The sequence below is a fragment of the Canis lupus genome, chromosome 8, assembly GCF_003254725.2.
Source record: "Canis lupus dingo isolate Sandy chromosome 8, ASM325472v2, whole genome shotgun sequence".
Lineage (NCBI taxonomy): Eukaryota > Metazoa > Chordata > Mammalia > Carnivora > Canidae > Canis > Canis lupus.
The window spans coordinates 15,147,077-16,105,604 of NC_064250.1; the positions used below are offsets into that span (position 1 = coordinate 15,147,077).

Consider the following 958,528-nt stretch of genomic DNA (forward strand, 5'->3'; position numbering starts at 1 on the left):
ATATGTCAAGATCAGAGGTTCTTAATCCTTTTTATAGGTCTTATATCCCTATAAGGATTTTTTTTGAGATTTTATTTATTTATTTATTCATGAAAGACAAAGAGAGAGAGGTAGAGACAGAGGTAGTGGGAGAAGCAGGCTCCATGCGGGGAGCCCGATGCGGGACTCAATCCCAGGACTCCAGGATCACGCCCTGGGCCAAAGGCAGGCGCTTAACCGCTGAGCCACCCAGGCGTCCCCTCTATAAGGATTTAATTAAAGTTATTGTTCTTTGCCCCAGAAAAATGTGCATATATTTACTTTTTAAACAAATGCCACATGGTTTTGTTACAAAGGTATTCCACTTCAGGTACCAATTTCTCTTTTAGTTAACTACTGCTGTATAATGAAGTGTCCAAAACTAAGTGGATTAAAACATAGCAATTAATTATTTCTCATGATTTTGTAGGTTGATTGGGAGATTCCTCTGCTGGTTTCTCATGGTCTAAATTAGTAAGAAAGTTGTCTGGGCTAAAGGTCACGAATCATCTCACTCTTATGTTAGACAGTTGGTTCAAACTGTTGGCTAGTGCACCTCAATTTTCCTCTGTGGGGCCTCTCATACTTTAAATTAGGGGGCACAAATGATGACCCACAGGCTAAAACCAATCCTTTGCCTATTTCTATCAATACCTGATTTATTTGAATATGGCCACATTAATTTATTTACATGTTATCAATGGCTGCTTTCACACTATAATTGTAGAAATGAATAGTTACAACAGAGGGGTGCCTGGCTGGCTTAGTCAGTGGAACCTGCGACCCTTGATCTTGGGGTTGTGAGTTTGAGCCCCACACTGGGTGTAGAGATTACTTGAGAATAAAATCTTTAAAAAACAACACCCCCCTCAATCAGAAACTAAAAAGCCCACAAAAAGCCAAAAAGATTTACTATGAGGATCTTCACAGAAAAAAGTTCTTGGACGCCTGTTTTAATTCACTGATCTTTAGAGCATAGGCTGGCACATGAGAAGAGCTTTATTCATATCCAAACCAGATGCAGACAATGAAATATTGGATATGATGCTTTAGTAGTATCAAACTTTTAGAGGTCTTGGGAGGGAATTAAGTTCTTATGCATGTTGGAGAAATAGAAGTAATTACGGCCAGAGGACGGATGGGAGTAAATACAGCCAGAGGTTCTTGGAAAGATCTCCCATCAAGAATTGTAGTCTATTTCCCACCCATTCAATCTGGGTGTGTCTTGTACGACCAATAGAATGTGATGAAAGTGGACACGTCACAAAAAGAATCCAGTCTAACCTAATGGAGGATGAGAGGCTTCATGGACAGAAACTGAGATTCCACAGCTCATAGCCAGGAACAACTGCCAGACATGTGAGTGAGGTCAGGGCATAGCTTTCAGCCCAGCTGATTATCCAACTGAATGCAGTTGTGCAAGCATGCCATGTAGAACTGCCTAGCTCACCCACAGAAGCAGGGCAAATAATAAATCATTGCATCTCTAAGCCACTATATTTTGAGGTATTCTGCTAAATATAAAATATTTGCTAAATATAAAACATAAACAAAAAAAATCCAGAAGCATTTAGATAGAAGTAAGTTGTCTTTGAAGAAATAAAAATCATGTTATTCCCAGATATAAAATATTGAGGTATCAGATGACAATAGAGTGATATCTACAGAATTTAGAGGATAATAGTTATCAGTAAAATGTAGCATGTAAACATTTTTAAGAATATATGCTAGAATTAATGACATACAGCAAGTCTGAGAAAAGTAGGATCCAGATAGCTCTTGGAGTCTCAGATGTAAACATTTAAGGACCTCTTCTTTGGGGCCTTATTATTTGATGAAAATATATTCTCATTGTCTGAGAGGAACATACCTGCCCTTCTCAACTTAGGGACATATAAGGTAAAAAAACAACCATGTATTATTTAAGGATAATGAACAGCTTCAAAGTAGTATTGTGCATGCTGTCAAGGTTGAAAGTTAAAGAAAAAAGAGTTTCATTGTGAATATATTTTCCTACATGCCTATAGAGCACATAATATACTAAAAATTAATGATATTTTTGAAAGATGGTAATAAAATCGTACAGTTATAATGGTTTTATCATTTTTCTTTTGTGAACATTTAAGGACCTTTTTAAAAAAGACTATTTATTTATTCATGAGAGACAGAGAGAGAGAGAGAGAGAGAGAGAGGCCGAGACACAGAGGGAGAAGCAGGCACCTCGCAGGGAGCCCGGTGTGGGACTCCATCCTGGGACTCTGGGATCACGCCCTGAGCTGAAGGCAGACACCCAACAACTGAGCCACCTGGGCATCCCAACATTTAAGAACCTTTGTTTTTTAGTTTTTTTTTAAATGTTTCTAACACTTCAGACAGATGATAACTTAAGTGATAAAGTAATGGTTAGTATGAAAATTCATAAAGTTTAAAACTTGTTTCAGTCAACATTAAAGGTTTATTTGTTTTTTTTTAAGATTTTATTTATTTATTCATGAGAGACACACACACACAGAGAGAGGCACAGATGCAGGCAGAAGGAGAAGCAGGCTCCATGCAGGGAGCCCGACATGGGACTCGATCCCAGGTCTCCAGGATCATGACCTGAGCCCAAGGCAGATGGTCAACCGCTGAGCCACCCAGGCATCCCTTAAAGGTTTATTTGTAAACTCACGGAGATTTTCTTAAAGGAACATTGCGTTAGAGACATGAAAACATTTAGTGAGCCTGATGGTTTTGTGATAAACAATCAGTTTGACTAGCTTCCTACTTTGATGGACTTTTAAGGTAATTCTAGACCATTTATTTTTAGACAGTCTCAAATACAGCACTATATTTCATTTTGAACAATTTTATATCATATTACTATATAGCTCAGTGAGAACATTTCTTGTTTAACTAGAAATCTAGGCTCTAGATTACTATTCTTAGCCTGCAAAACATAAAAACCAGCAAACATCATATAAAACCAAAAAGGTATTGTATCAATCAGAATAGATTATGCAGTAGTAACAACAACAAAAACCTCAGTAGCTAAACCATGTCCATTGTGATTCAGCAGAGTGTTCCACTCACTTGTGGCCACTGGGAACTCCAGGCTGTCAGAGGAGGCGTCCTCTCTAGCAGAGCCCATCTCTACTCTGGAGGACAATTAAGCACCAGGTCTCAAAGTGCCACATTTCATTTCTGCTCACAATTCACAGACGAGAACTAGACACTTGGCCTCACTGAACTGTGAAGGGGCCAGGATGGACGTTCCTAACATGTTCCCAGAAGTGTGGAAATATTTGGTGAATGGCGTTAATGACTACAACAGACATTGTTTTCTGTAGGCTTTGGGACAGAACTTCAATTCAACATAGCTGTTGTCATTTCTTTCAGGATCAGCTGTACCCCATTAGGGGCAAGGAAATTAGTCTACAGTAGTAGCCACTAGACTGGTCGAACCCCAAGGGAGTTGCCTGGATGATTGTATTGAAAGGCCACTTAGACATATACATGGCAGACAAAACACACGGCCACAACCCTTATCATCAATTTTAGCTCCTACTTTTCTCCTGAAATTAAAAACTGGGATAAAATATCAGTCTATAGGGGATAAGCTTTTAAGACTCTGGTTTGGATGTTAATTCACCAGACTGCTTAACCAGAGACCTAGCTTCTCTAGGGTAAGCAAACTCTGAAAGCTTACACAATGATTGCCTAAGACAAAGCAATTAGGGAGTTTCCTGATGACTCACTGTTATATTTCATTGCCTTCACCCTTCTACTTCTTTAGGTTTTTTTATCCTTTGCTTCTGCCCTCATGGCCTACCCATCTTGCCTCCCCAGGCTCCAGACAATTTCTCCCTCTCCCAGATATACTACCCCAAACTCGCATCTACAAAGCTGGCCGGAAGTGGGTTACAGTGGATAGGGGTGGTTTGGGGAGATAGCACTGTGATCACTCACCAGCAGCAGCCCAGGCAGTCAGGGCCAGTGAAAGACTTGAGGTCCACTATTTGTCCATATAGCACTTTTGTGCAAATTAGAAAAAGATGTTCCCTCCTTCCTCTGGAAATAGACATGGTTCCATTTTCTAAGTATAGAAAATTCTTGTGACTCTACAATGGGAAAGAAAGGTTAATAACAAGTGTAAGAGTCAATTGTACTCAAATAACGTGAAATCCAGTTAAGCATGGGGGGGCTGGAGTTCATTCTCAGTGGGTGGATTAATCACTTTGAGCCTCAGTTTCCTTATGTGTAAAATGGGAATTATAAGCTGTTGTGATGATAAAATATGTGTAAAACCTCTGATTCTCAACTCCCGTAGGCCCTATAGTGGAAATTCAATAAATTAATTTTCCTTTCCTTTCTTTCGCAGCAGAAATGCCCCAATACTGCAGCAGCTGGGGCCCATTGTCTTCAGGAGTGCTAGGAGGAGGAGAAACCACTGAAATGACTTCCAAATCTAGTCCTTCAAGGCACTCTACACCTACTAACATGGTTATCTTTCAGGGTCATTCTTGTGGAAACCATGACAGTCTTGTCATCCCCCGAAATTCCCTCCTGCTACTCTTTTGCAGTCAACCCCGTTCACCCCAAGCCCCTGGCAACCACAGATCTGTTTAATGGCCCTATAATTTTACCTCTCCAAGAACTTCATGTAAATGGGATCACACAATATATAGTCTTCTGAGTGTGGCCTCTTTTACTTTATTTTTCATAATATGTTTGAGATTTATCGATTTTGTTACATGTATCAGTAGTTCATTCCTTTTTGTTGCTGAGGAGTATTCCATTGTGTGAATGTACCACAGTTTGTTTATTCATTCATTCACCAGTTGAAGAACATATGGGTTGTTTCCAGGTTTTTTTGCCTGTACGTCTGTGCAGTTAGGAATAAAGCTCCCGGAAGCATGTAAATACTGATTTGTGTGTGTGTGATCAGTCATTACTGTTCATTTCTCTTAAGCATATCTCTAGGCATGGGATTGCATGCTGGGTCATATTATAGGTTTATGTCTATCAGAAACTGCCAAGCTGTTTTCCAAATCAGCTATACCACCTTGGATTCCCACCAGCAACATGTGAGAATTCCATTTGCTTCTCCAAACTTACCAGCAACTCTTCAAACTCAATTTCTAATCTCTGCAATGGGAAGAAAAAAGAAAAGAATGTAGTAACAATAAAAGTGAAGAGTAGTGGTAATATGCTTTGAAAGTTATAATAGTACCATATAACTACATATAGATGTATGGTGATATCTTTAAGGTAAGCAATTGGGTGAAACAGGTTTAAGGGATACTTAAATTCACAGAAAATATAATTCAGCCAAACAAAGCCTGCAACTTTTCTGAGGGGTTTGGTTTCCTATAAAAACAACTATATATATATATATATATATACATATGTATATATATATATATATGAATGAATCAAGATAGAAATGTTATATATAGAATATATATCATGTCTTATATACATATATGTGAATGAATCAAGATAGAAATTATCTATCTATATATGTATATATATATATGAGTGAATCAAGATAGAAATTATCTATAATTTCATCACTCAGACTCAATTATTGATAGCATTTGGGAGTAATCTTTTAAGTCTTTTATTCTTATTAATATTTTTACTTATTAGTAAATAATTTACAAAGAATTTTATATCTTTATTTTTCCACTTTACATTAAATCATAAGCACTTCACAATGTTATTCCATGATCTTAAAATGATGAATGTAATATTCTATAAAGTAGATGAACCTCTATTTATTTAACCATTCCTTTCTGGATATTATTTTACCATTCCCCTCAATTTTCTACTATTATAAATAATATTGTAATCATCATATCCATGCCTATAAACTTTTTTTTGTTGGTTTTGGTTTTTTAATAATTATTTCCTTAGGCTAGTTCCTTAAAAATGGGATTAATAGGTTAAAAGGATTTGAATATTTTAATGGCTCTTGGTGCATATTTATAGATTGCTTTCTAAAACACTGTATCAGTTTGCTCCCAACAAAGCATGTTTTATCATTCCTTGGCAATTTCTTGATATTATCATTTTAAAACTCCTATAAGTAATTAAAATGGTACTTTAAACTTAATTTAATTTAATTTTGAAAGAGAGAGAGAACACATATTGGTAGGTGGGAACAGAGGGAGAGAGAGAATCTTAAGTGGGAGCTCAATCACATGATCCTGAGATCATGAACTGGGTTGAAGTCAGATACTGAACCACTGAGCCACCCAGGTACCCCAGTACTTTTAAATTTTAATTTGTGTTTCATTGATTATTAGTGAGGTTGGATATTGTGGTAGGCAGCCTTTAAGATGGTCTCTAACGATCTGTGCCTTGTATAATCCCCTCCTTGTAAGTGTTGACTGGGCTAACCCAACTGAAAAAGTGGAGACCTTTAAACTTCCAGCCACACTAGCACACTACATTCTACCACACAGGGAAGGAAGTAATTCTGCTATATCACCCACACCTAATGTCCAGGTTATGGACGTTGAAATTCTTTCTGTGAAAGCACTGGCAAAAGTCCCCTTATGAACCCCTGTCCTAATCTCCATCATATCCATTGGGCAAGTCTGGCCTTGGAGTACCCCATTCTCTCCATCCTGCACTGTCTGTTTCCTCCAACTGACAGAGAACAGCTTAAAGTGGTCACAAATCAAGTCTTTTTCTGGACTCTCTTGGGTTGTCTCTACCTATATGAAACTTTTTTTTTTAAGACTTTGTTCATTTATTTGAGAGAGAGAGAGAACAAGTAGTCAGAGCCGCAGGCAGAGAGAGAGGGAGTGGGAGAAGAAGGCTCCCCACTGAGCATGGAGCCCCATGTGGGGCTCGATCCCAGGATCCTGGGATCATGACTTGAACCAAAGGTAGATGCTTAACTGACTGAGCCACCCAGGCATCCGTAAAAGTGCTTTTTAATAAAAAAATATTCAGTAAGCATGCAGTGTTATTGTTGTCATTACACATACTTATTTTGATTTGTCCCAGTTCTCATTACTGATTCGAATAGATCTCATCTTTGCATTTCAGCCCTTCTGAAGGCCTGGGAAAATCCTACTAGATTTTAATCAATATTATATACTTCTTAGGGAACTTAAATCATTTGGATAACAAATTGAAACCAGGCTATGAACGTTATTTATTCTGAACTTAAAGTTTTGAATTTCCTGTTTGTAAGGGTTTATTGCAGTTGTTTCCTGTATAATCCAGTCCAATGGCACAGATTCTAATGACCTCATCACATGCCAGATTCAGCAGAATTAAGTGTTACTGAGTTTATTTTTGCAGATACAATCCCTGCTAGTTTGAGGGAATGAGTCTTTCCTCAACTCATATCCCTAAATTCAGAAGCTCATCTCATTCACTGATCTTTTTATTTTTTGGTAACATTATTTAAATTTAACAAATTGCTGCATGTGATTTATTTTGAATTTAATTACAGAGCCAAAATGCCACATATAATTATGGATGTAAGTAGCAGTCAATTCTTTACCCTGATGGCTTGAGAAAGGCTATAAAGTGTAGCATAGTCTTTCTACATAATCTCCTATGAGCCTTCTCTCCCTGCCATTGAATCAGCGCTGACAAATAAAGTATCAGAATAGCAACTAATAAGAGGTCATGCTTTTGTGCGGAGCCTACCCCCTCGCTCCTCATTCATGTTGATGCTAATGGGATGCCATTTAACACAGCTCAGGAAAATTCATAAAATCAGCCTGCTTGGGAAGAACCTTTGATCAAAGATGGACAAATCACAGCACTCCAGGGGTTGGTTTAAAATAAGTAGTAATATGACATATTTCCCTTTGTTATGAGTGAAAGCTCTAAAGTACATTTTTATTCTCTACGGGAAGAGACAGTAATATGAACCAAAACAGGCAAATGTGAAGAAAACAACTACTTCATTGGTGATAAATCTAGTTTTAATTCTATGCCATAAAACTAATGGGTTCTATAATGGAACTTCAAGGCCCCCCTCCCCCATTCTCTGGGATTTAGGCTGTACAAGTGATTTTCTGGGGTTCTTCACTGAATGAGAGGTCTGATTACATATATGGAGATGAGTTTACTAGCTGTGAGGCCTTGGGCAGGTTATTTAGCTTCTCTGAGTCTCAATTTTCCTATATGTATTTTAGAGATAATAATAGCCCATGGGATTGATTGTTGTGTGGATTAGCTGAATGTGTGTAAAGCACTCAGCCTGGTGCAGAGCAATGGCCAATAGGGGCAGTTGTTAGTATTAACTCACATTTTGCTCTCCTCTACTGCTTTTTCCCACTTCAGGTCCTGCAGCCAAATAATAGATGTTTAGGGACCGTTTATGTAGCCAAAGTTTTGATATTGGCAGCAACTTTGTCCCCATGCTGTGAACTCTGGGGGACTCTGGTGCCGTCTAGTTGGAGCTACTCTAACAAACATACCATAGACTGCAGGGGGCTTAAACAACAAACATTTCTCACAGTTCTGGAGACTGGGGAGTCCAAGATCAAGGTGCCAGTAGATCTAGTGCCTCGTGAGACTGGCTTGCTTGTTCACAGATGGCCATTTTCTCCATGTATATGGCAGAGAACAGGGAGAGAGGAAGCAAGTTCTTTGGGGACTGTTCTTATAAGGGCACAAATCCCACTCCTGGGAACTCCATCCTCATGACCTAATTACCTCCCAAAGGCCCCACCTCCAAATACCATCATGTAAGGGATTGGGCTTCAACATATGAATCCTGGGGAGGTCACAAACATTCACTCCATAGCAGCAGCCCTATTTGGAGCCAATTCCCTTCTCCACCCCTGCCTGGATGTTTTTCACAAAACAAGCAATTTATACACACAGGTATATTTAAATTTTATTAGGCAAATTTGCCAACTTTTGGAAACTAGGGAAGATGTCATAAAACAAATCATAATTTTATACTTTAGTAATTGTTTCTATTTAGATTTTTCATATATTTAATACATTTTTAAAAAGTAAACTTGGGGTTTTCTTGATTCTAAAGTGACAGGATGAGTTTTAGAAGGCTATTCTAGGGGTACCTGGGTGACTCATTGGTTGAGGATCTGCCTTTGGCTCAGGTCGTGGTCCTGGAGTCCTGGGATCAAGTCCTGCATCTGGCTTCCTGAAGGGAGCCTACTTCTCCCTCTGCTTATGTCTCTGCCTCTCTCTCTCTCTCTCTCTCTCTGTGTGTGCCTTTCATGAATAAATAAATAAAATACGTTTAAAAAGAGATAGCTATTTTAGAAGGAATAAAAATAGAAAGTGACAAAAAGGAAGAGAAAAGGAGAGGTGAAGAAGAGAGGGAGCTTGGAATTAGATGTTCATGTCCAACAGAAGCTCATATCCATTTATTTATTTGTTTGTATATTTACAAATATTTTATTTCTTTATTTTAGAGAGAGAGTGTGTGTGTGTGTGTGAGAGAGAGAGAGATGTGATGGCGTGGTGGGGGCAGGAGGAAGAGGCAGAGGGAGAAGCAGGTTCCCTGCTGAGTAGGGAACCACATGCTGAGTTGATCCCAGGACTCTGGGATCAGGATCTGAGCCAAAGGCAGATGCTTAACCCACTGAGCCACCCAGGTGCCCCCACTGATTTTTATTTTTTAAACACCTTAGTGAGAGATCATTTCCACACCATAAAAATGTCTATTGTGAATGTACAATTCAATGGTTTTAGTTTCAGAGTTGTGTAGCCATCACACCCATCTGATTTTAAAACATTTCCATTAGTTTGGAAAGAAATCTCATGCCCATTAGCAGTCACTCCCCATTCCTCCCTCCAGCCCTAATGAATCACTAATCTACTTTCTACAGATTTGCCTCTTCTGGACATTTTCTAAAATCAAATCATACAACATGTGGTCTTTTGTGTCTTGCTTCTTTCACTTAGCATCATGTTTTTGAGATTTGTAGATGTTGGATCACATATTAATACTTCATTCCTTCCACTGGCTTTTTGAGGAATATTTTATAATTTTGTTTTAATGTTCAGGGGAAAATGTCTGATTCTAAGTCTATACTGAGGAATGTAAGACAGGAGATACAGTTACTTATTAGTTACTATAAAAGAATAACTTATAAAATCTGCACTGTACTTCAATCAAGTCCTAGGGACTTGAATAAAAAGAAGAAATAGTTTCAGAGAGGAGAACTGTCCATTAGAGAGTAATTAGGGTTGCTTGGGACTGATAGTAGCTGAGAAAAATGCCCTGGATAGAGGAATTAGAAAAGGTAGAAGAGAGAGAAGCTCTTTCCTTGAACAAATTTTTAAAAAATATTTTACTATGATTTTCAACTCCTTCCAGTCTTTCTTGCTTTAACAACCTTGGTTAATAACCTTTACTCCATTATTCTGACTCAACAGTCCCCAAGGCCCAAAAGGCCAACCAATGAGTCTAAGTGAGAGGTTTAAAACTATGACCCAGGGCGCCTGGGTGGCTCAGTTGTTGTCAGTTAAATGATGGAGCCCCGAGTCAGCTTCCCTCGGGAGTCTGGGTCTCCCTTCCCCTGGCCCTTCCCGCTACCACCACCACTTGTGCTCTTGCTCTCTTTCAAATAAATAAAACCTTAAAAAAAAAAAACCCCAAAACCAACAACTATGGCCTATAAGCCAACCTCTGCTGCTTATTTTTGTAAATAAACTTCTGTGGGAAGAGTGTTATACCCATTATCTATTTGTTGTCTATGTCTGCTTTTACATTACAACAGTAGAGTTGAATAGTATACAGGGAGACTATTTGGCTTGCAAAGCTGAAAATATTTACTACTGGCCTTTTATGGGAAAAATTATTTGCTCTGTTTAAAAAGAAAGGCTAGCATACATCCAGTTTCAGATAAAAAAAAAACACTGTGAAATATGCACTATATCACAGTTTTGTCCACTTACTATTGCCATTCATTCGTAGATAAGTGTACTCTTCTCATTGCTCCATTGTCTAGGCAAGCAGAAAGTGTAAAACATTGCACAAGATGATGATTCAACCCCAAATATCACTTTTAAGCTGAAGAGTCCTCCCATGGTATAAACTCATTTCAACTTAAAACTGTGAGAACAAATCAGGTATAAAACTCCTTGTTGTACATCTCTGTTTCCTTTATGTTTCTTTAAAATTATAAACCAAAGGTTTGGGATTTCAAACTTCAATGCACTCTGAGGAATATTATCTCATTTGAGTTTCAACAGCAGTCCAAAATGAACTTCAGAATCCTTTGAGGTACACAGGGATAAATCATTCCTATCTTACAGATGAGATAACTAAACATCAGAGTTAAGGGTATATTTCAAGGTCAATGTTAGTAAGTGACAGGTTTGATCTTAATCCAGATATTGATACCTGGTTCAGTGGTATTTCTAACTGCCTGTTAACATCTATTTTGTTTTACTGTTAATCATCATATACTGTTACTAGTTCCTGAGAATCTTCCATTTGCCAGGTGATTTATATACAATGTCATTTGATTCTCACACGATTCTTTGAGATGGTTGGTATTATACTCATTTTACTAAGGAAGAAACTAGAATCAGAAAGGCTAAGTAACTTGTGCAAGATCACACAACCTAAGCGCAATCTATTTCTCCTCCACCACAGCCGGGCTTCAGTACAGAGCTAGATTAAAACACAATGATTCAAAGGGAAAAGGAATCTGTTTAAAGTCTATGATAATGTATACAAATTTTCAACTGTTTAAGAATCAAGCTTTCTCATTACAATTTTTTACTTACATGAACGCTAAGTATAGATGATCAAACATTAAGTAAATAAAAGCAATGAAGGAAGAAAATGAAATGATTTTTTTAATTCAGGATTCGAGATTTGGCATAGATTAATCTATCACTCATCTAGATAGTTAGCTAGCTGGCTTCTACCGATGTGGCAGCTAACATGCACATAGACAGGGAAAGTAATGGACCAACTCATTAAACTTGATTATTTATAAACAATTATCATTTATTTGTTTTATATCTTCACTTGTCACATATCCTTGTCAGTTAGGATGGCAATTTTATGTATATACTTTACTAGTTTTCTCTACAGGGAGTCATACTCCATATATTACATAGTGTTGCCTATAATTAAAATTGTTAGAAACTCTTTGATAATGATTCTTCACATTTGAAGCCTCATATATACACTTATAGCTCAATAGTTTCATATTTTTTTCCTGTTATTGTTATGGTTTGTCCTAGTTTGTAAAAGAGAAGATCTTTTGAAGGATGACCAACTGTCCAGTTGCCCAGGACTGCTGTTTCCCTGGCATGCAAGACTTGGCGTGCTAAAATTAGAACAGGACAAAAACTTAAAAAAAAAATAGAGTGCTACATAATGGAGTACTAAAATTTTAAAAATCTAGGTCTCTAATATCATTTTTTGTCTCCAATTATCTATGTCATTTAGAATAAGACAATTTAACATTTCATCTAAAAAGTGAGAATAGGGACACCTGGGTGGCTCAGCAGTTAAACGCCTGCCTTTGGCGTGCTTTGGGTGTGATCCTGGGGTCCCAGGATCGGGTCCCACATCGGGCTCCCTGCATGGAGTCTGCTTCTCCCTCTGCCTGTGTCTCTGTGTTTTAAAATCTTAAAAACAAAATAAAATAAAAAGTGAGAATATTAGTGTCTATCTCACATTTAAAAAAAATGGGTATAGTTTACACATAATGTTATATTAGTTTTAGGTGCTTATATCTTTTTTTTAAAAACAAGATTTAGGGGAATGTAGGTGGCTCAGTTGGTTAAATGTCTGCCTTCAGCTCAGGTCATGATCTCAGGGTCCTGGGATTCAGCCCCACATCACACTCCCTGCTCAGTGGGAAGTCTGCTTCTTTCTCTCCCTCTGCTGCTCCCACTACTTGTGCTCTCTCTCTCTTTTGCTCATTCTCTCAAATAAATAAAATCTTTAAAAAATAAGGTATAAAATATTTCTTTTATTTTTAAAGGGAAATAGAGATTTCAACTGAAAACTTTATATAAAGGGTTTCCTTAACTCTGGCCTCTCTTAATTGGTACATTCTTTTATTAAAAAGTAAAACATTGAAATTGGAGATTTCTGGTGATTTATTGAGAATTAATAAAATAACCCTAAGAAGATTAAAAAAATTTTGTGGGGGACCCCTGGGTGGCGCAGCGGTTTAGCGCCTGCCTTTGGCCCAGGGCGCGATCCTGGAGACCCGGAATCGAATCCCACGTTGGGCTCCGGTGCATGGAGCCTGCTTCTCCCTCTGCCTGTGTCTCTGCCTCTCCCTCTCTCTCTCTCTGTGTGACTATCATAAAAAATAAAAATAAAAAAAAATTTGCGGGGTATGTGATGAAGCTCTAACTGTATTGTCTTCTATATGAGAAATGTTTTTTGCCAGGATGATTTATTAAAGTACTCTTTTCTTAGTGAATTGAAATAATACATTTATCATATAAACTTGGATCCAAGGCTTAACTTTCAATTTTTTTAAGGTTTTATTTATTTATTCATGACAGACACAGAGAGTGAGAAAGAGAGAGAGGCAGAGACATAGGCAGAGGGAGAAGCAGGCTCCACGCAGGGAGCCCGACGTGGGACTCGATCCTGGGTCTCCAGGATCACGCCCTGGGCCGAAGGCAGCGCTAAACCGCTGAGCCATCGGGCTGCACACCCCTCCCCCTTTTTTTACAAGGCTTAACTTTCTAAAGGGTTCTCTAACCATATTAGTTGTGTGTCATTATCATATTGTTTTGATCATAGTAGCTTTATAGTAGATTTTATAGCTGGGACACATTTTACCTTCTTCAAAAATCTTCCATAGCAATTCTGATGCATTTATTATTCCACATGTATATATATGTATGTATGTACACATGGCTTTACATTTATTCATATCTTGCTTATATCCTTTAATACAACATTATAGTTTTTCTCTATAGGTTGTTTCTCATTCACGTCATACCTTAGTATATTTTAACTCACTGTCCAGTTCACTGCCATTATCTGAATGAACTCTTCTGTGGCATAAGCTAAATCTAGGCTGTCCAATATAATAGCCACCAGCCACATGTGGCTATTTAAATTTAATTTAGTTAAGATTAAATAAAATTTGAAATTCAGTTCTAGTTTTAGTTATCACTATATTTTCTTTAAAAAGTTATATCTAGGGGACACCTGGGTGGCTCAGCAGTTGAGTGTCTGTCTTCAACTCAGGGAATGATCCTGGAGTTCCAGGGCAGTGAGCCTGCTTCTCCCTCTGCCTATGTTTCTGCTTCTCTCTCTGTATCTCTCATGAGTAAATAAATAAAATCTTAAAAAAATTTTATATAGGGGGATCCCTGGGTGGCTCAGTGGTTTAGCGCCTGCCTTCGGCTCAGGGTGTGATCCTGGAGTCCTGGGATCCAGTCCCACATCGGGCTCCCTGTGTGGAGCCTGCTTCTCCCTCTGCCTGTGTCTCTGCCTCTCTCTCTCTGTCTCTCATGAATGAATAAATAAAATCTTAAAAAAAATTTTATATAATAGCCACTTTCCCAATTTAATTATTCTTATTAATTCTTATTATTTATAATAGAATATCATGGTTTTCTAGGTATATAATCAAATTATCTGCCGGTATTCAGGAAGGTATTTGGATAGCTTCGAGGTGTGGAGTGAGAACTGCTTACATAAGTTAGAAAACATCAAAAGCTCTAAGTGATGGGCCTGGCTACATAGAATTTTAAAATTTCTACATAATAATAGCAGTTTGCATACATTGGGCATTGTTTTCAAGAAGTTTACACATAGATGGGGGCCTGAGTGGCTCAGGTGGTTAAGCATCTGACTCTTGGTTTCTGCTCAGGTAATGATCTCAGGGCGGGAGATGATCCCCACTTTGGGTTCTGTGCTCAATGCAGAATCTGCTTGAGGTTTTCTGTTTCTTCTTCTGCCCCTCCCCCCCACACTCATAAATAAATAAACAACAAATAAATAAATAAATAAATAAATAAATAAAATCTTTACAAGAAGTTTATACATAGAAAATGCTCAGGATATGCTGGCTAAAAGTTAGTTCTGTTACTGTTAGCAGCTAGCAGTCTTTGTCATAAGGACTTTGGGAGTTTTCAGTGAAGAAAGCAGGAGTCTTAGGTTGAAGCCAAGCAAAGATGGAATGTAGAAGAGCCAAGAACAGCCAGGGCCAGGAAAGGGAGCCCTCAATCCCCTGGACTGTGAACATCTAGAGACCACGGGTTGGGTGATTATGACTCTTACTGGCCAAAGAGGAAAACAAATAGTATAGGAAGCAGCGCAATCAGAAATGACCAAATTTATCAGCTAATTCCATTTTAAGGAGCACAATTTAAGAGGGATAAAAGGCCCAAATCCCCAACCCCCCCCCTTTTTAACCTGATATAAAGACACCAGGTTACTTTAACTTTATGGGGGCAACTGTGTGTGGTTGTGTGTCAGCAAGGGGGTAGAAAGAGCACTGCCATTTATTTTCCAGTCAAGTGATAAAACAGCCATTATTTTGAATTTAGTGCAGACTTTGGCCAAGCTATGTCATCTCTTAGTTGATGTCATACAACTTGAGACAAACATCTATCCTGACATGCTTCTTAGCCTACCTGGGGACCTAGGACTTTCCATTACTCATGCCAAACAACCAAAATGCAATGTTTTAACCCAGTTTCCACTGTCCTGCCAAGTGTCCTGCTAATACGTTAGTAACAGAAACTTGATATGACCCCAGTGAACATCAATCAATTTAATAATTACTCCCTGAATTCCTCATTATTCTATAATGTAACAACTAGAGAATTTGGTACCCAGCATCAAAATATGTGAACAATTCTGCATCTTAGGCAAACAAACAAATAAATAAATTTTTAAAAAATATCAACCACCTTACTAGGGTTGTTGGTGTCCTGCAGATGACAGTCCCGTCCACCAGGGGTCTCTAGCTCACTGATATTACTTGAATCTACCTCTTCCCTGGGACATATACTAAATCTGTGCTGATACAACACAATGGCCAACAGCCACATGTGGCTATCTAAATTTAAATTAGTTAAGATGATCTAAAATTCGAAATTCAGTTCCTCAGTTACACTAACCACATTTTAGGGGCTCAGTTGCCACACGTGGCTAGTGGGTCCTACAGTAGGCAGTTCAGGTATCTAACATAGAAAATTCTAGTGGATAGTGCTTTACTAAATCCGGTACGTTAAAATCACTGATGTAGAAATAGTAGTTCAGGACAATGCTGTGAAAGTGCAAAGAGGCAGCACCTCTCCTGCCAGTTCCAGCTAGGTTGTGATTAGTGTGTTTGAATCCTCCTTTTGTCTAGGTGGTGTCCTGGGTGGGTGATGAAAACTTTGTGATCAGATTCAACTAACTCTCCCCTCAAAGCCAGAATGTTCTATCATTTTAATAACTCATAGATATCATTTCACTTTTTCCATCATTGAGAAAATCAGGGCCAGAAAATTGTAAGAAAGAGATGTGGTTTAAAGAAAAAAAAATCAGAAGATCTTATGTTTATCCTTAGTTCTGCCCCTAACAAGCTGGGAGACCTAAACAGAGTTGATGAACTTCTCTGGGCCTGCACTTGTTCCTGGATAAAAATAAGCGGGGCAACCAGATAGATGTTCCCTAAGACCTAAGACACGGGAAGTGCAGCAGGACTATCATATGTACTCCTGAGAAGCAAAACGAATCTCTGACCCATATAAGAGGTTCCAATACGCCTAGAATGGTGAGAAGCTTCTGCCTCACTTCACAGGTAAGCTCTAAAGTTACAGAATGGTGTGGTTTCCAAACATCTTTGGTAAATAGAATTAATAATTGCTCAGACTATATTAGAACATAATTGCTGTTTTTAGTATAAATATCATTTTTCCTTTTGAGAGGAGATTATGACCTTAAGAGATAATACTAATTCCATTCTTTATTGCGAATGTGTCACAATTATTACATCACTTAAGTGAGAATATTTCAAAATAACATTGTGGCTTTATTCCAAGGATCTCGATTATGGCCTTAATCTGACTTTGTGGTTATTCAGAACAAAAACAAAATGTCCTTAGGTGGCTCCCTGAATCATTCCTCTAAGGTACCATTCCTTGAGATGGATATCACTCTTTTAACAGAAACATAGACATGGGCTATATTCTCTGTTCTACACACTCATATTTTGAGTAAGTGGTTTTTAAAAATCTTTTTTTATTTTAAAGAAAAAGATGAGCTTCTTTTAAGGGTTAATGTTCCCACTTTTCTCAAACTCTGAATAAAAATACTCTTTTGTATCTGGGGTTTCTCTTGCAGGTAGTAATTCATCCTTCAGTGAGTGGGCCAAATCCATGCCCATTTGCATGTAGTTCATTGTTTATCATGTGTATAATCCATTATGGGCTGAATATGGGGAAAATAAATGACAAAACGAGTTTGAAGGAGAGAAAATTATGGGCAGGAGGAAGCAAAGGATTAAAATGGAAATGGTGGTCAGGAGCCTCAGTTCTTTCCCCCAGGTGCTTTGTTGACAGGAAAAAACCCCTCAACTTTTCTATCAAACTCCACCTGAATTCTTTCAACTACAATGATGCAAAGAAAATACACGCTAATTATGAGCAGGAACATTATCTATTAATATGTTAATGAAGCAGGTTTGCTAATGGTGAAAGACTTGAATTTTAATAAAATTTTAAGAGCTTCTTGATTACGTGTTTGTTAGTCGATATGATCATTTAAAATTATCTCTAGGTGGCTTTACATGGAATAAAACCTACATTAGAACTGTATTCTAAACAGGCCTTAATGAAGCAGGTGAGGATACCATCTGTGACATAAACACTGTCAGCCAGAAATTCACTTCAAAAGAAATGTAAACTAGTTAACAGGAAACATGTTATCATATCTGCCAGTAACAGCTTTCAATGTAGGTAATTTATTTATGCATTTACTTGCTAATTTTTTCAAATTCATATTTGCTTATGAAAATAATGTTCGATTGAATTAATGGATACTGCCTTTCATTATTGGGGGGATTTTTTTCATGTAAAAAAAAACACAAAAGAACCCTCTAGTGTCCTGTTTTGACAACATCCCGTACATAGATGAAAACTGTTTTATCTGCCTAAACCCACACATCATTTGAGAAGAGATGGAAAGAGTCACCAAAAACCCCAAAGTCAAACCGGAATTAGAGGCTTCATTGAGAAGTTCCCGTGAATAGGAGAAATTGTGTTACCTGTTCTCCAAGACAATTTTGGCATCAAAGTAACTGGTAATCCCCATCTGTCTCTCTAGAGGGTAGGTGAAGGCGGCTCTTAGTTTCATCCTTCATTTTGCATATTAGAAGCACAGGGTCTTGATTAGTGTTTGAACCTGGATTACAAGCCAGGGCTTCTGAAGAAGGGGCAGATGCCGAGGAGGCTGAGTGGAGCTGCAGGTGTAGGGCAGGGTGAAGTTGGCCTGGAGTCTCTGAGGGGTGTGTGCAGCAGGCTTTGTTGTATTACTGGCGGGATTGGGGTCCAGGCACAGTGGGGCCTGTGTCTTCTCCACTACATATGAGGCAGTCATGAAGGTGTTAGCGAGGGAAAAAGAAAGTGAATCCTAGAACCCCTAGGAAGGGCTGCAAAGAGCCCAGGCTCAAGTGTTTGAAGTGCCCATATGTTTATGGGCTGAGAATGAAGGAAAGTGCAGGAGGTGGGTGGGTGGGGTGAGGAAGAGCAGCGATGGCTAAACCTCACCATGTCACTCTGAGCTTTGAAGAGAGGCTGTGAGGAGAGGTTGTGACAGGAAGTCACTTTAGAAGAAGCAACCCCATCTGAGAAACTAGGGGTGCTTCTGAGCAGAATTCCTTCAGTAAAACTGAGGATGATTCATCAGGTCTCTTGATTTCCCAGAAATTGAAATACTGTTGAGGTGACGGTATCAATAAAACATACTTCTGTGGCAGTCATTAGAAATTGCTAACACTCTCTTTCATTCCTTAGTGTTTCTAATGACATTTTTTTTAAGGTCTTTTTTTAAGGTTGTTAAGAAACAATTCCAGAAGGTAATTGCCATTTAAAAGGCTTCTAATTGGGCCCTGGGTGAGTTTCTTTGAGGGCATGCTGCCCTCTAGGGGTTGAAGCAAACGGTGGAGGGGAGGATTTCAGAGGGGCGAAGGCCCCTGTGTGAGAGAATGAAGGCTTTTCTAGGCGAGTTAGATTTTTCATAAAAATGATGCAGTGTTTTTGCATTTCAGCTCTAGAAAAAAATTTATTTCATAGAGAGTATCACCTATCCTAAAGGCTTTAAATAAAGTAACATCAGATTTAATATATTCCTGTGTATTTTTTTCCCTTTCTTTTTCTTTTTTTAAGATTTAGTATGATATTTTTAAGTTTTAGTATTTGGAAGGGTGTTGGGGGCAAAGAGAAAATGTATAGGCATTTTTGAAACCATAATATTTCCCCATTGCTAATTATTCAGTGCAAAAGTCTCTATTGACGGCAACTTTCTGTAGGCCCTTCCAAAGGCAGCCACAGGTAACTCTCAATGTTACTGAGCTGTTAGGAACTGCAGGCAGAGAACAGCAGAACCTCCCTTTGTTTTGTTTTGTTGTTTTTTTTAAGGATTTTATTTATTTATTCATGGGAAACACACCCAGATTGAGAGAGAGAGGCAGAGACACAGGCAGAGGGAGAAGCAGGTCCATGCAGGAGGCCTCATGTGGGACTTGATCCTGGGTCTCCAGGATCAGGCCCTGGGCTGGAGGTGGCACTAAACCACTGAGCCACCCGGGCTGCCCCAGAACCTCCCTTTGAACCCAACTTTTCTCATTCCAAAATCAATGTGCTTTCCTTTTTTGTCACCTAGAAATACAAATGGCTATCACTTTACTATATGTGTGTGTGTATGTATGTATGTATTTATTTTAGAGAGAGAGAATCCCAAACAGGCTTCATGGCCAGCACCCTGAGATCATGACCCGAGCTGAAATCAAGAGTCAGACACTTAAAAAAAAAGTCAGACACTTAATCAACTTCCCCACCCAGGTGCTCCCGTCACTTTGCCTTTAAACAAGTTAACTCCTTTCTTTTTACACAGTAATCATGTCTTTAATTTTTTTTAAATAAATGAAAGGCTGACAGATACATGAATATACCACAACCATACATTTTATTGGTGACACATTTACCTCAAACCTCAATTTTGCCTAGAAAGAAAACCAATTATGAAAAATGAGTATTGTGGTATAGGCCAAGGGCTGGAGAGAGAAATTCAGGTCCTAAAGATTCAGAAAGTGGCTAGAGAAACTTATAATAACAGTAGAAAATAAAATTGCAAGCACAGGTTAGACTATAAAAAAAATGGCATATAATAGTTAAATAACAAAATTCTGACATCCTACACCTGGCGTGCTTCATACAACATAAAAACACAAATCAGAATTGTGGACCTTTTTAGGTGGGATAAATGCCCCTCCTTGGACACTTTTCTTTTCCCCCTGCCTCCCCACCCCCATCCCACTCTAAACAGCATTGGGTACGATAAAGGTCAGGGCAGGCTGTAAAACCCTTCTCACTGCTGCAGATGCTGTGTTGGTGGAGAGAGAGTTTGTAGAGTGGAAAGCCACAGCACAGAGAAGGGGAATTCTCAGGGTGGTGAACAGCTGCAGCAGGCATTTTACATACAGCGTGCCCTATATACACACACGCACAAATAATAGCATCACAGAATCTTAGGTTTGAAAAGGACATTACCAACTGGTTTTCTAAGCCAGCTATCTAAAATGCACAAATCCTTGTCTGAGCTTCCCTAGTCTAATGCTCTAAATTTGAGCAATTCCTTGCCTAAATTACATTCACTTAAATCTGCCTTTATCTTGAAGTCCATTAGTCCTAGCTCTGGCTGGCGCTGGTAGATTTAATAGCAAACATTTACAGCAAGATATATCTTTCCTAAAGCCTGGCTCACAATACATAATAACAAGGAAAAGCCCTGGGTCCTCCCCACCCCTCTGTTCCCACCAACTATTACTAACACACCATGCAGAGTGCACACATACCGGCGTGGTTGCTTTTCGGATGATGGTGTTGATGTTATCAGTGATTGTCACTCTTTTTTCACAGCTTCTGAAAACATCTCTTAAAGTAGAAAAAACAATGCTGACAAATCTCTAAACAAGAGCAATCCAACCGTGTAGGGTCACCTTCTTTTGCAGAAGGAACCACTGGAGGAAGAAGAAAATTTTTTCAGTTATTTAATGCTTGAAGTTGCCTTGGAAAGTGGTCTGACATACTCTCTTCTCTTTTGAATCACAGCTGCTTTTAAACAAAGTACAGAAAAATCGATCTACTAGTGTGTGTGGGTAAACAGAGAGGGAGAGTGAGTTGGGTCTCTCAATTGTTCACTTCCTTTTTGCCTAACCTCATACATCCTGCCACAATTTCAGGCCAGTTCGAGTCCAGACATCAGTCAAAACGGACCACAGCTACTCCCACCCTTCTCCCCATCTCTTCTTCCTTTGTAGGTGTTCAAACAGATTTCTTTTCCTGTAGGAAGTTTCCCTTCACATTTGGAAACTTCATTCTCAAGTCTTATAAATTTAACTACCTTTTTCTGGGGAACACGGCTTCAGAAAAATGGAGATGTAATATTCATCGCCTCTATCTAATGATGAAATTAAAGAGGGATATCCTGAAGTTTATAAAGCGTTAGTTTTTATTGTTTCTTAACACTAGATTTCTTATGGCTCATCTTCTGTCAAGTGTAGTCATCCCTGTCTTTATTTCAAACCAGCATAAGATCAGAGCACTCACTGTTACTGATGAGCATATTAACTTGCTGGGGCATAAAGAACTAAATGACCCAGGGTAAACTTAATGAGAAGAAATTTCCCAAGAAAATGCTATATTTCCTCTCGCCTCTTCCCCTGAAGATTGGTTTGGTTCCAAATCAGGGCCAGGAATGAAGGTTTATGAACTCCCTAACCCAGACCCAACACCGGGCATCCCAGTGGAAAAAGTGTTAGAAGCCTGATGTACTTCTCAAACCAATGTCTCTGCTCAGGCCTCTTTGGGAATACCAAACTCAGTGCTCTGGTCTCACTGCTTCACACACGCATATACATTTTACATACATTTCCTGAAAGACTCCTGTGTCAACTGCTGTATTAGGTGCTGATAAGACGGAGGTGAATGATTTATATAGTCCCTGTCCTCATGGCAGGTGAGAGAAGTAAATAGGCAATTACAGAAATGTGATTGGACTGCACCGTGGTGGGGAAGCAGGCAGTGCTATGCAAACACTGAACAGATCCCCTGAAGCTGAGCTGGACTAGGGGGCAGTCAGGAAAAAGTTCTCTGAGAAGGATATGTTTGAATCAAGGTCTGAAAGATCCTTTGAAGAGGGAACAAGTGTGAAGAACTAGAAAGAGTTTTATGGGGCATTAAGGAGGGCACATGATGTGATGAGCACTGGGTGTTATACCATATGTTGACAAATTGAATTTAAATTTAAAAAAAAAAAAAGAAAAGAAAGTTTGATGTCTGTAGAGAGCTGGAGGAAGTTCAGTATAACTGACCATACTCTGTGTGTGGAGGGAAGGGGAGATTTGGTGAGTGTGTAGGGCATTGATAGGAAAGAGTGGTTCGTGGCAAGAAATGAGTCTAAGTAGTCATATTCTGTGTAAAGGAAGTTGGGGCATGATTCTAGGAGTAGTTGGTAGCCATTGCAGGGTGTTAAAGGAGATGAGCAATGTGATCAGACCCGTACCATATAGACATTGGTGAGTACAGCATGGAGAAGAAAAGTAAACATAGAAGCAAGAAGGAGACTGTAGTAACCCAGCTAAGAGAAGACAATGGTCCACATAATGTAGTGACTGGTGCTCGGCCTCTGAACCCAGGATTGGACCAGAGCCTCCAGGAATCATTACATCTTCCCTCTTTCATTCAGTGATGAAGATAAAGCTCCGTAGGGTAGGTCAGTTTGTTCTTGTTGTGTATTAACGCTTCTCATTATATATGTATTATGATGCTTTGACATCTTGGGGCCTTGTGGGTAGGGGAAGGACTGCCCTTCCCAGGTTTTGCTAATTCCTAGAGAAAGCAATTTGCCCCTAAGGCTCTTACTGAATTGAAGAGATAAAGTTTGAGGATATCAAGATAGCTAGAATTTATAAGGCAACATACCAAAAAGGAGGTGCTTCACAGAGAAAAGCTCTGAAGATATCCAGAGGAGTTTTCCTGAGTCTTTGGCCAAGTATTGATCTGCACATAAATGAGAGAAATTCCCCAAGGCTGTGAAAGGAGTAGCCAGAACAATTGCTGGAGATCACACAGTGCTGGATGGTATGTATGTTCCCACCAAACAAAATGAAGAGATCTCATAATACATTGGTTGGAGTCCTCAGAAGGGTCATAATGATGTAACTAAATTAGTCCAAAATGCAGCCTCTTTTGGACCCACTCTAAGAAAGCTTAAAAATCAAGCCTCAAAGGGATTAAAATTATCCACCCTAATTGGGTGCCAGAAAAAAATTTAACAATCTTTAATGGAATACAACACAATACAGTAACAAGTAAAGCAAAATTTGCAATTCTTTATCCAATTAAAAATTACCAGGCCTTTAAAAAGAATCAATGAAATATGATGCACAATCAGATTAAAAGGCAATCAATAGAAAACAGAACCAGAAATGACAGGAAATCATGGAATACATAAACAAGGATGGTAAAATAAGTATAAGAAATCTTATAAACATGATCAAAGTTGTTAAGAGAAACATAAACTGATGAGGAGAGAAATGGAAGATATATATTTTTAAAAGATCCAAATAAAATTTCTAGAAATAAAAAATATAATACTGAGAAGATAAGTGAACTTAAAGACACTGCAAGGACCCCTGGGTGGCCCAGAGGTTTAACACCTGCCTTTGGCCCAGGGCGTGATCCTGGAGTCCCGAGATCAAGTCCCACATAGAGTTCCCTGCATGGAGCCTGCTTCTCCCTCTGCCTGTGTCTCTGCCTCTGTGTGTGTGTGTGTGTGTGTGTCTCTCGTGAATAAATAAATAAAATCTTTAAAAAAAAATAAGATACTGCAAATTAAACTGAACAACATGAGGGGATCTTGGGTGGGTCAGTCAGTTATGCAGCTGCCTTTGGCTCAGGTCATGATCCTAGAGACCTGGGATCCAGCTCTGTACTCAGTGGGGAGCCTGCTTCTCCCTTTCCCTCTGCCCCTCTTCCTGCTCATGCGCTCTCTCTCTTTCACTCTCTCAAACAAATAAATAAAATCTTTAAACAAAAAACTAAACAACATGAGATACAGAGAGAGGAAAAAAAAACACACAACCTTAATGAATTGTGGGACTAATCAAAGTGTGTAATGTATCTCTAATTGGAGTCCAAGAGGAGAGGAGATTTGGGGAAGAGAAAGGAACACAAAATATAATTGAAGAAATCATGACCTGAAAAAAATTCAAATTTCTTGAAAGTTATAAATTCATATATCCAAAGAGATTGAAAAACCCCAAATAGAATAAACATAAATTAAACTACTTTAAGGCACATCATAATCAAATTGTTGAAATCCAGTGATAAAGGGAAAAATCTTAAAGCAGCCAGGGGAAACATAATACATTACAAAAAAGAGGAATAAAGGTAAAGAATGACAGTAGACTTCACACCAGAAGCCACACAGACCAGAAGATAAATAACACAATATCTTTAAAGCGCTGAAACAAAAATGTGTCAATCCAGAATCCTATGTGCCAAATGAAAATATTTTTCAAAAGTAAAAGCAGAATAAAAATATTATAAGACTAGGGTCTCCTGGGTTGCTCAGTCAGTTAAGCGTGCAACTCTTTATTCTGCTCAGGTCATGGTCTTAGGGTCGTGAGATCGAGGCCCTCCACACACACCCCCCCCCCCCGGGGGAGGCAGGCTCTGCACTCAGCAGGGATTCTGCTTGAGATTCTCTCTCTTTCTCTCCCTTTGCCTCTCCCCATCACATGAGTACACATACGCACACTCTCTTTCAAATAAATTAATTAATTTAAAAAAATGTAAGACTGCTCTTGCTCTCTGACTCTCCATTGTGGTGAATGCAGTTGACTATGCTCCTTAGCTTGTTTTCTTACAGACTTTCAGGATCAAATAATTCCTGGCCAAGAAACAAAAACAGAATCATCCCATTCCCTGATGGATTTGGATGAAAACTGGTAATAAAATCAGATATAACTCCAAGAGGAAACACTGGGGAAGAATGAACCTGGGTCTCTGAGGAATAGCACATGAGATGGCACACATTTTTATGCTATACTAAGGTCACTAGTATCTTACCGTATCAAACTGAAAATATCACTACCATCTGAACAGTTGGATGTGTTTTATTGGGAAAATAATTTTTCTCTTTGTTTCTATACTTCCCTACTAGTAGATTGGTTCAGGAATAACTACATAGGATCTTCTGTTTGAAAAAAGAATTTAAGACCAACAAAAGCTGAGGAAGTTTATTGCCAGTAGCCCTATGCAAAAAGAAATAATAAAGATTTTTGGATCTACACAATGAAGAATGGTGCCAGAAATGTTAAATATATACACAAATATAGAAGTTTTTCATATTTAAAAAACGCTTTAAGACATAGTTCACTATTTAGAGCAAAACTAACAACAATGTATTACAGGATTTATGGCATACATAGAAGCAAAATAGATAAGAACAACAGCACCAAGGAAGAAGAATTTGGAAATATACTGTTGTATATTATTATATTATTATATGGGATAATATTTTATATGGGATTATTATGGGATTATTATCCCATATAATTATATGGGATAATAATCCCATAATAATTATTATATGGGATAATATTTTTCAAAAGTATGGTATAATCTTTTTCAAAAGTAAAATGTGAAAAATTAAAGATGTATACTGCAATCCCTAGAACAACCATTAATATAAAAAACCAAAACAAGTATAACTCATAAACTAATAGTAGAGATAAAATGGAGTCATTAAAAAAAAAAAAAAGCCTTCATTTAATCCAAAGAAAGCAGGATAAAAGGTGTATGGAAACATTTTGGGGGTGATAGAAATATTCTATATAGGGGATCCCTGGGTGGCTCAGCAGTTTAGCGCCTGCCTTTGGCCCAGGGTGTAATCCTGGAGTCCCGGATCAAGTCCCGCGTCCAGCTCCCGGCATGGAGCCTGTTTCTCCCTCCTCCTGTGTCTCTTCCTCTCTCTCTCTCTCTCTCTCTCTCTATGTCTATCATAAATAAATAAATAAATCTTTAAAAAAATAAATGGGCATAAAATTTAAAAAAAGAAATATTCTATATCTTGGTGGTTGTTATATGACTATTTACATTTTTCAAAACTCAACAAATTGGTGAATTTTATTGTGAGTAAATTTGAAAATGAAGATTGTAACAAGAGAGAATGGGAGGAGAGAAATAGAAATATTTCTATTTCGAGAAATAGAAATATTTCTAGAAATAGAAATAGAAAACTCTGAGTATCGACAAGTATTTAAAGAGTTTTGCTCAAAGGGGATGATTTTTGGCAAGGGAAGAAGGTCAAGAGAAAATATCTTTATTTTTAAAAATGGGACAGCAATATGTTTATATGCTGGTAGAAATGATACAGCTGAGAGGAAAAAAAATGGATAATGTAGAAGTAAGATAGCAAAATTGCTGGAGTGATATCCTTGAAGCTGAGACCATTCATCTATGGTAACAGTTGGGAAGACAGAATATAAGAAAGCACCTGCTGGTTAAGGCAGTGTTGTGGTAGGAATCAGGGATCCCCAGGTAGCGCAGCAGTTTAGCGCCTCCCTTCTGCCCAGGGCGTGATCCTGGAGTCCTGGAATCGAGTCCCACATCAGGCTCCCTGCATGGAGCCTGCTTCTCCCTCTGCCTGTGTCTCTGTCTCTTTCTCTCTGTCTTTCTCTCTCATGAACAAATAAATAAAAATTTTAGAAAAAAGAAACCTATAGATTTTTCTCTCTTCAGGTTATTTTAGTTTTCAAGGTGAAATAGGAACCTGAGTGTAAGAATGGGGGTGAGGGGAGAGATGGGAAGTTGATGAGAAACAACATGGTACGAAACAGGCAAGGAGGATAATGGGAGAATGAATGGTCTAGAGAGCTAGCATGAGGGCCTAGAAACATTAAGGACTCATTTCATGTTAGTGGCCATAAACTGAGACTAGTCAATGTGCTTGTGTTTTTCTCTGGCCATACTGTAATGATCACAGGTGCAGAGTAGATGGAGAGTTGGATTCAACAGGTGTTATAGTTTTGCCTTGAAGTTAGAGAGGTCGGGTGCTAAGGATATGTTCAAATGAATGATGGTTGAGGAATTTAAGTTGAGTAAGGAGGAAGTGAGGGCATCAAAGGACTGGGCATAGTGAAGAGTGAGAGAACCAATGAATTAGAATCAGAAGCCTTAAAGATGTACATACCACTTCAGCCAATTATCCATATGTAGGAATTTTTCCTTAAGAAATATTGGTGCAGGGACACCTGGGTGGCTCAGTGGTTGAGCATCTGCCTTTGGCTCGGGGCATGATCCTGGGGACCTGGGATTGGTCCCGTATCGGGCTCCTCGAAGGGAACCTGCTTCTCCCTCTGCCTGTGTCTCTGCCTCTCTCTCTGTCTCTTGTGAGGGAATGAATAAAATCTTAAAAAAAAAAAAAAAGAAAAAGAAATATTGAGGCAGATGCACAGCACATATGAGAACATTCATTTCAGTATTTATGTAACCATAAAACTTATATTACATAATACAATTATATAAATATTTATCAATTGAGAGTTGGTTAAATAAATCATGCTCCTAAATTAAAAACAGGTTTTGTGTGGTTGTGTGATCATCTGTCAGGTAATACACAAGGCTATGTTGTGAATTTAGCTGGAAACTGGATTGATGAATTTATTCTCTGGCATTCCAAATTACCGCTGTTTATCTTTCCATTGCTCTAATACTCACATTATTAGATAACTAGACTCCCTAGAATAATAAGTAATAAAGTAAATGAGAATGTAATTAGACCTTGCAGTGTTTTTTATCACCTACAGGTTAGTCATGGAAGAGTAGTCTCCGCAGAAATAGCCCTCAAGGGACACCTGGGTGGCTCACTGGTTAAGCGTCTGCCTTCCGCCCAGCGCATGATCCTGGAGTCCCAGGATCGAGTCCCACATCGGGCCCCCCACATCGGGCTCCCCTCATGGAGCCTGCTTCTCCCTCTGCCTGTGTCTCTGCCTCTCTCTTTCTCTCTGTGTCTCTCATGAGTAGATGAAATCTTTAAAAAAAATTTGGCAATTAACCAAAAATATTAAAAAAAAAAAAGAAAGAAATAGCTCTCAAATTGAGCAGGTGCACAGTATCCTTTCTCATTCCTGATGATCACTGCTCATGGAGCATTCTGGTGCCCTCCTACCTGCCTATAAAGTTGGGTGTTGACACTCTCCCAAATGCTACAAGACCTGTGGTATAGGTGCTGTTCAAAGGAATATAGCAAAAATGTATAGTATGTGTAGTGTGTATTTTATAGTATGAAATGTGACATTTCTTCTGGAAATGTAAAGGAATAATAAATAATATCTGTAAGCATGCATAATATTTGGTCATAAATTAGACACTTAAGAACACAAATGTGTAATAAATTGTATCACTCTTCAAAATCCTCGGGCCGCCTGGGTGACTCAGCAGTTGAGCATAAGTCTTTGGCTCAGGGCATGATCACGGGGTCCCGAGATCGAGTCCCGCATTGGGATCCCCGTGAGGAGCCTGCTTCTCCCTCTGCCTGTGTCTCTGCCTCTCTCTCTGCCTCTCATGAATAAATAAATAAGATCTTAAAAAAAAAATGCCCATCGCCCTCCCCTCCCAATTTTAAGCTTGAACATGTGACTGCTTTAGAGACTGAAATGTGAGAAGTGATACGTGCCCATTTTAATCAGAAGTTTTAACTGCCATTGTATGATTCTGTCGTGTTCTCTTTCTCCTCTGAAATGCATTATAGGGGGAATATTCCTTCTGCCTAGGTCTCAGAATGAAAAGGAGACAGTGCCCGGCTGCAGGGACATGTAACATACATGGAAGGAACAATACTTTGGAATTAAGCCACTAAGGTGTTGGGGTTATGTGTTTTGTGAAAGTTAGTCCAAACTGACTGCTATGATAAACTAAATAAATTGAACATTACACTGGATGTACGTAAAAGCCTTCAGTACATTCCGTAGAATGGAGTAAGGACTGCATTTATCCATTGCTAACTATCACACACTATTCATGCATTTATTTATTTATTTTAAGATTTTAATTTATTTATTCATGAGAGACACAGAGAGGCAGAGACACAGGCAGAAGGAGAAGCAGGCTCCCTATGGGGAGCCCAATGTGGGACACGAACCCAGGACTCCAGGATCATGCCCTGAGCCGAAGGCAGAGCTGAGCCACTGAGTCACCCAGGTGTCCCATGTTCATGCATTTAGTACTCATATTAACCATATGTGATGTGTGGTATTATCTGTAGATGAAGGTTGAAGGAACTAGGACTAATAGTAATTTCACACAATTAGTCCTGCTTCACAGTCTGGTTTTTATCTTGCTAAGGGGCAGAAATGGTTATGGTTCCCAACAGATGACTCTTGGTGGAGGAACAATCTGAGGCTACAGGGAAGATGAAACTGAAGGATAAAGGGGAATTTTTCTCTTCAAACATATACGATCTCTGTCATTTCTCTTTGTGGTTATAATTTGCAATGATATAAGTGAGATTTTTCCTCCCTGCACTATTAATCATTTGTTTGAGTCTCCTGCTCATTCCACCATTGTATTAACAAGAGATAGAGTGTCATATGAAAATAACTGTATTTAAAAGCACAGCTTATTTATGCATTTCTGTATTTTCCATATTATCTTACAAAGAAAATATGTTAATTTTAGAGTGAGAAAGCCAATATTCATCCTACACTGGTCTGGCAAGTGAGATTATAAATTAGAGTTTTTCTTTCTCATTAAGAGAAAAGAACTGAACATTCCCCAAATCAGCTTCATCCCCACTTATATATGTGTCACATACATGAATAGAATATTTATCTACTTAAAATTTAAAGGTGAATAGGACAGTTGTGGAATTAGATGAACAAATTGTTCATTTGTTGGGCATACCTGAAGTATTTAAGTACACGTTCACGGTCCTTTCAATCAATGACAAGTTAGGTGAAGAAAAGAGAACATTCTTGTAATGTTTCCTGGACAACAATATTCTGGGAGTTCTATTTTATTCATTTGGTCCCCTGGGGTACCCCCCACACTCAAATTGATAACATGATGACCTTAAGGTAAAGTTTCATCTACAAATATAGAAAATAAGAAAATCCTCTGCTCTCTCCACATTTTGACTTTATATGTAACCTTCCCTGTAATGAATTAGGAGCACCAGCACCGTTGAACACTTGGATCAGACAAATGACTGAATCCATCAATGTAATTAGGCAGTAAAAGCAGCTTCCCAGAAAAGCAGTTACTTCTTTACTCACCAGACCAGGTTTCTTTTGTCTTTTCCTGGTATGTCGTGCTTCTTGCTCTGTATTTCAAAACAACCTCTCTTGCCATTGCACTAATGCTTCTCTGACAGTTGCAGACCCTGATATATGATGATTCAGGTTGCCTCTAGTTGAGAATTTACCTCTCAGGTTTAATGTAAATGTAAGCTAATAACTTCTTTAAGAGGAAGAGCTGCTTGATCAACACACTATCCTTCAATAAAGCTCGAAGAGGGAGGTATAACAGACATCTCAGGTGAGAGATTCAAGGGCCCTTTTAATGGATTGTTTGGCACTTTAGTCTCTAGTTTAATTTGCAAACAGCCTCTGTTCCCCTTCGAGTGATTTCTGCCAAGTATGCTATCTAGCCTCTAGGAAAAAAGGGGGTGGGGGACAGTTGGTATTGGAAGGAGAGCAAAGGGACAGTCCAATTCAGAGCTTTTAGCTAGGAAATCCATTTGAAAACCTGTTGACTCATAAAGGACCACCCAGTCAGAATGCAGACGGAAATTAAGCATGACCAAGGTCCCTTCAAATGTTCTTCCCATAACACTCTACTCACAGAAGCTGTAGTGAAACTATAGCAGCTTTTGAAATTACATGACCTCAATAAGACCTAGAGATTTTTATTGGCCCACAGGGCAGGGTATTGAAGAGAAAATATTCTTTTACCTCTAAAATATGATGATGTTACTTTTCTGGATAAGCAATAAAAACTTTCCACTGAACATGGTTGGAAAAAATAAGAACCCCTGTGTTTTTGAAATTTCGGGGTACATGTGTGACTGTTTAATAGTCTAATCGATTCTTCCTAGTAAATCACCACTCTATGGGTTGGCATTGAAAGGAATACTGTTTGTTTCTTTGGTGAGCTTATAGACTGAGTAGCATGAATGGTGGCTCAAAAGGAGAAAAGGGAATGTCATATTCTTTAGTTATTAGTCTGGAGGGCAGGGGTTGGAGGTGAGTTAAAAGATGTAGAATTGGAATTCTAAAAATAATTAAGGAACTATTTAGTAAATCCCTTCCCACAATAATGTGTGACTTGGAAAAATGATAGGTGACCTGGAGCAATAAAATTTCTCATGTAGATCTTGAATAGTAAATGATACAATCACATCTATAAAAATGACCACGCCCTGGGGTGGTAAGGAGAGTACTTTCCCAGCATTCCAAAAGCTCCTCTGACTCTCTACTGTTCATGTTTACAAATTACCTGCCTAGGCTGGTTAACTGAAACACAGAGAACAGATAAACATGCTTAGCAAACCATTTAACCATGCTAAGCCCATAATTATCCTGCCTAAACATTTTATTCCTAAGTCTAAAATGGTTTAAAGTAGTAAAGTGTGGGTGTATGTATGTATGTATGTGTGTGTGTAAGAGGGAAGTTAATTGTGTGTGTAAGAGGCAAGAGAATAAGAAACATCTAAACACCATTGTTAGAAGGGAAGGTATAGGTTAACCTGGGCTCAAATAACTTCCTTCTAACCCATCAGTAGCACATTATCTAAGATTCTAAAGTGCTAAATTGGTCAGATAAGAGACTTGGTAAGATGTAAGATCCTCTGAACAATGAGGAAAGAAAATTGAAGTGAAAATTGCAATCTCCACCCACAAGAGACTTAAGTGAGATGAAGTGAAAAGTGTTTACAATGGAAGAAAAGAGGGAAAATGTGAAGAGGATGATATTTAATAATAAAGATAACACTGGGGACCCAGGGAGGAGGAAGATGACTGGGGAAAGGGGCCAGCAAAGCCAAAGTCATAAAGCTCCACAGGGGTCTGGGCCTGGGGGTTGGGAAAGCTCAGAGGAGCTTATCAGAGTCAGCAGTGACTCTGCCAAATGCTGAGTGGACAATTGGTGTCAAGGCAGCAGCAGCAGCAGATGTTTTTCTGGTAGAAGAATGGTGGAATGATCGTCACAGGAAAATATTGTGCCCTGCAATAAGAGCTGTGTTTCACTGACAGCTGGACAAGAATGCACACAGACATAGGGGCAACACAGAGGCTGTGTGCAAAAGCTGGAGGGTTGGCAGACGGGGAGGGAGGGAGGGAAAAACAGAGAGACACATAAAGATGCTAAAGAACAGGTCTCTTAGAGAAGCATCTGTAAGGCAACCAGGACTAGCTACTGGGAGAAATAAAACATAAAGAATGGAAAATCGTTCCCGCCATGCAGTGAAACATGTGGGATCTGGAGCTAGAATGCCAGTATTCAGACCCTGTCACCTACTAGCTGGGCAACCCTGGACAGGTTACTTGTGACCTCTTTGACCTTTAGTTCCCTCATCTGTAAAGTGGATATAGTATAGTACCATCTCATGCGGTTGTTGTGAAAACGGAATGAGTTTATTGAGTAAAAGAACTTAGACTATTTCCTGGTACCCAGGAAGCATCAATAAATGTTAGCAACTACTGTGATGCCTGTGATCAGCTTCTGTGAGTGGCCCTGAGGTACCCAGAAGTACCTAGTTTATGATGGTTGGGTAGTATCTACATTGTCACATCAAGATTCCGATTGTCCTCCTTAAGGGCAGTTTGCAGGGTGGTTACATGTAGTAAGGATGATGGTAACATTCTTTGAGGTTTACAACTGCTTTAGGCAAGTCACTTACTCCCACCCATTGAGTCTCAGTTTCTATCTGTAAAATGGGGGTATTATATATATATATATAATATATATATGTGATATATGTATGTATATGTATGCATATACATATATGTACACATGTATATACATATACATAAAGGTTTCTGTGAGAGTGCCTAGAACAATGCCTGGAACAGTTTCAACACACAGTGTTAATCCCCTTTGTGATGTTGGTGATGGGCAACAGGTTTAAAATACTCTCATCTAGGAAGGGAGATCCTGACTGTTCTCCCAGCTGCCTGTAGAGAGGCCTTGGGTTTAGCTTCTCTTGTCAGAGCCTGGAAGAACTGATCTTTTAGGTCACACAGAGAACTGACGTTTACCTTTCACAACTTATCTCAGGTGTGAACAGAAGAAAAATGACAGCCTGAGTCTTTAAAATGGGTCAGTGGTGATGGGAAGACATTTTTAATTCTTCCTTGAAGTCTTTCCTCTCTAAAGGAAGGGAGCAAGAGGAAGCAGGTAACAGTTTGTACAGGATGGCCTCTGATGCTAATGTCACAGGAAATTTCTGCCTCCTCCTGCCCCAGATAGCAGCTGGCTTGCTGGTGGGCATCCTGCTATGGCTTTGACCACTTCACTGGGAAGCAGGTCTTTCTTACTGGGGATAGACATCTGGATGATTTTGGCCAAGGACATGATCTCCCAAAGAGCCCCCCCCCCCCCAAGAAGAGGTTGTCTTCATGATCCCTCAGTATGCATATTCATATTCAATTCAATAGGCTCTCTCCACTTTGCACACCCCAAGAAATACTTCCTCTGGAACTCCAAGAGAAGAAAAGGCACGAAACTGAACAGGTGGTGATTTTGTACTTGCTACCAAATATTCAGGTTTTTGTCACCACCAATAGTAGAAACAAACCTGCAAACCTTTACCTCCATTCTTGGAGCCAACACTCCTTCTGGAGGAAGAACATGGAAGAGCCAAGCACCCAGGCAGCTGACTACAGGGGTAAGTCCCAACTGGGGCCTTCTTCAGAAATCCATTCCTGCTTTTCTTTCCCATCTGCTCTGCCAGGGCTAACTGGGAAGCCCCCAGGGTGGTTTCTAATATATGTCTTACAATGTCCAGGCTCCCTCCCCAGCAATCATTTATTAGAAAGAGGTTTTATGATACAAATTTGATAATCTCCCATGCACACTGGCACTGTTCTAATTGAAGTTGTAAGCCCATAAAATTCAAGCCCTTTGTCTTCCTGAAGGCCACAAGGTTTAAAAAGGTTTAAAAAGATACTATTGTCCTCTCTAACACCCACGACATTGTCACCAGGGACTGATTAAACAGACTCCTGAATTGAAACAGTGCGGATTTTGTCTAGGTCCTTTTCAGGCCTGACAATGGCCTTTTCAGTTCCCAAGACAAAAGGAGGTTTAAGAATCGAGATTCTTCTGAGATAACCGCATCCATATGGAAGGCAAGGTGGCCAGCAGCTGAGACCCAAACACCCCACTCCCTTCCCCCTCTGTCCTCTCCCTCTCTCCCCATTCCACTAAATTCCAGGTGATGACACTGCCTCAGCCACCCTACCTCCTGTGGGTGGGGGAAGAAAACTAGGGTCTCAAACTGGCCCAATGCCTACTCTTCACAGGCCTCACTGAGCCCTTGTTCCCTTCCCTGGATCTGATCTCCGACCCTACTCTCCTCAAGCACATCTCCTTGCAGTGGGCACCAGGGAGGCAGGTTGTCACTTCTCCCAGAGGGTAAACACTCTCATAGCAAGCTCTGCAGCTCCCGATTCCCAGGTGAAGCGCAGTTACAAACTCCAAGGGTGGAACAACGACATCTCCGAGATGAGAGTGCATGGGGACCGCGGGTGAAATGAGACCCACTAGCAGATCCCACACCTATGTAGGCCCAGCAGGGCTCTCCAAAGCAGTCTTCTCTCAACTGGCAGCCCTGAGGAGGGTCATTTTCCCACCACCCTTTGATTTCTTCATTGTGCTACCCCGTTCCCCATTCCACTTCAAGTAGAGCTAAGAAGAGGCAGGAAATCACAGATGCCAAGCGAGGCAGTCTCTGGCTTAGTTGGGATTTACAAATTCTCCGGGTGCTCGGGCGCGGGTGCTCCTCCGTCCCCAAAAGGACAGCTTGCAACCAGGCCTGGGCTGCTCCAACGTAGTATGCTCTGCCCCCAGCCCAGCTGGCACGTCTCCAGAATAATCCTTATGGGAAAGCTTATTATGCCCTATCGTGGCCAACTGGGTTGACTTCTGGTGTCTAAGACACCAGCAGCTTCGGGAGCCCAGAGGGGCCTCCAAGTCACTTCGGCGGGCCCAGAGCACCTCCCTTTGACAGGGATCCCAGGGTTTCCGGTTTCTCCCCCCTCGCCGCCCCCCCCCCCGCCCCCTCCCCCGCCCCGCAACCGCAACCTCAACCTCCTTCCCTCCACCCTTTCCCCCCAGTATCTTCCTAAAGCTGCGTCCGGACGGGGATCTGTCCTTTCCACGCAACCCGGGGTGGGGAGAGTGGACAGGCGCCCTGAACTCCGGTCCGGGGAGCACAGCTGCCATCTATGTCCCCGGCGGGCGCTCGGGGGACTCAACCCTACACATTTTATTCTCGCAGCACCACAAAGAGGAAAAATACTCTATTTCTTTAAAAAATAAGTTGCTTCCCATACAAATAGCTATTTAAAAATATACAAATAAGGTTTAAGCAATAAAATCTAGCTCTGGGGCTGGCGGTGGAGGGAAGTGGGGGGGATATCCTGGCTAAAGTTCCCTGCTCCGCGGCTGGCGAGGGCGGGGCGGGAGACCCCTGCGCCCAAGGAGGTGGGGCCCGCAGAGAGGAGGGGCCGGGGGAGCCCTGCGGATCTCGGCCCCCAGCCCGGCTTCGGCCGCACGGGCTCCCCGAAGTCCGGGGCAGCCCCAGGTGCCCGCGGCCCGCATCGGGCTCACCAGTTCCAGGACACCAGGGCCGGGGGCGCCAAGTGCTGGTAGGCGGGGAAGAGGCCGAGCGCCGAGCAGGGCGCGAAGGCGGCGTAGCCCGGCACGGGGCAGGCGGCAGCCGTGGACGCGCCGCTCTTGTCCCGGACGGAGGCCGCGCTCACGTCGCCGCTGCCGCAGGGCTGACCGTCGCGCACCAGCACGGGGACCACCACGCGGCGCAGCAGGCCCGGGGCAGCGCGCAGCTCGGCGGGGGCTGCGAGGTCAGGCGGCTCCATCGCCCCCGGCGCGCCCGGGGCGCGCGCGCGCTTCAGCTTGTAGCGATGGTTCTGGAACCAGATTTTGACCTGTGTGGGCGTGAGGCGAAGCAGGCGCGCCAGCTGCTCGCGCTCGGGCGCGGACAGGTAGCGCTGCTGCCGAAAGCGTCGCTCCAACTCCAGCGTTTGCGCCTTGGAGAACAGCACCCGACGCTTCTTCCTCTTTTCCGCGTCTGAGCCGGGAGACGCCGGCCGAGCGGACGGCCGCTGCGACGAGTCGGGCGGGCTGGTCTCCGGGCTGCTCTCGTCCGAGGCTAGAGGGGGCAAAGGAGACACGGCCCGGTGAGAAGCCGGCGCCTCCGCCCTCGGGCTGCTGCCCGCGCGCCCGCGCGCCCGGAGCCGCCGGCCGGAGCGCGCCGCCACCTGCCCGCGGCTTTTGGGGTGAAACCACGTCCTTCCCGGGGCCCACACCCGGAACCCGCCTCTCCAAATGCCGCAGCCTGAGATGAGACCCCCCTCCCCCCCCCACCTCCTCCAAAACTCTCCGGGGCCCTCTTAAAACAAGTCCACACCGGTCGCTGCGCTAGCGGACAAGTTGCCGCAAGCTCGGTCACCGGCCCGGGCCACCTCCACGGCCACTGCAAGAGGCGGCCGAGGTTTGCAAAGCCTTGGGGAGCTGGGCTCGCCAATGCTGCCCATCTCGGACTGAGGCCTGAGAATGTAGCCGTGTTTTCAAGCATTTAAGGGCCGTTTCTTAACTATTTAAAAATCGTGAGCTCTAGAAACAGCAACCCGGATCCCGGGCGTCAGGGCCAGGCGCAAGGACCTGCTCTCGGCGGTGCTGACTAGGGCACGAACGGCTTCGGGGTCTGAGGAGGACAGAGCCTCTGTCCTCTGGTCCAAAGGCCGGTTGGGACTTGCCGGCGCCGGGCGGGCGCGGGTCGGGCGCGCGGTTCCGCTCCCTCTCCCGACCCCCGCCGCGGTCTTCCGCTTACTCACAGGGGTAGTGGCCGCGCTCGGACTCCAACCAGGCGGCGCAGGGGCCGGGCCCGGGAGCGCCCAGCTCCGGCTCACGCCTCCGCAGGTGCTGTGCGTCCTGCTCGGGTAAATCCAGGAGGCTGCGCACGGTGAAACTGAGGCGCCCAGAGGTGGCCATGGCCACGGAGGGGAAGGGGGGCGGGGCAGGCAGGGGACGGCGGGGCGGCCGGGGCGCCGCCGCTACGAGTGGGCGCGGGAGGCGCACGCCATGCGCCGGCTGCCGGGATATTAGCGCGCTTACAGCGCAATCTCTGTTTATATAAACAGCTCTTCCCACCCGGGATGCTTTGAAAGCCGAGGTCCGGGTCTCCGGGGTGTTAAGTACCTGAATGAGTGCCGGACCAAAGACAGCGAGCCCGGAAGGTGCCACCTCCGCCCCCCGCGCCCCGCCCCCCCCCCCCCCCGGCGCCCCGTTACCTCCCAGAGGAGGCAGGAAGCGGCTCTCCGGCATTAGCGATTCCGTCTGATTAGCCCAAAGTGGGGACAGATAATGGGGATTGTTACCAATGAATAACATCTTGGGTGGCGAGCGGTGGTCACCCCCCGCCTGTCCCAGCCCCGGCTTCCTCCTCCTCCTGGGCTGACGCGGGGCCTGGCCCCGAAGGGGCGCCGGCTAGGGTGGGGGCGGCATGGGTGGGTTTATGAGCACCCAGGAATTTATTCCCTGTTTGCTTTATTCCTCGAGCTTGTTTGCTAGAGCGTTCGTCGCCCGCAATTACCCGGAAAGTGATTTACAAGGCGGCGTTAAGCCCCGGCGCGCTCGCTCTGCTCCGGGTTGGGGCCCCTCCGGGGGCTCAGGCGCGGAGCTTCGGGCGGCGCGAGGGGCCTGTTGCCGCGGGCCGGGGCCGCGGGCTTGGAGGCCGCTGGAGACCACACCCCCAACGTTCCCCGCGCGGGGGCGGCTGGCGGAGGGCTGGCTGCAGGGCAGGAGCCCAGCCCTGCGCCCGGTTCCCCAGGCCCGCAAAACCGAGGCGGAGTGGGCCAAGCGCTTCAGGCCCTTGGTGCCACCGCCGGGCCCCGTGGCCGCCGCTCCTCGGAGCCCCATCCCAGGCCCGCGCGTGGGCCCAGGGCGACGGCGCGTCTCACGGGGAGGCCGCGGAGGCTTTGGATGGCCTTGGCGTCGCCACACCCTCCGGCGCCACTTGGGAGCTTCAGCCGTGTGGCCTCAGGGTCGGGCTGAGTCCCGGGGCTACGGCCTCGCGCTAGCCGGTACCCGATCACCGGGAGAATCCGGGCTGGGCTCGCCGGGCAGAAGGGTCAGCGTGCCGCCCGGGGGGCGGGGGGGCGGGGAGGGTGAGATCCAGCTCCCACAGCCCCACCCCAGCAATCGCTCAGGTGCAGGGCGTTCTGTTGGCCCAGGGCTCCCCGCGCTCGCCTGAAGCGCTTCAGCGGGGCTCGCGGGGGCCGCTCCGGAGGCCTCGCCTCTGCAGCCGCCCTTCGGGTATTTGGCCGCTAAATTCTGGAGAGAGGCGCGGCGCTTGGGTGGCCGCCCCCGAAGCCCTAGCTGCACCTGAGCTTAACCCGGACCTGGCTCCTGTGCAGTGGCCCGGGCTCGCTGGCCCGGTGCACCCTCCCCATCAGCCTCCCTGTCAAGCGTGCCCAAGGCTCCCCGGGCTGCGCCGCGCGCTGGGTGGTCGGGCGGAGGCAACCCCAATACAGGCCAACTGCTAGGCCGCGGACAAAGGGGAAATGGAGCTCGACGCCCCGGACCTGTTGGAAGCATTTGTTCCAGTCAAGATTTTGCATTTGTTCAGTCCGAAATAATGCGTGATTGACGCCTGCTCACAAAGCTCTTTAGCACGCCGGGATAAATCGGAGCTTGTCCCGTGTTGTCATGGTTTTCAATGGGGTTCAATGGGATTGGGAGCACGATCGACTCTGCTGGCCGTCTCTCCGCCGCCCCGGCAATAGATTTATTAGTTATGTCTTTTTAAATAAGATTAAATTGAAATGACTTGTCTGTCCTCTTCGAGAAGGGCGGCAGAGGGAGCCAGGAGTAGACGGGGGCGGGAGGGGGGATGGGGGTGGGGGAGCAGAAGCCTGAAACTCGGGGCCCACTGCGCCCAACACCTAAGCCCCAGCGTCCCAGAGACTGAGCAGGTCACAGACTGACCCAGGGCTTCCAGGACTTCTATCCGGTTAGAGCCGGATGCCTGGCAAACCTCTGCTACCCCATTTTCAGAGACAGGTGGAAGGAGAGCACTGATTGAAACCATCTTACGGAAGCATTAGGATAGACTCCCGTTTGGGGTCTGAACTTCATGGCTGTGTCAGGGAGAAGGAGCTCTGGCCTGGGAGTCAGTTGGCACCCCAGCCCAGCTCCTAACTAGCTCTAATGGCCTCATCACTCTGAACCACTCTCCCCCCCCACCTCCCCCTCCACCCCCTACCCTTATCTGAAATAGAGGAGAATAGATATGGTAACTTCTTAGGACCTTATAAGTTTTACGATTACATCTGCTGGAATTTTTTTTTTAAACTATCTTTATTGAATTAGCCAGCAACTTTGGTCTCCCCCCTCACTCCATCATGGGTCTCCCCCCCGCCCCTTTCTGGTACTCATCCCCAGGACTCTGACTCCACATTCTCCAGAATGTTCTAGGAGAGGATGTGCCATCTTCCAAGTTTCCGTCCACAGGAGTTGGAGTGAGGTAGATCTTAGTTTTGGAAAGAGGACCAGAGAACCAAGTCAGGAGATGCAAAAGAAGAGTCTTTCCTGGAGTGACTGACCTCTCTTAGCCTTTTAATCTATTTAACATCCTAAGCCCACACTGACGTGTAGAAATAAGTAAATGGCACTCTTCAATTCTTAAGAGCTCTTCAGCATCAAATATTTGCTTTTACTCTTAGTATTTGGCTCCCGAAGAAGAGATAACCCCCCCCCCACCCCCCACATTCAGCATTGGTGCGCTGAGAAGGACCTAGCTCTGGGATTAGCTCCAAATATTACTTCTAGCCTTACCTTCCCTAATCTGGCAACAGCGTTCCTGGGTCTCAGTCTGTGTTCTAAATATCCCAGGAAAACTCCGCACCTGCTGGTTCTAGAAAGCATTGCGGTTTCACTGTGTCATTGTGGTTTCCTCCCTCCTCTGTTAGATTCCTTGGCTGGCTGGTCCAATCTTCTTCTCAACTGGGCTCTGGGATTTTATCTAAATTATCTCTAAGAGCCAGAGCCTGGGGACTCCAGGAGGTTGTTCCCTTCTGAAGTAATAGAGGAAAGGAGGTAAACAGCCAGAATTATTAGTGAAAGGCACTTTCGCTATTGCCTCTTCATATCAGATAAACTCAACGACATGGGAGGGGAAATTTATTTTGATACTGGGTCAATTGGAAAAACTAGGCAAGATAGTAAGTTTTACACATATTGGAAATCTTTATATAAATTGCCTCCAATTCATAAGAGATTCTTAGTATCACAAGCAAATCATCTAACTGAATATCCTTTCTAGATTTTAAAATATTATTTGATGTTCTGGACATTTGAACTTATTTTGCAACTCAACATGGCTTGGGAGGATTATTATTTAATTAGATAAGTATCTGTTTCCCTGTAATTGGATGTAGTGCATCTCAATCCTAATAAGAGTTTTTAATCGTTAGACATCTGTGCTATAGTGAATATATTTAAGCAGTTTGCATTAATCTGCCTTTCAAAAGTATTATCCAAGATGATCATCATGGCTGCGTGCTTAAGAATTTAAGACTAGAAAATTCTGAAATAAAACTAAAGTATCTTGATTTTTAAAAAATGATTGCATCTATATCTTGCATTCCGTTTTTAAATCCTTCCATTTTGGTTAAGTGTTTCACAAAATCCTGTGAATCTATACAGTATTGAAGAGAGGCAACATTGCAAATTCCCCTTGATAGATGGAGGGCCCTCAACTGCCAGGACATTTTTCTTTGCCTCATAGCAACTGCTCTCCCCCCCCTCCTTTTTTTTTTTTTTTTATCACTATTCTGGTTAAAATAGCAAAAGGAAAAATAAAAATGGGCTTTTGATACCTCCAAGAAGAAGTGAATGATCTTGATCAGGCTTAGGATAGAAAGAAGCAATAGCATTTAAAATCAGACCTCTTTGCCTTTCCTTCTGAAAACTAGTTGCCATGAATAAATAAACATTTCCCTTTTAATGGCTAATAATCAATTGCTTGGCGGTGGTCCAGGCCTCACTGAATTCATTCTTAGTTGTATTGATGATATATACACACGTGGGACAAGGAACGGCAATTACTTTCAGACTGGGGATTTAGTACATCTTTGAAATGGGCTTTGGATTTTATTGGTTAACATAAACGACAAGATTTGAAAGATCCCATCTTAAATTTCTTAAAATATTGACTTTCCATGGACTTTTTTGTTGTCATTGTTGATCTCTAGGAAAAAAGTTTTTCTCTCCTGCTATGTGTATCTAGTTGTTTAGGTATATAGTGAAAAAAAATATAGGGAGTAATATGGTTCAGTGAATTAAAAAGTAAAGGTATTTTAATGAAATATCTATGGTTTCCCTTTCTTAAAGAGCCAGCAAATGACTTTAAAAATTTTAAAACTAGTTAATTGAATATTTCTGGTCTTTCCCATACCTTACAATGGTATAATATAATGATAGTATGGAATGTAAGTTGTTGGGATAGAAATAATATCACATTTTGGAGTGGGTGACAGATCTTACTATTCAAAGCTGAACTTCATTTTTGTCTAATTTTTTTTAAGATACTACTTTATACTCCTTTACTTGACTGATAGTTTATATAAAATAGTATCCCCCCCCCCAAAGATCCAGTATCCCAGTTGATGTTTACATAATAAAGGTCCAGGCTCTACATCACATTTATTTTTTTTTTTAAATTTTTATTTATTTATGATGGTCACACACAGAGAGAGAGAGAGGCAGAGACACAGGCAGAGGGAGAAGCAGGCTCCATGCACTGGGAGCCCGATATGGGATTCGATCCCGGGTCTCCAGGATCGCGCCCTGGGCCAAAGGCAGGCGCCAAACCGCTGCGCCACCCAGGGATCCCCTTACATCACATTTAATATCACAAATAGACACTGACTGAGTAGGGTGACTCCAGGACATATTTTCTCATACTTGCCCCAGTACCTCACATAGACCTGCCTGCGGTACATACTTATAACCACTAGCATTTCATTTCAAACTAATTATTTTTTCTTCAATTACCCAAATATTATAACAAGGCCTCTATATTATATACCTTTATTTTGAGGTTAACTTTTGGATTTTAAAAGGGTTGTATTATTAAAATCGGATATTTTTTCTGTCTTATTTGGCAGCAGTTTAAGCACTAAACCAATTATTAGGATAGAAAAGTGTTTGTTAATATCTGTTGAAGACAGGGACCACAGTCTGTCAGAGATCTAAAGGATCAAATAGTCCATCTTCTTACAGTGATGATGACAGCACTAGTAATAAAATATCACTTTACATTTTATACATTTGAGAATGTTACAATGTACACTCGCATTTGTTATTGCATCCTGAGTCAGGGTAGATTACCTAGGAGAAGCAAAGCTTAAGGAGAGGCTTGAAGGCAGATAGACTGTGATATCCCTAGAATTGAAGAAATTGGGGGAGGGAGGGAATGAAGAGGATGTAAAGAGGAGAAAGAAAGACCATTGTAATAGAAGGTATTAGAAAGGAATGATTAAGAGGTGAAGGAGAAAGCGAGTCTGGGCTGGCTTAGCAATGGGTTCAATTTGATCTCATCGACTCAGAGAGAAAAAAATGCATGAACCAGAAATTCCCAGTCAACTGTGCCTTCTATATGCTTTCCCAAAGTATTTATATTTCTAAAAATTAATTACAATAGCCTCCAGTTATGAGATAAATAAGTCCTGGGGATGTAATGCACAGCATGGTGACTATCATTAACAACACTGTTTGATATACTTAACAGCTGCTAAGAGAGTAGATCTTAAAAAGTTCTCACCACAAGAAGGAAAATCTGTACCTATGTGTGGTAATGGATATTAACTAAACTTATTCTGGTAAACATTTTGCAATATATACAATTATCAAATCATTATGTTGTATACCTAAAACTAATACAATGTTATATGTCAATCATACCTCAGTAAGAAAATAAAAAAATTTTTTAAAAACTCAATAAGGAAACTTCACCCTCTAAAGCATTCAAGTTTTTCTAGATTCTATTGAGTTTACTTTTAAATGTTTCTTTGGAAAAAAAAAAAATCTTCTTCCCAAAAGGAGGCAAAAGTGTGTAACCATACCAAGAGTATGAAATGATAACCTGCAGGAATTAACCTGCAGGAATCTCCTCACCAAAAAAAAAAAAAAAAAGTAAAAGAGCTATGTTTATTGCAGTCTCTGGAAATCCCTTAGCTAGCAAAGGTGGCTGTCTTTGTATTCTTGATTAAATGGGTATTTGCACTGAAGTCACATACCACACAAAGGAAACAAAACAAAATAAAAATGTCCTTCGTGTTCTGTTTTTCAATCATTTGTGTGAAGGAGGTTCTTGGCCTTTATCACTGTCAGTGAAAAGTTCTTCATTGGAAGGAGACATTCCACTCACCCTGCTTCTTGTAGACAGGGAGCTTACCATGGAAACTACCTCCACAGCCATCAGACGGATGTATAAATGACAAAACTCAACACTGGGCATTTTAGGTTTAGCTCTATCTCAACAGCAGTGTATGGAGAATTTCTTGAGAAATTTCTTGTAGTATTTGCTTTGCTCTGAATCTTAGAACCCATGAATTGGACTTTTTCAAGTTGGGAAACAAGTAAGAAAAGACTTTATCTGAATGAATTCTGATACTAATGTAGGTATGCTATGTATTTAACACCACTGTGTATGATAAAGCTGTGCTTTTTTTAGGTGACTTTATTTATTTATTTATTTATTTATTTATTATTTTAAGATTTTATTTATTTATTCATGACAGAGAGAGAGAGAGAGAGGCAGAGGCACAGGCAGAGGGAGAAGCAGGCTCCATGCAGCGAGCCCGACATGGGACTCCATCCTGGGTCTCCAGGATCACACCCCAGGCTGAAGGCGGCGCTAAACCGCTAGGCCACGGGGGCTCCCCTTAGGTGACTTTTTAAATGATAGCTGGAGTATCCCCAAGATGAGAGACTCATCTTTCATATATGAATAATATATGAATATGTTTGTATTTTTTAATTGGTTATGACCTTCAATTAAGTGACAGAAAAAATGTCTCCTATTGAATAAGTTTCTTCTGTTTAACAAGATCTATTCTAAACTGTTGTTGGCTTATCCTTAAAAAATTTTGCTTTGTAATATGAACCTGAAGGAATTTGAGTGCTTTATAAAACTTGTTTTTTTTTTTTTTGTTTTTTATTCCACCTACTTGTCAAGTTCTCATTTAATTTACAACCAATCCCAGGTCAATCCCCTACAATTTCCACCAAATCTATTTTCAGACTTCTTCTGTCCATGGTCCACATGAACCTATTGTAAAGACTGTCTGACACAGCATGTGTCCATGGCTCATTTTCATTCTCAGCTCTTCAAATCAAGGCAGTATATGAAAATGAGATTGAGATATTTCTGGATGGTTAGGGTATCAGGATGTGCACTTTTTTTTTTTTTTTTTTTGGAGACATAGTTGAAACATTTCTTTGGCACTGAAGTATGTGCACATTTGGATGGTTGGTAGCATGAGAAGAGAAATGGCTGGCTATACATTGGATTTAGTTGCTTTTTAGTTTTTGACTACTTAACAAGAAAAAGGAAGAAAAAACACTTTTTCTTTAAGCAAAAGGAATTGGCTGTAAAACCAGTTTCAAGGAGGGGTTATCAAAGAAATAATGTGTGCCTAAAGTTAGACATTCTATGTCTTACATGTTATTAGAATGACTATTAAATGATGAATTTTGTGAAAGCTCAGATATTAGAATGTGGGGAGCTAGACAATATAATTAGCGGGTCATCTCTAGTAAATTTTTTTCTATAATAAAAATAAAAACCACCTAGTTTTCATGATTTGTCATCTTAATCACTTCTTTTATAGAACAATCAGGGGGAAAAAAGAACAATTAGGAAAAGTATATGAGTATCTCTTTTCATGATGCACTCTCTTATCCATTGTTGAGATTTTCTGTTATTCAAATCCTGGTGGGATAACTGATTCTCCCATCAGCCCATTGGTCAGAAGAGCATCCCAAGGGGCAGGTGAAATAGGGGAGAAAACCTGTTAGTGTCTCTAAGTGAATCCAAAGTGTCCACACTGAATGGAGATAAAAGTGATTCTGTGAAGGGAGGGAGGAAGGTAAGAGAAAGTTGGAGAGTGAGTGCCTGTTTCAGCTTGGTGATCACCCATCTCTATCCAGCTATGGTTTACCCTGGAAGTTGGTAAAAGGAAGGCCAGTGGCAGGGAGTTGATGTGATCACCTCTGGAGCAGCACACTGGGAAGTGTAGAGAAGAATGGGTGGTTTTGTTCAGATACCAATTAAGACTTGAAGGCCTACAGCATTTTCAAAGTCCTTGTCAGGAACTAAGGCTAATTTCTAGGAATCCTCTTGTGATATGCTTTTTAGCAGCATCTCAGTGACTAGCAGAGTGTGATTTCATCTGCTCTAAGTTGTATTTGTTTCCAAACAGCTTAACAATGCTAATTGGACAGCACAGAAACCCATTGCAAGTTGCATTTTTTAAAAAAGATAACTCACCCTAGCAATGAACATAGATTGAAAACCAGTTAAAAGCCAGCGAGAACAAATGTGTCTTAAATGGAGGATGAAACAAAGGGAAGGTGGGGGCACATCCCCTAATGTCAATAGGCAGAAAGCTGCACGTGCATAATAGCCATGGGAGCGACCACCCAAGGTGGTCTGAGTCAATTCTGGAGACAGACAGACCTGGAGCCAGAGAAGGGGCGGGACAGGGCAGCCACCCAGCGTCCTGCTCTGGAGGGAGCCTAGGTGGTGGGGCATTGTCTATTCCTGTTCTGTGCCATGCTTGTATCCACTGCCAGTTTTCTTCCTCCAAATGTACCCCACATGGCAGGAGGTCTGCACTCTGGCTTCTGTGGCCAGTAGTCACACTCCTGGGTTGATTTAGAAGGCTGTCAAAGATAACAACTGAATACTAACTAGAGCCAACTGAATTACACAAATATAAAACCCCCTTCACCTCCCCACTCCACCGCAAGTCTACCCACCCACCCACTTGAGTAGCACTCAAGTCCCTCAAGGGGCAACATTTTTGAGAAAATTGTAATCCCCCAATATATGAGTAAAGTCATGAACACCAAGCACTCAGATCACACCGAGGCTGATCTACTCAAGCATAAGGCAGAGTCCAGAAGGAACATCTGGTTTTTCTTTCCAACAGGCACCAGATTCAGGGATCAGACAGACAACCAGATCTGGGTTTGAAGTCTGGCTCTCTGAAAAACCTGGGCAACCTAGATCTACTTTTGTGATTTCTTGGAGTCACAGTTTTCTCATCTATAAAATAGAAATAATCATTGATCTGGGTGTTGTGAGGATTAATGAGATATCTCACGGAAAGTGTGTGGTGCGGTGCTTGCCCACAGTGAGCAGGTGTTTATCACGGCAATTGCAGCTATGATGATAACGTATGACAGGGAGGTGGCAAGGCTGAGCTAAAGCTTACAAAGGCAGCTGGGGTCTGTGATATCATAAGTGTAGGATCAGCGGTCACAGAGCTCAGTTGAACTTGATCCAGTCCAAAGAAGAAGAAACCAAGGCACAGATAGAGTTTGAGTGACTTGCCAGCATTTCACAGTTTGGCTTCAAGATCAGATTTTCCTAATGTAGGAATCTTTCTACTTTACCACGCCCTGCACTACCAGTCCCTGAAGTAGCATTTTTTTCTCCTAACAGAGTTAGGAAGAAATTGCCTGTAGAAGAGATCTCCTTAAACTCAGCAGCATTACCCAGACCCTCCAGTCTCAGAGCTCTGGCCTCAGCCTACTTGCAGCTATGGCTAAATCTCCCCTTGCAATGCAAAGGCTCTTTTTGCACTTAATGGCAGGATAGAGGCTCAGCCTCCCCAGCTCTAATGTTTCCACTTCTTGGGGACTTTACAGCTGCCTCAAGGTGGTCCCCCCTCCCCCTGCCCAGTCTCTCTGCTTCAGGATCCATTCGTCCTGGTGTGTGAATCCCTGAAGTAGCATTTGAATCCTCTTGATTCAGCCAGAGCATCTTGGAAAAGTTGTCTCTCTCTCTTTCTCTCTCTCATACATATAAAAAACCAGGTAAGAATGGGGTCAGATGAATTAGAAATAAATGCATTTGCCTAGAGAGAAGCAGAACAAGGCAAAAATTGACTGCTTTAAGAAAGCAAAGGGAAATGCATAAAGCTTTTTTTTTTTTTTTTTAAAGGCCAGGGTCAGGGGAGGACTCTTTGCCTACTGGGAAAAATGGAGATGAGGGAATGGTCACAGCAAGTCTCTTGGATTTCCTGGGAAAGGTATGTGTGTCGGGGAGGCAAGGGAGGGGCCCTCGTGAATGTGGGAAGAGGGTTGTGTGTTGGATTGCACAGGCCCTGCCATCCTCCTCCAGGCCTGCCTCACAGCAACCCCACAGTCCTCACTCTACAAGAAGTGAGCTAGCTCCCTGAGTCCTCAAAACCCAATCCGCTTTGCCTAAGACCCTGCATCCTACCCCTTCTTTTGTTTTCTAAGTTCCCTTAGCTCTTGTAGTCAGGACCATCTGCTTTTTCTTTTAATTGCTTCTGAACATTTCAGACAGGCTAATTCTAGGTGCTAGAATTAGGCACTAGTGCTCTACATTTTCTTCTGTATTTTCAAAAGAAATACTTGTTGCTATTTTTTGATTGACATAACACATGGGTAAACAGTTGAACTTTTAAGGTATAAAAACATTCATTTGAAGGAACATGTTTCTATGCCGCTGGTATACCCAATCAGATAAGAATATGAATCAGGATTAATTCCCCAGCCAACCAAAGTGATATAAAATCATTTCCTGCTTAAAGTACTGTGGAATGCCACAGGCAAGGGATATGCTGAGAGGTCACCCCTTATTTGGTAGTCTTACCAAATCATTCTCATTTTAGAGCAAGTTAAGAGGGATTTTGCTGTTTTTGTGAAAAGTTCTCTTCCCTTGGTCTGTACAAGGCACAATAGATGCTAACAGCTGATTCAGAACAGTTACAGTCTAGTGTATAAATATGTAAACATGGGTAAGTATGTATTTAGACAATTTAAAAGTGTGTCTCATTTACCCAATTATAAACAGCTGTCTGAGAGCAATTACGATTTATCATGTAAATGCTTATTTGCATAATTCAAAATATGAATATTATTTGCTTGATAAAGACTGTAAATAAAAGGCAACCTGAACTTTCTCAGGCTTAGAGTTTCATGCTAAGTTTTTATCTAATAGGGAAAAATGGCACTTTGTTCAACATGGTACTTAATTTTGTGAATTTTAGCAGGTCCAGATAATTGCTAATTTAGTAAGAAAAAGAGCAAAAGTTTTAAAGTAAATGTGGCTGGCTTAGAACTAATAAAAGAGGTCACACTACTCTGCTACTTTTACTCCTGAAAATTTGCTATGTAGAGATGATGAATTGCCTCCCCGCCGTTTTCACTGTTCGTGAGTTTTTAGTGGTAAATACTTTCAGGGTATTTAACATGTTATTTTTTACGTGCTACAATTTGATATACACATAATTTTTCAATAATATATCATTATTTTTTAAGGTATAGGATTATTAAATGGGTATGCTTGCACGTGTACTAAGGAACATTTCTCTTGTTAAAAAATCTAACTTCTGCTTGTATGAGAACAAGTGATAAAATGTGGGCAAACTTCCACTCAGTATACCCTCATGTATTCATTTTCTAGGGCTGCCATAAATAATCACCATAATCTCAGTGCCTAAAAACAGCAGAAATGTATTCTTTCAAAGATCTGGAGACTAGAAGGTGCCAGCAGGGCCACACTCCCTCCGAGGGCTCCGGGGAAGGATCTTTCCTTGTCTCTTCCCAGTAACTGGTGGTGGTCACTGACTTGCAGTATAGCTTTCCAGCCTGCCTCTGCGGCCTTCTTGCCTGTGTGTCTGTGTTTCTGTGTGTCTTCTTTTCTTCCTAGAAGGACACCAGCTATTGGATTTAGGCCCCAAATGACCTCCTCTTAATTAATGACATCTGCAAAGACCTTATTTCCAAATAATGTCACATTCACAGGTACCCAAGGTTGAAACCTATCTTCTGGGAGGACACAATTCAACCTACTATACTGAGAACAACTATGCAAAGTAATGTCTCTGAGCTCTAAAGCAGCCTGAAATATCTGACTTATGCTTACTCCAAGAGTAATTTGTATTTTGCATGGTTTTGGCATCATAGACAAAATATGATGTTATTTGAAAAATTAAGAATTCACATGTGATATATAATATATCATATAGTATATTCAAGAAATATTTATTCAGTTGAGTCTCCCTGGGTGGATTAAATCTCTCTCTTCAGCTCTCCATTGAGTTGAGGGGTCAATGTGTCCTTTATGCAGTTCTTTCCACACTTCCAGAAAAGAAGATATAATATGCCAAGCACAGTGCTAAACACTTTATAAATGGTAGCTCAGTCAGACCTCATAACCCTGGGAGTTATTCTTTTGACACTCCTATTTTATTACATGGCAGAACCAGGATACAGATCCAAACTTTCCTGTCTCTAAAGCTTGTGTCTTTGCCATGTATCTTTGGAGGGTTTCACAGTGCGCTTAGCTACATGCTGTAACTTCCTTGACTGTGTCTCATACTTGCAGACCTTCCAGGAATGCTTCCTGTGCTGCATCAGCTCTGCTGGTTTTGTCATGTTGCTATACTTTTACTAAGTGGCTTCTGGTTCCTAGGAAGATGCTTTGCCCAAATGACTTGGGTAGGAACTTGGAAACCTGAAATGATTGGGGTGGGGGAGTAAAAATCATCTCTTAAAAGATCCTATCAATGTGTCCCCTGACAAAATCAAAGCCAGAGAAATCAGGGTGCCACAGTGATTCAGATGTGAGGAAACAAGCCCTGGAATCCTTTTTTTTTTTTCTTTGTATTTTTTTTTTTTTAATTGGAGTTTGATTTGCCAACCTATAGCACAACACCCAGTGACAAGTCCCTGGAATCCTAGCCCAGGCACAGGAGTTGGTAATAGACTTCCGTGAGCAAGACCAAAAATATGAATGACATCATCAGAACGGAGGTGAAGGGGCAGGTAAGGGGCCTGTCCCACAATGGGGCATATTTAATGGTATTTATCAAGCAGGAAAGAACTACTGAAAACCCATGCATAAATTTGCAACTATCATGGCCCCCAAATACTGTATCTTCGCTCAGCTTGTTTGGGTGGGGTTTTGCCTCTCTATCTTTTATCATTTCATTTCTCTACTTCTCACTAGGATTCCCAAAGTAATGGAATGGTTGTCATTTTCACCTCATGTCACTACTTATTTCCCATGTATGTGTCCTGTCAGCCCACTTGGGCAGCGAGTTGTTAAGGAAATGGTCTTCTCTTGCTATCCTGGTGGTACCAACAGTGTCCACAGGGCTCTAAGACCTCATCCAATCTCCGGTAATTGATGTTCAGAGGGGACTACATCTGATAAGTGTAAATAAATGGGAAATACACTCATTGATGAGCTGAGTGAGTTTCAATTTTTCCAAGTTAAAAATTTTGCCTTTAAAGGAAAAGGCATGGGATCCCTGGGTGGCGCAGTGGTTTAGTGCCTGCCTTTGGCCCAGGGCGTGATCCTGGAGACCCCGGATCGATTCCCACGTTGGGCTCCCTGTATGGAGCCTCTCTCCCTGCCTCTGCCTCTCTCTCTCTCTCTCTCTCTCTCTCTGTGTCCCTCATGAATAAATAAATAAAATCTTAAAAAAAATATATATATATATATAATAAAATAAAGGAAAAGGCATGCTTTGTACACCTCCAACATCCTATCACTCAATAAAAGATCCCATAGCCTTTATAAGTTATGTGGGGCTCAAATGCCACAAAATACCAAATGACTGGGTCGGGGCCAGTTCCACAGTTAGGATAAATATGTAGAATCAGTATTTAGTGCTATTTGGTTGAGATTCCTGTCTTTGTCAGTATCTCCTTTTTAGTTCTACTAAGAATCAAATCTGGGACACCTGGTAGCTCAGCGGTTGAGTGTCTCCCTTTGGCTCAGGGCGTGATCCTGGCGTCCAGGGATCGAATCCCACATCGGGCTCCTTGCATGGAGCCTGCTTCTACTCCCTCTGCCTGTGTCTCTGCCTCTTTTTCTGTGTCTCTCATGAATAAATAAACAAAATCTTAAAAAAATAAAATAAAATCCAATGTTGAAGTCAGACTTCAATGATTCCAGAAGCATGCATTCTAACACCCAGGTTGAAAACAAATTCAACTCAATGCTTTGTTTTCTAATTGAACTTTCCCTTTCCAATCAGAAAAGAAGATGAATTAGCATTTTATGGTACCAGTCAGTGTCATTAGTGAGGGACCAGTCAGGTCATAAAAGTGCACCAGGCAGTGGCATTTCCACACTGGTAGAAGCAATGCATTTCCCTTGTTATGCATCCAAGTTAAACAAGAATCAAGAAATTCAGCTTGAATCACCATCTTGGCTTGGTATTGTCTAGAGATTATAGGCTTTACCAGAAAATTAGATAGGGTAGGTCCTACCTCTCTCGTCACTTGCCAGTTCTGAAGTTACAGCAAGGGCCAACTTATAGGAACCTGCCACCTTGTGTCACGTTTAGCTGTGCTTCAGCTTCATTTGCCCTAATATTTCTCGATTACTTATTTCCTTCCTGGTCCTCACAGCAAGTCTATGGGAGGGGTTCATTTTGCTATCTTATCTACAGATTAGCTTTAGGGTTAGATTTTAAATCAGTTTTGATTGCTAAGTAGAACATTCCAATTTTAGGAGAATCAATCATTTCCCCATTGAAGGCTGTTAACTTATTATGACTAGTTTATTCATCTATTCACTCAACCAACCAGCATCTATGAGATGCTTACCATGTGACAATTGCTGTGCTAAGTTCTGTACCACAACATTTCTATAATGTTTTACAATTTCCAGAATGTAAAATCAGTAGTGGCTTTGTTTTGTTTGCAGTTCCAGAAGTTGAGTATTATTGTTTCCACTTTACAGATGTAAAACCTGATGCTGGGATTCCAGAGCCTTTAAAGGGGCAGGGGTGTTATTCAGGGTTAAACTATGGAGGGTACAGGAGACTACCAGCTGCATTTTTGTGGCTCTGTGCTGGAGGTTTCATGATAAAAAACGACCCAGTCCCTCCCCTCACTAGGGTAAATGTTTAGTATACGTGTGACCATAGAGTTTTATACATGTGACCATAGAGTTGGCATATAACATATTATCCAAACAGGACACTTTTGAGAAGGAAAAGAGGCTCTGTGATGTTTATGCCAGGATAACTGGTGCAAACTAAGAGGCATAGTTATTTCCTTTCTCCCAGCCTGTCTGTCCAAGGAGAATGCAATGCATCTCTAGAGACATGTTTGCCTTCATAGAAGCTGAGCATAGCTGAGGAGTATGAAGTTGAGGACAGGAGGCAGAGAGGTAGGAGTGAGGGGGCAGGGAGCAGCAACTGGGCTGGCTTCATGTGCCAACCAGGTAGGCAGAAATGAACCCAACCTGGGAGGCGGGCTGCCGTGGTCCAGCTGCCCCCCTGCGGCAGTGTTGTAAGCTGCTAGAGAAAATAGGGAAAGGGAGCAAAGTATTCACTGAACAAAATCAGTCCATTTTGTTTCACATTCCCTTCCAGTAAAATCAACCCCATGAGGAATGAAAATTTCAAAGATCTTTTTCTTTTGGCTGGGAGTCCTTTTATATGCTTCCTCCCAGTACCCCTGGGTGGCTCAAGCGTTGAGCATCAGCCTTCCACTCAGGGCGTGGTCCCAGGGTCCTGGGATCGAGTTCTGCATCAGGCTCCCTGCAAGGAGCCTGCTTCTCCCTCTGCCTATGTCTCTGCCTCTCTCTGTGTGTCTCTAATGAATAAATGAATAAAATCTTTAAAGACAAAACAAAAACCCGTATTATATATACCTCCCCCTCTCGGGAATTTATTCTCAAACTAAATAGTTTGATATCAATACAAGAATTACTCACACTAGGTGGGAGTTAACCATTACAAATCCTAGAATGTGGGGAAGATACCTTCCTTCGGTCATTGGCACGAAGCTAAAAGGAAGGGGTTGTGTTCTGTAAGACAGACTGCCCAAGATTGAAACTGTTTGCTCTTAGGTGGGAATCACGTCTCAGAGCTGGAAGGAATCTGAGATTATCAGTTCAGCCTCCTGCCTTGAGACAGTTAACTCCAAAACTGCAAGCACTTCAAAGGGCATGATGGATATTAGGGCAAGGCATCTCCTTCTCAGAAGGTTACAGAGGGCCTTCATGCACTGAACCTTCTCCTGCCAAGCCCACATCTCCCACCACTTTCTCATGGGAATTCAGTGCTCCAGCAGTGATGATGATGACAATGATGGCAATGGTGCTATCTGACACCTTTGGAGCTCTTACCATGTACCAAGCTGTTGACTAAGTCAGCACTTAGCCTGAGTTATCTCCATTATTCCTCACAGCTCTCTGAAGTAGTATTTTAGTGGATGAGGAATCTAAAGTACAGAGAAATTCAATAACTTCCAAGGTCACAAGTCTCCAAAGGGGCTAGAGCCCAAGGCAGACCTCTACAGTGTGCAGTTTGCTCCATACGCTCCCTTTGCGCAGACTGTTGTCAACTCAGGTCTTCTCTCTGGCATATTCCTCACCCTTGAATATGCAGCTTGAGTGCTGTTTCTCCTTAAAAGCTGCCCATACCTCAAGGGGCTGAGCTCTGTGTGCCTGGTCTGGGCATCCACACACCCTATGGGGACATCCTTTACTGCAGCAGCAATCACTCTGTGCTTCCTGCTGGCTTTTGTGACTATCTCTCAGTCCATAGCAAAGACAACTTGAGGGCAGAAACTCTTGTGCCTCTGCTTTCTAGAGCATGATCCACTGTCTGTTGCTTTCAAATACATTTAACACAGTAAAATACACATAGAAAGCAAATAAAAAAGAGTTGCCAACTTCCCTTTGTAGTGCCACGGTGGGGACAGGACTAACTCAAATGGAGCACTAACAAATCTAAGGAAACATTTCACAGAGGGGGTGTGAATCTGGTTTGCAATTTTGATTTGGAACTAGTGTTTGGCAGCAACTTTTAAACCATGAGCCAGTCAAAACCGGAATTGATGATAAAAATGAGATACTATTTTTGGAAAAATATTTTTAAAAGGGTTACTATGAAGCCTATTGGTAGGGTGTCAGTTGGCATTGCCGACCTAGCAACTGGGTAAAATGTATAAAAACCTTAAAAATATAAATAGCTTTTGACTCATTTACTGTCAGGGTTTTTTTTTCCAAGGAAAGATCAGAAATATATAGAAATATGTATGCATAAGTATTACTGAAGCATTGTCTCAAGAAATGGAAAGTTGCAAGTGACCTAAGTGCCCAGAGTTAGGGGCGCTGTTAGGAGGACTGTGTTTGTATCAGATGATGGATTATACACAGCTATTATATCGTGTGTACAAAGAATTTCTAATGACACAGTAAAGGCTCATGATATGTTAAGCAAGCAAACACTCTAGAATATATAACTCTATAAACGGCATGATTTCAACAATGTAAAAAGTGTATGAAAATTAGAAGGAAATATGCTAAACCATTAACAATGATTATGTCTGATTGATGAATTGGGTAATTATTATTTTTTTCTTTATAGGTTCCCTTACTTCCTGAGTTTTACACCTTGAGCATGTATTACTTTAATATTTAGGAAAAAAGGGATCCCTGGGTGGCGCAGCGGTTTGGAGCCTGCCTTTGGCCCAGGGCGTGATCCTGAAGACCCGGGATCAAATCCCACATCGGGCTCCCAGTGCATGGAGCCTGCTTCTCCCTCTGCCTATGTCTCTGCCTCTCTCTCTCTCTCTCTCTCTCTCTCTCTCTGTGTGTGACTATCATAAATAAATAAAAATTTAAAAAAATATATTTAGGAAAAAAGATTAGGTTTTAAAAATACTCATGGGATGTAACGGATGTAACACATTATTACCAACAATGAGTAAGATTGAGAGATAATATATAAATTCTTAATTAAACGAAAAATATATCATTATCTCTAACATAAAACATGAACGGAATTGGACGAGTATAGAATAAGAGTTATAATAAGCAGAAGCTGGATAGTTTCGTAAGGGAAAAGAGCAATTTGGGTGTTAGAAGATCTGGTTAATGGTATTTGTGTCAGTAATTGTATAACCCAAGAGAGCCACTTAGTCTCTTTTTAAGTTTCTTCATTTATAAAAATGAATTAATTGAATCAGATGAGTTCCACATTTCCTCTAACAAAGCTCTAACAAAGCCTCTAGTCTTTACCTATTGATTCATCCACTATTTATCTCACATGCACAAAACACATTTCTGGGTGATTTGATTGCTCTAGATGAGGTGCCGAGTGCAAATTCACAGAAACCTCTCCAAGTCAGCACAGGGTGATGACTAATTCCTGAGGTTAGAGTCAATGCAGCTGCAAGGATCAAGGAGTTGAAAGGATAAAGATAAGATAGAGAATGGTGGAGAAGACGCAGAGGTGATGGGAGAGGCCGGCTGGGTTGGGGAGGAAGATGCCAGTTTGACAGAATCCGTGATGGCTGCATGGAAGGCAGGCTGTGGTCGGGGTTGATTGATCAATGGTTGAGAGGCTGCCTGACAACTCACCAAAGGAAGAACAGTGGCTGGTGAAGGGGATGACCTTTCACCCTTGGGCTCCCAGCACAAACTCCCTGGAGACCCAGTGTCTTATCGCCCTGTGGAGTTAGAAGTGAATGCCTGAGAACAAAGTTCTCCCCAAGAGATGGCTGAAGGTTAGGTTTTTGCTTGTGGTTAGAAAGAAGTGAAAGAAATGATTTTTAACCAGAGAGCAAGCAAGCAAGCAAGCAAGCATTCAATCCAAAATGTAAAAGAGTGGCAAAGAGGAAGGAGGAGTGCTCTGGAATTCTAAAGCCCTGTGTCCTAGTCCTGCAGTCTTGCTGGGTGGCCAGTAGGCCATTCAACCTCTCCTGACTCACTTTCTCTCAGTGAGATGGAGACAGCAGTTCCTGTTCCCAGCATCATGGAAGGTACTAAGAAATCACAGATGCCACAAATGATGGACAGTGCTGTATAAATCCAGACTCCTAATTTTTTTTCTCCTTCTGGCAAGGAGCAGAGGGGAAGGGAGAGAAAGGGAGACACACACACACAAAGAAACAGAGAGATCAGCTTCTTCCCAGCTATGGGACCATCCTTCCAATCACACTCCCAAAGATAGCAGATGTTAAATAATGAAAATTGTACAGCCTAAATAGAACCCCCAATTACCTGAATTTTTCTGAGTCAAAGAGCATTATAATTCTAGGAGAAAACACTTAATACTTGGAAAATCCATATTACTTTTGTGGAGTAATCATCTGCATTTATTTCTCAATATTGTCTTATTTTATTTTTAAAATATTTTATTTATTTATTTATTTATTTATTTATTTATTTATTTATTTATGAGAGAGAGAGAGAGAGAGAGAGCACAAGCAGGGGGAGGGGCAGAGGAAGAGGGAAAAGCAGGCTCCCTACCAAGCAGGGAGCCCGACCTGGGGCTTGATCCCAAGACCCTGAGATCACAACCTGAGCTGAAGGCAGACGCCCAACCAAGTGAGCCACTCATGTGCCCCTCAATGCTAATTTAAATCTGCAACTGCCATTAGTCACTGTTGCATTTTATTTTGCCTGTAAAGCCTTCTAGTTTAGTGCTTTAAATGTTGGCAGTGCAGTAATACTTGGTTAACATGACATCAAGGATAGAGGCTACATCTTCGTCTTCCCTTGTATTTTTAGAGGAGCAAAATAGCTACTCAAGTTCATATTTTGCTTAAAACTCAGCACGTCCTTGCCATGGTGGTTACTCCCAGCATCTGCATTTAGCTATGCCCCTTCAAGTGCAGTATGTCTGTTTGTAACTCCCGCGTGACCTAGGAGTGGGCCAGGTGAGCATGTTGGGGTATCATTTTAGGGATAATAATGGCAGCTCATTTCTATTTATGGATTTAATTGGTCCTAATCCAGCAGGCTCTGAAATCACAACGATTCTACACCAAGTACCTCCCATGAAGGATGATGGCTTGAAGACCCCTGTCAATCACCCAGCAGAGTAGATGAGTACCCAAGTATTTCTGATTTTAAGGAGCGCTTTAATCCAATCAATTTCAAAGAGTCCTACTTCCTCTGAGCCATGCATGGATTAATTCTATAAGAGTGCCTTTTCCATTAAAGAAACTGATTGCAAACTTCCCTTCTAATTGTGAAAATGCTCATCTGCTCAAAGTAAACAGTTCTGGAAAGATACCTTCATTTTGCTTCAGTTATTTGGCTGAGAAGAGTGGAGTTTCAACAGAAGCTAAAGAAGTTAGAATGCAACACCCATTCTTGCTCACAGAGCAATTTGTGCCTAAAGTAAATGCAGAAACTATAAATTGGCCTTGACCCACTTCTCAAGGATCTTAATTCCTTGGTTATAATATATATTATATACATATGAGTATCCCTAAGTAAGGGAGCCATGAGAATGGGGAATGTAAGGAAGCATTGAGTTAATTATTTAATAGGAACAATAATCAAAATTGAAAGCAACCTGAATATCCAGCAGTCAGAGAATTATTAAATCAATTATTAAATTGACTTTAGTATATTTATATGCTGAAAAACTATGAAATAATTAAAAATCATGTTTTGTAAAGAATGTATAGTGAAACGGGAAAATATTTACATATGTGAAGTGAAAATATAGGATGTAAAACTCTGTTACAATTCCTTGAGAATCTACAGTCCTGGAGGAAAGACTGTGTTCTACAGCAGTCTAAAAGAATACAATGGATTTAAAAATACCAGTATGGAAAGACTCCTAAAAACTGACATTGCATCATCAAAGCACGTTTCAAAAACAGTGTGCAGCACAATCCTACTTGGCAGGGACTTCGGGTTGGAAAGATTATAGGGTACTTTAATCTCATCTGTATCATTTGGGTTTCTGTAACAAGAACATATTTGCAGGGGCTCCTGGGTGGCTCAGTCAGTTAACTGAGATCAGATCAAGATCTGACTCTTGATCTAGGCTCAGGTCTTGATCTCAGGGTCATGAGTTCAAGTCCCATGCTGAAGAGAATATATTTGTATACCATATAATTTAAAATCATGTTTTTAAAATTTTAAGTAGGGAGAGAAGAAATATAATAATAATAATAATAATAATAATAATAATAATAGGCTATCTCTTAGTAGTCTGATTGTAGTTATTTGATGAAACTGAAGCCCCTGTGGACTACATCACTTGACAAGATTTGATCATGGTTCTCTACAACTCCAAAGTTCAAGTTCTTTCCATTCCATATCCCTTTTCCAGTGTGTCCCTAGGGGACCTCAAGTCAGGTCACTGTTAGGGGAAAAGGAGGAACAAGCAGGCACTGGAAGATGGGTGGCTGTCTTTATTCATGAAACTTAAGGCTTTGAGTTCAGCAGTGGGATCAGACACCAGACCAGTAAATCACAGGCCTCGAGGGAGATGGAAAAGGCACCACCAGATGATCAAAAAAAGATCTGCAGGGCAGTCCTGGCGGCTCAGCGGTTTAGCGCCACCTTCAGCCCAGGGTGTGATCCTGGAGACCCAGGCTTCCTGCAATGGAGCTTGCTTCTCCCTCTGCCTGTGTCTCTGCCTCTCTTTCTCTCTGTGTCTCTCATGAATAAATAAATAAAATCTTTAAAAAAAAAAAAAAGATCTGCAGCTCCTTTGCAGCTGTGTTTCACAACATAGTCTTTGTAGCAGCTCAACAGAGAGATTCCAGGACCCACCCTTAGGGACTGCGACCCAGTAGGTCTCAAGTGTGGTCAGGAATCCTGCATTTTCACAAACATCTCACGTGGTTTTTAGACCATTTCCTGAGAAACCCTGCTCTAGTGATACTATGGATTCCAAAAATGAATACATGAAGTGTCACCCTCTCTCTCCTGAATTTACCAGGCTATCCCCTGAATCCTTTTTCCTTTCAGAATGGTCCTTTATGACCATTAAAACTGATTCTGCTGAATTAATTTTATTAAATTAAAAATAATTTAAATTATTAAATTTAATTTAATTAAAACTTTGCACAGAGTAAAGTGAGGGAGTAGGGAGAAATGTACAGTGTGAATGGGCTGGAGAGAGTGAGGGAGAGGAGGCAGGGGTGGCTCAGAGAAGAAGAGGGGCAGCAGCTGCATAAATGCTAGGAAGTTTAAAAATGAGTAAGAATGCTCTTCTCTCTCCATATGACCCTGCCAAACATATGACATAACAGAGTATGACCTGTTAAATAATAGTTATTGTCAGAGGCTTGTAGTGAAAATAATTATAGCATCTAAGAAGTGAGCACCCAGGTTCTGATCATTAGCTTAGCTAAGAGAAAGTGCTATTAGTCTACCGGGGTCAAGAAGAACTGCAAAGACAGGTTTCCTCCAGAATTTGTTCTGGTTGCAGCCGCTCCCAGAAAGTAAACCAAAAGTCCTATGTTGCCACCTAGAGTCCAAAGCCTGGAAGTATTGCCTGAGGAAATTTTAAATCCATCCGACTCTGGAAAAATCTCTCTGTCCAAGTTTAATTACAGCGCTTAAAAACCACCAGCTTCAGACTTAAGAATGCCAATCACTCCCCGCCCTCCCCCCCCACACATAGGACATGAGTTAAGTGTGTGAACTCAATCCTTCATATTGCCCAAATAATTTCAGGATAGGAAAAATTTCTAGAACCTCGATTAAATGTGGGAAAGAGTAATGTTCATGTGTGAGTGTGAGGGGATGGAGTGGGTCTTCACTGCCGCTATCTAACCAGATGATCTTAGAAAAGCCACTAATCCCTCGGGGCTGTTCCTTTTATGTAAATAAGAGGACTGAACTAACTTGACAACACTACAAGACTTCTAAGCCCTGAAATTCTGTATTTCTATAATAACTAAATTCTATTTTAACCCAGACATCAAACACAAAAAACAAATACATTGGCATCATATACAAAAAAAGTTGATTCCTTGAGTTTCTTTTCTTTTCTTTTCTTTCTTTCTTTTTTTTTTTGATTCCTTGAGTTTCTTAATGTGACCTTCTTCATGGAAACCACGTCTTTGCTGCCCTCTAGAGCTCTACCTGAAATCTGCATGAATTTAATACAGATCCTCCAAATGAGAAACTGGCTTAACTTGAGTCTTAGCGCCTGGAGAGGCCTGCAGTCTCGGGAACATTTTTTTCTGCAACATGTTACTCCTTCTTTCCATTCTTGCTCATACACATCTTCTGATACAATTAAATTCAATTCAACCATTTATTCTAGAATTCTCTCCCAACTCTTCCTGTTTATGGATTTGGCTGTTGGATGTTAAGCCTACATCATTTATTTGGAAGCAGGGGCCAATTTTTCTAAAGGATTCTCTGCTCCATAAATATGTCTCCTTTGAGTAAATTGTACAGTGGCACCAGGGAGGATTATCTGTTCTAATTTATGGAACCAACACTTATAAAAATAATCCTAGGCTCTTTTCTTGTATCACGTCCAAGAAATGTGTGCACCAAAACCTCCACTGCGCTGACAACATAAGAACTGCTATGAAACTGCCAAAGAAACATGGGACCACTGGGTAGAAGTCCACCAGCTGAGTCAGCAGAGGAGCCACATTTTCCACCTTGATTTGGAATTATAATTCAGTTCTGAATTTTCTCAGAATGGTAGCCAGTCTTTGATCCATCCAGTCTGTTAATTGGTGGTTCGTACATGAAGGAAAGCTTAGAGAAAAGTGGAAACAATTTCCTTTCACTTACTCCATCTTTCTCAACATTGGCAACATCTCCATTTAAGACAAGGGCATTCCAGTTCAGTTGGGATTTCTTTACTCTGAGCAGGACTGTTGCTGTTGATAGAACAGCAGTGATATATATCAAAATTTATGCCAGGAATTAAAGTGTTGGTAAACCCAAATTGAAACCCAAATACTCCAAAACACCAGTTCTAGGATACCTAGAGGATCTGCAGTGGCCTTCAGGATTACTGCTAAAGGGAGACTCAAGATCCCTGCTTACTTGATCGATAGCCTTGTTCAAAGTCTAATCCACTCCAGGCTCCACGCTCCTACAGGGTGTGAAATCAGACACAGTGGGGACTACACAAAGCTTTTGAGGCACCAGTTTATCAAGAAGTGGACAAAGCATTGGAGAGAGATTTGCAGAGTTTCAAATGTTCTTCACTGTTTATAGTTATAAAAGGATCTTACAGTGGTTAAAAGATTATTAATGTTTATTATAACTCTAAGGGGACTGCCCATAAATTTGGCTTCTCTGCTTACCCATTGAGCAGCTACTGGGAAACCTAGCAACACAGCAGTTTCCATTGTTTAGCCCAGGCAAAACTCTCTTAAATCCCCAGGGAACAGACAATAGGAAAGCACCTAGTCTGTTGGCAAGAACCTGCTGTCTGTTGCTGGCCATGTGTTCTGCCTTTAAGCTCCTCAAATCCATTTCCTGCCCCAGGGTCCTTCTGCCTTCTCCCTGATGTGGTCTGGGGAGCATCCTTCATTCTACCCGCCTAACCATGATGACAAGGGAGGACTGACTGGAGAGTCATCAAACTACACAGGCTCAAGGACAAGTTTCTGCCACTGGAGAGTAAAGGGGTGAATTAGAATCCTTTGTTTACTGTATCTCTTTTGTATGTGACCTAAAAAATTATCCCAAGTGTTGGTAAATGCAAGTTTGTAGCAAAACTGAGAAAGAAGATAAAGATAACATATGCTGGGCATTACTGCTGCTCACTGCTATTCTAAGTCCTCTTCTTCCATGTGCTGAGGAAGTTGACCCCTTCTACTCCTTACAACCAAGTGACTTGCCCAATGAAATGTGAAATAAAGTTTATCACTTTTGTATGGAAACATTTAGGAGTGTGTGAGGTTCTCCATGGTCCTCATCCCTTGCATGGATGTATGTGTCAATGTCACAGTGCTGCCACACCAAAGTAACCTGGAATATTGAGTCCATATACAAAGGACAGCTGCCTAGAAAATTAATTGACCTTGTAAAGGACTTTGCATAAGTAAGAGCCAGACCTTTGTTATGTAAGCTACTGATTTTTTTAGAGTTGTCACTGCAGCATATCCAGGCTCTCCTGACTGATACATGCTTACCTACTACTGTAAGTTGAATCTTTTCCATCTAAATATTGTTTCCTTTGCTGAGAGAGACAGAAGCAATCAGAATCTTATGTTTCCCTCTGATCTCATTATAATACATGAAATTATTAATTTGTTTTGGTCTAGGAGTACTGTGAAAAAAATTACTGAAAACTGGAGCATGATAAACTGAGAAAATGTGGGAACTTCTAGCCTAGGAACACATCCAACCATACTCAAAATTTTGCCTCGTTACATCCTCTAGTAGACATGGTCCAGTCTCTTCAACAAATGGTGCTGGGAGAATGGAATATCCACATGAAAAAGAATGATGTTGGACCCTTATTTCATAACACATACAAAAATTAACTCAAAATGGATCAAAGACCTAAATATGAGTTAAAACTATAAAACTCTTAGAAGAAAATATGACCTTGGATTTAGCAATGGGTTGTTAGATATGACACCAAAAGCACAAGCAAAAAAGAAAATTTAAAATAGACTGTATGAAAGTTTTGTGCATCAAACGACACTATCAAGAAAGTGAAAAGACAACCTACAGAATGGGAGAAAATATTTACAGACCGTATATCTGATAAAGGCCTACTATCTGGAATAAATGAATTCCTGTAGTTCAACAACAAAAAGGCAAACAATCAAATTAAAAATGGGCAGAGGAGGAGCACCTGGCTAGTTCAGTTGGTAGAGCATGTGACTCTTGGTCTTAGGGTCTTAGGGTTGTGAGTTCAAGCCTCATGTTGGGTGTATAACTTAGTTAAAAATAAAAGTGGGCAGAGGACTGGAATAGACATTCCCCACCCCTCAATAGCCAAAAACTACATGAAAAGATGTATTAGATGTTATTAGAAAAATTTGCATCAAAACCCAATGAAATACTACCTCATACCCACAGTTTTGGCCATAATAAAAATAGAAAATAACAAGAATTGGTGAAGATACGGAGAAACTGGAAAGCTTGTCCATTGCTGGCAGGATGTAAATGGTGCACTGTGAAAAAACAGTTTAGTGATTCCTCAGGAAGTTAAACATAGAATTACTAAATGATCCAGCAATTTTACTCCTAGATATATTTCCCAAATAAATTAAAACAGGTATTCAAACAAATACTGTACACAAATGTTCACAGTATTACTATTCACATTAGCAAAAAAGTGGAAACCCAAATGTCCATCAACCAATGAGTAGACAAACAAATGTGGAATATCCATACAATGGAATATTTTTCATACAATAAAAGGAATGGAATACTGATATGTGACACAGTGTAGATGAACCTCAGAAACATTATGCTATGTGAAAAAGGTTAGACACAAAAGGTCACATATTATACGATTCCATTTAAAAGAAATATCCAGAACATATAGTATCTCTAAAGACAGAGTGGGCAGCCCCAGTGGCCCAGCAGTTTGGCGCCGCCTTCAGCCCAGGGCGTGATCCTGGAGACCCGGGATCGAGTCCTACGTCAGGCTCCCTGCACGGAGCCTGCTTCTCCCTCTGTCTGTGTCTCTGCCTCTCTCTCTGTGTGTGTTTGTCATGAATAAATAAATAAAATCTTAAAAAAAAAATAAAGACAGAGAGCATACTGTGGTTGCCAAGAGCTGAGAAAGAGGGAATAGGGAATGACTGCTTAATGGATACAGAGTTTACTTTTGGGGTAACGAAAATTCTTTGTAACTAGCTAGAAGTCATGGTTGCATATCATGACTAAATCCATGGAACTGTACACATTAAAATGGCTTATGGTTAGTTTTATGTTATGGAATCTGTGTTATTGTATCTCAAATATACATATATGTATATATGTATATTATAGCATATAGCATATCATTGAGATAGAGAGACCCTTCAAAATTCTACGTCACATTTTGTGTCCATGTGCAGAGGGAGAAAGTAAACTGTGGTTGCCACAGAGGTCTCGGCAACCCCACCCGGAGTTCTGAAGCTGGAATGGTCTTCAGGTAAACCATCGGGTCCAGCCCTGCTTATACAGGAAGTTAGGTTCAGGCTGCCTCCAGGGAAAGGACATAATCTTCTTCCAAGAGCACTTCCTGGGGGAAGACTCAACTGTGAGCCGGGCAATGAATGTCTTGGTCCTAAAAGAAGGATCTGAGCAGCATACAACAGCATCCACTTGGATTGGTATAGTTGCTATGCAACATTAGTACCCACTGGGTGTAGTAGATTCTAACTGCTAATTATTTCTCTTGGATAGAATGTCTTGATTCTTTGAGACCAGTCAACACTGAACATCTCGACTTAGGTGATATCTCCTCTGACTGAAGTTGCCTGACAACTATCCTTTCAGCTCCTAGTTTCCTAGTCTGCTTCTCTGTTAGGGTCTCCTCACTCCTCCAGGTAGCCCTCTTTGACTGAGCTGCTCTCAAGATGACCCAGACCAGCTCCTTCCAGAGATTTTTCTAGCATATATTAGAAATGGTCTCAAAAAATATTTGTAGACCCTGTTATCTAAGTGTTACCAGAAAGAAAGATCAATTTCTCTAAACCAAATTCATGATCCTTGGCAGATGTGCTCTGCATTTCATGTGGCTTATATCCAACAATTGCCTACCACTGGTCAAATCATCTCACTATCTGAGAATTTGATTTGCAACTAATTCATCTTGAAGTGTTTGACCAGAACCTACAGTGCTTAAAATTAGAAATGCTATGTGTATTTTATTGAGATTTTTTTCAGTGCCCATGGTGGGTGATTGCTAACATCTGCTTTGAAAATTTTCCAGGCTAAAATCATTATGGCCTTATGCTATAGCTTAGAACTCTGGATCTCAATTGCCTATTCCTCAGTGTGTCAGAGCAGGCCTCAGAACTGTTTCTTAGGAGTATTTCTGACCCTGTTCATAGTTTGTCTCTATTCTCACTGCCATGCAGAGGTGGGTTTTGATTAGACCCCTTAATTTTCAAAGGATCTTAAATCCACTCTTAGCCAGTGATTGTCTTTTCCTTTAATTAACCATTCAAAATATTCATCTTTCAGATTCTTGCCAGACATTACAATTTTGAATTCCCTGCTCTGAAACACTTATCAAAAGTTTCAAGATGTATTTATAGGAGCTGGCTTAAAAAGAAAGGTAGACACTCCTCTAAATATTTTTAAAACTTACCTTAGGATTATACTAGACCATGTGATCTCATGCTTTTTGTAGAAGTGTGGATCTGTACTTTGGCCTACACTGAAGGATTTTATAAGAGATTCGCTTTTGAATTTATTGGGGGAGGGGCCTATGGTTGAGAAGCGATCCACTCCATGACTGTGCTTCTTCTCTATGACATCTCTTGGGTGTCAGAAAAGTAGGTACTTCTCCCCATGATTTACTTTATTGGTAGCTAGTGGAAAGTGTGAATCTTGAAACTTAGCCTATCTTCCTTTTTACAATGAATTAGCCAAAAATTCAAAACCAAATTTGTGACTTGAGCAACTATTAAGACTAGAATATGCATCTTCCTCATCACCTAGCACATGGGTAACTAGTGGAGAGTGTGAATCTTAAAGCTCAATGTTATCTTCCTCTTTATATTGAATTATCAAAACAGGTCAATGCCAAATTTGTAACTCACCATAGCAACTATTAAGATCTTCAGATATGCTTTTCTTAGTATTAATATTACTATTTTTCTACTAATTTCCTTGTCACTATCTCCTTAAATTGTATATTTTTAATGCTTTTATTTGTACATGTTTTCTAAATTATCTTAAATTTTTCATAGAACAGGGCTTGGTTATAAATAAAATGAAATATCCATCTTAACTCCAGTTTCATCCCTTTCTTGCCTAACCATACATTTCATTTGACTTCTTAGAACATTCTTTATCAAGCCTGATTAAATCATTAATAGTGATAATGACAACAACAATAATTGATGGTTGACAGATTCTATGTGTTAGATTCTCGACATATTAACGTAAGTCTCATTTAATCTTTAAACCCCTTCTCAAGACAAGTATTATTTCCCTGTTTACAAAAAAGAAAAACAAGGCTCAGAAGGCTTAAAGTAGGGGTGATTGGGTGGCTCAGTAGTTGAGCGTCTGCCTTTGGCTCGGGGCATCATCCCAGGGTCATGGGATCAAGTCCCCTTTGGGCCCCCTGCAGGGAGCCTGCTTCTCCTTTTGCCTGTGTCTCTTCCTCTCTCTCTCTCTCTCTCTCTCTCTCTCTGTGTCTCTCATGAATAAATGAATAAAATCTTTAAAAAAAAAAAAGGCTTAAAATATTGCTCAAAGTTGACATTAGTAAGCAACAGACCCAAAACTAGAATTCTCCAAAGTCCTTTTTATTTTCTGTAAGATTATGGTCTTTCATTCTTTTCTTTTTTCTTCTCTTTTTTCCTATTTCTTTCACTCTTTAAAAGAGTTATCATTCTATGGGTTTGAACTGACACAATGACATGTTCCAGTAAAACCCCAAGCCATTTTTCTAATAGAGATGGAACATGGGGGTGGATGGGATTTCTCAGTCATTTAACAGGTCATTGTCCTGCCTAGCTAAGTGAATGAGCAGAACCTTATCATTCCTTCTCTTTGAGAGAGGTGTAAGTTACAGCTTAGGCCAGAGGTGGAGATGGAAGTAGAAGAAGAAAGCAGACAAGATTTAAAAAATAAGTATTTGGGACGCCTGGGTGGCTTAGCGGTTTAGCGCCTGACTTTGGCCCAGGGTGTGATCCTGGAGTCCCGGGATTGAGTCCCAAGTCGGGCTCCCTGCATGGAGCCTGCTTCTCTCTCTGCCTGTATCTCTGCCTCTCTCTCCCTCTCTCTCTGTGTCTCTCATGAATAAATTTAAAAAAAAAATCTTAAAAAAATATAAAAATTAAATTAAAAAAATAAAAAGAAGTATTTTACTGGATTCCCAACAGCGGGCTGAAGAAAGTGAAAGGAACTGGGGTTATGCTTTCATTAACTTGTAAGACAAGCCAGTTGGGCTACATTTTAGTTGATTAACAAGCAGAAACCTGTACTTAACTATTTTTTAAAAGTTAGGTTTATTGAGAAGTAATTTATATATAATAAAATTTACCTTTTTAAAGTGTAGAGTTGGATGAGTTTTGATTAATGTATACATTTCCATAGCCACTATCATGCAAGATACAGTATATTATAACCCCCCAAAATTTTCCTCCTGCTCTTTTGCAGTGAATCTCTTCCTCTTGACCCACTAATCCCTGGCAAATACAAAGTATTGCCTTTTCTAGAGTACCATATAAATGGAATCATACAGTATGTAATCTTTTGTCTCTGTCTTGTTTGACTTAGCACAATGTTTTTAGAATTCATCTATGGTGTTGCAAATATCAATAATTCATTCTTTTTTTATTGCTGAATAGAATACCATTGTGGATGGAATTCACATTTGTAGATATACCAAAACTTGTTTACCTACTCAGCAGTTGATGAACATTTGATTTGTGGCTTTTATGAATAAAGCTGTTGTAAACATGTGCCTGCAGATATTTATAGGAAAATACCCAGGAAAGGTACAATGGATTGTATGGTGAGTGAATGTGAATTGTACAAAAAGCTACTGAACTCTTTTTCAAGAGGCTAAACCCTTCTATGTTCACATCAGCAATGGATGGGATTTCTAATTGTACCACATTCTTGTATACATTTGCTATTGTCAATCTTACTGTAATTTTAATTTGCATTTCCCTAAATACTAATGATGTTGAGTGCCTTTTCATATACTTATCTGCCATTCATGTCTTCTTTTGGTGAAATGTATGTTAAAATCTTTTCCAGTTTTTTGGATGGTTTGCCTTTCTATTATTGACTTATTAAGTGCCCTTATATTTAGGATACAAGTCCTTTGTCAGACATGTGTTTTGAAAACATTTTCTCCAGTTTGTGGTTTTCCTTTTCTTTTACTTAATTGTGCCTTTAAAAGGGGATTTGTTCATTTTTATTAAGTTCTTTAAAGTTTTTGTTCATAAAATTGGGGCTATGACCCACTTCAAATTAGTTTTTGTGTATGAGGCAAGGTAAGGGTTGAGGTTCTTTTTTTTTTTTTTTTCCTGCATGCAGATGTCTAATTATTCCAATTGTTCTTTTAAGAAGCACCACTTACTACAAAATCAATACTTTCTTTCCTTCAATTACCTTAGTACCTTTGTCAAAAATCAATTGACCACATATATGTGCATCTATTCCTGAGCTCTCTTTTGATGTACATGTCTATTATTACTCTAATACCATACTCTATTACTGTAACTTTACATTAAGTGTTGAAATCAGGTATTATTGGATCCCATACCTTTACTCCTTTTCAAAATTGTTTTGGATATCTAGATGTTTGGCATTCCATATAAATTTTAGGATCTGCTTTTCAATTCCTAGAAAAGAACAGCCTCTAGGATTTTTATTGGGATTCGTTGAAACTATTGATCAAATTGGGGAAGAACTGATATCTTAAAAATATTGAGGCTTCCAATTCATAAATATAGTGTATAACTCTATTTAGGCCTTCTCTATTTGTTTTTTTTCCAGGAATATATAGCTCACAGGTCGTATATATAGCTTTCAAACTTATCTTTGAGAACTTAATTTTGATGCTATCATAAATGGTATTTTTAATGTCAATTTCCAATTGTTCACGGAGAGTACATAGAAATATAATTCATTTTTTATATTGAGTTTGTATCCTTTGACTTTGTTGAATGCACATGGCAGTTCAATAATTGTTACAGTTACTTGGGATTTTCTATGTAGATGATCATGTTTTCTACAATAAAGATAGTTTGACTTCTTCCTTTCTGAAATATATGACTCTTAGGGGCACCTGGCTGGTTCACTCAGTAGGGCGTGCTCCTCTTGCTCTAGAAGTCATGAGTTCAAGCCCTATGTTGGGTGTAGAGATTACTTTAGAAAAAAAAAAAAAGAAAAATTGGGGCACCTAGATGAGTCAGTCTGTAGAGCAGACAACTTAATCTTGAAGTAGTGAGTTTGAGCCCCATGTTGGCCGTAGAGCATACCTAAGGAAAAAAACAAAATATACGACTCTTATTTAATTTGTCTTACTGCAGTGGCTAGGACTGCCAGTATAACTTAGACTAGAAATGGCAAGAGCAGACAACCCTGCCCTATTCCCAACCTTAGGGATAAAGCATTCATTATTTCACCATTAAGTATGATGTTAATGGTAGGCTTCTGTGGATGCCCTTTGTTAGGTTTGGATATTTCCTTCTATTGCTAGTTTATTTAAAGTTTCTATTATGAATGCATTTTGGACTTTACAAAATACTTTTTTTTCCTTGCATCTTTTCAGATGATGGTATGGTTTTTCTTTTTTTAATTAATTAATTAATTAATTAATTATTATTATTTTGGAGAAGGAGGCAGGAGTGGGGGAGAGGGAGAGAAAGAATCCTAAGCAGGCTCCATGCCCAGTATGGAGCCTGACAGGAAGCTCAAATCTCACTACCTTGAGATCATGACCTGAGCTGAAGTCAAGAGTTGGATGCTTAACTGACTGAACCACCCAAGCGTCTCATGATTTTCCCTTTTAAGCTTGTTGATATGGTAAATTACATTCGCTGATTTTCAAATGAGAAACCAGTGCAGCCCTGGTGGCTCAGCGGTTTAGTGCTGTCTTCAGCCCAGGGCCTGATCCTGGAGACCTGGGATCAAGTCCCACATTGGGCTCCCTGCATGGAGCCTGGTTCTCTCTCTGCCTCTCTCTCTCTCTGTCTGTCTCTCATGAATAAATAAATAAAATCTTAAAAAGAACAAATGAGAAACCAATTTTGCATACCTATGATGCATCTTATTTTATTGCTGGCTCTGATGTATTATCATTTTTTTATGTATTACTGGATTCAATTTAATAATATTTTCTTGAGGATTTGACATATATTTATGAGGATTTTGTTCAGTAGTGTTCTTGTAATGTCTGTTTCTGGTTGAGGTATCAGGTAATTCTGGCCTCACAAAATGAGTTGTAGAGTATTTTTTCCTCTCCTATTTTCTGGAAGAGTTTGCAGAACCTGTATTTTTAAATTCACCTATTTCTATTCATTTTGCCCCTGAATCTCCCACCTCACCTCAGGTCCTCTGTACATGATTCTTCAAAGTACTTTTTTAAAGATTGTATTTGAGAGAGGAGAGAGAGAAAGAGAGAGAGACAGCAGCAAGCACAGAGAGAGGGGAAGAAGGAGGGAGAGGGGGAGGAGCAGAGGGAGAAGCAGACCCCCCCCACCGCCAGCAGGGAGCCTGACGTCTGGCTCCATCTCAGGACCCTGGGATCATGACCTGAGCTGAAGGCAGATGCATAACCCACTGAGCCACCCAGGGACCCCTTTGAAGTGCTTTAAAGTTCTCTTTGTTGAACCAAAAAGACGAGGATTTCCTACTTATATGAGAGGTTTAAATACCTTGAAAACGTCATGAGTGTGATCCTGTGCTTCTCTCTGAGAATTATTGTATAACATGAGAGAAAAAAAGGAAGTGTTTTAAACCTTGGAGGAAACTAATGTGAGGCACCATATGTCACAGCCTCACAAGGACAATGGCTACTTATTTTCAGAGTTGAAGGACATTATATCAAAATCCACTCCTTAAGCAAGATAAGGGCACATAATGCCAAAGCAAATCCTTTCTCTCTGCTTTCCAAGTATGGTTCTGTCGACTCACATTACCCTCCAGAGCCTTCTCCCTTGAAATCAAACACTTTTCAGTGAGTCCAAACCCTTCAGGCCTGGAACAAACCTACATTTGAACATGGGTTAAACACACAGGTGAGTTCTTAGAGAATCCACATGTTTTGCTATTGCCTCATAACCTGCCAGAGACTAGACAAGTGACAGGAAGCCATTGAAGAGGATGGAAGATGAAAGGGCCTTGTGTAAGTCTGAGACTTTACCTTCCTTCACCTTTTAGCTTTTCTCTCTGCTGTGAAGAGGAAACTTCTGGAAGAAGGCCACATAGAAGTGACATTTGCTTTTTGGAGATTTACTGGGGAGCACATGGGAGCCCAGCTGAGAGTCCTATAGGAGGAAAAAATTACTACACAAATGTACATTTTCACCCTTGCTTAATGAAGACAGAAGAGCAGAAAGAAGTAAGGACATGTGACTCTAGCTTCTCACTGGGGTATGTCTAAATCCTTTTCACAGACCTTAGGACTTAGACAATGGAAGGAGCATTTGTATGCAAGTCAGGATTTGGTGTCCAGTCCCAGAGTGGCTCTCATCTGAGTTTAAGGAAGGTGTGTCCTGCCAGAGCAAGGGAATCTGGGCCTACTCAACATTACTGGTGAAAAGTGGGGTCCATCCCTTCCCTCCGGCATGTCTCTACACATAGCAAGCTAGATCTTGATTCTGGATGATTTCCAACCTGCTCCTGAGGAAAGACAACTTTGTTCTTGAAGATATGGTTAAGGGAAGATAGCTTTCTTGGCCAAGGTTCTTGCAGAAAACAGAGGCACTCAAATCAAGACATCACTCTAGGGCTAATCAGACACCTGATTGGTGTAATCAGTAATCCATTATTGTCCCAAGTCTGAAGGGAAGACAGGAGGACATGACTTCTAGAATCCAAATGGAGCAAACTGTATGAAGAGGGTCTCCTGACAAGGTCTGCCACCCCACGGGATGATGGCCAGGGAATGATTACCTTGCACACTCCTCAGCCTCCTTTTGGTATTCCGCATTGGTTGAACAATAAGGACCCGAGGGCCAGGAAGCAGGTTGATGTGGTCCACACGGGTGAGCTTCCTGGTGTCCAAGGCAGGGTGGAAGAGGGTAGGGAATGAATCTGGAGGAACAAAGGGAAGGCATCCAGTGAGTAGGTGTACACATCAGAGCCTTTCCCACATTCCCAGATCCTGTTAACAGAGCAATTATATCGCTCTATGCCCTTCTTGACATCTATTCCCTAGGAGGAAAAGCTCCAAGGTTCACCATCCCTGGAGTAGAACCAAGGAGCCAATCACTGGGATCTGGCTATTGCCACAGCAGCTGAGCCATCAGGTAGGACAGACTGGAAGAGTTTGTGAAACCTGCCAAAAGGCTTGTGGACAGAAGCCATGCTTTTGCCCCCAAAGAAATGAAACATGTCCCTGAAAGGGGCTAGTTGGCCATGAGTAAAGTTCAACCCTGTTCATTTCTGTTAACATCCTCTGTTGGCCAGGAGCACTGAAGGAAGTCAGTAGTCAGGAAAATCCCAAGACGCTTTTGCTAAAAATAAAGTAAATAGCTATTTCTTATAAGATGCCCAGCCACTAATTAGCTGCAGTACTTCCGTGTGAGGAGAGGCTCTTTGGCTACAGAATATGAATTTTAAAACTAAGCTCCTTCCGAAGTGGCAATTAAGGGCTTTACCCAATCATAATAAACCTTAGTCTTCCTTTCCTAAGCAAGCTCCGCATCTTGCTGCCAGAGCAAACCCATCAGCTCATTCCTGGTTTCCTTCTTAAAACAGAGCAGAGCCATGACACTCCACAGAGCAAATACTCTTGGACAGCTCTTTCCAGGCTCCTGGAGCAGCTCTCAGGGCCCTTTACGGTGTTGGCATGGCCACAGTAGACCCTAAGTGTCCTTCAGTCTCCTGCCTTGGCCCAGGCCACCAGAACACTGTCCACTAAGGCCAGCTAGCCTGGTGGTTAAGGACTCAGGCTTTGCTACCACAGGCATGATGTTGGCAGAAACACAGCAAAAATCTATATTTTTCCTTCATGGCATTTATGTAAGTTTGCAAGTGTACATGTAACAGTGGCAAACACACTGTGTGTGTTCTTTGCTTCTTTCCCTCCTTCCACTCTGCCCCCTAAAGGCAATCCTGGTGTTGTCCACTTGGCACACTCTTCTCTTCCTTCTTGGGATCAGTGTGGGGAGCTAGTTGTGAACTTAGACCAAGAGTCACAAAGTGGGCCTCCTGCAGTGGCAGGGGCAGGGGCAGGGCAGGGCACAGTGGCGAAAGGAGAGTACAGAAGCAGCAGAGTGGGGGCCCGTGATGCAAAATGAGGTGAAGCCTTGAACTCAGCTTTACCCAGCCAACCATTGCTGGAATATACTCCCACTGTGGCCTGATCTAACCATTCTTCAAGTCAAACCCCAGACTTGAATTTCTGTACAAAGTGTCTTGATTGTCGTGGGGCAAACAAACAGCCTAGGCTGGTGTGGCCTGTGCCTGGTGGCATGTGACACCTAGGTGACATGAGGTGCATTGAAAAGGAACAGGACACAGGGGGAAGGGACAGCAGAGTTTAAAATTAGGCTTCAAAGTATACTAAATTGGGAGCTGAGAGCTGCAAATAGTGAGGGGGATTTGGAGAGTGGCTGAAACTGAGGGAGGTGATTTTAAAGATGTTCTGCTATGTGTTAATGGATTCCCCACATGGATGTTACCTTGAGAAACTGAACAAAGATTTTATAAGATTTTCCTTCATGACATTTACCCAAAGAAGACATCCAGATGGCCAACAGACACACAAAAAGATGTTCAACATCACTCATCAGCAGGGAAATGCAAATCAAAACTCCGATGAGATATCACCTCATACCTGTCAGAGTGGCTAATCTCGAAAGCACAAGAAACAACAAGTGTTGGTGAGGATGTGGAGTAAAAGGAACCCTGCTGCACTGTTGGAGGGGATGCAAGCTGGTGCAGCCACTGTGGTAAATAGTACAGAAGTTCCTCAAAAAATTAAAAATGGAATTACCACAGCACCCAGTAATTCCACTATTGGCTACTTACCAAAAGAGTGTAAAAACACTAATTCAAAAAGACACACACCCTTATGTTTATTGCAGCACTATTTACAATAGCCAAACTATGGAAGCAGCCCAAGTGTCCAGTGACAGACGAATGGATAAAGAGGTGGTATATATATATATATATATATATATATATATATATATATATATGCAATGGAATCTTGTTTAGCCATCAAAAAGAATGAAATCTTGCCATTCACAAAAACATGAAAGGAGTTAGAAAGTATAATGCTAAGAAAAATAAGTCAGAGAAAGACATACCATATGATTTCACTCATATGTAAAGTTTAAGAAATAAACAAATGAAGGATGCCTGGGTGGCTCAGCAGTTGAGCGTCTGCCTTCAGCTCAGGGAGTGATCCCGGATGCCCAGGATCGAGTCCCACATCAGGCTCCCTGCATGGAGCCTGCTTCTCCCTCTGCCTATGTCTCTGCCTCTCTCTTTCTGTGTCTCTCATGAATAAAGAAATGAAATCTTAAAAAAAAAAAAAGGAAAAAAAGAAAGGAGAGATAGACAAACTGAGAAACAGACTATTAACTATAGAGAACAAACTGCTGGTTACCAAAGGAGAGGTGGGTGGGGGGTGGGGGTAGCTGAAATAGGGGATGGGGTTTAAAGAATACACTTATCATAATGAAAATAAATAAGTAAATAAAATTCAGAAAGATTGTAATTCTTTCAATTATTCTTTGGGTGGCAGACTGTGTTCCTGTTTTGAGGTGACTGTGTCATGCAGAGCCAGGTGGCTGTCAGCTTTCCCTATGGATGGCTCCCACTCGCCTATTATGGGCTGTCTACCATCACATGGGGAGCCACCTGATAGCAGGATGAAGGCCTCTTTTGCCTCTCACTACTTGCTAAATTAACGTCTCTATCGTAGTCTTGGTTCTTTTTTTCAAGAGGTGCAAACTTAGTTTAAATTCACTTTCACTTTCCTTGGGCCAATCAACATAATCAATCACAATATAATAAGCAGAGTGGGAGAAAGCATAGAAACCCACTGATTAGCAAAGTTAGAGTGGACTGCCACTGGCACTACGCCCTGGCTCCAGCTAGGCTGGCGTTCTAGTGACAGGAAATAGCCTGAAGAAAGCGTATTTTGCCCCACTCCTTGAACCAGGCCTCTCTCAGCTCTCCCAGCAATTACTCATAGAGGACAAGTTATACTCTCCTCCCTTCACCCTTAGGAAGCATATTACTTATCGATGCTGTGTAAAAAAAAACTATGCCAAAACTTAGTGATCTGAAACGATGAACAGTGTTTATCTTTATTTCTGATTGTCAGGAATCTGGGCACAGCTTAGCTGGGCGCCTCCAACTTCAAGTCTCTCATGAGGCTGCAGTCATCGCAAAGCTCAGTTGTGGGGGAGGATCCACTTCCAAACTGATTTTCCTGGCTGTTGGCAGGCCTAGGTCCTTGCTGGCTGTTGGCCAGAAACATCACTTCCTTGCCAAATGTGTCTCTCCAAAGGGCAGCTCACAACATGGCAGTTGGCTTCCTTCACAGCAAACTGGTGAGAGAGTGAGTCTTTTTATAATCCAATTGCAGTAGTGACATCCCATCACTTCTGCCCTCATTTAGTTATTAGAAGTAAGTCACTAGGTCCATCCCACGCTCGAGGAGAAGGAAGGGCTTGAATGCCAGAAGGTGGGAATCCTTGGAAGTTTTAATCCAGCCTTGAAACTCAGGACAGTGATGTAAAGATCATATTTTTCTGATGATAACTCTGGCTTATCTCTTTGAATAAGCTGAGGCATACCCATAATTGTTCCCTATCAACCATCTTCCTACAAAAGTTGAACACTAATGTAAGTTACACACATGCACCATCAGAAAACATGTGGCAATCCTTGGGGAAAAGTTGATTTATACTGTAGTTTGTCGAGGAGAGTGAGTCTATAACATAAATCCAGCATATTTTCTCAACATTCTGTAATCCTTGGGTTCAAGTTTTGGTTCTGCTTTTTACTGGCTGTGTGACTCTGGTCAAGAAACATCCCTAAAGCTCCATTTCCTCACCCTTTAACTGGGGATAACAGAATTCATGCCACTGGATTTTGGGTGGGATTAAATAAAAAAAGATTACATATATAAAGACCTAGCATTGTGCCTAGCACATACAAGTACTAAAAAAATTTTGGTGCCTGTCATTATCATTATCATTATCATTCCATTACTTTTCTTTGATGCATTTTCTTTCAAACCTTCTGCACCTAAAGACAGGTTTGCTTCCCCTTAGGATACATAAAAACTGGTCAGTGCTAAAAACTCATGGACAGTTTTTTTTATGGTAATGGTTAGAAATTATAATCATGGTCTTTGGGATCTTATATTGGTAGTTGGCTTCCATCAAATTGAGGCATCTCAGAATTAGAACAGGTTATGGCAAAAGTTGGCAGGGAACAAAATGTTATAGATTGGGAGAAGTGAAGTTGATCTTTCTCCACATTTCACCTCTTTAATCTTTGGCCACGTTTAGAATGGGTGTGTTCTAAGGGAATCTGTGCAGGGAAGGAGAACATGGTCTCAGTTCCTTTCTCTTGGGTTGGAAGCCCCGAGTGTTTCAGAGGAAAGATGGCCCACAGACACTGTGCTCACTAATGTTGTATTCTGGAGTGGAACAGAGGTGAGTGTCTTTTACTGCTTGCCTCAGGCAGTGTTAGTTGCATTCCAAAAGTTTAGAAATATATGAGTGGACATATGATCTATGAAATAATTGTTGACTTTTCCATGTGTTTTGAGAAGGAGCTAAGGAGGACAAAGGCACTTTTTTCCTCCCCTTTCTCTCTCAACTTTTTTTTTTTCCCTGAGAAGCCACAGAATTTTGACCCATTTCATATCCGCCTCTTGCCTCTGGTTTTGAAATCTGCAGCCTGATGGCTTGTTTGCTTGTTAGCATGAAAGGCTTGCTCTGGGTCTGTGCTTGCTTGTTAGTAAAGAACCAACAAGCATTGCAGTCCAAAGGTAATCACAGAATGAAATCACTTCCAGATGCCAAACCCCACTCCTGATGGTGAAAGCAGACTTTACAATTGCAGTGGACCAGGTATTCAATGGCTCTCACCCAATCCTATTAGGGTTTGAACATGCACACGTGTTCTCAAGCTCCTTTTCTCCACCCCCCCCCTTTTTTGCCTTTTCTATCATCCCTTGCTTTCCTCAACTTGGATCAATTTTAATGTAAAGAGCAAAATCAAAGCTGGATATAACCCAGTCTCAATTCTCCCATAAGCATCTGAGCTGCTGTTGCCCTGGGATCTATTAGATGATGATAGCTCCCTGATAGAGTTGGAGCCACTAGAGAGAGAACTCTTTCTTTCAGCACAATCCTCACAGGCTGCTAGAAAGTGTGTCCCAGGCAAAGTGCAAACACAAAGAATACTGGTCCTCAGGAAGTTGGTAACATTGTGACCAGAGGGATTGTCCCATCTGCAGAAAAAGGATCACACCCATACTAAACTCAGAATTGGCCCAGAAATGAGACAGGCTATGAGAGCTGCAACTCACACTGGTGGAATATATGGTGCTCAGTGGTGACATGGGACACTTGTCCTTTGGATCCCTACACACTGAGGTGTGTCAGCTCCTCACAGAATGTGGGGAAGAGTAGAAGGAAAGAAGATAGAGAAGGAGAGATAGAAAAAGTATGGCTAGAGGAGAAAAGGACTTAATTATAAAAGAGCACTTCTAGAGATCTCTGATTATAGTACTAAGTCTAAGAAAGAATAGGATCAAAAGAGGAGTGCATCGTAGACCTACTGATTCTTTCCCCTCACAAAGGGAGAACCATGAAATCCAATTTCATGTTCCCTCTCAGCCCAGCCCCTGGAAGGACTTAGTATCAGAATCTTTCCTTCATTCACTTATTAGCCTCTTTCACCAATACTCCAGTGGTAGATAGACACAGCCATTCATGAAGGTAAGAGTCTACGAGTTGATCATGTACATGTAGATAAAATGCAAATAAAACATTTGTATACAGCCAGTAGGAAGGCTTTTAAAAAAAAAGTCTCTTTCTTTGCTTATATATAGTTAGTATACTTATTAAGTTATTACTTCCCTTGTGAATAATTCATTAAATTTTAAATGCAACACAAATGTATTTCTTCCCAGGCAGAATAGCATCTAACTCTCACTCAACCGTTTATTCCCAGATGTTTATATCCACAGGGTCCAAGAACTCCATAAAACTAGAATAATAGCACATTGAAAATATCTGGCCACAACCCATAAACGAGCGTGCATAATAAAACTGCTCCCACTCCTCAAACCTCCTCCCAGTGCAAACCTTCCAAATGTTTCAAAGTAATTTTCCAAAGGTGTAGTGGGGGTAGATTCCCCAAATCTTATATTCTCATATCACTTAGACCTGAGTTCAAGATGAGATTGAAGAAGTATCCAGCATCTTTAAAAAGAATCTCCTAGGGACACCTGGGTGGCTCAGTGGTTGAGTGGCTGCCTTCAGCTCAGGGCATGATCCCGGGGTCCTTGGATGGAGTCCCCCATCAGGGTCTCCACAGGGAGCCTGTTTCTCCCTCTGCCTATGCCTCTGCCTCTTTCTTCATGCCTCTCATGAATAAATAGATAAAATCTTAAAAAAAAAAAAAAAAGAAAGAAAAAAGAGGCATCCAAAATACTGACCAGTGTGATGCCTAGTCAGTCAGTATCATCCACTAAGAGGATAGGATTAGAGATATGAAGGAGAAAACACTGCTTCTTTATTAAGAGAGGGAATAGGGCAACAATAGGAAATTGGTCAGTGTGATGTAAATGGGAGGAAGACATAACATACCCCATGTCCATAACAGGCCGTGGCTATTCAGAGAAATATGATAGAAATGCACTCAGGGAGCTGGGAAAGATGAAGGACTTGTGTCTGGCAGTGGAACAAGGCAGGGAACAGACAGGGAAGGAGTGTAACTGGTTGTGTTGTAGAAACCAAACTGTACTTGAAGTCAGAAAGTCTAGGGTCAAGTTAGGCTTTTCCTCTTGGTAATCTTGTGGTTTGGCCTTAGTTTCCTCACCTACAATGCTGACATAATCACTCTTACCTTGGATGGTTGCTGAAGAGAGCAGGAGAGCTAAGAGGCTTTGCAAGCTGTAAAGTATCACGCATGTCTTCCTTATCAGAGAGGGTGAAGTTACATAAAGAGGGTACCTGGCTGGCTGGCTCAGTCAGAAGAGCATGTGACTTTTGGTCCTGGGGTTGTAAGTTCGAGGCCCATGTTGGGTGTAGAGATTACTAAAAATAAACTTTAAAAACAGTTGCATAAAGAGTTAGCTAATGAAATGAAAACACTCTGTAACCCAGCTTCACTTTTATTTACTTATGCTTGAGGGGTGCTTTCCTTTATTTGGTAAATGGGGATTGCAGTATTTGTCTTATGTGGTTGTTTCATGATCAAATGAGAGACAGAAGATGGATCAAGCAGGCCCCGTGTTGAACAGGGAGCCAGACATGAGCTCTATCCCAGGACCCTAGGATCATAACCTAAGCTAAAGGCAGATGCCCAACCAACTGAGCCACCAAAGGGCCCTATCACAAAGGTTTAGTAGAAAAAAATAACTAGATGAGAAATTAGGAGATGGAGATTCAGTTTCAGACTTTCTTAGGCACCTCACTCAAAATCTTTGTACCCCTGTTTTTCCATCAATGTGAATGGGCTAACATGTCTTATGTGCTTCAAAGGATTTATCTTAAGATAAGTGGATAGGTGCCCTTGATCTAAATCTGATAGAATAAAACGATACTACAAGGTGGGATACTGGACAATTGATCTGATTTCTTCAACAAGTCAATGGCATGAGGAAGTGAGAGTATTAGGAGATACTTGAGAGATATGACAACCAAATGACCACCTGTAGCAGACATTTTAAAGATAATCATGAAAAAATAAAAATAAAAAAAATTAAAAAAAATAAAAAAAATAAAAATAAAAAAAATAAAGATAATCATGGAAATTTGAATATTTCCTGAGTTTTGGATGATACTTAGGATAATTTTCTTTCTGTACGATAATAGCAGTGTGGGTTTATAAGAAATGTCCCATGCTTTTTGGCATATGTAGAAATGAAATGACTTAATGTCTAGGACTGCTATAAAATAAAATACTGGAGGAGGTGGGGGGTGGGCTAAATAGGTGATGGGGATGAAGGAGGGCACTTGTTGTGATGAGTGCCGGGTGTTACATGGAAGTGTTGAATCCCCCCTATATTGTACACCTGAAACTAATATTACACTGTACATTAACTAACTGGAATTTAAATAAAAACTTAAGAAAAAATACTAAATAAACAAAAGGACAATTATATAGCAAGCATGTGCATATAAAGACACATCTTACAGCCATATCTTAATGCCAGTATTATGCTTTTTCTCCCCTCTCTTCTGACACACAAAAATAGGTTACAAAACTCTTCAAAGTGGAAACATTATTCCTAATTACTTGAGTTCATTTTGGGATGGGGAAAGAACATAGGAAAGGAAGTTTCCAAACTTATTTCTCTGTGATAGATGTCATTAAATTCATGGATGCCAGACCCACACTGCATTAGTAAAGACACTTGGATACTTCTGGCCCCATGCCTGGCTTCAGTATGGTTGCAAAATTGAGGGTGGGAGGATAAGTGGGTAGAGGGAGGTAAAGGTAGTTAAATCTTTCCACAAATGATTGCCACCTTCATACTCAGGAGATCTAAATCAGTAAGGTAGATCTTTCAGTTTGGCAATTTACACTGGGCATGTGTCTCTGCTTACCTAGGGCAGACTGGCTAGCAATGAGTAACTTGCAATGTCTTAAACTGTCACGACTCAAAGTATAGTTCTCAGACCAACAGTACTGACATCACCTGGGAGCTTGTTAGAGCTGCAGTAGGTCTGATCCACCCCAGACTGCTGAATCAGAATCTACATTTTAATGAGATCCCTAGTTGACTTATATGGTCATTAAAGTTTGAGAATCTAAGACTTAGTTAGTCATCAAAAAGAATAACTACAAAGGACCATACCATTATTATTTGTGTGAAAGTGTGGAGAAACGAAGCAACTAGCAACAGGATAATTTCAGAATAACATTTGGTCTTGAAATAGTCACAGAGTGAAAAAGTTTGCCTTACATGCACAATTACCCCAAATCACCCACCTATATCTGTAGACCTATCAGCCTGGTGGATATCAAACCATATGAGTGTTAAGTATTTCCACTCTAGGTTTCTTTCTTTCTTTTAATGTCAAAAAACACTGACTCCTCTGAAAATCTGAAAGTACAACAACTCTAATAGTCTCTCAAAGTCTTACCTCTCTGTAAATTTAGAATTAGCCCAGAAGTGTTCTTAAAATATCCCAATCTCGGTATATTCAACCTTTCCTAGTGACTTTTATACTCTCCAGTGGTCAAATTGTGTTTCTTACATATTTTTTTTTTTCTTTACCACTGCAGCCTGAGAGCCAGAGAAGGAGAAGGGGCCACTGTTGTCATGCACTCAGCAATGATCCCCACCTCAACACTGGCTCTACCATCACCATCTTCTCTTTCAGCTACCACCTCTGGGCATTTTACAGAATACTCCCCTCAGCAGTACAGCTCCTCTCTGAACTTTTGTTAAAAAGTTTGGCTGTGGGGATCCCCCAGACTTGATGTACTAAAGGGATGGCCCTCTCTGCACCAAACCAGATTATCAGATTTCACTTACTCTGCTAAGATCCATTGTGCAACCTCTACATGTTATTCTTTAAAAAAAAAAAAAAAGATTTTATCTATTTATTCATGAGAGACACAAAGGGAGAGGCAGAGACACAGGCCGAGGGAGAGGCAGGCTCCATGCAGGGAGCCCAATGCAGGACTCACTTCAGGACCCCGGGATCACGCCCTGAGCCAAAGGCAGATGCTCAACCTCTGAGCCACCCAGGTGTCCCCTCTACATGTTATTCTTTATCTGGTGACTTTTCCTAAATTAACCATAGTGCTACCAGCTCTCCACTTTGCTTACGGCTGCTTAAAGGACTTTTCCAGTTCTGCTTCTCCATATTAAGATGGGGGAAGAACACTGCAAGTAGAATTAATGCCAAAAGTTCAAAACGGATACCAATGCAAACCTGATCATTTGTATCATAAGAAAAAGCACTCCCCCTTTTAAAATGCCTCAAGTCTTTTGTTTTCTGTGGTCCTGGGAATCTGGAGGTTCGAGTGGTGAGTATAATAGGAACATCCTAGGCGCCATAACAGCCCCATAAATATCTCCTCTGTGAGCTGCATATCTCCCTCTGGACTCAAAGAGCTTTCTTTGAAGTCTCAGGGCAGAAGTTGTGCACGTGGAAGAGGTATGCAACTTATTATTATCATTATTCGCCATTGCTTTAGAAGCTTTTAAGTAATACTAGATTTATCACATTTTTCTTACAGCAAATTTTAGTTTCATCTAGTGTTTCTTCTGAAGCCTGAACCAATAAACCGGTTTGTCTTTGTAGTTGATCTGCCACCGTAGTTCCCATATTTTTCTGCCAAGAAGCCCTTTTGGAATCTGAATAAATGGGTAACATGACATTTATAGTCTCAGAGACTAGAATACCTGGAAGGGGGCCCAGAACTTACCCAGTCTCTTGGGGACCCTCGAGTAGAAGGCAGGCTGGACCCTGTTGTTGGACAGATCTAACTCAGAGCCCACCTCCTTCAGCTACTGTCCCCTCCTGGGGTCTACTCTCATCTGGAACAGCCCCCTTAGACTGCATTGCCTAGCACTGTACATAGCAGTGCTCAGTAAATATTTCCTATTCTTGATTTGATCTTGCTGACGTGCTCACATAAAGTTCGTGTGCATGTAAACAGTTTTGCTTTGTACTTCATTGTAAGGGAGGAGGATGGTGCCAGAGCACCTGAAAATGTCCATTCCTCTGTAGATTTAGACTCTTGCTCCCTATCTCTATGCAACAAAGCATCATTTCCTTCTTTAAAACACACAAGCATACACACGCCTTGTTCTCTTTATCATTACTGAAGTAAAATATGCTCATTGTAAAAAAAATATATATATATAGTAAGTGGAAATAAGCACTTTCCTACCACCACCCAGCATAACTAGTGTTGTTTTATCACACTATCATTCCAATATTTCTCCATGTGTGTGCATGTGTACAGTATGTACATGTTCAGCTGTTCAGCTAGCAATGTATCTTGCATTTCTGTATGCAATGTCCCACTCTGTGTCCAAAGGCCTCATTGAAATGATTTAAAAATAAAAGGTTAGTTCTAAGATTCAAAACATTACAGAAGTGGAAAACAAGACTAAAAGTCTTCAGTGAGTCAGAAAATGTGAAGGATTCAAATCAACAGAAAAGAAAAGGTATCCAGTAATGGAGAAATTACAGTAGAGGTGACAAAGGTCCAAATTCCAGAGTTAAAGGCTGACTTTTGTGGAGGAGTCTTCCAGATGATTCTAGCCACCAATTTACGAATTAGTCTGCGATGTTAAAGAAATGCATCTGGGAGAGCTGGGATGAGTGGGGCCCACTCTCTCTCAAAATAGAATGGAGAGGCAGCTCTTGTCTTCCCAAGGACATAGGAAATATATCTAGGAGGATGGCTGGTGAGTGAGTTGGTGGCAAAGAAAAGCAACATCAAGTTTGAGATACATCTGGACTCCCACAGCAGCTGAAGGAAGAGAGGTAGAGCCACCCAGAATTGAATAACCCTGAAGACCTTGACTCCAGAGAAAAGCCCTCTTGACTTTGGCAATTGTCGAAGAACTTAATGGTACAGCAGACTCACATTGGCATCATGGAACTCCAGAAGGCAATGGAGCAGTGTCTTCAAAGTTCTAGAGGGAAACAAATAGTTTCAAAATATGAACCTAGTTTTCCATACTCAGCCAAAGTTCAAGTGCAACTGCTCAAAGAAGGCACTCACAAACACATAAGATTTCAGTTGAGTTTAGTAACCACACATTCAAAAAGAAAAATTACTTCAGAAGTAACCCCCCAAAAATCTAAAAAGTAAGCCAAGCAAGAAGAAAAGAAGGGGGATATAAGAAGGTGCATCTCCCTGATATGACCCAGGAAGATTTATAGAAGTGAAAAAGAAAATCAAAGACAATCCTTTAGATAGGAGTGTGTGGAAGATTATTGTTTGAGTGACAAAATATTCAAGATTGAGGGTTACATTTTCTTCTCTAGAAATATTTGTATTTGTGTAATTATAATTTATAAGTGTTCCACATTGTTTTTTAATTATTACAATCAACTTATAGACAAAGGAAAGAAGATAAAGTTATGGTTTAAGAAGCTTGTAATCATTATAAATACTAATGCAATAAAAAAAATAAAAGGAGTTGGGTCGCCTGGGTGGCTCAGCGGTTGAGTGTCTGCCTTTGGCTCAGGGCAGAATCCTGGAGTCCCGGGACCCAGTCCCACATCAGACTTCCTGCATGGAGCCTACTTCTCCCTCTGCCTGTCTCTGCCTCTCTCTCTGTGTGTCTCTCATGAATAAATAAATAAAAATATTTTTTTTTTTAAAAAAAAGGAAGAAGTTAAGCAGGAGGAGAAATGAAAATCCCCTCAAGTTCCAAATTCCTCACATTTTGTATCCAGAGAATAAGGTATAAGACTTGAATTTGATAAAAATAAAAAATAGAAGAATAATTATATATTTAAAAATTACAATAATAACCATTAGAAGCAGAAACAGGAAGTATTAGCATGGTAGGGAGGACATTGGGATTAGGGAAGTGAGAATTTATTTTTTATTTTACATATCCCTATACGGTCTGATTTTTTAAAGATTTTGTATTTACTTATTTAAGAGAGAGGGAGAGAGGGGAGGGAGAGAGAAAGAGAGAGCAAGAGGGAGCAGCAGAGGAAAAGGGAGAAGCAGACTCCCCATTGAGCAGGGAGTCCAACACTGAGCTCAATCCCAGGACGCTGAGATCATGACCTGAGCCAAAGGTAGATGCCTACCTGACTAAGCTACCTAGGTGCCCCTAGAGTATGATTTTTTTTAACCACATGCATGCATTACCTTTATAGTTACATATTTTGGACATTTTTCTAGATATAACCCAAATGTTACAAGCCTGTGGATATAATTGAGATCACATTTATATTTATGCCCAATGATTCTATAATGATTCTGTGTTTTTGATTGCCCATTTGGGAACTTAGTTCCCACTCAGCATCTCCCTATTATTTCTGGGAACTCCCAAAAGGAGTCCTCTCACAGAACCATAGTAAAATCTTTCAGCTCCAGCCACCACGATTCCTTTACTGTGTGTATGTCTCTCTCTCTCTCGTTTCTTGGCATATAATGGATTCCTATATGTCATTTTTAATGACAATCATTTCTTAATCTTCACAAAATCTTCACATACTTCTTGTGTGCCACTCCAAACCTTCAAATCAAATGTCAAACTTCCAATTCAGAGGAGAGGGAAGAGGCAGAGGAACATTAAGCAACATGATGAGAAAACAACCACAGACAACCATAATGGACCACAGCCTGAAGGACCCCTGGCTTAGCCTCTTCAATTGGTCTATAGTAGCTGTGCTACTTTCAAAATGAGATATAAAGGACACAACCAGATGCCAGAGTGGTCCTGGGTTACAATGGCCTTTTGGGGTCACTGGGAAATTTGTATTTGATATAGTTAATTTATGGGATGAAAACTGAAAACTTCCTGATACAGAAAGGTAAAGATTATTGACTAAAAGAGTAAGTACAGTGGGATCTCATTTAATACACACTCACACACACACACACACACACACACGCACACACGCAGAGAAAGAGAGAGACTGGGGAAAATATACACTAAAAATTGGCAGTGGTTGTCTCTTGCTGGTAGGAATATGTTTTAATTTTTAAAAATGTATGTTTGTTTTTATTTTCTGATTTGCTACATATGTATTGCTTTTGTATTAAAAAAAGATAATAAAATTCCCCAAGATTTTACCTTATTAACATTAATTCCTTTGCCTGGATTTTGGATTCCTTACTCTTCTATCAACATCCAAGCCATGTACAACATAATGGGTCCTCCTTTCCATCAATATTTTCCCTCCTCTCCATCAATATTTTACTCTTGGAAATAGAGAGGCTGTATAGATAAGTAACCTGGGTAAGTAAGGCTGGGAAGTCACATTGTTGGGAATCTTCTGAAATTCACCCTGGTCTAGGTAGACTCAGACTTCATGTGTACACCTTGTGTTTTTAATTTCTTGGCCTCACCATGGGAGATGCATGAATATGAGGGTTAAGACACGGCACATTCATTCCTCGGATCATAACAATGCACCCAAATTAAGAAGGACTTTAACATCTCTTGTGCTGTTGCTCCCAAATAGCTGATGGAAACCGTAAGGCTTCCTCTGTCAGAGAAAATAACTAGTTCTGAATGGCACGTGAGACTTAGCAAGAGGCCCCTCTCGCCTTACAATGTGAGCTGCACATGTGCACCCACACTTGACTCTGACCCCTAAGCATTTCCAACACCAGGGATGTTAAAGGTATGCTTTTTTTTTTTTTTTTGAAATAGCTCTTTTCCAAGTATTCACAAAAAAACTCACAAAGAACAAAAGTGTATTTATAACTCTTAGAAACCAATGAGAGTTCCACATGGGGAGGAAAAAGATGGGGGGAAATCGCAAAATTAATCAATAATCTTTCACGCTATCCATACAAATGTTGGGTCTTCTGGGAATTTGTGTATGTAAAGTCACATAGCTGGGGCAGCTCCGGTGGCGCAGTGGTTTGGCACCGCCTGCAGCCTGGGGTGTGATCCTGGAGACCCGGGATCAGGTCCCACATCGGGCTCCCTGCATGGAGCCTGCTTCTCCCTCTCCCTCTGCCTGTGTCTCTGCCTCTCTCTCTGTGTCAATAAATAAATAAAATCTTAAAAAAAAAAGTCACATAGCTGGAAGCAGTAACACATTAATAAGGCCTGGGAGATGTTTGCTGGATTGTGGGGAGGCTGGAAGAGATAGAGCGAGTAAGAATGAATAAAGTATTCTAAGAGAATTCAGATTTAAGTGAAGATAGGTATTTCATATGAGAAAGAGTGGTAGTGAGAGAAAAGCACTGAAAGGTTTTCCCAATCCTTACATTTGGAGAAGAACTGCAACACCATAGCTCTCCTCTGCAAATATCGTGTACAGTTCGAAAGCATTAAGACCTACTTGAAATAGAGTTTACCCTGAGATTCCTTGAGAAGACAAGTGAAGCTCTAAAGCTTCACTTGTCTTACCATGATTCGGGTGTGTCTTGATCCAGGTTATTGCAACTGGATCCAGGAAAGATTCCGACAGAACAGTTTGTCAGCAGTATAGACAATAATACTGATCTCCAGTATCTCCATCTTTTCCTCCATTCTCAACATGAGCAGTCAAGTTTAGAAACCTTACAAGATAAAAAAAGTCTCTCAATGGAAAGCTTCCCTTTCCCCTATCTTTCTCCCCAGATGATCTCAGGGCCTTGAAGTTTAAGGATAATTTATTTAAGGCCCAGATTTTATAGATGGTACAGAGAGGGAAAAATGACTTCCCAAAGTAATGGGTGACACAAACCAGACCTGAATCTAGCTCTCTTAAATCCTAAATCTCCTAAATCCGGAGCTATTTACAATGAGCTCCATGCACTTCATGATCACTTACAGATAGTCTCTTACATTGGGCTTAATTTAGTTGACTTCTCAGTAATGCAGCACAAAACAAAACAAAACCCAAGAACCACTCCTCCGCCCCACACCCACCTTTCCCTTCAGAATAACCACAGGACTCTACTACAGTTATCTGTAACCAACAAATACTTTTTTTTTTTCTTTTTCCAACAAATACTTAAGCCTGAGAACATCTTTAGATTAATGTACGACGGGCAGCCCGGGTGGCTCAGCAGTTTAGCGCTGCCTTCGGTGATCCTGGAGACCCAGGATCGAGTCCCACGTCGGGCTCCCTGCATGGAGCCTGCTTCTCCCTCTGCCTGTGTCTCTGCCTCTCTCTCTCTGTGTCTCTCATGAATAAATAAAAAAATAAAAAAAAAGATTAATGTACGAAAGGCCTTTGAGGGGAGCCTGGCTGGCTCAGTCAGTGGAGCATGTAACTCTTGATCTCAGGGTTGTAAGTTCAAGTCCCAGGTTGGGCATAGAGATTACTTTAAAAGAGAAAGGCCTTTGATTTTAGCCTGTCAGAATTAATCATGTCTTCTTATACCCTCTCGTTTAGCATACTTTTTGTCTCTTCAGGATAATCAGTGCATTCTTTATAATCCTAAAAGTTACACTCATCATTACACTATTGTAATTAGTTGTTTGTGTGGCTGTCTTCCCATGTGTTGTAAGATCTTGGATCATAGACATCTGTTAAAATCCTCTTTGCCCTCTTATACTCCACACATAGGAGAATGAATGAATGAATGAATGAATGAGATCAATGAATAAACTGGCAAGACCATTTTTATGGTCATTATTATCTTTTGGTTAGCTCTTTCTTCCCTTTGTAAAAAGGTAACCTATTGTGGTCATCAATGAATTATGTTATACACAACTCCAGTACAGAAGCTTAAATTTTGCCACTAAATATCCCTAAAACAGGTAAGCTTCAGTAGAGATTTTACCACTACCAGCATTAAAAAAATAAAAAAAAAAAAAAGATGGTGTCGTTAACTGTCACCTGAGAGTCTTTTCTATCTTGTAGACTATAAAATGTTTTTTAAACTACCTGGATTTAACTTTTACTCTGCCTAGAATCTAGTAAAGTATAAGAGTTCAAAATACTGAGGCAATACATCAGAGTTCTTTTATAGCCAAGAAATAAACAAACCATGATTCAAATCAGGCAGTCTGTCTACTTTTTAAATCACTCTTTAAAAATATTTTTTGGATGCCTGGGTGGCTCAGTTGGTTAAGCCTTTGGCTTGGGTCAAGGACTTGGGGTCCTGGGATCAATACCAAATCAGGCTCTGTACTCAGCAGGGAGTCTGCTTCTCCCTCTTTATCTCCCTCTGCCCTTCCTCCTGCTTATGCTCTGTCTCTCTCAAATAGATAAATATAATCTTTAAAATAATTAAAAATAAAATAAAATAAAATAGAAATATTTTTCACTTCATCCCTCCTGAGGTTCTTCAGGTTCCATGCATACAGTGTCGGGCCTAGAGGTCTACACAGTGGTGTGTCAATGTTTAACAACTAGGTCCTGGGGGGAATGAAAGAGCCCTGTTTGGAGCAATTTCTGATTTCTGTGATATAAATACATCACCATAGCAAATTTAAAGCTACCAACTTGATGTCACTGAATATGGAGTTGGAAAGAGATACATGGTAACACACTATTTTACTAATATAAGTTATTATATGGTATTTCTACCATACATACACAGACAACATAAATAACCTCAAGAACATAGATAATAGTAAAATATAATAGGAGTAGTAAATATAATTAGGTGAGCAATGGTTGAAATTAAAAATGTGAATCATGGGGATCCCTGGGTGGCTCAGCTGTTTAGCACCTACCTTCAGCCCAGGGCATGATCCTGGAGTCCCAGGATCGAGTCCTACATTAAGCTCCCTGCATGGAGCCTGTTTCTCCCTCTGCCTATGTCTCTGCCTTTCTTTCTCTGTATCTCTCATGAAAAAATAAATACAATATTTTTTAAAAATGTGAATCATGCATCTTTACTCATGCTGGTGATCATAAGCAATAGGCAAATTAATTGACTTCATTTGTCATCCAATTTTACACTTTTGCCCTTGAGCTTCAGCAGTGTCCTTTGGAGCCACATGGAATATTTCATTTATTCATTCCTTTTTTTTAAATTGAAGTTTGATTTGCCAACATATAGTATAACACCCAGTGCTCATCCCATCAAGTGACCTCCTCAGTGCCTGTCACCCAGTTACCTAGTCCCCCAGAGTTAAGAGTCTCTCATTTATTCATTCCTACAACAAAACTTTATTGACTGCCTTCTATGTGCAAAGCACTGGGATTGTTACCAAGTTAACAAGACAGATGGGGGCCCTATATTCATGGAGCATCCACCAGGAAAAGACAGTCATGGAGTCATGGCTTGCTCCATCAACCTCTGTATTACAAACTGAGAAAACCTCGACTGTCCTCCTTTGATAGAGTAAGTTCGACACTTTTTTAAAAAAGATTTATTTATTTTAGAGAGAGAGAGAGAGATTGAGAGAGACAACTTTTATATATGAGAGCCTTTCTGGTATTTGAAAACAGGTCTGCTGTCTTCCCTAAGTCTTCTGGTTTCTATCAACAAACTCAGTTCATACCATGTGTGGAGACCAGAACTGAGACATGTTCAGACCCCAGGGGAGCAGAATAATCACTCTTATGCTGGAAATTCTACTTCCATGGAACAAGCTAAGAACATTAACATCCCAGGATTCTGTTAAGCTTGCAATCAGACTTAGGCCTTGAGCTTAACTATGCTGCCATCCCTGACAGTCCGTTCATATATTCATGCAATTATTTTGTATCTGCATGTAGAATTGAATACTTACCATATATTGACTAGCATGAGTTATGGTCAATTACTCCTGTCTATTTAAGGTATATCTGTATATCGATTGTGTCCTCCTTCAAATTTCTTATCCTTTCTAAGTGTTATGTTTTCCACAAATAGGAGGGCTTGCCAGGCAGCCCCAGTGGCACAGTGGTTTAGCGCAGCCTGCAGCCCAGGGCGTGGTCCTGGAGACTGTGGATCGAGTCCCAAGTCAGGCTCTCTGCATGGAGCCTGCTTCTCTGCCTTTGTCTCTGCCTCTCTCTTTGTCTGTGTCTCTATGAATAAATAAAGAAAATCTTAAAAAAAAAAAAAAAAAAGAAAAGGAGGGCTTGCCAATAGGCTGGCATCAGCTTGAAGACCTCCCGCTGGAGCTCTTTTGCATTTCTACAGTATTTTGTGTCAATTCCATTACAACATTGTTTTATCACCTTATTATCACTATTGTTATTTTAACACATCTCTTTCCTCACTCAACAGTGAGCTCCCCAAGGACCGTGGCTTATCTGTCTTTGTATCTCCAGTCAGCTGAGTCCACTTCCTGACACATAGGATATGCTTAAAAGAAAAACTGATTAGTCTGAAGAATGAAGGAGTAAATGAACCATTCAACTAATTGTATCACCCGGGCCACATTCCTCTATCTTAGCTCCAGGGCTGCCATAAAGAACTCTGTTAAATGCTTATGTGAACAAATCTATAGCTGTACCGATTTTGCTACCTTCCACGTTTCTTCCATTTTGGTTAAAAGTCATTATTTCTCTATGCCTCAGATTCCCCATATGTAGACTGTCAGTTTATCAAGGTTCATAAATGAAATGGGTACAAAAGTGCTTTATAAAACTGCAAAATGTGCAAATGTAAGATGTAAGCATTCCCTCATTCTAGCAGCCTTATCAAAAAAAAAAAAGAAGAAAAAAAGGAAATTATGTTTATTGACCTTGCAAGAAAGAGCTTGTGGCTTCCATTTAGGGGCAGGAAGCAAGTTCTGAAAAGAGTGGAGGGGAAAGTTTCAGGGGATGAAGACTGAAACCAAATCCACCACCCTCTGGCTTTCTGTGGAGGAAAGCTTATACCTCCTATACAGGGCCTTCTCTCTTGGCTGGTCAGGGGTTTTCCAAATTCCATGTTATAGGGTCTAGAGAGGGTCTCCTTCAGATCTTTGTCTGGGTGGGCCTCGGAACATCTTTAGTAGGCTATCAAAGTTTACACCATGTGAATAGGGGAATTTTTCTTTGCCTTAGGAAAGAAAGGAGAAAAGCCAGGAGATAAGCAGAGAGGGTCCACCTCTCTGGACCCGTGGACCTACTCTGCTGAATGAATACAGCATGAGCAGGGTTTATTCTGTTACAGCGGGGTATCATTGTGAAGAACCAGCTGCCTGCCACTTAATGGGTATCTCTTCTTCTGTCTGGGCATTCCCCTACCTTTGATATTATTGTATTATTGAAGCTATAAAGAAAGACCAGACCACATTGGGTGAATCATCCCAACAAGAGGTAGGTCCTCAGCCACCTGGATTCATGAATTTTGAAGCTAGAATTCAGCTTGGCTGGAGAATCCCCTTGTCTTATTGGCCTCCCTCTCTTTGACTTACAAACAGTATAGTTGTATCTGAGAACACTTAAAAATGGAAAAGGAAATTTGTCTTCGCCAGGATGAAAGAGTCAGCCTTATATCAAATCCCAAGATGAGAGCAGTATTTTGTTAGCCAAAAGGCCCAGCTTGTTATTAAGGACATGTCTTTATCACTGTATGCTCAGCAGTAGCACAATTCTTGACACATAACAGGTGCTCAATAAATACGTGTTGAATATATGAGTGTGCCATTGTAGACTAATGAGGATGGGTTACCGTGCCTTTACTGGAGTTTTAAAAGGGCAGCAACACCTCCCCAGGTCAATGTTAAGAAGCCAGGAAAATTACAGCAGAAACATGACCCAGAGCAGTTCATCCAGAGATAATTTGGACTAGGGATATCTAGCTCCTGCATTCGACCTGAAGATTGTCCCTTCACATCCATCCTTGGCTGATTTTAATAAGGTGGGCTTACAGTAGCTATTAATATATAAAGAGAAATAAATGATCTACTACTTTGTTGTAGACTCAGGTGAACAGTGCTCACTAACAGAGAAACATTCTTTGGGTCCATGCCTAAGAATGAAGCCAGAGAAAGGAACTCAGGTATGGTGTGCCCACCAAAGGGGCACAGGGATGGGGGGCTTGACTGTAATTAACATCAGAAACCTAACTCTGAAAAGGATTGTTTCTTTCTGTATCTTTTTGCTCCCACCCTCTGACTTAATTTCTTTTAAAAAATGTTACCTTCAAAAATCTCTAACCTTGCCGGCAGAAACAGGAGAAGCTTTCTTTCTTTCCGTGGTGGTGCAGAGAGCGGCGGGGTGCATCCCCCCGGGGACAGAGCCGGATCCCTTCTGGAAGACTGGATCCCACTGCAACCTGAAGCCTACCCGGGGGCCCCAAATAGCCTCCACTCGAGTCATCTCCTCCTAGTTCTTTCTGGAGTCTTGGGCACCTGGCTGTAGCGGACGTGGGGAGGGCCCAGATCCCTTCGCAGGTGATGGGAGGCCGTCGCGTCCCGGAGAGGCTGCAGCCTCCTGCGCTATCCGCAAGAGCCGGTACGTGCGTGGGTGTGCTAGGACCTTCCTTTCATCGCTTCCGGAGGACACAGACCCTCGGTTTAGCAACTGTCAGCACAGGCACTGTGGGAGGTGTTTCAGGGCATTATTAGGGGGAATCGCGCGGACCCGGGCTTTCGCGCTCCCCGGAAGAAGCCGCAGCTCGGGCCACCCGCGAGGTTTCCTCGGGAGGTGGCGCCACCGGCCGTCGCTGCGCCCCGCTGCCCGGCTTCCCCCGCGGAGCTCTGGCCGCGCCAGCGCCAGCGCCAGGGGGAGCGAGTCGGGGGCCCCAGCAGCGCTGCTTCCTGGGCGCTCGGAGCCACGGCGCGGGGAGGTCCGGGTGCCGGGTGCCGGGTGCCGGGTGCCGGCCTCCCAACGCCACCCTGCGGCTCTCGGGGCGCACAGGCCGTGCGCCGGGGTCCCGGCACCTGCACGCCGTCGACCTGGGCGCGCTCCCGCCCTGAGACCCCAGCTGCCATTTGTTGGGCCGAGGCTGCCCTCGGTGCCTCATTGGGGCGGCCAGGCAGGCCTCGGCTGGGGTCTGGGAGATGAGGGCTGAGCTGGGAGCCGGTTTCCCCACTACACCTTTGCCGTGGGGGGCTCCAAGCCCGCTCGCGGTGGCCACCAAATATCATAGACACCCTCAGGTCTGAGCCCTTTTAGCCCTTTAGGGATTCAGAGCAGGCATTTCCTAAGTCCCAGAAGTTCTGCGGGTTTCCCGCTTGCGGACGACTCAGCGGGTGGGGCCTACGGCGGCGGCGGCGGCGGCGCTCGCAAAGCCCAGCGGGGCGGAGGACGCGCTGCCCGGGAAAAAAACCTACGCGGGCGGCAGCGCTCTCTCCGCGACCAAACTGAGACCCGCAGGGGTCCGGGCCCTCTTGGCTCCCCAGATCCGGTTCAGCGCTCGGGCTTCGGCTCCGCGGCCCCGGAGGCCTCCGCCCGCGGGAGGGAGATGCGCCGCGGACACCCTCGCGCTGAGCTGGAGGTGCTCGGTCCGGGACGCCCCGCCAGGGCAGGAGCGGATTCCGCGCTCTGGGAGTGGGACCGAAGATCCGAGAGGGGGCGATATTTACCAATCCCTTCCCCTGGAGCAACCGTAGAAGCCGGGAAGGGCGAGGGGCGGCGGATTTGCACAAGTTGGTAGGAGAAGGTCGAGAACGGGGGGCCTTCCCATCCGGGGGCCTGCCCGACGACGGAGTAGGCTCTTGAACTCGCGTCCGGGGATGGGACGAGTGGGCGCGGCCAATTTCCCGAGTTTCGTCTCGCCTCTCCATCTCCATCCACCACTCTGGCAGCACTCTTGCCACTGTGGCCGCCGGGTCACAGCCTTCCCCTGGAGGAGAGTAGCTGTCTGAAGGGCGCAGACAGCGAAGGCTTCGTTTTTGTACAATTTTTCGTTACAGCTCTGTTCATCCAAATTGTGGGACATTATTCTCGGGCTTCATTTCCACGTATTTGACAGCAGACTGTCAAGAAGTACTTGGGTGTGCAGACTCGAATCTGAACCTGACAGCTGATGCTATGAATTAGACACTAGAGAGTTCGTGGTTCGGCCCTGGGGAGCGTTTCTGGAAATGTGTTTGGGGGCAATCCCGCAGGCAAGAGGCCCGGTCCGATCCTCCTTTCTTCCTTTGCAGCGATTCAGGGTAGAACGAAATGTGAGGTCTCCTAAATCGCTAAGATCCTCTGGTCAACTAGAAAAGGCTTAAGTAACTTGTTTTTATCTTTAAGATCATTATCCATCCCTCAGCGCCCAATTATGCAATAGCCGCCCACTGGCGGCATACAGATATACATAGCCTCGCACTCAAATACACGTTTCTGGAGTTCACTATTGTCAGACACTCCTCCCCATATTGTTTATTCTATTAAGAGTCCATTTAAATTCTATTTTAAAAGTCATTACATATTCTTGCAAATTTAGTTGTATGTATCGTTTAAATACGAATAAATAATTTCCATGTAGTCTCAGAATTGCCAACTTAATGGAAGGGAAGACTTGAGGACTTTTCAACCTTCAATAAAAAAGAAGAGGACTTTACGACTGGGGTGAAAAGGGGCTGGTGAGCTAAGCCAATGGGGCAGCAGACCTTTACTATGTGCAAAAGCATTCAGACACATGGCGACCCATTCGCAATAAAACTTTATTGATGATCGTTTGAAAGTTATGGCAACTCCAAGGTTATAAAACTTGTCATAAAATACGAAGCAGTCATTAGTTTACCTGACCTCATTTCAATATAAACTTCCACAAAACATTTTATTTTGTTCCTTCCTATAAGTGGGGAAAAGAAATCGAGGAGGTTAGACACAGTGCCCCATTATTGAGAACCCAAGATCTGCAATTTGACACTCTGACCTTCATCTTTACAAATAAAACAGTGAAATCCACATTTCTGTTCTTTTCTGTAAATATTCTTGTAGAAACGAGAATAACAATAGCTATTTTTTTGGTCCAGTTGTCCATTTTCACATAACCTGGGTTCAAGTTTGGATGGAGAGTTGTTTCTCTTTGGAAGATCTTGCAGGATCTTTAACAGCTGTTGAAGAGCATTGGCTCCCTGAGCTATGCATAAGAAGTCTAAGAAGCAAATAGCCACACATTATTTGGCATGTGACCTGAGAAGTGAATTGTTTAAAATATTCAATTGGTATTTAGACGATTGAGAAGTCAGAGGAATACTCCATCTCTTCCACACGTCCAATCAAGAAGCACAGCTGTCCTAATCGAGATCACTTAGAATTGAATGACAGAAAAGAAGACAAACTGATGTTCCAAGAAAGCACCAGGAGATAACTAGTCTGAGCTTTGTCAAAATCGTCATTGTTTCTAGTACAACTATATATATGGACTTAAACCCCCAATGACAGAAAGAACGGGCAAAAAAAACGCTGATGACTTTGAGTAGATTCTCATCTCCCAACACTCCTCGTTGGATGGACCAAGGCTCACGTTCCCCTAATACTGTACAACTAAGGTCAGTCTACCTGCTTTTAGGGCAAAGAGATTTGTGAGCAAGTGCAGATGGCAAAGCTTGAGCTTGTGTGAGTTGCATGCTAATTTCTCCCAAACATGAAAAGGTCTGGATATTCTTTTTTACTGATTTTTTAAAATATAAGCTTCAAGATAGATCCAGGCATATATGAATTTATGGTGGTTTGGGAATCTAATATGAAAAGTGCTGCTTTATGACCTCACTGGAACTCATCCTGGTAATGTTATGCTTAGTTTCCTGATGTGCCTTAAACTATTTCAGGGATTTCATGGAATTTTAAATAGAAAAGAACATTTAAAAAAGCAAAATCTTATGTAAAACGCTGCTTTCTTTCCAGGGAGTGTTTAGGGGTGTGTGTGTGTGTGTGTTTGAGAGGGAAAGCTACTATGTCAGAGAAAGGGGTTAGAGATGGAGCTAAAGGAAGAGATAAGTATATGACACAGTACTCATTAAAGGACAAACTCTCCTGGTGTTCATAGCTTTCCTAGTTGGTGGGTACAAATTGCAGTAATTTGACTGGTCATTTCATACTCTCATGCTTTTAGGTACAGTGATGCCATGCATCAAAACATTGTGTGTTTCCTCAATTTAGCACTGACTTCCAGGAAGGATAGAGGAGAAGGCACTTGTGATCCATGAAAGGGCTCACTCGTCAAACACAGTGTATTTACTAGACTTCAGAAACAAAGAAAGGTTCTAAATTCATTCTTTTGGACTTAGGACATTTTGGAGAGGCTCATACAGTTATAAGAGAGGATTTATTCAGAGATGAGTTAGCAAATTGCTCTTATAATTGATTTCATTGAACTTATCTATTGACATCCATACATGCACAAATTTATTAGTGATATGTGTTGTGGCAACGACAGCAGCAGGTGAATTTATACTACTTGTATATTCTTCTGATATTAATTCCAACATTCATTTTGCTTTTCCAGATGCCTTAAGGGTATGGTATAAAGGAAAAGAAAGGAATCTTTTATTTTCATCAGCACAAAAATATTTCACTCTTCTTCCATCTTCCTTCTCAAAACAACTATTCTTCACCCCAAAAAGGTCATTTAGTCTCTACACAGATGTTCACTAATTCATATCCACCCAAATGATCCCCATTTAGGTCTATTTAGGTGTGTTTACCAGGAAGGCTGGGTTACCAAAGAAGCATCCCTTTGAATTCATCTTTCAGAGCTCTCCCTTACACCAAATCTTAGGAAAGGCATCAAAATTACCTAAGTAGATTTTTAAAATAGTTTTCATATCAAAATGTTGTGAAAGGGCAACACATTATGCACACATTTCTTTTTCTTATATTCTCCTCTGTTTAAAGATGTGCAGGTTATTAGAAGACATTCCCCAATAACTTCATCCACACTTGCTTTCCTGGATGATCTGATTCCTTAAGGCTTAACTACATGATGAGAAGTACATCTTCGGGGTGGGCAGGCTTACAAATGTCTTTGAAGTTTTTTGGAAAGCTGAGTGATAGAGTTGTGAAATCCCAAATTATGCCTTGAATTCTGTACAGATGACATGTACAGACCGCATAACTTTGCCCTCATCATTTCTATTGGCACAAGAAACTTTCCCATATGAAGAAAAAAATGAAGCTTTTATGTAGCATCATCCAAGTGTATGTTATTCATTCCTTCTGTATAATTCAATATATATTGTACCCCAAGGGTATATTTTCTCCAATGAGACTAATTTGCTCTAATAGGAATAATAATGCCTCCACTGTACCTAATACTTTTATCCCCAAAAAACTCTCATGTGACTTAGCAGTTCCATGATGAAACACACAGATCATGTGCATGTGTGGCCAGAAGCTGTGGTTCATCTTACACACAACTTTACAAATTTAACCCTCTAGTTTCTGCTTTTATCTATTTGGTTCTCTTTTGTATTGCACACCTTTGAGAAGCAGAAAGTCTTAAGGTGATTTTGTTCCACAGCTAAAAGGTAAATAAGTCTGGTTCTAAAGGAAAACTCATGCACAATTTTTGTCTACCCTTCCATTCAGTGAAGAGGACAACTTGGAGGTGACTTTGGAAGTAATAATTCATATGTAACTTAGCAATGTTTAAAATTCCAATGCAGAACTTAAATAACAACACATTTTTTTTTTTACTATATATTCTCCTCTTGTGAAACATATAGATAGATCCATCCACTTAGCTCTCAAACAAAAAATTAAGGAAATGAGGAGGAAAATGCACCTAACTCATTCAATTGTCATTTGAGGACTTCTTTTTATGTCAGAGTTGAAGAATGTATAGAGCTGGCTTTGAATGATAAGACTCTCTGGATATAGCATCTGGAAGATTTGGGAGGTATGTAAATATTTACAGCACATTTCTGTCTTGTTTTGAATTGGCTTTTTGTTACCTACAAGGAAATTTGCTTTCTTTAATATTTAAACACATTTACCAATACAAGCAGTGCAGTAACTTTCACCTAGCAAGAAATCACTGAAATCTATTGGTGTGAGAATTCAAATGCAAATGGAAAATCTACCCAGTCAAGTGGTGCTACAGTGCTCTCCATTTAAACCTGGCAGCAGCACCAGCAGCCGCCCCGCCTGGCTGCAGGAATGACCGTGGCGGGGAGGCTTATAAATGTTCCATATATTATATAGCCTAGGCAGAGCGGGTGATTTAACTCAACTAAAAGAATTTTAGCTTTTCTGTTTCCTGACTTTCAGGGGTTTAAATTTTTAGCCTTAAACTGGCATTATTGAAGGTTTTTTACATTGAGTAATGGGATCATTATTTCTCTCCTCACTGAAAGGGGTTCCTCCAAGAACAGAACCATGTGGCTACGCAGAATTCAATCCCAAAGGGAATTGCATAGGAATCGCTCAGGCAATAAAAACTACTTAGGGAATTTGTATTGTCAGCTTGCCAGAACATCAGATTCACACCTCTGGTTCTGCAGGAAGGTGCTAGGGGACTTTTTAAAGGTCCCCTGTGGCCGTGACCTTGGCTTTCTATCCTTATAAGAAATGGCTCACCGGTCAGCCACTGTCATGGGCTAGCCTTTTGATCCTGCAGGAAACAGAACCAGCCTTGTTCTCCCAATCCTCTGTCTACCCTGGGAGCCTTTCAAGAATGGCAGCCACAAGGGTTGTAGCCTCCACATTGTACATAAAACCCTGGCCCAACATTTCTGGTACTAATCTCTGGTTGTTGGAAACCCTCTCTCTGCCCCCTGCAGCCATTAAACCTACAGGCTATATAGGACACAGTCACAGAACAGCAAAAATACCTTCATATGTAAAAACTGTGATAACACAGAATTGTAGAAATTGGGATAAAATACAAAGCATTGGTATTGTCTAAAAAGCCCTTCGTTATTTTCCTGTTTTCCCCTCAAGAAATTTATTTTTCCTTTGTTTCTAGTATGCCCATCCTAATTATTTTTTATTAAATGCTCTCCCAAAAAAAGATTTGTATTAGGTGCACTAGCAAAGAAGATCTACATTATTAAGATATGTACTTAAACATCTTTGTAGACAGTTTAAAATACGAGGAGCTTTGGGATGTGTAAATTCCTTTATAGCATAAACAAGCCTTTTAAAAATTATTTTTTCACACTTGAACGAAGGACATACATGTACCAAACAAAACCAGTAGCACTTAATTTGGGTTTTCCAGAAAAAGAATTTGGAGTCATTTGTATTAATTCTGAAACATTTCATTTGAATTTTTAAAAAAGTGAATCATGAATAGGCCATACATTTTTTCCCTCTTTCTCTCCTCAGATTTTTTTTTTGATTCGTTTACTCTTCAAAGATGTACCTGTTTTATCTCTCTTGACTTAGAAAAATGACTCTTGTGAGAGGTTACATTTATTTCCTTTTTACATTTCCCTTCCTTGGAGTCCATGTTCCCACTGAAAACTACACTGTTGAATCTCTTGGCAATTTTTCCAGGACTGCTGTCCAGTCGTGTCCATGGAGAAGGGGTTACAGTCTGTATTCCCACAGACTGGGACACACAGCTTGACTCAAATGTGACTGATACTGAGGAGGAAATGGGTTGCCAGCTCTTTCACTGGTCGTGGTGAGGGTAGAGTTTTTAGATTTGACAGGACACTGTGCTGGCGGAAGGAAGAGGAGAGAGTGCACCCTGAATGCAGCAAGTAGGCCTCTTGCAGGGACAACCGTTAGCAGAGGGGCCTACCTGAGACTGTCCAGTCCTAGGGAGGGCTGAGCCCAGCCAAGAAGAAGAGGTTCCCCTCGTGTTACCCCGCATACCCCTACTGCAGATTGCCAGGATATGGACCCTTGCTGCAAGAATACAGATTCCTCCTGGCCTGCAGAGCTCTGGTGACCCCGGCCAAGAGGGGAGAGGCCAGATTCTGGTGTGGATCACAGTTTCTCTCTGAAACCTGAAAACACCAACTTGGGATTTCACAGTCCAGGTTCTCTGTCCCTTCTGGGAGGCACCTCCCCTACCCTATCCTTCTCTACTCAAGGACAACCGTGTGTGAATGAATTCCCTGTGGGCCACAGCTGGAGAGCATTTTTTTCCAAGACAGTAAAAATGACCTCTGCTCCTCGTAACTTTGTGATTTTCTCTTACCCTGGCTAGCACTTCTCCCAGGGTGCACTGAAATCCCTTTAACATTATAGTTTTTTTTAAAACAAGATGGTTTATTTTTCCTCTATATCCAGGATAACGAAAAGAATTGAGCTGGACTACAAGATGCACCCAAGAGCAAGAAAAACGTTAACTATAGTCGGGACTCCAGGGAGAGAGCATGGCTAGCTACCACGTACACTTCAGAGCCACTTGGGCCCAGCTAGCGGTATTAATTACGGGTTCTAATTTTATTGCAGCTCGGCTCCTCCAGGTTTGTCCCCACCACAACGGTCTTAAAAAGAAACACCCGCAGGCACACACCACAAGGAATCCTCAAGAAAGACAAAGGTAGATTTCTCTGCCTGGGGGGTTGATACTCCGAGAGCGCTTCGGGAATCAAATGGGCATGTCCCGGCACCTGGGAACAGATCCCAGCGAAGAGCAGCTCAATCCCGATTCTTCTTCTCCGTCCTCGTCCTCGCAGTGCCCCTCTTCCTGCAGATCGGCCGCGGCGCTCCCCGGGGGGACGCTTCGGGTCCCCACAGTAGCTGTGGCCCGCGCCGCGACGCCCCGGAGTAGCCTGGGTCAGAAGACAGCGCCCGCAGCCAGAGCGCGATCACCAGGGCCGTCCGGCATCCTCGCCGGCGTAGCGTGGAGCGTCTGGGAGTCTAAGCCTATAGTGAGGAAGCATAGGGTGCAGGCCCTCTTTCCGCAGGCTCTCGACACCTCCCCTCCCAGGGATGGAGGGGGGAACGCGGAGAGTCCAATGTCCGTGCTGACACCTGCGGTAAGGGGGCTTCTCTCGGCGCTTTAGCAAGAGCTGTTCCTGCAGAATAGGGAAACGGGGAGCACAGAGACACGGGGAGCCCGGTGGGATTTGCATTCTCATCTACTTAATTAACCGCATGATCTCCTTTAATCTGTTTTGTGGGCTCTTATTTAAGATAAGCCTCTGTTTTATCTCTTGTGGCACTGGGAAGATAACATCTCCTTTATATGGTTTTTGTGGTGATTGGACGTTGTGAGCCCTCAGCAAATGGTAGGATGAGCTGGAGAACCGTGGTCTCATCACTCCCTTTCTCTTTGCAGTGTCTGGTTTTCCCGCCCCAAAGCAGGGACCGGTCACCGACCCTTGGCCCTGAGTAGCCCCTTGGGGATTCCAAGAGGCCATCAGCTTTGCAGTGCTTGGAAGATGAACTTTGAGTGGATCATGAGTCGGCCTTGGAGAGTGGTAGAGAAAGGTATGGGGATTTGGAGCCCAGCTGAGAGTTGAGGATGGAGGAGGAATTGGAAGAAGAAACGAAAAATTTCGGGCTATCAAAGTTCCGTGGATTTTCAAAGGCCTTTCCCAGCCTTTGCAAAAATTACTGCGGGAGCGCGATCAAATCTGACACCTGTAGGTGGCGCTATGACGAGGTGACTCGGCTGGGAGAAGGTAGTCAGGGGCTCCAGGACCGCCGCAAATTCTCCGTGGCTCCGACCCTGACTCTTCTCAGCCCCTGCTTCCTATTTTCGGAGGGATGGTGATGACAGTGCGGCAAGACTATCTGCATTTCACGGTCAGCGCAGGGCTACTTGGTAGTGGAATTCGGCCAGCGAAAGGGACAGGTTGGAAATGCCGCGCCTCAACCGCACGGAGCTGGGCAGCTCCACCACTCTCTGTGCGTTGCCCGGGTGCGAGGACTCCGCGAGAGGGAGCCGCAAAGTGAGCCAGCCTGTTCTCTGCATCACTGAAAATGGGAGGAACGCTGGCGCTTAGCTCCAAGACTGGCCCCCAGGTTGATTCGGCTCCTTGAAGCCTGGAGGCAACCCCAACCTCACACACACACACACACACACACACACACACACACACACACACACAAGCTGCATTTAACAGAGCCCGGACTGAGGATCCTGAAGAGTTTTGCATGTGCTTGAGAGTCGAAACCAAGGCTTAGAGGTGCGGCCTGGTTCGCATTTATCTTTTCCAGACAGCCTTTGGGCCAATCGGGTCTTCGGAAGGGAGGCAGCCCGACTGCCCTCACAGGGACCCTGAGGGCAGAGTCTTTAAGAACACTGAAAACCTGCTTTTTCAACCACACGCAGCTGCAACGTTTTTGAGCTGCTTCAGCTCAAGGCTGTATGTAGAGTGATCGCGGATGCTGTCCTCTCATCATGGAGCGGTGTGGCTTCCAAAGATGCTTAGACCCAGACAGGGCGAAGTGCCTCCTCCCTCTGACTGGAGGCTCAGGCTGGCCTCCCAGAAGGGATCTTCCCTGCCCCTGCCCCGGCCCCGGCCCCGGCCCCCAACCGGGATCCATCCTTGATCGCACTTGCCGGACCGCAGCCACAGGTTTTGCCCTTTGCATAAAAATGTGTTCTCTTTCATTTGAGGATTTAATAAACAAATGTAACTATATCACATGGGGCTCTGCGCCGTCCTTCTGAAAGCAATTCCGCTGTTGAAAACTGAAAAATGGGTGTAATTTGCGTTCAGAAAGTGATGTTAGGGTCATGGCAATTTCCCGGGCCATTATTTATTTTTACTTTAAAGTCTTTAGGGAAGATTTGCTTATATACTCGGAAACCTTCCAATGCGAGGGTACCAGGAATCCAGTTCGCCTTCAACGCGAGGGGGAGGGGGTGGAGAACAATTACTGAGTGACGCTAATATGGGGAAACTGAAAAGAAATGTCGATTGTTTTTATTGTAACAGAAGGAGTGAACAAACAGAAAAACCAACCCTGGGTGATCGGAAACAGGCAGGCGGGGAATTAAAAGCGGGTTTCAGGCTGCAACAGGCCCCTCCCCTGCCCTTGGAAGGAGAAAGCGGGTGCCGAGCGCTCTCAGCCCCGGGGCGCATCACACGGCCCCGCAGCGGGATTTCTGCGCTCTGGGGACCCTGCACGCTGCTGTCCTCTGGGGAAAGGTCTTGAATCGTAAGCATCGTCGGCAGGAAGGCAGAGAGGCGGCAGGGAGTCCTTGGAGATTCTCCGAGAATTATCTGGGCTCCTTCTGGGGGCTGCCCCCCCGCAGGCCCCCCGCCTTCACTTTGGGCTGGTGTATCCTGCGGCGTCCGCGGCCGGGCTAAGTCCAGGCCTGCAGGTCAGTGTGTGGGCACCTCCACACCCCAACCCAGGAGGCCTGGCTGGGGCTGGGGCCCTGGCAGTCTCGTCCCTCCCTCACCCCAAAGCTTTTCCCTCTAGCCGCCGCCCCCACTCCACCCGCGGCTCTACGGCGCAGATCCCGCCTGGCCCGCAGCTCAGGGTGGACCTCCCTGGCCTCGGGCACAGGGCGCGCTTCCGGCTGCCACGTGCCGCAGCAGGCGCTGGGAGGTCGAGTAGGCGGAGGAGCGGCCGCTGACCCCGAGTGGCCGGGACGGAGCAGTGGGCAGGTCGGGGCTGGAACCCGTGGCCCGGGCGGTAGCGCAGTCTGCAGAGGACTGAAGTCCGGCCTCCTTTACTCTACGCCGCGCTCAATCTTTCACTTACCCTGAAAGAGGCGCTCCCTGGGGAGGACCGGATTCGAGATCTTGTTTCTACCTCATTCCCTCCACTCGAGGCTGGAAGAAGTCACTGGGCTCCGAAAACCCGTCCCGGAGCTCAGAGCCTGCCTCGTCTCCATCCCTGGAGCTCCCAGGGCTGGGCGAGAAGCGGGCACCGTCGCCTGCGCCTGCCCGGGGTCCTGTCCCCAGGAGGAGGGGAGGAGGAGGGCAAGTTGGAAGAAACTGCCCCTTAATCTTCTCCGCCAACTCTGCCCTTCATAAATGCAACTGCGAACGGCAGGACCTCTCGCGCGCGGGGACGTAGTCGTAGCTGACCTGCAGACCCCGGGGTAGCAGCCCGGGGCGTCGGTGGGGTTGGAGAGCTAGGAAGGAGTTCTCCTCCCTCAACAGCCTGTAGCTCCGGGGTCGCACCTCGGCAGTCCCCGGGCGGGCGCCGTCCGCCCGGTTGCGCGAGGGCGGCCTCAGAAAGAGCTGGATCCTGTTCCTCCGCGCGGTCTCTCCTTGGATCCCGCTAGCGCCGAGAGGGGGGCCCACAGGTTACTGTCCGCGGCACGGCGACCGCTGACAGGTTTATGAAGACTTTACAACATCTGGCCTGGGCCTGCAGTGGAGGGCAGGAGCCTAGCCTAAGAGCGCGCTGCGGGCTAAGTTACCCCAGCCGCGCACCCGGGGCGAGCCGCCCCTGGAGTCCCGGGCCCTGGCTTCCCTCGGGCTGGTGTATACTCTGTCCCTGCCAGCGTGGAGCGCCCGGATTCTCTCCACCCCGTGTAGCCCGCTCCTTCCCACCCTCCCCCGTTAGCTTCCAGTCTCCTACTGAGTAAATATTTACCCTGAGAGCGGGTAGCCCCTTGGAGGAGGCCTCGACAGCACCCTGGGAAGGCTTTTGACTTCTCCCCCTCGGCCTGTGTTAGCTGCAGGCCTTACTGGTTGTGTTTTGGTTTTGGTCTTTTAGTTGACATTTTTCCGATCTCAGTGTAACTGAGTCTGGGTCCACAGCGGGCAGTAATCGGGCAGCGCTGACCCCAGCTGCCCCTTGGCTCTTTCTCCAAGTTCTGCGTCCCTAGGCCCACTGTCGAGGCTTACTGGCCCTTTACATCTCTCCCTCCCAGTTCTAGCCCTCTAGTCCTCTTTCCCTTCTTCTGGTCACTTATGTCTCTCTTGGGCTCTTCTATTTGCCATATCACTCAGTGTGATCCCAGGGGGGGTTCAGCATCAGCCCCTTGCTCTAGGATCCCTTGCCTGTCTGTGCCCTGAAGTATCAACTCCTTTTGCCACAGAATCTCGGGCCTCAGTTTACCACGAGTTCTTAGTGTCCCCAAGCACCGGTGATGATTCTTCGCCGGCTCTTCGGATTGCGCTGAGCTGAGAGCACCGAACACCCACACCCGCCGGCGTGATGAGGGCCTGCGGGGCTTCAAGAATCCGGGAGAAGGGGTGCGCAGCAAAGATAATGCGTGGACAGGGCCAAGTCCAACAGGTGGAAATGTCGAGATAGTAGCAGACCTGTTTGAGAGCACGGGCATGTCAGGCAGCTGACAGAGCTTAGAGGCAAACGAGAGGGATTTGTGTTTTAGGTCCACCTAGCCGGAGCTCTAAACAATGCGAGTCTCTGGATCACACCGGGTTCTACACTCCGCTGTAGAACCACTAAAACCCTCATACGGCGCAAAGACCCACATCCGGCACTGGGTCCTGCCAGCCAGAAGGTGGAACAGCCCTTTACCGACACTGCAGCCCAGCAAAGTCAGGGAGGCACTCGCTGGGCTCGAATTGAGTAGAGTCCGCGCAAGAGGTAGCGGTGCGTGTCTGGGGGGGGGGGGGCAGGGGAGGGGACAGGGAGCTTCTTGACCAAGAGAAGCCCAGTATGTTCAATCTTTCACACAAACCTCAGTCGTAGGCTCCTCTTTGACATCCCAGTCAAATAATTTGCACCCAATCCCCAGGAAGAAATTGCTGCATTAAGAATCTTGGATTCTCAGGGGACCTCTGCGTGGCAAAATACCAGGCGGTGCCAAACAATAGGTATTTGGGGTCAGACCAGGGTGAAATCACTATCAAGACAAACTGCGAGATTTTGAACAATTGAAACAAACAAAAAGACAAATTCAAGTATTTCTAATTGTAAGACTTTTTGCAAGAACCCGATTATAAACAGTTAAGGGTGTTTGAATGTATCTGTATCTTTTAAATCCTTCTTACCTGTAAATTTGAAGTCAGACTGTGGCCCCAACCACAGAAGCCTGAAAATCTGGAGGTGGCTCTTCATTTCAAAAAGCAGAGATGACCATTCATTCTTCTGGTTTCTTGTCACTTACTGGCCCAGAATCTGGGCCCAGTCAGCTTCCCTGTAGGTAGACCAGAGCCATACACATCCCTTGGGATTGTGGGAGGATCAACAGGAATCCTTGTGCACAAGAAGTAATGTTATGACTGTCTAGTATCCTTGAACCTAAGCAGTCCAAACACCCAGGTTCTAAAGATGTCTCCCATCTTGTTTTTAATTTTGATTAGCATTCTCCACAACCCATATTCAAAATGTGATTAATTTTGGCCGCCAAAAAGAGTAATGTACACTTTAGATTAGACTTGGAGTGATCGAAAGTGAAAAATCAGAAGTAGGCTGATTCTCAGGGCCTCTGGTAGCTAAACAGAAGATGGGGGAATTGCATGTAGGTGCAGGCTCGATGTTCAACTTTCTTGGGACCAATCTCTTTCATTAAATAAGACCCTTTTGCTGCGGTTCACTGGTTGGGGGGGAAACCGGCAAACCGTGGCATCAAGTACCAGCAGTCCAGCACCGAAGCTGAGCGCAGTGGCGCGCAGGCCTCCAAGGAGAGTGCCTCGAGCCAGGCAATCTTCGATGTTGGCTGGGAGCTGCTTAACTTCTCCGCGAACCGTGTGCGGCCACAGCCTGGAGCCTGCGTGGCTAGGGTTTGCCTCCGCGCTCTCGAATGAACCCACCAGAAACTGCGTTGGGGGCGGGGTAGTCCCAGGGGCAGCAGAGGGGTCTCCACCTGGCGGTCACAGTGGCCTCCACCTCTGGCTCGGTCTCCCCTTAACCTCCTGGTCTCTCGGATCGGCCTACCGACTCACCTGCGCTCTAGCTACCTAGCATAGGCTGGAGTGAGGTATCATCCTCCTGTAATAGCGTCCATCTCCGGACAGCCCCAGGAGGCCCGCAGGACCGGCTATTCTAAGAATACCCCCCCCCCGACACACACACACCTGACGGTGGCCCCCACCTCTCACCTAGAGTTCTACCTTCAGTTCGGAGGCGTCTGTTCCCCCCTCCCGCCAAGTTTCCTCAACTCCTTCCTCCTTAGTCTCTCTATTCAGACTAAACGCTTTCATTTGCTTATTCAGCATTTTTATCAGCCTGATTTTGTTGTCTGTTTGCGCTGCCGCCGGAAAGGTGTCAAACATCCATTTTCATTGTATTTAGTCACCCAGGTGCAGAGCAAGCTTGAAAGAGACAGCGGAAGAACTTTCCCGGACTGCACTGTCGCTCAGCAGCCCGCACCAATCACCACGCAGCTTGACCTCGGGCCCTCCTCTTTGAGGGCGTGTCCCTGGTGAGTGATAGACGGAGCCGCCCGGCCCAGCTCGGGCCAGCCCACGTTGCTGCTTAGATTGAAATGCAGAACTCTAGCCTCTTTCATCGGGGCACAGACTTCCTTTTACTCCTTCCTTCTGCTCTCTCGCCGCCTCCTCCCGGGAAGAAGCGGAGGCACCGGCGGTCCGGGGCAGCGGCAAGCCGGGCCACTGGGGCTGTGCGAAAAGTTTCTTTTTGGGAGTTCGGAACTGGGGCCCCTTTGGTGTACTGCTCGGAGCAATGGGTGAGTGGCGGCGGGGAACGCTGTCAGAGCCGGGGAGGGAGGGAGGGAAGGAGAAGGCGAGGGAGGGAGGGAGGGAGCGCGAGGGCGCGCACCGCTGAGCGCTCACACTCTTCTTATTGACTTTGCTCGTGTTCCTACAAGTTGTTAGGAACGCGCTAAGGGTCAGGGCGCACGGCAGTTCAGTGTGTGAACGCTGGCTACTGGGTTGCTGTTGATGCCATTTTCTGATCTTAAAACAAGGGAGCGGTGGCATCAGCAAGCCCTGTAGCCTCGGTGGCGGACCAAGTTTTGTTTCACATAAACTCACACAACTCAGAACAGGAAAAAACCAAACCAAACCAAAACAAAACAACCAAACCAACCGTAGTTTCTCCTAGACCTTGCCTAATTGCGCCGGTCCCCAGGCCGGGCGCTGGGGCTCAAGCGGTAGCGGCCCAAAGACTTTTAGCGCCGAGCAGCCGAGAAGGAGCCGGTTGCAGGCGTCAAGACTGATTTCCCCGCCTGCTTCGGAGGCTTTTGAGCACTTGGAGCGGCCTTGCTTCTCACCACTTTATTTGCTTGTAGTGGCCGCAGGCACCACCGGAACGGGGTGGGGGGAGGGAGGGAGGGTGTCCGATTCGACCTTAGTGGTTTGGGGCTGTTGGGCAAGGCTCGGGGACAGTAGGGTTTGGGAAAAGCCCAGGTTCCCCGCCGGGGGTGGGTGCATCTACCCAGCCCCCTGACGTGGGCGGAGGCCGAGTGGTAACCGGCTGTCCCAAACTGCCGGGGCGCGTCCCCGCGCGCCGCGTGTTCGTTTTGCAGAGCCAGCCTTTGGGGAGGTGAACCAGCTGGGAGGAGTATTCGTGAACGGGAGGCCGCTGCCCAACGCTATCCGGCTTCGTATCGTGGAACTGGCCCAACTGGGCATCAGACCGTGTGACATCAGCCGCCAGCTACGGGTCTCACACGGCTGCGTCAGCAAGATTCTGGCGCGCTACAACGAGACGGGCTCGATCTTGCCAGGAGCCATTGGGGGCAGCAAGCCCCGAGTTACCACCCCCACCGTGGTGAAGCACATCCGGACCTACAAGCAAAGGGATCCTGGCATCTTTGCCTGGGAAATCCGGGACCGCCTGCTGGCGGACGGCGTGTGTGACAAGTACAACGTGCCCTCGGTGAGCTCCATCAGCCGCATCCTGCGCAACAAGATCGGCAACTTGGCTCAACAGGGCCATTACGACTCGTACAAGCAGCACCAGCCGGCGCCACAGCCGGCGCTGCCCTATAACCACATCTACTCGTACCCCAGCCCCATCACGGCGGCCGCAGCTAAGGTGCCCACGCCTCCCGGGGTGCCTGCCATCCCCGGCTCGGTGGCCATGCCCCGTACCTGGCCCTCCTCCCATTCCGTCACCGACATCCTGGGCATTCGCTCTATCACCGACCAAGGTAAGGGCTCGGGGGCCGGACGTGTGGGTGTGCAGAGCCTTCCTCTGCACCCTCGCTGGTGTCTCCGTATCTGCGGCCTCGGGGCCCGCGCCTATCCCACCACCTGAGGCTTTTTCCTTTCGAAACGAAGGAGTCCTCCCAGGGGGTGTCCTGATCTCATTAACTTGAAATTCATGCCCTCTGTTTCCTTGCCACACACAGTCTCCTGCCTCATCTCAAACTACCAGACCCATAACATCCCCCCATCCCCAACACATGGTTCGCATTTTCCACCCTCCCCCGCCTCTCGCGCCGCGGCAGCCTTAGACCCGCTCGCTCGCTTGGAGAGCGCGGCCCGGGTCGGACTTGGGGCGCAGCCCGGGAGGCCTGAGCCGGCGTGGGGCTGCTGGCTGCAGACACCGCTGCGGGCGGCTTGTTTGGGGATCAGATGCGGCCGCGAGGAGTCGGGCACCCTGTGGAAATTGCAGTATTCTTGGATTCTGGCAATCAGGCCAAATTTGCTCAGGCAGGAAGTTCAAATGTCACCTAATTGGTTTCATTCTTATGCTTCACTTCATTTTCCTCGGAAACGGAGGTCCCCAAGTTACTACTAGTAACTTGCATGTTGCTGCATTGCTCATTCTGGGACTCATTTTCTGCTTTATTTCTCTCTCTCTCTCTCTCTCTCTCTCTCTCTCTCTCTCTGCCTCTCTCTTTTTCGTATCGCTCCCACCCCCGGCCTTTACCTTAGCCGACTTCAGTCTGTGTGTATCTTAGGAAGTGGCACCCCCCCCCCCCGCAGGGATGGAAACAAAATGCATGGTGATTTCATCTTGTCCTCTCTTCTTTCCCGTTTTCCCCAAGCCTGCGGCTTCCCTTTAGGGTCCCCCGTCCTTGGGAATGCATGCAGACATCTAGTACCTGCACATTTTCAGCGGTGCCACCCCACTCTTCCTTTCCTTTCTCACCCTTGACCTTGCGGTGTCTTGAGTGTCTTTTCTGCGTGGTAAGAACGATTCCCCGAGCTCTCCCGCACGGTTGGGCTTCCGCAGACCAGAGCTTGTTTTCTTTTACTTCATAATTAACCAAAACAACACAACAACAGCAGCAAGGAAACTGGCATTGACTTCTTTCTCGGTAGGGGGAGAAAAGTAAAAATACCCTAGACACAGAATCTAAATAATATAGAAATAAGAGCCTACCGTTTTAATTTCTTAGCCGAAAGTTTAAAAAGTGCAGGGGGGAAATTAAGTAGGAGAAGGTGGTGGTGGTGGTGGGGGGGGGGAAGAGTTCCTTTAATTATTTCCTGCCTTTCTCTGTTGCCACCACATTGGTACAATTATCTTTTTAAGTAATTAAATCAGAGCCCTGATTTCTCATCTTCTTGGATGCTGACCGAGCTTACAAGACTCTTCTTCTAGGAGCTCAGTTTTGTCTTATTCAGAGTTGGTTGGAGCTTTAGTTGGAGAGAGTTTGCCCTTGATTTATAGGATAAACTGACCTCACTGACATTTAAAGGAAGCCCCTGTTCATGGGAAAGTGTGAGATCAGCAGAAATGGGGGCTCACAGGGGGATCTCAATTTCTTAAGATAACTACAGGCTTGTGCCCACCGATTGCCTTTTGTCTGGGAAGGCAAAGAGAGATTGGCAGTTCTTTGCCAAAATACGGTTTCCTGGTGCAAATTGGAACACAATCTGATTCTTTGGAGAGGGGGAGGAAGGGGCGGGGGGAGAGTTGAAAAGACAACCGTGCTTCCCTAGGGGTCCTATAGTCAGACCAACTATCCGCTGGAAAAGTAGTGGATTATATGGAGAGGAGTAACTCTTCATTCTAGATGTTGATTCTGGATGCCAGCTTTAAACGACCTGTTCTCTGACAAATCTATGAATATAAAATGATTATTTCTAGAAGTGATCATTTCTACAAAATGATTGCCCTTTCAAAAGCACTGTGTCAGATGGAAGTATTTAAACTCAAGTTGTGGTGGCTTTGTCAAACTTCAGTCCTCCACCCATAGGTCCCAAAGACAAAAACACATTGCTCATAGTCTTCAAATATCTTTTCTTTAAAACTGCACTTAGTCATTTAAGGATGGCAGTGATTCAAGAGGCACACTTCTAGGTATTGTGGTCATCAGTTTACAACATATAATTTTCTTTATATCTCTATTAAAAAAACATAAAGGATAACTGACAGCTTTACTCCTTTTTCAAAACCCTTAATTCTACCTTCATTTTCTTAACTTTTATTTCATTAAAAAAAAAAAAACAACTCCCTCTACAACCTTGCCACTGACACTGGTTGGCATTTACTGCGGTAACTGTAGTCTTTATTTTTTAAGTTATGTGCACATAATCTCACATATTTAACGTGTAGACATAGAGCATTAAGGGCAGTCACATATGAATTACGCACACACAAGACAAACTACGCATGTCTATTTTGCGTGTGTATTGTGGGCATCATGCAGTTATTTGTTTGCAAAGGACTTTGCAGGTCTTTGGTCTCTGTTGACCTAAGTGCGAGATCCCCACTGCGCGGCGAGCACTTTTCTGGATGTCTCGGAGCAGCAGCAGCAGCACAGGCCCAAGACGGTTAGGCCAGGGACGCTCCTCTCTCCCCTTTCACTCCGCCCGCACCAGTCCCTGTTTCCTGCCTCCCGAGTCGACCCCGGACGAGGACTGGGACGAGCGGCGCGTCCAGCTTCGCGTGTTCGTTCCTCGATTTAGGAAAACTCTCAGGTTCCTTCCATTCGCTTCCCCGGGGGAACAAGGAGAGGAGGAGGGAATCAAAGGCTTTTGAAAAAAAGGGGGAAACCCCTTCCCGCAGGCGTGGGGGAGAGCGCTGGGAGAGGCCTACGCCGAGGGGCGTGAACTGCGCCGGGGCCCGGGCTGCGAGCCGCCGAGGCCGCGCCGGGAGGTCGGGGGCAGGGGTCGGCGCCCCGGAGCTCGCCGGTCGCGCCTTCGCGCCGCGTCTCCGGAGGGGGCGCGCGGGTCGGCCCTCCCGCTTGACGCCTTCTCCTCCTCCCCAGGCGTGAGCGACAGCTCCCCCTACCACAGCCCCAAGGTGGAGGAGTGGAGCAGCCTGGGCCGGAACAACTTCCCGGCGGCCGCCCCGCACGCGGTGAACGGGCTGGAGAAGGGCGCCCTGGAGCAGGAAGCCAAGTACGCTCAGGTGAGGAGGCAGGGCCCCGCCGGCTGCGCCGCGTGGCGGCCGGGTTTGCGCGACGGAGGACCCCGTTCCTTTCTGAGCCTCGACCAGGGGAAGCCGCGGCCGACCCCCCGCCAATGCCGGGAGCCCATTCCGGGTCGGGCGAGGCGGGACCGGGGCCCGGAGCTTCCGGGGCGCAGTTGAGGCCTCGACCCCCCCCCCCCCGCGCCCGCCCCCGCGCCCGCCCCCGCGGTGGAGGCGCCGCCGGGCCCGCCTGGCCTCCGCGGCGCGGGGAGGCGGCGCCCGAAGCCCACCCGGCCGGCCGCTCGCACGGGCTGGCGAGCCGGGCCTGGGTCCTCGGAGCGGCCTCCGTGCCCGCGAAGCGCACGCCCGAGGTCGCGGCCTGCGGGTCGGGGGCGGCGGGGCCCTCGCGCCCGGCGGGCTCTCGTGCCGCGGCTCCCCGAAGACAAACAAACGTGGCTTGCCCTGCGACGGCGAAGAGAGGGCCACCAGATAAACCTAATAAAGTTACCATTCCCCGATTAAAGGTCACGTCGTAATCTCCCAAGGGAGGTTTGTGAGAAAACCTCAAATTATACGGACTGGCTGTGGACCGTTTAATTTTTCTTTCCCTCCGTCCCTCCCCCGACTCTGCAGAAGAAAAATTAAAACACTCGTGTTTTTATTCCCCCTGAGGAAAACTAAGCAACCACCACCACAAAAGCCCTAGAGTTTTGAGTCTAAATTCATCATCATGATGGAGTCAGGGGTTCAAACCTCTGAAACACACACACACACACACACACACACACACACACACACACGGACCTGACCTGAAGGCAGCCTAAGGTTTCTAAGAGCGGATCTGCGTAGATTTGCAAATTTCTTAATCCCAAACTCCAATTCCAAAGCCTCAAAATACCGTTTGCATTTTATTATTTTGAAGCCGTAAAACTCCTATGTTTTCTTATCTGTCAAAATTAGCGTTTTACATGAAATGTAACTTGTTACTTTTATTCACTTGGGAAAAAAAATCCTCATCCTTATTTTCTCTAACAAACCCCATTTCCACTTCCTTTTCTCTCCCTGATTTTGCTAAAACAGAATTAGATACCTATAAGTAGCTCTCCCGTGACAAATTTCTCCCAAGAAATAGCAGCAAAGAAAAAGAGGTCCCTTTCCTGAGTTTGTTTCTACTGTAAACAATGCCAGGGAGAAATTATTATTATTTTTAAAGATTTTATTTATTTATTCATGAGAGACACAGAGAGAGGGGCAGAGATTTAGACAGAGGGAGAGGCAGGCTCCCCGCCGGGGAGCCTGATGGGGACTCATCCCAGGACCCCAGGATCACGACCTGAGCTAAAGGGGAGACGCTCAACCAACCTAGGTATCCCCCGAGGGGAAATTATATGAAAGTTTGCAATTTTCTTTTATAAGAAGCCCCCCATTCATAAAGAAGAGGCAGTATGTACAATGATTACAGGAGCTCCGATCTTCTGGCACCAGTCACTAAAGCAAGTTATTTAACCTTTTAGCACCTCCATTTCTTCATCTGTAAACCCGGGACACAATAGTCCTAACCTCAGGAGATGTTGTGAAGATTCAATGAGATAATGCAGCCCTATGGCTCATAGTAAGCACGCATTAAATAGTACCTGTGGTTATAAATGGCGGTTGGAAATCGACTTTTAAAAACAAGCATTTTTTTTGTGTGTGAGAATATACTTTGTTCAGAGAGCTCATAGTCAATAAGCGCCAAGGCATTTTGTTACAAACAATAGAGGAGTGTTTTTAAAGCACTGAGCAGAGTAGCAAGCATTTAATAGGTGCTCAGGAGTTTTTATTAGGTCATCATTTGTTGGAATAACATCAGGAAGTATAGAGTCGAAAAATAGTTTTAAATTCTTACATATAGTTGATACACCCGGTTTATTTATGAAGCAGTGTCATAATTCAAAAATCTTTGATTATTTCATTTTTTCTCTCTTCAATTATAGATCTAGTGTTTATACTCATTTAGAAATGGTTAATTCATACACCTCAAAACCACACTGACCAATTTAAAATAAAAATAGAACGCTGATTCAAATAATCTACTCTGTATACTTTGACCATTTATATTGATTACATTTAAACACTGATATTATATCACTAAATTATGAGATTTGTAAAGGCAAGTAAATGAGAGACATAAGTGGCTAAATAAGTATTGTTCTAAATACAAGAGGACAAGTTATATATTTTTTTCCAGAAGAAAAATATCTTAAATTTGGAAACTTATTTTTTTTAAAAAAGATTTTATTTATTTATTTGAGAGACAGAGAGAGAAAGACAAAACAAGCAGGGGGAGGGGCAGAGGGAGAAGCAGACTCCCTGCTGAGCAGGGAGCCTAATTTGGGGCTCCATCTCAGGACCCTGAGATAATGACCTGAGCTAAAGGCAGACTGCCTGTGCTACTCAGGCACCCCAAATTTGGAAACTTCTTAATTGCAGTATGCTAATCTTCTCCATTGCCAGGTAATAATATAATTCAGATGATGTAAAATTTCAAAACTTGAAAAGTTTCTAAGTACAATTAAATCAGTGGTTACTCTATTATAATTATCAAAATAGTCCTTAATGATGAAGGTGTTCTAAGTAGGCACAGAAATTTAGGCTGTGTCATTTTGTGAGCAGTTTTGGAATTTAGACCTTGACTTCCTTGAGGGTAAAATTCTATACTAATATTTGCTCATAAACAAGAAAGCAGTGATAAGGTGTCTCATATATATATATATATATATATAAGTGTCTCATATATATGCATATATATATGCATTTCTCTTACAAATATTCAAAGGGCAGGTTTATTTTTAAAAATCATTTTTCAAAATGTTATCAGCATAAGTACACTTTTACAATCAAATGTAAACTTAAGTAACATTTCTCCTTATTTGTATTATGAACAAAATTTAAAGTTTTCAGCAAAAGAGATTCTCAAAAATTATGCACATAATACTTTCAGGGCATTTATAATTTTTGGTAAATAGTGCAACATTATATGAGCCTAGTTTCAATTTAGTATATAGAGGAGGAAATTGAGAATTCAAAATCATAGGAATTAGAGCATAATCTTTTCCCAGAAGACACCTGTAAAATTACCAAAGGGACTGAATTGACAACTGATTGTAGGTACTAGTGATTACCGTAATCTAGAGATTCTATTTTCAGCTTAAACGCAAAAAAAGGATGACTGATCACTAGTAATTAGAACCTTATGCACATTTCAGCTATAGACATACCTATCTTTTGTTTTTTAAATACTAATTTAGAATATTCAAACTTGTCTTACTGATTAATATTACATTGAAGTCAACATTTCACATTGCCATGCAGAAGTCCTTATTGTCTACCGTTGAGGATAGAAGAAGAGGAATACTTATTTGTTTTGGCTTTTTTCACCTGCATTTAATATTGGGCTAGAAATCCGTAAACTCAAAAAAAAAAAAAAATCCTTAAACTCATCTAATTCTGAATGGCAAACATTCTCTGTTTCCTAATGCTGGTTCTCTTCTGTTGAAAGCATAAAACCTCTACTGAATGCAATTGCATGGCAAAGAGAAGGCGGCATGTGGTGGTGGTGGAGGATTGAAATATATCTACCCTTTTACATGGTACTTAGTGAATTAATGCTTCATTTTATTTAAACAGTTTATAAATAGTTGTATTTTTAAAAATTTTTTTATTGGAGTTCAATTTGCCAACATATAGCATAACATAAATAGTTGTATAGTTCTTGAAACATTTTCTACAATTGGGCATATTTTCTCAGAAAAAATATATTGCATATCTGGTACTCTAACTGAAGTAATCTGAATGTTAGATTTATAAGCTTGTAGTATCTTCATATTTGGGTAGTATATGTTAGCTATTTTAATATAACATAAGCTACAAATCGAGATGTCAGAGATGGGGAATAGTCTATGCAAACTTGAACTTGAAAAAGTTTAACATTAAACAAGTGAAAATGATTGGATTTGGAGACAAATTAATCTGAAATTTTTATGAAGCATTTATTTGTATATTGTATTTGAAATAAAGATAGTATTTCAGAATCCTGAATATAATTTTCTAGTGCATTATTTTAAACTCTGGTTGTCCTTGCAGACATACCGTTCTCATGAAAATATAAATGAAGTTGCACTGGGTTTTTCATCATATGAAATAAAAGTTAATTTTGTCTCAGATAATTTATAATTTTGTAGAGAATCCAACTGTAGGCAAATGCCAATGGAGACACTTTGAAATTCATGATGTTATCTATTATGAAAAACATTCCTTGACCTGGGTTGCTTTTATTTATTAGTGTCTTAAAATAAGATTAATGATTATGTAGTAGTAAAATGTGTCATATAAAATACAAAAAAAGCAATTTCAAATTTTTTCAAGGCTACTTTAATTTTAATATTTTAGAAACATAAAATTTAGGAAAAAATTCAAATAGCTTTCCATTATCTAAAGACATTTAGATCTGCAGTGTGATAACTCAGCATAATTAAGATCTTTTTGGATGAATGTTGAAACCGTATTGACACAACCATCATTTCACCTTATCAGATTTGTTTTATTGGTCATTGCATAGTGAATTAAGAAGGGCAGAACAACAGTCAAACAAAAAGATTACACCAAAAAAAGAAAATCTTGTTTATTTTCAGATCTGAAACATTTTCTTGCTAATGATATGGAAGCTGAAATTCTAGGTGAAGCACATCTCTATTTGTGGCTAAGTCTACTCTACTATAAAGCCAAAGTAAACTCATTTTATCATAAGGGGAGGACCCGACCAGGTAGAGCTGATGAGTGGATGAAAGACTGTGGGTAGAGGACTTGGCACTGCTATTTGCATTTTCTTCAAGAGAGAAAATGTTGAGTAGACAATTCCCGGAATGTGAAGACTACTAGTCTATAACTTGCAATTGCCAGACAGTTGTCATACCAGTTTTTTTTTTTTCCGTGGTGAAGAGTGTTTGGATATTAATGCATTTCCATTTTCGGGGGGGTGGGCGGGTATAGATGTGGATAAATGGAACAACCATAAATCAAATAGTGAAATGGCTACGTTGGAACTTATATTTACTTTTTCCAACAGTTTTATTCATTTTGCTTACTTAAAGTGTAACGCCAGTTCTGTGATAAAGAGTGCCCAGTTTTTCTGTTGTTGTTGTTTTTCTTTTTAAAGCAAGAGTATCACATCTTCTGCCTTCAAAAGGCTGCACTAACTTAGGTATACAAATGATTATGAAAACCTGTGATGTGTCCTGTTTTATGAGGATATTGAAATGATTAAGGCAAACTCCTGTCCTCAAACTGTTTATAGTCTAGCTCTCTGCCAATTCAGCTCCTCAACATAGTAATTTAAAAACATATTTTTAAAAACTGGCAAATCTATATTTCTAACATTTTAGAAGTAAAGTGAAAACTCATGCTTTTCATTTAAACTGTAACTAGACGTTGTATTTCATGTGTTTTTTTTTTCTAGACAGTTTCCTTTAATGCCAGTAAGATAAAAATTTGTCTTTTTCTAAAAACATTCAACAAAGCAAGTAACTTACTTTTTCCAGGGTATGCAATTTGTCTACTTTATTTTGTATTAGTAAATCTCATTCTCAAAATTAGTTAGAAGAGAATTTGCTTCAGGGAGCCTCCTTGTACAGTTCTCATGAGGAGAGGATTCTTCTCATGGCTTTTATGGAAGATACACATAAAAAAAGGGGTTGATGGATTGAAGTCTTATTTATGGAATCTTTAGGTAAAGTCATTTTCAAAAATGAGATTTCCATTACATGCCCATTGCTGGGGTTTCATTTGGAAAATTTGTTTACTCTTCTCTGGGGATTCCATATGTTGGTTGATTTATAAATCATATTTACAATCCAATTAAATAGAGTAATTTAGCATGTTTGCTCCCACTATATTTATGGTGTACATTTGGTAGTCTCCACTCAGCTTAACTAGCTTTTCAGATTAATTACATGCCCTTCACTGAAAACATTAAACAGATTTGGGAAGTTTAAGTCATGTACTCTTTTACTGGAAAGAATAAACAAACATCAATGCTACCTGTAGTTGTTTTCCTTTGTGGTGGAAAGTTTTACTCATTCAGTGATTGATTCATAAATAACAATTACTTTATCCAGTAGAGATTTATATCTTTTACCAATGTCATGTTTCAAAATTAATAGTGAGAAAATTGACAGGTTTATTGAGTTACTAGAATGAATGAATGGTGTAGGTGGCAGGTACATTTTAAAGCATGTTTGTTATCTCATCTTGCTTATGCTGCTTTTTCTAAATTTCTAAATCTGAACTTTAAAAGTAAAAAGGAAAATTAAGACAAAACTTTTTCACCCCGGGTCTGGATCCTAATTTAACCTGAGGGAAAACTAAGACTTATTTTTATACTGTTTAAAGATTTGTGGGGTTTTTTTCCCCTTTTTTTTTCTTCTAAGCACACACATTTGCCTCCTCTTGCCTTTTTCTAACAAGATAAGGATATCAAACCTCTTGAGCATCCCTTCTTACTCATCCTTTCTGCAATACAGAGGGGACTGCATCACTAAAATGACTCTAAGTATGTTGTAGATTTTAGAGAACTTTGAAATATTTAATACTAGTAGTAATAATAACATAAAAGCAAATTTGGTGCCTTAAGTATGAGAAATTGGGCAAATATGGAAAAAATTAGTATTTATTTTATGCTCCAAAACAAATGCAGTCACATAATAAGTTAGGCACCTGAAGGTAACACAGGCCTAAATCCAGCATTCTTCCTCCCTCTAAATCCCAGGAGCATTATATAGAATGCGAGTCCAATCCAGCCTGGTTTCTCAGGGGGGACGTTTCAGGGCAAAAAGAAGTGGGTCCAGGTAAGGGGATTGTAGGCATTGCAACAGAACAGCTGAAGAGCTCCAAATAAAGGGGGGTACATCAAGAAGCAATGGTTCCCAGGGCAAGGGGGTATGGGGAGGAATGGGAAGATGTTGAAGCAAGTGTTTTAGAGGAAACTGTAATTGTGGATGATAGTAAAAATACAAAGAAAAGAAAATGGGTAGGAAAAAATTAGCTGTCATGAAAATTAGAATTCATCAACGCAGTTTTTGGCTAATAGAGCATTGTTTCTTCATGTATAATATTAAAAGTTTAACCTTATGTACCTCTAAAGTGTTGAGCAAAGGTTTTAACTATTTAAAAATAATTTTAATCTTAACATTCTTATTTGATTTTTAGTGACATTAGTGTCAGCAGCATAAAATATTAATTAATCTTGAATGGAGGAGGCCTATACAGATACAAATACCTTTCTATAACTGGACTAGAATGTGTTTTTTTTGAAACTAATTTCTTTTTTTTTTTTTAGATTTTATTTATTTATTCATGTGAGACAGAGAGAGAGAGAGAGAGGCAGAGACACAGACAGGGGGAGAAGCAGGCTCCATGCAGGGAGCCTGATGTGGGACTCAATCCCGGGTCTCCAGGATCAGGCCCTGGGCTGAAGGCGGCGCTAAACTGCTGAGCCACCCGGGCTGCCCTGAAACGGATTTCTTATGGGTTTTTTGGAAAATTCTACACAAACATGATTGGAACTATAATTTCTATACAATGCTAGATTTCTTTTGCAATTTGATAGCTCTCCATCTTACTCATCTTCTGAGAGCCTTAGAGTATGCCTCCTTGGAGCCATTCTCTGATGAGTCATCCTCAGAAATGGGGAAAATATATATATATTTTTTTAGAAGTTAAGAAACAGAATGAGGATCTAAGAATGAGAATAGCATTCTAGAAGGAGAAAGAATCTTTTACAAGGTGTTATCTCAAAAGATACTCTAGTTTGATACTAAATTGTGTATCTTTTAATTGTCCTGGAAAGGCAGGAAAAGATTTGCTACAGAGGATCCCATGTCACACTGGAGTGATAGCTTCTTTTAACACATGACCACTTACTTGCCAATTGGCCCAGGGTAAATGGCTAAATTCCTTAATCTATATTCTTGTGTATAAAAAGAGGATACAATTTCATTTATGTTTTAAAGTGATGTGAAATGATTTCTTTGCTAAAAAATAGAGCACCATCCTATGGGACCCTTGAAATACATTTTAATTTCAATTGAACGTTATATTGTAATCATTATATATTATCTTGTCATTATTATAAACCCAGTAGTTTATAATGAGTTACAATTCACCAATCTTCATTATTCCATAAAATATGTTGTCTATTTCTTGGTGCCTGGACATAGGACATACTCAAGAAGCCTTAGTGTCCTTTCCCCTTCCTCATTTTTCAAAGAGCAGACACTTTGATAACCAGAACAGGAGGTATGTCTTCTACCAAGGACACTAGGTTAACCCCTCTACTTTTATTCTTATTTTGTCAGAAACCCATGAGCAGTATTAAATCATATCCCTGTGTTTATTCTACTCTGTGTATTGCTCTAAATTGACAAAATCATTTTTGAGAACCCACCATTGCATCTCATAGATGTGGAAGTGAAAATAATAAACAAATGAATTAAATTAGAAAATAATTTCCATGTTGCAATCCAAATGGAAAAAAGCATCTAATTAACATATGTCTGCTTTTCTTACCTCTAAGGATTGAATCAGTTTTACTACTAGCAATTCTATTATTTACATTACACTCACTAGGAATTATGTTGATATGTTAATTTATTCACATGACTACCAGGGAAAGGATTTACTATTTATTTCTAAATAATGCAGAAATTGAGGGGAAAAAAAAAAAGTTGTTTGAAGAAAGATGCCAAGTGTTCATGCCAGAATCGGGATTAGAAATCAGGCTGTTTTTGTTGTTGTTAATAGTAACAATACCAACAATAATTTATTGGATGCCAAGAGAACACTGGTTTCTAGGCAGAATCACTTGCCAGGGCTGCTGCATTTTGTTTGCAAACTAAGATTTTACATTTAAATTCATTTCAAGAGATTTATCCATGTGGCTTTAAAAATTCCTATCACAGGACCCCAAAACCTTGCAAACCAGTTTTCCAATTTTGAAACCACACATGTGCAGTTCTTTTATATTCTAAAAGACAGTTTCCTTTTTGATAAAATAGCTCTAGAAAAAAGATCCCCAGTCTTTATTTAAAAACTCTTACAAGACAACTGCCTGATTTTGCATGTCCTTTGTCCAACACGCATTTTCAACATGACATTTTAAAATCTAGCCCATGTTTTATTTAACAAAAGTTGTGCTCATTTTTAGTATCTAAAGTGACAGCTTACACTCTGTACCCTTCTTTGCTGGAAACGAAAGCTACACCAACCAGGCCCTTCACAAATGCTTCAACAAAAGAGCCAAACAAAACCAAAGTACAGGGAAGGTTGACAAAGGCATTCGGATAGCTGAACAAGCTTCTGAGAGTATTTAATCACCATTAATTCTTTCCTCACCCTGTATTTCCTTCCTATAATTCCCAATAGCAAAGCAAATACCGTGTATTTTCATGTTGTAGCCTCCTCAAAACCTTTGTGGAAGGAGTAATGTCTTTTGGCATTATGTTTAAGTAGCAAGGTATGGATGCATTTGGAATGTAAAGATCGGATCTAAAACAATCAGAAAGTAGAGTCAGAATATTGCTACTACCACTCAGAACTTACATTCTGCCACTTTCTGAGAACCCGTGAAATGTCAACTACTACAATGTGGTAATTTTCACCTCTTCTCTTTTCCTACTCTTAGGCACCAAATGGCCTACCAGCTGTAAGCAGTTTTGTGTCAGCATCCAGCATGGCTCCTTATCCTACCCCGGCCCAAGTGTCGCCTTACATGACCTACAGTGCCGCTCCTTCCGGTTATGTGGCTGGACATGGGTGGCAACATGCCAGCAGCACCCCACTTCCCCCCCACAACTGTGACATTCCCGCCTCGCTGGCGTTCAAGGGAATGCAGGCAGCCAGAGAAGGTAGTCACTCTGTCACGGCTTCTGCGCTCTGATGGGAAATTCTGTCCGCAGCAGCTTCACCCCGGCTCCCCTCCGCAACCCTCCCCCTCTTCCCGGATCCCACCCCTCCTGCCCTCCCGCCCCCAAAGCTGGCTTTACAGACTCACATCCTTTGTGCTGGTGACACTTAAATATTTCTTGCCATAACTTCTCTCTTACAGAAAACCTGACATGACTTTAGGATTTGAAAACAAAAGCAATCTTAAGGATTGAATGAGACATTTGTGTTGCCCACACACTGTTTAACGTAGCAAAGAAACCTGCACCCCTCAAAGGGCTTAAGGAACTTTTAAAACTAGTCTTTGGTAAAACCACATGTGTATATTTATTCTAAATCAACCTGAACTTTTGAAACGTGCAATTGTTGAGATTTTGCAAAATCAATAAAGGAAACTACATATAGAAAAAAAAAGTTATGCTATACCCTCTAATCAAATAAGGTGACCAAATAAGCTTTAATTCATCATTAGGAAACTAATCAATAATTGACTTATTTGAGTGATGCTTTGTTTATTTTTAAGAGATGACCTATTTTGTTGCAAAATATAATGTATAACACAAGCAATATCTGAATTTAGCTCCTCCTGGTGTTTTTGACTTGGTTCCATACAATAATGTTTATATTTCCTATTAGTTTGTAAATATGGACTCTGGATGGTGCATTTGTGTTTTCATCCGGTGGGATATTCCCTCTCCCTCCCACCTCTATCTATTTTTTTCTTTCTTTTTGCAAAGGTGACTTTCTGGCAACGTCTTTGTCTCTGTTTGGTGGTGGGCTGCTCGGGCTCCTGGACCTGGACTTGCCCCAAATTTTGTGTGTGCAGTGAAGGCTTCAACATCTTATGAAGGACACTTTCTTTCTACAGCAGAGGACTCAAAAGCAGATTAAACAAGCCAGTCTCCCATTTTGTATCCTAATCAAACAACACACATGCCAAGCATATAAAGACATGAGGGTGGAAAATATCTGAACAAGAAGGCTTTAAAGGAAGTCACTTAGAAACTTAAGTTTAATGTGAAACGCTTTGCAAAGACACTTAAAATGAACTTTATGTTAAGAAAAACCACTGTGAAACTAAATTGTACTGTTATTGTTGGCTTACCTGTGTGTTCAGCAATCTCAGCCCAAAATTATGTTGTAATTTAAAGAAAATGGAAAATTCTGCTCTAATGAATGTAAAAACGGCTTGCTGTGAAGTTTACATTGTTGTACAGAAGCATATTTCACATGTAGGTAAACTGGTGGTGGTATTAGAAATACAAATGCTATTTAATTTTTTAAAAAAATTCCCTTTATTCATTTCTGGAGGTACAGGACATAGTTTAGCTGATAAGTCTTTCTAGACCAATTGGGTTTTCACTTTTATGTTTAATGGTAGAGCTGTGGGGTATACGTGTGAGTGAGCGTGTGCTATGTGTTTTTAAAACAACTGCTTTTCTTGGGCAAAACTCTACAGTTTTTCTCTTCTGTTTAGAAAGTTCTTCCTGCTTGGCAATATGTAGGCTTGAAACTACACTTTAAAAACATTGGTACAATTCATCTATTGGAAAATTAATATATTGTGGGTTTCATTGTTTTTTAAAAATATTTTTTGGTGTTGATTCTGTGCAATAATTAACAGGGCACATCACTAGATGTGGATGTTAAAGATGCATTCGTTAGGTGATCTCGATTTCTTCTTGTCTGTGCTGTGTGTGCACAGTCTACATGGCAGTCCAGTTCCGTCACATTGGTTTCATGGCTTCATTTAAAACTCAGATGGCTAGATGAGCTAGGTTTTCAGATCACTAGCATATAAACAGTAAGCAGATTTCTGACACATGAGTTATACTCGAGGAGTTGCTTTTTTCAAGCAACATATCTTATAGAGAGAGCTTTGAATGGCATTTATTTCTAAAGCAACCAAAATTCAGTGCTACAAACAGAGGATTATAACTTCAGGAGAAGAATAAGCAGAAAGAACAGATGAACTCTCAGGGCCATAGTCTTCCTTTGATCTTCTAAAACTCCTATTGACATCTGGAGTTCCCAGTCTGGTGAGAAAATAGACTATAAACCGAACAGACCAAAGATACCAGTCCAATATTTTGGTGGAGACTTTAAAACCATACCATACAGGCACTCTCCTGCCATCCAGAAAAACTGACATAAGGTATAGAATTGTCCCTTATCAGATATTTTTTTGGATGGCTACTAGGAGTCTTTAAAAAAATATATATCAATCATTTGTAGGGAAACACAATGAAATATTATTTTCTTTAAATTAAGAAATCTCGTTATGCTATTTATAAGTTTTTTCTTGTTCTTGTATTTTTAAAAAAATACTAATATTAATGATATCAAGATTTTTTTTTCTTCTCTTTTTCCCCCAGGTCTTTTCTTAGCAACAGTGAATTCACACGGAGTAACTTAAGAAAGACAACAGAAAGCTAAAACACAATTTGCTATTCAAGGCAAAATATGATTTAAAGCTACTTTTACAAATAAGAGAAGGAAAATGGGATGGGGTATGGGACTGGGATTGTTTGATTTTTAAATGTTATTATTATTGGCTAATGTTGACATATTTCCTTTGTTTCTTAGGGGGTAAAAGTGTTGTTTTTAAACTGGCAAATGCACTCTTCAGAGATCCTTTTCCATCCCATTCACAGGGAGAGGTTAAAGGTTCAATTTCATGGCCTCTATCCAGGCAGTGCTCTCCCTCACAGGATGCAAGAGCATTACCTGCAAGGAGAGAATGCAGTTGTACAACAGACATATTCTTATTTCTCTTGTTTTTTTTTCCCCTCCTTTTAATGACCTTCTTATGGAATATTGGGCTGAAATATAAGTTAAAAAACACGTTGGAAAGGATGTACAACCGAAGGCTGTGTATGTATATACAGTATGTCAAAAAGCCTTTATTTTTATACTTCAAATGCTCTAAATTAATAAAAAGTAATAATTATCAAGTTATCTTTTATTTTTTATTTTCAAAATGCTTTAGTGACATAGCCTCATGGTAGAAATATCCCTTAGCAGTAGTTAAGAACACGTATCATCTAGAGTGTGCAGACATTTTGTTGACTTTAGCTACCGAAGTAGCATCATTTCAGGATGCAAATATAAAATCAAGTTTGGTTATATCAGTGCCAGGGAGATATTTTTAGAGTGCATGTTAGTACAGGAATCTTTGGAAATGCTAAGAATGTACTTCTATTTTGAAACATTTTTTCCTTTCATAATGCATATTTTAACAATGCAGACAGTTGACTTCACACCTGAAGCTATCACTTGAAACTAATAACTTGGAAATGTAGTTTTGCTCTAAACATTCTTTCTAAGAATGGCATAGGTAAGAATTCTGAACAAAGATAGCTGGATGCAAATACAGACCGCACAAATGGGCCCAAGGAGTGGTTCCAATTTGTGTTTTAACATGAAAATATTTCAGCAACAAAAATTGTTTTCAAAGGGAATTATGTAAAGGAAAATAGTTCAATATAATTCATGTGTTCTATTTGCCGTAAAAGACTCCACGTATCAGGATTTAAAATATGACCTTCTTTAAACAACAGTACAAAATATAAAGTAGATTTGGGAAAATATAGCTGTGATGTGTATTATTATTCTAAAGAACACCAACAAATTTAAATTTTGACATAAAATGCAGCATTTAAAAAATGCCATTTTAGTGTACTTTGAAAACATTTTCCTTGTGCCTTTTAAATATTATTTACGGGAGAATTTAATTACTTATAAAAACTACTCAAATTTTGGCTTTTTTTATTACTTTAAGCATTTCTTGATCTCGTGGGAAAAATAATTATTAATACAGTGCATTTTCATATTGAAGCAGTATAGGAGGAAAACATCACAAAATTTATATAATTTTTGTGAAATCTGATTTCTATACTATTTTCTATGTTCAGTTTACATACCTGATTACTTCATACTATTTTTCGTCTCACAGATTTATAGATAGGGCCAAGAGTACAGTCTCAATTTGTCTAGAGAGAATTTCTGAAGTATCAAAATAGGTTTTGTTCTTGAATAAGCTCTTTCCCCTTAATAATTGTATATAATTGTGTAATTATAATGTATAAGCACATCAGCTGAGCTGATAGTCCCTCCTCATGGTGCTGTATACCAGATATCCATGATCTCAACACTTCTAAGGCAATCACCAGTTCTTCTGAAGCCATGAATAGGTGTATTCATAAACCAGCAGCATCACCGCACCACCTAGAAAAGAAAAGAGCTGGTTTTTATCTAAAATCCTGCAAAACAGTGTTCCTTTCCCCCACTGGGTTTCTGAAGCTGTGAAGTCCCATAGGCCTATCAGGAAAGGGCTGTTTAGACTCATCAGGCCTTGGACTCTAATACATCGATATAAAACTACTGTGGAAAATTCTCAGAGCAAAATCAAGACCATCTTGAGCCTCTGAATACATTTTTTCCCCATGAGTTTCTGTAACTTTCATCATTTCTCATCAGATTCTTTTTCAGGCACTTTTAATTTTTAAAAGTAAATAAATATAGACACATTTAGTCATGTAAGGGCATGTGGCGTTCCTGCAAACAGAAACCTTCATATTTTTCATATGTGGGCAGAGGATTTATCTTTTTCGGTCCATAATTAGCACTTCCCTAGTTGCATTCAAGAAGGAAAGCTCTGAGAAGGTGCTTGATAGATGAGTCTGGTTTTCTCCTATTGCCTTCAAACTGCATTGCAATGTGAAAAATAGCTTCTGAGTATTTAAAAAGATGTGTATTACAAATTATAGCTAGCTTTCAACCTCCTTTTGCTTTTATTCCTTTTATCTGCCTCAGATATGAATGGATTGCACTTGAACATTTGGTAGTGGGGTTTGGGTGTCACGGACCACTATTTGTCTTAAAAGGTCAGCAGGACTATGATACAGGGAAACAAGCACCAAGGCTGCAGAATACCTAAAAATCGGAAGAGGCATCAACATGTGGATGATTTTGTGTTCCATGTGATCCAGTAAGTGGCACATGTCCCATGCTCTTTAATATAACCTATATTATCCTCTCATGTCTGCACGAAAAATATTATAAAATCAAATGGGGACAAGTATCTTGAGCATAACTTTAAGAAGACTTGGCCTCATGAACAGAAGATTGACTTCTGATGAAAATAAATAGAACTTGATTTTGATCTTAGTTCTTTTGTACACACTGCTGTGTGTGTGTGTGTGTGTGTGTGTGTGTGTGTTTTAATCTGCAGGCCACACATGTTTGTGTAACCTTATACCAAAGATAATTATCTGCCTGTAATTTTCATTTTTAACCCATGAAGATACTCTATTAGATCCCTCTCAGCTTCTGTAGCCCTCTTGGCACTCTGGCAAACAAAAAAAGACCCACGTACAGAGGTTGTTAATACCTATGTAATTGCTGTGTTTACTCTTATTAACTGTTCTCCATGTAAGACAAGAACTTGCAGAATTGGGTTAGTTTGCAGCCTAGTGATATTTGGAGTTTAAACCACAGACTTCAAGAGTCTCCTTTCACAGGACATGACTGGTTGTTAGCCACACAGAGCTGCTGAGGCTGTTCTAAAAAGAAGATGGGATGCTTCCCACAATGAAAGATGAAAATCCCAGATTTACCCTTTCTTTCATTTTTTTTTTTACTCTTTCTCTTTGAAAAAAAAAGTCTTAAGTCAAAGGTACCTTTCTCTTTCTCTTTCTTTCCTTTAAAGTTGCTGGGATTTGCATGTTTGGAGGACTTACATATGAGTGTGGGCCAGGTCCCTGAAGGAGATTTCCAGTCATTCACATTTTTGTTTAGCCTGGACAGTCCATTCACAACAAGCCTTTTCATTGTATTTAATACCACAGCAACTCAGGACACCTCATGCAAAAACATTTAAAAAGCCAACCAAACATTTGCAAGCCTCTAACAAAACTTGGGGTCAGATTATTTAAGAGTTTTGGATTAAGGTTCCAGTCAATTACTGTTTTAGATAAACTCTCCATGATCACCACTCTTTTTAGGCCCATCCCCTCCTGAGAAAGCTGGGTTAGGGTCATTCCTATGATTTTCTCTAATACTAGGTCTACCAGCAGGGTTTTACTGTGTGGTGAAGGGAAAACATATACCGGCAGAGAGAGTTGCAACAAAATCACCAATATTCTTTGTCATTGGCTTCGTTTTATACCCATTGTTTTTTATGCCAACGAGTAAGAGGAGGCAAGTCCGAATCTCAAACGTGAAGCAAAATCCATGCTTAAATGTCTAGAAAGGTTAGGATAGATGGACTGGGAATTGTGGAAGTGTTTTCTGAATACATGAAAGCATGAGCTGTCCCCTACCTCAGGTTAGTAGAAATGCTGGCTCATTGGGCTGAGATCCAAAGGTCAATGTGCCCAGGTGTGAGTGTGTAGGGCAGGAGGACAGTGGTGTTAATAGGGAGGAATGGGAAGGGGAAGCTTCTAGGAGAGGATACCAGGACGCCTAAGTAGATGAGTATGGCCTGGTAAAAAGATACGAGAGGGCTGGTGCATATTCTGTACTTATACACAGGGTGCTTATACCCAAGACTGTTTGCCCAGGCGGTTGGGTCTGCAGCAGTTATGTTCTTATCTATTTACATAGAGGCAGCTGACTCTCCCTGTGGGAATGGCAGCTGGTTTTTTATGGGTTGGCATCCGGAGGTAAGGCCCTGAGCCAGGAGCCTCCACCATCATGCTGACAGAGGCCAGGAAGGTGAGTGCCAGGCCGCAGTGCCACCACTCCCTGGATGGTACATTCACAGCAACCCTCCCAGGGGACTGTGAGGACAAGTGGCTTCTGATGTTTGTGGAGGCAAGTTACCCTTCTTTTTTGTTTTTGAAATGAAGTTGAGGCGGGAACAAGAATGAACTGGGGGTCACCAGGCAAGTTTTCTCAGGCTGGTCCTTACCCCACAGCCAGAAGCCACTGTATGTACATCTTCTTGTTCACTCAAACTCCAACTGGCTGTTGGATCCTCTCCTATTGACTTAAGCTGGGCTTTGGCTCCCATCAGCCTCCAACAAGGTCTTTAAATAGTACCTTATAAACAAAGGTGGCAAACATTTCTAATGGATGCCTTCAGTATCTTGAATACTCCTAGATAACTTCATATTCTCAAGGTTTCCATCTTTCACAGTGTGATAAGCTTACCATGTTGCTGATAGACACAAATCAGAAAAAAAGACACTAGAACAATAAGGAAGGATATAAGTAATAAGAACGTCATTACCTGGTCCAAGCCTCATAATCTTGGGAAGCAGGCCTTTGTACAAAGCTAAAAACCTATAATAGGAAGGGAAAGAGCAACATTCTTAATTCTGAAGATAGAATGGAGTTGTATCTCAGCTTGATTGAGATGCCGACTCAGCATCTACAAGAAAATTGATTTGAAAAAAAAAAAGAAAATTGATTTTAAATCACGTGTATCCTAAACAGGACAATACCTGGCTACATATTTTCTGCACTAAACTGGACAAAGAAAAAAAAATAAACTGGACAAAGAGAAAGAGTTAATGAATTCTTTATTGCCCAAGCTATGCTGAGTTGATTGTGTCCAACCAGAAATATGATTTTCCTCAGTGAGATGGCTTTTGCACTGAACACAGATCTTACTTTTATGACAGCTGTGTATATGGACAAAATGACTTTTGTAATTGAATTTAAAAGACCACAAACTCGGTCTTCATAAAAGAAAACATGATAGAGTTTAGATCAAAATAATAAAATATTACTTGTTTACTTGAGAATAAGATCTGAGTGAGGAAGGATGAAGAGACAGATGTAAGACTTAAATTAAAAAAGCCTAGCAGAAAAAAACATGCACTTGAGATTTTTCACAGAAAACTACCTTTACAGAACTCTTATGTTTAATTCTCCCAGGAGAATATGAGGAGGTGACATTTTGACTAGATTTACAGTTCAAAGACAACCATTCGCCTGCCCCCGCATTAACAGGGTGTATTACAACAATATTATGGAAACTGACAAGCACAAGGGTCATCTTAGCATTCTAAGACAAACATGCAGTGGCAGACTATATGATGGTGACCCAAGGTTCTGGATGGTGTAAGAACATGTTGCCAGTATTTCATCATTGTGTTATCTCAAGTTTGCCATTATTCTCTAGAGCTTTACACACACACACACACACACACACACACACACACACACACAATGTAGGAGGGCTTAATGGCTCTCACCAAAATTGAAGTATGGTATACTTTTAACAGTATTTGAATCCTGCACATTTATTAAAATAAGAATGTTGTTACCCTTCTTCCTGGTAGACTGTTGCCATTGTTTTAAAACAGGTTCTGTACTTGATCTGTCCAGGAACTGGTTGAGGCCCTTGAATCCTACTCTTGGCAACATCAAAAGGGATGTTAATGACTGAGGCTATTGTGCCTGAGAGAAGACCAATCCCAAATTTTCTCAAAAACTCCAAGGTTGGATCCTAAAAGAAAAGAAGAATAAAATAACAGAAAGGGAAGCGGAAGCCCCTAAATTGGCTAAACACTATAAAGCAATATGTATTTAAGCAGAGCATTGCACTCTCCGGCACCCTCCTGTTATTCCAGCGGAACACATTAGGATTTCCTAGGCTGGAACTTGTTTTCTTGACAATCCCATTGGCTATGTTTTTACACATGGTCTAAATTGCTGAAGTACACATTTCCTCACACAGGATTTATAAACACAGTTCATAAAGAAAGACTGGTATGGCATATGGGGATGATTTGTATAATTGGGCTTCACAATGTACTTAGTATTACTGTATCAAAACAGGAGAAATCCAAGCACACTATTAGCTAATTGGCCAGAATATTTTACAAATGACAGCAACTTCCACCATGAAGCCTACTAAAATGCTCATTTGTGTGTGGACCCCCAAATGTTAAATTAAATCAAGGCTACTCTTGGTCTGCTGCTATTCCCCTCCAGGTTTTTTGCATTTATTTTCACGTGTAGCTGATCCACTGTACTGAGAAGTGCTAGCTTCCTGTTATTAACAAACCAACTTGGGGAGTTTGCAAAACAGCCTGTGACATTCTGTGCATTATAAACAGTAGTAAGTTACTGGACTAATTGGCTGAAGAATTTACAACCTATTGTTCCTGAATCTTATTCTTCCTTCATGGCAAAGGAAGAAAAGAGAGAGAGGTACAGAGAAAGGGGTGGGGGTGGGTAGGGAGGTGGGGGAGGTAAGAGGAGGTGTCGGGGGAAGAGAGAGAAATATTTCTTCTTTCCATTTGAATGTAGGTCTTTCACTTTGGTCTGATTTGATTTTCCACCCCTCCCTGCTCTGCTTTCTGACATCAAAGTATTTAATTAGGTCTTATGTGGGAGTCACTTTCCTTCAGCCTATTTTGTGCCTAGTGAGCTCACATTATGCTTTGTTATAATGAATTTGCTGGGAAGTTCTCATTATATTTTCAGCCTCAGTTCTAGCCCTGGAGAGAGGTCATCCCACAAACCAGAAGTTGCTGATGGGGACCACCCACCCCTCCCCCATCCTTCCCCTGCCCTTTTTTTTTGGTCAATATTTCAGGAGGATCTTCACACAGGAACAATAGAGGGTGGTGCCATGATACTGCTTTACCCAGCAGGAGAACAAAAGTGGACAGAAATAATTAATATAAAAATTAAAAATTTAAAAAATCATTGTCTGACCACTGCATGCTTCTAACTTCTATGGAAGGAGAAAACTTCTGGAAGCTCTGAAATTTTCGACTGAACCAAGAGCCAGCTACCATCACAGAAACCCCTATGTGGCTAAATATAAAAAGTGAAGGGTTCGGTAATAATTCTTGGATCTGGGCCATACAGGTGCCGGGTAGGTTTAAAGGGATTTAAAAACCAACAGGGTGTTTCAACAGGAAAAACAATGCAGTGATTGCAGTATGAGTGAGGTGTGTTTAAATAATTCCCCCTCCCCCTATTTTTTTCCTCTTTTACAAGGAGAGAAAAATGCCTTTATGTTACCCTTCTCCATTATGGCCCAGAAGCAGAACCGGAGTGCAGGAGGATGGCGGGTTCAGGACTGGCTCTGGTTTGTCTGACCTTGCACAGAGCCCAGTGTCTAGAAGGGACATGTTTGACACCCACCTTACCTTTGGACTGCATTGTTTTTTTCTGAGAAATAAAAACAGTAATAGCAGTCAAAGTGCTGTGAGTGGTATATAAGCCTGGCAGAAAATGGACAGTATTATCACTTAGCCTGTTTTCTAAAGTCTCACAGCATCTGGTAATAAGACTCTTTTATGGTGCCCCTGTAACACAGCAAAGGGGACAAGGGTGACTATGATGGCTGGTATGCACCTTGTCCTTCTGTGGCATTCAGGGGACCTCCTCAAGCATGCAGCCTCTGCCATCTCCTGCTGTGTCCCCTGAGGATTGGAGTGGGACGAAGACATTTGATGACTGTCACTGTGTTGGAGACTAAAGCCTATGGCCTCCAGCCCATCACAGTCTTCATTAGCACAAGAGTGTGTTGAACCCAGAGTTTCTAGACACTTCACAGACTAAGAGTAACGGCCCACAGTCGTTTCCCCAGAGCAGATGTGCATCAGCATCACCTGAGAGCTTTACAAGACATGGATGCCTGGGCCCCATCTTAGGTTTCCAGATCAAAATCACACGGGACAGGGCCTGAAAGTTATTTTAAAAGATCTCTAGGACTTCTGAAGCTGCCAGGTTGAGGAGTCACGTCCAGGAATCAGGGATCTTGATATTCCATGCAGACGAAGCAGATCGTCAGCTGCTACCCTTCTGGGCACTCTAGGAGGGAGAAGAGGCTTCTTGGGCCAACCTGGAGGTATTCCTCACCACCTGGTCTCGGGGCCCCTAGTAGTTTCTTCCTTGGAGCCCACGGTCTGCTTTGTGCAGCAACCCCACCTGGGTTTGGGTCGGCCAAGGGGAGCCCTTTCAGCTTGCCTCTGTTTTTTTTTTTTTTTTTTTGCTACACGTCATCAACCATTCTCAACATGCAGCCTCTCACGTGCTTCTTCCCTGCGTGTCCTCCTGGCTACTCCCACTGCTCTAGTTTTAGTTCAGGTTCCCATCACCTTACCGGGTCTTGTTTCCTTTTTGTTCTCTATCATCTATTCACAGTGGCACCAGCTCTCTTTTTGTAAAAACAGATCCGTCTGTGGTATTAAAGACCCTCAGTCCTTCTCCACTGCATGGTGAGTAAAGCCAAAACTCCTAACTTGGTCTCTGGTTTCTTTCCCACAATATGCTTCCAGCTTCTTCCTTCAGCCTCACATTCTATACCTCCACCCTCTCCCATACTATAGTCACACTGGTTAAATCATAATCATGCACATTTCAACCAAGCACTTTTCTTTTTTCTTCAAACAACTTCCATAGTCTACGATCTAAGGGAAGTCCCTCTCCCTTATAGTCACCTAATGCAGTCCCACTTCTCCTTTAGGGGCCAGCTGAAATTCCACCTTGCCCAGGAGACTTTAGTGGATCCCTATCAAAATTGATGTCTCCCTCCTCCTATACTCTTGAATCTCTGTATGAATCATAATCGTTGCCCTTGCTAAGGTTCACTTTGTGTTTGGTGTATTTTTGCATGTATCTATTTTCCCGACTGGATTGGAGTTGGCATAGCATAGGAACATGTATTACCCCTCCTTGTACCATCCTTTTTTTTAAAAAAATATTTATTTATTTGAGAGAGAGTGAGCAAGCACAAGCACGGAGAGTAGCAGGTAGAGGCAGAGGGAGAAGCCGACTCCACGCTGAGCAGATAGCCTGATGCGGGGCTCGATCCCAGGACCCTGGGATCATGACCTGAACTGAAGGCAGATGCTTAACCCACTGAACCACCCCGGTGCTGCTCTTTGTGTCATCTATTACACAGTGTACGCAGTAGGTGCTAAAAACACAGTTTTTGGAAACAGTGAGAATCAGGCTTAACCCTTAATCACTATTTCTCAAGATTCAGTGTCTTCTAGCTTAGAAACAAACCCCTATTACAACTTTACATTTCTATCTTTCTGCCAGGGGCATTAACCTGGGGACATGACAAGGCATTGGACATTTGCAAAGTGGAGTATTTCCAGGCAAATAAATTGAGACTCTCAGGTCACAGAGCCAAGCCTGGACTTGCTAGATCCCGCTGCTCAGTGACTCACAGAGAGAACCATGATATGGCAGCCTGTGACCAGATTTTAGCCAAAGAATGTGAGGGGAGTAGAGTAAGGACTTGAAATAACTACTCTTAGGGTTCTTCTTTCTTATACTTCCTGATCTTTTCTTAGTAGGGAGAGGCATCCAATTGCCTCAAGAATGAGTTTATTGTAGCAAGACTATGAAGAGAGAAAAAAGGTAATAGTGTTTTTGGTTTCCAAATTATGCTTTTTCATGTATTACCTTAGTTAATCTTCAGAAACTTTGATGCAAGGACATTACTATTATTCCTGTTTTTTTTTTTTTTAATATTTATTTACTCGTGAAAGACACAGAGAGAGGCAGAGATATAGGCAGAAGGAGCCTGCTTCGGGACTCCATCCAGGGCCCCAGGATCATGCCAACGACAGATGCTCAACCACTGAGCCACCCAGGCGTCCCTCTATTATTCCTGTTTTAAAAATGAGTTAACTATAAGAAGGAAATTTTTGTAACATCCACGTGCATCCAAGACTTTGCTTTAGGACATAGTTTTTCTACTGACACTCCTTAGGGCCAGTGGGTGGGCTGGTGGGAGAGGTGTCCCAGCACCTCTTGAAATTATAAGCAATGCTTCTGTGTATGTGTATATGGGATTTTCTGTAGAGAGTGTCTATAGATTGAATCAGGCTCATAAAAGCTTAAAAACAACTTCATGAAACTATTTTCCCTACCAATAAATTTATAAAGAAGAGGAGAGTTCATGATTGTAAACCTTGGGGCTGAAAAAAGAAAGCCCTCACTTTCACAGGGGTTATCAGGAAAGTCAACTTAGTGAAAAGATTTCTGCACACATTCTTGCCCTGGAGTCAGGTTACTCATACCTCAACCATTTCTATGAACTCAGTGGTCCTCAAAGTGTAGTGCTTGAACCACCATCATCAGAACCATGTGGGAACTTATTAGAAATAAAAACTAGGGTTCTGTCCCAGGCCTACTGATGGAGATGGAGCCCAGTCTGTTTAAACAGTCCTCCAAATTACTCTGATAGATACTCAAGTCTGAGAACCCCTGGTTAACCAGAAGTTTATTGTTCATCTCTTTGTATCCTTGGATTGGATAAGTGATGTGAGAAGCTCTGGATGTGCTGGGAAGGATTTTACCGCTTGCTTTTGTGGAAACAGGGATTTGTTTCTTTAAGGCCACAGAATTAAAGGCAATGCTGTTAACTCTGTTCAACCTCTCCTACCCCCAGCTCAGGCCAAAGCAAAAATGCATACCTGTGACATTTTGGATATGAGTGAAACCTCTCACATAGTCTCTGAATGGGTCATTCTGTATTGGCTATCAGTGAATTTCTCAAGTGTTTCTGTCAATAATGATAACAACAAATTACAATAGCAAAAATAAATAGAAATAGAAAATAATACATATAATATTTTTATTAGTTTTCATAACTTTCATTATGAGAAATAATGGTACTATTAATAATAGTTACTTATTGCTAGACTCCATGTTATATGCAAAAAATATATACAAAACATATATATTATCTAAGAACCCTATGGATTAGGTATGTAACACCATTTTATAGATAAGGACACACGACTGAGAGTTAAGTAAGTTGTCCAGGATCACACTGTTTGTAAGACGTAGAGTCTGGATTTGAAGTCAGGTTCTTCTGATTGGCAACCATATGATTTTAAACATTATGTCATACTGTTTCTATCCATCATTCATTTTTTGTTTATTCATTCAACAAACATTTGCTGGATGTCTGTATATGCCTATTCCTACACTGGGTGCTAGAGTTGAGTGTGAAGGTAAATGATCCAGAGGGGTGTTGGGGGGTGGCTGTATTATTAAGTATCACAGTACAATGTGATAAGTAATGAAGTAGGGGTGTGAACAAAGTGCAGGGGAAATATGGAGTAGGGAGAAGGAAGTTAATCCTGGGCTTTCACGATCAAAGTCTTGTGAGAAAGTACCTAGCTTCTCTGTCTCTTAAATACTTAGTCACTTCTTGATCTGTGTGTGCAACACCCCAACTTCTTTGGGGAGGCTCAGGAAACTAGCATCTTTTTGCCAGTCTTGGAGTTCTGATGGATCCGGTGCAATCTAGCTATCAGGGGGAGAACTAAGATGGAGATTTTATAGCCTTCCCATTGCTCAGCACAAAGTGCGCAGACAAAACTGGCAGCTGCCTGCTTCTCCCTGAGCAAACAACATACTGTTAAATAACTAATTGAGGGGCACCTGGGTGGCTCAGTTGGTTAAATGCTTGCCTTCAGCTCAGATCATGATCTCAGGGTCCTGGGATTGAGTCCTGTGTCAGAGTCCTTGCTCAATGAGGAGTCTGCTTCTTTCTTTGTTTCCGCCCCTCCCCCTGCTTGTGCTCTTTCCCTCTCAAATAAACAAAATCTTAAAAAAAAATTAAATAAAAAAACCAATTGGTCAAAAAGGAAATGAGAAAATACCTTTAGAAAATATATAGATTAAAAGACAATATAGATGAAATGAAAAGACAAAGCCTAGGGAATGCAGTAAAAAGTATTCAGAAGTAATTTCATAGTGATAAATACCTACAGTAAAAAAAAAAAAAATCTCAAAGAAACAATATAATTTTGCAGCTCAAGAAGCTAGAAAAAAAGAAGAAAAACTCAGTCCAAAATTAGCAGAATGAAGGCAATAAAGATTAAAGCAGTGATAAATAGAGACTAGAAAAAAAATCAATGACATTGAGTTCATTTTTTTAAAAAGATAAAAATGATAAATCTTTAGCGAGACTAATTAAGATAAAAAGAGAGGACTCAAATAAATCAGAAATGAAAGAAGAGACATTATAACTGACACCACAGAACCAAAAAGGATAAGAGACTACAAAGAACAATTATATGTCAATAAATTGGACAACCTAGAAAAAGTGGATAAATTCCTAGAAACATACAACCTACCAAGACTAAATCATGATGAAATAGAAAGTCTGAATAGACCTATAACTAGTAGAGATTTAATCAGCAATCAAGAATCTCATAACAAAGGAAAACCCACAACAGATGGTTTTACATTGGTGTTATGAAATACATAAAGGAGAATTAATACCAATGTTTCTCAAACTCTTCCAAAAAAATTGAAGAGGAAAGAACACATTCAATTCATTTTATGAGGCTAGCAAAACCCTGATACAAAAGTTAAAAACACCACAAGAAAAAAAAAAACAATAAAAAACCAAATAGAAATAACTATAGGCCAAGATTTCTGATACATACAGATGTAAAACTCCTCAATAAAACTAGCAAATTGAATTCAACAGCACATTAAAAGGATCACACACCATGATGAAGTAGGATTTATCTCTGGGATGCAAATATTTTTTAACATACAAAAATCAGTTACTGTGATACACCATATTAATAGAATAAAAGATTAAAAAATCACAAGGTCTTCTCAATAGATGCAGGAAATGCACTTGACAAAATTCAACATGCTTTCGTGGTCAATACCCTCAATAGACTAGAAACAGAGGGAAAGTCCCTCAACATAATACAAGTCCATATATGAAAAGCCTACAGCTAATATCATACTGATGAAAAATTGAAAGCTTTTCCTCTAAGATTAGTAACAAGGCAAGAATGGTTGCTCTCATCACTTCTCTTCACCATAGTACTGAAGTCCTAGTCAGAGCAATTAGGCGAGAAAATAAATAAAAAGACATACATATCAGAGGAAGTAAAATTGTCCCTGTTACAGACAACATGGACTTATATATAGAAAAACCTAAAGATTGCATAAAAATATTTAGAACTAATAAACAAATACAGTAAAGTTGCAGGATACAAAATCAGCATACAGAAATCACTCATATTTCTATACACTAACAACCAACTATCTATAAAAAAAATTAGGAAAATAATCCCATTTAAAATAGCATTAAAATGAATAAAATACTTTGGACTCAACGAAGGAGGTGAAAGTCTGTATATTGAAAACTATAAAACATTGGTGAAAAAAATTAAAGAAGACACAAACAAATGCAGACACCCATGGTCATGGATTGGAATACTTAGTATTATTAAAATGTCCATAATACTCAAGGTGATCTACAAATTCAATGCAATCCCTAGAAAAATCCAATGGCATTTTTCATAGCAATAGAAAAAAAATCTACAATTTACATGAAGTCACAAAAGACCGCAAATAGCCAAATCAATCCTGAGAAAGAAGAATAAATCTGGAGGCATCATTCTTCCTGATTTCAAAGTATATCACAGAGCTATAGTAATCAAAACAGTATGGGGCAGGCATAAAGAGACGGACATAGATTAGTGGGTCATAGCACAGAGAGAGGCAGAGACATAGGCAGAAGGAGAAGCATGCTCCCTGCGGGGAGCCTGATGTGTGACTTGATCCTGGGACTCCAAGATCACGCCCTGAGCCAAAGGTAGGTGCTCAACCACTGAGTCACTCAGGCATCCCATGAGCCCAGAAATAAATCCAAGCATATATGACAGACTGATCTTCAACAAGGGTGCCAAGAATACACAATCGGGAAGGAATAGTCTTTGACAAATGCTGCTGGAAAAACAGAAAATCCATGTGCAGAGGTATGAAATTGAACCCATGTATTATACCATACACAAAAATAAACTCAAAATGGATTAGACTTAAATATGAGACCTGAAACCATAAAACTCCTAGTAGGAAACATGTGAGAAAAGCTTCATGACATTGGTGTTAGCAATGATTTGACACCAAATGCACAGGCAACAAATACAAAAATAGACCAATAGGATTATATCAAACTAAAAAGCTTCTGAACAGCAAAGAAAACAAAAGAGTAAAAAGATAACCTATGGAATAGGAGAAAATATTTTCAAACCATGTATCCAATAGGAGGTTGACATATAAAATATATAAGGAACTCCTACAACTCAATGCCAAGAAAACTAATAACCTGATTAAAAAATAGGCAGGGGAACCTGGGTGGCTCAATCAGTTAAGCATCTGACTCTTGATTTTGGCCAAGGTCATGATCTTGGGGTTGTGAGATAGAGCCTCACCTAGCGTGGAGCCTGCTTAAGACTCACTATCTCTCCTTCTCTTTTCTACTCCCCCCTCCCACATTCTCTTTTTCAAAAATAAAATAAAATAATAAAATAAAATAAAATAAAATAAAATAAAATAAAATAAAATAAAAAATTTTAAAAAAGAATGGGCAAAGGACTTGAATAGACATTCTTCCAAAGAAGACATACAAATGGCCAACAGATATACGAAGAAATGCTTAATGTCACTAATTATCTGGGAAATGTAGATCAAAACCAAAATGGGATATCATATTTGTCAGGATGGCTATTATCAAAAAATAAAATACAAGTGTTGGCAAGGATGGGGATAAATCAGAATCCTCATACACTGTTAGTGGAGGTTCAAAATGGTGTAGCCTTTATGGAAAACAGTATAGAGTTCTTCCAAAATTAAAAATAGAACTATAATATGATCTAGCAATCACACTTCTGAATATTTATTCAAAGGAACTGAAATCAGGATATCAAAGAGATATTAGCACTATTATGTTCATGGCAGCACTATTCACAATAACCAAGATATGAAAAGAACCTAACTGTCCACTGACAGAAGAACAGATAGATAAAGCAAATGTGGCATATGCATACAACAAAATACTATTTGTCTTTAAAAAGAAGGAAACTCTGCAATATGTGACAACATGGATGAAAATTGTGGATACTATGTTAAGTAAAATGAGTCAGTCACAGAAAGATAAATACTACATAATTCTACTTATATGAGTTACCTAAAATAATCAAATTCACAGAATTGAAGAGTGGAATGGTGGTTGCCCAGGGCTTGGAGAATGGGGAAATGGGGAGTTCCTAATCAAGTTTCAGCTAGGCAAGGTGAATAAGCTTTAGAGATCTGCTTTACAGCATTGTACCTACAGTCAACAATAATGTATTGTGCACTTAAAAATTTGCTGAGGGTAGATCTCATGTTAAGTGTTTTTACCACAATAAAATAAAAATTTTTTAAAAATGAGGGAAAAATATGTCATTTAGTCTAAGTAAAATATTCAGGATGGATCACACCTTAGTTGTGTAAATGGATACTAATGTTGATGAAAAATCTATCTTGTTATTAAACAACTTCAACTTACTTCCATAATTTGTTCCAACTGTCATCAATCAGGAAACTTCCTGTGTTCCTAACCGACATTCCTCACGCATAAGCCTAAACTATTTTACTCCAATTTTTTGCTCAATTGCAAGGGCAATCAACTGTCACCATTCTTGATGTAATTCATCATGATTTAAAAACCGTTATTGAAATAACCTTTTCTTCCTCATGCTTCAAAACACAGTTCCTTTAAAGTATTTATTTATAAGTAGTAAGTATTATTTCCCCATCTACAGATGAGTTTTACTCTTTTCCTCTAAGTATTTTCCAATTTTTCTTATAAAATATGGTACTTTAAACTGGAGCTAAGTAGCCTGAAATGTTAATGTATATTACATGCATTGACCTTATTTTGTGATAGCAATGCAAAATCCAATATTCATAGTTTTAAAAAATTATTTAATTCCCCTGCAAACATTTTAAGGCTGATGTTAACATCTCATTTCACAAATGAGAAAATGGAGACAGAGAAAAGGTATAACTTGCCAAAGAGACATGGCCAGCTAGTAAGTACCAGAATTTGGAATTAATACCAGGTCTCTTACTAGAACTTGCTAGCTGTTTCCATCACACTGTGATCTTGTGTGAGTACAGAGCTGCAGAGATGTGTTTGTTTACCAGTCCCTCTTTAAGAAGATCAATGAGCTTCCCTGACAGGACATATTATTTATATTATTTATAGGTTCTCCACAGCTTAACATGAAACACTAATAAGTGATCCCAAAACATTGGTGGCCATGATGTTCCATAGCCTTTAAAAATTCAACAAAAGGTACCAAGTCATCATAAATGAGATCATATGACTCAAAATAGTTAACCATAAATATACTATATATTTGTAACTAATTTAACCATCTAATTCAAATATTATATCCACAGCTAAAGACAGTATCAGGAATTTTAGGCAATGGAACTTAAGAAGTTAATAGGCAGAGAGGCAAAATGTCTTGATCAAAAGAAGCATATGCCTCTCCTTTTACCTTCCCTGGCATGGGCTTTGATGCCTTGCTTAGTGACTGGCCAGCTGGCTGCTAGCTTGATAAATAGAGAACCTTTGCCCATCTCACAGGCCTTTGTGATTAGGGTCTGGCATCCTTAAGAAGACATTCCACATAGAGACATGCCAGAAGGAGGGGGTAAGGAAGATGGGGGAAGGAAGATTTGTTAGTGAGGACTAGGGGTGGTGAGGGAGACTGGCCAGGAAGCATGCTGCTCCCCACAAAGCAAGCAAGGTTGAACAGAGTGTAGCAATGAGTTTCTCACTTATGGGAGCTCAGCATGAATATTCACATTAAAGTCTAGTCACAGAATCTTCCTATCTTGTCAGCCCAAATTAAATTTCCTTTGCTCCCTGCAATTCATGTACCCTTTAATTTCTTCTGGTATTACACTGCATCTGAGATCCCTCTGACTAGTTTTGACCCAATTTGAAGTCAGTATACCCTGCCTTAGAGAGTCTTCAATAAACAGGGAGAGGAATGTTCTCCATTCAGGATTGACCTGAGTTGATGCTAGATTGGATTTATTGTTGCTTGTCAAAACTTGCTAAAATAAGTTTGCCATTTGAAGAAACTAAAATTATTGTTCAGAAGTGACTAGAAGAGATTGCTATAAATTGCTTTGGGTAAGACAAAGACAATATGGCGGTCCTACAAAGAGTCACATGATTTTCAGGGTATCACAAATTACTTCTTGACAGAACTCTTTTATTCTTTTTCCTCTTCCCCCGCCAAGTGGGCTAATAAACTGTTTGATGGTGAGAATGTCATGAGTATAACAGAATGACTCAAAAATGATTGAACGTTTTAATAAATCTATTACTCAGTTATTAGATTATATACAAACATGTGTTCAAAACCAATTTTAATGGGCTCTCTTATAGTTATTTCCATAATCTTACAAAGGGTCAGTCTGTGCTAACAGTACACACATTTTTGTTTTTTTTTTTTTTAAAGATTTTATTTATCTCTTTGACAGAGAGAGAAAGAAAGAGAGTACAAGCAGGGGGAGAGGCAGAGGCAGAGGGAGAAGCACATTCCCTACTGAGCAGGGAGCCCCACACAGGGCTCAATGCCAGGACCCTGGGATCATGACCCAAGTCACAGGCAGTCACTTAACCAACTGAGCCATTCAGGTTCCCCAACAGCACACATTCTATACTTTAATTCATTTTTTTCCTTTTGTAGCACATCATCATCAATAGTTGTGATGCAGTCTTTTATTTCCTCAAGGCTGCCAAACAGGAGGTGATACAAACATAAAGTTTGTGATGTATTCTCACATGAAGAAACTGCAAACAACCCTTTTGGAAGTTTAATTTCCTTTTAAGTCATCCTGCACACTTTGATTTTAGAAAGTTACTTGAAAAAGTCTTCCATGTTATCCTGATTAATAAGACACTGAATTAGACACTGAAAGGAGGATGGATGAAAATACAGCTGGAGATCCTCATCTGTGAAAGATGTGTCCATAAGATAGCCTGAAGAAGGGCTGGATGAACTTGGGTGATGTGGAAGTCCCGCTCTTGGATCTGCTGATGACACAGGCAAGGAGGGGAAGTAGAATGACGGATGAAGCCTGCCCTCAACATTAAAATTTATCATTCTAAGCTCCAGCACTGGACTGAACCCACAGGATTACATTTAGGCAAAGTGAATACAAACCACGCAAGTTCAAGATGAGGGAGACATGAATTGACTGCAGTTCATGTAATCTGGGGATTTTAATTGACCACAGAGTTTTATACGTACCAACACCTTGATGTAGAAGCAACACCCATTCTCTTTCCCCTCCACCCCAACAAATCCCCCCCAAGAATTCACCTCTGTACAATCTTTGGCTGCATTAGAAAGGTGTGTACTCAGATCACAGGAAGGGTTGAGACTACTGTACTCTGAATTGATTGACAACTGTAGTGTTATGTCCAGTTTTGACACTGACAAATCTGATGTGTCTATAGTGGGAGAGACAGACCGTATGGAGGGCCAGAAACCATGTCATTTGAAGAGGAGTTGAGGAACTGGGGATATATTCTGAAGAAGGAAAGTCTCAAAGGCTCACCTATCCATACATTTGAAGAAGTATAGTACAACCGTTATAGGTATGGACTCTGGTGCCAGATGGCCTGGGTTCAGTCATCTTCAGGATCTAGTGGAGATGGGTATCGAATGCTGACGTTCTTTGGGAAGAGTCCTTCAAAGTCCCTCAAATGAGAGGACTGTGCCATGTCAGATTCATTTTGTATGTCTAACAGGCCTGACACATCCTTGGTGTTTAATAAATGTTTTAGCGCTCCTTTATGATACACAGAGAACTAAGGTCTCAGAAGCAAATTACAAAGACAGTACCTACCCACACTGGTCAAGCACCTGGTAGCAGCTGGAAGGCAAATAACAGGCAGCTTCTCACTGCCTTCCCCACAGCTGGCCATGGTTGTCATGAAAATGATGTGGTGAGTTGAAATCATAGTTGCCTCCTGGCAACTGAACAAGGAGGCAGCTTGAGTGAGGGTAAGCTGCCTTTTATTTTTTTTAAGGAGAAATTTGCATTTTCAATATTGTTAGCTTCAGTGGGCCTGAGTCAATTAGGAGCAGAGTCAGCTCAGTCTATATCTTTCATTTCCTCTAATGTTGGCTCTCTCTTGTTGTTTTGTTCACAAACTTTGACAAAAGCATTTTTTGCCCTGATGTCATGGTATCATGCTGTTTTGTCCTCCAATGAAAATACTTGCTATTGAAGCTTAATTAAAAAATACAGTTGTTTCCAATTCACAGCTATCAGAAGAATCTATTACAGTGTTTGTTTTCTCTTTATGTGAGATAATTTGGGGAAATGCTAGCTCTTCACTCCACAGAAGGTCACTAACTAAAATGAGATGGTTTAATTGATAAGCATTCTTTAAGGAATGTAGAGTATTCCCAAGATCCTATCCTTGCAGGGCTCTGGGCTTTGGAATGAAATCAAAGTCTTGTTAAAAGCTCAGCATCTAAATGTAGCCATTCAGAAAATAGCCATGAAAATTCCTTTTTTCCCCCTGAGCTAGCTGTTCTTTAAAGCTTTGTGAAATGTAAAATAATTTTAAACGTCTTACCCACTTAGTTCAAATTATAAAACACATACAACGTCAAAATGGGGTAGGGTTTAAACATAACAGTTATCACTTGGTTATTTCATATATATATATAATATACACACATACACACACCCCCTCTCCTCAAATATCTCTCTCTAAATAGTTACATGGGCAGATAATACCTTCTAAGAGTCAATTGTATCACTGAGTATTATCATACAGAATGCAGGAAAATATTAATTCATTTCCTTGGGAACTCAGTCAGATTTTTCTGTCTTAGTGTGCTCTGTTTATTCCTCGCCTCAATAAAGGCACTGACCCCAAGGAAAACTAACAAACCAGGTTTCCAAAACAAAATTCTAAAGGTTGGGAAGTTAGGACAAGGACACACTGAGATGCTTTGATATGGAGGTAGGCATTTGATCGAAAGCCTTTGAACCAAGTTTATTTCATGAGATTCTACTTCTGGACTGCTTCTATAAATGAAACTTTCCCATGCCCATCTAGCTCTGCTTATGTAATGTTTGTTTGACATCCCCCCTCAGTTACATCATTTAAGAGGAGTTAAGTGCCTTATTACATGCCTAAGACGTTCTGGCCCAGTTACCCTAGGCAGCGTCCACATCTCCTCTCCCCTCTAGCTCACTACACATCAGCTATCCTCATTCTTTGTCATCTCCTTGGTTCTATCCTCATTCTTTGTCTTCCCGTAAGTTCCCCAAGCCTCTTTTTTGCTTTAGGGAAGTCACACATCCTCTTCTCTCTAACTAAATATCTGTCTGGTCCTGGCTCATCCTCTTCATGTTGGCCTGTCTACTCCTCATCCTTCGGCCTCAGCCTCAACATCGTTTTTGAAGGAAGGCCTTTCCTATATCCTTGCCCTGCCCTGCCATCAGCCCAGAGTAGGATCCCTGTTTATGGATTCGTACAGCGTGGTAGTTGTCTTCTCATGGCATTCATCGTGATCACCACATTCTGGTGCCCCCTGTAATGACTTGTTTATTGTGTGTCTCCTCTCATTGACTGTGTACCCCATTAAGGCAGGGGCAGTGTTGACACTTAGTGAGATAGTGACCTGGATGTCATAGATGTACCACGAATGCTTTCAGAATGAATGAACAGAAGGAAGCCACTGAGAGATGCCTGGGTAGCTCAGTGGTTGGGCATCTGCCTTTGGCTCAGGACATGATCCCGGGGTCCTGGGATCGAATCCCGCATCAGGCTCCCCACAGGGAGTGTGATTCTCCCTCTGCCTATGTTTCTGCATCTCTCTCTCAATGTGTCTCTTGTGAAAAAATTAATAAAATCTTAAAAAAAAGAAGGAAGCCACTGAGAAGCTGAAGCTGCCTGTACCACCTTTCCATCCACTTGGGTGGTGCCTGCCTGGAAACTTTTGGCTTAGAGTTTATTTAAGAAAGTGTCTGAATCCTTGCCCCCTTCCCCCTGCCTTCACCCCATGCCTTCCTTCTCCCCAACACACATACCCCAGGGAGTCTGTGAAAACTGCCAACGAAAGATACTGCTTTTGACCACAGAATCTTATCACACATCCTGGGATTTTATAGATAATATATACTTGTAGTTTTACCCCAGTGGTTACCAGAAAGGAGAGTTGTTCTTAATGAAACTTTAATGCTTTTGCCCTTCCCATTACCGGATGATTGGTAAGACTAATGATCGAGTAAGAGAGAATCAGAAAAATAAATGGCCATAAATTAAATCCTACTATGATCTAATTCTACTGAGATTCTTCTTTCCCAAATACAAACAGCTCTGTCTAAGTTCTGTACTTGAACCCAAAGGTGCATTTTTCATTCAGCTTTAGTGCACACCTTAGGGAAGGATACAGTTTTAAATCATGAAACGAACACATTTCCACATTTCTTCTGAGAACCTGAAGTGCGTCTGGCACCATCCTCAGACTTTCTACAGAATTTACAAAACAAAGAAAATATGAAAAATCAAAAGAAAAGAAAAAACATTTGCATTTCTAAAAGGCAAACTTTTATAAATATTACCTTAGGAGAAAATAAAATATATTTGACTTAATGCTGTCTGTAGTAAAATGACCATAGGGACAGGTCTAAATGGTTTATTAAGTAAGAAAAATTGAACATATGAAAAATTGTTCTCTCCTAGAATATTTCTAACCCACACATGTAATTTATATCATGGCAAAATTCAACACAAAAGGTCTATTGTTTTTGGCAAAATAACTTGCAAACATGCTTAATTAGGATACAAACTGAAAGCACAGTTTAATACTGTTGACAGCCATGAGCTTTAGGCAATGATTCCTATTATTATTATTTTACTTATGGAAACATTTGAAAAGCAGTCAGTATGGAACTAGGGGGCAAAGTCATTAAAGAGATGTAACATTTTAATCTTATGATTCTCATTTCTGTGTCAACAACCACAAATAATATGCTTCGAACATCCCCACCTTGTAATGGGAATGAAAGAAATTGTTTTTGCAACAAAAACTTACTCCCATGGATATCTGAAAAAGATGTCAGCATTTAAGTTAATCAATACCTGCTTCCAGTGGGCTTTACTTTGAGAAGTGATGCCTCTTTCTGGGGAGAAGGGATAATTCTTTATACTGACATTCCATTCCATTTACTGCAAGATGTAAATGAATGCTTCCATTAAATGGATTCCATGGTCAGTTAATATCCAAAGCAGTCTTTGCTCTATTGTAGCCACTTATTCACCATAGGAATAGCCAGATTCTAAAAATAAATCTGAAAGAATATAACCCAGGGCACCATTTTCAAACTGCTAATATCTAGTTCCTCCAGGGCCATGACTTATAATTCTTTGTTTCTGTAGATTATAGACTAGGGATCTGTAGAGGACCAGCTTACAGGGCTGAAGGAGACAGAAAAGGAATTTGGTTATATTATCTGGATATCCTAGCTATTTCACATATTTAAATTTCATTAATCCTTTAAGTGGTAATTTACGTGTGACAAAATACAAGGTAAAATGTAGAGTTAAAGCATTGCGTGGTATAGTGGAAAGAGTTCTGGCCTCTGGTTCTCTTCCTCCCCCTTGCCGTATAACCTCAGATAAATTATTTCAGTAACTTTCAGCGCTGGGCCGTAACTTCCCATTTGGTTTTCTTATCTGAAAATGACAGTTATTGTTACGAGGATCAGGTAAAATCAGGGAGTCTACAAAAATGGTTTCAACAGTATGAAATGGCACAGAAGGTCAGGATGTTTCTGTGATTACTTGCAAAATGTATCTAATAGAGATCACCAATCTGAAGAGTTAAAAACTTCAGGGGTGGATGTCTGACCTAAGTTCTCTAGGCTTAATGGTAAAGTTCTTATTTTACCTCTACAGACGGCCTCAGAGTTGTATAAAATGTGAAAAAGTTAACTAGGTATTCTATTTTATGAGACTCTATTAAACTTTTCACTGATTTATTTCCTATTATAAAATTTATACATACTTATTGCAGAACTTTCCAACAGCTCAGAATGGTATAAAAGAAAAGGACTTTCCCTTCACTGCTGCTTGCTTTGTTTCTCTCTCACCCTCTTTCTCTCTTACACACACACACACACACACACACACACACACACACACACGAGACCTCATTTCCATTCCCCAGAGATAATCATTGTGAAGTTTCTTTTAAAATAAAATACTTTGAACATGGAAAACATTGCAAGACCATTTATGGGTTTAAAAATACATTAAAGAAAAATCTAAAATTATTTCATGCCAGTCAGGATTGGGGAATTCTCAAATTCCCTCGGAACAACGGAATGACCAATTGGTGGGTAAGGGAACTGAAATAATAATCCTGTAAACAAATTGTCCAAAGTGTATGGCTGGATAGCCCACAGCAAAGATGGAATAAAGCCTTCAAGGAACACCTCCTCCTCCTCATGGTTAACAACTTGATGACGTTCTTCAACATGTTTTAATGATTATCATACCTTCCCCTTCACAAAGGATTGATTTATTATGGTTTAAATTTAAAGAATACTGGTTTCCCAGTCTTGAATCAGGCTTAGATTACAGAACACATAAAATCAATGACTTTGTTGTAGGCAAGAAAAAACAGTGTTCATTTAAGTGCAAAAGGAACAGTCCTGGGGAAAAAATTCTTCGTGCTGTTCTATGTGCCTGCTGTTCCTACCACCCGCCTCACCACCTCTCGCCTTCCCCTATCGCTGTCATCAGCACTACCACACCTAACACTTCCATGGCACCTTAAAATTCACAAACAACTTCACATATTATTAATGCTAATCCTCAGTGTTGTTGGGTAGCTTCTCAATATACAAGAAAAAAAAGCTGAAGTTCAGAGCATTGAAGTGACTGGCTCAAGATCTTTCACCCAATAAACAGACATTCTCCCAGGTTAATGATGACTTTTTTTTTTTAAAGATTTTATTTATTTATTTGAGAGACAGAGCTTGAGCGCATGAGCAGGGAGGAGGGAGGAATAAAGAAGTGGAGAGAGAGGAGGAGGGAAGAGGAGGAGGGAGGAGCAGCAGAGGGAGAAGCAGATTCCTTGATAGGCAGGGAGCCCGATGCAGGGCTCTATCCCAGGATCCTGGGATCATGACCTGAGCCAAAGGCAGATGATTAACCAACTGAGCCACCCAGGCACCCCGGTTTGTGATGACTTCTAAGTGTGTATCTCCAGCTCAGATCTCTCCCCTAAAGCTCCAGGACCAATATCCAATCTTCAACCCAACATTTGCATTTTAGTTCTAAGTGCAGTTAAATTCAGTTTCCAGGCTAAGCCCTGATATTCTCCCATAAACTTGTTTCTCTTTCAGCAGTTTTCTTTCTCAGTAAATGTCACCATCATCCTTCCAGTTGTTCAAGCCAAAAACGTAGGCATCACCTCTACCCACCACCTCTTAGATCAACACCACACCCAATACATTTGCTTTCTGAAGATTTCTCAAATCTGTCCACTTTTCCTTGTGTCCACCATGAACGACATAGTCCGAGGCCCTAGCATCTCACTTTGAAATCATTTCCATGTTACACCCTGCCCTTCCCTCACCACCTCCAGTCCATGCATTCTCTGCTTGGCAGCCAGACTGATCAGGTAATTCCTCTGCTTAAAATCTTTTGTTGGCTTCCTTCAGATAAAGGTAAGGATCCTCAGTGTGGCTTAGAAGAGCCAATATGATCTGATCCCTGCACACTGGCAAGATAAATGAGTGTTTTCCATAGTTTCAGGATACCATGATGATTTAAAAAAATAAATGAATATTTAAGCTTCTGTGTTTACATAATGCCTAACATTTAATAACTTAAGTGCATTAATTAATTATAGAATGAAGTCTACACATGGATTTCTTAAAGCATTATTAACATATGACTATATATAGATCTTTGTGAATTCTTTCGTAAATAGAACTAAATTCATTTTACAATACTATCAGAATTAGAAATACGTGCCCAAATATGTGTAGCAAAATATATGGTCATTTATGTAGTTTATTTCATTGTGTGTGATTTCTATCTGTTTCGAGTCTAAATAGCTGGAGAGATGGAGGCATGGACACTTCTCCCATATTGTACAGAGTACTCATCTCAGAGTCTTAAAAGACAGGGTCATGCATTTGTGACTTGGGCAGTTACCCAGAGCCCGCACTTAGAAGAACTTAGTTTATTGTCATACTATTTGGTCTTGAAATTCTTAAAAATTTTTGAACAAGTCTCCTATATTTTCATTTTGTCCCAGGTACCACAAATTGTTTAGCCCATTCCTGCTAAAAAGAATCTCATGCATTAAGGGTTGAATTCTTTCATGTCACTCAACCCAAAGTGTCTGTTGCATTCTATTTCTGTAATTTTGGGACAGAAGGAGGGCTCTGAGGACCACTGGAGTCAGAATTGTTAATCAGTGGGGGAAGGGTATCTCTATACTGTGATCAATCACAGATTTCAGGCCAACAAACATAAGCTTCTACTCAATAACTGAGGTTTCCAAATACAGTAAAACATGGTTAACAACTTTAGCTATTGAATGAGGCAAAACCAAGAGATGGTTAATGTGGAACATCCCTCATATTCAGCTGCTACTTAAGGTAAACCTTGGCTGGGAATACGGGGGGTCGCTGGGCAAACGTAGGTATAATCAACTTTGTTGAAGAGTCTGGTGATAGCCATATTAGACATTTTGTTATGGTTTATAAAAGTCCATCAGTAGTTTTGTTCTAAGGAAAATAAAAAACTGAACCTCTGTGGGAAATTGTCTGCATGTGGAAAATGTGTCCCCAATGTGTGCTTCCGGGACTGCAATTTTCAATGCAAGCAAGCAATATGATGGTGGAGAAATATTGTGCTGTTATAGATGAAAAGATGCTGGGTTTAAAGGACATCATGTGCTACTTTTATCTTGTAGAAGTTGAAGGCTGCTAGCATTTGTAAATTACCATTAAAAGTATACTTATAATTATTATTACTTTGCATGAAAAGTGTATGATCCTCATAGAGTTGGTTTTACAGCTTACCCTAATTAACTTCTGTGAATTTAAAAATTGCTATCTAGGTAAAATTTAAATTTTAGGCTGACAATTTCCCCCAGAGATCAAAATTTATTTAGAATATGAAAATTTCAACTTTCTTGAGAAAGTTATGCTTCTGAGATAAAAAGTAAGCAATAATACAGTTTCTAGAAGCCCCTGTTGGTGATACAAGGGAAGCATTCAGATATAATGGTGCACATTTCAAGAAGATGAATTTTGGTGTGAGAATTGGGTTCAAGTCTCTACTTTGCTATTAACTACTTAACAACCTCCTTGATTTTTCTGAGCCTCAGTTGCCAATTCCTAAATAGGCCTAACAATATCCCATGAATAACAGGGACATGAGGATCAAATTAGATGTTAAGTGTGCAGTACAGTGACTAGCACATGATGAACACTTTACAGATGGAGCTATAATCACTGATGAGATTTTTTTCCTCCAGGATTTTAATCTATTAAATAGTTACCTTATTGACAGGAATAATGTTTTTGACATTGTAGTAGAAGCCAAAATAAACCATGTTGAAAACCCCGTGACGTCCCAAAGTTGCTGTAAATCCTTTGTTGAGGCCCTGGAGTCCCAAGCCTTCTGTCTTAATGATGTGTCTTGCATAACTCATCGTGGATGGTTGCTGCAGGAGAGAGGAACAAAGCCAGAGAGATCATCTTTGAGACCGTGAAATAGAGTAAATTACCGTCTTAGCTTCCCTTCAAGCCAGAATTATTAGGGACTTTTTCTCCCCCAACATGAATAATCATGCCTAGATCCATGCTTTTAAAATTAGGAAGCCCCAAAAGTAAACAAAATTGCATGCATACAGGCCTTCAAGAGAAGATTGTTGGCAAAAAAACCCACATCTTTGGTGGAATTAGTGAAACTAATGTCATGTAATACCTATCATCACTACCTACATGTAAATAGCTGTATCCAATTCTGGATTATCCAAAGTAATGGAGGGGATTAGCCATATAGGTAAACTGGTAATCTGTAACTGCATAGTCCAAAAGGAATTTATATTTGGTTCCCGAATCCAGCATATTTACTTTTCTAAGTATGTTTTTCTAAAGTGAATGTTAGAATTATTGTCTGCCTCAATCATTGAAACTGGCACTAGGTTAGAAATTGGGCATGGATAAATAGCTGTTGTTTGCAGATTTCCTTAAGAGGGTGTGCAAGCAGTGTGTGTATCACTTATGATAAATGATAAATCAGTGGCACCAGGAGTAGTGGGTTACTTCTAATTTACTTCCTCCCAACCCTCCCATTGATTACTCAACCTTGAAATACCCTGATTGCTGGACTCCTATTGCTACTTTTGGAACACGCTACATAGCTCACTGTAGTTTGCCTTGAAGTTTATAATTCGTTATAGTACACTAACAACAATTCACGTGGGTTTTTTTTTAATTCACGTGGGTTTTAATGAAAAGATGAATGATTGCTTTCTTTTGGAGGTACAGTACAAAGGATACCTCTCCTCATTAAATTTTTACTGAATAGTAAATAGGGGAAAATGCTCAGTATTTAATTTTTTTTTTTTTTTTCATGAGGCAAGCACTGATGTGACATTTGTTTGATTTTTCACTGGAGCAGGTTGCTGGAGTGGTCATGTAGTCTGATGTGTTTTCTAACTAAAAGTGTTTTCTTATCACCTGCAATTAAGGTTGTATCAGCAGAACAGAGTAGAAGGAATCCAATCAAGGTTTTTCATCCAACTTGTATTTATAGCTATGTAATTAACATGATACATTTAAATGAGCTTGTTTATATAGTAAATCCTATAGTTTTTGCTAATAAATGTTTTAAAAACTCAACTACAATCCTACACTCAACTTCATCTTTACACTTAAGATTAATTATAATAAATTGTATTAAGCTTAAGGAAACTTTTTTTGTTACATATAAAAACATATGAGAATGTATCTTAAAATAATGAAAAAACATTTCATATAGGAAAAACAAAAATTCTCAGGAGGTTAAAGTTCACTCTTTGCTCTGCAAAATGGGATTTTTTGTTTGTGTTCTGGCACATTGACTATCAACACAAATTATTTATTTTGGTTTTCAAAATAGACTTGAGGACAAGTTGAGCAGAAGTTCATTTCTGCTGGAAAGACTCTGGAAGTACAGAGCATACGGCATAGGCTCTGCTCTCCTGCTCTAAGGAAGGCAGCCAGAGGGTAGATTTTGAACTCAAGTGCCTAGTTGAGTTTGAACTCTAGCTGTGAGTCATTAAGTAAATCAGAGAGTAGCACAATAGTTTGAAATAGCGAGTTGGAGCCAGAGAGCCCCAGGTTTGAGTCTCAGTGATCCCACTTGCTAGCTTGGGCAAGGATTTTTTTTTTTTTGGTATATATTTTTTTTTATTGGAGTTCGATTTGCCAACATATAGTAAAACACCCAGTGTTCATCCCTTGGGCGAGGATTGTATCCACTCTGATTTATCCTCACTTTACTCATCTGTTAAATAAGAATAATAAGAGAATTTTCCTCATAGGATTGCTGTGATGATAACAAAGTCAATGGGTTTTTGTCCTATGTAAGGATTCACTACATATTAGCTACTAATAATAATGACAATTGTGTTGATAATAATAAAATAGTTCAAATAATAAAATGACAGGTCATTTCCTTGTTAGCTGAAAGCAATGGCATTTAAAAAGGTGGAGGCTGATTTGAGGGAGACAAAGGGCATGAATAACTAGCCTCTTTCTTTTCATTCCTTCTGGCTGTCCTTTCCTTTTCCCAGGGCCCTGGACCCTTGTGACAAAGTCCACCAGAAATGCATCATGCAAGACAAAAAGGTCAACTTCCTCTGAGGCGTAATGAAACCCAGCCTCTGGGATAGAGAGCTCCTCCAGGGATCTTCCTCACCCCAGGGGCTTTCCTCTCGAGAGCAGGAGATCCTGTAAAATGGCCTCTTCCCTATCCCTCAGAGTTAACATCTTTGGTAAGAATTCTCCACTCCTTAAGTCTGTGGCTATAGAAGCAAGGCCATATGAGAGCAAAGGTTGGGAATGAAAAAGTCACCAATTGTGCCTCTACCTCCACCTCACACACTCACAGCCTGGAGAGCACATTCATGTGGGTTACCGGGTACCTGGAACACAGTAAATGCCCAACAACATTAGCCATTACAATAGATGCCTGCCACTTTACACATATCAAGTCATTTAATCCTCTTAACAAGTGTGAGAAACAGGTATTATCCTTATTCCCATTTGACAGATGGGGAAACTAAGGTTGTGTTACTTGCTGAAAATCACAGAGGTGGTGCCAAGAGCTCAAACTAAGGCCTCTCACATGCCAAGTCCATACTTTTACACTGCATGATTTTGCCATCCTAACACACCTGATCATTTTTCTCAGTCTTGTAATGTGGGCGGCAGGTATAGTTTCCTTATTTTGCAGGTCAGAAAACCAAGAATTGTTAAGTAGCAGTCCTAATGTAAAAATGGTGGTAAATAGCTTAACCAGAATTCTGCATCTAAGCCAGTGTTGTTCTCATTCTGTGGACTCATTTCTTTTCTACATATATGGTAAGATTTTCAGAGTTTGATAATCCAACTAATACAGGTAACAGATACATCATGAGCCAAATATATTTTTCTTGGGGTCTCACAATAGAGAAAAAAACCTTGAGTTCTTTTCTAATTCCCATAAAAAGTAGAAGTGTGCTTTTTGCTTCATTCAACAACATTGTGTCACACACATGTAAGCAAATATTTAATTAGAAAGGCAAAACATGACTTCCACTGGGATGCTTAAATAGGAAAATGTAGAATCATTTTGACTAGAGATCTGTAAACACAAAGAATTTTACTAAACTTATTTGATTACTGGGCTTCCATTTCAAAACAAAAATGGTGACTGATTAGCATCATCAGCCAAATGATTCCAATACTATCCAGCCCAGCAGGTCACCCACCAGTTCAGTTTTCTTCCAACATTTATATTCAATGCAATTTTCATATTTAGTTACCAGTTGTAGGCCAAATTGCATTATAACTTTCCTGGATGTACTTCTCATTGACTGCACCAGAATGCAAGCAGGGGAGAATAAGTGGATTGGAATGTAGCTAATATTGTGATATCACACTGCTCTCCACACTGGTTATTAAAATCCTCAGTACACTGGTACCTGCCAGAGTATTTCCATTTGACGTAACTCAAAGTCTTAAAGTTTCATTTCAGCTATTTCCAACTGCTAATTCTGAGAACCCTCTGTTCTTTCATGCATTCATTTATTCAACAAATGTTGAATGTGTTTCTACTAGGTGCCATGTGCTGTGCTAAATGTCTAGTGTGGTACTTAGTGTATAGTCTAGAAATCTAAATACTTTTGCTTTGATTTTTATTTGGAGAGATAATGCTGATAATTTTTATATCCACACAGTGGTTATGAAATATGGAATCAAATTTCTGTTTTAGAAGTCCTTAAGAGGCTTAATTAAAGAGGAGACTCTTTGCACCACTCCAGGGCACTGATTCCTTACTCACTGAGAGTCCAGTATTACCAACAAATCACTGAGATGACTTATGGCAGCCTGAGCTATTTTTTCTGGAGTTCATCCATCTGACTACTGACCATAGCTGGCTCTGATTAGCTTGTGAGATCACGGACTAAGGTGTGGGAAGCAGGCATTGTTCTTTGGGTAAATAGCTATCAGAGTATGGCCAGTAAGTGTAGACATGGGGTGTGTCAATGAATTTCCTCCATTCCTAAAGCCAGAGAAGAGCTCTAGGCACACCATGTCAAAAGACAGCACGCTCCACATGCATTCCTTTACTTGCTTCCCAGGGAAAGGTGAATCTTATTGTATTTTAGAGCCAAAGGAATAGAGTGTTGCATTGAATTTCATCACATGGCTGTAAAGCAAACCGGATGAGACCTTTGCACAATGGAGTGAGTGTCCATATCTGGGCCTTCAGAAAAATACTGCTTTGTTAAAAAAGAGGAGATCCAATTGCTGCATTTTGGTAATACCCTGGTTACTCAGGAGATAGAAGATCACTTATGTTTTTCATTACTCAAATAAGGTCTTGAAGTATTTTCACAAATTTGAAAAAAAAAAAGAGAAAAAAATTCCTTCCTTTTGTTTGAGAATAAAATAGAAGTGAAAGAAGTGGAATTAGGCTCAAAATCCCACACTTCTACTTTTCTTTAGCTGAGATACTTCACTAATTCATCATTATAGTTTATTTTAATAGGGCAAGCTTATGGATGAAAAGACAACCCAAATATAATTATACTCTATCTAGAGTTTACATTTGAAGAATGGGTCTATTTTTTAAACAATCTGTGAGCAGATAGTAATTTGCCATAAACAAATTTTCCCAAATGCTGCACCACAAAGCTTCAAAAACACAATGTTGCCACCCAGTAACCATCCCTGGAGGAGCACAGGGCCTTCCAGGTGGTAAGATGCTGATGCTGTGCCTTGCCCCTGCCACTGCTGCCCCAGCAGGAGGGAAGGGAACTATGCTGTGGGAACTGCTCAGAAAAAACTAGCATCAAGGAAGGAGACCTTTTCCTGGTTCCAGAAACACTTCTGACTTCCCCTTAAGTTTCCTGATCACCCATGTTTCTTTATCCCAATAAAAGCAGTGTGGTTGCCTAGAAAAAGAACACTGTGTTAACATTTGGTTCCTAAGAGCTACTGATTTCATTAGGCTTTACTTTCCCTCTCTAAAACCAAGAGGAAGTCACCTATCTTACAGGAGTAGTAGGAGAATTTGAAATACCAAGTATGTGTGGGCATTGGAAAAGGTAGAAGGATGCACAAGCAGTTACCAAAGCATTGGAATGAGAGGGAAGTATTGATAGAAATCATCAACTATTTTTTCTTTATACAGGTTTATATTATGTGATTTGTGTGGGGGGGGAACCCAATGTAATACTTTTACATTTTGCAAAATTATGTAAATTTAAAAAATCATATAAAGGAAAAAAACATGTAAGGCATCTTACACAGTCTCTGGCATATAGTAGATGTTCTGTAAATGGTAGCTATTATCATTACTTCAAAGTCTCAATTCTGAAAGCAAAAATCTAGAGTTCCTGGCAGAGCAGAATGGAAGGCTGAAGTCTATTTTCTGCAAATGATAATAGAGAGACAACTTGGCTGCTGCCTTAGGTATTGTTGAAAGATAACTATAGGAATGGATTCATATACATAATTCACTTTCCTGCCCACAAGAATCATAGACTGGAAAGAAATAATTTATGTACTGAACAGTTTCCAGGCAGTGTTTCACATAGTAATGCAGGAAAAATTTGAACTTAACTCAGTACATCATCATGAATGTTGACATGCCCTTGAAGCTGGCTTCTCACACTATCTGTAAATAGAGCCACACGCTCACTCTCTACTCAACTTCCCTCTTTCTTGAAAGAGATAATCACAAAATGCAGTCCTTCTACTTACTTTATGTTGACTCTACATAATATAATTAAGTTTAAACATTTGTTAATTGCTTATGGAGAAAATAATCACTAAGCTTTGTGATCTCACATATGATCTCATTGATCTCTATTAGATTATTGAGCTCCCAGAAGCAAGTGGATAGAACTATATCTAGCGGTGTTATCCGAAACCAGAATCAAACCCTGAACTAGTTAAAAAATAATCCCCATCTTTAAAGATTCTACCACCAATGACACATTTGCTGTCTATTCATTGGACCTTAAAATTACAATCCGATCTTAAAGGTAGAAGACTAATTATTCCTTTCTTGGGTTGAACATCTTTAAAGACTAAATAGAGGGGAGACAGGCTTTTGCAATTCACTTAAGCCTTAGTTTTGTATTTGGGGGTGAGAATGATTATGTTCATATGCAATGTAGATAAAAATGAGTAGAAGGAAACCTGTGCCCCATCCACACATCAGAAGCAAATCCTATAGACCTCAAGGGAAGGAAAATACAACCCGTTAGCCAAATCATAACTTTGAAGTAGATTTCAAAGTGGAGAGAAAAACTGGGAAACAATTCATACAAGATTTTGCTCCTGGGGAGAAATTCACATTTTCCAGGCTTGCAGAGAGCATGCCAGCCAAACACCACTTGGCTTAGCACAATTGGTAGGGGACTTCTAGGTCTTATAAATATATAGATTAAAGAATGATGCACCCAGTTAGAGGGGAGAAAGGTCCCATAAGGACAACAAGCTATAAAGTCACACTTTTGGCAAGACTGGATATGCAAACCATCTCCAATAGAAAAATCCTCAGGCAAGCCTAGTCCTAAGCCAAAGAAGCTACAAACCAGAACAACACTTTGCTTGGGTTTAGTTTGAAGGACGGGGAGAAATTTGGGTCTATCCCGATTTTATTTGAACATGTTTTTACACCCACTGAACCAAACCAGAGCATGACAAAGCTGTGATTACTTTGCTCCCCACAGAAGGTCAAGCATATTTAAATTAGAGACCGGTTTTCTTTATTCACTGTGAATTTTAAGATGCTGGCCAAGATTCTGGTATTGGAACTGGAGGAAGTGTGGCAGGGATTATAGTCTTTGACTGATATGGTGGTAATTTAAAAAGTGGAGGCCAGACAAGCACACCTATTGAAATACCTTTATCCAGAAGCTGGAAGGATATGAGGGAAGTATCAGGAACCAAATGAACCACAGTTTCTTTGTATTTTTAGAATGGTTTATGGCTAAACTGAGTGGGAAGACATATTTTATGGGTAACATACTTCTGACTGGCTAGAGAATCAAGCCTAGACCACAGAAGGGAGAACCCAGGCATTTGGAGACAGCAAGTCACCTGCCATTCCTGGAAATCCTCATGGGAATTGCACTTGGGGCTCCAAGAATATAACAGACACAGCCTCTTTTCTCACTGAGTACTTCCCTTGGACCCCAGCCAGAGGGGCCCCCATTCAGGAACCCATTCTTCAGAGGACACCACCCTGGCCTTTACCAGCAATGCCCTCCCCACAGGACCCAGGGGGATATCTCCCTATGCTTCACCTTTACCACCCAATCATTGCCTACAAGATGTTAAGTGTAATATATATATATATATATATATATATATATATATATATATATATATTAAAGATTTTATTTATTTATTCGTGAGAGACACACAGAGAAAGAGAGGCAGAGACACAGGCAGAGGGAGAAGCAGGCTCCATGCAGGGAGCCTGACGTGGGACTTGATCTGGGATCTCCAGGATCACACCCTGGGCTGCAGGCGACACTAAACCGCTGAGCCACCTGGGCTGCCCCAAGTGTAACATATTTTTTAAAGATTTATTTATTTTAGTGAAAGAGGGAGAGAGAGAGAGAGGAGGGACAGAGGGGGGCAGAGGGAAAGAGAGAATCCTGAAGCAGACTCCCTGCTGAGCACAGAACCCTACTTGGGGCTCAATTCCAGGACCCGAGATCATGACCTGAGCCAAAATCAAGAATCAGACACTTAACTGACTGAGCCTCCTAGGCACCCCACGTTAAGTGTAATATTAAGATTATTAAGATTAATATTGACCATGGTTGCCCCAGGCTGTCTTCCACTGCAGAGCTTCTCTCAGCTGCAGCAACTCCTTGAGAAATGTTCATCGTTAAAGGATCATGCTGACTCACCACCTCTGGCTGGTGAAATAGGAAAATCCACAATTACTGTGTAGGAATCTGTAGTGGTTCATACCTAAGACTCGAGAGTAGAATGGCTGAAGGGTAGACAGGCTGCCCGAGAAACTTTCACTACTGGTGGAATAGTAAGAGTTACTTATCTATAAAATAAGCCTCTGAGGAAACTGCTGCTTTTCTTCAAGGTACTGTCAGGCCATGAGGCCATTCTGCCTACAGCCCAATCACTTAGTGTTCCGCCACAATTGGTAGCCATAATTAACAGAGAAGGCTGAAAATGAGCTTAAGTCACAGCCTCCACGTGAAGTGATTAAGAAGGGTTGATCAAGAATACACGTTTGGGGTATGTGGGTGGCTCACCCAGTTGGGTGTCCAACTCTTGATTTTTGTTTCAGTTCATAATCTCAGAGTCTTGAGATCAAGCCCTGTGTTGCCCAGCATGGGGCCTGCTTACGATTCTCTCTCTCTCTCTCTCCCGCTCTGTCCCTCCACTTAAAAAAAAATACACGTTGATTTTGTACAACTATTCCAGAGGAAGAATATCTTTTTTTTTTTTTTTTAAGATTTTATTTATTAGAGACACAGGCAGAGGGAGAAGCAGCCTCCACGCAGGGAGCCTGACGTGGGACACCATCCTAGGTCTCCAGAATCACTCCCTGGACTGAAGGCGGTGCTAAACCACTGAGCCACTGGGGCTGCCCAGAGGAAGAATATCTTGATTGTGGGAGAATTCTTTCCAAACTGGCTTCAGATGTTTTTAGTGTCCGTCTCTAATGCTGCTATATGCTGGTTATTTACAGCAAATGGATATCCAGCTACTACTGTTTATGACAGGAGACCTGCATCTGAGTTTAAGGACCTTGTCAATAGGTCAAGGCCAGCCCTTGATCAACAATTCAGTCTGAATGGATCATATCGGCAGCTGAGAATGGCCTAATGTGGACTGAGGGAGGAAACTAACCACGCTCAGTAAGCTGTCTACATGCCCACAGCTGGGGTCAGCTGTGCTGCCCAATATTAATTGGAGTACTCTCTCAAGATAAATATCTTTATGTAAACTTAAACATTTACAAGATCAACTTGCATCTTGAAATAGGTATCATTGGTTGACTGCCTACCATGTACCACGTTCTATGTTAAGATATTTGCATATATTATCATATTTAAATTCTCAAAAAACATGGAATAACAATGACTGACACATTAAACCATCACTACATCACAGGCTGTGTTGCCAGCTTTGCATACACTTTTCAACCCTCATTACACCATTTAATGTGGCTATTACTAGAATTCTTTCCTAATGAAACAGGAAACTGGACTATAGTCAGAGTGGGAAACATGAGCTTGTCATCTAGTCAATGACAGAGAATGGCCTCCAGAGCTGGTGCTCCTAGCCACTTCACAGAAATGCCTTGCTGTAAGACAGTTGGACTGATCACCATCATTTTATCATTGAGGGAACTACATGTGACTTGTTCGAGGTCATGATGTTAGGAAATGGCAAAGAGCATCATGGGTGTATCTCTTTCCAACCCTACTCTGCCAGTATACCAGTTGCCTTCCTGTTCTAGACAGCTCTGTTTACATATGTTCTTTGATGGTCTGCATGGAAGGTTTAAACTTTTTTAGAAATTATAGAACAGGAAAAAAACAGGGGTTTCTGCTACTCTAAATGAAGTAATAGAAACTGAATTATGCAACATTGAGCCTTAAGATGAGCCGGCAAGCCGTTCCTACCCAAATCAGTTGACAACCTTCTCCCTAAAGGGAGGCTCTCCTGGCAGAGCCATAGAACATTTCTTCTGGATTACATACTTTTCTTTGTACTGTTCTGTATTTTTTAAATTTTCTACAATGAAAGTGTTACTTTTTAATGTAAATGTTCACAGGTAATGCTGAATACATTCTCATGTCAAACATTCAACTACACAGGCCTTTTCCTTAAACTCTTCTGCTCCCCTACACTAGTCTCCTTTCCAGAGATGATCATAATTTAGAGGTTTGTATGAATTCCTTTGCATGACAGGCCTGCACAGTCCTGTGAGGAAATCACTACCTATATGTGGCTATTGAACACTTGAAATGTCCTGGTTCAAGCTGAAGTGTGCTTGTAAGCATAAAATACACATGAGATTTAAAGGCCAAATATGAAAAGAGTATAAAATATCTAATATAATTTTTATACTGATTACATGCTTTAATGACAATATTTTGAATGTATTGGGCTAAAGATTTAAAAATAAGTAAACAAAATACAGTATTAGATTAATTACATGTTTCTTTTTGCCTCTTTAAATATAGGTACCAGAAAATGTGGTTTATTATTTATATTGCCATTGGCCAGCACTGTCCTGGAGTCTAAATCACTTCTAGTATGTTTACACACTTATATATATAAAATATTATTTTTTGTGCTTTCTAACATAAATATGCATTACTTTTGTACCTGAACTAAAACTTTTTTTCCTAAAAAATAGAATCTTTAAATGCATTGATCATTAAATTAATTCCTTTCTTCCTTTCTCTTCCCTTTCCCACCCCACCCACCACCTCCAACACACATACTTCTTGATAGCCAACAAAGCCACAAAGTGAAGAAAGCAATAATTTTTCTTGGCCATACAAATGCTGAAGCAAGCACACCTAACAATTGGATTAATCCAACCCAGGCACAGATTAACAAAAAGAATCAATGGAGGAAGGCTTTGAAGTTAGTGGGTCCTAGACAAAAGACATAGGAAATAGTTACAGTTTCCAAACATGACTACTAGTTATTTTTAAAGAACTAGATCCAAATTTGCTATTCTTATCATGTCATCTTCCTCTTTCTTTCCCTTTTTTTCCTTGCAGAAAGCATAGTTCCATTACTTTCTGTACCGCTAACTACTTTTCCAGTTGGATCAATATTGCCTATTGATTCAACATTGCCTATTGAGTTCAGCTACTGAATTTTGATAGTTGCCGGGAATAAATGCTGACATGTGTGTCCATGTTTGACTAGTTAAAGGTTATAATGTACTGAAAATTTTTGTTTTGTCTAAGTAAATGCCTAAAAATGAATCCAGTTCAGTGGATTCTGCAGAGGAAATGACCCCAAACAAGCTCCTGTTCTCCCCCACTGAAAAATGCCTGCCTGTATATACATAAACAATTTACACACTGCACTCATGTAAGTGAGCTGGGAACATGTACATATGCAGCATTCTTGTGTTAGGCTGGAAGGGTGTTTACTGTGTTCTAGCAAGGCCTTAGCACATGCAACACATTAGCAGCTCTTACTTGGCCTCATTGTAGAACCTCCTTGAGGGCAGAGAAGAGAAAAAGAACATTAGGCATGAGCAGGGGTATTGCGATAACTCATTATTCTCATTCCCCTGAGTGCTCTTTGGTTCTCTGTCCCATATGCGTTCCTCTGGTTAGGTGCTGTCTTGATAAAGGACCGCAGTTGAATACCTGGTTTCCTTTGCCCCCTCCTTGCTGCCCTGACAAGCTTCCCAATGGTGAAAATGAAGCCACAGAGGAGAAGGAGCTCAAAAATTTTCTTCTAGTTGGTAAATCTTCCAGTCTAATAAATCAAAATTTCCTTGAACAGATTTCATGGAGGCTGCTCCATTTCAACAGGACATTTGAAAAGTGTTCCTTCTATTTTTATTCCTCACTACCTTTTCTCTTCATTCAAGGAAGTAGAAAACAAAACAAAGACTAGAGAAATGCAAGGTCTTCAATCTCTACTAAAGTGCCAAATATCACTGCAATTAGGGCAACCTTTTGAAACTTAAAAAAAAAAAAATTCTCCCTTAATTAGGATTGACTTCATCTGAGCAGATACCATCTGCTGAAGCAGCCCAACCCTGTCCTCCTTGGGTCTTGGCAGCCACAGGTGAGTTGGGCCCCCTCCTCCTTTCCCACACCCCTGCTCAAGAAGCTGCCAGGGAGCTCTCAAGCAGTATCAGCAGGCAGGAAGTGGGGTGGGAGAGAGGGGGGTCTCCACCCATTAGCAGCTGCTTAAGTAGTAGGCAGGGGAACTGCTCTACAGAGAACTTCAGGTCAGCAGATCCTCCAAAGCAATTTATACCACATGCTACCCAGTTGTGGAATTATTAAAATACTGGGGAAGGAAGAACCTGGAATGCCAATCTCCGTATTTTCCCCCTACCTTGTGCTTGGCACCCAAAAGAATAAAACAAGAACAGTTGGACTTGGTGGTTTAAAGGGAATTATTAGGGCAACTGGGAGGAAGTGAAGGCAGCACACACCAAGGGAAGCTGTCTCCACAGAACATCATGTACCAGTGATTAAATGTCAGGACCCATCATTGTCCAAGTGGTGACGTTTACGTAGGTTTAGTAACTTGCTTCATTCAGATTAAACCAAAAGACAAGCTTGACAGATTATCAGAATCTTTGGGAGAGGGCAGTGGGTGGAGTAGAGAAAGGAGTAAAGCAATTTTAAAAAATGATTTCATAATTTTTTTTAAAAGCACAATATTATCACCTCTGTGGCTTTGCTTCAGTTTATCCTAGCAAAAGTGAAATAGAAGTTTTGCCAAAAGTAGGGAAAATGTTTCCAAATAAGTCATTATAGATTACATTACAAATCAAAAATTAAAAAACCTGTAAACATGTGTTTGTCCATCAAACTTTAGTACAATTTTGTTAACACCTTCCTGGTGGAAGAAATTTGACTTTTTCTTATGCTACTTCCTTAATGATGATTTGCTACGTTTTTTTTTTTTCTTTTCTTTTTTTTTTTACTACGGTTTTAACAAGTGAATACGAGCTGGGTTCATCATTATCTATATAGTATTTACATATATTAAAAATAATTGTTTTACATTCCCTCACCAATAGGAAAACATTAAACGATTACCTCTGTAAATTTGTTCCGATTTGCTTGCAAGCCAACTTTTACTACCTCAAAAGGGTTAACCACGATCGCTTCTGTTAGTCCGGATCCTAATCCAGCAATGGCAAATGTCTAGAAAAGTTAAATCAATCAATACTTTAAAACAAGTTATGGGTACTGTGTTAAACATCCTACTCATTACACTCTGCAGCTGAATGTTATGTTGAGAATGGAGAAACGCACATAAATGTACCATGTACCATTACTAAACAGCTTTAGTTCTTGATTAGATGCTGACAATTCATGAAAAAGAAATTACAGAAGCCACAAACCACATCCTAACAATTCAAAATAAAATGTCAAAGCCCCATCAACAACGACTTTTTCCTTTAATGAAGAGAAAGATTGTTCTAGTGATTTAAGGTGGATGCTAAAACATCTGCACATGTAACAATTAAAAGAGTTTGACTTATAAAAGTAGAGCTTAATTTTTAAAACACCTACTTAAATCATTATGGAGCATCTAAAAAAATTCAAGGAGTAGAACCCACAATAAAATGTTTATAAAGAGCTAAATTTCAGGTAACCAAACAGTGCAGCTGAAAACATTTAAATGTATAGCCCTGTTGTAAGAATCACTATTCTAGACAATTGAGAAGCAAAGCAATATTTTGTATTCATTCTTTCCCTTTAAAAAAAAACTCTGATAACTGCCCTATTCTTCTGGACATAGAAGCTGAGGGATAAAAGCAGAGATCAGAAATGGTGAGGTTGTTCTGAAGGGCTCAGCGAAAATCTAGAACATCTCTCAAAAGATGATACCAGGTCTTTCCTTGCTTTCAGTTAAGAATTTCTTTAATAAGAAAAAGCAGTTTCTAGATTTTTCCTCAAAGGAGAAGTTTTAAGAGTTTTCCAGAAAATCTGTATCAAAAATAACCACAATTAACACACACACACATATACACATACACACACACCCCAGAAAAACAAAATGAAACAAAGCCTCAAATCTCCAAAACAGATGCTGAAAAAAAGTAATTTTTTAAATTTTTAAAAAAGATTTTATTTATTTATTTGAGAGAGAGAGAGCGAGTACAAGATAGGGTAAGGGGCAGAGGGAGAAGAAGACTCCCCGCCCAGCAGGAAGCCCGATGTGGGGCCTGATTCCAGGACTCGTTTTAACTGACTGAGCCACCCGGTGCCCCCCGACCCCCAAAGTAATCCTTTAGTGCTGAAGCTCTAATTCCAGGAGAAGAGGTAATACTATATACAATCAAAAGAAGAAAAAAGCCAACGAAGAGCAAAGAACAGGTAACTCTTACTAGGGGTCTCTAATTTCTTCAAAGTAGAAGTCAAAAAGAGAAAGGACTATTCCATAACCTTGAGAGAAAAGGTAAAGTAGAACAAGGGAGGATCTAGCGCCAGCAGATCTGAGTTTAGGTCCTGGTTCTGCCATTTATTGGCTGCGTGACCCGGGCTGCCACGCGCAGTAGTTAGTGCATAGAAAAAGGTGTGTGTAGGCTGAGATCCAGCCTGTACTCCACTTGCTGAGCTGGAGCTCTGGAGAGGCATCAGGGGAAAGAGTGCCTTTTCATAATTCACACAAAGGTACTACATGTAGTAGCTGCAGCTCTGTGTCTAAATCACTGAACCTTTTATATGCCACAGTTTTCTCACCTGTAAAATTAAGACAATGATATCTAATCTCCCTTATATGAGGATCAAAACAACGTGTGAAGCCTTTTGTAAAACGTTATACAAAAACTATTGTTCCTGTTGCACACAAAAATCCAAAGGAAAATGGGATAGTATACAGATTCAAGGAGAGGGAATAATTAATTATGCTTTCCTTTCATGCCCCTTCATTATGATTTCAAATACATCTGCATAGGGTAACAGACCATGTATTTTATTCATTTATCTCAGACTTCTTCCATCACGGAAGCCAAAACATGTGTGTGAGCACGTGCATGTGCATGTGCCCACGTGAACGTGTGCGCGGGCGCTCACACACACACACACACACACACACACACAAATACTAGTCTCAAAATCTTCTGACTGGGAAAACTAAAATCCAGATGTTCAGGTTTTTATTACTAACTATATGCAATCTTCCAAGCAATTCACTTTTTTGGTTTTCTTTTTTTTTTTTTTTTTTTTTTTTTTTTTTTTATTTTTTTTACTTTTTTGGTTTTCTATAAAACTCAGCTACATTTGCTGTCAGAACTAGTGTTCAGCAGTCCCTTGTCAAAAGAATTGATCAGCTATCAGCAGATCATGTTACTTAGATTATTCCAGAGACCAGTGGTAACAGTTGGGTTCCCAGCCTCCCAGGCTTTTCATGTGAGAGCACCAGGGGACATTTAAGGGCTGTTTAAGTGTCTAGCTGTATCAAAAAGAAACTGGAATAAATGAGTTCAAGGAAAGAGAAAAGCTGTCTACAGTTTGCATGCATTCAGTTATGGTAGCTGGAGTGGCCAAATGCTTTTCTGTTTTAATTCTCGAGAGTCGAAAGGACTGTAGTCTTGTCTCTCACATGGTACCAATGCTTGACACAGGAACAGCCAGCTGGCCCTCTGGAGACCATATTTTATTGTCTTATGCTAGGAAGTTTTTAATCCTCTCTCTATCCTTTCTTTTCAAAGTTAAGAGTGACATTAGGAGAAGACAGAGAGGCATCAAAAAAAATTCTTAGCTAATATTAGGGCTCATGATGCCACTTCTATCATACAAGGCTATTTCGCAGCCACTTTGCTTAGGCAGGGGACTGGACAAGAAGTTTCTTTACAGGAAACTTCTAGAAAAGGGGCATGTATGGTTTTAAAAATAACAGATACTTCTTCTTGGACAGTCTTTTGGACAGAGTAAATATTCTGAAGTGGACCTTTAGCAGTTAAGTAATTGAAGAGCTGAAGCTCAGAACACTGCCTCTCTGGTTGAGTTGTGAGGCACATTTCAGCCTGTAAACTGGACGACTTTTCCAGGGCATGGGAGGTACACTGTCAATTGGAGGGCTAATGCATAGTTTGTTTTATTTTTCAGATCTGGAGGGAGAAATTAGTGCATTTTCTCTCTCTTGGGCTCCTGTTGCACACATACTTGTAGAGCCCATTTGGTCACTATAATTGGTCTTGTGAAAAGCGGCAAAGTGACCAAGAAGGGGAGGAGAACATTTCTCAGCAGCACCGAGAAATGTTCAAACCACCAAGTGATTTTCATGTAATAGCTGAGATGTGTCATTGTAGCACCACTATTCTTTTCAACTACAAAAGGCCCTTCAGTCCATCTGACAGCAGGATGACTTGAAGTCCTATATTTACTACAGCTTGAGCAAAAGCTGGAAAAGGGACCTGTTAGGAAATATTTTAGGCATACTGACTTTCACATAAATAGATACGTGCAGTATGTAGTATGTAAACATACGCACATTTTGGCTTCAACAGAATCTTTGACAAATGTACTCTTTATTTTATATTCTTGACCATATCTCATATGGGTCTTTCTACACATATCACTGTTATCATAAATTCATCACTGGGAGCTATAAAATAGCCAAATTGTGAGTTATTAGGAAGATGGCTTTCAACAAGTAGCTGAACATTGAATAACTCGAATTCATATTTTAGTAGTTGGGCTTGGGGAATCAAAAGGGTTTTTGTTTCCAGATTTTGCATTATGAAATAACTCACACACTTAAGTATAATAAATACTCTCACTTACCAATGCTGGTGACAGTGACACATATCCTAGCAATTTCTTGTACTGCTCAAAGGTGAAAAACTGTGAAACAAAACCAAACCTGGAGATTTATAACAATTTCCTGCAACAAACCCTTTAACTGACACACATTTCTCTAGTAAACTATTACGTTATCCAGCATTTAAAAAAAAAGATAAACCATCAAACATAGTTTTTAATTTGGTCTCGGGTAGTTGCTATTGTATCTTATTAACCATTCACATTTTCAAATGCAACGATAATAACCTACAGAAGAGCTGATGGAATCCTTTATAGCAGTAAATGAACCGTACAGCTTCCATTTACCATGACCATTTTCAGTTTCCCCAGACATCAATAGACTTCTTTTTTATGGCAGTGATTCAAAATTATAGGCAGGGAGACCTGAAATCTCTGGTCTCCTATGTTTTCTCTGTGAACTGCTTTCCCAGCGAGCGCCCAGTTTTCTAACATCTACTTCTCATCTTTAACTTACACTTAGATTGCTGCGTATCTCTATTGGTTCACGGGATTTCTGGACACTCAACAATGATGAAGACACCATGGTAAAACAGAGAAAGACCCAACGAGGTCATCTAGTCCATCCTGACTTAAGGCAAGACCATCTTCAACCTTTTTCCTTTCTTTTTTTTTTAATTTTTTAAATTTATTTATGATAGTCACACTGAGAGAGAGAGAGAGAGAGAGAGAGGCAGAGACATAGGCAGAGGGAGAAGCAGGCTCCATGCACCGGGAGCCCGACGTGGGATTCGATCCTGGGTCTCCAGGATCGCGCCCTGGGCCAAAGGCAGGCGCCAAACTGCTGCGCCACCCAGGGATTCCCCCCTTTTTCCTTTCAAGAAGAGAGCTGTTAATTCCTTTAAAATCTGATGATGAAGATTTTATATGTTCCTTCATTAGGTCACATTTAATATAATTTTCTCCGCAAATAAATTTCTATGGAGGCAAATCTAATCAGACTTCATATAAAGTGCCCCCAATACATTTTTCTCCACTCTTTCTGTACTCCATTTTTTTTTTTTTTTTTTTGGAAACAACTCTGCTTGATCATGATGTGTTGCTTCTGGGTGCTCTGTTAGTAGCAGCTGCCAATATCACGGATGAGGCACAATCTTAGGTCCTTCTTGGGTCTGGTTTTTAAGATCCCAGCAAAGGCCTTTGTATTTTATGGTCTTGAATGTCTTCTACTCTATTACTTTATAACCCAGTAAGATGGGGGAAGAAATAAAAGCAGATTTGGAGATCAAATAATACTCTGTTGTTAGAAAGAGGTGGTTCCTTGTAGACATGGCTCTATGAGTCCTTGGGCAGCTCCAAAGTCACCAGATAGATTTTGATTCTTTAAAAACCCAGGAATGACTTTTGTGCCATGCTTCTTTAGCTCAACTACATATGTAGACTTTTCTAGATCAAGGATTCATTTATTTACTCATTCAAGAAATATTTATTGGATTCCTCTTGTAGCAGTAAATAAAGAGAAACCCCTGACTCCTTGGTCTAACATTCTAGGGGATGGTGACAACCCTGAAACTATCCTGGTGTTAAATAGCACCCATGGCCACACTGTTTTGGTGAAACCCTTAACCATGGAAGGAAAAGTGCTATTGTCTTAGGCTTTAAGGACTTAGGCTTTAAAATGCTTACTTTCCTGGGGGTTTGATGGGAGCAGTCCTGGGACTGAATCCTGGCTACACTACTTAGCTGTTAAAGCATAGGTAAGTTACCTGATCTTATTAGTCCTCAGGAACACAAAACTTACCTTCCAGGGTACTCCTTAAGTAATATAATTTGAGTAAGATTTTATTTTCTTTCTTTTTTCAAAATATTTTATTTATTTATTCATGAGAGATACACACACAGAGAGAGGCAGAGACACAGGCAGAGGGAGAAGCAGGCTCCATGCAGGGAGCCTGATGTGGGACTTGATCCAGGGCCTCCAGGATCATGCCCTGGGCTGAAGGCAGCGCTAAACCACTGAGCCACCCAGGCTGCCCTGAGTAAGATTTTCTGACATGGCTGACACAGATAGGACTTTCAGAAAATCTTAATTTTCATTCTTTCTTCACTTTGGCTAATAAGGGAACCACAGATCCTTAGTTACTTGTATTGCTCGTAATAGCTCGTAATAGTGGTCCAGAAAACACTCTAAGATCTTTGCATGTGCTTTGCATTGAATCCATGCAACACTGCGAGGCAACAGTTTATTGTACAATCATGATTCTTATTTTGTACATACCCATCCTGCAGCTTGTGAGTGGACAGACTGACTGCAAAGCCTGTGCATACTCTTATCCATGACATATGCTTACTCACTGCTGAACCATGACTATTAAGAATTTGGGATTCTCTGCCCTAGAATTTTCCTGGTGCTGAGGTCTTCTTGTCTTCCCTGACCTTGGAAGCCCAGAGTCCCTCAAGACAGAAGATTTCAAACATTTTTGAGCACAATCTATGTAAAAAGTATTCATACAGCATGCACGCACACATGCATGCATACATGAATGTAGAGTACTCTTGTATATATAACTGAAACAAAACATTTCTGTAAAGCAATGTTTACCTCCTCACTATGTGTAATGTACTATATTTCTATTCTGGTCATGACCCATTACATCTAGTGACCCACTAAATTGGTTTTATGACTCATAGCTCATGACCTATATTTGGAAACACTGAACACTGGGTTCAGGGAAGTTCTGGGATTGGATGGACCTTACAAAGGGCCTTACTACCTTTTTCTTTTCTAGTGTGAAGATGTGGCTTTGATTTTTGTTTTTCTTTATTTCTGACCTTCTGTAGTCACAAGGGATTAAGGACCAAACTGAGATCTCAAGGGAGAAGTCTGGGGATAGGCACTTGGCCTGTCATTGTAGCAATTTTCACAGGGAATTCCAAGTCTATGTGTTGGGGCAATTCTAGGCTTTTCCTATCCCACCTCTAAAATTGTTAGAAAAACCAAACTACTATTAGCTAACTGGTACTCATCAGCAGTGTTGCTGGAAGCTTTTGGTGAATGGCTAGGATGAAATGACTCAGGTTCCTGGGAATAAAGAAGCCTCAAAAGTCACAGTGATGAATTGTTAATGTACTGAATTCAGAAGTAATGAACAATATATTATACACTGAAATGAGGAAATAGTACTTCAAATAAATAAGGCAATATCCCAAGGAAGGAAAAGCTAAAATCTTTTAAAATGGAGTTTCAGTAATAGCAAAATAACTGTCATCATTAGAGTTCAAACCCAATATTTACTAAAAAAAATTCATTCATTCATTCAACAGATATTTACTGAATGTCTCCCATGTTCAAAGCCTAGAAGACATCATACCAAAACTATATTCTTAAGAACTAGTAGATTAGCTGCTATTTAAATTCCTCTCTACACAACACTACTCCTTTATGGCTTTCATGATAATTCTCAGTAGCTTCTCATCCACAACATCGATCAATACGTAGATGTGATAGAAGTACCCTATCACATAAGATATGAGGTTAAACTCTAAGGATGAAATTAGGAGGGTCAACATGTAATAAAGTTGCCTCCCGAAAGTTGTACCGATGTGTGACTAAAAGAGTTTTGAAAACATTCATATTCAATCAAGGTTTTGGGAGTCCTGAACATAAAATCTGGAATCCAAATGGATTGTGTCATACATAGCCTATATACAATAATCTAGAAATTGGTAGTCTCACTTAGGGAGAGGGGCTGCCCCAGAAGGACCAGCCATGTGGTCTCTGAAGAAGAGTGTCAGGTTGTGGTTGGGCGGGGGAGGTGAATACAGCTCTCCAGCACTTTCTCCTTTCCTTTCATTCATGCTCACTAAGCAATCTGATGCCTAACCTTACCTCCCAGGTATTCTGGTCCAGGATGCAGTTAAATTACATGGAAACAATTTGGTCCATTTGGATCTTACTTTTAACTACCTAAGCAGTGCTCAGACTAGGGCTAATTATTCCCCACTACCAAGGCAAACTGCTTCTGAGTACTTCTCTTAAAGCTTGTGCATTTTAAGGCCCTCCAGTTTGGCTAGTGGGAACAGGTACTATTCCTGGCCCTGCGTGCTTGCCAAGCACTGTTCTCCCTATTGCTCTGGATGGCTCCTCCCCAGGCCTTGCTGGTTTCCTCATGTGCATGCACTCCTCAGTTCTCAGCTAAATATTTAAGGGGTTCCTCTGAAGAGCTTAGGAACTGTGTATGCAGCTTTCTCTTCTCTGGTACCTCTGTCCTGTGAACTCTAGCTGCCTTGCCCCCTCCAGCCTGTCAGCTTCATGTCAACCCAGGCAGTACACTGGGCTCTGCTTAAAATTCCCCTATGTGCCCTGGGTCTGGAAAAACTTCTCAAGGCAGTAAGTTGGGGCAAACCATAGAGCTCATCTCATTTGTTTCCCGTCTCTGTCTTTCCTTGTCTGATGTCCACTGTCTTGAAAATTGTGGTTTCATATATTTTGTTCATTTTTGTTGTTGCTGTTTCAGGCAGGAGAGTAAATCTGGTCTCTGTTACTCTGTCTTGGCTGGAAATGAAAGCCTTGGTCTTCCAGAAACTGAATAGTAGATGCAGGAATTTTGGGGGAATAGGATAGGAATGTCTCCTGTTATAAATCAATACACTTTCTTTTGGTTTCTCTCTGTATGTTTCACTTGTGCATCTAACATTGATTGGGCATCTAGTATGTGTAGACACCATGACAGGTGTAGGGAGAGTGGTGAACAAATAGCCTCCACAATTCATTCTCTCTCATGAGTTTGGTTAGCATTAGGCAGTCCTTGAGAATCCATCCATGGAAAAATGGGATTTCTGGACCTGTGAACCTCAAGACCAGACCTTGGAACCTGGAACATGGTGCCTCCCATGTCTGAAGGACCAGTTGGTCTCTTTCTGGGGTATTTATTTCCTTTTTCTCACTGCAATATTCATTCTGTCTTAATTTGTGAAAGGGGAAGTTTCATTTATTTGGCATTGATGAGTCTTATTTTAATGATGAATCTCATTTCAAAGAATAAAGCGCAGAAAAACTTGACATTGTTTCTAATGCTGATTGTAATTGAAGTGTCAGTACCAGGGAATACACACACATATGTATATTCACAGAACATACATATATATATGTGTATATATGAATATACATATGAGTGTGGGTATATTTATATATATGTACACATATATGGTCTCTGAATATTTTTTCTGAAGTAAACTTTGATGACATACAATGATGCAGTTCATAATGTATGAAATTGTTACAATCAGATGATTGCTTTCCTCATAAATTCTAAGATAAATATCTAGAAAATGAATGTTTTCATATATTGTATTGAAAAACTAGTGCTATCCATCTGGCAAAGATAGACTTAACTCCAAGTTATACTTAAAAAGCCAATGCACTTACCATATGTCTCAATAATTTTAAGGTAAAATCGACTTGAAACAAGATGTCTGGGACACATACACCATATCCAGTTGCCCAAAAGTTCATCTGTTAACCATTGTTCTGGCAGGGAGCATTGCTTTTTTTTTTTTTTAAGTAGAGACTAACTCAGTTTTGTAAAGCTCAACTTTTTTTCTTACATAAAAGACTGTTCAACACTGATAAACTTTAATCCTCTTCAAATTTAAATTAAATTATCTCCAATGTATAGTATTAAGGAAAAATATTCCAGGAAAAAAATTTAGTTATAATCTACTCTATTTATACATGTAAAAACACTGAACAAATGAATATATTATTCCATGGAGACAAAGTGACTTTCCTTTTGAAAAGGAACTCTGCTCTGTTTGTTTACTTGGGCAATCTTTTATCAAGTGAAGCCATTTCATAATTCAATTCAGCCCTTTTGTGTACTTTGGTGAACTTTTTCCAGATTCTCTACTGCAATTCAGATCCTTATAATGAAATTTGTATTGAAGTAATAATATAAAAATCACAAAAACTATGGCAACAAAGAGGGGCTGAATTTATAAAGAAAGTATGTTTTAAAGCTTTGTTTTCTGAATTCTAGACCTGCGTTAAATCCTATTAAATTACTATCTTGACATAATGTAAAAGTTCGGTGTCTGTACATATATGTTGGCTATTTTATCAAAAATTTTAACTTAGACATCCTCTTAACTTACTAAATAAGAGTATAGAAATTGTCCTATCTTACCTTTTAGGAATATTGGGAGTACAAATTGGGTAATGTATCTGAAAAAAAGCTTTATGGTCATTAGTTGGAAAGGAAGATTTCGGTCTAAATGTTTGTTATCCTTCTTATGGAAAGACAAAGCCATATTTGGTGAAGTCGGTGTGGGAGTGGGGGCCCTGCCTGCCAGAGTCACTGTGATCAAGACTTCTGTCTGAAGAACATAGAAAAGAATGATCAGACTTAGTTCTTTCTTCCCCGGAGGTCTTGCCAGATCTCCGTTTTCCTATCCAGATACTGAACCAGCAAGTAGTACATAAACTTTCATAGTTATGTGGTTAAAGAATGGAAATCAGCATGGTGGAAGTAATAATTTTGTAAAAACCAGAATAGAGAATTTTAACAGAGGAGACCGGGTGGAGGGGGGTGAGGTAGGAAATGAAGTTAGCATGCCAAATAAATGTGTTATATGAGAATCATATACAAAAAAATACAGTGTATTCGTTTGCTCTGTTCATAAAATGGAACTAATTTAGGAAAAAAAGGTTTTTCTACCACTTTTCCCTCCTCTCCTCTCCCTCTCTCTTTAATAATTATTACTCCCAAGGAAAATTTATGAATTGCTTTTAGAAAATATCCAAGCTGTTTTGTGGCTGCTGTGGTTCAAATACATGAATTTCATTCACCACTGTACTTTTTGTATAATTCCTCATCAGAAGGGAGTGCCTTTACCTGAAAAAAAAAAATCCATAAACCAATATTTGAGAGTGACTCCAGCCTAATTATAATAGAAGTTATGCTATAGCTTCCATATTAAAATCTTTACTGTCTTATGTTTAATTCACGTTAATGTTCCATAGTTTGTTGTGGGGCATGTTAGGGCTGAAGTTGTCACTGCAGTCTATTTTCGCTTGGTGGAAAGGTATCTAATTGCTTACCTTCACTGCTCTCTTTGGTGTTTCAGCCAAGATTGGCGGCAGAACCCCCTTGTAAAAACCAAACAATCTATTGGAGAAAGAAAAGATTTTGTGTAAATGAATCAGGAAACAGGTAATTCTGCCTTTGTTTATGGAAAAAGCAACTATTCTTTAAAAAAAATTATTTATTTATTATGAGAAGCAGAGACACAGGCAGAGGGAGAAGCAGGCTCCCTGCAGGGAGCCCGATGTGGGACTCGATCACAGGACCCCAGGATCACGCTCTGAGCCAAAGGCAAACACTTAACGCGGAGCCATTGAGACGTCCCCTAAAGCAACTAATCTGAAAGTGTTCGCAATTATTCCATGTACCACACCAACCATGAAGTCTTCTTTTCTCTTAATTCTAAAATGCAGAGATTATGAATTCTACACTTATTAGCACTATGAAATTCTGAAGAATAAATGACACTGTGACTGGAATCCCCTAGGTCCATTGCTAACGACCATAATGAGTTGTACCTTAAGGATGAACTTGACCTTCCTCACTCTAAGGGATCTTCAATTTATTTTCTCAGTTGTATGGTAGGTAGCTTCAAGCTGTCCACAGTTTTGCATTTCCTCCCTTGTAACCAAATGAGGTTAGGGTTATACCTGAGCCCACTAGACTGGAATTTTCTGTGCTAACAAGGGGCATAAATCTTTAATCTTAGCTTTACTAACACTAAGAAACTAACAAGCTCCAATGGCTACGGAAACTGGGCTCCTGGCCCTGTCCTGAGTTAGTCACAATTTTTTTTTTAACTTCCTTGATGGAGATAGAAAGCCAGGGACATATGTTGCTGACAGAAATGTCAAAACTTCCTTGCTGATATGTAGTCTCACAGAGCCTGGGATGACTGTCGTTGCCAATGTTGAGGGACTTGTCACATATTCAAACGTTTTTAGAAACAAAAACTAAGACAAAAAACAAAACCGAGAATGAGTGCCATATGCATATGATAAGGTTCATAAAATGTCATCACTTACTTCATATTAGATTTTAAGATTCAAAATTTTAAATTTGCTTGCCCTGGGAACAAATATATATATATGCCATATACTCATTTTAAACCTGAAATGTATAAATGGAATATTCTTCAGAATATTTTCTGAGATAATCAGTTTTCCTGATGAACCCATATGTGACTACAGAAAAAGGCAGGGCTCAATGTGTCTGTATTTTAGGATGTCCATTTAACAAGGGGCTGGAGCTTCTCTGATTGACCTCTTAAGCTTCACTCCAACTTCCTTAAATTGGGTTCTGCTTCTAGCTGTGCTTCTGGAACAAGAAAGTTAAGAGTTTATACGTACTAATCCACTGTGCCACCCAATCCAACATGGTGATCTCTTGCTCTTCCTTGATTCACTGGCTTACACAGCACACTTAGGGAAGCAAAAGACTTGTCTTATAGCTTCTAAATTGTTAGCTCCTTGAGAACTGAGTATGCATTAGTGTGCTTGCCCCAGAGTCTTCTCTGTATGTTTATGTAACTAGGACACAAATGTTTGTTAAGCATATGGATTTCACGAAGGAGAAGAAAGGAATCAAATGATCCCCTGGAAAAAAAATGATCCCCTGAATTAGGCTTACTCTATCCACTATTCTTGACTTAATTTTTGCTAGCATTGTGAATAAAAAGTAAAGCAAGACATATGATTTGAAGAACTATGGACTTCATGTTTCCCTCCCTCCTTCCCATTCCAATTTCAACTACTAATGCTTGAAATTCACTTACAAATTAAAATACCACTACTCTTTATCATTTACATATCATTATAAATTAATCATTACATAATTTTCAGCATAAGAGGGACTAAGTATAGGGTTAGGTCTTCCCAGAAGATAAATGTGATTTTCCTGAATAGAAGTTCTATATCTATAATGAAAGATATTATTAGTTCTGTTCTTTCTGTGCTGATTTTTCCATATCTGGAAGATTATGTCTGGTTTTGGGGGAAAAAATTAAGAACATCTAAGTAAGTAAGGCTTCTACAACAGAGTGTCCCTGCTAAAAATAGATGTACTTAAAATCCAATAAAACAGAGAACAGTTATAGGAAGTTGCTCAACCTGGAGAAGAATAATCACAGGGGGAAACATGATGAACATGACGGATCTCTTGAAAGGCGAGCATGTAGGAAAGAGATTTGATTTTTCTGTTTGTTACCAGGTGGTAGAACTAAGACCAACAAGTGAAGCAACAAGAAAAGACACATTATTGGCCCAGTAATAGCTTAATACAGGGAAGTACTCCTAATGGTCAGAACTGTCTACAGATAGAATGGGCTCTCCCAAAAAGTGATGAATTCTCCTTCATGGTATGTGGTCAAGCAGTGTGGGTGGCCACTTGACATGGATGCCAGAGATGGGATATGTATAGCAATGGATGAACTTATTCGTTCTCAAAATCGTTCTACACCAATCCTCGGATTTTGTTGTTCTAAGAAAAATAACAGGAAGATATGGGGAAGTGCTTTCCTGAAGAGACAAAAATCTGCCTTACTTCAAACTTTTGCCTGAAGTAGAGCACTGCTTCTCTGGGGGAGGACAGAAATCTTCTAAGTAACACAGAAGGTCTTCATTTTAAAAATGATGGGAGAAAATATTAGAAAGAGGTGTAAGGCAGGAGGGAAGGGAGGCAGCTGGGAGAACCATAAGGATTTAATCTGAAAAGAGCTGGGAGGTCCTGAGCCCTCTGCTTCAAGTTGGCGATGCTTCCTTGATGCGCCCTCCTTCCCTTCTCTCTGCTTGGTTCCTTTCATGTGTAATCATCTCCCACCCTCCCCCAACTCCCTGCCACTGCCTCCAGCCATCCCACCATCCTGAACTTTCTAACAGTGAATGAATAGCTTTAATGGGAAATTCTCGGGGACGTAGGCAGCTTTAGCTGGAAAATGGAAAGCTAGATCTACTCCCTTGCATTGTTTTCACGGTATATCCTTGCAACAGTGGACATCTACAGAATAATCAGGCTAGCACCTCTTCTTTTGGGAACTGCCCCACCCAATTTTTTAAAACACTGGAACCAACACATTAGTACAATACGATACTGCTTGAAGGCAGTTGGTTGATTGGGCACCTTACCAAATGGATCCAAATGGTATTCTGTCTCTTTGCCCCAGTTAATCTGATTGAAGCTAGATCTAGCAGAGTTTTTCTTCAGGACTTGGGAATTAGAACTGTAAAGGTCAAGTCTCCCTCTGTGTGGTTGAAGCTCTAAGATAAAAGCTAGCATATCAATGGCAGTCATGTTTTCTGTCATTTAGAGAAAGTCAATCTGCAGTGATTAAAAAAGAAGGAAGTTACCATTCAGGGAAACATAGAAGCAAGATGGAGAAGTTCTGGTGCTGTGAGTATGACCCTGCTGCCAACAATTTTTTACTCCTAGTTACATCTTAACCCTTCTTGAATATTGGCATTTCCCTTTGCTTTTCATTCTTTGAGATACCGAGTATCATTTAGAATAAATATCCCCCCTTTTTTTTAACCTAAATAATTTTGAATTGGGTTTATTACTTAACAACCCAAAATCCTGGATCCAGAAAGTAAGCCTCATGGCCTCTATAGCCAAAGTGGCTGCCACAGTACCTCCATGTCATGCTGTCTCCCATGAAGAGCCTTATTGCCAGTGAAGATTGGCACTTGGGCCAATCAGAAGAGTCACACCCAAAATTGATGAAAGAGAATGTAGTGGGCTAGGGTCCAAGCTGATGATCTACTTTTCTGACTTGACTAGATAATTACTGGAAGCTTTCCTAATGTAAAGTATGATATACGGATTCTTAAAAGCAAAAGGGAATTGTAACATTCTATGAAGGAGATACCTTTTTTTTTTCCTGCTAAAGAACTAATGTTTATACCCAAATGCACTGTTTACTCTGCCAAATTTTTCTGCCTTCATGTAGTTTTGGTTTGAAATGCGGAGCATGTGGCTTATGAGGACTACAACAAGGGAAGTTAAGAGATTTGTGACACCCATTATCAACATGCTTTATCCTGCTTACTTCTCAAGGGGCAGACTGACACATCCAGTCTACACTGTAGATGAATGGAAACTAATTCTAATGTGTATGTAGCATTAATAGCAGTTCTTTTCCCTGAAAAGACAGTAATGCCACCATTCTGGCTTTAAGTTCTGACCAATATCAAGCCAACTGGAGAACTCTTTGGAAGAGGCACAAGAACCAATGCAAGACCTCCCATAACGAGGTAATTTGAACTAAATGGTAGCCCTCACACAGACACACATTATTGTGTGTGCAGGTGAGGTCTACTGCCACATGCCTGCTAAATAGGGGACAGGGACTGTAATCAAGTTCCATTGTCCTCCCAGTCCATGTCCTCGACCACTGGGCTACACTCTATTGCAATTATTCTTGAAATAAACTTATTTCTATAAAGACTTTTGAAAAGTTATTTTATGTTGCAAATATGTCTTATCATTTCTTACTTTCGGAAAAGTCAGAAATGGGGATCAAAAATCAGTTTTCTAGTCCCATTTCCATTCAGTTCTGTTTTCAAGTAACGTGAAAAATTACCTGCGTAACCGACTGATTGGGGCTGAGATGAACAAGATCATTTTTTGGTGAAAGCTTTGGGTTGTTGATTAAGTATTTTCTAGTTGGATTAGAACGAGAAAAGTAAAAGCAGGCCTAAGGATAAATGTTTCTCCTCCCAGGATAACTTTTGTACTTAGGAGGAATACCAGGATAATTCTGTCTGTAGGAGAAAGACAGTACTTCAGTAATATAATAAAACACTGAAATATTAATACTATATATTAAGGTGAAAACTGTTATTATCCAAAAGGTCAGTGGAGTGTACTGCTTGTTGTTCACCCAGCAGATATTTCTCTTTGCTTTTTGGAGTGCAGGTGTTCACAATCCCTTGTGCTCAGAGAAGAAACCCCTTCTCTAGTTCAGAGGTGGAGCAGAATCCTTTGAGCCAATCATGGTGGTCCCATTCCCTTGCTAGTGAATCCTGTCACATGCATGGACATATGATCCAAACCTAGCCCATTAGGCCAGTGGTGGAAGAGGGGGAATGTATGTTAGAAGTTCTGGATTTCTAGCCTAAAGGAAAGAGGCACATGGAAAGAAAAGTCCTTCTTCTTTGCTAGTTGTGCTATCTGCACGAAGTGCCTGTGTACCGCGGTCAAATGAGACATCATTGCCCACAAACCCAAGAAGACCAGTACACAGATGGAAAGGACCTGGATCTCAATGACAAAATTGGGCTGTTGAATTAATTAACCCTAGAAATCTATCTCCAGATCTCTGGTTAGGTGAAATTAAAAATACGTCTTTACTATCTGATACATCTTCTGTTAATCTATGGCCAAAAGAATTTGAGAAGAACATGTACAATGTAGTTTGGATCTTCACTGGCAAATAGCCTTTAACACCTCCATTTCTGAAAAAGCCTTAAATTAGAATTCTTAAATCGTAATTATAGTAAAGGTAGTTGTTGAATGTTAGGCAAAGCATTTAGGAGTCTGTGAGAACCATTTTGAGAAATGATTTTAGATTATTTCTTTCAGAAGCCCATCACACATTAAAACCCTATCCTATTAGGACGATTACCTATGAGAGAACCCATACCACACATGGAATAGCTCATAAGCAAATATCAAGATGGGATTCCAGGTCGCCAAAGCCATTAATGGTGGTTCATATACTAATGAGAGTTGTTGTTCAGAAACATAAGTAGATACAGAGTACTACAATATTGGATCACATTTGTTTTTCATTGTATAATCAAAACAGGCCTTGTATTACTTATGTACATCTATAAAATGAAGATCAAAACTGCATCGCACGTGTTCTTTTCTCAAAGACACAGCTCATACGTAGCTTATTTTAAACACAGATTCGTGCCAAACCCCACAAAAAAATTTTACCCCTCATTTCCCCCCACCCCTGTTTTTAAAGTGTGAAGCTATTTAACATATCAGGTGGCTCCAAGGTAATAGACCAATCAATGAAAAGATGCTGATGGTATGAAGCGAGGAGATGTGGAATTTCCTTTGAGTTCCAGTTTGTGTCCCGTCTTGGTGGTTCATTCATGGCAAGCCGAACCCTTGAAGAAGCCTTCCTGCTGTCTCTCATTAGTAGGGTCTAATTTTAGGTTACCTTGTTTAAAGTCCAAACTTTAGACACCCAAAGAGACTAGACAGATCCTTAATTAAACATCTTGTACCTGACAACATCTTTAGTCCATTTGGATGACTGGAAAAAAGTTACTGGCTTTCAGTCAGCTACTGAAATCCAAAGACTTTGTGGTAAATAGTGGGTAGACAGGACGGGGCTTCACATTCTCAAATTTGACTCAGGTAAAGAAACCAAAACGGAGTGGAAAAAAAAAATCACATGTCCTGTCTGACCCTCCTTTTTTCCTTCTGAGTCACCCCCTTGTTGGTTTTGCTGTTTTTTGTTTTTTGTTTTGTTTTTTTTTTCTAATTTAGTATGTAGAAGATGTTTGTTTGCAAGTCATTTGTACCATGCAATTGGACTGCTCATACAGGCAGGCTGGGAAATTTCCGCAGTTGCTGGGCTAGTAAGCGGGATTCTGGTGTGAGGAACAACATGGAATCTTTTCTTCTTTGCGGTCCCCAAGGAGAAAGGGCAATATGTACCTGCTTCAAAACCGATCTTTCGAGGGAGTTAAACCTTGTGGTCCATCAGAAAGGTTGTCAGAAGACTCAGCTGATAGGTTACTGAGAAGATGAGTGCAAGAAAACCGTGAATAAGATGTCTTGCTCCCTAAGAGAGGAAAAGATCGATGCACAGATCTGCTGCCAATGGAAACTGAGGCTTTTCCTGGTTGTCAGAGATGAAGTGCTTTGGGGCCCAAATTGCTGAGACTCATAGCCAAGGTCCAGCAACCATAACTGAATGCCAGGACTGAGGTACACATCATCCAAGCCTGAAAAGGCCAATTAAAGAAATGATTTCCAAGTTTTAAAGCCATTTTCAAAGCCACCTGCGGCACACTCACATGCAGCATGAGAGGGATGCTTTCACCTGGATCCCAGTTCTTTGCCAAAAACCTGGCATTCAGTAAGTGTCCAGAGCAGCAATAATACTCACCGGTGAAGCATGAAATAGGAACGACAGGGAAAGTGACACCAGATCCCCAGTTGGGGAAATTGGAAAGCATTAACACGTCTGTGTACCTAACAGAGCACAATTACTACATTTTATTTTGTTTCAACAGTCAGAACCTAAATGAACATCACCATTCAGTTCTGTTCTGGGCACTGATCCAAGCTCATCTTTGGTACAGTTGATTCTGAAGCCTTACAGTCAATCATATCTTCACAATTTGTTCTTCTTTCAGGCTTCAGGCATCCTCCTGATTTCCATTTCTTGTTTGGAAGCCTTGAGTCATCTGTGCTGGCAACATGACCAACCCAAATCAGTCATTTTCTCCAAATTACATTGAAATAGGGATCCTGCTAGTTTGTTTTCGTCCTCCTTCTTTCTTTCACATAATTTTCCCTTTAAGGATCTCCTAATACAAAGCTGATTGAAGGCATACAATATCCTCTTTCTTCTGCTGTTGTCAAATCCAAGTTTCTTACCCACATACTGTAGCTCTGTAATTAAAACAATGAGGGCGGCACTCAGCCCTGGGTTATGAGTGCAAGGCTTCTTCTACTGCTTGATGGGTCGTGTACATCCCAGGGCAGGATTCTGGCCCCGACGCTATACCTTTAGGGCATTATTCTGACATCATTTATTCTCCACAAGTCTCAGTGGTTCACAGAATCCAAATGAAAGAGTGGAGTTTCATGGCTCTGTTATTTGAATTATGTGGAATCTGCAATCTGAAGTTCACAAAATTGCATGCATCTTGGGGCCATTTTCATTTAAGCAAAGGAGAGAGGAAAAACTATGTATCCTTCAAAGGAGAGGAAAAACAGCTTAAAAGACTAAGTGACACAGATTCGTCTTTTAAAACCAGCAATTGAACTTCAAGGCAATGCAACACAACAAAAGTTTTAGCTAACACTGTAACATAAAACAAACAAAAGTTTTCCCTGCTTCAACTCATATCAGATCTTCGAGCACAAACAATATAGTTATTATTTTTCATTACAGAGAATTAATTGAATTAAGTTTCTGCATATGGTCCTTGGATATATTTGTTACCCCAAACCATGCCACTTTCATTATATGCTGTATGGAGGGATTCTTTAAAGTTTTCCTGAACACTCGTTTTTAACTGAACTTTGAGTATGATTTTTACCACGACAATTAAACTTTGTTGATATGTCTAAAATAAACTACAACTTTGATTTTTCTAAGATACAGAAAAATTAGTTTAGCTGTCAGTATCATTTAGGAGGTAGGTTTATGGCTTGATTCCCTGGAAAGTTGGCTGGGTGCTGGACGCTCTAAACATGTTGCACAGCTCAGCCCAAAGAAGGCATTAGCGTGATATAAGAACCAGAACCCTGATGGAAAACCCTAAGGAAAGAAAGAGCAAAAAAGATATTTGAGAAGTGACTGAAGTAAATCATGTGGGTAGAGTGTGGTGTTAATTGCTCCTTAATCTATAAGTGAAGAGACTTACTTTTTTTTTTTTTTTTGTGAAGAGACTTAATTAGAACTGACTATAGGGCACCTGGGTGGCTCAGTGGTTGAGCATCTGCCTTCAGCTCAGGTTGTGATCCTGGGTCCTGGGATCGAATCCTATATCAGGCTCCCGGCAGGGAGCCTGCTTCTCCCTCTGCTTGTCTCTGCCTCTCTCTGTGTCTCTCATGAATAAATAAATAAAATCTTAAAAAAAAAAGAACTGACTGTAGAAAAAGTGTATTAATATTCAGTGACAGCACATTGCCTTGCCTATTAAGATAAACACATTTACATTAGGAACTAAAAACCATTTAAGGGCAGTCTTTCACTCCTGTGGACGGCAACTATGAGGAAAAAGACTTAACAAACAAACGAACGAACAGACAAAACCCCAAAACCAACCAAGGCAACACTATTTCTTGGAGGGGAACTGAAAGCCAGAAAAGAAGTACTGAGGGTGGAGTCAAAAGATCTCTTCACCCACCAGCTCTCTGCTAAACATGGCCCGCTGAGGGAATTCCTTGCTTCATCCATTCTACTTAGTCCATTCTCTCACTAACTCCCTCCTTTTTTTTTTTTTTTTTACCTTCTGTGTTTCTAATTTCTGTCCTTCCCATTCATGAAGTAACTATCATTCATTTATTCACTCACTCATTCATTCATTCATTCATTCATTCAGTATTCTCTGTTCCAGGCACTAGGCTAAACACATTTCTCTAGGGTCAAATGTTGATGCAGTAGTCCTAGTAGTCCCCAAATCCATAAGACCCTAATTTTCTCCAAGAAGTCTGCTCTGAGATGGTAGACAAAAATCTTGAGATTACAATTGCCTACAATACTTGGCCAAGATGTTGTCTTTCATATTACATTATGTGCTTAGCACATGGTAACATTCAGATAATATCTATTGAACATAATTATATTCAAATGAGAAATTAACTATATACTTATTCATACACACCTACACATATAGGCAAGCATGTATAGAGATCTATGTACACAGATAGGACCCAGACATGATCCATATTCACAGTTTAAATGATTTGTATATTTTTAATTGATTAGAGTATGCATTATTCACATAATTACCATATTTAACCCAGGTTATAGATTGCTTGACAATAGCCACTCCTGTTCTTTATCACCACCCTCTGGCATTTAGCATTAATTCGATGCTATCTGTCAGTAAGGCAATATGATATAGTGGGTAGAAATGTGAGCTCTGGAGCCACACTCCTTGGGTTTGAATTCTGGCTCAACCATATGTTAGCTGTTTACCCAGCATGAAAAACCATTGGCACAAAAGGTGAGCAAATTAATTCCAAAGCACTACTGCCAGAATAGAGATTTTTTTTTTAATGTCAGCTTTCTCTACAAGTGCTTATGAAAATGAGTTGGTACATGGTTGTAATAAGTAGACTGATTTAATAGCTTGATATAGCAGGGCTTGACATAACTAAGGTAGAAAACCTCAGAATTTAGAGATGTCCTTCACAAATAGAATCTTACCTAAGTGTATGATCCAGTACCTTAGGAATTCACACCCTGTTGTGGAATTCTGCTACAATCAACTTATACATGGTTGAGGCCAAAGATGTTGTGAACTAAGTGCACTGAACAGGCCACTCCCAAAGTGTAAGTCACATTTAGAAGTTCATTAACTCATTATGGCTGCCAGTTATTACAGTAAGCTTCAAAATTAATTTCTTGAGGTGCCCCCTAGTGGCATTGTAGTTAAATGCAACTCAACAATTGTCTGCACCCTAAAGAACAAAGCCTTGGACCAGAGTTTTTTGCAGGTTACAAACTCCAGTCTGATCTAACAGACCTTCATTTCACTACATTAGGCCCCCAAGGAGTAGCATTATGACAGCTTGGGATTCTAACAGAATTGAGACTACTGAGAGAAACTTTAGAAACAAAAATAGCAGTCCTTGTGCTAAATGCTTTACAATTATTATCTCATTCAATTTTTACATGAAATAGATTTCCACTCTTTTCATTTCATAGGAAGAACCAGGGAGACCTAGAGACGTTAGCAATTTTTTCACTAGTCAAACAGCTGGTAAGTGGAGGAACTGGGATAGGAACATAAGTCTACTTGACTCCCAAATCTCTGCTCTTGAGCACTGTGCTTGATTCTTTGTTCTCGGGTTGAGTCGGTGTCTGACCCACTGGGAAATGTCAATCCGCCTCTGCTCCTGTGCTCCTTCTATGACTGTGTCTCTAGTGCTCAGGCGTCAGTCTCTGCTTAGTTGGCTAAAATGCTGGGTTTTGGGGCACCTGGGTGGCTCAGTGGTTGAGCTTCTGCCTTCGGCTCAGGTGGTGATTCTGGGGTCCTGGGATCGAATCCCACATCGGGCTCCCCGCTGGGAGCCTGCTTCTCCCTCTGCCTATGTCTCTGCCTCTCTCTGTGTGTCTCTCATGAGTAAATAAATAACATCTTTAAAAAAATTCTGTACCAAATTACATTCTCAGAGAGGCTGGACCTTACTTCTCTTCTATTTAAAATCGCAACACCTCGACTTGAGTCCTACCCTTTCTGCCTGCTTTCTTTTCCTTTATGGGAATTATCCCCCTCAAATGTGCTTTATTGTTTACCTGCTTGCTTTATTTATTCTTTGTTGCTCTCGCTAGGATGTAAGCTTCATGAAGAAAGTGCAGGGGCTTTTGTTTATCTTACTTGTTGACATATCCCGAGGGCTAAATATAGGACCTGACATATAATAGGTGCTCAGCAAATATTTGTGGAACAAAAGAACAAATGCATTGTATTCCCACTGACTCAGTCTGGCAGTGTTGTGAATAGAAACTTGTATCTGGTATTTTAAACTATTCCAAGATCAATCTTTTTCACTTTCCTACCAAATGTCAATTCTTTTTGGTTTCTTTGGAATCACGTAGGCTTCACCAAAATGGCTATCAATGAGGAAAGTTGTGGGTACTTCCTCCAGCTAACATGAGTAGACTTCATGAAATGGCAACAGAAGAAACATAGGCTTCATCTCTTCCCCATGCTGTCAGAGCCTGACTCTAGTGTTCACACTCTCCAGGCCATGTGCTCAGGGAAGTAGAACTCTCTCCAACCCTGGCATGATTGATTTAATCACCTGGTCTTCTTCTCCTCACCTGTAATAGTATGAGATGTGAGCATGTAACTGAATTCTAGCCAACAAAGTTTGAGGGGCATTTTGAGGGAGTTTTTCACCCTTTCCTGAAAAAAAAAAAAAAAAGGATCCCCGTGCCTTACCACCAGAGATTTGGATTTGGTAGATCTGAGTGCATGTTCAATAATATGTATTTTTAATACTACCCCTAATTCTGACGCAGAAGGTCCAAGAACTACAAACTGAAAAATTAAAAAAAAACAAAAACAAAAACTTGCCTATCAGGTTAATGACCTAGGGCTGCTCTTACCTGGATGTCTATCTGTTAGGAATCAGGCCAGAGTACTCAGTACCATTTGATCAGGTAATTCCTCTAGAAACTTTATGAAATTGTCCTCGCTTTCTTCCATTTTCTATTCTAGAGTGTACTTGCTTTTTTCAGTGAAAAAATGCTAATTGCAAGTGTGCTCCATGCCTCTGACATGGCTATCTCTGGCCTTTGAGACCAGGAAGCTATAGATAGTTTTACCATCAGTCCCTGCTGAATAGAATCCCAGGTTGCATTCCCCCAACACCTGCTGGCTGCCTTGCTCCTCTGAGGGCTACTTTTTGGTTTCCTCTTTGGGCTTATTTAGAATAACACTGAGACACACCAAAACCAGATTATTAGCTTGCCCACATCTTTTCAAAAGAAATTAATATTTCATTCCACCACTGTCTATCAAGTCTAGCAGAAATTGTGGTTGGCAGAAAGCATGTTTTCACTGTTTAAACACTTGAACAAAATTTAAATGAGGGTACTTTTCTCTCATTCTGCCAATAGTTGTGCCCTCTGCAGAACAGGTACAACAGGAAGCAGCCCCTGCTGTAAAGCAAGCAGGACCACACCTACGGCTGTTTGAGCTGAGGAACGTATGAAAACACCTTCCTTATGCTTTATGGAATGAACCAACAACAAAGAACTCAGGCATCTCTGAAGTTCTGCAGGTGATTGATTTTTAGAGAAGCGACACTGCATGGAGAGTGTGGCTACAGATTTAGTTTCTTTTTTTCTTTTTTTTTTTAATAAATTTTTATTTATTTATGATAGTCACACAGAGAGAGGGAGAGAGGCAGAGACACAGGCAGAGGGAGAAGCAGGCTCCATGCACCGGGAGCCCGACGTGGGATTCGATCCCGGGTCCTCAGGATCGGGCCCTGGGCCAAAGGCAGGCGCCAAACCGCTGCGCCACCCAGGGATCCCCCTACAGATTTAGTTTCTAAATTGAGGACTTGTTTTGAAGACAAAAGACCTCTGAATGACCCACTCATTACCACTCATCATTTATTCTTCCCACCAAAGCCACCATCTGGGGCTCTGTCCTAAGGAGTTTCAAGTCCCTCCCATATAGTCTCTATTTTTAATTACCAATGGCTTAATATTTTCAGGATCATTCATTTACTTATCAGCAAGTATTTGTTGAGCACCTACTACCTGAGCCAGGTACTAATTACCAATAGTACATATAATTTGGTCATTGAAATAGCAAATGTGCTATGATTTTGTCAATTATCAAGTCTATAAGCTAGAATGATCCAGGTACAATATTTTATTAATCTGCATATTTGTCCCTGAGGCAGGAAAGGCACAAATATACAAATATATTTTTCTCTCATTTTCCAAGAAATGCTAAGTAATGGAAAGGTTACAATACTTATTATCTCAGGCATAAAAAATAAGTACCTGAAAATTAATTTGGATTTCATATTTGGACTTTGAATTTTTCGCTCCAGTAAATTCATTCATTCATTCAACAAATAATTGAGTATCTGCTATGTGCTAGTTATGGCCCTCTGGGTTAGAGATAAATGGTGAACAAGTTGGACATATTTCCCATAATCACAGAGCCTACATCCTGTTTGGGGAACAAGACAATTAACATAATAAACAAGTAAATAAAATGATGTCATATCAATATCACCAATGATTCGGGAAATGCAAATAAAAAATGATAAGCTACCACTTTACCCCTATTAGGGCAGATTTATTTATTTATTTATTTATTTATTTATTTATTTATTTATTATTTATTTATTTGAGAGAGAGGGAGCGTGAGCAGGGGGAGGAGCAGAGGGAGAGGGAGAAACAGATTCTGTGCTGAGCATGGAGCCTGATGTGGGGTTGGATCTCATGATGCTGACATCATGACCTGAGCCAAAACCAAGAGTTGAAAGCTTAACTGACCTCACCACCCAGACACCCTGACATGGATAAATCTTGAAGACATTATGGTGCTACATCAATTAAGCCAGAAACAAAAGGACAAATATTCCATGGTTCTACTTATGTGAGATACTGCGTCAAATTCAGAGACAGAAAGTAGAGGGGTCGTTGTCAGGGACCGTAGGATGAGGGAATGGGGAGTTAGTATTTAATGGTTGTGGAGTTTCAATTTTGCAACATGAAGAGTTCTGGAGATGGATGGTGGTGATGGTTACACAACAATGTGAATAGACTTAATGCCACTGAGCCACTGAACTATACACTTAAACATTGTTAAAGTAATGAATTTTATGTTACATCCATTTTGCCACAATAAAAAAAATTATGCCAAAGTGTGAGAAGTTATAAGGATAAGGAAAATTAAGCAGGAGGGTAACTGGTTGCTCTGAGGAATAGGAGAAGGCTAGTAATATGATAGGATCTTTAGGGGAAACCTCATTGGAAAGATACTTGCTCAGCTGAAGACTTGTATTTAGAAGACGAAATCTATGGGAAGAGAGAAAAAATTTAGAAATGGAAAGCTTTAGGAAAAAATTACAACAAGGAAGAATCCAAGGCAGCAGTTTGTAACTAAACTTTTGCTTCTTTCTTCACATAAGGAGGATGGAGAAAACATGATTTCCAAGGTAGTCTCTTAAGATGTTCTAAAATCTAATTATAAAATTAGGTCATGCTCTTCAGACATGTTCTTCTTCCTATAGGAACTCAATGCATAGTAGTTGCTCACTGTATTGAAGACTTAATATCAAGTAATTTGGTAAGACCAACCAGAAGAAAAGTCAATATTAAATATAGAATTATAGCATCACTACTATCTTTGGACATCACTACTATCTTTGGACCCCTTTAGGGTCCTTAGTCCTTTCTTCTGAAGCTTGATTTCTCTTTGTAATGTCCCTGTTATGACATCACCTGGCTCCTGATCAGACACTAGATGCCAGGACCCCACATCCTTTTTTGAGTACCCCTCTGACCTGAGTAATTTTGCTCCTGAGGCGACAGACCCTCTTGCCTCAAGCCTAGTTCTGTTTTCAGGTGACTTTCTTTTTCTTTCTTTCTTTCTTTCTTTCTTTCTTTCTTTCTTTCTTTCTTTCTTTCTTTCTTTCTTCTTTCTTTCTTTTTTTCAGGTGACTTTCAATTGATTCTGATCACTAGATTTGATGGCTAATTTTATGTCAGTCTGACTGCCACAAATTTGGTCAAATATTATGCGGGATGTTTCTGTGAGGATGTTTTTGGATGATATTAACATTTAAATCAGAATACCATGTAAAGCAGATTATCCTCCATAACGTTGGTGGGTATTATCCAATCTGTTGCAGGCCTGAATTGAATAAAAGGCTGGCCCTCCCCAAATAGAAGAGAATTCTTCTGTCTGATGGCCTTTAAATGGGAGCATCAGCTCTTCCTTCTTCCAGACTTTGGACTTGAAGTGGGACAGTAGCTCTGCAGATTTGGGATTTACCAGCCTCCATTATCTCATGAGCCAATTCTTTGTAATCTTTGTATGTTATAGGTATGTGTATATTCTATTGTATCTGTTTCTCTGGAGACCCCAGACTAATACACCAGGAAATATAGAATAAGTCCCATTCCAGTCCTCTTAAGGAATTGCAAAATATTTGAAGATGGTCACTGAGCACCCTGATGCCTCTCTTCTCTAAGTTAACTCCTTAGCTTTTTGTATGACAGGGCCTCAGACCTCTCATTATTTGACCAAAATGGACCAAAATCCACACTCAGTACAGGCTCATCTGGACACAGTAGGGCCAGACCATTGCCTCAATGTTCTAAATGTTATACTTCCATTCATATGGCTAAAGACCAATTTAGCTCTGTTTCATTCACGCCATTCTGTTATGTATATGTATAACACACGCACACACACACACACACACACACACAAATATGTAACCTGCTTCTGTAAACCTACCCCTCTTCTTTAAGACTATGATAGAATGAAAGGGGATGGGTAGGAGCAAATATGTTCCAAGTACATTAAAGGGGAGGGAAATAAGATTTAATAAGAGTTGCTTAACATATGTAATCTTATTTCATCTTTATTTATAGATGTGGAAACAAAAACTCTTGGAGCCTATGTAACTTATCCATATCAACATAGTTAAGAAGTAATTGAGATGGGACTGAAGCCCAGTTGTCTCTGATCTTGAAGCCTGGGGTCTGTCTACTACACCAAACCACACAGCATATACACGGTGAGCATTTAAAATATTTCCAGAGTAATATAAAGTCAGAGAAAGACGGTGTCCAAGAGGAAAACAAGGGAGGAAACTATTAATATAAGGGAGAATCAAATTTACCTCCTTGTTCTTTTTATACCTTCCCACAGAATTCAAGAAGTCTCACAGAAAAAAATTTCACCAGCAATAACAGAATATGTGGCAAAGAAGGAATAAATACATGTTTTTCAGGTGTGCTAAGAACGGAGGAAATGAGATGAAAAAAACCTAACAACAATACACACTCAATAATCATGACTGTTAACTTGAATTTAGTCTCAACCCTTGACAACCGTGGTCCAAACCATACTCCCACTTATATTAAATAATAATGAAAGGGGAGAAATCTGCTATCTGACCATATTTTAGAAAAACTGGACACCAAATAGTTTTCATCCAGCCATAGGTAAAGTTCCCTATTCATTGAAGAAACAGTGTGATACCTAAGAAAGATCTGCAGTTACCATCCACCATGAAGAACTAACCCTGTATTCAGAAAGTGGGCATTTTGCACATAGAACAATCCCATGAATCTCATGTGTGCACACACACAAGCACACTCACAAATGTGGTTTTTTTCCCCTCCATTTCTGTCAGTACCCTGTGGTGGTAGTCCTTGATCCCTATGAGACCCCCCACTCTCATGGGGCTTGGCAACTTATCTGTCCTATAGAGCCATCAGTTGATGTTTCTGGTGATGAGCTCAGAGCTGTCTCTCTCCTCCTCGAGGCTGAGTGGATTCTGTGTAGAGGCCTGGCATTTCTACTAAGACTGCAAATGAGAGCCTGGGATTCAGAGCTGAAAGTGGATTTCCTGCACAGCTGAGCCAAGTGCTTCCAACCATCCAGCCAGATGTTTGTCTATATGGTCCTGGCAGTCATAGCTTGGGATGGAGCCAGGATTTGGCCGATTTCTATACTGAAAAGCTTGATGGAATGCTGGGGTGGTGCCATCCCATAATAAAAAAGGTGGTCTCTCAGATTGGCACACCACTCCCATTTGCCTTGGGAGTCTCTCCAAAAGGAAGAGGTGCTTGAGTAAAAGTAGGTGTGTCCATCTAGTCCTTGCCAGGGCTTGAGTGGAGGAGGGGAGGGTACAGGCTGAGGGAAGGTGGATGGAGAAGAAAGATTCTGAGTGATTGGAAGCTTGTGCCAGATGGAGCTGGAAGACGGTGCTCTGTTGCTTCCCTCTGCACATGTGTGGCCACCAGGGGATTGCCTGGCTATGCACACTGCTTCACATCTGTCAGCTAAATCAAAGTTGCATAATTGAAGATGCAAAGCGAGAAACATTACGTGGTGCACAAGGCTCCCCAGAGGATTTTGGATCTGTAATCCAGTGAGGAGATTTTAATGAGACATGAGCCTAGCACTCTCATCTGTGAGAGACAATCTTCCTCCAGCTGTGTTTAAGGATGTGGAAAACTTTTTTTTTTCCAGAATATGAGGAGTCTTTCTCAACTGGTCACTGCCTTCCCATTTCTCGTGGTACCCTTTGGCCTTCCTCCCAAAGAAATGTTTCTTTGTGAAGTTTGGACTATTTTCAGCATGAAGAAGGCACAAAAGACCCTGAGATTGAGGCTTTGGAACATATGAATCAAGAAAGGTGTGCTATATAAAACCATTAACCTGGTATCATTTCTCACAAATAAATTTAAACATTTTAAAATATTTAATCATAAAAGTAACACATATTCAAAGTGAAAATTCAAACAATATATAAAGATGGAAAGTGTGAAGTAAAAGTGTAAATAGGATTCTTTGCTTGTGTTCCTAGAACAGTGCTTCTCAAATGTTCTGTGGTAAAGGAATAATTTTTCCTTATTTTCAATCCTCACAAACCAATACTTTTGTAAAGTACCATAAAAATTAATTATCAGAACAATTACAGAAAAAGGACCCAAAAGCATGCAGAATACCAATCCATTTAAAAAAAAATAAGTTCAACAGATCACTGACTTGGATGTAGTGGTAATATCAAATTGCTATAACCTTTCTATACACACTCAATTTTTGTACTTACTGTGGCCCACACTTTGATCATTCATTTTCTTCTGGAGATTTTCAAAACTTTCTATACATATCAAACATACAGATAATTTTTTAAAAAAAGGTTTTATTTATTTATTCATAAGAGACACAGAGAGAGAGAGAGAGAGGCAGAGACACTGGCAGAGGAAGAAGCAGGCTCCATGTGGGAAGCCCAATGTGGGACTCGATCCCGGATCTCCGGGATCACGCCCTGGGCTGAAGGTGGCACTAAACTGCTGAGCCACCCAGGTTGCCCTATACAGATAATTTTTTAAACATAAGAGTAATAGTACTCAATAGTATATGTATTGGTCTATAACTTGCCTTTTGACTTGATATATTTTGACATCTTTCATATTAGCCCTTAAAGATGTATATCATTTTTTTTTGTGACTTCATGGCTTTCCACAGTATGAATGTACTACATTTAAAAAAAAAACTGGTCTCAACATTTATGGGTATACAGATGATTTCTAGATCTTGCTTATAGTCGAAATTTAATGGCATGACCTCCATAAATGGACTGTTAACTCTATATGCTTTTTTAAGAAATTAAAATTTTAATTAATTAATTAATTTTTTAGAGAGAGCAAGCGTGCACATGTGTGCTTACACACAGGGGGAAGATGAGTTGGGAGGAGGGAGAGAGAGAATCTTCAGCAGGTTCCATGCCCAGTGCAAAGTCCAAGGTGGGGCTTGATCTCACAACCCTGAGATCATGACCTGAGATGAAATCAAGAGTTGGAAGTTTAACCGACTGAGCCACCCAAGTGCCCCAATTCTATATGCCTTTTGATGTCAAAGTCACCACTAGCACTTGTTAGAAGTTCTGCTTTATGAAAGCAAAAGCAAAATATTTTGCAGTCCAAAGGTTCTTTACCTTCAAACTAGCTTGTTGATCATTCTGAGAGTGGTTGGTGGTGAAATGACTGGGCTAAGCTTTTGTCACCATGCACAGCATAAGACACACTCTCCTCCAGAGGAGAGGGCTGGATTTCACTGCAAGGTGATTGGGATGAATATTTTAACGACAGGCTTTGCCTTTTTTACTTAGTAGCAGAAAGGTGAATGTGTAACAATGGATGCAGGCTGCCTTGGGGGTCCCACACACCACAGCCATTCTGTGGTGAGCTCTTATCTTGCTGACTCAGACTTTCCCAAAGGGCTTGCAGGAAGGAAGGTCAGCCTGGTGGCCAACCTCAACTCTCTGCCCTGTTCCTCTCTTATAGTACTTTTGCTAAAGAAGTAAATTTGGGGCTCTACATGATTACCTGCGTGATTTTTCACATTTCTGTTAGGGCCTCAAGTAGCCCTTTGTGGAAGCAGTTAGCTTTGTATGTGTAAACTACACTCCCAGTCAGGCAGGTCTAGTCAGGATGAACCTGAGCAATCAGCCCCAGCAGACTTGCTGCAGGCACAGGGCATGACCCAGGAGAGGGGCGGAGTGTTTCTGATGTTTATATTTCAGATGTCTCCAAAGCAGCCAATTATGTCAGGTCCCTGGGCATGTGTGGAGATACTAGAAAGGATTTTGCATGGAAGGCAAAATGCTTAAGCAGAAAGACAAGTTTTCCTTTCCACTGGGTTAGCCAGGCCAAGCGAAAAAGGAGATTTTAGATTTGTACTATGAGGTTCATGGACTTGGGTCTGGTTAGCCCAGATGGAGGAAAACCAGCAGTCACTCCCCTCTGCATTTTTAGTTGAGAAGAGAAATAATCTCAGACACCCCAAAGGCTTCTAAGGACCTGAAGTTCTCCTGCACGAGGATTAGGCATATACCGACAGGCAGTGAAGGCACCAATTCTTTGGTCTTGCTAGAACTTCAAGTGGTCCTGAGTAGAAGCATCTAGGCTAACAGCCAAGTTGGAGTTAAATGGAGAACCAATGAGCTTCATCGAAGGCTGATTCAGCTTCACTTCTGGAGTGTGCATTATCTGTGTGAAGGAGTCTCAAGAGACAACCTGGAGATGAGTGGGCATTCTGGATATTAATCTCGTGCTCGGCCTGGGCTCTGAGATGGCACCCTGAGTGGCAGGCCTGGTCTGCGTGGGGAGAGAACTCCAGGCTCAGTATGTCACCAGTGACCGGCCAGCTCCTGATGTGCAGCTCCTGCAGGATTTTTAAAAATACCCGCAAAGAGCCCTTTGAGAAGACACCTGCTCCAGCAGGCCTGCCTTACACATCCCTTCAGAAATGTTTTCTTTTTCTTCTGAATATGCTTTTCTGAGTGGGCACCCTTCCTACTGTTGGCCTCCTCTGTGCAAAAGCAAAGCTGCCACCTAACTCTGGGGGAAGTATTTTTATATGTGTATCTAGTTTTCTTCTCGGAAAACTAGGAGACCCTTTCCCTGTAAACATCTTCTCCATTTCAAAGTTCTTAGAGGGACACTTTGTTGTGCTGATATGGAAATGCTTATCCTGTCTTCGAACTCCCTGACTTTACAAACTCTCTGCAGACAGCCTTGAAACGTTTAGTGTCGCTGAGACGAGGCCTTTGTGACAAGTGAGCCCTCACAGTCCTCATGCTCTGTCCCTGCTGCGTGGCCGGAAATGAATCTCCTTTATGTCCTACAGAGGAGACAATCACACCCCCAGAAGGAAAGACCAGGATCACAGAATAATGCAGTTAATACACGCGGAAAAAGATTGTGCGCTTCCCCCTCACTGCACAGGGCTCTCATCTCCGGATGACGACTAAAGCAGCTACAAAAGTAAACTGCTAAGTCCCTGGGCAGTGTTTTTCTTCACATCATCTGAGTGAACGATTCAGTGTGCTTCTTCGAGCGCATGTGTTCTCTCTGGGTGAGTGGGGAGAGCACCCGGGTGTTCTCTGGCAGCTAGCTCATCAATGACTTGTGGACACTGTACCTCCAGGAGCAGCAAGGGCTGCCTCCTCTGTGACGGAGCTTTCGCACTGTTTTGTTCTGCATCATCACAGGCCATGGAAAAGCCAACCTAAATCACATTTCACCAGGTGAGACTCAACATTTAGTGACGTTATTGCCATGCTGATTGCATTGTCTTAGGTAGGCAAGGAAAAGCTTGGTCCCTACCAACCGAGTCTTCTCAAACGTAGTGGGAGTGAAAAATGAAACACAAAACAAAGTGCCATTCTCTGCCTGTCTCAGGGAAAGAACTGTCAGCGGCACACCCAGAGTCTGTCTAATCACCCAAGAATTGTCCGTGCTAAAGGGACTGGCTGAGTCAGAGCTATCTGAGAGCAAAAAAGCTCTCTCCCACTTAATTTTTGCAAATGTGTTCACCTCCCTCACTCCTTTGCATCTCTGCTGATGACGCCGGATGCCAGCCAGTGATCATGTTGATCACAAGAGAAGAGTAAAGGAGGAAGGGAAGATGAGAGATGAGGAAAGAAAGGAAAAGGAAAAGAAAAAGGCTGTCAAGTGGTTTCTGCCTCATTATTATTTTTCTTTCTTGCCCAAGTTGTTTGGCAGATTCTTAGAGACTGCAGAGCCTGTTCCTTGAAAACCAACTGGTTGTCTAGACCCGGCTAATTACGGCCACAGAGATGTTCTTCTTCCCTTTCATCTCAGGCCCTGTGGGGCTCAGCTCTGGCCTTCACCATTATCTCCTGAAAGGTTAGACGTGCCACATCACCATTCAGTTTGTGCATCCAAACAGAAGCCTTGAAGCATTTTTGCCTTGCTTAGGTTGGCATGGCCAGCCTGTGGGGGTGTGACTTTGCTACTCTCTCACTCGTTGTTTTTTTTTTTTTTTTTTTCCTATTGAGTGCACATCACATTAGTGTCCTGCTCTGTGCCAGATATGTCCTTCACCTTAGCCTTCTTTTCAGACAACTTCCTTGAAGGGGCAGTAACTATGCTCCTCTCTTGCAAAAGATCCAAACCAGGAAAATAGTTGCTACTCTCTTTATAGAGTTGACTCATTTTAAAGTTGAGGCAATCAAGGTACAGAGCCTGCTAAAAAGCATTTTTAAATGATTTGTAACAATTACTGAGAGTCAGTTAACCTGCATAGATTTTCACGGAGGATCATAGACCATGTTTTGTATATAAAGTAACAAACCCGACAGTCTTAACTGATTTGTCAGAGGCCACACAGCAAGTTGGAGAAGAACTCAGTTTGTGAATCACTACTCTGGTCTCCTGACATTAACATATATTTTCATAGAAACAAACATTAACATGGGATTGGTTTGGATAATAAAAAATGATACATAAAAATGCAGACGATTATGACATTTAGAAAAGTTTGATCAAACGATCAAATCAATTGCAAAGATATGTAAATTGATGTGTAATAAATTGACTTCAAAAATATAGCTAACTCTGGTTATTAGGTCTAATTATTCAGCTTGTATGGGTGGTATTTGAGGTCAGTTTTATTTTTGTTCTTTTTTGCTTCCTGCTGCCAGATTTCTGTTTATATTATTGCTTAAGAGTGGGCTACAGACAAGAGAAGAGAAAATGTAAGCTCGAATCTGCTCATTTTTATCAAGTCCAGTCTTTCAAATACAGGGAGTCCTGAGGGATTATAGGTAGATTTCAACTAGCTTATCTGCATATGTAAAAAGGTACCATGCAGCAGTAAATGTAGTGAAGCCAATTTCACCAATTCTAGCTAGGCTTCTTACAAAATTGAGGTGCTTTCTCCTCTAGTGGTCATACGGAATAGATCTGTCTTGTATTCACAAGACTTTAATCTCAACAGCAAAATGATCACATCAATACCAATTCATATTGGGTGCTCATTACTTAGCAGGCATTGAGTTTTATTTAATACACATTATTTCATTTAATTCTTATGATAATCCCAAGGTAGATTTTCTTAATTCCATCTTTTTTCACACAAGGAAACTGAGCTCAATACAGAGCCAGCAGAGGGGAAAAGCAGCTCTGGGTCATAGGACTGCTTTTCACTGAGACGCTCATCTGGCCTAGCTCTCAATGAAAACTGTGTCTGGTTCTTGGGAAAGGCCCCGGTGAGATTTATTCGAAGTCACAGGGATAGCAAGAATTTGAATCCAAGTATGTAACTAGATTCATAAGGGATATTTATAAAGTTGAGACTTCCGTGAATATTGCAAAGTCATCTGAATTTGAAAATATGAACTGTAATCAATTCTGTATCATGTGATGTGGTTATCAAGTATTTAAATCTACATTTTAATCTTAGTTCAAATCCAGGTTCTGCTACTTCGTAGTTCTCTAATGTTGAGCATGGATCTTTCTAAGTGTCAGTTTCTTCATCTGTATAAAGGGATGTGATGCTGCTCTCTCTTTGAGCTGGTGTGGAAATTGAGATAATGTCTGTAAAGAGCTTACATATGGGTCTGGTGCATAGGAAGCCCTCAGTAAATGTTAGTATTATTGCATCTCTGTAGCACAAAGTAGAAGTGAAGAATATGTCATTGAATTAATCCAACATACTTATTCAGACAATTTAGCAAAAATAGGCCCATTACCTAAATTATATAGACCCTGGTAGTTATGTGAATGCACAAGCTTATGACTTCTGTAAGAAGGTAAACATCATGTCATAATTATCATCCTTTAGTTTAAAGAGCCTGCATTAAATCATGCAAAGCGATTAGGTCTCAGAATTTCAAAAAGTTACACTGTAATTTTATAAAACAAGTGAAACATGTTAATTAAGTTATATTCAATACAGACTTCCCAACATCCAGTAAAAAAAATTGATACATTGATTCTGGGATGGGATTGAATAGTACCACAGAGGCCCGGATTTAGGTTTTTCTCTGGAAAGATGTAGAACAGAGAGACCACTCATTTGTTTATTTGCTCATTTGTTCAATCATTCTCTTTTGTTCATGTGACAAATATTTATGGAGTGTTGCTAAGCGGTACTTGGGTGGTGCTGGAGATACTGGGCTGAATCACATGCGCTCTTCCCTGTCCTTGTGGAGTTTACAGTCCACTGGGGAGAGAGAGGATATCACACTAGTAGAAAATGAATACAATGAATACAAAGGTGATGAATGCTTTCAACGAGAATTATGTGTCTCTTAGTCACTCTGCCACTAGAGATGAGACCAGGAAGAACCTTGAGCTGCTTGGGCTGGAGAAGAAATGCTTGCTGGATTGCCTCAGGTATTTGGGTGGGGTCGTTGGGCTTGAAACAGATCTTCACTGTTGGGGTGGGGTCCCTGCTTGATTTGAAGTAGTGCTCACATAAGAAACACACATTAGGGCACAATGAGAAGACCAGAAAAAGCAGTCCTATCAAAGCCATTTTCATAGACCCTGTGTAGCCTCCTGGGACAAAATGCATCCCAAGGGAAGAGCCATCTGGGCACCTTCACTTGTTTTAATAACAATGCCTCAGCCCTGGGTCAGAGTGCTGTCTGTCATTGAGATTGCTCCTTTGGCCCATAGAAACTGAGTCTAAGTTCTGGGGACTCCTGTTGAAAGCAGAATCAATGGAGAAAAAAATAATAAGTCCAAGAAGAGTGGTTTTCATATAGCATTTCCATGAGACGTTAAAGCACACGCTGCTTTTGACTGGAGAACAAGATAATGTAACAAAAGGGATTCTAAACTTACACTGTAACACATATACACCTACACACTCTGGCACAAGACCCAGCATGGCTGTGTTGTACCTGGAGCTCCAGAAGTTCAGGCATTGACCCAAATGAAGCAGTTAGCAGCAGGGGTGGCTGTGAACATAAACAGCTTTCACAGTAATGGGAGATAGTGCTCCTGAGGTGGTGTTTTGATGGCAGGCCCTCTAGCAGGGTCTCTGATAAGACCTCCCACATGGCTTCACATGTTGCAGGAGCCCTTCTGCAACAGGGTACCCAAACCTGGAGGAAGAACATGTTGGGCCACAAATTAACTAGCCCTCTTGCTCTTGAGCCCACATGAGACCCTTTGTATAGACTTCTGGAATTGGTTGAACAGGAAAGTCTGTGGCCTTTTAAATCTGAATGAGCTCTGTGACTATTTTGACCAACAGAATATGGTATAAGTGACACTGGGCCAGTTTTGGGACTCAGGGCTTAGGCAACTGAAAACTTCCTCTTCCTGTATTTAGAAATGGTTGTTCTTGGTGCCCTGGGCTGCCATATAAGAAGTCTGATGACCTGGAGGCCACCATTTAATGAGAAGCCTAGGCCTAATGAAGAGTCCCTGGAGGATGAGAGCTAAATGCCAAGGAGCCCTGAGGCACCAAATGTGTGTCAAGAGACCACATTGGAAATGGTCATCTAGCTCTGGCTGCCTTAGCTGACCATACAGAGAAGAAAGGAAGCAACAAGCCAAACTCTTCCCAAATCCCTGGCCCACAAGACGGCGAATGAAATAGCATGGTTGTTTCAAGCCCCAGTGTTTTGGGGGTAGTTTGTTACACAACAGGAGATGTCTAGGGCCAGAGGTCTTAAGGAAAAGCACAAGTACCAGTGATCTAACAGATGGAGTGGAAGCTAACACTATATCACTGGTTACTGTTTTGCTCTCAGTCTGCTGTGGCCTGGGAAAGCCATGATTATACTAGAAAAGTGAAAAAGTAAAAAAAAAAAAAAAAAAAAAAAAGGAGAGAGAGAGAGAGAGGGAGACAGACAGACAGACAGACAGAAAGGTCATATACTGCACTGTTCTGCTTTTTCTGCTGTGGTTTTGTTTTTCTGGTTCCTTCTGTGTATCCTTTTCCTCTACTACTCCCCAAACATGTGTTCAAAAGCATCTATCCTTGGACTCTCCCTTCTCTCATTTGGACATTATTTACCATCTTCAACTTCAACTACTCCTCTGTACAGATGGCAATACATGATACTCCAGCTCCAAAGTCTACCTTGGGCTACAGGTTCTCACTCTCAAATGCCTGCTCAATACCTCTTGGAACCTCTCTTCGCTTAGGAACCCAGTTTCTCCACCCAACTGCTCAACTCCTGTTAATGGTTGTCAGCTTAGTGTCTTGAATTACTAACTCATTCCCTTCTAGAAAATCTTTTCTATGTGTTCCTCCCATTTCTCTGGTTCTAGTTTTGATTTTCACAATAGCCTATACTTGGTTTTCCCACCTTCCATCTTTTCCAACTATGATCCAAACCAGTGTTTTTCCTACTGTGGATTGCAACCAATTAAAATTATGAAAATCCATTATAATTAGTACTATTTTTAAAAAGCAAGAATAGAAAGTATGGGCATGTATGTATAGTAAAGGTATTATCTTATACAAATTTTGTTTCAATTAGAAATGTATGTTCTACATATGTATGTACCAAGCTACAATGAAAAATGTATTTCTTACTGTTGGCTGTGATCAAAGGAAGTTGGCAAAATAGTGGTCTGAATTGTACATTCCTGTCAGACTAGTGTCCCAAAGTTTAGTGTCATATTGTTCTGCTTAAATGTCTTTGATGGCTAACTGTTGCAACCAAAGGAAGTACCCATTCTCATTCCAGGTTCCATGACTTTCTTGACTTGTCCTAATTTCCATTCTAGTTTATCTCCCACTATTTTCGTCCACAAGTTCCAAACCAGAGTGGGTTGCTGTCTGTTCTCTGAACATTTCCTATGTTTTCTGTCCTCTAGGACTTTGCTTACACTGTTCCCTTTGCCTGCCCTCTTCTCCCAACACCACATATTGACTCCATTTCAGTGCTTAAGAGGCCCTGTGGTACGGTGGGAAGGGTCAGGCCTTAGAGTCCCACCAGCCATAAATTGATTCTAGGCTCTGTCATTTGTTTCCTCCACAAGTTATTTGTGTATCTCGACAGAATTTCTGTATCTCTAAGAAAGGACCTATTGGCATGAGGATGATCTGAGACAATGCACATAATGCATTCAGCACAATGTGTGCCACCCAGTAAGTATCTATTAGTGGGAGCCAATGTCTCCAACATGCCCATACTGTGTGATGACATTTATGTTCATAATGACGTAGCTACCACTTATACTGTTGTAAACAGTTATGACGTAGTATCAGGCATGTTGGAGATGCTCAAATGTTAGATTTTTTTTGTCTTACTCTAAGCATCCTAATTTTGTCATGTTTTATATCCAGTGATTCCTATGGTTGTTAACTTTTTAGTGGACTTCATACTCCTAAGTTAGGGATTTTAAAATGAATCTGTCTGACCTCTCTCATGGTGCATACTAATATGACTTTTATATAGGAAATAGTTTTAAAAAATGGAATGGAGTTGGAGGCAGAAATGCTGCCACACTGTATCGCAACCAGAGAAAAGTTCCACATCTGTGGGCCTTCAGTATATCAACTGAGAGAAAATCCTGCCTCTTTCTTTTGATTTTGCTCTGCATTCACAGAATGGCTGTATGTCTATCATTTATGGTCTGTGTCCATTAAGTACCTCCTCTTAGAGTGGAAAATAGATTGTGGTATGAAGATTCACCTTTGAGAGAGGCTATAAAGATCAAGTCTATAAATTCTGTGTGGTACCGTGGCAAAATCAGCATAAAAACAAAAAGGCGAGAATTTGAAACGAGTTATTTTAGGAGAGAAAGGAGGTGTCAAATCTTGAAAAGCTGGAATGAGTCAAATACACCAAAGATCAAATGTATAAATCCCAGGACTACACTTACTCACTTCTTGTAGTGAATGCTCTTTTCCTCCTAATCCATTATGCTAATACATATGCCACATTTTATGAGGCCAAGGTGAAAACTAATCAGGCTCTATTGTAACTAAGCCTGTTTAGCTGACACATGACACCCAAAAGGATTTCTAGCCCAGCAAATCAAGCCCCCTGGTATCTGCTGGGAGGTGATGAAATGAGGTAATCACAGAGGATTGTCTCGCCAGGGCACTTTGTGAGGAGGTGGCAAAACAGGCTTCAGATCAGAGGTTTTAACCTCTTTTTACTGGACATCTGGCACTGCAAATACTGCTGAGACAAGGGTGTTGTAATCCTGACACACATCTGGGCCAACTCCAGTGGCACTGTGGCACTGAGTTTTGTAGCATGGCAAAGCATGTAGTTGCCTGCAGATCCCTACTCTAAGAATCTTTAGGATTCTAATTGACATTTCTGTGGCCCTGGAATCGCCTACTGGCAATAGCCTTTGTTAATGGCTTTGTGCACATGTGATGGGCTTTGGAGAACCAGCAAGGCAGAGAGATGTACCTAATATCAGTGTTAGTGTCAAAATGAGCATGGAAAGAAGCAACTGTGTCACTTTCTATGAGTACTGACAGCCTTAAAGTACAAACAGAAAACCCAGAGCAGTAAACTGACAATGACTTGGGCTTAAACACCAGTCAATTTATTTTTGATGCTACATCTGTAATCCATTCAGCTAGGACAGAAGTGCACAAATTGCTTGAAGCTACCCCAAAGTTGCTTTCAGACAGATCTGGGTCCCAATCTCTACAGATTCTGTGACAGTGGGAAAGTTATGCAATGGCTCTAAATCTTAGCTTCCATGTTTGTAAAATGAGAAGTTGTATTTTAGGGTTGTTTAGAAGATGAATAATGCATGCACAAGGCGAGCACAAATGCCTGGCTAAGTACGCAGACACGACAGTTATCATGAAAGGTGATAAAAGTCCATATGCTAGACTGTCTCTATTGCATACTTCCTTTACAAATATGATGTCACATCACCTGGTATTGCTGCAGCTGAAGGAATGGGGAACACAGGTGATAGGGTGTTACTAAAAGGTCTGCAATTACACAGACTTATTTGGAAATGCAATAGTGGGGCTCTTCTCCAAATAACACAATTCAAGTTTCTTTGTCTTGGTTTTCTGTCTTGGTTCTTTTTAGCATTTTCTGTCATATTTCCAACAATTACAAATTCTTCTTCCCTCCGGGAATTGTCAAAGTGGGCACATTCTCTCCCTCTCCTTTCAATATTCTAGCAAATGGAAGAGCTTGTTTTAAAGGAGTCTTTCTTTTCTTTCTTTCTTTCTTTCTTTCTTTCTTTCTTTCTTTCTTTCTTTCTTTCTTTCTTCTTTCTTTCTTCCTTCCTTCCTTCCTTCCTTCCTTCCTTCCTTCCTTCCTTCCTTTTTCTTTCTTTCTTTCTTTCTTTCTTTCTTTCTTTCTTTCTTTCTTTCTTTCTTTCTTCTTTCTTTCTTTCTCTTTCTTTCTTTCTTTCTTTCTTTCTTTTTCTTTCTTTCTTCTTTCTTTTTCTTTCATTTTATTCATTTATTTGACAGAGAGAGAGAGAGAGAGCACACAACCAGGGGCATCAGCAGGCAGAGAAGCAGGCTCCCTGCTGAGCAGGAAGCCCTGCATGGAGCTTGATCCCAGGACTCTGGGATCACGACTTGAGCTGAAGGCAGATGCTCAACCAGCTGAGCCACCCAGGTACCCCAGAGCCTTCTTTCTTTTTCCTTTTTTCAAATCATTTTATTGAGGTACGACTAACATGCAAACAGCTGTATATATTTGCTGTATGTGCCTTGATAAGTTTGAAATAAGTACATACCTGTGAAACCATCACCACAATCTGACCCTTAAATATATCCATCACTCCAAAAGTTCCCTCTTGCTCTCTTTATTTATTTATATTTTGGCTGCTATTATTAGCATTATTATTATTTTGAAGGAGTTTTCAATAGCCCTTCTAGTATTATTGCTTTTAAAATGGTATCGGTTTTGAAGGTCATTCACAATTTAGGAATTTTTCATATATCAACATTGGAAAAGGATTTTAAGATAAAATACTAGTGATCACAAAACAGCTAGATTTCTAAAAATCCCAGGGAGAGGCCACTCTCATCATATTATTTCCATATTATCCAAATGCTTAACAAGGATGGCAATTTATTTTGGATGGCTTATGTTTACATATTTCTTCTCCCGAGGGTATATTAGGGTTTTAACTTTCTTAGTTGCTTAAAATTCTTTTTAAAATATGTAGACCCATGTTTTTGCTACAAAGATAGAATCCATGACAAGGAAACTGAAGATATCTCTCAGAATACGAAACCTCAAGTGGCACTGAAATACTTAAATCGTTGTGTCATTTCTATTTTTACATTTCTGTAACTAAGATTTCTTACTTTTATACTTCTGGGGTGACCACTTAATTCTACCTTATTTAGATGTCACATCGTCACAGGGCCTGGCATGGAGTCCTGTTTGAAGAAGGACAATCTGCATTTCCTGTCACGTCAGAGACTTTGGCATCTTCGAAGGCAGCAGCCACACACCTTCCGAGAGCTGTCTCGAATCCATCCCCATCTAAGTCAGGAGGTTCCAGTCTAGACAGAGCTTGTCTCAAGACTGAGACCTGAAAGACTGCCCTCTTGGTTTATATCCATTTCAAAAAGCATTACACTATGTATACACAGCATTTGCTGTTGATTATTTATGATTTCTGGTGATTTCTAGAAAATGTTAGGCAGCATGCTCTTGGTGAGGCATATAATCCCCTATTATAACTGTTTCTATGAGGAAATCAGATTTGACTTACGTCTTTCTTACTTATGTAACCTTTACTGGGAATGTAGGTAGATTTGGAGGCTGCCTGTATTTCATTTTGCCATATGTAATTATGTTATATGTATAATCAGTCTTAAAAATGTTTTGGCTATATTCTGTTACTCTTGTAACCCTCTTGACTTTCTGCATATCTGTTTTATTTAGATATTGTTTAACTTATATTCTGATGTCCACCTTACACTCTCATGTAAGTCCAGTCTACGTCTCTTCTTTATCAAGGAAGCCTAAATTTAAAGGCCCTTCCTGGGGATCAGGTCTAAGGTACTGCATTCTGACTCCACAACACAGTAACTGATATGTTGACATTCCACTGTGATAAACAATAGGTGAAGATGTAGGTTTTCAAGAATAATCTCTTGTGAGCTCAAGTTTTGTTATCCAACAGCCCATCTGGTTTTCAGACTAACTGCTATATTTAAATTCCTAATATGCTTTAAAAAATTATTGCCTAATATTTCCCTTAATTTGTAAATCTCAGCATTCTTTAAGTACTGTGTGAGTCTTAGAAGAACAGAAATACTGTGACTGAAAAAAAAAAGATATAAAATAAATCACTGATTCAATCTTATTTTTGCAATTGTCATTTTTGGATGATAGCCAAGAATGGATTTTTTTGATGCGGCTTATGAATGCAAAGTACAACTCCCTCCATTGTTATCAGAACAAAGATCACTTACTTTGAATGGCTCAATATATGTAAACACAGCTGGTCCAATAGCTTGAGTGGCAATGAAACACACTGCCACAGAAGAGCTGGTTTCAGGTGTGACCCAAGGCCTCAGATGCACTTGTGCAAAAAGCCCAGAGGCCATATTATGTCTCTTCCTGATAAGAGCAGTAACTTGTACTCTCTAGAGAAGTTTCTCCCTTGCTAAAGTTAGAACCTTACAACTAGATATATAGCCTTTTAGAGTTCTCAGATATGCAAAATTTCAAAAAATTTGGGGAGACTTACATAAAGTTGCCAACTTTGAGTCTTACAAAGAAACATCAAATGAAAAATTCCTATCAGCTACTATATCCATCATTTTTTAAAAAGATTTTATTTATTGAGAGAGAGAGAGAGAGAGAGAAGCAGGCTCCCCATGGAGCAGGGGAGCCTTATGCAGGGTTCAATCCCAGGACCCTGGATCACAACCTGAGCTGAAGGCAGTTGCTTATCCAACTGAGCCACTCAGGTGCTCCTATCTCCATCACGTTATTCAAAAGGGCATTTTAACATAAAAAAATAAAAAGGACTATCCCTTTAGATTGAATACATGTAAGCTTTATAAAAACTGCTGTCTTCTTATTTTACAGTGTATCAGAGAACATTTTGTTACACACAGCATGGTGTTAGGGCCCACAGGCTTCACCCCAGTCTGATAAGTGCTCATTATTTATGCACAGAGATATGAGCGCCGGAACAGTATCAGATGGAGCACTATTTTCCTCAGAGCCAAAGGATGGAAGAGCTTGCCAAACCCTAAGATTTCACATTCCCAGGATGTGTCACTTCAAGGTCACAGGTTGGCCACAAGGGACTGCTTCTAGAATTTATGGGCTCCTTGAGGAGCAAGCCAAGCCACGGGGAGCCTTCGTAAGAAGTGAAAAGAGCCTGGGCAGCTCAGTTAAGCTTCTGCCTGTGGCTCTGGTCACAATCCGGAGGGTTTGGGACTGAGCTCTGCCTTGGGCTCCCTGTTCAGTGGGGAGCCTGCTTCTCCTTCTCCCTCTGCCATTGCCTCCACTTGTGCTCTCTGGCTCTCTCTATATATATCTGTCAAATAAATAAATAAAATCTTAAAAAAAAAAGAAGTGAAAAGAGCAAATTCTTGCAGCCTGGTACTTAGCAGCCATATTTCATCCAACAGCATTAGAATCAAAGCAAGAGAAATCTGTTAGTATTTTAAAATTTCATCTAGACCCTCTAAACTACATGCTTGGAAATCCTTGATATTTATTTATAAGGGATAAAACCTGAGATATGAAAGATCTCCAAATATGTGAATACGGAGATACTTGCACAGGCTTCTTGCTTTTTAAATCATTAGGTTGTTGTTTTTTATTTTTTTTTCCTGACATGTGTATTTTCAAAATATATTATTTTCCCAAAACAAGCAAATGTTTTTGAAAGAATTATTAATTTTATTTTTCATATGAAGGCTATTTTTCTTTTTGACAGAAACCAAGTTTTCTATCACTCTAAGAATTACTTCCTAGGTCAGGAGTAGGAAACAAAACCATTTGATTGGAGAGGGATGCTGAGTGGCTGACTATGTTAACCCACTAGCTCCTCAATCACTCCCCAACGCTAGCTTCAAAGTACATGTGATTCAAATTTGAACCTCAGCAAAACTGCCAATTAACACATCACAAACCTTCATGGTCGATTGCAAATATTCAAAACCTAGAGTGTTAAATCTGTGAATACCAAGGGTCTCCTGCATAGTTCTCTGGCAGTTCAGTGTTATATAATTTAGGGTGAGAAACCCATGCTGCTGTTGGGAATGGTAACAATCACTGAATACATCTTCTTTTGTTGCAATTCAAAGCACAATAAAATAAAAGCAAAATATATTTTTAAAAATGAACATAACAATCGCCTATATCAATTTCTCTTGTTTTCACTATGCCTTGGCATGGAGTCAATGGATATTGTGAATTAAGAAACTAGGAGATGGCTAAACATCGTTCAGGAGAAAAAGTTGGTTAAAGGACTCTTTTTTGTTGAACTACTATGCTAAAAAAAAAAATACCTCACATTTACCAGCATTCTTAAGGATTTTATGTTCTTTCAAAATAAACTTAAAATACTTTGCCTGGTTGGATGGATGATGACAGATTTTGAGAGGAAAAAAAATCCCCTACCAGCCACTGGGTGGCTAAACAACAATGTGGAATGTTTGTGCCTTCTCAGCTGTGAGTGATGAGTTAGTCTCCCAGACATTGCTGTGATACAAGGCTCGCCAGTTCAGGTGCCCATGTCACCAAGAGCCAAATCAATTAATATTTATTTGGAAAGACACCCTAACTAGCATATATGTGATAAATCAGAAATAGAATATGTGATGGAAAAACACTTTGCACTTGGCTTATCCTCAGATTTCACCGCTGTCAGAGGAAATCTGTTCAAAAGTTTAAGAGCCAAAGCAACATACATCTATTAAGTATTTATTAAAAATCTAGAATTCTGTTTTCAATACATTTTTAAAGAAGTAAAATAAATGGTCCCTGTCCTAAAGGAGCTCAAAATCTCCTAGCAAAAAGCAGCAGCACAGTAATAGCAAATATAGTAGTAACATTTACTGGATGCTTACCAGGTGCCTGCCACTCTGCAGTTTCATTTAATCTTTACAGTAATCTTATGCATAGAATTCTAAGGTTGTCAGTAGGTTATTATAGATGAGAACACTGAAGCTTACAGAAGTTAAAGAACTCACCCAACTAAGTCTCTCTGACTTCAAAGCACAGGTGTGTTTTTTTAAAGATTTTATTTATTTATTCTTGAGAGACACACACACACACAGAGGCAGAGACACAGGCAGAGGAGAAGGAGGATCCATGCAGGGAGGCTGATGTGGGACTCGATCCCAGGACTCCAGGATCACACCCGGGGCCAAAGGCAGGTGCTAAACTGCTGAGCCACCCAGGGATCCCCAAAGTACAGGTTTTTAACTATTACATCACGTATACATACATATGTACATATGTATATAAATACATACATACACATATGACAGTGGGGGAAAACAGTTAAACAAGGTGAAATTTCAATGGTATTTATTGATGCTTTACGTAACAAATAAACACGAATTATATTAAATGTCTATTTGAGGAATATTTGTGGGTGTTTTAATATGCCTACCTCTACCTAGAAGGTGAGGGGAATGCCCAGCTATGAGCTCAGATTCCTTTTTTCCTCTAGACGGAACTTCTAGGAGTGCTTTCTTTGTACTCTTTCAAGAGCGCATGTCACCTGTTGTCATTTACTCTAATGATTTATGTAGGCATTGTAATTCTCTACAAGGCTGTAAGCTCTTGAACAAAAAGGATTTGGTTGCTTTCTCAATATTTAGCAATTATTTTATATATAGTAGGAACTTGACAGTTGCAAATTCTAATAGTCTAATGAGTTACTCAGCAGAGACAGGGAGTAGTCACCTCATATGTGTTCTTGATTTCTTTATTGTATTGTCAGTTTCTACAACTGATTTGGCTTGCATGTCAGCAGATATTATTCCACGTGATATTGGAGAAAATATTTAAAAGGCAGACAAAATTGGGATCCCTGGATGGCTCAGTGGTTTAGTGCCTGCCTTTGGCCCAGGATGTGGTCCTGGAGACCCAGGATCGAGTCCCACATCGGCCTCCCTGCATGGAGCCTGCTTCTCCCTCTGCCTGTGTCTCTGCTTCTCTCCCTCTCTCTCTCTGTGTCTCTCATGAATAAATAAATAAAATCTTAAAAAAATAAAATAAATAAAAGGCAGACAAAAAATAAGCTGTTTTTCTCAGTATTTTTCCTGAGACTACTTCAGTAATTCCAGGAAGAGGAAGAGAACTGATAGTTTGCTAGATAGATTTTTTTAAATAATAAATTTATTTTTTATTGGTGTTCAATTTGCCAACATACAGAATAACACCTAGTGCTCATCCCATCAAGTGCCCACCTCAGTGCCCGCCACTCAGTCACCCCCACCCCCTGCCTTCCTCCTCCCCTTCCACCACCCCTAGTTCGTTTCCCAGAGTTAGGAGTCTTCCATGTTCTGTCTCCCTTTCTGATATTTCCCACTTATTTTTTCTCCTTTCCCCTTTATTCCCTTTCACTATCATTTATATTCCCCAAATGAATGAGACCATATAATGTTTGTCCTTCTCCGATTGACTTATTTCACTCAGCATAATACCCTCCAGTTCTATCCACGTCAAAGCAAATGGTGGGTATTTGTCGTTTCTAATGGCTGAGTAATATTCCATTGTATACATAGACCACATCTTCTTTATCCATTCATCTTTCTATGGACACCGAGGCTCCTTCCACAGTTTGGCTATTGTGGACATTCCTGCTATAAACATTGGGGTGGAGGTGTCTCGGCGTTTCATTGCATCTGCATCTTTGGGGTAAATCCCTAACAGTGCAATTGCTGGGTCGTAGGGCAGGTCTATTTTTAACTCTTTGAGGAACCTCCGCACAGTTTTCCAGTGGCTGCACCAGTTCACATTCTCACCAACAGTGCAAGAGGGTTCCCCTTTCTCCACATCCTCTCCAACATTTGTGGTTTCCTGCCTCGTTAATGTTCCCCATTCTCACTGGTGTGAGGTGGTATCTCATTGTGGTTTTGATTTGTATTTCCCTGATGGCCAGTGATGCGAAGCATTTTCTCATGTGCATGTTGGCCATGTCTATGTCTTCCTCTGTGAGATTTCTGTTCATGTCTTTTGCCCATTTCATGATTGGATTGTTTGTTTCTTTGGTGTTGAGTTTAATAAGTTCTTTATAGATCTTGGAAACTAGCCCTTTATCTGATACGTCATTTGCAAATATCTTCTCCCATTCTGTAGGTTCTTTGAGTTTTGTTGACTGTATCCTTTGCTGTGCAAAAGCTTCTTATCTTGATGAAGTCCCAATAGTTCATTTTTGCTTTTGTTTCTTTTGCCTTCGTGGATGTATCTTGCAAGAAGTTACTGTGGCCGAGTTCAAAAAGGGTGTTGCCTGTGTTCTTCTCTAGGATTTTGATGGAATCTTGTCTCACATTTAGATCTTTCATCCATTTTGAGTTTATCTTTGTGTATGGTGCAAGAGAGTGGTCTAGTTTCATTCTTCTGCATGTGGATGTCCAATTTTCCCAGCACCATTTATTGAAGAGACTTTCTTCCAGTGGATAGTCTTTCCTCCTTTGTCGAATATTAGTTGACTATAAAGTTGAGGGTCCACTTCTGGGTTCTCTATTCTGTTCCATTGATCTGTGTGTCTGTTTTTGTGCCAGTACCACACTGTCTTGATGACCACAGCTTTGTAGTACAACCTGAAATCTGACATTGTGATGTCCCCAGCTATGGCTTTCTTTTTTAAAATTCCCCTGGCTATTCGGGGTCTTTTCTGATTCCACACAAATCTTAAAATAATTTGTTCTAACTCTCTGAAGAAAGACCATGGTATTTTGATAGGGATTGCATTAAACGTGTAAATTGCCCTGGGAAACAGTGACATTTTCACAATATTAATTCTGCCAATCCATGAGCATGGAATATTTTTCCATCTCTTTGTGTCTTCCTCAATTTCTTTCAGAAGTGTTCTATAGTTTTTAGATCCTTTACCTCTTTGGTTAGGTTTATTCCTAGGTATCTTATGCTTTTGGGTGCAATTGTAAATGGGTTTGACTCCTTAATTTCTCTTTCTTCAGTCTCATTGTTAGTGTATAGAAATGCCACTGACTTTTGGGCATTGATTTTGTATCCTGCCACACTGCCAAATTGCTGTATGAGTTCTAGCAATCTTGGGGTGGAGTCTTTTGGGTTTTCTATATAGAATATCATGTCATCAGTGAAGAGGGAGAGTTTGACTTCTTCTTTGCCAATTTGAATGCCTTTTATGTCTTTTTGTTGTCTGATTGCTGAGGCTAGGACTTCCAGTACCATGTTGAATAGCAGTGGTGAGAGTGGACATCCCTGTCTTGTTCCTGATCTTAGGGGAAAGGCTCCTAGTGCTTCCCCATTGAGAATGATATTTGCTGTGGGCTTTTCGTAGATGGCTTTCAAGATGTTGAGGAATGTTCCCTCTATCCCTACACTCTGAAGAGTTTTGATCAGGAATGGATGCTGTATTTTGTCAAATGCTTTCTCTGCATCTATTGAGAGGATCATATGGTTCTTGTTTTTTCTCTTGCTGATATGATGAATCACATTGATTGTTTTACGAGTGTTGAACCAGCCTTGCATCCCGGGAATAAATCCTACTTGGTTATGGTGAATAATCTTAATGTACTGTTGGATCCTATTGGCTAGTATCTTATTGAGAATTTTTGCATCTATGTTCGCTAGATAGATTTTGATAACAATATATTCTGTACTTCAAGTTTTAAAATGAATACAAGGCTCTATCTCCATCTTATTAACAAAAGTTCAGTCATTTTAGAGACTAGTTTTAAATCAAAAACAAAAAGTTACAGGAAGAACTCTGATTATTTGTTGGCCTGTGAGGACACCAATTTTAGAAACTTTTCTCTCCTTAGTAATGTAAATTGTGTCAATTATCCTGTCATTTTATTTAAACTCATTGTTGCAAATTAAAGGAAAAGGCTGATGTTTCTATTTTAAAAATAACCAGTATTGAAAATCTTTGAATGAAAACATAAAATAATTTAAAAGCAATCCCAATGGTACTGACCTTCAAAATTATTTTAATCACTTTTGCAGCATCATAATATTAATAAATATAACAACATTAATCACATACTTCATACTTGTCCATGAGATTTTACCTCCCTCATTCTAGCTGCATATGGAGCATACTGTCTTTGCTCTTTGACAGAGAACTGTTTGAGTAGACATTTTGTTCCCATTGGATGTGTAAGAAGAAGTATGTCAGCTTTAGTGAAGAGTAAATGATTGCTACTCAGGAAACTAACAGCAGAAAAGGGGAAGAGTAGAAATTCAGTCCTACATTTAAGTTTAGTTCTCAGCATACTTAGATTTATCCCTAGTAGCTACATATAAGAACCATTTAAAGTAACCAGGGATATGAAGTTTGTGTAGCTCTCTAGAACAGATCTTTATCCTGCTAATTTATATAATTTTACAAGAGCTTCACAAGTCAAAACCAGTCAACTCACACTGTGGAAAATGTGATACTGGTTCAGCATTGAGCTGTTGGGAGGCTCAAAGGGCTCTCTAATGCAGAAGTCACCAGCATAGACATTGAAAGCAAAGTTTGGAAGACTGAATGTTTATGAGACCCACAGAAAGAGAAAAAACCTTTCATATTCCATATCTAAGTAACCCATAAATAAGTTTTTCTTGACTGTCATCCAGCAGAGGGGTTCTCACTCTGCTTTCTCCCACTGTTCAGAGCTATGAGTGACCTTTGTGCCACTTGCCCACATTTAGTGAGGATTTAAATTCTTTTGCTTTGCACTCATCAATACCAGCCATCATATTCGACAATCTCCCTAGCCCCACCCAAACGCCCTAGCCCAATATTTCCTCGACTTCTTATTTTCAAAATTCTCTACCACTCCCTCAATGTAGCATCCTGTTCCTAAGGTAGGGCATTTTGTAACCTGGAATTGAGACACTGAGACACTAAATGCCACAAATCCATCTATCTGTCCTCACCTTACCCCTTTTAGTGCCCTGGTTCAATAATATCTGCCTTTCAACCTCATCTGGACCTGCTTCTTTCATCTCTCCCCCTTGTCTCAGCCTATTGGGATTTCTCTTGGATTCTCCTCTCTTCTTATTCTTAATATATTCTTTTATTTTTTTTGCAATCACACTCAATCCATCAATTCTTAAAAATTTCCAACTGCTTCCTTTCCATCAACTGTTACTATCCTTGGTTTTAGTATCACTCTATGACATGACCTAAAGATCGTTGCCACGCCATATGTACAGTGGCCAATGCCAAATGGGAGCTCAATATGACTCTTGAGAATCCTGCTGTAAGTTCCTGGCCCTTTCTCTCTTCTATTATCACAGGTGCTATTTCTAACCTTCACATCACTTTTCTCAAGTTCTCTCCACTCTCAGCAGATAATCTGGCCTTCAATTTCACAGAGTAAATAGTGGTTATCCCAGAGGGTATCTGTCAACATCCAGCTCCCCACCTTCCAATCTATTTACCTTCACACATCTTGTCTCAGAGAATTAGAGATACCTCCTCCTGTTAGAATGTATTTCTCTACTGACACCTTTGGCTCATGCCTCTTTAAAGGTTTTGATCTGTCAATTATCCTTTTTCTCATATAAAACCTAGCTTAAATCCCTCTCATCTTTAAAAAAAATCCCCCAAATCTGACCTCTGTAAGTGGCCTTAATAGGGGTCCGCAAGAGGTATGTCCAAGTCCTAAGCCCTGGTACCTATGAATGTGAACTTATTTGGAAATAGGGTCTTTGCAGGTATAATTAACTTGATGATCTTGAGATGGGATCATCCTGGGTTAGAGTGGGTCCTAAACCCAATGACAGGTGTTCTTATGAAAGACAGAAAAGGAGGAGACACACAGAGGAGAAGGTCATGTGAAGATGGAGGCAGAGACCAGGGTTACACTGAACAAGCCAAGTAATGTTAAGGATTGCCAGCAGCTACCAGGAGCTAGGAGAGAGGCATGGAGTAGATTCTCCCTCAGCCTCCTGAAGAAACCACTTCTGCAGACATTTTGATTTTGGGCTTCTGGCTCTCAGATTATGAAACAATGTATTTCTGTTGTTTTAAGCCATGCAGTGTGTTGTAATTTATTACAGGAGGGCTGAGAAATAAATATATCCTCTGTCCCATAAGCCCTTTTACTTATCAACGATTTCAGTCTTTTTATTCCCTGAGAGAAGAGTCTGCCCTCATTATGCTCTCTCTCTCTCTTTTTAAAAATTTTAATTTATTTATTCATGAGAGACACAGAGAGAGGCAGAGACACAGGCAGGGGGAGAAGTAGACTTCCCACGGGGAGCCTGATGTGGGTCTCGATCCCAGGACCCCGGGATCATGACCTGAGCCAAAGGCAGACAGACACTCAACCACTGAGCCACTCAGGTGCCCCTATGCTCTGTCTCTTACCTTGACTATGTCACTCAAAAGTGTGATCTCCACAGTCATTACCTTCCAACACTCATCCTTATGATCTCATTTAACCTTAGTTAACCTTAACTTAGGTTAAATGAGATAGGGTCCCTAAAGAACCTATCTCTAAATATAATCACATTGAGGGTTAACAAAAGGCTTCAACATATGAATTTAGGGTTGGAGGGACATAAGCATTCAGTCCATAACAGTATGGAAAATTTTAACTCCATTCCTGACATGAAGTAAGGACTCAAAGTATGGCGGGTTCCTCACTGCCATTCACTCATTCATTCAACAGTGTTTCAGTGAGAGTCTGGAATAAAAATGTAAATCTGAGAGAGTGTTCGCCTTGAAGTCATTCCCAGTCTAGTCATGGCCCAGATTCATTGATTGATGATGAGTGCAGTGATCCATCTGTCCACAGGGTGGAAAGGTGAGTGAAGAAGTCTTATGGGACAGATGACACCTCAGCTGAGTCTTGACCAAATGGTAGAAACAGCCAGGAGAGAAGAGTGTTCTAGGCAGAGGGAACACCACTTGCAAAGGCATCTGTGAGAGAGCATGGCACATTCTGGGACAGGTGAGTGATCTGCTGTATCCAGAGTGCAGGGCGTGTGTGTGGGAAATCAAATCTCCCCGGAGAGGGAGACAGGGACGGATGATGAAACAGCCCACACTTTAATCCTGAGAATCCCAGGGAGGCACTGAGGAATGGAAGGCAGAAGAGTGACACATTCAGATTTATATTCAAACACTACTTCTTGGATTAAAAAATGGCTCCATCAACTTACTGTTTTTGGGACTCACGAAAATCTCTTTGTGTCTTATTTTCCCATCTGGTAAGTAGAGAAAATAGATAATAATACTACTTCAGAGGGTTGCTGTGGTGTAATTAAACTGTTTGTTATATGTAAAGCACTCAGTGTCTGACACATTTGATATGTTCCATGAATGTTCGCTATTATCATTATTTTAATTAGAGAGCTCTGACAGCCTAGGAGGCATTCAAAATGTAAAGAGACTCCCAGGGCAGCTCCCTCAGGACACAAATGCAATCATCCAGGTTCAAGACTGGAACAGACACCATGGTGCAGACACCATGTTCCAGATGCAGTGGCCTCTTTTCTATTCTCCACTCCACCACCAAACTCACTCCTACTTTTTCCCTTTGCGCTTACAGTTCCTACAACCCAGAATATTCTTTCTCCCAACTCTTTGCAGGGCTGGTTTCTCATCCAGTATTCTGTTCAAATGTAGTCTTTTCAGAGAGGTCTCCCCTGACTTTCATAGCTAAGGTATTCACCCTCTTTTCTGGTTATTCTTTCATCCATCGGTCTATTTTTGTTTTTTTTTCTGATAGAAGTCTTCACTGTCTGACATGGTCTTTTGCATTTACGTATTCTTTTTCTTTCACAAGAATGTAAGTCTGGTGTACCCAGAACAGGCTTGTTCATGGAGAGAAGGAATGAGTGAATGACCACTTGAACTAAGGAGGAGAAAAGCGAAGGAACTGATGTATGTCAGGTAGTCACTGCACCGCTGTACCTCACATGACCCCTATCCTGGGTTATTGCAAATACCTCCAAACCTGTAGCTCTGCCTTTAGCTCCACCCAATCAGGTACTTAATTCATACTTCCTTCAGTTGTTCCATGTGGGGTCAGTTTGGGCTCTCATTAAAACTCCAACAGCACCGAGGGCAGTGTCCACACCCTAACGCTTCTTCCATCCCTTTTAACAGTGGTAGTGGCTCTAACCTTAAGTTTTCCCCTTCTGACAAGGACTCTTGAAAATCTAATGAAGTCTGTGGACTTTCCCTAGAAAAATACATATAGACACAAAACACATCTGCTGGCCTCTCAAGGTCTATGAACATGGATCATGAAGCATAATACGTGCACTGACTTCCTGCAACTGAAAGGCTACTTCGTCTATGAAGGTTAGTTGAGGGCAGAAGTCATTTGGCAAGGCTCAGTTTAGGTGGGGCTTGATCTAGATTTTCAGGTATGGTAGGATTGAATAAATACATGAGGGGAAAAGGGTATTCAAGTCAGGAGAAAAAGCATGAATAAAGGCACGAGGTGGAGGACAACAAGGTGACCCACTTGGAGATCATGCTTGAGAGAATCGAGAAGTATGCAGGAACATAAGACAGTATCAAACCTGACTTGGCACAGAAGGCAATGAGGAAGCTATACACCTTTCTGAGCAGAAGAAAGATGTGATGACTGTGGTGTTCAGACAAATGGACCCAGAGAAGAGAAGAGAGAGGGGGACAGGAAGCAGAAAGCTTGGCTAAAGTGGCTATGATGGTGGCAGTTAAGAATGGAGAGGCAGAAAAGAAGCAGAGAAATGTTCCAAAGGAAGAACCAGCATTTGGTGAAGATGTTGGAAAGAGCTTGGGAGATGGGATGACCAGTGGAGCGGGAGGCAAAACCATTGGTGGTATCTTCCTCATAGGAATGGTTTGCTGGGTATCAGACAAAACCAGCACAGCTGTTCGTTCCCTTTACCAATTTAGAGTCTAGACCAGATACCAATGTATCTATTCAACATGCTTCCCGGGAAACCTGCTGTGAATTCTACTAAATTCTAATAAGTGAAAGAAACGCATGAGTAATGTTTCCAGAGTGTATATCAAAATTGCCCACATTGAAAATATTTCAGAGAAATTCTCTTTTAGCAGCCTGTGCCCTGCCTGGAACCTGCTTTTAATGCAATGCATCTAATCATTAGTCATGTTTCCACTCTGCTGCCTAAAGCCCTTCTCAACAACAGGAGCACTGATAACACCTACCAGCATTGCTAAGGTTTTGCATAGCTCTAATTCACTTTCTAATGAAGGCATACCCAGGGGTTCCCATTGATCTCAGCCTCATGGAAAGGAGCACACTTTCATCTAAGGATGTGGAGTCACTGGTTACAAGCCTTTCCTGATGGCTCATCCTGGTTCCTCCACGCCAAAATTGTCCTTCAGCATCAAGCCATTCACAAGTTGTGCCTGGTAACAGTTACAGGTAGAAACTAAGTGATTAGGTAACTTTACTGACTCTCGGATGATGCAAAGTATTTCAGTGTCTGAAACATTCTGCACTGTGCTCAATCATTTTAGGTGAAATTAGGCATGAACTTGAACTTGGGGTAGGCGGTGGGTGGGGAGATCAAATCACCCACTCAGATCACCTCTCTAATTGGGAGCAATTAGAAAAATGAGTTCTAATTGTTCAGAGGAAGGCCAGTTGCAATAATGACACCTCAAACTAGGGTTGGAGCTGGAACCGGGACAGCCTTGGCATTAGAATGGAACTTGCACCAGTCAGTGAGACACACTGCCCAATTTGATAGTTATTTCTGGGACAGACACATTTTTAAAAATTAAAAAAAAAATCAAAATATGAAAGAAAATTTAAAGACTTAGATATTCTTTTCACTCTTTGTTGTTATTGTTAAAAGTCTCCTTGCATTATCAAAAATGATTATTCAGGAAAAATTTATTCAGGTTGTCAGGTATTTTGTCGATGAAAGTTACTAGTCTGTAGCAGAGAAGCCCAGGCACCATAGATGAGTTCTTAATGGCAGATCTGAGGAATGTTTAAATCGAGCCGTGTTTAGGGGGCATTTTCCAGGACAGTATTCAGTAGATACATTTGATCTCCTTGATTATTAGCACAAGAGATAATAAAACAAGAGTTTTATTATTTTTTCTTTCTTTCTTCTTTTGTTGCCTAAGAGATGGTGTTTCTTTTTCTTTCTTTCTTTCTCTTTCTTTCTTTCTTTCTTTCTTTCTTTTTCTTCTCTTATTCTCCTTTCTTTCTTTCTTTCTTTCTTCTTTTCTGTTCTTTTCTTCTTTCTTTCTTTCTTGTCGCCTTTCTTCTCTTGCTTTCTTTCTTGACTTTCTTTCTTTCTTTCTTTTCTTCTTCTTTCTTTCCTTCCTCCTTCCTTCCTTCCTTCCTTCCTTCCTTCCTTCCTTCCTTTCTTCTTCTTTCTTTCTTTCTTTCTTTCTTTCTTTCTTTCTTTCTTTCTTCTTTCTCTTTCTTCTTTTTAAAAAACACACCCTTGTGTTGAGGGCTGACTTTCAATAGATCACAGCAAAGGAGGGGGTCTGCTACCTATGAAACCCCAAGAGATAGTGTTTTAAATCAGGCCTGTTATGCAAGAAGTTTAATAGTTCCTCATAGAAACTTACACACTCATGCAGTCTGGATGACCCTGTGCTATCAGAATGTTGGATCTGGTTGATTTATATTCTCTGCGGTGGAGAGATCTTGAAAGTTAGCTCATGGATGTTGATGGTTCTATGTGAGAATGACTTGAAATTGCCCTAAGCAGCACCCTGTCATTTCTGGAGCTAACCTTGCCTCTCCCGATAGCTTTAAGGCCAACCATAATATCTCTTGGGGTTTGAGATCACTAGATTGACATCTTAGGTGTCCCCAGGTGGAGCCCAGCCCTTCCTTTTAGAAACAGATCTGCAAGCTAAGGTCAACCAGACAATTTCTAGAGACAAGAGTGGGAATAGAAAAAGTAAGGAGCCAAACCGCACAAGCTCAGCTTTATGTCTCTTCCTTCCACAAGAGTGGACGAGAGATGGGAAAAGAAACACTGACTGATCACTTGCCATGTGCCACTTACTATCTTACCCAGGTTGGTTATCATGATTTCATTTTGAGATAAGGAAACAGGGTTCCAGGGTTCTGTATGTTTACTCTACACTACACATTTGGCAGTTTGTTTCTTAAAAATGTTTTATGGAGGGAACAAAGAGGTACAACATTGGAACTGATAACTAAAATGAATTCTTGGCTGCTTTGTGAATATCATCTATTTTTACCGTTCCCAATTCCCACATGAAATGATGAAAGTAGAAATAAATTATTCTACTAATTCCTTTACCTGACTGGCTCTACCTAAGGGTGGTTGCCAGGGAAAGATGGACCAACACAGTGTCTCAATGGGTACTATACCCTTATGGAGTACAAAATTGGCTCAAGAATATGTGGTCAATTTTCCTACAGGAACAGAGCAGGGAAATTCATTTAAGACCTGACCATTCCTCTCTGACATAAAGGAGGTTGCTTGTGAGTGAAGCAGAGTGAACCACATGCCCTCGGGCTCCTTTGATCTTTATTGGAATTCTGATTCCACTTGGACCTTGGGTTTGACAATAAAACCATATTAAACAAAATCAAATATCAAACAAACACTATATATATATATATATATATATATATATATATATATATATTTGGTGGTTTCATCTACATATGTTTAATAGTCTGACACAACCCTTTGGCAATCTAGAAAGTAACCCTGCTATGCTTGACTTTCTGCACGTGAAAAGTAGAGGTGTGTGTATATTTTCCCTCATCTACCCCAGAGGATTATTGAGACATAGCCTTAAAGCTATTTGAGCTTCTTACCAAATGATGCTACTGGAATACAAATTATTATTAACATCACCACTGTTAAATGGTTTAAAACTACAATACGAAAAACAGAGCATATAGATCTGTGTGTCAGTATCCTGCATAATTTAAGTTCAATTTGAAGTTGGTTGTCTTTGCATGCTCAGGTTCTCTATTAAAGCATTCTTTTGATGAAAGCATTTTCAAGAGGCCAGATGTAGTCACCCTGCAAGAAGAATAATGAAGGTGCAAGAACAGACATGCACAGGTAACACCTGTGGAAAATGGATGTTTGAGCTCTCATTTCTTTAATGCATGTTTATATTACAAAGTACCACTGTGGTGAAGTTGGGGGAATCTTACAAGTCTCTATTAAGTGCTTAATGTACAGGTTATGCGACTTGAGACTAGCTGGAAACAGATACTGAAATTTTGCTTTGGTAAGTGAAGCATTTTGATAGAAACAAAATGTGGTATCAATGAATATGATTTCTTGGGGACAAATGTGATATTTCTAGTCATTTAAGACCCTGCTCCTGGGTTTGATTCTTGGGAGACACCCTGGAGTATAGGAAAGAGTATGAGCTCTGCAATCAGACACGCCTGGATTTATTTATTAGCTGTGGGACCTCAGGCACCTTGGTTTCCACCTATAAAATGGGGACAATAAAATCTACCTCAAAGGTTGTTGTGAAGATCACATAATGTAATGTGTATAAAGAACCCAGAAACAGAGTAGGCACTCGTTAAAAATTATTCCTGTTCCCTGCTGTTTGGCACGTTTCAAGCAACTATATTATTCTTCAAATACAGTCGATAGATGGGCATTTAAAAAATACCTGGTTTTGAATACTTGAATGCGAGGCAAGCCAGAAGTTATTTTCTTTTCTATAGATAACTCACTAAAAAAGATATTTTGTAATATACCTGCAATTAGGACAGGTCTATTCAGAACCGGCTCTGTAGAAGAGCTCCATTTGAAAACTAATCAGGAGAACTGTCACAAAATGAATCCAGAATATCCCTAAATGGTGTCTAAATTCCCAGGGACATACATCATTCTGGAGGCAGAGTTCATATGCTTCATTTAATCCCTCCAACAGTGTCTTTGTGAAGTTCTTTCTCGGAGTCCTGAGATCATTCTACTTCTTTTCTCTTGGACCACAGAGGTCCTGTACAATATCTGTTCCCTTTATCCTATTGGATGGACCAGCACTTTAAAACTCCTTTTAAGAGCCATCTAGAAAAGAAGGGAAAAAATGGCATGAAGAATGGGAGTGGGGTCAGATGGGGAAACTCTGAAAGAGTTTGGCATGCCACCCTGACCTCAGACTCCAGAGTCATACAGGACACATTCTGGGCCATGCCATGGGCCCCTGTAGAACTGATGAAGGCGAGGCCCCACCTCCCTGGCAATAATGAGTCACTGTCCTTCCTAAATTTTCTTGCTTGAGGGTTGCAGATTCAACACTGGGAGCCTTGATAATGAAAGTTATAGTGTCATGGCAGTGTGTTCTTTAACATTTGTTTGGTGGCCCCAGATGAGTTGGAATCATGTAGAACATGAAGTACCTGCTCTCAGGGACTTGAAATTTTGTGAGAGTTGGCAAGAGCAGCAGAAAGAAGAGGGGAAGAGAGAGATGCCATTAAGACAAAGTCAGGAAAATGGCCTTTCAAATATATTCTCCTTAGAATATCCCGAGAAGTTATAAAAACTATAGGAGAAAAAAAAAAAACTATAGGAGAGCAGTTATATTTTCTCATCCTGGCTAGGGTCCCCACTTATTATATTATCTCAGGATTTTGAGGTAATATGAATTAATTTCACCATTAGTTTTTCCTTCCTTACAATGGGGCCAATGGAATTTTTATAAATTTACAAAAACCTCACTTAGCGTGCAAGTTCTAGAGTTCAATTTCTCGATGTTTTCAGAAAGGATGAACTCTTGTGAAAATTAAAAAACTAGTGTGGAAATGGACATTAATTTAGAAAATATGAAAAGCGTGAAAGCACAGCCTACTTTGCACTAAACTGAATTAATATTATTCCAAATAACTGTACAAATAATTGAACAAAACAGATGCCAATGTGTGTACAAAATAATATTAAGTACGATATCATCTTCTAGAAACTTTTTCTTACTGAAACACATGAAAAAGTTTTAAGAAATTATTACTTCTTCTTCTGATGCAGAAACATGTCTAGTTAACCTAGGAACAATTAAGATGAAGAATTGCTTTGGTCTCATGCTATTTTTAACACCTAAATTCCCTGCTTGGATTTTCTTGGGCTGGGACAAATGGTTTCTTTGAATAGTTCCTCGCAAGCATGTCTGTTCTAATCAGAATGCTTGTGCAATGCGTAAACTTAGCTGTACCAAACCAAGGCGACTCGTGGTGTAGACACTCGAGTAATTTGTTTGATGTGGACCCTAAGCAACTGCAAACACTAACTTAAAGCACATTGCTCTCCGTACTTCGAAAGGAAAAGACCAGCATTTCTCAGGCACTCTGCATTTATTTTTCAAGAAATGGAAGAAATGAAGTGGCTACTTTTATAAGCTCAGACATATTTACAGCATTGCTTTATTTTCTTAAAGCATAGCAGCATCCATTCATCACTTGGGAGTAACAAAGCAGTAACCTGATATATGACAAATATTACGAGCTTAATGGCTGATGTCCATTACCGATGGGTCCCGCTCACTCTTCGGAGGGGATTGGCACGGGAGGATTACTGAGCAAACAGAGCACCTGAAAAAACTTGCACTCCACGGTCTGTCATCAGGGCTCTGATCGAGGGCATTACCTGAGAACTGCGGCTCTTATCTGAAGCTGCAAACTGCTGCCACTGCCAACAATTCTCAACAAAGAACGGCGGTTATGGAAGGCTGAGCTGGGGAGTGGAGGCAGGCGGCCGGGGGTGCCCCCTTCCCGTAGCCCACCCCCTTTCTGGATCACCTGAGCCCCAGCACCACACGGCCCTTTAATCTGGATGACCGCTGCAACGGAGGACAGGCATGCCACGTCTGTCTGTGTCAAAAAACAAAAAGGCTCCAAACATCTTCTTTATAGTCATAGAAAGTACTTAGCCTTTAAAATGCTCTGTAGCTTCCAACCAACCAAGGAATGTGTCCGTGCATATGGTTAAAATCGTGATGGAAATCTTTGGATTCTATTAATATTGAAAGTGCGTGCTTTGTTGTCATCTCTCTTTCTCCTTCCCTAAGAGGACCTCATATCCCTGAGAACTAAACTTGTTTCACTGGTTTGACCCTCATGAAAAGTAAGTCATTGCTTTCTCTTTAGTTGTTTTACTTACCTACAAAAGATCAGTTTTCCAACCGTAGGGTTTATGGCTTAAATGGACTTGTCAAATTATAAATTCCAGGTGAAAACGGGATTTTTGTAGTTTTGGTTTTACTAATTTTACTGTGTCTGCAACCAAATAAATTATCTACAGCTTTCCCAGAAAAAAAGATATTTACCTAATGTTTCCTTGTTTTTATTGTTGTTTCCTTGTCGGATTTTATTTCAAAGATGTTTTAGCATTTGGCTTATTTGTTAATGTCTGCTTAATTTCATTTACAAGCTGATGAGTATAATACATACAAAATATTAACTCTATTACAGAAATAAAAAAAACTCTACAGGAAGTTGAAGTACTTGGAATTAATCCTGATATCATATCACTATGATAATCTCTTATAAATAGTTAAATTCAGTGAAACGAATAGTAGGAGTCATTTGATGTTGAGGTTCTGCTACTGATACTGTTGTGCTTAAAGTATTTCATAGTTGTTATTTTTTTGGGGGGGGAGTATGGGTGGAGCAAGTATCTTCAGGGAAAAAAGGACAAAGGTTAGAATGAAGAAGAAACATGGTGTCTTTTTAAGAAAACTGTTGAGAATTTGATGCTCATATGCTTTCTACTTTTTGATGCTTTTTGGTACTCGTGATGGTCATTATGCTTTCATTTTGCTAGCACCTTTTCTCCTGAAAAAATTTATTTCTATCAGTCTTCACCAAAGAAACTATCAAATAGTTGATTAAAAAAAAAAAAAAGTAAAGGGGTGTGCAAAGTACTATTTAGGAGCTTTAAAGACAAGATCCCCAACTTTGTAGGGTGATATTTAATATCTTCTGGCCCTAGCATCTAGGAGTGTTTTTTTTTAAAGTTAAATTTTCCTTCTGAAGCATGGCGGCGGCATCTTTAGGGTATAAGTATATTGATAGGGACAATTCTAAGGTAATAGCATAATAATAATTATTAGCTATCCCAAAGGAAATGTCCAAACCATAATAAATCATCATCATCAGAGTTTCAAATCTATACAAAAATTTCAGTTATTTCTAAACCTAATTTTTGAGGGTTTTGGTGCATTATTCTGGTTTTCTTGGTGCATTATTCTGTTTTAATCTGTAAATTATCTATTTCTCTCTTTCTGCCTTTGATGTCCTGCCACATCTGCTCTTGTCAGGTAAAATGTTTAATTTATTCTGCTTTAGCTCGCAAAAAAGAAAAAAAGAACAACAAAAAACTATGGGTTCGGCACTGAATTCCCAAAATTCTTTGGCACATGAGCCCGTATTGGATATTAAAAATGGTTTCTGTTCTGCTCATATTTAAACAGATAGTTCACCCAGTTATGGATCATTGAGAATTTTTGTTCTCCAAAAAGCCTGCAACACTTTGGAGGGTACAAAAATAAGTCCTGTTAGAAAAGCCACAAAATAATGGGATTTGGGAAACCAGGTTTAAGATGAAAGGTTAGTGAGCACACACAATTGTACAGTGATGATTGTCCTACGTTTTGAAAAACAAACTTTTCAAAGCAGGAATTTGGGAATGTTGGACTATTATAAAACTACGTATATCATCGCATCACGGTACTGGAAAAAAGGGATGTGTATAGTCAAATTCTGTATTACATCTTCCAAAGATGGTATTTCAGTAATAAAACAAACACGTTATATCAATTTTCATTTAATAATAGAGTTCAAATTTAAATGTAGCAAGAAATACCATCAAAAGATCTGTCCTTCATTTTTTTCTTTTTAAATTTCATAACAAATAGAAAAATTTAGCAAACATAAGCAAATGACTACAGGCTTTAAAACTACTGTTTATGCTTCTATTAGAATGGCTAATCTAATTGAATTGTATTATATTTCTAAATGGATCCTCCCAGAATTATTTAAATCTAAAAATTTTTAGAGAGAAAATTATGCTATCTGTAAGTTGCTAATTAGTAAGTAAGCATCAAACTAACGTATTCCTAGAGGTAAATTTTATAAATGCATGCATTATTTTGGATGGAACTTAAAACTATACCACTAAATTGCCTTTCACAGGGAAACATTCTGGACTTTACAATAAGATTCTTGTTCATTACATATTTACTTCCTCCATCTAAACAAAAACACTTTAACTGCCTTTTAAAGTCTAGAAATTTCTTTTACAAATCTTATTGAAAGCCTCTAGGTTTTAGTAACTAATATCTACTGAGAAAAATCTGGCTTAATTATGGTTCTTCGCTCCACCAGCAGCCATTTTAAACAGAAAACTGGTTTAGTTGTGTTGACAATCACATTTTAAACTGATTCTTTCCAGATGAAAAGATACTTTTTCAAACAATGTAATAAAAATGTAAACTCAGCTGTTTCACAGACATAAAAGTGATTTATATCACATGTACTGTGCTTGTGGAGCTTTTCTCCTTACACAATGGAAGTTTTATTTTAAGGAAAAGTTAATAATTAACAGCTAGGAAAATCCCACAATGCAAAGAAATCAGCTATAGGGGATTAACTACCCTCCTTTGCTCTCCCACAAAAATCAGCCAATAAACCTGGTGAGAAAATGATGTGATATTTGAAAATTAAAGAGTCAACATCAGGATGGTCCTTACCTTTGGTGGGGACCGGGTGCAGAAGGGAATGGAGGGAGGGACCAAGAGGCTTCTGGGAGCTGAAAATTTTCTGTTTTTTGATCTGAGTGCTAGAGACTTGGGTATCTAGCTTGTGAAAATTCACTGAAACTGTATGCTTATGTGTACTCTCTGTATGATACTATACTTCAATGAAAACGTTTAAAAAGAGATTATATATCTTTTTAAGTGATAGTTTGAAAAAAAAATTAGTGTAACTAGATAAGTAGTTATAAATATTCTGAGGTAGAGTGGGACCATCAACTATTCCCCCACAGAACTCTATTACCAGAGGACCAAAAATTATGCTGGTGGCTCATGGGATGAGTCCCATAAGCCATATTTTATGTTTTAGGAGAGAGAAATATGTGTGAGAGAGAAAGAGCGTATCTGAAGGCTCATAGCTGCAATCTCTACAAAAACATGATCTTTTTGAAGAGACTTTCACAGAGGCCTATAAAATTCATGTGTCTAGCAGAATTTCTCAATGGCTGTGAATCTGATTTCTGTACATCCAGTTCCCAATTATTCCTGCTAATGGGAGGCAGGCCACATGGGTAATTGAAAACCCACATTCAAGAGCTGGAACATACCCCTCCTCCAACAAAATGGGGGTCAAGTATTAAATAAATAGAAAAATTGGTCTGTGTTTGAATTGCTAATAAACTGTGAAATATCCAAAGTGCAGGCAACTGCAGGGCAAGGAGAGGACACCATCCAGCTAGTGATCCTCTGGAAAAAAATCTATAATTGGACAGATTAAGTGGTACCTTCATGTAGCAAAAGCTTAATTTGTACCTTTGTTCTGTGAATTTTGGTATTTAAAACTCTGAAGTTTAATCCATCAGCACACAAATGTTCACTATTTCCATTTTCTCAACATAATAGTTCTTAAAAAGAGTTAAAAGCAGTATGTCAGATTCATTTTTGGTATCATGAATTCTGAAATAGTTCTCAGTTGTCCGATACCACCAGGACTGCTACTAGGGAAAAATATATTTTTACCACTATCACAGTTCTCACCACATCTTACACTAGTTGTCACTAATTCCCTCCTGCTAAAACTCCTCTCTCATGTTCTTATTTCCTAATCCTTGCTTTTCTGTGGCGCCCTTACCCTCTGAAATGGGGTCTTCTACTGGCTTTATTTACATTTTTCCCCAGGTTTAAAGAAAGTAAAAATATCATCTTTAAGCATACACATATGCACATATGTTCAGCTCAAATAAAACTGAAAGGTCTGGATACAAACAGGCAACAGACAGGCAAAGATACTGCGATTACTTCTCTGTACTGTGTGGGGAACGTAAAAGAACTTCTTAATCTGAAATCTCTGAAACAGCTGTATTCTGAGGGAAAACAGAGGCAGAGTGTGGCAGAGATAGGCAAACTGTTTTTGTCCTGGCAAGGTCACTGATAGGGAAAATCTGAACACACACTATCAGTGCAAGAGTCTGGGGTTCACACTTCCAAGCAGCCAGGAAGATAACAGGCTATTCTGTACCTTGCAATCATCCTGCAGAAGAAGCCTCTTCCCATCCCTCTTTACCCACTGTCCCCTTCCCCAACCCCAGGAGACACACAAAATCCCTCAGCAGGAAGACCATGATGGTCTCACACAAGCCATGGTATCTGCAGTTAGAAGTTAAGGCAAAGCATAGGCAGAAGTATATGATGAACCCAAAGTTAATGGACCAAATGTTTTCAGAATTACTTGTGTACATCCCCAGGGTCAAATTCAGTCCTCAGAAGTCCACGTGCAGTTTCCATAGAAATAACTATAAATACCGAACAGGGAAAAAAATCACTGCAGTCAGTCTTGTTCTCTGTATTGACACATGGTCTTTATTCTCTTCTGGCTTTATCTTTTGAATGGCAAGTTTTGGCTTGGTTTTATTATGCAGTGGAACTTCATCAACTCACACACACCTTCAAGAGAACTAGAGTAAAATACTTGTGGGGATCAGTAAAGAACTAGATAAAACATGGCGAGAAGAAGCAAATCAAAGAAGGTCATGAAACATATTCATTTTATTGGGCTATGAAAAAAATACAGACTTGGAAAGTGAATATGATGTCACCTCAAAGGAAAATAAATAGTTGACAGAGATGGAAGCGTCAGTCAACAAGCGTCAAGGCAAATAAGTAAAAATGTCTGTGGCCAAGGCTCATGTAGATAAAATACCACATAGGTCAGGGGCAGGTGCACGGAGTATTAACAAGGGAGTAGAAATGAGTAGGAAGTTTGTTTCTTAGCTAGTGCTGTTCACTTTTTCCTTTTTCTCCAAGAGTCTTATTTCCACAAAAGAAGAAAAAAAAATCTTACTTGTAATCAAGTTTTAATAACATGAATTGCAATGAATCTTTTAACAGACACCACCATCTTTTAACAGAGTCACAACACCAAATGTCATATGCTTGTTTCAGGCTGATTAGGAAATATGGTTATGTAATGAATTAAACATTTAACTGTAGAGCTCCTTATTGACGAGGTATATAAACATCCCAGTAAAATAAGACTCTCGTCTAAGTAATAAAAAATAAAGGTTTGTTTATGTCAATGGTTCAGTACATAACATGGACTAAAAACATCAACAGTATAAGAATCTCATAAATTTCAAATAATCCAAATTTTACTCACAAGAGAGTTTATGCATTTACCACATTTGTCTTTTGCATACACCATGCTTATATTATTGGAGGCCACTAGACCTTTCCGGTGAAAACTTTATTTATTACGGCCTTGTGAATCAAGAGGAAATGAAGGAATTCCCAGGCCACCCCATATGACTATAGCTTTTTATAATCGCTTTAAAGATACAATAAAAAATAATCTATTTAAATTGCTTTTTGTTACAGGGGCTTTGAGGGAAACTGCCTTTTTATAAACAAAATTAGAACATGATTTTAAAATGCTGCTGAGTGGTATATAGCTTAGAAAATGATTTTAACTTTGTTCTTAAGTCCCAAGGATCATAAATAAGTGATCAGTTTGGTCAATTTAAGTTACAAGTCAACCAATTCCATTCTGAGCAACATTTTGCTTGGGGCAGAGTTTTGTTGTGTTACATGACTCCTTAGGTCAGGTTCTGAGTCCAGCTTCTTGGCGTGAGAGTACAGCATACCTGGACACAATTCTGCTCGCCTGACAGACCCCAACAAAGGTCTAGGTGTCTTAAAGAAAGTGTAAAATGACATGTGAATCACGTAGACTTAGCGTGTCATTAGAAGTTTTTGGTTTGGGTTTTAAAAGAAGGATGGATTTACAAGAGGTTACTTGTTACCTCTAGATTCCTAGTCAGAGAAGCCCAAGACTGAGAAAGAGTTTATTTCTAAACTGGGGCTGGTGTAGATCTGAGACTGACATTGTGGATGCATGAAGTGTCTGCAGTGAGAGTCACATGCCTAAATGAAGCCCTTCTTGGGGCAACAGTAGCAGCCAACTGTTTGTCACCCTGAGATTCCCGTCCTCAACCCAGAGGAGCAACCAGGAGGCAAATGCACAGAGTAAGTCGGACAACCATGGTGGTACCAAAAACTGTGCCTGAAAAGTGGTAGGCAGTTCACGCAGACTGGCCTGGAGGGTGCGGGGAAGAAGAGAAGGACTCCGCACATGCAACGCAGCATGTACATAATACCCACAGAACAAGTGTAGCCGAAATGTCAAGGAGTCATGGGAAATGTCACAAAGGATGTCTGATCAAGGGAGGAGATGCTTTTTCTCCTTTAAGTAAAGTGTCAGCACCATGTAAATCAGAAGGGCACACAAGTCACTAAGTTAGCTCTTAGGAAGAGGTAGTAAGTTGATGTCCTAAGAACAAAATGAAAATTCCATAGACACCATTAACGCCAATTTACTACCAATCTCTGCATGATAGCACATTATAACAAAATCTAGGCAATCACCACCACCATGGACATGATGAGAAAGGAATTAAGAAGAAATAAAATCTGTTGAGGAATACATTATGTGTTCTACTTAGTAATGAAGTAGACACTTTGCAGACACTTCAAAGAAATAGTATGTTATTTTCTTCAAATAAAAAAAGGACCAAAACCATCTTTTTAACAGTTAAAAATTTTAATCTAGTTTAGCTGAGTTCAACAAGCATTTGTTGAATTCTGTCTGAGATTCAAACACTATGTCGGGTCCCAGGGACATCAAGATAGCTGCGAAAGGATCCTGACCCTTGAATAGCTCACTACTGCCTGGTGGCGACATGTTAATTCGCTTTAGATACATAGTTGGTATCAGATTGTCAGCTGCTGCAAGATCCTGACATCCCTGGAATTTCTTTGGTCTATTCACATGTATGCTATGCCGCAGCACACTTGCATAAAAACCTACCCTTATCCGTAGGGACATTTCGTTCTAGGGATGAAATTGAAAACTGAGTTATGTGAATGTTCACATTTCAGCGTTGTCGGGAGGTACACATATTTTTCAAAGGGAAAGAGCCAGTGCACTTTATATAACTGCCTCGGGGCACTGGAGTCAGCCGGTCAACCTGGTTTCCATTTCTAGCTCTGCAGCTTCTCCTTAGCAAGCGACCTTTTAACAAGTTGCCTAATTTTTTTTCTCCCATTTACTTAACTCAACCTAAAATAGGATCGGGACAGGGTGGGGGTAGGGAAGAGTGGTAAAGAGAGGAAAAGCAATAGTGACCTGAACGTTGCTAGGATGAGTTTAGCTTTATGTTTTGGAGGAAAGATGTAGGAAAAGAGATATTAGTAGTAATTATAACTAGTATCAAGTTTAAAAAAGTAAAGTGAAATATCCTTAGTCTAACAATAATTTGGTGAACTATTTTTAACCTTAACAGATCATTTTCAAATGGGTAATATTTCTACTGACAGAAAGAACAGCTTATTTTCTGAAACCTTTCAAATGTCTCATTTAAAATAAAGACAAAAATCTATTTAGCTATAGGTGAAACTGAAAAACAATGTAACAGTCTGAAACCAGTTTTATTTATCTATTTTTTAAAAAAATATTTTATTAATTTATTTGAGAATGAGCAAGCAAGAGAGCACCAGTGGGGAGAGAAGGGTAGAGAGAGAAGCAGACTTGCCACCCAGCAGGGAACCGGACCTGGACCTTGATCCCAGGATCTCAGGATCATGACCTGAGCCGATGGCAGATGCTTAACTGACTGAGCCACCCAGGTGCCCCTACAACTAGTTTTAAAGCAGTTTAGAGAAGTCTGTTCCCCTTCCCCACCGACATGATTAAAAATAACAAAAACAAAAACCAAGACCAAAAAAATTTAAGAGCTCTTACGAGACTTAAGTTATAGGCAACAGCAGAAAAGAGTTTATGTGATAAGCAAAGAGGTTTAGATTTTGCTTTACTGTTATCTGCAAAGTTTGCATGGCCCATGTAAATGCTCTAGCAATGAATCTCTGAACGGTAGCATCTTCCTCTTCAAGGTTTTACTTACTTCAAAACCCCTGTCGTAAAACAGAATTTGGGGAAGCGAAGTAGAAGGGAGTGAGCAGTGGCACAAATTAAGGGAAGAGCGTTAAAGAAATCAACACAAAAAGTTTTTATGTAGTTGATCCTAGACCTTATTTGAAAAGTCTGAATAGGATGAAAAGGTTTTCTCTATTCACTAGTTTCACTTAATCCTCAGTCCAAACATTTGCTCCAATAAACATTAGATTATTTTTATGTTAGCTATAAAGCTGTCAGTCCTCAATAAACAGATACACTCCTGGTGGTTTTACCTTTGCTGTCAAAGAATTGTCAATATGCATACTGGCTCTTAAATTAAAACAAACACACAGGAAAAGAAGTGTAAAATAGAATCACACAGCAGAGTTTAATAGGAGGCTGCTGAAATCTTAAATAAATGATAGTCCAAAGAGATGACGGTGATTAGAAGTTTAGTATTCTGTGATATAAAGTAGTCAATGCGTTGTTAGTGCCTTGCTGTCTCCTTAATGGATGTAACCTCTACTCAGGTAAGCCAGACCCTCACTTCAGTATGTCTCAATTAAATTTTATGTCCGACGTGTCCATTTGTTGTAGAAAAAGAAACAAGTTCAATGAAAGGGACACTTTGAAGATTTTTATTTCCTATGGGGACAATTTGCTTCTGTCTGGAAAGTCCCTTCGTTTTTGTGGTTTGTTTTCCTGTGATTGAGAATGGTTTTACAGGAGATGTGAAGAGACATGGAGGTATTGAAAACGCAAATTTGTTTTCCGGTCAGATCTCTACCATTTTTGCAGTTGCTTGTCAAAGGATTTTTTTCATAAACACTTAATAGAATCATGTGACTGAGACAATTTTTGCTCATACAGTTATTTCATTGCAGAATGAAGCTTTTAGAAGGCCAAAGCTGTGTCTTTCTTTCTTTTTTTTTAGCTGTGTCTTTCTAATGCATTCTTCTGTGTTACTTAACAGAAGGCTGTGTATAAATGGGCAGCCACTAAATACTATTTGCTTGGTGGGTTACAAGTGTTCTTTTAAGTCTGGTAAAGAAACAGCATAAATATAGAAAAGATACAGAAATCTATTCTTAGCTGGAATAATGTTGTTTGCCCTTCATCTCTTATATCAGAAAGCTATATAAACTTTAGGGAATTGGGTCTAAAACCAGGGAGACATTTAAGAAATATTTAATAAAATGACTGTCCTCTATCACAAAAGGAGCTGTTCTTTTAGTTTTGTTCATTTTAATTTTGTCTGAAATGAGTAGCTTCTTTTTCTAGAAAGAAAAGAGACAAACAAACAAGGGAAGAAACAATGAAAGGGTCCTTTATATCGAAGGGTCCAAAACAAGAGATTAAAATAGGATGTGGGAGCACTTTGAAATGTAACCTGGATGAACAAAGAGTTTGAGGAAAAGAGAGCTGAAAGCAAATATATTGGGAATCTTAAGGCCCTGAAGAATACTCCCTTTGTTCTGTGTAATAAATGTATGATCTTCCCTGCCAAGGCTGAAAGAAATGGATTTCCCAAGGAATGTCTCATCACTGGAGAAGAGATTGGCCATCAAAATTTATCATGCTCTGAGGAGGTGTAGCAAAAAGATTAAACATTTAAAATAAATGATGGGGTAAAGGAAGAAATGAAGTCAAGGATGTAGAAAAGGTAAAATGTCAGCATCCTACGAATGAGATCCACAAACATGAAAGGAGGAAGTGGAGAGTGCAACTTAAACCTATGTTTTGTATCTGTGGCCCTGGGCAATTTGGAGTTCAAGGAGAAAGATGGGACATTCTGTTCATCATGGTGTTATTTCTTTTATGTCAAACATACATAACAAACCCTGTGCCAAAATACATCAAGTAGTATGCCATTGTCCAGAAGGAACATCTGAAAAGATGTAAAGGTCATATTATGAGAAGAGTTTAGTGCCCTGGCACATGTCACCAAGCAATTTTGCTTCTCAATTTTTCATTTATTTTCTAAAATTGCAACTAGCCAGTCAGCCAAAACAGAATAATTCATGTTTCTTAAAAAGAGTATTTCTTTTCAAGTAATGTAGAGGTAAAGATCTAGACACAGATCACATGGGTTCAAATTCCTACAACCTAGGAAACATTAGACAAGTTACATAAACTTTTTGGCCTTGATTGATGCATCAGTAAAATGGGAAGGATGAGGGCTCCCCGCCCCCCCACAGGTTGTTGTGAGAATACATTGAATTAGTGTATATAAAGCACCTAGCAAAGTGCCTGGCCTCTGGTAAATTATGATTATTTTAGTTGCTTAAAATGAATTAAAAAAAAATGTATGGTTTCTCTTAGCAAAAATATGCTATTATTATTTCTGTAGTTATTCAATCAATTAATTATAATATGAAGTACCTACTATGTACTAGGATAGTACAGCAATGTAGTAGGAAAAAATATGTTCCATCATATTTAAATATTTATAAAACAATTAAGAAGATACATGCTGACAATATAACATGTGGATTGAAAATCCACCTCCTGAATTCTTATTTTTACTAGAGTATTTTTCAAGATTCCATTTGAGTCTTTGAAAATAAAAGATCTGTATCTCTGGTGAAATTCTTCATCTTTTCTTTTACTTTTCAGGCATATTTATTATATCTTTTTAAAAGTTCTTGTCTGTCAAACATGGAATTACATAGGAAATCCAGAATTTTCACTTCTGCATATATACTCAAAACAGTTGAAAGCAGGGATTTGAAGAAATATTTGTACACTCATGTTCGTAGTAGCATTGTTCACAATAGCCAAAGGATAAAAACAACCCAACTGTCTACTGACAGATGATAGATAAACACAGTGGAATATTAGTCAGTCTTAACAAAGGAAGAAAATTCAGACATGCTACAACATGGATAACCTTGAAGACATTAAACTAAGTGAAATAAACCAATGACAAAAAGGCAAGTATGATTCCCTTTATATGAAGTACCTAAAGTAGGTACTTCAAATTCATAGACACAGAAAGTAGAATGATGGCTTCCAGAAGCAGGGGGACAGGGAAGAAAGAGGGAGTTACTGTTTAATGAAAAGAGAGTTCACTTTTGGAAGATGAAAACATTCTGGAGATAGATGGTGGTTATGGTTTCACAACAAAGTGAAAGTACTTAATGCCACTGAACTGTATACTTAAACATGCTTAAAATGGTAAATTTTATGTTATATATATGTTACCACAATGATAATTAAATAAATTAAAAAGTCATCATCTGATAATCCCAAAATTTGAGTCACTTATTGTCTCTGTTTTTCTTGATATTTGGTTCTTTTGTCTTTTCTTCCCTAAGGCTCTGTGATTTGCTAATTGAATATAGGGCATTATGCATAAAAAAATGTCAAAGATCCTCTGGATGATGGTATTTTCCCCCACAAGAATAAATATTCTCCCACAGAACAGATGGAATATAGCAGTTCACCTTCATCTTGCTGAGGATTGGATTTAGGCTTTGTTAGAAACAAAGTGTTTATATTTTGTCCTTATTCCTAGGGCAGAGCCCTTACTCTTGGACGTGGAGATTCTGAGTCTCAACTGAAAACGTGTTGTGTTTTTACCAGAATTCTTCTACCTGGCTGAGTTTAAACTCCAACTCTTGTCTCTCAAGTATCACAGGACTACTGAACTTTCTGTTCCTCTTGATAGTCTCTCAGCTTTTGTTTTTTTTTTTTGTTTTTTTTTTTTGTTGTTGTTGTTGTTGTTGCTTGTTTTGTTTTGTTTTGTCTTGGCTGGGTTTGTCTTTTTTTTTTTTTTTTTTCCTGTTCACATATAGCTTAGGAGTTGGCAAGCTACATATAAACCCAAAGGGGATATTGCATATAAACTCAGAGCTCACTTCTCCCTGGTTTCCCTCTTCTTTGGGATTTTTGCTTCTCATGTTCCAGCCATATGATAGCTCTGAACACCAAGCTCCAACTCCTCTCCTCAACTAGGACTTAGTCTGAACTCCCTCCCCCATCCTCTCCACAAGACTTCACAAAGCATGGAAAAAGCCTGGATAAATGTAGAGCTCACTGAGGTGGCTTCCTTCCCTCAGGTCTTGTAGCTCTTTGCAAATTCTGCCTGCTTTGATGACTCTCTAATGCCTTCAAAAGTAGTTCTGTGTATTTTGTCCAATGTTTATAGTTGTTTTCAGCAGGACAGTTGTTCTGATACAAACTACTCTGATTGCTGGAACCAAAAGTTTGTTAATATAGTCTTTTAAGATTCTAACTCTTCATTTGCCTCTGATTATGTTCTAAACATTCTCTTGCTTTTGCTTTAATTCACCTTTTTATTGACCAGAATATTTGGTTTTTATTTATACTGTTCTGGGTCCCTGTGCTTATTAAACCCCAGACAGGCAGGTGGCAAAAGTACAGTAGTGAAGACAGAACACATTCTAAGCATCGGGGGTACTACATTGTTTGTCTTCTCTTGGGTCTTCATCCGCCCCTCCAGTTTCCCTAACTAAACCTGTCAGTACCACTAGGCAACACTTGTCAATGGTGAGTCCCCTGAATCTAAAAACTAAATGTAAAAATCCAACTCCCTACCTTTAGACAACTTCACGACCCTTAAAAATATTCTACTATCTTCTGAGACCATTACAAAGATGTTACTCTTTAGAAGATAGAGGCAGATTATCATCTTTATAATCTTTGTCTTAATGATACCACCAGCATCATAAATTTTTCTTGGTATTTATTTAAATTTCACTATATTTATTTTCTATTACTGTGGCCAGAATAGCTTAGTATGTAAAACTAGTAATCATTCAATTAAATTCAGCGAACATAAAAAAAATTCAGCAAACATAACTTGGATGATGATTATATAAAAAGAATTGTGTAAAACACTTTAGAAGCCCTAACAAGATTTCATCAGAGCTCTACATATTTAAATAACTGTGAATAGTTACAAATAAATTGGCTACAATATAAAGTAATAATAATGGAACCAGTTAATTATTATTGTATACATACTTATACCATCTAGCAACATAGTAAATTAGATACTACTATTCCATGCAATAAATAAAGAAACTGAAGAACAATGACATTAAGCAATTTGCTTAAGGCTCCCAAATTTCTATATATGATTCTAATCCAGGTCCCTTTGACTCTGTAGAGAAATGTTGTTATGGAGGAAGAAGATGCCATAAGAGAACTAATAGGGAAAATTATTTCCGTTTTGGGTAAAGAGAGAAGGCATTAAAGAGAAGATAACATGAAAACTGGTTATTTATGGATGACCAGAATTATCAGAGCTGGACAAAGGAAAAAAAATGCCATTCTGAGCTGAAGAATATACATGAGAAAAACTATAGGAAAATGGTTTCAGGAGTTATAATTGGTCCGAAGGGCTTGACCATAACATACATGGGATGAGACTAGGTAAGGTAAAGCTTGAAAGATTCAAAGCAGATATGGAGAGCTCCAGAAAAATATGTCAAGGATTTCAGATCTGTTTTTGTGTATTTTTTATTATTATACAATTTCTGTGGGTCAAGCACCTGGGCATGGGTTAGTATGTGGCCCTGACTAACGGTCTCTCCTGGGATTGTGGTCAAACTATCAGCTGGACCTGAAATCTTATCTGGCTTACTCAGGTGGTTGCTGGTAGGATTCAGTTCCAGGATATTAGACAGAGGCTTTCAATTTCTCATTGGTTATTGGCCAGAGCTACTCAAGTTTCTTGTCACATGGGGAGCCCCCATGGGGAGCTTACTTAAAGGCAATAAAATTCCAAGAAACCAAAAGAGCAAGAAAAATAAGAAGGATCTACCAAGATGGAAGCCAGTTTTTTTATATATACTAATCTCAAAGGTGACATTTCATCATTTCTGCCATATTCTTTTCTTTGGAAGAGAGTCAATAAGCCTAGCCTATGCTTAAAAGAAGGGGGGATTATACAAGGACATAAATACAAGGGGACAGGGATCATTAGGGCCATCTTAGTGGCACCCTACCACATGGATCAACAGGAAATTATCAAAGATTTATGAATGTGTGAGTGACATAATTTGGCTATCACCAGTCATTCCCACACAAAAGACTAGAAAGTCACTCAGAACTTCTCCTCACTCAACACCGATATCCGTTATCAAATCACTCCAAGGAGTTTAGTTGTCAGTATTTCCTTTTTCTAGTGGCACATAAAATAATAGAACAGTTTACAATCCCCAGTGTCTCAGATCCCATTGAAAAAGATAGGAGTTCTGTGGTACCTTCTGAGAGAGCAGTTTGTAAATACACGGTGTAGACAGAAGTCAGACCATGGGGATTAAGGAGTGAACAAGTGGTCATGAAACATTTTTGTAATCTAACACATACTTTTTTACACACAAAGCCAGATCTCTAGTAATTGACATGTCCTGTTGCTTAATGGATTACATTGCAATAGTCTTTTAACTTTAGTTCCTTTATAAATAGTGCCAATTTCTAGGAATTTTATTATTTGAGTTTTGAAATGCATGTTGACCTGTTCACTGAAAAGTGTAAGGATCCAAAATGGTAACGATACCAGAGCATGTCCTTTATCTCCTTTTGGTTCTTGATTCTTCTAATTTAGGAAAAGCTTTATGTAAAGAAATAAAAAAAACTCTTTCCTCTAACACAAACTTACACACTCTCTTCGACAGTTTCCAAAACTTATCTCACACTTTATCTCCTTTTTTGTTACCACTGAGATTGTGTCTACATTAGAATTCCTGGTACCCAGGGCTTTGTCTTCCTACAAGTTCTCTGTGGCCAGACAAAGAGACTTGTGAATAGTGTTTATCAGCAGGAGAACAAGGCCACTGAGGATGGCTGGCATCTACTTTAGATTTTGGTGCCTGCATATTTTAACATCTATTGTAGTCATATGATCATTTTCACCCCATCTGACAATTCATCCAAGAAATTTTGGTTCAATACCTTACCTCATGTTTCCTGCGGTTTTCCTGGTTATTAATCAATATTCAAATTGAGTTAGGCAAAGGCACTGACAGGTCAAATAAGTAAGTTCATTCAGTGAGTCTTAATCTTAAACTGTACCCTAAATTTCCTTTTGAACAGGACCTTTTCTAAAGGATTATGGACTTCTGTCTTGGTCTCATGGGAGGATGGTCCCATGCTTCAGAATACATTTAGTCCAATTTCATTTGTCCAAGATGTCATTTAAAGAAAAAGTGCACCTTTGTCTTCTTTGAGTGCTGATCTTAGAAACCAATCGATTATTGTGGGAATCCCACTAACCTTCCTTCTGCTGAAGTTTGCTGGTTTGCAGAATGTAATCAACCATACTTGATGTCACCTTCCTCTCCCTCCCACCTCCCCCAGATGCTACTCGGCCAAGTGAGATGGGATATATGACAATGCTTTGTACCCTTCCTGGCAACAGTGTTAAAATCTGAAGTGTTGCTTCTATTATTACTAATACTGTTATTAATTTATTGACAGAACAGGGTGCATGATACAGGATGCAGAAGACCTCAGGAGAACGCTCACCCCAACACCAGCTGTGGGATGCTGCACAAGTCCCATAACATTCTTATCAGTTTTCCGACCAGAAAACTTGAGATTGTACTCTCCACCTGCCTACTTCCAGGGCTCTTGTGAGCAACAAGTGAGGTAAGACATGTGGATATATTTCACAAAGAGTAAAGGGTCATAATGGTAACAATGGTTTTGAATATAATCACTAACATAATAATGCTGTCCGGACCTTTTCCTTTCTTCCAGTTTCAAACCGCCTGAAATACCTGGAGGAAAGGTAAAGCTCAAATCATGAGACTAGACAAGAAATTCATGAACTAGTGACAAGAGCATTGTAATTGGGCGATGAAACATTTCTAAGCAGGAACTGAGTAGAAACTTACCAACTTATTAACTTATACATGGTTAATAAGGTAATGTACATATTAACTTATAACTTATTAACTTCTCCAGTGGTATCTGGCTCATGGGACTTACAGAGAAAATGTAGCAATCTAAACAATAAGCAGTTTAATTTAGTTTAAATACATGTATGTACGTGTATATATGGATCTTGTCAATGCTTTTAACTTCTCAACAGTGCTCTAGAATATTAAAAATCCACATGACCTTTTCTTTCCAAGGAAAATAAAATGAGATGCATATGGCCAGGAATAGAAAATGTCCAAATAGAAGACAGAAAGAGGTAATTCCATAAAAATCAGAGATGCTAGCTGAAATCAATGATGATGATAAAATATCCTGGGGCACCTGGGTAGCTCAGTTGCTTAGGTACCTGGCTCTTGGTTTTGGCTCAGGTGGTGATCTCAGAGTTGTGAGATTGAGCCCTGGGCCCAGCTCCATGCTCAGCACAGAGTCTATTTGGGACTCTCTCTCCCTCATGCAACCACCTCCTGACCCCCCCCCCCCCCAAAAAAAAACCCCATAAATTCCTTTAACCTTGTCTATGTTAAATCATGCCTAGGTTATTTGCTTCCTTTTCTTTTCTTTTTCTTCTTTTAAGAGAGAGAAAAAGAGCGCATGCATGAGGGGTGGTGGTGGGAAGAACCAGAGAGAGAAACTTAAGTAAGCTTGACGCCCACATGGGGCTTGATCTCACAACCCTGAGCCAAAATCGAGTGGGACATTTAACCCACTGAGCCACTCAGGTGCCCCTGACTTATTTTCTATAATAAAAGAATCAGACAAAGGTAGAAGGTTTTTAGGAGATTTTCTTTTCTTTCTCATTTTCATCTGAAAATGTTCAGTTTAGCAACCACTAGAAAAAGGATTATGGTTTTGTTAAAGACATTTTTTTCCCCAAGTTGACTGCGTCTAACTCATCAGAAAACCAGAGTAAGTTAAAATAAAGTCTTGAAAATATTTCCAATCGGACATTTCCCATTGGCCATAGAATCCCCTCACCTCCCATTAACACTCTATAAAACACAGGGAATATCTGTGCAGGCTCTGGATTGAGACATTCACATTCCTGAAAGACAACTACTTCCACCCAAACAACTGGTCCTCCTTTCCTTCTTGTCAGCACTGCGTGCTGGGAGAGGCTGTGTTTGGTCTCTTTATCAGGCCCTGCTGACGAGCTGACATCACTGCAAACGTTTTCACTTATTCTTTGGCAACACTTAAATCCTTGCCAAAGGCCAGTCAGTAAGTCAGAAAGTATTGTTAGTGAGTGGCTGGGGGGAGCCGGAGTGTGAGTGTCAGCTAGCCATCGATGGTGATGACAGCAGGGAAATCTAGGAGCTGAAACCATTTTAAAGGTCACTCTGTGGGCAGAACAAAAGACCTCTGACAGGGCTCTGGGACATGGGAGCACAGGGATGCTGCTATCTGAGCACTCTGGAAATTCATTATCCTCCCCCTGATTGTAAAGACCACTTTACAACCCAGTACAGCTTAAACCAGTAACCATTTGCCTTCGCAAGGGTATAAAATAATCTGGTAGAACAGAAAAGCCAAATGATGTGCCAGTGGTTCAACTTTCTGCTTTAAAAAAAAAACCAAAAAACATTCTTCTTTAGCATTTTCTCCTTACCCTACATTCTCTCATTTTCAACTTTGAATTGCTAAATAAGTTTAAAGTTTTTAGCAACACACTTTCTGCAAAAAGCTATTGCATACATTTTATGTCTGAAATTCTGAGTATAATATACTGAAGCATTGATAAGCCCTTTTTTAAAAAAGATTTTATTTATTTATTCATGAGAGACACAGAGCAAGAGTGAGAGCGCGCGAGAGAGACAGAGACACAGGCAGAGGGAGAAGCAGGCTCCAGGCAGGGAGCCTGATGTGGGACTCGACCCCGGTCTCCAGGATCATGCCCTGGACTGAAGGTGGCGCTAAACCACTGAGCCACCCGGGCTGCCCTGATAAGCCATTTTTAAAGGAACACAGATCATTCAGGAATAATAATAGCAGGCCCATGCCTGAATTGAGATCATCTCTTTGCAAAATAGGAAGAGATGTGATGTGGGAAAAAAAAATGGCTCAGGTTACTGGGTGCCGTAATCTGGACCTGGGCCCACCACTTGTAAGACCTGCCGAACAGATTTGCTATAGTTTATTCTCTAAAGTCTCACTTATTGTGTTATTTCCTTTCTTATTCTTTTTCTTTCCCCTACCTAAATGGAAGATATTTGTTGTGCCATCATTAAGAAGCCCAGGCAGGCCAGGACAGAACTCTGTAGTGTGGGAGCAAGAGCAGCTGGGATTGTCTGCTTTCCTCCTTATCACCACAGGAAAACAAGGGAGGAGGGATCTAAAGCATAGCATGGTGACTATAGTGAATCATACTGCATTGTATACTTGAAAGTTGCTAAGAAAGTAGATCATAAGTGTTCTAACTACACACACACAAATGGTAATTATATGAGTGATGGATGTGTTAATTAACTCTAATGTGGTAATCATTTTGCAATGATCAAATCATCACACAGTACACTTTAAACTTCACAGTGTTCTATCTCAATGTTGAGATATCTCAATAAAGCTGAAAATAAGCCAAAATGGAGGGAGCCCTCAAGGGAGGTCCAGTGGATACCAGGAAGGGCCTCTTTAATAAAACAAAAAAGGATGAGAGAGGCGACACTCAACGCACTATTAAGCTCACACAGAAGGCACAGTGCACATTGGCACCCACCAAAGAATGAATTTGCTTGGGTATGCCAGGCTTGCAATTCTAATCAATACTCAATGATCTACACACAGGTGATTGGCACTGCAAATTATCTGCTTAGGGGCCTGGGATATAGTCTGTAATTATTCACCTGAGCGAAAACTCTGCACTGGTTAAGTAGCAGTGAGTACCCAGTGACCCACCACGCAGTTGTATGTGAACTCCACTTGGTCTACATATCAGATAAGAGATCCCAGACTCAGGATCCAGGGAACAGTGATGCTAAGAACCATTCGCTCAACTCCAGCTTGGTAATACTGGGTAGATGAGTTGGTTTCTGTTGGGTGAGAAGTGGGGTAGAAAGAAGAGAGAAAAAGCAACAGCAACTATGGGCCCTTGTGAAGTTGGACTCTGGCTTAGGTGGTGAGGATGCCGACTGCTCAAATAACTGCCATTCCTGGGAAGAGTTAGCACCTCCACTGTCTCTTCAAGTCCAATACTTGCCCTCACTTCCATGTGAAAGTGAGGGGGTTTCCAGAGGCTGCTCAGGGGGTTTTCTCTAGGGGTAAGTCTTTCTATTTAGAGGCAGAGATGCTTTAAAATCACCTGGTCACATTATATTAGGTAAACCACGTTTTAACAAGTGGACCCACTAAGTCACCAAATTGAGCTAAAGATCTTGGAGTTAGTCCACCTGTAAAAAGGAAATGTCCAAATCTCACCAGGTTGTTGTTGATTTTGAGTTGTAGACGTCCCACTTCCTTTGTTTGTGTCACAAGCCACTCATTCCTCTTCTTAATGAAAACAAGAGGGAGTGATTATACCTCCTGGGGCTGTGCCATTTATGCCGTCTGAAAGGCACTTAAATGAGTGGCACATTATCTCACACATCTGGAGTTTACCAAATTAGCCAATTACACTGGAGCTCATAAAACGAGGCCTTAAATGTCATTTAACTAGAAAATATTATAATCACCAAGTGGTCTGATTGTAAGATGATACTTGGGGCAGCATCAGTGGTTACAGAAAACAAATCGTGAAACAAAACACAGTTCAAATGCCCCCCAAATGCAACCACATATTTTCTACAGTAATACTTTCTGAAGAATACCATATTTCTGAAGGCACCAGCAATCAACATGTTTCTCATTTGAGACTAAGTCTAATCCGACCTAGTTGTTTCCTAGTTATTTGCCTTGGGCAAACCAATGCCCATGCATTTTTCTCATAAGAAAACTGAGGAACATGCCGGCTGAGAGCAGACTGATGGGAAACCATGAACTTATCAGAGATCTGGAGCCATCTGTAAGGGATGCGACAATAACTCAATTAAGATTCTTGAGTTACCAGAAGTTTGTGGTGCTGTCCTGGTACTGACAAGATTTGGTTAACTGAACATATATGGTCTCTCAGGGCTTTCATACTTCACTTGAAGGAAGAGATAAAAGCTGCTTTAAATTGTTATGTGATTTGAGGGTAGAAGAGTTTTTTTTTTAAAGATTTTATTTATTTATTCATGAGAGACACACAGAGAGAGAGAGAGAGAGAGGAAGAGAGAGAGAGAGAGAGAGGCAGAGACACAGGCAGAGGGAGAAGCAGGCTCCACGCAGGGAGCCCGACGTGGGACTGGATCCCGGGACCCCAGGATCACAACTTGGGCCAAAGGCGGTGCTAAACCTCTGAGCCACCCAGGCTGCCCGAGTTTTAGATTAGCTATTTAAAAATTAGAGGTTTGTAGCCACAACTTTCACATTGTCTTCTTTTCATTTAATATATAACAAAATTTGGTGTTTAGTTAAAGGTGAGATGATATAATGGGAAAACCATGATATATCACTAATACTTGTGTGACTCTGGGCAAGCTATTAAACTTCTTTGATCTTCCGTTTCCCTCATACAAAATATAGACATAACGCTAGACTGTGTTGAGAATAGTGTTGTGTTGAGCATAAATGCATGAAAAAGTCCCTGGCATCGTGCCTGTTATGATGAAAAAAATAAATATTAGTCTCAGATCTTTCTTTACTGATGTCTTCAGAATGTCTTAAGTTCTGTTTTATTCTCTTTGCTCTTTATTTCAGCAAGAATGGTCACTAGGTGCTTTCAGAAGAGGCAGACTGAGGGGACAGGCAGTCCTGGTTTTACATTAGCATAATTTACAATCCCCTTGCCCAGCTGTGCATATCTCAATCACTCTCTTTAGAGCAACACCAGGTACAAAAGAGACTAAAAGAACTTTCAGGAGACACTCTGAAACAGAAGGATGTAAGACATGATGCAGGAACACACAGTAAATGGAGACACCAGCTGCTGCTTGCCAGGAGAATTTACAAAATGAAGCTAACTAGCTTTAAAGGCACCTAATAACCTAGCCTAAGCATGTTTTCTGCGTTCACTGTGTCAGTAGATGGACCTATGAGTTTATTTTTGCCAAACCAGGATAAGAAGAGAAATCATGGTGATGACGGAGGACTTTCACCAGTGACAAATTTTTAGCCTGGATCCTCTCTTCTCCATTAGACAAAACACCGATGGCCTCTTTGGTAAAAGCTAACTAAGCGTGAAAATTCCATATGATAGAAATCCTTGTCTAGAATTTGGAAGGCCTTTTTTTTTTTTTTTTGGATAAAGCTGGGTTGAAAAACCATGTCTTTCATTAAAGTATGATGTATCAAGTGATGCCTGGGTGGCTCAGCGGTTGCGCGTCTGCCTACGGCTCAGGGTGTGATCCCCGGGTCTGGGGATTGAGTCCCACATCGAGCTTCCAGCAGGGAGCCTGCTTCTCCCTCTGCCCCTGTCTCTGCCTCTTTCTCTGTCTCTCATGAATAAATAAATAATCTATTGATGATTTTACTTATTTTTAAAAAGATTTTATCATTTATGAGAATAATGTATATAATGTATCGATGCTTTTACTTATTTTTTAAAAGATTTTATTATTTATGAGAGACACAGACAGAGGCAGAGACATAGAGACAGAAGCAAGCTTTCCGCAGGGAGTCCAATGTGCGACTGGATCCCTGACTCCTGAGCCGAAGGCAGATGCTCAACCACTGAGCCACCCACATGCCCCACTTTTACTTATTCTTTTTTTTCTTAATTTAAAGAATTTTTTTTCACTTTTACTTATTCTTAAAAGAACCTTAGGAGTAGCAAAGGGACTTTGACCCATGTATTTGAGCCATTATCTTTTGTAGACATGAATTCTGAACACAGAAGTGGGGAACTGCATTTTTAAGAATGGTGATGAGCACTCTTCTCTTTCTTACAGCAGGGAGAGCTGTACAGACATTAAGAGTGATATCAGACTTTAATGTTCTTTTTTAAAAAAATTATTTATTCATGAGAGACACACAGAGAAAGGCAGGGACATAGGCAGAGGGAAAAGTAGGCTTCTTGCGGGGAAGCCTGATATGGGGCTCAATCCCAGGACCCCGGGATCATGACCTGAGCCAAAAGCAGATGCTCAACCACTGAGCCACCCAGGTGCCCCAGACTTTAATGTTCTTGAACAACAGGTAAGAAATAGCTTTCAAAACCTTTAACTTGGGGGATATAGGAAAAACCAAGAGAGATGAATATTTTTAACTATATTAATAGTCAAAGTGACTTGTGCTATATCTCTGCAGCCATAGACCAAACTGGCTTGTATGCACCTGAGTGAGAAAAATATCTTTGAAAGCAGAGTGTACTCTAAAAGCTAAATAAGAAAATCCAAAGGAACTGCTGCTTTCACTAGGAAAAAAAATTCAACACAACATGTGCTAAAAGGTTTTCTTTTCTTTTTCCTTTTTTTAAAACTTGACACTATGAAATATTCTTACCCTGTATCAAAAACAACAGGCAGCTTTTTCTTTTGCATTTTTACAAATATTTCCATCTCTGAGACTAGAGCTCTCCAGCTCTCAGCTAATAACATGTCCAGATCTAAAAGCATTACAGAAGGAATGTCAATTTGTTCTAGAAGCAATTATACATACAGTTTAGGAAAAGGCCAATTTTACTATGCAAGGACCACACATGCTGTATGTTTGTTGTATTATTTGATATCAAAGCAGAAACATCAAATTCTTCCTAACACACATGAAATAAAGAGGCCAGCTAAGGAACTCCCACATCCAATTCAGAGATATCTGTTACAGCTTATAGAACTTGACAGTGCTGCTACTACTGTTTTATTGGAAAGGGACACTGCTATTGACTATATATTACACTATGATTTTTTAACTTTATATATATATATTTTAACTTTATATATATTTAACTTAATATATATATATATATTTTGTAAAATGAGCATGATTTTGATCCCAGTTGTCATAACTGCAGGTATATTATTAATGTATGGCACTTAGATACCATATCTCCAGAGTAATAGCAAGAATTTGCTGATTCCTTGTCACTAGATCACCTAAAAATATTTAATCAGGAATCAAGATTTTATCATAAATTCAGAGGGTGGCCAATAGCAAGAATCATTATATCTGTTTCATTTCGCATCATTATGATTTTGATGTGATTACTTTTATTAATTTAGTGTGCACTTACTATCTCTACTCAGTGTCAAACACAGTTATAGGAGATACAGAACTAAATGAGAAACGGCTTTCAGGGGAATATATTCTTGGGGTAGGGGAGAGGAGACATACAGAAAACAGTCACAGTAAATTAGAGAGGCGCATGCTATCTTTTGTATGGCATATAAAAATGACTGCTAAAGAAAGTGTGTGGTAGAGAAAAGATGGTCAGAGATGGAGAAATGTGAGGGCATCCTTGAGTGAAGAGGGATGGTTTCTTGTGTGGATGAGGGGGTTGGTCCTGCTGGAATAAGATAAAGACAAAAATGCAAAGCTCTGAGAATGTGAGCAGATCTGCTGTTCGTAGAGCAGATCTGTGTATGGGGAATGAGTCTGGAAGGCCATAGTAGGATAGGTTCTATAACATAAGAAGCTTAGGCTTTCATCAGAAAGGATGAATACCTACCATTTGCCTCGACATGGATGGAACTGGAGGATATAATGTTGAGTGAAATAAGTCAATCAGAGAAAGACAATCCTCATATGGTTTCACTCATATGTGGAATATAAGAAATAGTGAAAGGGACTATAAAGGAAAGGAGGGAAACTGAATGGGGAAAAATTAGAGAGGAAGACAAACCATGAGAGACTCCTAATTCTAGGAAACATACAAAGGGTTGCAGAAGGGGAGGTGAATGGGGGGGGGGTAACTGGGTAACGGGCACTAAGGAGGGCACTTGATGGGATGAGCACTAGGTGTTATAGTATATGATGACAAATTGATTTAAATAATAAATAAATAAATAAACTTTAGGCTTTATATTGCAGGGCATATTTTTATATATTACCCAAATACTCCAAAAATAAACAAATTAAAACAGTATGATACTGGCATAGAGATAGTTAAACTAATGAAACAGAATAGGAAATGGAGAAATAGAGTAGAAAATTTAGATGACATATAAATGGAAGTTTAATATACAAAAAAGCTAGCATTTCCAATGAGGGAGTAAAAGATGGATTTTTCAACAAGTGGTGTTTGGACAACTGACTAACCATTTGAAAATAAAATTTAATTTCTATATACCACATGACAAATTTAAAAAATTCTCAGATGGATTAATGATTTAAATGTAAAACATATCAGAAGAAAATGTTTATAATCTTGGGGTTAGAAGATATCCCTCTTTCTAATGTGACAACAAGGTCAGATATCACAGAGGAAAAGATAGATATAACCACAAAACCACAATCTTCAAAAATTACAAGGTTCTGAAAAGTTTAAGGCACTATAGCTCTAAGACAAATGACAGGTTGGGGAAGATATCTGTAATCTATGTAATAGTTAAAGAATTAGTACCTATAATATATACTGAGCTCCTCTAAATCAATAAAAAAAATCTAACATAGAAAAAATGAGCAAAGAACACAAATACGAAATTCATGAAAGAAATGACAACTAATAGTTATAAAAGTATGCTCAATCTCAGATAATCAAAAGAAAGCTTGTAGATAATTTTATCTTTTTACCTATTAGATTATTGACAAGAGATAAATGTGGGTGATAGATATACCAAATGATGATTGATAATGTTCAGTGTTTGAGAGGATGTAGAGAAATGATACTGAAGGTATACAATTGGTACATGCTTTTTGGATGATAATTGGGTAACATTTATATATAAAATGTACATATCATCAGATCCTATAATTCCAGAGCTAGTAACTTATTTATAGAAAAAAATGTATATGAACACAAATATGAAAAAACAGTATGAGGATATTTATTGCACTGTTGTTTCTAATAGTGAAAATCTGCAAACAACCTAGTGGTCTGCCAAAAAGATTAATTTAATAAATTGCAGCACAGTTGTAGATACAAAAATTACTATGGTGTTGTTAAAAATATATATACCATCATGGAAAGACATCCATGACATATGTTTAACTGAAATAACAGTTGGTAGAATAATCCCCATAGTATAACCTGCCAGAGAGGTACTGAACTAAAAAGGTTAGGAGCATGGGTTTTGAGGTCAAGCAGATCTGGATTTGAGTCCCAGTTCTATTATTTATCAGATATGTGAAAATGGCTAATTGCTCTGAGTCTTAGTTTCTTCATTTGTCCAACTGGAATGGATTCTATTAGAACTTACCTCAAAAAAAAAAAAAAAAAAAAGAACTTACCTCACAGAGTTTTTTTTTTTTTTTTTTTTAATTTTTATTTATTCATGATAGGCACACAGTGAGAGAGAGAGGCAGAGACACAGGCAGAGGGAGAAGCAGGCTCCATGCACCGGGAGCCTGACGTGGGATTTGATCCCGGATCTCCAGGATCGCGCCCTGGGCCAAAGGCAGGCGCCAAACCGCTGCGCCACCCAGGGATCCCCCTCACAGAGTTTTAAAGAGGATTTATAGTATATAGTAGAGGCTAAATAGATACTAGTTATTATTACTATTATCATTTTTTGCATACTTATTATTTTCAACCAATTCTCTTATGAAAACGACTTCAAAAAGCCAATCTAATATCCTGTGGAAAATTACGTTGGATAGAGTCTCTAATTGAATCTATATGTCAAAGACAATTTTAGGTTATGTAAAAAAATATTCTACTTATCTAGTAATCTGCTGAATAAGGATAGCAAATTTGACACATTAATTTTTGACATAGTTCTGTTTTGGTTGAATATTCATAAGTCACAAGGCAAATAAGGAACACATTTGGACACTATATTCAAGAATCAAAATAAAGAACATTTAGATAGCTGCTGTAGGAGAACTTTAAAAAATCCTAATGGCACTAAATAGAAATTGTCTTCTAGTTAGCAAACTGATTATTAATATCATTTTTGTGGTAGTTCTTATGTATACATATTTAGTTCTCAATTGTATTATCAGGAAAAACACAAAAAAGGTGGGAAGGCACCCTTTTAAATACTTCCCCCAATAACATCAGGAAAATGAGCCACTCAAAATGAAAAAAACATGTTATACAGTAATATGTTAAATGCCTCTGTCAACATAAACTTCATACAGAAAGAAACACACATACCCTTCTCTTCGGAAAATTGTTCGAAAGCTGTCTCCCAAGCTTTTATAACTATTTGGATCAGTTGCACATCTCTGAATCTGGAATCTAGAAAAAAAAATCAAACAAACAAAAATCCTAGTTAAGGATTTTGCCAAATGGCTTTCCTCATTTTTCAAAGTCTTAGGAAACTTAGCCTTTTCAGGTTAATCTAAAATATTCTGGTTTTTACTATAGATTTTATTGATTTATTTGCCTTATGTAATCTTTACCTTCCTTTTGTAGCCTTTAAAACTATATTTCTCTGTGCCTTAATAGAAACTAGGGAAAGGGTTTTTTCATCTGTTTCTTAGGCAGGCAGATGCACCCTGAGGCATTTATGCCTTTTTCTTTTATGAAAAGCATACACAGATGTCATAGATTGTTTTAATGTATAATTCAGAAATCTGAAGGTGCATATGAAACAAATAAGTAGCTCTATTTCTTATCTTAATTAGTGCCCCCTTGATGGTAATTTAATACAAAGGTTAAAAATACAGAGCAGCTAATACGGCCTAACTTTGATCCTGATTGTGAATTTGGAATTCATTCTGGCAGACAGGAGCCCGTGCTTAAAGCAAGAATTGCAGTTGTATTGTGATACAGTTTACAATTACTACTTCTACTTCGTGATGGAGCAGAGTTGGTCAACATGATCCAGCTACCTGAATTTTCACAGAAGTGCCGTGTTCTGTATATAGTTGGTGCTAAACAAAAATGTCTTGCATTTTGGAAAGCTGAATTCTTTTTTTTTCCCTTCTTTTTGGTCAAGATTATGCATCTCAGGACTCTCACCTTCAAAATTTGGAAATTTCCTGATGTGAGGATTTTAACTTATTTATTTTGTACCTTATTCTGGGGTTTGTTTCTACAGAGGTTTATGGCAAGTGCTCTTGTTTCCCTACACCCCAGCTTTTCTCCATTTTTGGGTTTCTTTAGTCTGCTCACTCCCTGTATGTAACTTCCTTGTTGCAATTCTGAGCTGAGGCCCTTCTGCCTTTCCTTCCACAATTTTACCAAAAAATTTTAATAAGATTTTTCAGAAACACCACTCCTACCATCTACTTTAAGATGTTTTTTCTCAGATTGCTCAATTTATAATACGAATACTTCTACCTCTAAGAATGATGGATTTTATGGTTCTAAGGCCCCAGGGAATTATGCTGAAAACTTACCCATATATCACAGAAAAGAGTGAATGTTTTGATTGAAGTAGTTGGGCATATGAAAGGAATGAGTATATTTAATGACTGGAAAGTGAGGCTGATCATATTTGATTGTGTAAAGGAGAGAGTTGATGATTATAATTGTGCAGGAGGGAAGCCATTCTGAGATGAGGAAGTTGAGTATTCCAGCACAATTCTTCCTCAGAACCCACACAAATACCTACAAAAATATTTACTGCCTGACTGGGTGGATTGGAGTGGGAGCATAGAGGGCAGAACAACCATGAAGGCAGTATGCCAATCCAGGTGGAGAAAATGCCAGAATATCAATGGAGGCAACAGAAATGTAAAGAAAAGTGTAAGCTTGTTGGGTAATCCTTATTCTCTTTAAATATGTATGTGTTTGTGTACGTGTGTGCTTGCACGTGCTCATGTTTTATGATCCATTCAGCATGACCCCCTCTTGATCCTCTTCAATCCAGCAAGCAATATTCTACTATTGCCAAAATTTAAGACATCATAAATATTCATCTTCATAATGGTTTTGTCAAATTTACACCTCTATTAGCATGATCATCTTTAGAAGATTAGTTTTTTTATAAGAACTATATTTCTAAAATTCAAATTGTATTGAACTCATCAGAAGATCATGGACCAATACAGCTAACTCATTTAAACTGTTCCAGATATAGAAGTACATTTTGTGTATGCATAATCACTGACCCAGAAGGCTCAGTAGGCAGTTTTGTCTAGAATCAAGAACATGATTTGATGGTCAGGTAGATGGACCATGTTTGGTATTTCTGGGCTACTGCATATAGATGAGTTAACTTGGTACAAATGAATTTTGTATTGGAAACAAATGAATTAACACTAAACCCAAAATAGTATAATGAGAAAACTGTATGTACATCTATACAACGAATAACTTTGCATAAAATTTGTTTATACTACAAATAACATAGGGAGTGATTTCCAAAATATGACATTGATTGTGAAAAAAGAATCTCTATCTCTGCCTTTGCACATTTGCAGCCTATAGTCATGCTAAGTATGAAACATTTTCTTATGTCCTAGTTGGGAAGTCCATGATTATTCTCTAACTGTTCTTTGAAGAAAATAATTTAAAATAATTTTATGTATTATAAAAGTATTACATGCTCATAGGTTTTTCTTATAATATCTGTAATAATTTTCATTAAGTTCACTTCCATCAAATTCCTTTCTAGGTGCTTTTTTCCCAAATTACCAACTATTTTAAAAATAACTGTCATATGAAATAAGATCTACAGGTTAAAAAAAAAAACTCAGGGCACTATCTTCACCGTCAAGAGTCACAACAAATAAATGAATAAATAAATAAGTAAGTAAGTAAGTAAATAAATAAATAAATAAATAAAATAATTTACAATATAAAGAAAATATCCACAATGTCAAATAGCATCAGCACCAAATTGCCCAGGTGTTCATCAGACGGGGTAATTACTGTTTTCTGCAGAGGGTCAGGAAGGACTTCAGGAAGGAGAAGGGACTTGAGCTGCTCCTAGAGGATTCAGAGGAAAAAGAGTAAGCAGGAGAAAGCATTCCAGGTGGGGAAATGAGAGAAACAAAGGCCAGTGAGAAAAAGTTGTCCTTTCAAGGGAAGTGAAGAAAGAGATCCCCCGCAATGGCAACCTCCCACATTCCCTTCAGGACAGGTGTTACAGGACTCTGCTGCAGCATTCAGTTTCTCAGGGTGGGGAGACCTGAGTGGGTTAGGGGAGGAAATTTATGAAATTAAGTCAAAGCCCAGGGTAGACCATTTGACCTCTTCCTGCTCCTCAGCTGAGTACTTCAGTTAATTCTGCATGGCCATCTCACAGTTATGTGATCTTAGTCTTGGAAGGGACTACAAATGAGTCAGCAGAGGAAGCAAAGCAAGTGCATCCCAATGCCTAGAAAAATGGCTTTACTCCCTCTTTCACTGCTGGAGTTAGAGATGTTGACTTGGTGTATGATCTTGGTGAGCTTGGGTAATGCTGAGGCAGATCTTCCATCAGCTCACACCAAGATGAATACAGAATATGGTGATTTCCTAATTAACTAGTCACCTAACCTTACTATTGGAAGTCTTGGCACTTTACTTGCTGGTTGCAATTTCTTTCTTTTTGTAGAATCTGACAGATACTATTTCTAATTTGCCATTCATTCAGTTAGTAAGACTTCTCGAACACTTAGTATGTATTAGGTATTCCACTACCTGGGGCATTACAAAGAAACAAGACATAATCCTGCCCTTTAGAAGCTTCTAGTTAGTGCAAATAGATGATTAGTATATGCAAGTAATAATAGTGTTTCAGAGTATCCAGTGTCAGCCAAGGAGTTTTATTGGCACTGAGCAAACACATACTATTATTACTCTTCTTGGAGATGATCTCCTATCTATGGGTGGACTGTAGCTGACAGATAATAGTACTATATGGAGGCACTGGAGGGAAGAGGGAAAATGGGAAGGCTATCTTCGGGCTAAATATCTGGTGATTAAATTTTACCCGCCCACTTTAGGACAGGCAACAAGAACAGTGAGTGGAATCGTAAGGAGTGCTCCATTTAGAAATGGACTGATGGGTGACGCTGTGTTAATTACAAACAGGAGCAATGACATCAAAATCACATTAGATGAGGAGGGTCCACAAGCTGTTGTAAAGTCGTGCCAAAGGACGGGCAGGCATGGTAAATACTAATTCCTCAGTAAAGCCGCCCACCATTCTTTACGATGCTAAAGCAGTTGGAGGTCCCGTGAAGCCGGCTAAGGCAAGGGCAGCTGTCTCTTCTATTGCACATCTCAAACACGGCGTGTCTACACTTTGCAGAGAAAGTACATGCAGTATTTAGTTCTACCGCACATGACTTCTTTGGATCACAGACTTAGTTATCAGTTCTTCTAAGGAATCTGTTTCAAGTTGATATAATTATAGTGCATTTTGGTCAATCATGTAAAACAGCAATTTCCTTCTTCCTCTCTACTACATTTCAGCAACTTAAAAGGTTTCTCTCTTGGATTGAAGCTTTACGTCAGCCTTATCCCAATCTGCATTCTGTGCTAACAAATTCTCCCTACGCCCGGGGAGACAATTTTCCAGTTACGTCATACAGCTCTTTGTAAAATTACAAAGGCAAAGCCACACTACTCTTGATTGTATTCAGAAGAAAAGGTTGGACCTTTCCATTGTCTTAATAAAAGCAGCTTAGACACATCTGGAATCTCCATCTGAGAAACTTCCCTTATTAGAATGAAAACCTGCTGCCAAACTGGCGAATTGGACAGTGGAGTAGCTCTTGAGAAGTATTTGGGGCCTGATGTGCAGTCAGGATGAACCACAAAGTCAGGAGGCATGCAGCTTAAACCCCATGTATGCCTCACTGCCCAGGAGCCAGCAATCTCATCTGCTGTGGTGCCAGGGAGCACAGTTCTGCACACTCCTACAAGCGGAGGGAACAGCCCTGTGCCCCACCATGCCCTACACACGAAGTGAGTTACTGTGGTAACCACCAGGGCAAAGAAGGGCTGCTCAATGTTCACAAACAAATGCACAAGCATATTTTTAAAAGCTGAAGAATGTTCTCACTCACTAAACTATTTATTTTTCTCTGCACGGGTCGAGAACCATAACTGTAGCCTTTCCCACTGACTTCATTGTATGCCCAGCCGGTGACACCAAATTTCAGACTACTCTTGTTGATTTGCAGCCCAGTTAGGAATGCCAGGTTAGGTATTTGGCTTGTTTGAGCACTTTTTAAGAGATGGCCATAAAAAAGATAAGTCTGTAAGGAATAAAATGACTTTGCTGCCTTAAAAGCTATAGGATGGGGTGGTTTGAAAATTTCAAAATCTCAAATTTATGCAGTGCCTTTATTTGCAAAGTAATTTTATATATGTCACTTTAAAAAAATACTCATGGCTGATGGCATCTATACTGGGGAGGGGAGGCTTCAGGACGCACACACACATATGTACATGTATATATAATTTATAGTATATCTATATGAAGGTGGCAGTTGGGTTGCAAAGAGTCCGATTGGGGTAGGTGATGACACTTGTCCTGAAGCTATATTTGCATAGCACACACTCTGCTTTTTAGTTTGAGCATATGATTGCTTGTGGTGCTTTAGGGTAGGGAACTGAAAGAGATACAGGAGGCAGTGAAAGCCATCCAAGCCATCCCTTTGGTACTGCCATTAACCCCAAGCAGAGCAATGAGCTGGGTGAGGTTTAGCTCTAGTATCATTTCCAGGTCATTTTCCAGTTCAATAGTATTCTTATGCTCTCTCTTACCTTCCTATCTGCAGCAACACTCTCAGAAAAGCACTCACACCATTTATCCTTAATGTAGCTTTTCAATTGAGATGCTGTCTCTCAGATCTTGTCCCCTGTAAAAGGAATTTCTGCTGTCAAAGGGGAGGCAGAAAGGCTTGTTTTGTTTCGGGTGGAGGCGCAGGGTACCTATGCCACCAAAAATAGTCTTAAGCGGTGTGTTTTTCCTGAGTGGGATTGTATGCTACCAGCATGCTGAAGGCTACATAAAAATTACACCTTTGTGTCAGAGGTGAGGAACTTTGGGGAACTGAGACACAGACCAGGAGCCACCAGTTAGAATTTAAGTGCAGCCACCAATAAGCAGTGAAATCTAGTAAGGTTAGTAGCTTACTCCTTCTTGGCCTTTCTCCTCAACAGAAAAATGGGAGGGCAGACATTAGAGGACACTTTGATTTTGAAGGGACAGTGACACATAGATTTATATTTGAGTTTGTTAGCCATAAGAAGAAGCAGCATTTCATTTTGTTTTGCAAAGCCCCAAATTCCATATTTTATAGAGGTGGGAGACAGCTAATAAAAATTGTATGCTGACAATAAATAGTGATGAATCTAATGAAACTCCCTGCCAAGATCTTCACTGATGTACTACGAACAAAGATTATTAGTAATTACCAGAATGTTACACATGCTCTTTAATAAACACTTAAGAAACCCACTAATGAATCAGAGATTAACAGACTAAAGGTTTGCAATTACAGAACACATTAAAAGGATAACTGTAGGAAGATTAAGTAAAGATTTTAATTCACCGTAATTAGCCTATCTTACCAAAATAAGATGTTTCTCCTCTGGAGTATGTTTGCTTTCTTACTGGTTGGTTGAGCATGGCCAAAGTCACACTGAACAAGCAAAGGCATGTCTGAGGCTTTGAAATTTAGGTGGACACACCTACCTTACAAACTTTGGGAAAAAGCCCTAGGAAGCAGCAGATCTTTAGAAGAATTCCCACCCTGTATATTTATTTCCTGTACTCTGAAAAATCACTTTCCACTGAGGCTGCCCCAAAGGAAGAAATGCCCACTTTCCATGAAAGGCTAATGACTAAACTGAAGGGGAATGGGGTCTCTGCATTGATCACCCCTGCAGAGAGACTACATAAGATGGTGGGGAGATGATTCCATCAGTTTCCTTTAGCAAGTGCTGGGGAGAAAGGTTTTCTTTGAACATTTCTCAAAAGAATGTGAGTTATGGGTATTCTGTTTTACTTTAGGTTAAATATAACAATAATCCACATAACACTGTCTTGGCAATGATGAGCAGTGGAGAGTCCTTTAGTCACGTTGGAAGGGTGTGATTTATAGATTTCTGCCTCCCTGTTTCTTGAGATCCCCCTCTGCACAAGAGTCAAAGTTAAGAATTCTGAGGACGAAGAGATGGATGAGTAAACCACAGATCTTGTCCTTTAGAACAGAACAAACAGGTGGAGGGCAGAGAGATATTAGTAATTAATTATAAAACAAGGTGGAATACAGAGGCACCTGGGTGGTGCAGTCAGTTAAGTGTCTGCCTTCAGCTCAGGTCATGCTCCCAGGGTCCTGGGATCAAGTCCTATGTCAGGCTCCCTGCTCAGCAGGGAGTCTGCTTCTCCCTCTGCCTCACCTCACCTCTCCTCCCCTGCTTGTGCTCTCCCTCTCTCACAAACAAATAAATAAAATATATATATTTTAAAAGACAACACAAGTGTTCAAGATTCTGGGAACTAGGTTCATCTGCAATTTAAGCATTGCTTTTGCATGCTGGGTTCACGACTCAGGCCTGGCATCAATTAGCACCCTAAAATAATGCTAACAAATCCACAAGGGTCATGAGTTTGGCTCTGTCTGAGCAGTGACCACCGACCGAAGTTCAAAAGCTGTACCCTTACATATTTGGCTGCTTACCAAATTATTCTAAAAATTCAGGGAAAAGAAACATATTTTTCCTGAATGTTGCTCAGTCATTGCTCTGAGAGAGTCTCTTTATAAAAGAAACAAAGGCCTATGCCTGGTAAAAATTAAGATGTCCTTTGCCTGTTTAAAGTCTCAATGTCTTTACTAGATGTAGGTGGGCTGGGCTATGCTTTGGCTTAATGTTTATGGTATTGTAAAGAAGACCAATAAATTTCTCTATGTTATTTTAAAACAGTTTATAATTTGAAGAAATATGTAACCTGGAGTGCTCAGTCAGCTTAGATAATTACTACAGATAAGGTAACACATCTTGGCAAGGCCACAAAAGCAAGGGAAATCTTCTGTGCCATGTAATTTTGAACACGCTTTTGAACAGAGCCTCAAAAATACTATCTCTCAAAAATATCAGATCAACCCAGATAGCCTGATTATACTTTAAGTAATTTCCTGTGATCCTAGACACATCTAATTGCAGTCTCCTTTCACAAGCCAGGGAGATTTAAAGTCTGATATTCTGTGACTGTACATTTTACAATTCACACTTTATACACTTAAGTATCCTATAAATGGTTCATCATTTTGTCAAATGCAAGTTTTGTTACAATAAACATTTACCTATGCATCCCTGATTAGTGTGATCAAATAGATCTAGTTTTATACATCTTACACAATTATAAGACATATGGTATTCCTAGTATATGGAATCTGTGCAAAATTTGACTTTGTAAAATGAATCACGATAAGACAGTTGATTCTACCATCTGGCACACGTTCTTCGAGTTGTTTATATTACTTATAGGATAATAACTCAGAACACTGATAATATAGTTCTAAAATTTATTTTAATGACAATATGCTAGTTAACAAGTCAGAGACAAATGATCATTAGAAATTACAACCTAAATATAATAATGTTAAACCGCAAGCAATAAAACAGGCTAATTGACATAGCTGTATAATTAAAGTGCTCCAAGCATAAACTGGTCTCAATTAAACAAAAGCCTGACTAGCATGACTTTCTGTAATTTGCTTTGTAAAATACATGTCACATTATAAAACTATGCTGATAATATCATGATATAGGGCTGCCACTTTTTGAATATACATATGTGTGTATTTATGCATATATTTAAACTCTGTATTTAATGTCAACAAATAACCTGATGCACCTACCTACATTTTCCCAAGTGCACTGATATAGGATGGCCATTACAGTGGTTAATAAGCATGAAATCAAATTATACCTGGGAAGTGAGGGAAGGATGGATCACAGGTTGGAAAATAACCCATTAGCAAGGTAATTAGAGTAGAGAGGGTGACATCAGCTTTAGCAATCAAATACTGAAATTATTACAGTCATGACAAGTATCATCGTTTTCCCATATTCCCAAAATAATTATAGTCTTAAAAAATTTGACCCTCCCTCACCAAAAAAAGTTAGCTATGTTCTTTTGCTCTCTGATCCTCCCCGCCTACCTCCTTGGGTCAACAGGTTTTTCTCATGTTCATCAATGGCATCTGCTGCCTGGTGTCAGAGAACCACACGACGTCATTCTCACCTGTTGAACTTCAGCTCATTGCTCAGGATGAGACTGAAGTTCTTGGTTTCTAGCCTCCATCAAAGATTTCCAGAACAGGGAAATAGAAAGCAGTCAAATCTACCAAAACCCTCTCACTGGCCCTGGGAACTGAGCCACTTCACATAAACTAATTATGTACTAGAGACCATAAGCCAGGGTCCCAGTGAGGGAGAATTTCAGAGAATACAGAGTCTCTAGAGACCTAATATACCATTCCATTTTATTTTAACTGATCAAATGTGCCTATTTTATGGTTTATTTAGCACTGATAAGAAAGGATGTTTTTCAATAATGTCAAAGAAAGAAAGATTAAGAGAGTGGGTGGTTTCTTTGCATTCATAAGCATAAATGCTTATGCTAGAAATAAATCTGGGGGAATGGAGGTAATAAACTTGGCTAGTAAGGAAGAAAACATGCTTATGCTTATCAGAGTTGAGGAAAATTTCAAGGGAAGTTTTTATTTTTATACCAAGATTGACCTCATATGTTACCAAGATTTGGATCAGTTATTATTGATTCCAAATGAGGACAGAGTTTTCAAAAGCATTTTATAGGTGGACAGGACCCAAAAATGACCAAAAAAGTGGTGATCATAACGCTTACTTGTAAATCACTTTCAACTTTGAGAGCATTTTTACAGAGGTGATCTCATCTCAGGGGTCTCCTCAATTTCACAGTTCCTTATATTTGTAGGATAAAAATCCTTGACAAAGGTAAAAAGAAAAAGTATCAGCTCGGAGCTAGAAAGGCATCAGACTAGAGGGGATAGGTTTCCCTGAAGTCTCTCACCTGTATTATATATTTCTGCCTCTAAGTCAGAGAATGTCCAATAAAATTCTTTCTCTAAAACCAAGCTTTTTTCATCTGTTAAAGAGGGAATAATGTTACTTGCACGCTACCCAATTGACTTTGAAGTTTATCTCTGGAACTCTAAAAAAAAAAAAAAAATCAGCTTGAATTCACTGTTCTGGGGAAAGCCAGGTTTCAGAGATGAATTGATTGTGTTAATTTTATTTGATCCCTCATTGTCTAGAGTATAGACTGTGGGTGGAGAGGGATCTCTCATGGGGGAGGTGGGAGGGATATCTTTGTGGAAGAATTTGGATGCAATCCTATTTGAAGAACAAGACATCGTGTGACTCCTTTCTGCCCTCTCATTGTAGACAACTGGGAATGATACATTGTAGACCAAAACAAAAAAAAAACCCAAACAAAACAAAACAAAAAACCAAAACCCAAACAACCTTTCTATATTTATTTAGCATCTATTCTATGGGGTTTATTCCCAAGCCTACTGTCTGCGTGGGGAACACTGTCAAGACCAATATCAACTGATTGTAACTTCTCTTTCTCTCTCCCTAACCCTCATCCTCTCTCTAACTCTACCTTTTTCTCAACTATATGGCTGTAATAATGAAGATTCCATTATGACATGAACCTATGCTCAAGAGAGCCCCTGTGGAAGGGTATGGTTTCATTATCATCAAGTAATATGCTAAAAATACTGAAAAATCATGTAGAACACTGGCAACAGAAGAGATGCGTGGATTATTCCCACTCAGGAGCAGGCCTAAACTTGGCCACAGAACTTGTACAGGAAACTATGCTTCACCAATTCACCAAATATTTACTAAAAGACAACTAATATTTTTGGCCAAATTATAGGTGGGTAGTTTGGCAGGTAACAAAGCACTTCCAGACAGTTCCAGTCATTTAATTTCATAAAATGACAATCTTATTCCAACCAGCAACTTTTACATAAATGTAACTTTCCATTTTAAAACAATGATCCTAAAACAAAAACAAAAGCAAAAAAAACCCCAAAAAAACAAAACAAACCCCCCCCCCCCAAAAAAACAACTAGCTCTCTACAAATTAAGATCCAGATTAATTGGATATCTTGGTTAATGTAGGTTCCCTAAAATCTTAAAGTCTAAACATAAAAGATTTATTTAAAATGAGATCCAAGGGGCACCTGGGTGGCTCAGTGGTTGAGTGTCTGCCTTTGGCTCAGGTCATGATCCCGGGGTCCTGGGACTGAGTCCAGTATCAGGCCCCCTGCAGGGAGCCTGCTTCTCCTGTTGCCTATGTCTCTGACTCTCTCTGTATGTCTCTCATGAATAAATAAATAAGTAGGTAAGTAAATAAATAAATAAAATCTTTAAAATGAGACCCAAGTGAGACACCCACAGCAAACTCATAAGAATTAAATCTTCTCCTTCAAACTTCTACTAGGGTGAGTTCTGGTTGTGTCTGATAAACTCTGCTCGTTTGCACTCAATTAATTATCATGAGTTCCAAGTGTGACAGATTTTTTTTAATGGTTAAAAATATAAGTTTTATGTATATTTTACCATAATTAAAAAAAAAAAAGCCTTGTTCAACTTAAGGATATTTCATAGCTCTTTCACCATCTCCCAAAGCTGTTCCCTAAAAACCAGTGTGGTTGGGAGTTTGACTGAAACATTAGCTCAAAAAAAAAAAAAAAAAAAAGAAAAGAAAAGAAACATTAGCTCAAGGGCAGCCTGGGTGGCTCAGTGGTTTAGCATCGCCTTCAGCCCAGGGCGTGATCCTGGAGACCCGGGATTGAGTCCCACGTCAGGCTCCTGCATGGAGCCTACTTCTCCCTCTGCCTGTGTCTCTGCCTCTCTCTCCCTTTCTCTGTGTCTTTCATGAATAAATACATAAAATCTTAAAAAAAAAAAAGATTAGCTCAAGAAGACAGTAGTGCTGAAGGAAGGTTTTTGGGTGGTGGGTGTGGGGGTATGGTAGCAGGGAGCCAGGAAAGGCAAAGTGGTGGGGGAAAAGAATTTAGTGCAGAATACTCCTGGAGGACCCTGAGCTTGTCTCATCCCTCGAACATAGCTGGATGTTATCAAATTATTCTAAACACCCAAGAAGTCGATCAGAGCTCTGAGAGAACAAAAACTGCACTACACGTAGTAAAGCGACCGCTATTTGGAAGGTAGGAGGTGCAGAAAGTTCACCTGGGGGAGACATAGCTGAAGACTAAATTTAAACATGGAGTTTTAGCTCCTCCTTCTGCAAGCAATACCTTATCATGAAGTATAGAAGAGCAAAAAAGTGTTCTGGAACAGTGAAATTTACAAAGAAATTTACAACTGACATTTGAGGAGCGCCTACCCTGTATGGGGCACTTACATGTTAAGACTGCTTAACTCAGACATTGATCCTGATATAGAAATATACATGCTACGGGCACCTGGGTGGCTCAGTCTGTTGAGCATCTGACTCTTGATTTCGGCTCAGGTCGTGATCTCAGGGTTGTGAGATTGGGTCCCGCACTGGGCTCTAACTCAGCGAGGAGTCTACTTAGGATTCTTTCTCTCTCCCTCTTTCTCTGTATGCGTGCGCACACACACACACTCTCTCTCTCAAATAAATAAATAAATAAATCTTTTTTTTTTTTAAAGAAGTTTGCATTCTAATAGGAGAAAAACCTGTGGCATTAAAACATGAATAACAAGCAAGTCTTCCCAGATTTGTATTATTCTTGCTTGCCGCCTTGAAGAGTACACAGGAAATCTAACATAGCATATTCCTAGTCCTTGGGGGGCAGTGAAGGCCTTCTGAAGGAGAATTCTCCCTCTGTGCTGTTACAGATCTGGGATCTGCTCAGGCCTCCCAAGGCTTGCAGGCCAGTCCCTACACTAATGGCCTCACAGTGCTTTTCTGGTTTTCTCTGTATGGTTTTGTTCTATCCCTTATGGCTAAGCAATGAGCTATCTTTTCTTGCACATCATCGTGTCTGCCCCTAGGCCACTCTCCCCTACTTCCATCTCCTCCTCCCCCTTTTCCCTCCTGCATTCCTCCCGTGACCTTTAACTCACCACTTAAAACCAGCAGTGAATGAAGGATGAGATAACTCAGCTTGGTCATGGCTCTTAGTGAGGGCTGCAGGGTCCATATTATGAGTCAGGTCCATGAGCATCAGTGCCTGGCTTTTGTAACATCTCTTTTGGCTGTTCAGAGACCATTTTCTGCATGTGTTTTGTTTCTCAGTTCTGTGCCAGAGTTGAGGTTCTGAGATAAGTGGCCTCTGGCTGAGTTTGAACTTTCCCTGAGAATGGGCTGTCCTGAGAGGAGAGAAGGGCAGATAGTTTCCATTTCCTGCTAGTGTCCTCTTCCCTAGGCTCTGTAGAGTACCTTAGGCAGGTACAGTCTCTCCTGCTCATGGGAAGACAGTCTTGCTGCCATGTGCTCCTGTTCCTTTGGGGTCCTTCTTCTCCATGGGCTTCATAAAGAGTTCTGTTACTCCTAGAAACTGAAAAAGAACTAATTTATAACTTACCATAAGGATAATGAGGATGACATATAGCACAGCTGATGCCAGCCATTTGATTTCTTCTTCATTCTGTTCCCCTATTTGTTTTGTGGGTTCTGTTCCTGTTTGTTCTAATAAAATGCCTTTCCTTTTTCTTGGTATGTTTTCCACTTTTGCATTATGAACTATATGGTTTCTGTAATTTAGATTCTCATAAATGCATGTTTAGTTTGAAAATTTGTGGAAAATATTCTTTTGAAAAACCTATATTTTTCAGAATTCTGACCAAATCACTGTGGTTTTCTGTTGGCACTGATGATATTGCACTACTCCTTTTGGGAGAGAGAAGAGAAAGAGAGAGAGAGAGAGAGAGAGATTGAGAAAGGAAGACAGAAAGAAAGAGAAAGAACCACTGCAAAGGATTCTACTTCCCAGTACAAATACTTTTGGAACTGCTAAGCCCACTCTCACTCATGTGTGTTAGGTCAAATTCTGGCAGAAATCACAAGACAGCTGCAATTCCATACTTTGAAATGTCCATTAAAAAAACTCTAGATACAATTTATAGAATAGTTGGCAGGTATTCCCTGTTTTTTTTTTCATTCCCTTGAATGTAGACAACTTTTGGAATAAAGGAAGGGGAGAAATGAGTATTTTCAATGGTGAAGTCAGTACATTCACAACTTTAAATGCAATGCCAAGAGAACTTTCTGCAATGAAAATTGGTTTGTGTGTATATTTTTAGTAATATTATGTGTTGGATTCAGTTTCATCAAGAGAATTAAAAAGCTATGGGATCCCTGGGTGGCGCAGCGGTTTGGCGCCTGCCTTTGGCCCAGGGCGCGATCCTGGAGACCCGGGATCGAATCCCACATCGGGCTCCCGGTGCATGGAGCCTGCTTCTCCCTCTGCCTGTGTCTCTGCCTCTCTCTCTCTCTCTCTCTCTCTCTCTCTCTGTGACTATCATAAATAAATAAAAATTTTAAAAAACGCTATATAATTTCTGAAATTCTGTAAGACTGAAGAAAAAAATTTACAACAGGTAAACAAATATACAGTGGAAACATCACACTTTTAGATACAAATAAGGAAAGTTTTCTTAAAAATCTCAAGTTTAAACATTCTAGAAGTTTAAAGGCACAGATGACTTTTTTTATTATATTGCAGTACCAATCCTAAATGAACATGGCTGTACCAAGGGCTTTGGTTGCTAGTACTGACATGTCTCAAAGTCACTCACATCAGGGAGGAAGTGGTTATTACAGAGGCGGTGTGTGAGAAAAGTGTAATGAGGTCTCCTGGGAACTGGGACTGGGACAGGGGAATCCATCAGGGATGGTGGTGGAAGCGATAAGCAGTCCACTAAAACCTCCTGCTCCCTTTTTCATTGTGTGATAGTTTCATTGTGTCAGATAGTTAAGTACATCCCCAGTGCCCTGTAAGGCCAGCTGTAGGTCATGTGACTAGTTCTTTTTAACGGAATCTAGGTGATGTAATGTGTCACTCTCAGACTGAGATTTTTATAAATGGGGTTTCTTCATTTTTTCTCCTGCTTCACCCAAGGTACTTTGCCAGATACATCTTACATCAACACCAGTTATACCTGACATCAAATCTGTATCACCTGCAAGAAGGAAGCAGAGGATTCTGAAGCTTTGGTGGGTACATAGCTACAAGATGGAAGGAGGCTGGATCCCTGTCTCACACGTACTTTATTGGGATAAACACTGAAATTTAGGGGTTTATTTGTTATTGCAACTAGATTTGCTTAACTGATCCAAGGACCAACACTGTACTGTGTCTCTGCCTCTCTCTGTAGACCTGTTCCTCTGGTTATTCATGCTTTCTGCTCCTTCCACAGCATGCACTGACTCTGAGAAAGCTACCCAGCCCTGGTGTAATACGATGCAGGCCTAGTGCTCACCAGTAACTCCTTTCTGCCACTATGTATGCCAAATATCTTTTGTTTGCTCCTTCAGACACACTCTTTACCCTTTTCCATCCTGTTGTCCTGAGAGGTGATCCAAATTGATTACATCAAAAGAATCCAATGTTTCTGTCTTCCAGTTGGATTTGGTCAATGAGAAGCTCTGGCAGGTGACAGGAGGAAGGGAGGAAGATGAATTCGGGATATTTATTTGTCTGGTTCCTTCCTGTAGGGTTTCCTCAGGCTTGTCTCTGTCAACAGAAGTTCACGGCTTCTCTCAGGGAGCCCTCTCTTCATGACTTTCAAGTTTCATGTCTTTCAAGTTTTGGTAACCTTTCCTTTTATGCATGCCTTTTGAGCTTAGAGGTAGTGATGGCTTTACCTCCTGCTGCTGGTAGCCTCAGCATCCTGAGTTCTTCCTTGTGATTTCTTTATATCCTGCCCATACTTTTGTTGTGAATCCTTTTATAAATCTCTTCAGATTATCCTAATTCGCGAGGACTACTTGTTTCCCCTTTCACTTAAAAATCATATCTCAGTTAAAATTCTCTAAGTAATCAGATGTCTACCACCGACTCTCTTAGCCATGTTCACAGATGGAGTTTTTGTGCAAACATAGTCTCAAGCATATCCCTTCAGCTGAACCTGTGAATGATGGCAACTTGCAGAGAAAGAGGAAGTTTGTAGGTATCTCAAAACATGTCTATCCAATAATACACCTTCATATCTTCTGGTTAAAGTTCCCCTTCTTTTATCACTCCTATCGAGCTAGATAATTGCCATCACCAGTATTTTTTTTCCTCTAGTGGATTGCCTTATCACTGAGAGAACACATTATTACTTTTTATAGGAGTATGTATTATGAACAGTGTATGTTTCTACTATAACATTTAGAATCTAAGTCTTTAGATTTCAAAATGGAAATGCTTATAAAAACAAAACAGGAGAAAAAAGTAGAAATAACCACAGACTAGTGTTTTTGTCATGTTATTTATTTTTTAAAAGTTTTTATTTATTTATTCATGAGAGACACACAGAGAGAGGCAGCGACATAGGCAGAGGGAGAGGCAGGCTCCCCACAGAGAGTCTGATGTGGGATTCGATCCTGGGGCTCTGAGATCACACTCTGAGCCAAAGGCAGATGCTCAACTGCTGAGCCACCCACAAGTCTCTGCCATGTTATTTTTTAAGGGGAGAAACATCTTTGTACTAACCTGGAACCATCCTGAATTTCAAATTAATTTCTCTCTTATAAGCTTGGTATTACTTATTGTATAGTCTCATGACTTCAATCGTCTGTACAGGTTTAAAATGAAATAAGTTTCATCACAAGATAACCTTATTATGCCAGTTTTGAACTGATTAAAGATGAAAATATCTCTTTGGTGTTCCTTAATCTTTTATAAGATGCATTAACTTAGAATGAAGCCACAGTGCCTGTAAGACTGACAAAAATGTTTTCTGAGAAATCCAAAATGGAATCTACTGGATTAAATTCCAAACCAAATTAGGAACATTGAAAAGCCTCTTAAATACACAATGTTCTTTTCCTTCAAGCTATTTGAGAGTTGCAGCTGAAGAAATTCGTGTGATCTTTTCCAAGTATAAAATTTGAGAAAGATCAATACATAGATATGCTGAAGTCATTTCCATGCCTGTGTCTTTGCTAGTTTGATAAAACTAGCAATTAAATAGAATCTTCCAAACATAAGGGATTGTCCGTATCATCTAAAAAAAAAAAAAAATCAAATCTCTCACTGGAAAACAGAAATCATCAGTTCCTCAGGACATTACTGTAGAGAAGATGGAACTGTTTATGGAGAGATAGTGACTTGAAAATCACCAGAGTGTAATGAAAATTAAAAAGTGGTTTTTTGGGGCGGCCCGGGTGGCTCAGCGGTTTAGCGCTGTCTTCAGACCAGGGCCTGATCCTGGAGCCCCGGGATCGAGTCCCATGACAGGCTCCCTGCATGGAGCCTGCTTCTCCCTCTGCCTGCATCTCTGTGTCTCTCTCTGTGTGTCTCTCATGAATAAATAAATAAAATCTTTAAAAAAAAAAGTGTTTTTTTCTTCCACATCAACCTAATGACTATGAAATAATACACATATCTTCCTTATAATGAGTCATAATAATGATTTGAGATTTTCTAATTTAAATGGCATGTCCTTTTGTTTTTCCTCAGACAGGTCAAGAGACAAAAACTGGAAAGTTTGGGTCATATGGATCATGGCAGCACTGCTATGTCTGGAATTTTCTTATAAATATCCTATTGCTTTGAGCCACACAGGCCTGGCTAAAACAGCAGGGACAACCTCATTTGCACTTTTATAGTTGTAGGGGGATTTTCAAGAGTTAAAACAATTTTCTATAATATTCCATATTAAGGATTCTAAAGTGTGATCATTACATCTTTTCACGCTTTTCTGTGAGCTGTCAGTTTGGAAGTAATTTTTAAAAAAACAAACAATTTTATTTTATTTATTTATTTTTAAAGATTTATTTCTTTATTCATGAGAGACGGTGGGGTGGGGGGAGACAGAGATAGAGTCAGAGACACAGGCAGAGGGAGAAGCAGGCTCCATGCAGGGAGCCAGACATGGGACTCGATCCTGTGTCTCCAGGATCAGGACCTGGGCTGAAGGCGGCACTAAACCGCTGAGCCACGGGGCTGCCCAACAAACAATTTTAAACAACAACAACAGGAAGGCATTCTTGGGTACTCAAAAGAATCTACTTTGCAAAAATTTTTTACTGCCTGTTTGCAGTTTTATGTCTTTTTAAGATTATTTTTTAAACACTATAAATGTTGCTACCTTTGTGTCCCTGTGAAAATCATCACTTCAAAGGAATGTCTTGTGGCACTATATAATAACTAAATAAATACCAGAAAACAAAGTGGATGGGGCCATTTGTGTGTGTGTGTGTGTGTGTGTGTGTGCTATTAAACAACAGAGAACATTTTATCAGAATCTACTTTTACTTAACTAACATAAATGTTCATTGCTTACCAGAGTTTGAATGATTTCACTTTTCTTAAAATTAGGAAAATACTAATATTTCACTAAAATGTGAAACTTCCAAATAAGTCCATTAAAGTTAATTTTTGGGATGCCTGGGTATCTCAGCGGTTGAGCGTCTGCCTTCGGCTCAGGGCGTGATCCAGGATCCAGGATCGAGTCCCACATCAGGCTCCCTGACTGGAGCCTGCTTCTTCTCCCTGTGTCTGCCTCTCTCTGTGTCTCTCATGAATAAATAAGTAAAAACCTTTAATAAATAAATAAAATTAATAAAAAAGTTAATTTTTCAAGCTACCTATAAATTCTACAGTAAACTATACCAGGCAGGCATAAGGATACTGAAAAAGATGACATACAGGGAAGTTTAAAAAATCAGAGTCAATGAGAAGGGAATTCAAAGTAAATATACAGTACTATTAAAATAAATTTTATACACACACAGAGAGAAAATAAATAAACGCTTAAAGGAGATAGGATATACAAATGGAGTTGATGGATTGGAGAAAAGATGGGGTTAAACAGAGAAAACTTATTTGAAGCAGCTAACTTGTGATGCCCTGAAGGACGATTCTGGGGGCAGTGAGCAGAGTGTTTTCATGGCTGGATGGGAAGCTAAACCAGCACAGAAAAGGCCTTGTTAGAGGGTTTTAAAAGGAGACATGTGTACATCAGTAAGGGCTGATAAGACCTTTTCCTAAAGAGTAAATATACAGTTTTTGAAAGCTTAGGAAGGATGTTCTAGAAGTATAGGGGAAAAATGTACATGAAAGGTTGAAAGGAAGTAAGTACCTGAACAATAGGCAGAAGTGAGAATAAATTACCCAATAGGTGATTTGTATCTATTTAGCGAAGGGCATCGGTGTCCTCTGAAATTGGCTCTGTGAAGGGAGAATTGTGCCAGACCAATTTAATTTCCTCCCACAGAAGAGTGACAGGCAATATCAACTGACAGGAAGCGCAGTAAAAAAAGGATGTTAAAACAGGCCAGGCATGAGAGAACTGAAATCTGGAACACAAATCTGATAAGGGGTTTGGCAAGGTAAGGAAACACGTAGGTAGAGACAGACCTGGGTTCAAATTCTGACTATGCCAGTCATCCACTGCATGAACTTGGACAGGAAATTTAAATCTTTCTGTTTCTTTACTGGGAAAAGTGATACCAACCCTTACCATTTGCAGTGAGGATTGAGTAAGATAATGTGTATAAAACACTTGGTACCTGTATTTCCCAGTAAATATTGGCCTCCTTCCACTCCTTCTCAGCCCAACCTCTCCTCCCTTCTCTCTCTCTCTAATACACCTTGGAAAGGCTAAGAATTAAGTCCTGTGAAAACAGGAAAAGGGACACAGCCCCACTTCCTTTTACTCTTAAACTCTTATTACAGGTTTCCTGGCTCTACAAGGAACCATTTACACCCACTGGCATTCTCATAGTGTTTCCTTGTCAAATGTCAAGAAGCTGAAGGAAACAGCCTCTTTGGCGAGTGATATATATATATTTCTAATTCTCTCTCTCTCTCTCTCTCTCTCTAAAATGCAGTACAAACATGAGTATGACCACCAACCAATGGTAACCCTATTAATGCTTAAAAAACAGTCATCCCACCATGTCAGGTTTACCACTACAAACTTAAACTAGGATATCAGTTACTTTGTTCTTAGAGATTTGTCCAATTTGCTCAAGTAAACAAAAATCAATTTCCTAGCATGCTCTATAACATCTCGATAACAATTTAACACCTATGCATAAAGAAAGAGTCGGGGATTATACAATCACTTAGAATGTATTATTTCTAGACTGGGTAGACATAAGTCTTTGAGGATTAATTTCATGCTGAGGGTTAAATTTCACTTTCATGATAGGCTAACCATTGCCTGGGGCTGCACAGATAATGAACCTGCCAAGGGATTAGCAAGGAAACACTTGTGTTATTATAAAGCGGGTACACTTCCCTTTCTAACCAAGTTCATCCTACATGACATTAACAAATTACTCCCTCTCTCTGCCCAACATTTCAATATAATGTGAGCCAACAAGTGACCCTGAACCAATAGGACACGAGATAAGATCTTCTCAGTGCATGAATGGCTATTAAACTTGTCTGTGAGAGCTAGACCTCCTGCAGGGAAACACAAGGCATTTTATCTCCATAGGCCCCTGCCTCCCCTGCAGAAACCTTTCTTTGGTCATAAAGCCTCTAAATGGACACAAGGCCAAGAGGTAAGAATGCCTTAGCAAAAATATTTAGCCTACAGAAAAGGCACTCTCCAGAGAACACAAATGACACAATTCATTTTTTACAAACTCATAAGGATCTAATATCTTCAAAATAAGAATTTAATGACAGCATTTGCTAAAGTATGTGTTCAGAAAGATTTCTGATTTATTAGATAAAAATATTCTTTACTCAACATACTCTGTTTTAAGTAACAGCTATGTTTACAGACATCAAATCTGTTGGCCTTTTCTCAAGATTTCATTCTCAGAAGATCATCTTCTCCTGCTGGCAGCTAGAGAGGAACCCTACTGAATGACACCATTGTCTCCCTCCAATTGTGGTCTTTAGGTACTTGTCCTGTTCCTACTATTTGACCGTGAGCTCCCTGAGGGCAGGGAATTAGTCTTACTTTTGCATCCAGAGTCTGATCAAATATCGCCACAGAGTGGACACTCAGCTCCTTTGGCAAAATAGAATCTAACCAGCCTCTATCTGGACCATATCCTGATCCATTTGGGATGAAGAAAATCTAACAGGTAAACAGAATATGTGGCTCCTGTTATATATGAAGTTATAGTTTCGGAGTGTTTAGTATAAATTAGAAGTGCTTTTGTGAAAAAGCTGATCTGTTATTGAATGGACCACCTGCTGCCCAAATGAGACTGGCTACTTCTGTAAGTTGCCATTAAGCAGTAGAACGAGAGATGCAGAATGTTTAGGATATTCATTCGTATCAGCTACAACACAATGTGGTGCAGACCACAAATAGTATGGGAAAGCACAGCATAATTTTACAATACATCAATGCATCTCTATTCAAAATATTGTCCTGTGTACAGTAGATCATGTTTCTATAAATTCACATTCTTATTTGGCAGCTTGAAGGCTTTAGAATTGGGCCCCTAATGATCTCATTGCATTTTTTATTTATTTATTTATTTATTTATTTATTTATTTATTTATTTATTTTTATTTATGAGAGACACAGAGAGAGAGAGAGAGAGGGAGAGGCAAAGACACAGGCAAAGGGAGAAGCAGGCTCCATGCAGGGAGCCTGACGTGGGACTCGATCCTGAGACTCCAGGGCCACGTCCTGGGCCGAAGGCAGGCGCTAAACCGCTGAGCCATCCAGGGATCCCCTCTCATTGCATTTCATGTATATTCTCAGACTAATGAAATACATAACTCTTAAACACAGATGTGTTGAATGCTGACGTGCAAGCATTAGATAATGAAGATGGAGGGATCTGAGCTTTGAGTTCTGAGCTCTGTTAGCCTGAGGCATGATACAAGCCCCCGTTTGCGAGGTGGTTTCAGTAGATTGGTGCATGTGGGTATCATAGCACCTGGGCAAAGCCAGAGCCAGTGGCAGAGAAAAGGATGCAGACGGTAACAGTTTCCTTCAACAGGTTTGGTAGTTAAGAAAAGGAGAGAGGAGGCTATAAACAAGAAGAATGACTAGGAAGGCTGTTTTTTGTTTTGTTTTGTTTTTTTAAAGGATGTGGGAGATGAGCATATTTGTAGTTAGAAAAGCCAGGTTAGGGCAGCCCGGGTGGCTTAGCGGTTTAGCGCCGCTTTCAGCCCAGGGCGTGATCCTGGGGACCCGGGATCAAGTCCCACGTCGGGCTCCCTGCATGGAGCCTGCTTCTCCCTCTGCCTTGTGTCTCTGCCTCGCTCTCTCTCTCTCTCTCTCTCTGCATCTGTCATGAATAAATAAATAAAATCTTAAAAAAAAAAGAAAAGAAAAGCCAGATTAGAGGGACAAACAGAGGAAGCGAAAGAAAGAGGGGATAGAGTGAGTCCTCGAGGAGTAGAATCAGAAGGACCTGATGGTAGAAGAGAGGCCAGATACTTCCTCATTAGCAACAAGAATCAAGAAAGACAAGATAAGTAATGCAGGATTGATTTAAGCTAGAGTAGAAGAGTTCTGAAGAGAATCACGTCAGGTGTCCCCGGCAGAAAGAGGCAGGTTGGTCTGCAGAGGGTTGTGGGAAGGGATGTGGCTGGAGGCTTGTGCAGGGGAAGCTCAAGTGGGGACCCAGGAAGGAATCCACTAGAGGAGCTGATGAATTGCTGTGGGACCAGAGAACATGGGGCTGGGCTCACCCAGGGTGGAGATGGCTGACTGCAGGCATCCAGACTGAGAGCCAGGCAAAATGAGAAGAACTAGGAGAAGGGCTAAAGTGGAGGACATGGCACAAGAGGAGTCAAAGGGCAATCATTTTGAAAGGGACTAGGAGCAGGTGCAGCCCAGGGAGGGAGACGGTGGAGGAGCAAGGGAAGGGGGAATTTCAGATTTGACATCAGCAAGGGGAGTTTTACTGTCACCACCCCGCAGGGAGACAAAGGCCAGGGCTGGCACAGACACTGGGGGGAATGAGAGGTTAAATGTTTGGCCATGCTGAGGTCGAAAGGCTGAGTGTGCCATCAGGGAATGGGCCCTGGAGTGCTGGGTGGTTAGTGGGTTCATGTCTGGGCCATTGGTAAATGGTCACGCGATGGAAGAGAAAGCTGTGGAGTGGGGGACGAGTACGATGGCAAAGTCAAGTGGGGAATCTGCCGGCCCCTGGGTGGACAGGAAAGAGGAAAAGCAGCAGCCTTCTCTGGAAGGTTGCAAGGAGTATCAGAGAAAGCCAGGCAAAGAGGCAGAAGGAGAGGATGAGATGATGTGAGAGGCAGAGGCAGACAGGGCCGGTGAGCAGGAGTTAGTGGTGGAACAAGTTTAGGGAGACCTCGGGCTGGCCTTGCCTGGCATCAGAGAACAGAGGCAACAGTGGGCATCCCCTGGTTTTGCAGTTCCTTGGTTTTCTCTGCTCCAGTGGCCTCTGTCCCAACGACACTCCCCTGACTCACCAATATAGCTAAAGTCTGACTGGGTCACACTGGCAGACATTCTGCCCCCGTGAGCTCCAGATCTGACTTGTGGCTGTCTTATCCTTCCAACTCTTCTGGTGAATGAGCTGAGCTCGTCAGTACTGCAACGTAGTGTCTGTTGCTGTCTCCACCACCCAATCTCAGGGCAGAAAGATGGGCTCCAGGTCTGCAGCGAGCACTGGAACCAAATCATCATCCCAGAATCAATGAAGAGATTATAGATCGAGGGGTGCCACAGCTTTGCTTTCCCCATAGAAGGATGATGTAGGCAAGTGGTTTTATGATTATAGTCCTCACATGAAACTAATAGTTTAGGAACGGAAAGAATTAAGTCAGAGTCAAGAGGTAGACTGCAAAGAGATGGAGTTGGACAGAGGTGGGCAAAGTGCTCACAGCTGCCAGGGCTCGTACTCTGCTTTTTGCCTCTGGGTGAGGATTTGGGCTTGCTGAGGTGGAGTTCAGATGGAAAATAAAGGAGCCTTGATGTCTGCAAAGATTTCTTACCTTCTTCTGGAAGAGTGAAATAAATGCAAATTACAGCAAGCTATGAAAGAGCTATAGTATGGCGTAACAGTACCTTCTCAAACACCAGTATTGGCAGCTTCCCAGCCCTGTTGGGGTCTTTGGGGTCTTCAGGATCCCAAAGCCACACTGGGACATGCTGCACCTGCACCTTCTCTGGGTGGCCACCTCGCTTCTACTCAAGCTATTTGCTATTTAGCTTTTGCTAAATAAATCAGGACTGTAGTACAAACTTACAGAGCATGACTGCATGGCCTCTTCCTGCCAAACTTGAGCCCACCTGAGGTAATGTAGGTGGGGTGTAAAGAACAGGATGTGATATCATAAGCCTGACACCCAGAAAGATGGCCTAGTCTGCAGAAAAATCAATTTTAGAGACAGGAAAAAGTAAATTTCAGGGATGCTGGGAGATGGGAAAACATCACTGTTAGGAATAATTTATACTACTTTGATATTCTAGGCTACAGTATCAGGGCAATATTATTTGGCACATTAGCCAGCATTCCTGTCATGGTAGCATGGAACAGTGATGCTTCTCTCTAGAGTTGTGTGGGAAGTCTTTATTTGTTAGTAGTAAGTAGCTGCCAGAAGAAACACACCTATCTCTTTTAATAAGCATTTTAGTTGGTTAAGTATATTATACCAGTACATCTACTAGTCTCTTAATGGAAATTTCAAGTTATTACAGGTTAGTGCCGTGTTCAACATCTCACTTGCTATGGAGTGTGTATTCTATAATCTGCCAAGAAGCATTTAGCTGAATGAAGTTCTTTAATCTACATAATTACTATGTAAAATATATTTACTGTATTTTTATTTGATGTTCCCTTTAAGGGAGTCACTGGAGTTTATCCAAGATCACTTACTTATAATAATTTTCCATTTCCCATATGAAGGTTATTAAATCTTAATTAAAGTGCATTTGCAGTCAACCATAAGAGGCTCTCATTCGAATTATATTGACAAATTTTATTACAAATCACCACGGCCTTAACACATTAACTCGTCTCTCAAACCAAATTTCAGAACCAGATAGCACTTGCATTTGTATGTAGTAGGGGGAATATGATAAACATTCACTGCGTATTTACCGTGAGATGGGAATTTTTCCCAGGGAACACAGAACTGGGAATGCAAAGAGCCAGTGTTATTTAAATAATGACTATTTTGGTGGGTAAATCACCTTTTTTTTACTAATGATGACCCTTTGGTGGGTCAATCAGCCTAAGTGGAACAGGCCAAAGGGAACCAGATTAACTTTCCTATGGTTCAGTTTCATAAAAGGCCACAGTGTACCACTAAATGACACCCTTTTGCTCTGAAAAGTTAATTTGACATGTCTGAAGCCAATTCCTTGTCTGGCCCTGAATCTAGTCAAACATCGGCGAATATAACTGGGGCAAGGAGCTCCTGGGACAAGAAGCAAAAGAAACGTATTTTGGAGATTCAGAGGCTCTAGTTCACTTCTGAGAGATGGTTCAAAGCTGGTGAGGGATACGCTGTAACTTCAGAGGTCAGAGACAACTCAAGCCCTGACAGCCTGCAGCAGTACCACAGAGCTGACCTTCCAGAGGGATCCTGGGGTTCACAGACATATAACTCCACAAGCACGGCTTCTAACAGGCTTCATGGTCACAAGTCAGAGTAGAACTGAATTCACCCTCAAGAATGAAAGCCAGAGTTTTTACAGAAAAGTTCTCATCCAAGAACTCACTGGGGAAAAAAAACCTATGAGAGTCAATGCTGTGTCATTAGAGACAAAAAACATCTCTGATGGATAACAAAGGGACGAGTTTATTTCAACCACAAATATATTTGTTTGCCTTTATCTTTTGAATTTCTGAAGCAAAATAACCGTTATGCTATCCCTTCTTGGAGTTATCTTTTATCTAACAAATATTTCAGTGTTCTCAACATCATTAAACAAAAATAAGTTCTCCAAATGGGTAACCTGAGCAAATTCCTTACTAGTTTCACTAATGAGAACAGAAGAACCAGTTTGTTTTGGACAGACTTGATTCATATAAACTTTCTTGAAAAGTATTGTCCTTCAAATGGCTTGATAACATCAATTTCCTTAGATTAGGCTCTGAACAACCAAATGTTGCTATCCAGACGTTTTCCCACTTAATATTATAAAATAGAATTATGTGATACACAAAGTTCTCAAAGTCTTTCTAAATTTCAATAAGCTGTGTCTTCAAAAAATTGTAGATGAGCAATTTTTCAGTAGATCTGATATCTGATGAGCCACTAAGAAGGGAGGAAGAACTAAGAAAACAAAAGAGCAGCAGCTTTGACATCAGTATTTTGAGGCTTGAATGCTAGTTCTACTACCATGTAGCTGTGTAACTGAAGATAGCACTTAGCTGTTCTGGATCTAAAAATAAGAGTATTGGAGGATGCAATAAAATTATGTATGGTATTAAATTAAATGTTATCTTATCTTTTATATCTTTTATTGTTATAATAGCACTAATTAAGTGCTAATTATTCTCCCTTTAGGAACTTTGAGTATTCTCCCTTTAGGAACTTTTCTTTTCTTTTCTTTTTTTTTTTTTTTTTTTTTTTACTAAGAATTAACATAGTAAGCCTTGAATTTCTTGATGTATAATCAAAGTATCAACATATCCTTAGTTTGTCCACTATAGGTAGTACATAAGAACTTCAAAAATATCAGCTATCTCTCTCATGAAGACATTATGCTTCTTAAACACACACACACACACACACACACACACACACACACCCAAAACCCAAACCCAGACTATCACTGCTTATGCTCTAACTGGAAAATACAGAAGGCTGAACACAAAGCATATTTCAGGCCTTAATTAACTTGGTAGAAATAACTTTGGGGCTTTCAATTCTATAAGAGTTACTTAATGACTTTTGCTATATCTCTTCTGTCCACTTTTTACAGTTCTTCCTCAAAGTCTTCGAGAATTCACAACTATCCCCTTTGGCCAAAGGCTCCATTAGTCTCTTGGTCTAGAAATCTTAGAATCATCTTGTATTTTTTCCTTTCTTTCCATTCCCTGATCATCATTCCCCTTAAATTTTCCTTTCAAACATCTTTCAGCATTGTCTTTTCCTCTCCATTTCCACCAATTTCTTGACACAGGTTTATGTTAACTCACACCTGTACTCATTTATTAATAACTCCAACCTCTTTACTTACTTCTATTTGTAACTAGCAGTCTTCCTAAAATACCATAGTTCACCTAGTTAATACCCTGCTCAAGAATCTATGATGGCTCCCTGTTGCCTAGTCCATGAGGACCAAACACATGTCTCTTAGGTTCAACATCCTCCATAATCCATCCTCATTCATTTTAGTTTCCACTTTTCTTCAAACCATCTCCTCTGTCTAGGTGACCCCTGACTAACTTGCTCATTTCTTCCTCTGGGCTCCACCTGTGCTCTTTCCCTTGAAAAATTCTCTTACTGTATCTCTCATCTAAATCTTATGCAAAGCCAGACACCGTGCCTGAAGACTTACACCCTCTTTTTTCTCTGAGTTCCATTTGAATTAGCACCAAATTTCTTCTAATTTTTCCACATATTTTGCCTCAAAAAAATTGTAAGCTCATAGGTGATTAGGTGGCAGGGGAGACATGTTCTAATACTTTATGCATTCCCCCTCAGCCCAGAGTCTCTACTCAAATATATGACCCAGAGACATACTAACAAATGCTGTAGCACCAGATTTTTTGTTGTGAGCTGATGTTCTTTCTCCTGTTCTTCACAATAAATTCCCTGATTTATTTGGGTAACAATGTGCCCAGGGGAAAGACCACATTTGTCAACCTTCTGTGCTACTTGGTGAGGTGCTGGCAGAGATTATTAGGTGAGGCTTCCAAGAAACTACTTTCTTGGAAAGTAAAGGTGACTGAACTCAGCTGGGAAGCATGTTCTTTTTGCTTGGAAGCTGGATGGAGAGGTGGAGGTCTGGTGGCCATCTTGCGCGTGAAGTAACTTCCCAAAAGGATAGGAGGCACAGACAAGGAATAAAGGAGTCAAAAGGCAGAAGGAGATTGGGTCACAGATGATACCATAGGACTATACTCCTGACTTATTTGGAAAAGAGGATGCACTATTGCAGCTAAATATAATTCCTAACTTATATTGGTGCCAATAAAGGAGAAAGAAGCTTGCGTGTAAGAAGGCATAACATGAGGAGAAAATCACAATCCTTGGTATAAATAGGAAAAAAATAAAGTAGGAAAGGTTTGAGAACTTCATAGAAAATATGGCTTGTCAAGGGGTGCACCCACATGGCACTCCCATCCTGGTGCTACAGGAATAGAAACCTGGGCGAGGGGAGGGAGGAAGATGTGGGTATAGGAGCCCAATCCACCCAAGTCCATTATTCTCTGGGGGCTGGCCCTGGATATTATGAGGAAAGAAATTGTTAAGGGACCTGTTTGGCACCATCTGGGTTGGAGTCTGGCTATTATTATAAAGAAATCCTCGGTTAAAAAATTCATAGGTCAAGTAACAACATTCACAACAGCTGTCAATTCAGCGTGGGAATCCTAACCAGCTAGGACGCCGCATGATGGAAACTCCATGGCTGCACTCCAGAAGGTGAGGCTATCAACTTGGCTGTTACCATGAGTAGTAGTGGCAGCAGAGAACACTCACCAATAATCACTGTGCTATTCACTTGGCCTACACAATTTTTATTTAATTATTATAATAGTGCAACAAGGTAAATATGATAAATTTCATTTTTAGAACTCATCTACAGTCATCAGTTTTTATTATTTTGCCACGTATTTTTCCTCCCTGCTCTCTTAGGTAAGTACCTCGGAATATCTCCTAAGAACAGGGAGAGTCTTCAACATAACAAAATGCCATCATTACACTCACAAAATTTAGCATCAGTAAAATCGTGTTATCTGATGTTCAGTCCACATTCATATTTCTCTAGCTGTCCCAATAACATCCTTTGTAGTTTGTTTGTTGCATACCACACTACATATTATATTCAATTGTCATGTCTCTTCAGTATCCCTTAATCTAAGAGAGTTCCCTGACCTTGGAATTGGTCTCTCAAGACTTTTTTGAACTACGCAGGCCCAGTGGGTTTGTAGAATGTCCCACAATTTGAATTTGACTGATTGACATTCCTTACAGTTTTTTAGGTTAAACATAGACATTTTTGATAAAAAATACTACATATGTGATATTGTATCCTTTTCATGTGCCGTATCAGGAGCTTGTCTCATTGTAGGTGAACAAAACTACAGATTTTGATGCTTTACATTTACTAAAGAAGTCTAGTTATTTCAGCATGCCAAATCCAACATTAAACAGGTTAGTAACAATTTACCACACATTCACTTTCTTTTCCTACTGTAAGAACATACCCTTCCTAATTTTATAACTCTGCTTCAATTAGACAAATAAAAGTATTTTCTTACTTCTGACAAGTTTTCTGTCAAGGACAATTGTTCCTGCTCCAGATAATATGCAGACACAGCATCTCTCACTATTCCCTTCCATGTGCCCTTGCTACAAGCTGGGTACAGGTGAGTACGAGCAATGCCAGCAGCATACAAGGGGAGAACCAGCAAACAAATCACATTAAACTGTGTTGCCCAGAGAAGGTGTTTAGAAGAGACAAAGCTAGATCTGAAATAGGATCCCTGAGTACTCAATCATTTCCATTTTATTTTACCTAATGAGGCAGGAGCTAAAAATGTTGACCTGATCAGAGTCAGATGGAAGCCTTACAGGAGCAGGACCCCCACTGCCCTCCTGTCCCGACACCCTTTGTTACCTCCAAGTGAGCTGAGACCAGTCTGTGAACCATGTAAATAGAAGGCTTCCAGGTTAATGAAAAGCTTCAGCACCATTCAAAAATCTGGACAGAGGGTCATGCCGCCTCCTAATCCAAAGAAACTTCATGCAGCTCAGTAATAAAGTTTAATGAATGCTGGTCATTTTGAATCATGAGCCTGTGAGACTGGCCAACGGCTAATAGTTTCCTTACAGAATCTCCTCTTTAGCTGGGACACAGCAAGTACTCAAAAGCTGCATGGGAAGCCAGAGTCACACATGAAATGTAATATTCCATATGCCCAAATCCAAGGGGAAGTTTTTGAAAAGGGCAGTAAACATTTCTCACAAGCTGATGTTTTTATTAGGTGATGGCATGCTTTGTGCTGCATTTCATTCATTATCTGCAAAAGAGACTTTCTTTCAACGCCATGTCAGATTTGACCTATTTGATCATGTAATGTTGTATAAAGCCAGGCTGCAAAGTGGCTTCTCCACCTTCCTAGGGGCATAGGCATGTAAGGCAGGCTAATAATTTAACTAGAACTGACCCTGGAAAAATTCACATCTCCCAGAGAATCAAGCATGGATTTGTTTTTATTAATTTCAAAATCTGACTATCCTAATTGCTTAGAATAGCAGCACAGAAATGGATGGTTTTCTGAAAAGAAACTATGTATCATCATCAAAGTGCATGAAAAAGCCATATAGAAAAATGCAAACATCAAATGCTACTTTCATGAGGATGGATCCACACCTTATGTCCTTGAGATTCATTTTAAAATATAGTAGAGATTATATTCCAGTTACCTACTATATGGATTTAGATATGCCATAAGTCAAACCATAGTCTAAAAATGTTCTTGCTTGCACACAGCAGAAGTCTAAAATGTGCCAAGCCATATATGAGGCACTGGGATTTTCAGGAATGTGGAGAACTTTTCCACATTTAAAGAGCCTCACACTGAACTAATTCTGAATAAAACTTCTGTAGAAGAATATAATCTAATTGGTAGCCGAATTATCATATTTGCCTCAAACTCCTCTTTTCAGTAAATAAGACTTGCTATAGGCTTTCGCCTATTCTTGTAAAACAATTAGCTGGGATCTTAGACATTCTCTTGACAGGCAAGTCTGGGAATTCAATGTAAATGTGGATTTGAAGATTTATGGGGCGGAATATTGTGATCACACACCGGCGCTTCTCCAGTTTTCCAGAGATCATAATTCCTGCCTCTGTTTATTATTCAGTTTATGGTTGGAGCATAACAGATGATTCATTTTTAATGTGATAAATGTTTGGGGGTTTGTTTGAGGGAAATAAAAGTTTATAGTTCAGCACTGGACATGGATAGTAAACTGGAGTGTAAGGCAATATATTTCTAAAACATGGTGATTAGGATATTTATTTGCTCCTTTATACCCAGGGCTCCAGTGAAGAGTGACTGGTTGTGTTTACTTTTAAACCCCTGAACCACATTACTATGCTTTGCAATGTTCTAGAAGGAATTTAAGTTTTCTCAAAAAAATACAAACTACTACTTTCTAGTTGTGAAAGGAATTTAAAATTCCTTATATGTAGACAGCACCAACTATATACAAAGCATAGAGAGAGCAAACTGTGATGAAAACAAAGTACCCTGACACAGAAGAACTTACAGTTTACGAAAATAAAAATTATGCTTACAAACACAAAATAGTCTCTGTTATTCATATTATTTCCACAGCAAGCCAAACTTTTGTTTAATTCATGTATCCATCTGTCCATCCATTCACTCAAAAAAAGTTTATTGAGCACATACTAAATGTCAGATGCAGTTTCTAATGCTAGTGATACAGGAGTAACGCTAGTGATACAATATGTCCATAGCCCTAGTGAGTTTACATTCTAGGAAGGGAGATTAACAATAAATAATTAGACTAATACTTCTACAGGCCCTAATCTCTTCCCATGATTCCCAAATACAAATGCTCAAAACATTCCGAACTCATGATTTTCCTGTAAGTTTGTGGCACACTCATTTGGTGGCAAAAGAAGTGAGGCAATCTGTAGTTTTCATTATGGTTAGTGTGAATGTGTACAGGTTTAGTTGCAGAATTATTACAATGATTACAGAATGCTGTCCCAGACCTTACTGGGGTGTTTGTAATGTACATAGTGTACCATATTACTTTTATAAAATACAAAAATTTCTGAATTATGAAATGTCTGTCTTCAAGAGTTTCTAAAAAATGTTTTACTGAGATATAACTGATATACAAACAACTGCACATAGTTAAAGTGTACAGTTTGATGAGTTTGGACATATGCGAACATCCATGATACTATCAGCGCAACCAAGGTAATAGACAAATCCAACACCTTCTAGAGTTTCCTTGGGTCCCTTTGTTTTTGTTTGCATGGTAAGAACACTAAACATGAGATTTGCCCACTTAACAATGTGAAATGCACAATACCATACTGTTAGTTATAGGCACCATGTTGTACAGCAGCTCTCCAGCACTAATTTATCTAGTATAACGGAATCTCTATGCCTGTTGAACAAAAACTCCCATTTCTTTTAGCTCTTAGCATGGCAACTACTATTGTATTCTCTGTTTCTATGAGTTTGATTATTTTAGCTATTTTAGAGACCTTATATAAGCGAAATCATGCAGTATTTGTCCTGTGACTGGCTTATTTCATTTAGCATTATATCATCCAGCTTCATCCATGTTGTTGCAAATGGTAGAGCTGCCTTCTTTTTAAATGTTGAACATTATATTCCACTGTATGCATATACCACATTTTCTTTATTCATTCATCTGTTGGTGGTCACTTGGGTGGTTTCCATATCTCGGCTATTGTGAATAATGTTGCAATGAACCTGGGAATGGTGATACCACTTTGGGATCCTGCCTTCAATTCTTTAGAGTATATAAAAGGGATTGGAAGATCACATGGGCATTCTATTTTTATGTTTTTGAGGAGCCCCCATCCTGTTTTCTATAGTGTCTGCATCATGTTACCAGTCCTGCAACAGTGTACAAGAGTTTTGGTTAAGGAATTCAGATTTGTATACCATAACATCAGGAAGTGAATGAATGAACAGATGAATGAATGAATGAATGAGCAGATGAATGAATGAATAAATAGATGTTTAGAATTTTTTTTTTTTTTTGGTAAATCTGGTAATTCCATTAAAATATCCAGCCATCAGTAGATGTGTATGTTTTGCAATATCTGCAACCTAAATCCAGGATATTTGAGAGTTCTTGGCTCTAACATTCACTGATTCATTTACTGGTATCCAATTTGTCTATGCCTCCATAGACTAAATGAATAAGGCTTAGTCTCTATGTTTGTAAACTACAGTCTAATAGGAGACATAGATATGAAAACACAAGAATGTCACATGCTGTGATAAATGCCACTATCACCTGACTCTGCCCGGGAGAACTGGGGATTGGGGGTGACATTTCAGAAGCGTTGAAAGATGAGATGTTTGCCAGGCGAAGAAGGTAAGAGAGGACCCTCCAGGAGGTGGATTTCTCTGTTCAAAGGCTCACAGAATTTGAGAGGAGCACGGGATGTTTGAAGAAAAGGTGAGAAGGTCACTGTGGTGGTAGCAGAGGGTGCATGGGGATAAACAGCTGTGAGGCAGAAAAGACGGGAGCCAAAAGAAGGCCTGTCTGTGGCTTTGCAAAGGACATTAGATGATTTTTATAGAGCATTTTCAGGCATGGAGTTGAGGGGAACATCCCAATTTTTCCTTTGTTTCATTTATTGTTTCAGGATGATAACACTGGGAACAGTATATGAAGGTTAGGTTTGAACAGGGACCAAGAGTGAAAGGCAGGCCCTTGGGAACTAGTGATAATGGCTTAGCTGGGGCAAGAGCAGTGGGGGCAAAAGAACAGAGTAAAAGAGACACTTCCAAGGCAGAGACAAAAGAAAGGGTATAATGACCACTGTATATGTACAGGGAAGGGAAGAGTCAGGGTGTCAAACTTGATTGACCGGGTAGAGAAAACCAGGTGGACAAGAACTATGAATTAAGATAATCACAAGACATTGCTAAATATTATCCAACAATCCCTAGATGTTACCCTTTTTAAGTTGTCATCTTACCTTAGAAGGTCAATAACATCCTGCTTTACACAACTGTGGACCCTATTCATAAGGCACAGTAAAATTAGAAATTTTTTCTTGGATTTAGGGACTTTCCAGTGGGAGAAGCAAAAGAATTAGGCATTAAGTATATTCTCCATACTGTCAAGGCCCAGATTCGTTTCCAGTGTCATAAATCATCATAATTAACAACCTTTCAACCAAATGGATCCCAAAGCACTTTCCAAATTATGCAACTCTGGAGGTGAATTGCCTTGGCTGTCCAACAGCTGTCAGCAGCACTCTGCAACAGGGACAGAACTAGAGGGAGGATGCAGGATCTCCAGGGAACTCCATACAGTATTTAGGTTTTGTGGAATGCAGTTCCCCAAAGTGGAACTTGGCCCAGAACAGGGTCTCATCTACTCTTGGTAGAAATGCAGTAAAGACATTCTTATTTCCAAATAGTCAACAGATTGCTCTTTCTTACAAAAGATTCCTGTGAATGAAATCAATATCAATTATTTGCTTTAGAAATCAGTTATATATTTCAAATCACATTTCATATCTTGGTAATGGCTTCCTTACCAGTTGGTCAGCGCATGGTTGATTTGAGTGAAACCTCATTTCTTCTTCACATGTTAAGAGATCAATAAACAATTGTGAAATTGAATTCAGTCAGGCTGTCTGGAATCTCATGTGCTGAAATCCACTTTTTTTTTTTTTTTTATGTTTGGGTTTTGAGGAGCATTTGGTAATCTGATTGAACGCTGACTTTTCATCTCTCTCTTTCTCTGTTAGTTCAGGCTCAGTTGATCATAATAAACTCCCTAGAATATTCTCTTAATTTTGTGCTTTTCCAACTAAGAAAGGCATGGGATTTACAAAGTTGTAAAATTAAAATGGTGAATATTCTTAGAGCTTTCGTTTATTCTAAGATTTGGGATAAATACCAAAGTTGATATGGCATGAAGTGTAATGTAAGATTAAAATAAATTTTCAAGATAATATAGGGGAATTGAGTTTGCTTTGGACTACCCAGGTACATCCCCAGATAGTTCTCTTATTCCTTCCCTGTCCTCATCTGCTCATGTGTATATGTTTCCTTTTTATTTGATATGGAGAGGACTGTGGGAAATAAATTTATGAGACACTGCCATAATGAATGGTTTTATTTTTAAGGCATGGCTTTTTTGGAGAGCAGGGAGCTGAATTACACAATTCTGAAATGATACCTTGACTCAAGAAATCTGATATTAAGGAAAGAGTGATGAAAAGGGCGTATATATTTACATTTCATAAAAAGCAAAAACTATCACTATTAGTCTGAGAATAATTCAAAACAATCTAAGTCCAGTTGACATAAATTATTTTACCAATACCATCCTAAAAGAAGAACTGATTCTTTTTACATCAGTCCAATGAGATAAAGTTTCTGGATTGCCTATCATGTACAAAAACTCAGCTAATAACATTAAGTGATGTAAAGTGAAATAAGCTAGAAACAGCATTTCCAAAGCTTTGGGTTATGCTACTATTTGGGAGGATCTATCTATATATCCGGTAGATCTTGAAAATCAGCTATCCAGAGCTTATTTCCAGCTAAAGCTCATGCCAGACATGTAATTAGGATCTATTATCATGTTGAGTTAATATTTCAGAATCAAGGGCTTAGACTTTTTAAAAAGTCTCATTTTGCTTATTTTCAGTTACTTGCTAATTCATTGTTTAATTTGTTCACATCTTTATTGTTTTCCAGCTATGTGCTTTGGGGATCACGTGAATGACAGATGGCTCATAGAGCCACAGAAGTTTCAGTCTCGTGTGGATCCAGGTAAATAAACAGGTGATTAGCAATATTTTGTGCACAAAGTGCTATGATCAGGGAAAGTTAGAGGAGGGCACACAGTAGCAGGTGGGTATCTGATCCTAGCCTAGGATGGGAAGAAAACCTGCTGGGGGATGTGATGGGTAAACAAAGACCTAAAAGATGAGGAGTTAGCCAGGGGAAGGGGGAAAGGAATCATGTGGAGAGAGACCGTTCAAGACAGAGCAACCAGCGTGGACAAAGGCAGAATGAAACAAGAGAATGGTGTTTGGGGGCATAGAATTCAGGTGGGAGAATGATAGGAGTGGAGGAACTGAGGTGAGGACTGTGGGCTTTATTCTGAGAGCTCCAAAGATGGGAAAGGAGCCTAAACTTTATCCAAACAGATGTCATTATGACCTCCTGGCTCAGAGAGAAAACAAGATATTCATGCATGTTTCCAATTACACAGACCCATATTTGCAAGGAAGTAATGATTGCTACCAAGGACTAACTCTTGCCAGAAATTTCATGACATTTTACATATATAAGCATCTAATACAACTATTCCATTAGTTGGGTATCACGACGTCTATTTCACAGGGCAGAAAAGTGGGGATCAGTTAAGTAATTGGTCAAGTCACACTGTTACTAAGTCATAGGGTCAGGATTCAAACCCAGGCCTGTCTTGCTCTAAAACTAAAGTTCTTTCCATACCTTAGCTTACCAGCTACAGAAAGCAGTAGAAGATTTTGAAAGGTCCTGCCTGCAGTCTCTATTAAGAAAAAAGCTTATTATCACAGCTACTTTCAGAACTCAGATTTGACTACCTTTTTTCCTTTAATCCCTCAAAAATGATGTTCACCAAGGTACGTTGTAATCACCCTGGAAAATTATTAGTTCATTGCTTTGTTATATTACTTTCTCTATATTATCTCCATTCTCCAAGTATCTGACAGAGCCATAGCACAGGATACAAAAAGCCCACTAAAGTCTCTGAAAGGATTTTACCACCAGTCAACCAAAAAGGAGAGTAGGAATTCTGCATCTATGTAGGAAGCACTATTTTGGTCTTGATTATGCTCCATGGGACTCCTTCATTCATTACTAGAAATTCAGACCTAATGCAAAATACAGGGACCACGGCAGGTGACACAGAATCCTGTTTTATACTTATTCTTTCCCTCTACTAGAAACATTAGCGGTAGAAGTGGTGATTAAAGATTATGACATTGTACAGTCCTCTTTAAATAGAAGATACAATATGCACGTGCTCCATGCAGGGATTGCTTGGAATTTCTATTTAAAGGAAAATATTCTTATTATGAACAAGCTAATGGATGCTGGAGTCATTAATTGTTTATTAAACTTAGTCTTTTCTATGCACAAAATAAAGTATGTAGGATAGCCTGGGAGCCATATGTGTCACATGATTTGTTAGGGCCCAATCACACCTAATTTCAGTGGCTGAACAAAAGAGGCAAGCAATTAAGGGAGAGTTTGGTCAGCTTCTGTTCAACCAAAGACGGAAACCTCCACAGCTGGAGACAATTCTGAGCAAACTGATCAGAATTCCTTTACCTTAACTAGATCCCGACTAACAAGTTGATACCCATGAGTTTCTATAATCAAGTAGCAAAAAATTTTAGAACCCAGAAAAGCATTGAAATATTCACTAGCTCTAACCCATGTCATTTTAAGGAGCAAAGACACCTATTAGCTTGGGATAAGGCAGGCTGGTTTTTTATGAAAAGTAGAACTTTCTGGGTAACAAAATGCTGTATACCTAGGTGTTAGGAGAATTAATCACTTGAATGGGGCTGATCACAAAATAAACTGACAAACTAAAAAAAAAATGGGGACTAGAAAAACTATGGAAATTATCACTCTCAACGTCATAATATCGTGTATTCAATGTCGTGTCTCCTATAAAAAAAAAAAGAGAGACTTACATTTTAATGTGTGTTCTCCAAATGAGCAGCTAAGAGTCTTCTCTGAGTTGTTAATCCCCAGAACCCTACGAAGGGTTGCTTTATATATAAGGTTTGCTTGCTTGCTTGCCAACCTAGTGACCACGTCCAAAAAAAAGGTCTTTTCCTGGGATAGATCAGCTGCTTTAAGGAGGCTTCCCTAATTCCCAAATAATGAACACGGCACTCTGGAAGGATACCAAGCATATTAAACATTTGGAAGAGTAAGTGAAAACAGTTACATATTTTTTAAATAATAAAATATATCTACCTCCCCCGAAACTTATGATTATTTTTGCAGTTGCAGATTTAAACTCAAAGCCAAAAACGTACTGGAAATACAGTCATTGCTATTCAAATGAGCATGCTATGTACCCTTTCGTGTACTGCATGAGAAGGATCTACCCAGCAAAATTACCTATGCGCAGAACAACAAAAATCAGGATAAAATCCAATTTGTTTCCACCAGCCAGCAAAAGTGAACCTGGTTAGTTTGTTTTAGCATTGAAACACTCTTTCTGAATTGCTATTTTAGGGAAAAAAAAACCCCACCACCACAACAAAAAAAAAACCCTAACAATTAGACACACCTGCTTCAAGCGCCCTGCGCTCTGTTCACACTTCATGGTGTATCTTAAAGTGACAGCATATTAAAATGTCAATGTAATTCCTGTGCATTATGTAGCTATAACAGCTGAAAGTACAATTAGAGTTCCTAGCATTGTGGAACTGAACTTGACTCATTTTGAGTGCTAAAAATTCATATATTACATGAACAATGTAGTTTTCAGAAGATTCTAAAAACTCAGAAAAGTGGAAGGGTACCTTCACATAATCTTACAAATTCCTATGGCTTTTTGGGTTGTGTGTTTAGAGTACGGTCGTAGTATTTTTAAGAGTCTACCATCATGAGTTAGCATAATACATAAAATTTTGGATAACAAAATTGTCACTCTAATATTTCCAAGACAAACACACAGCTAACCGTATTTGGCTTTAAATATATATATTAAAAAACCATACAGGAAACACTGCTAAAATTTTACATGGAAACCAAATATACTGAATTTGAATATAATGAATATCATAAACATGAAGTGGGATCAAATTGCTTCCATGCCCTGAAAAAGGAAAATTGTAAATCTGTTAGAACATATATCCCTGGTAATAAATTGTGGCATTCTTATTGTGAAAACCAGGAGTGCAGTAAAGTACTTATACTATAAGATTGTCTTGGTAGCCAAAATAAAACAGAATATTACAAAAGAATTTGGCACTAAAACCAAAACAACAATTGTTTGAGGGGAAATAGTATAATTAAATTAGGTATTTGATAAGATATGAATCACATAGTCCAGATAAATGTTTTGGCAGAGCTCTGCTTCCATTAAAATCTCCTAAGGACAATTCTACGATTGCAAAATCTGAGAAGCTGTCTGAGTCAATGTTGGACTCACGTAAAGCATTTCACAGCAGATTGAACACTTCTTAGCAAAGAAGTGCTATCTTGCCCCTAGAAGTCCCGTGTCTGCTCAGTGGACATGCAAACATACCCTCAACTCCACTAAATAATTGGTTATACAGGGAAACACACCTTGATGACTACAGTTGCTCCAGATTGTTACTCCGGGTTCTGCTGGACCAGTGACAAATGCCACAGCTTTTTAATGGTCTGATCCCTGGGACTTTCATCAGCCAACACCCTATTTTTCAGAGGCCTTAGGTGTCCTTTGAGACCCTCCAACAAACACTGCTGCATTATACATCTAGTATTTTTGTTCCACTCGGATTAGAGAGCACAGTCTATATATTGTCTTTTTTTCCCCCCTCTTTTTTTTTTTTTTTTTACAAAAGTAGGTTGAGTGAAAATCTTTTAAGTTATAGAAATCTGAAGTATATGTTTAACTGTTCACTTCAACTCAGGTCTGACAACTGGTAGATTGATGTGGCCTGTGTATATGTAAAGCAATATTTCAAGTTGGGATCTATCACTCCTTTACTTACTTATTCCTTCAGTGAGCACTTAGATAATATCGTTTTGGTACCAGGCACTGTGCTATATGCTAAGAGTACAAATATAAACGTGACATGATCTCATATTTTGAGTGGAGACTCAAAAAATCCAATAATATTATGATTTTATTTTAAATTTTTAAAGACTTTATTTATTTATTCAGAGAGAGAGAGAGAGAGAGAGGCAGAGACACAGGCAGAGGGAGAAGCAGGCTCCATGCAGGGAGCCTGACGTGGGACTCGATCCCTGGTCTCCAGGATCACACCCTGGGCTGCAGGCGGCGCTAAACTGCTGCGCCACCAGGGCTGCCCCAATAATATTATGATTTTAAAGATGCATATTACATGCATGATAGCCGCACAAGCACAGGGCATGTGCTGCACGCATGCACACATGTGCACGCACACACAGAAAAAATGATTTTCTTACATGGAGCTGGGAACCATTCACTTTCACATACACCCACTCACCTTCTATCAGATTCCAGAAGTGTTACTATACTATATCATTGACTAGTTAAGACGGCAAACAACATAAGGCATAAGCTCAAGTATTAGTGTAACAGGCATCTGCCTAATAAACATCCTTAGAAGAAAAGATTAGATTTATCACAGATTCAGTTAATTGCCTTCCAAGTTTGCAAATTCTCTCTCTCTCTGTCTCTCTCTGTCTCTCCCTGTCTCTCTCTCTCTCTCTCTCTCTCTCTACACACACACACACACACACACACACATAGAGTTTCATCCAGTGTCTTTTCACTCAGAGATGTAGAAAAGTATTCATCAAAGTAGCTATATTTGAATTGAGTCTTGAAACATGAGAGAATATCCCCAAGGGGAAGCTGGAAGAGAGTAATCATCACAAGTATAAATAGTGTCTTCAATGCTTAACACAAAAAAGTAAAGATGGAAGAAACAAAGATTAACACAATATAGCTTCCTCATCTGTAGCTACCTCACTACTGGTAAGTCAAGTACCAATCCAGAAAGCTCCAATGTATAGAGTCAGACTGCTTGGGTTTGAACCCTGCCCTAAGTTCCAAGTTCTTTATCTGTAAAATGGGGATAATAGTGCTTCTTTCATGGGCTGTTGGAAAGATTGAAATAGACACCATGGTAAAGAATTATACATAGCACATAGTAAATGCTCAATAAGATAGCTGCTAAAAAAATAAATAAATAAGATAGCTGCTAATTTTTTGTTTTTTGTTTTTTTGTTTTTTGTTTTTTTGCTACTATTATCACTATTATGTGTAGTTATAGGTCCTGTTTGGGAAATAATAATCTCATGCAGATAGAATGTATTTGCATCAGAGTCAGCAGATCTAGCAGGTTCTGAAAGAAAGGCCTCTTACATCATGCAAAGGAGTCTAGAGTTAATATTAACAACAAAGGGTAACCATAGGTGGTCATGGAGTTCAGTCAAGCACTTGATAAGAAACTTGGAGTACAGGAGAATAATTGGTGTCTTTTGTACTTTTCCTGGGCATGATGCAGAGGAGGCATTCTGCTATCCCTGGAAGCTACCAAGGGGGAGTAATGGTAGCAGTCTGCCCGAGGTACAGACAATAAGGGGGTACATTGTCTGCACAGAACTTTTTAAAAATAATGAACTTTGACAAACTTTTTTATTATCACCATGCCCTGGCAACTATGGACAATGTCAGTGATAAAATATGTTCTTCCCTGCTGAGCAAGCCACCACTTTGGTATGCTACAGTCTGGCAGTTTGTTTTGTGAAATCTGAGGAAGATTACCAAGTATGCAGAAGCCGGGTGCCCATTAGTACTTCCTGACACTCAGGCATGCATTAATTCGGGAGCAGGAAACAAGCCCCAGGAGCAAACACCCAGACAGAAAATTCTAGTAGGGCCATGTAGTAGGGAAATGTTTGGAGCATTTCCTAAGGAGACTAGTCTAAGGAGGAGGCACCATCAAAGAGGTCCTGGGAAAAAGAGTCCAAATGACACTTTTCATCCTGATGAAGAGGATGATATAGACACAGAGAAGGCTTAAAACATCACAGCTTCCTAACCTGTGGTTACCTCACCACTGGTAGGTCAAATGCCAATCCAGAAAGGTCCAGCCCAGTGGTTTTCAGGAACCACTTCAGGAATCAGCATCACCTTGTCAGAGATGCAAATTATTGCCTCCCACCCAGACTGGCTGAATCAGTTACTCTGGGGTTCTGGCCATTTGTGCTTTAACCAATCTTCTAGGCAATTCTGACACTTACTGAAATTTGGGAATCACAGATCTCCACATCTGTGCAGCAGCTCCCTGAACACAGCTCGGTGTCTTCCAATGCCTCATTGGTATATATGATATTTGTCACATACCAATATTTATGCTTGTTAGACATGAGATCTGTGCGATTCGTTCTTTTGTTTAGTGGTTCTCAATGGGAGTGGAGGGTGATTTTGTCCCCCAAAGAATATTGGGGAAGTCTGAAGACATTTTTGGTTGTCACATTGGGAGGAGGATGCTACCAGCATCTAGTGAGGAGAGGCTACTAAGTACTAAACATTTTGCGATGCCAGGGACAGACTCCCTACGACAAAGAATTAACCAATCCGAAGTGTCAACAGAGCCGAGGCTGGGAATCTCTGGTTAACCTTACAAAGAAAGAGGTTTCTTGAGGATCCCTATTAAGTTGGGGGAAGGAAAAGGCAAGGTGGGGAAGTCGGCATCCAATCTGCTGTCTTTTGAACACAAATCCTCACTCGTGTGATGAGGAATGTTTACTGATTGGTGACTGACTCTGTTTATTGTTGGTCTGTAAAGGAAGTAGGAGCTTTATGACCCTAACCAGGAACTGCTGGCTTTGTTTGCTCTCCCTCTCTTGAGCTGTCCTTCTGTATATTGTTTCTACCCTGACTTCATTCTTTGATTCTAAAGCGGTCAGGCGAGTCCTGATCTGGATCTTGAGTGAAGGCTTGAGTCCTGGCTGTTCAGACATGGCTTGTAAGAGGCGGGATTTTGGAGATTGCTAATTCTGGTAGTGGGCAGTGTGGGGGTGGTGGGAACAATTTTACTGAAATGCTGAAGCCAGGGTGCCCCTCCCTTGTGCCTTCCTTAAATTGGGAGAGGACAATAACAAGGGGGCCTCTGCCACCACTTTGGAGAGAGATCTGCAGCAAGGGAGGGCTTGTGTGAGGCATGGGGTGGCTGACATGTGGAAGCCCAGGGATCCCCCCACCCTGGCACCCTGCTAACATAGCAGAGGTGGGGACATGGGGCTGTTCACTGAGTGAATTCAGCTAGAATCTGGAGGCAGGAATTGGGCTTAATTGTGGGGTAGAGGGATGGGAAGGAGACACATCTGTGGAGACTGGTAGCATGTCCCAAACAGAAAATATGGACTCAGATGGAAAGAACAAATGAGAGTCACAAATTTTGGCTTTTTTTTTTTTTTTTTTTTCCCGTGTAATTTGGAAGAGACTTGTCCACTGTCCTATCTAAGGAAGCTTGTTGCTGGTGCAAAAGGACATTTAATTCTCATAAACACTCTTGCCATCTTTCTACATAATGGTTTTACAGCTCTCACATTTCCACAGGATTTTTTTGAATGGACCACTGTTTGATAACTCTTATGGAATGGAATGGAAATGGAATACTGTTCTATTTTAATTATCAAGGAAATTATTTGTATTTAAAGTCTAAAGCATACTTTTTCTTCTGCCTGAGGTCTGGATCTGCCCTGGATTGGGTCTCTAGATTTCTTAGCATCAGCTGTAGTGGAGATGAGCAACAGGAAGACTCTCCTGGACAGCCAACTCTGGACCCACACTGGAAACTCACTTCCTAAATGACACGGAGCTAGAGGCCCTCAGATTGGAAACACCTTTCAGGCAGCACCACGGGAGTCTCTATTTAAACAGGTGACCTTGCGGAGAGAGGCTCCAGATCCCATTACCGACTGCCCGGCTGAGAGGCAGATTTGTTTTTATGAGCTCTCAAGGCACACATTGGGGGCCTGGCGTAAATATGGAGAGAACTCGCTGAGACCTTGCTCCTTTTACACCTATTATAAAGAAAAAATTATGCACAGGCTTTTCAAGCATAACTGCTTAAAAATAGCAAATGGCCAGTGAGCAAAGTGGTCATCGTTCCAATAAAGTTTTAAATATATTTTATCTTGGGTGGGGGGATAAAAAAAAAAGAGTATCTGATATTTCAGCCCTCCTGCTTCTTTCAGGGAATGGAGGAAAGAGGAAAACAGCTGCTTGTATATGAAGGCGTTTAAGGGTCAAATATTGCTCTGCCCAGTGGTGCTGACATCACTTAACTCTCCCCAGGAGAGGGGCACTGGCGTCATTGGCTGGGCTGGCCCGCGCAGGCCTGAAGATGGGCCGGCCCCAGCTCCCATTCTGTTTCTCCTCGAGCACCTACAAGGTCAATGACTGCAAATGAACGTAGCAATTAAGACTCTAAAATTTTGTTTTTATTGGCTTTTTCAAGAAAAAAAATTTTTTTTTCACAATTTATGAAAACACTGTGGAGCCAGTAAGTTAAGATGTAAATGTGAGTTTCAAACTTTGCATAGTCATTAGGTTAATCATTAGTCATTTGTGGTTGACAAGGAGGGTTATAATTTGACACCTGGCAAAAATCAAGCACATTTCAGAGAATTTGGAACTGGGAAATGAGATGGAAAAAACACCCTTTTTTCCCTAGGAGGTCCCATGAAGTAACGTTTGCAAACCACTTTTCTCTCCATAGAAGCAAACTGCCCGTGATTCAGGGCTGTGATGTTTCTCCATCTCTGCCTGCTGGACACCCACCCCCCCTTGAGCCTTGTAAGAACTGGCCAAAGAATCCAGCTCAGGAGGTTCCCAGAAGTGAACCTCCGGGAGTTAAGAGAAAAGAGATAAATAACTTCTCAATTTGATGCTCAAGCAACAAAAAGACCACCGGAAAGTTTCAGTGTCGATTCAGAAGATGTTTTCTGAAACATCATTGAGTCATGGGAGAGAGGAATTTTAGAATGACAGAATACTGAGTTCCTAGCTTCTCCATAAAATTCCAGACTTTTCTTCTGTCCGCTCTCTGTGGCCACTTTCTTTTGTGTGATCAAAATATCGACCCCTGAGTTTGTATTTTCTGACCTCCGACCTCTCACAGGTGTTCTGGCTCATTTCCTGAGAGTTATGTTTGATTTGGGAATGCTTCCCTCTTTTCTTCCATTCCCTTGTTACAGTTTGAAACCTGGAACACCCGCATATAAGACCCCGACTATCTCCCCGTGCTACCCAAAAAACACTCTTAAACGTTCTCTCAGAACTTGGCAAGCATCTGGACAGGGACAGTTTTCTCACACTCTGGGAAGTCAAAGTGCACAGCAATAGTTCTCTACACCAATTCTTTAACCTGAGGATAAATTTCAGGATCATTTCTTGTTCTTTTTTCTTTTTCCTATGTAAAACAAATAGTTTCCCTATTGTAGTACTAAAAGGAAATCAAATAAATAACCTACTTAAGTTTTTAGTATATAACAAGAAAATAGAAATGCTAATCTTGGATTCTTCAGGCCCAAACAAACATCAGCCAAAATCCAAAAATTATCCCCAGATTGTTGCTTCAGAAGCAGTGCTTAACATTTTCTTAATAAATTCCTCCTTCTCACTCATTCTTTCCCTCCTCCCCCCACTCCAAGATTCCAGAAGAGACTAGAAAATAACACTTTTGGAAATCATGCCTTGTTTTTGTTTTGAAATGAAGCTAGAGCCCCACTTGACACTACTATTCTATTAATCCTGGTTGTCTTTAAAAACGAAAAAGCTTAAGATACCTAATAAATCTTAATAAAAAGAGATTTCTACACTTTATAATTCATTAAGAGGTCAATTACTGAAGTGACAAAAGAACTACCTTAAGGAATGCAACAGGCTCTGCTTACTCCACTTGGCATTATTCATTAAAACACACACACACACGCATGAACACATTCACACAAAACATCAAGCATCCAGACTAGCTTCATTAAGTTGTATAAGTAAAAATAAGATTATATGCACTAAAAACATTTCCTTAAGGAGTGTCCGGGTTGGCTTCATGGAGCCCACCTGTCACCAGCATCATACCCCCCACCAATCCACACACCACCTGGGAGAGTGAGTTCTTCTCTTGCCTAGCTTAGTGGATGAGGGGGTCATCCGTGCACTGAACTAGAAGAAAGATGCTTAAACCTTGGCAGAGGAGAATACATGGGATTGAGGGAGACTCAACTATCCTGAATCCAGGTGCCAATTTCTCCATGGCAGGATTAGTAATACTAAGAGCAGCTGGTACAGAGGTCCTGGAAAATTCACTGGCACCAAGCAAACACACGAGTATCATTTCTAATTCTCTGTGGTACAAAACTATAAACCACAAGTTAAGCACTGAAGAAAGAACAGCTTAGACTATATGAAATGCTCAGATTATGCAGCCAAAGAAATATGTGAATTCCATCAAGTATGTGAATTGCCTTTGTGTGAAGCCTGGCTCATGATTAGAGAAAAAGTCAATCTTAGTATTTTTGTTTATTTTTTCAAATACATAATTTAAAAAATATATATGTAGTGTCAATTTTTCAACTATCATCATTCAGTAAGTATTTATTGAGCACACTTTGTGCTAACACTGTTCTAGACAGGGCATACCTACATCAGTGAACAGAGAAATAAAGTACTTGGCTTATAGAAGCATACATTCCACTGGGGGGTGGACAAGGAGTTAATGAGTACACAAAGACATCAACTTGATGAAATCATAAGGCTAGAGCAAAGGTAAATAGGGTAATGAGAAAGAGAGAAACATGGGAGGCTATGTTAGATGAGGCGGTCAAAGAAGATTCTCAGAGATGACAATGGAGCCTAGGTATGAAGGTTGAGAAGGAGCTAGTTTTATTCCAGGAAGAAGGAATACCAGGTGCACAGTTCCTGAGACAGGAGAAAGCTTGGCATGTTCAGGGAATAGAGAAATCCCACTGCTGGATATATTCTAAGATCACATTTTTAAAAAATGAAAACATGGCTTTGGAAACAGAACATCATATTGGTTAAGGGTATACCCTTAACTTCCAGGTAAAGAATCAAGTCCCAGAGCAGTTCCACTGACTCACATCTGGGGCCAACAGCGTTGAACTGGAACATTGGTCTCCTGTCTTCATCTTCCTGCATGATCTGTTGTCTCTCTGAGTTGATATGTGTTAATGACATTCTCCCTTGACACTATCTGCCAAGCCAGGAAAGCCTGTGCACAAAGGGATCGTCTCTGCTAGCTTGTCCTTTCAGAATGAAAATGGGTCAGAATTCTAACCACCTCCCACTTTAGAACATCTAAAAAAACAACAAAAAAAATCCATCCTTTTTTCCTTACATGTACTTGTTACTTTTTAGAATTTAAAAGGACACAAATAGATGACTTACACTCTAAAGCCTATTTTTTCTTTGAGTATTCAGCAGTATTGAATTAGATCAGAAAATGAGACTTTTACCATGATGCACTGTGTTTTTTTCACAAAAAAGAGAAATAAATATCCCAGATAGATTTTGATTACTCAAAGTTGAGGATATTCAGTTTACATTTCAATTATTTTTGCTATAAAAGGAAAGTATGTAACTTTTTAGGTAACTACAAAAGTTTTACCGGAGAAAATATTCAATAGCCCCCAAATGGGAAAATTTTATTCTGTAGGAACTTGGCTCAGAGTATGCAGAATTGCATCCAGAGAATATGCAGCTCTATTTATCATCTTGCAAACTTCTTCATTATGTCAAAACTAAATCTCAGCTGTGCCCTGACTGCAAAGCAAAAGCAATACAGGCTATTTTAGCCATCTCAACAAGAATATTTTGAGAATTAATCAATTTTCCAGAAATGTTAAGCAATTTTATCAATTTTTGGTCAAGGTTCACAGTTAAGATACTACATTATCAGCCTTGAATTTATGTTTGTCTAAAGAAATTTATGATTTTTATTCTTGCTTCACAAAAAGGAAAAACAATCTTCTATAGTATCCATAACCATATTTTTCAGCTGTACTACAATCCCAACAATTCAGATTTCATTAGGCTTGATTCCCACTATATGCTCAACTCAAAAGCAGCTTTCCCATGGGCATGGCTTGAGGTTCTAAGGTTCAGCTCACAGTTAGAGCTTTCTCTTCTCAAACAGCTTCTTTCTCAACACTTTCAAGTTTTCTCACGCTACAGGAAGAGCTTCTTCCATGGTACATGACATTTAAAGAATATTCCAGTCCTTCTGAGATAAGCACCTGCTCTTTTTTATAAATGCAGAAGAGAAGAAAGTTGATAAGACTGTTGATAAGACAATTTAATTTTCAGTGGTGGCAGATTGCTTAGAGCTTAACTAAAAATCATTTAAAATATCTCCAAATAAAAGCAAACATTTTGAACTTTTGCTTTACTTATTGAATTTAGAGCTGGGGCTTATCTCAAAAAGGCTTTGAATAGCCACTGAAAATAGACATGGAATTAGTTCCAAATTCTCTACCCCCCCCCAAAACTTGTACTTAAAATAGAAGATTATCTGAGAAAACTTTATGATTGTATAAAAAACACTTAGAAAAATATCCCATTTGTTTTTAATTCAAAGTAATCCCAAATCAGTTTATTTTGTTCTTATTTTACAGTCTTATTAAATTCTAACAACCTAAAATTGGAATTTAAAATGGCTAAGGCAAAATATATCATTATAGGGGAAAGTGTGCTGGGCATTGGCTAAATAAGCAGATTAATGAAACTGTTGAAAATTTATAAACAATTGGATAAAACTCTGGATGTGGCCAGGGATTGGAGGAGAAACAGAGGAAATAGTTTTCATGCTGATGCTCATTTTAGAAGTAATTCACTTTCCCATGACAAAGATAAGAAGCCATTTAAGAGTTATTTACCTTTCAGTTTAGAAAAAGAAAAAGAAAGATGTCTGGAGAAGCCCATTGACAGGCATGAAGAATGCATAAGCACTTTGCCTTCTCATCCTCTCGGCTGGGATCATCACAGGAGAAGCTTTTGCAGTTAAGCAGAAGGAAGAAGGAAGGAAGAAAGCTTTTGCAGTTCTATCAAAACAGAACACGTGTTATATTATTACCTAAGGGAGAATCTTCTAAGCTCATTTAATTAGTTGGGGAATAATAGCTACTGTAATTTAAACAAAAACCAAATCTTTATTTTAAAAATTTAGACAAAAACACAAATGAGAGATTAAACACTTTACAAAGGTTCTACAATGTGAGTCATAAAAATAGCATGCTCCTCTAGGGAGTAATTTAAAATAAAAATTCCATTTATTAAAAAAAAAGAAAAGAAAAAGAAAAAAGGAAAGAAAAAAATTAGAAACAAGAGTTCAAGATTATAAAGTGAGTTACAGTTGATTTAACATAATTGAACTTTGTTATTTTATGTGGAGGAAACTGAGTGGATTTTTTTTAGAAGAAAGGATTTCCTCTTTATTAATAAATCTGAAAAGTAATTTTAGCATACAGTAGCAAGATTATTCTCTATAAGATCTTCAGGACCAATTTTCCTCCCAATGTCTCAGAGCAACAGGTCTCTAGGTATCCTCTCATTCTATCTCCTTATCTTTGGGCCACTGGAGAAATGGTTAAAAATACTTATTAGCAGCAAAGACTGACATGTACCTAGTACTCTCTATGAGTAAGAAAACTATTATAACCAACCCATCCTAGGGCCTGGCTTTATGTTCAATGGGAAGGACCACTAAATGTGAGGGAGGGAAAGGCTTTCTACTGTGAATCCTTATGGGTATTCTAATACAACACTTGTTATCCCAGAGAGGCAGAACATTGTCGAAGTAAAAATCCCAGCAGTAGGGGCACGTGGGTGGCTTACTCCGTGAAGCATCTGACTCTTGATTTTGGCTTAGGTCATGATCTCAAGGTCCTGAGATGGAGGACTGCACCATAACTCCCCCCCATGTCTGCCTCCCCTGCGTGCTCTCTCAAACAAACAAACAAACAAACAAACAAAATTCCCAACAATAATATTAACAAAATATCTTCATGAGGTCATGGCCTATTATCCCTAAACTCTCTGCTTTTCTCCAGAAAGTCAACACCAATCTAGAATTTAGACATGCAGCATTCTTAACAGTACACAAAATAGGATTATTTTCTCTAGTTTTAAGATTATGCTTAGGTTATATCATCTTTTTAATTTAATCATTATACAAAGGTGGGACCTTTTAGTTTGTCATGTACTCAATGATGAATTTGATTTGTAATAAAGCACTTAGGTGGGAGCAAATGGCATTTTGTTTCATTTTATTTTTATTTTTATTTATTTTTTTTAAAAGGAGGTGTTTCTGTTTCTTTTTTTTTTTTTAAAGATGTATTTATTTATTTATTTATTCATGAGAGACACACAGAGAGGGGGAGAGAGAGAGAGAGGCAGAGACACAGGCAGAGGGAGAAGCAGGCTCCATGCAGGGAGCCCGATATGGCACTCGATCCCGGGTCTCCAGGATCCCGCCCTGGACTGAAGGCTGCGCTAAACCGCTGAGCCACCTGGGTTGCCCATCATTTTATTTTTAAAGATTTATTTAGGGGCACCTGGGTGGCTCAGTGGTTGAGTGTCTGCCTTTGGCTCCCTTCAGGGAGCCTGCTTCTCCCTCTGCCTACTTCTCTGCCTCTCTCAGTGCATCTCTCGTGAATAAATAAATAAAATCTTTTAAAAAACAAATAAAAAGATTTATTTATTCATTTGAGAGAGAGGGCACAAGCGGGAGGGGCAGAGGGATAAGAAGAGAGAATTTTTCCTTTTTTCTTTTTTTTAAAAGATTTTATTTATTTATTTATGAGAGACACACAGAGAGAGGCAGAGACATAGGCAGAGGGTGAAGCAGGCTCCTCACAGGGAGCCTGATGTGGGACTCAATCCCCGAACTCGGATCATGCACTGGGCCAAAGGCAGCCGCTCAACCGCTGAGCCACCCAGGCGTCCTGAAGAGAAAATTTCAAGCAGACTCCATGCTGAGCTTGATCCCACACCCCGAGATCCGGACCTGAGTTGAAACTGAGAGTTGAGTGCTTAACCAACTACACCAACCAGGTGCCCTGCAAATGGCATTTTAAAGCACATATTTATTCATTTATGTATTTATAGCAGTTCTACGACGTAATATGCAGAGCATAGTTAATTTTCACCTCTATCCCTTTCAAATATATAGTCCATCTTGTGCACTGTTTTTGATTTGATTATGTTAATAAATAAATCTTTAATGATGGCTACATGGAAAAGAATGACAATGCAGAATTGCAGTGTGCTCATTACTTAGTACTTTATTGCTTTCGGTAACTACAAAAAGACATTTCAGTTAAATAAAACAAATCCTAGTATGATCATGCAACCTCAAAAGCAAAGTTGGAGTTACATACACTCACATGTATTCGGGGATATTGTGACCATTTCATACCATTGTATGTTGCCATTGATATATTGCTACAATGACAAAGTCCCAATCAAAATATAGTTTATAAAAATGTGGTTCTACTCCCTTGCTTACTTCACTTCAGACACATTCTCTCCATGGTTAGAAATAAGCCATGACAGTGGTCTAGCCCTGAATTTCTACGGATGATGGGAAATCAGGCATAACCATAGTCTAACCCTGAATGTGATCTTAATGTTTTATACCACGGACAAATCGTTAACATATGGAAATAACTGTCTCGGCTGCTCTGCTAATTTTTTTTTAATCCTATAGACTCTACTGCTTCCACTCTATACTCCATCCTAATTTTTCCCACTGCTCTCTTCCTACTTTGAAAGGATTCTTTTCTTCTTTTTTTAAAAGGGAAAAATATTCTTTGTTCCTTGTTTCCACCCTGCTGTTCTGTTGGCCCGAAAGGCTGCTCAATGTCCCTTCTCCAACCTCTATATTAGGCATTCATTTTCAAGTTCACAACTGTTCCCTCTCTACCCTTGCAAAGGGAGGCTGTGGATGCTCCTCAGCTCTTAGCTCCTTGTTCTCTGTTGGGCTCCCCACAAAGCAGCCTCTCTTCACAGCCATCCTCAGATTTCTCTTTTTAATAAAATTTGTGGTGGGCTCATGCCTCTAAATCATTTTTATCTATCACAGCCATTTACCTTCCCTCTGCAACAACCAATGCTCAATTCTCTCCCATCTTCTGGCATTGATTTTTGCTTCTGGAACCTCACTCAGTAGGACAATATGTGTTTATTTTCTGGCCGTAGATAATACTCTCACAAACCACAGAATGAGCTCTGCAAGGGAACCTCTTCCTTCCACTTCCATTCATTACTAACAAAGTGGTTTATATAAATGTAACCAAGGAGAAACACAGGTAAATGAGATGTATAACACACACACACACACACACACACACACACACACACACACAGAGAGAGAGAGAAAGAGAGACAATAAGAGAGAGAAGGAATTCTTTACACAAAGACTTTACAGAACAGCCTATAAGGGTATTTAGCAATGCTTCCCAAATGCTGACCCAGTGACCAGTCTGGACTCGCTGCTTAAGACTCACCCAGGAGGGTATTAAGCATAAATGTTGATAGGCTCCACTCCTAGAGTTTTGGATTCAACAGGTCTGGGGTATGGGAGCCACCAACACAGAGTGTAAATCAATCTCAACCCCTTGAGTAAAAGCCCCATAAGCACATATAACAACATGTGGATGCCAAGTTTTCAACCCATGTGGGTCTTTAGAATTCACAGTGATTAATATGTTTTGAGAGAAGTATGATAAGACTGTTCAGTGCAAGTTAAGTCCTGATGGGAGGAAGGATGAAAGCCAAGGTATGTACCAGCCTGTCCACTCACCAGCAGCCTGTAACTGTGTGTCTGTAAGGAGATGTGAAAATGCCTCTCCCCTCCTTGCCTTCCCCGGCACCCACCAGAAAATGTGCCTTGCAGTAATTTGACAGGGCGTGGTTTTAAAAGATCAGTCCTTACAGGATCAGTAATTTATTTAGTTTGCACCTGATTTATGCCTCATTCGAAAATGAAATAAAAGAGAAGTGATTAAAAATGACTGAGGGTGAAACAGAATGAACATCTCAGTACTTCTCTCTTCCTGAAGCACAATGAGCCATTTCCCTTTATGGGAATAAAAGTGTGAAAGGGATGTAAGCTAAAACCCCCTTGGACTGTGACAGGGATAAATCTTTGGGTATTCTGATTGCCACTTTCTCCACATAGGAACAAACTTTCAAATGCATATGTAGTAAAATTCCCTCCTGCCTAGGACTCTGCTTATTTGCAATGATCAACCCATTCTAAGCAAGAGTATTCTTCTCACTAAGGAACCACAGGGCCACCTCTCTTTGCCCTTAAAGAATTCCTTTCCCATTGCATCCCAGGCCTGTGCTGCCTCATGCATTAACCACTAGACTCCTGTGGCTATGGAGCATTTGAGATGTGACTGACTAGTCAGTATTGAGATGTGCTCTCAGCATAAAATATGCACCAGATTTCAAGGTCGAGTATTTTAAAAAAGGATGTAAAGCATCTCATGAATAATTTTTATACTGATTAGCATGTTGCTCTGACAATGTTTTGGACATTGGAGGTTGAACTGGATATATTGTTAATATTCATTTTACCTGTTTCTTTTTACTTCTTAAAATGTGGCTATTAGAAAACTTAAAATTATCTATGTGTCATGCATTTTATTTTGATTAGCCAAAACTGTCCTAGATAAAGTCCAGCAGTTTGCTTCCCATCTCAAAGCTTGTCACACACACTTTCTGGGCACCTTCGGTCCCCTGTGCTGCTTCAAACGCCCTGCTCTCATTTGGGCATTCCTAGTGGAAACCCTCTCATCTCACTCTTCCCCAACCCAGTCTCTGGAACTCTACCTCAAGCTTGACATGTTTTTGCCCACCACCCTATCAAATGATTTCTCCTCTTTCATTTCAAGAGACTCTTACTTCCCATCTTTTGTGAAATCTTACGTTTTTTAAGGAAGACAACTCAGCTGCATATTATTCACTTTCTAGACATTGGCCATAGAACTCATAGGGCTATTATTTCTGATTGCTACCAAGTACTCTTTTATTCATTTATTTATCAGCATTTGCTGGGTACCTCCTGGAGGCCAGGCACTGTGCTAGTTGTGGCACACAGCCCTAAATAATGTCAGCACATAGCCCTAAAATGATATGTGGGATGATGTCAACAGGAGCACAGAGATGAAACTGATGCTCTCCTGCCCTCAGACCCAGAAGGACTATCTACTTGCAAACACCCTTCTGAGAAAAGATTTAAATGTAGTGCTCATATAACAACAAGTCTTCCGGCTTGGAAACTTGAAACCGCCTGATTCCATATTAAACATTTCCCCTCTCCCACACTTTTTAGTCTCCCTTGTGTTTCCCTGACTACCTTACAAGCCCCATTTGTCTCTGTCATCCCCTTCCCTTTGCTGACACAGTATAAAACATCACATAGGCATCTGTACATACAAACATCATTTATGTGTAGAGACCCTCATTTATTTCTCACAGTAACATAGATACCATTATTGTTCCCTTTTAAAGCTTGGGAAATGTAGGCACAGGGAAGTCTAATACCTTACCTGATGTTACACAGATGTTAAGAGAAGAAGCAGGATTTGAACCCAGGCTGCCCAAACTCTACAGCCAGAATTCTTAATTGTCAGGTCATCAGAGAATCTCAGAGAGTACACACAAATGCCAAGACCCATGTAAGCTTGAAGCCACTGGGGCCATCTGATGCCAAATAAAAGAAGCACCCCCCCCCCCCAGGTGAAGCCTATGCAGGAAAAGAAAAGCTAAAGGGAGAGATGAGGAGAGAGAGAGAGAGACAACGAGAGAGAGAGAGAGAGAGAGAGAGAGAGAAAGAGAGAAAATATGAGAGAGGAGATATTACTGATTATTTTATTTGACTCCCTGGAGTACAAAGCTAAAAACTACCTGTGGTCTTCCTAGTTCCTAGTTATACAAGTGCACAGAGTCTTTTGTCATTTGTAGTTATGCATTCTTAACCAGAGGATACAAAGTTCTTTGTATACAAACTATAAAAGAACTATGAGGGATCCCTGGGTGGTGCAGCGGTTTGGCGCCTGCCTTTGGCCCAGGGCACGATCCTGGAGACCCGGGATCGAATCCCACATCGGGCTCCCGGTGCATGGAGCCTGCTTCTCCCTCTGCCTGTGTCTCTGCCTCTCTCTCTCTCTCTGTGACTATCATAAATAAATTAAAAAAAAAAAAGAACTATGAAAGAGTATATGTGTATGTTTCTAGGAAGAATCTCAATGCAGAACTTGGTTCTACATAACTGCCATGTATACAGCATCTTAGCCAAATCTCCTCTGCTAAAATAAGGTGGGGACGTTTAGAACAAGGCAGTTGCTTACATTAGGTGTATTCCTGGAGCTATGCTGATATGAAGCAGAATATACTATTTCTTATATAAAGGGAAGTGCCATAGTGCCTAAATCTTTTCATAAAAAGTTTATAGATTATAACTTCTAATCATCTTTTAAAATGTAAATTGAGTGCTTATTAAACATGCCAAATTGAAAATGCATGCTTGAATCCTAAGTGTCCATCAGTGAATGAATGGGTAAATAAAATGTGGTATGTATATGCGCGTGTAATTACATTGTATATGTACAATATATATGTACACACAAACACTCCCTTGTGTTTCCCTGACTACCTTGCAAGCTCCCTTTGTCTCTGTCATCCCTTTCCCTTTGCTGACACAGTATAATAAAATACCATCTAGGCATCTGTACATATGAACACCATATAAGTGTATACTCTCATTTATTTCTCACAGTAATGTAGATACCATTATTGTTCCCATTTAAAGCTTTAATGTTCCCATTTAAAGTTCCCATATACAATATGCACTATATACAATGGATATTATTCAGTCATAAAAAGAAGGAAATCCAGTCATTTGAGACAACATGGATGGACCTTGAGGGCATTATGTTTAGTGAAATCAGACAGAAAAACAACCACTATATGATCTCACTTACATGAAATTGGGGGGGGGGGGAACGAAATTTATAGATAAAAAGAACAGGTTGGTGGTTGCCAGAACCTATGGGTGGGGAGTGGGTAAAATGTGTGAAGGGGGTCAAAAGGTACAAGCTTCCAGTTATAAAATAAACAAGTCCTGGGGATGTGATGTATAGCATGGTGACTATAGTTAATAATACTGTATTACATACTTGAAAATTGCTAAGAGAGTAGATCTTAAATTTCTTATCACAAGAAAAAAATTTGTAACTATGTATGGTGTTAGATGTTTACTAGACTTATTCTGATGATCATTTTCCAATCTATACAAATATTGAATTATTATTTTGTATGCCTAAACCTAATGTTACGTTATTGATATTACATATCAATAAAAAAAAGAAAGAAAGAAAATGAAGGCTTATGTCAGCTCTTTCTCCAGACCTCACAGTCCTGGTTCTGTTTTTCTTTAGACCCATTTCTTGCTCCTTCCTTGTTCTGCTCTGCTTTACTATACAGAAAGATTGCCCTCTGCTAGGTTGGGCTTCTTGACTTCCAAAGTTCAGCAAATAGAAGCAAAGGTGGAAGACTGAAGATTGGGAAGAAAGGAGAAAGTAGAGGATTTCTCTCCTTCCCTGTCTGCCTGAGGCAGTGAAAGTGGCAATTGGGGGGGGGAGGGGCTCCAGCTATACTATACAGATCTACTGTGGTTCTAGCTTCCACCAGGTAACCTTGGCCCTTGGGCTTGTGTAATACAGTCACCTCCCTTTGCCCTCAGCCTGAGGTAACAGAATTGATCATTTATAAGGTGAAAAAAAGAGAAGAAGAAAGAAAGAAAGAAAGAAAGAAAGAAAGAAAGAAAGAAAGAAAGAAAGAAAAGAAAGGAAAAAAGAAAAGAAAAGAGGGAGAAAGGAAGGAAGGAAGGAAGGAAGGAAGGAAGGAAGGAAGGAAGGAAGGAAGGAAGGAAGGAAAGAAGGGAAATTCCTGTAATGGATGAGTTTGGAAATGCATTTTTACACTGTCATCTTTCTTCAGCAAAGAAAAGAATTAGGCACAAATAAAATCCAAAAAGAAAAGACTAAACTCCAAGAAGTAAACACTTATTTTGCTATACTTCAGCACATGAGATATTCTTGAAAACGAACCATTTCCATATTCAGATGAATTCACTGTACTACCCTCCAAGTAATAATATCCAAAGAGAGGACAAAACACCCCACAAAGTAACTTTGAAGGAAGTGAGGTTTGGTCTGGTGTATGCCACCCCCCATTTTGACAATGCCACCAACAACTTAGAATCCAGTGCCCTTGATGTCATTAAGGAAACTGACCTGCTAAAATGACTGTTACATGGTTTCATATACTATCTCTTACAGTTCATAGTTTATCTTATTTAGAAATATAGTCATCTCCTGTCCAATATAACTGAGAAGAGCTTTCAGCATCTAGTCTGTCCTGTCCACGCCCTATCACCTGTTTGTTAGTACCCAGTGAGAAATGCTACTAATCTTTGCACGTTCTACTTCTGTTGCAAAGTCAGTTCCATGTTAGTTCAGACTTTCAGTTTACTCTATGATTATGAGTCTTTATTCAATATACTTTTTATTGTTATGCAGGCCAAATACCATTCTATATCCATTTCCTTCTTATTCAGGGTATCTGGAAGAATTATATTTTCCCTCCCCACTGAAGTTAGACAAGAGCATGTGACTAATTCCAGTCACTTAATACTATTTTCATGGAAAATAGCTATGTAACAAAGGAGATATAAAGCCCCAGTAATGTGGCACATCAATTTCAAGAAATATTTTATTCAAACCCAGTACCATGAAATAATACAGTTTTTGAAACTTATTGTGATGAAATTCCTATTAACTGAGACTGTGAGCTCTTTGAGGACAGTTCATTTGGAACCCACACACACTAGATGCTTAATAAGTGAATGAATGAATGATTAAGTGAATGAATGAGTAACTGTAATTTCAATATCATGTCTTATTTAAATCATTCTTATTTCTCCTCTATGCTCATTCAAACATTTTGCTAATTTAGGAAATTATCCTTAAAAAAGACAATTTATTCCTTAGTAAGACTAGCAATAATATTCTGGCTTTTCAGTTATCATGGAATCTAAGAAGGAAAGGCCAGTGTGCTTTGTTTTCTGTTTTTGAACCCTATAAAAACATGGTCCAGGGAGTTCATGCAATGGTATATTTGAATGAAATTTGTGGTTTTCTTTCTCTGTTTGGGTTTGGTGATTTGAAGCTGTTATGGACTGAACATTTGCATACTCCAAATTTATATATCAGAGCCCTAACCTCCATGCAATGGTATTTGGAGTTGGGGCCTTTGTGGAGGTAATTAGGTTTGGATGATGTCATGAGGTTAAATGCAGTGGAGTCTCAGTGATAGGATAAGTGCTGTTATAAGTAGAGGGAGAGACAGCAGAGCTGATACAATAAGAGCTTGATATAACAGGAAGGTGGCTGTTTACAAGTCAGGAAGTGGGCCTTCACTAAGAACCAGACTCACTTGCACTTTGATCCTTGACTTCTCAGCCTCCAGAACTATAATAAATGTCTGTTGCTTAAGCCACCAAGTCTATAGTATTTTGTTACAACTGCCCAAGCTGACTAAGACAGGGGCCAAATTCTCATCTCCTCTATCTCTTTTAAAAATGTAATACTATTTGCATGTTACAGCCACTGTCCCTTGCTTTCAGCAGCCAGCTTAAGATTCTGCCGCGTCTTTAGGTAAATTAAGCAACATGTCCATTCAATGATCAGTCTGACATTTCAAGCATTTTTTAACTTTGATTTGTTCGACCACCATTGTTGAAAGGCACTATTTGCTATGGAGCACCAACCTAGGTATGGTTATCTTCGGTTTTATACAATGCAAGTAAATGAAAACTTTCACTCAATTCTAACAGCTTCTAATTAAAAAAAAAAAAAATAGTTCAGTAATTCAGTTAGATTTAACTTTTAAAAAAGTTCTCTAGATCATATTAAAACCCACATGATTTTCTGTTACTTGGTAAATAGATTTAGTACATTGTCCTGATTTGTGTCGCCCCTTAAGAGCAAATCCACTTTCCTAGAAATATTGCATTTTGCATTGGCAAACGGTTGTAGGAACAAATTCTTTAAGCACCATTTGAGAAGTTAACTTGAAATTTTGGAGTCTCACACCAAAATGCTGACTATTAAATAGCAATCTGTTACAGGCAATGCCAAATGAAGCCTGCTGTCATAATTCACTAAGGTTTAGTTTTTGCATCATTATGACAAATTTACTTCACTTACCAGCTTAACCATAAATCATACCTTATGGTTGTCATGTGAAGGCAGTAAAATATCATATACCTTTAGACAACCTCTATTCAAAAATGCTTTTCCCTGTTCACATTTTATCTGTCAAATAGTATTTTCTTTAAGAAGTAAATATAAATGCCATTATCGGGAGAAGTTACCTTGCCTAGGACAAGTTCTAGCATTTAGTGTTCTGACAGATCTTAATTTGGACATCAGCCAAAGTCAATAAAACTTGTTCATGCAGAACCTTACCTGGTTTTCACCACATCGAGGGGGTGCATCAGGCAAATTTCTACAAGACCTGAAAAAATGATAAAGAGAAGTCCAATAAACACTTATGTAAACACTGGTTCTTGTTTCCTTGACCCCATTGATTTCTCAAGCATGAAGATTCAAATGAAAACTTGGGGCTTTGGAAATGACAGCTAGTAGCTAGAGACTAGTAGCAAAAGACAAGAGTGTAAGTAAGCGTGGAGGTGGGGCTGTAGGAGGAAGAAAATGAAAAAGGAATCAGATGTCCGAAATTCTAGTCATCTAAGGCAGGTATGATTGTGTACCATTCAAGTACAATAGATAAGTATATGTCAAAGGAAGAGAGGAAAGGAAAGAAGGGAGAGAAACTCTTTTGGCACCTCTGCCACTGCCCTCACAAATCATAGCTTCAATCTCAGTAAATATCAAATAAAGATAATGATGCCTGTTATCTCATTAGGTAGCTATGAAGATCCAACGCACATTTAATACATTAATAGCCCAATAGAGAATGTGTATTAAGTGTTCATGGCATGCTGGACAATATTCTAAAAGTACTTAGATTATCTTGTTTAATCCTCACAAGAGCTTGTTGTGATAGGAAGTATTATTATCCTCATTTTACAGATGAGATAATTGAGGCACACAAGATTAAATAACTTGTCTAACATCTCACAGCTAAGGAGTATGTTGTGGCCCCATAAAGCCCCTGATCTTAACCACTGAACATCAATAAAGAATGTCTATACTTTCTTGCAAATCAATTGTAAAGCCCACCTCCTGTTGTCTAACTGAGCAGAGAAGACCGCTCAATTACTAACTACTATCATATAACAATAGTAGCAGTAAAAGTAGTTTTATGTATTAGCGGTAGTAACAATAAGTACAGTAGTAGTAGTTAGAGTATTGTAGTAGTAATAACCATAACGGTTACCTTACCTGTAGCCCCTATATAGTGATGGTAATTTACCATACATTATCACTGGTATGCACAACAATAGGCAAGATAAGTATGTACTATTGTCATCTTTACTCAAAGATAAGCAAACAGAGGTTGATAGCGTCAATTGATTTGCCCAAAAGCCATAGTATTTTTCGGCAGTTTCCTAAGGGCACATTTACCACTCTCCATTTGCAAACTAACTCAATTTGAGCTTCACTGTGATTTAGTTCACCTTTCCCATTCCATATCTATACATCCAAATGTTTACTCCCCATTCTGGGAAGGTCCAGGAAGCACAAAAGTCCTACACCTACCTGAAATCCTGCTTTCCTTCCACAGAAGTTTAGAAAATTCTTCCTGCTTAAGCTTGCTATATGGTTTACAAAGCCTTATGTATTGACCCAAAACATTCTTACTTTGACTAAAACTAAGAGGATCTAATATTAAACAGCTTTCCCAGCAGGAATGCTCCTTAGTGGTTGGCAACCAAATCACTGGCCCAATCGGTCTCATTGCCTAGAGACGGGAGGAGCAAGGCATAGGACAGCAGAGGCAACAGGATCACCAGGCACAATGGCAAAGCCTCTGGGCACTGCTTTAACTTCGGGAATGAGCTCTTTACCCAAGATGGTGTGGGCGAGTTTCTTTCTTGAAACTAGTCAAGTCTAGGGATGCCTGGGTGGCTCAGTGGTTGAGCATCTGCCTTGGGCTCAGGGCATGATCCTGGGTCCTGGGATCTAGTCCGGCATCAGGCTCCCCGCAGGGAGCCTGCTTGTCCCTCTGCTTGTCTCTCTCTCTCTCTCATGAATGAATAAATACAATCTTAAAAAAAAAAAAGATAAGAAAGAAAAAAGAAACTAGTCAGGTCTCAATACACTTCCTCTAGCTTTAAAATTCACATTCACCTTGAAGTAAGAATCAGATGACCAGAGTTTTTATCCTGATGCCTCAGGGAATGATAATTTACCCCTGGGCACTCAGTTCCTTATCTCTAAAGGGAAGAAGTTATGTGGTCTAGAGGACCTTTAGGGTCTCATATTCTATTTATTTCTTTATTCTTGAATATGATTTTTATTTTATTTATTTATTTATTTATTTATTTATTTATTTATTTATAAAGAAGGGGGGAGGGGCAGAGGGCAGAGGGAGAGGAAGAGAGAGAGACTCTCAAGCATGACTTGATCTCACAACCCTGAGATCATGACCTGAACTGAAATCAAGAGTCAGATGCTTAACTGACTGACTCACCCAGGTGCCCCTATATGTTTTACATATAGTTCTAATTTAAACTTCATTATATTAGCTAAAAGAGGATAAAGCACTAATCCCATAAATAAGATTAACCCTGGAAACTCAGACTTGTAAAATAACATTTTTACCTAGCATTGCAAGAAGTATCTATTAAGTGTACTTATTTTTTTTTTAAGATGAATTTATTTATCTCAGAAAGAGAGCATGGATGAGGGGAGGCAAAAGGAGAGGGAGAGGAACAGACTCCCACTGAGCATGGAGCCCCACGTGTGGCTTGATCCCAGGACCCTGAGATCATGACCTGAGCTGAAATCAAGTGCTGGCTGCTTAACTGATTGAACCACTCAGGGATCCCTACTAAGTGCACTTAATGCACATGTCATGAACATAAAGGAATAAGGCACTCAGAGCAATTTACTGAAGCAAGTACACAGTTTCTCCCCCTGACATGGAATTAGGAAATAAGAAAATATTAAACACTAAGTAGCCCCAGTTGGCATATTCCTGAAAAAATTTACCACAAGAACTAACAATTCCAACAATTTATTAAAACTAATAGCAGAATACGAAGAATCTGTTCACATTTATATATACCTATTTGCAAAATTGTTCTACTTTCCTATTTGCTAGTGGGCATTTCTGGTAGTAAGTAGATAACTATATTAGATGATTATAGTTTTCTGGTTACTTAAAATTATTTTCTAACCTCTAGTATGGCCCAAACATTCATTTCATCCAACAGACTTACATTGGTTGTCTTTTTTATGTGTCTAGTATTGAGGAGAGTCTAGTGAGGAGAAGAGACACAAAGAACAAACAATAATGCATGGGAGGAGATGTAATGTTCAGAGTTTATCGGAACAGCAGAGAGAGGACCCTGATCAAGCCTGGAGTTGGGTGAGGTATGGAAAAGGGACTCAGGGACAAAAGAGGACAGAATGAGCATCATTCATGGAGGCATGGAGGAGACACTGCACACAAAGAGAAGGAAAGAAGAAAGAACAAGGTAAACATTGCAGTAGCTGAGGGTTGAAGGCAGGACACACCAAGAGATGAGGTTGTATGTATATATAGAGGTCAGGGTCAGACTCATGCTCAGGTACTTGTAGTTTATCCCATAGGCCATGAGAAGCCAGTGAAAGATATTAAAAAAAAAAAAATAGCTCTTTGGTCTTAGTTGTGATCTTACCTCTTTCATTCATGATTTTATTTATTTTGGTCCTTTCTCTTTTCTTTTTGATAAGTCTGGCTAGAGGTTTTTTATTCTATTAATTCTTTCAAAGAATCACCTTCTAGTTTCATTGATGTGTTCTACTGTTTTTTTTTTTTTTAAATTTCTATATTATTGATTTCTGCCCTAATCTTTATTATTTTTCTTCTCCTGTTGAATTTAGGCTTCATTTGCTATTCTTTTCCAGCTCCTTTAGGTATAATGTTAGGTTGTGCATTTGAGACTTTTCTTGTTTCTTGAGAAAGGCCTGTATTGCAATATATTTCCCTCTTAGGATCACTTTTGCTGTATCCCAAAAATTCTGAAGTGTAGTGTTTTCATTTTCATTTGCTTCTGTGTATTTTTAAAATTCTTCTTTAATTTCCTGGTTGACTCATCATTCTTTAGTAGGATGTTCTTTAACCTCCATGTATTTGTGGTCTTTCCAAATTTTTTCTTGTGGTTGACTTCAGGTTTCATTATGGTCTGAAAATATGCATGGAATAATCTCAGTCTTTTTGTACTGGTTGAGATCTGATATGTGACCCAGTATGTGATCTATTGTGGAGAATGTTCCATGTGTGCTCAAGAAGAATGTGTATTGTTACTTTAGGATGAAATGTTATGAATATATGTGAAGTCCATCTGGTCCAGTGTGTCAATTCAAAGCTCTTCTTTCCTTGTTGATCTTCTGCTTAGATGATCTATCCATTGCTGCAAGTGGGATGTTAAGGTTCCCTACTGGGAACTCTGCTGCACTCAGCATCCCATTCTTCTTGTGACCCCTGGGATCCTGAGACCACACTGCCCCACCTGGGATTCCACCACACTTCACCCCCTGAGCATCTTTAAGCCAAAGATGTCCCCAACTGTAGCAGACTTCTAAACGTTTTAATTATACAATCTGATATATCACCCCATATTTAAGTCTCTGCACCTACCTTCCAAAAAGCAGCCACTTTTCTATTTGTAGAAATGCTGCATTTCTTTTTTCAGATTGCTGACTGATTCTACAGGTGTTCAGAAGCATTTACTAACTAGCTGTATTTGAGGGAACAGAGAAATGTAGGGTCTTCCACTCCTCTGACATCTTAACTCCTGATTGTTATTTATGGAGATAACCATAGAAGTAGAATAAGATGAATCATGTTGTCATAGGCTTAGATGTGACCCCCAGAAACTGAGTTGCTAATGTCTTCCATTTACCTGTAAGGCTCTTCTTAATGTGTCTTATCTGTGCCCACCTTTGAAATCCATCAGCCTTTCAGGCACCATTGATGGTGTTTCACACTATGTCCCCAGCACCTAGCACAATACCCTGCATGCATACAGCCCTCAAGAATCATTTGCTAAACAATAAGGTGTTGATTGATTGGTTGCCTTCTCACATTTACATAGCAGCTGAACATCTGGGTATTGTGATTAACAATATTGCAATTCTGTATTCAAGTACTTATTGTATTTTATTTCATATAATTTTTTTACCAATATTTTTTGTCCTTACTTGCTTATTTGCATAATACTCAAACCAATGAAATAAATGCAGAATAAGTAGTTGCCAGTTCAGTTTATCTTGAGAATTAGCTGACACGATGGCACTAGCAGTAACCCTAAGAAGCTTTAATTCATTTATTCAACAAATTTTCACGGAGTTTACTGAGTTGCATGACAGCCATTATGCAAAGTGATGGGATGCAAAGGCAGGTGGAGTCTCTGTCCTCATGGAGCTTTTAGGCAAGAAAACAGACAGTTGTAGTGCCACATGTATTAACACAAGTTGAGGGTACTGTGGGAGCACAACAAAGGGCACTCATATCAGTTAGGTTCAGGTTCAGGTACAATAGCAGAAAACCCAAATAGCAGTAGTTTGTTTGTTTGTTTATTTACAAAATTTTGACGTTGTTACCCTTTGCATTTAATTTTTTAAAAGATTTTTATTTATTTATTCATGAGAGACGGAGAGAGGGAGATGCAGAGACAAAGGCAGAGGGAGAAGCAGGCTCCATGCAGGGAGACTGATGTGGGACTTGATCCCGGGTCTCCAGGATCACACTCCTAGGCCAAAGGCAGGCGCTCAACTGCTGAGCCACCTAGGCATCCCCCAAATAGCACTAGTTTAAAAGAAAGAGACATTGTCTCCAACATGAATGCCTGGAGGTAGATAGATCAGATCTCCACAATGTAAGAGACTACTTCTGCCTTGTTGGTGAGTTTTGTGTGCCCTTCATGCCCAAAGTCACCTCACTGTCCAGGACAGCTGTTAACAACTTATCAATTTACATTTTCAGTCCAGACTTCTCTTTCAAAATCAGACATAAATATCCATTTGCCTATTTGGCACCTGTGTTTGGATACCTAAAAGGCATGGCAAAATTCACATGCCTGAAACTGGACTCTGTTCCCTCTTCCCCTCCATTCCTAATCAAACAAAACAAACCAAAACAAAGCAAAAACCAACCTGTTCAACCTTAGACTCACCCTGGACTCCTCTTTCTCTCAAAAACCCTATTCCTACCTATCTGGAAATCCTTTTGGCTCTCTTTCAAATATATCCAGGCTTCTACCTTCTCTCACTTCTTCTACTGCATCCACTCTGGTCCAAGTCATGATCATCATCTCTCAACTGATTAACTGCAGCACCTCATTAACAGGTCTCCCTCCATCCACCTTTGACCTTTTGCATCTGTTTTCACACAGCAGCCTGAGTGATCCTTTTAAAGTGGAAATCATTTCATGCCATTCCTCTGCTTAGCAATGGCTCCCTGTTTCACCCAGAGAAAAGCCATATGCAATCCTTGTCTGCACTCCTTTTCTCAATAATTCTCTTACTACTCTTTCCTCATTTCACTCTAGCCACACTGGCTTCTTCACTATTTCCCAAACTTGCCAGGACTACTTTAGTTTTTGGCCTTTGTACTACCTATTCCCTTTGCCTGGAATGCTCTTCCCCTAATCTCTCCTTGGCCAACTAGCTTTGCATGGTCAGTTAGTAACTCTGACCACTCTAACATAGAGGCCTGTCCTTCCTTACCCCAGCACCGATGAAACGCTTCATGCAGCTTGGTTTTTGTCTTTTTCCATAGGATGTATCAACTTCTAATATAGTACATTATGTACTTACTTATTACATTTACTGTTTTCTGTTTGTCTCTCTCAGTAGAATATAAGCTTTACCAGGGCAGAGATCTTTGCCTTTATTGTCCACTGATAGGAACTAAGTACCCAGAACATGCCTAATACTTAGAAGTTGCTCAATAAATGGGTGTTATTCTATATGTTGGCAAATTGAACACCAATAAAAAATAAATTTATATAAAAAAAAGAAGTTGCTCAATAAATATCTGTTGAAAAAAGAAACCAAACCACATAAAAGAATAAACCTGATTCCTTTTTAGTGATATATAGAAAATAAAGTTTTAAGAACTTAGTGTATAGAATGAGAACTCACTCAGACATTCAAGGAATCCATGATACTGTTTAAAATAGGAAGGCTACTGATAAGTTCTTTTCTTTTTTCTTTTTTTAAAGATTTTATTTATTCATTCATGAGAGACACAGAGAGAGACAGAGAGACATAGACAGAAGCAGGCTCCCTGCAAGGAGCCCAATGCAGGACTTGATCCCCGAACCCCGGGATCATGTCCTGAGACAAAGGCAGATGCTCAACTGCTGAGCCACCCCAGTGTGTCCCTACTGATAGGTTCTGAGTCCACATCTATCCTTCTAAGTAGAACTGAATTATTCCAAAGGTAATTTTAGTAACAGTTTGTAAAGCCGAATCTCAACATCTCTGTGAACTGCAATGGAATAGCAGTGCAGACAAAAATTGAGGCTTCAAGTATCCCCAAGATGTCAGTTACAAGTAAAATTTATATTTTCCTTTTATCAATACCAAACTCTTCACATTGAACTATATAGCCCCTTCCTTGGCATTTTTAAATTAAATCTAAGACTTCTCTTTTGTTCTTCCAATTCACCCTAATCTAATCATTACCCTAAATGATTTCGTGTTACATATTTAACTCTTTAACATAGAAAGGAATCTTTTTATTTTTAAAAGAGAACCACAGAGGAATAAATGGTTTCAAATTGTGCAAATTTGAAATTCAAAAATAGAACTGCTACAGACAGAACTGATATTTTTTCATCTACTCTACTAGTCAAGCAAATCATTACAACATCCTATTTGATAGCCTGCCCAGAAAATGTGGTAGCCCTACTGAATTATAAGCAATGTGAGACTCATAAAGGGAAATCAAATATATTATACTTTCCCTAATAACAGTTAAGGCGTACTACCTTTGTGGCACAGTAAATTAATATTCTGCACACTGAATTGGCCAAATAGGCAATGTGATTTGGCAAGTTTGAAAGATGTTGTTAAAAGTTATGCTTTTGGGCAAGCCACAGCCCTCCTTGAAAAATGTGAAGTGAATATTTTCATAGAAGTTTACTGTTAGCATGTATTTCTCTAAAGAAGCTAACATTAAGCAGTGGCTGTTAGCATGTATCGAAAGGAAGTACAATAATTTCTTTGGTGCATATCCCTTGTTCGTATAGAGCTTATTATCTAATTGACCTAAGAACTTAGAAAAATATATTTTAGAGGCATAACATATGCATACATTACAGTCTAGAAATCATAGTAGATACAGCATGTACAAAGGAGGAAAAAAAGTTGAGGCAGAGCTGAAGAATAACTGAGTTTTTATCATACACACATGCAGAGAAAGACTCAAAATTATGAAACTAGTGAGAATTTCACTTGTAAAAAAGTTTTTATATTAACTTTTTAAACTCAATTTCAGGGCAGCCCGGGTGGCTCAGCGGTTTAGCGCCACCTTCAGCCCAGGGTGTGATCCTGGAGACCTGGGATTGAGTCCCACATCAGGCTCCCTGCATGGAGCCTGTTTCTCCCTCTACCTGTGTCTCTGCCACTCTCTCTCTCCCTGTGTCTCTCATGAATAAATAAATCTTAAAAAAAAAATAAACTCAATTTCAGTTCAATGTAACATCTTTATAAATTGGTGTTTTAACTTAAAGGAAATTATTCTTTCCTTTTCCCTTTTTGTTATATTGAAATCTATATTAGACTCCAAGCAAGCTCCAAGTGCACTCGGGTAAGTGGACCAGTTTTCAGATATTTTGGTCTTTTATGGAAAGCTAAGTATTATATATGGTCCTTAACACAATTGGTAATGCAAAGAGAAACACCAGGGAAAAATAAGCTGTGGATTAAGTTGGCAAAGGGGAAGATACTTTCAGAAGTGTATTAAATGCCTTTAAGGAGAAGGAAATGTGAATAAAAGAGGGAAATAGAGTTTTCGCTTGTTTTACAGATTATACGTGAGTGAATATATATATGTGTATGTATATACATATATTTATTTTCAGAGGAAGTTTGCGTTGCATTGCATTTTGTTTCTCTAAAGTTAAAAAAAATTCAAGCTGACTAGCATTTCAGCATTAGAAATGTATGAAAATGTAGAAGGGCTGTTGAAAGAGAGGTTAGGACTCTGTGGCATGGGGGAAGGACAGCCTGCCTAGTTACACTCCACAGAACACCTGCCCAATTCTGGTGATTCTGTTTTCTTCCTGCTTCTCAATCAACTAGAAGGACAAAAATATTCTGCTCTGCCTCAGGATTTCTTCTTTCTTACCCAACCTCTACAGTATTGGTTTTCCTTCTTCTTTCATTGAATTACCTGGAAAGGAGCTCTCTACTTGTCACCAGTGTCAGGAACAGAATTCAATCCTTCCCTGTTTACCCCCACCCCCACTCCCACTCCAGTCACATACTGAAGCTGGCTCTTACAGGCCAGAGAGCATGCTTCCCTTCCCAACTTTACATTCAGTGGCATCATATCAGTAGTTTAAAATTGGCCATGCTGGGAGTATTTACACTAAGAGAAATGGCAAAGCCTACAAATTAGTTTTCATTTTTTGTTTTCCAGAGAGTCATTATTAAACATTTGCCATAACAACACTGCCCAAATTGAACCACATATTCTTTTTTGTTTGTTTGTTTGTTTGTTTTGAACCACAGATTCTGATATCTAAACTATTAGGTTCAAATAGTTTTTGATGTACCATATATGGAAAGGCTTTAATTCCCAGTAGTTCTGTTTGTCACAGATTTCCAAAGGTGACATAAATGTAATCTTTGGCTTATATTCTCTGTTCACCACAATTTAATAAGAATAATTATGTTCCTGCATTTGAATTTTAAAGAAATTCTTAAGTATTGCTATCCAAGAAAAATCAACCAACCCACCAAACTACCAACCACACCTATGATTTTATGCTTTCATGCAGATGTCTCATGCTTCACACAGAGATGTAGTAATGAGAGCAAGTCTTCCATTTCTCAAGAAAACAGCTTCCTTCCTCTGCCCTCTTCCAAGAGTATGAGCACCTTAAAAAGAGAAGAGGAAATGTGGCTACAAAGCCAGTTTCACCCTTGGTCATTGGATACAAGTCTAGAAATAGGAAGAAAAGCTCAGACAAATACACAGCATCTTGCTAAGAGAGGAATTCGGATTTTTAGTTCACAAGTAGCTAGTTCTTTCTTATCTATAAGTCACAAACACCAATTACCATCAAAGAAAGAGCAGGATGAAGTTACAATGTTTTTCTCCTTGTTCTAATTAGTGTTAGTTCTTGCAATCATATTATTCATCTTGACAGAGTAAAAGACTTATGACTTAAAATATTTGCTACCATTGGTTTAATTAACATACAGCCAAGTTTCCTGCATTTAATAACTCACACTGCCTTAAAAACTTGCCTTTAGGTGTTAGTTCTTAACTGTATATTTGCTGAATGATCTAGTAGTACCATAGCTACACAAATTCTTATTTTTAAACTCTTACTTCATACCAGCCTCTGTGCCATGCTCCCATGAACTCCAGATTACTGAGTCAGCTTCCTGAATTTACATTTTAGGTGAATTCCATATACCACATTCTTTATCAAGGTTTGGCTTGTGAGGAAAAAAAAAAGAAGAAGAAGAAAGTTGACTCAGTTTCAGAATTCCTTGGGACGCCTGGGTGGCTCAGTCACTTGTGTCTGTCTTTGGCTCAGGTCATGATCTTGGGGTCCTGGGATTGAGCCTTGCATCAGTCTCCCTGCTCAGCTGGGAGTCTGCTTTTCCCTCTCCCTTTGCCCCTACCCCTTGCTTTTGCACACACACACTCTCTCTCAAATAAAATAAATAAAATCTTTAAGAAAATACCTCCTCTTTCAGCTATGTGGCATTTATACAGTTTTATCACACAGAATTTCTACTAAATACAAATTCAACTAATCTTTGTTTCCACATGAAAAACTTGCAAAAAGTTAAACTGATTATACTTCATATAAAATTAAGTACCAATAAAAAACAATATTTGGATACTAATGTGTAAGACATTACATAAACACAAAGGCAAATAGATTTCATATAACAAATATATAGTTGTAACAGCACTGGATATATTACTAGTCATAGAAACATTATCTAAATAATAATTAATGTTTGATTTTGGTTACCATTCTTAAACCACTAACTCACTAGAAATAATATTTACCTACTTGGCATCCATCCCAATGAGCACTATGAGATATCTCTTTGCTACTGTACATTAAATATATGGAACAGGTACACATCTAGGAGGGTTTTTATTCACAAAATATTTTTTTGAGTTCCTATTATACATAGTTTTTCCAGCATAGTTCTAGTTGCTAGTTCTCTTCTGCTTGCTTCCATTTTTTCAGAATAAAAAGCAAGGTCGTCAACTGAGAGTGAGAATAAGGAAGGGACATTGAAAGACTAGATAAAAGATGTTTAGTAGTCATCTAGGGGAATGAAGGAAAGGATGGACCAAGCAAACGTATTATCATTACTGGGTAGCATTGAGGTCCACTTGAGGCCAACAGTTGTGAATATAAAGTGTCTTTTTTGTAGCCACATTCAGCTGTGTGGGTGCAGGAAGAGAAAGATTTAACCAAGATGAAGTTTTGCCAAATGAATATGAAGTGAGAAAGGGCAAGGGAAAGAATGTGTGCCAAGAAGTGATTGTAATGGTTAGCCATGGGATTTAAGCTAGGAAGGAGGGAAGTGACAACATCATGGGGATGAGGATATGGTAGTAAGAGCAGTGCCCTGTTGGTCTTGTTGGAGTCAGGATACTAGAAGAGAAAGTTGGAAAGATAAACAATAGAGTTAATATTAAGATATCTACTAAATCCCATTCTTAAGCCCAACTAAAGTTTGTTTTTTTCCTTGTATTCCCAGTGTCTAGCATAAAATATGATACATCATCTATATATTGAATAAAAATGGTGAATGAACAAAACTTTGATCCCATAATTGAGTAATATCAAGTATGTGAAGAACAGCTACACATGGATAGCACATTCTCCATTCCTTCAACTATATTCAGTAGATATTCTCTTTGTTTTGATTTGATATTCAAGGTTCCTTTGAGATTATGATTTGACAAATATTAAATGAAGATCTGACAATCACCAGAACATGTGCATCTTAGAAAGCTAATACATTTAATGGCCAATGTACAACACATAAAAATGCAAAAAAAAAAAAATCGAAACACTAAATAAAATAATTATCCAAAAAATGCACTCTTCCGGGATGCTTGGGTGGCTCAGTGTTGAGTGTCATGCCTCAGGGCGTGATCCCAGAGTCCCAGGATAGAGTCCTGCATCGGGTTCACTGCATGGAGTCTGCTTTTCCCTCTGCCTATGTCTCTGCCTCTCTCTCTGAGTCTCTCATGAATAAATAAAATCTTTAAAAAAAAAATACACTCTTCCAAAGATGAATTATTTAAGAATAAAAACACAACCACTTTGGAAGATTTTGAATCTATAATATTAAGCTCTCAAACACAGACACATTCATATTAGTATTCTGAGGAAAGCTTAGACAGTAATTAACGGATCACATATTTTAAAAGACTTTGTCATCTTTTCTAGCGAAAGCACTCATACCTAAGATTTGTCCTCATTAGAAGGATCCCTTGGTAGATGGATATTAAAGCCATGAAAATTTACCCTGGAATTCTACGGGTGTCTACAAAGTCTGAAAACGTAGATGAATACGCATGATGTTGCCAATGGCATTGTCAATCCATAAAAAGGTAAATTAATATTACCTATTTTTCAGACTTTATACTCTGTTGATGACTTCATAGGAGAAGTGTGATTTCTATATTCACTCAAGGACTAGACTTAACTAATGGATAGTTTTTTTAAGTATAGTTGACACAAAATGTTACATTAGTTTCGGGTGTACAACATGTGATTCAACAAGTTTATACATTATGTTACCTTCATCACAAGTGTAGCTACCATCCGTCTCAGTACATCACTCTTACAATATCATTGGATATATTCTTTATGTTGTGCCTTTTATATCTCTGATTTATTCATTCCATAACTGGAAACCTGTATCTCCCACTCCCTTTCACCTATTTTGTCCAGTGCCCACCCTCTTCCCCTCTAACAGTATCAGTTTGTTCTGATTTTATAGGTCTGACTCATCCAAATCCCAAATCAAGTAGTGCCATCACACAGTTGTTAACTATATTATGAATTCACAAATGGTAACTTTTCTTTCTTTTTTTAAAGAGATTTTATTTATTTATTCATGAGAGACACAGAGAGAGAGAGGTAGAGACATAGGCATAGAGAGAAGAAGCAGGATCCATGTAGGGAGCCCAATGTGGGGCTCGATCCCAAAACTCCAGGATCACGCCCTGGGACGAAGACAGACACTTAACCACTAAGCCATCCAGGCATTCCAATGGTAACTTTTCTGAATTAAATTCCACCTATCACCAAGGAGGAAAGAGAATTCCCCTCTCTCTCAAAAAGAAGAAGAATGACATCAGGAAGTGTGCTGAGACTGGGGCTATGAAGTTTCACTGGGTTCACTAAGCTATCCCTAAGGCTTTTCTTGCTTTAGAATGGATTTTGAAGCACCAGTAGCTGAAAACTGAATTTAAGAAAAGAATGTTAAAACTTGATGTGGAAGGTATGGTTCAAGTTGGACCATAACACAATCATTAAAATGAGCAAAAAGTCTAAAATGCCACTGTCTAGAAAGTGAAACAATATTGTTTCTTTCATTGCAGAGTTTAATTTATTCATTTTTTGTTTCACAAACCTTGAAAGACACTCCTAAAAGGAGCTGTTGGTGTTTTAAGATGGTGTTTCCCAGAATGAACACATATTCCATGTTTTCTATTTTACCTTACCACTGAAAAGCTAGAGGAATTTGTGGAAGAGAAACAATGCTTTCTTATTCGTGTAGGAAGTCAAATCCAACAAAAATAATTTGTCAGGGCTCCTTTGGTTGTTTGAGACAAAATTCAATACAAATCAGTTTAAACACAAAAGGGGCATTTTTTGGCTCATAATTGAAAAGATGGAAATGGCAGGGATGCTTGGCTTCAAGACTTTATCTCCCTTTCTCTCATCTGCTTGTCTCTGCTTGTCTTGATTCACTCTTGTTACAGAGATTTCCTAACACAGAGAGGTGTACTACCTGAGAGAGCCCCCCCTTTCCTAACCAGTAATATTTAAGATGCAAGAGGCAAGCAGAACTCTTCTCTGCTGGCAACAACAGAAAAATCCCTGGTAGGGCTTTGATTGGCCTCATTTTGATCACTTGTGAATCCCTGGGCCCATCACTGTGGGCAGGAGGTCATAGACATTTGACTGATCGGGCTTTAGTCACATGTGTACCCTTGGATGAAGGGCTATAGAAAAGAGAATTTTAGAGTTTTAAATATTTCTGTAACACATTTTTCTTTGTAATTTGAAAAATAAGACTGGGTTTGAAATAATTAAACAATACTCTTGCTGCTTCCTTCTCTTAATAACTAAGTTTTAATCCTAATTAACTGGCTCCTTTTCTATACTGCTAACCATCCAATGACAATGGTACTGGGACTAATTAATTGCACTTCATCTCAAAAAATACTTTCCTACTAGGAGCTCTAGTTTATAGTTTGGTTATTCTATATTCCTGTGAGATTAGCAAACTTGGAAAGGAAATGAAATGGCTCAAGTTTTAAATATACATATACTGCATGAGATGTTATGTTAACTTGTGGATAAGGCCCTGGCTCACCTAAACTTGTCATTTATAAAATATTTATTGTATCAGGAAAGGTGTGCAGAAATAGGGAAGACATAATCCCTGCTTGAAAGATTTACATAATAACTCTGGAAGCCATTGCAATAGGGCATCATGATTATTAAACCTGTAAACTGTTTCCTGGAGGGGCAAACAGAGGTAACTGGCTGCATGTTACAATCCACAGTTCAGTTTGGCATAGCATCTTGCACAAAAGTGTATCCCAAACCACTTTACAGAAGTGAAATTTCCATTCTCAAGCCAATATATGCTATATATTACAGAACAGCTGTGTGCAAACATTGCCTCATGGGGGGAAAAAAGGCTCAAGGCATTAGGTCATGAGATAAAAATCCAAAGGACTTAGGAGGCATGGACCAGTAGGGCAGAAAGGAGGGAGAAGAGGAAACAATGAGAGGAAAGGAAACATGTTAATTTGCAAGATTTAGAAATGAATCTGTGATAAGCCTAAGACACATCACACACTTTTTCCCAGGAAAAAAAAGAGAGTAAGACAATCTTTTACATGATCCAAAGGAGTAAGAGCAGAAGTTAAAAAAAATTATGAAGTGAAAGCTGACAAAACTTTCACAGTAGTGGTATAATTACATAGGATCAGTAATTTCAACTAATATGGGATAAAGGCAATATAATTATATATTTTGAGGTTACCTGAATTATGGTAAACTATTACCTGATAATGTTAGATGACAGCTAATTTCATAAACATAAACACTATACATGAATTGTGCATTTTAAAGCAAATAGAATTTTATAAAATATACTTAATACTGAGACAAACCAATTAGACTACAGTCTTTCAGAATCTTATCTGGCTTTAAGAAACCATAAAATGTCAATTTTTATTTTATTTTTGAGTCCTAGAAGTAGCTGCTAGTAGGGAGTTGTATTTAACAAGTGATGATAGAGAGTTTTCTGTACTTAAACTGGATTCCTAAGTAAAATTCCATTTCTAAACTAAAAAAAGATTTTATGTAGAAATGACTCTAAAGAGTTTTTTTTCTATTTATATTTACTATCATTCAAATAACATTGAAATATTTTTTAAAATTCAAAATCTCCATTTTGGATGCTCACTTGAAGCTGAAGTTTCAAGTATCATCCAAATAACTAATTAGCCTTCCATACACTGTGTGTATAAATAACATTATTCTCATTCCATGAACTCCATGATTATCCATTTAACAACAGGTTTACATAACTCATTACAAGTTATACACTTCTGTTAAGGGGATATATTCTTGAGTACTGGAGTTTTCCACATAAAAGTATGATTAACTCTGTATCTTGTGGAACCTGCTCATGTTTGGCATCTGCTCATTTTAATTTGTCAGGTAATACATTTTACGTGACGCATATAACACTATGCATGAAAAGTGAAGAAATCAAATCCGTAATGTATTATTTCCCAAAATATCTGGAAATATTGTATACTCAGTTGGGTTGTAGATAAATCTGGCATGTCTGGCCTGTAAAGGACATGGAAGATTACACAGATTATCACTGATTTTGGCAGGGTAATAAGTTTGGTAATGGCTGATACATATAAAGATTTCCATTAAACTGGGTATGATTAGGTTTTCCTTTACCTTCTTAGATACATGGTATTTTTTTTTAAGCCATGCTACCTGGTAAAAAAAAAAACCATTGTGTCTTAGAAGGAAAATCAATTGAATTTTTGGGAATTTTTGTACTATTATAGATCTTTTTTAAAAAATATCTTAAGAACAATGATAGACTAAAGGATCCTCCTCTGGATGTCCATCTCTCCCATATGCTCACCTCAGAACCAAAAGCAGAATAACAGAGTGGTTAACAGTGTTGGATGCAAAGTCAGAATGATAATCTGCGTTTAGCAATTTCCTTATCTGTGTGATGGAGGTAAAAACTGTACTGATTTCAGCACTTAACATGGTGCCTGACGTATTATAAGCTTGGGATAAACAGTGGCTACTCTTCTTGCTGCTATTACTATTTGTAACACAGAGGTTTCTCAGATAACCCTGAGAAGTTTTCCAGAGGCTGTTGGGATGAGGGTTCCAGCTGCCCTCCTGAGATCATCCTCCCCAGTTCCAGCCTCATCTCAGAGTCCAGCCAGCCATCCTAGTGGTTGTGGTACAGGTGGGATAGCAGATGACTCTTCAGCCTGAGAAGACTATACTCTGATGGCTGCTGTCTCAACCATTCCTTTCTCTAAGGAGGGGAAGCATCATGTAGTAGAAACACACACACACACACACACACACACACACACACATGCACTCACACTTCTCTGGAAATCTCAGTTTGAGTTCTGTGTCAAGTTACACAGATTTACTTATTCCAGGGGTTCTTAACTTGTGGTTGGACTTTGGAAAGAGGAAGGTGTCTACGAATTCCTAGAAATTATAACCTAAATCTTTTTCTTTTTTAGTGTTCATTTTTATGGCAAGAGAAATACATGACTTTCAACAATTTCTTCAAAGATTCCATGTTCATAAAATCATCAGGAACCACACTCTCCAAGATACAATTTCTTTCCCTATAAAGCAAGAATCAAAATAATGGTCCTACTGGCCCTAAAGGATTGTTCTGAGGACCCATTTAAATAGAGTGTGAAAGATTGTTAAGTCCTCTCTGTTGAAGCATTTGCTATTCCTAACCTTGCTGCCATTATTTTTTTTTATCAGTTTGTGTGAACAGTTCTGATTACACAGTGTCATCCACAAGGAACTCAAAATCTTGTATCTACTTTTAGAAAACCATGTCATAGCTTGCCCAAGCAGTAAGCATTGAAAAGAAGATTTTGAGGCACTATCTCCAGAAAATAGTCTACAGATGTGTTTTGTTCAGTTCACATAGTGTTTTTTCAAAAATGAATTGGTTGTCAACATTTAGAAATCAGGAGATTTCACATAAAAAAATAGATTTTAGGTTACTTTAAAAACTGAAATATCTGGCATCCCTAAACCACTTTTCTGGAAGACAACAGCAAGCTGCAGCTGAGCACAGGTGCATGTGCCCCTTGCACCCCATAAGTGAATCTGGCCCTTCTGCTTCCCTCTTTTGGTCACATGAGTATCCTTAACCTGTAGATGTGAATTCTAAATCTTAACTGAGTATAATCAGTCTGCTTTAAAGATATATCAAATTAAGGTGTCACTTCCCCTTCTTTTTCTTCTTAGACGCTTCTTTCAAACTTCAAATATAGAATATTTAGAATACACTTTTAGGCAATGAAAGAGAAAGTATCTATATTTTCCACAGACATTGCTCTTTCTATTTAAGCAAATTTTTACCCTTTGAAAGAACATCCTCCAACAGGAATATTGAAGGACAAGACCCATGGGATGATAACAAGATCCAAGAAAGAGGCAAGTGATGTGATTAGGGAAGACCCATAAGTTTAGCCAATAGAAAGTCATGACCCTAATTTGAGCTTGCACAAATCAAAAAGAATGAAGAAATAAATGGACTGCCAACATATCATTTGGGAGAACTTGAAATGAATCAGCAACTCAAAGAGCCTCTTAATTTTGACCTGAGCAAAAATGTCAGTTTTAAGGATAAGAAAATTGTGAAATATAGGAAGATGTTTGTTTCCCTTAAATTTAATAGGTTACAAGATATTTCATAAGGCTGACTTTTCTCTGGAACTTACAAGGAGGAAGAGCCATTATGAAAATTAAAAATGCATGGTAACTTGACAGATAAATGGATAAAGAAGATGTGGAATATATACACAATGGACTATTACTCAGCCATCAAAAGGAATAAAATCTTGCCATTTACAATGACATGTAAAGAACTACAGGGTATTATGCTAAGTGAAATAAGTCAGTCTGAGAAAGACAAGTATCATATGCTTTTACTCATATGTGGAATTTAAGACAAAACAGGTGAACATAAAGGAAGGGAGGGAAAAATAAAATAAGATGAAAACAGAGGTGGAGGCAAACCATAAGAAACTCTTAACTGTAGGAAACAAACTGAGAGTTGCTAGAGGGGAGGTGGGTGGGAGGATGGGGTAACTGGATGATGGGGGTGAAGGAGGACACATGATGTAATGAGCAATGGGTGTTACATGCAGTTGATGAATCACTAAATTCTACCCCTGAAATTAGTAGTGCAGTATGTTACTTAAATAGAATTTAAATAAAAAAAATTTTAAAAATGCATGGTGAAAAACGAAGGATTGCGAAATCCTTGATGTTCTCCTTTTTGAATAAAATATTCTTTTTTGTTATTACGGGCCCCCAAATAATGAATAGGCTGCTATGGATTACAATAAAAAAGAAAAAAAAATGTTACCAGGAAACCCAGCTAGATACAATTATAATGGACTGCCTTTCAAAACAGTTCTTAAACTCTGGTCCAATATTATTTGCTCTAAGGAATGGTCTATTTTTTTTTTAAAACAATGTTGATACTGACAGTAGAATTTTGATTTAAAGAACTCTATATCAATTACATAGACTTGTGAAAGATTTCAAGATTTATACAGTCATTACCAAACTAAACTCTATGCTGCATCATGTACTATCGTAAATGTTTCAGCAAAAGTGATGTGGTGTAACGGGGCTATCCATTTGAGTACTATGGCCTCTAGGAAGTTTTTCTAAACCTAATTGCAGGGGCCATTTGGGTTAGAGCAAGGTTGCACTGTAAATCTGCCATTCTTAGAGGGCCAACTTTCTCGATACATATTGAACCAATAATCTTGCTATGAAACTGTGTAAGCTAGATTCTGTGCCACAATAGTAAAATGCTCCTCAATAAACTTGTTTTCACAAAAAGTTTGCCCACTCATGCGTCCCAAAGCTGTTGTAATCTTCATTGTCGAGGCTGATCTAACAGCAGGGACATTATTCTATTTCTTGACACGTTTAAAGTTCTCTAATGAATAAAGCTAAGAGCTTATGGCTGCTTCAACTGTCACTTGATTACCCCAAAGGGATTTTCCTTTCTTTTTCTTTTTTTTCTTTTTTGTCTTTAAAATCGGCCTCCTAGTTTGTTTTTAACTACCTTGTGCACAGAGGTCTGAAGGGGAAAGCAGATCAAAGATCAGCTCACAACATAAAAAGCAGCTGTAGTTAATTAAAGGCAAATGAAGGACATCTGACCAAATTCTTTACGAGCCACCTTGTCACACATTCAACAGTCTATAATCTCTGTGACCTTGTCCCTTGGTCCTGAACTGTCGCTAAACCTGAGAAATGGATATGTCTTGAATTATATATGAATTTTTTAAAAATGGGAGGAAGAGTGTGACTTAGGCAAGAGTAAGTGAGGTGGTTCAGGGTGTGACTTAGGCAAGAGTAAGTGAGGTAGAAGAAGAAGACACAAAAGTGGAGATACCTGGGACAGGTAGAAGTCACCTGGGAATTCCACTATCAAGCACGGAGTCTTTTCCCACAGTGAAAATAAAGTGGTTTGTTATAAAGAGGTGGAGGTAGATCATAATCAGATTATGAAAGGTAGCATTTGAGAGGTGAAATGCAATATCTATTCTATGATTTGAGAGAAAATGATCATGTAATGTCCTCTATTTGACTTCTTTAAAATTTGTAATTGTTCTATTTTTAAAATGTTATTAAAATCTAAATAATTCAAGTAAAACAGTTAATAAGTTTTTCTAATTTTGGAGGCAATATGTGTCTATTCTAAATACTTGAAAAGTCCTAGAGACATCTAAGAGAAAAAAAAAACTCCCCCAAAACCCAGCCTCTGAGAGAATCTGTTAAGATTTATATTTAAATCAAAAGAAAAAAAATTTGAGTACACATTTCAGTGTGTACAAACATTAAAAAGGTATTGCCATGGTTTAAAACATTTTTGAACTGTATGGGATTTCCTTGAACCTGTGGTATATAATATTTAAAAACCAAAAGTTGTAATTTTGAAGACAGATTCAGTTTCTGGAAAGAACTGAGCACCAAGTGGAACCAAGAATGGTGAATACAGAGGCTGACAGCAAAAGAAATACTGCCACATAGAATGAAATTAATTATTTTATATAAGACAAATTATTTCTGAAGAGAATTCCAAGAATGGGTATCCAAAAAATATTTCAATTAAGGCAGTGCCCTGAAATAAGCTACTAGTTAAAAAGGCAATATTCAATTGAGTGAATAAATTGTGATTTATTCTTCATTTTAAAAAGTACTAGTAACTTTATATTCAACTTCAGAGGAGAGACATATAAGAAAACTTTGCAGTCTAATATGGATTTGATTTGTTATTGAAGGATAGACAAGATATGACTGGGAGAGTGAATTTCAGGGAAGCAGAATGATATGTAAAAAATGACAGTGGGGATCCCCAGGTGGCTCAGCAGTTTAGCACCTGCCTTTGGCCCAGGGTGTGAGATCCCGCAGTGCTGGGACTGAGTCCCACATCAGGCTCCCTGCATGGAGCCTGCTTCTCCCTCTGCCTGTGTCTCTGCCTCTCTCTCTCTTTCTCTCTGTGTCTCTCATGAATAAATAAATAAAATCTTTAAAATAAATAAATAAATAATTAAAAATAAAAAGTGATGATGAGGCATAGAAAACTTCTGGGGCAGTGAAAATATTCCTTGTGATACTATAATGATGGATACATGTCATTATACATTTGTTATAACTCATAGAATGTACATCACTGAGAGTGAACCCTAATATACACTATGGACTTTGGGTGATAATGATGCATCAATGTTAGTTCATCAGTTGAATAAATGCACTGCTCTGGTAGGTGATGTTGATAATAGGAGGTATTGTGTGTGTGTGTGTGTGTGTGTGTGTGTGTGTGTGTGTGTAGGAGTGGAAGGTATAAGGGAACTTTTTGTACCTTTTCCCCATTTATACTCTAAAAAATAGAGTCAATCAAATGATGATAGGGAAGCACAATGCATTGATGGGAGGAAAGAAGGATTAGAAAGCATTCCAGAAAAAGAATAAAAAAGGGTATGAATGAGAGAAGGTAAAGTTGTAGGAAATGAAAGGATTTCAGCACAGTACTATCCAATAAAACTTTCTGCAATTACGGAAATATTTTATAATCTGTGCTATCCAATATGGTAGCTACTAGCCTCATGTGGCTACTGAGCACATGAAATGTGGCTACTATGACCAAATAAATGATTATTTTGTTTTTATTTACTTTTAATTAAATTAAATCTAAATAGCCATATGTGGATAGCAGAGACAATTCTGGATAGTACAGAATAGAGCTTGGAGTAGGGACACTGTGAGACAGGGATGGAGAATTATATAGGACATAGCTAGATACTGGAGGATCTTCATCTGTGTTAAGGAGCATTAAATTTATCCCACGGAACATGAGAAGCCAATGAAAATATTTAAGAGGGAGAGTGACTAATGTAATAAATTTATTTGCTTTTTGGCATTAGACTTCAATGAAAAGGATTAGGATCAGGATGATGGTTTGCATAGAGGCAGGGGTGCCAGGAAAAAGGCTCTTGGCTAATGCAGGCAACATATGCTATGACCCAAAAGGATAGAAATAGAGGGCTTGAGGGACATTTGGGAAGTGAAGAAAAGATTTAAATGGATGTTAGAAATAAGGGAGGGGGAGAGATATATAAGACCTCAGGATGATGGATGGTGGTATTATGCACTGAAGAACAGGTCAGAGGAGATAGCAAGTCCAGTTAGGGACGTGGTGAATGTGAGGGACATGGTAAATGAGATGACACACATTTACGAGCTATGCACATGTGGATGGCCCTTGAAGCCATGGGCTGGGATGACACCATCCAGGGTGAATCTTAAAATGAGAAGAGGGACTAGGACACAACCCCAAATACCGATATCCTGACATGATTCTTCTGCTTGTAGATCAGTTTTATATTCATGCCTGCATATTGTAGCAAGCCATATTAATGTGTACTTGTCTTTTAAATAAAAATCCCAAGCTCACAGTCTCAGCACCCCAGGCACCCCATAGTAATCGCTCCCCACCTCACCCCCATTTTTAGGGCACAGTGACATATGAAAAATATTATTTTATATTTCTATTTTTTTCATTGAGGACACAATTTCAGATACAACAGAGTGAACTCTAATGTGAAAAAGAAAAATTACTGGTGACAGAGACTATATTAGATAAGCATGTTTTAAAGGAAGTTAATAAGAACCAAGTCATCAAAAAACCCTCACAAGTGTTTCTCTCTCCTATAAAATGATTATTAAACAAATGTCCAGTGTCCTTACTACATCTGGCAAGCTATCAAATAAACTACTAACAATCACATCACAAAATGAGGGAATATACTGATTTTTAAAAGGGAAGCATAATACAAACTCTTCTAGTTGAATACAAACGATGATGATACCATTCCAGGAAACTGCAGTTTGCTTTCTTAACAGTTTTTATTATGCAAATCAGAGCCTTACTGGAGGGTGCCATTGATCCTATACGAAACTTGTAATCATCCATGGTAAAGGTATAGATACTACTCTGAATTATTTAGGTGTATCAGACTGTCCAAATGCTCTTATTTGAGAAGTGTAGCTAATAGATGAACTGAGAAATTACTTATTGCACTTTAAATAATCATAAAAACTAGCAGGCAATGCAAGTGTAAGTGTAGGGACCACAGGGTCATTCTTATTTCCAAATCCAATAGATACTTCCTCATAAATAGATTATAATAGACCCTGTATTGGGTCATTCTTTCATTTAACAGCCTCTTATTAAGCATTTACCAAGTATCAAAATAGAGTTTTCAGTTTCCTGCTGAGCAGTTTGGACCTTACAGGTATGAAAAAGAAGGTCTCAAAGTGTTGGGAGATGAGATGGTGGGGTGGTGACAGGATCTCATACATGTTTTCAGAGAGAGAATAGAGAGAATACTGGCAGCAGAATTACAATGCAGAGAGACCGAATTCATGAGCTCAGTTAGAAGACTTTTCCAGTAATGCAGAGGAGAACAGATTAGTGAATGAAACTGAGAAGTGGTGCTAGGGATGGAGAGAAAGGGATTAAAGATATTTAAAAGTTGATTGGGAATTGAGAAATCAATCAGAGATTATTACCTAGGGTGATTGAGTAGATGTTTTTGATCCCAGGAGGTATCTCTAAAAATATTATTATTTCTTAGCCTCTCTTTGTGGTACTCTCCTAGAAATATCTTGGAAGTGTTAAAAACTCATTAAGTGGCTTATTTTGGAATTACAGTCATTTCTTTACTGAACAGCCCTGTCAAGTAGTTAATGATCTGTAAAACTCTGAACTGGGAAGAGCTCTTTAAATTAATTCCTTAAATTAAAGATCCTTTTATTGTATTTTGTAAATTCTGATTTGCTTTTCTAAACAAATTCTACCTATCTTTCAGTGTATGTTTTCTAGTCCCTGAACTGTGAGGAAAATTTTATTAGTTTTCAATATAATCAAAGGGAAACCAAATTCAACCTGTTAGCTTTCTGAAAATCAACATTCTGTACTACACTATAGATTTTAAAAACTCTAGTGAAACTAAATTGGCAGTCGTCATGAAGCCCTACTTTATTCCTAAGATGATACTTCTTCTATTACTGCTATTAATGCTTTTGCTAATAATAATTCCACTACTACTCTTACTATAACTATTACTATCATCACCACTACTATTAAAACTGCCTCATTTTATTAAGTACTTTTATGTATCAGAAACTGTTGTACACATTTCATGTATATTAATTCATTGACTCCTTGCTGACAATAGTATTTACAACAGCCACATTTCCCCTGCTTTATTAATGAGAAGACTGAGGCACAGGGAGGAGAAATAACTTGTCCAAGCTCCTGCAACTATTAAGCAGCAGAGCTGGTATCCAACCCTGTTGCAGACCGTTACTTTGGTGGTCACCAATAAGCCATACCTCCCAGTAGTCCTGTCCTAGTGGAACGTCCTTTCACATTGATTCCACGCTTGGCCACATGACTTATTTTGGACAATGAGACATTAGCATGTGTTATATAAGCAGAGGCTCCATAAGCCACTTCCACACTGGTGTTTGCTCAGCTGGCCCGCTTATTTTTAGGATCCAGCTTCCATGTGCTAAAAAGCCTAAGCCACATGCAGAGGCCACTTGAAGGACAACTGAGGCCCTCCAGTCCTGGCCAAGAGCCTGCACCAACAGTTAGCCATGTAAGGGAGTCATCTCTGCCACTGCAGCACCAGTCACCATCTGACTGTATCTGCATGAAAGACTCCAATCAGGGCCAGCAGAAGAACTGCCCATGTGAGTTCAAGCAACCCACAGAATTGTGAGAGATGATAAAAAAGTTTGTTGTTTTAAGCTACTAAATTTTGAGGTGATTTGTTATACAGCAGTGGAGAAAACACAAGACAAAACCCAGTCAGTTTATAATCTTAACCGCTTTGCTATCCTGAGCTAAAGTTACCTTCCTAAACAATCATTAGATGATAGATAGATGATAGATGATAGATAGATAGATAGATATGTCTATATCTATATATATCATATTGAGTATTTCTTTGCTGTGTGCTTATTACAGCTACTTAGAATTTTATATCTGTGTAGTATGCTCAGTACTTATTATTATAAATTTCTACCTTAAATCCAAAATACATTACTGAATGTATATATTGTCTCATTAAAAAGGCATTCAAAATACCTATTTCTAGGTTCTAGGTTCAATTTGATTCAAAATAGTTTATAATTTAAGATTAATCTATAGATTATTTTGAAATTAATATACAAACACAGATTAATGTTTAATGGATAAAATTATTTTTTGTGGGTAAAGGTTTGCCTGCATGTTAAGTTGCAAAGATTTTAAGCCCTGCTTGGCTAAAGTTAATGCTTAAATACTAGCTCAATTCTCTCTTCAGGCAAGAGTCCCCCTTGGACTATCCTAGTCAAGTTGGGTTCACATGTTAGTTCTCATGTAATGTATCACAGTGAAATCTAATGTTCTATTCACCAACCTACCTTCTAATTTTCTTCCACTCACACTGGACTGTGCGGACTTTCAGAACAAGAACTATTTAAAAAAAAAAAATCTGCATTGTCACATATAGTATCTTTGGTGAAAGAATAAACTCCTGGGTAAAAGGAGGCCTCCCTGCAACATTTCTCCTCCCTCTCCCCAGCAGCCACCCACTGGTTGCTTCCACCAGCCACTGGCTAAGAAAATCTGTTCATTCTATTGAGAGATAATAGTAATAATGTAACTTTAAAGTAATAATGAAACTTTAAGTAATAATAAAACTTTAAGTTTTTGTTATCTTAAGTCACTTTCCTTTACATTTCAAAAAAATTTTGATTTATACAATATGGGGTTAAGGGTCAGAAAATTATGTAAAAAAAGAGAAATTCTTAACACAAAAGCTGCTATATAAGCCTCTGTATTGCTTAGATAGTTAACACTCAAAACATATCTTAGGAAGAGGAAACACCTAAAGGTAGAAGTAGAAGTAGTGATGTTTGAACTGATGAAAGATAAGTATGAGTTGTTGGAGTAGATGTTCATAATCCTTTCCACTTTAATGGTAGAAATAGAGGTTAAGACATCAGAGTGCTTAATGGCAAATGTTGTATTAATTATCTTAAATACTATATTAAGTATTGAAACATGAATGGAAAACACCGCATGGGTATGTCTTTGATGGACATGGAAATTCAGAATCAGACAGGTCAGGTTATTCTGAATTATCACAATATAGTAAGGTTTGAGGGGTATTCTAAGAAGGGCCAACAGACCCCAATAAATATTCAGGCTTTTACCATCTATGATCAGTCAGAATATTGCTAAGTCATGGAACAAGTAGCCACAGTAATATGGGACAGTTGTAGTTTTATAAGGATTTCCTTTAACAAGCAACTTTTCCAAAGCAGATCTTCTACCTAAAAGTTAAATGCTAAATACATTGACATTGGCAGAGGGTGAACAAGAACAAATGAATGTACAGTTTCTGAAAATCAGAAAGACTTTAAGGAAAACTTCCAGCTCAGAATAAATACGTGTTTAATTTGCTTCCAGATTCCCTTATACTTGACTGGTTTTAATCACCATGACGAAAATTAATAAATGATTTGTCAGTGTTTAGAAGACAGTTTAGTCTCCATCTGGTATATTCGAGGCTTGTGAAAACATTTTCCAGTACTACCCAGTGACAGAAAACATTGGTAAGGTAAGCTCTTACAGCTGAAATGCGGCAGTTGATTGCCAATGGAAGCTACAGAAAAGGATGATTAATATAAACAGGCTTTTGCTTGTGCTTCACAGCAACATTACATAAAGCAGTGCTATTTCAGGAGACTTTTATATTTTAATTTCCAAGAGTCCATAGGGTAATGGATTTTTTTCTTCATCTTGTTTGATCTTTGATATTTAAGACCAACTTCTGTGTTTTGTTTATTTTTTCTTTGCATTGGAAAAAGAACATAAAGTGAGTGACAACACATAATCAGGGCTAATTGGTATTTTTTGGAGGAAAAAAAAAAGAAAACACCTTTTATGATGAGCCAAATGCAAACATTTTACAAATAGGGTATCTTGCACCAAATAATCATGTCAGGAAAAAAAATGGTTATGTTGCATGCATGGAAGTATTTGTTAGTTTCAAATTTAATCACAGCAAGTGGTTTTAATTTATATTTCCCTAAAATTTGGCTATTACACAAAGCAAGGACTTTAAAAGACTAAATGATTGTCTTCTCCCTGAAGGAAAGAAACTGAAAGTTGATTTCAAACTGAAAGGAATAATAGAGACAAAACATTTTAAATAAAAATAAATAAAGGAGGGAGGTAAACCATCCAATAGCCCACTTGTTTAATGTAAGATGATTTAGTTTCTTTAAAAAAAACTTACTATTTTTTTCACTCTAAAAATGATCAGAATGATGCAAGGTAACTATTCCTCCTTTATATACTATCAAATATGTAAGGGTCTCCTTGCTGCACTGTTGGTAAGGTCTGTGTTGCCGAAACAGGTGATGACAGCAGTACTATTTTGTGTTATTTTAGCCGTCACTAGCCTTCCTAGTATTTTTCACCACTCCCACTTGCTGGCAGTATATCATGGCACAGTTTCAACAGAATTCTACTATGAGCTGTGAGCTAACTGGGAAATGTCAACATGTAAAGCCATGTCTAGAATTAACCTGTCTTTAACAAGGGCAAACTCCCACACTCTCTTCTCTCTCAAAACTTAATTACAGCAGAAGTGCAGCTAAAAGGGGTGGAGATGGTTGGATGATGAGATGCTAGAGACAATTCTATAACCAAAAGATAAGATAATCACACAAAATCCACCATGAACATTTTGCTATGGAACTAGAAAATAATACTGCTCATCTTGTCAGAGAACAAACTCTTCTAATTAAGAACCACATGGCCATCTGAGTAAGACTCTCTATCCCTCCGAAGTGAAAGGATCATGCCCTTCAGCTTATTGTAATGCATGCCATGTCCCTTCTTCTGTGGAACATCTGACTTTAATTGAACAGCTATTGAGATTCCTGCTGTGACATCCTAGAAGTATCATCACACTTTTAGGCATCAGCCTTGGCTGTGATCTGCCCCTTATCCCCTTTAATGACAAGAGGTCAACATTCTATCTCAAACCAAGTTACACACTATATGATGGCTACTCTTAGCACTGCCCCATGCCTGTTGACCTTGAAAAATGACTGGTAACCACCAGACAAATCAGCAAAACCCCTGAAGGTCATGGCCCCTGTGTAACCTAATCAGCATCTCTAAATAATTTGTTAGAGTCAAGTTGAGAGTAACACACTCAAAAGACATTACTGCCTGCATACCTAAAATCTTTCTCGGATAAGAAGTGGATCCATAACGAGATCTGTGGAAAGACTACGAAAATAAAAAAGAAATGTAAAAATTCTGGTAAGATCTGAGAAAACAAAGAAATAAAAAGTGTTTTCAGATTTAAAACAATTGATTAAAGCATTTCCTGTATTCTCAGCAATATGAGAAAATTTCACCAAGAAAACAGAGATTTAAAACTCTGGACTATTATTAATACAAGTGGCCTCTGATAATGCTAATGGTATCCTGGAGATCATAAAATGACATAAAAAAGAGCTCAGATATTGTCTCCTGAGATCACTTCTCATTCAAGCTGTTTATCCTTTGTCCTCTCATAAATTAATGTATTTTAAACCCCACCATCAGGTTGAATATATATAAGTATTCTTCATTCTTTCTTGTGTGTATATAGTTCCAAGCTACTCATACTGTTCTAGCACAAAACAAACAAAATGCAATGTGTTTCCAACATAGTTTTGATTGAGGTTTCATTTAAATTCACTATTTAACAACTGTAGATAATGTAAATATGTTGATGGGGTCCACAAAACATGTAAAGAGATGCTATCTAATTGTAGGTCATAATGGCATAGGTTGTGAATTTTGTTTAAATGACATAGATTTAAAGTTCACTTAATTTTGAAAGTATAGGTACAGACTCTGACAAATTAAGGTGATTACCTTATTAGTGAATTGTTGACTTCCAGATCTATTATATCTAGGTTTGATCTCTATGGCTCAGAGCCAGCTTTTAAATGACCTCCTGGACAGTTCCCCCTAAATGTCTCTTGGGCATCTAAATCTCAATTTGACCAGAGCGGAATCTCTCATTTCTCTTCCCAGCCCTACCACCAACCTGCTCCCCCTTTTGCTCCCACCATACATCCTACTTGCAATAATGCAAATCAGAAGCCTCACTTTCAGGAGTTCCTGGGTGGTGCAGAGGTTTGGCGCCTGCCTTTGGCCCAGGGCACGATCCTGGAGACCCGGGATCGAATCCCACATCGGGCTCCCGGTGCATGGAGCCTGCTTCTCCCTCTGCCTATGTCTCTGCCTCTCTCTCTCTCTCTCTCTCTCTCTCTCTGTGACTATCATAAATAAATAAAAATAAATAAATAAATAAAAAAGAAGCCTCACTTTCAGCTCAGAAGTCCTCATTTCCAAGCAGTCTCTAAATCTTGAGAGTTCTCACTCCTTGACTTCTCTTAAATCTCTTTCCATCTCTATTTTTATTGTCTTTATCAAATGTCAGGCCTTCCTTCTTTCCTTTTTTTAAAAAAATATTTTATTTATTTATTCATGAGAGACACAGAGAGACAGGCAGAAACACAGGCAGAGGGAGAAGCAGGTTCCACACAGGGAGCCCGATGTGGGACTCGATCCTGGGTCTCCAGGACCACAACTTGGGCTGTAGGCAGCGCTAAACTGCTGTGCCAGCAGGGCTGCCCTCGTCCCTCTTTCCTGACTAGACTTTAACAATATCTTCTACTATGGCCCTTTCTGCTTCAAGTTTCTCTTCACTCTTCATGCATATCTGATATTGATGGTCCACTGGCTCAGTGGTTACCTACTACCCATAAGACAAAGATTCATCTAAACCCTACCTTTTTGTTCAGGACTTCACCTCCACTCTTCAATTCTCTTTCCTTTGTGTACCTCCTGCTTTCCAACCCTAGAAAAGTAACTGCATATCTTGTTTGACGTTAGCCTTCTGGACACCAGGGGTTGGGATGCCCTGGGTTCAATATCTGCCTTCTGAATGCCACCTGGGCACATCTAAACAGAGAGAAGCCTCCTTTCCACAGTTTCTTGTTTATATCTTGTTTCCTACAATAATTTTGTGCATACATATTCCTTTTCCCACCACAATGTAAGCTTCTCAAAAAACAATCCATGCACTGTTCATATTTCTCTCCTTAGCATCTATCATAGTGTATGGTGCATCAGAGGCAATTTAATAATGTTTAATAGTAAATAAACAAATGAAGCAATAAAACACTGAAAGACGCTTCAGTTCTTGGATTCAAAGCTATATAAATAAGACAGAAAATACAGAGAAAACTAATGACATTGTGTACAGTTCCTAGTCAAACATTAGTTAAATATTATTTATAAAGAAGAAAATTGGGGCACCTGAGTAGCTCAGTTGGTTAAGCATCTGACTCTTTTAGTGTGTGTGTGTGTGTGTGTGTGTGTGTTTAAGATTTTATTTATTCATGAGAGACACACAGAGAGAGACAGAGACACAGGCAGAGGGAGAAGCAGGCTCCTAATGAGGAGACCAGTGCAGGACTGGATCCCGAGACTCTGGGACCATGCCCTAAACTGAAGGTAGACACTCAACCACTGAGGCACCCAGGTGTCCCAAGGGCCTAACTTTTGATTTCAGCTCGGGTCATGATTTTAGGGTCGTGAGATTGACCCCTGCATCAGGCTTCATCCTTCAGCCCTTCATCTCTCCTTCCAGAGTCTGCTGGAGATTCTATCTCCCTTTCTTTCTATCCCCCCACTTCCGCTCTCTTTCTCTCTAAAATGAATAAATAAATCTTTTGGTTTTTTTTAAAGAATGAAACTAAGTCTCTAGCAAACATAATGCTAATTATATATAATAAATATATATATATATATATATATATATATATATATATATATATAATTATATAAAAAGCCAGGAGGCACTTTGTATTGTATCATTAGTAGAAAAAAATTAAAAATACAAATAAAGGTGAAGTTTCAGGAATGTGGATTTCATTTTCAGTAACACTGTAACTAAAAGCAAGTTAAATGTTCTCCTCTGAAAAACTGAAACTGGCATCATAATACTATTACTTTCTGCCATTTCATGATTATAAGCATTTTCAGGGTCTGAGGTATGCGGTTTGGCATCACTTATGTGTATGGACATCTACATCGTTCAAGACACTAGACTTTGGGGAAGGGACAAAGACTCCCTATGTGATTGATGCAGAAGTACACTCTCTAAAAAGAAATATAAAATGCAAGGCCCCTAAGTTCCTTAGCTCAGGCCAGCTTTCTTATTGCATAAGACTTACTATAAAGATTGAACTAAAAAAGTTGCAAAAAATCTTAACATCAGTATAGCAGATGTTAAACATACTTTAAGCACCAGATGTCCACAAACAGCCTTGCTACACTTAGACCCATGGGTCACCCACCCCAGAATCACATGTCTTTACAGAGATCAAGGGACGATTGTGGGATGCCATGGTTTTCCTCCAAAATGCCAAACTCAGCATGATAAGCAACTATTTCTCAAACATCCCCAGTTTCCTAAATAACTTACTGAAAAGCTATCATTCTCAAGTTGATTTAAATCTTTCCTGAAAAACAAAATTTACTACAGACTCCTGATCTGGACCTAGGGAATTGGCTGGACTTGAATCAGAACTGTTTTCAGAATTGCAGGATGAGAAAGCCCAACACAGAGGACTTTAAAGGGATTTCACCAAGGGCAGGGAAATACTGTCCACAATAATTGTGTAAATCTAGAGCCATTTTTAGAAATCACCTTCGATTCAATATAAATAAACTTCATATTTTCTCATCATAAATGATCAGAAACCAACACAAGTGTAGAAGCAGAAAAAAAAATGCAGAAGCTATAACTTTGTCACACATCTTTATTACCTTTAAAAATAACTAATGAAAAACATTCACAAAAAAAAAAAAAAAAAAGAAAGAAAGAAAAAGAAACCACCAAATGGTGGGAAAGAAAAAGAAGCTGTAAAGGGAAAAGCCAAAAGATCCTTTTAAGTGTAAGACACATAAATTTTTCTTTATCTTTCTCTTTTTTAAACTACCCTTCTCTGTGAAAAAAGGGTTTATGTGATCAGTCACAACTTCTAGATAGTAACTAAAACAGAGGGAAAAAAGTTAGTAAAATGAGGTAGAGTTCAACCATATAGATCAAAACAATGTTCATGTTCTTCATATCATTCTTAGAAATATCTATCTCACTCAAAAAAGAAAAGAAGATGAATTTATCTGTCTTATAATCTCAGATGCTGAGCGCCTCCCTAAATCTTAAACTAAAATCCTTTAGCAAATCCACTTTGGCATTAGATATAATGCTTTATTTTATAAACTGCTTCAGAGTGAGATTAAATAGTGTTTCCATATTGAAAATTAGTGAATTACTTAATAGGTTGTATCTTCATTAGATTTCTTTACCCATGTTTAAGCATAATATATTTATGGAGTCATTTTCTTGGGTAAAAACTCTTTAGTCCATCTTTAGAAGCATTGAATAATTCTAAGTACATTTTAAGTTTCATATAAATACTTGCTAAGAGGTATATCAAACTGACACCGAAATAATATATTCCTCCAGGGTAGGATTTCACAATGTCATTTCCTAAATCCAAAGTATTGTCTCTATCTCCTGAAATTTTAAAATTCCACTGTGATATTCCTTGCATAGAATGGGGGAAATATATAAATATATATACCTAAAGACTTGAAATATGTAAGGACTGAATTTTTGGTAATTATGCAGGAGGCCAAAAAAACAGATAGTAGGAATTTTAATTGAATCAGAGATATACACTCGATTTGCAATCAAAATGTTTCCTTACTAAAGCCCACAGACCAAATTATTATATCATATAATTAAAGACAAAAAGACAAATAATAGTGATGAATGAAAGTAAAGATCTTGCCAATGAATTTCATTCTCTGTAAGTAAAATTAGTACTACCATTAAAGTTGTTATTCTGTACAGATGTCCTGAAGATATTTTGTTTTGTCAGTTCTTCAAACTTTTCTTTTCTGATTGCTAATTTCAACTCTGGAAATCAGTCAAATAAACACAAATACACAAAATGTGGCTGAAGAAGCAAGTTTAGTTTTGCTGTATTGGACAAGTAAACCAGTAAACATTTCATCCAGAGACTATTATATTTTAAAAACATTATATTTCTATATTTATATTTCTATATTTATGGTAGGGAAAATGTTCTTTAAACAATATATACTACTATAGACAGACATCCATGAAAAAATGATTGATTCTGATAAAATAATTATTTTTATCCATTAAAGTTTAATATAGATAGGAAATTGAGAATTATAAAGCAAGCTCCATTTGAAAATCCATGTTTGGGCAGCCCCAGTGGCGCAGCGGTTTAGCGCCGCCTGCAGCCCGGGGCGTGATCCTGGAGACTCGGTATCGAGTCCCACATCGGGCTCCCTGGGTGGAGCCTGCTTCTTCCTCTGCCTGTGTCTCTGCCTCTCTCTCTCGCTCTGTGTCTCTCATGAATAAATAAAAAATAAAATCTTTAAAAAAAAGAAAGAAAATTCATGTTCACAAATAGGTGGCAGGAATGTGATTTAACTTTTTAAAACATGGGAGGGGGATGATACAGGATGGTGGCTCATTAGATCCTGAACTCACCTCCTCCCATGGACACACTAAATGAAACAATTTCCACTAAAGATGACTTGAAAACTAGGTGAACAATTCTTTCACAGCAAATTGTAAAAGGGCCACATTGAGATGGGTAGGAGAGGCAGAAATGTAGTCTTGACAAAATTTCACCCCTCATACCGTCATACAGCAACCCAAAATTGGAAGAGATGTCACATATCCAGAGCTTCTCCCTGAGGAATGAGGGGTTCATGTCCCACATTAGGTACTCCAACACTTGGGACCGGCAACAGAAAGAGTAGCTCCAAAACACCTGACTTTAAAAACCAATGGGGCTCATGTACAGGAGACTCAAAGGACTTTGGGGGACTCTCTTCAAGGGCTTACATGAAGACTCACTCACCCAAACGACCAGCACAAAAGCAGCAATTTGAAAAGTGCCTATATTATATTTGGAAAATATTCATTTGCTAATATTACAGGGTCTGCTGGAGAGGTAGGGGCCTGGTGGGACTCTCTCTAGGGAACAGAGGTACTGGAAGATCTGGAAGATGCCATTTTTGTCCTCTCCTTCTACCTTGATAGCACAAGTGGGCATGCTCTAGCCCTGTGCTTTCCTGCCATTGTGTGACAGTGGGCAGGTGTGCCCTGGCCTGGCACTCTCCCATGGCCCATGAAAGCCAGCAGAAGATACACAAAATAAAAGGGTGTAATATGTAACATCAAAAAACAAAAACAAAAACAAAAACAAAAACCATAGTGTGTGGGTGGTTAAAATGTAGAGTTTTAGAATGTGTTCAACTTAAGTTTCTATCCACTTAAAATAGACTGTTAACTTACATAAGCTATTATATGTGATCTTCATAGTAACCACAAAACTAAAACCTCTAGTAGGTGTACAAAAGACAAGAAAGAAATCTATGCATAACACAAGGAAAAAGAGCAAAAGAACAAGAAAGCAATAGAGAGGAACTATAAAACAACCAGAAAACAATTAATAAAATGGCAATAAATATGTATCTATCAATAATTACTTTAAGTATAAATGAACTAAACTCTCTAATCAAAAGACAGAGTGGCTGAATGGATTAAAAAAAATCAAGACCCATCTATATACTGCTTATAAGAGACTTACTTTAGATGTAAATATGCACAAAGGCTCAAATTATAGAGACTGAAAAAGATATTACATGTAAACAGAAACCAAAACAGAGCTTGGTTATCTATATTTATATCAGACAAAATAGACTGTAAAACAAAGACTGTAAATAAAAGACAAAGAAGTCCATTATATGATAAAGGGGTCAATCCAACAAGAGAATATAATATTTGTATATATTTATGAACCCAACATACAAACACCTAAATATATATGGCAAATATTAGCAGACCTAAGGGGAGAAATTGGTAGCAATACAATAATAGGAACTTTAATATTTCACTTCTATCAATAGATAAATCATCTAGACAGAAAACCAATAAGGAAATATTGGCCTTAACAACTATTAGACCAGCTGGATTTAATAGATATGTACAGAGCATTCCAGACAAAAGTAGCAGATACACATTCTTAAGTGCACAGTCTCCAGGATAGATTATATATTAGCCTACAAAACAAGTTTTAATAAATTTAAGAATACTGAAATAATATCAAGAATCTAAAAAAAAAAAAAAAAGAATCTTTTCTGACCACAATAGTATGAAATTAATGATCAGTTACAAGATGAAAACTAAAAAAAAAAAAAAAAAAAATCACATACATGGAGATTAAACACCATGCTACTGAAAAACCAATGGGTCAATGAATAAGTCAAAAGAAAAAAACGTACTTTGAGACAAATGAAAGTGGGAATACAACGACAATCTAAGAGAGAAGTTCAGAGTGATATAGGCCTACCTCAAAAACAAGAAAAATATTAAGTAAATAATCTAACTTTACACTAGACAAAAAGAGCAAATCCCAAAGTCAGTAGAGGAAATGAATAAGGAAAATCAGAGGAGAAATAAATGAAATACAGACTTAGAAGACAATACAAAAGATCAGTGAAATTGAAAGCTGGTTCTTGGAAAAGATAAGAAAAATTGACAAATGTTTATCTAGACTCACCAAGACAGAAAGAGAGAAGGCTCCAAAAATAAAGTCAGAAATTAAAAACAAATTACTTATACCACAGAAATACCAATTTATACCACAGAAACACAAAAAGCATTATAAGAGATTACTATAAACAATTACATGCCAACAAATTGGACAACCTAGGTATGAATAAATTCCTAGAAACATATTGTCTTCCAAGACTAAATCACTAAAAAACAGAAAATATGAATAAACTGATCACTAATAAGGAGACTGAATCAGAATAAAAAATTTTCAACAAATAAAAGCCCAGGTCCAAACAGCTTCACTGGTGAATTCTGCCAAACATTTAAGGAAGATTTTAATATCCTTCTCACACGCTTCCAAAAAACTGAAAAGGAGGTCATGCTTCCAAACACATTTTAAATGGCTAGCATTACCCTGATACCAAAACTAGACAAAGACACTACACACACACACACACACACACAAAATCACAGACTATGTCCTTGATGAACATAGAAGCAAAACTCTTCAAGAAACTATTAGCAAACTGAACTCAACAACACATTGAAAAGACCATACACCATAATCAAGTGGGACTTATTCCCGGAATATAGGATGATTCAACATCTGCCAGTCAATCAATATGATACACCACATTAACAAAAATGGATACAAATCATATGATCATCTCAATAGATGAAGAAGCATTTGACAAAATTCTTCATCCACTTATGATAAAAACCCTCAAAAAAGTAGATATAGAGGAACACAAATATCAACATAATAAAGGCCATATATGACAAGCTCACAGCTAACATCATAAGCCACAGTGAAAACCTGAAATCTTTTCTTCTAAGATCAGGAATAAGACAAGGATTTTCACTCTTGCCATTTTCATTCAATATAGTATTGGAAATTCTAGCCAGAGCAATCAAGCAAGAAAAAGAAATAAAAGGCATCCTAATTAGAAAGGAAGAAGTAAAACTGTAATTATTTACAGATGACACAATCGTATATATAGAAAACCTTTAAGACTCCACAAAAAATCTTTTAGAACTAATAAATTAAATAAAGTTGCAGGGTACATAACTTTTATACATTTTTATACACTAATAGTGAACAATCAAGGAAATTAGGAAAAGAATCCCATTTACAATTACATTAAAAAGAATAAAATTCTTGGGAATAAATTTAACCAAGAAGTGGAAAGCCTGTACACAGAAAATATAAGACAATAATGAAAGAAACTGAAGATACAAATAAATGGAAAGATCCCATGCTCATGGATTGGAAGAACTAACATCGTTAAAATATCCATATTACTCAACATAATCCAAAGATTCAGTGCAACCCCTATCAAAACCCCAAAGGCATCTTTCACAGAAATAGATTAAGCAATCCTAACTTTGTATAGAACCATAAAAGACCCAGAACTGCCAAAGAAGTCTTTAGAAAAAAGAATAAAGCTGGAAGCATCAGACAACCTGATTTCAAAATATGTTACATAGTTATACTAATTACAACAGTATGTTACTGGCATAAAGACAGACTTATTTATCAATGAAGCAGAAAAGAGAGTGCAGAAGTAAACCCATACATATATGGTCAATTAATTTATAATAAAGGATATTAGAATATACAATAAGGCAAGAACAGTCTCTTCAATAGTGTTGGGAAGACTGAACAATCATACACAAGAGAATGAAAAACAAGGCTACTGTCATATACCATAAGCAAAAATTACCTCAAAATGGGTTAAAAACTTGAATGGAAGACCTGAAACCATAAAAAAAAAAAAAAACTACTTGAAGAAAACACAGATGATACGTTCCTTTACATTGGTCTTGGAAATGCTTTTTTTGGATCTGACTCCAAAAGCAAAGACAACAAAACCAAAAATAAGTAATTGGGACTACATTATACTAAAAAGTTTCTGCAGAGCAAAAGAGACCAACAACAAAATGAAAAGTCAACCAATGAATGGGAAAAAATATTTGTAAATAATGTATCTGATAAGGGGTTAATATCCAAAATATATGAAGAACTCATACAATTCAATTTCAAAAAAATTAATTCTGATTAAAAAATAAAGGGAAGAGAATCTGAATAGACATTTTTCCAAAGAAGACATATATATGGCCAACACACACATGAAATGATGCTCTTACTTATTAGGGAAATGTAAATCAAACCCATAATGAGAAATCATGGTGGTTATTACTACAAAGAAACGAAATAACAAGTGTTGAGGCACTAGGCTGCTCAGTCCAAACAGTATGCAACTCTTGATCTTGGGGTTGTAGGTTTGAGCTCCACATTGGGTGTGGAGATTACTTACAAATAAAATCTTAAAAGAAAAAAAGAAATAAAGAGTGTTGGCAGGGATGTGGAGAAAAGGGGGCCCTCATGCACTGTTGGTGGGAATTAAATCAGTGAATCCAGTACGGAAAAAAGTATGAAAGTTCCTCAAAAAATTAAAAATAGAACTATAAATTATCCAGCAATTCTACTGCTGGGTATTTATCAAAGAAAATAAAAACACACACACAAATAAATAAAATAAAATAATAAAAAAAGAAAAACACTAATTCAAAAACATATATGCATTCTTATGTTCAGTGTAGCATTATTTATAATAGCCAAGATAAGAAAACATCCTAAGTGTTCATCAGTGGATGAATATATAAAGATTTTGTGGTATGTGATATATATATTTATAATATATACTATATATTTACTATACTGTGTATACTATATGTGTGATATATGTATTGGGATTCTACTTAATAAAAAATAGGGATGAAATCTTTCCATCTATGAAAACAAGAATGAACCTTGAAGGTATTACACTGAGTTAAATAAGTCAGAGAAAGAAAAATACCTCAATTACATGTACATTATAAAAAACACAACAAATAAAACAAAATTCATAGATACAGAGAACAGAATGGCGATTGCCAAGGAGAAAGAGGATTGTGGGGTGGGCAAAATGGGTGATGGGGGTCAAGAGGTACAAAGTATCAATTATAAAATAAAGAAGTCACGGGAATGTAATGTATAGCATGGTGACTATAGTCAGGAATACTGTGCGGCATATTTGAAAGTTGCCAAAAGAGTAAATCTTATAGTTCTCATCACAACAAAAAAAATTTTTGTAACTTTGTTGGGTGATGGGTGGTAACTAGCCTTATTGTGGTAATCATTTTACAGTGAATAAAATACTGAATCACTGTGTTGTACAACAGAAACTAATATAATGTTATCTGTCAATTATACCTTAATAAAAAATTTAAGTATAAATTTAAGTCATTTTAACTATTTTTACATTTACATCATTTTGAAATTATTGGCAAGTTAAATATTATTTATTATCAGGATAGCTACCGTAATAGAATCTCTAAACAAGCTCATATAAATATTATTTGAGAGACTCCATATGCTGAGAAGGTACCAGGTATCTATTTACTTGGTAGAGAGCACACAAGTGGTGGTGGTGGTGGGGGGGGGCGCAGAGGAAGAGGGACAAGCAGACTCTGCCCTGAGTGAGGAGCCCAATTTGGGTTTCTATCTGATGACCCTGAGCTCATGATCTGAGTTGAAATCAAGAGTTGGACACTTAACACCCAGGTGTTCCGAAGTATCAAGTGTCTTAAAAAACAAAACAGTCTGAAACCCTGCGCCTTTTGATGGGGTCATTAAGTCCGTTCACATTCAGAGTTACTATTGAGAGATATGAGTTTAGTGTCATCCATGATATCTATTCAGTCCTTGTTTTTGTGGACTGTTCCACTGAACTTCTTCTTAAAGGGGAATTTTAAGAGTCCCCCTTAAAATTTCTTGCAGAGCTGGTTTGGAGGTCACATATTGAACTCGGCCATAGTAACTTCTTGCAAGATACATCCACGAAGGCAAAAGAAACAAAAGCAAAAATGAACTATTGGGACTTCATCAAGATAAGAAGCTTTTGCACAGCAAAGGATACAGTCAACAAAACTAAAAGACAACCTACAGAATGGGAGAAGATATTTGCAAATGACATATCAGATAAAGGGCTAGTTTCCAAGATCTATAAAGAACTTATTAAACTCAACACCAAAGAAACAAACAATCCAATCATGAAATGGGCAAAAGACATGAACAGAAATCTCACAGAGGAAGACCTAGACATGGCCAACATGCTCATGAGAAAATGCTCTGCATCACTTGCCATCAGGGAAATACAAATCAAAACCACAATGAGATACCACCTCACACCAGTGAGAATGGGGAAAATTAACAAGGCAGGAAACAACAAATGTTGGAGAGGATGTGGAGAAAAGGGAACCCTCATACACTGTTGGTGGGAATGTGAACTGGTGCAGCCACTCTGGAAAACTGTGTGGAGGTTCCTCAAACAGTTAAAAATAGACCTGCCCTACGACCCAGCAATTGCACTGCTGGGGATTTACCCCAAAGATACAGATGCAGTGAAACGCCGGGACACCTGCACCCCAATGTTTATAGCAGCAATGGCCACGATAGCCAAACTGTGGAAGGAGCCTCGGTGTCCAACGAAAGATGAATGGATAAAGAAGATGTGGTTTATGTATACAATGGAATATTACTCAGCTATTAGAAATGACAAATACCCACCATTTGCTTCAACGTGGATGGAACTGGAGGGTATTATGCTGAGTGAAGTAAGCCAGTCGGAGAAGGACAAACATTATATGTTCTCATTCCTTTGGGGAATATAAATAATAGTGAAAGGGAATATAAGGGAAGGGGGAAGAAATGTGTGGGAAATATCAGAAAGGGAGACAGAACGTAAAGACTGCTAACTCTGGGAAACGAACTAGGGGTGTTGGAAGGGGAGGAGGGCGGGGGGTGGGAGTGAATGGGTGACGGGCACTGGGGGTTATTCTGTATGTTAGTAAATTGAACACCAATAAAAAAAAAACAAAAACAAAAACAAAACAAAACAAAAAAACAAAACTGAACCATTCCCAAGCAGAGGCTTCCCGTCACACTTCCTTTAAGTGTCTCTGGGACAAATGCCACAAGAAGAGGAAAGCAAATATGTTTTCTATAGTTATGCTACACCGAATAACAATTTTAACTATTTTTTACCTCCATTCTTTCCATTTGGGTTTCATAGATAATTAGAGTAGATAAAAGCTACAAAAACAGAAAAGGAGGAGCACTAGCAATTCTACAGATCTAAGGAAAATGTTATGACAATCCAAATGAAATTCTAATATTAACCAATGTTAATTCACTTATCATTTCTTTTTGTTCAATAAATATCACATACCATCCATGTACTAGGAAAAGAAATTTTAATTATTAATTTGTGACTTACAGTCAGTCATATGGGAAAATGGATATGTTTGTTTTTAACTGCTCCATAAAACAACTTTCAGATTTTTAGGTTTAATTAACGAATTCTTAAAAATTGGGTCCTCCCTTAAGGTTGTTTAGCAACCTTTTCTAACATACAAGCTAGGAATTGTGGCCCAATGAAATTTGCCCCACTCTGATAGTAAATTGACCTTGTTTCTATATGAAGTTCAGCCAGTCATATTCTAGACCACACTCAAAGAAGGAAAGAGTAGAGCTAAAATTTTTTTCCATTTAAGTGTATAAGATTTCATTTGTTCATTCTGAGAACATATACATAAGCATGTTCTATATGCAAGGCACATACTGGGTCCTGCAGATGTAAAAACACAGAGTCCTTTACCCTCAAAGAAGTTACACTATATTAGAAAAAACTTACAACATGCTTAGAAATTGACAAACTAATTCTTGTCCTGAAAATGTAAAATTTACATGGAAATACAGAGGCCAAGAAAGACTTACTATTACATGTCAAGATGTATCATACAGCTATAGTAATTAAGACAATGTGATATTGGCATAAAAATAAAGTAACAGTCTCAATGGAACAGAATTGAAAAATCCACAAATAAGTTAATGCATACAGAATCACCTGACTTCTAACTAATATTTCACTGAAGAACAGTAAGGAAGGGAAAGTCTTTTCAATAAATGGTTCTGGGACAACTGTATATCCACACACATACAAAATCAATCTTGACTCACACCACACTATATACAAAAATTAAAACCAGATGGATTGTACATCTAAATATAAAAAGTAAAGCAATAAAACTTTAAAGAAAAACCATAGAAGATAATCTTCAGAAATCTGAGGTAGACAAAGACTGATTAAAAGGGTCACAGAAAAGCTACATAAAGGGAAAAAAAGATAAATTAGGTTGCATTAAGTTTTTTAAAAAAATTTTATGAAAAGAACAATTAAGAAAGTGAAAGGGAAAGCCACAGAGTGGGAGAACATATTTGAAATATGAATATTGACAAACGATTCCTATCCTGAACATGTAAATGACTTGTAAAATCAATAAGGAAAAGTAAGGGGGAAGAAAAGGGCAGAAGACTTAGCTGTCATTTCACACAAACAAATATAAGAAAAAGCTCTCCAATTCATTGAAGTTAAATCCACAATGCAATTTCACAATATATCTATCCAAATGGCTAAAATAAAAACATACATACATTACCTAGTGTCACTGAGGATGTGGAATAACTGTTCCATTCAAGGAATACACCCAACAGAAAGAGGTTTACACAGTCACCAAAAGACAAGAATGTTCAGAATTGTAATATCCTTAAACCAGACCATTCGAACTAGAATGAATAAATGTATTTACACTGTAATACTGTATTGCAATGAAAATGAATGAACTATAGCCACATAATACAAAATGGATTTATTTAATATTGAATTAAAGAAGACAGCCTCAGAAGAGTACCTATATTGTATGATTCCATTTCTTTTTTTTCTTTTCTTTTCTTTTTTTTTTGTATGATTCCATTTCAATTAATTTCAAAAGAAGGCAAAACTAATCTAGGGTAGTAAATATTGAGATAGTGGTTACCCTTCCTGGGGAGGAAGTGATAACTTGAAGGGAACAAAAGGGGAGTTCTGGATGCTGATTATATTCTGGACAATGGATTAGATAGATGTGTTCATGTGAAAATTGTGTTAGGCCAAACATTTATGATTTGTTCATTTTCCTCCGTGTATGCTATACTTGGTTTAAGAATCAATTTAAAAATTATAGTTTTGAAATTTCCAATTCTGGCCATGATTTGATCTCCCATTATAAACAACCTAGCTTGCCCAGAAACAACTAGAAAACTGGATAAAATATGGAGCAGCTATTCTCAGAAAACAACCAGTAGTGCAGTACTGTTTTCCAAAATGAAGGAAAACAAATGAAGTTATCTTTAAGATCATTCCTACATTTCCTCCTGGGAGCTATTTCTAGATCCAATGCAAAGAGGAACAATCCAACCAAGGTACACTGGTCTCACTGAATTAAGGATACAAAGATTAGAGTTTCAGAAGAACAAGGCAGCTCTAATTCAGAAGATAGAATACCAGAGAGAAATCAGATATGTGGAAAAGGAACTCCAGAAATCTTCACGGAGGTATTTTTTGATAAACTGTAAGATATAATTACTTATAATATAATTCTAAAAGATCAGGCAAAGAACTATAGGGGACCTGGAGCTAACACAGTCTCAGAGCTGGAGATTTTTATTTTATTTTATTTTTTTATTGAATTATAGCTGACATACAATGTTACATTATTTTCAAAAGTACAACATAGGTGATTTGACAACCCTATACATTATGTTATGCTTACTGTAAGTGTAGCTACCTTCTGTCACCATACAATGTTATTACAATATCATTGCCTATATTCTCTATGGTGTACCTTTCAACCCCATGACTTATTCACTTCATAACTGGAAGCTGGTACTTCTCACTCCCCTTCACTCTTTTTGCTCATTCCACTTCTCCCACCTCCTGGTAATTCTCTGTATTTGTGGGTCTGTTTCTGTTTTTTTGGTTTGTGTATTTGTTCATTTGTTTTTTAAATTCCACATATAAGTGAAGTGAAATCATATGGTATTTGTCTTTGTTTTCATTATTTCACTTAGCATAATACCCTCTGAGTCCACCCACGTTATCAAATATGGCAAGATTTCATTCATTTTTATGTCTGAGTGTACCACATCTTCTTTATCTATTCATTTATCAATGAACACTTGAGTTACTTCTATATCTTAGCTATTGTAAATAATGCTACAATAAAATATGAGTGCATATATCTTTTCAAATTGGTGTTTCTGTTTTCTTTGGGTAAACACCCAAGAGTGGAATTAATGTATCATATGGCATTTCTCTTTTTAATTTTTTGAGGAACCCCCATGCTGTTTTCCACAGTGTCTGCACCAATTTACATTCCTACCAACACTACACAATAGTTCCTTTTATTCCACATTCTTGCCAACACTTTTTTCTTGTCTATTTGAGTCTAGCCATTCTGACAGATGTGAGGTGATGTTTCATTGTGGTTTTGATTTGCATTTCCCTGATATTAGTGACATGGGATATCTTTCCATGTGCTATTTTAAATAGCTAAAGTAGAGAGATGTCATTGAAAACATGGAGCATTCAGTACAGACTCCAGAATGGTCACACCTTTTATTTATTTATTTATTTTAAATATTTTATCTATTTATTCATGAGAGACACAGAAAGAGAGAGGCAGAGACATAGGCAGAGAGAGAAGCAGGCTCCATGCAGGAAGCCTGATGTGGGACCTGATCCAGGTACTCTAGGATCATGCCCTGAGCCCAAGGCAGACGCTCTTAACTGCTGAGCGACCCAGGTGTTCCAAGGTCACACAATTTAGCAAGACTAAACTAGCTCTAGAATAGTTACTCTAGATCCATCTTTAAAAACTTTAAAACAAGGTTTGAAAAAATGAAGATTTTCTACAAGATACATAACAGCCTGAAAAACACTAAAAATACTGTTTTAGGGGTGCCTGGGCAGCTCTGTGGTTAAGCATCTGACTTCTTATGATTTTGACTCAGGTCATGATCTCATGGGTTAGGAAATTAAGCTTTGCATTGGGCTCTACACTCAGAAGGGAGTCTGCTTGAGATTTTCTCTCACTCCTTCTCTCTCTGCCACTCATGTTCTCTCTTTCTCTAAAATAAATTAATTAATCTTTTAAAAAATTACTTTTTTATAGGAGAACAGTGAAATCCAACCATGCAACAATATAACATTTACAACATCCAGTGTCTAATCAAAAACAACAAAGATGCTGGAAAACATGACCCATATCCAGGAGAAAAATTGGTCCACAGAAACAGAACCAGAAAGAGAAATGATGAAATTAGTAAAGATTTTAAGGCAGCTATAATAAATATGACCAAGGATTTAAAGGAAAACTATAAATCATGTATTTAATAAGCACAAAAAATCCCAAGTAGAATAAAGAAAATGAAATCCACTGCTAGACAAATTATATACAAATTGCTATAAAGGAATGACAAAGAGAAAATCTTACATGCAGCCCTCCCCAAAAGACATATATATAAAAGAAAGATGAAAATGACAACAGAATTCTTATCAGATATTTATAAACCAAAAGCAATAGGCAAATATGTTTAAAGTACTGATGAAAAACATGACAACCTAGATTTCCACTTCCAGAGAAAAATATTTTTTTTTACAAAAGCAAAATAAAGATTTTTTTTCCACAGAAAATTTGAGGACATTCATTGCCTGCATCTCCATGTAGAAGAAATATTAAAGGAAGTCCTACAGGCAGAAGGAAAATGATAGCAGATGTAATTTATATTGACACTAGGAAATGAAGAACATCAGAAATGATAAATGTGTGAGTAAATGCAGAAGAATTTTTCTTATTTCAAAATTTTACTTAAACAACAAGAGACAGCTTCAAACAAAAAAACAGTAAAATATAGGGTTTATAACATGCAGGAGTGAGGATCATAGATGACCTACATTGTGTTAAGGGACATTCCTTCTGAATGTTCATTTAGCATTTTTATCCAGAAAAGATACTGAATTTTGTGAAATGCATTTACTGCATTTTATTTTCTGCATTTTACTGCATTTTATTTCTATTGAGATAATTGTATGATTTTTATTCTTCATCTTGTTAATGTGGTGTATCACATTTACTGATTTGCATATATTGAACCATTCATCCATCCCAGGGATAAATCCTTCCTGATCATGGTGTATGATATTTTTAATATTAAATTTAAATTTAAGTTTAAATGTTAAATTTGGTGTGCTAGTATTTTGGCAAAAAATTCTGCATCTATGTTCATTCATCAGGAATATTGGCTGATGGTTTTTGTTGTTGTATCATCTTTGTCTGGCTTTGGGTTGATGAAATGAACTAAAGAAGAAACAAATATATGGAAAGATATCCCATGTTCATGAATTGGAACACTCAATATTATTAAAATTTCCATACTACTCAAAGTTATCTACAGATTCAATGCTATTATTATTCAATGTATAAATAAACCCATACATCTAATCTTGAACAAGAGTGCCAAGAACACACAATGGCGAAAGGAGAATTTCTATAACAAATGGTGTTTGGAAAACTAATAACCAAATGCAAAAGAATGAAAGGGGACATTTATCTTATGCCATATTCAAAAATCAACTCAAAATGGATTAGAGGTAAATATAAGACTTGAAACCATAGAAGTCCTAGAAGAAAACAGTGGAAAAGCTTCATGATATTGCTCTTGGCAATGATTTCATGGATATGACACCAAAAGTACAAATGGCAAAAATGAAACTAGGCAACTGGGATGACATCAAATTAAAAAGCTTCTGCATAAAAGAAACCATCAACACATTTAAAAGGCAACTTAAGAATGGGAGAAAATGTTTGTAAACCACACATCTGATAGGGACTTAACTTTCAAAAAATATATAAGAAACTTTTACAATTCATTAGCAAAACAAACAAAAATCAAACAAAATAAAACAAAACAAAAGCCACAAATTGAAAAGACTGAGAGAAAACATAAAAATGGCTAATAGGTATATAAAACGGTGCTCAACATCACTAATTTTCAGGGCAATGCAATTCAAATCCACAATGAGCTAACAGTTCCCATTTGTTAGGATGGCTATTATTAAACCAAAACAAAACAAAACAAAAGATAACAAGTTTTTGGTGAAGTTGCAGAGAAACTGGATCTCTTGTACGCTATTGATAGGAATGTAAAATGGTGTAACAGCCATGGAAGGTAGTATGGAGGTTCCTCAAAACATTTATAATAGAAAGAACTGCCATATGATCCACTAATCCTACTTCTGATTATGTACCCAAAAGAATTGAAATTGAAGAAATATCTGCACTCCCGTATTCATTGCCACCATTATTAACACTAGCTAAGATATGAAAACAACCCAAACATTCATCAACAGACAAATGAATAAAGGAAATATAGTATATACATACAATGGAATATTACTCAGACTTAAAAAAGAAGGAAATCCTACCATTTGTAAGAACATGTGTGGACTTGGAAGACATTATGCTAAGTGAAATAAATCACAGAAGAACAAATACTTCATGATTCACTTATATGAGGTATCTAAAATGGTCAGATTTACCGAAGCAGAGAATGGACTGGGGGTTGCCAGGGAATGAGGGCAGGAGGAAATGGAGAGTTGTTCAGTGGATACAAAGTTCCATAAATAAGTTACTAGATAAATAAGTTCTCCTAGAGATCCAACATTTTAATGTTGTGTTTTTAACACACACACACACACAAGCAAAAAATCACAGGGAAACTTTTGGAAGTGTTTACCTTGACTGTAGTGATGGTATCATGGGTGTATGCATATGTTCAAGCCCATCAAATTGTATACATTGAATATGTACAGTTTTTTTTTGTATATAAATTAAAATTGAATAAAGTTATAAGAAATAAAACAAAGATGTATAGATAATGAAGTAATAAAAACAATAAAATAAAATAGTAAAAAATACTCAGGTCCAAAGAATGCAAGAGATAGAGATAAGGAACAAGTAAAAGTGGGATAGAGAGAAAAAATTAGCAGAATAATAATTCTTAACCTAACTATATGAATAATTACATTAAATGTAAGGTTTAAACTATTACATGGCAAAAAAAATAAACTATTACATGGCAGAGATTGTTCAATTAAATAAAACAGCAACCCTCAATTATATGCTATCTAGTAGAAACCTACTCTAAATATAAAAACACTAATAGGCTAAAAGGACAAAAAAGATACATTGTGCAAACACTAACTATTAAAAAAAAAAACAGGGATCCCTGGGTGGCGCAGTGGTTTGGCGCCTGCCTTTGGCCCAGGGCGCGATCCTGGAGACCCGGGATCGAATCCCACGTCAGGCTCCCGGTGCATGGAGCCTGCTTCTCCCTCTGCCTGTGTCTCTGCCTCTCTCTCTCTCTCTCTCTCTGTGACTATCATAAATAAATAAAAATTAAAAAAAAAATAAATAAATAAAAATAAAAAAAAATAAAAAAAAAACAGAAACACCTATATTAATATTAACCAATGTAGACTTCTGAATAGGAAATATTATCAGAACTAGAGATATTTTATAATGATAAAAGGATCAATTCATCCAAAAAAATGCTCCACAATAATTCAAAATGTGCATTAACTTAATAACAGAAATTGAAAATACATGAAGCAATAGCAGACAGAACTGAAAAGAGAAATAGACAAACTCATAAATATACTTAAAGATAGAAGATCAGCAAGTATATAGAAGAGTAAAACATCATCAGCCAACTTGACCGTACTGACATTTATAAAACCCTCCACTCAAGAACTGCAGAATACATATTCTTTTAAGTATATATGAAACATTAACCAAAACAGATCATATGCTGGACCATAGGATTAATTTTAATAAATTCAATAAAATTGAAATCAGGGAAGGTATGTTCTCTAAGTATAACTGAATGAAATTAAAAATCAATAAGAAATATTGGAAAATCCTTATCTGAAGATTAAAGAACACAATTCAAAATAACTCATGTCACAAAGAAGAGATCATAACAGAAATTAGAAAATATTTTTAGCTGAATGATTATGAAAATGTAGCATATCAAAATTTGACCTTGGGGTAGGCAACAATTTCTTAGCTAACACACAAAAAGTATTAACGATACACGAAAAAAAATAGTGATTAATTTGAACAAAGACATTTGGGGGAGAGCAGAGGAAGAAAACCTTTGGAAAGTAGTAGTAGAGGTGGGTGGAACACCAGAAGGGAACTACTCACTATCTAAGGATACAGATAGAGTGCATTTACCTTAAGATGCCAAATAAAACTAAGATGTCAGGTAAGAGAGCAAGTAGAGAGGGCAGGCAACAAAAGTAATGAAACTTACTAAAATGAGTGTGTGAAAGAGCACCAGGGTGAGGACCAGCTTAGTGGATTTGGAAGAGATCATTACTTAGAACACTGGCTCCTACGGTAGTTTGGGTATTTACATTGGCACTTGCAGAAATATTTGGAATACATTATTAATCTTTGTATGCTGCCCACCCCTGCCCCAAGCCAAAACAATGAATGGTAAAAACTAACTTCTCTGCTTTCAACTAAATCTTGAGGGCATTTATGCAGTAATTCTCTATCACTGAAAAGTTATAATAACCAAGTCCTTGTAGAATGTGTGCATTTCTTCAATTTGGCACATTAGAGGTATTTCCTAGGTTGTATTGATGCTGCTGCTGATAAAAATAAGTCAAATTATTAAATTCATGAAAAGACGTTTTAGACATTTGGGTTTTTTTTGTTTTTTTGTTTTTATAAATTTATTTTTTATTGGTGTTCAATTTGCCAACTTATAGAATAACACCCAGTCATTTTAGACATTTGAACAAAACTGAACATTTTCAAAAAAATCTTCAGTTATTTCAATCCAGAGATAGCCAGAACCTGTTACTATCACTTATTCTTTCTTCCAAGAGTCACATCTATGTTTGGAGTTTTAAAGACTAAAAGATGAATAGACAGAGGAGTTTCTCTCCTATTTTGTTTTCCAGGCAGACAAGGATATTGACAGGTCTGCAACAGAGTGAGGCATTTCCCATGAGTGTCTATAGCAACAGCATGCATGTGAAATTTTTGACTGCATCCCTTATTTTACTTAATATAGATTCTTTTTTTTTCCAGAGAGAGAGAGAGGTGGGGGTAGGAAAGGAAGAGGAAGAGGGAGGAGAGAGAGAATCTTAAGCCTGACTTGGGTCTCCATTTCACGAGCCTGAGATCCTGACGTGTGCAGAAATCAAGAGTCGGATGCTTAACCGACTGGGCTACCCAGTAGCCCTTTTATATAGATTCTCATGCTATATTAAATACTCTATCTACATGACCAGGAAATAGGCAACTCTTACTAATATGGAGAGTCAGACCAGTAGATGTCGATGCAGTATGTAGTTTCTGTGAGAAAACCTCATCTTTTAAAGCAAGTTCATTCTATCCTGTGCCCTCGCCTAATCCAAGCATAGAAATAGCAACTGATGCTGACTGGAATCCAGTTTGTACATGTTCCCAAAAATATGAATAATGAAGTACCTGCTCTGTGGTGTCTGTAATCACAGTACCAACAGCTAATGCAGTGGAGAATGAGCAACTGCTTGGAAAAAAAAAAAATCTTCCTATTCCCTTTACTGTATGTAAAACAGCCTTCATTAGCTATTCATACTATCTAGCATATAACTTGAGGCAAAGGAAGCAAGGGCCCCCAAATGGTGATTTCTTAATGATACCTTGGGGGCCCAGAAGCATTAGTGCTGACTTCCTAAGGCATCTAATCTTTCCCAGGGAGAGGTTTTCCCTCCTGATATAGTCTGGCTCATTATGACAACACCAATTGATACCCTGATCTTTAAAACAACTAAAAAATTCATAAGTCCTGACAATAGTCACAACAGAAGAACTTATAATAGTCACATGTGAAAAATAAACAGGTACTCCAAAGAGGATTAATTTACTTAAGGAATAATGCCAGAAACATTAAACGTGATAGTTTTGTTTTTAAATAAAATGTGGTTAATTTGATTACTATTTATTTTGGGTTTTGCCAGATTCCAATCAATTTTTATAGCAGGATTAAGCTTCGAAGTAGAGTGTGTGTGTTTGTGTGTGTTTAAATAATGGAGCACTTTTCCAACCTTTACCATAGTTAACTAATGGGAGGTTAGTGTTGTATATTATGGATCTGTGTTGATTCTCAAACGTATTTATCCAAAATGCGTGCACATTTAGGTCTGGGTTAGAATGACTAGGTATGTGTATTGCAGACTCTCATTAATTCATAACAGCTTAAATTGTGATTTTTATTTGGCATCCTACTGTGGAACCCAGTAGAGAATGCCGAAATGCTCAGCTAAACATTTTCAAATCCGTGACTCTCCATCTGGTTATTCAATCAGAAGAAAATCCCTGCAAAGAAAATCCTCTTCCTAAAAGTACCCTATTTTCCTGGCTAGGAATCATTCTGGAGAAATGTGAACAGTTTGCCTAGTTGTTCAGAAAGTTTATTTGCAGGAAAAACTAACACTATAAATATCAACAGCACTTAAAGGGAAGTGAAGAAAGAATTCCCTCATTCTGCATAATGGTAGGCTTGTTAGAAATGACTACACATAGAAAATGGAACTGTTGCATTTATTATTTTGGAGCATTCTTTGAAAACTTCAAGTCACATAGAACAATCTCACATAACTCTACTGACATAAGGAACAGCTACATTAATATTGTCATGTTTTAAAAGAAGTTCAAAGTAATTGTAATTTAGTACCTAACACCATGTAAGGCCTCCACAAAAAATAAATTAAAAAAACATCTGTTCTAAACAAGAAAACATATACTGAGGTTCCTGAAAAAGAATAAACTACTTGCATGATGCCTGCAACAGAGCAGTCTGTAATAAATATTTGTCAAGTGAGTACAAGAATAGCCTACTCATAGTTCATGGGACTTTTATTCCCAACAAAAAGGTAAAGAATTAGATTCCCACCTTAGGTGGTTTTTAGCAGGGCCTTTTATGGATATCCTTTATTTGGGTTAATAATATTTTTAATGTGTTCTTTATTGCTTTAGTTCATTGGCTATCCCTGACTTGGAGAAGAATGGGAAAAGTAAACATTGCAATTATTTTTTTTTTTTCTTAAAAAGTAAGTCTGTTTCCAATTAGAGAATATTGGATAAAAGAAGATTTCATGAGTATGATTATGAACAAGTGATAGGAATTGTATGGGTTAGAAGTAACGGACTTGGCTATAACATTAAATAGAATAAACACCATGTAAATATGGGATGTTGGAAAACATCCTGTGCTTTTAAATAAAAAGTGGTTCCATAATTCTTTTATCATTAAGATATGGAAAAAAATTTTGAGAAATTCACCTTGATTCACTTAAAAGGAACTGCGACAAGAGATTGTGATAAAACTCCACTTCCTCCTGTGTTTATGCAACCATCCCTCCTTGGAGAGCTGTAGTCTATTCTTTCATGCTCTTGAATCTGGGCTGGTCTGTAACTGCTTTGATTAATAGAATATGATATCTTTTGACTTCTAAGATTAGGTTATAAGAAGACTTGTAGTTTCTACCTCGTCTCTTGGAATACTCACTCGGGGGAAGCCAACCACCATGTAAGAAGTCCAACTACTCTGAGAATTCCATGCTGTGAGGAAACCCAAGACAGTCATGTGAAGAGGCCTCTTGAGAGGGAAACGTCAACCAGTCAGGATAGCCTGGCACCAAACTCATGAGTTAAGAATTCTTCTGATGGCTCTAGCCTCTACTGCATTCAGCTGCCCTCCAAGTGAGACTATCCACCCCCAGAAAAAGGAGACATATTGATAAATTGTTGTTTTAAGCCACTAATTCTGGCCACCTAAGAAACACCACACAAAACCAACATTAGGGAACTTTCAGAATAGTATTTAACATTCTTCTGTTACTGAATGTTTTGAAACCTGGTGAGATTCTAGAATAAAATAAGGTGGGAGCCTAACTAATGTTCATTATTCTACAAGTTGCTAAAATTAGAAAACTGAGAGTCACATTAAACTCTCCCCTTTCATTCAGTCCCCTCACCCAACCATTCCTCAAGTTCTCTACAGTCCACCTGCTTAAATTGCTTGATTTTATCTACTCCTCCTCATCCACATAGACTCTGCCTTGTATCAGATTTGAACTTTTTAAGTTACACAACTAGTATTTCTCCCTTCAAACCATCTAAACCCCCTTCAAACCCTCATTCTATCATCTATAACCCAACCCCATATCTGTCCTGCACAACACGACCATAATAACATTTTCACACCAAATTGAAGCCTCTCATCTTTCTTCCTAAAATCCTTCAATGGCCCTCAATAACCGTTACAATGAATTTGTGATTAAGCATCCTCCTACCTCTCAAGTCTCACCCCCCCTACCATACTCTTTCTCATATGTCTATCTATATGTATTAAACTTCTTGTAGCTCTCTGAGGTAGTTAGGCACCTCAGTACTGGTTTTCCCAAATGCTCAATGTTCTGCTTATGACACCCATACTTCTGCTTTTTCATCTATTTAACTCCTATTCATTTTTCAAAATGAAGCTAAAAAAATCACCTCTTACAGGAAAATTTCCCTGAACTGGTCCATCTAATTTTGACACCTCTTCTCTGGGTTCCAATGGACTCATTTGCTTTTCTACTTGTTAGTTCTGTACATCCTCAGTCAATTTCCTGCTCCTCTGATTTTAAGTAAGGGAAGCTAGGAGTGCCTAGGTGCCTCAATCAGCTGAAGTCTCTTGACTTCAGCTCAGATCATGATCTCAGGGTCATGAGATGGAGCTCCACATCAGTCGTGCTCCCTCTCTCTCTAAAAAAAATAAGTAAATAAAGTAAGGGAGGTTAATATTAGACCCTCAATAAATATTCCTTGAAAGGGTAAATGGATTATTGAAAGACATGATATTCTCATTTATGCAATGAAAATATCATATCACTTCCAGTTGTGTGTAAGAAGTTGTATCTCTGAGGAGGACATACAATTAAAATTAAAGACAAATGAAACCACTTATCAGAGGTGGTCATCTTAGCTAGGATGAGATAGCTTGCCAGATGGAGTTGAGAGTAGGGATGTCCTTGAAGAAGTGTCCTTGAAAAGTCTTTGCAAAGGTAGAGAGGTGAGAGAGAAACAGAGAATTCAGGAAGCATAAATAGATCAGAATGGCAAATACTTCATATCCTGAAGAGCAAAATGTGAGGTTGGTATGATGGACAGAAGCCAGAATATGGGAGGCTCTGAGAAGGATGTACTTTATTGTATGTAAGCAATGGGGAGCCATTAAAAGATTTAAGCAGAAGAGAATTATTGAGGTTACATATTGGAAAGCAGAAGTAAAGAAAATTGATTAAAGGAGGGACAGAGAGCAGAGAGGAGCCCTCTGGAATCAAAATTCAGTAATTTAGATAAATACAAAAGATAAGGTATTAGAATTGACAGGATATGTTAACTGCCTGGATATAAGGGATGGGTAACTAAAATGCCTCTCAGAATTTTGCTCTGAGTCTTTTTGTGGATGGCAATGCCAAATTAAAATAAAGTTAAATTAATTTTCAATGGGGATCCCTGGGTGGCTCAGCGGTTTAGTGCCTGGCTTCAACCGGGGCCTGATCCTGGAGTCCTGGGATGGAGTCCCACATTGGGCTCCCTGCATGGAGCCTGCTTCTTCCTCTGCCTGTGTCTCTCACTCTCTCCCCCTCTCTCTCATGAATAAATAAATAAAATCTTAAAAAAAATAATTTTCAAGGATTTCTGAGAAGTTAATCATGTATTTTGAGCTAATTAGAAACATTTTAGAATACAAGGCTATGATGTTTTCAAAGAGAGGATTCTGACACTGGTGTCCATTTGCCATTAAATAATCATGAAACTTGATTTTTGGGGGGTTAAGCTATTAATTCTCCATGTGATCCCAAAGAGTCATCTAAACTTTTTATGCTTCAGTCTTGCAAATTCTTCCATACAAATAAAAAATATGTGCCTCCTAGACAATTCAAATGAAGCAATTTAAAAGTCAATTTGTCTGTGTGGCAATTTCTGTTTCCTAAAGGTAAAATGAAATATGATCTTAATTTCCTCCTCTATTAAATTTTTTTTTTTAAAGCAGAAGGTTTAAATAATTTAAAATGGCCCTTTCAGTTCTAAAGATCAATAACTCCATAAGTCAGAACACTTGGTTGGAGCTACATTCAACCCAGATCAGTGGTTGATCCTCAATAAGAACCAAGGGATTTATGGTGGAGGTAGGTTGTCCTATTTAAGCACTTCCTGCTGAGTGAAGTAGTACTTCCTTTTATTTGTCTTAATAGTCCTCTGTTCTTTATTGTGCTACTTTTTAATGAGGTGTTTTCATTTGTTTAACAAATATTTATTGAGTGCCTACTATGTGCCAGGCACCATATTAGGTGCTGGAGAAAAAAATAAAATAAAATGAGACATGCTTTCTTTTGTTGCATTTTTAAAAACTATAAACCATATTCAAGCCAAAATACATCATCTTATAAAGTAATATTTATCATGTACATGATCCTGCTCTAGGAACCATGCCAGGCTACCCCATTAAACTTGATGGGCCTGAGAATAGTAAAACTATACTCTGTATAATGTATTTATAGTATATAGCAAGGCAACAAGGTCCCCTGAGAAGGGGAGGCAGGAAAACTGAAAAATCATCATGAGTGCACTTGGAACTCATAGAACATTTGTAAGCTCCCTGACTACTTTGTGACTCCATTTCTTTACCTATAAAATGGAGATAATAAGGCCTACTTCTAATATTCCTCATAGGATATTATAAGGATTAAATAAGTAAAAGCACATTAAATACTTTGAGCTTAAAAAAAAAGCTCTAAATAAATATTAGCTATTGTTGTTTGGTAGCATTACATAAAATCATGTTAAAGTCAAAAGCCTACTGTAACTATTCTAATGGAAATTTAAATCCCAAGATGAAAGCAGCAGGAGTTGAACAACTAAAATCAGGATACACCCCTAATTAGATCTAATTAGTAACTAAAATTAAAACTGGAATTAGCTGCATGACTGAACAATGATTTCTCACACAGGACAGAACTTACAAAATATCTAGTTTATGTCTATAAAGTTAGGAAGGTGAGCAAGAGCCCCACCTGGGTTGACCACTCTTGGATTCTAAAAATGAGTCTTTATCTGGTTTACAGCTTTGAAAGAGAAACTCCTAATTGGTGGGAATCATGTCTTCATTGAAGGTTATACTACCAAATCTTACTAGTGCCAAAGCAAGGACATTTCCAGACCAGGATATTTGACGCATGTCAGCCTCAACAGCAAAACTATTTGCTAATCTTGAGAGGTCGACTGCAATGAAATCTCTTTATCTCTCTTTTTTAAAAATTAATTAATTAATTAATTAATTTATTTATTTATTTATTTTCAGAGAGGGGGAGAGAGGTGGAGGAAGGGAGAGGGAGAGGGAGAGAGAGAGAATCTTAAGCTGACTCCATGCCCAGTACAGAGCTCAATGTAGGGCTCGATCTCATGATCCAGAGATCACAATTTGAGCTGAAATCAAGAGTTGAAGACTTAACCAACTAAGCCACCCAGGCACCCTGGAATCCTGTCTCTTCCCAAAAACTTTACATAGGTTTTTTTTTTTTTTTCAAATGTTCTGTTATAAAATATCCAGATATTTTTATTATATTTATTTTTATATATTTTGTTTTTATTATCAAAGAAGAGAGTTTCTCACAAAATGTTCTTGCTAAGATACAAAGTTAAAGCAGATGCTATCACCAAACAGAGAAACTAAAATATTAAAACCTCCACCTGCCACTACATTAGAACTATGTCTAAGCTCAGCAAGAAGAATCAGGAAACAGCAGTTCAGTCCCAGATCCCTCGGGTCCCAGGATGGAAAGCTTCCTGATTAAAGAACTAACAGGCAGCAGTATTGCAGTATTGCCTTCTCTTTCAGCAAACTGTAGATAAGAGGATAAAGGAGAGCAGAGTGGGGTTTCCTTTTTCTTTTCACCTTACTCACAACAATTCTTTTGGTTACCAAAAGAGGGAATGAATGGTAAGGATGGATGCGGAGATTTTTGGATCCAGTAATCAAGCAAGCACCAGAAGGTTCTCTGATGCTAAGCATGGCTGAAAGTTGAAAGCAAGCCTTCAGGAACCACTTTTAACTACAAGCCAGCGTTCAGGGAGAGTGAATAAAGGAAAAAGATTAGTTAGAAAAATACCAAACTTTAACTAGATTTTTAAGTTCCAATGTAGTGTTTTTAAAATCCATATTTGGTTAAAACCAAATTGTTTTAAAAAGAGGCTGGATAACAAGTGGAAATTACATTATTATTAATCTTTTAAGACTTGAGTAGAGAACTGCTGTCTGACTGTGAGGCAAAGCAAATGCTTTTTACTATTGATTATAATCCAGGAGACCTCACACACTTTTGTTGAAAGGTGAATAAATCTCTTTAGGCGGGTGAATCTCTCTATAATTAAAGTATCTAAACAAAAGCAAGTCCACAAACTCTGATAAGTTACACAACTTTCTGAACAATACCTTCCAGTGTCTTAAAATTCTTAGACTCAAATGCTCCCTTATACCAAATCCGTATCTATTTTATCTTGGGAGATAAAAGATTTTTTAAAGTACGTCTTCCCTTGGGAATCAACTCTTCATTTATATTAAAGCTATAAATCACCAACCACCAACCACTGACTGAAATTAATGATCCTAGTTCTTATGCCATTTCCACTTAACTTCCAATTCTTACAGGGTAAAAAGAAGGTGATAGAACTCTCTGCTCCTAGTTTATAAAATATACTTGTTAAAATCCTCACTCTTGCTCACTGATTAGATTTCACACACACACATAGCCTTCAGCTGCGATTTTGAAACTTCTTATGTTTAGTGTCTTTTATTTCCAGCACTTTGTTCAAGATACATTTATTAAGATTTGTTAGGCACCTACCAAGTTTTCTATGAACTATTTCCATTTTGGTAGACTTGCTTTTGAATTTTTATGACTTTCATTCTGCCAGATACTTCAAATAGCCTCCCCAACACTACTCCCCCAACCCCCCCTCCCCTCACCCCCCTCAAAAGCAAGAGTGAGAAAGCAAGAGAGTGGGCAAGAAAAACCTAGCAACTAAAACCTTGTGGTTGCTCATCTTTCTCCTGAGGGCTCTCACCAGGATTCTCCATAGTTCTATCAGCATATTTTAAATGGGGAAGATAATTTAAGATACTCCAGAATGCTCTCAATCCAGTCTTAATTCCTTATTTTACCACTGCTACCTCCAAAGGGCTATTCAGGATCCTAAACCCTTGAGCTGGTGTAGATTCTCTAACTGCCCATACAATATCCAGAACACTGTTCTGGCTAAGCCTTGTAATGTTTCACAGGAATCTCCTAATAGAATAATTCTGAATCATAACTAAATTTCTCTATCCCTCACATATTTCCATTTCAATTTATCCTGGCATGGAGCAAGGTGTGGCCAGACGGGGAACTGCTTCAGAACTTGATTTGAGAGGTCTCTCTCTTCCCCAACCCTGACTCTCTAATACGGTATTTTGAAGGGGTTCTCTTGCCTGCACTATGAGAAAGGTGATGTGATGGTGCACACTGTAATTCTCTTTCTAGGTTAACCTTGAGAACTAAATTTTTTTAGGAGCAAACAGATTCATATGGAAGCCACTGAATATCTACATTTACCATGATGTTTTAGTGGATAGATGCATTATTTCATTGTCTTTGCTTAACATTTGATTGATTAGATAGTTTAACTAAGTTTTCCTCATTGCCATCTCCTTGAATATACCTGGCTGTAGCATATTTGAAACAGAATAAAATACTGTTTGCTAATCTAGCAAAGACACCTGGTATGGGGGGAGAGTGGTATCCTCAAGCACTCTAATAATAAACGTTTTTTTATACCTGATTCTGAGATTCTGCCAAAAAAAAAACAGTATGTATGGTTACAGATTTTTCATCCTAAATTTAAACTTCAGAGAGTCTGTAAAATAATATCATCTTAAATTTTCTTTTAAAAGACACATGTATTTGGATACTGAAGGGCTACCTTATAGAATCCTAGAAGTTTAAAATTCTGCATGGTTAGATGTCAAGGAAGAAACAATTGGTTTCTAAATAATGGGTAGTCACTCCAGGGTAAGTTATTTCACATTTCCTTCAGCTACTGGTTCTTGGTTTTTATCTATCAGTACTATCAGTTTTGCAAACCACAGGCCTACAATCACAGAAGTTGAGAAAACCCCATCAGGGAAAATCAATCCTAGTCAGGCTAAAGAAACTCACATCTGCATTTCTTCCAAGCTGAATCACAAACAGTCCACACCCATCATGATCCCTCTTCAAATAATTTCTTCATTTACCTGTGTGGCACTTCCTGAAAGTAAGGAATGGGCTTGACTGGATGAGCTATTATCTCACTAGGATTTGTGAAGGACCCAAACAGACTGGAATGCTTTTCATGAGCACCCTCCCACCCCCATCCCTTCTCCATTTCCCATACCCTGGCCACCTTTTGTACTGTTTGCCTTTTCTCAGTTTCTGTGTTGCTCAGGGCAGATAGATAAGCCTTTTAAATGATTACTACCACTCTGCATTAGCCTTCAAAGCCACTGACAATGTTTCCATGTTTGGTAACTGATTTGTGATAGAAGTGTTGACGACGTAAAGTGATAACTAAACCACAGACCAGGACTTATCAGAATAAATGGAAATCACCCAAAGTTTCTTTGGGAACCTTTTCCTAAGGATTTCACCCACAGATCTGTTCAAAGCATTGGTGAACTGTAAGGCTAGATCTATTTTCATCGCTCTTTAACCAACAGGAAAATCAAGAACAATTATATAGGCATGCATACTAGGGTTTTATTTATTAATATTTTTGGTTTCAATATGATAGTTTTGCAACAGATTTTGTCTTTTCTTTCTCCTTTTAGATTATCGAGAAGAAAATCATATAATTTCTCAATTTGACATTCTAGAAGAATTACAAACTTTGACTTTCACTTAGAATCCTATTATAAACTTGCATGAGGAGGAGGGGTGTGGGGGGGTGGGGGAGTGGAGGGAGCCCAGAGAGTAAAGTTTTCTCTCTACCCTGCCGCATGTATATTCATGCTACTTGAGGTTCATTTTTAATAGTGTGACTGGAGGTACAAGGACACATCCAGAACTCTTCCTATGGTACAACAAAGACAGATATTATATTTCAGATCAAGAGACAAAAGAGAAAATAAAGCAGGAGAGTTTGCCAAATATTCATTTCCGTTCAAAGCACTGCTAGTTTTCTTTTGCTGGTTGATTGACTGCCTGTCGCTGAACAAACCATAGTTGCATTGTAGAAACTGTTGTCTAACTAAACTGAAATCGTACTGGAGGCACATTGTCCCTCATTGTCTTGGGCTCCTAGAGAGATTATGGCCAATGAAGAGCCCCCAAAAGTGTTGTACTCACTTGGGTTACTTTACTTCGGAGTGGACACGTGTTCCCTGACTGACCTTTTTTTTTTCTTTCCAAAGGATACCAGACTAAGTTAAGAATGCCGACACAAATAAAGCAAAAGGAAAAACAAAAATACGTTTGCTTAGCCACATTAAAAAACCAATGACTGAAACAGACTTGTTGGGGCAGCAGGGTGTAGAGTGACACTGGTTTCCTTTGGATGTGGGATGACCACTGGCAACTGCGGTGTGTTAATTTTAAAGGACAGCACTCAATCATCTGATTCTTTCTACATCTTCTAAGTACCTGGCACTGCTCAGGGTGAAGGAAATGCAGTGGTGGAGAGTAGGACATAAAGGAAACCATGTCAACATAATTTTGCATCATGAAGGAAACAAACAAAAATGACAAGATAGAGTAACAGGACAGAGAAGACAGGCCATTATATATAGATAGGTACTCAGTCAAGCAGAAAAAGAACTAGCCATGCAAGGAGCCAGCAGAGCAATCCAGGCAGAGAGCCCCACAAATGCAAAGGCCATGAGATAAGAAAGAATAGAAAATGCTCAAAAACTAAATTCATGGTGCAGAGAAAAAGATTTTGTTGTTGTTGTTGTTTTGATGATTGAGTTTCTAACAACTGAGAAATAAATAAAAGCATATAACAAAAAAAGTACAGGATAACTAAATATGTTTGATTTTAAAAACCATCTATTATTTCAGACATTTTCTGGAAAGAATACTTTATTATTATTATTATTGTTTTACTTTATTATTGTTATTATTATTTTGGTGAGAACTAAATATGATGTTTGGCTTGTTTTTCCTTTGAGTGTTCAGGAAAATGGTGTGATGAGGCCTACAGTGTTGTTCTTGATTTAGATTATTTTCTCAAACAAATCCACCGAAAGCAGGTTTAGCTACATACCCACTACTGCACTCTTTCTGACCTTATCTTTCTTAGAGAAGCCTTCTTCTAATAACACCTAGACTGATTTGAACTGACCCAGGGATGCCAACAAATCAAGTCCCTGTGGCCCAGGGTGAATTGTGCCCAGGCCGTTGATCAAGTCTTCTGATCTAGTACTCTAGGCGGGTTTACTTGATGCTGGGTGCTCTTCACAAGGGAAAGACCACTTTGTGGGTTAGGAGGAAGCGCTGTTGGAGACTATCAAGCTCTAGAAAGCGTTAAAGGAGCATCAGGATGAGGATTCTTGGCACTTCTGTGTCACTCTCTTCTCAGCATCCCACTAAGCCTTTGTCTGTATGTGGGATCAAATGGGCTTTCTTCAGTTTGATTTTTTTCTAACACATAATAACAAATAATTGCCAAACAATCAACTGGATCACTGTATAGGCAATTCAACTTGATCACCAAGATCACATCTGGTTTTTTTACTCATTTTAACAACCAAACAGGATCAACCATGAAAAAAATTTGGCTTCTCAGCAATCAGTTAATCTCATAAACTTCTAAACAAAAACCTGATGAAAAATAGTCAAGTTAAGATACATCTATGAGGTATGGCTTCCATGATGAATAAAAGACAAATTTACAAAAAACACATCAGAAATCTATTTTTCTCACTGCATCATTGAAAGAGAACAACCTGTAATATATTCATATTTAACTTATGCTTTAGGTAGTAGAGTTTTTCACTACTTTTACCTTGTGTTTCTAAAAAGTTTCATGTAAGCAAAAATTTTGCAAATCATATTTAAATACATTAACAGAATTTAGTATTTAAATTATGAATCTGTTTGTAATCAATGATGTACTCTCAAACACATCCCTGGTGTAGACCTGGAATTTCATACAATGGATTTTGCATAATAGTGAGGTTTTGCTGCAAAATTCTGCGTTTCCCAGATAATTTGTAACAATTTTTACTAAACCTAAATTTGTGGTCAAACTCATTTATGGAAAAACACAAGAAAACAAGGTTTCCTTATTTAAAAAAAGCTAGGGGAACATCTTGTTTTTTGTGTTTTTTTTAAATCCAGTAAGTTGGAACCAGAGGGGGGAAATGTAAATTGGAGTTCTTTATCATGCATATTTCCTTTCGTGAGGGGTTTGACTGCAATATGATTGAAAAGAATATATTCAGGAGCACTGCTTGTTAGGACAGCATTTTTGTCAAATGGCTCTGTCAAGTAAACGTGACTTATGTGCCTCTTTCTCATACCCATAATTTTCTTGTTGTCCACCTAAATCTTTTCAACGTAACCTCTAGGTTACCAGGAACTCTGTCAAGTCTCCCAAACCCCGTCCCTCTGGTTTCTCACACCTTTTTCATAACAATCTGCCTCTTACTGTCCTGTATGAAGAAAAGGCCTTTATTAAAAAGTGCATTTTATGCTTTAAAAGATCAATGAGTTCTTTAAGGGGAAAACATTCAATGTTTATATACGTATATAAATAAGCTGTATATATACAGTTATATTTATGTTTTATTAATCTTACAAAAGAGGAAAAACTGAATTCAGAAGACATGGGAACAAAGAAAAAAAAAAGACATGGGAAACTTTGAACAGGCACCGGTAGCAACATTAAAGGAGTAAAATTTTAAATGAATGAGTAAAAACCACAGACAATTTTGTCACTAATGTGAACCGTAAAAATAAGGAAGTCTGATTATTTTGCATTTCTTTTTACAAGCAGGGTCCTTTTTCACTTGAGACTTTCCTAAAAGAGATCCGTGCCACCATTAGCTCTTCACTGTGTATTAAAGTTGACTTTAAAAATCACCTTAGCTATGTACACACCTACTTTCCCACATAGTTTTAGAGAAAGTTTAATGAGAAATTTTAAAATGTGTCCTTTAAAATCTTTATAGCAAAAGTTTCATAATAACGCCTAAATTCAGTCAACTTCAAACACTGTCAGCAGTAACTTTGAATGAATACATTAAAACACTGTTTTCCCAAACAGCTAAGCTAGTGTGGAGTTGAAAAAGAACAAAAATATATTTGAAACTACGGACATTTTTTTCATTGGTTTCTTCCAAATTTGAAGGAGTGAAACTACATCGATTTCAGCTCTTTAGTAAGATTTTTTTCTAGATTGAAAAAAGAAATTTATTAATCTGAGTGTAAGTTGAGATTTTAAAAAATGGTTGAGTTATAACAAACTCTTAAAAATAGGAGTTTATGGTGGAAACAACTAACATTTTAACTATAAAAGCATGAGTGGTATCCTTTTACGGATGCTTAAATCAAACGCAGAAAAAAGTGATATGTTGCCAGGACATTGAGTGCACTTTCCTTTAATTGCCATATATAGTTAATAGCCTGATTTTTTTTTTTTTTTAAGAAAATAAGTTTCAAAGTTGCAAGCAACTCAATTACATAATATCTTCCCATGCAACATATCAAAAACAATGAATTTAATCATTCTGTGGTCTGGGTTGAATTCAACACTGAAATCTTTTTATTGAACTTCACAGCAACAAAGAATTTCAAACTTACAGATGACCATCTTTGAAGTTGGATAGAAGCCTGACCATACTATGATTGTCTGATACTGAAAATGGACAAAGTACAGAATACAGTATTCCAACCAGGATTTGGGCTGATCTGAGAAACTCGAGAAAAGTACTGGGAAGGAATTACAGATATAGAACGACTGGATAGGTCATTTGATCTTGCTTCTGAGACTGAATTTAAAAACCTCTGTTTCAGATTAAACAGCACTTCATTGCTTTCCTTTTTCTTTCTTTCTTAACACAAAAATACTTCTACAGATGAAAAGAGTGGAAATCGTAGAATTATGCTGTATGTATTATATCTACATAGGTCCCAAAAGTTACTGATATTGGAATAATCCATGCTTTGTTCAAAATATTGACACTAAGTAGCACCAAATCAAATTCTGGGAACACACAGGGATCTTTTCAATCATGTGGGTGATCAGTAAGAAGAGCGATCCTATCCAATAATATGCCCTAAAGCAGAGAAAAGAATTTGTTTCACATTTTTAGAAATCAAGCTATCCCTTTAGCCTAAGTATACAGTTTAGACAGTCAACATTTCATGGCTTTCATCATTTTCAAACATTATGCTGCACAAAACTGTACAGAGAATGTTCTGACTACATACTTGACACTTAAAAAATCTAAGAACGATATACCAGTACTGACTGTAGCTTTAACTTATGTTATTAAGATAACTACATCACATAAATTTGAAATTTGTAGAATTTTGTTATAAATCCTAAATCATTCAGTTCCCAGCATTTCAATAAGTACTTTCACCACATTTATATGGAATTTGATGGTATTCTCTGGGTAGAAGATCTGTGGCATATATTTAGTTACGGCATAGAATATTTTACTTATGTTTTCTTGCATAGCTTAGGATTTACATAACAAAATATGTTTTTGTTCACAAAATAATTTTACATGCTATTTTTCATTAGTATTCAAAATATAAACTGCTAATTATTTAAAAAATAAGTTTTATTTTAAGAAACAAATTTAAAAAGAAAGACTTTAGGAGTAGATAAACAATGAAGTATTAAATGTATAATTTGGGGGAATTGTTATATAGAATGCTACAGTATTCAGGTAAAAGACAGTGCAAATTTGGTAGCATTATCCTCATTTTGAAATGTATAAGAGTATTTTCAAATAAATTTTAAACATAATTAGATGAAGCAAAATAAATGATACATTAAATTACACTTACAATGCTGAATGAGAAATAACTATATCAGTTGAAAATTAATTCTTGAATAACAAAACTGGTAAACATCTAAAATTTTGTTCTTCTTATTTTTTTTTTAGAAATATACCACCTCAAAAAAAAAAAAGAAAGAAACATACCATCTCACTTTAAATATATTTATATTATTTTGACTGGTACTCATTTTTTCACAATAAATACTGAGCTTATAAGCAAAAATTTGGGCTATTAAAGACCTGGCTTTCAGAATGGCTTAAATTCATTGTACCTTGAATAGTTTTTGAGATGGAAATTGTTAGTACTAGAAAGGCAGTATAATGAGAATATTTTTGGTCAGATTTAGTCAAAATTACCAAACCAAACCAACCAAACAAAAATACACCATACATGCAAACTCCCTGTTATTGAGGCTGGAGAACTAGCTGAAATAATCATCTCCAGAAAAAAGCAAAAGCAGGGAGCAGAGCTGTGCTGGCACCTAGTGGAGAAGGCGGTAGAAGAGTCTTTTACCTTGGTCTCACAGACATGTTGGGAAAAAACCACATTTTAATTATTTTAATCTATGCTTTCTATCACACACATCTGAAAATAAGATAAACTAAAAGAATCTGGGATAATTCATTCTAAGTATGCAACCAAATCTATGATTTTAATTTCCTGTAAGGACAAAAAGAAAATTTGGAGAGGTGGGGGTGGTAGAGAAGAACAAGACCAGCTGTGGTAAAAAATATAACATAGTAAAAACAAGGATTGTGCAATTTTCTTTTCCCTTGATATGTCCTGCCAAACCTGGTCACACTAGTCTATTCTCCATCAAGCAAAGAATCTTTGCGAAATCAAGTGACAGGCTATTTGTTGAGTTTTGTCTGTATTTGGGATATAAATCACCAAACACTATTCACATGTACCTCTTAACATTAAATTTGGAATTTTCAAATGTCAATATTATGTGCAGAGGTATAGTGGTTTTTTCTGCATAGCATTTTTCAGTAAAAGGGTAAATTTAAATTTGAGCCCTGCCTCCCTTATCTTTTGGGACTGGGGAAAGGTGTGGTTCTGGTGGAGAGCTTCTACCTTAGAAGGAATGAGTGCCCCATTCGAAGTGATCAAGTAAAGGCAGAACTGTTAGTACTTGCCAGAGAGAGTCATTCATCAGTCAGGGTCCCCAAGTGACCTCCGTGCTCCTTTCCAATTGTGAAACTTTATGATTTCCTAAATAATTTTCTAAATTGGGAAATGGACTTCAGTTCACTGTCCCTATAAGTGTAACAAAGACTACATCTATACCCTTATTTCTTGGTATTCCTGGAATGATTAGCAATTTTTTTTTATGAGGGAGACACAGAAGAGTCAAATTATACTAAGGTCAAACCAAGATTTATGTTGTGATAAGTTAGGAGTCAAGCTTTCCATAACTGAATACTGAAATGGGTTGCTAAAATATAAGTATACTCCATTATTTACTCTAGGTCTGCTTTCCTTGATCAAGTAGCTGCATTGTTTCATTTTTATTATTTTTTAAAGATTTTATTTATTCATGAGAGACACACAGAGAGAGGCAGAGACACAGGCAGAGGGAGAAGCAGGCTCCTCAGGGGACTTGATCCCAGGATTTCAGGATCACAACCAGAGCCAAAGGCAAACACTCAACCACTGAGCCACCCAGGTGCCCCAAGCAGCTGCATTGTTTTAGATAGTGGGTTTAATTTTTTTTAACTACTACATGATGGGAGAGGTTCATGTATACATTCTTGTCTATTAATAACCTTTTTCTCATCTTTAATTACGGAGCATAATCTCTTTCCATCTTATTGTATTAATTTGATATCTAATCATGTGCCTACTGCTTATCCTATATACTTTACCATTGCTCAATTTTAAAAACTTGTATTTTAGGTAATGTAATTTGGTTTGTCTCATATCATATTGTATACATCTAGGAATTTATGTCAGAGTATACGAATATATTCTTCCAAAGTATCACCCTGTTGGAGGGCTATTTCTGTCCTTCCAGGTCCCTGTTTTGGGGCAATATAAGAAAAGCTTAGAAGTTGCTTGTGAGTTTGGTTTTCCTGAAGTGGTAGGGAACTGCTGGATAATCCAGTGATACAGTTCCCTTTGGTTCCATGCAGCTCACACAGTACTCAATCTGAGACTTAGAAACTAGACTAGGACTTGTGTCCTCGGCCTCCTGATTCTGCTTTCTAGTTAACAAGTATCCTTTATTTAAAAAGCTAGCTAGAAAACCTCTTGGTAATAAATCTGATTAACTGATAGAGGAAAATATACAGTAACAGACTTTTATATTAAATATGAAATTATCACTACTAAATTTATAAGAGAAGGAATAAAAGGGGAAACAAGAAACTGATAAGTCTTAGTTCACTGGCAAGAATAGGTTTTCTTCAAAGGACACCCTTTGAAGGTGTCCCTCTGAACAAATTCCCTCTGAAACCCCAAATTCACATAAATACAACCTCTGCCTAATCCCACTCTAATCACATCACAGAGCCACAGTGTCCACTTCTACTTTTTCGGGTAATCTTGCTGAAAAGTGACCAGAGATTTAGGATTCTGTTCCTGGTGGGCCAAATGTCAGAATCATGTCCTGGACCCTGTCCACATGTAGAACTCTGGTCCAGTGTGCTGTGAGACCAGGACTGGGATGAACCAGAGAAAGAGCCTGCCATTAGTGGAAGGAGAAAACATGTGGATAGTAGTAGAAAAAAAAATCCATAGCCAAACTATGCTTAGATAGTTATGAAAGTTCAGAGGCAGGAAAATGCCTTCAGCTTGGGATGTGGATTTGGGGATGAAGATGTAAGGAAGACTTCCTGAACAAGGTAACTGTATTAAGAGATGGTTGGATTTGAGAAACCATCATAGGAGAAGAGCAAACCGTGTATGAGGACACACTGTAGATGTTGACAGGATCTCCTCTCCAGCTCGATTTATATAGCCTGAGGAGAAGGACATCTGTCAGAGGGTGGGGCTTCAAGTAGCCCCATCTGTCACAGGCAGGAACAAGACTACAACTGCCCCATATAATATACAGGAAAAAGCACTGCACATTTGTAAATTATTTCTAAGCTCACAGAATTTACCTGTGGCCTCACTAGCAATGATAAATTGCACATTTTTCTCTTTGTCCCAGCCCATTCCATCTCCTATCATTTTTCCAAGTACCATGAGCATTACTTTAGAAGCCAAACCAACAAAACACAGAACTAAGACTGAATGCCCTAAAACTAGATCCACTGCTTAAATTTTTGTTATGTGAATCAATTCTAATTTTCTTTTTTTTAATAATTATTTTTTTTTAATTTTTATTTATTTATGATAGTCACACAGAGAGAGAGAGAGGCAGAGACACAAGCAGAGGGAGAAGCAGGCTCCATGCACCGGGAGCCCGACGTGGGATTCGATCCCGGGTCTCCAGGATTGGGCCCTGGGCCAAAGGCAGGCGCCAAACCACTGCGCCACCCAGGGATCCCCAATTCTAATTTTCAAACTAAAATATATCATCCCTTTCATCATTTTTTCCCTTTTCATATTATCCCTGGTATAGTTGCTGAGAACATTGCAAATCATGTTTATTTCTCCAGAGTCATTTTTCTGCCTTTACCAGTCAACCTCCTTAGGACAACCCAAACCAAAAACTAAAACTAAACCAAACACAAAATGTCTTATTTCCTCTGACTCAGAATACTATTGTTAGTTCTTCAGGACTACCTGTGGGTGTAAACTCATTCCCCCTTTAAAATGCTCCCTTAATTATTTCAAAACTACCAGGTAATGGGGGAAAGTTATCTTCATTTCATGAAGAAAGTGAGACATTGTAATTAGGAGTATTGCTACAAAAGGAGGTAGAAATGTGAATTGATACCATGAACCCAAGTGACGGATCTCATTTTTAGCCTGTTTAAAACAACTTTTAATGGTATGATCCCACAAATCCACTTCTGGGCATCTACCCAAAAGAAGGGAAAGCAGGGACTAGAAGAGAGGAAGCAATCTGAGTGTTCATTGATGGATGAATAGACAAGAAAAACGTGGTATATATATCCATAATGGAATATTATTCAGCCTTAAAAAGGAAGGAGATTCTGTTATATACTGCAACACCGATGAATCTTGAGGATATTATGCTAAATGAAAAAAGCTAGTCACAAAAGGACAAATACTGTACGATTCTGTTTAGATGGGGTACCCAGGGTGATCAAATTCATAGACACAGCAAGTAGAATGGTGGTTCCCAAAGGCTGGGAGAAGAGGAAATGGACAGTGATTGTTTAATGGGGACACAGTTTCAGTTTTATTTGATGAAAAGAGTTCTAGAGATGGATGGTAATGGTTGCAGAATAATGTGAATATACTTAATGCCACTGAACTTTACACTTAAATATGGGTAAGATGGTAAATTTTATGTTATGTGTATTTTGTCACAATAATAAACATATCTAATATTATTCAATAAGAAAAAAATTGGAAAAAAACAAATTTCACCACTCAAAATCTAAAATGGGACTTTGAACATAAGACTATATGCAAGGTAGCAACATACTCTTTAGATCTATGATGTACCTATGATGTAAATAATATTCATGCTTGTGTTAGAACAAGATAGAGACATCAGATAAATATGTGAATGCCTCCAGGATGTTGTGAGTATAAAAATAATATTAGTTTCAGAACAAGAAACAAGCAGTGATGTTATCAATTATAAATAATAATATATGAAACAAGTTTACAAATGCAAATTTACTTATTTTCACACTGTAGTAATATAGTAAAATATTTATTATTAAAACACACAGTTAAAAGTTTTCAACAGTGCCTAGGATCTCCCAAATTATAGGTACATTCAAGAATCAAGTCCTCTTGCTTCTAAGTAATACCTGTATTTACTAGCCACTAGCCATTATTAATGTAGGAGGAAGAAGTATGTGTGGTTCCTTTAAATGTAATTCATTAAGTTTAATTAAATGCACTGTAAATAAATTCATATTTTGTCAGTTATTAAATCCAATCAATATATAACCACATAGCTAAATAACAGCAATAATAATTCCAGCAAAGGCCTAGCATTTGTTTTTAAATCTTTCAAAGACATTAACATATGCCCCCTTAAACTTCTGTTTTATACATGCATCTATCTGCCTGACATAATCAGCATTAAGAAAAAGACCTGTTAAATACTGAATAGGTGAAATTTTTCTTCCATAAATCATTATTTCACATGTGTTGTCACAATTCTCAAATGTCTAATTACTTAAAATCCAAGTAACAGTTGGTTTTGCTCAACAACTGTCCAGTCAAGCAGCCCAATGAAAGATGGCCACCCCTGTAATCTTAATAATACCTCTAGGCTGTCAGCGTGTTATGGCCTGAGCATGAAATCTAACTTGACAGATAATGGAAATGAGCTATTAACACAAACCAACCTGTGCTCAGGCCATGTTTTAATATTTTATATGTGTTTATTTGGCAGAATATTGCAACTTTTTTTCAGTCCATCCTGTTAACAACTCCATTCTAGAAACTATTTCTCTTTTGCAATATATATATTTTTTTCTTTCTTTTTTTTTTTTAAATGCTGACAACTTACTTATTCCATACTTTCCAACCCTCTTCACTCCACCCCACTTCACAAACATTTCTAAAAGTTACGTAGTACTTTAGTGTTAGGCTGTTTCAACTCTCACCTTTTGAAACAGCCCAGAAGTGATAATGAAATGCATAAAGGAATGGGAAAGAGAATCCAATTACATTTACCTGCATAGCTCAGCTGCACACCAAGTAACAATAAACAGGCATTCTTAAGTCACAGCATTTCACTGGAAATGGGGCAGAACTTGTGTATTTTAACAACTTTTTACAACTAGTAACCACTACAGCATTTATTTTACTTTCTCAAAGAAAACCAGAGAAGGTTCATAATTTAAACTAAAGGGTCTTTCAGCCTTGAAGACAAAAAGCACTTCTGCTTAGCACCTGAGTAATAATGTGGGATGTGTACAGGTGAATTAAGAAGACTGGATTCAAAGATAGTTTGTCTTTGGCCAGTCTGAAACATATGACTTCTTTCTAGCCTTGCAATCATTTATTATCCAGCAAAGAAAGGCTAGGTTTTTGCTTTACAAACACAGTGGTGGGTCCTCAGCTTATGATGATTTACCGTGTCTGCTCTGAAATGCATGACACAGACTGTTCCAAAATGGTCTTTCTCATATACAGACACCCACATCTGATGATATTTTAGGTCTGATTTACTTTTGTGCCTCTAAAACTAGAGAGTTTTTGTCACCTGCACTTTTCAAATGTGACACTGAAAACACATTTGGGGGGGGGGGATACTTTATTTTAAATGATATATATCTGAACATATATAGTGAAAGCATCTCAGGTTTTATTGGTCTAGTAACCTGATATTCATTTTTCCTCTTAGAAGGGACTGTTTTTAAAACTTAGGAGTATTGCACCCAACACACATTTTAGACATTACTCTGTTTTAAATAATATGTAGTGGAAATAAATAGTGAAAGCTTCTCAGGGAATGTTGGATTAGTAACTAGATATTTAGTTTTCCTTTAAGAAGGGACCATCATTATTAAAAACTATGAATATTTTACAGCACAGAAAAATATATAGTATTAATAAGAAGGGGCTTTAACTCTGTTGGAAGTTTGGGCACATCAGTCTAGAAATTCCAGTTCTGAGGTGTACAATTATAACTTCAAATCTATATCATGCACACATTTAGTTATATACACAGCCATAAATACTGCCTTATGTATGACAAATCTAGGAGCGCAGAATATATACATAAAACCAAAGACTCCAATTTTTAAAATTAGCTATCCTATTTAGCTGGGATGCTACACATCAGAAAACAATAGCTTTATAAAGCTATCAGGTATATAGATTTATATACTTTCTTCAGATATATATGGTAGTATGAATTCAGACGTTACTTTAGAATACAAACGGATTGAGTTAAGCTTGTCATTGTCAGGGAGAGCCAAATCCATCACAGCTAGTTTGGCATAGCTGATAAATCTGCACTCAAAGAAAACTATTCCATAGCCATAAGAGAAGAAGTAGGAAAAAACTAATAATCATTTAATGAAAATCTGCTTGAAGATAATAGAAGTAACTGGACATCCAATAGAGTATATTTTAATAAACAACACTGAAAGGCAGAGTAAAGTTACTCCAAGGTATCAAATAGTGATGAAAAGTTTGCCTTTCTAATGCTATAGGTCTAAAGCTGTGCAGCCAAATATGATAGGCCTGAAGTGCAATTGAGCACTTGAAATATGACTAGTCTGAACTGAGATCTGCTATAGGTATAAAATAAACACCAATATTGAAAACTTGGTATTAAAAACAGAGCATAAATATCTCATAATATTTTAATTGATTATATGTTGATAAGTTAATAGTTTGGATTAATTACATTAAATAAAAAACATTATAATCAATTTAATTTTTTCCTTTCTATTTTTTTAATGTGGCTCCTTGAAAACTGGACTTTACACGTGTAGTTTGCATTATATATGTTTGACAACACTTGATGTAAAGGATGAAGTCTCAAAATGTGAAAACAGGCTGAGAACTGACAAATCATCTTGTCCAAACTCCCACATTTTACAAATAAGGAAGTTGAGGCTCAGTAGATAAAGCAATGGGTTCTAGTTAAGTCCAGAATTAGCTGTAGATTCTGTCAGAGGCCAGTGTCTATCAATCCAACTTTCTTCCCATAAGACTATCATGAAAGAAAGGTAAGGACTTGTCTCAATCACCACAATCAAAAGTACTCTACTTTCAGTTTCAAAACCCTTTTCTCGTCTTCTGAGATATAATGTAAAAAACTTTTATCTTGACCAAAGTCATCTATGTAATAATTGTCTTCACTCTCTTGATTCTTATGATGGACACTGACTGACCTTAAGCCATGCCTTTTATGTACTGTTAAAATTATATGTATATATTTCAAGGGAGATTTTTAAATTCATGTCATGCAATAAGGTAAGTCAATTAGAAAGTGAACAAGTATGTAAACCAAACCAATTTAAAACAAGTTTTAGGGGTGACTGAGTCACTTAGTCTGTTAAGTGTCTGACTCTTGATCTTAGGGTCATGAGTTCAAGCCCCACGTTGGCTTAAAAATAATGAAATAAAACAAAATTAAATTAAATTAAATTAAAAGAAGTTTTAAACTTGTCTTTAAAGCACAATAAAGGTTAAGTCACCTTTCACATGAATTTCAGTATTCTTTCTCAGGAATTTGTTACCTCTTCCCCTTTCTCCTCTACCATCCCTTATTTCCATAATCTAAGGGATCAACTTTTTTCTTTAACAAAACTTTTACTTTTTATTGTTATTGCCATGACACCAAGTTTAAATCTATATATTAAAGCTTATTTGTAGATTCTTATGTTTTTGGAGTCTGAGTTGGGTTGAGATGTTAAATGGAAAATAGGATAGAGATCTACACCCCCAGCCTTAAGGATACTACTACCCTTCAGCATGAATTGAAGCATTTTCCAAAGTGGGCAAATAGATGCCAATAGATTTCTTATAAAACAAACAAACAAGAAAAAATGAGGGAAGGTTCTGTATCCACTGTGGGAAAAAATTTTAATTTAAATACAGTAAAATGGGTTTCTTTTCTGTAGTACCTCTTAGAAACTTTAATATGCTAATGGATAATCTCACTCTCCATGAACTAGATGTACTATGTAGAGTTCTCCAAACCTACTTCAACCATGTAGTTTCTGTTCTCACAGAACATTTTGAGAGACTAGCATCCCATAGAGCACATCGGGGAAACCCTGAACCAAGGAATTGGCTACAAGATACCTTTATAAAGTCATATATCACCCTCTACTTTTGTGTGAATAACACTGAATAGCACTGTTTATATTCATTTATCCAATAAAATTTATTAGCTTGCTATAGACTGAACTGTGTCTCCAAAATTCAAATGTTGAAGCTGTATCCCCACCCCGTGTGACTCTAATGGAGATAGGGCCTCTAAGGAGGTAGTTAAGGTAGTTAAGGAGATCATGGGGTGGGGTTCTAATCTAACAGGACCGACATCCTTCTAAGAAAAAGAGACACCAGAGATTTCTCTCTCTCTCCAAAGGCCATGTGATGTTATAGTGAGAAGGTAGCTGTCTATAAGCAGGCAAGAGAGGTGTCACCTAAAATCAACTGTGTACTTGATTTTGGACTTCTGGCCTCTAGAAGTGCAGAAAATAAATTCTGGGGCTATCTGGGTGTCTCAATTGGTTAAGTGTCTGACTCTTGATCTTGGCTCAGGTCATGATCTCAGGGTAATGAGATTGAGCCCCATATCAGGCTCTGTGCTGGGAACGGAGTCTACTTAAGATTCTCCTTCTCTTTCTCTCTCAGTCTCAGAGACAGTGTTTTGGTGGCAAAGCTGCACACCATGACTATTCCCTTCTCCTTTCAAATTGCACAAATAGAACAATAATTTGTTTTATCTCTTGCCATTACAAAAAAAAAAACTAATTATTACCAAGCTAAATAGTCTTTTAAGCAATCAATAATTGTGTTCAGAAATAGAGTTTCAGCAATATAATAACTTAAAATAGAGTGAGAACACACAAAAATAACTTTGGGGATTTGGGACCTGCTGACCAGTTACATTATTTCTACTGCTTTTTCCATGATACTGTCTCTGAATCATTGCAACTGTCTGCATCTCAAATGTCAAACTGTCTACTAAGGTATAGATCCTATGAATTGCTTTAGCAATGTCACTGGAGCAAATAAAAAACATAGGACTTTCTTTATCCATAAACCTGTCCATTAAACAGTCATTTATTTTGTCTGAATATTTGTGCAAGAAATAAATTTTTTTGGCAAAGAATTGTTTTGCAAAAGCATCAACAAACAATTAAAATGTAGTAATATTAAAACAAGTCAATTGCTATTACAATGATACAGTCTATGGGGTAACAGGGTGGCTCAATTAGTTGACCATCCAACTCTTGGTTTTGTCTCAGGTCATGATCTCAGGGTTGCCAGGTTGGGCTTAGTGCTCAGCAAGGAGTCTGCCCCAGTCTCTCTCTCCCTCTTCCTCTGTGTGCCCTCCCCTGCAACGTGTGCTCACTCTCTCTTTCTAAAAATAAATAAGTAATCTTTTTTAAAAAAGGATGATATACTCTAGATTTAGTTATACCTTCTGGAAAAAAATCATTTACTTTCTCTGAGCCTCAATTTCCTCTAACTCACAATGAAGGAAAAAGTTTATTTGACCTCTAAAACATCCCAAAAGGCCATGACTGAATGAAAAATAATTTTTTAAAACTTAAATTAACTGTAAAGTTACCTTTAGAATTTCATTCCCTCTTATAATATTTTGTAATTCTAATTTTAGACAAATCATTTCACTAAGAAAACAGGCTAGTTCTACTTAAAATTTAGTCATTGTAAAACTATCCAGTTGAGCTGTGGGTTTTATTTAAAGCAAGAAAAAGCAAAACAATACCAACTGTGTGCTACTAGTTTCTGTCCAGAAATAGAGAGAAGGCCAGTCTCTTGGAAGGAATGAGTCTGGGATTTATACAAATAAACTATGTGTGTGCTTGTATAAAAAGAGTTAAATGTTTTTAAAATATTACTGTACATGCTCACATTATTTTAAAATACTCTGCCTTGTGATTGTGTAAGAATGGACATTTTGGTACCAATGCAGAGTAAGATGATCAGAAGTCAGGATATACTTACTGCTCTTAATCCCAGTCTGTACTGGACATGCCCTAGGACCCAGTGGCAGTGGGGCTGTAGGGTCTAGCCTCTCTGTTTGGGCATTTACTTCCTGCATACACCCGAGCCCTGGATGTGAGACCTGTAACAACTACTTACATCTCCAGAGTTCCACCATGGGTACAGATCACAATGAAGAAAACTCTTGGCCCTTCAGATGAATAGTAAGTATTAGGAAACCTTTCTAGGTCAACTGTTGTTTATCAGTAAGGCAGATGAATTTAGAGTTTTTACGATTATGATGGAAGCACAAATGAATCCACTTACTGCAGAAATATATCTCACTGAGGTAGGAATTAATCCATGATGAAAATTTTCTGTTTCTCATATTGAACCAGGGTCAATTCTGTGGTAAAGCACGGTTCAGCACCATCTGCTGACAAAGGAATGTTTGCTGACAAGTCTGTTCAATGGTGACTTTGTGATGGTACTTTCCATTCTTTAAATCTAATTAGATTATCAGATTGTATTATTTTTTGGAAAAAAGGCTGCCTGGATTTAGTAGTTTCTAACTATTGCCAGGACATGGAAAACATGGAAATCAAAGCAAAGGCCCACCTCAAATATTATCCACATGGTTTCTAAACCACCAGATTTCACAGATGAGTAAATGTGTTCAATCTTGAAGATTAACAAGAGCACCGGGGTGGCTCAGTCAAGGGCACTCTTGGTATTGGCTCAGGATTGTGAGATTGAGTTCTGCGTTGTGCTTCATGTTCAGCATGGAGTCTGCTGGAGATTCTTTGCCTCCCTCTCTCTCCCCTTCTATGCTCCCCCCGACTCATGCACATGTAAACTCCCTCTTTCAAATAAATAAATACATATATAATACAATATTTTTTAAAATCTTGAAGATTAATGTAGAATTTCAAAAATTTTATTGTCAAACAAGAAAATTTTTTAAATTACCATTATCTACTCTCAAAATTATTTCATGAAAGAAAGGGAATTTTTAATAGCACAGAATTAGAAAGGACAGAATCTTAAGAATGACATTTAGGCTGATAAGAATTAATTTTATAAAGCTGTATTCTTTATTTTTCTTATTTGACACAACCAGTGAAGACTCCATTTTGGATAGGCATGGGTTTTTGGGAACAACAATGGGGAATCATTGATTGATTTATACTTTATAAAGCCTCTACATAATCCTACCAGGGTATTTTCTCTCTCCATTCCCTTTGATATTTTGTTTATGTTAATTCTATTACAGAAAAAAATCACATCATATCATATTCATTTGTGTGTGTCCCAGTAGACAAGAATAAGAATTATTTTTCTCGTCTTCTGACTCATAATAAGTTCTGGACACCTTTTTATGAATGAGTGAAAGGATAAATGGGAGAATAAATCAGTGAAGGAGTAAACAGATAAATGAATGAAACCCAGGCACACCAAACACACTCAATTCCATGGGTTAGGCTGTTTTTACCTGTTGTGAAATAGATGTCTGAGGGAGCCTGATACTTCCTACAAATGCGACATAGCTGAGAGATCAAACTTTCAACATGCCATTGTGGATATCTAACAAAATTTTACATGCAAAAATAGAATCAATTTGGAGTTTCTAATATGGGCTTTTGAATTATCTAGATCTCATTACCTAATACTGCATTCTAGAACTCCACAAAATGCTTCACTGATTACATACAGTGTAGGCAGGAGAACATGCAATGGCTTCATTTTTGCCCATGCCTTAGGTAGTCTTATTGCAGATACAATGAATGCAGAGTAAAATTGGATCAAGAATAGAGAACCACAATGAAACAAACGATTGTCTTCTTCCTTTCAGTTCTTGTCAGTACAACTACTGAAGCAGGAAATAGAATATCAATTGGGGGAGTCTATTATTTGATGTTCTTTAGGTTCCTATATTTATATGTCGCTATGCCTATCATTTCTATGGTTAAGTTTCTTAAAAATTGAAATTATTTCTTAATTTAACTTTTATATTATCACATGCAAATGTTCACTACGTAAATGGTGGAATTTTCATCCTGAATAAGTAGAAATGACATCAGGATTAGAAACTGTAGACTAAAGGAAGTTTAGACCTTACGGAGCCTTACCATTTTCTAGGTATTTGGAGTTCAAACTGACAATTCTTGAAAACTCTATGCTACAATAATTAAGGGTGAAACAAAACAAAGTAAAAAACAATGATTACTTATCATCATAACAAGAAATCCCAAAAGGCGAATTCCAAAAATACAACACAAATGAATCCTGTTTTTATCCAGTCCGTAAGTGTATGGCCTTGGGCAAAAAGACTATACGTTCTGTAGTTTAGACTCAATCTCCAAGTTGTCATGTTTCAGGTATGAAGACCAGGATATTAAAAAAAAGAAAGAAGAAAAAAAGAAACTTCTCTCAAATGATTATTTACAGAAAGTTTAGATCTAGTTACTCATCTATCACCAAGCTGTGGCTACTCAGTGTTCTCTGGATCCTTCAGCGGTGTTGTGGAATTTGATTTCTATCAATTTGCTATTCTTTCTCTGCCTCTACCTATTTAGTTTTGAAGTGTCAATTTACTGTATTATGGTCCATGTCTAAACACTGCTCTTGGTTGTCAGGGGTTGAATGTCAGAAAATATTTGGTTAATGATAGCAAGACATACTACAAGCTATTACTAATCAGCAATGTGCTTCAACTTTAAGATGCTTTTAAATCATCTTTTGAATTTCATATAAATACAGCAGGATACTTTTGGGCTACTTTGTATAAATAGCAGCTGGACTAAATAACAAAAGATTGTATTAATATTTCTAGTTTATAACCCATAAGATTTACATTGTTCATAACACAAATATGGTGTAAACAACTGATAAAATTGAGTCACAGACCTTAAAGCATAAGTAAAGTCAGAAATATAGAATACAAAGGGAAAGTCAAAATAGAATACAACAGGATATAAAAGTTTATAAGTTGTTAGCTCCAAACTGAAAAATGTGAATCCTTACCTAATGAAAACTAATATTCAATATATGGCAAAACTAACAGAGAGAAAACTTTTAGATACTTGTTTTGTGTTATAAATGTTAGTGTTCTTCGCACAAAGTTTTTTGGCATAAAATTTTTTTCAGCATAAGACTATATAATTCGAATATTATGTTCAGTATTGGCTAAGAATAGAGGGTGTAAATCTATCACTTTGGAAATTATCATGATAGAGGAATTTATTAGGAAATATTTATTTACCATTTAAGCATTTTAACTACTCTTATGGTTAAGAATGATGAAAAGGTATTAGATATTTAATACATGTTTAAGTGACTCCTATGTACCAAACACTGTAAAGAGAGAAAATAAATTGTGCATTGCTCGATTTTCCAATTGCCTACTGGACATCTTCACTTGGGTAACTTGTTAAATAATATTCCAACTTTATTTAGCATCCACACTCTGTTAGAAATTAGGGATTTAAAGATATACACAAAATGATTCTTGTAGAACCAGATTATCATACTGGTGTCCAGAACCTAATTTGTCATTCTATCCCTGGTAAACCTGCTCCCATTTTTAATTGACTGTCCCAGTGACTCAGCAGAAACCAGAAGGTTGATCTTGATGCATCATCTTCAATAAAAAATGTCTCTGATCCTCTGACTTGACCTGTGTCTCATGTTTCTACTCACTGGCTTCCTCTTTCTCCATGTCCTTTTATAGAAATTCTCGCTTTCTCTCCCATCAAGGCTTCCCAACTGCACCTTTGGTCTTTTTATCCTTCATCCCTCCTAAAGAGCTCTTCCTTAGCACAGTTCTGTTTAAGTCTGTTTCTGCTACAGACTTCAAAATCTTCCTTACTAACTAGGGAAGAAGGCCTCAAATCTTTAGCTTAGCCTCTCGAGGTCCTTGTTGCTCTGGCCTCAACTTGTGTTTCCTTTATTTTCTGATTCTTTCACCTCTTCCTTTCTTCCCTTCCTGTGTGCCTTCCTTCATTTCCCTTATGTCTGCAATGGCTTTCCTCTACTTTGTCCTATTCTCTGGAGGTACAAAATCCTAGGTATCCTGTTTTTCCAGAGCCCTCCAGCAACAACTAATGATCCTTTCTGCACCTGCCCCTCCTGATACTCTCAGTAACTTTCCAAGGATATGGATCACGTTCTATCTTATACTTGTGGCATTTCTGCACCTGATTTATCTACTCTACTACTTTTTAAGCCATTTGAAAGTTCCTTGTCTGATGCATCTTTGTATTTTCCTCAAAACTTGGCACAGTAGACATTCAAAAAATACTTAATGAATAAGTGAAAGAATGAATAAATGGGAAAACAAAAAATGACTAAAGGATGGACACGGTAAAATTAAATTGTAAGGTATAACCATCAGGAAATAAGTCTGTACAGCATTGCTCAAGAGGTTACAATAACTAGGTATAATGGCTAAGTACTTGGAAAATTTTCCCGAAGGGATTACTTTTGTATTGTGATAATTTCCTATTTAGTGATGAAAGGAAATTATCACTTGGACTGATACTAAAAGTTTTTCCTATTTCTCACTGTAACTCTGTTTTATATATACTGGAAAGAGCACTATGGGGACAAGTCTATGCTGTCATTCAGATGGCCTGGCTGACTTGTTAGTCTCTTACATTTCTGGATTTTGTGATTTTATCTACAGGCACTCTCTGTAGCAACTCACCATTAATCATGGGAATTTTAAGTGCAGACACATTAGAGATGACAAACCAAGATTAAAGATGCATGATAAATGTGGTTTTTAAAAAAAACCTCTTCTGCTTAATTTTTCATATTTATCCATCAAAAATTGCACCTCTGGTAATGAATACTTAGGCTTAAGATTCTCTCTCTCTCTTTTTTTTTTTTAAAGAGAGTAATCCATCTTGTGGAGTGATATCTGTGAAACAACTTAAGAACTGTTGCCTGTGAGGGAGTGGGACATAAAAAACAGTTTCCACACCAAAAAAAAAAAAAAAAAAGTAGAGACTGTTCAAATCCCATCTCATTTCTACCCTTTGGTGCTGGTCAATAAACTTGGTACCAGTTATAAACAAAACATTCCATTCAACATTATGTCAACCTTCAATGAAAAGGTTATCCATCACTGTACATTAATGTTCTGAGCACCTGTAAAATCTGATGTGCGTTCTTTTAGGCCCTTTTCTTCAACTTTGTGTCTGTCAGAGATACCCCCCACCATATATATATTATTTATGTTGGGAGTAGCTTTCTAAATGTCACCCAAATGAATTAGTATCACGCTGAGCCTCAGAGTTAAGAGAGTCGCCATGTGCATTTATGTGTTTTCTCTCCCTGAATACTGACACATTTATATCCTTTCCCCGTCTGCTCTGACTTTGGCAGGGATGCATAGTACAAGCAGTTTATTTTACTATGACATGGTGACAAAATAGAACTTTATTTATGTGAAGCTGGTTAAAAATGCCCTGGCCAAAAAATATGACACCAGTTAAAGAAATCTAATAAAACCTCTTGTAGAAATGGTGTAAAGTATAGAGTTTTATTTGGAACTTAATGAGGTTAGTAATGCATACTGTACCTTACTGTGTCTACCAAATAACATCAGGATAATGTTGCCAAATGTTGTTTTTCTTTTTTTCCAAAGCAGCCCAATCTCTGTTTAGTCAGCCATTTTTAACCCCCTAGCATTCCCTCATTCATTTATTCACTCTTTTAACAGACTATCTCATATCTACTTCATGCAGCTAGAAATAAATTTTGTTAGTTTTTAGGTATATGGAACCTCAAAACATTTTTGTCAATATTTATGAGTCCCCTAAAGGTCTCAGTGGAAGCAACTCATTAATCACAGGAATATCCATCAAAGCTGAAAGGAAAATAAAAAACCTGAAATTTGGTTTCATGAAGCTTCTGTGTTGAATGCCTTATAATCTAACAATTATTTTCTAGAATGACAAAACAGATATCTTCAGTTTCTAGAATGACAAAACAGATATCTTCAGTTATATATTATGTCATGTGGCTTGGCCATAGTGACATAAGAAGCGTGTATAAATAACACCAAAAATAAAAGGTCACGATTCTTAAGCACCCTCAAGTTTATGTCTCCGATGGGTACCAACAGAAATGAAGTAAGAGTTTTTCATCCAAATTTGCATTGTTTTTCAAAGGCACTACAGTGAAAGGCTGAATGCATATTTAAATGATGCTGTCTGCTGCTCAAAGCATTTCTGACCCTTGCCTTTGAAATGGCCCTCAGAGAGCCTCTGTAGATCACAAAAGAAAGTCTATCTCATTGCTTTTGAGACACAGGACACTTTTCCATGGTCACCATTCCTCTCCTCTTCTTTCTTATCTTACTTCTGGCTTCCCTCTCACCCCTGGGCCCCCTATGCCAGCAAAGATCCAGAAAGTCAAGGAAGGGGCATTATAAGACTGAAGAGGCTCTAGGGAGCAAGAGGTTCCTTCCTTGCACCAAGATGCCTATGGATAGTGTTCAAAGCTGGTGCCAGGGGGAAACCAGTTGAACTTGGGCTGGAACCCTGAGTTCCTGTCTGGGTTCACTCACTAACATGTATGTGACCATGGATAAAGGAATTCACCTCTCTGAATTTTAATCTCCTCACCTATAACTTAAGTTGGTTGGGTGTGGGATTGGGTACTGCAGGTGATCTCAATCCATCCTTCCTGCTCCACACCTCTAAGACCTGACAGTTCCCTCTCCGGGCAAGTACCAACAGTCAGAAAGAATCTTCCATCAACCACAACTAAAATGACATAAAACCCCCAAATTTGAGAAGCCAATCACATCGCCTGAAAAAATTTAACTTTGGAATTTCAAATGCAACTGCCAGTATAAATATCACATTAAAACAGCAATACATAATATATATTATATATAATATCACTATATTACATGAATATAGTGATATTCATTTATATCAAAGCTTGCTGATGTTTCATTTATATATATTTATATATTATATATTTATTTATATACTTATATATATATTTACTTATATATTCTGGGTAACTCTAAGCAAAAGTGTAACCTTTCCACTGGAAGTGATAAAATAGTGTTGATTAACCTGAACATATATAACATAAGACATGACTGGGTTATATGGTAGCAGAGAACAAAGGAAGAATGTCTTCAGAAATTAAGGCTCATTTTCTACTCAGCCATTAGGCTTTTATTATATACATAAACAGCTATTGAGGATCATTCAAGTAGGCCATTTTCAGGTGTGTTTGCCCAGATAGCCAAATTATTAAAATACCTCCATCATCCCACGTTGCCTAACTTCCTGTGTGCTATATGGCACAAACAAATAACCATGCCCACCCAGATCTCTAGGACAGACAATATTCACTCAGTAACATGGACAACTACAGTTCCAGTAACATTCAATTTTATATTTTGTCTTGTAGTCAGTGTACAAATTTTCTTCACATGATGAAAAGAAATGGGAGTATGAACAAAGTTTAAAATTGAAAAACCATTTAATAAAGTATCCTTTTGGGAATATCAAAGATTAAACTATTTTGAAGTCTTCCTTCAGGTATGTTTTGTTATATCCTTTACATAAAGAATACCAAGCACTAGTCCAGAGGCAAGCTTCCTGACATCACAGAGATCTTAAGAGTTATTAACTGTGTCTTATGGTATTGAGGCTTGACCCAGATATAGGAGACTGGCAATCTACCCCCACATAACACTGTCAGATTCAGACATGCACATGTACAGACACATACACACACATGCAACAGAGCCAAAGGGAAGAGGACACTGAGTGAGGCTACCTGGTTTTCAAGAGCCTCCGAGGCTACCATACAGATGAATCAGAACAGAGTGGACATAGCCAAACCATGCAAAAGAAGCCCCTAGAAACAAGATCATGTTCCAAAACTTTTTTTTCAACCTGCTTCTTTTTATATTGGCATATTTCTTCTGTCCTGTTTGTTTAAACTGTCTTGCTAAACTGTGCATATTGACCCCACAAATTCTTGGCTTTTAGTTGCCCAGTAAATAAATGATTCTACCAAACACAAACATGGAGTGAGGAAAACCCTTACCTGTGCTTCTTGTGGTTGCCCTATCAATTGAAAATGTCTTATGAGGGAGTCCAGAGTGTGTGCCAGAAATTCAAGGTTTTGTTTTGCTTTCAGTGGGTATTGCTGCCACAACAAAGGTCCCCCACTTTTCCATGGTACACTGACTGAGGGCAGCTGACCCAATGCTTCCTCTTCCAACTACACACCACTCTTCTCCCTTCCTTCCCTCTACCAGAAACCTCTGATGGAGGGAAGGCCAGTACAGTTGATTGGCTTGACTGCCAGATTCCAAGCCCTTTGTATCAGATACTACTCACTCAAGTCAGGACATTCTCCTCTCCACTGTTTCTAAAAACAAATCTCAAGAACTGTCTTTAAACATTCTAGTCCCCTGTAATCCCCCACTGACTGCAAGTGAAGGAGGTGATGCTTCATCTGCTTTAATAACCTGAGAAATAAAGTCTCCAAACCTGGGCATGGGCAGTCTTTGCCTGTGTTTCTGAAGGCCTCGGGGTCTGGTGCAGTAAACTCTCCAAAAGGCAAAGAGATGGAGAATAAAAGGCATATGCCACCAACTGATCTGAAACACCTATAGAAAAAAAAAAAGGAAGGAAGGACAACCCAATTTTTTGTTCATTTTCATCTTTAGATCTTGGTTTGAATTTTCTGAATCTAGATTCTACAATTTAGACCACAATTCCTCAGTGAAGTGCCAGCGGAAAAACCAATACATGATGGATGTTCCAGCACCTAATTAGTAATAATATAATCAGTGACCAAGAAGCAGTCTGAATATCCATCCTCTCCTGGAATAGTAAGACAAGAGAAAAAGCAGCGCACAGGAGAAAAGACCATTGAACTCAGAGCCAGAAGAAATGGGCTGGAATCCTTCTACCACTTACTGCTCATAAAATGTCAAGGAGATCATTTAACTTCTTTGGCCGTTAGGTCCTTATCTGTCCGGTTAGGACAAGAATACTCTCCCTGCTTCCCTGCAGGACCATCTAAGCATCATACGAGATGAAGTATGTGTGAAACCCATAAAAATTTAAAACAGAGAGGCTGATTCGTGTGGCTTTTTTGTTTTTAAAGGGTGATTGACTGATTGATTTGAGAGAGAGAGAGAGAGAGAGAAAATGTGCTCCTAAGTAATGGCAAGGGCACAGGAGGAGGGAAGGTAGTCTCAAGTAGACTGCACTGAGCACAGAGCCCCATGTGCGGCTCGATCTCATGACTGAGGAGATCATGACCTGAGCCAAGACGAAGAGCCAGATGCTTAATCAACTGAACCACCCAGGTTCCCCCCCCCCACTTTTTTTTTTTAAATTTAGAAGAAAAAATTGGAAACTAATAATTTATTTCAAAATATGGGTAGGTGTTTTTATGACCATAATCTATTTTCACTGGCCAATTTATGTCATTCCCATTTTTAAACTTTTGAATCCTGTTCCTATCTAATTATACCTTGTTCATTTTGGTAATTTGACCTCTTAATCACATACAGACATGTGCTTGTGACTGACAAAGTTCTCTGGAATATCTCATAGAACACTGGAGAAGAAACCAGGATTGAGACAATTTGCTTTCATCAAACATTTTATGTTTGGGCTTAGTGATGAGGAGTGGAGAGAGAAGTGGAGAGAAAGTAGTTAATGCTAGATAAATTCCTATGTCTTTCAAATCATCATAATAATTATTTTTATTTCTCAAGAGTGCCTTTTTGGGTGGGGATATAAATTTTCTATCTTTTAACACAGACTCTGTGCTGATGCCATTCTCTTACCATCTGTTTTCTTTTGTACTCAATCCTTGTTGCCCCAACCTGCACCTCAGACCTTTCCATCCCTCCCTTCCCTGATCCATTCTCCTTGAAGATGGCCTTACCATTATTCTCTGGTTTCTCTTTGGCCAGTACCTTTATAGCAAATCTGTCTTGAGTGAGAAATGTAAAGCCATGGGCTGTAGTTATACGTATGCACAGCCCTGCTCAGCAGCACCAAACACAGTTATGGCCAAAATAAGCAAGAAAGTCCGTGGGAACACCTATCTAAACAGCAGTGGTGATTCCACTCTCCAAGCCACCCGAGCAGAGAGGCACTCTCATTCTATGTAACTCCTGCTCTTTGCCAGTAATCAGAAAAAAGGAAGGTTCACACAGTATAGAACACAACACCTAACTGCTCATATGGAATTCTGACAGCAATAACACTGTCATCACTGTACTAGTTTTTAAACTAATCACAATATGTTAAGGGGAGGAGGTTTAAAATGATGGCTCTTAAACTTTCATGTACAGAATTACCTGAGTGAGCTCATAAAAAGCTACCCCCGGGGAATCTGATTCTGAAGGTCTGGGGTAAAACCTGGGAATCTATAGATTTAGCAAGCCTTCTCCAGGTGTTTCTGCTAAGGAAAGTCTAAGGGCCACACTTTGGAAAACACTGCTTTGTGGCTTTGCTGTGAAAGTGGGCACTACTATACAAGGTCTGGAAGATCTTCCAGGATCGGCTGGTTCTAAGAGAGTCACTTTGGCTTCAGGCCTGGTGCTTGTCCCACAAGCTCATATGCCATATCCCTTCCTGCCAACTGTGATCCGCTGCTGGTGAGGAGTACATGACAGCTTACCAGTTGACACCTAAAGCGACAGCTTGTGTAGGGAGAGAGCCATGGAAATATAGGCCCTTTCAGAGTGATGAAAGTGCCCAACAAGTGCCTTTTGCGCACGAATGCTGTGCCAAAAGTGGACAGGTACAATACCTCCCTAGAGTTGAAGAGATAAATATTCCCTGAACTCTGAATAGACCAGATGCCAAAACAGTTGTGAGAGCTATTTCTAGGACAGACGTGTTCCCTCCTTTCTGTATGTCTCACAACATACTTTCCATTGAAACAATGATGGAAGGAGAATTGAGCTTCAGGCCAGTGTACAAGTGATGCCATCACTCAGAAGTATTTCAACTCCGGGGGAGCCTTGGTGGCTCAGTCAGTTAAGCGTCTGACTCTTGATTTTGGCTCAGGTCATGATCTCAGGGTCATAAGATGGAGCCCCGCATCAGTTTCCGTGCTCAGCAGGGAGTCTGCTTGAGATTCTCTCTCTCACTCTCCTTCTGCCCTCCCCGCACTCACACATGCTCTCTCCATGTCAAATAAATAAATAAAAGTTTTATTTGTTTATTTTGGCCAATTTATGTCATTCCCACTTTTTATATTTGAAGATTTTATTCACAGATATTTATATTTAAAGATCTTATTTATTTATTCTCTCTCTCCAAAATAAATAGAGATAGAGAGCACAAGCAGGGGGAGCAGTAGAGGGAGAGGGAGAAGCGGGCTCCCCACTGATCAGGCAGCCTGATGCAGGGCTTGATCCTAGGACCCTGGGATCATGGCCTGAGCCAAAGGCAGATGCTTTATTGACTGAGCCACCCAGGCACCCCTCAAAAAGAAATATTTCAACTTCCATCTCCACAGTCCCTGTCTGAGAGCTCCTCATCTTTTGTTTGAACTGCAGTAGCTTTCAAGGTGGCTTACTGCCTCATCTCTCTTATTCCACTCATCCTTTCTCTAGCCTGTTAGCAAAATTACTTTTCTCACATATAAATTGTTTATTAGTGTCAATATATTTGTTTCTGTCTACTAGACTCCATGCTATTCCCTAGCATAATGTTTTTAAAACACAATAAAATAGCATCAAATTTAATTCACTAGCTGAAATATCTGGAAAATAATTTTAAAAAGTAGTAATAGTGTTTTATCTGGAAAAGAATCTAGAAATTATTCCCCAGTTTGATGAAGATAACACTCTGATATGTACCATTCAGCCTCTCTTGCTTCTAAGGATAACAGTGTATTTTAGGAGTTAAACATACCAAATACAATCAAATTTGTCTGTAATAATTTATCGTTTTACTACTTTCCTTGATTCTAGAATTTGGGGTGGAGGTAGTAGATATGTTGTTTTGACTGAGCCAGAAATTTTCTTTTTGGTAGTGGGGCAGAACTATTAATACGAATAGCAGTAATTTTAGTTTTTGGCAGAAAAATTATTGTGAGATCTGAGTTGGCAGCCTTCAAGTTTTTATTTTATTATTCCATACTTTTTTTGAGTTATTTAAGAGGTTAAAAGAAAGTCAAAATGTTCCAGAAATATTTTCCACTTTCTTTTGGTTACAAAATAGGCCCCCCTTTCCATCAAAGGTTAGTACATATCCCCTCATAGTATATTAAAGTGGTTAAAGAAACTAGAAGTGAAAAAGCCATTAAGCTTATTCTATTTTAAAAATTTCCCCCCTTTTCCTGTTTCATTCCCCAAAGTCATGAAAATGCTGCTTAAATCGTGTGAACAGAGGGTATAAAATGGCCCTCCCCAGATTATGGTGATTCTAAACAGTATGCTAGTGAAGAAGGTATTTGTGGCTGACAGAGTAATGGGAAAATTTACATCTTAAAGTAATAGATTATTCATGCAGGGACCATAGTAGCTCCATCTTCCTTCAGTACAGAGATATAGAAGACCACGCATGGGGTTGTGATAAAAATAGACAGCTGAATCATTGTGTAAGATCACACAGGCCATTCTACCTGTATTCTGCATCCTGTTGGTAGAAGGCATGCTTTGACTCTTAGTTAATGGAAAATGAGGCTGCTACAGCCTTTAACCCTGCCTGCAAAATGAGCTGCCAAAGATGCAGAGAAGTGTATCTACCCTCATTGCAAGCCAAGCCAGGCTTGTTCCAACTTCACAAGCCCACTCAAAGAGTGCCAGGAGCCCCTGGTGATCCCTTGTTACAGGCTGCAACCCAAAGAGGCCACAGATGGAACATTATTGTATTCTGTCTGTGAAGAAAGTGGCTAACCAACTAAAGTGGAGGGACACTCAAAAGGCTTGGTGAATAATGGCTTCTCCTGTCTAGTAGGTTTCAGAATTCTTGCATTCAAAGTTCCACGATATTCTTCTCCATCTCTCCCTTGAAGCCTCTTTTTGAAATTTTACTTTCGCTATATTTGCAAAGGCTACTTAGTGCTTTCATTTCTCAGGGCTTCTTACACACATATATGATTTCCTAGTCTAAATCCATGAAAAACCAAAATGGGTAAATATATTTTTAAACGAATATAGTTTTATTGCTTTCTCATAAATACTAATTATCATGGACTCAAACCAAATAGCAATAAAATGTTTCTAAGTATATGCATCGTAATTTGTGAATCAATAGCTTGTTTATAATCAGCATATTGGGTATATGCCAATGCAGATGAAATGCTTGGCAACCTTTCCATGTAGCAAGTTCTCTATATTTGTATTACTTCATTTGCTCAGCAACCCTTTCTGTATGGAGTCTACAAAGTGGATCCCTCATGCATGTTCACAAATTCTTAATTTAATGGGGTCCACATAACCATTCTCTGGGCGAGAGCCATCACAGAATGCCTCCTTCAAGTGTTAATCTTGAGGGTGGAACAGTCAAGCCCTGGAATCAGGAGTGGCTTTGTAGCCACATTAGAAACTTGGTTTGCAGGCTTTGAACAAGTTACTTACATCCATGGGAAGCAGTTTCCTCAGTTATAAAACAGGAAGAATAATCCTGGGAATAACACACTAATGTGAGTTAAGCTCTTAAAGATCCTCTCGTGAGAGGTGCAGTAAAAGGACAAAGTAATATTATTGGTACCTTGTCAACACTCAAACAATACACTTAGGTATTAAGAAAAAGGGAATATAAATAAAAGTAGAATCAGTGCCTGCAGTATAATCACATAATCCCACTCAGGGTGCTCACCCACAAGTATAATTTAATTACACATTTCAAAATGAATATTAAACATGAGCATATCTATTAAAGCTTTATTATATCAGAATTATAAATTTGCTTGTGATAGGAAGGGTAAGGATTTTTTGTCTCATCAGTTTAGTTCTTTTTTTTTTTTTTTTTTTTTTAAGGTTTTATTTACTTATTCATGACAGACACACAGAGAGGGAGAGACACAGGTAGAGGGAGAAGCAGGCTCCATGCAGGGAGCCTGAAGTGGGACTCAATCCCGGGTCTCCAGGATCACACCCCGGGCTGAAGATGGCGCTAAACCTCTGGGCCACCAGGGCTGCCCCAGTTTAGTTCTTATTTGTCTTATTAGTTTAGTTTGTTTTTTCTATCCATGTGGATGTTTCCGTAACTTGAGAAAAGGCTTTTCTAAGTTACTTAGAGGAATGAATAATCCTGGTTGGGCTCTGACTTTGTCTTCCAATTATCTATTCCACATTCAATTTTAAATGTTTGTGGTTACTTTCAAAGGATATGGATCAATGCTAGCAGGTACACTGATTTCATTGTTTTTGCAAATATTTGTTAGCTTTGCTTCCCTTCTGGAACTCCCAGAATTGATCACACTGAAGGTAAACTGTAAATGCTACCTTTTGATCCTGTCCTATGGAACAGAATTATGCTTTAACCAAAGGACATCATCTTTCATATCACAATCACCACAACTTTCCACATAAACATCATAAATTCACAATTCTACAGTTAGTGTTCATCTTTTCCGCTCCACTAACTTTAAAATTTAAGCTATGTTCTCTTTTTTTATTTGAGAGCGAGAGTGAGCGAAAGAAAGAGAATGAGCAGGAGGAGAGGAGAGGGAAAAACAGACTCCCCACTGAGCAGGGAGCTCAATGCAGAGCTCCATCCCAGGACCCTGAGATCATGACCTAAGCTGAAGGAAGGCACTTAGCCAACTGAGCCACCCAGGTGTCCTAAGCTACATTCTTTTTAAAAATAAATTTCCTCTCAACTAGATCAGTGTATCTTTATTATGATTTTTGATAGTTAAAAATTCAGATTTCTATTATTTTTAAGGATTGTCAATAGGCATTTAAATTTCTCAATTTTTAACAAAAGACAAAGAACATGAAGTAGTGATATTTACAGAATATTTTATAACCTCTAACATTCCAGTATTTAAATAATCTCATTTTGGTTTGGGTATAAAAATACTCACAAACTATATATAGACATACTTTCCAAATAAGAACTATAGCATTCCTATTTATCCCTATCAGAAATAAAAGTAGAATATTCTGGATCAAGTCTAATATTTCCTGGAGTGCACTAGACCAGAAATAGTTTCCTTCTGGGTTTATTCCCCAACTGTCACTCTGACAGAATCTTATCAAATAATGACAAATACTTTTCATATTCTTATGAAAATATTATATTTTAATACGTGAAAATATATTTTCAGATGATATTTAAAAATAAAAAGAAATCACAATCTATAAGAAAGCCCTAACCATCTGAAAACATTTGTAAATATACTTTTGCCTTGGGATAAGAAATACATAGAACATAAGAAAGTGGATGGCTCAGAGATGTCACAGTCATGAGGAACAGTCAAATCTCTGTTCTCAAGGTGGCTTCTCTCCTCCCTCTGCCCTTCTGCTTCATCTACTACTGCAAAGAAACATGTCAAGGAAGTGGCCAAAAAAAGGGGGGGAAGAGGTTGCCCATCAACACAGTGATCTATGACTTCGCAGACATTCTGACAACTTCTCACTATTTCTACCCAGAGAATGGACCTCTAAGCCCTGTGAAGGCAAATTAGAGGAAATTTCTGAGTTGATTAAAGAAATTATGTAAGAGGTTTTTTTCTGCTTAACTGGGATGAGCCCTTTTATGTCCTGGAGTGGATTCAGCAGAGCCTGGCCTAATGTCTCAATTGATCAATAGATCAGTATCAAGATCTTTTCAATTCCTTGCTTTCCTTATAGGAAACGTTACTGTTTCTCTTCTTTTCTACACACTCTATGCACACTCCTTAGCGTTTTGCTCCTCCAACATTTACACTAACTATTGTCATCTGCCCTGACCTGAGCATGAATTCTTGAAATCCATACAAATCACAAAATTTGTAGGCTGTAGATATATGTATATCACCACTCACTTGAGGGTCAGTTACATTTTTGTCCTTCATGATCTAACTAACCTTTCTCTGAAACGAAGAGAACTAGACTTTTGTCTCCTTTGTGATTCTCCCACATTTCTGCAAGTGAACATTTTCTTTGTTTTTATCTGATGTTCCCTCAGATGATAAGTGTCAGGAGGGCAGGGATCTTGTCTATGTCATCTCTACTCAACACCAAACAACTGTCTTAAACACCCACTGGCACCTTGTAAACACTGTTTGATAAGACTAATAGGAATTTTATTTGAAATATATATACTCATTTGGTCTGAAAATGCTGAGATTTTAAATATCCATTAAATATAGTGAAAGGGACTATAAGGGAAAGGAGGGAACCTGAGTGGGGAAAAATTAGGGAGTTAGACAAACCATGAGAGACTCCAACTCTGGGAAACAAACAAAGGGTTCCAGAAGGGGAGGAAGGTAGGGGATGAGGTAATTGGGTGACAGGCACTAAGGAGAGCACTCGATGGAATGAGCACTGGGTTTTATACTATATGTGGGCAAATTACATTTAAATGAAATATTAAAATAAATAAATACAATGAAAAAACTGATAGTTACTGATAGCAACTGAAAAAAAATATCTATTATTATAAACAACCTCTCCCTACACACAAAGGGAGAGTTGCCGTGCTTATTACTAAGCAGGCAACTATCCTTCCTCTAAAAAGGTATCTCATACTATGAGTGTCTATTTATGCCTTTGAAAAGGATATAGTAACAAGTTTCTGCTTTCCTAATGACATAGAAATTAAATATCTACTGTATCCAGCAGCAACAATATGCATTGGGTGATGGACATTGGAAATATAATGATGAGGACGGACAGCCATTGCTTCTGCCCAGCTTGCAGTTGGAATGGGTAGGACAGGCATTTGCACCATAGGGTATATGTTATGTGTTTATATTATGTGAGTGTGTGTGTGGCATAGTCCTTAATTATGTCAAGCATGAGAAAGACATCTATCAAATGGTCACTCAAACAAGTGCTATCAAGGAAGGGACATTGTCCTATGAGCACTCTGAGTTGGCAGCTTTGACCCAAGCTAGAAGGCTAAGGAACTTCTCCAAAAATGTGTAAGCAGCTAAGAAGACAAATTAAGGAGGGAAGAGCATTCACAGCTGAGGGAAGAGTGTATAGAAAAGCTCTGTAGCAGGAGGGAGCTTGGCAAGCACCAGGGCCTGAGAGAAGGCCAGGGAGGAATAATTTCTTAACATGAGGTAAAGTGAAAATGTTTCTGAAGGCAAAAAAGGTCAAGCAAACTTTGAAGCCACTTCTTCTGCTCTTCGTCCATATGCAACCTGATTCTTTTCCCTCACAGCCCTTCTCTAGCCCTGAAGCACAGCTAAGCCCCCAGTCTGAGGTGGGAGGTCCTGCTGATTGACAAGCAATCACTGGTGAGACACAGTCAGTCATTCCTGACGAACCCAGGTTATTATTAAATGTAGTGGAGCAGTGAATTCAATGGTTAGAAACGGAACAGAGAGCGTCTGAGAAACACGGTGAGGCGGCCTTGAGGAAAACCACCTCCATGGAACAGGAAGTCTTTTCTCTTTTCAGAGCACCATCCATCATGCTGGGGGAAACGGCGGGAAGGTAACCTACTACTTCTTAATAGGCTTCTGCACAGAGAGTGGCTTTGAAGCCGCAGCTGCCCACAGTAAATTTCACTGACCCTTAGAGCCTTTCCCCAAGTTTTCCAACTGTTTTGTCTCCTGAGCTGCAGCCCCGTGTTGGCTCCAAGTCACAGCACCTGACAAAACTAAGGAGCCTCCGCTGTAGGAGAATGGAAAGTGTTCAGCGATGTTGTCTTTTCTGTGCTACCCCAACAGTGAGACATGATGCCATCCCATCTGGCCATAAAGTGTATTCTTTCCCAGGGAGAAGAAACCCAGCAAGGGATTTTATTTTAGGGTCTGGCATTTTACTGTACATCTATCAAAGGAAATACAGTGAAATACAACCCAATCCCAAGATAATGCAGCCAAGGGGTCAAGTCTTCTCAATAAAGCAGAATTAAGAAGTTTAATGAGAACAAAGCTCTTTAGAGTTCATTTGGACTTGTTTTTTTTTTTTTTTTTTAATTATGAAGTTGCAGAGACATAAAAATCAAAGGATGGTTTCAGAAAAAACTGGTGTGGAAAATAAGAGTAAATCTGAAATTTCAGCTCTTTCCTCTACTGAATAATTTTCATAACAGTTCCAATTAAAGTTTAAAGTTTGGGCAATATGATTCTTGTGTGCAAAACAGGCAAATTAATTAGAAATAAATGCAGCCTTTGATGCCCAAACTTGATGTTCTAGGCCCTTGCTAATCGAGCTTCTGTGCTGAACTGCTTTTTCAGGATGGGAATAGTTGTGTTCAGCTCTTACTATCTTATAATATAATCTAGTTCCCACTGTGGGCTGTAGAAGGCCCCTGTGAGGCTGTACCCCACTGTTCATCTGCTTGACACTTGGGGGCCTAAAATCACACTCTTGTTTTAATTATCATCAATTGAACTAAGTAGTAGGGACCAGGGAAGCCCTAGACACATACTTTTATACTTTGATTCTTCCATCCCAAGCAGGCTACAGAGGCAGATGCAAGCAGGAGGGTTTGGGTGGTACAAGTTTTTTTTTTTTTTTAAGATTTTATTTATTTATTCATGATAGACAGAGAGACAGAGAGAGGCAGAGACAGAGGCAGAGGGAGAAGCAGGCTCCATGCAGGGAGCTCGACGCGGGTCTCGATCCCGGGACTCCAGAACTGCACCCTGAGCCAAAGGCAGGCGCCAAACCGCTGAGCCACCCAGGGATTCCCGGGGGGTACAAGTTTTAAGTCATGTTCTCACTGGTGAAATGCTTCTCAGGTGTTTCCTCAGGACAGAGGAAAAACAGTAGCTGGCGGAGGGTGGGGGCTGCAGTGGGCAGGCAAGGTTCTGGATTCCATTGTCTCTGATTACCTTGAGCAAAGATCCACCTAAATTCCTATAAAGTCATACAATTGAGCATTTACTTAATGAAGCCATTTCCTTTGGTTTATCACTGTTCTTAGTCATGAAAATCTCAGAAGGATTAAAAAAATGTATCAATGATTTTTTTTTTACTTTGAAGAAAAATTCTTAAAATATAGCTATCAGTAGGATTGTAACCATCATCATAATAATGATTATCAGTGACTGTCAGTAGCGCAAAGATAATATATCAAACACTTCACATTTTCTCTCCTTGAGGTAAGAAGCCCTATGTTGTTCAAGATGGCATGAACAGAGCAAGTGCTCAAGAAACATTTGCTGATGGAATCATGAATAAAAGGATGAGCATAAGAGCATAATTCACTAACAAGCATAAGAGTTACTGAGTCAAGATCATGACATGGCATGTAAATACCTTTAGGTCAACTTCAAAGTAAAGGACATACCCAATTAATTTTATATTCAATTACTAGTATAATAAATCCAACTAATTATACATTAATATGAACCAGTAATATCAGGGAATTAAGCCAACAATTACTAGTAATGACTAAAGCATTACTCCACCATTACTAATTAGCACTCTATCTCCACAGGCTGAGTCAAAAGTAAAATAACAAATCAGTTTAGCATAAAGAAAGAACCAGATGTACATAGATCCTAAGCACTAACATGAAGTTCTAGAGATTCAAGACAGATGCCACTCCATGCCATGTAGATTGAGCCATGTGAAATTGCTGTTTTGTTAAAAACATCATCAGATTCATATGGCTCAACCTAATATTTCCATGTAGGTATCCCTGTATTGAACTAAAAGTAAAGGTAATGCATTAGAATGGGTTAGGCTGGGCAGCCTAGATGGCTTAGCGGTTTAGCGCCACCTTCCGCCCAGGGCCTGATCCTGGAGTCCTGGAATCCAGTCCCACATCAGGCTCCCTGCATGGAGCCTGCTTCTCCCTCTGCCTGTGTCTCTGCCTCTCTCTCTCTCTCTCTGTGTCTCTCTGAATAAATAAATAAATAATCTTAAAAAAAAGAATAGGTTAGACGTATTGCTAATATATCACTCTTTGAAGAGATTTAGAAGAAATTATGTTAAGATTTCCAGCTTCTTTACATTTATAGTCTGTATTTATATATTCATTTGTACTTTTGACATTCACACATTGAATATATTCACTGAGTCCCTGCCCATAGTTACTCAAAGACATCTTAAAGAAGAGATAAATATATAAGTAAATAAAGTTCTTCAAGATTTTTAAGCTTCAGGTAAATATGTAAGCTCACTAGCAAGGCAAACTAAAATGAAACTTCCCAGTTCTTTCAGCATTCTCCATTAATCCAGAAGTGACAATACAAACACTTTTGAGGGATTCTTTCCCACTTTCTTCCTCAAAGTACAAGTCCCAGTTAAGAAAAGGAGGTCCTGAGTCTCGATGTATTGCAAAGTAAAGAAACATAGGCTATGAACATTTTGTTTAAAAAAGGAAAAAATCGGGGTATCTCAGTGGCTCAGTCAGTTAAGCATCTGCCTTTGGCTCAGGTCATGATCCCAGGGTCCTGGGATTGAGCCCTGCGTCAGGCTTCCTGCTCAGTGGGAAGTCTGCTTCTCTCTCTCCCTCTATGCCTCCCCTGACTCATGCCCTCTCTCTCTCTCAAATAAAAACATAAAATCTTTAAAAAAAAATTGAACAGGAAACAAATAAATATTTGTTTGTTGATATTGGAGATTAATATGGGATATTGGAGATTAATTTTTAATTATATGTTTATGTAATATGTGTGCACATATTTATCAAGTACCAAACATGTGTAAGGCATTATTTTGGGCACCATGGAGAACACAAGAATAATTAAAACAGTGGTCCTCATGGAAGGATCCCCACAGATCCTTTACTGATCTTAAATTCAACCCCCCCCCCCCACAATAAGCTATAAGGGTAGGTAATGGCTGACAAACTAGAAAAAAGGAACAAGTAAAGTGAAGACTGGCCAGCAGGCATGGGAGGCAACACAGCAGAATCAAGGATGGCTTTATGGAGAATTGGAATTTGAATAGATCTTGAAGAATAACCTGATTCTTGGCAGACAGAAATTGGGGAGGAAGTTTTAAAGAGCCCGAAAAAAGGAACATGAGAAAAATGAAACAGAAAGAACTTAAGGACAGAGCAAGTTCAGAGAAATCCAAAAATGCCTAGAGTATATGAGTCTGGAAGGCATGGAGGAGAGGATGGGAGAATAAATGGGGCTAACATGAAGAATATCTTAACCATCCAAAAAGGAGTCAGATTTATTCTGTAGACTGTAGAAAGGCATTGAAAGATTTGGGACAAAAATAAACAATCACCAGAGCCACATTTTAAGAAGAAAAATATGGCAATCATGTGTAAAATGGGTTGGATGTGGCAGGAGGCAGGGAAGCTGAGGGTTGTACATGCAGTGGGGGTGATGGTAATAGTAGGGAGATGGGTTATAAGTCAGGAAATATGGAGGACAGGAGGAGTGGTAAGTGCAGTGACATGAACATGGAACCAAGCAAATCAATATAAGAAATATTCTGAGGCCAACATAATGGGATGTGGTGACCATTGAATGTGTGACAAGGGAGGAGCCATAAGGTAAAGAAAACATCCAATTTGTAGGGTAGGATGACTGAGTGGTTCCATTACCAAACACAGGGACATGATGAGTTGATAGTGTTGGAGGGGATGTATGGACATACAGCAGGGAATGAGGAAGACAGATTTGGGTTCAGGAGAGATGACAGGGCCAATTTTGGAGTTCATCTCCTAAAGTTGAAAAGTGATGAATTTACGGATTGAGAAAATATCACATAATCAATAAGAAGAAAGGTTCTCATTAGGAGAATTAAAGTATGATAAATTATATAGTTAAACAGATCTGATTGGATTGTAAAGTAAGTTTTAAAGATCAAAGAATAAAAAAACTGGAGGAATAAACTGAGAGCTCACAGGGAAAGAGGGAAAGGAAATAGGGCAAGAGAACCCATTTAAAAAACGAAGATAGACACTTGCCATCAGGGAAATCCAAATCAAAACCACAATGAGATACCACCTCACACCAGTGAGAATGGGGAAAATTAACAAGGCAGGAAACCACAAATGTTGGCGAGGATGTGGAGAAAGGGGAACCCTCCTGCACTGTTGGTGGGAATGTGAACTGGTGCAGCCACTCTGGAAAACTGTGTGGAGGTTCCTCAAAGAGTTAAAAATAGATCTGCCCTACGACCCAGCAATTGCACTGCTGGGGATTTACCCCAAAGATACAGATGCAATGAAACGCTGGGACACCTGCACCCCGATGTTTATAGCAACAATGTCCACAATATCCAAACTGTGGAAGGAGCCTCGGTGTCCATCGAAAGATGAATGGATAAAGAAGATGTGGTTTATGTATACAATGGACTATTACTCAGCCATTAGAAATGACAAATTCCCACAATTTGCTTCGAGGTGGATGGAACTGGAGGGTATTATGCTGAGTGAAATAAGTCAATCGGAGAAGGACAAACATTTTATGGTCTCATTCATTTGGGGAATATAAAAATAGTGAAAGGGAATAAAGGGGAAAGGAGAAAAAATGAGTGGGAAATATCAGAGAGGTAGACAGAACATGAGAGACTCCTAACTCTGGGAAACGAACTAAGGGTGGTGGAAGGGGAGGTGGGTGGGGGGATGGGATGCCTGGGTGACGGGCACTGAGGGGGGCACTTGATGGGATGAGCACTGGGTGTTATTCTATATCTTGGCGAATTGAACACCAATAAAAAATAAATGTATAAAATAAAAAATAAAAAATAAAAAATGAAGATCGAGAGCCTAACTAGGGCAGAAGAAGGAAGGATGGCAAATCAAATTTTCAAGTCCAAATTTGCAAAGATGAAGTAAAATATGGTGCTAAATTAAGAAAAAAAAAGTTAGCTAAGAATGGGTAAGGCTCTGTTTGGGACTGCTTTATACCTAAGGCTACATATGAGGGTTAAAAAAAGAGTAACATTTCAATGAGAGGATTTGACAAACTCCAAAAGAGTTGAGTGGAAGTGAAATAAAAGGAAACTGGGATGGGCTCACCAGAAATATTTGTCTGAAAGATAGAAGGAGATTTGTTTTTCCAGTGTTACGTAAACTAATCACCGGTATTTAAAGTTTACTGAGTCTTGGTAATCCCAACTTCTAGAATGACTTAGATGTTAACAGACGTGCTCCTGCATTGTTTCCACACAAAGTTGGTGACTGCCTTTTCTTGTTAGAAAAATGAGTCACACTTTCTCTTAAATATCCCCTCTACTCCTCCCTTTTTATTTGGTAATATAATTCTGAAAGAGTGGCATGTACCAAGACCTTCATTTTGACAACTCATCTCCATTTGAGAACACGTCTTAAAAAACAGAAGGCACATGGAAAGAAGGCAAAGTTTAAATAGTTTTTTCCATCCCTCTGTCTTTCCCTTGTCCGTTTGAAAGAAAAGGACTCTGGGGTTTTTACTCTGTTACCTAATCAATGACAGAGCCTTCTGAGTACATTCCAAGACAGTATACAATCCTGTGGTCTACTTGGAAATTTGTAGAGATAATATTTCAAGGAAGATACACTGTTGGTTTTGACTGGATATTCATATAAACTTTTTAAAGAGATGGATGATAGAGCTAATACTTATCTGTAAGTTTTGAATTTATATTGTTTTTTTCCCATGTAGAAAAAAATTTTCCCCTACAAATGGTTTTGTTTTTATTTTTCACTGATGACTGTAAAGGAAGGCAGAATTGTTTTATCATGAGTTTTGCTTCAGCTGCTTTGGGACAAATTAAAAGTTCTAAACTCTGGTGCCAGAAAAAAACAACAACAACAACAACAACAACGACGACAGGAGGCACATGTATTACTTCTTTTTTTCTAATCACTTTAGGCAGCTGCTGAATATCCTGAAAGCTTATATTTCCTGAGCATCCAAATACCTTGCTATGAAAAATTACATACCCTAAAAAATTGGGCCATTTTGAAGTCTAATTTTGTGAAAATATTAACAGACATCAGTAGTTGCATAAAATTTAAATTCAATGGAGGTACCATAGCCTGGCCATGTGATACACAGAAACAATGCAGAGCAGCAGTGCAGGCACACCTGCCTTTTGGTATCATAATAGGCTCTGCAGATCAGATGGCATGGAACTCTGACAAGAAAGTGAGCAGATTGGAAATATATGGAAAGGCCTGGGACTCTCTACAGCAGACATATTTCAGTCACTCTGTGAGAGTTTATAACAATTTGGCCTTTGTTTATTTTGCCAATAACCAAAGGCAAAGATAAGAATAAATCTTTAAATGTGATCATTACTATACCATGTTAAAGTTATAAGTGTGAACCTGGGGATTTTTGAGCCAATAAACTATAATATTTATAAAAAGTTCAAAAATGAACAAAGTTCAAGAATTATATCTGAGTATAGTTCTCTAAGGATATAAAAAACTAATACAGAGTCTGAATACATAAAACAAGAAACCAAGTAGTATAATAAAAGGTAATCAAACTTGGACCTACAGTGAGAAAGAAAAACTAGTAATAGTACCCAACATTTCAGCAAGGAAATGATTAAGCTGACTCCTTGACTGATGACGAAGATGACGATTGCCATTTTAAAAGCACTTTTGAGGCACATATTATCTCATTTAATCCTCAACAGTCCTATAAGGAAAATAATCATCCCATTTTACAGATGAGGAAATTGAAGCTTCCTGGAACTCCTGACAGGATATACAAAACTAGGCAGAAGTCAAGACACACATAAAGAACTTGACTAATGACATCAAAGAAAAATCACCTACCAAAGAAAGATGCTAGAGAATAAGGAAGCACAGCAGATGACTAAAGGCTATATTACAATGAAATATACATTAGAAATCCAATATAAATCAAGGAAAAAAGTAAGAAATAATTTTTTTCTTTTAACACACTAACATTCCACCTGGAAAACAAAGTCAAAGAAATGTATTTTGTATATTTCCACTGTTTAAAAAGATAACAGTTGTTCAATGATTACAAAATTAACACATACATTACGTTCTACAAATTCAACCGTTAAAAATGTAATTTTAAGATGGTTTTATTTGGCTAAGAAAGCACCTAGAAAAAGTGGTGGTCCAAATATTTTCTAGATAACCTTGTTTAGTGTGTGGCACATACATATCCAGTGCCCAAATCCTGAGGTGACAGCTTTACTGTCTCCTTTTTGGCAACAATAATAGAAACCCCAACAGGTGACAAATGAGAGGAAATCTGGGGACCATGGTTGATAGCAGGGAAGTGATCAAGCAATAGTCACAGGAGGAAGAATCAAAGTTCAAGACACCCTGCAGAAGTAGAGTCACAGGAAAAAACAAACTAAAAATGTGAGTTGCAGAGAAAACATCTGTAAGCAGTGCTACTGTTGGGGGAGGCAGACCCTCAGGCAGCCCCTTGCCAGGCAGCATCAATGTAAACCAACACCTCAGCCATGGGAATTTCTGCTCCAGATCAAAAGGACAGCAGCAATGCCATCTGCTGTTTGCTTAGAAAAATGGTAAGAGCAGATGTTTCCATGTGCTGACCTGCCATCCCTTGACTAAGAGGCCACTTGAAAAATAATCATGAAATAGCACAGGAGAACATCTGCACAGTGTACAGCAGACCACCAATCACGCAGCATAGGAAGAAAGGAAGGCGCAGTGAGCCCATGAAACAATTGTAGGCAGGTCCCAAACAAGTGTTGGGGGTCCCCTTATGTGTACATGGCTTATGAGAACATATAAGACATTCTGACCACTCCTTGTGCCAAACTGATCTCAACCTTTATATGTTCTGAGCAATTTTGACCTGAGTAATTTTGGTGAGCAAGCCCTAACTGATGTCAAATATCTTCCCAAGGCTCATAGCTACACAGTCGCTTCTCAGACTTCTCTCTGTTGTTACACAGAATCTCATTTGATTTTGTATAGTCCATATTTTAGGCATCACTGAAATTAAATAATTAGCAGTTCCTTAAGAACAAGCCATCGCCTGTTGATGAAAAAAAAAACAAAACAAAACTCAAATGCAAAGGGCCTGTACAACATGGGGTCAGGACACGGTGAGTGAATTTTCATCCACCAATCTGGCTAAACCAAGCTCCAGGAGGCCCTCACCCCCAGGGTGAGGCTGATTCAAGCCTAGGCTCTTGGAAATTGCTGAGTCACTCTCCAGGCACCAGGGGGTCAAGCAGATGCTTGGCCTCAGGAGGAACCAAGTTTCATTCAGGATTTGCACCTCATGTAGGCTCCCCTGACTGTGTTGCCACACCTGCCACCCTATGGGAGTTGATCCTCTAGCTTTGAGAGCCCTGCGTGAAAAGTACTAGTCATCTCTTCTTGCCTCCCGGCTGGATGGAAGTCCTTGGGCCTCATCTCCCACTAGCTAATCATCATCACAGCCACTCAAGTTATTTTCTCAGCCAGAACACATGTACTTGGGAATAAATGTTATTCAGATCATAAGTTTTCCCTTTATGTAATTGCAGGACAAAATGTTTACATGACCTGCCTTTCCTCTTAAACACATTACACTTTTCTACTTAGGAGTTTGATTTCAAGGCATTATTTTTTTTCTAACTTCATTTAATTATTTATTCCATCCTCCATCTTTACTTTTCTGATTGAGAGATCCATTGACTAATATGTCCTCAACATTTTGGTTTTGTAATTTGGAAGGAGGAGATGTGGCTCATTTTTAAATAAACACTTCCTTCTCCTGATATGAATGGGGCATTCTTTTTTAATTGATCAGAGAGGGAGGACTCAATCTGATTCTTTTTTGCAAATCCAGTGGCACAAAGTAAATGCTCAAGTGTTTTAACAAATTAAAAAAAAAAAAAGTTTTCAGGAAAGGTCTCACCGAAAATTTTTGCCATATCACCACCAGAAATAATATAGATTCTCCCTAAAAATGATACACACACACACACACAAAAAAAAATGATACACAAACACTGGTGGGGACCTCTAGGTCTGTAATAGCTGCCATCGCTTCCTCCCAAACTCTTGGTGAAACAATTGTTGCTACCTCTCCTCTTTTACAGCAGGACAACCTTTGAAGAAAAATGTTACAACATCATTTTCTGTATGTTCTAACACAAGAGATGCCTTCTAATAAAATTCGTTTTCTTAGATCCTACCAACTAGTGTCATAGCAGATGACACTATTGTCTATACCACACACATCGTTCCCAAAGAGAGAAGATATCACTTAAAATATAAAGATATTACTTAATTTAAAAAAATTGAAACACATGCTGTACCCTTCAAAGTTGTAGTCTTGTTAAGACAAATGGATATCATTAGCATTCTCTTTGCACTTGGCACTTAAGGAATTATTTTGGATATGCCCTCAGAGGTTTTCATTTTCTTCTCCTTTTTCTGTTCTACTTTCCTCAGTGGTCATAAAGTTTTTCTTTTGAGAGTTAATTTGAATTTTGTAAATATTCAAATGTCATTTGGAGGAAACCATGAGCAATAATGTGATCCAGCTAGATACCATTTGGTTAAAATCAAGATGTGATTATAAAGTTACTATAGGAGTGATTGTTTTCTTCTGTGACTCAAACTGGCTCTAAAAGAATAACAAAGATTTTTTGGGCAGCAGTAGAACTGCTGCAACAATTCTAAGATGGCAATTTTAAGTGGATACTACTTATCTGTATATAAATAATAAATGTATATAGATGTATATAAATAAATTGTTTCATAATGGTACTCATACTTCAAAGTAAAATATAAAATCTAATATGTAGAATTATGAACATAATATCTACATGCTTTTAGTATGTTCTAGAATATCACAATTATTTGGCTTGGAAGATCAAGTTTTGCATGTTATCCACCATTTCTCTTTTAGACTTAGTTATTCTCAACTGAGTTGGAAGTGAATGTCCTTTTCCCAGAGAGTTAGGTGATATCAGTCCCTGGGCCATTGATTGCCTGTAAATCAGGCACATTGTGAGGATCAGAGTAATGTTGGATAACTTACTACGGTCATTACTACCTAGCAGCTATTCTTAACCTTTATAAGATACTGTGCCATAAGACAACAATATAGCATAACCGTTTAGATGTCATGATGCTGGTACTAGCAAAACCCAAGTATTTGTCAAGTATCTTGTTCTTTGAGGAACTCAAACAAAGTAGACTATGGGGTCTTTTCCCTCAGAGCTTATATCAGTATACTGGAAAACAAGTCAACCAAAAATTTCAGTAAAAATTAATGTAGAGGACTGTGAAGTAATCTAAAAACTAGCTGAGGTAGTATTTTTTCAAACTTGCTCATACTGTCTAAAGGTAAACAATCTTTTGATTGGTTAAATAAATAACAGATCATGGAGGCCATCAAAATCCACTTTAAAAATTTTTGGTGTAAATTAAATATGGTGCTAACATCTTCATTTTTTATTTTTTATATAAAAAGAAAAGAATTCTGTGCTTGGCAAAGGATCTGCAGACTATAATCCAGCAAATTCTAAGGCCAAATTTAAATGAAACATAAATTCCTAATCTGTTTCCTGGAAGCTAATTCTTTCTCAATTAAACAATGAGATTTTCCTTAAAAACAAAACAAAAACACTCAAATGCATGGACAGTGTATCCTCTGAGTGTAATTCCAGTCCTCGTCCAATGCTCAGGGATTTAACCTAATAATTAGTTATGTACACAGCAGCCCTAAGGTCAGTGACATTTTTTTTCTGGCTTGTAGGATGAGACCATCATAGAAGAGGTTGTTCTTTGTCTTCTATTTATTTACTAAAGCATAAGTTGGGTATATATAATGACAACTATTTAAAAAAACACTGAGCTGAATATTTATTCTACTCAATACTCAACAGGCTGATTTAGAAACTGAATTTACCTCTTGCATTTTTAATGAAGTGAATGACTGTTTTGGTGTCATGCAAACAACATTCTGTAAGTTTTCTACTGGCCATCCCTATGATTATGCGACCTTTACAATATGAATGTAGTGACCCGGGGCAGCCCGGGTGGCTCAGCAGTTTAGCGCCGCCTTCAGCCCAGGGTGTGATCCTGGAGACCCAGGATCGAGTCGCATCGGGCTCCCTGCGAGGAGTCTGCTTCTCCCTTCTGCCTACGTCCCTGCCTCTGCCTTTCTCTGTGTCTCTCATGAATAAATAAATAAAATCCTTAAAAAAATAAAAAAATAAAAAAGAATGTAGTGACCCTATATAGTCATTTATTCCGGAAAATGCTCATAAAACATGGAGAATATCTGTTACTATCAACACTATGTGATTTTAGTGCTTAGAAGTAAACACTAAAAGCTCAGTCTCAAACTGAACTTTGTAACTGATTTTAGAATCTTTTAAACTCCTTTCAAAAAAAATGTATGAAGAAGTTGTTTTAAAATATACTGATTTTAGAATCTTTTAAACTCCTTTCAAAAAAATGTATGAAGAAGTTGTTTTAAAATATACTGTCACAGAAATCGTGACTCATTTAATAATTAAAATTATTCATTGTGTATTATTCATAGTATAGTGTGGACACGCCTTAATGAATTGACTCAAGTGTACAAAAATAGTAAAACATTACTCAAATATCACAACACAGTAATCTTATTTTCATCCAGTTGGTCTTGCTTACAGGAAACAAAGAACAAAATTTTTAAAATACATGGAAATGTATGAATAGTAGGATATTTAACCTTTAGTGATCTTAGTACATTTTTGGTAGTTTTTTACATTGGCTAATGCAGATATACTTTACTAAGTAATATTCTCTTTAGGGATCCCTGGGTGGTGCAGCGGTTTGGCACCTGCCTTTGGCCCAGGGCGCGATCCTGGAGACCCGGGATCGAATCCCACATCGGGCTCCCGGTGCATGGAGCCTGCTTCTCCCTCTGCCTGTGTCTCTGCCCCTCTCTCTCTCTCTCTCTGTGACTATCATAAATAAATAAAAATTTAAAAAAAATGAAACTTTCTCTCTCTCTCTGTGACTATCATAAATAAAAAAAGTAATATTCTCTTTATCTAAGGGAATATACTTGTTTGTGTTGCTTTACTTTTCCAAGTCAACATTAAAGACACTGATTGCCTCTGAATTTTTTTTCAAAATAGGCAAAGGAATGGCTAATAACCATCATAAAGTATGCCTGAATAATAATCCAAAACAAACATTTGGCCTTTTATCTCATATTAAATATTTGAGGACTTTAATACCCATAAAGTTTTTTAAAAGAACGTTATTTTTCTCTTCACTTGACATTCAAGAGTCTTATATATAGACTCTGAAACATGGTATAAAGGTCTTCTAGACATTATACACTTATTGAGTGCATTTTTGGTGAATAGTCTATATGGCTGGGTACATTTTCATAGCTTTGCATCTTTCTATTATTTTTAATCTAAAATTAGATGTGAGAGGGAAAATCATAGCCGGGCTATTACAGTCTGAATTACTTATTTCACATATTTTGGGGATGCCTACTTATGCCATATATATATATATATATATATATATATATATATATATATATATAAATTGGCATAGGAGATAGTATATGGCAGTAAACAAAACAAAACACCCTATCCTCATAGCTTAATATTATCTCTGCCTTTCTTACCCCATATATTTATGAGAAATACATTCCATGTAACCCAAGGATAGTGGCAAACTCAATTGGATTCTGTGTAATCTATTGTCTTTCCTCTTATTTCCTTTTCCTTTCATTTGCTCCATCATAGCTATTTAAGGGACAGTGTTGTAAACAAAGAATTGCAATGACACTGTATTATATAAAATTGCTTATTTTTTAAAAAATATTTTATTTATTTATTCATGAGAGACACACAGAGAGAGAGAGAGGCAGAGACACAGGCAGAGACACAGGCAGAGGGAGAAGCAGGCTCCATGTAGGGAGCCCAAGGCGGGACTCTATCCCCGGTCTCCAGGATCCTGCCCTGGGCTGAAGGCGGCGCTAAACCGCCGAGCCCCCGGGGGCTCCCCATACAAAATTGCTTATGATACTGTTTTAAAGATAGAGACTAAGGGAAAGAGTATGAAATGATGTGCAGCCAAGAAGAAAATTTCAGAATTTCCTTTCCTCTCTGAGATCTCATCAGGCTTCCCAGACATTTTAACATTGACACCGGTAAGTGATGAACATATAGTTCAAACACAGATGAAGATCCTTATATACTTAAAAGAACCACACTTGTCTACACCCAACTGGGGTTTGTTCAATGGAAATAATCCTGTTCACCTACAGGTCAAACTTAAGAGAGGTGAGACGAAGAGTAAAAAGCCTGGTATAATTTGATGTTCCCTTAAAAAATGAAAAGAGGAAAATTTTCTCACTTATTTTTGTTTATCAGCTCATGTCATTATAACTTTAGATAGAGCTGATCAAGTTTAAAATTGACATACTGTTGAAGAGAATAATGGAAAAACTGGATTCACTCAAGAAAATCAACCTCAAATCCTCCAAGGTTGAAAATGAAAAGGGACTCTTCCCTGGGGAAGGAACATCTGAGTCAGGCCCTGACTCTGGTCCTCCTGAATGATCCTGACTCTTGAGTGACATGCTAAATAGCACCACCAACACTACACTGGCTGAGAGTTACTGCAGTCCCCTTAGTACTCAGAGAAAACAACTCAGAAATATCCTTAACAGTCTACATTGCTGCAAAGGTAGACCGGATAGGCAAGGAAAGAAAACAGAAGCAACTGGAGAATCTGGTTTTTAAGTCATGGTTTGTGAATCCTGGTGTTCAGAACCCATTTCTACTATTATTTTATACAATGTGTATTTAAATATTTACCAATTTTTTTGCCCACCATTCTTTCTTTCATCTCAAACCTTTCTGATAAGGTCTTCTCGTGCTTGAAGTATAAAGTGTTTTTCTTGAAGTTTTTTTGGTAAATGGAAAGACATACTTATATTAGTTTGCTAAAGGTGCCAAACAAAATATCCAAGAATGGGTGGCTTAAACAACAGAATTTTATTTTGTCTCAGTTCTAGAGGCTCGCAGTTCAAAATCAAAGAACTGGCAGGGTTGATTTCTCCTAAGGTCTTTCCTTGGTTTGCAAATGACCGTTTTCTGATTATTTCATCCCATATGATTATACTTCTGTGCACACATACAACATGGTGTCTCTCTTTGTATGTTTTAATCTCTTCTCCTATAAAGATACCAAGCAATTTGGAGGAGGGCTCACCCTAATGGCTTTGTTTTAACTTAATTACTTCTTCAAAGGTCTTATCTCCAAATACAGTTACATTCTAAAATACTGGGGGTTAGGGCTTCAATATAAAATTTTGGGAGTGCACAAGTCAGTCACAACACTACTAGAGATAAACTCTGTTTTCAACTGAAAATATCTTTATTTTGTGCTCATTAATAAAATACGGTTTGGTGGTTACAAAAATCTAGATTGACAACATTGTAAAAAATGTTCTCCATTTTTTCCTGGCCTTCCCTGCGGCTATTGAGAAATCTACTGTTATTCAGCTATCATTTCTTTTTAGATGATTCATCTTTTCTTTCTGGCTGTTTTTAGGTTTTTTGTCTTTTTAAAAATTTTATTTATTTGTTTACTAATAATTACAGTGTAGTTAACATACACTGTTATATTGGTTTCAAGGCATATAATGATTCCAAAATTCTATAAATTACTCAGTGCTCATCAAAATAAGTGCATCCTTAATCCCCTCTACCTTCTTCACCCATTCTCCCCCTACTCACCTCCCCTGTAGTAACCATCTGTTCTCCTTAGTTAAGAGTTTGGTTTGCTTCTTCATTTTTTCTTTGTTTTGTTTCTTTTTTTAAAAAATTTATTTATTCATGAGAGACACAGAGGGAGAGGCAGAGACACAGGCAGAGGGAGAAGCAGGCTCCCTGCAGGGAGCCCAATGTGTGACTCAATCTCAGGACCCCAGGATCACGACCTGAGCCAAAGGCAGACGCTCAACCACTGAGCCACTCAGGTGCTCCTTTTGTTTTGTTTCTTAAATTCCACATGTAAGTGAAATCATATGGTATTTCTTTTTCTCTGATTGAGTTATTTCACTTAGAATTATACTCTGTAGACCCATCCATGTTGTTGCAAATGGCAAGATTTCATTTGTTTTTATGGCTGAATAATATTCAGTGTGTGTGTGTATGGGGGTGTGTCTGTGTGTGTATATATCACATCTTCTTTATCCATTCATCTATCAGTGGACACTTGGGCTGCTTCCATAATTTGGCTGTTGTAAATAATACTACAATAAATATAGGGGGGCATATATTCTTACAATTTAGTGTTTTCATGTTCTTTGGGTAAATACCCACCCTGTAGTGCAATTACTAGATCATATGGTTATGCACTGTTAGTAGGAATGCAAACTGGGGCAGCCACTGGTGCAGTGGAAAACACTATGGAGTTCCTCAAAAAAAAAAATTAAAAATAGATTTACCTTATGATCTTCTCTTTGTCTTTGGTGTTCTGCAGTTTTACTATGATATGTCTGTGTATAGACTTTTAAAATTTTTCTGCTTGGGATATGATAGTGCTACCTTTACTTGTGGAATTTCTTTTAAAGATTTCATTTATTATTTGAAAGAGAGAGCATGAAAGAAAGCAGAGGGCACAAGCAGGGAGGGAGGGAAGAGGACTACATGGAGAGGGAGAAGCAGACTCTTCATTGAGCAGGGAGCCTGATGAGGGGCTGATCCCAGGACCCCGAGATCATTACCTGAGCCAAAGGCAGACACTTAACTGACTGAACCACCTAGGTGCCCTACTTGTGGAATTTTACATTTCATCTGTTTCAAACATCAGTTATTTTTTTAAATATTGATGCTTCTCCATTCTCTTCAGTATACCATCTGGACAGTCTATCAGATGTATAGTGGACCTTTGCATTGCATTTTTGATGTCTCCTAACTTCTCAATTCTACTTTCACTCCTTTTTGTCTCTTTGAGCCACTTTTGATAATTTCTTTAGCTCCTTCTTCCAATTCACCATATTCTTTTCAATTTTTTTATCTTCTATTTGGCTTGTACATTGGATTCTTAACATCAACATTTTTCGTTCACTTTTACAAGTTAAATTTAGTTCTTTTTCTAACCTGAATAATAGCTTTTAGAAGTCTCTTCTCCCTTGTGTGCTTAAATTCCATTTTTCATTTCTTTAAAAATTGTCTAACAGTATTTTACTTTTTTTAATCTTATACTTCAAATACCTAAAATTTTTATAGATTTAAATCTTTTTTTTTATTTGTTTCTACTGACTCCCATTCCTTATTTGGTGAATTTCTAAAATTGTGCAATAATTTTTAAAATGCTCTATTTTGAAATAAATGCAAACTTAGAGAAGAATTGCAAGAATAGCACAAAGAATTTCTTTAAATCCTTCACTCTGAATTCCGAGAGTTTCTTTAAGTGTTCAAATTATGTACTTCATAGCAAAGAATACAATCAAGAATAACACAATGCACTTAGTTCCTATGCTTCTTCAGTGTCCTTTTATCTCAAAGAGTTCTTAAGTCTTTTCTGGACCTTCAGGATATTATCATTTTCTAAGATTATATAGGTCAATGATTTTGTAGAATGTGTCTCACTTTGAGTTTTTATGATGCTTCTTCATGATAAGATTCAGCTTCTTAAACAAGTATGCTGTTACCTCAGGGCAATATATCAGGAGGCACATGATGTCAAATATTAGCCTATATTGATGTTTCTTGACTGAATTAATTTTATTATAATGGCTACTATATTTTCTAATTATATTACCTCTACATTTAATGACATTCCACATAAAAAAGTTTCTCTTATCCCTGTAACCTATTTGTTTATACAGTGAGGACTCTGGAGTCCTATTTTATTCAATGTGATATAAGCCATTAGAATTATTTTAGTGCTCAAATTGTCCCAAATTTGGTCAGTAAGAGCCTCTTCAAACAGTTTTGTATGTCCTTTTCATATATTCCCATCATTCTTTGAGTATGTCGTTACTTTCTGGTATAAGACTTCCAAGCTGGGCAGCCTGTGTAGCTCAGCGGTTTAGTGCCACCTTCAGCCCAGGGCATGATCCTGAAGACCCGGGGTTGAGTCCCATGTCGGGCTCCCTGCATGGAGTCTGCTTCTCCCTCTGTCTGTGTCTCTACCTCTCTGTCTCTCTGCTTCTCATGAATAAATAAATAAAATATTAAAAAAAAGACGTCCAAGCTTATCTTAGACTATCCTTGCCCCAACCCTGATATCAACCATTTCTCCAAGGAACCTTTTAGTGGAAAATGGTACTTTAGTTCCTTTTAGTGGAAAATGGTACTTAGAAACGATGGTCTCAGTATTACATGTGCTCTTAATTACAGAGATCTTTCAGGCACTCTCAAGTGGACAGAGCAACAAAATATATTCATGTACATATATACACAAGTCTACATACACACATTTTTACTTTTATATTTATTTCTATACCTATCTATCTCTATATTGGAAGTCATGAGTTCATACCAATATCTGCAATTCCGATCCAATGCCACAGGGTATGCTCTGTATTCTCCTTTTCATATTAGTAACGTCCATCTCCAAAAGTGAGAAATTTTATTTCCATTTCCTCAGTCCATTCACTTATTTGCTCAATCTCCCTAAATGTAGCCAATGCCCTGACCCTGCTGGGCCTCCACTCACTTGGCTGCTTGGATGATTTTTATGAACTCATTTAATTGGACTTTATCTGTGGGAATCCCAAACAACTATAGTGAGGTTGCTTCCCTATAAAGAGGATTTGAGTTTCTTTCTCCCATGAGACTAAGGCATAATCATTGTGAGATCATGTAAACTGCCCTACAGAGGGTCCTGGATAATCCAGAAATTTTAGGATAGCAATCTGATATTATAGGAAGCCTCAGTCTAAGTCTCCTGATCCAATCATTTATTGCTCCCCTTTCTGACTTCAGTTCTCAGTTGTTTGGGGGAGAGATTATTTCAAGGGTGGGGTTTTCTCTGATTGTTTTTGTTAGTTTTTATTTTGTATTGTTTTGTTTGTTTGTTAGGTGTTCTCTGTTTCTTTATTGCTTTGTTTTTGCACTTAAAGATTCTCTTAAAGACTTAGCTTCTTGCAGTCCTGGGAATGCTTTGAGAGTTAGGCTTCTAATTTATCTATATTTAGTTGTACTAAGTAATGGAGCCTTTCAGAGTATCTAATCAGCCATACTTTATATGTCTATATGCTTATCTATATTGATCCTGTGCCCTATATACTAAAATTATTAATACCCTTGAAACACCATGGGAATTTCTGCTATCGTCTAGTTTCTGTTTCAAAGCAGGAAAAAAAAAAAGTAAGACAAGAGAAATTATTGGGTAACACTTCTATTTTGTTCTTATCTGAAAATATGGACTCTTTTTAGCAGGGTTATGATGAGTCTTTTTTAATCTTAAAGATAAAAATGTCATTAACATTCCTTTGATCCTGTCCCCTAATTTGACACATGAAGAAAACATGGCCCCGAGAAGATGGATTTCTACCAAAGTAAATGGCATTTGGTGGGTTTGCTTAGATTATTTAGAACTGAGGTCTCTGGTCCACTATTGCTAATTTATTTCTGTACAATTTTCTTTTTCTTTTTTTTTTTTTAATTATTTATTTTTGATAGTCACACAGAGAGAGAGAGAGAGAGAGAGAAAGGCAGAGACACAGGCAGAGGGAGAAGCAGGCTCCCTGCACCGGGAGCCCGACGTGGGATTCGATCCCGGGTCTCCAGGATCGTGCCCTAGGCCAAAGGCAGGCACCAAACCGCTGTGCCACCCAGGGATCCCCAATTTTCTTTTTCTAACCAAACTCTATGATTCTTTTTTTCACAAGTATATTTTAATGTTTCCCACTTCTTAAAATAATTCATGACTTACAGAAAAAATTTTAAGTGCATTGAAGTATAAAGAAAATGAACTGTATTTGTAATCTTATTACTTGGAAATAACTACTGTTAACATTTTAGAGTTTTTAATGCTTACATCCTTTATTTTTATAGTTGAGATCATACCATATAGTTTTGTATCTTTTTTTCATATAATAGCATTAATATTTCCACACCTCATTAAAATCTCTTCAGAAGCATTATTTTTGATGCTATACAATATTTCATCATATGGATGTACTTAAGTATAGTGAACTATTCACCTTCAGTAAATATTTAGATTTTTTTCCCTTTTTTCCTATTATACATACTATTCTAAAGCAATTCTATTATTTTTATTCAAATGTTAGTCCACACCAATAATTATTCCCTAGAACAGCCTCCTGGAATTAGATGTACTAGGCCAAAAGATGTGAATGTTATTAAGATTTGGCAGGGATACATACTGCCAAATTACATATTACCAATTTATGGTACTTACTGCTGGGTTTAAGAGAGCTGCTCATATCTTGTCTTTACCATGATTCTTCCATATGGGTTTGACCATTCTCAAGTATTTCTTTTCATTATTTTCCTAAATATTTTCCTAAAGTTCCAAGTTAAAGGGCTCTTAAACTATGGAGTGGAGCCTGGGGATGCCTAAGCTAGCCCTCCAACTAGATAGGCCTGTGTAAGGATGACCATAGGAGCATCTGAAAAGCCCTGCTGTGAAGGGCTACTTTTTTCTACTCCCTCTGGTAACATGACCTTGTGGGGAGATCTTGGGTAAGAAAGATAAGCCTCACTGAGACTTACTTTCCTTATCTGTAAGATGAAATATTGATGCCTATCTGGTTGCAAGGAGTAAATGCAAAATTGTCTGATACTTCTTTATCCCCTAATTAGTCCTTCCTATCAAGGAATCTCTACACTTAAGATGATTTCATGGACTAGATAAAATAGGATATACTTCTTCTATAAGTTACAGTATTCACAGGTTAGTTAGTCAGCATGTATACCCTTCTACCATTTATCTGACAGGTGAGTTGATATATTAGATGCTTATATGTTTGTAATGAGGTGGCATGAAAGAATGGGGCTTTAAAGGGGCTAGCATCCAGGATGTAAAAACCAAAATGGGAATATTTTATATGATAGATTTTATCCTGTTTTGACTAATTAGATCAGGCTCCTCTATCTAGGAACATGAGGAGTGCCTAGCAAGGAGTTAAGTGTTTATTGCAATCTCACCTCTGGGTATACATATACATTTAAAAAACTTTTAAAAGCTTCACTCAGAAGCTGAGTGGAATTGGATATACTGAATTGAAACCTCTGTGGGATGAGGCCAAGGTATCTGCAATTTTTAAAGCTCCCTAGCTGATTCTGATTCACTGCCAAGGTTGAGGTTTAATGGATAAAGTGGTTCATAGATTCTGGAATGTAAGAGCTGGAAATGGTCATCTAAACCTTTAATTAAACAATCTTGATTTATATATTAGGAACCAAGGCCTACAGAGGTTTAATTACTTGTTAAATATCCCATAGTTTGGTAATAACAGGACGAAAACCTAGAATTCTAGCACATTGCCAGAATGTCTTCAAGAAGCCTATTAGAAGACAAACATCTCATAGAATGCAAAAATCATTTTTTTGAAAGAAATTACTGCCATGTGGCAAGGGGTCTTTATTGCTCTTGTTTCTAAATGATCATATTTCATATTGTATGTATATGCAGGATGAAAAAATTGGATTTCATTTCTCACCTACATGAAGGGCCAAATAATGCATGCTTTGTCATTTGCTCTCCCCCAGGAAGTGAGCAACTATTGTGGCAATATAGAATCTTTGTTCTCACCAGCACATCAAGTCCTCTTAACTTTTTCAGTTTTCAAAACTGTTTAGATGTATAATGGTCAAAACGTAGTCAAAAAGATTTTCCAAGGGCTGCCACCTCTAAAATCCTTTTTGATTCCTAAAATGTAATTATTATCACTGCGATGTACTCTGTGAACATCCCTCTCTGAACACATATTGTTTTTGACTATTACAGCCTGCTAATGAACTTTTAAAATCATATTATTTATGAAATTTTAACTATGACTTTGCTTTAACTTTAAAAGATTTCTTGGGGGAAAAGACAACCTTAACCATACAAAAATGCCTGGCTCATTTTTATTCATTAGGGGCTATGTTGGGAAGCACTGGGTCCTAAAATATCGCTTAAAGGCCCGGAGTTCACAGCTGACACGTTCTTAACATTTATAGTGATTCTAGAGACCCTCAGTATCTATTGCTACAGTTCCTTCTCTCAGTGTTTTTGTTGGATTGGATTTACAGCCAACTGGTTGTAATTGACCCTCTATTGGGACAAGTTAGGATATGAGCATATGACTTTTCTGTAAAAAAGAGAGAGAGAGAGAGAGAAAGAGAGTGACCAAGAAAAAAAAAAATCACCATTGATATTTATCTTGAACTTCCTTCATTTCCAGCTTCTCTGGCAGCAAGTCAAAATGCTGTCATAAAGCAGAATTCCCAGTAAAAAGGGTTCCTAGGGAAAGGCCACATTTCTGAATGCAAAAGCATATAGGAAGGAGTATAATAGAAAAGACAAGAATTTCTCTGTCCTTTAGACACACACGACACCTAAATCTTGCCACAAAAGTGGGGTCTGCCACCTGAGATTCCAAGTTAGCATTTCCCTATAGGAAAATTGGTCATAAACAGTCTAAGGACAAATGGGGACAGGAGGTGTGGAAACCTCTATCAGCTAATCATGAAAAGCAAAGGCCTGTCAATCTACATAAGCCCTCTCAGCCCCCAAAAGCACTACCTCCAGCTTGCTCTATGGAACTGATCTGTGGGTCCTCTTCTACTTCCTCATTTAGTAGACCATCTCCCCAAAGACAGAAACTAATTAAGGTTTTACCCACTGAATGAGAGTCTAAAATTCTTTCTCATTTAACCTATCGTGATTGGTTTTGAGAAGCCTGAAAAAAGAAATAGAAATAATTCTGTATGGGGTGCATGAAATGCTTACAAATTTATCTCCCAAAGAAACTTTCACTACCAAGTCTACTATACAGACTATTGATCCGTCACAATCTAATTTTAAGAATCTAAAACTAAAGCTTCCAAGCTCTTTAACTTTATGGTCATAGGCTTGGAGTTCCTACCCTGCTGTGCTGGAAAACAAATCAGTGTAAATCCTTCTATTCAACGGCTTCCCATTTTCCCCTCAAATGGCTTCTAAAAAACTAACAACAACTAAAGCCTGTATTATGTTCAAATCCTAATAATGTAAATAGTCAAATGCAGTATTTCTAGTCATTAACACTGAAAGAACATCACACACCCGACTATGTCACCTGGGTATGAGCAAGGAAGGCTGCTTTCTCTACAGAGCCACTGACCACAGTAAGAGATGGCCCATCTGCCCAACTGCTGGCCAGAAGTGGGGGGACTGCTAATGGGGACCTCTTGATGCAGGGTTTCAGTTCATCTCAGTTTTGGCTCCACAGACTTTACACTAGCTTTACATTCTGGCAGACTGAAGCAGACCAGAGGTGGCCCTGACACCTCTTCAAAACTTTTGAACTTTGGGTGCTGGTTAGAAAAGGAAATGGAGAAGCAAACCCTTGCACCCCTGACTTTAAAAAGCACTTCTTAGGCATTGTGCTCTATTATGAGAACTCGTGCCCTCTAATAAAATAGGAGCCAAGAATGTTTGAGTGCTTAATTGTGCTAAGCATCATGTCATTAATTCCTCATGACAACCCTGAGAGGGAGGTAATATTGCCATTCCTATTTTTTTTTTTTTTTTTACCATTCCTATTTTACAGATGAAGACACTGAGTTTGAAAAAGTTAAGTAACTTGCCAGAGGTCACAGAACAAGTAACAAAGCCCAACTGATTCTAATGCCATGCTCTTAACCCCTACACAATACAAGGAAGTCAAGGGCCTCTCCAATGCTGCCACCTCTTAATGTGGGCTGTTAACGCTGCTTCCCCTGTACAGCAGAGACACTGAGAGAGAAGAATGCCCACCCAGAAAGACAGAAGGAATCAATTGCTTTTTGGGCTGTTTCAGTAGCATCAGTGCAGTAGCATACCTTAAATGGGACTTGTGTTTGTCTTGACAAGATCCTTACAAGATTTGGGTGACATATCATATTTCTAGAGGTGATATAATAATTTGGTGTTCTATCAGTGGCTTCTCCATTTCTCATCTAGCAAGAGCTCAAGCTATTGTCTTTTTCATATAAAGCAATATTAAGGAGATCCCTGGGTGGCTCAGTGGTTTAGCACCTGCCTTCAGCCAGGGCGTGATCCTGGAGTCCCAGGATCGAGTCCCACATCAGGCTCCCTGCATGGAGCCTGCTTCTCCCTCTGCCTGTGTCTCTGCCTCTCTCTCTGTGTGTGTCTCTCATGAATAAATAAATTAAAAATCTTAAACAAAATAAAGCAATATTAAAACATCAATTTACTAAGTGTCTATATGTGTGAGGCCTTGGGCTAGGCAATTTGCAACCTGCTGGGGCCCTGAAATGGCATCTATATTACATCATTCCCATGAATTTAACCACCCATGGGTGGAACAATGTGACTTCCCAATGGATAAAACCCCTATGCTGACAGATCAAAGGGTCACATCACTACCTCAACTCCCAGGACATTAAGAATAGTACTGTTCTTCAGACATTTATCCTTTGAAAGGAGCATTTTTACATCTGGTTCCAGCTCTGAGTCAGGAACTGGATACATACACTCAAGGTATGCTAAGGAGAGACTATTAACCATGCAAACTAGCCCCAAATGGCTTTTCTGATTATTTGCTAGCATGCAGGTGGCTTCACGAAGAGGCCTGCAATTCTAGAATGTTAGTTTTTGTAGTATGAGAAAATCATAACTTTTTTTTTCCAGGAACTTGTTTTGCCATAGATTTAAGGCAGTAATTTGTTACAGGCAAGACATTTATAGGGGCTGCGTTATCGAGCCTAGAATCATCAAGAAATTCTATCAGAAGACACAATGTTTAAGTATAGGTCTAATTACTGCAATCATTTCTTTTTTGTTTCCTTTGCAGAGATCCACTTAATCCCATCTCTTAGTGTGGGCACAAGCTGACAGTTGCATGACAAGGAATGTTTCCCTTTGTAAAAAACCCACTTCCTTTCTGTGTAGTTTTAGCCTAATTGAAATGTTTCCTATTAAGCTCAATCAAGGCAGCAATTATCTAATTACTCACTTATGCTTCTCCAGCCAAAAATTTGCCTAAGCTGGTATATTGGAATGAGAGAGAACATATTTATTATTGCTTTTACATGTTCCTGTTTGGCTTTAGACAATAATCATAAACATTTACTTCTAGCTCACCAGCATATATCTAATTAATACTGCTATTTTCTATAAAATTGTATCACTGCAAGCTATAGCCCTGCCAAATGCAGTCCTGTCTACGAAATGTGCTTTAAAAGATTTGTGGTTATGCTACATGAATGGTGTCATTGGAGACAGGGAATAAGGAAAGAGGCTAGTGAAAACAAATCACAAACATATATTCAATCATTTCAAAGCCACGAGTTTTATGGCTTTACAAAATAAAAAATGAATAACAGATTTAATCGAGAAAATAATTTTTATAGCATCACTTTAAAGAAACATGTATCCTGTATGTCTGGATTTTTTCTTGATACAAATCCCTTAGGTCTCAAGATGATCACAACCAGTCAACAACACAGGTGGTCCACACTTTTTAGGTATAAATTAGAGGCGTATATCATTAAAACCAGAATTAATTTTAGAGTTAGTGACCCTATGAGGTCACTCCTGATTAACTCAATTTTGATTGAGGTTGTACCAAAGCACAACGGACAAATTGGGTATGAGAGATTGATATTTTCATTTCCAGACAATAAATTTTATCGTTATTATTATCTTAAATGTTAACTAATGTGGGACTAATTCAGTCCTTTGCATGGAAAAAAGGCCCCCTGAAAACTGGTGCACTTCTGGGTGAATTTATAAGGAGGAAAAGGAACACCTCATCAATCTCCCAAATGCGGCACTTGACAATCTTTCACCTAAGTTTATCATAAACCTAGAAAATGACTACACTCAATGAGAACAGCAACAACATCAAAATCAGTCTATGAGGACAATATTCCATTTACTGGAAGGAATTATGCATTGTTTTGGTAAAGAGAAGAGCTTTTCTTTTCTTTCTTTCTTTTTTTCTTCTTTCTTTCTTTCTTTCTTTCTTTCTATTTTTTCTTTTTTTTTTTTTGCTTACACATGATGAATGAACCATGCACAATATTAGTAACCTCAAAGATAACAAGTTATCTACAAAAACCAAACAACCCCCCAAAAAGGAACACTTCAGTTTCTAATAACTGATTTATTTCAGGTATAAATACCTGAGTGATGACTGATTAGTTAATTAAGCCTGAGTGGCTAGGCATTGGGAGTGGGGAAGATGTCATTCTCAAAACCATGTTGTTATCTGCTTCCCAGATTGGAAAGGAGTCTTTAAAGAAAAATGCATTATATCTTAAAGGTGGTCCCAAAGATTCTGCATTCTGTGCTGTTTGATCCCTTCAGGAGAGGAGGGCAAGAATAAAATGTAGAGAAACAAAAGGAGAGAAACCGATTTCTTTGCCAGAATGGGGAGAATAATCAGACATTTGCCTTTCATTGGTCTTTTTTTTAGGAACTTGAAAGTCTGTGAAGTGTATTGAATAAAATGGCTGGAAAATGGATTTTGTTTCTTCATGTGGCCAGTCACTGGAGAGGACAAATAAGTCTCGATATCCTGTCTGCAGTTTGACTCATCCCTGCTCTTTTCTCTCTCTGTAAGCAGCTTATATACTCCAAAGAGGGACTAAATTCATTTTACAATAGGCAGAGTGGGAGCCTGGGCTATCATCTGAGAACAAACATAAAGACCACTCTATCAACCATTTGTTTAGAACTGCCCTCAGCAGAACCAAGATCAGTGAAATGTGGGTACATTGAACCTACCAATACTGCTTCCATACACAGGCCCACAAACCTTCTACTGCCCAGTAATAAACAAAAGGAAACAAGACGTTAAACCAATGTGGTCCTTGTTTTCAACATTATTTAGCTTTTGAAATTTTCAAGTTGAGTTCCCACTGCCTTTATTTCCCCTCCTACTTTGCACTAGTTCTCATATTTCCATCCTTCCTCCACTGCAATAATTCAATAGAACTAATTATGTCTTTAAAAATAGTTAAATAAGCAAATGACTGCAGTTCTCTTTCTGTTTTCCCTGATGCTGGGTCAAATGGCTCCTCAAGTTGTTCTGAAATGAGACCCTTGCATGTCTGGCCAGAATCTTCTGGCCAGATTAGTTTTATATTGTCCCATTATTCCTCCCAGTGTGTTGAAGTGGTGCTATTTTATCCAGTTTTAAGTAATATTGGCTGGCAGATTTTAGGATAATACAAATTTAATACTAGAAAAGGTAAATATCCCAGTTTCTTAATTATAATTGTGTATTATTATATATATATTATTTATTCGAAGTTTTCCATTTGTGAGTTTTTTTTTCTATTTTGTGCATTTTTAAAAGATTTTATTTATTTATTTGAGAGAGAGAACAAGCGGGGGAGGGGCAAAGTGAGAGGGAAAAGCAGACACCTTGCTGAACAGGGAGCCTGACATGAAGCTCAATCCCAGGACCCTGAGATCACGACCTGAGGTGAAGTCGGATGCTTAAATGGCTGAGCCACCCAGGCACCCCCTATTTTGGGTATTTTTAATACCTGATTGGTTTGTTAGTTATTTTGGTTCTAAGGCCTATAATATTAATGCTTCTCAGGTTTTTCTAATCATAAAGGCTCTGGCAGAAAGAACGGGAACAATATAATTTATCCTCTATTATTTTAAAAATGAAAATAAATTATTGGTGCTTTGACTACAGGTCATGGCTGCCTGCGATAAATGAAACTATCTGCTTTTCATCAATCTATTCAGATCTTACAAGTCAGAGTTATTCAATACAAAGACCACCTACTATGGAAAACTCTAATGTTAAAAACTCTTCATTTGTCATTCCCCAAGTTAAGAATATATTACACAATTTAAGGCTTGTAAAACATCATAACCCTGATTACACACTGGAATTACCTGGAAACTTTGTAAGGCCATTTATGGCCCCAGGAATTATGACTTAATTTGCATGTCATGTGCCTGGGTATCAGGACTTTACAACACCCCTTGGGTGATTCTGATATAAGTTCGAGGTTGAGAACTGCTGCTTTAGAACGAAAATTTACAAACACATACACCAGTTAATTGATCTGTAATTTTTTTTAAGTTTTTTCTTTTAATCACCATCATTATTATCATCATTATTATTATCTTCATTATTATTATGAATACTGTCACATCTTTCGACTCCAGAAAATAAACTGATCCACAGTTTATTGCGTGACGCCCACATGGTTGGTCTGACATGCATTTCCTTCACCCCCTCCCCCCGCATGCTCATCCATGCGTCCTTCCATCCACAGCAGGAATCGGAGGCTTGTTGCCCAAACGCACTCTGACTGAAGCTGATCGGCTTTCATTAATTAATTTCTAATACACACGCATACGCGCGTGCACACGCACGCACAGACACACACACGTGCGCGGCACACACCCATGTGTCAGAAATAGCTAGAACGATGCTGGGAAATAGCAGGTAGCTGTTAAAGCGAGTGGCCTCCGAGTCAGTCGTCTTGGCCTGGAGATGTAAACGCGGAGGCGTGTTCATGCTTCCTACCCCCAAGCCACCTCTCCTCTCTCCTTCCCGGGCTCACGTCCGTCCAAGGCCACGTGGGAGGTTACGTCAAGATGTGGCCAATAAAGTCCAAAAAGCGCTTTGAATACTGTTCTGGGTTCACGGTGGAGATCCCTGCACCAGCGCCACGCTCAACGGGTTTTGCCGCGTGGGCTGCTTTCTTTTTTGCATCATAATGAGTCAAAATGTCAGTAATGGCCATAGAGTACACCTCTTTCCTGGGCGGGTTTTCACGGCATTTAAATTCCATAAACGTCAATGTTCGGATCAGACTCGCCAGGAGCCAAGCGCGGGGAGCCGTTCAGCGCGCCCCGGGACTGCCTGGAGGGGTCCCGACGGGGTGGGTGCCATCCTGTCACCCCCCTTCCCCGCCACCCTCTTCACGCTCCACCTCCTCCTGCTGGGCTCTGTCCACAGCGTGGATTCCCTCCACTAGGCTGTAGCCCGGGAGCTTTAGCTGCGCGGGAAACTCGACATCTTTCTTCAGTTTTTCCAGGAACACCTTTCTGTTGTTGTCAACAATATAAGTCTTTTGACCCTCATTAATGAAATCATTATCCTTCAGGGTCGGTAGTTCTTTGGCCTTTTCCTTGTCGCTGGCTTCTCGAGCCGCCTGGAGCCCTGTAAGTCGGATTTCCCGTACACAGATAAGCGGGGGCTGAACACATTGCTTGTAACAATCACGTATGTTTCCACTCCATCAACATTAAGCCGGTACCTGCCCAAGAACTGGGGATGAGCGCGATCCCGTGACATTCTACTACGTGCCGGTGGTATTTCTTCAGGATGTTGTGCATTTCGGCCACATCTTCACTCGTGGTGGTCTTGATGATGTATCCTTCGTGGTAGGCGGTGTGGAGTCGAGCCCCGCTGCGTGCCTGGGAGTCGTGGGAACCGGTGCGCTCCGGGCAAGGGATTCCCGAAATCCTGATCAGCGAGGCCTAACCTTTCCCGCAGGTTACGGAAAACCATCGGGCAGTATTCCTCAAACTTGAAGGGGCTTGGCATGTTTTCTTTGTTAAAAAGGTGATTGTCCACCTTTATCTTTGAATAGGCTCTGAAGTCATCTGGCATCAACCTAACAGGGATTTGAACGTGGCTCAGTCCCTTGATGCAGCGGTTTACCCCCCACATCAGGACGCTGAGGATGGGGTCTCTTGGACCGAAAGGGGATCGCTGGCCCGAAAGAGCTTCACTTTCTGCGCTACGAAGTGCTTCTTCTAGGTCTTGGTCTTGCTCGCCAAGACGGAGGACCCCAGGTTGCCGGGGGTCGCCATGGCCGCTGCCTCTGTCCCCTCCACCGCCGCGCTCCCGAGGCCGGGGACCCGCCCTCTCTACACGCCGGCCCGGGGAGGCAGCCGCATCCCCCCCGCGGCGGCCCGGCCCGCCGTGCCCGCTGCGCCCCGCTGCGCCCCGCTGCGCCCACCGCGCCCGCTGCACCCGCTGCACCCGCTCGGCCCCGCGGAGGAGGGAGGCTGCGCCCCGCCCGGACTCCGCGCCCGCTGCGGCTCCGCGCTCAGCCCCTGTAATTTTTCTTTTGAGTTTCACCATTAGTTTGAGGTAAAACAGAACACTGCATTCATTCATTCATTCATTCATTCATTCATTCTACATCAATATCATTTATGTTCACTATTATAGGCCACAGAATGACATTTTCACCACCTAACAGACCACAAAAATCAAGACACCCTTTGTAAAAAAGAGAGAGATTTGTGAAGAAAAACTAGTTTAAAGTGAAAAATAGTGTGGTAGGCAAAATAATAGCTTTCCAAGAGACCCCATCCTAAACCCTGAAATCTGAATAGATTTCTTTACATGAAAAAAGTAATTTTTGCAGATATAATTAGATGAATGACCTTGAGGTGGGGATAGTATCCTGGATCATCCAGGTAGGCCCATCTAATCACATGAATTCTTAAAATCAGAGAATGCTTCCCAGCTGTGGTCAGAGAAGTCCTGACTACAGAATAAAGGCCCAGAGAGATGCAACGTTGCTTTGAAGATACAGGAATGAGGCCATGAACCAAGGAATGCAGGAGGCCTCCAGAAGGTAAAAAAAGAAAAGGAAACATTATTTCCTAGAGCTACCAGTAAAAAAGACCACCTTGCTGACACCTTGAGTTTGGCTCAATGAGACCCACGTTGTATTTCTGACCTACAGAACTATAGGAAAAAACAGTTGTGTTGTTTTAAACCACCAAGTTTGTAGCAATTTGTTAGGGCAGCAATAGGAAAATAGCACAGATACTGATGTTAATTTTGAATCTCCCAGAGGCCTCGGGAAGAGGTTGCGGGGTACAGGGAATGCTATGTGGAGTCCTGAGATTGTGTCTTGAAGATCTCCAACTACAGGTACTATAAGGGACCTAGGGCCCTAGCTGCTGCTCTGAACTTCCCTTGGTTTGTGCAGAGACCATGCTTCCCACAGCTGCTCCTAGCCAGCAGCAAGGCCGAGGCAGCCAGGTTCCTGGGAGACCCAGAGATCCTCTGATTTTACCAATTTGGTAAGGACCCCACCCTGTGATGACTTAACTGAGCATTTCTTCAGCAGTATTGTAGTCAGTCTAGGACAATTCCACCTGCCCTGCCCTTCCTCTCACCTGCACTCAGGGTCAGATTTGCACAGGGGTTGGACACAGCTATTCTACCTCTCTGGGCCCCTCCCCCAGTTTCTAGCACAGGCATTTCTTTCAGGACCAGCTACACTATTTGAGTACAAAGTAAAAACGTCGGGCCCTCTGTTCAAAAATCATGAAGAATTTTAAGCCTGGGATAGCAGAGCATTATGCCAACTAAGCATTCTAACGGCAGGGTCCTGTGTGACTGCATTGTTGTGAGCAGCAGATATAAGTTGCTGATTAGTCATTAGCTATGATACATGCTCTTTGTTCTCCTTTATACTTTGAATGTTTTCTCTCAAGTTTCCCATAGGTTGGTGCCTATGTGAAGAAATGGCGTTATAGAGAACTTACAAGCAATGAAAGCAAGACAATTAGTTGAAGGAATAAAGGAGAATAGGGGGATGAAGAGGGGTGTGGTCTCAGCCAGGCAGTCAGAATTTTCTTAAGACCCACAGGTAAATGACAGGGCTATGGGCTTGGTCTCCTGAAAGTGTCTTCAAACAGAAATGTGATGACAAGTATAGAGTATATGAAATGAAGTCAAAATAAAGATGTTCAAAATGAGGAGAAAGGAGAAAGAAAAGAAGAAATAAGGAAGCCTTGGAGTTGTCCCTACTTCTATCAATTAGTGATTGACTTCACTAGGAGACAAGGAAGGAATAAAAGGGAAGAAACAGCCCAAATCCCAGTAGGAAAGCAGGCAGTGCCCTGAACCACAGGACAATTTGTTCTCAGAACTAGAACCAAAGCAAAGTCAGTGAAGGATTACGTTGTGGGAACCCTGATGATAAACATACTCAAGATGAAGGAACAAGAGCTCCTTTCCCCCAATTTTGTGGGTACCAAAATTGAAAACAGGATGATGTAACTCATAGAAATTGAACAATTTAGGATTCAGCTCAATATTAACTGAACTTCTGCTACGTGCCAGGCACTGAGAACATGGTCTTACTCTTGCAGAGCTATGTACCAGCGAAGAGGCAGACTTTCTTAATGAGTCACCAAAAAAGTAAGAGGGAAGAGAGAAGACCAAACTGAGGGTGACTTCCTATAGGAGGATAAAGGATTTCCACTGAACAAGTGGATAACAAGTACAAACTAAACCATTGGTGAGAGGAAAGTTAACTTTGCAATAAATTACTATGCATGTTAATAATATTACTTTACGCATGAGATGGAAATTAGGGGTGCCTGGGTGTCTGCCTTTGGCTCAGGTCATGATCCCGGGATCCTGGGATCAAGTCCCGCATCAGGCTTCCTGCGAGGAGCCTGCTTCTCCCTCTGCCTATGTCTCAGCCTCTCTCTGTGTGTGTCTTTCATGAATAAGGAAAAAATAAAATAAAATAAAATAAAATAATAAAATAAAATAAATGGAAATTAAATGCTTGATTAAAGAGACAAAATAAGATTTATAACTATATTATTTAAACTTGTATAAAGTGCTTTTATTCATGTTTTACACATTTAGAAACACTGAGAGGAGCCTCAAGAAACCTTAAGGTAGTCTGTTATTATCCCCATTTTACAAATGAGAAAACTAAGGAACAGAGAGGTTAACTGCTTTGCTTAAGTTCACACAAAGCCGTCATCTACACTGGACCCCATTTATCTGGATTTCTTGCCAATGATGCTGTTGGTCCACCCAGAATTTTCCTTAACTGTGAACTCTGAAACGGTAGTTCTGTGGAATGTTGGCAAATTTCTATATTATGGTAAAGTAAGTCTTGGACATGCTGAGTGAACAGTTTTAAACAAGTTTCTTACTGTGACACTTCTCAGAGCCTTAACAATAGTCATGTACAATATGAGTTTCCGAGTGGGGGATATAGAATGTGGCTTTTCTTCTTTGAGCACAGAACACTCTTTTCATGGTCTGTCTCTTGGACCTAGAGTGATATGGAATGCACTGGAAAAGATTGCACCAATGTGTAACAAGGTGAGCAAGAAGCTAGACAGGTTTTGAGTATGGGCAGTGAAATACAAATATGAGTTTGAAAAATTACAATAAGATGATTCTTTAATAAATTATCCACTAGAAACAACTTAAGCAGAGAGGAGCTGGTGCCCCTAAACTAGACCACCAGACTTCCATAAATACCTAGGCAACACTAAGTCTAAATAAGTATGCACAGGTGTATTTCATCCTAGAGAATCCAGATATAAACACTGTCTAGAGATAGCATTGTGTGAACTGTATGACAAAGAGTCTATTTCATTTGAGCAGGCCTGAGGAAAAGATGCAAATTGGAAAGTATTATCTGAGACAACTGAAAAGGCTGTGGTCCAATGCCTTTAGTAGCAGATTATTTGAATGCCCATAGGTGAATTGAGACAGTAACAGGAAGTTTACTTATATGTTTGTTATAGTTATATATTATCCATTGTACTCCTCCATTTAAACTTCTTTTTTAAAAAAGATTTTATTTTTTTATTCATGAGAGAGAGGCAGAGACACAGGCAGAGGAAGAAGCAGGCTCCATGCAGGGAGCCTGATGTGGGATTCGATCCCAGGACTCCAGGATCACGCCCTGGGCCGAAGGCAGGCGCTAAACCACAGAGCCACCCAGGGATACCCCATTTAAACTTCTAAGGGGCAGAGACTGTCATTTTCCCCCACTCATTTACCCCAAGAGTCTAGAACGGTGCTGCCACACAGTAGGAGATCAATAAACAGTAAATGAACAAAAGAACCTTATACTCAACTCAGAATCTTTGATAACTCTCTATCTATGCTCACTGCTTAGAGCAAACCCTCCTCAGCTTTTCCATCTTTTTAAAAAACATTTATCAAATAATCTCTACACACAACAGAGGGCTCAGATTCATGACCCCGAGATCGAGAGTTGCATACCCTTCTGACTGAGCTAGCCAGGCAAGCCCATCTTTTCCATCTTAATGACAACTCCGGTTGACATAGTTCCTTGGGCTAAAAATCTTGTTTACTTTTCACTCCTCTTTCTCTCTCACCCTCATCCAATTGAATAGTAAAATGAATCAAGTTTACATTTATGTGTATCTCAATTTTTATCTCTTCTTCCCATTTCCAATGACACCATTCTAGTCTAAGCCACTAGCAACTCTTGTCTGGCCTATTTCAATAGCCTCCTAATTGTTCTCCCTGTTATGTCTCAGACCCTGCTACCATTTCTTCTTCGCATAGCAACCAGAATTATTTTTTACAATGACCAATCAATCAGGTTCCATTACATGTGTGACCAAAACCTTCCAATGGCTTCCCATCAAACTCCGATGTCCTCACAAGGCCATGAGCTAGACCCCACTATTGCTCCAGCCTCTCAACTTCCCTCTGTCCTTCTCTCTCACTGCTCCTTGTTCTCCATAGTTATATTCAGCACACTCCACACTGCAACACTGCAAGTCTTTCTCAGAGGCTATCTCACCTGAGAGACTTTCTTTAACCCCACTAATGTATAAGAGCCGCCTCCCCACCATGATGCCTTCTACCTTTTTTACTTTATTTTTTTCATAGCACTTCCCATTTTATAGATAGCTATTGGTTTTCTCTCTCTAAATTCTGCTAGAATACAAGCTCCATAATACTAGGGACTTTGAAAAAAAATACTAGGGACTTTGTTTTGCTAAATTCTGTGGCTTTAGCATTTAGCAATTTCAGAATAGTACCTGTCATGTTGTAGCTATTGAATTAAAAAAAATGCTAAATGAATGAATTACTAACATTTGTCAAATGCTTATTAAATGCCAAGACCTTTAAATGTATTATTTTATATAATCTTTAAGAGGCAGTTGGTATAATTAACTTACTTTATAGGTGAAATTGATACCCAGAGAAGTTAAGTAATTTGCTCAAGGGCATACACATAGCAAGTAAAGGAGTCAGGAATTAAACCCAAACAGGCCAACTCTGGTCTGTACTTCTGTGTTCTACACTGTGTTTGCGTTGCTATGGCAGATGTGTACAAGTCATTCTAGTAGTCTTGTTTTCATGATAGTTCCCAGAAAGGTATTTTTTTTCTTCCTTCCTTTCTCTTTTTGTTCATTCATTCATTCATTCATTCATTCATGTATTCACATGTTAAGCATGTGATTGGCTCTAAGGATACAAATTTAAATAAGAACCATTCTCTACTCACAAAGAGCTTACCTGACTAGAGGGGAAGGCAGACTTATAAATAAATAAATCCAAGATATGTATTTTTTTTCTCAGAAAATATAAATCATTTTACTCAAAATATTTCCCAGTTTGCCAGGAATTTTAGTCAAAATCATTACCTAAATGTTGTGATCTGTTTATCTCCATTGCCCCAAAACATGTAAATACCATATTTTGCATTTTTTTCTCCTTGCAAGTTGTTTCTGGTTCTTTGGAAAGTAGATGCAGGATAAATAGTTAAGTGACATAAAATAGAAGTATTTCATTGTTCCTTAAATACTTTTGATATTTATCATCAACGCATAGCACTAGGCACTGTAAGGGATTACAAATAACATGGCATCAGCTCTTCCGTGAGTTCCCTACCAAGCAGAGGGACATGGAAGAAATAAGCTCAGTACAAGACCCCATAAAAAAGCAAAGTACAAGGTCTGATGTGTTTTCTTCAGAGAACTAGATTCTCTGGATGGAGTGTTGGGGATTTAAATGTAGACATTCCAGTTCTGGGGCCTTTATTCTTTTTTTTTATAATAAATTTATTTTTTATTGGTGTTCAATTTGCCAACATACAGAATAACACCCAGTGCTTATCCCGTCAAGTGCCCCCTTCAGTGTGGGGCCTTTATTCTTAACCATGTCTCTCTACTATGCTATGAGGTTGGTGTGAATTTAGCATTGGTAAATATTATAAGGCAGAAAGTTCATCTCAGATATTTTAATGTAAACTATCTAAAGGCTTTATCTTCTGTGGAATTATTAAGAGCTCTACTAACCCTATGAGCTTTGTCTGCAGAGAAGACTGGTCTTTAGGATTATGCCCCTGTCAGACTTTTTAAAGATACTGTATGACTTACACGTAAAGGAGGTACATGCATTCTTCCCTACTTCCTATTATATAACTTTGACCAAGTTACTTCCCTGTACCTCTCCTGTAAATTGGGGTTAGTAGGAGTATCTATAGATACAGTGATTGGTGCTGAGGGTACAAAGATGATTAAAAAGCAGTTAATTAAAATACAATACTAACAAGCAGTTAGTTAAAATACAATAACACTCACATAAAACAACTGAAAACTGTACATAACGGTGTTAGCAAATATAGTGTTATAGCTGTATACAATAGTGTGTCCTTATTAGAGATAAGGGCTAGTCCATGATCCTGATGTAGTCTTTCCATTAAGTCTACAGTTCAGAAACCATGATAGAGCAACAGACCTTTTGGATTACCTGCATTAAAAAATATATTTTATTTATGAGAGAGAGAGAGAATGAGAGCACACAAGCATAGGAGCGTGAAAGCACAAGGAAGGAGAAGGGGCAAAAGGAGGGGGAGAAACCGACTCTCCAGTGAGCAGGGAGCCCAAGGCGGAGCTCTATCCCAGGACCCTGGGATCATGACCGGAGCCAAAGGCAAACACTTAATTGACTAAGCCACTCAGGTGCCCCGATTACTTGCATTTTTAAAAGGGAACAGATATGATGGAAAATTGGCAGTATCTACTAAAGCTGAACAATTTTATTCTTAGACAGTAGTTACAATGAACAAATCACAACTGCACAAAACAACATGGATGAATTTCACAGAAACAACGTTGAGAGAAGAAGTCAGATACAAAAGTGCACATATCCTATGACTGCATCTAAATAAAGTTTGAAAACAGAAAACCTAACCTGTGATGTCAGAAGTTGGGATAATGGTTTCTTAGGGGGTATAAGAAAATCAGAAGTTAACATGGGGGACCTTTGGGATTCTTGTAATGTCTATTTCTTGCTCTGAGCACAAGACTGGTAAGCATATGCAGTTGGTAAACATTCATCAAACTATAAAATTAAGATATGTATTTGGTGTATATTTTTAATAAAACACTCCCCTCCAATGTTATGGTTCTCTTCATGGTTCTAACACCCAGGACACGTGTTTCTTAGTTTTGTGTGTCCCCTCACCCAAGGCCAACCACTCTGAGAACCCACCCAATTTAAGCATTAAAATCTTTCCTTCTGTAAGCATAATGCCAGTACAGAGTATTGCTGCAAACCACTCCTTGAATCAATGTTTTCTTTGACTCTGATTAGCTCATTGGTGCCACATGTTCCATGGGGCATTAAGACAACATTTTTAAAATGGCAAAATAATGAAAGAGGCATTTGCTGCTAAAACAAGTAAATAGTTTGTCTTTATTTTCCAGAAACAACCTGCAGCCATCCACCAAATTCTATTTTGAAATCTCATCAATGCTTGAGAAAAAAAAACAACTATCAACTGACAACTATTATTTATAAAAGGCCCTATAAAGGGTATTAAAGATGTCAAGAGTGTTTTATCTACTGACCTAAAACCTGTCTCAGACAGAAATAAAAATGGTTGCAGAGTCAACACATGTATTTCATGTTAGTGCTGCATTTGAGGGCACCTGGGCCAATGTTATGTGTTAAGTCAGTGAAAATGTGTAATTCACGGGGTAACTGAAAAAGCCACTAGACAGGAAGATGGATGGATTGAACATTTTCTGTGCCACCAAATGGCTAATGATCAGGTAAACACCTCTGAGGAAAACAAAATCCAGAATTGTTTCAGCCGTTCTCTGACCGCCTCTTTCCTCGGGCATGAGCAGCTATTAGCCTGCTGCTGAGGACTCCTCCAGAAGACGGACCAGCTGCAGAGTCCCTAGGAGGTCACATCCTCCCTCCCACCCTTCAGAGCCCACTAAATAGCTCATTAGCTGGAGGCACCTGCTGTGGAGAAATTGGTGTGGGCAGGGCCAGGACTCAAACCTAGTTTGCCGGTTCCAAGGCCCAATCTCATGAAGTATTACACCATATCGCTTCCTAATTTTAAAACACCTTATATGCCCTCCTTGTAAAAGCGGGATAAGAACAGGGGCGAAGCCAAGGAATTCATTATGATCCATACCCAACTCTTCAGATCCCTGCTCCGGGTCTCAATCAGCCATTCAATGGGAGGCAGGCAGATGTCCAGGTGACACATTTTCTGAAATCAAATCTCCTAAGGATACTACTTTCCAGAATGTTTCCTTCCAAATTATTCCATCTCATTAGCTGTCTGTGTATCTGTGCCTCCTGTGTACATACTACACACACACACACACCATGACAAAAAATAATTCTCAAGGCAGCAAAGGTCAGAGAAGCCAGTCTTCAGGTTCAATCTCATTCTGACAGGAAGCTCAGCCAGCTCTTCAAAATTAACCTTTTGCTTTTGGTTCTTGGTTCCCATCTGTAGCCAATGTGATATCTTGTTTGGTTTCTCTTATTTATTCTCTAAGTACTGTGTCAATAACCATCCATTATGCTTTATTAAATAGCCATGATTGGATAGTATAATGATACACAAAAGTTTAAAAAAACAAGGTTTGTTACAAACTATGAAACATAATACCGCATCTGTTAAGAATTGAGTTCACTTACCTAGTTATCATACATTTTAGTTTTTAAATACTGCACTTATGGATTAGATTTGTTTTATGTATATTTTGTAGTTTACTTTCCCTTATGAATCAATATATTGTATACCTTTCATGCATATATGTATATACATATGATGTGATTCAAAGTTAAGATTTTTAAAGCTGTGCATACAAAATCAGTGCATGTGGAATTAAAGCACATTACACACAAAATGAAAAGAACTATAGCATAAAACACAGATCGACTGTAGCTTACCTATATAAAACAAAATATGTTCATTGTATTCCTAGAATTTTTTTTCTTAAAAATTAAAGCCAATTATTTATTTGTTGAGTAACTAACAATGCGGTTTTCAAAAACATTTGCTAGGCAATGGTAAATTTATTGTATTCTTGGCTTCAGCCTACTAACTGTTCTAAAGATATGTAATAAAAAGAATAAACATCATCACATGAAATACAATGTAAATTGTTCAAACAAACATGCTTATGTTTAAATATCTGAATAAGAAACAGTGCCACATTTGGGAAGTGTGGGTTTTTCCCATTATTGATATGTCTCATTAATGATAAAGGGTAGTCATCGGCCTCCTTTTCTAAACTTTTTATTGCATTTTTAAATGTTCAATAAAAATTGCATTTTGGCATCTTATCTTGAAATATAATTTTCAAGATTTTTCTGTTTACCTCCAACTATATACCCCAATCTTAAAATACTTTATCTGTGTATAACAGAATACATATTCAAGTATTTATTAAGCAACTTGCTTAAAAAGGTCCCCATGAAAAGATTTACTAAAAATATGAAAAACCGGGGCTGGTAAGAAGGGAACCTCTAGGGCACCTAGGTGGCTCAGTGATTGAGCATCTGCCTTCGGCTCAGGTCGCCATCCCGGGGGCCTGAGATAGAGTCCTGCATCAGACTGCCTGCATAGAGACTGCTTCTCCTTCTGCCTGTGTCTCTGCCTCTGCCTATCTCTGTGTCTCTTTTATTATTAATAATAAATAAATAAATACAATCTTTTTTAAAAAAGAAAGGAACCTCTAACACAGCTATTCAACAATTCATTATACTGACTGTGAAAAACAAAAGGACCTGCAAAATTCCATATTATTCAAGTTTATCAATCTTAATTTCCTAAAACACTGTTCCAGAATCTCAGACAAACCTCAGACAAAATTACTTCCTTAATTTTGTTACTTCCTATTTCCCCCCACATTTTAACATTTCTAAAATTAGGATTATTTTACAAAGAATATATACATATTTCATTGTAGTTCCCCTTTAAAAAATGGGATATACTAAATTGGTGTCAGGTTTTGCAAGTGATGGAGATTTAGAATTACAGAAATATAATAAATATAGCATTACTCATGAAAGGGAACTCTAAGTACTTTTTAATTTGCCATTTCTTGCAGTAATACTTAAGGTTACTATTCATCCTATCCAAATTGGAGTCCTTACAATTTCCTGAAACAAAGAAATGGCAAAATCCTGAAACCAATCAATTTTTAACCTTTTTTTTTTTTTTTTTTTTTTTAAATAATGGCAACTAAGGCCAAGTAGTTTTATCACTTACCATTGTGAAGACACCAGAGAGTGATTTGGAGATTAAGAAGATAGATGAATAGAGACAAAAAGTTACTGAGAAATAATGAAGTTAGTTGCCAAATTGACTATGAATTATCTGTTGTAGAGGGACTCTCTTATGAGATGACACATTATTATTCAAAGAATTGGCCATTACATTACCTTGGCCAGACTACATGCAGCACTGCCAGAAACTACTCACGCAAAAGCTTTGGCTGAAAGTTACCTCTGATGTCCTGGAACTTATTTTGGCATTAAAAAGCCCAAACTTTCAGGCCACTCAGCATAACTTGCCCAAGAAATCTATTTTTCAGTTAAAAAAGAAAGTTATTCTATCTTGATTTTACTGGCACATTTTAAGGGAAGAAATTATTGATATTTAATTCATGTACATAATCATTCATCTTTTCAACAAATGTGAGAGGCACATTTAAAAATACTCCAAATTCAATTTACATCAACTTAAAAATAAATAAAATAAAACCTTTATCATCTAAGAGATTCTGCATTTACTTCGTTTTGTTTTAATTTGCCACAAACCATCCTCAAGTAAACCATCAGGCTAAAAGGACTATACAGATTTTCAGATAGCCTAAAACTGATTGTTGGAAGATACTATGAAACTTATTTGCCAAGCTTCTCATTCCAAAAATCACTATATGTATTCTTTGCTGCAAAACAAGAGTTTCTTCTGGTGAATTATTGAACCAAATTCTTGGTATTTGCCCAGTTTTACTTCCTTATTTAGATTTGTTTAAAAAGTTAACAGGTTAAATAGAGAGCCTTGATGCTGCTCTGACCCTACAAAACCTAACAAAGGCGTTGAGGGGGGAGGTGTTCAGCCATTGGAAAAGAGGATGTGGCACCCAAAGCTCACATGATCTTCCGCAGCAACTGAAACCATAGCAATATAAAAGCACTTCCTCTGCCATTGACTTATTTTTTTAAAGATTTATTTATTTATTTATTTATTTATTTATTTATTTATTTATTTATGAGAGACACAGAGAGAGACAGAGACAGAGAGACAGACAGAGAGACAGAGACACAGGTAGAGGGAGAAGCAGGCTCCATGCAGGGAGCCTGATGTGGGACTTGATCCCGGGACTCCAGGATTATGCCTGGGGCTGAAGGCAGGCTGTAAACTGCTGAGCCACCCAGGTGTCCCGTTGACTTATTATTATTGAAGTAAAATTAGTATTTTACATTATATTAGTTTCAAGCATACCACACAATTCAACTTTTTTATACACTACAAAGTGATCATCACTTTTTTAAAAAAGATTTTATTTATTCATGAGAGACAGAGAGAGAGAGAGGGAGAGACAGAGACAGAGGCAGAGACACAGGCAGAGGGAGAAGCAGGCTCCATGCAGGGAGCCCAACATGGGACTCGATTTGGGGTCTCCAGGATCACACCCCGGGGCTGCAGGCGGCGCTAAACCGCTGCGCCACCCGGGCTGCCCAGTGATCATCACTTTAAGTCTAATTACCATCCATCACCATACAACGGACTCACATTAACCATTTTGCAATCCTCAACCCCCCTTTCCTCTGATAACCACCAATGTGTTCTCATATCTATGAGTTTTGTTTGTTCCATTGGTGTGTTTTTTTTTTTTTTGATTCCACATATAAGTGAAATCATTCACTATCATCTTTCTCTGACTTATCTAATTTATTCACTAACAAGGTCCACCCATATTGTTGGAAATGGCAAGATTTTCTTTTTTATGGCTAAGTAGTAGTCTATGTTATATATATTTAATATAGTTATATATTTTATTATCCATTTTATGTATATATAAAATTATTTATTCACCCATGAACACTTAGATTATTTCCATATGTTGACTTTTGTAAATAATGCTGCAATAAACGTGGAAGTGCATATATCTTTTCAAATTAGTGTCTAATTATCTTTGGACAGATACTCAGATGTGTAAGTACTAGATTATATGTAGTTCTATTTTTAATTTTTTGAGGAACCTCCATATTATTTTCCATAGTGGCAGAACCAATTTACATTCCCACTGACAGTGTATGTGTATTCCCTTTCCTCACATCCTCTACAACACCTGTTATTTCTTATGTTTTTGATTCTAGCCATTCTGGCAGGCATAAGGTGATATCTAAATGTGGTTTTGATTTGCATTTCCCTAATGATTAGTGATATTGAGCACTTTTTCATGTGTGTTTGCCATCTGTATGTCTTCCTTGGAAAAAATGCCTATTCGGGTCTTCTGTCCATTTTAAAATTGGTTTATTTGGGGTTTTTGGTGTTGACATATAAGTTCTTTATATATATTTTTAGACTAACCTCTTGTCAGATACATCATTTGTGAAAATCTTCTTCCATTTAGAGGTTTCCTTTTCATTTTTTAAAAAATATTTTAAGTAATTTCTATATCTAGTGTGGGGCTCGAACTTGTATCCCCAGGATCAAAAGCCAAATGCTCCTCTGAATGAGCCAGCCAGGTGTTCTGGTTGTGTTTCATTTTGTTGATGGTTTCCTTTGTTCCGCAGAAGCTTTTCAGTTTCTAGTTTTTTAGTTTTATGTAGTCCCACTATTTATTTTCGTTTTTGTTGCCTTTGCTTTTGGAGTTGGATCTAGAAATTCAATCCCAAGACCAATGTCAAGGAGCTTAATGCCTATGTCTTCTAGGAGTTTTATGTTTTCAGATCTTATCTTCAAGACTTTAAGCCATTTTGAGTACATCTTTGTGTATGGTGTAAAATAGTATCTAGTTTCATTGTTTTACATGTCACTGTACAGTTTTCCCAACATCATTTATTGAAGAGACTGTCCTTTCCCCATTGTATATTCTTGGCTCCTCTGTTGTAATTTAATGATTCTATATGTGTGAGTTTATCTCTGAACTCTCTATTCTGTTCAAATTTTAGGATTGTTTGTTGTAGCTCTGTGAAAAATGCCACTGGGATTTTGATAGGGATTGCACCGAATCTGTAGATCGCTTTGAGTAGTATGGACATTTTAACAATATTAATTTTTCCAATCCATAAGCATGGAATATTTTCCCATTTATTTGTGTCTTCTTCAATTTCTTTCATCAATGTCTTATAGTTTTTAGCGTATAGATCTTTCACCTTCCTGGTTAAATTTATTCCCAAGTATTTTATTCTTTCTGATGCAATTGTAAAGGGATTTTTTTCTTAATTTCTCTTTCTAATAGGATATAAAAATGCAACAGATTTCTATATATTGATTTAGTATCCTGCTACTTTACTAGGTTTATTTATTCTAACAGGATTTTTGTGTGTAGAGTCTTTAGGGTCTTCTGTATATAGGATCATGTCATCTGTGAATAGTGACAGTTTTATTTCCTTTTCTTTCTTTTTTTTAAAGATTTTATTTATTAATGAGAGAGAGAGAGGCAGAGACACAGGCGGAGGGAGAACCAGGCTCCATGCAGGGAGCCCAACATGGGACTCGATTCCATGGCTCCAAGATCATGCCCTGGGTGAAGGTGACACTAAACAGCTGAACCACTTGGGCTGCCCAGTTTTACTTCCTTTTCATTTGGGATGGCTCTCATTCCCTTTTTTCCCCGAATTTCTCTGGCAAGGACTTCCAATACTATATTGAATAAAAATGGTGAGAATGGGCATCCTTTTCTTGTTCCTCATACCTACTAGGAGTATAATGTTAGCTGTGGATTTCTCATATATATTCTTTATTATGTTATTTACCCCCTTGTAGAAAGGTTTTATCATAAATGGGTGTTGAATTTTGTCAAAAGCTTTTTCTGCATCTATTGAGATGATCATTTGATTTTTATTCTTCACTTTGTTAATGTGGCATGCTATAATGCTTAATTTGCTGATGTTGATGATACTTGCATCCCTGGAATAAATCCCATTTGATCATGCTGTATAATCCTTTTAATGTATTATTGAATTCAGTTTGCTAATATTTTGTTGAGGATTTTTGAATCTATGTTCATTATTGATATTAGTCCATAATTTTCTGTTTTTTTTTTTTTTTTTTGGTGTCTTCTGGATTTGGTACTTGGGTAATGTTGGCCTCATAAATGCATTTGAAAGTGTCCCCTTCTCCTTAGTTTTTAGAAAGAGTTTGAGAAGGACAAGTGTTAAATCTTTGAATTCACCAGTGAAGCCATCTAGTCCTAGGCTTGTTGGGAGATTTTTTTATTCTGATTCAATCTCCTTCCTAGCAATTAGTCTATTTAAATTTTCTGTTTTTTTTTTATGATTCAGTCTTGGAAGATTACACGTTTCTAGAAATTCATCCATGTCTCTTAGGTTGTTCAATTTGTTGGCATATAATTGTTCATAGTAGTCTCATAATCCTTTGTATTTCTGTGGTATCAGTTGTAATTTCTCCTCTTTCATTTGTGACTTTATTTGAGCCCTCTCTCTCTTTCTTGGTTAATCTAGTTAGAAGTTTCTCTATTTTTTAAAAAAATATATTTTCAAAGAACCACTTCTTAGTTTCATTGATCATTTCTATTGTTTTTTTGTCTCTATTTTGTTTATTTCCACTTTGACCTTTATTATTTTTCTCCTTCTGCTAACTTTGGGCTTTGTTCTTCTTTTTCTAGTTTTGTTAGGTTAAACTTAGATTGTTTATTGGATATTTTTCTTTTTTCTCAAGGTCTTGAGGTAGGACTGTATTGCTATGTCTTCCCTCTTAAAACTGCTTTTGCTGTATCCTATATAAATCCTATATAAATTGAGATGTGTATTCTGCTGCTTTTGAATGGAATATTTTGTATTTATCTATTAAGTCCATCTGGCCTAATGTGCTATTTAAAGCCAAGACTTCTTATTGATTTTGTCTCAATGATTTATCTATTGGTATAAGTAGGGTATTAAAGTCCACTACTATTATTACATTGCTGTTAATTTCTCCTTTTAGGTCTGTTAACATTTGTTTTATATATTTAGGTGCTCCTATGTGAGGTCTGTTAACATTTGCTTTATATATTTAGGTGCTCCTATGTGAGGTACATAAGTATTTACAAATGTTATATTCTCTTGTTGGATTGGGCCCTTTATCATTATATAATGCCCTTCTTTGTCTTTTATGAGTCTTTGTTACCAAGTCTATTTTGTGTCACAGATACTCTAGTTTCCTTTTTATTTCTATTAACATGAAATTTCTTTCCCTTCATTTTCAGTCTTTGTGTGTTCTTAGATCTGAAGTGAGTCTCTTGTAGATAGCATATAGATGAGTCTTCTTTTTTTTTTTTTAAATCCATTCAGCCACTCTGTCTTTTGGTTGGAAAATTTAGTCCATTTAAATTTAAAGTAATTATCAGTAGTTGTGTACTTACTGGTATTTTGTTATTGTTTTTTTGGCTTTTTTTGTAGTTCCCCTCTGTGCCTTTCTTCTCTTGCTCTCTTCCCTTGTTGTTTGATGATTTTCTTTAGTGTTATGTTTAGATTCTTATTATCTTATGTATATCTATTATAGGTTTTTACCTTGTGATTACCATTAAGGTACACATATAATAGTCTATTTATGTAGTAGTTTAAGTTGATAGTAACAAATTTTTTAAAATTTATTTATTCATGAGAGACACACAGAAAGAGAGGCAGAGACATAGGCAGAGGAAGAAGCAGGCTTCCCATGGGGAGCCCAATGTGTGACTTGATCCCAGGACCCTGGGATCATGACCCAAGTCAAAGACAGACTCTCAACCACCAAGCCACCCAAGTGCCCCAATAGCAACTTAAATTTGAACACATTCTAATAACTACGTTTTTATCCCCTTCTCCCCACCCATTTTTTATGTTTTTGGTGTCATATTTTACCTCTTTTCATTTTCTATATCCCTTAAGTTATATTGTTATAGTTAATTTTACTAATTTTGTCTTTTAATCTTCATACTCGTTTTTTAAGTGGCTAATCTACACCTTTTACTATATGTTTGCCTTTTCCTTATATGAGATTTTTATTTTCATATTTTTTTTTATTGCTAGTTAGTGCCTTTCTTTTCAGCTTACAAAAATCCCCTTTAACATTTACTGTAAGACTGGTTTAGTGGTGATGAACTCTTAGCTTTTGCTTATTTGGAAAAGTCTCTACCTCTCCTTCAGTTATAAATGACAGCTTTGCTAGAGTATTCCTGGGTTGGAAGTTTTTGTTGTTGTTTCTTCCCCCTTTTAGCACTTTTATTGTCCTGCCACTGCTTTCTAACCTGCAAAGATCCCACTGAAAAATCAGCTCAAAGTCTTATGGGAGTTGTTTTTCTCTTGCTGCCTTTAAATTTTTTCTCTTTAACTTTTGACATTTTAATTATAATGCTTCTGGTGTAGATCTCTTTGGTTCATCTTATTTGGAACTGTCTGAGCCTGGACCTGGAGTCTGTTTCCATCCCGACTTTTGGGAGATTCTCAGCCATTATTTCTTCAAATAGTTTTTCTGCCTCTTTCTTCTTTCTTTCTTCTCCTTCTCAGGCCCTAAGATGCTTGATGTCCTGTTAGCCACATACACTTTTGTTTTTGCTGTTCTCTCTTGGTGAGTTCCACCCCGTCTCCCAGGATGCTGATCTATTTTTCTGCTTCATCCAGTCTGTTGTTGAACCCCTCAAGTGTATTTTTCAGTTCAGTTATTGTATTCTTCAGTTCAGTGACCTCTATTTGGTACTATCGTATATTTTTTCTCTTTGTTGAAGTTCTTGCTATGTTCATCCATTCTTCTCCTGAGTTCAGCAAGCATCTTTATGACTGTTACTTTTGAACTTTTTATCAGGTAAATTACTTGTATCTCTTTCATTAAGTTTTTTTTTCTTGTGGTTTTGGGACATATTCTTGTTTACTCATTTTGCCTTTCTGTGTTTGTTTCTATGTATTAGGTGAAACAGCTACTTCTCCCAGTCTTGAAGGAGTGGTCTGGTGTAGAAGATAAAACTTATTGTTCAAATTTGCCACAGTTCTTAGTTGTTACTTGAACTTCTGTGATTGCCTAAGCAGCTTGATTTATTCTTGGTAGGTTCTAGTTGTTGAGGTTGTGCCAAGCCCTGTCAGTGTTCCTAAGGGAGGGATCTCAGTCAGCACCCAGTTTCAGGTTGATTTGAAACCAGACCTTTAAACAGCATTTTTAAAGTATGCAAATATATATAGTCCTGTGAAACCACAGTCATAATCCCTGCTAGCCTCTAGACCAGGCAATTTGGAGATGTCCCCGGTGACATTTACAAAAATCAGGGCTCCAGAAAAATGTACAAGCTTCTTTTGGGGAAGTACCGGTGAGCTGAAGTGAGGCCAAAGCAGAACACAAAGCTGGTATCCCCCAGCCTACATTTCCTGAGAGCTCCTCCACAGGGTCTAGATGTGTGGTAAGCCTGAAGTCTGCCTCTCAGACTGAAACTCTGGGACAAGGAAATAGGCCTTTTAAACAGGAAGACTAGGGTTGTGTTTCTTTCTACTCTCTGTGTAGTAGCCCTGGGTTTGGTAGCCTACCAAGAACTGTCTTTCCAGTTATTTCCATCTCAGAAGGCCTCCAACACAAGCCTGCCTAGCCACCAGAGCCAGATGTTAAAAGAATGTCCCTTGTGTAGACTGCATATACTGCCAGCTTCAATAGGGCATCAGGGTAGCTGGGGACAGGGCAAACCCAGTGGCTTCAGTGGAGCTGTAGAGAGTGGAGGGATTGTGATGAGGCAAGCCTACTGGCACTAGCAAAGTGAAGTAAATATGCCAAATGGCATCCACCAACTCCTCTTTCCCCAGAGACAGTTCTACCAGACCCTGGCATCTCTGGCAGATGCTTGGAAATTAGTTAATGAGTCTCCTTTACATATGGTCTAGGCTCTTTTTAAACTGCTGCCTTGGGATCCCTGGGTGGCGCAGCGGTTTAGCGCCTGCCTTTGGCCCAGGGCGCGATCCTGGAGACCCGGGATCGAATCCCACGTCGGGCTCCCAGTGCATGGAGCCTGCTTCTCCCTCTGCCTGTGTCTCTGCCTCTCTCTCTCTCTCTGTGTGACTATCATAAATAAAAATTAAAAAAAAATTAAAAAAAAAATAAACTGCTGCCTTTGCACTGTATCCCAGAGTAAGTAAGTCTGCATACAAGCCCTTTATGAGCAGACTTTGTTCTTCATAGCCTTTTGGGTCTCTTGGAGATAAGCCCCATTAGTCTTCAGAGTCAGGTGTTTTGGGGGCTTATTTCTCCAGGGTAGGTCCCAAGAGTCGGGGCATCTGATATGGGGTACAAACTCCTCATTCCCTAGGGAGAGTCTCCATATTTGTTAGATCCCTCCAGATTGTGAGTAACAATGCTGGAGGTAGGGTTTTTGATGAGACCGCTTCTCTGCCTATACTACCCATGTCAACGTAGCCCTTTTATCCTTTGTTGTGGAAGAGCTCTTTCAGCTAGTTTTTAGATCTTTTTCAAAGAGAACTGATCTATATATACATATAGCTGTAGATTTGTTGTGTGTACAGGAGGAAGTCAGTTCAGGATATTCCTATACTTGAACCACTGTCTTCCTGCCATTGATTTTTAACCTCATCTTATGATAACTTACTACAACCACCCAATCCACCTGCTAGAGCAAAATCCCATAATTTTAACCACCTGGTGTAATACAGAGGCTTCACAAAGAGGTACAGCTTATCATCAATTAGAAGATGATGCTAAAGAAGAAGAGAGGCTTTGATTAAATGCTAATTTTTCCCTTTCTTTTTTTTTTTTCTTTAAATTTATTTATGATAGTCACAGAGAGAGAGAGAAAGGCAGAGACACAGGCAGAGGGAGAAGCAGGCTCCATGCATGGGGAGCCCGACGTGGGATTCGATCCCGGGACTCCAGGATCGCGCCCTGGGCCAAAGGCAGGCGCCAAACCTCTGTGCCACCCAGGGATCCCAATTTTTCCCTTTCTTTAAAGTTTTTCCCCCAAAATTTTATTTCTCAATTACTTTATGTTGAAGTTAGGTAAATAACTGTTTACAACATAAGATAATTTTATATGAAGAGGTTGCAAATATATTCCACTGCTTCTAATGCAACATCTGTATTGTGTGGCCAAAGAAATCTAGTTAACAACAAATGAAATGGAAGACAACCTAAATCCGAGACAGTAATTCTTTGCAGAAGGAAGTGAATGGAGATAAAACATGCAGCAGGAATCCAGGGTCCAGGAAGGCATGAGCACAGCATGGCAAACATACTCCTTTTCTTAGTTCTTTTCTTTTTTACCACACCTGCTCTTGTTTCTCTCTTTCCTCTTCCTTAATCTCAAATTATCAGCTGCTCAGAGTCAATATATTCATTTACCTCAATGGCAGGCTTAATGCTTGTCTTTGGAACTAAGGAATGCTAAGGAATAAAAAACTTAGTTTGGCTTCGTAAGAAAAATTTCAATGCAGAAAGATCTGGAAAAGAGAAAAAAAGGAAAGAAGGACGCTTCCGTTCTAGTTGTTACCTTACCATAATTGGTGACATTGCTGAATTAGTGTCTAAATGTAATGAAAATCCTCTGACTCATCTGTTACCCTCTAAGCAACTTTTTTCACTCCAGTGAAAGCAACAGCCTTGCTACAGAATGTTCAATTAATGTTACCGATAGATTGATGTCCTGACATTACCCTCTCAGTGGTCCAACTAGTTCAGGCGTTACTGTTTAAAAGACAGGATAGGACAGGCAAAATCAACCATAAATCCATGCTATAGATTGTGAGGAGAGACAGGGCTCAGGAAATATATCATAGCTTTGTAGGTTTTAGCAACTTAAGAAATTTTGACATAGTGTGGAAACTGTCTCTAGAGCTCAAACAATTGTCTAGTCTAGGTGGAATAAGAATTAAAAACTTGGTTTGAATAGAATGGTGGGGAGAAAACTCAACTTAGAATAATAACATCTGATTCCAATTTTACTCTGCCATTTATTACCTGTGACTGAAAATATTGCCTCTCTTACCCTGAATTTCCATATTTGAAAATTGGGAAAAATCATATACATACATGATGGTATTGTTGTAGGATTTAACAATATGAAACATGTAAAAGGGGGCAGCCCGGGTGGCTCTCTGCCTCTCTCTGCTTCTCTCTCTCTCTCTCTTTCTCTGTCTCTCATTAATAAATAAAATCTTTTAAAAAAAATAAAAAGAAAAGAAAAGAAACATGTAAAAGCTAACAGCATAGTATCTGAAATGCAGTAGACACTCAATAAACATTTTCAATAAAATTTTTCCTCCACTGTAGCTATGTGCTATCAACTTAGAACTTAAAATCCTTTTTAATGGGGGCGGGAGAAGAAACCTTTCATTCTGATATAGTCATTGCCTGACAACTGCATTGTTTGAAATATAATGTCTCTCTTAACTCCTACTCTCTCCTCATATGTGATATGAGGTTCATTCAAATAATTTAGTGAGGACCTACTTTCTTCTTCAACAGGTTTACAGTCTAGCAGTAGGAGAGAAATGAAATTTATTACAATCGTGGGTGTATATGTAAGTGCCATAGCAAAGCAGGCTGGTGGTACAGCGGCAATAGCAGGGGAGAAGAGGAGTGTAAGGGTCTGAGGGAGCCAGGGAGGCTTTGGAGGACTTGGACTCGGGCTTAGGAGTCAGAGAAAGAATCTGCCAGGCACATGTGAGAGAGAAGGGGGGAGGGGGAGTTAGAACCCAAAGAAATATCCAAACTGTAAAATATTTTAAAATATTTAAAGAGCTTTTTAAAAATATGTCTAAATTCTAAATTCATACATTTATATGCCCATATTAAGTTATTCATAATTATACACATTTTTTCTAGTCACTCTTAGATAATTTAAAAAGTCATAGAGATATTTGTCTTCTTAGCTTATAAGAACTTCTATAGGAATAAGCAATGATGGGAATAAACTGATAAAATTACATCAAATAGAGGCACCTGGCTGGCTCAGTCAGTAGAGTACGCAATTCTTGATCTCAGGGTTTTGAGTTTGAGCCCCACGTGGAGTATAGAGCTTACTTCAAAAATAAAATCTAAAAAAAAACCAAACCAAAAACTACATCAAACATTGTACTTTTACATACTTGTGTTAACTGGGAGACAACACAGGAAGTACTTGATATTTTATTTGGTGTATGGAAATGCCTGTAGTCAGGGTCCTTGGTTTTCTTTCAAATCATGGTTCCATCTAGGGTCACATCATGATCATCATTATCTTCACAATTATCACAGAAGCCAATACTTGTATGCTATTTATATGTTAAATATTGTTACAAGTGCTTGATAGGTAGAAACCCATTTGTTATCAAAAATAAGAATAAAAATCCCATGGCCTTTTCAATTTTGCTAAATTTTCTTACCTGATGAGCAATTTTACATTGGCTAGAGCATTCCCAGCACAGATTTACAAACCATTTCTTACTTCTCTGTGAGGCATATGATAGGCTCAGTTCATATACCTAAATCATGGTAAAATAAATAAAATCACTTTTTATAAGCGCTTGCATTCTCACTTCATATCATACTTATAATTCAGCTCTTAGCTTTTTCTCCAGACTACTTTTCACAAATAAACCAATTTTTTACTCTTCATAAGAGTTATAATATAGTGATGACTTGATTGGAACAATCAAGTTGCCCTGAGAAACTGCAGCAGAGTAGTCAGTTGGGCTTAGGTCCCAACTTAAGTGATTTGCTCCCATGCCACACAAACACTTCAAATTCATGCTTCAGTAAAGTGACAAATGAGTACCTGTCAGGACTTTGGGACTATGTACAAAGAGTGAAATCAAGGATATTAAATCCAAAAAGTCTATTACTGTATATGATCACTGAGGTTAGAAGACAGCATAATGTGTAGTCTATATAATGAGAATACAGTTGTAGTATTTAGGAATAAAGTTTAAAAGCCACTGCTATCAAATTTTTATGTTATCTTGATGCTGCATACGAGTACTTTTTACATATAATTCACCTATTTCCTTATACTTGCAATTAACCTACTTTAAGAAAAATTTAACACCGCAAACTCTTGCCTCTACCACCCTTAAAATGAGATGATTAGGAAATTAGAAGATAAATTATATGTCTGAATACTAACATGCCCACAAATAATATAAACTACATGCAGAAAGTAGTAAATAACTCTTAATTGTCACAGAAAAGTTAACCTCAGTTTCAAGGCATCAACCAGAAAGTTTAAATCTTTTTTGAATTTTGATAAATTTTAGTCAAATTCTCTTATTTCATGATTCCATCACTTAATACATGTAACACTTTTATTTTATTTTTTTAATAAATTTATTTTTTATTGGTGCATGTAACACTTTTAAAACAGTGTCTGGATGTGTGTGGCAGCCAACTTTCCCAATTTTAATAATAGTTACTTAGCTTAAAGGACTCAATTTTCATAATAGACCAACCACTTAGGACATTCAGTGTAAAACAACTGCTCTTGAAGTTAGAACAGTCACCACAAAGAATCCATAGTGCTGGGCTGTGTTTAGCTTGTCATTCCTACTGTCAGAATGACAAAACTGATTTGATCATAAATAGTCTCAAGAAGACCAGTGTGCTTTGGGGACATGCCAACTGGGTCCAACCACTGTGAACTTGCCACTCTGAGAGCACTGTATCAGACTTCTTGAGGAGGGTAGCAGTGGAATGTGGAGCTCAGAGTCTAGTTAAACAAAAGTTAAATTGCTTTTTAATTAAAATATATATATTCCAGGAACCCTAATAATTTGAGTAGTATTTGAAAATAACAGCTTCAGCAAATATGATTTTTAAAGATTTCTTGTCATTCAGAGCTGCTTTCTGTGGGTGTGAAATAAAACACCAGGCTTTATCCCGCTGAAATCTGAGAGGCAAAGAGCTCATTTTAACTATTCATATGTCTGTGTTGGCTTTACAGATAAAGATCAACTCAATGGCATTTTAGAAAATTAGTTGTGTCTAATCCCCAGTGTCCTAGTTGACATTTCCTTTATTAATAGAACAGGATACACATGGCTGTGGGCAACCTCTTACTGGGTTTGCTATGACTGTTGTAACTGCCTGCAAAGTACAGCTTCTCTATGAAGTTTACTGAGCTGCTCCAAGGGAAAGAATATTTCATCAGGCCCCTTGTTAACTTTCTCTATTTTAACCACCAATGTGCCTGGAACATTTGCAGATTTTTCAAATACATATATAGTTTTAATATATAAGTAACAAAACCAGACATTAAGCATTGATTTCTAAAATACCTTCCAAAAATACCTTTAATATTTTGCTAATGTATAATATTTACAAGCAAAAACATAACAGGTAATTTTTATAAATTATTTAACCCTCACCCCACCAACCACTCTCCAAAATCTCATAAGTCATCCAATAGCAAACAAACAGAGAAACAGTTATTAGGTCTCCATTTCTTTCCTTTATTTTTTCCTATTATCTATCTTCTTTCCTTCCTTTTCTTCCTCCATCTTTTACTTTCTAATTTTCTTTATCTTAAATATCTGAATGTTATTTGTTTTTCCATTTCTAGAATCATTTCATATGATTTTCACATAAAACCAAAAAAAAAATGGAACGGCTAATAAACACATGAGAACATGCTCAATCATGGATCAGGAAAAGGTAAAATAAAATAGCACCAAGATAACACTTTCCCCTTTCAAATTCAAAAACATAAGTTCATAGAATCCAATGTTAGGGAAATTGACACTCTAATATATGGTTAATGGTGTAGTTATTTTCAAGGGTGGCAATTTCTATCTGAATTCAAGATGTGCATAACTTTTGACACAATTCCACTTTTTTTTTAATTTTTATTTATTTATGATAGTCACAGAGAGAGAGAGAGGCGCGGAGACACAGGCAGAGGGAGAAGCAGGCTCCATGCACTGGGAGCCCGACGTGGGATTCGATCCCGGGTCTACCAGGATCCCGCCCTGGGCCAAAGGCAGGCGCCAAACCGCTGTGCCACCCAGGGATCCCACAATTCCACTTTTTAAAATGTATCCCACAGAAATACCTGTAAAACTATGTAATGATATACATAATAATGATCATATAGAAATTATTGATTAAATGATGGTATAGCTATACTATCATGCAATTTTAAAAGATAATGAAGTCGGAACACCTGGGTGGCTCAGCAGTTTAGCGCCACCTTCAGCCCAGGGCGTGATCCTGGAGACCCAGGATCCAGTCCCACATCAGGCTCCCTCCATGGAGCCTGCTTCTTCTTCTGCCTGTGTCTCTGCCTCTCTCTCTCTCATAAATAAATAAATCTTTAAATAAAATAAATTAAAAGATAATGAAGTAAACCTATATTACTGATAGGGAAGAATTCTCACAATCTGTTTTAATGAATAAGAATAAACAGCAGAATAATACAGCATGCTCTTTCTCTAATTTACAAATACATACATGCATAAGTACTTTCAGATCTAGTTTAGCTGTCTACTTAAAATATTTAAGCACAAATATCTCCAGTTTATTTCTTTTAGATTGATTTTATTTATTTGAGAGAGAGAAAAAAGAGAGAGAGAGCAGAGGGGAAGGGGAAAGGCAGAGGGAGAGGAAGAGAAAGAACCTCAAGCAGACTTCCCACTGGATGCTGGGGCTCGATCCCATGACCTGAGATCATGACCTGAATGGAAATCAAAAGTTGGACACTTAACCGATGGAGCCTCCCAGGTGCCCCAATATCTCAAATTTAATGTCTCCAAAATTGAACTACTGATCTCCCCAACATTGTCCCCTATCTCAATAAATGACAGCTCTGATTCCACACAAATCTTAAGATCCTTTGTTCCAACTCTCTGAAGAAAGTCCAAGCATTTTGATAGGGACCTTGAATAGCCAGGGGAATATTAAAAAAGAAAACCAGAGCCGGGAGCATCACAATGCCAGATTTCAGGTTGTACTACAAAGCTGTGATCATCAAGACAATGTGGTACTGGCACAAAAACAGACACATAGATCAATGGAACAGAATAGAGAATCCAGAAGTGGACCCTCAACTTTATGGTCAACTAATATTCAACAAAGCAGGAAAGACTATCCACTGGAAAAAGGACAGTCTCTTCAATAAATGGTGCTGGGAAAATTGGACAGCCACGTGTAGAAGAATGAAACTAGACCATTCTCTTACACCATACACAAAGATAAACTCAAAATGTGTGAAAGATCTAACTGTGAGACAAGATTCTATCAAAATCCTAGAGGAGAACACAGGCAATACTCTCTCTGAACTTGGCCACAGCAACTTCTTGCAATATACATCTATGAAGGCAAGAGAAACAAAAGCAAAAATGAACTATTGGGACTTCATCAAGATAAAACACTTCTGCACGGCAAAAGAAAGCATCAACAAAACTAAAAGGCAACCTAGAGAATGGGAGAAGATATTTGCAAATGACCTATCAGATAAAGGGCTAGTATCCAAGATCTATAAAGAACTTATTAAACTCAACAGCAAAGAAACAAACAATCCAATCGTGAAATGGGCAAAAGACATGGACAGAAATTTCACAGAGGAAGACATTAGACATGGCCAACAAACACATGAGAAAATGCTCCACATCACTTGCCATCAGGGAAATACAAATCAAAACCACAATGAGATACCACCTCACACCAGTGAGAATGGGGAAAATTATTAACAAGACAGGAAATGGAGAGAATGTGGAGAAAAGGAACCCTCTTGCACTGTTGGTGGGAATGTGAATTGGTGCAGCCACTCTGGAAAACTGTGTGGAGGTTCCTCAAAGAGTTAAAAATAGACCTGCCCTATGACCCTGCAATTGCACTGCTGGGGATTTACCCCAAAGATACAGATGCAGTGAAACGCCAGAACACTTCCACCCCAATGTTTATAGCAGCAATGTCCACAATAGCCAAAGTGTGGAAGGAGCCTCGGTGTCCATCGAAAGATGAATGGATAAAGAAGATGTGGTTTATGTATACAATGGAATATTACTCAACCGTTAGAAACGACAAATACCCACCATTTGCTTTGATGTGGATGGAACTGGAGGGTATTATGCTGAGTGAAATAAATCAATCGGAGAAGGACAAACATTATATGGTCTCATTCATTTGGGGAATATAAAAATTAATGAAAGGGAATAAAGGGAAAGGAGAGAAAATGAGTGAAAATATCAGTGAGGGTAACAAAATGTGAGAGACACCTAACTCTGGAAACAAACAAGGGATAGTGTAAAGGGAGGTGGGCAGGGGGTTGGGGTGACTGGGTGATGGGCACTGAGGGGGGCCCTTAATGGGATGAGCACTGGGTGTTATGTTATATGTTGGCAAATTGAACTCCAATAAAAATAATAATAAAAAATAAATAAATGACAGCTCTATCACTTGCTCATTCAAGAAACCTGGACACCTTCCTCTTTTGTATTCCCCACCTCCAATCCAATCCTAAACACATTTCAAATCTGTGTACTTCTCACTGTCATCACTGCCATTACCCCATCTCGGTCTCTATTTTCACCTGATTTGACAGTAGCCTCCTACGTATTTGTTGTCTTCTATTCTCAAAATTTCCTAATCCATTTTTATAATTTTTTAATTTCTTATTTATTTTAATTTATTTATTCATGAGAGACACACAGAGAGAGAAGCAGAGACATAGAGGGAAAAGTAGGTTCCATGCAGGGAGCCTAATGTGGGACTCAATCCTAGGACCCTGGAATTACACCCTAAGCCAAAGGCAGATACTCAACCACTGAGTCAGCCAGGCGTCACTATATTCTTTTTTAAAACACAATTTAGATCATGTCACTCCATGCCTAAAACCCTCATGGTAGCACTTTGCACTTAGAAAAATCTATTCTCTTTTTCTCAGCCTACACAACTTGCATTATCTCAACATTGACTACTTCTCCAGCCAATGGCATTATTATTGTAACAGCAATAGTAATATTATTCTCAAATATTTCCTCACTTAGGTTTCAGAAGAAATTTATTTTTAGGGTACCTGAGTGGCTCAGTGGTTGAGCGTCTGGCCTTTGGCTCAGGTCTTGATCCCGGGGTCCTGGGATCAAGTCCCATATCAGGCTTCCTACAGGGAGCCTGCTTCTCCCTCTGCCTATGTCTCTGCCTCTCTCTGTGTGTCTCTCATGAATAAATAAATAAAATCTTTTTTAAAAAAGAAATTCATTTTTAAATAAATTTTTGAATTGATTTAAGAAACACAACTATTAGTACCTACTCTGAAGATAGTCAGAATCATCCATTTGAAAGGTCTCTCTTGCCAGACCTGTGCAATAGCCTCCTTACTGGTTTCCTTCAGATTCCTGCTCCCCTCCAATCTATTCTCCACACAGCATCATGAGAGGTAATATACTCAAGATATCCCTTTGCTTAAAAGCCTTCAGTGGTACAGACTGACATGATCTGGCCCCACTTAGCTCTCCAACCTTATCTCATGACACTGTCCCTTGATTAATATACTTAAGCTAAGTGGCCCCTTCTTGGTCATCCGAATACACCAATATCTTCTTCATCAATCTCTTCTCCATCTTGGAGATTTGTATGTGCCTCTCTGCCTGAAACATTTTTCCTTCCACATTTTATATAGCTGTCTCTTTCTTGTATTTTCAGTCTCAGCTTAAATGTCCCTTTTTCAGAGAGTCCTTCCTTGACCAGTAAGTAGCCTACTCTTACCTTTCTTTCTCATTATGCCTTACTCATTTCCTTTACATCACTTGACACAAGTTGAAATTGGTTGTTTGTCATTTGTCTTCCTAATACTCTAGAAGTTCTATACAACACAGAAGCATTGATAGTGGGAGTCATGCCTGCAAAGTTAGGAAGACATCTTAGAATATAGCATTAAGTCCTGAACTTAAGGGAATGATCAAGGAAAGGAAATGAGGAAGGTCATTCCAGGTTAAGGGGACAATTGGTAAAGCTGGACAAAAGCTTATAAAAGGATGTCATATTCCAGAAGACTATATATAAGAGGAAGTAAACAAGTAAGGGGTCATTGAGCCTGGATGGGGGCATGTGGCTGAAAAGATAGATACAACCAGATGGTGAAGGACTAAGGATATTTTTCTTGTCGTAAACAACTGGAGAGCCACAGAAAACTTAAGAAATACTCCATTTATAATTCAGATGCAGTAAGAGGAGAAAATACTGGAGACTATCCTCTATTTTTTAAAAGAATTTATTTATTTATTTATTTATTTATTTATTTATTTATTTATTCATTCATTCATTCATGAGAAATACAGAGAGAGAGGCAGAGACATAGGCAGAGGGAGAAGTAGGCTCCCTGCAGGGAGCCTGATGAGGACTTGATCCCAGGAGCCCAGCGTCACACCCTGAGCCAAAGGCAGATGCTCAACCACTGAGCCATCAAGGTAGTCTAGAGACTATCTTCTAATAAACAAATTTATACCCCAACTCTCCTCATTAATAAAATAAAGATATAAAATACTATCTAAAACATGAGATGAAATAACTCTAGTTTTTAATTAAAGATGAATATATAGGAAAAATACATGTAAATATGTATACGTTCTATTTTAAGAAGTTAACTTTTAAGAAATAATGTAATTATTATAATGTAATAATTCCTTTGGGAATTTTCCAAAGGAACTAGCACCAAAACTGTGACTGACTTTTATCTAGCAATGTAGCTAGTTTATAGAGCAAGAGCAGAGTTCCATGCCCTAAATAATAATAGAAAAAAAATTTGAGGCTTATAATCCATGTGTCATTTTGGTAAATTTTACATAGTAAGGTCCTTGGACTTAGAGAAAAACAAAAACATTTCAAGATATTTATATAAAAAGAAAAGCTCTTAAACTGAAAGATTTTTAAGACTTGGAAAATACATGAAACTTAGTATTTTCCATTTAAAAATTCATCCAATAATTAAGGGAAAAATTAGTAAATATGAAAAAAGTCACTTTAAAAAAAATCTGAGTTTAGATATGACCTGATTTGACCCCAAATTCCACTGGACATTCTGTTACCGAGTAATTAGAACTCTACAGTGTACTTGTTCAATTTGTTTGTACTATGTAAAATTGATTTTTTTTCTTTAATACTAAAATTTGGTCCATCTGTTGGGAAAACAGAAAATGTTCTAAATATATACAAAGAGTGGAAATGCTTCATTCCTCTGGCTGTATCCTGTGGTATATGCATTTTCATCAGTATGTTTGTCTTGCAGACAAAATGAATATCAGATGGTGGTTTTGAAAAAGGGCAGACCTAACATGAGGTGATTAGTTTCAAAAACAGATTTTTATTCTTGATAAATTATTACCAAATACAATCATCTGTTGATTGAGGATATAAAACAGATTGGTCATACTATAACCCACAGGTTAAATGAAAAACGGAAATAATAAGTTTATTTAACATGGTCTTGCATTAGGTTCCCAGCAGTACAAATCTAAGGCAAATAATTAGATTTCCAATTTAAAGATATACATTTGTTAAGCCAGACATTTCCTGAGGTCATCTATTTCTCTGTTGGCTAGTCTCATTGCTCTGGCAATGTATTCAGGACATTTTCACTTAGAACTTTATATTACTACCTATACCTTGTACATTACTCTGATCAAGCCAGTATCGTAGTTTGATTTAGGGATAATGCAGAGGGCAAAGGACTGATTGTGATGATTCCTGGCTGCAAGTTAGATTCAAATATATTGTCACATAGGCTTAAGGAACTAATGCCTTAAAAAAATAAATCCCTGGGGGGGGGGATTAAGGATTCACTTAGAAACAACTGGTAAACCAAATCTATCTCATACTAAGTAAATAAATGGGACAACAAATATTGTACACTCAATTTCTTAAATATCCATCCTTCTTTTTTCCATGTAATCTTATGGTAAAAAAAAAAAGTTAAAAGACAACTTCTCTAATCAATAGTATATCCTATTTTTACTGAGTATACATCTCCCCCTTCCTCCTCCTCTATTTCTTTAGTAATTTACAGCTTTGCTATGTAATGTCTCTCCAGGGAGCAAAGAATCCCATTACAGATGATTCCTCTGTGCAGACTTCAACTCTGTAAATCAACAGGCTGAGCTCTCTAACAGATTTTAAATCCCTGCTTGAGTTAGGCTGGGACAACCTGTAAATTGGTGGGGCCGGAAGTGGGAGGAAGAAGGAAAGTTTGATACCAAAGTAAGTTCCAGGAAAAGAGTTTATAACACAATTTGTGTTTTTGTTAACTTTCTCCAGTAACTATTGTGCCTTGATACAGAAGAAGGGAGGTCCAGAAGTAGTAAGGATTGAAAAAATACTTCCAAAGGAGATTTTCTCCCCAGAAGAACATTCTCAAGTGATTCTAACAAGCCTAGCAGAGTGTATCAGAAGAATAAAGTAATATGCTGGGCTAATGCCTTCTTGGAGATAAGATTTCTAAATGGAATAGAGTACCTTAAAAAGACAGAGTAAATTTGTATCACTTATAAATTTTGTATGTATAAGTTGTATGACTTATAAAGACAGAGCAAAGTTGTATGACTTATAAATCTTTAAAATAAACCTCTGAGAATTAGATGCCTCATAGGGAATTTATTTACTTACAGAGCTCCGTATACTTTTATTACTAAAAAAAGAAAAGAAAGAAAGAAAGAAAGAAAGAAAGAAAGAAAGAAAGAAAGAAAGAAAGAAAAAGAAAAGAAGAAAAGAAAAGAAAAGAAAAGAAAAGAAAAGAAAAGAAAAGAAAAGAAAAGAAAAAGGAAGACAAGACCTCTAGAAATCCATGGATGATGTGGAAAAATTTAGAGAGATTGCCATTATTTTTTGTATAATACAGGTCTCACTTAAAGTAATCATTAATAATATAATAATACTACTAATAATAACAATAATGATAATATGTAAAGTATATTAATTATATAAAAACTTACATTTTAATAAGAATATTACATATTTTCTGCCAACACTGATCATATTAGGAAACTGACTCTTGCTCATTTCCATTATTAAAAATCCAATATGATGTGGTTTTAAATGTTACTTATAAAAGAATAACATTATGTTAAAGTTGAACCAAATACTTATTGAAATAAAACAGTAAGAAGAATAGGAATATGGAGGGCAGTTCAATATTCCTAACTGATGATTTCTGAGAGTCCATTTCATTTAAGACCCCATCACTTGAGTTTAGCAGACTACTCTTTCATTGTTATTATCAATATATAAGGTAGGTCTTTGTCTCCATCTCTCTCTCTGCCCCTCATTAACCTCCACCCAATTGTATCCCAGCTGTCCTAAATCAATACTTCATCTTTTCCACTTTTCTCCTCAAATTGTTTTTACTTTTCAACTTTTCCACTTGGTTGTTTCTCTGACCCTAACTCTGCTCTATACCTTATTCCACTTACATTCAATTGTTACTTATTTTTGTCCATTTTTCCTTCTGTGTTTCTCTTATTTTTACTTTTTTTTCTACAACCATCATTCTAGCAACCAGGATTTATCTCCTCTACCCTAGATTACTATTTCATTCTGTCTAAGCTTTTTTTAAAAAATATTTTATTTATTTATTAATGAGAGACAGTGAGAGACAGAGAGAGAGAGAGAGAGAGAGAGAGAGAGAGAGAGAGAGGCAAAGACACAGGCAGAGGGAGATGCAGGCTCCATGCAGGGAGCCTGATGTGGGACTCGATCCCGAGACTCCAGGATCATGCCCTGGGCCAAAGGCAGGTGCTAAACCGCTGAGCCACCCAGGGATCCCCATCATTCTGTCTAAGCTTTTTGCTTTGAGCTTCCCCCCAGATCTTTGGCCTATGCACAGAGTTCCAATTAATCTTCCTAAAACATTACTCTAATCATGAATTAACAAAATCTGGAATCTAAGATACTTGCTTTAACTTAGTTCTAAGACCTCTTTTACTTAGAGGTGTTAGAATGACCTCTGACTATGACCATATATTCTGAAAACAAATGTCATCTGTAAAGGAATGAGAAAATGAATGAATTGGGACAAGTCACTTCTAGACAAACTACTCCCAGCAATTGTTTTTGTTAGTCAATACTTTTCTCTAAGTATAAAAATACTAGCATATAATTATTAACTGGAAAAGGTTTTAGAAGATAACCCAATGGAATATTTAATATAGGTATGATTATCACTTTAATGTGATGTCCTATAAGGCCCTTTTTCTTTTCCAGTATCACTTCTCCATGATTCCACCCTAACTTTCAAACATTGCTTCTGATTACTGTGACCATCAACAGGCTGAACACACCTCCAGGACAGTTTTGCTCCTCTAGTAAAAACCTGAGTGACATTCTCTAACAATCTTTGCTGCAGCTGGTTTTCTGGAAGGGATCTCACTGTCAATCTTTATTCCAAAAGTTTTCCAAAAGTGAACCTTTTCCTTAGCATGGAATATTATGTAGGGATTTCTTAGTGCTGCCAGGAAGCTTCAGACTGAACTTTTGAATGGAAGAAAAAGCCTTAGGGCACAACTGGGCACCCATGTCTAAGAATGCTGTGTTTGTTTTAAATTGGTGCTCCATCTCTAACATTCAGGAGGGATCTGAAAAAAATCAATGTTTAAAAAGATCCAATTTCCCTGCACCTTTGGTTAAGAGTTCATAGTGACTTCCTCTGTTAGAAGAAGCACTAACTTACCTTAGCAATAGCAAAGAAATTTAAAACCAATAGACTCTATTTTCTCCATCTATTGATTCATCAGTAACTTAACTCTCATCTAAAACTATCTTTGCCTTTGTATGCAAGAGCTTTAATTCTCTACTTATTTGGCATTTACAAACTCAAATGTAGATAATGAATGCTGAAACTCCAGAATGCTCTTCCAAATGCTCTTTACTTCTGCTTACACTTACTTCAAACAGTACTTCCTTGACTTCCGATTAACAATTCTCTTATGTGTACTCTTGCAGAACACTGTCTTCCTGCCGCCCTACCCACCTCCATCACTGATAAAGCACTTATATTACAGTAGTGGTAGGAGTTTGCTTTCTCCCTGCCTATACAGACTATGAGTTCCAGAGAGATAGGGACCATGTTTTATTCACCTTTGAGTTTCAAAACACAGCACAGTAATTAACAGATACTAGGTGTTCCTTAAATATTTTCTGAATTGAAGTAGACTGACAAATTGCAATTCAGGCTATGTTAATTACTAGCTAAATCCAGGCCTCTACAAGCAGAGAACAGCAGTGAAATGAAGTAATTATCCAAATCACCAAGGACAAAAAAATGTGCTAATTTGGGGAAAGTGAGTAAGCAAGATTTTGCCTAACTGGACTAATCCATCATTTCATTCTGATGCTTAGCTTTGCTAATGGAAATCTGACCTCAGTAGAGCAGTCCTATTCTCTCCTGTGTTTTGTGTTATAACTTAAGTGATCTGTTTTATATTGATGCTGAACATAGCCCACACCTCTTGTGCACAGGACAAAAATTGCATCCAAATCCTGTCACCTATCATGAACGTGCCATTGGTTCCAAGCAGGGTCAGCCAAGGGCAATGCGTGGATGGTCTTATGAAACTCATGACTGACCCCACATTTTAAAGACCACACCTCACTAATATAGTGAGTTATTGGTATATTCTTTATATACCAAAGTCAGCAAGTTACACAACAGATTCAACTTTTAGCAACATGGTTTTTCCACATGAAGTCTGTGTAATTCTCTAGACAAAACATAAGGTGGCTCTCCATATGAAACTATAAAACACCTAGAAGACATAAGCAGTGATTTCTTTGACATTGGCTTTAGCAACATTTTTCTAGATATGTCTCCTCAGGCAAGGGAAACAAAAGCAAAATTAAACTATTGGGACTACACCAAAATGAAAAGCTTTTCACAGCAAAGGAAACCATTCAACAAAATGAAGAGATAACCTATTAAATGGAAGATTTTCACAAATGATATATCCGATAAGGGGTTAGTATCAAAATATATAAAGAATTTACAAAACTCGGGATCCCTGGGTGGCGCAGCGGTTTGGCGCCTGCCTTTGGCCCAGGGCGTGATCCTGGAGACCCGGGATCGAATCCCACGTCGGGCTCCCGGTGCATGGAGCCTGCTTCTCGCTCTGCCTCTCTCTCTCTCTCTCTCTCTCTCTCTGTGACTATCATGAATAAATAAATAAAATCTTTAAAAAAAAAAAAAAAAAAAAAAAAAAAAAGAATTTACAAAACTCAACACCAAAACCCCAAATAATCCAATTAAAATATAAACAGAGGACCTGAAGAGACATTTCTCCAAAGACATACAGGTTGCAAACACACATGAACAAATGCTCAACATCACCAATTATCAGAAGAATGCAAATCAAAACCGCAATGAGATATCACCTTACAACTGTCAGAATGGTTAGAATCAAAAAGGCAAGAAATAACAGGTATTGAAGAGGGTGTGGAGAAAGGAAACCCTGGGGCAGCACCAGTGGCTCAACGGTTTAGCGCTGCCTTCAGCCCAGGGCCTGATCCTGGAGACCTGGGATCGAGTCCCATGTCAGTCTCCTTGCATGGAGCCTGCTTCTCCCTCTGCCTGTGTCTCTGCCTCTCTCTCTCTGTGTCTCTCATGAATAAATAAATAAGATCTTAAAAAAAAAAGAAAGGAAACCCTAGTATGCTGTCAGTAGGTATGTAAACTGGTGCTGCCACTATGGGAAACAATATGGAGGTTCCTCAACAAATTAGAAATAGAACTACATATGATCCAGCAATTTGACTTCTGAGTATTTACCCAAAGAAACTAAAAACACTAATTCGAAAAGATAAATTCACTCCTCTTAATTGCAGCATTATTTACAATAGCCAGGACACAAAAGCAACCCAGGGATCTACTGGTAGATGAATGGATAAAGGAGATGTGGTATATGCATATGCATACACATAGGGAGCATACATACACACAATAGAGAATGTTGCTCAACCATAAAAAAGGATGAGACCTTGCCATTTGTGACAACAGGGATGGACCTAGAGGGTATTATGCTAAGTGAAATAAAACAGATAGAAAATGGCATGATTTCACTTATATGTAGAATCTATCAAACAAAACAAATGAATAAACAGAAAGCAGAATCAGACCTATAAATACAGAGATCAAACTGATGTTTGCCAGAGAGGTTGAGGAGATAGGCAGAACTGGTGAAAGGGAGGAGGAGATACAAGCTTCTAGTTATGGGATGAAGAAGTCACAGGTGTGGCACCTGAGTGGCTCAGTTGCTTAAGTGCTTGCCTTTAGCTCAGGTCATGATCCCAGAGTCCTGGGATCAAGCCCCACATTGGGCTCTCTGCTTAGCAGAGAGCCTGCTTCTCCTCCTCCCCTTGCCAGCTGCTTTCTCTGCTTGTACTCTCTCTCTCTCTCTCTCTGTCCAATAAATAAATAACATCTTTAAAAAAAAAGTCACAGGCAAGAAAGGCACAGTATAGGGAATATATTCAATGGTATGATTCGACATCCAGCACAAAGCCTGACTTGGGACTTGATCTCACAACCCTGAGATCATGACCTAAGCCAAAATCAAGAGTGGGACATTTAACTGACTGAGCCACCTAGGCACCCCAAGAATGTTGCTCTTTAAACCAAGGGTTCTGTTATTTATAATGCATATATCTGTTGGCATCTTTCCTTTTCTAGCTCATTTGTACTTGACCTAAGCAAGAAAACCAAAGTTACTTAAACAGCTAAGCAATAGATTAGAAATTTAAATACTTGACTTAATCTTTTGTCATTCTGTGACTAATTTCCTTATGCAGTTACAGAAATGGGGATAAAAGTTTTTATTGTTTCACGAGGAAACATAAATTTCAGAAAGTACTTTGCATTTGTAAATTTAAATCTTTCAACTAACAAGCAGTTAATTAGTTTGTAACTGAGAAAGCTGCATTGACTACATAACTATATTTGAAATCAACACTGTCAAATTTATAGGATTTTTTTTTTTTATACCATAAACGCTTAAAAGTGGAATGAGGTTTTTTTAAATCAATGGTAGACAAAGGTGTGGTCTTTGTCAGCTTCCACTATGGCGTACCGTGGTCAGGGCCAAAAATTGCAGAAGGTGATGGTTCAGTCCATCAATATCATCTTCAGATACTTGCAAAATAGATCTCGGATTCAGGTATGGCTTTATGAGCCAGTAAATATGCGGATAGAGGGCTGTATCATTGGTTTTGATGAGTACATGAACCTTGTATTAGATGATGCCGTAGAGATTCATTCTAAAACAAAATCAAGAAAACAACTGGGTTGGATCATGCTAAAAGGAGATATTACTCTGCTCCAAAGTGTCTCCAACTAGAATGATCAATGAAGTGAGAAATTCTTGAGAAGGCCATGTAGTTTGTTTTTTTAGATGTCTTTTTTTGGGAATATAGTTCTAAAACCCTTGTTTGTATCGTTTTGATTACCTGTATGTTATTACCAGAGGATAATAAATGCTGTGGGATTGTTCTTATTTAAAAAAATGGCAGACAAAATATTTAATGAAAACTACAATGAAATATAATATTTTAGACAGTAGAGAGAAGTAGAAAGAAACTGGATATCAGAAAAATCCTAGTTTGGGGGAACCTGGGTGGCTCAGTCGGTTAAGTGTCTGCCTTCAGCTCAGGTCATCATCCCAGAGTCTTTGAATCAAGCCCCTGCTCAGCGAGGAGTCTGCTTCTCCCTCTCACTCTGCCTCTTCCCTTGTTCATGCTCACTCTCTCTCTCTACCCCAAATAAATAAAATAATTAAAAAAAAAACCTCCTAGCTTGAATCTCAGCTTCACCAGTCATGAACTCTGTGGCATTGGGCAAGTCACTGAACCTTTCTGAACCTCACTTTGCTTATTTCTTAAATAGAGTAATAGTTCCACCCTTATCTAAGTCTTGAGGTTGTTTTGAGAAGAACAAGAGATAACATAAATTACAGTAATTTTGAAACTATGGAAAAGTATACAATATAAAGACATTACTATTATTATTTTAGTATGTGGCTGTTGATGGTGATGATGGCAGTAATGGCCTGATGTTTGCCATCAGATGCATTGCTAACGTTCTGCTGTTAGTTAACACAATTACGACAACAACAAATTATTTTTTGTTCAGATTCAGCCATCTGCAAGGCTGGAATATTTGTTTCAACACCAAGAGGAAAACAACTTATATTAGTTTAAATAGAGAATAATAAATACATATACAGCTCTGCCAGAAAAAAAGACTATAGTTCATATTCTTTCAAATTAAGGAGTCTTTGTTTCATGTGGCTTCCTCCTTACTCCTGTAGGACAGACTTGTTTGCAAATGTCAATCATATTTTATTAAATTGACTGTGAAAGGGTGAACTTCAGACCAGGATTTTCAGCCCTAGGCTTCCTTGATATGCTTGTTGCAGATGCAATTTTAGCAACTCCTGCTCAAGTTCTTAAGAAAAAAAGAGAGAGAGAAAGAGAGAGAGGGAAAGAAAGAAAGAAAGAAGAAGAAAAAGAAAGAAAGAAAGAAAGAAAGAAAGAAAGAAAGAAAGAAAGAAGAAAGAAAGAAAGAAAGAAAGAAAGAAAGAAAGAAAGAAAGAAAGAAGAAAGAAAGAAAGAAAGAAAGAGAAAAGAAAAGAAAAGAAAAAGGAGAAAAAGACAAAGAAAAAAAAAGAGGTGAGATAGAGACTAATACATAAACTGAAACTGGTGTGGACAAAACCATGTGGTAAATACCAAAATATGCAGCAAAGGAAAAAGTCCCTAGAGCATGCACTCAGTCATTTACACTTCACCATGTGGGTCAGGTGGGCTAATCCAGACATAATCTACTATGTTTAAGGTAACAAGAAAGCACCTAAAGAATACCAGCCATCTTCCTAAAGACTAGACTTCCTAAGTAAAGAAGCAATCTTCAACTAACTTTCCCTCTTTGCAGATCGCTAACATCCAAAGTGTAATCTATGGCTCTTTGTAAAGATTCTGTTGCACCACAGGAAATAATCTTTGTTTCTCTATATATCATTAGTTCTCAATTATTTTCAGTAAGACTCTTCCCTAAAACTATTATGAGTTGGCTAGAAAAAGTGAGCATCATTGTAGTTCCCTGGGTTTTGTCAAAATGATTATCCTTTTAAAAAAGGTGTTTATAAGAGCCTTTGTCAAACTGGTAATCTCCTAAGTGTCTTTAGTAGCTGGAAAAACCTCCAAATTATTTTGTTATTAAAAAAAAATAGGCACCAAAACAAGCTCCTTGCTCCCAATAACTTTAATTTCCACATATTTTTGCACTTGGGGAAATAATTAAATTAGATAATATCTATACAGGATATGCCCCAACCCAAACTACCATCCAAAGTAAAACTATTATTGTGGGATATTATGGTGTCATATGAAAAAGAAGTGTTTCATATCCAAATAAGTTTGAGAAACAATGAAATAAGCTACACTTAAAAGATATCTTTTCTGCTGGATTTCTCAGCTACAAAATGCTATCGCATATTAGAAAGTATCAACAAAATTTATTTGACCACGAAACTCTTTTTCAGGGAACTCTATAAGAATTTGGAAGATATGTGGTTAAGAAATGTATATATGTAACATGACAGAAATATATCAAAGAGTTCATCATGACCACGTAACAGTTGTCTTTGTGTGGTTGAATCAATTTATGTCAATTGGTGTAGCCACAGAGAACCCACTGTCTTGCCAGGTTCTGTTTAAGGAGTAGATACAGATTGCTTTAAGGGAAGAAAAAGAACAGATTTAATTAGCATTAACAATTCCAAGGACTTTCCCCCCAAGTAACAGCAATCTTAAGAAATAGAGCTATCTTTTCCATGAACTCAGAATGTCCCAGTATTGTTTCACCATATTTTCATTGGAGACAGTGAGAACAATACATTTATGGAATTACAAAAACCATCATACAAACCACAAAAATGCTGGTGCATCCTCATGTCTAGAAATTCTAGGAAAACCGGTTTCACAATTTAAAAGAGGGCATAAGAGATAAATTTTAGGGGTAATGACTTAATACCTAATACATTTGTATCTAGTTACCAGTAATGCATATCTGAATTCAAATTTCCTATTTCCACATCTTTTATATTCCTTTCTGTAGTTGCCAAGATGGTTGAGCTATGTCACAGTTGGTAACTGTTAGATGACTGTTTCTGCTACTACAGGATCTCAAGTCAGGTATTCAATCCAGAAAACTTTTCTTTTAATCAAAATAATGACGACTGGTTTTGTTCTGTTTTGTTTTTTTAAAGAGCAGTGGGAAGGACCTAGATTTTATCTCTTTTTTTTTCCGAAGCTTCTCTTTCTCCTGAGCTCAAGTGGAGCCTCCCACAATACTACGGTAGCTCCGGAGCGTGTTCAGCGGCTGTGGCAGCTCAACCATGCAATTTTATAGCAAGCAGCAAACAAGGCAGAGAATTTAGGGTTAAAAACTCAAGTGAAGTTTTGTCTTCTACAGTAATGAAAGCTGACTAAAAGAGTAAATCAAATGGATCTCCTAACAAAATGAAAACAGCTGTTTGGCCTGGCTTGGTCTCTGATTTAGGTTAAGTAATTATTGCTCTAGTGTGGTTCAAGGTTGTTCTGTATTAGTGAAATAGGATATCACATGAAAATCATCCAACTTTTTAATTTACTGTAGCATCAGAAATTCCACTGTATAAAAAATTCCAGAAACGTAATCTTCTAAAAACTTTACCTATAAACCTTTTTCAAATACCAATTGATTAAATCTTACAAGGCATAATTACACAATACATAATTATATTATAGTAATAACCTTTAGTATCTATGCTGAGAAAAATATTTTAACATTTTACCTTTAAAACACTAAGTTTTTCAACTTTTACTGGAGTGATATATAATATCCCACATCCTAAATAACTGTAAAGACCATTTTTTTTTGTATCTAGAGATTTTCTTATGAAGAGTAACCAGTAAATAGCTACTTCTTGAGCCCCCAAACAAGTCTATTTCAATAGTGCAAATCTTTTTTATTTTTTAATTCAACGTTGGCAAACTACGGTGGTTGAGACAAAAAAAATAATGAAGAATCATAGTAAAGCGCTATTCTTGAGGAAGAGGTTTCTATGTTTAACATGTTCAGAGTAAATAAATTACTCAAGAAACTTCAAATTTCATTTCTTGTTTGTGGACTTTTCATTTTTCTATTACCATCATTCATGCTATTCTGCTCTTATTCGAACATTTTATTTGTTTCAGCTTGCCTATGATAACAAAGAACAAATCAACTATAGGTGGTTGGTATTTGTCATTGTTGTTTTTTTAAAATAATGCTCCTGTAATTATTTTTAAGTGGTTAAAAAATTAAAACTTTATCTGACACAAGATGTTAAGTTCTTGAAGAGAACAAAAACTAAACTAAACTAAAGTCTTGGCCACTGTTAACTTTTTTTTAAGGAATTTATTTATTTATTTGAGAGAGAGTGAGAGAGAACACAAGTGGAGGGAACAGGGAGAAGCAGGCTGCCCACTGGGCATGGAGCCCAATGCAGGCTAAGGCAAAGGCAGATGCTTAACCAACTGAGCCACCCAGGTGTCCCGCCATTGTTAATTTTTAAGTCTGTCTCCATTATATCACTGTAAGTATACTTAAATACATGAATAAACAATAACATTAAAATATTTTCTAACACTATTTAAAATATAGAATAATTTCAATAAATTGACATTTTAGAGCATTTTAATACACTTAGGTATTCAATTTAGTTCCCAAAAAAAGGGAGACAGGGAAAGAGAAATAAAGAGAGAAAAGATTGCATCAGAAAATTAATATTTTAAAGAAAATTACTTAGGTGGTGTAAAGCCCAGGGAAAAATCTCAGATGTTCTTGTTGTAATTATTATTGCTGGCTGTAAGACATGACATATTTACCTTTCCAGTGGGATAGTTTTGTAGTTTTCCTAAGTCTAAATAGTATTTCTTGCTAGTCCTTGCCAATTATTCTAACTAGTGCTTGCCAGCACATCAGAATAAGAGAAATAACAGAGTTACATGTGTTATTTCCCCAAAATGTTTCTGCATTCTGATCTTTCTTAGGGGTCAATATTCCTTAAATAGAATATATCATGTCGGGGGTTTCCATTCAGAAATTGTGTTGTGGAACTAGATCAACAGTGTACAATTTACCTAAGGATTAGAGAGGAACTCAGTGAAAAGCAATATTTAAAAGGAAGGTTTGATTTTTCCCTTTCAGACAGTTAATGTAAATTCTACTAACTGAGATCTTCAAAAATGATAGGGCACTAGAAGCCAGTCTACATTCTTAGCTGTCTGCAATCTGAGGAGGGTAATACAGAGGAATGGTCCCACTACTTTGCAGTCAGTGTTTTCCTTTCAAGAAACACAAAGCCTACTGTTGTTATTGCAAATCTTATTGAGTAGGTAAATGTCATTAAGTCACATTTATAAAGAAAATGGAGCATAGTAAGATCCCTTAAACAGTGCATCTTTAATTGCTGAGTCAAAGTATAAGGTCAAACTATTCAGTTTTCTGTAGACACATTTCCATCACTAGTGTCCGAACAGAACTTCCAGATGTATATGCTGTATATGTGTATGCTGAAAGGAGAAGCTCCCTCTCCAAAAATCAGTTTTGCCCTCAAATACTTCTTCTGAATCCCCAATCTGTCTCTAGCTCTGTTACTCCTGATATTTCTTCACATCATCCCTTGAGTAATTCTTTAGTTGTCACATCTTTATGAGCTCCATCTTAGGAACAAATTTTTCTAGAATCCACCCTGAAAAAGTCTTGCTCTGTATTTTTTTTTCTATTGATTTTTTCTGGATTGATCTCCTACGATATTACTATTTTCCTCTCTCTTCTTGACAAAATTCCAAAAAAAAAAATCTAGTATCATCTAAGAAATGAGTGTCAATGATGAATTTGTTGGTCTTAGAGGGTTATGTTTCTGACCTAGCGCTCTGTGTCAGAAAAGGCATAGCAAGAAGGATGGAAATGGACACTAACAGTGACTGATATGACAGAGTGAAGACCTCATATCCTCAGTGTATATTTTTTGATAAGTGTTCCTATAACCACAGAAACTCTTTAGTTGTCAAGTTGAACACAGGTCAAGGTCCTGGATTTTTTGAGTTTGGTCAACAGTCTCTAAATCCCAGCAGCAAAATATGACACCAAAGGTGGCCAACAGTAGTCAGAATCAACTATCAACATCCAGCATGAGTGACTAGAGACTGGAACTTTGATTCAACTTTGTTTTGAAGAACTTGTTCAGCCAGGGAGCTCTCTGTTAGGAAGCATAGTCCACCCCAAATGGTATTTCTCTACTTCCTTTATTCTCTCAACTACTTACATTTACCCTGAGGATGAGAAGGACACTGTTGAAGGGAAATAGATTTTTGAAATATTGGCATTTTTAATTAATTTTTTTTATTTTTTAAAAAGATTTTATTTATTTTATTTATTTATTCATGAGAGACACACAGAGAGAAGCGGAGATAGGCAGAGGGAGAAACAGGCTCTCTGCAGGGAGCCCAATATGAGGCTCGATCCCAGGACCTGGAGATCACGACCCAAGCCAAAGGCAGATGCTCAATCACTGAGCCACCTAGGTGCCCCAAGATTGGCATTTTTTAATTCCTCCTTCACCTTCTTCCCCGTTTTCCTCAAGACTCTAACACAGAGCCAAGTTCCAACTGCCCTCAAGGTAGCAAGTCTTTTTGCAAATGCTTATTAAAGGAATGACACTTTGTATAGAGAGAAGGTGAGATCAGATAGATGGAATATACAGAGCACCCTGAAGAACATTTGCACTTAGATGAGCAGTGTTTTGTACAATCACAAAGTTTTACACCCTCACAGCCAACCATTTCAAAGCAAATTTACTACACAGTTTTCTCTTTCCTCTTAATTTCCTAAGGAAGAAATTTCTTTCTTTTTTTTTTTTTTTTAAGTTCTTGGTTCAAAGTAACCAAGTAAGTCTTTAGTTCAAATTATTTCACTATATATAATTTTTCATTTTAAGTTTTAAGGATTTACAAAACAAAATGAGTATAGAATATAAAATAGTGTATATCATATCTATTTCTGTAAAACTTTAATAGAAGACCTTACAAAATTTTGGCAATTTTTCTATACTAACTTACATGCTACTTTATATTGTAGGTACTTCTTCACTTGATGTTGGCTAAAATATGATATGTCAACTTTCATAACCTATGAATAATGGCAACCATATCAAAAGCTAAGGCCTTTATTAGAGTTAGTTCAGCCATGAATGAACCATGAAATCTTTTGTAGTAAAATATTTACTCCTACTTTCAAATCATTGGATCTTTGAATTGGAAAGGACCTTAGCAACTATCCTTTCCAAAGCCATCATGTCATATATGAGGGTATTAAGGCCCTAAAAGGTGAAGCAACTCATCCCAGGTCACTAGGTCTGTTGAGAAGCCCAGCTCCTTCCTCTTCTCCAGGTAATAGTGGTAAAATTACCATATTTTTTGAAAGTTTTTATCTCACATTGTATCCAGAAGAGGTAAAGATGTTCTCTTTAGGGAATTCTCAGTTCCTAAAATTAAACATTTTATTCCTTTACTCTTTAGCATTTCCTAAATGGTACCTAATTCAGTCATAAGGGTTTAATCATTCCCATTCGACATTCCTAATCCTTAATCAGACATTCCCCATAATCTTTCCTATATAGCTATTTATATTTTACGTTGAAGAAATTAAGGTATTATAGAAAATATTACATTTAAATCACAAAAATTATTTTTATGTGGCAAGGTCTTTAAATAAGGTATTCTGACTTTCTGAAACAAGTGTGAAGTGTATATTTTTAAATGAATCCATGCATTGTTTTAAAATACTCCCCCCCAAATTGTGGAGAAGTAGATGAAACAAGGTTGGCAAGATTATAACTGTAATTATCATTTCATTATAATTGTAACTGTTATAAAATTGTAAATGAAATGGATATATGTGATTTATTATACTATTCTATTCAATAAATACTTGAATTTTTTCATAATGTTTGCTTTAAAAAATCAATCTATATACTGCCTTTTGGGAGAACTTAAATAGTTACCAAAGCCCAACATATACCAGTGAACTGTTCTCATCAATAATGAAAAGGTAAAGGAGATTGCAACCAATGCCTTCATCTATTAATTATGTAAAAAAAAATACACAAGAAGAAATTAACCATCTTAACCATTTTTAAGTGACCAGTTCAATAGTGTTAAGTATATTCACATGGGAACACTTGGGTGGTTCAGTGGTTGAGCATCTGCCTTTGGCTCAGGTCATGATCCTGGGGGTGTTGGGATGGAGTCTGGCATCAGGTCCCCCTCAGGAGGCCTGCTTCTCCCTCTGCCTATGTGTCTGCATCTCTCTCTGTGTCTCTCATGAATAAATAAATAAATATTAAAAAGAAAAAGTATATTCATATTGTTGTGCAATGGATCTCCAGAAATTTTGCATCTTGTAAAACTGGTGCTCTATGCCTATTACACAATTCCCCTTTTAATCCTTTATTCAACCCCTGGAAACCACTACTTTGTTTTTGTGAATTTGACTACTTTAGATATCTTGTATAAGTGGAATCACACATACAGTGTTTGTTTTTTTGTGATTGGCTTATTTACTTAGCAAAATGTCCTCAAGGTTCATCTGTGCTGTAGCATGTGACAGGGTTTTCTTGCTCCTTAAGGCTGAATAAGATACCATTGTATGTATATGCTATGTTTTTTGTCCATTCTGTATTGATGGACATTTGGGTTGCTTGTACCTTAAAGTGTTCCTCTTAACATATTTTCTGAAGAAACTGAAACAAAAGATGCTGTGAGGAAAGCTCAACTAAGCAACAAGGAGAATGAATGGGTGTGCAGCTCTTGACATCCATGACTTCAGGACCTATAAGAAACTGCGCATACCTAAAGGAAATTAGTGGTAGATTGAAAAGAAGCTAAATTTATTATTTATCTACTTTTGTTTTCTAACCTTTTATTGTAGTACCCTTTCTTGATGAAACTATTTAAAGGATATAACTGAATATAAATATATTTTTACCCTCTCAGTCTAGAAATACAGCTGTAAGAGAGCTGTAAGAGAGCCTGATCGAGAAGAAGGTATCATGGATGGAAAGATAAAGATTGGGACAGTACCAAATTTTTCAGCTTATAAAAATTTTTTATTAATAAAAATTACATTTAAATCCCAAATTTGTCAAAAAAAAAAAAAAAAACTTGGAATTTGAGAATCCATTTGATTTCTAAAAGGCTGAGCACTGTGCTCCATATAGGAAAAGCTTCCTGAAGAGAAAATGAGTGGGAAAATCAGAGAGGGTGACAGAACATGAGAGACTCCTAACTCTGGGAAATGAACAAGGCATAGTGGAAGGGGAGGTGAGCGGGGGTATGGGGTGACTGGGTGACGGGCACTGAGGGGGGCAATTGACGGGATGAGCACTGGGTGTTATATTATATGTTGGCAAATCGAACTCCAATAAAAAAAATACAAAAAAAGAAAAGCTTCCTGAATGGCACTGTGATATCATGGGGGCGGATAATTATCTTATTTATTTGAGAGCATGAACCTAGAGGATATATCTCTTCAGACGATTTCTCTACATCTGAGTCCACATGAATTAAAGTCTACCCCAAATCTCTTGAGTTTCTTGGGCACCGTGAAGCCACTACCATCTTATCTGGAGCCACTTTTACACTTTGTATTTTGCTTCTAGTTAGCTTTCTCAGCTCCCACTCCAAGAAGTTGCCAATCCCTTGGGCTCCTTAAATTTCTGGCTTAGATTATGTAGAGTGATTAATGGTGGTGGGCCTGGTACATGTTGAGGTCAGCGTGCTGAGCATCCTGTATGTCAGCGACAAATACAGCAGTGTGCATCCACCAACTCACTTTTCCCCTTTGCAGCCATAATTTATTCATCCCCGAGTACACTCAGCCATCTGCTATTTATTTTGTTTTCTTTAAGCATTATTTCCCTCGATTGGCTAAGCTAGGGCACAGGTGAAAAGTGGTAAGAAGCGAAGGGAATTTGCTGTTGTTGGACACAGGAGGGGTGAGTTGAGCTCCCCGGGAGGAAGAGCATTCAGCTCAATAGAAAGGGCCTAACTGTATTGTTGAATACTTAAATCCCTGTCTAATAGGAGCATTTGGGCCAGGCCCAATCATAACTAGCTAAGGCTAGACCCCTGGGGTGAGGAGTGTAAAGCTGGGGAATTTTAAGCATCCTTAATGGTAGCTCTGTAATAAACTGATGCTCTGAATCTTTGCTAGAGTCTGTACAAGACTGGGCTATAAATTTTATATTTGGCTAAGTGACTCATAAAGAAACACCCACCTGATTTCAGACATGCATTTTTGGCAGTCAGGGAGCTTGCTAAATTAGCTACGGTTCTATTTTTAGCTGCTTTCTTTCTCTGCCTAAGATACAATGATTCTATCTGTACAGTTTTACAGCTCTACTCTCCACTACTGCTTATTAGACTGTTTCTTGGACTGAGAGATTGCTTCTTTTTTAAATGCCCAAAACGTTGGAATAAATTTTTTTATTTCATCTATTAACTTCTGGCCATGTCAGCTGTTTTTCATGAGAGTTAACTATAATAAATAAGTTATCAAAATGCATTCCAGCTTATTTGTACTACATAACAATCACTGTTATTACAGAGTGATAAAAATTTAAAAACACTTTTCCTTCAGGAAGAGTTGAAGTGTCTCTTGTCTGGGGAGGTCCGGTGTTGACTTGAGGAGCTTTGGTCAAGCTGGTATTTGACCTTTGGCAGGAGGCTGCCCTGGGTCTTATATTCTCAACAAACTGGGCCCAAGACAATAGTGTGCTTTATAGCCCAGAGCCCGATCAGTGTGTTTCTCCAAGGAAGACCTCAAGCTGAAAAGCCAACATGCCTGACAAGCACCGTCAAGGTACCAAGGGCATAAGCACTAGACATTGGAAAACAAATGGAAAAGCACACACAGCTACATCTGGAATCCTAATGGGCCGCCAATGGTTCCCAGCTAAAGGAAGAATTACCCATGTTATTTTATCATCCCTTGCGCTAACTTCGCTGTTTATGTACAGCAATAAATGATTTTTTAAAAACATATTTGGGTCATTATGTCATATACCACCAGCAAGTAAGGTTGTTTTATTGTGCTTGGAGTCAAAATACACTGCTGTACCCAGATGTACGGGAAGTTTAAAATCTCTTGTCCTTCTGTATTCATTCCTCTTGGACAAATGAGTTAAGTTTTTAAAAGGGAAATTGAGAATTTTTATGGCTTCTACTCCCACCTCACCAGTAAAATTTGCACCAGTATTTTTCTACCCAGCAAAGGTACTTGGCCAATGATAACACTAAATAGTAATGTAGAAAGCCGAACAGCTTCCAACCAACAGGAAATGCCAGAGATTTTTTTTTTTAACACTTTTAGCAAGTTGGATTCTTCTGCCAAGACTGTGCTATAATCAAAAAGTAACTGGGCTGATCAGGAATATGGAGCGATATCCAGAGGTTCAAGCCTACTCTTCCCATGCGATATGTGGATTTCCACCTTCCTTTCTGATTGCTACAGGAAGTTTTAAAATACACCTGCCCTGCTAACTCCTTTATCATACATATCCACCAGTTACCAACGAGATGAAATATGTTCTTATTGTTTTTTCTGTTCTTAAAAAATATTGTCTTAGTTTAAAAGAATTCCAAAATGCCTATCTCTTTATAATATATTCTTTTACATGATCTTTAATCAATGAATCTGGTTGGTTTCTTTTTCTACCCATTCCCCATACTTACCAAAATTTTAAAGCTCAAGTCATCCAAATCTGCTGCAATCTCATTATTAATAAAGGGAATCTTTTTTCACATGAATAAAGAAAGGACTTTACACATCAAGGGAGGGGAAAGGAGAGGAAAGGCTAAGAAAAGCAGATGTTCAGATATGACTGACCCACCTACCCAGAGAAACAGTCCTTGTGTGAGTGTTTAGTTTCTGAAGCAGAGGATGCTGGCTTTCCTGTTTACTTAGCTAGCCCTGTCATTGGTTTACAGGTGGCCTGGAAAGAAGATTTAGGAAATGTTTTCTCTCTCCATAAATGAACATCAAATTATTTTACAATGTGCCCTGGTACATGCATCATAACATATTGGAAGCCAAAGGCAATCTCAAAGCAGAAGGGAGGGCAGTGGGTCAAGGAGAGGATGGAATGGGGCAATGAGCTGTGTATTAAGTGGGAGTCTATGAGGAATTTTGTCTCAGACTTCTTGGTGAGGCAAAATTAGTTTAAAATTTTCAAATAGTTTACTAACAGATAAGTCATTTTGCTGGCATACAACTTAAGTCTGGCATACATATTCTTCCTTCTCCCCTTTCTGACAGGATTTTTTTTTAAGATTTTATTTATGTGAGATAGGGAGCAAAAGAGAGCATGGGAGAGGGGGATAGAGCAAGTGGGAGAAATAGGCTCTCAGCTGAAGAGGGAGCCCACTGCAGAACTAGAGATGGGACTCAATCCCAGGACCCTGAAATCACGTCCTGAGCCAAAGGCTTAACCGACTGAGCCACCCAGGCGCCCCCTTTGACAGGATTTCTGTGTTCTGGTTATTCTTGCAAGGACCTTTAATCATGATCTTCTGCTACTAATGATGCTAACCTGATTCTGAGTTTTATCTGAATTCTCTACACAAGGAAAGCCTAAAATCACCAGCATTGCTTCCTTATGAAAGAAGCCATTACTTGATGATCTATCAACTAAGTCTAGAGTTCCATCTCTTTTTCTCTCCTTTATGCATGCTTATAGTCACCATTTTCTTTTGTCCTATCACTTAACAATTTTTTTCACCAAATTTTAATGGTGATCTCTTTCCCTTTTTTCTTGCTTGTGTTCTAACTCTATCCTCCTGACACATTTCTAGCTTACACTTCAGTAGTATCTGATTCTTTTTTTTTTTTAAAGATTTTATTTATTTATTCATGATAGTCACAGAGAGAGAGAGAGAGAGGCAGAGACACAGGCAGAGGGAGAAGCAGGCTCCATGCACCGGGAGCCCGATGTGGGATTCGATCCCGGGTCTCCAGGATCGCGCCCTGGGCCAAAGGCAGGTGCCAAACCGCTGCGCCACCCAGGGATCCCTGATTCTTTTTTTTTAAAATTTTATTTATTTATTCATGAGAGAAAGAGAGAGAGAAAGAGAGAGAGGGGCAGAGACACAGGGAGAGGGAGAAGCAGGCTCCATGCAGAAGCCTGACGGGACTCATCTCAGGACTCCAGGATCATACTCTGGGTGGAAGGCAGGCGCTAAACTGCTGAGCCACCCAGGGATCCAGTAGTATCTGATTCTTGTCATATTTCACATTTCAAGAGAATTTTAGAGTCTCTTGCTCTAAAATTGTGAACTACATTCGCCCAGCCCAGAAGTCTTCATAGATCATCTATGTCAAACCATGTCCCTCCTCCTTCAGAATGCTGCCAGGAATCATCTCCCAAACTAACCCCATATGGCTCTGCTCAACCAAATCACTTCAACAATTCTGTTTGCATACTGACAGGAGAAATCACTTAGAAAGATGTTTCTATATTCTGCAGATGTTTATATTTTCCTTATGATTCTTCTGCTTCTGTTCTTTTCTTATTCATTTGCATATATCTTCTTGTCTTTATTTAAATTTAAAGCTCCTTGTAAGTATGGAGTGATCTTATAATGAAATACTTTTTGTGTGTTTCTAGAGTTCTCAGTTCAGTGCTCACTATATTGCATGGAGAAAAAAGAAATATGGTTATCTGACTGAAGTCTGAAGTGGCTTTTTTGACTGTCATGCTCTTTGGTTTGTGATAGATAAGCATATCATAATAACCATTCCCTCTTTTGTAATCTAAGCATATTAGTCCCATCCATTGGACTCAAGATTTCTGAGGGACACAGAGTATATCCACTTTCTGTCAGTAAAAATATGAATAATAATATAACTGACAGAATTGTAATACTTGAAAAATGTGTCTTCACAGCATTCAGCATTTGTGAGAGTTCTCTCCTTTCTCAAACCCAGATATTATGTGTCTTCTTAATTTCTAACTTCTCCAAATAAAAACATCAAGATGTGGGCAGCCTGGGTGGCTCAGCAGTTTAGCACCGCCTTCAACCCAGGGCCTGATCCTGGAGATCTGGGATCGAGTCCGCGTTAGGTTCCCTGCATGGAGTCTGCTCCCTCTACCTTTGTCTCTCTCTCTCTCTCTCTCTCTCTCTCTCTCTGTATCTCATGAAAAAATAAATAAAATCTTAAAAAAATAAAAACAGCAAGATGTGATGTTATTTACCCTTTTAACTGAAATTATCACAAATATATTCACTCTTTTGAGAATTTTATTAGTTTTATTTCCTTTTATGGAATAAAAGTATTTCCTGAGAGAAGAGTTTAGAGAATATTCAGAAAGTGAGAAGAATGTAGAAGGAGGAGTAATACAGAATAGTCTCCTTGGCCCTATAATTGTGGTGCATTCAATTCTGGTCTTAAAGACTGTAGAGTGTACTTGCTTCAGTTGTTTGGGGTATGTTTCTTAGTAGAGTAGTAGAATACCTATCTTTCCATTTTCCTTAATACAAATATTCCTTTGCCCTAAGATTCACAAATGCCAGGGGTTCCGTGCCCCTAAACTGGGCTGGGTCTCTTAGCATTACTGCCATTTATATGCCTCCCTCATCTCCACCACCGCCACATGGACTAGGGGTATGCCATTCCATAAGCTTCTCTTTGCTTCTTCTAGAATATAATCCACAATCCCATGTTCTAAAGTCTTAATTACCTCCAATACCCCAAACAGTGAATCTGACACTGTCTTAGAAGCAGGGAACAGCTGCTTAGTAGTCATCAGGGAGGTACAATGATGAAAAGTAGAAAATGTGAACCATCAACCTAACTAAGCATGCTGTGAGATGCCACCAGCAAAACACCATGGTTATTAGTAGATATGATCCTGCCTCTTTGCCTGAGTCCCTGACAGCTTGTTCCAATAAAGTTTAAATCATTCACTGACATATTAATTCCTCCTTCTTCTTGGCATTACTTTTACCTAAGGTATAACTAACATGCAATAAACTATATATTTAAAAATATACAACCTGATAATTTTTGACAATTTTGTATAGCTGTGAAGCCATTAGCACAATTCAAGGTGCTAATGAACATAGTCATCAACCCCAAAAGTGTCTTTGTCTCCCTTAACTATCCCTCCCTCCCATTCCTGACTCTCTAGGCAATTACTAATCTGTTTTCCATCACAATAGAGTAATTTGTATTTTTAAGAAGTTTACATAAGTGGAATCATACAGTCTGTGCTCTTTTTTTTGTCTGGCTTCTTTTACTCAGCATAATTATTTGGGGATTCATTTGTGTTGTTGAAGGTGTGATGGGAATATTTGCTTTTATTGCTGAGTATAGATATGGCTATCTGAGAGGGACGTATTGAGCCTCTTTATTGTGGCAGGTACTATTCTAGACACTGGAATATACAAGTACTAAAGACTAGGTCCCAGCCCTCAGCGATCTAACTTGGCATCTTATACACAGCTTTCAACCCTTAAGAGAACATTTCCTACACGAAAGTTGGAGCATTGGTGACTCAGAAGGCATTCCCTTCTGACTGTAAATAAAGAGTAAGAGGAATAGATTTTATGTAGAAGGCAACAATTATACTTAGAAATTCTCCCCAAACTTAAACACTGCTAAACACATAGACTGTTTGAAGAGCAATACTAGGAGTGAGTTTGTATTGGGAGTATATCCTGTCTCAATGTAGAATCTCAGAATGTTGGACACTCTAGATTGGGGTTCCAAGCTCAATCGGAAGGCAAGCACATAGCCTGACAGAGTTGCCTGCTGAGGACCGTGGCATTAGGAAAGGGCAGACATCTAAAGGGGAAAATGCAACTCTACTCTTGGTAATTGGTATCTTGATGCTCATTGTTGTCAGAGTCTCCTATTTTTTGAGGAAAGCTGGATTTTTATGTGAAATCCTTTTTTGCAACTAATAAAACAACTAAACAAAAAATGGCATCTTATATAGAGACAAATAAGTAACTTGAAAAGTACAATAAAGTTTGATGAGCTTTTGGAACCTCAGCAAAGACCATGTAAATCAGACAAGGAAGGAAGTTCAGCAAAACCTCTTAGAGGAACTAAGACTTAAAGTAGGTTTTGGTGAATGTGCAGTAGTTTATTACAGGATGAGTCCAAGAACTACAAGTCATTTTTATATGCCTGGCATGGGGGGATAGGTGAAGCTAGTGAGAAGGACCTTATATGCTGGGTAAGAAGCTTAAATTATATCTTGAGACTTATTAAAGGTGCTTAAATAGCAATTGAGTAACTAGGTAAATAGACACTGGATCCAGAAGTGAAAGTAGGGCTGGGGAGATAAATTTATTCTAACATTTTGAGTTCAAGGTTGTGTAGGACATTTGAAGGGAAAAGTCCAGAACTCAGACGGATATTAACATAGGTTTAGATTATGCAGAATGTCAGAATGTCAGAGATGGAAATACACTTTTTCTTATATTTATAGGCCTAAGGGAGGAAAAGAATAGAAAAAAGAGCAGAAGGCTTGAAATGCAGCCTTTGGAAACCACTGCCTTTGTGGGAAAAAATGAGTTCATGTATCTCATTTATTTTTTCTCCCTAATTTGTAAATTCCTGAAGGAAGGGGCTGTGCCTTTATACTTTTCAGGAACTCAGTGCCTCTGACAGAGAAGGGGTTCAAAATTAATTCATTTGCATATTTTCAAATTGGAAATATGATAAATCTGAGTCTATAACTAGCTGTTTCGGATAAACTAATCCATGTGTTGTACTAAAATGCTAAAAAAAATCAGTTCATGAGTGTTAGGACGTGAATTATTATCATCTCATAAATCTGATCTATTTCTGCTGAGTAGGAGCAACAACAATTGCTAGTCGTAGATTTTTCTAATATTTAACTCTAAATACATAAAAATGAAAGGTGTTTCTAGTTTCAAATCCAGTAATATAACTTTAGTAGAATGCAGGACAGTCAAGTGAGGCAGTGGTCTTAAATATACAACTAGATAACAAGATAACACGATGAACATCTTTTTTTTTTTTCACATCATGCAGAATTTAGCAGGTGACAACTTGGATACATTTTGCTTAAGTGATTAAGAATCCCAATTCTCTCAACAGCACTCCCACCAAAACTAGGAAAGCCTTCCTAATCTGAATTAAATCTAAAGATTGTAAATATTATTCTATCTTTAAATAGATTAACTAGAGGTAAATGAGTGTAAAGAGGTCAGGAAAACTTCAGTGAATCAATCCTCATTTTTCTCACCACATCAAGTAAAGGAACTATGATTTACGCAATTTCTGCTAGGGAAAGTGCTTCCCATGTAACTTTTCTCCTCCATGATCTCTCCCCCTTAATACATTAAGGGGTAACCTTTACTTGCCATAGAAAAACAGACATGTGAATTCGATACTCTCAGTTTGTTGATATGTTTTTAAAGCTGGCGAGCAAATAGAGTGCAGAATGTGAAATTTTTTTGCTTCGACTGCCACATGGCTAGCTGGAAGCTGAGTTCAGGACATAGCAAACCGTCTGTTCTGATTTCCAAGAACAGCAAAAATATTAAGTTATGTTGAGGGAAAAAAAATTCTTATTCTTGATATCATCAAACTTGTTTCTAAAATACCCAATTTCTTCTAGGTAAAAAACTTTCAAATGAAATAAAAACAACAAACTTAATTTTCCCATTTCCCAAAGATATCTAACAATTTCCAAAGGAATTTCTTAGACTCGTTTTTTTGAAGTTTGTTTTTTAAAATAGAAAACAACAATGTAGTTTGAATTCCAGGTACATTTCCTAGCTCCTTAGAGAAATATTATTTAGATGTGACTTGATTTAAGAAAACTGAATATCCAAAATTTTTCTGAAAAAGATAAATTAAGCAGCTATTAATTGCAGTTTAAAAGCATTATTTACATTACAAGATTCATTAACATACTAATCTCTTCAGTGAACTTTAAAAAAATAATTAATAAAAGTTTTATTCCTATAACCTTGAAAAGTTTCCTTTGGGTAAACGGATTTATTACAAACTAAGGCATGTGTGATTTTTCCTTTTATAACAATGGGTCCATGATACCAGGCTATTAGTCTCTTCTGCTTCCCTTTACAGATTCAATTTTCTCCTAACATGCCACCTGTGTGCCACAAAGTCAGATATTTTTCCAGCACTCCAGATTCACAGATTACACTTCTTATAAGATATCTCTGCTTGTTTAACCCATGGAATTCCAAATCCAATACATTCAGGACTGACAGCATCATTCCGTCTTCCAAATCCTGCTCTTCTTCCAATTCCTTCTTCCAGGAAACTGATGAACTAGCCATGCACAGCCCAAGTTGTCACACTGCAGACATTCTCTCTTTTTAAAAGATTTTATTTATTTATTCATGAAAGACACACAGAAAGAGGCAGAAACACAGGCAGAGGGAGAAGCAGGCTCCCTGTGGGGACCCTGATGCAGGACTTGATCCCAGGACTCCGGGATCACAACCTGAGCTGAAGGCAGACGCTCAACCACTGAACCACTCCGGCATCTTCACTGCAGATATTCTCAAATCCTCCCCACTTTTAACCATAAATACAACTTAAGTCCTGTTTCTACCATCTTAATACTATTTAAATGCATCCACCTCTCTTCTCTCTACTTATCACCTTGGTTTAGACCAATTCCATTTCCCCCTCCTCTTATACAACTATCCAGTTGTACCTTTCTCTAATTCATTCTCCATATCATCACCAATGATGCTATAAAACTGAAAATCCAAGTAAATCTTCCCTGCCTAAATTCTTAAAGAATTTTCCAGGATAAGGCCTAATTCTAGAAGGGCATAAAAAACACTTTAAGATAAACTTCTTTCCACTCTCCCCACCTTCCAATCTGAGCTCCAATCATTCGGAGTTACCTGCAATCCCCTATGTGTCCCCTCCTTGTCACTTCATTTGTTTTACCTAGCATGAATTTTCCACGCTCTTAAGGTCTTTCCCAATTGCCTTTGGTATTTGCCTTTGATATCTAATTTCAGGCTATTACCTTTCTAGGAAGAAAGTTTCCCTGGCTAATCTTCACCCCTTCCATAGAGAAGATAGTGCCCTCCTGTGTGTTCTGGAAGTTCTCTGTTCTTACCCAGACTATAGCACTTATCACTCTTTATTGTAATTGTTTATTAATTTGACTGTCTTTTCTCTCAGAATATAAGCTTCTTGAGGCCAGGAGCCATACCTTGCCTTCCATTATATCACCAGTGCTAAAAACAAAGTCTAGTGTGTAGTAGACACTCAGTAGATAGAGGCACAAACAAAAATTATAAAGAAACATGAGCCAAGGATTAAAGGCAATTTCATTTTAGTGTTAATCATATTTTAAACTCTTAATATGATTTCTCTTTTTTATAATCTCATAATCTTAGTTTTCCAATATTTAACAAAATGAAAACAAAAATACAAAAATGTTTACTTTTCTTATTTAAATGCAAATTTAAACATGTTTCTTTTTGAAAACCAATAGTAGTCTATTATTTTAAATTAAAGATACAATTACCTATTCATAGAAATTTCAGTGTAAGCATACTTTGCTATATCACATAAAGGTGATCATTGAAGATTATACGTAAGAGACTTTAGAGATAATATAAATTTTAAATGTACCAATGGAACTTGTGCCTCATTATTTATAGGAACACTGGTTTTGTATAAAGTGACTACTCATTCTCTTTAGTTTTAGAAACTTGAGTTTCTAAATACAATATTGGGCTTTCTTAAGGTAGAGTACAATCATGAAGCACTAAAAACCTGGAGAGACTTCAGGCTTGTAAAGAAAGGAAAGGTAAAACATTAAACTACTTAATGAATACTGAATGATTATGAATATGAATATAAGTGAATATGAATATTCCCCTAAACCTAAATTAAGGAGCAATCTCCAACTTTTTTTGTTTTTTGTTTTTTGTTTTTTTTTAAATTTGTGGCAAAATTTCAGTTCTAAAGATTAAGGTGCTTACTTCCTATTTGTTTCCTACCAGACAAAATGAGAAAACTGGTCTAGACCAACATTTCCTAAACATTACTCCAACTGAAAAAGCTTTTCTTTCTTTAAAATAAATATCATGGAGATGACCAATATCTAAAATATTTAAAAATTCTGGGGGAAATAAAAAAGGGAAACACTTTTGTTTCCTACTCCTTTTGCCCTACAACATGTTGATTCTAAAGTGCTAAGAATTCAGTGGAGCACAGCTTTAAAACCACTTGTGTGTGAGAGCTCCAAAGCCCTCTTTCAAATCTGAAGTTACATTGGTTCTAAAATTCACAAACATTTCTGTGAATGCAGCTATCTAGAGAAGAGAGGCTAAATAATCAAATCTCTGTACTGAGGCTTTCTAGGGAACATGAAAGTATATAGTGTAACATAGGTGCATTTTAAATTGTTATAGTTATGAAAGAGAAATCTCTAGGAATTATCATAGAATTAATGGATTCTATAATGTTTCTGTAATTATTTGCTTAGCCTATTATTTTCCATCATTTAAGGGAGCCTGTGAGAACATGTAGTTGCATGAAAAGACAAACTGCTGGGGAAAACTTCACTAATATTTCAGAATTGGAAAGTGAAAAAGAGTAGGTTTCATCAAGAACCACAAAATAATGACAGGAACTCAGTTTGAAGAAACCCCAAAACATTCAGAGACTCAAAGTAATGAGTTTAATTCCCCAAAGTCTCAAGCAGTTTCCACCCCAGGGTAACAAAAACAAGAACTCGTGTTTGTTTGTTTTGGAATCTCCATTTGGACCTGGAAGGTCAGGCTCTGAACAGAAAAGCCATTGTTTGACATCATTCATCCTGATCATGGTCCAGCACCTGACTGGGAATTAGCAAACCTGGGTTCTCGATCAGATTCTGTGATTGACTCACTCCAGAGTTTTAAAGAGTCACACTTCCTCCACTCTAGACTCTGTGAAGTGATCTTTCCCCTCTGGATGATGGAGGGATTATAGGTATTATGTTATCTACTAGTACTGGGGAGTGTGCTAAAGAAGGTTATGCTGACACTTTATTACCAACATTGTTCATTTCAATACCTAAAAACAACAGTCATCACTTCTCTGAGGGATTATTTTGTGCCCAGAACACATATGTGTTTTACATAAATTAACTTGCTTAATCCCCACAACCCTATTTGTTAGGTATATTATAATCCTCATTTTGTAGAAGAGGCAGCAACGTTATAAAGAAGCTTAGTAACTTGCCTAAAGTCACACAGCTAGTAAGTAATGGAGCTACATGCTCTTCATCATGCTGTACTAGCTCTCCAGACAAGCTGTCAGGTTTTCCCAGATCTGGTGCTATGAACAGGAAGGCTACAACATATTATATGTTAACTAGGTTTGCTCTCCCACAATATAGAGACTATGGCATATAATGGCCTTATCTATCTTTTTCTTCAAAAGAGGGATGTTATTGTTTTGCTGGGTGCAGGTAGCTGGAGAAGGAGGAGGGTGAAACAGCTTCAAAATGGCATTTTTAATTCAAATAGACTGTCTCGTAATATGCATGCACTTAGAATAGAAAAAGATTTGAAAATCTTGTTAAATATTACTCCATACAGTCATCTTAATAATAATGGCAGATCCTGAAATTTCTGTTAAAGATACTCTGCAATTACTATCAAAGTGCAAACAAGGGATGCTTGGGTGGCTCAGCAGCCTTTGGCCCAGGGTGATCCTGGGAGGCTGGATCGAGCCCCACATCGGGGTCCCTGCATGGAGCCTGCTTCTCCCTCTGCTATGTCTCTGCCCCTCTCTCTCTCTCTCTCTGTGTCTCTCATGAATAAATAAATAAAAAAAAATCTTTTTTAAAAAGTGCAAACAAGATGACAGCTTATAAAATAAAACCTGTTGCAGGGCATTCTCTGATCAGGTTTCCACGAAGTAGGTGTTGTTTTGATTTCTTCAAGTCTGTATACATTCATAATTATGTTCTGCCTTTACTCCCTTTACCACCACCCCACTAATTAGAAGTTCTATCATCAGATTGTACAGAATAGGGAGTTATTAGATCCCAGCAGAAACAAGAAAACCATTGAAAGTGTATTGGGCTGTTGAAGGCAGCTGCAAATGTTGAACTATTTCTGCCCCCCGCAATGTCCCTGGTTCCTTCTCCCCAAAGATCCCCTGGATCTGTCTTAAATAGGAGCCAAATAGGACAATTATATCCCGAACATTTGGCCTTTTTATAGTTTAAGATATTATAGATAAAAAAAAAGATATTATAGATCAAAAGCCTCTAAGCAACTACTGAGTTGCACTAATCACAAAGTAATCTCTCATACAGGATCTATGAAGTAATTTAAATAGAGTCTTCATTCCAAGACTTCAATAACTTCTAAAAGTCACAATGAGCCAATTTGGAAAGGCATTGAGGCTAAGGAAATGCACATGGGTGGGGCTGTAATAATCCCAAATCAATCTGGAAATCAATTCACGTGAGATTAAGAAAAGCATACTGCAGTCTAGAGGAAATGAAGCCTGGGTGTCAAGTCCAGACCCTTGAACATGCAAATAAGACACTTTGTCTAGGCAACTGAGACATTTTTTGAAATGTACATTTTGTGCACTAGCACAAAGATAACTGATAGTAATCAACTGCTGTGAAATCAGAACAAAGTCAGAAGTATGGGAGCAATAAGAAAAACATGACCTAAAGTGGCAATGTAGCAAAGAGCAGACTATGGTCCATTGCTGGAACTTCGCTAACAGGCAAAAGCAAGAGGCCTTGGGTCTCACCAAACCCAGATGGTAATGCAAAAATAAATGAATGACTGCTGAGTAATTATTTATCAAACAGCTCAATCATTCCAGAAAAACAGAAAATATGTAACATAACAAGAACTATTAAATCAGTCCCAGCAGAGTTTTGAAATAGGGAAGTAAAGAAGTTCCCATTGATTAAAAACAAAAAACAATCTTGTGCTTTTGATTTGCTTTGCTCTTAGAAAACAAAAGTGTTTTATCAATAGCCATATGTGGTGACAGTAAGCAAATCTTTCTTGAATTTCATGCAAAGTAGATATGGTTCCCAATGTATCATCACCCACTCTATGCCAGGTTTCAAGTTATCTTTATTAAGCTTATTAGGGAAAAGAAGACAACTATTAACTGCACAGAATTGTAGGTGTTGAATTTCATACCATTCCTAAAGTATAATATATATATATAATTATATATACCATAATATACATACATATGTATATATAATAATTATATATAATAATAAATATGTATAAATATATATAATAATGCATACTATATACTTATATATAAGTATATATTATATATATAATAATGTATACTATATACCATATATATATATATGGTATATACCGTGTGTGTGTGTGTGTGTGTATACAGTCCAGATTTGGCCATATTTTTAGGAAGAAAAAAAAGCAAATTTTAAAATTAATATGTAACTCATTATGATTACCCAAAGGATCAGGACTCTTCTTATATTTTAGACAGAAAATTACTCTTTATAAGCTTCTTTCTGGGTCCATCCACAAAGTTCTTCCACTGTTTACAAGGTTTGTGCAACTATTTAGGTTCTTTTAAAAGTGACCACTACTTCCATTATTCCCTCAACATAATATCTGAAAGGAAGCCAAGGAAAACCTTCAGGAAAAATACTGTCTCCTGAGAACTCATGAGAACAGTAACACATTTAGGTTTTGTAAGATTAACGCAGACTATACAAATACATATTTCTCCCAGTGGCCATGTCATTTTTCATATGTTAGCCACCACTTTCTAATAACACATAGGTAGGAAACTACTGTCATCACACACCAGGTCATGTGTCTCAATCAACTACTACCTAAAAAAAGTCATGGGATCTGGAGAGGAGACAAGGCAATACTAAATTTCTGCATCTTCCTGCTTTTTGCAATGAAAAGTGTACCTCTGCACTCCAATGAGAAGATAGCAGCACCTCAAAAGATCTACATTATTCAACAGACTGAAAAATACAAAGCTTGTCTGTAACCCTACAGGTGTCATTGGCTTATCTGCCTATGATATCTGACAGCTGACAGGTACCTAATTATAAATCCCTGCAGAAAGATCCAAAACTTCACTCTGGTATTAGCTAAATGACCTAAGCTAAAAAAAAAAAAAAAAAAAGGAAAAGGAAAAGAACCACTTGTCCGACCTATCCCAAAATCTCCTGAACCAGAAATTTCAGAGGTAGGTTTAAGGTAATCTTTATTTATTTTTAATTTCCACACAAGGTTATAAAGCAGCCATAGTTAAGAACTATTAACATAACCTGCCAGGTGTTCCAGTGTTTCAATACAAAGTAACTGAATAAATCCAGTCAGTAAATCTTCCCAAAAAAGAAAACAAAAATCACAAATGAGAAAAGATAGAGACCCATCACAGATCACAAAGGATCCAAGAATTATTAAAATAATGATTAAAAGGTACATACTTTAGACCAATGTTGTGCAACAGATATATAATAAATCACAACTGCAAGTCATATGTGTCATTTGTAATTTTCTAGTAACCATAAGAAAAAAAATGTGGTTTTGATCATATAACCTGATATACAGATAGAGTAATAAAACATTGAAGATTGATACTATGAACTTTAGTCCTGTGATTCCAAACATGGCAAAGCATCAAAATCACCTCAAGAATGTTTTAAACCTAAAGAGTTTAGGAAGATCCACCCACTCTTTTCCCCCTGACTCACAGGGATTGTGACATAGATTTTGGAACTAGTGTTTTAGAATTTCCCTTTTAAATGTCAAATATCTTGGTTCTTTAAAAAATGTTTTTATTTTTCCATGCTTGTTTTTATGCTGTTTTAAATTAAGTATTCATCAGAAACAATTTGTTATTCAAATTTCTAAAACCAATCAGTAAAATCATTAATAAACATAGACACTTAATAAAAGACTTCTGGGAATTCTGGACCAAGATGGCAACAAAGGAGACTCCTGTACTTGCCTCCTCTTATGGCATTAAAATTATATAGTTAAATATTTATATAGTCAAACAGCTTTGTAGTTATTTTTAGAATTAAGATCAAATAAGAATTGAAAGAGAAGGTTACAATGTATGTAATGTCTGTATACTCTGACAATATAGCTACAGTACAACTATTTTTTTAAATGAAGGAAATAGGGAAAGCATGTGCAAAAATAATTTGCTTAATTGTTTTCACAATCCTTTTGGTGGTCTTAAAATACTATTTCTCACTAAAAGATACTGAGGCTTCTTGAATAAATGGCCAACTCTGGGTTTAGGGAAGAAATGTGCAAAAGAAGGCCTGAAACATTTTGTAATACTAGATAACAAAGAAGCTATCAAATGCTATCAAATCAATTAGGATCAGGTCAAAAGGATTCAGAAACCAACTTGAGGAGGCTCATAATAGCCAAAAATAAGACAATAACACAATATAATGGCTACAATGGATTGATGCACGTAAAATTTATTTAAATCCATGAATTGATAATGACCCTTCTTTTCAAAAAGGTCACCTTAGAATAATAAGTGTAACAGATTAAAGATAACCACAAATTCTTTATTTTTTCCATTGAGACATGAAATCGAATTCCCTTCCTTAGATATAGGCTGGCGTTAGGGACTTGCCTGAGCAATAGAATGAAGTGGAAGTAACACTCTGGGCCTTCAAAGTCTAGATCACAATAAGCTTTACAACTCCCATCTGGTCCTCTTAGGGCACTCTCTTTGGGATCTGAGCTATCCTTATAAGACAGTTCTAGTTGACAGTTCCAAAGGAGCCTAGACTCCCAGCCATCCTCACCAAGTCAGAAGACATGTGACTAATACCATTTTAGATCTTTAAAACCATCTCATTTCTCAAACCAACTGAGTGATTTCAGTTGATGTTACATGAGTAAAAGAATCACCCAGTCAAGCCCTGACCAAAGTCTGGACCTACAAAATCATGTGATATAATAAAATGTTTTTTGTTTTATGCCATTAAATTTTGGATTAGCTTGTTATGCATCAAGAGATAACTGGAACAAGAGTGCATGGGTGGCTCAGTTAGTCAGCCATCCAACTCTTAATTTCAGCTCAGGTCATGATCTCAGGGTCCTGTGATGGAGCCCCACGTTAGGCTCCATGCTTAGAAGGGAGTCTACTTGAGGATTTTCTCTCTCCTCTCCCTCTACCCCTTCTCCCCACTCTTTCCTTCTTTCAAATAAATAAAAGAGTGATAAGTGGAACAGATTTTTATACCCGGAAATAGAGCTCTACAGTAACAAGCATAAAACAAGTGACCTTGGTTTTAGGATGGTGAGCAGAAGCTGGAAGAATCTCAAGGAGACTAGTAGTGACTACTAGTAGTAGAGAATAGTAGTTGGGAGACTGTTGGTGAGGATTTGAAGGACAGTAAAGAAAACATTTATATAGAGTTTGGGGAAAGGGGCATTCTTATATAGTGGCAAAGAGCTTGGCAAGATTGTGCACTTCAGAAATTTGGAAAATAGAAGAGAGAGAAATTTTAAAAAGAATTGTACAGGTTTTTTTTAGTAGAATTGGTGGGGGGGCAGATCTAGGACTTCCTAAGTTTAAATAAACCAGTTTCCCATCTTTACTCTCTCCCAACAAAATATTATCCAGTTAGAAATAGCTTCAGGGCAAAGATCAAAGCTCTAGAAGTAAAGCATGATCTCAGAGTTAAGATGTCAAATGTAGCTCCAAAGCCCTTTGGTGAGGCCTCAAAAACATTTGAGGGTATGCCTAATATAATCTCTAAGAATCACACTGGTAGCCCTCTTAGACCTTCATGCTAGATAATCAAGCCTCCAAGAATCTTAAGGGTGTGCCTCATAGATTTTTTCAACTGAAAAATGAGCTTGTAGGAATTTTGAGGTCATTATCCCACAGTACTCAGACATTCAGATCAAGGCTGAGAAGGGCGATAAAATATAGATGTAGGTTTTATCTAATTAAGTGGATTATAATCTGATACATAGGATGCCAACATCATTTTTTAAAAGATTTTATCTATTTGAGAGAGAAAGAGAAAGAGAGTGCACATGCAAGCTTGCACTCAGGGAGGGACAGTGAAGGGGAGAAGGACAAGCAGATTCCAAGCTGAGTGGGGAATCCAATGTAGGGCTTGACGATGCAGGGCTAGATCTCACCACCCTAAGATCATGACATGAGCCAAAAACCAAGAGTTGGACACTTAACTAACTGTACTACCTCGGTGCCCCTGGAAGCCCACATAAGAAATTTTATCAGCTTTGCCTGAAAGGCACAAAGACAACCCAAAAAGAAAAGAGAAATCTGATTTCCCAACTTCTACTGGCAGGAATCAGACTAGAAAGGCTATTCCTTTGCAGACATAGAGAGAAAAAAGAATGACTCAGAATGTGAAGAAGGAAAAAAAAAGCCCAAAGGGTAATACCAAGAACTATAGAAAATAACTTCTAGGGAGAAGGACTAGGCCCTAATCAAGGAATTGGTGATGACTTCCTACTAGAAATCCAAATTGCTAGAGAACCTTCATAGCTATGTGCTTCCTGATTTACCCCTTTGGGAATAGAAATGTATATTGTAGATATCTTATGCCTTTGTCACCATTGTATGTTAAGTGTATGGGGGGAGGATACACCTGTCCATAACGTACAGACATTCAGATCAAAAGGAAATATGCTAGAGAATACTAGACCTGAGAAATCACACTCAAGGACCTCCATTAGCATCTGGACCTGATTCAGATAACATTAGTCCAGGCTGTTGTAACAAATTACCAAAGGCTGGGTGGCTTAAATTAAAAAAAAAAAATTATTTCTCACACCTTTGGATTCTAGGAAGTCCAAGATTAAGATGCTGGCAGATTTGGTTCAGCTGAGAACCCATTTCATGGTTTGCAAATGGTCATCTTCTCTTTGTGTAATCACATGTCAAAGAGCAGAAAGAGAGGACATAAGCTCTCTATTCTCTTTTCTTATAAGGGCACTAATCTCATTCATGAGGGCCCCACCCTCATTATGTAATTACCTCCCAAAGGCTCCTAGTACCTCCTAATACCATCACATTGGGGTTAGGATTTCAACATAAGAACTCTGGGGGGACATAAACATTCAGTCAACAGTAGTTAATGAGTGTTGGACTTCAGGAAGATGCCATAATGAGATCAGAGTTCAGGAACTGGGAGTTCAGGATGATAACTATATTTTGCACTCAGTAGAAATATAGGAATGTAAATACTCTATGACACAGGGCAGGCTGAAGTAGATTACACATAGCCACAAATTCTTCATTGGTTCTCCCACTTAAATCATGTTTCCATACCCTTGAATCTGAGTGTCTTCAATGACTTGCTTGACCAAAGAACGCAGTAGAAGTGATATCTTAGGATTTCTTATAACTTTGAAGACTTGAAGCTTCCACCTGGCCCTTTTGAAATATTCTTTCTAGTAGATCTGATCTGGCATACATGGAAGTCCAACTACTCTGAATCCTTTCTGCTGGACAGGCGAAGGGCAGGATTTCTAGGTAACAGTCCCAGGTGAGCCTAGTCTTTCAGTCATCCCCATCAAGGCACCAAAAATGTAAATGACATCCAGAGTTGTAGACTACAGGCAAGGATTCCTGTCTTGCTCTGATCTTTAAAAGACTAGGTAATGCCCTAAGAGAAGACACCCAGAACGTTCACAAGTATTATAAATTCTATAGAATAATATACCCAATCTGTACATCCATAAAATGACACACACATTCCTTCATAATTCACATATTCTCTAAAGTCTATGAAATGACTTACACCCTTTTCCATCAGGTCCACACATGATGGATCTACTGTAGTTTTCCTCCTTACATTCTGACCACCCTGCTGTGCACGGACCTCCAAGTACATACTTGGAGTCTGTAGCCAGGTCAACACTAAAATACAATTTATTTTTACATATAAGGGGAAAAGCCATCAGGCTTTTCTTTCCCCCATATAAACTTCCGAAAATCTTTATCTAGACATGGTATTGACTTTAATCCTGGATCCATAAAGACTAGAAACACTTTAAAATCTTCTCACTCCCCCTCTATGGAAGTTTAAATAAATTTCCACACACAGAATTGGATTTTTTAACCACATCTCAAGAGAAAGCCAAAAATCATTTCAGATGTCACAAATGTCTTATTTTTTATTTAAGATTTATTGCAAATGCTCCTCTAAATTTTTACCATTAAATCTAAAGTAATGAAGTATCACTTTCTCATCTTTGGACTTAGAACTTTCCAATAAGTGTACATGGCTACAATAACCTTCCTTTATTCATGGGCTCCCTAACTATTTTTAGCTTTTGCAGCCTTGACATTTCTCACCTCTGTTCATTTTTTGGAAAACAATTTTGTTTTGCTTTCATCTATGATACAATGACAGTTGGAACCTAAAGCAGTATTCCAGGTGGCTCTTGAGTTCCTTGTCTTTTATAAAGTATATTTTTCCTCTGGCCAATCAATTTTATTATAAATTTAGCTTAGGAAAATTTTAGCAAGTTCAGCTACAAAAAGAACAAATACAGTTACAAGTGGAGGATTTTCATAGTGAACTGTGCAATTTCCTTTGATTTTTCTAGCCCCTTTCATATCCTCAACCAAAAAGTTACTAGATCTGAAAAATCTTGTGATATTCTCCCAGTTAAATCAACATAATTTAGCAACAATAAGACAAAATATAAAAATCCTTTAAAAATAAAAGGTTTATAGCATTGACTCATTCTAGTGAATATTTCTGTACAATTGGAACTAAATCCAATTTTATTCTTTTTTCCTCTACTGATGAATTACATTGTTGTCACTTTTCATTTTATTATAGTAACTAGAGCTTTCATACAAGGAAAATCTTTCCCTTGGTAAAATATTTTATTGCTGGATTTTTAGCTCTGTCTTGTGAGTGGATGCTTCCTTCAGGATTTTGAGCATGTTTTCTATTTTAACAGCACATGCATATTATGATCTAGAACACTAACATCTTAACAAATTAACATTGAGAATCCAGATACCCACACAGACTGCACATATAAACCCTCAGCCAAACCTCATAGGGCCTGGAATGGTCTGCATTTTCATGTTTGGCACATGAATAGCTTTCTACCCATGCAGCAATATCATATCCGTGCAATTTGAATTTGGAATGTGTTCATGACATCCTATAGCCAGAATGTTCCCAGACTCAAATCACAGTAGAACTACAGTCTATTTATCTAAAACTTTAAAAAATTTATTAAATAATTTGAAAAGTGAAGCATATCAATGGCAAATTACTCTCCATACATACTAAAATAGCCAAACAATTCAATCAACTCTTGAAGTCAACTCAGCAATATTTATTAAATGCCAGAAATTTAATGATGAAAAACATAATCTATACTACCTTACAAAGCCCTTATATCTCAACTACCATTAGGGTGAGTCTTAATTATTGGTATACTATAAGTTCATGAAGATACAACTCATTTGACCAACCTGTGCATGTTATTGTTACAGTAGCCCTTCAGTGGCAATCTTTGTTTTATATCACTTCCATGAAATAATATGAAATAATAAAGGCTGCTCATTATGTCTCTTGGGTCTAGGCCTGTCAGATACAGTAATCAATCATTTCATAAAAGTTACTTTTCCTCCGTGAGTTTTAATGTTCTCAGCTGTAAGATGAAGGGATTGAACCAGATGATATCTAAGGCTTCCTTTGGTTTTTGGGTACATGTATTCTACTGTCCCTGGTAGGAAGGAGTATTATCAGGTCTAGACAGATGCTGCTTTGATATACACGGTAACAATATCTGAAATTCTGATAGGATTTTAAGACATAGGTTTAAAGGCCACAGCAAGATGATTTGAGGGCCTGTCACATTTGTAGTCAAGTTCTACTGAAGCTAATAGTTGTTCTGGGAGACCAATACTTTTTCACTCAGGAGGAATGTACAAACTGACACCAGTTGTTGTTCTCTGTTCCTCAGAGCCTTGCTTGGTCTTGTACCCTTGGATCAGATAAATGTGAATGGTATCTGAACTAGTGGTGACCCCTTACATCTCCTTCAAATTATTCTCTTAAGAATTTTCTCAAAAAAAGATTAAACATTTCCATGAAGCTTCTCATGACCTCTCCCAATAAGAGCCCCTTCCTTCCCGATCACTATTCTAACTTGAATGTACCTGTGGTTATGCTCATACTATTGTTAAATATATCCTCATATATTAAACCATGACTACAAATTGAAGTGCTTTTAAGGGGATCAGGCCTCTAACAAGACTGAAGGATATCTTGTTAGAAAAACATTTGCAAATACTGAGATAAAAGAAATATTTCATTTCTCTCTTAACTCTACTGTATTTTTTTAAAAAAATAACAACCATGAGAAAAATAGGGCATGGTGTAAATTACAAAGAACTAAAAAGAGAGACTGATAAACTGTCGTTCTAGGCATTGGTTGCCAAATCTCGATTTTTCATAGGACATCAGAAATCCAGACTTTAATGTGAAATCTTCCAATTTTTAAAATATTAGCAACTGATTCAGTTAAACACACACACACAATGTAAATAAACTCTAGATGTGGCCAACAAAACATAGCTGTGGGTCAAATTTGGCCCATGGCCCACCGGTTTGCAACCTTGGAATACAGGCTCCAAGTCCTCAACATTCAGAAAACAGGAAACAATTACATGGGCAAACATGATTACTTGTGGTCAGAAATAAAAACAGAGAGTAGATTTCAGCAAGTTAGACAAGGTGAGTGGAAGCAAAGGATCCTGAGGTAAAAAAAGCAGGAGAGAGCCCAGAAATCAGGAAGTTCAGTGGGTTAAGACAATGGTACCAGAAATAAACCACAGAGAGCAGCCTAATCCAGGGGATGTTTTGCCCAGTAGAACCATTACTTCTCAATGTAAACTGAAGCTGGTAGTGGGTGGTAGCCATCTTTGGAATCACAGTACACTTGAGGAAGTGAATGCAGGTGTTGGAAGAGAAAGCCCTCTCTCTGCAGGTGTGCTCTGATTCCTGCTGGAGCAAAGACAGTCCAGCTGGGATTCCAGGGAGATTCTAATGGTAAGGGCCCTGAACTTTCCATTCTAAATAGGAAGCACACCTCAGAGACAAGGAGGTTAAGCCCTCCTATATTTCAGAGCCTCTCCTGTCTGACAGGGCTCCTCAACTATTCCACAAGTAAAGCTATGATACCAATGAACAGCACTAGTCCCAAACAACAACATTCAGGCTGATTCCTCAAATGTCAGTTTGCACAATCTGCCCTCTTTCTTGTAGACCACCCAGTCTTCTTATAATGATTCTATGTTGTCTCATTTATTTTCTTCATGGCAGCAGAGATCCCAATTTCCTTAGTTAAATTTCATTCCCTCCCTTATGTAACTGCTGATTTATTTGTAATTCCCTGGCTCTCTATTAGTCAGCTCAGGTTGATGTTTTTTCTCACTAATCAGCTGAGAAATATAGTAGAATTGATAAACTCTTGTTTTTCTACTCAGAGAAAAGTTAGGAACAAAAAAAAATACAGAAATAAAAAATGAAGTATAAAGAGATTAGAATGGAAAGAAAACAAGGCAGATGCTACACATAGGTAGCCCATAGTTCATAGTATCCTTTTCACTGAGTGTTGTGAAAGAAATGGACAAGAAAACAGTCTTAATGAATTTACCCTATCATTTGGTGCAGCCCATGTTATTGCATTATTGTAATGAAAAACACATCAGAATATGTCTAGACACATGACATACTCCTGGTAGAGCGTTCTCTGCACTTCAAAAAACTGTGGTTCAATTTCCTTCTGGGAAAGACTCCAATGGCAACATTTCAGGTTCTTGAAAGGCTCTTCAGAATGACCGCCTAAGGGAAGGCCACCTCCAAAAGAAGACTTAAAGCACTAGGGTACTGTAAGGGCTGGCAGAGCTTTCCTGGGAAAATGGTCCAAAAAAGCATGCCCCTCCACCCCGCAGAAACCCCATGTACAATAATCCACTGATAGGTTTTTGCTATGTACAGAGTAGCTGTGACAGTCTAAATAAAACACTGAAAAGAACCTGTAAACAGAACAGAAGTAATGAAATACTTTGTTTTGGTGATTCTTTAATTTTAACTACATATGAATTAAACAAATCCAATTGGTATAACTTACACCAATGTGTTGATTTAAATCAAATTCTATAGGCATTGGAAGTCAGAAAAGGAAACCAACACCACATCCCCATGGTATATTACCTAGTATATGGTAAATGATGCTATGCCTGTGTTCTCGCAGAAGAGTCATGAGAAGAATGAGTCCTAAACTTCAGTCATCATGCTTAGATTGTAATTCTGCTGTGTGCCACTCCCAGACTTAAATCTCTAAATGCCTGAAGTTGGGCAAACTACATGATCTCCTCTCATATCTCTATAAAACAAAGTTTATAAAATAAAATAAAAAGGACCCTCATTCAATCCAACTCCTAGAATTCTCTGAGATTTTATCACATATGGTACAGGATGATTTAAGAATAGGGGATGTTCTCTGTCTACATTCATCAGGTCAACAAGTATTTCTTAAGTATATAACCAGTCCCACAACTGGATCAATGGCCCACCAGGATGGACACAGTAGTCTTTAGGGAGCCAAGAACCAATGCGGGGACAGAGGAGTAAGCCTTAAAAAGTAATTAAGGAATATGACAAAATTGAATACAATTAAAAGTAGAATGTTGAGGGTTCAGATAATCCATAAGAGTTTGGTCAATGGGCTGGAGTAATACAGAGAGTATCTTAGCAGAGGGAGAATTTTAATTGAGCCTTGAACTCTGAGTAGACACAGAAAAAGGCATGCTGGAATAATTACAACTGGAAACATTACCACAAAGGCACAAATTGGGGAACATGTTTTAGAAGAAGGCCCAGGAGCAGAAATTACTGTGGATCTGGAGACATTTCACCTTGATTGGCACTTATTGGAAAGGGGCAGTTAGGTGAGTCAGGCTAGAAGGAGCCAAATTCTGAAGTCTTAAAATAGACCTGGTAGAAGTAAAACTTCTATCCAAAAAATTTAGTCCTCCTTGTAATAGCTAACCCAATAGAAATTTGCTTGCCCTAAAACGCAGCCCATGTATTGCTCAAAGCACACAACAGTCTCACACAACAATCAAATCTTAAGACCAGAATGCAGGGTGCCTATGTGGCTCAGTTGGTTATGTGTCCAACTCTTGATTCTGGCTCAGTTCATGATCTCAGGGTTGGGAGGTCAAGCCCCAAGTCGGGCTCTGCCCTGGGTGGGAAGCCTGCATAAGATTCTCTCTCCTCCTCTCCCTCTGCCTTCCCCTACCCTTTTGTTTGTGCTCTACACCTCCTCTAAAAAAAAAAAAAAAAAAAAAAAGACAAGAAGGCAAGCCAAAGACCTTTCCTGACACATCACCTTGTACCATGGAGTGTCACTATCTACCTTTTCTAATGCTGGAGCTGGTTCAATTGTGTCTTCTATCTGGATCTTCCTCTCTAGCCTCTATCTCTGAATAACTGTGAATTATAAATCCCCCAAAATTCCAACTTTGCTTTCGTTTGCCTAGACAAACCAGATGGTGTTCCTTTAGGACCCACAGTAATTCTATTACCATTGCTACCATCATGACCAACACTGCATTCTATAAATTAACCTGCTTGTGTCCCCTGGATTCTCTCCCTTAGCCTATCTCAATTTCATGTTGACAAAAAAGTTCTGTCAACAATTAATAGTTATTAGACAACTTATATATGACAGACACTGTACTGAGCACTGAAAACACAAAAACAAATAAGACATATCAGTTCATTGGCCAAATATTTATTATGAGCCTATTACATAGCAGCCACAATACTGGGTCCTGAGGATACAAAAAATGAGTAAGACATGGTATGTACTCTCTAAGAACTTATGGTCTCTTTGGAAGAGACCGACAGAAAGGCCAAAGAAACCAACCACGTAACAAAGCAATATATTTGATAGGGTACACTGGAATAAAAAAAAAATAACCTATTGTACCTTAGGGGAGGGATTTGCTCAGGAAAGTCTTTATGGAAGAGGTGGCACTTGAACTGAGATATGAAATTTTAAGGGGGTGTTTGGGAGACAGAGCAGGTAAAGGAAAACACTCAATGTAGAGATTATAGCATGGGGGAATATGGAATTCTAAGTTATTCAAACTAGTCTTATCAAAAAAATTTTAAAAAACTAGTCTTATCAAGGAAAACAACAATACTGGATGATGTATAAAAACATCTTGGGTTGTTCAGTTGGCTGGGCATGTGCCTTCAGCTCAGGTCATGATCCCAGGGTCCTGGGATCGAGCACCACATCATGCTCCCTGCTCAAAAGGGAGCCCACTTCTCCTTCTCTCTCTGCCTGCTGCTCCCCCTGCTTGTGTTCTCCCTCTCTCTCTCTCTCTGTCAAGTAAATAAATAAAATCTTAAAAAAAAACTACATCTTCTTAAAACCATTAAAAAGCTAAGAAGAAAGTATAGAAAACCAGGCTAAAACCTAAGTGAAGTAGGAGCTCAGAGGAGTGAGCAGAACTCTGTAGTTGCTTTTGCTCCAAGACATTTGTCAGTTAAGTAAGTCTGAGTTTTCATCTGTAGACCTCTTAGAGTGAGAGAAAACAAAATCAAACCTCAGATCCCATAAGGTAAAAGAAAAATTGAAGAGATTCCTACGTTAAACTCTTTCTCCAAAGGGCTATACCCTTAGAGAAAGGGTGATCTAGAAGTAAACTCACCCTATCCTATACTGTCCCTAGGGGACTAAGAAAATGTGTCCTTTGATGAGAAGATCAGCAGAATAAATAGTTCCTGGGAAATGTAACCATATGATGGCCTTTGAGTGAATCTGAAGACCAGAGCTGCATCACTGAAAAAAGGCACCATGAAGCAAGGTCAAGCAGAAACAGTGAAATGCAGAAAAAGAGCTTCAAAGACTTGAGATATAAAATCATTAGATATATATTATAAAACAGTTATTCTTAGTGTATTTAAAGAAATAAAGAAAAAATGGGATAAAATTTAAAAGGAAAAGGAAAATATCAAAATGTACCCTTAGCAAATTTGAAAAGGATCAGATCTTTGGAATTGAAAAATAAATTAATTTTAAATGAATAGTTTTTGCAACAATAGTAGTAAAGGTTAGATCAGGCAAATATCATCACTGAATGCTAAATCAGGGGACATTTTTACAAAACACAGGATATTTGGGTTTATTGTTTTTTGTCTATTTGTTTTTGCATGCACAGCTAACTTATTTACCTGACTTTGTTATCTTTTATATACATAGAAGACTTTTTTTATTGAGGTAAGAACACTTAACATGAGATTTATCCTTTTCAAAAATTTTTAAGTTTACAATACAATATTTTTAACTATAGGCACAATGTACAGCAGATCTCTAGAAGTTATTTGTCTTGAATAACTGAAACTTTATACCAACTGAATGGAAATTCTCCATTTCCTTCTCACAGGAGCAGGATATTTCTATGACTTAAAATATTACCTGACATACTGCTTATTAGTTGCAAGAGAAGAGAAAAAAGCAAGTAAACAGAAGAGAAATTGGATAAACTGACTGATCAAAATTAATATTGCCACCTCCAGATGTGATACCCTGAGAAAGACACAGTATGATTTAGTATTCTTGCCAAGAATGCGTAAGTTGGGTCTAATCATAGGAAACATCAGACCCCAAGTTAGCAATATTCTATTTTTAAAAGTTGAGTACGAAGGCTATGGTCTTCCAGGATGTACATATAATAGAAAAGAAAGAGAAGAAAGAAGAAAGAAAGAAAGAAAGAAAGAAAGAAAGAAAGAAAGAAAGAAAGAAGAAAGAAAGAAAGAAAGAAAGAAAGAAAGAAAGAAAGAAAGAAAGAAAGAAAGAAAACTAAGGAAATGTTCCAGATTAAAAGAGGTTTATGAGACATGACAACTAAATGTAATTATCTGACTCTACTATACAGAATGGGGGGGGGGGGAAATGCTATAAAAGACATTACTGACTCAACAAAAAAAATTGAATTTGGCAGGAGATTAGATAAAAGCACTGTACCAATACTTTCTGATTGTTAACTTTAAATTTAGCCCATAAACATTTATTGAAATTGATAACTTTACTGTAATTACATGAAAATATCCTTATTCTTCAGAAATAAACATTGAAGTACTCAGGGGTAAAGGGCCATGATGTATGTCATTTACCCACAAATGCTTCAGAAGAAAATTATTTATAGATATGCATCTATATGTATATATACAAATTACTACATACAAGTTGTGTAATATATGTAAGTTATACATAGACAGGAAGAGAGAACACAAATGATAAAGGAGGTGGAGTACAATCTTGATAATAGGTATATCTGGGCAGAGTGTACAAGTATTCTCTGAACTTTTTTTATTTTTGCAACCTATCCATAAATTCCAAATGGTTTATTTCCAAATAGGCTAAAAAGTAACCTCAATGAACAGATTCAACATCAATGCAGACACAGGTGAGGGGAAAATTAGTACACTAGAAAATAGGGCAAGAGAAATTATTCAGAATATAGCTTAGTGGATAAAGATGGAAATACAGAAATTAGGATGCATAGGCTAAAGAATGGGGGCTAACATATGTTTAACTGGAGTTCCAGGAGGAGAGGAGAAAAATAATAAGGCAGGGACAGGGACAACATTTGAGATAATGACTAACATTTTTTTAGAACTTAAAAAAAACCTTACCAAATTAAATTCATGAATTACAATGAATCTTTTTTTTTTTTTGAATTACAATGAATCTTGAGCAGGCTAATAAAATGAAATGCATATAAAGAAACAGCATTGTGAAACTGCATTACACCAAAAACAAATAAAGATATCCAGAGAGAGACACCTGGGTGGCTCAGTGGTTGAGTGCCTGTCTTTGGCTCATAGTGTGATCCCAGAGTCCTGGGATCGAGTCCCACATTGGGCTCCCTGCATGGGGCCTGCTTCTCTCTCTGTCTGTGTCTCTGCCTCTCTCTCTCTCTCTCTCTCCTGAATAAATAAATAAAATCTTTAAAAAAAGATACTTCCTTAAAAAGGACAGATTACTTCCATAGCAGCAGTTTGACAGCTGACAATAACAAAAGCCAAAAGGCAGTGTAATTACAATTTCAATGTGCTGAGAGAAAATCACCAACCTAGAATTCAATACCCAGCAAAAGTATCTTTGTTATAAAGATGTTATCAGGCAAAGAAACAGATTTTTCCTCTAGTAGACCCTAGCTAAAGGAATTTCAAAGGACATACTTGAGGGGAGGAATCCCAGAGAGGGAGGTCTGAGATACAAGAAAGAATAACGAGCAAAAAGAGTGCTAAATACATGAAAGGAAAGCTTGAACAAAGGCACAGAGGCAGGAAACAGTCTGGTGTCTCCAGAGAATTGCTAGAAGCTTGGGTGTGGATTGGTGGAGTAGAGAGTTAATCTCTCAACTTTATCAAATATGAATCCTATCAATAATAATTAAATTAAGCATGTTCTCTGAATATAGGTAAAGCATAGTGAATATAATAGCATAATATAAAATATATGCAAAAATTAAAATTTAAAAAGGATGGAATTAAAAATATACAAATAGAACTTCTGACAATTTTTTCCCACATTCTGAAAGATTGCATTAGGGGATCTCTGGGTGGCTCAGCAGTTTAGAGCCTGCCTTCAGACCAGTGTGTGATCCTGGAGTCCCAGGATTGAGTCCCACATCAGGCTCCCTGCATGGAGCCTGCTTCTCCCTCTGCCTGTGTCTCTGCCTCTCTCTCTCCCTGTGTGTGTCTCTCATGAATAAACAAATAAAATCTTTTAAAAAATTAAAAAAAAATAAAAGATCGTATTATAAAACTAGTGGTTAACAAACTGGCCTGCAGGCTAGATCTGGGTGACCACCTGTTTCTGTAAATCTGGCTGACCATACAGTCATTCTCATTTGTTTAAATATTATCTATAACTGCTTTTATGCTACAGGAACAGTTATGTAGCTGTGGCAGAAATATATCATGCATAAATTTAAAATATTTGCTATTCAGTGCCTCACAGATGTTTCCAACCCCTGAGCTTGAACATGGGCAGGCACAGGAGAATAAAGGGCTCATCAGTCACCAATAATGGACATGATTATACTGGCAACAGGGAGTGCTCAAAGGATTTTCTGCAGAAGAAAGGTCACTTTAGTAGCCATGTGGTAAATGGAGTAGAGAAGCCTGAGGAAAGGGAGACATTAGATTTTTTTTGTCATAATAATGTGTAATAAAGTGTTTCTTGAACCATAAAGGCAATACAACAAATTAAGGTATGATTTTATTTGCAGTAGATTTTCATTAAATAAATGTTTTATAGTTATAGAGCTGACCTTAAACAACACAAAGGTTAGAAGTGCCAACCACTCTCCACCCTGCACAGTTGAAAATCCATGTATAACTTTTGATTTCCCAAAAACTTAACTAAAATCCTACTGTTGACTGAAAATCTCACCAATAACATACAGTCAATTAATACATATTTTGTATATGTATTATGTACTATATTCTTGCAGTAAAGTAAGCTAGGGAATAAAAAATGTTATTAAGAAAATCATAAGGGAGAGACAAATACATCTACAGTAATGTGCTATACTTATTGAAAACAATTCATGTACAAGTGGACCTGTGCAATTCAAACCCATGTTGTTCAAAAGCCAACTGTATGCTCTTCTCTCTCAGTTTTTGTTGCATTCTTTCATATTAGTACATCTTGTATAATTGCATCACATAGCTATACTGAAATAATTTAGTATCAAATTTTAGGTGTGATTTAATTGTGTTAATTGATTTAAACCCACTTAGTCACTCTCTGGACAAGAATGCTTCCAGATGTTAATATTGAGTGTAATTTATTTGCCTGTTTAGTTACACAAGGTAGTCCTCAGTTGAAAAATGTATTGCATAGGCAATGACTTTTTATCAACACCTAATATGTACACCCCATGTAAAAGATATAAGAAGGCCATAAACAAATAGTATGGCAGAAAAAGATCTGTAAGCACAATCTTATATTTTCTTATAATTCTTGAGATTTCTAAAACATTAGGAGCTAAATAAAGCAATACAAATCTTTAAAAAACAAGAAACAAAGACAACTTAAGGTATTTCTCATTACTATTTATACTTCAATATATAATCATATTAGTTGATCCTTTTTCAGAATTGGGGAGATGGTTTTCAAAAGCACCCTTCTGTATCCACCATCTCATTAGATAAAATGCTGAGAGCATTACTTGGTTGTGATATACTATAAAGAATTTGTGGCAATAATAGATTATGCCCTCGTAATTTGTAAATGCCTCTGTCCCTCATGTGTGTACAAATATGTGCTTATGAACACATGTGGAGATGTCCTTTTAAAACATGCCAGCAAATTTGTGAAAGAAAAAATATATCATCATCATCAATGAAGATAGAAGGTGAGAAACAGTACCACATGCATCCTAATAGAACTGCAGACTGTTTTAATTTAAATAAGTTTCAGCCTTCTTCGTTGAAAACAGAAGTAAATCATGTAAGGAACTAATTCATACTGGGAGAGACAACAAAGAATGCCAATAAAACTTATTTGTAAAAAAATTACTACAAAAATATTTCTACCACATTTCCAGTTTTGTTTTAAATGAAAGAATAGAGGCCCTTTTCCAGGAACATTTTTAAAGGATATAGCTTAAAGGAAACTTTTATTTCTTTTTTTATATATATGGCTGGGTCTCATTTATTATGCATTAATTGCAGACAAAACCTTGGTTCTCTGCACAAAAAAGGCTTGACACAAGCAACATGGTGGTCCATGAAACAGAAAGTACATGACCCCTAATTCTGTGTCCAACATATGCACCTTATTGTATGCTCCTCTGATAACAAAGATCGGATGCTTCTAGTGTACAAGGTACACTCTTTCAGAAGCTGTCTGCCACCAATGCCCCAAGAATTCACATGCGGTTATTTTATTTACATGGCTTTGGCACTTGGATAATTCAGTGAGTCCAGTTTTTTCCCACATTTTGGCACTTGTCTTACCTGCCTAGCCAGACTCTGATATATATCTTACCCATGACCTATTCACCATAATAATCCTTCTCTGATGGGCACAGCAAGGAACATATGGTGGAAGAATATGTCTGATCTTCTTTAAGAGTTGTGGACATACCCCAAATTATTTTCGTTTCCCAAACCTGTTGCTTACGAGCTTATCTAAACTTTTAATGAATCTATTTATATTTTCAATCTGCCCCACATCCTGGATATGCATTCCACAAGTTTCTATTCATTGTAGACCTCTTTAAAGCTTCTGAGAGTGCTCTGAGTTCTAGTATGCCAGGATTCAATAAACAAGAAAACATAGCTTTCACAGTTTTATAGATCTTAATCCTATCTTTTCAACCTTCTTCCTTTATAGAGCCCTTCTTTAGATGCTACACTCAGAAAAATATTTAATTAATGAATCCACCACTTTAAGCCAATTAACCAATAGAAGCCCATTCTTTTGCCCATGTTAGCTAACTTTCTCTGGACCCTCTGTATGCTTTAATCATGTCTTCATTGCTGACCAGAACTGCACACCATGTTCCTGGTGTGGTGCATAATGAGGTACAAAGAGTGTTTATTCTAAAACAATTTATAAGCAAGCCTGGAAGTGATTAAGATATTTGTGAAATCACCACATACACTAGAATTAAGAAGAGCTTTGGGTGAAACAGCACTTGTCAGTGAAGACAGGGCATGGAGATCAGAAGAACACTGTCCTTATCGGATTCCTCTTAATCCTGGGCTGCCTTCCTCACTGAACAAGCTGCCCACACCAGTCTTTCCAGGGAGAGGCCTCTTCAAAAAAGGCTCTGAAATATCAAGAGTTTCTATGGAGGCAGAATTTTTAAATAATTTTATAAGACAAGCTAAAGTACAGTGACCAAAAAAATGGTAAAGAAGAAAGAGACTATGATATTTGTCTGTTTGTGCTCATATTCAGCCACATTCCAAAGTGATTACCGATTTACAAAACATTCAATAGATCTTCCAGGGCATAAATCCCCAGAAAGCTAATTCAAAGGTTTTTTGGCAAGTATAGAACAAAAGTAAAGATATTTATGGTATTGATAAAAATAAAAAATATGTTAAATTAATCCTACTGTGAATAGATCAGTGTCATTACCAGACAACATGTGTCCATCAGATACTATTTTTCAAAGATCTGGACAATGCTAAACAGTTATGTTATCAATTTCCAATTCCTCTTTTTACATAAACTCCATGTAGGCAGTTATTTTTCAATTACTTTATAGGAAAGAAGATAAATGCCTAGCTCATGTGCAGCCATTATTCTATTCCCCTATCCATTAAAGACTTTATAAATGGAAAAAACTCTTAAGGCAGAAGGCAGCTTCAGAATGTTTTTCAATTCAGTATTTTTGGTACTCATTACAAAATTATCATTACATTAGTAACAACTAACTTTCAGCTTTCTTGGGTTATAATCTAGAGATACATTCTGTTTGTTCAAAATAGAGAAATATCCAAATTATATTTATAAATATCTTTTCAAGGTTCAGTTTTTTAACTACTCTAAGAGGCCATAAACCATTAAATGCACCACTGCTTTTATGTGCCACTAAAGAAGAAAATGCTACTAGTTATTTATAAAACTACAGCAATTATAAAATACATCCTGATTTCAGAGATGTTAAAGTGTGGGTGAGAATGTATCTCAAAATCTATGCAATACGGTGTTTTCATTCTCATATTTTTCTCAGCTTAATCCCAAATTTAGAGTACTCTTCACCCAGGCTCCAGGGTCTGATTCCCACATATTCTCTGGCTGTCCAAAGGCAGCTTCAAATTAGTAGAGTTTTGGAAAATTGCATCACTGTCAGTAGCCTCCCATGCTCAGTCAGAAATAGGGAGCAAGTGGGGCTTTATCTGAGGTAAGGCTTCTGGTTGACTATAAACCAAAGAGAGACATAAGAAGAATCGATTCTGGAAATATTACTTAAAACAAAAACTCAGTACAGGGCACCTGAGTGGCTTAGTTGGTTAAGCCTCTGACTCTTGATTTTGGTTCAGGTCATGATCTCAGGGTTGTAAGATGGAGCCTGCATAAGATTCTCTCTCCCTCTCCCTCTCCCTCTGCCACTCCCACCCCCTCCCCGTCTCCCTCTCTAAAATAAAAAATAAATAAAATAAATAAAAGGAAGAAAGCAGGCAAGAAAGAGGAACAAAAAGAAAGAAAGAAGAAAAGAAAGAAAGAAAGAAAGAAAGAAAGAAAGAAAGAAAGAAAGAAAAGAAAGAAAGAAAAAGAAAAGAAAGAAAGAAAGAAAGAAAGAGAAAGAAAGAAAGAAAGAAAGAAAGAAAGAAAGAAAGAAAGAAAGAAAAAGAAAGAAAGAAAGAAAGGAAGGAAGGAAGGAAGGAAGGAAGGAAGGAAGGAAGGAAGGAAGAAAGAAGAAAAAAGATAAAAGAAAAAAGAAAAGAAGAAGGTTGTTTCTTGTTTTTTTCTTTTTTAGAGGGTGAGGGGCAGAGAGAGAATCTTAAGTAGGGTGCACGCCCACTGCGCAGAGCCCAACGCTGGGCTCAAGCTCATGTCTTTGAGATCATGACCTGTGTCAAACTCAAGAGTCGGATGCTTAACCACCTGAGCCAATCAGGCACCACATCCTTCCCCAAAAAAGGTTGTTTCTTATAAGTCAGTACTCTTTTATAGAATCAAAAGCATTGTTTTCTATATTTCATAACCTAAAACTTATTTTTAAAGATTTTATTTATTTATTCATGAGAGACACAGAGAGAGAGAGGCAAAGACATAGGCAGAGGGAGAAGCAGGATCCCCACAAGGAGCCTGATGCAGGACTTGATCCTGGACCCAGAATCATGCCCTGAGCTGAAGGCAGATGCTCAATCACTGAGCCACCCAGGCATCCCTTATAACCTATAACTTACAACCTTTATTGAATGAAATTGGACAGCTCCCCACTGATGGAATCAGAAATCATATCCTCAATTATGCTAGATATTCTTCATTTGCCACTCTAGATCCATTCTTCTCCACTTTTTTCCTAGCTTTCTTCCCAGGAAACTGATTTCTAAGGACTGAATCAACTGTACTCCCTTTTGCCTCTGGCTTCCAGTTGGGTTCAACCACTAGGAGATACCTACAAGAATTCAAAGGCAAGAGGGGATAGAGGGTTGAGTATTCATTTGCCCAGCTCTCTCCTCTCCAGGCATGGCCTCCAATTGTTTTCCACTAGTTAAGGCCACAGCTCCTATAAGGCAGCCTTCTCTTCCTGCTTCAACTACTGCCAGGATGATAATGGTTTCCTATTGCTGCCTGGTCCTGGATGAGCACTCTTATTGGTTCCTTAAATCTGTCCAAATTTGTTAATAGTTCTTCCATTAATTTCTCTTCAGTTTTTCTGTTTTGATGTGCCATGTCCAGCTGGGACCAGACTGACACATCAGATTTAAAATATTATGTAATGCTTAGCATGGATCTTCCCTTCAGTCTAAAGCTCAGAATATTTCTTCCTCAGATACTTGCTAGCAACTTCAATTGTAAAGAATTAAAAGAACTCTAACCACTCCACTAATGGTTCAAATCCTGCCTGAAACATCAGATAGTTATGAAGACCATATATGTCAGTCACTCTTGCATTATCTCTGTTTTAGGCCAGGAAGTTATATACTGCAACCGTGTCTCTCTGTACACACCCTACAGAGTTGCTTCCCTGTAAAGGATTGCAATTCTCACATTTCCCTGCTACTACTAGAGTAGTAGGAAGCTACTCTTCCTCTGGGCTCTCATAACACCATGAACTTGTCTGTTTGATTTTTCCATATTATAGCTGTTTTTTCTACTTATCCATCTGCCCCACTATATTATAAACTCTATGATAACAGCATATAAGTCTTACACACATCAGTATTTATAACTCCTAAAACTGTGCCACTAGGCATTTAATACTTGTTTTAAAAAGGTGAATGCACTGAACATTATGTCCCTGAAGTTAATGGGCAATGAAGCAATTACATATGCATTATAAATAAACTGCTAACAAAAAATGTGCCACTCCTTCCTCCATTCACTGATTCACTCATTTATCATTCTATAAAATATGTTTAGGGCCTGTTAATGGGCAGCATGACACTAGGTCCCCAAAACAAAGTTATGTGACCATTGTCCCTTCCTGAAAGAAACATTGTTTTATTTTTTTAATTTATTTTCTTTTTAAAAAGATTTTCTTTATTTATTCATGAGAGGCACAGAGAGAGAGAAAGAGAGAGGCAGAGACACAGGCAGAGGGAGAAGCAGGCTCCATGAAGGGAGCCCAACGTGGGACTTGATCCAGGGTCTCTAGGATCACACCCTGGGCTGAAGGTGGCGCTAAATGGCTGGGCCACCAGGGCTGCCCAAGAAGCATTGTTAATTTTAAGGACACTAAGCAGGACACATTTTGACCATAGATGAAGGTTTCCTATGCAAATTCTTCTTAAAGGAACTGTTTTTTTTTTTCCCCCATTTTTGTTTTGTTTTGTTTTGTTTGCATCCCAGTAAGACTGGAAAGACCACTTTGAAACTTTGTGTAGTGTTTTATATCAAATGATATAACTTTCTACAACTAGCATGTCTTGATTTTAAAATTTCTCCTTTTCTCTGAGTAATTCCCCTTTCTCTTGTTTACACTTTATAAATTGTTCTTAGTTGTATTTTTACTTTGCACTAGTTTTTATTGTAAACTGTTTCAAATGCTTCTTGAAAGAAGTTGAAACATAAATAACAACGACAAAAACTGCTTTACTTTTCCTCACTTAAATTTTACCTACCTTTAGAGATTTTTTTTTATGATTCAGCTAATTTTTCACTCAAGTTAATTTTAAAAGGCCACAGTTCTATTAGTACAGTATTAACAACAGAAAATCCCATTAATGATTAAGAAGTAATTGATACATACTAAACTGTTCATAACATATCAAGTGGTGGGGAGGACAGAAGGCCACCACTGGAGACTTTAGCTTTCTTTATTAAATATTTTTCAAAAATTTATAAGCATTTTACTTATAGATGCAGAAAAAAGACATATTTAAAAGAAACAAAATAAAGAGAAGACAGCCTAGATTATCTTTGTTTTCCCATGTTCACATGGTGGTCAAATGAACATGCAGATTTAAGATATATAGGGTGGTAATTTGATTATTGAGTCATATGTGACCCAGCTGAGTGAATGTAATAACAGACAGATGATGGTTTATGTCGTTGATAGGAACTGATTTCCCTCGTTCCATATTTTAGCAGCCAATCATTTCCAGAATTGGCTTAGACTCTGAACATATCCTCAGCAGGGATGCAGTTTTAAGCCTGGGACATTCTCTAACAGCTGGAAGACATTCAGTGACTCCAAATGATGAGGGCCAGCGGGAACATGTGAGGATGGGCACCTGTCCTAGAACTTCCCTGAGCTAGCAAACACCTTGCTCTGGCAATGAACTCTCCTCTGGGCTCTTTTAGATATTAAGTTTTAGAAGCATATCTGAAGAATGACAATACATTTGAAATAGCCCTCATACCTAGTGACCACATTGTAAGACTTTTAAAAGTTTAATATGAGTATGTATTAGAGGATGTGGGGGAAGGGAAGAATGCAGCATAGATAGCTGCATTATTTTCAAATTCATAGGCTACTCTTTTCAGAATAATCCCAAAGATTAATAGGCCAAATTCTCTCTTATTGCAGAGTAACATAAAATCTTCATAAAATATAGAATTAAATGTAAAGTGTGTGAATAATGAAATTTTGGGGGTCCATGTTTGAATTCTCATAGCATAAAATATTTGAGCTGTTTAACATTAACCCCAGAGATCTAATCAAATAGATATCTAAGTGACTCAGACATTGTAAATAATTTCAGCATTGTAGCATTGTATTTGCCAGCAGATACAGTCAGCTCTTTCACCAACTGAGATATCATTTAGTCTATAACTTAAACAAGCATTGATAAAGTTTTTCACAAAAGATGCTATCAGCAAAACAAACAGAGGACTTTGTATTACTTCAAAGCTTATTTATAATGTGTTTAGAAAAAATTCAATGGAAACAGGAAAATAATGTCTTGATTTTCTAAACTTTGCAACATCTGCTTTTACTTACTTTTCAGCATTGTAAAGGTCTCTGGATTTCAAGTGAATTACTTTGCTTTCCCTTTGTCTATTCCTTTAGTTAACTATCTTCACACTAACTTATACACCCAGGCACAATCTGTGAACCTATGAAAATCTCTATGGCGTGAACAACAAAGGAATTTTAGAACATGTGACACAGTACATGGAAATATGTCTCAAAAGAAAGGCCAGGTGTATAAGGAGCAGATGCCTTTATAAAAATACTCAAAATCCTGTATCATTTTCTCTTGTACTATCCTACACTGCTTATTTATACATTATTCACAATCTTTGCTGGATAGTATTAAAAATATCTCCTAAAGAAAAAAAAGGACTTTTACATATTTGTGTGTATGTGAGCACATTTGTGTGTTCTGCCCAAAACCAAATGAGAGTATTAATATTATGTTGAGTAAATCTCCAGGTTTTGACCCCCGCCCAAAAAATCCCCAAAACAACAACAATAACAAAAACCCCCACTAATAATAAAATCTGCTGGGAACAATATCCTCAATGTTATTCTTCTCTCTTGGGCTTTTGCTTCCCTTCTTCCCATATCTCAAAAGGACTTAAATCCCAAGAAATTTTTTAAATGTTCTCTAAATTTTTAAAAGAAAGGTATTCCTCAAAAAAGAAAAAAGGTATTTCTCTACACTCAGTGAGAATTGCTCCTAAAACATACTAAAGTCCAAAAACTTCGGAGGGCATGGAAGTCTCTCATTCCTTGACCTTTCTCTGTCTAAGCATCCATTTATTTCATTTAAAATAAGTTACCTTAAAGAAACATCACCATTTCTTCTGCTACATTTCCTGATTTCTTAAAATTTGAGATTTCAGAAAATTTTGCATCAACAGGGAACATTTGGTAAAAAAAAAAAAAAGAAAACTAATATATTGGTCATCATACAAACACAATTTTATTCAGGACTTTCTTGGAAACATTGTTGAGATGCTTTAAACATTTGTTGGTGGCTTCTTGTGAAGCTGATTTAAAGGCTGGTGGTTATTTGTGGTTAATATACAAAGAGGTAAAAAGAAAAACAGGGAGAAAATGGTCTTTACAAAGCACACTCCTGAGGTTTCACCATTGGGTTAACTGACATTCTTTCCTTCACTTCCCCAGTTGGGCTGACCTCAACATTCTTGGTGTCCAAGACTTCTAAAAGAATGTAAACCACATTATCTTCCCCAGAGGGGAAAACAGAAACAAAGCTGGATGATATGTCAGGATAAGGAATAGGTCCACCATGTGTTTAAAAAGGAGGAAGAGCTTCACTGTAATCACACGAAAAATCAAGGTTTTGTGGACATGGATTTGTCCACATAAAAAAGAAGAGTGGCTTTGCCATTTAGTCAAAGGTCCTTTACAAGCAGTTAAAAAACAAGTTGGGAGCCATTATTCTTGGTTTCTGCCCCACACCTGTGAGATCAAGATGGGAGAGAGAATACAAAGAGATTCAAATCTCTAAAGGATTTTCAAAATGTTACGATATTGGAAGTCAGTGGTAAAAAGAGGGAAAAGAAGCAAAGTCCTTTGGCCATCACTGAATGTTGGCAACACTGCCATTTATGGTTGCTTTGATTATGCGCTAAATTCAAAAAGTTTTAGCCATGGATAATTTGATGCTTTGGTTTTTCTTTATTCTCCTTTTTTTTTCATTGCATGTTTTCAAACGGTTTGTGTTCAAGAATCAATTTAACCACAACAAAAGAGACTCTGATTCAGAATGTGTATGACTTCACTTGACGTGGAGGAAATGGCAAATCAGTTCTGAAAAAGAAAGGAAACTCAGACTCACATGCCTTCCTCTTTTCCTCAAAAACATTTTTTAGATATTTTCACCTCATATTATCTTTAAATCCTCACTTTGAAAAAGGTCCTTTAAGTGTCAGTTATTCTCTGAAGGCTCAGTCATAAGTCCTCTGTTTTTCTCATTCTATGCACTTCAAGTAACTGTATTAACTTGCAGAATCTCAATTAGCATCCATGCACTAGTCATCCTCCTATCTTTGTCTCTAGTCCAGTTCTGCTGCTGTTTGGACTTGCTTATCCAACTGCCTAATGAACAGTAGTCTACTTGATATCTCATAAGCCCTCCAATGCATCATGTTCAGAAGTGAGCTCATGTCCTTCTTTGCTCTCTCGCTATCTAGGCATTTCCCCTATGTTGCTTGTCTTCAGTGTCTACCCAAAGTAGCCCAAATCATTAATCCAAGGAGCTCTTTCACTTTTATGTCTCATCTAATTAATGACCAAGTCCTGAGAATCTGCCTTAATATCACTTTAATAACCATCTATCTCCATCTCCACTGTCCTCCAAATCATCATCTCTGACAAACTGTTGATACAGCACCCTAACCAGTCTCTTTGCCACTGATTTTACTCCTAGTCAACATATTTACCATCCACACAGCCCTCAGGGTGATCTTTTTTTTTTTTTTTAATTTTTTTTTCATTTATTTATGATAGTCACACAGAGAGAGAGATAGAGAGGCAGAGACATAGGCAGAGGGAGAAGCAGGCTCCATGCACCGGGAGCCTGATGTGGGATTCGATCCCGGGTCTCCAGGATCGCGCCCTGGGCCAAAGGCAGGCGCTAAACCGCTGCGCCACCCAGGGATCCCAGGGTGATCTTTCTTGATACTCATAAAGTACAAACCTGATCACAACATTCTAGCTTAAAGCCCATTAGTAACTTTCATCACTCTTATTAATCAAGTCTAAACAACTTAACTTAAAAGACTCTTACTATCTAGCCTATGCCTACTTCTCCACTGCTGAGGCTTCACTTCCACCTCCAATCACACCTAAGCAGCTTTTAGTCCCTTAGTAAAACCCATCACGCTTCCAGTTGGAATATGCTGTTCTCACTGCCTATCCCCAATCCAAATGTCACTTTCTTAGGGTTATCTTTCTTTGCTTTAAACTAGATCAAGGTCCCAGCTAAGCCTATATAACACCTTAACATCACATACTGTTGCAATTGTGTGCAATGGCTCCTCCACTATACTGTCAGTTCCATGAGGGTGGGCACCATGTTGGTCTTAATAACTACTACTAAACACCTAGTACTTGGGAAGTATTTAATAAATAACCATAGGGGAGCCTGGGTGACTCAGGTGGTTAAGTGTCTGACTCTTGATTTCGGTTCAGGCTGTGATCTCCAGGTCCTAATTTCAGGGTCATGGGATTGAGCCCTGTGTGGAGCCCCACACAGCTCTGTATTCAGTGGGAATCTGCTTCTCTCCCTTTCCCTCCCCCTCTGCCCTGCCCATCCCCCACCTTTCTCTCTAAAATAAATAAAATACATCTTTAAAATAAATACTCCTTGAACAAATGAATGTATTTTTGTATTTTTTTCTTCCAACAGCACAATAGGCCACATGATCTGCTGGATAGTTATCAATGATTGGCTCATTTACCACAGAGGAAATATAAGCCATCCCACATAGAATTTAAGATTCTGGGTGCTCCATAATCATGACATCTCATAGAATTTATAGGCATCACTCGTCCCAAATTCTGCATAGTTAACAGGATGGTAGCAGGGTCAACTAAGCTTGGCCAGGGCCGAAGACAAACTTGCCTTTGGCTATCTAAAATTCATGGGTAGAATAAATGAATTAAGCTGTTAAATGGCTATTTACTACCTCTATCTACTCTTTTGGATCCCTCAATCTAATTGTAAGGATAGCTACCATCAGTTACCTATTTAGATCCTGATCATGTTGCCAGTGAAGTGGTTTTGTGAACTTTTTCAGCTTCGAGAACGTGAGAAAACTCATGGTTTTATACAACCATTATAATGGCACCTAAGTTAGTTGGAACAGTTTAAAAAAAAGGCTTATTTTAACTCTAACTCTTGCTTACCTTTTCCTAGGGTTAGATATAACATTAGATGTAACCTCTTGACATAGTTGTAACTGAATAGAAGATGCAATGATAATGCTACAGTGTAAAAATATGACTCAGTTGTGCCAAAGCTAAATCACAAGACATGAACCAAACAAAAAGTATGCCACGTGCAGTGGGCTTACCTCATGACCAGCATTCTGCTCCTTGCTGCTGCCCCTCAGATTATGACCATCTCCAAATGGTCCCAAAAGTATTATATCAAACAAGAATTTTCCATGTCTTAGTTATGCTTAAGGCTTACTAATACAGAGCTACATTATTAAACCAAAAGTCATTATTAATTTAGTAGTTTTATTGCTCTATAGTGCTTAGGGTGATAAAATATAGTAATAATTAGGAATTAAAACATTTTCAGTGTTCTCTTTAATTCTGCCCCTCAACTACTGATGCTTCAAATCCCAGCACTAGAAATTATAAGGTAAGATACTGCAAAGAGAGAAAGCTATGGAATAAATTAGATCAACACTGGATAAACTCAGTAAGAATAATTATATTCAATTACCACACTGGAATCTCTTCAGTACCTAAGTTGCCATTACAAATGAACTAGGAAACTGATAATATAGTAACTCTGCCACACTGCTGGAAAGCCGTATAATGCCTTTCTATTTAATGCCCCTTCCAAAGGTAGTAGTCAAAAAGAGAGTGGCTTTTGTAGGGACACCTAGAGAAGAAACTTGGCTCCATCTATGAATTCCTTGTCTCCTTAAAGCTTTAATCCTCAGTAATGAAAAGAGAGTGATAACTATCTCATATGATGGCTCTGAGCAATGAATTAAGGCCTGTAAATTTCCTAGCACATGGTGAGGTACCTAACCCATAATAGATATTTTTATTTTTTATTTTTTTAAAGATTTAATTTATTTATTCATGAGAGATACAGAGAGAGAGAGAGAGAAAGAGAGAGAGAGAGAGGCAGAGACACAGGCAGAGGGAGAAGCAGGCTCCCTGCAGAGAGCCCAACATGGGACTCGATCCCAAGTCTCCAGGATCACGCCCTGGGCTGAAGGTGGCGCTAAACCGCTGAGCCACCGGGCTGCCCTAGATATTTTTAAAAGTTAGTTCTCTTCCTTATTCCTTTCCCTACCCACCATCAAGTACTTATCTTATGCTGTGGGAATCACACAACCGATGGGCAAAACGGAAACCACTCAGATCTCATATTAGCAGGTCCCATTCTGTTGGCCTCTCTTTAGAGTATTTTGTCTGTTATTTTTCTTATAGAAATTAGAGTTGTTTTTTGTAGTATTTCTTCCATGATAATGAATAAAGGGCATTTTGTAACTTTGTGTTTAACACAGTCATAATTCAGCACAGCAATCTAATAAAATTCATTTTTAAGTTTATAATTCTACAACTACTCTACTTCTATTTGATGACAGCATATTAAGCCTCAAGTTCATTGTATACCTAAACACCAAGAAACTCACAATGTAACTGTCTCATCAATTTCAAGTTTAAATGTATATTAGCTGGCTTAACACATCAAATTGTTTGCAGCTGAGAGGCAAAGATTTTCTTATGCTCTTGTCTATATTGAACATCAGCAAGTAAGGTATGCTTTGAGCATAAAAGAGGTTTATTGAAATGGGAATCAATTATTTCAGCCCACATAGTACTATTTAGTGAATTCACAAATTTGTTTATTCAGTCAGCAAGTATTAAAAGCCTTCTATGTGCCGAGCACTGAACAAGTTCTGAGGCATGTAGTTGCAGCTCTGTGCTTCTAGAGTTGATTTACAATGCAAAATCTAAAACGTGTTCATAGTTTTATCTAATGAGTATAATCCACCATGATTCTTCTTCTTCCTAACTATAATAATAATAATAATAATAACAACACACGCTAAGTGCTTATAATAGTGCCTCAAACAATGCCAAGTACTTTATCCCATTTACTCTTCACAACATTTATATAAGGAAGGGATTATTATAATCACATTTTACTAGATGAAGAAAAATGCTATGGGAAGAGTACTTAACTTGTCAAGGCCACCTAGCTAATAACCAAGAAAGCTGAAATTCAAACCAAGTCCTGACTAAACCAAGTCTACTCCCTAAAGTCTAAACCAGTACTACTTAAAGTCTGGTCCTCCATGGACTGGCAGTATCAGCAACACCTGGAAACTTGTTAGAAATACAGAACCAACTCAATCATAATTTTGCAGAGTGTGGCCAGCCATGTGTTTTAAACAAGGCTTCCACATGATTCTTATGCATGCTAAAGTTTGATAAGAATTACTCTAAACCACTCACTATACAAACTGTTCAGTCCTCCTGCTTCATAATACACTAATGGCATCAGGTCAGATTACTGTTCACTTGCATTAAAGAATTTCTAGCTCTCATAATAGTTGCCCTTTGGCTGGATTCTACGGGTAGTTAAAATATAACTCTGCACCGTATCCTTTAAGTAGGGTGACTATTCATCCTAATCCTCCTGGGACAGTCCCATTGAGCCTATCATGTAATCAACAGTAGCCTTTTTCACTCTCAGAAGTGCTATAATTTAGACCAAAAATCATATGGTGGCCCTAGCTATAGGGCCTGTCAGTCTCCAACATCATGGCCTACCACTCACCCTCAACTTCTATGTCCAAGTTACAATAATGGCTTTCTTTCAACTTATTAAAAATCTCAAACTCACAGAAGAGTATACCACTTCTGTTCCCTCTTCCTGGGAGGCTCTTCCTCTAGATCACAGAATGACTTGATCCTCCTCACTGGCATTTCAAAGGTGGACTAGTACGAGGAATCTGCACTGTATACAGGCAATTTTGAGTATTTTAAAATAACAGTAAAAGAAACTAAAACTATGTCTTGCTACTTATTTATTTATTACTCTGCACCAGCAAGCTTAAACAATGTTAGTGATACAATACTGCTCCTCCTTGAAAAAGATTTTGTTACTTGTCTCTTAATAAACAATGTATTCTACATAGAAGTTAATATGGAGAACTCCCAAGTATATAGGTGGCCTCGAACAGACACAACATAGATACTTAAATTCATCTCAAGAGAAAATTCCCAGCAAAATAGATAATAGTTATAAAATAGAACTCATTTTGAGTAGTACCTATCTCCAATATCTGTATTACCACATGTTCCTGAGTTTAAACAATAGATTTAAAATAAGTCTTGGTAGCACAGTAATTCTGAAGATGAAGAAACTGAACTTGCTTCAAAACTATCATCTTATTTGGCTTCTTGAAGGTGATTTGTATTTAAGATTTAAAACATAAGGGGTACCTGATTGGCTTGGTGGGAAGAGCATGTGACTCTTGGTCTTGGAGTAGTGAATTTGAGCCTCATGCTAGGAACAGATTAAATAAATAAACAAATAAATAAATAAATAAATAAATAAATAAATAAATAGGGGCACCTGGGTGGCTTAGTGGTTGAGCATCTGCCTTTGGCTCAGGTCATGATCCCGGGGTCCAGGGATCGAGTTCCGCATCAGGCTCATCTCAGGCAGCCTGCTTCTCCCTCTGCCTGTGTCTCTGCCTCCCTTTCTGTGTCTCTCATAAATAAATAAAATAATATCTTTAAAAATAAATAAATAAATAACTTTAAAAAAATGATTTGAAACATAGGGACATTGAAGGGAGCCAGAATAGCCAAAACAGTCTCAAAAACAAAAACAAAACAAAACAAAAACCCACATTGGAGGATACACATTTCTTTTTTTAAATTTTTTACTTAAATTCAATTTAGTTAACATATAGTGTATTATTAGTTTCGGGGGGTATTTAGTGATTCATTAGTGGCATATAACACCCACACTCATTACTGCATGTGCCCTTCTTAAAGCCCATCACCCAGTTACGGCATCCCCCCACCAACCACCCCTCCAGTAACCCTGTTTGTTTCCTACAGTTAAGAGTCTCTTGAGCAGCCTGGGTGGCTCAGTGGTTTAGTGCTGCCTTCAGCCCAGGGCCTGATCCTGGAGTCCCGGGATCGAGTCCCACGTTGGGCTCCCTGCGTGGAGACTGCTTCTCCCTCTGCCTGTGTCTCTGCCATTCTCTCTCTCTCTTTCTCTCTCTCTCTCTCTCATGAATAAATAAATTAAGAAAAAGAGTCTCTTATAGTTGCCTCCCTCTCTGTTTCTATCTTATTTCACCTTCCCTTCTCCCATGTTCATCTGTTTTTTTTCCTTAAATTCCACATGTGAGTGAAATAATTTGGCATTTGTCTTTCTGACTTATGTTGCTTAGCATAATACCCTCTAGTTCCATCCATGTCATTGCAAATGGCAAGAGTCCATTCTTTTTGATGGCTGGGTAATATTCCATTGTATATATATACCACCTCTTCTTTATCCATTCATCTTTCAATGGACATTTGAGCCCTTTTCATAGTTTAGCTATTGTGGACATTGCTTCTATAAATAATGGGTGCAGGGTACCCCTTCAAATCACTATTTTTATAACCGTTGGATAAATACCTAATAGTACAATTGTTGGGTCATAGGATAGTCCAATTTTTAACTTTTTGAGGAACCTCCATACTGTTTTCCAGAGTTGCTGCACAAGTTTGCATTCCCACCAACAGTGTAAAAGAGTTCCCCTTTCTCCACATCCTTGCCAACATCTATTGTTTCCGGAGTTGTTAATTTTAGCCATTCTGACCAGTGTAAGGTGGTGTTTCATTGTGGCTTTGATTTGCATTTCCCTGATGCTGAGTGATGTTGAGCATTTTTTTCATGTGTCTGTCAGCTATTTGTATGTCTTCTTTGGAGAAATGTCTGTTCATCTCTTCTGCCCATTTCTCGAGGATTCACATTTCTTAATTTCAAAATGTACTGCAAAGCTACAGAAATCAACAGTTTGGTACTCGCATAAGTGACATATGTCAGTGAAATATACTTGAGAATCCAGAAATAAACATTCAGATTAACAATCAATTAATTTTTACCCAAAGTGCCAAAACAACTCAATGGGGGGAAAATCTTTTCAACACATGGTACTACATGCAAAAGCATGATGTTGGACCATCATCTGAAATCAAGTCAAATGGACCAAAGACCTAAATGCAATAGCTAAAACTATAAAAGTTTTAAAAAAAAAAAAACATGGGTCTAAATCTTTGTGAGATTGGATTAGGCTATGGTTTCCTAGATATGACACCAATAGCATAAATAATAACAACAAAAATAGATATCAGGCTTCTTCAAAATTAAAAACATTTTTGTGCTTCAAAGGACACCATCAAGAAAATGAAAGACAACACATAGAATGTGAGAAAATTTGCAAATCATGTCTGATAATGGATTTGTGTCTGGAATATATAAAGAATTCTTATCACTCAATAATAGAAAGACAAAAGGGCAATTGAAAATTGGCAAAGAAGATATATAAATGTCCAATAAGAAAACTAAAAGATGCTCAACATCATTAGCCATCAGGGAAATACAAATCAAAATCACAATAAACCACTACTTTATAACGAGTAGAATGGATAGACTCAAACTGTGATAATAACAAGTGTTGACAAGGACATGGAGAAGTTACAACCCTCTTACTTTGCTGGTTGGAATGTAAATGCTGCAGCCACGCTGGAAAACAGTCTGGAAGTTCCTCAAAAGATTTTAACATAGAGTTTCCAGATGACCAGACAATTCCACTCCTAGGTATATACTTGCCAAAATATAAACATATGTTCACAAAAAAATTTGTACAGGTATGTTCATGACAGCATTATTCATAATAGCAAAACTATGGCAACAACCCAAATGTCCATCAAGTGATGAATGGATAAATAGAATATGATATATCTATATAACGAAATATTATTCAGCAATAAAAATAATTAATTACATATGTTGTAACATGGATGAACATTAAGAACATGATACTAAGTGAAAGAAGTTGGTCACAAATGAGAACATATTCATGATTCCATATATATGAAATTTCCAAAAGAAGCAAATCCTTATTAGACCTAGAGGGTGGTTTCCTAGGGCCAGGGGAGAGGTAATGGTATAGGGAAATAAGAGTGAGTGATAAAGAAAATGGCGTTTCTATTTTGGGGTGATGAAACATTCTTTTTTTTTTTTTTAAGTGCATTCCATGCCCAGAATGGAGGCCAACATAGGGCTTGAACTCATGACCCTAAGTTCAAGATCTGAGCTGAAATCAAGAATCAGATGCCTAACTGACTGAGCCACCCAGGCACCCCAGGGGTGATAAAATGTTCTAAAATGCATTATGATGATAATCACACAATTCTATGTGTGTACTAAAACCTACTGGACTATACAATTTAAATAGGTGAATTATTTAGATACGTGTATCTCAATAAAGCTGCCCTCCCCCCAAAAAAGATTTAAAGTAGTGAAACATGGTGCAAACTGCACACTATGTAGGTATGTTATTTTTTGTTTTTTTTTTTAATAAGAAATGATGCCATTAAAAATACTAATCCATTACTTCTCCCTTTTTTTGGTACAGTAATGCTTATTTTATTTTTAGATTAATTTTGCATGATAACATGAAGTTGAGTAACTTTTTCTCATTGTATTTTTTCTGGCCATTATTTTCATCCTTTTCATTGCAGGATTATTATTAAAAAATAATTTTGTCTAATGAGAAGGGAAGTGTTAAAAATTATTTATCCTAGATGGCAAATATACTAGAAATGTCATTGTTGCTCAATATTATTATCTAGATTTTTGCTCAAATGTCAGCATTTTCGAGAAGCCTTTCCTAACCACTCTATTTAAAGTAGACATCACTCCATGTCCCTGAATGACATTCCTTTCTATCAGTTTTACTTTCTTCATAACTCTTATAATCATCTGATATCATATGATTTGTTTTACTCCTGTCTCTACCACTAGAATGTTAGTTCATTAAAGAAAGGGCTGTCTATCTTACTCATCGCTGTGTCCTCAATGCATTGTACATATTCAATAAATTTTTGATGAATAAAAAATCCCACAAAAATATATCTACTGCTTAAATTTCTTTACATAGAAAGTTAAAAGGATGATTTTATCTTTGTGTGCTCTTCTCATCAAAGTATTTCCTATATGCACATCATATTCTACTAGATACTTCAAAGATATCTGGACATTCAAAATCCCTTTGTCTAGGAGTTTGAAACACCCACAAAAATACATATGGCATTTTATGCCTTTGCATTGTCTTCAATGAAGTTTATAAACTATAATTCATTCAACTTTGCAATGTCTCTTTTTTTTTTTAAGATTTTATTTATTCATTCAAGAGAGACACACAGAGAGGCAGAGACATAGGCAAAGGGATAAGGAGGCTCCCTGTGAGGAGCCCAATGTGGGACTCGATCCCAGGACACCGGGATCACGCCCTGAGCTAAAGGCAGACCCTCAATCACTGAGCCACCCAGGTGCCCCACAATGTCTCTTTTTTAATGTTACAAAAAACCCATAATTTTTAAAAGTTAGTCATCTTAGATTATCCCAGAATTTGCTATTCAAGTCTAGTGATAAAAATCAGCCTCTTTCATTGAACCTAGATATTGCTGTATTTTGTTAAATAGATGTTAAAACATTTACTTCTGAGAACTGGGTGTTATTCTGTAAGTTGGCAAAGTGAATACCGATAAAAAATAAATTTATTATAAAAAAATTAAAAAAAATAAAACATTTACTTCTGAAAACTTGACAAATTTTTATAGAAACTACTTCTTTTCTATTTCTGCTTTATCCCTCTTTCAAAGTAATCATTATATTTTTAAAATAAAATGGAACTCTGTTATAATATGGCTCAATATTACAACTGTTTACATAGGCCATAGATCAAATACTGTCCTTCCCAAAATGTGACAATCACACATAGTATATATATGACCACACTGTTAGCCTACAATCCTTTTGTTAGTCATGTGCTGGGATATGGAAGTTAAGAAAAAATATATTTCTAAGTGTATAAGTATGTTAATATAATATTCCTTCTAGAAAAAGCTTCTAAACATAATGAAATAATCTTTGGACTACTTTTCTAAAAAGATATTTTGAATAATAAATTTTGTGGATTTAGGTGTTTGTATATAGATCCTCAACTACTTAACCAAACTAAATCCTACATTGCAGAATGGTTAATTGCCTTGAATCTAGAGTCAGAATGCCTATGCTTAAATTCCCAACTGACCACTTACTAGCTGCATGACATTGGCCAAATTACTTATTTTTTCTATACTTCAGTTTTATAACCTTTAAAGTGAAGATAATAATAGTACTCATGACAAGAGGTTGTGATAAATATATAAGTTAATCCATGCAGAGTATTTAGAACAGTGCTTGCTACATAGGACAGTATCAAAAGAGCTGGTCATTGTTTTTAGCTCAAAAGGAAAAAGACATTTAAAATTAAAGTCTTAGTTAACATTAATACATCATTAAAAATACAAGACACCATCTCACACACTTTAATACAAAATTAGTAGGATGACTTTATTTTAGGTTCAGGCTTTCCATGTGTAATTATATTTTACTTGTGCAGTGAAAGTAAGTAATGGCTTTCTAAAATGAAAATTTATGCAGAAGCCTAAAAGATGCAAGAATGTTTTCTTATACTATTGCAGCCTAGTAGGAAAAAAGGATCCATGGCCCTCCTGCTAGGTTTAGACTAGATGCTTTTCTTAAACAGTCACATATTTCTTCATTAAACTGTTTTTTAATGGCCCTTTTGATGACTGCCAGTTTCCTCCACAATAAAAGAAGTTTTGACCTGCGAATTCATTTTTTTAATCTAGTAATAACTTTGAATACATTAACTGAGCATTGTGGACCAAATAAGGAGCCAATTAGTTGTATTTTCCATCATCTGAATGAAATACAAATGAATCAACTTCATCACTAAACTTAAAAGGCTGTCTTCATTGGCAAAGAAGCCTAAATATTGTTTTGCTAACTCAAATTCCTTTTTGAGAATAAGGAAAGTTGAATTATCTGTGACCTGAAAACAAGTGAGTTTCATTTTCCCTTTCCGCCACTCTGTTAAGGCAAGTCAAGTGATCTAGTACCGTTCTACAGTAGCAGTCCCCATAAAATTACTGTAAGAACTCGTTACTTAGAGCACTGCCTATAAATTATGACCCTGCACAGTATTCATTTTCATAAATAGACGCTATTTATCTTTCCTTCATCAGTACTTCCCTTTCCCACACATTTAGATATTGGGATGATGTGATGAATGCATCTACTCATCAAAATACCATCTTTGGTAAATATACCTCACAGATAATTAACTTATCAACTAGTCACAACGAGTCAGAAAAGAGATAACCATGAGTCTGTAATCTTAGTGCAAGCACACTCCAACCATATCTGTTTTTATAAAATAACATCCTTTCCCTTCAAACACTTAGCTTTTGAGATATCAACTAAGAATATTTCAAAAATACACACATCAAACATAACACCAACATTTTGTGCCCCTTTAGGTAGTGTGTGAGGTACATTGAGCCGAACAGGAAATACAGTTTGTCTCACCAAAGGATATTGGAAAAGATTCTAATTTTCAGCATTTTTATGTGCACTTTCTTTGAGGTTACAAAAGAGAAAGTGAAATATAAGTTTTAACTTTAAATGTGTCACCACAGCTTTGGAGATTTTAATATTATAAAATTAACAACTCAATTGGGATTTATTGATAATTCACAATTGAATGTTTAAATGCACATATAAATGCGTTTTTTTCTTTTGAATATGTATCTACAGATTCAAATGGCCTTTCATTTTCCTAATTATTTGCTTACATCGTTGCTAAAGTATAATACATGCAAGGTCCAATTTTAAATACCCTGCTTTATTTTTTTTCTTTTTAATACCCTGCTTTAAAAGTATTTCTACAGCTATTGTTTTCATAGAATTCATTTTTTTTTAAAAAGTTGAGGAATAATACAGCTAATGATATGAAAGGTAAAGATAATGAAACCATTTAATGTTTAAAGACAATTAATTAACTGGGCAGCTAACTAAAGAGAGTACAAAACCCTTATTTTTAATACTCACAGATTTTATTTTGAATATTTGTTCTGTTGCATATTTTTCTGTCAGGCAAAGTCTCCAAGTTGGGAATGGACCCTGTCAAGTCTCTGAAAATGGATTGTTCAAAAATCTTAATTATAAGAAAGTAAACAAAGAGCCGGTTGAAGTTGTGCAGAGTTCTAATGAGTTAATGTAACAAAACTTGAGCAAAGTCAACCCTCTTCAAAGCCAGCAGGCTCGGCTCTGACAGTCATCCATCAAACTGAAAGTCTCCTTAATAAATGCCAATTATAGCGCATATATGCACAAATGTGGCAAGCATAAGCCATAGGATCATTTCCTTCCGAGAAAACTAGTGACCAAGAAAACACCCAGGCAGTATAAGCAACCAGCCCACCCGACAGTAAGGTTTGCTCCTGATTGGAATACTAACCAGCATTATTTTTCTCTCTTTGGAAAAGTTCAGAACCACACAGAATTTTGTTTGGGGTTATACAAATTCCTTCACAATTTGTATAGAAGTCTAACATAACTTTTTAAAAGCCATGACATGCCCATAATGTATACAGAGTCTCCGACTTCCGCCGTAAGCGAAGCTTTTTCCTAACTTAATCATACTCAAATTTCACCCCTTTTAAAGATCCTGATTCAAAAATGTTCACTCATTCTCCACAGTCCACAAATTTATACCATCTCTTCCTGTGGTATTTTATGTGCATAAATTAAAAAAGAATGGCCTGCAATGAGGATTAAAAGGTTGAAAAAAATCATAGACTTTCTAAATTTAGTTCATTTTTCTTATTTTAACTGTCAAAATATGTGTGTTAACAAAACATATATATTTTCCTATACTCATAAAATAATCCATTTATGTTAACTTTATTACCTAGAGGAAATGCTGGCTCAACTTAGATAGGAAGTTGCATCATAGGCTTAGTATCATATCACTATGTAACTCAGCATCTATGAGAAATAAATATATGAGAATGCTTGAGAAATAACTAAAATATGTCTTCACTGGTACATTAGCTCTTACTGTGGAATTCACACCATTATATGATTCCCCACTTTCACAAATGTTTCTCTGATGCCTTTTTCATTATCTATCTGGCTAGGAGCTTGAGCCCATCCTCAAACAGGTTTCTTAGAGGAATTTAATGACATCAGGGAGTGGGGAGGGAACTTTCTTAAAGTGTATGGGCACGGACCTTTTGTCCAGAAACACAGACCCAGATTTTATATCACAGCATTATTTCTTTGATAGAGATAGATAGGATTTCAGAAAGAAGGGCTATATCCTCCTATGATGACAGAGATAATTAATGGAGTAAATGAAAACGTTCATGTTTGATATTTTTATGCAAATAGATTAGAAGAGTCTGCATTAGCCCCAAGTTGATGTCTTATCTAATTGTCCTTTAAAGTGACATCTTCCATCACACATGCAGACCCGTGCTAAATTCATTTATTTCTATCTTGCCTGAAATTATGATGAATGGTCTGAGCTCCATTCAATTATTTAAAATGTGCAAAGAAACAGAAACAATGAAACTGGCAAAGCCCTCTACATTCTTAGGAACAATTTAGGCTAATTAGCATCAACTTCTCCCCCATTCATCATACCCCTTTAGAAATATAAACAAACTGTCAGCTCTAACCTAACAAACAGATCACTGAGCTACTTAACACAAATTATTCTTACATGAAAAGCTCCTTCTCAGGCAATATTCTCCTCTAGGGCATCTGGGAAGCTGAGCTATCAAAATTGAAGACATATGTTCCAGTCAAACTCAACTCCCGGATTGCGATGATCGCTGTTGTGACAGTTTTCAGTCAGCAGACTTCGCTGCTGGCAACAAAGCCCCAAGTTCCAGGGAAACAAAAGTCAAATGGAATGATGCAAGCAGAACCCTCAATGCAGAAGAACACCTTCTCACACCACCCATCACAATTCAGTTAGCAAGTCTCAATTCTCATGATGTCCTCTTGCAGCTCAAGGTTGAGCTACATTTGGTCTGGGGGCAATCAGAGGAAGGGAAGGTAACAAATATGGTCTTTGACAAGACAGGATTTCATCATGTGTTATTTTTCATTACGTCTTCTGAGGCTGAAGCTATATTCAGTTGAAGCCTATAAGTCGTTGCCTATCATTTCAGAGAAAGTAGAAAAGGTGTAGTTGGAAGGGTCCAGGTCCAGGAGAGAAATGTAGCTTGCAATAGAGGATGTTTCCTCAAATGGTTTTAAAAACTCTGAACTCATTCCTTTTAACTAATAGAAATATAAAATCTGTTTACCCTTTACATACTAGAACTCTGTGGTTAAGTCCTGGCCTGGATTTGGACCAAGCTAATCTTTTCTTCATTTGCTTACACGCCATCACATATATAAAACTGATTCTCATTATTTGTAATAGTTATGTTCTATAAAGTCACTGTGCACATGGAATGAGCGAATACTGAACTTACTGCTCCTAGAGGAAATACAAGATTAAGTTCCTACAAGCCCCTGGTCACAACCTTTTCATCAGCCAATCAATATGTAACCTATTTTATATGTGTTTCCATTTAAAGACATCATATTTAAAATATATTATTGATAACATTGATTTTGAACCCATAACCAACCTTACAACTGAAGCTGAAGGAAACTTGTCTAACACATGTATAGTCTCATAAGACACATGACAGCCTTCTTGCATTTAGACACACTGGACAGCACTTCAGCACTATGCTTGGAACCATTTTAACAGTGAAATCACCAACAAAAAAGCACGAAAATGTTTAAAATGTGGCACTAAATAGACCGTGAAAAGTTCACTTGTTCTTGGTATGAGAGCTGAAATGGGAAGGGCAGAGTGTCATCCTGTTTAACCTTCATGGACTTCAGTGCTTCAGATGACTCGAGTTTTTCACCACTTTGCAGATGTCTGTGAATTCCATGAAACTACCATGAGTATTGATTTTGAGGTTACAAATAAATTTTATCAAATAGGCAAATTCACAAATACGAAATCAGCAAATAATGAGGATCAACCGGGCATTTATGCATATCTTCTCAGGACACCTGGGTGGCTCAGTGGTTGAGCGCCTGCCTTTGGCCCGGGGTGTGACCCTGGAATCTCGATTGAGTCCTACATCAGGCTCCCTACATGGGGCCTGCTTCTCCCTCTGCCTGTGTGTCTGCCTCTCTCTCTCTCATGAATAAATAAATGAAATCTTTTTAAAAAATACATATTTTTCTCCCCTAGATATTCCACTGAAGATCTTTGAGTTTTTTTTCTCTCTGTAAGCAAAGGTCACAGACTGAAAGAAAAGCAAAGCCTTCATGAGTTAACTGATGAAGTGAGTGGCCACAAACTTCCTAGTGACATGGGAAAAGCCACAAAGCCTTTCAAATATGTCTCCATTTTTAGCATCCCAGGAACATGAACACAGATGGCACCTTTAACTACCACAGTAATAGCATCAACACGTATCCATCCCTTCCTACACAGCACTGTGTACCATGTCTCTGCCTTATTACAGAACTTGAATTACTATTATTTGCTGTATTGAATAGTTGTTATTGCTAGTAGCCATCTCCCCAGTCTTCCTACCTATGTCTCAGATTTCTCACCATGATGTTTATGTAATCTCTTGGCCTCTAAGCCAATTACTGCATGCTGTAACCTTAGCCACATGACTCCTTTAGGGATCAGGATCACTACATGACTCAACTTGGGCTAATGACACACAAGGAGATATTTGCTTGGCACATGTAGCAAAAATGGTTCATCCCTCTGACAGCCATGGTAAGAACCAGCCTCAGGATAAAGCAGGTACCGCAGAAAGTAGAACAGAGAAATGTAAAGAATATGAGTTCTTGGTGATGGTATTGAGCTACTGGGAAAAGTCTCACATCTATTCCTACTCTATTTTGAAGAGTTTTCAATTCAATAATGCATAAATACCTTTTGTTGTTAAAGGCAATTTGAATAAGATTCTGTCTCTCCTGTACCCAAGAAAATTCTGATATATTTATGTGCTAGTTTTTACCCCCTGTTCCTAAGACACACACACACACACACACACACACACACACACACATTACCTGGAGTTTTCTTTTGCTAATCTTTTTATATACTCTTTACCTCCTGGCATTCATGAGTAATGATAGTAGCCATTGATAAATATATTGATCTTTATTTTTTTTTAAACTGATCTTTATTTTTAAAGATTTTATTTATTTATTCATGAGAGACATACAGAGAGAGAGGCAGAGACATAGGCAGAGGGAGAAGCAGGCTCCCAGCAGGGAGCCTGATATGGGACTCGATTCCCAGGATCCCAGGATCATGCCCTGAGCTGAAGGCAGACACTCAACCACTGAGCCACCTAGGTGTCCCAAATATATTGAACTTAATTAGTAGAATGGAGAATACCTTCCATGGATATAATCATAAACAATATACCATATTAACCATGGAATAGTTAACCAAATGACTGATATCATACTGCTGCTCATCCATGAGAATAAAGTTCTTGTTATGATTACCTTAAATACACATTTACATTACACACATCTATACTATAGAAGACCAATACCTTAATATAACTGATCAAGAATCATTTTTTACTTTAACAACTAAAATTACAAAGAAAACATGATCTTGTCCACTCCCCAAAGTAGGATAATTCTTTTTCTTAAGGATTCCTAAACTCCAGGATCTCTGAATTGGGATAAAATGAATACAGCTGAATGTTACCCAAGCATTCATAAATGTAAAATAATACTCTACTTTTTTAAAGTTTCTGCCCAGCCTTTTCTTTCTCTATGGGTGGTTTTAACAGCCATGGTTATTTGTGGATGCAAAATGGTGTGTATAATAAATTGCAACTGCAATTGACTAACCTCAGAACGAGTGACAAGTGACTAATTACTCCCACAGGTGGCCAACTGCTTTGGCAATTAGCCCACTGTGGGCAAAATTCATTGCGTGTAAGAAAGAGGCTTCCTTTTCAAAATATCCACTCCTCCTTTTTGGAGGATGAATGGAGGAGAGAGGACTTACAGGAAAAAAAGTGGGGAGGGGATGAGGGTATAATGGGTAGATGGAAAAATTAATGATTTCTTCAATAAACAAACCATTTAATCTGAATTTTTCTTCCAAGGTAGTAGAATTCCACCCAACCACGTCCTACCAAAAAAACCACAATAATAACCTTAAAGAGGGTTCAGGCCATCTAGCTAAACATTTCAAATAATTCTAAGGCCATCTGCCATTAACAAACATTTTCTATTTAGTTTACTACATATTTGAGTGATATTCTAGCAATTTTGGAGATTATTATAGCCTATTCTTCATAGTACATAGCAAATAGCATATCAGAGTTGTGACTAAATGTATATTTTTCAGTTACTTATATATAATTACACTATTTCATTAGCTTCCTACTAAAATGTTTCTAGGTCCTAGGTAACATTCCTACAACACAGCAATGTGGTCATGTGTAGAATTTAGATTTTAAAGATTTCTTTCCATAATAGACTTTAATCAAGAATTGGGCATTAAAATGTCCATACTACCCAAAACAAACTAGATAGTGCAATTCCTATTAAAATTCCAATGGTATCTTTTACAGAGTTAGACAAAAGTCAATTCTAAAATTCATATGTGGCCAAACCTGAGTAGCCAAAGCAATATCGAGGAAGAAGCACAAAGCTGGGGGCTGATTTAAGATATACTAAAAGCTACAGTATTTTAAAACAGTGTAGTATTGGCATAAAAACAGATATGTACACTAACGGAAAAGAAAAGAGAGCCTAGAAATAAATCTATGCAACTACAGTCACCTGATCTTTGACAAAGGTGCCAAGGATACACAAATGAGAGTATCTCTTCAATAAATGGTGTGCATAGAACTGGATAGCCACAGAAGAATAGCTGGATAACTACAATTACTAATAACTAATAACTGGATAGCCATGTTACAGAAGAATAATATCAGGCACTTAACCACATACAAGAATCCAAAATGGATTGAAGACTTAAATATAAGACCTGAAGCTATAAAACCACTAGAAGAAAATACAGGAGAAAGCCTTCTAGACATTGGCCTGGATAGTGATCTTTTTGAAGATGAATCCCAAAGCACAGAAACAAAAGGAAAAATAGAAAAATGAGACTGCATCAAACTAAAAAGTTCTGCACAGCAAAGAAAATAATCAACAGAGTGAAGAGATTACCTACAGAATGGGAGAAAAAAATTGCAAGCCATTTTATAAGGAGTTAATACCCAAAATATATAAGGAAGGGAGCCTGCTTCTTCCTGTGCTATGTCTCTGTCTCTCTCTGTGTGTCTCTCATGAAAAAATAAACAAAATTCTAAAAAAAAAATTATTGGATCAATCTCATAAAAACACTGGATCAGTGACAAATTTATTGAAGTTTTATCAAAATTGATGACTGTATTATGTTTATGTATATCCTTATTTGTAGGAAATATATACTGAAATATTTATAGAGGTTGCAATAGAATGAATGATTATGTCCTCCCAAAATTCTTATTTTAAATCCTAATGCCCATTTTGAGGGTATCAGAAGGTGAGGTCTTTGAGAGGTGATCAGGTCATGAAGATGGAGTGCTCATGAATAAGATTAGAACTCTTATGAAAGAGATCCCAGAGATGGGTGTCTGCATGACTCTGTCAGTTAAGCAGTTGGACTCTTGATTTCATCTCAGGTCATTATCTCAGGGTCATAAGATCAAGCTCCACATTCAGTGGGGAGTCTGCTTAGATTCTCTTCCTCTCTTCTTCCCTCGCTCACATGCACGCTCTCTCTTTTTCTCTAAAATAAATGAATAAATCATAAATATGGAAATAAATAATAGAGAGCTCTCTCAAACTTTCCCATGTGAGGAGAGTGCAGGGAGACAGACAGCCATCCATGAACCTTGAAGCAGGCCCTCACCACACACTGAATCTACTAGTGTCTTGCTCTAGAACTTCCCAGCTTCTAGAATTGTGAGAAATAAATTTCTGTTGTTTAAAAGCCACCCTGGGGGATCCCTGGGTGGCTCAGCGGTTTGGTGCCTGCCTTTGGTCCGGGCGCAATCCTGGAGTCCCAGGATCGAGTCCCTCGTCGGGCTCCCGGCATGGAGCCTGCTTGTCCCTCTGCCTGTGTCTCTGCCTCTCTCTCTCTCTCTCTCACTATGTCTATCATAAATTTAAAAAAAAAATCTTTAAAAGCCACCCTGTCCATGGCATCCTGTTAGAACAGCCGGACGGATTAAGACAGAAAATAAAGGGCTGCAATGTCTACAGTTTATTCTCAATTGGTTCAGACAAAAATAGTATCGATAGGTGAGTGGATGGATGGATGAATTGATGGATTAATAAATAGGTAGACAGGCAACTACAGAGAACAAATAGTAAAGCAAATGGGGCAAAATGTCAGCAGTGAATTTAGGTAAAAAAAAGTTCTTTCTAAAATTCTTGCAGTTTTTTTTGTAAGTTTGGTTTTTTTTCTAAATAAGAACTGCAATTTCTAGAAATAAATACTAAAAAAATGTTCATGGTATCTACTTCTCGGACATAGAAATAAAGGGATTCTGTGGGGGCAAAGTGGGGGTAAGATTGTTGAGAGGGAGAAGGACTCTTAGCCTACATTTAATATCCTTTTACACTGTCATGATTTCACATAAACATATGCTACCTTTGTAATAAGAATGCCTAGTTAATTTTAAAGCAGCAGCTTGCAGTCTTAGGAAGTGTGTGGTGTTTGGAGTCAGACAGACCTTGACTGAAATCCCACTAGTGCCCACTTTACTCAGGGTGTGGCCTTGACCAAGTCAAGTAATTTCCTGGAGTGTGAAATTTCTTAGACAACCTAGTTTCTAGTCCCAGCTCTGTCATGAACCTAGTGGGGAATGTTAGATCATTTTTATATACCTGGACCACAAGTCTCTTGTCTATAAAAATGAGCCAACACAACCATGATTTCTTTTCAAGTCCATTTTCAACAAAAGAAGTTTGGTTTACCAGAATATTATCTCCTAAATAGAAAGAGTTCTAAATTTTTTTCATTCATGTGAGGAAAAGATGATCTACCATTCTTTGGGCCGATGACTATAACCTAAACTCCTAAGAGGACTTAAAATGTTTTTTAAACCTTTGGCATTGAGGCCACACTGGTTTGTAATAACTGGGACTTCACCAAAGCTGGGGTGGAGGGTACAATATTCTTTCCCTGTTCTTTCTCCTTATCTTCCCCAGGGAGCATTTCTCAGCCTTTCTCTGTGAGTCTACCTAAAACTCTCCTGGGAAAAACATCAGAGAGTTCCTAACCCAGTAGGGCCCTGTTCTCACATCTCTTTCCCCTTAACGTTTAAACCCGTGCGTTGCTGAAAGGAAATTTAATCCATATGCTTCTGAGTAATTTACACTTAACACATCAAAATATTCCGTTGTAACAGTCATTTGTTGTCCCAAGAATCCTCCTGAGTCTTGTTAAGGCCTTTTATTCTTAGCAGTTTCATTTTAGTAGTTATAAATGGAATTTGAACTCTAGAAGGATAGTTCTTTCTCCTTATTATTCCTCACTTGTTTCGTAAATCTTGCCAGGCTTTCTTTTTCTCCACCTTAGGTAAGAAAGTCTTTGTTCTAAGATGCTTCTTACATTCTTTTAGTTACATAATCAGGATGTTAAGAATTACTATTTGCAGGCATCAACAATAGGCTCTATTCTAGGAACTTATATGTATTTTATTTAACCTTCCCATTGGAATAAACATAGTTTTTTCCCTCCCTTTCCAGATTCAGAACCCAAAGCCATGAGAAATTAAGTAATTGGCCTAAAATCACATAGCTGGTTATGTGAACGTAGAACGTAGAACGTAGAATGTAGGTGAGACTTACTCCAAACACGGCACTGCATTCTAAGTTAGATTAAAAATAAACAATGGGTGATAGTGCAACTTCCACAGCTAAAGGATTTGTTATACCCCAAAGAGTATAAGAGACATTATATCCCTGCTTCTTTGGCAATCTTTACTCATCTCAGTTCAAATGTCATGTTCTCTTTGAAGGCTTCACTCTTCTTTGCTGTCTTACACATCCTTGCCATATCACACTGTAATATGATCATTTTTATGTCCATTTTCCTTTGAGACTACATATTTCTTGAGCTCAGGGTTATGTCTGAGTAATTTTTGTCTTCCCAGAGTCCAATCCAGAGTAGAGGCTTAACAGATATCTGTCGAATTGGATACTTCTTAAGATTGAGGTGGAAATGCCACTCATTGATTCATTATTTATTCTAGGTATTGGAGACAGGGCAAGTTAAAACAAGCAGATTACTTCTTCACCCTATACCTCTCAGACTGGAACCTTACTTCTCCACTCTCTATTGACTGCACATGTATATTCCCTTTGGAGACCAGATCAGTAGAGTATACCTGTACACTGGAGACAGTATAAAACAGTTGTCAAGTGAATGACTCTGTAGTCAGCCCATCTAACTTTGAGCAATATACTTAACCTCAGTTCCTATGTGAATGGAATGAGGAAAATAAAGTACCTATCTGTGTGGGTGGTTGCAAAACACAATTTGTATTGTAGACATTATATGTAAGCTTAGAACAGTGTCTAAAATACAGAAGTCAATAAATATCAGCTATTGTTATCTTTCTCTGTATCACCCAACCCATTTATTCTGCTTTCATGGCTACTCAATCTAATTAGCCATTATAAACTAAAAATTAAATAAAACAATCTAATATGATGATTTCATAAATACACTTTCTTCATGAAAGGCTTTTATTGCTTATTAAAAAGTAATGTGTTGATTTTACATAAAAATGCACAGACCATACAGGTGTGAGAATTTTATGCAAAGCACAATTATTAATTGACCAGACATACTTATACCTGTAATTTCTCCCAACACAGATATACCTCCTTCTTTCGCCTCTAAAACTTCCATGACTTAAACTGTATATTTTTGTTTTTCTTTTTCTTTTTTTTAATTTCTTCTTAGTATGCTTCTCTGACCCTGTGTGAACACACAAATGTGGATAGGCCAAAGTCATAAATTCATTCTCTTTGAAAATCATATTGTTCCCTGCTTAATGGCTGCAGAATATACCCTGATTCTTGGCCAATGTTACTAATAAAAATAATGTATCACAAGAGATGCCAGTGGGTAAGGATACCAGTCTATGCTTTAAAACCCTTGGGTATCTATTAAAATGTAATAGCTAGGTAAATAGAATCTATTCACATATAAAGATATTACTTTTAATTGATAAAAATCTGAAAACAGTAAATGTTCAATAATAGAAAAATGGTCTAATAAACATTATAGTTGTACAATGGATTGTAAATAATGGTTTGCAAAGATTTTTAAGTAATATTACAATATAGCGATAATTTTAAAAGGCAGAATAGAGAAATGTATTTAATTATGTCAAATTTGCATTTGAATATGTTTATATAAACACCTACATATGAAAGAAAAAGCAAAAGAAGACAATGCACTAAAATGTTAACAATGTTTATATCTGAGTAATGAAATGACCTATGGGTGATTTTTATTTTCTTCTTTATTATCAATAGTACGGGTTTTGACTTTTATTGACTGTGTTAAATGCCTTATGTGAATTCCCTGACATTTCAGTTTCCTCATCTGTAAAATAAGGACAATGAGAATATGTGTTTCAGAAGTATTATAATGTATCAGTTGAGATAATAGAAAAATAATTGAAAAATGTTAAAGTATGTTTAAATATTAAGTTATTTGAAAACAATATAACTTTATTATATGTATGAATTATAGCAATTAGGACTAGAAAATTTATGTTGCTTAAAAAGTATAAAAATTTTAATACATATGTGGCTCTTTCTTCTTGGATTTTCTTTAGGATTTCCTGTTCCTTTACCTCTTCTAGCTGTGTATTGCCGCGAAAGGGAAGGCTGGGGAATATTAGAAAGGGTAGTAGCTTAAGGCAGAAAATAAAAGAGGGATCAAATAAAAAGTTCAGAACTGCATGCCACCATTTTAGCCAAATAATAGAGAGTGATGCCAAGCTCTGAAGCACAGGAAAGAGTTAGATTTGGAATCACTCATGTACCAAATAAAACATAATGAACATCTCCCAGTTCTCTGAACATCAAATCAGCAATGACTTTAGTCAGAGGTGGTCTGACTGAAAAAGTACAAGCCTAAAGGACTAAAAGGAAACGAGATGTCTGATCCTGTGTAGAAGCACATTATGTCCTTGTGGAGTTGGAGATATGGGTCTTTTTACTCAGAGTCAAATTACGACAATGCAAACTGCAAGGGAACTGCTTTTCTGCATGTTTTCCATCTTAGACTGTGTTTTTAAATTTTATTTTAATTTTAAGAAAGAATGAGGAGAGTCAGTGTGGGAATAAATCAAGCTATCCATTCCAAAAGAAAAAAAAAAAAACCACAGATATACTAAATTACTAAAATGAAGAAACCACGTGATCTCAAGCATAATACAGATTACTTATCATAAGAAAAGACATAAAGATCTATTAGTAGAATAGAATAGAATTGATAGAATTCTATCAGTAGAAGCCAAAAAATGGTAGCCTATTATGAAGACTCATTTCATCACAAATCCAAAAAGCTCCAAGATGGAATTAACTTGCTAATACTGTCTTACCATGTAGATGTTAATAGTGCTATACACTAAAACAATAATAAGATCATGTCATTCAATAGCACTAGCACATCATTAGTAATTTCAGGTATAGATATTCAAAGTATACCAAAAAGTAGACAATGTTCGGAGAATTAATTCAGAAAATGTACTCTGGAAATGAAAAGAATGTTCTTAGCTAAATAGCTTCTAACTTTTCCCTCAGTTTTCAGGGTCAATATTCATATTTTATTTATTTATTTATTATTTATTTATTTATTTATTTTTTCAATATTCATATTTTATTTATCAAGTACATATGGTTTCTACTAAGTGCTAGACACTATTCCAAGACTTTTTCATTCAATCCATATAACAACCCTATAATGTAGGTAATTAGTATTATCATTCCTATTTAACTAAGAAAGAAACTGAAGCAGAGAGGTTAAAGTGCTTGAGATGTACCCAAGAGCTCACAGCTAATAAGTGAGGTTTCCAGGATTCTAACCTACCATTCCCTCTCTTATGATTGTTATATGTGTTCATATATATTTAGCAAGAACACAAGGGGAAGTCTGAGAACCATAGAGGAATGGAAATATGTGAAAATCAGTTGTGGTTCCTAGTAAAAGTGACGAGTCTCAGTTTCCTAGACAGTTCAAATTCATATCTAGTTTCCCAGCATAATTACTAATAGTATCCCTGTCACTCTCAATAGTGTCCAAGTTTGGGCAATAAATTATAGGGGTGACCTGTTAGAAACACCCTATTCTACTACCATGTTGAGGCTCTTAAATTGTTATCCATAAATTTCTCTATCTACAAAATGAGTGTTAATGTTTGCCCTCTTTCTGCCTTCCAAGATGATATTATTGTGGCATTATGCAGAAGAATACACATGTAAGATATTTTGACATATTACAAATGTCAGATAGCTGTACAGGGAACTTCCATAATGCTGGGTTCCCATCATGTGCAGTGCCTGAAGGTGGATACTTTACATTTGTTAATGGATTCATTGCCCATGAGTACATTATGCCTTTTTTACTCCTACAGAACAAACATTTGTGATAGAAACATTGGTGTCAGGATAGAGTACAAACAAACAAATCATTGAGCCACTCTTAACCATCATTACTGAACCAGAAACTATGTCAAGAAATTTGAAAAGGAAGCTTTTCTAATTTCATTATATAATATCCACTTTAAGGTTGACTCATTATTTCCACATAAGAAAATGAGCAGAATAAAAAGAATAAACTGTTTCATTATTAAAAAGACAGTTCATAAGGCTAGTGCTACTAAGTAACTTATCAGAAAGAAAAGCTATGAATTCATTTTACAAAAGAAAGATTATAAGGAGACATTGCTGCTATAATAATGAGTTGAAATTCAAGAAAATGACCTATTTATTGAGATTTAAAAGGTGTAAGCTCTATCATGGGATGTATCTGTGTGGCGGGGGGAGGGAGAGAATCTCTTTGTATTCTGGCTTTTTGGTATGATAATTCATAAAAACAGGAGAAGGAAAAACATCTAAAATGTGTAAAAATATTATATCCTTATCTTTTTGTATCTTTCTTCAGTTCTCAATTTTTGTTCCCTTTCCATCTATTCACTCTCTCACACTAATTTTTTTTTTAAGATTTTATTTATTTATTTTGAGAGTGAGAGAGACTGCATGAGTGAGGAGAAGGGTAGAGGGAGAGAAAGAGAGGGAGAGATAAAGAATCTCAATCAGACTCCATGCTGAGCATGGAGCTGGATGCAGACTGAATCTCACAACCCTGAGACCATGACCTGAACAGAAATCAAGAGTGGGTTGCTTAACTGATGGAGCCATCCAGCCACCCCTCACACAGTTCTGACATATTGTTCTGATATATTGGCCATTATATCATAGTTTAACATTTCCTTTACTCCTCTTTAATTTATCATCTCATTAAATGCCCTCATCCCTCTGATTGAAAATAAGGGAATAAATTTAATTATGCTCATCCTATTTTTTTTTTTTTCTTAAATCTTTTTCCCACTGTGCAAAGCAGAGTTTGGGACATTGTTTCCTCACCTATAAATCAAGAAATTTCAATCTGTAGACCCTGATGAAATTCACAACTTTGTAGATCACAACAGATCATGTGATGGAGGAGCTGAATAAATGCTTCAGAATGAGACAAAGAGATCATGATGGTGGGAATGATTCTATCTTGCCTTGGGGAAAAAATATCACCATAACAATGAACTCTGCTTCAAGTAAGCAATAAATCTCTCCTTAAACATGCAAAGAAAGGGCCAAGGAAGCAAAATAGGAGGGAAGACAAGGAAGGAGAAAAGAGAGGAGGAAATGAGGGAGGAATAAAACCCCTTGGTATATAAAAATGTAAGTGTCAGATATGTGGCATTCCCTTAATGTCTTGATCTGTTAGTCGTTCGAATGTGCAATACAAAACAAGATATACAGCCCCGGTGTGGCGCAGCAGTTTAGCGCTGCCTGCAGCCTGGGGCGTGATCCTGGGGACCCTGGATTGGCTCTCTGTATGATGCCTGCTTCTCCTTCTGCCTGTGTCTCTGCCAATCTCTCTCTCTCTCTCTATGAATAAATAAATAAAATCTAAAAAAAAAAATCTTAAAAAAAAACAAAAAAACAAAATCAAGATATATAAATGCAATTCTGGCTTTTTGAAAAATCTTTTTATCTATCATAAAGAGCAGTTGTGAAAGTAAATGATGTCATATAGTCAGGAGACCTCTGGGTTACCTTAGCTCTACCTCTAATTAATGGCCCAAGAGCAAGCAAGTCACTTGGTTTTCAGAGGTGTGGGCTTTGTTGTGGTTTCTGAGGCATCTCTTAGAATGGGGGAAAAAAGGTAGGGATTATACCTTCAATCTTTTGTAACTTTTTCACATCATGAAAATGCCATATGGTTGACTGATTCTTTTTGAGTCTTTAGGAAAGAAAATAAAAACAGAAACGTAATAAATAATGTTTTGCCAGTTATATTTCTCACGTAGATGTGAAAATTATTTGTACGGCATGTCTAAAATCAAAACAGCTTAAATGTATGTAATGAAAAAAATGTATGTAATGAAGGTTAACTATTATAATATTATGAAAGTATTTTATGAGTATTCTTTATAACATCATAGTATTCCAAGAACCAGAGCTTCTAACTTTAAGTTGACCTGTGCTTTCCATGAAGAACATTTTCATACTTGTGAAAAAAAAATTGTATAACTGCTGTAAAACAATAGCTTGTGAACACTACTTTAGACTTTCTAACTATGCTCTAGGGAACCCAAAAGCTCATTTCCTCTGAACTTCTATTACTTATGTTTTATGTTAAGAGATTATATTGGTTTGCAAAGGCATTAGTTAGCCAGAAAACTAGTCCCCAGAGAATTTTCTTCATTATTAAATGTAAAATAAGATACTAAAGAGCAGGATGAAGGCAACTTTCACATTTACCAAAATTACCTAACAGGCTTGCAGAGAACAGGTGAGTGAGATGTGATTCCGGAGTATTAAGCACATCCGCTTGAAATATGGCACACACAGGTTCTCTGAAGCATGCCAGAAGCACCCTTTTTTATTTTTCAGAACCAAAGGCACAGCATGTACAGAAACAAGTCATGATAAAGATACAAGGAATGCACCACGTGCTTGGGGTGAAAAGCACAGTGGAGAGGATGAGGGTGTCACTCCTAACCCATTTCTCTTCAATCCAGTTCCTGTGCTGAGCCAGGGCCAACTCCACCCACACAGCTCTGGCCACCATTATTCAGTTATGTAAGGGACCCTACATATGGTGTTCAATTACTGTTAGCCAAATTCATGGCAATGAAAATATTTCACTCCCAAACAATTGCTTATCAATAATTGATGATACTGATATATAATATTATCAATATAGTAATCAATAATATAACTTTCACAATGCAGCAACAACTTGTTTGAACCAACACCTGTACATGTTACTTGGTTTTTAAGAGACTACAAACTGCTATAGGAACTTGGTTTCCTATTTTTCTTAAAGATTGTATTATTTGAGAGAGAGTGTGTGCACACAAGCAAGGGGGATGGGACAGAGGGGGAGGAACAAGCAGACTCTGTGCTGAGCACAGAATGCAGGGCTCAATCCCAGGACCCTGGGATCATGACTTGAGCCAAATGCAGACATTTAACCAACTGAGCCACCCAGGTACCTCCTTTGTTTCCTATTTTATGTCAAACCTCACTCACTATATAACCCCCCAAAAGAAAACTATTCATTTTTTGGATAATAATGACAAATTACTGATATAAGAATGCTTTGGTGCAGTAGGAAGATATCCAGCCCTTAAGTAAGAAGATACAAATTCTAGACTTGGCTCTGCCTTGATAATTTTGAAAAATTCATTCTTCCTAAGCCTTAACATTTTCATCTACAAATTAAGGAAGCTGTGTTCAACAGAAGGGTTCTAAACTTTTGTTAGGATATGAACCCTTTTTTAAAAAAAGATTTTATTTATTTATTTGAGAGAGAGCGTGCACACAGTAGGCAGAGGGAGAGTGAGAAGCAAGCTCCCAGCTGAGTGAGGAGCCCAATGTGATGCTCCATCTCAGGACCCTCAGATTATAACCTGAGTTTAAGGCAGATACTTAACTACCTGAGCCATCCAGGTGCTCCAGAACCCGTTTTTTTCCAACAAATTTCACTAATGAGCCCTACTTGTTATGATAAGAGTGACCTGCCCTGGTGGAAAAGACAATAGAAAACCCAAGCTTCACTAATCACCTTCCTGTCTACCTCCCTCACCAATTCAGACTGCAAACCACTAAGTTTAAAATCTCTGAGGTCCTTTCTGTGACTTCATGTGGATGATAAAGAGAATAAATAAAGCAGATGTTAATTTTTAAGACTTATAGTGAGTTGTCTGAGACTCTAGAAAAGAACTTAAGAGAAAGATAGGGAAAAAAATTGATGGCCATCTCTCAGTGATTCTAGATTCTGGCTACCAGGGGCATATTTTTAGAGAATATTTTCTTTTACTATCACTCATTTCTGGTTTGAAAAGGCAAAGCAGGGCAGCCTGGGTGGCTCAGCGGTTTAGCACCACCTTCAGCCCAGGGTGTGATCCTGGAGACCTGGGATCAAGTCCCCTGTCGGGCTCCCTGCATGGAGCCTGCTTCTCCCTCTGCCTGTGTCTCTGCCTCTTTCTGTCTCCCTCTGTGTCTCTCATGAATAAATAAATAAAATATTTTTAAAAAATAAAATGCCAAAGCAGTCAAATAATGGAGTCAATTAGAAAGACTTTTATTGTAATGAATGTCATATTTCTTTTATTTTTTATTTTTTATTTTTTTTTTGAATGTCATATTTCTTATCTTTACCAGTTCACTCACCTCAAAGAGAGCCAAATTATGTTTAAGGAATAGGTTACCTCTTGAACATTTTCTGTTGTACATAATAATTCTATGTTAAACATCCCTTAAAGATACTAATTACAATCTATTCAAAGATGAAATCCAAAGCAAAACAAAATTAAGTCTGTTATTATGAGGCAATTTAAGACAATAGTAAGTTAAATTTGTACAGAGCAAGTTCCTACTATTTTGCATTCAGGGAAGATTATTTTATTTTATTTTATTTTATTTTATTTATTTTATTTTATTTTATTATTTTTTTTTCAGGGAAAATTTTTTTTTTAATAGAAAACCAGAATTCTGGATGAGCTGGAAGTTTGAAACAAATTTGAGGACAAATACTGAGATGGAAAAATGAATTTGTTTATTCATTCATTTAATAATTTGAGCACAAACAATGAGCTCAGTAATCTAGATGTTGGAGGCATAGCTGTGAACAAAAGAGACAAAAATCCCTATCTTCTCAAAACTTATATTCTCATTCCATCACCTATATTTTTTCTTTCTCTGTCCCTTTCTTTCCTTCTTCCTCCCTCCTTTCCTCCTCCTTCCTTCCCTCTCTCCTTCTTCCTTCCCTTTTTTCCTTTCTTTCTTTTCCTATCTTCTTCCCTCCTTCCTTCCTTCTCCTCTCTCCCGCCACCCTGCTTTCCTTCTTCTGTAGAATCCTTCCCTATATTTCACTTTATTCCAGAAAGGATTAATGGTGATGAGGGCAATATACTCCATAGGATAAAAAAGTTAACCTATAGTTTGCAGACCTAAAGAAAGACTACAGGCTTCTATTTGGACACAGGTCACTGGTGAACACTAACTATTTAGGTTGAATAATAGCATTGCCATTATTATAGTGTAAAATAAGGGAGAGGCTGCAATAAACAAAGAAAAGTTAGACTAAAGAAGGAGAAAGAAGAAAAAAGGGGAGAGGAAATAAGGAAAATCAGAAATTTGACTTAGAGAAGATGACAATTGTCAGAGACTGCTTTGGCAGAGAGCACTGATTATCCTCCCAGTGTTCATTTTCCTCTTCCTTCTTTTAGTAATATAACATCCTACTATTACCACTTACTTTTAGCTGGACACATAATTGACCAACTATACTTCCCAGAATCCTATGCAACTAAGTGTGGCCATATGACTAGTTTTTAGCTAAAGGAAAAAGAAAGGAAGTGACATAAGCAATTTCAAGTCATTTTTTTTTTTAAGGAAGTTGTTTCCCCTCCCTACTTATGACCACTCCACCACCAATTCAGGCGGGGATGAGGACATCATCTAACAAAGCTTTGCAGAGTGATGCTGAGGGTCTCCATGGACACTCAGGTAGGTCAGATTTCAACAGGCCAAAAGAACTTTCATCATCAGGCTGAAATCATTCCCCATACTCACATCAGCTATGGCTGTCTACTAGTTTCCTATTTTTTTTTTTTTACTAGTTTCCTATTATATGGAGCTTAAAAATACACCTTCGTTTCTTATCACACAAACATCTCCACCTTGCCATTTCATTTATAGGGATGGATTTGGGGGTTCTAGAACTGACTAAATATTTCTAGTCTCTTTACTCTTTGATTCCATCCCTCATGACAATAAAATAAATAGTAATAGAGTGGATTACAAAGATAGTGTACACAAATGCAGCAAAGACATGGTACATAGTATATATGTAGGTACAAACCAATTATATTTTATTTTATCACTGAGATTGCCTTATATCCTCAGCCTTTTCTCTAGTTATTTGAAGAATACCATACACTGTAAGTTATTAAAACTTATACTTTGAAATAATAATGCTAAACCCTCTTCCATTCTGTGTATTTTATACTTGTTTGTATACTTGGTACTAAGATATCTGAAAGCTAATTTTAAGTCCAACATGAAAAAGTATTTATATATATTTTAATAATCCAAGTAATTAAGCATTAAAAGTGGTAGGAAAAAATTGGTTAAACATGATGATGTAATAAAAATGTTTAGCATGTCTTCATTTTCTTCAGACTTTTAATTGTTTGCTTTTCCTCCTACATACCATAATAAAACATAGAGTTACAATCAATATGTGATGACAAATGGTCTCAGGGTTGGGTTTGCATTCTTCTAATTATATTGGCATTTGTAAGCTGGAAAAGATAGATGTAATCAACCACCCTCAGACAAAAGTAGGATGACTATTCTGGCAAAATGTTCAAACCACATTAAGCCCTAATTTGAAATGATGTTTGAGAGAAAGCAATGCAACTAGGACCAATTTATTTGTACAACAACTAAAAACTGAACTCACTAGGCATATTTAAGAGATGGAAACAATTAAATGTGTTTGTTTTCTAAATAGACCAAGTATATCAGAAACTTCGAAAGTGAAAAAAAAAAACACAATCTCACTAGACACTATTATTTCTTGCTGTGCAATACTTAAATAATTTTCTTTAATGGTCCTCTGAGGTTGTTATAATGAAACATGCTATTTTTAAGAATGAATAAACAATCTGTTTAATTTCACATTATCAATATATCAGAGTTTCATTCTAATTAGCAGCACATGGAAGAACGTAGCTGTGAGGAAGTGTAGAACAACTGAATGTCATTTTATTGGGGGCATATTGTTCGTATCATTTTTGTTTTCAGAAAAGATGGATCTTGATGCCCCCTTTTTGTATTCAAATCAAGTTTCTATGGTATTCTGGTAAAACTATGTCATGTGAGATCTTTCGGGTATATATCTAGACACACTAGACACTTCAGCTGAAGATAACAATTGTTCTGGCTCCAAAGAGACTGAAATAATGATGTTTCTATCCAGAATAATATCCTGCTCCAAATGTGGGATGGCCAGACACCAGCATATCATCAAGTCTTTGGCTAATATATGTACCCTGACCACTCAATCAAGGAGAGTTTCTTTAAGACCAAGTGTCCTAGACTCTCTGGCGTCTTCTCCCTTGGGCTATATCCTGTCAAGCCTGGCTAAAAGAGGTGGCTCTTAGCACACTATAATGAAGCACAGGTCTGGGAGGGCAGAACTGCCAAGGCCCTACTGAAGTTTGCCAAAACCTGATGCTACAGAGTACTGAAAACAGGACAGAGCTCTTTTTGCTTCTCCTCCTTTGCATCACTAGTTTGTAGAACTTCAATGAACATTTTAATGAATACGCATCAAGAGGGATTTTTTTTCCATAAGGATCAAGGATCATACATCACTAAGCAAAAGTTTATAAAGCATGCTTCTTGCATGGAAGACACAGGAAGGCTGGTAGGAAAGGGAGAAAACACTTACTAATTTTTTAATCTTGTTACTTCATAGCTCCTAAATACTCAAAGGCTCTCCTTGAGGCTGATTTACTTTATGTAGAAACACTAGCAATTCAAGTGCACAGCGTTTTCCTAACATAAGTTGTGTCTCCTAAAAACCCATCTAGGGTTAGGAGAGTGAATGACTTTGATATTGTACCTATTCAAACTGCTGAGTAAAGAGTTAAGGAGATTCCACCAATCAAAGCATTCAGCCTTAAAGATATTTAGCAGGTTAGAATACTGATGAGACAATTAAAGCATGACTGAAACATTGAGTCTAATGAATTGCTTCATTCTATACTAGTGTCATATTTCATGTCTAGCGAGCCTAAAGCACATTCTGAGCTAAAAGCCAATGAATGTTTCAGATACTGAATTGCCTAGTACTGCATGTATAGACCTATGTCCTACCCAGTGTAGCTAGCCTTTAAGTAGCCTACTCTTAATTGGAGTTTTGAGAGGAGTAAGAACTGACTCACTACGTCTATATATCCACCATGCATGCATCTTACAACATATGAGATGCAGTGGTACTAAAGGCATATGTTATATTCTCTAACTTCAGCATTACATTTTAAGTCCTTAGACATGCTATTGGAAGCCCTTACTAGTCAAACCTTTCCAAACTAACCAGAACATATCCTTTTAATAAAAAATAATAGCTATGTTCTCATTTTCAAAGTTTGCGATTAAAACCTACAGTGAAAGAATCCAGCTGAGAAGAAATTTCCTTTTGGTCCAAAAAAAAAAAAATAATAATGTCATTAAATTTATCGGAACAATATGAAATGAAGATGTTGTTGTTGGGTCCTTCACTTATAATGGAAACCAAATAGGCTTGCTGGCTTAGTTAAATCCATAAATTATTCTTTACATAACATTTCAACAATAATTTTAAGCATATAAAAATTAGGGTACAAAAGAAAATCCCACTGTAAATGATAATCAAACTAAACAATTACACATCTTTTTGCATGTGATTTAACTGACCAGATTTCAAAGAAAACCACATAATCTCACGTGTTAAAATATTGCTTTTATATATTTTAAGCATGGCAGGATGGCTTTTCAAAATATAACTTGTAGTATTGGGTGCCATTCCAACTGCTGTTTCAGATCCTTTGACAGGGCAGTTTAGTTTGCTAATCTTGGCTTATACTTTTAAAAACAACTCACTACAACTTTACGTGGTAGCATTCTATCTTTCTCATGGTTTATAACCTTAAAAATGTACTGTTAAATTGCTTTTGATATTGACAAAGGGTACTGTTACTCATTTTGTTTTTCAACATAGCTCTCTAAAAGGTATATGAATCATCCTTTTGAAACTTGGAATGCAGGCAAAACATTGGATGTGAATGGAAACTAAGTAAACAATTCCTCACATCACCTAAACTTCTTTTCAGCATCAGCCCCAGAAAAAGTCATTTTCTTAGCAGTAGCCTACTACCTGAAAAAAGTGGTAAAAAATTTATTCACAGAGAGCAATTTATTTTTTTAAAGATTTTATTTATTTATTCATGAGAGGCAGAGGCAAAGACACAGGCAGAGGGAGAAGCAGGCTCCTCACAGGGACCGCAATACAGGACTTGATCCCAGGACTCTGGGATCACACCCTGAGCCAAAGGCAGATGCTCAACCATCTGAGCCACCCAGGGATCCTGAGAGCAACTTATTTATCATAAGATGTGGCTTAGTAAGGTGTTTCGTGTTCTGGAAACAAAAAGTTAATTCTTCCTTCCAAAGCCTTAGGAAAACAGGCATATTGTAAACACACTTTTGCATTTTAGAGTTGGTCCTCATTTTACTTTAGAAGGTTGTTTCTATGGGTTCCATAAATTGGCATTCTTAAATTTACAGAAATGAGTGTAAGTAATTTAATAGTATTTTTGTATCACAGATCTAATATGACATATATTAGAGCACACTTTCATTCTCCATATGGGATTACAAAGGGAGGGAGGGTAGAAAATAAAATCCCAAGAGATGAAACTACACTTAGCTAAAGTGATGCTTCTTTATGAAAAATCTTAAGCTACTTCTAATAGTGTCAAGTCCAAGCTGAGGCTCAACACTGCCATCTCCTTCTTAAATATTGAAATACATGGAGCAATCTCAGGATAAAAATATAGAATAACAGAGCAAAAAAGAGCTACTGGACACATAAAATACATGAAACACATAACTTTTATGTTTGTCATTTTGGAAGGACGGTCCATCCACTAAGATAGTATATACATTTTATTAAATTAACAAATATATTAACCAACAAAATGACTACTAATTTTTGGTAGATTCTCTCTTCCCCAAAGGGCAAAATATATAGCTAACTTATTCATACTATTATTGATACTAGTGCAACTTATGTTTCTTATTTTGAAGATATTTAATCATTGAGACAAATCACTAAGGTAGTTGATAAAGCCAGCCTTAAATTTAGGCAGAGAATTCATTGAACTAGAATTTCAGGGCTCTCATTCTCAGACTTTGACTCTAATAGTTTCCCTACGTAGTAATTGATACCTGAAAATCTACCATTAGAATGTTTTCTTTAACTTAAAGAAAGCTCTGAGCTCTATTACAATTCAAAGAACTCACTGAGGTAAATTTATAATGCGTTACCAACTACAAGGTTCCTATTGTGCGTTGTTCTCCAGTAGGGTGACACTAAATTCCTGGAGAAGGCCAGTTGATGCCTCTTGTCCTAGAATAATTATTAAAAATTCAATTTTATCAGTCAGATAAATTATATGATTCTCCTAGTCTTAGGTCTTTCTTGAGGAAAGAATTTAGCAAAACAGAGGAGACTACTGTGGCCAGTAGTGAGCCCCTACCAAAGTAAATGAATGGGAAGTAAGAAGCAGAATGGGAAGGTTGAGGGAATTATTTATGTATTACATTTATAGGATTTTGGGGGAAAAAAATCCCACATAGTATGAAATGCAACACAATCTTACTTTACTATAGTAAAAAATATATTTAGCTAAAATAAATATTAAAGCACCAGATTTGTTTTATCACTGATTTCTTGAGCAATTTGTATTTTCCAGAAGAACAAAAATGTTAATTTGGTATTTCTCATTCCCAAACCGAATAGATCACTACTACTGCAGTCATTTCTCAGATCCAAAGCAAAGACAAATATATTCAAAATCAGCCTGAGAAAATCAGAGGTTTGGGAGAGGCACTATGTCATCATAAACATTCTCATCCTATCTAGTAAAACGCCTTTCTCCCTCTAATATCTTGAGATCTATGAGAGAAGCCTAGAAGAAACAAGGGAAGCTACCACCATGTTAGCTGTTGGACAGGTTACTCACTGGTCAGAATAGCTGTGTTGCCATGGCTGATATACAAAAAGCTCACATCCTAAAAGTCAGGGATCAAATTCAAGAACATCCATGGACTCAAGGGGAAAAAAGAGGATGTGTTCACTCTTACTGAAGCAGTCATAATGGACCAACTTTCAAATAACATGAATGGTAGAAGGAGATTCAGTGTTCACTCTAGAAATAAGAAATATTTTTGTGAATCTATCAAATGATGAACACACTTCACATAAGCTATGTGAATGATATTAAAACTTAACTACAGGAAAAAATAAAACTTAACCACAGAAATATAATTATATGATGTTTTTACACCTTCTAAATTAAGTAATTTAAAACTTTGAGAAAGTTTCTCTTCAAGTAAGCGGACTATGAAATGAATCAGACTCAGAGAAGTTTCCCCGTCCTCCAATCACCAGGAGTTTTTATATAAAAGTTACTGGAGCAAATGATCTCTTCGCCTACCACCTCCAAGTTTAATCAATCTGTGTATTAAATATTTGGGCTTTAGGCTTTTGAATGAGAAGCATATATTTTTCTCCTTTCCCCTTTATTCCCTTTCACTAGAAAAATGAGTGGGAAATATCAGAAAGGGAGACAGAACATGAGAGACTCCTAACTCTGGGAAACGAACTAGGGGTGGTGGAAGGGGAGGTGGGCGGGGGGTGGCGGTGACTGGGTGACGGGCACTGAGGGGGGGCACTTGATGGGATGAGCATTGGGTGTTATTCTATATGTTGGCAAATTGAACACCAATAAAAAATAAATTTATATAAAAAAGAAGCATATATTTTACATTGCACTTAATGTCATCTGAAAGAACATCTTCAAGTTTTATTATAACATTCATTATAAGAAATAAAAAACGACAAATGTGTTTAAATAACCAAAGCAGCCTTACTTGATGTTCCTCAATACTGCCTTGAGTTCTTTGGGAAAGCAATGCTGATTTGAAGTACTCTCTTTTAGTGCAGCTGCAGTGCAGTGGATGTACATGAGGCTGCCGATGTTGCAAAAGAAGCACCATATCTGTTGACTTTCCCTTGGACCCTTGAATAAAGATACTGCACTCTACCATGTGTCTACCATTCCTTAAGTTTCATTACCAGGCATGGTGGCTCAATTGTACGGGAGAAAAACATGTCAAGGAAAAGCATTCAGAGCTGGGCTGTTTCACCTAGGGGCTGCTTTCTGTTGTCAGTAAGTGGCAGCACTCCCATTGGCCGACCCAGCAATAGTAGAACACCACGCAGTAGTTTTTCCATATATAAGTCAGTAGAAAAAATATACACTGCACCTTTAAAGAGTGAACATATTCTAACTAGTGTAAGCACTGACAGCCGCATCCTTCTATTAGTTGCTCCTTTAAAGAGAAAAACTGAAAGCACTGTTGTAGGTGTTATAGAACAGCTATAGAACTAAGGTCACTTGCTAAATGAGGATAGGACAGTCTAAAGCTAATATAAGTTCCAAATACACACTTGTCTTTGCAGAGTATCATGGCCACAGCCTTTTAACCTTCGTGACTTCAGGAAATGCCCAAAAGGCATACGGAGGGTGACCAGGCACCCTTTAAAAGTGACCTTTAAACTTTTTCCAAACCTCAGAACACTTGTGCAGGGCAAACACTTTGACAACCCCACTTGCTCCTAGATATAGCTTATTAAAATTACCGAAAAAAAGTAGCCCTGGTTTTCAGGATATCCTATTGGAGTGATCCGATCTCCAGTTATTTGGTCCTTTCTTCTGATTGATTACATGAAGGGGCATGATTTTCACTCCGAGGTAAGTTGTATGAATGTGAGCATAATTAATTTAATGTTCCTAATCTCACTGACCTATTGAGTGGGAATAAAATAGCGTATCAGTGCAAGTGAGAGGAGGGAAATGTAAATATATAGAGAGAAGTACATAACAATTTAGCAATGTATGGATTCCAGCATGTACCCTGTTTTAACTAAACAGTATTGACTTCACTAAATACCATGAATGGGGAATTCATGTTGAATAAACTGACTCCCTTCCTTGGACTCTATCTCATGTCATGCTTCAATCTTTCTCTCTTTCAAGAACCAGCTCAAAAGTCATGTCCTTCATCAGGTGTCCCCCAATGCCCAGAGGCAGAAGTACATTCTTCTGATCTGTACTGACAGTAGACTCTCTCTATTCCTCTTATCATGCTCTAGCTTACCTTTTTCCTTCTTTTCCCTCTAGTTTTATTACAATATAGTTGACAGCACTGTATTAGTTCAAGATGTACAACATAATAAATTTTATATATGCATACACTATGAAATGATTACCATAAGTTTAGTTAATTAACATCCATCATTTTTAAAGATTTTTTATTTTTTTTATTTATTTTTTTTTATATTTATTTTTATTTTTTTATTCATGAGAGACACAGAGAGGGAGGTAGAGACACAGGCAGAGGGAGAAGCAAGCTCCACACGGAGCCCAATGTGGGACTCAATCCTGGGACCCCAGGATCATGCCCTGAGCCGAAGGCAGACGCTTAACCACTGACCCACCCAGGCATCCCTAATATCCATCGTTTCACATGGTTACATTTTTTTCTTTTGATGATTATGATTTTTCTTGTTATGAGAACCTTTTTCTTTTTTTTTTTTTTAGATATTTTTAAATTTATTCATGAGAGAGAGAGAGAGAAGCAGAGGGAGAAGCAGGGTCCATGCAGGGAGCCTGACATGGGACTCAATCCCGGGTCTCCAGGATCAGGCCCTGGGCTGAAGGCAGCGCTAAACCACTGAGCCACCCGGGCTGCCCAACACTTTTCTTTCCTGAGGAACTTAACCATCTTTTTTTTTTTTTTTTAAGATTTTATTTATTTATTCACGAGAGAAACAGAGAGGCAGAGACATAGGCAGAGGGAAAAGCAGGTTCCCGGTGGGGAGCCTGATGTGGGACTTGATCCCAGAACCCCAGGATCACAACCTGAGCTGAAGGCAGATGCTTAACTACTGAGCCACCCAGGTGCCCTGGAACTTAACCATCTTGATTATCCCCAGAACAGCTAGTTTTATGCCTTGCCTAATGGTCTCCAAACTCCTTCCTGACATTTCTGAGAATGTCTTTTGTGACAAGGGATAATTCTTTTTTTCTTGTTGAATTCCTCTAATTGTTCATGAATTTTATGTTATGCCACTTTGTAACTCTTACTCACAGATCTAAATTGTGCATTCTAGAGTTACACGTAAATCTAACCTAACTTCCATAGTACAATCCTTCATTCTATTTTCCAGACTAAATACCCTCCATAAGAAATGGATTCTAGACCCTTTATCATCTTTGTCATCCATTTAAATATATCTTGCATTTCATTAATATCCTTCATATCTTCCCATCAGAAACAGGAACAAAGGATATATAACAGACAAATAATATGAGTACAATAACAAATATATGAATTGAATGAGTACTACAGAAGCATAACGGAAGGAACAATTAAGATGTCATCAATTAATAATCAGTGAAATACTCAATAAGACTAAATCAAGGTCAGGAAATCCTAAAACTCCCCTTGAAATGCCTATGTCTGGGTCAGTTTTCCAAGGTACATGGCAAATAGTAAACAAAACTAGTAAGAGTTAGCATTAATTGAATATACAGTATGTACCAGGCATTGTGCATGTACCTTTAATATATCAGGTTATTTAATCCTCACAATAATACTTTAAGGTAGACATTATCATTACATAAATTTACAGGTGAAGAAACTGAAGCTTCAAAAAATTATTTGCTGAAGGTAACAGCAAGTAAATGGCAGAGTCAGGACTCTACCTAGGTATATTTGGTTCCAAAGCCCAAGCTTTTAAATCTCACATTATATGGCTTACTCTTAAAAATAAATAGATAGGAAGACAGGTAGAAAGAAAAGCAGACAGATGGAAAATTAAAAAGTAGATATGGTCACATAAATTTGGAAATTTCAAGTTATATAAAGAAATGGAATAGCTTGGTTTCTCAAAACCTTTAAAATGCTAATTTATATTGTTAATCCTCAACAGAGAGATGTAGTATGACAAATTTTGTAGTGGGTTTCCCACACTTATTTAACCAGAAACACTTTTTTTTTCTAAGATGCATCTTGCAGGAGTAACGTTATACAATATGCATTTTGGAAAATGCTGTGTTAGATAAACAACAACTCTTTAAAATTTTTTCCAGAACATTTTTTAATTAGTTACGAATCTATTCTCTACTGCTTGTGCAAGTGAACTTTCATGACTAAATTCTTACCTTGGGCAACCAACTACCTAAATATAGTCTGGGGAGTAGAGAGGAATGTGGCTTGACAGTAGCTCATTCTTTCCTTTATTAATTCAAAAGAAAGTAATGAACAGCTACCATGAACTAGGCTCTGTGCTAAGTACAAGGCATACAAAAATGGCAGTAACTCAATTCCTCCTGTCAAGGTGCTGACTGTTTTGTGGGGGATGTAGATGGAGACACACTGTCCATCTCCAGGGCTATGATCACAATGCACATTGTGTGCACAGAATAGCATCATGTAGAGGCTCTAAATGGACACATTCAAAGAAATAATACTATATGGTATGATGAGTACAACATCTGAATCCTAAACAAAGTATGGATTCCATATATAAGGAAATGTAATTCTATTTGAAGTCTATCAGGGCCTGCACTTTTCTTCTTTTTGGCCTGAACACCAATAGCAGTCCAAATGTTTCACTGACTCTCTTCTCCCCCAGTGACAGAGAACTTACTTTCCAAAATACCATAAGTGAAAGTATCACTAATCTCAAAATTGCTCAAGAAGTGTTCTTTTTACAAAACAATGTGAATCCTTATGTATATAGGTCCATAAACCTGATAATATTTGCCACTGTGTCTTCAGTATTTAAAATCCATTATCAAATAGATACTTTCTTCTCTAGAGGACAATTGGGGGATAAAACAGGTGCCCTATGAATCCTTAGGGCCTATATTCAGACATAATGAGAAATTACTCATATAACATTATAAGTCAAAAGAATGTTAAAAACATAAATCGGTTGTGTTCTAAAAAACTGAAAAACTTCACTCAGAAAAAGAAAAGACTTCAAGATTGTTGCAAAGTACCCTAAGTGACATCTTGGACTAACCTAATCTGGGGGACATTGGAGAAGGAAGTGAAAAGGAGTGACACTTAAATGAAGCCAGGCTGAATGAGCATGCTTGGGAGTAACTGTTCTTCCAACTCCTCAATTTCAATCATCAATAATGAAAACAAGCATGTATAATTGACAAGATAAGAATGTTCAGGTCTATAGAAAGTTAAAAAAAATGTGATTTCTTTGTTATGGAGCAATTTTTTTAAATTTTTTTTTTTTAATTTTTATTTATTTATGATAGTCACAGAGAGAGAGAGAGAGAGAGGCGCAGAGACACAGGCAGAGGGAGAAGCAGGCTCCATGCACCGGGAGCCCGACGTGGGATTCGATCCCGGGTCTCCAGGATCGCGCCCTGGGCCAAAGGCAGGCGCCAAACCGCTGCGCCACCCAGGGATCCCAGGAGCAATTTTTAAAACTAAGAACAACAACAACAACAAAAACATTACAAGCCAATGTGCCACTTAATGTTATGTGCCCTACCACACACTACCTCTAACTAGTCTTCCAATATTTCCTATTTAATAAAATGATATTTATAAAATGATGCTCTCATTTTATTTTTTCTTCAGGGGCACTGACTTAAGACATTGAATAATAACAGAATTTTTAATCTCATTCACCTTTGCCTAATAGTTAGGGTATTACAAGGCATATAGTACACTAACAAGTTTTCCCAATATATTATTGTGATTGATAGCAAAGATAAAAAATCTGTTCCTGAGCATATGGCTGTGCTATAACGATTCCTTTCTTAAACTAGAGGGTTTTATTTCTAAGGCTAAATATATCAGTAAGACCACTTTTGGTTATAGATGTCCCCTAAATGCAAATGTAGCATAAATGGTAAATGGTATCTGAATGGATGACTACCCAACAGAAAGAGCTCTGCACTAGGTAAAAGTCAGGCCACCAAAGCTCTAGTGCTGGTTATGCTACTAAAAGGTGGTGTGATCCTTGGACCAGTCACATTTTCTTAAAGGATCAGTTTCTACATGTGTAAAATTGGGGAATTGGACAATTTACTTGTCCAAGGAAGGACTCTACCAATAAGAGGGCTGCCAATGCTTAAATATTAGAGTCACATACAGAACACAGTGATACTTAGGTCAATGTAACAGTTTTAAAAAGATTCTCCAAGAGTCCAGAATCTATTATCTACAAGCTCTTGGTCTGCCACTAGCTAGCTATATGATTTTCTGAAAATCATTTGATCTCCTTGGGCCACTGTAAAACAAGCCAGATGAACTAGATGATCTCTGTGTTCCATTCTACCTCTAAATCTATGATTTGGAATTGAAATATAAGTCTAGAGAGGACAAAGAAAAAGTAAAAAGGTTGCAATAAATATGAAATTCTCTGGCTTCCTCATTTTTACAATGGGTTAGATTTTCTTTGTGTTACTTGGCGGAGGGATAAGTGAGGGTAACTCCTGCATTCCAGTTGATGGTAGGATAGCACTTATTTAAAACAAAACAATTATGATTAGGTTAAGAGGCAGAAAATCCGTTACTCAAAATGCTATCACTTTACATATAGTAATTAACTCCAGAAGGCAGAACCACCTACCACTTTTTGGCAACTAGAAGTTAATAAATATTTACTTTATGAGTTATGCTTATTGTTGTTCTATTTGGATGGAGATGGACTAGGAGCAGGCCATCCTCGATGGAAGATTCTGGTATTTAGAAATCCCTTTCCTTTGTGTTTCAAAAGACTCCAAGTCTATGGACCCGTTAAACATATTATGTGTTTATGGTCTAACACTGTGAGGAGGAGTCAAATGGGATATACAGTATTTCATTTACTTTGAAAGCTGTCCAAGTATTGTGGCAAGATCTCATTGTATTGAGTAAGTGTCAAAAGGTACTGAAAATACTTACCAATTTAAAAGAGATATTCTTTGCTCATAAAAATTAGGAGCAATTATGTTTTTCAACCTATGACATATGATATCCAGACTTTCAAAAATCAGGATAATATTTAAGGATGCAGTCCCAAAGTCTTTCATCATATCTCTTTTTATCCTACACAGAACTTAGACTAAAAATATTGTCTACATTTATTTTAAAAAATTTTGGGGCAACCCGGGTGGCTCAGCGGTTTAGTGCCTGCCTTCGGCCCAGGGCATGATCCTGGAGTACCAGGATCGAGTCCCACGTTGGGCTCCCTGCATGGAGCCTTCTTCTCCCTCTGCCTGTGTCTCTGCCTCTCTCTCTCTCTCTGTCTCTCTCTCAGTCTCTCATGAATAAATAAATAAAGTCTTTTAAAATAAATAAACAAACAAATACATTTTTACTCAAGTATAATTACACACAATATCCTAGTAGTTTCAAGTATACATATAGTGATTCAATATTTTTATACATTACAAAATGATCCCCATGATAGGTCTAGTTACCATCTGTCACATATCAATTTATTATAATATATTGACTATATTCCCTTTGCTGTACATTCTCATGACTTATTTTTTTTTGCTTCAAAGAAATAATTCTGCTTTATTCAACTGTGTAATACCATCTTTTCATAGCATGTGCTTTTTTTTAATTGAAAATTTTTAAGTTTTTATTTTAATTCCAGGTAGTTAACATATCGTGTAATATTGGTTTCAGGTGTACAACATAGTGATTTAACACTTTCAAACATCACCTGGTGCTCATCACAACAAGTGTATTCCTTAATCCCCATAACCTATTTAACCCATCCTCCCACCCACCTCCCCTCTGGTAACCATCAGTTTTCTAAAATAAGAGTCTGTTTCTTGGTTTGCTTCTCTCTCTTTTTTTCCCTTGTGCTCATTTGTTTTGTTTCTTAAATTCCACATTGAATGAAATCATATCGTGTTTGTCTTTCTCTGACTTATCTGGCTAAACATAATACACTCTAGCTCAATCCATGTTGTTGTAAATGACAATACTTCATTCTTTTTATGGCTGTGTAATATTCCATTGTATATATATGCCATATCTTCTTTATCCATTCATCAGTCGATGGACACTTTGGCTGTTTTCATAGTTTGGCTATTATGGATAATGCAGCTATAAACAATATCAGGGTGCATGTATCCTTTTGAATTAGTATTTTTGTATTCTTTGGGTAAATACCTAGTAGTGCAATTGCTGGGTTGTAGGGTAGTTCTATTTTTAACTTTCTGAGGAACCTCCATACTGTTTTCCAGAATGGATGCAACAATTTGCATTCCCATTAACAGTGCAAGAGGGTTCCCTTTCTCCATATCCTTGCCAACACTTGTTGTTTCTTGTGCTGTTGATTTTAGCCATTTTCACTGGTGTGAGGTGATATCCCATTGTAGTTTGATTTGTATTTCCCTGATGATCAGTAATGTTGAGCATCTTTTCATGTCTCTATTACTTATTTTATAACTGGAAATTGTACTTCTTTTTTTTAAATATTTTATTTATCTATTCACAAGAGACACACACACACAGAGAGAGAGAGAGAGAGAGAGAGAGGCAGAGACACAGGCAGAGGGAGAGGCAGGCTCCATGCAGGGAGCCCGATGTGGGACTCCATCCTGGGACTCCAGGATCACACCCTGGGCCAAAGGCAGGTATCAAACCGCTGAGCCACCCAGGGATCACCTTCTTTTTTTTTTTTAAGATTTATTTATTTATTCAGGAGAGACACAGAGAGAGAGGCAGAGACATAGGCAGAGGGAGAAGCAGGATCCTCGCAGGGAGCCCAATGGGGCACTTGATCCTGGATCCTGGGATCAAGCCCTGAGCCTAAGGCAGACGCTCAACCACTGAGCCACTCAGGAGTCCCCGGAAATTGTACTTCTTAATCCCCTTCAACTATTTCACCTGTCCCCCTCCCCACTCTGGTAACCAAGAGTCTTGTTTCCTGTATCTATGAATCTGTTTCTGCTTTGTTTTTTAGATTCCACATATAAGCGAAATCATATGGTATTTGTCTTTCTCTGTCTGATTTATTTCATTTAGCATAATACATCCATGTTGTTGCAAATGGCAATACTTCATTCTTTTTTATGGCTGAATAATATTGTATGTTATGTGTATTATCATATCTTCTTTATTCGTTCACCCCTTGATGGACACTTTAGTTATCTGTATGTCTTCTTCAGAAAAATGTCTATTCAAGTTCTCTGCCCATACATTTTTATTTTAATTATAAGTCAAGATATTGCTCTACCATGGCCTAGCTGATGGATTTCCTCCTTGCACATGCTGTGTGTATACTATAATCAGGAGGTGAATAGCTTTGCCATTAATAAGAACTAGAATAATTATTAGTTGTGCTGTCACAGAAGTGGTAGTTCAGTAATACTGGATCAATTAAGACACCATTCCACAACCATCAGTCAAGGCTTGACAGCACTGGTGCTTTACTGGAGCCCCTGAAATGAAATGTTACCAATATCAATGCCCTTACCATTACATATCTAAAATAAGGAAGGAAACTCATTTGTGAAATTTGTGTAATTATACATACAGTATTTATCCTTCACTTTCTGTTGATGATGCCAGATTACCATTTTGACTGCATGTTTCACATTCCAAGTAATGGAGACATTAAGAAGAACTTGTAGAAAGAATGCACATGTATACAATTTTATATTTTGGCAAAATTATACAACACATGCAATGCAACATAAAAATATGAGGCCATTTGTCACCACGATTTCTACAAATTTACCATGTATAGTTCAAGCAAAATTGTATATAAACATGTCTGATCCAATTTAACAAGCATTTACGAAGTGACTGCTAGATACAGAACACAAAGAGACATTCAGGGTGTGATCACCTTCCCATCCTCAAGGAACTTACAAGGATATTTTAGTCTCCACTACAAAGAAAATCTTAGAAAGTCAGTATGTTGTTCCTTTTTTCCTTAATAGAATTCCCAAAAAAAGGTTTCGCTGAAAATGAATTATATTTTTGTTATAGTTTTGTGTTTGGGAGGAAGACCACCGAATTGATCTGATTTGAAAGAAAATGGCCAGAGTCTACTGGAAACTACTGAAACATATGTTTCTATAACACGAATATTAAAAGGATACTGCTTGCCCATCCTGGTTATGAGAACACTAGATTCCACTAAGGTAAAACCAAAAAGAAAACCAAAAAAGTGATAGAGGTAGCACTTGTTATAGTGATACAGCCCTAGGTTAGGAAGGACTAATAATAATAACTACCATTTATTGAGTGCCAACCAAGTCCCTTGCATGTTACAAACATTATCCTAATTGATTCCATTCATATGTGGAATATAAGAAATAGAACAAATGAACAAAGAAAAAAGAAGACAAATAAAAAACTAGACTCTTAAAAACTGAGAACAAATTGATGGTTGCCAGAGGGGAGGTGGGGGGGGGATGGGTGAAATAGGTTTAAGGAACTGAGAGTTGAGAGTACCTGCATCATGATGAGCACCGAGTAATACCCAGAATTGTTAAATCATTATATTGTATGCCTGAAACTAATATAACACTATATGTTAATTATACAATAAATGGTCCCAGAAAAAAAATTTATCCTATTAACCCTGCAAAGTAAGCATTTTTACCTGTTTTTCAAACGAAGGAACTTAGGCCCAAGTGGCTTTGGAAATTTGCCTGAGGTCAAACAGATATGAGTGGCAGAACCAGAATTCTAATCCAGGAAAGTGTCACTCCAACCAGTAGAAATTTCTACTCATCAGCTTCCTCTATCCATCTATAGATGGATACCTACATGGATACCTATCATTTGGCCAAAAAAAATTTCTCTGACTTGAATTTAATGCTGTACAATGTAGTTCAAGCACACTCTCAGTTTTTACTTTCTCTGTAGTTGTATCCTTGTCATTGACTTCTACTACTTTTCCGCCCCCTCAGGGGTGAAAGCTTGAAAGAGTGTGCAGCAATTACCAACTGGTAGCACAGAATCAGAATGGTCTCATTGTACTTTTTTACCTGTATAAATCCTACAATCAGAAAATTTCCTTGATCAAATGCAAAGTAACTGTACAAGAGCACAGAGACCAGTTCTCTAGCTGACTGCTACATTCAGTTGTCTTGTCTCAATACACACTGTCATATGGAACTCAAAACCAGAAGTCTGGTCAAGAAGCCGGAAGTGGACTAAATCCAACATAATTTCTTATTCTACTTTTGAATGGTGGCAAAATTATCTTGGTAAAGATGGGATAGACTGACACTTGATAAAGGCCATGTTAAGATGGCAAAGGAGAAGAGGCTATTAAAAATTTTAAGGAGTAGGAGAAACCAAATATTTTGTTACCAGCCAAAGAGCAATGAGAATGGGATTCCATGAGAAGGGACTTTAGAATTCGAGAAGCAAACTTACCAAGAGAGAAGTTATGTTACAGTTTATATTTAACAGTCAGAAACTAGTTTTCTTGTCTGTTATGTGCTAAATACGCCCATTCCTAAAAATATAAATGCCCATTCTTCATCTCCTTACTTTTAGGTCAACAGAAATTCTTTAAGAAATGCCCATAATACAATGGTTTAAAAATATTAAGTTGTTTAAGCCAAGGAATGCCTAGTATTACCACCAAAAGAGGGAAGAGAGAGGTATAGAACTGATTCTCCCTCAGTGCCTCTAAAAGGAACCAACCCAGTTGACACATTGATTTTGGATTTCTAGCCTCCAGAACTGAGACAATAAATATCTGTTGCTTTAAGCCCACCCTAATTATGTTGCTTAGCAGAATTTTATCTCTTAAAATGAAGCATGAATTAGATTAAATTAGGTAATCTTGATGTGTTAATACAAAAGAATCTCCCCCAAAGTAAATATACAAGTCAATATGGTCAATTGTTCTACATTTTAAACATTATTTCTTGGTTTGCACAAATGAATAATAATTGAAGTGGCGCCATCCAATACAATAATTACTAGCCACATGTGGCTATCTAAATTTAATTATGATTAAATAAAATAAAACATTAACTTCCTCAATCCCACTGGCCACATTTCAAGTGATCAACAGCCATATGTGGCTAGTAGCTACTACACTGGACAGCACAGATAAAGGATATTTCCAACAATGCAGAAAGATGAACCAGAAAGTGCTGATGTAGAAGGATGAGATATAGAATAGCCACTGCCACAACCACTGCTTCTATGTAAGGAAATTCCTGTCTTCTCATCCAATTCTGATTTCATTATACTCATATAATGAGAACTATACTCTATTTCATTATACTCATATATATGAGAGCTACAGTCCCATAAATATCACTTTCTTGGATTTACAACCCAGAAAAACTAAGAAGTGGTGCTTTATTATGCACAGTGGCAGATCAGCATCTAGTTTGGAGATGCTATGGTCCTGACTTTTCTATAGGCAAGAGTTATCTTGTGCAGTTCAATTTGTTTGGATTAGAACACAGTTGGGGGTTGGGAAGTGGAAAACATGATGCTCCTCCTTCAGCAATGACCCAAAAGTATCTAGTGCTCCTTTCAGGAATGTTGCTAACTGACCATGAAGCACATTTTATACCAACAACAATCCTGCACCTTTCAAAAACCGTAATAAGCCCTCAAGATAATGAAAGCACTGATCTTGGATGGAGAAAAGCTGTGCATTTCCCTAGGCCCCATATTCTACCATGGATACAGAAACACTGTCTCAAGTACATTTTAAATAAGAGTGCTCAGAAAAATCCACTCACAGGCAGACAATCAATATTCCAAAGTGTGCCTAGAGTTCTCAAAATAGTTGTAGAGTCTTTTCTAATTATATTATAGGAGTCCAAAGTTCTCATAAATATAATTAAGTAATCTGTATTTCTTGCCTTAATTAAAGTCTCCAAATACATTTGAGAATTATTTTAACAATTTCTCTCATGACCAAGGTCTTTGGCATTGCCAAAAACTTTTAAAAGACTTTTTTTTTAAAACAGGAATCAGTATTCATAGCATCCAGTAAGAATGACAAAGAGTAAAAATAAAGCTGAGTCCTATTAAGGCAGCCTAGATCCATTCTGTAACAGATTGTCCCCACTAAGAGAAAACAATGGCCAGTTTGAGTCCAGAGAGATATGACATAGAACCTTGAGATAGCAGCAAGACATGTTTGCTCTGCATTAACATGCAAATTGGATCTATCCTCTTATTATTTTTAACTTTCCTACCATAACAAGCATATGCAACATGTTATGATGTTTAGAGTATAAACCTAAAGGAAAATAATAAAGTGCATTACCACAACTACAAATATGATGGGAACTCTGATCTAAGCAAAAAAGTAGAGGAAATTATTTTTAAAAATTCACAGCAGTTCATGTGCATGGTGTGGTTCTGTTGAGAAACACAGCCCCGAAAGAGACTTATAGCCAAAGATGATTTGGTGGTTTCTCATTAAGCCCCTGGAAATGAGTGAAATGAAAATTAAGTCGTTTATGGAACACATACTCTTGAGACATTCCCTTGCTTGATTAGATGAGGCAACAATACAATGTGGATATGAATTCTAAACAGATGGGGAAAATAACCATAGTAAAGGGCTGCTGGCTTTGGCCAGATTGTAAAAGGTTTCTCCTAATGGGCAAGCAAAATACACCTCATTGAAAAAGAAGTTTGAGGGGATCTGGCCAACTAAAAGAAAAAAGCTCAAGTTAAATACCCTACCGCTGGTAGGGAAGGGGACTTCTAGGTTACTGGTAATATTCTATTTCTTGACTGGGATCGTGGCTACAAAGCTTGTACATTTTGAATTATTCATCAAATTCCATACTTAAAATTTGTGTACAGTTATGTGCATATGTTACACTTAATTTTTTTAATGTAAAGTAACCCTCGTCCACCACCCCCAACATAAAGTCACACAAACTAACCTCAGAATCTTTGTGGGTATCTATGAAAGAAGCAACAAAAAGGAATTTGTTTAATGTAACAGTAGGGCATGTCATTGAGTCAGACACATGTTGTGGTGACACTTCATCTTATGAAGTCCTTTTGTGAACATTCTGGAGTGGCATTATTCCAAGCCCATTGGTGCATACTAAACAAGATATTTCATGTCTGACTGTTTGGTACTAACCAATGCAGTTGTCACTCAGCAGACATGTTGTAGAGTATCCTGTAGATGCATAGCACTACTTGCACTGGCCAGTGCAGCCAGAGGAGTATTCTGTGCATGGTGACATAAAAATGACTTTTTTCCCCCATAAGCAACATATCAGTGAGTGTAGAATAATGCAATTCATACTAAGATTGCAAGAGCTAAAGGGAGAATGACTAACCATTTATATGATTTTAATCAAAGACTCTCCAAACATAGGTTAGAGCAATGGTTTTAACTTTGGCTACTCAGTAAAATCACCTGGCAACTTTTAAAAGCATTGATACTTGGGTTCCATTTCCAGAGATTCTTTTTTTTTAAAATTTATTTATTCATGATAGTCACACAGAGAGAGAGAGGGGCAGAGACACAGGCAGAGGGAGAAGCAGGCTCCATGCACCGGGAGCCCGATGTGGGATTCGATCCCGGGTCTCCAGGATCGCGCCCTGGGCCAAAGGCAGGCGCCAAACCGCTGCGCCACCCAGGGATCCCTCATTTCCAGAGATTCTGATGTAATTAGTCTGAGGCATGACATGGCTATGTAATTTTTTTTTTTTAAATTCTCCAGATGATTCTGGAGAGATGGATGAGAACCACTGCTCAGGCTGGGATTTACGTTGACAGCCTACTGCAAAGCTATTTCAGGTAAGAAAATCATCAGGAAAATGAGTATAAAGGTCCTATGATTAAGAAGAGCTAGCATGTATGACCAGAGGCAAAGGGTTATATTGAGAAATTAAATTAGATTGGTGGTTCCCAAAGTCTCAGGAGGTTTCCACCCCAGGGTAACAAAAACAAGAACTCATTTGTTTGTTATGGAGTCTCCATTTAAGCTCAGGAAGGCCAGCATTACTCATTCAGATTGTAGTTACCTGTGTTTATGACTGACTGACTTCTGTGATTTGGGGGAAGACAGGGAGGCAGCGTAAGTTCTTTACTCCAGAATAGCCCTTATATTCTCTTCTCCAACTTGAATGATGAAGATAACTAAGGATATTATGTTGCTAGTGAAGTACTCTGAAACATGCTAAGAGTACTTAGGACAATACTGTACTACCAGTGTTTTTAGTTTTGACACATAAAAATAATTGAGTCAGACACAGTATTCGTATTAACTCATGTAACCCTCCCAGCATCCCTAGAGATTGATTCTTCTATTAACCACAAACATACGAAACTAAACCATGGTTAAAAGAATTTGACAGGGTCACTTATTAAGTGGAGGAGGTGGGATTCAAAGCCAGGCAGTGTGTTGTCTTCTATCCCACTATACTCACAGATAAGTTGGAAGAGGACAGCAGGGATAGGAGGTATAACTTAAAGGTGGAAGTTTTAAACACCAAGCCAAGAAATTTTAACTTGTGAATGACAGATGCATATGGGGTGAAGTGTGACAAAAATATTTTTCAGGCATCTGTTTTTGGATGGATTGGAAGAGCATCTGACACTACTGACTTCCTTGAAATTCTCTTTACATTGCCTTTCAGAACACCCTTTTCTGGTTCTCTTTCCTTCTCTCTGGTGATGCAGTTTTCAGGCTCTGATGCACCTGCTGCCTCCTCCTCCATCTCTTCCTCTTTTTCCTCCTCCACTTACCCTGGTGTTCTTCAGGGTTCTGAATTACTCCTCTTCCACCCTTCTGGCTTCTCTAAGAGCTATGATTCTTAACAGGGCTGTGGAGGGTGTGGAGAGGGAAATGTTGAAGTATCTCAAGTAGAGATGTACTTTTTAAAATCCCCTCAGATGACCATGATACACATACCGCATTCCAACACACTCACACAACATAAGACTCACTGACAAATACGCTGGTGACTCTTAAACCTTCGTGGACAGCCCACCTATTTTCCGACCCCCTACTGAATAATTCAAACCTCACATACATAAAACGTAGCTCACTATTCCCTGGTGCCTCTTTGACATTCCCCTCCCTCCCCTACACTTAATGGCATCAGATACCATCTTCACCCAGTCTGACTGTGAGAATCTTTTCTCACTCAACTTCCCAAATCTAATATCATACCAAATCCATTTGATTCTTCCTCAGAGCCAGTCCTCCTCTTTCCCACTGCCACTGCCCTAAATTTTCATCCTCTCCCCTCTGAATAAGAGCAGCCACCTTCCAAATAGGTACCTTATGTGAATTCAACCTCTGCAACACTACTAATTTCTTTCCCTCGGTAGAAGCTGCACATGTCCCCCCCCCCCCCCACCTTTGTAAACACCTTCCAAAGCTACCTGTTGCCTACAGGATAAATGTAGAAACATCATGGAGCTTAAAAGAAACATAACACATGCCCTAACCCACCTCTATAACTTCCTCTCTCCATTTCTTGCCTTCTTCTCCTCCCCTAAACCATAAACTTCAATGGCACTAAATTCATCCTTCCACGAGCTGACCATAAGCTTTCATGCTTCTAAGTCACTGCAAGTGCTACCTCCTCTACCTAGAATGTCCTTGCTAACTCAGAAAATTCCTACTCAACCTTCAATGCCCACCACTATTATTTACTTCCTCACTAATACTGTTTGTGGCTCCTTCTTTTGTGTCTCACAGTACTGGTGGGCTCTTCCAGGCCTAGAATCTACTCTAGTCCATGCTGTCTTCTCATGTCCACACTTAGGCATCTGGCACCTGCTAGACACTCAATGCAATCAACCTTTATTAAAGGAAGGACTGAAAAATTTGACCCAGAAGCTAAATAAGTATTGGAGTCATCTAGCTGAGAAACTTTAAGAAACCAAAACAATAGTGGTCAAAATAGAGAGAAGGAGGTAGGCCAGAGAGATTAATGACAGTTTTGATAAGAGGTACATAAAACAGAATGAGAATCAGAATAACACAATGTTTTTGTGCATGAGAGATTTAAAGGTTGATGTTTCATGGGTAGTACTAGAAAAATTTGGAAAATTATATAATTTTTCTTTTCTCTGTGATGGTCCATTTATACCAAACCCAACTTTATGTGGAAAATAATCAAAAATTTGTTCAAGTTTTAAAAGTTTAAAATTTTAATTCTAGATTAAGAGAAAAAAATAAAATAATTGGGTAAAATAATTTTCCTGACATCTTCAATGGCAAAATTATTAACTAAAAATCAGGTGTGCTAACATTCAGTACTTTTCACACTGTAGTACACTGACATTTTTAGATTAGATTTAATGTTCTGAACTTGAAAACTTAATACTCCAAGAAAAAATATCTATAGATGGGATTCTTTTGTAAGAGGGATTCATAATCAAGTTTAATATTCTCTGTCTCTTCCATGATCCTTGCCTCCTATCCCTTGGCAAATTTACTCATTATTTTATTGGATCTCCTCTGCCCTACTTCCAAATCTTCTCTAAGTTTGAATGCTCTGGCACCCTCTTCATAGATCCAGAAAGTACACTTAACTTTTCTTACACATAACTTAATATTTAGTTTAACAGGTGTAATAGTGGAGTTTTGTGATTTTGAGTGAAGCCTCTGGAATTCAAACCCAGAATCTGCCACTTACAACACGAACAAAAGTTACTTAACTTCTCTTTTCTTCAGTTTCCTTATTTGTAAAATAAAGTTGTTGACAGGTCCCAGAAAACCTGATTCTGCTCTAATCTTAGAAAATACCTACCACATAGTAAATGCTTAATAAATGCTAGGCACTATGATAATAATAATAATTATTATTATTTATACAGTTGTCTTAGGTCAGTGACTAGTCTATCTTGAATATCTGTATTAACATTACCTGTCTTAGCTTAAAAATCCTTTGGCTGTTGAGAGGAGAGAAGGATGTACATCTAATCAAAGGTTTTGAATGATACCTAACACAGAACCAAATTCTATTATAACTTAGAAACAAACCTTTAGTAACCTAGGGAGACGCTCCAATTTCCTGACTATACTCTAGTAATCATCTTACTCTATATTCTCCACTGTCTTTAAGATGACCCACCTTCAACTATTAATTGTAATGGCCTTATATTATGTTTATCTCACCTTGAAATCTCATCAAAAACAAACAGTAGAAAAGAAAGAATTTGAATAGCCTTTCGTGCCTATGTATACTATCCAAGAAGAAACAGAAAGTGCCTACTTATTTATCCAGACTTCAATGAATCCAGGAAACAAAATTTGTCTCTCTTACTATTAACTAAAGATATGGATATTCCTATGAACCAGAGACACTGTTACAATTATTTAAAACTATTTCAATGATCCAGCAATCACACTCCTAGGTATTTACGCAAATGAGTTGAAAACCTTATATCCACACAAAAATCTATACACAAACGTTTATAGCAGCCTTATTCATAATTGTCAAAACGTGAAAGCAAACAAGTCCTTCAATATATAAATCAATAGACAAATTGTGATATATCCCATACAATGGAATGTTACTCAGCCATGAAAAGACATAGGGAGACTTAAATGCATTTTGCTTAATGAAAGAAGACAGTCTGAAAAGGCTACATACTGTATGACTCTAGCTATGTAACATTCTGAAAAGGAAAAACTAAAGAGATAATAAAAAGGCCATGATTGTCAGAGGTTGTGGGGGCAGGGATGAATAGGTGGAACAGAAGGGATTTTCAAGTACTGAAACTATTTTGTAATATTCTGTAATGGCAGATACATGGCACTACACAATTGGCAAAATCAATATGGTATTGATTTTTTAAAAGCTAGTATTTTAAAATGCTACATTTACATTTAAGAAATACTGTTTATACATTTGTCAATTACATTTCTTTCCAAAATTTAATTTTGCCCATATGCAAAAATTCCAATTTTAGTTCATTGTTGGAAGCATTAAACATCAGCTGATTTTAAAACTTTCTTATTGTTTATGTCAAGTATGTGAGTATATTAGGTTGAAATACAAGAAAATAAGAAAACCTCCTTTAGTGGCTCCCAAATGGATCCTGATTTGTGCCAGCTGTCTGATTTTTATACATTGCTACATTACAGGATCTTGAGTAAATCCAAAAAGAATTGGTTGATCATCACTACTATGTAGTCTGCTTTATCTAGGAATTAATCTGGCAATTATCTCTGTTACTATCTAAGGTAAATTATATCATTAAAGTAGCCAAATGGCATCAACCCTTCTTTAAAAGTTATGGTCTACTACGCCATTTAGTATGTTTGTATATCAATGAATTAGTTTTACAGGGCTTCCTTAACCAATGACACTCAACAGAAAATGTATAAAACAATTCAAGCATGCTAAAGATGTATCACCCATTAGGGACACACTCATCAATGTCAATAAAATAGTATTCCATTTATAAAAAAAAAAAAAACTTTCATTTATGTTGCTTGGATTCCTAGATATTTTTGGCTTCATTTTGCCCCAAAACTTGTTTCTAAAAATATTTTGCACATGATGGGATGAGCACTGGGTGTTATACACAACTGATAAATTAGTGAACACTATACCTGAAACTAATGATATACTATATTTTGGCTAATTGAATCTAAATTTAAAAAATATTTTGCAGATATTCCACTTACTTCTTTCTTAAGTGATCATCAGCCACTTTGAGAGTTAACAGTTACTCTATTAAAGTGACAACAGAACCAGATGTAATATCCCATCCCCCCAAATGCATTTATTCCCCAGGTGATTTTTAAAAAGCTACCAAAGAAACATAATCCCACCTTCAGAGCACTGAGACAAGAGGAAAAACGATAGAAGAGATAAAGAAAAAGAAACAACAATAGTTCTCCTAGAAGTTTTAACTCATGAACTACCACCTCAAGTAAATTATGCACTTTGGCATTGCATTCAAAGGAATCATTCAAAATTCAAAACACAAGGCCTTTATGTCTCATTTTTATGTAAACCAATTTCCAACATAAATAATTTTTAATAACTACTTAAAATTTGAGAGAAAATATGTAGGTATTCTTTACAGATCATGTTTTTTAAATTATCACTTCCATAGCAGGGCACCTGGCTGGCTCAGTTGGTAAAGCATGTGACTTTTGATCTTGGGGTCATGAGTTCAAGCCTGTTGGGTATAAAGCTTACTTAAAAGAAGAAAAAAAAAAGAAAACAATGACTAGTGAATTTACATGTCTTCCTAATGCCAGAAAAACTGAATAAACTGAAAAATTCAGTTGATCTATAATTACATAGCAATGTAATATCCAGTAAAGCATTTTAGCTGTTGATGAAAATGACAATATACTAATAGCTGTATAGCTCTGACTTAAACACATTTTTCACATACAGTGATTTACTGTCTTTGGACAATATCTCTCATCTTTTATATATTTCATTCTACTCAGTTACCTATGTTTCTAATTGCTCCATCTGCTAATTTCTCTTCACTGAAATGTCAAATATCGTTTATGAGCTCCTTTAAAACCTTGCCAATAATACTAACTACATACTATATTGGTTTTCATAAGGAAAAATTAGTTTTTGAAGAAGGAAAAACTATTTAAAATGTTTATATTATATCCTACAAAATAATCTTCAACTGAATTTTTTTGGTAAACTATGTTGCAGTCTTCTACCAACGTTCTTTGGTTCAGTATAAATGATATGGTAAATTTGCATTCAAATTCATGGAACTTTTCAAATCTGTTTCCCATTTAGCTGGCCAGCCAAAAACAATATTTTCATTTGTAAACAGCTGTTTCATAATCAGCTCTTTTGTACTATGTGAAACTCCATAAAAAAATAGAAAATTTTATTTAAAATACAAGAATTGCATTAATCCACTGCAAATCATTGATTAGTTTTTGTATACTACCACACAGTTTAACTTATAAGGAAAGATTTTAAGGAAAATTTAATCTTGTGTCCAAATATAACATTACTTTAAACATGAGGTCATCTAAACATCTGTCTCCAATATATCACTGGGGATTTAAATCAAAAGTCTGCTAAACATGTACAATCATTTTGAAAATAAATAACAGGACAAATTTTGTCTTGATTATGATTATCATGCATTTTAAAAGGAAACATTTATTCTAATAAGAGAAGTCTGAACTAATTTAAACTTTATTGACATTAGCTTAAAATAGTTTCATACAAGACTAAGAGATATATTTCATTTATTTGCTGCTTAACAATACTTATATTTTAACTTGTCAACATTAAATGCTTTTCCTTTAGCTTTTCATAGTATTCTTTATCTTTGCAAAATATTCAAGAAAAAATTTCAAGACATAAAATATTTCCACTCAGTAACTGAAAAAACTAATAATAGTCATTCTGAACTTTCCTTCCTTTAGGGCAACTATGAATCCTCAACAAGAATTAAAATGGTTCTATCCATTTAGCTGACTCCTGCTTTATGCTTTAAATAATATGAATATGGCTAATTATAAAAGACAGTTAGGGCAATAACTTTACTCCAAGACTTTACAATCAGCAAAAATTAGATGTATTTTGAGGAGAGTTTAATTAAGCTTAAACTCTGTATCTTACTGTAGAATTTAATTTGTGTCTAGTAAGTGTGGGTATTTTAAATTCAGCAACAGGATTACTACTACCAGTTAACTACTTGAGATGAATTAGCATTAAAAATAAACAAAAATGCTTAATCTTCAAAAGTTTCTGCCAGTACTAAAATGAACTTTAGCTGTTGAAAAGCTGGAGAAAAACAAATTAAAGCATATATAAGAATAATATATTCTTAGAAAAATACTATAGCATTCTCTCCTGTGGCAGAAATCACCAGAAAATTCAGCTGAAAGGGATACTAATGTCCAGGGTGATCATGCATCTAGTAGGCTGCTACAAAATATAACTGTAGAAAATGATCATTATAGGTTTCTGAACTACCTCTTTTCTTCTTCCTGCCTATGTCTTGGAAGACTTAACAGCTTTGGCCATGGCAATTTCAGGTCATGGATTCTACCTTGGTCGACACAGGCTAAGAACTTCAAAGTCCACTCATGACACTGTGTACACAATTCTTTAAAGGCAACAAGTGTGTCTTACTCGCCTTGGGTACCCATTGCCTAGAACTCCATTTGTCACATATCTGCAGCTTGATAATGCTTGATAAATGCATGAATGAGTTAATGAGAGGACTGACTAGAAAATAAGAATCTTTGCTCTAGTTGAGTTGAAACTGCCTACTAATAAACTGCCTTAGTTTTCCCTCCTATAAAATGAGGCTAATTCTTGAACTGTGTCCTCACAGAGGTATTGTGAGAATTGAAAAAAAAAAAATACATACAAAATTATCTGGAAAACTAGCAGTAGTAAACAAGTGTGATTGTTTTAATGATCATCAACAGTATACATAGGTTAAAACTGTATACATAGAGAAAAAGACACTGTGAGAGTACTTTCATTTTTTTAACATCGTAAGATCTTGAAAATTAATAATTAATGTCTTTTGGATTACTAGGAAGAAAGTCATGTTTTCTTATATAGTTAATACAATTGAGTTTTTCCTGGATCTTCACCTTCCCATTCCAAAAAGTTTAACACTATAATGAATGGCTAAGGATGCTGATTCAGCATAAGCAATATAAAAGCATGTATTCTCATGTTGCCATTGTTTTTCCCTCAAATTCAAACAAACATGGATATGAACTAAGTGGGATGTGTTTGAATTATATTGATCTTTGTGTTAAAATAGTACAGATTTGTCTTTATGACTGTCAATTATCTCCCTTTTTTAAAAAAAAAAGCCACTAAAATATAAAAGTAATTTTGCTATAGCATAGTTTCAACTTATATAACTCTCACATTGAAACTGTGGGTTCCCACATATTTTACAATTTTCCATGTCTCTTAGTATTTGCTCTACTATGATGTTGATAAAAAGCGGCCCCTTGAAAAATCACTAAATTGGCTTTGCCCTCTTCAGTTATTTAAAATATTTGTAACAAAACTTGCAAGGTACAATGTGTCACTTTTATACATTTTTGTCTGAGTGCTTTAATATAATACAGTCCCACCTTCAGGGACAGTATTTCTCAACCTCAGCTGCACATTGGAATCAGCTGAAGCACTTTAAAAATGCCAAATCCTGGGCCCAACTCCGAAGATGCTGATTTAGTTGATCTGGACTATGGCCCTGGCATCAGGATCTTTTAAAACTACCCAGGTTATTCTAATGTGCAGTCAAGGCTGAGAACCAGTGCTTTGGAAGTTTACAGTCTTGTACAAGAGATTGCTAATAACAGCAACAAACCATCAATTTATGGAGTGCTTACTTGTGCCAAGAAGCAGGCTAAGCACTCTCTGTGCATTATCTCAATTAATTTGCAACAACCTTATGAAGAAAGATTCTGTTACTAATTCCTACTTTATGAATAAGGACCTGAAGATTAGAAAGATTAAGAAACTCTCCCAAGGTCCCACCGCTGTTAATTGGCCGAGAGAGAATGTAAAGACAGTTCTGTCCAACTCCAGAGGAGGAACTCTTCATCACTGACGACCATCATGGTAGAAACTATGCCATAAACCAGATGTTTAAAAAAGGCAAGTCAGAGTGCTAGTGAACAGAAGAAGTGTCAGAAGAATTAGCTTCGGGATACAAAAACACTAAAATTAGCAAGATATTGGAAATGCCAATTTTTCTCCCAAGCCTGACTGTCAGAATAAATTGTTAACTTTCTCAAAATAGTAGTATTGGAGGAAAAGAACACTCCCAAGGCAGTGTTCTGGTCTAGCTGCATACCTCTCAGTCGTCATGGACACAGGAAGGAACAATGAAATCATTATTTGACTATTATTTTTTAGTTGCTAGTCAGCATATGATTCTGTCTGTAAACTGCATCTCTGCATTCCCTACGGATCAGGGGAGCTGTCCCTCCTGGTAGTGACAGAATAACCACAAACAAAACAATCCTTCTCAGGGGAAAGCCATCTTTATCTGTCAGTATTAGTCAGTTGAGAAACAGAGCTGCAAGCAGCTGAAAAAACAGTTTGACTGTTTTAAGTTTACAGGTGGCCTTATAATGGAAATTTTTACACACTGAAATTCCTTTTTCAAGTTAAAAAAGTTTGGACAAAAAGGGACAAAATTTGGCAGTATTTTAATGCAATGCTTCTAACCAGCTTGCAAAAGCAAAATATCAAATTTTAGTGAAGCTTGGTGAACCAAGCACCCGCCTTCTGGCAAATAGACTCAGTTAAATATTACCACTCCTTCTGTGCTGAAAATTCCTCATGGCTAAAATCAGACCAGCCACACTTATCACAGGGCCTGGTATATACAAGACAGTTAAGAAACTCAAGGATGTTGAGAAGAATTAATTTAAAAATAATTTTAATAGAAAATTGTACACACAGAAACATAATGTCAACATGTAAATAATAGGATAGCTGCTTAAAGCCCAGCTAAAAAGTATTTGTGTGCTCTGTGTGTATGTATGTGTGTGTGTGTATTGAAGGCAGGATGAGAAAAGAGGAGAAAGCATTTGACTAATAATTCCCCAAGTATTAGCAGCAAGAATCAGATACTTGGGGTTCCATGAAAGATACCTGTTGGGCTTTCTCCAACATTTGGGGTAACGAAGCAGACAAAGCCAGTTCATTTTGTAGGTGGCTCAAAACCTTCCCGATTGGCCTACCCCCAACTTACACTTTTTTTCTGTGCCCAAAAGGCACAGTTTGAAGCCTATCCCACGTAATAAAGTTCAATTAACTACATTTATCAATTTAGCTACTAGAATAAAATTTTCCTAGGACAAAATCAGAGTTTTAAAAAAGTCAGATTAGGAAACTATTTATGAAAGTTGGAAAGGTATGGGGTTCTTTGGTGGGAAGCCCTGGATAGGCCCCTTAGTGAGAACACTGAACCTTGGAGTTAAGAGACTAGAAAAAATACAGAAACTAAGGAGAGAAGGAGAGATGGCTAATTAACAACTTGAGTAACAATTTTGCCTTCAATTCCTGGGAAAAGAACTAACAGACCCCTGTTAATATATAAATCAGCAGTTGTCAATCAGATGGTCAGTCTCTTTCTCCCTGGCATGGGATATGGAAATAACCACATTAAAGGAAATGCCTTTACTACTTATATTGATTAATAATACTCAATGCACTTGCTCCAAATAATAATTTGTGATTTTAAGATTCCCAAAGTTATTATGAATGATAAATATTATACAACACCTACAAAAATATAAATGCCCTTCTTTCTTAAAAAAAAAAAAAAGTATGTTTCGGGGGAAGAGAATGACCCAAGTTATTTGATAGGGTGACCACTGGGATATGAACTGAGAATCATTCCTATAGGCCCACTATGGAATACTGAAAATGAAACCTAATGACTCCATTTTGGGAATAAAAATTTAAAATTTCTGACAAAAAATAAGATTATGTTATTGATATCTAGGTTTTACTTTATTTTATTTTATTTTTTTTAATTTTTATTTATTTATGATAGGCACACAGTGAGAGAGAGAGAGGCAGAGACACAGGCAGAGGGAGAAGCAGGCTCCATGCACTGGGAGCCCGACGTGGGATTCGATCCCGGGTCTCCAGGATCGCGCCCTGGGCCAAAGGCAGGCACCAAACCGCTGCGCCACCCAGGGATCCCTATTTTATTTTATTTTTTACTGTTTTCTTTTTTTTTTGTATATTTTTTTTACTGGAGTTTGACTTGCCAACATACAGCATAACACCCAGTGCTCATCCCGTTATGATATCTAGTTTTGAGAACAAAACTCTACCACCCCAAAATAAGGTTAAGTTTCTAGAAAGTAAATAGAAAAATACAGTTTACATTATAAATTATAGAACATAATTATAGTTTGCATATATTCATATAAAATGTCATTCACCTATGGATATTTTTGAAATGCTTGGAATATGCCTAAATACTTTTATATTTTCACTCTCCATTAATAACTAACATTTACTGAGTGCTTACTAAATCCTAGGCCTTTAATGATATCAACTTACCAATATGATATCAAAGGATATCAATAATAAACCTTTACGTGTATCAACTCATCTGACCCTTTAACAACCTTATGAAGTAGATTGCAATGTATCCTATGGATAAAGCACAGAAATGTTAAACTGCCTTCGCAACATCTAATGAATATCAAAGCTGGGATTTAATGCTAGTCAGTAAGCATCAGAATCCCTATGGTACATTACTTCCCTATATTACCTCTTCACAAGGTAAAGTTCACTAGGAAAACATGGATGCCTCTTGATGGAGTACCCTATTTTCTTCTTTATCATCTCAGTTGTAACCATTTCATTGCTTAACTCCCACAGTATACTCAAAAGTTTGCCATATACATAACTAGTTTTGGAAAATGATGTAATTCCAAAATAAAGATCTGAAAACAAAAAGTAGGTAGATCAATACATATACATATATATATATCTATACACACATATATGTATGTATTCATATTCATATATACATATAATTTTGTGAAGTACACATATTTTTGTATATATGATATATGACTGGAAAAAAATACAACCAGCACACTAGACTTTGAGCTTGGGAAAATTAACCTATCCCCAAGTGTAAGCAAGTCAACAATAAAATAGTCTATACTTCTTATAACCGTTCCTGGGAAGCCAGGTACTGGGAAAAAAACAGGTCACAGTCAAGATCCAGGTTTGCAGAATCAATGGAACTTAGACTACATAGGATTAAAGTCCTGACAAGATTGACTCCTTCTTAGGGCAATCGGGGCAGGAAACGTAGGACCCTTTGGAATCCCTTTTTCTTCCTTTGCCACTACTAGGAATAAAATGGAATCGTTCATTTTAGACACTGCATGGTTCCTCCAGTAATGTCTGAATTTGATGGCAGGTAAGCACTACCAATGACATGTGTTGGGCATGGAGGAAATTGCACCCACTCCTTCAAATCATTTAGGAAGCAACATACATTCTAGTATCTTGCTGAAAAGTTTAGAATTTTTTAAATTAATTAACATTCAAAATTGGGAGCCAAAATAAATTTACCATTCATTCAGTCACCTATTCATTTCAACAAATGTTTATTGAGTATCTAGCCTGTGCCATTTTCTATTTTAGGCACTAGGGAGATTGCTGGGTACCAAACAGACTAAGATTCTTATCCTCAGGGAGGTTATCATCAAGTGACAGAAATAAGAAAATGTTTTAATATCTGTCACTATTATATATCAGCTTTAGTTAACAACTAATATGCATTCTTACATTTAAATAAACATGTCACTGTTACAGGTCAATAAAACAAAAAAAAACTAGGATTTCTTTAAAACTTTAATATATGGTTATTTTACAGCTATGCAATGTTAATAAGACATACATTAAAAGCGTGACTTCTTTCATGTATGTTCAAATGTAAGAATACACAAATTTATATAAAGCACATGAATCATAACAAAAAATAGAGATATTTTCCAATGTAGAAACAGTTTTGTTATTTCCAATGTAGAAATAGTTTTAATAACAACCTATTTATACCAATAACCACTGCGACTCCCAACTACTCCAACCTTGATGCTTCCTTTATTGTAGTTGTTTGCTTCACACTTCCCCTGTGGTCCTTTTCTGCTGTCTGACTATTCAGCATCCATCCATCCATCTATTTATGACACAAATATGTGCCAGAAACAACTGGAGTGAGAACCTCTAGAAATCATTACCCTTTTCCCTTAGGATGAGAGCCTTTCAGAAGTTAAAACTGACATAAAACTCTTCTATGTTTTGAGACTCTTAATATATTGAAAAGCAAAGAAATGCCAACTAACAGTTATTAAAATGTAGCTTATTTTAAATGCCTACATATCACATATCATATTAATGCTTCTAACACACACAACTGCAATGAGAAAAACAATGACTCTGTGTCTAGCTTTATTTGAAAGAAATGTCAAAAGTTTAGGTTATAAGGTCCTTTGTGAATGTAAGGCCCCATTCAAATGGCCCTTCTGGTCCTGCTGGCACTCCTTCCCTCCTGGTTCATTGCCAAGGAGAAGCTAGCAGGCTATCTCTGCATATGAGAATCTCAATCTCACTCCACTCTACCTAGAGCTCTTGAAATCTCCAGGGAAGCTAATCTCAAAAGGGTTCAGAACCCTCTATTTGAGCTTAAGGATCCTAAATGCCCCAGCGTTCAGAGCTCCTATTAGTGGTATTTCACACTTATTAGGGTTTAAAAAATATATAGTTTTGTGGCTCACCCACAAATTACATAACACTGTTCTAAGGGGGAAATGCACCCTGATTGCAAACAAATAGCCTAAACCTACAGATTTTTGGAACACGACCTACATACATATTTAAGCATTACATGAAACTATATTTTTTCTCACAGATGGTAACTGCATTTTGTTTTTCTTATGTCTTGTATGTTTTTTTCTTATGTCTAATATGTTTTTCCTATACATGGTAAATGTGAGTCATTTTTTCAAAATTTTAACTTACCCACAAAAAATTTGCCATCTATTTCTAACTTACGCGAATAATGAAAAGTAATAGACCTCCTTTTTAAATTTACAATACAAAATATTTGTGTATAGTTGCTCACAAGCAGAAACTGAATCATATATTGATTATATGTCAAATATTCCATTATAGGAAGCAAATCACATTGTTTAGCATTCTCATATACCTTAGATCAAAAAATAAAAGTTTTATTTTCAGTGCAGCTCTGAGAAATTATCACTTCTACATGGAACATTCCCTCCACTATAAGCAAAATAAGATGCAATGAATGAGTTCAAAGCACTTGGCTTCTAAAATAGAAGATATTTTCTTTGTCTCTGCCACATTTATGGCTGATCAAGCAGGGGAACATAAGCAAAATATGTCTCAAGAGAATTGTATCATTGTGGCAAATGCAATTTGAATAAAAATAGATTTACTGCATAGATACCATATTTTAAGCACTGTGTAAGTCTTGGTTTCTACCTAAAAGGGACTCACTCTTTGAAAGACTTAAAAAACATGAATTAAATCCAGTATAATCTTTTAAATTAATCACATACACAAAAACTAAAGTAATTGTGAAAAAGCATCCATGTAGAGTAAAACAATACCACACAGTATATAAACATATCAATAAAACATTATAAATATAAACAATACTGGATAATGCCTATTTAAAAGCCCCTATTGAATGGACAAATGATCATTTTTAAAGTATAGAATATATAAATTCAGCAAGGGTCACATAGACACCATCATCACTGCTTTCTTACCATATAACTTAGGTGCCAGTATCTCTGCTATTCTTTCTTTTCTTTCCCTTCTTTGCTTCTTTGTTGACCTTCTAATCTCCAATGTATGTGTGCTGAAAAGAAGTCATGCGCCAATGCAGATCTTTACAAAAACATGAAGGAAACAGAAGAAGTCTTATTCTTCCTTGATGCCTTATCAGGCAAACATGAGACTATATCGCTTTGTAAAAAAAAGTTATTGATATGATTTTGAACTTTTATATGATCATATTTCTACTTTCAACTTAAAAGAATATGAAATAAATGTTTTCTTAGCTCCACCAAAAAAAGCCCCTGCTAATCGAAATAAATCATTAAAGAGTCTTTAGTACTTCTTATATTAAGTACCTTCAAAATTCATTTTCTTCATAATTTTCCTAAAATTTCATAGTTGCATACATTTCTCATTTAGAGGGAAAGAAATAATGTGTTTAATTTACTAATCATTTTTCTAAAAAATGTTTTAAAAAATATGGGCAAGTTACACTGCCATCTTGTGGTTAGAAGTTCATTTACAGTAGCAAGGACTTCATTAATTCCACACACGTATGTATTACCTTAAAAAAAAAAATCCTGTTTGGAACTTAAGAAAATATATTCCCTACACACCTCCCTCACTTTATTATGTAAAAGCCTATTATATTGAAACAAGAAATAGCATTTTGAGTGGCTACCCTAGATAGATAAATAAAAAGAACTATGCATTTGGCACTCTAGATTTTGCTCATAGAAGCTTATAATTTACTATTAGTGTATATACATTCAAACCCTGATAATTTAAAGAAACAAAATTATGGAATGTAGGAGTTTCATTTCCACAAGGTAATCTCCAAGATCTACAAGCAATGAATATGACATTCATGCTAAAACTTATCAACAATTTTTGCTTGATTCAAAACTAAATTCAAAAGCAAGACCACCACAGAGAAAATAAATATTATAGCAATAAAAATAGTTGCTCCTACCTCTCTTACTCATACACATAATTTTTTTTTCCATACACAGTTAGGAATAATTAAATGAAAAAATTAATTCCAAAGTCCAGGCATCTACATTTTTCAAATGTATAATTCTCTATGATCTATGCCAGGCACCTGTTTCAAATGTTTTACAGTGGTAGGATCTAATTAGAAGGTAACACACTTCTACATCTAACTGTCTGCAGAAAGCTTTTCCTTTTTTCTCTATTTTTAAGCAAATCAACAAAATTATGGGAAGACAGTGCCATCTATAGGTGCACAAGGACAGAATGTGATTCTTCTATTCAAATGTGACTGTCCACTATGATACAGTAGCCAACTAAATGCATTGTCTTAGAAAAAAGCTCTAAAATAACTTTGTTCATTATTGAATCTCTGGAGAGATACCTGTAATTTATTCCAAAGTATTTTAACTTATTTGTACAATCATTCTCCAAATAAGAATAATAATAACAGCAGCCACATCAATAAGAACAAAAATAATACTTCCCATAATTGTATTAATCTGATTTTGATACATTTAATGATCCATAAACATTGATAATTTTTCAAGAAATATTAGCCTCATTGGCATTTATTCTCTCTCTTTTTCTCTCTCACAATGTAAAACTTTTTAAGCTTAATTCTATTTTAGGTGTTATTCATTTGTATTGAAACATATATATCATTATTATTTCTCCAAAGTTATATTCCCCCTGTAATAGTCCATTCTAGATTTTACAGACATTCCAATAAATTTGCCCTGTGTCTCACCTAAAGCTGCCAGATTTATGCAAATGAAAAAGTTCAAAACAAACCTATGTCATGCAACTTAAATTCTCTCCTTTTTCACAGCCCAGCTCACCCAGTCTGCTGTGGGGTTGCTCTCATTCTAATGAGTCATTCTGGTATCTGACCTGATTGTATAAGGTTCGTTTAACAATTACCCAAGGATTGGGGCTCAACTCATTCCTAAACAATCGCCTGTGGAGAATGACAGAAAAGAGGTAGCTCTGCCAATGCTGACAGAGTCCTCTGATGGGTCATTCGGATTATTTTATACTTGTACTATGGCTGTCATTTAAAGGTCTGGCAAAAACAAGAAATGGTTGGTTGCACCAAAGGCAGATCTTGATCGTTCATCAATGAGCGAGTTTCTAGAGCGGCCATAATATTTTAACCCAGCCTGAAGGAAAAGAGGTCTGGGGCTGCCTGATTTCTCATTTTGCACACTATGAGGATGAGTGGGATAATGGGTAGGAGTACAAGCTCTGAAGGCAAAGAGAACAGAGTTTGAGCTCCTGCTCTGTCACTGGCCTTGAGCAAGTTAGTTAATTTCTCTGAGCTTCACTTTCTTCATCCTCAAGAAATTACAAATTAATATCAATAATTTAAGCAAAGTAAGGTGCTTCATACATAATTATCATTCAATTAATGTGAGCACTTAAGATTTATCTTACTGTTTCCTGTTTGTCTTGTCATAATTATTGACTAATTAGGGAGGATCCATTTAACTCAAATAAACACCCAGAGAAGGTCACTTGCAACTTGCTATGTTAACAAAAAGAATGAGTGAGAAAGACAACTCAAAATAAGGATTAGTACAATGATACAACAGAAAAAATAGTATTTGATGGCCTGATAGGAGTTTCAAAATTTACCTCTGAAATGTTAAAAATGTTTAAAAATCACTAAGAATCCACATAACTCTTGACCCCATGTTATTTCTACTGTATGAGTTAGAAATCTGTATCTGTAGGACACAGAGAAGTTGGAAATATAGATGGGGAATTACCTGCAAATGAATAATATTAAAGCCACAGAACAGATGGGCTTGCTCAGGGAGGTAAGATTATATGGAGCAGAGAACTTAGAACCCTGAAGAATGCCAATTTTTGAGGAAAGGGAAGAAGAGGAACCAGCAAAGGAAACAGTAAAGAAGTGACTGGACATGAAGAGAAGAGTAACAATCATCAGTAAAGACAACTTTAAGGAGAAAAATTGGTCAGAGATGTGAAATTTTACAAAGATAGGTAAAATTAAAAATGAAAACCAGTCATTAACAGTTTGAGCAGAAAGGTAAAGACAGATATGCCAATTATAGTAGGTTGGAAACCAAGTAATGAACTTTTCACAAAGGCTTCCAAAGAAAGGAAGAGAGACACAGGACCATAGCTTGAGATATGGAACACAAACTTGAGAATCACAACATGATTCTCTGTGGGTTAAACTATGTCTTCCAAAAAAGATATGTTCAGGCCCTAAACCCTGGTATGTGACCTTATTCAGAAATAGGGTCTTTCCAGGTATAATCAAGTGAAAGTGAGGTCATACCAGACGGTAATGGGCCCTAACTCAATCCTAACTCAATGATATCCATATAACAAAGAGGGAAATTTGGACAAATAGGAAGAGAAAGCCACGCAATGACAGTCAAAGAACATAATGATTGTTACCAACTACCAGAAACTAAGAGAGAAGCATGGACCAAATTCTCCTTTGCTGCCTCCAGAAGGAACCAGCCCTCCTGGTTTTACTTTGATTTCAGACTTCTAACCTCCAGAACTGTGAGACAATACATTCCTGTTATTTTACACCATCCAGTTCATGGTACATTGTTCAGTCAGCCCTAGCAAACTAATAAAAGGGATCAAAAGATACAGATTTAATAGAATACTTAGAATGTGTATAAACCATGATCACAATAAAGTATGGAAATAATTGACACAAACATAATAACTTAAAACCAAAAGGAAAAGAAATTGGCCAGAAAAATCAATTAAAATCTAGAACAATTAAGAATCTCATAGAATTTCCTTAATCTGATTTATTATTCTTTTAACGTGCCACCTACTTAAATCATAAAGATGTTTCAAAATGATTTGTGCACCTCTTTTCATTTTGGGGCCCTGGAACTAAAGACGACACATAAATTTAGAAAGTTATCATGGACCTCTCACTCAGAAGGTGGCAGACAATTTAGACCAGAAGATAATTTTTTCACTTCATTTACTAATTGGTGATAATAAAAGAAAATATTGTTAAAGGAAAGTACTGTTACAAATATTGGTTGAACCTCAGCATACTTTTCTCTCTTTAGAGTAGGATTCTAAGAATATATATTCTGTGGCTTAAGCTTCTGATATTTATTCATTAATACAGTCAACATACATTTCTGAGCATATACTATGCTCTCCCTAAAATTCCAGGTTCTCAGTGATCTGAGATGTTGAAGTCTGGGAGGGGAAGGCAGCGCAGAGGCAAAGGAGAGGAGGAAGCACTGGTTTAACATAATGTACCTAAAATGTTGTGTTAAAGTTGATTCATGTTTTTATATCAACTGAATCATGTACCCACATGTTATATTTAACGCTTTTAAAATGTTTTCCAGTGAAAGACAGTAAAATAAGAAATCCTTTGAAATGTGGTTACACGTTCATATTTTGTTCTTAAATTTGTATTTTTGAGAACTAGATTTTCTTTAAAAGAGACAAGATAGGGACACCTGGATGGCTCAGCAGTTGGGCATCTGCCTTTGGCTCAGGTCGTGATCCTGGGGTCTTGGGATCGAGTCCCGCATCGGTCTCCCTGTGAGGGGCCTGCATCTCCCTCTGCCTATGTCTCTGCCTTTCTCTCTGTCTCTCATGAATAAATAAAATCTTAAAAGAAAAACAGGGAAGACAAAATCATAAGAGACTCTTAACTATAGGTAACAAACTGAGGGTTGCTGGAGGCAGGGGGATAGGGTAACCGGGTGATGAGCATCAAGGAGGTCACTTGAAGTAATGAGCATTGGGTGTTGTATGCAGCTGACAATTACTAAATCCTACCTCTGCAACTAATAATACAGTATATGTCAATTATATTGAATTTAAATAAAATTTTTTTAAAAAGAGAAACAAGACTACATTTTAATTAAACACATCCTTTAAAGGTATTTCATAATTAATTTGAGCAATAGAATTACTTCCTTCTATATGGTTAAAATAAGGAGAATTTTTCCTTCCTAATTACCCAGATAATGGGTTCCAGCCTCCCTTTGATGTATCATAGAGGATCACCTGTTTCACTACAACCTGCTATTTATTATCAAACAATTGCAGTTTCCCAAATCCTGAAGTTCCAAAGGTGCCATTTATACAAATCACATGTGTGTCCTCTTTGCACCCATTCTGAAAAAGACTTTTCCTTGATCAAAATCTTAACTTTGATTACTCCCTGGAGCATCAACTCTTTTATTACTTAGCCCAAATTAAAGTCTAGAGGACTACCAGTATACATACTGCCTGCTATGGCACTTCTTTTAACTGTATTTTAACTACTATGGGTTAAAGCAAAAAAAAAAAAAAAAAAAGGTAGAAATCTTGTAAAAATAAAGATACATAAGATATATAAGATCAGGAGTTTAAAGAATAAGATTTGAAATTATCCAATACCATTTTAGTTACCTTTTTAGGTAGAAAGCTTTGACTCTCTTCCATCAGTATAACGCACATTTTACCGGTACTCTCAATAGTCAATTTCCCAAAGACTTACCCATGAATCCCAGGTTTCTTTCCTCTAAAAAATGTTTTTCATTTCACTTTCTCATTTGACCCCTTGAAGGTGATAAAGGAAACAAACTGCATGAAGTACTGGAGCTGTGTCTAGTGCAAAATCAGAAAACTTGTTTCCAGAATGCTCCAACTAAATAATTTGACTAAAATATCTCCAGGAAGACACACAAAATAAAAACTGTGATTGGAGATGTGATGGGGGTGTGTGCCTACCAGAGACAAGAAATGAGGGTGAACCTAGAGAGAGGATCCTGGAAATTTTGGGAAATAAATCAGTGTCCTGCATGCACAGTGATCACATAAGAGATATATAATGAGGGGAAATGCTCTAGGAAGTTCTCTGAGTGGTACTTGCAGACTTCTGGGAACATGATTAGAAGATTCTGGGAGACAGGAGGAGGAAGGTCCTAAAGACGCCACTGTGCAAGGGAATTTAGTGTGGACAGGGCCTCAGAGGCACCCTGATAGGCTCTGGTGAGAGCACGGTCTGTCAGGGATCCAAGAGGACCTGCCAGAGACCCTGGAAAATTCTGACGTTAGAGGCAAAAGCCCAGTGAGAACTTGGGGAGAATACCATCTGAGTGGGCCTACAAGGCTTCTACATAAGATGGGAAATAAGAACCCCATGAGCTTTGGAAACACTTGGAAGAAGCCAAACCGGTTATTAAGGAGAATGGGACGATCTTGAGGCAAAGCTAAGTTCTTGGCTTCGAGGAAGAGATGTGCATCTTAGGGAAACTTCCCGGTGCTCTAAAGGATAATGATGTAAAATACTGAGACCTAGGGACCTTGGGAGCTCTAGCGAGTTTGGGGGAATTCTGTCAATATTGCTGTCAGGCTACACCAATCCCTTTGGTCATTGTGAGAAACAGAAAATGATATCCTTTCTCCCTCAGGTGGCTATATCTCTACTCTAGGATACATGAATTATGAATCAGCATGGGCTAAATTTCAGTTCCCACTTGTTCCAGTGGCCAGAGCCATTTTTCAGTATACTACCTGCCCAACTGCACATTTAGGCCCTGAATGGATTGATAATTTTCTTTTGGTTAAAAGCTAATCTTGCATCCATACACATGAAATTATTTAGAAAAAGAAACATATTATTTAGCAGAAACTCTAGAAGAATTTTATTTGTAGATAAAAGAGCTCTTTTAAGAGATGTAAACTAATAAGAGATATAGAAATAATAAGGGATAGTAGACTTGATTTGATCTCTCCAGATTCTAAAAATGTCTGACAATGGAAATAATATCCTCCTAGTCCCTCTGCTATTCTGATCTCCTACAGCAATGGCTGCATGCTTGTGCAACCATAGGCAAATTAATTAGGCCCTCTGTGCATCAGTTTCTTCACCCTGGAGTTGTGATGAGGATTAAACATGCTGATACATGTAAAGCTTAGACCTGAGTCTAGCATTTAGTATTTACTCAATGAATGTTCGTTATTTTTATTATTTGAGCCATTAGCATGTTAAGGAGAACGTTAAGCTGGATGAGGCTGTAGAGGCCATCTGCGAAACATTCATGCAGAAAATAGACAGGATTTCAATAGGTAGAGAAAATATGAGGAAAAAAATCCAGGCATTGTGAACTAAAGTGGAAAGGTAAGGTAACAACCAAGTATGGTGAACAGATCTATTCGGTAGAAACTGAGTGGCATGTGTAGGAGAGAAAAGGAAAATAAGACTGACGGCTAAATTGGGAGTACATAATGAGGTGTACAGAATTCATTCTTCTCTCTTCTGCCAGTTTTAACCTGTGACCCTCTGCCAATCTGGTTTCCCCTCTATAAAATCTCTTTTCTCCATGGTCTTCTAATACAATGCTTCTGAGGCACTTCCGTGGCTCAGTCAGTTAAGTGTCTGCCTTTGGTTCAAGTCATGATACCAGAGTCCTAGGATTGAGCCTCCCCCCATCAGGCTCCCTGCTCTGTGGGGAGCCTGCTTCTCTCCCTCTGCCTGCTGCTCTCCCTGCTTGTGCTCTCTCTCTGTCAAATAAATAAATAAATAACAATAATAATAATACAGTGCTTCTAAAATGGGAAAGTGCAGACCAATGACTTAGAGTCCCTCCTATATGGCAGATTCTGATAGGGCGGGTCTGGAGTGGTGCCTGAGATCCTACACTTCTAACAAACTACAAGCTACCAGGAGCCTGCTGCTGTTAATCCACAGGCCATACTTTGAGCACCAAGGATGTAATACAATGGTCTCTTATTCTCATCCTTAATCCTCCTGCTAGTGTTTGGCCTTGCTGATCTTCCTGAAGCTCTCATCATTGGCTTCTATTGTGAATCTTATGGGATTGCTTGAAGCTGAAAATACAAACTAGAAACCTATTCTGTAAAACTTCAATTCATATTGACTTGTCTTGAGCACAGCTTTCATCATGTAAAACAAGGTTGCCATTGGTAAAAATAGCTTTATATATTAGCTATAGCTACAAGCTCAAAGCCAGTCTTTAGATGTATAATGTCCAAGCAACTGTCAGCACATCAATCTCTTTGGTCTTTTATTTATTTATTTTTAATATTTTATTTATTTGAGACACACAGAGAGAGAGAACAAGCAGGGGGAGCTTCAGAGGAAGAGGGAGAAGCATGCTCCCCACTGAGCAAAGAGCCTGATCCCAGGACCTCAGGATCACCACCTGAGCGAAGGCAGACGTTTAACCAACTGAGCCACCCAGGTGTCCTCCTTTGGTCTTTTAAATACAAATATCACAAAACATCTTTTAATGAAAGACAGACATACATCTTTATGAAAGACGTCTATTGCCCATCTCATGATGTATCTGGCTTCTCCAGAAAATAAATCTCCCCTGAAATTCCCACCCATACACATGGGCAGTGGCTACAAACGGCAGTGGTGCAGAGGTATGCCCCTGTCCAAAACCGGATTATCTTGAGTCTTTCCCAGGATTTTACACAGCACTTGGAAAAAAAAAAAAAAAAAAAGCAAGTCAGTCTCTCATTGTCTCTACAGAACAGAAATCAAGAGCAGGTAAATTCAAGAGCCATTAGGAACCACACTCTGTCACATGGATGGAAGAGCAGAAAACAGCAGTCAATTGTATGAAAAAAAAACTGAGAAAGGCACCAGGAGGGCACCATATGCTGGCATGCTGACAACCTCGCACATCTCCATATAACCCTATAGGCAAGGCTAGGCCACAGTCTGACCCAAGTCTTGGCAGGATGCCCTGTGATTTCCTCTGCCCTAAGGGAAGATAAGCAGACTGGTGGGGAAGAGCTGAGAAGCGGTTTCTCCCATTATCTTATCAGAAGGCCATTTCTCATCTATCTCCCTAGTTTCAGTTGAACACAAGACTTTCCACCTCGCTTCCACTTAGAGAAAGCTACAGCAGAGTGACCCACTGCTTACACCATGTATCATTTGGCCTCTTCAGTTTTGTGTTGTTTATGGAATAGGGGACAGGGAACTGACACCATAATGACTTGCTTTTCCTGTCTTTTTAAGTAATTAGCTGTCTGAATCCATTTGGTCATGTTTACTCCTTACCAGGCAAATCCATGGAAGTATGGCAAGCCGTCCTAACAACCATATTAGAATTACTTGTGACCCTATTATTAACCACCACCCTGTTGCCTTGGAAATGCTTAACCCATTTGACAAAGTGAAGAAAGGTAAGAGATGGCAAGAGTACACTTTCTGAGTTCCCTTCAGTGCTCTGGCTCCTCCAGTCTCTTCCAGGAACATATCAAGACCTTGAATTCTATGATACCGTGGTATTTCTCCAGTAAACTTCTCCAGATTTTTTCTTCCCCTTAAGAAAGCCCAGGATGTATTTTTAACCTTTACCCTCAAAAGGTCATATAATACACACATAGATGTGTTGCATTGCATTTAAAAGTATTATCAGTAATCAGAACTCCAACACAAGAGAATCAAATGTGTTTTCTCTATTAAAATTCTACCTCTCATATATTAATTTCTTTCTGGCCCTTGACCTAATATAAGTAATATGATTTGTATGCATTTACTGAAGTCCAATAAATACAAAATTTTATGAAAATGTTATTGTCCAAGTAGAACACATGATTCCTTTTCTAATTATTCTCATCATGTATCAATAATTCCATAGTACTAAATATATAAATCAACTATGCTACGTTTAATTCACCTTAGAAATATACTAATTTTCATTCATATTAATTACAACTGTAAGAGCATGATGGAATCATACATTATATTTGTGCCAAATACTTATTATCCAACAAAATAGTGTAAGCAGGATTACAATTTGATCTACTCTTAACATCCCTTGAATTTAGCTGTGCTTACCATAGAGTAGGCTCATCTAAGCCAATTACAGATGCTTCTGGATCATTAGTCATAGGCTAGGATGTTTACCAATTAGCTTTATTCTCCTATTGGGACAGCTAAGTTTTCTTTTATCAGGGTCATGGACTCTGAATCAGCTAAGTCAGGGACAGCTGGCAGAGTCTTGGACATTATGGAATTTGACCAAAATGGTGAGTAAATTGGTGAAAATTCATCATCATTACTGGAAAACAACTAAAAAGATAGACAGTGGGGCCACTAACATAATTATGGCTGGGCAAAGCACAGTCACATATAAGACATGAATGCCTCCATTGCCATATTAATGAAATATCTTTAGTAAAATGTACGGACTGTAATTGATACATCTGGCTTTATGTGGTACTCCTGAGAATCAAGTAGTTCATGACATAGTGATAACCAGGCACAATTTATAATAGACATTTATAAAAAGTCCAAGTTTGTTTGAAAATAAATTTTACTTGTCAATGTTAAACACTAGACATCTAGTCACTCTCTTAAAATGATTTACTAGAGTTACCACAGTATAACTTATTAAGAGAATACCTACATTTATAAAAAAAAAAAAAAGTTTTATGGTGATAAGTGAATAACAGTAATTATACATTTATAATGAAAATGCATCACAGTCATGAAAAATTAAGTTCTCCATCAACTCATAATTTATATTTTATTTTATTTTTTTTTTCTTCATAATTTATATTTTAAAATATCTCTAACACACATTCACACAACATAATCTCCTGGGTTAGTAACTTTCCCTAGCCACCCTTGGTAACTGTTGCCACAAATTTTTATATTTATAACTATTTATAACAAATTTTTTCTGAAGGTTTTTTTTTTTTTCCGACAGCACAACTCTCCATATATTAAGGTGAGCGCCTCACACCAAAGGCGTTTCTGTGTGCTCACGTATGCCTTTAATTTTTTTTTTTTTTTTTTTTTTTTATTTGTGATAGTCACAGAGAGAGAGAGAGAGGCAGAGACACAGGCAGAGGGAGAAGCAGGCTCCATGCACCGGGAGCCCGACGTGGGATTCGATCCCGCGTCTCCAGGATCGCGCCCTGGGCCAAAGGCAGGCGCCAAACCGCTGCGCCACCCAGGGACCCCAGCCTTTAATTTTAATATGCCTATTGGAGACACGAAGGGCCCGAAGCAAGCACAGTCTGCAAGGGGAAGACCCGCGGCGTCCCGAGGTCTGCACTTTGAGGAGGGAGGCAGGAGGTACGGAACAAGTACCCAGAAGAAAAAGGCCACGACTGAGAGCAAAGCGAAGTCTGACGGACGCGGGCCCGTTCCTAGTGCGGTAGCCAGCGACGCACCCAGGCCTCCTCCCGGGGGCAGGCCTTGGGGCAGCCTCGCTCGCGCTCCAGGCTCGAGGCCCGGGGGGCGGGGCACCGGCGGGCGCGGGGGCGGGGGCGACCCGACCCCGGCCCCCGGCGCCCGCCCGCCCGCTCCCGGCCTCCCGCTCCGCGTACGACCGCAGCGTGCAGTTCCGCGGAGAAACTGCAGTGGGGAGGCCCCTCTGAGGAAAGTTCCGGGACCCGCGGCGGGGCGGCCTTACCAGCGGAACCACCGGCCAGGATCTGGCGAGAAGCCTCTCTCGCGAAGCCAGCATTGGGCTGGGCGGACATCTTCGAAAGCCCGGGGCGGCGGAGCGGAGCGGGCGAGCTCGCCGGCCTGCAAGAGCTGCTGCTGGTCCTGGCGCCGGCGGCTCCTGGGGAGGCGGCAGCCCGGCGGCCGCCCGGAGGTGGCGGCTCAGGGCGCAGGCTCACAGTGCGTGATCTCCGGCGGGTGCGAACCTGCCCGCGGCTCCCCTTCAGGGCTTTCTGTCGCCGCCGCTAGGCCCCCTGGGCGCCAAGAAGGGCCTCGGCGGAGAAAGGCCTCGCGGACGGGGTCGGTCTGGCCGCCCGCGGTGGTAGGGTTTGGTCTCCCAGCTTGGCGCCCAAGCGCTTCCCTATCGGGAGCCTCCTGCAGTTCGTCAGGCCCACGCGCCGCCGCTGATAACGCTCTGAAGAGGCGCCCCTGGCCTCGCGGCGGCGCCGGGGCGACCCTTGCCCTCCTTGGCAGGCCAGCGCTCCGGGAGGCCCTAAAGAACGGACAGGTGGATCCTGAAATTGTGGGTTCTAGAAGCCAGGCCAAGTTACAATTATCTTTCAATTAAGTTAATGTAGTATTTTGCGAAGAAATGGTTTGGGCCTGAGAGAATGTATCATACCTCATCGACTTGAGTTTTATTTACTGAGAAAAACGAAAGAAGAGGCCTTGTTACAAAAAAGTCTCTTCAGTACCCGAGGTCAGTAGTGCTTCTCCACGTATGATCTTAAGATCCAGCAACGTCAACGTAATGTGAGAGTTCCTAAGAAGGCAGATTCGTGGCCCCACGCCTATCCACTGAATCAGAATCTCTGGATACAGGGCTCAGAAACCCGCATTTTAGTAAGGTCTCCAGTGATTGTTAAGAGCGTTAAAGTTTGTGAACCACAGACCTAAGTAATCAAGCAATATAGGGAACTATCAGTATATTTTTTCTATGAAACATTTAATTATTCATACTAGCCCTTTCGGATATTTGGAACAACATAAATATTTATACTATTTTTAAACCATAAGTTACAAATGCTACGTAGAAGAGACACAATATTATGAAATTTTAGAAGAATACCTGCCACACCCCTAACAGGTAGGAGACGATACCAGTAAAAGCTAGAATGAGAGGATTTGGAACCGCTATTGTCATACTATTTCTTAAACATTGTATTTAATACTAAATCTATTCAGTTTGAACCATAGAGAATTGCCAATTTTGAAAGCCAGAAACAGTTGAATATCAGGAATGTAATATGGTTAAGACTTTATGTGCTTTCCAATTGAATGTGCAAAATACCGTAATTTCATATTTTGTTTTTATTTCTGAGGCTGAGCTGGGAAAACCTGGTAATAATGATATCTGACTGGTAAAATTGTCGAAAGTAAGGAATTAGATACACTTGGTGCTTATGGATCAGATATGCAAGATAAATTTTCTCTCATATTTGATTAAATATTTGATTAAAATGACTAAGCTTAAAATGTTTACCAAGGAATAGTTTTCAGAAATTTTTGCTGGTTAGCTAAAGTAAAAGCTTTTGAGGAATGTTTCAGTCTACTAATTAAATATGAAGTCTTGAGTGCAACATAGAATCACATATTCAACAAATATTGAGAACCTATTCTATACCAAGCACTAAAATCACAATTGCAGAGCTCATAGAAAACCTTTCCCTCATTTTCCGATGAGGAAACTGAGTTTCCCAGGATCACACCATGAGCTAATAATATTGCTGGGATTTGATTCCAGGATTCTCTCTTCTAAATGCATTGGGATTGTAGATTTAAATACTAGCCACAGGCCAAACTACATTCTCTCACAGCAAAACCTAAAATAATTAAATAATTAAATAGCCTCCAAATTAATTTCACTTATTCATATATATAAATGGAGAATTTTTTAAAGTTAAAAATAAAAGGTTGCAACTTTTAAACCCGAAGGCACGCACTGAACCAAATTCTGCATTCATTCATTGAAAGTTGACTAAGCATCAGCACTTTCCTATGTGCTGGCAATGTAACACTTAAAATCCCTGATGGAGCATATAAGCTCATGGAGGAAATCCCACCATATTGCAATTTGTGTTAATTTAGTATTAAGTAAAATTTTGTCTTCCCTAGATTATTTCAGGAAATACAATAACACTTTTAGGTCAAGATTTAAAGATAGCCTTCCTCCCTCTCCCATTGGATCAGTATAAAGATACTTTTAATCAATTCCACAAGTACCTTAATCTCTGAATATCTTATCCCAAGGAGGTGGGTGCAGGTTTGTGGTCTCACAAAGACCTCAGTCTCTCAGCACCTAGGTAGATTCAGTGAGAAGACCCTTCCAGACAGAGTTCCAAATACCCTGTTAGAAAATTGCTACCTATTTTTAATCTTTTTAGGCTAGAACTGATGTTATTGAGTAAGAAAAAAAAACAAAAACAAGGCCTGTTACCACATGTAATCTAGTCCTACACCTGTAGAATAGTTGAAGAGATAGGGTCTAGATATAACTATATTCTAGAGCTTGGGAGTCTGCTAATGTCCATCCATGGTCAACAAATACCCACTGCTGAGAGCTCTGATTATTAGCTATATCTCTTAATCTGCAGCCGAATTTGCCTGTGGCCAGTATTGGAATGCTGGGAGGTTTAGCACTGAGAAAAAAAAGAAGGTAAAATTTATTTGGCCTACTATTTCAGATACCCTAGATTTAATCTATCACATTCTCTTTCTATTATTATTTTATATGATGCTGTAATGTCCTGATGCTAGAGCAAAACTGCTACAGTATCAAGCTTATATTTTGATTTTATTTTTTAAAGATAGATAGATAGCTTGATTGATTTATGAAAAAGAGAGCCCATAGATGGGGGGCAGCGAGGAGGGTGGTGAGGGTGGAGAGGGAGAAGGAGTCTTAAGCAGACTCCTCTCTGAGCACACAGACTGATGCAGGGCTGGATCTCATGAGCCTCAGATGATGACCTGAGCTGAAACCAAAGTCGGATGTTTAACCAACTGTACCACCCAGGCACCCCAAGCTTATATTTTTAAGTTATAGATTATTTAGCCGATCTTGGTTGGGAATTACATAATTAAAGTATTGACTCATCTATCAGTTTGCAGAATGGCTAGAAACTAAACTGCCTGGAGCCTTAAAATCCTCACTGGACTTAAATATCTGAAAATTTGTTCAGTGTCTTTTTGAAATAAAGCTTTTGTATTGGGCCATTGGATAAGCTAATGTTCAAGACTACAATAATAGTGGCTTGAACAAGATAAAATTTATTTTCCCTCTTATATGAGCTCAGTTTATTTTAAAATGACAATATTTACTCATTTTGAAAAAAAATTCTCAAATTTAAAATATACTTCATTAGCGTCTAACTAGAAGTTGCAGAGTAACTCTGTGGTACACATACTATGACTGCACCCACATTTTAAAATACCTGTTTGCTGAAAAATACATAGCCACTCTAGGCCCATAGACTTCTATTTCGGGGTCAAAACACAGACACACAAATGCAGAACTTGGTATACATGGAGTCTATCCATGGAATAGGGTAGAAAGTTGGAAAGAGTGGCTTATGGACACAAAATCTTGATGGACAGGGACACTTGGGTGGCTCTGCGGTTGGGCATCTGCCTTCAGCTCGGGGTGTGATTCCAGGGTCCTGGGATCAAGTCGGGCTCCCTGTAAGGAGCCTGCTTCTCCCTCTGCCTAGGTCTCTGCCCCTCTGTCTGTGTCTCTCATGAATAAATAAATGAAATCTTTTTTTAAAAAATTCTTGGACAAAAGAGATTATAACTCTTGAGCTATTCAAGAGATCTATTATCCCATAGTATTCGTTTACAGAAGTATTAGAAGTATTGAAGAAATGCTATTTGCAAGTGAAAGACTCATGCTTTAAAGTTTGTGGGTCTGATTATCACTGCTTTAAACTCTCAATGTCTTCTAACTTACAAATACTAAGGCATCATGTTAGTTTTTAGGACAGATTTTAGGTTCTGGTGCATTAGATTTTCCCATCATCTAACAGAGCATGTCTAAATTCCAAAGGATTTTCCTGGATAGTGTGAACAAAATATTAGGAAGCTTTTTTCAACATTTAGAGGTCATTTATATAACAGAATTCTGTTATTTGGGACATAGTTGGGAATCTAGAAGTTAAAGATTCTAAGCAGTCAAGATACAATTTGCTCCTAGGAGCTTCCCAGGCTTTCACTTAGGACTAGTTTCAGACCCAATTCTAAAAAGGTAGCTTGGTTCACAGCAAATTAGAAGAAATTAAAAGAGAACTGGGGAGGGAGAAATCAAGGAGATTCCAGAAAAGTAAAGAGCAACCTGCAACTATCCAGCCATATTCAGTCTACCTAGCAAATTGGAATAATGACAACCTTCATCTATTGCTTATGTTATACCAGGCAATGGGCTAAGTGTTTTGTAACCCATTATTTCAATCACAATATCCCTGTGACAAAGATATTTTTGTCCTCATCTTATACTGGCACAGAAGTTAAGTAACTTGCCTAAAGTCACATTGAGTATTTGACTGAAGTATTATTTGAACCTAATATATAATTAAATATAAAATATATTTATAAAATATGTAATTAGGAGGCCTCTTTCTGAATCGCTAGCTATGTAGTTATGTTCTACATATGAACATATGTTCTACAATCGCTAGCTTTTCTACCCATACATAAAAATCATAATGTAAAATTATTCAGAGTAAATAGCTTGTTGTATCCTTGGCTTGGTAAACAATGAATTGGTAAGCTGGATCAGGAATTTTATATATTTGAAGTGAGAAAAGCACTAACTTTGGTGTCACAAATTGCATATGTATAAATGCTGAGAATTTTCGGTTTATTAAGTCAAGGTATCTCAACAATGGCACCTTAACATTTTGGGTCAGATAATTAACTCTTTGTTGTGAGACGCTGTGCTGTGCAATGAAGGATATTTAGCAGCATCCCAAGCCTCTACCCATTAGCTGCCAGTGGCAACTCCATCCCCAGTTGTGACAACCAGAAATGTCTCCAGACATTGTTAAATGTTCCCTGGAGAGCAACAGTGTCCTTAGTGGAGAATCACTGGTTTAAGTAAAAGAACTCATATAAGTGAAGCCTATTTTAACTTTTTAGAATAGATTATGACGAACTTAAAAGAGGCTTTAATCAATTCCTTATTTGACAGTTTAGGGGACTGAAGTGGGCAAGACAGAGGGAGAGGGAGAGGGAGAATCTTAAGCAGATTCTATGTGGGGCTCAATCCCACAACCCTGAGATCATGACCTGAGGTGAAATCAAGAATTGGACCCTTAATGGACTGAGCCATCCAGGCACCCTAACAGTGGCTGTACTGTACTACATATCCAAAAAAATGTATAAGCCTTCCTATTTCTCCACATTCCTCCCAAACTTGTTTTCCTTTTTTTTTTTAATAAAAAATATAGCCATCTTAGTCTATGTGAGGAAGGTGATATCACATATTGTGGCTTTAATTTGCATTTCCTCAATGACCAATGAAGTTGGCCATCTTTTTCACATGCTTGTAGCGATTTGTATTGCTTGTAGCTATTTGTATATATTCTTTGGAGAAATACCTTTTTAAGTCTATTGCTCATTTTTTACTGGATTGTCTTTGTTACTGTGTTGTACAAGTTCTTTATATATTCTGGATATTAAACTCTTATCAGATATATTATTTGCCCATGTTTCTCCTGTTCTGTGAGTTGTCTTTATAATGTCCTTTGATGCACAAAAGTTTTTAATTTTGGTGAAATCCAGTTTATCTATCTTTTTTGTTGCTTATGCTTTTGGTGTCAAACTAAGAACCACTGCCAAATTCAAGGTAAAAAAGATTTAATCCTATATTTTATAGTTTTAGCTCTTTATTTAGGTTGTTGGTCAATTCTGAGTTAATTTTTGTATGGCCATACCACTGAGATATTGTGGGTTCATTTCCAGACCAACACAATAAAGTCAAATGAATTTTTTGTTACCCAGTACATATAAAAGTTAGGTTTACGTTATACTGTAGTCTATTAAATGTGCAATAGCATTATGTCTAAAAAAACAATGTACATACCTTCATTAAAAAATACTTTATTGCTAAAAATGCCAAGCATCATGTATGCTTTCAGCAAGTAATATTTTGTTGGTGGAGGGTCTTGCCTCAGTGTTAATGGCTACTGACTGATCAGGGTGGTGGTTGCTGCAGGTGGCTATGGCGATCTTTTAAAGTTTAAGACAATGTTATTTGCCACATCCATTTACTCTTCCTTTCATAACTGATTTCTCTGTAGCATGCAAAGTTCTTTGATAGCATTGTACATACAGCCAATTTTCTTTCAGGATTGGAGTCAAGCCTCTCAAAACCTACCACTACTTTATTAACTAAGTTTGTGTCACATTCTTTTTTTAATTTTTATTTATTTATTTTTAAATTTTTATTTATTTATGATAGGCACACAGTGAGAGAGAGAGAGAGAGAGAGAGAGAGAGGCAGAGACACAGGCAGAGGGAGAAGCAGGCTCCATGCACCGGGAGCCCGACGTGGGATTCGATCCCAGGTCTCCAGGATCACGCCCTGGGCCAAAGGCAGGCGCCAAACCGCTGCGCCACCCAGGGATCCCACATTCTTTTTTTTAAAAAAATATTTTATTTATTTATTATGAGACAGAGAAAGAGAGAGGCAGAGACACAGGCAGAGGGAGAAGCAGGCTCCATGCAGGGAGGCTGATGTGGGACTCGATCCCGGGACCCTGGGATCACCGATCTGAGCTGAAGGCAGAAGCTCAACTGCTGAGCCACCCAGGCGTCCCTTGTGTCACATTCTAAATCCTTTGTTTTCATCCCAACAATTCTCACAGTATATTGACTAGGAGTAGATGGGATCTACTCCTAGTAACTCAAGGAGTCACTTTTTTTGTATCCATAAGTAACTTATCTGTTATAGTTTGATCATGCGATTATAGCAAGTCAGTCACATCTTCAGGCTCTACTTCTAATTCTAGTTTTCTTGATATTTCTACCACATCTCTAGTTACTTCATTCACTGAGGCCTTAAATCCTTCAACATCATCAGTTAAGGTTGTAATCAACTTCTTCCAAGCTCCTTTTAATGTTGATATTTTAACCTCTTCCCATGAATCACAAATAGTCTTAATGACACCTAAAATGGTGAATACTTTCCAAGAGGTTTTCAAATTACGTTGCCCAGATCCATCAAAGAATCACTACTTATGGCTGCTAGAGCCTTACGAAATGTATTTCTTAAATAATAAGACTTGAAAGTTAAAAATACTCCTTCATCTGTGGGCTGAGGAATGAATGTTGTGCTAGGCATGAAAACAACATTAATCACATTGTACATCTCTATCAGAGCTCTTAAGCAACCAGGTGCATTGTCAATGAACAGTAATATTTTGAAAGACATTCTTTTTTTCTGAGCAGTAGGTCTCAACAGAGGGCTTAAAATATATTCAGTATATCATGTTATAACCAGATGTACTTTCATCCAGACTGTTGTTACATTTAAAAGCACAGGCAGAGTAGAGTTAGCATAATTCTTAAGAGCCCTACAAACTTTAGAATGGTAAGTGAGCATTGGCTTCAACTTAAAGTCAGTAGCTTCATTAGACCTTAAGAAATTCAGCCTGTTTTTGGAAGCTTTTGAAGCCAGGCATTGACTTATAGCTGTGAAAGTCCTAGAAGGCATCTTCTTCCAATAGAAGGCTGTTTCAACTGCAAAGAAAATCTGTTGTTTAGTGTAGCCACCTTCATTAATTAGTTGATCTTCTGGATATCTTGCTGCTTCACTTTATACTTTTGTTATGGAGATGGATTATTATACTTCAAGATTTTGTACTGAAGCTTCCTCACCTCTCTCAGCCTTCACAGAACTGAAGAGAGTTTAGGGCCTTGTTCTGGATTAGGGTTTGGTTTAAGGGAATGTTGTGTCTGTTGTAATCTACCCAGACCACTAAAATTTCCTCTATTTCAGCAATAAGACTGCTTTTCTTTCTTGTTCATGTGTTCACTGGAGTAGAACTTTTAATTTCTTTCAAGAACTTTTTCTTTGTATTCACAACTTGGCTGTCTGGCTCTAGAACCCCAGCTTTCAGCTTATGTTGTCTGTTCAACATGCCTTCCTCACTGAGCTCAATCATCTCTAGTTTTTGATTTAAGGTGAGAGACATGTGACTCCTCCTTTCACGTGAACACTTAGAGGACATTGTAGAGTTAGTAATTGGTATAATTTCAATATTGTGTTTCAGGAAACAGGGATGCCTAGGGAGAGGGATAGAGACGGAAGAATGGCTGGTTGGTGGACTAATCAGAATGCATACCTTTATTACGTTTGTTGTCATATATGGGCATGGTTCATCATGCCCCCAAAATAATTACATCAAAGATCACTGATCGCAGATCTAAATAACAAATAATGAAAAAGTTTGAAATATTCCAAGAATTACCAAAATGTGACAGAGACACAAAATGAGCAAATGCTGCTGGGAAAATAACACTGATATATTTACTTGACATAGAATTGCCACAAATCTTCAATTTGTAAAAAACACACTATCTGTGAAATGCAATAAAGCAAGTGCAGCAAAATGAAGTATGCCTGCAGATGGAGTAAAGTAGGCATCTAAATTCATTCTTTTGCATATGGTTATCCAGATAGCCCAGCACCATCTGTTAAAGAGACTATTTTTTTTCCCCGCATTGAATGGTCTTGGAATCCTTGTCAAAAATCAACTGGCCATAGATATTTTGGTTTCTTTCTGGGCTCTCTATTGTTTCCATTGGTCTTTATGTCTATCCTTATGTTTGAAAGCATTCATGATCAGACATTCTTTTGCTCCCTGTAAAGAAAGAGGAGGGTTCATTTTCTTTTTCCTTCCATCTTTAGCCAAATTTCTGCAAAAGCTCAACTTAGAAGAGGGATGAAGGCATAGACAATATTTTTGATAATTAGCTTGAGAACAGGAAAGAAGGCTCTAATTGGTCTCTTTCATTTCCTATGGACTGGCAACTATTAGCAGGATAAAGAATAAGGAAATATATATATATCTATACACACACACATATATGTGTGTGTGTGTGTGTGTGTGTGTAACTGTGGTGTGGAAGAGGTTTGGAGAAAAACTAGGTATATAGTTCTGAAACATTCAGGAAAAGAGCATAAGGAATTACTTCAAGTAAGTTAGAGTAAGTACCTGGGAGAAAAGACCTAATGTTTGAACTCATTAGATACCAAAAGTGGAAGAAAAAACAAGTTACTGAAGGGAAAGAAAACATAGTTTTCTCTTGACCTGGGGGACTTTCAGCACCCAGATGAGTTTGAAAAAACTAAGGCTAATGTATCTTTACCTAGAGAAAAATAATACAATCACTTTCTCTAAATTTAACCAATAAATCCATTATTTGGTTTGAATTTTCTCAATTTGTGGTCATTCTCCATTTCTTCTTAATCCTTAGTCCTTTCTTTTGCACATCATTTGAGTTGGCTCTAAACCTCTTCACAGGTCATTTTTGATCGGAGTGCCCTTCTCATCTATTCTAATAAGCTATACCACTCCTCTCTTTGTCTCATATATTCAGGGTATTTTGTGTCTGTAAATATCTGACTCAGACCTTGACTGAAGTAAAGAAAAAATGTATTTCAAAGCTGAATCTGTAACAAACCTCTTTAAAGCACTGTCCATTCATTACAATATAATAGCCAAGAGTTTGTGAATATTATAACCGATTTTGTTCAGTTTTAAAAGATTTTATTTATTTTAGAGAATGGGAGAAAGGGCAGAGGGAGTGGGAGAGAGAATCCCAAGCAGACCCCTAACACCCCCCCCCCCCCCCCCCCCCGCCGGCTGAGCGTGGAGCTCAACGCAATCTCAGGACCCAAGATCATTCCAGCAGGAATCGGAGTCCTACGCTCAATTGACTGAGTCAGCCCGGCACTCCTGTTCCAAATTATTTATTTTAAAGATTTTATTCATTCATTCATGAGAGATACAGAGAGAGGCAGAAACATAGGCAGAGGGAGAAGCAGGCTCCCTGTGGGGAGCCCAATGCAGGACCCCATCCCAGCATCCTGGGATCAAGAACTGAGCCAAAGGCAGACGCTCAACCACTGAGCCACCCAGGTGTCACTAACCAATTTATATCCATATTTGTTTCTTTTTTCACTCCCCTTTTTTGCACTTACTAAAGTGTAAATTCCTTTCATTAACTTGAGCCATTAACTTAGGAACCTGACCCACACTTCCTTCATATTATGCCTATTCTCTGGGGACGTGTTTAAAAAAACAAAACACATAACAAACAAAACCCATTTTTATTGTTTAACACCCAGATAGATGAGTGCCAGGCACATAGTATGTACTCAATAATTATTTGGTGTCTGAAGGAGTGACATTTATAAAAGCAATACTGATATGTGGAATAAAAAAAAAAAACCCACATTTGAATTACTAGCAGCTATTTAATTATGCCAGCCAGTCCTTTCTTGTTTCAACACAGAGGAACACGAATTGAGGGCTTAAATCTTTAATTCTGGAAGATTCAACATTGTGTCTTAAAGAATTCATTAGCTGAACTTAAGCACCCAGATCTCGCTCTACAGTTCTTCAATCAGAAAAGTTAACCACCTCCAAGTTTTAGTTTGTAAACATTCTCTGGCCAGCTTTTTGCTCACCCAGCTGGAATCCACTTCAGCCCTTTTCGTTCAACCATCACTACACGACATGCACCCCCCCCCCCCGCCCCCGGTTTCTTCTTACCCCCAAACCACACGCAAACCAACCAGGAAACCACAATTCCTCCAGCGTCTTGGAGAGTGCAGCCCCAACTATGAGGCCATAAGACGCGTTTTTAACCACACGGCTTCCCTCCTCTAGCCTGATAAGGTTGTCCGGACAGGATTTTGCTCTCGCAGGACGCGCCTGCCGTCTCGTAGCCGACAACAGCAGCGCCCCGCCGGTCCAGCCACCGAAAACTACAGACGCCGCCTTCCTCTTCCTCCCCACTGCCCCGAGGACTCGGCCAGCGCGCCGGGTCCTCCAGAAGCCCCGCCCCGCGGCCCTAGCGCCGCGGTGCGCGCATGCCCGGTGCGCGCCGTCTGCCCGAGCGCGGCGCCCGTGCGCCTCGGTTCCCGGTGGCCGCGGCGCGCGGCGTGCGGCTGGCTCCCTCCCGCGACGCGCCCCGCCCGGTCGTTTGCGGGCGCGCGCTCCTCCTCGGACGGGTGGGCGCCGGGGTCGGGAGGCTCCGAGCGAAAGTCGATTGGCTGACGTAGCGGCCGCGCGTCGGGCCTCAGAAACTCTGGGCAAGCGCCGAGAGTCGGCTCTCCCGGCAGCGCCGGGCGCATCTCAGGTAAACAGGCAGGCTGGGAGGCTCGGGCGACCGGAGAAGAGGACGGGTGGGCTTAGGTCCAGCCCTGGAATTTTCGGCCGCAGCCTCCCTGGAGCAGAAGGGGCTGCGCGGAATCTGCACCCGGTGAATGTTGACCCCGTCGGGCTCACGCGAAGGTCAGCGTCGTGGGAGCCGCAGGTCCTCTTTCTGGGCGTAATTCCGGCATCCTTCCGTTTCTTGGGACAAAAGTTCAGTAGCTGAGCCTTTATGGAAGGGTGTAGGGTTTTGTTTGCTTTCCCCTTACGTGGCGGTTAGTTGGCGAGTTCAGGTCCTGGCTCAATCTAGGATTGCCTGTGTGTCCTTGAGAGTCCGTCATTGTTTCAGTTCGCACTCACCCTGTAAGTTTCGGCAAAGAATGCGATGCTGCTTTAGGCACAGAGAGCCCTGCTGTACAAGGATAGTATTTGAATTTCTGGGTTCACAATGTCCCTGAGCCCAAATTTCTCTGGAAGGTGACGCCACCGAATAGTATTTGTGAAGTTTTTTTAAGCTCCAGGGATGGAAGGAACTAGATAAACACAAGGTAGCAGCTGCCTTATTAAGCAGGATGGAAGAAAGAAAGAAAGAAAGAAATTCACAGGGCAGGCTTTTTGGAAAACATCCTTTGAACGTTTTATGCAGATTAAATCACTGTGGCAGTAAACAAAAGTAAACCGACACAAAGAGCCAAACAAAACCACATTTCAAGCCCCCCCCCCCCCCCCCCCCAGTCTCCAGGTAACTTTGACATACTACCATAAATTACTGGCTTTTCAAAGTTTCTCCTTGGGATTTAGCGTGGTGCTAAACGCAAATGACAGTTACATGCCCATTTGGCTATCCTGTGCAATAGTATACCAAGAAAATTAATCAAAACAAAGCTGACGTCTCTATAAGATAACAAGATACTCCATTGGTGAGAAGTAATGATGGCAAGTCAGAAAAATATAAGGGAGGAGGTGTACACAATTTTCTTTTAAAGGCATAGATTTTGTAAAAATCTTTTTAGTATGTTAATTTTTAAGGTATAATAGAGAAAACCATATAAATCATAAGTGTATAGCTCATTTTAATTTTCACAAAGTCCATACATATTCACGTATCCAGTACCTAGATCAAGAAGGACCATTACTTACTCTTAGAAACCCCACTTTGCGTGACCCATTTCCAAAGGTGACTGTTATGTCTGTTTCTAAGGTCATCTATGAATTTACCTATTCTTGTCTTTATGTAAATGGAATCATACAGTAAATAGTCACTTGAGTCTCACTTTTGCTCAATATTGTATTTGTGTGATTTGTACAAGTTCTGTAGCAGTAGTTCTTTTTTTAAGATTTTTTAAAATTTTTAAAAGATTTTATTTATTTATTCATAGAGATGCAGAGAGAGAGTGAGAGAGAGAGGCAGAGACACAGGCAGAGGGAAAAGCAGGCTCCATGAAGAAAGCCTGTCGTGGGACTGGATCCAAGGTCTCCAGGATCACGCCCTGGGCTGCAGGCGGCGCTAAATCGCTGCGCCACCCGGGCTGCCCCTTTTTTAAAGATTTTTAAAAATTTATTTATTCGTGAGAGACACAGAGAGAGAGACACAGGCAGAGGGAGAAGCAGGCTCCACGCAGGGAGCCAGTCGCGGGACCTGATCTCAGGACTCCAGGATCACTGCCTGGGCCAAAGGCAGGCGCTAAACTGCTGAGCCACCCAGGGATTCATTCCCCCTGTAGCAGTAGTTCTTATGCTGCATAATATTCCATCTAGTTCCTGGCTGTTATGAATAGGGTTTCTATGAATTTATAAGTACCGTTGACCCTTATAAGTAATTTATAACAACATGCATTTGGACTGTAGGGGTCCACTTATGTGTGGTTTTTTCAGTAAGTACAGTACACTACTGTAAATGTATATTTTTTCTTCCTTGTGATTTTCTGAATATTTTTTCTTCAGCTTATTTTATTGTAAGAATGTAGTTATATAATACATATACAAAATTTGTATAAATAGTCTGTGTTATTGATAGGCTTCCAGTCAACAGTAGGCTATTAGATAAAGTTTTAGGGAGTCAGAAGTTAAACTTGAATTTTTGGCTGTGTGGGGTTGGTGCTTCTAACTCCTGTTTATTTAAGGGTCAGTTGTGTTTTGGTGAATATATGTGTACATTTCTGTTGGCTATACATATACCTATTGGTGAAATAGTTATAGGGTATGCAGGTATGTATTTTTGGTATACACTACCAGAAAAAATTTTCAGATTAATTGTGTCAACACTCCTGTTAGTGTCGCTTGAGAATTCTGACTCTTCCAAATTCTTGCAACATTTAGTGTTGTCTTTTTCAATTTAACTATTCAGGTGGATTTATAGTGATATCACATTGGCGTTTTCCCCCTCATTTTCCCTAATAATATTTAACACCTCTTCATATGTTTATTGATCATTTAGATATCCTCTATTTCAGGGGTTGTTAAATTTTTCTACAAGGGGCCAGATAGTAAATATAGGCAGTCCTTGCTTTGTAGAGTTTCATTTAATGCAGTAGTGTCTAAAGCTAGGACTGCTTGTATTTTAGGCTTTGCAGATCATATACAGCCTCTGTTGTATTTTCTTCTTTCTTCCTTTCCTTGTTTCTTGTTTCTTTTCTTTATTTTTTTCTTTCCCTTTCGCCTGCCTGTTTGTTTGCTTGCCTTCCCTCCTTTTCTTCCTCTGTCCTTTCCCCCCTTTATTTATTCTTATTTCATAGATTACTAACTCCTACTTTGTTGAGAAATGACTGTTCCAAAATGACCGTTCAGGAACACCGGGATGGCTCAGTCAGTTAAGTGTCCAGATCTTGATGTTGGCTCAGGTCATGATCTCAGGGTGGTGAGATCAAAACCCCAGGTCAGGCTGCCACTCAGCAGAGTCCGTTCAAGATTCTCTCACTCCCTCTGCCCCTCCCCTGCAGATGCGCTTGCTTGCCTTGCTCTTTATCTCAAATAAATAAATCTTTTTAAAAAATGATAGTTCAGTCTTTAGCCCAATGGTGGTAGTGAAATTATTTTCTTGTTGTTGTTGTTGTTGTTTTATGGTGAAAAATTTATATTTAGATTTATAGCCGACTGGACTCAGTTTAGATGATCCCAATTTTGTTGGCAACATCCAAAGCATCATAGTCAGGAGACAGTCAAACATATACTTTCTTCTCTCCATCAGGCTTGATCAAGGTGTTGACCTTGGCCACATCAATGTCCTAGAGCTTCTTCACAGCCTGTTTGATCTGGTGCTTATTGGCCCTGACATCCACAATGAACACAAGTGTGTTGTCTTCTATTTTCTTCATGGCTGACTCAGTAGTCAGGGGGGACTTGATGATGGCATAGTGATCAAGCTTGTTTCTCCTGGGGGTGCTCTTTCAAGGATATTTGGACTGCCTTCGGAGACCTACGGTCTTGGGTCGTCAGAATGTAGGTGACGTGCGGATCTTCCTTTTTTTTTTTTTTTTTGGTGACTGCACGCCTTTCAGTACCGCTTTCTTAGCTTTCAAAGCCTTTGCTTTGGGAGGGGCAGGGGCTTCCTTCTTCACCTTCGGCGCCATCTTCATGAAAGGCGGTAGTGAAATTATTAATTGAGAGGGGCTACATTGAAAAAAAAATCTAAATACCTAATAGGGTTAAATATTAAGTGTGTGCTCTAGTGTTTTGAGGTTAAATAATAGTATTAATGCAGCACGTGCTATAGCGTTTTGGAGTTAAATTTGGAATCTCTAAGCATACTTACTTTGTCCTTACCAGTTTTACCTCAAGGCTAGTTAGAGAGCTGTTTCAGGCTTCTTTATACTGTTCTGATTACTCCTTTTACCTATCCCTTTAAAACTGAAGAACAAAAGAGAGGTAAGAGGCGAGAAAAATGAGATACACCCCTTTTCTGATATTGTGTAAAAGGCTAGGAAGGGATGAATTCTGGACACTTTGAGTAAAATAAAAGTATAAAAAGCATAAAATCCTTTTGTAATATTTTGAGATACTGTCATTTGAGGTGTTCCAATGTGGGATGGCTTGATTAAAATTTATATCTATCTGAGTACATCAAACTATGGAAAGTAATATAGCCAATGATTTGGGTCATGAAAGCTGTGGCCTCCCTGCCTATGGTGGAGGTCCTTTCTGTTTTAGGTGCTCCATTGGGCTGTCCAGTTCATCTTCTCTTACTTGGGGCATCCTGCCTTTCACTGAGTACCAAAAATATCAAAAAAACCTTTTGAAAGTGTCAAAAACTTTCTTTGACTACTATTTCAGCCTAGGTAACATTTTTAGCTAACAATTTCTTTTTTCACAGATGGTTTATAGAAGTGAATTTAGGAATGTATTTAGATATATGCTAATACTAATGAGAGATTTAGGGGTAATCTCCATCAATTTGATCTCTTCTTTGATTATAGGTAATTGAGTTTGGGTCATTCTTACTTGATTGTTATGCAAACACAGATTTACAATAAGCCACTTAGGCCTAGCTTCTACCACCAGCCACTGTTGTCCTTAAGTATCTCTCACATAGAAATTCTGGATCTGGGGCAGCCCTGGTGGCTCAGAAATTTAGCGCCACCTTATTCCAGTTCCCTTTCTGTTATGCTATTTGTGAGAGCCAGCCTTCTAAGATAACCCTGGTATCCATCCTCTTGTGTAATCCTTTTCCATTGAGGGTAGACTACCTAGAGGCTCACTTCTAATAGGATATGATGAAAGTTAAGAGATTATGTTACAGTAGATGTAACTTCCTTTTTGCTGGCCCTTTCTTGCTTGCTCACTTGGATGAAACCACCTGCTATATCATGAACTCACCTATAGGTGAAGGACCCACCTGTCACGGAATTGAGGGTAGCCTTTGACCAGTAGCCCACAGAGAAAGTTCCTTAACCCCCTGCGAACTAAATCCTGCCAACAACCACTGAGTAAATTTAGAAGATCTTGCTCAGTTAAACCTTGAAAGGGCTGTAGCCCTGCCTGAAGTCTTGATTACCATCTTGTGGGAGACCCTGAACTGGAGGATCTAGCTCAGGAAATGAGATAACAAATGTGTGTTATTTTAACCTGCTATGTTCTGGGGTAATTTGTTTAGCAGCAACAAATAATAAACTACTTTTAGTAATTTTTAATTTTTAATAAATTTTTATTAAAAAGAAAAAATTTTTTAAGACTTTATTTATTCATAAAAGACAGAGAGAGGCAGAGACACAGAGGCAGAGGGAGAAGCAGGCTGATGTGGAACTTGATACCAGGACCCTGGGATCATGACCTGAGCCAAAGGCAGAAATACTCAACCACTGAGTCACGCAGACCTCCTAGAAAGAAAATTTTTAATAAAAGAAATAGTTTATCCTGAAGTTTTTGTGAACATAGCTTCAATTTGTTTCTGTTATTTTAAACATTTTTGGGAATATGTAATTTTTTTTACTTCTTAAAAAGTAAAATATTAATCATTTAACTATTCTGTATTTGTTTTAACTTAATTGCTGTGTATTTGTTTGATCTCAGAACTGGCAACAATAAAGATCATTACTTTGAAAGTTAAGAATTACTACTTTTGTTGAGGGTTTTATTAGACTGGATAATTGATGAGATGAATTTACCATAGAACCCCTTTTTTGGCAGTTGACACAAGCACCTTTGATTCAGTTATTATCTGTATTGAAGATGTTTTTAATTTAGATCGTTTACTGATTTAGGATGTATATTCTCAGGTCATCTACTTTTGTTTGTAGTTTTGCATTTTGGTTATTTGATTGTATATAAATACTATTTTGAGAATTGCCTTTAGTGTTCCTGGATTTATAAGTTTCGGAATCTTGAGAATTTTGGTGCTGTGGAATTTTCAGTGTTGAAAAACTGAAAAAAAAAAAAAAGTAAATAAATGATATAGATGAGTGAAATTTTAAAAAACTTTATTGGGAAATGTAATAAGTGTAAAGAAAAGGATATAAAATACATGTGGACAGTTCAATGAATAATTAAAAAGTTAACGCCCATGTAACTACCATCAAAATATTTTGAATAGTCATCAAAATATATAAGTCCTTGCTTTGTATATGGTTTTGTTCTTTTCTAAATGCTGTGTGAATATGATGATTGTGCATTTATGTGAAAGAGAGAGACAGATGTGAATTCTGTGGTCTGATGCATGCTTTATATATCTATTAGGTGACGTTTGTTAATGCTCTTGTTAAAAATCTCTTTACTTACTGATTTGTGTGTGTGTGTGCATGCATACACGCATGCATGTGCATGTGATTGATGAATTGATGAATACTGAGAATTTACTGTGTGTTAAATCTCTGTGTAATCATAAATTTATTTCTCCCTAGTAGTTCTATCAATTTTTGATTTACTTATTTTAAGGTCATTTTGTTAGAAACGTAAACTTTATAATTAGTCTATATTCTTATGAATTGAACCTTTTTTTCCCCATTAAGAAATGTTCCTTTTTATCTCTAGTAATGGCTTTTTAAAAAGATTTTAGTTATTTATTTGAGACAGAGAGCTTGTGCACAAGTGGGGGGAGGGACAGAGGGAGAAGAAGCAGACTCCCTGCTTAGCAGGGAGCCAGACACAAGACCCTATCCTGGGACTTCTGGATTATAGACTCAGCTGAAGGCAGATGCTTAACCAACTAAGCCACCTAGGCACTTCAGTAGTGCCTTTGGTTTTAAAGTCTAGTCTGATTTTTTAAAAAACTTTATTTTGAAATAGTTTTAGACTTACTGAAAAGTTGCAGAAATAGAGAGTTCCTGTAAACTTTTCACCATACTACTAATGTTAACATAATGCATTATCATAGTACAGTAATCAAAACCAAGAAATTAATACTGTTTAATATTATCCACAAATTATATACTTTATCCAAATAACACTATTTTTTTCCCTTAATTTTGTTGTTCTAGAACCCAATCCATGTCCTATGTTGCATTTAGTTGTCAGGTTTCGTGAATCATCTCCCATCCATGACTCTTTTGAATTATGATATAGCTATATCAGCCTTCTTTTGGTTGATGTGTGCTGAGAATTGGATTTTTAAAATTCAGTGGGACATCTTTGTCTTAAAATTGGAGCATTTGGTAATTATATCATTAAATATGTATTTTGTATTCCATTTTCTGTTTTTAGTTATGGAAATTATATATGCTTTATCATTCTTTTGGAGAAACTATTGCATCATGGAATGCATCTTTTCAGACCTTTATGCATTTCCTTACGTGTGTATATATACCCAAACACATGGTTTGGCTTGTTTGCTTTTTTATTTTAATATAACAATGGTAATGCTATATTATTTTATAACACCCTTTTCATTTAGTTATATTTTATACATCTTTCTATGTCAGGGTATATTATATACATATATAGTGTTTATAGTATCTATGTACCATAGTTGGTTTAATCAGATCCTAACTGGTAGACATTTGTGCTGTTTCTAATCTAACGTTATAAACAGCACTGTCATAGATATTCTTGTATGTAAAATTTTGCACCCTTTGCTAGAACATAGAATTATGGAATCAGAGTTTGCACATTTAAAGCTTTAGTTGACATTGTGGGACATTCTTGCTATTTTTTAATGGTATAGCTTTTATAAAAACAATATTATTATAAACTCTTTCATCAAGCAACATAGGCAAAAAAAAAAGGTGACAATGAAACATTACCCCCAATTCTATCACCCCAACCAAAACAATCTTCATTGAAAATCGGGTGTTTCTGTTCCTAAGAATGCTCAATATTTAAAAACAAAAAAGCCTACCTGTAGGCACATGTTTGTGAAATTCCACAGCACCAAGAATGAAAAAAAAAGAAATCTTGAAGGTTTCCAGAGAAAACAAAAATAGGAAAAAAAAAAAAAAAAGAATTGAACATATTAACAACAGTCTTGACCAGAATTGTGGCTATTTATAATTTTTTTTTTAATTTATTTATGATAGGCACACAGTGAGAGAGAGAGCGGCAGAGACACAGGCAGAGGGAGAAGCAGGCTCCATGCACCGGGAGTCCGATGTGGGATTCGATCCCGGGTCTCCAGGATCGCGCCCCGGGCCAAAGGCAGGCGCCAAACCGCTGCGCCACCCAGGGATCCCGAATTGTGGCTATTTAACAATCAAGTGTGGGAATAAAAAAAAAGATATTTGCACGGGCACCTGAGTGGTGCAGTTAGTTAAGCATCCAACTCTTGGTTTTGGCTCTCATGGTGATCTCAGGGTCATGAGATCGAGTCCCACACGGGGCTCAGCATTCAGCATGGAGTCGGCTTGGGATTCTCTTTCTTTCCCTCTGCCCTTCCTTTTTTTTTTAAATTTTTTTTTTAAGGTATTTATTTATTTATTTGTGATAGTCACAGAGAGAGAGAGAGGCAGAGACACAGGCAGAGGGAGAAGCAGGCTCCATGCACCGGGAGCCCGACGTGGGATTCGATCCCGGGTCTCCAGGATTGCGCCCTGGGCCAAAGGCAGGTGCCAAACCGCTGCGCCATCCAGGGATCCCCCCTCTGCCCTTCCTGCTCGTGTGCTCTCTCTTAAGTAAATAGATCTTTTTAAAAAACCTATTTTTAAACCTGGAAATCTCACAAGTTATGCTCTGGTAAAGAAGTTAAAGCCCTAGAATGTAGGAAACAGTCTAAGCAGGGAGCACAGTGAAATGATGTTCTAGGAGGACCAGCTATATAGCTGGCTTAGATAACATATGGTGCAGATTTAAGGAGAAACTCCCTCAAGAAAGAGGTTTTCAGGAAAGAAAGGGGATTTCAGAGATCCATAATTTATGAGCCTGGAGTTTTCTCTGTTGAGAGGTTTTTTTTTAAACTATGGATTCAATTTTTTAAATAGAATTAGGACTTTTATTGAGTATTCTTAATTGCATTAGCTTTGGTAGATGGTGTCTTTCAAGGCGTTTGTCAAAATTACAGGTATGAAATTGCTTGTCATATTTATTCCCTTCTTATCTTTTTCATGCCTTTGGGATTATTTTCCTGTCCTTCTCTTCTTCCTGATACTGATAATTTGTGTCTTCTTTATTTTTGTTTTAACTAGTCTGACAAGAGGCTTGCCAATTTCTTTGATTTTTTTCCCCCCACAGAACCAGCTTTTGGTTTCATTGATTTTTCTTCTTCTTCTTCTTTTTTAGATTTATTTATTTATTTGAGAGAGAGTGTGAGCCCGGGGAGGGGGGGGCGGGGAGGAAGAGAGAATCTCAAGCTGACTCTACACTCAACATGGAGCCCAATGCAGAGCTCGATCTCTTGACCCTGAAATCGTGACCCTGAGCTAAAACCAAGCGTTGGGTGTTTAAGTGACTATGCCACCCAGGTGCCCCAGTTTCATTGATTTTTTGATTTTTTGTGTTGACTTTACGTTTTCATTATCATCGATTTTTGCTCTTTACAGTTTCCTTCATTCTGCTTACTTTGGGTTTAATTTTTTCTTAACTTTGTATTTTTTTAAAGGCGGAAGCTTAAGAATTAATAAGAGGTCTTCCTCCTTTGTAAAAATATTTTTTCTCTTCCTCCCTGTTTCATATATGTGTTTAGGACTATAAATTTCCTCTAAGCACTAATCTAGCTACATCCTACAAATTTTAACATGTGTTTCTATTGTATAGTTTAGAATATTATAAAATTTCCCTTAACTCTTCCTTTTTTGAACCATGGATTGTTTAGAAGTATTTGGGAATTTTTGAGATACATTTCTGTTACTGATTTCAGATTTCTGTTGTGGTAAAATAACATGATTTGTGTGGTTTCAATTCCTATGTGTTGAGGGTTTTTTTGTTTTTTGTTTGTTTCATGGGCCAGGATAGGATCTTTTTTGATAAATATGCTGTGTACTTGAAAAGATTGTGTTTCCTGCCATGTTGGGTGGAGTTTTCTCTAAATGTCAATTAGGTCCTTTGTTGATAATACCGAGTCTTCTATGTTGCGGATTTTCTGATTCTTATTCTTCTGATTATTGAGAGAGGTGTAGTGAAGTTTTCAACTATAATTATGGATTTGTGTGTTGCTTCTTTCATCAGTTTTTACCTTGGGTGTGTTAACACTCTTGTGAAGTGCTTATGTATTTCAATTGTTTAGATCTTGTTAGTAAATAAGCCCTTATATGTACTTAGTAATATTTCTTCTTTTACTTTGTTTGAAATTAATGTAGTCACACCTACTTTTTTAAAAAGATTTATTTATTTATTTATTTTGGGGGAGGAGGGAGAGAGTGAGCGAGTGAGTGAGTGCTTGAGCAGGGGGAGGGTAGGGGCAGAGGGAAACTGAGAAGCATATTCCCTGCTGAGTAAGGAAGCCCCCTGTGGGGCTGGATCCCAGCTTAATGAGCTGAGCCACCCAGGTGCCCCCCCTACTTTCTTTTGATTAGTATTTGCATGTGTTTTTTTTCCACTGTGTTCTATTATCCTAAAAAAAAAATACACAGGATGAGTAATTCGTAAGATATTTTCATTTTATGTTGACAGGGTTCAGAACAAGCTACCCCAAAATACAGCACTTTGGCATATTGAATATTTTAAGCTGAAGGATTTTGAGAAACAGCAGGTGCATCCTCCTCTTCCTCTGAAGCAGGTCATAAGACCCTCATGTGAGAGGTGTCCTTATCTTCAAAGATGAGTGAATACCAAGAGGAATCCAAATGAACAGGCCTTGCTGAGTTTCCGTCATTTTACTGTCCTTGGTGTATACCTTTTTGTCCTATCACATTTTTCCATGACATTCTGCTCTTCGTCATACCTAGTATAAAAATGCTCAGGCCTAACTCTTTTTTCAGATATTCATTTCCTTGTGACGTTTCCTGTGTCACATAAAACTTATGTTAAATGAATTTGTCTGCTTTCTCCTTTTAGTCTCTGACAGTTTACTATTCAGGCCCAGCCAGGAACTCTTAAGAGGTTGGAGGAAAAGTTTTTCCTTACTGAGTCTATTTCATTATTTGTGTATTTTTATTTTATTTTATTTTATTTTATTTTATTTTATTTTAATTTTATTTTATTTATTTATTTTTATTTATGATAGTCAGAAAGAGAGAAAGAGAGAGAGAGAGAGGCAGAGACACAGGCAGAGGGAGAAGCAGGCTCCATGCACCGGGAGCCCGACGTGGGATTCGATCCTGGGTCTCCAGGATCGCGCCCTGAGCCAAAGGCAGGCGCCAAACCGCTGCGCCACCCAGGGATCCCTGTATTTTTATTTTAAATGATGTTTCGATATTAGGAAGTAATGTCTTATCAAGTATGACCTAACCTCATGTAATTTTATGTTAAGATGCAAGGATCTAAGTGGTCATCACATAATTAGAAAAATTTTTATACTATTACTCTACTTCTTGGATGGTATTTGAATGGTAATTTTTTACAGATGCTATTTGCATTCGAGTGTTAAAATGGTGTTTTGCATTAAGTCTCAACCATACACATAACCTGAAAAATTTTAAATATTTAAATTTGCTCATTTTAATGAAGTATTTTCTGAAGTATGACTTTTTAAAGCACATGTCTTAATACTAATTAGTACTGTAATACTTTTATTATCTTTTAAATTTAATATAAACAAAGCCATTTCCTTAATTTATGTCAAACAGCTTATTACCAGCATGAGAGCTACAGATACTGTGTGATATAGCATATGATTTCCCAAAGTAGAACATTTTATTCAGTGGCATGAGCTGGCACAGTGGGCAAGATTATTGTAATTCATTTGGGTAAGTAAGCAGTAATTTAGGAAGTTCACATAAAAAAACTCACTGTAGATTCTTTACTGGTAAGAAACTCAGTTTAGGATTTCAGTGGTTTATCTCTACTGTCTTTATTTCATGAGGTGATTAATTTCCATCTTAGCTTAAAGTAAATTCTATGTACATATCTTTAAAATGCCTCTATTTTTGTTAGCCATTTTAGAATTAAAATCTCAATTAAAATATTTAATCACATGATTACTAACCAGTTGATTCTGAAAGCTCATGTTTGCTCTGTGTGCAAATATACCTTAAGAATTAGATAAATATTTTCTTCACTAAAGTTTTTTGGAATAATTTTTCCTCTAAATTGTGTTCTTGCTTTTAGGAATTACTTTATGAGAAGCAAAAGATTGTATGATTTGCCTATTAGTGGATCAAAATTTAGACTGATATTTAACATTGCCACATTTAATAGTGAGATTTCAAAAAGCTGCCACAAAGATGCTCCTTCTAGTACTTTTCCTAACAGAAAATAACAATATTTCCATCCAGTGAGATATTAAAGTCAGTGGTTATTGAAGTGTTTTGAACAAAAGTGCTTATGATATAGTATTGTAAAAAATTAAATATGTGGGGACGAGGGGGGTAGGGGTGGGTGGTTCAGGGGTTGAGCGGCTGCCTTTGGCCCAGGGCGTGATCCTGGAGTCCTGGGATCAAGTCCCACATCAGGCTCCCTGAGAGGAGCCTGCTTCTCCCTCTGCCTGCATCTCTGCCTCTCTCTCTGTGTCTCTTATGAATAAATAAAATCTTTAAAAAAATTAAATATGTGTAGATATTGATTATATGTATAAATATGTAAAAAATGACAAAGAGCACACTAAGATTTTAAGAGTATATTTTGGTGGTGAATGTAAGGGGTGATCCTTTTTTCTTTCTTTCTACTTTTGTTTTAGTGAATTCTGGACTATTTTCCAAAGGATGTGGTCATTTGGGTAGTATCTAGAATTTGTGTCTCATGATTTTTTTTTTCTATCATCAGTGAATTTTATCAATTAAGAATTAACTGTCTTTTGACATTAACAGTGAATCAGCTCTGACTTACCCTAATGATTATAGGTTAGTAGTAATCTATCGGTATAAGAATACAAAGATTTTTAAGCCCTTTGAAATCTTCCAAGTGATTGGTCAAAAGATAATGTACTGTTATTACTGCTTAACTTACATACTTAACTAATGTACTTACTTAAATGTAAGTAACTAGTTATAAAAATGTTTCCTGTTGTTTTTGAGAAGTTTTAAAGAATGACCAGTAACTTTTTTTTAAAGATCTTTTGGCTCTACCAGCTCCCCTTCCCCAGCTGGACTTTATGTTTATTTTTGGACTTTATTTTTACTTTGTCCATATTGTATCTTTCCTATAAATTCACACTCTGTTTCCAGTTTCTCCTCAGTGTGTAAGAAACTTTGTCCATGTGTTTTGACAGTTCATAAGGCTCTAACTATTCAGCTCCTTCCCTTCAGACCTTTTGCACTTACATGCTTGTGGAGAGCATCCCTGCTGCTAACAGGGAATCTCCTGACTGTTAGACATCTCTTTGCTCCCTGTTGTTTCCCTCTTCTACGTGCGCAGATGCTGGATGTCATGCAGGTCTCAGAATTGTTGGTGTTGTATATTGGTGTTTACCTACTTTTGTGGTAAATATTTTGTTTATGGTTTCATTTTGCTATCCTGGTTGCTCTGTTTTTATGAAGATAGTTGGGAAGATTGAAAAACTGACTCCACCCCAATCTTCCCAGAATCTTCCTGGCTTTTTTACAAAGTTAAATTAACTCAGAGTAAAATGTTGTCTTTCTTGAAGGTATGTTCTGCTAAAATGTTCTTTATCTTCTGGTTGTTGAAGGTAGTTGCCTCCATTTTTTAAGTCATTTATCAAATAAAAGCCTACCAACAATTTTTGTTTTGGAAATTTTATTAGCTTGGGATTCAGTTTCCTAGAACAGAAAAGTGAAGTGATTTGTCAGAGGCTACAGAATTGAAAAATGCTGGCACCTGTATCCAGATATTCATTTTATGATTCCACATAGTCAGCCCTGAATTAGTTCTAGGAAGTGACTGAATGAAAGGGAGTTCTAATTGAAAATGTTTAAACTTCACCTCATATATGGCTGTGCTGGATTAGGACTCTCTCCTGATATGAGAAATAATCCCTCCAGGAAGACTGGAGATACACTTAGGGCAGGTTCCTGGTCACCGAGAATTCATTTTCCAGTTGATTCATGACTGTGGCCCCTCTTTTATTTTAAATGTGTTTTATAAGAGAACCTGAAAATGTCTCTGAACATGCTAGGTAGTGTGAGAGCTAGAAACTCATAAGGTATGTGTATTAGTTTCCTGTTGCTGCAACAGGTATAACAAATCACCACAAATTTAGTGGCTTAAAACAACATAAATTTATTATGTTACTGTTTAGGAGTCAGAAATCTGAATTTATTCCCACAGGGCCAAAATGATGTCAGTAGGACTGTGTTCCTGTGTAGAGTCTCTAAGGGAGACTTTGTTATCTTTTCTAGCTTCTAGAGGCAGCTGGCTGTTTAATTGAAATGGTGCATTTCTACAAGGAGCTGATCAATTAACATTTTACAGTCTGTTCATTTATTCAGTTCTTTAAATTGATTCAATATCAATTGAATTGCGCTACCTTTCAGCAGCGCAGGGGTTTGGGGTGTCCCCCCTCTCTCAATTGAAAATCCATGTATAACTTCTGACTCTCCAAAAACTTACCTACTAATAGCCTAGTGTTGACTGAAAGCCTACTGATAATATAAACAACACATATATTTTATGTTTTGTATATTATATACTGTATTTTTACAACAAAGTAAGATAGAGAAAAGAAAATGTTATTAAGAAAATCATAATGGGGGCACCTGGCTGAATTAGTTGATAGAGTATGTGACTCTTGCTCTTGGGGTTGTAAATTCGAGACCCATGCTGGGTATAGAGATTACTTAAAAATAAAATCTTTTAAAAAAGAAAAGAGAAAATCATAAGGAAGAGAAAATACATTATAGTACTATAAATATAAATTATATTTTAAAAATCTGCATATGTTTAAACTTGTTTAAGAGTCAGCTGTAGTTTATTCAGCCAGTACACAGTTCGTGTGTACCATCTTTTGCCATATCTGGGGTTTAGACATGGTGATGGAACTGAACTGAGTGATACATGTGGTCTAAAAAATGAAATGTGTGTGAGTATGTATGTGTGAAAGTATGTTGTATGTATTTTCAGACAAGGGGATAGGGTGAGCTTGGAGTTAAAATTTTAGGCTCCACAGAATCACTGTTGACATTTGTTGTTACTGCACTAGGGAACTCCTCTGGTCAGGATTGGAGGCTGGAGGAACTCTCTAAGTTGTATATTAGGTTAAGAGAGGCTATGCTGCACTAAGTCCCATATCATGGCTTAATACAACACGTTTATTTCTCACTCATACAGCATTTGGCTTAGAGGTAAGCATCCCTTTTATCTTGTGATGCCAGCATCTCCAATGGAGTTTTCACGATTGTTACAGGAGGGGAAGAGAGGTTTAGAGGATCTTATAGAATAAGGGTGAGTCCAGAAATTGACATACCACTTCTGCTTACACTGCTTTGGCTTCAACTCCATCTCATGACCCAGATGTAAAGAAGATTAGGAAATGCAGTTTTCTGGCACATTTGGGAATAGGAGCTGCTATGATTATATTCCAGCAAGTCTAGGTTTTGGAGAAGAGGTAGAAGAGTAAATGATGGTTACATTTTGTTATGAACTGAATGTTTGTGTCTCTCTCCAACCCCTGCACAGTTCATATGTTGAAACCCTATCCCCCAATATGATGGTATGTGAGGTGGGACTTTAGGAGATAATTAGAATGCAATAAATGTCATGAGGGCTCTGCTCTCATTGAATGGGGTTAGTGTCTTTATAAGTCATCAGAGAGTTTTGCTTCTCTTCTCTGCTCTCTGCCATGCAAGAATACAATTAGAAGTTAGTAGTCTGCAACCCAGAAGAGGACTCTCACCAGAACTCAACTTTGCCCATAGCCCAATGTCAGACTTCCAGCCTCCAGAACTGTGAGAAATAAATTTGTTTGTGAGCCATCTAGTCTATGGTATCTTTGTTAAAGCAGCCCAAATAGACTGAGATCTTACCTCTTTTCATTACCTAGTAGTATTTTTGCCCTGCCTTGACATTAGCCCATGGAACTTACATCTTGGGTTATCACTGCTGATTTCTGTATTGGTGGCAGAGATAAATAAGACTTGTCCTAATGTAACATGGGGGAAGTAAGAGCCATGCAAATTTTTCTCTCACCTAATCTTTTAACATCACTAGTGTCTCTGCTTTTCACCCAAGGCTCTAGTTCTACTCTTCCCTAATCCTCTTTCAAGATGGCTGAAACGTGGATGACATGAAGCTTTTGATGGGTTCCTCAGGTCCATATTCCCTCTCACTCATGTTGGTGCCTGATTTTATTGGGCTTTTATTAAGTTAAATTTGTATGTTTTGTATCACGACTCAAAAATAAAGTTTGATTTGAAATTTAGATTTATCAATGATTAGAATGTTTTATATTTTTAAAATGTGTGTATTTTAAAAGTTATTTAAAGGGGAACTAGTCTGTTACAACATAAAGGAATTTCATCAAATTTTTAAAAATACAAAAAATTTTTCATGGTTATTCATCACTGGGGAAAGATCAACAGAGTGTTTTACAGACCCTGCTTGTGTTTTGTCTATATCCTCTAGCTTCTTGTTACCATGACCAAAGGAAGTTTGAAGGGACTTTAACATTGATATTTCCTTGCAGAATGTCACTTAATATTTATGGAGTAACTTTTTTGTCTTTTATCCTCTTTAGATGGACAGTATGAATACTAAGTTTTTCTTTCGCAAAATCAACTGCTATTACTTTTGATCATATGGAAAAATCTGTTAGAAGATGGTGAGGAAATTTCAAATATTCAAAAATATAACTGTTCAAATAGAAAATGTTGGTTAGAATATTGATTAGATAAAATGTCATAATTCCACAGTATAAGTGAAAAGTTGGCCTTTTTAGAAATCCGTTTTGCTTAGTTTACTGTGAAATTCCTTAGGACTGAAAACGGTCTGGAGATGTTTGTCTATTTCTCCACTAGATGGAGCTGTACACTAGGTGGTGTTCTTTAGCAAACAAGGGCATGTATCTGATAAGATATAATACTAAGGTTAAACTTCAGTAACCCATATAATAATGTATCTAACATGATAGGTCTGTTTGTTGCATATCTAGAAATAAAATTTTATCCCTTACATTTAAAAATATTATTTTTCAGTCATCCCGAGATTGAGAGAGAGAGAGAGAGAGAGGCAGAGACACAGGCAGAGGGAGAAGCAGGCTCCATGTAGGGAGCCTGATGCAGGGGGGAGAGAGACAGAGAAAGAGAGACAGAGAGACAGATTGGTAGAGACACAGGCAGAGGGAGAAGCAGGGTCCATGCAGGGAGCCTGTTGCGGGACTCCAGGATCACGCCCCGGGCAGAAGGCAGGGTCTCAACCGCTGAGCCACCCAAGGATTCCCTACATCTGTTTTTTTTGATAGAGTTGCTGAGTTTACTTGGTCTATCCTTATATTTTGTTGGTACCATAATGGCCAAAAATATTTAAAATTTTCAATACAAAATTAAAATGACCTTAAATGGCTTCCACTTAATGATTTTGTAGCATAACTAAAGTTCTGCATTTCTTTAGATATAAACATGCTGACTGATGCCTGTGGTGTACTTAATGGTTAGGTTAGTACATTGATCTCTTGTGGATGCTTCTACTCCTACTAGTTCAGTCGATTTATATACTTACCAAGAGTCACTTGTGTTTGTCCCCAAATCTGTTTATCTGTGATCATAATTACATAATTTAAATGAAATCAACATAGGCTAATTAAAATATTTGTAAAAAGTGTTCCTCCTGTGAAAACTTAAGGTGAATGATTTACAGAACTCAATAAAAGGTGAATTGCTATAAAAAATTACTATCAATGACATAGTAGTTTTTGAATTTGAATGAAAAAGCTGTGAAAAAAACCTAGCCTTGGCACATATTTGTGGGGCTGAAAATGCTTGGAATTCTGTAAGTTCTTTACAAAAGGTGCTGTAATATCACACTATGATTACAAATGTAGGAGTTTCACATTTTGAAATTTATAATTGAGAAATAACTCTCTAAGCAATTTTTACTTAAAAATGCCAAATGTCTTGAAAGTTATTTTTACTTAAGTGCTTAATTTAAAATTTCTCTTAATATTAGACTATCTTGCTATAGCTTTCTGTGATTGTTTTATCTGATTATTACTTAGAGGCCATCCAAATGGAAAGTGTTAATTAGAATATAGAATATATTTAGATAGAAGAAAATAAAACCAGTACTTTGTGAAAAACTCCAGATAAACAGTTCAGCAAATAACGTAGATTTTTTTAAAAATTTTTAAAATTTTTTAAAAAAAATTTTATTTATTAGAGAGTAAGAAGGAGACAGAGGGAGGAGCTAGAGGACAAGCAGGGGGAGAGGCAGAGGCAGAGGGAGAGGGAGAAGCAGGCTCCCCGCTGAGCGGGGAGCTAGATGCATAGCTCAGTCCCAGCACCCCAGGATTACCAGCTGAGCCAAAGGCAAACTGAACCAACTGAACCGCTCAGGCACCCCTCAGTCTTAACCTTTGAGTTACTGTAATATCTTTCTGTTATTCCAGATTTTACGATTTCTTCAATTGTTTTTTAGACAAAAGTTTGAAATTTGGTTCCTAGTTTGTCTGGTCTCTTCATGTTGACCTAGCAAGGGATTGTCTTCTTCATGTCTACAAAACTGATGTACTACTAACCAGTTCAGTAGTGATGTCCTCTCAAATAAGTTTCTCCTTCTCAGCTATAATCCTGTGAGAGAAATTTTATTACTAAAAAAATGAGGTTAAAGAATTTTTTTCCCTACTTTTATAAAAAGAACAAGAAGGAATCAGGTCTAGGACTTAATGCTACATTCTAGGACCTAGAACAATAAATACTTGATAAATAAATGAGTAGTTTACTGCTTATTAGTTTGGAGTATATAACCTGGTTGATTAACTTCTCTTAGAGCCTTATCTATAACACAGGATTTTATTAATTCAACACACATTTTTTTTTCAACACATATTTCTTGAGTATTGGAAGTCAGGCACAATGAGAACTATAAGCCTCCTTTGATTCACATGTCTTAATTGGAAGGGACAGATAGGTAAATAATTAAAATCTCTGACAAGTACTCCGATAGGTAGACTGGACAGAGACAAGTGAATAGTCCCTTTAAACCTGTAAATATTTGTCAAACCTTTATTTAGTGGGGATAGGAAGAAACTGATTTTATTATCTTAAAATTATTAGGCAGAAACTTATTTTCTCTCACAGGTTGAGGAAAACATTTCTGAACAAATTTTGCAAAAAAAATTCAGTTTTATATACCTTCCATTTTCTCTTGTAAACAGTTTCATGGAAAGCACAAATATAAGTTTCAAATTTAGATAATAAGTTGCCAGAGGAGTGCAGTGGATTGTTTTCTGAATTTTAATTCATCGCAACTACATGTATAGTGGATATTGTTGAGGAATGCTTTTAAACTTCCAGTTAAGAGTGACATATAGAAGCCTCAGTAAACTGACACCATGCTTTGAATTTATTCAAGTAATATTTTAGTGGCCCTCATAGATTGCTATCTATACTCACCAACTCTGCTCCTGAATTCCAGAGGGCTTGCCTACATTCAACATGAACAGAACTGACACTTTTATAATTTTGAGTTTTCCAGTCTGTGACCACAGTAAATATACCCTTTTATTTAGATTTTCTTTTATATCTCTTAGTAAAGTTTAATATTTTTCCCCACGGGGTTTTGCATTGCTGTACTGCTTATGCAAGGACCTCAAATTTAGGTTCAAAGAAGAGTGAATAGCCAAGATTCCTGATTTGTTCCAGCATCAAAGGAATGAATTTTCATGTTTTACCATTCTTAGAGGATTTTTTTTAATTTATTTTTTATTGGTGTTCAATTTACTAACATACAGAATAATCCCCAGTGCCCGTCACCCATTCACTCCCACCCCCGTCCTCCTCCCCTTCTACCACCCCTAGTTTGTTTCCCAGAGTTAGCAGTCTTTACGTTCTGTCTCCCTTTCTGATATTTCCCACACATTTCTTCTCCCTTCCCTTATATTCCCTTTCACTATTATTTATATTCCCCAAATGAATGAGAACATGCAATGTTTGTCCTTCTCCGACTGACTTACTTCACTCAGCATAATACCCTCCAGTTCCATCCACGTTGAAGCAAATGGTGGGTATTTGTCATTTCTAATAGCTGAGTAATATTCCATTGTATACATAAACCACATCTTCTTTATCCATTCATCTTTCATTGGACACCGAGGCTCCTTCCACAGTTTGGCTATCGTGGCCATTGCTGCTATAAACATCAGGGTGCAGGTGTCCCGGCGTTTCATTGCATTTGTATCTTTGGGGTAAATCCCCAACAGTGCAATTGCTGGGTCGTAGGGCAGGTCTATTTTTAACTGTTTGAGGAACCTCCACACAGTTTTCCAGAGTGGCTGCACCAGTTCACATTCCCACCAACATCCTCTCCAACATTTGTTGTTTCCTGCCTTGTTAATTTGCCTCATTCTCACTGGTGTGAGGTGGTATCTCATTGTGGTTTTGATTTGTATTTCCCTGATGGCAAGTGATGCAGAGCATTTTCTCATATGCATGTTGGCCATGTCTATGTCTTCCTCTGTGAGATTTCTGTTCATGTCTTTTGCCCATTTCATGATTGGATTGTTTGTTTCTTTGGTGTTGAGTTTAATAAGTTCTTTATAGATCTTGGAAACTAGCCCTTTATCTGATATGTCATTTGCAAATATCTTCTCCCATTCTGTAGGTTGTCTTTGAGTTTTGTTGACTGTATCCTTTGCTGTGCAAAAGCTTCTTATCTTGATGAAGGCCCAATAGTTCATTTTTGCTTTTGTTTCTTTAGCCTTCGTGGATGTATGTTGCAAGAAGTTACTATGGCCGAGTTCAAAAAGGGTGTTGCCTGTGTTCTTCTCTAGGATTTTGATGGAATCTTGTTTCACATTTAGATCTTTCATCCATCTTGAGTTTATCTTTGTGTATGGTGCAAGAGAGTGGTCTAGTTTCATTCTTCTGCATGTGGATGTTCAATTTTCCCAGCACCATCTATTGAAGAGACTGTCTTTCTTCCAATGGATAGTCTTTCCTCCTTTATCGAATATTAGTTGACCATAAAGTTCAGGGTCCACTTCTGGATTTTCTATTCTGTTCCACTGATCTGTGTGTCTGTTTTTGTGCCAGTACCACACTGTCTTGATGACCACAGCTTTGTAGTACAACCTGAAATCTGGCATTGTGATGCCCCCAGATATGGTTTTCTTTTTTAAAATTCCCCTGGCTATTCGGGGTCTTTTCTGATTCCACACAAATCTTAAAATAATTTGTTCTAACTCTCTGAAGAAAGTCCATGGTATTTTGATAGGGATTGCATTAAACGTGTATATTGCCCTGGGTAACATTGACATTTTCACAATATTAATTCTGCCAATCCATGAGCATGGAATATTTTTCCATCTCTTTGTGTCTTCCTCATTTCTTTCAGAAGTGTTCTATAGTTTTGAGGGTATAGATGCTTTACATCTTTGGTTAGGTTTATTCCTAGGTATCTTATGCTTTTGAGTGCAATTGTAAATGGGATTGACTCCTTAATTTCTCTTTCTTCAGTCTCATTGTTAGTGTATAGAAATGCCACTGATTTCTGGGCATTGATTTTTTATCCTGCCACACTGCCAAATTGCTGTATGAGTTCCAGCAATCTTGGGGTGGAGGCTTTTGGGTTTTCTATGTAGAGTATCATGTCATCGGCGAAGAAGAAGAGTTTGACTTCTTCTTTGCCAATTTGAATGCCTTTAATGTCTTTTTGTTGTCTGATTGCTGAGGCTAGGACTTCCAGTACTATGTTGAATAGCAGTGGTGAGAGTGGACATCCCTGTCTTGTTCCTGATCTTAGGAGAAAGGCTCCCAGTGCGTCCCCATTGAGAATGATATTTGCTGTGGGCTTTTCATAGATGGCTTTTAAGATGTCGAGGAATGTTCCCTCTATCCCTACACTCTGAAGAGTTTTGATCAGAAATGGATGCTGTATTTTGTCAAATGCTTTCTCTGCATCTAATGAGAGGATCATATGGTTCTTGGTTTTTCTCTTGATGATATGATGAATCACATTGATTGTTTTACGGGTGTTGAACCAGCCTTGTGTCCCAGGGATAAATCCTACTTGGTCATGGTGAATAATTTTCTTAATGTACTGTTGGATCCTATTGGCCAGTATCTTGTTGAGAATTTTTGCATCCATGTTCATCAGGGATATTGGTCTGTAATTCTCCTTTTTGGTGGGGTCTTTGTCTGGTTTTGGAATTAAGGTGATGCTGGCCTCATAGAACGAATTTGGAAGTACTCCATCTCTTTCTATCTTTCCAAACAGCTTTAGGAGAATAGGTATGGTTTCTTCTTTAAACGTTTGATAAAATTCCCCTGGGAAGCCATCTGGCCCTGGACTCTTGTGTCTTGGGAGGTTTTTGATGACTGCTTCAATTTCCTCCCTGGTTATTGGCCTGTTCAGGTTTTCTATTTCTTCCTGTTACAGTTTTGGTAGTTTGTGACTCTCCAGGAATGCGTCCATTTCTTCTAGATTGCCTAATTTATTGGCGTATAGCTGTTCATAATATGTTTTTAAAATCGTTTGTATTTCCTTGGTGTTGGTAGTGATCTCTCCTTTCTCATTCATGATTTCATTAATTTGAGTCTTCTCTCTCTTCTTTTTAATAAGGCTGGCTAATGGTTTATCTATCTTATTAATTCTTTCAAAGAACCAACTCCTGGTTCTGTTGATCTGTTCCACAGTTCTTCTGTTCTCGATTTCATTGAGTTCTGCTCGAATCTTTATTAACTCCCTTCTTCTCCAGGGTGTAGGATCTATTTGCTGTTTTTTCTCTAGCTCCTTTATGTGTAAGGTTAGCTTTTGTATTTGAGTTCTTTCCAGTTTTTGAATGGATGCTTGTATTGCGATGTATTTCCCCCTTAGGACTGCTTTTGCTGCATCCCAAAGATTTTGAACGGTTATATCTTCATTCTCATTAGTTTCCATGAATCTTTTTAATTCTTCCTTAATTTCCTGGTTGACCCTTTCATCTTTTAGCAGGATGGTCCTTAACCTCCACGTGTTTGAGGTCCTTCCAAACTTCTTGTTGTGATTTAGTTCTAATTTCAAGGCATTATGGTCTGAGAATATGCAGGGGACGATCCCAATTTTTTGGTATCGGTTCAGACCCGATTTGTGACCCAATATGTGGTCTATTCTGGAGAAAGTTCCATGTGCACTTGAGAAGAATGTGTATTCAGTTGAGTTTGGATGTAAAGTTCTGTAGATATCTGTGAAATCCATCTGGTCCAGTGTATCATTTAAAGCTCTCGTTTCTTTGGAGATGTTGTGCTTAGAAGACCTATCGAGTATAGAAAGAGCTAGATTGAAGTCACCAAGTATAAGTGTATTATTATCTAAGTATTTCTTCACTTTGGTTAATAATTGATTTATATATTTGGCAGCTCCCACATTCGGGGCATATATATTGAGGATTGTTAAGTCCTCTTGTTGAATAGATCCTTTAAGTATGATATAGTGTCCCTCTTCATCTCTCACTACAGTCTTCGGGGTAAATTTTAGTTTATCTGATATAAGGATGGCTACCCCTGCTTTCTTTTGAGGACCATTCGAATGGTAAATGGTTCTCCAGCCTTTTATTTTCAGGCTGTAGGTGTCCTTCTGTCTAAAATGAGTCTCTTGTAGACAGCAAATAGATGGGTCCTGCTTTTTTATCCAGTCTGAAACCCTGCGCCTTTTGATGGGGTCATTAAGCCCGTTCACATTCAGAGTTACTATTGAAAGATATGAGTTTAGTGTCATCATGATACCTATTCAGTCCTTGTTTTTGTGGATTGTTCCACTGAACTTCTTCTTAAAGGGGAATTTTAAGAGTCCCCCTTAAAATTTCTTGCAGAGCTGGTTTGGAGGTCACATATTCTTTTAGTTGCTGCCTGTCTTGGAAGCTCTTTATCTCTCCTTCCATTTTGAATGAGAGCCTTGCTGGATAAAGGATTCTTGGTTGCATGTTCTTCTCATTTAGGACCCTGAATATATCCTGCCAGCCCTTTCTGGCCTGCCAGGTCTCTGTGGAGAGGTCTGCTGTTACCCTAATACTCCTCCCCATAAAAGTCAGGGATTTCTTGTCTCTTGCTGCTTTAAGGATCTTCTCTTTATCTTTGGAATTTGCAAGCTTCACTATTAAATATCGAGGTGTTGAACGGTTTTTATTGATTTTAGGGGGGGATCTCTCTATTTCCTGGATCTGAATGCCTGATTAGATTCCCTTCCCAGATTAGGAAAGTTTTCAGCTAGAATTTGTTCAAATACATATTCTGGCCCTCTGGCCCTTTCGGCGCCCTCGGGAACACCAATTAAACGTAGGTTTTTCTTCCTCAGGCTGTCGTTTATTTCCCTTAATCTGTCTTCATGGTCTTTTAATTGTCTCTTTTTTCCTCAGTTTCCCTCTTTGCTATCAACTTGTCTTCTATGTCACTCACTCGTTCTTCCACCTCGTTAACCCTCGTCGTTAGGACTTCTAGTTTGGATTGCATCTCATTCAATTGATTTTTAATTTCTGCCTGATTAGCTCTAAATTCTGCAGTCTCTTAGAGGATTTTTTTTGTTCGTTGCTTTTTTAAAGATACCTGTTATCAGATTTATTATATTGTTAGAATGCAAAGAGGTTTTTTTTGTTTTTTTTACAAAATGCATGTTGAATTTTATCAAGATGCTTCATCTCTATAGATTTTTTGGCCTATCTTTTGATTTTCTTTTTTAATGTTTAATGGATATATTAATTTCTTTTCAAATACTGAATAATGAGAGCACACAATTTAGTTACAGTACATTACTACTTTTATGCTGATTTCTGCTTGCTAATATTTTATGATTTTTACATCTATGTTCATTAATGAAATTTGCTTCTTATATTATTATATAGGTTTGGTAGCAAGATTTTTGCTATCCTAAAGATTTTGCTATCTTATACTCTAGAGATTTTAAGGTAACATTGGATTAATTCCAAGTAAGATTGGAGTGATGATAATTTCTGGAATATGGTACTTCCTAGGAATATTTTTTACTCCTGATTAATTCTTTGAAAATTGTAGGCTTATTCAAGTTATCCATGTGTACTAAATCAGTTTTGCTGTTATATTTTTTTCTGGGAATGTTTCTGTTACATCTCCATTTTCAAATACATTGTCATAAAGATGTTAATATTCTCTTATTATTTTTTTTTCTCTTATTATTTTTGATATTGTTTGTGTATTTTCTCTTTTCTTCTTGATCAGTTTTCCCAGAGTTTGTCACTTTTTCAGTCTTTTCAAAGAACAAACTTTTGGCTTTGATAATTCTCTCAGTGGTGTGTTTACTTTCCTATTTAATTAATGTCTCTTAATTTTTTTCCCTTCTAATCTCTTTGGGTGTATTTTACTTTGGATCTGATTTCTTATGATGGATGCTTAGCTCATTAATTTTTAATTTCCTTTACTAATATATGTATTTAAGGATATAAATTTGCTTCCATGTGGGACTTTAGCTGCATCTCACAAGTTTTGCTTTGTGGAATTTGTTACTGTAGAATTCAAAATAATTTCCATTTGTCTTCAAGATTTTTTTCATTGTCTTGTGGGGTACCTGGGTGGTTTGATTGGTTAAATGTCAAACTCTTGATTTCAGTTCAGGTCATGATCTCAGGGTCATGAGATCAAGCCCTGCATCAGGCTCTGAGCTAGGCATGGAGCCTGCTTAAGATTTTCGTTCCCTCTCCCTCTGCCTCTCCCTCCCTCTCTAAAAATTAAAAACAAAACAAAAAAAAACAAAACAAAACAAAAACAAAATAATGTATTTTTTATTGATATTAATTTCTAAGCATATAGGAACCTTAATTTCTGAATATATGGGAATTTTAATTTCTGAGTGACATTTTTCTTTTTATCAATTTTCGACTTTACATTGTGATTATAGAAGATGCTCCATCAAGTTTTAATTATTTGAAATTTGATTTTACTTTGTATCCCAGAATATGGTCTATATTGTAATATTGTATGTGCTTAAAAAGAGTGTGTATTCTGGATGTTGGGTAGAACATTATGTTCAGATTTGTTAGATCAAGATTGTTAATGGTATTGTATAAATCATCTATATTCTTACTAAGTCTTTTGTTTTATTCCATCATTTTGAATAATCCATTTTCTCAAGGTTTTGTTGGTTTCAGCTATACATGTGTAGTAGAGCCTATGTTACTAGGCTTGTAAACATTCAAAATTTTTGTATTTTCCTTGTGAATTGAAACTTTTATCATTATAAAGTAATTCTTCCTCTGCCTTAAAATCTGTTTTGCCTCACATTGATATAATTTAATGCTTTTGCTTAATATTTGTATGGTATATCTGTTTACATCCTTTTTTGTTCAACTTTTCAGATTATTTTATTTATTTATTTTAAAAGATTTTATTTTAGGGTGAAAGAGAGAGTGCATGTGTGCACACACATATGCATGAGTAGGGGGAATGGCAGAGGGAGAGAGTGAGAGACAGTCTGAAACAGACTCCCTTGCTGAAGATGGACCCTGATACTGAGCTTGACCCCACAAACCTGAGATCAAGACCTGAACTGAAACCAAGAGCTGAACTCTTAACTGACTGAGCCACCCACGCATCCCTGATTTTTTTTTCACTTTAGATGAGTCTGTTGTAAACATGTAGATGAATTTTTAAAAATCTAATCAATTTCTTTTTAATTTTGCATTTTGAATTCCATAGATTGACTTCTTTTTCACTTGGTATATGTCCCTATGAATATTTTATGTAGTGATATAGTATAGATAACATTTTATTGTTAACAGTTTGTTAAGTGTACAATTTTGTGGCATTACCTACGTTCACATTGTTGTACACCAGTATCCCTTTCCATCTCTATAATTTTTTATGTATTCCAAATAGAAACTTTGTACCCATTAAACAACTCCCTACTCTTCCTTTCTTCAGCACTGGGTAACAACTGTTCTACTTTCTTTCTTTATGAATTTGACTATTCTGACTTTCTTTTTTTTTTAATATTTTATTTATTCATGAGAGACACACAAAGAGAGGCAGAGGCAGAGACATAGACAGAAGGAGAAGCCGGCTCCCTCTGGGGAGCCTGATGCAGGACTCAGTCCCAGGATCCCAGGGTCACAACCTGAGCCAAAAGGAGATGTTCAACCACTAAGCCACTCAAATGCCCCCTATTCTTACTTTTTTTAAAAATGAATTTGGCCTTTCTTTCTTTTCTTTCTTTTCTTTCTTTCTTCATGAGAGACACAGAGAGAGGCAGAGACACAGGCAGAGGGAGAAGCAGACTCCATGCAGGGAGCCCAGTGTGGGACTCGATCCCGAGTCTCCAGGATCCGGCCCTGGGCTGAAGGCGGCGCTAAACCGCTGAGCCACCCAGGCTGCCCCGAATTTGACTTTCTTTATGCATTTGACCTCATCTAAGTGGAATCATACAATATTTTTCCTTTGTGTCTGGCTTAATTTCACTTAGCATAATATTTTTAAGGTTCATCCATGTGGTAGCATCTATCAAAATTTCCTTTTTCAGACTAAATATTCCATTGTTTCTGCTTGCCACATTTTGTCTATCCATGGATAGTAAGATTGTTCCCATCTTTTCGCTATTGCAATAATGCTGCTCTGAACTTTGGTGTACAGTTTTATGAATTTTAACACATGTAAAGATTCATGTAACTACTCCTATAACCAGAATATAGAGAAGTTTTCTGTCACCTTGAAAAACACCTTGGTGCTATTTATTTTAGTTGTGTGTTCCCTTCACTTACTCTCCTTGGCAAGCTCCGATCTCTTGCTCATCACTATGGTCATGTCATTCCAAGAGGTTATATAAATGGAATCATATATGTGCAGTGTTTTGAAGCTGGCAGCTTTCGCTCAGCTTAATCTTTGAGATTCATCCAAGTTTTGGATCAAGTTTCTTCTTTTTTTATTGCTAAGTAATGTGCCATTTATAATATGTGTGTATGTATATATGTATAGCAGTTTGTTTACCATTCATGGGTTGAAGGCTAATATAGTTGTTTTGAGTTTTGGGCTGCAGATTATTGGGCGGACATGAGTTTTCACATTTAGGGAAATTACCCAGCAATGAGATTATTGTGTCAGATGCTGAGTATATGTTTAACTTGGTAAGAAACAGTCAAACCATTTCCCAGAGTGACTGTATTGTTTTTGCACGTCCACTAGCAATGTGTGAGAATTCTAGTTAGTTGTTCCTCATCCTCATCAGCGCTTGATATTGTCAGGACTGTTTAATTTCAGTCTTCCAAATGGGTATAGTAGTTCTCTCATCATGGTCATAGTTACTATTTCACTAATTACTCATTATGTTGAACTACTTGCGTATACCTGGTTTGCCATCTCTATATTCTCTTTAGATGAGTGCCTATTCAAGTCCATGTTCAAGTCCATTTTTATTGTTGTTTTGATAGTTCTTGTTATATTTTGGATACAAGTCCTTTGCCAGGTAGCAATTTCTCTGTATTTTTTCCCAGTGTGTAACTTGTCTTTTAATAAACTTGGCAGTTCATTGACGGAGCAAAAGTTGTAAATTTTGATAAGATCCACTTTATCATTGTTTTCCTTTATGGATCATGCTTTTGGTGTCGTTTCTAAATGCTTGGAGTTTTTTGAGCTTACTGGGCCTGTGGATTTGTAGTTTTTATATGCTTTGGGTACTGTTTATTTTCATGTCCAAAAATTCTGTTTGTTTCTTTCTCTCTCTTCTCTTCTCTTCTCTTCTCTTCTCTTCTCTTCTCTTCTCTTCTCTTCTCTTCTCTTCTCTTCTCCTCTCCTCTCCTCTCCTCTCCTCTCCTCTCCTCTCCTCTCCTCTCCTCTTCTCTTCTCTTCTCTTTTCTTTTCTTTTTTTTTCTTCTTTCTTTTCTTTCTTTCGATTTTTATTTCAAGAAAGTTCCACAACCAACACAGGACTTGAACTCATGATGACCCTAGGATCAAGAGTCACATGTTCTACTGACTGACCCAGCCAAGCACCCCTGTTTTATTCTTTTAAATGTTCTTGTTTTTTCTTGAGAGACAGTTAAGTTGTATAAACAAATTATAAGCCTTGGCTTTCCAACCTTGCATTAACTGCTTTCTGCTTAGTTTTTAATCTTTCATATGCTGCTTTTTTGAGTCTCATTCTCTGGTATGCCTGTATAGTTTGATGATCAGCCAAGGATTTGGGTAGCACTTATAATCAGATTTAGAAGCTTATAGATTTTGTATCTTCTTTGTTTCTAGGGATCTTTGCATTAATTTCCACTCCTCTACCATGTGTTGAACTCTGTCCTCTCATACCTTAGGCCTCAGTTCTTTGCTGCCCTTACTTCTGTTGTTTGGGGAACACATTCAATTAATAAAGCAGCAGATTCATAAATCTCAGCCATTTCAGCTCTGTCTTTCAAGGGTAGACTGCTTCTGGTATGTTGTTTTTTGCTTGTTTGTCCCCTGAGCATGCCCAGTTTTGTGGTCCACCAAAGATTTGGTAGTGTTTATACTCAGATTTTGGATTTTACTGACTCTTTGATTCTCTTACTTCAGAGTCTTACCCTAGTATTTCCACCTAATCTTCTGGTTCTGACTCTGTTCTCTGCCATCTCGAGCCAGCTGTGATCAGTGTTCTGTTGATGGAGTTGTGGGGTTTGGGGAATTTTCTTCTTGAAGTTCCAGTTTTTCAAGAAAAATTAGATGCCTGTTGCAGGGCTCAATCCCAGGACCCTGAGATCATGATCTGAGCCGAAATCAAGAGTCAGATGCTCAACTGTCTGAGTCACCCAGATGCCTCTCTTGTCTTTTTTCTCTGCTGGGATGCTTTCCATTAACTTAATTTTGCCTAGATTTCATAATTATTACCTGGAAGAAGGTTCATTTAACCACTTCACTCTGTTGGCATAACTGGAAGTTACCTCACATTAAATTATACATTCATTTGTTATGTTTTATTTATAGAATCTTCATTTATTCCCATTCATATATGTTAATTCACAGTTCACTTTGTATTGCTCCCTGTTCTCTGCATATATTTCAAACCTGTTCTTATTTTTTAAAGTATAATATGGATGGTTTTGTGATTTGTGACTGATAACAACCTCAAAGACCAAAGTACTTGTGGTTTGTGCAGTCCTTTTTTTTAAATGGTGTTTTTTTCATTTTAGTTCGTTACTTATTTGTGTATTCGGGTATTTTTGACTGTGTGCTACTTAGTATATTTTAAAAGATTTCTGTGGTGTGTGTGGGACTCGAATTCCTGGAATGAAGATACCTTTCTGAAGAGAAGATTTGCTTTTACTTATTCCAGGTGCCAAAGAACCTACTATTCTGGCTCTATTTGAAACTAAGTCCAGTATTTGACATTTTTTGGACCATCTAGCTGATGTGAATTTGAGTTGCAGACCTTTGAAAGGCCTGGCTTGTGGTGAAAATTTCTTAAGGATCCTTTTTCCTGCTCTGATCAATACCACGGAGGATTTCCCTGTAGTCTTCTAAGTGGGAGTGATGGGGTAAGTTTATTTCTTTGATATCTTTGCATTTTTTGGTACCTTTGTAACACTTGGGTTCACAGCTCAATGGAAGCAATGTTCCTAGTATCTTCTGCCTTGGGTTACATTCTGGGATTTATCTTTTATAGGTCCTCAAAAGGACAGGAAAATCAGTAGCTCAGTTACTTATGTTTGGCTAACATCCATAGACTAAAGCAGATTCTGTGCTTAGCTTGTTTCATACGTTAGATTCCCTATGAAACTTTGAGACTTTTTGAGGTTGATGTGTAGGAGGAATGCTGGAGGAATTCTCTCACAAACAACATGAGGATGGAGAGAAGCAGGAGTAAGCAGGAGAAGTTGAACTGTAGTCAGTAGCAGAAAGATTTCAGTCAATCTTTTTGTCCTTTAGAAATGTCTCATCTTGAGGAAGGGAGTTGGATTTTATACACCCAAATGGACCCCCACACTGCATGCAGGCCACTCTGAGGGAGGAGGCATGATTCTGGGTGAGGTGGCTCTTTTTGTCTGAGGGCTGGTCCCAGTAAGGGACGTAGCTGAGAGCCTTTGGCAGCCGTACTCTTAACCACATTGAGGGAATATAGCCGTGATACTGAAAAAGACTTGGGTTATGTACCATAGCATTTACTGTAGTTTCCCCTCTGAATTCTTGCTTTAGCTATTTATGAGCCTAAAAATTTCTTTTCGGATCATAGGTTCTTCTTTTTATTTACGTTTTATCAGGTATTTTGTTGTTGTATTCAAGGTTAGTCCAAAGACCTCGTTTGTTATATTATTGGGATCAACTCAAATTAACTTTTTATGTGAGAACTCTCTTTTTCCAGCTTTGCTTTACTGTGTTGTAAATTACATTTGCAGCAGCTTTACTGATATATGGTTGACTCATAAATATTGTATATATTTAGGTTGTACATGTGAATGTTATTTAAGGTGTGCAATGTGATGTTTTTATATACACATACATTGTAAAATATGATAGAACTCTTAATAGATTTCACTTTACCACTGACTATTAATACTTTGGCTTAAATTTTTGTTCTTTGTTTCTCTTTATGGTCTGTCAGTTTCTTATGAAATGATTCTGAAAATATTATGGTAATTTAGAAAGAAACCCAGTAATACATTTTTTTGTAAAAGGGCAAGTTATTGGGGCGCTGGGTGGTTAAGCGTCTGCCTTCAGCTCAGGTCACGATCCCAGGGTCCTGGGAATCTGCTTCTCCCTCTTCCTCTTCCTCTGCCCCTGACCCCCAGCTTGTGCTCTCTCTCATGTGCTCTTGTGTGTGCAGACACACTCTCTCTCTCTCAAATAAATAAATAAATCTTTAAAAAAAAAAAGAGCAAGTTATTAAGGAATTATCAATGAAATCCATTTACTACACAGAGAATTAGCAGTATTTTATTTTATTTTTCTTAATATGAAAATGGTATAAGCTGGATCATTGTCATAATGAATTAGAAGGAATTTAGCATGTTTAAAATAATGAAAAACTCACTATCAGAACACTATCAGAAGTTCTTGTGCATGGTAACAGATAGCCTGTCAGATCTAGCAACTATCAGTTATGAATTCTCTAATATTTTCATTAAATATTGCTAAGCAACCAGGAACCCCGTAGCCTATCTCTCTAACATGTAATTACAATACTAGTTATAGTGTGTAACTTTTTAAACTTCTATTTTCTTTGGCAATATTGCTCTTAATTCCATCTCCTGCAGGCTGGGCCTCTGAGATTTCATGTGGGGTAGGAAATGGAGATGAAGGTATCAGCATTTTTGTTTTCCATGGAACCTCAAGCAGCTAAGAAGCCTTTATTTTTTGCAATTAATAACTAACATTTCTTATTATACATTTACAGTCGTGTATCTCTGTTAATACCATCTTGCTTATGTTATGAAATGCATCAAGTATCCAGAAAAAAAAAAAAGCAACAGAATAATCTTATTGAGCTTACCCAGATTTGGTAGATATTAAATGTTTTCCATTTTATCCTACCCTCAATCTCCTTTGTCTCTTTTGTGTTAACTACTGTTAAAAGTAGCTGGATATTTTACCAGCCTCATTTCCATGTATCCATTTATATAAACACACATCCAGATGTCAAAATACATGCAGTTTTCATTTTTTTAAATGTATATGCAGTTATGCTATACATATTTTCCTGATACTTCTTTCATTTTTTTTAGTAAATTATAGGATATCTTTTTATGTCATTCTGTATTGATTTACCTCATTTAGTGAATGGTTTATAAAATATGTTTTATATTAGTACGTTACTTAGTATGTAATAGGCACTCAGAAAATATTGGTCATGGTTCTGCTGTTAATTATACCACATGGATATGGATATATCAAACTTCATTTAGCCATTTACTTTATAGAGTGACCTTTAGATAATGTCTAGCATTTCAGTCTAATTTTTATCTTTTCTTTTAGAATATTTCCTTTAGCTGCCCTAATATTTTTTATCCTGGAGATCAAGTAAGTTTGATTTTCATTTAATTCTTCTTATGAATCTATAATCCCAATGTTACATCATGCCATCCTGGCAGAAAGATTAAAGTCTATGGCCAGTTTAAAACTACAGATCCCATTATTAAAATATTCACTAGTCCTTTCTGAGTATAGGTATGTCTTCTTCAGTGTAATGGAGGTGTATACTGTTTTACTAGCTTAGTGAGGCATTGGGTTCACTCTTGCGTAGTTACCTTTCCTGACTGCCAGTCTTGACCAGTCTTCTAGAAGAGAGCACCCTCTAGTGTTCCTATTTGGTGACAAGTATTTCATCCTGATGAACTGCTTCTTGGAACACCATTGGGTTTGGTTCAGTAATCTGAATCCATTCCTAGTAGGGCCTCTTCAGTTGCTTCTTGACTGTTGGGGCTAGTGTTGACAGAGTTACCACAAATCCTGTTGGCATTGAGTATTTGTGGCCTGAGTGTAATTTAAATATAATGTACACGCCCAAGTGTTTTGTGCCCCAAGAATAGTCAATTAGGTATATTTCAGATTAAGTTCAGTCTGTGTAAGCCACAGATTTACTACAGCAGCCCTTTTTTGAATTCTGGGGGTGAATCTATTCATGATGTGTAGCCACCATATTGTATCATTCAGTCTTTTAGAGACTGTTCTTAGCCCATGAATGCTGTTCCATTTCCATTCATGCCTTTTATAATCAAAAGACCAAAGCAGAAGACTTTTTACACAGTGAATAAGCTGCAGCAGTAATTTTGCCCTCCTACCCCAGTAACTTTGTCAGGAAGGAGTGACCTTGATGGGTGGCAATACAGTATACTGACTGCTACCTGCTACAGTCATCCCCCCTGAATCAAAGGTAGAACCATTGTTAAGCACTACAAAGGAACCATCATAATAAACATAACCAATACAAATGTGACTCAAATGACAATTCTAATTTACCACCTTTTAGATGAGTCATTAAGAAAATTTTCCTTGATATCTTCTCTCTACATCTATCTCTCAGGCTGTTGTCGTAAGTCAGCATTTGCTCAGTTTTCGTATGCTACGGTTTATGGGTCAGTAGCTTTCTTCCAGCTATATTCATTCTTATTTTCTTGCTCTAAGAAGTTCTTGTGGGAAAAGAATTAATAGCATCATTTCTTGTGTCATAGCCCATTTCTCCACTCTCTTACTATTGGCTATTGTTTATTTCTGTTTCCAATTATTACTATTTTAACCTGTACTTTTCCTTCCCCCAGTGGAATGCTCTGATTTGGCCACGCTTGCCTGTTCATATGGCAAACAGTTAAAACAGCCTTGCTGAGACCTTTGCTTTTGTTTTTAACCAGGAGAATTTTATATAATTTGATGAATCAAGAATTACAGGACTGTCTCTTTTTGGTGATTAAGTAGTACTTTTAGTTAATATTAATTTAGCTTTGTGGATGAAATCATGAGCCACTCCAAAGTTTCCTTTGGAAATAGGTACGAATTTTGTGTTATGGATAACTTGTCTTGTGCAGCAGTACCTCCCTGCTGGGACTGCTGTCCTTTTGTTGGCATATCTGAGAAAAATTTGTGAAGTGGGAAGAATAAAATTGTGAAGTGCATCACGTCCACCCCCTCACTACCATCTGGTTCCTAGAAACTTATCCAGTGGATTTCCCTCTTACTTCCTCTCATATTTAATTTTAGAATATAGTGCCCCGATCAAGTTAGCGAGTCCTTGATGCCCTTATCACCCATCATTTAAGTAACAGATATTTTATTTTATTTTATTTTATTTTATTTTATTTTATTTTATTTTATTTTATTTTATTTTATTTTATTTTATTTATTTTAAAGATTTTACTTATTTATTTATAAGAGATATAGAGAGAGGCAGAGACATAGGCAGAGGGAGAAGCAGACTCACTGCAGGGAGCCTGATGTGGGACTAGATCTCTGGAACTCCAGAATCACGTCCTGAGCCAAAGGCCTGAGCCACCCAGGTGTCCCAGGTAACAGGTATTTTAACTGCCCATTCCAGTTTTTAATGAGATCATTACTTTGAGGGTGATGATATTTTATTTCCTTGTCCATTTCTGTAAATAGGTAGAAATCAGAGGAAACCTATCCAGGTGGTTCAAACTGATAAGTGATTCTCTGTTCCTTTAATTGAATTCTTGGCGATTGCTTCCATTAAAGTATAAGCAAAGCCTAGAATACAATAGGTGTCAACTCTAGTCACTACTCATTTGTTAGGTCCCTACAGAACTGGTAGAGGTCTAATATGGTCAACTTGCTGATTTTTTTTTTTTTTTAAATAGACTCTACACCCCGTGTGGGGCTTGTACTCATGACCGTGTGATCAAGAGGTGTGTACTCTCCCAACTGAGCCAGCTAGACACCCCTACTTGCTGAAGTTGTTTTTATTTTTGTTTTTAAAGATTTTATTTATTCATGAGAGACACACACACACAGAGGCAGAGACGTAGGCAGAGGGAGAAGCAGGCTCCCCATGGGGAGCCCAATGTAGGACTTGATCCTGGGACCCCGGATCACACCCTGAGCCTAAGGCAGACATTCAACCACTGAGCCACCTAGGCATCTCTATTTGCTGAATTCTTAAAGCAGAAGTTCCCTTAACTTTTTTTTTTTTTTGAGGTTTCTGATGTCTTAGAAATATTTTCATGGTGCTTCTAAGCTGTTCTTTCTGTTCCTCCACAGTGATTTTTGCATGGTATTTGCTTTTGACCCAGCAATACAAAGATACAAAATCATTGCAAAGAATGTAGTGAGATCTAATGTTCTAACAATGAACCTCCTTGAACTAGTAGTTCACAGGATATTCAACAGATGTTGCCATTTCCTTTGAAAATTTAAAATATGCATGGAACTCCTCAGTTTTTGTTATAGTGTTTGGATACCTTGGCCCCTAATCTGGGAACAGTAGGTCTAAGACCATTTTCAGGCCATTAATGTTGACTCTGTGTGTGTATATTTTATATTTAGAGGACTATTCCTTAATCACAGATAACATCCATTCATTCTATGGGGGTGTGTTTATGTATGTGGTAAAATATATATAACATATAATTTAGCATTTTGGTCATTTTTAAGTGGACAGTTCAGTGGTATTTAGTACATTTACAGTGCTATGTAACTGATACTACTCCCCATTTCCAGAATATATCATTATCCCAAATAGAAACTCTGTATCCATTAAATAACAGCTCCCCATTGTCTTCTTCCCCAACCCCTGGTAAGCTCTATTCTTTCTGTCTCTGAATTTGCCTGTTGCAGGTACCTCATATAGGTGGAATTATACAGTATTTGTCCTTTTGTGTCTGATGTATCTTACTTAGCATAATGTCCTCAGGTTCCTTCATGTTGTAGCATGTGTCAGAATTTCCTTCTTTTTAAGGTTGAATAATACTCCATTCCATGTATATGTAACACATTTTGTTTGCCATTCAGATGACACTTGGTTTGTTTCCACTTTTTGGCTATGTGAATAGTGTTATGAACATTCACTTACAGGTATCAATGTTTGGGTCCCTGTTGTCAGTTTGTTTCTTTTTTTCTTCTTTCTTTCTCTTTAAGATTTTATTTATTTATTCATGAGAGACACAGAAAGAGGCAGAGACATAGACAGAAGGAGAAGCAGGCTTCCTGTGGAGAGCCCGATGTGGGACTCCATCCCAGGACCCTGGCATCATGCCCTGAGCCGAAGGCAGATGCTCAACCACTGAGCCACCCAAGTACCCCTGTAGGTAGCTTTCTAAATTCCCTTATATACTTAGTTGCTTTGCCTGTCTTAATTTTTGAGTCTTACCTCAACTTCTCTTCCAGGCTTTAGACCATCTCTTGTATGTCTCCCATTCTCAGTGTCAGTGGGTCCGTAGTTACCTTGTAGCTCTTATAAATACTGTTTGCTCCATTACCTAGCTGAGTTCCAGGTGAGGTGATACACAGGCAGCTGCCTTGCATCAGTCTTTTAGGTATCCCCCAGGGAGATTACTACAGATTATGTACAATAATTTGCGTATCTTCTCTGCTGTCCTCTAGTAGAAGAAGGAAGCTGGGAACCAAGCTGCTACTGCTTTAAGAAGACCTCCATTGGGCAGTGAGAATGAATGGGGGAATAGTAAGGAGAAAATGCCTCAAAACTCTCCTACCATTTTGAAGATGGCTTTTTCTTGATTGGGTGTTTGGTTGGTTGCTGATAACTTTTGACTGTTTTCCAAAGTTCAACAAAATTGGTTCAGACAGTTCCTGCTGGATCTTTTTGATGTTTCTTTTGGGTAATAAGAGCTTGGAGCTTTCTCATCTGCCGTATTGCTGTCATTCCTCCTACTGATTTTTAATACAGTTTTATGCAGTGCAAGGCAAATAATATCATTTGTACTATCTTTGTATTACTTGTGTGATCCAGTGATCCCTCATTCTATGAATTGACTAGTACTAGAGGTCTGGGGCATTTGCCTCAGCATCCCAACCCCCCTCTAAGCTAGCACTGTACTCTTTTGGTAAAGTTTCATAGAGGTACCTGGAGACTCTGTAAGGGAGTGTTTTTATTGCCCAATAATCCAGGGTCTTTTGCCATACTGTACTAGAATGACCCAAGATTCTGTGAATATCCAGATCTTAACTCAGAGACCCATTTTATAGATTTTTCTTTTCTACCTTCTACTATGGTTTTACTATCTGCAGGCCTCATATGGCTGATTTTGAAAAACATTGCAACTCTGAAGTAGGCAGTGGTATGCTAGTAACAGTAAGGGATTGACTGGCAAAAAAAACAAAACTAAAAAACCTTTGTTGCTTCTGTTGTTTTTGTTTTTGTTTTGTTTTGTTTTGTTTTTTTTTTTGCTGTTTAAATACTCCCACTAGGGCACCTGGGTGGCTCAGTCAGTTAAATGTCTGAGACTCAGGTCATGATCCCAGAGTCCTATAGGCTCCCTGCTCAGCAGGGGTCTGCTTCTCCCTCTGCCCCTACCCCCACTCTTGCACACTCTCTCTCTCTCAAATAAGTAAAAAAAAATCTTTTTAATAAATAAATACTCCCACTATACCACATTTCAGCCTAAAAACATGGCATCTCTGATCTTGAAGTTGGATAGAGAAAAATGGCTTTCACAGGGAACTTGCATTGTTGAAACAAGTGGTATATTTTGCTTTGGCTGAGAATCATAGGGTTCACATTGTGTACAGCAATCCAAACTGGGAGATCCTGGGAGAACATTTATGTCAGTGCTTAAAAAATGTCCTGTATGTGAAGACAGTGAACTCCTCCTGAACTTACCCCCAGAGTAGTACACTCTTCCATATGACATTTCTGTTATCAGTAAGCTCTCTTGAGCAGCCTTCTCTTATTTGAATGATTCTTTACAGCATCTAGGACATGATGAGTATGTCTTACCTTGGGATTATTTGATGACCTTTGATGATAAGTGTACTTTTTACCAATACCCAATAACAAAATGGCAGTAGTCTTTTAAAAAGTCTACATTTAACATTTGCATCAGGAAGCTTTCAATCTCTAGTGATCTCCTGAGAGTTTTTAAGGTGAATAATCAGTTTCTGTCCAAGGCTCCTATCTTTCTTCATGTGTCAGCATTAAAGATACTCCTAAAATAGTTTGAGCACTGAGATCATAATGTTCTAGACTCTAGGACCTAAAGGCACTGCCTGGGAGACAATCCTTTGTAAATCTTCTATTGATTATTTTGGCTGAGGGCCTTACTCATATTCAGATTTCTTTTTCCTGACTTTATTAATAGGCTTAGAAGTATCTTTAAATGGAAGATATGGTTTTGCCAAAACCCAGATAATCCCACTAGTCTGGGGTGTCTATCTAGGGAGAGGTAATAAGGAAGACTAAAATATTTTTCAAAGATTAAGGATGTCCTTTGTGTTTCTAGCACGTTATTTCCAAAAATTTCACAGATTCGGCCTGGCTTTGAGTTTTAGTTAGGTTTTATTAGTCAAATTTTATGTCACATGAGTAGAATGCAAAAGAATTCCTGTTGTTTCACATCTCCTCCAATTTGCCTTTTTAGAGCTTTTAGTTTATGGCCACACTGATGTATGTGGGATGTCTGATATCTAATTTGGCTTTAATTTATACTCCTCTGATGACCAGTAATTCTGGGAACCCTTACATGCCTATAAACCTTTTTTTTTTTTAACTCTTTTGTCAAATGGATGTTCTGTTTATTTTTCCATTAACAACAACAACAAAAGCATTGTCTTTACTGTATAGATTTGTAGGAGGTTTTAAAAATATTTTTTTGAATATGAGTCTGTTACCATTAAATACGTTGCAAATTTTTTCTAGTGTTTTGTTTGCCTTTCATTCTCATAATGACATCTTTTGATGAAGGGAAAAATCTTAATTTTATTGGTCCAATTTGTCAATTATTTATAATTGGTGTTTTATGTATACTTTTTAAGAAATCTTTGCTCATCCCAAGATCATTTAGATATTCTTCTTTGTTTTCTTTTAGAAAATTGATTGCTTTACATTCTACTTTGAGGGGTGCCTGGGTGGCTCTGTTGGTTAAGCTGACTCTTGACTTGGCTCAGGTCATGATTTCAGGATCTTGAGATGGAGCCCTGCCTCAGGCTCTGCCCTCAGCAGGGAGTCGGCTTGACATTCTCTCTCTCCTTCTGTCCCTGTGTCCACACACACTCTCTCACTCTTTGATGTGCTCTCTCTCTTTCTCTCTCTCTAAAATAAATCTTAAAAAAAAATCTACTTTTAGATCTGTGATCAGCTCAGATTAATTTTTTGGCATATTATGAAGTCGGGATTGAGGGTAATTTTTTCTGCTTGGATATCCACCTGATCCTGCATCATTTTTTGAAAAGATTAGCTTTTCTTCACTACTGTGGACTATTTGCTGTAAGTCAGGTGTGTGCGTAAGTGTAGGTGTATGGTAAGAGTCTATTTCTGTACTCTTTATTATCCTTATACCAGTATCACACTGTCTTAATTACTTGGCCTTATAGAAATAAAAGCATATGTACTGGGAAGAAAGAAATAATGTCTTTATTAGCAAATAACATAACCATATATGTAGCAAATCCTAAAGCCTCTATAATAAAATGAGTAGACCTTATAAGAGAATTTAGTGGAGGTTGTAAGATTCAAAGTCCAATACAAAAATCAATTGTATTTCTATATATAGAAAATGACATTGAAAAAGTGAAATAAAATAATTACATTTACATTTACAGTAGCATCATAAAGCATTAAATCCTGGGGGTTAACTTTGTGAAATATGTGGAAGACCTTTACATGGAAAACTGTAAAACATTGCTGATAGAAATTAAAGAAGACAAGAGGTGTGCCATGTTCATGGATTAGATGGTTAAACTTTTCATTCCTTCTTACTTCACTTATCTCCATCAAAAACTCCAGCATGCTCTTTAAAAAGAAATTTACAGTGGTGCCTCAGTGGTTCAGTCATTTAAGCATCTGCCTTCAGCTTAGGTCATGATCGTAGGGACCTGGGATGGAGACTTCCTCAGGCTTCTTGCTCAGTGGAGAGTCTGCTTCTCCCTCTGCCCCTCCCCTATTCGTGCTTGCTCATGCGCTCACTCTCTTTCTCTCACTCTCAAAATAAATAAATATTTTTAAAAATGAAAAAGAAATTTACAAGCCAACCCCAATATGTATATGAAAATGCTCAGGACCTAGCCAAGTAATACTTTAAAAGAATAACAAAGTTGTAAGACTTACACCACCTAATCTCAAGACTTACACTGGAAATCTCATGTAAAGAAGGCAGTTTGTTATTAGTGAAAAGATAGACATGAAATACAAAAAGAGCCTAAATATAGACATATATAGTCAACTGATTTTCATGTAAGTGCCAACGTATATGTCTTTTCTCTCAAAGAACAAGAGACCGTCTTTTTATTTTTATTTATTTTTTATTTTTTTTTTGAGACAGTCTTTTTAAATGGTGCTAGAGTAACAGGAAAAAAGTGAACTCTGATCTTTGTCTTATGACTATATACGAAATATGAAATCAATTATTGATCTAAATATAAAGCCTAAAACCATAAAACTTGTAGGAGAAAACATAAAAGAAAAGAGTCGTGACCATAGAGTTGGTAAATATTTCTTAGAACATAAGAATGTTAAACTCAAAAGAAAAAAGCAGGTGATAAATTGGACTTTATTAGGATAAAAATATTTCCCCAAATGACACCATCAACTAAAATGAACAGATAAGCTATAGACTGAAAGAAAATATTTACAATACATATATCTGGCAAAGAACTTGTTTTCAGAATATATTAATAATTCTTACCACCTAGTAATAGGACAAGCAACTCAATAAAAAAATGGCTAAAAACATTAAACAAACATGTCACACAAAAAGATGTATGAAGGACCAATACACTTTGAAATGATGCATGTCATCATTAAACAATATGCAAATTAAAATCAAGAAAATGACTAAATTAAGATTGTAATAAGGGGTATAATGTACAGCATGATTATAGTTAGTAATACTGTATTGTATATTTGAAAGTAACAAAGAGTAGATCTTAGAATTTTTTTTAAGAATTTATTTATTCATGAGAGACACAGAGAGAGAGAGAGAGAGAGAGAGAGGCAGAGACACAGGCAGAGGGAGAAGCAGGCTCCATGCAGGGAGCCTGATGTGGGACTCGATCCAGGTCTCCAGGATCACACCTTGGGCAGGTGCTTAACTGCTGAGCCACCCAGGGATCCCTAGATCTTAAAATTTTTATCACAACAAAAAAAGTTTAACTCTGTTTGTTGATAGATGTTAACTAGACATTGTGATCATTTGTAATGATATATACAAATATTGAATCATGTTGTACACCTGTAACTAATTTTATATGTCAATTATATCTTAAACCCTGATTAAGCAAAATAGATTCTTTTTTTTTGTCTTTTCCATTTTGTACTGTATCAGCTACAATGAATAGTAAAATATACATATGTGTATATATATAAGTTTGCATGTTTACATTTATAAAAAAACTGTCCATACCAAGTGTTAGACCATGGAACATCTGGAACTCTCATACATGGCTGGTAGATGTATAAAATAGTATAACCACTTTAGGAAACAGTTTGGCTATATCTTAAAGTTAGTATGATCCATCAGTTCCACTCTGGAACTGAGAGAATTGAAAACCTATGTCTACAAAAAGGCTTATAAAAAAACAAACAAACAAACAAACAAACAAAAACAAAAAGGCTTGTACCAGCATATTTGTTACTGTTTTATTCATAGCAGTCAACAATTAGAAACAACCCAAATATTGTTAATAGTTGAATGGATAAACAAATTGCAGTATGTTCACACAATACAATAGAGTATTACTGAGCAATAGGAAGGAACTACTCTTTTATACAACATCAATGAATTTCAAAAGTTTATGCGAAATGAAAGAAAGCATTCAGATACAGAAGAATATTGTCAGGAGCTCAGATGAGCTGGAGAAAGCTGATTGACTAGGTGTCAGAGTTGCAGTTTAAAACAATAAGCTGGGACACCTGAGTGGCTCAGTGGTTGACTGTCTGCCTTTGACTCAAGTCATGATCCCAGGGTCCTGGGATCGAGTCCCACATCAGGCTCACTGCAGGGAGCCTGCTTTTCTCTCTCCCTATGTCTCTGACTCTTATCTGTGTCTCTCATGAATAAATAAATAAAAATCATAAATAAATTAACTGAAATGAAATTAACTGTCAAGCCTTTCATCACTTTGTATGATAGTATAAGCAAGAGACTAAATGGAGAAAGCACTAACCTCCCCACTGTTCCATTTTTTACCATGAAATGGTGCACCCATTTTAGGGTCAGGTGGATGAGCACAGACATAGGTATCATCTCACTGCCTAGGGAACCCCAAATGAAAAACTCCTGTAATTTTATGGGCCCAAGTTGGCCAATAGGAGGTTCAGAGGGTAGAGGTGGAGCACAGGGAGGAGGGAGAGAGTAAAGGACTTAGGAGTGGAAAAGTACTGTTCACTGAGCCAAAGTGGAGAAAAGTACCTTATCTTCCCAGCCCTTTATGGAGGTCTCCTGAGGATGGGTCCAGATAAAGACATCTCTGAGTGGCCAGAAATGCAGGTGTGCTTCAGAGCATGGCCAACCTGGGGGGCTTGAGTTCTTAACTGCAACTCCCTTTAGAGACTGCAAACATTGGTTGTGCAGTCTAGTGTGGGGAGAGCAGCTTCTCCCTGTGAGGCCTGCCAGATGAAGGCTTTGTAATTGCCTGTAGTTAGGTTTACAAAATCACAGATTGGTTTTTGGCCAGGAGCTGAACTCCTCAAGTATATGTTGTATGAGCCCATTTATACAAAACTCTGGAAGTAGCATCTAATTTATATAGTAAAGAAACACAGATTAGTGATTGCCTAGGATTGAAGAGTAGGGTAGACTTATTGCAAAGGGGCATGAGGCAACTTTTTATTTTTTTAATTTTTAAAAAATTTTTTAAAAGATTTTATTTATTCATGAGAGAGAGAGGGAGAGAGAGAGAGAGAGAGGCAGAGACACAGGCAGAGGGAGAAGCAGGCTCCATGCAGGGAGCCCCACTCGGGATTGGATCCTGGGACTCGAGGATCGCGCTCTGGGTCAAAGGCAGGCTGCTGAGCCACCCAGGGATCCCTAGGCAACTTTTTAATGGTGTTTTTTTTGTTGTACCATTGTAGATGGTCGTCAAAACTCACCAAATGTACACTTAAAATGGATGCAGTTTTACGTGATGCAAATTATATCTCAAAGTTGATTTTAAAGGTAAAGAAAATTAAAAATGGTTTGGTTCAATCCTAAGTGTACTGTTGAAAATATTTATATGTTTACTACAACTCGCAATTTTTAACTATAGGTTATGAAAAGGACTGTAGTATAGATATGTGAAGCTATATGGGTTGAGTCAGGGTAATTTGTTTGCATGATTTTATCCAGGCAGCTAAAAAAGAAAGTAGTAATGGAAAGAATCTTGACTATTCTTTGAAATTTGTTTTCTTATTAAACTGATACTCTTTTTATACTTAGTTTACAGTGCATCACCGTTATAAAACTTTATCATAAAAAAACTTTTATCATACAATGTCATGAAGCAATAAAACTCTTGTGTCTTAAAACATGCCAGTGTTTTTTATATTGTAGTAAAATGTACATAAGATTTTAACAGGGATCCCTGGGTGGCGCAGCGGTTTAGCGCCTGCCTTTGGCCCGGGGCGTGATCCTGGAGACCCGGGATCGAATCCCACGTTGGGCTCCTGGTGCATGGAGCCTGCTTCTCCCTCTGCCTATGTCTCTGCTTCTCTCTCTCTCTGTGTGACTATCATAAATAAATAAAAATTAAAAAAAAAAGATTTTAACAATTTTTAAGTGTATAGTTAAATGTCATTAAGTGCATTCACATTGTTATACAACTGTCATCCCTATGCATCTCCAGAATATTGTATTTGCCTTTTACTTAGGAGTCAAATTTCTATAAGATTTGTTATAAAATCTTTTGTCCAGTTCTTTTGAAATATACTTCCATATTTCTGTATAACATGTTAATATTGCTACTTCTTGATTCCCTTACCCCAGTCTTATCACAATTCCAAGACTTCCTGAAGCTGTCAAAGGTAGGGAAGATGTTTATCAGTCATGTTCTAGGACAGAAACACACGCACGCATGCACACACACACACACACACACACCCTAGGTATTCCAAACAGAAAGGGCCTTTATTATAGGGAATTGTAGCTTATAAAATTATTCCAAGTACTAGAACAGAAGTCAGAGACTATCTCTAGACCATGATTTACGGTCATGATATAATTGTTGCAGTCTAGAGGTCAATGAGCTGCTGCTGCGACCACCACAGCTGTCTGTCATACCAGGAGGTTCATACTAGACATTAGACCTCAGAATCTCTGCCACTGGAAATATTCATGTCTGGCTGACTTTACATGCTGAAAGCAGACCGATGACCTCTATCTTACTTTCTCCTTCCATGTCTGGCTGGAGTACATCTACTTGGTAAAATCTTTTTTTACGTTCAGACCATGAGCTGCAAAGAGACTATATAGAATGTAATTTTTAGCTGTTTACCTCTTCCGAATGGAAACGAAGGGTGAAAGTTGGGAGAGCCAATCCAAGTAACTACTATAAGGGGATAGGTCTCTCTGATACTTCTGCCCCTGGTACACACACCTTCACTCTCTGTTTTCTCAAGCTTCTAATATAGTTATATTATAATTATTTAGAAAGATATACAGTGTTTACATTATTATGGTCATGTAGATGCTAATCATAACTAATACATTTATTATATTTTTATTATTTTCCCTTCTTTCTCCCTTGCACAGCTTTTTGCTATTGTATTTATTTTGTGGCTTAGTTTTTTGTATATTTTTTATTGATTTAATCCCAAACTCTCTTATCACTTATTTGAATCTCTTTTGAGGATCTTAGTTAGTTAACTTTTTCACCTAATTTGGCAGGTGCCTTGTGAATGGCTATGACATTGAGCAGGTGGTTGGAGATTATCAGGTTGCTATTTAAGAAAGGGGAATGTCAGCTTATTTGAACTTTAACCTTTAAGCCAATTTGGTCTCAACATTTTCATAGACTACTTGGCTTCAAGTCCCACTCTGTTATAGTTTGATTTTGACATGAGAATGTTTACCCTTTCTTCCTTTTGAGCTTATTTGTGGTTTAAAATATATATTTAAAAATATTTTTGTCGGGGGGGGCACCTCAGTGGCTGAGTCAGTAAAGAATGACTCTTGATTTCTGCTCAGGTCATAATATCAGGGTTGTGAGATCAAGCCCCAAGTTGGGCTCCACACTGGGCATGGAGCCTGCTTCAGCCTCTCTCTCTCTCCCTACCTCCCTACCCACCCCCCCCCCCACTCTCCATCTCTCTCTCAAAAAAATAAAATAAAATAAAATTGTTTTCATATTTTAAAGTTTGAAATGGTAGATATCAGGAGACATTCCAGCAAATGCTCAGTTATTTCAATCAGAATGAATTTGGGTTTGTATTTCCTCAAAATAAAAAGGTAAAAAAAAAAAAAACTGAGGGTAGGACCTGATTTGTGACTATCATTTCACCTTAAAGATTACAGATATACTTCTTTCTTTCACTGATATAAAGAGATATTATTTAGTAAAATAATTTTATTTTGTGATGAAGTATAAAATTTACCTAAATTTGTTGGTTCAGGTATATAGACTTAACACTCTTAAATGGTGACAAGTGTTGAAATTTTGAGACATAGTGTTAATAGTCTTTTTTTTTTTTTTTTTGGTGTTATAGTCTTTATCACTGTTTCTGCTTCTGAGTTCTCTCTGTAGGTCATCTTTGTTAGAATTATTATGCCTTTAAAAGAAATATGACTCTTTTACAAATGGGAAACATCCTCAGGAATAGAAGTAAATATTTTGTAAAGTAAAATTGGAGAGTATTTCAAATTTACGTAGTTATGACTCTAGCAAATGATAAACCTGGTTACTTATTTTGCAAGTCAGTAGCAGTAGCTAACTAGGATGTTGCTTCAGGGTATAGCAGATGGCCTCTAAGTAGTTTGGTGAGGAAAATGTTTGCTAAAGGTGACAGAGTGTACCTACACTGTTTCCCATATGCACTAGGTCATTGGTAACATAAGGTCTTAGCTTCAGGAAGTTGTTAAATTTAATGTCAGGGAGTAATTCCAAAGCATTTTAATAAATAAAGTACATATCCCTTAGCCGATAATATTTTCTTTATGGTTGCTGCATGCTAAGATGAAATTTGTAGGCTTTTTCTAGACAGCATGCAATATAGAATCCGTGTTGGGAGTGTGTATGTGTGTGTATATATACATATATATATTTATGAAAGATGTGCAGTACCTTTTACATGATACATTGGATGTGTATATATCAGGCATGAGATTGACGGGGTTTTGATGACATTCTTGTATAAAATGGAACACTCATTGTTGATCCTGTGAAAAATTATTTAATGGCTTTTGCTAACAAGCAAAAAATGCTGTATATTCTCTGATTTTACAATATGTGTTTTAAACTATTTAACATGGAAATCATAAATATACAAGAATCAAGAAACAATAATTCATATGTACGCACTACACAACTTCAACAGTTGTCTTTCATGGTTCATGTTAGTTATTTTTGTTTCATCTTATTCTGCCTGCCTTATGAATCCTATTCCCCTTTTCCTCCCCCAATCTCCACTCAACCCTACTCCCACCCCAGGATGATACACTTAAGTTTGTTACATACTTCCACTAGGAGTCTTATAATGTTTGATTGCTGTTTTGTAATACTTTGAATATTTATGGCAGTTTTGATTTCTCTTCATTTTCTTTTCAGTTTATAAAAGATTTTCTTACACAATTAGTAGTGCAAAATGCCAAATTGTTTAGATAGCTATTTTGTAGTAATCAGTACTACAAAATATAAGACAGTAAAAGTCTTATATTTTAAAATGAAAGATCATCAGTGTCTTGAAAAATGTCTTTTAAGAAAATTAAAATCACACTGCTTGATTTATTTAATACTTAGAACACTGTACAGTTGTGTTACTATTAATTTTATAAGCAGTATTTTAAATTCAATTGATTTGCCATTAGAGATTTTTTTAAAATGTGTTTTCTAAAACAGATTTTTAGTAAACATGTACTGATCCTAAGAAACTCTTTATAATGTGATGAAGAAAAGAGATAGTGCAATACTTACATATAATTTATAGTTGAAATTATAATTTCAAATGCAAGAAGAATAAAAATGTTTCTTGAAGGAAATTGCTATACACAGTTGGCTTATAGTTTTCTTTTCATACTGTATATTTATTATTTTATTATTAACTATGGAATATCTATTTTAGGACCATATTCTTGTTACATACTTTTCATTAGTGAAAACATTCAGTAAGAATAACTCTTAAGAAATTACATGAGGGATCCCTGGGTGGCGCAGCGGTTTGGCGCCTGCCTTTGGCCCAGGGCGCGATCCTGGAGACCCGGGATTGAATCCCCACATCAGGCTCCCGGTACATGGAGCCTGCTTCTCCCTCTGCCTGTGTCTCTGCCTCTCTCTCTCTCTCTCTCTCTGTGTGTGTGACTATCATAAAAAAAAAAAAAAAAAAAAAAAAAAAAAGAAATTACATGAGCTTTTGTAGTTCTTCAGATAAAGGTGACTGATAGCCATGACTAGAAATTAGAGCTGTACACCTAATGTTCATTGTACTGTTTAAAGATTTTGTCCTAGTGATTGTACTTTGCAGCCTAGAAGTTGTCTTCAACATCATAATTTAAAAAAAACAAAATGTATAGTTTACATGCAGCACTGTCCATTGAGAATGATTGGGTAATGTAATTTTAGCAGGTGGCATAAACATTAATTATACAGTGTATGAATTGCTATTCACTGTTCAAAACACAAGGTATAACTGTTGTTACTGGAATATATTTGTTCTCATATATATGTCTGTTTGTAAATGTCTCAGTACAAATTCTTAAATAGCTTTTTGATAAAATCTGTTAGTAATCATATGATGCCTGATGAAATAATTAAGACTTTATGTGGTTATTTTTACTTTATTTTAGAAAGACATTTTTTGATAGTTGTTATTTCATTTGATTTCAAGTGGCTGCTCATACCAGTTGTCATTGTAGATTGATTTAACTTGCTCTTACACTTTTTTACCTTTGATATGCCAAGAACTTCAATTGGTTGTGTGGAAATGCAAGCCTTTGTGTGAAGGAGTAGGTAATTGCATCAGAACTTGGCACCCACATGAATCTTATGAAAACAGGCTGTTTGTTCCCTAGAGAAACTATTCTATAAGCTGACTTTGTTTTTATATTCTGTTCTGTGCTAGATTAAAGTGATTTAGTTTAGTTTGGCCTAGGGCAAAACGTTTCAGGATATTTTAGAAAATCCTATATCTGATTAGCACTCTGAAAATAATACTAGTTTTAAAGTTTTGCCTTTTAAAAATTTATCAATAGGCTATGCAGTGCCATTTTTGTTATCAAAGCGCCATTTGTAACTGGCACTGAAAACAGTCTCAGTGTTCCAAGTGGTATATTGTTTTGCCCTCCAAGTTTTAAAAAATGTGAGTCATTTATTTTAAACCAAATAGTTATTTCTTCCTAATTTGATATCCTTCTATGACTGTCAATAATGAGGATTAATTTATCTTTTTGATAGTAATTTCTCGATTACTAAAGCATATAGCACAGGGGAACTATGTGAGACAAACCTACAATTGTCATAATATAGAAAAAGTTATTTTTAATATAAACTTTCTGAACCTTAAAATCCTGAACACTAAGACTATTATAAATAGTCCCTGACTGAAAAAGAAATGTGGTTGTTTTAAGAAATATTTGCATACCTCTTAGGAAGCTCATTTTAAGCTTTTCCAAAAAATTCCTATTATCTAGTAGTTTTAATTTTAACTTTTTACTCTACTTAAACCAAGCAAGCAAGTAAACAACCATAATAAAGTATAATTATAAAAGATTAATTAGGTAATAATTTTTTCAAGTTTCAAAGGAGTCACAAAGATTATGTCCTTTTTATTCATTTTAGATCTCTCAGGTATAATAGTTACAAATAGTTTCAAAGTTTCCTATTCAATTCAAAGGTTATTAATTAATATTTAACTATTAAGTTAAAAATAATACATGTACATGTTTAAAAAATCAAATTATACAGATAGATATAAAATGAACTAAAAATACTTCCTTCTCTCATTCCTCAGTCTCCTCACCTCAACTCTTATGTCCTTTCTTCACTGGTTATAATTGCCTGTGTATTCTTTGTTACACCTATTCAAGCATGTATGCATATGTAAGTATAATTTTACATTTTTCTCTATTTTTGCTGTATTTATGTTTTGTGCCTGCATTGTTTTGGCTAAAGATGTATTTTGGGTAGGAAATTTATTTGTCTTATTCATCATTTTATATCTATCTCCTAGGATAGTATCTGACACACAATATACAAGTGCTTAATAAATGCTTATTGAAAGAATCTTCCACACGTAGTACATGCGTGCATTTGTATGATACAAACCATATAGGTTTGTTTTATGATTATACCACATTTTATTTTACCAGTTTTCTGTTGAGGATCATTTATATTAGGTCTGTTTTTCTGCTAGTCACTGATCCATCCATCCATCCATCTACCTGTCTGTCCATCAAATATATACTGAGTACTCACACTGTATGCCAAATAGCTTCTAAGAATGCAGATGAAGGAGAAAATCCAGGGCTCTGCTTGCATTAGCTTAAATATATGTAGTTGGTTGAAATATATCAAACACAATGAAATAAAACCTAAACAACTTATTATCTATATTACTGCCTTCATGAAACTATGATTGGGAAAAGAGTTTTTACTTTAGGTAGAATGACCAGGCAAAAGCAGGAAAGAAAGACGACAGCCAGCCAGACTAAATAATGAGAACAATAGTGTAGAGAGTTGGAGAAGAGAATTCTAGGCAGAGAAACTAGTAAGTATAAAAGCTCTGAGGCAAGAATAAGCTTGGTAAATTCAAGAAACAAAGAAATTCAGTATAACGAGAGCTTACTAACAAATAAATACTGCCTCAATGAGTGTCTTTGTACATAAAAATTTATTTTACATATTTTTCTAAATATTTTTAATAGTAAAACTGAGGGATCAAATAGTGTATGGATTTTAAATTTTAATAGCTATGGAGTGGAACCTCTTATTCCTTATCCTTTCTCCCTAAGCCTCTCCTTGCTCTCCCTGGCTCTGAAGAACTTGGGTTGTCTAGAGCTGAGTAAGGAATGGGCTGTGACAGGCACAGTGAGGGCAAGGAATTCCATTTGGAAGAGAATGTGCTGGGAACTGTGAATGTTTGGGAGACTTTTGTCTAATAAGATGAAAATCCAGTAGTGGAACATATGCATATATTGTGTAGGATGAGTTATGTGATAAAATATCTGGCTCTCAGAAATACAGTGCTCTCCTTTTGCCTTTTAATTAAATCATTTCAATGCAGAAATTATCTCAACTTTTTCAACTAGGAAATAGAAAATTTGGAGGTTCTTAGTTATGGTTGGATATGAAGCCATATTACAAATGATTCCTAGTTTGACATCATTGGATTCAATTTATAAAATTTGTGATTAAAGATGTATTATGAAAAAAAATGCCATTAACCAAAACAAAGTCAGTCAAAAAACCTTTGCTTATAATAAGGCTTTTGTGGAAGAAGGTAGGAAAGGCATTTCCTATTTAAAATAAGTTTTTACAAATCCTGGGTATTGTTACAAGGATGAACCCTGTTTTTAAATAAAATGCTTTACTATCAAAAAGGCATTGTTTTAATTTTAAAGGAGAAATGTGAGAATCACATAATTTTTAGGTAGATTAGAAATTTTAGACTAGTCAAAGAACAAATTTTGTTTCATGAGGTGTTTTACTGCTGAGTAAATAAAGAGTCAAGTCACATTTGAGATCATAGAGCTGTTTAAATTTTTTCCATCTTAATTTTTTTGATAGGGTGAAGATAGGAAATTTTGGTGGATACATTCAGATTCTCACGTAGCTAGAGAGAGAAGAGGGTATCCAGTTTCCTTAATTATTATTTATTTTTCCTTTTTTTCTACATAATAAGACCACTTCCTTTGAAGATTAAAAACAACTTGAAGGAATGAGGTTAGGAATCTGTGATGGAGAAGGTCTTAATTTAACAGATGCTGATGTGGTATGTTCTATCAAAGTTTTTTTTTTTTGTCTTTTTTAACCTAGGTAATTTATTCTAGCACAACTTATAAACAAACTTTAGTTGGAAATTGATTTTATTTTGTTACCTGGTATACATTAGTAATAATAAAGCAATTATATTTTGACTGTGGTATAATAGATAGTATTTTGATTAAGGAGACTATCAGATGTCTGCTGTAAAATCATCCAGCTAGTTTTAACATGAATATATAATTTTTAATTGAAACAAGTTCTTGATACCAAATCTTTAAGTTAAGGAAAGGAGTTAGTATTTTATTAGTCTTATCTTTATCCTAAAATGAATATAAGTATAAAACATATTGCATGTTTACAGAAGTCTTCTATTCCTTTTACAATATATAGATATATAAGTTGTAATTATTTGAATCATTAGAACATCTAATTTTTGCTTGACAATATGCAAATGTGCCATTAAATCTGTTTTTTAAGATTTTTCCAGTTTAATGTCTGAATCCAAATTCATAAAGAGTTGGAAAAATGAGATGTCTGAGCTATAGGATTCACAGGGATTTCATATGAAGCCTATTTAATCAGGATAACACTGTTATTAATATTCATAATGTCAGCTGGAACACAAATGACAGACTATGGGGCCTAAAAATTTTACTTGGTGAATTTATTAAAAGTAGCTTAAAAAATTAATGGAATTTAAGTAAAGTTGGTGAATATGAAAATCTTGTGTTAGCAGAAAAAAAATCTCTATTAGAACTTTCTTTAAGACCATTTTGCATTGATGTCTTTTGACAGATTTCATTGGTACTTAAAGAAGAAAGATGCATGAATGGTCATTTAAGAGGATTTAAACACATTGGCACATTAATTTTTACATGAATAATAAGTACTTTCCAAAAGCAATTAACTTACAGTGTACAAGATATGAATTGAAAAATAAGACTGTGACATCAAGGGCAAAGCAAATGTGCTGTACATTTTAAACTTAGTGGCAGGACTTTTTAATATTTTGGTTTATTTTATTTTTATAGTTTAGGTAAGATATGACTTAAAACATGGTTATTTTAACACATTCAAAGGCGTATCAGAAGAACAATAATGTTTTCCCCCCTCCACAAAAATATTGGTAATGTTAAACATTATCCTCTTCAGGTATTATTTGCATTTATTGGAGAATTAAGCATTTGTTGTACTGTTGGTAATATTTGAGACTATATTCAATTTTATAGACAAAGGGATGATTCTGATTGGATTTAGTGATTCAAATACATATGTGTTAATACATTTATTGATTGTAGCATAACTTAAATGTATAATAAATAAGCTCCTTAAAGTTTAGCGTGAGAAGTTAGTTAAGAACCATCTGAGTGGTATACAAGTCACTTTGTTCTGAATTTTAGCCTGAAGAAGTAAAAAAATTGGGAATGGTGTTAAGTAAAACCAGAATGCATTTTATTTTACGTACCACCTGTTACTCTTTGTTTTCAAATGTGCTTATAATGATATTACACCAGCACACTAGTTTTTTATTATTAAAGTTCACTAAAAAATTAATTTTAGACCATTATGCATAGCTATAATAACAGTATTTTATATTTTTCAGAGATTATTATTCTTGAAAATTTTAGACTTATTCAAAGCTTGTTTAGTTATTATCTATAATGGTCCACTTAGGGTTTACCAATGAGAGGATATAGGCATTGGCCTAGTAGTCTAGACCGGTACTAGAAGTCTCATTTGCAGTCTGTCAGTGTTCCATATGAAATCATTTTGTTTCATTAGACATAATAGAAATTGCCTGGTATGTTTTGGGACTCCTATTCAGAGTTTGGCTAGAAAAAGTATTAATAACCAGGGTGTGTAGAAATGATCACAGTATAAACTACATGTTAATTTTTTTGTATAAGGAATGAAATCAAATTGATATATTGGTTGTTATTATTTTTCTTGTAGCTTTTTAAAACTTAGGTTTTGGAGAGGTGGTTTTTGTTTTGTATTTGGCTCTGAGATATTCACTTACATGCCCAGGAGAGGGCAGCATTTTACTATATCAGCCTCATAAAAGCATTAGCCCTGCTTAGACTGTCAATGTTTCTTGTAATTACTCCCAGTATATTTGTTGCTTGCTTATGAATTAACTTGCATTTATGGAACTAAATCATTTCAATCATTTAATTACACCTGAGGAGCTGAACTATAATTGCTTGCTTCCAACTAGGATCTGATATGGCTTGAGCAGTATTAATTTGGTGTTTACTTTTCTGAGTGCTAAAAGCATTAAAATGATTGTGCAATGGGATTACATTTTACTAATTGCTGGCATTCATTAGCTGGGTAAATGATGAGGAAGAGTGACTGTATATTGCAGAGGGATAAAATTATGGTTTTAAATAGTATATTACTAAGCACATTAAGGCCTGTAAGACATGTTTTAAAATACTCCAGAGGTTATTAAAGACTGTATTTTCTACATGTCTTGCTATATGAATCTCTTATTAAAAGACTGCAATTATTATTAACCTTTTTGGGCAATATGTAGGGAAATGGCTTCATTGACTGGGACATATTTCTTTGATATTAATAACTTCCTATATTTTCAGCTAATCCAAAAGTAAATGAGGAACTTAGAAAAAGATTGCCAACTCCAGATCAACATATTTAGAGAAAATTGGAAAAGGAGAAGCTTACTACAGCCTTATTTGAGGACTTTTTAAAAGAACACAGAGTTCTAGCTGTGAGGTAAATCAAATTTTATTCTCCTTAAAAAGCATGCCAAAAAAACCCCCACAACAAACCTTGTGTAGCTTTTGTCATGTTTATTATGAAAACAAATGCAAGACAAATATCAATAATTCCATAAGTTAATAAGCCTTTCTGCTTTTTAAAAAATTCAAATAGTATTTTATTGACTTCTACAAGTATAAAATATTTTATATGAAAATACACATTGTAAATTCAAATCAATAAATTTGAAATTTTTGATATAAAGTTTATGACATAGGATATAAGTTTTATTTTTCTTAAATTGTTAGAGTTCAAAAAGATTTAAATAAATTAAATGATTCTTTAACCAAAGGAGCAAGAATATCTGGAAACTTAACCTGAGCTGTATTTACTAAAATATAAGTGTGAAAGAAAGAACCTTTTTCTGAGAAAAAAGATTCAATTTGATCTGTTGAAATATACAGTTAATAGTCCCATTATAAATGTTTTAGAAAACCATTTATCCTGTAAATTCTCTGTTAAACAAAGGTAAGGTTTAGGTGTGTTCTGATATATTGTTTTAAGTTTATTTATCTAGAGTTGGCTTTATTTTAGCTTCAAATCTTGGAGTAAAAACCAGAGACATTGCCAGAGCAAACAAGAACAGAAGTACAAATGGAGGACTGGTCAAAAGGTAAGGACTTTTAAGGTATTAATACCAAACCCCAGGTGTGGTGCTAGTTCAAGGCATTGAATGCAGTGTGTTTGTTCTAAGCAGTATATTAGATGGAGGCAGACAAGCACACATGCACACATACAAAGAAGGAAGCACACACAAAGAGACCCACATACTGCAAAAGAGACACAAAGAAAGACACAGAGGAAGAGATACTGAGAGAGAAAGAGAAACATACACAGGGAAAGAGAAAGAAACATATAAACAAAGTGATTGAGAGGGGAGATTGAGAGAATGACTGAGAGAGAGGTGCATAGGGAGAGCCACATTGCAGAGAAAGAAGCACAAACAAAGAGACACAGACATAGAAGGGAGATACTAGAGTCTAAGAGGGAGGCACAGACACACATGTGGAAGCACACACACAGAGAAAGACACACACATGTGGATACACACAGGAAGATACCAGAGGAAGAGAAACCCGGTGAGAAAGAGACAGAGACATACAAGGAGCGAGACAGGGGAAAACATATACACACACACCCAGGAAAAGAGACAAACAGTGAAGGAAGATAGAAGATATACAGAGAGAGACAGACAGACAGACAGATGACACAGAGAAACAGACCACGATACATTCGGATACAGAGATAGAGGTGGAGACAGGTGCACAGCAAAACATGCACTCAGGAAGAGACACCCACAGAGAGATGAAGCCAGAGGGGGCCTGAAGTGGAGCCACAGACAGATATGCAGAGGGAGACGGCAAGAGACCCTACCAGAGAGAGACAGAACAAAATGCATAGGCAAAGGGAGAGAACAGCCAGAGATGGAAACGTAGTCTAAAAGATAACAAGACCGAGAGATGGCCTGAAAAAAAGAAAGAGGATGGGTAGATGGATGGATAGATAACACACTCATACACACACACACACACACACACACACACACACACAGGTAAATAGGGCAGGTAAATAGGGCAGGCAGGCAGGGCACTGTTGAGCAAGATATCAGGGAGCCATAAAGAGAGGGGTTTAAAAAATGTTAAGTGTTTTTGTTTTTTTTTTAAGATTTATTTATTTATTCATTCAGAGAGAGCGAAGAGAGAGGCAGAGACACAGGCAGAGGGAGAAGCAGGCTCCATGCAGGGAGCCCGATGTGGGACTTGATCTCGGGTCTCCAGGATCACACCCCGGGCTGCAGGCGGCGCTAAACCACTGCGTCACGGGGGCTGCCAAAATGTTAAGTTTTTTTAATTGAGGTCTCTTACGATAAAATTTTGCAAATCTGGAATCCCTAGGAAACTAACCATTCTGAATATAGTGTTGCATATAGTTGAAGGCTTAAATCTCTATGTACATTGTTTTTATTTCCTCTAAATTTTATGTTTAAAAAATTAGACTGTTACCAAAACATTGCACACATTTCCTTTTTTGATTCTCCCTTCCCCACTAGGGTTCTTCTTCCCTATATATCAACCACACAGTTACCTTTTTCAGAAGGTTAAAGGCCATTTTGGGGTACTATTCTGTTATCATTTTCTTAAATAATAGTTCTACATTCTTTTGAATTATAGAAAGGTGCTGTGCTTTCTGCATTTGTTTTTTATTTCTGTCGTATTATAAATTTGTTGCCATTAGCAAGCTTTCTCTTCTAATTTGTGATTCTAGGCTGCTTGTTAGGAGTTTAGAATCCAAGTAACTGAATTGTGTACAAAGTAATAGCAGGTTATATCTGAATAAGGTAGAGGCATTTAATTCAAAGTTTATATTGTTAGTGAATGGGCTTTGTGACAATTGCAGTCTGCTTTCTTTATTCAAGTTTGTACTGGTGTGAAGCTGGGAACTAATTTGTTGTAGCTGTTTTTATTCATTTATGCAAATAAACAAGAAACATTCTTCTTTCCAAGAGCTCAAGGCAGTTTTTATTCCATTTATGTGCAATAATAAGAAAAGAGGAAGTAAATAATGATGCCCCTGTTATTTATGTTCCCTATTCAGAGGTCACATTGCTGTGGAAATCATGTTGTTCAAATTATAGACAAAGGATCTCTATGGAACCAAAGGAATTATTTTTAATATATCTAAAGCAACAGGCTGTGGAGGAAATACTTCTCATAAGTAGAATAACCAGGAAAGAAGTTAAGGAAGGGAGCTGCTGAAGCTCTTGGACACTTACAGAAAAGAAGGCTTTAGGGTTGAAGACATAGATGCATAAATAGTTTGCAGAAAGCACAGACCACAATAGACGTGACTGAAACATCATTAAGAAAATTTGCATTTTTCAGGCTTTTTTTTTTTTTTTACATCAGACGTAGGAATAGGACATTCCTTCATATAAAGGGCTTGTTAATGAAACATTATTAAGGAATAAAATTAAATAGGTAGATGTAATATCTTTTGAGTTTTATGATAATTGATACGTTTAAAATCTCACATGGTCATTGCCTTGACATCAGGGTTCACAGGATTTATTGTAAAGCACAGATTACTTCAAAGCTCTGTCTTATACTAGTGTTCATAGCCTGCTTGGATAATCAATTATTTTACTTCATATTTACTTTTTTTTTTTTTAAGAAATAGAGCACTAAAAACTTATATTACATAGACATGCCTTTGTGGCATGTCTTACAAATCTTATTATAAGGGTTGTAAAATGGCTCTTCTTTATCTAACTTTAGTGTAGAAACATTGCTGAGATATTTGAAGTCTGAGTTGATGAGGTATATAATGTCAACAGAACAATTTACTTTTTTTGTTTTTTGTCATTATTGACAGTTTAGAAAATGTAAAGCTGTGGTTGGTAGGTAGGATGGATGAAGGCATCTACAAAACTTGTCCAGATTTCTTGAAGAGTTGTTTTTACTCTAAATGGCTGAAATTTAAAGTTGTGTTGTTGGGAGGTGAATCAACATGTGTGCCAAGTAAGCATTGGTAATATCTTCTAGTTTCTTAAGAAGTAAATGATGTTTTCCCTTTTGTGAAAACTTTGTTTGTCAGGGTTCTTTTTTTGTTGTTGTTTCTGCTTTTTCAGAAAAAAAATGAAATGTTATAATCAAAGGATGCATGTAAAGTTAGCCCCCCAGAGTGAGTTGTTATGTGATTGGTTGCCCAGCTCTTTTAAACATTTACTTATTATTTACTTAACTATGTAAGAAAAAAGCACGAGGGTTGGAAGTCTGTTGTAATTTTTTGGAATAGTATAATAATTTTCTGGATATTTCTTATTAAATTTTGGTGGTTTTTATTAAATTGGCAGAAATGTGGTTCAGTTGTTTATAGTGCTCAACAGTCGACTGAAAATAGCTTATATATTTATAAACAAACATATCTGCCATAAGTGTATGTATCTACAATAATATAGGGAAAAATGGTGTCCAGATGCCATTTAAATTTAGAATATTGTGAAACTTATTTAAATTTAGAACCTTTAGGGGTCAGTGTTCCCTAAGATAGGTTAAAAAAGGTTACTGTGCCTACCCAAATTAAATATTAAGTCTACTGTATTTATAATATTTCTTACCTCAAAATTGAAGGCAAAAATGGTAAGAATCATACAGCTTGAGGAAGCTTTAGACAAAAACCTATGAATTTTGTGAGTTTCTTCAATATGATTTTTAGGTTTACTATTTTAGGGAATTATATTTAATATGTATTTTATACTAGAGAAGTTATTTTCACTTACATATATTATCTCAATTTCTATATGAATCCTGTGTTCTTAAACTATTTACTTTTAAACTTAGAAAACAAACATGATTTTGAATCACTGTATTCATTTGAAACTCGAGATGAAAAACCACTGCTAGAACTGCTTCGAGTCCTTTCGTACGGTCATTTACTGGAGGCTAGCAAATATTTTAAAAATCTTAAATTGCTGAATTTAAGTAAAAAGCAACTGTCCTCTTTACTTTAGAATTAAACTAACAATTATCTTTTGTAAGCATGATTCTTACCGTTTTTCTATGGAGCAAAATAAATAACTAAAACCCAGCAAAAGGTAACTTGTCAGTGATTTGTTAGTTTCTTGTTGAGTCAGAATACTGTTTATTTTTGTTTGGCATTTGGAACCTGTGTGCCACCATCAGCCTCTTTTATTATTGGTTCATCTATCTTTCTGTCTTTTCACAAAGTATGTATTATTTTTACCTTTTGTCCATCGGTCGTTCTGTAATTGGATTATATCTCAAACTATTGCATGATTTGCGAGCATTTTATAAGGCGAGACATCTTTAAAAATACTACAGAGAAACATCTAGCATGCTTTTCAATGTCTGATCATTGTAACTAAAATATACTTGTAGAATTTCATATCATTTTCATAAACTTTCTTTTTAAGGCAGAGAAAAAGGAAATGGTGAGTTGCATAGAATGGCCATCTATTTCTACCAGCAAGATAGCTGGTAGGAAAAAAGATTCCTAGGCATTATGATTAGACACTGCTTGACATTCAGTGTTTTGAAATCTAGATACTTAATCATTCCCTGTTAAATTACAGGACTTGAATTGTATTTAATAATTGGCTTTCTATTAAGTAATGGTATATTTTCCTTAAAAATTATTGCAATATGTTTTTGTTTCATAGCAGAAAGTAAATTTTATTAGAGAACCAATGCACTTAAGAATTTCATAAAATGTTAAAATAGAAAAAAACAGGTTTTGGAGCTAGATAGACATGGATTTTAGGTTTTTTAATCTTCTACTTACTACCTACCTGGACTTGGACACAAATTTTGTAATTGTACTGAGTTTTCTTGTGTTTAGAATAGGGAGATAACTCCTTTTGGACTGTTTTGGAGATTAGGGATTGTGTATTTAAAAGCTCTACTGCAACATCTGAAAAAGGAAATGAGTTTATATAATCTGTAGTTCCCATACCAGAGTAATTATTTTCACTAGTGTGGTGGTGGTGATGGTCTTTTACACGTGCTTTAAAAAAAAAAAAAAGATTGTTAACATATTTTACAGGACCTAAATAATTGGTGGTGGTGGTTGTTATTGTTATTCTACCCAGCTGTGAAAGGTAGGTCTGTAAAAAAGTTTCAAAACTTTTAAGAAACCGATACAACAGTACTCGAAATGGTTACTATTAGTTTTATAAAAATATTCTTTTCAAATATAATGTTCATGATACCATTAGGAACTACATTTTTCAAAGTAGTGTAGCTTGTATTTAGTATGTTTATATTTGTTAGAAGAGAATATAAAATCAATAATATTCATTTAGGGTAGAATCTAATTTTCGCTGCATTGAAATCTCAATTGCAATAAAAATCTTCAGACTAGTGGCACCACACCTATCTTTCTTTTCCTTTTGGCAAGTGTGAATTTAAAAATGCATTTTTAAAATTTTCCATATGCCATAGAAGGGTTAAAAAAGAACATGTCCTAGGTCTGATTAAATTTACTATTTATCTCTATATGACCTAACTTAATAGGGTGCTGGTAGCTTCTCACACATGACTATCTAGGATATTTGAAGAGTGGTTTTAGGACTACTGGCAGCTGGTCAACAAGGATTGATTCATTTACAGAGGAAATGTTAAGGCTACTCTTAAAAGAATGGGGTTATTCTCTTTCATAAAAAAGTAAGTTTATCTTATTTTAAATAACTTAAATGGGATTCTTCACACCTTTTTTTCTAAGTGTGATATTAATGATTCCATTAACTACTGTTGGCCTAAGTTTAAAAAATGGAGTAAAAAAATGTTTACAAGGACAAGTTAAATTAAGTTTTCTGTCTGATTATAAAGTTTATGAGCTATGCTTTGAGATTCATTGTTTCTGATTTGAATAACTCACACTCGTGAATTTATGCCATAAATTCTATTTTTTCTTTATTTTTTGGCAGTTTTTAAACAGTTTTTATTTTGAAGAGAAATTTTAGGTTCACAACAAAATTGTGAAGGAAAGTGTAGAGTTCCCACTATATCCCCTGTTCCTTAGCCACCTTCTTAACACACACACAACTTTTCCCACCATCAACATCCTCCACTATAGGGGAACATTTGCTACAATTAATGAACCTACCCATAAATTCTGAATAAGGGGTGAAGTTTGTGGGATAATAGGAGTCTTACCTTCTGTTTTTGCTTTTAATTATTTTAAATCAGTTTAGGCTATACTCTTCATGTGGAGTTCTTACTATACCTTTGGTCCTTTATTTTATAAAAATGATAATTATTAATAATAAGCACAACAAATCAGAAATTTCTTTTTTTTAATAGGTTTAATTCTCCCCCATTATTTCTGTACTAATGGTATGATCCTCTCTTTGTACAGCTTGTAACTTTTTCTTTGATTTAAGGAAATCAAACTCTACTTTTATATATAAGCTCTAGCAAATTTATTTGTGGCCAGGAAACCATTATTATTTTTTTTTAAATAGAAAAAAAAATCTTTATTTTTCAAAAGTTTTTTGCTCACCATCCTTAAGATTCTGAGGTCTTTGATAAAAATCATCATTGATTTCTGGTTATATCCCGTTCATGCTAGAGCACTTCCTGGACCACATATGTACAACACAAATTTTAATATAACATTGAATTTTGAATTTTTATTAGAAATTAGGATATCAGCTAATTATATTTAAGGTAGCCATTATGGTCTCCATAGTGGCTATATTTTTTTACCTTTAGTATGATTACTATAAAGTCCTGAGTGTGTACTGGCATTTTGTTGATTTTGGAGATCTGAATCAATATACATGGGTGTATAGACTGAAATTATAGCCATTTACACAGTCGGTCCAGGTTAATTGGCTCTTTGTAGAGTAGCATTGATGTGACTACATTTACTCACTAGTTTTGGGTTGTATGTGTGTGTGTGTAAGTAATTCAGAACAGCCTAACATGTAGGACATTGTTAACTTTTAGGGAGTAGTTTCAGATGCAGTTTTTCTTTGTGTTTTTTGTTTTTTCTTGGAGAATGTGAAAAGGCAAACAACAAATAAAGCTACAAAATTTTGAAATTCATAGTCTAAATGACTGAATTAAAAATATTCTGATCTGGAGCTTTGGGGTAGATTCAATAATTTTATGCCAAAGAGTGAAATTGTACTGATAAGGTGTAAATTAAAAGTATTTATTTTTAAAAATCCTATTTGACTTTTAATTTTTGAGTAAGTCTAGTCTTCACATATGGAAACTTTCTGGGACTTTAAAGTCAGGATGCTGCTAGTGGGTGAAGATGTTCATATTGATAAAATTATACTTGTGGAATAGATACTGAATATATTAGTTTTTGCTAATTAAATATTTTTAAAATTAAAATTAAATTCTCTTTTTCAGTGGTTTCACTGGCTGTACCTAAGGTAATTTGACATGTACCAAAATATAGTAATGTTTCTTGATTTATCAAAATTAAGTACATGCACATTATTAGAGCTTGGAGTTGAGGCCTCTGACTGGCCAATGAGCTTGCAAGTGTAGGTAGTGTGCTACTAGAGGGGCAAGTCTTTCAGTAACACCACAGGGGTCTCTGATCCAATGAGTAGAGTTTGATTGTAATTCTTGCTACAAGTATAAAAAATAAAAATAAAGAAAGAAAAGAAAAAATTAAAGCATTAACAACCTTTATTTTGTTCTTTAATTAATGTCTTTTTTATTTCTCCCCCCCCATTCAAAATTTTCAGATTAATATTAATCAGATTAGAATAGGTGGGGTTTAATTTAGCATTAGTTTTCTCGAACCAACATGTATTAGGGGAAATACGATAGGAAAGATAGAACGAATACATCATCTTTAAAATTTGGGCTTGTGTATAAACATTTGGGATGTGGAGTATAGAGTATTCTGGATTCTTTCCACAGATTAAGTGTAAAGAATTTATAACTGGAAAGAATTCCTATTTTAAGTAGATTAGATATTTTTGAATTTTTGTTAAAAGTCAAGTGTTGCATATTTGTAGTCACTGAAACTTTATACACAACCGTTTTTAAGAGTTTAGAGTTAAAAAAAATAATGATTTCAGTTTGGCAAATCTGATTGTTTCCTTTTAGAAATCTTCAGTGCCCATATTTAGTCAATCAGTATAGAGTTTAAGGCCAGGACAAGGCTGCATTAGTCCAGGTAAGAAGACCAAAGACAAAACAAAAATTTTCATTAAAAAGCCAATACGTGATCTCTTGAGAATGCAGTAGAGACTTCCTCTGCATTTTTAACAGGCTATTTGCTAAGATGTTCTATATTGGTCTTTTATTACCTTTTTTTTCCTTAAGTCTCTTCCCTTTCCCCAAGTCATTTGAAATGAAAACATTAAATTTTTTTTTTACTTTTCTCAGGCTTGTTTTCGCTTCAGATATTTAGTGCTTTTTTTTTTTTTTTAATTTATTTTTTATTGGTGTTCAATTTACTAACATACAGAATAACACCCAGTGCCCGTCACCCATTCACTCCAGATATTTAGTGCTTTTTAAGAAAGTTATAAATGTTAACTCTAATATGGGGCTGATGATACTATAACTGACCAACAATACACTTGTATAGTAGTCATGGTTGATTGATGAAATGGGAGTCCCCTACCTTTTCCTTCTATGCTTTTGTGGTTTTTTGGTTTTGTGTTTTGTTTTTTTTCCTGGAGAAACAAATGGTAGATTTGAATAAAACACACATCATTTGCATAGAAAGTTATGTAATGATGCCATATAGAGTATAATGATTTCCTAATACCTTGTATTTAAAGTAACCTGAATTACAATGAGAGATAAACAGAATATTTACCCATCCCTTATGAGCTGCTGCTGATATGTAAATTTATTCTTCTACTTTGCACAAATATACTTTTGAGCTACTGCTTAAACACTTTGAGGTCCTTAGTCAAACAGTTTTAATGATGCCTCCAATATTATGAAAGTGTGACATTTGATGAATGTCTCATATAGTTTTGATATCTGGGCACATGTCAACAAAAAAAATTGAACATTGGTTTGTCATGCAACACCTAGATAATTTATAATTTTACTGTTTATATCCATCTTGACATTTTTTATCTGCCAAAGGCAGGTTTCATTTGGAATCTTAATCTGAGATTTATTTGGTGGATCTGGAAATCATAGCTAGGGTTCCCACAGGAAATGGTCCATCTACCAACAGATTAAATGGCAGTCCTGCAGTTGTTAGGGGAGCTCTGCATTTAACACACATGCATACTCATTCAGTCAGCACTGTGGAGAAAAATTAAAGTAGTAACCCAGGTTTAGGAACAATGTAGCTAAAAAGTCCCATATTTGCTGAATGACAAAGGGTTATATAGCAGCATTTCATTTTATTATTCGTGCTTGAATTTCTTGTTTGCTCTGTTGAGTCTGCTGACGAATACTAATAAATGCCTGCAACAATCCAGACGAGAGATGCCTGGCAACAAAGCTATGCGGTGGACCTCCCTGATCTTCTCCAGTTCACAACCTGACCTTTTGAAAAATTGGCTGGGCTAAGCTGCAGAATTTGGGTGTAATGGTTATTGTTAACTCCAGCTTTAGGATTTATTAATTTGTGTGATCAAGACTTACCTATACTTCAAAGTTTCAAAAGACCAAACACAGTCATCCATCCATTAGAACTAACATTGTGTTTCAGTGATTTCCACTTAGTGTCTGACTGGTGATTCTTCTATTTTGTTTTTCAGATCTAAAAATGCCCTTAAATAAAATGAAAAGCACAGATGAAATTCTGTCTTTTTTCTCTTTTTTCTCCAATAACAAATGTTACTGGGAAAGTTAGCATCCATAAGTGATTTATGAAATTGTTGAATTCATGGGCAGTCAGTATGTGTTTGCACTTAACAAACAAAAAATAGATAATTATGAAACTTGTTTTACTTGCAATTGTAGAAATTTAAGACTTACCAAGTTCATTATTCATATTTTAATTACTTTATATAAATTATTCTTATCACACAAATTGAGAAAGGCTGAAAAGGTTAGAAATGTATAGTAGGTAGCCAAATAATTCATATCACTGAGGCAGAAAAGAAATAAAGACCACTCATGTTAGTTAATAAAATTTGAGGACAGTTTTCACAATTATGTCAACCTAGATAATATTTGTAATGGTTTAAATAGGATGATACAAGTTTCACAGAGCTTTAATTTATGTGTTATGTTCATAAGTTAATTAGGTAGCCTAAGCTTTAGGAGATTATACTATTATACTGTGTTCATGGTCTTCATACAGTAAAGGATATTAAAATCTAGAATCTGAAACATTATGATGGAATTCAGTTCTTACACAGAAATCTGTTCTCTTCCCTAATAGAATGAATGTTGATGTGCTCCTGACTATTCAAACTTGATGAAACAAACACTTTTTAAAATTTGGTTTAGTACCACCACTTTCAGTAGCTTTTTCATAATAAAACAAATGACAAAATTCCAGTAAAATAAGTTTCATGGCTAACCAGTGGATAATTTGAAATATGATAACCCTAAATTTTCAGTTGTCTTAATCAAAGATGAAATAACCTCACCACTCCTTTTTGATATGTTTATCTAAATATGCAAACATGTATAAGAATGTAAAAGATGTAGTTTATTTTGAATGTTGAACCTTCACGTGCAAATGAATAAATTATGTGGTTTTTATGATTTTCCAACTTCATAAACCTCTATAAAATCCTACTTCAATATCTGATAGCTATATACTGCCTCTGCCCCATCCCCATATATTTTAAACTTCTTCATTATATATATTACATTTTATATTAGAACTACATAAGACTTTGTATCTGTGCTTTGCAACATGGTAGCCACTGGCTATGTTTGGCTGTGAGCACTTGAAATTCAGGCGATGGTGTATGTAGACCAATGAAAATAAAAGTTATAGTTCTTTCTGTTTTCTTCTTATTTCTGTTCAAGCCAAAATATATTAAAACCTGAGAGAGTATACCATATCCAAGTGACAAGTTTCCATTTTTTAAGCCAGAGATCCAAAACTTACCTAATTTCTTGTGATTCCTAAATTAGAATCTCTGAAGGATAAGTGCCTGTGATCTACTAGCTATAGCCCTGATTATATCTAATTTTGTGCCATTGTAGTAAATGCTCAAATTATGTTACAGAAATAGACTATTTAAATTTCTTATTTTCTTGCTATGGGATTAAATCTCAGAAATAATACTATTAAATTTTCTTTCTGTGTGATGAATTTTCTTTCAGGATTTTTCCTAGTGTCAGGATTTCTAAATTTCGAAGTCCTATTACTTCTGTAACTTAATAGTTTTATAATCTGTAATGTGCTTTAATTAAACCATTATATGTTAACTACAAGTTTTACCTAAGTGTTATCTCTTTATGTTTGTCATTATATGAGCATTATATGATTTGTATAAATACAAATCATTGTATTTATTTTTATGTCCATGTCTTTGGATATTTTAATAAGAATATTTTAATTTTATTATTTATTCTTTTTATATCTTAATTTAAAAATCTTTTGCTTAAAAAAAAAAACTTTTGCTTTTAGCCAAGCAGGTTTTTGCAGATAATAATAGCTAACATTTATTGAGAGTGTACTCTGTGCTGAAACTTTTCCAAGAGATTATATAATTTAAATAATTTAATCCTCATAACAACCTTTTGAGATAGGTGCTATTATTATGTACTTCTATTGATAGGGAAATTAATGAGGTTAAGTAATTTGCTAAAGGTCATATAGCCATGTGGTGGAGCCCGAATTCAAACCCTGCTGTTTATCTTTAGCTCATGCACTGTGGCTTTGCTTGGAAGATCTAAATACGCCAATGTTCTACTTGGAAGATCTAAATTTTTCTCTTGTTCACTCAGATGAGACCACTGAGATATGGCGCAAGTTTCGATGTCTTTTTCTTTTATGTTTGGCAAAGGATGGGGAAGCCCATATATGTATCTATGTGGGAAACTAACCCTCCCCCATATAAGGAAACAGCATTATTTAGTAAAGGAAATAAATAGTATTTGTACACACATATAGATAACCTACATTTAACTTCCAGAATGAACTGGTAGAAGTTATTTGGGGCTACTAACTGATACTGCTGTTCTGATTATGTTGAAACTAATACTCACTTAGAGAAATCCTTAACTTTTGAAAAAAGACAATATCTTTTGTTTACAATATGGGACTACTGTAGTAATTAGACCATCACATCAAATTTACAGTCTTATTTAGTAGCAAAAAGTGTGTCCTATCATTTTGATGTTCTTATATAATGTAATAATAGACAATATACAAAAGAAAGAAGCTATAAACACAAGATTTTTGTTCGTTTTACATTTACAAAATCAAATGCCATTGGTTTAAGTAATCATCCCTCCCCTCCAAAAAAAAAGTTTAACGAAGTGGTGACCAATTGTGTGAGCAAGCATTAGGGAGCATATTAACAAACTGCCTCCTTTATGGTTCGTTTTAGCTCTAAATGCCCCTAAGTAGCACCTGCATCTGAAGGTGCAAGAGATCCATTTATTTGAATGTACTTGCCTATTTCTATTGCCCTTTCTTTTTTCTACCCTGAGCTCTCAGGTAGCTGGCATGTTGCTATTCTGAGTAACCCTGGTAGGGTCCCTAGAGACAATTCTAGCTCAACCACTCTGAAGAAACAGCTCTGTAAACAGTATTGACCCCCCCAGGGGACCATCAAATCCGTTTACACAGATACCAGTTGTCACAAACTATTTACAAAGCCAGACAGAACAGAATTTCCCAGCCTTTAAGAATCTCTGTTTGATTCTAGCCACCTCCTCACTTCTGTATAGTAGTTGAGAAATAACAGTTATTTTTGGCCACAAGTCATGATTTGTTGGGTAGCGTCAGTTTAACCAAATGTATTATACATTAACTAACGTATCATTGTCTGGAGAATTGGACTCAAAGGGGATTCTAGAGCTTTCTTTCCTAGAAAAGGAAATGGTATAATATTGTTAATTTTCTAGACTAAGGAATTGAGAATTTAATAGCAATGCTGGCATCGAGATAGCTGACAATACTGGTACCTCCAGAAGTAAAGAAAATTTGTTAGATCATGACAGTGGTCCATTGGAAATAGCATGAAAGTCAGTAGAGTGACACAAGGTCTTCAAACATATATTGCAGGTAGCCTCAGCACATGTTTTAAGTATTGAGATTCCCCATATCTTTATGAAATCCACTCATCTTGTCCAGATGAACAAACTGTCTCTAGCAATAGCAGTTTGAGGAATACCTAGTAGTAATCCTCTATAATATGATTTTCAAATGATCATAGTTTATATGGTAGTGATAGCATAAGATACTAATAGCGAAAACTGGGAAATAAATTTGGTTTGAAGTAGTCAGGTTCTTATGTCCAGGAATACAGTGTGCTCACAGAAGAGCAAATAAAGTATATAAAGGAATTGATAGTAGGCATAAAAACTCCCTGTCGTTTAACCCTTAGGAAAGAAAGACTTCAGAGTCTTATGAAGAATGAAGAAGAGATTGATAATTTATTCTCTAAGTCCATATGGAGAAATATATTTAAATAGTATTAATTCTGTTAGTCATAATGATAGAACAGTTAACAATGACATTGATTAAACACTGAAGCAGATTACTAAAGAAGATAGAGTTTCCATTTTAAACCATTTGAAAGAAAGGAATTAACAGGATAGTTTTATTTTAAGCTTTCTTCTGCCTGAAGATAAGAGTTTGAATCAAGAGTGAATGTTTTTTCTTTAAAACCTTTATCTTCTCTTTCTAATTGACTAGTGTGCCTGTAACTTCCCTTTTTGTTGCATTGTATTGCCTTATATATTTATATTTCTGTATGCAATACTTTTTTGGGTGATGGGGCAACCCAAAAAAGCTCAACCAAAGCTTTTAGTAGCTTCACCCCATTATCACTTCATAATGGTCTTTCTTCTGGGTTAGAGAGTTTAGAGAAAATAACTGAAGACTGAGTTAGAGTCACTAAATGCTCTCTTCTCTTGGTTAGAGACAGTATTAATTGAGAAATTAAAGTTAAGTCAGGCTTTGAAAAAGGTAAAGAAAACTTGGCAAAATGCAGTATGATGGAGCAGTATCTTCAAATTGACTTGAAAAGTCAAAGTGCATTATGCCTGTAAGTTACTCTCAAATATTATGGAAAAAGTTGTATGTGCAGATAGCCAGGTAAATAGGTAGATTTGGAGAGAATGAATAATAAATGTGGTAAAATGTTAAGATTTGGAGAACCTGAGTGCCTTCACCCAGTATATAGGAATTCTTCGTACTGTTTTTGCAACTTTTTTATAAGACAAATTATTTCAAAGTAAAAAGATAAAAAGAAATGACATACCTACAGTCAATTCCTGTCAGCTGTTTCATCTGTCTTTGAGCATGTTCATGCAGTCAGCGAAGTCTTGGCTCTCATTTCTTCTTTCTTTTCTTGCCATTTTTCTAAATGATTTCCGTGTCTTAATAGGTGACACTTTCAGTACCTAGATTCCTTAATTTCTTCTTCTCCAAGTACCTTCACCATCAGTCTATTTCATTAATCCATTCCCAGAACCACATCTTGGACTTTGTGTTACATATTACTCATTTTAGAAATTCTGACTTCCTCACTATAGCATCTTGTCATCTCAAGAAAGATATATAAGAAATGTCTGTTTTTCCTAAAGCTATTTCTTCTTTGTACCCATGCTTGTTGTTTCTGTTGTTTTTTCTTAGAGTATATCACCTTTTTCTTTACATCATCTAACTCAAACCATTTGGTAATTGATTGCTTCGTACATTCCTACTTGTCTTTTGTTGGAACAAATGCCTTTGTGAAATCTTCCCAGAGTCTCTATTTGAGCATTAGTATGTCTAGCATGTGTTTTTTTTTTTTTTTGCATGTTTTATATTTGGTCTCTATAGCTCTAGTATAGTCCTTATTACAATGTATGCAGATCATTAGAACAGTTTGCCTTACTCACTGTACTATAGAGTCCTTGAAGGTGAGTCTGTTTCCCACTTGTCTTTCTTTTTCTCAGTAACTTTCATATAACATATCACATTGAAGGTTTTCCATGATTATTAAATTAAGGAATAAGTAGATTAATTAGAAAGGTCAAACTTTTTATACAGAGATTGAATTCTGACACAGGATAATGCAACATGGCAGAATAGAAGAGCATTGAGAGAGGATTTAAGCAACATTTGCTACAATAGTTGGTCAAAAAAATTGGCAGACAAAAAGAAAATTTTGTATATCAGCCTTGTTTACCCTAAAGTAAAAGTAAATCTCAGTAGAAAAATATGGATAGTCTGGTTTACAGAACAGGCTCCAAATGTGTGATAAACAGTTACAGTTAGTCTGAAAGTTTTTAGTACAGAGAAAGATTAGAAGCATCTAGAATTAATCAGAGGTTCTTCAAAAATATTAAACATTTGGAATTCAAATCCAGAAGTACATTAGGACTTACTGAGTTTATTTCAATAATACTATAAGAGATTATAATTACTAAAATCCAGAAAGGATTTGCAGAGTCTTTTAATTGGGAAGGTCACACATCTGCTCTGAGTCTGGAGAAGATAGTATAGTCTGGGTGAAAAGGCACTGAATTACCAAGAGTTCAGCAGATCAGAAAACTTGACATTCTATAAGCTGAAGTAAGGAAGAGAGCTATAAATATAGTAAGCAGATAGCAAGTAGAGATACCATGGAGGGGGTAAAGTAAACGCTAGGAGTAGGTTAGAAATAAAAACTAAAAGAAGAAAGCTGCTGAACTAGACCTAGAAATACAGAGATAAAAGTATGGGACAAGTTGTAGATAGTGGTAAGATAATGGTAATGTGGATAATGGAAAATAGATCAAAGACTCAAGACTTAAGATTCTGAAGCAGTTGGTATAGTGTCATCCTGGAGAACAGGGAACTTTTTAGCTGGAAGTACTCCATGGCTCATCTTTTTTACCTTTTGGGGAACCTTTGTACCCATAAATTGGAGAATAGTATAGGCCCTAATAGTAACATTTTGGTACATCCCTGGGGACAAGTTGTGTTATTTTGATATTGCTTACAGTAACTATTTATAATTCTTTTTCATTTCAGTTTCAGTTGATCCTTGAACAGTCGGGGGTTAGAGGCATCAACCCCCATGAGTCAAAAATTCACATACAACTTTTGACTCCCACAAAATGTAACCGCTTAATAGCCTACTATTGACTAGAAGCCTTAGCAATAATAGTCAATTAACATGTATTTTGTGTATGTATTATACTGCATTCTTAAAGTAAGCTAGAGATGAGAAAATGTTACTAAGAAAATCATAAGGAAGAGAAAACATATTTACCGTGTTCTGTATTTATTGAAAAAAATTCACAGATAAGTGCAACTGTGCAGCTCAGATCCATGTGTTGAAAGATCAGTTGTACTTTTAAAGTTACATATGTTAAAAAGAATGGTTTATTGACATATAGTGGTATTCTTTAATGTCCATTTACAAAACTCCCTAATTTAGATTTGGGGGTTCCATTCTACTGACACCAGCCTCTTCTAGAGAAGTAGCATGATGAACATAGGAAGCAAACCATGTAAGCATTTTGCAATGTCAAAAACTTACAAATAGTCTTTAGATACCTAGAGTTGTTAGAGTTTAAATCAAAATAACATAATGTTGAAATCGCATAGATAGCTTACAGTATGTAATTATGATAGCACATTTCCCTTTTTCTTTCCTCAAACAAATTGAACTCGAGAGGAATTTACTAAAAACAGATGGTTTCTGATTTAGATTCAGCCACCAACAAGATAATGTCCAGGACTTGGAGTTTATAACTAGCCACACCTAATTTCAGCATATCTATAAGCAAAGAATTTCTCCTTAAGGAATGAATACTTTGTGAATGATAGCTTATTTATGAGTGCCCCTATTTTATTTTTATTCTGAAACTACTCTCCTTTGCTTTTCTGCTTAAAAGCATTTTAAGTTTGGCAGGTTGGAGAAGCCATCATCAACAAACAGGTGAGACTCACCTGCTTTTTAAAGTTCAAAGATTATTGATGCTAAAAACAATAAAGTATTTGTTACAATCAGTATTTGTGCCTATTGGTCTTTTACTGATAAAAGAGTTTGTTTTATGAACTTGTGTGCCATTTTCTTCCAAAAATTTCACCATATCATCAGATATACTATTCCTTTGAAATAGCTATTATTTATGAGTTACAGCTTAAAGTAACTCTTATGAAATAACCAGGCTTTACAAAAAAAATTCTTTCTTTTTTTTTAAGATTTTATTTATTTATTCATGAGAGACACAGAGAGAGAGAAAGAGAGGCAGAGACACAGGCAGAGGAAGAAGCAGGCCCCATGCAGGGAGCCCAATGTGGGACTTGATCCCAGGACTCCAGGATCACGCCCTGGGCTGAAGGCAGGTGCTAACTGCTGAGCCACTCAGGGATTCCCCCCAAAGAGATTTTCTAATGTATAATGTATATCTGATAAAATGGAAGTTAAAAATAATTCTTATACTGTGTTAATTTTAATATTATGATAATATGATAAAAATAAAAGCTAATATTTACTGATGTACTGAACACTAGACCAAGTACTTTACATATATTAACCCAGTTAATCCTCAGAGTAACTCAGGTAAAAGTACTATTAAATTCTCATTTTACAAACAAGAAACTTAGGCTTGGATAGGTAAGTAATATGACCAAAGTTATGTGCTTGGCAAAGCTGGAATTCTAATGTAGGCAGTCTGATACCAGAGTTGCATGCAGAGTATCACTTCCCTATAATCATTAACTTACTGCATCCTATTTTTTTGAAATCTAGAAAATAATGCCCCTATGTCAGTGTTTCTCAGCTTTGATTGTATGTTGGAGTTACTTGGACTCCAGCAGATTTTGATTTAATTAGTGTAAGATACGTTCTGGGCTAAGGATTTCCAGAAACTCCTCAGATTATTTCCACCTGCAGTCAAGGTTGTAAACCATTGCCCTAAATACCCACCAGAAGTGGACAAACTATACATGCTTACAATAGGAGGAAGACTAGTAAATGCATCTTTAAAACTATGAGAGCACCTATTTCCACAAAAATACTCATTTGAATGATTTCATATGTAGCTATGGTATTTCACATAACATTTGTTTTTGTTTTGTTTTAAATACAGAGATAGGCCACTATTATCTGGAACAAGAGACTACAGGAAGTAATATAAGTACAGAGCCAGATGAACAACCAACTGTGAATTCTAAGGAAGACATCCATCAGAAATCCAATGAATTAGTTAATGAAGCCACCCATGAGGACACAGAACTGCCAGGGCAGAAATCAAGGAATTTTCTTTATCCAGGTGATGAGACAGCTGACTGTACTGCTAAAAAATCCAAGTGAGTGCCCACAGCCTTAAATTTAGAAAATAAAATTGAGAGGACTCTTTCTTCTCTTCCTCCCTCCTCCATTCGTCCCTCCCTCCTTCCTTTTTGGCTTGGGCTAAGTTGAACATATCATTAATTTATTAGAATTCGGGCAATCTACTGGAGTTTTCCCGTTTTCTTTACATTGATGTAATGCATGTAGATTGCTAAGTGAAAAAGCATAAGATGAGTTTAAATGAAGGCCTTGAGATTTTATGCCTTCTTGTTGAATAGTATTTTCTGTGTCTTTTGATTTTGAATCTGGAAATAACTATTGTTATAAATGATAAAGTATTTATCAGAGCCAAAAAACTGGCAATTCTGGGACAAAAATAAGCCCCCAAAGATGTGTTTTGGTTTGGGATAGCATGATTTTTTGTTCAAATGAAATGCTCCTGGAAAGGCCTCTTACTCTCCCATTTGTCTTCCTTATTATGTTCTATTCTGCAGCTTTTAACAGTCACCTTACCTAGTGATTCCAGGAAAAGATTTGATTTTGTGACACCTGTGACTTTTACCTCGCTGGGGTTAAGTACTTTAATGATTCATCATATATTTTGAAAATATTGCAGAATTACAAAAACTTCAATGACTAAATAATTGTATATTCAGTCTAAACAAAATGTTATTTAATATATTTTAATGGTTTTGCATAAGAACAGCTAAATAAGTAAAATAATTACTTAAAAATTATTCAGTAGATGTATTTTAGTGTGTTCCTGCTTCTTAGCAAACAGTTTATCCTTACTAAAGTACAAATTTGAAATATACTTTTGGGGATAGGAGTAGGGATGAATGAAGAAGTTTTGAACATTTTATAACCACATGGGATAAAATAAATAGTAGAGATGGGCTTAACATAAGAGTATGAAATATCTAGTACAATTGTAACAGAAGAAATACAAAGTAGGCAGAGCTGCTCTGGCTGTCCCAGGCCTCACTGCTTAACAACTTCTTAGAAACTAAGATTTACCTATGTTGACAACTTTAATATAATGCCTTCACAAAACAGTCCCATCTCTTTTCCCTCCCCTTCTTTGTACTACTTGCTCACAAGTCAATACTGTTCTCAAACAGCATACAAAATGTCAAAAATTCATTTACCATTAAATGTCACAGGAATAGGTTTTCATTTTTAATTTGTTTTGAATTTAATAATGAAAAAGTGATATTCTGTTGCCCAAATTGAAAAAAGTATATTCTTATTTTCCAAAAAATGAGATACGTTTCTCCTGACAAAAAGTATAAATTGAATTATTCTCAACCCTTAAAACCTGAATTCTTTAAGTGTACTGAACCATGAATCTCTGTAGAAGTTACTAAATGCTTACATAGATTTAGCTCTCTTAGTCAATGGATTAGCACTCCTGTGAAATTGATGTGTTTATTGTTTTTGATCCAAAGTATTTTCTTAACAGTGCATAACAAGAAAAATTTAAAATTGACTTTACATATTTATTATTAAAATTAAATTTGTCTCCCTCATTTGCAGTGTAAAATTTATAGATGCTAAATCATAGAAATCATATGTATATATTAATAGCTTTCTTTATTACAGCATTATGGAACATAGAGATAATGATTTGCATCGTGAGTGTATGATCCCTTGTCGAGTTACTTCAGATTTAGATAAGAAGAAAATAGCATTTCTTCTAAAAGAATTGGACTTTCTTAGAGCAAGCAATAAAAAGGTACCACATAGAAAATCTAATAATTACATAGTGACCGTTTAACTCTTGACCTTCTAGGTTTTGCTTTTATAATTCAGTTTCATGATGTATTTTTATCCTTTAATGGTATAGCTTTATGTTGTTGACATACCATGTCATCAGAGTATGACTGAGTGTAGAAATAGGCAATAAAAAACAATTTCTTTCATTTCTTCCCTGGCTGGCCTGTGATATCACTTCCCTTTTTCATAAATCCATGATACCTGGAGTAGGTACCTAAAAAAAAGATTCATTCACATTTTACTGTAGTGGAAGTTTACTTCAGTGAGAAATAAAATACACTGATTTCATGTTACTTAACTATTTTTCTTTTTTTTTTTAATTGGTGTCTGTGCCCTGTATTTCACCTCAATAATATATGTAATTAAACTTTAAAGTCATAAGGCTTGGCAGTATTGTCACATCCCTTGTAGTGTTATATACTGCTGCATTTTGTCCAATCCAATATGTCATGTCATGTTGTATCTTTCCTCTTTCTAGTTACATTTCTTGAGCATTCAATAATGTCATTAAATAATGTTCATATTCTATGCCCTCTGTTTTTTTTAACCTCTGCATACCTCTACATACCTTTCTGATTTTAATAGTCTAGTTTTTTAACCCAGTCATACTGAAGCATGATGTTAGGAATGTTGATCATGCCTGATGGAAAACAACACAAATGACAAAAGCCAGGGGAGAAATTAAAAAAACAGTTGAGGGGTTCTGTATGAAAGTAGGAGATATTTTCTGTATTTTCATTTAGCAATTATTTATTACATGCCAGTTACAAATCAGGTGCCAGTGCCAATTTAAATGGAATATGATGGGATAGCAATCTCAAAGGAGATTTGTTTCGTATATTAAGATTATTATCTTAATTAATTTTGTTTCAAAATATTAGAATTACTAAGAGAAGCTATAAAGCAGTGCTGTTTTTTTATTAGGATAATGCCTTCCAAGTCTTTTTCACTTTAAGACAAAAGAACAGATCAGATTGCTTTTTGCAGTAATTATTTTTGATAATTATGTCATGCTTTCTTTGATTTCATTTGCTTGTACACACACATACAAATTAAATGTATATCAGAATGTTTTTATAATCTCTATATCATTATAGGTAGTCATTACTTTATAAAATATCTTAACATTGTAAATATTGTGGGATTTTTACCCCCCTGGAGTTATGTATTTAGGCAGTTAAATATAATATAGAAGAGTTTAGAAAACATAATTTCTACTTTGGGATTAATTATATTTCTGCAAGAAATTTGTCAGATAAGAATCCATGTTTTTTTCAATGTGCTTTAGCTTCAAGAAAAATTGACTAAAGAAGATAAAGAACAGAGAAAACTAAAGCTTAAGCTGGAACTCCAGGAGAAAGCAACAGAAGCTCAAATTGCTGAAAAGACAGCAGGTATAGTAGATGAGTATTAACATATGGTCTTAAGAATCATGCATAAGGTTATTCTATGAAGTGGCTTGGTGAATACTAGCATACTAGCTTATTTGCCAAAGGAGGGGAGGCTCTGTCCTTTTTTTTTTTTTTTTTTTTTTTGGCCGCATAGAAAATAGGTGGCTTTAACATCCTGGTACTGGTATTAGTGAGAGCTTTACCTGTATTCATACTGATTTGGGCATTAAATGCATTGTTAACACCATGTCAATCCAATCACAAAAAGGTTGTTTGTTTTGTTGGAAGGGCCTGAACAAACAAGGGGAAATAATGATTACCAGTGCCTCTACCTTTCAACCAGCAGTTCAAATACCACTTATTGTTTTAGCTCCTTGAGAGGAAATACTTCTCTTTTGTGTGAAGATAGTCATATATATTCATTGCCAATGGAAACCTACATTTGATTCAAAAATACGTTTTGTGCAATTAATAAATTTTCATCTGATGATGTGGATGATGATGGAGATAATGTTTTCGCTGAGAAGATTAAAATGAAAGGTTGCCAGAGTTTAAAATTATAAATGACTACCTTAAATATGTTTTGGAGTCTATCTTTACTCACAGGTCTTTGCAAGGAGAAATTTTTTAAATGTATCTGTGATATGCTACAGATAAGATCAGATTATTCTCAATAGCCTGTAACACTCTTCCTCACACTGTTTTGTGTTAAGGATAGAAATCTCATAGTATAATAGAAATTAACATGCAGAGGCATTTTAAAGATTACCTATTTTGAAGTTTTTTATCAGTTGGAATGATTTTAAGAAAAAATTGCATTTTGTGATTAGTTTGAAGTTATAATCATACTTTATGAGCTACATTAAGCTGTTTGCATATATGAAAGAATTCCGATATTTTAGATGAGGGACATTCACTGGTATAACCTGTCTTTAAAATAATACTATGCAGAATAGAACTAAACATCACTATAAAAATATAACGAAAATTACCATAAATAAATACTCCAGCTAAAATAACAAATGTTATTATTGTTAATGTTAAACTACCATGAATGTTGTGCTTCTTATTTAGTGAAGAAATATGAGACTAATATATTTTAAGAAAAATTAACAGCAACATACTGTTACTGTTAATTAATTGTACTGTAAAATGAAGAATTCAGATATAAATTTAGAACAATTTGGAAGTGTCTTGGCTTTTTATAATCCAAATTGTATATACTAATTGCTAGGAAGGTATTATAAAAAGTACATTTGTTTGAAGGTGTTTGCATCATAATAAGATTTTGCATACAGGAGTAGTTTGATAAGATTTAGGCCATTTCACAAATAAAAAGCATGAATTAATTTGTCTGCATAGATCATTTATGTCTTGGAGAGAAAACTCATTAAGCAGTATTATCTACTCTTAAAACTTTTGTATGATATAGCTAATCATCTACGTCAAATATTTACTTATTTGTATATACTTAAGACTTCCATTTGACCAAATAGTATGAATCACGCATGCATAAATTGAAAAGAATTTGATTGCTTTTTGATTCTTGTTAATTAAATATTTCTCATTAATGATACAATATTTTAGTAAATGTTTGAAAAATGCTTAGTATTTCTGTAGCCTCCTAAATTGATGAAAATAGCAGTGCTGTAGTTTCTCTGGAACAAAGCAATATAGTTAAAAGAGATACATCCAACCACTTAGTTACAAAAATGACACAAAATGAAAATCCTCAAGTTTTTTTAAAGTATAAGTTTTCAGTGTATATCTTTTTAATGTTTCAATTCTACCTTTTAAAAAAGGGTCGAAGATATTTTTCTTGTGACATTTTTTTCTTTGTCATTACAAAGAATCATCATTGTAATATGTCAAAAACTTTTTTTTTTTTTTTTGTCAAAAACTTTTTTAAAACTAAATTGCTTGTGAAATCCATTGGTTTGAAACCAAAAGAAATTCATTAAGCGATTCTTGATAGACTCATAATTTTTTCATATTTTCTCATACATGCAATCTTAAATAGCTTATTTTCTACCTCACTGGTAGTAAGTGCAGTCAAAAAGCAAAACACAGGAACAAAATCAACTATGTAAATATCTTAATAGAAAGAGGAACATTATTGGAATATGATTACATGTGAAAAATGGTTTCTTTGGTATCGTATGGAAGGACAAGTAATCCATATAACAAGAACAAAAAAATCCACATAAATGTTGATGTGTATTTCTATCATTGCAGTTTTTATATTCAAAATAAGAAGTATATTTGATTAAGTATATTATAAATATGCACACACATTAATATATTATAATGTACCTAAGCAGAATATAAATGTTTATAAAGATCAAATATTCCACATTAGAAGAAATACATGCAAAAACATCTCTAAACATTGGAAATTGCAAATATAAAAAAATGTATGTTTATAAGTTTTTCAAATAGAGTGTGAATTAAAATATGAAGTACTCAAGGAAAATAGGAGCCATTTCCTTACAGTATGTAATACAAAGACTTGAATATAAGAATATTCATATCAGCCAGAGGTTAAAATCAATCAAATACCAAGAGAATGATTAAACAAATTAAGGTACATTTATGCTGTCAGATATCATGTGATAGCTAAAAACTATTCCTGAATAGTATTTGGTGATTTGAGAAGATCTTCATGACTCAACATTGAGTGAAAAGTAGGAGAAAACTGTATTTATAATTAGTTTTGTTAAATACATTTATACATTCACATTATATGAAACAAAAGGCAAATTTTGGTAATATTAATGGATGTATTAATATTTCAATTAACAGTTGTCTACCTTTTCAAGTTTTTGCAATGAGTATAGATTAGTTTTAGTATTAGTACTGCTGTGATTAGAGATTAGTATTACAAATCACTAAAGATGTGATTTTAAGTTACTTGCTCTCTAATCTTAAAGTGATTCCTGTGGTAGGTTTGATACACAAAGACCACATAAATCAAAGTTTTATGAAATTTATGATGGCTGTGATCAAATCTTGTCATTTTTCCTATGCCATTTTTATTGTCTTTCAGATTTTCACCTTATTTTGTTTTTGTGTTTATATGTAATATGTAATTTACATATATATTAGTTCATCTTGTCTTCCCAACTGATTGAATATAAGACTCTGGTGTAGGCAAAACCGCATAAAACAAAGGGTGCCCAGTTCTCTGTGAGTCACATTGAAATAATGGGAAGACCAAAAGCCTTGGAATCAGACTGACCCAGGTCCAAATCACAGCTTTAATATTTGATACCAACTGTTTGCTTTTGGCAAGTTTCTTATTAGCTTTTCTGATTTACTTTTTCTCTTCTGTAAAATGGGAATATTAACTAATTTACCAGATTATTTTAAGGATTATAGATAATGTATAAAATCACCTAATATATAACTGGTATTCAGTAAATTGTAACTATTAGTAATATTGATTATTTCTGTCTTTATAAAGTTCTTAAATCTTTAATAATATCAGAAGTCATGAAAAGATTTTTGTTCTGTTTGACTTTTAATTAAAAATACATTCTACTTAAATGTGAATCCAAAATGAAAGAAATGGGATACCAAGGATTGGGGCTTTAATCTAATGTATATCTATAATAAAGCTTCATGTAGACTGTTAAAATAGTGTCAAGCCTGTTTCCTTTACTTCCCTGTTGGTTTTTACCTACTGTGAGTACTGTCATTCTAATATGATCTCATGAGAGTTTAAAACTCAATTATCTCCTCTATTGTGATAAAATCTCAAATGATTGACCCTTTTGCCCTCCCCTTCTTTTTTGACATCCCTATCACCATCAATATTATTTTATTACACTTTATAGAAACTCAACTAACTTCCTTAAAAAACAAACAAGAAGTATTTATTGAAGGGTTATTTCGTACAGGGCTGTATATATACAGAAATATTTATTGAAGGGCTATTACTAACAACATTGCGTTAGGCACTGAATATACACCAGCAAATAAAATTTGGGATGTCAGACATTTCTTTTTGACTATATTTTTCACTCATAAAGCACTATTGAAGTAGGTAGTGGTTAAATGTTTAGACTTTGGATTCAGATCTTTGTTCTAATCTTTTTACCACTTACCATGTGTAAGTGATAGCCTCACAAAGCTTTGGTTAAAATTTATTTTATAGGTTGCTGTGACATTTAAGTGAGATGATGTTTATGAAGTGTTTAACCCATAGAAGGCACTCAATAGATAAGATGATGATGTAATCATCTTGTTTTCTCAAGACTCCTTGATTTAATAAGGGATATATTCAAAGTGTGCCTAATATAAGTAACCCATAACTATTTATATATGGTTTTGTTTCTCAAAGGATTGATACATATTTCTTTTTTTAAAAATTATCAAATATTTTTATTTCACTTATCCCCACAGTTTTCAATTTCCCTTGAGTATAAGACTTAACCTTATTTAAAAATTTTGAAAATATGAAAATTATTTATTTAATCTTAACAAAAAAAGAAAATAAAGGAAAATATATAGTAAGTAGGTCTTACTTAGCAAAAGCTGAAATAACCAGGTCATTCTCTTTATGTTCTTTTTTAATTTTTCTTAATTTCTTTTAAAGATTTTATTTATTTATTTATTCATGAGAAACACAGAGAGAGGAGAGACATAGGCAGACTAAGAAACAGGCTTCCTTTGGGGAGCCTGATGTGGGACTCTATCCCAGGACTCCAGCGTCACGACCTGAGCCAAAGGTAGATGCTCAACAACTGAGCCACTGAGGTGCCCTCCTTGTGTGTTAACATTGGGAAAAATTTATCTTACTGCAGCTATTTAGGAATTTTTCCTGTATTTTAACTCACTAAATTGTACATGTGCATAAGATTATTTGGAAATTATTGACATACATGACCTTTAAGTACTAGGGGATAGTTTAAAGAAGCACAACAGAAACATTGACTCTATTCTTTACGATTTCTTTTCATCTAAATAAAATTATTAAACCACAAACACCTCATAATTTTTTTTACTTGAATTTGACAGTGATAGGCATTATTATATGGCCCGTTGTAACCATTAATTTATTCTTAGGTCAGTAATGTAGTTATAAGTTTAAAAATAACTTGTTCAATTAAACCTTTCAGTTTTCCTAAATAGGCTCAGTGGGTATTATGTAGAGTGTAATATCTCTTCATTTTTATGACTGTATGACATTTACAGTATACAGGTGATGTTTAATTTTCACACATAAGAATATTTAGTTTTTTATGTTATTTTGTGATACTTAATATATTTTTCTTTAAAAGCTTTATTTTTTCTATTTCTTAAATGCTCACTTTTGAGTCTCTGCTTTATATGTTATTTTCTTTCTTGCATGTCATCCATTAAAGATTAGCTGTGGAAGGTTGGAGCATGGAGAGATTATGAATGACAGAACAACTCCTGTAGAATAATAATCAGTTTTTGGTATTTAATGCTGTTTGACTTTTGCAGACACATTTCTTATTAACCTTTGGTACAAAGAGAAATCCAGGTTCCTATATCTCATGGAGAAGATGAATTTGAGATCCTCTTCCAATTAAACTGAAATAAGGCCAATATTGGGTTTTAGCCAAAAGAACTCCTTAGTACCTAAGTCTTGTGTGTATAAATCTCTCTCTCTCTGTCTATCCATCTATCTATCTTAGTTACATTTTATATATAATTCAGTGGCCACATAATTTTCTTATTTTGCTGTACGGATTTTGCAAGCATTTAATCTGCTTTTTACAGCTTATCTCTTTAAACATAGATTCTTTTCTCTTCCCCCAAATTTAGCTGATGTTATAAAAATTTTTTAAAAATTGTCAAGCTCTTCTTAATACAGAGAATGTTCATTTGTTTTTGGTAAGAAGGAGAGTTTAATTGTGATTGCCCAGTGCGTCAACATAGAATCTGTGACACTTACAACTTAAGTTTTTCTAGGTTAACATGTAAATGTTAAAAGTATAGATGTGTAACTACCATTTAGCAAATACAAATGCTACACCAATTAACATTGAAAAATAAGAGGTGTTGTGTCATTGAAAACATTTACATTGTTCTCTTTTCAAAACAAGTATTTATTACTCTATGCCATATCTCAGATGATATTGACCTTCTAATGATTAAGAACAAAAGTGAGGGCAGCCTGGGTAGCTCAGCTGTTTAGCGCTGCCTTCGACCCTGGGCCTGATCCTGGAGACCCAGGATCGAATCCCATGTCGGGCTCCCTGCATGGAGCCTGCTTCTCCCTCTACCTGTGTCTCTGCCTCTCTCTCTCTCTGTCTCTTATGAATAAATAAATAAATAAAATCTGAAAAAAATAAGAAAAGAACAAGAGTGAGTTTTATATATCACAGGAAGATAATATAATATTTACTTTTGAAAAATAATACATGTGGGCAGCCCCAGTGGTGCAGCGGTTTAGCGCTGCCTGCTGCCCAGGGCGTGATCATGGAGACTCGGAGACTCGGGATCGAGTCCCACGTCAGGCTCTCTGTATGGTGCCTGCTTCTCCCTCTGCCTGTGTGTGTCTGCGCCTCTTGCTTCTCTCTGTGTCTCTGTGAATAAATAAATTTAAAAAATCTTAAAAAAAATACATGTTAGAATACTGTTTTTCTGTGTATATAATGGGCATTATTTCAGATGTGGTAGCCTTTAATCAAACACTGCAATGCATTAACAGTATTATAATGGAGTGTATATATATATATATATATATATATATATATATATCGATACATTTATATTCATATCATCTTTTAATTAGGAAGGAAAAAAGATTTTAAGAATATGACCAGTTGTTTCAGATTAAAACAAAAAGATTCAACATTGTGAAATATAACAGTTAGAAATATTGATGGGTAGAATGTTGATTATATTATTATCTTTAGCTGTAGAATCCTGTGGGTGTGAACCAATATTAATTATGGTGAGTGCCAAGTGAAATAATGCTTGAGGGTAGAGTATGGTCAATTTTGTAAATTCTCTCCCTAGAAAGTTTGTATTTTTCTGGAAAAAAACAAACTAAACATTGATTAAATAAATAAAGCATTATACATAACAAAAACCAACAATTGAAAGATTTAATTAGGTATGGTATACCATGAAATTTAGTGTGATGTCAAGCAGCTGACAGCATATCATCTAATTAGAATAACAAAAAATTTCAGAAAATGATTCTTAAGACTTTTTCCATATGTTTAATTAATTCTGAAGAGGAAGTGATCTTGGAAAAACTTTAGCTAGCAGTTATATTTTATTGAATTTTCATATTGGTATTTAATTAAAATTTAAAGTAGATATCCTGTGCAAAAAGTAAGTTAGGTACATCTTAAAATTGTATTTCAAAAGTGCATAAAATAATTGATACTGGTTTTAATACTTCTGGGATAAGCTTATCTCTTTCACATTAACAATTTTAGCTCTAGTATCTCCAATATATTACATGTTTGAATGTAAATAGCATGTACTTAGAAAGTATTCTTACATACTCTTGAGTTTTTCTGTACTAAGTACATGTATATAATAATTCAGGATTTTACCAAAAAAGTTATTATTTTATAGTTTTGCTATAAAACTTACTATTTGTATACTTTTCTAATTAATCCTTAACAATTGCTATACTGTTGTTAAGTATAAAGGAAATAGCTTTACAGAGGAAAACTTGAAAGCATTTATTAAGAGCTTAAGAAGCTGATTATTTAATGCAGTAATGACACTGCTAAGACTTTTCTTCAGTAATCAGCTATATATATATATATATATATACATAGAAATTTGTGTACAAAGATGTTCATTACAGTATTATTTATATAGTGAGTAATTGAAACAGTGTAAAATCTAATACTAGGAGAGCATCTTAGGTCTATCAAATACAGCATGTCCAAATGATAAAATCCCATGAACTGTTTCATATTTTTAAAGAATACTGAAGAATATAGGAATATATTCTGTTTCTTACACAGAAAGTTACAAGATTATGTAAAATATTTGTCTCCCATATTTTTATTGGCCTGTATTACTTTTAATCAGAAAAGTTTATTTACAAGATAATCATATAAAATGTTGAACATTCAAATAGAGTTTTAGAAAAGCTTAATATAGTAGTATGGTCTGTAAAAGAAACAATAGAAGCGTCAAACTACTTAGAGTAGGTTGGCTAATTTTCTATTGGTGTAGAGCATTTACCATCTATGTTTAAATTTCCAATAACTGACATATGCAAAGAGAGAAATTATAATTTCTAAGGAAATTAAAAGATGTCATGTAGTATTTATGATTCTGGAATATATATGTGGTAGTTTCATAAAACACTATCATTTGCAAGGAATCCATTTAACAAGTAAAGCTGTAGATATCCAGACAATCTGAAATTCTTTCAAATATAATAAAGACCTATCTTTTATAAAACCATTATCTATATTTGTTGCTTAAAATTTTGGAACATGAATTGTAATCACTGATTATTTTATATGTTTCAAATCCTGACGATATCTCTTTCTCTTTTGTTCAGCCTTTTCTATTTATGTAACTTACCTTGAGGATGTTAACAAATGGATTCTTTTTCTTGGTAAATGTCCTCCAAATTATGTTATTTAGAGAATCATGATCCAGTGTTTAAACTAGAATGTTTTCCAATATACTTCTTCACTTGTATTGTATTTTAAAAGTAGTATGAGAAGTGTAGACTATGGGTTTGTCAATAGACTTGGGTTCTACTAAGAAAATATGTACTCTGTCTTGACTCAATAAACTCATACTTAGTATGGTTCAGCTTCTTCATATTTACTCTTGCCCATATTAGAAAACAATTAGCTTACTAAACAAATTTGAGTATTTGGTGTTGAGAGGGGGTGATCCTCTCTGAATCTTCCTCGAATTTGCCTAAGAATTATAGGATATTTGATAACCATGTTTAAAAATGGAGATATCCAAATATTATTGTAAACACCCAATGATTTGTTTTACCTACAATATAAGTATTTTACTTGGTTGGCTTACATAGTAGCTAATAATATTTGTTAATGTAATTTAACTGCTGTGAACCTTTACTGAACAAATATTGAAATTTATTCAAGTCAAAGAAAGAGAATCTCTAATGACTTTTGTTAAAGCTTCTATTTAATAGTTAAGGAGAAAAGTTTGTATGACATACGAGATGCAATTAACAGTAGATTTTACATTTAATAAAAAGAAAGAAGCATGCGTATTTGCTTTATTCATTCCATCATAATTTGCATTAGAGCTGTGGGTGTTTAATGAGCAAATTCCAACTAAAATGCTATATTGATTTTCTAGTGAACTTTGTAATAGTCATCTACCTTGGAAAAGCTCAGTGTTTACAATTAAGTTTTCTTTACTAAAAATGTTTGAGAGTTGCATATTGATCCTTTAAAAGAACTGAATTCTGAAAAGAATCAGGTTTTTCATAATCAAATTCATATATAACCTAATAGATGTTTAAAAATTAATTTTGGAAATACTTCTCAACATTTATAAAATGTGTAATCAGGTTTTGTGTGTGTGTGTGTGTTTTATGGCACTTTAAAACTTAACCTTAGAATACTCAGAAGGCAGTCTCCTTTAAAATACACATTATTTACATCTTTAGAGTTGATAGCATTATGGAAGGAAAAGAAAGTTTTCCCTTGATTATAACACAGGACCAAATAAGCCCTTGGTGTAAAGCATTTAAGCATAGAGATAACTATACTTACTATTAAAGCCTTTGACATTGCTATCTTAACCTCTTTCATTAAAGTATTATTATATATAAAGTAGAACACAACTTACATCAAATGTCACTTTATAAACATCTCATCACACTTTACAGAAGTGATAGGAGGCCTATTGGCATTTAAAGTTTAGTAATTAGTGTTTTTAACCTTTTGATATGTCAGAATATTTCAGGGCATGACACATGTTTACCTGTACTTAAATCACTGTGTAGCATCATTTTGTCTATCCTATCTGACCTACAAATTAGAAGGGGGTTGAGGTTTTTTTAGAAATGTTTTAAAATAGCTGACACTTTACATTAGTTTCAGGTGTACAACATAGTGGTTCAACAATTGTACATGTTATGCTGTGTTCAGCACAAGTATGGCTACCATCTGTCACCATACAACGCTATTAAATAAAATTGACTACAGTCTTTATGCCGTACCTTTCATCCTTATGACTTACCCATTTCATAATTGGAAACCTGTATCTCCTACTCCCCTTCAACAATTTTGCCCATTTCCCCATGATCTTCCCCTTTGGCAGCCACCAATTTATTCTCTGTATTAATGGGACCATTTCTGTTTTTTGTTTTTTCTAATTTTGTTTTGTTTTTAGATTCCACATACAAGTGAAATCATATGGTATTTGTTTTTCTCTGACTTATTTCACTCAGCATAATACCCTCTAGGTTCATCCACAAATGGCAAGATTTCATTCTTTTTATGGCCATATATATATGACATCTTCTTTACCCATTCATCTATCAGTGGACACTTGGGTTACTTCCACATCTTGGCTTTTGTAGATAATGCTGCAATAAACATAGGAGTGAAATTAAAAGTGTTTCATAATATAAAATTTTAAAAATATCTTAGAATATTGTCACATTGTACAAATTAGTATGTCATTATAGTGTACAGTATACAATATAGAATGGGTTCTAAATAATTTTTCTTTTTTTTTAAAGATTTTATTTATTTATTCATAAACACAGAGAGAGAGGCAGAGACACAGGCAGAGGGAGAGGGAGAAGCAGGCTCCATGCAGGGAGCCCGATGTGGGACTCGATCCCCCGTCTCCAGGATCACACCCCAGGCCGCTGCGCCACCAGGGCTGCCCCTAAATAATTTTTCATTCAGTTCCTATGTGTAATTTTTAAATGCCAACAAAATATATACATGTATGTATATATGTACATACATGTATATAAATAGCCCAAATTAATCAAAATCCTCTTTTTAATATGTCTAAAAATGAAGCCATATTTTGTGAGTCTGTGGATCAAGGTTTGTAATGGTGGTAGTGGCATGGAACCAGTATTGTTGAGACCTACTTATTTGGCAAAGGCTTTCATATATTAGTTTTTTTTTCTAACAGGCTTTCATATATTATCTCAGTTCTTTTCTAACAGGTGGTATTATATACATTTTATGCACCTGAACTGAGACTAAAATAAATTAAAAATCTACAAAAACAGGTTGCCAAACTAGTATGTTGACACATTGAATCTGAATCAAAGCATATATTCTTCCTAATACACTATGTTGCTTTGCCTAAGCTGTTACGAGTATCCTTCCTGGAAAGAAATTGCATACATTTATCAGGGGGAATTAAACTCCATTATGGGCAGAAGTTTCTTTCAAAATGGCATGATGAATTGACTCATGGTAGCAGAACAGTATAGCGACAGAAAGCCACATAGAACTAATAACACTACTTTTAAAAATATATGAAAATTCTACTGGAAAGTACTGTTTCTTCCAAAAGCTACATTCATAACAATAATTTATTAACCTCATCTAACTGTTGACTGGAAAGCACTTGATTTTATGCAAGTGGATATCCTGTTGTTCTAGCACAATTTGTGTATAGCTTATCCACTCATCTGTCGATAGAATTTTTTGTTTCCTAGTTTGAGGCTCCTATAAATAAAGACACTATGAATATCTATGTGTAAGTCTTTGTATGGACATATGCTTTAATTTGTCTTGGATCAAGATCTGTGAGTAGAATAGCTGAGTCTTATGGTAAGCGTGTGTTTAACTTTTTAAGAAACTGACGAACTGACTGCACTATCCTGCATTCCCAGAGGCAGTAAATGAGGGTTCCAGTTGCTTTCCCCTCTTCCCAGTCTTTAATCATGCTTTCATTTTAGCCTTAGTGATAGGTATGTGGTAGTTATCTTGTAATTTTAATTTGCATTTCTCTATTGACTAAAGATGTTGCGCACCTTTTCTTGTGCTTATGTCTGCTCTGATAAAGTGTCCAGTTTTTAGCCCATTTTTAATTGTTTTTTTGTTTGTTTTATTATTGAGCTTTGAGAGTTTTAAAAATTATGTCTGGATGCAAGTCTTTTTATCAGATATATGCTTTGCAATTACTCTCCTTCCATCTATGGCTTATCTTTTAATTTTTTTACCCACATCTTTTGAAGAGTAGAGATTATTAATTGAATTAGATTGACGTCCAATTTATCAGTTTTTAAAAATGGGTTATGTTTTGGTACTATAATTAAGATAGCTTTTTAAAAAAATTTATTTATTCATGAGAGACACAGAGAGAGAGAGAGAGAGAGAGAGAGAGGTAGAGAGGGAGGGAGAGGCAGAGACAAGGCAGAGGGAGAAGCAGGCTCCACGCAGGGAGCCTGATGTGGGAGTCGATCCCGGGACTGATGTGATCTCCCAGAGCTCTCAATCTCTCTCACTATGCTCCAGACAACCTTGCTGCTGTTCCTCTAATACCAGTAGGGTCTTTGTATTACTTCGTATTTAATTTTGGGCTTGCTTTCTCTCTACTGTCTGTCTCTCTGTAATTGACTGTATACATCTCTAGGATGATAAAAACTTTTGAGACACTGTAGTCATATTCCTTAAAATTGGATGGATAACTGCCACAGGAATTTGATAAATATTTGATGAAAGAATAATAAATGAGTGAAGAAATGAATGAACATATTTCTCTTTCCTTGGGCTTACCTTCTTGGAAGTGATTTTGATTTTGCCTTTGCCAAAACATGTTCCATTCTATACTCTATACTGGAAAAGATATAGTTGACTTATTCTCAGGATTTTTTTCTTTTCTACCACTTATAATTTATATAATACAGCAATAGCTCTTAATTAACTATGCATTAATCTATGATAGATGTTAACAAAAACCAAATGTATTATGAACTAAAAGAACATTTCAAACATCTTTCCTAACTTTATTTTGTGATTTGACTGTATAAATAAAATTGGATTCAGTGATCTAGGTCTTTGAGCCCCTTTTTGTCTAACATTGCAGTAATGTTTTAATAGTTATGTAAAATTTTAGGTAGAAATTGTGCTTGAGGAATGACAATTTCAGATAACATCAAAGCTTCCTATTAGTGCTGCACAAATCTAGATGATGCCATTTGTATTAATGAGGTATATAAACGACACCCCCTGGAGATGCATAGTGCACAGCTCTGCCCCTGTTTGCTTTTCCTTGATCCCATTTTCTTTCCTTTTTTTCCACTATGCTACTGAGATAACCACTATCCTCACTTGATGATTATCATTTCCATGCTTGTTTTAATATTTTTACTAATTGTCCGTAAATAATAGGTAGAGTTGTTTTGCCTTGCACCTTGCAATTTTAGCCATAATTTAATTTTTTAAAGATTTTTTGTTTACTCATGAGAGACAGAGAGGCAGAGACATAGGCACAGGGAGAAGCACACTCCTTGCAGGGAACCTGATATGGGACTCAATCCCAGGACCCCGGGATCACGACAGATGCTCAACCACTGAGCCACCCAGGTGCCCCAACATAATTTAATTTTTGAAGTGTGTCCATTTGTCCATAGCTAATTCATTTTAAATGTTGTATTGTATTCCATTTTGAATGTTTAGTAATTTATTTATCCTTGTCCTGTTATTGGACGTTTGGGTTATTTCTAAGTTTTTGCTATTACAAACTGCTGCGTGTTTATACGTGTTTATACGTGTTTCCCTGTATACATGTGCAAGGATTTCCCTAGGCTGCATACCAAGGAGATTTGCCAGGTTATAGGCACATCTTAACTGTAATGAATATTGCCAAATTGCTCTTCAGAGGGTTGCAGAAATATATACACCTATCTTCAGTCTATGTGAGAGTTTCCTTTATTTCACAAGCTCACAGAATCTGTTATTATTTGACCTTTTAATTTATGTTTTTGTGGGTATGAAATGTATCTTGGGGATGCCTGATGATCCTAGGGTTCCGGGATTGAGTCCTGCATTGGGCTTCCCGCGGGGAGCCTGCTTCTCCTCTGCCTATGTCTCTGCCTTCTCTCTCTCATGAATAAATAAATAAAATCTTTTAAAATAAAGGTATCTCAGTTTTTCAGTAGCTTTTAAAAGTAATGTTTTTTCAAGTGATTAATACTAATTTAATTTAGTAAAATAATAAAATTGTATTTGCCTTTTATTTTTGTTTAAAGTATGCATTTTGAAATTTCTCTAATTATGGGTTATATATTTTGGTAGCTCTGATTGAAGAAGTATATTTTGCACAGAAGGAACGTGATGATGCTATTATGTCTCGACTGCGATTAGCCAATGAGGAGAGAGATGAAGCAATTGCACGAGCCAAGCATATGGAAATGTCTCTAAAAGTGTATGTATATGTTTAAAACTATATGTTACTTTCGAGCATTTATAAAGTGCATCTTTGTGTGGTGGTTACATATTAAGAAAAATTAAAAAAAAAAAAAAGAAAAGAAAAATTACTGATTCTTATCTGGTACACCAGTGAATTCCATATTCCCACAGTCTTTCTAAAACTTTTGACATGCAGGATGCCTGGGTGGTTCAGCGGTTGAGTATCTGCCTTCCACCCACGGTGTGATCCCGGGAGTCCTGGGATCAAGTACCACATTAGGCTCCCTGCATGGAGTCTACTTCTCTCTGCCTCTCTCTTTGTGTTTCTTATGAATGAATGAATGAATGAATGAATGAACGAACGAATGAATCAAGTCCCGCGATCGAGTCCCACATCAGATTTCCTGCATGGAGTCTGCTTTTCTCTCTGCCTATGTCTCTGCCTCTCTCTGTGTGTCTCTCATGAATGAATGAATGAATGAATGAATTAAATAAATAAATTAAATTAAATTAAATTAAATTAAATTAAATTAAAATTAATACATACATACATACATAAACTTTTGACATGCTGTAGTGGTTTGATGTCAGGGATAATAGTCACAAAAAAAGGTGAGGGAAATACACAGAATTGTCTGTACAGTTACTTTTTTTACTTCTTCATAACCTATTGTTGATGTCCTTACTCTACCTTCCTTTATGATGCCTCTTTTCTTCCCTCACTTATTACTGCTTTCTTAGTTTATTTAAAGTATGTGGGTTCTTTCACTGCTCTCTGCTTAATATACTCATTTTGATTATTCTCTACTCTTTTATTAGATGTATTATAAACCTTAATGACACTTGAAATAGAGTAGAGCCTGAGAATCTACGTTTTTAACAGGCAACCCAGGTGATTCTGATTTAGTAAATAATGGACCATGCTTTAGATAAACAATGCTCTAGAAATTATCCAATTTTAATGTGCCTTCAATCACTTGGGAAATCTTGTTAAAATGCTCATTCTCATTCATTGATGATGGAGTGGAGCTTAAGATTCTGTTTTTCTTCAAGCTCCCTGATATTGTAAATGATGCTTGTCTAAGGAGTCAGATTTTGGTAAAGGCTCTAGAGCATCTAGAAATATACCTGTAAGATAGGAACAATGCAGTAATGTAATATTTTATGATGATCCATCAATATACTTATTGAGTGTTTGCTCTGCCCAACATTGTACTAGGCTCCATGAGGGATTACAGTAAAGTACTAATTAAAACATTGTTCATTAGGGAGACAAAAAGTCATTAAATAATTAACATGACAGTGTTCAAGTTGTGATTAGGTGATGTGATTTGTTTTTTTGTTTAGATTAATGGCTTTTTTTTTTTTTTGATGGCTGATAGAGACTCATTCATTATAAGGCATTAAACTCATGGAATAATAGAAATAAAGAAACCAAAAAAATTTACCTGAATTCCCCAGTGCTTACTCCCAGATAACTATCTTTATCAATAGAGAAACATTATTTCAAACATTTCCTTTGCTTACATAGTTAAATACTGTTATCTACAAGAATGGATGATTGGTGGTTAAATGGATATATTCATAGAATTAATTTGATAAAAATCAAATAATTCTCTACATGTTGTTTTATTTGAGAGGCAATATAATGTAGAGGTTAACAGCACAAGATCCAGATCCAGACATTTGTATTTGAATCTTGGCTCTGTTGCTTCCTAGCTGTATGGCCGTAGACAAACTACTCAGAGTCGCTGGTACTGAGTTTTTTTTGTCTACAAAATAGATAAATAGTACTTACTTTGTGTAAGCTGTTATGAGGACTAAATGATTTAATATTGAAAAGTTCCTGGCTCGTAGCTAGTGCTTTGTGTTACTTGAATGTGGGAGAAATAATCAATTGAAGTGAAACTAAAAAAATTTTTGAACTTCATGCAAAGTTTTCTTAAAATAAGATATATTAATATATATCTTCATGCAAAGTTTTCTTACAATAAGATATATTAATAACCCAAAGATCCTTCAAAATGTAAGAAAAGAGACTGAAAAACATTAAGATGTTGGATCATCAATTCTTTTCAGTTTTTTGGAACATGCAGTGTTTCAATTAAATAGTACCATTTGACTTTCAGCTATGAAATAAGTTTTAAATTCCTTTTTTCCTTTATAAATTCTAGTTTTAAAATCTTTGTAAAAGTTGTATTAGATTCTGTAGACATAGTGCCACACTGTTTAATTTTGAAATTATATTTAAAAGGATTGAATAATCATTATTGTAATTTTTATCATACATTACATTTTTACATTTCTTATTTTGGGAAATCCCTGGGTAACCGAATTTTACTTTTGAGGAAGGGCTAATAGATAGGTACTTTATTCTGAGATTTAGCATGCATCAGACTGGCTTTGTGTTATTCTTAAATTGGTTATGAATAAAATTATTGAGTTAAGTATTTTTTATTCTAAATATTGTAATAATGTTACTCTATTTTTTGACATTGAGTTTGACTCAAAAGAAGTCGGGTCACAGGTTTTTTTTTTTTCCCCCTTAACTTATATGGGACTTGCTTTGTTTTTTGGTTTTTGGGCTTTTTTCTGCCTAGATACCTGAAGGATTCTTTGTTCTTGAAGTAGAACTTAATCATGATATTTGTGTTGATTCTCCTTTAATAACATATTTGGAACTCACACCAGGCCTCTCTAAGGACTATTTGATTCTTCTTTTAGTTCATGGAAATTTTAGATTTATGAATTTTGTATTCTGTTTGTTAGAAACTCTTATTCTTATGTTGGGGCACTTTGTCTTTATTACCTGTTCAATAATAGTTTGAATCCCTCTTTTTTTCTCTGCATTCATTGTGATAATCTCAAGCCTTTTCTTTATATTAGTAATTCCAATTGTTACTATTCCTGTCCCTATTTTTTCAGGTTCATTTATTAAATTTTTATGTATTCATTTGTTGGTTTATGGTTCTCAGCATGTTCCCTATGTTTTCAACTTCCCTTTTCAATCATTTTTTTGTTTTGGCATCTTCTCTTTGAACTTTCTTTTATTAAATTCATGTTCTTACTATCTTTTAAAATACCAACCACTGGCAAGAAAAGTTTTTTTCTTTTTTTTTTCAAAATTTTATTTATTTATTCATGAGAGACAGAGAGAGGCAGAGACATAGGCAGAGGGAGAAGCAGGCTCTTTGCAGGGATCCCAATGTGGGCCTCGATCCTGGATCCTGGGATCACGCCCTGAGCCGAAGGCAGACGCTTAACCCCTGAGCTCAGGTGTCCCAAGGGATTGCTTTTGGCCACCTTTCCCATATAGTCCTCTTGGCAGTGGGGTAGAGGTGATAGAGGTAGGGAAGATCTACCTGGGCTGTATACCCCTTCTTTCGGAGGTTCTGTGCTCTACCTTAGGGATTTTGTTTGGTGTCTTGCAGTGCATCACGGGCTTACTCTACCTATTCTTATGTACATCCAGATTCCATGGAGTATTACTTTTGGGCTTTTATTTGTTCCACCAGTGTAGTGGAAAATGGCCCTGCCTGATGCTTCATGCTTCCTTTGTAAAGATTCTTCAGTAATACAGGCTTCTTCTGTTTAGGAAGGATTTTACTTTTCTCTGGGCTATCTATGCAACTCATTAGTCTCTCAGGTTATTTCCAAGCTGTGCTGTATTAGTGAAAAATTCTCAGGTTAGTGAGCTCATTGTCTTTTCTCCATACCTGTTTTTATGGGTAAAAGGAAAAGTTAAGTGAACCCGACCAAAATCATTTCTCTACCCTACTTCTAAAAATTACTGTGTGATGTCCTGTTTCGTTTCCTTCACTATTTGACTAATTTTTTATCTTCTGTTCATATGGCAAATTTCTGTGTTTCACATTTCACTCCACTGTCTTTACTTAGACTTCCTTTTTTTTTCCCCAATAAACTTATTTTAGAATACTTTTAGATTACAGAAAACTTGCAAAGATAGTTCAAGGAGTTTCCATATAGCCATCTTCCAGTTTTCCTTTTTGTTAACAGCTTACATTAATTATGGTACGTACATTACAGGAGAGAAAGCAACATTGATACTAATAAACTAACTAGTTAGTTTATTAACTAAACCCCATACTAATTAGATTTCACTAATTTTTCTCATGTCCTTTTATGTTCCAAGATCCCATCTAAGATCTCATATTAATTTAGTTGCTATGTCTCCTTTGCCTACTCTAGTCATATTTTCTCAGACTTCCCTTGTTTTTGATGACTTTGACAATTTTCAAGAGTATTGGTCAGGCATTTTATAGAATGTTATTCAATTTGGGCTTTTCTGAATTTTTTTCATGGTTACATTGAGGTATTGGTTTTTTGACACAAGGAGTACAGGGCCTCTAGTGCCATTTTCATCATATTATTTCAACATTATGCTATCAGCATGACTCAACACCAGTGATGTTAATCTTGATCACCTAGCCAAGGTAATGCTTGCCGTGTTTCTCCACTATAAAGTTACTACCAACATACCCCTTTCATATTTCTTGAAGCAGATTACTTAAGTACAGCCTATACTCAGAGGTGGGGGCTGAGAGGTTAATTGAGCTCTCCTTTCTCAGGGACAAGATCTACATAAATTATTTCTAATTTTTTAGTATAGGAGATATATCTCTTCTCTCTCATTTATTTATTTGTTTATGTTAGTATAGATTCATTGATAATCATTTAATACCTTGGGTTATAATCTAATCCTGAGTTAATTATTTTGTTTCTGGAAGTGTTCCAGCTTGGCCATTGGAAGCTCTTTCAATTGGCCTCCATATCCCTTTGACATGTCCCCATCCTTTTAATTTTTAAACACTTTTCTTACTTTTTTGTTACCACAGAATGCCCCTATACATCTTTGGGATGTATAGGAATGTACCTCACCCATAGTATCAGCCATTCCTCAAAGGGCTGTGATTCCTCTTTTTGGGAAATGGTATTAGAAACCAAGATCTGGATGCTGGGTGTGCTCATTGTTATTTTATGTGACTACTTCTAGGCCCAATCAACAGAAAAAGCCAGAAAATATATGTATGTATACTGATATATATACATGTTTTTTTTTCTACTTTTTGATGATTTTGAGTAAAGTTGCTATAAGCATTTGCATACATGTTTTTGTGGATATGTTTTCAAATCAAATGGCTAAACCTAGTAACATAATTCCTAAGGCCTGTGTTTAATTTGTGTTAACGTTAGAAGGAACTGCCAAACTCTCTTCCAGAGTGGCTGTACTATACCATTTTGCATTCCTATCAGCAGTGAATGTTTTTTGTTCTCTTACTGGTGTATTTAGCAGAACATAAGTTTTAACTATTGATGAAATTCAATTTATTGATTTTTTTTTTCTTTCATGGTTTGTACTTTTGGTATTGAATCTAAAACCCATTGCTTTATATAAGGGGACACAGGTTTTTTGAAATCTTTTGTTTTCTTCTAGAAGTTATAAGTTTCATGTTTTACATTTAGATCTGTGATTTATTTTGAGGAATTTTTGTGTAAATTTTGTTTAAGGAGTTCGTTTTTATGGAAGTGTTTAGTTTTTTTTGGTTTTTGCAAATGAACATTCATTAATTCCAGTATCATTTGTTGAAAAGGCCATCATTTCCCTGTTAAATTTCCTTGGCACTTTTGTCAAGAACCAGTTCATTATATTAGTGTAGATTAATTTCTGGACCTTATTTTCTGTTCCTTTGATCTGTGTGTCTATTCCTTTGCCAATACCACATTGAATCTTTATAGTGTCTGAAGTCTGAGAATGTTAACCTTCTAATTTTCCTCTTTTATTGTAGAATTGTTTTCGCTATCCTAGTCCCTTTGCTTTTCCATATGCCTTTCAAAATGAGTTTGTTTATATCTACAGAAACACTTGCCGGTGCCAAATTTTTTTAAACATAACTTTTAAAGATAGATGTCTCTTTTGTTTCAGTTAATACTTTCATTATAACTATAACTCTCCTTTGGGAGATTTGCAAGTACTGTTACATTCAATTTATTAGCTGCTGCACAGTGCTGTATTTATAAGTACTTCATGACTGTAAATCTTGTTACATAGGTTGATTACCGATTTTATTTATGAAATTTGCTTCTAAATAGATTTTTTTATCATTTCACAAATCAAAAAAACACCCCAAAGATAACAAATTACCTTTTCATACAATATCACAACTCCTCAAGGTAGATAATGTTTGTGCTTTATGGGTGGAAAAAGCTTTCAGTGGTTGACTACTTGCCCAAAGAGTCCACATTGTAGGACTTACCTATCTCTGGCTTACATAGGCAACTCTAAGTTACCGTATCCCAAATGACACTTATTAATTCATTTTTAAAACCTTATTCTTCGTTGATCCCTAGGCCCAGTCAGTGGCATAACCATCTGCCCACATATCCAAATCAAAACTGCTTCCTCAGAGCCTCTATTAATTTTGTTTCTTAGTTTTGTTCATTCTATCTCTTTAATTGTTAGCTCTAAAATGAGCCTATTTTTTTTTTACCTTCCATTGTCTAATTTGTACATGTATTTGTTACTATTTTTTATTACAAAATATTAAAATTAGGGTACCTTGAAGCAGACCCTTTTTCATTTTGTTCTTTGTAGCATTTATATTAAGGGAAAAAAGAAAAATACTCAATCCCAAGCGTTTTCTTTTAGTTATTTAGTCCATTCAATAAATACTTACTGACTATGTACTAAATGTCAGGTTACTTGGAACACAGCATTATGGCCCCAGCTTAGTTAAAAAGATAGACATTAGATAAATAATTATATAAATACTTAAAATAATATTTTTTGTTTTTTTAATATTTAAAATAATATTAATTGATATGAGTAATTATTGGTTCTTAGGAACACTTTGTAGTCAGCTCCTACAGAGACTATTCTTTTATAGTCTACAGGTGCAAGTTGGGGAGATAAGGAAAAATCATAAAGAAGGAAGAAAACTTTAAAAGAATAATATGTCCCCATAGTTTTAAATATCACTGTGGATGTTCTTTTTTTATTCAATTGAGGTCTATTGGTTCTGAACTTTCAATACTGCATGTAGATGAATTCCTTATTGAGGTAGAACCAATTTATAATGGAGCTTTGCTTGACTAAAAGGCGTTTTTAGAGGCCCTGAGTTACAGGTTGAAATAATACACATTATTTCACATTTCTTTTTGTTTTAGTTCCTTACTGCTTGCTTCCTGTAACCTCCAAATTCCTTCTGTCATTTTCCTTTCATCTTTGCCAGTTCTGATCTGCATCTTTTTGTGATGTCTGTTTTGTCTTATATTCTGCCACTTGTGCCTTCCCTACCCTTTGAATCTTCAATGCTTTTTTTTCTTTTTCACTTTTATCTAGAACTAGGAAAAAAGTAAAAAGGATTCAAGTTAAAATGACTAAAATTTACTTTCTAATATAGACATGTTTGTGTAAGTATATTCCAACTTTTGAGATCATGATATTCAATCTCTTCAGTTTTTTTTTTAACATACTAAGGTGGCACTGTATAAAAATTAAAGAGAATAAAAAGCAATTTGGAGTTTTTTGATTAGCTGATCACTCGTTCCTTTTATCATCTGAGGTCAAAGTTTAGCTGCTTCCCATTGAATAAGGTGAATGACTATAGGTTCAGAAAGGAAAGACATGATATTGACTGATCTAGGGATAAATCAAGAAATGTGACATTTCATGCATAGGTCTTTTCACTTAGAGTGCAAGGGTGTCAGTCAGAATATTCACAGTATAGGAAATCAATCGAAACTTGAGCCCATGGACATTTACTTCAGCAAAATTCTTACTAATTATCATGACTATGTCTAGTTAGACTGTTATAGGCATAATTTAGTCTTTGAAAGGTTGAGATTCTTTTGTATAATTATAAATCTCCTATTAATGATATATAATTTATAGTTTGTCAGCTGTATTTCATATAATATCAACTATTACTTTAAGTCTTTATTAAACCAGTAAAGCTTTATGTGTTATACATGCTGCTAGTAAATCTTAAAACCCTAACATTTTATATAAAAAATAAAAAGGCTGGTAAACTGTTTCAAATTGTCTTTTTTCTAAAAATAGGTTGTTTGTCCTATTTTTATGTTTTCTTAAGTAATACTGTAAGTAATGTACTCATAGACTGAATTTTATTTTCTGAAATCCACTTTTTTGGGTGATTAGTCTTTAACTGGATATTAAACACTCCAACTCAGAAAAATATGTCATATTGGCACTTCCAGTGTTTTAATGTTGGAGATCTGGTCTCATTTTTCAGTGCTCTATATCAGGGATGCACAGTAAGAACCTATGGTGCACAGCCATCCTGCCATTCAAGTTTTATTGGAGTACAGCCACACCTATTCATTTACATATTTTTGGATGCTTTTATATTACAAAGGCAGCATTTAGTAGCTGCAACAAAGAATATACAGCCATGTCTAAAATACTGTATGACCCTTTACAGAAAGTTTGCTGATATCTACCATAAATAATCTAGTTGAGACTCAATTATGATGTAATTAATCTTTGATATCTATGACAAGTACTTCCTGAAACCTTTGAAGAAATACAAATTGGAAAATAGAAATATTAGCCTTTTCTCTTTCCAGATTCATGTTTATATTGAAAGTTGTTTATATGTAATTTTTGAAATCAGATTAACCATTTGCTCATTTTCATTAATGTTTTAGTTTTCTCTTAATGACCATTTATCACTTAACAAAGGATAATCATAGAACAGAATCGAGATCAATTATAAAGGATAATAAATAAAGCAAAATTGAGATCCAAATAAATGCTAAGTGGTTTACTTAAACCTCATGCTTTTGCATGTCAGACCTGGCACACCTACCAAAACATGATTCAAATTCACTCATCAGCAAAATGATAAATCCCTCTATATTTTGTACTTGTAAGGGCAATCATATACATTATTTATAGCTGTAATGCTAAATTCATGTGGAAAGGACTTAGTATAACCTTTGATAAGAAAATTTTATTTTCATTTTTAAAAACTTGTTAGGGAAGTGTAATATTAGACTAAATACAACTATCTTTAACTGTATCCTCTTGAAAGATGTTAATTTAAAACATTCAGATTTCATTTGTTTCTCCTTAAAGTAATAATTCTTCACCTTGCAATGCCTAAAAAAAATCGTATGAGTATCACATAGAAATTGCATGCACTCTGTTGTGTTGATTGTTTTGAATTACAAATTAGGTAACTTGCCTACACTGTTATTTTCTTCTTTATCATATGTAGTTCTTTGGAACAAAAGAAGGAGATTTATATATCACCTTGGAATCTAAACTTTGTTCTTTTACAAAAGTTCCAAGTAATCTACTAATCTGAATGTTTAATTTTCATTTATCTTTTCATTTTAAATTATTTTTAATAAATTAATGAAATTTATAGGAATTTAAATTGAATCTTCTTTGCAAACTGCTGTAATTAGCTCTTAGTCTTCTTTCATCTAAATGGACAACATTAAGGTATTTCTTATTACATATGGCTTCCTTAAAAATGATCTTTTGCCAGCCAGTAACTGATAGTTAAATGCTACTGATGTTTTTCAAGTACTTTTACGTGATCAGAAGTAAGTGTAAGAATTTTGTTATCTTATCCTTTTCCCTATGTATTTTAATTGATTAAAACAGAAATGATCATCATAGATTTTATAGAACAAACTTTTATGAAGCAAGATATTTGAAAACTTGATTTATTTTGGGAGAAATGTAAATCCAAGTAGACATTACTAGTTTGAGATATATGAACTATATATAATTCACAAGTACTATATCATCCTGTTTATTTATACCATGTAAATATGTGTAGAAAGAGATTTTTGATCTATATTTTTTTTTCCTATTAAAGGTGCAATGTTCTAAATTTCTCTCAATGTAGCAATTCCATTGAGCTGTGGAGTTTGGAACAATTTTGTAATCTGTTAAGTTTCTCTATGTTTTCCAAGTATCCTTTTTCCGTGATAAATGTTAAATTGTAGGAGCCCCGATTTATGGAGTGGGAGAGGGGAGAATGTGAGAAATGGGGTGGGAGAGGGGAGAATATGAGAAAATCGGAACTTATATATCTAAACTTTTGAATACAATTTTAAACTAATGGAGCCATTTCTAAAATCTACATCATTTTACTAATATCCATTACATATTTTCATTTAATTACCAAAGTTAATGGTTGCCTAAATTATGTTGTAGACATTTTCTAAGATATGTCATTTAGAGCTTCTTTATCTTTCATGTATTTGTTCAGTTTACCAACATCAAAAAACATTTCAGTTAGCCCTATGACTCTTCTAAAACAAAAATGCATTCATGAAACAAGTTTAATTTCTTAGTCTTTAAATTGAATAATTCTATATATGTAACGAAAAAGAAAATAACATTAGTCAGCTAAAAATGTGGTCCAGTTTTGGCCAGCCTTTCTATATGGTGTATTTGTTTTAGCAAATAGCAGCTGGAGATTTTCAGTTCAAATTTAGTGGTCATTATTTATCTTTGCTTTTGAGGGAGCATAGTTAAACTTTGTAATAAAAATAGTTGCCTTGTTTTATTTGTGATGAAGTCCAAAAAACTGGAGGAAATACAGTTTTTGGTAAGAATTGAAAGTCCAGGAATAAATATAATGATGAGAAGTAGTGCTTCTATCACTAGGGAACTTTCCTCATCTAAGCACATATGAACAATTGATCCTTGTAGTCATATATAGCAGTAAACATTAATAACTTAACAGTCTGAAGTCAGTGCAGAAGATATGGAGCATTATTGAAAGATGGAGTCGAGCAGGTGGCACTTTAATATGTTCAGTGTCATGGTTGACTCTAAAGACTAGTCGAATGAAATTACTTGAGGTTCTAAAGATTTAAAAAGCGAACTCATTTTGCTGCACTAAGGAAATGCTACTGATCAGGCTTTCTGTGTCCCTTTTTTCTAGGCTAGAAAATATTAACCCTGAAGAAAATGACATGGTAAGCCATTCTCTGAGGAGATTTCTTGATGTCAGTCTTATATCTTAGAGGCTTAAGTTCAATTGAGTGGGTTTCAAGAACTAAGATGTGGGAAAAAGAAGAATTGACACACTAATAATGTACATCTTTGCTGCAATATGAAAATTCAATAACTTCACTCAGTCAATTTACAATTCACATGTGCCTATTAATTAAAACCCTATATTAAATAAAATATATTAAAACTTCATGTCTGACTAACATATAATGGTGTTGGTAGACATTACAGGAATTACTGAACAGAATAAACAATGCAGACACAGGAATAGCTATTCAGAGGAATGGAGCTGTAATTGTGGATAGAATCTACAAGACCAAGGAATGTAAAAAGAGAATAACTGCAGAAGAAATGAATGCAGTGATAGAAGAGCGGGATGCTGCTTTGTCTCAGGTAACTGCATGGATCCGTAAAAGCATTTTCCCCCATTTCTTTTCTATTAAAAAATGACTTTTCCCCCACATAGTCTTAATTCAAATTAGTTTTTAGCATATGATTAATAGCACAATGATTAGATATGGTAAAATAGTCACAAATTTTGTTAGACCATTCTTCAAATACATGCATCCTCATTTCTTAATAAAACTGTTAGGTTATTATAAAAATTTAGTTATATCCCAAAAAAAGAATTTAGTTATATTCTTTAAAGTAATCACTTTTATATGAGATATCTTACTTGAGTCGCAGTTTTGTGAGGGCTGAGATTATGTCTTTATTATTGTTTTATTCCCAGTGCCTAATTCAGTGCCTTTTAGTAAACATTGATAAATGAACCAAATTATTAGTGTATTCTCTTCTGAACAGTACTTACACCTTCCTGCTCTAACTGAATCCTGATTACTTCCCTGAGGATGCTGCTTCTACTGCAGTCCTCTCAAGTAGTGATTGTATTCCCTCCCACAGCACTAATACGAGTGGGCTAGAGGCTTGTTCCTCCGCATTAAGTGTTTTTACATCATTGTTCCTTTTTCCTCTCTAAACACTTCTAGCTTTGAAGCTCATGCATCAGATTGTACTACCCACTAGGCACTCCTGTTACAGTCCTATACACACTCCTGTGTTACTTCCCTTATTTCATGAAGATCTTAGGATCTATTTCACTGTTTCTTTAGCCTACTCTTGTGGTTTTGAATTATGAAAAACATAATTCTTGGTGATTTAAATATCTATACAGATGATTCTTCCACTCTTCTGGCCTCTCATCTTGAATTTCTCTCTCATCATCGCGTGTTCTGCTGTTGGTGTTCCACCCTATGGTCATATCCTATTCCTGACCAGCACTTATTATCTTTCCAGCACACTTAGCTCCAGAATTCTGACTTGCAAATTTTCAACTTCTCTGGCACCTATTTCTATTAATTTTACCACTTATTTACCTATTCCCTCAGGCCGTCCGATGTTCCCACATCCCTCTTCACCTAGCTTAGATTCCAGTTATCATCAATTTACATATAATATATCAGTTCTCTTGGCTTTTTGTCCTACTCACCAAGCAAAACTAAGCTTTATAAATTTAACTTTCTGCCTGTTCTGCACCTTCGCAGCTTTACATGGCAGAAGAATATCACACAGATTTGCCAGCTAACCCTTAAATTCATGACCAAAAAATAATAATAATAAAATAAAATAAAATAAAATAAAATAAAATAAAATAAAATAAAATAAAATAAAATAAAATAAAATAAAAAATTCCTGACCATTGTCTTTAAGTAGGCCCATAGTGTTGCCCAGCATTTTTCTGGCCTTTTGTCAGTCCATTCAACTCTTCCCTTTAAAGGACTATTTTATCTCCCTACTTTCTCCTTAAATACCCAACCTCTCCTCTCCAATATAAAAAAGTACTTCTGTGGGCAACCCGGGTGGCTCAGCGGTTTAGCGCCGCCTTCACCCCAGGGCTGGATCCTGGAGACCCAGGATCGAGTCCCGCGTCAGGCTCCCTGCGTGGAGCCTGCTTTTCCCTCTGCCTGTGTCTCTGCCACTCTCTCTCCCTTTCTGTGTGTCTGTCAAGAATAAATAAATAAAATCTTTAAAAAATAAATAAATAAATAAATAAATAAATAAATAAATAAATGAATGAATGAATAAATAAATAAAAACCTCTGCTTTTCCCACACCATTTCATCCACCAGGCTACCTGCATTTGTACCCTTGTACTCTGCCTTTTGTATTGTATTTATTACTTAGTACACACCCTTGTTTAAGGACAACGAATTTCTGTATTAGTTCTTGTCTTTTCTTGCTTGCTTAACATGATCACTTAAATCATTTGCCCTTTTTCTCTCCTACTTCATAAAATGTTTCCTAGTAGTTTCTTTTATCTAAAATGCTTTACTGGGATCCCTGGGTGGTGCAGCGGTTTGGCGCCTGCCTTTGGCCCAGGGCGCGATCCTGGAAACCCGAGATCGAGTCCCGCGTCGGGCTCCCGGTACATGGAGCCTGCTTCTCCCTCTGCCTGTGTCTCTGCCTCTCTCTCTCTCTTTCTGTGTGTGACTATCATAAATAAATAAAAATTAAAAAAATAAAATAAAATAAAATGCTTTACTATCTCCCATGGAGGCTGGATAGAAGTTTTGGTAAGGCGTGGTATACTTGTAGCTCAGCCTGGTACTTTTGGTAAGGCTTCCCAAACAGCTGATACTCAGTAGGACCCGATTCCTGGCAAAGCTCATACTCTAGTGTTTATGACCTCAGCATTGTAAGACTGTGGAAAACTCCATTAGGCTTTTCAGTGTTAGGGCTTAGCTTTTTCATTTCAAGCCCTTACAGGTTTGGGATTTATCAAATGATTTGAGGCAGAAACAAGTCTCAAATCTCCAGTTTTTTTCACTTCAACCCTGTGCAACTCCCAAAAGCTTCAATGATTTCTCTGTGCTCCAGTATGAGCCCTCTGTGTAGTCAAAGCCTTCCCAGCCCCTTTCCCAGACCTGGAATCTTTAACCTAAGGGGCAAAATAATTGCTGCAGAACTGCAAACCACTCTCTTAAGAATCTTAGCCACTCAAGTCATTCTTGGACCTGTGGCCTTCTGAGATCTCTAAACTGGATTTTTAAATTTCTTGTTTTTTGGCTGGAGCACTGTTTTGCCACAAATGATTTCACCCTATCTGGATTTGGAGAACTGACATTTACCCTCAAGGTAGATTTGGAAAACGTCCAGAAATTTCGAAAATGAGCAACCTTTTTTACCATGTTGTGTCCTACCAGCAGTATGCAATCTTGAGTCATTCAGTATATAGTTGAAGAGATAACCAAAACTGTTTTTAGTGCTTGGAAACAATTATAGTGTGAACTCAAACATTTGATTTTTTTTAATTATTATTTTTCTTAGCAAAATAAACACATAGAGTATAATTAAATATTGACTTCTACCTATTCCTTCTTTTTCTCTTTCCTTTGCCCCCTGCCTTTACGTAAAGATAAAGAAATCAACTTTGGGCAATATTTTGTTTATAATTGGGCGTGTCTTTGTTTATAAATAGATATATCCATCATTGCAGTATATTTATATTTATCCATTAATATATTTATTATGTTTTATGAAGAAGTAGTGGTTTATTTTAATTATTTTAATGTGCATAGTTTTCAAGCTCTCTGGCCTAAATAGTATTCATTTTAATTTTTATGTCATAATCATTCTGAAAATGAACTTTTGAATTACTGTTTATAATTCTGAATGGAAACTTTTTTTCCTTAATTTTTTAAAATAAACTTTTTATTTTGGAACAGTTTTAGATTTGTAGGAATGTTTCAAAGGTAGTACAGTATGGAGTTCCCATATACCTTGGACCTAGTTTTGGTTTGCCCTGCTTTTGCCATTGCTCATTACTGTGGTAAGTTTGTCAAAATTAAGAAACCCACATTGGTAGATTACTGTTAACTCCAGACATTATTCAAATTTTACTAGTTTCTTATTAAAGTCCTGTTCAAGATTCAATCTAAAGTACCACATTTCATTTAGTTGTCAGATCTCTCCAGCCTCCTCTGGTCTGTAACAACTTAGTACTCCTTTTTTTTTTTTTTTTTTTTTTAATTAAGACCTTGATGGTTTTGAGGATATTTGCCAGATATTCTGTTGAATGTCTCTGATTTTGGATTTATCTGATGATTTTCTTATGATTAGGCTAAGATTTTGAGTTTTTGGAAAGAATTCCACAGAAATTTGACCTTCTTTTTATTTTATTTACTATTTCTTAAAGATTTTATTTATTTATTCATGAGAGAGAGAGAGACAGAGACACAGGCAGAGGGAGAAGCAGGCTCCATGCAGTCCCCAATGCAGGACTTGGTGCTAGGGCCCCAGGATCATGCCCTGATCTGAATGAAGGCAGATGCTCAATCGCTGAGCCACTAGGTGCCCCTGACCTTAATTTTAGAGCTGTTATTTGTCATCAGATAGTTTCTAATTATACTATATCATTTGTGTATGCCACGGTTACCTTAGTCCAATTCTTTGTAGCTATTAGAAATCTTTGGATTTAGTGAGGATTTTTTGATTTTGATATATTTGCTGATTTATTTTGTTTCTGAAATCAAGTTAAAATTTATTTACTTGAACCTGGCCTTGTTAAAATCTTATCTTTTTCTGATGAATCCTAATATTCTTTTTATTCAAATTCTTCTCTCATAGCTTTTCTATCTCAAGCTGAGAAATGAGCACCTTAAATCTTCTATAGGATGAATTAAAATTTTTGTAATTAGCATTTGTTTGATTAAAGAATTGTCTTACCAACGTCTTTCATTCTTTCTTATTATTTTTTGGCCCATTAATGCTTATATAGTTTATTTAAATTACAGAACTTGTTGGTATTATGGGATAATGCTAGGAACTTCCATTTCTTCACTAATTTTTCTGGGATCTTAAGTTTCATAGAACCCTAGAAGCTATCTAGTTAAACTACCCACAAAATTGAGGAATCTTATCCATGACTAATTTTCAACTTAGTTAAGTATCCATTTCCTCTTAGTGTTTTACTTTTGGTTCTTATATTGGCCTCAGAACATTGAGTGATAAATTATATTACATCAGATATATTTTAATGTTTACATAAGCAATAATGTCCTAATTCGTATAGCTAATCTTCGAGGCACTAGTGGATCCAGGCCAGATACCAGTAAGCAACAGAAGAATAAAACTGGTCTGATTGGCAATTCATTAGCTTTGAGACCTGTCTTTATTATAAGCTACAGTAATTCAGATAATCATTTGTATTAGTTTGGGTTCTCCAGGAAAATAGAACCAATAAGATATATATAAACAGATTTGCTATAAAGAATTGGCTCGGGCAGCAAGGATGAAGAATGAAAGTGGTAATTTCTCTATGTGCATGGGTGTTTGTAATCAGCTCCAGGCATAATGGATACTATGCTATGGATCTTGAACTTATTTCACTTTTACCTGCTGATAAGAATTGAATTTTGTGTTGCCAGGCTTGATCAAAGTTAGTTTATGAACTATATGAAAAGGAGCTTGCAAGGTAAAAACTTTTAGGGTTGGAGCATAAGGAGGCAAAAACAGATAGTAGTACTATTTTCTCTCTCCCAGATTAAACACTCAACATCCTTTGTCCTTTCCCTGGGCCTCCTTTTCTTTGTTGTCTTCTATCAAGGCTGAATTAGTGATCTGAACTTTTATAACCTGAGCATCATGTAGACAATCTTAACTCACCATTGTTTTTGGAAATGAGTCATTACAAATGTCTAAAATCAATAACAACTCTTTTAATTTGTCACCACTGTTTATTGTTTTTGTTGAAAATATTTCTAAAACATTTATGTGCCTCCTTTAATATACTTAACACACTTTTTTTTACTTTTTTTTATCATCTAGTTACCTCATTTTTATCAAATGCTATAATGAAAAGTAAGATCTTGAAGTCCTTCAGTTCCAAAATTGACAAATATAAAAAGCATGGAGGGACTAAAGGGTAATCATTAGGATAATTAAAGAAACTTAGCTTATTGTTTCATTAGTGAGATTCCTTCTTCTCTATAGCCTGTAAGCTATTCGAAGCACTAAGCTACAGCTCCAGCAGAATGAAAAATAAACCAAATAAAAGGAAGACATGAATCAATCCAGTAATACAATGAAGAAAATTCTCGGGAGACAGCTGACCAATGTACAGAAAGTATAACTGGTCTCTTGTTTTATGACTCTTTCTGCCTTCCTATTAATAAGATACAATAAAAAATGGAGGCTCTAACTGTTAGGATAAATGAGGCAGAAGAAAGAATCAGTGATATAGAATACAAAATCATGGAGAATAAGGAAGCTGAGAAAAAGATAACTACTGGATCACGAGGGGAGAATTTGAGAGATAAGTGATACCATAAGGTGAAACAATATTAGAATAATTGGGATCCCAGAAGAAGAGGAATGAGAGAGGGGGGCAGAAGGTATATTGGAGCAAATTAGAGCAGACAGCTTCCCTAATCTGGGGAAGGAAACAGGCATCCAAGTTCAGGAGGCACAGAGCACCCCCCTCAAAATAAATAAAAATAGGTCCACATCCTCTTCTATCATAGTGAAACTTGTAAATCTCAGAGACAAAGAGAAAATCCTAAAAGCAGCTCAGGACAAGAGGTCCATAACTTACTAGGGTAGAAACATTAGACTGGCAGTAGACCTATCCACAGAGACCTGGCAGGCCAGAAAGGACTGGCGTAATATATTCAGGATGTTAAATGAGAAAAATATACAGCCAAGGATACTTTATCCACCTAGGATATCATTTAAAATAGAAGGAGAAAGCTTCCAGGACAAATAGAAACTAAAGAATTTATGATTATCAAACCAGAATTACAAGAAGTATTAAAAGGGATCCTTCAAGCGAAGAGACAGCTCAGAAGTAACACAGACCAGAGAGGAACAGAGACAATATACAGAAACCATGACTTTATAGATAATACAATGGCACTTAAATTCATATCTTTTAATAATTACTCTGAATGTAAATGAGATAAATGCCCCAATCAAAAGACATAGGGTATCAGATTGGATAAAAAAGCAAGATCCGTGGATATACTGTCTACAAGAGACTCATTTTAGACCCAAATACATCTCCAGATTGAAAGTGGGAGGCTGGAGAATCATTTATCATGCTAATGGACATCAAAAGAAAGCTGAGGTGACAATCTTTATATCAGACAAACTAGATCTTAAACCAAAGACTAGTAAGAGATGAGGAAGAACACTATATTGTTATTAAAGGGCCTATCCAACAAGAACATCTAACAATTGTAAATATTTATGCCCCTAACATGACTCTTTTTGTCTTCAGTTAAGCATGTTTCCCCCCTCACTGGAACATGCCTTCTCTCCTATTGTTGCTCACTTATCTATTTGAAGTAGACCACTACTTCAAAGCTAATTTAAATATTTCTTTCAGAAAGATTTTTCACATGTAGCAATATGATAAATATCTGCTTTGTGCCTACATCCCACTTTGTATCCTGTTAACAGTACTTGTCACACTGCATTATGCTGCTTTCTCTACCAGCATGAAGATAGAAACTATTTGTCTTTATATGTTTCTGTCATGGCTTTATCCTTAGGACAGTGCGGGCACCGCATGTGTGTTTGTTTAATTAATGAACTGATGAGCTATTTTAATACAGAACTAAAAGAATTTAGTGAAGTATTATTCATTCATCTACATTTTATTGCATACCTAGTATGTGCCATGTGTTGGGAACTCAGCAATTTCAAATAGAAGGTTCTTTCTTTTACAGGATTTATAATTTAGTATGTGAATATATAGGTAGTGAACAAACTAAAGAGTAAAATATTTTTCAGATAATAATGTGATGAAAATAAAAAGATAGTGGAGAGTGACTGCATTGGTAGTAAGATTGTTACTATAAATAGGTTGATCAAGACAGGCCTCTTTGTCAACATGAATAGTTGATTTCAGACTTGAAAGAGGAGGAAGATCTAGCCATGCAAAGAACCATGGAAAGAGTGTCCCATCAGAAAATAATAGGTCAGTAGTGCCCTGAGAGAGAACAGGTTTAGTGTGCTTAAGTCACTAATATGAACACACCAGACTTACATGTAATTGAGTACAATGAGCAAAGGAAAATAGTAGCAAGTGATGAGGTAGAGAGATAGGCAGCAGAGAAATCTACAAAGTCTTATAGGCCATGGTAAGGAGTATGAATTGTATCTAAATGCAGAAGATACTGAAAGAAAAAGGCTGTTGTAGTAGTCCATGCAAAAGATGAAAGTGATGATGGCACAGAGGAATAAGTGTGGATTTAGAGAGGTGGACAGTAGGGAATACTTCAGTAGTACAGTAAATAGAACTTGATGGCAGGTTGGTTTTGGACAGAAGGGAGTGGGAAGAATTAAAGCTGACTCCAATATATGGGGCTTAGAGACTGTAGATATTTGCTCCATTTATTATGATGGGCAAGTTTTGGGGAAGAGATCGACATATTTTCAAAGGGAAATTGCATTGTCTCAGAGATCTGAGATGATTCCTAAAACTCACATGGAGATATTGAGCAGGCATTTGACTCTTGCAGCCATCAGCATGTACATTAATTAAAGCTTTGGACTAGGTAAAACAGAGGAAAGACCATTGAGAAAGAACAGGGCCTGGGACCAAGCTCTGTGATGTGCCAACATTTAGCAGTTGGCCAGAGTAGAAGGGTCCCACTTAGGAGACTGGAAAGGATGGTGAATGAAGTCAGACACTAAAGACAGTGTAGTGCCAGAGAAGGCAAGAAAGTGCTTGCTAAAGATGAGAGTGTTCAGTTCCCTTGAATAGTGTTGAGAGCTTGAACAAAGTGAAGATGGAATGATTACTTGTAGATTTCATCACATGGAAGATGTCAAGGGCTTTGACAAGAGTATTGCCAGGACAGGGGCCACATTGGTGTAGTTTGAGGAGAGACTTGAAAGTCAGGAAGTGAAGACAGTGAAAGCACACAACTTCTTATCCCTGTAATGGAGATAGAGAAATTGGCAAAAGATGGAGAGTGGCTTATGGTTTATGGAAGGGTTTTCTTTTTTAATGGGAGATTCTAGAGCATGTAACTGGTTTGTTGATGTAAATGAACCAGGAAAGAAGAGTGATTTTAAGGGAGAGAAAAAAAATCATTGTATTAGGAAAGTAGTTAAGTAGATTGAGAGAAAATAGGGTCTAGAATATAAGTGGAAGAGTTGTCTTTTGCTAGGAACAGGGAAAGTGTTTTCATTGAAACAGAGGAATACAAAGAACTTGAATGCTTATACTGGCAAGTTGATAAGTTTGGGGGGCAGGGTGTCTTAAGTTAATTTAGATCGTCAGTATGATGGGTCAATGGATGCTGCTGAAGATATTATAAAGAGGGATAGATTGAAATAGCTATCTTGGTTTGTGAATGAACATAACTAGAGAAATGTAGGATGCCAGACAGAGCAAAATGCCCATTTGAGAATTAGGGTAATGAATTTAAAGTGGAACTTGTCTGGAAAGTTACATACTTTCTTCTAGCAATATTCAGATCTTGAATGCAGTATAGTTTTGTCAATATTTTCATTAAGTGTTGGAGTTTTAATGGGTAAGGGACCAGGAAGTCAATACGGTGATGCCTATGAACTGTCCTTACATAAAGAAGAAGGAGAGGAGTGAGGTAAGAACTGAGGAAACTGTAGTGTCACAGAAGGCAGGATCCTAGATTGCAAAAATCTGCTAAGTCCATGTGTTGGGATTCTTTGTTCATCATCTCAGAGTGCTTTAATGAGTTGTAGTCAAGAGAAAAAGAACCTTGAAATAAAGACTGAAGGTATTGCAATTAGTAGAGTCAATAGTATCAGATATTTTTCTGTGTCATTTTTATATGTATTAGGAAGTGGGGGGACTGAACATTGAATATTTTTAACACATAGCAAAACAGATCCAGAAGCAGTAAAAGTGAGGGAATCCATTTGAAGAAAATGTATAAATAATTTAGAAAATAGAAAGAATGTACTCATTTAAAATGGAGTCAGGAAGCCCTGAAGGGGGAGCTCTCACGTATTGCTACTTGCTGTAAGAAGCCTATCTCATATTTCCCAGTAGGAAGCAGCTTACTTTATGTACCCCAACCAGAGGAAGGAAGAATTTCTCCTTTTCCAGTAACAGCTCAGCCAGTGAGAACTCAGTGAAACAGCCCCTCCCAGCTTCCTCTTTTCCCGTATAAATCAAGCCCCTCTCCTCTGTTTCTGGGTTTGTCTGCTTTGCTGTAGTTTGCTTGTCCTGAATTACCATTCGTCTGCTATTTCTGAATAAACTCATTTTGCTGGTAAGATGATTGATTGATAGATAATAGATAGATAGATAGATAGATAGATAGATAGATAGCAAGAAAGTCAGTCCAGGACAGACGAGAATAGGGCTGGGGCAACTCAACACAATCACTGAAAGACAAGAATTCAGAAGGGCCATATTGTATGGCCTTTATTGTATCCCATAGTCCAGAAGTCCACATTAGAACATTCCTGGCCTGGTTATGAATTTCTTCCTTGATACTCTGTGTGAGCAGAGGTCACTGTGAAAAGCAGACTGAGATTAGGGTGTGTAGCATAAACTAACAAATCCACTCGAAGAGCAAAACCAAAATCTCGGCCAGTGATGTAAGCATCAGAATAAACTTTCCACATTAACAAAGGAAAGGATAGCCTAGTTTCTTAAGCTCTCCATTATTAATGTTGCCTCACTTTGGATCCCTTCTGATTGGCATGGTGCCTAGCACATAATAGATGGAAAATAATGATTTGTTCAGTTACTAGAAGTTTGACAAGAAGCTCATCCTTGAAAAGAAAATAAATCATAACATTTAGGGTTATACTTTTCAGGAAAAGTAGGAAACGTGTTTAACATTCTTCATTATAGTGACTTTAAAATTTTAATTAATTTTTCCTGTCAGTTTAATTTTCTTCCCTGTCTTATCATATAATTATTTGCCTGTGCATGTTTTTTCTTTCTAGCCAATCTTGCTAAGGTATCTTATGTATATTTGATCTATTCCAATAAATTTTCTTAGTTCTTACTATAAAATTTTTACAAACTTTTTCAAGCTGTAGATAACTTTGGAAAGTATAGATAAACAAGAAGAAGGTAAAATTTGCTCAGAAACTTATTTCCTAGAAGTAATCATTATCAGATTATCTTTTTTCTCAATTAATATCATATATTCTACCTGATAACCAGATTTTATCAGATAGTCTTATAACTTTATAATTGGATATATTAAAATTTGTCAAACTCATCTGCTATTTAGGTGAGTGTTTTTATTTTTTCTATTTTTTAATACTGTGAACATTTTTGTAGCTAAATTTTTGGTATATCGATGTTTATTTCCTTAGAGAAAAGTCCTAGAAATGGAAATACTGGATTAAAGAATATGAACATTTTAAAATAAGTATATATTTTCAAATTGCCTTCTTAGAGAAAATGTACCTAGAAATGTTATTTGAAGTTTCATTTAAAGAAGCTTTAAGTGAATAAAATGCTAAGGAATTTAAAATTTACTCTCTAAGCATTGTGTACCTCCTGAGGTTTAAATCCAAGGCTTAGGAGACAGTTGGAAATGTTATGATAATTCATGCAAGAGATAATGAGGGTTTAAACAAGAAAAATCAGAGAGTAATAGACACAAAAGCTGTGGAAGTAAAAGCGTGTGTTTTTAAATGTTTTTAATGGAGGTATAACTTACAGTAAAGTGCAAAAGTCTTAAGTGAGAGATTTGATTAATTTTTATGTACTATATACCCGTGAAAGCACTCAGATCAAAATACAGTACATTTGTAGTCCATGATTTCAAGCTATATTATAGAGCTACAGTTTATTAAAAGCAGTATGCTATTGGCATAAAAACAGACACATAGATCGTGATGGATCATCTCAGTAGAATAGAGAACCCAGAAATACACCAACACATATATGGTCAATTAAAGGAGCTAAGAATATATAATGCAGAGAAGACAGTGTCTTCAACAAATGAGTGGGGAAGACTAGGCAACCACATTGTAAAGAATGAAACTGAATTACTGATTGTACCATACATAAAAACTGACTCAAAGTGAATTAAAGCCTTTAATCTAAGACCTTTTGAAACCATAAAAGTCCTAGAAGAAAATATAGGCAGTAATGTCCTTGACATTGGTCTTGGTGATAAGTGTTTGGATCTGACTCCAAAAGCAAAGGAAACAAAAGCAAAAGTAAACAAGTGGGACTACATCAAACTGAAAAGCTTCTGCACAGCAAAGAAAATCATCAAAAGAATGAAAAGGCAGCCTACCAAATGAAATATTTGCAAACCACATATCTGATAAGGGATTAATATCCAAGATATGTAAAGAACTCATACAACTCAATAAGAGAAAGCCCAGTTCAGTTAAAAAACGAGCAGAGGATCTAAGTAGACATTTTCTCAAAGAAAACATATGAAGAAGATGGCCAACAGACACATGAAAAGATGCTCAACATCAGTAAACATCAGGGAAATAAAAATGAAATACAATGAGATATCACTTCACACTTGTTAAAATGGCTGTTATCAAAAAGACAAGAAACAAGTGTTGCCAAGAACGTGGAGAAAAAGGAACCCGTTTGTACTACTGGCGGGAATGTAAATTGGTGCAGCCACTATGGAAAAACAGTATATAGAGATTCCTCAAAAAATTAAAAATAGAACTACCAGCATTTCCACTTGTGGGTATTTATTCAAAGGAAACGAAAACACTAATTCAAAAATATAAATCTGCATCTCCATATTCATTGCAGCATTATTTTTGGTAGTTAAGATATGGAAATAAGTGTCCAAATGGATAAATGGATACAGAAAGTGTGTGTTTGTATGCATACACATGCAGTGGAATACAGTCACCATTAAAAAAAAAGAATGAAATCTTAAACATTTGCACCAACATAGATGGACCTTGAGGGCATTACACTAAGTGAAGTAAGTCAGAAAATAACAAATACCATATGATCTCACTTTTATGTGGAATTAAAAAACGATAATAAAGTTTATTAGCTATTGAGAATAGAATTGTGGTTATCAGAAGTGAGAGGTGGAGGTAGAGAAATGGCTGGAAGGGGTCAAAAATACAAACTTCCAATTATAAAATAGTGAAGGGCACCTGGGTGATGAGTGGGTTAAGCGTCTCTTGATTTTGGCTCAGGTCATGATCTCAGGGTCCTGGGATTGAGCCCCACATTAGTTCTGCACTCACTGGGGAGTCTGGGGATTTTTCTGTCCTCCTCCTTCTGCCTCTCCTGCTCACACACACACACGCTCTATCTCTCTCTTAAATAAGTAAGTCATAAGGATGTAGTGTAAAGCATGATGACTATAGTTAATAATACTGCTTTACATATTTGAAAGTTGCTAAGAGAATAAATCTTAAAAATGGTTATCACAAGAAAAAAACTATTTGAAAAAAAGTACAATGAAATATATTGTTTTTATATATATAAGGAACATTTGCAACTTTCCAGATTCTTTCATATCTCATTTTTGTCAGAATTTCTTGACAAGAGTAATCACTATTCTTTCTAACACCATAGGCCGTTTTGCATGTTTTTAAACTTCCTCTGAAAGGAATTATGCCATGTACTCTTTAATGTCTGACCTCCTTCACCCAGTGATATTTATGCTTGTATATTGATCTTTGTTGTTATAATTATCAAGTTTATCTTTTTCATTTCAATGTTATGTTCCATTGTATAATTATACTCTGATTTACTTACATATGCAACAGTTGATAGAAATATGGATTGTTTCTAATTTTGACCTATTATGAATGATGTTCTTGTACATATTTTTTGGTGGACATTAGAATTTATTCCTTTTGGTACATATATAGACATATGAATAGGAGAATATCTACCATACATTTAACTTTAAAAATCCCAAACATTTTTCCATTAGACCAGCTTTCACCAGCTGTGTAAAAGAGAATTGCTTTTCAGTTTTGAGAGTCAGCACTTGGTATCTTTATTCATTTTAGTTTCTATCATTTTGTTGGACATGTAGGCTTATGTTGTTGAAGCTTTAATTTGTATTTTTCTAATGACTAATGAAGGTTGAGTACCTCTTCATATATTTAGTAACCATTTGATATCCTTCTTCATGAAGTGTCTGTTCAAGGCTTTTGCCTAGTATTAAATTCAGGTGTCTGTTTTTTTCTTATTGATGTATATAAACTGGATACAGATAATTGTGTTGTCTGTGTCTTGCATTTTTATTCTCATCGATGTTTGATGATAAAAGTTCACTTTAATGAAGTCAAATATATTATTTTTTCTTGTCATGCTTAATGCATTTGTGTTCTATTTAAGAAACCCTTGAAATTTCCACAGTAATGAACACGTCCTATAATAATTTCTTCAGGTGCTTTATTATTTTAGCTTTCATATTTAAGTCTTAATCTGTTTCAAATTAACTTTTGTATAGTTAAGGTACATCATTTTCTTCATATGAATACCCAGTTAACTGGACGCAACATCATTTATTTAAAAAAATCATGTGTTACCCTCCTGTCCCCAGTGAATAACAGGAAATATGTGTGGATTTCCTTCTGAACCCTGTTCTGTTCTGTTGGTACAATTTTCTATCCCTGCATTAATACTATACTATGTCTTAATTCCTGTAGCATTATACTAAGTCTTTATTTTTGGTGGTGTAAAGATCCAGTGTTTTTGTTCTTCATTTTTTCCCTATTCTTTGTCTTTTATTCAGCTTGTCATATTCCATCAAAAAATCTGCTACTATTTTGATGGGAATTGCATGGACTCAAAAAACCAATTAAAGGAAGATTGTCACTTTAGCAATATTGAGTCTTCCAAACTATTGGTCTTTCCTGAAAACTATTAATTTTACGTTACATACTGCTTCAGCTGCATCGCACATGTTTTTGATAAGTTGTATCTCATTATTATATATCTCAAAATACTTTTTTAGTTTCTAATTGTTATTTCTTCATTTACCCGTGAATCATTTAGAACTGTGTTGCTTAATATTAAATATTAAGAAGTTTGAGGGTACCTTACTGTTATTGAGTTAGAATTTAATTACACGGTGATGGGAAAACAAATGATTTCAATCTTAAGAAACCTGGTAATTGCCTTAGGACCCAAAGCAGGCTGTTTGTTAGATACATTCTATTTAAAATAATGTGTATTTTGCAGTTGCTGAATGTAGTGTTGTTATCTATAGGTTATTTAAACAAAGTAGTAGTTGCTTATTCTATCAGTTTCTGAGAAACATGTTAAACTATCAAATGATGGGATACCTGTCAGGCTTAGTAGAGCATGTGACTCTTAATCTCAGGCTCATGAGTTCAAGCCCTACATTGGACATGGAGCCTACTTTAAAAAAAAGTTAAGAATAAATAAATAAAATAAACTATCAGGTGATTATGTTGAATTTCTACTTATTTTGAAGCAATGTTAAATAGTTAAATCTTTAGGATTACTGTATCCTTCTATTCCTATTATTATGAAATGCCTGTTGTTATCTTTTTTTATTACTGAATTTTTTTTACTTTAGTTCCAGTACAGTTAACATACAGTGTAATATTAGTTCAGGTATCTAATTTAGTGACTTAGTACTTACATACAATACCCAGTGATCATCACATTGCCTATTTCATCCATATTTCATCCTAATCCCCATCCCCTCTGGGAGCCATCAGTTCCCTGTCATTAAGAATCTGTTTCTTGATTTGTCTCTCTCTCTCTTTTTTCCCTTTGTTCATTTGTTTTGTTTCTTAAATTCTACTTATGGGTGGAAATCACATGGTATTTGTCTTTCTGTCACTGATTCCTTTCACTTAGTGTGATACTCTCTAGATCCATCCATGTTGTTCTCTTTTTTATATTTCTTGCCTTAAAATCTACTTAAATATCTTAGTGTGATAGCCTTTTTCATTTGTACTATCAACATATTTCTCCAGCATTCTTTTTTTTTTCCAGCATTCTTTTATTTTTTATTTTTTTAATTTTTTCTCCAGCATTCTAGTATGAAATATTTCTAACATATTGCAAAGTCATAAGAACTTTACAACAAGCATCAGGTTGTGATTTCAGTGTCATGAGATCAAGCCCTGCATTGGGCTCAGTGCAAAGTTAGCTTGAGATTCTCTCTCCCTCTCCCTCTGCCCTCCTGCTCATTCTCTTTCTCTCTCTCTCTCAAACAAATAAGTCTTTTAAAAAAGAAATAAAGATGTGACTTTTTAAAGGGAACTGAAGTTTTTTAGTAGCACCCTTAGAAAACTACTTGATGGTTTCACGAACTGTCATTTGGGCACAAAAATTAAAATTGTTATGGTTTTGTTTCTTTATTACATCTCCAATTTCATAACAATTTTTTTCAGTTAATATTGTAGTGGATTTATATTTATTCTGAATTTTATCTTCAGAAACAAAAGTACATGCAAATAGATAGCTTATTTGCCCTGCTCACACAGATATTTCAGGAGGAATGTAAAGATCTGCGTATATCATTCACAGAGGGTACTTGTCTTTTTAATCCAAAGTGCTAGGACACTTTATTCATTCATTCATTCATTCTTTCATTTGATTATTTATTTTTGGACACTTTAAAATAAAACTTGCATTGTCAACATACTATATCAAAGAAGGCCTTCATTCTTCTTTTGAAAATGACTCTGACTGTGCTTGTACATTTGCATACAGGTTTGTTTGATTAATTGCTACTTGACTCATCTGCCATAATACTAAGCTCTGAGATCACAAAAGATCAGATTCCCAAACCACTTCCCAGAATTAATTTAAATATTTAATGTCGATACTTTGAAAAATTCAGGGGAAAATTATTTCAATTGTTACTCATAGCCTGTTTCAGTATTACAATCCCTTGAAAAAAATTTTATAGCTATATTTTAATTCATCATTAATATTATTTGTCCTATTGTGATAATTGTACTGATCTTATAAGTAGGTTAAAATATATAACAAAATATGCTATTATATTGTAATTTATCTGGAAACTTTTTCAATAAGTGTATCTATAAATGTAAATGTATTACAGATTTTTATGAGTGTTTTGGTTTAGTGATCACTGGAAGTTAAGAATTTTTCCATTAATGTTTACTTTTTTATTTGTTGACAGCTTTGATTTTATATAAAAGCCTACACACAGAAATAAAATATGCAAATACTAAATCTGCAGTTTGAGGAGTTTTGACAAATACCTACAACATTTCCATAACCCAAGACAGTCTCCTTATTTATTTCCCTCCCCTGCCAATCATCACTTCTTCAGCTTCACCCAAACAACTTTTCTGACATTGTTAACCACAGATTTACTCTGCTTATTCTGGAAGTTCATACAAGTTCATACATACACATATTATACTGTGATAACATATTTGTGATATTTATCCTCTCTATATCAGTAATTTATTCCTTTTGTTGGTAAGTAATATTCCATTGTATTCCATATTTTACTTCTTATTCATTCTCCCATTGATGGACATTTGAACTTGTCCATTTTTTATCTAGTAAGATTAAGACTACTGTGAGAATTCTTGTACATGTCTTCTTGTGGACACACATTTTTATTCTCTTTATTAAGTAAGAGTGGAATTGCTGAGTCATATGGTTGGTAAGTATTTATTTCTAAAAGAAAATAAGCAAATAGTTTGCCAAAGTTGCTGTATCATTTTTCACTCTCAACAGTAATTTGTGGAAGTTCTGGTTACTCCATGTACTCACCAACAATTGGTGTTGTCAGTGTTTCTAATTGTAGTTATTTTAGTATGTGTGTAGTGGTATATCATTTTGGTTTTAATTTACATTTTCCAGTGACTAATGATGTTGACAGTCTTTCATGTGCTTCTTGGCCATTTATATATCTTTCTTTTTGAACATCTGTTCAAGTCTTTTAACTTAACTTTTAACTGGGTGATTTTACTTTTTATTATTGATTTGTAGGAGTTCATTGTATATTGTAGATGAAGTCTATTGTCAGATGTATGTATTAAAAATGCTTTCTCAGTCTGTGTCTTGTATATTCATTTTCTTAATTCTATATTTTGATGGGCAACAACGTTAAATTTTAATAAAATCTAATGTATCAATTTTTTTATTTTAAATTTTTATTTTAATTCCAGTTAACACACAGTGTTATGTTAGTTTCAGGTATACAACACAATGATCCAACAATTTCATACATCACCTGGTGCTAATAATGAAAAGCATACTCCTTAATCCCCATCACTTATTTAACCCACCCCCCTAGGCCCTTACCCTCTGATGTAACCATCAGTTTGCTCTGTATAATTTAGGGTCCGTTTCTTGATTTGTTTCTCTCTTTTTTTTTGTCCCCTTTTTTCTTGTTTGTTTTGTTTCTTAAATTCCACCTGAGAGTAAAATCACACAATATTTGTCTTTCTCTGACTGACATTTTGCTTAGCATTTTACTCTAGCTCCATCCACATCATTCCAAATAGGAAGATTTAATTCTATATTATGGCTGAATGATATTCTATTGTGTGTGTGTGTGTGTGTGTGTGTGTATACACACACACACACATATATACATATGCCAGCTCTTTATCCATCAGTCAGTGGACACTTGGGCTGTTTCCATATCTTGGCTATTGCAAATAATGCTGCTGCAAACACAGAGGGGCAGGTATCCCTTTGAATTAGTTATTTTGTATTCTTTTTTTTTATTATTTTTTTTATTTTGTATTCTTTGAGTAAATACACAGTAGTGTGATTGCTGGATCATAGGTAATTTTGGAGGAACCTCCATACTGTTTTCTAGAGTGGCTGCACCAAGTTTGCATTCCTACCAATAATGATCAGTGTTCTTTTTTTCTCTGCATCCTCACCCAGCACCTGTTGTTCCTTGTGTTGTTGATTTTTGTCATTCTGACAGATGTGAGATAATATCTCATTGTAGTTTTCATTTGCATGTCCCTGATGGCAAGTGATGATGAACATGTTTTCATGTGTCTGTTGGCATCTGAATGTCCTCTTGGGAGAAATATCTGTTCGTGGCTGCTGCCCGTTTTTAATTGGATTATTTGTTTTGCGGTGTTGAGTTATATAACTTCTTTATATGTTTTAGATATTAACCCTTTATCAGATATGTCATTTGCAGATATCTTCCCCCATTCTGTAGGTTGCCTTTTAGTTTGGTTAATTGTCTCCTCCACTGTGCAGAAGTTCTTTATTTTGATGTAGTCCCAATAATGTATTTTTGCTTTTGTTTCCCTTGGATGAGGAAACAGAATTCAAAATATATTAAATGTATTAAAGATATTAATGTGAAACCTGAAACCGTAAAAATAATGTATCAGTTTTTAAATATACCTTGTCTAAGAAATCTTTTTTACCCCACGATTGCAAAGATATTACTCTATGTTTTCCTCTATAAGTTTTATTGTTTAGTTTTCACTTTAAATCTGTGATTTACTTTGGGTTAACTATTGTGTATGGTATATTGTATATTGTGTATGTTGTATAAAGATTGTGGTTCATTTTCTTAACAGGTTAAAATTGAGTTGTTCTAGCACTGTTTATTGAAAAGGTGAGATTTTCTTCCTCATGAAATGAATTAGGTGTCGTTTTTTGCAAGTTAGTTGGCCGTATCGGTATATGTTTGTTTATGGACCTGCTATACAATTTTAAAGATCTCTCTGTGTATCCTTACAGCAATGCCACAATGCATTGATTGCTGTAACTTTTGATATCAGGCATTAAAAGTCTTTTTGATGTTCTTTTTAAAGCTTATTTTAGGGGGCACCTGGGTGGCTCAGTGGTTGAGCATCTGCCTTTGGCTCAGGTTGTCATCCTAGGGTCCTGGGATGGATCCCGCATCGGGTTTCCTGCAGGGAGCCTGATTCTCCCTCTGCCTATGTCTCTGCCTCTCTGTTTCTCTCATTTCTCTCATGAATTAATAAATAACATCTTTTTTTTTAAGTTTATTTTAGTTATTATAGGCTTTTTACATTTTCCTTTAAATATTAAAATCAGATACTCAATTTCCATAAAAAGCCAGGTAAGATTATGATTAGATTATGTTGAATTTTTAAATCATTGGAATGGAGGGAGATTGACATTTTAACAATTTTTAATTTTTCAATCTGTAGTACTTTTCATAATCTTAGTACTAATAAATGGACAACATAGTTAAATTGTAAGAATCTTAAAATTTCATTTGTTTCATTTATTTCACTTTATGGTATTTTCTTTCACTTGAATAGGTTTTAGCATTTTCTTTCTTTTCCTCTTCTTTCCTCCCTCCCTCTTCCTTTTTTTTCTTTTCTAACACACATTTCTTATTTAATTCAGTTCTCCTTTATCTGAATATATCTTTATTTCACTCTCATCCTTGAAGGATATATTCACTAGATATAAATGGATATAATATTATAAGAGATATCCTAAGAGATCTTTATTCCATATACACTCTTCCTTACCCTCACTGTATAGTAGCAACTCAGTTTCCCCGTGGAAGTCAGTATCACTTACTCCAGCAAGTACAGTAACACCTTTCCTTACATATTGATTCAGAGGTATGAGAAGCCTTAAGCAGCCAGGTGGCAGTTTCAACTTTGAGTTTAATGGAATTCTTGTTATGTCTCCAAGTGAAAATTTTTCTCCCTTTTGACCTAAGACCTTTAGATTATCAAAATCTCTATTTGCAAAGATAGGAAGCCAAATTTTTGCTAGTCAATCACTAGAAGTCATTACAAATGAGGCCATTTCTACCACTTGATTCCCTGAGCCAAGAATATTGGCTATGGAGGAAAAAGCCATTGTATGTAATACTCAGATTTAGATCATGCACAATGTCATGGAGAACCTCGTCCTAGTTCCACAAGATATTGCTACCTAACATTACAACCAGTCTTCAAAAAGCCATTCCTGTTTTATCAAGATGTTGGGGAACATTGTAAAATCAGTGAATTCCATGGGCATGGGCCCATATTACCACACTTCATTTGTTAATTTGCTGTGAAATGATTTCCTTGTTCAGAACAGTGTTGTCTGGAATACTGTGGTGGTACATATGGTATTCTGTAAGTCCATGGATGGTTGTTTTTACATAAACATTGCATATAGGGAAGGCAAATCTATATTCAGAGAAAGTGCTTATTCCAGTAGGTACAGTATAAAGCAGTCTTAGTTAGAAAGTAGAAAATCGAAATTTGTAATCTAAGAGTAGAGTTTCAGAGTTAAAGATTAAAGAGAACTAAGAACTAGACACTGCTTTGTATATTATTTAAAGGTAAATATTATTAGAACAAATGAGTCAAGAAATTATGAAGCAAGAGTGTTAATATGGGTGACTCTCGCTTGTGTCTAAAATGTTAGGAAGATATTTATATTATTAGGAAGTAACCTTGGTTGTCAGATCACAGTGGTGCAGTTGAAAAGCAAGTCATCCAAATTAGTGTTTCTCAAACTATCTGGTGAAGGACCAGTTTAAAAAAAAAGCTTACAATGTTTTATGTATCACTACCTTCAAACATATAATAAAAATGAATTACCAAAAAATGAAAAAGTAAATAGACCTGCAAAATTCAACCATAGTTTTTTTTGTTATTGGGTTCAAACAGCCATGAAATTACTCTGAATTTTGAAAAAAATATTTAATTGCTGCCTCTGAATTTTAGTACTACCTTCATGGCACTATCAGTTTCAGACCAGTACTAGCCCCTGGATCACACATTCTAAATGGATAACAGAAATTTTAAAAATTGAAAGGATTGTTTAATGGATTAGTAGGCTGGAAATGATGGTTGGCAACCAGGAAAATGTAAGTCTCTTCCTCTTGCCTCTGAAGTAACAGTATGTAAAAAAAAAAAAAAAAAAAAGGTATACACTCTACTAAGGAGGGTTCCGAGAGAAGCATCACTGGAAGTGGGGTGGGTTTTATATTGAACTGAGATAATAAAGGGATTAAGTTTAAAATTGTAATGGAAGTATCGTGGTAATGAGAAAGTACCTCCCAGGGCCACAGATATCAGAACTACAAGGAGGATAGCTAAGAGAGCTAAACCAACAGGAAAGTAAGAGTTCTCATTGATTTTAGCGAGTTGACCTAGTAGACCGTTTTTCACTGAGATTGTTCTTAATCTAATCACTGCTTTTGGATAATATCCGTAGCCTTGCATATACACATCAGTAAAAACAATTAAAAGCACATTTATACATTAAAAGAAAAAAAATGGATGTAATTGATTGACTTCACTGAAAAACTAGGAAGTGTCCTGAGAAATGTCCCAAGTTTCCAAAACTTTTGTTACAATATTTAATAAATCAGTCCACAGGTATTTACTGGTTTCCTATGGAGAACACTAGTTATCATATTTACATATTCAAAGGTAATTAAAGCCTTATTTATCAAAAGAATATTCAAGTTGTTGATAGTTTTATTTGTCATACAAGTTTTTCATTTTTCTCCTGTTGTAATCTTAGAAGTTGGAGCGGCTTCTGTTAGGATTTTAAAATGTTTGAGCAATGCATTTTATACAAGAATATTAAGAATGAACACTTAAGTAATTGACAGCTCTAGTGAGATTACAACATTTATAACAGCAAACAAAGATTGCAAGCCAAGAGGCACCTGTAATTCTAGGAATGCAATAACTGAAAAAGAGCTTAATAAACTATTAAACTGTGGCTATCATCCAGTGACTACTATTTCCTGAACTCTGCTTTGTGTTTTACAATAGTATAAGAAGCATCCCTGTCCTTTTGTGCAATAACTGCCAACTTAACATTTAGGTTATACTGTTGTTTGTTTATGGATTTTGAGAAAATCCATTGAAGTTTACTTAAGAACCAACTCATTACAATGGTATTATTTACTGAATTTTGTTTTCCTGACTATTAGCTAACTACAGGGTTTGGCATTACAAGGTTATAACTGTACAAAAAGGATCAAAATACCACATCCTAGCAGTGGCATTAGCTAGAGAAGTAAAGTCATCATCTTAGAAATAAATATCTTCATAGCACTGAAGAGATTAAAGAAAATAAATAAGCTTAAATAAGACACTCTTTTATGTGGTAATTTTATAATTTTATATTAATTATTTTAGTTATAAAATATTCTTATAGATTTTAGTTACTTCCCAAACTACATTAAACTACAGAAATTCAGTGCTTTTCTGATATAATTCATATCAAAGCAAAAATGTAGAACAGCTATAGGACCTTTATTATAAAATTGAAGAGGAAGTGTTCCTAATAAATTCCAAGTTTTAAACTCCTAGAATGGTGTAATCTCAGATCTATTTAAGACTTTCAGTGACCATCCTGATCATCTGGAAACTACTAAGTATTCTTAAATTTTATACAAACATATTTATAATTCAACTTTAATTTACTGAGTAAAATTATTAATTCATATAATTTGTAATTAACAGGTTATACATTAGATGTGAGATAATCCTGGTGTTCAGATTATCATTGTTTTTGTTAGACCCTAGCATATTGAGATCCAGAGAAGATGTGGGCATACCTCTTTCCAGAACAATAGCTATTGCTGAAATCAAGGGACTATGGTGGCGTTTATTTGAGGCCCTACTTTTTTTTTTTTTTTTTTGGCAGTCTATTTAGGTTACTTCCTTGGATTTATCATCTTAACCTTCCCTTCTTTTGCTCCCAGAACAAGGTGCCATAATACATGGCTAGAGAATTAGCTGAGATGCTAGGAAGGAGAAATCAGAGAGGGGTGATAAGTGACAAGTTAGTGTTGAATGTGTTTTGTGTTCAGGGAAGCGTTAGTTGCATTTAAAAGGCTAAAATGGAACTGATATAAATGAAACATTGAGTTTTTTAAGCTCTCTAGTTCTTTGTGTTATTACAAGCTCAAATCTTAGGAACTGTTTCTAAATGTGTTATAATTAAAATCTGAAAATGGTGTTTTAATAACTCTTTGTTAGACTAACTACATCTGATAGGTTAGCAGTCCTTAGTTGTTAGATGCTATGTAATTAAACACTATTGCTAATTTACTTTTAATTTCCTCATTATTTATTTATTTATTTATTTATTTATTTATTTATTTTTTAAATTTATTTTTTATTGGTGTTCTATTTACTAACATACAGAATAACCCTCAGTGCCCGTCACCCATTCACTCCCACCCCCCGCCCTCCTCCCCTTCTACCACCCCTAGTTCGTTTCCCAGAGTTAGCAGTCTTTACGTTCTGTCTCCCTTTCTGATATTTCCCACACATTTCTTCTCCCTTCCCTTATATTCCCTTTCACTATTATTTATATTCCCCAAATGAATGAGAACATATAATGTATGTCCTTCTCCAACTGACTGACTTCACTCAGCATAATACCCTCCAGTTCCATCCACATTGAAGCAAATGGTGGGTATTTGTCATTTCTAATAGCTGAGTAATATTCCATTGTATACATAAACCACATCTTCTTTATCCATTTCTCTTTCGTTGGACACCGAGGCTCCTTCCACAGTTTGGCTATCGTGGCCATTCCTGCTATAAACATCGGGGTGCAGGTGTCCCGGCGTTTCATTGCATTTGTATCTTTGGGGTAAATCCCCAACAGTGCAATTGCTGGGTCGTAGGGCAGGTCTATTTTTAACTCTTTGAGGAACCTCCACACAGTTTTCCAGAGTGGCTGCACCAGTTCACATTCCCACCAACAGTGTAAGAGGGTTCCCTTTTCTCCGCATCCTCTCCAACATTTGTTGTTTCCTGCCTTGTTAATGTTCCCCATTCTCACTGGTGTGAGGTGGTATCTCATTGTGGTTTTGATTTGTATTTCCCTGATGGCAAGTGATGCAGAGCATTTTCTCAAGTGCGTGTTGGCCATGTCTATGTCTTCCTCTGTGAGATTTCTGTTCATGTCTTTTGCCCATTTCATGATTGGATTCTTTGTTTCTTTGGTGTTGAGTTTAATAAGTTCTTTATAGATCTTGGAAACTAGCCCTTTATCTGATATGTCATTTGCAAATATCTTCTCCCATTCTGTAGGTTGTCCTTTAGTTTTGTTGACTGTATCTTTTGCTGTGCAAAAGCTTCTTATCTTGATGAAGTCCCAATAGTTCATTTTTGCTTTTGTTTCTTTTGCCTTCGTGGATGTATCTTGCAAGAAGTTACTATGGCCGAGTTCAAAAAGGGTGTTGCCTGTGTTCTTCTCTAGGATTTTGATGGAATCTGGTCTCACATTTAGATCTTTCATCCATTTTGAGTTTATCTTTGTGTATGGTGCAAGAGAGTGGTCTAGTTTCATTCTTCTGCATGTGGATGTCCAATTTTCCCAGCACCATTTATTGAAGAGACTGTCTTCCAATGGATAGTCTTTCCTCCTTTACCGAATATTAGTTGACCATAAAGTTCAGGGTCCACTTCTGGGTTCTCTATTCTGTTCCACTGATCTATGTGTCTGTTTTTGTGCCAGTACCACACTGTCTTGATGACTACAGCTTTGTAGTACAACCCGAAATCTGGCATTGTGATGCCCCCAGATATGGTTTTCTTTTTGAAAATTCCCCTGGCTATCCGGGGTCTTTTCTGATTCCACACAAATCTTAAAATAATTTGTTCTAACTCTCTGAAGAAAGTCCATGGTATTTTGATAGGGATTGCATTAAACGTGTATATTGCCCTGGGTAACATTGACATTTTCACAATATTAATTCTGCCAATCCATGAGCATGGAATCTTTTTCCATCTCTTTGTGTCTTCCTCAATTTCTTTCAGAAGTGTTCTATAGTTTTGAGGGTATAGATCCTTTACATCTTTGGTGAGGTTTATTCCTAGGTATCTTATGCTTTTGGGTGCAATTGTAAATGGGATTGACTCCTTAATTTCTCTTTCTTCAGTCTCATTGTTAGTGTATAGAAATGCCACTGATTTCTGGGCATTGATTTTGTATCCGGCCACGCTACCGAATTGCTGTATGAGTTCTAGCAATCTTGGGGTGGAGACTTTTGGGTTTTCTTTTTTCTTTTTTCTTTTTTTTTTTACTTTTGGGTTTTCTATGTAGAGTATCATGTCATCGGTGAAGAGGGAGAGTTTGACTTCTTCTTTGCCAATTTGAATGCCTTTAATGTCTTTTTGTTGTCTGATTGCTGAGGCTAGGACTTCCAGTACTATGTTGAATAGCAGTGGTGAGAGTGGACATCCCTGTCTTGTTCCTGATCTTAGGGGAAAGGCTCCCAGTGCGTCCCCATTGAGAATGATATTTGCTGTGGGCTTTTCATAGATGGCTATTAAGATGTTGAGGAATGTTTCCTCTATCCCTACACTCTGAAGAGTTTTGATCAGAAATGGATGCTGTATTTTGTCAAATGCTTTCTCTGCATCTAATGAGAGGATCATATGGTACTGGTTTTTCTCTTGTTGATATGATGAATCACATTGATTGTTTTACGGGTGTTGAACCAGCCTTGTGTCCCGGGGATAAATCCTACTTGGTCATGGTGAATAATTTTCTTAATGTACTATTGGATCCTATTGGCCAGTATCTTGTTGAGAATTTTTGCATCCATGTTCATCAGGGATATTGGTCTGTAATTCTCCTTTTTGGTGGGGTCTTTGTCTGGTTTTGGAATTAAGGTGATGCTGGCCTCATAGAACGAATTTGGAAGTACTCCATCTCTTTCTATCTTTCCAAACAGCTTTAGGAGAATAGGTATGGTTTCTTCTTTAAATGTTTGATAAAATTCCCCTGGGAAGCCATCTGACCCTGGACTCTTGTGTCTTGGGAGGTTTTTGATGACTGCTTCAATTTCCTCCCTGGTTATTGGCCTGTTAAGGTTTTCTATTTCTTCCTGTTCCAGTTTTGGTAGTTTGTGACTTTCCAGGAATGCGTCCATTAATTCTGGATTGCCTAATTTATTGGCGTATAGCTGTTCATAATATGTTTTTAAAATCGTTTGTACTTCCTTGGTGTTGGTAGTGATCTCTCCTTTCTCATTCATGATTTCATTAATTTGAGTCTTCTCTCTCTTCTTTTTAATAAGGCTGGCTAATGGTTTATCTATCTTATTAATTCTTTCAAAGAACCAACTCCTGGTTCTGTTGATCTGTTCCACAGTTCTTCTGGTCTCGATTTCGTTGAGTTCTGCTCAAATCTTTATTAACTCTCTTCTTCAGCTGGGCGTGGGGTCAATCTGCTGTTTTTTCTCTAGCTCCTTTATGTGTAAGGTTAGCTTTTGTATTTGAGTTCTTTCCAGTTTTTGAATGGATGCTTGTATTGCGATGTATTTCCCCCTTAGGACTGCTTTTGCTGCATCCCAAAGATTTTGAACGGTTGTATCTTCTTTCTATTAGTTTCCATGAATCTTTTTAATTCTTCCTTAATTTCCTGGTTGACCCTTTCATCTTTTAGCAGGATGGTCCTTAACCTCCACGTGTTTGAGGTCCTTCCAAACTTCTTGTTGTGATTTAGTTCTAATTGCAAGGCATTATGGTCTGAGAATATGCAGGGGACGATCCCAATCTTTTGGTATCGGTTCAGACCCGATTTGTGACCCAATATCTGGTCTATTCTGGAGAAAGTTCCATGTGCACTTGAGAAGAATGCGTATTCAGTTGAGTTTGGATGTAAAGTTCTGTAGATATCTGTGAAATCCATCTGGTCCAGTGTATCATTTAAAGCTCTCGTTTCTTTGGAGATGTTGTGCTTAGAAGACCTATCGAGTATAGAAAGAGCTAGATTGAAGTCACCAAGTATAAGTGTATTATTATCTAAGTATTTCTTCACTTTGGTTAATAATTGATTTATATATTTGGCAGCTCCCATATTCGGGGCATATATATTGAGGATTGTTAAGTCCTCTTGTTGAATAGATCCTTTAAGTATGATATAGTGTCCCTCTTCATCTCTCACTACAGTCTTCGGGGTAAATTTTAGTTTATCTGATATAAGGATGGCTACCCCTGCTTTCTTTTGAGGACCATTCGAATGGTAAATGGTTCTCCAACCTTTTATTTTCAGGCTGTAGGTGTCCTTCTGTCTAAAATGAGTCTCTTGTAGACAGCAAATAGATGGGTCCTGCTTTTTTATCCAGTCTGAAACCCTGCGCCTTTTGATGGGGTCATTAAGCCCGTTCACATTCAGAGTTACTATTGAGAGATATGAGTTTAGTGTCACCATGATATCTATTCAGTCCTTGTTTTTGTGGAATGTTCCACTGAACTTCTTCTTAAAGGGGAATTTTAAGAGTCCCCCTTAAAATTTCTTGCAGAGCTGGTTTGGAGGTCACATATTCTTTCAGTTGCTGCCTGTCTTGGAAGCTCTTTATCTCTCCTTCCATTTTGAATGAGAGCCTTGCTGGATAAAGTATTCTTGGTTGCATGTTCTTTTCATTTAGGACCCTGAATATATCCTGCCAGCCCTTTCTGGCCTGCCAGGTCTCTGTGGAGAGGTCTGCTGTTATCCTAATACTCCTCCCCATAAAAGTCAGGGATTTCTTGTCTCTTGCTGCTTTAAGGATCTTCTCTTTATCTTTGGAATTTGCAAGCTTCACTATTAAATGTCGAGGTGTTGAAAGGTTTTTATTGATTTTAGGGGGGGATCTCTCTATTTCCTGGATCTGAATGCCTGTTTCCCTTCCCAGATTAGGAAAGTTTTCAGCTAGAATTTGTTCAAATACATATTCTGGCCCTCTGTCCCTTTCGGCGCCCTCGGGAACACCAATTAAACGTAGGTTTTTCTTCCTCAGGCTGTCGTTTATTTCCATTAATCTGTCTTCATGGTCTTTTAATTGTTTGTCTCTTTTTTCCTCAGTTTCCCTCTTTGCTATCAACTTGTCTTCTATGTCACTCACTCGTTCTTCCACCTCGTTAACCCTCGTCGTTAGGACTTCTAGTTTGGATTGCATCTCATTCAATTGATTTTTAATTTCTGCCTGATTAGCTCTAAATTCTGCAGTCATGAAGTCTCTTGAGTCCTTTATGCTTTTTTCTAGAGCCACCAGTAGCTGTATAATAGTGCTTCTGAATTGGTTTTCTGACATTGAATTGTAATCCAGATTTTGTAACTCTGTGGGAGAGAGGACTGTTTCTGATTCTTTCTTTTGAGTTGAGGTTTTCCTTCTAGTCATTTTGCTCAGTGCAGAGTGGCCAAAAGCAAGTTGTATTGGGAAAAGGAGAAAAAGAGAGGAGAGAAAGAAGGAAAGAAAAGAGAAAGAAAAAAAGGAAGAAAAAAAACGAAAAAAGAAAAAGAGAAAGAAAAAGAAAGAAAGGAGAAAAAAGGGGGGTGGGGGAAGGAAACAAATCAAAAAGCAAAACAAAACAAAAAACAAAAAGAACCACGGGGGAGTATCTTCTGATTCTGTGTACTTTAAGTCCCTTGGCTTCTCCTGGAAGTTGTCCGTCTAGCTGGTCTTCTGGGGGAGGGGCCTGTTGTGCTGATTTTCAGGTGTTAGCAGTTGGGGGAGCTGCTCTGCCCCCCGCCTGGTGCAGGGCTCAGTGGGGGTTGTTTACCCCGTGAGGCCCCAGGAGCAACAGCCCCAGTGGCAGGGCCAGCTCTGGAAACCTGGATTCAGCTCCAGCAGGAACTCCGGAGCTCTCCGTTTGCAGGGCCTGGAGGCTCCGGGGCGGGGCCGCTGATCTGCTCAGCTGGGCCAGGAGCGTCCTTGCTGTCCTGGGCCCTCCCGGCCTCTGCCTGTCCCGGGGGAGGCCGGATCCTGGGCTGTGTCCCGGCGCCCTGTGCTCCAGGGCCTGCGCTGTTGGATTTCCGCTCCCCGGCCGCAGCCCCCTCCGCGGAGCCGCTGCCCGAGCCCCCCCCCACCCCCCCAGCTGCTCCTGGAATCACGCAGCCCCCTCTGCACGGAGCCTCTTCCTCCCCCCGAGCCCCTCCGAGCTGCCTCCGGGCCGCGCAGCCCCGTCCGCGGGGCCGCCGCCCAAGCCCCTCCGAGCTGCTCCGGGTCCCGCCGGGTCCCGCGGTGCGCGCTGCAGCCCTTAGGGAGCTCGGCGCACTCTCCCGGGCGCAGGTGTCTGTTAGTGTCCCGGGGAGCCCGAGGGCATCCCCGCCCTCCTGGGTCCTGCTCCACCTCCCCGCGAGCCCCTTTCCGCCCGGGAAGGTCGGTGCAGCTCCTGCTCCTCCGGGACGGGGCTCTCCTGTCCTGGGGACACTCGCCCCGGCCTCAGCCCGGCTCCTCGCGGGCCCCTCCCCCTTGGAGGCCTTTTGTTTCTTTATTTCTTTTTCCCCGTCTTCCTACCTTGATAGAAGCGCAAACTCTTCTCACTGTAGCATTCCAGGTGTTCTCTCTTTAATTCTCAGGCCGAATTCATAGATTTTCAGGATAATTTGAAGGTTTTCTAGGTCATTTGGCGGAGACAGGTGATTTGGAGACCCTACTCTTCCGCCATCTTGCCCGTCCCTCCCTCCCTCCATAATTTATTTTTTAAAGATTTTATTTATTCATGAGAGACACAGAAAGAAAGGCAGAGACACAAGCAGAGGGAGAAGCAGATTCCCCACAAGTAGCCCGATGCAGGACTCAATCCCGGACCCCAGGATCATGCCTGAGCCAAAGGCAGATGCTCAACTGCTGAGCCACCCAGGCGTCCCTCCTCATAATTTATTATCACTAATATTGTGGCACACCCTGGAAGAAAATTTCACTGCCAGGGAAGTGTTTAGGAATTTGGAGACATAATTTCATTTTCTGTTCTAGAAATTTAAGTTTACAAATATTAGAAAAGATATATTGGAAGTTACAGGAAATTTGAAAGGAAAAATTTTTCATTGGGGTTAAGTCAGTTTCAAATAAATGAAACTTATCATTCAGCTTCTGTATTAGAGCTGCTTTTCTCTCAGTAGGAAACAAAAGATTGCTTTTTTTGTCTTGAAAAACCATAGAAGCTTCTTGCTGGGACAAAATATTACTAATCTTGCCATGTGTCAAAAAACAATTATATAATTGGAAAAAATATCTGAACAACAGGCTGCACAGGAATTCAGAGAGTGAACTCAGTGGTTCCCCTGGCATTATGCCTACAGTCACTCTTCCTGACTCAGTAAGGTAAAGCTCAAGCAGAGTAGTGGTCTTGCTGCATTAAAGAAGAAACTTAGTTCTATGTATTTGAGGGATGCTTGGGTGGCTCTACCTATGTCTCTACCTCTCTCTTTGTGTCTCTCACAAGTAAGTAAAATATTTTTTTAAAAAGTCTAGGTATTTGAAGCACCTGAAGTTTGCAGATGATTTTTTTAAAGACTTTATTTATTTATTCATGAGACACACACACAGAGGCAGAGACACAGGTAGAGGGAGAAGCAGGCTCCATTCAGGGAGCCTGACATGGGACTTGATCCCGAGACTCCAGGATTAGGCCCTGGGCTGAAGACGGCACTAAACTGCTGGGCCACCTGGGCTGCCCTGCAGATGATTTAAATGAGAGGTAACTGCATATGTTAGGTGTCTTACCATGGACCATCCACAATGTCTAGCATATAACTAAAAATACTAGAGGCAGATAAATGTGAGCCATAACCCAGAGAAGATGTAGTCAACAGAAGCAAATCTTGAGATAATTCAATCTGTTGGAAATTGCAAAGTACTTTAAAATATCCACTTTATATTTCTTCAAAGACTGAAAGGAAAGATGATCCTAATGAGTGAACTGGTGGGAAATATCATCAAGGAAACAAACTCTAGAAAGAACCTAATTGTAAAAATTGCAACATCTGAAGTGAAAAATTTGGTGGACAAATATAGTGGTTTAGACTGTACAATAAAAGGTTAGTGAACTTGAAGACCAATTAATAGAAATTACCCAACCTGAAGTAAAGAGGAAAAAATTAAAAAAAAAAAATAACACAACCTTAATGATCTGTGAAACAATATCAAGCAGTCTAACAGAAGTGCAATTGGAGTACTTAAAGAAGAGAGAAAAGTGAGGCGGAATAAATATTTGAAAAAAAATTCTGAAGGCTTTAAAAATTTGGTAAAAACGAGCTTATAGGAGCACCAGGGTGGTGCAGTTGGTTCAGTGTGCAACTCTTGGTTTCAGCTCGGGTCGTGGTTTCATGGTAGTTAGATCAAGCTCTGGGTCAAGTTCTGCACTTAGCACAGAGTCTGCTTAAGGTTCTGTCTCCCTCACCCTCTCCCCTCCCACTTATGTGCTTGTGCACATGGGCACTCCCTCTCTCCCTCCCCCCTCTTTAAAATAAATTAATTTAAAAACAAAAAAGCTAATAGATCAAGAAGTTCAGTGTACACCAGGAAGAATAAATACAAAGAAGATTCCACCCAAGTTCATTAGAATCAAATTAATGAAAAACAATATAATGAGAAAAATCTTGAAAGCACCTAAAAGGATGGGAACTGATACATATTTGGTACATTTCTGTGAATGATGACTGACTTCCTATCAGAAATAATGAATGTGAGGAGACAATAGCCAAAAACTTTAAAGGAATGTAATAAAAAAAAATACTGTCAACCCGGAAATATATATATATGTATATATAAAGAAAACACATATGTTTTTATATATATATATTTTATATATATATAAAATATTCTTTTTTAAAAAGATTTTATTTATTTATTTGTGAAAGACACACAGAGAGAGAGAGAGAGAGGAGGCAGTGGGAGAAGCAGGCTCCATGCAGGGAGCCTGATGTGGGACTCCATCCCTGGACCCCAGGGTCACAGCCTGGGCTGAAGGCGGCTCTAAACCGCTGAGCCACCTGGGCCGCCCTGAAAATATTCTTCAAAAATTCAAATGTAGTAAAACTATTTCACAGATAAGTGAAAGATGAAACAGTTGAACTCTAGTAGATGTGTACTACATAAATACACTACTAAAGTGAGTTTTTCCAATTCAGTGGAAATGACATCCAATAGAAAATTTAACTACAGAAATGAATGAAGAGGCTCAAAAGTGGGAAATAGAAAAGCTATCTTTTTTTATCTTCTCTTATTTATATAACAGTTTGCTTAAAATTTAATAGTTATGACAAGAAAGGGCAAAACAAATGGAATTTCACTGTTGGTTAGTTCTTACATTTTAAATGAAGTGGTAAAACATTAACTCTAAGGAAACTTTTACAAACTGAGGATATATGATTTATTAATTCCTGGACCAACCACAAGAAGATATAAAATGTCATCTGAAAAAGCAATATAAGGATTGAAATGAAATACTAAAGTATATTTGATTAACCCAAAGAAAGTAGGAAAGAAGAACAACAGAATCTAAACAACACATAATTTTGTAAACCTAAATCCAACCATATAAACAATTGTAAGAAAATAAACTAAGTACTCCAATTAAAAATAGATATTGTGACACATTAAAGGCAACAAATGGTCAGGACCCAATTTTATACAGTTTGTAAGTAATATATTTGAAACACATACAGATAAATGGAAGTAAAGGGATGCAAAGAAATACAAACTAGAACATGAGAAAGGTGCTGTGCCTGTATTAGTATCAGATGAAGTAGGCTTAAAATCATAGTATCACCAGAGATAGAGGGACATTTCATTTGGAAAACAACAAACCTAAATATTTATGTACATAATAGCAACTTCAAAATACAGGAAGCAAAAACTAACAACTAAAAGAAGAACTATACCATTTGGCAATCACAGTTGGAAATACCACTACTGTTATAATAGGTCTAGACAAAATCATTAATATTGTGGAAGGCTTAACTTTTTATTCACTTTGATCTGCCTAAAATATAAAACAATCAGGGATCCCTGGGTGGCGCAGCGGTTTGGCGCCTGCCTTTGGCCCAGGGCGCGATCCTGGAGACCCCGGATCGAATCCTACATCGGGCTCCCGGTGCATCGAGCCTGCTTCTCCCTCTGCCTGTGTCTCTGCCTCTCTCTCTCTCTCTCTGTGACTATCCTAAATAAATAAATAAAATATTAAAAAATATATATATAAAACAATCAATAAATGTAGGGGTGCCTGGATGGCTCAGTCAATTAACTGTTCCACTCTTGATTTCAGCTCACTTCATGATCTCAGGGTTGTGAGACTGAGCTCTAAGCAAGGCGCCCTAGAAAGTCTCCTTGAGATTCTCTCCAACTCCCTCTGCACTTTCTTCTGCTCACTGTCTATCTCTCAAATGAATGAATAAATCTTAAATAAATAAAAATAAAACCTGCAGAATATACATTCTCAAATTCTTAAGGAAAAGTAAAAACTATATGCTGCACTGGACCTTGAACTATTTCGTGATAAATTTGCAAAGATTAAAATCATAAAGAGTGTATTTCCTTTTCACGAGGGAATGAAATAAATTAAAAATAAGATCTAGAATATCTTAAGTATTTGGAAATGAAATAGTGCCCTTTTAACTAGTCCAAGTAGAGAAAAGGAAATTAGAAAAATACTACAAATTTAAAATTATGAGATAATATGTATCAATATTTGTGAGATACAGCTAAAGCAGTCTTCCAGAGATGTTTATATCATTTTAGATGTTTACATTAGGAAGAAGAAACATCCATAATCAATTAATTAAATTTCCATCTTAAGGATGAAAAGATGAGCAAACTAAAAAAAATAGAACAATAAAATATAAAGTGCAGAGATAAATATAAAAGAAAGACAATAGAGAAAAGTAAGTCAAAGGTGAGTTTTTTATGAAGGTAGTCAAATGTATGAGCCCTGGTAAAACTGAACAAGGAAATAAGTCAGAGAAAGACAAATACCATGTGACTTCGCTCATATGTGGAATCTCAGAAACAAAACAAATGAGCATAGGGAAAAGGAGAGGAGGTAAACCGAGAAACAGACTCTTAATGATAGAGAACAAACAGGAGAAGAGGTTGTGGGGGTGTTAAATAGGTGATGGGGATAAAGGAGTGCACTTCTGATGATTACCAAGTGTTGTAATCATTAAGTATTAAATCACCAAATTTTGCAGCTGAAGCTAATATTGCCCTGTATGTTAACTAACTGGAACTTTTATAAAAACTTTTAGAAAACTGAACAAGAAAACCCAAATTAGTAATATCAAGAATGAATGAAAGAGTACAAATTCCACATTTATTAAAAGATAACAGTAGTATGGATAATTTCATGCTAATGCATTTGATGACTTAGATGAAATGGACAAATTTGCTAATTAACACAACTTAGACCAAAATTATTTATTCAGTATTTCTATTCTTGTATAAGTTTTGAAAAGTTTTTTCAAGATCTGTCCATTTCATCTAGGTTATAAGACTTTTAAATCAACAACCCAGCCTTTTTCCAGGCTGCCGGGAAGATGCCAGACATTCAGACCGGGCGTGCCTACCAAAAGCAGCCAACCATCTTTCAAAATAAGAGGGTCCTGCTTGGAGAAACTGGCAAGGCGAAGCTCCCGCGGTACTACAAAAACATCAGCCTGGGCTTCAAGACGCCCAAGAAGGCCATTGAGGGCACCTATATTGACAAAAAATGCCCCTTTTCTGGCAATGTCTCCATCCGAGGCCGGATTTTGGTCTGGTGTGGTGACCAAAATGAAGATGCAGAGGACTATTGTCATCCGCGGAGACTATCTCCACTACATCCGAAAGTACAACCGCTTTGAGAAACGCCACAAGAACACGTAGGTGCACTTGTCTCCTTGCTTCAGGGATGTCCAGATCGGCGACATTGTCACAGTAGGTGAGTGACGGCCCTTGAGCAAGACTGTGCGTTTCAACGTGCTCAAAGTCGCGAAAGCTGCTGGCACAAAGAAGCAATTCCAGAAGTTCTGAGACAAGACTTCTGTCTACACCCCTGAAGAAAGTAAAACTATTTTCCCAGTCAAAAAAAAAAAAAAAAAAAAAAATCAACAACCCAGTTTTAAAAATCTAATGTAAATACAAATGATGTATAGTACTCAATATAGTTTTGTGAAATCAGAATTTAGAGCATTCATACTACCTGATTTCAAGACCTAAAAACTACAATAATCAAAACTGAGTCTTGTGCATATACAAATCAATGGGACAGTGTAGAGAGCCCAGAAATAGACCTACTCATATATAATCACAGGTGAGGTTTTTTTGCATTTTAATGGCTTTATTGAGATTCACATGCCATTCACACATTTACTATACAGTTCAGTACTTTTTATTGTTTTGTAGAGTTGTGCATTCCCACAATTTTAGAATATTTTAATTGCAAAAGAAACCTTGTACCCACTAGTAGTCACTCCTATTCATTCCCCCAGAAATACTCCTCCCCCAGGCCTGTGCAACTAGTAATCTGCCATCTGTCCCAATAGATAGCATGCCTATTCTGGACATTTTATATAATGGCATCGTAGAAGTGGTTTTTGTGAGTAGCTTCTTTCACTTTAAATTTATTTAAAGTTCATCTATGTGGTAACATGTATTAGTACTTTTATTGCCAAATTGATACTTTTGCCAAATAATAATTATATGGATATGCCACATTTTGTTTTATTCATTGGTCAGTTGATAGACGTTTGAGTTGTTTCTACTTTGTGGTTATTGTAATGATACCATGAACATCCATTTATAAGTTTTTGTGTGGATATATATTTACTTTTCTTTTGGGCATATACGTGGCAGTGGAATTTTTGGATCATGTGGTAATTCTTATGTGTGACATTTTTAGTTTTTTTTAAAGATTTTACTTATTTATTCATGAGAGACGCAGACACAGGCAGAGACACAGGTAGAGGGAGAAGCAGACTCCCTGCTGGAAGCCCGATTCCAGACTCAGACCTGGGGCCCAGGATCATGCCCTGAGTGGAAGGTAGATGGTCAACCACCGAAGCCACCCAAGGCATCCCCTCTTATGTGTGACATTTTGATGAGCTACCATTTTGTCTTTTGTTCTGGCTTATTTCACTTAATGTAATGTCAGTGTTGTAGGATGAGTCAGTATTTCCTTCCGTTTTAAAGCTGAACAATATTTCATTGATAATATATACCACATTGTGTTTATCCATCAGTGGACACTTCAGTTATCTCTGCCTATGGTTATTGTGGAAATGCTGGTAGGAACAAGTAGGTACAAATATATCTTGAGATATTTTTCTTTTGAGCGTATACCCAAAAGTGGAATTGCTGCGTCATATGATAATTATGTTTTCACTTTTTTGAGGAACTACAGGACTGTTATCCACAATGGCTGCACCACTTTATATTCTTATGAACAGTATACAAGGCTTCCTGTTTCTCCACATCCTCAGCAAAACTTGTTATTTTCTGTTTGTTTTATAATAGCCAATCTAATGAGTGTGAGATAGTATCTTATTGTGGTTTTGGTCGGAATTTCTGTAATGATTACTGAAGGCAAATATTTTTACATATATATATATTACTATATATGTATATTGACCATTTGTATGATCTTCTGTGGAGAAATGTCTGTTCATAATATTTGCACATTTATTAATCAAGTATATTTTTTATTTTTGAGTTATAGGAGTCCTTGATATATTCTACATGTTAACCTCTTATTAAATAGATGATTTACTGATATTTTCATTTGGTCTAGTCTGTTGTTTGTGTTCTTTGATACACAATATTTTTAATTTTTATATAGTCCAATTTATCTATTTTGTCTTTTGTTGCCTGTGTTTTTGATATCATATCCAGGAATTACTGACAAACTTAATGTCATGAAGCCTTTCCCTCATATTTTTGTTTAAGAATTGTGTAATTTTAGCTCTTAGTTTTATTTAGGTATTTGCTCCATTTTGAGTTAAGTTTTGTATATAGTGTAAGTGTTGAACCTCATTGTTTTCCATGAGATGACCCAGTCTTCCCAGTATCATTTCTTGAAAAAAAATAACTGTCCTTTCCTTCAGGGAATGGTCTTTACCCTCTTATGATAAATTATTTGACCATATATACAGTGTTTTATTCCTGGACTTTCTATTCTGTTCTATGGTCCACATGTCTGTCTTTATGCCAGTACCACATTCTTTTGATTGTTGTTGCTTTGTGTGAGTTTTGAAATCAGCAGATGTAAAAACTTTGTTATGTCTTATTAGTGAATTGACCCTTTTATCAGTATAAAGTGTCCTTTTTTGTAACAATTTTTGACTTAAATCTTTGCCTAATGTTATTATAGCCCTCCTGCTCTTTTTTGGCTCTTATTTGCATTAATATCTTTTTTCTGTCTGTTCACTTTAAACCTTTGTATGTCCTTAGATGGAAAGTGAGTCTCTTGCAGACCACACATAGTTGGATCTGTTTTGTTTTGTTATTTTAATTCATTCTGCCCATGTATGTCTTTTGATTCAGGAATTTAGTTCAGTTACCTTTAAAGTAATTACTGATAGATAGGGACATACTGTTGCTATTTTGTTCCTTGTTCTCTATAGGACTTACAATGTCTTCAATCTCTGTTTCCTCCCTTACCAACCTGCCTTTGTTTTCAGTTGATATTTCTATAGTGATTTGCTTTCATTTGCTTTTCATTCTTTTTGTGTATAATTTTATAGATACTTCCTTTGTAGTTTGCCAGGGGATTATATAAACTATCCTAAAAGTTATAGCAGTTTATTTTAAATTGACACCTTCAATCACATAGAAAGTATACTCTTTTACAGCTCTGCCTCCCCACTTTATGTTGTTACAAATTACATTTTTATATATCATGTACTAATTAACATAGTTATAATTATTTTTAAGCTTTTGTCTTTAAATTCTATAGAAGAATAAAAAGTAGGTTTGTCAACCAAACTTAAAATAATACCGATTTTTGTTCTTGTCCATATATTTACCTTTACTGAAGAACTTTAAAATTTCACGTGGCTTTTTGTTTACTGTCTGGTGTCCTTTCATTTCGTCCTGAAGGACTCCTTTTAGCATTTCTTGTTAGGGCAGGTTTAATGTTAATAAAATCCCTTGGGTTTGTTTATCTGAGAATGTCTTAATATTGTCCTCATCTTTGACAGACATTTTTGCCAGTATGGAATTCTTATTTAAGGGGGTATTGAGGGTTTTTTGTTTAGTTTAGTTTAGTTTTTTTTCCCCATTCAGCAATTCAAATACATCATCCCATTGCTTTCTGGCCTGCAAGGTTTCTCCTGACTAATCTGCTGGAAATCTTATTAAGGATCCCTTGTACCTGAAGAGTTGTTTTTCTCTTGATGCTTCCACGATTCAATTTGTTTTTCACTTTCAATGACTTGATTATAATGTATCTTAGTATGGGCCTTGCTAGACTTGTCCTACTTGGAGTTTGTTAAATTTCTTATATTTTTATATCCTATATTTTCTCAAATTTGGGAAGTTTTCAGCCATTATTTTTTCAAATGAACTCTCTGCTCCTTTCTGTCTTCACTTTCTTTGAATCCATAATGTGTATATTAGTCCACTTGATGGCAACATAAATCCCTTAGGTCACTTTTCTTTATTATTTTTTCTTTTTGCTGCTCAGACAGTAATTTCAAGTTAACTTTGTTTAGGTTCACTGATTTCTTAATTCTGTCTGAGTCTGATGTTGAACCCTTCTAATGAATTTTTCAATTCAAATACTGTGTTTTTCAGCTCCAGAATGTCTCATTTTTTTAGATAATTGTGTTAATTTCTTTATATCCTCATTTTGATCATAAATTGCTGTCCTCATCTTGTTTAATTTTTGTTTATTTTCACCTCTATCTCATTGAGCACACTTCAAAGTCTTTTTCCAGTAAGTTTAAGGCCTGTGTTTCTTTAGGATTGGTTTCTGAGGATTTATTTTGTTCCTTCAAATAGGCCATGATTTTCTTTCTCTGTATGCCTCTGATTTTTTGTTGTGGAAAATTGGGCATCAGAATAAATATCCACATCTCCCAGTCTTTGTGGACTGGCTCTATACAGAGGACTTTGACTAATCAGAGTGGTGTGATGGCTCAAGTTTTTCTTGGTACTTTTTTTGGAGCTGTATCTTCCCTGAGCCTATGTATGCTTTTTTACCAACTCTTCTCCATACTTGTTTGCTTTAAATGTCTTTAATTTCCCTTAGAGTCTCACACTTACTTCTTTGCAGGACCTTGGATATCTGCTGCAGTCTTTTACTAATAGTTTCTTGACTCTAGACATCAGAGGCTCTGTAGTTCTCCTATAGCTTTCATTAGCCATGGTACCCACTACTGCTTTCAGCAACTTCCAACCCAATATCCAAACTGTGCCTTTGTCCCCATTAGCGGTCCACATCAGACAAGGCACAAACATATCCTTTGGGCAGCCTATAGATAGAACAGAATGTTTGAAAAAAGTCCCCCTTTTTGCTTCATCCAAGGAAGGAGCTAGGAATTGGATAGCCTCCACCCAACTGAAATCACTGTGATGTGCCAGGGAGACAGTTCCAGGAAGGGCAAGTAAAATGCCACAAAACTCTCTACCAGTATGAGCATTGTCTTTTTCTCGGTTGGAGGTTCATTTGGTTACTGCTAATCCTTAACTCATTTCTAGAATTCCCACAAAGGTTTGATTCATATGTTGGTTACTTTTTATTTCCATTGGGGAACTTGGGCCTGGAGCTTCTTAGTCCAGCCTCTTGCAGAAATCACAATCATTGTGGTTTTGATTTGCATTTTCCCGATGGTTAATGAGGTCTTATCTTTTCTTGTGTTTGTTAGTCATTTGTATGTGTTCTTTAGAGAAATATTTGTATTCTGATCCTTTGCCCATTGTTTAGTTATATGTTTATTCTTTGTATTATTGAGTTGTAACAGTTCTTTATATATTTTACATACAGGCTTTTTATCACATATCATTTGTAAAATTTTTCACTTTCTCAATGATGTCATATGGCACACAGAAGTTTTTTATTGTGATGAAGCCCATTTTATATTTTTTATTTAATGTCACTTGAATCCTTAGAAGGTTATGCTTAACCCACCATCACTAAGATTTACTCCTAAGCTTTCTTTCCTAAGATAAATTTTTACTCCTAAGATGTTTTCCCCTATGATTTTCATATTTTTGGCTTTTATACTTAGTTCGGTGATCAAGTTTAAGTTAGTTTTTCTGTATGTGTAAAGAAGGTTGTCTAACTTCCTTTTTTTTGTTTGTTGCAAAATCAGTCAAGTATACACTCGGAATCTCTGCATTTCACTCTATATAAACTTCACCTAAAATAAGACCTGTGCAATGGTTTGGCTTATGAGGTATGGTAAAAATCTTCTCATTTGCCTTGATATGGTTTTTTTCTACTTCTATGTCTTCTCTCCTCTGGCTTTGGAACCCTATTTTTCCTATCTAAAATCTTGCTGTCTTAATACTCTTCTTTCCTTATTATGGCCCCACTAATATTACTGTATTGCTACTGTATACCAAGCTTTTTAAAGATGTAGAGTTTGTACTTCTTAATTGGGAGTTAATTGAAAGGTATATCATTAAATAGGCATTGTTTACATTTACAGTTTTTCATCCTGGGAAACATAAATAGTACTGTTTTGCAAATCTATTTTGGAAATTAGTTATTTTTCATATACTTTTTTCAGATTTTTCAAATATTTTTATGCTCTATGCTTGTAGGTATATGAATACCTAAATATTGTTTGGTCATATGCCTTTAATTTTTAAAGGAAATTAATATGAAAAAAATAACATTTCTTTAAATGAAATTCATGATACTTATTTAATAAACCTGTATTAGATAGCTTCAGTGAACCAGGTACTAGGTTTGCCTCAAGATCATAAGTGGATGTGAGGGACAGTGCCAAGCAGATGGATAATTTAGCATGTCCAAATCAGAGCAAAGTATGCAATTGGGGAGGAATGAAAAATATGAAATGGGTCTGGATCATGAAATGCTGCTGTTATTTTCAAAACTTAGTTTTAATTCTGGAGGCAATGAGAGAGCCAATAAATGATACCAAGATAGGGTAGGTAGGACTTAGTGTGATCAGAGATGTGGTCTGGAAATAGCTCTCTGAAATATTTATGAGCTCTGAGATGCAACCTGCAAACAATGCACTCATTGGGTATGAATGAACTGAGTTAAAAGATGATAATTCTATATACTAGCTAATCCATATTCCATTCTGATCTATGTATTTTCTTATTTCAGATCTATGTACTACTTTAAAAATTATCCCTTCTAATGGAACCCTTAGAATGAATGGAACCTCTATCTCTAATTGCTCAAAGTTCAGATTTTAAAATGTCATCATTTTTTTTAAGATTTTATATATTTATTCATGAGAGACACAGAGAGAGAAGCAGAGACATAGGCAGAGGGAGAAGCAGGCTCCCTGCAGGGAGTCTGATGCTGGACTCCATCCCAGGGTCATGACCTGAGCTGAAAGCAGACGCTCAACCACTGACCCACCCAGGTGCCTCAGAATATCATCATCATTAACTTTTTCTGTAGTCCTGTTTCCATTCCTTTTGCTAATGTACATGTGTGTGTAACAGTATACATTTTTGTGATAAATTGAATTACACTGCATAAAATTGAATCCTTCTTATTAGTTGCATGACTTTAAAGAAGTTATTACTTTCTGCTTCTACCTCTATTTTATTATTAATAATATCTAACTCATAGGGTCCACATGATGATTTACTGTATAACACATGTAAAGTACTTCAAACAGGACCTGACATATACTATTTTCACTAAGAGTTGATTGATTATCATTAATAGTCTGTGTATTAACCTTTATTCTGAAATAGAGATACAAACCATGATTTTTCAAATGCACAGCTCTTTATGAAAACAACTCCTATAATAAACAGTATTACAAAAATGGTATTTTAATAACTGCATACTAAATAAATACCTGTATGTGTGTTGATACCTTTAAAAATAATTGTCATGTTTACTAATCCTTTTACTTTGTGATTTAAAATGTTTCTTTAATCTGCTTTTGAATAATTCAGTAGTTTAAAATGAGTATGGGGGCACCTGGGTGTTTCAGTGGATTAAGTGTCCAATTCTTGATTTCAGCTCAGGTCTTGATCTCAGGGTAGTGAGTTCAAGCCCTGTGTTGGGCTCCCTACTGGGTGTGGAACTTACTTTAAAAAAAAAGATATAAATTATTATATTGATTATTAAATCCCTGGTTATTTACTTTCTTATGGTATTTCTGAAATGTATATATGTAATTGAGATAAATATATATATAAATCTGTAGAAACATATCATTGCCTGGCATGTTGCTGGTATATTGTCTAGTGGATGATCAATGAATATTTGCTGAATAACTATGTTTTCTATGTGTTTATGTGTGTGTGTATATACACCATATCAGCTACAGTGTATGTAGTTTTAGACACTTGTTCACATAATTATTGTTTTTCTTTTTTAATCATTGGTATTTTTAAACCTCTAAGTATTGTTTTACTATTCAGTTAAACCAAGTTATTGATATTTTTCCAGGGCTTTGAAGAAACAAGTTACTCTTTGAATTTGAAAACTCTTTATTCCATGTTATTGCAGTGTGAGAAAAGCATTCTAGTTGTTGTTTTTAAATCTAAAATAAAGTGATTTTTAAAGATTCTTCTAAATAAAGAAGAATAAAAACTTATTTATATAATCCTAAGTGCTTCCAAACATCTGCAGTTCAAAGTACATAATTCACATTGACACCAAAGTGTAGTTTCTGTTTTGACTGGAAGAGTCTGGTATTATTTTTTGTCTGCAAAGGAAAGAATTGTATCGTATCCAAGGGGGAAGACATTTGATTGTATGTGATCACAATGATCTGTGACTGAAAACAGATTGCACAGAGGGAGAAATGGCAGCTGTTAAAAACTTACACAATATTAGAGAACTTTTTTGTTAAAAACTTAGGGCATGTTAATCTTTCAGAAAGTTCACATATAATGTAAAACAACCATAACAATGTATTGTCTGCTTGATATAATTCTTCAGAATTTACAATAATAACAGGTGAGAGGAAATTACTGCTGAAAATAGACCTTGTATTAAATATAGGCCAAATTAAGTCTTTAAAAATTTACCATCAGTTTTTATGTTTTATATGTTTAGTTCACTCACATTGTGGAAATTGTTCTGTTTATACAGAAAAATTTAATCATCTTCTTCTTATCAGTGAACTTAGAAACCCATAGAATCTCTGAGCCCCTAAGATACTTGTACCCTGCTACAACTGTCCAGCATTTTTATCTATTTCCCCCATTCATTTATTCCTTCTCATGTTATTGTGAAGGAAATTTACCAGACATAATAATCCTTTTCATCTTTAAATTTTATTGCCTTTCTATCTAAAAGATACCAACTTTTACTTAAACATAACAAAAGTATCATCACAACAAAAATATTATCAATTAAAGAATATTGTGAAACATCTGATTAGTTTTCAAATTCCAGTGATCTCATAAATATCATAACTTTCCTCTTTGTTTTGAATTTGTGTTTACTAACAATTTCACACTGCAAATGATTGAATTGACTTTAAACACTATTTTTAATTTATAAAGAAGAGAAGTCAAGTCCCTGGGCCTTTTGTACTTCATGGCCATGAAAACTGAGCCTAAGGATGCAATGTGGATAAATGCCCACAGGTTCAAAAATAGCTTTATTGTTCTTAAGGCACACTTCTCTTTTGGCTATACTATTCCACATTTTTTGGATCATATAGATAAGAAAGAAGTCTCTATCCTTGGGTTATTTCTAGTTTACTTAGGAACACAAAAAATAGGGGGTCAGACAACTTGTGACCATGATTTCTCACTCTCTCTAGATAGCCCTTAATGTTTCTACGTTTTCTCCTGTATTCTTCCTCCTTCTACTCTTTCAGCTTATAAAATCATATTCTCCAAATAAGCCCAACTCAGATATCATCGGCTCCATGAAACATCCTTTATCCCATAGCCAAAATTATCTACGCCCCCCCTTTGTAACCTCATAGGTCATGTTCAGTCATTCCATTTAAGTACTTAATATGTAATAATCCTGTATTAAAATTACTTGAAAATGTAGAGGATAATTCTAATAAAGAACATTTCTGCTAGATTGTGATGCTCACCGCTATGTCTTACTCATTTTTATGACTTGTGTCTTCATAAAACACATCTGTATTTTGGTTGCATTTGTGACCAAATACTTGAATTGTTATAGGCTAAAAGGGATAGCTATAGAGTATAATTCATAAGTCACATGTCCCTTCCAGATAAAGGCCAAATGATGTCATGTCACAAAAGTTTTGCTCAAATAATTTTTTACAATGAGATAGGTGTATTAAGTTGTCACAACACACGTTGGAATAGACATGGCAACCTGAAATGCTCTGCCACTGTATCAGTCAGTTGTATTTACAGAACTTAATTTCAACAAAACTTTATCTGCTAAATTAAATTAATATTTTAAAGTCTTGACTTTGTGATTATTATTTAACTTAATTTATGAATGTATTTTGATTTTATAATTGTATATGCATGAGGAATGTATACTCAATGTTTTATTTGTAAAACGTCATTATCTAAGTTTTATTAGGCTTTTTCATTTAAATGGGTTTGTATATAATTCAAGCAGGAGAAGTACTGTTATGGAGTCAAGAATATTATACAGGTCATAGGTAAAAGAAATCAATGTCAGATGCCCATTTGATTTATGACTGTATGTGGGTTATATTGTAATAATCACTTTTAACACATTAGGAATACTAGCCAATTGTCAAATAATCTAGAATTAATTTTTTTCTAGGTCTTGAATCAGTATGTGTATTTCCTTATTGGTTGTTACTTATATATGCTAATGTTTTTAGTTTTTGGGTTTTGGGTTTCTTTTTTTAACATAATCTCTGTATCCAACATGGGACTGAAATTCATGACCCCAAGATCAGAAGTTGCATGCTCTATCCAACTGAGCCAGCCAGGCAATCCTTAAATATTCTAATTTAAAAATAGGTGAATTAGGAAAAAAAAAAAAAAGTTAATTTTTAACTTTTTCCTGAGATGGGTTTAGTGCTATATTCCTTTAGCTAACCCCCTATATAGCTTCATATTGTTCTGATTTACAGCACATCACTTTATATCCTATACAATTATTGTGTAAAATGTTTGCTATATTTATGTGAAGATCTTATATTCAAATGGCATGGCACTTCAATTATTTTTCAACATAGATGCCCACTTAAGCTTTTATTTATAATTTTTAAAATATATTTTCATGTATTCCCAGTAGGTCAGAATGTCATTTCAATATGTTATCACTTGTTTTACTTAAAAATAAGGTTTAGTCAAAATAGAAATTAAAAACACTTGTTTCCAAACCTTGTAGCACTCTATAGTTATTCTTTTTTCCTTACAGAATTGTTTCTTTAGATGTTTCTAATATCCGTAAAACCTCTTACTGTATATTTATGATAATTGTTTTTTAAAAACTTAATAAAAATGCATCACAGAATATCGTATTGTGGTTTACTTAGAACCCCATTTGATTTTTAGAAGCATGCTTTTTATTCAGCCAAAAGATATATAATAAAAACTGTTCGATCAGTGAAGAAAACATTTTTCAATGTAGTTTGATCTTAACTTTGTGAAAAAACAAGTATTTTTCTAATTTTATGATAATATTTAGATTAATAAAAGACAAAATTGCCATTGAATTGCCAGGCCACTATAAACAATATTATTTTGTTCATATTCATCATTACTTTTTAACTTACTATTCTTGTTGCAAAAGATACCTTGTCTCTTAGAGAATGCACTGGTATTATTTACATTAATTCATGTGGCTTGTTTGAAAAAAAATGCTATAACTCCTTTACTTAATGGGATTCTTCCCCTGTGGCAGTGCAAACGGCTAGAGCAGGAGCTTCATCATCTGAAAGAGCAGAACCAGACTTCAGCAAACAACATGAGACATCTGACTGCTGAAAACAATCAAGAACGTGCTCTGAAGGTAAATCTCTGTTCCTTCTTACAGGCAAATTAAGGTTGTAAGCCCTTGGTGCCAGCTTTCTGTGCTGCATATATCAGTTGTGTACATTTCAGCAGAAGTGAGCTGTGGTGTTTGCCAACAACCCCTTCTTTAAACACAGATACAGCACCCTTCTGTTATGGTATTATTTTATTTCGTGTATGTGTACATGAAAACAACGTATTTTCTGAATTTTGAGTGGTGGTACATTAATACTTTGGGTAGGTGTTCATTCTGTTTCTGATTTTATGATATATCGTTACCTTTTGTAGTTAGTAAAAAGTGGCCACACTGAAAGAAAAAAAAGAAAAACGTGAGCTTTTTCTTCACATCAATATTTATTACACTAATCTTGGATATTATTAACCCACAGAACTGACACTCCCTAAAGGGTATGTGAATATGTTTGGGAATTGAAATAGTATTTAAAATGTTACTTATTACAAAAAAAAAGAAAATATAGTGTACTAGAACTTGAAACAAGTGAAGTGCATGTTTCATGACAAGAGGTTCTGTTTCATTGTAATATAGGTCCAATAGTCAAGAAAGCCATCAATTCTACTAATCATATATTTTTTCTTATGGTATTTAATGGTTTTTCATCCTCCTTTGTCTTTGTCTCAATTCCTAGCATAGCACCGGTGACATAGTAGTGGTTCCTGCCCTCAAGGTGCTTACATTCTCATTAGCTGGTTAAAAACAAAAACAAAACCATATCCACAGGAAACAGAAAAGATTCATCATTGTTGTGATGGTACAGTAAGAAAAAATGTGCCATCAAGAAAATTGTGTTATAGTTTGTCATCTTAAATTCATTTTTGCTGCAAATTACAGGAGAATATTATGGCATTAGCAGTGTAACTCACTAAGCCAGAATTATCTACCAAAATTGAGAAAAATGGTGACATTTTGAAGTGAAAAAGGTTTTTCATCTATCCAAAAAGCGTGAAGTCTGGTTGAAGTCAGATTTTTCTACAAATGTGTTTAGCTTCATTTTAAATTCTCAGTGAGTAGTTAAGAGCTTATAACTTTGTTGTTATTGTTTAATGTATTTTCTCTTCTGATTTTCTCTCAAATTTATAGATAGACTAGAACAATAAATTAGAAATGTAAATTCTTGATTACTTTTTAATTACCCCAAGGAATTTGACATGATATGATTTAAATTTAGTATAATAATTTTTTCAAGTGTATACTTGCAAATCGAGAGTAACTTTGTTTTAAAGGCAGCCTCCATTGTATGTGCCAATTTATTATTAACATCAGTGAACAGATTTCATGTGCCATATATGTTATGGCTATTTCCAATAAAACAGACCTAGAATTAAAATTCTAGTTTGTTAAGTACGTAATAATACCACAGTCTTATTTTGGCTCTTTTTGTTGTGTATTTGTGTTAAATTGAATTAAATGGTACCTGCTATTTATGGAGAGAAAGAAATGCACATTTCTAACAGGTTATTAAAATTAGAAGGTTAGATTAGACCAAAAAAATTGTGAAGTTCAAAACCAAACCAAACAAAATCACTATAAAGTAGAAATCTCTATAGACTATATAAAATAATATATAAACAAAGCTACATTTTTACTCCTGACAAATACACTATGTTAAAATCTTTTCTAGTTTCTCACCTTTTTCTGCAAAAGTGTCAAATTTTCTGTTGTCTTTTAATCTTTCATAACTTCAACCATTCACTAACCAACTTAAGCTTTTTGTAGAGTAGGGATGGGAGGAAGAATTTTTTTAAACTTACCAATTTAATCTTTTTAAAGCTCTAGTATTCATTTTAGCTCTTGTAAAAATGTCTGTCTTGTATAACATTGGCTTTGAATAATTTTTTAGTTATTTTATGCTCTATTTCTTCATGAGAAAACCTTAAATTCATTATATACTTATCTGCTTTATTCTGGAGCATTTTTTAAAAATTAATCTTACCTTCCAGGGATGATGTTCTTTATTTGGAGCTTTGGTTACTGCACTCTGTATCTTCAAGGTGCCATTTAAGTTATGAATAAGTTTATTACCAAGCTATTTGACAAATCAACTTTTGGTCTCACCAGTATGCCTGTCTTTTATCATCTACTTACAAGTATCATTTTTTTGTTAACTCATTCAGTATTTAGTTAGTATCTAAATAAGCTTTAGGAAGAAATTTAAAAAAGAATCACTGTCTCTAGGAGCTTTTGGTCAGTCAATAATATTTCTAGTATTTTATTATATATAGTACTATTGATATCAGTAAAAGGTAAACTAGACTAGAATAAGAGCTGGAAAATATATGCTTTATTTACTTGTGTAGTGGTGAAATTCATAAAGGAAATAGTAGTAGAGATATGTTTGGGAAAAATCCAAGTTAATGGTCATACATTATATAGAAATTTCCAATTGATTATGGCAAATATATAATTAGCATACAAGGAAATACTTTTTTAATATTACAGTGCTGTTCAAATAATAAATCATTGTTTATTCTAATAACCTGGAAATTCTTTCTAAATGATTCTTTATGGTAGAGCATAAAATTAGATTTTTGTTGATAATATAGGCATTATTTTTGAAGTAGCATGGAATTTATACTAGCTAAATTTGCTAGCATGGCATTTTTCCCCTACTTTTATAATGTTTGCAGTTTTTCCTGTTAGCAAGTAAAACACAATGGTACATATAGAATGAAGGGCTAAATTTATTTATTTATTTATTTATTTGAAGGGCTAAATCTAAACCGAAACTAATCTATACCTTGAGAGTTACTTAAAAAAAAAGCTTATTTTCTCATTTAAATAAAATAAATATTACCAATTTATGTTAAGAAATTGGTTCTTGAAGAACACAGTTTTGGACATTTAATGTTTTTAAATAAATTTACATTAGTCATAAATATGCAGACATCAGGCTTAATAAAAAATTTCACATATACTACTTCTTTTTCCTCTTTCATTGTATTTACTTATCTTCTTTATCATACATCCTCCTACAGTTGGATTTATCCACTGTAATTCCTTCCATTGAAAGCCTTTCTTTCTTAGATTATAAGTGACCTCTGATGATTCAACCTGTGAAACTTATTCTTTATCTTAGTATAACAGTCAATGTAACTAGAACACAATTCCATTTTGTTGGGCCCACCCTTTTGAAATACTTTCCTATAGTTCTCTATTGCTATATTGTTACCATTTTTTCTTTGATTACTATTTAGCTGGTGCCTCCTTTTCTTCCTATTTTCAAGTTATGTGATTAGTCCCTTATTCTTTAAAAACAAACAAACAACTTTCTTCTTTTAGGGCAGTTGTAATTTCACAGCAAAGTTGAGCAGAGAGTGCAGAATCCCCACGTACCTCCTGCCTTCACACATATACATACCCCCAGCATTCAACACCTGATTGCTGTATCTGTTACAGTCCATAAATCTATGTCTGTATAACTCATAGTCCATAGTTTGCATTAAGGGTCACTCTTAGTGACTTAATTCTTAGTTCTGTACCTTCGTCCATGCATTCTAGCAAATGTACATGACATTTAGCTACCATTGTAGTATCATACAGAAGAGTTTCACTCTAAAAATCCTCTGTACTCTATTTATTTTTCTCTCCTCCTAATACTTGCCAGCCATTAATCTTTTTACTGTCTCCATAGTTTTATCTTTTCCAGAATATCATATAGTTGGAATCATGAAGTAGGTATTCATTTCAACTTTCACCAAACTTTTGATGGCTTCATAGATTATTTGTTTTAGTATTTCATATTGCATTTTCTGGGTATATACAGTTTATTTATCTGCTCACCTACTGGAGGATATCTTGGTTGATGCCAGATTTCAGCAGTTATGAATAAAGTTGCTATAAACATTCGTTTGCAGAATTTTTTGGACGCACATTTTTCAAGTCATTTGGATAAATACCAAGGATTGCAGCTGCTGTGTTATAAAGGAATATAGTTAGTTTTGTAAGAAACTGCCAAACTGTCTTCCAAAGTAGCTGTACCATTTTTCATTCCTTCCAGTAATGAATTTTTGTTGCTTCATTTTCTCATCAGCATTTGGAGTTTCTTTTATTGTAGCCTTGTTTGTTCTAATTTCATCCATTTCTACAATATCACCTATTATTTATGTCCTAATGACTACCCCTTCTGCCCTTCTACTTAGATATCTTAATGTTTCCTTAACCTCAACAAGTTTGAAAACAAATCCCTAATTTGACTCCCTAAGCCTTTTCTCCCTGGAAAGGAGTCAGGACCTGAGACTAACACTATTGACTGTATAACTTAACATTTATTCCCAATCATATTCTCCTTTGTTTGTCTTTACTATAGAAGCAGGAGAAGTTAAATACTTTCTCAGCCTTTCTTTTTGCCAATGCAACATAAGAGGAATTCAGCAGGAGTGAGAGAAGTTGGAGTGTCTCAGGAAAAGTTATTGTTTTCCTCACATAGGACAGATAAAACAGGCATCATTTCTTTTTTCTTATTACCTTTAAACACTTCCTTGCTGCCTGAAGTGCAGCAACCATTTTATAGCCATGAAGAAAACACTGAGAAAAGCTGGCCATTAACATCAATTGAGCCCCTTAGCCAGTGAGCTACTTTGAGAACATTAAGGCCTCATACCCTGATTTCTTTTTCTGGTGGTAGACATGCCCTGCATTTTAAATTACGCTGAATATTTTTGTCTTATTTTAAAAAATATTTATTTATTCATGCGGGACAGAGAGAGGGGGGAAGAGACATAGGCAGAGGGAGAAGCAGGTTCACCATGAGGAGCCCGATGCAGGACTTGATCCCAGGACCCTGGCATCATGACCTGAGCTGAAGGCAGATGCTCAACCAGCTGCCCCACCCAGCTGCCCCAGTTTTCTATTGTTTACTTCCAAATTGGTCAAATAACATCTCTTAATCAGTGATACCACCATGTAGGCTAATATAGTTGATGTAATTTTCATAGTCTTTTTAAACCTGTCATCCACCACAAAGCAGTGAAACATCCAATACTATCAATTCTATAAAAATGATTTTTCTCCTATTTTCCCTCCTCTGTTTTTATTATCCTACCCTACTTCAGGTTCATGATCTAGATGATAATAGTACAGACATACCTCGTTTTATTGTGCTTCACTTTATTGTATTTTGCAGATAACACATTTTCTGCAAATTGAAGGTTTGTGGCAACCCTAAGCCAAGCACGTCTGCTGGAGCCATTTTTTCAACACCATTTGCTCACTTTGTGTCTCTTAGTCACATTTTGGTAACTCTTATAAAATATCTCGAGGTTTTTCATTAGTGTTATATTTGTTATAGTGATCTGTGATCAGTGATTACAGCTCACTGAAAGCTCAGATGATGGTTAGCATTTTTTAACAATAAGGTATTTTTTAATTAAGGTATGTACCTTGTGTCTTTTTAGACATAATGCTATTGCATACTTAACAGATTATAGTAATAGCATAAACATAACTTTTATATGCACCAGGCAATACATTCATTTAACTACTCTATTGCAACATTCGCTTTATTGCGGAGATCTCTAACCAAACCCATAATACTTCTGAGGTATGCCTGTACCTTCCTAACTTTTCTGACTATAGTTTCTCACCTGTCTAACCAGTTGTCACTTTCATTAGCTATAATTCTAAAACACAAGTGACACTTTGCTATTCAAAAACATTCACTGTCTTGCATTTTCAACACTGCGAGAAAATAGAGATATCCTGGATGACTCTTCTGATAAAAACAGTGCAAACGGATGGCTAAAATTTTATAATTTAAATATATTTTACAACATCATAGAGAAGACAGGAAGATAAAGAATTTACAAAAACTTAAAACAAAGTAGAAATGGGGGGTGGGAGATGGAGGTGGGAGGGGAACATGAGAAGTAAGTGATTGCCTAAGGTTGTCTTTCACCCTGAGAGCATTTGTCAAACCTTGGTGAATTTTCCATTTTAATGGTTTGAAGGGCAAGACAAACAAGAGATAGAGCCTGGAGCCTGTTTAAGCCAGAGAATGTAATGAGATATCCTCTCTTAAAGCTGGTATCATAATGGCCACACCATTAGTGTTTAGGTGAACAAGAGTCAAGTGCTTGCTACAAAATGAGGTAACAAAGGAATTTGACTTTCTTGACTGTGGAGGGGGTGAAATCTCTGAGAATTCATCTTCCTTGGCCAGCTTTCAGGCAGGTTTAGAACTACACAGGTTGCCTGAATTCTTGCTATTTGTGTAGTTCTAAAAGCTGAGGATTTAATTGAAGTAGTCCTACCCTGGAGGGGCCCATAGACAACAGACCAAAGCAAATTACCTTCCATGTAGCCTGTAAGATTTCTTACAAATAAAATTTCGAAGACCCGGAGCTATCAAAAAACACGTAAGAGAAAAAGGCACTTTTAATGAAAGTTAGTGAAAACACAAGGTGACAGAATCATATACTTGAACAACAAATAGTTCAGGTACTCTAATTACTAGTCACAGAATATAACGTAAGTGTTTGAGTAATCTCTTTAAAAACAGATACTTGAAAATAAGAGTAAGGAAAAATGACCAAAAGTGATCAAGTGAATTTGGGAAAACTAATGAGATTGAATTTACAGAAATTAATAATTAAAATTAAATAGCAGATAGGTTTAACTGCAGACTATATACAATATAAGAAACTGCTAGTGAACTAGAAGATAGATCTAACCAAGTATGGAAATGGAATCTAGAGAGACAAAGAAATGAAAAATATACACTAAAAGACACAAAAGATTGAGTGAAAAGAGCTAAAATAAACATTTAGAATTCTAGAATAGATAATATAGGGAAAAAGGAAAAGCAAGATACAAAGAAATCATGATTGAGTATCTTCCAGAATTGTTAAATGACAAAAGCCTTAGATCTAGGGATATCAAATGAATTCCAGGTATGACATATTAGGAGAAACTGCAGAACACTGAAGCTAATGCTCTTAAAAACAACCATTAGAAAAGACATATTTAACAAAGGAATGGCATTTGGCCTTCACTGATTTCTCAGTAGTAATAATGGAATAGTATCTTAAATACCCTGAGAGCAACAATGGGAATAATTCCTTAAATATACATAGAGAAAGTAACTATCGAGAGCAAGAGTGAAATAATGCTCAGATAAATAAAAGATTTAAGTTGCTTTATATTATATGTAGAGTATAATCCAAACCTCCTATTTTAATACTTAAGAATTTAAGACTCCACTTACAACTTTTGCCTGTTTTAATTTTCCTTCTTCTCTTTCATTCACTTTCTTTTTCACTTTTTTTTTCCTTACCATTTCTCTTTGTAGTCTTGATAAACCCTAACCATCCCCCACTACTTCCTAAATGTGTCATGTGTTTTTATTTCCTCTGGTCTTCTTCTGTTATGAGTTTTATTTAATTCTGTCTCTAGTATGTAGTTGATTGCTTACATGTTATCTCTAAATCAGAAATTTCTTGAGCATAAGGGATCATAGCCTTTCAGATTGCTGTTCGCTTGGAATTTAGCACATTATTGAACCCATTACATAATCAGTAAGTTTTTTAAACCAGAAATCCGTTTTAATCTATCCTAGTTGAAGTCAATATATTAAGTATTTACTACGTTCAAGACATGGAAGATAAGGAATTATTCTGGAATAATGTCTTCATAGTCACTAACTGGGCCCACCTAAAACTCTCTAAAAAGATTTCCATCTTGTGCTTAAGTTTCTTCACACAAGAATTGAACAATGCAGTATCAGAAATTCTAGTTTTTTACTATTGACGTAAAAATATCAATAGAAGAGATTTTTGTTTATGCATTTTTTTCCTTTGCTATTTAGCATTCACTGAAGGATAAGCTCTTTTAAGAGACTGAGTAAATAGCAAGCACTATTCACTACATTTGATAGTAAATAATATTTCTTATGATGAAATCATATATTGAGATGAATTATTAGTTGCTTGCCTATATTGGCCATGTTAATGGACTGTCTTTGATATGCCCAGATGTTACCACCCTTCTATTGTCTGTGGGATATGGCTTTAGATTATTTTCTAGTGAATAACTATCAGTAGTAGATCTGGAATTTAAAATCCTGAATTTCCCCATTCACTAGCTACATAGCATTGGGAATGTCTGGATATTGCCTCCCACATTTATAAGATAATGAGAGCAAATATATTGTACAACTGAGAAAATATATAGATAATCTAAAAAGTTGGACAGATTATTCCATATGGTATGGTAGTAGAAAGAACATTTGTGTAGGTATCAGACACTTGTTTTCTTGTACATGAACAAACTGTACATGAACAAACTGCTTGTACATGAACTGTACATGAACTGTACATGAACAAACTGCTGTACATGAACAAACTATATGATCTTGTCAAATTATTTTACATCTTTAAAATGAGGAGGTTGAATAACATTCAGTGTCATTTAAATTAGAAAATGTGATTTTATAAATTTTTAGTGTTATATCATAGATACATATTTATGAACTGATAAATTCAGGCCCATAGATTCTGCATTAAGGGAAGAACAGTCCATTTTAAGCTAGTATGGTCTTAGGTAGGATGACCATATAATTTATCTTTAAACTAAGACATTTTGAGCACCTGGCTGGCTCAGTGATTGAGCATCTTCCTTTGGCTCAGGTCATGATCCTGGGGTCCTAGGATCAAGTCCTGCATCGGGCTCCCCGCAGGAGCCTGTTTCTCCCTTTGCCTATGTCTCTGCTTCTCTTTTTGTGTCTCTCATGAACAAATAAATAATTTTTTTAAAAATAAAATAAGACATTTTTTAGAACAAAAGAAATATAGTTAAAAATTATACCAGGACAAAGGATTGTGGCTACAAAGGGATGGGACAATGGATCCTTTAGTAATGGAACAGTTCTGTGTCTTTGCTTGTGGTCTTGGTTACATCTACATGTGATAAAATTGCATAGAACTACATACACACACACACACACACACACACGCATGCATGTGAGGCTAGTGAAGGCTAAATAAGCTGTATGGGTTGTGCCACAGTGTCAGTTTCCTGATTTAGGTATTATACTGGGATTATGCAAGATAGTAACCACTAGAGGAGGTCAGATACAGGGTGCATGGGATCTATGCATCTGGGTTTTTTTTAACTTCCTATGAATTTATAATGATTTCAAAATAAGTCATTTTTTTTAAGTGAGGCATTAATGCAGCTCATGATCAAGGAGAGGAATTACATAAGAGCACGAATACCAGGAGGCAAGGATCCTTAGGGGCCAGGTTAAAGGCTGCCTAGCACACCTTGGATGTATAGAAGTACCCCAATTTAATACCCCAAGCTCATGAGTACCCTAAGCTCATGAACTTACCCTGAAAACCTGCTCATTCTTCAGGCTCTGTCTGAAAAGAGCATCTCTACCCTAGTGGTGACTTAGCCCCAAATCCCAGAGTTAACCTTGATTTCTCTTTCTCTCTCACACTCCACATTCCATCTGTAAAGAAGTTCTCTTGGCTTTACTTTTTTGGTGCATATCAAGAGTCAGTCACTTCTCATAACTTCCAGTGCTACTCTTATCTTTCAGGCCTCCATCATCTCCTTGCCTGGATTATTGCAAAGCCTATTAATGATTTTTTTATTTCCATCCTTACCTGCTTTATTCTCAACACAGTCTGCAGGACAATCCTATTAAAATATAAATTAGATTACATGACTCCTCTGCTAAGAACCTTTAAGTGGCCTGCCATTTCACTCAGAGGATAAACCTACAGGACTTATTTTTTTTAAGATTTTATTTATTTATTCATGAGAGACACAGGGAGAAGCAGAGACATAGCAGAGAGAGAAGTTTCCTCACAGGGAGCCTGATGTGGGACTCGGTACCCAAACTGGGATAATGCCCTGAGCCAAAGGCAGATGCTCAAGTGCTGAGCTGCTCAGGCATCCCCCTACAGGGCTTCTTGATCTGGCCCTCACTTGGCACCATCCTGAACTTTTAGTCACACTCCTCTCTCTTGCTGTTCCACAAACATACCAGGCACACTTGCACCTAAAGGTCTTTATACTTTCTGGTCCTATTCCGAAGCATCACTCACCCCCTCAAATATTCACATGGCTTATTTTCTTAACTCCTTCAGTTCCATTCAAATGCCCCGTTGCAGTGAGGTTTTCACAAGCATTTTCCCTATCCCCTTCCCTGCTTTTACTCTAGAGTACTTATGTTCTAAGAAAGTATACATTTTACTTATTTATTACATTTATTGTCTATTTTCTTGATAGAAATGACTGATCTATGATACCTAAGATTTTTGTTTACTTTGTGCACTTCTGTATCTATATGATGTTAAAAACACTTAACAGTAGGTCAGAAATTCTGACCAACTGTAACTGTTAACAATTTGTGTGGCTGTACTTATGCATAGCAGATAAAAAACAGCTCTGACTGGGTTTCCTACAAATACACATGGCAGCCACTGAATATCTCTCAAGTTAATTCCACACATGCAACTTAGTATCTAGCTTTCCCTACTTAACACTTCATAAGCATTTTCCAGTATACTTACTCTATAAATATCATCTTAATGTACTACATAATTTGCAGTGGGCGGATGCACCATAATTTTAACTCTTCCCTTAAGATTGAATATTTAAGTTGCTTGTAGTTTTGCATTCTTATTAACGCAGTGGTTCCTGCTCCACAGGAAAAAAAAAATCACTTTCAACTCTTTTTTCAGCCATTTAATTTTGTATCTGTACTATGTTTCTAAGTGGAAAGCTCATAGTTTTCTTTCACTTTTTGTTATTATTGATTGACTTCTTTCTATGAAGATGAAGATTTAGCTTTCTGTTACAGTAGTGCTTGGTATTTACATTTTTATAATGTTCTTAAGTGACCATATAGTATTCTTCAGACATATCGGCAAGAATTATGTTTTATGTCGTGACCCAAATATAGAAACATACACATATTAAACTAAAGCAAAATAAAATGCAGGGAAATAATACTCTATTGACATATGTGTATTCAAACATTTTAAATTCTGTTTAATTTTTTTTTTTTGAAACCTAATTTTGGTTGTGACCCTCTCTAAATTAACTGGGTGACAATTCTCTCGTGGTTTTTTTTTTTTTTTTTTTTTTTTTGTATTTCTGCCTGTTTTGTGAGCAGAGATACAGTTGACCTTTGTTCTAAAATATGTTCTGGAGGATATTTGCTTAGAGAACATCTTGAAAGATAGAGATAGTATTTTCCTTTGTAGCAGAAGGCAGATTTGTTTACTGTCCAATATAATAAAAATAATGTCTCCCTCTGAAGCAGATGTCCTGTAAGTTAGCTTGCAGTATATTATAAAGGTTTGGCTTCCCTGAGTTTGGAGTTCTTCAGCTATAATGCAATCCCACTATGTGTGCAGTATCCAACTGCTCCCCTTCATATTGTCCCCAGGGGAATTGGGGAGCAAAGACTACCAATACAAACATGAAGCTTATGTGTATGTGCTGTGTCTGAGTAAAGTTCTTTGGAATGCAGAATTGTTGTCTTCTGCCACTATATGTGAAACTGACAGGCTAATTTGTTAGCCTACAAGAAGAATAAAAATATTTCATCCTTTACACCCTTCACAGTTCCTTTATTTTTCAATATTTTGTCATCCTCTTAATTATAGTCTGGAGTTATTTGTTTGTATAGTGTATCACTAATACACTCTCTACTTGAGATTAATATCTTGTTAATACATTCAAATATTTCCAGTGACCTAAAACTATTACATCTATCTATCTATCTATCTATGATCTATTATATGTCTGTCTATCATCTACCTGAACTGATTGTTTTATTGGATATACTGCCCTTGGAGTCTACCTTCAGTGTTATTTGGTGGCTTCCTTTAGTTTTTCCTGTATTGGATCACCTGTTTCCTGCATCTCATTTTTCTCCTGCTTGACTTATTCTTTCACTTTGTTGGAGCATATTTTCTAACAGTTTCCTGCAAATGGATATATGTGAATTAAATTTTTAAAGACTGTATGGTATTTTTTTCAAGATAGATTTCCAGAAGCAGAGTACCTGAATAACAAGATGAATATTTAAATTCAGATTCCTAGATTCACTTTTAGAGTTACCGAAGCAGAATATTTGACAAAAGACCCAAAAAGCTTGCACTTTTAGTATTTTTAAGGCTTCTAAAAATTGAATTACTCTTTTAAAGTAAGTGGAAAATATCAGAAAGGGAGACAGAACATGGAAGACTCCTAACTCTGGGAAACGAACTAGGGGTGGTGGAAGGGGAGGTGGGCGGGGGGTGGGGGTGACTGGATGGCGGGCACTGAGGTGGGCACTTGATGGGATGAGCACTGGGTGTTATTCTGTATGTTGGCAAATTGAACACCAATAAAAAATAAATTTATTATTAAATAAATAAATAAATAAATAAATAAATAAAATGTATACATCCATTAAAACCGCAGTGAGCTACTATGTTATACCTATTAGAATGGCTAAATAAAAAAATACAATACCAAATCTTGAGGAGATGTGCAGAAACTGTATCTCTCAAATTCTACTGGTGGAAATGTAAAATGATACAGGTACTCTGGGAAACAGTTTACCAGTTTCTTATAGAAATATGTTTAACAGAGGCACCTGGGTGATTCAGTCAGTTAAATGTCTGCCTTTGGCTCAGGTTATGATTTCAGGGTACTGGGTTCGAGTCAGGCTTCTTGCTCAGCAGAGTGTGTGCTTCTCCCTCTTCCTCTGCCCCTCCCCCCCACTAATGCTCTCTCGCTTTCTCTCCCTTGCTCTTGCTCTCAAATAAATAAAATCTTAAAATAAAAGAAGGAGAAGGGGAAGGGGAAGGAGAAGGAATACATATACATTTAACATAACCCAGCTATTACACTCCTGATTCTTACCCTAGAGAAATGAAAATTTATGTTCACAAAAATCATATACAGAAATATTCATAGCAGCTTTATTGGTAATTGGCCAAAACTAGAAATAAAGCTAGATATCTTTTAGTAGGTCACTGGATCAACATCCACACAATCAAGTATGACCTGGCAATAAAAAGGGACTTAATTGGCATATGGAACACCTTTGAAAGTTCTCATTATGTTGAATTAGAAAAGCCAGTATTAAAGGGTTATACCCATATGATCCCAATTATAACAATCCCAAAGTGACAAAATCATTATGATGGAGAACAGATCAGTGGTTTCTTGGAATTACAAAGAAGAGCTTGAGTAGGACTATTAAAGTCTAACAAGTTTCTGTGTAGTGTTGTAACAGTTCTGTAGTCCAATTTTGTAATATTAAAATGTCATAAAATTATATACCAGAAAAGGAAGGTGGGAGGGAGGATGTAAAAACAGATGAAATCCATATAAGATCTGTATCTGCATTAATAACATTGTATCAATGTCCATTTCCTGGTTTTGACAGTATACTATTGTATATATATAATATTATCACTGGGAGAAGTTAGGTGAAGGCTATATAGGAACTCTGTACACTTTGCAAGTTCTTGTGGATCTTGAATTAACAGAAGTTATTTAAAAAGTTATGCATGCTCACCACAGCCAGTGAAATAAATGCTAAAACACATAAAGAAAACTTTAATAATATCCCTCTACCCCAGCCTTGATATTGTCCATGTGTGCCTAGCGGAGCAGTGTGGGAAAGAGCCTACTAGTAATTGCAAGCCCCTTTTGTCAGAGATTTCTGAGAGCTCTGTGTGATAGCTGGCCATTCTTCCTAGGTTCTGTCCAAGGTAAGCTAGTCTGTGCATCCCATTTCTCCTTGGGAGTCTTGTCCCTCACTGAAATAAAGACTGGTTGCCCTGTGAACTTAGCTCTCTAATGAGCTGTAGAAAATTTATGACTCTCTGTATGTTGTATAGCTTTAGTTAGAGCTTACAAAGAATGAATGAACAGTTTACAAACAACTGTTCTAGCTTTCTGCATCCGAGGTATGAGCATTATCTCTACTATTGGATTTTGATAAATACTGTTTTGTCATATTTAAGTAGTTTCTTTCAAGGATTCTTAAAAAGGTTTTATTAGTGGATATAACAAGTTTTCATGAGTTCTTGATATTGAACAATTCCTTTAATAAACTCTTGGATTTGATTTGTCATTGTTTTCCTGAGAATTTTATGAATTATATCTCTAGTCATCTGCCTTCACTGTTACTAATACTTTATATATGATAAAGTATTTAAACCTGAAAGTGACCCTCTGACATAGATGTTATGACTATTCCTAATTTTATAGGTGAAGAAGAAACTGAGGAATATGTGTTAACTAACTTAACATTATGAATAGTAACAATTGGTAGACCTTAGTCTAAATCCAGACAGATCAGAACTCTCCAAAATTCACACTCTTGAGAATAAATAAAATTGACCTGGGATTTCTTGTTCTGTTTTAGTTTCTCACTGTCAGAGGTTTGATCAGAGTGAGTTTGAATTTTTTTTCAAATGTTCAGTGGGTGTGTGTGTGCATATATGTGTGTATATGAATATAAATAAATCTATGTATTTGTCTGTTTATGACTTCCTCAATTTTTTCCTTGATTTTTGTTTGCTTTCTCTTGGTCCTTTGTCCCTGCATTTTGTTTTGTTTGCATTTTACAGCTTTATTGATACATATTTCATATACAATAAAATTGACTTATTTAAAGTGTACTATTTTTAATAGTATATTCACAGAGTTCTTCAACTATTACTGCAAACTAATTTTAGAAAATTTTCAACACCGGACGCCTGGGTGGGTGGCTCAGCGGTTGAGCATCTGCCTTTGGCTCAGGGTGTGATCCTGGGATCCGAGATCGAGTCCCACATTGAGCTCCTTGCAGGAAGCCTGCTTCTCCCTCTGCCTATATCTCTACCCTCCTCTCTCTCTTTCTCTCTCTCTCTCTGTCTCTCTTTCTCTCTCACTCTCTCATGAATAAATAAATAAAATCTTTAAAAATATTTTTTTTCAACACCTGACAAAAACATCACATACACATTAGCTGTCATTTCCCCATTTCTTCCAATATCCTTCTCCTAGTCCTAAGCAACCACTAATCTGCCTTCTATCTTTATAGATCAGTCTATTCTGGATAATTCATATAAATGAAATCATACGATATATGGTTAAAGAAAGACTGGCTTCTTTCACTAAGCAAAATATTTTCAAGGTTTATGCATTTTATACCATGTATCATTACTTCATTTCTTTTTATTGATACATGATGTTCATTGTGTAGATACACTATATACTGATATCAATTCATTATTATCTCATGGACATTTAGGTTTGTTCTACCTTGGGGCTATTATGAATAATGTTGCTATGAACATTTATGTACAATTTTTGTTTGGACATACATTTTAATTTTTCTTAGTTACATACCTAAGAGTAGAATTGGTGGGTCATATAGTAACTCTGTGTTTAGCATTTTGACAGATTGCCAAACCATTCTCTTAGTGGCTGCTCCATTTTACATACTTACCAACCATGTATAAATTTTCTACATCCTCACCAACACTGTCTTGTCTTTTCTATATAGCCATCCTAGTGGATGTGAGGTAGTAGTCTCTCATTGTGGTTTTAATTTGCACTTTCCCAATGAGTAATGATGTTGACCATCTTTTCATATACTTACTGGTCATTTGTACATTTTTTAGAGAAATGTCTGTCAGATCTTTTGCCCATTTTTGTTTTTTGTTTTGTTTTGTTTTTGTTTTTGTTTGTTTGTTTTTTGCCCATTTTTGAATTGGGTTATTGTCTTTTCATTGTTGAGTTAGAAGATTCCTTTATATATGCTAGATACAAGCACCTTGTCAGATATATGATTTGCAAATAGTTTTCCCATCCTGTAGATTGTCTTTTCACTGTTTTTGATTGTGTTCTTTATTAACAAAAGCTTTTAATTTTGATTAAATTTAGTTTTTTTTTTTCTTTTGGTTGCTAGGACTTTTGGTTCCGATTTAAGAAGGCTTCACAAACTCAGAAATCACAAAGATTTACACCTGTGTTTTCATCTAAGAGTTTTATAGTTTTAGCTCTAACATTGACATCTATCACCAATTTTGAGTTAATTTAGAGATGTTGTATAAACTAGGGTTCAAATGCTTTCTTTTACATGTGGATATCTAGTTGTCTCTATATCATTTGCTGAAAACAACAACAACAATAATGATTCTTTCCCTATTGGATTATCTTGACACCCTCCTCAAAAGTTGGTTGACCATATATATGAGAGTTTACTTCTGGATTCTAAATTTCCACTTTGTTTTTTCTTTTTTAATTTTTTTAATTTTTTTAATAATAAATTTATTTTTTATTGGTGTTCAATTTACCAACATACAGAATAAGACCCAGTGCTCATCCCATCAAGTGCCCACCTCAGTGCCCGTCACCCAGTCACCCCCACCCCCCACCCTCCTCCCCTTCCACCACCCCTAGTTCGTTTCCCAGAGTTAGGAGTCTTTATGTTCTGTCTCCCTTTCTGATATTTCCCACACATTTCTTCTCCCTTCCCTTCTATTCCCTTTCACTATTATTTATATTCCCCAAATGAATGAGAACATATAGTGTTTGTCCTTCTCTGATTGATTTACTTCACTCAGCATAATACCCTCCAGTTCCATCCACGTTGAAGAAAATGGTGGGTATTTGTCGTTTCTAATGGCCGAGTAATATTCCATTGTATACATAAATCACATCTTCTTTATCCATTCATCTTTCAATGGACACCGAGGCTCCTTCCACAGTTTGGCTATTGTGGACATTGCTGCTATAAACATCGGGGTGTAGGTGTCCCGGCGTTTCATTGCATCTGAATCTTTGGGGTAAATCCCCAACAGTGCAATTGCTGGGTCGTAGGGCAGGTCTATTTTTAACTCTTTGAGGAACCTCCACACAGTTTTCCAGAGTGGCTGCACCAGTTCACATTCCCACCCACAGTGTAAGAGGGTTCCCTTTTCTCCGCATCCTCTCCAACATTTTTGGTTTCCTGCCTTGTTAATGTTCCCCATTCTCACTGGTGTGAGGTGGTATCTCATTGTGGTTTTGATTTGTATTTCCCTGATGGCAAGTGATGCAGAGCATTTTCTCATGTGCATGTTGGCCATGTCTATGTCTTCCTCTGTGAGATTTCTCTTCATGTCTTTTGCCCATTTCATGATTGGATTGTTTGTTTCTTTGGTGTTGAGTTTAATAAGTTCTTTATAGATCTTGGAAACTAGCCCTTTATCTGATATGTCATTTGCAAAAATCTTCTCCCATTCTGTAGGTTGTCTTTTAGTTTTGTTGACTGTATCCTTTGCTGTGCAAAAGCTTCTTATCTTGATGAAGTCCCAATAGTTCATTTTTGCTTTTGTTTCTTTGTTTTTTCTTTTTAAAGATTGTTTTGGCTGTGTCAGTTTTGATGCTAATGTTAGTAGCTTAACAAATGGCATCATTTCTGTTTTTAACTGTGGTTTTGACAAGTTTAAATTTTTTTAAAAAGATTTTTTTATCTATTTATTCATGAGAGACACAGAGAGAAAGAGGCAGAGACATAGGCAGAGGGAGAAGCAGGCTCCCTGTGGAATACCGATGCGGGACTTGATCAAGAGTAACTTACCAATGTGTCACTTAGATTATGCATAAGTTACATAATGAGAAATATAGTGGCAGGGAATTAGTTTGAGAAGGGAGAGATTGATGCCAGATCTTGTACAAGTTGTAGTTCAAATTACTGAAGTGTATGGAAATACTCAGAGGTCTGATTTAGAAGAAGTGAAATCAATGGAACAATGGTGATTTCCAGTATTTTTCTTTTGGTGCACAAAAATAAGTGGTTCAGAAAGGAGATTGAGAAGAAATAGATGGAAAGATGACTACGGGATGCATGGGTGGCTCAATGGTTGAGCCCTTCAGCTCAGGGCATGATCCCAGTCTGGGGAATGAGTCCCTGTGAGAAGACTGCTTCTCTTTCTGCCTATGTGTCTGCCCCTCTCTGTGTGTCTCTCATGAATAAATAAATAAAATCTTTAAAAAAATCAAAAGATGACTGAGAGGTTGCATTATGATAATTCAAAATAGAATAAAACTCCATGAAGGGAGTGGTTTATAGTGTCAGATGCTACAAAGAAATCTAGTAAAATCAAAGTGTCCATTTGATTTGGCAATTAAGAGGGTAGTGCTATGTTTGTCATTACAGTTTCAATTCAGTGGCTATGATGGTAGCCTTGAATCTAGTAAACTGCAGAGTACATGGAAAGTTGTCAGAAAAAATATGTTATTTTTTGAGGCACTTCTTTATGAAGTAAAAATGCGCAGGTTAGAATATAATGGGAATGGAACACCGAGGATAATTTATTTCAAAGAATAGAAATTATTGCCAACATTTTCTCATTCTTGTGTAAGAAGTCTCATATGTAACTGTCCAACCTGAAGCTAGCTAGTGGCACCTTTTTGTCCTGATTCAAGAAGATTGCTAAGTCAGATAATAAATTAACAATTTGGAATTAGGAACCTTTAATAATTTGGAATTGGTAAACTGAGAGGGAAGGAGCTGTCAGTTTTGAATGCTGAGTCAGATCCTGAGGTAGACTTAGGCCTAGGTACTCTGCTGTAGGCCTCGTGCAATCTGAAGTTAGGAAACAGCCAGTCGGAAAAGTCAGAGTCACTGTATCAGAAAACACAAAATTCTGAGTAAAGGAAGTGGAGAGAAATTCTGTGCTGGTTCCTAACAGCATTCTCTTCCCATGCCAGACTTTGTTTTCCACACAATACATTTTCCTTGAAAGGATGCCTTTCCTTATAACACACAAGACTGGCAGCTAGACCAGGTTTACAGTCTTTGCATACCAAATGGGGAATTGCTATGACAGCATTCATTACAGTTTCTCTGAAAGACACAGTTACGCTGAAGGGTGGATCTGTGGATTACTGCACCAGGTATGGCCAAATCATCAAAGCCTGTGAAAGTTCAAGACACAATAAAAAATGGTGAGGTTCAGATAAACAACTGTGAACCATAACCTCTTACATGGAAGGAGTGCTAAAATCTTTGGGAAATTTCATTATCAATGGAGATTACCAGTGGCAAACCACAAATGCAAAACTTGTGAATTCTTAGATTTAATTTAAGCTCTGAATGTTAGATACCAATGTTTTTCCAACTTTGAATTTCATATTATTGAGGACTGTGAGATTTTATTTTGATATGTAGTTATAGAAATATAAAATTACATTGCATGCTCTCCTTTCTTATATATTTTGTAAGATGCCAAAAAAATCAAAATGAATACTTGAATGATGACATAAACTTTCAGTAGGAGACTGAATATTAAGCACACTAGGCAGATTTATCATTATATGAGCTGCTTGGATAGATCTTGGAACCCTTTTTAAATCTTTGTTTCACCTTGTCTTTGGAATTGGTATTTCCTTTGACTGAAATGTCCTATATCACGTATTGCCCTGCCTCCTTTGTCCAGATAATATCTACTCATCCTATCTTCAGTTTGGTCACAGTCCTCTTGTCTGTCACCAAGCCAGAGAGGTATTTAGATGATAGAATGAAATTATGTTAGTATCAAAATAAGCACTGATTTGAAAAGAAATAGTATATGTAGAAACTTAGTGCTTCTAGGATTTTCTCCAGGCCTTTCCTATCTGTCATAAACCTTCATTCCTTCTTTCCCTTTTGCCTTCTGCTCTCACCTCATTATCTCCTCCCTTTTTTTTTCCCTGGACTATTGAGTTGGTATTACATTGGGACAAGATGTGGAAGAGAAGTTATACATGATACATTGTTGGAAACAATACCCTGGGTAGCTTTAAAAGCAATAAAGGTCCACTTGACTGGTTGTTAGGTAATGAGTAGAGCTTAATGGTTCTTGACAGAGACATGTATTAGAATCATCAAAAGAATGTTAATAGAATAATAAATTTGGTCCTGACCCAAAGCATTCTGAATTGGACAATTTTATACTGAATTTGAAAACTTACTAGCATAGAAAGACTTGGTGTTTGGAAGTAAAATATGGACAAAATATTTCCCTAACCTTTTTTTAGGCCCTTGGATTTTTTTGTTTCTGGAAATTATATATTTGTTTTCTACCCACTGTACTTTTAATTTTAGTTCAGTTTCATTTTTTCCTTGATTTCAGTACTGAGTTGATATTAGTATTTTGGTGGCATTTTCAGTTTTAGGTCTTTTTAAAGTGCTTTCTTGGTATTTTAAGGATAAGCTAGATGAAGCTTTAAAAGGAATGCTGACCAAGTGAAAGTTTTCTTTTTCATTTTTAGTGTTTCCCGTAACCAGATTCTATACAAGTTTGTACCTTATAGTGATTTGGAATAATTTGGACATATTAAATTCTCCTGTGAATTGACATATACTAAAGCTTTGAAAAGTATAGTGCAAAAATCCAGATGGTTATTTAAAATACCTTGAAATTTGTTTTGATTTTTTTACATGTTCTTTCCAAGCTAAAAATTTATATTTAAAAAACAAACTTTTGATTATCAAATCCAGTTAATTTACTTTGGCTACTAAGTAAAAATGTTCCAGATTTGAGACATGATGATGGAAAACAGTTAAATACTTCATTAGAGATTACATAAAATTTTCGATAAAATTAACATTTAACAATGAGTTTCCTGTGCCAAGCAAATCCTTATTCTGGTAGCATACTTGACATGAGTTTTTTCCAGACACATAGTTTTTAGTAGTGCATCTATAGAACTTGAGCATATATACTTTATTAAAGAAAATGAATACTCACAAATTGATATAGCTATAGTTTGCCTTCTATACCAAAATGACTTTATTGTGTTGTTCACTGTTGGTTAGTTTTTCTGTTATGTTGATGCATTAAAACAGATATTAAATTTTATCATTAATTCAGCGCCTGGTCTCTCATCAAATCCCCTTAATTACAAATTGACTCCAAGGATTAGACAGCATGGATTTTAATTTTAACTGAAACAAAAAAAAAAAAAGCATCTTGAAAAATCACTCTTGCCTAGTGACTCATAGACATATTTTAAAAGATCCTACAATTTATTGCTTAGTATTTAAAAAGCAATACAAAAAGCACATCACTAATATTTTTATTATCATACAGTCATATTGAATATATATTTTAGAATATATTTCATAATCTTGAAAAAACTCTCAGTACAGCTTTAGGAGTTTTGGTAACTTGAAACCTTTATTTAGAAAATGTTAACTTTGAACTTTGTGCAATAATTATAGCCAAATGACATTTATATTATCTTGTATTTCTACTTTTTTAACTTCACAAAATCATACAGTGTGGTTTTATATATTCCATGGAAGTATTTCCAATATAAACCAGTGTCATTCTCTGGTATTATTAGTTTATGTTATTTAGTTATGTCTTCACTTTCTTTTGATACTTGGTATTTTTAATTCAGAACTGTTTTTGTGCATTTTACATTGAAGGTATATGAGCATTGCTGTCATTTCTAAGAATCCAAGTTTTAAAATTGAATTTATTACATAGATTATTCATTTTAAATACTAGAATGACTATTTGTTTTTACTAGAATAAGAGGATAATGAAATTAACTCATGATCAAAGTGATCAAAGAGTACATTTGTCCACTGTTTTTGCCTGATTATATGATGATCAGCTTTGAACACCAAGATGCCTTTCCAAAAATTCACTTATTATTCTGAATAGTTCCTGGAATCTAACTTGTGTTATTGTCACTTATGATGATTTTATCTAGATCCATAAGTTTTCAGGTAATCACTTTATTTTTAGAAAGACCAAATAAGAGTTACTAATAAACCCTGGGTATTCTGAGGTAAACCATTTGTTTATTAATAAATTCTGTTTGCTAATTACCTTCACATGTTAAAGGTTATAAAATATGAGTGATTGTGTTCTTTCTGGTTAAACAAATATTACATATATATTTTTGTAAATTTTATTTTTAAATGGCATTCTTTTATGAGCTTTTGTTGCTGTTACTATTAAATTGGATTTTATATGTTGAAAGATATTTAGTGTCCAAATGAGCTCAGCTGATGAGGAAAAAATAAATTGCCTAGAAACGGATTGTTTACGTAATATTAGATGGTAATATAAACCAACAAAAGCAAGGAAATTAACTTCTAAGGCTGACACACTGCCCTTTCCTTGCTCCTTTATGCCTCTAGGTATCATATATGTGTGGTAATACCAAAGTACAGTGGACTCGGTTAGGAACTGTCAAACTTAATTCTAAATTTCTTTAGAATTCTTTCTTTAGAATTTCTTTCTTTACTTTGTTGGTTTGCATCACAACTTAACATTATTATTTTGTCTCTTAATGCTATAAATGTCCTTCACATGTGAGATGAAGCAATGCATGGGTGGATCTGAACAAGATAGAAAAGTTTATTTGCTTTTTTCTCATTTACAGTTGATTGCCTCTGACTAGCCAAATACCATGTAGCTCTGATATTAGTTCTTTACATTTTGAATAAAGATAATACAAGAGAACATTATAAAGTATCTGAAAAAAATTTGAAAAAGTGTAGATACTATAAAAAAGTGTTATTTGCCATTAACTTTTATTCATTAATTTTTGAGTAAAAAAATATTAAAGACAAATATTTATTTCTCTTTATAAAAAACTTAGAGCAATGGGAAACTCCTGGTATTTTATTATGAATAATCAAATACACAAGTATGACTTTATGGAACAGTTCTTACATGAATTGCACAAAGGAATTATATGTAGAATTCTGAGGCTAGGACTAAACCTCCCAAAATAACCTCCAAGATTAATTTGGGAACTCTTAGATACTTGGCCATTCTCTTAACAGCACCTGTTTCTTGATGCTTGTGATAAAATGTAAATAATTCATTCACTTTGGTTTTTATATTCACTAGTTAGGTGGTAGCTCATCAATTGTTAATGAATGTTATCCTTGCTTGGGAGACTATATTATACAATTGTAGGAACTAAATTATATTTTAGTATTAGAAAATTTATTCTATTTCTTTAATATAAGTACCATGTCTGTAGCATTTTGGAAATTATTTTGCTTTTTATTTTTCTCTGTAAATGATTTCTACTTCTATTTAAGTATCCATTAAAGCACAGTTTCCTAAGGGAGAATTCATATTTTCAAGCTTTGAATTTTTCTAGGTCTAAATCTTTTCTTGCATGGTCACCAAAGATACTTAACTACTTTTAAAAAAGAAAGATTCTGATTCATTTCTGATTTATGTGTTAAACCTTACAGTAGCATTTCAGATACTTTATGTAAAACTTAAATAATAGAATAAACTATCTAAATGTGGTCAAACACAAGATTTTGTTCTCATACACTGAAGAAGCTGCTATAATACATGTAGAAGAGGGGTTGTAAGGTTGGAGGTAGTGCTAATGCTGTAAGAAATCCTACTTTCTATTTTATGTAATTAATATTTAATTGATTACACTTAAAAGTAGTGAGAAAATATCTATTTGTTAGACATTTGTGAAATAATAATTTAAGCTCTTACTTATTTTGAGGTGTTGAAAGGTGAAACATTTGACATTTTCTTTTCGGGTATTGCTTTAAAAAACAGAGGCAGGAAAGAGGCGTTGCAACATCAGAGTTAAGGGTGTTTGTGGTTGTCCGTGACAGCAGCTCTAGTTTTAAAACACCTGTGTTTACTTTCCAGCTTTTCAGAATCTGCCTGAAAGTGGTCTAAGAATGGCACAGGCCTTCATGATAGCTGGGTTTTTTTATAATACATGGAAGAGCTAAACCATATGCTTCAGTTTTCTATTGCAAGCATTTATAAACTTATACAGTTTATCACTTTATATACTTACATGTGTGCATTAGATAATGCATGATTTATATAATCTATAGGTTATAATATAACAAAGCCATTTGTATATATTTTTGTTGTTCACTAACTAGAAAAAGCTGGTGAAAAACAGATAAGTTTTTCAACTTTGTAAAAATTTATTTTCATTCATAATTTGACGCTAGTGAAGAAATGAAAATTCAGATACCTTTCTGGAGAGAAATGAATTTGGCCTAACCTAATATTGTTAATTTATTATCCTCTAGTAGGTATTACTCAATTTTTGTTTATATTTTTTGCTTTAGAGGGTTAACCTTTTTTGTAAGCCTACAAATGTGAGTTCCTCTTTAGGCTAGGTTATATCTTTAATGATTTCAATGTGGGTTGATGTTTCAACTTACCTATCATTATTTCATGCCCAGCATTTATAGACCTGTGCTTTTTAAATAATTATTTTTTGCATTTCTTATTATTTCATAATATTTGAATGACACACATTGTATAAACTTTATTTTCAGAATTGAGATACTCCTAGCTGTGGCAGTTTAGTTTAATAGAATTTACTTTTTGTAAATTTGTTTCAGTATTGTGTTTTTTTCACTCTTGTTTCTTAGAGTTTCTTGTCTAAAAGCCAAATGTCATATATCTCATGATGCATTTTTTTAATTCTTAATTATAGTAGCAGGATATTTCAATGAGATTATAGTTAATGTCAAGCCTGTTTGATATGTAAAAGGAATAATTTCACTTTTTGATAAAAGGTTGGTGTACTTTATTTTTCCATAACTAGTTATATCAACTATTAACCTTTTTGTGTAATTAAACCCTTTTGAGAAGCCAGTGCTAACTTTGAATATTCTCCCTAGGAAAACACACATACACAGAAATTTGCTTATAATTTCAAGGAGTTTATTCCTCTCTCAAACCCATCATTGTGCCCCATGTTAAAAACCCTGTTCTAGGTCTTACTTTCTTTAGAAAGTGTTAATTCTTTAATAGCCATTTAGATAGTTGTTAACCTGATAAATTACAGAAAATCATTAAGTCAAAAATATTAAGTTCTTACTACAAATCATCATGTTAGGAATTGAGCAACATAAAACAGTAATTGATTTTTATCAGCTTAAAATATATATAGTATTTTAACAATATACTTCATATGATGACTACATATGTCAGTGTCTTAATACCATCATCTCAGTAGATTTGAAATAAAAATGATAATTATCTCCTTTTTCTATATAGACTAGTCTATGTAATAGACTATATACCTATTATATTATTGAAAGATAAAGTCAAATAATATTATTACATAAAAGCTATAAAAATGGTATTCAAGTCAAAAACTGAATCATTTTGATGTTGGCTTCCATCTAGGTAGATAATGCTCAGCTGCAGACAATATCTTAAAGGAATTATATATAATAATAGTATGTATCACCTGGAAGGTAATGAAGACTTGAGGAAAATAGCTTAATAATTGAGTTTTAAAATATGAGAGCATTTAGAAAAAGGCAGTTAGTGTTTTAAACATAGGAAAAGCAGTTAAATTATTTTTTTTTTAATTTTTTAAAGATTTATTTATTTGAGAGAGAGGAGGCAGGAGTGAGCGGGCAGAGGAAGAGTCTTAAGCAGACGCTACACTGAGTGGGGAGCCCAACACAGGGCTCAGTCTCATGACCCTGAGGTCACAACCTGAGCAGAAACCAAGGGTCCAGTTCTTAACTGACTGCACCACACAGGCACCCCAAACAGTAAAATTATCTTAAATGGCATAAGTTGTATGACAACTAAAATATTTGTACAAGGATTTATAATAATACTATATTGTGTATAGTTTATGTACATCAGAAGAACTATTTTAGGCACATGAAAACTACTGAGAAAAAACTATTTTATTTTAAGCTTTCTATTTTCATTCTTTTCTGTGGCTACTGATGAGGAAGTAAAAAGGAGAAAAGATATTCTTAGTGTTGTTAGTACATTTGTTTCCAGAAATTCTCAAATTGCATAACTTAAATCATGAAATTTGATACAGGATTTCTATTGGGTGTGTTGATTTTGTCATGGGAGCAATTGTCTTTAGAAAGTAGTATATGTCTGTGACCTAAGTTTCAGCATAACTCATGCATAGTTAGTGTTATGAAAGATTTTTAAATTCCTTAATGAAAATTTAATGTGTATGTGACTCAAGCATGCTTTCAACTTCCCTAATTATAAGGCCATGATTCTCAGTACATTTACAGTGTATTTCTTGAATCTTGAACCATCAGTCTCATATCTGGAATATATTTATTGTATTATAAACCATTAGGTGTTTTAAAATTTATATTTCTCTAAAACTAATATTTTCCCATGTAATTTTAAAGGGGAAATGCAAAATTTTTTAATATCCAAAAGATATCCTAAAAATTAAATTAGAGGGATGCCTGGGTGGCTCAGCAGTTGAGCATCTGCCTTTGGCTCAGATCATGATCACCTCAGGAAGCCTGCTTCTCCCTCTGCTTATGTCTCTGCCTCTCTGTCTGTCTCTCATGAATAAATAAATAAAATCTTTAAAAATAAATAAATAAATAAAAATTAAATTAGACTTAAGGGAGAAATTAAGATAACTGAACCAAGAAGAGGGAAAGTGGAAGATGTGGCTTAAAACTATGCAAATGTATGAAAATATCACTTAAAGAATTACATATAATTTTATGTCCAATTATAAGTAAGTGTGAACGGAAAAAAAATACTAAATCAGTGACAAGGAAAATCATTAAGGAACAATTCCTAAGCAGCGTAATACTTCAAGAAATGTTGGGCTCTCCTCTTAGAAAGGATTAAAAAGAAAAGTTGAATTAATCAGCACTAGTACACACCACCTGTAGGAACCAGGTCAGCACCAGCATTCACAACCTAACTTACTAACACCACACTCTGCCCCCCTGCAGTGGGGCTGCCTCAGTCCTATTGCTGTGGGTCCCCTCCCTGAGAAGACTAGTGCAAACCTTCCCAACACTACATCTCCTAACTGCAGGCTTTGTGGGGCCTTAGTCCCGGTAGCAACTGGTCACCTCCCATGGAGTATGGGCTGTGCACACCTTGTTGAAACTTCACTTCTTGCCAGCACACACTTTGCAGAGCAGCCCTGGCCAGCCTCAGCCTCCACAGCAGCTCTCCTTTGTGGAAGAGTACAGGCACCACCTTCTTAAAAGTGCACACCCTACCCACTTCTTTGTAGAGCAAGGGACATAACTGACTTGTCTAACAGAAATAGAGTGTTAGGCAAAGTAAGGAGACAGAGAAATACGTTCCAAATGAAAGAATGGGACAGAATCATGGCAAGAGACCTAAGTGAAATGGAGTTAAGTAGTATACCTGATAGGGAATTGAAAGTAACAATCATAAAGATGTTCACTGGACTTTAGAAAAGAGTGGAGAACATCAGTGAGACCCTTAGCACAGAGATAAAACGAAACCAGTCAGAGATGAAGAACACAATTATTAAGAATAAAAGTACACTAGTTGGAATAAATAACAGCTTGAAGATAAGAAGATCAGCAACCTGGAGGACACAGTAATGGAAAGTAATCAAGCTGAGCAGGTAGGAGGAAAAAATATTTATGCAAAAGGAGAATACACTTAGAGAACTCAATGACACCATCAAGCATAATAGCATTAGCATTATAAGGATTCCATAAGAAGAGAGAGAAAAGGTGCAGAAAATTTATTTGAAGTAATAATAGCCGAAAACTTACCAAATTCGAGGAAGGAAACAAATTCATATCCAGGAGGCACAGAGATCTTCCAGCAAAATCAAGGAGGTCCACATCAGACACATAGTAATTAAAATGGCAAAAAGCAGTGATAAAGAATTTTAAAAACAGCAAGAGAAAAGATAACAGTTATGTACAAGGGGAAACCTCCCAAAGGCTATCAGCAGATTTTTCAACAGAAACTTTACAGGCCAGAATAGAGTGGCATGATATATTGAGAGTGCTGAAATGAAAAAATCTGCAGCCAAGAACACTCTATTCAGCAAGGATATCATTCAGAATGGAAAGAGTTAAAGATTTCTCCAGGCAAACAAGAGTTACAGGATTTCATGACCAGTAAACCAGCTCTTCAAGAAACGTTAAAGGGGACTCTGTGAGTGGAAAGGAAAGAGCATACGTAAGAGTAAGAATGGTAGGAAACACACAGTAAAAATAAATATTTCTGTAAAAATCAACTAAGGGACTCACAAAATAAAATATGACTCAGTATACCTAAAATTTGGGAAAGAGACATAGGAAATGGGTTCAAACTTAAGTGACCATCAGCTTAAGATAGACTGCTATAAAGAGATCTAATATACAAACCTAATGATAATAAGAAATCATAAACCGGTAATAGATATGCAAAAAATAGAGAGGAATCCGAGTGTATCACGAAAGAAAGGCAACTTATGGTATGAGAAAAGAGCAAGGGAAGAAAGGAACAGAGAAGATCCACAAAAACAAACACAAAACAAATAACAAAATAGCAATAAGTACATTCCTATCAATAGTTGCTTTGAATGTAAATAGACTAAATGCTCCAATAAAAAGACATATGGTGATGGAATGAATTTAAAAAATAAGCCCCATCTATTTGCTGCCTATAAAAGACTCATTTCAGACCTAAAGACACCTGCAAACTGAAAGGGAATGGAGAAACAGTTACCATGCAAGTGGATATGAAAAGAAAATACTTAGACAAAGTTGACTTTAAAATAAAGACCATAACAAGAGACAAACAAGGACACTACATAATCATTAAGGGGACAATGCAAAAAGAAGGCATAGTAATTGTAAACATTTATGCAGCCATTATGGAACACCCAGATATATAAAGCAGTTAATAACAAACATAAAGGAACTAATCTATAGTAATACAATAATAGGGGACCTTAACACCTCCACTTACATCAATGGACAGATCATCTAAACAGAAAATCGACAGGAAACAGAGACTTTGAATGACACACTGGACCAGATAGATTTAATATGTATATTCAGAACATTCCATCCTAAAACAGGAGAATACACAGAATACACTTTCTTTTCAAGTGCACATAGTACATTTTCCGGAATAGATCACATATTAACTCACAAAATAAGTCTCAACAATTTCAAAAAGATCAAAATTATACCATGCATCTATTCTGACCACAATGCAATGAAATTAGAAATCAACCCTAAGAAAAAGTCTGGAAAGGGCACAAATATATGAATGTTAAATAACATGCTATTGAACATTGAATGGGTCAACTAAAAGAGGAAATTTAAAAAATACACGATGACAAATGAAAATGAAAGCACAACAATACAAAATCTTTGGTATGCATCAAAAGCAGTTTTAAGAAGGAAATTTATAGCAATACCGGCCTACTTCAAGAAACAGAAAAAAATCTCGAACAACCTAACCATACACTGAAAAGAACTAGAAGAAGGTGAAACAAAACCCAAAACAAGCAGAAGGAATGAAATAATGAAGAGCAGAGCAGAAATAAGTGATACACAAACTAAAACCACAACAATAGCGATAGAACAGATCAATGAAACCAGGAGCTGGTTCTCTGAAAAGATAACTAAATTAATAAACCTCTAGCCAGGGGACTCAAACAAAATCAGAAATTAAAGAGGAGAAATACCAAATGACACCACAAAAATACAAAGGATTGTAAGAGTATATTATGAAAAATTATATGCCAAAAAAAATGGGCAACCTTAAAGAAATAAGTAAATTTCTAGAAACTTATAACCTACCAAAACTGAGACAGGAGAAATAGAGAATTTGAATAGACTGATTACCAGCAATGAAATTGTCTCAATAACCAAAAACTCCAAACAAACAAAAGTCCAAGACCAGATATCCTCAAAGGTGTATTCTACCTAATATTTAAAGAAGAGTTAATACCTATTCTTCTCAAACTTTTCCAGACAATAGAAGAGGAAAGAAAGCTTCCAAATTCATTCTTCATTCCAAAACCAGATAAATACCACCACATTAAAGCAAACTACAGGCAGCATCTCTGAACATAGGTGCAAAAAACCTCAACAAAATACCAGAAAACCAGATCCAACAATATATTTAAAAAATCATTCACTACTATCAACTGGGATTTATTCCCAAGATGCAAAGAGTTCAGCATTTGCAAATCAATCAATGTGATACATAACATTAATAAGAAAGGATAAAAACTATATGATCATTTTAATAGATGTAGAAAAATCATTTCACAAAGTACAACATCCATTCATGATAAAAACCCTCAACAAAGTAGGTCTAAGGAGAACTTAACATAATGAAGACCTCATATGAAAAACACAGCTAACATCATCCTCAGTGGTGAAAAACTAAGAGTTTTTCCCCTAAGGTATGGAACAAGATAAGAATATCTACTCTTAGCACTTTTATTCAACATAGTCCTAGAAGTCCTAGCCATGGCAGTCAGGCAAGAGAAAGGAATAAAAGGCATCCAGATTGGTAAGGAAGAAGTAAAACTCATTATTTAATAACGTGATACTATATATAGGAAACCTTAGAGACTCCACCAAAAACTGTTAGAGCTATGAAATAAATTCAATGAAGTTGTAGGATACAAAGTCAATGTACAAAATTTGTTGAATTCCTATATCCTAATAAAGAAGCAGTAGATAGATAAATTAAGACAACACTCCCATTTACAATTGCACCAAAATAATAAAATACCTAGAAATAAACTTAACCAAAGAGGTGAAAGAATTGTACTCTGAAAATTATAAACCATTGATGAAAGAAATTAAAATGACACAGACAAATGGAAGGACATCCACACTCATGGACTGAAAGAATAGATATTGTTAAAATGTCCATACTAACCAAAGCAGTCTACAGATTCAATGCAATCCCTATCAAAATAACAACATTTTTCACAAAACTAGAACAAGCAATCCTAAAATGTGTATTGAACCAGAAAAGATCTGGAATAGCCAAAGCTAATCTTGAAATTAAAAACTGGTAGTAATAGCAATGCAGGCCTTCGTCAAGAAGCAGGAAAAGTCTCAAATACACAACCTAACCTTATATCTAAAGGAGCTGGAAAAAGAATAGCAATAAAATCCTAGAGGAGAACACAGGCAGCAACCCCTTTGGCCACAGCAAGTTCTTGCTGAACATATCTCCAGAGGCAAGGGAAACAAAAACAAACATGAACTATGGGAACTTCACTAGGATAAAAAGCTTTCGCATAGCAAAGAAAACCATCAACAAAACTAAAAGACAACTTGCAGAATGGGAGAAAATATTTGCAAATGACTTATCCAGTAAAAGGTTAATATCCAAAATATCCAAAATTTGGATATCCAAACAACTCAACACCCAAAAACAAATAATCCAATTAAAAAATGGACATAAAACATGAGACATATCTCCAAAAAAAGGCATGCAGATATCTAACAGACACATGAAAAGATGTTCAATATCTCTCATCATCAAGGAAATGCAAATCAAAACCACAATGAGCTATCACCTGACACCAGTAAGAACAGCTAAAATCAAAACAGAAGAAACAAGTGTAGGCAAGGATGTGAAGAAATAGGAGCACTCCTGCACTTTCAGTGGGAATGCTGACTGGTATTGCCACTGTGGAAGATAGTATGAAGGTTCCTCATAAGATTATAAATAGAATTACACTATGACCCAGTAATTGCACTACTGGGTTTTTACTCAAAAAGATTTTTTTAAAAAAGCAAATACTAATTTACAGGCATACATATACCTCTATGATTATTACAGCATTACACACAATAGCCAAATTATGGAAGAAACCTAAGTGTCCATCAGTAGATGAATAGATAAAACCGATGTAGTATGGATATAATGGAATAATATTCAGCTATAAAAAGAATGAATGCATTTTACTTGGAACAACATGGACAGAGCTTGAGAGTACAATGCTAAGTCAAATAAGCCAGTCAGAGAAAGACAAATACCATATGATTTCACTCATATGTGGAATTCAAGAAACAAAACAGATGTACAAAGGGGAAAAATAGATAAACCAAAAAAAAAAAAAAAAAAAACCCAAACTCTTAGCTATAGAGAACAAACTGATGGTTACCAGAGGGGAGGTGGAGAGGGCGATGGTTGAAATAGGTGAAAGGGATTAAGAGTGCACATATCTTATTAGCACTGAGTGATATATAGAATTGTTGAATCACTATATTGTACACCTGAAAGAAATATAACACTGTATATTAACTACACTGGAACTAAAATTTTTCTAAAAAAATTTTTCTAGGAATATAAAGAAAAAAAATTTAGAGCATGTTTTCTTTTTTTAAAGATTCTATTTATTTGAGAGAGAGACAGAGAGACAGAGATAGCAACAGAGAACAGGCAAGGAGGAGAGGGAGAAGCAGACTCCCTGCTGACCAAGGTAGAACATGTTCTCTGAGAACAATATAATTAAGGTGGAAATTCCCAAATTCTAGAAAAATGCAAAGTACACTTCTAAATGAAATCACAGTAGAAATTAGAAAGTATTTTTAGCTAAATGATAATTCAGGTTTGAGTTAACAATTTGTAGAATGCCACTAAACCAGTCCATAGAGGTAAAGAGATATACTTAAAATGTAAAAACTAGAAAAGCTAAAAGGTCAAAAGCAAATATTCTAAAATTCTACCCTAAGAAGCTAGAATAAGAACAGCTGAATGACAATAATGTACCTGGCAGACAAGGACCAATGGGAAAAGTATTCTAGGGATGGGGGGTAGATAAGCACTTTATACATGATATGTATAGATAAATATGTATTCATGATATGTATACATGATATGTTGAGCAAATGGAAAGAAATCCAGTATGCCTGGAACACCTTGAGGGGCAGGGGTGGGTGGTAAGGAAATAGATGTATAAACTTAGATCTAAAAGGTAAGCCTGACCTTTGTTTGTAGATAATATTATATTAGAACACCCTAAGGAATCGACAAAAAAACTATGAAAGCTAATAAATGAATTCAACAAGTAGCAGATGAAGTCAATATGCAAATATCAGTTCCATATCTATATACTAACAATAAACAGTCTCAAAAAGGAATTATGAAAACAATTCAAAAAGTTCATAAAGAATAAAGCACTTTGAAATTCACTTAACTAAGGAGAGGAAAGACTATCAAAATGAAAACTACCCAAAAATTGCTGAAAGAAATTAAAGAAGATGTACAGAAATGGAAACATCCTGTATTCATGGATTGGAAGACTTATATTGTTAAGATGTCAATACTACCCAGTGCAATCTACAGATTCAATGCAATTCCTATCAAATTCCCAGTAACATTTCTTATAGTAATAGAAAAACCCATCCTGAAATCCATATGAAATCTCAGGGGACTCCAAATAGCCAAAACAATTTCCAAAAACAAGAGCAAAATTAGAGGACTCAATAATTTCTGATTACTACAAAACTACACAGTGATCAACAGTGCATCACTGGCGTAAAGAGAGACATTGACCAGTGGAATAGAATTGAGAGCCCAGAAATCCTCCCATATATAGTCAAATGCTTTTTACAATGTTGCTAAGAGCATTCCATAGTGATAGTACAGTTTTCTCAACAGATGAAACTGGGAAAACTGAACATCCATATGCAAAAGAATGATGTTCTGAAATCAAGGAAGCTTTCAATTTAGACGAAGGATGTGGTCAACTCTTTCTATTGCTGCAGAGTTGTTTAGTAAAATGAAGAAAAAAGACTTCATTAGATTTGACTCTGGAGATTTATATGATGACCTCAATAAGAGCATTTTCAGTGAAGCAATGGATATAAACACTGGGAAAGTAAGCTGAAGAGAGAATGTGTAGTGACGAAATATATAGTATAAACAAATTTTAGTTTGCTGTATAGGTAATTAGAGAAATGGAGTGGTCGTTAAAGGGAGATGTGTCAAAGGATACATCTGAAATATAGGGAAAATATACAGTATGAGGGATACATATTATTACACATTAACAGTTTGAATGGTGTTTTCACCTTCACTTTTCATAGTTTGATGGAAGCAAGCCCCAGTTTATATGAATGAGTAAAACGTGAGAAAATAGAGACAATATAGAGGTCTTTTTCACCCTCTCACTTTAATACATAACGTTACGTATCCTCAGCTCTGCCCATGGTAAGCTTAGGCCAGATCACCTGAGAACATATCAAAAATTCTTTCCTAGCTCTGTACACCTCACCATACTAAGGTTTTACCTCCATTCCTCCAATAAAATGGATATACAGAGGGGTGCCTGGGTGGCTCAGTCAGTTACATGTCAGACTCTTGATTTTGGATCAGGTCATAGCTCAGGCATGGTTGTGACCTCAAGCCATGTGTTGGATTCATGATGAAGCCTGGTTAAGATTCTCTCTCTCCCTTCTGCCCTTTCCCCCACTCAAAAAAAAAAAAAAAATAGAGAAGAGATACAGATTACTGATTTCATTCACCTTCATATCCCAAAAAGATGCATTGCCAAAAAAAAAATCTATAATCTCATTTTCTTCATCTCTTAGATAGATAGCACCTATAGATAACAGAATTAGTCAGGATTAGGATGTACCTGATTTACACCAAAATCTGCAGTAATAGTTAGACATTGGCTATAATTAATTGTGATAAATTAAGGAGTTTGATGTTGGTTTTGTTGCATTAATTTGTAATTTAAAAAATAATGACTTTTTAGGTGTCTATGATATCCTGGTGTTTAGTCTAGTGTTATTATTACATTAAAATTATGCATTAAAGGGGTACTTGAGTAGCTCAGTGGTTGAATGTCTGCCTTTGGCTCAGGTCCTGATCCTGGGGTCAGATCAAGTCCCGCATTGGGCTCCCCATGGGGAGCGTGCTTCTCCCTCTGCCTGTGTCTCTGCCTCTCTATGTCTCTCATGAATAAATAAATAAAATCTTCAAAAAAATTATACATTAAAAATCTACATAAAGTATAATTATGGTGGTTTTTCTATCTGGTGAGTCACCAGATAGAAAATATTTAGAAACTTTCAGAAACTTGGAATTTTTCACTTGAATATATTGCATCAAATAAACCAAAGATAATGTGATAAGATATATTGCTTGTATTTACAAAACTAGGAATACCATGGTAAGAAACTGTCAATAGGTGTATTGAAAAAGTCTTCCACTGAAAATAAGTTTGCATAGTTATTAAACAAAGTTAAACAAGTTACTTCTCTTTTTGAGTTTATCTAAGTCTTTAATGTTCTAATGTTATTTAATAAAGAGATTTAATAAAGCAGGTACACTTATATGACAAGAAGACCCTTTGTTCCCTTAACACAAATTAACATCCACTGTTACTGGTTTCCTATAACTGAATTTGGGAGATAGTGGTATAGAGAAGATCCAAATGTTCTCTGAATTATAAATCCATCACAAATTTATCACCATCATGTTATTGAGCTGAGATCAAAGGATATACAGTACAATTTCTTCAACATTCTTAATCCTAAACTGGTATAAAAAATAATTACAGAGCTGAGCCCCAGTTGCTACGACCCTGGCTTTATCTTCAGTTTTGTCTTCAGTTCCCCTCAGCAGTTTTTTTAGCACAATCTCTACAATAGCCATTTCGAACTCCCACTGTTCTTTTGGAGCTCTATTTTAGTGCTCTTTCCCTCTCTCTCTGAGAAGATCTTGTGTCTTCACAGAAAAAAAGTAAGTATGATCTCTCAACTTCATTATTTGCTTTCCTAATGCCTCAGAGATATCCCTCAATCGAGGCTGTTCATTTGCTTATGTTCTCAATCCTATGTTCTCTTAATTCATTATGCCAGTTGTTTCCAAATATGGATTAGCTATGTATTAAAATCACCTGTAGAGTTGTGGGGGTTTTGTTTGTTTTTTTAAATACAGGCTCTGAGGTCCTCCCTCAGAGAGCTGATTCCTTCACCCTTTGATAGAGATTCCAAGAATCTCTTTTTAAAAAGTTCTCCAGGTTATTCTCATATGTAGCCAGTTATAGGAACCACTGATCTATGTTTTTGATGGGACAGATATTTTTAATTTTGATGAATTCCTGTTAATCAGTTTTTTCTTCTGTGGTTTGTGTTTTTGGCATCATACCTAACCCTAGGTCATGAAGATATTCTATTTTTTCTTCTAAAAGTTTTATAGTTTTATATTTTATATTAGATTTATGATACATTTTGGTTTAATATTTGTTTAACATGTGAGACTTACATTGAAGTCTTTTTTTTTGTCACATAGATATCAAATTGTTTCAATGCCATTCATTTAAGACTCTCCTTTCTCTGTTGAACTGCTTTTGCACCTTTATAAAAAATAATGAAAAATAGCCATATTTCTGTGGGTCTTTTTCTGGACTAGCTAGTCTGTCCTCTTGATCTATGTGTCTATCTCTTTCTCATTTTCAGGCTGTGATTACTCCAACTTTATTTTTTTTCAAAGTTATTTTAGCTATTCTACTTTCATTGCCTTTTACAAATTTTTAAATCAACTTGTCTACATTCACAAAAAAATCTTGCTTGGATTTGATAGGAATTGACCTATACATACACAAATTTAAGAAAAATTGATATATTTATTGTGTTGAATTTTAAAATCCATGAATACAATGTATATTTCCATTTATGTTTTTTTTTTATTTCTTGAATTGCCTTTGTAGTTTTGAGCATACAGATCCTCCTATGTGATTTGTTAGATATATACTTAAGTATTTAATGTCATCTACAAATAAGGACATTTTTACTACTTCTTTTCTCATGTGTATGCCTTTTCTTTCCCTTTCCCTCTTTATACTGCTGGTGGAATAAGGCAGTGAAGGCAGACATAGTTGCTCTGTTCCCAGTTTTGGGTGAAAGTATTCAATCTTTCACCTTTAAGTATGTTGTTAGATATAATTTTTTGTGGATACTCTATCATGGAGACATCCTATAGATTTTTTATCATGAGTGGATGTTGAAATTTATCAAAAAATTTTTTCAGGATTATCAGTTGAACACAAGTAATTTCAGCTTGTGAAGTCAAAAGCGAATACATTATAGTTTACTGGAGAAATTGAGAAAATCCTGTTTAACTTGTCTACTGGTAGCTGGTAAAATTGTGTCTCCCTAAGAAAATATGTTTAGATCCTAATCTCTGGTGCCTACAAACATGACTTTTTTTGGAAATCAGATCTTTGCAAATGTAATGAAGTTAAAATGAGGTCATATTGCATGAAGATAAACCATAATCCAGTGTCTAGTGTTCTTCCTTATAAAAAAGAGGAAAATTTCAACACAGACTCAAAAACACAGAAAGAAAACTATGTCATGACAGAAGCAGAGATTGGAGTGATGTGTATATAAGCCAAAGAGCACCAAAGATTGCTGGCAACCGCCAGAAACCAGGAGAAAGGCATGAAACAGATTCTCTGAGTCTCCAGAAGGAATCATGCTGATACTTTGATTTTGGACTTCTGGCTTCCAGAACTATGAGAAAATAAGTTCTTGTTTTAAGCCACCCAATCTGTGGTCATTTGTTCCAGCAACCCTAGGAAACAAATATATTGCTTTTTTTCTGGTAGCTTCTTTTGGAGTTCTAAAACAGTCTAACCAGCCCCCCACCCTCACCCCCCACTGAGGTGTTTTGTTTTGTTTTGTTTTGTTTTTTGGTTGTAGCCATATTTGTCATAATGTGCACATAATACCAACAATTCAGCAGGGGTGGGAGGGAGGCAACGGGGGGCATTCTTGCTAGAATGGCTTTTTCAGAGATCATTAAGCATTTGTAGGAAAAGCCATATAAATTTCTTATCCTCGGTGTGTTTCCAAAGTAAAGAAGGGCCTTCTTTTTGTCCTGTACTTTGGAAATATGATTTTATGGTAGGCCAACATTTTAATATCTTTTCTATGGCCAGCAACAGTGATAACCATCATAGGCACATGTCTAAAGGGGCTATATACCTCCATTTCTATGAAGTAAAGAATCTTATTAAATGATTTTGCATACTTTGAGAAACTTAAAAGTGAACAAACTCTCTCATTATAAAAGCTGCAAGTGACAAAACATGAGAGACACCTAACTCTGGGAAATGAACAAGGGGTAGTGGAAGGGGAGGTGGGGGGGGGTTGGGGTGACTGGGTGATGGGCACTGAGGGGGGCACTTGGCAGGATGAGCACTGGGTCTTATGCTATATGTTGGCAAATTGAACTCCAATAAAATTTTTTTTTAAAAAGCCTCAATGTCATTGGTAAGCAAATCACACTCCTTTCTAGAAGTGCTGTATATAAGGTGTGTAGGATATTTAGCAGATAAGATGTTTTTTCTTCTTTTTATTTTTGATAAGTTTATAGATTGAATAAGGAAACTACCAAAATTTACATTTGGACAAGATATTGACAGTCTATTTTATATTTTCTACAACATAAGCTCATATAGGAACCAAGATGATTTACAGCCCCATTTTTCAAATCAAAGTACCTAAAAGATATAGGGAATGATTTTTGCTGCTATGATTTGGCATATCACTTGATATACTATATAAAGCATGATTGTTAAGTGCTGACATTATTTCTTACACTATAGAAAATACAGTTGCTATTAAGTGCTAACAGAATCAGCTCTACACTGTAAGGGGCCAGCACATCTCTTGTCAAAAATTTGCTTTTTTTCTTTACCAATAAGATATTTTATTTGCAACCTGTGAAACAAAATATATAATTTTTCCCAGTTTCATAGAACAGTCAGGGAAACACTACAGTAATACGTGTTCTGTGTGGTAAGCCCATGCTAATTCAGCAGCTACTATTGATATAATTTGGGGAGACAAAAAAATTAAAAATAAAAACTTTTTATTGATTTGGAAATATTTATCTCATTGAGAGTTGTGAGATTTGTTTCCATATGTGCTTTCATATCTCCTTCTCCAGCATTTGTAACCCAATTCTTTTTTTTTTATTGGTGTTCAATTTACTAACATACAGAATAACCCCCAGTGCCCGTCACCCATTCACTCCCACCCCCCGCCCTCCTCCCCTTCTACCACCCCTAGTTCGTTTCCCAGAGTTAGCAGTCTTTACGTTCTGTCTCCCTTTCTGATATTTCCCACACATTTCTTCTCCCTTCCCTTATATTCCCTTTCACTACTATTTATATTCCCCAAATGAATGAGAACATATAATGTTTGTCCTTCTCCGACTGACTTACTTCACTCAGCATAATACCCTCCAGTTCCATTCACGTTGAAGCAAATGGTGGGTATTTGTCATTTCTAATAGCTGAATAATATTCCATTGTATACATAAACCACATCTTTATCCATTCCTCTTTCGTTGGACACCAAGGCTCCTTCCACAGTTTGGCTATTGTGGCCATTGCTGCTATAAACATCGGGGTGCAGGTGTCCCGGCGTTTCACTGCATCTGTATCTTTGGTGTAAATCCCCAACAGTGCAATTGCTGGGTCGTAGGGCAGGTCTATTTTTAACTCTTTGAGGAACCTCCACACAGTTTTCCAGAGTGGCTGCACCAGTTCACATTCCCACCAACAGTGTAAGAGGGTTCCCTTTTCTCCGCATCCTCTCCAACATTTGTGGTTTCCTGCCTTGTTAATTTTCCCCATTCTCACTGGTGTGAGGTGGTATCTCATTGTGGTTTTGATTTGTATTTCCCTGATGGCAAGTGATGCAGAGCATGTTCCCATATGCATGTTGGCCTCTTCGCCGATGACATGATACTCTACATAGAAAACCCAAAAGTCTCCACCCCAAGATTGCTAGAACTCATACAGCAATTTGGTAGCGTGGCAGGATACAAAATCAATGCCCAGAAATCAGTGGCATTTCTATACACTAACAATGAGACTGAAGAAAGAGAAATTAAGGAGTCAATCCCATTTACAATTGCACCCAAAGGCATAAGATACCTAGGAATAAACCTAACCAAAGATGTAAAGGATCTATACCCTCAAAACTATAGAACACTTCTGAAAGAAATTGAGGAAGACACAAAGAGATGGAAAAATATTCCATGCTCATGGATTGGAAGAATTAATATTGTGAAAATGTCAATGTTACCCAGGGCAATATACACGTTTAATGCAATCCCTATCAAAATACCATGGACTTTCTTCAGAGAGTTAGAACAAATTATTTTAAGATTTGTGTGGAATCAGAAAAGACCCCGAATAGCCAGGGGAATTTTAAAAAAGAAAACCATATCTGGGGGCATCACAATGCCAGATTTCAGGTTGTACTACAAGCTGTGGTCATCAAGACAGTGTGGTACTGGCACAAAAACAGACACATAGATCAGTGGAACAGAATAGAGAACCCAGAAGTGGACCCTGAACTTTATGGTCAACTAATATTCGATAGAGGAGGAAAGACTATCCATTGGAAGAAAGACAGTCTCTTCAATAAATGGTGCTGGGAAAATTGGACATCCACATGCAGAAGAATGAAACTAGACCACTCTCTTTCACCATGTAACCCAATTCTTTTCTCCATATTTTGCGATATGTTCTGATTTGATTATTTATCTCCCTAATCCAGTTGTATGTGTCCTTCCATTTAGCCTTCATTTTTGATGATGTGTGTGTGGGTCATGCTGGCATTGGTATTGTGTTCATTCTCATTTTCATTATCTGAACTCTTAGAAAGCATGTACTAAAAATTAAACTAGCACTATGTTGATAAAAAGTACAACCGTTAATGCACAGAGAAAGTCAAAGAGGAACTGAGAACTCTAACGCTGGCAATGTACTATGCTGAATGAACTTAAATTACAGTACTGTGAATGATGTAGTGATGGATAATCTATGATTGTGAAGCACAAATCTTGGTTGCTAATATTAGCGGCCAGAGGTAAGACCAGCAACTTCAGGAAGCAAATAATCTATTCTGTATCCATCAGACACTAAAGCTAGTGTTGTTTTTAGGCTCTATTTTTTGGACTATTATATGAATTTGTACTTCTCCCCCCAACCTTCTGCACCCATTGCCATAGCCTGGAACTTTATACATCCTGGAGAGGAGTTTCGCAAAATGGTTGGTCACCTTGTGGACAACTCTGATATTGTAAAGTAGAGAGGGCTATTGAAAGTGAAACGAAGGAGATTATACTTGGTAAAATAGAAATTATGCAAGCTCTGAAATTTTTTTTCTTGAACGACTGATAAAATGTCTGACTTGATAATATCAGAGTTGCAGGAAAATAATCTCATAGGTTTTAACAGAATTAATTAGGGCAAGCATAGGAAGATAGGAAAGACTGATTTGGAGGTTATTAGAATATTTCATGAATGGACTGCATAAGGTAGATAATATATGAGTAGTAGTAGAAAATACTGTGACTGGAGCTAACTGATAAGGACAGGACAGACTTCAGCGAATACTGCAGCGAACATAAGCTCCCCATGGAGTCAATATTATGATCTAAAAGGAGGAGAATTTGCCACTGTAGAAAAGGAAAACAAATACAACTTTTAAAAGTTTGAATGAGCACTGGGTGTTATTCTGTATGTTGGTAAATTGAACACCAATAAAAAATAAATTTATTATAAAAAAAAAAGTTTGAATGAATAATAGGGAAAGAAGTGATGAAGTAAAGGTTGTTTTTGCCCCAACTACCTAAGCTCCAGTAGATCCTCTAATCTTGAAAAGAAGCTTTGTCTGTCCAGTTAATGATGTGCTCTAAGAGGAACATGCTGGGCAGCCCGAGTGGCTCAGCGGTTTAGCACTGCCTTCAGCCCAGGGCGTGATCCTGTAGATCCGGGATCGAGTCCCACATTGGGCTCCCTGCATGGAGCCTGCTTCTCCCTCTGCCTGTGTCTCTCTGCCTCTCTCTCTCTCTCTCTCTCTCTCTGTCACTCATGAATAAATAAAATCTTAAAAAAAAAAAAGCAAAAGAGGAACATGCTAATCTGTCTAATGAAGCAACTACTTACAACTCATTCTTGCTTATCACCACTATCCAAATATTGTAGTTTTTATTTTTTTTTTATTTTTAAGATTTTATCCATTTAGTTATGAGAGACAGAGACATAGGCAGAGGGAGAAGCAGGCTTCCTTTGGGGAGCCCATTGCGGGACTTGACCCAGGACCCCGGAACCACGACCTGAGCCGAAGGCAGACACTCAGTCACTGAGCCACCCAGGTGCTCCTATTGCCAGTTTTTAAATGTGCCAGGGGAACCCATACCAGCTGGTATGAATGGCTTAAAAATCCATATGTAATTTGGATTTTGATTGTTTTGGAAGACCACACAATGGGCTCCAATTGAGGCTGTTTTATTCCAAGGAGATAATTTTTTAAATTTAAATAAGACTTCTTGTGATGAGTCAAAGAGATGTTTTGAAAGGGTGATTAAAGTAGACCAACATGTAAAAAATATGTAATAGGTGATTTGAATAATAATGAGGGACAAACAAAAATACAAAGAAATGGAGTGAAATGATATAGACAAAGAAAACCTAGTCTGTGAAAACAGGAGTAACTCTAAAAGTGAAAGTAGTAGGTAAAAGAGAAACCACATTCAAGGAAATAATAGAAAAAACTAACTTGAACTGAAAAAAAACTCAAGTAATCAAAATGAAAATACATAACAAGGACTGAGGAGAATAAATTTCTGAAGTTGCATACCTACATATGTAAATTTATATGTATACACACATATGTTAAATGTATAGGCATATCTGGGTAAAATATCTAATGGTGAAGAGAAAACATTGCACCTTTTCTAATATAAAGTTGATTATTTGCAAAAGAAAAAGCATCAAAATGGCATTAAATTTCATATTGCAAAACCAGAAAGTAGTACAGTGCAACTATGTTTACAAATCTTATGAGAAAATACTGCAATTGAAAGATCCTACATCTAGGGGGGCCTGAGTGGCTCAGTCATTTGGGTATACGACTCTTGATTCTGGACCAGGTCGTGATCTTGGGATCATAGGATTGAGCCCCATGTTGGGCTCTGTCCTCAGTGGGGTGTCTGCTTGAGATTCTCTACCCAGTTCTGCCTCTGCCCGTCCCCCCACTCTCTCAAATAAATAAATAAATCTTTATTTTTCTTTTTAAAAGATTTTATTTATTTATTTATTTATGAAACACAAAGCGAGAAGAGGCAGAGACACAGGCTCCATGCAGGGAGCCCAATGTGGGACTTGATCCCGGGACTCCAGGACCACACCCTGGGCCGAAGGCAGGCGCTAAACCTCTGAGCCACCCAGGTATCCCCTAAATAAATCTTTAAGAAATAAAATAAAGAATCCTATATCTAGCCAAAACATCATTTATATGAGAAGGCGAAATAAAGACTTTTGTTTTTTAACAAGTAAGGCTAAGAAAGTACCAATTTATACTTTCTGGGGGAATTACTTGAAGAATTATTATAGCCAAAAAGAAAAAGAAAACAGATCTCAAAAGAGGGAAGGACAGTGCCTAAGAATCAATGAAAGCCAGTATATGTTAAAAATTCATAAATATATTTAAGGCAAGGATAATTTTCATTGTGATGTGTTGAGAAAGGATTCTCAAAAGATGTTACATATAACAAAAATCCAAAATATGGCATGAAACTACAGTTTTAAACTATCACAAGTAAATTGTAGGCATGGTGGGTGAAGAACATAGAGGTTTTAAAAGAAAATTCTTATTTTGGCTTTTAAAGTTCTTCCTTTATTTATTTGATAGATCAATTATGAGGTGATGTAAAATTGAAATTAGTGTCTTGAATATGAGAATCAGTCAAGCCAAGTTAGGTTGATAATTTTGGTTAAAAGGATAGATTTTTCTAATCATGGATATGAATGATGAGTCAGCCTGAATTAAATAAATAATACCTTTGTATGATATGAATTATACTTATAAAAATTTGCTTTTTCAACAATTGTTGGACAAAATTGTCTATTATTTTTAATATATTCACTGAAAATGTTTAATAAAAGCTTATATACTACATGCTGGGAATACATAACAGAAAAATTTGCCATCTACTGGGAAGATAAAAAAATACAGATATAATTAGATGAATGCTATAATAAATATGTATACAAGGTTAAGTGAAGCCTAAGGAAAGAACTGTCTTTGGCAGAGGATGTGAAAGACTTCATGGAGAGAAGTATATGGGTCTGCCAGTGAGCAAGGTAGGAAACAATGAGAATCCATAGGTTATGGATGAGAAAATGCAAGTGTTCATCCCAGGTAACTAAATCATACAATAAAATTCTTAAATTTTAATGTATTGAAATTGGTGTGAAAATGAGGTATCTGTTGAAAGCAGCTCTGCATACTTGAGTACTGTTATGGTTTATGCCTAGATATTTTTAAATTTCTAGAATAACAACATTTAGAGAAATTGTGTGCAACAATCAGATATTCACTATGTATTGCCATTAGTTCTTTTTTGCAGAAGAAAGAGAATATAAATTTCTTGTCTTTTAAGGAGCAATAAGCTGAAGAACCATGGCTTCAAAATCGGTCTAACTAATGCCTTCTTGGTTTAGGTCACCTAAAATATATGGAGAGGACATTCCCCTTTCAGTAGTAGCCATGGCTGCCCTGTATGGGTAACAAAACCTGATGAGCATGTTAGATGGTGACCACAACCTGTCCCTTTCCACATTGAAGAGAAAAGCATGATCAGCTGCTATTCCTTGTGCAGGAATACACAGTATTCCTGTGTAGAGCTGAGGGAAAGGATTGTTCCAGTGTCAGGGTAGTAGAGATTTGCTTTTGTTGCTATTCTGCTGAGAAATTAGGTTTTCTCTTAGAATCGAGAAATCACAGAATAAATTCTATGGCCTAATACAGATTTTTCAAACATAAAGCTAATAGTTTGTTCCTCTATTTACATATTTTGCTAGTTTCTATGTATCAGGAGATTCCTTAGAAGTTATAGAATTTTTAAATGTTACAAATTCTCATGGGAAGTCGGTTTCATAGAAATGGATAATTTCTTGTTTTTGGTGATGTGCTTATGTCTCATTTGTAATTATGTAAGTGTTGAAATTCCTGTTTTAGGAAACATAATTTCATAGAATATGGTAGAGTTTTCTAGCTTGTGAATTTTCATATCAGAAAGTGTAGTGCCCAAGAGGCAACCTTAAATAACATTGCTTTAGAAAGTTTGCTTTTGTTAATTATTTTTTTATTACAACCTCTTTTGATGAAACGATTTATTTACATGTTGTTTAAAGTTTCTGTCCTTATTAATTGTCCTGATGCCTAACTGAGGCATTCAGAACTGATAATCGGTAGGCTTTTCTGTTTAATGCTGGAAGAACAAGCTGCTTATGATGACCCAACAGAGACATGAGGAAGGTTTGTGAAAGGAGTGTATTCATCCAGCTCTAATCCTTGTTTTCAGAAAGGCAGTGTCTTTAAGTGTTCTCTAATTAGTGAATAGATATGGTTGTAAATTCTTGTAGATACCTCTTTTGTAGGACAGAGATGGATGCCTGACTTGTTTAAATCTTTGTTTTACATTTCTTTTAAGTGAAATTGTAATATGAACCTTTAAAACAGTGAAAGTAATTTTTATACACATAATTATTGCTGTTAGTATGCTCCATTGTGCTAGTTCTTTTTTGACATCATCATAATTAGAAACTTGAATATCATATATTATAATTATACAATGCTGTCTAAAATAAAATGTGGGGTTTTTTGTTTGTTTCCTGCTTGCTTATTTTGCTGATCTCTTCATATACATAAAATAATGTTTACTGCTATGAAATAAATTCTTTTTTGGGTTTGGTAAAATTGCTTCTACCAGTCACCTAGGAAATGTAAGCTAGGGAACAAGACACTGATATTTAGGCATACCAAGAAGAAATATATTGCTTCAGTGAACTGAATATAAAACATGATCAGCGAAAATACTTGGAAATCAAAAAGAACAGATTTTAGTTATGCTTCTCTTTTTCAAAGAACTTAAGTGCTTAGCTATTATTGTTAGTACTAGAGAAGTAAGTTGGCAGTGACATTTGAAATATGATAAATAAAAGCCTACAGAATGTCTGCTTCTACTTTTAGCACTTCTCTGATTCCTTCTTCAGATATTGCATAATGGAAACTACCATAGAGTTAATGCAACTCTAATATACAACCTTACTTGTTGTAATAAATGTATTCTCTATTACTGTGTAATGATAAAGCCATAGTTATTGAAACTGCGGAAGATATTGAAACAGAGGGATAGGAGCTTTTTGCCTTTATCACCTGTATTATTAATTGGAGATAATTACTTCAGAGCAGCTGGCTGTTGGTTTTAGGGAGCATCAATTGTTCTCCTCACCCAGCTGTTGACTAATAAGGATAGTCAACACATCTGTTTCAACAGCTGGTAATTAACAAAAGCCTAATTGCTGCAACTCTTTTAACATCCAATCTGTGAAAAAGAGGGGATGTAGAAGAATATTATTTACTTTGTGCTTTGCGCTTTCTGAGACCAGTTTCTCTTTTTTCTCTCTCCCTCCACTTTTTTTTCTTACTTTGAACACCACTGCCATTGTATGAAGCATTGAATGGCAGGAGAACACAATATGGTAATCCAGAGCTTAACTTTTTCAGATCTTTGTTGGTGTTTCTTATTGCAACATTTCTTTGCTAACTTGGAAGATAAAATGGATCAAAAGCATTTTGAGTAGTTCCATACAACAGTTAAAATCCGCAGCAGTGTGCCCTAGGCTGTGTTGTGTTGTCTGCAGCATCCAAAAGGAAACAGGGAATTCTCTTTTCTTATGCTTTTCACATGCTTAGACACAACTCCTAAATAATTCCACATTCATACACAGAATTTTTGTTTCAATTACTTTTTAGTATATTGATTACCACAAATAAAGTCATTTGCCTTTTGCTCAGCAGTCTTTCTTCCTTTGATTGAAAACTAAAAATCTGAAAGAAAAAAGAAGGAACGTAGAAAAGCTAAAATGTGTAGTTGCTTTTCTTAATGCCTGTAAGTCAACCTAAGGTATTTAAGAAAACTTTTATTTATGAAATTTTTCCTGGCCTATTTTTCTTTAGAATGTGTTTTGGTCTTTTAAAAAAAAATTTCCTTTAATTCAGATGACTTCAATTAGTTCTTGTTGATTTTTATAATAAATGAATAGGAAATTTACTGGGTTAGTCAGAGAAACCTGAGTAAAATGGTTTCACAAATGGGAAATTTATAGATTAAAATTTCTTTTATTTGATTTCTTTTAGTACTCTTACTTAATTAGGGAACTGTTTTAGTAAAAATACCTTTCATGCAGCCTTGGTTATAAAGCTTTATATTTATGTTTTTATAGTTATAATTTTTGCTAGTTATATATTGACATTTATATGCTTAAAGGTCTCTTTGTCTCCTAGTTTTCAAATTTTCCATTTAAAATATAACTCATCAAAATGTGTTCCTTTCTTCAAGAATGTTTTTCCAGTTACCATGGTCTTCCCGTAGTCTTTTACATTTTCTTTATAGCCTGTATATAAAAACTATTCAATGAATGAAACATTTATTTTTATTAATTGAAGATCACATAATTGTACTGATTTTCCTTTCAATACATTCATAAAATCTTGGATTAATATCGAAGTTAATTTGATAGGTAATGATTATAGTACTTATTTAATATGAGTATATGAAAAGTCCTTAGCTAAAATGTTAGTCAAGTTCACCTGATTAATCCCGCTTCACTTATTTCTCAGTTGGCAATATTTCTATGCAGGCAGTTCTTTAATTGTTGTTAGGTATGTTGAAAGGTATAGAAGAAATTCTATCCAAGTGCTTGCCATGGACTGAATTGCAGATTGCATAATTTCAAAATTTTTTGCTGGCAAGACAAGTTTAGTTCAGGTGTTCAGGTGATGAAGTATATTATAGATGTACTAAAAAAATATGATCCTGAACAAATAAACAAAATACTGCTGACTAAAATTCTAACTAAATAGGAGGGCACTGGCATGTAGAGAAATGTTTATGACTCAAGTGTAACAGAGGGGAATATTGTCATTTTGGGAAATGTTTGCTTCTTCAGTTTAAATAAGAATTTAATTTTCTCTGTGTGCTCATGTTCTTAGGTAGTACAAGAGAAAGCAAGCTTAGAGAAAGGAATGTATCATGCCATGAGAAAGGAGAATGTACTTTTTTGGGGAAACTCACATTCCAGCTGATACTTTAAGTATTTTCCTGCATGTAATTTTTTTCCTGAGGAAATGATCTCAGCAATGAGTGGCATGGTAGACAGAAATTCAATAAATTAATAGGTGTTCTCTGAAGACTCTAAGTACTATCTGATGAACCTGCTTTCTAGATGTTAAAAGAAGCAAATCTTATTAAATGATGCATGGAGTATTAGTGAAGCCAGTGAGGTGGTCAGTGGTTTCACATATATTAGTATAAATTACTTTCAGAGGTATAGTCAAGAAGTCTCAGAAACCAGACATCTAGTTGGATCTGACTAGCAACAAATCTTAAGTCAAGTAATATCTTCTGAGATAGAGTTCATTCAACAGAAAAGATAAATCCTCTGTAGTCTGAATTAATGGACAAAGAAATAGTTTCAGACAAAGATGTTAAATTATTTCTCTAAAAAGTAAATGCTGTCAACACTAAAAACATTAAAAAGTACAAAGTTTTCCTAATAAATGACAATGAATGGAAAAAGAGCTAGGAATTGGGAGTAAACTCATCTGTAGAGTCACAATAGGATATAATGGTCTATTTAATGTTGAAGAGATTGGCAAAGTAGTTAATGCACAGACTCAGGATTATTTACTAAACTGGTAAGAGTTCTGAGTTCAAGCTCTGCCTGTAATACTAACATTTATTATTATTATTTTAAAGATTTTATTTTTCTGAGAGAGAGAGAGGGAGAAGCAGACACCCCACTGAGCAGTCTGGGCTCAATCCCAGAACCCTGAGGTCATGACCTGAGCAGAAGGCAGACACTGAACTGCCTGAGCCACCCAGGCATCCCATAATTTTAAAAAGAGAAGGTTTAAGAAACAAATTTTCTAACAAGTGGTTCTTCTACCTTGTGGATTTTTTTTAACTTTAAGGATTCATATTGTTAAAGGCAGTCATTGAGAATATGTCACTTTCTATTTGTCAACATTTTATCAATTAGATAATTACTTATTTATACCTTCCACCTTTAAGAAAGTAGACTATGAAAACCTGTAAGTGTTAAATTAGAATATGTGGCAGTTACTGGTGATCAGACATAGGCACATGACAAGCTTAGGATGTGGTAGTCACTTTATCACTCATCTGAATTATGCTAGCTACTATAGTGATTCTGACCATCAAATTGTTTTAAATAGTTTTAATTCTTATATTTATTGTAGAACAAGAGAAACTGGCATAAAGACAAGAAGCCATGGGGTGCCTGGCTAGCTCAGTGAGTAGAGTGTGTAGCTCTTGATTTAGGAGCTGTGGGTTTGAGTCCCACACTGGATGTAGAAATTATTTAAAAATAAAGTCTTAAAAAAAAAAGACAAGAAAAAGAAATATTGTCACACAGGTTAATACAGAGCTTAAAAGTGATGATACTGGAAATTTTTCTCGTGATACTCTTAACCATCTGATGAAAATTCTTAAAGTCTTCTATTATTATTGTATTATTATAAATGTTTCTTTAACTTTGTTATTGAATTGGTTTATATATTTGGCTGCTCCAAATTAAAAACTACTTTCCTATTGGCTTCTGTCAGGGGCTTGCAGGAAAGTCTCAGAAGAATGTGCTTTTTTCACAGCTATTTAATTAATTTGAGAGAAAAGTCCCAAGTGTATCCTTAAAACAAATATGCTTCACAAAAGGTGGTGGCTCTGCTATATACAGGGCTGTCTTTACCAGTGGCAAGACCAGGACCACAGTGCTGTGTTTTTCAGGGGCAATTTGGTTATAATTTATAGATTACAGCAGAAGTTTAAGCATGTAAACAGGATAATTTCGTTGTGAACTTAGAATGCTTCCTAAAATCATTCCTCATATTGGTTGCTTCATAAACTGATTTATAGCCAAATTTTCACTGCTTTTCTCCAGGTCTGCAGATTCCCTGGCCCAGGGCAAAGATTTCTTTATATAACATTTTCTCCTCAGAGGTGTATCTATGGGAGAGGACTTATCGGCAGCCCAACTGTCAGCATTTCGTAATGAGGGCTGCCCTGGAACAGAAGTAGGTGGGTCCCTGCTGTGTCCTCCACAGGCCAGGACATAGTGAGGAAATGTAACACGTGTTCATTGAAGCTGAGCAAAACAAAGTGCAGTTGGACCCTAAAGAGGAACACATAAGTCATCACAGTCAGGGGCGTAAATATTTTCAATGGTTAGATCTTCTTGTTTGATAGACCCTTTTATTATGATACAGTTGTCCTTCTTCATCTCTTATTACAGTCTTTGGCTTAAAATCTATTTTTTCTAATATAAGGATTCCTAGTCCAGCTTTCTTTCAATGTCCATTAGCATGATAAATGGTTCTCTACTCCCTCACTTTCACTCTGGAGATGTCTTTGGGTCTAAAATGAGTCTCTTTTATCTAGAGATATTGATGGGTCTTTTGTGTATCCAGTCTGATACTCTCTGTATTTTATTGGAGCATTTAGTCCATATACATTCATAGTAATTATTGATAGATATGAATTTAGTGTCACTGTATTACCTGTAAAGTCGCTGTTCCTGTCTGGTCTTTGTTACTTTGAGGCTCTTTCTTTGCTCAACAGATGCCTTTTAATATTTCTTGCAAGGCTGGTTTAGTGTTCACAAATTCTTTTAGTTTTTGTTAGTCCTGGAAATTCTTCCTCTCTCCTATTCTGAATGACAGTCTTGCTGGATAAAGTATTCTTGGCTGCATATTTTTCCCATTTAGCACCTTGAATATTATCATGCCAGTACTTTCTGGCCTGCCAGGTCTCTATGGACAGGTCTTCTGCCAGCCTTATGATTCTACCCTTGTAGGTTAAGGACCTCTTGCCCTCAACTGCCTTCGGGATTTTCTCTGTCTCTGAAATTTGCAAACATGTCAAAAGTATTGACCTATTTTTATTGATTTTAAGAGAGGTTCTCTATGCTTCCTGGACTTGAATGCCTGTTTCCTTCCCGGATTAGAGAAGTTCTCAACTATAATTTGTCCAAATAAACCTTCTGTGTTTCTTTCTCTCTCTCTCTCTCTCTCCACACACACACACCTCCTCCCCCACTTCCTCCTCTTCTGGGACAGCTATTCAAATATTATTTCACTTTACAGTATCTCTGATTCTTGAATTCTTCCTTCATGATTCAGAGTTATTTTTCTTTTTCTCAGCTTCCTTATTCTCCATCATTTTGTCTTCTATATCACTGAGTCTTTCTTCTACCTCATTCGTCATAGCAATTAGAGCCTCCATTTCTTACTGCAACTCAGTAATAGCATTTTTAATTTCAGCATGATGAGATTTTAATTATTTTACTTCTACAGTAAGAGATTCTTTACAGTTTTCTATGCTTTTTTCAAGCCTAGTTATATCTTTATAATTGTGGTTTTGAATTCTGGTTCTGTCATCATACTTCTATCCATATTGATTAAATCCCTGGCACTGAGTACTGCCTCTGTTCTTTCTTTTGGGATAATTCTCTGCCTCATTCTATGTCCAGAAAAGAACAATTGAAAGAGGGACAAAAGACAAAAATAGCAACAACAATACCAGGAAAAAGCAAAACAAAATAAGAAAAAAATCAAGAAGTAAAACATAGCAAAACAATAAGTTAGATCCTGGGTGTATTTTGGTTTGTTTGTTAAAAGAAACTAGATCCCAAAATAGGAAAGAACAAAAAAACTTACATATATACAAAATAAAATAAAATGCAATGAAAGAAAACCAAAAATAAAATTGTATGTATATAACATATATAAATAAAAATTTAAAGAGAATTTTTTAAAGATTTGATAAAATAAAATAATTTTAAAAAATAAAACTGAAAGACTAAAGAATAATTTAAAAACCATGAATGCTATATACTGTTTTCCCCAAGAGCTGAAGTTTTGCAGTTCTCTGTGATTCCTAAACTTTGTGTTAGCAGGTTGTTCCTGCTGGTCTTCTGGGGGAGGGGCCTGTTGCACTGATTCTCAGATATCCTTGCCCTGATGGAATTGCAGCCCCCCTTGCCAAGGAGCCAGGCTCAGTGTCAGCAGCTCTAGATTGCACTCTGTGGCAGTTTTGCTCTCTGAGGGCTTTCAGCACCAATAGGAGGGATGAAAATGGTAGTTCCCCAATTTCTAGCCCTGGAGCTGAAAGTTCGCAGCACCCCCATTCTTTAGTGAGCTCTCACAAGAAAGCAATTACTCTTGTCTCCCTGGTTTCTGTCCTAACTCTGTTCACCCAGCCTGTGACTGAGTATTTTTATCTCAGACAAGTGACCCAGTTTCCAGTCTCCAAACTTTATGGACTCTTGTGGCACACACCAGTGCCATTCTTCTCAGGGGAAGGAAATGGTTCTTGCCCCACTTCTCCCTTTTGCTGGACTCCTGCCTGGAGAGCAGTTGCCCAACTGTGCAGTGGTTCAGGGTTTATGGTAACACAGAACGGAAAGCTGGCACTTTGACTCACTGCTTTGAGCATGCTTCCCTGCTCCAATGCTTGAGAACTCTGTACAGCCGGGCACCTCCATTCTTTTTGTGATTCAGGGGTCCTGAGACCATGCTGTCCCACCTGAGATCCTGCCCCCTTTACCACTTGAGCATCTTTAAGCCAGGGAAGTCCCAACTGTAGCAATCTTCTAAAAGTTCCAATCTTGCACTCCACTGCTCATAATACTTTCCAAGAGGCTGCTTAAGAGCTCCCTCCTCTCAAGTTTCTTCCAGTATATCACCCTGGATTTATGTCTCCACACCTCCTACCTTGCAAAAGTGGCAGCTTTTCTGTTTGTAGAACTGCAGCAATTCTTTTCTCAGATCCATTGATTTCACAGGTGTTTAGAATTATTTGATAACTAGCTAGCTGAATTCCATGGACAAGGCACAGTTGAGGTCCCCTACCCCTCTACCATCTTAACTTCTCCTAGCCATGTGATTAAAATTCTTATACAGACAACCTTTACATCTCTGGTACTTTCATAAAACAATATTAAAAAAATATTGTTAGGATGACTATATCCAAAATTTACTTTACTTTTCATATATTTGTATTTTAGATTAGACAGCCCTATAGTAGGTTGTTTTCAGAGAAGCACTTGCAAATGCAATCTGAAACCTCTTGAATCTTTTTTTTTTAAGTCAGGAATATTATGAAAAATAAATATACTATAGTATACCAGTCAATATACTATATGTAAGAATTCTAAATGTTAAATTATAAAAACAGATTGGTCTATTTTTGATAATATAGTATGTGTTAAATTTCAATATAGGCTTCTCTGTCCTACAGTGTGTCCAAAAAGTATAAGGACTCTTTTGCTGTTAACCTAGCAGGCCCTGGAAAAAAATCTAACTTTCATGCATTGCTAGACTCACAAAAAAATAAAGGAAATGTTTCAAAAAATTTTACTTCACAAAAAAATTGGGAGTAGAACCAAAGACAAACCTCTCTCCAATAGTAAGCAAACAGATGGTCTGGAGTTGCACCAAGGGTAAATATCTATAGAAGTACTTTCATCTTCAGTTGACATTCCAATTCCTAAACCAGCAGTAAGACTAGGAAGCTGAACCAGAAACTCCAGCATTAATTCAGGGTTCTTGAACTTTATCTGGGAATTGTCTCTTCTGGCTCCCTGATGAAATAGGCACACATCCTCAAAAGAAGGCATCCCTAATTTAATCTAGTAGGTTCCCATAAATTATTATCAGGAAAACATGGATTCACAACCAAAGATCAGTCAAGCACATGAAGAGGAAAACCATCATGAATGACAGTAACAATAGATACAACAACTTCCCCAAAAAAGCACACACACAAACACAACAAACTATAAATTCATCTAAAGAATATAGAAAAGCTATGTTTGAAAGGCTTCAATGAATATTTAAATAGAGTATGAATCACAACCATGGTTCAACCAGAAGCATTTTCTAGGAAACACCATGCAAATCTGGAAAAGAATCACATACAAATTCAAAGGAAAAACAAAAATATTTTTTAAGTAAAACGCTCTAAACAAATATCAGATTATATACAGCTGAAGAAAGAATTAGGTAGCTGGAAGACATATTAATTGAAATGTATCTGAAAAATTACCTATAATATAACACTAGTAAATAAATATTAAGAGAAGGGATGCCTGGGTGGCTCAGCAGTTGGGCGTATGCCTTTGGCCCAGGGCATGATCCTGAAGACCAGGATCGGGTCCCGCATCAGGCTTCCTGCATGGAGCCTGCTTCTCCCTCTGCCTATGTCTCTGCCTCTCTCTCCCTGTGTCTCTCATGAATAAATAAAATCTTAAAAAAAAAAAAAGAAGAAGAAATCAGAGTCTTGTGAATCCACAAGTCATAAATAAATAAATAAATAAATAAATAAATAAATAAATTATATATATATATAAAGAGATATAGAGTAAGATAGTCCAACAAACATTTAATTGGGCTCTCTCCAAAACAGGAGAAAATACAAACAATGCTGGAAAAGCATTATTAGAACAGGAAATGACTGAGAGTCTTCTGAAACTGATGAAAGATATTCTTCCAAAGCAAGAAGAAAATACACATCTAATCACATCATAATGAAATAGAATTCTAACCTCAGAGACATTCATAAAAATAACCAGATAAAGGAGAAAAAGATTACTTTCAAATGAGCAACAGTTAGATTTACAAATGACTTCTGAACAGAGCAGTGGAAGTCAAGAGACATTAGAACAATGCTTTCAATGTGCTAAAAGAAAATAGATGCTAATTTAAAAGCATATGTATACCCAAAATTAATATCCTCAAAGAATGAACATGCAATTAAACACATTTTCACACAACTAAAAATTGAGTAAGTCATTTGCAGCTTTGTATTAAACGTTTAAGAGCTGTTTTTTACACAGAAGGGACACTATTCCATAAGGGCTACCTTACAACCAGGAAGGAATAAAACACAAAAGTAACAAATATAAACGTGTGTGTATATATATATATATACACACACACACACACACATTTATATATATGTATATATATATGATATATTGTATATATACAGTATATATACATATATAATATATGTATACATATTATATTGTATATATATACAGTATATATATACATATATAATATATGTATATATATATAAATGATATTCTTTTAGGCTTAAATCTTAAATAAGAATACATTAATAATAAATAGTAACAAATAAATTGGGAGAAGAGTAAATAGAGTTAAAGGGTTTTAGGTCTCTTATTGTCCAGGAGTATTAATACTAGGTTTTTGATAAGTCAGACATTTTTTCTTGTATTTCCTAGGATAACCATTAAAAGAAGGTAAAGGGGAGGCATCCCCGGTGGCACAGCGGTTTAGCGCCACCTGCAGCCCAGGGTGTGATCCTGGAGACCCTGGATCCAATCCCCTGTCGGGCTCCCTGCATGGAGCCTGCTTCTCCCTCTGCCTGTGTCTCTGCCTCTGTGTGTGTGTGTGTGTGTGTGTGTGTGTGTGTGTGTGTGTCTATGAATAAATAAATAAAATCTTTTTAAAAAAACTCTTGGATTCTTTAAAAAAACAAAAGAAGAAGAAGGTAAAGGGGAATATAACATTCAAAGTAAGGTAAATAAGATGATGATAATTAAAAAATCCAAAAGATAGTAAGGGAAGAGAATATATAAAGAAAAGTATCAGAACAAAAAGAACATGATAGGATTATAGATTTATCAGTAATTACATTAAAAGTGAAGGGATCAAATGTTCAAGTTAAAAGATGAAGATTGTTAGACTGGAAAAAAATAATACATGCTGTTTACAATAGTCACTTTTAAACCTAGTCATATAAAAGAGATTGAAATTAAAATGATATAAAAAGATATGCTGTGCCAAAGCTAATAAAAAGATTGCTCTTGAAACTATGTTAACATCAGGCAAAATATAATTTAAAGCTACAAGGTTTTTTTATTTGTTTGCTTTGCTTCATATGTAATAACTGAAATCATTCTTCCTTGACAAGGTGGTTTTCTCTCACACTGCAGGGTTACCATACAAGCACATGGTTGACATGAACCACTATTAATTCCTTTTTTTCCTTTCTATCATTAAATGCCCTGAAGAACCTCTTTTAAAACTGTGGATTTCAGGTATTTTGTTTCATTGCCTTTAGAAACTGTTCATTCTAGAGAGAGCAAATATATCAAATGCATCTCCTTTCTTCACTTGTTTGACATCTGACAAACCATATTATATAAACGCTTATATAAACCAGCACATATTCTGGGCTGTATGTAAACCTGACTCTCTAGATCTATAATCTGTGAACTATGGCCCGTTAACCAGCTGACTGTTTCTGTAAATAATGTTTTATTGGAACAAGCGTTGCTTTCATTTGTATATTGTGTATGGCTGTTTTCACAATGCAACAATGGAGTCATTGCAAGAGAGACAATGTGGCCCACAAGTCTAAAATACTTAATATCCAGTTAATGATCATACTCTAGACTACCACATGACTTATACTTTAAGCCCAGTCCTTTCTCACCTTATTGACTCGTTACTTGGTCAATGCTGTTTCTCATTGACATCAGTTATTTCCACAATAATTTTATATCCAAAGTTCAACAGAGTCTATTGTACAGATTACATATTTCTTTACTTTCATATGGCTATATCATATGGTAAGTTATCTCATTTTATCATGGCATAATAGTCACATGAGATGAGTATTATCACCCTCATTTTATCAATGAAAAAATTGCAGTTTAGAGGCCCTAATTTAGAGTCTCAGAACTACTCACTGGTAGCCAAACCCAACTTTGCTCTTAATCACTGTACTTCACTCTCTTTCTGGAATACTTCTCTCTACCTTCCTTCTCATTTTTTAGACTCAGCTAACTGTTCATGATCATTGTCTGCCTGTGAATACTTTGAATTTTGCTTCCCTTACAAATGGTATTCTTTCCTTTCTCATGTCAGACTATAGATTACTAGACAGTATATGTAAGACTGCTTTTGAGTCTGAAACCTGATCATCCTTGGTCTGAAAGGTATCTCATGAGGACAACATATCACTTCTTAGGAATAGTCTTTAAGGAAAAATACACTATGGTAATATACTGTGGTGGGCAATCCGACTTTTCCTATGAAGGGAAAGTGTAATTGAAATCCAGTCATTTGGGCAGCCCTGGTGGCCTAGTGGTTTAGCACCGCCTTCAGCCCAGGGTGTGATCCTGGAGACTTGGGATCAAGTCCCATGTCAGGCTCTCTGCATGGAGCCTGCTTTCCCCTGCCTGTGTCTCTTCCTTTCTCTCCCTGTGTGTCATGAATAAGTAAATAAAATATTTTTTAAAAATTCCAGTCATTTTTACCCTTTTGATAGTAGCTTTTAATCTTTTAGATACCCTTTTGTAAGATATTTAGTTGTATTTCTTTACTAGGTTCATAACCTGCTTTTGGTTAAAAAAAAGTCAAATATTAGGATGGCTATAGTTATTAAGCAGTTTTCTAATTTGATGTATTTTTTGAACATACCTAATCAGATTCCTTACAAATATGTTGAATAGTATAACACAGTCTATACATTTATGATTACTCTATAAAAGAATTCTATTAAAACAGTAAATATACATATTAAATTAAGCCATACTGAAATGTGATCTTGTATGGTAGAATAAGCAACGTTTTTTGGATACTTGTATTCTAGTTCCAACTTTCCTTCTAACCAACTATGAAACCTTGGACACTTTCCAAATGTTTCCTTAAACATATTAACAGTAATTTCCTCACCTATAAAGTAGAAGATTATATTACCTCTAAGATCCTTTTTCAGTTCTAAAAATTATTTGGTTCTGTGATTTAAGTTGTACTGTGTGTTTCTTTATTTAGCAGGTATCACACATAAGATCAAATGCCTTGGTTCTATGATAAAAACAGATTACCATTAATGGTCTTGGAGTTACCAAAGGAAGGCTTAATTATGTCAGACTATTACTATTAAAAACACATTCAAACAAAACATAACATGATTTTGAAATAAGATAAAAATGGTTTCTCCACAATATCCATAACAAATAGTTTTCAGTGATGTAGATAGTATAGTCTTCTCTTTCTCTATCATTCTAAAGTACTAGATAAGACTCTAAAAAACAATGTAGTTCATTTTTAATGTGGTAGCAATACAGAATAGTCCTATTTAGATGGCATTGCTCAAAATACAGTTTTAGAATGAGCCTTTCAATTATTAAGACTATTAATATTAGTTAACCTACTTTTTTTTTTCAGTCCCTAAAGGTAAGTAAGTTCTGGGGATGTAGCATACAGCACAGTAATTAAAGCTAACAGTACTGTATCATGTATTTGAAAGTTGTTAAGAAAGTAAATCTTGAAAGTTCATATCACAAGGAAAAAAACATATAACTATGTGAGCTGACAGTAACTAACTTTATTGTGGTAATCTAAAACTAATACAATGTTATCTGTCATTTATATCTCAATAAAACTGGAAACAAAAGAAGAAAATGGTACAAGAAAAATAAGATATAGGGAGAAGATGCTAAAGATATAAAACACACCGATTGTTCTGTAAACTTCTGTTATTATCTAATAACTGTTATCATATTATGTTTTGATTCCATTGCTTCACCTGGAATTAGTTCAGCCGCCCCTCCTAGGTTGTTTTAAGCAATACTTTTTACATGTTGGCAATAAGTATGAAAGGTAGCTGGAGTACATATAAAATTCTAAAGTACACCATTGGAGATTGCAATGAAAGCTTCTAAGTTTTCCTTATATAGAAAACAAAAGAAAAATCAAGAATGCTGTAAATTCTCTTTATTTAATAGAGAATACTAACAAGAAAAGGACAAGATATGGTTTTTGTGTGTGAGTAGAGTGAGGAGATGAGAAAAAATCTAAAACATATGCCACAGGCTAGAAAAAGATATTTTGGTATTGCTCAGAAGAGAATTTTATTGTTTTGGAGCAAGGAAATACATTAGGTTAAAAATCATTTCATATTTTGGGACCTTTGACTGGCTTAGTCAGTAGAGCATCCAACTCTTGATCTCAGGGTCTTGATCTCAGGGCCATGAATTCAAGCCCCACACTGGCATGGAGCCTACTTTAAAAAAATAAAATAAAACACTTAAAAATCACTTTACATTTTAACATTGCTGTATGCTTATTATAATAGATGGTGTCTAAAAAGTATTATTGGCCTGATTTTTCTGCATAAAATTGGTGTTTTAAAATCAGTAGATCTTAGATTCAATGAAATGTGGTGATAGGTTTGTAAAATTAGTTTAGAGAGTTTTAAAAGTATAATTGTGATTGTATATGCATAGAAATATTTTTTATTACAATAGTAAAATTAGTGGATTTAGGAGACCATGTTTCAGTCAAGAAGACAAATGTTTTTAATAGGTAAATTTTGGTGGAGTAAGCAACAGAATGTTTATATTCTTACTAGTATTAGGGAGAGATGAACTAGCATCACAATTTGAGAAGCAGAAGATCCAGCTAATGACTAAATTCATTGTCAACTCCCAGTTCTCATTACTAAGACTAAATACACGTGACTCCCAGTTACAAGACACCTTCAGGCCAAACACTTTGGTAAAGTTTTGGAGGCATTAGAATAAAGAACAAGAAGACCAATTATATGTGGAAAGGCTTGACTGATCTATAAAAAAGGCAGCATGCTCAAGGGTATCTGGTACATCTTTGCTTTCCCTGCAAGTGTGGCTAAGATATACAAAAATTAATCAAGTGCTTGTGAACCCACCACATATGGTTTATTTTTCAAATTCCTAAGTAAATTTTTTTTTGTCATCTGTCATACATTCTTGAGAATATAGGTTGACCTAGTATATTTGTGTGTGTATGTAAAAATATATGTTAAATGTTTACATATAATTACATATGTATATCCCAGAATGTTACATAGTCTTGAAAGTTCATGATGTTAATGTTCATGAACTTCAATTTTAAGTAAAGTAAAATAAGGATAATTGGAGTTAACTCATAGATTGATTGTAGGGATAGACTGTTGTATTTCAAGCACTTGATACAATGCCCAACCCATAATAGGCATTCAACAAATGGCATTGCTATTGTAGTTAAGCACAGATGCCTTCAAGTTACTTTGATTTAAGCAGCAAGTTTGGCAGTTTCTTTATGGTGTATATAACTTTATAAAGTACATAACTTTATATAAAGTATATAAACACATTATACACAACTAACCATAGGACCCAGCAATTCCATTCTTTGGTATTTACCTAAGAGAAATGAAGACATAGTTCCACATAGTTCCACATAGTTCCACCCAGCAATTCCATTCTTTGGTATTTACCTAAGAGAAATGAAGACATAGTTCCACAAAATGACCTGTATGCTGATGCTTATAGAAGCTATATTAATAATTGCCCCAAACTGGAACAACCCAAATGTCCATCAACTGGTGAGTGGATATATAGATTTTGGTACATCCTATGATGAAATACTACTCAGTGATAAAAAGGAACAAACCATGGTATATGTAATAATATGAATGACTCCCAAAAGCATTGAATTAAAGTGAAAGAAGTCAAATTCACAAGGCTGCCTACTACATGATTCCATTAATGTGTCATTCAAGATAAAAATCACAAATGGTTGCCAGGGACTGGGTGTAAAAGGAAGGCATTGACTATATTGGGAACATTTTGGAGTAATGGAACTCTTCTGTACCTTGATTGTGATGGCTCTTACATGACTAAAAATTTGTCAAAACTTATACAGCTGTACATCACAAATGGGTGAATTTTTACTTTGTGTAAGTTATAATTCAATAAACTTGACTTTAAAAAACTCACCCATGTATACTTATATGATATGTGATGCATGTTTTACTTTAATAAAAATTGTATCTAAATTTATCCTTATAAGTAGAAAAAGTGTTATATTTTGTACAATGTTCACTTAAAACTCTGGTTATATATAAAAATCCTGATCCACTGAAGGCTTTACTCAAAAATATGAATATTTTTATCAAAAATTTCAAGGTAGTTTATAAATAAATAGATTCTAAGCATTACAATGAAAGGGGTATTATAGAAAATTTAATCCAAATAAGTAGAGACCAAAAAAGAGAAGCAAAGAAAACAGGATACATGAAACATGAAAGATATGTAAAAATAAGTCGAAATATATTGGTAGTCACAATATATTGCACATCTTTACAATGTGTAAAGATAAGTATTATCAGATATACATGTGTCAACATGAACAGAAGTCAAAAGTATAATACCAAAAAAGCAGTTATTTGTAAAATATTTAGAGTATCACTTATTAAGTTTAAAAGCCTGTAAAAAGATACATTACAAGTACATAACTATATAATAAAAGTATAAAATACCCTTGAAAATGGTAAGTCCAAATTCATGGAAGTGTTTCATTTTGGCAGTGGAAGGGAAGGAGGGAATATAGCTAGTAGTGCAATATATGGGTTGGGGTAGACAATTTTCTTTTTAAATAAGAAGCAAAATAGCAAAATATTTTTTTAATTTAAGAAAAAAATTATAACTGTGTAAAGAATGCCATCAATATTGTAAATAGGTGTATGTAGTTGCAAATACACATATATACACATAAGTACTTACACGTACAGACTATTTCTGGATGTATATACAATTAGCAGATGACTGCTAATCTCAAGAAAGGGATTTGTATTGATGGTTGGAGGTGGGAGAAAGATTTACTTTTTTTTTTATAAATTTATTTTGTATTGGTGTTCAATTTACCAACATACAGATTAACCGCCAGTGCCAGTCACCCATTCACCCCCACCCCCCGCCCTCCTCCCCTTCCACCACCCCTAGTTCGTTTCCCAGAGTTAGGAGTCTTTATGTTCTGTCTCCCTTTCTGATATTTCCCACACACTTCTTCTCCCTTCCCTTATATTCCCTTTCACTATTATTTATATTCCCCAAATGAATGAGAACATATAATGTTTGTCCTTCTCCGATTGACTTACTTCACTCAGCATAATACCCTCCAGTTCCATCCACATTGAAGCAAATGGTGGGTATTTGTCATTTCTAATGGCTGAGTAATATTCCATTGTATACATAAACCACATCTTCTTTATCCATTCATCTTTCAATGGACACCGAGCCTCCTTCCACAGTTTGGCTATTGTGGACATTGCTGCTAGAAACATCGGGGTGCAGGTGTCCCGGCGTTTCATTGCATCTGAATCTTTGGGGTAAATCCCCAACAGTGCAATTGCTGGGTCATAGGGAGGTCTATTTTTAACTCTTTGAGGAACCTCCACACAGTTTTCCAGAGTGGCTGCACCAGTTCACATTCCCACCCACAGTGTAAGAGGGTTCCCTTTTCTCCGCATCCTCTCCAACATTTGTTGTTTCCTGCCTTGTTAATTTTCCCCATTCTCACTGGTGTGAGGTGGTATCTCATTGTGGTTTTGATTTGTATTTCCCTGATGGCAAGTGATGCAGAGCATTTTCTCATGTGCGTGTTGGCCATGTCTATGTCTTCCTCTGTGAGATTTCTCTTCATGTCTTTTGCCCATTTCATGATTGGATTGTTTGTTTCTTTGCTGTTGAGTTTAATAAGTTCTTTATAGATCTTGGAAACTAGCCCTTTATCTGATACATCATTTGCAAAAATCTTCTCCCATTCTGTAGGTTGTCTTTGAGTTTTGTTGACTGTATCCTTTGCTGTGCAAAAGCTTCTTATCTTGATGAAGTCCCAACAATTCATTTTTGCCTTTGTTTCTTTTGCCTTTGTGGATGTATCTTGCAAGAAGTTACTGTGGCCAAGTTCAAAAAGGGTGTTGCCTGTGTTCTCCTCTCGGACCTTGATGGACTCTTGTCTCACATTTAGATCTTTCATCCATCTTGAGTTTATCTTTGTGTATGGTGAAAGAGAGTGGTCTAGTTTCATTCTTCTGCATGTGGATGTCCAATTTTCCCAGCACCATTTATTGAAGAGACTGTCTTTCTTCCAGTGGATAGTCTTTCCTCCTTTATCGAATATTAGTTGACCATAAAGTTCAGGGTCCATTTCTGGGTTCTCTCTTCTGTTCCACTGATCTATGTGTCTGTGTTTGTGCCAGTACCACACTGTCTTGATGACCACAGCTTTGTAGTACAACCTGAAATCTGACATTGTGATGCCCCCAGATATGGTTTTCTTTTTTAAAATTCCCCTGGCTATTCGGGGTCTTTTCTGATTCCACACAAATCTTAAAATAATTTGTTCTAACTCTCTGAAGAAAGTCCATGGTATTTTGAGAGGGATTGCATTAAACGTGTAAATTGCCCTGGGTAACATTGACATTTTCACAATATTAATTCTTCCAATCCATGAGCATGGAATATTTTTCCATCTCTTTGTGTCTTCCTCAGTTTCTTTCAGAAGTGTTCTATAGTTTTTAGGGTATAGATCCTTTACCTCTTTGATTAGGTTTATTCCTAGGTATCTTACGCTTTTGGGTACAATTGTAAATGGGATTGACTCCTTAATTTCTCTTTCTTCAGTCTCATTGTTAGTGTATAGAAATGCCATTGATTTGTGGGCATTGATGTTGTATCCTGCCACGCTACCAAATTGCTGTATGAGTTCCAGCAATCTTGGGGTGGAGGCTTTTGGGTTTTCTATGTAGAGTATCATGTCATCGGCGAAGAGGAAGAGTTTGACTTCTTCTTTGCCAATTTGAATGCCTTTAATGTCTTTTTGTTGTCTGATTGCTGAGGCTAGGACTTCCAGTACTATGTTGAATAGCAGTGGTGAGAGTGGACATCCCTGTCTTGTTCCTGATCTTAGGGGAAAGGCTCCCAGTGCTTCCCCATTGAGAATGATATTTGCTGTGGGCTTTTCGTAGATGGCTTTTAAGATGTTGAGGAATGCTCCCTCTATCCCTACACTCTGCAGGGTTTTTGATCAGGAATGGATGCTGTATTTTGTCAAATGCTTTCTCTGCATCTAATGAGAGGATCATATGGTTCTTGGTTTTTCTCTTGTTGATATGATGAATCACATTGATTGTTTTACGAGTGTTGAACCAGCCTTGTGTCCTGGGGATAAATCCTACTTGGTCATGGTGAATAATTTTCTTAATGTACTGTTGGATCCTATTGGCTAGTATCTTGTTGAGAATTTTTGCATCCATGTTCATCAGGCATATTGGTCTGTAATTCTCCTTTTTGGTGGGGTCTTTGTCTGGTTTTGGAATTAAGGTGATGCTGGCCTCATAAAACGAATTTGGAAGTACTCCATCTCTTTCTATCTTTCCAAACAGCTTTAGTAGAAAAAGATTTACTTTATATTTTATATTTTCTTATACTTTTTAAATTCTGTTAGTTTATTTAAGGTATATATTTTTATGTGAGTACACACATAAATGAATGCATGCAGTTTTTATTACTGTAATTGCCAGAAATATGGGAAATATGCCTGAGGAACAGGAAAAAAAAGTCTTGTTCACTAATTTGCTTAATGTTTTGATATGAAATTTACTATTGACTTGTAATGTGATGGAATTATATGATATTGATAGTGAAAGTAGGAAATGCAATAGAAGTAAACAGCACATTTAAATCAGTTAAGCTTTCTCACATAATAACATAAATCTAACTCAAGCTAACCTAAGCCAAAAAAAGATCTTTATACTCAGGAAGTCCAAGAAATGGAATGGATCTGGAGCTGTCTGGCATAGGGGATCCAGGAATACAAATGATGTCATCAGGATTCAGTTATCTTCTGGGGCTGATGAACAATCTGGATTATGTATACCTGAGGTGATGGGGAATGCAGTTCACCCTAACCATCAGGACTGAACAGGGTCACTATGGCAGAGGGTAAAGGTATTTCCCCAAAAAAGAAATGCTGGCCAGTTGAACATATATCTCATAAAGAGAAAAAGGAGGTTGTAAGGCTAGGAGGCTTATAATAGCTTTGACTATAGTCAGCAGGGCCTTGGCATAAGATTAGACATTTGGAATTAATAAACTAAGTGGATTGCAATGCAGCCACACCAAATCTTCACAGCCAAGTAAATGATACAAGAGAAGTGAAAAAGTCAATATTACATAAAGCACAAGAATTAAGTAAAATTCTCATGTTCCCATTTTTATTGCAGAAATTTCTTAGGCAGAAACCTTCATTGTGGCATTTTCCTACAAGAACATTGTTGGTTTTGCTTTCTGTTTTTGAGAGGTTTTTTTTTTTTTTTTTTTTTTTTTTTGCAGAAGTACCAAGTTAAATAAAAAAATACCTTCAAAATAATCATCTAAGATACTTAGCATTGTTAGATATTTGTTTAGCAAATCCTTTATTACCTGTTCAGTATCTATCCTTTAAATACATGCCACAGAATGTTCAACATTTTATAAGTTGAATGTGATATGTCTGTCCTTTCTTGTGTGATTCTTTTTGACCATTAGTCACAGTGGTCCATGTTACCATTTCAATCACATTTTGTAATTTACTGAAAACTGTCAAAGCTGTCCATTTTTTGGCATAAGGAACCAGTCATCTATTTTTAAATGATTTTTAATCATTTTTGAGAATGTTTAGTCTGTAATTCTAGAATATGAATGTTAAAGGAACACTTAAATTGAAAGAATGAAGAGGGGCACCTGGGTAGCTCTGTGGTTGAGCGTCTGCCTTTGGCTCAGGGCATGATCCTGGGGTTCTGGGATCAAGTCCCACATCAGGATACCCGCAAGGAGCCTGCTCCTCCCTCTGCCTATGTCTCTGCCTCTCTCTGTGTTTCTCATGAATAAATAAATAAAATCTTTAAAAAATGAAAAAAAAAAAGAATGAAGAAGTAATTCTTTGTCCTGTTTCCCAGACCAGATAGAAAACAAATTATTTACTTTAGTTCCTAAAGTTATAGAAAGACCTTAATTGCTGCATTGTTTTCATCATTCTCCATTATTAAAGTAGAAAGTGTTCACTTACATTACACTAATTAATTTTCTTGTGGTCAGGATTTCACAGTTTGTCTTATGACTTTATTCTTATGCAAGAAAATAATCCCAGTGAAATCATATGAGTTCAGCAAAATTAGTCAACTTCTGCCCCCAAACTCAATTACTTATTAATTATTGCCATTAATGTCGTTTGTGAGGTGTCTGATAACAATTTGCTGTGTTACCTATCAAAGACCACTTAAAGTGAAAGTCCATCGTTCCATGCAAATTAAATTTTGAATAAATAAAACTGAAATCTGATTCACCAGTACCATTTTTAAAAGTTACGTTGAAAACTTTTTTTGGCTCCACCTGAAACCCAGTGCGAAAGATGGTTGGAGGTTGGCAGTTTTTCTAAAATTATGAATATGAACCCCTAACAAAAAACTGATTGCAAACCCTTTAAAATTTGAATATTATAGGTAGAGAGGAACAATAACATCCTTTGAATAAAAGCACCTCTAACATTCAAGACTATTGCCATACTCTCTCTAGAGATTTTTTTTTCCTGCAGAAAAGGAATCGAAAAGGTTAAGTCTTATCTCTAAGAATCAGGTTATACTCTTGTGTATTTTTTTCACATTAAATATCAAGGATAGCTTAACAACATATTTAGAATTTTCTGGGTTTTACTATTAATAAAGTTAAAAGAAAATCTGGTGTGATCAGGCAGTGGAGCCACATTAAGTTTGTATGTGAAACACCCATTGTGCTTATCTCTACTCTAGATATTGCTCTGAACCCATGTTCCACATTCTGAATTCTGTGTATAAAGTTAAACATTGCAGAAGAGCATATATCTGATGATACAGATGAATAAGGCTGAAGCTTAGTAATGAGCAAACTTGGTACATTTAATATGTTCTTGTTTTCAATATGTCTGTTATTAATATAATTTAATTATTTTGTGGGAAATTATGAGACTCTATTACATGATACTGATAAATTTTAAAACTATCACAAATTTAAATTTATTTATACTACAGTACTGTATTCTAACATACCAATACTGATATTAAATTTCTTAAAATATTAATTACTTGCAGGCAAAGTTGTTGGCTATGCAACAAGCCAGAGAGACTGCAATTCAACAGTACAAAAAACTAGAAGAAGAAATCCAAACACTTCGAGTTTACTACAGGTAAAATTCTTCTTAACCTGGGCATAAATAAATTTGTTGGTTTGGGAAATGTTTCTACCTGATTTTAGTGAATGAAGAAATACCTCAGTGAAATTAAACATTCAGTTAAAACATTTTTATAATTTTAAAATGATTCAGGGATAAAATATTCTTTATTCTACCTTTTTTTTCTTCCTGCATTTGGTAAAATTTAAGTTTAGATTCCCATCAGAATTATGAAATATAACCATAAACAAATTGTCTGAATAGAGTTTAGCTGGCTGTTGAACTATTTGCTCATCTAAATACCATCTCTGAAATGATACATATTTTTAAAACAGTACATGAATAATAATAATAATAGCCTTTTGCCAATTATAAATATGAGAAGTTTCTAAAGGAATGCCACTGAAGGATTTTTAACACTTATTTAATTTATGCTCCAAGAGTAGTTGTGAAATTAATTCAGTAGGTCACACTGGTATTTTTCTTTTTTCTTAAATAATAAATTTACTTTTTATTGGTGTTCAATTTGCCAACATACAGAATAACACCCAGTGCTCATCCCGTCAAGTGCCCCCCTCAGTGCCCACCACCCAGTCACCCCCACCCCCCGCCCTCCTCCCCTTCCACCACCCCTAGTTCGTTTCCCAGAGTTAGGAGTCTTCCATGTTCTGTCTCCCTTTTTGATATTTCCTACCCATTTCTTCTCCCTTCCCCTCTATTCCCTTTCACTATTATTTATATTCCCCAAATGAATGAGACCATACAATGTTTGTCCTTCTCCGATTGACTTATTTCACTCAGCATAATACCCTCCAGTTCTATTTCACTCAGCATAATACCCTCCAGTTCCAAAGTGTAAGAATTCACTAACTTGGCCTGTGGGTTACTGAAAGATTTTCTTTTAATTTTACCCCCTCTTAGAATAATGTTAAATACATAAAACGCAATTAACTCAAAATCAGTTTTACTGAAATAGTTATGAAAGGATTATGTCATGATATATTGCTGGTCATGACTAACCTCCACAGAAGTAGTTTTAATGAAACATCAGATACAAAAGACATTTTTTGTGAATGGAAGAATGATTAGAGGTAAAGAAGCATAGTAATCTAGACAATAGAGTGGTTCCTTGAGGAAACTTGAATAAGAAAGACATTAATGACAGTTGAGAAGAAAGGAAGATAGGGTAAGGACTTCTTCATTTTTGGAAAATGGCAGATATGTATTTGAGTGTGCTTGTGATTAACTGCAAAGAGCCAATAGGGAGAATTGGTACAGATGGAACAGGATTCCTAAAAAAAATAGGACAAGATCGAATTTAGAATCTGCAGAAGTGTTTGCCTTGAACAGGAAGCTGGTCAGCTTATGTTCACAGATAGGACTGACTGAAGGACAGAATAGCTGTGGAATAGGAATAAATTTCTGTTCACAATTAATAGTTTCATTTCAGTTCACAATTAATAGTTTCTTTTTTTTTTTCCTGTAAAGTGTGAGGGTCAACATGGGCTTCTAAAATACAGACAGCAGAAGACTTTGAAAGGAATACCAGAGTAGCTACCAAAGGGGATTGGAAAGAGAAGTGAAGAAGGGCAAGAACGAGCCAAGCAATTCTGAAGAGCTAGCTGCAAATAAATGGGATAGATTAGTATGAGTTCTGGTTTGTACAGTTGCATAACTTAACACATTCAGCTGTCTTATAGAACAGAAGGCAAAGGATTGAAGTGATTCAGGATTACAAATTTGTGGGACTAATATGATGAGGAGAGTGGTTGAACTAGCAGAAAGTTGTTGAAATGATGAATGATAGTGTAAGCTAAATATAGCAGGAAATAAAATGGAAAGAACCTGTGTACCAGGAGAAAAAGGAGGAATCAAGAAATCCAGAATCTTGAAATCAAAAGCAAAGGTAGTGGGAATAAGAAAATTCAAGAGCTAAAAGGATCAGAGGTTGTAGGCAGAAAGTGGAATGTTGCTATTTAAGATTTCGGAGGTGAAGCACTCAGTCTGAGCACTGACAGTATTAAAAGCATTGCCTTAGAAGTAGGTGAAATTGAGAGGAGGGAGGAGTCACTAGATATGAAGAGGTAAACGATTTATGAAACTAATGTACTGAATACCCATTTGGCTATTGTCTCTGAAAATATTGGCCTGTGTTGGGGGTACTCACTATAAATGCTGTAATGGAAAATGACCTAAAAATAGATAAAGCTACATGTTGAAATAAACAGCTATATATGTATTAAAGGAGGAAACCTGTATGGTATGTGTTACACGAGGGAATGTGTGGTGCCTATGAGGAAAGTTGCATCCACATTTCTATCAAAACAAAAAAGGTACAGAGAACTTTCATGCATTGTTAACGGAGATATAAAATGATGCGTCTGCTTTTGAAAACAGTTTGGCAGTTGCTTAAAAAGTTAGACATTGAATTCCCCCACATGATCCAGCGATTCCACAGGTAGGTATATACCCTAAAAGAATTGAACAGATACTTGCACAACAATGTCTGTACTGTATTCTTCAAATTAGCTAAAAGGTGAAAACAGAATGAGCCAAGTGCCCATCAACAGATTAATGAATAAACAAAACGTGTTATATACATATAATGGAATATTACTCAGCCCTGAAAAGAAATGAAGTTCTGATACATGGTACAACATGAATGCATTATGCTAAGGTGGAATAAGCCAGAGAGAAAAGGTAAATATTGTATGATTTCATTTCTATGAGGTATCTAGAATAGGCAAGTTCATAGAGATAGAAAGGAGAATAGAGAGTTACCACTGGCTGAGGAAAAGGGAGTGGGGCTGGGGAGGGAGAGGATGGGGAGTACTGGTTTAATAGATACAGAGTTTCTGATTGGGATGGTGAAAAAGTTCTGAAAATGGATGTGCTAATGGTCACACAACATTGTGAGTGTACTTCACGCCACTGAATTGTACACTTAAAAATGTTTAAAATGGTAAGTTTTATATTACCACATTTTTTTAAATGTACAAAGAATATTCTGTAAGGATATATACAGAAATTTATTTAAAAGAGCATAGGGATAAAATCCCTGGGATATAAAACTCTGGGAAGGGAGAGGCAATTATAAAAAGAACAAAGCTGAAATTTCATGGGAGCTCACATTCTGATTTAATTGATTCAAATGAAAGTAAACAGTGTTTCTTACTCACTTGAATAGATGGTCAGTCAGATACAGGTCAGTATACAGCTTGTATGTATATACCATGAAACAACAAAAGAATAAATAAACTTCAAGAATAAATCTGGCTCTCAGCTTTCCAACGGCCAAAGCCAGGGAGATGTATGATCGGTTATTAGTTTTAGGGGCAGATTAAAATATGCTGATAACTTTCATTCTACCTTGCCTATAGTTCTGCCAGTTAGTGATAATGACCTTCTTCCCTTTAAATTCTTTTCTAAGAATAGTTTTCCTTTGCAGGGCTATGTGCAATAAGAGCTATTCTTAATATAATCATTCCATATCCATGTATGGAAATAAGGAAAACAGAAATATATATTTCTGAGTTTCTCTGTTTTGTTTCCTTTGAGTTTTAGAAGATTTTAAGTCCAAAGAAGAGAAATGTTGGCCTTTCATTTCCTTTGGCAGAGTTAGGGACAGGAGCAATGAGGTGGTTGCGTAGGGATACTAAACCATTATAACTGACAGCTCTTTCACATTAAAGCAGAAGGCATAACAAAGACAGGAATAGCAATAGGAAGATTTAAAATAAATTTACCTTATTACAAAAGTGTTATTAGGAAAGTATTAATACCTCCTCATCGCTGTGCTAAATGCTAAATTCATTTGCAACAGCTTCATTAGTTTCAATCTAAACAGCTTCATCAGGTTTGTAAGGGTTAGATTTATATTTAGTAATGACTTTTTTCCTGTTATTGTAAACCTGTAGTGCTGCATTCCTAAGTTCAGGAGGCATAATAATAACAAAATTTCTAATCGAGAGAATGCCCAAGTTTCAGTGTTTGCTGATTTTATAGTACTTCCGTATATTTCCTTTTGCTTAAAAAAAGTGTAAATTCAAGTGTGTGGATAAGAATAAGACCCTGTTGTTTGATACCAGTAAACCAGGATTTAATATTTATAGTAACAGCCATTTTAAGTTTGTGTTATATTTTGTATGATTGCATGTGGGAAGTTGTGATGCCTTACAGAACCTGGTAAATTTCACATTTTAGACCAAAATTATTGAATGCTTCATATTGTAAGGTAGTATGTCCCCTATGATTGTACTGGTATTTTTCTTAATCATAGAAATCATTTAGTAGAATACTTACATGTTTGACATAGTGAAAACTGGACTAAAACATAAGCCCTACTTACCATGGTTTATAATATACCTTTCAAAGTTGTAAAGGCCATAATATAGAGCCCATGTAATATATATTGAAAAAGAGAGTGAAATTCTTAATTTTTTCTACATTATTTTTCTAAATTTTATTTAATATGAGTCTTTTGCTTCTTATAGTTTTTGTGTATATGCCATCCTTAGCAATCAAAAGCATTACTGTCACTAAGATCTGGTATTTTGTTTTGTTTTGTTTTTTTAGTGGTAGTGATAGGTTTTCCTTAAACCATTATGTTCTCTCAGAACTATGCATTGATAAGACAGTCAGCAGTGACTATGGCATGCAAGCTCTAGCCAGGGAGCAACGTTTTTCTCAGTGCAATCCCTCATCAAGAAGGGTTGAATACTTTATCCTGACTTCATTCATTCAGTATTCTAATCAGTTGTGCTAATTGGACTGCCCAATGACATGAACAATTTTGTCACATATGTATTTTCAGTAAGAATTAACTATCCAAGGGACACCTGTGTGACTCAGCTGTTGAGCCTCTGCTTTGGGCTCAGGGCATGATCTTGGGGTCCGGGATCAAGTCTCTCCATTGGGTTCCTTGCAGGAAGCCTGCTTCTCCCTCTGCCTATGTCTCTGCCTCTCTCTCTCTCTCTCTCTCTCTGTGTGTGTGTGTGTGTGTGTGTGTGTGTGTGTGTGTCTCATAAATAAATGAATAAAATCTTTGGGAAAAAAAAAAACAACTATCCATTAAACTGTGTTATGGTACCATACTGCTAAAGCAGTAATAAAAAGAACAAAAGAAGATCCTAAATCTTCATCTTTGCCATTAACCAGATTTTTTTTTTTTTTTTTTTTTTTTTTTTTTTTTTAGCATAGGCAAGCTCCAAGCTTTCAGTTTCTTTAACTTTGACACTAGGGGCTTTTTGTAGTTGGTTCTAACATTTTGTGAAATTTGCCACCCTTTCACATGAGGTAGATTAAATTTTTGTTTAGTGATGTTTAGTATCAAGAACTGTTGTGGCACCTGACTGGCTTAGTCAATAGAGCATGCAACTCTTGATCTTGGGGTTTGGAGTTCAAGCCCCATGTTGGATGTAGAGATTACTTAAAAAATAAAATCTTAAAAAAATTATTAAGAGAACTATCTTCTTATACTATTAAGTTGCACCTATTTTCAAGGTCTTTTTAACGCATAACTGGCTTCACCTTTACTATCCAAACCACCATATATATTTGTTAGTGGCTCTGGAATGCAAAAACAAAAAGAAAATTAAAATGAAGTTTGAAAAACAAAACCCTTAAGGTTTGCATTTTCTGTATGTCCAGTGATTTGGAATATAGTTATTAAAGATTCTTACCTTCCTCCTCTCAAATTATAGAATGTGACATTTAAGAAGTTACTTCTGAATGTCAATTACTTCACCTGTATACAGAGATTCCTGACCTACTTATTGTGAAAATCAATGAGATAATATATTTGGATGTTTTTTAAAACCCGTAAAGCACTGTGCAAAGGAAATAAATTAATAGTATTATTGATAAAACTCCTTTAAAAGTTTTGCTTTTTTAGATGTAAGACAACTATTAAATTAGTAAAAGGCTCTTTCTTTTTTTTTTTTTTTTTTTTTTTTTAGTAAAAGGCTCTTTCTACTGAAATATTTTGTGCTTCTATGACTTTGTGCCCAGAAGGATATTTTTTGCATTGTCAGTTTTCACTATTTGCTGGGCATTATTCTAACAATAAGTTAAAAAGCAAAACTAAAACTCATCCTTATAGTTCTAGTGTTTTTTGTTTTTCAATCAAATGACCCTTCCTCCTCTTTTAAGAACATTTAACAAAATACTTTGTCATTTAATCATTGTGGATTAGCAAAAAGGTCCAGAGTTAAAGTGGGACTTTCAACTGGTGTTTGGCATCTATTAATATTATTACTGTTAGCTTGAGAAAAACTTAATCTTATATGTTGTTAGATAAAAAAGTAGTATTTCCCCTGCTCTTGGTCCAGAATCACCATTACTGTAGTTCCACAGGTGCCAATTGCCTCACACTGAGGTGATCCTTCATTTGTCCCTTTTCACAAATGTATGCAGTAGTCAAATTTTGCTGCACTTTTCCTTGCAGTGTCTATTACTTTTGCCATCTTATTTCGCACAGTTCCTGCCTTAGATAAGGCTTGGATAATCTCAGAGCCAGACTTTTCTTCCTACTTCATCTATTTGTCTCCATTCCTTATTCCTGTTAAGATTGCTGAAACATTATTTTCAACTTCTCACTCAGCCATTGACACTACTTAATAATAACACATTAGCTATACAATAAATTCCAAACTCTTTAGCTGAACATTCATGAAGCCTTGTTCCTTCTGAATTATGTCTATGCTTGAATTACTATTTCATCTTTTTTCATTGATATCAGCATCACCAGTGCCAGTATACTGCCTCACACATAGTAGGAACCCAGTAAATATTTGTTGTACTGAATTGACTGTTACTTGTACTCCCAAAATGAACTGTTCACTATTTCCTGGACACACCCCACAATTTCCCACTCCAGTGCTTTCCCAAATGTCACCTATTCCTCTTTGAACACTCCATCTCAGCCTGTCACATTCTTATTGAGCCTCCAGAACACAATTTAAATACCAACTACTCCCATTAGTCTTCTTCTTATCTTCTCAATCAGAAATTATCTGAGTCTACCAAAAAATTGTCTACCATAGTTCTTTCACCATGGTGCTCTCACAATCCATACATCATGTTTACCTATGAAATAGTTGTATGACTATTTCTCTTAATTCCTCTACCAGGGCTTCTATTCTTTATATACACCAGGCCATCAGTAAATATTTGCCAAACAAATTAATAAACAATGAAATTTAATAGAAGATTGAAAGTTTCTTCAGAGGAAAAGTTTCTTTGGAGTAGTAGTGTATACAGTGCATACAGTATGAACTTGCTGATGAGTAAAATGATTGGAAATAGTATAGACCTAGTCCAACATCTTGATTAGTCATTTGCAAGGATGTGGGGCAAAACGGAGTCTTCATATAATAGAGTATGTTGTCTGCCAACAAAGTTTATTTTTTTCCAGGCCAACAGTGTTCAAATTTGAAAGCTGTTACTAGAAATATTTGTTAAGGGGCACATGGGTGGCTCAGTCTGTTAACTGTCTGCCTTTGGCTCAGGTCATGATCCCAGAGTCCCGGGATCCAGCCTTACTTCAGGCTCCCTGCTCAGTGGAGAGCCTGCTTCTCCTCTTCCCCTCTTCCCCTGCCTCTCCCCCTGCTCATGCTCTCTCTTGCTCACTCTCATTCATTCTCAAATAAATAAAATCTTGAAAAAAAAATTTGTTTGAATTTTACTTTTTTAAAACTTTAGAATTAAAAACTCAAGAAACAATATTATTATCATCTGTCATGTTCATTCCAGTATTGTTTCTTATAATGAAAAAAGTACTTTTGAATCTTTCCTATGGATGTTTTGTTTAATCAACACATTACTTAAAAATATTAAGTTGATTGTCACAATAAAAACTGGAAGATCTGCTAACATGGGACCCATAAAATTATATCATGGAGTATATATTAGTCAGGGTTCTCCAGAGAAACTGGAGAACCAAGAAACTGTATACATACATAGAGAAAGATTTATTTTAAGGAATCCACATGCATTTGTAGAATGTGGCCAGTCTAAAATATGCAAGGTAAACCAGCTGGCTGAGAACCAGGGAAGGTTGATGTTGCTGTGATGAGTCCAAAGATGCAGAATTCCTGCTTCCTCAGGGGAGGTCTTTCTTTTGCTTAAAGCCTTCAAATGATTGGACTATGAAAACAATAAATAATGATGTTAGTATATAGAACAAGATATAATAAACTAAGATCTTTGAGCAACTCTTGATTTCTAATGCCACTGCTGTCATAAAAAGCTTAGTAAATATTGACTGAGGATGATGATGATCCAACAGTATTTTTAAGACTATGTGGCACTGGCAGTACACACAGATATCCGGGACTTAACATTGTCATTTTGCCATGGGTCCCTTCCACCTAAGCCTCTCCCAAAAGGACAAATGTTTACCTGCAGTTGGGCATTTAAAAGTGTAAATATCCCATTCTCAATTACATACAAAGTAGCTAGAGTTTTCACTCTTTAAAGCATGAAGTAGTTGTTCTCTCAAGCTTAAACTGATATTCCAAAAGTTCGCAAAGGTCAAAATAGGCTAACTTGAATGTTTTCCCTGTAATTCCAAACGAAAAATTGTTTTATAAACTCAGGTATATATACAAATATTTAGTTCCTTTTATAATTCCAAACCCTAAATATTTATGAAATGTCTGAGTTTATTATTATAGTTTACCATTCTGCATAGTTATTAAGTTTTAAATGTTTTACACTATATCCTGTTTCCTTTGGGCTTATACAGGTTTTATTTTATGGCTATCAGTATTCTATTAATATACTTCCAGTCACTTCCCAAATAACTGCTTCTGATTAGATCACAAATTAACAATATTCAGTTATTCCATGAAGCAATCAAGAATTTCAAAAGCCTAGGGATTTTTCTTTTAGTTTAGCTTTATTAGACTTTATTGATCTGATAAATATTTTAATGTACATTAATCCATGGAAGGTTTGGTTGTATCAAGCTAGGTCAGGTGTTCTAAAAACAAATGAAAATTTTCTGAAACCTCAATTATATGAAAAAATGTGAAAATTGAGATTTTGATTTTACTTTTTAAATTTTTTGTAGGTGATTCAGAATTGAAATAACCATTTATCTAGTTTCCCTACTCTATTACCTAAAAACTGAACTGAAGTCAAGGAATCAGTATTATTCTTTTGGGTCCTGACATGATTTTTAATAGTTACTTCTTTTTGGTTTATAATTAGTAACATGATGAAAAGGTGAAAAATAGACTTGAATTATAACTCATATGAAGAAAACTTCATTTATTTATAAATCTGATTTAATTGGATCTTTATTGTTTTATTTGTAAATTGTTTATTTTAAATTTTTTGATACAATACAGTATTGGGTTTTTTTTTAAAGATTTGATTCATTTATTCATGAGAAACACAGAGAGGGCAGAGGGAGAAGCAAGCTCCCTGCAGGGAAGCCTGATGTGAGACTCCACCCAGGACCCCGGGATCACGACCTGAGCTGAAGGCAGAAGCTCAACCACTGAGGCACCCAGAGATCCCTCAATACAATGTTTTAATTCAGAGCTGACATTACAGTAAGACAGATGGTATAGATTCTGACTAAATGAGCTTTCACAGGTAATTACTCTGTCTGAGCCTCGATTTCCTGACCTGTAAAATTGGAATTGTAATATTACCTGCCTCATATTATTTTGGGGAAAACTCAAATGAAATAATGCATGCCAGATGCTTTATACAGTTGCTGGGTACACGCTTAGGTATTTAATAGATGTGAACCATTGTTATTGTAATCCCTGTGCTGAGTTTATATTGAGTTGTCATTCACTTTTCTTGAGATTCTGTTAATACATTTCAATTTATTCATATTTATTTATTTATTTATATTTTTTACTCAAAATACAATATCGTGACTGCAATATGAAATTGTTTGATTTTTCTTTAGGAACAAGTTTTCACTGAAATTAGAGGTCTTGTTTTTTTCTTGTTGTAGGATACTTTAAAAAAATATTTAGTCAAGGGCCGCCTGGGTGGCTCAGTGGGTTAAGCATCTGCCTAACCCAGTGTGGGGCTGGGATCCCTGCTTTGTGGGGGGAGCCTGCTTCTCCCTCTCCCACTGCCACTCCCCCCTGCTTGTGCTCTTACTCTCTCCTCTCTGTCAAATAAATAAAAAAAAATATTTTAAAAATAACTTTAAATATTTAGGCAAAATGTGCTTGAACTTAGATTTGGCTCTTTTTTTATGAACAGTTTATTTTCAGGAGTTGTTTCTTCATGCAGGAGCATTTTAATGGTCAGAAATCTGTTGGGAATTAGAAAACTAATGATTGCTCATTTTTATTCTTCCTTATAGAGGTCACATTCAAAATATACCATTTCTCCAATCTTTTCTATTAAAAATCTAGCCCAGAAAAAAATGAAGGTGTAATCTTAAAACTATTTTTCTAATTCCATCTTTTATCTTGGAGTTTTGTACATACATTATCTTCTTTAATCCCTTCAACATCCTTGTGAGGTATTATCCTTTTTTGCAGATGAAGAAACTGAGGCACAGAACTATGAACTTACCCTAGGTCACATCACGACCAGAAACAGAAGTTAAATATTGCCTAACCCATCTAATACTTGGTCCTTTTACTTATCTACTGGACAGCTTCCCCTAGCTCTGCCTCTCTCATAAATACTGCTGATGCTAAACTGGTACTTCAGCATTATTTTCGTGATTGGGATATGTTTGATATGTTTGTCACATTAAACACCCCTCTGAGACCACGTTAAAGACATGTTAATGCTGTAAAAGAATCTGACCTGCTTTGGAGTTTAACAGTCTTTGTCTGTGTTCAACCAAACTACACAAATTACAACCGCAGTCAGTGTCTGGATTTATAAATAGACTACTGCTGGATTTTTTTAGAACCTTTAAGCTCTAGTATTGTATCATATGTCAGACTACAGAAGGTAAATACTGTGTGTGAAAGTAATTTTATCCACACAATCATTTATTTGCACATTGTAGTATTGTATTATCATTGCTCTAGCACAGTCACTAAAGTAACATTAACCATATTAAAAGTAATCATTAACCAAATAGCCATTTTCAATTTCATATTGATTTATCAAGAGCCTACTGTATACTAAGGATTGTGCAGTCTCCTATGGAGAATAAAGTAACAAAGAATAAGACGTAGTTGCTAATCCTCAAAAAAAAATATAATTCAGTAAAAAGAAAAGAATATACTCAAAATGAGCACTAAAAATTATATACTGTTAAATAATATTACTTGACATTGCTGTAGAAAATCACAGAAGGGAGATATTTTTACAGACTGAAATAGGCAACATTTTAGGGAATGCTTGGGAATTGAAGTATGAGCAAATAGAACTGACAGAAAGAGAGGAGGAAGAGCATCCTAGTCTGGAAGAACAGAATAAGCAAAAGTGAAAATGTAAAGAGTATATGTCACATTATGGAATTGAGAGAAGGTTGCAGGAATTTGAATGCTAGCATGCATTAAAGTTTGATTCTGTATTCCCTACAGATACAGAGCCTTGGACATTAGCATATTACCTAGCAATTCAATTCCATTCCATTCAAAGCAGGTATTCAAACGAAAACTTGTAAACTGATGTTCATACCAGAATTGTTCACAATAGCCAAAAAAGCGGAAACAACCAAAATGTCCATCAGCTAATGTTTAGATAAACAGAATGTGATGCATACAACGGAATAATATTCAACGGTAAAAAAGAAGGACATATGCTGGTATATGCTACAATGTGGATGAACATGCTAAATGAAAGAAGCCTGAGACAAAAGTGCATTTTGCATGATTTCTTTTATGTGAACTATCCAAGATCAGCAAATTCATAAAAAAGCAAATTAGTGGTTTCCAGGGCTGGAGGTTGTGAGGAATGGGGAATGACTGCTTAACAGACACAGGGTATCCTTTGTGGATGATGCAAATGTTCTGGAACTAAATATTGATGATAGTTGTATAATATCATGAATATACCAAATGTCACTAATAGTATATTTTATGTTACATTTATTCTTAAAAAAAAAAAAAACACTAGCAAACTTAACCCAGCAACATATAAAAAGAATTATTTACCATGACCATGCAGGATTTATCCCAAGAATGTAAATTAAAGTTAACTTAACATCTGAAAATCAAGAAATGGAATACACTTTATTAGTTTGCTAGGGCTGCCATTAAAAAATACCTTAGACCATGTAGCTTAAACAACAGAAATTTATTTTCTCAGTTTTGGAGATTGAAAGTCCAAGATCAAGGTGTCAGCAAGGTGTTCACTTTCTCCTGAGGTCTTTGTCCCTTGACTTGGAGATGGCTACCTTCTTTCTGTGTTCCCACGTGACCTTTCCTCTGTGTGTACACATCCCTGATGTCTCCCTCCATGTGTCCTAATCTCTCCTTATAAAGTCACCAGTCAGTTGGATTAGGGCCCATCCTGATGGGCTCTGATGTCCTCAGCTTAACTTAATTACTTCATTAAATATCCTATATCCAAAACAGTCACATTCTGAGGTATTAGGAGTTAGGGCTTCAATGTGTGAATTGGGTTAGGGAGACACAGTTTAGTCTAGAACACTCCAAAATTAATGTCCTCCTCCCATGTAAAATACATTCACCACAAAGTCAACAGCCCAAAAGTCTTAACCCGCTATTGCATCTGCTTCAAATCTCATCTAAGTCTTAACCTGCTATTGCATCTGCTCCAAATCTCATCTAAATCAAATGTGCATAAAACATGAGGTATGATTCATTCTGAGGCAGAATTCCCCTCCCACTGTGAAACCAGACAAGTTAATCTGCTTCCAAAATACAGTGCTGGGACAAGCATGGGATAGACATTTCCATTCCAAAAGGGAGAAATCAGAAATAAGAAAAGGGTCACAGTTCCCAGTCAAGTCTAAAACCATCAGGGAAGAATCTGTTAAGATTTTAAGGCTCTAGAATAACCCTCATAGACTCAGTGCTCTGTCCCCTAGGCCCACCTCTGGGCAGCCTCACCTTCCAGACCCACGAAGCTAGCAGTCACCCATTGGCCCTGGGCAGCAGCAGTGGTAGTGTGGCCCCCTGAAACCAAGAAGGAAAGAGCCTAGCTCTTTGGGCCTGTGCTGAGAGTAACCACCCTGTAGATCCCTGAACCACCTTCAGGGTCATTCTTCTCTTTTTTGAAAGATGGCACATGCGTGCAGCAGGATAAATATCTCTGTTGTATCATCCTGTAGATCCCAGAAGTCAACAGACTTCCTTCATTTTTGTCTTGTCTCTGTCCCTGTTAGTCTGAGCTGGCAGTATTTCTCCTGGTACAACCCCAGGTCTATTCCTAGCTTCTGTAGGGATGGCTGATTAGATCCATGGGTCATACCCATAATCTCTTTATGGAGCTGCTGTCCCCTCTTAGTGTTCTCTTTAGAACACACTTTATCAGTTTTTGCAATATGGATAAGCTGAGAATTTTCCAAGTCTTCAGGTTCCAGTTCCTTTTTGCTTGACAATCCCTTTAATTTATTTTTATCTTCTCACATTTTACTATAAGGAACAAGGAGAAACCAGACCACACACACCTTTAGTATTTTGTTTATTAGAAATCTCTTCCATAAGTATCTTAAATTGATCACTTATAATTTCTACTTTCCACAAAACACTAGAACGTAATGCATCCAAGTTGTTTAGCACTTTAAAACAAGGTCACCTTTCCTCCAGTTTCCAAAGACATCTTCATTTCTGTCTGCTTTCTCACCAGAATTACCTTTAACATCCACATTTCTACCAGTCATCTCTTCAAGGCAATGTAAGTTTTTTCTAATATGCACCTCAAGATTCTCTCAGCTTCTACCTTCTCCCCAGTTCCAAAGCTACTTCCACATTTTTAGGTATTTGTTACCACAGCACTCCTTTTCTGCTACCAAAATCTGTATTAATTAGAGTTCTGCAAAGAAACAGAACCATATAGGATATATGGGGGGCAGAGGTGGAGATTTAGTAGAAGGAATCAGCTTATGTGATTATGGAGTCTGGAAAGGCCAAAATCTTCTGGATTAACCAGCAGTCTGGAGACGCAGGGAAGAGCCAGTGTTGCAGTTTGGTTCCAAAGGCAATCTGGTGGTAGAATTCTTTCTGGTTTGGAGGAGGTCACTCTTGTTCTGTTAAGGCCTTTAAGTAATTGAGTGAGGCCCACCCACATTATAGAAAATAATCTACTTTATTCACAGTCCACCAATTTAAATGTTAATCTCATCCAACAAGCACCCTCACAGAAATAGCTAGAATAATGTTTAAACAAATACATGAGCACCATGGCCCTGCCAAGTTAACATGTAAGTTAACCATTGTATACACAAACATATTGATATAAAATTACATATAAACAAAATAATATGAATAAAAAAAAACCATGTGATCATCTCAGTAGATGGGGAAGAAGTGTTTGACAATCTCCCAACAACCTTCATTATTTAAAACAAACAAACAAAACAAACTCAAAGGTCTAGGAATGTAGAAGGGAATATTCTCAAAATAGAAAAGAACATCTATAAAAAACCCACAGGTAACATCATACTTAATGAATGGCTGGATATGTTGCTCCTGAGATCTCAAACAAGACAGGGATGCCACTCTCAACATTTCTATTTAACATTGTACCAGAAGTTGTAGTAAGGGCAGTTAGGCAAGAATATGAAATAGGCTTCTAGATTGTTTTTTTGTTTTGTTTTGTTTTGTTTTGTTTTTAAAGATTTTATTTATTCATGAGAGACACACACACACACAGAGAGAGGCAGAGATGCAGGCAGAGGGAGAAGCAGGCTCCATGCAGGGAGCCCAATGTGGGACTCGATCGCAGAACTCCAGGATCAAGCCCTGGGCAAAATGCAGGTGCTAAACCGCTGAACCACCCAGGGGTCCCGGCTTCTAGATTGTTAAAGAAAAAGTAAAACTCTGTGTATTCACAGAAGACATAATTATGTATGTAGGTTATCCTATGGACTCACTAAAATGCTGGAACAAGTAAGTTTGGTAAATTGCAGGATATAAAATCAATATGTGAAAATTAACTATATTTACAGTGAGCAATCCAAAAATGAAATCAGGTAAACAATATTTATAATAACATCAAAAAGAGTATAATACTTTTCTTTTTTAAAGATTTTATTTATTCATGAGAGACACACAGAGAGAGAGAGAGAGGCAGAGACACAGGCAAGAGGGAGAAGCAGTCCCCATGCAGGGAGCCTGACATGGGACTTGATTCCAAGACTCCAGGATCACACCCTCGGCCGAAGGCAAGTGCTAAACTGCTGAGTGACCCAGGAATGCCCCAGTAAAATACTTTTTTAAATAAGCACAAAGCTTACAGTTTGAAAGCTGTAAAATATTGTTAAAAGAAATTTTTAAAAATCGAAATAAATAGAAAAACATTCCATGGTCCAGATCAGAAGACTGTATTGCTAAGATGGCAAGGCTCGGAGCACCTGGGTGGTGCTCAGTGGTTGAGCATCTGCTTCAGCTCAGGTCATGATGCCAGGGTCCTGGGATGGAGTCCCACATCAGGCTCCCCTCAGGGAGGCTCCTTTTCCCTCTGCCTATGTTTCTGCCTCTCTGTGTCTCTCATGAAAAAATAAATTTAAAAATATTTAAAAAAAAAAAAGATAGCAAGACTTCCCAAATTAAGTTACAGATTCAGCATAATTCCTGTCAGTATCCTAGCTATCTTCTTTGTGGAATTGCATATAGAATTGCAAGGGACCCAGAACAGCAAAAACAATCTTGAAAAAGAAAGTATGCAGACTCACTTCCTAATATCAAACTTATTACAAAGCTACATTAATCATAATGATGTGATAGTAGCATAAGGATAGACATCTAAATAAATGGAATAGAATAGAGTCTAGAAATAAACTCATACCTGACAAAAAAGAAATGGAAACTCTCAACAGCCCTATATCCATTAAAGAAATGGAATTCACAATTTAAAACATTAGTCAAAGAAAGTCCAGGTGCAGGTGTCTTTATGTAAATTTTGTCAATCATTTAAGGACAACAATAACAATTGTAACACAGTTTCCCCAGAAAATGGAGGAGGAAGGAACGCTTCCTAACTTAGTTAATGAGGTTAATTTTATGTTCGTATAAAAGCCAAGCAAAGGCATTACAAGAAACAAAAACTACAGGGAAACATCCCTCAGGGAACATAGACTCAAAAAATCCTCAAGTAAAACTAGGAAATCTAATCCAAGAATATATAAAAAGAATACTGCATTATGACCAAGTGGCAATGCAAGTTTGGTTTTAACATGTTAACAGCGTAAAAAAGAAGAAACAATCCTCTCAGTTACAAAAAAAAAAAAAAGGCATGTAATAAAATTCAAAATCCATTTAGTTGTTCAGTCTGACTGATAACATCTGGGGACAAATTTACAGTTTACATATTTAACAATAAAGATTTAATGCTTTCTGTGTAAATTTAGGAACAAGGCAAGGATGTTGTAATTGCCACTTCAATTCAACTTCCTACAGAAAGTCATAATCATTGAAAACTGGAAACAAATAGAGCCGCCTTAATTCACAGTTAATATAATTGTATGTATAGCTAATCCTAAGAAATTTTCAAAAATATACTTGAATAACTCAATTCAGGTCATTGTACAAAATCAATTGTATTTTTATTAGTAATAGACAGTTGGATATTATATAAGAAGTTCAGTTTCTTTTATGGTCACATCCAAAATTATGAAAATTTTGAGGATGAATTTACCCCTGTACTCTGAAAACTACAAATGATTGCTGAAAATAATTACGGAAGACTTAAGTAAATGGAGAAATACACAGTGTTCATAAATGGGAAGATTTTTCTAAGTCTTACATATTGCTAAGATATTCATTCTCTCCAAATTGATCTGTAGATTTAATATTATCATAATAGAAATAACACCACTCTTTATTATAGACATTGAAAAACTAACTCTAAAATTTACATAAAAATGCAATTGATTTAGAATTGCCAGTGCAAATTTGCAAAAGAAACAGTTGGACAAAAATTACTACCTGATTTCAAGATAAAGTCCATAAAATTACAAATATCAAGACACTAGTAATGTGACAGGACCACGTAGATCATTGGATTGGAAAAGTCTCACACACTATATGGTCTATTCATTTTCAGCAATGAAGACAAGTCAATTCATAGGGAAAAGTAAAACCTATTCAAAAGCAGTGTTAGAAAAACTGGGTAGCTATATGTAAAAGACTAATCTTAACTCTTACATCATTCACAAAAAGTAACAGCGACTTTGTCTTACATGAATTTTTTTCCCAGCACCTGATATACCATCCAGCTTTATAGTAGGTGCTAAATAATTATTTGTATGATAAATAAATGCTTAGATTCTAGTTCTGTTTTCTGGTTCTAACCTCCGTGAAAGGTGCTTGTCACACTTTTAGAAGGCTATACAAATTCCTTGTTTTCACTTCAATAAGTTATAATCTAATTTCACAGATTCTGTTCCCTCATTTCACTGTGTCAGTCTGGATAGCTTTCCAGTCATAGCTTCCAGATACACTCACCTTTAATAGTTTTACAGATATTTCTTTATGTCATTGCATTTATATATATTAGAAACTGCAAGAATAAGAACATGTTAAACTTAGAGTAACAGGAGGCAGAACAATCATGTCTGTGGATAACTCAATACTATTTGTTGATGCCTCTGATTTGCATTTTGCTCCCACTGGCAGCTAGAGTCAACATGATATATTCATTTATCCTAATATTTAATTCCAGTGAGCTCTCATTTTTTTATTAACACACATATAATGTGACTTTATTTTGCTCAAAGAAGTTAGAGGATACTGGTGCCTATCTTCAGTGTTCGGGCAGATAGGCAGTGATTAATGTTGGTGGACGAACTAAAGAGGTAAGGTGACCACTGACACAGCAGAGCAAGAGTGGAGACAAAAGTAAGGACTCTTGATGGCTGATTTTATAAAACAATTCTTAAAGGAGTAGACTGTAAGGAATACCTCCCTCATCACATTGCTGCAAACTCTTTCAGTGAAAGCCAAACAAAAAAGTCTGATCAATAGAAAACAAAAATGCTTTTCTTAGAAGTTATGTTTTATGACAGTACTTCAGTGACTCACCAGAAGAAAAGCCTCAGGTTCTGACGGTGTCTTAGAATTCTTCGGTCCCTTACTAACCTTCCTTTTTAAGAGTAGTCACCATACTCTAGCAATAGCAGTGATAGCCTGGGCCGATATAAGATTGAAGAAGTATCATTGTAAACAGCAGCGTGTTTTCTGAAACATGAATATGAATCAAGGTGTCCTGTATATGTTGCTTAGTTCGAAACGGATCTGAGTTCTAGGATCATAGCAGTTTATTTAGAGTATGCCCACAGTGTCACTGGCAGGAAGTTATTTTTGTTTTGATTGATGTCATTATAAATAAATTCTGATACACAACAGTTTTCTGATTTGACTAAACTCTATTGACTTTCTTAAAGATTGTTAGATTTGCCAATAAATACTTATTAATAATAACTGGCAAAATCATTAGAGCTTTCAAGGTTTTAATAGTTCACTGTATTCCTTAAATATTAAGTCTTAAAATTTTACAAGGAAGTTGTAATCTTGTTTGCTTTGTTGTCGCCTTGTAATATCACTGGGGTGGGGTTAAGCAAAAGGGTGCAAGGGGAAAAAATATTCCTAAGGGGAACTTAAAACGCTGAAAGTCTTCCTATATACTGTTAAATATACTAAAGAACACAAGATCTCAAATTTCAAAATCAATATTCTGCTGACTTTTTCATATGCATAAAGATTACTTACAGTTTTTGCATTGATTAATATTTTTTCCAATTCCATGACAGGCATGTTCCTCTGTGTTCTCAAGTGTAAGTTCTTTAGGTATATATCTTTACATAACTCTTCAAAATTTTCTCATATATGATTCCACAGACATTTTCAAAGATTACCTTAAAATAATTTCTGGTTTATGCTGCCAAGAAAAGGGGTAATAGCACAAGATCACATTTTTCCTACTGTCACCTGAAGTATTTTTGATATTCCATACATCTGTACTTGATCATATAAGTTGCTGAAATTTTGGCCATGTCAAAGTCACTTCTAAGAATCAATAGCTCTATTCCATTTTCTTTTCATCTCCCTATGGATGGGTTCTGCAACTAATGTTACCAATTAAAAAAAAAAATAGAAGTCTTTGGCAGAGATAATTGACAAAATTGTCAAAATACTCAAATAAGGCATACATATACTCATTATATTTTAAATAGTTAGGTTTATCAGTAGAAATACTGACTCAATATAGACTTCTAGAAAACATTGAAATAGCGAACATATAGTCGGTATAGAACTCTTACTGTCCCAGTTTTTTTTTTTTTTTGTCCCAGTTTTTTATAAAGTATTCAACAAGTTGAATGAAGGTAAAGAATTTGAATTTTGTTTTCTTTTTTCCATGTGTCCTTTAGTGGAATTAGAAATGAAATTATCCTCTGCTCTATGTACAGACTACTGTTTAGATTTTAAATTTTTCCTGTTTGAAATGGACTGTGTTGGCCATGTGGGATTCAAGAATTACAGTTCCTTTACTTTGGATTGAATTTCTCAGCCCCTGTGCCAAAGGAGAATGTTTTTGGATCAAGACAAAAGAATTTTTTTTTCACTCCATCAAGTACTTAAAATCATACCATATTTTGTGTGTCTTACTTGAGCCAGTGACTTTCTTGTAGAGTTGTTTTATCTTGTCTGATATTTCTAATTACCTTTCTTTTTCTTGGATCTTGTGCTTTATTATTTCAGCTTTTTCCATCTTGTCACTCTCACTTTCTGTTTTATATATTTCCCTTTTTCCCCAGGGCCTCTGTCCCTCTTGCTATAATCAACCTGTTGGTTGCTCTCTGGAGTGCTGCAGTAGCTATCATCCTAGGATGTATTCTTCACTGCTCCACTGACATTGGTTTCACTTTCTGGGATTCCATGTTTTCTTGTTTTGTTCCCTCCACAAGAAACTTCCAAAGTATAGATGGTAGAGGAGTTTTCTGATTTCTGAATTCAGATTTGAAAATTATATCCCCCCCCCAAAAAAAAATTATATCCCTTCAAAACCTCCCAGATATTACTCTTTTCTTTTTCTGCTCCCTAAGTAACTGATCCCAGAATGATTCAAATTAGTCTCACTTTGTACACTTTTTCTCATGGAAGATATTAAACTTTTTTACCTTTGTGTTCTAAAATCTCAGGAGGAGGTGACTGAGAGTGGATCTTTAATTTATTACACTCTGTACTTATAGATGCTTTCAATCTTAAGATTCTTACCTGTCATATGTGAGAAATGTTCCTTAAGATTATTTGTTAGTTTGCCCTCCTCCTTTGTATTTTCTTTCTTCCTGATGTCTCTTTCTGGTTTTCTAATTGCCAGCTGCTTCACCTCCCAATCTGATTCTTTCATATTTTTCTCTTATTTTCTAAATCTTTAGCTTTCTATTACATAGTTTAAAATTTTCTCAACTTCATTTCAAATTTTGGCTTTTGTTTGTTGGTTTGTTCAGTGGAATAGATTTGAAACATTTATTTGTATAAGTCTACCTTCTCATTGTTGCTTTTAAGTAGCTTTCATTTCTAAGAATAAAAAATAAGTTTATAGATACAAAGTTTCCACCATAGCTATTGGCTAAGAGGAGCTTTTCTAGGAAATATTTTCCCATTTAACAAGTTGCATAAAAGTCCACACATTCATTTTTTGTAGTTGTGGTAAAATGTCTAACAAAATTTACCCTTTTAACCATTTTTTAGTGTGCAGTTTAGTAGCATTAGGTATGTTCACTTGTTGTGCAATCAAGCCCTTATATTAACTTTTGATTTAGCCAATGACATTTTTATTCTCTAAAAATGTTTATCTCATTTTTTCATAGCATTCTGATCTCGTGTAATCAATGTAATGTCTCATTTCTCTCTCTATTGATTTTTTCCCTAATTTTTGTTGTCTGAATTGTTTCTTTGGAGGAATCAGGCTTTCTGGCTATTTACCATGTTCTTTCTCTTTCATCCTGTAGTTCTCATCATATGTCTTTTTATAGTTAAAAAATAGAAGACTGGATGTTTGATATGTACTTCATTAGCTATTGTACGATCTATGTGTCCTCTGTACAGGAATTGTCCTAGAGATTACTATTTGGGGTATAATAGGGAACATAAACTAGTGGGATTCACTTTCCTTTTGAACCAGTGAATAACTAATTCTATAAGTGCCAAAACAAGGAATATTTGACTTCAGAATGAATATCTCAATTAGGTTCTTCCAGGAAATTCATTTTTTAAGGCAATTCAGTATATGTCTTTAAAGATGGCAGACTCTTTGCTTATTGGTAAACATCAAGGTGCCAGCCCTGTGTGCTTGGAGAAAAGGTCTAATATAAAGACTTTGAATTAATCCTACTGTTTAAGGCTCCATTTCTCACTTTCTCTCCTTTATACTAGTTGCCTCTTAGACCAGAGCTATAGCACCTCCTTCCTCTACAGTTCCTGTGTAGTATATCCAGTGATGCTTCTTTGTCTGCATTTTATCGGTTGACACATTTATCACTTTCTATCTTCTGGAATATATTAAAATTTCTCATTAAGGGTAATTACCACCTCCATCTTCACCCCTCTTCTTTTCCCTTTTATGGGTTTCTTTCTTTTTTATATTTTATTTTATTTATTTATTCATGAGAGACACAGAAAGAGAGGCAGAGACATAGGCAGAGGGATCACACCCTGAGCAGAAGGCAGATGCTCCACCACTGAGCCACCCAGGTGTCCCAGGTTTATTTCTTTTTAAACTGTTATGGTTTTATTTTCGTGTGATCCTAGAAGTTATGGCAGGTAAATGTATCTTTTAGTTTCCATGAATAGACTTGAGAGATAATTCATATTCTCTACACTATCAAATTAACACAGTATTTCTACAGGTACAGAAGGACTCTGTTGCTTTGAAATTTCTTTTATTTAAAAATAATGGAGATACTTACAGGGCAGAAAAAAACAAAACAATTCCCCTAGCAAAAATAATAATAATAGGGGCACCTGGCTGGCTTAGTCGGTAGAGCATGCAGCCTTTGTTGTTGTTGTTGTTGTTGTTGTTGTTAAGATTTTATTTATTTATTTACTTACTTACTTATTTATGGGGGAAAGAGAGTATGTGCAGGAAAGGACAGAGGGAGAGGGACAAACAGACTCAGCACTGATCTCACAACCTTGAGATTATAACCTGAACTGAAACCAAGAGTCAGACCTTTAACTGAGCCACCCAGGTGCCCCAAGAGCATGTGACTCTGCTCGTGAGTTCAAGCCTCACATTAGGTGTAGAGTGTTCTTAAAAATATAATAATAACAATAATAATAATAATGGAAAAAAGCAAAAAAAAAAAGTAAATATCATTCATAATCCAACTGCTTTAAAAATCAAAACATACATATGTATTATCTATATACATTTGAATACATTTACATATATGTGATTTGAATGTAAATTTTTTACAATATCTGAATTTATTAAGAAGGCTTGTACCTAATATATAAAATGAATTCATAAAATGGATTTACATCTATATCTTCCAAATTAATTCAGTTGTAAAATTACAGTTTTTAAATAAGAATACTGATTTGTTTCCTTACTCAAACTACTCTAAAAGTTTTTGTTTCTAAATTCCACACAACATAATTAGTCATCAAGATGGATGTTTTCTCTGGAGTTCTTGACACCACTTCCCCAGGGTAAAACCAGCTGCTTTATACATATTACCATTGTACCCTGCACTTTGTCACAACACTTATAAATATTCACTTGTGCCACCTCCTACTAAATTTAAGCTTTTTGACAATATCTCATTTATCTCCATACATTATCTACAGTATCTTGCACATGGTATAGACATTTTGTGAAATGTTACTATCATAGCCTGATAAGCAAGTGTCTTAGGAGCCACTTTTTCTTCTGCTGGTATATATTTGATATTTTATTTTAATAATTTGTTTCCTTACTTAAAGATAGACTTAAATATGGTGAGGTGAAAAAAAAAAATATGGTGAGGTGTTTTGGTTTAGGAAAGATTGTCTATCATGTTTTTCATGTCCTCATCATGGGTAACACATTCACCAGCCTTTTTATTCGGGTCTGTCATTTTTGAGTAATGAGCTTTGCTGTGTAAACTCTGATTTTTGTATATGGAAATGGAGTTAACTATCTCCCTTGATAGGCATGGGTTTGTTTAATGAAAGAATATGTATACCTATATGTTAAAATGTATATATGTTAGAAAAAGAATTTATGTCCAGCATATCTTGAAAATCAAAGCATGACTTAGGTAAAGCAAAAGATTATTTTTAAGGAGAAAACTGTACAAAATACATGTTCTGCTGAGTTGTATTTGTCTTGTCAAAGCATATGAAACAAATCCTTATGAACCTCAAAGTTGATTTGTTGATTCTCTTTGCCTAGCACTTGAGCACTGAGAACTTGAGATGAAAAGAAAGAGATATGGCTACTCAATAGTGGGTCTTCAGTGAAGCCAGAGTAACAAAGTGTGAACTCTGGAACTCAGCCAACTATTATTAATATCTTAAAATGATTCTTAAATGTAGATTTGCATTTATTAAAATTTAATATACTAGAAAAGCCTAAATTACAGAAATAGTCTTATGAATATGCACAGCAAATGAAAACATGATTAAAGGTGGCCATATCAAGCATTCTTCACTTGAATTATCTTGCCAGCTTCTGAGTAATGCTTTGATTTGGTTTTGAACCTTTTATATGTAACAGTTTTTAGAGCAAGTTACTACAGTTCTTTCTGAATAATATAGGTCATGAGAAGTTCATTTGTAGGTGGGGCAGCTGTACTACTTTGGGGGACTGTCTTAATAGATCCATTTCATTAATTGTCATGAATTTTTTATTAACAAAACCAGTACATCTGGTTTAGCCAGCTAAAACTGTTCTCATAGTTGTTATCTTTATTGTCAGAATATTGTGAAAATAGGGAATTACTGCACATGCTTTAACTCTTGATTAAACAGAGGAATGGTGCTATCCATGAACAGTAACTCAGGGGCATACTCTCAAATTGATGTACAGTATTTCAGTTGTGCAACTCCTATTAACTTTAAAGCCATATACTTTAATTTCAGTGTCTTCCAGTTGGGAGTAATGTCGTAGCTGTCTGTTAGGCACTCTGAGTTAATGTGATTAATGTCAAGTAGCAGGATGTTCATTCTTTCTTACTTAAGCTTTATTCCTTGGGTATTTTTGGTTAAACGACCTTCTAAGAAATTGCCTTTCAGAAACCAGGCGGTGGTATTAAGAAGTAGCAGTAATGGATTGGAAAATGAATGATGTTAGCATATGCGCTTTATTTACCAATGGAAGAAATTTCCTTCAGGTCCCATCTGATAATCTTTATTATTAAGTCATGCATAGAGCATTAGAACTATTTTTTTTTATTTTAAGAAGTCACTAAAGCTTTCTTAGATATGTGATAGGCAATTATAATATTATTATCCTTATTCTTTGTATCTTCCTAATTAAGGTTATAAGCACTTTTTATTTCACACCTCTTGCGTGATCATTAATAGCATGAATTATTATCTTCATAAAAATGGTTTTAAAAGTGAAACAGGAAGATGCCTAGTGGTTTTCTTAGGATCCCATAACTGATCTCTGATATACTCTATAATGGAATTTAGAATGTGAACTTATATTCATTGTGCTGATTAAACATTGGTCTTATAAAATTTTAAGGCTAAAAAAGTTCTGAGAAAATAATATTTTATAATACAAAAATGATACAATTTTTGGAAGAAGATATATTATGGTTAGAATCCTAGCTCAACCATTTACTTGCTTCAATAAATTAACCTCTTTAGCTTCCATTTCCTCATTTATATAATGGAAACAATAACTACCTTTCAGGGTTATTGTCCGATTAGATATAATATCTATAAAGTGCCCAAATGAGTGGCTGTAATCAATAAAACAGTAGGCATCATTTTTATTACTTTCTACAGATTTTGAATCAGACATAAAATAGTTAAACAGGATTAGCAGAGGTAATATGGCTTGTTAGTGTCAAGGATGGAATTAGAATTGTGTTCTAACCAAATATAGTAGTTTTTGCATATAAGTTTTATCTCTTATTTATTGATATTGTCTACACCATTTAGTAAGAATTATTCATTTGTAAAAACTCCTATTGCTCAATATCATCACTTTCTTTTCCTCTCCCCCAAATTCAAGATCTGAGTTTGTCACGGAGGCCGAAATCTGATTTTTTTTTCATGTATGTATGACCTAAGGGATCCTACTATTTTTAAGGAGATCCAACCAAACTCTGTTAAAATCAAGAGAGGTTTTTTTCAACAGCCATTTATCACAATCTGCAAAATAGATCTAGTTAGCCATGACCTAGACTAAATAACAGAAGATATTTCCATACTAGGTCATACAGTTGCCTCAGTATGAATATTCTCTGACCCATGGAACCTTATGTTCTATCTGCTGCCTACCTTTATGACTCTGTGCGCGTGCTTCCTGACCTGAACTGTGTTCGTAGCTCCAGTTCTTTATTCCTACTCCATTATAGGCTTCTGGATGCTTCCCAGGTTTGGCCTTCTCTGGAGCCAGGTGTCTTTCCAACCTTGATGTGGGCCTCCCACCTTTCCCTTCGCATACGACCTGGGTGATCCACCACAGAAGGAACCGTGATGGTGTTAGCTAATACTTACATAAAGCTTTACTTTTGGCAGAGTTCTTTCATAATAATAATCTAAGTTGATCCTCATAACAACTGTGTGAAGTAAGCAATATTATCTCTCTGACAATTGAGGAATCTGAAATTCAGTAAGTAATTTGCCCGAAGTCATAGTAAATGGAAGAGCACAGGTCCTTTGACCACAAACCTCACATTCTTTTCATCTCTCAATCACCGCTCACGATCCTGTTGCTGACAGTGATAACAGAAATGTCCTAACATAAAAACAGATGAAAGTATAAGAGTTCTGTGTTGTAATATGAGAGCCATGTGGAAGAAGTATCTATATATAAATTCATGTGAGAAATACTGTCAAGTGTTAATTATAGAGTAAGTCTTACGCTTCTCTTATTTCTCTCAATACTGGGCACATGGGAGGTAGTTGATAAATATTTTTGATTCATTATTCCATTTAGAATGTTAGGAAAAAGACAACATCTCTTCTAGGAAAACAAAAGGTTTACTGTGGTATTATTGTTATCTCTTGACAGTTTTTTTTCATTGTCATAAAAAATGACAATAATTATGCACTTTTAGAAATTCTCTTATTCATGAAAACCATGTGTTATTAATTTTTAAAATGTATGTCATTGTGATATCAATGGTCTTAATAGCTCAAACTTGGTCAATTCATGTTTATCATATTGGATTTTTCCAATGTTTGGCATTTTTTATTGAAATAAATTATTTGTTATTTTCCATTTTGCAATGTATTTCAGTAAATAACAAAAACATTATATGCTAACAACATTATTGCAGAAGCCCTGTCTCATTAATATTATGTAGGCAAAAATATAGGTTTCCTCTACAAGACCTTAATATTGGTAGCTTTTTATTTGTGAATTCATTATAACCATAGCAGGAACAAACAATAAAATAAACTGAAGACCAGCTTTCAGTTCTTTATCCATCCAAATCAGTCTTTTTTTAAATTTTTTTTCCTACTTGATAGTTTTTTTTTATATATATAAATTTGTGCTTCTTTGGCTTCTTTATTTTTTTTTTAATTTTTACTTATTTATTTATGATAGTCACAGAGAGAGAGAGAGGCAGAGACACAGGCAGAGGGAGAAGCAGGCTCATGCACCGGGAGCCCGTCGTGGGACTCGATTCCGGGTCTCCAGAATTGCGCCCTGGGCCAAAGGCAGGCGCTAAACCGCCGCACCACCCAGGGATCCCCCTGATAGTTTTTTAATTAGCACATATCTTCCTTTTTTAAAAAGATTTTATTTATTTATTCATGACACAGAGAGAGAGAGAGAAAGAGAGAGAGAGGAAGGGAGGGAGGGAGGGAGGGAGGGAGGGAGAGAGGCAGAGACACAGGCAGAAGGAGAAGCAGGCTCCATGCAGAGAGCCCGACATGGGACTCCATCCTGGGTCTCCAGGATCACACCCAGGGCTGAAGGCGGCGCTAAACCACTGGGCCACCAAGGCTGCCCTCAATTAGCACATGTCTTCTTGAGTAGCAAACAAGATCAGATGCCTAATCCTCAACCTAACTATGTATAGGTAAGTGATATTTACCCATAGTAAAGTCACCAAGTGAAGAACAAATTATAGTTGGAACATGTTTGTACTTGTCTTATGGATAAATTCTATACATACCCATAATGGGAGCCTATTAAATGAAAAACAAGCATGTTGCAGCTATGACTATTTCAGATAAAGAAAATACATTTGTGCTTATTGGAAGGAGCCTAACGTTCTTTCTTATAGTAAGCTCAGCAGCAGTATCATCTTGTCCAATCCACTATTTCAATCCAAAGCTAGCTAAATATTGGGTTATAAAGACAATAAAAATTTCCCGGCTATATCATTTAGCTGTTAGTTTGTTGGATTGGGTTGGTTTGTTTGTTTTGATGATTTCCTTGCTTCAGAGAGATCTAGTAGTTGTATTTGTCACTCTCAAAAGTCAACCTCTTCTAGGCAGTGATCACTAGAATGTAGATAGAGATATTGAAGTACTACAAAATCTAGTATTTATGTTTCAGACCTTTTCTTAATATCAGAATATTTCAGTTCATCCTAATTTTTTTTCATAAGAGTATCAAATCTTTTGAAAAGCAAACGTTAGATTTATGATAACTCACTTTGCAGACTACCTTTAAGGAATTATTTTTACAATTGACTGGTTCTTAAAAATTATAGCTAATATTCTTTTTGGTATTTACATAATATTCAGATTTATCTTTACTCCTTAAGGGAATATATTAGATCAATATTTATTCCAGATATAATATCAAAAAAGGATTCATCATGATAATATAAAATTTGAAATAAAGTATTAGTTATAAAAACCAGAGAATTCAGATCTGGAGGTTTTGATATAGAGGATAGAATGCCTACCTGCCAGGTAGGTCTTTGCTAAAAGCTAGATAAACTTCATTTTCTCAAAGGTCTGCAAGGGTAGGGATCTTGGTCTGCTTCACTCAGTTTTCTATCCCTAGTGCCTAGAATGATCTGGCAAAAAGTAAGTGTTCTGTGAACATTTGCTGAATGAATGAATGAATGATGATGGTAAAAACAAGCATGTTCTCACCCACACCCAAGAGTTTTCACACACTGGCTTCCCAGCAATCAGAGCAATGACTATTCTCTCTCTGTGTCAGAAAATATTTGGAAGTCGGAGAACACACGCTTTCCCTCTTAAGAAAGTCTCCGTCTTCCTTCCCCACTTTACAAAACCTGCAGCTCTCTGTTTAGTACTAGCCATATTTGCAAGCTCATAATTTGTCAGATATTTTCAGTGATGCTTTCCTCAGATTTCCATGCTGAAGCACACGGACCTTCTTTAACTGGAACACTATTTATCCCTATTTGAGCAACTCGTACCCTTTTTCAAGACTCAGCTTACACACCGTGTCTTCCAAGAAGCTCCCCTACCTCCCATCCCTTACTCGATCTGAATTTGGTGCCCCTATTGTACACTCCCATAGCTTCTTATGCTTGTCTTTCTCAATTTTCCAAACTAGACAGTTTCTGAAGATACATATTAAATGGTTTAGAACTAAATCACCTTTGGCACAACACCACATATTGTTTGGTTTCAGAAGCTAGCTGGCTGGTAAAATATAGTTGATGCAATTTGTCATTGTGTATTATAATATGCAGTTGTGTATCAGAACCAGAAAAAAGATATCTTAAATTTACAGTTGAAGCACCATGTGTTTCAGCAATAGTACATCCAATTTACATTTTTCCATTTGCATGAGTAACTGGCAACCTATGCACATGAGTTAACTAACACATTTTAAATTTATTTCAGTGAGGTTTTTGTGAACACTTTAATTTTTTTAATTTTTGTGAACACTTTTTTAAGATTTTATTTATTTATTTATTTGAGAGAGAGACTGTGAGCGAGCCATGAGCAGGAGAGGGGAGGGGTAAAAGGAGAAGGGAGAAGCAAACTCCCTGCTGGGCAGGGAGCCCAAGGTAGGGCTTGATCTACAACCCTGAGATTATAACTTGAGCTGAAGGCAGACACTTCAGGCACCCCCCCCTTGTGACCATTTTAAATTGAGACCCCAGACATGTACCTGCTAACCTGTCCCTAGTTCTGATCTGACCTGGGTCCCTGACCAAAATTTGAGAAGTAAGGAAATAATATGTCACATAACATTTCAAAGATCAATATCAATATGGATAGGCATTTTGTCAAGACATAAAACAGAAATACTAATTTGAAACATACATGTTCTATGCCACCCTTCCAAACTTTGACATATCAAAATCAGCAATGTACAACATCAAACTCCTTTAGAAGGGCACCTGGGTGGCTTAGCGGTTGAGTGTCTGCCTTCAGCTCAAGTCATTGTGATTCCTGGGTCCTGGGATCAAGTCCTGCATCGGCCTCCCTGTGGGGAGCCTGCTTCTCTCTCTATCTATATCTCTGCCTCCCTGTCTCTCAGAATAGATAAATAAAATCTTTGAAAACAAAAAACTCCTTTTGATATTATGATACCTTTCTCTCTGAAAGTGTATAGCATATTATTAACTAACTCCTAGAGAAGATTTTAAGAAAAATTTAGAAGCCTTGTCTTCATACCAATTGGACAATTATATTATCTTAAAAAATAACTTCATATGTCACTGAGAGTAGGGGACTATTTTCTTTTTCCACATAGCAGCTATGTCGGGCAAAATATATATAAACACATTCCTTTCAGACCACCACAAAGTAAAATAAACAGATTGTCCCAAAATTGCAGAATCCACTGTTTCCACCTCAAGTCTGGAACATTTGTAATATTTTTCCATTCTGAAAACCTAACTTTAACCTTTTTAACTCTGACATTCTTTTTTTTTTTTTTTTTTTAGTTTTAACCCTTTTGATATAGAATGCATCTTAAAGGATCATTAATTCAGTACAGTGCTTTAAGTCACTAGCTCTTATTTGATACTTAGGAAAATAATTTGTGCTTTTCTATAGTTAGGCTATTAAAATTCATACTTCATAAGTCAGGATTTAGCATTAAATTTCTAGACTGAAATACATGCCAAAGTAAAAAAGAGATGCGTTACCTGAAATGAGTGAAATTTAAGTAAGTGGGCGTGTAAAGAAATAAGCCTCATTTCTAGAAAGATCGTAGGAATTATCAAGTATTCTAATAAAACTTAATTCTGAAGAGATTTCTTCCTTATTTAAAAAATAAAGCTGTCACTTTTTGCTGCCTAGCGAAGAGTACAGTATAGTTACAAGGGGCCTAAAACTTGATAGATAACTGAAAAGGTAAAAATGTAAAACCCAATCTTTACTGTATTGAATGAAAGCAAAAATCCATGTCTTCTGATTTTTACAGAGCATGTGGCAACTCTGTAACAACAGAAACTTTATAATATTTCCTTGTGACGGCAGCTGTACAACGAGTTTTGAACAAGTCTGGTGTAGTGTTCAGTAACATGAAAGGGGCTGGGTTGTTTAATGCTTTGAGTTGGCATTTTACCAAGGAGAGAAGTTTGGTGGTTTGTTTTTCCCGGTTATGTTTAAGTGACACAGTACTGATTAAAATGAGCATTTTTTATTATTAATTCTCATTTGGCCTTTTTAAGCAAGATACTCAATAAAATGAAATCTAAATGCTTTTACACCTACACACTATATTACTGAGCAAATTATGGATGGAAGGGAAGGCAAGATAAAGTTGCTTTTAAGAGTCCTTTTACATATCAGTTGGATAACTAGCAAAACACCTTTACTGCCATTAAATATTTACCAAGACTTGGCTTTGGGCAGGGGGGCAGTTTAGTGCAACAAATCTGACTCTCTGCAATGCCATTGATTAGTTATCAGAAGGACATAGTTAATGAGTAACTTTGGGTATTACAGAGCACTCTACATTCTTGTCAAATCTTTTCTCTGAAGATGACCTAAAGAAAGTCAGTTGCAACCAGCATTCACCCCAGCAATGATTGCGCAAGCACAGCTATGAAAGAAATAAAGGCCAGGCAAATCAGTTGAGCAGTACTTAGGCAATCTTTCCTAGTGACTGTTGTCATTGCTGCTGGACTTTAGAACTGAACATGTTTACATTTAATTAGAAAGGACACACCATTTACAGCACAGTAGCTATCAATATCGGATCAGAATTGATTTCCGCTTTCTCCCCAGTGATTGCTTCCTTCAAGCTAATTAAAAAAGGCATATAACCAAAATGACTCACATAAATTTTAAAGCAAAGTAAACAATATTCCCTGGAGACCAAAACAAAAGTAAGTGACGTTCATCCTGATTATTAGCTACGTTTTTTAAAAAGAATTCTGATGCCTTGTATATGTGATATAAGGCATGTTGTAGTGTTATCAGACTGCTGATATACCAAGTATTCCCTTTTGAAGAAACCTGAATGAATGCTTCACTGAGTACTTTAGCTCTTAAAGAAACAATCTTACTTTTATCTTTATAGTCCCTAAAACATGTAGATAAAGCAGTCTGATAGAAGCTTGGGCTTATTTTATTCAAGTTTTCAATTTTCACATATTGTACAGAGAAAACTGAAACAAATTACAAAATAAATAGCAAATTGATTTCTTTTCCAATAAACTGTATAGAAGCTCATGTATAATTTGCTAAAATGAAGGAATCATCCTGGTACATGTGAATAAATTTCCCTATAATTAACCATAGCCAAAATCATCAATAAAATTATGATAAAATGTTATTATTCAGAACTCTATTATTATGTAGAGAACTACTTTAAATTTCACAAGTTAACATTTATTGTTGATTAGACTAAATTATGGTAGAATGATTTTAGAATCAAGGAATAAAAGAAAATACGAACGATGTAGAGGTTACCCCCAGGAGAATGGTATCACAGCCCTCCTTCCTTATCTACAGATCTGCCATGCAGTACCAGATTCAAATGGAAGGCCATCAAGATGTAAGGAAGTACAGAATGTTTAGATTAGAAGCAGGCCTGAAGAAACACTAATCTGTTTATTCACGTACTTAGTAAGCACCTATTCTGGACACTAAAGATAAAATGGTGAGCAAAATCTTGAAAAGATCAGACATTTTACCTGGTTTGGTCATTGTTGTAGCCCCAAGCATTTACTGCTTACATGACTCTCTATATATAATTATATAGAGTTGCTCAATAAATGGTTATTGAATAAATGTCAAGGATTATTTCACTATAAGCAGATGTTCCCTCAGCCACCAGAGGGTCCTCCAGTAGCACTTGTTGCTAGTATTCCAGGAAAAAACTGCTGAAATCCACAAGGATGCTATGCTAATGAGAGTCCATTTAAAATCCCCCTCCAGAATAGAATAACTCATGGAAATTATTTTCCCTTCCTGTTCTTTTCTTCATCTCCGTTTTAAATCTTAGGCTTTTTATTACTCTTAGTGTTCACAAAGCAGTCAACCTGTAAGCTGCATTTGTTACCTACAGACCAGTACTAGATATCCATAGCTTATATTCTGCAGGGCACAAACCAATCACAAAGGCTCTAGTCAGCCGTTAAAATGGAAAAAAGTTAAAAGCCACATGAAGCAGGATTAAGGAACCAGTAATTAATTAATCAATTCCACAAATATTTATTAAAGCCCTTTCTAGGCACTAGGGATCAAATGGTGAAACAAGAACAATTGCTTAACTTCTATCCGGTTGAAAGGTCAGAATACTGTGGGTGGGAGCACAGGAGAGGACTACCTAATCTAGACAAGTCACAGTTCTTGGAGAAACTCATTCCAAGCTGAGACCTAAAGGATGAATGGGAGTAAGTTAAGTAAAAGAGGATAGCATCAGTATTCTAGAGGAAAGTTCTAGAGGAAAGTTCCTCATCCTAGCTGCAGTATAGAGGCAAATAGGTGGATATAGATGAGATGAAAAGAGAGCCATGAAGAGCTTTGTGAATGATATTTAAGGAATTTTGACTTTCTGCTACAAGCAGAAATTCTCTAAAGAGAATTAATCCAGATAGTGATATACTTATATTTGTGCTTTAGAAAACTCACTCATGGCAAGGAACATGTGAAAAGACTATCACATAATCCACTTAAGAAAATAATAGCCAGCACTCTTAATTAAGATAATGGTAATGAGGGCAGCCGGGTGGTTCAGCAGTTTAGTGCTGCCCAGGGCCTGATCCTGGAGACCTGGGATCGAGTCCCACGTCAGGCTCCCTGCATGGAGCCTGCTTCTCCCTCTGCCTGTGTCTCTGCCTCTCTCTCTCCCTCTCTCTGTTTCTCATGAATAAATAAAGTCTTTTAAAAAAAGATAATGGTAATGAGGTTAGAAAGAAGTAGAAAGGTGCAAGGGAGGTTTTAAGTTGAAACCAAAAGAATCGATTAGATCCTATGATGAAAGAGATAGATGTCAAGGATGATGCATAGGATTTAGGTTTGAACAGAGTAGATAGTGGTACCCAGGGAGGAGAGAGAAAGAGAAAGGGCTGATATGGAGAAAGCATAACATGAGATTATGAGATTATTATGATTATTATTCAGACATACTGAGTTGTAGAGATCTGTAGGATGGTCAAGTGGGGGTGTCTGTACTAGGTGGTTATGTAGATATGGTGCTCAGGATAGAAATCTAAGCTATAAAGAAACTATATAGACAATTAAGTGAAGCTATATGGGAGTGAGTTATAATCAAGTAGAGTGGGTCAGCTGGGAAGAGAAGATACCAACAGTGCAAATTGGGTAAAGGAAAAGAAGCCCCCAAAGGAGATTGAGTAGCATCAAGAAATACTTTTATTAAAACAGAAAACCAGAACTCTATTTTCATGGAAAGCATCTCCAGGAAAAATTGGCTTTAAATAGGTCAAAAAAGATAAAGATTGAAAAAATATCTTTTACATTTATTTAACAAGATTGTTGAAGCACTTCTAGAGTAGGCAGATTGCAGAGCCTTGAATAGAAGTTGAGAAGGTGCAGACAGCAATCACAGGTAATGAAAGCCCAAGAGAAATCCCATCTTTCAAATAAGACTGAATATCTTTTGAACTTAGTGAGTTAGAATCTCTTAGAGGAGTGCCTGGTGGCTCAGTTGGTTGTATCTGACTCTTCATTTCTACTGAGGTCATGATCTCAGGGTCTGAGATCCAGTCCCACGGCCGGCTCCCCACTCAGCTGGCAGTCTGCTTAAGATTCTCACCCATTTCCTCTCTCTCAGCTCCCCCCACTGCCACTCATGCTCACTCAGGCTTTCTCTCTCTCTCAAATAAATAAATACATCTTTAAAAATAGTCTCTTAGTAGAAAATAAAACAAAAAATCATAAGTAGCATACCTGGCCCAAGTAAATAAAAAGTGAGTTCTAAAACTTTATTGTATTTCCTAGATTTGAGTCTCAGTGTAGTTCCACGTTTTCTTGAAATTCCAGAGCTGGCCCACTCAGAGGAGTAGTAAAGTGAGTCTTACCTCTCTAGAGGCTGTTTGTCACATCAGGTAATAGAGACACACAAAACACCCCCTAGCCAGAGCAGTTTTTAAAAAGGCAGATCTTCTTGCCCCCTCTTTAAAATCTTTCAGTAACTTCTCATTTTTCTCAGGACAAAGAACACAAAGGCCCAATGTGATCTGATCCCAACCACTATTTCACTGGTCTTGGAACATTAATGCTAGCGGAACTGGGCTTCATCTGGCTCCTCAGCCATCCTTTCTCTTATGGGGCCTTTGTGTGTGTTCTTCTCCGCATCTGAAAGGAAGCAGTGCCTGGGGCATCACAATCCAGCCCCTCCATAAGTAAAACAAAACATATGCCTCCAGTATACATGTACTGACTGAACCCTACATTCAGCACTTCAACTAACCAAATAGCTGTTCAACAACAGCTATGTATCAAGCAGCTTGCATTTGCAGTAGCCTTGTGAAATGAGTTTTTTTAGACTTTATATCTAAGATCAGCATCAGTCCGTCTCCTAAGCTTTTTCTTTCTTTAAGATTTTGTTTATTTATTCATGAAAGGCACAGAGAGAAAGGCAGAGGCACAGGCAGAGGGAGAGGCAGGCTCCCTGCAGCGAGCCTGAAGTGGGACTTGATCCCGGATTCCAGGATCATGCCCTGAGCAGAAGGCGGAAGCTCAACCACTGAGCCACCCAGGCATCTCTCCTAAGCTTTATTATATAATGTAAAATACAACTATATGCTTAATAGTCCTTGACTAACTTTTTTAGGGAGTTAATTAGAATCATTAATAGAAAAATATGTATCCTGTGTAAGAGCAGTTGGTGGTTATTTGCTGTGTTTACATTTTTAACATAATCATTTATTCATGAAGATGGCATGGGACGTAGTTTTCAATAGTTGAGCAAACTTCTCACCCATTTTCTTATCTTCTCACCCAGATAAGAAACTATCTAGTTAGAGTGTGTGCTGAGGTCCTCAAAAATCTTTTTCTCCAGAACTGATCCTTATGTAGATAATGCTCTTCCTTTTTGACAGTTCTTAGATGGGGATACCCCATCTCCATAAAATTAGGATGACAAGTAATACCTGGGATTTAACTAGGCCTCAGCATTGTGATATCACTTATATCTAGGGATAATGGAATCCGCTCTTCAACATTGTATAGAGATTTCTTCTGTGCCATTTTAACAGGTCGTTATCTAGTGGCTACATAAATATAATGATACCTGATCATAGTTAAGGTTTACCCTCCCTGATAAGCCCTCCTCCCGTAGAGGTGCTTTAATTTATCACTTATAAATTATTACATACAGAGCCAAATTTAGGTATAATTAGGTCTGATATGGACATTATACCATTGCTGGACATGCTTGCCCTTGTTTCTTTGTATCTCATGTCACTTTTAATTCCTACTGAACCAATCTTAACCAGTCTTCATTCCTGGTGTGTGTGTGTGTGCGTGTGTGTGTGTGTGTGTGTGTTGGGTGTGGACAGATGATAATTAATAGACTTTATTAGAACAGTTTAGATTTACAATAAAATCGAGCAAATAATAGAGTTCCCATATCCCTCCTTATACACACACAGTTTCCCCATTAGTGTCTTGTATTGCTGTGGAACATTTGTTATAATTAATGACACTATGCTGATAATTTGTTATTACCTAAAGTCCATAGTTTACATTAAGTTTCGCTTTTTGAATTGTACAGTTTTATGGATTTTTAAAAACGCAAAATGTCATGTATTTACTGTAACAGCATCATACAGTATAATTTCACAGCACTTATAAAAACCCAAGTGTCTTGTCTTTCACCCCTGTCCACCTCTCTCTGGACCCTTGGCAACTGTCAATCCTTTTACTATCTCTAGTTTTTGCCTTTTCTATAATGTCATATAGTTGGAATCTTACAGCATATAGCCTTCCAGATTGGCTTCTTTCAGACTGGTTTCTCGCACCACATAATACGCATTTAAGGTTCCTCCATAGATTTTTATGGCTTGATAGCTTGTTTTTTATCAATAAATAGTATTCCCTTATATGAATATACCACAGTTTATTTATATATTCTTGTATTGAAAGGTGACTTGGTTGCTTCCAGTTGGGGAAATTATGTATAAAGCTATAAACATTCACATGCAGGTTTTTATGTAGACATAGGTTCTTATTGCTATAAGATAAGTACTTAGGAGCACAATTACTAGATCATATGGTAAGATTATGTTTAGCTTTGTAAGAAACTGCTAAATTGTCTTTCAAAGTGGTTGTATCATTTTGTATTTCCACCTGTAATAAATGAGAGTTCCTGCTGGTCTATATCCACATCAGAATTTGGTATTGTTACTTTTTTTGGAGTTAACCATTCCAATATGTATATAATTATATTGCATGTTTTAATTTGCAAATCCCTGATGTTATATAATGTTGAGCATCTTCTTCTATGTTTATTCACCATCTGTATTTCTTCTTAGGTGAGATAGCTATTTAAAATTTTTGTCCATTTTTTGAATGGTCTGTTTTTTTATTGTTGAGTTTTAGGAGTTCTTTGTATATTTTACATACTAGTCCTTTATCAGATCATGTGTTTGCAGGGATTTTCTCTCAGTCTGTGCATTATCTTTTCATTCTCTTAACAGTGTGTCTTGCAGGACACAATTTTTAACTTTAATAAGGTCTAACATCTGCTTTTTTCATGGATCATGTTTTTGGTGTTATATATCTAAAACTCAATACCAAACCCAAAGTCAACTCAATTTTCTTCTATGTTATCCTCGAGAAGTTATATAGTTTTGTGCCTTACTCTTTAGCATATGATCGATTTTAATTACTTTCTGTGAAAGGTGTAAATACTGTCTAAATTCACTTTTTTTCTCATATGGATATCCAGTTCTAGTGCCATTTGTTGAGAGGGAAAGAAGCTGTCCTTTGTCCATTGAATTGCCTTTTGTTCCTTTGTCAAAGATCAGTTGAATGACTGTATTTGTGTGGGTCTATTTCAGGGTTCTCTGTTCTCTTCCATTGATCTATTTGTCTATTCTTTTACCAAAATAGTGCTGTCTTAATTGCTGTAACTTTATAGTAAGTCTTGCAGTTGGGCAGAGTCAGTCCTCTGATTTTATTCTCTTATATTGACTTGACTGTTCTGGATTTTTTGTCTCTCCATATAAACTTTAGCATCAGTTTATTAGTATCTACAAAATAGTTTGCTAGGATTTTTATTGGAATTTCATTGAATCTATAGATGAAGCTGGTAAGAATTAACATCTTAACAATATTGAGTCTTTTTATCCATGCACATGGAATATTTCTCCATTTATGTAGGCTGTCTTTGATTTCTTTCATCAGAATTCTCATCATAAGATCCTATACAAATTTTGTTAGACTTAAATATTTCACTGGGGGCAGGGATGGTATCGTGTTTTAATTTTAAACTGAAATTATTCACTGATACTATGTAGGAAAGCAATTGACTTTATATTAATCTGTACCCTGCACCCTTGCTCCTTAGTTCCAGGAGTTTCATGGTGTTTTTGGTTTGTTTTTGTTAAGTCTTTGAGATTTTTTTTTTTACATAGATAATCATGTTCTGTCTAAACAAAGACAGTTTTATTTCTTACTTCATAATCTATATACCTTTTATTTCCTTTTCTTGTCTTATTATGTTAGCTTAGACTTCCAGTATTGTGTCAAATACAAGTAAGAAGAGGAGAAATCTTTGCCTGGTCTTGATCTTTAGGGGAAAACATCTAATTTCTCACCATTAAGTATGATGTTAGCCCTAAGTTTTTTTGTGCATGTTCTATATCAAGTTGAGCAGTTTATTCTCTATTCATAGTTTGCTGAGAGTTTTTATCATGAATTTAGATTTAGTCAGATTCATCTTCTGCATTTATTTATATGATCAAATGATTTTTCTTTTTAGACTGTTTTGTGACAGATTACATTTAATTTTTGAATGTTGAACCAGTCTTGCATACCTGAAATAAATCCCACTAGTTGTACTGCATAATTCTTTATCTATTTTGTCAGGTTTGATTTGCTAATATTTTGTTAAGGATTTTTACATGTATATTTATGAGAGATACTAGTCTTTAAACTTTCCTTTTGTGTAATGTCTTTATCTGGTTTTAGCATAAATGTTGGCCTGATTGATTGAGCTAGGAAATGTTTCCTCAGCTTTTACTTCCGGAAGAGATTATAGAGAAATGGTATTATTTCCTCTTTAAATGTTTTTTAATCTATCTGGATGTGGTCCTTTCTTTTTTGGAACGTTTTGATTATTGATTCTATTTCTTTAACAGATAAAGACTTATTCAGATTATTTCTCCTTGTGTGAGTTTTGGTAGTCTGTATCTTGCAAAGAATTTGGTCCATTTCATCTAGTTCCTAAATTTGTGGACCTAGAATTGTTCATAACATTTTTTATATTTTTAATGTCCTTGAGGTCAGTAGTGATGATCCTCTTTCATTTCTGATATTAATAACTTGTATTCTTCTCTTTTTATTTTCTTAGCAGGTTAGAGATTTATCAATTTTATTGATTGCAGAAAGCCAAAAATGGACCCCCCAAAGATACATTAGATCACTTGAATTTTTTAGTGTTACCTTAGAATTTTTGATGTGATTAAGTTAATGCACTCGAAAGGGGGAACTTATTCTGGATTATCAGGGTGGTCCTAAATACATCACATGTCTGCTTACCAGAGAGTAGCAGAGGGAGTTGTGAGAGAGACATATGGAGGAGAAAGCCTTGTGAAGAGATCAGAGTGATATAGCCATAAGCAAAGGAATACCTAAAGCCGCCAGAAGCTCGAGTAGGCAAGGGAAGAAATTTCCCTTAGAGCCTCTGGAAAGAGTGTGGTCCTGCTGACGACACCTTGACTTCAAACTTCTGGTCTCCAGAATAGGAGAATAAACTTCCCTGGGTTTTTTGTTTTGTTTTTGTGGGTTTTTTTTTTTTTTTAAGATTTTATCTATTTATTCATCAGAGGCACAGAGAGAGAGGCAGAGACATAGGCAGAGGAAGAACCAGGCTCCATGCAGGGAGCCCGATACGGAACTCGATCCCAGGACTCCAGGATCACTCCGTGAGCCAAAGGCAGATGCTCAACCACTGAGCCACCCAGGCGTCCCGAACTTCTGTTTTTTTTAAGCCAACAATTTATGGTAATTTCTTATGGCAGTCCTGGGAAACTAATACATTGCTGTTCTCAAGGAATCAGCTTTTGATTTGAATGATCTTCTCTCTTGATTTCCGGTTTTCAATTTTATTCATCTCTGCTCTACATTGTAGTTCTTTTCTTCTGCTTAAGTTTACATTTACTCTTCTTGGTCTAATTTCCTAAGGTAGAAGCCTGTGTTACTGATTTAAGATCTTTTTCTTTTCTGACATATGTATTCAGTGCTACATATATTTTTTCTCTAAGCACTATTTTTCCTGTATCCCACAAGCTTTAATAAGTTGTATTTCCATTTTCATTTAGTTCAAAATATTGTTCACAATTTTCTGAGACATCATCTTTGACTCATGTATTATTTAGAGGTGTGTGGTTGAATCTCCATATACTTTGGGATTTCCAGTTATCAATTAACTTGCTAAGGCATCTTCAAGCAAATAATAGTTGACTTCCCTTGCTTATTTTTGAGGAAATCAGCTTATGCTCTGGTATAATAGGCCTTAATTCTGAATGACATACGGCTATAGGGAAATGAAAAATATAATAACTGAACTGAAGAATTCAATAAAGAGTTTCACAAGTAGATTCAGCCATGAAGAACAACAAATCAGTGACCTGGAAAACAGGACATTGGATATTACCCAGTCAGAGGAGCAAAAAGGAGAAAAAAAAAAAAAAAGAAAGAAAGGAATGAAGTAAATCATGGGATATAATGAAAGAAAAATATTCACATTATGGGAAATTCAGAAGAAGAAAAAGAGACAAATTATATTTAGAGCAATAATATCTGAAAACTTCCTGAACCTGGGGAAAGAAATGGACATCCAGATCCATGAGGATCTAAAGTATCCTAACTAGGTTGCACCTAAATTGAGCTACATTGAGACACATAATTGAACTGTCAAAAGTCAAAGACAAAGAATTTTAAGAACATCAAGAGAAAAGAAAGAAGTTTCATATAAAGGAACCCCAATAAGACTCTCAGTGGATTTCTCAACAGAAACTTCTCTGACCAGGAGAAAATGGGATGCCATATTCAAAATACTGGCAGAAAATACCTGTCAACCAAGAATTCTATAACTTGAATTGAAAAGAATTCTATACACTGTGCTTCAAAAACAAAGGAAGCATAAAGACTTTCCCAAACAAAAGACAAAAGAGTTCATTATCAGGTCCATTACTTACCTTACAAGAAACGCAGAAAGGGAGCACCTGGGTGGCTCAGTGGTTGAGTGTCTGCCTTTGGCTCAGGGAGTGATCCCAGGGCCCTGGGGTCGGGGGGGGCTCCCCGCAGGGAATCTGCTTCTCCCTCTGCCTATGTCTCTGTCTCTCTCTCTCTGTGTGTCTCTCATGAATAAATAAATAAGATTTTTTTTAAATGCAAAATGGAATTCTTTGAGTGGAAATAAAAGAATGCTAATTAGCTTCATAAAAACACAAAAATGATATCATTTATCTCACTGATAATGATAAACATATAGATTCTGCAATATGGTAATAGTGGTGCATAACTCACAATTCTAATTTAAAAGTTAAAAAAAGAAAAAGTAATCATAAATACAAGAATCTGTTACACAGTGTTAAAAAAAGTATAAATTATGATAGCAGTAGCCTAAAATGTGAGGATGAAAGGAATTAAAGTGTATACAAATTCTACTGAAGTTATCAGTTTAAAAGAGGATTTTACAAATTTAAGATATTTCATGTAAGCCTCAGGGCAGCCACAAGGAAAAATCTTGATGCATCACATGAATAAAATGGAATAGAATGGAATGGAATAAAGAAAATAATCATATGAACACAGCATACTAGTCAAAGCATACTAGTATAAAAAGACATCAAAACACAGATAAAAGATAGCAAGAAAGAAAGAGCAGTGGGTCTACAAAGCAACCAGAAAACAATTAACAAAATGGCAATTGTAAGTCTTTACCTATCAAGATTACCTAAGCATAAACATTAAATTCTCCAATCAAAAGACATAGATTTCAGTTAGTTAACATACAGTGTAATATTGGTTTCAGATGTACAATATATAGTGTCAGCACCCCCATACAACACCCAGTGCTCCTCACAACAGGTACACTCCTTAATCCCCATTACTTATTTAACCGATTCCCCCACCCACCTCTCCCCTGGTATCCATCAGTTTGTTCTCTATAGTTAAGAATCTGTTTCTTCGTTTGCCTCTCTTTTTACCCTTTGCACATGTGTTTTGTTTCTTAAAATCCAGATATAAGTGAAACCATATGATATTTGTCTTTATCTGACTTATCTCACTTAGCATAATACTCTCTACCTCTATCCATGGCACTGCAAAAAAAATAAAATTTTTCAAAAATGGGAAAAAATTTAATTTGTAAATAATGAGCATATATTAAAAATGAAAAGGTGGAATTAGTTTTTCTGAAAGGTAGCTTTAAAAAAAAAGACATAGAGGGCAGTGCTGGTGGCTCAGCAGTTTAGTGCTGCCTTCAGCCCAGGACGTGATCCTGGAGACCCAGGATCGTGTCCCATGTCAGGCTCCCTGCAGGGAGCCTGCTTCTCCATCTGCCTGTGTCTCTGCCTCCCTATCTCTCTCTTTCTGTCTGTGTGTGTGTGTGTCTCTCTCATGAATAAATAAATAAAATTTTTTTTAAAAAAAAGAAAGAATAGAGTCACATGGTCATCTCAGTAGACACAGAAAAAGCATCAGACAACATTCAACATCTATTCATAAAGAGACTTATGACAAATTAGGCATAGAAGGAATATATATCAATGTAGTAAACGTCATATATGACAAGCCAACAGCTAACATCGTGAGTAGTGGTAAAAAAAAATAGAAGCTTTTCCTCTAAAATCAGGAATCAGACAAGGGTGTCCACTCTCACCACCTCTATTCAGCATAATACTGGAAGTCCTACCTAGAACAATCAGGCAAGAAAAAGAAATAAAAGATACCAGAATTGGAAAGGAAGAAGTATTATTATCTCTATTTGCAGAAGACATGATTTTATATATAGAAAATCCTAAAGACTCAGCCAAAAACTGTTAGATCTAATCTATGAATTCAGTAAAGTTGCAGGATATGAAATAACATACAAAAAAATCAGTAACACTTCTATACAATAACAACAAAAATTTCTGAAAAAGAAATTTAAATATCAATTCCACCCATAACCAAACACCCCACTAAAAAGGAGAATTACAGATTGATATCCCTGATGAAGATAGATAGAAAAATTCTCAACAAGATACTAGCTAATTGGATCCAGTACATTAAAAGGATTATTCACCACAACCAAGTAGGTTTTATTCCTGGGCTACAAGGGTGGCTCAATACCCACAAATCAATCAACCTGACATACTACATTAATAAAAGAAAGGACAACAACTATATGATCATCTCAATAGATGCAGGAAAAGTATTTGACAAAATACAGCATCCATTCTTGGTAAAAACCCTCAAGAAAGTAGCAATAGATGGAACATACCTCAACATCATAAAGTCCATATATAAACGACCAACAGCTAATGTCATCCTCAATGGGGAAACCTGAGAGCTTTACCCCTAAGGTCAGGAACATGACAGGGCTGTCCACTCTCACCACTGTTGTTCAGCATAGTACTGGAAGTCCTAGCCTCAGCAATCAGACAATAAAAAGAAATAAAAAGCATCCAAATTAGCAAAGAAGTCAAACGTTCACTCTTCAGACGACACAATGCTATATGTACAAACCCCGAAACATTCCATCAAAATAGAGTGATACAGGAATTCGGCAAAGATGTAGGATATAAAATCAATGCACAGAAGTCTGTTGCATTTCTATACACCAGCAGTGAAGTAGCAGAAAGATAAAGTGAGGAATTGATCCTGTTTACAGTTGCACCAAAAACATAAAATACCTAGGAATAAACCTAATGAAAGAGGTAAAATATCTGTACTCTGAAAACTGTAGAATATTTATGAAAGCAATTGAGGAAGACACAAAGAAATGGAAAAACATTCCATGCTCATGGATTAGAAGAACAAATATTATTAAAATGTCTATACTACCGAAAGCAACCTACACATTCAGTGCAATCCTTATCAAAATAACAGCAGCATTTTTCACAGAGCTGGCGCAAACAATTCTAAAATTTGTATAGAACCACAGAAGACCTTGAATAGCCAAAGCAATTCTGAAAAAGAAAACCAAAGATGGAGGCATCACAGTTCCAGACATCAAACTGTATTACAAAGTTGTAATCATCAAGACAGTAAGGTACTGGCACAAACTCAGATCAGTGGAACAGAATAGAGATCGCAGAAATAGACCCACAACTCTATGGTCAACTAATTTGGACAAAGCAGGAAAGAATATCCAATGGAAAAAAGTATCTTCAACCAATAGTGTTGAGAAAATTCTGCCATACACAGAAGAATGAAGCGGACCACTTTCTTACACCATACAGCAAAATAATTTCAAAATGGATGAAAGATCTAAATGTGAAACAGGAATCTATCCAAATCCTAAAGGAGAACACAGACAGCAACCTCTTTGACATTGACCACTGCAATTTCTTGCTAGACATGTCTCCAGAAGCAAGGGAAACAAAAGTAGAAATGAACTATTGGGACTTCATCAGGATAAAAAGCTTTTGCACAGGAAAGGAAACAATCTACAAAACTAAAAGGCAGCCTGCAGAATGGGAGAAGATATTCACAAATGGCATATCAGATAAAGGGTTAGTATCCAAAATCTATAAAGAATTTACCAAACTCAATACTCAATAAACACAGAAATCCAGTCAAGAAATGGGTAGACAACATGAACAGACATTTCTCTAAAGAAGACAAATGGCCAACAGACACATGAAAAAATGCTCTACATCACTCATCCTCAGGGAAATACAAATCAAAGCCACAATGAGATACCACCTCACACCTGTCAGCATGGCTAAAATTAATAGCTCATGAAACAACAGACGTTGATGAGGATGCAGAGAAAGGGGAACCCTCTTAAACTGTTGGTGGGAATGCAAACTGGTGCAGCCACTCTGGAAAACAGTATGGAGGTTTCTCAAAAAGTTAAAAATAGAACTCCCTATGACCCAGCAATTGCACTACTAGGTATTTATCCAAAGGATATAAAAATAGTGATTCAGGTGGGCATATGCACCCCAATGTTTATAGCAGTAATGTCCACAATAGCTAAAATATGGAAAAAGCCCAGATGTCCTTCAACAGTTGAATGGAGAAAGAAGGTCCGGTGTATATATACAATGGAATATTACTCCACCATCTAAAAGAATGAAATCTTACCATTTGCAAAGACGTGGATGGAACTAGACTATATTATGCTAAGCAAAATAAGCCGGTTAGAGAAAAGCAAATACCATATGATTTCACTCATATGTGGAATTTAAGAACCAAAACAAATGAACATAGGGAAAAGGAAGGAAAAATAAAATAAGAAGAAAGCAGAGGGAGGCAAACCATAAGAGACTAACTATAGGGAACAGACTGAGAGTTGCTGGAGGGGAATAGGTGGGGGGGGATAGGATAAGTGGATGATGGGCACAAAGGAGGGCACTTGAGGTAATGAGCACTGAGTATTTCATGGAACTGATGAATCACTGATTTCTGGGCAGCCCCGGTGGCTTAGTGGTTTAGCACCGCCTTCAGCCCAGGGTGTGATCCTGGAGACCCAGGATCGAGTCCCACATCAGGCTCCCTGTATGGATCCTGCTTCTCCCTCTGCCTGTGTCTCTGCCTCTCTCTCTCTCTCTGTCTCTAATAAATAAATAAAATCTTAAAAAAAAAAGAATCACTGATTTCTACCCCTGAAACTAATAATATATACATGTTAACTAGAATTTAAATAAAAGTTATTTAAAATAAAATGAAAAATCAATCCCATTATCAATAGTATCAAAAACAATAATATACTTTAAGTTAACCTTGGAACTGTAAGATCTTTATGTGGAAAACATAAGACATTGATAAAAGAAATCAAACAAGACACAAACGGAAAGGTATCCCATATCCATGGATGGGAAGAACTAATATTGTTAACATTTCAATACTACCAACAACCATTTGTGTTAGTACTACCAAAAGTATCTTCAGTGCCTTCTCTATCAAGATTATAATATCATTTTTTTCTACAGAAGTAGATAAAATATGTATATGGAACCCAAAATGTATATGGAACTACAGAAGACCCTGAATAGGCAAAGAAATCCTGAGAACAACAAAAGAGAAAGTATCACACTTCCTGATTTCAAGCTAAACCATAAAGCTGTAGTCATCAAAACAGTATGGTACTGGCATAAAAACAGACAAATAAACCAATAGAACAGAATCAAGATCCCAGAAATAAACCCAAGAATACTCAACGGAGAAATAATAGTTTTGTCAAGGAATAGTGCTACAATAATTGGATATTTACATGTAAAAGAATGAAATTGGACCCTATCTTACAGTACTCACAAACATTAACTTGAAATGGATTAAAGGCTTAACTGTAAGACTTGAAACTATGAATCTCAGAAGAAAACATAAGGAACAAAGCCCCTTGATGTGGATCTTGGTAATGATTTTTTGGATGTGATACCTAAAGCACAAGCAACAAAATTTAAATAAACAAGGTGGACTACTCAAAACAAAAAAGTGTCTGAACAGCAAACGAAACAGTCAACAAAGTGAAAAGACAACCTATAGAATGGGAAAGAATATTTGCAACCATCTATCTGATAATGGGTTAGTATTCAAAATATATAAAGTGCTCATACAACTTGACAGCAAAAAAAAAAAAAATCTAATTAAAAAATGGGCAGAAGATCTGAATAGACATTTTTCCAAAGAAGATATATGAAAGGCAAACAGGTACATTAAAAGATACTCAACATCACTAGTCATTAGGGAAATGCAAATTAAAACCATAGTGATATACCACCTCAGGCTTGTTAGAATAGGCATCATCAAAAAGCAAGAGATAACAAATGCTAGTGTAGATGTGGAGAAAAGAGAACGCTTATGCACTGTTGGTGGAATTATAAATTAGTACCGCCACTACAAAAAACAGTATGGAAGTTCCTCAGAAGATTAAAATGAAGGCTACCATATAATCCAGCAACTCCACTTCTAAAAATATATCCAAAGGAAGTGAAAACATTAACTTGAAAAGATATATGCATCCTCATATTCATAGCAGCATCATTTATAATAGCTGAGGCATGGAAACACCTGAGTCCATTATGAATCAAAAGATAAAGAAGTTGTGGTATATACATATATAGATAGATGAATATTAAAGAAAAGGAAAAAGAAAAAAAAGAAAAAGGAAATCTTACCATTTGTGACAACTTGTTCAACCTTAAAAGCATTATGCTATGTGAAATAAGTCAGGGAAAAACAAATACCATATGATCTCAATTAAGTGTAGAATCTTAAAAATAATGTATAGAAGAAGAGATCAGATTTGTGGTTACTAGAAGCAGAGGACAACAAAGAGGGAGTTGAAAGAAGATGGCCTAAATAGCACAAACTTCCATTTCTAAGTACTTAGGGATGTAATGTACAACATAATGGTTGTAGCTAACATGGTGTAGAATATACAGGAAAGTTTTAAAGAGAGTACATCCTAAGAGTTCTCATCACAAGGAGAAATCTTTTGTCCTTTGTTCTTTTCTTCTTTCTTTTCTTTTTTATTGTATCCATATGAGAAGATGGATATTAGTTGAACCTATTTTGCTAATCATTTCGCAATATATATAAATCAACCCATCATGCTGTATACCTTAAGTTCAAACAGTGATATATGTCAGTTGTTTCTCAATAAAACTTGAGAATTTCTTTAAAATATTTAATTTTTGAGTATATTATAAACAGAATCCCATACTTATCAATTAAGTATGATATACTTAATAATTAAATAGTATATTATATTTAATAATTAAATATTTTAAAGAGTTCTTAAAATTGATATAGTAGGATTGATACCTGATTATCCAAGAGTGAATTATATGCTTCATGAATTTAGTGACCTGATAAGCAAAATAGTAGGGAACTATGCTGACAAAACTACTCATATTTATATACCCCATACAAAACATAGGCAACAAAACACATCTTAAACTTTATCATATGACAAATCAATGTGTTGTTATAAGCATCACTAAAACTATGGAAAGCAACAGTGATTGAAGTGAAATGAAAAAGTATTCCTGGGCAGCCCCAGTGGCTCAGCGGTTTATCCCCGCCTTCAGTCCAGGGCATGATCCTGGAGACCTGGGATCGAGTCCCACGTCGGGCTCCATGCATGGAGCCTGCTTCCCCGTCTGCCTGTGTTTCTGCCTCTCTCTCTCTCTCTCTATGTCTCTCATGAATAAATAAATAAAATATTTAAAAAGAAAGAAAAGAAAAAGTATTCCTTCAAATTTAATAAAAAGAATTCTGCTTTTTAAGATGAAAGAAGTAGAAAATGTAATGAAACAAATAGAAATTTTGTTTTTCAAATGAAAATCTTAAACTGAGAAAGACAGTGACTGAAATGTAAAGCCCAATGAATGGGCTCAAGAGCAGGATTCAGAGGACATAAAAGAATGTGACTGGAAGATAGAACAATAAAAATGATTTAATCTGAAGAGCAGAAACATAGACTGAAAAAAAAAGTCAGAGCCTCAGGGACCTACAAACTGTAATAAAAGACTAAACATTTGTGTCATTGGAGTCTTCCATGGAAGGAAAAAGGAGAAAAGAAAGGACAGAGCTGAAAACGTATGCAAGGAAATAATGACTGAAAATTGTCCAAATGTGGCAAGAGACATAAACGTAAAGGAAACTGAGGGAACTTTAAACAGGGAAACTCAAATAAATATATACCAAGACACACCATAATTAAACTACTGAAAATTAAAGAGAAATAATCTTGAAAGCAGCTGGAGAAAAATACCTTGCCTATAGGGGAAAAACCAAACACATTACAGCAGGTATCTAATCAGAAATTATAGAGGACAGGGGACACCTGGGTGGCTCAGTGGTTAAGTATCTGCCTTTGGCTCAGGCAAAAGGATCCTGGAGTCTTAGGATCGAGTCCCACATCGGGCTCCCTGAATGGAGCCTGCTTCTCCCTCTGCCAATGTCTCTGCCTCTCTCTGTGTTTCTCATGAATAAATAAATAAAATATTTTTATAAAAATTAAAAAAAGAAATTATAGAGGACAAAAAAGTGGCACAATATTTTTCAAGGGCTGGAAGAAAAGAATTGTCAAGGCAGAATTATAGATCCAGTAAAATATACTTCAAATATAAAGACGGGGTTTGCCTGGATGGCTTAGTCGATTGAGTGTCAGACTCAGTTTTGGCTCAGGTCATGGGATGGAACCTGTGTGGGGATCCACGCTTAGTGGGAATTCTGCTTGAAGATTGTCTCTTTGCACCCCCTCCCACATGCGTGCAGATTTTCTCTCTCTCAAATAAATAAATCTTAAATAAATAAATAAAGGCAGAAATCAGGGCACCTGGGTGACTCAAGTCATTAAGCATCAAACTCTTGATCTTGGCTCAGATCTTGATCTCAGAGTCATGAGCTCAAGCTACATATTGGCTCAAAAAAAAAAAAAAGGCAGAAATCAAGATATTCTCAGATGAAGGAAAACTAAGAGACTTTGTCATGAGGTCTATCCTACAAAAATGGCTAATGGAAGTTATGTAAAAAGAAAGAACATGATAAAAGAACAAACCTTGGGATGTCAGGAAGGAAAGAAAAACACTGAGCAAATTGAAAATATATAATAGGCCCTTTGAGTTTTCAAATATGTTTGATGGTTGAAGGAAAAATTATAACCATCTCTGATTTGGTTCTAAATGTATGTAGAGGATATATTTAAAATAATTATAAATAAGGGAAGGCAAAGGACTGTTCACAGCCGAAAAGTGTCTGTATTCTACTGGAGCTGGCAAAATAATGACATCAATACACTGTAACAACTTATGTATGCATAGTAATATACCTAGAGGTACGCTAAAAGACATCATAGATCTCTAACAATGGAATTTCAAAATATGTTCAAGTAGCCTACAGGGAAGCAGGAGAGAGAAAACAAAGAACAACAATAAAATCTCAGAGACAACAAACAGAAAATAAAATGGTAGGCTTAAGCCCCAACTTACATATTAATGGTCCAAATATAACAACAGACAAAGATTGACAGAGAAGGTTAAAAATTATGGCCCATGGGGCACATGGATGTCTCAGTTCAACATCCACCTCTTTAATTTCAGCTTAAGTCATGATCTCAGGATTGTGAGCCCACATTGGGCTCTGTGCTGGGCGTGGAGCCTGCTGAAGATTCTCTCTCTCCCTGTCACTTTGTCCTTACCTCTCCCCCTCTCTCTCCCCTTCATAATATTTATTTATTTATTTATTTATTTATTTATTTATTTATTTATTTATTATGGCCCCACTCTTAAGCTGGCTACAAAAAAAAAATGAATAAAGTTATTAAATAAGAGAACAGAAGATAAACCATAAAAACATGAATCAAATGCAAGCAAGAATGGCTATACTGGTATCTTATAAGTAGACTTTAAAACAAAAACATTTATCAGGGAGGGGCATTAAGTTATTTTTAAAAAAGAGTTTACCAAAAAGACATAGCAATCTGAAATGTGTTTATACCAAATAAGAGGACTAAAAATATATGAAGCAAAATAGATGGAACTGAAAAGAGAAATTGACAAGTCCACAGTTACAATTTGGAGATTTCAACACCTTCCTCTCACTAGACAAAAAGAAAACCCAGGGATAAAGAAGAATTCAATATGACCATCAACTACCAGGATCTAATCAACAATTTTAGACATTCCACACAGCAGCAGGATATTATTTTTCTTAAATGCTCACAAAACATAAACCAAGATAGATCATATTCTAAGTCATAAAATAAACCTCAATTGAGTTAAAAGAACTGAAATCATACAGTGCATGCATTTCCACCATAGTAGAATCAGAACAAATATTAGTAACAGGAAAATAACAGACAAATCTCCAAACACTTGAAAACTAAACAACACATTTCTAAATAATCCAGGAGTCTAAGAAGAATTCTCAAGGGAAATTTTTTAAAATACGTGGAAGTGAGTGAAAATAAAAACACAACACAGCAAAATTTGTGGGACACAGCTAAAGCAGTGCTGAGAGGAAATTTATAGCACTGAATGCATTAAGGAAAATATATTAAATCAACAATCTAAGCCCCTACTTCAATAATCTAGAAAGAGAAGAGGAAAAATAAATGCAAAACAAGCAGAAAGAAGAAATGATAAAGAACAGAAAGAAGCATTAAAAGGAGAAAAAGACACTTTACCAATATCAGAAATGAAACAGCGTATATATAGACTTTACAGGTATAGAAATAAAGATTACTATTAACAACTCTATATGCCTAAAAATGGCACAACTTAGAAGTAAGTAATGGACCATTTCCTCAAAAAACACCACTAATTATTGATACGTGCAGCAACCTGGATGAATCTCCAGAAAATTATACTGAATAAAAAAAGTCCCAAAAGCAATCTTTCCGTTTATAAAACATTCTTGAAACAGCATTATTGAAATGGGAAACAGATTAATGGTTAGGTTTTAAGGAGGAGAAGGAGTACTGGGGGAAACAACAGGGATCATTGTGATGATGTAACTTTTTTATCTTGACTGTATCAATGTCAGTATCTTGGTGGTGTTCTTATACTATAATTTTATAAAATATTACCATTGTGGGAAAGTAGGTAAAGGCACCAGGGATTTTTCTGTAGTGAAGGGATTTTTCCAAGTGAAGGCAACAATGTGAGCAATAATGCAAAGTGAAGTGTGACAGCACTTTCAAAGAACAGTTTATATTTCCATTTGGCTAGAATAAAACATTTTGATAAGAGTAGATAGGACGAAGTCTGAAAAGAAAAGTAGAGAATTTTGGAGCACCTTGAATGTCAGACTAAAATTTGGTACATTGACCTAGAATTTGATATCCTGTAAAGTTATTCTTCAAAAGTAAAGGAGAAAGAAAAACTTTATCAGATAAACAAAAAAAAAACAACAACAACAAAAAAAAAGGAATTTTTCACCAGTACACCTATCTTGCAGGAAATGTTAAAAGAAGTTCTTCAGAGAGAAGGCAAATCACATAGGTCAGAAATTCAGATCAAATTAATTGATACAGTAAACTGGGAAGTAAACACAGACACTATCCTCTCAGAAAATGTACTTAGGACAAGGTAGCACATACTTCTGCGTTTCATACTTGCTTTGTCTTTATTTATTTTAATTCAGTAAAACAAGCCAAACCTGCCTCTCTCTCTTTTTTTTTCCCAGAATGATTTAAGAATGTTATCAGTAAGTGATAAAGGTTAGGAAAACTAGTTTATTTTTCCCAATTCATGAAAAACCTGTAGAAACAGGCAGTTGTTTTTCATCAAAGTATTTGTAAAATGTCTGAGTATTGTATAAGATTTCATACAAAGTTAATTAGAAATAAATTATTTCTTTTAAGAATTATCCATAGATAAATGCCCATTCTTTACCAAGTATTGTGCTAGATATTTTTCACATAACTAGATCACCTCATTCTGTTCTCATGTGAACTCCATGAGATTTTTCTCATTGTTCTTGAGTTAATGAAATTAATACTCAAAGGGGTAGGGTATTTTCCTAGGGCCATACAAAGTGAAAGACAGGACTGAAATATGAATCTACCTCTTCAAAGTCCAAAGCCATCATCTTTTCATGTACACCAAGTTTTGCACTTTTGACACATTAGACTGTCCTCTGCAATGGAAGATGCTTAGCAGCATCTCTGGCCTCTACCCACTAAATGCTAGTAGTACTCCCTCCTTGAGTTTTGACAACCAGAAATGTCTCCAGATGTTCCAAATGTATCCTGAGGCACAAAATTACTCTTAGGTAAGAACTGTTGGTTTGCACTGTGGTTTGCACCTCTTAATTGTTAATTCAAAAATATTTATCCAATTAAACCAACATATATAAAACACTTTTGATTGAGCAATTACTGTACATAAATGAAGCATGAGCAGAAGAGTAACTGCATACTGTAGGATGATGAGTAAAGTGACTCATGAAGGACTTAAGTAATACTTGATCATGGAGACAAAAGAGGAAGCCAGGAAAAGTAACATCAACACTTGGTATAAATGGAAAAGTACTAGTTGCAAGAATAAGCTGAATCCATGTGTGACATTACAATTGAGAGAGAGTTCAGCAAGCAGGAAAGCAGATAAACTGAGGAGAACAGAGATATCTGCAAGCAAAACATCAGAGTCATAAGCTCAATAATTCCAAGATACTTTAAGCTGAGGCAGTGCAGTCAGGGACTAGAAAAATACTCAGGACCATAGACTTCAGGGAATTGAAGGCAGAAACCACTCCAGAAAGGAAATCTGTTACATGCTGCTTAGGAGGACAGTGCCCATGAAAGGGTATTTTTGATACTGGCCTGCTGTTGGACTCAAATGTGGTGAACAGCATAAGAGGCAATTTATGCTCTCATTTGATATGGATTGGAATTATAATAATATGAAAGATTACCAACTAAAAATATTTTCAAAATGTCACTTCCTATTCAAAGAACAAAACTTAAATAAGGAATTACATAATTTGAAAACTGTAAGAGTGAATGGAAACTTTGTGTATGATATTACCTCATCAATTTCATGATAAACCAAAATAGTTACTATTCTTGGTCAATATTGTGTGAGCTACATGTTTTGGAATTCCTGAGAGTGATCTTATGTATCGTTTTATCATTCATTCTTACTTAATTTCAAATATTTTCCAATACAACATCATTTAAGACCAATAAATTGTAATGCTGCTGCCATGCTAAAAATGCACCTGAAAATCAATAACTTTGAAAAGAGGTTAAATGTGATTTGACTCTATGAAAAAAACTAAACAATGCAGCCCTGGGGAAGAACACTCTGAGGGAAAAAAACAGCACTAAAACAAAAATATGCTATAAATGGCATAGATTTATATATGATAGGACTCTTTCCCGTCTACTTCATCTTTACTCCTATAAGAAAGTTTCCTTAGGAATATAAGCATTTTAATTTATTGAAGTTATTAAGGAATGTGTTCCCATTTTTTAAAGAATTGCCCTTTGTAAATAGAGTATTAGTATGTTGGAATTGGGCAGTAGATCACAAAATGAAATATTAAGTTCTAAGAAGAAAAAGAGTAGGGTCATCAAGACAGAATAACAAAGAAGCAACAGCAAAATTTAGATGGAAGAGTCATAAAAGGTTTATCTGAGAAAGCAGTGATCATGCTGAGACCAAATGGGTAAGTAAAAGTTTGTCAGGAGAAGAGAGAGTAACATTACAAATACCTCAAACAGGAAAAAGCTTGATGAAAAAAGCTGAATGACTAAAAGATGATGAGGAGGAGAGAACAGATGATACATGGCTTCATGGCTCATGACCATGAAGGAGTATTTCATGTTTCAGCTCAAGAAGACTGTGGGTTGAGATTCTGGTTCTGTTAGATGTGAGAGGTTAATTAAATTACTTCCCTCTGTTTCAATTTCTTCATCTGTAAAAAAACAACTAATATTGATAGGGCTCTCATAAGTTGTTGTGAGGTTTACTGAGTTAAAATAGGCAATTTATTATTATTATTTTTAGAAATTTATTCTGAGTACCATAAGATGCTATTGCAGGATTTTAAATGACATTATCTAATTTATTGTTTTAAAAGACCATTCCAGCTACTGCTTCTGTTTGAGAAAGTCTTGATTGGAATTTAAAGGTTTCCAAGGCATTTTGAATGATGAATAGCTTTTTGAGCTTAGAGTAAAGGATCCCAGTCACAGGTCCATCTGAGAGAAAAATGAGCGGCGCCTGGATAGCTCAGTTAGTTAAGTGTCTGCTATTGGCTCAGGTCATAATCCCCGGGTCCTGGGATGGAGCCCCGTGTCCTGCTTCTTGCTCAGCAGGGAATCTGCTTCTCCTTCAGCCTGCCAGTCTCCCTGCTTGTGCATGCTCTCTCTCTCTGTCAAATAAATAAATATAATCTTTTTTAAAAAGTAGAAAATAAAAACATTGTTAAAAAGAAAAATATATATAAATTTGAAAAAATTTAAAAGATAAAAGAATAGGAAGTGATGAATGATAAGAGAATTAAATTGGGATACCATGATTTTAATAAAGATGATATTTTGAAAACTGAATCATTAATTCTTAATACTTAACTCATTAGAGTATACTGAATAGTGGGTGTTATGGACATCATCAACAAATGCAGAATTCCCAAATGAAGCTGCCTACTACTGTGAACTTTAAATGAGACCATATACGTAACAATAAAATATAATGGAATGGTTAGGCTAAGATACTTTTAAAATAAGACACAAAAAGCACTGCCATTAAAGAAACAATGATTAACTAGACTTCACTGAAATTAAAAACTTACATTCATCAAGACAGTATTAAGAGAGTGAAATTGCACTGCACCCCTAATAGAATGGCTATAACTTAGAGACCAGCAGGGAAAATACTCTAAGGAAGAGTGTAGAGCAATTGAAATGCCCGTATATTGCTGGTGGGAGTATAAATTGGTAGGACCACTTTGGGAAACTCTGTGCAGCATCTACTTAATCTGAAGGTACACCCTGTAGAGCAATTCTACTTCAGAAGGAGTACTTATGTCAATTATATCTCAATAAAGTGGGGCGAGGGGGAAATGATTACTTAGGTCCATCAAAAGATAACATAACAAGAATATTAATAGCAACAATAGTGGAATAATTAAGTAAATTGTATATAGCAATTTATAAATAATAAAATAGCAATAAAAAACAATGAACTATCTGCAACAATAGGATGAGGCAGACAAAAAGTTCAAAAACAGGCAATATTAATCTTAATAGAAGTTGAATAAGTGATTGCTTTAGAAAAGGGGAATTAACTGAGAGGGAACACGGGGAATCTTGGTTTGTTACATATTTCGTTCTTTACATTTTGTCAAGCTGAATACTTCAGATTGGTGCACTCTGTGTAATTAAAAATATAATTAACAAGATGTACATAATAATCTTTTATATGTAAAGAATATAAATAGATTTGTCTTTTTAGAGGTTTTTTGTTTTGTTTGTTTTTCATTTCTTTCTTTCTTTCTTGGATCTTTCAAATAGACAAAGAGTGAACTGAAGGAAACTGGAACATGGAATAAGAGGAATCAGAAAGTGTGAAAGAACATAGGAAGAATAGGAAAATGGACAAGAAATGGGAGCCTTTAGGCATGGAAATAAGGGTTATATAAACAACGAGGTGAAAACCGTAAAGAAAAATACTTCTTTGCACTCTACAAATATGGCACTAAACACCATTCTTACTTTTATGTACTAATCAATTGACCACAATTTAGTAGCAGTCTTTCTTCTTAAGAACTAATTTGAATCTTGAAATGATTTCTTTGGGTATGCTAACTGTCCCTGCTTCATGTCCTTCTTGTTTCTGTGTGACATCGTCTACAGAGTGAGCACACTGGAGAGATCTATAGGTTACTTAAACAAAAAGAAGAAATTTATAATTACTTTGGTTCAAACAGTTTTAAATAAAGTATCAGACTAGATATTTGGCCAGTGCTAAAGTTCCCTGACTAGCTTTTTGAAGCTTTAAGAATTATATTACTTTCTTTCACATCATCAATCTGTATTATATAGTTAGGTAGTTTTACTTCAAGTCTCCCATCGACATTTCTTTTGTATGCATATACTGAAATGATTTTATTTAATAAAAAAAGAACATCTCCTGTGTGGATTTTAAATTTCCCTTATTAAATATTTATATTTTCAAAATGTCTTTATTTAATTGAGTGAGGTGCTTGGTGCCATTTCAAAATAACCTCAGGTGGTAGGTGTAATGACATATCAAAGATTTGACCTTTAGCATTTTAGGGTTCTATTTGTCTGCATTTTCTTCTGCATTCATTTAGTCTTAATTTATATGCTATTTCTCTGTATGACTTAATGAGTGGATATATTTGGCATGAGATTCATTAGCAAAGAGAAAATATATCTGAATACATATTATTTCTGTGCAGTCGGACTAGTGATTTTAACTTCATTTATATATATCTGTGTACGGGCTGATCAGTATTCGTACAACCGTCATTCATTCTCGTTAAGTGCTCAGCTGAAGAAACCCTGGCTCTACTAAACTGAGGCCCATTCTCTTACTTCTCACCTCTTTGCAGTCAGCATATTATATTCTTTTATTTACCTAGAGATGCTTTATTTTTCAATTCTCTGCTATTCCTTTTAAAGAAAATTGAATGTAGTATTTACACAGTTGTAATTAAATTAACATCTTGCAGCATCTTCATGTATGCTTTGGTAACATCAATAATCATTTGTCTGGATAGCTTTCAGCCTAGAAGCAGAGAAATAGGATAATTATCAAGAACAGTATTGTGATATAAAAGTTATTTTTATTTACCCATTTAAGTATTAAATTGATTTTTAGAAATGGGTATTTCTTACTGGGGATTTTTGTTAAATACATTATTTGTCAGTAAGACTGCATATTTATGCTTAAATTATTTATTTTTATATTTTTCTCAGTTTACACAAATCTTTATCCCAAGAAGAAAACCTGAAGGATCAGTTTAACCATACACTTAGTACTTACGAAGAAGCTTTAAAAAGTAGAGAGAACATTGTCTCCATCACTCAACAACAGAATGAGGAACTGGCTACCCAACTACAGCAAGCTCTGACAGATCGAGCAAACATGGAATTAGAGCTTCAGCATGCCATGGAGGCCTCCCAAGCAGCCAATGACAAAGTTCAGAAGTAAGTAAAATGATCTTACATTATTTCAAAAGCATGAAACAAGACAAAACAAAAACACTTCTTTTACAACTAAATATTATTTAATATTCATGCTATTAATGATTTAAGAAAAAAATAGATTGAGTCAAATGAACTTTTTTATTAACTGATCTTCATTAGTTCATGGAATCCATACTATTAAAATCGTTTCATAGGTAATAGGTAAAGTTATTGGCAAGGGGAAGAGGCAGTTAAGTAATCAACTTTACTCATTTAACTTTGTGATAATCCTGCTTGAGTTGAGATCATCTGTGACTCTATAATCTGAAGCACATGGAATTGTTCCAGTGGAATTAGTTTTCATGTGTTGTTCTTCCGAAGTATTCAGTACAGCTTTTCACAGTGCATAATTACATTTGCTTATTTTCAGTGATTTTTGCATTTTTGTTAAAATTTAAATAAAGCTATAAAATCAATCAGTCTTTACAATAGCTAGCAAAATGTTAACATAGGACATATCATGCAAAGACGTCACCTGTTAATTTAAGGAACTTGAACACTAGCAGAATTTCTAAGGCACCTTTAGTGGAATGGAACTTGTCATTTTAACTGATCCCATCTTTATGTATTGTTAACAGCATTATCTCATTCATACACTTAATTGCCTTCAATTCCTACCTTTTTCCTTAATTTGTTTTCAGTCTCACAGTATGAAGTAGTGCTAACTTCAAAGTTTCTTACTTCTTTAGTTTTTATTTGACAATAAATCATCTCAACCATTTACCCAATATCCCTGAAACTATGGTTTTTTGTTTTTTAAGATTTATTTATTTATTTATCCATGAGAGACACGGAGAAAGAGGCAGAGACATAGGTAGAGGGAGAAGCAAACTCCCTGCAGGAAGCCCCGTGTAGGACTTGATCCCAGAACTCCAGGATCACACCCTGAGCCGAAGGCAGATGCTCAATTCCTGAGCCACCCGAGTCCCTGAAATTATGTTTTGGATGGTAGCCCAAAGTCAGGTAAATCTATAGTTAAGACCCATTTTAAAACAGATTACGAATTATGCATATTAAAATCTTTACAGTCAGAATGCCCTGAAATTTATGATTTATGGTAAGTATTCTAATTTTTGTAGGTTTAAAGATTATTTTTATGTTCAGTCGGAAACCATATCCCATTATTCACAATATACATTAACATTCTAAAAACACTAAGATACATAGGTAGGTCTCATTTCATTGTAAATTACAAATCAGTAACTTCTGACAGTATCTGTTAGCTCTATTTGCTTAAAGTCTACAAATAATTACAATTTCAGAGTTTTCTTTACATGTAATTCTTTAATTTATATACATGACTAAAATCCCCTAAAACTGTTCCCCAGAGACCAATTAAATTTCTGTAAAATCTTTGGAAATGTCAACTTTTATTTTTTAGATTTTATCAACTATTATTATTATTTTGTAAGAAATCATTTTAAAAAAACTTTGTATACCAAGAAGTAGAAATAACATCATTTCAGATAATGCTTTAAGTTGAATCAGTTTAACCTTTTGAAAAAACTTATTATTTTGTCCTATTCTTCACATTTAACCACAGACAGATCAAAAGGTTTTAATGGAATGATACTAATCAATGGACAGAGTTTAAGTGAAACAATTATGTTATTTAAATGTTAAATTTAAATTTAAATGTTGAATCTTTTATTCTAATTTCCAGCAGTAAGACCGAGAGGAAATACTGTGAGGCTTTCTTGTTCGCATTCAATTCACTATATTTTATTTTTAACTGCCTTCAATTGGGCAGTATACCTTCATTGCAGTTAATGTGGGCATCAATCTTTTTATTGCATATAAGAGATAACCTTCCAGGAAACCAGCTTATAAGACTTTGTTAGATGGTATTAGTATTCTCCATATAATCTGAAATCACTGTTCTTAGCAATTATTTTTGAAGGTCCTTTGTAATATGTCAGTATTCTGGGCAGTAATTACGATATAAACTAAATAGGTGCACATTTCCCCTTTTCCTTTCACCACCAGATTTCTTGAATAACTGATCTATATTCATTATCAAATCTTTCAATTTGATTCACTCCTGTGCTACTCACTACACAATGGTGAGCTTTTATACAAAATTGTTCTTTTTTAAGAGTACCAGTAATTTTTACCTAAAAAATTAGAGTACCTAACTTTTAAATTCAGTGGCCTTTTTCTAATTATATTTTTATTATAAAACTAATATAAAATCATGGTAAACAGAAAGTAAAGATGCTCACATGTCTTCAATAATATAGCATAGTGGTTTAAAATCTCAGGATCTGGATTCAAAATGCAGAGGTACATGAACTTGCACATTTTATCTTAAAACCTGTGCTAGTGCAGATCATAATATATGGATAATAATACTCCCACCTCATAATGTTATAAGAATTAGATGAGATAAATGTGTAATGCCTTTAGAACAATGCACATCGCATAGTCCCTCCTTCTCTTGCCATTTCATCCCACACTGTAATGTCCCATTCTTCAAAAGGGCTCAATCTTTTCAAGACTAAATACCTTATATATGTGTATTCCTCTGCTTGGAGCCTTTTTCCCCTTTACCCCATAAAAAACATTCATCCCATGAGATTCAGTGCAGCATAGAGGAGAGAGGCAAGCTGTATAGCCAAGTCAGACAAACCTAGACTTCAATCCCTGCTTTCCTACTTATCACCTGTGAGATCTGGGACAAATTACTTAACCCTTGGAAGCAAAGGTTCCTCAGCTGAAAATTTCAGACAGTAATACAGCCTCCTCAGGCAGGTGTGATATGAGTAATAAACTGGATGCCATGTAAAATACCTAATTCGGTGCCAGTTACTTTATTATAAGCATTTTATAAATTATATTATTAGTATAATTGTACTCATCAGACTAGCAAGACTAGTTCAAGTAATTCTTCTCTACAAAGTCTTTTTCAACTTCCTAGAAAGTTAGATATCACTCCCTTTTTTGTGGTTGTCATAGTATGTTTGTTAAAAATTCCTCCACTGAAATTAAAGTCCTCAGCATTCTCCTGTATCTCCCTTCCCAGTGATGGTCTTCAGCAGTTTCAGCACTGTCCTCCTTCCCTCACTCTTTCTTACTCATCACATTCACTTTGCTGTCAATCTCTGTTTTCTCTACCGCCTAAGAATCATCTGACTCCCTTTATGCCATCCTCACTTGCTCATTGCACTATTTCAGGCCCTCATCATCCCTCATCTAGACTATTGAAATAATCATAAAACTAGTTTACCTGCCTCTAGCTCTCAAGTTTGTCTTCCTCACTGCCACCAAAGTTAATTTTTTCTAAAACTGAAATCAGATTATATAACTTTTCTATTTAAAATCTTTCAGAGGCTGTCATCCCCTACACACTAAAGCATAAACAACTTAGCACCATATATGAGGCTTGTCCTGGCCTCCCATTTTTTGGTATCATTTCCTCCCATGACCCCAACCACAGTATCTGTACACAAGCTATTTCTTCTTCTTAAAGCATATTCTTCCCATTTCCTCTAGTACCTAGCCAAATTTTTGTTGCTCCTTAAAGTCCAGTCTTGACATTACCTCTGTGATGTTTATCTTTTGTATTGTTTTCATTGTACTTAATCCGTACCTTTGTTACAGGTCTTCATGATCTAGGTGTTATAATTGCTTTGTTTATCTGTTTCTGTTTCACTCCCTGTAAAATTACTCCTCATTGAGCATTCCTAAGACATAGACAGTGTTCTCTCCATCCTTGTATCCACACCTCTTCCAAATATTCACACAGATGCCTGCTGTAAAGTAGGTACTCTGTAAACACAAACAAATGAACTAGAACAATTTAATAGGTTGATGGGATAACAGCATAAAGTAAGAGCAGGTCAGATCAGGAATACACAGGAAAATTTCAAATGTACTCTGGTCTACTTTTGGTCCTAGATTAAAAAAAAAAAAAATTGTCCCAACCCAGTACTCAATGCTGGTAGAGGAATTTCATAGAAAAGAATGACCTTTGTGGCTCTCCTGCCTGCCTTTCTCACTGCGACCACTACTCCTATGGTGTCTGACTTTCTAGTGAGCTTTTAACCCTTGTCCTATCCATGAAGTTTAAATCTTCAGTAATAATAGAGAGAGACTATATACTATTTCTAATAATTGTAGAATTTTAAGTTTATATTTTTTAGAGTCAAATGAATTTCTTAAATTTTTTTTAGCCTATAGGAGTATTCCTAAAAAGGAAAGTGATACAGAATTAGCATCTATAAGCTAACCAATATTTATAGGCAGAAACACTGATAGGGGGAAAGTGTAAAGAGTGCCAGACTTCATTGTCCAAAACTGGCTTCGTGGCCCAGGTGACATAAAGCCTAAAATTTCACCAGTGGAAATCCATTCTCTTGTGTCAAGCAAGGTTAAGGTACTTCTCTTTTTAAATTGTATATGTTTGTGGAAGAAGAATACATTGTCATTTTGGTTTTAGGTTGCTCTTTAGCTGATCCTGAATGCACTTAGTTTTGGTGAGCTATGTGGAAGTAGAGGGAACTAAAGAGCAGGTTAAGAGCATAGTAACTTTGTAAGAGAAACTTCTCTTAATGATTCTGCCAAGGACCGTCCATAATCTTCATTTATTAAAAAGAAAACTGACACACAAATCCATTAAGTGATATTTTTATCATCATGGGAGATTTAAATTCAGTTGTTCTTTACACTAGATTTTATTTCCCATCTGTCGTTCTGTCTGTAGCTATAGTTCTTGTAACCTAGAACAAAAGTTTTCTGAAGGATTTAAAAAATATATTTGACTATACTTAACATACCTAAGCTACACGTAATTACTTGAAAGTATTTACAACCAGGCTTATAAGGTTAGAAGATCTCAGAAGCTTCTAGATATTACAATAAAGTAGCTTTTGTTGCATATCATCTTTACTATGGGCCAGATTTATACTGATACGACTCAAATCCCTCATAAACTATAACTATAATAAATAGGTCAGACAAAAAGATACAGGACAAAAATTCAGCACTTTTAAACATGTTTTCAAGAAAGAATATAGCCCTTTCTAAAATTTTCTTTCTTTCCATACTTTTAAAAAAATCAGATACTTAAAATTTACATGTGTCCTAATTTCTAATTGCATAATGAAAATACCAAAGATCAGCATAAAACATTTCCTTTTGAAATATAGGGCACCCTGAGTTTTTGAGTGGTATTGACAGGAAAGAAAGGAAGAAGAAGAAGAAGGAGGACATGTAAGCTAACAAAAAGTCTTTCCTGCCTCTTGGTCAAATACTGATTTCTATGAAGAAGTTGAGGTCACAAAGAAATTGTGAATTCTCAGCCTGGTTTCCCTGCTGATGAGGAACTGTCTGTAGTTCCCTTCGAGGTGTCAGGGGAGTCGCCATAGTGTCACACAAGGGTTCTTAGCGTAGAGCAAACATACTTTCCACAAACTCAGCTGCTTAATCTGTTTGCAGGTTGAATTATAAAACAGGGTAGATGACTCTGAGTGCTGGGAAGGGGAACAGAGCATTTCTACAGTTTCTTGGTTTAAAAAAAAAAAAAAAGCCTACAGTTTTCATCAAAAAATATCACTAAACTTTTTAATTTTGCTGCTGGCTCCAGAATCTGATTTGAACCATAATGAAAACTAATTGTGGTAAAATATCCTTACATAGTTTAATACAAAAGGTGTTATATAGTTGTATTTTCTTTTCACTAAAATTTTTCTGCTTCTTGCCAATTTTACCTGTGATTTTTTTTTATAAATTCTTAGTTGGACTATAAATATCAAAGCAACAGTACAAACATCTGAATGCTTTGTAAATTCTTGTTGATTGAATCAAAGAATAAGTTCATAAATTCTCAACTCAGCACAAGGTTTAGGTCATTAATTAATATGAAGTTGAAAATCACTTTGATTTATTAGTATTGTTAATAAATGGGAGGACCTAAAACTTCTGGAAATTGCTCTTCAAAATTTATTTTTTGTTTAAGATTTAAAAGCTCTATGAAATACAATACATACCTCAGCACATAATAAGTCAAGTAATTTATTCCTGATAGTTTATGTACAAATAAACTTCCCAATCAGCCCTGTAAGGCAGCTTCCAAATCTAGATCCAATTAGATATTATTATTTATATGTAGAAAATGGCTTCATATGACTCCTAAGTAATCATTAAGATGTACAGCATCTAACATGCCTAATTTTTATTCTTGAGCACATGAAATGTTTAAGAATTTAATACTCTGGATTTGTAAATTATAGCACATGTTTTTAAATTAAATACGTATTTAACTTATGAAATACAAGTCTTCTTACACACTATCAAATAAGTATGTATTTTATAAAGAATTTAATTCCATTATATATTTGTATAGTGGATCACCTTTCTCATCCATTGAGCACATAAAGTAGATTTCTTTAGAGCTACTTTTATTATATATAAATACAGAGATACCTCTCACATTTGATAGATATGTATTATATTCATTTCTTTATAAAAACTAAAGAGTTGGGATAACACCTTTATCTTTAGGGAATGTGTCACTTTGACACAAAAAAGAAACATAGTGTTAGTTGTCTATGATATTCCTCTCTACCAGGGAAGGATTAATGTAGGATGATTGAAATTGAAGTCTAACCCAGAACTTGACAAATGAAATGGAAAGTGAAGGATGCAGGCTAAAGAAGAAAAGAAATTCTCAAAACTAAGAATCTTAACTTTCTCTGATAAGTTCCCTTAATGGTTAACTTTATGGAATGAATCATAAAGAGCATAAAGAACATGAAAATAGGGACTAAAAAGTTAAATTACAACACAGCTGCTTACATTCGATCTGCTTCTTCATTTCAGAACCTATCTTCAAATAGGTGATCTAGAGTTGAGCTAATTAATATGCATTTCTGCCTACTAAGATAGATGAAACATGTTTCAGATGAGTACAATGGAAAGGAATGAGAGAAAAAGAACAGAAGAGTAAAATATGGGAGAGATCCATGCTGTTTCAGTTTAAGACTAAATAAAATGCAGGAATTTTTATTGTTTTTCATTAATCCCAATATTACAGTAATTAAAAGAGATAATGTGGGATCCCTGGGTGGCGCAGCGGTTTAGCGCCTGCCTTTGGCCCAGGGCGCAATCCTGGAGACCCGGGATTGAATCCCACATCGGGCTTCCGGTGCATGGAGCCTGCCTCTCCCTCTGCCTGTGTCTCTGCCTCTCTCTGTCTCTCTCTGTGACTATCATACATTAAAAAATAAATAAATAAATAAAATTAAAAGAGATAATGTTCCTGTTATTTTAGGGGAATTATAGGATCCACTTAACAATGACCATATGCTTTTTAACCAAAACTTGACAGGTAAAAAAAAAACAGGAGTTCTTATGCTTCAGAAACATTCAAATGTGATTTTCACACATTTATATGAAATTGTAGTTCCTTAGAGTGGCCATATGATCTGACAAGCATCCTTTCCCTTGATTCTTAAATGTCTTTTTTTTTTAATTTTTTATTTATTTATGGTAGTCACAGAGAGAGAAAGAGAGAGAGAGAGAGAGAGAGGCAGAGACACAGGCAGAGGGAGAAGCAGGCTCCATGCACCGGGAGCCCGAGGTGGGATTCGATCCCGGGTCTCCAGGACCGCGCCCTGGGCCAAAGGCAGGCGCTAAACCGCTGCGCCACCCAGGGATCCCCTTTCCCTTGATTCTGTTCTTAGCTCCAGTTAAAACCTTCTTACTGTTTACCCTTAACAGGCTACAGAGCTTCTAGATACTTCTGTGAAGACAGGAAAACTCATTCATCCATCTTATCTGAGAGTAGTTTTAGAATTGATAAAAATACGATATATAAAGTAATTTTAATTTTCTTAATTACTTGCACTAATCACCAGTGTACTTTAGGATACTTTTGTAGTCAGGAAGAGAAAAGGGAAGCTACTGTAAAAATTTTATTTTTTCATTTTATTTAAATTCAGTTAATTAACATATAATATATTATTGGTTTCAGAGGTATAGGTCAGTGATTCATCAGTCTTATATAATACCTACCCAGTGCTCATCAATAAGAAATTTTCATTATTCCTGCTAGGATGTTGCTCAGCCTCATTATACTTGACAGCTCACTCAGAACTTCCTCCCTTGCTTTTTCTGTTCTTAAACACATGGAAAATTTAATATGATGTATCTCCCTAGTAGTATAGAAAGGTCTCCATTTTTATATAAATCAAAGTCTGGTTTTCTTTTAATAAAAATTCAATATACGTAACTAAAATCGGATATATACTTCCTTACTAGGTATAGGTTTTATTCCCAAAATACAATTTAAAAAAAAACTAAATTGAACCCAAGAATAAGTAGAAATAACAGTTTTACTTGGATTCTAACATTCCATGTTTGATTATTTCTCCCCACTAAGGGATTTGCCCATGTGCACATGTGGCCCTTGAAAAATACAGAATAAAAGAATCTTTCAGGGCTTCTGGGTGGCTCAGTCTCTTAAGAGTCCCATTCTTGAGTTCTCAGTTCTCAGTTGATTCTCAGTTCAGGTTGATATCAAGGTCCTGAATTTGGACTCTGCATTGATCTCCACATTGGGCATGGAGCCTATTTAATGAAAAAGAAAGAAAAGAAAAGAAAAGAAAAGAAAAGAAAGAAAGAAAAGAAAGAAAAGAAAAGAGAAGAGAAAGAAAGAAAGAAGAAGAAAGAGAAGAGAAAGAAAAGAAAAGAAAGAAAAGAAAAGAAAGAAGGAAGAAAGAAGAAGGAAGGAAGGAAGGAGGAAGAAAGAAGGAAAGAAAGAAAGAAAGAAAGAAAGAAAGAAAGAAAGAAAGAAAGAAAGAAGAAAGAAAGAAAGAAAAGAAAAGAAGAAAAGAAAAGAAAAGAAAAGAAAGAAAATATTTTGCTTATTTCAGTGTAAGCTGTAGCTTTCCCTGTAGGTAAAATCATAAATGTTGTCCATACATGAACTTTATTCTTGATCATTTATAGTTAAAAAGAAAAAGTCATTCTATAATAATATAGTATATAATAGCAGCTGAAGTGATCTTCCTTGTCATATTGTTATATATTCTTGGGCAACTCAACAAATATTTTTTTTCTTTACTTCTTAACCAAAGTATAAAAAAAAAAAAGAGTTTCACTACTATCAATTACTTCTGTCAAGTGTTTCTGTGTAAAGACTGACTAAAAGTGAAAGTTAGGCTCCAGAAATTACATGGTGAACAGAATTTTGGAACTTACTAAACTTGATCATTTTAACTTTTTAATTGTTTTGGTATTTATACCATTCAAGCTAATAGTCCTTGGGATATCATTCTCATTTGACTTTCTTTTGATGCATATAGCAATATCCTAAAAAGCATACAAAAGTATACATTATTTCTCTTTATGTTACCGTTTGTCATTTGACAAACTACACAATGGTAAAAAAAAAAAAAAAAAAAAAAAAGCATATTATCAATTAAAATCTTGAAACATCTTCTTCCTTCAATTAGTTTGCCTTCTGAGCTATGTATATTTCACATCAGTCTTCCAAGAAGTTCTCTACTACTGACGGGAGGGCCTAATCTTTCCCAGAGTGGTGGGAGTAGCACAGTTCAAGAACAAGAATGAATCTCTGTATAATCACACCACAATGTGAGGTGACCCCAAGACAGAGAACTGACCAGATACACATATGGGTTTTAGGAAGACTTTCTGATGCTCTTTTTTAACACAGCTGTGAGAAGAATGTGGCTAAGACCCAATAGTCATTCTTGAGTAGAGCTGGCAAAGGAAACCATGAGGAGAAGAGAATTTAACACATGGGTGTAAGAGAGCACGGCTTCATTGATGCGATCTGAGGGGAATGCCTAATGACTGGAAGAATCAAACTTGGCAATGAAAACACAAAGCTCTTTTCATCAATTCAAACGCAGTCTCTAAAGCTGCAGATGGTCACCTCCAGCCTTGTCTATTCAGTGTGAGGTTTTATAAAATGGCACTTTGGTGAATACTAATAGATCAAAACAAAGATTTAATAACGTAAAGATGTGGTGTTCATTTTTAAATGAGTATACAGGTCAATGTCTCAGAAAAGGATAAAAAGAGTACCTTTTATATGTGGGTCTAAAGTCTTTTTGTTATTTTTCAACTTCAAAAATAAATGACATCTTTAACATACAGATTGTGTTTCATGGAAGAGAGTTTACATTATGGAAAAGAGACCAAAATCAGGGTTTATATCTACACTTACTGATTTCATTGCTTCCGTTTGAGGATTCTCAATTTATAATGTCTGTTAATGTCATTCTTAATATTTCCTTGCGACTCACTTGATAGGATAAATATATATTATCATTCTCAAGGATGAATCAATCTAATTAAAAATTTAGGCCAAAATATTTTATACTTGAAAGAGAACTTTTTCCCCTATCTTTTCAGAGAATGCTAAGAGACATTGTTTAGTACAAAGAGAGCCTTTGAACTTTAATGCAGTCTTGCAATTACATTTTTGCTACACTGGATTTGATTTTCTACAGTTTTACAAATTCCTATTAATTGCTTATATGTGAAAAGGTAATTCACTGCATTCTAACTTGTTACTGCTTACATAACTGAATCTTACTTTGAATTAAAATATGGTATATTTTTCCAGAATAAATTACATTATTAGACATGATTAGCACTTTATAGTTTGTAAACTTCAAAGCTAAACTCAAAAGAATTAAGCTTTAATATCCAAAATAAGCTTAACATATGGACATAAATAACTCATTAATAGCTTTCACATTTCTACTACTTGTGAAGTAAATATAATTAGTAAGTCTGTATGCCTAATACTTTTATGTAATAAGTAACACTAATATATAATAAATTAAAGCACTAGAATTGAAAGTTAAAGGCGAGACAACTTAGTAGAGATATCAGTGAACTAACAAGACCCTTGATTGTCATTAACTGAGTATGTAGAAGTCATTAAATTATGTTTCTTCTCAGTCCTCATCTGGAAGGTAAAACTGATTTACTTGCCCTATACTTCAAAACATGTCTGTGAGGATCAAATAAGATGTGTGTGCATAAAAGTATTTTGAAAAGTATAATGTGCTCTATAAATGTAAGTCATTGACTAAAGAATATCTTTGACTTATACATTTTAAATAAAAAGTTATAACCACCTTTTGGGAACTAGAAATAGTAAAGTGAGAAAAATAATAAATTTTAGCCTCAGAGACATAAAGTAAATACGATATAACTCTGAAAAAAGAGATTCTTCACAAAGATCTTGGAAACGAGAAGTAAAAAGGATTCTATGCATTTTCATACATTACTAGTAAGAAAGCAAAATGGTAAAACCCCTGTGGACAAGAATTTGATAATATCTAACAAAATTACATATGCATTTACATTTTGACTAAGGAAAAATGCTTCTTTTTTATATAAATTTATTTTTTATTGGTGTTCAATTTGCCAGTGAAATGGCAGGACACCTGCACCCCAATGTTTATTTTTTTTTCACCCCAATGTTTATAGCAGCAATGTCCACAATAGCCAAATTGTGGAAGGAGCTTCAGTGTCTGTTGAAAGATGAATGGATAAAGAAGATGTGGTCCATGTATACAAAGGAAAAATGCTTCTAGGAATCCATCCTGAATATATACCTCCATGAATATGAAACAACATAGGAAAAATGGATTGGTTGTTTGTTTTCTAAAGATTTATTTATTTATTTATTTGTTTATTTATTTATTTATTTATTTATTTTAGAGAGGGGGAGAGAGAGAGAGCTAGAGATAGTAGTGGTGGGGCAGAGGGAGAGGGAGAGAAAATCTCAAGCAGACTCCATACTGAGCGTGGAGTTGGATTAAAGTTTGAATCCAGGTCCCTGAGATCATGTCCTGACCTGAAACCAAGAGTCTGAGACTCCACTAACTGCACCACCTGGGTGCCCCTATAGGATTGTTTTTAATAGCAAACATAAGCAATCCAAACAGAATAGTTGAAAAAACCATGACATATACATATTCATCTAATAGAATACAATTCAACTGTGAGAGAGAGAGAGAGAGAGAGAGAGAGAGAGAGAGAGAGAAAGGAAGTCTATAAACTGATAGTGATTTCAGAACATATTCCTAACTGGAAAGAAAAAAAAATCAAGTACTTACAGTATTCTATCTTTTATGCGAAAAATAGGCATAAAAGGAATAAGAAAGATAAACCCAAAACTAATGAATTATTAGCCTTTTGAAGTAGATGGGAAAGAGCTCCTAAGTCTGGAGAAGGGAAAGTACAGTGAGTATAGAATATCTTTTCATGCCAGAAAGCAAGTACTCAAAGACTAACAGGGTCATGTTGAAAGGACACAAGAGCCAGTTTGGAAAGGTTCCCAGTCTCCATATTTGGTACAATTTATGCATGGGGAGAAAAAGGAGCAGTATTTGATTAGAGGATATTTTTTACAGTCTATAAATATACTTAAAGTATATTTTAAAGCCTATAAATATACTTTAAAAATGGAGGATGGAAAGGAAGAAGTTCTTTTGTATAAAAGAATGGCAGTCCATAAATGTAGTTAGAATAATAGAATATCATCACCTTATATACCCCAGGGTGATTAACTCAAGCAAAGATCATCAGCCATACAGTGAGTTAAAAGTAGTTAGTTTGATACTAGAATCAGTCTAGTTTGGGAAAACTTGCTTGCATATATATAGCAAGGAGTTTAGAGCTTAAAAATCAGAGAGGGCTTAAACATGGGGATTTAGAATGCCAAGTACCTTCGAACAATATTTAGGGCTTTATTATTTAAACTCACTTTAGAAATCTTTTTACTCAAATATTCTGTGCTTATGTAAATGATAGTAGATAGACTGAAACCATTCACCCTTTTATCAAAACTCATCATTTAGGGATGCCTGCATGGCTCAGCGGTTGAGCATCTGCCTTCAGCTCAGGGCATGATCCTGGAGTCCCGGGATCAAGTCTCACATCCAGCTCCCTGCATGGAGCCTGCTTCTCCCTCTGCCTATGTTTCTGCCTGCCTCTCTCTCTCTCTCTCTCTCTCTCTCTGTCTCCCATGAATAAATAAATAAAATCTTTAAAAAAAAACTCATTCTTTAAAGAAACTCATTACAATATAAAGATATTTTACCTAAGGAATTTTATCAGTATTATAGAGGGTACTAATCCTTCCTTTATTTAAATTTTGATATTTTATTTATCATGAAATTTTTGTGTTAACTTTTATTTTTTAAATATTGATTGAAATATTACTTATTTTGATTACTGCGGGTTTTTCGTACCCCCTTAAATTTTTCACCAAATTGAGTGCCGCATTCATCTCACCCTAGTTCTAGCCCTGAATACACCATATAAGATGAAAACGAAAATGCTGGAGGAAAAAAACCACTCCTGGTTTATCCTTATTCAAAACATAATAATGAAAACTTAACTAAGTTATCCAAGCTTGTATGATTTCTACTGACTGGTGTTTCATGTTCAGAAATGATAATACTATAATAGAGCTGAACAACCATGGTTCTTCCACTCTATGGAATTTCACTGGGTTTTTAATTGTATACTGTCCAGAGTTTCTACCATTGTCTGAATGTCTTTTTCTTACATCCTAGTCATTACCCACACCCCTTCTGTCAACTGTTGCTTTGTCTTTATTTTGATCATCTGTGTAGATCAGTCATCATATCTATCAACAGTAGGGTATACCGGACCCAAAATGTTTATTTCAATTTGAGAATATATGGTTTTTATGAGTCAAACATAACTCAGGTAGAGAAAATTACTGTGACGATGCTAGCTTAATAAGTTGAATATTACTTTTACTTTGTAGACCCTTGGCTTAGTCTGAAGTTTGAAGGTGCATTGAATATTATCTCCACTAGTCTCCCAAAGGATGTTGCCAGTCTTTTGAATTAAACTTGAATGAGGTTGATTTGTATTCCCTGTTAATCAAAATTTGAAATGTTGACATTAGAAAATTTCATTCAGTGCTAATTATATATGACTTTTATGAAAGTTAGGAAGGAAAGAATCCTACATTTTAAAGTTTAGTATCAGCCTAAAGCCCTATGAAAACAATGGTGAGTAGCTTAATAAGCCATCTTAATAAGATACCTTAATAAAACTAACCAGTTATTCTAGCTTGCTGCGTTTCACTTGGCAGTATGAATATCAGTGACTCGCTTCCTCCATCATTAATTGAAACTTTTCTGGGTTTAAAATGATGAAAAAACTCAGCAGTGTTACAGCAGTGTTTCCCACCCTTTCTTGACTCTTGAATCCCTTTGGTAGTAATACATATTCTCAAGGTAGAATTGTGAGCATCCATTTTGGTGAATATAAGAAGTTAATTTGCATTGCTTTATAATTTTATTTAAGTACAATCTTTAATATTCATAATATGTGACACCACATGGTATTTGACTTCCTTCAACTATATGAGAAAGAGCATAATTTATTAAGATTTCTTAAGGTATACTGTTTAGTTTAGGGATGAAATATGTATTAAAAAGTAGATTAAAATTTAGTAACGGGATCCCTGAGTGGCGCAGCGGTTTAGCGCCTGCCTTTGGCCCAGGGCGCGATCCTGGAGACCCGGGATCGAATCCCACATCGGGCTCCTGGTGCATGGAGCCTGCTTCTCCCTCTGCCTATGTCTCTGCCTCTCTCTCTGTGTATGTGTGACTATCATAAATAATAAATAAAAAATAAAAAAAAAATTTAGTAACATTAAATAACTGCTTGTGAGATGATATTTGGAATTCTTAACATTCTCCCTTTAAGAAGAAATAATAAAGGTTTCTCAGCCTCTATCTGCTGGCATATTTTCACAAATAGCACAGTACAGATATTTTGGTCTTTAAAGTAAGTATAGACTAATTAAGTTTAATTATTACTCCAGTATTTTTTGTCTTAAACTTTGTTTTCTTAAGAAACAGCTACTAAATAAGGCGATATGAGTAGTTGATCAAAGGAACACAATTTAGAAAGCTGGTGAAAATAATATTGAGGTAAATTTTCAGATTTATTGTTATGCCCCACATTAATTTGTGTTTCAGCATCAGTGTACTTTCTCCTTCCTCTAAGGATTTGGTGGTCCATTAAGGGTGGAAATTAAACAATTTACACCTGAGAAAGAAAAAATACATAGTCAAAAACAACATGCTGACCAGCTATACTCAGTTGGGGATTGAAACATGAACATGCTATACTGATCTTTGCTGAAACTCCACCTTGCTTATTAATAAGCACTCACAAGTTATCAAAGTAATTATGTTTTAAAAACATAAAAGGCAAAAATATTAAATAATTATTTTATATTTGGGCTTCAAAAATGGAACTCAGAACAAACTAACCACCTTTAACTACATGATCTCCTGTGAATTTTTATTTTTTTTATTTTTTTAATTTATTTATGATAGTCACACACACACAGAGAGAGAGAGAGAGAGGCAGAGACACAGGCAGAGGGAGAAGCAGGCTCCATGCAGGGAGCCTGATGTGGGATTCGATCCCGGGTCTCCAGGATCGCGCCCTGGGCCAAAGGCAGGCGCTAAACCGCTGCGCCACCCAGGCATCCCTGAATTTTTAAATTACAAAAGGAAAAAGTGATGTTTTAGAGAATTTTATTGTATAATTTTGCACACCTTTTTTACTCTTGTCCATTTTAACACATTTTATACTGCTTAAAAAGCATTTATTTTCTCAAAAATAGATTTTAAAACTTTTCACTATTTATTAACCAACCCCCTAATATATATAAAGTCAAATAAATTACCTGAATTAGTTAAATTAGGATATAAATTATTGAAAGAAAAGAATCACTTGCTGGAAAAAGTGTGTGTTCGAGCATACTAAATAGATGTTAATGGTTTCTGTACATATCTTTAAATACATTTTTTTAAAAGGAAATTTAATAGTCCATTATAGAATAATTAACTGTATGCTTTTAAAAATTAAGTAAATTTTTTTCTCATCATGAGCAGAGTATACAACTCTAAGACTTGATTTTCTTGTGTTAGTGGACTTACTAAATATTAGTCTTTGCTAGTCCAGTTTCCACCGTTTATCTTCCCTATGCCAACACTCCGACTTTGCTCTGAAGTACTCTATAACTTGCCGTTATGATACTAGTCTCAGAGCTAGCTTTTCCAGTTTTCTGAGTATGCTTAGTATATTCTGTAACTAATAAATCAATAAAGTCTTTTTGTAATGCACAAACTCCTATCTCCATGAAGCAATTATAAGCAAACTGTAAATGAACACATGAGTCCACGAAAGGTATGCTGTGATTATATTGACTCTGAAAACATTTGTCTTTCATAGAATACATCATTTATTGTGTGGTATAAATTGGTCATAGTGTTGCTCATAATTTTTTAATAATAAATCCAGTGAACTAGTAAAACAATAAAAATGTTTATATCCTACAAATATACTTTAATTATTCTGAAGAGCTACATGTTAGTGATATCTTTGAACAAATTAATAAATATGAATCATATTTCTTATTTAGGGAATGAAACTGAGACCTGTTAATAAAATTTTTATCCTTAGTAATTGAATTTTATATTGGTTTCATACATTTTCTGTATCATATTATAATAGATAGCAAAAATGCATTAAAAGCTTTTAAATAACATTTAAGTGACAATTTAAACATAATAAACTACATTGATTAGGTAAATGTGTTTAAAAGAGAATAAGATGAAGCATTGAAGAATTTACTTTAACAATCATGTCATCTTGCTCATTTTAAAATAATTCCTTCTTATTGTAATGTTTTATTACTCAATGAAATTTGGTCAAGTCTAAGATTGTGCTTCCGTGATAAGACATTTCTTTGATATTGTTTTCCTGAAAGATGTCGTCACTTTCAGAAATAGCCCTTTTAAACTACTAGTCCTAGTGATTGTTTGTATTTAATTTTTGGCTTAATTGATATAGATGTCTTAATTAGTTATTATAAAGTGAAAACCTAAACATAAGCTATTATAGTTGGGTTGATTGAGGAGGGTAAATAGATGAATTATAATAACCATGCCAAATATAAATAGATTTTTTTCTGATCTTGAAGCTAATGTATTTCATTCTAAATAAAAAAGGTGAAAGAAGACATTCCTAATGGATGAAAGGCCATAATTTAAATATTTTCCCAATTGTAATTACAATAGCACAATCTTGAACAATTTTATTCATGTTTCTCTTCAACAAATATTTTGTAAACAGCTGCGGTATGTCATGGCAGTGACACTGTTAGGGGAAGAAGCTAGGAACAGAAGTATAAGTGGAGATTAGCCACAGGAAAACCTTCCATGTGGAAGCCAAAGCAAAGAACTTGGGACATTTGATACACTGAATTCAGGAGGATCTTTGTGGCCAGAGGGCAGCTTGGAACAGAAAAGGAGGATAGAGTTCTATGCAGAGTCAGAGCTTGAAGAACCTTGAAACCCTTGTTAAGATGTTTCTGTTAGTTTCCATTTTTAAACTTTATCTTACAAGCAGTGGAAATCATTGATAGATTTTAATCAAGGAACATGTTCTTATTTGCATTTTTAAAAGATTTAAAGGCTGCTGTGTGAAGGATAAATTGCAACAGTGGAAGTAGGACAAGAATGGAAGTAAAGAGACTCATTAAGAAGGAATAGCTCTGGGGAGAAATCATTGTGACTTGGACCAGGGGAGTGTCCTCGAAGATGGAGAGAAGAGGGACTTGAAACACACGTGGTGTCCGGATAGTAGACTTTCTGAATGGGATGAAGTGTATCAAGGAGAACTCCCAAATTTTTGTCTTGAGCAAACTGATAGATGGAAATACTATTTATTAAGGCTGGAAAGACTAGAGGAAAAACAGAGTTGAAATGGAAAGACATTTTTACAAGTTTGAGTAGTGTGTGGGACATCAGGTGGGCATCCTTATGGAGGTCTTAAGTTCTCAAAAAACTTACATTATAACAGATAATCCTTCAAAATGTTAATAAGTCAATTTAAGAAAGTACTTGGGATTTATATTAGTTATATTTATTATTAAAAATTCTTTTTTAAATTTCTTTTTTATGATAGTCACACAGAGAGAGAGAGAGAGGGGCAGAGACACAGGCAGAGAGACAAGCAGGCTCCATGCATCAGGAGCCCGATGTGGGATTCGATCCCAGGTCTCCAGGATCGCGCCCTGGGCCAAAGGCAGGCGCCAAACCGCTGCGCCACCCAAGGATCCCTATTATTAAAAATTCTAATGAAAAGAGGATAACCTGCAGTTCTCTTTTTTTTTTTTAAGGCTTTATGTATTTGAGAGTAAGAGAGAGCACGCAGGTGGGGGGAGCAGCAGAGGGAGAGGGAGAAGCAGACTCCCAGATGAGCAGGGAATCTGGATGTGGGGCTCAACCTAGGACCCTGATATGACCTGAGCTGAAGGCAGATCTTTAACCAACCAACCAACCCAGACACCCCTAACCTGTGGTTCTCTTGTTTGATAATCTTACCATTAGGCTATATGAGGCCTGATAACATCCTGTGTTGTTTGATGGCTGCTATACCAGCCATGATCCAAGAACACTAGTAATTTTTTTCTTCCAATAGTATAGATCATTTTTATCTAAAAGTTTTCATTGAAAAAATAAAAAAATAAAAATAAAAGTTTTCATTGAACCATCTTGCCAAAGATCAGTTTAGGTTTTAAAACTCTGTCATTCAAAAAAAAAAAAAAAAAAAAAAAAAAACTCTGTCATTCAAACATAGGTTGTCAATATTTTGTGCCAGAAATCTTCTTTGCTATTTGTATTTCCTGCTACTGATGAACTTGTATCATATTAAAAGATATAATGGATACATATTAACCAGACATGTATAATTTGAAACCATAATTTTATGTTGTATTTTGTTTCAGAACAAAAATGTTTTGTTTTTGAAATTTATATTAGTTTAGTTACCTATTGCTATGTAACAAATCACCCCAAAACTTGGTGACTTAAAACAACTACTATTTCACAGTTTCTGTGGGTCACGAATCTCAGCGCAGCTTAGCTGGGTCCTCTGACTGGGTCTCTCACAAAGCTGCATCATCTCAAGGCCTAACTGGTAAAAATCTACTTTCTAGATGATTCACATGGCTGTTGTCAGGATTAAGATCTCAAAAGCTCTTAGACTAAGGCCTCAATTCATTTCACATGCAAGACTTCAAGGCCTTTGGTTTCTTGCTATGTGGGCCTCCTCATATAGCATCTAATGACATAGCAGGTAGCTTTATCCAAATGAGCAAGCAAGAGAGTAAGTTAGCTAAATGGAAGTCATAGCCTTTTATCTAATCACAGAAGTAATATCTCATCACTTTCGCCATATTCAATTCATTAGAAGCAAGTCAGTTGGTCCACTCCACACCAATGGGGAGGGGAGTACACAGTGGTGTGAATACCAGGAGGCAGGAACCATTGGGAATGTCAGAAACTGCCTTCCATGAAGTTTTTTTAAAAGTTAAGTCACTTTTTTTGGACCTTACATAGCTGAAAATGGTAGTCAGTAAGACATTCAGTTAATCTACTGCTCTGTGAGCAGTGATAGTTGTGGGAAAATGCACAGTCACAGTCTGACCTTAGGATATCATCACAATCCTCTGAAAATCTACAAGATCCTGTCTAAAGAAACTAAGGGTCACGACAGGGTCAGAACTTGTCAAGAAACCAAAGCCTCACCCAAAATTAAGTACCAAGAATCATACATATTCAGAAACTAATGGATCGTGAACAGGGCACTTAGTTGTATCTGTCTGTGGTGCTCTTAGTTCTGGATAGCTTCCTACTTAGAAATTTCTATCTTAAAACTCTAGTGCAGCTAGCTAATGTAAGAAACAAGGAAGGAGGAATTAGATTTTTACTTCCTTTAAGTGAATACAGAGAATCTAAATCAAGATTTAAGCCAACCCTACTAGTAAAAGTGAGAAAAATAAAATAATGGGCCAGGGGTTGGGGGAAGCGCTCAGCTATGGTAAATGTAGAAAACCAGTCAATATTATTTGGATGTATGTTGAAATGTAGCAATTTTATTGGCACTTCAAATCCATTTGCTATTGACATTGATGCTATTAATGATGTTAAGCATAGTTTTTAAAATTCAGTAGCAATAGAAATTCAGCGAAAAATTAAGTCATCAGTATAAGTATTTAAACACTGAAGCTTTTTTTTTTTTTTTTTTGAGAGAGAGAGAATGAGAGAGAGAGCAGGGGCAGAGGGAGAGGGAGAAGCAGGCCCCCCACTGAGCAGAAGCCTGACACCCAACTCAATCCCAGGACCCTGAGATCATGACCTGAGCCTAAAGCAGACACTTAACCTACTGAGCCATCCAGGCACCTCTGAGGCTTATTTTTAAATGACAAGGAATTACAATAATTAATATGAAAGATTACCAAAAATAAGCTGAAATAATAAAAAGCATGATTATTTCCACAATAGAAATGTCAGTATATGGACAGCTGTTAAAATATTTTGGTAAAATCATACTAAAAGGAGTTCTAAATAATGAGAATAGTACCCATGCTTTTCTTTGTACCTTGAATTATCCGAAGGTACTTAGAAATTTTTTTGAAACTATTTCTTCTGCTCTCCAATTCAAATATTATTTTCATCAAGTATGTACTGTTCATCAAGTGTTGAGGTAGACACTGGGTATCTACCAAGTGGAAATCACTGATAAATAAGATTAAAGACAGCAGCATCTGTCATCACTAAGTTTATATTCTAGAAAGGGATATTGACAAATAAATAGTATAATAGAAGAAATGTATAGTACTATAGGGACACTAGGAAAAGTTGGGTCAGGCAGGGAAGGTTTATATTTGTAAAAAGCATGCATGTTCCATTAACTCTGTGGGTTATGTTTCTAGAAGTCTTGATTACCCTTTGGAAGAACATACTATAGAAAAATTATGTAAAATTAAGGATTCAGCCTCTTCCCCAGAATGATTTTGAAATATCAAATATGCTATGGCATAGGTACAATATTCACCAACTAAAGAAATAACAACACAGAACCTAAATGAATCTGCATCCTTCATTTAAAGCTCTTGGTGCTATATATGTTTCAGAATTCAGAATTTTTCAAATTTTATAAAGGTAATATGATGTATACTTTCTCATTTACTATAAAACCCCAATTGTTCTAGAGAAGCACAAGATAAGCAAACACATGAATATTTCTGCAGTGAAATATATGAATTGTCACCCTCAGGTTTTACTGCTACAAGAGTTTGCAGCAAGCTTATAAAAATCTTTTGGCTTTTAGGAGCTTTATGAATTCTGGAATTACACATTAAAGGATTATGAATATAGTGAACATAGCCTTTTCCATAAAAAGGTAGTTGGACCTGATAAATTAACAGTAAGAATGCCTGGTGAAGATTTTACATTATTGTTATATGTATGATACCAATCATTGAAGTTAAAAGGGAAAGATCTCACCCACTCCTCTACGATGGCATATTGACTATCCCTCAGTAGTGAGCAGTATCAATGGAAAAAAGCAGAGAATATTTCTAATGACTTTTTAATGTGTCTAAAAGATTATGGCATCTCTAAAATTGTTTAATATTTAGGAACAGAGGAATCACAACAGTGTGAGAACTACATTAAAAGAAGAATTTTAATAATTTTATTGAATATTAGCCTCTCTAAGCTAATATTTATGCAATGCTCTGGTCAGGGTAGTTGTTACATATATGCTGCTTTATAATACCAGTAGTATTATGGCAGCATTAATACCAGCAGTAAAATAGACTAAGCTAAGTTTATTTTCAGGAATTTGTCACAAGTGGGAACTTTCTATATTTCAACATTTTCTCCGAAACTTTATTTCATTGTTGTTTTCATAAGTCAGTTAAGTTCCATGGAGTGAGATGCATAACCACCTATTAGTGGGTTAAGTAAAAAGAAACACATTAAAGATTTTTTAAAGAGGGATTTGTGGTTTTATCTGGAAAAGATGTCCTTTTATTACAAGCTCCAGCTGGCTTTTGAGGGATGGGCCACTAAAGGAGAAGACAAACTATAGAAACAATTAAAAATGTTTTTTAGAGCATCAGGTTTTCTTGGAGCCCAAATGCAAGCTATTTTGGCCTTTTCCCTAAAGACTTTTTCCTCACAATTCTGTTAATGTGATCACTGTTTTAAGCAAAGCATTTTGTCTCTCATGAATAACAATTTGTACTGATGTGTCCAAGAAAAGTGAAGGCAAATGTGTATGTTTATATGGTGCTTAAAAAATTAACTTTGAAATTAGTCTCTAAAATATTATCAACTTCCTTACAGACTTTAAAAATATAAGCACCAGTTGTTAATTTCTAGCCAATCAAAACATTATAAAATTATAATTTGAATATTTAAAAATTGCTCCATGCATATAGAGCCTATTTGCAGCTCTATGCATATTTGCAGACTAAAATGCAAATTCTATAAGAAAGGAATTTGGGCTTGCTTATTTTTTTTTTAATCTGCTGTTACAAACTGTTACATGTGAACAGCCTCCTTTAAACATATTTATATATAGTTTTTCACAGATTGATAGGATAAATTCCTAGAAATGAAAAACATAAGTTTCAAAAAAACTGCCTTTTTAACTCTAAGTATTGCCAAACTGTTCTCTTAAAAAGTTATATCAATAACTAATAATTTATAAGAATGCTGTTTCCCCAAGCTTTACTACTACTTGGTATTATTAAAATTTTTAACTTTCCAATCTGAAAGATAAAAAATTACATCTCATTTCAATATACACTACTTTAAATATGTTTTTTTTATTCACAATATATTTTTCTTTGCATTTGAATTGCCTGTTCATGACTTTTTCCCATTCTGTATTGGATTGTTTATTGACTTTTAAGACCTCTTAGGATAGTAAATATATCAGCTTCTTATTAAATGTACTATGAACATTTTTCCCCATTTAAAACTTAGCTTACATTATTTTTTAATGGAGAAATTGTGTTTTTTTTTTTCTCTTACAGCGTCAGACTTGTTATATTGTGGAATTGTATAAGGCAGCTTGCCTTCTCTTGGGTTGCTTATTTGAGGTTTTTTATTATTATTATTTAAGATTATCTGCTAGAAAAAGCATTAGAAATATTTATAACCATGGTCTTTGTGGATTTTTTTCTTTTAAACAAAAGGTTGTTTTTATTAATTAGTAGTCCAATGTGTTTTTATACCTTAATACTAATTCAGGTTGGTTTATCTTCGCAAATAAGCTATTTAGTCATGTTCTTCAGCCATTAATCTCCCCTTCCAAAGTAAATATCCTGCATAGACAGAACAAACAGGATCCAAACACAATGAGGCTTGAATGCTTAGATGCTGGATTGGCTTCATTAGGGTGTGGGAGATGAAAGAGAAGTACCTGAGAGAGCCTTGACTGTGTAAGGAAATCTGTCTCTTTCAATTCAAATCATTTTTTAAAATATTTTAAATACTTAACAAAATTGTACAGCCTTAATATGTGATGTTAAAAAACAACAGAATAAATCTTTGTATGGCATATCTCCCCTTCATTTATTCTTCTGAGAAATTTCTAGCATAAGAAATAAAATTATAGGGGCACCTGGGTGGCTCAGTGGTTGAGCTTCGACCTTTGGCTCAGGGCTCAGGTCAATATCCCAGGGTCCTGGGATCAGTCTCACATCGATCGGGCTCCCCACGGGGAGCCTGCTTATCCCTCTGCCTATGTCTCCACCTCTCTGTGTCTCATGAATAAACAAATAAAATCTTAAAAAAAAGAAATAAAATTATAAAACTGTGAATAGCATGTATACTGAATATAAATACTTCACAGCTACACATTACTTTTAAGCTCTGTCAGTCTCATAGGACTCCTATACCTGGGGAGAATTCAGCAAAAAATAAATGAGAATAGGAAAAGAAAGAAGGAGGTTACATTTTTCTCTTTTAAACACCCTCTTGTTCACTTTAGTTATTATCTGCATGTGTTCATCTTTACCAAGAGACATGTTAATTAATGCTGTTTTGATAGGCCACACGTTTTAAAAGTGCTTTTTAATCATAATATATATTTTTTTCAAGTTACTAAAATCATTTACATTAATTTTTGAAAGAATTTAAGTATCACTAAGCAACTTGGCATTCTTACAAAATGTTTTCATAAATGACATACAATTTTATGACCTAATTTACTTAATATATGATGAAGACCTTCATGTTATACATAATCTTTTACTAAGTGGTCTAAATAGCTCTAAATCTATCGTATGGTTGTACCATAATTTATTTAACTAATTCATTATTGTTACTATTGAGTTGCTTTAAATACTGCTGCAGTGGACATCCTTGCAGCTTAATATTTGCACATATCTGTAGTTATTGCAGGAGACACAAATTCCTGGAAGTGGAATTATTGAGTTAAAAAGTATTTAGAATTGCGAGAAAAGGTTTCTATTAATTAGAAAAACAATTAGACTAGTTATAGAGTGTCATTGGAGAACTGCAGATTTTAAATCTCTTTAGGTATATGAAAAAGAGAAATATGGTGCTGGAGTTTTTTAGAGTAGATAGATAATATTTCATCTTGTTCTCTAATTATAAAATACATTACCATAAATACTTTCTATGGTAAGAAGGACCTAAATTATAAAAGCTATATATATAAGGATATATAGTGATAGCAGGAATTTAATTTGGATGTACTTCTTATGGCACAAGGACTAAGAAAAATTATTCTTAATTTCTATCCTTTTTTAAATATGGATTTTTTATAGCCCTCAAAGACATTGGCACACAATAGAGCAGAATGATGTGAAGCTGAAAAAGGCAGAGTGTGCATCCCATCAAAGAGCTGCCTTACAGTAGTTCAGATTGAGAAAGTTTAGACAGGAGTTAATAGCTTGCTTTGAGGATAGTAAGTCATCTACTGTTCTCAGTAAGCATGTCAAAATAGTGGACCAGCACTTTTGACAGGTTAATATGAATGGTTTAAGACTTTGGGTGTATGTACATAGCATTAGAAGCATGCTGCCTATGAAAACTTTTTGGCAAAAGGTAACAATTATGAGTAAGATGAACTCTTTCAACTATTCCTTTACAGCTGGCAATACCTTTCCTCCTAGCCATTTCATTGTCAGCTTAATACAAAAAGTGTCTTGGTCTGACTACATACTACATGGAATTAAAAACATATAATCTTTTCTTGAAAAGATTCGGGATTTTGGAAATATGGGGAGAAGCAGCAAATTTGGATTTTATTTTCGTCTGTTACTGTTATTACAAAATACAGAGAAAGCTTTGTAAAAACTCACAAAAAAAACATTGTATCATGTACTTAGCACTCTATTAAATTTGGTGGTATGCTATAAGGCTCTTGCCCATAAGAGAAGCTTAGGGCATTGGTATTTAGTTGTTTCCAAATAGTGCTGCAGTGAACATACTTACTTCTAGCTAAAAAGTTAGAAAGGGCACAAATTCCTGGAAGTGGAATTGTTGAGTGGAAGAGAATAAGACATCTTGTATCTGTAATGCTAGTATATATATACTTCATGTATATATTCCACTTTTTAAAAAATCATTTCATGGGGCAGCCCAGGTAGCTCAGCGTTTTAACACCGCCTTCAGCCCAGGGTGTGATCCTGGAGACCCGGGATCAAGTCCCACATCGGGCTCCCTGCATCGAGCCTGCTTCACCCTCTGCCTGTGTCTCTGCCTCTCTCTGTGTGTGTCTCTAATGAATAAATAAATAAAATCTTTAAAAAAAAATCATTTCATAGGATAGAATGAATATAGTGAATAACCTATTAATTATTCAGTATGGATAACACAGAGAAAAAGGAAGGCATCAAGGAAATTTAACTTTGCCCTCTAGAATGAGTGGGATACAAATAAGCAGAGAGGAAAGAAGAGAGTATAGAAGAGAGAAACAGCATAAATGAAGCAAGGGTACACGTATGAGTATATTATATGAGAGGAGATAGTATAGAGGTCAACCTGGCAGGAACAGAGATTCCTATGGGATATCAGATAGGTGAAGTAGGCTGAATTACTGAGAGCCTTCACAAGTATGCAAAGGCAGTTAGATTTCATGTGATAGGGAATAAGAAACCAATGTAGAGTTTTGAAGGCAGCAAAGGTTACTTGAAAGAAGTCGCATTTTAGGAACACTGGGCTCCCTTAGCACTATGGCAGATTAATTGAAGCAGGTTGGTTTTAGAAATAAAAGTACCAGCTAAGAAGCAATGATAATAATATAGTATAATAACAGACAACCTGTGCTGGTAATGGTGAGAATAGAAGAAAGGGATTCATATCAGAAACACTATAGAGAAAAACTATGATTTGGTGACTAAAGAGATGCGAAGGGTAAAGAAGTAGTCGATATTTTAAGATTTTCTGGCTAAGAAATAGAAACGACACAGTGCCATCAATAGAATGTCTTTAGTTCAATGCTAAGAACTAATTTCATTTTCTTTTTATGTAACCCTAACTTATAAACTTATGAGAAAAAATATTAAGTTGAGTTTGAGAACAGTACTGTCAGATGGCAGATATAAAACTCATCAAAATTGGCTTCCAGAAACTGAAAAGCAAAAGAAGGGAAGGCTTCTAAGGATTCTTCTCTGGGAATAATAGAAATACCCATGAGAATGTCTTTGGAATGATAGCAATTTAGATTATATAACCCTATTTCCCATATAATTAAACTCTTTCTGTAGAGTTTAGTGCTAAAAGTCAGAATGTCCAAAATTATTCTGAATGATAAAGATTATTCTTAAGAGCTGTATCTCAAGCCATTCAAAGATAGGCCAAATGTCAAGGCTGTGGTTTGAGGTGTCATTCTTCAAAAGGCAATACGTAACTCCTCTACTGGGCGAACAGCAGATCAGTTCCTGAGGTGGTATCATTAGCGATATCAGAATTAACTGAACCAGGCTGGTGGGCAAATATTTAAAAGTCAGATATAAGCAGCTGAGAGCAGCATATAGAAAGAATTTTTATAATTATTTTGTTTCAAAATGCACATACTGAGGATAGGTTATTACCACAGATTTACAAAAATTATTCCCTCATATCATCTAGGTTATTTACTAAAATATTTCCACCAAAGTAAAGTAATGAAACACATACCAGAGGATGTAAACACTAAAATATTGCCCAAATCTAAACTAATCTAAGGGAAAATAATAATAAATTATAGTTCATGTATCATGCTTATAGAATATTTGAAAAAACCTTTATGATTTTATCAGAAGGTGGGTTTGAGGCTATTTTCTTCACACACACAAGAATTGCTCTACCAATTAAGATAATAGTTCTCATTGGCCATACAAATTACTCTCTAATACTTAGTAAGTCAGAATCATTACAAATATATAAGGCCTTATTTATTTTCTTTGCTGCCAAATTTATGGTAGTTTCTAGAGTATAAAAATTTGTATGTATTGTTAACAGTCCAGATACTGTAAGTCTAAAGGAAACCATATGAAAAATCTATCTTAGGTTGGTGAATAAGTTACCCGCTGTAAATAAATTAGAACATAAGTATAATTCACATTTGAGATCATTATAACTCATTCTCTGAAGCAGTTTGTTAATGTCCTGTCAGCTCAAAAGAGTTAATGCGCCCCTGTGTCACTAACATACTACCAATGAATAATCCTGATACTGAGAATAAAGCCCATTAATCCCTAATACTAACACTTTAACACATATAAGAAAGATGTATGTGATTTAATTTCAAGTCTTCTATGGTGCTTGAAAAGTATTAGCTGTGAAGTGAATGGATATTAAAGAATGGAAATTACATTTACCAGTGGCATATAAAAATCAGAAAGAAATGAAAATCAGTCAGAAATGCTCATCTTCCTGTGTATCCAGAATTCCTTATCTATAAAATACAAATATATATATATATATATATATAGTATATATGTGTGTGTGTGTGTGTGTGTGTGTGTGTAGAGTAGACAGTTTTTTAAATAGAGGAAAGTCTATATATGTGGTATTGATCTTTATAACATTTTCTCTTTTATGTGTTGTTCTGATGGCAGTTTTAGTTAAATAATATATATTCTTTGACTATTATGTATCATAAACTTTTCAGAGAAATCTTTTTCATGATTTTATTACTTTGCTAAATTTCGATGTTTTAGAAAGATTAATTTCTCTTATTTATATAAAGAATTTAGGACTCTATATAAAATATTTGAGTCTGATAACATACAGTTTTAAGCTGCCAAAAATTAGCAGTGACTACCTAGCAGCCTAATAATAACATGAAAAAGATTAAACCTCAAACTTCTATTTACTATATCTTTATCTTGAAACCAAGAATCAGTTCTTCATAGGAAACAAACTTTAAGGACAATATTATTGAACAGTTTTCAAAACACTTAGAAGGAAATGACTTATCACTCTTAATTTTCAACAGAAGGCACTCTGAAAATAGTGAGACTGATATCTTAAATAGGACAGTGATACAACCAACAAACAGTCCATTTCAGTCTAAAAGAAATAAAGAATTTCTGTGTACTTTCAGATGTAACTTAAGCAAGTGGTCATATATGGGTTATCCTAGAAGCTGGGGAGCAGGAACAGAACAGAAAAGCCAGAATAAGAAAAGGAAAAGGAATCTTCCCACAAATCTGCATCCTTTTTCAACATGCCACTGTCATACCCTGTTTCAATTCTTAGAAATCAAGAGTTGTTCTTGTTGTTTAAAGATTTCATCTATTTGAGAGAGAGAGAGAGAAAGTGAAAGGGCGTGAGCAAAGGAGGAGGAGCAGAGGGAGAAGCAGACTCCCTCCTGAGCAGGAGCCCAATGTGGGGCTCAATCCCAGGACCATGACCTGAGCTGAAGGCAGATGCTTTGCCACCTGAGCCACTCAAGTGCCCCAGAAATCAAGAGTTTTTAATGAAAGCATTAAAATGATTGACCTCATTATCTACTTGTTTTTCCTATTTTTTGTCATGTGCCTGCTTATTTTTTACTCTGATATTTCTCCCATACAAGGTGCATCAGTAATCCACATCCATGGCAACTTCATTTCTTTGTATGGTTCATTTATGCTCCTTCCAATATGAATCAAAAAGAAGAGGTGACAATGCTGGTTTTCAGAAACAGTAATTCATTGTTATCACATTAATTAAATCTCTCCTGAAGCAGAAAGGATAACCTTACCTTATTTCTTACTTAGGGTGAAATTTCATTTAACATCTTTCCCACCAAGCTCCCAAACTCCCTCCATTTAAAATGAGAGGAATCTATTCAGATAACTGCTTTATTATTTAATGTTCTGCAAGGGCCCTTGAAAAAATATTTACTACAAGTCTTCACATGGAGTAGTTTGCTTTTTTATTCTTGAAAACTGCTTTTAGGGGTTATCATCAAAATTTCAATCCATTTTTTAGAATTGAGAATGTAAATGAAATTCCTTTACTCCTTATTCCCTGTGTAGTATCTTTTCACAAACAAGTAAATAATACTTGATTTTTGACAGCCTGTTCTGCTAGTTACCAAGTATCAGTGATGAATAAAATACACATTGTACTTGCCCTTATGGAGGCTTGTTACTGGTATTGAATTTTCTTGGGAATTTTACATAGGATTTGAATATCCTCTCGTAGACAAAGTGAAAGAGTCCAATAAAATTGTCAGTTGATCTTAATTCATCCTATTATCTCAGTCACTTTCTGATGTTAAGTTAGGAGATTTAAGCGAAATACTCTATTATCTTCTGTAAGTACTTTGCTAATAGTATCATCCACTCTACTAGTGCTGCCATAGACTAATTGGAATCCAACAGACATCTAGACATCTCATATACTAACAAAGTCTTAACGAAGCCCGGGGTAAAATGATAACCAGTTACTATTTTAAATTCCAAAATTTGAAATAAAATTACCTTGGAGATACTGTAACAAAGGAAATAAAGCTTTACTCCTTCTTCTATGTTCTAATTTTAAAATGAGGTAAAGCAAAAGTAAAGAACATGAAGTTTTATATAATTTTTATGTTTGACTTTTATTTACTAGTCATCAAAATTAATACTAATGATATTATTATATTATGATATTATGATTGATTGACGAAGCCTGATTTTTCAAAGTTACATAGAATACAGCAAATGTTTGCTCAGCATGGAATCTGCTTGAGATTCTCTCTTCCTCTACGTCTGCCCCTCCCCCTGCTCATGTGCACTCTCAAAATAAATAAATGAAATCTTTAAAAATAAAATAAGAGATAACTTTTCAGCATCTTGTCTATCTTAGATATTAGTGACATTGAATAAAGAATGTCATAATATAAGCACAATTGAGTGTGCAGGTACTAAGATTTTTTATGTTCTATTTAATCTCAGAGATAAATCCAAATTTACTGCTTAATTTCTGAATGAATGAGTGATAATTCTTTAAAGATAATGATATCTTCTAATAATGCTTTATATAATGACATATCTGAGGAGCTAAATTAATCTATCCATATTATTTATATCCTTTGTTCTAGTTACTTGAAATATTTTTTATACAGCAAAATAATTTATGGGAAATGATTGAATTGGATCTATCTTAAAATTTATGCAGGAAATCAAGCTAATTAGTAAAATGGTTAGTGATGATGTTTTAAAACTAAATATTGTTGACGGCATGTACACAATTTGTTTTCCTTTTCTTAGTATTATTTTATTTTTATTGATGCAGATCCAGCCAAAAATATCACTTGACAACAAACAAGGACAATTTTATATATAGACAGAGATGATAATCACATTCCTGGTTTTCATTTAAGAGATAATATAATCCCCAAAATATATCTGTTTTGGTATTTGCCTCTAATTTTATATCTAAAATTTTAGTATCGGGGGGCACCTGGGTGGCTCAGTGATTGAGCATCTGCCTTTGGCTCAGGTCAGGATCCCAGGAATCCCCATGGGGAGCCTGGTTCTCCCTCTGCCTATGTCTTTGCCTCTGTCTCTGTGTCTCACATGAATAAATAAATAAAATCTTTTTATAAATAAATAAATAAAATTTCAGTAGCCAGAAATTCACAGATTTGGGTATATTTTGTTTCAATTTATTTATTTATTTATTTATTTATGATAGTCACACACACAGAGAGAGAGAGAGAGAGAGAGAGGCAGAGACACAGGCAGAGGGAGAAGCAGACTCCATGCACCGGGAGCCCGACGTGGGATTCGATCCTGGGTCTCCAGGATCACGCCCTGGGCCAAAGGCAGGCGCTAAACCGCTGCACCACCCAGGGATCCCTATATTTTGTTTCATAATAAAATGCAGATACTCTTGGTAGCCTTTTTTTCAACATTGTTCTCAAAAACTTTTTTTTAAGGCTAATATTAAGAGTCAAAGACAAGAGAATGTGAGAGAACTAGATTCCTTTTTTAAGAAAAGATTTATTTATTTTAGACAGGGTGAGCAAGCAGCAGGGGAGGCATAGAGGGAGAGAGAGAATCCTGAAGTAGATTCCCTCCTGAATGCAGAGCCTAAATGGGGCTCCATCCCAGGACCCTGAGATCATGGCCTGAGCCAAAGGCAGATAGATGCTTAACTGACTGAGCCACCTAGGTGCCCCATAGAGGACTAGATTCCTAATGGGAAGTGAAAGAAGTGTCATTGGGTTAATTTCTGCTCAGCGTTAGATTCAATTTTAGTTTTTGGTTGTGGTTTTCTCTCTAGATTTCCTTATTACTGGTAGAATTCTGCTTTAAAAATTATCAATATCTTCATAAAAAATTATCAATATCAAATTATACAACATAGCTTTTTTGGAAATAAAGGCAAACTTTGCCACTCTTACAGTTCTGCCCATAACTTTCCCAAGTAAAACAAATGTTACTTGGACTGCTTTATTAGACATGTAGGGAAGACATGACCCCAAATCATTTTGAGAACCATAATAATTTGGTAAACTTTATTTCCTGTGTATCATACTGTATTTGGGATAGTGGAGGTTGTGAAAACAATGTATACTCAATTTACTGATTTGAAAGTTATTTTTAGGTCAAAACTAGAAAACTAGAGCCAAGAATGCTCAGCTTTTGCTGAATGTAGGGTTTTTTACTGAATGTATTTAAACAAAACCTAGGCATGTACTATGCTTCAGCCTACATAGGCTGTAAGTTTACATTTCAGTACTGATGGGAGTTCTTAAATCTCATGATAATAGTAAAATATTGGAGAGACCCGAACACAGTGAATCAAGTTGGTAGTAAGAGAGCCTTTTTAAATGCATTCCTTGGTTTGTACTTAATCTCAAAAATTTTATGAGGATTAACAGGGTAGACAAATGCTTGATCCTGATTGTTACAACATATCCATGTAAACTTATCAATGACATGTTAACCAGGCTAAGATTTTTGTTTTTAAAGATTGATTGATTGATTGATTGATTGATTTTGGGGGGTAAGTAGGCAGACTCCCCACTGAGCATGAAGCCCTAGGCCAGGCTCAATTCCACAACCCTGAGCCTAAATCAAGAGTCAAACCCTAAACTGACTGAGCCGCCCCAGCGCCCCCAGGCTAAGTTCTTTTTTTTTTTAAGATTTTATTTATTCATGAGAGACACAGAGAGAGAGGCAGAGACACTGGAAGAGGGAGAAGCAGGCTCCCTGCAGGGAGCCCAACATGGGACTCCATCCTGGATCTCCAGGATCACCCCCTGGGCTGAAGGCGGTGCCAAACCTCTAAGCCACAGGGGCTGCCCCAGGCTAAGATTTTTGACAATCTTTTTGCCAAGACTTTTTAAAAGTTTTCCTAGTCACTTGCATTGGTAAAGTTTTCTGAGAAATAGACAAATATCTTATAAATCCGTTTTATAATTAAAATCTTAAAAAGTGGTACTCATGTAGAATCCCTATTTATTATGACTTACAGTGAAATATTTGTGATGTCCTTTGCAAAATAGTTTATATTAATTTATATAGTAGATAATTATCCTATATCTTCTTTCCTTCAGTAAATTGGCCTGGGGATAATTACTTTGGCTTTCTATATTCCTGCCAGTATCAATTTTCCCTCATTTTCTCTAGTATAAATATATTTGAAATCTTATTTTAGCTATCAATGTTATAATTTCCTATTGGAGATAAATAAATAATGCCCATTTCCAAATTAACCACAATTTATTATTAACAGTGAGTTTGCTAACAAGAATACAAAAATGTTTTAGGCTTTAAATTTTACAAAAAACAAGATATGTTTCTAAGTCCATATCTATTTAATAGTGAACCTATTAAAAAAAAGATGATGTCTTTTTTGGTAAGGCAAAAATGCATGATACCGTCATAGTGTGGTTAGGTTGGTAATATTTTGGAATTTATTATTCACTTTTAATAAAGAATGACGCATGGACTTTTCAGTGAAGTTTTTCAGTAAATCTATCTTGAGTGTTGAAACACAGGTAAATCAATCCTCAAAATTAAATTTAAAAATAGAGTAAGTGCTATGTGCTATGGACCATACTGTGCATGATGTCAACTTAAGCAAGCAATGGTGTACAAACTCATCATATTTGCCAAATATCCCCACAGCCCAGAAACTCTTGTTTCCATGCCATAGATCATCAGGTAGACCTGTTTGGATATCTGTTAGAGCCCAAATTAAGCCCGTTAGGTACTTGACTGAAATAGTTAACAGTGCTTTTGGATGGCACTCTATAGCCAATCCAGTTACCATTGTTGCAGACCCACCCAGTCCCTCACTGATATACCCACTGAGTGCTTATTATGCTCTGGCAGCCAGGCTGTTCCCAGTTATCATATATACTGGGTCTTTGCAAGTCTAATTGCATCTCAGGAATTAACCTCTATAACTGGTAGGTAAGGAGGAAGAATTCTAATATACTTTTATTTTAATAGTTATTTAACAGACTATCTCAGAATATCTTTGTGGACAAGATCAAGAAGTGATTTCACAGTTTAGAGAATTCATAGCTTATTGAATAGAAATACATATTATGATGCTGTAAGGTTGTCTAGAAGAGTTGTCTCAGTAGTTTTTTGTTCAGCATTTTTTAATACCTAAGTTAAAAGCATAAAAGCTAAGTTTATCATAAGTACAAAAAGTAATAAATTCAAGATGCCAGAAGATAGTAAATTGCTGGAAAAGTAGCTGAATTTACCAAGATGAAATCTAACATGGATAAAAGTAAAATCTTGCATTTAATATCAGTATTGTGGAACAAAAATGGTCATGAATTTTTTGCAAAGGCTCTTGTCAAAAGGTGAAATTTATTCCCCTACCCTGTGAATCTGGGCTGACCTGTGACTCCCATTAACCATAAAATAAGCCAAGCGATGTTGTACAACTTCTAAACAAGGCTTCAAGAGGCCTTACTGATTTCAGTATCACTCTTACTGATGTGTTCACTAGGTAAATAAGTCTGGGCTCACCTGTTTGAGCATGAGATACTGCAGAAAGACAGAGTCCTAGCAGAAGTCAGCACCACCTGTCAGGCACGTGAGCACTCTGCCCCAATTGACTGCAGCTGAATGAGTGATGTCCAGTCAAGGCTAGCAGAATTGCCCAGCTGCTCCAAGCCCAAATTGACACAATTAAATAAAACAGCTGCGTTTTAAGCCACTTTGTTTTGTGGGGCTTATTGTGTAGCCATAAATTAAAAAGCAATTATTAATTATATATGTCCAATCTAGGAGAGATTTGGTTTGGCTTGGGAGGCAAAGCAGGAGTTGAACCCTCAACCAACTGAGCCACCTAGGTGCCCCAGGGCCAATATTTTTAAAGATAATAGACATACTAAAGAACATGCACAAAGAATATAAATAATAGTGAGCAGTCTAACTTTAAGGTACCAGCCATTTGAAGACTGGAAGTGTAAATAATAAAATACGGTAAAGACATGACAGCTCTCTTAACATTTTGACACCTCATATGGAAATCAAGTAGGGTAATGATTTAAAGGGTAGGTCCAGGTAGATGAGCGGGAGATCCAAGGAGGCAGGTTTCCAATTAAAATAAGGAATAATTTTGAGCCATATAATTATTATTCAATTCCCCATTTTTACCACCCTACCTTCTTCACCATGACTTCTCTCCGATCTACTCCTATCCTCACCTTTTCACTTACAAACTCTCTCTTCATTGTGTTTCAAATGTAAATAGTTGTCTTTTCTCAATTTCATTCTTTCCTCATATAATATTTATTTCTTATGGTTTCTTTTATGAAGAAAGGTGAGATTGATGAACCCTGCTTATGTGGCCACGTCTCTATATATTCACAAATATATGTGTCTCTGTCCATGTTTAGTAGCATCAGTGTGTCCTAGTCCGTATTCTTCAGTTATATTTTGTGGCTAAAATGGAACAAGAACTTCTTATCTCATCAGTCAGTTTATGCATGTGAGAGTAGGTGCACTCCATCTGTTAGCTGTTCTGTCTCATAGCTCTGTGATTCCTCCCTCCCTATCTTTCTCTTTCTCTTTATTCCTCTGATCTCCGCTCTTTTCAGTCTGCTTTCTGGAACCTTCTTTCTATTGTTACTACCTTGCATTGATCCACAACTTCTGCACTGAATGTTTCACACACACATTCTACCTGAAACTTGAATTTATCAAGGACACTTATTTCTTAGGAGCCCGCTGGACACCTATCTTTTTCCCATACCCAAATACTAGGAAGGAGAATACTTCTGGTTCCCCTTTGCCACTTTCATATTTTCCTAGATTGATGTAAAAACCCTCCCTCCTTTGAGATACCATACAGCTTTCTCATTCTCTATCTCTCCTCTTTTTTTTTTAAGATTTTATTTATTTATTTATTCATGAGAGACACAGAGAGGGAGAGAGGCAGAGACACAGGCAGAGGGAGAAGCAGGCTCCATGCAGGAAGCCCAATGTAGGGACTCGATCCCAGGACCCAGGATCATGCCCAGGGCTGAAGGCAGGCACTAAAGCACTGAGCCACCCAGGGATTCCCTCTATCTCTGCTCTTAAGTAAGATATCTACTCATCTCCTGGTCAGTGCCATTCCCTTTAAATGGGTCTCAGGTGTCTGATTCAGTGTCTTCCTCTCTATTCCAACTTCTGCATTCATGCTAGAAACTTCAATATCACTGTCAGTCATGTACCCTTTCCTTTGTCTCTTGAACGCTAATGACTTTTACCTCTTATCTATTTCAGCTATAATGGATGTTGCCAGAACTTTCTATATCTGAAGTCCTAAGATCAAAATTGCCTCTTTCATAATAACCACAGCCTTATTCCAACTACTCTTGCTTTTTAGCTTCTACACAAATCAAGATATCTGGTCCCTTAGTCCTTTCATTTTTTCTGAACTAACACCCCTTAAAGACTGACTTTCTTCTCTACCCCATCTGAATTCTAAGTTTAATCACTTTCTCTCGAAAACACAGTCTTCTCATACTCTTGTCCTACAAATAGTCATAAACTCTCAAATACTTCTATTATTTTCCCTCTCCATATTTATCCCCAAAGTATAGGCCTGATGTGAAAAACAAAAGTCATACTACTATGATGATTGATCAGTATCTCCTACAAACTTACAGTCTCTAACTACAGCTGGATCATCAGTCTCACCTCATATTTCTTTGACATATTCCAAGTCACCTCCCTTTCCTGTCACATTAAGCTTCACCATTTTCCTCTAGCTCTGTTCTTTCCCCTACACTTTCAGTGGAGAACTGTGCCTCCCATTCCATGGGGAAAGTTGAATCTAGCAGACATAAATTCTGTCAGTCCTGTTGATTACTGCCTTCTTGAAATGCTCTTCTTTGGATTATGTAACATCACCTACACTTGATCCATCTTTTCTTCCCTATTTCTTCAAATCCTTTTGCCAATCTCTTTACTTTAAATATCTGTTTTCATTTGGTTTCTTTCCTATTCCCATTTCTCTTCTCCTTTCTTATTCCTCTAAGCATTTCCATCTACTCCTATGGCTTCAGTTACAACCTAGAGCAACCTAGTCATGGCCTACCTCTTCAACCTCATAGAAATGAGGCCATTCTCCACCCCCTTACTTCATGATCCTCAGAAAACATACTCCCAATAGCATTTGACCCACATCATGCTTTTCATAGTTCTGTGCCTTCGAGATATTTCCTCTGTCTTGAATGCCCATCCTGCCTCCTCTCTACTCCTGCCCTTTTTAAGATGTCAATTTCCTTCTTATTCTTCAATACTTAACTCAGACAAAATCAGGAAGACTTTATGTGCCTTTTCTCTTCTCCCCTAACCAAACTAGTCTCTGTTTAATATCTATGTATCCTTTTATTACAGCATTTACCAATAACTTATTTGAGTAATCCATATAAAGATCTACTTTCCCACCTTACTGTTCCTTATAAGCAGGGAGCATGTTCTGTTTTTTGAATGATCAATGCCTAGAACAATACCTGGTACATAGGAGTTACCAAACAAGTGCTTACTGATTGAACTTAAATATCTATCATAAACCTAGAATTCTCTCTTTAACAGACTCTTATATCTAAGTGTCTACTCAACATTCCCAATTACCTGTCCCACCAACACCTCTAATTTATATGTACTATAAATATGTACTATATATAAAAGCTAAACTCATACACACACACACACACATTCTTCTATTCTTCCTCTATTCATCCTGTTTTAGTTACCACTATCTATCTAGTCACCAAAACCAGACATCCAAGAGGAATCCTTCTTGCCCACCCATCTCTCACCATCATACCCTCAAAAGTCACTAAGTTTTTGAATTTCGTATCCTAGATATTGTTCAGACTTATTCCCTTCTTTCCATCTGCACTGCTATAGTTCTAGTTCAGGCCTTCACCTCTCACTAGGGTATTTTTTATTACTATTAATCTTCATAACAGAATTTTACTGTTTTAACCATTTTTAAGTGTACAATTATATGGTCTTAAATACATTCACGTTGTCGTTGTCTTGCTCACTAGAATTATTTTAATCAGGAGCTATTTGGGCTTCCTGCCCATAGGCTAACCTACCTCCATCCCATCCTACATTCTTGCCAGTGTAATCTTTCTAAAGAGCAAATGATGTTACTAGATGAGTTAAAGCCCATTCATTGCTTCCCAGTGTCTATATTAATGGTTTCATCACAAAGTTTGCACAGGTCCAAGATGAAATGAGACAAAGTTTTTCTAAATTTTTTCAACTTCATGAATGACAACATTAATCAAGATAAATAGTGAAACATGCATGAGAGACAAAATTAATTTTGTTTTAGATATGCTGAGTATATATGCCAATGGAATAAGCAAGAGGAGATGTCTTGACAGCAGCTGGGTATGTGCGTCTGAAACTCAGAAGGGAGTTTTAGGATGGAGGCTATGTATTTGGAAGTTACAAGCATAGAGGTGGAATCAAGGAAACAACATTTTTTGAGGAAAGTATGGAAAGCATAAAGAAAAAGGTGATAAAATAAATAATATAAATAAATAAATAACAGCCATAATCACAAAAGAAAAAACTACATCTATAGTCTTTTTCTTATCCTGCTTCCATGGTTGAAAGTAGGCAAGATCTTTGATACTAATGGCAAACCCTAAGTATTTCAAATGTCTTCTATCTCCTCTGCCAGACAGAGGCTGTTATCCATCTCTCTTGGATTTCCCTCTTTCTCCTTGGGGAAAAAAAAAAAAGTTTAAAGCCAGATACATTTGATGGGATAACCTCATTGCCTAAAGTAGAAGGAATAGTTTTTCTGGAGAGAGGACTGTCAAGCCAGTAAGAATTTCCACTCTCGCATTAACAGATACAAAAATTACTCTCAAAAACACAACCTGTACTGAGATTTTTACTTTGGTACAGTTCTTTTGGTGATGAGGAATTTGTTCTGTTTTCACACCTTTCTATTGCAAAATATATCTATGTAATCAGTAGGAGTCCTTCAGGCCCACCAAAATTCCAAAATACGTCTCAAAAGTTGTAGTACTTTGGAAGCAGTATAGAACATCAAAGATGTCAAAGAGGTGGTAATTAGACTTAGTATCACATCCTAGCTCCAAAAGTCACTCGCAGTGGGGCTCTGATCAAATTACTGTCTATATGTTTTGGTTTCGTCAGCCAATGATAATGTCTACTCCATGAAGTTACCATGAAAATTAATTGTGTGTATAATTCACTTCTCATAATTCCTGGCATATAATCAATATTAAGAATTAATTACCATTTGGGGCACCTGGATGGATGAGTCAGTTAAGCATCCCACTCTTGATTTCGGCTTAGGTCATGATCTCAGGATCAGGAAATCGAATCCCAAGTAAGGCTCCGTACTGGGTGTGAAGCCTGCATAAGATTGTTTTTCTCTCTCTCCCTCTGCCTCTCCCCACCCCACTCACACATGCTCTCTCTCTCTAAAATAAATTAATTTTAAAAATAAATTTAAAAAATAATTACTATTTAAAATATATCACAATATTCATTGAGAATAAAAAATAAAAGTAAACTGATTAGGAATATTGGTAAATAACTAAGTTCACCTGATGGAAAATTACATATTCCATTGTAGTACCTACATATTATCTAAACACATAGAAAATATAAAAAGAAAGAAGTTTTCTATCTAAAATATAGCTTTAAATATTGTTTCAAGTTTATATAGAAATTGTACTATACCAAATAGCAGTTTGTAACTATTATTTTCCAAAGATATGCAATATCATCAATCTACTTTTTTAATGTGTTACTAAAATGGCAGGTGAAATACACCAACAGATACTTTCCCAATTTGACTTAAGTCAGAACTTGAGAAAATTTTTAATGAAACTAAAGAATTAAAAATAAAAAAAAAGAAACTAAAGAATTCATTAACCTATAGTCTGAAATCTGTGACTGTTAGTAATCCAAGTCAGTGGAAGTAACTTTGAACTACCAACAAGGAAACCAGGCCCAGATTTGTTCCTCTTTTACCACAGGCCTCGTATAAGGGTTTACTTGTCTGCTTCAGTTTCTTCATATTTAAAATGGAGAAATCCTAATCCTAGTTCTAACCCCTTTCCTATGTCATGAAGCCCTTGGGAAACTATCGTTGAGTAACATGTAAAGCAGTTGGAACCCAATTCAGTAAGCTACATAATTTTTTAAAGGTATTGTTGATTTGGACAGTAAAGAATAGCCTGCAGGCCAATCCTGCAAGGTGCTTCAACAGATATACACAGCTACCTTCCTGTTGGCACCGTCCACATTTGGCAGGTGTATTCCATTCCTTACAGGAAGGAATAGGTGCTTCATTGTGTTTCAGAAGTCAGTAAGCTTTTTCAGAACTAAGTAATTGACATTTTTTTCATTTCTGAGATCAGATTTTCATAAATCATTCAACCTGGATAAACCGAGAATGTGGTTGATCTAGTAATTGTTGAAACATAGTAAAGACAGCACAAGACGTGATATTTAAGTATTTCCTTCTAACCTTTTACCTTAGCAAGATATAAGAGTTTGAAATGGAAATATGTCCTAAGGTATAAAAAAGGAACTAAAGTAATATGAGACTATTAGTAAAGGAGAAGTCAAAAGGGACACAACACCAATTCATCTCAGTAATATGGGATTCCATTAATTCTGAATTCATAGTAATAATAGTAACTCTGCCGAGTACAGCATACTTTTACATTATGAAGAAGGTTTTTTTTTTTTGATAGTAGTATAAATGATATTGTAGTGGAGGGATATAACTAACCAACTTGAAATTAGTATTTTCTGACTTCCTTACGATATATGCCAAAAAATGCTGATACATGGCCTGTCCATATTTCTACTGGAGTCCTTTTTTAACAGTTCATTGAGGTTACTATCATATTTTAACAACACATTTAAATTTTCATACTGATATTTTTCTTGCCCCTCCTCCAGTATTTAGGATAGTGAAACTTTGTCTTAAAGAATTTATGTATAAATCATACAGAATCATTTTCAGAGTATATAAGATAGCACTAGTTTTTATCACTAGGGAAAATCCAACTAATACAAATTGGCCTGTGAACACAATGAATTGTCCAGTGAGTCTTCAGTAGTCTGAAGCTATTTTAGTGGACACATAATACTTTTGTATAATTTTTTGCATTTGAAAAATTTGTGGTAATAAACTTAGGCAAAATTTGCCTTTTTACTCTAAGATCATTACTAACATTTCTCAAAGCACAGATTTTTGTTGCACTGAATTATTTTGTTTCATCTTCTTATTTTGATAACACAATTCAGTATATGTGAAATCATCCAATAAACTTAAGCTAGCTTTCAGTGTCACATGCAGCTGATTAGTCATGTAAACCTAGCATGTATGACACTAAGAATACCCTCATTCCTTTAGTGTCTAGCTCTGTGCTGTGTTTATTTGCAAAGGACCCTCATGCATGGATCCATATAAATGAGGCAAGCTGGAGCAGACTAGACTATGTCGCTCACCAGTCTTTGAGGAGGAAGATTGTGTATATGAAAACTGGAAGATTTCTGTGTAACATCAAACGGGATTTTTCATTGAGGTTTTATGTTTTCAGTAAAAAATAAATAAATAAAAAATAAAAGGAAAAAATTAATGGTCTGATTCCATCATCTCTTGTCAAGCAAAATCTCACTGATCCGCATGAATGTCATCTCCCACCCTAAGAACATTACAGAATGGACTTCTGAACTTTTGACTTTATTTTCAGTATATCTGGTGTATTTTTAATCAACTAAAGAAAATTACTTACCTTTGACTAGAAACTATAGAATCATTGCTAACCTATTTATATTATTCAAAAACTTTTTTTAAATGTAGTACAGAAAGTCTGGTTTATTAGCACCAAATCATTTGTGCATATTTAAATTATTTTCAGGCCACTAAACTGAAGTTTTTTCCAACTAGCTACCTAATTCCTGATTATTTTCATCAGCTGACTCTGTGAAGAAGGGAGAAATTTAATCCCTAAGAATTCTATAACATACTAGTGTGTCACTAATGTAGCTCAGTAACAGGTGTAAGATTGATAGTATTTCTATATTGAAATACGTACTTCTTAGGTAAAAATCAGTTTGAAACTGCTCTACATCTCATGTGCCATCTTCTCATTGCATAGAAAATGATTCATTCGCAGCCGTAATGCAGGCAGGCAAATGTATTGAAATGAGTATGTTGTATTTTTCATGGAGCATCTAATGCTGACATAATCTGAAGATCTGGGTTAAAGTTTGTGTTGTTACTGTTTTTTTAACCTCAGATACTTGGCACTCTGCACCAGTATGTCTTGCTGACAGTAATGCTTTGTCTCTTAACATGACTACCAGAACTGCTTGGTCACAGGCAAATACTGTTCTTTTTCAGCCAAAACATTCCTGACAATAACTGCACTTTTTATATTCTTTTTTTCTCCCCCTTCCCGCCCTCCTGCCCCCAACTTAGGTTGGAAAGGCTAGTGGACGTCCTGAGGAAGAAGGTTGGAACAGGGACCATGAGGACAGTGATCTGACTGAAAAAACGACAGTCTGGGGAAGCAATCACATCTGGTGACCAGGCTGCTTCATTCAACACTGTGTAAACACTAAAGCCTTAACTTAGCAAACAGTTGTTAGAAGTGGGACACTCCAACCACATTCCAAGCTGAGATAAAATCAAATCACAAATGTTTAACCACTTTGCTGCTGACTTGAGTTATTTATCCAAATGTATTAACTACAGACTTTTACCAATGAGTAGCTATAAAGTTGCAGCTTATTTTGTAACTATTTTATATGTCACTGTATTTAATATAAATCTTTTTACCGAGAGACCGTTATAGGTCATATCTTCACATAAGGCCCTTTCTGAGTCAAAATACAGCAAAGTAAATATTGTCTAAACCTTAATCCACTGTGTTAGGTCAAAACTTCAAATACATGCATTTTTCAATATAGAATTTATTTCTTAACTGATGAGAGAAGCTCAGACATGAGGGGGTACATAGTCTTCCTCCAATGCATACACATAATCTTTGTTAGTATTAAAGAATATTAAGTATAAATACCAAGAATTAAATATATAATTTGCTCCAATAAGAGTTTGGTACATTAAAATTATATTTTGTTTCACTTCATGATTTTTGTTTCACTACAAATAATGCAAACAATTTTCAATAAAAAAGATATTGTTCATGTGTACTTCTAAATTCATATTGTCAATATTTCTTAGTGTTGTGTCTGAATAATTGTCTAAACTCTATTGAAGCTATAGAAATTGCCAAGTCTAATAGGCTGGGACACCTTTGGCTTGAAAATTAGCATGTGCCAGCATGACTCTAAAAGGCAAGAGGCCATCAAACATGTTAAGTGTTATGTTTTTATTATCTTTATTTAGATTATCATTTGAATTTATGTTCTGGAGGAGGGGAATCCAATATATAATAAAATTATAATGTAAAAATATAAGGACATGGAAAAAAGAAAACTGGCAATTTAGTTTGATTACCTACTTTTTCTTTTAAAAGATAATTTGAAATAGTTACAGCATAGCAGTCACTTCTAATCATGTGAAATTTTGAATAAAACTAAGGTTTTTGTATTTAACTATAGGAAAAAATCTCTTCTTTTTTTAGATTGAATAGATAAGAGGCCAGTAGATGAAATAGGCAAGTAGAGATTTAATTAATGAAAATTTTGTAGAAAAGTGAAAATCTTTCTAAGTTCATAAAATAATTTATCTTTAAGATTGAGCTAAGCTATCTACTATTGCTTATTTTTGGGACAAGAACGGGATAATTTATTGCACCATTCTTTCATACACCAATGAAGATGATTTTTTTATTTTTTACTTTGAAGGAAAATATAACGTGCTTTATCACAGGGTAGCAAAAAAATCATAACGTTAACAAATTCTATTTCTTCTTCATTAAATGTATTAAATTAACTGGCAGTTGGACCCATCCCACTGAGTTGAAATTTAGAATTTACTCATGTTCCCTGCTTTTAATTATTTTTTAAACTATTACAATTAGAAAATAAGAAACATCAGGGGATAGAAATAAGCCAATTGAATTTCCTCTACAGCCCTAAAGAGAATTATAGACCAGTGACTATATAAACAGAGAAATTTGAAATAATTTGGGTATGCATGGAGTCTTCTCTCTGGACTCTAACTGAAACATGTGGCAGCTCCCTTTGTGAAAGAACGGTTGCTTTCAAGCCATGCAGGTAAATAAAGAGAAACAGTTCTCATCACAAAATAGTCCATTCCTGAATCCTCTTCAACTAAATCACGAGTCAGCTTGAATTTTCAGTTTAGTCCTGTAGAAGAGACACATCTATCTTGAGTTATTTGCTTGGGGTTTTAGAAAACACACAGTAAGTAAGCATAAGGACATTTTACAGTTTCCCAAATTCTCTTTCTGAACCTAAATGATCAGATTAGAGCAACCAATTCCTGTATTTAATATCCAGAACTTTTAAAGAATTTGATATTATGAAGCTAAATTCATAAAACAATTCTAACATTTACTATTGTCAGTGTAGGTAATCACCACCAAAACATCACATCCCCTTGAAAATGAGTTGTGTACAGAATTCCAAAGGCTAAATATTACAGCCAAATATTATCATTAATTGATTTCTTGCACCAGCAGTGTTCAATACAGTCTCTACTTTTTTTTGTGAATCACCCAGCTCACCGAAGATCAGTTCTCCACATATTCAGTAATAATGCAATTTCAGAAGTATTCCATGCAGTATCCCATTGCCCAGAGATGTTGCTTTGAGTTTGCCTTAAATACAATCAACTCTAATTCCTATGGTAAGGTGAGAATTCACTTACTGTTGTAAAAATGAGTAGTTTAGAAGAAAAGCAGAAAAGATAATACAAACATGTATAGCACTTAATGATTTATAAAGTCCTTTTTTATTTGATCGTATCAACAATCATATAATAGCAATAATAATAAATTACATATATGTATCAGCCACATAATGATGATGATAATTGTAGTAGTATTGTTATTACATTTTACAATGAGGAAATAGACTCAGAGGGGCTAGGAATTTGCCGAGGATTGGCTAGGACTTACAACTGAGGTCTTATGAATAAACTCCATGTAGCCATACTTCTCTAAACCTTTCTATAAGAATTTTAACTCTTGGGATCCCTGGGTAGCTCAGCGGTTTAGCGCCTGCCTTAGGCGCGGGATGTGATCCTGTGGTCCCAGGATCAAGTTTCACATCGGGCATCCTGCATGGAGCCTGCTTCTCCCTCTGCCTGTGTCTCTGCCTCTCTCTCTCTCTCTCTCTTTCTCTCTCCTCTCTGTGTCTCTCATGAATAAGTAAATAAAATATTTTTAAAAAATTTAACTCTTGCAATTTTTATTATTATTGTGCAATTTCTTTTCTACACATACCTGTGAATTCACTAACAATCGAGATGATATGCATTTCTTTCAAAGAAGTACAATAATGTGAACCCCATGGGTAAATAGCACCACATTATTACCACTTCTCTATAATATTATAGTAGCAGCATACTTTGCCTTAGGCTTCACTCATTAGGAAGGACAATTCATTGTTAGTAAAAAAATAACCTTGAGTTGCTTTGTACTATTTATAATTTGGCCTGATGCTAAAACCTGAAGTGTAGTTTTATCAAATGGTGGTCTGAACTTCAAGGCTTACTTTACCTCTTAGAGCAACTATTAGAGATAGAACTGGTTATAAGCCAGATTATTGGTTATAAGCAAGGTATAAGCAGTTATAGCAAAGTTATTAATTATTAATATGAGAAATTTAACTCTACTTTTATAACTAAGCCATTATGCTAAAAATATGCAAAATATTTGAAATATTTTATCTAACATTTTCCTTATTCAATGAGAAAGGCAATCCTTTGTATATGTCCTTATTCAAATAAACTGAAGAATCTTGTCAGTCCCTTACTGGTAGAACTAGTTTACTTCACAAAAATGTTAGAATATTAAAAATGTGTAGTGTTGGGATCCCTGGGTGGCACAGCGGTTTAGCACCTGCCTTTGGCCCAGGGCGCGATCCTGGAGACCCGGGATCGAATCCCACGTCGGGCTCCCTGCATGGAGCCTGCTTCTCCCTCTGCCTGTGTCTCTGCCTCTCTCTCTGTGTGTGTGTGTGTGACTATCATGAATAAATAAATAAAATCTTAAAAAATTAAAAATAAATAAATTTAAAAAATTTGTAGTGTTAATATTGGTTGTAGTTGCATAGAAAAGCATTTTTATATATAGTATTTTTGAAGGTGATAGATATTTTTAAAATTTTATTTTCACATACTCATGATTAATGAGTCAGTATAATGATAAAATAACCATGACTTACACATTTTATCTTCTCACATTTGGTTTGAATGGAACCCAGATTTTTCCCAAGACATTATTTTGTTGTTAACTATTATTTACAACTAATCTATTGACCTATTCATATCTGTGTACTTAGATGTATACACACTGACACACACACACAAATACATATGCCTTTTTAAAAATTTGATTTATAAGTCCACTGTTAGGCTTCAGTGACTTCAGTATTTTGTTCATGTTTTATTAGAAATGCATGTAGTTTCTGAGCCTTTTAAACAAATACGTGGAATGGTTGAAAGATTTATATTGCTCATGCTTAACTAAATATGTCATCTCTAGAAAAGATGTGGTTTATTTTGGCACTGTTTTAAAAACTCAAATATTTTAAACATTTGTTAAGTTGGAGCTTGCACATTTGAACTATTAGCATGCGTTCCAGAATAGATTCTCAAGTTACCAAACTTTTATAATCCTTTTATTAGAATAATCTTTTTTGAAAGGGTTTTTTTTTTCTGTTCTGTTTTATTATGTACTTTAAGTTAAATTTATAGAAGTTGGAGTTATTTTTAATGTGGGATTTTGTAAGTAGAATGAGACAATGATGAATATATTTGAGAATCATTAAAATATTGTATGCCATTAATACTTCCTCACAGATATCTTAATATACTTTATTTTTATTTTTTTAAAGATTATTTGAGAGAGAGAGCATGAGTGGGGGGGGGGAGGGAAAAGGAGAGGTAGAAGAGAAAGGGAGAGGGAGAAGCAGACTCCCTGCTGAGCAGGGAGCCCAACACGGGGCTCAATCTCAGGACCCCAAGACTCATGACCCAAGCCAAAGGCAGACACTTAACCAGCTAAGCTAGCCAGGCACCCTATTAGCTTCCTCCTAACCATATTTACCCAAAGTAAATAAGAGTACAGAGAAACCTCTGTAATATTTTATTGCTATAATTTTATTTTGTATTTAAATAGTTTTTAAAGGCTCCTAAGGTACCTAAAAAATTGTTCATATCAATTTTTATCTTTATTAAACTTGCTAAGGAAGTGGCTCAGTCAGTTAAGCATCTGCCTTCAGTGCAGGTCATGATCTCAGGGTCCTGGGATTAAGCCCTGCTTTGGGCTCAGTGCTCAATGGGGAGCCTGCTTCTCCCTCTTCCTCTGCCCCTCCCCCTTGCTCATGCTCTCTCTCTCTCTCTCAAATAAATAAAAATGTTTAAAAAAGAAAAAAAATCTGGGAAAGGAAATCAGTTCTCTTAATGAGAAAATAACAGATTGATTCAAATCTGCTGCAAAGCAGCACCTCTACTAATTGTGGAATTTTGCTATAACCAATAGCTGAAATCTAAAAACACTTCTTCTGTTCTGTTTAATTATTCAGTCAAGGTTAGGTAATGTAAATACCTTACATATACTACGTAATACCGGTAGGGAACTTAGTGAACTTTGAATTGAAAACTTAAAGTACATTGGCTAAAGTGGACTAGGGTGGGGTGGGCAGTAAGAACCTTTGGGGCAAAGATTCTATAAACTGTAAATGTCTCTAAACAATCACATCACAGCTTACAAAAATTATTGTCTCGCCGTGTATGTATGGTCTTTGTGATATTGTTATCAGACATTTTACTTCTACAATGTACACGATAACAGCATTGTTATTATTTTCACTTTAAACAACAATTTTTAAGATTTTAAAAAGTAAGAACGTTATATTTACTCACATACTTACCATTTCCAGTGCTCTTCTTTGTGTAGATGCAACTTTCCACCCGTTACCTATTTCTTCTTCTTGAAGCATTTCTCATTTATACTAATGTAGGGCTGTGAGTGCAGAGTTCTTTCAGCTTTCATGTCTCAAAAAAGTCTGGATTCTTTTCTTTGCCTTCATTTTGTGAAAAAGGTTTTTGCTGGATACAGAATTTTAGGATAATTTTTTCCCGGTATTTTTGAGATGTTGCTTTTTTGTCTCTGGCTTGCTTCGTTCCTGCTGTCATTTTTATTTTTTGTTCTCTACATACTAATATCCTCTGGCTTCTTTAAAGATTTTTTTTCCCCTTGTCATTTGTTTCAACCAACTAGATTAGGTTGTATTAAGGTATAGGTTCCTGCATGCTTCTGTGCTCATGGTTTGTTGAATTTCTTAGACTGTGGGTTTATAGTCTACGAATTTCTTTTTTAATTTCAACCATTATTTTTCTGATGGTTTTCTGTCGCTTGGGTCCTTTTCCTCTCCCTCTGGAACTACTTACTTTGTTCAATATATATTAGGCCACCTAAGTTGTCCTACAACTATTTCATGCTTCATTTTTTTTTCCAGGATGTTTTTCCTCTATGTTTTATTTTGGATAGTTTCTATTGCTTTATTTTCAAATCTACTAATCTTTTCTGTTGCAGTGTCTAGTATGTTCTTAATTCCATCTGAGTCTTATTCTTTGCAGTTGAATTTTTATGTCTAAAGGTTAAATTGGTTCTTTTTAGTTTTTCTGATCTCTCTTCTGAATTTATTTATGCCTTATGTTATCTTCTGGAATGTAGAAAATGCAGTTGTAAGAACTGTTTTAATGTACTTGTCTGTTAATTCTCTTATCCTATTTCTAGATCTCTTTATTGATTTTTTTTTCTCATCATGAGTTGTATTTTCTTGCTTTGCATGCCTGCTGACTTTTTTGGAAGCCAGTCATTGTGAATTTTAACTTGTTGAGTGTGGATTTTTTTGTTTGTCATTAAAATTTTTTGAGCTTCGTTCAGGAATACTGGTACACTACTAGGAAACAGTTTGATCCCCTAAGGCTTTTTGAAGCTTAAGGGATCAGAGTACCTTTAATGTTAGGCTGATTTTCCCCACAGTTTAGGCAACACCTCTCTGAATGCACTACCTGTGTAGTAGGAGGTTTCTCTACTTTGATGGATCACAGCCTTGTGTGAGTTTTGGTTCTTTTCCTGCCTGCCCATCTCTGGTAGTTCCTACCCTCACTGGGTAGTTTACTGGTCAGTACACTGAGGAAGAGTCAGGGAATGCACTGTAGCTCTCCAGAGCCACTGTTCTCCCGTGCTCTCCCTGTACAACACTCACCACTACATGCAGGCTCTCTCTTCTTCCATACCCTGACCTGCAAATCCTAACTATGTTGGTCATCTCCCCTTGCCCACTTCTGTGTTCTCAACTCAGGGAGGCTGCCAGGCTCTGTTGTGTTACCCCTCCTTGCACTGTGCCCTGTAACCTCTCCAGATGGTAAGCTAGGTCAATGCTAGGACCTACTTCATATGCTTTGCTTCTCTCAGGGAACATGGTCCTGGGCTGCCCGATGTCCAAAGTCCAAAACCATTGATCCACGTATTTTCACTATTGTTTGCTGTTGTTGTGGTTGGTTTGGGTTGGGTTTTGTTGGTTGTTGAATGTTTTTTAAGTCAGGAGGTCAGTGTGGTCCCATCATGTGTACTCCATCATGGCCAAAACTGTAAGTCTTCCTAGAACTCTTTTAAAATGTCATCCTCTTAATGTCTAGCTGCCTTCTTCCCTGTTGAGAAGTTACCTGTCAGTCTTAATGTTTTTCTCCTGAAAGTAAAGTGTTTGTTTTATCTGATTTTTTTTAATTTGTATCTTTTTTGTTTTGTGCCTAGATGTGGTCTTCTTTGTGTGTTTCTTGCTTGATTTAATCCATTTTATTAAATCTGCACCTCTGGGACACCTGGGTGGCTCAGTGGTTGAGTGTCTTTCTTTGGCTCAGGGTGTGATCCCAGAGTCTCAGGATCAAGTCCCACATGGGTGTCCCCACATGGAGCCTGCTTCTCTCTCTGCCTATGTCTCTGCCTCTCTCTCTGTGTGTGTCTCTCATGAATAAATAAATAATTTTAAAAAAAAAACCTAACTTTATCATTTCTCAATTTTAGGAAATCTTTGGTGAATATCTTTTTCTCTTCCTCTGATACTCCAATTGTATATATTTTATACTTATTCACTATGTTCCCACATATCATTTTCGCCCTCTTCTATATTTTCCTATTTTTTCTCTAGATACATTAGTTGTGAATTTTCAAAATGAATTTTCAAAATTAGTTGTGGATTTTCCTCTAGGTACATTAGTTGTGAATTATCTTTTATTTCATTGATGCTATCTACTGCTGTAAAACCATTCAGGTCTTAATTTCAGAATCTATACTTTTCAATGCTACAGTTTTCTCTTGGTTGTTGTTGGTGGTGGTGGTGGTACATTCCAATTCTCTGGTAAAATACTCATCTTTCTAAATACACTGTCTCCCTCTCTGCTTTTGTTTTCTTGAATATACTAGTCATAGTTACCTAAAAGGCTATGTCCACATGTCTACTAACTAACTCCAGTATCTGAATCATCCATGGTCTGTGTGGTTTTTGCCTTCTAAATGCATGGTCCTCTCTCTTGGCATGCCTATTAATTGTTGATTGACTATAAGCCATCATGGCTTTCTAGCTGATTTTGTCTTCCTCCAGAGAGGGCTTAGCCTTTCCTCTATTGGGAAGATTGAGTCGATGCTAATCACCTTAATCCAGTCGGGTACTGTGCTGAGTTGTAACTGGGTTATGTTCTGAGTAAGGCTCAATTTTCCCTGGTTTCCCTCTCTCCTGATGGCATTAGCTCAGTTAGGGCTTTCAGTGGTACAAGTGGTAGTTTCACTGGGACTGGTTGAGATAGTCTCATCTGAGTTTTTTGGATTGTTTGTTTAAGTAGGCTTCATGACCATGTGGAGCTCAAAGCACAGTTTGAACCAACAACCCTGAGATCATGACCTGAGCTGGGATCAAGAGTCAGACGATTAACTGATGGAGCCACCCAGGGGCCCCTCTTCTGAGCTTTTTTAACGTCCACTTAGGACAACTCAGAATTTGCCAAGTATTTAAGGGGAACTAGGTGTGTGTTTCAAGCCCGTTGGCTCACCAGGTCTGTCATTCCAGCCTTGCAAGATTGCCAAAAAGCTGTTTTCTCTGTCCCTAGCATCAGTCTTCTGCTAGGACAAAGCCCAGATTATCATTCTCTAACCTTCAACCCAAAACCAGCAAATGCCTCCAAAAGAAGAGTGGCTGCAGATCTTCAGTTTACATCTCTGTTATTCTCTTTGGGATCTTAACCCCAATGCTCTTTGTCTTAGCCCCTCTCTGATATACTTTAAACAAAAAACTTTTTATAAGTTACCCAGCTTTTCTTCTTGTTCTTGGCAGGGGCACTGGTCTGCCACAAACCACTCTCTTGTGTCTGGAAGCAGAATTTCAGTGAGCCTTTCATTACTATTGTTATATTTTTTCATTTCTGAATGTTATATTATTCTGCTCATTCCCAAATCTAGTTGGTCGTTTTTATGGTCTCTCGTTCCTTTTTTTTTTTTTTTTAAGATTTTATTTATTTACTCATGAGAGACACAGAGAGAGAAGCAGAGACACAGGCAGAGGAAGAAGCAGGCTCCCCGCAGGGAGCCCAATATGGGACTCAATTCCCAGACCAGCATCATGCCCTAAGTGGAAAGCTGATGCTCAACTGCTGAGCCACCCAGGTGTCCCTGACCTCTTGTTCCTATCTCATATTTTCAATCCCTTTTTATTTTTTTAAAATATTTTATTCATTTATTCATGAGAGACACAGAGAGAGAGAGAGAGGCAAAGACACAGGCAGAGGGAGAAGCAGGCTCCATGCAGGGAGCCTGATGTGGGACTCGATCCCAGGATCAGGCCCTGGGCTGACGGCGGCACTAAACTGCTGAGCCACCGGGCTGCCCTTTTCAATCCTTTTATCTTATACATTTTAAACATGCTTATTCTGTACTTAATTTCTGATAATTTTAATATCAAATATTTACTGCTCCAGTTTTGCTGTTATTTCTGCTAGTTACATTTATGCTACTCTAATTCTTTGGATGTTTGGTGATTCATGAATGTGAGTCAATATTTTTTAGAATTATCCTCTGTGGGACTTTTCAAGGCCTGGGTTGAAGGTGGGTTCCCCCACATTTGCTTCTGTTAATCCCCTGGGAATGTGTACAGCCTTAGAGCACTTTAAAAACTTAATCTGAATTTTATTGAGCCAATTTTATTGATGATAATTTGGGTCAAAAACCCACATGAGGGCTCACTTATTGAGTATAAAATTCATGGCAGGTCCCATGTTTATGGACTCAAAGAATTAGTATTGCTAAAATGTCCATTCTACCAAAAGCAATCTATAGATTCAAGGCAATCCCTATCAGGGTTCCAGTGGCGTTTTTTACAGAAGTGTCAAAAACAATTCCCATTTATATGGGACCACAAAAGACCTCAAATAGTCAAAGCAGAGATGCCTGGGTGGCTCAGAGATTAAGCATCCACCTTTGGCTCTGGGTGTGATCCTGGAGTCCTGGGATCAAGTCCCACATCGGGCTCCCCGCATGGAGCCTGCTTCTCCCTCTGCCTGTGTCTCTGCCTCTCTCTCTCTGTGTCTCTCATGAATAAATAAATAAATAAAATCTTAAAAAAAAATAGCCAAAGCAATCCTGAGAGAGAAGAACAAAGTGAGAGGCATCACACTCCTGATTTCAAGCTATACTATATAAAGCTATAGTCATCAAGGCAGTATGGTACTAGCATGAAAACAAACATCAGAGGAACAGAATTTATTTTGCCAACTAATATTTGACAAAGGAGCCAAGAATACTCAAGACAGTCTCTTCAATAATGGTGCTGGGAAAACTGGATATTCACATGTGAAAAATGAAACTAGACCTTTATCTTGTACTGTCCACAAAAAATTAACATGAAATCGACTAAAGGCTTAAATATAAGACTTGAAAGCATGAAATTTACAGAAGAAAACAGAAGAACAAAGCTCCCTGACATGAGTCTTGGCACTGGTTTTTTGGATATGACACCTAAAACACAAGCAATGAAATGAAAAATAAGTGGGATTACACCAAACCGAAAATCTGTACAGCAAAAGAAACCATTGACAAAGAGAAAAGACAATCTGCAGGATGGGAAAAAAGTATTTACAACCATATATCTGATAAGGGGTTAATATCCAAAATATATAAAGAAATATAACTCAATAACATAAGTAATCCAATTAAAAATGAGCAAAAGACCTAAATAGACATTTTCCCAAAGAAGATATACGAAGAGCCAACAGATATATGAAAAGATGCTCGACATCCCTAGGCATTAGGTAAATGCAAATCAAAACCACAAAGGGATATCACCGCATGCCTATTAGAATGGCTCTCCTCAGAAACATAAGAAATAAATGCTGATGAGGTTATAGAGAAAATGGAAACCCCCTTGCATATTCTTGGGATTGTAAACTGGTACAGCCACTGTGAAAAACAATATGGAAGATCCTCCAAAAATTAAAAAATAGAACTACTCGGGCACCTGGGTGGCTCAGTTGGTTAAGCTTCTGCCTTCAGCTCAGGTCATGATACCAGAATCCTGGCATGAAATCCCACATCAGGCTCCCTACCCAGTGGGGAATCTTCCTTCTCCCTCTGCCCTTCCCCCTGCTAATGCTTTCATGCTTTCTCTGTCTCTGTCTCTGTCTCTCTCAAATAAATCTTTTTTTAAAAATCGTTTTAAAAAAAATAGAACTATATACTATATGACCCAGTGATTCCACTTCAGGAAATATATCCAAAAGATGTGAAAACACTAACTCGAAAGGATATCTGTCCCCTTATACTTCTAGCATCATTACTTACAATGGGCAAGACATGGAAACAAACTAAGTGTCCATCAACAGATGAATACATAAAGAAGCTGTGGTGAATATATATATATATATATATATATATATATATATATATATATTCAAAGGCCAAATATTCAAAGGCCAAAACCTAAGGAAAACTGGGAACCTTTAACAGTTTATATATATATAATGAATATATATAATGGAATATTATTCAGCCATTAAAAAAACATGAAATCTTGCCATTTGTAACAACATGGATGAAACTGGAGGGCATTACACTAAGTGAAATAAGTCAGACAAAGAAAGACAAATTTGCATGGTCTCAAATGTGAAATCTTAAAAAAATACATAGAGGAAATATTTTTTTATTCTACATTCATAGCCTGAGATCAAGATTTTTTCCTCAGGCAAGCCTTGGTCTTTGTCTCCTACCCCCTGTTCCATTAGAAGTCCATGAAAACCAAAACTCAACTTCACCCCATCAGAGGGCAGATGCTTTCAAGGTAAAAACTGCCTTTGTACTCTACTTAACTGTTGAAGGTTCCCAGTTTTCCTCAGGTTTTGGCCTTTGAATATCCCTTACTGACTAGCAAATATGTTGATAGCATTTAAGAGGATATTTGTCATTTTCTGTCCAGCATTTATAGTTGCTTACTGAGAGAGGTTCCAGGTTCATCAGAGCAGAAAACAGTAGTCAGGGCTGAATGTTATTAAATGTGTAAACACACACACACACACACACACAGACAAAATTGTACTAATAAAATGTTCTGAATTTAGTTCCAAACTTAGCATCACTTGTATACATGATTAAAATGAGTAGATAATAAATTTGCTTTCCAAGATCCATAACTGCAGGTCTTTGTCCCCACCAGTAACTACAAGCAGTTTTTCATTAAAGAAAAGAAAATGATTGAATAATCCAAATTAGCCCGGGCAAGAAAACTAACAGCTGCCTAAAATGAAATGTTTGAGTTATGAGCCATGTGCCACTTTGGTTTATCTGCAGCCAAAAGGTTTAGAATCCTTATTCAATTAACCATGTTGCTTGGGAGGGCCTGGTGGCCCTGAATAAGAGCTGCCTGGTGATGAGTAAGAGGTATCCGTGACACACAAGTTCAGACCTCGCAACTCTGTTTTTGTTGTTTGAACTTTCTTCTCCGTTGTAGCTAGGGATCCGGCATGGAATTTAAACACTTGTGTGGTAACTCCATTCCTCCAGCCATTGTGTTGTTAAGCTCTGGCTAACGAACTCTTCACACTGGCTCGATGCAAAGCAAGACGGAGAAAAGAGCAGCAATCAACATTTCGGATTTTATCATTAAACCCATATGATTTCTGTATCTTGAGGAAGTTAGATGCCCTTGCCTGTCGAGTCCAACTGTTCTCCAAAAAGTAGACTTTATAATACGTATGCAAAAGAAAGAAATAAACCAACGTGCATCTGAGAAAGCTTAAATTAAGAAGTGACTTTCATTTCAAACATCAAACCTACTGTTACAAAAACTTCAAAATGCATACCTAAGTCTTAAAACTTAGGAACCTTGCCTAAAATAAAGGAGACAAACTTACATAATATCTGAAAAGGTGAGTGCTGCCAAATGCACTAGTCAAGTATACTTTGTCTTATGTGGCTCTTTTCTTCCAGGCCAACAGTTGTTGTTGCCTAGGGAGATCCTCCTGATAATGTCACAAAGAATGTTTCTCAGACCCATATAGATTGTGTACACATTGGCTCCCTAAAGACAACTTTTGATTTTAAATCTCCAAGCTTCATTTTGCTTCTAAGCATACTGTTTGAAACAAAAAACAGGTGACTAAGTAAGAGAGGGGACTGAGTTTCTTCTCCAACTCAGAAACCAGTTCTGAAGATAATTCTGGATGAGAAAATTTAAATATAGTTTGAACAATGATAAACAATTTGACATTAAATTCTCGGAGTTTGAAGAATTACTGTGAAGAGTGACTCTATACTTGAACGTGCACACTGATTTCTGACATTTTGCCTCACAGTCTTTTCACATTACAAAAGTAGATTTGCTTTTTGCATTCTTATTTTCTTAACCTGTGGTCATATTGTAAAGAGTAGCTGCATACTTTCATGTAGGTGACAATAATGACATATTTTCATTTCAGTGAATATGTGATCTTGCCTGTCAAATAGAACTGAAGAAACCTTTTGAAATCCGAAGTCTCAATTAAAACTTCAATCTTGTCAAAATCATCGCTTTATTTCTGCTTTAATAAAATTGCAACAACTAGTTCCAGAAATATAGCTATATTGTAGACTAAAGATTTAAATATTGCAGATACTGTCTTTCAGTTACAGTAGGAGAAACGGTGGTTTCATTATTTCAAGAGTCAAAGAATGAAGTGAATGTGTACTGTTTTGTTTGGATATTTGTTTCTTAGATTTTAGGAACGTTTTCTTGTTCCATATTGGATTAAAAAGAAAAAAAAAAAACAATTGCCCATATCGTACCTGGAAATTCTGGCACTTTATTTTGTTTTCCTATGAATGGCAAGAAAATTAATAAAAGTAACTTCTATCATACTAATACCTATGAGCTATGTTCCAAACCCACTCTCCCATTTCAGTTCCTACCCTATATTTTCACTATTTAATTCATTTACTGTTTTTAATCCTCTACTCAGTCAAATCCACCTTCATGTGTTTAAATCCAATTCATCCTTCAAGAATACTTATGCACCACCCCCTACATGAAGCTTTTCCTAATTCCCCGCCCCCACCTCACCACCAAGCCACAGCTAATCTCTCTTCTGTATGCCTTACAGTTCTTTCTTCATCTCTATTAGAGCACTTATGAAGTTTCCCCTTGTTTCAATATTCCTGTACTATCTCCCATTAGAATGCAGCTTCTAGAGGTTTGACATTGTTCATATCTCTTAGCACAGGTAAATACTTGTTAAATAGTCATTCTTGTTAATGATGAAATCTAAATCTTCCAACTATATTGTTGTTTTATAAACATTTGTGTGACCTGTCTTTCTAAAAAAAAAATATACGTGCATTAAAGTATTAAGATTTTTTAAATTATTAAGATTGAAGTATCCTTTCCTAAAATAGTGGTATTAAAATATACTAGCATGTCAAATTACTTAGCACCTGGCATATTACCAAGTGAAATGTGATTACCTGAAGACTTTAACTTTTAACCAGAATCACTTTAAAGTAAAGAGTTGCAGTCTTTTTGTTGTGGTTTGTTTGGTTTTGATTTCGGTTTGGTTTGTTAATAAAAACTCCTTGTGTAGCTGTTAAATGCTGGTCCTATAGAGGTCAAAGTTTGAAATTTTACTTTATGATAAAGACATGGTTTCATTGTCTTGGAAAGTTTAAACAAAATTTCCAGACTGCATAATAGGCCATTTAAATCTTTACTGAACAACAATAATAATTAAATTGCTTTCTGGAACTAAGTGTGTCAAAAAATCAGTCAAAGAGACAGAAGATAAGCAACGTATAAACCAATGTGGTGGATTTGGATGGCTTCTGATATTGCTGTGATCTTCTTTAAATCATGATTTCAATTTCAGTAGTTCCTTGTTTCTGAAAAGTAAAATTTTCTGATGTCTGATTATTTTGATAAACTTTCTTGATATTTTACCTTCTGGTTATATATTATTCTTTCAATACATAAGCCATATTTTAAGATATTTGAGAACAAATAAACTGTGCATGAACATTTCCCACCAAGCAGCAGTTTCAAAATTTAATGTTTAGTTACTAATTTTATCTCTACTTTATTCTCCACCAATTTTCATCATCCAACTTGTTTAATGAAAATCCTAAAGCTTAAAAAATGCATACCATTTTCCAATAAATAGGTCAGTTATATCCTAGGCTTTTTGAAATACTCAAGCATAGGATATTCACTGCATTTACTTGTATGACCATGACATTAACATACTAAAAGTCTTTAAGTTCTTAAAGAAAAATTTTTTTCTCATAAATCTACCCTGGCTAACCAAATTACATTTTCAAGAAAGTGTGTCCTCTGAAATTGTTTTTAGTATGTACCCCACACACAAAGTTAACTATCTTGGTTATAATTAATTGCTGGCAGAGCAAGTCACTTTCAATAACAGTATTTTATTTGTAATGTTCTAGGAAATACAGCTCCTCATCAAACAACAGTAAACCAAAACTACCAACATTGTTTACCATGTTGAAAAATTAAAATCATCTTAATGAATAGTGCTCAAAGGCTGGCACATGGCTAGATGAATCATCTTTGTCTTAAAGTAGCAAAAAGGTTAAGACACGACCTATGTTAAGACTTAATTTTTCTTTAAATTCATCAGACAAGAAACAGAAAATGCTATATAGATTCTTAGCTTTTGTCTTGAACATACAAAGTTCTCTTAGCTAGTAATTTTTTACTTGGAATTACATCTTTAGTCCCAGGGTCTCCCATCTCTTTGAAGCCAATTAATTAAAACACATAGTCATTTTATGGAACTTTCACATTTGGATAAAATAAGAAAGGAATTGAGTAACTTTTATAATGTGACCTAAGCAGATATTTTCAAGTACAAATGTATATGTATCCATTCCTAAGCTCCTGCTTCCCTATCTGTTTCTGTTAAGAGGTGAAACTTGTGCCATCATGGTTAATGTTTTGACAGATTTTATCATAAATCTTACTGTTGTAAATTTGCCTTGAGCCAAATTTAACATGTTGTAAGCTCAGAAACAGTTTTTACTGTTAGTGACCAGAAAAGGAAATAAATCAGTTATGCTCTTCTAAATGATGGGAGTATAGAGTTTAACTCTTTAAAAGTTATACATTACTTGAAATTTAGGAGTAATTTTCATTTTGTATGCCCAAGACCTCTCAACTGTCAATGAAACATAAACACTCTTGTGACTATCACAAGGAAGAATACACAAAGGAAATATTATGAGGCTTATATATGCTCACTAAATTTATAACAAAAATATTATCCTGAATTTTTTAAATTAAGAGTTCCTTTGCCTTAGTATGTGGAGTCAAAATTTTAAGCCTTCAACATGTGATTCATTCAAAAGCTCTTGGGTACCCACTTTGTTTTCAGATAATTTATCAGAATTCTCTTTAGTTAGACCCCCATTTTATGGTATCTGTCATCTATTATTTGATAACTACTTAGAGTATTTTATTACACATACCCCCAATCATTGCTATTCCTTAAAGCCTGAAGACTTAGTATTTTTTTCTCTCTAAAACATCTTTAATGAGCATGACCATTAATATTTACTCATAAATGCATTTGTACACAGGATTAGCCATAGTACATGAGTGAAGAAAAAAGAGTTGTTACCCAGTTCTTTACCCTAGAATAAATCAAATCAACAAATATTTATCGAATGTCTACTATGTGCAAATAGCCCTGGACTGGTCAGCTTTTAAAAGCCATCCAACTTTTCACATTGACAAATCCAAGCATTATTATTTCAAGCATTGCAGAAGCTGCCTCCATGTCCTTTAGGTGACAAAGCCTATGAGGATTCTGGATTACTTGGAATAAAGAAAGACAAGGAAGAGAAAGCTAATTAACAGGCTGAAAAGAGGAGAAAAACTAACGTAAAATATCACCGATGGATTGCATCATGTATGTATGTGTGTGTATACACAGATGTGTGTATGAGCTTATGTGCATGAGTGTATTTTGTGTATGTGTGTATATCTATATACACATGACGACAAGAATGAGTGAATTTCAGAAAAATAGACTTTGTTAAGGTGACATAAAAATGGGCATTTACATTTGAGTTCAGAGCTTTGCTTTAGAAATAGGCTTAAACATCTGGTTAGTGTTATGTAACACCAAGTCCTGCAGTATCATAAAACCAAAATGTATCATTGTATAACAGATCACTCAACTTGGTGACCCAAGTTCTAAAATCTAATGTGCCCAAAATCTATTAGAAGATGACCTCTTCAATCAATAGATTTCTATTAGAAGTGACTTCTATGTTATTACTTTAGAAAACTGTTGTAGGGTCCTAAATAAGTTAATTTGATCATAAATGAGAGAAGACATTTAAATGCTCACTGTAAAGATTCTAATTGTTATTATAGACTAAATAAAGACTAATAGAGACAAAATGTACATACTTTATTATATATTATGCTATTATTTTATACTATACATTGTAATATACTATATTATACTACACATTATGCTATAACTGTCTCTGCATTTAATTTTAATTGTAAAAGATAAATGACACTACTATCTATCCATATAGTCAAATAATTAAATGTGTTTCTTTAGTGAGGTTTGAAAGGGAGGACGGTTATAATTTCCAGCCATACCAAGTAGAATTAATCTTGGCTACTTTGCACAGTAGGTATGTATATATGTCGGCCATTGAAGACATTCAATTGACATCCTCACAGAGGATGTCTGGCGTCACTTTTAAAATATTTGTTTAGAATAACTAACTTTTCAAAAATTCCATTTTTGCCTCCTATTGGTAAGCTAAGTTTAATTTCCAGTGAAAATCAAAGCAGACTCTAGATAATGTTTTTAAGCAGCATTTATCTTTCTCTAAAGTGCCTGAAATGAATTTCTCAACTTTTGAGCAGGGGAAAAATTATAATAGCTCTATTATTCAAAGTTTATGTTTCTGCTATGACATTGTTGGTTATCAAAATCATTTTGAAGCCAAGGTATCTTCTCATATATCTTTCTAATTATTTGATATTTTGCCTATCTAGTTATAGTTTATTTTCACTGCATACCCTAACTGCTCTGTAGTAAATTTTGGATTTCTTCTCAGCTACAGTTTTTCTCTTCTTGATAAAACCATGCTATTGGCCTTTGTAGACATAGGAATCACTTTCAGTGTATTACTACATTGATTTGGTCTCTTTCATTTATTTCCTTGGTATATTGTAGTTAATGTCTTTGGATATATTCTAAATAAGACTTCACTTGGATGGTCCAGATCTAAGAGCTTATGTTTGTGAAGAAATATTATCTTTAGAGTTGTTTCTAATTTTCATTTCATCTTTCCCCTCCTTTGACCGGTAGTCCCAATACTAAGACCCTCTCACCTAGGACCTAGCCTGGATTCACCTGCCCCCTTGTGGTGCTCCTCTCTGAATAGTTAATTGATTTCTGAAATTTGGACTTGGTATTACATTTCCTGAGAAGAGAAACCTCATCCCATTACTCTTGTCTAGCAGTCTAGAGTCAGAAAAGTTTTCTTTTCCTAGCCACTGGCTACTACAAAAAAGAGGAAAAAAGTGTGATGGGGTTTTTTGATGTTTTGTTTGTTTGTTTTTAATTTGGAGCACAAGACGGAAATTAGCCAAGATCTGAGTTGCTTGGAATAAATTATGAAAATAAATTTTGTCTAGAATCAATATTACTGACCTGTAGATCAATAAGGCAAAGACATGTTTCAAAAATTCTCATAAAGCAACTTAAAATCAAGTTTTTTTCTATGTCAATGTCTCCTTTTTTTAGTGAGTAGAGAAAGAAGGGGAAATGCTGCTCTATTTTATTTAATTTTTAGATAGATTTTGTAACTCATCAAAGATGAATTCATAAATATAAAAAATAAATTAGACCTTGTGTTCTGTGTAGTCAGATATGTCTGATATAATTGGCACAAATACATTTTTGTTTCCCTTTCTCAGAAAGGATTCCCTTCTGAGGAAACCCTCCCTTCCCTCATGTCACAAGACTAATTTTTACATCTTCAATTGAAGTTAATAGAATTTGTACATGGAACAGGATCGTATACGGTCCATGAATGAATAACCTAGCCACACATTTTGCAAGAATAAGGATTTAGGAATTAAGCCTCTAGTTAATAAAGAATAATATAAAGATAAAAGGAAGGAGAAAAGGAAAGAAAAGCAGTATATACAACTAATATGTCTTTCTTAAAAGGAAAAGATGGATTAATAAATTATTGTTAACAAGTACATTTTTAAAGATATCCTTTTCTGTTAACTGTAAAGTATTTCTAGCAGAAAAGAGTTGTGTCTTTCTATGCTGTTCTACCTCTCACCCCTACTCCCCACCAAAGTCTGATTTGATTGAATAACAGTGATCTTCTGTGGCATTTTAAACTTCATGTCACCTCCTTGAGATCTGGAAGGAATCACATGAAGGCTTTAATAAAGCTCTATGTAGTCCAATTGCCAGGTTTCTAGCGCCCACTACTCCTTTGCAGTTTCTCTTCTATTTGTAACAGTTGACCTACTAACAAGTTCCCAGAAACACAGGTTCAAATTTTGGCAGGCTTACCTCACCTTTTTGTCCTTCCAAAGTACATAAATGCTAAACTGTGTTCACTGTGAGGAAGGGAGAGTCATTCCAATGAGACTTTAAAAATCAAGACCCTTTCCGTTCCCCACCAAGTTACCGCCATCCTCTCCAAAGGAATCAAGTTTTTGTCAGTGGGCCCTTGGCATAATTTCTGCAGCCTGGATTAAAACCCAGGTGACTGAGAGTGTACCTTATCTTCACAGGGCATTAGTCACTCTATAAAAGTTAAATTTATTATGAAATACTTTGTTTGTGTTAACATATATCTTCTCTGGGAAGCTAGAAACAAAGGCATGTCCTTTAAGACTCCATATGGGGAAAACACATCCTCCTTTGGAATTTAACCTTAATTTGAACCAAGATCTGTGAAAGAAAAGCACTTTAGTGTATTGTTCCCTGGCTCCACCCATCTACCCCTTATCTAAATGGGGTTACTGTTGCCTCATGTTTTTTAACTCTTCCCATTCCAAGCCGTGATTTCCTGAGCTTAAAATTTATCTCAGTAGAGAAATATATTAAAATAATTGTGGCAAACAATTTCGCTTTGCTTTTAAGAAGTGATTTTAGGTTACATGTTCATTCTGATCTCTGAAATTAAATAAATGTACAGCCAGCTTATGCTCACCTATGTTGCTTTAACAAATGGCATATTGTAAAGTATATTTTATTTCCTAAAAAAATGTATTTCTTAAAAATCTTCTCTAAAATACTGTTACTAGCATTGTCATGTATGCATACTTTATACTTTGTTAGAAGTAAAAATAATTGAGAGAAAAGTCTACATTAGGAATGACGGTGAGGTAAATTTGAAAGACCAATTCTCAAGACCTTTGTTTTCTTTCAGTCTCTTTGCAAAGTCTTTGCAATGCTTTCACTGTATCTAAATCCATAGATGTACCAATGCTCCTTTTTAAAAGCAAAAGCAAAACCTTTATTGGTGCTTCCCCCATCATAACAAACTATTTGCTTATAAACATCAAGGAAAGTGTTACCCAAAAACATATTTAAGTTGATATTTTTTTAAAAATACTGCTTATACGAATGCTTAGTTTCTTGAATAGCATCTACGAACAAATTTGTAAATCTCCAAGTGGTTTTTCCTTCATTGACTTCTTGTTACAGTAAGGAAAAATCACACACCAAAATTTAAATATAAACTTAGATTTTTATTTAATAAATAATATGTTCTTTTAACAAAAGAAAGTAATTTCTATTTTTAAAATTTTTTCTTTAAATTCAATTTAATTAACATATACTGTATTATTAGTTTCAGAGGTAGGATTTAGTGATTCATCATTTGCATGCAATACCTAGTGGCGAACATAATTTTTAAAATGAACACATACTCAACTCCACCGCTCAAAACTACTATCATCGTGAGGCAGTCTGGCTGGCTCATTCAGTAGAGCATGCAACTCTTCATCTCTAAGGGTTCCAAGTTTGACTCCCATACTGGTTGTAAAGATTGCTTAAAATACAAAGGCCTATCTTCAGAATTATTAAATTGAAAATTTCTTAACAAAAAAAAATTCACATGTGTGAATTTGTCACATATTTCATTATTACATAGCATATTTCACTTAACCTATAATATTGAGGAACACCTGGGTGGTTCTGTCAGTTAAGAATCTGCCTTTGGCTTGGTCATATCCTAGGGCCTTGGATACAGCTCCACATCAGGCTCCCTGCTCAGTGGGGCATCTGCTTCTCCCTTTCCCTCTGCCCCTCCCCATGCTTGTGCTCTCTTCATCTCTTTCTCTCTTTCTCTCTCAAATAAATAAATTAATAAAATCTTTAAAATGTATTTATTATAATATATTTTATAATATAATATATACTATAATATTGAAATTAGTTTGATGGATGCTTTTTTAAAAAATATGGAATATATACATAATATATTTAGGACATTAGGACATTTATCACAAGTAATATCAAATCACAGCATCATTGCTCTCCACCTCAGCTCCAACTACATTTATTGGTTCCACACTGACCAACCCTCATGTGACAAATCATTGAAGCTTAGTCTTAGGCACTGGACACTTTTACATACCCTCATTGTTATTTAAATTCATAATATGTATCATTTTTCATAGAAATTATAAATTCACATGGAACAATGAATTGAAAATTGGAATATTTTAATTTATCTCTCAGACTCAACTTCTTGGTTCTCTTGAACTTTGCACTGCATTAGATGCTAATTTGATACAAACTTTCTTAAAAGGTAACAGGGCTATACATTCTGCTGCCTTGCTAAATACTGCCCCCCCCCCCATTTTTCCAACGATGATTTTAGATGACTATCTTCGTGGTATATATAACAGATGCCTATATAGTTATATCATTCATCCATGGTCCTACCATAAGATAGCCATAGGAATATCTTTCACAGCAGTAAAATGTTCAAAATGCCAATGAACAAGATAATGGGAGAAGTGATGATAAGTATAAGATTGAAGAGGCAGATGTTAACCAAAATCAAAGAAAAAAATTAAAAGCGTGAACTTTGTAAATTATAGGAAGGAACAATTTAGCAAAAACTGAATTAAAGGAGTAAAAGTGAGAGAAAACCAAAGATAATTCCAAACTGCCACATGAAGCAATGTTGGTAAAATCCCGAATGATTTGCAAAATTGGATAAAAGTGGTTAAGCGTGTGTGTATGTGTTTATAAAAAGGTAGACAAGGGTAATCTTCATATATTAAATTTCACAGATATAAGGGTGTAAGAAAACAATTAGATAACAATAATAAGATATTGAAGCATCCTTATTGACCAGGTGCTATGTTACTAGTGTTAGATGAAATTAGAAATAATAAAAAATACCATAAATTCCATGGAAGTTATTTATTTTTATTAATTCTTATCTATCTTTGAAATCCCAGAGCTAACTAGAACATACTGCGCATAAGAGACACTTAAAAATATTTAGCTAATTCAAAATATTACTTACCTAAAGAAATCACAATGTGATTGAGTCACAAAAAGTATGGATAACAAGACTGTGGCAATGGATGAGGGTTAGGGGATAAGAGTATCAGTTGTAAAAAATTAAGCCTTACTAATATATTAATCATTTAATGACTAACATAACTTTTAGTACAAGTAAAGGTGAAAGTAGTATTCTTGGAGGAAATGTTTCTATTCTGATTATATGTGGAAGTCTTAGGTATTTTTCTTTTTTTTTTTTTTTTTTTTTTTTTTTTTTTTTTTTTTTTTTTTTCTGAAAATAGGTTTTATTCACCTCCCTATAGTAATATCCACACTATGAGTTAGGTTTCTTTACTATTATTTCCTTATTAGGTTTCTAACTATGTCACCTAAAATACAAAATTCCATTAATAATCTAGTTATCAGTTGTGGTCTTACTGGAAATTCTTAACCATATATTTGTCTCCACAAGTTTTGTTTTTTAAATGAGGAATTGTCTTAGTCTAAGTCACTGCATTTCTATAACAAAGTCATGAAAGGCACAGCTAGTGCAAGCCAACATAAACCCAATTCAACTACCAGCTAAAAAAAACACTTTGGTTCTTCAGGAAAAAAAAATAGCAAACAGTTTCTTTTAATAGTTCTGTTCCCTTTCACAGCTGTAATCTACACTCTTTGTTACAGGATACAAATTACTCCCGAAGAACCAAACCACGTAGTGATGAACGAACATGCGTGGAAGAATTTGGGCGGTCAATAGAACTGCCAGATAAACTAGAGTGAAAATGCTACGTAGAACAAATTGGTCTAAAATTATCAGTTCCTTTCCTTTAAAAAAAATTACTGAGTCTACCAAGAAAATACAAAAACATAAGGCTGTAAGTAAATAATAGTTGTGTTTAGGCTATTACAGTGCAGGTTATCCTCAAGGCCACATACATCCTGCTTCACTGCTGCTTGCACTCTGCTGGGTTTTGATCCTTCTTTGAGTCATAGTCTGGATCATTTTCCTCATCTCCTTCTTCTTCCCCTTCCTATATTAAAGTTCAAAATGCATCCATGAAGTAGGTACACAGTAGGAAGAAATGGCTCATAACGTACGGAGAAATTTTAATACAAGTTACTCTATAGGTCAAAAGATTTTCATGATTACAGTTTGGTGACAATGCAATTTAATTTGAAAGCTTCTAATATGAAAAATTTCCCAACACAACTCTTAGGTATTTTTCTAAAGTACATCTTGATAAGATGTACTTGAAAGAGATACTAGAGGGGTTTTTATTGTTTGTGTTTATCAATAATTCAGACAAAACCATACCAGGGTGCTAAGGATACAAAGTTAAATCAGACAGTTTCTGCCTCATGGAAATCATCATAGTCCAGAGGGAATGATGTAGCTATAAGTAATTATATAAGACAGTATGATAGGTACCATAATAAAGGTAAGTTCAGAATGCTTTAGCAGAACAGGTGAAAGGGCATCTTGCCCTGCCAATGAGATTAAGGAAGGCTTCCCAGAGGAAATGGTGTTAGTTAAGTGCCATTGGGATTGGCAATTAAGGAGTCCATGGTGACTTTCATGAGAGCAATTTCTACTCTAATACGACACAAAATCCAAATTGCAGACAATTAAGGAGTGAATGAAAAAATGGAGAAATGGAGACAGTGAAAGTAGGCTGTTTTTCCCAGGTAATTGCCTAACTCTTCTTGCTTGCTGCCTCTGAATATATTTAATAAAGAATTTCACATTGCACAGCACAATTAAGCACTATTGTTAGTAATGGATTTTTTCCCCTGTTAGTGAATACATTGCATTCCATCTCTATAAGCTCAGTAACATGAACCCTTCCAGAAAGAGCCCTACCATTTGAAGAGTCAGATCTACACCTTTGCATCGTGTCTTTGATCTTCGATTCTTCTATTCCTCCTTTCTATCTTGGAGCTTCACAATCTCGATTGCCAAGTATACACAGATAAAACTTTTTCTTTCCTCTCTCTCCTCCATCTTTCTTATTATTTCTCTTTGTACCTCTAACCTATATCCTCAAGTGATTCAAATATTTTATTATCTATACTTATCTTTCTAATGCTAAACATTACCTACTGAATAAACCAAATTTCTTAGAGCATTCACAGCCCTCTCCAGCCTTTTGTTCCAGCCACTTTCTCAGCTTTATCTTCCTGTACCCTCCTTCATGCTTCAACTTCACCTTCCTCTCTATACACACTGAACTTTCTGGCTTCCACTTCCTGACACTGTTACCTTCACCTGGAATTGCCTACTCCCTGCTACCTCACATCTAAATCCTGCCTGACATTTATGGTCTTACTCACTTGTCATATTTCCTATAAAAGCCTTTTTTGATCTTCCCAATACTTTCTTCTCAACTTCAGTTTTTATATGTGTGTCTCTATGCCATTCATTCAACAAAACTTTACTGAATACCAACTATGTGCCAGAAACGGAAATGACCATTTTCTACTTTTTTCCCACAATTGAATAACTATTTTATCTCACCACTCCTATCAGACTCCTATCTACTATAGCTCCAGAAGTATCTATTACAATGCTTTATACTAGTAATTGTGTAACAAATATGTTGATTGCATTAATGAATAAATTAATCTCAAATGGAGAGCCAACCCCTGAAGTTCAGTTAAACAAAGAAGCACCCAGTTCTTTTTATCCTCCCTGCCATGAAATATGCAATTAGTCACTTACTCACTTTAACTGTCTTAAAATGGCATTTTTTAAACAGTATTTGGCTTCCTTCTATTTATTCTCTTAAATTCTTCTCTGTCTTCAGCTCCATGCATTCCACTGAAAAATTCCAGAAGTTATAATATTAATCAAGTCCTTTACTTTACCTCCATGATTACTCACTTAGCAGGTGACTATACTACAACTTCCTTTTTAAGAGTCACTCAACTACAGTCACTTCCTTCTTTCATCCCATGTTGAAATGTATGTTAGCTGTGAATTTCAACCCAGATTATATTTTTCAAAGCCTTTCTCTTTCTGTAGTCATTATAAAAACTTTAATACTAACACATTTCCATTTCTTCCCTAATCTTACATCTTCTTTCTATTTGTCAACAATCTTTAAAATGTGCTTCACTAGGGCGCCTAGATGGCTCAGTCGGTTGTGTCAGACTCTTAGTTTTGTCTCAGCTTACGATCTCAGGGTTGTGAGATTGAGCCCCATGGTGGGCTCTGCACGGGGAATGGAGCCTGCTTAAGATTCCCTCTCAACCTGTTCCTCTACCCCTTCTCCCTCCACATGCGCTCACACACATCCACTCTCTCTCTCTCTCTAAAATAAATAAATAAATAAATATTTTAAAAAATAAAATGTGCTTCACTTCTAGTACATTCTACCTCTTTACTCCCATCAGCATAGTTTACTATCACTCCAACTATCTAGAACCCAGCTTAAAATCTGTTTTTAAGGGAGGGTTTTTTTTTGTTTATTTTAATTAACCTGGATTTGTGTATCACTACACTTATTTTCTATAGATTGTTCAATCACTAAAGTAATTTGAATCAAATTGTATTTATCCAACTTGCCTCCCTATGAGAGTCCTCTGTTAAGGATATTAGCTAATCCAAATAGTGTAATATTCAGCACAAATCCCATACACTGATCTGTATTCTTAATGTGAAGGTTTGCTTTTCATGGTGATGTTAATCTGTGGTTTTCTGCCCTTTAGGTAAAACAAATATAATGAATTAAATAGTACCAAGATATTCAACTTTTCTAGAATTACAATATATAACCAAATGATCTTTATTGACAAATCAACCAAATTTACAGGAAAAAAATTTTTTAAGATTTTATTTATTTATTCATGAGAGACACGGAGAGAGAGTCAAAGACATAGGCAGAGAGAGAATCAGGCTCCCTGTGGGGAGCCCAATGCTGGACTTGATCCTAGGTCTCCCAGATCACGTCCTGAGCCAAAGGCAGATGCTCAATCACTGAGCCGCACAGGTATCCCTTTATTTATTTTATTTTATTTTATTTTATTTTATTTTATTTTATTTTATTTTATTTTAAGATTGTATTTATTTATTCATGAGAGACACCCAGAGAGAGGGAGAGACATAGGCAGAGGGAGAAGCAGGCTCCCTGCGGTTATTTACAGAAAAATTAATGCTACCATAACACCAGTTCCTAAAATATGGATAGGAGAGTTAATTTGAGGTTTTAATATAAGATAATTAAGACAATATCACAAAAAATGCCAAGATTTGATAGTTAGGGGCTAAGGTTTAGAATATAGTAAGGAAAAATCTTCTGCTTCTGACTATAACAGAGTTGCTAAAATCAGATTAATTCACTCACTGAGAATAATTATAAAACTTGGACAAAATACAAATTCACAGAAAAACCAAGTAAAAAACATTTACTAAAAAGATAAAAAAATTAAGAAGAGAATTTGCCAGTCCCATGATGCTGAGGAGACAAAAACTGGAGTGCAAGTCTCACCAAAGAGGAGAATCTCAGCTTTTGAGTCAGATCCTGGGAAAGCTATGCCATAGGAGTAACAATACTGTAAATAGAGTAGCTTCCACTATATCAAAGTGATCTTCCCAAACTCACACCTAAGACACACAAGGTAGAATTTAGAGGAAGGGGTAGGGAATTTGCCTATGCTCTAGACCCTGTATTGAATAGGAGGCTGTCTGCCACAGGAGGAGATGCACAGGGCCTGCCTAAGACTAAGATGGGAGCTAGAGAGCTGAAAAGCCCTCCCTTGTCCCACTATGATCCTTGCATCTAGTAGCAGGTAAGAGCCATGTACTTCTGGGAGGAATAAAAACATGGAAACAGACTCCCTCTATGCTGCAAGCACAAAGAACATGCTAAAGTCTGAGGGTAGAGCAGAGAAACTGAGAATAAAAAAACACCTCCAGTGTGACATTTGGGATGTCACACTGAATACAAGAGAGTAGCAACCCAGTGCATCACTGGAAAATTTTTAAATCCATGGTACACTAAAGATAACTGTAGCAACCACAAAACCCAACTCACCTCAAATGCTGACTAAATTCAATCAAATGCTCACACAAACAACCTGACAAAAGAAGAGGTATTCCCATTTTGGACATTTACCTCAGTTTTGATTGCTCTTTTGTATATAATATTTGATATTTAATGTTTTTTAAAAAGAAAACAAACAAAAAACAAGACACATTAAAAAGAAAAAGGACCATGTGAAAAGATAAAATAGTCAATAGAATCAGACCCAGAGATGACCCAGATTTTTAGAATTATCAGACTTTAAAAAGAAAAGAATAAAAAGATATATTAATTCCAAAATAGTAATAAGGAGTCACAGTTAGCTACTCAGAGAAATAGAAACTGGAATGAAATGAAAAAATAAAATGAAATAAATTTTAAAAAACTTTTAAAGTGCAGAGAGTAAAAAAATCAACAACCTAGAAATAAATGCCCAGAAGAAAATGAGAGAATATCATAAACAGAGATCCACTAAAATAAATCCTAAGGAGAGTTGGTTAGGCAAATGGAAAGTGATCCCAGATGGAATCATAGTAACACAGGAAAAAATGAGAGTGCTGGAAAGGGTAAATGTGTGAAATAAGATAAATGGGTATTTACTGTTTAAGGAAAAATAGAATACATGTAATAAACAGTTTACTTTGTTCAAAAGAAACACATCTATTATAATTGAAAGTTGAATGATCACAGCTAAATAAAGCACAAATTTGAGGAAAATGTTTACCCAAATGCTCATCTAATCTACACTTGAGTTTAATGTTGAGAAGTTCACTATTTTCTGAGGTAACCTACTCTATCTATAACCATGCTATAAATGTTCTTATATTGAGCAATAATCCATCTTCTTGAATTTCTACCTCCTAGCCCCAATTCTGCCCTCTACAATGACACACAATAAATAATTCTAATTTCTCTCACCCATGCTTGAAATAATTATAGTACCTTCCAATGTATCAGAAATGTTTTATTCTGTAGTCAAACATCCTCAGTCTAAACCATCTTTCACAGGATGTGGTCCAGTTCTCCTCTAACCAAGATCTTCTAAATGTACCTCACCTTCTTGATATCTCTGAAATATATCCCAACACATGAAACACAATCCTGTAGTGACCGAGGCATTCTTGGTCTCCCCACTCCATGTGTGGAGCAATGACATTTATCTTTTACAAGAGGAGAAAATCATGCTATTTATTCATATGTAATTCCTAATTTTACTTCTGTGAAAGCTCTGGCCTCAAGAGGTTAGGACTTATTTTTGTTCACTGAAACCTATTGCTCAGAAATATTATGCTAGGAATAGCGTACAAACAGAAATTGGCCAACAAGATTCTGGAGGCCATTTTAAAAATAGTGGACAGTAGTATGGACTAAAATTGTGACATTTGGGATGTCAAAGAAAGAGAGGCTGGGGTAATTGGGGTATTGATAAGGCATATTAACCAATTTTGGATGTATGGGCAATAAGAGGGATGCATCAGTGATAACTATGACTTTTCAGGCCTTAGCAACAAAAAGAACAAGAAAAATGTGGAAGTCAGGATACATGCCTTGTTACTGAGAGAAATGTGTTGCTGTAATTTAAATGTATTGGGTATTGATGGAAATAACTTGTAGACAGGCATAGACATAAGATGGGAGATTTTGTTAGAGGACAGGGATGGACTTTTAGCTTGATACATGGTAGCTTAAGTCATAAGACAAAGGAACAAAGGCCTATCGATGTGATCTATCCCAAAACTATCAGGAACATACTTATGTTGAACAAACTGACTTTATTGCTTGTTTGCAAATAAAACCACACAACATAGGGAACTGTGTGGCATTTCATATAACTTATTATACCATTAGGGCTTATGTTAGATGATTTGGGGGAGGATTCAAGAAAATGGAACTTTGAATTGGTTACTGTCAGGATGTAGGGGTAATTTTATGATTGAGTAGCTTAAGAAATCTTATCTAGAAAAAGGGAAGACTAGAACAAAGCTAAAGCTGTAATTTGTAAAGAAGCAACAGTTACTAGTATTAGCAAGCATGAGCAATGTTTGTTATCTTTGTGGTTTGCAATGACTTTATTTTCATCTGTACTTAGACAAAATTACAAAGGGGTCTGTCTTTTTGTCTCAACCCTCTACAGTGAGAGTGTCCTTGTCTAATGGTGGTGTTCAGTAAGATAGTTTATGTTTGACCAGGAGAACACTTAGGCCTAACTGAGTCCCAGGCCAACTCCTAAAAATACCATACCCTAGCTGCAAGTCTCAAGCCATTTTCCAAAAGGTGCGGGGGGTTGTCTCTCAGACCAGTGGACTTAGCCTTAGGGAGCAACAGTGGAATTTGTAGTAGACAGAAAAGATAGTTATAGAGATAGAGAAGCAGTCATGAGGTGGTAGAAGGCTAGGATAGGCTGATGCCAAGAGGTCCTTGGTAGGAGCATGGTCAACATTGCTAAGAATATTCAGGCACTGTTTGAGACTCAAGAGGAAAACTGGAGTAAAAACATCATTGAATCAAGGTATCACTGATGATCTTCAAGACAGGAATTTTTTTTTTTGGTGGGGGGCCTCTCTGTTTTTTTCAAGACAGAAGTTTAAGGAGCCACAGATCAGGTTGCAAGGCTATGGAGAAGGACATACTGTGAGTAAAGACCACTCATTTGGAAAGTTGGGCAATGAAAAGGAGAGCAAGGGAATGTTAACTAGAAGATTTTGTGAATCAATTTAAGGAGTCTTCCCCCTAAAATAGATATGACCCTTACATGTTTGAAGCTTTGGAGAAGGAGCCATTGGAAAGAGCAACAGTGAAGATGCTAGCAAAACAGTAAAATCAGAGAAGGGTCTGAGACTAAGAACTTCGGGACATCGTCTGTCCTGAACAGAAGGCAGAACTGCTTCACATCCTGGACCTAGCAGAGAATTGGTACAGAAATAGAAATGTTGAGTTAGGATATAGGACAGATATACGAATGGATGACAGGTAAAATCATCTTTTTTCCTTTTTCTTTTTCAGTGAGGTTAGAAACAAAGGTCATTAGCAAAGGAGAAAGGGAGATGCAAAAGTCTGGAGAAGGTTCGAAGCATTTGCTAAGAAGTTTAGTAAATCAACAAAAGATATTGTTTTCTATTAAGTCATCCATTTTATTAAAGGAGAAAATGCAACTGTTGCTGTATGTTATGAATTTACAGAGGATTTAGAAACGAGAGCCCTTTTATTCCCAACAAAAGGGGGGAATGGTTGCTTTTTTTTTTTTTTTTTTACCTAAGAGTGATCCAAACAAACCTTTTTCTTGAGGTGTCCATGCTAGATTAAACACTATTTGACACAAATAATTTGTAACTCTTATTTGGGCTCATGAATACCATATCTCCCAAAGGAAAATAAAAAAAAAAAATCCTGCTGTTTTCAAAAGCTAAAGAGAACATCAACCAGAGACAACAGCCATCCAGAAGGCTGAATTCCACAGTATCTAGAGCAAAGAAAATTTATGTCTCCACTCGCAGTCACAAAGATGGACCCCCCTCGCCCCCCATTTCCCGCTGAATTCTGTTATGTGTATCTAAATAACTAGCTGGCCTGCTCCTTCCTGGTATTAGGTGTGATTGAGAGATAACTCGAGCGGCGGCGGCGGCGGCAGTTTTTGTGCGCGCAGTAGCACATGCTCTTGTGAGCATCAAAAGGAGATGAAGCCTGATTAACCATTTTGAAATCTATCGGATGAGGAGAAGTCCTTACAAAACAACTTTTATACGCTTTAATTAAAAACGTGTTCCGGCAGCTCAGAGTTGAATGGGCTTCAGGGGGAGCGGGGCTGAGCCCGTTGCTATGACGACACCAAATCTTTTCGCGCCTGGCCCTTCCCCAGCACACTCTGTCTAGCTCGGTCCAGCCGTTGACTTGCCTCGTCCCTTCGCTCTCTGCCCCAGTCCCTTGGTCCGGGCGTCTGTGGAAGACCCAGCACTATCCACTTTTTCTGCCACAGCATCTCTCCCTCAATCCCTTTCATCATTTCATCCCTTATATTTCCCTGCCAATCCCTATTTTCTTGTTTCTCTTGAAAATTAGTTTACCCCTTGAGTTGAAAAGAATTTTTTTTTTTAAATGGGAGAGGAGGGTCACAGCATAGGAATCACTGCTTATTATAAACCCCTCGTGATAAATCCGTTTTTTAGTGGTCTTGAGTGTAGTTGAGAGGATCTCACTGTGTTCTACATTTTTTTTTTCAGGTTTAACACTGGCTACTACATACCACTCTTTCTGTTGCTGAAGATAAGGCTATAATAAAAAGGACTATATTTTATTCTGTTAATTTGTGCTTATTAAAATCTCAGGTTATTCCACAAACAGTATCATCTGGTAATGACTGTAAGTGAATGTAAGACTTTGAAATATGTCCTGAAACCTCACAGACCTCACTCTATTTAAGGAGGCTCTTGAATATTTTTCAAGTTAAATTTATGATATGGAGACTTAAATAAAACCCAGTGCCGTCACTTGTACCATAAGAAACAAGAATTGAGTGGAACTTGCTCATCATAGAACCTTACTTGGGAGAACCTACTATCTTTGCAATCTTGTATCCAATGCATTATGGACTATAATATTATTACACAACTTCTAAATATTACTCTTTGAGTCATCAGAGGCCTTACCACTTTCATTCTGATTACAATTCCGATTTCCCTCTCACCAATTCTGTTTTACAGGATAAGATCTGTGAGTGGAATGCAGCGGAGATCATCATTTCTCATTTGTTCTCTCTGCTTCACTCACTCTTACTGTGATTACATTTCCAAAGTGACTTATTCGCCAGATTCAGTAAGGACTTCCTTTCCAGTTGCCTGACTCAGTAGAGATACTGTAACTTAAGAGGCTGGTATGGTCTGGAGTGTTAATCTTCAGCATACCATGGCCTGGTGGTCACTGTATAAAAATTGGGTGAATTCTTCAGAGCCATGAGAGCCCAGAATAGTTTCGAGTCTGAGATTCCAAATCATAATAGAACTTTGAAGCTCTAGCCTCTGCATCCCCAAAATTGAAATTTGAACATTTAACTGCTCTTTAGAAGTTTTATAAAGAACTTCCTCCGTGTCTTCACTATATAAAACTCCGGCATAATATATTCCTAATAGGCCACATGTGAATCTGTGGGCCACAAGTTCACAAATACTCTTAACTCACTCTACTATAAGGAACAGTATTTCCTTTAAATGAACCAACCACCAGATTGGTTTCTAGGCTCTTTTCTTATGATTTAAGAACTTACCACACTTTAAGAAGTTGAAGTCCTTTGACTTCTTACCATAGTCATACTTAAAATGTGAAGAGGCTTTGTGACCTAACATTGGATGGCATCTCACAAATGGACCAGGTCTCTAGTTTATAATTACCTGGTATCATTCAAATGAATTATTGAAGCTTAGATTTATTATCTCCTTCTCAGTATTAAGAATAAAAAAATTAAATGTTTATACATGCTAAAGGTGTTTTCCCACCTAGGGCACTTAATCTGGATCAACCTTAGGTAGGTACTAAAGGAGGTAATTGTGTATAAGATTGACTAAATAGTTACAGAGACAGGCATTCAGGTATCTGAAATAGGTTTTAGACCTAATAAAGATGTACCCCCTGGATGCCTGGGTGGCTCAGTGGTTGAGTGTCTGCCTTTGGCTCAGGGAGTGATTCCGGAGTCCTGGGATAGAGTCCCACATCAGGCTCCCTGAATGGAGTCTGCCTATGTCTCTGCCTCTCTCTGTGTGTGTCTTTCATGAATAAATAAATAAGGTATTTTTTAAATGTATCCTCAAAGAGACATTTTACCTAAATATTAGAGAAAATATTCCATTGGCAAAATATTTTGTGTTGTAGATATAGTGCTTCTCCACTATGCTGATAAGAAATGGGAGTCCTTTGATTCTTGACATTTAAATCTATTCTGGACCTGGCCTGGGAAAACTCTGAGGGGAATAATCTTGCAGGCTAGTGGACTAGAAAACATAATAAACCAGCCTTTTCCATCACCATATTCTATGGCTCCATGACTCCGTGAATCTCAAGGCTAAGTGTACTTGGGGTTGCACTTTAGATAACATAGAATTCTCATTCTACTGAAATGTTTTACATTTTCTTCCCTCCTAATTTTGTTTCATAGCCAAAGACATCCACATGAAAATCATGGTATCTTTTGTTTAGTAATTCATCCATCCTATGGTGCCCTGCTTACCTGAAGTCACATAATCCTTTATGTGTGCTCTGGCACTAGACAAATTGTTTATGTGATAAACCACAGGACTACCCTGTAGTTTCTGTGATCTGGTGGATATGTGTCAGAATTAGTGTTTTTTGGTGGTTGTTTTGAACATATCGTTGTTCACAGAATGTTTCTTAGACTGTATCTGGAATGTAGTTACTCTGAAGTACTCAAAATATCATAAAAATTAATTCCGAGGTATCTCGACCTACATAGAACTTCCTCTGGACATACATGTCATGTTAAATTCTTATTCCAGTTGTTAATCTGTAAAATCTAAACCACTGCCTTCTTTACTCTGTGTAAATGCCTTTCTCTTTCTCCAATATTTCTAAGCATGTGAGGGAAGCACAGCAATCTACCACATATGGAATAGCATGCCACAATGAAGGACAAAGACTACACCTCCAACTGATGTTGCAAAAGGGATTTTATAAAAGGTGACTAAAATTACATAACACTGGAAATGTACTGGTCACCAAAATTCAAATCTATTCTTTAATAGGTTAATAAAAAGTGGGGTAAGGTTCCAGAAGAGAAGGCACTCATTCTTTGATAACTTGTAATGAGTGTTTGGAGCTTAATAAGTCATCTAAAGAATAGCATTACCCATGAACTTCTTCATTAGAGTCTCAGAATATCTGCAAGGTAAATGTTTTACATCCTTTTTGGTGTAAAGAAGAAGATTTCACAAAAGTAAATATATGTTTTACCATGAATTATATTCAGGATGCTTTTCTACAAGACAAAAGGAAAAGGAAAGAAGAAAGAACTGAAGGCTTCTCTTTAATCTTATCTATCACACTGGATTTTTTTCTCCTCTCCATCCCCCAAGTGACTAAAAACTGGAGTGGTCAGAGTTCTAGGGGCTAAATTTGTAAAGTTACTCCACTTAATAATGAAGGGAATTAAGTAAATTCCTGTGTTTCTTGATGAGAATAATGCCTAGCCGAAAATCTTAAATCTGCAATGCTTTTCTTGGTTTACCCAAATCAACAGATCACTTTATTGTTTTCATGCATTGGGGACAGTTTTGTAGATGGCAAGATCTCATAAAATCAGATATTTAATTGTATGTGTACACTCTATATATGTATTAGAGCTAGCACGTGTATATATAGGTTGTGTGTGTGTGTGTGTGTGTGTGTGTCTAATTCTCTGAAGAAAAAGGTGAAGAATCGATCACTTGAAGATTGGGATAGTCACGACTAATTGGCAAGAAACCACCAATCTTAATCCACAGTTCCTACCTTAGCAGAATCCATAAGCGTTGTTGGGGGGGGGGGTACTTTAAATTCTATTATTTTTTATCTGACTGAAATAAAGCTACAATACCTACCTTCTTCAGTAATGGGGGAGGGGAACAATAGGGCTGTGTAGGAAGTATACCCAGTAATGAAATGAATGAAAAACCTGTATTTTAGACATTGAGCTATAGAGGTCTTCTTGGATCTTGATTCTTAGGGATTTCCCACTGTCTCTCTCTGTCACTGTCTCTCTCTGTCTCTGTCACACACACACACACACACACACACACACACACACACACTCTGGGTTAAGGCACGTGATCCTGCCTGTTTTAGTTTCTTTTTTCACCTCCGTTTACTCAGGAGAGCAGAGAAGCAAGGGCTAGAGGTGGCTGAAAGGGCAAGGATGGCAGTGGAACCCGGGAGGAGGCTCCGACGACCAGGTCGCGGCTCGGGACAGTGTCCACCCCGCTGGGAGCGAAGTGGGTGCCCCGCACTCCCGGCTCGGACCCTGCGCCCGGAGCGGGACGTGCTGCTGCCCCTGGCATCGCGGCCCAGGCAGGCTCCCGGAGCGCCGCGGGGCGATCGGTGCGGATGGCTGGCCTGGAAGCACGTGGGGAGAGCCTGAGCAGAGACGACTCCAGAACCGGGGCGGTCTAAAGGCCCCGTTTATCCGGGCTAGGTTGCGCGTGAGGCTGGCTCCGCGAACCGAGGGCACCGGGGCTGGGCGGCGCGCCCGGGCTGCGGGGAACCCTTCGCGCTCAGCCTCTCTGGGCCGCGCGCCCCGGGCGCCGGGGGCGGCTCCGCAACCCGAGTCCGGGAGGGAAGCGGGTGAACACCCGGCCCTCGGGGCGGCCCTCGGGGAATGAGTGCAAAGGGAGACACGAAAAATAAATCAAACCAGGGAGCCGCCCCGCCCCCCCCCCCGGCGCTGTCTCGGCGGGCGGCGCCACCGGTCGGGCAGCGTCGGGGCGGGCCCCCCGCGCCCCCCGCGCCCCCCGCGCCCCCGCGCCCCCCGCGCCCCCCGCGCCCAGGGGGAGCCGCAGCCCGGGCCGGCCGCCGGGACCGCGCCTCGGAGCGGGTCCCAGGAGCGCGC

General features: G+C 37.0%; 5 protein-coding genes, 3 long non-coding RNA genes, 1 other non-coding gene and 4 pseudogenes across 40 annotated transcripts; 8 read left to right on the forward strand and 5 right to left on the reverse strand.

Annotated features, from left to right (window-relative positions):
- Positions 1-35,774: 35,774 nt before the first annotated feature.
- NKX2-8 (NK2 homeobox 8) lies at positions 35,775-37,644 on the reverse strand. Its single transcript, XM_025443558.2, has 2 exons — positions 37,299-37,644; positions 35,775-36,613 (listed from the first exon to the last, which is right to left on the reverse strand). The coding sequence occupies exons 1-2, from the start codon at positions 37,453-37,455 to the stop codon at positions 36,051-36,053; spliced, it is 720 nt and encodes a 239-aa protein (XP_025299343.1). The 5' UTR covers positions 37,456-37,644; the 3' UTR covers positions 35,775-36,050.
- Positions 37,645-64,822: 27,178 nt separating this feature from the next.
- Positions 64,823-66,786, forward strand: LOC125755527 (uncharacterized). The gene is made up of 3 exons (XR_007412227.1): positions 64,823-64,888; positions 65,624-65,717; positions 66,448-66,786. It is a non-coding gene; the product is annotated as an uncharacterized LOC125755527 (long non-coding RNA).
- A 37,102-nt stretch (positions 66,787-103,888) lies between these two features.
- Positions 103,889-125,904, forward strand: PAX9 (paired box 9). 4 transcript variants are annotated; one of them, XM_025443792.3, is made up of 6 exons: positions 103,889-104,149; positions 107,992-108,385; positions 109,187-109,813; positions 112,826-112,968; positions 122,687-122,909; positions 123,684-125,904. In XM_025443792.3, the coding sequence occupies exons 2-6, from the start codon at positions 108,382-108,384 to the stop codon at positions 123,773-123,775; spliced, it is 1,089 nt and encodes a 362-aa protein (XP_025299577.1). In that variant the 5' UTR covers positions 103,889-104,149; positions 107,992-108,381; the 3' UTR covers positions 123,776-125,904. The 4 variants fall into 4 exon arrangements, with proteins under 4 accessions (XP_025299577.1, XP_025299580.1, XP_025299579.1 ...); XM_025443795.3 differs by having other exon boundaries at positions 103,890-104,149; positions 123,110-125,904; XM_025443793.3 differs by having other exon boundaries at positions 103,891-104,149; positions 125,322-125,904.
- Positions 125,894-595,906, reverse strand: SLC25A21 (solute carrier family 25 member 21). 10 transcript variants are annotated; one of them, XM_049113064.1, is made up of 12 exons: positions 595,172-595,900; positions 320,225-320,348; positions 310,530-310,578; positions 251,447-251,530; positions 176,101-176,167; positions 169,026-169,085; positions 165,327-165,434; positions 154,917-154,952; positions 152,319-152,483; positions 131,223-131,404; positions 130,181-130,233; positions 125,894-127,173 (listed from the first exon to the last, which is right to left on the reverse strand). In XM_049113064.1, the coding sequence occupies exons 3-12, from the start codon at positions 310,556-310,558 to the stop codon at positions 127,112-127,114; spliced, it is 846 nt and encodes a 281-aa protein (XP_048969021.1). In that variant the 5' UTR covers positions 310,559-310,578; positions 320,225-320,348; positions 595,172-595,900; the 3' UTR covers positions 125,894-127,111. The 10 variants fall into 10 exon arrangements, with proteins under 10 accessions (XP_048969021.1, XP_025299585.1, XP_025299587.1 ...); XM_025443800.3 differs by lacking the exon at positions 320,225-320,348 and adding an exon at positions 583,748-583,868; XM_025443802.3 differs by lacking the exon at positions 320,225-320,348 and adding an exon at positions 264,621-264,738 and having other exon boundaries at positions 595,172-595,263.
- On the forward strand, positions 191,397-193,916 carry LOC112657713 (uncharacterized). Its single transcript, XR_003135238.3, has 3 exons — positions 191,397-191,586; positions 192,141-192,286; positions 192,421-193,916. It is a non-coding gene; the product is annotated as an uncharacterized LOC112657713 (long non-coding RNA).
- LOC112657703 (phosphatidylinositol 5-phosphate 4-kinase type-2 alpha-like) lies at positions 426,177-433,288 on the reverse strand (annotated as a pseudogene).
- Positions 469,617-469,892, forward strand: LOC118355478 (small nuclear ribonucleoprotein E-like). The gene has a single exon (XM_035719840.1). The coding sequence runs from the start codon at positions 469,617-469,619 to the stop codon at positions 469,890-469,892; it is 276 nt and encodes a 91-aa protein (XP_035575733.1).
- A 23-nt stretch (positions 595,907-595,929) lies between the features above and the next one.
- Positions 595,930-922,871, forward strand: MIPOL1 (mirror-image polydactyly 1). 20 transcript variants are annotated; one of them, XM_049113060.1, is made up of 17 exons: positions 606,430-606,567; positions 623,164-623,247; positions 636,873-637,074; positions 656,292-656,380; positions 658,182-658,271; positions 660,865-661,003; positions 661,583-661,661; positions 679,717-679,936; positions 681,522-681,654; positions 682,984-683,089; positions 697,306-697,435; positions 708,369-708,402; positions 708,662-708,832; positions 755,057-755,164; positions 822,022-822,116; positions 879,549-879,779; positions 922,130-922,871. In XM_049113060.1, the coding sequence occupies exons 7-17, from the start codon at positions 661,643-661,645 to the stop codon at positions 922,194-922,196; spliced, it is 1,314 nt and encodes a 437-aa protein (XP_048969017.1). In that variant the 5' UTR covers positions 606,430-606,567; positions 623,164-623,247; positions 636,873-637,074; positions 656,292-656,380; positions 658,182-658,271; positions 660,865-661,003; positions 661,583-661,642; the 3' UTR covers positions 922,197-922,871. The 20 variants fall into 20 exon arrangements, with proteins under 20 accessions (XP_025299567.1, XP_025299562.1, XP_025299556.1 ...); XM_025443781.3 differs by lacking the exon at positions 636,873-637,074 and having other exon boundaries at positions 606,416-606,567; XM_025443772.3 differs by lacking the exon at positions 658,182-658,271.
- Positions 598,402-603,439, reverse strand: LOC118355476 (tigger transposable element-derived protein 1-like; annotated as a pseudogene).
- LOC112657709 (60S ribosomal protein L23a-like) lies at positions 609,686-610,156 on the reverse strand (annotated as a pseudogene).
- Positions 669,011-669,164, forward strand: LOC112658128 (small nucleolar RNA SNORA62/SNORA6 family). Its single transcript, XR_003135529.1, has one exon. It is a non-coding gene; the product is annotated as a small nucleolar RNA SNORA62/SNORA6 family (small nucleolar RNA).
- LOC118355477 (40S ribosomal protein S11-like) lies at positions 743,622-744,177 on the forward strand (annotated as a pseudogene).
- Positions 922,872-938,829: 15,958 nt separating the features above from the next.
- On the forward strand, positions 938,830-954,284 carry LOC112657643 (uncharacterized). The gene is made up of 2 exons (XR_003135196.3): positions 938,830-939,307; positions 954,162-954,284. It is a non-coding gene; the product is annotated as an uncharacterized LOC112657643 (long non-coding RNA).
- Positions 954,285-958,528: the final 4,244 nt, after the last annotated feature.

Bases quoted from the DNA above. Each gene is read 5' to 3' on its own strand.
- LOC118355478 (XM_035719840.1), top strand. From the start codon at position 469,617: ATGGCGTACCGTGGTCAGGGCCAAAAATTGCAGAAGGTGATGGTTCAG.
- PAX9 (XM_025443792.3), top strand. The intron at 109,814-112,825 runs GTAAGGGCTCGG...CCTCCTCCCCAG, and splicing joins TCGCTCTATCACCGACCAAG to GCGTGAGCGACAGCTCCCCC. The intron at 112,969-122,686 runs GTGAGGAGGCAG...TCCTACTCTTAG, and splicing joins AGGAAGCCAAGTACGCTCAG to GCACCAAATGGCCTACCAGC.
- SLC25A21 (XM_025443796.3), bottom strand. From the start codon at position 595,241: ATGTCCGCCCAGCCCAATGCTGGCTTCGCGAGAGAGGCTTCTCGCCAG. The intron at 176,168-251,446 runs GTATGTGTGTTT...TTTCTCCAATAG, and splicing joins ACAATTTTCCGAAGAGAAGG to ATTGTTTGGTTTTTACAAGG. The intron at 154,953-165,326 runs GTAATCGTTTAA...ACTGTGTTCCAG, and splicing joins ATCGGAACAAATTTACAGAG to GTACCCGGTAACCCACATGA.
- MIPOL1 (XM_025443782.3), top strand. The intron at 679,937-681,521 runs GTGAGTGCCCAC...TCTTTATTACAG, and splicing joins TGTACTGCTAAAAAATCCAA to CATTATGGAACATAGAGATA. The intron at 697,436-708,368 runs GTATGTATATGT...CCTTTTTTCTAG, and splicing joins ATGGAAATGTCTCTAAAAGT to GCTAGAAAATATTAACCCTG.
- NKX2-8 (XM_025443558.2), bottom strand. From the start codon at position 37,455: ATGGCCACCTCTGGGCGCCTCAGTTTCACCGTGCGCAGCCTCCTGGAT. The intron at 36,614-37,298 runs GTGAGTAAGCGG...TGCCCCCTCTAG, and splicing joins CGAGCGCGGCCACTACCCCT to CCTCGGACGAGAGCAGCCCG.